The 1,153,433-nt window shown below is 39.6% G+C and overlaps 11 protein-coding genes across 28 annotated transcripts; 7 read left to right on the top strand and 4 right to left on the bottom strand.

Annotated features, from left to right (window-relative positions):
- The first annotated feature begins 9,734 nt into the window (after positions 1-9,734).
- On the top strand, positions 9,735-11,331 carry LOC109427525 (proteasome subunit alpha type-5). The gene is made up of 4 exons (XM_019703080.3): positions 9,735-9,890; positions 10,110-10,242; positions 10,305-10,717; positions 11,030-11,331. The coding sequence occupies exons 2-4, from the start codon at positions 10,110-10,112 to the stop codon at positions 11,210-11,212; spliced, it is 729 nt and encodes a 242-aa protein (XP_019558625.2). The 5' UTR covers positions 9,735-9,890; the 3' UTR covers positions 11,213-11,331.
- A 67,409-nt stretch (positions 11,332-78,740) lies between these two features.
- Positions 78,741-80,765, top strand: LOC109427534 (uncharacterized). The gene is made up of 2 exons (XM_019703092.3): positions 78,741-78,802; positions 79,177-80,765. The coding sequence occupies exons 1-2, from the start codon at positions 78,794-78,796 to the stop codon at positions 80,191-80,193; spliced, it is 1,026 nt and encodes a 341-aa protein (XP_019558637.1). The 5' UTR covers positions 78,741-78,793; the 3' UTR covers positions 80,194-80,765.
- A 46,197-nt stretch (positions 80,766-126,962) lies between these two features.
- On the top strand, positions 126,963-128,142 carry LOC134288966 (uncharacterized). Its single transcript, XM_062854905.1, has one exon. The coding sequence runs from the start codon at positions 127,065-127,067 to the stop codon at positions 128,121-128,123; it is 1,059 nt and encodes a 352-aa protein (XP_062710889.1). The 5' UTR covers positions 126,963-127,064; the 3' UTR covers positions 128,124-128,142.
- Positions 128,143-143,803: 15,661 nt separating this feature from the next.
- Positions 143,804-317,977, top strand: LOC115254947 (paired box pox-neuro protein). The gene is made up of 7 exons (XM_029852606.2): positions 143,804-144,327; positions 215,164-215,244; positions 275,171-275,311; positions 275,400-275,479; positions 307,457-307,649; positions 315,951-316,576; positions 316,639-317,977. Exons 2-7 carry the CDS (start codon positions 215,232-215,234, stop codon positions 316,942-316,944), a joined length of 1,359 nt encoding a protein of 452 aa, XP_029708466.1. The 5' UTR covers positions 143,804-144,327; positions 215,164-215,231; the 3' UTR covers positions 316,945-317,977.
- Positions 317,978-330,991: 13,014 nt separating this feature from the next.
- Positions 330,992-725,896, bottom strand: LOC115266987 (epidermal growth factor receptor). Of its 2 annotated transcripts, none has more exons than XM_062850055.1 (8): positions 723,993-725,896; positions 342,422-342,841; positions 336,252-336,552; positions 335,665-336,172; positions 335,433-335,604; positions 335,229-335,361; positions 334,845-335,152; positions 330,992-334,778 (listed from the first exon to the last, which is right to left on the bottom strand). In XM_062850055.1, exons 1-8 carry the CDS (start codon positions 724,117-724,119, stop codon positions 332,503-332,505), a joined length of 4,245 nt encoding a protein of 1,414 aa, XP_062706039.1. In that variant the 5' UTR covers positions 724,120-725,896; the 3' UTR covers positions 330,992-332,502. The 2 variants fall into 2 exon arrangements, with proteins under 2 accessions (XP_062706039.1, XP_062706038.1); XM_062850054.1 differs by lacking the exon at positions 723,993-725,896 and adding an exon at positions 429,705-430,991.
- LOC134288965 (uncharacterized) lies at positions 468,553-469,690 on the bottom strand. The gene has a single exon (XM_062854904.1). The coding sequence runs from the start codon at positions 469,610-469,612 to the stop codon at positions 468,866-468,868; it is 747 nt and encodes a 248-aa protein (XP_062710888.1). The 5' UTR covers positions 469,613-469,690; the 3' UTR covers positions 468,553-468,865.
- An 8,049-nt stretch (positions 725,897-733,945) lies between the features above and the next one.
- On the bottom strand, positions 733,946-958,227 carry LOC109427547 (protein NDRG3). Of its 13 annotated transcripts, none has more exons than XM_019703119.3 (11): positions 943,552-944,481; positions 869,175-869,371; positions 811,404-811,487; positions 782,572-782,765; positions 773,840-773,960; positions 773,296-773,437; positions 773,057-773,236; positions 772,879-772,999; positions 772,673-772,785; positions 764,532-764,616; positions 733,946-743,111 (listed from the first exon to the last, which is right to left on the bottom strand). In XM_019703119.3, exons 2-11 carry the CDS (start codon positions 869,369-869,371, stop codon positions 742,861-742,863), a joined length of 1,488 nt encoding a protein of 495 aa, XP_019558664.1. In that variant the 5' UTR covers positions 943,552-944,481; the 3' UTR covers positions 733,946-742,860. The 13 variants fall into 13 exon arrangements, with proteins under 13 accessions (XP_019558664.1, XP_062706040.1, XP_062706042.1 ...); XM_062850056.1 differs by having other exon boundaries at positions 733,946-743,015; positions 943,552-944,477; XM_019703171.3 differs by lacking the exon at positions 733,946-743,111 and adding an exon at positions 743,117-743,233 and having other exon boundaries at positions 943,552-944,470.
- LOC134288736 (uncharacterized) lies at positions 878,652-881,631 on the bottom strand. The gene is made up of 3 exons (XM_062854507.1): positions 881,622-881,631; positions 878,957-881,504; positions 878,652-878,896 (listed from the first exon to the last, which is right to left on the bottom strand). The coding sequence occupies exons 1-2, from the start codon at positions 881,629-881,631 to the stop codon at positions 879,136-879,138; spliced, it is 2,379 nt and encodes a 792-aa protein (XP_062710491.1). The 3' UTR covers positions 878,652-878,896; positions 878,957-879,135.
- LOC134287663 (uncharacterized) lies at positions 884,146-887,285 on the top strand. 3 transcript variants are annotated; one of them, XM_062850053.1, is made up of 3 exons: positions 884,146-886,942; positions 887,003-887,088; positions 887,147-887,285. In XM_062850053.1, exon 1 carries the CDS (start codon positions 884,151-884,153, stop codon positions 886,761-886,763), a length of 2,613 nt encoding a protein of 870 aa, XP_062706037.1. In that variant the 5' UTR covers positions 884,146-884,150; the 3' UTR covers positions 886,764-886,942; positions 887,003-887,088; positions 887,147-887,285. The 3 variants fall into 3 exon arrangements, with proteins under 3 accessions (XP_062706037.1, XP_062706035.1, XP_062706036.1); XM_062850051.1 differs by having other exon boundaries at positions 887,003-887,285; XM_062850052.1 differs by having other exon boundaries at positions 884,146-887,088.
- Positions 929,961-937,935, top strand: LOC134287662 (uncharacterized). Of its 2 annotated transcripts, XM_062850050.1 has the most exons (3): positions 929,961-930,542; positions 935,062-935,187; positions 936,147-937,935. In XM_062850050.1, the coding sequence occupies exons 2-3, from the start codon at positions 935,176-935,178 to the stop codon at positions 937,827-937,829; spliced, it is 1,695 nt and encodes a 564-aa protein (XP_062706034.1). In that variant the 5' UTR covers positions 929,961-930,542; positions 935,062-935,175; the 3' UTR covers positions 937,830-937,935. The 2 variants fall into 2 exon arrangements, with proteins under 2 accessions (XP_062706034.1, XP_062706033.1); XM_062850049.1 differs by lacking the exon at positions 929,961-930,542 and having other exon boundaries at positions 932,493-935,187.
- A 33,227-nt stretch (positions 958,228-991,454) lies between the features above and the next one.
- Positions 991,455-1,110,713, top strand: LOC115254943 (FK506-binding protein 2). Of its 2 annotated transcripts, none has more exons than XM_029852601.2 (5): positions 991,455-991,658; positions 1,012,920-1,013,095; positions 1,101,323-1,101,411; positions 1,101,479-1,101,666; positions 1,109,781-1,110,713. In XM_029852601.2, exons 2-5 carry the CDS (start codon positions 1,012,920-1,012,922, stop codon positions 1,109,961-1,109,963), a joined length of 636 nt encoding a protein of 211 aa, XP_029708461.1. In that variant the 5' UTR covers positions 991,455-991,658; the 3' UTR covers positions 1,109,964-1,110,713. The 2 variants fall into 2 exon arrangements, with proteins under 2 accessions (XP_029708461.1, XP_029708462.1); XM_029852602.2 differs by lacking the exon at positions 991,455-991,658 and adding an exon at positions 999,884-1,000,103.
- The last annotated feature ends 42,720 nt before the right edge of the window (positions 1,110,714-1,153,433 follow it).

Here is a 1,153,433-nt window from a genome sequence, read left to right as displayed (position 1 = left end):
TTTATCACCGGATTGGCAGTCCCTTTCTTCCTAATTCCTTGATAGGTATTTTTAGGTATTTGGAATTGGTTCACCACGGCTAATGGGATATTCAGGTAAGTATTTACATTCTATTGCACGTAACTATCTTTTCAATCGCAGATTCTTACCAACGAGATCGTACACAGTACTCTGCAACACAACAGGTTTTTTGGATGGAGTTTTACACCTCAACTAACAATATTATTCTAAATAAATTCACTGCCGTACAATCAGATACTTTTTTGTAATGATTACGATAAAATGTTGATGGCGATAATCTTTATCAATTCACTTTCATCATCTGTTTTCTGTTTACTATCTTCCCTTTCGCTTCATCTGCACACACAAATCATATCGCGCAAACTGTCATGTTGGTCTTATGCTATGACTAGACCTGAGACGAGACTCGCGAAGAGGAAAAAAAGCAACGTCAAGTGCAGCCCAACTGAGCTGTCAGTTGTAGCCCGTTTGATTACGTTACCTAAAACGAGGAAAGTATTGCTATTCGAGATAAATTCTGAAGCCAAAATTCACTCCGAGCAGCATTTTCTTCTCCTGTACTGTCAAAAATAAATTGAAAACAAAATATTCCAATGCTTACTTTGCTTGGCGATTGTTGGCGAGGCAAAATTTCACCTCAACATGATTTTGTGCGTGAATGGGATTCAGTCTCACTGCATGTGAGGTGATGCGGTCACGTACGTGTTTGAACCACCAGCCCAAAACATAATGTCAACACAGATAGGAAGAAGAAGAAAATAACAAAGTGGAGAAAAAGAAGACCGTCTTCGCGAGTCTCGTCTCAGGACTAGACGGGTTCATTCTTTAGACCGGCCCAGAAAATTGTGTTAAGGTGCGGCGTCGCAACACCCCAGCCCGTAACATCAGGCATTTCCGGATTTACCTCACCTCTCTAACGCCGCAAGTTTCACAATGCCTCGCCTGCATCTTACCATCTGCGGTCCACAGGTTTGTCGGGCTCGCCCATCTGAGCCCTTGATCACCGCCTCGATGACGCACCACTTCCGAGATTTCCCGTCGACCACGAATAAGCGCTCCCTTCGATCGGCTGCTGATCGTCCAACTATTGCCAGCCGCTTTCGCTAGTGTTATTGGCAGGATCTCGCCCGACAACTTGCGCCCCTCATCAAGCGCGCGCATCGCCCTACGCTTCTCCTTACGCCGATCGATCTTGATTTTCTCCGGTTTTGCTGCACTTGTGACGAGCCTTCTTGTCGGCCGCTTTTCCTCGTACGGGTGCGGCAAGAATTCGCCGCTGTGCCTCGTCGAGAACGCTGGTCCCCACTTGGATCCCAGATCGCTCCCAGGACCGAGCCCAGGACTCTCTCCTTCGCCATCTGCAAGATGCCACGATTCAAATGCACCGGTGTCACCGATTTCGTCTCTTCTAGGCTCCGTAGAGCGATGAACGAGAACCGCCATGTTCGTGGTGGTTCTTCCGGATCTGTCCGGATGACGAAACGTATCTTCTTGCTCTCGGTCCATCGACAGCAATCCGAGCTCCGAGGTTCGCTCTTTCTTCTCTGCGGTTCCCCGCGGAATAAACACCACCGATTCTTCCAACGCATAGTTCCTCCTGAGTGATTCGGGCGGCAGATCCTCTTTTATCTGCCGGTGGCAGCCGAGATAGTTACAGGCCGTCGCCGAGGTTGTCTGCCGCGGTCCATACACCGTCCATCCAAATTTGGTGCGAACCGCAATCGGTTCCATTGGCGTACCCACCTTTGCCTCCATCGGTGCAAACGCGTGGATATTGTTTACCCCAATCAGCAACTGCGGTTGTCCGTCGTACGATTCGATGGGCAGCCCTCGCATGTGTTCGTATTGCGCTGCAAGCTCCTCCGAATCCAACTTTTGATGTGGCAGCATCAACTTGTCCACCGTGTGCACTGTGTGTAACAGCATCTCGCCGCCGGCTGCAGCGCCTGTTCCCGACGCCCAAAGACTTATTCTTCGGGAGTCTTCCTCTCTCGACGTGTTTCCCGTCCACCAGATGGTCAATCGCTCTTGTATTCCGACTGCGCCCAGACGGTCGGCGAGCTTTTTCTCCACCAGCGTTACAGAAGATCCTTCGTCCAGGAACGCCAACACCGAAACTGTTTTGCCTCCGCAGTGCAGCTGTACCGGAACGATCCGGAACAAGACCGTACAGTTTGTCCTTATGGGTGCACTCATCCTGACCGTGTTTCCGACCGGATGCATGAGCGAGATGTGGAACTCTCTGCAGTCGCCGATGTTGCAGCGGATTTTGAACTTGCACTTACCGCCGTGCTCGTTGAGGCAGACATGGCACAACTTCTCGCGGGTCACCAGCTTCAAGCGCTCAGCGTACCGTAACTCCTTGAAATCTGCGCAGTGCCGCAGACGATGGTCCATGGATTGACACATATTGCACGGTTTCATCATTCTGTCTTCGCTTGCGTTATCGGTCGAACTGCTGGCTCCGTAGTGACAGTATAGTCCAGCCTCATTCGAACTCTCCTCTTCGGATTGGGAATCTGATTCCGACGACGGCGGTGGATTGAACTCCGCATCAACGTTAGCTTCGCAGGCGTCTGCCACGATGTCCATTAGGAAATCCGTCAGCGTCCTCAAGGTTGTTTCCCCTCGACCTCGCCGGTAATGGACCCACTCACGCTTTTCCCGATCCGGCAGTTTGGCGACCAGCGACTTTATCAGCAGCGGGTTGACGAGGTGTGACCGTAGATCCGCTGCCTCCAGATGGCCACAGAGTTGCTCCACCGTGTTTCCGAATGGAACAAAACTCCTCAGATTGTCCGGCCTCGGGGGTTCCAGCTGGTTCACCTTGTCCAGCAGGCATTGAAGCAATTGTTCCGGGCGGCCGAAGTGCCGGCGCAGCTTCTCGATGACCTGTGGAATGGTTTCGGGAAGTAGCAACTGCCCGGACACCAGCTCGAGAGCGTCACCTTCCAGGGCTTCCTGTAGTCGCATCAGGTTCTCGTGGTTCATGTAGCCACAGACATCGTTGGACACTTTGTAGGCCGCGTAGAACAATGGCCATTGCGCTGGTTTGCCGGAGAATTTCGGGAGTTTGTAAGTTAACCCCATCCTCGCGGCCAGCTGGGCCTTCGTCGGTCCGGTCTGCTGCTTCCCCAGCCCGTTTTGGCTGACACTTCCCACTTTCTTGCACGTCTTCCTTGGAACGCTTTTTCTCGCTCTAGCTTCCATGGAAGAATCCGAACTCTGGGTTGACAGATCGGAATCGTCGGAGTTTTCGTCGCCCTCGTCTCCTCCGTCGGTGCTCTCGTAGTCTCGCGTTAGCTTCTTCACGTTCGCCTTTCTCAGCTTCAACACGTTTTTGTTGATTTTTCCGGAAGGTCCCGCTCGCGAAACGTCCTTGACTACTTTCGGCGCCGGCTTCGACTTTTGACCCGAAAGTTCCGCTAACTCCTCATCCATCGCCGCCATTTGCATCTCGAACGACGACTCCCGGTTCGCCTTCAGCCGCTGAATCTGCTCCTTCTTCTTTTGGAGCACCTTCGCTTGCCATTGCCTTTGTTCTTCTTCCTCTTCAGCGCGCATCTGCAGCTCCAACTCCGTCTTTCGCTGCTCGAACGCACGCTGCATCTCCCTTTCCTTTTTCTGCAGCAGCAGCTCCGCTTCCATCTCCTCGTACTGTCGCTTCTGTTTCTCCTCTAGCGCTCGCACCTTCGCTTCCACGCTAGACGAAGCTAGGCGAGAGCTGACGCTGGATTTGTCCGACTCGTTGCCGTTTTTCCGGGTGCGAGCCTGCTTCTTGGCGTCCTTCTGCTTCTGCTGGTACTCCTGACAGGCCTTGTTTTGGCAGTACCACTTCCTCGGCAGTTTGCCCTCCTTGATGCCCACGCAACGGATGTGGAACCATTCCGCACATCCGTCACAGCCGACCATCACTTCGTCGCGCGTAGACGGGCCACAGATGGCGCACGGAGTCGCCGTCAGATCCATGATGGTTTGGTCGTGGGTCGATTCTGCATCGGAAGCCATCTTGCTGCAGGTTTTCACTCCTCACTTGACACTTTTCACTACGCGGGAATCACTTCGCGGGTGTCACTTCTTTTTTAAGAATGTTCCCGAGAGGGAAACCAAAATTCCTATAGCAGCCGACTGGTTTTCAGCAATGCTTAAAACTGCAATATATTTTCCATCAATTACATATTCATAAAACTAAACTAAATTAATACTCACAAGAAGTGGTTTCCTTCTCCGCTACTTCTAATTTCCTCTCGAGTTGACAATGGGTACTCTTACCCTAAACTAGCTGGTTGGATTTCATCACTGAGTACATAAATAGTTTCTATTAACAAGTGAGTGATTTCGTGGTTTCTCTATATGCAACTACTTACGTCGTTTATCATCGGATTGGCAGTCCCTTTCTTCCTAATTCCTTGATAGGTATTTTTAGGTATTTGGAATTGGTTCACCACGGCTAATGGGATATTCAGGTAAGTATTTACATTCTATTGCACGTAACTATCTTTTCAATCGCAGATTCTTACCAACGAGATCGTACACAGTACTCTGCAACACAACAGGTTTTTTGGATGGAGTTTTACACCTCAAATAACAATATTATTCTAAATAAATTCACTGACGTACAATCAGATACTTTTTTGTAATGATTACGATAAAATGTTGATGGCGATAATCTTTATCAATTCACTTTCATCATCTGTTTTCTGTTTACTATCTTCCCTTTCGCTTCATCTGCACACACAAATCATATCGCGCAAACTGTCATGTTGGTCTTATGCTATGACTAGACGGGTTCATTCTTTAGACCGGCCCAGAAAATTGTGTTAAGGTGCGGCGTCGCAACATGGAGTTTAAAAATAGTTCCCGGACTCCAAAAATTATTAAATTTTGGATTTCGACTAATTTTTGGGCGGAGAATCCGATTATGAAATAATCCTGATACCCCTAAAGAACTCAATTTCCTAAATAAAACCATCTTCTGACTTGTCAAATAATTGTTTTGATTATTTTTCACTCTCAATGTTCGATCGTCAGAATAAATAATGCTTGGTTGATTATAATTATCCAGCCATCAATTGGAAAGATGCAGATATGAAATTCAGATTTGTTTTCCTATTTAATACGTGTCAGGAGACATGCCACGGAAAATTTGTGGTGAATGTGACTGTGATAATGACAAAAACTAAGTGCGCCACACAAACTATGCATAATTTGGAAGTTATTGTGTATCCTAGCTTAATCACTCAGATCCTGCTGATCTGAGTCAGCCGCCATAAGATTGCGCCCGTTTGATTTGTACACGGCGGCTGACAGCTCCACTAGGCGGCTGCAAAACAATTTTAGCCAAGGCGCACACCGTGTACAAATCATACGTGCGCGGTCTGGCGCGATCTGAGGCTGCGCGTTTCGAACGCAGCTTGCTGAGAATCTAAGATAAGCGCGACAATAAATGCATTTTATTTACTCGGTGGAATTGGGTGCAAAAAAGGTTTTTCCAACACAGAGGAGTTTAAAAGACATTATGTGATTTTTCTGACAAAATAAAATGACGGAAACGTGTTGTATGGTTTAATTTGATCTTAAGCTGTACGTGAAATCACAAAATTGAGTAATATTTTTCTGTATTTACATAAATTATCCCGGCTAGGCGACATATTTTTCTGATAAAACTCTGTGTTCCTGATGATTCCTCCAATAGGGCTAACCGTCCTGAGGTAGTCATAACTGAGCTCATGATAGAACTAGCGGTTTTATCACAGCATTTTTTTGGTTTGTGTTACGGCCACGAAATCTTTTGTTGGTATTATGCATTGCCTTACAGTTTTGTGTATTTGTTTACAAAAAATCTCTCCGACAACAACCGCAAATGCAAGTTTTATTGAAATGGTATATAATAAGTGATAAAACCAATTCATGTCTACTTGCAAGTCTTTAACTGAAGATGTTTATAGCAGAAGTTATATGATAGTTTTATCGAGAGTTTTATGGAACGCCATAGGTTCAAAGTAAAAAACTACCACATAAAACTAATTTAGAACAACTAGCTTTTTGACATGCTCGTATAAAACCAGGATAAAACATGAATAAATCTTCAAGGCATGCTGATTGTTACTTGGGTGGTTTAAGCGTTTGATGGTTGGTGTTCAATGCTGTTGATTCAAATGCAACGTATGCTTGGTGTAAGCATCAAATCATTGTGAATCAACCATTTGAAGCAATTATGCCAAGAATATAGGCTGACCACATTTGTCCCGTTTAAATACGGGACATATTTTGGAAACACAACAAAAAGGAAATTAATGTCCAAAAACAAAACTAGATGTTGTCAGTAATGGTATTTTAACTGGAAAGAACGAAGTCTATTTTACGAAACGACAACAGTGTTGATATTGATATTAACACTCACGGGCTTGGGCGCAACCTCCTGTCAAATTTTCATTCATGAAATGAGCGATCAGCTGATCCGAAACGTCTCGTAAAATGGCTCATAATTAACTCAAAAACATAAACAATGATCCAGTAGCGAGTATTTGAAAATTGAGTTGTCCCGTTAAATACGGGACGGATGGTCAGCCTACAAGAATATCTTCAAAGCTTAAGCACAGACAAACAGACGTAACACCTTGAACGATTTTCATGGAAATCCATCGCTCAGTTCACACTACCATCACCTGGTGGAAAAGTTGCACGAATCACTGTGTTGTGCAATATCGTCAAAAGAAGGCGCTACCCAACTAACAATCACTCATTTAACAGGCACCATTATGACGAATTAATTCAGCATAATGTTGAATAACATTTGAATTATTTTCACGTACAACCTATGTTCGGGTTTTGTTCACACAAATTTGGAGAAGTTATAAAGCATCATGTTGTGCACCAACTTAATTTTTTGTTGTTCAAAGCGTTTTACAAATGTACAAGAAAGTTGTTATTCAGCTTTGGCAAAAATGACTGAAAATAAATAAAATGCAAAAATGTTGAACTCTCACGAGAGTAATTATTTGCTCTCATGTTGAGAACACCTATTATGAAATAAGAATTATACCCCGGACAGACATGTGATACGAGTGTGATTCCTGTACAACGGTACGCAGTGTCAAGAAAATTCTGACAAGACTGACTTCAACTGAGAGAATTTTCAGTATGGCACTCATTTCAAGCGCAATTGTACAGTGATTCTGGTATCACATGTGTGTCATAAGTATTACATATAAAATTACCTAAATCCGGATTAGAACTCGAGACCTGTCGATTGCCAGCCGCATGCCTTCCTATCTGCGCCATCCTAGAGATGGTGAGATGCAGCACCCAAAGCAAAACATAATCTTCCCATGACTCAATAATGATCACTCCTGAACTTGTATTCAGCAGTGGTGAATTAGCACAGCACGTACTAATCAACTGAACAACGCCTCAACTTCAACAGCTGTTAAGCCCAAAACACGTGTTTTCCATTCTGATTTCGCAGTCAGTATTTTTATCGCACGGTGAGAAAACTTGTATCGAATGCGGCCAAAAAGTGTTGGTCGTTATTGAAGATATTGTTTCCAGATGTACAAATTGCGATATGAATATGTTTTTATTTTTATTTTTAAAAATCGATCTTAAAAAATGTATGACAATATGTGGTGCGGTATGGCCTTGGACGTGGTGCATTCACAGCATCTGTTCAGGTAATCTACTCATGCTCAGTCGAAGATCCGTCAAGCATGTTTTTTTATGCTTTTGTCATGGAATCTTGATATTATGTTCAATAAATAGTGCATAAAGATGTTTATTATTATTATTATTTTTTAATTTTTATTAATGTTAAAAGGATGTTTAGGGATACTTGAAATTTGTCGATTTCTGAATGCTGTTTGATTATCTAGGTGACTGTGGGAACAATATTCAGTAAACACGACAGCACTGAAATGTCAAATGCATCGATCCAAGCGTCTCGTACAATCGAACTGCTGCGGAAGATAAAACAATATAATACCAGGTATAATACCCATTTTACAAGATATCTTGTTACATACTAATAATAATAAATAAATGCCTCATTTTTACGTTGATTACGTCTCTTGGCACTCAATGTTGAACTACATAATTCTATTCCGTTTTATTTTATGTGATTCGCTTAAAATTTTGGTTCTTTAATAACTTGATTGTCTAAACAGTTTTAGCCATGATTTATCCCATAATCCGAACAAAGTGCCGAGTCAAACTATGACGGGATGAAGGCGTTTATTTGACAAGTGAAAAGCACATTGTTCAGGAGCATATGCTTATCGATACATCAGCTTAATAAGATGCAGACAAATGTTTTGTTAAACTCTTTTGTTAAAGAATCAAAGCTTGTCGAATAAATTTCTTGTTAAACTTTTGAAAAGTGTTTTAATTTATCATTGTTGATACCGATGAGGGAAGTCGAACATTGACTATTTTCTCAATTGAAAAATCATTTAAACAGTTACGTGTTGAGCATAATTTTAGTTCAGCTATCATTACCATTATTAAGCCACAATTCAGCAAGCTTGCTTGTTTGTGACTTGCAATTGTTAGTTGGGTAGTGTGAAACGTCAAACGCATAGAGAAACGATGCGCGCGCCTCTGGTTGTGAAGGCCACAACTATGAAAATTTAAAATGATCGTTAAAAGCGTGGTCGATGGAAATTTCGCAAGTGTTACGTCTGTTTGTCTGTGGCTTAAGAGAAACATAGAAAAGGTTATATCAATCAGACAACATTTCTGTCCGTGCTGCTCGAGGGTTAACAGCTTTAGAGTTATTTATTATGCTTTTGGTCGAAATACGAAGTGACCGAACGTGCGAAAATTGATTTTCAACCTACTTAGAAATGTCGCAACTCAATTTGGATTAGTGCATATTTATTGTTGCTATTAATTAGCTTAATGATGCGCAACAGAAAAAATAGATTAAAATTTACTTCGCAGCTGCAACTTCGCATGTGCTTCTAGCGACGACTTCGATTTGGTGGTGCGACGATAATATTACTCTACTCGAGACTCTTCTCAGATCTCTGTGAAGTTTCACAGAGATTTTGCTGTTTTGACTTTCCCCCAAGAAACGTCAAAATCCGAACCGGTTAGATGCCCGCCGCCGCCATTACCGCTCGCGGATAATGTCGTTTTCGTTTTTGCGGTGGAGCTACACCGGTGCAGCACTTTTGCACCGAAAGTGTTCGTTTTTGATTTTCGTGCTGCACCGGTGTAGCACTTTTTCTGCACCGCTCAAGATAGTGCAGCACTCAAAAAATCGAGAGTGTAGCGGGTGTACACCGTGTCCACCAATCAACGTTTCCAAAGTTGTAAATATTTTGGTTTTTATTCACGCACACCAATGCAACTGCACCGAAAATGTTCGGTTTTGCAGTGAAAAGTGTAGCACGAAGCGGTGTAGCACCGTCACAAAAACGAAAACGACACAAGTGAATTGATTTTCACGGGTTAGGACGCGAGTTCCTGTCAAATTTTCATTCATATATTCGGCTCGTAAAATGGACTATAGCAAAAAACAAACTCATAAGGTGTTTTGATGATTTTCAATTGTTTTTTTCGTTGAGTGTATTCAAATCGAATGCCAGAAATATTTCTCATGTCTGATAGGACCTTTAGAAGCCAATATATTTTTTTTTGTAATGTTGCTGACTGGTCATTTTCAAATGGAACGCGAGGTTTCGTTGTTTCGTTGCAGTTTCGTCAAGTGCTTTCATCACTTTTCGGCAGGGCACTTACATCAGAGTTTGACAGTTTGTTGATGTTTCTTGCAAGTTGCGGTTCTTGTTTCTTCAAAAATTGTTTGTCATTTTTGCTGAAGAGATTTTGTTAGTTTACCGACTTTGTTCGTTGAAAAATTGTATTAAAAGGTTAATATAAGCATTTATAATACCATATTCAAATGCTAGAAATAGTGGATTCATTGTAAGATGATATAGTAAAACGATTTGTCGAACAGTTTCCTTTATTTTGATTTGCATTGTCACTCGTAACATAACCTTTTAGCAAGAACCGTCTGAACATTAGCTAGCCAGATTCTAAAAGCAGAATCTGAAGCCTTTTGATAACAATTTTATTTTCCCCTGCAGATGTTCCTCACCAGATCCGAATATGACCGTGGTGTCAATACCTTCTCGCCAGAGGGCCGCCTGTTCCAAGTAGAATACGCCATCGAAGCTATAAAACTCGGCTCGACCGCTATCGGGATTTGTACCCAAGAAGGTAGGCTTCCGCTTTGAGTATTATTAAGATTACGGTTTCATGCATTTGTTGTAATCCTAAAGGTGTCGTAATGGCTGTGGAAAAGCGTATCACGTCACCCCTGATGGAACCGACCAAAGTGGAGAAGATCGTCGAAGTGGATCGTCACATCGGTTGCGCCACGTCCGGACTGATGGCCGATTCACGTACCCTGTTGGACCGAGCAAGGGTGGAGTGTCAAAACCATTGGTTCGTTTACGACGAACGAATGTCGGTGGAATCCTGCGCGCAGGCCGTTTCCAGTTTGGCAATTCAATTTGGGGACAGCGACGATACCGGTTCGGCCATGAGTCGACCTTTCGGTGTCGCGATTCTGTTTGCCGGAATTGATAACGGAGAACCGCAGCTGTGGCACATGGATCCCTCCGGGACGTACATTCGCTATGACGCCAAGGCAATCGGATCTGGTAGCGAAGGAGCACAGCAGAATCTACAGGTAATGTCTAAGATAAGCTTGTTTGAAATGATTGCGTTGTATTTTAATTGCTTCTCTTGTCTAACTCCTTTCAACATTACTTGACCTGATACATGGTTTGTAAAACTAATAGGCTAACGTACCCAATAAACAACAAATTACAAATTAAAAAAATTAAAATTACAAATTAATCTATTAATCTTATTATTTTATTACTAAATTAGTACATTTTTCTTCCATGAGCTATTGTGCATTGTCTATTCTGTTTGTTATTTGATTTCCCTAATTTTTGTTTGTTTTTTTTTATTCTAATTTTTGCAATATTATTTTTAGGAATACTACCTCCAAACGATGACTATCAAGGAAGCGATCAATTTAGCCCTCAGCACCCTGAAACAAGTCATGGAAGAGAAGCTTAATTCCACCAACGTAGAAGTGATGACGATGACCCCCGGGGGCCTTTTCCGGATGTTCACCAAGGAGGAAGTCGAAGAGTACATCAACAACATGAGCTAGATGCATTGGATATGATAAGTTCGTGCCGTTGGATAAACACTTTGGAATACACATATGTTAATTTGCGAAGCGGGAGGATATGAATAATACATCGCTTTCCAAGGGATATCGATTCAGTATGTCGTTGAAGTATTTATTATTGTTTTGTGAAAATACATTGTCGCGCGTTCTGTTTAAGCCTGCTGTGGCATGGCAACCTATATTGCCGCCTCAACAACATATTCTTCTATGCGCCATTTTACGAAGTGACAACATTACTTAACATGTTAGTGCAGCACCTGCTGTCAACATGTCATCATTATGATAAAATCGGCTCGTAATATGCATTATTCACTTGGAATGGAATAGACCAGTGTAAGGTAAAATATACTTACCTTGGACCAGTGCACGTGTTCGCCCGTTTGTCTTTTGGGCGGTGCAGTGTTATCTAAGTAACCATGGAAACAAGTTCGTTTTCTGTAACTTGCCTGTATGTATGGCTGTGTGTGTGCGCTCCAAAAAAAAAAACGCTCGTTTCTCAGCAGCCGTCTGTCAACCGATTTGGGATCTCTTAGCACTAAATGAAAGCTAAAATATTATGTAGAACGTTCTTGAACTTCATTTTGATTGGACATTTGGTGTAGGTAATTTCTAAACTACAAATAACGAACGACCGAGTACGTTCATAGTCAGATAGGGAATCGCGCCCCTTGGGCGGTGGCTTCTATTTTCGTTTGTTTTCCACTATAACTCAGTCAAATTTGAACCAATTGACACAATTTTTGGAATGCAGTGAGATAGGTATAGTATCCACCCGTGTACAACATTTCAAGTCAATTGATTCAAAATTGACTGAGTTATAGTGGAAAACAGACGAATATAGAAGCCACCGCCCAAGTAGCGCGATACCCTACGTCAGATCAGAACTGAAGTTTATTCCCACTTCCCAACTGAGACAAGAGAAACCTTCTCAAAGAGCTCGACGGTTTTACCGTCGGGATTTTTTTATTATTATCGAACAGTTTGGGCCGAAAGGTCTCAGATTTTCATGAAAACTTCACCAGTGCTAGAGGTCGTGGATATATGATCATACAGTCGACTCTCCACATGTCGATGTTCTACATCTCGATATCTCTCCCTATCTCAATGGTTTGGTCGGTCCCTTCAATCCGCATACATTTTTTCTTTCTACATGTCGATATCTCTTTATTGTAGTGGCTAGTAAGCCATTCGGTAAAAGCACCGAACCCCTCGAAGGGTTCTCAAATAAAGTGAGAAGCACAGATGACAGAATGTATGAGGAGCAATAAAGATGAGTTAGTTTTAGTTTGACTATGAACACACTCGGTCGTCATTATTTACTACGAGAAATACTTCGTTTACGGGATGTAACAGTGTCGACGAGGAGAAATGTCGGAATTTGTACGGTGTTTTTCGCGTTCGCCGGCATTTGTTGCCTTTGGCGTGAATGTTTAGTGCAAATTCCGTTGGCGACATGCGTGCTGTGATTTTATTGCCTTAACGACCCCGACAGCTGTGTACTTTTAGTGTGATTTTTGTTAGTACTCTTCACGACCACGGGCGATTAATACCTTTTGGCGTGATTTTTTTTCTAAGTGATTGTGATATGGCGATAAGCGTGCTTGTGATTTTTTTTTGTCGTGTTGTGTATATGAGATGTGCATGTCACTTTTTTTAATGTTCGTACGTTTCACGACCGCTGGTGTTTTTTTTCTGCTTTTGGCGTGATTTTTTGGCAAACCTGGCTTTAACAGGAGGCAATGTTTAGTATTTTTGATAACAGTTTTTGTACGAACTATGCATGAAAATCTACTAATGCAGTAGAGTGCATTTTGTTTTTTCAGCATGGCGTGTGATGTGAAGTGAACGCTTTTTATTGCTGATTTTGGCGCTGACCATTTTGGTTTTTTACAATAGCGTTTTTTTTTTCTAGATGGCTTTTTTCCTTTGGGAAATGATGGTTTTTATTTGTTACATTTTTCGTCATCTTGTTTTTTTCTAATGCCATTCTCATTTATTCCATTGCACGAAGCGCAACGAGCGCAACCAACGATCACAACATATATGACGATCAACTGTGGTCGCCGGGTGGTAAAATCGCCACTACCCGATTTTTGACTGTGTGTGTTTTGTTTTCGCATCTGTTGTTTTGCTCCAGAAGACCAGAAAGAAGAGATAAAAAAAGTGCATTTCACTTGGTGCTGCGCGCTGTTTTATGTTCGGATGTACAACGCAGTACATAATTGCTGTTGTTTGTTTCAATCGTCGTTTAATGCATATAGATGTTTTGCTGCGGATTTTTGTCAGTTGATGACTCATCGCAGAGAAAATTGCATTTTTCTTGGTTGTGATTGGAACATCGGTGGCCATCATACGTGCTTTTGCTTGTGGTTTTTCCACTGCTATGCTATTTTGCATTTTTATTGTGATCAGAGGTGTACGGATCAGATCATCGTCTCAAATGGGGGAAAGGATAATCGGAGAAGCTGAATCATTTTGTGATACCTGCATCCAGTGAGTACGATACAACCGAACCAGAATGAGAAGATGTCCTGCATCGGATTATGTGATTTTGTGTACTATTCCACGCACGGCGCACGGGTATGATATCGAAGACTTGACCGAAGATCCATGTCGTTGTGAAGTGGCTGCCGTAGCGTAGAAGAAGGTCGCCTTTGGATCGAGTTCCGGATATAATAGGAAATAGTTTATTGAGGCGTTTGTAAAAAAACAGCTTGACTGTATTATTGAATAAGCTTTCGAATTTATAGGTAAAGGTTCCGGTAAAGCATGAACATATTTTGCTGTCAGAATATTGCAGTTATAATCGATTTTAACTATCTTCAGCTTAAGGGATGAGGAGTTGTAGTGGCTAGTAAGCCATTCGGTAAAAGCACCGAACCCCTCGAAGGGTTCTCAAATAAAGTGAGAAGCACAGATGACAGAATGTATGAGGAGCAATAAAGATGAGTTAGTTTTAGCTTGACTATGAACACACTCGGTCGTCATTATTTACTACGAGAAATACTTCGTTTACGGGATGTAACATTTATCTCGATATCTCTCTATCTCGATGCGATCACATTCGTTTATGCTCTAGATTTTCTCTCCATATGTCGATATGTCCGTTTTTACAAGTTGCTAGATCTCGTTTCATAGATGCAAAACATTCTGGGAAGGCGAAGTGACATCTGTTTGTTGACGGTTTTTCCTAGTAACGAACGTTTTTTCAATCTAGTGTGCATTATAAATTGGTTATTGAGTTTGATCTCCCCTATCTCGATGGCCTCTTCATTATCGAGATGTAGAGAGTCAACTGTATATGGAACATATGGAATTTAAAAAAAAAAACGTTGTAGACTGTTTTTCCGGAAAACGCAGGATGAAAATTTACGATTTCCCAAATTTTCTAAAACACCCTAAACTTCAAAAAACATACATATCACAAAAACTACAGGGAACAAACTAGTAGAACAAACTTTTTTCAGTGAAATCGACGCCAAATTAACTCAGCTATTCAATAAAAATAAATTGAGAAAAAGATTTTCCAGAAAATTTTTCATCATAGAGAAAAAAATCTAAAAATGCTGAAAAAAATACCGTCTGTATCATAGATTATTTTAAAAAATTTTTTTAGTCTCTTAACCGATCAAAACTTGCTGAAAGCTTTTTGAGAAATTCTAATCCAATTTATTGGATATAACAGTGACAAAATTACATAAATATTGGTGGTACTAGTAGGCCGAAAATGGGTGCCATCAGGAAGAATGACACCTCCTTTGCTAATCAGAGAAATCTGCATTTATCCGTTGCTAGGGGTTCTGTTCATGTTCTGTTCAAAAGCTGTGCTCACGTGAGCCGTGTTCATGTTCAAACATTTCAGGTGCCTGATCACAGTGCTCTTCGTAGCTAGTAGCAACTGATAGCACAACACATTGCTACCGTATGTGTCATACAGCTATTCTTCCTGCAAAGGCTAGACCTAGCGCCAAACTGCAAAATGGAATTTCGAGGTGAACATTAAATGGTCAGTCAACTAAATGGTGGTTAATGTTATTGAATGTGAGCACCTATTAATTTAGTTAACTATTTGTAAGACATCCGAGCAATTGTGGCAAAATGCGTGGGCCCCAGACTGTGGAGACAACCGACGGAGACTTGGCTGCTCCACGAAAAGAAACGAATAAAAGGGATCTTCTCACTACATCCGGTCAAGCCCAGACATCTATTTCTAGGCGTGCTTTTTATTGCGCCATACCGCGTTTCTGATAGTCCCAACCAGGCGCGTGAGAAGCACGCCCATGATCACGGCACCATGATATCGTTGGAGGGGAATTCCTAACGATCACGAGTTCAGAAGCATTGTAATAGATTGTAGTCTTGCTTTCCCTTTGACAGAAAACTCCTACTTCCAATTTCCCAATCCAAGAAAAACGCATCAGACCTGTCAATTTTGAACACCGCTCCGTGTTCAATCTAGTAATCTAGATTGTGTTCAAATTTTTGAACATGCTCTTGAGAGCATCAATGGAACAATTTTGGCACGCTCGCAGATCATGTGCGTTCAAAATGCATCTCTGACACAAATTACGTCACGCTTTTAGGGGGAGGGGGGGTTTTGCAAAACGTGACAACCCATACAAATATTTTTAAGGTCCCATACAAAAAGTGTGACATAGGGGGGAGGGGGGTTGAAAATGGTCGATTTTTGCGTGACATAATTTGTGTATCACCCCTAACCGTCGCTAATCGCGTCTAACTGCTGCACGGCTAGCAGCGCTTAGCGACGGATAAATGCTGATTTTTCAGTTAGAAAAGGATATGTAATTCCCCCTGGGTGCCATTAACCTTCGTGAAGGAGTATTTATGTCATACGACTGATAGCATTAACTTGGTCCTCCGAGCCATTTATCACAAAACGAATTTACAATAGAATAAAGTTCCTCTTGAAGCAGTGAAGATAATGCAATAATAAAATCGAGCAAATTTGGCTGATTATTCCGATTCTAACATGATGTGCATTTTCGTGACGTTACAACGCGAGCAGAACCCTATTTAAAACTGAATGGGCGTTGTATTGCTGGTTGCTTCCAAAGATGGATTTTTGATGCAATCCGCCTATCACACTATTTTTGTACTTGGGCACGGTTGCCGACATTAATTTCATAAACTCCACATTTCACAAACTTTTTCCACTGATATAAGCATAGCATAGCATAGCATGAATACTTGCACAAATCTTGGATGGAGTTGCAAAGTTGAATATTTCCATTGACATTGCTGATGTCGCTACTATCTTCAATGTCATAGATTCACTCAACTCCACACACCTGGCCAAGTCCTTGCAAGCATTTATAAATCCCTTCATCAACTTAGAAAGAGCCCAGAACTGAAGCATCTTCCAATAGATGAAAGGATGTTGAAAATAGCGAATTTTCAACTTATATGCAGTTAAATATACTGAAATAGAATTATTTATAAATAAATAATATTGGAAAGATCTCACCAATTGTTGTGGGGGTTTTGTGGTTCAATACCGATCATCTAATTGTTTTGATTAATGTTCTTCTCTGTAAAGAACAACACAATACTCAGCAAAGAACAACACAATACTGAACACTAAACACCCGCGCATCTATTGTTTTGATTTTCACTCGAGACAATAGCGAACACGATCGATTATGCTGCCATACTCACCCCTAACAGGAGCGATGCATGCACAGCAAAGAACAACACAATACTGAACACTAAACACCCGTGCATCTATTGTTTTGATTTTCACTCGAGACAATAGCGAACACGATCGATTATGCTGCCATACTCACCCCTAACAGGAGCGATGCATGCACAGCAAAGAACAACACAATACTGAACACTAAACACCCGCGCATCTATTGTTTCGATTTTCACTCGAGACAATAGCGAACACGTTCGAATATACTGCCATACTCACCCCCAACAGGAGCGACGCATGCACAGCAAAGAACAACACAATACTGAACACTAAACACCCGCGCATCTATTGTTTTGATTTTCACTCGAGACAATAGCGAACACGATCGATTATGCTGCCATACTCACCCCTAACAGGAGCGATGCATGCACAGCAAAGAACAACACAATACTGAACACTAAACATCCGCGCATCTATTGTTTTGATTTTCACTCGAGACAATAGCGAACACGATCGATTATGCTGCCATACTCACCCCTAACAGGAGCGATGCATGCACAGCAAAGAACAACACAATACTGAACACTAAACACCCGCGCATCTATTGTTTTGATTTTCACTCGAGACAATAGCGAACACGATCGATTATGCTGCCATACTCACCCCTAACAGGAGCGATGCATGCACAGCAAAGAACAACACAATACTGAACACTAAACACCTGCGCATCTATTGTTTTGATTTTCACTCGAGACAATAGCGAACACGATCGATTATGCTGCCATACTCACCCCTAACAGGAGCGATGCATGCACAGCAAAGAACAACACAATACTGAACACTAAACATCCGCGCATCTATTGTTTTGATTTTCACTCGAGACAATAGCGAACACGATCGATTATGCTGCCATACTCACCCCTAACAGGAGCGATGCATGCACAGCAAAGAACAACACAATACTGAACACTAAACACCCGCGCATCTATTGTTTTGATTTTCACTCGAGACAATAGCGAACACGATCGATTATGCTGCCATACTCACCCCTAACAGGAGCGATGCATGCACAGCAAAGAACAACACAATACTGAACACTAAACACCCGCGCATCTATTGTTTTGATTTTCACTCGAGACAATAGCGAACACGATCGATTATGCTGCCATACTCACCCCCAACAGGAGCGATGCATGCACAGCAAAGAACAACACAATACTGAACACTAAACACCTGCGCATCTATTGTTTTGATTTTCACTCGAGACAATAGCGAACACGATCGATTATGCTGCCATACTCACCCCTAACAGGAGCGATGCATGCACAGCAAAGAACAACACAATACTGAACACTAAACATCCGCGCATCTATTGTTTTGATTTTCACTCGAGACAATAGCGAACACGATCGATTATGCTGCCATACTCACCCCTAACAGGAGCGATGCATGCACAGCAAAGAACAACACAATACTGAACACTAAACACCCGCGCATCTATTGTTTTGATTTTCACTCGAGACAATAGCGAACACGATCGATTATGCTGCCATACTCACCCCTAACAGGAGCGATGCATGCACAGCAAAGAACAACACAATACTGAACACTAAACACCCGCGCATCTATTGTTTTGATTTTCACTCGAGACAATAGCGAACACGATCGATTATGCTGCCATACTCACCCCTAACAGGAGCGATGAATGCACAGCAAAGAACAACACAATACTGAACACTAAACACCCGCGCATCTATTGTTTTGATTTTCACTCGAGACAATAGCGAACACGATCGATTATGCTGCCATACTCACCCCTAACAGGAGCGATGCATGCACAGCAAAGAACAACACAATACTGAACACTAAACACCCGCGCATCTATTGTTTTGATTTTCACTCGAGACAATAGCGAACACGATCGATTATCACAAACTTTTTCCACTGATATAAACGCACAAAACGCACGAAACGAATCCGAAATTCATACACTGAGAAAACTGATCTTATGAAGGGCATAATTGTGTCTTATGAAATTTCGACATAAGAAAATGTTTTGATTTCCATAAGAAATTCTTATGATATCGTTTCCATAAGACATCTTATGAAATGTTTTTGCGCAATATAAAACAAAATCGCAACCTGGAATCGAACCAGAGACGTCGAGATCGTAGAACGCGTGCTTTACTCACGCGCCCATCGACGCTTCGAAAGTTGGAACGGTTGGAGTGCAATAAAAAGTTTGGCTTTCGGGATCAACGTTTCATAAGAACATTCTTATGAGATTTTTCATAAGACCGCTGTAATGAATTTCTTAAGAAATTTTTGCCTCAGTGTAGTAGTTAAGGCTATGGGTCGCCAATCCGAAGACGGCGGGTTCGATTCCCGTTCGGGTCGGAAAAATTTTCTCGACTCCCTGGGCATAGTGTATCCACAGACAAACAGACGCAACACTCTTCAAAACGGCTTGGCACATGCATTTTTAACGATCAATTCAAATTTCATTTGATTTGCGCGATCGTTCCACGAGAGGCGCTAGTGTTCGATCGCTTTGACGTTTGCCAGTGTACACGTTGCTGAATGATGCAAACGAAAATTACAGGCAATGTGTAGTAGTGTGCTAAAGTGTCTCGAGTATACCAAAGTGGAGAATCCTTGTCGTTTTGACAGGTCTCCTGCTCGATTGGAACTATGGGGATGACACTAGATCGACTGTTCCAATTTTGACGTTTCTGCTCTTTGTTTTATCCAGGCTCGTGGTAGTGTGCTCATAAAAATGACACTGGGCAAAAGTTTTACATGAATTTCCTTTAAGAGTTACGTCTATTTGTCTGTGGTGTATCATTGTACTTGCCCCACAATATACGAATTCATGTAATGACATGCAAAGAAAGTCAACTAATAACTGTAGAAGTGCTCAAAGGACACTAAGTTGAAGCGAGACAGGCCATGTCCCAGTGAGGACGTAGAGCCATAAAGAAGAAGAAGAAAAACATATCAAAATTAACGAACGTGGGAAAGAAAGCCCAAACAACATTTTGAAGTCAGCTGGCTGTAAAGGATTCCAAAACTTGTCACAAATCCTATAATACTTTTATTAGAATTTGTAACGATCATCAAAACCTTCTCAAATCCAACCAACTTGGAACTATTGTTTGGGAATACACTCTTAAAAAATTAGGAATTTACACGTGACGCAAACCATCAAAGTACGTAAACATTTCATGACTGAATGGCAAATTTGACTTAATTTTACATCCATTATGTAAGTTCGAGTTGGTTGCACAAGATGTCAACAAACCTTTCTGACCAGGTAGGTAGAAACAGTTTTACATTTATCATTTACCTCACAACTCGGTGATATAGCCGAGAGGTATAGTCCGTGCCTCTCAATTAGCGGACCAGTGTTTGAATCCAGTTCATTATTTTACTTTCATATGTTGAAACTGCCACTTCGGTTTTAGCGATTGCTAGCTCGACATTATTTGTGATAGAAGACGTAAATTTGTGTCAAACGGGCCGCTCCTTTTATGTGCATCCAAGAGAACTTAAATTTACATGATTTTTTTCTAAGAGTGTAGACTCTACTGAGCCCCGGCGATTCCTCCGTATTTATCGAGCATGTATTTTTTTCTTTCTAAACCATAAGGGGATAAATCTGCTCAACAGACACCCTAACAGGAAGGTTAGGGTAGTGTGGGGTTAAGGCCGTCTTCTACAACACTAGTAAAAGCCAGGACTACTCTCTCCTCGACCCACTAGAACACATTCCTATGGTCGCCAAACCCTACGTCTCTCCGGAACCACCAAGAAGGTATTGCTTCAGAGAGGGGCTAGTGCACATCGCACCCTCAAGGTTAGCTGCGTAGCCTAGCAGCAACGAACATCGATGACTCGCTCTGGAGAGTCCATCACGGTAACATGCTGGCGCTTAGCCAGTTTCCCGAGTGGTCCTCGCCACTCCCTTTGTCCTCGGAAGGCGGGCAGGGTCAACCCCGCCCGCGCCCTACTGCTGAGCGGACATCAAGAACTGATACCCACATGCAACCCGATCTGACCTGCCCGTAAGCAAGGGTATCACTACCCTTCAGGCCTTATCAGATGCACCCGAAGGTTGCAGACAGCAGGGTCTCACCTACCCAGACCCTTGCCGGGGACCCCTTTCCAACCGCGGGCTCGGATCGAACCCAGTAGACCGACGCCACGACAGCACCGCTACCGGGACTTCCTCTCCGCGGCCACTTAATCGCTGTAAGGGTCGATCTCGACCACAGGGCACCGGTATGACCTGCGAAGCCGACTTCGAACCCCTGGACCACCTCTTGCACTGCAGCTGGACTAGCCATTCTCCGAGTCCACGCGCCACCTCCTCTGTAGCTCCCAGACGATATGGGTGATAGCCGTTGAAACGGCATTCCAGCTAACCTCATCCCTACACATCCTCTGGACCAAGTTGTCCGGAGTTGTGTCCTCCCCGCATGGGGCAAGCATGCGGTCACGCATTGTGCGAAAACGCGGGCACACGAACAAAACGTGTTCCGCCGTTTCCTCTAAACCATTGCACACTGGGCATTCGGGAGAATCCGCATGCCCGAAACGGTGTAGATACTGTCGGAAGCAACCATGACCTGTAAGGACCTGTGTCAGGTGGAATTAACTTCCCCATGGCGCCTATTAATTCAACTATCTACCCTCGGTATTAACCTATGGGTCCACCTTCCTTTGGGGGAACTGGCCCACGCGCTCTGCCATTTGACCATAGAGGCCATCCTGGCAGTCCTGCGTATGCCTCTTGTGCCACGCATTTCGAAGCACTCCATGTCCTCACTGATAAGGATGCCGATAGGCACCATACCAGAAATGACGCAGAGAGCGTCGTGTGACACGGTACGGTACGCGCTCGCAACCCTCAGGCACATAAGCCTGTAAGTACTTTCCAGCTTCCGTCGGTAGCATTCAGTACTTAGCGCGGTGCCCCACGCCGGGCCACCATACCTAAGTATGGACGTAGCACCACTAGCCAGAAGCTTGCGCTTACTGGCAAACACCGCAGAGCTATTGGACATCATCCTGGACAGTGCCGCAGTAGCTGTGGAGGCTCTTTTACAGGCATAATCGACGTGGCTACCGAGGTAAGCTTATCATCGATCATCACGCCCAAGTGTTTGACGAAGCACTTTGACAGGATAGTGCACTCTCCTACACTGATCTCCGTCTGCTGCTCCGACTTCCGGTTGTTAACAACCGTCACCTCTGTCTTGTGGTGAGCCAGCTCCAGTTTCCTGGACCGCATCCAAGCCTCCACAACCTTTATTGAGTGGTCGGTAGTCAACTTCACCTCCTCGATCGTTTCACCGTAGACTTCGAGCGTAATGTCGTCGGCAAATCCGACAATCTCCACTCCCACTGGGTATTATCGAACATGTCTGATGCATATGATCAGCCTCCATACTCCATCTGCAGCAGCCGGTTCGAGATGAACCGTTGGAGGCGCATTTAAGTGTTAAAAAGGTGATATGTTAATGTTTCACTAAAGAACACTACATTACAATAATCAAAATGAAACTCCTTCACTTTAATACCGTCAACCCCTGCGAACTTGGCCAGGGCATATAATAATTAATAACTTATTATTCATTTATTTTATCTTTTGATAATTTACAAACATAATTACAAACAAACTTAACTCATTATCTATATCTTAATTTAATCTATTCTGATCATTCGTTTAAATTCTTGGACGCTTCGTACATTTTTTATTTCATTTGGTAATTCATTGATAATCGCACATGAATGCCTAACAAATGAGGCAATTTATCAATCAAAACGATGAAAGTTTGAAAAAATGCTATCTTACCTCACATTACGCTACCTAGCTCAATTTATATGGCAGTTTTTGTATTTTTCTTAATTACGCAAATGATGTTTTGCAGAAATCAATGGTTTAACTTATTGATTAACATAAAATTAACGATTTTAACAAAATATTGCCCTCATTTGGAATTAGCTTAGGTTAAACTTCACAAAACTAAAAAGCTGAATTGTTTTTGAAAAATATTCATGCTTGTTTCGTTGTGAAATTTTAACCAAAAAAAAACAGCTCACTACACTTGCTTTTAAACGACGAAAATCTCCATTGGTCACTTTGTAGGCAAAAGCTACCTACTGATTGGACAACGTCGTTAGCCAGCCCTTCAAGGCACTAAGTAGCATATGTATGTGTACTACATATACCTAACTATAGCAAAGCCCCTTTTTGAAGAAGCGAAACTAAGGCTTTTAAAATGATCCTTGATTTATTGCCGCGCGCTGACTCTTTTGGTTGAGGGCCTGTCGAAACATCCAACACCTTTCCGATGCAGATACCTATACGGAATGACGAGGTTCGCAAGCATTCGGCGCACGAAGAAGACATGGTGTGACAACGCAATATTTAGGCTCAGTGTACCAGTTATGGCTATAGTACCTCAAATTCGCCATAGTTGATTTTCAACATTTAACGATGCAAATCAACAAGAAAATATATGTGAAGGAAGAATACGTTTATAAAAGATGATAGCATTCATTCAAACTTCCCATTTTGCTCAAATTGTGATAGAAAAAAATAAGTGTACCAGTTATGGCAAATCCCATAAGGAATGCATGTAAATAGTGCGAAGTGGAACCGAAATTAACAAATATGTCCATAACTGGTACAGGGTTCCTATCATTGGCACACGCCGTAATAAATAGTAAAAGTGGGTTTGGCTCAGATTTTATATTTTTCCTGTTAAGTATGAGAACAAATCTATCGTTTGACGCATCGATGACATTCGTCGGTCTTCTTCATATTTTTGTAGAAGTAGTTTTCCTTAGGTAGTGCGATAACTGGTACAGGCACCCTATTTGGAAAATCGTCGAAACAACCATACATTTGAGTTGCTATAATTTTTATCTATGTACATAGGCAGGCTTCAGTTGTATCGCTCATTTTAGTTAACACTGTGGAGGAGCAGTGTTGCTGCCTTAACGCCAACCCAAGTATGGTTTATAAGCCGCAGTTACAATATTTCAACCTAATTAACCGCACGTTCGTTGGCGGTTTGGTGAACCACATGCTAATGATAATCGCAAACCATCTTTCTCGCGCCGGCTGATCACGATCCGTGGTGCATATTTGAAGGCAAAGTGTCGAAGAGCTGATGGACGATTGTACGCCGAGTGCTATAGAAATGGATGTGATGCACATGGCTAATAACAATGATGATTTCTAATTGCTTTGGAAGAGCACTTTGCCGTATGTCATTGATGACTTATGCTGTTGAGATTCTTTTTTGTCTTATAAAAAAGGTTTTGAGGCAAAATATCTCACAATAAATAAAATTTGTGAATCATGCTTAAATGCCTTTGTGCTACATGGCTACAGCGAAGTTTTACTTCAGCACTGAGCGTATAGCGTAAAACGATATTGGTGGCTACCGCTTTTGATTTGTAAGCAGAAGGTCCTGGGTTCAATCTCTGGCCCGTCCCTTTCCTCCTGCATACTTTGTCCTGATACTTTGTATCTTTCTATCCATTTTCTCTCTTTTTTTTCTTTACACCTTCTGTATCACAGACTAACAGATGTGTCACTCTTCTCACTTCTCATCGTTATCCTTTTTAACGGTTAGTTCAAATATTTTGTAGTTCACAAATCTCTCGGTCACGGCGCTTGCATCGTTTTTGCTCTTGTTTGACGTTTGCCCATTACCGCCACTTACTGAGTGGTTTGCGTAACACAGATTGGTTAGCATTGGGCGATACGTTTTCATTACGATGATTTTTATCGCAATTTGTTCCAAGTGATATGTCTGTTTGTCTGTGCATGTATATTCATAAGTTCATAGCCATCGCTAAAATAGAAACGAAGACCACTTTATCAAGAAGACTTGCAGCACTACTAAAAACCAGAAGTCACTGTTAGCAGCGCCACCACGGATGAAGATGGAAATATTTACGATAGTATGTGTAAATCTTCATACTCACACCAACTCACTCTTACACTTTTATACAAAGGTACCACCTTAACTCAACAGGCGGCGGTGCCGTCGGTGACGCTTGCCGTTATTATGCTTTTGGTCGAAATACGAAGTGACCGAACGTGCGAAAATTGATTTTTAACCTACTTAGAAATGTCGCAACTCAATTTGGATTAGTGCATATTGTTGCTCTTAATTAGCTTAATGATGCGCAACAGAAAAAATTGATTCAAATTTACTTCGCAGCTGCAACTTCGCATGTGCTTCTAGCGACGACTTCGATTTGGTGGTGCGACGATAATAGTATGGAAAAACAACAGAGCTCCATGTCTTCTTGATAAAGTAGTCTTCGCATGAGCATGAGCATGAGTATGCATGAGCATGAGCATAGATGACCGCACAATTCGTAGTTGCTACTTCGTGATTGACCAAAGCAATCGAAATTGCACAAGGAACCAATGAATAGGGCTTGAGACTAGCTTACAATTCTCAATGTGACTTCTTGATAAAGTAGTCTTCGACAGAAAAAGTCGTTTCCCATCCATCATTTCACAGCACAGTGCAGTGTCAACACATACAAACAGACATATCACTTGGAACAAATCGCGATAAAAATCATCGTCACGAAAACATATCGCCCAATGCTAAGGGGCTGTTCATAAACCACGTAGACCAAAATTTGGCCATCTCAGACACCAGTCCCCCTCCCATCTCGTAGACATTTGTCCATACATTTTTTTTTAATTTGTATGGAGTGCAGAATTCGGCCCCTAACCAATCTGTGTTACGCAAACCACTCAGTAGGTGCCTCTGGAGCCGACCTACTGATACTGATACTCAGTAGGTGGTGGTAGTGAGCAAACGTCAAATAAGAGCAAAAAACCACAGACAAACAGACGTAACACCTTGAACGATTTTCATGGAAATTCATCGCCCAGTTCACACTACCATCACCTGGTGGAAAAATTGCACGAATCACTGTGTTGTGCAATATTGTCAACAGAAGGCGCTAGTGTGAAACGTCAAACGCATAGAAAAACGATGCGCGCGCCTCTGGTTGTGAAAACCACAACAATGAAAATTTAAAATGATCGTTAAAATAGTGGTCGATGGAAATTTCGCAAGTGTTACGTCTGTTTGTCTGTGAAAAAAAAAACGTCAAATAAGATGCAACGATACAAAATATTTGAACTAATCGTTAAAAAGGGTAACAATGAGAAGTGAGTAGAGTGAGACGTCTGATTGTCTGTGGTGTCAATCTATCATATAACGCGTGCAAGTTCTGCAACCAAGTGCCGTTTCTCCTTCACATCAATCAACACACAATCTATCAGCTAAATGATTGTAGGACTAAAGGTCGAAGGTCATCGATTGATCATCGACCTTTTCAAAAGGTCGAAGGATCAAAAGGTCGAAATATTAAAATAAGTAGGACAAAAGGTGGAATGGAAAACAATATGACTAAAAATAATTATAAATCCTTCTTCTTCTCGTCTTCTTTCTTACTTTACGTTATTATTGCAACTTGACCTTCATCTTTTCAACATTTTACACTTCCACAGTTATTAAATGATGGACTTTCTTTGCCTGTAATTGCGTTACCTTAACCCCCCCCCCCCCCTCCAGGCTTTAAACTATACCCATAAATTCGACCAAATTTTTCGCAAATTGCGGGAAATAGTGCTTTGTTTAATAGTTTGCGTTGTACCGTTAAACTGGGTAACTTTGATAATACGACAAGAGTTGTAAAGTTTATCTCATATTTATGATTCCTTCTATCAGTTAAGAAAAATACAAACGTAGGTCAAAACTGTAGCGCATCTTAAACGTGTTTCCATTAGAACCGAATTTATATGAAACTTTTTGCGTAAAAAAAACAAAAATTGTTGATATTGATGTCATTTGTCAACCCCGTCAAACAATCTGCTGAACGACTTTGTTTCAACTAGTTTTTTCAATAAATGGCCTCTTATTCTCGCAAGATCCATCATAGTAGATTCCAAGTCTGGTTTTGAATCTTTTAACAGAATATGTTATTTACAAAATGGAATCAATTTTGTAAATTGGGACATAAATCTCCATAAACCGATAAACGCCTAAAAGTATGCAATGCCCTTGTAATTAATGTAGGGGGCATCCATAAAGTTCGTCACGCTTGGAGGGGGGAGTGGGGTTGTCAAATGTGTGACAAGCAATGTATTAAGTATAGGAAAAACCCGTACGAAGGTGGAGGAGGGGTTGAAAATTCCCATTTTTCGCGTGACGTACTAAATGGATGCTCCCTAGTTAAATCTGTTGTGTTCAAAATTCGTTTATCAAACATTAAAAAACAACCCAAAAAAAAAAAACTCACCATGAATAGCATGTAATCATATGTTGAAATCATTTTTGCAAAGATAATGGTTTTTGATAACTAAACTCACTGGTTTTTTTACTCAGTACTCCACAAACTCATTAAAAAGACGAACCAGCCAAGGGCTGATATTCCACAAGGCTTCTCTTATCATGTTTATACTCCTTAGATGTCAATCTGTCATTATTTTTTAAGATTTGATGTGTTTTTCAGGACACTATCAAAGTTACCCCAAAATGAATATATTGACTTTATTGCAGAACATAAAGCACTAAAGCTTTATTCCAAATCATATAAACTTGATGCCGACTTATTTAATATAAGCTATTCATTATTTCAATTAAAAATAAGGTTATGTTCATACATTAAACCTACTTTTATACAAAAATAATACAAGTTTTGCAAGTTTCGATCCCAAAAATAGATTCAGCGTACCAAAATTATCTAGACATGTAAATTTCAATGCTTTTGAAATTAGTTTTAGGTTGTGTCCGACATTTGTATGGAGCCCGCCACTGTGCGATAGACCAGTTCTCGTCTTCGCTAGATTCGCTAGCGAATTCCTGTGATCGTTGGTGAAGATTTCAACGCCTGCGCGATTTTGTGAGGATAGCCGCTCGACTAACGCGTGAGGCTTACCTCTACTCGAAGATGGTTATACTAAACATGTCCGGGTCTAAACCCTAGCTCAGACTGGAGGATTGACGATGGATACACGCACGGTGATAATCTGCCAATTTGATATAGGGTGGAACATGGAGGAAGACGGCCACAGTCGAGGCTCATCGACGTCATCGGAGATGGCTGACCTCGTGCTTCGATAGGCCGGCATTTGTGGAGCGATTACTCATGGAGGGTAACACCGACAATCTATCCAACGATGACCTAGTCGGAACCCTAAGCCGTGCAAACGACGCCGCAATGCCAATGCGATCCCTGAAATGGACGCAAGCCGGTATACTAACGGTGTCCAGAAATCGCGTGTATCCTGCCTAAGAGCTAGGAGAGGATGCAAAGAGCTCGCACCATAGGGTAGAATGGAGCGAAGTGAGGCCTACAGGACGGCTAAACTGACACTGAACAATGAGATTAGGGCGCGTAAGCGGGCGAGCTTCGAAAAACTCTGCCAGGCAACCAACACGTCCCCTTGGGGTGATGCCTACAGAGTATTTATGGCCAAAACGAAGGTCGTGTCAGTACCCCCAGTACGCTCCGCTGAGATACTGCAGAAGATCGTGGAAACGCTGTTCCAGTGCCACGATACAAGACCATGGGCCCCCGTCCCCTTTGACCAAACCGCCCCGGTGTCGAACGAAGAGCTCATCGCAATCCGGACGGCATCCCGATAGTAGCCATCAAGACGGCCATCGAGGCTAGCACTGATATGATCGGAATGGTTATGCAGATATGCCTAGTCAGAGGCGAATTTCCGGAGAGATGAAAAGGGAAAGATTGGTTCTGCTGCCCAAACCCGGGAAGCCACCTGGCGACCCGTTGGCATACAGACCTATATGCCTTCTGGACACCGCCGGGAAACTGTTAGAACGGATCATTCTGTCGAGGCTGATGGTCTATATCGAGAAACTAGATAACTCCGGGATAACTAGACAACCAGTTCGGCTTTCGGAGAGTTAGATCCACGGTGGACGCTAGTATTCGCGGATCGCGGAAGTAGTGGTCTCCATACTACGGTATGGTGCCGCTGCAGGGTCGAGTGCACTACTGGTCGGATCGTGAAGCGACCCGAGAGTACCCACAGGCCTTAGAATGGTCAGCGTATACAACACGCTCTAAAAAGGCGCGGTATGTGTGCTAGCCGGCATGATGCCCATAGCACTAGTGGTGGCAGAGCACGAAGAGTGCTTCGAGTGACGCTGCATAAGAAGCGCGAGACGGATTGCCAGAGCATCGTCTATGTTGAAGTGGCAGAGGGAATAGGATTCTTCCAGCAAGGGTAGATGGGCACACAGGCTCATACCGATCAGGCTCCATGGCGAGCTGAACTTTCATTTGATACAATTTCCGTCAGGTAATGGGTAGTATCTGCACTTAAGGTGGTTTATGCACAGATTCGGATATGCAGGCTCCTCCGCATATGTAGAATACACAGACTGCGATGAGACCGTGGAGCATGTGCTATTTGAATGCCCACGCTTTTTGGAGTAAAGGTCTAGAATGCAGGAGATATGCGGTAGAGATATCACTCCAGACAATATTGTTAAAAAGATGTGTACGGAGCCGGACAACTAAGATTCCGTTACTTACACAGTCTCCCGAATCGTACTTGAACTGCAGATGCTTACCAATAGAGAGTACTCATACTCATGTACTCATGTGAAGTCATCCCTAAAAAGCGTTGCGCGAAGCTAAGGAAGAGGGAGAATGAGGTTTTAGTGGGACCCGAGGACCCTCTTAGGTATTTGATCAGCAGATTTCTTCATTCTACACAGATCGAAAAAAGAGTGTAAAATTCTGTGACATATGATGCACATGTTTGGAGCGTGGGATATCACAGAAGTTTACATGACATATCATGTAAAAATCATAAAATATCATGTAAACTTCCATTATATGTCATGTAATTCTACATGGCTCTGAGTGTTTACATGACATATAACATAAATTTACATGATATATCATGTAAACCATCATAACACTAAGTTTACATGACTAAAATGAAGTTTACATGACGTGTAAATCTCATTATTTTTATCTGTGTATAAAAAAAGTGTGGGCTGTGCAGGTTGATTAAGCAGAAGTTGAAGAATCGGCCCCTGTCTGTAAACAACTCCACCCAAAATTGGAGTCTTAGAAAATGAGTGAATTTGTGCATTATACCAAGAATTGACATACATGTTATGTACCTTGTTGAGCATACGAAAGAATATTTCTATCAGCAGATACACCTGCAAACAATACCAAAATCATCACAATTAAGATGTTATTCCGTCATATACGAGATAAATTTGGTCGTAAATCTTCCCGCTAAACACGCTCAACACTATACTAGCGCACAATGGTCAACGCTGGCATCTCGTTTATGAATTGCCACGGCTAAACCCTCCCCGAACAGGCCTACCATAATCGTAAAACAATTTACCGAAAACAAATGTTCACTGACCGTTTGTTATCGTTTAGTATGATCACCACACCAAACCGAACCCCGTGTATATGACATAAATATTGCGTTTATTGATTTTCGACCGAATTTTCAATTGTGCCCATACCACGCAAGCCTCTTCGTCCACTCATCTACCTTTGTCGGCCGGTGCCTTTGTCGATTCTCTTCAATCGTTATCGCAGGCAAAAAATCAATTTTCAACGCCTCCTACTTTTTCCGGAATCATCATCATCAGCTAAGCCGACGCACGCGACGCACGATTGCTATGACCTTACCTTACCATGCCTACTGCGCTCACTTTCACTACCTGTTGTAGGAAAAAAAATGCTGAAATCCACTCTGAACGGTGTGGACCCCGGCTCCGAAAACTTCCGCTGACGCACTTTTAGAATTGTTGTTGTACGCCGGTGGACAGGTGGACAGGTGGATTCGGTCGAGCTCGAAGGACACCCCGACCAAGGATGAACGATCCAAAGACAAAGACCAAAAAAGAGGAAGTCCTTTTCGACACGGCGCGCAAGCAGTTGTGTCTCTTTTACCATTTGTAGGTAGGTATATAGATTGCCGCATGGCCAGACAGATTTATTACGCGGCAATGGTAGACAGAAATCCACGTGCCGAAGAAAACGCGGGCCGAGAAAAATGAAATTCGATGGAAATGGAATAATAGTAGATAATATAGTTTAATTTTTATGCAATCGTTAATGAATCAAAGCCGGGGAGCCGGCTGATGCACAATGCGAAAACTTGCAGCAGCGCAACCGTACACACCTGAAGGTTGGTCGCAATTTGGCGAAATCCTCCACGATTGCTTCTGTGTGCAGCGCTTCTATGTGGGAAAGGAGAGCAAAATGCTCTTCTCTTTTTGCATGTCCAACGCAATTCAAAAATAAGAACAGTTGAACAGAAATGGTAGCATAAGTTCAAAATTGATACGAATTGTCATAACCAAAGCCTTGTATCCATAATAGTTATAATAACTGATATAAAAAGTTTAATATTATGTATGAACAAGCTGATTAGTGGTAAATGCGCTTTAAGGTCCGCCGAAGCAGTAAGGGCCTGTCCATAAACTACGTAGACTCTTAGGGAGGGACAGGGGGGGGGGTCTGGCCAAAGTCTACGCTCCATTCAAATTTCGAAAATTTTGTATGAACACAAGTTATGAGGGGGTATGGGGGGCGGTCTGAGATGGCCGAAAAAAAGTCTACATAGTTTATGGACAGCGCCTAAGTACGGTTAATCCACAATACCATGTTTGGGATGCCTGGATTCAATTCCAACTCAGCCAATAGAAATTTGCTTTCTTTAGTTATCAAGTATCTCTGCGCCATAAAGAAGAAGAAGAAGAGGTAAGATTCAAAACAGATAAAATCTAATATATTTTTAAACGTGTGCCACTGTGGTCCGTTTCAACCCATCTTCCCACACCTTGCTATCTAGCTACTTCGAGCCAAAACCGTGGAGGAAAAAACGTCGATTATAATCGTGATTAATTGCACATTTTTCCTATTAAAATTTGCCGATCCACGCCGCAGCTGGTGGTTGATTATAGAGGTATGTATGTACGTACTTGCTCTGTGGAGAAAATCACATTGATGGATCCTTGGCGAGTAGTTTTTTTGGTAGATTTGGCTACCTTGCGCATTAATTGACTTTACTTACGAAGGATCCGCTAATTGAATAAACCTAATGTAGCATGAAACGAGCTGAAAGCTAAAATTGAAACAATAAATGTTGAAATAAATTCTCTATCGGTGCGCCATTTTTTTGTATTCTTCAACCACTTAACCTAATTTACAGTTTTTTTGTCCACAAGGGCACTGCGTGCGCTATTCCAATTGGCAGCTGCACTTCACTTTGTACAGCGCCTAAATGTATTCTATTATAATTCTACTATATCGAACTGTGGTTGCCTTTGCGCTGCTGTCACTTTTCTACACTGTCCAAAGGACAGTGCAATCTCATAATTTAAGCACCATACATCTATTAAAATACCAATCGAAAAAGTGCTCAATTGCCATTACCGCAACATTAGGTAGCTACTACCACAAATATGGAAACAATCACCCTATGAATATTTGGAAAAGAAATAGTCACAACGAATAGGAACATTACGTATAAAGTATCAAAAAAAAATCCAATGCCTAATAAGTACATTGAACTAGAGGTTAACAAAAAACTAAACCTAACGCTGATATCTACATCTTTTGATATCTTTGAAGGAAATCTCTGTGGGAATATCTAAAGTCAAATTACAATTATTCGCTATGATAGTATAACTCGAAAACCGATCTAGTTTTTAAGAAGGCCAAATATTATAAACAATCATACTATTCGTAACTACGCCAAATAATGTCAAAAATCATTACGAGGAAGAACAGCCTATGTTTAAAAAAAGGCAAAATTATATAGGAAACAATATAATGGTAATCACGCATATAGTTCTATAGCTGTAAATACGTTACTCCAAAGAACTGCCGTTGTTCAAAAGGATGATATGTTACAGGGTAGCTTTGATAGTTTTTCAGCAAATTTTCTTAATATTTTTCCATGTAAAAGTATTTCCCCAAGTTTTATATTTTTCAAACTAGTACTAGGGTATCAGTTATCCATTGCAATTGAAGAATCAGATAATTTTAAATATTTTTCATGATTTTCATTTTTTCATATGAGCGAGAATCATGAGCGAGAATCATGTCAGTCATGTTGATTGACATATTTTTTTTCATACAAAGCTTGTGTACAATTGTAAAAAATGCAAGTTGACTAGGGAACGTCGCCGCACACTTTTTACTAAGTGAAGGCTACATTCTATTCATCATCTATTCTTGTCGCACAGCGGAAATAACATTGACTATACCTCTTGCCACGTCTAAATAGAAAAAAGGCAGTGATACAAGTTCACAACACAGACAAACAGACATCCCACTCTACTCACTTCCCATATCAATCCTCTTATTATCACCTAGTTCCGTTTATTATCACTAGTTCGTAAATCCTATGAGCGTACGATTTGCTCACATATTTTTTGCTCCTGTTTGACGTTTGTCAACTACCGCCACATAGATAGTTTGCGAAACATTATTGGCATTGCTTGGCATTGAGCGATTATGTTCTCGTGACCATTATTTCAACCGCAATTTGTACGAAGTGCACACTAAGATCAGCTCGGTATTTTTCCCATCTTTTAACTGAGTTCTCAACAGCAGATTTAACTCGGTACGCTCGGTTATTTATTTTGCGGATATTCTGTAAATGAGTTACCGAGCTCAGCTCACAAACTGTCAAAAGTTACTGAAGCACGGTAAATATCGTTACTGGTGAACGGTAAATACGATTACCGAGTGTACCGAAATAAATCTGCTGTTGAAAACTCAGTAAAAAGATGGAAAAAATACTGAACTCAGTGAAAAAAATACTGAGCTGGAACATCTGAATCTTAGTGTGTGATACGTTTGTTTGTCTGTGTCTTGGTATGTGCTCACCATTTCAGTGGCTGTTTAAGTAAATCATTGTTGACATAATCATCGCCGAATTGCCGAAAAGCTCTCTTAGCAAATGCATTTGAATGATTAGATATAAAATGATGCAATTCAACAAGAAATCCGTTATTTCATTAACTTATTGCAAAAGATACACTACATATTACATAGCTATTTACTAAAATATAGCCGATAAAAATGCAATCCATCAATTTATTATTTCAATACCTGCTCTGTTGTATTTGCTCAAAAAAGAATTTGTCAAACACAGCACCACCCAAGTAACCACGGTACTGAAGCCGTATTGCATGCAAATATACGGTATATTGAAGGAAATCATTACTATACATGCAAACTTAAGATTGAATTAAAGTGGAAATGGGCAATTATGCGACTGAACTAGGATTATACAAGTATAATCTTAATTTGACTCTATGATTGCCCATCTTAACTTTAAATCAACCTTAAGTTTGCATGTAAAGTAATGATTGATCTAAATATACCGAATATCTGCATGCAATATGGCTTCAGCACCGTGGTTACTTGGGCAACCAAGCCACATATAAACATGCCACAAAAGCATTTACATTCTGGACGTGAATTTCAAAAGATATTTTATACGTTTACGTTCAAAAATAAAATTAATAAATTTTCGACTGTTCCGCAACCATGCGTCTCCATTACAACTTTTTTAAAAAAGAACGTGATTTTTTCGTTCTTAGCGCAGTTTTGCGCAGACAGTGTGTATAACCCCAAATACTAGATAAGATATGGGGTTAGATGCAATACATCTGATCGTTTCAAACTGTTTCATTAAAAAGTACCGTAAACCGGGGTCAAATTGATCTTCGGGTCGAAATTGATCAGACGTTTTTCAGTTAGGTTGAGCATATTTAACATAGTTTCTTTTTATGTATTGTGCTGTTGGAAACAGATACTAAAAGATATTTGCATCAAAACTATTTAAAGTATACTTTAGGGTTCATTCACAAATGTCATAACGCCAAAATTGGCCTTTTTTGATACCCACCCACCCCCTCGTTACACTGTTTGTATGGAGAAAAAATATTTTTGTTCGAGCTGTAACACCATGAAGGACACCCACCCACCCCCTCCAGCGTTATGACATTTGTGAACAAGCCCTTATCCAATGGAGAAACGTCTGATCAATTTCGACCCGGAAATCAATTTGGCCCCGGTTTACGGTACTAGATCAATTTAGCCTGAATTTATTACTAAAAAAATCAGTAAATGCTGCATTTTTGAATGGTCTTACAAAACAACAAATGTGAGCTAAACATTTAATTTAATTTAAAACAGTGTTGTATTACAGTCAGGTCTTCTTTTACGCGGCCACGTAAATGAAAAGTCCATATTAAAAAAATCATCGTCTTATTTTGCATGAGTCGTTGAGAAATGGTGAGACTTTTTTACGCGGTTTTTCGAATTTTGAACTGAGTTTTTTTTACGCGGTACGTTTCCCCCGCGTAAAAAAAACCTGACTGTACTAAGGTTATAAGTATCCTAAAACAACAACAAAATTCATGGATTACAATATCAGCTATTTGTTATACACTACGCCATGATAAAAATAAATTGTTCGGTACATAATTTTCCAACTTTGAAAAATTCCCCTGGACTCAAATTTTATTCAATTGACTTGAAAATTTGGATTTGTGAAATATCAAAGCAATGAAATTTTGAGATCAATTTTTGAGGTTTTGCCCGGCCTCCGGCCACTGTGCATCAGTCACCTGGGTGGGGCACAACAACTGCAGTAGTATACCCGTTGATCTTCGCTATTGCGAAGCTCTCGTCTGAACTGGAAATCAATCGGTTGTACAGATCACCGCTAGCCAGTGTTGAGAATACTCACTAGCAAGAGTGATACTCACTTGCTTCTATCTCAGTTCAGAAGCATGCTATCAAAAAAGAATGTTTGAAGGGCTTGTAGATTGCAGTTTAATCTTAAAGTTTTCCGAATAAAGTAAATATCGCAGACGCATACCAAAGTTGTGAGAGAGCTTTGAGTACAAGGTGAGTAAAATTCGTGTAATTCATACTCACCTTGTGCTCACAGCTCTCTCGCGGTTTTGGTATGCATCTGCGACCTTTACTTTATTCGGCAAACTTTTAGATTAAACTACAATCTAAAAGTCCTTCAAACAGAAGTTTTTGATAGCATGCTTCTGGACTGAGATAGAAGCAAGTGAGTATAACTTTTCGCTTGTGAGTATTCCCAACACTGCCGCTAGCTTGGTCTTTTTTTATTCTTCAATCACTGAACCTAATTTCAGCTCTTTTGTCCACTAAGGCACTGCGTGAGCGTTTCCAATAGGAAGCTGTACTTACACTTTGTACAGCGCCTAAATATAATCTATTCTAATTCGTATATATCGAACTGGTTGCCGTTGCGCTGTATTTACTTTCTACCCTTTCATGGTAGAATGATGAGCACGATGATGTTGTTGATGTGTGGCTGTTGGTTGTTCCTTTTGTCCAGTCCGATTGGGGGGTCCATTATGAGTTGCCGTTCGCCGATGTCCAATGATCCGGGTCCATTTGAGCCATGGGCTCAGAAGAGGGTCAGTGTCAACTGCTCTCAGGGGGAAAAAGAAAATGACGAAAGTGCCGGAGCTGGGATCGAACCCATGATCATCTGCTTATGAAGCAAAAGTGTGACCAATTGCGCCACGGGCCCCGGCTAGCTTGGCCTTATCCGCTACCTAGTTCCCGTTATCGGGAGAGATATGATACGCGTCCGATAGAAGGGTGGTGTCTGTACTTGACTACGAGACTGACTGCTATAGCAACTGTTGTGCGCCTCTTCAGTGGTTCAGGTTTAGCTGTGTAGCCTCTGTAACGCGGTGTGTGACAAGGAGATGTACTCTCATGTCTACTGTTCAACATCGCTCTGGAATGTGTAATGCAACTTCCGATTCTCAACAACCGGAGTACGATTTTCACGATATCGTCAGAATATTTGGATTGGTGACATAACTGTATACCCACCTTTCTAATATTAACAATGGACAAAAATATCTTCCAGGCAGTGAACGAATTCGCCAACCTTGCATATTTACTGACGGCTGACAACAATGTGAGTTGTGAATATGAAGAGGCATCATCAGTGGAAGTCGTGCTTACTACGGGCTGCAGAAAAAATGCGAGCAAAACAGGTTCACCCCCACACCAGATGTGCCATGTACAAAACGCTTAGAAGACCGGTATGCCTCTACGGATACAAGACATGGACCATGCTAGAAGAGGTCCTGCAAGCCCTCGGAGTTTTTGAGCGATACGTGCTAAGGAAGAACTTAGGCGCTGTGCAGGAGAAAAGTTCACTGACGCTTCCGTCTCAGAATAATGTTGTACAACTAATATCATTGGAGTAAAAGCTCCCTTAGAGGAGGTAGTACCAATAGTGGTGGTAGTGGCAATTTAGCACTATTTCGACCAACAAGCTCGCAAATTTCATTTGTTAAACATGCATTATACTTAATTAATAACATCAATTCAGTTTTGTGTTCAGGATTTGTCGAAAACCCTTTTTTTAACCTTCCAGGACGCACGCCATCAAGCAACCGAAACTGCGCCGCACTCGCAATGACTACAACGAGCGAGGTTTTTTGGTAGTGTTGTACTTTTTACAACAGCGCGTGTGCTGAAGAGTTAAACAACTTTTTTGCTCCTTTACACCTATAGTGGTGGGTCCCATAAGAGCTCAATGGGATGCACCACTATAGCCCAGTAAACATTTTGGTATGTATAATTTATGTTTTACAACACTATATAAGAACCTTTTCACTCGTATAAAATGCACAAAACTGCTATATACGTACCAAAGTGGAGGCCATATACATACTTCAGACGACAAATCACGATCTCATCGAAACAGTAATACGATGCCCTAAATTACCAATGAAAATGATTTCATGTGGCTAGAGTTACGATGTCCCAAATTATAAAAAAAAAATTAAAACAGAGCTATTAGCAAGCCTCGAACATAGAACCTTGAGATCCATAGCCTGATACTATACCACTGTACTAATCATAATTACTTGGAAGAAGATTAAAATAATGGATAATATAAACTCAACCTTTATAGAAAACTACTGAATACTTTCAAACAATTCTGTCTAAGTTACTGTGATTCCGTTCGACACATTTCTGACATAGTTTATCATATAATGGTTTGTCAGTTTATACGACGTATAGCGAGTATGATTAACGCTTAATACAATGTGTCTTGTTTACATCCGCAATCGTCGTCGTCGTCGTCGTCGCTACAAACATAAAAACCTCGTAATCGGAATCCAGAATTCAGGATACTCACAACGTTTACTTCAGCACGGGAAAAACCCGGCGGATGTTGTCATCATCATCCTAGCTGCCCCGCAGAAGTTGTACCAGAAAAAAGGTAAGTCACAGGCCGCACAGTTCCGCAAAGTCCAAATCAAGGATTGCGGAAGGCATCTTCCGCAAGGCGCTTACCGTCACATCGGTTTGGATGGTAGAGCAGGAGGTGTTCGAGTGGCGTTCCCGTGGTATTTTCTCCAGTAGAGCCGGCTCTTACCAGCATGGAAGAAACTACCCGTTTGGCGATGATGTGCCAATCTTCAAATTGTGAAATTTCAATCATAGTATGAGGAGTGAAATGAGAATGACCGCGGGATTGGTGTTTTTTATTCGCACCGTGTGGCAAAACATTGATTAACTTCTGATGTGGTTAAAATAGTGTCCAAGAGAAGTGGCTATTCCGTGTTCTACATCTACAAATTAGACTTTGCACCAGAAACCACAGAAACCCACCGAGGTATGAAGTTGTGTGATATTTTTAACAAGTTAGTGTGATTCTGTTCGGCCCTAGTGTATCCGAATATACAGGGTGTTGGGTTCATGAGTGCAAACTTTTTAAAGGGTGATAGAGGACCATAAATGGTGAAAAAATTGTTCTACGCATATGGTCAAATCTCAGCCGTTACGTAGTTATTGAACTCCCCATGTTTTTGACTCTTATTGCCTTAACTGGCTATAACTTCAAAATGGTCAAACTTATTGCAGTTTTTTTACTCTTATTCGAAAGATTATTGAATTTTCTATCAAATGGCATCTTTGAATCGATTGGTTTAGTTAAATAACTAAGTTTTCTAGAGCTAAATAGCTAAAAATAGTGTGTTTTTATTTGTTTATGTCAATTATCTTTGAAACATGCGTAATAAATTAAAATTCTTTCTTTGGCAAAGTTGTGGCCCCTGTTCCACTCTACAATTCGTTCTTTGATGGCAAACTTCTAACTCTTATCGTTTTCTTGCTATTTTGATTTAAATGTGCGGCACAGTGCGCAAAAAAGTGCTCACCATGACGATTGCAAATTTATGATCTGAAATGCGACGTTTAAATCGAAATTGCAAGAAAACGATAAGAGTTAGAAGTTTGATGTCAAAAAACGAATTGTAGAGTAGAATAGGGGCCACAACTTTGCCAAAGAAAGAATTTTAAATTATTATGCATTTTTCAAAGATAATTGGCAAAAACAAATTAAAACACACAACTTTTAGGCTATTTTCTCTAGAAAATTTAGTTATTTAACTAAACCAATCGGTTCAAAGATGCCATTTGATAGAAAACTCAATAATCTTTCGAATAAGGGTAAAAAAAAACTGCGATAAGTTTGACCATTTTAAAGTTATAGCCAGTTATGGCAATAATAGTCAAAAACATTGGGAGTTCAATAACTACGTAACGGTTGAGATTTGACCATATGCGTAGAACAATTTTTTTCACCATTTATGGTCCTCTATCACCCTTTAAAAAGTTTGCACTCAGGAACCTAACACCCTGTATGATCAATCAGTTCTATACCACTTTTGCGATTTTGAATCACGTTATTTACGGTTAGGTTTGTTTTCAAAATAGATCATCGTAAAGTGATCACAGTAATGATTTATATGCAATTTTAATTGTCATATGCACGGCAGAATTTAGCATTGTTTACGAATGTGATTTTTATTGAAAGAAAGTACGATTTCGGATACACATCCTTATGCGACGTGTGGTTTACTGGGAGGATCCAATGTTAAATTTTACGATTATGGAACCGTGTACCTATAGTTGGTGCACGTGATTCATTTGAAAAAAAAAACTGAAAAAACTATGGTTTTCGCATTTTTCCTAGCAAGTTTAAATGAAAAACTACCGATCAACGTTTTCAGGCTTTTTATTTTTTGGTATTATCAATTTTATTCAATTATTTTACTACAAGGAGCTGCTAATAGCACCACTATTGGTATGTTTACCCTACTTAGAAAATTAGACGCCCGATTAGAAGCTAAGAAAAAGTATTGATGTAATCAAATTGATTTTCTTGAACATTGAACACGAAAGAAGGATCACTTGTCTGCCGTCCAGTCCTGCGTAAATTGGAGCAATTTTTCACCGAATAAAAAAAAAATCCTTGACCAACGTTTAGCCTTTCCCCAAAACATTAAATGTCGTTTAATGACCTTCTCATTTGCTCCATCGCCGCAATAAATAACACTTTCCAACCCGGTCTCCACAGAGAGCTGCGCCAAAGCTTTCTACAGTTCGAAAATGAATATGAATCGATACTTGTGATTAACTTTTGTCTTACGCTCCGAAACCCCACAAAGATTCACCTTGAAGCAGTTTAGCAATTTACACAATTTCCGAGCGCGATGCGTTGAAGATTGCATTGAGCAAGAGACCATCAGTTTCGGTCGATCTGCTGCTGCCAGGCTACCTGCTGCTCTCGATCGCAAAACTACGATCGCTTTGAACGCCTTTTCAAGTCATTTGGTATATGTAGGTAGGTACGTGGAACTACTATGTGCTGTTGGTCGTTGGTTATGTTCGGTTGGTTGCCACTCAGATGGATTACCGAGATTAATTCAATGAAAACCAACCCCGTGCACCAAATGATGTTGGTTTCCAGCGGTAGGATCACTTTACTCGTTCAACTATTAGCCACAAGAAGTTCCAAGCCGTTCTCAAGGTTACAGTTGGTTCCGTTGCACAAGCGAAGTCGCTTTCTCGAATTACCATAATTATTAATGGGTTCAATTAGGTTTACTCTGTTCTTAGTGCGCTAATGCTCATATATAACAAAGGATTAGGAGGCCTAAGAGATTGTGAATCATGTTTATTCGGAATGAAAAACAGCAATTCAACACGGAAAGTGTCACATAAAACAAACAACCCTACGCCTTCCCGTACATCTTCTATCACCCCTCCCTGATGGTTACAACAGCAGTACACTCGTAAATAGCGAATCTCAATTAACCTTTAACTAGCACTACAAGGCCATAAGTGTCGCATAAAATTTGGTAAGTGTCAATAAAATCATTACAAGAGCTCCATTAAAAAGACGATACCCCAATTGAGCTTGCTAGCGCTTCAGATTCGGGGTGGTAGTAGGTATTCATTCATTTTTGGGGTTCGGTTTGAAAGCTGAATGAAGGCGAACCGATTATTTTGTCTGTTATGCTATATTCAGCCCACGCATTTTCCTCTATAGCTACCTATATAGTTGTTGCTAATTGACATTTATGGGTGGGTGGGATTTGTAATACATACCTGAAACAACTCGATAATTGCTCTGATACTATTGGAAGCATAACTGCCCCATTTGATATTTTTTGTAGTTTTTATATTTTGCTATTGATTAGTTACATACATTGAAATGTGAAACTCGTCACAGCAGCTTCAATGATATTCTTTTTATGGATTATCAGAATTTTACAAATGATAATGTTCTTTTTTTTTTTATTTGTATTAACGAGATTTTTAGCCCTAGGCTAGTTCATCTCGGGACCCACGCTTTACTTCCCTTCCGAAGGAAGAACTCACATTTTGAGTTTGTCGGGAGTGGGATTCGATCCCAGGTCATCGGCGTGATAGTCAAGTGTTCTAACCATCCCACCAGGTCCGCTCCCATGATAATGTTATCATGTGCACCAAATAATCTTCTTCTTTGTGGCTCTACGTTTCCACTGGAACTTGGCCTGGCTCTCTTCAACTTAGTGCTGTTTGAGAACTTCCATAATTATTAATAGAAGGGCTTCCTGCCATTGCATGAATTTGTATATTGTGATTGTGAGGCAAGAACAATGATACACTATGTCCAAGGAAGTTGTAGAATGTTCCCGACCGCAACGGGGTTCAAACTCGCCGTTTCCGATTAGGGATACAAAGCCTTATCCACAAGGCTTACTGGACTCCGTAAGTTTTATTTTTTTTTCATTTCGCTGTAAATTAAGAAGAGTTGGATGAAGGAAAAAAATATGCATAGTTTTTTCATTAGACTTAAGTGATTGTATGTTCCTTTATTTAGTTTCAATAAATTATATTTTTACATAATGAAATAAATAAATTTATTGATTGATTGATTTGTCTTTATTTAACCTTCCGTAACTCGCGCGGTTGACTACCTGCGTCAGCACCACACTGGTGCTGAGTACAAAAAGCGAGATTTTTTCAACGTGTTGTACAAAATACAACAGCGCGATCGCTCGAGGGTTAAGAGATGAAATAAATAAGTACATAACTATGCGGCTGCTGAATATGTTTTGCATAATAATTTACTCTGAGATGAAGGTTACTTCTGTTTTTTACGACTGTACGGCTAGATGAAATAGATGAACAAAAACAATTGGCTTACCGTTTCCTTTTTGTTATGATTCATCCTAGATTGACATAAAATATATTTCTTTCATCATATATTTTGTCTTTGAATTAAATGTGCGATAATCCTGACAGTTCAAAGAGCATGCCGAAGGTCAATGTCCGTGGTTTTGATTTGTCAATTTCGTTATCAGCGACCAGCTGGTTCCACTGCGGCCCACATTGATCGCAAAGTGTTGATGGATTTTCTCACACTTGATTTGGTTGGACGGCAATGCGTGTGGTGGATTGCCAATGATTACCAATAATTGGCAGCCAGTCGGTCAGTCGGTATGTGTGTACCTACCTACCTACCTTACCTAGCTGCAATGTGCATCACTCACTTCACGTACGCTAATCCATATGTGCGAAGCGTTTACATTCGTATCTGCTTTGAATGCCTCAATTTGCGCACGTATTCTGCATACAAACATGTAAGTCCAACTGATGGATGGGCTTTTAAACTTGCCTTTTAGGTTTGAGTTTGAAGGCGTGTGTGGTTGATTTATGGTGGTCAATGGTCATTCGAATGTAGATCCCTTCGTATCGTAGGTTGTCGAACGCTGTAGTTTTCCAGTCTCTCTTATATTTGTTTGCAATATGGAAACTTACCTATTTTCGGCATTTTTTTTCTCTTCATCATGTGTGATTTTTTGAAACCTATTGATTTCAGAGTGGGCCTCAAATCCTTCCCAACCAATAATATGACCAATTTCCAGGCAATTTGCCTGAAAAAAAAAAACTTTCATGACGAAGAGAACATACCTACCGATAATAGTCACCCTATATACACCCCTTATCAAAAGTATTGAAAAAATATTATTCTGAGTTAATTTTTGAATTTTTTTTTATCAAAAATAGATTCAACCTGCTAAAAAAACTATGTATATTTTTTCCTACATCAAACTTTGCTTAAGTTACAGCGAATCAAAAAAAAAAAATGAGACAAAAATTATGTATAGTTTTTTTTTATTGGAATTTGTACGTAGAATCTATGTTTGAAATCAAAATTGTTAAAAACTGATTGCTTTTGCTTGTTGAAAAATTCGATGAAAAATCGAGAAAAAATAGTTATAACCATGACCATTCTGGGCTACTTGGCAAATTTTGGGGCTGGAAGCCAGCTTTCTACAGAGAATACCCAAAAAATAAATATCGAATGATCTTCTTCTTCTTCTTCTTCTTTTTCTTCTTCTTTATGACTCTGCGTCCCCACTGGGACTGCCTCGCTTCAACTTAGTGTCCTTTGAGCACTTCCACAGTTATTAATTGAAGGGCTTTCTTTGCCTGCCATTGCATGAATATGTATATTGTGAGGCAAGTACAATGATACACTATGCCCAGGGAGTCGAGAAAATTTTCCCGACCGGAAAGGGAATCGAGCCCGCCGTCTCCGGATTGGCGATCCATAGCCTTAACCACTAGGCTGACTGGAGACCATATCGAATGGTAAGGTTCTTGGAAAATAATTATATGACATCTACATTGTGGACTTCGTGGCCGTGCGGCTAGAGGCGTCAGTCATCTAGGTGTTTCGAAAGCCTCGGAGTGTGGGTTCGATTCCCGCTCCAGTCGGGGAAAACTTTTCGTCAAACGGAAAATTCTTCACTGGGCCACTCCGTGTTATGTGGGGTGTTATTACTCTCAGTGTATTTTTTTTTCTTAAAATCCTTCAAATAGGTACCCTAAAACATCTTCATAGAAATCATTTCAATCCAACAAATGTTTTTCGAGTTTTGCAGAAGAAAACTAGTTTTTTTTTAAGTTAGATGAGGAAGAATGGTTGAGTGCTGATGCCGAAGCGAAACTCAGCGCACGAATATTCAAATTGAAAAATATGGAGTCAAAATTTTCATTTTTGTATTTTGGGGTGGAAATGCCCACCCAAGTAAGAATTCCATTGCTGGTTGGTTTTGTTTCACTTTTATTACGGTTTTATTACAGCAATAGTCAAAACTCACAATTTTATGTTTACTTTCACCAAAACCATTGATTAAAGGTTTTGTAGCATTCTTGTAGCTAGGTACCCATAAAACTAGAATTCAAGAGTAAACAAAACTCCTCAATATGGCAAATTTATTACCGTTTTAAACTAGCAATAAAACTGCCAAAACTCTCAACAGATGGCGTTCTATTCGATTAGTATTTGTTGGTAGCTAGGCAGAAGTTATGACAATGCTGGCTTACGCTCGATTTTCTATAGCTATGGGTGTCGCCATATTGAATAATTAGAGAACATGAATGGAAAATAATTATTTCATGATCCCAATCTTCTACAATCCCAATATTCGCGGTAAAATTAGATACGCATAAGCTTCAAAACATGATAACTTCTAAAAAAAAACACTTTGAAATTATCACTTTCTACTTGTGAATGATATTTTCTTCTGAAATTGTCATGTTGTTGAATAAACCTTCCTGCACCTTAGGGTTCGATCCAGTATGAAAATAATAATAATAATGACGAGATGTCAAACGCTTTGGGGTCTCCAGTTATTCTAGTGGTTAAGACTATAAATCGCCAATCCGGAGACGGCGGGTTCGATTCCCGTTCCAGTCGGGAAAATTTTCTCGATTCTCTGGGCATAGTGTATCATTGTACTTGCCTCACAATATACAAGCTCATGCAATGGCAGGCAAAGAAAGCCCTTCAATTAATAACTGTGGAAATGCTCGAAGAACACTAGCGGGGCAAGCCAAGTCCCAGTGAGGACGTAAAGCCATAAAGAAGAATAATGTGAAACACTTTGTTGACAAAAACACATGGTCAACATCATAACCGCTGAGGTTGGAAAATTTTTCAACTATGTTTTAAAATAGTTTTATTGCTACTCTTTAGTACGATTTGCAAAACCTCTCCGAGAGTGGTCCATCTAGCCAGAAGATGCTCTGATTTATGAATTAGTTTGATTAGAAATTGATTTCGAAAATCTTTTAAAAGGCAAAATAAAACCTAAACTGTTACTTGGGTATATCCTTTCGTGTCAAACCAGCCTGACTGTGTTTTTTAGCAAAAACAGTTTCACTTAACCTTCACGTACCCGACCCCCGACAACTCATTTTCAAAATGCAGGCATTTCGTCAATTTTCATCCGATTTTTTTGGAAGTCGCCCTCAATCGATCATAAATTGGTGCTAGTTTATTACGCGCAAGTGGCCATGTAGTATCCGGAACCATCCCGGAGATATTCCGGATTGTACTTGAGGTCAGTAAGGTGCCGTTCATAAACCACGTAGACTTTTTGGGGGGAGGGGAGGGGGGAGATGTCTACGCTCCATACAAATTTTAAAATTTTTGTATGGACAAAAGTCTACGAGGGGGAGGTCTGAGATGGCCAAATTTTGGTCTACGTGGTTTATGAACAGCCCCTAAGTGAGGCAGAGGTCTGTTTTGCCAAATGGCTAAAAGTAATTATTTCGTGTGTTTTTGTGTTTGAGAGGCCCCCGCAGAACTTGTTCCGGGTGTTCCGGAGCGGCCATATCAGTTGATACCTACTTAAGTCGTTTTTTTGGTCCCATTCCTTCGAAATCATGAAGTTCGTGGGGCAATATCAGGCTGCATTTATGGGTGAACGAGCTACAACGGACCAGATGTTCGCCATCCGCCAGATGTTGCAGAAATGCCGCGAATACAACGTTCCCACACATCACTTGTTCATCGATTTCAAATCGGCGTATGATACAATCGATCGAGAACAGCAAAGGCAGATTATGCACGAATACGGATTCCCGAATAAACTGATACGATTGATCAAGGCGACGATGGATCGAGTGATGTGCGTAGTTCGAGTATCAGGGACACTCTCGAGTCCCTTCGAATCTCGTAGAGGGTTACGGCAAGGTGATGGTCTTTCGTGCTTGCTGTTAAGCATTGCGTTATGGGGTGTAATAAGGAGAGCGGGGATTAACACGAGTGGTACGATTTTCACGAAGTCCGTTCAGCTGCTTGGTTTTGCTGATGATATTGATATTATAGCTCGTAAATTTGAGACGATGGCGGAAACGTACATCCGACTAAAGAGTGAAGCTCGGCGAATCGGATTAGTCATTAATGTGTCGAAGACAAAGTACATGATGGCAAAGGGCTCTAGGGAGGAATTACCGTGCCCGTCACCCCGAATTCATATCGACGGTGATGAAATCGAGGCGGTTGGAGAATTCGTGTACTTCGGCTCACTGGTGACCTTCGACAACGACACCAGCAGAGAAATTCAGAGGCGCATTGTGGCAGGAAATCCTGCTTACTTTGGACTCCGCAAAACTCTACGATTGAATAAAGTCCGCCGTAACACTAAGTATCTATTTGCAAAACGCTAATTAGACCGGTCGTCCTCTATGGGCACGAAACACGAAACCAACGCGACCTTGGAGTTTTCGAACGGAAGGTGTTGCGTACCATCTACTGCGGAGTGCAGATGGAAGACGGGACTTGGAGCTGCATCAGCTGCTAAGAGAACCAACCATCGTCCATACCGCGAAAATCGGGAGGCTACGGTGGGCGGGTCACGTCATCAGGATGTCGGATAGCAACCCGACTAAAATGGTTCTCGAGAGTCATCCGACCGGTACAAGAAGACGTGGAGCGCAGCGAGCTAGGTGGGTCAACCAAGTGGAGGACGATCTGCGGACCCTACGCAGAGTGCTGAACTGGAGACAAACAGCCATGGACCGAGTGGAATGGAGACGGCTACTATGTACAGCAGAGGCCACCCCGGCCTTAGCCTGATTGGTAAGGTAAGGTAAGTATGATACGTCACTCGGCATGTTTTGGTTGCAAACCAGACATGTCCCCGATGACACCCCCGTGGAACCTGGGCTATATGTTCCAAGTTGGCCACATACATACACATACTTCAATCTATCGTTTCTGACTTAGTCATTCGAAATCATGAAGATTGATATGTCGCACGGCATGTTTAGATTGAAAACCAGAAGTGCCCCCAACGAGACCCCGCGGAAACTGTCACGGGGATCCGGATGGGCAAACATTTTCAAATCTGGTTATCGCATTTATTTTTCACTGTTCTCAACAAAAATGTCGCTGAAAATCGATGGTTCAAACACAATAATACGCGAAACAATCACTTTCAGCCATTTTGGCAACCTCCTGACTCCATCACAATCTGGAATATCGCCGGAATGGTTCCGGATATTGCATGGCCACTTGAGTATAATAAACTAGCACCAATTTATGATCGATTGAGGGTAACTTCAAAAAAATCGGATGAAAATGGACGAAATGCCAGCATTTTGAAAATGAGTTGTTGGGGGTTGGGTACGTGAAGGTTAATTCTGTCCTCAGTTTAGTCTTTATATTACGTTATGTAAACTATTCTTGTGGTTACTCTAGAAGGAAATTTGACGAAACTCTTTTTTTTTTTGCTGGTAGATAATTCTAGAAGTATTCAGGCATAATATAGGATGACTTTGAGTATTTACGGCAATTTTGTTTTTTTTTTCATTATGATGGGATTTGTGTGTCAAATTGTCTGCGTGAGTATTTGCCAACTTTGAGTTATTCAGGTTTAAAAAAAAAAGATCACTTGCTGAATCAATTAATAACTGAAAAAAAAAATCGTTACCTTATATAGGATATTGTTTTGATTGTATGACGAAAACTTTGCCGATAAATTTATAAATTTTAGAAATTTTCGGATATTTTCATGAGGGCCCACCAAAATCACGATTAAGTTTGGTTTTGTTAAGTATCTTATTTTTTTATTATATCGATCCATCGATGGAGGAGTGTGTAGTGGCAGTGTAGTGGCTCTTGGAAAAATTGCAAGCGAAGAAAATCCTGGAACTATTCCCATCCACATATGTATCACATGGTTTTCCTGAAAGTTTGTGATGGTAAGCTAGACTGATATTCAAAATATTTGTTTTTTAATTGTTAACGTTTGTTTAACGAAATCCATGTGAAAATATCATAGAAGGTAAGACAGTAACGTCCCAAGTACCACACTTATTACAGAAGAGTCACGGCAGCGGAGAAGAGTGTCTCCGAGGATTTATTGTAGGATTCCTTTACGAATTGCTTCAGAAATCCTACAAGAGTGTTTTTTTTTGGAAAATTTAGAGATTCGTGACAAACACTTGATAGCGTGGTTACTAGTTTGCAATATTTGCCGATTTTCCTGTACGAGTGGTGTAGGTTTTACAGATTATTTCAGAAAATCTTCCATGTGTTCCTCCAGAAGTGCCACAAAGAAACAATTTCTGTTAACGATATCTGGTATGAATTTCACCAATTCCTCCATGATTTTTCCTAAATGATTTCAGAAATTGTTTGAGAAATTTGTCCAGTGATTACTTCAGGAATTCCTTTGGAAATTTATTCAGAAATTTCTCTTGGCATTCGTTTGGAGTTACTTTGGTAATTCTTCAAAGGACTTCACCAGAAATTTCCAAAGCAACATCCAATTTCTCTACAAGTTCTACAAGGGATTTCTCCAGAAATTTCACTTTTTTTCAGGAATATCTCAAGATTTCCCTTTAAAGATTTCTTTACAAATTTCTTCAAGAATTACTTTGAAAAAACTTCCACATATTTTTCGATAATTTTTTCGTGAACCATTGCTGAAATCCATTCTAGGATTCATTTAATAAATCTTTCAATAGTTCCTGAAAAAACCTCGCAGGAATTCTGAAACAATTTTTTTCAGGGACTCCTTTGGAAACTCCTCGTAGATTTACTTTAAAAATCATCCAGGAAATCCTTAAGAAATTTAGTCAGAAATTAGTTCATAAAATCTTTAGAATGTCTTCCAGATGTTTTTCTCAAGAACTCCTTAAGAATATCTTGCATGGATAGCTTCCAAAAACGTTGCATGGATTCCTTTGGAAAATACTTCAAGATTACCTTTCAAAAAATCTTGCATAGATTATTCCAGAAATTCATCTACGAATTACTTTAGTTTCTAAGAGATTCCTCCTGAAATTTTTCAAATCATTCGTCTAGAAAACCTTGGATGAACTTTCTCAAAAATACTTACTCCGCGCGGTGTAAGGCTACCCAACCAGTGTCCGATTTTCGCCGATTTTTGCTTTGAATATTCCATGCAGAAATATTCCAGTTAGCTCTGTTCTTTCTCAACAACTGTAAACATTTTTCACCTTGAACTCAATGCTAACATTTAAGATAATTTTGAACTACTGATAATGATTTTTATCATGCAACATATGAAATTGTTTTGAAGGCATTCCAATCTAATAAAAGAAATATTATTGAACACTGCTTTATTATTCAAATCATAAATTCAGTAAAAAAATGATCAAAGTTAAGGATTTTCTCAGCAACGTGTAGTGCCAGATTTTGCCAGATATTTAATTACGGACTTGCCAGATAAGTTCAAAAATGTAGTGGCAACCCTAGGATTGACCATTGAGAGGCGTCTCTTTATCTGTGGTATTATGCCATTTCCTCTATTCACATGGTAACCCGAAGATTCACTTCACTAGGTATCTATTAAATTTGATTAAAAATAAGTAGTTGAACATTGTCGTTGGTTTCAAACGACATCGCTTTCCGCCATCAAACACGTATGAAACCAGTTCCATGTAAAACATAAAATGTTCCAGTTAGGGATGAAGCAATATCCACAAGTGATTCGCATGAATCGTTCAACATTTGCAGCTCTCGTCTACCAGTAAACCACATCACCGTCACCACAGAGCCACCGACCGTTTAAGAACCAGTAACGGAGCTGTACCTTATTCAACAACTAACAACATCAGCAAATACCTCTACACATGGAGGCACAGGACGAAATTTGAACCGGTGGTGATGTAGATCAAACGGCACCCTAGATCTAACCATGCTTCAATCTAGAGAACGATCACGTTACCGTGCCAGACACTTTAGCGGAGAAATATATTTGATTGGTGCAAAACAACCAGTCAGCTGGGTACAATTTCTTCGATCGGAGTATGAATCAGCAGCCACTCAACGAGCACCAGCCAGCTGATGGCAACGAACAAACGGTAGGTCAGTAGGCTCCTCTCCTACTGGGAAAGCAAATTGCAACTGACTGTTTTACAACTGGTAACTGCTTTGCGGTTGCGGTGGTATGTAAGAAATGCAGGGATTGCGCAACACTTTCTCTGTTTATGGTTGTTGCACCGACTGAGATCAGCTGTGTAGACCGCCAACCAACCGACTCGTCTGCTGGGGGTGCCGGCACTAAGTGGAGACACTTTAGCACGACACATATGGGGACGGATCACCTGTTTTTCTCGAGCTGCAAGAAATTGAAAGCCAACAACACTGGCTGAATCTCTGTGTGTTGCCGCTCCTCGTAAGAAATGGGGCCGTTTGAAGTCATGTAATGGGTGACTGCTGGCTACCTCATCACACCTCACGAGCCAGCGACCGTAATGAATTGCAGTTAATTAGATTGTTCGTGTTCACGCTCAGGTTATGAGGGACGATGATTGGCCCTTCTGCCCCTCTGAAGACCTCTTCACGCAGATTGAGGCTCGAGCTGCTGTCGTCGTCATCGCCGTCGTCGTCGAGTAATGTGAACTGTTGTACGTCAAATCGGGTTACGATGATTTTCGCGCGGTGGGCAAACACACAAAACACGTGGATACTTGCGTGACTGGTGCAGACAACTGAGAGAAAACCAGCCGAGCGCATGGCTCAAACTTTTAGAGGCCAACGGACTGGATTGGATGCGCTTGTTTCGTTTGCGTTATATTTTTACGGTTTTTTGCCCACCCATCGGCACCGAATCGCCTCGAAATGGATTTATCAGGTTCGTTTCGTTTCTTTCAATCCGGCGCGGCCGAGCACCACGCGGCGGACAGTCATCAGTATAGTGGTCTTGAAGAAGTGCAGAAGCGTGCAACAGACTTTGTTGGGTGGTAGCTTTATGTATCCCCTCGCAAAAAGTACCTATCGTTCGTCGCAAAAGCGCAACACCCGCCGATCGTTTGGATGTTTGCACATATTGCAGTTGTTGCGTTGATTGAGTGGAGCAGTGAATGGGAAAACGAATCGCGCAAGAGTTTAAATAAAGAAAAACTTGCTGACGGCGGCGGTTATACTTGCACTTTTAATCGAAACGAAAGCAACTCATTGCAATGCAGGTGTGGCTCCTCATGAAGGTTTTAAGTTGAGGATCTTGAAATTAATTGAAGTACAACTAGGTTCGAATGTTCTATGAATTACATTAGCGGCTGTTCTTAAACCACGTAGACCAAATTTTGTTCATCTCTGATCCTCCCTGGACTTTTGTACATACACAAATTTGAAAGTTTGTAAGGAGCGTAGACTTTGAACAGAACCGCCCCCTTCCAAATCTACGAGGTGTATGAATGGTCTCTCAAGGAAGGGATCGTTATATTATATTAGATTGATATGTCTTATAATATACCATGAAATCGATTTTCAATCGCCGTGCACTAATAGTGATAATGATGTCACAATCTGAATTCATTATTGCAATTTTACACTGCAACATAAGTTTATCCCATCTTAAAAACAATATGACATGGAATACGATCTCTCTAAGCGACGTTTTCAGCTGAAATTGAGATAGGAAACCATTCATTTGCCCAATTACCATCGGAATATCAATTGACTATCCTCTAATCATTCAATGGATATCACCTCCAGCATCAGTCAAGGCACATATCATTCAATTGAGCCTCAGGAAGCATATTGTGTAGTGTTGTAGGTTCAAAGCTTTTACCTGATGACGTCAAACCATACATAAACCTATCATTGACCCGTTTTTATTTTGGCCACCAAACCCAACATAGGCCCAACAGTTGTTCGATGTTGGTCCAACAGTGACACAACATACGATAAAAATTGACTAGAATTTGATTCGACAAGGATTCGCTTCTCATTTGATAAGTACTCTGATTGATTGATATCGTTTTAAACATGACTAAAAGAAAAAAAATACTGCAAAGATATGTTAATTACTGTAACACCTTGCGCAAACTCGCTTAAAATCCTCTGAAACTTGGAAAAATCCATCGAAAACCGCCTGAGACCCCCTTGAACCCCATGTTACGCACATGAGACCCTCTAAAGCCCCCTAAAACGCTCCTGTAACACCTTAGGAAACCCTCTGAAAGTCCTTGAAATGCCTCCAAAAAAACCCTAAATTCCCCTCGAACCCCATATAACACACCTTAGATCCCAAGCAACACACATGTTATATAGGAGTTACGACAGCGCAAGTTTTGGTTGTATAGAAGTCAATTTGACGTAATTCTAACATTGTGTTGAAATAACGTCAAATAAACTCATATACAAACAAAACTTGCGCTGTCGTAACTTTTATATAACATGTGTGTTGCTTGGGATCCTTTGGAACCCCGGAAACGGACCTGTAACGCTTCGCGAAAATTCACTGAAAGTCATATGAAACTTCCTTAGATAGCGCTGAAAACCCCCTCGAATCCCATGTAACCGCACATGAGACTCTCAGAAACAACCGAAAACGCCTTTGTAACACCTCCAAAATTGGCTGAAAATTCTCTGAGACTTCCGTCGCCGAAAACACCCTTGGATCCTATGTATTCTCCAAAACCCCCACTAACGCCCCTAATGCCGCTCCTCTCCTGAAACTCCCTTGCAAGCCGTGTGAAACTCAGCAAGACCCCCTTCAAATCTCCTATAGTCACTCTCCCTTTTTGAACTCCTTTGCAACCTTGTACTCCATTTAGGTAATAAACTGAATCCATTTAGGTTATGAATTCATCTAGTAATAATTCTATTTAGGCAGTCCCGACTTATTACCTAAATAGTGGTTTGGGTGTACATATTGGTCTGGCTCAAAGACCATTTTATATGTTTCTAACAGATTTTGGGTTGCTGAATCTTAATTCAGGTCATAAGATATGCAAAGCTTAACTTTCATAGCAAAAATATTTATGCGATTTAGATAATTTTTGATATCCTAGAAAGAAATTCTAAGATTAGATGAGAATTGCTTCCACATTATTTTTGAATATTCTTTTGATGATTCCTTGGAGAATTCTTTTTGTTATTCCTTTGGATATGCAAACGCCGGATTTTTTTTAGAAATTTCCTTAGTGTATTCGCATACTTCTTTTAGTAATCTAATAGAAATCTATTTAATAATCAATTTCAAGTTTATTTGGGAACGACTTTTTGAATCAACCCTCGTCGGATTTTACTTAGACTGGGCGAAGCTGTACCCAACTAACAATCGCAAGCCGTAAACAAGCATGCATGCTGAATTGTTGCTTTATAATAATAATGATAGCTGAACTACAATTATGCTGTACCCTTTACTGTATAAATGGCAGCTAATTAAACGCCGCATAATAATAAATTAAAAAGTTTTCATAAATAATTCGAAAATTGTCAATAAATAAATAGGAGTATTAAAGTTTTAACATGACAACTTTCAGTATGCAATCTACGAATTACTCCGTTACCACGCAACGCAACGCAACGCAATGCAACGCAACGCAATTGTCAATAAATAAATAGGGGTGGAAGCAATAATAAACTATAAAAGTTCCATAAACAAATCAAAAAGCGCATAAATAAATCAACACTTTCCATAAATAATTGATTTTCGAGCAATAAAAAATGCCAGAATTTCCACAAATAAATCAACAATTGCAATAAAAACTATATTTTTTCCTTATTTTTAGGATTTTTTTGGCTTTTCAGTCCAATTGTGAGATCAAAAACAATCTCATGTTCTCTTAATCCGTCGTTTCGATCCGTATCGGATCTTTCTCAAGGATTCTGTAGGTTTATTAAATAAAACTGTTACAAATTACATTCATTTCGACAAGACACTTTACAAACAATTAACACATTACCGAGTTATCGATTGCTTTCTCGTCATTTGGATTTTTCAATCATTTTTCCAACAAAAAATTTCGAACATACTACATCATCGAACTATTATGATAGAAAAACTGAAACTATGTGTGCAATTTAATAGACAATCGCTTGCTGTCCGAACTCGCTAACGCTCGTCGGACTTTGAAAAGAATTAACATTTCTGTTCGCATTATACCGATCAAATTCTTGGATTTGTGGATTGCCTAGAACCGAGTCGACGCAGTTACGGCGCGTCGGATTTCGGAAACTTCGGCGGCCCTTCTGCCGCCTCAGTCCCTTAATCCTCTATGCGGCTTCGCCGCATGGCTCTGTTGATTATTCTAGCTAGAATTGCATTCTAGCTGGTTGCTCGTTGTTTCGTATTTTCGCTAAATTTACAATTGCTTTTTTGATGTTTTTCAGTTGGGAATTTTTAAATTATTTATGGCAAAATCAAATTTATTTATGGAAAATTTGAACTTTTTTGGTGGAAAAAATGTAGTTATTTATTACAATTATTGAATTATTCGTGGAAATTCCGACATTTTTTATTGCTCGAAAATCAATTATTTATGGAAAATATTGATATATTTATGCACTTTTTGATTTGTTTATGGAAATTTCATAGTTTATTATTGCTCCCACCGTTACTTCTTTATTGGCAATTTCTGATTTTTTATGGAAATGATCACTTTTTTATGAGTCGTTTATATTTTAGCCCTGTACAAATGCTTTTTCAATTGAAAAAGTAGCCAATGTTCAACCTTTCGTATTGATATTAACAATGATAATTCGAAACAGTTTTCAAGCGTTTAATAAGTTTTCTATTCGATTTGCAGTAATTCCTTTACAAAGCAGTTTAACAATGCCTTTTTCTGCTTCTTGTTAAGTTCATGTAAAAATTAGCACATGTATCTGTAAAATGTGTTTTTCGACACAGTGTCAGTTATTTACTGACACAAGTGGATAACTGACACTGAGGACGATTACAAGTGGTAGTCGAAACACGCGTATCAAAGGATAAGCAAAAAACGGTGGAATTAAAAGGTTGATTGATTGATTTGTCTTTATTAAAGAGACTTTCAGCCCGGAATTAAAAGGTACAAAACTGATTACACTCACACGAAGAGGATATTCTACTTTGAGGGTTCGAAAAGTCGTTACAAGAACTGCACTACCCAACTAACAATCACTCATTGTGCTCACAGGTGCTTGTAAACCTTTACGACGAATTAGTTTTGCATGGTGCTGAATTACCTTTGGATAATTTTCAGGCACAACCATCGGTCGGGTTTTGTTCACACAAACTTGGAGAAACTATAAAGCAGTGTTGTGTACTAACTGAACTGTTTGTTGTTAAATCGTTTAACAACTAAATATACACTATAAGCAAAAGAGGACGGAATTAAAAGGTACACGCAGTAAAATAAATTGTAAACACAATTAAATTATAGTCCAAATCAACCGATTTTTTAGTTTACTATAGCGACAAGCTGATTTCTAGTTTAAACTGAACTGTTTGTTTGTGAATTGTTTGGTAATACAAATATTTTCATCTGTCGAAATTTTTGACAGTTTGTTAAAACAAACAGAGATATGGTATTTTCAACATGAAATAATGGATTGATTCAAACGACTGCACTTTTGCCACTAACAAACCCGGAATGTGATTGTGTTGGTGACGGCAGCAACTGCGGCAGCTCGGAAATCTATTTTTAGACCGTCGGTAAGCGGAAGGGGAGAACGACTAAAAAAAAGACAAAAAGGCGAAACCGATCAACTTTTTGTGGATACTTTCGTGAGTACCTGCGCGTTATCCATCACGGCCAAAGCTGCACTTGGAAGTTGACGTGATGGATTTGCTGCACCTTCTTCGTTGTGGCGATGTTGGGGTAAGCATTTTATAGATGTGTGAGTGCTTTCGGACCATGTTTATGGTTTTTATTTTGTTGAAACAAATGATATTTTTGACATTAAATGAAATGATGGTAATCGGTTGTTTTTACCGATAAACTCCAAATAAAAACAATTAAATATAACTTTGCCATAAGTAAATTCCCAGTTTGAAAATCAACCATGCGTTTTATTGTTTTAAACAAGCGCCATTTTTCTGCGTGTACAAAACTGATTACACTCACTTGAAAATGTAATGCATTTACCGAGCTATCGAAAGGTAATATAAAAAAAAACTCTTATGTATCGAAATAAAAAATTCAAACAATCAAGAGAAAAACATGGCTTCGGTAATTTGTTTAAAAATTTAGAAAAAAAAAATTCAATATTTAAAAAAATGAACCTGAGATTATGAATTTTGAGTGGCGATGCCCATGGTTTTTTTTTCTAAAGAGAGTTCCAAAGAAATTGCTGAAGAGCATTTCCAGCACAACGCATGAATCGCGTTGTCATGGCCTTTTTTCAATACAATTGAAAGTTAGTTTATGTATGTATGCTTCTATCTAAAAATGTGTCTCATGTCTTTCGTTTTGCAATATTTCTCATTAAAAAACTTTTTTATTCGGAAACGGTTTGTTCGAAGATGTTAGAGGATATTTAAATGTCTTTTGGAGAAAAACATATCCTGATAGTAATACTCATCGTGAGTTTATGTTAAAGGACATATAATTTTAGCTCAGCCTTTGATTTTTTTAAATATATTTTATAGCTTTTGATTTTTTGAAATTATTTTTCTGTAGAAAGCTGACTAGCAGCCTCAAAATTGTGGGTTCCGTCAACAGTTCCTTAGATAATTCTTTTAGCTTTCCCTTGATAATTTCCTTGGAATTTTTGTTGGAATTTTTTACATTAGTGTGGTGCTCCTTTTGAAAATTTTGTGGGCAATTATTTTCTCGTTGTGAAAATCTTCATAAATTCCTTCCAATTTTATTTGGGAAGTGTCTTTTCGCAAACTTTAATAACACAGAGTAACAAAAAATAACTTTTGGTCTGTCTCAAGAGCAAACTTATGTGTCTCTGACAGGTTTTGGACCGCTGAATTCAAATCTGGGCTCAGATTTGCTCCAGCACGTCACAATTTTGAGCTATACCCCAATTTATTGGGCAAAATATGCGATTTTGGGCTTTTTTTACTGCCAGCCTTTGAGAATGGAAATATTTTTTTAAGCAATCAAAAGGTAAATTGGTCAATTAACCTCTAAATTAACAACTCATGCAAAATATTTAGTTTTAGCTGACTAGCAGCCTCAAAATTGTGGGTTCCGTCAACAGTTCCTTAGATAATTCTTTTAGCTTTCCCTTGATAATTTCCTTGGAATTTTTGTTGGAATTTTTTACATTAGTGTGGTGCTCCTTTTGAAAATTTTGTGGGCAATTATTTTCTCGTTGTGAAAATCTTCATAAATTCCTTCCAATTTTATTTGGGAAGTGTCTTTTCGCAAACTTTAATAACACAGCGTAACAAAAAATAACTTTTGGTCTGTCTCAAGAGCAAACTTATGTGTCTCTGACAGGTTTTGGACCGCTGAATTCAAATCTGGGCTCAGATTTGCTCCAGCACGTCACAATTTTGAGCTATACCCCAATTTATTGGGCAAAATATGCGATTTTGGGCTTTTTTTACTGCCAGCCTTTGAGAATGGAAATATTTTTTTAAGCAATCAAAAGGTAAATTGGTCAATTAACCTCTAAATTAACAACTCATGCAAAATATTTAGTTTTACTAAATAAAATTTGATAGATTTAAGCATTTTATGTTAGTAAGTAAACTTGCATGCAACTTTTGGAGGGTGACTTGTATGGGAAATATCGTATCCAACATAAATAGCTTGAAACTATCAAATTTGATTTGGTAAAACTGAATATTTTGCGTGAGTTGTTAATTTAGATGATATTTGACCAATTTACCTTTTGGTTGTTTACAAAAAATATTTCCACACTAAATGGCTGGCAGTTAAAAAAGCCCAAAATCGCATATTTTGCCCTATAAATTGAGGTACAGCTCAAAATTCTGACGTGCTGGAGCAAATCTGAGCCCAGATTCGGATTCAGCGGCCCAAAATCTGTCAGGGACACTTAAGTTTGCTCTTGAGACAAAAAAATGTTGCGCTGTGATGATTTATGAGGCATTTCAAGTCTAACTTTACCAAACACCGTATCTAACAAAATCTAAGAACGGAGAAAATCGAAGGGGAAGTTCGCTGTTCCCATAGCAACTCATACATTTAGCATTTCAGAAATGTGAAAAATACGGGTATTTTTTTTCACAAATCATTTCCTAATGTGAGTGATATAAGTAGTCCTTAACGAAATTCAGCGCCTCATGCGAAAATCTCTTTTTTGTTTACATATGTTACATACAGTGTTTGGTAAAGTTTGGCTTCATTTGTAAATTTCTTCAATATCTTAAAAAAAATCGAAGATGTTAGTGAAGGAGTGTAAAAAGTTGCTGAATTAGCTGAAGAAATTTTCAAAGAAACTAACACAGGAATTAACAATGAAATTTCTAAAGGAATTCTAAAAGAATGTGCCGAAAGCATAATGAACGGAATTCTCAAAATAGTTGTTTAAGACATTTTTAAAGAAATTACTTTAGGAATTGTTCAAGGAAACAAATTCCTGAAAAAAAGATTGATGCAAAGGAAGTCCCAATGGGATTGCCCAAAAAATGCGGAACTAACCAAGAAAGTTTCAAAAAAAATGTCTGAGATTTTCTTAAACGGAATATCCTATCTAAATCCTCATGTTATTATCAAGTCCATTTTCAGAGGAATTACCGGAGAAATTTACATAGAACTTGTTGGCGACTCCTAGAGACATTTTTTAAAAGAGTTTCAAAGAAATTGCTCAAGGAAGTTATGTAACTGAAAAGTTCACGCAGAATTTGTTTTAAGCATTCTAAGAAAAAAATCTTAGAGTGGGTGTTTGGAAAAGCATTTGTAAAGGACTTTGCAAAGGAATTGCCGTAAGATTCTGCAAGGAAATTGCCAAAGAAATTCCCAATGGAATTGATTAAGAAATTCACAAAGGAATGACCGAAGCTATTCCCTAAAAAATATTAAAAGGATAAAAAAAACAAAAAAAAAACAGTAGGAATTCTCAAATTAATTGTTGATTTAAGGCGAAACTGGAAGCATTTCCTCATTTTTTGGTTGTTGATTTTTCATTAAATAATGAAGCAAAATTTCCAAAATCAGTTTTCGTACACGTGTAGAGTATGGATCAAGGTATCTTCTGATTTTTTTTTTAGGCGGAAAATGTTTTCCATTTCTGCAGAAACCATTTTTTTGTAAAATTTTGTTCAAAAATGGTTTCTGCAAAAACGAAAAACATTTTCCACAACAAAATAATTCAGAAGATACCTTGATACATTCTCTACATGTGTACGAAAACCGATTATGGAAATATTGCTCCGTTATTTAATAAAAAATCAAAAACCAAAAAGTGAGGAAATGCTTCCAGTTTCGCCTTAATGTCCAAATGCATTACCGATGGATTTCCCAAAGAAGTCGCCTGGGCGCCTAGGTCAGCTGAGAAATTTCCAAACAAATTGCAAAGGTTTTGTCTATGAATGGTTGAAGAGATCATCTCAGATTATTTCATTTCCAATGTAATTGCTGAGAAAATTCCCAAACCAATTTCCGACCGGTTTATTTTATCCGAAATTGCTGAATTTTATTTAAAATAAATCTGATATTTTTATGTTAAGTGAAATGCGGTATGTTATGAATATTTCTGGATTATTAATTAGAAATCTGGATACCTTCGAGGATAGTTTAGAAAAAAAAAATGCAAACCCATGAATACCAATTATGAATTCCAAATTACTAAACGTACAGTTCAGGTGATATTTGAATTTCAAATGAAGCCATTGAAGTCATGACCCTTACGCTAGACCTAGACAAATTCTGTATCCATGGCAAGTGCCATACACAAGCGACTTCAGGAGGGCCCACATAGTCACAACTGAAGAGGCAGCTGTAACAGGATTCTAATGTGGATGACGTGTTCAATTCCTGGGTGGTCCAGGAACTTTTCGCAATTGATATTTTCTTGACTTTCTTGGAAATAGAGTAGGTATATGCCTTGGAAATAGAGTATATCTTCGTGCCTGCCACACATGCGTGGTCATTGTCAGAGGAAGCTCAACTGTGCAAGTGTCCATAGAAAACTAAGCTGAGAAGCAGGGTTTGTGCCAGTTGGGACGATCCGCTAAGAAAAAGAAGGAGTTGCTGCGGGTGACGAGTACAACTCTCGGTTGGTCCAGGAACTTTTCGTAAAACGGAAACGTTCTTGTTACAAGATATACGAATGGCATTGGCAGATGAAGCTCTTTGTTAATAACTGCTGATGTGCTCATAGAACACTAAGCTGAGAAGCAGGCTTTTTTCTAAGTTGGGAAGTTTCGTCAAGAAGAAGAAAAATAATCCCATTTGTCCCAGTAAGTGAACGTGGCGGCTATTTCGGAAGGAGCAGTAGCCTCGTTCTAACTTTTTGATTATTATATTTTATTAAAGACATTTTACCAAATAAGTTGGCATTCGTGTCCAATATTCCGTTCTAATAAAACAAGATTTCAGGGCGGACGATCCCGTTGCCTACACTAATAGTTATAACTTTTTTTAATTCAATAGTGGAAATAAGCACAGTCACATGTTTTAGCACGCTTTGAAAAGATAACAAAATCTAGTTACTAAATTTTATTAACACATCTAGACTGACACTAATTAGTTTAACGAAAGACTTCAATTCAGAAGCGACGAACTTCTATCTTCAAATAGAAAACAACAAACCCGCACTGGTTCCCAGACCGTCCAGACTTGCTGTGAGCTACTTGGGCCGGCGTTCGATTGAACACTGGAGATCCCATGCAGTCAGTAGCAGCAAACGGCACAATGTTGCGCTTTGGCTTCGCTCATTACTCTAATTGCTAATCGCATTTATATGAAGCGTCGATCTTGTACATGTACATGCCAGCCAACAAACGGCGGCCATAACGAAACCATCGACTATTATTAGTTGCGAAATTGACGATTCTTTTGCCAACTTACGCTGGCGTCGCCGTCGTCGCCGCCGTATGCGCGTAGTAAAACCATCACCGTGCTATGTGCACTCTGGCCGTGTATGTACGGTACGCGCCGCAGTGCAATTTTTTCGTTGTTGTGCAAAATGATTGACTTGGAGATTGGCCACACCGCACCACATGCTGCCGTTCGGTGCGAGCGAAATCCCGGAGGCTGGAGCGGCTCAAAGAAAGTGCTTAAAACTACTGCGTTCATGGTGCACGGTTTGATGATAAAAGTTGGACGTGTGAAATATTAACGAACCAATGATTCCAATTACGTACGAATCATTGTTTGGAGATTTGGAGTGATTAGGAAACGTCCCTGATTGAGTCGTAATGGTAACGGAGATGTTGTTGATTGCGGTTTTGATTTTCAATGCTCCAATTATTTTGAATTTAATATTGTGTGTCTGTATCAATTCAATTTTACTTTATTTAATTTAACTTCTAAAACTATATGAAAATTGATTCTAATAAATAAAGGTAAAAGATAAAATTTTAATAAATTTATTTTGAAACATTTTATGAAATTATGTTGACAGAATTATATTTCTATCGCAACTGGATAAGATCAGTGTTTATGAAGCATTAAGTGTTTATAAGCATTAACTATATCGCTTCTTGAGCGATTGTCCAAGTTTTCCCCAACATGAACTTGCTGTGTTGCTGCGCGGTTAACGAGACTACCACCTGGTACACATGCTATGGAACGTAAGACACTACTAGTTATTCAATGCTCTTACTAGCTGATGGGCACCAAAACGCGTGTAAGGAAAAACCCACAATCCATTGCTATTGCCCAAACAATAAAGTGCACCAAAAGCTTTTGTGTCACCAACACCACTAGTTATAGTGAAAGGGATTTACTCTCAAGCTTGTGGAACTGAATTTCAATAACAACAAATGTTACAACAATAGTCGTTTCGACTGTTTGAGCAACATTTGATCAGCAAAACCAGATTTTTGCGTCAAAGGTAGTTTCTCGCGAAATGCCAACGTAGGAATTTCCATTTCCTCCTCAGCACGCATGTCGGGAAATGTAATCGACGTAGCGTGTTCGATAAGGGCTATCAATAAGGCCTGAAGTACACAGGGTAAAATTTTTGACAAGGAAAGAATTCAAGAAACAAATCAGTTTGACACTAATGAAAATTCGACCGAGTTAAACAATGTGTTTGAGCATTGGTTTCTTTTTGGATATTATTAATATCTATAATAATAATATTTGATCCTGTGTACTAACAGCTTCAGAATAGAAATGAGCTCTTTGCAATAGAAGTGGCTGCACAGCAGCTTGATTCCATAATTGATTTCGTCCTCGATGTCAGTAAGGAACTCAAGCAGATTCTGCCTAAGACTTCGTAAGTCAACAATGGCGGCCAAGCAGGACCATCATGATTGTAGGTCCTCGACATGAGGCTCAACCATCACACCCGATCCGCGACCACGGCCACGCATTGATAAAGTCCGAGGAATGCGACAAAAAAAAAGCAAAAATTTCAAAACCTTCAGCTCGCAAAATCCTTTGCATTAGAAGCGACCGAACAGCCAGAAGGAATTTTTGACTCGAGTTGAGCTACTCAAAATTACATATTTCGGTCGCGATTTTTGATTGCCACAGCAGTTGTAAGCAAAAACTTACGAAACTCAGTGCGCATTCGATCTTACCTCAAGCTAAAAGTAATTGATCACACGTTTCAATCAACTCCATACGACGACGCACGTACACTTTTACGCTGCAGCCTTCTCGTACAGTAATGCGTTGGCAAGGCGTAAGAAACATAGCTTCGTACCTCGGAGCACATCGAGATTCGTTACACATCCATTAAGTTCAAGGTGAAATTTTGGTGAATCAATGAAACAATTTGTACCCCACGGTCACTAGAAAACGGAAAACAATAAGCCACCTGGCGTGCTTCTATGCTTCAGACGCGGAGCTCAAAATTCAAAACAAAAATTCGACGAGACACCAACACCTCCAAATCGAATCACACTCGATTGAATCTCTGTCGTTGATTTGATGGCTGAGTGTTGTTGAATCATGCTGAATGGGCCAACAGCAACAACAATAACAACAACAGATGGCAAAGCCCCACCAACCATACCCCATGGTCACCACGAACGCAGTCGTTGCCAACATAGGGTCCGGCGGATGGAGCTTCTGACTGGGGAAACGGCATGGAAATTTATGCTGCAAACCCAGGCAAGCGTAGCCGTACCGCACAGTGTACCTACCAGAGTCGAGCTGACCGCGCACCACACTACCTACCTACTGAACACCGACCGGTAGAAGGAAACTATTAATATTTATTCTTCGGTTTTTCGCGTGTGGTGTGGTGGTTTTATATTAGAGCGAGCGGTGAATTTTGTGAATGACGTTGGGATGGATGACTGGTTTTATGGAGGATGCATTTGGACGTGGAATTTTATTTTCGCGAACGTGATTTCGATGATGAGTTTTTGAAAAAAAAAAATGGAGAGCTATTAAAGCCTTGGAAAGTATGAATATATTGAAAAGGCTCATGCACTGTTGAAGAAAAAAAAGACGCCCCTTCATACAAGGGATCCGATGAATAAGTTAAGGGCGAGACAACAATTACATGCTCAACCCGTAGGCCATGAAGGTCACGCCAAAGGCCCAATTCCGCGATCCTGACGCAAAACATTGGTTTTAGAACTTATGAGTATTCAAAGAAGATATTTGATGTATTCCAGCCATTTCATTAATTATCCACATAACAATGAGATGAAACAACACTTGTTCCATACCTAAGTGAAGACATCGTTTTAGTGTCTTTAGCAAAGTTGAATAACTTCATGACGATTAGTGATATTTTTTTCATTTGACACTTACATTTCGTAAGCATCAATGAACAATGAGGTCATACCACAGACAAACAGACGTAACACTTCAAACAGTTTTCTATACAAACCACAGTCACGGAAACACTGCCACATAGGTGGCAGTGGTGGGCAAATATCAAACTCGAACAATAATGATGTGAACCCTCTTTTAATTTCAACTTCTATTCAATTTCTCTCGTCTATCCACCGATTCTATCCACCTAACTTGCGATTCTATCCACCGTTTCTTTCATTACTTTCGTTACTGCTTCCTGCTTTGAGTAGTATTAAGTTCAACGAGAAAATTCAATGAAAATATCACAGTAGTAGGGCAAAAGGGTATAATGCGCCCCACCGGGGCAAAACGCCCCGCATTCATTTTCTAGCGATAGGCGAAACTGGAAGCATTTTCTCATTATTTTGGTTTTTGATTTTTTATAAAATAACGAAACAATATTTTCAAAATTGGTTTTCGTGCACATGTAGAGTATGGATCAAGGTTTCTCCTGATTTTTTTTTCAGATGGAATATGTTTTTCGTTTTTGAAGAAACCATTTTTTGTGAAATTTTATTTAAAAATGGTTTCTGCAAAAACTAAAAACATTTTCCATCTGAAAAAAAAAAATCAGGAGATACCTTGATCCATACTCTACATGTGCACGAAAACCGATTTTGGAAATATTGCTTCGTTATTTTATTAAAAATCAAAAACCAAAATGTGAGGAAATGGATCCAGTTTCGCCTTAAGCGCTTTTCGCATGCGTGATAGATTACAAATTTTAAATATTGTAGAATAATTGCCATCAAGCAGGTCCGTTTGTTGACAGGTACAGAAAAGCAATAAATATATCGGAAAAGTCTGAAAACCAGGGTTTTGGCGTAATATTCTGCCACTTGTAAACAGGCTTCATTATAAACGAATCAAGCTCTGTTCCCTTGTGTTATTTTGCAGCTTTTATGCAGTTAAACAGTACAGTAGACGTTCGATAAGTGCAACATGTTTAAGTTTCAGTTACCAAATGAAACGGTTGTCAATTGTTGTTGGACGCAGCCAAAATGCACTCAAAAACATCGAAATGCAGTTGTAGTGCATCCGAAAATCATCGCAACTCTGTTGACGTTTTGATTTTGACAGATAGCGGTGCGACAACTGCAAAATTGTTGCACTTAGCGGACTTGCAGTTAAAAGCATTGCAGTTAAAGCGTTTGCGCCAAGCGAACGTCTACTGTATTAGAAAGATCCTCCTATGATAATCATGTAGTGGAATTAACCCCTTCGGTAGTTTAATCACAGGGCTGGATGTTTTTTCCTTGCCCCGCTTGTTTTGAAACCGCAAAATTTGGAATGTTTTCGAAAAACGTTTTAAAGCATCCATTGCCGCCCCTCCGAAGGCATAGTTCGCATGCAACACTTTACTAACTTTAAGGCACTGGCTTCAAAAATATTGCCGTTTCTGCTTAAGGGGGGCATGTTATACATGTTTACTCTATAGCCTAGGTTAGCCACCTTACACATCTAGGGTCAAGACGGTCGTCAATGCGCCAGAAAAGTAGCCTGGGACGTTTTGTCTAACGATCTCTTTGTTCCAAAGCAGGTCATTACGGTCGGCGGCGATGGAGAGGAAGTGTTGCTTATATACGGAGATGCCAGATATACAGATTTTTCTGTATTATACAGATTTTTGACCTGCTATACAGACAAAATACAGAGTACAGAAAAATACAGATTTTTAAAAAGTGATACAGATTTCTCCAGAAAGCATAAAATTTGAGATTATTTCCAAAAAAAAAAATAATAAAAACTTTATAAATTGCTGCTTATACTTGGGTAATTTTTGCTAAGACCGGCCCACTATTTACACCTTGTCTTCAAAAATGTTTAAGGTGCCGATTTTCTGAAAGCCCTCACCTAAAAAGAAGAAAAACACATCTCTAATTTTTTGATATGTTAGGTATAAATGTCCCAGCTTTCAATTGATGCAAAAAATTTGAAAATCGGTGGTTGCCCTCATTGTGAAAAAAATGCTTTGGAATAATAATCCAAGATGGCGGCCAAAATCAATATGGCCGACCCAACTTTTTATTATTGTAAATAGTAGCTCTAAATTTCCTCTTTTCAACAACAATTCGTTTTGAGGTGGTTGTTGGAGAAACTTTCGAGTTATAACGGTTTAAGTGAGTCACCATTTGACCAAAATCGAGGGGTCTGCAAAAATTGTTGTGGCTCTAACTAACGGGGGGTCCATCAATTTGAGTAACCAAATGCATTTTTCTTACTTTTTAGGCAAGGGCTTTCAGAAAATCGGCACCTTAAACATTTTTGAAGACAAGGTGTAAATAGTGGGCCGGTCTCAGCGAGAACTACCCACTTCTAAGAATTTGTGAAAATTTGTATATTTTCACACATATTTTGGTATTTTAGTATTTTAGTATTTATTTTACCAGTAAAAATTTAAAACCGTCAAAAACATTTTTGTTAGTTTCTATTGAAATCTAGCACTGTTGCTGTCTGCTATACCCTCAAATACGGCGATACAGAAAAATCTGTATTGATACAGATTATTGATAAAAATAATCTGGCATCTCTGCTTATATATCTAATTATGAAACATCCAAGGAGTTGGGATTATGAATGGAATTTAATGCTTATCCGAACGCCAATTGGCCTTGGGAAATTCCTTATAGATTTATTTAACCTTCCGTAACTCGCGCAGTTAACCACCGCCGTCAGCACCACGTTAATGCTGAGAACAAAAAGCGAGATTTTTCAGCGTGTTGTACAAAATACAACAGCGCGATCGCGACTACGCGCGACTACGAAGTTGTCGAATGTGCGTGAAGGTTTACGTGAGAAAAAATGAGAGGGAAATATTTTTTGCTATTTTTCAACCACATTATGACAGTTCCTTACGAGGTTTTTCATTAGAGCGACAAAGAGTTGGATTCTCTTTTAACTTCGTATTCACGAATAAATCTCCCCTTTTCAAAAATGCTTTCAAATATTCTACAATATCTATACGTTTTTTCAATATTTTAAACGTTGCAAAACGCACCTTCAGCATTCAGCTTGAATAAGAGGGGGAACACTTGTTCTTCAATGTAACAGTAAATTATTAAAAATAAAGGACTAACACACGGAGGGCGTGATAAAATCGGAACATTACTGTATAGCTCATTCAGGTTGTACTGACACAATGAGCAGTAGCGTGGGACACCAAAAGATATTTTACTCCTGTACACTTTTTGAGTTCCTATTTGGTCTCATATCAACTGTGCAAAATTTCAGCTCGATCGGAGAAACTATATTTTAGCGCCAGCCATTTTAAATTTCCATACGATTTACTATGGGAAAAATCACTTTTTCAAAGAAAAATCGCCACAGCTTGCCCCTTAACTCCTAAAAATAAATCGATGAATGATTTCTGTTGGAAATTTTACGAGGAACCAACCCTCCGAAGACCGTAAAGCGATCTAAGGCATGTGGAAAAAGTTATTGACTGAAAACCGAATGGCATGCCAATGCTGTTTAACATGTAAGGAATAACAATAAGTAATAAAATCTCGTCATTTTATCGATCGGGAAAGGATAAATAACTTTTTCCTCGAACGTTGCATTGGTTTGCGGTATTCGGAGGACTGATTCCTCGTGAAGTTTTCTACAGAAATCATTCATCGACTTATTTTTTTGGATCTAGGAGTGACTCCTAGCGATTTTTCTTTGCAGATGTAAAATTTCTCCATAGTAAATCGTATGAAAAACTAAGAATGGTGGGCGCCAAAATATAGTTTTTCCGATCGATCTGAAATTTTGCACAGTTGATATGGGACCAACGTGGAACTCAAAAAGTATACAGGAGTTAGAGTTTTTCCATTTTTTGTATTTTCCCATATAAACCGTGTACCAGGCTAATGAGCAGTGGTGTGCTCACTGTAGTTCATCATTTATTTTCCGGCCAAACGGAATTCAACCAAACGGCGTACGACTTAGGGGCAAGACAGATGTAACGAGATCAAATCTGCGTTCAAGGTGTTGTTCAGAATTTTTCACAGTTCCTCAGAATTTTTCTCATTTATGCCAAAGTGTGATCTGGCACCAATGTCAAACAGGGGTCTCCAGTTAGCCTAATGGTTAAGGCTATGGATCGCCAATCCGGAGACGGCGGGTTCGATTCCCGTTCCGGTCGGGAAAATTTTCTCGACTCCCTGGGCATAGTGTATCATTGTACTTTCCTCACAATATACAAATTCATGCAATGGCAGGCATAGGAAGCTCTTCAATTAATAACTGTGGAAATGCTCAAAGAACACTAAGTTGAAGCGGGGCAGGCCAAGTCCCAATGGGGACGTAGAGCCAGAAAGACGAAGAAGAAGTCACGGTGAATATCATTTGGCATTTTTCGAAGGTAGTCCGTGACATTTACCTTAAATATTCGAAAAATAGCGGTTTTTCCGTGACTTTCTTGCAGAACTGGTCTAGCCGCACAAGTTCTTCATATACCATATTCTCAGGTTCAGCTTCTAAAATGAGCTGTAGGTGGTTGAATTTAGATATGACGAAATGAAATTTTCAGCACTGCCCAGCACAATTCGGAATATCCCCGGAATGGTTCCGGATATCGCATGGCCACTTGAGTATAATAAACGAGCACCAATTTATGATCGATAGAGGATGACTTCAAAAAAATCGGATGAGAATTGACTAAATGCCAGCATTTTGAAAATGAGTTGTCGGGGGTCGGGTACGTGAAGGTTAAAAATGGGGTCTAACAGGCAGTTCTTTCAAGTTATACTGACATGAAGAACAGTGGCGTGTTCACTTTAGTTAATCATTTATTTTTCGGTCGAACGGCATTCGACCAAACGACATCCAGTCAAATGACCCGGAATCGAAACACTGGGTTTACGATGTATGGGAAAATTAAGGATCGCATGAACTTGGAAAAATGCTTTTTGGATTCATGATAACGTCGAAAACAATTATGCAAATTATGGGTGCGATAGTTTGCATCCCCGTATTCCCCATCATGATTGGAATTTGTATGGGATTTAGTACGGGAAAACTAAATCTTTTGCGAATTTATCATAAAAGAGCATCCATAAAATGTCATCTGGCCGAGTGGATCATTTTGCTGAACGCTACTAGGTCGATTGCCATCAGGCCGAAAGGGTCGTTTTTTCCGAATGCCGTTTGACCGAATTATTACACTAGTTTACAAAATAAAACGATAGTCGTGAACTTATATCAACGACCAAAATTTTTGAAGCACAAATTAGCGCTGATTTCGAAACCGTGCTTCAAAAAGTTTTAAGGGGAACAGTTTTTGAGTTTTAGCTCAATATTGAGTTTTACAACTTTTTAAAATATGGAATTTACTAACGTTCAAACATCTTGCGTTTTGTTCAACCAATTTCAAATATTTTTCCATAAATTAAAAGCTGAATATAATACCATTCGATCATCTGAATGCAGGTTTTGCATCAGATTGATGAAATTCCGGATGTTGGAGAGTTACTCGTCCCTCAAGATCTCCTTAAACTTTTGCAAAATTTTTAAAAATATATAATTTTGATTCTTTGCTGCCTTGCTAGACGCTAGAGCTATAGGTTCATGAAAAACTGTACATCGCTGCCAAGCCCATGATTTCGCAACACCAGCATGGTTTTGTGAAAACCCGCTCTGCAAGTAGACAGTGTGTATGTGGACTTTTCCAAAGCGTTTGATAAAGTCCCGCATGACCTTACTCTAAGGAAGCTCGATCGATTAGGTTTCCCTGATTAGCTTATAACCTGGTTGAGTTCATGCCTACGTAATAGATTCGCATATGTTAAACTGAAATCCGTAGCGTCATCTAGTTTTCCGACACCTTCAGGCGTCTCCCAAGGAAGCCATCTTGGATGGACCACTGATATTTGTGTTATTCGTTAATGACCTGAGTTACCGAATAAACTCACATCACCTTATGTACGCCGACGATCTTAAGATATACCGGATCATTAGCTCGCTGGTGGATTGTGCAGCCTTGCAACAAGATATCGACGCTGTGGCTGCTTGGTGTGCCTCAAACGGAATGGAGCTGAACGCGATCAAGTGTGAGCTAATATTGGGCTGTTCGGGCTCGTTTGGAAGTTGACCATCAATGTTAACTTCTTTTCCCGATCAGCCTAGATAGCTGTGTAGTGTCGGTAACGGTTGTCTCAATCGGCTAAGAATAACACTACGGATCGCCTGATCCAGTGGTAAGAGTCCACTAAACAGGTGACCCCTAATTCATGGTGTTATGCGGCTTTATGCTTACCATGCCAAAGAATGAATGGTTAAGGGGGTCTAATAAAAACCTAACTACAAACGGAGCCTGTGGAGTACTAGGGCGTCCTCCACTGTATTCTGTCCTTACTGCGCTAACCGGAGCAATGGTGCAGTTGACCTTGTGTTTCTCCGAGATAATCTGCTATCCTTCTTAAGCCTCAACTGCGAGGCTCAATAAGGATGGGATTATTAGTATGTTGTTTATTAGTTTTAAATATAACCTATATGGCTCTTCACATTATGCGTTCTTCACAGTGTCCTCTGGGTATGTTCGTCTCTGGCGCTCTTCAATCGATACCGAATTGATTTTTATCGCTGCTCTTTTTTCTTGTGTTGTGATTGTAAGAGTTTGATCGTGCCTAGTGGCTATGGTTATGACAGCTCAGATCAATCTTCAGCATAAAAGAACAGCTTTGGTCCAAGAACCATACTTTCGTAGGGAGGATTTCTATGTAGATGTAATGTTTTAATTAACACCAATATGGTTTCGCATTTTGCGTTTGACCCGATGTTTGCTACTTTCAGTTAAATTGAAATGACAGTCTTGCGTGTCATGCCTCGAGCCCCAAAATGTTTTGATGAAACTACTTGTTTGCAGTCTTGCCATTCCCAAATCTTGGTGGGATTATACTGTTAAGTTTATTCCGTAAGTGGATAATGTCTTTGTATGAAGATCAAATCTATCAATTTGACCTCTTTCTTTGCACGCTTTGTCGAGCATCACACCCGTGATGTTTTTCTATCAAACATGCCTCTCCATGGGAACCAACATGCTTACCAAAATGGCAAGTCCACTGTGATTTGTTTACACAATGTTGTTTACGATATCGGAAACGCATTCATTCAAAAATAATTTTGTTTGGGTGTTTTCTCGGATTTCCAGGATACTTTTGAACACGAACCTTTCGATTCCATATTGGAAGCCGCATGGATTGTCCTATTTATCTTTCAATGATTTCCAATTGGATTTACCAAATGCTCAAAAACCAACATCTCTTCTCGGCATTACGTCAAGCAGCGATTAGGAAATTGAGTGTTTGTGGATGCCCCCATGCGGGAGTCTTGCCATGACTTTTGAGGAATCTTGTAGCAGAAACGCAATTGAGATAACTCAATGTGGTTTTCTTACTTATGATTTTGTCCATCACAAGCCTCAACAGGCTGCTTCATTTGTATATCTTAGCTGAGAATCCGACTGTGGAACTTTGAATCATTTGATATGTAACTACCCAGTTTTTACGCAACTGCGTTTCCGAGTACTCGGCAAACACTTGATTAAGTGAAACTGACCTAAGAAGCCTGAATCTTCAGGATGTTCTGTTGTTCTGAACCCGTTGTGGCAAGTAGCTATAGGCTTTCTTTACGCGTTATGCGTTTTCTACAGTGCCCTTTTCAGGGCGCTGTTTGAACCCGTTGTGGTACGCTTATGCGAATATATCGACCCTATTCCCTTACCTTCCCTTTCCATATCCCATCCCTTATTCCTCCCTTCGCTCTCCCTCAGGTAAATGATGAATAGGCTCGTATTCATGGCGATGGCACAAATTTCCCAAGTGGAGGAGAACGTGCCTCTTGAGCCGACCTACTGATACCTGATACCTGATACCTCCCAAGGAAGCCATCTTGGACGGACCACTGATATTTGTGCTATTCGTTAATGACCTGAGTTACCGAATGAACTCACATCACCTTATGTACGCCGACGATCTTAAGATATACCGGATCATTAGCTCGCTGGTGGATTGCACAGCCTTGCAACAAGATATCGACGCTGTGGCTGCTTGGTGTGCCTCAAACGGAATGGAGCTGAACGCGATCAAGTGTAAGCTAAAATGTTTCAGCAAGTCGCGAACGCTGTTGAATTTTGGTTACAGAGCAAATGGGATAGTGCTGGAGCGAGTTAACTCCATCAAGGATCTAGGAGTAATTATGGACTGCAAGTTAAGCTTTAACGAGCACGTGACCTCGACAACCGCTAAGGCTTTTGCTGTTCTTGGGTTCGTCCGACGAAATGCCTCTGAGTTCCGTGATGCGTACGCTTTAAAAAGTGATTACATACTGTACGCTTGTCCGAAGTATTCTCGAGTATGCGGTTCAAATCTGGGCTCCGTATAGGGAAACCCAAATCGAACGTATAGAAAGGTTCCAACGGTGCTTCGTTCACTATGCTTTACGGAGACTACCGTGGACTGACCCGCTGCAGCTGCCACCGTACAACGACCGATGTCAACTTATTAGACTGGAGCCATTGCGCAAGCGCCGCTTGTATTTACAAAGAATGTTTGCATACGATGTACTTAGCAACAGGATTGACTGCCCGGAACTTCTTCAGCAAGCGCGGTTCTTTGTACCTGCACGCCGAACACGCCAGCGAACTTCATTCATCACTGCTCGACATCATACAGTTTACGGCCAAAACAATCCGCTAGAGCGATGTTTTAATGCACTTAACGACGTTGAATGTTTTGACTATAATATAAATAGAACTCGTTTTAAGAATATTATTGGAAATAGTATGTAGTTTAGCATTAAATCAGTCAGTGCAGCCCAGCTGAAGACGGTGGAATAAAAAAAAGTATCAACAAACCACGTTCAGAGAAAAACTAATCGCCGGGTATGTGCGGCTGTGATGCGACCGTTAAGGCTTTTTACGGCATCATCAGCATCGGCAGCCATGTTGGACATGTGGCTCGAAATTTCAAAGTAATAATTCTCTGCCACTAAAGCGAATATTCGTATGAAAAAGTATCATCCTGTATGCTCACTCGCAGTGATTGCGATGATACTTTTTCTGCTGCGTTGCAGAAGGGCATAGGGTCTTGTACCATTTGGGCAGGTGTACCTATTTTGGGCACTTGCCTCTATAACTAAGTCAATTTCAAACGGATTGATTTGAATTTTTGTATAGAGTTAGGCACGTACAGTATCTAACTCTATACAATATCTCAAATCAATCGGTTTGAAATTGACTCAGTTATAACGGCAAGTGCCCAAAATAGGTACACCTGCTCAAATGGTACAAGACCCTACCTAACAAATACCATGCGAAGAGCAACATGTGCTCCAATACCTAAAATTGTTATTGCTGCGGTATTCTACGAAATATTATGAGAACATCACAATAACAGTTAGAGGTATTTGAGCAGAGTTTGGTATTGATGTAGTATTTGTTGGTTTAGCAGTGAAAATAACCGAAGACCAAGATTGGCTATTACAACATGAAGTCATCGAACAAATGAAACATTTAGTAACAAGAAATGTTATTAGCTTGTTATCCAATAAGTTTGGGATAACAAATACAGCACTTGAAATTTTAGGTATGCATTCATTATTGAAATAACAGGACTTGTTATTTCCTAGGTGTTATTTATACAAAATTTTGGTATTCGTTTTTGTTATTTTGCCTCTTATTACCACCTAATGAAGGACATATCAAGGTATGGTAGTATTTAAGGTAAATACCTTGATATGTTATTCACTTGTTATTTTCTTCTGCTCGGGGAGAAATGGTAATCTTGAATTGTTCGTACCGTGTACGCACCTAAATTTGCGCAAGTACAAACTTTGCGCATTCTTGTAAAATAACGAAAAAAATAACTAAATGTCAACATATTCACCAGTTTAATCATTGCACTAGCATTGTGTAAACATAAACATTATTTGACAAATATTTAATTGCCATAAAATCTTTGTTTATGTTGAATAATAAACAAAAAAATCACAAAAACGTCAAAATTTGCCTCGCATTAACACGGTTACCAAGAAGTAGCTCTACTAAAAATCAGCATTTTCCTCGATAAAACTGATTAATTTTGCAGTTAATTGACAAAAAAGGTGATATTCTTATAATATCAATCACAGTTCGTAATAAAATTTTCAATTTAATCAGTAAATAGTGGGGCGCAATGTTTGGAACCATTATTTGCCCTGTGTTCCTAATTTTTGCGCACTTTCAGTAAATACATGTTGAGCTTGAATACATGACTTATGAACTATTTAAATATTATGTAACACTAGTACTGACAATTTCAGGCCTGCTTCTCCACCGTGTAGCAGATTTTGTATAGAAATTAGTAGAAATTGTATGAACCGTAGCACTACGACAGGCACTCTACGCCTGTCTACAATATGTGACGTAATTTGTGCACAGTACCGTAAAATGGGGTGTTGAGGGACGGAATTATTTTTCGTCCCCATTAATTCATGGGTTCTACTTCCTAAAACTTGACACAGAGAAGTGACATAGATTAGATAATTAGAATTAAGAACACCGCCATGGAAGACGAACGGGCGGCGGAATTGTAAGTGTTGTGTGTTTTTTGTCAACTGTTTTGTGTTAATTTTTTAAATTTGAATATGTTTGTAATTTGTGATTTTTTTTTCTCATGTGTTTATAATAGTTTCTAATGATGACCGAAAAAATAAAAAAAGTAGGTTGAAACGTTAAATGGTTTTTTAAATGACATTCAACATCACCGAGAAAAATTAATTAAAACCAACAAATAAAGTAAACGGTGATCAAAACCAATGAAAGTTCCTAAAACTTATATAGATATAGATTACAAAATTTGACGGTTTTTATAGAAATTGAAGATATTTAACAAAATGAACGAATTTTTGGAAAACATGAAAATGGGGTGTTAAGGAATTTAAGGGAATGAATGTAAAAGTTCTTATATTTTAAAGAAAGATAAAAAATGATTAGTTATTAACAGTGACTGTAAATTTCTTGAACATCGCCTGAAAAGATTATCATAGTCCTGAAGGTGCAGGGACAGTTTCATTGTCATCTACCTTTGTATATGAGTTTTTTTTGTTTAAAGCCTCGAAATCTGAAAAAAAAACCATCGATTGTATCTGAGTGACTTAAATTTTTAACAATCACATTATTCACAGTTACTATTTAGAGTATCTAAATTGAGTAGTACAGACTGACCAACAGGTTGTGAACTAAGGATGTGTATTTACAGTTTTTTGATCACTTAGAAACTCATTTATATTGAAATGTTTTTCATGCAAGCATCATTAGATGGCCCAGGATGTAAACTGTGTATTCAATGCTGATGTTTATACTCTGGAGCATCGCTGATAGATCGTATTTTAGATTCTGAGATATTTTAGCAGTTATGAGTCTCTCTCTCTCTTCTCTCTTATTGGCGTAACGTCCTCATTGGGACAAAGCCTGCTTCTCAGCTTAGTGTTCTATGAGCACTTCCACAGTTATTAACTGAGAGCTTCCTCTGCCAATGACCATTTTTGCATGTGCATATCGTGTGGCAGGCACGAAGATACTCTATGCCCAAGGAAGTCAAGGAAATTTCCTTTACGAAAAGATCCTGGACCGACCGGGAATCGAACCCGTCACCCTCAGCATGGTCGTGCTGAATACCCGTGCGTTTACCGCCTCGGCTATATGGGCCCTATAGCAGTTATGAGTCATCTTCATGAATACTTTCTTTTGCAAGAGTTAGTGGCAGTCTGGTTTGCATAATATGTGGAACAAGTGAGCATATTTCACATTTTCAAAAAGCTGTCACGTTTTAGCGCCAATCATTAATAACATTTAAATAAGAAAACAGACGGAAAATCTAATTTGAAGAATACGCCTTCGTTCAAACTCCTAAAGAACACAAGCTTCTGTAAAGAGGGGAATACTGCGGCATTGAGTAATAAATATTTGACCAATTTACTAATTATATGAATCAATCTTACACTCGCTTCTAAAGATCTATATTGTATTAGTTGAATTTATCATTCATAGCAACTGTTGGGATGTCTATGAAAATGAAATCCGTAATACGTCATTCAGAATAGTAACTGTTATACAATGAATCAATTGCCTCAAAACTTCATGATACAAATAAAAAAGTTACATGAGAAATTCAATCCCCTAACACCCCACCAGTTTATGAAACTAGACTTTTTTCACAAAAAATGTCGGTGTTCGAAAACCACCTTAGTTACATCAAATATTTTACCCTAGTTTTGTTTGAAATGAGTTGTTGAACACCTTACGATTACTCACATATTTTTCCTAATAATATTTCTGACCTCACAAATGAATGTTTCAATGGTAGCGAAATTGAGAAAAAGCAATGCCGTTCTATTTTTGATGTCTAGTGTCCAGTTAAAAACGTATTTTGATGAGTGATAATCCTTATAGTATGCCTTTATTCCCAACATATATTTTAAGCGAATTTGGAATTAGTAAATCAATTTTTATACGGTTTGGCGATTTTTCACAGTAGTGTGTGAAGATGAATCCCTTAACACCCCATGAGTTCTTAACACCCCATTTTACGGTCCTTTATTTGGCTTTTCCGGTGGTCAATGTTAGCGACGATTCAAATATGACATCCACCATTTTTTAGAACCCCCTGCTTCCCCGGGCCACCCCGTCACGCTTCATAGAATACCTAATACATGACATGTCACACTTTTTCAGACAACCCCAATCCTCTTCCCCCAAAGATAGACGTCATATTTAAATGACCCCTTATTGTTCCTATCCGTAACGGTCACTTCATTTGTCAGGAAGCTTTTACCTTTGATCTTTAGCCACTGGATAACTCCTCATGAAGTTTGGAGTGTTTTCACGATAGGTACCTAGTACGAACAGCATACGAATTCAAGAACTCCGGAGGCCTCCGTTCCCCCTCCCTCGAAGTATTTCAACAAATATCAATTAAGGCACATTACCTGATCTGAACAACTTTAGTTTAATGGGAAAACATTGAATAATAGTAATTTTGACGACTTTTTTTGAGCAATTCATAGCATGCGCAAAGTTTGGCACATCATGCGCAAAATTAGGAACAGGATTTTTCTTAACTGCGCAAAGTTTGGTGCTTACACGGTATCCTGTATCATTTATCGCTAGATATAATTCTCTTCCGTGCTTGCTCCTGAGGCCTCTTTGACCGCCTCTGAAAACTCTCTGAAACCTCCACAGGCCCCCTGAAACGCCCGTAAATGCCATGTTCTTTAATCCTCCTGAGCCGATCCCTGGTACCCCTTGAAAGTCCCTGATACTACATGACCGCCCCCAAATCCCCACTGAATTATTCTGTGACCCCGTAATACGCCCTTGAGATCCGCTTTTCCCCCCATAACTCCCGGGTCCCCTGAAAATCCCCTGAAGTCCCCTCTGAACCGTTTCTAAAACAGCCCTGATACATAGCTTGATTCCACCGAAAACTCCCTGAGACGTCCTGTGAAACTTCTGAAACTCCATGAGACCCCGAAATACGACTGGAACTCCCTGAAATGCTAGGCTTCAACGAGGTATGCTGATATGTACCCTAGTCTGACAACTTTCAATAAAATGTATCTTTTGTTGGGTCATCTTAAATTTGGTTTCAGTCTTCGTCCTTTTGACTTCCAACCGTTTGTGTTTCGGCCTTCTGTTCCTGAACTGAATACATAGTCGATCCAATTTTAAGCATTGACTTGCTTGTGGTTCAAATTGTCCTTCCTATTATGGTATGCAAATATTTGCTAGTAATGATTTCGTCACCAAAACAATTACCGCAATGCTCAACTTATTATAGCGTTTAGGCCAATTGAGCCTACCTCGGGACCCTGTGCATTTTAATGCATCAATTTTCTACTCTTCACGGGTGCCAACCAGCGAACATTGAGCACCCTTCAACTCATGCGCATGCTAAAAGTGGTCTGAAGTAATAACGAAAGAAAAAAAAATTGGTTCTTGGCGAAACCTGCCGGGCCTACTTGCCAACCCACATGGTTGCAGAGCTTTACGGTGTACCCTTTATGCGAGCACATTCGATTCATCAAAGAAGCATTAAAATTAAGCTTCTTGTATTGTCTGACTGCAGCCGGCGTCGTCGTCGCCGTCATCGTCGGTGTGTGCGTGTGTGAGGGTATGTCTCCGGTAATGGCATCGACGAGCTTCGATTTTCGTCCTGGGGTTTGGAGCTGCTGAGCCGAGTTTGGAACTGAGGTGCGCGTGTCTGTGTTGGTGCTTTGGGGGGTTGCTCGATCGTGGCGGCGGCGGTGCGCGAGGCGATTGGCAACCCACCGTGTCGTCTCTTGGTATAGGCGAAAGTTTCTTCATGGTGGTTGAAGCTTTTCTTCGCCAACTCTCAAAGGGGGATCCCTCCTCGTCGCTGGTGCTCGCGCCGCTCTCCGCCGCCCGGTCGGCCCCACCGGGTGGGGATCGGGCCGCTTTTCCGATCAACTATATATACCCGGGGTAGTGGGTTTTTCAAATCAGTGCCTACTTTGGTCTCGCTTATTCTATACACTTGAAGCGCACAATGCGAATGGTACGTTGGTTTGGATTAACTTTTTTTTCGGTGAAAAACTAATCTCTGGAATCAGCTGTTCGATGGCGTGAATTTGATTTGAAGTGAAACAATTAGATGGTGTGCATCGCAGCACAAGTGCTACTGTTGGAAAAAAGATTAGCCACCGCGGCTTTCGAAAGTTGATTGGATGCCTTTTGGATTTAGTGATCGGCAAGCCGAAGAATGATGAAAACAAAAAAAAAAGAGAGCAAATTTAATGGACTGTGATCACGTTGTGCAAGCGAATGAACTCTAAGAGATATTTTGGAATCGAAAATGATGGACTGTGCAAAGTGCTTCGTTTAGTGAAAGAGGTGGATTAATGTTTGGTTTTCTCTGTGTAATATTTTCAGATTATTGTTCCTTGTTGTCTTGCCCTATTTGTGGCACTAGTCACATGCGAGGGTACTGCTGCAGAGGATAAAAAAGTTGAAACAGCTGATGTTGAGGCCAAGGAATCGCAGAATTTGGAGAAACGTGGCTTGTACGGATCCCTTGGCGATTTCGGGCACGACTTCGGACACCATGAACATCATGAACACATCAAGACTGTGACCATTGAAAAGAAGATCCCGGTTCCTTACACCGTAGAGAAGCATGTCCCATACACCGTGGAAAAGAAGGTTCCTTATGAAGTCAAGGTCCCAATCCCACAACCCTACATTGTGGAGAAGAAGGTTCCAGTTACTGTGAAGGAATACGTCAAATACCCAGTGCATGTGCCAGCTCCTTACACCGTAGAGAAGAAGGTCCCATATGAGGTTAAGGTTCCAGTCGACAAGCCATACGAAGTTAAGGTCCATGTTCCTCAACCCTACACCGTCGAAAAGAAGGTGCCGTATGAAGTTAAGGTCCCAGTCCCAGTGCCTTACACCGTTGAAAAGAAGGTCCCATATGAAGTCAAGTATGAAGTCCCAGTACCAAAGCCATACACTGTCATCAAGAAGGTCCCATATGAGGTGAAGGTCCCGGTTGACAAGCCTTACAAGGTCGAAGTTGAGAAGCCATACCCAGTTGAGGTGCCAAAGCCCTACCCAGTTGTGGTTGAAAAGAAGGTCCCATACGAAGTTAAGGTTCCAGTAGACAAACCATACAAGGTTGAAGTGCCCAAGCCATACAAGGTTGAAGTCAAGGTCCCCTACCCAGCTCCTTACACCGTTGAGAAGAAGGTGCCTTACACCGTCGAGAAGCCTGTCCCTTATGAAGTCAAGGTCCCAATTGACAAACCATACCCAGTCTACAAGGAAATCAAGGTCCCAGTCGAGAAGGAAGTTCCATACCCAGTGAAAGTCCCAGTCCACGTACCAGTCCATGTGCACAAAGAAGAGCATCATGAACATTCGTTTGAGCACCACGACTACCATCACTAAGCTATTGTAGGTCACCACCACACACCATCACTCATCCAGTCCTATTAATTACTCCCGTCTGAACTGAACTGATTTTTTAAGAATGTTTAACGTTCCTCCTGTTTTATGTTTCGCAGTCCATACGAACCATTTCATGAATTTGTGATCTTAAATGTAGTTGTTAAAGCGAGCAATATTTGTAGAGAGTGTTGACTTCTTAGAGCATCGTCCGCCTTCGAGATGGATGATTTTCGAGAAGTAAATCCGTTGTTGATTTTTTTGTTTATACTTTACCGAGAGAGTAGGAGAAAAACTGAATCTTTACTTTGTTAAAACACGGTTAATGACCCAGCCACGACATTTGGAACTTTGAAAGCTGTACCAAAAAACCTCTTGTTACCTAGATGGATGAAACTCCCAATACTCCAGTTTATGAGGTAAAATTGATCAAATTTGTTTACATTGATGAGACCCATTGTGATATTAAACTCTTTTATTTCCGAACTGATGTAAAAAAACGAAGTGAATAAAAGAAGCCGTAACTGTGTCTAACTTTTGATCATTTTTACGGCATAAAAATTATAACAATGAAATCGTTTCCCGACTTTTCCCTTTATTTCCAATGAACTAATGAAAGAAACTGTTTCCAAAAGACCAGGAAATCCATTTCCTCCTCAAATCATATTTCCTGACATTGATGCAATCTATAACAGCGAAATCCACCATAACTTTGCGGTTTCGACACCTCATAAAACCCGTCCGATCAATCAAATTCGCCCCGACCAACGTCCTCCATATCGCGATCGAAGGTCCCCCACGTATGAGGTTGCCAAAATCTTTGCACATTACATAAAAAAAACCAGCATAACGGTAGTGACGAGACGACAACCGACTTACGATGACGAGATCGAATTTCGATTAGCCTTAGCTGCCCCCTCGATCCAACAAGGTGCACTGAACCGAGCGCGAGCGAGCCTTCTGGTGACGAAATTGGAGCAAGGTAGCTGGTTATTATAGGTGAACCGGTGACGAAATAATCGAGAGTATTTGTGAGTAAATGCAACAACCTCCAACATACTTCGGTACCACCGAATGGCCAGAATGTGTGGGGTCGTCCATGAGTGAGGAACGCGGCGTGCGCAGAAAACAAGCAACAAACTTAGCGTGCGGTAGGGTAAACGTGCTTGCTTTCGGCTAATCGCCGATTTGGAAAAATCGAGGCTTTTTTGAGCAAAAATCCAATTTTATCTTCTTTTGTTTTCAACGCTGACATCAGAATCAGCTCACTCACCCTAGATCGGTATGAAAGCACTTGAGAAACGACAAGGCTTGTTAGAAAAGCGCGCTCGGATCGAAAGAAAGCATTTAAGGCTGGTAGCGCCATCCAGGTCATATTGTATGGTGGCGTGGAGCTCACGGGCTAATAGATTGTACATGGTAGGTATGCTAGCAGGCAGCTTGTGCGGCCCCCGTGGTATTTGGAGTGTATGATTGCGAATTGCGCGCATAATGTGCCGTAATGTGTGTTCGTCGTCGTCGTCGACATCGTCATTTGCAATAGGAGGGTCGGTCAGTCGGTTAGTCGTTATGCAATGTTGTGCATTTGTCGGTTGGTGGCTGCGCGCTCGACGATGTTATTGAACTGCAACCCGGTGTAGGTTTATGGAGGTGTCTTATGAGAAAATTATGACATGTAATGGCTTTTATTAATGATCAGATTTATTAAGCGTCATTGAAGGTGTTGCAAGCACGTGGGATTGGGATTTGTTTAGATAGGTGGATGGAACATGGTGTACATTTTTATTATTTACAGTAAAGTTTTCATAATTCGAATTTCTGCCGCTATCGGCTATTGATGACATCGACGATGAAGCTCCACGTTGGAGATCCAATTGTCAGGCCACCATATACAAATTATATACCGCACACATCTATTGACGAAGACTAGCAGCCTTTGAGTGTTCTCCACTGATACACACCAAGTTTTGCTGGTTTACAGCAGGAGAGATAGCACGGTCGAGTTGAAAATTCAGATTTTGGTGCGTCGACTGATCTGGTTGTTTTTTCCATACATTTCTTAAACTCGCAAAAGCAGACCTCGCCACCTATGTAAATCTCGGTGCCGCCATCGGCCACCATTTGACTACCAAGATTTTGGAAGCTTTCTACGTTTTCCACTGCTTGCCCAGCTACCGTTGAGATGGAAGGTTTAATGATTTGGTGTTGCTGGTAAGGCCTGCCGCCGAGGAGCGATCAGCAAAGATCATCGAGCTTGCATTACATATCAGAGCGCCGTTGAGCTAAGAGAGCAACGTCATCAGCCAATTTGAAGTCATTTAGGTGCTCCATGGTAATGGGCTGCCACAGCAATCTACGATTTTGTTCACGATCAATCGTACCTATAAGGATCTCGTCGATTACGATGAGGAACAGTAGCGGTGATAGTATACATCCTTGCCTCACTTCAGCAACGACCCGGATGGGATCGGACAAATCTGCACGAAAATGTCCTGTACTGTGCTTCAATGAGGTCGACGATTTTCTCAGGAACACCCTTGCGCCTAAGGCCTTTCCACATGTTTTCGTAATTGAGATGGTCGAAAGTTTTTTCGTAATGAATGAACACCAGGTAGAGAGACTGATGGAATTCATTATTGTGAAGAAGAATCCATAAATAATATGGCATTATTTTTTTGTCGGGGTCGGGGAAATATGTTACAAGATGCAGGAGAATGTTATCCTAATCTCCTGCCCCTTGTAACATATTTCTCTGACACCACACTCCTACCCTTACACCTGAAATCTGTTAATACAGAAAAAAAAATTATCCCGGGATAGATCACAGGAGAAATGTTAAATCTTTCCACACCAATCTCTAAAAGAACTTCGGGAGAAATCTCTGAAGGACTCCTGGAAAACATCTCCGGGAGAATCCCGTGAAAATTATTGGAAGGAATATACCAGGAGAAATTCAGTGAAAAATTCCAGGAGGAGTCCCAGAATAAATAGCAGAAGAAATCGCAGGAGATATCCATGAAAGAATACTGGAGTAATATCTGAAGGAAACTCAAAAGAAGTCCTTGAGAGACTCCTAGAGGATTCCCTGAAGAATCTCAGAAGATGCCTCTTAAATCCAGAAAGGAATCCCTGAAGAAATCCAGAAAGCATTCCGGGAGAAATCATTAAAGGAAACTTGGAAATATTTCCTGAAAAAATCTCGGGAGAAATCCCTAACGGAAATGCAGAAATAACCAATGAAGGAAACGCGAGTGGTAACAATGAAGGAATATTGAACTCAAAAGAAACCCTTAAAGGAATCACGGGAAGAATCAATTAAATAATCCCAGGAGGACTCATCAGAGGAATCTCGGTAGAAATTTCTGAAGAAATCTCTAACGATATCTATTTGAATTTCGATAAAATCCCGGGAGCGAAGGAACTCCAAGAGAAACTTATATAGGAGTCCCGGGAGAAATTTCAAAGGCAATTCTCGGGAAAAATAGACAATATTCAGGAGAAACCCTTAATGCAATCTTGGGAATAATGCGTGAAAGAATCCCTCGAGAATTTAATGGTGGATTTTCAAATTTGTTAGGAATTTGAATTTTCTTGGGATTCCTTCATTGGTTCAAGAAGGAATCCCAAGAGAATTCAAACTCCTAACGAAATTCCGAAGAGAGATCCTTGCCAGAATTCTGTAGGTATCCTTGAAGAAAGTCAAGGAGAAATATCTAAAGAAAACTCGGGAAACGTCAATGAAGGAGAAATGGCGAGGGGAGTCTCAGGGGAAATCGCTGAAGGAATCCCGGGAAGAGTACCGGAAGAAATTCGTAAAAGAACCTCGAGAGAAATAGTTGTATAAATCCCGGGAAAAATCTTTGAAGGAACCCAATGAAGGATGTAATGTATAGAAAACTCCCTGAAAAAGTCCTGGAGGATTTCCCAAAGGTATTCTTCAATGAATTTCGGGTGGAATTCTTGAAAAAATGTTGGAGTCCCGGAAGAAATCTTCAAATGAATCTCCGGAGGAATCTTCAAAGAATCCTTGAAAGATTCCCTGAATGAATTTTAGGAGGAACCCCTAAAGTAAACCTGGGAGAAACCACTGGAGAAATCCCGGGAGGGATCAATGAAGAAACGGGTCTTCAGTTAGCTTAGTGGTTAAGGCTATGGATCGTCAATCCAGAGACGGCAGGTTCGATTCCCGTTCCGGTCGGGAAAATTTTCTCGGCTCCCTGGGCATAGTGTATCATTGTACTTGCCTCACAATATACAAATTCATGCAATGGCAGGCAAAGAAAGCCCTTCAACTGATAACTGTGGAAGTACTCAAAGAACACTAAGTTGAAGCGAGGCAGGCCAAGTCCCAGTGGGAGACGTAGAGCCGTAAAGAAGAAGAAGAAAATAAGAAGAAGAAACAGAAGAACAAAATTGCAATGAGATTTCTTGATGTTTCACTTTAATTTTTAAGCAAAGTTGCTGTTTTCAATCCATATCATTCTCCGTAATAAATGCTCCGATTGAGCTGAAACTGTACTGTAACTCGCTAACATCTAATATTTCAAATGTAAGTAGAAAATGAATTTATAAATTATAAAATAAAGTGGAGCGGACCTGGTGTGATGGTTAGAACACTTGACTATCACGCCGAGGACCTGGGATCGAATCCCACTCCCGACAAACTCGCAAAATGTGAGTTCTTCCTTCGGAAGGGAAGTAAAGCGTGGGTCCCGAGATGAACTAGCCTAGGGCTAAAAATCTCGTTAATACAGATAAAAAAAAATTCTTATCTTATTGAAAAAAAAAAAAAAAAATACAAATCTTTACAAATTTTTTTTTGGAAATTTTGCTTAATTTTAAGGAGATCATCCCATACACACAGAAATAACTTTGTATACAAACTTTAGAGGCACAAATCTGCCGAACGAAGCAACGAAGAAACCAAGCCGCACTTGTTTGAATTTTCAAGATTGGGGTCCAAGTCGGCCATTGTGGCAGCCATATTTGTATTCTCTGATGTTACTTTAACAACTTTACAGCTCTGTATGGAAAGTCGAAAAAAGTTCCGCTCGACCGTATTTTTTTCCTTCGCGTTTTCGAACTCAGGGCATGATTCTATACTTGAAATGATCATCAGCTTACGTGTTCAAAAATGCTGTGAAACTAGTGTTATTGTTTTAGCTACAATGAATTGGAAACATTTCCCCAAATCCCAAAGATTGTCATTGGATTCCTTTAACGCAACTAAAATTCACGCATATGTTCAGGCAATTACCGCATAATATATTGTTTTCGTTATGGCAACGAACCGAAATAGAAATGTTCCGCAGAAAAACTTAGCTCAGCATTGATCTCTCGGTAGGGAGAATTCACTTCATCCCTTTCACAATTGTAGTTCACCTCTCCGATGCCTGTCGGATGGTGTGGCGTAATAAACATGTTGTGAAACCACACCGATGATGTCTGTTTGTTTGTTTATTTGCTTCCAAACCAGCCATAGCGAAATTAATGACACTACGGGTTAATGCTGACCGATTTTTCACTTCTAAATCTCTATTATTGAATCGGTGCTGCTGCTGCTGCTGCGTTACCGGTGACTACTTGTACGAATGTCGTCGCGTAATAGAGTGGTAAATTATGTGTCCCTTTTCATTGCAACCAGCAACCGCTCATAATGGGAATAACATTAATAAAATCATCATCTAAGCCAATCGTTTTGTATCGGTTGGTCCTTTGGCTAGGCTGCGGGCTGCAAGGACCCCACGAGTGAGATCTTCTCTCCTGCATCGAGCACACAAAAACGCCAGTCGGTGATAAATTATCGAAACTTTTGTGGCTGGAGAGTATTAGTCCTTCTGGAGTGAATAATATAAACATTTATATTTTATTTGTATGGTCCTCTTGACTTATTCACAACTCACCCAGATGGTATGTTTCGGAATCGAAGTCAAGAGGGGTCGTGGTCGTCGTTGCTCACTGGTATCGCATTTTGCACGAGAGCAGCGAATAAAAATCCAATTGAATATAAACGGCCACGGCTTCATTCTTCCAGTTCGAGGCCCTTTCCCCTTCTCTGCGTATCTCGTTGGGTTCCCGCTTCCGTTGCTCGCTTTCGGATACATAAAGTGGAAGTTTATTATTTTCAGATTTGACATAGTGTGAACAAGAAGATTTATTGCCATTGCTCACATGCTAGCCCTGGTGAAAGGTGCGCGAGCGGAACTTAGGGTGTTCCAATTTCACTAGTATACGAGATTAATCAGACGAGGTCTGAACATCTCGATAATAAAGATAAATAATATACTATAAATAATAACAATTAGTTATAGCGAAGAGTGCCCAAAATACCGGCCGCTGCCCAAGTGGTTCGCTACCCTATGTAACTACATTTATTTTGCCTCGAAAAGCTAATGATTTTTTTTTATTAGAATCATGTTTTGAGTACGAAGAGAACAAAGCAGAAAAAAAACAGTATAGCAGAAATATTCTCGACTTCCCATACGCTAGCGTTTTGAAAATTGTTCTATTTTGAAGCACAATTGCAGCAAATCTCATTCTCGGTTGTTGAAGTTACAAGAACTTGCAAGCATAATGTATTTATTATTTTTAAATAACGTAATGATACGATAGGAAGTTTTCTTGATTTCTACTGGACTGCAACAGGGGATTAAAACGGATAGTTTTGTTCTAGCCGACGTTTCGGAACGTATTAGGCATTTTTCAAGGGTTTTTTTTTACTGTTTACCATTTTTCGATTTTGTCTCCTGCCATTTTATGGATTTGGAGCTTCTTGTACACAGATTGAAAAAAGAGTGTAAAATTCTGTTACACATGATGCACATGTTTGGAGCGTGGGATATCACAAAAGTTTACATGACATATCATGTAAAAGTCATAACATATCATGTGAATTTCCATTATATATCATGTAATTCAGCATGACTCTGTGTGTTTACATGACATATAACACAAATTTACATGATATATCATGTAAACCATCCTAACATTAAGTTTACATGACTGAACTAAAGTTTACATGACGTGTAAATCTCATTATTTTTATCTGTGTATGCTCTTTTAAACATATATACAATTACACTAGTTTACAAAAGAAAACGAAAGTCGTGAACTTCTGCCAACGACCAAAACTTTCGAAGTACAATTTAGCGCTGATTTCAAAACCGCGCTTCATAAAATTTCAAGTAGAGCAGTTTTTGAGTTTTACAATTTTTTTTAAATATGGAATTTACTAAAATTCAAATATCTTCCGTTTTGTTCAACCAATTTTAAATCTTTTTCCATAAATTAAAAGCTGAATACAATACCATTCGATCGTCTGAACAAAGGTTTTGCGTCAGATTGATGAAATTCAAAATATTGGCGAGTTTAAGGGACGATCTCCTTAAATTTTAGCAAAATTTCCAAAAATATATGAAGAAATGTATTTTTTTTTTTCAATAAGGAAAAAAACTATCTGAAAATTATTTCTTAACGTTTATTTGACATATCATATGTATGCGAGTTACAGTAATAAATTCAGTTCAATCGGTGCATTCATTACGGAGGATGAGATGTGTGAAGTGAACGACTTTGCTTAACAATAGAACAAAAATCGATTTCAAATCATCAACGTTGTATGGAAAGTCGAAAACAAATTTCGCTCTACTGTATTTTTTTTCCTTCGCGTTTTTGAACTTAGGGCATGATTCTACACCAAAAATGATCATCAGCTTAGCGAGTTCAAAAATGCTGTAAACTAGTGTTATTGGTAAAAAGGGAGCACCAATTATTTTTAACGACCTGCACTACACTGATTGTTCACCGAGATGTTGTTGGAATCAAGGTTTTTTTTTCAATTAATCAGTATAGATTAAGCATAGATTCTTCAATTTTTCGTAATATTAAAAAAGTTAAAAAGGCATAATTTCTAGAATCCTATGCAAAACTTGCGTTCAGATGATCGAAAGATATTATACTCGGCTCCACTCCATCAATCGGAATGCCACTAGGAAGCGTCCATAAATTACGTCACGCGAAAATTGCCCATTTTCAACCCCCCCCACCTATGTCACACTTTTTGTATGGGACCTCTGTAATTTTTGTATGGGGTATGGGTATGGGTTCAGCAAAGTGTGACGCCCCTCCCCCCTCAAAGCGTGACATAATTTATGGACGTTCCCCTACCCCGGATACCACACCCCAGAATCATTCAGCAAATCATTTGAATAAAGGATTTAACGCAGACTAAAAAGTTGTGACTTTTATAGGCGGTAATCACACAGAAAAAAATATCCATGTAAAATTCAGCGACAAATCATGCACATAAGGGGAATGCTAGAACTAGTGGACATTTACATGAGACATCGTGTAAAATTACATTATGATCGTGTAAATTTCCGCTAATCATCGCGTAATCCATCATGGACTCAAACCGATTACGCGAGTATTAGCGGAAATTTACACAATCATAATGTATTTTTACACGATATCTCATGTAAATGTCCACTTATTCTAGCATTCCCCTTATATGCATGATTTGTTGCTGAATTTTACATGGTTATTTTATATATAGCTATTTATATAAATATTAATATTATATATTTTATATATAGCTGCAGCTATGATAGGGTAGCTAGTAATTACATTCAACTTTATGGAAAAGGAAGATTGAGCATGAGCATTGGTGACCGTACACTTCGTAGTTGCTACTCCGTGATTGACCTGAGCTAGCGAAATTACACAGAGAACAAATAGGCTTAGGGATTTGCCACCATCCTCAATGTACACGTTTCGAGAACTCAAACTTTACTGGGTTAGTAACGGCGCTGGCCACGCCCTTACGGTCTACCGGGGAATGAAAGGAATGTTAGTTCGACAACCGTTGCTATTAGAGGTTGTGTGTACTACTGGACCCTCCACAGTTGTCACGGGAAGGAGTTTTGTTAGTAGGGAGGGATTGATAGTTGCATAGATCAAGGATACACTTTGGTAAGCGATGTAATTCATGCAACCGTACAGTACACGCAGAACTCGATGTACACAGAGCAACGAGTAACTTTCACGCAGCGACCGAAAACACAAAAGAATTTTGCGTCACCTCGCAGTTGGGAGGACTGGTGAACCAATACAGGAGAATTTAATTAAATTTAAACAAAATTAATGAAAAATTTGGCCGACACTTGAAGTGGTGAACTTTGCAGATCTTGTTGAGTAAATATATGAAGGATGATTTTAAACTCATAGATACATTTACTGCGTTTTTCAAAGGAAAACAAAGAATAAGCTCACCGATCATCAATCATTCACTCGAGCACTTTCGAGCATTTTTCGAAACTCGCATGCACAGCAAGGAACAACACAATACTAAAAATTGAACCTATTGGTTATGTTTTCGTACGGGACAATAGCGCGAACGCGATCGATTACACTAGTTTACAGCATTAATGAACTCGGTAAGCTAATGATCGTTTTTGATGTAGAATCATGCCCTGATTACGAAAACGCGATGGAAAAAAATTACAGTAAAACGGATTTTTTTTTTACTTTCCATACAAGGTTGATAATTTGAAATCAATTTTTGTTCTATTTTTAAGCAAAGTCGCTCCCTTCACACATCTCATTCTCCGTAATCAATGCTCCGATTGAGCTGAATTTTTACTGTATTTCTCCTACATGATATGATAGGTCAAATAAACGTTGAGATAGAAGTTTAAAATAGTTTTTTTTCTTATTAAAAAAAAACATTTCTTCACATATTTTTAGAAATTCTCGTCCCTAAAACTCGCCAATATCTTGAATTTTACAATCTGACGCAAAACCTGCCTGCAGATGATCGAATGGTATTATATTTAGCTTTTAATGTATGGAAAAAGATTAAAAATTGATTGAACAAAACGCAAGATATTTGAATTTTAGTAAATTCCATATTTTAAAAAGTTGTAAAACACGATATTGAGCTCAAACTCAAGAACTGCTCTATTTAAATTTTTTTGAAGCGCGGTTTCGAAATCATCGCTAAATTGTGCTTCAAACATTTTGATCGTTGACAGAAGTTCACGACTTTCGTTTTATTTTGTAAACTAGTGTTATGCGATACTCACCCCTTACAGGAGCGGTGCATTTGCTGTGCATGCATCGCTCCTGTAAGGGGTGAGTATCGCAAAATCGATACTATCGGCCATTTTTCCTCACTTAAACAATAAAAATAAATAATAATAAAATCTTATCGAGCGTCTCTACCACAATATGAAGTAGAAGTCTTCAGTGCAATCCATACAGGAATGAACTGAACACGATGCCTAGTTAAGCTTATGTTTACTGAAGAAAGTATCACTTCACTTTGGTCAACTTTATGATTTTGAATCATGCCATGAAGACTTTTGCGCTTATGCTTCACGCGGAAAGCAAACAATGGATCATCCATGTCAGATGATCGGTCAATTTTCTTCCCAAAACGTAACCTAGATTGCAAAAAAAAAAACAGTTAGCGCCGTTACTTGAAGAGACGGACTATACAAAGTGTGCTTTAGAGAATACAAAAATAAAAGAGTCTACGACTGCCTTAGTCATGTTATTTTACAACGAACATTCAAAATAAAATAATAGCATGAAACAAGCTCACCCATTTATGTGTCTCGATCGCTGGTTGTCTGCGTATCTTGACGTCGAACAAAGCACAAAAACTAGCGTGCACTAATATGGATCATTAGCTGCAAAGCAACCGCACAACTCCGATCTTTGGCTTCCACACGACCGAACCACCACCCCAACGGAACTAATTTCGTCCATAACTAATGTATCCATGATATGAAATGATGGACTTCCCCAGAATGAGCATGTACTCATCATAACCCACATTTCAGCAACCAGGGTATCATTGTGCCGTTAGAAACTCAAAATTAAGCGTGAAAAAGATGCAGCCCAAGTTAAATGAAAATTGGAAGTTTCTCACCGAATCGCCAAACGCTACATTGTATCGTCAGCATGGGAAATATTTCCTGATTTCGGATAACTTCGTTGACTCAGGCCCCAAAATCCAGATCGGTTCTCCAGCCGTCAAGAGTAAGATCATCAATCCAGAAGTTCTCTCGGTTCATTTTAAGGTCAGTTTCACTGCACTGTTCTCACAACCAAAACGCCTTTAACCCTAAAAGGGATACCTGGGGTCCATTGGACCCCAGGCGCCTTTCAGAGCTCGTCTTTGATGGAACACACTCAGCGAGGAGACGAAACTGAGGCCATGAAGGTATCCCTTTAAGGGTTAAAAATAACACAAGTTTTATTTGAGCCAATTCGAGAACATTCGACTGAATTATTAGAACAAGCTAAAACGTTTTAAAATTATTAACGCTGGCATCCGCGTGCCAGGCTTGCTCTTTTACTCTGTAGGGGACGAAAAAAAAATACACACAACTGACTCTCGGAACCAAGGGGTTATGATGTGTTGGGTTTTCACAGGTGAGTTGCGTCATGATGGGAACATTTCCATCACTGGCGGGCATTTTTGGACAATTGCTCCGTCAGAGAGCTGAAATAAATTTGTGGAGGGTTTTCCAGAAGAATTTAGAGGCCATAAACATAGATTCTCGGGAGATTGGTGGTGTCTGGCCAATGTAAGCGCTCCATACAAATTTCAAAAATTATGTATGAACAAAATTCAACGAGGGTCTGAGATGGCCAAAAATGAGTTTAGGTAGTTTATGGACAGCGCCTTGTGGAAAAATCTCGCGAAGGAAATCCTGCAGGCATCCCTGGAGGAATCTTTTAAGATTTTCTTGGAGGATTTCCAGAAACAATTTCTGACAGGAATCATGGATGAATTCTTGGAAAAAATGGATTTATTTTTAAAGGATTAGATGAAGGAATCTTGAATGCGTCTTTAAAAGAGTCTCTAGAGAAATGTGTGGATAAATCTTTTAAGGATTTCGTAAAATAATATCCGAATTCCCGATATATATCACCCTTCTCTCTCCTTCAGCAGCAAAAGATTCACATCAGAAAATACAAATAAGGCTGCCAAAATGGCCGCCTTGGACCCCTACTCACGTTTTCAAAGACAAATGCGTCTAAGATAAAGTACTTTAGCCCAGGTGAACAGAACAGGGTGGAATTGCTTAGGAAAAAGTGTTAAGATATACGGGGATACTTCCAAGGTTATCGAGTATTTCATCCAACTCAAATTGTTGCCAAAAATGAAAACCATCATTTATTGCAGTTTTTAGTAATTTTTCTTCTCCATCTTTGTGGCTCTACGTTCACACTGGAACTTGGCCTGCCTATCTTCAACTTAGTGTTTTTAGGGCACTTCCACAGTTATTAATTGAAGGGCTTTCTTTGCCTGTCATTGCATGAATTTGTACATTGTGAGGCAAGGAAAATGATACACTATGCCCAGGGTGACGAGGAAATTTTCCCGACTGGAACGGGAATCGAACCCGCCGTCTCCGGATTGAGGATCCATAGCCTTAACCACAAGGCTAAATGGAGACCCCCTATATTATCCAAATTCATTCAAAAATGTTGATACCGGCTAACACTTTTTCCTGAGCCACCCTAATAGCCAGCGCATGGAAGAAGTTGCATATTTACCCTAGGCTACAGCTAAAATTCTATGCCTCTCACACGCAATGAATCACTGCTGCTCGCTCATCGGAAACCGAGCGTGATTCGACCCTTACCTACCTTTGACTAGCTGCTGTCGATCGACAAACCTCTTGGGTTGGCACCCTTCGCCGTTCACTGCTTCTAGCTGGCTGTAAGTGGCAATCGAAAAGCAACATCAACCAAAATGTTGATAGATTAGAGCTTTGGCAACCACACCGCCGGACAACCGCTTAACGAGAGTGAGAGCACGTGGTTCGGTTTCGTATTGCAAATGCTAAATGCCGCCAGGTGGTATCATTTGTATTCATATCGGATGTTTGCGTAATCTCCTGACTGGCCAAGTTGTCGTCGTTGAATATTGATCACCACTTCGAGAGTTGGCTGATCTTGTTTGAATGATGAATTATGTAGGGCATCAGGTTTATTGGTTCTCTTGTGGAGCGCGCATTCGGCGGCCAGATTGCCCTGCATAGCAGATTTGCCTACTGTTGACATATTAGCCTAATAGCACAATCTTTCACAACTTTTGACTTAATCTGATCCCTTTGTCTTTTCCGATCTCTCCGGTACAATGACTACCATTGACATTTATGTCGTGTCAAGAGCACTCGTCGGCTCGACAGTTTCTCTCGAGCTTCGTTTGTGTGTACATCGGACACGCGTCAGGGATCAGAGGCTTACACGTCATAGGCACGACAAGGACTGGCGCGACAACATACGTATAAACTTGTCTTCGCATCTTCGGTCGTTCAGCGAAACATGAAAAAGGTCGGCACGTCTATCAGCACAACGGCCGACGCAACGGTAGCAAAACGACAGCGCGTGCCCCTGTCCACGGATGGGTGGCGCTATGTTACCGTAATCTGTAGTGAAGCTGAAGAGTGGAGCGAAGTGGGTACTGAGTTTCGTCACCAAGGTTGCATCGACTTCGGATGGGTTTAGTGATTATAATGTGTAATTTTGATTTTTTTTTTGTTACTGCAGGATTTCGTCTTATGATGAAGATTTATTGCGCTATCGACTATGTTGGATTGATAATTTCCATCGAACTCTTTTAATATAGGAATACGATCACTTTGAAGAAAGCATTCAGAATGGTGATCATCCGACCTTCTGAGCTTAATTCCTCTGCACCATTTATATGTTCGTCGAAGTGCTGCTCTCTTTATTCAATCCCATCACGTCTTATTGCCGAAAATTTCAGGTAAGAGCGTGTAACCTTCGCGGCAGTGCTGAAAATTTCATTTCGTCACATCTAAATTCAACCTCCTACAGCTCATTTTAGAAGCTGAACCTGAGAATATGATATATGGAAAATTTGTGTGACTAGACCAGTTCTGCAAGAAAGTCACGGGAAAACTGCTATTTTTTTAATATTTAAGGTAAATGTCACGGACTACCTTTGAAATATGCCAAATGATATTCACCGTGAATATCATTGGCATTTTTCACAGGTAGTCCGTGACATTTACCTTAAATATTCGAAAAATAGCAGTTTTTCCGTGACTTTCTTGCAGAACTGGTCTAGCCGCACAAGTTTTCCATCAACCATATTCTCAGGTTTTGCTTCTAAAATGAGCTGTAGGTGATTGAATTTAGATATGACGAAATGAATTTTTCAGCACTGCTTCGCGGGATGTGTTTTTTTAGAACGTCACAGATTTTTTTTTTATACTCAGACTTTACTTTTTCAAGGCAGTGATTTTGTCTCGTCTGTTGCTGTTGATATTATTTAATGTTCTGCCCGATGCCATGCTGCAGCGTGATCGCTCGAGCAACGTTCCTCTCATACAGAACCTCACAACAGCAACACAGCATTATATCAATAATTCTGTTGGCCACATTCTACACACCTATTCGTATCTTCCAAATGCGACAAACATTACTTCGGTTTACGGTACCTTCGTTTCCAACCACCCTGACATCAATGATGACGGTTGAGAAAACTTCCTTTGCTTGCCGTGCAAGAGCTGCATTAGAGAATCACCTAAGGATTCACACTCCAGCAGAGACAATTTCTTGATCGACAATCTTGAACTCACCCCTGTTTTGTCTTACCCAATTCCTTTGGAAATTACCTGAAGTAGAACCATTAACTCAATTATCCTTTTTCAGCGTTTGCTGAGAAGGACAATATCAAAACAGAAAAGAGTCGTTCGGAGTGAATGGCCGCACCTCAATCACCTATCGCTTTTCTTGTCGGCAGGTGTTTTATACTGCCATTCTTGAAACGCCAAAAGTACAAAAAAGGTTCCCACAAAATGCCTTCTTACCGTTTACGAAAATTGAAATAATCCGTTTCCTTATCAAGATCACTCCCACCACGCAACCGGCGACCGAAAATGAAAATCTCATTATAACTGGTATATACGCACGGCACACGCTTTCTGGAAACCACCCGCTCCCTAAATCCCATGTCAAAACTCGTTACAATAATTTTTCCGACCAACTTTTCACTTTTCATCGCTTCATTGTGCTCGCGTTTCAATTTGCGCTATCAGTTTCCCATGACAGCATCCTACCCGGGCCGACGACAGCGGCATTGACACCATCAACCGACGAACGGTCGTCATCCCTCATCCCATAGTGAGTCAGTGAAGTCAGTCATTCAGTGTCAGATGGGTCCGTGCACTGATTGAGGAATAGGCGAACCGGAATTGAATGCCTCGCCTCGCCTCGGTGGTTCCGTCGAGGATTAATGCCATCCTCGCCGCAGTCCTTCATCGTACTCCATGCCTGGAGAGCTCCATAAATCGTCTATCTGTGAGTTCTGATTGCTGGTGTGGTAGTGGTTGCGCAATATTTCAATACACCGTACCAGGCCTGGGAGAGGTCTTCGAAAGATTTTCATTTCCAACCATAATAGAATTCAATTATATTTCCACGTTCAATTCATTTCGGTTGCGTGTTATCTCGTGGTGAGCAGGATTTCCAATTAAACCGACTCGGATGGCTTTGGGAGCTGATCGAGGGGTAGTTCGATGTTTGGACTCATTCTATCACTTTGACATTGTATAATTCTATCATTCTATCATTCTATCATTCTATCATTCTATCATTCTATCATTCTATCATTCTATCATTCTATCATTCTATCATTCTATCATTCTATCATTCTCTCATTCTATCATTCTATCATTCTATCATTCTATCATTCTATTATTCTATCATTCTATCATTCTATCATTCTATCATTCTATCATTCTATCATTCTATCATTCTATCATTCTATCATTCTATCATTCTATTATTCTATCATTCTCTCATTCTATCATTCTATCATTCTATCATTCTATCATTCTATCATTCTATCATTCTATCATTCTATCATTCTATCATTCTATCATTCTATCATTCTATCATTCTATCATTCTATCATTCTATCATTCTATCATTCTATCATTCTATCATTCTATCATTCTATCATTCTATCATTCTATCATTCTATCATTCTATCATTCTATCATTCTATCATTCTATCATTCTATCATTCTATCATTCTATCATTCTATCATTCTATCATTCTATCATTCTATCATTCTATCATTCTATCATTCTATCATTCTATCATTCTATCATTCTATCATTCTATCATTCTATCATTCTATCATTCTATCATTCTATCATTCTATCATTCTATCATTCTATCATTCTATCATTCTATCATTCTATCATTCTATCATTCTATCATTCTATCATTCTATCATTCTATCATTCTATCATTCTATCATTCTATCATTCTATCATTCTATCATTCTATCATTCTATCATTCTATCATTCTATCATTCTATCATTCTATCATTCTATCATTCTATCATTCTATCATTCTATCATTCTATCATTCTATCATTCTATCATTCTATCATTCTATCATTCTATCATTCTATCATTCTATCATTCTATCATTCTATCATTCTATCATTCTATCATTCTATCATTCTATCATTCTATCATTCTATCATTCTATCATTCTATCATTCTATCATTCTATCATTCTATCATTCTATCATTCTATCATTCTATCATTCTATCATTCTGTCATTCTGTCATTCTGTCATTCTGTCATTCTATCATTCTATCATTCTATCATTCTATCATTCTATCATTCTATCATTCTATCATTCTATCATTCTATCATTCTATCATTCTATCATTCTATCATTCTATCATTCTATCATTCTATCATTCTATCATTCTATCATTCTATCATTCTATCATTCTATCATTCTATCATTCTATCATTCTATCATTCTATCATTCTATCATTCTATCATTCTATCATTCTATCATTCTATCATTCTATCATTCTATCATTCTATCATTCTATCATTCTATCATTCTATCATTCTATCATTCTATCATTCTATCATTCTATCATTCTATCATTCTATCATTCTATCATTCTATCATTCTATCATTCTATCATTCTATCATTCTATCATTCTATCATTCTATCATTCTATCATTCTATCATTCTATCATTCTATCATTCTATCATTCTATCATTCTATCATTCTATCATTCTATCATTCTATCATTCTATCATTCTATCATTCTATCATTCTATCATTCTATCATTCTATCATTCTATCATTCTATCATTCTATCATTCTATCATTCTATCATTCTATCATTCTATCATTCTATCATTCTATCATTCTATCATTCTATCATTCTATCATTCTATCATTCTATCATTCTGTCATTCTGTCATTCTGTCATTCTGTCATTCAATCATTCTATCATTCTATCATTCTATCATTCTATCATTCTATCATTCTATCATTCTATCATTCTATCATTCTATCATTCTATCATTCTATCATTCTATCATTCTATCATTCTATCATTCTATCATTCTATCATTCTATCATTCTATCATTCTATCATTCTATCATTCTATCATTCTATCATTCTATCATTCTATCATTCTATCATTCTATCATTCTATCATTCTATCATTCTATCATTCTATCATTCTGTCATTCTGTCATTCTGTCATTCTGTCATTCTATCATTCTATCATTCTATCATTCTATCATTCTATCATTCTATCATTCTATCATTCTATCATTCTATCATTCTATCATTCTATCATTCTATCATTCTATCATTCTATCATTCTATCATTCTGTCATTCTGTCATTCTGTCATTCTGTCATTCTGTCATTCTATCATTCTATCATTCTATCATTCTATCATTTTATCATTCTATCATTCTATCATTCTATCATTCTATCATTCTATCATTCTATCATTCTATCATTCTATCATTCTATCATTCTATCATTCTATCATTCTATCATTCTATCATTCTATCATTCTATCATTCTATCATTCTATCATTATATCATTATATCATTCTATCATTCTATCATTCTATCATTCTATCATTCTATCATTCTATCATTCTATCATTCTATCATTCTATCATTCTATCATTCTATCATTCTATCATTCTATCATTCTATCATTCTATCATTCTATCATTCTATCATTCTATCATTCTATCATTCTATCATTCTATCATTCTATCATTCTATCATTCTATCATTCTATCATTCTATCATTCTATCATTCTATCATTCTATCATTCTATCATTCTATCATTCTATCATTCTATCATTCTATCATTCTATCATTCTATCATTCTATCATTCTATCATTCTATCATTCTATCATTCTATCATTCTATCATTCTATCATTCTATCATTCTATCATTCTATCATTCTATCATTCTATCATTCTATCATTCTATCATTCTATCATTCTATCATTCTATCATTCTATCATTCTATCAATCTATCATTCTATCATTCTATCATTCTATCATTCTATCATTCTATCATTCTATCATTCTATCATTCTATCATTCTATCATTCTATCATTCTATCATTCTATCATTCTATCATTCTATCATTCTGTCATTCTGTCATTCTGTCATTCTGTCATTCAATCATTCTATCATTCTATCATTCTATCATTCTATCATTCTATCATTCTATCATTCTATTATTCTATCATTCTATCATTCTATCATTCTATCATTCTATCATTCTATCATTCTATCATTCTATCATTATATCATTCTATCATTCTATCATTCTATCATTCTATCATTCTATCATTCTATCATTCTATCATTCTATCATTCTATCATTCTATCATTCTATCATTCTATCATTCTATCATTCTATCATTCTATCATTCTATCATTCTATCATTCTATCATTCTATCATTCTATCATTCTATCATTCTATCATTCTATCATTCTATCATTCTATCATTCTATCATTCTATCATTCTGACTGACAGTCCACAATTCTGTTTTTCAGAGTGATAGAGTTGCTATGAAAGAACCACATCTGCCAGCCCCTGGTTCTGAAATGTGTGAAAAATATTCTGCGCTCATTTCCAGCTTTACGGGATTCCGCTTCAGTAGAACGGTAGCGTTCCCTACGATGGCGCTTCGCCGTTTTTTTTTTTCGCTCATCCAGCTCAATAAGTGCCACTTGACAGTGCGATGTTGATGACTTCTGCCAACTGGGTCGGTTTTTTTATTGGAAGTCGGTATCTATGGTTATGAGCATTGTGGATGAATTCTGAAGCGGTATATTTTTACTTCAACTTTTTTCATTTGTCCTTTCCAGTCAGGCGAGGACCCATTCCAATCGAAGCGGAAGAACCGGCGATTACACTCTATTATTTCGATGTACGTAACACCACTTTTCCAATATGCTTCCTGATGCAGTTTCGGAAGGGATTTACCGTTCCCCTTGGCAAACGGCTTCTGTTTTGCTCTGATTTAAATGCCGCATTAGACGCAGATCCCAAGGGGACCAAAGTTACACCACAAACTATTAATTTCGGTTTCCCATTTAGGGTGGCGATGACAATTGCTTGTTGATATTGGAACTTTATCTGTCGCACTTCGTAGAGACAGATTCGATGAAAAGACCAGCACAAAAGGGTGGTTTACGTTGTTAGTAGGTGTTGAGCATGTGATAATCACTTGAAACGGAGGGGAACCGAAGTCAAGAGGGTATGTTTGAAGAAGATGTGTTTAGTGTCGACAGCGCCAGGGGATGAAATGGTTAGGCTGTTCGCACAATCCAGGGTACGCTCGGTATAGCACAAATTGATAATTCTATTCTGGCCTATGTTTTCATGGGATGGTGACTTTTGTAGGAGGATTAACCTATCAACTGGAGAGACATGGGAATTTTGATGTAATCCTCGAGTAATGGGACATTGCACATTTTAGTTATTGGGTTGCTTATCTTTTTAAGTTTATCTTAGATTTTCCAAGTCAGCAATTGATAAACAATAGAAACTACATTACTACGGAACTTACTTTAGTATTGATTTTTGTTCAGCGCCTATTTAAGCTCATCTTCCACTAAACTTCTTAGTATCAGAGGCATTCCAGTGTATAGTATGCAATAGCTTGCAAATGATAGAAATCTCTAATAAGGTGTTCAATCAGCTGTAACTTTTTTCAATTTGGACATATTTTAGTTGAGTGAAATGGTAATCAATGATATAATTGTCATGAATGTTCGAAATTTCATTAAATTTGATTCACTCAACTCTAAGATATAGTAGCTTAACAAACTGTAGTGAAGTTATGAGTATATCACTAGAAACACTCCAACTTTGTCTAGAGTTAAACAATCAAACGCAAACTTGTATCACTCATAGTCGAGGATCTACTTAGCAGTAAAAGTTTGAGAATTTTGGGTGCACTCAATAAAAAAATTACAGCTTGTTGATTGTAGAACCCGTGGGCATATAATTCGTAATTGCGTTTACGACTTGACATCGGTTTCGATTTTGAAGTTCGACTTCGGTGTTCGTTTTCAGTATGCCTTCAACGTCTGTTATGACATGGTAAAGCGGTACTTGCTTCAGGTCCGTCGGCGGTAATGCTCAGTAGATGCAGTGGCAAGGCTCAGTAGATGCAGTGTTTTACTCGGGACGCTCACTGTAGTTGCATTGACAATTGCGCTGTCACTATACACGATGCCTTCCCGCTGTTGCGTTTGTTCATTGACGAAAACTACGGAACAGCGGGACGGCATCAAGAGTGGGTCATCGTTTATATGGAAAAATGAAAAATCCAATGGTATCCCATCAGATCAAAGCTTTTTTTATCCCATTTCAGGACCCAAATAAGTGTGCAAAACTTGAGCACGATCGGTTATGTCTACGTTTTGCGCATCGCGTTTAAAGTTTGAATAGGATTTAACATGGGAAAACACACTTTTTTGCATTTCTCTCATGACAAGCTCGAGTTTTTCTAAAACCATGTAACCAATAAAGTGAAAACATAGCCTAGGGTGTCCTGAAAAACTTTGTCGAAGACCGCGAAGTGATCTGATGCTTGTGAAATAAGTTATAGCGTTGGCATTGCGTGCCGAAACAGCATGATTTTTTTGCTGTTGTTATTCCTTTACATGTTAAAACATAATCACATGCAGGCGGCTCGTTGGTTATAACTATTTTCACATGCATCGGATCGCTTTGCGGTCTTCAACAAAGTTTTTCAGAACATCTTAGGCTATCATTTTACAGTATCGGTTTAAAAGTTTCAGACAAACTTTGTCAACTTATACAAAAATGCAAAAAAGTATATTTTCCCATACACAATCCCATACAAATTTCAATTGCAATGCGCAAAGTGTAAACGCAACCGATCGTGCTCAAATTTCGCACTACTCAGGATACTTAGGACCCGAAACAGAACCAAAAAAGCTTTGATCTGACTGATCTGAGAAAACGGTTCCGATGACTCACGCTAGTGGTCATACTTTGTGACGAGATAACAACCTACATGTTATATTCCGAAGTTCTCAAGTGAATTTAGCTTACCCTGCTACAACAAACCATCATAGATCATTATTACTCTGAAGCCATAAAGTTATCAAGCTGGCACACCACGGGCCCGAGAATACTCGCACTTCTTTATTCGTGAGTAAACGAAGCTGGCAAGCACTCGCATGTGATTCGTGAAGCTTCGTGAGCTTTTTGCATTTTGACGAAAAACGCATTTTAACGACTGACAGTGCTGCTTTTCAGTAACAATGAACCATAAAGCATTAGTTTATGTTGGATAATCACTGGATTTGCTATTATAACCACAACAAAATGCACTTCCCGCACCTCCACGAATAAAAGCTCATGAGTGTTTCTGTTTTTGTTTTGCTTCTTACTCACGAAGCAGGCGGATGCGAGTAAACTCACACAGTGTTTACTCTCGGAATCGTGAGTAAGCCTTGCGTTGGCTTTACACTCGCGAATTGCTTCATGAGGAGAGATACTGATTCAGACAGTATCGACCGCACAAAGCTATGGATAATCATGGACGAAAACGGCTTCTCCGGGAAGCTTACTGGACTGATTATACTGCTTAGGACCACTCTACGGCGAACCTAGAATCCGAAAGGTGAAAAAACTTGGAAAGATACGATGGGAAGAGCATCGGGCATGTTGTGAGAATGCCGGCCATCAACCCGGCAAAACTAGTGTTCGAAAGAGATCCGTACAGTACAAGAAGACTTGGAGGGCAGCGAGCAAGGTGGGCGGATCATGTGGAAAGAGATCTGGCGAGCGTTGGTCGTCACCGAGGTTGGAGATTGTCAGCCACGAACCATGTGTATGGAGAAATATGGTTGATTCAGTTTTATCTTGAATTTGATGTTCTTACTAAATACCTAAGTGAAAGAACGAATGGAATGTTCATGACTTTTGCTTTATCTTATGAACTAGTGTTTTCAACTAAACGACCTTCTGCCGAAAGGGTGGATATATTTATTTTCATATAGCGATGAAGTAGTTCTGATATTTTTATTTGTTATCATTCTAATTTTTGAACCTTTCCCAGACACATGCATCATCTATTGAATTGAACACTCCATAGCTGAATGAAATATTATTTACACAGCTCATTATAATCTCATTAGTTTATATTTACATATGCATCCAATTGTTTTTAATCACAAAATACCATCATATAAAACTCCTAATCTTGTAAACCACAAGCTTGATCAAATTATAGTTGAAACCAGCCGCAGCAAGAGAAATAGTCAATTATGCTCGAAGTCATCTCTAACCCTAATGCCAATGCGATGCGCAAATCACTGCGTGCCGGCTCTGAACTACAAAGTGTAGCCTGACAACACGCACATCGCTCGTATGTCTGTCTGGAGTACCGACCCTCCAACGCTAATCTCCACTATAAATGGCATAAACTCGTTCATAATTTGCTTCAACATCGTTTTGCACTCGAAGACGTTCAATTATATGCTAATTATCATCCCACGAAAACAGACGAGTTTTTGCTTCCACTCACCAGAGGAGAAGATTTCGGTGGACATCCACATATGCAGCATGCACAAGACCCCGTCGGTCTCCGCAGAGTAATTGGGATGCCCCGCAGCAATCGTTTGTTTTAACGCTCTTCATATCTGGTCCTTTCCTTAGCCGGGCTTTTTGCGGATGCAATTTCTGTCCGGGCTTAGAAATGCTCTCGCAGGCACAGAGGTTCTTCTCTCGATGCGCTTCCTTTTAGACGCGATTAAGCGTAATCAAAGCCAGCTCTACGCGCGTAAGCTTCGAGCAGAAGCAAGAACCAGACGACGACGACGTCAACGATGATCACCAAGCGATGATGATCGAAGACGACGACGTTGAGGGAGGCGAACGACACACACCACACAGCAATCAAATGCGGCCATCCCCAGCGCAGACGGGTCTCGCTCAGACCCTTCAATTTCCAGCCTGTGTGCGTTTCAAATTATGCCTGAATGTGCGGCTCGGTGGCGGAGCAAATATCATCAAGGTCTTTTGTGGCCCCAGACTCCGGTCAGGCGGGCGGCGGTTGGGCTAGCACGTAGGTTTGCAAAATTCCATTTAATTTTCATGCAGTAAATTGTTGGATTGAAGGATTTGATGGGGATCTGAAATGCGATGCATTAGTTTATGACCGGGGGGTTCGAAAGAATTAGGTTAAGTGCACTGAGATCAGTATTGCGTTTGAAAGGGGCTAAAATGGAGATGGTCTTACGAAATCGGTATGGAAATGTGAGCTACATAGTAGTAAGTTCTTTGATGAAATTTCATTTGGTAGACCTGTTTCAAATGGCACCCTTTTTATTCTTTATTCGCAGTGGAAGCCTCTCAGCAGTGAACGGGTCCAAGGGGTCCGAGGGGGTTCCAGTGGGTCTCAGAGATATTTCAGAGGATTTAAGGAAGTACCAGTACAGGGGCACAAGGAGGACTCAGGGGCGTTTAAGGGCAACTCAGGAGGATTTTCGATGGGTATCAGAGGCATTACACAGGCTTTTTCGGGGATTTAGGAAGGTCTCAGGTGCGTTTCATGTCATCCATGAAGGTTTTAGGGGAATTTCTGAGGTATTGCAGTAAGTTTCAGAGAATTTTCAACGGGTCTCAAAGGCATTACAAAGGCGTTTTTGGAGGTTTCGGAGGCTCTCAGGTGCATTACATGGAGTCCGAGGAAGTTTTAGCCCGAGTAACACTGAAAACATAATCCGAAATAGCAAAATATTTAATTTGTCCTACAGCAATTGTTATGAAGTTTCTCGAAACATATTATGTCATGGATATGTCGTTTTCAAGATACCTAAAACTTATGCACAGTGATCTTCTATTTAGAAGTATTATTAAAGATTATATTTTGTTTTCTCAAACAAACCTTGCATGTTGTTTTCGATTATGTAGGGTATGTTTTATTTAAGTACACTTTGTTTGTTACCATACATGCTCAATATGATCTGACAGTGGTGCAGTACTCTGCACGAAACTGCCATGTACTGTGCTTCAATGAGGCCGATGATTTTCTCAGGGCCACCCTTGCGCCTGAGGGCTTCCCACATGTTTCCGTGATTGAGACGTTCGAAAGCTTTTTCGTAATCGTATTAACACGCTAAGTACCGACAGGCAAAAAAACGTGGAACTGTTTTTTTGCACATCCATATCTCAGCAGTTAGTGAACCGAATTTCAATCTTTTTGCGTTAACGGAATCCTACACTATCCTAGAGAGGTGTAGTGAAAGCCGATTGAAATTTCATGCAGCTTCCGGTGAGAACCAGGCGAAAACATTAGTTCCACATTTTTATCTTCTTCCGGTTCCGTTTTGTTCCCGGATTGGTTGTGAGTACCATGTCTTTGTAGCGAATTCTTTCGGAACCTCGACAAGATAGCAACATTCTGTCTTCGGCAAAGTTGTTCAGAACAACAACCACTTCCTGGTGATGGATTTAATAGTTCCGAATTTCACCACCACGTGGCGCTAGTATACATAGTGACTTCCGGTACGACTTTGGTGGGATATAGCACGAGATTGAAGCCAGATAGAAAGATGCGATCTTCGGCAAAGATGTTCAGTACTACGAGTACTTCCAGGTCATGAAGAGCATAGTATAAAATTTCACCACCACGTGGCGCTAGTGTACATGGTGACTTCCGGTACGACTTTAGAGGGATATAACACGAGATTGATGCCAGATAGGAAGATACGATCTTCGGCAAAGTTGTTCAGGACTACGAGTACTTCCAGGTAATTAAGAACATAGTTCAAAATTTCACCACCACGTGGCGCTAGTGTACATAGTGATTTCCGGTACGACTTTAGTGGGATATAGCACGAGATTGAAGCCAGATAGGGAGGTGCGATCTTCGGCAAAGTTGTTCAGGACTACGAGCACTTCCAGTTCATGAACTGCATAGTTCGGAATGTCACCACCACGTGGCGCTAGTGTACATAGTGACTTCCGGTACGACTTTGGTGGGATATAGCACGAGATTGAAGCCAGATAGGAAGATGCGATCTTCGGCAAAGTTGTTCAGTACTACGAGTACTTCCAGGTCATGAAGAGCATAATTAAAAATTTCTCCACTACGTGGCGCTAGTGTACATTGTGACTTCCGGTACGACTTTGGTGGGATATAGCACGAGATTGAAGCCAGATAGGATGATACGATCTTCGGCAAAGTTGTTCAGGACTACGAGTACTTCCAAGTCATGGAGAACATAGTTCAAAATTTCACCACCACGTGGCGCTAGTGTACATAGTGACTTCCGGTACGACTTTAGAGGGATATAACACGAGATTGAAGCCAGATTGGAAGATGCGATCTTCGGCAAAGTTGTTCAGTACTACGAGTACTTTCAGGTCATGAAGAGCATAGTTTAAAATTTCACCACTACGTGGCGCCAGTGTACATAGTGACTTCCGGTACGACTTTGGTGGGATATAGCACGAGATTGAAGCCAGATAGGAAGATGCGATCTTCGGCAAAGTTGTTCAGGACTACGAGCACTTCCAGTTCATGAACTGCATAGTTCGGAATTTCACCACCACGTGGCGCTAGTGTACATAGTGACTTCCGGTACGACTTTAGAGGGATATAACTCGAGATTGAAGCCAGATAGGAAGATGCGATCTTCGGCAAAGTTGTTCAGAACTGCGAGTACTTCCAGGTAATAAAGAACATAGTTCAAAATTTCACCACCACGTGGCGCTGGTGTACATAATGATTTCCGGTACGACTTTGGTGGGATATAGCACGAGATTGAAGCCAGATAGGAAGATGCGATCTTCGGCAAAGTTGTTCAGAACTACGAGTACTTCTAGGTCATGAAGAGCATAGTTCGGAATGTCACCACCACGTGGCACTAGTATACATAGTGACTTCCTGTACGACTTTGGTGGGATATAGCACGAGATTGAAGCCCAACAGGAAAGTACGATCTTCGGCAAAGATGTTCAGGACTACAAGTACTTCCAGTTTCGAACGTCACCACTACGTGGCGATAGTGTACATTCTAATCTCCGGTACGAATTTGATGAGGTATTGTACGATCTTCAAGTCTGATAGGAAGGCAAAATTTTTCAGGAGTACAAGCACTACCGGGTTTGGAATTTCACCACCACGTTTTGATAGTATACAAAAAAACGATTTTTAAGAGCTACGCAAGAGAAATTTAGGCCAGATTGGGACTTCTCTGACTCACTCGAGAATTGTTCTGACAATTTATCTAGCTATTTGTATGGGAATTTCTCAAGGAAATTCCGACAAGGAATTTCCTCAGGGTTGGTCCTGGGATTTTTTTTTTTCAATGATGTATTCGAGAATTTTATTAGGGATTTTTGTTCCACTGGAATTCCTACTGGAATTTCTTTAGAATTTTATTCAAGCATTTCTCCAGTGATTCTTCTGGAATAAACTCACCTATTCATTATGTCTCCAGGAATTCCTCCGGATATTTTTCAAGGCATTCCTCTAGGAATTCCTCAAAATATTGTACAAGAAATTCCTCCTCCAAGGATTCCTGTGAATATTCATTCGTGGAATTCCCAAAGGAATTTATGCAGTCGTAATTAGTAAAATTCCTCACGGACACCCTTCAGGTATCCCTCCAGAGATTCCTGCTGAATTTCTTCCAGTAAAGGAATTGATTTTGGAATTTTTTGAAATATTCTTCCAGGAATTCTTCAAGAAATAGTTTAATAATTCATACAAAGATTTTTCCAGCTATTCGAAAAATTCTTCGAAATTTCACCAAGAATTCTTTGGGATTTTTTAGAGATTGCTTCGGAAATGCCACCCAAGATTCCTTCGAATATCCATTCTCCTGCGATTTCTTTGCCAAATTCTTCCAGGGATTCTATCGGGATTCCTCTAGTGATTATTTTCTTTCGGGAAATCATCTGGGTGATTCCATTTGGGATCCTTGAGTATTGTTTTGCAAATCTTTCCAGGGATTCAGGAGATTTTCCAGTGATATCTTCAAAAATTCACCCAAGCATACCTTTATATTTTCTACAGGGAATTCTTAACAGGGATTCTGGAGTTCCTCTAGATGCCCGTTTGTATTTTCCTTCATGAACCCATCTTCTAACGCTTTCTTTTCCCAAGGATTTCTTCAGAAATTTCTCCGGAGCTTGAAAACTTCAGCGATTTCATTTCAAATCACTCCGGAGCTTCTTTCTACGATTAATTTACGATAAATTTTAGTGATTCTTACAGAGATTCATTATGATACTCCCGAATTTAGGAAAGTTTTTTAGTGATGCTTTTGGAATATGTTTTGCAGGGAGTACTACGTATTTTTTTCCTAGAGTTCGTTCGCGAAATCCTTGAAAGATTCCTTCAGAAATTTATGCAGTGATTTATTCGGAAATTTCTCTCCAGAGTGCCCAAGTCCGTGGCGCAGTTGATCGCATGTCCCCCTTTATTTGCGGATGGTCATGGGTTTGATATATTATTCTGGATAATAAATATGAAGATGGAGCCAGAAATTTATTTGAATATCTTTGCTATAACTTGTGTGAATCATCATTATGAGAATATCTTTCTGAAGTTTACATTTTTCACGAAAACAAAAATCTGCCATGAGATCAAAGCTTTTGCAATAATTATACTGAAACCTTAAGGACAAGGTATTTGGAGTACATTGCTCAAAATTTCTAGACCACCGTTTTTTAGAACCGTTGAACGAATTTGGATTAAAATGCATCACGCTGTTGACAACCACTGAACAATTAGCGTGATGCATTTTCATCCAAATCCGTTCAACGGTTCTAAAAAACGGTGCTCTAGAAATTTTAAGCTATGTACTCCAAATACCTTGTCCTTAATTCTACTAGAACTGAATCTCTTAGAGAAACGCATTGGGCATTCGCGGAAAGTATTTCTGTAGATATTCTTAGGGAATACTCTCCAAGTGTTCCTGAAATGATCCTTGATCCTTGATACTTGAACGTGGGAGCTAGACTCGTACCTTTCTATCTGGCTTCAATCTTGTGATACATCTCACTAAAGACGTATCGGAAGTCACTATGTACACTAGTATCACGTGGTGGTGTAATTCGGAACTATGTTCTTCATGATCTGGAAGTACTCGTAGTCATGAACAACATTTCCGTAGATCACTGCTTCCTATCTGGCTTCATTCTAACGATATAGCGCCACGTCGTGGTGTAAGTCGGAACTATGCTCTGCATTACCTGGAAGTACTCACAATTCTGAACAATTTTGCCGAACATCGCACCTTTCTGTCTGGCTTTAATCTCGTGCTATATCCCAACAAAATCGTACCGGAAGTAACTATGTACACTAGCGCCACGTTGTGGTGAAATTCTGAACTATGCTCTTCATGACCTGGAAGTACTCGTAGTTCTGAACAACTTTGCCGAAGATCGCATCTTCCTATCTGGCTTCAATCTCGTGCTATATCCCATCAAACATTTTTGTCGAAGATGGTACCTTCCTATCTGGCTTCAATCGCACTGGCACAAGCGCCACGTGGTGGTTAAATTCTGAACTATGCTCTTCATGACCTGGAAGTACTCGTAGTCCTGAACAACTTTATCGAAGATCGTTCCTTCCTATCTGGCTTCAATCTCGTGCTATATCCCTCCAAATTCATACCGGAAGTAGATATGTACACTAACGCCACGTGGTGGTAAAATTCCGAACTATGCTCTTCATGACCTAGAAGTAGTCGTTGTCCTGAACAACTTTGCCGAAGATCGCACCTCCCTATCTGGCTTCAATCTCGTGCTATATCCCACGAAAGTCGTACTGGACGTAACTATGTACACTAGCGCCACGTGGTGGTGAAATTCGGAACTATGCTCTTCATGACCTGGAAGTACTCGTAGTCCTGAACAACTTTGCCGAAGATCGCATTTTTCTATCTGGCTTCAATCTCGTGCTATATCCCACCAAAGTCGTACCGGAAGTCACTATGTACACTAGCGCCACGTAGTGGTGAAATTTTAAACTATGCTCTTCATGATCTGGAAGTACTCGTAGTACTGAACAACTTTGCCTAAGATCGCATCTTCCAATCTGGCTTCAATCTCGTGCTATATCCCTACAAAGTCATACCGGAAGTCACTATGTACACTAGCGCCACGTGGTGGTGAAATTTTGAACTATGTTCTCCATGACCTGGAAGTACTCGTAGTCCTGAACAACTTTGCCGAAGATCGCATCTTCCTATCTGGCTTCAATCTCGTGCTGTATCCCTCCAAAGTCATACCGGAAGTCACTATGTATACTAGCGCCACGTGGTGGTGAAATTCGGAACTATTAAATCCATCACCAGGAAGTGGTTGTTGTTCTGAACAACTTTGCCGAAGACAGAATGTTGCTATCTTGTCGAGGTTCCGAAAGAATTCGCTACAAAGACATGGTACTCACAAGCAATCCGGGAACAAAACGGAACCGGAAGAAGATAAAAATGTGGAACTAATGTTTTCGCCTGGTTCTCACCGGAAGCTGCATGAAATTTCAATCGGCTTTCACTACACCTCTCTAGGATAGTGTAGGATTCCGTTAACGCAAAAAGATTGAAATTTGGTTCACTAACTGCTGAGATATGGATGTGCAAAAAAATTAGTTCCACGTTTTTTTGCCTGTCGGTACTTTACGTTACAAAAACCCTGTTGGTATAAGCAGTGTTAATGAACACCAGGTTGATCTTGGAATTCATTGATTTGCTCCAGAATGATCGTTCAGCAAGAATCCTGTATCAAGTTCATGATCACTTTGTAGAGGACTTTATGATGGATGCACAGTAACACAGACGTAACACTTGCAAAATTCCTATCGACCACGCTTTTAACGATAATTTTGAATCTTCATAGTTGTGGCTTTCACAACCAGAGGCGCGTGCATCGTTTTTCTTCCCGTTTGACGTTTCACACTAACGCCTTCTGTTGACGATATTGCACAACTCAGTGTATCGTGAAACATTTCCACCAGGTGATGGTAGTGTGAGCTAGAGGTGGGCAAAACGGCTCACTTTAGTGATCGGATCTGAACCGGATCCATCACATTACTGAACCGGATCTTTTGAGCGGATCAGCGGCTCATAATTATGGAATGAATAACCACAGACAAACAGACGTAACACTTCGAACATTTTTTAATTCAAATCATAGTCACGGAAACATATTCGCCCAATGCTAAAATGACTAAGTTTGGCCGACCATCAACTAGGTGGCGGTAGTGAGCAAACGTCAAACTGTGGGCTTCGTGGTCGTGCGGTTAGCGGCGTCAGTCGTCTAGCCGTTTCGTAACTCTCGGAGTGTGGGTTCGATTCCCGCTCCAGTCGGTGAAAACTTTTCGTCAAACGAAAAATTCTCCTCTGGACCACTGGGTGTTTCATATTATGTTGTCCGTTGTCTCATGTTAGTGATCGTGTTCAGTCTGTGCAACCAGTGTTGCGAAATGAGCGAGTACTCACACAACTAGTCAAACTCACGAGTGAGTATGAGCAGTACACCTTAAACTCACCGTGAGTATTACTCACATTTGAGTAAGCGCTGTACAGCTCACACTCACTCGTGAGTATTGACGTGCAGATACTCACTCACGAGTATGCTTTACTCATATTCATACGGTAATCTAAAATTTATCTAAAGGCTTGGAATCCTATCAAACATTAAAATGGTATGTTTTATTGGGGCGAATGTATTGAATCAGTAGACAAGGTTGCTTGTCAATAATTCTATTGTTTTTTATTATTCTAGTGAATTGTATCTTACTGGTAGTTCTAAGCGCTCCGTTAAGGACGGTCCTGAAGAGGTCCCCTTTGAGCCCAACAGCTCAACGTGAGGGCTTTTGTTTGAACTCAAACCTCTTGTAGACAGAGATCAATCCCCTGAAATGGCTGTCATCCACATGTAACTGGCGTGAAGCCAAAAATTTGGTGCAGGACGTGGTGCTGATTTGAATGGGCGGTTGCATTAAGCTGAAAACAGTGATTTTTTTCTGCTAGTGCAGGCGTGACATTCACATATAATTGAGTTGTTTTAAATGGACGAAATGTATTTGGATGCTTGTGCGTCTTGTAAATTTAATAAAGAACACTAAACGCATTGAACAAATGTGTAAGCGATCGTTTCTCAAATGCACGATCATTCGTACGACAAAGTTCGCTTCCGCACGTAGCAGATTGAAAGGCAGGCTGAAATTTCGTAAACGAGCCCGTTCGAGCCGGCTTCAAGAACTAACGCTTTCTTCAGGGGGTTGGCAGAGATAGCAATTAAGAAAAAGTAATTTTACGGAATCGTGTGGTGTGCTCGATTGGTAGCCGATTTTACCTTGGATTTGACAGTTCGATAGCAGCAGATCTGCTGCAAAGGTTCATATAGTGCTGAATTAATGCCATTTTAGCTGCTTATTGGTTACCTGGGTGTGATTACTAGCCATGTTACTGGTAGTAATTTGCTCGGCAGTTTTTTTTCTTTTTAGGTCCGAGGCTCATATAATTTGGGTGGTCCAACTTTATATGAAAAAAAAACTAAGACTTGAAAAAGCTCATGGGATTCCTTCAGAATTTGTTCCCTTTTTTTCATTCTTCAATCACTTTACCTAATTTACAGCTCTTTTGTCCACCAGGGCACTGCGTGAGCGATTCCAATTGGAAGCTGTACTTACACTTTGTAGCTCCTAAATGTATTCTATTATAATTCTACTAGATCGAACTGGATTCCGTTGCGCTGCTTTCACTTTCTACACTATCATGGTAGAATGATGAGCACGAGTTTGATGTGTGGCTCTTGTTCATTTTCCAGTCCGATTGGGGGTCCATTATGAGTTGCCGTTACCCGATATCCATGTTTCAGGATCCGTTGGAGCATATGCTCTAAAGAGGGTCAGGTGCCAGCTGCTCTCGGGGGAAAAAGCAACTGACGAAAAATTGCAAGTGCCGGGCTGGGATCGAACCCATGACCATCCACTTATGAAGTGAACGTGTAGCCACTACGCTACGGGCCCTGGCAGTTTGTTCCTATTGTCACCCATAAGTTCCAATAAAGTTTTGTTTCAATTCTATCAAGTCTAAGTACTTTTTTATGAAACATCCAGCAATTTGTGCTGATAGGGCACAAAGTTGTACCGGATTCTAGCAAAAAATTGCTTAAAAATCAACTATTCGTTTTGCTGGTTTTTACTTTGCTGGATGCGTTTAGTGTGTAAGGCCAGTAGTACACAGGGTCAAATATTTGACAAGGAAAGAACTCAAGAAACAACATCAGTTTGACACTAATGAAAATTCGATCGAGTCAAACAAGATGTTTGAGCATTGGTTTCTTTTTGGACAAATATTTGACCCTGTGTACTAGCAGCTTAAGTTTCATGTTCGTAAGTTGAGTACTGTAACGTAATGGAAAAGACGGCGAATAATAAAACACGCGACACGAAATAATGATAATAAACGTGGAAAGATTTCAATTTATTCGAATAAGGAGTGTACAATAAAAAGGCGACCGATCGATGTACGGCTCAAACCAACACTAACTGGTCATCCCAAAATGATCGTACGGAACGCACCAGTGCCTGCTTGCAATGTCCGTTACAGCTCCCCCTCCCTAGGACGATCATTTGTCACCGGAACTGTTGGTCCATTCTCCAGCGATGTTTCGTCTCTTGAAGCTTTACAGTTGTTCGACACATAATCCTCTTCAACTAAGAAATTGTAAACGGCTTCAATTTTGTTGAGATGACAGAGCTTCTCTCTAATAGAAGCAGAGTAATGCTGAGATAGTAGACGAATAATTTCGTCTTCGGTTGGTGGCAGTGACATGTATCGGGCTTTGTTAAGGTGAAACATCAAGAAATCCCATTGCAATTTTGCATACAAACTTTAGAGGCACAAATCTGACGAACGAAGCACCGAACCAAGCCGCACTTGATTTTCCTGGTTTTGCTCACTTGCAAAAAGAGGCAGCTTTTACAAATTGAGCGCATTTGTTTACGATTTGTTAAGATTTGTGCTCTTGAAAACGTGAGTAGGGGTCTAAGTCGGCCATTGTGGCAGCCATATTGGTATTCTTTGAAGTTTCTCCTTAAGCATCCTTGCAAAATAAGCACTCATTTTCGATCCTCTACCTTTTTGGTCATACGTTCCTTCTCGTAGCAGATTCCTAAACTCTCGTTGTTGCCGACAGCCCCAAAACTGTTGAACGAAAAGCATCTTGAAACGGTCCCAGCTGTCGAACTTGTACGAATACATGCGATACCAGAGCTTAGGCGATCCAGACAAACAATCATAAACAGTTGTTATCATCCAACTATCCGCCGCATGTGGGTTTTGGTTTCGACAGTAATTTTCAAATCGCTCCAGAAATTCTCCTGCCGTAAAAAAGTCGCTGTTGGCAGTATACCACGGTTTCCGATTGATAGTATTAATCATGATGCACTGTAGCTGTGTGGATGTTTTTGAAACGTTGTCGCTGTTCCTCTGCATCTCGTCTGAATACGTCATCGTCATCGGCTGCGCTGTGACAATTGATGTCTGAACTGGTGGTTCAGATCGCTGCGGACGAACACAATCGTTGTTTTCGTCACATTCTTTTTCATTTTGCACTTGCGTTGTCTGTTGCAGCACCTCAATATTGAAAACGTTCTTTAGGATGTTTTCCAACTTGATGACTATCCGTTCAAGTCGATCCATTCGTTGTCCAAGCTTACATATCGTTTGGTTCATTTCTGTATTTTGCTGTGGGAAGCGAATCCCGGTTGAGCCCCCAGATGTAACGTAATGGAAAAGACGGCGAATAATAAAACACGCGACACGAAATAATGATAATAAACGTGGAAAGATTTCAATTTATTCGAATAAGGAGTGTACAATAAAAAGGCGACCGATCGATGTACGGCTCAAACCAACACTAACTGGTCATCCCAAAATGATCGTACGGAACGCACCAGTGCCTGCTTGCAATGTCCGTTACAGTACTCAAGTTAATTTACTATTTTTTTGTATATTTTGAATTACAAACTGATCAAGTGTTTAGTATGAGGAAAAACGTTACTTTTCTTTACGGAATAATACAACGAACTATTTTTTCGCGCAGAAAAAAACTACAGCTCTTTTAGATTTACAAGGTAGGCGTTACCAGTGTAAAACTTTTTTTCCTTACTTGCCTACTCAAGTAATTTTGAAGCGAAACCACTATTTGTCCATTATATGCCCTATCTTTTTGCACAGTAATAGAAACTAGCCATATGGGAAAAAACGATCAATGTATGCAGAAAAGAAAAGTTTTAAATGATTAGGATTTAGGAGATGCTGTAATTGATGCTACCATTTTTTATTTGAAGGTAGGTAAATATATGCCAAACATCTTTATTGAATACCGTAAAGTGACCTGACGTATGCGAAAAAAGTTATACCATTGACAAAGTGTGGTGAAATATAGAGATTTCCTAATTGATGATATTACTGCATGCGTAGGTAAACAATAAGAGTTTTTAGCCTATGGTGCCAAAGCTCTCGAGCAGATCAACCTTTCCTCGAAAACTGTGCCTTGTATATAAATAATCACCATTGCAGTACAGAACAAACGAAAACATCATTTCAAACCAACAAAAATAACTTACTCACTAAACTCACCATGAGTAAAATGAGTAATACTCACGCGAGAGTATGACGTCATTACTCACGCGTGAGTATACTCATACGCGAGTAACTCACAGCGTGAGCATTACTCGCAAATGAGTAAGGTGAGTGAGTATTTTTTACACGTGAGCATGAGTTTCGCAACACTGTGTGCAACCTCTGGTTGAAGACGGTGTAGTGTCTTTTTTTTTTTTTTAAAGCGATGTGAGCGCCACAGGTGGGTAGTTGGCCAACTATCAAATTTTGAAAAAGATCGTTAAATCGAAGTACGATGGGAATTATCAGAGTGTTACGTCTGTTTGTCTGTGGAATAACCAAGCCTCCGAACCAAATGGGATTCCTTGATTCCAGTTTATTTTCTCGTAAACAGCATGCGTCACTCATTCTCTTGATCTGTTATAGCATACCCGCATTATCTCTCTCCCAGCGCCATCACAACATCCTACTGCTGAAGAGCCGAACGAAAGAAGTTTTTTTTTATCTTTCTTTTTTATTCTGGGATTTTCTGCCGTAGGCAGGTTCATCCCGGAAATGAACGAAAGAAGTGATTCGTGTTCGAGTTCCGGTCTGTCGCATCAGCTCTGACCGGACTGCCGGTACTGCACTCCCGCTTGAGCTGAGAGCGAGAGATCGTGTGCGTTGTTTGTGGCTGTATGAGCAGGTTTTAGGGAACTGGGCCACCACTGTTGGTTGTGTGTGCTTGGCGCGAGAAAAACAAGTTTCGTAGAGTTGTGTTTTGGAAATGAACCAGAGCAAATCCAAGAGAACATATCGGTTCTTTTAGGCTCTTTCTCACAGAAGCATGTCAACTAGTGACCCGGCTCTCTCTGTAAAAGATCTACGGCTCACTCGCTCACATTACCGATACGGATCTTTTGAACGGTTCCGGATCTGATTGCCCATCTCTAGTGAGATGTGGTAACATGATGCCCCACGATAATTGGCATACAGTCAGGTCACCCTTTTTGGGTACCTTTACTAAGACGCCTTGCATCCAGTCGGCCGGAAATGTCGTTATTTCCCATACGTTGCAAAATAATAGATGCAGCAGTTGTGTGGATACTACGGAGTAAACTTTGAGCATCTCAGCTGATATCTGATCAACCCCTGGGGCCTTATTCGATTTCATGCTACGAATGGCTGTTTCTATCTCCTGCACTGATGAAGCTTTGGTATTGACACGGGTAATGCGTCGAACCTTTGGCGAATCATACTGAGGTATTGATGGCGTGGCCGACACTTGGAAAACTTTTCCAAAGTGCTCGACCCAGCGTTTCAGCTGGACAGCCGGGTCGGTCAGTAACTGCTCAGATGTGTCTTTCACGGGCATCGTAGCATTCATCTTAGTCCCACTAAGACGACGGTTTTAGCGGCTGTCACGCTTTCATCCGCCCATGCTCTTTTGTCCCGTCTACATCAGCGTTTCACTTTCTTCTCGAGAGTCGAATTGCGCTGACGGGCTACGGCTTTGGCTCCTCGTGTTTTCGCATGCTCTATCGCGGCTTTGGAGTTCCTTCGCTCGTCTATCTTCCTCCAGGTATCATCTGTGATCCACTGCTTTCTCTGTGTGCGTAGCTCATCCAAATTATTCTCGCCGGTGGCGATGAACCCGGGTAGAGGTAAAATACTGACGATCAAAACGTGATATTGGTTTGATTGACATAAGAGATAAAAGATCTGAAAATAATATCTGAAAAATGTTCTTGAAACATCTGAACAATATCAAAATTTGATATTTCAAGATCAAACGAATAGCTCGCTGCTATTGGTTAGATCTTACAAAATCTAAATATGATATGATGATGATGTTCCAGGAGTAAATTTTTGATTTTATTTTTAGATCTTTTATCTCTTATGTCAATCAAACCCATATCACTTTTTGATCTCCATATCAAAATATGCTATTATTGAGCTTTTTTCCTCTACTCGGGAAGGCGTTATTGATGGCGCTGCATTGATCTTCTACGCTTCCACCTTTTGGAAGGACTTTTTCACCGCACCCGATTTCCTCCTCCTGTCAATGAATCCTAGCATGTGCAGCCGGATCTCGCTGATTAAGATATGATGGTCAGACGCAATTTCGGCGCTACGTTTGTTACACACATCAAGAAGGCTCCGTCTCCGTTTTTGGCTGATGCAGATGTGGTCGATTTGATTTTCCGTGATGCCATCACGGAAAACCCATGTCACTTTGTGCACTGGTCGATGGGGAAAGAGCGATCCCCCAATCACCATGTCATAGTTGCCACAAAACTCTGCAAACGCTCCGTTTTCGCTCATTTCTCCGAGACCATGGCGTCCCATGACGTGCCGAGTTGTCGGAACCAACCTTCGCGTTGAAGTCGCCCATGAGGATCTTGATACAGGTATTCTTCGATATAACGTACAAAAAACTTTTCTCTTTGTTCGTTATATCGATGTATACGTTATATCGAAGCAGAGGAAAATTTAATATTTTTTATGCTAGTGTTGATGTATTCTACGTGAAATTAACCCCAAACAATAATTTTGGTGAAATTCACAAACCCAATAATGAAAAACATGAGTTTTCACGAAAAACTGATTTCGTTGTTTTTTGTGCTTCGATATAACGTACGTTTTGTTTCGATATAACGTACACTAACTTTTTCCCCAAATTGCGCTTATTCCGGGTAAAAAGGCTAATGCTGCAACAAGACAATAATGATTTCACTAATTTCGTAGTTTATCTGAGAGTTATTCCTGGAAAAAAATAAAAAATTTCTATGTTGTACGTTATATCGAAGCAAAATTGTTGTAAGTAGGCTGGTAACCGCGTCGCTATGCACTTGTTAGTTAGATAAACAGTTGAGAAAATAAATCTGTTCATTCCATTGTGTAACGTTCAATAGAACAGTTCGTTTTTCCTCTGCGTATTACAATTGGTTATGGGCCCAGGACCCAAATCGGAATAAAGTTGAATAGCGGAAGTATCGTTTTTTTGTGAAGAATGGCGAATTCAGGAAGTTCTCGTTCCGGCCAGTTTGGAGATGGATCAGGACACGGAAGTTCGGCTGTCACAGGAAGTGTTCGAGTCAACGGAGGATCCGTGGCGCTGCCTGCCATAGAAAAGCTGCGCGGAAGAGACAACTATTCAACTTGGGCCTTTGCTATGCGGATGATTCTAATCCGGGAAGGAAGCTGGAATGCCGTAAGCAACGACGAAGGATTGAGCGAGGACATCAAGCAACGTGCACTGGCAACAATTTGTTTGAGCCTTGAAAGCTATAACTACAGCTTAGTACAGGACGCAGTCAACGCGAAGGAAGCTTGGAAGAAGCTGGAGGCGGCCTTTCAAGATAGCGGATTAACCAGGAAGATTGGATTACTGCGGAAATTCACGTCGGTGCGTCTGGTAAACTGTGCAAGTGTAGAAGCTTACGTCGACGAACTCATGAGCACGAGCCATAAGCTGGCGTCAATCGGATTTAAGGTGGACGATTCCTGGCTAGCTGCAATCCTCTTGATGGGACTTCCCGATCAATATGAGCCGATGATTATGGGGCTTGAAGCATCAGGAGCGGCATTGACGGCGGACGCTGTAAAAGCTAAAATATTGCAAGATGTGAAGCTGGAACGTGGTCCGGTAAGCAGCAATACCGAAGGAGCTTTGTACAGCAAAGGGAATGTGAAGAAATCCAGCTCATCGAAGTCGAAGGACAGGACGGACTCAAGAATTTGTTTCAATTGTCAGAAGCCAGGTCACTTTGCTGCGAAATGTCCAGAGAAGAAATCTACGATGAAGCCGAGCAAGTCCAAGGGACTTTGCAGTATTTTTGCGATTGGAAACGTGAAGACGAGCGAATGGTACTTTGACTCCGGCGCGACCTGTCACATGGCGAGGGCGGAACAAAGATTTATCGATGAAGAGGCGATGAACCATGATGTCGGAACAGCTAACAACAGCAGTATGAAGGCAATTGCGAAAGGTTCTGTATCCCTGGATGGCAGTGAAGGTTGTGTGAATGTCGGAAGCGTGCTCAAGGTACCGGATTTGGCTACTAATTTACTATCCGTAAGTACGATTTGCAAACGTGGTCACAAGATGATTTTTACGGCGGACAAATGTGAAGTATGGGACGAAGATGGAGAACTGATTATCACTGGTGTTGAAGATGGTGGGCTGTACCGAGTGAACCGTCAAGAGCAAGCTTTCCTCACGAGCGGTATTGAACTGTGGCACAGACGCCTTGGACATCTCAACGAAGCAAGTCTGAAGAAGCTGAAACAAATTGCTTGTGGTATCGATTTCGAGAATGAAGCCTTAGCCAGCTGTGTATCCTGTCTGGAAGGTAAGCAAGTGCGACAACCGTTTCCAAGCAGCGAATCGAGGACCGAGGAGCTACTGCAGTTGGTGCATTCAGACTTATGTGGTCCAATCGAAGTTCCGTCGAAAGGAGGCAGCCGCTATTTTATGACGTTTGTGGACGATGCCAGCCGGAAGGTGAATGTTTCCTTTCTCCAGAATAAAAGTCAGGCGTTTGAAGCATTCAAGATTTTTAAAGCCAAGGCTGAGAAGCAAACCGGTTAGCAGATCAAAATTGTACGATCGGATAATGGCACGGAATATGTGAATGGAGAGTTTCGCCAACTGTTTCAAGCCGAGGGTATTCGTCACCAAACAACATGTCCATACACGCCGCAGCAGAACGGCGTTGCTGAGAGAATGAATCGTACTCTGGTAGAGAAGGCTAGATGTTTGTTGAACGACGCTAAACTAGGCAAGGAGTTTTGGGCAGAAGCAATATCGACTGCAGCGTATTTGGTAAATCGAAGTCCGTCACGAGCGTTGGAAAACAAGACACCTGAAGAAGCCTGGTCTGGTACAAAACCCAACCTGAAGCACCTGAAGATTTTCGGATCAAGTGTAATGGTTCACGTTCCCAAAGTCAAACGGCGGAAATTGGATCCCAAATCCAGGAGAGCCATTTTTGTTGGATATTGTGAAGACACTAAAGGCTACAGAGTGTATGACCCAGCCAGCGACAGCTTCGAAATCAGCCGAGATGTAGCAATGTTGACTGAAGGCGTTCAAGTGTCGGAAGCGAGCCGTACCGAATCCGTCAAGCCCGTAGAATTCATGGAATTGTATTTCGAAGACGTTGTTGTTCCTACGATAGAAACTGTGGAACAAAGCTGCGAACGGGCCGACGATAGCTTGGGAAGCGAAGATTTTGAGGACGCTTGCGATGAAGTTGCGCTCCCACCGCAAACAAGTAGACCAGCTGATGAAATGCAGAAAGGGTTAAGGCGCAGCGGTCGGGAGCGCCGATGTCCAGGCAAGTATAACGATTTTATTTCTTATGGTTCATTTACTGGCGGAACCGTTTCCTCTCAGATGCCAACGAACGATGCGAATCCAACTGATGATCCAACGAGTTACGAGGAAGTCCTGCGTCGGCCGGATCGAAAGCGCTGGATCGAGGCTATGAAGGACGAGATGAAATCCTTGTACGAGAACCAAACGTGGGTCCTGGACAATCTCCCAGAAGGACGGAAGGCGATCAAAAACAAATGGGTGTTTAAGACGAAGCGTGGTCCCGATGGAAGCATTCAACGATATAAAGCGCGACTTGTGGTGAAGGGATGTTCTCAACGCCCAGGGATGGACTACGACGAGGTATACTCTCCAGTAGTAAGGTATGCGACGGTGCGTTTCTTGATGGCAATGGCAGTGAAACATGACCTGGACGTAGATCAAATGGATGCGGTGACAGCATTTCTCCAGGGTGAGCTGAATGACGAGGACATTTTCATGATGCAGCCGGAAGGATTTCCTGAAGTGACCGGCAAAGTCTGCAAACTCAAGAAAGCGCTTTATGGTCTGAAACAATCTAGTCGAGTGTGGAACATGCAGCTTGATGTCGTCCTGAAAGAATTCGGCCTTAACCGTTCAAGCGTTGATCCGTGTTTATACTGGATGATTCGTGGTGACCAGATGATGTTTGTTACCATATACGTGGATGATTTCCTGATATTTACCAATGATCGGAATTTGAAGAAGCAGTTGAAGAGATACCTATGCACAAGATTCAAAATGAAAGACTTAGGAGAAGCAAAGTGTTGTCTAGGAATACGGATTTCGAGGAATCGTGCGGAAGGCAAGCTTTGGCTGGATCAACAGAGATACGTTGAAGAAATAATCGAGAGGTTTGGCATGGCCGATTCTCACCCAGTTACTACACCTACTGAACCAAGCGTTAAATTGGATAAATCGATCGCACCCAAAAACCAGACTGAAAAGGAGGAAATGGATCGTGTACCTTTCAAAGAAGCGGTTGGATGTCTATCATTCGTAGCACAAGTGACTCGTCCGGATATCTCGTATGCTGTTAACGTTGTAAGCCAATATTCTTCGAACCCCGGAAGGCAACACTGGGAAGCCGTGAAAAGAATTATACGATATCTGAAGGGAACAGCGGAGAAGAAACTGGAGTATTCAAAGCAAGGATCCCCTGATATCATTGGATATAGCGATGCAGATTGGGGAGGAGATCCGGACAATCGCAAGTCTACAACCGGATATGTTTTCGCGGTGCAAGGCGGAGCAATCTCTTGGTGCGTCAAGAAGCAACCAACGGTGGCTTTATCCTCTTGTGAAGCGGAATATATGGCACTATCTCGCGCTATCCAGGAAGGCATGTGGTGGAACAAATTGCGTACTCAAATTTTTGAAGAAGGACCTATTACCATTTTCTGCGATAACCAGTCCGCAATCTCCATCGCTGGTAATGAAGCATACAATCCTCGCACAAAGCATATCAGCATTCGTTACCATTTCGTGCATGACAGTTTACGGCAAGGTGAAGTCAAACTTGGCTATATTCCAACCAACGAGCAACCTGCGGATGGCTTTACAAAACCGATTGCAGTATTGAAGCAAAAGAAGTTCTGTAAGCTCATAGGCGTCGCGGATTAGGGAGGAGTGTTGTAAGTAGGCTGGTAACCGCGTCGCTATGCACTTGTTAGTTAGATAAACAGTTGAGAAAATAAATCTGTTCATTCCATTGTGTAACGTTCAATAGAACAGTTCGTTTTTCCTCTGCGTATTACAATTAAAATGTACGTTATATCGAATTCGCTATATCGCGGGTACGCCATATCGAGAGTTCGTTATATCGAAGATTACCTGTATCGCCTTTCGGAATCTTATCCACTGAATCGATGCTGGCTTGAAATGTCTCGAAGCGCCCCTAAAATCTCCGTTATTCCATTGAAATTTTCAATTGGAAATGCTTCTGAAACCCCCTGAAACGCACATTAAAACCTTTGAAACGTCCCTGAAATGCTATCAAACGCCTTCAACTCGTTGCTGGAACCTTCTGAAACTCTCTGAAATGCCTTGAAGTGCCCCTGAAACCCCTTGTAAAGCTTTTCAAAGACCTTATGGGACCTTCTTAAATTGCCCTGAAACACTCTTAATACTATTGAAACTGAGTTCCTCGTTATTGCATTAAAACGCCAGCGAAACCTAATGGTTTAAAAGAGAAAAAGGCAGCAAGGGGGGTTTCAGAAGGGTTTCATGGAAATTCAGGGAGCTTTAAAATGTTTCATGGGTTTTGAAGAAATGTTCCGAGAACTACACAATTCTATAGTTACCAATGAAGCATAAAGTCAATTTATTTATGTAGAAAATGTCGTTGAACAACGATCGACATCAACAAGGTCTGAAAAATTTCATGAACTGTTGTTCCAGGCACCCAACCAACACCCGCTTAGGGAACATTAGCATATAAGCAAACTAAAGTAATCGTCTTGAGGATGCATAAAATTGCCTCCGAAAATGCAACTTAGAAATTCTTATTCCGTTGAACAGTACAGAAGAAAAACCGACCTGCGCTGCATGAAATCCGGCAATCTAATCGTATGTTGGCGTGCCGCTCTAATTTCGTGTATGGATGCTGCTACTTCTGCAGTCGGCTTCAGGTCAGTCGGCGACTGGTGCGTGTCGGGCGATGATGCAAGGGACGTTATTTTGTGGTGGCAGAACTTATAATCATAACTGAACTGCCCGAAGGATTTAGTCAAACAGGTTGTTGGTGCATTTGAAAAGGATTTGCTTAAAGTAATTGTGGTCGAAAAAACAAACCGTTCAGAACGTTTTCCAATTGCACTTGCTGTCGGGTACCTGTGCGATATCGGTGTAACGGGTTCAGGTGAGGTTTAGCTCGCGGAGGCGCTTGAACGAACGGGTTAAACGTTTGCGCGAACGCCTAAAGCTATGCTGGCGCGCGGTCACGCGTCAAGCTTTGAAGCGCATGTGGCTTAACCGGTTTTCTCGTTTGCGACTGAGACGAAATAACTTTGTTGCGTAGGTCTTCAAGTACAAGTACTGGGGAGTCGATTTACGATTTTCTCGCAGGAGGTTCAAGAGAAAGCGAAATCAGGTGACGGTTGAAGTGCCAGGTGGAATTTACTGCTCGTTCCTAATGACAGGACATTAGGAGAATTGTCCGCTGGAGACAAAAGCCGAAACGTGTAGCAAATATACCATGAAGCAAGATTAAGAGTTGACTTTCGATGGGAGAATGGAGGCAAAAGGAAGAAAACGAGCAGATGAAAATATGAAAGCCTATATGCGCAATCGAGCAGCAATAAGTCCAGCATTAGGGTCCCGAAGGCAGAAAAAGTCACTTCTTTTTGGGTTACATTAGGATAATTGCTACGTTGCAACATTATTCCGAGTGTGCTTGCTCGGTCCCAGAGGCTGCTTGATGGGCTCGATCGTGGGTCGAGCCAACACTTGCACTTTTCCTTTTGATGGAAGGCAAAGGCAGCGCAGCAGCAACGGTCGCATCAATCCGTCACTAAAAAATGACGCGTCAGTCTGTTTCTGCTTCCTTTTGATTGAGCGCTCATCATCCGTTCTACTTAGGGGAAATTTGTAAGGAATGAATAATTGAGAGAGTGTGTGTCAATGACTCTAATTTAAATTTGTCTTTGTTGTTTTGCTATTAAAATTCTAATAACAATCATTTGTTCAAGATATCATATATTAACTACTTGAAAATTTTAGATTTGTCCTTAGTGAAACAGTTCATTAACACAAAGCTTTCAAATCCATGGAGACGCATGGTTATTTTGTATCTTTCTGTTATTTTATTTTTTCAATTTGGTTTTTGAACCATTGAGTCGCGTCACTTTTGATGGGCACAATAATAGGAAAATATGCTTAAGATTATTATGATGTGCATTCTATAATGCGTTAACGATGTATTTAACCGTTTTCAATGTATAATAATAGATAAATATACAATTGAGGAGCGGACCTGGTGTGGTGGTTAGAACACTTGACTACCACGCCGAGGACCTGAGATCGAATCCCACTCCCAACAAACTCACACAATGTGAGAAAGTTAAGAGTGGGTCCCAAGATGAACTAGCCTAAGGCTAAAAATCTCGTTAATACAAAAAAAGTACAATTTTTAAACGTTAAGAGGCAGCTACATTAACTGATGCAATCTGTCACTCTCTCCCCTACGTGCTTCGCTTCCTCGCTCCGTGCCCGACATCGGGGTGACTTAGAAGGATGATACTCCCAAAATGACGGCAAAACATGTCAAAACAGTCGAATTATAAATTTATCGCGGCGAATAATCGAGGCTGAAAACTGTATCTAATTGGCATATTTCTGGGCGCGTTTTTCTCTGGTTTTGCGACCTGTACCGCGACGACTTGAGCCGAACTGTTCGTGTATCTAATGGAGAACGGAAGTGGGAAGGACAGGTCTATTACAGCGGCAGGAAGCTGCACCGATACGGGCAGGTGAAAATGAATTGTAGGTTTGGTTGAATTGTCTACGGTGCTGAAGATATGAGGTTCGCTGCGGTATTTAAGGATTTGGGTTGGTTGTGACGGAATTCAAACATTTCGTTGACATGATCTGAAAATGTCCATTGTCTGGTTACGCATGACACTTAGTAAAACCGAAGCCTGAAAAATTAGCTCAATAATTGTCAGTCAGTAAGAAAACGTGCGTAGTCACCCACAAACCAGATTGTGGTGCAATGTTGAACTTGGATTTCAAAACGTCTGTTCCTGATACTTCGGAATCGGTTCCGATAGCGACCCCAGTAGACACTTATAGAATTTCATGCAATATCACCGCTCGACAGCTTTAATTTTATGATTTTCCATGTAGAAGCCAAAAAACATTGTGTCAATTACCTCTTCTTCTTCTTCTTATTCCTGGCTCGACGTTAGAACTGTAACATGGCCTGCCTCTTTTCACCCAGAGACTCAGTGTCGATTACCTACGGGTTTTTGTTTTTCGCATCATTTCATGCTTTATACACGTGCAGGCAAAGATTTCTTAATAGTGATTGCTTGCAACCCAGTGAAATCTGGTGTGCAGATCCTGGAAAGGTTTTGGGGTTTATTAATTCCATTGTACCTGACTGGGGAAAGACGTGTCATGGCAGTAGCTGATCACTTGATAAATGGTGATTAGCTTGCAGGATGCGAATAATAAAAAGCGACTTGCCACAAAAGTTCAGTAATTGGACGCAGTGGCTTAATTGCCCCAACAGCGGGGTAGGGAAAAAAAACGGAACCCGTAACGTGGGTACATCACCTTGGAATGGTGCATTACGGTGTAAGATCTACCATATCAAGTTTTGATATTGCTATTTTCCAGCCTGGTGTTTGCAAGAACATTCCAGGATCAAGAATTGATGTTCTTTTTTACACTATTTATTTATTCATTTTTAAACTCTATTTATCACTGCTAGTATACCGTTTGTTTCAGAGGGATGGAGGTAAATTTAACCTCTAAATAAATAACAATCTACTAAAATATAACAGTGGAGAACGTATCATAATTTAATACTGTTTTCTATTTCAGATTTACAAGCAGACAATCAGCGATAAAAAAGGCGAAGTATCTCTTTCTTTAGAAAGGTCAAGATTACCGTACGGTTCAGTGACAAGTAGAACACGTTTCCCGCGTCGATTTATTCGTGCCGAGTTCCATAATCTCAGTTTTTTCGAACACTTGCGATATTTGTTTTGTTCATCACATCTTCATCTTATATTACGCGTTGCGAACATTTGCGAATAATAAATATGTACAACGGTTTTATTATCCTCAATCTTATTAACACGGGAACGCGAAAAAAAGTAATACAAGAACATAGGTGAAACTCAAAAGCAACGATTTTAGTTGTTTAGTTGTCCAGTTTTCTCGTAAAGCTACGGCACGGGTTTCGGTTTTCAGTATTGGCAGTAACACTAAACGGAATTGCATACAGTTTATTTTCTAACTGAGAAACGATAATCTTAGAACGTGCGTTATTACGAGTTGATCCGACATAAGCGTGATTTAAAAATTATTCATACCCGGTATAAAATTAAATTTAATATACAAACATACAATACAATTATTGTATTCTTCCGACAGCCGGCTGTCTTAATCATATCATAGCTCACATCACTTACCAATGTGAACTTTCTATCCCTTCCCACTAACAAACTTCCTTCCTGTGACAATCGTGGGGATGCGGAGGTACACACGGTCTCTAGTAGCAACGGATGTCACACTAACATTCCTTCCACAGTTGTTGTTTTGCTCTCATCGCAGTCAGACGCAGCAGCAGCTGGTCTGCAATAGGGCACTGCACTGTTTTGATTTTGTATGGGATTTTGACGTTTCTTGGCCTTGTTGTTTACAAAATTTCAGTAAGAGTGAAAGAGAAGGAGAGAATTTCATGCAGTGCCCTATAAACCGATGAATAGCACCCAGTAGCTCTTTGTTGCCTTTTGTAAAGCAGTAGTGTGCTTTGTTTAAATTCGCTTTGTATTGTTCCTGTGCTGAATCTATCAGAGTAATGATCGAGAACACGGTCAAATTTCGTTTTCCTGCGTTGGCACCGCGGCCAACATGGATCGAAATCACCGATTTCTTGAAGCAGCTGAAATCCGATGTCATGGATATGGAAACCGTTTACAAGATGGAGGAGGATAGAAGTCTATCTATCAAGATTAAAACGGCAGCGGCAATGGAGGAGGCGTTGCGAACAAATTCAGGACCTGTCAAATTCAGCTATTCCAGCGGAAAAACGGTTGACGTTATCATGTCACGTGCCGGAAGTAACGTGCGATACGTACGAGTATTTGATATTCCCCCGGAGGTATCTGATGAGGATCTGTCGTTGGTCCTGGGAAAGTATGGCAAAATCGAAAACGTTATCCGTGAAAAGTTGCCGCCGAACCTAAGACTCGATCATATGTTCAACGGAGTGCGAGGTTTGCATATTGACGTGGAAAGCGATATTCCATCAACGGTGCAAATCCTCCAATGGAAAGGGAAGGTATTTTACGAGGATCTGAAGAATAAGTGCTTTTTGTGCCAACAGGAGGGGCACCGTAGAAACAGCTGTCCGCAACGACAAACACGGAACCAAAAGGCAAAAGGAGTGGAAGCTGTTTCCAGTAGCTATGCTAATGCCGTCATTTACGGTGGTGCAGCGCAATGTCAACAGGAAGTCGTAAATGAAGAAAAGGAAGCCATTGAAGAGGAACAAATGGAGAATGGGGAAGCGGAAGCGGAGGAACAAAGCGGATATCAAGGAGCATTGAAAGTGACGGAGTCGGTTGAGCATCGAAGCAAGTATGAAAAGACATTGGCGGAAAATTGGGCGAAACACGAGGCGGAAAAGCGTAAAAGACAAGAAGAATTTCGAAAACAGGAGAAGTCAATGCAGCGGAGATATCAAGAGGATCTACGGGCGAAAGAGAAGGCGCAAAAGGAGCGGTGGGAGAAGTATGAAAAGGAGCGAAGAAGTAGGCAGGAGAAATATCATCAGGAATCATCTCAACAACAGCAAGTACTTCCAGTGGAAAGCAATCTACAGTCTCCACCCAAGAAGAACGCTCGTAAGCAGTGATTAAGTTTTTTTTCTTTTATTTGTATTAAATTATTGATTGTATTTTTATAAATTTACTGATTTCGGCTCCGTAATGCTTCAAAGCGCTTGAGCCTTACAAATAAACGAAATGAAAAAAAAAAACATTCCTTCCCTTCCCCGATGACCGTAAGGACGTGGCCGGCGCCGGTATTGACAATATAAAGTTTTGAACCTTCAAAATTGCACAGGATGAAAAGCTACACCTATCCTCTTGGTTCCTGTGCAATGTTGACTGTTCTGGTCAGTAACGGAGTAGCAACTACGAATTGCACGGTCATCTCATGCTCATGCTCATGCCAACAGCGGGGTAGGAAAAAAAATCCAGAAGTCAGATCAATTTTTGACACAGAGTCTTTTGGCATCTGAACGAAAATTTATGAGTTTTGAGCAGCCGAACGGTGGAGTTGCACGAAATTTTGACAGTTTTCCCTGGAAGTCTGTACCGGAACCGAATCTGAATCATCTTGATATGGAGTCCTTCTCGCTGAGACCGGCCCGCTATTTACATCCTGTGTTCAAAAAAGTTTAAGGTGCCAATTTTCTGAAAGTCCTCCCCAAAAAAGTAAGGAAAATGCATTTGATTACTCAAATTGATGGACCCCCGTTAGTTAGAGCCAACAATTTTTTGCAGACCCCTCGATTTTGGTCAAATAGTGGCTCATTTAAATCGTTATAACTCGAAAGTTTCTCCAGAAACCACCTTAAAACAAAATGTGGTTGAAAAGAGGAAAGATAGAGCTACTTTTTACAATAATAAAAAGTTGGGTCGGCCATATTGATTTTGGCCGCCATCTTGGATTTTTTTTCTAAAACTTGTTTTTCACCATGATGGCAACCACCGATTTTCAAATTTTTTGCATCAATTGAAAGCTGAAACATTCATACATAACATATAAAAAAATAGAGATGTCGTTTTCTTCTTTCAAAAGTTATCTGCCGTTTTGTAGACCATGCCACTTTTGCGCACTGGGCACGGTGCCGGCCGTTTACATATATGCAGCGTTATTTCGCAGTGTTTACGAGCACGAATTTGAAATTTGAACCAACTAATGGAAAGCTGAAGGTTTAAGGTTTTCAAAACACTAAAAAAGTTTCAATAGCAATGCCCGGATCATTGAGAAACAGTCGAAAACGGAAACGAACCTCCGATTTACCCAAATTTTGCGACAGGTGCTTTAGAGTATACATGCAGGCGTAAACTCCGATGCTGTTGCATGTCGTTGCCGGCGCGCATGGAAATACAGGGGGTGGCTAAAATGTTTGGGATAGGCATTTTTTTTTCTCCCACAAAAAAATTCAATATGCTGTAACTTTTCGTAGAGTGCATCCAAAATTCTCAAATTTTGACTGATTATCTATGCTGATTTATAGCCCTGTTATATATGCATTATTGGTACAAATTTGGGCTCGATTGAATAACTTTTCGCGAAGTTAGAACCGTTCGGGTAAAACACTATTTTTTAGACAACTCATTTTTGAGCAGTCATATCTCGGAAACCAGTGAACCGAATTGAATGAATTTTTTAACGTTTATCAACAATATATTGATACTTAATACAACGTTATAAAATATAATATTTTCTTACGGCGAATTAAGTTATACCGGGTTGAAATTTTTACCCATATAGAGGAAAATAAGTCAAATTTACAATACCATACAAGAATTACTAAATGTGTTCTTCCTTTAATCTAAATAGGTTCTGATATATATGATTAGAGATAACTAGAGAACAGAAGCGGAAAATCTTTGGACATCAACACTAAAATTTATTGACATTGAAGTAAAAAAATTACATTTTTTGGAGAAAAATCCAAAAAGTGTCAATCCATGATAACTTTTTTCAACGTGCAAAAAGTGTTTATGTTTTAATGGTTTGTGAAGCATACGCATATTTTTAGTGTACGTTCAAAATTTCATTTAATTCGGTTCACTGGTTTCCGAGATATGACAACTCAAAAATGAGTTGTCTAAAAAATAGTGTTTTACCCGAACGGTTCTAACTTCGCGAAAAATTATTCAGTCGAGCCCAAATTTGTACCAATGATGCACATATAATAGGTTGACAAACAGTCAAAATTTGAGATTTTTTGATGCACTCTATGAAAAGTTATAGCATGTTGAACTTTTTTGTGAGAGAAAAAAAAGTTGCCTATCCCAAACATTTTGGCCATCCCCTGTATATGGAGAAAACGTGGCTTCGTGGGGTCTCCAGTTAGCCTAGTGGTTAACAAGGTTTATATATATTGTAAGGTTGAGAATGACGTTTAGTTTGTGGAGAAAAGCAGAGGAAGCGAAATTTCAAAGGAATTTGAGGAGGCGTGGGATTTGTTTTCAGAATTACTCACGGTGAAAAAATAATGGCCGCTCAGCCAGTTTTGACATCTAAGACAACCTTAGAATATATATAAAAACCTTAGTGGATAAGTTTTTGGATCGCCAATGCGGAGACGGCAGGTTCGATTCCCGTTCCGGTCGGGAAAATTTTCTCGGCTCCCCGGGCATAGTGTATCATTATACTTGCGTCACTATATACAAATTCATCCAATGGCAGGCAAAGAAAACCCTTCAATTAATAACTGTGACAGTGCTCAAAGAACACTAAGTTGATGTGAGGCACGCCAAGTTCCAGTTGGAACGTATAGCCACAAAGAAGAAGAAGAAGAAGTGGCTTAATTTTCAAAACTGCAGATAACTTTTGATAGGAAAAAAACACATGTCTAATTTTTTGATATGTTATGTATAAATGTCTCAGCTTTAAATTTATGCAAAAATTTTGAAAATCGGTGGTTGCCATCATGGTGAAAAAAAATGTTTAGGTTTAAAAATCCAAGATGGCGGCCAAAATCAATATAGCCGACCCAACTTTTTATATTTGTAAATAGTAGCTCTATCTTTCCTCTTTTCAACAACATTTCGTTTTGAGGTGGATTTGGGCGAAAATTTCGTGTTATAACGGTTTAAATGAGCCACTATTTGACCAAAATCGAGGGGTCTGCAAAAAATGTTGTGGATCTAACTAACAGTTTCAGTAACCAAATGCATTTTCCTTACTTTTTTAGCGAGGACTTTCAGAAAATCGCCACCTTAAACATTTTTAAAGACAAGGTGTAAACAGTGGGCCGGTCTCAGCGAGAGTTATCCAATGGCAATAGATATGCTCATCTTTGCAACTTCATCCATGATTTGTGCAAGTATTCATGCTATGCTATGCTAATATGTTCTGATAGTATGAGCAGCCTACGTGCCTTAAACTCAACCAATTTCAATATAAAAGCCCGTCACTTAATTTTGGAACTAAAAAAAGTTTGATATACACCCTCAAGGATTTTTTTTTATAAAAATTGTATGGGTTCCTTCACATTGTAAAATTTGTGGCAAACTTTGAAAAAAATAGGTGTTATTCGTGGAATCATATTTAATCACAATATCATTGCATTGGGGTCTCCAGTTAGCCTAGTGGTTAAGGCTATGGATTGCCAATCCGGAGACGGCGGGTTCGATTCCCGTTCCAGTCGGGAAAATTTTCTCCCCTGGGCATAGTGTATCATTGTACTTGCCACACAATATACAAATTCATGTAATGGCAGGCAAATAAATAAACGGCAACATTTTAGAAATTCTAGTGAAAAGAGACGTTGGTGTTAGTTATTCTATTTGTCACTCTGTTAATCTTTCTCCGTAGTATAAAAATATGTCCACCAGTAGGACATTTGTTGTTTTTCTAAATTGATTTCGCATCTTTACGTTAGCAAAAGTTAATGTGATTGTGGGGGATATTATGGAGATATTGATCACATCGTGCTTTTTTGCTCAAAATTATTCAAGCCAGAAGAAAATTTTTCAGTGCTTTAAAAATTTCGAATCATCATAGGGTCTGGGACCATTTGGGCAGGAGCACCTATTTTGGGCACTTGCTGCTAGAACTCAGTCAATTTCAAATCGATTGACTTGAATTTTTGTTCATGGCTAGATACTGTGCCTAGCTGACCGTGTCTCAAAAATCAAGTCAATCGGTTGAAAATTGACTGAGTTATAGCAGCAAGTGCCCAAAATAGGTGCTCCTGCCCAAATGGTCCCAGACCCTATATTAAATCTGTTTGAGATACTTTTGGTGGCAAATGTACTCTTATGTTAAAACTATTGTACAACTTTTTACGAGATTAAGCTTTTTTTTCTGGCTTCAAAATTTGAATTCAAAATTCGCAGAATTTCCAAACCAGCAACTAAAAACAACATTGTCCGCTTGGTGGTCCTGGAACCGGTTCCCAGGTCCAGTTCCGAGGACCCCGGAAATGTGGTCATTTCTCGATTTTTTTTTTACTATGCCGTGCGACATATCTAAATTTGCAGAATTTTGATGAATTGATTTGTCTTTATTTAAGAGACTTTCAGCCCTTGGCTGGTTAGTCTCCCGGCAGAATTTTGATGCGAATACAATAGTGCTTACATCAGATATCAGAGGCAGGATTAGCCACTTGGTGGTCCCGGAACCGGTTCCCAGGACCCCGGAAATGTGGCCAATTCTCGCAGTTTGTATGACCTTGCCGTATGGCACATCAAAATTCTCAGAATTTCATAGATACTTCATCAGTCTTCAAACCAGCAACCGGAAACAACATTGTCCACTTGGTGGTCCTGGAACCGGTTCTCAAAGTGCGAGAATTGACCTCATTTCCGGGGTCCCGGGTATCGATTCCGGGACCACGAAGTGGCCAATTTTGCTTCTGGCTTCTGACATGGTCACTGATGTATTCTCCAAAAAAATCTGCAACTTTTGATGTGTCGTACGGCATGGATTCATCATATTTGTAAAATGGTCACCTATCGGGGGTTTCTGGGAAGCCGTCCCGAGGCCTCAAGATTTAGTCCCGTGGCCACCTGACAGCCGAAACTCATCTGGTCAGTTGCTTAGTGGTTGGGGCAGTTTGATGCTGCTTTTTCCAGCGCATTTAGCTCTCCAAACATTCAAATCAAATGCATTTTGCATAACACAGATTAAAATTATGAGATTTACAACTTCAGTTTAGTAATGAAAACTTAGTGTTGTGATGGTTTACATGATATATCATGTAAATTTGTGTTATATATCATGTAACTGAGTCATGCTGAATTACATGACATACACTACCCGCCAATAATATGGAATCGTTGCAATACTCAGTATTGCAGCACCCAAAAAGTTTGGCATCACCCAAAATAAGGAGGAAAAATAGAGTAAACCTAGAACCAATTAGGTTGTGGGTACGAGTTGCATTTTGAAAGAGAATTAGGGGGGTCATAAGTGATTTGTGCCTCAAAGACCTGACATAATCACATTTTAGGGTGATGCCAAACTTTTTTGGGTGCTGCAATATTCAGTATGAATGTTGCACTATGCGATTCCATATTTATGGCGGGTAGTGTATAATGGAAGTTTACATGATATTTTATGACTTTTACATGACATGTCATGTAAACTTCTGTGATATCCCACGCCCCAAACATGTGCATCATATATCACAGAATTTTACACTCTTTTTTCGATCTGTGAACTTATTGCAAAAAATACTCTCCTGCGAAAATGGCCAAACCATGGTCCCTCTGGCGTCGGTTCAAAGTGGCCACATCCAACCGAACCTTAGTTTTGATCCGGATCCACAAAATTTAAGCCCTATCGATAATTTTGAGTACAAAAACTTTATTATTTTATTGAGAAATGACTGTAAAATCGTTATACCAAATCCGGGTCAATATGACCCGAACACCTTAAACGTAACTTTTTTTGTCCAGCCCTTAGAAATAGCCAATATTATCGGTCAAAATTAAAAAAAAAAGTTTTTGGTAAAAGATTAAAAGTCACTAAGTTTCAAAGCTATAGCAAATCAGGATCAAAAGATAATGCGCCTGAAAAGTGCGATCCGGGTCATATTGACCCGAACACCGTAGGAAGGTTAAAACGCATTTTTATATATTTAAAATCGTGAAAACTCGCTTACGTAATAAATTAACAGACCCTTATGCAACAAAAAGAAAAAAATAAGTCGGAAAAGTAAAGACAAAATAAATAAAAAGATAAAATGAATCAATAGGATCAATTGGTGTATGAGAAATGCAAAAAGGAATAGATGTAAAGAAAATAAATGCAAAAAAAAAAACAATTATGCATTGTAATAAAAATTATGAAATTGCTTTAATTTAAATTTAACCATTAATACAAATATGGAACTTTTTGAAAGAATCCACTAAACATCACGAACAAATAAGAAGAGGTGTGAAACTCTGACCACCAACAGTTTCACACTTGATCAGTCATTTAGCGGTTTGTTTGCTTTCGATTTAACAGTAGGTAGGTATGTAGCCTGAACGAGTATCACAGCCTCAACCGAATGAGATAGCCTGAACAGCTACCATGCGAGCCAAACAAAGACAGCTATTGGCATGAACGAAAAGCGAAACGGCACCAGTACACACGGCTGCACCGCGTCCTGAGGGCGGAGCAAGCTACTGTGAGTAAAACCTCGCCGGAGTAGAATGAGAAATCCCAACGTATACGTACCTTCAGAGAGCGAGAGGATGTATGAACAGCAAGAATGCATAACCAGCACGCGACACGGCTTAGCTCCCTTCCTTGCTTGCTTGGTGTACTGCCTGCATGCGGCTTGCTCCGAAGCGTTTGAAAGCGTTTCGTTTTCCGGAAGAGGGTCACGAGACACGTCGATAGGCGATTCGCCGTGGAAAATTGTGGAAGGGAGTTGGATGAGTGAAGATGATGATTGTTCCTTTGAGTTTGTCAGGTATGTCAGAATAATGGATCGTTTCGATAAGATAGGGGGAGCCATAACTGTGCTACATTAAAACGATTTGGAAACTGTCTTAATATAAATTGGATTTCAAGATTTCCAAACATTGGTTGAATAATTAAAAACATCTCATTCAATAAGTTTTGGAAATTCATATTTTATTCCACATTAATTGTATTTTGAATCCATCCGCTTATTACATAAACATACGTAAACCTATTATTATGTTCGAATTAAAAAAAAAACCCTCAAAAACAAAATGGTGAACAAATACTAAATTTCTGAAAAAAAAAAATTTAACACAATATTATCCAAAATTCCATCATCATTTTGATAACCCTTCTGCCACCAACGGCAGAAAAGTAAAACCTTGTAAGCTTAAGTGTAGTCACATGGCCTCTTCCGTTGTTACGATGATGGCAATATGATGATAGGACATGTCAAACTGCGAAGAAGACCAAGATGGAGACGCTCGTGCCGTGGCCCAACTTGTCATTGTCCGATGATGGTAGACCCAAGTCGTTAAATTAATTAGGAAAGGGGCCGGATCCGCCGCTCCAGGGGAAAATACGACTATGGCCGGTTCCATTGGCTTGCGTTTCGTTGCCGGTACGAAGAACATAGAAAATTGATTGTTCGGATGCCAGGAAGAGATAAGGGCAATTCCCTCTACCAGTCTACCCCCTAAATAATGGCTAGCACAGGTTTGAGAGGAATTAATCGTGAAAGGCGATGCACATTGCCAGGGTTTAGATAGGCAATAAACGGGGCCAGCCGGAAGACGTACATAATAGCTTCATTTGCGATGGCATGGCATGACACTGTGGAAAAGCGTTCCGATAAGGCCATTTTGTGGCACGTGGTGTAAAAGGCGGGGAATGAGTTTGGTTGGTGGATTACAGTGAATATGATAGTCGTTGGTTTTCGGTTGGAAATCAATTACGAATATTAGGTGGAATAGGTTGTTCAATTGTGCATGAATGTTATTCTTGTTTAAAACGTATGAGTTTTCATAAATAATTTTCAAAGTTAAAGGCTGGCATTGAAAATAAAAGAAATTAAAAACGAAGATGTGAAGCAGAAAATTACTCGATTTAACGAACCAAAAACGGTGAATCAATACATTGAATATGTATATCATATTATATTATTTATTGTAACTTTTCAATAATATGGAACGAGCTCACTAATAAATTGAGATTCTTGTGTCAACCAATCAGCAAAACAAAACTTTTTTCACTCGACACACGCGAAATTACGACGCATACGAACAACTGATAGAAACTACAAATAACTAACTCATTGCGCATGTGAATCTTCGATGATATAAAACAATCGCAAACACCAACATTTATTTGTTGGTGATTCATTCGCCTATGACACATTTTTGGCACTACTATTAGATGAAACTCCAACTCTAAAGGGTCAAGTTTTAGAATGCTAAATTAATGGAAAAGATGGGGCAAAGTCAACCTACAGCATGATAATGAATTTCCAAACATGGCCCATTAACATTTTTCACGCCGATTCTTAAAAAAACTCCAGTCGGCTGTAACCCATTTGGCATAATGCCATTAGGTAAAACGTAAATGGTGTTCCTTACTCACTCTAATTGGTCTAATTCCCAAGATTTTTTTGTTGCCAAGGTTGTTCGAAACCTCTTTATAAAAGAGCCTTTCACTCCAAAATCTACCCAGCAAAAATTTTTGCTGTATAAGAGTGGAACAAATCACTCTTAAGCAAATTTTCAGCTCCTTCCTTGGGTATGGGAATTGATTTAAAAATAAAAAAATGTTAGTTTTAGGCCAAACAATTACAATTTGCGATGGTCGTTTCAATACATCGATCAGAATTAACCCTGTAATACACAATCCCACTTTAAAGTAATACGGGACGCCGTATTATTTTCCCTATCTTCCCTCTTTCTACAGTTTGCTTCACGATTTTGAAATTGGTAATCTCGATTTGTATCGCACAGAAGAGGCTTGCTTAAAACAATCAGCATATGCACTGCAATTGAGCTGAGCATACAAAATGATAAGTTTTTGTTCCACAAAATAGATTCTGAGATAAAGATGGGCGTGGCCGGGAATAATGGCATTTGTGCTTTTGGTATTCTTGCATAAGATTGGAGCAAAGTTAACTCCCCGGCCTTGTTCCGAAAAGCAATCCGAGCAAGATTAGCAAAAGGTACATGAATGTTGTTAGTATCCAATCTACGAAGTATACCGTAACTACGCTAACGCTAAGGCTAACAAAACAGAATCTGAGATTACCATCTTAGTAGCAACAAAGCAATGGCACGAAGTTGCATGAAAAAAAAAACTTACCGTAACAAATCGATAATCATTATATTTCAACAATAAGGCTGATACAAATTTAATTTTGACTTTTTGTCTCACCCTCCTTCAAAATAACACCACGTACTTATCAAATTTTTTTCAAAATGTTCATATTATGTATCTCTAAAAATGGAGAAATGAGTGATATTCTGCAAACAAAGCTAAAATGGCTTGATGTACATAATTTTTTACATAATTTTACAAACTTACATAATTTACAGTCGACACGAATGCCACTCTAGTGGAAAAGTGTCTTTAATAAACTAATAATAATAATTTACATAATTTTAGAAAATTTCAATTATTATCGAACTTTCATGTACCTCGGATTTTTCTTTACAGAGTATCAGTATTTTGGCTATATTGCATAAATGGAGAGTTTGAAAATATTCCATCGGAGAAATTTTGATTTAAATGAGTTTTTGGATATTTTACATACTAAAATCCAATAAATACTGTTTTAGACTTAAATAGGTCCCATACAAAATGTTAAGGGCCCATATAGCCGAGGCGATAAACGCACGGGTATTCAGCATGACCATGCTGAGGGTGACGGGTTCGATTCCCGGTCGGTCCAGGATCTTTTCGTAAAGGAAATTTCCTTGACTTCCTTGGGCATAGAGTATCTTCGTGCCTGTCACACGATATACGCATGCAAAAGGTCATTGGCAGAGAAAGCTCTCAGTTAATAACTGTGGAAGTGCTCATAGAACACTAAGCTGAGAAGCAGGCTTTGTCCCAATGAGGACGTTACGCCAAGAAGAAGAAGAAGAAGAAGAAGAAGAAGACAAAATGTATGGACAAATTTTCGCAGATGAAATATATTCTAGTCTTCCGATTATGAAAATATAGCCCAAATGCTAATCATTTTTGAAGAAAAATCCGAGGTACATGAAAGTTTGATAATAATCGAGATTTTGACACCGTGAGTCATACCTCGATATAACGTAATCCTGATATAACGTAACTCAATATAAAGTAACTTTTACCTCGATATAACGTAACTTTTTTTGGTTCCAACTTTTGAAGGAATTCCTTCAAAGGAATCCTAGTTCAGAGGAATCCTAGTCGGAATTTCAAGAGGGGTTACAGTGAGAATCCATGGAAAAAACTCAAGGAGATTTCCTAAAGTGTTTAATTAAAAATCCTGGGATCAACCCAGGAAGAATTCCTGGAAAAACTCAAGCAGGGTTTCCTGGAAAAATCAAATCAGGAGTATCCGGAGGAATCTTCGAAGAAATTTCTTGTGAAAATTCTATCTGTTATTCTTGAAGAATTCCTTTTAATATTTTTTGAAAGAATTACCTCTGTATCACAGATGGAAATTTCCTAAGAATCTCTGGAGAAATCACAGTAGTTTTTCTAGAGGAATCTGAGAAGGAAATCTTTCGGAACTCCATCAAATTGTGCTGGATGAGTTCCAGCAAGAATACCTGGGTGAATCTTGGTAACAACTTGTAACTTGTGATAGAAGAGACACAGCGACGCTGCTTTTTATGACGTAGAAGTAACCGCGATTTACTTCTAGCAAGTAAGAATTCATTTGTTAGAAATAAGTCACAGTGACTCCTGCGCAATAAAAACCTGGGCCGCCGTGACTCTTCTGTGACAAATATTTTACTTGAGACTCTTTGAGCAGGAATAGTTGAAATGTTGGAGCTTTTGTGGAGGATCCTTGCAGGAGGAATCCTAGTAGATATTTTAAGAGGAACGACAGAATTAAACCTTGGAAAAATCTTGGACGGTATGAATCTTGAAAATCAAATCTCTTTGGCGAATCCTACAGAAATACCTTGAGAAACAGAAGGGGACATTCCTGGAGAAATCATATCAAGAACTTCTGGAGCAATTACGGCAGACGTCCCCAGAGAAATCATAGCAGCTAGGGTATTGGTTCCCTAATTATGCATGTGGCTCCCATTTTCATCCTACGAAAAACAAAGGATTAAAACAAACAATTATTTATTATTTTTGCATTTTTGTTGAAAGTGAGCGCAAATGAAAACAAAAAGAACGGAATCAATCGGTGCCATAATTGCTTATTTTCGAATAGGATGAATATGGGAGCGCACTGTGAATAGAAATACACTAGAACTCTAATGGCGCTGTAGTCACTTTTCCTGTTTAATTAAATTTATAACTTTAATTGTAATAATTGATTGTTTTTAGCTGTCCAGCTGATAGAGGATCGTTTTGGTAAATAAAATTTATTTGACACTTCTAGTACCGCTACTGACGCTGTAAGGGCGTGGCAAACTAGATGTTAGTCACACGAATAGTCGCGACATTGGACTTCTGTGGCTAGTTATTCTACTGCACTGTGGCTGATTTCGTCATTTTAGCGCGCCTAATTAATAACTTTTTAACTACGACGTTTAGCGTCATGGTGTCTTCGAGAAAGTTTTTCACTATCACAAGGAGCTTCTTCTGAACTATTGTGGAAATGGATCAATCCAATCCCCCTAAAAGTGAGATAGAAAATTTATTTTTTGAATGTTTTAAGATACAATGTTGGCGTCTTCACAAAAGTTGTAGAAAATGTTGTTTGGAGCAACTTTGTTGAAGACGCCAAGTTTGTAACTCCGTTACTTTTCAAGATACGTTACGTTTACTATCTTCAGCCCCTTGAAAAGGGTTTTTTTTCGCAATAACTTTTTAATAACTGATTCTAAATTTTTCTCATGTTCTACAAAGTTATAGATAATGGTAGAATACACAATTACGCCGAACATGACATCTCGCTAATTTCAAAAAATAAAATAGTTATAACGGTTTTTATAGTTTTTTGGGCCATATTTCAAGCATATGTAACTTAGCTATAGGCAATTATATGCAAATTTCTTTTTGCGCATGTGAAAGTACAAGTTATTGTCTCACTTAGAAAGCCAAAATCATCGAACTCTTGGAGACTGTAAGATGGTTAATGTATAGAAACTTACAACCATTTGTGTTACTTTTATATGGGATTTATTTATATCTTGAACGTAATTATTTGACAGGTCATGTCAGCTTATATTTTATTGTTATTGTAAGTGTGTGTGAATGTATAGAAAGGTTTGTGGTGTATTCTGGAACATTCATGGAGTACGTTACATGAAAACTTACCATGAGATACGGACTTCAAATTTTGACACGATCATTTCTTAGCTGAAACGATAATTTTCTACTAACGAACTTATAACATTTCTATTTTTTTTTTGCAAAATAAAGGACGGCCTAGTAGGGGTGCGTTACATGGAGTAAGTGGTGTTTTTAGCGGTATTCGAATAGGAGGTATTCAGCAAACACGCCGTCTGTCTCGATTGCAAATATATAGTTTGAATCCAAAGTTGCTCTTCATCGCCTGGAGTCCCCCCTCCAATCCACACAACGTAGAGGTCCACCTCAGACGAAATGCCCCTGAAACCCCGTGGATTCAAAGCAACCCCTTAAACCCCCCTGATACGACCATGACTTGTAACGCCTCCGAACGCCTATAAAAAGCTTCAGAAACCCTCTAAAACGCACCTCAAATCCCCTTGAAACGCCCCTGAAAGGCTTCTGAACGGTCGTAAAACTTCACGGGACACCTTCAAAACATTCCTTAAACCTCCTGAAAATCTAAAGAAGAATTATTAGAGTTTATGGTGGGATTTTTATACGGACTCCGCAGTTAGGGACTTGGATTTGATGGAAGAAGTTCTTGGAGGAATCCCGGACAGATTTCCTGGATGAATCTCGAACGAATTCCCGGAGAAAACCCACAAGGAAAATCCCCCACAAGTGTGATGGAATTTCAGTAGGTATATTGTTGAAATTCCGGAAGGAATCGTAAGGGATATCCGGAAGATTATTTTTAAGGGACCTGAGAAGAAGTTCCTGAAGAAATCTAAAAAAAAAAACGTGAAGAAATCCTAGGTTAAGTTCTTGGGGGATTCCAAAAGGAATTATGGGAAGAACCCTTGAAGAATGTCCGTAAGGAATCCAAGAAAAAAGTCCAGGAGATTGCTCAAAAGTAGTTCCAGAAGGAGTTTCGGAAAAACTCCTGGTGAAATCTTGGAAGAAACTCCAACAGGAATTACAGACGTAATGCCTTGGAGAATCAAAGAAGGAATCCCAAAAGGAACTCCTGGTTAAATTGGAGAAGTATTCTCTCCTAAATAAAAAAAAATCATGAGGAAATCCCGGGAGGAACTGCGGATGTAACTAGTGAAAGATGTTTTGGCTGGTTCCCAGACACAACTCCTGAAGTAATCGTAGAAAAAGAAATTCTCTGAAGAAGAAATTCCAGAAAGAATGATTTTAGGACTTCTAAAAGGAACTCTTAAAGAGACGTTTCTCAAAATGACCGCCCGTGGATGCTACTCCAGTATTGCCAGACCAGCTACACTCACACAGGGAACCAATGAGATATCTGCCGGGAACTAAGCAGGCATCTTCAGTGTGTGAGTGTTGGTGATCTTTTATTTTTAGGCGACAATGGCGCCTGCCACGTCAGGTTGCAGGCTAATGTTGGGAAGGGGCAGGAAGTGATGATTGCAATCATTTGTATCCACATCAGACCGAATATAAGTCTGCGTCTGCATACATTCATGCGGATGTCGGAGTGTTGGTAAGGTATGGTTGGAAATGGGTTCACACATGGGTGCGTGGATGCTAGGCTTAAGGCGAAACTGGAAGCATTTCCACATGTTTTGGTTTTTGATTTTTAATTAAATATCGAAGGAATATTTTCAAAATCGGTTTTCGTGCACATGTAGAGCATGGATCAAGGTATCTTCTGATTTTTTTTGTGGTGGAAAAAGTTTTCCATTTTTGCAGCAATCATTTTTTGTGAAATTATATTCAAAAATGGTTTCTGCAAAAACGAAAAACATTTTCCACCACGAAAAAAAAAAATCAGGAGATACCTTGATTCATACTCTACATGTGCACGAAAACCGATTTTGAAAATATTGCTTCGTTATTTTATGAAAAATCAAAAACCAAAAAGTAACGAAATGGATCAAGAAGCAGGGGCAAAGTCTGCTTCTCAGCTTGGTATTCTATGAGCACTTCCACAGTTATTAACCGAGAAATTCCTCTGCTAATGACCATTTTGCATGTGTATGTCATGTGGCAGGCATGAAGATTCCTATGGCCATGGAAGTCAAGGAAATTTACATTACGAAAAGTTTCTGGATCGACGAGCCGGGAAATGAACCTGTCACCCCCAGCATGGTCATGCTGGAAACCCACGGCTTTCCTGTTCCAATCTATGTTTTGGCTTCCGATGATTTCGAAGTAACATTATTCACCCAAGCATTCAAAGTTTTTTGGCGTTGAAATGCCCGTACAAGTTGATTTCGTGTTCTCTGACTTCAAATTATGTGTTGATGTTTTTTTTGTAGGCTAAAGTAAATTATTTAGAGTTGTAGTATTCGTTTTAGATGTTTTGGTGACTAACTTCAATACTTTATAGCGATTAGAATATGTCAATCTTATACTGCGTTCAAAATACATACAAATATACAAAATATACACTTTTTAAGTTAATTGTTAATTATAATCTGCCATAAAATGCCCAAAACTTGCCAATTTCTTATGGAACAACTACCGCTTTGGGGAAGGATCAGCATAATTGGTCTCAAAAAGTCAATGGGTGGATAGAGTAGCCGAAGTACATAGAGTTTTAACCTAAAAAATCTTTGTTTTATAATAGAAAATAGAGATTATTAGTCTTATATGGTCCGTCCTGAAAAGGAAATGGGCCTCCCCACAATATACTTCCGAAATTGTTCTCGAGTTGTATAATTTTCCTAAATAGTATTAAGAAAACAGTTCTTATCGCCATTATTAAAAAAAAATACAGAACGGGCAAGCCACCTCATCATATATTTTAATAGCTTAGACTTGACACCTCTTTTCCTACGACTTTCATAAAGAACACCAACTCAAGAAAACCTATGCGAAAAACTCCCATGAAGCTTACCGAGAAGCAAGCTGAAAAAGAAGCATAGCATATCTACTGCCACCGGAGTATGTAGCCACGCTATGTACTCAACCGACACCATAGCGCAGCATAAACTTTGTCACACATCTTCCAGCTGCCCTCCAACCCAGCCGATCAACCCACCCAATTCTCCTGCCTATTACAAGCACTACGTCGTCCGTCGTTGTCATCATCCACCCATCACCACATCACCACCTCGCCGCATCATCACCGTGTAGCATGGAAGAACGCGGTGCGTGCGACCGACCGACCGAACGACCAACCAACCACCCGACTGGGGGTGCTACTCTATTTGTCATGCTACACGCCTAGCGTGCTCGCGCGCAAACATGGTCGTCTCGCTTAGGCATCCGGCAGCGGTCATGTTCGTTTCACTCACACCGGCCGCGCGCGTTCACGATCCGAAGCATAGCGTTGCATTGGATGGATGGTTGTTGGCAGGATGGTCGCGCTTTGCCTTCTCTTCGCCGTTTTTTTTTTTTTTGTATTCTTCGTCTCGTCCTACGCTGGCTGTCGCTGTGGATGTGGTTGGTTTGTTGGGCCTGAAAGCGGGGTTTCGCCTAACTGTGACTGTGTCTCTCGCGTGTGTTGTTTTTCCGTCCTTGCCGCGCGCCATGTGCCATGTGCTCGGTTCGCTCTAGGTTCGCTTTCCAGTCGAGATTGTGAAACGGAACGTTTCGTTCGCTTCCCGCCGCTCGTCAGCAGCCGATGCGTAGCGTGTGTTTTTATCGGGTTGATTACGGGCGATCGTAGCCTGTCGCCGTGAGAATTTCTGTAAGGTGCGTGTTGTTCTGGGAAGTGTTACTGTGTTGTGTGCTCCGTGAAGAGATTTAGAAGATTTATTGTCGTTTCATCAAAAATATATTGTGTATTCGAATGAAATAGGAAGTTCAGAAACGAAACTGTGATTGGGTAGTGACGAGCAAAGAATTGTATGAAATGAAGCTGTTACACTTTGGCTGTGATGAGGATTAATGTAAAACTGAAAGTGATTCGAAGGATTTAGTGATAAGCTGGAGATTTAGTGAAAGTTCCAACGATAATCTGCAAATCTAAATTCCTCATAACCTGCAACTCCCACAATAAACAGGTATGTTAGGATAAACTTTACTAGAGTTTTTTTTTTAAAGATAATTATCAAAACGTTATTTTAAAGGCTTTGTGAGTCTAATTGTATGATATGAAATACATAAATGATTTTTTTCACATGCACATCTACAAGTTTCAAAGATTATCATTATCACTCAAATTGTTTAAAATATAAGTCAAGTGAATTTACATAACATGTCATGCACACATCTGTTACAGTACATCAAAAAAAAAAAAACAAACATAGCGTCTTTTAAGCTGTTCAACAACCATAAATTCATCAACTTCAGTATATCATGATTATGATATGATCAGAAGCTAACAAACTATAAATGAAACAAAAATTTTAAGCCCTTTAGTGAAATCATTACATTTCTAGCCAAGGGCTAAACATTACGTAATATGTAATGATAAAAAAATCAAAACTTTTTGACTTTTCACATAATTAACATTCGCATAAACTTTTCAATATATTGAACTCGAATAAGAGTTCAATAGTGGGTATAATTCAATAGTGAGAAACGCTACAGCTGACGAGTAACTTTTTCGCAAATTTAACTTTCCGGCACCAGCACACCACGCAAATGCTGAGTACAAAAAGCGAGACACAATCAGTATGAAACCGTATACAGAATAAACATAAGTTTTGTGTATGATATGAGATCATTTTTGACATTTTGGGCAATATGCTCATAAAACATATAAAATTTAATACATACAAAATAAAACAAATAATAAAATACATATAAAATATGTATCCTCAATCCTGAATTGCTTGTTCAGCACTTTTTTGACGAAAGTAAAACAGCAGAACCACAGACAAACAGGCGTAACACTTGCGAAATTTCCACGCATTTAACGATCATTTTAAATTTTCATAGTTTTGGCTTTCACAACCAGAGGCGCGAGCATAGTTTTTCTATGCATTTGACGTTTCACACTAGCGCCTTCTGTTGACGATATTGCACAACACAGTGATTCGTGCAACTTTTCCACCAGGTGATGGTAGTGTGAACTGGGCGATGGATTTCCATGAAAATCGTTCAAGGTGTTACGTCTGTGGCAGAACTATTTCGGTAGCTTCGGTAATCGATTTTACTGAGGCTTAGTACACCTACTGTCAAAAGCGGGTGCAAAAGGTAAACAATGCATTGTAGCCGTATTCAGCTGTTCTATTTTCGTCGAAATTTACCGAACAAGGTATTCTAAATTAAGTGTGAAAGTACATGATATACAGTCGGGTCTACTATTAGGCACTGCCACCCACTTTACGCCCATCGCGTTTTCCAGACTGTCTTCCAACCAATAAAGTTCATTTTTTGTATGTGATAAGTCTACAATAAGCATTAACTGCTCTAATATATTCAGCTGGATTGGATGCAGGACAGCTGTGAAACTGTGGTAAGCGTAAAGTGAGTGGCAGCGTTTAATAGGAGACTCGACTGAAGCATGTTTTTGATGCTGTACAATGTCACAGTTGTGAATTCAGATGAAAACTAAATTTTCAGAAGTAATGGTAAGGTACCTTAGGTAAATTTATTAAATAACGATAAAGTACCTTATCATTAAATCAAAATACAAGCTTAATTATTTAGCCATTTGTTTGTGAAGCAAAAATCAATTAATTTGTTTGTTTTTTTGTATGACAGATAAACCGAAAACATTAAATGATGCCTGAAAACATCGGGCTTCGTGGCCGAGTGGTTAGAGGCGTCAGTCGTTAAGGTGTCTGTATGCCTCGGAGTGTGTATTTTTATTCCCACTACAGTCGGGGAAAAGTTTTCGTCAAACGGAAAATTGCCGTTGTCGAATGTTAGTAATGTTCGGCCGCAAGGTTGAAGACTGTGTAATTGTCTTTATTCTTTTTAAAAAAAAAAAGTGCAAAAAAAAAAACAAATAAGTATACAAAAATAAAATTAATCGTTTTTTTTACGGACATCATTTTAACTTTGGTTGAATCAATGCTGATAATCGCTACCACCATCTGGGATGTCCGGTTATTTTTGGAAAATGAATCTTTTAATAAATGTGCGCACCATACAAAATCCATCGGATAAATCTAAATTCCAATCAAAATATAAATAACTCCACTAGCCCTTGGATTTGCTTACGGAATTCTTTAGAAAGTCGAGAAACTTGAAGTAAAACACAACCTGCAGTGTGACCCATTAAAATGCAAAAATCCAATTGTTGCGATGATTTTAATTTTAATAAGGAGGTCGTTGAATCGCTCAAATTGATGCCATAATATTCATTGGTTACGTCATTGATCCTCAGCCCTACCGTCTTCGTGGGCCAACATTGAATTTGAGAAAGAGAATGCGGGCCGTTAGCCATTCAAGAAGTTATTATCAGCAATTTACAGGATTCAACACAATATCATTTGAGTCTTTGTTTGCGACTTTTTTGCGATTTGGTGGATTATGAGAAACTTCTGTTTCGTAATTCTGCAAAGTGACGTAAGCGCCATTCAAAATGTCGATATTTTTGGTATATTATATATATTATCTGGTGTAAAAATAACACTGTGGTATGCTTGCTGTATTAGAATGCAAGATCTAGTCGTAACCTATCATCTATGGAAAGAAACTTAGATGATGAGTAAGAGTTGTATGCATAATAACCAAAAAATGGGCCAAAACTATCAATGTCGCTTACGTCACTTTGCAGAATTACGGCAGTGAAAGAATCTGTGCATAATTTAACGGTGAAGTTTTAGGGGTTTTAGGAAGAATTTCCAAAGATTTTTGATTTAACTTTTTGCGGAATTTATCAGAAAGCCTATAAAGACGTGCCCTGAAACCTGAAGACATAATCTTTGAGAAATATATGCAGAAAATTTTGTAAATATTGGTAGAGGAATTTCCAATTGAAGTCCAGAGGAACGTCTGATAAAGTACCAAACAGAATGTTGAGAAATGTTTTTCCCAGTCAGCTCTAGGAAAGAAAGAGAAAAGTCCAAAGTAAATTTAAAACGGATTTTAGAAATTTAGATTTTCTAAAATAAATGTAATTGTAGTTTTATCTAAAAAATTTTACATGTAAAAAAATTTACAACAAAATTCTGAGAATTTAAAAATATTATAATGGATTTCTTAAATATGTTTTTGCATGTTGTAGAAATTTCTGGAAATATTGCTAGAGATGTATCTTGGAGAATACCTGACAGTTTTAGTGGGATTCGGATAACAACTTTAAAAATATCTTTCAAAATTTTCACTTTTCAATAAATGGTCAACTAGCTGTAACTTTTCGAAAAGTGCTTCAAAAATTCTATTTTTTTGCTGTGAGTTGGTCAACTAGTTTATCTATCAATGGTTCAAATTTAGGAAAGATTGGGCTACTCTACATCAAGTTAGAAATATTCTAGTAAAAGTCATAATTATCCAATAGCCAACTTTGACCTGTTATATCTCCGGGTTCCGGGTTGCAATAAAATTTTGAACATTAATGACTTATAAAATGAGCTTTGAAAAACGACCTCACTTAGAATTGTGCACAAGAAAAAAAAAAAAAAAATAGAACGATTTAATTTATCAAATGATTTTTTTAGAAAATTGGTCTACTTTAAAATGCATCCCATAACTTTTTTCAATTTATTGCCGGATATTTTGTTATCTCCTTTCAAAAAATATTTATATTCAAGTCAATAAGAGGGAATTTAAATGAACCATAATGAGCGTTTTGAATTTTGAAGCGATGTTGAAGTTTTGGCTGATTTGGCGGAGAAAATATTCTAATCGCAATTTTTTTCCGTGTTAACAATTTCAAGTCACAAACGCTCAAAATTTCATTGCATTCGGTTCATGAAATCCGGAGGTATACCCGAGCAGAGGAGAATAGCGTATTGATAACAACAGAATCACTTAGCCTGTTTTTATATCATGATTTGTTATTGTTAACTTAACAAAATATATCTTTTAAATAACATGTTTTGTTGGGCAGTCTTATTTTGTTATGTTCAAGTTATTGGGATATATTCACAAGATAACATTTCAATAATATATTTTGTTGTAGAACAAGTTTAGTTATTATTCTACTATAGAGAATGTACAAATATGTGATGAACAATAACACAACAATAACAAGTTCACAAATTTCCTCTTATTAAGTTGTAATTGGTCTAACAAAACATGTTATAAAATTAGTCTTCCAGGATCATTTTTTTGTTATGATATTTGTTATTTTGCCGCTTATGATAGACAAATTTATAACATAATATGTTATGCTAAAAAAATAAAAATTATTGATTTCATCATACAGTTATTAAGCCAAAAAAAACATATTTTATTATGCTGTTGTTATTTTCTTCTGTTCGGGTAACTGTCCAAAGTTGGCCATCGCATAATTATGCCTTTTCCTGAAATATTTCATACTTCATGTTGAATAGCTCGATCTTTCACAAATTTGGACCTTTTATAGACTATTAGTTGACCAACTTACAGTAAAAAAAAATGTTGATTCATTTTTCGAAAAGTTACAGCTAGTTGACCTTATTTTTTTAAATAGAAAATTATGCCTGTCACGATCATTTTGTCTATCCCCTGTATGCTTCCTGGGATGGAACACAGGTATTACACTGTATCCTGGCCCTTGTGCCTAGGCTTAAGCGCCTTTACTTGCTCTCTGGAATGAAACAAAATAAAGATTTCTGGCAGTGGGGGAGTAGGTTCTTTACAAAGAATGATTTTAATGGTTATCGAATGCCTCCGCATAAGTAATAAAAGAGAAAGTAGTCTGAAACGATCTCACCAAATTGTACGGATACAGCAGTCTCTTAATAATCATGGAAAGCCTCTTATATGCTCCAAAATCTTCCGAAGGGTTTCTTACAGCTTGAATCTTCCGCATTAGTTTCCAGAATACCTTCCATACTGTCTAGAACACTTTTGATCCACTGAATTTAATAAGTTTATGCATTTTTACGTTGTTACATTACCGATAATTACCGATGCAACTATTATTGGTCGCATATTTCATGGAATTAAATCACAGCTAGCCCATCAAAATTGAAGCAGGACCATCGTGCGACTCGTAGAACTTCACATTGATAACCATGATCACCAGTTGCCATGGTTCCATTTGGCATGACGTGTATTTTCGCCCTAGTTTCCAAACTTTTTATCAACAATGTGCGGTCTTGTATATAAGGTTTCAACGATTTGAAAATTTCCAGAACACACGCATAACAACCTGAATAATATCTTCCGTTTTTTATATTCTACATTGCACTGTCAAGGTTGTTCGAGTTGCACAACGTCTAGACTTTTTTGGGAAATGCCGAACACTTTATACACGGAATATTAAAACGTCTGCTTTTTTAGTACGTCTCTATATTGATTATTTTTCACTGTTCACAAAAAATGGTCAAAATCCGTTTTAAAAGTATATTGAATACAAAAAAATACAACAGAAACGACATTAATTCTTTGATTTTTTTTTTATTAAACTGATTATTCTTGACGAATGTTTCCATAAATCTTATGTCTAATATGTAGCCCCTGTAAAACTTAGCCTCAATGTTTTGGGAGAAAGTACAATATTCTCAGCAAAACTGAGTTGAAAATGGCAGCCAATTCAAATTTGAGTAATATGCTCAATATTTTAAAATTGTTCTTACTTTTGGGCTAAATACAATTTTGAATATTTTCAGAACAAAATTCAGTATTTTAATACATCAAGATTTCATACAATTTGGATTATTGAAGTCTTCTACGGTTCGGAAAAGTTATAAATATCCTTTCAAAATTGTGAAGATCATATAAAATTGCTTGGTACATAAAATATGCTTAATGCAGTATTTTGAGAAAAGTCAGTGGCAGTCGAATTTTGGAGGCCTTATTTATTTAGAGTTGGCTATTCTGACTTAGAAAAGTTTTGTTGTTTATTCATGCCTCTGTTGAAAAAATCTTCATGAATCAACCAGTAGTTTAGTACACTGAAACCTCCATTTAAGTCGATGCATGGCTGATCGAAAATAATTTTTACCATGCAGGCAATGACAAAACTATAGACTTTTATATTTTTTAACACTTCGCATGACAAAGGAGATTTGTCAAAAAATATAAAACTGTATAGTTTAGTCATTGCCTGCACGGTAAAAATTATTTTCGATCAGCCATGCATCGACTTCTGGAGGACGACTGGAGGTTTCAGTGTATTGATAGTTATTCTCGTACAAATTTTAAGATTATGGCAACATTTCTGGTTATCTTCATAAAACCTGCCAGCGGGCCAAATTCTTATTTATTTCAAACTCAGTTCGCAGACCCTACAAAACCTACTCGAGCACCGCATGCGGCCCGCGGGCCGCAGTTTGGTTATGGTATGGGTTATGTACATGGGATGACTAATACTTACTTATTAATAATTTTTAAAATCAATCAATCAAAAAAAAAAGTTGAAAACCTACGCAGCAAAATAAGTCTTGTGATATCACATAATTTTCGCTGCCCATCAGTAGCGTCGTAAAAGTGATGTTATATTGTATTGTTTCCACGCATTAAATTAGAAGCCACAGCTTAAAAATGGGTCTAGCAATCGGTAGAACCGATCCGAGTTAGGTGGGTGATAAATTGATACTATTTCAATGTATCTGCTGGAACGGATTAGTTAACACTTTTTGGTAACCAGGGGATGTACACTGCGTGGCACACACTCATATGAAAAACAGAAGAAATCTTAAAATGCCTAGTCTTATTTCATTTATACTCCCAGAAGCTACGTTCAAAATTTGAGTAAAATCGATTCAGTCTTGTTGGAAATAGTATTAAAAAAATAAATTATTAAACAGAAATATTAAAATTTTTCGAACGTCTTATTTTCACTAAATAATAATAATAAAGATAATGCATTCAGCTTTTCTACATACTACTTCTTTTTTTGCATCTTCTTTGTAGATCAACGTTCCCACAGGAACTTGGCCATTTTCTCTTCAACTTAGTGTTTTTATCATTTCCATAGTTATTCATGGATGGACATTCTTTGTCTGTCATAACATGAATTTGTGTATTGTGAGGCCAGTACAAAGATATACTATGCCCAGGAAGTCGAGGAAAGTTCCTGACCAGAATGGTAATCAAAACCGCCGACTCCGGATTGGCAATCCAAAGCCTTATCCACAAGACTAACAGAAGACCCATTACTCTCAAATATTGAGGATGCCTTTATCCAAGCTCATATCCGTTGCATCCTTGGAGAACGCAGCACCAAGCAAAGTTTTTTTTTATTTATCTATTTTTAAGCAAAGTTACCTACTTCATACATATCATTCTTCGTAACCAAATGTTCCGATTGTGTTTATTTTTATTGTAACTCACTAGCACCTTATATTTCAAGCTGAGGAAGAGTTTTTTTCAATTAAATTTTTATTGTTGAAAATATGCATCTCAGCAAAGACAAAGTCATGTATGATGTTGTTGTAAAGGATGCTATAGTGGAGGCTATATGCGTATATGCTTCCATTAAACCGCGTGTAATGTGTACGTATATCGCCTCCCTTGTAGCATTCCATGCAACATCATACACGATCGTATGTTTGCTGGGATATCTCGTACATTTATTTTTTTTAATTTTTTAATTAAAGTGGATTGTCCTATACTCTCATTAACAACACTTAAATCTGACGCAAAAACTGCATTTCTCAAATATCTTTTGAAATCAGCGAATCTGCATATTATTTGCATGTACGTACATATATGTCTATTTGAAAAAGTATCATAGATTTAGACGATTGAAAGTTTTCGTATAAAGTTTTTCATTTGTTCTAAAAGATTTGAAATCAGAATTTGAAAAATTTGGAGATCAGCAAGAATGGATTTCAGTACATTCCCTAATTTCACAGTGTAAAAGTCGTTCTTAAGCATTGATTTAAAAACGGTTTTACTTGCATTATTGGGATTTTGAAATCAGCACGTGATTATGCCGGAAAATGTTAGTCGTTGGTAGAAGTTTATGACTTGAGTTTTGTTTTGTAAACTAGTTTGTAAACAGATTCAATTCGAATTGTATTTCTTTCAAACACAGAAAAGATGAGACGAAGTAAACGAATATGGTTCAAGCATTGTTTAATAACATAAACATTGACCAATTATGTATCTGAACATCTCCTCAAGTCAAAAATATGGGAAAAGTAGATTTCTTTTGATCTTTTGAAATTGTTGTAGCAAAACTTTAAGTATCGAATATGACATAATTCACAATGCACATATTTTTTTTCGAGCAGAATTAAAAAAAACGAGCTAAAAATAGTTATGCCAATAATTATGTGTTAGCGCTTGTAAAAATCAATGAACCATGGAGGTTTTTGAAAATGAATGTTTTGCAATTCATTGCATTAAATGGTATTATATTCAACTTCCTTATCTAATATCCTTATACAAACCAAACCCATGATGGTCCAGAGAGCCTTTCTAAAGACATGAGAGAAACTACTGACTGCCCGTCAAAGTAAACGATATACCCAAATCATCAACACCAAAACCGTCCAGTTTCAATCGTTTTTGTGTTTCATGAGCAGAGTTTCTCTTCATTCCGACTTTTTTTTTTGAGCTCACGGTTTAATGGTCCAACATTGAGATTCACTTACTCCGCCGCGGTGAATGCTGCACACTACTCCTGGTCGTCATCGTCATCGTCCAGCATCACCATCAACTCTGCTGTCCTCATCAGCCCCAGTGATCGGTGGGTGCTTCGCTTGCGGTTCAGATGATGACGACGTTGTTTTCTGTGTTTAATTTGATGAAAGAGAGATTTTTGTATCGCGATAAGAACCCCGCAACCAACCAAATGAGGTGGGAAACACGGGGAAGCGATGTCCAGAATGATCGCGCTGTGGAAAGAAAGGAAACGCTTCTGAAGCGCCCCCGGAGATCGAGGCCGTCGTCGTGGAACTGATTTGCTTACCGAGCTGTGGTAAGTGAGCCGCGGTGCGTGGTGGTGGTTGGAGTTGAGGAGGAGTTGCGGGCACCAGCTTCCGTAAGGCGTTCTGGTGTTGGTGGACAGTCGGTTGGGTATAGCCAAATTTATACAGAAAATTTCCTGCTAAGCTATAATCTTTTACGGACTGACATGTAGATTCCCTAAATCAATAAATTTCGGGTAAATTAAATTTTATCTAATCTTTATTGTCCATCCTGTATGCTCATCATTCTGAAAAACACTTGGACACCATCCTCGAACCATGGTTCCCGCTACGCAAGTGAGCGAGAGATACAGTGGATGTTTTGTTTGCCGTAGGAGCAGGAAAGAAGGATCGGATACGTCGAGATTTGACGCAGTTTCTGATCTTGTCTGCTTCTCTTTGTGCTTGATATCCCGCGATGAGCATACAGGCTGAGCTGGTCAGGCGACACACCACCACCGCACCCGACTGGCTTTCTTATCGACTCATTAATAGACAATAATTGTTTGTTTAAATTTCCATAAAGGCATTTATCATTTTGTGCTTTGACTTGCAGGTTGGGGATCGTGCTGAGCTCTAATCAGGTGACTTGTCAACACGAATGAATTAATAGGAAAGCTTATGTTTGGAAGTGGTTGGACACACACGACGTCTGTAGCTTGCCTGCTGGTGCGATGATGGCGCTACCGGTTGAGCTTGAAAGCTTGAGTTATGAGTAATGTGAAATGGAAACAGGAAGCAGTAGTTCTGATGGTGGGAACATAGATGTAATGGGAAATTTGGAACCATGAAATATGAAAAAGCGAGCTTGCTTGATTTTTCTGACATGTATTTGAGGCTATACTGTACGCCCACCGTATCCTTCTGATTTTGGCCACCTTCTGGATGCTGGGTTCGCCGTAATGTGCAGCGAGATCGTGGTTCATCCTTCACCGCCACACACCATTCTCCTGCATACCGCCGAAGATCGTCCTTGGCACACGTCGCTTGAAAACTCCGAGTGCTTGCAGGTCCTCCATGGTGCACTTGGTACGTGGGTGAATCTTTTTAGACCGCAGTGTCATTTGGAGTCCGTAGTAGGCACGACTTCTACTGATGATGCGCCTTCGTATGTACACTAAGGTCTTTTTTTACACGGTTTTTTTTACACGGTTTTTTTTTACACGGCTTTTTTTACACGGATTCGCGAATTAACACGGCTTTTTCAACTTTCTCGCGCTAAGTGTCTAGAAGGGAACTCTTACTAAAAGGAAGAAATGGGATTTATGGGAAAGGGTTGCAAGGGAGTTGAAAAGTGGTATGAGGTGAAGGCGGATGATGATGTAAGAGGTCTGCAGGAAAGGGATGTATGGGGGGTCTGTTTCTTGAAGGGGGGGGGTGTTAAAATATGGGGGGGGGGGCTAGGAGGGGTTAAATGGAGGGGGGGTTTCCTAAAGATGATTTTTGGAGTATGGTTCAGCGTCCTACAGGTCCAAGGAGCATAGTTCTGAAGAGAAGTAATTTTATTCAAGGATATTCTAGGGCATCCAAGAACTTCCGCGAATAAAGGCCTTAAGATCTATAAGCGTAATGGATGGCTAAAGGTCCTAAAGGTCCTTAGAGCATAGTTCTGTAGAGACGTAGTTTTCAAAGATATTCTAGGACCTCCTAGAACTTCCGAGAGTTCAGGCCTGAAAATCTACGAGCGTAATCAATTAATTGTTTCTATTTTATTGATGCGGTGTAACACCCTACAGGTCCATGCAGCATAGTTCTGAAGAGATGTTGTTTTCAAGGATATTCTAGGGCATCCAAGAACTTCCGCGAATAAAGACCTTAAGATCTACAAGTGTAATCGATGGATTGTAGTCACATTACTGATACGGTGCAACATCCTACATGTCCATGGAGCATAGTTCTGAAGAGATGTTGTTTTCAAGGATATTCTAGGGCATCCAAGAACTTCCGCGAATAAAGGCCTTCAAATCTACAAGCGTAATTAGTTACATTACTGATACGATGCAACATCATACAGGTCTTTAGAGTCTAGTTATGTAGAGACGTTGTTTTTAAAGATATTCTAGGACCTCCAAGAACTTCCGAGAGTTCAGGCCTGAAACTCTACGAGCGTTATCAATTAATTTTTGCTATATTATTGATGGGGTGTAACATCGTACAGGTCCATGGAGCATAGTTCTGAAGATAAGTAATTTTCAAGGATATCTTAGGGCATCCAAGAGCTTCCGCGAGTAGTGGCTTTAAGATCTACAAGCGTAATCGATGGATTGTAGTTACATTACTGATACGGTGTAATATCCTACATGTCCATGCAGCATAGTTCTGAAGAGATGTTGTTTTCAAGGATATTCTAGGGCATCCAAGAACTTCCGCGAATAAAGACCTTAAGATCTACAAGCGTAATCGTTGGACTGTAGTCACATTACTAATACGGTGCAACATCGTACAGGTTATAAGAGCATAGTTCTGTAGAGACGGAGTTTTCAAAGATATTCTAGGACCTCCAAGAACTTCCGAATGTTCAGGCCTGAAAATCTACGAGCGTAATCAATTATTTTTTCTATATTATTAATGCGGTGTAATATCCTACAGATCCATGGAGCATAGTTCTGTGAAAAAGAAACTTCCCAAATATGCTCTAGGTCATCCAAGTATTTCCACGAATAAAGAATGCAAGATCTACAACCGTAATAAATGGATTTTTATTAAATTACTGATACGGTGTAACATCCTACAGGTCCATGGAGCATAGTTCTGAACAGAAGTTATTTTCAAGGATATTCTAGGGAAACCAAGAACTTTCGCGAGTTGTGGCCTTAAGATCTACAAGCGTAATCTATGGATTGCAGTTACATTACTGATACGGTGTAACATCCTACATGTCTATGCAGCATAGTTCTGAAGAGATGTCGTTTTCAAGGATATTCTAGGGCATCCAAGAACTTCCGCGAATAAAGACCTTAAGATCTACAAGCGTAATCGATGGATTGTAGTCATATTACTAATACGGTGCAACATTCTACAGGTCCTTAGAGTATAGTTCTGTAGAGACGTAGTTTTCAAAGATATTCTAGGACCTCCAAGAACTTCCGAGAATACAGGCCTGAAAATCTACGAGCGTAATCAATTATTTTTGCTATATTATTGATGCGGTGTTTTATCCTACAGATCCATGGAGCATAGTTCTGTAGAAAAGAAACTCCCCAAATATGCTCTAGGTCATCCAAGAATTTCCGCGAATAAAAAATTCAAGATCTACAACCGTAATAAATGGATTTTTGTTAAATTACTGATACGGTGTAACATCCTACAGGTCCATGGAGCATAGTTCTGAAGAGAAGTTATTTTCAAGGATATTCTAGGTAAACCAAGAACTTTCGCGAGTAGTGGTCTTAAGATCTACAAGCGTAATCGATGAATTGTAGTTTCATTACTGATACGGTGTAACATCCTACAGGTCCATGGAACATAGTTCTGAAGATAAGTAATTTTCAAGGATATCTTAGGGCATCCAAGAACTTCCGCGGGTAGTGGCCTTAAGATCTACAAGCGTAATCGATGAATCGTAGTTACATTACTGATACGGTGCAACATCCTACAGGTCTTTAGAGCATAGTTCTGTAGAGACGTACTTTTCCAAGATATTCGAGGACCTCCAAGAACTTCCGCGAGTATAGGCCTGAAGATCTACTAGCGTATTCAATCAATTGTTGTTACATTTTCTAGCGTATTCAATCAATTGTTGTTACATCGGTAATTTCTTTGGAAATTTCTAGGAACCTTTACTGTTAAAGTTTTTCTTTAGACAGTCTTTTAGGAATCCCTTTAAAAATATGTTCATGAACTCCTCCTGGAATTCTTTCAGAACATCCTCCATGAATTTTGGTAAGACATTTCTCTTGGAATTTTTCTAAATATTTTTTAATAAATCCTTGTAGGAGTTCAATCATGGGTTTCCGAGGGAGAGTTTTCAGCAATTTCTTAAGCAACTCTTTCTAGAACCATTTCAGAAAAATCCCTAAGATAGTTTCACATAATCCTGAAGGGCTTCGTTCAAGAATATTTTCTGGGATTTCTTCAAGAATTAGAAAGACAATTTATTCAGAAATTCCTCCAAGGTTTTTTTTCAGAAATTCTTCCATGAACTCCATTTAAATCTTACTAAGGAATTCCTTTTGGAATATTACTTGAGACTCCTTCAGTAGTTTAAGCGTTTCCCATACTTTTCAGTAAAAGATTACCTTTTCCATGGATTTTTTGTTATTTTCAGAATTTTCGAAGAATTCTCAGCGGTTTGAGATATTCCTCCACAGATTTTTACAGAATTATTTTATGAAATAACGTAAATCACGTTGGAGTTACTCTTCCAGGGTGTAGTAGGCATTGGTGAATGTTTCTATACTAAGTAGGCAACGACTAGGGTACAATGACAGATAATGACCATTCCGAAATAAACTGTTGAAAGAGAACAACGTCTAGTCATTTCGCTACATCTAGTTGTAGTAGGCATTGGTGAATGTTTCTATACTAAGTAGGCAACGACTAGGGTACAATGACAGATAATGACCATTCCGAAATAAACTGTTGAAAGAGAACAACGTCTAGTCATTTCGCTACACAGGGTTACCTGAAGAAAATAATTAAATAAATTTCTGATGAGATTAAATTTTATTGAAATTATTTTAGAAACAATCGTTTATAGCTCCTGGAGAAGTCCTTGGGGAATACCAGGAGGAACTCCTGAGATTCGACACAAAAGTTCAGTTAATTGGACGAAGTAGCTTAATTTCCCCAATAGAGAAGTAGGAAAAAAAGTCCTGAGATGGATTTAGAGGATTTTTAAGTAGAATTTAATGAGACATTTTTGGGAAAAATCAAGGAAAAAATACTGAAGAAGTTTCTGAAAATCCTTGAAGGCATTTCTAAAGGACACCTCTGATAAGTTTCTGAAAGAATCCTTGAAAAAAATCTTCGGAAATCCATAAAGAAATTACAGACAAAAATACTAGAAGAATTCTTAAATAAATTTCCTAATGATTTTTTGAAGGGTGATTCGGAACAAATTCTGAAAGAACTCATGGACATACTTCTAAATAGAGGAGCTTGTGAAGTATTCGTAAGGGAATCACCAAAGAATTTTCTAAAATTATTATTTTTTTTTTTCAAGGAGTCTCTTAAACCTGGAGAATGCTGTGCAATAATTCCAAGAAGAATTTCTGAAGATATTCTTGGAGAAACGTTAAGAAATAAATCCTGAAGTGAATTCTAAAGAATGCCTGAAGAAAGGTTTCTAAAAATCTCTAGAGAAGTTTACGATCCCACTTGTGGAGGAATATCTAAGGATCTTCTAGGAAGCCCCTTAGAGGAACCCTATTAAGATTTTTTTGGAGAAACTCCTGATAGAATCCCTGGAGTAATTCCTGAAAAGCACCCTAACAGAACACCTACAAACATTTCGAATTTTACCATGACTATACTGGTCTAAAATGAGTTTTAGAAAAGAATATCATTAGACGAGACGTGCGACGTTGTGAATTTCTATCTAGAGGAATCCTTTATAAATTTCCTGGTAAACGTCCTCAAGGCTACTCTTTATAGCATAGTTCTTATGAGGATAGTTTTTATTCAAACCTCTGATTGACATACGTTTAAACCGTTTACACAAAATGGATGAAAATTGTAATTTAGATACAAGAAAGAAATTGTTCTGTGTTGACGTTTTTTTAATGACTATAATTTGCTCTTCACTAAAAAAAATAATTGAAAATTTTGGTCACGCCGATTACGCCGCCGCCGCCGCCGCCGTATAGGACGAACGGCGTGACGCCGGCGTCGCCGCCTCCGCTGCCTCGAATTACTATACACGCCGCCGCCGGTGAAAATTGCTTCGGCGCACACGTCTACTACAGGTCTACTTCAGGTCTAAACTCGCGGAAGTTCTTGGGAACTTGTATTGATTGCGCTTATAAATCTTAGGTCTTTACTTATGGAAGTTCTTGGAGGACCTAGAACATCTGTGGAAATTATTTCTATACAGAAAAATGGTTCATGAACCTGTAGCATGTTACAACGTATAAGAAATGTAACAACAATCCATTGATTACGCTTGTAGATCTTAAGGCCTTTACTCGCGGAAGTTCTTGGAGGTCCTAGATCATCTTTGGAATTTTTTTTCTCTGCAGAACTATGCTCCCTGGACCTGTAGGACGCTACATTGTAACAGTAATGCGGCAACACACCATTGATAACGTTTGTAGATCTTAAGGCCTTTACTCGCGGAAGTTCTTGGAGGCTCCCTGGACCTGTAGGACGCTACAATGTATTAGTATTGTGACAACAAACCATTAATAACGCTTGTAGATATTCAGGTCTTTACTCATGGACTTGTAGCATGTTACAACGTATTAGAAATGTAACAACAATCCATTGATTACGCTTGTAGATCTTAAGGCCTTCACTCGCGGAAGTTCTTGGAGGTCCTAGATCATCTGTGGAAATTATTTCTCTGCAGAACTATGCTCCCTGGACCTGTAGGACGCTACACTATATCAGTAATGTGGCAACTAACCATTGATAACGTTTGTAGATCTTAAGGCCTTTACTCGCGGAAGTTCTTGGAGGTCCTAGATTATCATTGGAAATTATTTCTCTACAGAACTAGGCTCCCTGGACCTGTAGGACGCTACAATGTATTAGTATTGTGACAACAAACCATTAATAACGCTTGTAGATATTCAGGTCTTTACTCATGGAAGTTCTTGGAGGACCTAGAACATCTGTGGAAATTATTTCTATACAGAAAAATGGTTCATGGACTTGTAGCATGATACAATGTATTAGAAATGTAACAACAATCCATTGATTACGCTTGTAGATCTTGAGGCTTTCACTCGCGGAAGTTCTTGGAGGTCCTAGATCATCTGTGGAAATTATTTCTCTGCAGAACTATGCTTCGTGGACTTGTAGGACGCTACACTATATCAGTAATGTGGCAACAAACCATTGATAACGTTTGTAGATCTTAAGGCCTTTACTCGCGGAAGTTCTTGGAGGTCCTAGATCATCTGTGGAAATTATTTCTCTACACAACTATGCTCCCTGGACCTGTAGGACGCTACACTGTATCAGTAATGTGGCAACAAACCATTGACAACGCTTGTAGATCTTCAGGTCTTTACTCGTGGAAGTTCTTGGAGGACCTTGAACATCTATGACAATTAGTTCCTTACAGAAAAATTTTTCTTGGACCTGTAGCATGTAACAACGTATTAGAAATGTAACAACAATTCATTGAGTACGCTTGTAGATCTTAAGGCCTTACCTCGCGGAAGTTCATGGAAGACCTAGTATGTCTTTAGAAATGAGTACTCTTCAGTACAATGCTCAATGGACCTCTGGGATGTTACAACGCATGTAGCAAGAAATTATTGGCTATGTTTGTAGATCTTCTGGCCTTTACTCGTGGAAGTTCTTGGAGATCTAAATTGGAGGTCATGTTTGAAAATGATTTATTTACAGAACAATGCTCCGTAGACCTGTAGGATGTAGAACAGTATCAGTGATGTAACAACAATCAATCGATTACGCTCGTAGATATCAAAGCCTTTACTCGCGAATGTTCCTGGGTGTCCTGGAACATCTTTCTCTACACCACCTAGCTCCGTGGACCTGTAGAATGTTGACAGTCTCCTTGATCCTTCGTTTCGTCCGTCTAGACAGTCCTTATCACCCCAAAATATCCTCTACGATCTTTCTTGGAAACAGTATGCACTCTGCTCCCCATAGCCCATCCCTTGTCCCCTTCCCCACTAACCCCTAGATTCAACCCTTACTACTACCCCCCCCCCCCCTTTTCTTATTACTCTCTAAAACAAACCTCGGATATCTGAAGGTGAGGCCATTTCAAATATTTTCAGATTTCCCTCAGTTTTTTTTTACACGGATTCCCGAATTAGCACGGTATTTTTTTACACGGTTTCTCAAATTAATACGTTTTTTTTTACACGGTTTCGCGAATTAACACGGTTTTTTTTTTACACGGATTCGCGAATTAACACGGTTTTTTTTTAAACGGTTTTTTTTTACACGGGACGTATCCCCCGTGTAAAAAAAGACCTTAGTGTATTTCACGGCTAGCATTGTTGTCAGCCGTCAGTAAGAATCTGAGGAATACGAATTCCTCACATTACTACCTAGACGGACCCGGTAGTTTTCGGATCCGCCAGCCAGCATGTACTTTGTTTCAGCCGCATTCAGCAACAGTCCGACTTTTGCTGCTTCGCGTTTCAGGCAGATGCACACATCTGGCACCGTTCCACCACCTTTCGTCCGTCCGTCAAGAGGCCTCCGTCCTTATCCTTAACTACCTACCGTGTTTCTTTAGACTGGCACAGTAGTTCTATTTCTTCGCACTCCGCTTCTCCCATGTGGCGCTTTTTCTCCCGAAAGAGACGGCTATGCTGTTTCCGTTTCTGCTGTTTGGTACCGTTTCACATTCTGTCGGGTTCCTTGCTGCAGAATTACCGTCCGCGCTGCGTTCTTCTTCTCCAAAACCGTTCTACACTCTTCGTCGAACCGTCCGTTCCGTCTATTTCGTTCCACGTATCCGATGGTGCTCTCGGCTGTGTCGTTGATCACTGCTAAGCTAAGAATGGTTTGATAACTTCGAGTGAAGTTTTAAAACCATCATAAAACCATTACTCTTATATACTAGTACACACCTGTTTGATTAATCTTGTTTTGTCTATTTATTTATTAGAACCACTAGTTCCTTTAAACATTTTTTGCGCACTCTAGTAGATCTTCGTGTTTTTCGAAACCTTGTCGTTTTGATTTCTTTGCAAAGTTATGCCTGTTTTCGACGGTAGTTCCAGGCATAGAAAAATTAGACATTGTGTCTCCCTCGTACATACTTAAATTCTTCGCTAGTTTCAATTTAGCCTTGTACGTCAAGTATTGAAATCAACATTATGAATAAAATATGAAATTGACCTAATTAAAATAAATTTTACTATCACGGCACCCTTACTCACTGCGACGTTTTATTTATATTTGAATTTATTTTTCACCAGTTATTTTCGTTTATTCCTGTCCTTCTGACACCCGAAATCACCGTTCTGAAATGCAATCCCCGAGGTGTCGAAAATAAGCAGCGCCCGGACAAATAACAAAGCTATAACACCGAGTAGCGTGCAATACAGCCGTTACACCTAAATGCTCCTGATGACCAAAACATCAAACGTTCTTTCCTCCTTCAGGTGGTGTGAAGTATCCGTATGATTCCACTGAAACCAGTTCGATTACCAACGCCTAAAAGCCTATGATCATCAGTCAAATGCCTGGCTTTATTTTGGTCGCCACTTCGTCATGTCGCAAGCAACCTCCACGCTTATGCTTGCTGCTCCGATCAATCATACACTCAAAATGCACGGCCCCGTGTGCGACGAATTCCTGCATAAACGATTTATCGTTCCCTGTCCCTCCATGAGAAAATTCTACTTCGCATTTTCTTCCGTATTGTATGTAGGACAAGGGTGCTCTATCCGTGAATTCGAGCCTAGCAACCGCGTACAATACGCGTCAAGAAAACCCATAAATATTGAAAGGAAAATTGAATCTATTTAGCGTTGGAATGTTCATTCTTCGCGGAGGACTCACCCCTTTATGTGTGGGTTTTCTTGATGATTTTGCGCTGTTTTTGATTCGGAGAGGTAATTCGGCTTGTTGAATAGATCCACAAACTGGATCCTATAACCGGAACGCGGTTATCACTGAATATGTACTAACACAATACGCAGAAGGAATGCACTGGTTTACTGTAACGTAGCTCAAAATGATCAGACCGTGTCCAGAAAATAAATTCCTTTTTTACAACAATCAACCGTGCTCTGCCTACGACAAATTTTACCCACCGTCGTCAGCAAGCGAAGATAATATGCCATTTAGTTACCAGCTTCATACTTCACAAACAGTCTTTAACTTTCGGCACGAACATGTAGGTATTTTCCAAGGTATTTTCCATTTTTGGTTTGGCCGCCTAAGGATAATCCATGTTGAAACCGAAAGTGAAACCACTTTTTTCATGCTCCATATCCCACTCTCAAAAATGCAACTTTTAACCACATATTCCGCCGACGAAGTCAGCCGTGGCACGAACGATACAAAGCCGCAGGACTGAACTCAGAAAGAACCAATGCAGTGCAGTGGAGTGGCGGCGGTAGAGGGCAAACGCCACCCGAAAAGTATAACGTCTGGATTAGCATAATACAAGGGTAGTTTACACGTACATAATTATGCAAATTGCTTTCCGAGGCCCGCGCGCTGACCAACGACGCTCATTTGGCTGGCTGGCTGACCGGCCGTTGATGGTGTTGCTTTGTAGTAATCTGGTCAAACTTTTAGGTTTTCCTGCGCTTTGGTTTGATGGAAACATTCGCTTGCATATCCCGTCAGCCACGTGGTGACTTGATGGCGAGGAGGTGGCGTTCCCAAAAGGTGTTGCTTGTCGCATTTATCTCTGCACGGTGTAGTATGTAATTTTGCAGTCAAAGTTTATAATCCTGTGTTGAGTTTACAGGATTAACTGTAACGCGGGCACGAAACAGAACTGAAATACTACTGCATGTTAGTTAATTATTTATAGATTGTCTAAAAATACTGGAATTCTTTCGCTGGATTTCCTCCTTTCGGAGATTCCTTCACAAATCTCATGTGGGAATTTCACCGAAAAGTACTTTTAGGGATTCTTCCAGGAATTCCTTATAAGGATTTCTCCAGAAAGGCCTTAGACTCTTAGAGGATTCCTTCAGAAATTCTATCTGTGGATTCTTGTAGAAATTCCTTCTGGAGATACATCTATGTAGTCAATTTGGGAATTCCTTTTGGGTTTTCTTCAGAAACTCCATCAGTGGATCCCCCAGAAATTTCATCTGGTGAATCTTCAAAAGGAAGGATTCTGCTAGAAACTTTTGACGGGGATGGAATGGCATCGGGCACTTCAAGGAATTTTTGGCGGGAATCCTCACAGAAATTCCATCTGAGAATTACTTTAAGAGTTGCTTCTGTAAATTCCTGTAGGTTCCATCTGTGGAATAATCCAATAATGGCATCTGGAATACCTCGCAGAATTTCTACTGGATATCGATCATTACTACCCCTAGTAGAAGTATTCATCTGACTAATATTCCCTAGCCGTTCAAGATCAGGACGGTACGGAAGAAAGTCGACGTTGTGATTGTGTTGTTCAATAATAGCCTTCTGTTAGTTTTAACTTCTATTGATTTTCTCTTATTGCACACTTGCGATTTCATCCACCAAATTTGGATCTTTCATTACTTTCGTTATTCCATTCTTCTTTGAGTAGTATTTAGCTTCACCGGAAAAAGTCAAGAAAAGTTAATTATAATGTGAGGTCAATATTTTGTGCCTTATTTTGAGCATTCTGCTACTTACTTTTTTTTTGGAGCGGACCTGGTGTGATGGTTAAAGCACGTGACTATCTCGACGAGGACCTGGGATCGTATCCCACTCCCGACAAACTCACAAAATGCGCGTTCTTCCTTCGGAAGGGAAGTAAAGCGTGGGTCCCGAGATAAACTAGCCTAGGGCTAAAAATTTCGTTAATACAGATAATAATAAAATAATACTTACTTTTTCAATCACTTAACCTAATTTACAGCCCTTTTGTCCACTAGGGCACTGCGTTAGCGATTCTATTCGTATTCTATTCCAATCCTACTACATCGAACTGGTTGCCGTTGAGCTGCTTTCACTTTCTACCCTATCATGGTAGAATGATGAGCACGAGGATGTTGATGTGTGGCTGTTGGTTGTTCCTTTTTCATGTTCGATTGGGGGTCCATTATGGTTTGTCGTTCGTCGGTTGTCCAAATATCCAGGTCCATTTGAGCCATGGGCTCAGTAGAGGGCCAGTGTCAGCTGCTCTCAGGGGGAAAGAACAACTGACGAAAGTGCCGGGGCTGAGATTGAATCCATGACCATATGCTTATTGAGCAAACGTGTGACCAATTACGCCACGGATCCCGGCTTCTGCTACTTACTTGAAATCTTTCATTTTCGGTTTCTGTAACGTTTTTTGGACCAGCGAAACTAAATCGACCACGTTCCAATCTACGGTAAGTTCTTCTCGGATATACATAGAAGTGGCTCAAGACTACGCATAGCATTTTTTTTCCTTTTTTTTATTCTGGGATTTTCTGCCGTAGGCAGGTTTATCCCGGGAATACGCATAGCAGTTAGCAGTGGCCCTACCAACGGAAGAGAAGCTTGGCGCTGCTACACTTGCAGATGGATGGAGGGAGATCCGCCATAGGCAGTACCTCGGCTGCAGCACTAGGCTTCGCAACTCTGAATCACATAAACAACTGGTACGACAGCGAATGAGGCACGTTATAGACAGGCGTGAAATAGACGAACTCAGTGTTCCGGAGGAAAAAGCGCCATCAGGAAGAACGAAATCGCGAAGCGATGGAGGAGTTGTACCGCGCTAGGGACACACGGAAGCTCTACGAGAAGCTGAACCACTCGCGCAGAGGCTTTGTGCCTCAGGTATCAGAAGGCCGGCTCCAGAGGCACGTTATCCTCCATTTGGGACATTTGTGCCATCGCCAAAATAACAGCCTATTTCATCATCTACCTGAGGGAAAAGGAAGGAAAAAGGATTTGGATGGGGATAGGGACAGGTAGGGAAATAGGAAAAATACCCTGGAAGGGGGTACTAACGCACAAGCGTACCACAATGGGTTCAAACAGCGCCCTGAAAAGGGCACTGTAATAACGCATAAAGCGAAAGAGAGCCTATAACTCTTTACCACAGCGGGTTAAGAACAACAGAATATCCTGAAGATTCAGGTTTCTGAAGTCAGTTTCACTTAATAAGTGTTTACCGAATACTCGGAAACGCAGTTGCGCGAATACTGGACAGTTACATATCAAATGATACGAAGTTCCATAATCGGATTCACAGCTATCACAGGCAAATGAATCAGCTTGCTGAATATTCGCCATGTGATAGCTGAGTCGGCAGTGGCCAGTCAATGCTTTGACCAGAATGCTGCAATTCTGCTTAGACAGATTAGTTAGATACTTCGCCACCCGTAGAGATGGCTCAGCACTATACAATTTGGTTTGACGACATGACTCCAAACTATTCCAATATTGTCTGTGTTGAGTGACAGCCCAGGTGTGAATCTGAAGCTTAATCCAACACTTCGATATCGGAATAGCTGGCTCAGGGCCAATGAAGTCATGTGATGCTCCAGAGCGAGCTAACTCATCAGCCAATTCATTTCCAGCGATGGAAGAATGACCAGGTACCCATAGAAGGTGAACAGCGTTTGCTGAATTCAGCTCCTCGATTTGAGTTCGACAAGCGATAACTATCTTCGACCTGGAGTTGGCCGAAGCAAGTGCTTTAATAGCAGCCTGGCTATCTGAACAGAAGTATATTACTTTGTCCATTACGTGCTGCTGAAGTGCTGATTGCACTCCGCACATAAGAGCAAAGATTTCGGCCTGAAAAACGGTGCAGTGTCTACCAAGTGAGTAAGACTGATACAGCCTTAGCTCACGAGAATAAACACCAGCACCTGCTCGACCTTCGAGAAGGGAGCCATCAGTGTAACATACGATGCCGTCTGAAATACTTCTTTCCAGATAACCAGATGTCCACTCTTCCCGGGAAGGGAATTTCGTGGAAAATGTCCTATATGCAAAATTACCAGCAATTGTAAGATCACTTGGAGCAAGGACAATTTTGTCCCAATTCACTAAAAGTGGAAACAACGAGGTGTGTGTTGATGTGCGGTTCACAGGAGTTTCCTCTAGTAGACCGACTACCCGTAACCGGTAAGTGCAAGAAAGGGCTTCTTGTTTGAGATGAATGTGTAGTGGGACAACGTCAAAGAGAACTTCTAGCGCTGCCGTTGGAGTTGAAGAGAACGCTCCAGACATCGCCATTAAGCACATTCTTTGGAGATGGCCTAATTTTGATTGGACCGTTCTCACTTCACCCTTTTGCCACCACACAAGACATCCATAAGCCAATAAGCCGAACCACAGTTGTGTAAATCCATTTAATATACTTGGGTTTTAGACCCCAAGTTGTACCAAAAGTACGCCGGCATTGCCCGAAGGCCATCCAAGCTTTCTTGATTCTGAACTCAATGTGAGGTGTCCAGGAAAGCTTGGAATCAAGAATGACTCCAACGTACTTTACCTGTTCAGTCACATCGATTTCAGAATCAAAGAGACGCAAAGGTCGAACGCCATTACGGTTTCGCCTTTCCGTGAAAAGAACAATAGATGTTTTACTCGGATTAACCGAAAAGCCATATTGGTGACACCAACCCTCAACTACCTCAGGGCAGCAGGGACGAAAGTCCTGGGGCCTGACGCACCCCCCCGCTTGCGAGCCAGCCGCGTAGTCGCCGGCTAAGAATAGGACTACTAACCCCAATTCAAGGTGTCAAGCGACCCGTGCTGAGGAATGAGTGATCGAGGGGGTGAAAAAGATGCTCGATCTTTAACGGAGCCTGTGGGGTACCTGGGCACCCCCCACAGTAAGCTGTCCCTTACCGCGTTAATGCAGGGCTCTGGCGTGGTGGACATTCTTTCCCGTGCGACTCGTGGGATTAATCATGAAATCAAACAAATCAAGCAATCAAAATTCAGGTGGAAGTAGTGGTGGGATCAACCCCTTCGCAAGAAGCGGGTTGATGAGATCTCCGACAAGGAGAAGTGAGGAGATAGGCGCTGGGAGTTGCGTACGCAGCTCAAGCGTGGGTGCTCCAGTCCACTTCCCGGCAAGCCAGCCGGTGGAGGTTATGGACGGAGCGTGGTTGTTGAGGGCCGTCAACCGAGGATCCAAAGGACGGTCCGCAATAGAGGTGGCTGAGCAGCAGCTTGGCAAAATCATCGACTTTGCGTCCACTAAGTCGAACATAAGCAAGGACCTGAAAACGGCCTTGCTTCGACTTAGGGCGTCGATCGACGATGCCAAGCAGGAGCACGCGGCACTCGCGTTGCTGACTGCTGCAGCAGCGGAGCCTGCAAATGAGAAAGTGCCGAAGTTTACCCAAACGGAGGCCTTCTCCTTCGCAGGAAGTCCAAATAAGGCGGAAGCGACTGCTCGCGACAAACGGGGCAAGCAATCGCAGAAGCGGGCGAGGCAACCGTCAGGCGAGGAGCTGTCTGGCGGTGCCCGCAAGGCCAGGCGAATCATTACCCCGAAAGTCGGTAATAATGCCGGAAGGTCGGACCCCAGCCAGGGTTCCCGGAAAGCTGGGAAGGGTGGGCCTGAAAAGGCTGGCCCGTCCCGGAACGATGGGAACAAGGGGTTGCGACCGCTAGTGGGCCCTCAACAGCCACAGAGTAGGGCGATCCAAGGGGAGGACCCCCCTTGGACGAAGGTAGAGCGGAAGAAGAAGAAGGCGAATCCGCAGGTAGTAGCGCAGGACGCCAAGCCAAGGCGTAGGAGGGCAGGTGCCAAGCGCGAGAAAGGCGACGCTATCGTCATCAAGACGGAACAGTCCAAGTACTCGGACGTCTTGAAGATGATGCGAAGCGACGCCAAGCTTGAGGGTCTTGGAGCCGACGTACGCAGTATTAGACGTACTCGTACGGGCGAGATGATCCTGGAGCTGAAGCGCCAGAAGGAGCACAAGGGCGCCGCCTATAAGAGGCTGGCAGAAGAGGTCCTTGGTGAGGGTGTGCAGGTGAGGGCTTTGACACATGAGGCGACTCTGAAGGTCAAGGACATCGATGAGATCACCGAAGTGGAAGAGCTCGTCACGGCACTGCGGCAACAGTGCGATGTGCAGGTGGCCGCCGCAGCCGTTAAGCTACGGAAAGGGCCAGCAGGGACACAGGTAGCTTTGGTTCAGCTACCTGTGGCGGACGTCAAAAAGTCCGTTAAAGTAGGGAGCATAAAGGTGGGTTGGTGTGTATGTCACCTGACATTCCACGAGCCACCAGAGGTTTGCTTCAGGTGTCTGGAACCAGGACACAAGTCGTGGGACTGCAAAGGCCCCGACAGGCGCAAACTGTGCAGGCGATGCGGCGCTGAAGGTCATAAGGCCCAAAGCTGCACGAGTCCGCCCATCTGCATGATCTGTACCGGGAAATCCTCGAACAACAGACATCCGATGGGTGGTCCAAGGTGCCCGGCCTTCAAGAAAGCCGCAGTGAACAACAAATCACAGTGCAGGTAACGCAGCTGAACCTGAACCACTGTGATGCGGCTCAGCAACTGCTTTGTCAGGCAGTTTCTGAGTGGGAGACGGATATCGCCATCATATCGGACCCATACCGAGTACCCGCCGGCAACGGCAACTGGGTCGCGGATGGGACCAGAAAAATGGCGGCGATATGGACGACGGGTAAATACCCCGTTCAGGAGTTGGTGTCTACTACCTATGAGGGCTTCGTGGTCGCCAAAGTAAACGGGGTCTTCTTCTGTAGCTGTTATGCGCCTCCGCGGTGGCCGATCGAGCAGTTCACGCAAATGCTGGACCGCTTAACGACCGTGCTAACAGGGCGAAGGCCGGTGGTAATAGCGGGCGACTTTAATGCCTGGGCCGTGGAATGGGGAAGCCGTTTCACGAACCAGCGGGGTCAGATCCTGCTAGAAACACTGGCCATCTTAGATGTCGACTTGGCTAATGTCGGTACCAAGAGTACCTTTAGTCGGAATGGAGCGGAGTCAATTATTGACGTGACCTTTTGCAGTCCTGGCCTAACAAGTAGTTCGAACTGGAGAGTAGATGATGGCTACACTCACAGCGACCACCTGGCGGTTCGCTACAGTATCGACTACAATAACAGCAGACAGCGGATAGAAGAAGAGGCGGCTAGGCCAAGGCCAAGCCCTCGCAGGTGGAAGACATCATACTTCGACGAAGGGGTATTTAGGGAGGCGCTCCGCCGTGAGCGAAACTTAATCGGTTTAGACGGCGACGAGCTGGTAGCGGTGCTCTCACGTGCGTGTGATGCGACCATGCCTAGGCGAGTCCACCCTAGAAATGGGAGGCCACCGGCTTACTGGTGGACCGACGCGATTGCGGACCTGCGCCGCGCCTGCCTACGGGCTAGGCGGCGGATGCAGCGAGCACGATCAGAGGAAGAGCGAAACGAACGGCGGGTGGTGTTCGCCGCTGCAAAAGCCGCGCTTAAGACCGAGATAAGAGCAAGCAAAAAGGCCTGCTTTGAGGGTCTCTGTCAGAGTGCCAATACGAACCCGTGGGGTGACGCCTACAGGATCGTTATGGCCAAGACGAGAGGTGTGATGGCTCCTACAGAGCAATCTCCAGAGATGTTGGAGGGGATCATTGGAGGACTTTTTCCGCGTCATGATCCTAGTCCTTGGCCTCCTTTCGTAGGACAGCCGGGGACTGGGGCTGGCGATGAGGAGAGGGTCACCGATGTGGAACTTGCGGGGGTAGCTAAGTCCCTTAGCGTAGGTAAGGCCCCAGGTCCGGACGGAGTTCCGAACCTGGCCTTAAAAGTAGCTATTGCAGAGGCTCCCGAGATGTTCAGGTCTGCTATGCAGAAATGCCTGGACGAGGGAGTTTTCCCAGAAGCTTGGAAGAGGCAGAGCCTGGTACTATTGCCAAAGGCGGGGAAACCACCCGGAGACCCGTCGGCATATAGACCAATATGCTTGATTGACACGGCGGGGAAGGTGCTCGAAAAGATCATCCTCAATAGAATGTTGCGGTTCACCGAGGGCGAAAATGGTCTTTCGAGTAACCAGTACGGCTTCCGGAAGGGGAGGTCCACCGTAGACGCTATCTTGTCGGTTACAAAAACCGCCGAGAAAGCACTCGAGCCTAAGAGGAGGGGAATTCGCTTTTGCGCGGTAGTGACTCTGGATGTAAGGAATGCGTTTAATAGCGCCAGCTGGTCTGCTATTGCCGATGCGCTCTGGCGTCTGGGGATACCGGAGTACCTGTACAAGATTCTCGGAAGTTACTTTCAGAATCGTGTACTAGTCTACGACACGGAGGTGGGTCGGAAGTGCTTTCACATAACCTCAGGAGTCCCGCAAGGTTCCATCCTGGGTCCGGTGTTATGGAATGTCATGTACGACGAGGTGTTGAGGTTAGAGTATCCAGTGGGAGTGGTGATTGTCGGATTTGCCGACGACATTACGCTCGAAGTCTACGGTGAAACGATCGAGGAGGTAAAGTTGACTACCAACCACTCGATCAAGGTTGTGGAGGCGTGGATGCGGTCCAGGAAACTGGAGCTGGCTCACCACAAGACAGAGGTGACGGTTGTTAACAACCTGAAGTCGGAGCAGCAGACGGAGATCAGTGTAGGAGACTGTACTATCCTGTCAAAGCGCTCCGTCAAACACTTGGGCGTGATGATCGACGATAAGCTTACCTTCGGTAGCCACGTCGATTATGCCTGTAAAAGAGCCTCCACAGCTATTGCGGCACTGTCCCGGATGATGTCCAATAGCTCTGCGGTGTACGCCAGTAAGCGCAAGCTTCTGGCTAGTGTTGCTACATCCATACTTAGGTATGGCGGCCCGGCGTGGGGCACCGCGCTAAGTACTAAATGCTACCGACGGAAGCTGGAAAGTACTTACAGGCTTATGTGCCTGAGGGTTGCGAGCGCGTACCGTACCGTGTCACACGACGCTCTCTGCGTCATTACTGGTATGGTGCCTATCAGCATTCTTATCAGTGAGGACATGGAGTGCTTCGAAATGCGCGGCACAAGAGGCATACGCAGGACTGTCAGGATGGCCTCTATGGTCAAATGGCAGCGCGCGTGGGACAGCTCCACCAAAGGAAGGTGGACCTATAGGTTGATACCGAGGGTAGATAGTTGGATAAATAGGCGCCACGGGGAAGTCACATTCCACCTGACACAGGTCCTTACAGGTCATGGTTGCTTCCGACAGTATCTACACCGTTTCGGGCATGCGGATTCTCCCGAATGCCCAGTGTGCAATGGTTTAGAGGAAACGGCGGAACACGTTTTGTTCGTGTGCCCGCGTTTTCGCACAATGCGTGACCGCATGCTTGCCACATGCGGGGAAGACACAACTCCGGACAACTTGGTCCAGAGGATGTGTAGGGATGAGTTTGGCTGGAACGCCGTTTCAACGGCTATTACCCACATCGTCTGGGAGCTACAGAGGAGGTGGCGCGTGGACTCGGAGAATGGCTAGTCCAGATGCAGTACAAGAGGTGGTCCAGGGGTTCGGAGTCGGCTTCGTAGGTCATACCGGTGCCCTGCGGTCGAGATCGACCCTTACAACGATTAAGTGGCCGCGGAGAGGAAGTCCCGGTAGCGGTGCTGTCGTGGCGTCGGTCTACTGGGTTGGATCCGAGCCCGCGGTTGGAAAGGGGTCCCCGGCAAGGGTCGGGGTAGGTGAGATCCTGCTGTCTGCAACCTACGGGTGCATCTGATAGGGCCTGAAGGGTAGTGATACCCTTCCTTGCGGGCAGGTCAGATCGGGTTGCACGTGGGCATCAGTTCTTGATGTCCGCTCAGCAGTAGGGCGCGGGCGGGGTTGACCCTGCCCGCCTTCCGAGGACAAAGGGAGTGGCGAGGACCACTCGGGAAACTGGCTAAGCGCCAGCATGCTACCGTGATGGACTCTCCAAAGCGAGTCATCGATGTTCGTTGCTGCAGGCTACGCAGCTAACCTTGTGGGTGCGATGTGCACTAGCCCCTCTCTGAAGCAATACCTTCTTGGTGGTTCCGGAGAGACGTAGGGTTTGGCGACCATAGGAATGGTTTAGTGGGTACGAGGAGAGAGTAGTCCTGGATTTTACTTTTGTTGTAGAAGACGGCCTGTCAGACCTACACTACCCTAACCTTCTGTTAGGGTGTCTGTTGAGCAGATTATCCCCCTATGGTTTAGAAGGAAAAAAAAAAAAAAAACCCTCAACTACCTGAAGGGCGTTTTGCATTAGGTCGAAAAGGGTGCTGACGCACATACCAACTTACAATGTTAGGTAGTTGTCGGCAAAACCATAGGTAGGAAAACCGCTATTATTGAGTTGCCTCAATAGCGTATCTGCTACGAGATTCCACAGAAGCGGTTATAAGACTCCCCCTTGGGGGCATCCACAAACACTCAATTTCCTAATCCCTGCTAGACGCAATGTCGAGAAGAGATATCGGTTTTTGAGCATTTGGTGAATCCAATTGGAAATCATTGGAGATATGGCATCGAAAGGCACGTTGTCGAAGGCACCCTCGACATCTAAGAAAACACCCAAACAAGGTTGCTTTTGAGCGAATGCTTTCTCGATATCGTAAACAACCTTGTGTAAAAGAGTCACAGTGGACTTACCAGATTGGTAGGCATGTTGGTTCACATGAAGAGGCACGTTGGCCAGATGAACATCACGGATGTGATGATCCACAATGCGTTCTAAGCATTTCAGAAGAAAAGAGGTCAAACTGATAGGTCTGAAACTCTTTGCTTCTTCATACGACGCACGACCAACTTTCGGAATAAACTTTACAGTAATATCCCTCCAGGATTTGGGAATATACCCTGTAGCAAAACTGCAAACAAGTAGTTTTTTCAAAACATGTTTGAAATAATCAAATCCCTTCTGAAGCAAAATAGGATAAATCCCATCTGCCCCAGGAGATTTGAAAGGAGCAAAGCTATTAAGAGCCCACTCAATCGATTCTATAGTTACAATACTCCGAGCCGAAGCTAAAGAATCATAACTACAAGAAAAGACATCAGGATCATCCGAAGATGTAATATCCACACATCCAGGGAAGTGTGTGCTGAATAAGCATTCCAGAACTTCCTCATCAGAGGAAGTCAGATCGCCATTTGGCAAACGAAGTTCGTTCACCCGGAAATCCTTAGATTTCGCAAGGATTTTGTTTAACCGACTGACTTCACTCAAGCTGGAAACATTTGTACAAAGGTTTTTCCAGCCGGATCGTTCAGCAGACCGGAGAGCTTTCCTGTAGGCCTTGCGAGCCGACCTGAAAGCCTCCGAACCAGCCGAACGTCGTCTGTTCCAACTCTTTCTACATTGCTTCCTGAGTTTCGCCAGATCCGAATTCCACCAAGGGGTTCCTCTTGTGATCTTCACAGACCGTAGATGGCATGCTTCTTCAAAAGCTTCCATGATGAAGGTCGTTGTAGTATCAACGGCATCATCTAAATCACTTGGAGTGTCAATGGATGGTGAATATCCATGAAATTTGGCTGCAACCAAATCAGTATAAAGATCCCAGTTTGTTGACCGAGGATTCCTGAAACGCAATGTTTGCGAAGTAACATTTAAATGTTCAAAAAAGATGTAGCGATGGTCAGATAAAGATTCTTCATCTGACACATGCCAATTGGTCAGCTCGTGACTGATTCTGCTAGAGCAAAGCGTTATATCTAACACTTCCTCTCTAACAGATACCATGAAGGTTGGGCGGTTGCCTATGTTAAGTAATGCAAGATCTGTACTACTTAAGTACTCCATCAAACTGAAGCCTCTTAAGTTAATGTCTGAGCTGCCCCAGATGATATGGTGAGCATTAGCATCACTGCCAACAATTAGCGGAAGGCCTTTTGAAGTGCAGTATGCGATGACTTGTTTGAAAGCATCCGTAGAGGATGGTTCATCATGTGGTAAATACACAGAACAATAGACGTATTTCCTGTTGAGGTTTCCAACAGATACATCAATTGTGATAGCACATACATCTCTGGTGGTTAGTTCAGAGATGAGTGTAGCAACTATTGCGTTGTTGACAAGCACACAGGCTCGAGGCATGACACGCGAGTTTGCCATTTCATGTTTACTGAAAGTGGCAAACACCGGGTTCACAAGGTTTCCTAGATAGAAATTTCCCTTACGAAAGTAAGGTTCTTGTACCAAGGCCACTTGGGCTGTACCATTTTGCATAAGTCTGCAAAGATTGGTCATTGCTGTTCTTTTATGCTGAAGATTGATCTGAGCTATCTTAACCGTAGCCACTACCCAAACTAGGTAAGATTAAACTCTTCGCAACAATAGCACAACAAAGAACAGCAACAATAAAACCAAATCGGTATCGATTGGAAAACGCCAAAGGCGAGGATACACAGAATACACTGTGTAAACCGCATAATGCGAAACCATATAGGTGAGAATTTAAACTAATTAACAACATCTTCATAATCCCGCCCTTATTTAGCCTCAAGTGAGACTAAAGAAGGGCAGCTGATTGTCTCGGAGAAACACAAGGTCCACTGCACCATTGCTCCGGTTAGCGCAGTAAGAGCTACATACTGTGGAGGGCGCCCTAGTACTCCACAGGCTCCGTTAGCGGTTAGGTTTTTATTAGACCCCCCTAGCCATTCATTCCTAGGCACGGTAAGCATGAAGCCGCATCACACCATGAATTAGGGGTCACCTGTTGGTGGATTCTTACCACCGGAACAGGCGGTCCGTAGTGTTATTCTTAGCCAATTGAGACAATCGCTACCGACACTACACAGCTATCTAGGCTGATCGAGAAAAGAAGTTAATATTGATGATCAACTTCATATGCCGAGACAATCACGGGAATCTTCTCACGAGCGAGCGTAAGGTGGTCGAGAGGCGGCGGCTGCATTACGATAAGCACCTCAATGGCGACGTTGCAAGCACCGAAGGTGGTGTGGTAACAGATCTAGGAGTACGTGCGCAGGATGAAAGATTTGCAGCCCCTAACCTCCATGAGATTAACGGGGAGATTGGCCAGTTAAAACACACAAAGCCGCTGAAGCTACAATCAAGCGAGCTTCTGAAACAAGCCCTGGTGATAGCACTACACTGGGTCATTAGCTAAATATGGGAGGAGGAAGTATTACCGGAGGAGTGGATGAAAGGCATAGTGTGTCCCATTTACAAAAAAAGGGCAACAAGTTGGATTGCGGGAACTACCGCGCGATCACACTACACTCAAACCTCCATTTAGGTAGGATCCATTTAGGTAAAATCTATTTAGGTCCCTCCATTTAGGTAACGTTACCTAAATGGAATTTGATTGTGTTCAGATCAGTTGGAGTACTTAAGATTAGGTATAAGATTGGTTTATGGGAAAGAAGTAGTGAGTGGTGTTAGGGGGTGGGTATGGGGGGAGGGGGATGCAATGTTGTCCCCTGAACACCCCCCCACCTCCTTCCATGCAGTGTTGAAAAGTGTCAGTATCCAGCGTCATTTCCAGCTGAAATTGAGATAATCAACCATCCTTCCATCATTCAATTGATATCAGCTCCAGCATTGATGACGTCAAACCCGACATCAACCTATCATTCATCTGTTTTTATTTTGGCCACCAAACCCAACATAGACCCAACAGTTGTTCGATGTTGGTCCAACAATGGCCCAACATACGATAAAAATTGACCCGACTTTCAATAATTTTTCAGTCTGGCGGAATTTTGCAGGGTTTTTCGCAAAGTTTGTCGTGTTTCGTGCCCAGCTAGTCATTCGAATGACAATTCTGATCGAAGACCCTCCAAAACCCCCGAAAACGCCCCTGAAGCCCCTCCCCTCCTGAAACCCATCCCCTCCTGAAACTCCTTGAAAGCTATCTGAAACTCCGCATGATCTCCTTTAAATCTCCTAGTAACTCTCCCTTGTTGAACTTCTTTGCAACCTTGTAATCCATTTAGGTAATAAACTGAATCCATTTAGGTAATGAATCCATTTAGGTAAAAATTCTATTTAGGCAGTCCCGACTCATTACCTAAATGGAGGTTTCAGTGTACTGAGCGCTGCCTACAAGATACTCTCTCGAATTTTATGCCGCCGTCTATCACCGATTGCAAGAGAGTTCGTGGGACAATATCAGGTTGGATTCATGGGTGAACGCACTACAACGGACCAGATGCTCGCCATCCGCCAGATGTTGCAGAAATGCCGCGAATATAACGTGCCCAAACATCACTTGCCCATCGATCTTAAATCGACGTATGATACAATCGATCGAGTTCCTTCGATTCTTGCAGAGGGTTACGGCAATGTGTTGGTCTTTTGTGCTTGCTATTTAACCCTCGAGCAGTCGCGTCTTCGAACACCAATAGGAGAGCGGGGATAAACACGAGTGGAACCATTTTCACGAAGTCCGTTCAGCTGCTTGGTGTCGCTGATGATATTGATATTAGCTCGTAAATTTGAGACGATGGCGGAAACGTACATCCGACTAAAGAATGTAGCCAGGCGAATCGGATGAGTCATTAATGTGTCGAAGACATAGTACATGATGGCAAAGGGCTCCATGGAAGAATCACCGTGCCCGCCACCCCGAATTTCTATCGACGGTGATGAAATCGAGACGGTTGAAGAATTCGTGTACTTGGGTTCACTGGTGACCACCGACAACGACACCAGCAGAGATATTCAGACACATTGTGGTAGAAAATCGAGCTTGGTTTGGACACCGCAGAACTCTACGATCGAATAAAGTTCGCCGTAACATGAAGTTAACTATCTACAAAACGCTGATTAGACCGGTAGTCCTCTATGGGCAGGAAGCATGGACCCTACGTGCAGGGGACCGACGTGCCCTTGGAGTTTTCGAACGGAAGGTGTTGCGTACCATCTAAGGCGGAGTGCACATGGAAGACGGGACTTGGAGAAGGCGAATGAACCACGAGCTGCATCAGCTGCTGGGAGAACCAACCATGGTCCACACCGTCAAAATCGGGAGGCTACGATGAGCGGATCATGTCATTAGGATGTCCGATAGTAACCCGATTAACATAGTTATCGTGAGCGACTCGACCGGTACAAGAAGACGTGGTGCGCAGCGAGCTAGGTGGGTCGATCAAGGCGAGGACGATTTGTGGGCCCTTCGCAGAGTGTATAGCTGGAGACGCACAGCCATGAATCGAATCTAGTGGAGACGACTTCTACGTACAGCAGAGGACACTCAGGCTTTAGTGGGTATAGCTTCCGTTGGAGGAGCATTCCATACTCAGCCACTGGATGCCAGAACAGACGCTGTTTAAGCCGCACCTCCTGGTTGAACAGACGCTCGGGACGTACCTCCTCAATGTAGCTGAAGTCAGAAGGACAACAGTGCCCAAGCTGTACTACCAGTTAAGCACACAACTCTTAGCTGGCGGTCTTTGTCATCGATTAATCTGAGGAAGTATGTGGTAGGAACTTGTGAGGAGCAGAGCTAAATATGTTGGACGCTTTCCTTATCGACTCACCGTTTTGCAGCCCAAGCAAGCAAGCGTTAGATTGGAGCCCAACAGGACATCGCAACACAGGAAGGTCCAGAGGCTCATGGCGGCGCAGCCTCAACAAAGAAATAAAGAAAGACGACAGAAATTTGACTTGGACACAGGTCAAGGCGATGGCGGGTAATCGCCCCGGATGAAGTTCTTTCAATTCGTCCCTCTTTACCACCATGAGTACTCAGGACTTAAAGTAAGTAAGTTGGTAGCTACTTACCTACTTGTCAGTGTGCTGAAACTTTTTTATCACAATAAATCAACAATTTTAAAATTGTCCTATAAGCACACACTACCACACAATATTCAATGGGACCCAATGTGAACAAAAGTAATAAATCCAATCTACCGACAACTCATGGTGGACACGGACCAGTTACAAACAGCCATTCTGTTCTGTTTGCCGCACATAAACATGGCAACGATTTTCGCCATGTTTGCCACGTCCACCCCGCTGGAATAACCATAAAACGTTGACGGGGACGCCAAAATTTCTTCTCTGAAACTGGACACTGACGGGTAGGTACCAAGGTAGGGGAACAAAGCCCAAAATGCCAAGATGGGGTAAAATGGCCCAACTCATAAAATCATTCCTGAATGGGACTTGATCATTGCTATAGGTAAATGGTGTCAAGATATGTTTGCATCAAACATTCTTCTAGAAGCTAGGCCACCAAACCCACGAAAAATCCTTTGATTTCCCAATGAAAATTGGCAACTTCCGGTTTTTCGTGCTTGCAATTAAGGTTTTCTGGTGATTTTATTACCAGCCAAGTGTTTCCAACGAGATTGAGGCACACATGGAGACGCATGGTTGTTGATGTCTAAGCTTTTCATGTTAGGGGTCATTCAAACATTACGATCATCGTTTTGCGGGGAGGGGGGGGGGGGGGGTGGGTAACACTTCATTTATTGAGTATACGAATAAAGCGGGTCAGAGGGGGAAAAGGAGTCGGAAATGCTCGAAAAGTGATGGACGTAATTTTTGAATGTTTTCATTAAGTGGTATCTTACCCCATGGCAGATGGTCGTTTTGCACCACTTCCGTTTTACGAATCAGTTTTTAAAATCGCTGAAAATCGATGAAAATGCAATAGTTTTGTGAATATTTTTGCTGAAGTATCGAGCAAATATTGTCTAGTTGCTGTTACCACTTTGGAAGCCTAACAAATGAGGCCAATTATCATTGAAAACGATGAAAGTTTGAAAAATGGCATTTTACCCCACTTGACCCTACCTATCACAGCCACCGGGCCGCCGTCTATATCGCGCCACTTGAAATTAATACAAAACTTCAGCTTTTACGACTTTATTTATATTCCGAGTACACATTTTGGGACAGCCCCCAACCCGGTCCCGACCCAAGCACCCGCCTTGGCTTCCGCGTGGTCTCGCATTTCAGCACCGCGCTAAGTTTTGGTCATCGCCGCCACCGCCGCCGTCGCCGCCGTCGCCGCCGCCACAAGCTCGCGATGTTTTACGACCTCCTCTGTTGTGGTGGAGTGCTCGAAAAAACCAACAATTCAACAGCCGCACAATCGGCGGGCGATTTCAATTAATTAAGTGAAAAATGGCATGTTTTTCCTTTCCGTTCCACAAATGGGTGATCCGGAGTGAGTGATTTGCTTACCTTACCCTATGGTGGTGGACAACTGCCAGAAGCGTTCATCGCCGCTGCCGCCACCGCGCCGGATGAAGTGGAATGGGTTTTTGTGACCCATCGTGATCTTCCAGGGTGGCGATAGTGGAAAATTTAACGACCAATGCTCTGGGATTGTTCTCCACTTCACCACTTGGGTCGCGTTTGGTCGCTGATGACGATGGACGGACAGTTTCCAAGACATGACACTGATTAGCAATCAACAAATTGCGGGTTCGTTGGCCATCGGTCGGTGGTGCATCCGCGAAGCTTAGAATTTAGGTTTCATATGAATGAAGTATTTGCTGTACAAACGGCTGAACGGGTACGCTTTCACACCTCGACAGGCAGTGTTATTTATCCGCGGTGGTGGGGAATCAAACATACATAGCTCCCGAGTTGCCATACAAGCTAGGTTGAACAGATATATCAAAATAACAAACATTGTCTGAGTTTAGCGAGGAGTCGAACAACACTCGCAACACTGTGGCTGGTCAGTTTACCGCCTGCATGTTCAGTAATGGATAGTTGACAAATTCAGTTGGTCAAAAGTCTTGTTTAAAATTATTCCCCTGATGGTGGACTTTTTGGACAGGCTGAAAAAAAGTGGAATAATTTTATATCACCCGACGTTTCGTCCCTTGGTTTAGGCCTTCTTCAGGAAAGTCAAAAATTTTGAAGTATTTTGAATTTTATTGTCTTATATTCATTTACTTGCGTTTACTTCTTGCAAGTTGTTGTTTGTGAAAATCCAAATTTTCAATAAGTTTTGAGAGTATTTCACAGATAACGGACGTTTATGCTAGCATACGAAATGTGTGTAAACCCTTTCAACCATCACTTTATTGAGGAAACTTAACTGGTAACCATTTAGAGATGGCGCAACGTTCGCATTCATATCGCAGTATTGTAAATATCAAACGCAAAAAAAAACCCTCTCAGATAGAAATTACTGCAGCAATTCGTTGTATAGATGGAAGCAGTGAGCAACGTATTTGGTTTTTATAGTTTTTACACAGGTTTATAGTTAAACAAAATAAACATCTGTTATCTGTGGTATTGTGTTATTTCTTGTTGTGAATGCATAAGATTTGGGCTATTGGCTTTGTCCTTTGTCGCGTTCAGTTCATTCCTGCGTGGAATGGGCTAAAAGCTTATGCTCTCTAATGGGGTGGAGATGCGCGACAGGATTTCATTTATTGAACATCTTTTGGTATTGAAATGTAGATGATTGTGCGCAAAAGTTAATGTTTATTGATCCATTGTCGGATCACAAACATCTAGGTAACAATGTACCCTATCTTACTAATAAAAATTCCTTCCCAGGACAATCATGGAGACACTATAGAGACACGGACTCTATAACAACGGTTGTCGTACTATTAACCCCTTCCCTCCTCGATGACTGTAAGGACGTGGCGAGTGCCATTATTGACATTACTAAAATTGGGAGTTCTCGAACTATGTACATTGAAAATGGTAAGCAAGACCCAAGCACTATTCATTGGTTCTCTTTGTGCAATTTCGATTGCTCTGATTAATCACGGAGTAGTAACCATGGATTGCTACGGTCATCTATGCGTGAGATTTTCAATAAGTTTTGAATAAATGTTGATTATAAGCGTTGATTAACTTTCCCAAGTAACAATCTTGATTCTATTTGGTTTTATTTGTTTTTATGATAGTTTTATCGGAACATTGCATATTCTAGTTGATCTTATCGGAGTTTCAGCTGAGCACAACTATTCTTCGTCAAAATGTGGTTTTAAAAACACCTCCAAGAGTACTTGAGGTTCAGTTCATAAAACCATAAACACAACAAGAACTGTTGAATTTATTTTCAGTTTTATAAGGTTCTTGTAGTTATCTTCAATCATCCGTTCTTGATCAAGAGTAACTGTTCTCGCATGAGAACAGATTGGTACATGAAAAATACAAGAAAAAAACTCACGCATCAGATTTGGGTTCTCATCGTTCCATTCTTGCTGTCAATCAAGAACACGTACCCGGTAACCCTACCGCGACGCGGTGCAGTGCCAAGTTCCTCCGGTTCCATCATCCGAAATGAGGTGGGTATGGTCATCCAGGACGTCGATTCCCGTGCAATCGGGGTTCCAATCATCGAACTTCAAAATCAACAACTACTTACCTGTTGGAAGTGCTGACCGGAGGAATGAGGCACTGCACCACATCAATGCCGGTTATCGAAAAAGGTCTGCCTGGTTGGCAACGGCACCGGGTTGGCAATTCATCGGACGAGATTCACAAAATCCACCGCGGTGCGATAATTTATTGTTTGTTTACAATTTGGCGTACATGATTTATGACGTTCTCGGCGGAGTTTGCATAAACCTACATCAAGAATGTTATAAACCTGAGTACTCTTGAATAATACTTCTTACCCTTGCATAAGATGAAATAAATTTAAGACGTTCTTGATGGAGGCCAACCAGGCTGCATTGAGAACGTTATAAATCCTAGTACTCTTGAGAGCTCTGGCATGAGTTGAAAGAAATTTAAGATGATCTTATGGTGATGTTGAATAAAACTATCGATGATGGACCGACCACCGGCCCAGATTTCAATGGAAGCCATGTTGAGAAAACTCATGAACAATGTTCGCATGACCAGGAATAATATTTTTGAATATTTTATTAGTGCGTTATAATGGAAGCGCGTTGCAATTTTTGGAAGTATCTTGCAACATATATACGATGAATTTTGCTTGGCATTTGGCATCCTTGTTGAATCACGGAAATATATCCAATTTGTGTAATAAATTAATCCCGATTACAATAATGTGTTATTTTCATTGTGTTTTTCATTTCAATTTAATTCACCAAACTTTTCTGTTGACATAAAAGCTGCATTAGCAACGATACTGACAAATTTATTATCGTTTTATCGTGCACTTGAAGAATTCTACAAGGAGAGAGTAATAATTCGCCTTGAGGACAACTTGGGAAGAACAACAAGTTTTAAGAGAAATTTAAAAACAACTCTCCAAGAGCATCTCAGGATGGGTCCCTTTGGTCTTATGGCGGGTTTATGGTTGAGTTGATGTCGTTTTGCAGAGCAATTTGGTTTATGGATGGTTTTAAAGAACAGGTGTTGAAGAATAAAATAAAATAAAATTAATTTTGTTACTTGGGTTCTCACGAATTCACGGGATAATTTCATATACCTACTACCGCAAAATGCGTCATGATTTCGCGAAAATTATTGTTTTTTATGTTATGAACCATGAAGGTCACAATATCATGACTTGTTTTGTTCTAACTCAACCAAAACGTTATGTTTTGGACAATTGTTCTAGAAAAATAACAAATTAGGTTAGGATTACGTGATTTCGAGCCGGTCTTCTGATGATTCATGATTTTAGTATTTGTCACTTTCGATTCATATTTTGTTGACCCAAAATGGCAAGCAGAATCCAAAAATTGTATCAAGCAGATTCATAATCACATACACACTGTAACCACATAGTGGTTTAAGATTTGTTTTGTATGATATTCCATTAAAGTAAATTAAAAAAATAAAATATAAACATTATTTTAATCGGGTGTTTCCGTCAACCTTCAGCAGCATCACATTCAATGCAAATTCAAGAGTCTAACGCAATGCTTCCCAAACTGTGCGCCGCGGCGCCCTGGTGCCCCTGGTGAACATCTCTCAGGTGCACCGCAGGCTCTTGGCTCAAAACACAAAAAACAAACTCTTATTATTAAAGGCAGAATATATTTTTAGTTGTTTTTTATTGTTTAGTAAAACTAATGTCACCTCAAACCCTTTTTGTATTCTATACCAATGCCAATTAAAAAGTAAGTATTCCAAATTCTGCGAACGTTTTTCGGAATTTCTAATATCCTCATGAAACATGTAGACTTTTACAACATTTTAAAATTTCCGGAATTTTTCAAATTTTTGTAAAGACCCTCAAATTGTTATTTGGACTTTTTATGATTCTGCTTAGTTTTCGATTTTATCAATAACTTGTAATTCAAAGTCAATATTTCAAGAACATTTTTTGAAGTTCTTTCCATAATCCTGTAATCTATAATTACTGTAAATCTCTAGGTCTTCGTAGTTCATGCTGTCTCAAACGTTTAGGGGCGATATTTTTACTTACTTCACTATTATAACTTGTTTGTTTGTCTCTATAATTAAGAATTCCAGCTCTATGCAGGTTTAGCGCCTTATCGTAAAAAAAACCTGCGACAATTTATGTATCGATTTTATGCATGATTCTTAAAACCGGCTTTTATTGAGTTGTTGAGTTGAATTTTTTGAGTTCCGAATTCAAAAACATGACCCCTCACCATCACTGTCAGCTGTCCTGACAGCTTCTGAACAATCCATTCTTATATCTTTTTTCCCTGAAATTTGGTTAACAAATTTAAAAGTTTTGCAATGCAATCCTCCAGAAATCTAAAATTTGTGTTGAGTTCTGAGAATTTTTAAGCAATTTTTCATTTTTTTTGAATTACATGTAAGAAAGTATGACATTGAAGGCTTATTTTACGATTTGATTTCAATTCATCATTTAAAGGTGTTAAAATTATCCAAATTCTTTGTAGAAAGTTATTGGTGCGCCGCGACAATTTTGAAAATTTAAAAAGGCGCCGCGGTTGCAAAAAGTTTGGGAACCTCTGGTCTAACGGTTTTTAAGTGGGGTCACTGCTCGTCGGAAATCGTTATATCGACGGCAGGTAGGACCAGTAAAGCTAACGTAACGAAAATATGCCAAGAACTTAACCTACAAACCTACAAAATAAGTTACATCCGGTATCGTTTGCGGGAAACTCATCTAAAGTTGTCTACACTATGTAATTTCTACATAAAAAGAATGGTTTTAATGCTGTTGGAAAGTTTTAATTTTACGGCTGTGAAAGTAATAAAATGCTGAGTTAGTTCCTGCAAAAAAATCTCTCCTGTAAAAACACCGTCCGTCGCATGGAACGGGTCGTCTCGACTAAGATGAAAAAAAAAAACACTGACAGGCTTACGTTATGCAACATTTGGTGGCGCCATAACCCGTTGTTTTGTTTCATGATGTTTGACTCGGAGTCATGTTTACAGATATCAGAGTCATGATTTCACATCTACAGTTTTAAGACTTACACACTTACATTAAATTGCCGACCTCAGCAAATGGATTGCCGAGAATCTAACAGCCGAGAATCCGATAATAATTTTCACTCAATCTCGGTAAAAGTTTTACCGAGATGTCGTGAAAACTTTACCGAGATCTCGTAATCCAACTTTTTACCGAGATCTCGGCAAAGTTCACCGAGACTCGGTAATGGTTTACCGAAATCTCGGTAACAATTTTACCGAGAATCAGTAAATATTTTACCGAGATATCAGCTGTTGGATTCTCTGTAAACCGAGCTCAATTTCTGAATTTAAGTGTGTAATGTTATGATACAATGACTTACAGTCAAGATATTTCATTTCTGAAAATAAAAGTTGCTTTCGTAATCATGACTTCTGGTCATGAAAATAGTTAAATTATTCATGATAGTAATCGTTTTGGTCATGGTACCATGGCTTGTAATCATGATATCATAAAGCGGTAAGGTTCATGGTTTCAAGACTTTTCGGCATTACCTGATTCCCCAATCTATTTTACTGAAAATACCAGGCTATATAAATTAAGACTTGATTGAAAGGATGATTTGTTTACTACGTATTGTTTAATCATGTGGAAATGATGTTTAATCATGTGGAAATGATGTTTAACAATTGATATAATTCTTCAGGAGTCTCTGTATAAAATCAGGAAGACACCTAGTAAAATACCCTTCAAAGACTAGGAATCCATCAAGAATCTTATTAGAGTCCACCAGAAAGTTTCCTTGGCCCTCTCCGGAGGCTGCAGGTGCCTAAGGGGGTTTCAGACGATCTCAGGAAAGTGTCAGGGCAGTTTAGTAAATCTGACAGTTTCGCAATGCAGACCAGGAGCTCCAGTGGTTCTGAAAACTGCGAATGAATCATGCGGGTAACTCGAGAACCGAAAGTGCGAGAATGTGGAGAGGGTGATTTTCGGAGCCGGTTTCAAGGGCGGTCTGAGGGAGTTCTTGAATGCTTTGCAGAGTTTCAGAGGCAACAGGTTTTGGAGTTGTTACAGGTGCATTTTCGATGGTTTCGGGTGGCCACTTGCGTGGGTCATAGTGGGTCGTTTTTTATTAGGATCAAGACGACGTTTCGCAGGTTCAGGAGTGTCCCAGGTGCGTTACATTTGATTCTAAGGGTTTTAGGTGGATTTTTAAGGAATTTCAGGAAGTTTTGGAGCATTTTCGGCGAATTCCAGGTGCGTTTTATGAGGTGCGAGGGTCCTAAAATCACCGATTCTAGTAGAATAGTGTAATTTTTTCGTCGAAAAAATTTCATGATTTTTTTGACTCCATACAATTTTTGAGAACTTTAGGCCCCGTGGGGGACCACTTAGCCTTGAGATACGGACTTCAAATTTTGTCATGATGGTTTTTTAGCTAAAACGATCGATTTGCAATATTGAACTTTTAACATTTCCAACTTTTGCAAAAATAGGGACGGCCTATTGCGCAGGCGTTTTCGGGAGTTTCGGAGAGTCTCTGATGCGTTACTTGAACTCCGTGGGGATTAGAGTGTTTCGAAGGCATTTCAGGAGGTTTCTGACCTGAGATGTTTCGAAACGCCCCTGAAACCTTCGTGAACTCATTGAAACGCTCTTGAAATCCTCATAAACAGTTTGAAATGCCCCTGTAACCACTTGAATCGTCTTTACAAGGCTGCAAAAGTCCTCTAGAAATGCGCTTAACAACCTAGGAACGTCCTTGAAAGTCTTTTGAAGGTTCATGAGTCCCCCCCTCTAGAATAATTCCTAAAGCCCATTGGAGCGCCCTCTGAAACCCCCTTAATACTTTTGAAATACCCCTGAAATCCCCGTGATTCCATTAAGAAGCCTAAGAAACCCGACGGAACAGCCTTAAAAGGCTCCTGCAATCCCCTAAACCAACCCTCTAAAAAGCCCATGGAGTCCCATTTAGCCCAATTTTCTTGGGCTCTCTGGGAACTTCATGGAAACCCACTTAGCCCCACCTGGAATGCCCAGGAAGAAGACCTTTCCTCGCGAACTTGATTACTAGATTAAAGCCCTGACTTGATTTCTGAAAAAAATCCCTTATTTCATGTCCTTTTTGATTTATGCTCCTCCATGATATGGGCCTAAAAATGATATGTTTTTGAGGGGGTTACCCCAAACTTTCGATTGGGAGTGAATAAAGTTTTTACAAAATTCATTCCAATTTGCCAATGCATAAGCTCACCGGAATTTTGACCACCTAAACATATTCAGCGCCCTTTAGTGAACCGCATCATGCACCGTGTTCGCGGACCATATCGTGCATGTGCGCTTCTCAGTCGAAATCGCGAACGCCATCACGACATCTCATCAGGCAAAAGTCGTGGTCTTCCCATCAGCCAGCATCGCGCATCAGCGATGATCATGACCACGACGACAACGACTAGGTAGGTACGTCAACGAGGGCCACGAAGCGACGGCAGTCCAACCGTACCTCGCATCGGCAAGCAACTGGTTCACTTCGCGGGCGAAAAGTCGCGCATATCGAAACGCCTAAACAAGTGTTTATTACAAATCACTCTTTGAATACATTAATATTTATAAAACAGCGCACCGTTTGGAGAGGACTAGTTTTTGCCGATCTTTTCGTCGATTGGTGGTTGGCGTTGGGGCTGCTGCTGCTGCTGCTGTGGATGCAAAGAGAACCCTCTCTTGGGAACTTACATCAGGTTCTACTGCAAGCGAATGATGGTGACAGCGCGGCCGGCGGTTCGTGGTTTCGCACAAAACTTTAGGTACACACGCGAGTGAGTCTCACGCGTAGAACCGGTCAACGCCGCATACGTGATTGGTTGTTTGTTTAGAGACTCACGCTATCGCACGGTACACTACTGAAAGGGGAGAGGGGGAAAAATGCATGCCGAGCTGGTTTAGCACCTTATTAATCTAAACGACACTTGGGCGCTTGGTTGAACGTTTTAGCATGATGATGGGGGCATTCGGCGTGGACGTAAACCAACCGAGATCTGGATTGTAATGCCTGAGATTATTGAGTTTTATTGACAGAAAGTGGTTGGCTGTATGAGCACGTCTGTCGTGTGATTTGCCGACTCCCGTCGTGTTACTAAAAGAGCTACGTTGTGCGGTGAAGTCTATGCAGTGAGATCAAGATCGTGACAATTAGATTGAAACGGTTTAATTGATTAAATTAAATGTCACTCGACGGCAGCTCGACGATCAGTGCAGTGCGCAACTGGGTTGGGGTCCAAGCCAGTTCTCAGTAATGTAGTCGGTATACAGAGGTCGAATATAGGGAAACTTTTGCACTTTTTCGACAGCTTTGTGCTCTCGAAGCGTTTTCTTGAACCTGTTGAATTTAAAATGGACCTCAAAATTTCGGGGGTTTGGAGCCTCTCAGGAGCGTTACATGGGGTCCGAGGGGGTTTAAGGGGGCTTTTTAAGGTATTTCAGGACGTTTCAGAGCATTTTCTGCGGGATTAAAAGGCGTTACGAAAACGTTACGGAAGAGTTTTCGGGGGGTTTAGAGCCTCTCAGGTGCGTTACATGGGGTATAAGGGGGATTATGAAAGCATTTTAGGATGTTTCTGAGCCTCTTCAGTGGGATTCAGAGGCGTTACGAAAACGTTACGAAGGAGTTTTCGGGGGGTTCGGAGCTTCTCAAGTGCGTTACATGGGTCCAGAGGGCTTTAAGTCGCATTTTGGAGGCATTTCAAGACGTTTCAGAGCATTTTCGGGGTATTCAGAGGCGTTACGGAAGCGTTACGGAGGAGTTCTCAGGTGTTTCGAAACCCTCAGGTTCATTGCATGGGGTCCCGAGGGGTTTAAGGGGGATTTTTGAGGCATTTCAGAAAGTTACAGAGCAAACTCTGAAGTACCTTAAAACGCCCCTCAAACCTCTTGCAACACCCTTTAAAGGCTCTTTAGATCCCTTGAAATACCCCTTAAGCCCCTGAAACCCACTTAATACTATTGAAATACCCCAGAATTCCCCGTAATTCCACGAAAACACCAAAAAATCATGACAGAACACCCTTACAGGGCTCCTCAAATCCCTCGAAACGAACCTTTAAAACGCCCCTGAAGCCCCTTGCCCAGAAGCAAGACCTGTTCTAGCGAACTAGATTTTCAAATTAAAGCCCAAACTTAATTTATGCATAAATTACCCTCTTTTTAGGCCATTTTTAATTTATGTACATTTTTAGTTTCTTGTTTTTATTTTGGAAACCGAGAGTCATCATGCCTACCACACGTCATGATAGCAAAAATCGTCATTTGACAAAGAAAGCTAACAGTAAATAGTAGGTACACAAATTTGAAAAGCGGTAAATAGTTGAGATAAAGATGCAACAAACAATAAGAAGAAAAAGTAGTACAGTAAAACCTCCATGAGTCGATATTGAAGGGACCATCGACTCATGGAAATATCGAGTAATGGAACAGAAATCCTTTTGGAGGCATTTTGAAGGGACCCTCATAGTATAACCCACACAGATCGAAAAGATAGTGTAAACTTCTGTGACATAGAATGCACATGATTGGAGCGTGGGATTTCACAGAAGTTTACATGAAATATCATGTAAAAGTCATAAAATATCATGTAAACTTTCATTATATGTCATGCAATTCAGCATGACTCTGAGTGTTTACATGACATATAACACAAATTTACGTGATACATTATGTAAACCGTCATAACACTAAATTTACATGACTAAAATGAAGTTTACATGACGTGTAAACCTTATTATTTTTATCTGTACAGAAATTATTTTTTAGTATGGAAAAATTTACCTCCATAAGTCGATATCGAGTCAAGGAACATCGAATCATGAAGGTTCGACTGTAGTAGCAGAAGTCCTAGCAGCAGCAGCATAAGAAGAAGAAGAAGAAGGAGGAGGATAAGAATAAGAAGAATTAGAAAAAGAAGAAGAAAATGAAGAAAAAAGAAGACGAAGAAGAAGAAGAAGCGAATGAGATAAGAATGAGAAAAAAAAAATGAAAATTAGCAGAACCTGGAGTAGGATGCTTATGTTTCGGGCCTCAACATATTTTATACTTTGGAAATTAGATTGACAGTTCTGTGTATAGGGAATCGCGCCACTTAGGCGGTGGCTTCTATTTCCGTCTGTTTTCCTCTATAACTCAGTCACATTTGAACCAATTGACACAATTTTTGGAATGCGGTGAGATAGGTATAGTATCTACCCGTGTACAACATTTCAAGTCAATTGGTTCAAAATTGACTGAGTTATAGTGGAAAACAGACGAATATGGAAGCCACCGTCCAAGTGGTGCGAAACCCTACCATTTGTTCGACTTGGGAGTTGCCTGCAATATTGTAATTTTTTAAAAATTCGCGCTTTATTACTTGCATAGCAATTTATTTTAACATGACCACATTCAATGTAGCAAGTTATTTGCTTGACGTATTTTATCAAATTAATTTCGTATTTAAAGCCTTTCACAGTAAACTACAAATTATCTCAAATAAATAACCCATTCAAAACAACATTAAACTAATAGCGCGCGGCTTCCGAAACTAAATCAAACCAAATTATGCTTTCATCTCAATCAGGCGGATCATATTTCAAGCAACACCTTGGACCCTCGAAAATGCCCCCAAAACGGTAGCCCCGCAGTCAGTAGTCAGTGGTAACATGCACCAACAGACGGCGTCTACCCATCAATAAGTTTAATACGACTGCCGTCATGTTTCGTCGATCCCGAGAACCCGATTATTAAAAATAAATTGAAAAAGCTCTCACCCGACGACGACGCATCCAATTCTCACTATACACTATGGATGGTTCCCTTTGCTCTGGCGCAGGGGTTTTCAGCTATTTTGTGTCACGGAGCATTTTTTGGCATTGCTGACAGCACGTGGTCATAATTTTTCCCTGATGAATATCTGAAGAAATACTAAACTCACGGAAGATTCATTTCATCATCCTGAACAAACTATTTAAGAGATCCTTAACAGATTCGACATGAAGTTGGTTATCCTATATGTGTGCGTGTTGGTGAGATGAAAAGGAGCACACCATGTACTATGTTCTACGCTCACAGGCAAGGGAGACAGTCCACTGGCACCGTAGCATGGAGGAATAAGTAGCGCCCGTGTAGCAAATTGGAAGTCATGGGTTCGATTCCTACTGGAGAAAGTAGTTCTTTTCGCCATTTTATGTTTCAATTTGTCCATCGAACACGTATTTCTGTTGTGTACATGGATGTCACTGCGTGTAAACAGACTCAGCTATTTCGAAAAACATAGCAGTGCTCCCTGGAGTTCGTTCTGAAAACCTCTGGGCTTCAGCGCATCATATCGACTGTGGACCGATCAGAAGCTCGCACGCTAGCTAGCCAACCATCAGAGCCACCACACTCGCTGAGGGAATCAATCGTTATCTGATTTCATCGCATTAATTTCATTATTTATACATCCATCCTTCTTCTTTATTGCGCTTGCCCGGTTTCTGACTGACCACGACCATCATCGGCGCAGAGAGAGTGAGACTGCTCGGTGCTCCCGGGCATGGCTTCTTTTCTCCGGCCAAATGGACTTTCTGAATGAACTTGGAAGTGGGACCTGTGTCGTCGTCGTAACATAAGTTGTCAGCACGACGGGTGAGCTGGCCACTCTGTGGTCTTACTGTCTGCGTGGTGGGATCAATCTAGTGGCAGGAATCAAGCTTTTTCGTTCGGTGAGGGACCCCGCAGTTTGCTTGTTAGTTAGTGATGACGAAAAATTTGTCGTTATATTTTACAATGACCACACACAAACAGCAAGCAGAAGCAGCAACAGCAGGACCGATTTACGATTACGGCGTTTTGGGCTGCGTGTGAGAGGATGTTTGTTTTGCAAATGTGAAATATTAGATTTGATAGCGCATTAAGATTTAACAGTTGTTTCGGTTGAAAACTGTTTAGAAACAAATAAATGCTAAATGAGGGCTGCCGGCAGTGATTTTGAGAAAGTGAATAAATTAATGAATATCTTTATTTATCTGTTTCAATCACAATAAGCTGAGAAAGATGCGAAACCCAGGAAATTTTTCTGTTTGAATTCAGAAAATTCAAGAGGGTGAAAAACACCTGGTAGTTAAGAAAATAGAAAACGTAGAAGGATAAGACTAGAGGACTTATGGGCTGATACTGCGACAAGATACTTTCAAGATTTTTACTTCTACGATTCTTTCAAGATTCAACAAAAAAAGTAAATGGATTTTTTGCAGAAACAAAATTCTTGCTGAAATTGAATGGTTTCAGCAATAACTTCTTCAAAAGATTCCTTCAGTTTCCTTTGAAAAAGTATTTTTTCCTATGGAATTCTATCAGTATTTTTTCCGAAATTCCTTCACGAATTTTCCTTGGGATTTCTTTAGGAGTTTTTCGAGAAATAAAAAAAATCTCTCCGGTAAATTTCTAAAGATTCAAGCAAGAATTCATCCACAGATTTCTGCAGATCTACGATATTCGGAGATACCATCAATGATTCGTGCAGAACTTCCTTCATAAATTAAGATTTTTTTCCAGGATTTTTTCAGTAGTTCATATTGGAATTCTTCTTGAAGTTATTTTATGTGTTGCTCCATATATTCGTGCTGATATGCCTTGGCATTTCCCCAGAAATTCCTCTACAAAATTGACATGAGGTTCTTTTGGACACTCTTTTAGGGTTCATTTTTCTAAAAATTTCGCCAGACATTCATAAATTATTTTTAGATTTAGTTTAGATCAGTCTCCAGGGATTTTCCATTTTTTTCCCGATGATTTTTCACGAATTTCTCTGGAGCTTATCTCAGGACTTCCTCAGAAACTGCTCCGGGGTTTCCATCGGAGTTTCCTACAGGAATTTCTTCCTAAATTTCCCGAATATTTCCTTCAGAAATCCTCCTACAGATTTTCTCGGAAACGCTCCCAGAAATGCATTGGAAAATTCCTCCAGAGATTCTGGAGGAATTCCTCAAGAATTTTTTTTCACTAATACCTCAAAGAGTTCCTTCAGGTGCTCCTCCAGTGATTTCTCCAGAATTTTGTTATATTACTTCTTGAAATCTCAAACGATACCTGGAAGAGTTTATCCAGGGATTCCATCAGATTTTTTTCAGTAATTGTTTGTGAAATTCTTGGAAGAACTTTTGAAAAAAAATCCTGGCGGAAATGCTGAGTGAAGTCCTGGAGAAGTAAGGAGAAATAAAATTATCCGAAGAAATTTATGGAGATCCCGAAAGAATTTGCCGAAGAATTCCTGGATAAATCTTTCGAAGAATTTCCGGAAAAATCCCTGAATGCTTTTTCAAGGGATTTCTGAGAAAACATGAAAGTTTTTTTTTAACAAAATCGCTTGCTGAAACTTTTGAAGAAATTCTTAAAATACTGAAGGATGTCGTTAAAATATTTCTCAAGAATTCACTGAAGAATTCTCAGAAAATAAAACTGTAGGGAAATATGTGAAAAACTCCATGAAGGAACTTATGAAGAAATCTCCATTCAAATTCCTATAAAAATCCCTGCAAGTATACTTGAACGAATTCCTAGAGGAATACCTGAAGGAATCCCGTGAAAATTTCTGTGAGAATCTCAGGAAGAATTTCTGTAACATTCCTGAAAAAATACCTGGAGAAACTCTTCGGTGGATTTCCTAGATAAATTAATTGGAAAACTTTACGAAGGATTGTTCAATAAATCCTTCAGCAAATCTTATGGTGAATTTTCATGAATAAAATTCTTCATAAATCCCTGTAAAAATATTTGAAAAATAAAAAAACGCGTAGATCAATTTATCTAAGGATTCCTATAAAAATCTGGTGGAAAAATTCCAAAGCAATCTCGGTAGAAATTCCTAGGAAATATTTATCGAAAAAATTCTGAATGAATTCGGCAATCCATTAAGAAACTTTTTGAACTTTCTTCACAAAAGGATATCCGGGGAATCTTTGGAAGAATTCCTGCTGAAATCGCTGAATGCAATAATGCAAGAATTCTTGGAAAAATTCTGGCATTATTTTCTGGATAGAATCCTGATGAAATCTAGGTGAAAATTTCAAATGGAACTCATGAAGATATTCCTGGAGAATCTCTAGAGGAGTTTCTGATAGAACTTTTGAAAGATTTTTTATGAAGCAATCCCTGGAGATTTTTTAAGAAATCCTTGTAAGCTTTTCTAAAGGAATCCATACCAGAATCTCTGAAGTAGTCACAGTCGGAGTCTAAGAAAAAAAAAAACTTGCAAATATTCCTAGACGAATTCTTGGCGAAATTTCAATCGAGATTCGACAGTATCTAAAGAGGGAATTGGAGTTTTTTTTAGGCAACGCTCGAAGAATTTCTGTAGAAACCGTTGGAGGAATTTCTGAGTAATTCTGAAATAATTTCAGGAGGGATCTATGGAGCAAGTTTTGAAGAAATGGAGATGTTTGTGTAGCATTCTCTACAGGTATTTTTAAAAGATTTTCTGGAGGTTTTTTTGCAGATTTTCTAAAAAAATCTAACGAACTTCTGAACTTTTGATGCACTGAAGGAATTACTGGAAGGTTTTTTGAGAAAATCTGTGGATGATTTTCTTAAAGATTCTCTTGAGGAATTTTTGAAAGAAACCATGAAAGAATTTCTGAGGTTATCAAAGGGAGCTTCTTGGAGAAGCTTCTGGATTATCCTCTAGGGGAATTTCTAAATGAAGCTCTGGAAGAATTTTTGAAGAAATTCATGGTGGAATTTTTGAAACTGAAATCCTGAACATCGGTAAAGTTTTTTAATGTGGGTTTTTGAAGAAATCTCTGGAAAAGTGAAGAAATTTCCAGCAGAATCTCTGGAGGGATCCATCGTAGAATTTCTTATTGATTGAAGACTTTCTGAAGGAATTTATGAAGAAATCTATGGATGGTTTCCTAAATGTATTCTGCGATAAATTTCGGGAGACAACACTCGAAGAATCTCTGAAGGATTGCTTCATGGAAAAATAAATACATTTCTTGGGAGTTTTGGGGGAGATCTTTGAAGAAATTTTTGAAGGAATTTGTGGAGGATTTTCTTAAAAAAAAATACCCTGTAGCATTTAATTGGGAAGATTTTTTGAGAAATCCATGGAATATCGTAGAGATTCTCTTAGAGCTGAGCTCGATAAATGGGAAAACTCACAAAGGAAACTTTTATTTATAAATGTGAGGGCGTCAAAAATTAAAAAAAGTCGTGATTTTTTTTCAATTTATTTTTTGTCTGTATTAACGAGATTCAACGAGATTAACGAGAACCCTAGGCTGGTTCATCTCGGGACTCTCGTTTTACTTCCCTTCCGAAAGAAGAACCCACATTTTTTTTGTGAGTATGTCTAGAGTGGGATTCGATCCCAAGTCCTCGGCGTGATAGTCAAGTGTTCTAATCACCAGCCTGAGCCTTTCCATTATGCCAAAGGAGATGTTTTTCTTACAGGAATGGGAGCACACAAATAAAAAGAAAATAAGTAAAAAAAAAAACAATTCAATAAAGGAGCACGCAAAAATTTGGCAAGTGTGTGTTTCTTAAATTCGCCTACTCAAACGTGATTTTTGACGGCTTTGTGCGTGGTTCACTTGCAGGAGACACAGCGTTCATCAGTGTGCGGTAGTTTGGTAAAGGTTACAGGTAACACCAATTGCATCACGTACCAAGTAGACTTTCTTACTACCATCCACATTTGTTTTCTGATCTCCTCAGTTTTGTTACGCTTTTTTGTCTGATTTGTCTTCTGAATCTATACGACTTCTAAGCGTTCCTGTCTTCAGTTTTTGTTTTTTTTTTCTTCTGCTTTTGTGATCTTTTGCATTTTCACTTTTTAGGGTTTTGTCATCCTTCTGACCTTTTCAGCAATTTTGAATTGATTATTATTGGTATTCTTCCACTTTTTTATTTTTTACCTTGATGTAATTGTGCCTCCCAAGCTATTTCACCTGTAGATCTCTTTCGATCCTTCAAATAGTGAATGAAGTTCAAAAATTAAACGCAACTGACTTACCCGTAGACGAATCAACGCCAATCGTTCCGACGATCCAAATGCGAAGCCCTGTTTGGCCCAACTACGGCTCGGCGGCGTGGTATGCTAATTTAATTCGCAACTTTATTGGCCTAAGACCCGCACTATTTTATTGCCCCTAAACGATCTTGAAAATTGTGAGAAATTGCAGATCCGTTCGGAATTAAGCTCAACACCCCGCGATGATGAGAGATTCGTTCGTTCGTTCATACGTAGAGGTTCGTTAATTAGTGAACTTTGCCGGTGTAACCAGGTTTTCGTACTCTTGTTTGTACTTGGACTATTGGACTGAGTTGGTTGGCACGGAAAAACCGGTTAAATCTGATGAGCTACCGTCGGTTATCTAAGTACACTTGCATATATGGTGATTAAACTGTGTGGATGCTAGGATCCATGCCTTAGTTTTACGATTCTCTACAGCACTTATAATTTGTAACACTTTTTGGAGTAATTAAAATAAATTAGACCCGACCCTCAAAGCAGTGCTGTTCCATCATAGCTCATGCATGCATGAATGAACAACTTCTTCGGTGTAAATAAGGGGCGTCAGTTGCTATCAGGCGAATCAATCTTTTCGTGTTTCTCGTGACTTTAGAGACAGCCATTTCTTGGAACTAGCGGAAATATGAACTTTCATTCAACACTCCTCGCACTGTTCGGTCAATCCGGTGGTGCTTCAAATCCTCAGATCGTAAACCGGGTGGGATCGTTTAATTCGTTACCCTTGTTTGGTCTTCAGCAGGCCCCCGCTCATCGATGCGTACCGTACCACGGGGTATCTGTTATTAAGCATGGGCTAATATTTATCGATGGTAGTAAGAAATACTTGGGGTTTTTTTTTAATATCCTACAAATTGATACGAAGGTTTTCAGAAATTGATGACATTTTTTTCATAGGCCAAATACACTCCCGATCAAAAGTTTGGGGTCACCCCCTCAAAACATATAATTTTTTAGGCCCATATCTACGCCAATTTGTGTCAAATTTCAAACCCCCAGGTCTCATTCAAAAGATAATAAGCCAAAGTATCTTCAAACATGATTTTAATGGTTTTTTTAATGTTTGTATGTAAACTTAAGCTAAAGTTGCCAAATTTTCTAAAAAATGAATATCAATATCTGATTTGTTTATATATTACGCCAAATTTCCTGAATTTTCTGATAAAAATATAAAGGACACCTCTTTGATCCCAAGACCATGAAAACGTGAAAAAAAAAACTAATATATTTACATATTTTTTGCACAAAAACACAATTTGGCATTTTTCTTGTAAACTAGAATTCAATAGCTTTTAAACAAACAGAAAAAAAGTTTGAAATCGGTTAACTGGATCAAAAGTTATGATTTTTTGAAAAGTTTTACTTTTTAAAAATCTTGATTTTTAGGGACCATTCTATCTGAAAATTCGTCATCCTTATGACGAAAAAAATACGGGTCAAATTATTTCCGATAAACTACAAACCCACCAAGTTTTACGATAATTGGAGTTGCACTATATCGTTTTTCTATATGAAATGACTGTATATATGAACCCTACCTGTGAAAAAAATTTCATTAAATTCTGAGATCCTTCGTACCAATTTGTACGATAATAAAAAAAAAAATCCCCACTTGTCATCAAAAATCTGAAAATAGCGAATCGAAACTATGGATGGAATGAAACAAATTTCCCGATCTTTTCATTATTTTTTTCATACAAAATGCACATGTCTGGAGGGTTGAATCTCAGCTTCTAGTGCACTGATAGAGCACAAATTTTGTTGGTGCATTAGTAATAACTTGAAATTGGATCTGTGAAAAATACTCACATTTCAAGAAAAGTCGAGAAATCTTGATTTTGGAATAATTCCGAAATTTCCATTTTTAGGTAAATATATTATTCTGTAAATTTGATTAGGATAACGTAACACACAGCTTTCCTGAACAAACGGTTTATATCAAACAATTTGTTTACAAAATAATAATAAAAAAAATCGCAATTGCGCTATTTTTCTTGAAAGAGAATTTTTATTTTTTTTACTGATCAAATTTGAAGTTATTTCGAATATCTAGACAAAATTTGAGATCAATACACTATAAGTTTAAGTTCGACCCCCCAAACATGAGTATTTTATATGAAAAACAGCCAATGTGCACTTTTTTCCCTCAAGTACTGTGTATTTGTAGCCATTTATCCAGGTTGTAACCATTTTCTCAAGGTACAGTTTATTCACAATTTTTACTTTTAAGCAACAAAAACATAAACAAAAGCACGCCAAAGACTTGCCAAAGTTGAAAAGGTATCGAGTTCTAAAGCAAAAAAAAAGAAAAAAATGTTAATAAAAATAAAAACATTCATGCAAAAATATTCATATAGTTTCGTTTGACAATTGAGAAAGTTATGACACTTAGCATTATATTCGTTTTTATTGAAGCATATTTTCATTTATCTGTAATTTAATTTTGAGGCATCTACGTCATCTCTGAATCTCTATATTTCTGGCTCAATTTCGGAGGTCTCTCTTTTTATGTGATTTAAATCCAAAAGTGCAAACGAATTCCAGGATTCAACAACAATCACCAGGGTGCGATGACGTCACGTTTTCGATTACCGCATCTTGTACCAATGTTTAGAGAACCCAAATGCATTGTCAACGGGGGAACCCAATTGATGTTGGCTGCAAAGAATCCTATTGGTTGGGAATAGGGATGTCATATACGTGACAACAACAAAATAAGCCACACCCTAATACAGGCTGTTGCTATCTGGATTCAAATAATTTTGGATTTTTTTTAATTAGCAGATGTTTTTATTATAATATAATTACAGCTGTGAAAATTTTTCACTTTGATGCTAAAATGGTAAAAAAATCCTTAAAAAATCGGCTCACATATGTCTATTTTTAAAGAAAACATTCAATTCTAGAAATGTACAAACGGTTTCGGCTCTTTTATGCCGATTACACGCCCAAGCCTCTCAAATAAAAGAAAAAGTTAAACAGAGAAAAATATGCCAATGCTGCCAATGGCAAAATTTTGAGAAATAACTGGCCAAACACGTGGCAATATTTTTGAGAAATTCTGGAGAAATCTTCGATTTTTTCTGGTAAATCGGACAGAATATTTTCAAGAATATAGTAGGTGTTTAAAGTTGTGTGTCGTAAAAAAATCAGTTAGATCCCAGACAACCAGTAATCGTATAAGGTGTTGCATAAGATGATAAGGTGAGGCCATATGCGTGCATGCCTCCATTTAGGCGCATGTAAAATGTACGTATATCGCCTCCATTTTAACATCTTATGTAACATCTTATACGATCACTGGTTGACTGGGATTGATGCTCTGACACATTACACAATGAATTCCACGATTTTTGTAAAAAAGGAAACAACGTTTTGGACATGTTAATGATGGCATTCCCGAGAATTTGTTGGATGAAACTTTGCAAAATTATTTAGATAGATTATTATTCTTCGAGCACTCCTAGCGAAATAAAAAAAAAGCTTGTAGGATTTTCATTATTCATTGTGGAAGAATTTTAGAATTAATCAATCAAGGAGCTGCTGAATCTGTTTTTAATGGAAGTCCTTTTGAATCTGATTGTTTATGCTTAAAACTCTAAGCTGACTTAAAAAAGTTAACTTATGTATTCTTTTTCTCCGGTTTCGTGGAAAAGTACCAATAGTTGGACCATTTTCGGGTACAGTTTTCAACGATTTCTTGTTTGAATTCGTGAAGATTTTTTTTGGCAGACTTTTTTTAAGAATTCTTCGAAATTCTCATATTACCGAAATCTTTACAGAATTAACATGAGTGTGACCATAAGATTTTGTTTTAATTTTTTTAATACTTTTTTATTTTCAATCATATTTTTTTGATATTCAAAATTTTGTTTCCAGGAATTGCATAGAAATTCGGTTTTTAAGAAATATATCACAGTATTCTTTTGGGATAAGGTACCCCGGGGCAAGTGGGACCTCAAAAAGTGCTAATTAGGCTGATATAAATTTAATTTTGACTTCTTGTCTCCTTCAAAAATTGTTGGCTGGATTTTGCATTTTGAGGGGGCAGACAAAAATATTTATCAAAATATCGGGATTTTCTCAAAATTCTTTAACAAATCCGATGAGTTTTAAATATTTATTAGATTAAATGCTTTAGTATTATTATCCCCTCCCCCCTCGACCAGCCAAAGAGTGGTGGGACAAAAAGTGAAATAAATATTTGTAACGACCTTATTCATGCCAAATATTTCAGAACACACTTTTTTAAATTCCAATGGACCTAAAAGACGTTGTTGGTATATTTGTACTTATTAACGTGCATGAAAACTGTTTCAAAATGTTTACATTCCATATATTATGCATTTAATTAAAAGTGTAGCAGATCTTCATTTACTGCATTTCACGGGGCAAGTGGGACCTATTCAGAGCTTTTGTTTAAAGGGCTTAATTTAAGTTGCAGCAAATAAGGTAACATAAATTATAAGTCTCCTATTATGTATGACTATGCTTAGAGATTAAAATAAGAAAAGGTTTATGGTATCGTGCATAAATTACGTAACACATAACAAATCGCTGGAGAAAAAACTTGAATCAACTCTAGCGCTCATGCAAAATAAATTGATTATTTTAAACACAAATAGCGCCATAAAGTGAAGAGAAAAATGATTTCGAAACTTGGTCTCTATATTTTACAGTTCAAGTCTCTATATTTTAGAGTTGAATCTCGCCAAATGTAGTTCTGGGGTAATATCTTCACCCATACATAATCTTACGATCATTAAATAATGTTTTTTTTAATCATGAATTTTGAAAAAGCCATTTCACTATTTCATTTTTTTTATGGACGGTTCCTGTATGCTCAGAAGAATTCATTATGCAGCGTTAAGTGAAAAAAAAAAATGGAAGATATTTAGGAAAAAAACATAAAAACTACATGCTTTTGATTTTTGTTTGTTTTACCCAAGGTTTTACCATTTTTAACAAGAATTTCATCATCTAAATAGAGGTAATAAAGTTTAATTCAACAGTATATTACTTAACGCGTCAATTTTTATTGACTTTCGTGCTAATTTTATCTTAGGATGGACAAGGTGAGATGAACCCAGAAAATTGTGTTTGTTTATTCTCATAGGTCACACTTACCCCAGATAGCGAAATGCAATGGAGCAAGTGAGAGCAGTAAACTAAAAGTAATAAATAAAAATAAAATATAGATTTTTTGCTTGAAATCATTTGCAAGAACTCCAAATACAATCCTGAAAGCGAAAAAGTATTTGTAGAATGATAAATCTATTTTTGAACGACGAATGTAGTAGCCCGACTAGATGAGAATAACAAAATTATTACAGGTTGTGTTATTTTGTTACAATGATTTTTGTAACAACGGTTGTTATAAACCATGCACCGTTAGTAGCTAAAATAACAAAAAATCTAACAAAACTCGTTCCAATTTGAACAAATATATAACAAGTTGAGATATAATCATAACAAGATTTTATCAAATTTAGTTAGATTTAACATGCGTAATCATATTAAAGTTATAACAAGCCCTGTTATAAATTTCAGAACAAATTTGTTACAATTTTTGTTATAAATCTCTTGGTTCGGGTGAACAAAATAACAAAAATTATCAACATTTTTCGGAACAACTTAAAAAATCTTACAATTTGTTACAAAACATATAACAAATATTGTGATAAACGTGTTGCGAAATTATGTTAGAGGCAATAATATTATACTGCATAATATAACAAATATTTTTATACATCTGTTTGAATAAATGAAACAAGTTTTGTTATAATTTTGTTTCTAAAATAATAACAAATTTTGATAGATTTTGTTATGATTATTCACCTTAGAACAAAATTATATAAACTTCTCTTATTTCTAACAAAGGTTGTTATAATTTTGTTATTATCTTGTTAGGTGCTTCTGGTCGGGAGAGCACGTCAATCTCACCTAGTGATTTGAAAATTACATATGAACAACAATAACGTATATGGTCTCTTTATGGTTGAAACAATAACATTTTTAGAATTCAAAGTATCTGTAGGTGTGATACCTATGTTTTCCATGAATAATGTCAGTCTTAAAAATAAAGAATAAAAAATACTAGCTATAGGTCTCACTTGCCCCCGATTCTCACTTGCCCCGAGGTACCTTACTTAACAAATTCAAATATTAGGGAATTCGTGGGGGATTTTTCTTAGAATTAGAGTTAGTTATTCCATCTTAATCTTAAAGTAAATAGAATAATCGTAGGCTTCTCAGAAATTGTTTCACGATTTTCGGAAAAAGTTTCTGAAAATTAAAAAAAAAAATCAAGCGAAAGATTTTTTTTCTTCCTTCGTTCCTGTTAAATCAATGTCGCATCATTTTACGGTACCTGAATCCCTCCGTCTTTTTGACCATTGGATCATGAAACGAGTGACAGCGAATGCGAAGAAGCGATGCTGACGACGATGACGATCCGGTGATGAACGACAGCATCGAACATTAATTTTATGAATGAAAATAAACCCGCAAAGAACTCCGCGCGTAGGACACCGACGACAGGCAACCACAAAACCAGGAGACGAAAAAACAATTAAAAGTGAACTGAACTGAACGCGGGGAGTTGTCTCCGCCAAGAGCTGTTGTTATAGACCTGCCTGCGGGAGCTGGGTCTCGCTCGCGGACAGGAGCCAATCCGGTGGATGATCATCGCCGCCGTCGCCGTCTGTCATCGAGTAAGAACACACCAGGTTTCAGTGTACCAAATGATATAAATGCGTAAGAAATCGTAAATGTTTATCGTTTTTCCGATTCGGGAAGCTGCTGTGCTGACCCATGCTCTGAGGTCCCTGATCCACTCGGGGTCTTTGTTTCCTTGTTTCATTAAGCACTGTTGTCACGTTTTATATCATTTTCTGCTGGACATCAGTAGCAGCTCTGTGGTAAACCCATTAGGAGGATCATCATTGTCCAGACGGTTGTTGGGAATAACTAGCTATCGGACATTTAGGGAAGCTGAATGATTCTCCGGTGTGCATAGAAATAAAAAAAGTGACTGGAAAATATTTTGAATGAGGTTGATTCGGTTATAGCCGCGCTTGTTTTAATTAATTTTAAATGGTAACAACTTCAAACATGAAATAGTAAACACGCGTTAATGAGATGTTTAAGTACCAGAAGAGTATTGGTATGTATATTGTTTGTGCCTTAAAATAAACAAATATTTGCATCGGCCTGAATAAACCGTGAAAAATTCTACGCTTAAGGACAAACGTCTTGAAATCCTGGTTCGACTGTGCATCAAAACTTCAGACGCACAAATCTCAAGAAGCAAGCTTCAAGCAACAGTGCATTTTATTATTCTGTTCTTGCTCACTTGTAATAAGCTTAAAATAAGAGGCTCAGGTGCGCTGGTTTTGTTTACAAAAAGATTTGTGCCCTCAAAATCGTGAGTAGGTGCATAAGTCGGCCATTGTGGCGGCCATATTAGGATTCTAACAAGTCTGTCCTTAAATGAAATCCTATGTTTTTCTTGATTCGAAGAACCTTTATAATATGTATTCGTCAACCTTACTGATACATATTTATGAAATCTAGCGTCATGGCTCAACAGTCGGGTGCCATAGAAATTCGTAGGTCGTTGCTACCTGCAAACACATTTTGCACCTAAAGCGTCACTATCGTCCTCGCATTCACGCCGGCGAATCCTTGCACGAAGCATTCGTTCCGTGAAAGGGTACACCGATTTGCATAACCATGTTCCAATCTGCATACGCAGTACCCCGTTCAGCCAAAAAACCAACGCGACTTCACCATTTTGCGCTGTGCGTACCTACCGGTTTGCCAGGACAAACCAACTCCAAGTCTATGATTAATTAAACTTAATCAATCATAAAAAAAGATCTTGAAACTTTTATGCGCTGGATTTACTCTGTTTGCATAGGCTTTGGTTTTACTGCTTTTCTGTATATTAATGTAATTTAGTTTAATTTCATTCGGCGTAACAAAGGCAGAAACCTCCTCCGAACACGGTGGATTTGGAGGGCGAACTTCGGGCACCTTAATCCGTCCGTACCTTACACGAATAGTTAAATTTTAATGTCACGAAGCCTAATGAGATGTGTACGCATTTTATTCGGAAGTACCCCCCGCTCGTAGAATGGCATTGACGGCGGTGTTCTTCACTGGCCCATAGAGCCATTATTCATGCTCGGACCGAAATGGGGACCAGTTCAAACGAGCGTGCGATTCGTGCTAAATTGCGAATTTGTAAACCAAATCTGCGTACAAGTCACACTCACAGAAAGAGAGGCCATTGCGGAAAATCAGCAATCGTATTAACGAGCCTACTAAAGACCTTCCCTCGATCGTTCGTGTCGGGGAATTCGTACGCGGTTACGCGTGGGCGTCGCAGCGGAACCGCTAATATGACTCCGCAGGACGGTGCTAATAAAACAATTTCCTCGCCAAGGGGGTGTAACTTCCCCTAGCGGGACATGAACCGAAAAAAAAGAGAAATCTAACAAGCACGGCAATTACTAGCGCCGGTCAGGGCGGGAAGTTCTTGTGTTTGCTTCACGGTCAGTGTTTTTTTTTTGCGACCAAGATACAAAGGGCAAACTTTTGAATGCTCATATAAAATACACGTCACGATGAAATGAACCTAATGAGGCTCACGAGGATCTATTTTAGGGCTCCCAGAAAAAAGCCTAGTTATCCCTTGAAACGCATTAAACAGCTCTAAAACTTCCAAAAACACTCGTAAAGTTCACTTGAAAGTCAGAGAAGTCACTTGAACCCCCTGAAAATCCTTTAGCACCATGAAAGTTTATGAAACGTTTAGAGGCTTTCTAAACTCTCCATGAAACTTATCTGAGAGCCTGTGAAGCTCCCTAAAACTCCTATAAATAGCCCTGAAACTCTTAGAATGGAAGGTCGAAGGACAAAAGGTTGAATGGACAAAAGGTCGAAGGGACGAAGGGTCGAATGGACAAAAGGTCGAATGGGACAAAAGGTCGAATGGGACAAAAGGTCGAATGGGACAAAAGGTCGAATGGGACAAAAAGTCGAATGAAACAAAATGTCGAATGGGACCAAAGGTCGAATGGACAACAGGTCGAATTGGGCAAAAGGTCGAATGAACAAAAATATTAGTAGACCAAGCTACCAGCTGGTGTGCCTCACTTATAAGAAAAACCCAGATTGATCCACCTAGTGGTGATAGTGCCTTTCTCGTCGAATATGTACTTATGATCTTTACGTCGACATTAACTGATCCTGAGAACACTTATCCGCTTAATACGATTCATGTAAAATATGACCTTCTTATAGACCCAAATTGTGCACAGTAATTTTAGCCGCAAAAGCAGATTGGATCAACTTTATTTAGTGCTGATGCGATCAAATTATAATTTTCCCAGAACACGTTGATCCATCCTACTTTATATTAAAACCGCAGGAATTTGAAATGGTGTGATTTGATTAGATTGCTTTCATGATTTTGTTCTCTTGCATGTATGAAGATTTTGACCAGTTGCAAATTCATGATCTGAAATACGATGTTGAATTCGGAATTACAAGAACACGAGAGGAGCTAGACCTTTGTCAAAGAACGAATTGTAGAACGGAATAGGGGCCACAAATTTGCCTAGGAGAAAATTCAAATTTATTACGCATTTTTCAAAGATAATTTACAAAAACAAATCAAAAACAATACTTTCGAGCTTATTTGCTTTAGAAAACTAAGTTTTTTAACTAAACCAATAGATTCAAAGATTTTTTTTTTTGGGTAGAAAATTTAAGAATCTTTCGAATGAGGGTTGAAAAGCTGTGATAAGATTGACCATTTTCAAGCTGTAGCCAGTTTAAGCATGAGCATAGATGACCGCACAATTGCACAAGGAACCAATAGGTTTTCAAGTTATAGCTAGTTTGAGGCATGCAAGTCAAAAACATGTAAAGTTGAATTACTACGTAACGGTTGAGCTTTGACACAAACGCGTAGAAATTGTTTTTCACCATTTATGATCCTCTATCCCTCCTTAAAAAGATTGCATTCACGAGCCTAACACCATGTATAGTCTGAACCTATTTGCTTGCTAACGTTCATAAGGTTATCAAAAAAGCCGCGCTTTGCTGTGTCGCATACATAGGTTTGGTTCAGTTTTATATTTAGCCGCTTTCGGAGGGACACCCAGAACTACCTCCGGCATTAGCGGCAGTCCCTAATGTAGTCTTAGCCTACTTCCTTGATAACCAGTCATCAGGATATCGGAAAAGCATATTTGTTGTATCGCATGCATGGGATTCGTACTTTTTATATGAGGCTATTTCCGGTGGGACACCCGGTAACGGTTTCGGAAAAAGACCGGATCAGGTATGGTCTGAGACTATTTTCTTGCTAACCATTCATCAGGTTATCGGAAAAGCCGCTGAAAAGTCCTGAAAACCGCTGACCGGTTTGAAAAGTCCCAAAAAAATGACCACGTGGTTTATGGACAGCCCCTCATATGCATTTCAGCCACTAACTATTTCCATTGGAAATTTTCCTTCTTTTATAGGCTGTTCTTTAAAGTTGTGTTAATGTAGTATTTAAGGCAATTTAGTTTGATTTTTTTATTTAGGATTTTTTCCTTCTTTAATTTATAGGCTGTTCTTTAACCTTTTGGAGCCGATTTTTTTCGCCGCTGTCGACGCAACCTCGCTGGTGTCGAACACGTTTGTTATGCTTGGTTTCATCGCCGGGGTCATATATGACCCCTTTGGCTCCAAAGGGTTAAAGTTTTGTTACTGAAATAATTATTGACTCTTTAGGTACTTATACTGCCCTTCTAAGCATATCTGTCCCATGTTGTTTTGCATTCTTACCGTGTTTTTCTCAGTTTTTCTCAGTAACATAGCCATTTGAAGTTTAATTAATATTTTTTTCATTTTGCATCACAAATAAACATTCCACGATAACGTCAAGCATCTTTCTGACATTGATTTTCAGTTGTCACTTAAGTTAGAGCGGTGGGACAGTATGCGTAGAAAAACAACATGGTACAGATATACTTAGAACGGCAGTATATTCCAATCAGAAGTTTTGCCTTCTTTTATTTAATAGCTGTTCTTCCTAGCTTTACTGCAGAAATATTCATTGACTACTTGTGCTTAGTGATCGTCCCCTCTTGGAATGATAGGTACCTACGGATTGCACTGTATAAGTAGTAATTTCGTTTTGTTTGCTCATATAATACCCAGAGATTTGTCCTTCCCTAATTCATAGACTGCTTGACTTTATTAACCCTAGTAGACAATCACGCTGAACGTGCACAACGTCATCATGGCGCGAGAAACCTAGCACCTTAGGAGGGTTAAATCGCTGTAATGATTGGAATTCCAAATGACAATATTTGAATCAATGATTCATCCTTCTTCTACCCATGGGCTGCTCTTTCAAGATATATTGGTGTCCGCATTTAACTTCAATAAATACCATTACTTTCTATCTTTTATGTTTAATACTTATCTTTCAAAAATGTTTTTTTTATTCTATTATTTTCATCGGAATTTTAGTTGTCGATCACTTTTTCATGTCTCAAATTTGTCTTGTCTATTTAACCTTTTGTCCTGTTCGACCTATTGTCCATTTGACCTTTAGTTCATTCGACTTTTTGTCCCATTCGACCTTTTGGCCATTCGATCTTTTGTTCCTTCGACATTTTGTGCCTTCGACATTTTGTCCTTCGACCTTATGTCTTTCGAACTTTTGTCATAGATTCTTAGAGGCATCCAACTGAAACCCATGATTATACTTTTAAACGCATGGAAACTGCAGTGAATCCTTTCTAAAACTCGTCCGAAACTCTTCTGAATACCCCTAATACCAAAAACGCTTTGAAACTCTGAAACCCAGAAACTCCGCAAGACTTCACCTTCCAATATTTAAGCCATTCATCGTGCTCAAAATCCTTAGCAATCTTGAATTCCGTTTAGGTACTAAATTTATCTCATTAAGGTCTGTCCTAGGGTCTGTCTGTTTATCACGACGAGGCTGTTTCGTGTCAGCCATAACTAACCCAACAAACATTATTGATGAACAATGGATGAATAAACCGCTTTTACGCATAATTAAAAATTTATCCAAATAAGCTGTTATTCAGCTTCTTCTTCTTCTTCTTCTTCTTCTTTATGGCTCGACGTCCCCACTGGGACTTGGCCTGCCTCGCTCCAACTTAGTGTTCTTTGAGCACTCCACAGTTATTAATTGATGGGCTTTCTTTGCCTGCAATTACATGAATTTGTGTATTGTGAGGCAACTACAATGATACACTATGCCCTGGGAGTCGAGAAAATTTTCCCGACCGGAACGGGAATCGAACCCGCCGTCTCCGGATTGGCGATCCATAGCCTTAGCCACTAGGCTAACTGGAGACCCCCTGTTATTCAGCTATCATTGTTATTTGTGAAGGAGCTGTCACTGTTACTTAGGAAGCACGTCATGTTTGTTAAACGTCAAAAGAGAAAAACATCGAAAAGCGAAAAAATGGATTTCCTTCAACCCTACTCAACATGATGACCTAGACAGGGTGACTGAACGTGCACTACGTCTTCGTTGTGCACCTAGCTTAACATCTTAGGAGGGTTCAAAGAATAAAGAACTCACTCTAGGTTAGATTACTAGTTTTAAACGTTTTGTTCCTTTCGACGTTTTGTCATTAAACCTCGGAGTTCATATCGTTGTTGAAATCTATACACCACTTATATTAAGCCATCTTTTGTATAAAACCTATTTGGTTGAAATTACTGCTAATATGACGTTTTCTCACTACCGCCATCTGCTCAGTGGGTTTGCGAAACACACCGTAATTAGCATTGCGCGATTATGCTTTTGTGGCGATGATTTTAATCGCACATTGTTCCAAATGATACGTCTGTTTGTCTGTGCCTGTACTTATGTTCAAAGTACGTTTTAAACACAAGTACGAACATATGTATAGTATACATGTACCGCTCGAGACGAAGCGGGAATCGACCGTACATAAAAGAAGATTCTCGAACGACGACTGACAGTTCGGCACCACCCGTTTACCAATTCGAAGGCCACTTCGGGTTTCATTTTCGGTTCAGTTTTCGTTTTGTACTGCGGTACCACAGAGAACAGACATCGGGCTAGAACAAATTTCATTCAGAAAGTTGTGTAAGGACTTGAATTCTTACTTGAATATGGATGCCAACCAATACACGATGAAACACTAGCGCCGCCAAACACCAAATTGCCAGTCAGTCAGTGGTGAATTGAAATATTTCAAGTAGTGAATTACATTTGTATGGGAAACGCTGTTGCCACACTTGAGTGTAGAATTAGCATAAGTTAAAATACACAAAAAAAACAAAAAAAAAGCTGTTGCCACTTGTGTTGGCGATGAAATATTCCTTAAACAAAATTCAGATCGGATTTGAACGTCTGTTCTCTGTGACGGTACGAACACAAGTTTTGTACTTCTGTATATTCTTATAGGAAGGCACCTTGATTTAACACAATCTTTGCCAAGAAATATACGTCTTAAATATACAATTCTGAAAAAGTTTCGTTAATATATGATTTTTCCCACACAACGGTTTACGATATGTGGTTGGCTGGGGATAGAAGAGATATTGTATCTGATGATGCAAACAATTCATGGAGGTTTAGCCATGATATAGTGACTACAACAACGCAACGAAGTTAAAGTGATTCGTATGAATTTCTGCACGAATTTATGCTGGCCTGATTCCTCTCACAAAATTTTACGTTTGAGCGGAGCGGCACCGTCCAAACTTCAAAATTTTCTGTAAGAGGAAGCAGGCCAGCATAAATTTGTACAGAAGTCCATTACTCAGTGCTCTGACGTAACGAGGAGTGGTGTCGAATCTGACTAATGATTAGTGATTGCTGAAGCGCAAGAAACCATGGATAGGAACGACATGTTGAAGTTTCAAGCATCTGTCAATGGTAGAATGGGGTTTGATTTGATGTTTCTTCTCAGCTCAATACTGGCAAATTCAAACGCTTGCTCATTTCTTGAGCAATTTCTTGCCTGAATTTGCCACGCATCGAAATAGGCCAAGAAATTTCTCGACCTGACCTGCGTACTATCCATAAAAGATCATTCAGAATTGGTTTTAGGATTTATCAAAATTTTCCTTTCAAAATTCAGGTTTCTCCATTTCTTTAGATTTTCCTATGATAATTCTAACAAAACTATTTTCTGAAATCCCTTCAATTTTTTTTTCTAATATTCCCCCAGAAATTCCTTCTGGGATCCTTTAGAATTGTTTTCTTAACATTTTTTTCCAGGATTTTATCAGAAGTTCTTTCTGGTAATTTTTAAAGAATTGCATCTGGTATTTTTTCAAGAAATCCTTCTACAACTCTACAAATCTTTTCCATTAGTTCTTTGTAAAATTCCTGCAGGAGTCCTTGTTTATTTGGGCACAGTACAAGTTTCTTCTGGAACTTTGATAAATACCTCCAAGAGATTTGCTGAATTCTTGGATTTTATTCAGGATTTATTACTGCATATCCCCCAAGAGTTTCTTATGGGAATCCTAAAGGAGTTTATTCTTCGAAATTCCAGGAGTTAATGCTAATCTGAGAGCCCTTTCTGCAAACTGTTCAGAAGTTCCTTCTCGAGTCCTCCTGATGCTCCTTATAGAAATCTTCAGGGAAATACTTCTGGAAAACCTCTAGAAGTTATTCCTTAAGATCATCAAGAAGTTCTCTGTGGAGATCCTAAAGTATTTCCATGAGAGATTTTTTTCTTAGAAGTTCCTTCTAGAAATCCTGCAATAGTTCTTACACGTAATCCTGCAGGATTTCCTTGTTGGAAACCTTCAGATTGGATTAGATTCATTTTGCAATTACTTCTGGGTACCTTTAAGAAGTTCCTAGAAAGCCCCCTAATTGAATTCCTAGATTCTAGACTAAACTCCTGTTCCCTGGAGAAACTAGTTGCTCACAGACCAAACTCCTAAATTCTCAAAAGAAATTTATTAAGAAAGCTGAAGAAATCACAGAAGGCATACATGGTGGAATCCCTAGCAGCAATTACTGAAGAAATCCTAGATTGATTTTTTGAGTAACGAAAGATGAAATCACTGATAAAAAATCTCTATGTATTTTCAGTTAGTCAAGTGTATAAGGCATCCGCTAATCGGGAGACGGAGGGTTAGATTCCTGTTATGGTTGGGAAAAGTCCCGAATACACTGAAACTTCTGTTTATGCGATTGGCCGGGGGTGCATAAATTAAAAATGAGCATAAATTAAGTCAGGGCTTCAATAAGGGAATCGTGTTTGCGAGAATAGGTATTTCTCCTGGGTATTTAAGATGGACCAAGGTGATTTCCAGGACATTCCTAGAGAGCCAAAGGGGGTTCTGAGGGGGTTGTTTCAGGGGATTTCAGGAGCCTTTTAAGAGTATTCCGTCAGGTTTCGTAGGCGTTTTAATGCGATTGTGTGGATTTCAGGGGCGTTTCAATAGTATTAAGGAAATTTCAGGGACGTTTCAAGTGACTTTGATGGAAATTAAGTGGAGATGGACCTCAGGAGCCTTTTGAGGATGTTACAAGGCATTTCAGAGAATTTCCGGGGGTTTCAGGAACGTTTTACGGTGGTTCCAAGAGGTTTTAAGGACGTTTGAGGTGTATTTCAGGGTTTTATTTCGTAGCTTTTTAAAGGCATTCTAGGGGGATTTCAGGGGCATTTCGAATTGATTATGATGGATTCAAGGGCGTTTCAGTGGAATTGGATTACGGTGCTTTTATGGGGCGTTTTGAGACAATTAAAGTCAGGGTCGTATCAGTGGGGTTTCAGGAACACCCTTAAATCCGGATTTCCAGGACATTGCAATGGGTTTATGAAGTTTTCAAGGGCGATTCAAGGCATTCCGGGAGCGTTTCAAGAAGCTCTAAGGGTTTCTGGAAGTGGCTTTAAAAATCCTCCGAAACTTCCTGAAATGCCACCGAATCCCCCTAAACCCTCCCACGGACTTATGTAACGCACCTAAAACCATGCTTGCCTCCTAAGTTGGCGCCTATGTATGGGACTCACGATCTAGGCGATTTGGTCCGCCAAAGCTCCACTCGTCAATGACTCATTGACAATGAGGCAGCATTAAATACTCTAATAACCTCGGCATGATGCTTGCTTTTACCGATGCTTGCTAGGGGAAGGGCAAGTAAGGGGAATGGCTTTATTGTTGTTCACACCCCACAGTCATCATGGGAGTTTATTAAAAATTCTTTCATGGATGCATTGTCTCAAGATTAATTTCAAACTATAGGGGAACTTAGGTATTTTCGGTAGTTTTGTTCTCTTCGTCATGGTGTTTTTTAAACCTGTTGAATCCAGAGTTGGCCCCAAATCCTTCCCAACCAAGCTGAATTATATGGCCAAGTTTCAGGCAACTCGGCCGACAAAAACCCTCCTTAACGAAGAGAATAAACCTGCCGATAATACCCTTTGTCCCTAAATAACAAGTTCGAGAGAAAAAAAAAGAATTGTTGACGAATCAGATAGTAACAAAGATGGAACATATGTACTTGAATCCGAGAGGTTTCCGAGGCTTTAACGGGTTTAACGGGTTTTCGTGAATCTCAGGGGACTTAATAAAAATGAAATACTGTGGTTTGGTCAAGAAATAGAATAGTTCGCCGTCATATATTCCCTCTTGTGAACGACTATGGTCGCACAGATCTAGTTCGCAGGCGTTCTCATCTGTATGTTGGTGAGTACAGAAATTTCCATCGTTGGTCTTATTTCTGTTAAGGTGCATATACAGTTTTCAACTGTCGCTAGAACTTTTTTCCAGTACTAAATCCAACCAGCCATAGTGAACATATTCGTTTGCCGAAAAGAATCCGTTCAGTGAGTGCTCATTGCTCACCTTTCGCCCGGCCTGATCAAAAATTCAAATGATACGCGCCCGTTGGAAAAGCAAACACGCACCCCCAATCAGCCCCTGTGCTCACGATAAACCCGAAAGGTGTTGGATCTGTGTGTGACGCGCGTGAAAGCGTACCAAATCGTGAAAGGAACATTATACCCAGCTCCTACCGCACGCACCCAGCCAAACGATCGAAATGACGAAATTCACTCACCTTTTATGTGCGGTACGCATATTTTCTAGAACATTAAACGAAGCACCTTAGACGGGCGTGGGTGGTGCGGCGGCGTTTTACCGTGGCACAAACGACTTGGACGCGGCCCTTGGAAAAAACGCGTAATCCGTCCTGGGCCGTGCGGTGTTTTGACGGTTCGCCAGTTCGTTATGCTAATTTATTCGTCTTAAAAGGCGTTAATTAATGGAATTATAATATGTTCACAGTGTGGGCCCACCCCGAGAGACTGGACTCCGAAAGTGTGCCCCGAGCTGCATAATCAGGTGCCTAAATACGACGACCTCAACGATGACGGTGCGCTTTAGCTGGGGATTAGGTTCGACTGAACCGCGAAGGGACGGTTCATTTAGGGAAACCACTTCTAGCAGGAATATGAATAATTTTCAGCAGGTTTGAAATAGTGGGACAAGGAGTTGACGTTCTGTTGTGGAAAAGTTTGTGTTTTGACACTCTGTTGACAGAATGAGTGACATACAGCTGAGTTTAGTTGCGAATACGAACACTGTTCAAAGGATTGTATATCCCGAAAAAAACTGATTTTTCCGTAGTGTGAAAATAAATTAAAGGGTAGAGGAAGAGTGGAAGCGTGTTTAACTTTAAGGGACTCAGAGTGACTTTATTGCTTGTCGAGAAACCCAAGAACTCCCTTGAATACATGATATTCGATCAAAATGTGACTTCAATGACTATTACGAGTTTCCAACATTTCCCTTTAGTATGGGTCATCGAATTTCCAAACGTAACAAGTAATTTGAAATTTCTATGGAACACCCTGAAGGCCCCTGTAAAGCATTTGAAACTCCCTTCAATTTCTTTTAAAATCCCCTGAGGTGCCCTAAAACCTTCTGAAACCCTTTAAAACCCCTTAAAACGTATTGAAACTGCTCTAAACCCTCTGAGGTCACCATTAACTCTCTTGAAGCCCGCTGAAATCCCATGAAGCACCTTCTTATCGTTCTATACGCTCCCTGAGACAACCGAGAATTTCTTTTCAAACTTCCCTTGCAATGCACTGAAATTCCCTGTAGTCCCATGATACGTCTTGAAATGCTGTAAAACCTTTCTACAGCCTTTTCAAAGATCCTGGAACCCACACTGGCTCTCCTGATGCCCACTGAAAGACCTAAAACTGACACTGACTGACATCTCCTGGAACTCCTTGAAACCCTTCTTAAATGCTTAGGAATATCTTTTGAATATCCGGGTGCTGCTCACCATGAAACCTATATAAAATTTCAAAGAAAATTGTCGTACACCTATCTGATACCATTCGAAACTCTCTTGAAAGTCCCCCGAAACTCCTTAAAATCCAATGAAACTCTCTGATACATCTGAAACTCTCATAACCTCTCACAAAGCACCCTGAAAATATCTTGGAATCTCTCTGAAGCCCTTTTGGAACTCCCCTGAAAACCCTTGAAACCTCCATTACATCTCCTGAATTCCGGGGAACCTGCTGAATGTCCTCTGAATCCGACTGAATCTCCTTCAAATTTACTTTTCTTTTCTACACCAACATCATATTTCAAAGAAATCTCATTTAAGTAAACAATTAATTTCTGCACCCCAACCTCCACTTAAACGTAGGGTTGTATGTCAATAAAAAAAAAAACAAAATTTTAGATTCCGCATCTAATTTTAAAGTTGTTCCATCACATATTTTAAGAACCTTTGATGTCTTGTTATCGTTACACCAATGCCACCCACCTTGCAACCCCCCTGAGAGTAAGCGTTCAAAACCTAATGCTACACCATCAAATATCCATTCTAATAAATTCAAACAATTTACCATGCGTTTCCCTCACCGAAGCCTCGTGGTGCATCAACTAATAATAACACTTTCCCCCTCGCGTTTCTTTCGCAGATATCGCCGACCTAACGACGGCTATCGTTTACCATCGGCACTCATTGAACTCCCGCAGAGTGGAAGAAATGCCCCATACCGGTAAGTGGAAACGGCTATTAGATTATCACCGTAATCACTGTGCCGGCAGTAGGTAGTAGGTTGAAACGCCACGGTGCGGTGGCTGCCGTTTAGCTACTTCGTGACATCGATATCAGCAAGTCCTTACGGTGGATGGCCATCGTTCTGGGTTCGATTGCTAGGGGGTTATCCCCCGATCAGAAGTGGAGAGAGGCTCTCTCGGGTTGTCTAATCTGTTTAGCGCGATCAACTCATCGCCGCTTGGCAACTGCGATTACACAAACCGACCAGGGCTATAAATAATGCTTCTCTATGCCTTTTTAATATGATTTTAATATTGGTTTAGTGCGGGAGGGAGATCTTGCGCAGTTGTGCCGACAGGCTGCATCGTCGCGTCATCTTCGCTGAGGAAGCTTATGATTAGCGAGGAATATAACAAGAGGCTGGAGTTGACGGCGGGTGACGCCAGGAACAACTTGATCTCCCGGGTGCTCGCCATCCGGAGAGTTGATAACACTTATTGGATGATGGTGATCATAATCGAGAAGTGATTTCCCGCGGCGCGTTCCGTGAAGAAATGGGTTGATGGAGTTTGCTGCACACTGACTGAAATGGATTGTGTATTGTGGTTCTAGTGGAAAAAATGATGAATAATCAACTAATTCATCAAGTGTACTGTAGAGTATCGTTTAATCAAAGATGTTGTTATGACCAAGAAATCATTCTACCGATCCCACTGTCCCTGTCCCACGATGCCACCAACGAATGTTCCGATCCCGGGCGGCACATTTGCGCTCATGTAGTTAGCAAGTGATTGCCAAAGCACGATACCCATCGATACATTGATGGCTGATCATCATAATCGGGCACGATCATTGCACGGTACGCGCTGTGAACTGGCCCCCGTTCGGATGCCGGCCGCGGGAGTTCGACAGCAGCAGGTCTACCGCAGTACGATGGAAGCACAGCGCAGTGTTTCCATGTTGTTTCACAGCGGCAGCAGCGGTGGCGGATCGGGTTGGAACGTATTAAAATGCAATTTCAATCGAACTACTCCCCCCGAGATATTAACGCAGCAGCAACAGCAGCAGCAGACTTTGAAGTGCGCAGTGCGATGAAGTGCGCTCTTCATTGGACGATAAATTGTGATTAAATTGAAAAATAATACGCTTAACGCGGTCAAAGCGGTGGTACTACTGTAATAAAATAATCACCGTACAGGGGTTCGTTGAGGTCGGTCAAGTGCTTGGCACAGATTTTTATCCAAGCTGAGATACCGCGCTGACTGGGTTACAGGATCAGTTGGGCTATCGGTATCCGGATCTTAAAGATCACGATGGCATGGGATATTAGTTTAGTGAATTTTTTTTTATCAGAAAAAAAACGGATCACTTAACTTGGAGATTGACTTTCTAAAAATACGATGGAAATGCACAACTAGGCACACGTTTCTTGATTGACGAAGTTTTTTTTTCTTCTCTAAGCAATGTGGAAAATGCTGAAACGGCAGAAGAGACTACTTTCCCAACCTAACCCTAAACCGTACCCATTGCCGTCAGGAACGTATTGCTACGAAAAGAGGCTAGTTTTATGGTACAAATTTCCCAGATGGAGGAGAACGTATCTCTGGCTGGAGCCTTCTATTTTGGGCACTTTTCTGCTGTAACTCAATCAATTTTGCACCAATTGACACGCGCTGAGATAATCGTGTAATGTGTACACAATGTCAAGTCAATTGGTTGGGAATGTGACGCGATGCGAAGCTAATGCTGTTCACATCCTTTAGTTTAGTTACCTGATCTAGCAGCTATGGACTTCAAGACTAGCTCTTTTAGGAGATCACCAAGGTATGACACAGGCGTATTGGCAACTTCCAAAGTGACCTTACCACTTCCTATGTCCTCGGAGGGTAAGGCAGGGTTGAAATCACACCTGTATTTGCGCTGCACTAACAATACCATAAACAGATATTGCGTACACCGCGGTTAGACCTCCCGGCAAGTAAAGCTTTATGCGCTTACATCGCAGAAGGACATGCAAACATGGGTTTCCACATCTACCCCAAATCTGTGCAATGGGCTGCCAACTGTCCGATAAAATGGTCAAGTTCGATTGGCACCGGCATAGCCAACTTCCCTTTGATTTCAACTGACCAACCGCTCCTCAAGTCTATGGGCAATATGCGATGATTCGAAGATTAATCCTAAAACATCTTTATACACATTATACACATGTATACACATTCTCTGGACAAGGTTGTCCAGAGTCGTGTCCCCATCACATGAGGCAAGCATGTGGTTACGTACCATCTTAAGCTAAGTTTCGTGTTGCCAAGTAGAGCGCTCAAGTAAAATTCCTCTTTTTCCGCAAGTAATTTTGACAACTGATCCAGTATGGGGAGAAACGTTACTTTTCCTTACAGAATAATAGCACGGACAATTTTTCCGCGCGGAAAAGTGACAGCTCCATTTGATTCGCACGGGAGGCGTTACAAGTGTTACACTTTTTTCCCTGCTTGCCATCTGCGAACCGCATAAGTAATTTTGAAGCGGAATCATTACTTGAGCATTACTTGTCCTATCTTTTTACACAGTACGTACGAAGTTGAAACTAGCCATTAGTATGGAACACGCGAAATGATCTGAAACCTGCGCTTTTCGGCATACTCCCAAGCACTTCCCGATGATAATGAAATTGCATGCACTAATCATCGCCTTCAGCACCGATTTCCGCTTGTTCACAACAACCACCTCAGTTTTGTGGTGAGTCAATTCCAGTTTCCTGGAGCTCCAGCACTCCGACATAACCGCGAACAAATGGTCTGCTTTTTACTTTGCCTTTTCGATCGATTCACCGCAGACTTCCAGCATAATTTCGTCAGCGAAGCAGACGATTGCCACACCCACTGGGAACTACAACCTCCACCTTGTCGTTCCATAAAACCGGACCCTGGATGGAATCTTGCCGAACTCCTGAAGTTAAGTGCAAATATTTTCGACTCACCTCAGTATATCTTGTATACCAGTACTCGATTCAGGAAGTGGCTTCCGGAACCATTACAGGTACTCGGGTATACCTAGATTTTGGAGCGCACTAGCGGGAGGTGTCCATCATATCTATCTATCTATCTATCTATCTATCTATCTATCTATCTATCTATCTATCTATCTATCTATCTATCTATCTATCTATCTATCTATATATATAAAAATGAGTTTGAAGTCCCTTTGAGGCAACAAAACTCATGAACGGGTGAACCGATCAGGATGACTTATGCAGGGTTTGATTCGTATTCATGGTGGTTGTGTTTATCTATCTATATATATAAAAATGAGTTTGACTTCCCTTTGAGGCAACAAAAGTCACGAACGGCTGAACCGATCAAAATTAATCTCGCATGGTTAGATTCGTATTCATGGTGGCTGTGTTTATACGTAAAAAAAGTTAGGAAAATGAACAAGAAATGTAAGAAAATAGTCAAAATGCTGATTTTTTATGACCTGGGAAGGAAATCAGCACGATTGAATTGAAACCAATCTAGAGTGCGGTGCTATTTTGAGCTCAACAGTTGTCAAACCACCACAAGACGGCAAGACAAAGTTTGCCGGGACAGCTAGTATGTAAAAAAAGTTAAGTAAATGAACAAAAAATGTAAGAAAATAGACAAAATGCTGATTTTTTTATGACCTGGGAAGGAAATCAGCACGATCGAATTGAAACCAATCTAGAGTGCCATGCTACAATGACTTTAACAATTGTCAAACCACCACAAGATTGGCAAGACGAAGTTTGCCGGGTCAGCTAGTGCTAAATAATTAACGTATTTCTTACATCGAGGGTTACTACCTACTGCACAGTAGTGATTCGCTTCCTCTTACGCTGTAGGGCTATCTTCGCAGTTAGCTTAGATAATTGAAACATAGATATGCAACTTCGGGAAGAAGCTGGCAACAAAACAGCAGCGCCTAACTAGGAGCAACGGCAAATGGGTGAACTAGAGTTCATCTAGTGTCCCTGCGCATTTCCCACAGAAAAAAAAAACACTCAAACAGAACATAGCATGCCAACAACTATCAACCGCAAATGCATTTTTTGTTTCATGAGGTTGCAACCAGGCTTTCCAAATGTACATCCTTCTCGCAACAGCCCGCGCAAGGCTGAGTCGACACTCTCTTATGTGTGCAGACCATCTCTCTTTACCGTGTGCAACACCATCAGTGAGAAATGTATCGCCAACAGCACGCACACGCATGAGCGAAAGATGTATTGAAACAGCCGCTGCTTCGGCTGCTTGCCTGACGGTTGCATACTCGAGTCGTATCGAGCCGAGTGGGAAACGTCGTCAGTATTGTTGGCCGCATGGCGATGACAATCTTCGGCTAACCAAGCCAGCTGTCGCGTAAAGGGTGTCATAGGCTGTCACGGGAGCACATGGCTTAACGCTAAAAGTTATTCACAAAATATGTGCTCAATAAATATTTTTTTACAAACATGATATGCCTTTCACAAGATGCCCCAGGGGCGAAAAAAAGTTTGTGCCAGCGTTTGTCAAAATTGTAATCTGGCTAAAATATACTACTGATGTGAGATTCAACTCTCTTTTATATTGAAAACATGGCAGTGCAATTCACATGCCAATAAAAATAATGCTATACAAAATACTCTACTAGAATAAGACTTACAGGTACATATTCTCTATTTGAAAAAATACATAATATATGAAACGCGTCGATAATTTTGAGCGTGCGATATACCACGATACTCGACACGTTCAACAGAAGTAAAATGCTCGGGCCGAGCGCAGCGATTTTCGTCACTTCGTGTCCAGCCAACGAGAGACGGTTTGGGCTAGAGCCGAGGTTGTCATCGGCGAACGAACGCACAGCGAAAGCAGACGGTGTGAGCAGTGCCCGACAGTGATGTTGTAGGTCGCATGAGTTTTATTCTGTGGGCTGTCATGAACCATGCATTCACAAGGCTGTCATGGGAATAAGAGTGTGACAGCCATCAAAATGCTATCATGATGCGGTACTTTTGGGAAGCCTGGTTGCAACAGAATCACACCGTTCAATTGAGGAAATGGTGAGATTACTATTACTTTTTGAAGAAATGCCCGGGGGATCAAAAATGGAAAACAGACGTGGGGATCGTGCGCATAGGAAGTGTTTTTCGGGCTGCTGATAAATCGCAACTTTTTCGATTGATTTCGGTTGAATCCGATCGCGAAAAGTGAGTAAATCGCGGAAGTACGTACGCAATCGTCGTAATTGGGTGGCGGTTAGTGATGGGATGTGAATTTGAGCCGGAAAAGTGAATCTACAATGTCCATTTGCAGTTGTCCCCGCAGTGAGAAAATGGAGGAAGAAAAAATGCGGACACGGTTGTGTTTGTATGCGTGAGCGCAATTTGCCACAGCTGAAAGTGTAGTGGTGCGAATGGTGCTGGTCGGTCGGTCGTCATCGAAAAACACGGGAGTAGCGAGATTAACCCTTGCATGGCATAGTGGTTGTGGTGGGTGGGGGTGTTGTGCAGCAGTAAATAAACCATCCACACATATGCTAGTGTGAACTGGTGCTGAGCCGACTGTTGTTTTGCTAAAGTGAATGAAAAATGAGTGTTCGTGGAGAGAGTCAAGAGATCGTATGGTATTATTGAGAAGAATGTGCTCTGTATGTGGTGGTAATGATCATCATGATGACTGCTGACGAAGATCTGTTGCGGGTGCGGTGGAGATTGATGGTGTGTATATGTGTATGATACTGCTACATGTATATGGCTGAACCAACCGACGTCTGCCACAGCGGGGGAAATGGTACCTGTGTGGTATCAGGCTGCATCAAGACGGAGCGCGGAAGGTTGGGAATCTGAGAATCATAACTCTCAGACACGTGAGTACAAGTATGTGTGCTTGGTATGAATGAATGCGTATTTACAAGCGTGCAAACTATGTTGGTAGGAAGTGTCGGTCACATAATGCTAGGTATGTACAGGTATGTAGGGATACACTTAGTGATTTTTAAATTTTCAATGAGTTATAAGCGGTAAAATGAAGCGAGACATTTTTGGAAGTATAGGTCAATTAATTACGATGATCCTATATCATATTTCGTTGTACCAGGTTGCGTTAGGGAAGACACCAACTCGTACACCATGGAGAGGACGGTCAATAACAAATACAAAATCAAAATTGACTTGATGCCCGGCGACGGGAATTTCTCGTTTTCTGCAATCGTGCATCACTTGACGGAGTTGCATACTCATACTCCATACTCATGCAGTATTTCACGAGGCCGTTTCGGTTATGCGCAGGGAATGTGTGAGGCACCTCTACCAAGGTACTTACAGAAACCTTATCATAACAGAGGCAATAGAGAGAGGAGATTCGTGGCCGGAAGAGGATAGGCATGACTCGATCGTGTCAAGTTATTTGCATAGCATTAGACAGAACGGCGTATGGGCAGGGTCAGAGTCGATAGCTGCAGTCCGAGATATCCTTGGAGTAACAATAAGAGTCTTTTCGGTCGAATCTAGTCCACTAGTGTTCGAGGGTAGAGCTGGAAATGAGACGATCAATATTTTCTATAATGGGGTAAACCATTACGACAGTGTTCGAGAGGTTAAAGAACTAATTGGTCAGGGCACAGTTAATCGAATAGATCAGGATTCCTCCATGGGGCATACAGAACTAAGTGGAAATGATGGTCTTGCTAACAACGATATGGTAGATTGGGAAGATGACTGTAGAGTTCAATTCAGATACTTTTTTGATGTATCAGGCTCAAGTACGCCCGCCTTGAAGTATTTAATATCACCAGCATCATCAGAATCTCTATACTATGCGATTACTCACCAACTTCTGAATACCCTGGTAAATAGGGTAGAATTTAAAAAGAAAATGGAGAGCATCGTTAACGTTTCTTCCAACTATCTACATCGAAATCAGGAATTTGTGAAAATGAGGGCAATATCAGCATATGAGAGCATGAACCAAATTAATCTTAGTTTGTCAGATTATAGTACAATATTAGTTATTGTGAACACATGCTCGGTAGCAGTGAAATTGTACGATCAGGGCGGCTCAATCATCATTTACTTAAATTAGCTGCTAAGTACAAGAAAGGTTATAAAAAGCAAGGAAGACCATCATTCACTTGGCTCGACGTCATTCGACAAAATGTTGACAGGTTTGGAGATCTAAGTTTAGAAGAATGGGAAGAGTTAGCAGAAGACAGAGAAAAGGTTAAAAACAAAATCAATGAAATTTACGAATTAGCGGGATCCTCGGATTCAGATGAATAAACCATAGGAAGGTTGAGAATAAATGTGCGTGTGAATGAGTTGTGTTCTACTTTATTTAGTAAAATATTGAAAACCTTAAATAGTAGAGTTTTATGTATTTCCTTGCTGTGCATGCATCACTCCTGTATGCTATTTATATTTTTATTTTGTGCAATAACATACTCTCTTTCAGGAATATCAAGGTAAGCTCATTTAACAGATTTGCAAACTGCCTACGAAATACCAACTGCGCTCTAAACTGTCGTGTAGAGCTCCTCGTAACAATCCCACCCTACTAACACAAATTCCCTTTCCTTAGCGTTTACGGAGATAGTTTGGGTGCCCTGTATCGTCCGAAGTAAACGTTAAACTAACATTCCTACCCTTTCCTAGCGATTGTAAGGACGTGGCCAGGTATACAATGTGATGCTTGTTTTGACCAACTATAACACGTAGAAAAATGCGTTAATCCCAAACGTTATTTTAGCGACAATACGTGTTACTTTTCAAAACCTATAGAGCTGAGCATTGTATAGCCACCCACGATGTGTACAATCGCCTATGCTATGCTATGCTATGCTATGCTATGCTATGCTATGCTATGCTATGCTAAATGCCCGGGGGATCAAAAATGTAAGATATCTAACTGTTCTACGTTGTTATGAGTGGTCGCGGTCAGTATACCAAACGCTGAGCCAAACTATACCTGCCGTGGTAGCTGAAAGAGGGACCAAAAATAGGGAGAGCGTGTGGATTGCTGGCTCGAGGAGAGAATGGTCATCCTCGTGGTTATCTATACCGAAAGTTATAGATTTGATTGCAATACCTGTGAGCCAACTAGCCATGCTCAAAGAAATAAAGCTCACCTCAAGCTCCCCGGAAATTCCAGCAGTGTGAGTTTAATTAGAAAAGACCTCTGGTAAAACCGAACGTTGTTGCGGGTCCTATCCCGGAAGTGCCAATAGCAGTTCTCACGAGGTTCAAGGGCATCTACAGTTTGCCAGCGTGATTCTATCTCTGCCATACGGGGGGAGCCTCACTTTAACGTCGAAACGCCTATTATTTGCCGGCCCTGCGTGGGTCGGCGGCACACCAAACGGTATCACTACTGTAGTTTCTGTTGCCGCACTTGTCCAACAATCGAGCACCTATCTTGCGGCCGTGACTCCTCGTACCATCTAGTCTTGTTACAGATGGCAGGTGGCAGAATCAGAAGCAAGCACCTCAGCACTTCGGTCGGTTTGCTCTATCTGCGGCTGTACGTCATCGCCATACTATCCGAACCACCAACACCAATCCCATTGATCGGATATTGTAAGTCGTCAGATATTATTATCCTTCAATCAATTTGATAGGTTTTCACGATCCTTAAATGTCTCCGCGTCGAACGCCCTGAAACCGGAAGCCAAAATTTCCAGACCATGTCATCCAATAGGATGTCAACAATAAATGAAAAAACAATCGTTGTGCGCTGGTTACCCAAGGTTACCCGTAACAATCATAAATGCGCGCGCCACAAATTCTCAGCGCAGGCTAGTGCGCAGGGTGACTAAGATGAAAAATGCGCACTCCATTTCAACTGTATGACATTCAGTTGACCCGTCGACTAATAGATGGCACAATCATCGTTGTTGCCGCCTGAATACAAGCACTGATGGGCAAGTGGGAAATCTATGTATTAATTATCTATGCAGTTAGTGACCGACAAGACAGTGTCCACGATTGGCGCCTACTAGTCTGATTAGATCTTCTTGTGTATATTCACCGCTGTGTCTAGCAAACATATTGGTCGTTAGAAAACCGGAAGGTTTTCCCGTCTAATAGGACCAGGTTGTGCCAAATTTTCGGGACGACTCCCTCGTCAAAACACTTCTACAGAAGATCTGAAAGTCTTGGAAACCTTTGCAATAGTTACTTCAAGGCCAGGTTTGTAATTCTATCCGGACCTGAAACCTCACCTAAGCTAAGGGGCTGTCCATTAATTACGTAAGGGGATTTTTGCCATTTTTCGACACCCCCTCCCCTTCTTGTAAGATTTTTTGTATGACAACCCAAATTTTTTTGTATGGCGCGTAAGATTTCTCAAAACCCCCCTCCCTCCATAAACCCTTACGTAATTAATGGACAGCCCCTAACTGCCATCCTTGCATGTTTCTTACCGGGTGACCTTCTCCTCATTACCACCCCAATTTTCGACGGTCCCATGATAGGAGGCCAATGACATGGGAAAAGGTCCTCGATGATCCTCTCCAGCATTTCTGGAGACTGTAGGGTGAGAATCATTGTACCTCGTGTCTAAGGTATCACAACCTTATGGGCGTCAGCCCAGGGGTTCACATTTGCACTCTGACAGAGGCCCTCATAGTAGGTTTTCTTGCTTACCCTTATCTCGTTCTTGAGCGCAACTTCGGCAGCTCACTCGTCACTATCAGTACGCAATCGCTGTATCCGTCGGCATGGACATAAGTTCATTGATTCATTTATTAAGCTTACATTGCAATCATAATAAAACTGAATCAAAAATTCTTTGCCACAACACTCGGTAATGGAACTCAAAAAATATACAGGAGTTAGAGTTTTCCCATTTTTTTACATTTTCCTATATAAACCGTGTCCCAGGCTAAGATGCAGTCCTCCATCCTCGGCCGCGTCCCACACTTGTCAGATCGTTCTGCAGCTATGGTCCGCCCACCTTGCATGCTGCACTCTAGGTCTTCTTGTACTATCAGAATCCCTTGCGAACACCAGTTTTGCAGGGTTGTTTTCCGGTATTCTCACTACACGCCCCACCCATCGTATACTTCCAGCTTTTGCTACCTTCCGGATGCTAGGTTCGCCGTAGAATGCAGCAGGGTCGTGGTTCATTTTTCGCCGCCACACACCGCGTTTTCCTGTACACCGCCGAAGATCGTCCTTAGCACGCGTCGTTCGAAAACTCCGTGTGTTTGCAAGTACTCCTCGAGCATAGTGTACACTCCTAAATAATAAGGAATTTACACGTGACGTAAACCATCAACGTGCGTAAACATTTCATGACTGAATGGCAAATTTAACTCAATTTTACATCCATCATGTAAGTTCGAGTTGGTTGCACAAGATGTCAACAAACCTATCTGACCAAAAAGGTAGAAACAGTTTTACATTTATCGTTTGTCTCACAACTCGGTGATACAGCCGAAAGGTATAGTATGTGCCTCTCAATCAGCGGACCAGAGTTCGAATCCAGTTCATTATTTTACTTACATATGTTTTATCTCTCGCTTCGGCTTTAGCGATTGCTAGCTCGACTTTATTTGTTATAGAAGACGTCAATTTGTGTCAAACGTGCCGCTCCTTTTATGTGCATCCAAGTGAACTTCAATTTACATTATTTTTTCTAAGAGTGTAGGTCTCGTTTCCTTATAATTCCTATATATTCCTATAGAGAACTACCGGTCTTAACAGCGTTTTGTACATGGTACATTTGGCTCGAGGGTAAAATTTTGAGAGCAGATTCTTGTGGGCCCGATTTCCACTGATGATGCGCGTTCGTATTTCGCGACCAAGTAACGTTGTCGGCCGTTAATAAGACCTCGAGGTAGACGAAGTCCTGCACCACCTCGAAAGTGTCCCCGTCTATCGTAACAGTGTTGCCTAGGCTTGCATGTCGTTCGTGGTTGCGCCTGCGAGAATGTACTACGATTTCTACGCACTCACCGTGAGTTCGACCTTTGCTGATTCTCGTTTAAGGCGAGCGTACAGCTCTGCTACCGTTCCAAATGTTCCAGCAATAATATCCATGACATCCGCAGAACAGACAAATTGGTCGGATTTAGTAAAAATCGTGCCTCGGCTGTTACGTCCGGCACGTAGCATAACACCTTCCAGGGCGATGTTGAACAGCAGACATGAGAGGCCGTCGCCTTGTCACTGTCCCGGCGAGATTCAAACAAGCTAGACATATCGCCCGAAACCCTTACACTGCTTCTTACACCGTCCATCGTCGCTTTGATCAATCTAGTGAGCTTCACGGAGAAGCCGTTCTCGTCCATGATTTGGTGACATAAGTAAAGCCTGCGCACTTTAGAATCGGTACACTTTCCACCGGCTGCCGCTCAAAAACGGTGTCACTTGGATAAAAGTGTTATTATAAGCAATTGAAGCTTATCTATTGTAATTTGTAGGGAAAATATAAAATTTGCTGTTTTTATATTTTAGATGAACTATTGATCTGAATTCGTAAATAGTGCCAGTTTTTTCTGCACACATTGAGCAAAAACCAATCATTGTCAGATTCAAGATTTGTGTAGGAATATATAATTATCAAACCCACCAATTACGCAGGATAGAATAGTTCTTGTTATTATGATTGTTGATTAAGGGAGGTAAATATTCCATGTGTGTTTTAAAATTTCCAATATAGCTATGGTTAGCCTTCGAAGGGTTTTATGGAAAATCAAAGACTTGCATAGATATTTAAGGTCAAAAAAGTTGTTTTCGTATAAGCTTTAGTTCGCAAATACGCATACGGAAAGGATACTATACGAATAGTATTGGTATACAAGAAACCAATGATTTGATGCAGAACAATTTAAATAATCGTGGCTCGAAAGTGACGGCGAGCAGAGTCCGGAGGCCAACGCGGTGGAATACAACGCACTCGGAAATTCGGAAACGACAGTATACGGGGAAAACAACGGAACTCGTGAAATCACGATATAAAACACGGACACTTTATTGAAAAGTTAAAAGAAAAAACGCATTACATACAGGGGATGGCCAAAATGTTTGGGATAGGCAACTTTTTTTTCTCTCACAAAAAAGTTCAGCATGCTATAACTTTTCATAGAGCGCATCAAAAAATCTCAAATTTTGACTGTTTGTCAACCTATTATATGTGCATCATTGGTACAAATTTGGGCTTGATTGATTAATATTTCGCAAAGTTAGAACCGTTCGGGTAAAACACCTTTTTTAGACAACGCATTTTTGAGCTGTCATATCTCGGAAACCAGTAAACCGAATTGAATGAAATTTTGAACGTATACTAACAATATGTAAATGCTTCACAAACTATTAAAACATAGATACTTTTCAAACGTTGAAAAAAGTTATCATGGATTGGCACTTTTTGGACTTTTCTCGAAAAAATGTAATTTTTTTACATTAATGTGAATAAATTTTAGTGTTGATATCCAAAGATTTTCCACTTCTGTTCTCAAATTATCTCTAATCAGATATATTAGAGCCTATTTAGATTGAAGGAAAAACACATTTAATAATTTTTGTGTGGTATTGTAGATTTGACTTATTTTCCTCTATATGGGTAAAAATCTCAACCCGATATAACTTAATTCGCCGTGAGAAAATATTACATTTTATAACGTCGTATTGAGTATCAATAAGGGGATTCACTAAACAGTTAAAATTGCTGCGTATGCCATGATTTTCTGTTATTTGAAATGTTTCATGGAATTGCGAATGAAATAATCAAAGATTGCCTTGGTGATCGCGACGTTTAATCAGAATAAACTTCAATAAGCAGTTTACGCTGTTAAGTGAATCCCCCTAATATATTGTTGATAAACGTTAAAAAATTCATTCAATTTGGTTCACTGGTTTCCGAGTTATGACAACTCAAACATGAGTTGTCTAAAAAATAGTGTTTTACGCGAACGGTTCTAAGTTCGCGAAAAATTAATCAATCGAGCCCAAATTTGTACCAATGATGCACACATAATAGATTGACAAACAGTCAAAATTTGAGATTTTTTGATGCACTCTATGAAAAGTTACAGCATGTTGAATTTTTTTTGTGGGAGAAAAAAAGTTGCCTATCCCAAACATTTTGGCCATCCCCTGTAACAAGCCCGTTCGATAGTCTAGATAGAACTGAAGTATGTCGAGAACTGTCAATCAGCAGTATACGCAAAGAAGATGATGCGTACGGCATATACGCATACACGGGGTAGGACTGCAGAACAGCGCAAAGTACAGTGAAGAGGTACACAATGCACCATTCCACAGAAAGCTGTATGGACTATTGCTGACGAAATTCATTGGATGTGTTTTGATGCATCAAAATGATGGCGTGAAATATCTAACGATTTTTTTTTAATGAAACTGAATCTACACAGAAGTTTTTTATTTGGGATCATAGCATCACATCTACAGTTCCACAATCTATATGGTTTTCAGTGTTTTATCCATGAAAACTGTCTTATTTTAGGCTTGTTATGAGGAGTTAGCCCAATGACTGTTAATTTCCGACTACTGTGAGGGAAAACTGCTAATAATTCCAAAAATAATCCAGGTTTCGATATGAATTAAGTTGGGCCACTTGAATTGGGGAATTGTAGATCCAAAAGGGCCCATATAGCCGAGGCGGTAAACGCACGGGTATTCAGCATGACCATGCTGAGGGTGACGGGTTCGATTCCCGGTCGGTCCAGGATCTTTTCGTAAAGGAAATTTCCTTGACTTCCTTGGGCATAGAGTATCTTCGTGCCTGCCACACGATATACGCATGCAAAATGGTCATTGGCAGAGGAAGCTCTCAGTTAATAACTGTGGAAGTGCTCATAGAACACTAAGCTGAGAAGCAGGCTTTGTCCCAGTGAGGACGTTACGCCAAGAAGAGAGAGAGAGAGATCCAAAAAACGATCTCAGGAAATATTTTTTCATAAAAAATAGTTTGAGTAAAATTATGTTTTGAATATAGCGCGAATGGACAATAAGGGTATAAGTTTATTATGGTCTTGTGTACCATATTTGTCAAGAGTTTAATGTCGTAACTTGTTTTGAGCATACGTTTGATGAGTATAGTTTTGTTTCTTGTGGAAATATCAGCCCGTAAGCTGTGAAATTTGAAAATATTGGCGATCATTGGTTTGTGCAGAATAAAATGGCATAAATTTCACAATCAGGTCAAAATTTTATCTTGAAAAAATAAAAACTGATTTTTTTATATTTTTCCTACAAAAAACAATAAAAAAGCTTCATTTGCTTCTTACAACATTTTTTTCTAGGTTAAACCGTTTTTGGTCTGCAGCCGGTAGAAAGCGTACCGATTCTAAAGTGCGCAGGCTTTAAATTATGTCAAACACACAAGGATACGCTATATGTTAATTTCATATAAGCGCTCGTTGGTGCATTCTTCCATTGAGTTCTTTAGATAATTGTTTGTTTCCTTTGAACATTTTTTTAGGGATTCGATTTTTTTTTAGATTTTCTCCAAGAATTCTTTGAGAAGTTATTTCAGTGATTCCTGCAAAAAATCCTACAAGTTATATTGTTTAATTGCTGCTGCGTTTCTATTAGAAATATCTCCTGGGATGCCTTTAGAGATCTTGCAGAATTTTTGGAAAACTCCTATTTTTGATTTTTTTTGAAGAATTTCCAGATAAAAATTCTTGAAATTTCTGAAATTATCTCTGGAGTAATTCCTGTAGAACAGCTGAAGAAACACCTTAAAATACCTGTTCCCGAACGTCGGAACAAAACACCGTCTTAAAGTAGCCAACTTAGCAACTTCAAGTTGCAATTTATTAAATTTCATGTTAGAATATAAATATCAGGTAAGTATACATTTTCCTTACATTTTCAGTGTTTTTCTGTTCCCTATCTAGGTATTACAGCAACCGGTGAAAACGTGGAATGGTCTACAGGTAAGTAATTCGAATTTCAGGTTATACACAAACTATTCGATGCGCAGTGATTCAACAGAAAGGTACACACTAAGATGAGCTCGGCAAACGCCGGCACCGCCGTGGCTCAGCAAATATTTATACTGAGTCTCAGTTAAAAACTACGTTTGTTAGCTGAATTTCGGCAAAACATTTCCTGAATCTCAGCAAACAAACCACACGATTGCTGAGATCCCGTTGAAAAACAAGTTTGTTGAGTGCTCGGCGGTGCCAATCTCGGTAAAAAGCAAGAAAAACTGCCGAGATTCAGCGAAATAAATTAAGTGTGTAAGAACAGAATTTCAGTTTACAGATTGAACGTACCTCGACTGACTAAACGTTTCTCTGACAGCACCGCTGGATATAACCAATAACAGAATTCAATATAGCACTAAATAAAACGGAATAAATTCAGTAAACTGTCTAAACTGGTTAATAATCCTTACTATATACAAACGAAATCTTCCACTATTATTTCTGCTGCTGCGGATCAAAACTGCTGACTAACTATAGTGCACATTTGTATGCTATGAACGAATCTGTCTTCCCCGTTCTGTCTGTGTTATTCCGATCGGCCTGTCGTCGGCGCCCATCTGTCATCCCACTCGGCGGATCCGCTAAATCGCGAGGGAAATGACAGTGGTTTCACCTCCGTTTCGCGGTCAACAGTGTTGCCGGTTACAATACCTGTAATTACAACTAAAAAAATCCTAAGAAATTTTTGGATGGATTGCTGGAAAAATCCGTAGAGGAATTTATGAGATCTCTTGAAAAATGTCTGCAGAAATTGCAAACAAAGGTACTGGTGGGATTTTTGGAGAAATCTCTCAAAATGTTTTTGAGGGATCCCTGGAGGATTTTCTGAAGGAATCTTTGGCAGAACTCCACCTCTGAAAGAATTCTTAGAAAAAAATATTTTGTTATTTCTGAAAGGATTTGTACACTGAAATCCCTTAACTACTACCTGTAGAAAATACTTGAGAAAATCGTGTAGAAACAATAACCAAGAATTTCTGAAAAGATTCATTTAAGATCTACTGTACAAATATAAAATAGTAGTTTTTTAAGGAATCTTCGAAATAATACTTGGAAGAACTGGAGGAAATCTCCGTGCAGGTATTCATTGACGCATTTCTTGAAAAAATCCTTTTAAAAAGCTAAGGAATAGATTCCGGATTACTTTCTGAAGGAATTGGTGAGAGAATCGTTTGAAGTTCTGAATAAATCCAAAGCAATGCCTGGAGGAATACCCGAAGGAACTATTGGAAAAACCTCTGGAGAAACTTTCAGAAGAATTCCTTGAAAATTTTCTGGAGCAATTTCCAAAAAATAATACCCGAGAAAATGCCAGAATATATGGAGCAATACCTGGACGAACTCTCTAAAAAAAATTCAATCAGAAACTTTTGGAGAAATTTCTATAAGAATATTGGGAAAAACTCCTTGAAAAGGAATGTTTTTATCAGCAAAATACATGCATAAAGCAACTCCTGAAAGAATGCCCTGTGAAATTAAGGAATTCCATGAGGAATTTCGAAAGAAGTTTCTAAGGAAACACGTGGACAAGTTTCAAGTTGAATCTTTTATGAAATTTTTAAAGAAACTGAAATTTTCAAGAGTTTTCTTTGAAACTTTCATTTTCTGCAAAAAAATCTTGAAAGATTGAACTTGAAGAAGTGCTCAAATAATCTCCGGAGAAATTTTCAAACAATTCACGGAAAGGGATGCATTACTAAGAGGAATATTTTGCTAAAATTATTCCAAAAAATTCTGCAATGATCTATTTTTGTAAACATTTCAGAAATTTTACAATAAATCCTGAATAAATCCCCGAAGAATTTTCTGGCGGTCTTTCTGGTGGTAATCGTGGAGAATTTTCTAGAAATTTTAGGGATAATTTAGGCTAAACTCATAGAAAAAAAATCGTGATACAATAATGCATGGGTGCGGTGAAATTTGAAAATCTTGAGCTCTGCTGGGGACTTACTGGCTTTGTTGCCCTTTTCTTTCGGGGTTAACACTCTGCTGATCTCAATGCTTCTGCGACTGCTTCGCGTTTGCTGCTGCCTCAGTTTCTCAGTAAGACTCATGGTCTTTGCCACGCCGCTAGCATCGATATCCTGAACCACAACAAGCCCTGCTTGAGATTGTTGCAAAAGAAGCATTTAGAGGATGAAGAGTCGATGATTACGTCAAGCTTTTGTGCAGCTACTTCCTTAGCGGGCTGGATAACCCTTACGAACCACGCTCCCGCTCCAACCATTACTTCACCCAGCGTGCCAGCCGAGACGCAATAGGGTTTCGTACACTTGCGCTATGCACGAATCCAGACTTTCAGGGGGCGGTAGGGAAGTTGGTGGGTGGTGCCTACGCTTCATAAACAATTTCACATTATTTGGACAACAGTCTATGTGGGAAAGGGGGGAAGGGTCTGAAATGACCAAAGTTTGGTATACGTGGCTCATGAACATACCTTTAGTGAAGACCCCCACTGCTTGCGAAGAAGTTTACCACATAACTTTCTATACTAGTGGTTTTATTTATTTTGATTCTAACGAGTAGCTTAGGGTAAACGCTCCCTTAGTGGAGGTAGTACCAATAGTGGTGGTAGTGGAAACTAAGCACTATTTCGACCAAAAAGCTCGCAAGTGGCATTTTTAATAGATGCATTATACTTAATTAATAATATTAATTTGGGTTTTTGTTCAGGATTTGTCGAAAAACCTATTTTAAACAATTATTTTCCTTAATTTTTTCGCTCCTTTGCACCTATAGTGGTGGTAGTGTTCCTATAGTGGTGGGTCCCATAAGATTTCAATGGGATGCGCCACTATAGGAACCAATGTTAAATTTTACCACCACTATAGGAACCGTGTATCAATAGTTGGCGCAAGGGGTTCATTACAAAAAACTGAAACAAACGATGGTTTTCACATTTTTCCTAGCTAATTTAAATGAAAAACTACCGATTAACGTTTTCAAACTTTTTATTTTGTGGTATTACCATTTTTATTCAATTATTTTCCTACAAGGAGCTACTAATAGCACCACTATTGGTACGTTTACCCTATTGATTCCGACTGTTCTTGGTATATTTTTAGGATTTTTTTTGGCTTTTCAGTCCGATTGTGAGATCAAAAACAACCTTATGTTCTCTTACTCCGACGTTCCGATCCGTATTGGATCTTTCTCAAGGATGCTGTTGATTTATTATAGAAAATTTTATAAATAATATTTATTTTCACAAGACACTTTACAAACATTTAACACATTACCGAGTTATCGATTGCTTTCTTGTCATTTGTAAATCAACAGAACCCTTGAGGAAGATCCAATACGGATCGAAACGTTGGAGTAAGAGAACATAAGGTCGTTTTTGATCTCAAAATCGGACTGAAAAGCCAAAAAAAATCCTAAAGCCCTGAATCAACACGGTAAGATACAAATTACTGTTAGATTTTCAGGACGCGCGCCACCAAGCTGCTGAAACTGCACCTCGCTCGCGCTGAATACGACGAGCGAGGTTTTTAGGTAGTGTTGTACTTTTTACAACGGCGTGCGTCCTGAAGGGTTGAAGGTGTCCGTCGAGGTACCTCACAGGCTCCGTAAGGGTCTGTCTATAAACTAAATCTTTTTTTTTTTTATTCTTAATAACTTAACCTAATTTACAGCTCTTTTGTCCACTAGGGTACTACGTGAGCGATTCCAATTGGACGCTGCACTTCCACGTTGTACAGCGCCTAAATGTATTCTATTCTATTCTACTGTATTGAACTGGTTGCCTTTGTGCTTCTTTCATTCTTCTACCCTGTCCATGGTAGAATGATGAGCACGATAATGCTGATGTGTGGCTGCTGTTCCTTCTCCAGTTCAATTGGGGGTCCATTATGAGTTGCGGTTCGCCGATATCCAAATTCCGGGTCCGTTAGAGCTATATGCTCCGAAGAGGGTCAAGTGCCAGCTACTCTCGGGGGGAAGAGCAGCTGACGAAAAATTGCAAGTGCCGGGGCTGGGTTCGAACCCATGACCATCCGCTTATGAAGCGAACGTGTGAACCACTGCGCCACGTTAAACTAAATCTTGTTGGTACAGATTTCTAGAAAATAATTTGCTTTCCACGCTGTTAGAACTTTTTTTTTATCTGTATTAACGAGAGGCTAGTTCATCTTGGGACCCACGCTTTACTTCACTTCCGAAGGAAGAACTCACATTTTGCGAATTTGTCGGGAGTGGGATTCGATCCCAGGTCCTCGGAGTGACAGTCAAGTGGTCAAACCATCACACCAGGTCCGCTCCTCGCTGTTAGAACTTATTTGAAGCAAAATTTTGAAAAATTGGAAAAGAACTATGATAAGCATTCTTCAGATTTATTTAAACGTTCACAACTATTGCGCCACTTGGTTCAATGATTCCGGTAAAGGAAACATGAGATGCTTCTAGTAGCTCTATTGCTAAAACAGTGAAATAATCGTTCACCTCAAGCAACCGTAGAGCATAATTTCATGTCGCAACATTCAACATTCCTGAGCATTGTGCCCGAGCGAGACGTCCATTTGGCGGAGCCATAGCAGAACAACGATCACCACATTCCTGGCGAAAAGCATCTGCGTGACACATTTATACCATGAAAACCATGACCGTTGTTGATTGCTGACGACGAGGACGACGAAGTCGACGACGATGATTTCTTGCGTGTCCATATTAAAAGCATAAACATATTTCAGAGCTTGGGCAGCACCATTTACAACAGCTCCAGCAGTTTTGGCGTGGAACATACGCGCGGGAGCCACTGCGGAACGCCATCAGGAACTTGTCTCCGTTCCACAGCGCACACAGAAGCGTTAAGCAAGACATCATAATTATACGTTCCATCAATCAATCCTCGCACGGCAAATATTTTTATGACGAACGGAATCGGGTTTCTGGCTCCCCCCCCTCTCGGGGCCTCTCAACCTGGGGTCCGATACTGAGGTCTGCTGATCGTTGTCCAGCATCTTCGATTATGACAAACATTCTGCAGCATACCTACAGGCCGGGTCTTATCGGGCACGAAATCGAAAATGTGTCGTTAAATTGATTTAAAAACCAGATCTGGGTCTTTGTTTGCTAATTTTTTGACAGTTTTTTGCGCCACTACAGCATCGCCGCCGCCGCCGCTGGTCGCGGGAAGTATCGGAAGATGGGTCAACCAATCTCCTCTGGTTGGCTGACTCGGTTGGTTTCCCGGTTGAAACTGGGTGATTTATAGTGGCAGCCCCGGAACGAAAGACGCGTCAGCAGCATCACTTTCTTGATTGCCCGAGCGAAACGAATTAATGAGGTGCAGAAACTCTGATGATGTGTCTTATACTTTTTATTGTCGACAGCAGGGACCTCAATGGCCTTTGGCAGTTCTCCGATGGACTCAATCATGGTCGTCGGGGAAAGGATCTGGCACGGCTGATTGGCCGTTATCAGTTGAGGGCGATCTTGCTTTGGTACATTTTACGTGATTTCAGATCTTGTTTTTTCGGTGCTTACCACAAAATAAGTGTAAGATTTTATGCGTACGGTATTGAGTTTTATGAGAAAAAGTTGAATACATATATTTAAATTTTAAATATTTATTTATTTTCAATATAACAGTGGCTGAAAAGTCGAATTACTAATAGTCAGCCAGAACATTCAACAGCTTAAATATCTTAACATTACCGCCTGCTTGCGTTCACAACAGTAGTAACTAATCCAACTTCTTCAAGGCTATATTTCAATTTCAATTTTCGTCTCATATCCCAGATAAAACCTATAATGTCAGTAGTATAGAGAAACAGATGTAACTCTTAGAACAAATTTCATTGAAAAACATCGTCACCAAAATATAACCCCAATGCTAAACGAACTGTGGTTGGCCTAGGTGGCGGTAGTGAGCAAACGTTAAACAGGAGCAAAAACGACGCCAGCACAGCGATTGGTCAATCGAACTTCTACCTAAAATTTGAATCAACCGTTAAAAAGGTGATCGATGGGAAGCGAGCAGAGTGTGACGTCTGTTTTTCTGTGTCAGTAGGGTTACTATTCCTCTCCTTTTGTCGATCAGTGAAATGGGAAGAATATAGGATCAATGTTTAAGATTTTTATAAAAATAAAAATAAAGCATACTTTACAGTCATATTTGAAATTACTGTCTATAATTATTGATATTTTCAAAGCAATCTGAGCAAGTTTAAAAATTACCCTTACTTCAGGGACTAGGCCAAAAGGTTCAAACAAGGCTACACTTCAAAAAATCATTTATCATTAAATCCAAAGTCTGTGTGCACATTAAGCCACGCCGCTTCATGCCCGGGAGGCAATACATAATTCATGTGATTTTTACGGAATGGTAGCAGCTTCTGAAATCACTCACCTCTACCTAGCAGAAGCATTGACTGTCCTTCAAATACCAGCTGACTGTGTGACGAAGGTCGTAAAAAACATTCTTGCAGAATGTTGGATCACGTCAATTTGAAATTCAAATTTCGTTTAAAACTGCAGTTTACAACTCAATAGTTTTTAGTTGACGCAATAAATTCGGCCAATAATCGTCTTTTGAAGTTGTCGACATTAGCATATTTGCATCTTTGACAGGGAACAAAGTACACCGAGGGTGTGAGCTCTGCGCCACGGAATGCCACCAAGAAGGCTCTAATTTACTCTGTACCGCGTTCTCGTCAAAGATTCTAATGTGAACCAAATTATTTGATGTCCTAACCATAGCCCTGATTAGACCTGGCCAAATTATTCGGTTCTCTTTTCTCGGAAAATGTCCAATCAATGCGCATATTTTATGTTCTACCGACTGGTCGCAACGTGCTCATCACTGTATCTCATCAGATTGGAACTGAAATTTGGCTTGTAAAAGTAAACAGCGTTTTATAAATTCGATCAATGATGAACGCTCATTATTGCTGACAACTTTTAATGGGGCCCTCGATGTACCCGGAGGCCCGAAGAGCACTGGCAAGTACCATTATCTACACCATATAATTTGTCGCGTCAATATTTGAATTTACGCCTCGCACGCGCCACTTCTGCTGGCCACGGCTGACGGGCCTGGACTGAGGGTCCTGTGTGCGCCAATGATGACAGTAAGTAGCCTCGGAGAATTTAATCATGTCCGTCCAGCTTCGGTGCACATGGTTGATCGATTCTGTTTGCTCTGCTGCATTCGGGATGGTAACAATTATCTTCCGTCCGGCAGACAGACGCGGCTTTCCGAGCAGCGGAGATTCGCGTGGCTTAGAACAGCGAGTTTTGTCGCCAAGGGCTGCCATACGTCAAAATTTGCTGAAAGCTGACGAGGTTTGAAATATTGCATTATACAGCTGTTTTGTAATAACTTACCTATTATTTTCATATTTTGCCATTGGGGGACAGGCTGTTGGAGTTATTTTGATTTATTTATTGAAGAAGTTTCATTATTTCCTTGATAAAGGGATGTTTGAAGGAATGTTCAGGCAGTTCAGAAGGAATTTCTCAGCCTATTTTCATGCATAGGAAATTCTTTGCATGCTCAAGAAACCGTTTTTTCTTCGATCGCAGTACGCAGGAATGAAGTTCAAATGGCATTCACCATAGATAGTTTCTGCCAGGAATTTCTCAAGAAGTTTCTTGAGCGTTCGTTTCGAATGGGAAGCTGGGCTTGCACTCTGATACACCCTATTTGGTGGTGGCGTAATCAGCGTGAGTTTTTTTTTTAATTTTATTTTTGTGAATTGTTACCGCTAGTCTTTTAATAGCGTCATCACAGAATAATTTGTTTCTTTTTCTTTCTTAATTTCTAAACTCAGGAAAAATACTTCAAAATTAACCCTCTAATACCCAAATTTTTGATCTAATTATCATTTTTCGTCATCTAAAATCGATTTAAACATGTTTTGGAAGATGATTCTTTTCAATTCTCAATTTTGTGAATTTCAGTTTTTGATTTTTCTAATTTTTATCTTTGAATATCCCCACATTTTTATATTTTTCCTGAAAGCCTATTCGGGATACAGATTTCTTGAGATGAAAACATTTTGAGATTTTAAATTTTTTTCATGGAAAATTTTATTTTCCGTGTAATTTTAACGAAAAAATTTTTATAGTGTATTCGACTCTCTTAAACTATTTTACTATGATAAAATGATTTGGGAAAAATTTAAAATGTGTTAATTGTGGCGATCCAATACAAAATATTCAATGGTTTCTGAAAGGTGACTCAAACATCAATATTTAAATGATTTTTAAAAAATGTAAAAACGCTTTGAAAGACACCAAAAATCATCTTGAAATATATAGAACAGTCCTAAATATCAGCTAAAAATATAAAAATTTTGATTGTCCACGAAATAAAAATTACAAAAATGCTCAAACTATACCCCGTCTAAAGGCGGAGTTGGGTATTAGAGGGTTAAACCTTCTGCACAATTCTTTTTCCTAATCGCGACGATATTCTTTGGTTATTAAGTAAAGCATAAATCCAAGAACCAGCAAGTGTATGGACCAATAATCCGATTTTACTGATATGTATTGGAATATTTCTACAACATCATATAATGCCATCGTCCAGCAGCCCAAAATGCATGATTGTTAAAAAAAATAGAATCTACCTCCAGCAGTTGCTTAGAGATTCCTTCTGATATTTCTCCAATAATTTCTCTAAAAATTCTGAAATTATTCCAAGAACCTTTTTCATGATTTCAGTCAGAATTCCTCAAAAAATACCTCCTGGGATTCCTTTAGAATTTCCTTCAAGATTTTTTTAATTATTTTCCATGAATTCCCCCACAAATTTCTCCTTAAATTCTTTAAGATATTCCTCCAGTTTTCACCCAAACATTCCTAAAAATCAATTTCTGCAGAAATTAATCAGCAGATTGTAGAGAAGTTTTTCTAGCGAATGCTTCAGAAGTTCCATCAAAGATTTCTCCATTGTCTTTTTTAAGAATTTCCTCAAGAGATTCTTGCAAGAAATTCTTCACATGTTCCTCTGAGCATTCATCCCGAAATTTCTCCAGTCATTCCTTCAGAATTTCAGATTTTTTTTGCAGGAATTCATTCTGAAATTTTTGTAGGAGCTCCTCAAAAGGTTGCTTTCTGAAATCCCTCCGGAGAATCTGTCAGAAATTGCTACAGAAATTTCTCTAGAAAGTTCTCAACAGATTCTTCTAGGAGTCAGAAGATGCCTATTGGGATTCATTGAGACCTTTCTTCAGGGATTCTTTCAGATTTTTTTTCCGGGGATCCTTCAGGAATCCTTTTAGAGATTATTTCCTGGATTTTTTTTAAATAACTTCCGGATTAATTTCTTGGTATTTCTGCTGAGTTTAATACAAAAACTCCACTACACTAGCGGTTATTTAAGATAATATTTTAGCGAAATTTATCCACTTTGGAAATTTTGCGAGAAATTATTTTAAGAACTCCTCCATAATTATCTTCACAAGTTCTTCCGGGGTTTGCTTCAAACATGCTCTAAGGATCCCTTCAGAAATTTATTCAAGAGTTCCTCCAATATTTTCGTCTGCAGTTTCTGCAAGGATTTCTGTAGAAATTATCTCAAAGATTTCTCCAGATTTTTTTCCTGAGGTTTACTTAAGAAAATTCTCAAGAATGTCCCGATGAAAACTTTTCAGAGATTTTTATCAAAAACTTCTTATGGATTTTTTATTTGAATTCCTTCAAAAGTTTCTCATATAAACCTTCTAGGAATTTCTCCAGACATATCTTAAAGAATCCTCCAGAAACTCCTAGAAAGATTACTTCAGATTTTTGCTCAATAAATTATTCTTGGAATTCCTCAAGAGTCATCTTATGTAGTTCCTCCAGGTTTCCCCAGATAGTCCTGCAAAAACTCCTATAAAGTTTTCTTCAGAGATTTTTTCAGAAACCTCTTCACAAATTTTCAAAAATTTCAAATTTTCATAAAAATTTTCTTGGAATCTCCAAAAAATCTCCAAATTTTCAGAAATTCCTTGATCTTCAGTATTTCTGTGCATTTTTAAATATACTTATGTAAAATCCATAAACAAATATCTAACATAATCACTAGAGGAATCTTCGAAGGAATCTCAGGAGATATTTCTGAAGGAGTTACAGTATCAAAAAAAAAATTTCTAAAAATTTCTTCAGTAATCCTTGACAAAGAATCACTGAAGATTTTGTTTTAAGATGCAAAATGTATTTTCGATGAAATCCTTTGCTGAGCTCATGGAAACATTCCTAAATTATTGTTGAAGTCTCTGGAAATTGTTTAGGGCAGTTTGGTTTTGTGCGGCCCGCGAACTGATGTTGAAATGTATTAGAAAGTGGCCCACTCATAGATTCCATAATGAAAATAAAAAATTTCACTGTATTTCAAAACTTTCATAAGAATGAATATCATGGACAGTTTTTTTCTAAAAAAGTAAGAATTTTCAAAAGTTTCACAAGCTGTAAAGGACTACTTTTCAAATTTTGTTCCGAAAATATTCAAAACCATATTCGAAACTGATGTTAGGAACGGTGTATTTCTCTCAAATAATGATTTTAGGCTAAATTCCATAGGTTCTCTGCCATAGATTTTGGGTGGCAGAACTCGGCATTGATAATTTGATTGATTTAACAAAAATGAAATTAAAATAATTTTGTTTTTATCGGCGATAAAATCCTTATATTCGATATACTTTACATTCAGCACTTGTACCAAGAAACTATTGAAAAAAAAGAATATTTGCTCTATAATTCATTTTAAAAGGAAATGGGCCCAAACTTTCGGAATTTCGCTAAAAACTTCAGGGATTGGGCAAGATACTCTTCATTCCCCTAGCAATACTTTTGGGAATTCCTCTTAAATATTTATTCAAATCGGCTACAAAAACTTGTACACTTGCAGAAAACCGTGTCTGTTAGTTTTTCTTCATTAACATCCTATAAAGAAAAACTTTTGAAAAATCATCACGGATTTCCAAAAAGTATCTCCAGGCAGTATTTCCGAAAACCCTGAAATCCCTACAAATCATCCTGAAATTTCTCAATATCCACGAAAAGTCCCAAAAAATCTCATAGTGCTAAGGTTTTTTTTCAAATAAAGGGTTGGAAATACTTTTCAGTAAATCCCTAAGCTACAGTAAGAAACTCCATTTGCTCAATATTATTAATACCAAGAAATAGAAAACTTAAATATTGCGGTGCTGATAACCCTGTTTTCAATTTCCTATGATTTTAAGGATTTTTTTAATAGTGAAATAAAATCTCCTGATTACGTTTTTGCTCTTGTTCAATATTTTCAAAAAATCAAACAAAATAATTTTGTGTAGAATCTTGAAAATTGTTGAAAATAAACTCTTGAATGACTTGCGGCCCGCCGTCTCTTTTCAAAATTCAATTTTGGCCCGCAAAGACAGTTATGCTGAGGATCACTGGTTTAGGGGGAATTACTGAAGAAGTTTCAGAGGAACTTCTGAAAAAAATCCTTGAAACGATTTTTAAATAAATTTTCTCTCATTTCTGTTAAAATCTCTGTAGATATTTTTAAAAAAATTGCTTGGGAAACTCTTGGTGGTGATTTTTTTTTGAAATTTATTATAAAATATCTAGAGGAATTCCCAAAGGAATCCTTCATCCAAAATTTATGAATTTTCTGAAATATTACCGGAGGAACTCGTGTAAGTATTTTTTAAGAAAAATCGTGGAAGAATGTCTAGAGAAACACTTGAACTTCTGTAGAATATATAAAAAAAAAATCATGCTAAATTTCCAAAGGAATTCCCATAGTTTCTAGGACATTTTTGGAAGAAATCCTTGGAGAATTTACGAGAAAATACATGAAGTAACTCCTGAAGAGATATCGGTATGAATTTCTGCAGGACTCTCTGTCCCTGGAATACCTGGAATACCCTGGAATCCTGTGGAGAAATTTACTGTAGAATTTCTGAATAAGTTGGATTACTTCAAGGAAGAATTCGTGAAATATTTTTGTAGAGGATACGTCTATAAATTACGTCACGTCTCAAGGGATGGAAGATCAGCAAAGTGTGACAACCCATACAGAAATGACAGAGGCTCCATCCAAAAAGTTTGCCAAAGGCGGGTCGAAAATGGGCAATGTCGCATTCATGGAAGTTCTTAACGAGGGAGCAATTTTGAAGGGAATCCATAGATCGTTCTCTCTAGTAATTCTTTGGAAATTTTATGGAAAAAGTTTCTGTAAGAATGTATTAAGGACATTGGGAAGATATGTCTTGATCAATCGCTGGTGAGGTATCTTAAGGCATCCCTGATAAATATTTCTGTCAAGAGATTAATGTTTCAATAACTTAGTTTAAATGTGGAAACATAATTATGCTTTATTTGCTTCATGCACCTTCAACTCCCAATCATAATAATGTTAACTTTACAAGCTAAACATAAAATTTGAACGCGTACAAATGGGTATTTGTTGCAAAGTAATGTATTGCAGTAACATTTCATAATAACAGCTTTGAAAAGTTGACGTTGTAACCTTTCTCTGTATACAATGATGAAGCGAGCCCAATGCGTTTGTATGATATTGTTGCTCGGAACCGCACATCAAACGACGATCTTCCAATTTAGCAACAAAGTGTCTTGTTACAGCATCCATCTATTCGAACTGACCCGCGTCGATTTATGCCTTTATAACCGTGCAAAATCCTAAAGCTCGCGCGCGCTCTGCGCCCGCGGCTGCCATCGATTCGCATTGAAAGCCATCGTCAATTTACCATCCTCCTAATTGACGGGTCATATCAATAAACACCGATATCATTAGAGAACACAATGCTGTCTTCCCGTCGCGTCGATCGCCATCCTGAAAAGGCAGAAAAGCTTAATTTTCCGTCATTTTTTGCGTCGTTCATCTATACACTAATTTATAGTCCCATTTTATGGCACTGACTGGCCAGGATAACGACGACGGCAACCCACACGGTGCAATCCTGGCTGGTCCGATGCACTGCTGCATTGCTGCCATCCTTCCACCGTCCGATATCATTATCTAGAGACGTGGAGGCCTACGGCCTCGAATGACCACCGATTGGGCACGGTGATGTCCTTCTTCGAGCCAGAACGAACTCCGGGCAGGCAGATGCAACCCGCGGATGAGGTCCTAGAATGCCACACGTCTAATCACATTCGATTCAGGGAGATATCATCCGACCTCTGCGCTGAGATGAAGCCGACGGTAATATGCGCGCTTGGAAGCATAATCAACAAATAATTGATTGCTCTCGGTTTTCAGCTTTCCTTTGACGGTGGCGACGTCGACGACGATGACGATGATGATGAACGGTTGACGGTCGTTGAATTGGCAGACAGATCGATGCCATCGGCGAGAGTGACGCGCTCTGTGTGGACGATTGACGAAACATTCTCTACGCCTTTGGTCCTGAAGCAGCAGCGTTTATCCCCAGCAGCGCTCATGGGATATGCACGCTTAGAATTTAGAACCGCAAAATTAGCCTGGGAACAGGTTGAAATTATAGAGGTTCCTGGCATCGGCCTGGTCAAAAAGAGAATAGAAGATAATCATAGGTTGGGCTTTGTTAGTTAGTCAAGAATGTAGTGGATTCTACGGACAGAGACTGTTTAATGGTGCTTATTGGATAGGGAGCCGGTAGACTGGAAACAAACTATTAGAGCAGTAGCAATGTATTATTTATCACGATGAATGGTTATGAATACGAGTGACATCGATGTCTTTGGAATAAGTATTAAGCAAGGAATCAGGAATATCTTTCCTTCAGACTAACCGAGATTTTCAAGGTTCAAACTTTTTTCTCATACACCAAAGGCTATATGATCACTAAAAAAACAGATTTCTGATAGAAGGTTCGGAGGGTCAATTCACATATACTAATCAATTCAGTACGACTAATTGAGATGATGTTTATATGTGTGTATATCTATCTGTATGTAGCTATATAACCATAATACTTGCCGCAGTAGTACACTTTATTTCCGAGAAACGCCATCGAAAGTAGTCGCCGAATTTTATGGGCTCTTGCGATTTTCAGCTTCTGAATTTCAACGTCTACTTCCATTGACCTTTTATTGCCGGGTTATGTCTCATTGCGCGCCAAAAACCGAAAAAGGTTGTTTGATGTAAACTTTAGGACCTCTCGTTAATGATGGCGGTGGCAGAGGCTCGTCTGCCAGCATAATTACCCACTTTCGTGGCACTAATTAAACCGCTAAATTCGAGACTGTCTCTTCTCTCAAACCATTGAAAAAGCCGCGTGAATTCGCACACTGATTCGCATAGCATATCTCAAGTGTCTGCAGCAGTAGTGGCAACCAATCAGGAGGCTTTTCAAGTTTCTATGAGATCGTAAAGGTCCAACAGTCGTCCACGGCTTCCAACGAAACTGACATAAATTTATAATGGCAAGCGTAAAACTTGCTTTTGCACAGAATCCAATGACTGAGAAAATCAAGTGCGAAGAAGGCTACTACCTATCTCGCGGAATGACAAACGGCACCCCATACTTAAATGTCGACCGTATAAGCACACTGACTGCAGAGGTACTTGGTCTCGCGAGTTTCACGACTCACCGGCCCAGGATCTATGGCCCAGACCGCACCTCTTTTTTCTCTCTCGTGTCTGATGTTTTCTGTCTTTCCTACCACCAACCGGCGAGTCCGTCTATAGCGAAGTCCTCTTAGTGGTCGTAAACTTGTAAACGGAGAGTTTATATAAATGAATTTTAATTTCTTGCCATTTTGAAAAAAATACGTGCGCAAACGGTTTTAATTCTCTCCCTCGGCACGCAATGAAAAGCACCCGAACCGAATGGCAGTAATATTAATTAATCGTACAATGTTTCGTTGTTCTACTTCACCAACTCGCTACAGGACCGAAATGCGAAACTGGCGCGCATTCAAGGATTAATGGGAACTCAGCTTTCATCGCAAGCATACCTACAGATGTTGAATGCCTGACCTGACGAGAAACCTCACAGAAGTTTCACCAGAAATAATTGGCTCAAATTGTGCGTGCAGAGTCGGTTAAATGCTACACGCTTTAATCTCGCAGAAAAAAAAAAATGAACTGTTTCGAGCTAATTTTATGCAAACTGACGCTAAATGGGTTTGGGAACTTTTTGCTCCGGATTTAATAGCATGATCTCGTTTACTCCCGACTAGAAATACAATGTTGGTGTGAAAAGTTGTTGAGAATTTTGGATAATTGGCCGCAATCTACAATGCTGAATTTAGGTGTTTTGCGGTGAGCGTTAAAGTGGTCTCACGCATTCGAAAATATTGGTACGTGTTTTTACGATAGGACCTGATGAATATTTTCTGAAAATTTATCGAAAGTGAAGAAAAAATACCATTGTTGTAATTTGAAGAGTTAAAATAAAGGAAAGCAATATGTTTTACTTACGGTATTGATTCCCTTGTTAAGCATGTGGCTCCCATTTTCATCCTACGAAAAACAAAGGATTGAAGCACTGTTTGTTTTGTTTCTTATTTTTGTATTTTTTGTTAGAAGTGAGCAATCATGAAATCAAACAGAACGGAATCAATCGGTGCCATAATCGCTTGTTTTCGAATGGGATGAAAATGGGAGCGTGAGATTATTGATGGAACACATACCCTATTCAATGACCAGGTCAACATTTTAAAATAATAGAATATTATAGATATATTCTAGTATTTGCCTGATAAGGGCTGCAGAGAGTGCCCAAAATAATATGTCAAAATAGTCATCATAGCTCTAGAGGCGCGAATATTGACTTTGAACGTTCAATAACCAACGCTTGTCAGCTGAAGAAAAAGCACAGTACCATCAGATAGCGATAGGCACCACTCAGCGTTGCCAACGTAATATTTAGCACCCGTTGGATGAACGAAAAGAATGCGGCCAGAAGAAAAACGCAAGATTTGGGGGGATGAAGAATTGCATAACAGTTGATTGGATGGCCTCATATGCCCAATCTTCGAGAAAGGGTACAGACTAGATTGTGCCAATTACTGAGTGATTATCCTTTTGCAGACTGAAACCTGTTGAGGTGTTAACACGACGGCGAATACCAGTGACCAGGATTTCATAAGGGCCGATCAACGATGAATAAGATGTTTAATCTGTGGATGATTCTAGATAAATTTCGGGAGTAAAACTTGCAGCCTCACCATCTGTTCATAGTCTTTAAAGCAGCGCACGATTCAGTGAAAAGTGTTTTCCGGTGAAAAAAAGTTAGGCTGTCAGGCGCATCGCTGGATGGGTCGAAAGCAAGCATTCGGATCACAGATAAATTGTCTACCTCGTATGTGGCCTTAGATGGAGCAGGGTGATACTCTTTCAAATTTATTGTGCAACACTGCTCTCGAACTGCGATTAGGAGGTCTGGCGTGCAACGGAATGCCACTATCGTCAAACAGTCTCACATGCTCCTCTTCTTCTAAACCATAGAGAGAAAAATCTGCTCAACAGACACCCTAACAGGAAAGTTAGGGTAGTGTGGGGTTAAGGTCGTTTTCTACAACAATAGTAAAAGCCAGGACTACTCTCTCCTCGACCCACTAAAACACATTTCTATGGTCGCCAAACCCTTCATCTCTCCGGAACCACGAAGAAGGCATTGCTTCAGAGAGGGGCTAGTGCGCATCGCACTCTCAAGGTTAGCTGCGTAGCCTGCAGCAACGAGAAAGCTTTGGAGAGTCCATCACGGTAGCATGCTGGCGCTAAGCCAGTTTCCCGAGTGGTCCTCACCACTCGGAAGGCAGACAGGATCAACCCCGCCTGCGCCCAACTGCTTAGCAGACATCAAGAACTGATGCCCACGTGCAATTCGATCTGACCTGCCCGCAAAGGAAGGGTATCACTACCCTTCAGGGCCTATCAGATGCAACCGAAGGTTGCAGACAGCAGGGTCTCACCTGGCCCGACCCTTGCCGGGACCTCTTTCCAACCGCTTGCTCGGATCCAACCCAGTAGACCGACGCCACGACAGTAACGCTACCGGGACTTTCTCTCGGCGGCCACTTAATCGCTGTAAGGGTCGATCTCGACGCAGGGCACCAGTATGACCTACGAAGCCAAATCCGAACCCCTGGACCACCTCTTGTACCACATCTGAACTAGCCATTCTCCGAATCCACGCGCCACCTCCTCTGTAGCTCTCCCAGACGATATAAGTGACAGCCGTGGAAACGGCGTTCCAGCCAACCTCATCTCTACACATCCTCCGGACCAAACTGTCCGGAGTTGTGTCCTCCCCGCATGTGGCAAGCATGCGGTCACGCATTGTGCGAAAACGCGGGCACACGAACAAAACGTGTTCCGCCGTTTCCTTTAAACCATTGCACACTGGGCATTCGGGAGAATCCGCATGTCCGAAACGGTGTAGATACTGTCGGAAGCAACCATGACCTGAGAGGACCTGTGTCAGGTGGAATGTAACTTCCCCATGGCGCCTACTAATCCAACTATCTACCCTCGGTATCAACCTATGGGTCCACCTTCCTTTGGTGAAACTGTCCCACGCACGCTGCCATTTGACCACAGAGGCCATCCTGGCAGTCCTGCGTATGCCTCTTGTGCCACGCATTTCGAAGCACTCCATGTCCTCACTGATAAGGATACTGATATGCACCATACCAGTAATGACGCAGAGAGCGTCGTGTGACACGATACGGTACGCGCTTTGCAACCCTCTGGCACATAAGCCTGTAAATATTTTCCAGCTACCGTCGGTATCATTCAGTACTTAGCGCAGTGCTCCACGCCGGGCCGCCACATCTAAGTATGGATGTAGCAACACTAGCCAGAAGCTTGCGCTTACTGGCGTACACAGCAGAGTTATTGGACAGCGCTTTGACAGGATAGTGCACTCTCCTACACTAATCTCCGCCTGCTGCTCCGACTTCCGGTTGTTAACAACCGTCACCTCAGTCTTGTAGTTAGGCAGCTCCAGTTTCCTGGACCACATCCATGCCTTCACAACCTTGATCGAGTGGTCTGTTTTCAACTTCACCTCTTCGATCGTTTCACCGTAGACTTCGAGCGAAATGTCGTCCGTAAATCCGACAATCTCCACACCCACTGGGTCTAGCACTGGGTACTCTAACCTCAACACCTCGTCGTACATGACATTCCATAACACCGGACCCAGGATGGAACCTTGCGGGACTCCTGAGGTTATGTGAAAGCACTTCCGACCCACCTCCGTGCCGTAAACTAGTACTCGATTCTGAAAGTAACTTTCGAGAATCTTGTACAGGTACCCCGGTATCCCCAGACGCAAGAGCGCATCGACAATAGCAGACCAGCTGGCGTTATTAAACGCATTACATCCAGAATCGCTACTGCACAGAAACGAATTCCCTTAGGCTCGAGTGCTTCTTCGGCGGTTTTTGTAACCGACAAGATAGCGTCTATGGTGGACCTTCCCTTCCACAAGCCGTACTGGTTACTCGAAAGACCATTTTCGTTCTCGATGAACCTCAACATTCTATTGAGTGTCTATTAAGCATATTGGTCTATATGCCGACGGATCTCCGGGTGGTTTCCCCACCGTTGGCAATAGAATCAGGCTCTGCCTCTTCCAAGCTTCTGGGAAAACTCCATCGTCCAGGCATTTTTGGATAGCAGACCTGAACATTTCGGGAGCCTCTGCAATAGCTACCCGACTAGAAGATTCTAACAAAAATATAACATTATTATAACAAACCCTGATATTAATAACTCATTGTGATATAATCAAGTTTTAATATCTTTGGGGTTTAAAAATATTATATCTCAATTATATTATATTATGTTATAAATGCTGTTTAATAACTCATTGTGAAATAATTTAGTTTAAATTACTTGACATTCAGAAAATCATTTTGTACAATTGTATCAAAATATGATAGGAACTAATTTTCTTGAAGCTAAAACTTACAACATATTTTGTTATAATATTGATCAGATCATAACAAAATAGGTTATTATTTTGATTATACCGGTGTACTTGTTACAATTCTTTTTATTTTAACATCATCCTGCATCTAGTTTATAACATAATGAGTTATAGAAAATTTTTATAACATTATAACACAATGTGTTATAAACTTGATAGATTTTTCTAGTCGGGTACTTTTAAGGCCAGGTTCGGATCTCCGTCCGGATCTGGGGCCTTACCTATGCTAAGGGACTTTGTTATCCTCGCAAGTTCTACATCGGTGACCCTCTCCTCATCGCCCCAGTCCCCGACTGTCCTACGAAAAGAGGGCAAAGAATTAGGATCATGACGCGGAAGAAGCCCTTCGATGATCCCCTCCAACATCTCTGGAGATTGCTCTGTAGGAGCCATTATACCTCTCGTCTTCGCCATAACGATCCTGTAGGCGTTACCCCACGGGTTCGCATTGGCACTCTGACAGAGCCCCTCAAAGCAGGCCTTTTTGCTTGCTCTTATCTCGGTCTTCAGTGCGGCTTTTACAGCGGCGAACACCACCCGCCGTTCGTTTCGCTCTACCTCTGATCGTGCCCGTAGGCAGGCGCGGCGCAGGTCCGCAATCGCGTCGGTCCACCAGTAAGCCGGTGGCCTCCCATTTCTGGGGTGGACTCGCCTTGGCATGGTCGCATCACACGCACGTGGATGATATTGATCTCATCGGCATCGATTGTACAACAGTGATGGAAGCTTAAATGTGCTTCTTGGAAAAGGGATACGGCGAAGATAGTTTTGATGAACGACATGATTGCGGTTAGAGACAGAGGTAAGTCAAGTAGTGTTATTGAAGAGGTGAGGTAGTGAATGATGAGGCTGTATATTAAGTTGTTGAAGAATTTGGATTGGACACGTACTGCGAATGTTGGAAGGAAGAATAGTGAAAACAATATTCAGCAGTCAGAGTGCCTCTGACCAGAATAGAGCTGACCTCTCAAGAGAAATTATTTTATTCTACAATTTTTCGGTAAATTACATGGTTTTACCAGCTGCCAAGGAAAAAAAAACATTAGACCAGGTTAGGTATCATACCAATACAAGGTATTGCAGTATTGATCGGTTAGTCTGGTATTAGCAATAGCTTGTTTTGGCATTTTTAGGTATTGAGCCACCTTAAAAATTACATTATCCAGTTCTTGGTTTGATACTGAGGACTGATTGAGGTATTATTTAATTATGGAAATCCTTTTATTTGCTCGATATTGGGTTTCACATACTACTTTCTCCTTCTCGGGATTCGCGGTGGTGATGTCAGGCAACGACAAAAGGTCACTTCAGTCTAGTTCGATAAAGAACACGAACACATGATCACTCTATATTAGCGTGGTTCAAAAAGTACCGTAGCTTTTCGCTAAGTGCCCTAGAGTGTAAGTTGATCCTTGGTACTCCTAGGCTACTCTATCAGCTACAACTTTTCCGAAGACTTCAATCAAAATAAGCTGGAGAATCACTGTTAAAGTTTCTTAAGTTGAATAAAAACTAACTAACTAATTAATGAGGCGTCCGAATTGAATGCGTTCTTTGGTGCAGCTGATAGAGTAACCTTGCAATGTCAAGGTTCAACTTAACCTGTAGGGCATGCGGGAAAATACTACGCTCAGTTGAATGAAAAACATCGTTCTCCCATTGTAATTCCCATACAAACATTGAAGGGCTTATGCACTCTCAATTTTCATCCAAATGAGCTCAAATTTTGGGAGAAGGCATTGAATCTGGATACGAATTGGATAAGCGGTTTGGAGCAAAAACAATTTTTTGAACCACCTTTGTGTACATAGGGATGGATATTTATCGGTGAGTTCGTTCCATGTTAAAATAAACAATGCAAACATTTTCTTAAACAAATTTTTGCTTGGTTCAACACATACACTCCCGATCAAAAGTTTGGGGTCACCCTCTTAAAAACATGTAATTTTTTTGGCCCATATCTCCACCAATTTGCGTTCGATTTCAAAACCCTAGGGTTCGTTCAAAAGATAATAAGTCAAAGAAACTTTGAACATGATTTAAAAGAAACTTTTTCAAAAAAAATAATGTATGTAAACTTAACCCAAAGTTGCCAAATTTAAAAAAAAAATAATATAAACTTACGGCAGTGTCGCTGGAAATTGGGTCGACCAAATTTTATGATGAGAGCGGTAATATGACCCATTTTCTATTAGCTTTCAACTGCTTTTTACAGAAATTAACTAAAAAATCTAGAAAAAAAGTTATTAAGTAAATTAACTCTTCATGTCATCGACCAAAAGTTTGGGGTCACCCCTCAATATAATGTATCAGCCAAAAGCTTGGGGTCACTTTCGTAAAACATGGAGAAGTGATTTGGTGATATCTTCGTCATCTATAGTTCAATTTTAATTATTTTCGGCTCATTTCAAAGATAATTAACTAAATTTACGTTTGATGTCTTTAACTTAACGTATTTAACGATTTTCGTATACAAAAATGTTATGTAAAGTTAACACATTTCACCACACTTCAAAAAATGAGGCAACTTTACGTTAAGTTTTAGTATGTAAATTTCAACAAATATGTGTGGTTCAATGTCTTCAGGGGATGGCCAAAATGTTTGGGATAGGCAACTTTTTTTCTCACACAAAAAAATTCAACATGCTGTAACTTTTCATAGAGTGCATCAAAAAATCTCAAATTTTGACTGTTTGTCAACCTATTATATGTGCATCATTGGTACAAATTTGGGCTCGATTGATTAATATTTGGCGAAGTTAGAACCGTTCGGGTAAAACACTATTTTTTAGACAACTAATTTTTGAACTGTCATATCTCGGAAACCAGTGAACCGAATTGAATGAATTTTTGAACGTTTATCAACAATATATTGATACTTAATACGACGTTATAAAATGTAATATTTTCTAACGGCGAATTAAGTTTTACCGGGTTGAAATTTTTACCCATATAGAGGAAAATTAGTCAAATTTACAATACCACACAAACATTTTTAAACTGTGTTCTTCCTTCAATCTAAATAGACTCTAATATATCTGATTAGAGATAGTTTGAGAACAGAAGCGGAAAATCTTTGGATATCAACACTACAATTTATTGACATTGATGTGAAAAAATTACAGTTTTTCGAGAAAAATTCAAAAAGTGTCAATCCATGATAACTTTTTTCAACGTTTAAAAAGTAACTATGTTTTAGTAGTTTGTGAAGCATTTACATATTGTTAGTGTACGTTCAAAATTTCATTCAATTTGGTCCACTGGTTTCCGAGATATGACAGCTCAAAAATGAGTTGTCTGAAAAATAGTGTTTTACCCGAACCGTTCTAACTTTGCGAAAGATTAATCAATTGAGCCCAAATATGTACCAATGATGCACATAAAATAGGTTGACAAACAGTCAAAATTTGAGATTTTTTGATGCGCTCTATGAAAAGTTATAGCATGTTGAACTTTTTTGTGAGAGAAAAAAAAGTTGCCTATCCCAAACATTTTGGCCATCCCCTGTATGCAGTAAGTATCATCCATTTTATTTCAAATAAGCCAAGAAGAATTAAAATTTAATGAAAGATGACAAAGATATCAACAAATCACTTTTCCATGTTTTACGATAGTGACCCCAAACTTTTGGCCGAAACATCATTTTGAGGGGTGACCCCAAACTTTTGGTCGATGACATCAAGGATTGATTTACTTAATAACTTTTTTTTCTAGATTTTTTAGCTAAGTTCTGTAAAAAGCGTTTGAAAGCTAATTGAAAATTAGTTATATTACCGCTCTCATCTTAAAATTTGGTCGACCCAATTTCCAGCGACACTGCCGTAAGTTTATATTCATTTTTTAGAAAATTTGACAATTTTGGGTTAAGTTTACATACAAATTTTTTTGAAAAAGTTTCTTTTTAATCATGTTCAAAGTTTCTTTGACGTATTATCTTTTGAACGAGACCTAGGATTTTGAAATCGTACACAAATTGTCAAAGATATGGGCCTAAAAAATGACATGTTTTTGAGGGGGTGACCCCAAACTTTTGATCGGGAGTGTACCAAGAGGATTATTATAATATAAAATACAACTTGAAGCTTTTGTTCGTTTAAACGAACCGCCAAGATAACAAAAGTTGAATAATACCGCATGATATTCGGTATGTAACGTTCTTTAAAACACAAAATTCATTATGATTGAGACTAGTAAATTCTCAAGAAAGCTACGAGTTTGAACTTGATAGTAAAAATATGTTCCATATTCGATGACCACCCTATCCATTTCTTTGCTTCGTGTTATCGTACCACAACATAACAGCAAAAACTTAATTTATGCTTGCAAGTAACCAGAAGCCAACAGTAACATTTGGCACCGCACCGAAAATCGCGAAACTCCTTAAAGTGTTTCGCTGATCGGTTTTGTTTAACATTTAACGCTGAAAACGAGTAGAGGATCATCCTCGTCGCTGGTCAGAGAAAAGGGTCCGAAAAAGGCATCACAAGTGCTACGCAGTGTTGGTAAGTCTTCCTAATTGAATAATAATTCCGAAACCGGTATTTGTTTGCTTCTGAAGCACCAACAACTGTTTCACACTGTCCACCATCGAGTGTCAAGAAAAACAGAAATCAATATGCCAGAAAGAAGTTTGATACGCAGTGAGAGTTATGGACACCGAGCTGTACTCCGGTTGAGCAAGATGATTTTTTGGGACGCAAACGATGGATGCATGAAATCGTTTCCCAAAACGTTGAGGTAAGTAATGTTTGCATACGGCGTGCTTAAGTCACTCCGTCTTTGGAAAACTGACTTGAAATTGATTTTGATTGCTCCATTAAACGATTTCGGCATATGCCTCCGGAGCTCATGAACGTGAATTGGTAAAATGCAGGGCATTCTAATTGAAAGCGCAAATGTTCACAGCTGTCCCCGAAAGGATGCAACGTTGCAACCTCTTGTAAGTACATGATTAATTTGGAGTCATTCGACAACTAGTGATTATCTTATCAGTGACAACATTGAATTTGAAACCGAATGTGTACCCACAAGATGTGAGCATTAAGATAACTCTTTAATAAGCACCGATAGTCTGTAAAGACGATAATTATCTTCCGCCCAGCCCACAATTATCTCTCATTACGTAGTCACGTGCCAGCAAATTGCTTTCCTTAGTCTTCTTCGAAAAAGAATGTTCTCTTCAATATGTGCACTTTGAAAAGTCTTTCATTCATTTCGCTCGCCATCTCTCACCGGCTTCCGAAGGGTTTTCTCGTCTTTTTGGACGTTTTTCTTAGCGGTGGCATGTAAGAATCTCATTGAACGGCACCATCACCGCCGGGACTTGATCCGGAGTGTGTCCTGCATTTGCGCAATGAGAGGAGAGTATGTGCAGTGCATACCCCAGCGACTGGGCGTGTGATAATTTGAAAAACCATTATGCCATCTTTACTTCCACCAGCCACTGGGCAGCATGCATCTCGTCGTATCTTCTACAGTCTGGAAGGGCTGCTGAATTGCATTGTCTGCAAACCGAGGGGAGTGGTAAACCAGACAGAGAGCAAACATACACGATTGTGCCTTTGGCGACGTGGGTACGACATACAACCGCCAGTGTAGTGAGTGGCAACGTGATTCGTTTTCTTCTAATTACGTCGACATGCGCGCTCTGATGCTTGGAATGTACCAGCAGGAACAAGTGATGAAGACCGAATGACAGGAGGTGGCTCTAAGGAACATTGGTTTTGTGATTGGAGAGCACTTTAGGTTAATTTTTTTGACAGGTGGAACGATATTATTTGGGTTCAAAATTACATCACGTGACCTGCAATCTCATATGTAACTTGTAAGTTTTCCAGCCAACAGTAAATAAAAACTTCCGAAGAAGGACCAGGACCAGACTTTTAAGACTTTGAAGAAGATTTTATCATTTCTATAGTTCTATTACAGAAGTTTTAAGTTTCACTTCAAGTATTTTTACTTCTTTAACACTTTAAAGAAAAAATAAAGCTTCACTTTTCCACCAACCAGAAAAGAACCTAACAAAAAGAGAAGAACAAACACACAACAAATGTCCTCAGGGCAACACGCAACTCAGCTCAAATTGAGCGTCTGGGCGGCGCAAAATTACTGTCAAAGCAATTGAGGCCACCGAAACACTTGCACTTTCGTTTGCGTAAAGCAGCATCGTTCCTGTCTGCGTGTCGGGTGCAAGCAGAAACTACTGCCTGGACTGTCAAATCAATTATCTCGAACGGTATCATGATTTTTCCTTCCTCTCTGATCGAAATGAACTGCCGCCACGCCCTTCAAAAGGATACCCGAGGAATCAGCTGGAGAAACTTTTGTGCCATGTAATGGTGCGGTACGGCGACGAGGTAAACTCGTCGCGATGATCGAGATTAATGCGCACCGATACCGGAGTGGGTAATTTTGTCATTATTTCGACAGGTGCTGTCACCTGTGGTGGAGGGAAAATGTTTGATTCGAGTTGGATGCCGTACTGTGGAAGGCGACATGACTTGGGTGGGTCCTTAGGTGGAATCTTCTTCTTGGCTGATACGGCGTTAGATTTGGAAAGAAGTCTGCCTTTACTACAGTATTTGCACTCTTCTTTAAATCATTTGGGTCTTGAATTTTCCCAAATGTGATTTGCACGTATACCAAAAGCATTGGCGTTCAAAACTAGAACTAGGTATAGATGGTTAAAAAGCCATTTTTCTACTTTTATTTGCGGCTATCTCAGTCATATAATTCATAAGACGTAACTATTTCATTTTACTCGACGTTTCGGCCTCTTGATGTAGCCTTTTTCAAGCGAAAACGGTGTAAATATGTACATAAAAATCATCTAATAGTAAATATTTTGGCACTACTAATGAATGTACTCTCGGTAGAGGAAAAAAGCTCTATAATGGCATATTTTGATGTTGAGATCAAAACGTGATATTGGTTTGACTGAGATAAACAATCTAAAAATAATATCTTAAATTTACTCCTGCAACATCGTGATCAGATCATATTTAGATCTTGTAAGATCTAACTAATAGCAGGGAGCTATTTGAATTATCAAATTTTGATATTGTGCAGATGTTCCAGGAACATTTTTCAGATTTTTTATCTTTTATATAAATCAAACCAATATTACGTTTTGATCGTCAGTATTGCACTCCCTCCCGGGCAATGTTGAAATCTCACTCGCAACCCGTACACTTGATTTCGATCCATCAAGCGTTGCCAGGCCCGGATTGAGGATTGTGGGGGCCCGGGGCCCGAGGGGATGTGGAGGCGCCTCGGAGAGATGACCAAAAATGTTTTTCCTTATTTTCAGTACAGTACTTGAGTAATATGAAAAATAAAGCTAGTGTTAGCAACCAGAAAAGGTTTTTGTGGGGGCCCCTAAAATGTGGGGGCCCGGGGCCCGGGCCCCCCGGCCCCCCCTTAGATCCGGCCCTGAGCGTTGCACGAATCAGCCTAATCATTTTTGTTGGAAAACCGTGTTCTAGTTACCATTACCTTTTTTACACTGAACCGTTCGCCGCTTTGAAATCAATAACCTGCAAGTTGTAAGGTACCCCGGGGCAAGTGAGGATCCGGGGCAAGTGAGACCTACAGCTATAATTTTTTTTATTTTTTATTTTTAAGGCAAACATTCTTCATAGAAAACATAGGTATCACACCAACGGATACTTTGAATTCAAAAAATGTTATTGTTCTCACCATAAAGAGATTATATATGTTATTGTTGTTCATATGTAATTTTCAATTCACTAAGTGAGATTAACGTGCTCTACTACATACGTCGTTTAAAAATAGAATAACAAATAAAGTAAAACTTTTTCAGTTTCAGGATAATATTTGGGGTGCTTGCAAATTATTTTAGCGAAAAAGCTGCAAATTATTTTCATTTATTACCTTTTGTTAACTGCTCTCACTTACCCCAGTGCATTTCAGCATCTGGGGCAAGTGAGACCTATGAGAGTAAACAAACACAATTGCATAGTATGATCTCGCTTTCTTCAGCCAAAGTCGAAATTTACACAAAAGTGAAGTAAAAATCGGCGCCTTAAGTAATCAATCGTTGAATTATACTTAATTACTTCTATTCTGATGATGAAGCTATTGTTTAAAATGGTGAAGTCTTTGATAGAACATATTTTTTTTCGAAATTATCTATTTTTTCATATTTTAGTTGAAGTAAATTCTATTATATTTCCGTTTTTCGCTGCATAATGAATTTTTCTGAATGTTAAGGAACTGGCTGTAAAGTATCAACAAATTGGAAAACGACTTATTTGAAGTTTACGATTTAAAAATCTTTATTTAATGATCGTAATATTATGTAAGGGAAAACATAACATCTGTAAATGTCGAAAAACCTTTTGGCGAGACTCATCAACTATGTAATATGAAAAGTAAGTTTGGAAATCTTTCGGCATTTAACCTTAGGGCGCTTTTTGTATAAATAAAATCAATTTGTTAAGATGCTAGAGTTAAATCATTTTTTTTTCTCAGTGATTCGTTATTAAATGTGTTACGTAATTTATGCACGATACCACAAAACTTTTCCAACATAAATCGCTTAACATAGTTATTCGCATAACATATTTATAATTTATGCTACCTTACATATATGCAGCAACTATATTAAGCCATTGTTACAAAAAATCCGAATAGGCCCCACTTGCCCCGTGATACGGTGTAAATGAAGATCTGCTCCACTTTTCATAATATGCTTAATATACAGAATTTAAAATTTTTGAAACAGTTTTAATGCCCGTTACCAAGAAGAAATATACCAACAATGTCTTTTAGAACCATTGGAATTATAAAATTATTTATGTTTAGAATTTTTTGGCTTGACAAAACCAAATTAGCATTTTTTTAGGTCCCACTTGCCCCGGGGTACCTTATTCTCGGAATTTATGTAGAATTTGTCCCAGAGCAAACATTTGATTAATCGTTGATTGATCGACACTGACGAAAAATGTCACGGAAGTTTCATGGAAAAAATGTTATGACCTTTTCCAGTTCCTTCATTTTCTATGCCATCTATCTTGTTTGGATTGCTTCAGAAATTCTCACATCAATTTGCAGAGAAATGCTTAAGGAATTCTTCGAGAGATTCATCCGGAAATTTCTCAAGGGAATTATTTAAAAAAGCATCCTTGGGTTTCTTCACAAATTTCTCCTGCAATACCTTGAGAAAAACTTTCAAGGAATCTTTAAAAAAATCTTCCAGGAATTCCTCTGATCAATTCTTTAAAAACTTTCCCAGGGATTTCTCTGCAGTTCTCAAAATTCTACAAGAAATATATCAAAGAACTCCATTTTATAAACCCTTCCATGTATACCTTTCAAAATCGTTCCACGAAATTTAAAATGAATTCCTTTCAGAGCATTTTTCTTGAATTCTTTCAAAAAGTTTCCAGGTTTGTTTTTTCCAAAAAATCTTCTATTGGATCCTACAGTAATGAATCCAAGAGTTTTTCCTAGAAACCTTTTATAGGTTTCTTCACAAATTTCAAAATTGACTCTTTCAGAAGTTTTTCCAACATTTTCTACAAAAAAAAGAAAAAAAAATTAGAATATTTTCATAACCGTTTCCAAAGTTTTGTGTTCTTCAGATTTTTTTGAGGGATTCCTTATTCTAAGGGATTGTATTCATCTGCGGATTTATAAGATTTTTCCCCTATTTGTTTCCAAAAAGTTCTTCCTGGAACTCTTTTGAAATTTTTACAGCGATTCTTTTAGAAATTCATTGAGAGGATCCTACAGACATTTCTCAAAGATTTCTTGATCAAATCATCTATGGATTCTTTTCAAAATCCTTCCTCGATTTTATTTAGAAATAACTCTAGAAATTTTCCACCGGTCTTTAGAAATTTGTCCTGAGATTTAAAAAAAATACAGTGTTTTCTTTAGATATTCTCCTCAATATTCAGAAATTTCTTCCTCAATAAAGTATTGTACAAAAACTCATCCAGGGATTACTTCATGAATTCATTAAAGAAAATCTTCTAGCGATTCCTTGAAACTCGCTCCTGCAATCTTCCTGAGTTTTCTTCAGGAATTCCCCTAAGAATCTTAATAAAAGTTCTCGCAGGAATGTATCCAGAAACTTCTCCTTTTTCTTCAGGTATAGTTGCAGAAATTGATGCAGATACTCCTTCCCGGAGTTCCGCCTTGTATTCTTCCAAGTATTTACCCAGAAGTTTCATCGAGATTTCCTTTGTGAGATTTCATTTTATGGAATTCATTCAAAAATTTATCCGGAAACAGTCCTAGGTATTCCTACAGGAATTCCTTTGAACATTTTTACATATACATGTCCAGGAATCTTTTCAAATTTCTTTCTAGGTGTTTCTTTAAATATTCAAAAGAGATTCATTCGAAAATACGTTCATTCCATCATCTATCAGAGAACTTCTCGTTTGTTTCTCATTTTTTTTTAATATCTCAGTGAATTCCACCAAAAATTTCTCTAGGAGTTTCTACGGGTGTTTCTCCAGTAACTTTTTCATTCATTCCTCCAGAAATTCTTACAATGAAGCCTCCATGGATTTTAAATGGAATTCATTTCTTTAGAAATTGCTTCAAAGATTATTTCAAATATTTCTACACGGATTGCTTCTCAAATTTTGCAAGAATTCTCGTAAAAATATCTTCAGAGACTTCTTTTGTTTCTAAGGATTCGAGAATTTCAGCAAGAGATACCTTCAATAATTCTTGCATGGATATCCATCAGGGATTTGTTGCAGAAATTCCAAAGGTTAATTTTTCAAATTCCTCCTGTGATTCAGTCACAAAAATCTCCTCGGATTCGTTTGAAGATTACTCTAGAGAGTTTTAGTAGATATATTACTGTAATTACTGAAAGAAATCTTGAAATACAGTATGTCACATAAAAAATGCGAAAGTTTTAGAAGACATTGTTCACCTGCTTCCAATCGATAAACCATGCACTTATCTATTGGATTATATAGTCGAGACATTGATTTTACAATGACATAGAAACATTTAGTAATTTTATTCATAAATCTTTGAAAAAATAATGTTGAACATATGGATCTCAAAAACGTCCACGCCTCAGAGGCCGTTTTTTTAATTTCTTTGTATTTGTGAATTTTAATTTAATGCTAATTCAAGTGTCAGAGGCCGTTTTTGAAGGCTGTTAATTTCTTAAAATTGCTCTCAATTGAATTTTATTTCAAGAACAGCACTTTCATAGCTTGACAAGGTATTTAGGCACCCGTTAGTGGTTTGAAAAGATAAGAAAATTTTCTGTCTTTTAAATTATGGGACATTTACTGAAAATTGTAGTGTACGACAAATCAAAATTTTCAGAAAATAATATGTATGATGCATCAAACTGTTTTCAAGTACTACGTATTTGTGTCTATCATGAATGTAGGTTTATGAAACTTCATTAGCAAGAAATTATCTTCGTTTATTTTCAAACAGTCTGAAGTTATTAGCTGATCAATCTAATACACGACTTTTGAAATATGCCCATTTTTTAGTATTTGGTTCCTAAGCATCTGATATTGTTTTCAAACAGTTTTCTAAACATGGCCATTTTCAAGAGTACCTATTTCTGCGTGATTCCTATGCATTGAAAAGCTTCCATCCAAATTCGTTAAGCTCAAATAATTTGAGGAAAAATTGATTTATTTTAGAAATTGTGGGCAATTATGAGGCATCGCATGTACGTAACTAATCAGAAAACGAAAAAAAAATAAATTTTCGCATTTTTTTACGGGACATACTGTAGTCCCTAAACATTTTCTTCAAAGGAATGCAAGCACAGATTACTGAAGGAATCCTTAAAAAAAGAAACTCCCAAATTTACCTTATCGAAAATTTCCTGGAGGATTCTCTGAAACAATATTTGGAGAAATACTGCAAGAAATCCTTAAGCCGCGTTGGCAAAAGAATACCATGGGAAACTGGCGGAGGAAGTTTGGAAGTAAATTCAAGGAAAAAATCCTGAACGAATTTTGCTAGGAATTTTGGAGAAGTTTTTGGGAAAAAAATTCTTACGCGATTTCTAAGAGACGCTTAATTACAGTACGGATGCTAAGGACACTTAAGGTAAACCCGAAGAAATCCAAAAAAGGTCTGAGATTTCTTGAAAAGCATTCAGCAGGAATTCCTATAGAAATAAAAGACAAAGGCAATGAAAAAAATCTGGGAAGAAACGCTAAATAAATTTCTGAATGGATCTTTGGATAATTTCCTGATGGAATGTTTCCTGCGGATACCTCTGGAGAAATTCTTGGAGGAAATGACTTTTGCAATTACTGAACGGATTTGCAGACAGAAATCCCAGCATATTTTTTTCTGAAATGATGCCTTAAAGATTTTCTAAAGGAAATCTAAAGAAATCACTGACCACTTATGAATAGGAATCGCTAAATAAATACCGGAAAGAAGTCGAAGCCTTTAGCAGATATTGCTGAATTTCTTGAAAAAAAAAAATCTGAAGAGATGCCAACAATAAATCCCTTAATAATTTCTGATGGAGTTCCTTAGAGAATCTCGGAAGATATTCTTGAAGAATCAGTAGAAAGGTCTGAATAAATTGATGAAGAATAAATTTTTAAAGGTATTTCTGGGAGGAATTCTTGAAACTAAAATTATAATAAGGAATATCTATGAATCTCAAAAGGAATTCCAACAAGAGTTTCTGGGAAAAATGAAAAAAATCTGGTTTTTATGAAGAAACATCTAAGGGAATTCTTGCAAGACTGTCTGAAGAAATTTTGGAAGGAATTTCTGTTTAACCCTCTAATACCCAAATTTTTGATTTTGATTTAAATATCATTTTTCGTCATCTAAAATCGATTTAAACATGTTTTGGAAGATCATTCTTTTTAATACTCGATTTCGTGAATTTCAGTTTTTGATTTTTCTAATTTTTATTTTTGAACATCCCCATCCTGGAAGCCAATTTGGGGTACGGGGTTTTTGAGTTGAAAACATTTTGAGATTTTACGATTATTGTTGAAATATTTTTATTTTAAATTTTTTTCATAGAAAATTTTAAATTCCATGTAATTTTAAGGAAAATAATTTTAGAGTGTATTCGATTCTCTTAAACTATTAAACTAGGATAGAATGATTTGGGAAAAGTTTAAAATATGTTAATTGTAGCGATTCAATGCAAAATAAACAATGACTTCTAAAAGGTAACTAAAACATCAATTTTTCTTTGATTTTAAAAAAATGTAAATACGGTTTAAAATACACCAAAACCATTTTGAGATATACAAAATTATCCTAAATATCGGCCAAAAATATAAAAAAAAAGATTTTCCACGAAACAAAAATAACAAAAATGCTCAAACTATACCCCGTCTAAAGGCGGGATTGGGTATTAGAGGGTTAAATCTCTGGATGAATTCCTGCATTAAACTAAGAAGAAACTTCCACTGGAAAGGCATTTTCAAGAAATCTCTGGAGGAATACCTGGAGATATCCAGAAAACTATTTCCAAGAAGAATCTTTTGAGTAATTTCTTGTAAAACTCATAAACCAATCATAAGGAAAATTATTAGTAGAGTTCCTGAAGGAAACACTGGAGTAAAGGATACCTTGGAGGATTTTTTTTGCTGAAATTTTAAAAAGAATTCCCTGCAAGATGTTTCTTTCAATTCAGCATTGCAATCGTCTAGATTAGAAATAGTCATCCAAATAGTATGGATATAGGAGGCGCTATAACTCTATAGAGTTCAAAAATCTTCAGTTACCAGCTATGATTTCACCATTTCACTGCCTGAACAGATCTTTTAAGGTTCTTTTTACCAAGTCTACAGAACAATGGGGGGAGGAGAATATCCTGATTGATGTGCAATTTGTATTATTCACATCACCAATTAGGACGAACATGTAATTGATTGCCACAAGAATAATACACTACTAGACTGTTCGTATCCATATAAAGTAGCTACCAAGTAAGCAATAAAACCACTGCACCTTCCCGAGAAGTAATTATCGAATAAATAAGTTTTATCGATTGCTGGACAAACAGGCCATAGCTGAGAGGTCAGCGTGTAAACGATACTACCAGTACCAATTGAATCGCAGCCAGCCCCTGCCTGGTTGATGATCCCTGGACGCCCGGCACTTTTACGGCCACCGTACCAGTTTGTTTTAAACGCTCGTCGTCGGGTCTGTTTTCCGTGAATCGGTCTGTTTCCATCTTAATTAGGAGAATTAAATGCGGTTGAACACCTTGCAGCGCAGATGAGGCTTTGTTGTGCCGGATTTGATGATTCAAGATCAAGTGCTGCTGTGTTTCTGACGTGTTGGTTTAGGTTGGACTGGGCCAGAAAAAAAAATCAGATTTACCTTATTTGGGGTTATGGTTTCTCTGGTTTAAATTTAATGAATAATTTAATTTAACTACCGAAGGGTTCTGAGCTAGATAGCGATTTAAAGCCAATTACGCTACGCTTACGTTTTGGGTTTCAAATTTCGTGAGTCGAGTGGAATGATTGAATCTTTACACCTTTTTCTTCCAGCAACATCGTGCTTGATTAGGATGCTGCGAGAAAAATAAAGTTTTCCGTTGTAACTGCGTGATGAATTATCTATGGACCCAGGTCGTGCCACGTAAGAGCCCTATGGAATTCAGCTAGAGTCCACAAAAGGCATGACGGCAGCAAATATGTGTAGCCACCAGGCTCCGACCGGGCAAAAAATTCACGATGAATTAATTCCAAGCTTCAATCATGCTGCTGGACATAAACTGACAAAACCACACCAGCACCATATCATTTGATTGGCATTTTTTACCTCTAATTGTGCCAGTTTGCCACAAACCAACCAACACAGGCCAGGGAGAAAAATCCGTGAAGACGAATTCCTTCGAGTTGTTGAAACATACCACACCATTCCACGCAACTCTCCTTGACGACCGATTCGGATTGCTCGCCTTCGCCCGCTCACGGGGCACCTATGACGACGCGACGGGGCGGAGGTATGCCCAACACACATTCGTCATTTTCTCACCCAACCCTACCGATGAATGTGAGCAGCTCCACTCGGGACACCATTCGGTAGCAGCAACCAGACGGAGGTGCTGTTGCATAAATCTATTTCTCAGTCAATTAATTATCCAAGGTGGAAAAACGAACCACTTCGAGTCGAACGGGAGGCGACGACGCCGAAGATGATGATGATCACTATGACGACAATGCTGCTGTTTAAGGGTATGCGATACCTTAATAGTACATCGATAATGATAGTTTGTTAGAAAATACTACTCATTATGTATCATTTGGAAATCTTCCAGTGTTTAGTTTTTTCCTCTAAGTGTCTGGAGATAGCTAGGGTTATCTTCTATTATCTTTCATTTACTTTTTACTATCTCATCTTTTCCACCTTCTTTATTCTATTTACAGTCTTCATCTTTTATCTTGCAGCTTCCATCATCTATTATCAATCTTTGATCATTCACTTTCTACTTTACTAACAAATCTATAATTATTTTGCATAGTTCTGATACTGCTCCACATTGTCACCCAAACATACCCTTACGCGGCAAAAGCTCCCCGACCGGGTCCAGCAAAGACAAAAACTAACACGCCTCGGTTCGAGATTTATATCGGGTGCAGGAATGAATAATGTTCCGTTTATAGTTTTTCGCTTCCACGCATTTTATCACTGCGCTGCGCGCGGTGGTAATGTGCTGTGTGGCGCAGCTGCAACCGATGATGCTGTCCACCACATCCATGGATCGCGTCACGTCACCAGGCCAGCGGTAGCTGCTTTTCCGTGACAGAAGTAGCAGCATGGTACCAGAGACCAGTAAGAAAAAGCATCCAATTTAAAGTGATTTCTCATCACCTTCAAGGCAGAGTTACGGCGGCGGTCAGGCGATCGGCGTGGCGGCCAGTATCGGCCACGCATCGGTGAAGAGCTCGGAGAATTTTTTCGAACATTTCGATTTCTTTTTGTTCGCGCGCATAAAATTCTTCAAATTATTACAACGTGTATTATGAGACAGATAAAAACATTAGCTAATCTGTAAATATAATTCTCGATATTTTCGTCCCGATCGAAGCAGGAAGCGATTGCAGTAGCAGCAGCAGCCGAACGAAGCGGTGTCTGTCCGGAATTAACGGAGCAGTCAGCAGCAGTATAGTGGTCAGTGCCGGTGGCTGCAATAAGTCCGTTGGAAGACGTCGTCGTTGTTCGGCGTGCCTAGCAAAAAAGGTGACGAACTCGGAGAGCATATAGAAGATGGACCTGAAGTGAGATTATTCAGTTGAGATGGATTTCTGATAGGGTGGTGCTTGCAATTGAAACCAGTTGAGAAGTTAAAGAGCTTCAATTTCGTTAAATTTAATAAGAATTTTAGGACAACTATTTTAGCTTTCGGCAAGGCTACTGGAAAAACTTGTAATAGAATGCACGAAATGTTGTTAATTGACAAATTGAGAGATGAAGTTTGTGAAAAAAATCGCGTTCTTGTGGGATTTGAACCTACGACTCCGTATTCGCTAGACCGGCGCGTAAACCAACAAAGCCACAGAACAAGTAATGATTCTGTGGAATAGAAAGCCAAAACAAATCCCACTAGAACGCGATTTTTTTACAAATTTCTTCTCTCAATTTATCAATTATGAAAAATTCATTATATAATAACCCGCATTGAACGCCATTCATTTGATTTTCGCAAAAAATATGAATTTTCAGACAAATGTGATTTGCTAACCTTAATTTTCACTCAAGTCTTAGTTCAATAGTATGCCTTGATTGGATAAAAGTGTTTTTCAAACCATCTATTGTACAAGATGCTGATGGGAGACAATATTTTCTTTTTTTTGCAATTATTCTCAGACGTTCACAGATATACCAAATTTTTTGAGAGTTCCTCGTAAATCTTCATAGACCTGAATTGATCTCGCATACATTTGCACTTGGAGATGAACCAGCCTCGGGCTGAAAATCTCCCTAATAAAGCTAGTAATAGTAACATTTGCGCATACATAGGCCTTGAATAATCATAAATGACTGTTGTACATTCCTTCGCGTACCCATAAAGGCTTTCACAGAATACTGCATAAATACTGGTTATGCTTGTAGATATAAAGGCTTATATTCCATAGAGTTCTTGGCAGATGTGTACCATACGTACAGCTCAATACAATACTTCATTTATTTTTTAGAAGGGTTTGTGGCGTAAAGAACAATCATTTGCAGCGAGCTCATGGTTCATCCTTCTCCGCCACACACCGTTCTCCTGCACACCCCCGAAGATCGTCCTTAGCACGCGTCGCTGGAAAACTTCGAGTGCTTGTAGATCCTCCTCGAGCATCGTCCATGTCTCGTGTCCGTAGAGAACCACCGGTCTTATTAGCGTTTTGTACATGTTACATTTTCTTCTGGGGCCCTTAGAGGCCCGACTTCCGCTGATGATGCGCCTTCGAATTTCACGGCTCACGTTGTTGTCAGCCATCAGTAAGGATTCGAGGTAGACGAATTCCTCTACCACCTCGAAAGTATACCCGTCTATCGTAACATTACTACCCAGACGGATCCGGTCGTGTTCGGTTCTGCCTACCAGCATGTACTTCGTTTTTGAGGTATTCACCACCAGTCCGACCTTTGCTGCTTCGCGTTCCAGGTGGGGGTGTACAGCTCTGCCACCGATCCAAATGTTCTGGCAATAATGTCCATGTCGTCCGCAAAGCACACAAATTGACCGGATTTTGTGAAAATCGTGCCCCGGCTGTTGAGCCTGGCCTCCGTCTTTATCCCTGCATATTTCGGCTCGCGGCACGAAGCCGTTGTGGGATGCGTTGCGCTTCTGATAGAATTTCCGTGTTTCTTGGGAACGGCACAGCAGTTTCATTTCTTTACACTCCGCTTCTTCCACGCGGCGCTTTTTCTCCCGAAAGAGGCGGGTCTGCTGTTTCCGCTTCTGTTTGTAACGTTCTACGTTCTGTCGGGTCCCTTGCTGCAGCATTTTCCTCCAAAACCGTTCTGCACTCTTCTTCGAACCATTCGTTCCGTCGATTCCGTTCCACGTACCCGATGGTGCTCTCTGCTGCGTCGTTGATGGCTGCTTTCACTGTTTAACCAGCAGTCCTCCAGAGGGGCCTTATCGAGCTCGCCCTCGTCTGGCAACGCGGCCTCGAGATTTTTCGCGTATGCTGAGACGACATCCGGTTGTTTCAGTCGCTCTAGGTTGAACCATGGCGGTCGCCGGTACCGTACGTTGTTGATGACGGAGAGTTTTGGACGCAGTTTGACCATCACCAGATAGTGGTCGGGGTCGATGTTGGCACCACGTTAGGTCCTGACGTCGATAATGTCGGAGAAGTCCCACTCATTTTCTTTATTGTTGAATTAAAAGTGCTGCACAGTAGGCCTGGCCGCTTTAATGTTTTTAATGCATCTCTGATGTACTGCAATTATTGATAATGACATGAAAAATGATGCAAGTAGTCTATTATGTTGTGTGAATCTTTTAAACACTGGCCTTAACAAAAATAATATCATCAGATCACAATCACTGAACTTGTATACCGAAACTTAGAGATACATATACCAGACAACATTGAAGCGGATCAACTGTACTCCTCGGACAACACTGAAGGGTTCGCTGTTTGACAAGAACTAGCCGACCTACGCGATGCCTAGGTCGACGTCGTTTGGCTCGAACACGAACGACTCCCTAAGACTGGTTGTTACTAAGTCCTCTTTCGATCGCAGACAGTCATCAATGTAAGACGTGCTCCCTTTTGGCTGGTGCCCTGGGCAATTGTCCGACCGCCATGATCGGCGGAATCCCACAAAACCACATTTATCGATTCGGTAGGACTGACTTCCGAAGAGTTTGGAGACCCTAGAATAGGAAGCAATCAGTGAAGTACTAGATTGAAAGTAGTGAGCTGTACAGTTAAAATAAAAATGTAATTTTAAGTTTATTTTCATGCACATATTTGGAGCATGAAAATAAACGTAAAATTCAATTGCGCTTTATATTTACATGGCTTGAAAATGAAAACGAGACGTGTAAATTTAAACGCCGTTGATTTTTACACGCACCGCAGCACGCGGCTCGGCAACGTATTGTTTTGTTTCCTTTCTCGTTTGTTCCCACATTGAGGATGTTTCACCTCCCCCGCTCGGTGCCACAGAGATTAGCAAAGTGATGCACAACACCGTAAAGGATTGGAACAATTTATTCATTCATTTTATTTCAAAATATCATCACATCTCGGGATACTACGCACGAAATACCTTGTTTTCTCCGCCGAATCCCATCCAGGGCTATCGAACAATTAATATGAATGCGGTGGGCATTTTTTTTTGTCTCGAAGTGTGTTTGCGCTGCTGCTGTTTGATGTGTGGGAATAAGGAGATCGACTTCATTTCCTGGGAATCCTTTTGCAATCGATCTGCGGGAGGAATGAAATGAAATAAATGATAGAAATTTGCATTTGTGTTGTATTTTCTTCCTCCCCGTAGTTGAAGAAATTAAGTCTGCGTCCAATAAGCTGAACTTTTGCGGCATGATTTTTTTTCTTACCTGCATTGATAAGTGTAATCGATGATCTTGTTCCTTCCTTTTTTCTCGTCACTCTTACATTCTACATGCTTAAAAACCTCTAATTTTGAGCTCACAAATGAACACAGGAAGAAAGTGGCAGTCTAAATAAAAATAGCTCCGCCATGACTGCTTGACCAATGTTAGCTTGACTGATGTTTATATTCAATGATGTAAAATTCAATCGATTTACGCTTAAATATAAACGTTTATAAATTTATTTCAACATAAATGGTTTAATAATACATTGCAATTAACACTAAATCAATAAACATGCCATTTTAGATTGAAATACATGTTCCAGTTATGTGCATGTATTTTAATGTAAAATTAAACCAAACGATAGATTCAACTAGTGTATTTTTCCATTTACATCACTTTACAGCTCGTTTAAATTTCAATAATTTTTGCTGTGTGGAGTTATGTATGGTGAGATGATCAGTTCTCCATTTCTGCAATGAAATGGTCCAAACAGCGTGGGTTATATGATTTCTGGCCTAATTTGATGCTGTTTGAGCAAAAGTTTGGGTATCTGTGGGGTTGAAGTTGCAAGAAATAAATAATACAACAACACGGTTACCCAAACTTTTGCTCAATCAGCATCAAATTAGGTAAGAAACCATATAACCCACGCTGTTTGCACCGTTTCATTGCAGAAATGGAGAACTGATCATCTCACCATGCAAAAATCCAGCTCACTACTTTCTATCTAGTACTTCACTGATTGTGTCCTATTGTTCATGACATGTCAAACATGTTTTTCATATATTTAAGACATAAACCCTACGAATAGGTGCAAGACATTACAATATTGACGCAAACATATGTTTGACCACCTGCTTGTATGGAGCCGTCCCATAGCGCATAAGGGTGTCATTTAGGGACGGTCCTTGGGGTGTTCTACATGGTGCACTTAAGTGGTCATACTGTCTTCACAAATAACGACGTGATACGGAAGAGACGATGGTGGTGTTTCGTGGTCGTGTACTAGCTCCATGCGTCCCAACTTTTAATGGTCGACTTACTTGGAGGTTGCGTGACAGCCGATTTATGCAAGTCGGATTCCGCCCGGAATTTCTCAAGACTCGATAAGGAGAGCGTTCAACATAGCTCTGGTCCTCTTAAGTTCCTACCTCATGCTGCCACGGGTCAAGCGATGACAACGACCGCCAGCTAAGAGTTGGTAGTGCAGCCTGGGTATTGTTGTCCTTCTGACATCAGCTAGATTGAGGAGGTACTAACCGAGCGTCTGTTCACCAAGGAGGTGCGGCTCAAACAGCGGCTGTTCTGGCATCCAGCGGCTCAATATGAAATACTCATCCACCGGAAGCTATACTTAAGGTAGCAGCGGTGGATAGGGAACCTTAGGCCACTAACCTACTCTTCTCGAAACTCAAAAACCGTTACAGAAAGATTACGAACTGATTCAACGGTTACGGCTTTTAGCACGAAACAACGGACAAGAATTGGAACATGGAATGTATTAATCCTAGCCCACCAGGGTAAACAGGCACAACTAATCAATGAGGCTTATGAAGCTTGAGATCCTAGGATTGAGCAATGTCCGTTGGCCGAGCTTTGGAGAACTCAGTGTGGGGTCCAGCTATTTGCTACAGTCTGGCCTACGAGGTGAACACGCTCCTTCCCACCGTGGAGTTGGTTTCCTGCTCAGCGCTCACGCAGCGCTCTTGCAGTAAGACCCTATTAATGAGAGGGTAATGGTAGCCAGATTCAGAACACGGGCTCGAAACCTTACCATGATCCAATGATACGCGCCAACCGATACTGCTGAATTGCAAGACAAAGAGAACTTTTACAGTCAACTGAATACTGTCGAGGACAAGTTTCCGAAAGGTGATATCAAGATCCTCATGGGCAACTTCTAGCGGAGTCTACGGATAGGAACGGTAGATTAACGGTGACCTTCGGAAACCCAAAAATTCTACCGTGGAAGAGTTTTCATTAACAACAGAGCGAATGGACGATTGTATCGTGTGCTTGGCGTGCGTCGAGGACTGTCCGATTCGAGTTACCGGAACGTTGATATTGGTGCGTTCGACCTCGATTTGTTAAGCGAGTGATGCGGTCATAAGGCAATACTCTCTGCCGGAATCCAGCAGTGCTCTAGCGGCATGCTCGGTTCCACTGCACTGTCATCAATGAGAATGACCACGGCGGTGGCCAGAAGCACTCTTTTTAGGATTGGGAAAGGCCCAGCTGACCGGCTGCGATACTGCAGAGGCGGAGTTTTTGAGTTGTTCTTGTACGACGAGACCTGTGGTGGTCGGTCGAGTTTCCGAGGGTCTGGAGTTCGCAGGCATCGGAGGAGCTTTACCGGAACAGAGTTGAGTGTGATGGTGGATTCTACGCTTACGACAGGTGCTGAAAGATGGGCATTCACGAAATTAGTGGAGACAATTGCGGCAAAGCTGGTGGCGTCGGACAGCCTTCTCCTTGTCTTCGTTGGTCTTCTTCGAGAACTTGGCGCATAGGTACAAGGGATGGACAAGACACTGGCGGAACAGACAAGACACTTGCGATAATTAAGCTGACTGGCAACGGAACGAGAAACAGACTTCTTCGGGGCACTTCGAGGTAAAACTTCATTTGGGTTGCTGATTGTCTGCAGGATGGTGACTCTACGCTGCAGGAAGTTTGTCAGATCGTTGAACGCTACGTTGGCCTTTGTTGACGAGTACTCCTCCCAGTCACGTCTGGTGGTCAAATCCAGTCTGCTACACAGCTTTTGGATCAAGAGTAAAAAAAGACACTACACCGTCTTCAACCAGAGGTTACACAGACTGAACAATCACATACATGAGACAACGGACAACACACGAAACACCCAGTGGTCCAGTGGAGAATTTTTCGTTTGACGAAAAGTTTTCACCGACTGGAGTGGGAATCGAACCCACACTCCGAGGCTTACGTAACGGCCAGACGACTGACGCCTCTAACCGCACGGCCACGAAGCCCACAAGAGTATGTCCCAGAAGTATGCCCTCTCCCCCAGCTGTTTAAGTACTCGGACATTTGTCTCAACAAGCGAGTGAAGCTCCGAGGTAAATTCTTAGTTTACTAGTACATTTTTGAAGATGGAGATTTAGGAAAAGAGAGTCCGCGAACGACTCTTTCAACAAACCGGGGTTCTGGTAGTGGATTAAAAGACAATTACACCTTCTTCGACCTTGCGGCCTCTACAGACTGAACATTACTAACATTAGACAACGGACAACACATATGTATTACGGAAATGGTTGCTTTCGACTGTGGGAACTTTAGCTGGGAAACGTGATATTCTCGGCCTTTGCAGTCTTAAAGAGCAGCGAAACCGTCGGATGTAGAGAGAATATCGTTTCTCGCTGCTCTTTAAGACTGCAAAGGCCGAGAATATCACGTTTCCCAGCATATGTATTACAACCAATGGCCCATTAGAGAATTTTCCGTTCGACGAAAAGTTTTCCCCGACTGGAGCGGGAATCGAACCCACACTCCGAGGCTTACGAGACATCTAAACGACTGACGCCGCTAACCGCTCGGCCACGAAGCCCACAGTGAATTCCATGCCACCAGGTAGTTGTCAGCGCTGATGGTGATATGATGGTTTGAATTAATTTGAGGGCATCTTCAGAAAGGGATGACCGGAGGTAGTAGAACTTCCGGATATTGGGGAGCTCATGCAACAAGTCGACGAGAGATACAAACAAACCATCGAAGTTAAGCCAATTGTCGAGTTCGTCAGAGAATACGGGCAGCTTCACAACGGGAAGTCGTACCGAGGGTGAAGTTGGCGGAGCTTATACAGGTGAGCGGGAGGCAAGCGGTGATGCAGTCCATAGGTTTAGTAAAGGAAAGTAGGAAACCCTTCACGTGGAAGAAACTAGACTCGAACCCCGTGCGGACCTTTAGATATTGATACTTGCGTTTCGTTGACGTGCTTCCAGAAATCAACAGGCTCTTCAGGCGTGTCTTAAGGCCTTTGATGCGTCGTTCCGTTGACAACGTGGCAGCGTAAAGAAGACGAATAGTAAGCAAAGGGTTCTTCAAGGCGGAAGATTACGCAGCGTTGGAATGATAATTACTTTTGAAAAGCAAGTTTTATGCCTTGTACAAGAGAATGTTCAAGACGACTTGGCACGTGGCAGGCGTGGAACGCATCGTGATGGCCAGAAAACGAAGGAATATGGAAGGCGGCAGACCGCGCAGCTCAAGCGGGAAGGGATAGATGCGTTGGTATGCGTTACCTTTCCAGGGCAATTAGAATGCCTTGTATTAATAAATCTTCCAGACGGCTAACCTCCTTGGCACATGGTGCGCGTAGATCTGGCGCGTTCAACGAAGTTTCCTAGCGTAGTTCACGGGTATCCGGCTCGAAGGACCAGTGTCGTAGCTTAACGAATATAACACAATTTTATTTCATAAATCTTCCTTTTCCCACATAGACGTTACAAGTTCAGATAGATATAGCACACTGTCTACAGAGGTTATGCTAATTTGGGGTAGCACGGTAACTCTCAATTCTATTTTTAAATCTTTTAAACTTGATGGGCTACAACTCGAATCTACGCCGAATGAAGCATTCATTCCCACTGGTATCGTTTCTGAGCCAAACGTGCTGAACGTTTATAGGATTACAAGTTTCGACTGGATGATGGTTGACTTTGGAATTTTCGGCCCTCAGTCTAATAAATTGCGTTAATTAATCTTCTATCATCGCCGACGTTTCGGTCCGGCTATTGGACCATCTTCAGGGCTCGATACACAAATCAACAGGTCACACAAATTTTGCAAACATTTAAACAGTCGGGTTGTAAAGGGTCACGTCGTCTGGTACACTTTTGGGCCATTCGTTCTGGTTTGGTTTGAAGGATTCCCTAGCTGGTGTACGGATACACCTTTATAGTTCGTAGGTCCACCTCAACTGTAAAAAGCCAACGTGTGCACGGCCTTCCATGAAGCCGATGGCTCCTTCCTGGTTCCCTGCTGAATATGTTTTTACCTTGTCGTTCTCCAGAATACGAGATACATGCCCAGCCCACCGTAGCCTGCCGTGTTTTATTCGCTTAATTGTAGTCGTCTTTTCACATACTTGGTACAATTCGTAGTTCATACGACGCCGCGAGAAGCCGTCTTCCAATTTACCACCGCCGAGTATTGTTCACAGCTCTTTGCGTTCGATGTCCGATGTCCACTGGATTCGCAAGATTAACAAATTCGTTCACAACATTGAACTTTTCTAGACCTGGTATCACTTCATCATCACCATCACGGCCATACCAACGGTGATCAATGACTATCAGCAATCATGTACTTGGTCTTCGTGGTGTTAATCGCAAGTTCAATCTTCGCAGTTTACCTCTGGAAAATTTTGAACGCCTCTTCCACGACCCAACGGCCATTCCCGATATTTCTTAAGAATTTACTAAAATTTTTGGTCAGAAGATTTTTTCAACATATGTTGCAATTCTCAACAGCTGTTAGTGTAGAGCAGCCAAAAAATAGTAAAAGAGCGCTTGCTTAAGTTGCTGAAAAGCTATGTTGCATATTTTTTTCTTATGAATTTTCATACACAAAAATATAAACAAGTTTTTAAGTGTTCCTTCAACTATCAGACAGTGGAGCGGACCTGGTGTGATGGTTAGAACACTTGACTATCACGCCGAGGACCTGGGATCGAATCCCACTCCCGACAAACTCACAAAAATGTGAGTTCTTCCTTCATAACGGAAGTAAAACGTTGGTCCCTAGATGAACTAGCCTAGGGCTAAAAATCTCGTTAATACAGATAAAAAAAAAACTATCAGACATGGTATAATGGAAATTTTGGGGTCTCCAGTTAGCCTAGTGGTTAAGGCTATGGATCGCCAATCCGGAGACGGTCGAACCCGTTCCCGTTCCGATCGGGAAAATTTTCTCGACTCCCTGGGCATAGTGTATCATTGTGCTTGCTTCACAATATACAAATCCATGCAGTGGCAGGCAAAGGAAGCCCTTCAATTAATAACTGTGGAAATGCTCAAAGAACACAAAGTTGAAGCAAGGCAGGCCAAGTCCCAGTGGGGACGTCGAGCCAGAAAGAAGAAGAAGACGATAATGAAAATTTTAATTTATCATACAAGAGTTCTACCGAAGCCAAGTACTCACATCATCAGCAGAAGAGTTGGAGCTGTGTCAGTCTTCATTGAATAAGCCATTAACCACCATTCGTCACCTCCAAGTGTATGAATTCCTCACTCTCTGCGGCACCTAATTATTGTCCAAACAGTTTAAAATTTCTCGCCTGTCGCGCATATCTGCGACCAATAAATGCCGTCTTAATTGAAGCGCAGCCAACCTGAGCCAGCGCCGCCAATTGATGAGCGTTGAAATTCCATATCTATAATAAACATGTTTCTCGGCGCAGCAATTCTGAACCTTGGCCAATTCAATCGAACGGTTTCCTCTGCTCCGGCGGGAGCAGAATCCAATCAAGCGCAATTAGTGTTCTGCTGCGGCGGCTTCAAGCGGAACCAGCATCAAACTCACCCGTGCCTCTTTTTCTCCCCGTCGGGGTACCGTTTCAGGTCAAGCAGGTGTCAACCAGCTCGGCGGTGTTTTCGTCAACGGTAGACCCCTGCCGGACATCGTCCGCCGGCGGATAGTGGAACTGGCTCTGATGGGCGTGCGACCTTGTGACATTTCCCGCCAGCTACTGGTGTCCCATGGTAAGTTCATACGGTCAGTGGTAGATCGTAAAATATGGTTGCATATTTCTAATTGTAATTTATTTCGATTGCCTCTCTTCCCATCCAGGCTGTGTATCGAAAATTCTCACCCGATTCTACGAAACCGGTTCGATAAGGCCCGGATCGATCGGTGGCAGCAAGACCAAGGTAAGTGCACTACACGGGAAGCTCTCACTCTCACTGCTGATGAACTGGGTAATACCAGTCAGTGGGAGCGATGTCGACACAGATAAAAATAATGAAATTTACACGTCATGTAAACTTCATTTTAGTCATGTAAACTTAGTGTTATGATGGTTTACATGATATATCATGTAAATTTGTGTTATATGTCATGTAAACTCTCAGAGTCATGCTGAATTACATGACATATAATGGAAGTTTACATGATATTTCATGAACTTTACATGATATGTCATGTAAACTTCTATGATATCCCACGCTCCAATCATGTGCATCATATGTCACAGAATTTTACACTCTTTTTTCGATCTGTGGAAATAGAACCGTTTTGTTAGCTTATCGAACCGAATGAATCTTAATTACCTCCCCGGGAGCCGAAAGCAGCAACAACCAGCAAGGAAAAAATCGTTTAATAAAAGTATGAGTTTCCACTACGCACCGCATTAATGAACTGTGAACAAAGCGCAAATGGAACGATGAGACGCGTCATGCAAATGGGTCCCTTATCGTACCCGTACCTGAGCTGGGAAACCACACTGGGCTACTGGAAAAATGCTTTGACCCGCGTGGGTGGTCAAGTGGGTGGGAATCGAGTCCCGCCGATAGCCGTTCGTTTTGAGGCAGGAAGACTGGGAAGATTGTTGTTGCGTGCAGCAAATAATTTGTGTCGAAGGTATACGGTGACAGAGTGAAAGACAATCGAGGGTAAACCATTTGATCGAACGTGACAATCCTATTCTAGAACGTGGTGGGTTATGTTCGATCCAGCGCAGGGGTATGACAAACTGTGGAAAGTGTGAACGGGAGATGTATCCAGGATGATAAGAAATATTGTCTGCAATTAGTTTTTACGCGATGCAATACATCACTGTCATGTTGTAATTATTATTCTGGAGATACATTGTATGCGTTATTTTTTTTTTTAAATAGACATTGTATAAAAACCTACATTTCTACTTTGTAGTGGATTTATTGAAGAAATTCAGAAAGATTTTAAGTACACACTAAATTCTTTTTCTTTATACGATCTTTTTTTACGCGGTTTTATTTTACACGATTTTCTCGAAATTACGCGATATGGTTTTGGGGAGGATTATCAAGCCTGCTCATTAGCCTTTAAAAAGTGTTGCAAGGGGTTTGAAAGGCGTTTCAAGATATTTAGAGTCATTTCAGAGAATTTCAGGGTGTTTCAGGAACATTTTATGGGTAATCCTAGAGGTTTCAGGAGCGTTTTATAGCATTTCAGGTGCATTTCAGGACACTTATTGACCCTATTAAATGCGTGCAAAGGGGTTTCAGCGCCATATTAAATTGAATATGATGATTTCTAGGGCGTTTCAATGGGGTAACGGAGGCATTTCATTTCAGGGTCGTATAAGGGGGTTTTAAGATCACCTTTTAACCCTCTTAAGATGTTAGGGTTTTTGCACCACAATGGCGTAGTGCTCGTTCAACATGCTTCTGGGTCATATTGACCCCAATATCCTAATTAATCAATCAAGGGGTATTCCAATGACGTTTCAAAAGAAATTGTGATGGGGTCTCTGAAAATCCTCTGGAACTTCCTGAAGTGCCTCCAAGATCCCCCTAAAACCCCCTCGGACGCATGTAACGCCTTCAAAATTGGTCGAAAATTCTCTGAAACTCTCTGCAATGTAAATAAAAAGAAAATCGCGTTAAGTACTGTTCCTTTGAATTCCACTAAGAATTTGCATTCTTTGACAGATACGTATTTCGACCTCAACTGTAAGTCAAGTACAAGACACTAAAGACGACCTTACAGTTCAGGTCGAAATACGTATCTGTCAAAGGATGCAAATTCTTAGTGGAATTCAAAGGAACAGTACTTAACGCGATTTTCTTTTTATTTACAGATATTCCCAAGGATATTCCCCTAACAAGCCCAGGTTAATCATCATCTCTGCAATGCTTTTGAAAACCCCCTCAGACCCCTTGATTGCTTATCTGGAACTTCTCTATGTATTCTCTGGTCAGTGCCCGACACACGCTATGTCTGAACTGGCAGATTATAAAAAATGAATGTACATCGGGTTTCTTTCCACAGAATAACAGATTATTATATTATCATATGCAGAAACTTATAAAATATTTCATCGGGGAAATTTTGATTTTTGTTCGTCTTTTTGGCTATTTTTCATACAAATTTGCTTGTAATTCTCATTTTCGGCCAATTTAACTCTCATACAAAATGTATGGAAAAATTTTCACCGATAGAATATTTTTAAACCTTCTGCGAATGAAAATATAGCTTGAGTATTGATGTTTGGCGAAAAAAAACCCGATGTACATTCAATTTTTATAATCTGGTAGTTCAGACATAGCGTGCGACAGTTTTTCTGAATCAATCTGGTCCGTTCCACCAAAAAGAATTGTTGGCAATTTGTACGGGCGTCGCTTCTCTCAAGATAATATCAGCAGGTTTCTCAATACCTGATACGTGATTCCATACACCACCCTTTGTATTATGCTGTATCTCAGGTACACAATTTCCAACGAAAGCTTGGCACCTTCCGTTCAAAATTGACTGAGTTATAGTGGAAAACAGATGAATATAGAAGCCACCGCCCAAGTAGCGCGATACCCTAGGCACAGAGATTGCATCAAGTTTGCTGAGGTTGATTCTGATTTCTAACCATCTTGATGGAGATCGCCACTTAAGAGCTTTATCTATGAGTACATTGTTTGCCAAAGTACTCATGTGATGTACACTCCCGTGCAAAAGTTTGGGGTCACCCCCTCAAAAACATGGAAATGTTTTTCGGTCATATCTCAGTCATCTTTCATTTAATCCACTCGTTCTTAGACTCTATCGAAAGATAAAGAGTTAGATTTGATTCGTAAGTACTTTTCACAAATTTTATATGAAATTTTTAGTATAAAAAGTCTACCTAAACTTACATGTTTTTCCTAAATCTGTACGAATAATTGTTTTGCGTGTAATTCGAAATTGGGTCGTCCAAATTTTGAAATTGAAGTTGCATTAGAACCCTATGTCTAGAGGGTCTTGCCCGGGATTTCCCGGGACGAAAATCCCGGGATATCCCGGGATCTGAAAAATCCCGAATCCCGGGATATTTTTCCAAAAATCCCGGGATTTCCCGAAAACTGAAAAAAATACATAATGGTATTTCACTAAATCGTAACATTGCACTTCAAATCTTCTTTATCAATGTTGCCATTTTTCATCCAATTCTACACTATCTGGCAGATCTAGTGTATTTTAGTTCTATGGAAATCCAGCTTTTCATGAAAATCCTTAAAATCACACAACTTATTTTTTGGCAAAATAATCATACATTCATTTTTATTTATTTGGCGTTGCATTACAATTATATGAAAACTAAATCAACAGGCAGAATATTAGAATATGGAATCTTAGGATTTATTTTAAGGACAAACGTCTTGAGATCTCGCTTCTACAGTACATCAGAACTTCAAACGCATAAATTTCAAGAAGCAAACTTCAAACAACAGTGCATTCTATTATTCTGTTCTTGCTCACTTGAAATAAGCTTAAAAAAAGAAGATCAGGTGCGCTGGTTTTATTCACGAAGAGATTTGTGCGCTCGAAATCGTCAGTGGGTGCCAAAGTCGGCCATTGGGGCGGCCATTCTGGGATCCTTACAAGTCTGTCCTTAAGCTATTACTAGATTATTCTATATTAGTATTCCTGGGATTGATAGCCATGTTCAACGTTTATAGTAGTAGATTTTCTATAGATTTTTTCTACAAAAAATGCGAAATATGTAATGGAAGAACGGTAGAACTTCTGCAAAGTTTTCTTTGAAAAAGTATATAGTTTGCATCTTTTTAGATGTCTCTGAAGTAACCCCTTAAGAATACTGTATTGATATATAATATTCAACTCTCCTGAGCAAATACTTGACGCATTTCCGAATAAATTATGGGGAAAATTCAAAGAATTTTCAGAGGAACATAATTCAGGAAAATGGGCGAACAATTCATAACTTCTGCAGGGCTCTCTCTGGGATATTTTTTGACGATGCTGAAAAATATTTCTGATGAAATTTATTGAGACATTTTCTTCTAAAGTCCAGGCAAAATTTCCTGCGAAACTCGTTTGAATACTTTAGAGATAATTCAAGCGAAACAGCATGCCGAAAAATATTTTTGGAAGTATCAGTGAAAAAGCTGAAAGGCACAGTTTCACCTGCCCTAATGGTACTGTAATACCAAAGAATATTATTATTAATATTCTCTCTCTTCTTGGCGTAACGTCCTCATTGGGACAAAGCCTGCTTCTCAGCTTAGTGTTCTATGAGCACTTCCACAGTTATTAACTGAGCGCTTCCTCTGCCAATGACCATTTTGCATGCGTACATCGTGTGGCAGGCACGAAGATACTCTATGCCCAAGGAAGTCAAGGAAATTTCCTTTACGAAAAGATCCTGGACCAACCGGGAATCGAACCCGTCACCCTCAGCATGGTCATGCTGAATACCCGTGCGTTTACCGCCTCGGCTATATGGGCCCTTTCTCACGTCCACTCACAGTCAAAAAGCACTCGCGAGTCCCACTCCCATACAAAGAAAGACTCTCGAGGCAAAAAACGCACTTATCTACTCGAAATCATCATCGATATTTTATTTTCGGTTCCCCTCTTCCTCGCTCAATTTTTATTTCCTCTCTGTTTGGAGATTGTTCGCTCCCTTGCGACGAGGCAGAAGTAGAACACCGCTCTGGAGCATATTGCAAAAGTCTTTTGAGTTTGAGGAGGATTATTAAGCCTACTCAGGAGGCTTTAAAAAGTGGTGCAAGGGGTTTGATGGGGGTTTTAAGATTTTTCAGAGTCATTTTAAAAAGTTAAAGGATGTTTTAGGAACATATAAAGGGGCGTTTTATAGCATTTCAGGAGTGTTTCAAGAAAGCTGCAGGCTGCAGGTGCATTTTAGAGGGTTTATGAAGCCTACTAAAGGCGCCCAAAGGGGTTTCAGAGGCATTTAAAATTGATTACGATAATTTCAAGGGCGTTACAATGGGACTACGGAGGTTTCTGAGGTATTTCGACGTATTTCAGGCAGGATCGTATCTGGGGGTTTCAAGAAAACTTTTTAACCCTTTTGAGATGTTGGGATTTTCACACCACGATGGCGTAGTAGACGTGTGCGCCGAAGCAGTTTTCACCGGCGGCGGCGTTTATAGTAATTTGAGGCAGCGGCGGCGGCGACGCCGGCGTCACGCCGTTCACCCAATTCGGCGGCGGCGGCGGCGGCGTAATCGGCGTGACCATATTTTTTAGTGAAATGCTAAAAACGTTAATACAGAATCATTTGTTTCCTGTACTTAAGTATAATTTTCTTATTTTGTGTGAAAGGTGTATGTGAATCGGAGATTTTAATTAAAACTATCCTTGCACGAATTATGCAATACATTTTTGAGAGAATCCTTGAGGACGGTTAGAGGGTTGTGGGGCAAGATGGCCACCCTTAGCTTAGGCGCCTTGGGGCATATACTTTCATTAATATGGCTATATAACACTCATCCCCTTTGTTTCATGTTTTTTCTATCTTCTTAACACAAAAAAGCATATTATTTTGCACTACGAATGAAAAATAAATTCATTTGAAAAATGCTACTTTCGACATAGAATTTTTGCCATATGGGGCAAAATGGCCACCCCATTGGGACAAGACGGCCACAGAACTAAATTTTTACAATTAGTGTGCTTCAATCCCTAAGAAACGTTCAATAAACCAAGGTCGAATCACCCGCAATGCTTTGCCTACAGAGGGTGTGGTATTTGCCAACATTTTCTTAATGATAATGTTTGAAAAAAAAATTAATAGAAATTCCTTGAAAATGCTCTATGATTTGGTCTATTTTTTCAGCAAACTTGTTCCTCTCGAAACGATTTATTTGCAAATACATTACTACTCTTTTCTTGCATTATACTGTAATTAACCTCTTGTATCGAACCCTCTTATGGCGGTTTTAACTATGATCTTCCAGTCCTGCGCCAAAATATTCAATGAAACCAGTCACAGTTCAACACCAAATAACTTCAAAATTGTTCTGAGGTAGGTATCATCTCCATCGTTAATTTTAACTGCTCCAACTAATATGAAAAAGTAATTTTCTGTGGTTTTGCAGTATCTCTAAATATCAATAACAATTTTGATGCTGCTTCAAATTGTTTTTCGGATGGCGACATGGACTTTACCACAGGGTGCCATCTTGCCCCGAATGATTACGATACGTTTATCATTTTTTATATGATGTAATTAATTTAAAACATTGAAATTTTATTGTCGACGTTTAACAACAGTCACACAAAGACACCATTAAAAATTGAAAATATTTTTTTTTTCAAACGATGTTATTTCATTACTAATCCTTAAAATCAGATGATTTAATACAATAAGAAAACACTGTTTTTGAACACTTAAACTTCAAACACTATTTTATCGCAGATTTTTCAAACTAATAGTAACTTTTTCGCACACTATAAACATGAAGCATAGTTTAAAATAAAAAAAAACGAAACTACACCGTCTTCAACCAGAGGTTGTACAGACTGAATGAACAAGCACTAACATATGACAACGGACAACACACATAACGCCCAGTGGAGAATTTTCCGTTTGACGAAAAGTTTCCACCGACTGGAGCGGGAATCGAACCCACACTACGAGGCTTACGAAACGCCTAAATGACTGACGCCTCTAGCCGCACGGCCACGAAGCTCACTTTATAATCAAAACCCATGTAGAAAATATTTTTGTGTTGCGAATTAATGCTTAAAACACAGGGTGGCCATCTTGCCCCACAAACCCCTACCAGGAAATTTATATTGGATTTATCTCGATAGAAATTCACAACATCGCACGTCTCTTCTCAGGATGTTCTTTTCTAAACCTAATTTTAGTCAAGTGCTGTCCTGGTAAAATCTATTTTTTTTGGAGTTCTGTTAGGGTTCTTTTCAGGAATTCCTCGAAGGCTACTTTCATGCGTTTTTTCAGGAATTCCTCCAGAAAATTCTTAATAGATTCTTTTGGAAGTTCCTCCAGGGGGATCCCTAGAAGATCCTCAGATACTCCTCCACGGGTGGAATCGCAAACTTCTCTAGAGATTTATAGAAACCTTCCTTCATGGATTTTTTCAGATTTTTTTTCCGGCGAAGATTTTTTATAAGAGTTCCTTTAAAAATCTTGGATTTAAATCTTGAGGTTTCTCCTGGAATATCTCATGAATATCTCTTCTTGAAATGACTGCACAGCATTCTCCAGTTTTCCATGATATTTCTTTTCGCAATTCCCTTATGAATACTTCACAAGATCTTCTAAGAAAATTGTATCAGGGAGTATTATACACTAGTACAGACTAGTGCAGACATTGTGCAAGAAATTTTTTCAAGAATCCACAAGTATGCCCAGGAGTTCTTCCAGGGTTTGTTCCAAATCATCCTTCAATAATTCATTAGGGGATTTTTTCAAGAATTCTTTTAGTACCTTTGTCGCAATTTTTGCATGAATTCTCAATTAATTGTTTTCAAGGACTCCTTCAGAAACTTCTTCATGTTTTAAATAAAAAATTCCTCGATGATGTTCTTTAAAAGTGCCTTCAGCGATTTTATCAAAAACTAATCCAGGATTTTTTTGCTTAATTTTTTCAAATATTTCTCATAAAGTTCTTCTAGAAATTTCTCCAAAGCCATCTCAGGAGTTTTTTTTTTCTTACCCTGTTGGGGAAATTAAGCCAATGAGTCCAATTAACTGAACTTTTGTAGTGAATCTCAGGAGCTCCCCCAAGGACTTTTCCAGGAGCTCCTCTAACGATTGTTTCTGATATTGTTTCAATGAAATTTAATCTCATCAGAATTTTTTTAACATTTACATAGGAATTCTTTTAGATAACCCTCCAAGAATAACTCCTGCAAGTTTTATGTATCATCATAAAATACTTCTGTAAACATCTGTGGAATAATACCTCAAAGAATTCCCGGAGGAATCTTCATAGGTATCCCAGGAAATATTTCTGGAAGAACCGCAGGAGCCATTCCAAAGAGAAATCTTCTAGACATTTCTTCGGTAACCTCAGACAATATTTTCCAAGGAATTCGTTGGAAGAAAATCATGGAAAAATGTTTGAGGTAATCTCTTACTGACATTCATGAAAAATCCTTAAACTACTGAAGGAGTCTTACGTGATCTTTCAGTTGGAACTCTTTAGTAGGCTTTATATGGAATCCTTGGAGGAATTTCTGAAAGAATCCTTGGAGGATTTTTTGAATTAATTGTTTATCTAGTTCCTGAATATTATGTGAAAGAATCCCAAGGAATTTTCTGACATAATTCTAGAGAGTTTCTAAAGAAATTTCTGGAATCTTTCCCCCAGAAACCCTTAGTGGAATTCCTACAAAGATTTAATATTTAGAAAAAATTCAAAGACAAATCTTTTAACAAAATTTATGGAGGATGTTCGGAAAGAATTCCCGAATAAATTTATGGACATAGTTTTCAAAGAATTCCTGAAAGAATGGGTCTGAAATTTCTGAAGATTGAATGCCTTCAAGAATATCATTCGTAAATTGCCATGAAAATCTTCCAAGAGATAAACAAAGAATATATAGGAGGATGTGTTTGTGAACCTAATTAGATCACCGCCAAAAAATTTGTGGATAATTCGTTATGGTGCGCTTAGTATTGATTATTGAGGAGCTTCACAGTATTGCAGTAAGAAATCACTCAAGTAAATCACATAAAAATGTTACAAAATATATACAAGAAGAATTTCAGAAAAATACACCTAATATGCTGCCGTTCTACGCCCGATTGTCCCATGTTATATGGGAATCTCATATAACATGAGACATGTATGCATAGAACGGCATACAGAAGAAAAAACAATAGAAACTGTTTAAAAATTGCTATAAGGTTTGAATAGGTGGTTCGTAAAGTGTTGGCGAGAAAAAAATCTTTGTCGTTTTCTCATCGGCGTGGGAAATTTTGTCCGGCGGCGTGAAAAAATATGAACAGCGGCGCGCCGAGTCAATTTAACTGGCGGCGGCAGCGTGGAAAAATCGTCGGCGACGGCGGCGCGGCGCGGCGGCGCACACGTCTATGGCGTAGTGCTCGTTCAGCGTGCCAATTTTTTTTAACCAATCAACAGAGCTTGCTTCTCTTCCATCTTTCTTAAGATGCCGCTTAGTAATTGTCCCGTATCTTTTCACAGGACGCTGTTCAGAGAAGTTTTGTGGATTTTGCCATTTTTCGACAAAATCGACTTTTTCCGTATTGAGCATCTCTAGTTTAGAAGAAGCGTAATAAGCGGATGCCAGATCCACCTAAAACAAAAGAGAATCCGTATGTTTTCGGTAGATAAGTAGAAGTCGTTTTTTGATGCATTCCTTTCTGTTATTTTCACCGTTGATTGTTCCCGTTGTGAAATACGAAGAACTCTTTAAGCCACATGAACAATTGGCTTGCCACACTAAAAACTTTTTCCCAAGTTTTTCAGTTCTGATGTACCCTACATCATCCGGCACAACTGTCCCCTGCTTAGCGTTAAAAAAAAGCGGTCCCGGAAGTGTATTAGTAAGCCAATTCTCGAAACGACAACTTTTTGGAACACCATTTGTGCAGAATTAATCTGCTAGTCGCAAAGCTAATACGAACTATCGCCCGAAATTTCTTACTTTTTCCGTTTTCTTTGAGTGTGTTGCCGAATGAACAATGTTTTTACACACTGAGCAAAAATTCACAATTTTTTGTTTAGTTTTAACTCTAAACTATTGGTAAACAGATGTCCACTTTCTTTAATGAACAGTCCTTACTTCTTTTCAGAAACCACTTGCTTCAGTCAACTCTTGGTCGAAGTTAGTTATTGCTTGCTGAACTCAAATCGAGAAGCTGAATTCAGCAAACGCTGTTCACCTTGTGTGGGAATCTGGCCAATCTTCCATCGCTGGAAACGAATTGGATGATGAGTTAGTTCGCACTGGAGCATCACATGACTAAATTGGCCCTGAGACAGTTATTCTGGTATCGAAGTGTTGGATAAAGCTTTAGTACTTAAGGTTAATACCCAGACTATCGCCCTTGTATTGACTGAGCCATGTTCAAGGGTGGCGAAGTTTCTTACACATCTGTCAAAGCAGAATTGTGGCATGCTGGCCAAAGCGTTGGCTGGTCACTGCCGATTTAGCTATCACATGGCAAACAATCAGCAGACTGATTCATAGACTGTTTATAGTAACGGAGAATCCGATTACGGAACTTCGTGTCATTTAACTCGGTAAGCACTTATTGAGTGAAACTGACATCAGAAACCTGAATCTTCAGGATGTTCTGTTGTTCTTAATCCGCTATGGTGAAGAGCTATAGGCTGTCTTTACGTTTGATACGTTATTACAGTGCCCTTTTGAGGATGCTGTTTGAACCTATTGTGGGCTTGCGTTAGTGCCCTCTTTCATGGTATTTTTTCCTATTTCCATACCTGTCCATCCTGTCTAATCCTATTTCCTTTTATTTCTCTTGGCGGTTGATGACATAGGCTTTACTTATGTCGAAGGCACAGATATCCCAAATGGAAGATGACGTACCTCTAGAGCCGGTCTGTTGATACGTAATAACCAGAGAGGCCGCTTTCTTATTGCTTGGGATCAAGTAATGTGAAGGGAGCCAAGTTATGGTGCTGGTATATGAGCGTTTTATACGCAGAGCATTCAGTTTTCCGTTCAGCCTGCTTAGCCTGTTAGTAACAATTAAGTAGTATTCTGGCGGAAGACTGCAAATGTAAATGTTAAGTTTCTAATTTTCCATATTTCCGGCTCTCCCATATGCCAACAATCAATATTTCCATGCGCCAAATATTTGCTTTCCATGCTACTGGTAATCAGAATCGAACCCATCTACCAGCTGTAAATCACTTCCACAACAAGGGTTAATAATTATCACCTATCACCTGTGCATGCATGCAAAGCATCAGCCACAAAAAAGGTCAACCACGGAAACGGAGGAGGCTCGTTTGCACGACACGATACGGTCCGTAGCCGGTATGTGATGCGAGCATTGTTCGCTGTTGTTCGCGGTAACGTACACTACACACACATGGGAATATTATCACCAGCATGCTATTCCACAGCCAACCAAGCTGAATCCTGCTACAGTGTGCCAACGAGTAGCCCAAATGATTGATGATCAGCGTAATATAGTGTCGACATTAAACTAAATACGAAAATTATTCATTACATTACACCCACGCTCACGCAGACTAGCCGGCAGCACGTTGATCGAAACCGATAAAGTCGGACCGCGCGAATGACGTGATTTGTTTGCATTGAAGGGATAGCATGGCAGAAGGCACGGGGCTCTATCGCACAGCTTATAACCTTTCATGCACCTCAGCTAGTAGCATGGAGTTTATTTTATCGGTTCAGATTTGGCTTTTAGGGGGTGTGGGAATTTCCACATGGTACTCATTGAGAAGGTATAACGACGAGCTGGCTGAAATGCGCTGATCTTGAAAAAAAAAAGTTGATTTAAAACTCAAAGAGGTTCGTCAGACAACTTACGATGGGTCTACTGCCACTTCGTAAGAAATACCTCAGAATAATTTCTCCAGATATCTAGCGACGAAGCTGCCCAATTATCGAAAAGGTTTCACACTGCAGTTCATTTACTTTGCTGCGAGAAACTTGTCAACATTAACAATTATTATTTGATCAGGATTTCGCAAGGTTTCTGTAATAGTTTGTGGAAGTCATGTTAAGCAAATAAATAATAATCTTAAGGGGCGTGGGGTGGTGTTTGTACCTCAGTTTTCTCATGGCCAAAATTATTATGTACAGATGCCTTAAATTCCGCCTGAAATACACCAATGTCTAACTGTTCAAATGTTTACAACGCTGGCTGTTAATTAGCTGCTATATTCCAATACCGGCGCATTTTATACCAGATCCCCAATCAACGGAAAAAGTACGTGCATAGCTAGACAGCTTGGCACGTCATTCATCGAAATTACCGACAGTGACTGAACTGTGACAATATTCGTGACTGAGTGTGGGAACATTAGCACCTTTACGAGCCGTATCGAAGAGCTGTGCTATGTGTGAAGCAATATTACTGTATGGTGCTACTGATAAGAGAAGCCGATTAGGAGATGCGATAATTATGACGGTACTGATGGATTTCGTATCAGACGATTCCTTAAAATATTCAGTATCGCTTGAAAACTAGCATGGCGCCCTTTATATGCAGTGTTAACATGCTTAATTTTAACATGCATACAAATGAATCCCGCAAGCAAGACAGGTGAATTAACCTCGAAGAGTGCACTACTGTTGCTGGCACGAGTCCCAGCTTTTGGCCAAGACCCACAGCCTGGGACAACGCTAATTTATGCAAATGTTTCCACGGAGCTTATCTGACTCAGCAGATCGCTTCGTTTGCATTTACCACCCTGGTCGTTGCCGATGTTCACACTACATTTCCCCCAGCGGGTGTGCGCGCAACAAACATAAAACTGCGGTGCTTAGTTGTACCCGCAAAAGATTTGGGCATGTAGCACAAACCACACAAATCTGTTCCTTCCGAACCGGCGATCAGATAGCGATCGTAAAATTTAATTTAAAATTTTAGCCATCATTCGGGCAACGAGCTTCATCCTTGTTTGCTCTCTCTTGTCCATGGTGAATCATGGAAAACAGAGACAAACAGAGATTATCAACTTCCTCCCGCTGACCCAGTTGTCGTCGGCTAGAAAGCATCCATCGCGAGTATCGCTACTACTATGATTTATGGTACTGCACGACATCTTCTGGTGCTACATTCAGCATCCAAACAAATTCGAAACTAGTTTTCTCTCACTTGCTCTTCGTCGCGCATCTGAATGCGGTTTGGTATCCACGGAGACAGGCATGTAGCGCAGTACAGCTCAACAACAGCCATACTCATCGGTTCGTGGAATAGGTGGTACCAACGCGTGAATAAATCATACATAACTCCTCCCAACTGAAGCAAGCCGGTTTTGCGGCGATTCTATGAATACACCAGAAAAGTTCTAGTGTTCCGCTTTGCAATTTACATTTCTAGCAGTTTTCACTGGAATTTCAATAGGAAAAAGAGGAAACTAAAACATTCATCTAACGATTGATGATTGAAAAATTATAATTCTCTTCAAGACGTCTAGTCCGAAAACCTGAATTGAACAAAATTACTGAGTTAAGGTTAAGTTAAGGTTTTAATTGGATCCACATTTTCATGAATCATTTCCCTAATTTTATGAATCAATAAAAAATCAAGGATCGTTTTCAAAATTGTATGGATAATTTCCTTTATTTGATGGATCGTTCGCCAATTTCCTTTAAATTATTTTTTATATTTTATGGATAACTTGACCATTTTATATCTCGGGCTGAAAGTCTCCATAATAAAGCTATAATAATAATAATATTTTCTATGGGTCGTTTAACTAATTTCTGTGAGTCATTCTCTATTTTAGAGATCATTCTAAGGATTGTTTTATCCACTCCATGGCGCGGTTTTTGAAATTTTGAAATATGTTATTGCTAAATTTACGAAAGAAGGTTTTACATGGACTATTCGTGGCTTTTTATATGCAAAAATTTATTTATGCAATTCAGTATCATAATTTACATTTTATATCATTTTGATCATTTTGATATCATAATGATCAATTTTTTCGAACTGACTCATTATGCAACTGAAATGAGTTGCATAATGAAAAATAGTTGTATAATGATCATAATGCAACTCATTTGAGTTGCATTATGAACATTATGCAACTCAAATGGGTTGCATTATGAAAACAATCGGCAAGCCTCGTTGGATAAATGTACGACTCGTGCTGAAAAAAAAAATAAACTCTTTGCAACTCGTTACATTACATACATACATACATTTATTTGTTCCACATCATTAAGACAAGACATAATCAACAATAGTACGCCACAATACTCGGTTTGTGGCTGCCGCTCTCCATCCTCGGTCACGCCCAATGCTCGCCAAGTCACGCTCCACCTGGTCCGCCCATCGTGCTCTCTGCGCTCCACGCCTTCTTGTGCCAACCGGATCCGTTGCAAACACCAGCTTTGCAGGGTTGTTGTCCGGCATTCTTGTAACATGCCCTGCCCACCGTATCCTTCCGGCTTTGGCCACCTTCTGGATGCTGGGTTCGCCGTAAAGTGCAGCGAGCTCGTGGTTCATCCTTCTCCGCCACACACCGTTCTCCTGCACACCGCCGAAGATCGTTCTTAGCACGCGTCGCTCGAAAACTCCGAGTGCTTGTAGGTCCTCCTCGAGCATGGTCCATGTCTCGTGCCCGTAGAGGATTACCGGTCTTATTAACGTTTTGTACATGGTGCATTTGGTGCGTGGGTGAATCTTTTTCGACCGCAGTTTCTTCTGGAGCCCGTAGTAGGCCCGACTTCCGCTGATGATGCGCCTCCGAATTTCACGGCTCACGTTGTTGTCAGCCGTCAGTAAGGATCCGAGGTAGACGAATTCCTCCACCACCTTGAAAGTATCCCCGTCTATCGTAACATTACTACCCAGACGGATCCGGTCGTGTTCGGTTCCGCCTACCAGCATGTACTTTGTTTTTGAGGCATTCACCACCAGTCCGACCTTTGCTGCTTCGCGTTTCAGGCGGGTGTACAGTTCTGCCACCGTTCCAAATGTTCTAGCGATAATGTCCATGTCGTCCGCAAAGCACACAAATTGACCGGATTTTGTGAAAATCGTTCCCCGGCTGTTGAGCCCGGCTCGTCGCATCACACCTTCCAGAGCGATGTTGAAGAGCAGACATGAGAGTCCGTCACCTTGTCGCAGTCCCCGGCGAGATACGAATGAACTGGATAGTTCACCCGAAACCCTTACGCAGTTTTGCACACCGTCCATCGTTGCTTTAATCAGTCTAGTCAGCTTCCCAGGAAAGCCGTTTTCGTCCATGATTCTCCATAGCTGCAACTCGTTACATAAATGTCTATTTCCCATAAGGTACGTTATATCGAGAGTAGGCTATATTGAAAATTACCTCTATTTATTATGATATTTCCTATACAGAATGCTCTGTTTTTTTTTATTGCAAGGCAAATACATTACAAATAAAAGTAAAGGTGATAAATTTTTTGCTGATTCCACACATGACAATTCTGATGTAAAGTGTTATACCTGGCCAAGCTTAATTAATCCCAGACTTTCCGGAGGAGTTCCTGATGAGGCCCTGTGATAAAATCTTAAAATAGTATCTGAATCTGGACCATTCCCTGGTGGAACTTTTAATAATGCTTTGAGAAAATCTTTGATATTTCTCACGTTGTTGTTTTCAAAGTATTACCAGTGGAAGCTCCTGGGAAAAAAAAATCCTGCCGGGTTATTTCCAAATAATACATTAGTGAAATTTTAAATCACACAAATAAAAAAATCCCCGAGTTTAAGCCAACAATATTGAGATTTAGAGGTGGCGTAAACAACCTTAAAGTTGATCTTTCGAGAAATATGAAGGTCAGTGGCGTCACCATGGTTACTCCAAGTTATTCACAAGGAAACAAAATGGTTGACAACCCTCAAAGGGTTTTCCCGGGAAGTTTCTCCAGAAAGTACTTAACAAATATCTCCTAAGATTTATTCAAAAATTTCCTCAGGATTTCTACAAAAAGTTCTCCAAAAATTCTTTTAAAAGTACTTATTTTTATCACCAGAAACTTTCAGGATTTCCTCAGGTAGGGATTTCTTCAGAAGTTCTTCCAATGAATTAAAAAAAAATCTATAACATCCTTTACAAATTCTACAATGATTTCTTCGAAATTTTTTAACAGGGTTTCTCCAAGAATTCAAGTTGATAAGTTGAGTAGAGGGTGAGTGAGAGGGTTTGTGAATGAAAATTTCGAGATAAAAAAGCAAAGGAAACAGCTACTCTAAGTAACATTTTTTTTTGTCAAATTGACTAGAAGAAGTTCAAAGAGCCACCATGAAACCAAAATAAAAGGTATTAGGTATTATGATGGTTCTAAAAATCTCTACACGACTAACTGGCACGGTTGACAAAGGGGGAAGGACGATATAGTCGAGAGCTATAGTCGATCGCTAGGCTGATCTATACCTTTTTTTATATTTGAGTAATTCTCGCTGAAACCAGGCCGCCATTTACATTAAGTCTGGGATTTCAATTTCTTCTTGCTAATTCCCTAGAATATGATAAAAAAGGATGAAAACCACTTCGGTTGGGTTAAATTGATGGACTCCTCGCTTAGCAAGGGGCTGACAAGGTGACAAAAATGACGATTTTTTCATCTAATTGCACCTGATTTATCGCATAATATCTCAAAATTTAATGTTGTAGCATATACAAAACTTCACTTTTCTATGAAGGGAAAGTATAGACCTTTCATTTGAAGTTGAAAAATTGTTGACAGCCATCTTGGATTTGGTCGCCATTTTGAATTTTATCATTAAATTGCGATTTTCGCTGTGTTCGCAACCACCGATTTCAAATCCGAACTCATCATTAGAAACCTGAGAGCTAAGCTTTCCAAAACATTCAAAAATTTAGGTGTGCATTGACCGCAACAATGAAATATCGATTAAAACGTTGGGCAACCTCCCATTTTCCCATACATTTTCACGCACGCATCTGATCGTACGATAACGGGATTGGTGGAATCGCAAGAATGCGCGTGGATTCTGCAGCAAAATGTATTCACGATCCAATATTAAAAAATCTATAACATCCTTTACAAATTCTACAATGATTTCTTCGAAATTTTTTAACAAGGTTTCTCTAAGAATTCTTTGAGAATTTCCTTCAGTGACCCCTGAAGAAACTTCTTCAAATATTTTTTTAGATGTTGCTATTGCAGTTTCATCAGAAATATCTCTAGGGATGTCTCAGAGATCCGAAATGCAGAGATCAGAGATGCGAAATTTGTTCAGATATTCTTCTAGGGATTTTTCAGTAGTTTTTTTTTTCAGATATTGCCTAAAAAATACTACATTATTTTTGAAGAAATCCCTAAGGGAATTTCTAAGACATCCCTGTTGTTACAAGGAATCCCTGAAAAGCACCTGGAAATACTTTTGGAATGTACTAGAAGAAATTCTTTAAAAAATCCTGAATCAATTTCTGAAGTTATTTCTGAAGCAGTTGTTCAATAATTGCTTAGGACAAAACTGAGGAAACACATTAGGTTGTCCCCTTCATTCTCAGAAAATGTTTATGAGAGGCTTCTGGATGGACTCTGCATGTAATTCCAAGGAAAGAAATGCATAAGAAATTTTAGGAGGAATTTCTAAAAATAAACAATAGAGGAATTTCTGAAAGAATCTCTAAATGAATGTCTACACAAGACAAAGGTACTGGAAGAATTCTCGAAGAAATCCTTCATTAAACTTCTATGGGGTCCTTGGAGATTTGTCTGAAGAAATGCTTGGAAAAATTACTTGAGATAATTCTGAAAGAAAAATTCCCTATACAGTTTTGAAAGTGTTTGAATACAAAAATCCCCAAGCTACTATTTGGAGAAATTTCTTCAGAAACAAAAAAAAAACCTGGGTGAATTCTGTTTATACCCGCGAGCACCCTAGAACCACTGAAGAGATTAAATAAAAAATGAAATTTAGAAGGATTGTTTGAAACAATACCTGGATGGGCTGAAGAACTCCTCGCAACCCTTCGCACCCTATTCACAGGATTTGTTTAATACCTTGAAAAGTGCTACTGTAGTAATTTCTGCTAAAACCGATGAAAAACTCTTTACAAAAAAAACTGGAAGAATCCCTGAAGATTTTTTTTAGTGAAAACCCTAGAGCAATCTCTTAAATTCTAAACGAACTTTCTGTCCCTAGAGGTAATCATGTAACATTTTCTAGGAATATGAAGAAAAATTCTTGCTAAACTTGTAAACAGAACTCCAGCAAGAATGTCCCTTCCACGATAATTACAGAAAAAAAATCGTGAAATAATAGTGCATGGAGGGGCTTTTCGCAATTATTCAACAGTGAAATCAGAAAAATAGTGAAATAGTGGGAGTTGAAGTTTAGAAACCTTGAGTAGGGTAGCGAACCACTTGGGCAGCGGCCGGTATTTTGAGCACTCTTCGCTATAACTCAGTCAATTCCAAACCAATTGACTTGACATTTTGTACACGGCTAGATACTATACATATCTTTTCTTCAGACATTTTTCTAGGGATCCCTTCCAGAATTCCTCCGTGTGCCCGTAACGTAGATAGATCACCTTAGAATGGTGCGTTGCGGTGTAAGATCTACCAAATCAAATTTTGATCTTGATATTTACCGTATTTTTAAATATTCCAAGATCAAAGTTTGATGCTCTTTTCCTTGTGTTTTGTAGTATTTGTGTTTCAATGTACTGCTAATTAACATTTTATTTCAGCAGGATTCAGGTAAATGTATCGTACGATATAAATAATATTTTAAAAATATGTAACTGTGGCGTACGTATCACTAATATGTAGCTTATTTCACGTACGATATTAATATTATTATATATTCCAGATTATCAACCGAAGAATCTAGTAATTCAACCAAATGCCAACAAGGTTACGAGGAATCCAGGATGAATTGGGCAGACAATGATGAAGCAGTCTAACAATGGTGTGCCTGAACGTTAACCAAGCGTATCCTTTGGAGTTTACCCTTCCACTAACAACACCCAAATTCCCGTGACACCTAGGCCTGAGAGATCGTAGAGTTGTCTACATTTTTCATAGGTGTCCAAAACTAACCATCCTTTCCCATTCCTCAGCAGTCGCAAGGACGTGGCCAGGACAGTGCTCGACCATTGGAGGATTGCGTCAGTCTTGTCTAAGAGTCAGAGATTAGTTCCAAATATTTGTGCTTTGGTTCGGACAGGAAGGAGGCAACCCTCATAACAGCGGTCTAGGACTGTACCACCTACGAATTTGTGCGACTCGCTTAATGCTAATGCTAATGCTAATGCTAGATACTATACATATCTCATCGCGTTCCAAAAATTGTGTCAATTGGTTCAGAACTGGCTGAGTTATAGCAGACAGGTGCCCAAAATAGGACCCCTGCCGATATGGTTCCACTTCCCTCACCAGATCTGATTTCAGCATGACAGCACTGATGAAGATACTTATGATAAATTTCTCAAATTTCAAACAACTTTACGAATTATAAGTTTCTAAAGGTATTTGTTTTTAAAATACTCGGGATATCTTTAGCAAAATGTGGTAGATTTCTCGATACTTTGTGGTGAATTTTTGTTTGCTTGAAAAGTATGTGGGTCTCCAAATAGCCTAGTTGTTAAGGCTATGGATCGCCAATCCGAAGACGGCGGGTTCAATTCCCGTTCCGGTCCGGAAACTTTTCCAGAATCCCTGTGCATAGAGTATCATTGTACTTGCCACACAATGCACACATTCATTCAAGAAATCGCTTCAATTAATAAGTGTGGAAGTGCTCAATGAACACTAAGTTGAAGAGATACAGGCCAAGTTCCAATGCAAACGTCGAGCCATGTAGAAGAGGAAGAAAAAGAATAAATCAACAATACATTTCCAGTAGCAAAAGAAAAAACGAAAAAAATGCTGTTTTATATTGATTTTTCTGCATCTCTCTGAGTTGTTTATTTTGGTTTGGCTGAAATTGTGGTGATTTTCACTGAAAAAGTCTACAGTTTGTGAACAAATTAAAATTGTATGTATTTTAAAGCTTCTATTTGTTATCTGTAACAAAAAAGAAAAAAAATAAAGGGAATTTCTTGAACTGAGTTAGGAGTTACCTATCGTAAATATTACAAAAACCATGGAGATGAACCAATCACGGTCTGAAAATATCAATGATCGCGCACGGGTGGACCCATTAATTACGTTGTGTGATTTTATAATACGAAATGAAACAAGAACGATCTTTAGGTGACCATGGCCATGGCGGAGGTATTGAGAATACTGACTTTATTTACTATTTCTCGTGTGACAGTGTGCGTATAGTTAAGGGTAGTAGAACGTAATGGAGTGTTTGTACGAACAATCAATGATAGAGCTAATAATAACAAGGTGAACATAAATATAAAAATAATTAAGAATAAGTAAAAGTACACCATTAATTAAATGAGAAATTTCAGTATTCCCTGTGCCGCTCGGTTTGAAATATGCATATCGGTATTACATCTGTTTATGTTCTGTTGCTGAAAGTTGCTTGACATGTTTAACAGCTGCAATAACTTAAAATTAAACATAAGACCAAAAACGACGAAATTAGTTTCCCCCTGAAGAAGACACCAACCCCGTGTCGAAACGTTGGGCAAGTAAAAAACATCGTTTGTTAGTTCAAGACTGAGTAGCCGGTTTTAATTGATTGTTGGAACCATACAGTCGAACCTCCAGCAGATTAAAATTAACCTTGCGTTAAAAAAAAAAAATACAGGTATTAATCACTCCCAGTGACATTTTACTGTTATAACCACTGCTATATTATTCGAATAATCCTATCACTCATCAGAACTCAAATCGATTTTTGTTTCGCTTGCAGTCGGTTCCATGCCCTATGATTACCCCCATCCAGCACTAGAGTGGTGGCAACAATGAATGACCATAATAGCATAAAATCAAATCACATCACCAACCGCGCCATCATCGCGTCCATCTACGCCAGGCTACGAAAGGTGTTAATCTCACCATAAATAATAGAATTACACGAAACGAAGGAGAACGCGCAGCACCAATTTCGATCCCAGTCTAGCGAACGAACAACCAACGGGGTGCGGTAAATGCAGCATTGCTCCTTTTCCCAGTTCCCAGTCTGATTACTATCAAATCGCCAAGCGCAGCCGTCATCGTTGTCGTCATGATCATCGGGTGCTTGCTAGAATCTTCGCTTGAACCGTTGATTATGATAATAAAATAATTTCTAGCGTTTCCCGACAAGGAATCACAAACTTGCTGTTGGCGTTAGACTGGTTCGTCTAATAATTTCAGTTCTGGAATTTTCCAGGTGATTCTGTCGTTTTAAGTGAAAAAATAAGCATTTGAACTTGGACCAAATTTTTGAAACCTCTGGTGGATTTTAACCTTGTAAAAATCAAAATGTACCGTACAGCCGGATAATCATGCAAAATATGAAAGCTTTAGTATTTATGTACATAATATTTATTTTTACTAATCATTTCAGTTGTATTCACACTCAATCCTGAATTGCCTGTTCAGCACTTTTTTGACGAAAATAGAACAGCAGAATTATTTCGGTAGCTTCGGTAATCTATTTCACTGAGGCTCAGTACACCAACTGTCAAAACCAAGTGCAAAAGGTAAGCAATGCAGTATAGCTGTATTCAACTGTCCTATTTTCGTCAAAAATATACCGAATACGGTATTCCAAATTAAGTGTGTTGACTTGGGCAGTTCAGTGTACAAATCCTAGTTTGATGTTACTTATGTTTCTTCTCTTCTCTTTCTTATCTCCAATCTCTTTTACTTCATATTTTTAGTCCTTGTTTTTTTCCTACCCATCTCTTTTTTCTGACAATCATGAAAATGCAGATTGTTCTTTCCCAATTTTTCAATTGAGTTACCTATAATTTTAATTTTCTTACAAATTATTTAAAGGAAATGCTTCGTTTATAACTCCATTGTGAATTCTTTGTGAACACTCATGCCAATAAAAAATGCAATTTGATCTGATAATGACTGTTTATTAAATTGCACCTGAAGTGCTGCACACCGAACCGTGCCGAGATGGTCTATGATTGTTGTCCCCAATGATGCGCTTTTCCCATACCACATTTTGTGACTTATTGCTCTACCATCAGAAAGGGTAGACCGTTGATGGTATGACCGGAGCGCATAGCTGCGGTACCCAAATGATCGATTGTCGATCGTAAAGTTTTATGGTCAAAGCGGGGACAATCGCGGTGGCACGAGAGGGAGCGCTATAAAAAAACAAAAAGGTTACAATTAAAATAATTTGTACTTTCAATTTGCATACATAGCTCTGTTGTTGTTCCCGAGCGGTACACAATAATGGGAAACATTAAGCTGTGATGCAGGTGTCAGGAATATAGCTTGTAATCATGTTGATGTAAACGATTTCGGTAAAATACAACTGAATGCTAGCTTTGCGACAGCAATAAATATGGTCAAAACAACAAAAGGTGATTGAACAATTAATTTTAATAACAGAGCGAATTCTGAAAGGTAGAACCGCTCAAAATTATTATTTTCGATTTAATTATTCACGTCGCCTTCGGTTGGTCACTTTTATTGGGTGACTTTGAATGGTCATTGACAGGTTTCACGTCCGTCCGTAATCGTCGCTCTTCAAACTGAAACGTTCACCATTTGGGGCGTGATATCAGTTCGGAAACGCGATAAGGCCATTTTATTGCTCCCTTCGGGCCCAGATTTGCTCGCTTGGCTTGCACGGCACATTCCAGCCCATTTCGCTTCGGAACTTCCATTTCATCGTGTGATAACATTAAAAGCTTTCCACAATTAAATGTATCCGTGAAAATTTTGTTACCCTTTTAGAAAACTTCCGAGAGGGAGCAAACCGGCAATTATACGCAATAGCCCAGTGTGGGGTTAATCGCCTACCAGAGAAAAAGGAAACGGTTCCCCGTTGTGACCGAGCACTAATTTTCAACGACGAAATTGCCTCATTTTCCAGTCTTTGATATGCCTAAGCTAGTTTGGATTTCCTGGAACCTGTCGAGTTGTCGATAGCATGGCAAAGTATCAAAGTTTTTTTTTGTGAAATCGCAGAATTGTTCGTGATAGTTATTCACGTTTCTCAGACAAGTTGAGTAGAGGGTGAGTAAGAGGGTTTGTGAATGGAAATTTCGAGATAAAAAAGCAAAGGAAACAACTATCCCAAGTAATATTTTTTTGTCAAATTGACTAAAAGAAGTTCTAACAGCCACCATGAAACCAAAATTTTAAGGTATTAGGTTTTATGATGGTTCTAAAAATCTCTTCACGACTAACTGGCCATCAAAATGTTACTTGGGGTAAGATACGTCGACTATTCGGTTGACAAAGGGGGGAGGATGATTAGCTTTAGGTGATCTATAGCTTTTTTATATTTATAAGAACAAAGATCTGCGTCCTGCTCATTGCCAAAGATTTGCTTGTTTTTTTAAGAAGCTAGTATCAGGCATCAGGTATCAGTAGGTCGGCTCTAGAGGCACATTCTCCTCCATTCGGGAAATTTGAGCCATCGCCATGAACACGAGCCTATTCATCATTTACCTGACGGAGAAGGGAAGGAAAAAGGATAGGACATGTGAAAGGACAGGTAAGGGAATAGGATCGTCATTCAAACAAACTAATTTATGGCATCATCCTACGAACTGGACGTCGGTTGAAGGTTTCCGCCTCGGACCTATACGTAAATTGAACATCGTCAACCATAAATCTTTTTGTTAATGCTTCAATACGGCACATGACGAGCAATTTGAGAATGAGAAGTAGAAACGTAGAACCGTGGATCTCACAGGCTGATGGGCGAGAAAGTGTAGATTTTCACTAAAAAGCTCATCCGTGGTTGCTTTGAAATTGTTCGGTGATCTTTGGCGGTGATCACTACTCTTTTCGTCGTAGATATGGCTGGGAAACTTTTAGTGAAGTTAATTTGGATGATTGGATCAAGCTCGTACCATTTTAACCCATTAATGCTAGAACTAGGCAACTTGTTTTGACGAATGCGGGTAAAAATGACTGGTAAAACTTATCCGGCTAAAAAACAAACTCTTTGTTGATCTTAAAAGATGAATTAATACATGTTTTCGTAGTTTTAATTGAGAAACTTTTGTTTATTGTCATGTACGTTCAGACATAGACAAATTTCTTGCGATTTCGCAAAACCAGTTATCTAGTTCTTCCCAATGACGATAACAATAAATATTTTCCGTGCATCTTGAAGAAAACTTGGTGAGATTCTGTTGGAACCTAGATCAAGGTTCTGGTGGAGGATTTAATTATGAAAGAAATTTTTGAGGATTTCTGGAAAAACTCTGGTGAACTCTGATGGGCTACTGGGCTTCTTTAATAAGTAAAAAACCCCTAATTAATCCATCTGGCGGTGATATGTAGTGTCTTTCCCGTGTCTCAAAATATCCTTTCAACAAAATTCAAGTAACATGAAAACTGTTTGCTAAATCCACTCAATATGGGTAAATTTTATACTAGCATAATGTCCGGAATATAGAGAACCTAAGATACCGATCCAAAATTTAATGGTAAATCTCCATGTTTCACTTTTAGGGCAAATTTTTCAATATTCCTTACTGAATTTATCTATATTGAATAGTCCCAGACCCTAAAACGTCACAAAGCTGCATTTTCGATTTTCAGGTCATCATTTTTGGACTTCGGATATCTTCCCTTACTACTAAAGAGATTATGACGTTCGGCCAAACGGCATTCAGCCAAATGGCCGGACACCGTAGGATGTTGGGGTCAATATAACCCAGACAGGTTTGCTGAACATGCACTAGGGCAATGTCTCAGGACATTTTTCTCGTGCTAAATAGGGTGACTTTTGGTATTCTTCTTCTTCTTCTTCTTTATGGCCCTACGTCCCCACTGGAACTTGGCCTGCCTCGCTTCAACTTAGTGTTCCTTGAGTACTTCCACAGTTATTAATTGAAGGGCTGTCTTCCCGAGCAGAGTCTAACAACAAAATGATAGCAGATCGAAAACTCGATTTGAATTCAGCAGCAAATGGATATCACATTTTGATATCAGTTTGTCTTGACTAAATTTGATTTCAAAAATAGATTTCGTTTGGCTGTCACTGCAAACTATTAAAATATAAGTTTTTAAGTTATTTTAAAACTTCTAGGTAACCTTGTATAACCCCGGTCAGTAACCTTGTATAATAACTCTAAGAGTATATCATTAGTGTAATTATTTTATGGCATTCAGGATTTCATATCAATCGAAAATCCCCTATATTTAACGATTTTCCCAGTTTTTCAAACTGATAGCAAAAGCGGTTATCAATTTGCTATCACTGATAGCAAGAATTGTTTTCAACTTGCTGTTACGGCAACATTTTTTCTGTTCTCAGTTTTGATGTTTAACCGTTAAAACGACCAAAACGATAACAACCTGAGTAATCATAATTTTCAATATCACAACATCAACATTTGTTTTTAACTTGCTGTCAAACTTTGCTCGGGTTTGCCTGCCATTGCATGAATTTGTACATCGTGTGGCAAGTACAATGATACACTATGCCCAGGAAGTCAAGAAAATTTTCCCGTTCCGGTCATCCCGCCGTCTCCGGATTGGCGATCCATAGTAAGTGCTCAACTTCCGTGCCGAGCAGACGCGTTCGTGTATCGCGATCGTCTACGGAAGCCAAACACCGGCTAGTTTTGTTCAAGTATCACCGAAGTACCGTTGAATCCGATAGGGAGATTTTGCCGTGAATAGTCGTGCCGCGTTTCGCGCGAAGTTTCGTGCAAATGTCCGCGATTAAACGCCGCGAAAACACATTTCGCATCGATTATGTGAATGTGCCGAAAAATCCAGCGTCAGAAGATGTTCACTAATTCGTTGGTGTGACCCTAGGGCTGAAACGCGACGAAGTGCTGCGAATACAGTATAGTCGCAACCTCGGCATCGCCTTCGTAAAAACGACATCCCTCGAAGTAGCGCAAAAAACTGTCGAGGAGAACGACAACAAGCACGAGCTGACCATCGACAGGAAACCGTACAAACTGCGTCTAATGATGGAAGACGGGGCGGTTGAGGTGAGGTTGTTCAATCTCTCCGAGGACGTCACGAATGACAAGATCGTTAAATTTCTGAACGCATTCGGGGAGCTACACTCGATTCGGGAAGATCTGTGAGACGACGGCCATCTCTTCTCTGGTCTACCCACCGGTGTTCGAGTCGTGCGCATGACGGTTAAAAAGAATATTCCCTCCTACGTCACGATAGACGGTGAAAGAACAAATCTGTCCTATTTCGGGCAGCAACAGACCTGCAAATACTGCAGCGAGTTTGTGCACAATGGGGTCTCCTGCGTGCAAAACATAAAGCTGTTAGTCCAAAAGCTAGCAGTGAACAACGCTTCGTACGCGGACGTAATGAAAAACCCGAATGTTTCTCGTGCGAAACCATCGTCGGCGAAACCCCTTACACCAACCCCACTAGCCCCGAGTCTAGATCAAAAGCAACAAACAACGACAACAACTACTCGCAACAATCCTCCCGAGCTGTCGGGCCCGTCAGCAAGTGACGCAATGCCACCAGACATGTCCAAACACTGCACTGCACGAGGAGTCGATGCTCAAACACACCACCGTGGGTGCCAAGCAACCACCTAGCTCTTCGTGTTTCAGAACGAACACGCACCGTGTCTGGCTCAACACCGGTGTCGGTGGCGGTGCTCAGGCACTGGGCACGGTGTTTGATGCTTCGGGTAACACGGAGCCCGAGTGTTTCCGATTATGCAAAACACTCGTGCGAGTTCAAGCGCTCGGTGCCGTTCATTCTCCAGCACCAGTTGCAAACGTTGTTGGTTGACGACGAGAGTGAAGTACTTGACGGCTCCTTTTGTGTCTTTCTCGTCCCTTCTGACTCAGTGGCTCTTATGCAGCCAAGCTACCACGCACTGTGGACGAGCTCACTGTTATGGTGTTTCATACAATCGGAAACACTCGGCCTCCGTGCCCAACCAAAACTGAAACACGGAGCCGAAACTGAGGCTTGAGTTATAACACCGACACGAGTGTTTCGCCAGTCGCACTGCGTGTTCATCAGTAGAAGCTGAACGAAGGTGGTGATATGAACACACACGGTGGTGTGTTTACGGGCAAACACGCCACCGGTGCGGCACGGTTTGGTGTTTTGCCCATGTCTGAATGCCACCTCCAGCGTGCGCAACGGATGCCGAACCCTGCAATATTCCGACGAAGCCGATCGCGCCAGAAGGAGACAGCGATCACTGGGTTAGAGTGACACGAAGATCAGCGAAGAAAACCGACGGCAACGAAACGGATTCGTCAACCTCCAGCAAAAACTCGATCAAACGTCCAGCGGGGAAAAAGATGCGCTGCGGAGGTAGCGATGACACGAATAACACAGACACCCACCTCTAAAACATCCTCTTCACTAGTTACAACGTAGCGACAATCAACGTGAACACCATCACGAGCCCAACAAAACTAAATGCGCTTCAAACATTCATTCGTTTACTAGACATAGATATCCTGTTTCTTCAGGAAATAGAAAACGAGCGTCTAGTTCTTCCCGGCTTCAACGTAATCGCTAATGTAGATCAGTCGAGACGGGGCACTGCCATCGCTTTGAAAGACCACATTCAGTTCTCCAATGTGGAAAAAAGTTTGGATGGTCGCTTGGTTGCACTGCGTGTTCTTGACACTACACTCTGCTGTGTCTATGCACCATCCGGTACCGCTCTACGTGCACATAGGAAACGATTCTACAACAACACGTTGGCCTACTATCTCCGTCATCACACCGAGCATATCATTCTCGCCGGTGACTTTAACTGCGTGCTATACGTCAGTGCGATGCAACCGGAATCAACACGAGCCCATCCCTTCAAACAGCCGTTCAGCAGCTCCGACTACACGATGTGTGGATTAAACTGCGCTCAAGGGATCTTGGGCACACATACGTAACAGCGATCTCATCGTCCCGTCTGGATCGCATATACGTTAGCGGTGGGCTGTGCGAGCAGCTGCGAAACATTCATACTCACGCAGTTTCGTTCTCCGATCATATGGCAGTGACATCCCGAATATGCCTACCACACCTCGGCAACCCACAAGGTCGCGGTTTCTGGTCCCTCCGCCCTAATCTCCTTTCCAACGAAAACATTGCGGATTTTCAGCTACGGTGGCAGTACTGGACCCGCCAGAAACGCAACTACCGTACTTGGATGGACTGGTGGCTAGAGCTTGCCAAGCCAAAAAACGCTAGCTTTTTTCGATGGAAATCGAAAGAAGCCTATGACGAATTCAATCATGCGCAGCCACGTATGTGGCAACCCCAATCCCACCTAATGCATCTGACAGGAGCCAACATCTATCGTGTATCCACAATGGAATCCTTTGTGGATACACAAATGTTTACATACAAGATGTTGGATTCTTAAAAATGGCGGCCTCGCACCCTGGTGTGCGCAGCAATCCCTTCACGAGCAGCTACAACGTGCTTATGACGGGTACTACCAGAATCCCGCAATGCTAGCCACGATAAACCGTCTAAAGGGGAAAATACTGAGTCTTCAACGTCAGTTCACTCAAGCCTTCGTGAAGATAAACGAGCGCATCGTAGCAGGAGAGCCTCTCTCAATGTTTCAGCTCGGGGATGCAAGAAGGAAACGTACAACGATATCCCGGCTTCACACTGACGAAGGAGAGGCCATAAATGGATCGCAAGCCATTCATGATCACGCTCTCCACTACTTTTCTGATCTGTACTCTGAGCCAGTAACACAGACCCAGCAACTAGGAGAGTTCCAGTGCAACCAGATCATCCCCGACGACGACGTGACGAACGAGGCATGTATGGACCCCATCACCACGGCGGATATTTGGTCCGTAATAAAATCCAGCGCATCCAAAAAGTCACCTGGCCCAGACGGAATTCCAGAGGAATTTTATCTCCGCACCTTTGACGTTGTCCACCGTGAGCTCAATTTGCTGCTAAATGAAGCTTTGGCGGCAAATTTCCCTTCGAAATTCGTTGAAGGAATCGTTGTTCTTGTGAAGAAAAAGGGATCTGGCGATACTGTTGAGTCGTACAGACCAATCTCGCTTCTCAATTTTGATTATAAGCTCTTTTCTCGTATCCTCAAATCTCGCCTCGACAACGTAATGAGCACCCTAAAACGAAAGTACACAGCGAATGAGTAACTTGCGAAAAGACAAAGGATTTTTCACTCATATTTGCGTACGACTGGATCAGCACAAAAAATGTGCTGATCCGGTGTTACACAAATTTGCGTAAATTTTCACACAAGTTTGCATGAAATCTTTTGTCTTTTCGATCGCTGCGTGAAAGTTACTTCTTGCTCTGTGTACATCGATCTTTCCGTGAGAGCCCATAATATTCTCAGTCCTTCTCAAAAATGCTCGAACGGAGACAAAAAAATATTCCAGGCTACGCTGGCGATAAAAGATCGCATTGCTCAACTCACGTCTCGAAAGCAGGTAGCAAAGCTCATCGGTTTCGATTTTGACCACGCGTTCGATAGAGTCAGACACTCTTTTCTCTTCTCGAATATGCGTGCTCTCGGCGTAAACGGTCGGCTGGTGGATCTGCTCGTGCGGATCTCAAATATCTCCTCATCACGATTGCTGATAAATGGTCGCTTAACATCCCCGTTTCCCATCCAACGATCGGTTCGCCAAGGAGACCCACTATCAATGCATTTATTTGTATTGTACCTGCACCCGTTGATAGTCTCTCTCTCGATGGTCTATGTGGACCCGACGACTTGGTTGTAGCTTACGCCGACGACATTAGCGTGATCACGACGTCGGCGAGCCGAGCTCAAGCAATGCGTGACTTGTTTCTACGTTTTGGACCAGTATCAGGCGCTGTGCTCAATTTGCACAAAACAATGTCCGTTGATGTGGGCTTTATTAACGGACACCCTATCCAAATAGACTGGTTGCGAACCGAAACCCAAATGAAGATACTTGGCGTGTTCTTTACCAATTCGATTAGACGAATGGTGACAATCAACTGGGATGCTCTGGTAGGCAAAATTGGTCAGCAAATTTGGTTGCATTCACTTCGCACGCTCACATTGCACCAGAAGACAATCCTTCTCAACACCTTCATCACGGCGAAGGTATGGTATTTGTCATCGATTTTGCCACTGTATAACATTCATGCAGCTAAACTCACAAGCAGTATGGGAACTTTTCTGTGGAGAAGGCAACCAGCACGAGTACCGATTCAGCAAATGACGAGAGCGTGGGATCAAGGAGGAGTCAAGTTGCAGCTACCTGCTATTAAGGCGAAAGCTATGCTACTCAATCGTCATCTCAAAGAGATCGGCTCCATGCCCTACTGCAATTCCTTTCTGTTCCAAGCTATTCATCCTCCCCCTCCTGCTGATCTCCCCTGCCTTAAGTTTGTCCTGCAAACATATCCACGTTTGCCTCCTCTACTCCAGCAAAACCCCTCCTCCGATCAAATCCATCAATTCTACATTGACCAAACGGAAAAACCAAGAGTGGAGCTGCGCTACCCAACGGTAAATTGGAAAAAAGTGTGGCGCAACATTGGAAGCAGATTACTGTCATCCGAGCAACGCAGCAGTTGGTATCTACTCGTCAATGAGAAAACGGAACATAGAAGCTTGTGGTTCACCATTCGCCGAGCGGACAGCGATCAATGCGTGCATTGCAATACGGCTCCCGAAACGTTGAAGCATAAATTCACCGAATGTCAGCGAGTTTCGGCGGCCTGGAGACATCTTCGAGGATTATTAGCGACAATTGTGAACAGACCAAGAGAACTTTCTTTTGAAGATCTAGTACGTCCAGTTTTGAATAACTTAAGTAGAAGAAAACAAGTGTCAGTTCTTAAACTCTTTATTAACTATGTCACCTTCGTCATGAGCTGTGACAATGTAGTGGACGTGGCAGAGTTAATTTTTTTTTTTCAAGTTGAAATATAGTTAGTTTATCTGTAATTAGTTTTATACATGATCAACCAAATAAACAAGATTTTATAAGTAAAAAAAAAAAATCCATAGCCTTAACCACTAGGCTAACTGGAGACCCGACTTTTGGTATTATCGGCAGGTTTTTTCTCTTCGTCGTGGGGGTTTTTTATCAGCCAAATTGCATGTAACTTGGTCATATAATTCAGCTTGGCTGGGAACCCAGTCAACACACAATCGCATATGATGTTGAATAGGATGCAAAAGTGGAGGCGATATACACTTTACACGCGGTTAAATGGGAGCATGTACGCATATGGCCTCCACTTTAGTATCCTATTCAACATCATATAAGACTTTGTGTTGGCTGGGTTGGATTTGAGGCTAACTTTGAGGAAAGTTCCCCCATATCTATATTGCTTGGTTTCAGCACCTAAAATAACATAAAATACATAAAATCGCCATATTGAATTTTGACACGTCGTCTAGCATTTTCTGGTTACCAGTTTTGAACAGAATCCGGCACAACTTATAAATCTGTTGTCAGTAATGTATGCTTTGTACAGCCCTAATAAATCTGTTTATAGATCCGATTGATTTTACTTAATAGGTCGAGAAAGGTGGAGCCTCCGCCGTGGAGGTACTGATAAAATGATCCAGCCCAAATTAGTCAAATAGACTAGCATTAGAACTAGGTTTTTTAGGTTTCATGACGATTTTTAAGACCTCTACAAGACCAATTGATTAAAATGTTACTTGAGTAAAGAGCGATGTGTAGCTCCGCCAAAAAAGCGTACATGCTACGTGTTTCGTTCTGGGCACAACGCGTTACGGAAGTAAACCTCCTTGCGGTCGTGTGATGCCCACCCATTTGCAGCAATAATTTCCTCCAGATTTATTACTGCAATTTCCCGATTAGCGTGGTGGTTCTGATTTGCATAACAGAGTGTAAATTTGTTCAAAATTTGGTACCAGAATTGCCACGAACAATATAGTGCCCGATAAGGTTTATATTTATGATCTACCCTTTGTGGATCTGGAAAACCTTCTACCGACAACAACGGGTTGATTGTGATGAATGGCTACTTGCACGCTTTAACCTCTGGATGGGGGATGGGGGTTACCCTGCGGTGGATTATAATTGAAAAGTGTTGAAATTATGATTAGCGTCTTTTGTACGGGCAAAACGGTCATGAAACGGCTCCGGGGCTCTTGTTACGGGCATCGCATGCATGTCGTAAAAATAAAACCATTAATAACTCAAGCTTGTGTTTTTTCGGTTTTACTGTCGTTACAGCAAGTGGCAACGCCAACCGTGGTGAAGAAAATCCTACGCTTCAAGCAGGAAAATCCCGGCATGTTTGCCTGGGAAATTCGCGACCAGCTGCTAGCCCAAAGGATTTGCGACCCGAACACGATACCCTCGGTGAGCTCGGTCAACCGGATACTGCGGAACGGGGGACTCTGGACGGACGACATGACGTCGAATGGTAAGTGTCCTCAGGATGATGGGACAGATGTGTGTGGTTCTGCCCTGTGTTTAACGCAGTGACTCTAATTATATTTGCATAATTTATCATTTTTTACGAAGCCCTGGGCTCGTGCCCCAACGCTTCAGTTTTATTTCTTGTCGAAAGAGCAGTAAAGTAATTTTCCCCAGAATTATCATTAACATTATCGGAGCTGTCGTGTTTATATCTTCACCTTCGGTCAGCTGGGGTCTTCCAAAAAAAAGGTGTCTCCGGTTAGGGCTGAGGCCTTACCACCGCGGCGGCGAGCTTTGGACCCCAAGCAACAAACCTTAAGTAATGAGTAATTGCACTCATATTTCTTGCTCGCACGTGCTCATCGTTGATGGTTCACTTTGCTTCCACCTTCGTGTTCATGTAATGTGAGGGAAGACAAGGAAAGATAATGATCATGTTTGTAAAAGCGTAATCGCTCATTGAGCTTGCGCACTCGCAGCTTGGCGATCGCCAATCGAGTCTACCGAGCTCCTTAGGAACTTATCATTAGTGCGGCGGACCCTTTCCACAGAGCCGACCTTCCGACCCGACTCCGAAAGCGATCCAGTACAATTCGATAATAATTGTCCTACTTGTGATCGGTTTGTACGTAATCAAGGGGTGTTAGCAAGAATATGAAGGCTTTCGGGGAACCCAACCGCCACCGAGCAGGTTCATGTTGCTTCCTTAACAGGTTGTTTCCGTTGTGAAGCTGAATTGCGTGATTGCTGTCTGTTGTTGGTTGATTTTTTCTCTTCGGTTGACTCCGGCGTGTGTTGAAAAAACCGACGCTGGTGTGAAAAGAAGGCGCGAAAACGGCCGTCCGAAGTCTTTCATCAACGCGCGGTATGATATGCAAATTTCGACGTTTATTGCTCCAGACGGTGTGCTTTGGTTTTGGGGCGGCTCGCAGATTTATCAGGGGAACAGGTGATGATGAGCTGACGGCTGCGTTTTGTTGTTAGGTTTCGATGATCAATCTAATTGACTGTGCTGCAATAATTTTCGGTTTGTTTCGGAATTTTGGGTAATATTAGTAACCTTGATGACAACAGTATATCTGAACAATATAGTTACACTCCGGCGCCGTGTTCCTTTAGTTTCTTCAAATGTTTCGGGTTCCCTGGTTTTCTTTCACATGATTTCCTGCTAAATATTGTTTTTGCAATTCATTTCTCGTACTTGGCCAATCCACTGAAGTCACGCATGACCTTCGCCTGCAGACGAAAATCCAAACCAGTTAGGCTTTTTATTGATGATTTAGACGCCACACCGTCGAGCTGTTGAATCGGCTCTATAGATACGCCTGCCATGCCGCTATCGATCCGTTGGTTTTTGGTTCGATTCCGGATGCATACAAGGTTTGTTTCCTTATTTACTATTCTCGTCTATTCCTTGCAACTTGCAAACTAACTGACGGCATTCGAACCAAACTACCCTAGCACTTCTTGTTCAAGGTCGCAAACTTGTTTTATTCAGAATAAGGCCTGAGTGGCCTCTGCTGTACATAGGAGTCGTCTCCATTCTACTCGATCCATGGCTGTGTGTCTCCAGTTCCGCACTCTCCAAAGGGTCAGCAAGTCGTCCTCCACTTGATCGACCCACCTAGCTCGCTGCGCACCACGTTTTCTTGTACTGGTCAGATGACACTCGAGAACCATTTTAATCAAGTTGCTATCTGACATCCTGATGACGTGCCCTGCCCACCGTAGCCTCCCGGTTTTCGTGGTGTGGAGGAGGGTTGGTTTTCTCAGCAGCTGGTGCAGCTCGTGGTTCATTCGCCTTCTCCAGCTCCCATTTTCTATCTGCAATCCGACGTAGACGGTACGCAAAAGCACGCAACACCTTCCGTTCGAAAACTCCAAGAGTTCGTTGGTTCTCTGCACGTAGAGTCCATGTTTCGTGCACATAGAAGACCACTAGTCCAATCAACGTTTTGTAGATACTTAACTTCGTAAGACGGCGATCTTTGTTTGATCGTAGAGTTCCGCGGAGTCCAAAATAAGCTCGATCACCTGCCAGCGCGTCTCTGAATTTCTTTACTGGAGTCGTTGTCGGCGGTCACCAGTCACCTGTGAGCCCAAGTACACGAATTCTTCAACCGCCTCCATTTCATCACCGTCAACAGAAATTCGGGGTGGCGAGCGCGGTGATTCCTCCTTGGAGACCTTTGCCATAATACCTTACCTTACCGATCAGGCTAAGGCCGGGGTGGCCTCTGCTGTACATAGTAGCCGCATCCATTCCACTCGGTCCATGGCTGTTTGTCTCCAGTTCCGCACTCTGCGTAGGGTCCGCAGATCGCCCTCCACTTGGTCGACCCACCTGGCTCGCTGCGCACCACGTCTTCTTGCACCGGTCGGATGACTCTCGAGAACCGTTTTAGTCGGATTGCTGTCCGATATCTTGATGACGTGACCCACCCACCGTAACCTCCCGATTTTCGCGGTATGGACGATGGTTGGTTCTCTCAGCAGCTGATGCAGCTCGTGGTTCATTCGCCTTCTCCAAGTCCCGTCTTTCATCTGCACTCTGCCGTACGCAACACCTTCCGTTCGAAAACTCCAAGGGCGCGTTGGTCCTCTGCACGTAGGGTTCATGTTTCGTGCCCATAGAGGACGACCGGTCTAATCAGCGTTTTGTAGATGGTTGACTTCGTGTTACGGCTAACTTTATTCGATCGTAGAGTTCTGCGGAGTTCAAAGTAAGCACGATTTCCTGCCACAATGCGCCTCTGAATTTCTCTGCTGGTGTCGTTGTCGGCGGTCACCAGTGAGCCCAAGTACACGAACTCAACCGCCTTAATATAAATTCGGCGTGGCGGGCGCGGTGATTCCTCCCTGGGGTCCTTTGCCATAATGTACTTTGTCTTCGACACATTGATGACTAATCCGATACGCCTGGCTTCACTCTTTAGTTGGATGTACGTTTCCGCCATCGTATCAAATTTACGAGCATAATATCAATATCATCAGCGAAACCAAGCAGCTGAACGGACTTCGTGAATATCGTTCAACTCGTGTTTATCCCCGCTCTCCTAATTACACCCTCTAAAGCAATGTTGAACAGCAAGCACGAAAGACCATCACCTAGCTGTAACCCTCTGCGAGATTCGAAGGGACTCGAGGGTGTCCCTGATACTCGAACTACGCACATCACTCGATCCATTGTCGCTTTGATCAATCGTATCAGTTTATCCGGGAATCCGTATTCGTGCATAATCTGCCATAGCTGTTCTCGACCGATTGTATCATACGCCGATTTGAAACCGATGAACAAGTGATGTGTGGGCACGTTGTATTCGCGGCATTTCTGCAACACCTGGCGGATGGCGAACATCTGGTCCGTTGTAGCGCGTTCATCCATAAATCCAGCCTGATATTACCCCAGGGACTCTGGATGCAATCGGCGATAGAAGGCGGCAAAAAATTGAGAGAGTATCTTGAAGGCAGCGCTTAGCAGTGCGATCGCGCAATAGTTCCCGCAATCCAACTTGTCGCTCTTTTTGTAGATGGGACACACGATACCTTCCATCCATTCCTCCGGTAGTATTTCCTCCCAAATCTTGGTAATGGCCCAGTGTAGTGCACTCACCAGTGCTTCTCCACCATATTTTTGAAGCTCGCTTGGTTGTTAATCTTCTCCAGCGGCTTTGTTGTTTTTCAACCGGCTAACCTCCTTTTCAATCTCTTGGAGGTTGAGGGCTGGAAATCTTTCATCCTGCGCACTTACTCCTAGATCTGTCACCGCACCACCTTCGGTGCTTGCATCGTCGCCATTGAGGTGGTCATCGTAATGCTGCCGCCCACCTCTCGACCACCTCACGCTCGCTCGTGAGAGTATTTCCGTGATTATCTCAGCACATGTGGTCTTGTGGCACAAAACTTCTGCGCGAGCGGTTCAGCTTCTCGTAGAACTTCCGTGTATCCTTAGCGCGGTACAACTCTTCCTTCGCTTCGCGATCTCGTTCTTCCTGCTGGTGCTTCTCCCTCCAGAAGAATGAGTCCTGCCTGTTCCGCTCCTCGCACTTAAATTAAATCGCCGACCTCAGCAAACGGATTGCCGAGAATCCAACAGCTGAGAATCCGGTAATAATTTTCACTGAATCTCGGTAAAACTTTTACCGAGATGTCGTTAAAACTTTGCCGAGATCTCGGTAATCCAACTTTTTACCGAGATCTCGGAAAAGTTCACCGAGACTCGGTAATAGTTTACCGAAATCTCGGTAATTTTTTTACCGAGAATCAGTAAATATTTCACCGAGATATCAGCTGTTGGATTCTCGGTAAACCGTTTACCGAGATCAATTTCTGAATTTAAGTATCTATAACGTGCCTCATTCGCCCTCGTACAACATTCTCGCCCATGCTGCATTATTCTCGTTTTGCAACTGTTCACATTCGCCGTCGTATAAGTCGTTTCTGTAATTCGGAGTCACGAAGCCTAGTGCTGCAGCCGAGTTACTACCTATGGCGGATCAGATGTCCATCCAGCCATCTTCAAGTGTAGCTGCGCCAAGCTGCTCTTCCGTTGGTAGGACCACTGCTAACTGCTGCGCGTAGTCTTAAGCCACTTCTACGTAACGCAGCCGCTCGATGTTGAGCCGCGGCGTTCGACTTCGACCGTCGAAAGTTGAGCGCATGCGTACAGCAACTAGGTAGTGATCCGAATCATTATTTGCACTGCGGTGAACTGATGATCATTTCCACTGTTTCCTATAGCAGTACAACTTGAAAGAACAGCCTCTGACATTGATATTTTCAGTTTCAATGCCAACTGATACCTTGATGTTAAGGACAAACGTCTTGAAATCCCGCTTCAACAGTGCATCAGAACTTCAAACGCACAAATCTCAAGAAGCAAGCTTCACACAACAGTGCATTTCATTATTCTGTTCTTGCTCACTCGTAACAAGCTTAAAATAAGAAGATCAGGTACGCTGGTTTTGTTTACGAAGAGATTTGTGCCCTCAAAATCGTGAGTAGGTGCCAAAGTCGGCCATGTTGGGATTCAAACAAGTCTGTCCTTAAAACTAGAAAGAATAGTCCATGATAAAAAGAAGGAAATAATTCTCATGACCATTTTGACAGCTAAAAAGTTATCCAGAGATTGTCCAGGCCCCTAAATTCTCTTGATATTTATTCCGTCAAACGGCATTCGGCCAAACGACCCTTTCGGTCAGATGGCATTCGGCCAAATTTTGTTCGACCAAATAGCTGGGCACCTGCGGCGAGCAACCACTATATGTTTGCTCTAGCTGCGCGTAGAACGCTTCTTTCTCGTCATAAGATCTCCCTTCGTGTGGGAACTTCCCACACTGGGAAGTGTGCGTTGATGATGCTGTAGTTGAAGAAACTCTCGGCATGCACATCCTTGCGTTGATCAGTTGCAATCCGATCACACGTCGTCGTATCTTGCCCAACACTATAAACCCTGTTTCCAGTTCATTGGTGGTGATACAACTTTGGTAGAAGGTAGCCGCTCGATGCCCGTTTTTCCACATTTTCAGTCCGGTCCAACAAAGTTCCTGCAACGCCACGATGTCGAAGTTGCGACAATTCCATGTTCCAAGTTTCCAATAGTAGTCCTCCATCGTTCCAGTTCTGTTTAGCGTCCTAACCAACACTGGGACGACCACGCTGATGGGGCTACCACCTTGGATCTAACAGGGCGTAATGCAGCATTTCTTACTGAGCCGATGGATGCCAGAACAGGCGCCGTTTGAGCCGCACCTCCTTGGTAAACAGACGCTCGGATCATACCTCCTCAATCTAGTTGAAGTCAGAAGGACAACAGTGCCCAGGCTGCAGTACCAGCTAAGCGCACAACTCTTAGCTGGCGGTCTTTATCATCTCTTGACCCGTGGAAGCATGAGGTAGGAACTAGTGAGGACCAGAGCTATGTTGGACGCTCTCTTTATTGACTCACCGTTTAGCAGCCCAAATGGTCATAGTCATCACTTTAACCAGAAACGTATTGAAAGGCCGCCTCTGCTAGAAATAACCATTTTCCGACATCACTCCGACATCCGCATGAATTTGTGGAGTCGCAGAGGACTCAACGGGCTGAAATGGGAAAGCGATGGCAATCATCACTCCCTCCCCTTTCCCACACTGACCTCCCAGCAAAACAGAAGTCATATAAAGATGTTAGTCTAAATTATATAAATGGACAAATGTTGTTAAAATTGTATAAAGTGCACTAGCAGATTAGATGAAATCGTTAAGAATCCCAAAATTTTATCCGATTTCATTTGGCAGCATTAGTAACTTCAACTTTGCGTTAACAATTACACAACTTCAAGTTGACATTCTTCAACAACTTCAAATGCACTTGTTGCGACTCCATTATAATCTCAAATGCGAGATTATACATGGAGTTATATTTGTAAAAATGAAATTATATTGTGATGAGATCTGGTTGGAGAGCCACTAAATGATGAAATCTAAGTGTGGAAATATTTTTCTAGGCGCATCGTTGATCTCAAATAAGTACAGATGCATGCGAGTTTTATTACATTCACCTACCTGAATGTCCTTCTGATAGCTCTGTGCAAGTACCAGCGCAGCGGTATCACGGATCCGCAGCTGCGCTATTCTAGGAGATGTTTCTCTCGTTCCCCGTAAGATTTTTACAATCAAATGCTGCTACACAGCTTGATATCATCATAATTGAATTAATGCACGAAAACACTTACATAAATTTAATACTTTGCTTGCAATTTCTTCACCATTATTGCTAAAACTCACACTTCTAGCCAAGAGTCGGATACGACTTGTTGTTATTTTATTGTTTGTGAAAACGAAATCGTATGCAGGCTCAAACCAAGTTATATTTGAAATTATATAATACACCCAATTAATTCACTTAGGTATATCGCGTTTTTCTTTTTCTACTTAGACTTCAGTGCAATAAATTTCGTCGTTCTCCGATTTCGCTTTCGGTTTCGCTGTCGCTCTCTGTTGCTGCTCTTTAGCAATTCGCCCGATCTAATGACAGATTTCGCCGGCCGCCTCAATGTTTACCATTTTCTCCCATTGTTCTCGGTCTACCAGCAGCTGATCATGTTTACACAACAAAATCAGCTGGGCATCCGATGTTTACGTCATCCTTATTGTTCGGCAACCACCAGAGCGGCGTCGGTGGTGTAGTGGTAAGCGTGGTTGCCTCTCACCCCAGTCGGTCTAGGTTCAATCCTAGTCGACGCCGTCGGTATTTCTGAGACAAAAATATCTGATCACGCCTTCCCTCGGATAGGAAGTAAAGCCGTAGGTCCCGGCCCATGTGTTGATGGGTTCGATATGTAGGGTGTCAGGTGTGTGTGGATGTCTCCCTGACCGTCCGTGTTTAGGCTTAGTACCAGAAATAGGCGGACGTTAAACTAGAGCTGATGCCGAACGGTGTCGGCTCGCCAGAAATAAGAAGAAGAAGAAGAAGGCAACCACCAGCTGATCTTGTTTTTACAACAAACCACGCTGATTTCGCCTGAATCTTGGGTAGGAAGCGAAAAGCTGTCGGAGATGACAGATAAGTACGATTTTTGGGCGATTTCAATTTCGTCGCGAAAGTCTGATTATTCGTAAAAATACAATATTGTGATATACCTAAATGATATAAATGATATTGAGCCTTTTAAAAAATCCTTTTCCAACGAATACATATCCATATAACTGAGTTGCTACAGAGTAACGTCAACCAATTTGTTGACTGGGTTTGCGTGCACAATTTTGTCACCCAATACTGGTACGTTTAGTCATTCTAATTATTTATAATTGCTTTTATTTCTCGTCCTACAACAGTCAGTGGTTGTCACAGTGGTAGGGTATCTGATTAATAAGCTTGATGTAGGAGTATCGAGGCTTGATTTTTTGTTTAATCATTTGAACATGTGAATATGAAATCGTATATATTGTCAAGCAAAGTTATAAAAGGAAGTTATGTTACATGTCAAATGAATTCGTCTGGAATTGTATAACTCAAAGTGGTCTTCTCAAAAAGTACGTATATGGCCTCCAAATTTGTGGGAATAGAGCATATTTGGTGCATCTTATACAATGTGTTTTGGACGGATAAGAGTTCACTTAGCACAGTTGTGGTAGCGTTATGTGATACAATTTGTTGGCTGGGCTGTAACCTGACGTAGCAGGTGCTATTTTCGCCTAAAAATAGAAGATTACCAACACTAACACACTAAAGTTGCCTGTTAGTCCCAAGCTTAGTTTTCGAATCAAGCCTATTGTTATCTGTCAATGGTAATCAATACAATATTTTCTTCTCTTATTCCAGAGCAAATGATGCGCGACCAGTCACATTCTTCATCTTACATGCCCTCGAAACCTTCAATGACACATCCATTATACAGCCAAACTCTAGAGCAGCACCATGCACTCCTCAATCAATACCGGTACAGTATGGCCGCAGCCGTGTCGCCAGATGGAAAACCTGTGCATCAACACCCGTACAGCTCCGTTCCGGGAGCCGTTCCTCCGATGCAGAAAACCGCCGCCGTAAACATCATCCAACACGAAGGCCACACACCAACCAAAGCCGATCCCACCAAGCAGCTGCCTTCACCGGGATCACCCAAGGCGGAGTCGAAAAGTGAACCCACCTCTTCAAGTTCTACACCGGCCGCCCTCTCGCCCCAGATGGCGTACCTGCCGAAACACTGGATCTGGAACACCAGCTTGTTCTACGCAGCCAATCGCAGCATTGCGGCTGGAGCCGATCCTACGGTGGCTTTCCCACATGGCTACCTGGCGTACGGTAATCCGTTTGCAACTTCCGGTGGATTCGCTGTGCAACGGGACAGCTACAGAAATGATGGAACTAGTTCTAATACCAGTTCTTCACCGGTTCAGATCACCGATGTCAATTCGGATGACTCCTCGGATAATCATGATGATCTGAGGGTGAGTTCCAGTTGTTGTTCTGTTATTCAAGTAATACTAACATTTCATTTTTCCAATCACAGACGAGCATCTGCAAGAAACGCAACCCGTACTCGATCGAGGAGCTGCTCAAGAAGCCCGAAAAGCGCCAAAAACTGGACTCGGTAACCATTACCTGCGTGCCGCGGAACTCCCGTGACGGTTACCAATCGTCACCGTCGGCATCGCCATCGAAGTCGACCAGCCCTCCCCTTCATCAGGCAGCCCACTACTCGGCAGTTCCCGGTTCAACGGGATCACTCAACGATCACCACGAGGGCATAAGCCTGATTAAATCCAAACCGGAAACTCTCAACGAGAACAGTGTGAATATTGAAATTTGTGATTGAACTGCACCGTTAGAGTATTTTCCCATTGCCATATAGGAAAACGCATTTGTTGAACTAGTTTTGTACGTACTGTTATCGCTAGCTGTGGAGAATCCATAATTTTGTATATAGTCACACTTTGAACTGTGAAAAACTAACTTCCCCAATCAAGAATCTGTGGATCTGTCAATATAAATAAAATAAGTTTAATTTATTAACACGCTAAGACCCGTACTGTTGAACTTAGATTCGTTCTCAAAGAAGACTCATTGTAAAAATAACAACAAAAAACATTCAGACTAGTGTGAATCAAAGAAAATCACAGAAATCCACTGCTCAAAACCCCCACTGACTGTAAGATAATGTAGACTAATTGTTTTAATTAACAGCCGAAGCGAATTACTGTAATAAATTAAAAGAAAAATAATTTGTTCTCTTCTCCATCCATCCGATACGACCTACCACCGTCCACTCCACCGAGGCCATCAAAACGATACGGCGCTGAAGAAGATGATGATCATGATGATGACGATCGACGACAACCGGAGAGAGTCGCGAACGACACGGTCATATTGTATCAATATTGTTGCTTTGGTCACCACAAAACGGCAGCAGCAGCAGCAGCAAACAGCGTGTAATAATTGCGACCGGTTTTTGATCCGCTTGATGAGTCCTTGCGCGATCCGCCACGCGGTTATCTCGGTGGCGAGATCTTCGGTTCGTTTCCCCCCGCTGGCTGCTGGCTGCTGTTGGCTGTGAGATTGATCAGATTGGAGCAAATCACATTCCTACGATACGATACGCCACGGTCGACGACGATGACGACGTATGGGAATTGATGGTCGTTGCAGTTTAATTAACTGGTTGAGCTTTACGATTGCGAAAATTGGATGATATAGGGTGAGGTTTGGGCTGATAATTGATTGCCAATCTCACGGATGTGACTCTTCGGAAATGCATGCTGTGAGTAGGGTAAGGTGGGGTAAGATGACATTTTTCAAACTTTCATCGTTTTCAATGAAAAATAGCTTCATTTGTTCGGCATTTGAAGTGGTTCAAAAATGACGTCCATATTTTTTCGGGTATTTCAGATCCCGTTTTCCTCTCTGTTTCACTTTTTTGTGTGCTCAATATATAAAGTATTACACTTTTACAGACCCCCTCCCCCCTAAACGATGATCGTCAAATTTGAATGACTCTTAACATGGATAGCGTAGGCATCAACAACCATGCGCCTCCATGTGCTTCAGAATCTGCTTGGAAACACATGTCTGGTAATAAAATCACCAGAAAACCTTCATTCCAAGCAAAAAAAAAAAAAAAACTGGAAGTTGCCAATTCTCATAAGGGGGCCTACACACCAGTCAAACGGTTGGTCAAACATCGTGTGGCCAAAAAACAGTTCGCTCCGATTGACGCAATGTTTGCCACAAACAGTCAAACATAGCTCAAGTCTGAGCAAGTTGTTCGACCGTGCGGCCAGGTTTGACCAACCGTTTGACTGGTGTGTAGGCCCCCTAAAGGGAATCAGAAGATTTTCCTTGGGTTTGCCTGCCTGGCTTCTGAGAATTACATTCAGGAATGATTTTATGATTTAGGCCGTTTTACCCTACCAGTGCATTTTGGGTGTTTTGACTGATCGGACGCCAGGCTGAATATTTCAACTCGCATCGCAAAAAACATTTTTAGACAACAAATCCCTTATAGGTGAAACTCCGAAGCATGGCCTATGATAAAAAGAAGGAAACATTTCCAATGATCGTATAAGGAGACAGAATACCATTTTTGTTAACCCTTCAGGACGCGCGCTGTTGTAAAAAGTACAACACTACCAAAAAACCTCGCTCGTCGTATACAGCGCGAGGGCGGTGCAGTTTCGGCAACTTGATGGCGCGCGTCCTGGAAGGTTAATAATCAATTCATGGGTAAAGAAGAGTATACTAAATATTTTCTAAAAAAAATTGAGCAATAACTTTGAGCGCATCTTTGGTAACCCACAGTTTGCCGGCAATACTAAATCCTTTCGATCATAATTTGATCAAAAGCATTTGGTCAAGTGACCCATTCAGGTCAATGATATTAGGCTAAATGGCGTTCGGCCAAACGGCCGTGCCGTACAATGTTGAATGTGTTTGCCTAATTGCAAACCTGAATACTTCTTTCTTGGCCTTTTATATAAAGGTTACAATAATAAATTCATTGTTAACAAAGTAGGCATTCCTAAGAGGATACAATCGGTGAAGTACTAGAATTGAAGTAATGATCTGAATTTTTGTATCGTGAGAAGGTCAACTCTCCGTTTCTGCAATGAAATGGTTAAAAAAGCGTGGGATTTTTGATTCCTTGCACAGAACAAAATATTCATGTAAAATTCAGCGAAAAAATCATGCACATAAAGGGAATGCTACAGTTAGTGGACATTTACATGAGATATCATGTAAAATTACGTTACGTTCGTGTAAATTTCCACTAATAGTCACGTAACCGGTTGGTGTCTATGATGGTTTACGCGATAGTTGGCGGAAATTTACAAAATGGTAATGTAAATTTACAATATATCATGTAAAAGTGCACTAACTCTAGCATTCCCTTTATGCGCATTAAATTAGACAAGGAATCATAATATCCACGCTTTTTGAACCATTTCATTGCAGAAACGGAGAATTGACCTTCTCACCATACAAAAAATTCAGCTCATTACTTCAATCCTAGTACTTCACCGATTGTGTCCTATTGAAGTACCTACAACATGCCTCATGGGAAAGTTTAACGATTACAATACAACCAACGACAGCATGGTAGCATTTTTTTTTCTCAGCATCAAGTTCACAGATTGTGAACGAGCCTTGGTACTCAATTTGGGCTCAGTTTATAATTTTTGAATGGTCCAGTGTCACTGTCAGATCGGTATAACACGCTAAAATATTTAAACAGAAATGTCAAATTATACGAAAAAAATGCACGGTAATAAATATTCTTGGTCACCCGATTGGACACACGAAATTTTATGTATTGCTTTGGTACTTTCAGGTCTTAAAGAGATTAGTCAATGGTAAAACTCTCCAACCATCCCTGGTTGTCATACACGTTTCTGCCTTATTTTCAAATTTTAACTATTATAATCTTGCGTGAAAGTTTCGATGCAACTTAGTCCGATCAGGGAAACAGTTGAACATAACACAAGACTGTACGAACAAAATGTTGCATGCAAGGCGATCTTTGTTGTGCTCAAGGCATAAAAGTGTATTCTGTTCGAATGCTTTTGCCGAAAATTTAAAAAAGGAACGTTGTACTAAACTGCCGTGAATCGCAAGTCAGTCCCATATGTAAAAAGTAGGCATTGAGAAAATGGCCTCTGAAGTTTTCAAATTCGATTTATATGCGAAACTCTAAAAAATCGCCATAAATTGAAAACTTTTGCGATCACCATGAAATGTTCACATATTGTTTCAAACGTGGAAACGTAACAGTAAAAAATATAAAACTGGCTAAAATAGTGTTAGGTTTTGTACTGTAGGGTGCACAAGTTCGTAATGGGACTGACTTGCGATTACATTTCATTATGGGACAATCCGTGGGACAATCTGACTTGGTGTTGTTTTTCAATTTTACTGAACAAACTATATATTTTTTTGCACGCAGCTGAAAGATCATCCGATGAAAGTTCGAAAACGGCCATTAACTCATTTTTGCCCAAAATGCAGATGGGACTGACTTAAGATTCATGGCAGTAAACTAACGAACAGCAATGTTGCATGTACACATGCAAAATTAGAATTAAATAAACTCGTTGCGGAACACTATGGAATTGACTTGAACATATTTTAGCCACCTGCCTGTATGGAGCCGCCCCATAATGCAATAGGGCGATATGAGTATTCGTTAAAAATAATCGAAAATATAGTAACTTCAACAAATTTACTTGTAACGGCAGCCGTACGCATAGCTTGCTAAAGTGTCACCATTCATGAACTTACATATTTGTATGTGTATTTATTTGTTTATTTCATCTGACCATTGGCCCTAATGATTGTAACAGGATGGGGAACAGCTTCCTTGAGCCAGCCACAATGAGCGCTTGCACGCTGACGTCATCACTGTCTCCTTCTCTTTCTTTCCTTCGGCGTCGGTCCATAAAGCCGTCCTTGCCCTCAAAAAAAATTTGAGGGCAATGTTTACAAATCGTATGAGAATTCGATGAGGTTATGTTTTTGATGCAAACCTCTATATGCCGAGGACAACAAAGCGCAAAAACCACATATCTTTTCCAATATAACAATAAATAAGGCTTACAAACTAGGCAAACATTAAGATAACAAATATATTGAAACTTAATCATGGCACACATTAAAAATTAAACAGAAATATTTTTAAACTTAACATCTGGCAGTATAACACTCAGCAAGTCCTTTGATACGAAGACCGCTCGAAGGACGTAATGGTGACGAGGGACAACCGAGAAAAAAACAGTAGGTAAAGTTATTGGACAGAGACTCACCTGACCAATAGTGAATAATCGGTTCTACTGACGCTGCTGTTCAAGCATTTCCCGACGAATCCGGTTGCGAAACTGGGTGGTTGTACCGTCTACCCCCGATGGTTTGACCGCATCTAATCTGAACACTATTTAGGGAATCGCGCCACTTGGGCGGTGGCTTCTATATTCGTCTGTTTTCCACTATAACTCAGTCAAATTTGAACCAATTGACACAATTTTTGGAATGTGATGAGATAGGTATACTATCTAACCGTGTACAACATTTCAAGTCGTTTGGTTCAAAATTGACTGAGTTATAGTGGAAAACAGACGAATATAGAAGCCACCGCCCAAGTGGCGCGATACCCTAATTTGACTCCCTCTAATCTGCACATCGTTCAAACTAAAAATGGTTCAAACGTCATTCTGCTCATGGAATAAGGTGGAATGGAACGAAGAATCAAAACAAAACAGCAAAAAGAGTTACCGTCAGTGTGTTTTTCGATGCCCACAGGGTTACTAGAAGTTCAAATTAAAAAATGAACCCCGTTGGTTCGCATGATGTGTCGTTCAAACCAACGGGGGTAGACGGTAGTTTAGTGGAAATCAAATAAGTGATAGAATTCGTTGAACCGCACCGACATGAAGCGGATCGGGTTGTATACCAGTAGTCTACTGACCGGTTCTCGAGATGTGAAAAACTTCTGGTACGTACGCTCAAATTAATCGACTGATAGATTCTATGTGCGCCAACCGCATAGACTGCGGGCGAGAGAGAGAATCACTAGTTTAAGGGCAAGTAATAAAACTATAAATAAGACATTTGAACAATATTATTACCTAAATAGATTTCAAGTGTTGTAAGCATAACACTTAAACTTGCGCTCATTAAATTTAAAAGTAAGCATAAACGGAAGAAAACATAATGGAGCGCAAGGAGACGGATATTTTGCACTAAAATGTCCTGTTGAAAATTGAATTTATAGGTCGATATATTGGAAGGTTGCAAAGGTAAATAAATACATACATACATCGTTCTTTTTAGTGTTAAATATTAACACACAGAGAATCATATTGTAGGTGATCGATTCCAAATCACTTCAGCATCGTCGCAGAACTGAACCGAGAAGTATCGAGCATCCGGATGAAAATACGAACGGGACGGATTGTGTGACCGAATTCGTGCCTATCAGCTATTTCCAGATGGGCATCAATACAAGTTAGCGGTGGAGATGGACGAGCTTTTGGCAGCGCAGCGGACACATGCCAGCTCAAATGTACGGCCAATGAGACGTCCCCCCAAGTGCTGAAAGAACTCGCAAAGACGGCAACGGGATCACTCCATCCTCTTCCTTTACAATAATTTAAGTACCTAATCTTGTACCTAGTGCTGTATTCAACAAATAAAAGCAGCTTGGACGTAGATTTTTTCATTTTTTTTTTTTCAATTTCGCTCTTATTTATATTTGGAAACCAATCCCGTGGCCAATTCCCCGTGAAAATGGTTGTATTATTCGGTCAAATATAAACTATGCGCTGTACGATTGAAATCATGATTGAATGGACAAAGATTTGATAGCGCTGCACATACATTTCAAGTGTAAAAGCAGCTGGTCACAATCTAAGTGCGGAACTTTTAAATTGAATATGTTATTTATTCTGAGTGTTGGATCTTTTCGGGTGGGTAGATAATGAGTTGTGGCTTAACCTAATATTTCTGGGCAGTCAATACCGTCAGTTAATGTTTTTCTTCGATATCGCTCGCCGCTGCTCGAGTGTTACAAGTCCCAGCTGATGGCAACCGTTGACATAGTGGGCAATCGTCCCTGCCCGAGGGGTTAGTCCAACCATAGTATTTTTTTTCTTGATGAGACTCCGACTAATGTGGTCGTAAATAAAGTTGCTCCCAAAAACTTCTGTGTCCGTTTCAATCCGAAGCACACATTATTACGAAAAATAAATGAATCACTATTTACAAATGCATATTTAAGTATCACATATGGTCGGCGTTCGGTCAGAGCGGACTACGCGATTTTGTTGATAGACAAATATAAGCGTAAAAATTCGAAAACTCTGAACTTGTCGTCATTATTTTGATGTACGTAGATGTTCCATTACATAAAAGAAATATAGAATTTCAAACAAAAACGTGCTACATTTGACATTCTAAGTTCTTGCAGGACAATTTTCCAAAATCATTGAAAAACAGATGGTCCGGTCTGACTTAATACGTACCGTATTACAGTAGAGCATTACAAATGCGTAATAAAGGACATTACATACCGACATATACAGCACATAACATAAATTTTACCTTGTTAGCGTATTGGATAACAATTTCCAATGACAGTATAACAAGGTTTCATTAATGTTGTTGGTTCATCAGTCAATCCGTTATCGTGTTTTGTCTGGCAGGTTGCCTTTTGTTCGCAGCAAGGATCGGTATATTTGCCTCACTCCATTCATATTCACTCTTCTAAGAAGTGAATCGAGAAAGATGCAGCAAACGGATAGTCGTGATCAAACACGCAACCCCATCACCAGTGGGAAGCGATGCATTAGCTGCTTGACATGGATATTCGTTGCCGATCGTCGAAGTTTGGATCGCAAGCGATTGAATGAATGGCGAGAATGGTTAAGAATGCTGGTGAGCGATCGAAGTGGCTATTTTCATAACCAGAAGAGAATTTCTGCATGCAATGCATACATTTTTAGTATAGGGGAGACTGGGTAGACTTGATCCCTTTGGGAACGTCCATAAATTACGTCACGCTTTGAGGGGGGAGGGGGGGTTCAGAAAAGTGTGACAACCCATACAAAAATTTTAGAGGTCCCAAAAAAAAAATTGGGACATAGGGGGGAGGGGGGGTTGAAAATGGTCGATTTTTGCGTGACGTAATTTATGGACGTTCCCTTTTTCTTAATTTGCCTGTAACTTTAAGAAAAACACAAAACTTGATCCATTTTTCGTACAGAATGGCAGGTAAACATCTATTTCAAGTTTATATACAACAGAAGGACTTTAAATTATTGGTAAAGTGTTCAAAACTGTGTTTTTATGGAGGCAGGTCTTATGATGTATTTTTCAAAAATGGGTCAAAATTGATCCCCTTTTGAGCACATGGTTAATTTAAAGGGAAAATAACTCCAGAAGCTTCCTATTCATTTTCTTTTCAAGTTTTCTTGCATTTTTGATGCATACGGTGTATTTGAAATTATAAGATTTCCCTCAATTGTTAAGGATATGCCGTATCTTTAAAATGGGGAGACTTGATCCCCCTTTTCATGGTTTGTACTAAAATAATATTTATCTGACACGTTTTATAATTGAATATACTAGAATTCCGAGTAAATAGAGGCTTCCAAATAGAATTTTATTTTTCACATGCATAATGTGTGTGTAATCCTCGAGGGATCAAGTCTCCCCATGTCACTGTTGTATACACTAAGCTACATTAATTAAAATATTAATATAACAGCATTATTTGGATAAATACGTTTGATAGTACTTTATTTATACTATGTGCTGTAAAATTTTGACACGATTTGGTTCAATTTTCACAAAGTTATTGAGATTTTTCGGAATCGCCTAAAAGATTTCTGAAAGACTGAAAACAAACCATCAGCCATTAAAAAATAATGCAATACACAATTAAAATCAATTGTAGCCAAAACATTTTTTTATTTTTTTTTAATTTCTTTGTATTTGTGAAAGTAGCCAAAACATTGTCGTCTGTCCAGATGTCGTTTTGGAAAAAATATGCTAGAAGAAAACTGTTTTTGATTCCGAGAAAATATGGGGGGGAACAAGTCTCCCCAGGGATCAAGTCTCCTCAGTCTCCCCTATTGTTGTCCAAATGCTAGATTAGAAAAGAAAATAAAACATCAAAAAATCACATCCACGATATCGCTCGGATCATTCACGAATCGCATCACCGCTCGATCGCTTGCGATGCGAATGTGGACGAATGAGTAATTTCCAAGTATGGCTTCACACCGTTCGCCAGAGTGTGCTGTCGACGCTGACAAGCAAACACACAAACTAAAGCGACATCCGTTCGCTGCTGACTGTCTTCGAATGTGGAAAAAGATGAAAAGTGGAAATCAGGAAATCTGGAAGGTTCGCAGCATTAGTTGCTTTCATTCACACATGTTTTCCAGTTATTAATTGCCCGAAATTACCAAAATGTAGGCCATCAAAATGATATCACTTATTACTCATAGTGCCCTATTACTTCAGAACACTATAAATGTGCATTAAACTTGGGTAAAAGTTTACAAGTTAAAAACGTACGTATAACAGAATAAATAAAACTTGTAATACCACCTCAACAACAACGTTCTTCATAAGAGGGAAGGTTCGCTGTATCGTTCCAAGGAAGATGTCGCAAGGCATAAAGTATGGTTTCCATTCTCTCAATCCAGTTTGTATGATACAGGCACTAAATCACTGATCCAAATTCAAGGATTGAGCGTACTGGTGCACAGTACAGGACTTTGAGATACAGAGGGTCATGGAATTCATTGACAATCTTGAACATAAACCCTAGTTGCCTGTTATCCGCGTAGTGTTGCTTAAACGTCAGACTGGCATCAAGTGAAATTCCGAGATCCCAAACATTGTAGACATGTTGGAGATTTTCGTTGTTCATCTGATAATCGTACATTATTGGATCCTTCCCGAATGGAAATTGTAATGTATAAAACATCAGCATGCATCTATAAAACCTTAACATTTAACATGAAGATATGACGAAGCCACACCTCGAATTTCCAAAACCACAAATCTGAAGATCTAAATGACGGATTGCACTAAAAAGATGATCGATTGGTCACCACCAGCGGCTTATCGATCAACTTTTCAGCGCTTTGCGTAATTTGGTTCTTCAGATTTGTGGCTTTGAAAATTCAAGGTATGGCTTCGTTCTATATTCACCTTAACGTATATCATTGTTCTCCTTATGTACTCAGACTTCAATGTAACATCTAAGTACACAGTAATACATCAGAATTACATGTAACATTGAAGTCAACCTTCAATGTGATGTTAAATTTAACATCCTGTTACATCTAAAGACAAAATCTTCAAATGTTACATCAAAATCAAACGTCATATCAAATTCTACTGTTGCTCGATTGAAACATCAGACTACATCTAACAACAGATAAATGTAATGTAACATTAGAATCAAACAACATATTGATTATGAAATTCAAATAACTCAACGTACATATGTACAGATGGGTAAATTATTGGTTAAATTGGGAAAAAATCCACAGCTCAGGTGAGATTTGAACTCACGACCCTTATTCAGTTCAAATCTCACCTGAGCTGTGGATTTTTTTCCAATTTAACCAATAATTTACCCATCTGTACATATGTACGTTGAGTTATTTGAATTTCATAATTTGACCACTCGGATTGGTATTACCGAAAATTTGCACTTCAAGTGAGAACATATTGATGTCAAGTATTGCTCAATTGGAACATCAGATTGCATTTCATGGCACCAGAATAAAACCTTACATTAAATGTCATATAGGGGGATTAGGGGCATAATGGACACCCGGGGCGAAATGGACACCCCTGTTTCTGTCGAAACCGTTGACTTTTATGTAAAACTTTCAATGCATAAGTGTAAAGAAACGAGTCATTGTTCTATTCATCAAAAGTACCATTTATATTCCTTCAAAATAACCAAAATATCATTTAAATTGAAATATGTTTTTCATATGGTGGATTTCTTATAATTTCTAAGCAACAACAAATAAGGTATTACGAGTGATTGAGTGTGTCCACCATACAAACAAGTGAATTGTTAGCTTATCTACATGTATACGTTGATTTATCAATGGATGAAGTTTTATATTTTTGATCAGAACACACTGAAAATAGCAATTTCAATGTCGTAGTCTATTCGGGGCGAAATGAACACTGGCAATTATGAATGTACGCGCGTTGCATACTGTTAGGCGTTTTATAGAGTTTGAAAATATTCAATCCAATTATTTTAGCCTAAAATTTATTTAATCAACTTCGAAGTTATGTAAACTCGTCTAAGATGGAGTATTATATCTGTGGTATTGATCTCCATTGACAAATTACTTAACTGGTCGGTATTCTCAAAGATACAGCATAAAATATGCAGGGGTGTCCATTATGCCCCGATGGGTGTCCATTTCGCCCCGTACCTTTCCTGCCAGCCCCAAAAAGCACACGGTTTTCAATTCATTAGTTCTTCACAATAAAGACATTCTAGCAGCTGTAAATGATTGAAATATGTAGGAAACAAGTTAAAGTTGTAGGCCAACTGATAATATGTTAAGTTTTTGTCTGTTATACAAGCCTAACATACTCATTTCCTTAGGGTGTCCATTATGCCCCTAATCCCCCAAATAAAACGTTGCATTGAATGTCACATTGTTCTCAAGTGTTGCTTGCTTGAAACATCAGGATACATCTAACGACAGATTGATGTTATGTTACATTAGAATCAAACATCACGTTGATGTCTAATGTCTTAATTTACACTAAAAAACATCAGAAAACGTCTAAATCTAATGCTTTAGAATAAAAAAAAATCTAATGCTATTTAACATCAATATACATAAAAAGACGTTTGAATTTTATGTTTTTGCACATCAAAAAACAATTGAAAACATCAGGTTTTGATGTTTTGAATTATATTCTTGACATAAATGAAAACGTTTGACTTCCTGATGTATACATTATTTTACCTTGAATAGACACATCTGAATCGTACTGTTTTCTAATGTTCAAGTTCAACACCAGAAGTACATCAAACCTTGATGTTGATGTATTCATCGAAATTTAATGTCAGGCTGATGTAAATTTGTATTCGGGTTCTTATGATGAAATGTTATAACACTGCATTTAGAAAGTTGTCGGAACACCACATTTCAAATTTGTTGATAAGATTCTGCAGCTGAACGTAATCCTCAATGCAACAGAGGGTTACACGTCATCAGCGTAAAACGAGCGGTACCCAGTTGGGAGAAACATTTATGAACAAGGAGAAGAGTAAGGGTCCTAAATGGCTGCCTTGTGGGACGCCCGAAAAGTTTATGAAGCTGTATGATTTATCGGTCCCGATCTTCACGCTGAGAAGACGGTTTGTAAGGTAAGATAAGATTTGAACCATTTGATCATGCCTTCGGAGGTGCCGAGCTTATCCAGCTTTGCAAGCTGAATGACATGGTCAACTCGATCGAATGCTGCTTTCAGATCAGCGGACACGGCGTCTACTTGTTTTCCGATTCCCGCAGGCACATCGACGTAAAAGGAATGAAGTTGGTGTAAATTAACCTTTTCGGGTGGAAGCCATGTTGGTCCATAAAAACGTAGTTCCAGCGTGCATCAAGTAGTGCGTCATTCACAATGGGATGCAGCTCTTTAGAACAGGCACAAAGTGATGTAATTCCACGATAGTTTCCTCCTTTTACTATGAACCTGGAACATATAAGATGACTTCCATATCTTGGAAAACACGTCTTGTTCGAAAAAGAGATTTAATACCTTGCTAATGGACCTATCGAACAAATAGCAGAAAGCCATATCGCCTTGATCTGTGGCCTGGTCAAATTTCTATTGACTATTGATTTCCTTTTTTCTTTGTTGAGGCTGCGTCTAAGCCGCGCCACCATGAGCCTCAGGGCCTGCATCTGCTGCGATGCCCTGCTGGGTTCCAATCTAAAGCTTGCTTGCAGATTTCACTCCCGCCCCTGCGTAAAATGTGGTCGACCCACCTCCACATTTGTTCCCAAATTTCTGTCACTATCGGATTTTGATGACATCGACGATGGAGCTCCAATTGTAGGACCATTGAGAACAAATTTTATACACCGCAGGCATCTATTGATGAATACCTGCAGCCGTTGAGTGGACTCCACTGATACTGGCGTACAGCAGCACTGTTTTCACGTTTGAGTTGAACATTCAGATTTCGGTGCGTCAACCAATCTGGTTGTTTTTTTTTACACATTTCTCAAACTCGCAAAAGCAGCCCTCACCTTCTTGATCCGTGCACCTATGTCGATCACTGTGCCATTTGCTTATCAATATATTGGAAGTTTCAACATATGTATGTACTCCAGCGCTTGCCCAGCTACCATAAAACTGGAAGGGTTGACCGTATTTTTATTCAAATATTTGCTCTTGTTGAAGTTAATGATGTGACCTGCCACCGAGGAGCGTTCGACCAGATCCTCAAGCTTACTCTGAATATCAGAGCGCCATTGAGCTAAGAGAGCAACGAACGTCATCCTCATTTAGGTGTTCCATGGTAATGGGCTGCTACAGCAACGCACGATTTGGTTCACGATCAATCGCATCTACTAGGATCTCGTCCATTACAATGAGGCTTAGTAGCAGTGATAAAGTCTACATCATTGCCTCACTTCAGCGGTGATTCGCATATGATAGGACAAGACACTGTGTGCAGTACTCTGCCCGAAAATGCCCCGTACTGTGCTTCAATGAGGCCGATAATTTTCTCAGGAACAATCTTGCGCTTGCGCTTGAGAGCTCCCCACACATTTTTGTGATTGAGACGGTAAAAATGTTTTTCGTAATCCATGAATACCAGGTAGAGAGATTTTTGGTGTTCATTGAGTTGCTCCAGGATGATACGGAGCGTGACAATATGGTCCACACAGGATCGTCCGGCACGGAATCCTGCTTGCTGCCATCGGAGAGTTGCGTCAATCTCCTTCTGTATCCAGTTAAGGATTGCTTTGCGGAAAACTTTGAAAACAAGGCACAGTAACAAATGCCACGCCAATTATCTTCACTAAAACGCCTTGCATCCAGTTAGCCGGAATTGTCGCGGTTTTCCATATGTTGCAGAATGATTCAGGCAGAAGTTGTGCAGGTATCACGGGGTCAGCTACAAATGCGATCGCCTCCGGGGCTCGGTTCAATTTAATGCTACGGATGGTTATTTCTCTCTCCTGCAATGACGGTGTTGGCATGAGTAATGCTTTGAACTCTTGGTGGTTCATGCTGAGATGTTAGTGGCGTGATCGACACTTGAAAAAGGTTTCCAAAGTGCTCGAACCAGCATTTCAACTGATCAGCCAAGTCAGTCAATAGCTGTCCAGATGTGTATCGTGGCATTCATCTTAGTCCCACTGAGGCGCCGTGAGCTATCGAAGAGTAAAAGAAGTTCACGCTCATTCGTCCCGTCTACAGGAGCGTTTCACTTTCCTCTCGATGTGATGTGATCGATTTGACATTCCATGACCGTGACGGTGTCACGGTCACTTGGAAAACCATGTCACTTGGTACACTGGTCGATGGGGAAAGAGAGATCCCCCAATCACCATGATATTGTTGCAACAAAACTCTGAAAACAGGTCTCCGTTTCCGCTCATTTCTCCGGGACCACGACGTGTTCATAGTCCAAGTTGTCGGAACCAATCTTCGCATTTTTAATCGCCCATGAAGCTTGTCCACGACAGAGATCCGATTTCATAAAACATACAATAACCATTGAGTGAGGATCAAGGTGGAGGGTGGACAAACTTTTGGTTGAAATGGTCATCATTTGTGTCATATATCAAAACACTTCCTTTTGAATAATTTTCCCATTTTATTTGAAATGTTCAAAATACATATATAACTTAGAAACATTAACAATTTATCCTCCAATACAGTCGTACCCTAGCTTTTGTTGTGCCTTCTTCGCTTATCTAACAGTCGAATAGCCTTTTTATTTTTCTCTTGTTTAAGATTACAGTGAGTTTTTTTGTTTTTGTTTTATGTTATTTTACGCTTGGATTCCAATGGAGGACCACTGAAAACCCCAACATTACGATTTTTAAATTTATTTTCATGTACGAAACATGGCACATTTTCCTAATTTCCCAGTGAATTCACACATCCCTCGTCGATTTTGCTATAACTTACACTCCAAATCACCGTTCCGGTGTTGGGTACATCTAGCCTACGGCCCTGATTTCCGGGATTTTGTCGTACAATCCTCTCAAAACCGCAGCATAATTAAGTAGGGCATTACAGAGACTTCGACCGAAATATTTACAATTCGACACGGTGCACCGCGTCTGGCTGACGGTGCCTTAAAGTATAGGAGATATGTACAAATAAGGGTTTTGAAGGGCATAGTACGCGGCCAAAAAATTACGCTTCGAGGAGAGATTTCAAAATGGTTGCTTTTTTAAGATTGCGTTAAGTAGTATGCGATACTAGTTGATATGTGTGAGTGCGTTGAGAAGTACCAGTTGCGTTATCATGAAAATATTCGTTGTTTGATGGGTTGTATATGTGGAACGAATGTTAATCGTATGTAGATCGTTAAATGGATTTATGCAGACATTTACGCTTGAAATCAATTTTTTATTTTCTATCGACTACCACATATACTTGCTATTGCTTGATGCCTAATATATATATGTACTCTTAAACCGTTGTCTTTGTAGTAAAACCTAGATTGTATAAAATTTGACATTCGATTATAAATAGTATCACAGATTAAAACAAATGAAATACATAAAATTTTAGATTTTAGCCAATTTTGTCTGCCACCGATCGACTTTGCTGACTCAAACCACTGGACAGGGTATCGGTTTTATGACCATTACACACTGTCAGAATCTTTTCCAAAAAGGGCAGCTTCCGCCGTATTGTACTTGGCTCAAACTCTTCGCTTTGTTAAAATTGTTCAACATCTTCCGACGATGATTTTAAGTACACTATTGTATAAGCTATCCATCGCTAGCTATGTTCAGTTTAAATATCCGTTATAAACACGACTATATGTACAATTGTGTGTTCGGAAGTGGTATCCCGGAGGACCACTTCGCTGATAAAGGCACGATCGATTTTATCTCCAACTAGTTCCACTATTCCCTAGTTCCCTTAAACGTTACATGTATTGAAGGCACTTACGATACAAACTTTGAACTTTTTTGTATGCTAATTCGATTGCTATATAAAGTTGCTTCATTCGATGTTTCTTTCATTAAAAATCTCCTAATATTTCGCCTATGATGATTAATCAGAATGGAAGTTCAGTTCTGTACAATTGGGGTTTGGTGTGCGCCGCCGCGGTTCAGTGGTCAGATCACACCGTAGTTTCGTTCCGATGTAGCGGAATCAGTTCCCGTTGCAGATCGTTGTAGTACTCATGCTCGGAAGTGGTTTCTATCGTTTCTGTTGGCGATAGTGGGATACCCAAGGTCTGCGTTGGCGGGGCTGCCTGGGGTTCGTTGAGCGTCGTGTGCGGCAATGGTATGGCTTCTTCCTTTTCGATGGCATGGTTGGCAACAACGGTGTTGTTGTTATTGATGATGCTAGCGGTAATGTTGGCATTGCTGTTGCTAGGATTGGTGCTAATGATGCTAATGTTAGGAGGTATGCTAGTTACGGGACTATTGGGAGTAGTAGTGCTAATACCGCTGCTGCACGGCGTCACCGGCGGTGGAGTTGGAAGGCCTGTGCTGATATTGCTACCGGCGGATCCCATCAGGTACTCTGGATTATCAACACTAGCGGGAACACCGATCAAATCCATGTAACCGGGAACCGACGGTGCTTGGCTTTGGCAAGTTGGCATCAGATAGTCGTCCTCGTCCAGTGGTAGATTCAGTCGCATTCCACTGACGCCGACTTCACGCGCATTTCGGTCCGATTCTTCGTCCGTCTTTAGCTGATCTTTGCTGTAGCGCATAGACTTGGACATATCGTCTGACTTCTCCATTGATGACGGAGGAAGCATTAAGGCCGGCCGTGTCTTCGGTTGTAAGTATTCTTCGGCCTCGACAATAGTTCCAGGAATTCCAGCTTCAGCCACCGGTGCAAGAGTACGGATCAAGTCTTTCTCATCCTGATTGGTATACGAGGGCAGTCTCATGAACTTATCGCCTGGGATACTCAGATATCGACCAGGATCTCTAGCCATTTCGGCAAAGGTCTTTTCCAAAGTTGTGAATGTTGGACGAGCATCGGCATTTAAGTGCCAGCAAGAAATCAAGATCATGTACACATCCAGCGAAATATGATCCGGCTGTGGAAGTTTTCCACCCATTTCAATCAGTTCTGGAACGTCCTTTGCCGGAACGTCCTCATAAGGTCGGGCACCGTAAGTCATCAACTCCCATATCGTAACGCCGAACGCCCACACATCACTCTTACTCGTGAACACTCGGTGGCGAATACATTCCAAGGCCAACCACTTGATCGGCATCTTTCCACCAGCCGCACGATACTCATCTGAATCGTAGTCCAAAAGCTTTGCCAATCCGAAGTCAGTAATCTTCACGCTGGAAGGTGTCTGAACCAACACGTTTCGAGCGGCCAAATCACGATGCACAAGTCTTCGCTCTTCCAGATAAGCCATACCACGGGCAATTTGAGTAGACCAGTTCAACAGAGCTTTCGATCCGATCTTGTCTTTGTTGTTGCGCACGTAGTCCAACAAACATCCCAAAGGCATCAACTGCGTGATCAACATCATTTGGGAAGTCATACAAACTGCCAGCAGTTTCAGCAAATTCGGATGCTCAACCGACGCCATGATGTATGCCTCTTCCAAAAACTCCTTACTCGACTCGGACCCGGACATCTCGATCAACACCTTGATCGCCACAGGAATCTTGATACTCTCGCCCTCCGGCATCAAGACACCCTTGAACACCCGACCAAACGCACCCATGCCCATGACACCACCCCGACGCAGTTCCGCTTCCTTGACGATTCGCAACTTGGTCAGATTAGGTCCAACGTTAGTCGGTCTCAGCGGTTCGGAATCCTCGCATCCAGCCAACGCCATCGTCATTTTGACGGCATCTTTCTTGTTCTTCTGCGTGCAATACAGATAGGCCATACCCATTACAAAGATGATTAGCGCCAGCGGAACCAGTATCGCAAGCAGCAGGAGCGGAGTCGTCGATGTCTCCAGTCGGAATCCACTTTGAACCTGGTCGGCAGAGCAGTACGGTCCAATCTTGCTGGTTTCCACCGGGAAATGCTTGAACGGATGTGTCGGCGGACAGGTTGAGGTACAGTTGAACGCCGTGGAGTTATCATAGGGATCTCCCTCGTACAGTTTCAGGTTGCGGCACTCCAGGCATTGATCCTCGCCGAATCCTCGACATCCGCGACATTCCGCGTGACACGGTAGACACTCACGAGTTTCTTCGTTGACGAAGTGATCGATCGGACATTCATCCTCGCACTGTTCACCACGCTTGTAGCTAGCACATTCCTGGCAGACTTGCTCGTGGAATCCGTACTGGGTGCACTTCTTACAGCGTGGATGACACTTGCGGCATACCGACTTTCCAGACAGATGTTTCAGGGGACCTTCGTCCTGTTCGACGCGTTCACTGTAGTAACCATCTGTTGGAAAAAAATAAATAAATTTAGTACTCTGAAACAGTCAATCTCTGGGAATTTTCATCTTACCTGGACAGGGTTCATCCTTCATCAGACACCGTTCGACCGTGCCATCGCTTCGCATGATGGCTCGATCACACGAAATACATCCATTGGGGGCGATCGTACCCTCCGGTCCGTTGCATCCGATGCAAGTTTTGTGACACTCGACGCAGGTTCCGTTCTGGTTGAACTTGGTGATCGGGCACTCCGACACGCAGAACTTGTCGTCCTTAACGTTGACGCACGATCCACAGTTGTCGGCATTGGGTCCGTAGCATGAATCCAAACACTCTGGGTGACAATCTCCACACGTTTTCGAGTTGACTTGGTAGATTCTGTTTCATAAGAAGGGAAAAAAGGAAATTGTTAGTGTCACCTGATTTAGAATTCGTTCAAAAGCGGTAAACTTACTTTGGAAGACTCTTGCAGCTGTCCAAACATTTGCCCTGGTAAACAAAGTTCTTGCACTCGAGACACTGTTCCGGTCCCTTACCCCAGCAGCCCGCCTTGGTGCACTGTTCGTCGCAGAACATTCCTGCCTCGTCTGAAATAGAACAACAAGCCGGTGAGTATACCCATTCAATAGGCCTCCAATGGTATCAAACAACTACTTACGGCAAGTCTTGGGATTCCGGTTGGACTGTATCACACTCTCGTGATCGGCCGACTTCTTGATTTTGGACCAGTCGATCTCCTGCGCGTAGCACAGGTGATCGTTCTCCAGGATGACGATGGCGCCCGAGTTGACCCGTTTCAGGGATTTTAGCTCCAGAGATTGAAGGGATGTCTGGGGAATACAAATCGGTTAGAATGAGTGGTTGTTGGCAAGGTTTCTTGTTCAACATACCTTTACAATATACACAGAAGCGAACAGATTCTCCTTGAGCTGACGTCCGCCAACCACCTCCAGGTTCCGGAAGTACGACAGATTCTTGAAGTCCGCGTGGAAACCCTGAATGTTGATGAACCCGCTGATTTCTTTCAGTGTCGAAAACACCTCTAACCGATCCGGGTGAATTTTGATGTAGCGTGGCCCAAACGAGAAGTTGCTGAACACCTGCTGGTACCCGTCGAATGTCTGATCGAGAATTTCCAACGATCCTTCGATGATGGTACAGTCCTTGTACTTGTCGATGTTACCGGAATTGACGATTCCCTCGCCTTGGCAGGTTTTCGGGCAAGCTCCATTACACGGGACGCACTCTCCGTTCTGGGCCATCTTGTTCGATGGGCACGTTCGCACGCAAGCTCCGTTGTCTTTGAGCAGATGTTCCGGACAGTTCCGCACGCAGGTGGCTCCGTAGGCGTACTTGCCCTCTGGATTCGGCTCCCAGAGGTAGTTAGTTGGGTTGTAACTGTTCGGGTGGGATGGGGAAGGATCGAGTTAGATACATATGTGATTGTGATTGATTGTTGGGTGCACAGGGATCTTACCGTTGCATGGGCGGGCACTCCTGCTTGCACACGCCATCGTCGTAGAAGTTCTTACAGGCTAGGCAGTCTTTCTGGGTAGGACCCGTGCAGCCACCGGCACAGAACAGATGGCAGCATTCGCGGGGCTTCGATCCGAAGCAGCGCCCCTGCGAGCACTGAGGAGAGCAGTTCAGTTTGCTGAACTTTTGACAGTTGTGGGTTCCCTCGCCCCAGCAGCCGACCTCGCAGCTCGGGTGACACGGCGGACAGTCCCGTTCGGGCGAGGTGAAGTTATACGTGTACCGGTAGTGGGCTTTGGAATCTGGAAATCAGAATAGTAACCGATTAGTGATGTAAAATAATTTTAAATATTTGAATATGGTTATAGGGAAATGTTGCACTCCAAGACATGGCAGTATTTTCGCCTGGAGTACATTTCCAGAACTCTTTTTAGTGCTGTAAGCACCAAGGGTGGGGTCAGTCTACATAGGTTGTGGTGTGCTTCTCATGCGAAGGAAGATCGTTCGATGACGATGGCACACATCATAGAATTTAATTGTTCGAATTGCATTGCAACGATAAGTCAATTTTTTACGATTGCCCTATCCGTTAAAAGCTGTCGAATCATGAATTTATTCTTCAATCGAAACCATAACTCAACATGTCCCATTTGTAGAAGTAGGTAGCGAGACAAGAGATCCTACACCATCCTCATATCAACTGCCATTACCTCCAGCAGTTCAACTTTCCTTTAAAGCCAAACGTCTTGAAATCCCGTTTCAACAGTGCATCGGCACTTCAGACGCACCAATCTCAAGAAGCAAGCTTCAAACAACAGTGCATTTTATTATTTTGTTCCTGCTCACTTGTAATGAGCTTAATATGAGAACATCAGGTGCGCTGGTGTTGTTTACGAAGAGATTTGTGCTCTCAAAATCGTGAACAGGTGCCAAAGTCTGCCATTGTGGCGGCCATATTGGGATTCTAACAAGTCTGTCCTTAAACGAACCGTAGTACCTGTACCAAAAAATCGCGGAAAAATGGTCTGTGACTTAGTTGATTAAAGCGCTGGTCTAGCGAATACGGAGCCATGGGTTCGATTTCCACCAGAACACGTTTTTTTTATCGCAATTTCATGTCTCAATTTGACAAATAATCAACATTCTGTGTCTTCAAATTTTCAAGTTTTTCCTAGTACCAGCAAATTGGTACATGCCTGTGAAGGGCAACATAAACATGTGTATGATTACAATATCAAGTCGTCAGTAATACAATAAATATCGGTTATTGATACAGAGATTTTGACGATGACCGTGATATGAGTCAACTGCTCTGCTCAGGTCAGCACGGGTGGCCAATTAATAACCCAAGCTGATGTTGATTCCTATTACCCCATCCCATATGGAATTTCAAAGTTAGAATAAAGTGATTCTTAGTCCCATCAGAGTTTCGGAAAAGTTTCTAGTCGTTTCCGAGGGGTCCCGATCGGTTCTCGGATGACCCAGGGGCTTCAGAGGTTTCCAAAAGGTTTCTAAGAGGTTTCAAAGAGATCCCAAGTGACATTTTTTAGTCAAATTGACAAGATGGGGTGCTTGAAACTAAACTAAACTAAACAAAACCTCTACAATACTAATTGGTTGTAGAATTGTTACTTGGGATTTCAAAGCGTTTCAGGAGGTTTCAGCAGGCTTCAAGATAGTTTCAGGGGTGTCACAAAAGGATTTCCAGATGATTCAAGGGGGTTTAGGAGGACTTCGGGGGTCTTCAGGAGGACTTCAGGGGTCTTTAGGAGCATCCATAAGAGTTCCTGAGAGGTGTTTGGAGACGTTTCAGTGGATTTCATGGGGTCCCAGAAGATTCAGGAGGAATTAAGGTAAGACAATATGGGTCTCAGGAGCGTTTTTGAGGGGTTTAAGGCGTTTCAAGATGTTTTGAAAGATTTCTTAAGGATTGGAAAGATTCAAGGCATTTTAATGAATTTCGCTAAGCGGGGCTTTTGGTTACGTTAATTGACAGGTTCAAATTCACAGTTTTAAGAATAGACAAGATATTACAGATCAAAGACAGTTTCAGTACAGGGTGATCCTTAAGGAATTCAGTGGTGTTCCAGGGGTTCCAGAGGGCTTCCAGGGGGCATTGAGAATGTGGGCACCTTAGTAGGTTTCAAAAGGCTTTTAGGGGAGCTTTAGAGGATTTTGCGCATGTTTCAAGGTGTCTCAAGGGAGTTAAGAAGCATTTCAGGTAGTTTCGAGTGGTTTTTGGGAACATTTAAGGGTAAGTTATGGACATGTATAGGGGTCAAGGGACGGCTTCAGTGAATTTCCAAGGGAGATTCAGGAATTGCAGTGAGTCCAAACGGGCTCCAGGGCTAGGGAGTACTCCAACTGCCTTGAAATTCTCATGAAATTCTTGCTTTGAATCCAATTTGAACATCGAATTAATGAAACAACTGCCCGGTAAGCACTTGAAATGCCTTGAATCCTCCTGAATTCCCTTAAAATGCTTTTATCTTCTGGGTTTTATCTGAGGCATCCTTGAAACCCTCTTCAACGCTCTGAAAACCCTGAAACGCTGCTAGAACCCCTTGAACCCTCAGAAATCCCCTAAAATACGTCTAAAAAAATACACATGAAACCCCCTAAAACACTCCCTTGAAGCTACCAAAAACTCTTAAGGCTTTTTAAACCTAAACCTAAATCTAAATGTTATTTGAAAAACATTGAAAACGTTTCAGGGCTCCGGTAACCCTTTAAATCCTTGTAAACACAATGAAACCCCTGTGAAGATCCCTGAAACCACCTAATATTCCTGATAACTCTCAAAATGCTTCCTAAATACCCTAGAAGCCCCCAAAATGTTTCTGCAGTCCCCTGAAACCCTTCCAAACCCGCTGAACTAAACCCCTTTGCAACGCCGTGAAACCTAAGAAAGGTTCTTTGGGTGAGTTAAAACGCTTCTGAAACCCTTTTCGGAAATCCACTTGATAACCCCTGAGACGCACCTGAAAACATCCTGAAACTTTCCTGAAAACCCCTGGCAACCCCTAAAATGCTCACGGAATCCCTAAAGACCCCCTGAAATGACACTAAAACTCCTTTAAAAGTTCCGAAACTCCCCAAAATTCCTCTGATACCTTTCAAAATGCTTTTGACACCAACTGAGGCTTCCCTGAAATCCTCAAAACGTTTCTGAAAACTCCTACATGCTTCCGAAACCCCTTAGAACCCGCAAAGATCCTAATATCCCTTAAAACGCACCTGAAATGCCCTATACGCTGAATCCCACTGGAACCTCACTGGGGCTTCTTGAAATGTCCTGGAACCGCACCGAACGCCCCTCAAACTCCCGCGACGTTCATGAAACACCTCTCGAACCAATTCAAACGTCCTGAAATTCACTGAGATATTCCTGAAACGGTCCCGAAGCCGCTTGGATGGTCTGAAAGAGGCCTTTAAACGCCCCATGAAGCACTTCGGAGGGCCCATATAGCCGAGGCGGTAAACGCACGGGTATTCAGCATGACCATGCTGAGGGTGACGGGTTCGATTCCCGGTCGGTCCAGGATCTTTTCGTAAAGGAAATTTCCTTGACTTCCTTGGGCATAGAGTATCTTCGTGCCTGCCACACGATATACACATGCAAAATGGTCATTGGCAGAGGAAGCTCTCAGTTAATAACTGTGGAAGTGCTCATAGAACACTAAGCTGAGAAGCAGGCTTTGTCCCAGTGAGGACGTTACGCCAAGAAGAAGAAGAAGAAGAAGAAGAAGAAGAAGAAGAAGAAGAAGAAGAAGAAGAAGAAGAAGAAGAAGAAGAAGAAGAAGAAGAAGAAGAAGAAGAAGAAGAAGAAGAAGAAGAAGAAGAAGAAGAAGCGCTTCGGAATCTCCCCGGAGACACACACTGAAACTCATCGGAAATCCCTCTTGTATCTCCCAGGATATTCTCAGATACGCTGCTGAAACAATCTTACGTATCAAGCACAGAGAGAGTCAGAGTTCGGAAGAGAAGAGAGCTCCAGCGCACGGCAAATTGAGTGAACACTACACATTCGATTGCACAAATTTGCCACGTTTGAGTTGGTTCGGCTGTCTCGTAGCAGAAAGTACGGCGGGCAAAGAGTTTCAAGCCGCATTCTACCCTTGGTTTCAGGTGAATTTAAGGGGGTGAGTACAAACTTCACTAGTTCGTAATAGAATGAGAGATCATAAGTAACGCTTGTAGTTTCGATTACCCACAAGGTAGCTCTTGAAGACCCCAAGTACTTGATGCTGACATGATTTTTTTAGGGGTTTAGGGTGCTCCATAGGTTTCCAGCTTAGCTTCAACGGAGTTTTAGGTTGATTTCAGACGTTTCAGGGCGTTTCAGTGCATTGCATGAGGTTTCAGAAGGGTTTCAGTGAGCTTCAGAGGGAGTTTCAGGGGCGTATCGGGGGGTTTCAGAGGGATTTTAGGGTGCTTCACAGGCTCTTAGTTGAGCTTCACGGGGTGTTTCAAGGCGTTTAAATATATTTCAGGGCATTAAAACGAGGTTCCAGAAAGGTTTTAAGGATGAAGTCCCGAAGGATGAAGGCGTTGTGTTAAGCTTCACGATGATTTATGTGGGGTTTCAGAAGCATTTAAAAGCGTTCAATGCGTTTTAGGGTGTTTCAGGATGTGTCATGAGGTTTCAGAGTAGTTTAAAAGGCTTAATAGATTATCAGGATATGGGGATTTTCTCGGCTTTTGCAGTCGGTGACAGCAGTAGGTGTCGATAAAAGTGTAGGCGATCAAAACCTAAAAAGCTCTGCTAAAAGCGAAGCAAAAATAAGCTTAAAAGCTAAGGGAACAATTTATACCACTACAGCGTCTACCAAACGTATCGATACAGCAAATCGAAGGTGGCGTCATCCAAATTCCGTTGGACAATGTTTAATGGGCTTCCATGGATTCTAACAAGAAAGCAAGCCTTTAATCCCTTGAAGAAGGTTTAAAATAAACCGAAACCGTCGGAAGTTGAGGCAAACTTGTTTTCGCTGCTGTCACCGACCGCAAAAGCCGAGAGAATCCCCATATCCATTCAAGTCGATAAGCAATCAGATTAGATTGTCAGGTGAATGATACGGGGGTTTCATGGGGTTTTCAGAGGCGTTTCTAGGCGTTTCAATGCGTTTCAGGGCTTTACGCGAGGTTCCAGGAGGGCCTTAGGGGGTTTCCCAGACGCTCAAATAAGCCTCGCGGACGTTCAAGGGAATTTTAGAGGTGTTTCAAAGCGTTTCAGAAAGTTTCAGAGGGGGCTTAGGGTGCTTTATAGGCTCTTAGCTAAGCTTCACGGAGGTTTCAGGTATTTCAAGAGCATTTCAGGGCAATTTAAGACGTTACATTGCATTGTAGGACGTATCAGGATGTTTCGGGAGGATTCAGAGGAGTTTTAAGTGACTTTATAGACAGTCAGGTGAATGTTACGGAGGATTCAGAGGGTTTTCATAGACATTAAAGGGTATGAGGTTCTGGAATGGTTCTGGAATGGTTTTAGAAAGCTTCCCATGCGCTCAGATAAGCTACACGATAATTTAAAGAGGGTTTCAGAGGCTTTTCAGTGCGTTTCAGGGCGTTTCATAAGGTTTCAGAGGGGTTTTAGAGTGCTTCATAGGCTGTCAGCTGCGCTTCACGGGTGTTTCAGGAGGATTTCAGGACGTTTTTAGACGTTATATTGCATAGTAGAGTGTGTCAGGAAGTTCCAAGAGGAATCAGATGAATTTAAAGGGACTTCATAGACAGTCAGGTGAATATGAGAGGGTTTTCATAGGCATTTCAGGGCATTACATGAGGTTCTAGAAGGGTTTTAGAGGGCTCTTCAGGCACTCCAGATAAGTTGCACATTGATTTAACCCATCAGCACGCCGTTGTAAAAAGTACAACACTACCAAAAAACCTCACTAGTCGTATACAGCGTGAACGCGGTGCAGTTTAAGTTTCTAACAGGCGCGCGTTCTGAATGGTTAAGGGGGTATCAGAGGCATTTCAAAGAATTCAAAGCGTTTCAGGAGGTTTCAGAGGCGTTTAAGGGTGCTTCAAAGGATTTCCACTGAGTTTTAGGGGAGTTTTAGGGGAGTTCCAGGGGCATTTCTGACGGTTTCAAGAGGGCTTCAAGACGTTCCATACTGATAACGTTTGTAAAGGTGATCAAGTAGTTAATCATGGTCAGATACTTACCGGACAGCACTTCGTCCCAGTTGATGGTCTTCACGTGGCACAGATTGTAGTTGTTGAATATTCCGGCTGACCCGCTCAATATATCCCGTAGCGCTGGCATCTCCAGGGTGTTCATCTGCGAGAACGACACAAACAGCCCGAATTCGTCCTCCCATTTGTTCAGCTTGAACGTCGTGCGACCTCGGATGATCTGCAGTCGTGGCAAAATAACCTGCGGAATGTCCACGTGGCTGATCAGCACGTAGCCGGTCACCTCCCGGATGTGCTGTAGGAAGCTCAGATCGTACGAGGTGTTCTGGATCCAGGTGATCTCCAGGTTGCCATCCACGTAGGTACAGTTGGTGTATCGATCCCGGAGGTTTTTGTAGTGGTACTCGCGGTTCGAAGGCACCGACATGCGTCCGTTGGTTCCGATGCAAACTGCAATAAAAAGAAGAAATGCTGTCATTAGAAAAATGCTTTTTATGGGCTGTTAATCCGCTGTCCATTGGCTTCGTAGAAGCGAATAGGTCAGCCATTCTGCCAGCAGTAATAATTATCGTCAAGCAGGCAAGATATTAGCATACACAATTAAGATCACGATGATTTCTGCGGAACGTAGCCGGTTCGGTGGAGTCATGACAGATTACATCGGCGTTCGAGGAATTCCAACCGATCCATCGATCGATTGGTTCGGTTTAATGTACGACGACGGCATTTAATGGACCTAAGCGGTGTGTGGCAATTAGAGCCACGCACACACTGGAAGTGCGCCCCAAAGCGATCTGCGCCACCGTTGGACGTTAAGATGGAGTTTAAATGCTTGAAGATCGCGCGGGTGTTCCAACGCAAAACGATGATGGCAATTGAACGATTTTGGCTAATCATTTGTACGGATCTGGTGACCATCATTAGGCATTTCCGGCCCGAAGGAAGTTGTTCAAGGTCTTTCAAGGGGATGCTGTAGCTGTCCGTCAAAGGGAAAGCAACAACGTAGTTTAGTACTTGTTACACAAGAGTGCGGTGTTGTTGTTGTCAGCTCTGCTGCCGTCACCACTCGGCGGCGCTACCGCCATCAGATGCTAATGAGATGCGATGGCGATGGTTGTTCAATAAAATCAGAGTGATTGGCCCGGAGGCTGCATTGGGATTTCGAAACCCAGCGCTGGGGTGGGATGAATCGGATCTTTTCAGTGACCAGATGGTCATCGTCGAACCATTGTAGTGGGCAGTGTCTCCATAAATCGTCGCAGTCGCACATTTTTCGGGCTCGTCGCTTGATGAATCGTTGAAGTCTTTTCGGAGAAATTTCCTTTGAATGCCGCTGCTAGGTCAGATGGCAAAGGCTACAGCTGAAGGCGCGCTTTCGCGTTTGGCGCGACTTCACGACAGGCAAATTTCGTCAAACTCGCCTTATGGAATGAACTCGGTTGCTGGAAGAATCCCTCAACCGAAAAGGCATCCAAGTAGAAAACACTTAAATATCGAGAAATCAATCATGGAGCAAATCTAAAGAAGGTCAAATTATATGGCTCTGAACGGAGCGACCGCATGTCCCTCGCTCTCCCCGCAGCATCCCAGTAGTGCGGAGATCGAAGGCAACAACACCACCACCAACCCAAACCACATCAAGATCAAGTGGAAGAAAAATAATAAAATAACCATTTTGCCTAATTCGTCCGTTGATGCTGCTGCTGCTGCTGCTGCTGCTGCCGCTCCGGAGGATTAGGTGTGCCTGTTTTTGGACTACCGAACAACTTCGGTCGGTGGTGGAGCAAGGCGAGAGATTTCGGCTTTCGGGAGTTGATTCGAGCCAACCGACGACCTGACGAGTCGACCCTATCATTATTACTTATCGAAGTGGTAAGCCTCGGCCATTCCAACTGACTGACTGACTGACTAAACTGAAAACGTGTAATTAAATTAAAATATTTTTAAGCGATAGAACTCGATTGTGGTGTGGTGCTGCTGCAAACACATACACACACGCGGCTCAAGATCGGGACAAGGACCAACCGGTGCGGTGGTGGCAGCGATGATAAGGCGGATTTTGGAGTTTGCTGGTGCTGGTTGTTGTAATTGATACCTCGGGAGAACTTAAATCCAGGCTGGCACCCCTGAGCCAGCCGAGTTTTGTGCAACGAACGGGTAAAGTGCTTCTGCTGGGGACACGCACGGGCGGGAAAAAAAGCGAGATGTGTGCGTCATTTGCGCTGTCGGGAGCGGGAGTTTGCGCGGAAATTGATTGGTGCTTGGTCAGTGGCAGCAGCAGTAGCTCAGAGTGCAACTGCCACCATCGCCGCTGCGCTGACTGGATCAATCGTGTGGTGGATGGATGTCTGTATTGAACAAAGCGGTTTTAGGGTGGGCGACTAATTGAGCGGAAGCGTAATGATGGGGTCGAGTTTGAACGGGTGGCTGCTCGAGGCGATTGATCTCAATCTCTGTGCGGAATTTGGGGGTGTGTTTGAATCGCTGCTGCTGATTGAAAACGTTGCAAGGTTACAGCGAGGGTGTGGGACGCTGGAACGAAACTCCAAACTAACAGATGCTTGACATTCTGCGCACTGTTGAATGACGAGAGTTTCGCCAGATAACATCGATCTTAAAGCAATAACGATAGTGAAATATCTTGCAGATTGGGTCTCTAGTTAGCCTAGTGGTTAGGGTTATAGATCGCCAATTCCGAGACGGCGGGTTCGATTTCCATTCCGGTCGGGAAAATTCTCTCGTCTTCCTGGGCATAGTTATCATTGCACAGTGGTCCACAAATCAAATTTACTAGGAAAGATGCATTCAGCGCCTTTAAATGATTTTTTAGATAAATATGGTCTTCTACAAAGTTGTCCCTAATAATAAGTTCCTCTTTCCAATGTGCATGAAAATTAGTGTGGTCCATATTTTCAAAGAAATTGAAAACCAAACTTTTTTGTTTGCATGAATAACTATATACATTCTTCGGAAAATTGTAGATTTACCAATTTTGAGCAAGTTTGCTGAAGACAGTTTTATGTAGCTTTAAAATTGACCGATCTAGACATATTCTTCTGAATTAGCTTAGGGTGGTTGAAGAAAAACCGGTTTTCTGGCATTAACATTTTCAGTTTCCATTTTTCATCAAAGTCGCCCAACAAACATTTCTAGAGCATTTGAAGACGCGGCGTGCGCTGACACGGTCGTTATCTCTTTTGGTTCAATAGTCACAGGTGTTTTTTTTAAATCATAGTTTTTTGAGAAGGTGATATGACGGGTTGGCGCAAACATAAAAAATATTTTTTGCCCGCATTCAAAAGAGAAATGTGGTTATAAAACATATCCAAAAATTAGAGGGGTGTTATTTTTGTAACTTAAAACTCAAAAATACTTAAAAAATGCCTGTTTTTTTCTAGAAAATCTTTGACAATGATCTTTGAACGAAATGACGTAGCAAGATTCTCCGCGCATGAAAATGTGCGTTTTTGGAAGCTCTGAAAGTGGTTCTTAGGCTACTTTGACGAGAAATTTGAAACAAAAAAGCTAAAGCAAAAAAAAAAAGATTTGTTCTAGCGTCACCCTATGAAAACTATGGAAAAATGCTCCAAATTTGGTCAAAACAGTCAAAACTCCAAGGCAGGGGTTTCAAGTAAGTTACAGGGCAGTTTCAAAGAGGTTTCAGGTGTTTTTGATAAATTTCAGGATAATTTAAAATTTAAAACCACTTATGTTTTGCAACAGAAATTCTAAAAAAAATAAACTTTTAAAGAAAAACTAGAAAGGACGGGCATTTTTTTTCGCTACATTGTCCGAAGATAAGGATAGATAGTAAAAGTTAAGTGTTTTAAATTTTAACTGGTGTTTTAAGTGAAAAACTTCTACCAAAAGTTCAAAAAGTTATAGCGAAGTGAAATTTTAGAAGATTTAAGAGAGTTTTGTAGGCCTTTGAGGGAATTTTAGAGGGGGCTAAGAGGGTTTCACAAGGTTACAGAGATATTTCAGAGATGTTTTAGAGGGTTTCTGGGGGTTTTCAGAAAAAAAATCCAATAGGTTTTCATGTGCATTTCGAGGAGTTTCAGTGTGGTTCATAGGGTTTACGAAAGCTCAGTTGCAGCTGTTTAAAGGTTTTTCAGAGCATTTCAGGATGATTCCAGGTTGTTTGAAGGGGTTCGAGGGGGTCTCAAACAGATTTTTATGCATTCTAGAAGCTTTTAGGAGCATACTGGATGTTTCAGGGGGTTCCAGAGGCATTTCAGGGGATCTTGGACTGATTCAAGGAGGTATCAGGGTCGTTTCAGTTAACATCATGGAGATTTAGGGCGATTTAATGGATGTTTTAGGAGGTCTCATGACGATTCAGGAGGTTTCTGGAGATTGAGGGAGGTTTCAGGGGTTTCAGGTGTTTTTCAGGAGGTCTCAGGTGTGCTTCAAGGGGTCCTAGAAGGTCTGAGGTAGTCTCAGCAGGATACAGAAGGTCTCAGAAGATTCCACTGGAGTTTTGGAAGTTCTCAAAGGATTTAAGGATTCCAGAGAGACTCAGGAACCTTTCAAAGGGCCTCATGAAGATTTAAGGGGGTTTCAGAAAATCTCAGGAGAATTTAGGGGCCTTCAGGTTTTTCAGGTTCAAGGTCTCAAAAGTATTGCGAGTGGTCCCACCAAGTTTCGTAGGGATCTTAAGACGAATCAGGGGGTTTCCGAACCATTTTAAAGAGTGTCATGATCGTTTACTTTGGTAAACGAGGCGCTTCAGTAATTTACATGGGTGTTTCAGGAAATTTCAGAGGATTTCTGGGGGTTTCTTGTACTCGTTAAAAGCATTGTCTGCGTTTATGTAAAATACTACTTTTTATGACTTTTTAAGTTTATTTTGAAATTATGATTACCACTGAATAAAAAGAGGTTCCAGTTTATACGGAGCATTAATGAGTGCTCTTCGGTAAGTGTGTTATTTCATTTGGAAACCGCGAAATCAAGTGTGTATGATTTTAATTGAACAGTGTTGCCAGTTACTGAGAGATTTCTATAGAATGTAATCATAACAAATACTAGATGTTCTCTAGCAAATTACTAAATGGAGCGACATTATCTTAATCCAGAACAAATGTCCAAACTATCTCATTTGTGGCGAATATTGATATTGAAGATATGATAGATTACTTTGTTATTGCAAGAGAGTTGCCATCTTGCGAAATAATTTAGAATAACTTTATGATACATTGAATACCATTTGAAGCACATTGCCATTTTGGTCTTGATAAAATTTTGTCATATTCTGATAATTCAAGATATTGAAGAATTTCCTTAACTTTTCTTGAGCAGTGTTGCAATCTAGTGAATAAAATTATTGATTAAGGGGGTCTTTATCACCCAGTCTAGCTTCACTGATAATTCTACGTGATTATTATACTTCGTCAGTCACATGAAATGCGTAAATTTTCTGTATAACTACATTATAATACATAAAATCCCACAATCGCTTGCTGAACATACACAAAGTCAGCGCAGTACCTAAAATAGGCCATCGAAATTGAAAGTGATCCATGCCTGTGTTTGCTCAAGCCCCCTGCTGTTGGCTTCAGTGGTTTCAATGGCGACAAACAATCGAGCTCCTACGTACCTATTACCGCGTGCTGTGCGATGTGTTCCAATATGACCAAATTTACCCAGGGCCACTTGGGTCGGGTATCCCACGTACGTACCTAACGAATTCCACCGTTCATCGTCTACGGACAGGACAGTGCGGTCGGTGTCTCAAATAGTCTAGCCGCGCATTACATTTGAAAAGCGTGGCGTCTGACAAAAATCAGTGTCCCCCGACGAACAACTAGCATCCAGCAGAGGTAGTGGAGTGCCCCTACCGCAATTCCAAGCTTCCTCTCGGACCACTCGTTCGGGCTTGATGTAACCTGCACGCGCTCCCGCGCGTAGGAGTCCGAAAGTGGTGGGTAGCCAAAATCTAACCAGCTGAAACAAAGAGTGCGTAGGTCTTCCCGCGCCACCGCGTGACCTCCTGGTCACCCCCACTGTGCTGTCGTCGTCATCTCGCATCCATCGAAAAAAGCATCGAAAGGCTTTTAAAGAGCACGCGAAGTGGCGCGCGCGCGCTCGATCAAGCGTGAGGCGCCTCTGCTGGACTGTTCACGGGTTCCGCATGCGCGGAATGTCACATGATTGATGAGCGGCGGCGATTAGGACCGTGCGGCGGCGCACGGTGATAACGATCGCCGATAAGTGGGATGGAGTGAAAATTTAGTCCGCTTCTCTCCCGGTTGGTCGGTCCGAGTCTGGGGTCGGTCCATCGGCGGTGATTAATGTTAATTTATGTAATCATCCATAGTCGCTCTGTGAGTGCGTGTACCTGTTGGTTGGTACAGGAACTTGTGTGAGATGCTGGTGCATTATCATAACGCGAGAAGCCGGTTTGGTCCTCAGTGTCTCTAATGTGGTGCGTCAAAGTTGCACAAGAAGGGAGCCCATTGGGGACGCTTTTGCGACAGAGAAGTAAGACACTGGCGCAGTGCGGCGGTAAGTGCAATTTATCAGAAATTAATGAAAATTGAATCACGTTCAGTGCCGGGTAGAAAGTGATTACTGGGCATGGGTTAAGTGGAAAGATGACAGATGAAATGTTGATTTTTTGCGGCTTGGCATTTTACTAGAATGTCATCGATCGAACATGCATAGAGAAACTTTCTGCAGATAATTGAACCAGGCACGTGCTACGAGATCGGCAATCAACGATCATGATGAAATTGAAGAAGTGGCACTGATTTGCAATACAGAGGAAAATATTATGTGCATAATTTGTGCAACATGTCTACAACAAGAATAAAGAAAAGCTTCAATAGTAATAGTGATGTTGATGATTATTAGAAATGTATCAAATGATAGAAACTAATATTTTCTACTTTCATTTGGGTTGAACTTTGCTTTTTCGAGGAATAAGTCAAAGTGACAGTTTTGTGATTCTCTTTCAAAACTGGTCCTTGTTTTTTTTTTGCTATTTGAGTCAATTTTGAAGCAATTGGTTTCTTATCTTATATTTTTTTCACGCGAGAGAAAACAGATAGAAGCATTTGACGATCCTCGTCTACTTGGCAAATTTTGAGGCTAGAATTCAGCTTTCTACAATAATAATAATAATAATAATCGAAGGGTAAGGCTTTAGCTAAATTGATATAACACGACATCTAGCATAGATTTGCGATAAGTATTATTTTCAGTGTATTTTTTGTTTCAATTCTTTCAAATAACCTCAAACATCTTCGAAGACATTTCGATCCAACAAATAGTTTTAGAGTTGCAATTTTTTAACGAAAAAAAATTAGTTTTGTTCCAAACACCGTTTTCAAAAGTTAGGTGAATCACTTTGCACAAAAATAATACGAAGAACTTTTTTAAATTGCAGCTCATGCATTACCAAATTTTAATTGAATTGCAAATATGTTGCGTGTACTCGATTCGTGCGTAGAGTTGGAAACGCAGCTGTCCAAGCTGGTCCAAGATAAATCTGTATCTGTTTTGATATACTTGCTCATTTTATAAATAAAAAACTTCAACAATTAGATTTACATTCGATTTGCTAGAGGCAGAGCTTCACAGTACAAACATTCAATTACGGGTACCCATCCTGACGGCTGCTGTCGACAATTTCCCTCACTGGGCAATTACTGGCACTCTTTACCATATCTCTACAGACAACCACAAACAGTTACTCCTAAACACCATCATCTGCCTCCCAACCAGCAGCCGTCAAATTTTTGGGGCCACCGTTTAAATCCGGCTACCGCGACCGGTTGAGCTGCTGCTATTGCTGCCGAACCGATTGATGGACATGATTTGAATAAACGGCTCTGCGTGTACATTTTCATAAAAACCTGCTGACCTGATGGCCGCGGCTTGGGCTAGGGGCAGTTGCTGACGGTCGTACAGCCTGGAGGAGCAGAAGCAATCGCACCATCCATCTCTATCGATTTAATTTAAACAAATTACTAAGCAAATAAAATTTATTGACTTTCGTACGTCGTGAGAGAGGGGTGTCGTCGTCTCCTTTGGCTGATCGGTGTGAGAAGGAATAACGGGTGAAAATAGGTAAATGATTGGACCTCTCTGGTGGGGCCAAACAATGCAGAATTACTAAGTGTGAAAATAAACGATACTGAAGTTTTTAAAATGACTCAAGTAGCAACGAATGTTTTTAAAGATGAATCAGTCACTGGCTGAAAATCTTAAAATTAAAGCTAATAGTCATAATAATAACGAGAGTATACGATAGTCACTGAATATAAGAAAAATATAGACGTATTAAATCGATCAGGTCATTTAGGTCCATTTGATATATCCTACTAGAAATGGATCAAGCGACACTAGTCAAGTGGACGCTGAAATGGCATCAATTTGTCCATCTTGACGTGTGACAATGAAGTTGCAATCCACTCAGACGTGTTTTATATGTACTGTGCGATTGTTGTACATACTTTTTCGTCTGAATATCTTTCTTGGATCGATTCACAACACGATTTCAACATATTAGATAGAGGCAGGGCCCATATAGCCGAGGCGGTAAACGCACGAGTATTCAGCATGATCATGCTGAGGGTGACGGGTTCGATTCCCGGTCGGTCCAGGATCTTTTCGTAAAGGAAATTTCCTTGACTTCCTTGGGCATAGAGTATCTTCGTGCCTGCCACACGATATACACATGCAAAATGGTCATTGGCAGAGGAAGCTCTCAGTTAATAACTGTGGAAGTGCTCATAGAACACTAAGCTGAGAAGCAGGCTTTGTCCCAGTGAGGACGTTACGCCAAGAAGAGAGAGAGATAGAGGCAGAAAGAGATCTGGAATTTCATAGCTGGTAGCAGCAAATCATTTAGTGCGTCCTACTGCTATATCCTACCTTAAAATTAACCCAAGAATTTTTCTTAATTCGACACATATTTTGACTGTCATGAATAAAGAATTTTGTTACCCCGAACACCAAAAGTTATGCCAAAATGCTCATATTTCTTAGATGTTCAAAGACGCTCGATCATTTTTCACAGCTAGACCAGCAACAAACAAGAACAGAAAGAAATTAAAATGTCAATAAACCGAAATTAGCCTCACAAAGCAGGTAGCACAGACAACAACAACAACAACAACCACTGCCGCGGAACAACCGAAAGACAAAACGTTTCTCGGAATATTTTAATCTCCGCGGCCGTGCGGCCATCTGTTATCAGTCCGAGTTGAGTTTTTAATCGTTCGGTTGGTCGCTCGGTTGGATTTCTCGGAGCATCAGCAGGGCCAATCGAGCAAACCGGTTCCCCGCTCTTCGCGGAGGCCATCGTGGCAGGTACAGCCAGCGATGGTGCCGTGTGCCAACAAACGGAGAAAAATATAAAGAATTAATTATAGCTAATGCCACTTTAGCCTAATAGCCCATGGCGCATGAGGCGATTTTTTTTGGCGGCGTTGGTGGAAGGATGGCAGAGAGTTCTTCTTCGCGAGAAATGCGATGTTGATCACGCGCACTGGTGTGATACGGGGTACTGAGGGTCAAGTCACTGCCTTTTCCACTTTTAATTGCACTTCCAATTCCAGTTCCAATTCCACTTTTAATTGCACTTCTAATTCCAATCCAATTCCACTTCCAATTCCACTTCCAATTCCACTTCCAATTCCACTTCCAATTCCACTTCCAATTCCACTTCCAATTCCACTTCCAATTCCACTTCCAATTCCACTTCCAATTCCACTTCCAATTCCACTTCCATTTCCACTTCCAATTCCACTTCCAATTCCACTTCCAATTTGCTTTCTATTCGCTTTCAATTCGCTTCCAATTTGCTTCCAATTCGCTTCCATTTCGCTCCCATTTTGCTTCCAATTCGCTTCCAATTCGCTTTCAATTGGCTTCCAATTCGCTTTCGATTTGCTTCCAATTGGCTTCCAATTTTCTTTCAATTCGCTTCCAATTCGCTTCAAATTCGCTTCCTATACGCGTTTCCAATTCGCTTCCAATTTGCTTTCATTCCACTTTTAATTCGCTTCGAATTCGCTTCAAATTTGCTTCCAATTCGCTTCCAATTCGCTTCCAATTCGCTTCCAATTTGCTTTCATTCCACTTTTAATTCGCTTCCGATTCGCTTCCAATTCGCTTCCAATTCGCTTCGAATTCGCTTCAAATTTGCTTCCAATTCGCTTCCAATTCGATCTTAATTTGCTTCCAATTCGGTACCATTCGCTTCCAATTTGCTACCAATTCACTTCCATTTCGGTCCCTTTTGCTTCAAATTCGCTTTCAATTGGCTTCCAATTCGCTTCCTATACGCTTCCAATTCGCTTCCAATTTGCTTTCATTCCATTTTTAATTCGCTTCAGATTCGCTTCCAATTCGCTTCATATTTGCTTCCAACTCGCTTCCAATTCGCTCCTAATTTGCTTCCAATTCGGTACCAATTCGCTTCCAATTAGCTACCAATTTTCCGTACAATTCGCTTCTATTTCGCTCCCATTTTGCTTTCAATTCGCTTCCAATTCGCTTTCAATTGGCTTCCAATTCGCTTTCGATTTGCTTCCAATTGGCTTCCAATTGGCTTCCAATTCGCTTTTAATTCGCTTCCAATTCGCTTCCAATTCGCTTCCAATTTGCTTCCAATTCGCTTCCAATTCGCTTCCAATTGGCTTCCAATTCGCTTTTAATTCGCTTTTAATTCGCTTCCAATTCGCTTCCCATCCGTTTCCAATTTGCTTCCAATTCGCTTCCAATTGGCTTCCAATTCGCTTTTAATTCGCTTCCAATTCGCTTCCAATTTGCTTCCAATTCACTTCCAATTCGCTTTTAATTCGCTTCCAATTCGCTTCCCATTCGTTTCCAATTTGCTTCCAATTCGCTTCCAATTCGCTTTTAATTCGCTTCCAATTCGCTTCCCATCCGTTTCCAATTTGCTTCCAATTCGCTTCCAATTGGCTTCCAATTCGCTTTTAATTCGCTTCCAATTCGCTTCCAATTTGCTTCCAATTCACTTCCAATTCGCTTTTAATTCGCTTCCAATTTGCTTTCATTCCATTTTTAATTCGCTTCCGATTCGCTTCCAATTCGCTTCATATTTGCTTCCAACTCGCTTCCAATTCGCTCCTAATTTGCTTCCAATTCGGTACCAATTCGCTTCCAATTAGCTACCAATTTTCCGTACAATTCGCTTCTATTTCGCTCCCATTTTGCTTTCAATTCGCTTCCAATTCGCTTTCAATTGGCTTCCAATTCGCTTTCGATTTGCTTCCAATTGGCTTCCAATTGGCTTCCAATTCGCTTTTAATTCGCTTCCAATTCGCTTCCAATTCGCTTCCAATTTGCTTCCAATTCGCTTCCAATTCGCTTCCAATTGGCTTCCAATTCGCTTTTAATTCGCTTTTAATTCGCTTCCAATTCGCTTCCAATTCGCTTCCAATTTGCTTCCAATTCGCTTCCAATTCGCTTTTAATTCGCTTCCAATTCGCTTCCCATCCGTTTCCAATTTGCTTCCAATTCGCTTCCAATTGGCTTCCAATTCGCTTTTAATTCGCTTCCAATTCGCTTCCAATTTGCTTCCAATTCACTTCCAATTCGCTTTTAATTCGCTTCCAATTCGCTTCCCATTCGTTTCCAATTTTCTTCCAATTCGCTTCCAATTCGTTTACAATTCGCCTACAATTCGTTTTTAATTCGTTTCCAATTCGATTCCAATTCGCTTCCAATTGGCTTCTAATTCGCTTCAAATTTGCTTCCAATTCGCTTTCGATTCGCTTCCAATTTGCTTCCAATTCGCTTCCACTTCGCTGCCTATTCGCTGCCAATACGCTTCCAATTCCATTCTAATTACATTCCAACCCCATTTAAAAAATAATTGATTCTTACTACGCCCGCCTTACCCTCAATCCCCCCCTATCGAGGTACAACCGTGGTTCAAAACAGTAAGATGTTGCGCAAAAGATGTCCAGAGAAAAAAAAAAATCAAGAAGTCGTCATCGTTTTTGGGACGCTTCATAAAAATAAACGTTTTTAATTAGTAGAAAAACTTCTTTTCTTCCACGTCGTAAAACCCCACTTCTACTGAGAAAAAGCGGGAAACAGGGAGACTGAAATCGGGAAGCCAAGAGAAATTCCTGGAAATGGTACAATAAAAACAACACGCTGCTGGCTGGTTACCTTCTAGGATGGACGGCAGTAGGACCCGCAGAGCCCGTGTGAGGCAGAAAAGTGGAAAGTGACAAATGTGAGTGGTCTGTGTCTGTCGTGTTGATGTTGTCGGTGGAGCGTGGTGCATCGCTACAGCTAGCTGGACGATGACGATGGACTTGCTTGGCGGGATACGATCGGATCGGTAAAACGATCTCTTTCGAATATCTCTGCATGGCTGCATGACTGTGTGGAGAAGTGCGATGCCGAGATTTGAGCAAGCCAACAGGACTAAGAAGCCGCATTGAGCGATGCAGCGGTGGAGATATTAATCTGGTGCTTGCCTGAAATGGATATCCATGACATTTTGAACGAAATTTTTGAGAATTTACGAAATGTGAGGTTTACGATTATTCATATTTATTCATTATGATTTTCTATATTATGGTATTCCGGTTTTACGGTTGTTCATGAATATAATAATGAATTAAATATACAAAATGGAATGGTCTCATTAAAGAAAATCAAGGTAACTCAAATAGTTCTTTTATTTTAATCAAATCCAAGTGGTCCTTAGAACCACCATAGAATTAAAATAAAATCGTTCTAACTTTGTAAATTTTCTTCTTTTCTTCCTTTTGGTGTAACGTTCCAACTGGGACAAAGCTTGCTCCACAGCTATGGGTACTTCCAAATACACAAAACCTTCATAATCTCAAGATATCACTATACCTCCACCATAATTCATTACTCGGATCGGATGACTGGCGAAAGCGATGCAAAAAGTTGTCCCACTCACGAAACTCGTTAGTGTCGTCATGATTTATTGGACCTCCATTCCTCTTGAGCCACAATCTTCCTTCCTGGTCCATCCATGTACCATACCTCGGCATGGTAATTATTCAAAACAAGCAGAACTTTTTCCCTTTCCTTTCGGACCTTTCGTGTTAAATCTCCAAAACCCTATTCTCACGTTTCACCCGTGCGCGCCGCAACGGTGGTGGTGCCGCTGTGAAGTTTTTCGTTGGTCATCAATCATCATCATGATGGCTGACCATTTGCACCGCGTCGCGCTGCGACTTCACACCCGCGCACATCTGTCACCTTCACGGCTTGGTTTTGGCAGAGCCATGTGTCAACTTGATTTACGCGAGTTACCTACATCAAGCCGGTGGGTATGTACTGCAAGGCAAGGATGACCTCTGTCCACGATGTTGATGTGGTCCTCGTTGGTGTTGGAACTTTCTGCAGGGGATATTTTGCTCCAAGAGACTCAATACGGAAGACAAGCTGACTCACTACTCATATTTCTTGCTGCGTGTGTTCGAATCACTCCCTCTGATGATGATGATCAGATGATTTTTTTTTGACAAAAAAAATTGGAACAACTGTAGGAATCAAACGGCTACGCAGTCTTCAATACAGAAAAAGAAATTTATTGTTTGCCCGAAATTTCGACACGGGGTTTTGTGTCATCTTCAGGGGTAAGTAGATTTGCGCCAACAGCGTACAGTCCGTTGAAAAATAAGACAAACGAAAATTGTCATGTACCAACAACAAAACAACCAGACAGATACAGATAGACGAAGCATAAGACCAAAAACGAACAACTTGTTACCCCTGAAGATGACACAAAACCCCAGTGTCGAAACGTCGGGCAAATATGTAATAAAGTTCGTTTTCCGTGTTAAAGACTGCGTAGCTGTTCAATTCCTGCAGTAAACTTCTCAGTCGATCCACTATGAGAAATTGAAACAACTTCGGCAAGAAGACGAACTTTTGATGGCTAGGTCCATTTAATATCCTCAGCTTTCTGACACCCTATTTTGTCACCCTTACTTAAGTAGACGTCAAACGCCATATCATGTTGCATAGTATAAAAGTATTTTTTAAGCTGGCAACACTGCCGAACTGTAATTAAAAATCTGAAGATGTAATCCACTTGAATTGGGATGGTGTTCATGTTCATCTAGTTGTAGATTGAAGTAACGTAACACATTATGAGCAAGCCATCTATATTAACCCGGAGTACTTGTCTTAGTAAAGTTTGGTTTTTCAAAATTATCTCTACAACTGACAACAATGCATAATGTTTAACATCGATCAACACGGTTTTGCGATAATATATCGAATATGAATGATCAGTTCGGTTTTCGTGCACATGTAGAGTATGGATCAAGGTATCTTCTGTATTTTTTTGAGTTGGAAAATGTTTTCCATTTTTGCAGAAACCATTTTTTTGTGCAATTTTGTTCAAAAATGGTTTCTGCGAAAACGAAAAACATTTTCCACTACATAAAAAAATCAGAAGATACCTTGATCTATACTCTACATGTGCACGAAAACCGTTTTTGAAAATATTGATTCGTTATTCAATAAAAAATCAAAAACCAAAAAGTGAGGAAATGCTTCCAGTTTCGCCTTAACTGACTACCGTACCATTTCCCAGCCAAGAGCGGACACTTTACCGACTCCACACCGATGGAGACCATTCAAAATCAATCTTTGGATCACTGTGAAGGTCGTCACCACTACGGTACAACTATGTATATGCCTAGCTGCCGCACTTCAACCACAAAGCTATTGTTTCGAATCCTCGTCCCTCATTCAAGTGTAACCGATACTGTGGCGGACAGCTCTTCACAAGTAGGTTATGAACAATTTCAAGCGCCATATATCATCGAACTCCAAATAGCGCGAGAGACTATCGACGACAATCGACCGCGGCGTGCGACGAGCGAGACTTCACGCCTGGAAACGAATGTTGCGTTGCTGCGGCCCAATCCGATTAGTACACTCTTATTTATGGTCATTGAATATGAGTCGATTTTACTGTTCCAATGGGGACGATGACAAACGCGAGAAGCCCGTCGCTATCTGCCACACGGTAACGTGTGGCTTATTGGTGGCGTTCGCGGTGTCCACTTTCAGCTATGTCCACAACCGTAAGTCAATTGAATTCTTCGGGGTTGAAGGGCGTGGTGGAGGAAATTTGATAAAGCATAAATCTCTGTAGACCGGAGCGGTGCGCATCATGGTGGGACGTTCTCGTGTGCGCAAACGCGCGCGCGGGTGGTGAAAACAAAACTTATGTAAATTGAATTACCGAAAATGGCTTTTTGAGGGACTGCGATAAGCAGGGGTTCAAGCAAAGATACATACTAAGATCTAACAGTAGGAAAAAAAAATGATTTAATTTCGGGGTCTTTTCGTTTTAATCGAAATGGGGTCTTTTCATCCACGAGCCCCTTGTTTTGACATCAACTTCGATTCACTTGGGCGAGCCCCTCGGTTTTATTTGGTTTTTTTTGTTCATATTTATGTTTTTGTTTCGATTGGAGGCAGCTTGCAGGACGCACGAGAACCACGAAAACGCAGCTAGAGCTGTCCCGGATCCACATTACGGCAAACGATTCTGGTGCACCGTTGACTTCGAGAAGCCACTCGTCAAGGTAAGCACAGTGGACGAAATTATCAAACCAGTAGCAATAATTAGTCAGGAATAATCATCCGGCAGGCAGCTGATTTCCAGTCACAAGGAAATGATCGTTCACAGCGATGAAGCTGCGTTACCGGTGGGATCAAACGCTTCTCTGGAACCGGTGCCGGAATGCTAAAATCCTACGATATCATCAAATCGACGCAGTGTCCGACACAATCGCCAGATTACGGACACAATCTGGGTAAAATATTGACGCTCAGTTATCCGGAACATCATCACTTACAACACTGTCATCGTCATCACCAGCATCTGCGAGTTACGAAAAAAATACTCCGGACTCCGCTTGGTGCGATCTCAACAGCGCCATCAGTGATCACTAAGAAGACAGTGTCCTCTACCTGCATCTGATGTACTCGCCGATGGACCAGCTCTTCTCGCGGGGACCATTCTTGTGGTCACCGATCTGCGCCGATTAAAGCGATTCACACTCCATCCACGGTCACCTTTGGTGCCATGATGCGCGGTGCGTCCATTGAAATTTTGACTTTCGGCGGCGGAAATGTGGACACATGGTGACATTTTGCTGTATTCGCGACTGTGGCAACCATTTCGACGTTCGACGAATGGAAGAATTCTACAGCGGACCATTTCCACCCCCACGGACCTAGGGAGGGTTTCAGTTGCATGGCAGGAAATTTTCACTGGAGGAGATATTATGATTTTCAGCGCTTCGGACCTGCGTAATTAAGTAGATTCTTATTATGTTACGGTTATAAGTTTTGTCTTTTGATCAACTAATAGTAAATCAATAGGGGACAATGGGTGGGGTGGTTGTGGACATCACAATGTGACAGGTTGGGTGGGAGGGGGTTTGGGTGGTGTGTTGGGGGATTGACACTAGTAATGTGGAACTACATATCTTCAAACGCTAACATTTTAGTTGATAGCACATCAAGTGAAATTTTTTGGTGATATTTTCTTAGTCAAAATGTACAGACGTTTTGTAGGTTCACCATGTCCTCTTACTGCAAGGTGAAGCGAATAAAGTTAAAGTGTACTTCAGCTTTTTGGGTTCACCATGTCCTCCCACTGCAAGGTGAAGCAAATTAAGTTGAGACGTTCATAAGCTTTTTGGGTTCACCATGTCCTCCCACTGCAAGGTGAAGCAAATTAAGTTAAAGCGTATTTAAGCTTTTTAGGTTCACCATGTCCTCCCACTGCAAGGTGAAGCAAATTAAGTTGAGACGTTCTTAAGCTTTTTGGGTTCACCATGTCCTCCCACTGCAAGGTGAAGCAAATTAAGTTAAAGCGTACTTAAGCTTTTTGGGTTCACCATATCCTCCCACTGCAAGGTGAAGCGAATTAAGTTAAAGCGTACTTAAGCTTTTTGGGTTCACCATGTCCTCCCACTGCAAGGTGAAGCGAATTAAGTTAAAGCGTACTTCAGCTTTTTGGGTTCACCATGTCCTCCCACTGCAAGGTGAAGCAAATTAAGTTAAAGCGTATTTAAGCTGTTTAGGTTCACCATGTCCTCCCACTGCAAGGTGAAGCGAATTAAGTTAAAGCGTACTTAAGCTGTTTAGGTTCACCATGTCCTCCCACTGCAAGGTGAAGCGAATAAAGTTAAAGTATACTTCAGCTTTTTGGGTTCACCATGTCCTCCCACTGCAAGGTGAAGCAAATTAAGTTGAGACCTTCATAAGCTTTTTGGGTTCACCATGTCCTCCCACTGCAAGGTAAAGCAAATTAAGTTGAAACGTTTCCAAGCTTTTCGAGGTTCACTATTTTATTCCACTGCAAGGTAATGCAAATATAGTTCGGACGTACTCAAGCTTTTTAGGTTTACCCTGAGACGGTTTACCATGTCCCCTCAATAGAAGATGAAGCAAAATAGTTTGATTTACACGGCGAGTCACTTTATTCAAATAGAAATTTCTCACCCAATATGAGAGTCGAGCTGGGTAGTGATGTAACTCGTAGAATGAGCCTCAAAATTAGCAAAAGTGAAAAAAAAATCATTTTTCTTTATTATGCATGCATCAAATTTACAAATATATGTTTTTGTTTCCGAACCAACTCGTGATGAACAACACCAAGCCAATTTGTAATTGTATATATTTAAAAATGTATAGTGGAAGTGCATTGTTACCGTAAACCGGGGTCAAATTGATCTCCGGGTCGAAATTGATCAGACGTTTTTCAGTTAGATGAACCATACTTAGAAAAGTTTCTTTTCAAGTATCGTGTTGTTGGAATCTGATTACTAAACGATATTCGTAAGAAAATTATTTGAAGTGTGCTTTTTCTAACAGAAAACCGTCTGATCAATTTCGACCCGGAGATCAATTTGACCCCGGTTTACGGTACTCATTTTGCTTCCGCCGACGCGTTATATTTTACTTTTTGGCTACATCTGAGCCATTTTGATTGGCCATATTTTGACTCCCAAAGGCCTGGCGACGTTCTGGATGCGCTATGGGTGTCGTCAACATAGAGATAGCCGCATCGTTTCGGATGAAACCCATTTTTTCTGCATGACGGAGTTCTCCTATCCCAGAAGTGTTCCAACATGCGTTGACTCGTGAAATGGCAATGGCATCATGCGATTCAGGGTATCAAATGGTCACCTCATACTCACGCTTGGTTCGTCATCTACCCTTGCCCGGGGAGTTTTGGAAACAAGTATTTATCTTTGGTTCTGATACCAGCACCAGCACGATATTTACTCATTCCTGTTTCTTCTGGCCGATTTCCGATGGCACCCGTTTCACTACATCATCTCGGGTATTTTTGCATTTGTATTTTCAAGTATGCAGTTCCGTTTCAATGATTCCTCTGGAGCCGGACATTAGCCTAATGTTCAGAATTGATTGAGTATATCAAACTAAAGATTAACATATTTTAAAGTAGGTACTTACGCTGGCGTAGAGCTAGTCCTAACTTTTCATTTCGCCAAACTCCTTCTGCCCGTATATTTATCCACATTGCCTTTAAAAACTTTGAAAACGTTCGGTTGGGTGTGCTGAGAGATGTAATCATCATCAAGATGCCCTTTGCGTTCCGGGTGGAGTCAAAATTCCTTGCCGAATAAAGAATCTAGGAATCTCGATAGGTACTGACTGGCCCGTTTTATAAAAAAAATCAATCGAGCTGAGCTAAAACAAAACAAGAATTGGATTGTCACTTTGACATTAACTTCTGTCAAAATAAGGGGTCGGACATAAATGAGGCTAACAAATGAAAAGCCCCATATGCCGATCACAGATGATGCCGTGGTCACCGAAAAAAATGCTAGTTGTATATCGTTATCGTTGGTTCAAGCGCCGAGTCGAAGATTAACTTTGGGCCACCCAGCCAGCAGGAGGGGTGAAGCCCACTCAGTGAAACGCGATGCTTTATGCTGCTGCTGTGAATAGATTTCGCGAGGCGAATCAATCTTCTTCGCTGGGTGACGGCGACGCGAAGGTGATGACGACGGCAATGATGGTCATGGGTGCTGCTGGGGACCGCTTTATGTATTTCGCGGTCATTGTTTTGGGGCCCAAGTGTGGAGCGGGGGGTGCTGGAATGCTCTCAACTTATGGAAGCCGAGCATGGGGAACTTTCACTTGTTGTTGACGCAGCTATTGCCGACATGAGAAGTTATGGAAAGAAAGATATGTTGTCGTTTTTTTGCATAACCTGGATTATTGAGTTGAGTACAATGGCTTCTATGTTTGACGCGTGAGAGAGTAGTAATGAGAAACAAGCGGAGTTTTTTCTCGCGGTATGGCTTACATCTTAAATGATCTGAGGTTAGATTATGTCATCATATTTCAGTTTATTTAGCAAGTTCTTTAGAAAATCGATGATTAAAGGTAGTATGACACAGGCAGTTTCAGGTCAAGACGGCAGGTCTCCTGTTGTAGTTTTTGCTACTATAAAATTTGATGTATTTATAGGATCTTCCCAAGTAACACACTTGTCACCGAAGAGTCACGGTGGCGCAGGTTTATGTTGCGCAGAAGTTACTGTGACTTACTTCTAACAAATAAACACTTACTTGCTAGAAGTAAGTCACAGTAACTTTTGCGCAACATAAACCTGCGCCGCCGTGACTCTTCGGTGACAAATGTGTTGCTTGGGTTGTTTACTAAGAAGATTACCTGAGCATCATCCAAGAGCTAATTTTTTAACCCTTCTAGGATGTTAAGCTAGGTGTACCAAGATGGCGTAGTGCACGTTCAGCGATCCTGTCTGGGTCATTTTGACCCCAACATCCTACTAGGGTTAATATAAAATATCTTCATTCACTTTGGCGGATGGTAATTTGCTATCAACAGCTGTTTCAAACCTGATTTGGTGTGAACTTCAGATCCGTATGATTGTGAATAAGTCAGTTATAAGAAAAGCACAAAACCATTTGGGCTAATCCTCAATATACAGCACTATGTTTCAACATTGCCTAATCAAATTGTTCCAGATCGTCTTATCAGCGTACATTCGCATTACCCAGTTTCCTGTGCAAACGACGATAAATCTCCCTAAACAAAAAAGGCCCAAAACCACATCCACCATATGCCATCGATCATTTCAGTCCACGGTGGCCGCAACATCGGACTTCGCAGTGCAACGCTTTCCAGATTCTTCTCCCTCTTTATCTCTTCTACGTGCTTTTAACCCTAGGTGCCCGTCTTCTCCCAAAACTCCCAAACATCCATCACGGGTTCGCTGTCCAAGTGGCCAAACGAAAGCTCCAAACCAGCAGCAGCGGAGCGCTGGCTGCCTGGCTGACTGCTGCTGATCACTTTTAATCCAAACGATTAATAAAGCTGGACGTTTGGCCGTTTCGCTGTGAATTCCCTTCTTCTTCATCAAACTGATTGATCCCAGCCAGCAGCCAGCTAGCAGAGCTCGAGCAATCCACAAAAAAAAATCATAACCGTGTCCATCTCGCGCATCGACTCGAGCATCCCGATTCCCGTCCGAAGGGAGAAGGCAAAATAACTTCTTTAGTTTGGGCCGGGCGATTTGGTGGAAAAGATGTTTTATCATTAGGCTTTGTTTGTGCACTTGAATTGGGGGGAATTTCGTTTCGCCCGCTGGCTGCTTCCTCCACAGACCCATCCCGCGAGAGCAGAACCACCAAAAAGCGTGCAGTTGGAGAGGCCTTAATATCTTCACTCGCTACCCGTCATGCGCCTCATTCGGAACGGACCCCGCGCGCGCACCAATGCGATGGATGGATGGATGGTCGGACGAACGGCCTTCGTCGATGATAAATGAATACGATTATTGGAACCGAATTTTGAACGGTGAAAAATCTCTCTGCGTTCCGCTCCGCCCGGCGTAACCGCGAGTTCCCGTTCCTGTGCGTGAGGAGTTCGAGTTCGAGGTGGTGGGAACTCCATTTTCGGTGGAGCGCGAAATAATGTTTCTTTATGAGGCTTGCTGCCACATTTGCGCGTTTATGAATGTTATTGTTTGGCCGTTCGTTGGGGTAGGGAGATGTGTTTTTCTCCTCTTTGCCACGTTTGATTTCGCGGTCAGTGCGGCGTGGGGAAATCGAACTGCCTGCCTGAGCGGGTTCGGTTTGATTGTGCATTCACACCTTTCCTACCGCGCCCCGCACGCGTCGGTACTCGCGCCGCGCCGGGTGCTGTTTTAATTGGTTTTTGATTAACCGGACCATTTTGCTATGGCGTCATTCCCGGGGTTGGATTTAGATTGCATTGCTTTGTTTGTAGCATGGAAATATGGAAGCCTGGAAAGGCGTCGTCGGGAAGACGTCACATGCGGCGAAAGACTTGAGCGCATCTAGGCGACGAACCCGTTTTTCGCGCAGCTTTCTCTTCCGCAGACGCGCGCGATGTAGAACGCGGTTTAACGCGATGACAACGGCGGTGCTGCACTGCAACTCACATGTCGCAGTAAGGTATTGCAAATTCTTTCCGTGTCAACAGAGCTACTGCAATCTGAGATGAGGCCGTCGTCGTCGTTGTTAATTACCAGCATGCGCCACCATGCGACTTATGAACAGCGCACGCGCCAATCAATGCCACTAAGTAGATTCCTGGCTGCTTGTCGTACATGGTTCATGTCACTCTATAGGTACAACAGTGGTTTTCAACTGCAGAACAGTCTTGATTCCATAGGAAGTAACAGAAGTTGACCAAAGAAAAAAAAATGATCGAAGTTGATCTTTGGCCAAGCAAATTGCAGATAATCTCTTTAATAGTCGACGAAATGACTGAAGGTGTAATAGAATCGGTCATGGAGTAACTTTACCGACAAACTGTGCTCATCACGTGTTCCAGGAATAGTACATCATTAGCAACAAAGGATCTCTTATAGGAAGCAATTATGTTTTCTCTTTAGAATTTCTTCACGTGAATTCTAGGTTCGGTCTTTTTACCTTTCTCGTGCTATTACAGAACTCCTCTATCCAAATTTGATATATATAACCATATTATAGTTCTTCAGTAACTTTATACCGATTGTTTCAGATTTGGTAAAACATACAGACATGGTGAAAAAAAAAACATTGTCAATTATCCAATTCTTCAATAATTCCCAAAAGTATTGCGAGGGCATTAAATAACTTATGCTTTTTTCAGATTTAGGTTATTAGGGAAAAACTCTGAAACATTACTTCTATGTATTCAATTAAACTTTTTGGCAAATTTATAAATGAAATCACTTGAAGAGACTTCCTGAAGTTTTTAAAAACCACTCAAATAATTTATGTAGTTATTTTCTTAGAAGTTTCCTTAAAGAGTTGCTAGTTTAATATCGGTCAAACCTTTACCAAAAGATACAACAGGGTTTCCAGCCTCATTTCTAAATAAATTTCCAAAGTTTTTTTCGAGGAAACATCTGGAAATTCTCGAAAATATCAAAAATTCTAGAAAACCTGAACGGTCGTATATAGCAATTAGTATATAATCAATGGAGAACAACTGGTGAAGCTATAGACAAATATTAATCCATTTGAAGTCTTAGAAAAGATCTTTCTTAAATTATGTTCGATTTTTTTAACAATATTTGTTGGGTGAATATCAAAAAGAAAATACAAACGGGAGTAATTGGATGCAAGAACAAAAAGAAATTTTTATCTAATTTTCCAAGAAAAAAAGTTTGACGTAAAATGTTATTAGGTGATCCCAACCAAATCCTTCAACAACTCATTGAAGGCGTTTAAGAAGGGAATCCCGGGTAGACGAGAATATCTAAATCATATCTCAAATCGAACACTTTTTGCTGTCATAGCTCGATGTGATTTTGATGAGTTATTCAAAAATCTAGTGAATATCTCACGAATAGCTCAAAGTGATATGGTATCAGTTGTTGTTCTTGTCGAAATAGCTGAAAATTTCTACATAAGAACAAGTTTAGCTCTTCTGCACGAAATAAAACACATACACCCATAGAGATGGCTCAATGTTAGTGAAATGCCATGTGCCCCTTTCTGAGCTGTGGATACGAAGAACCGCATGCTCTTATTCCCATGTCATTTACAACAGCGAGTCACAGTTGAGTGGTAATCATCGCCGCCTGTGAATCCTAAGGTCGTAGGTTCGATGCTGGATGCTGCCATTTTTTCATTTTTTTTTTCTAGAAAAAAGTGACAAATCTTGTCTGCTATTATTTTGATCTTGTAATATCTTAACGAGCTATTATTGAGTAGTTCACCATATTAGATTTTGCTATTATTTCTGTTCTTTTACCTCTTATATCAATCAAACTAATATCAGTTTTTGCTCTTCAGTAATTCAATCAATCATAACTGAATATGCTATTCATCAGATTTTTCCACCTACTCGGGATTACTTGAGGCAACTATTGATGAGTTCCTGAAGTTATTCTGAATTCTGAACTAGTTAATAAAGTTAATTGGAAGAATACTGGAAAAGGTTTTTGTAAGAAAATTTGGGAATATTTTTTGGTAATCTCTGGGGACTTTTAATTAAATTATCCAGAAAAATAATTAAAAAAGTTTGGAGTTTGTTTATGCAATTTATGAAAAATTGTAAACAAAATCCTTTTCATATACCTAAAGCTCATCCTTGCAAAAAAATCAAAGAAACCCTACATAATTGAAAAAAGATTCCTATCAAATTGATTGAAGAAATATCTCGTGGAACTTCTCGTTAATATTAAGTTGAAAGATTTGTAGTTAATCTAAAAATAACTCCTGAAGATAAAAAGGGATTTCAATAGGAAAAAAAAAAACTCAAGGAAAATGCATTTCAAGGACGGAATTTATATTTGAAGAAGATGCTGAAAAGCATCAGAAAAAAAAAAAGAAATAACAAATATTGTTCTATTCCATTGAGTTTGTAGAAAATTACGTGGGGAGAAGCTTGGCGTACAGTCTAATAGGAAAAGTTTTAAAGATTTTTCAGTGCTTTTCTTTCCTGAATCATTTTTTAGTTTTCCAGGAGCAATTGGTTGGAAGATTTTCCAGAAAAAAATATTTGCTTAACGAATTTCTGGAAGAATAAACCAAGAGGCCTCAACAAAATCCTAACCTTTGGATTGAAACGTTGGTGATGAAGTAAGAAAATCAACGCTTTTTTTTGGATGAATGTTGAATTTTCTAGGGAATAAAGTCTAAATCCCATTCGAATCTCTAAAAAAATTTAGAGAAAATTCCTAGCGAATCTCCGGAAAAAATCGAATTACAGTACAGCAACGGAAATTCGTCTAAATTCTTAAAAAAAAACTCCAGGACGAAAAATGAAGAAAATCTAAATCCAGAAGTAAATAAAAGCTGATCATTTTAGGTAATTTCTGGAGAAGCTTTTGTAAAAAAATCTTGAAAATAGTTCTCTAATAGGAAATCACTTGTTTTTTTAATTTTTTTTTAAATTAGGGTGTAAAAGAACAACATGGCGAAATTTCGAGAATAACTCTTGGCGAAAATAATTGTCTAAAGCAGAGATTTTCAAATATATTTTTTAAGAAAAAAAAAAATTTTTTCTAGGAAATTTTACCTCAATTCACGGAAAAATTCAACCAATCTATTGCAAGCCTTCCCAGAAGTATAATTTTGGCAAATCTTTCCTGGCCAAATTGTACAGATTTTCCTGAAAAAACACCGGAAAAAATGTAATGGCAATTTAGGAGCAAATGTTGACGTAATTCTGACAAAAGTACTTGCGATAATTGAGGATTGGAATTTTTAGAGATCATTGCTATTTTATGAGTTTATTAAGAACTCTTTGATAAAATATTTGGCATAACGCCTAAAGGAAGACATCTCCAGAGATTATTTTAGAAAAAATAATCAAGTTTTATTTAGGAAACCGTACCATAATTCATAAAGAATTTCATGACGATTTTTTTTTAAAGCCTTTGCAGAAGTATTACTTAAGGCAAATCTTAAAGATTGCCTGGTAAAAATGTAATGAATTTCACGGAAAAACTCCGGAAAACATTGTAAAGGCAATTCAGGAGTAACCTTTTGTAGAAATTTTGAAAATAATACTTTCGATTATTTTTTCAAATTTCTGGAAATAATATGGGAGAAGTTGACTTACATTTCCTCAGAAATGATTGCTGTTCATAAAGATTTATTAGAGAATATCTCAAAAATATTTTAAATATTTTAAAATTTTGTTTTTATGAAAAAAATCCAGAAATTTTGTTGGGAATTTTGGAAATAACTCTGAGTGGAGCCTTTGGAAGAATTTACGAGCTTGACGGATTGTGATTTTTTGAGATTCTTATTTATTCGTGAATTTATCAGGAATTTCTTGGTAAAATGTTTAGCATATCGTCTTATGGAAAACCCTCAAGAGAATTTTGAATATGTTTTTAAGAAAATATATAAAGTTTCATCTAGGAAATTGTATCATAACTCACGAAAAAATCATTGACCAATTCTTTGAAAGCCTTTCCAGAAAAATTACATATGGCAAATCTTGAAGATTTTCGGGCAAAATTGTAAAAATATTCCTCGAAACACTCCGGAAAAAATGGTAATGGTAATTAAGGAGCAAAATGTTGTCGAAATTCTGGAGAAAGTACTTTGCGATACTTTTTCAAATATCTGGGAAAAACCTGGGAGAAGTATGTTTACCAAAATTTCGTGGGGAATGATTGCACTAGTTTACAGCATTTTTGAACTCGGTAAGCTGATGATCATTTTTGGTGTAGAATCATGCCCTGAGTTCGAAAACGCGAAGGAAAAAAATTACAGTAGAGCGGAAATTTTTTCGACTTTCCATACAAGGTTGATGATTTGAAATCGATTTTTGTTCTATTTTTAAGCAACGTCGCTCACTTCACACATCTCATTCTCCGTAATCAATGCTACGATTGAGCTGATTTTTTTACTGTAACTCGCCTACATATGATATGTCAAATAAACGTTCAGAAAGAATTTTTAGATTGTTTTTTTTCTTATTGAAAAAAATACATTTCTTCATATATTTTTGGAAATTTGGCTAAAATTTAAGGAGATCGTCCCTTAAACTCGTCAATATCTTGAATTTCATCAATCTGACGCAAAACCTGCATTCAGATGATCTAATGGTGTTGTATTCAGCTTTTAATTTATGGAAAAAGATTTGAAATTGGTTGAACAAAACGCAAGATATTTGAATTTTAGTAAATTCCATATTTTTAAAAGTTGTAAAACTCGATATTGAGCTAAAACTCAAAAAGTGCTCTACTTAAAAATTTTTGAAGCACGGTTTCGAAATCAGTACTAAATTGTGCTTCAAAAATTCTGGTCGTTGACAGAAGTTCACGACTTTCGTTTTATTTTGTAAACTAGTGTTGCTGTTCATAGATAATTGGTAGAGAATCTCTGGAGGAATTTCTGGGTGAATGTTCTATTGAAATGTTTCTTATAAATATCTCCACAACTTGTTTTGCAACAAAAAAAGACAGAAGTATTGGTGAACATTTCGAAAAAAACACCAATTAAAACTAGATGGATAGGATTCTAAAAGGCTATTATTTTTTTCACGGAGTTATTTAATCAATTAGTTAAAGTACCTTCTATAATTGATTGCATTTTTTTTTTCAAAGTTCCACAAAGTTGCAATTCCTTCATTTGTTTATCATTTCTCAAACGCATTTTCAGATAAATTTTTGCATAACATCTCATATTCAATGGTAGAACTCATTTATTGAATGCTTCCCTCTGGAGAAGTGCGGTCTCATCACAGACGAAATTCTGAAAATGAAAAAAACTTTTTTTTTAATGCGAGTGTCTAGAATGTTTTGCAAGTTTCGGCGATTTTTTTAAAATTTATTCACGACATTTCACACTAAAGCCCATTTCTTGTTTAATTCCAGTAAATTCTCGTCAAAAGTTTTGCATAGTTTTGTTTTGGAAATTATTTGAGGACGTGAAATAGTTATCTTAGAGATTCAAATTTAGTTACAAATTTTAAAAAGTGTTAGCAAGCAAATGATTAAAAAAATGAAATATTTAAGAATTTGGAAAATTAAAAAAAATAAAAACCATGAAGGTTTAAGAAATTGATGCCAACTCTGAGATCAACAGTTTAAAAAAAAACTCATAACGAAGAGAGCAAAACTGACGAAAATACGTCAGTTCCCCTTTTTAAAAACAATAAATACATATTTACACTTTAACGTAAAAAAATATTCAAAATGTCAAAATATTAAAAAAAAAAACAACTTTTTTCAACATTTGAAAAGTTTAAAATTTTAAAATGATAAAAAATTTAAATTTCTAACGATTTTTTTTAGAGAATATTAAAAAATAACATAAGCACAAATGTCTCGTTTTTCGGCCACGCCCATCCGTAATTTCTTCCACACAATTCAAACATTCTTCTGGAAACTCCACAAGAATTTTTTTAAAGAATTTCTTCTGCAAATTGAATTCAACTGAGTTCCTTTCTTTTCTTGGCATTACCATCCAACTGGAACACAACCTGCTGCTCAGATTAAGTGTTTTATGAGCACTTCCACAGTTATTTATTAACTGAAAACTACCTCTCTGTGAAAGACCATTTTGCGACTGGGAATTAAATCCGTCGCCCTCAGCATGGTTTTACTGAATACCCGTGCACTTATCGCATCGGTCCTTCAACATTTCTATCGTCATTTTCAGGCTATCCAAGAATTTATTTTGCAATTCTTGAACCAGATCCAGAACTAAAAAAAAAACTCTTTTTTAAAAAATGCGAGTGTCTAGACTGTTTTGCAAGTTTCGGCGATTTTTTTTTTCAATTTATTCACAACAATTCACACTAAAGCCCATTTTTTGTTTAATTTCAGTAAATTTTCCGTAAATTCCGAAAATTCTCGTCAAAAGTTCTGCAAAGTTATGTTTTGGAAATTATTTGAGGACATCAAATAGTTATCTTAGAGATTCAAAATTAGGTACACATTTCAAAAAGTGTGAGCAAGCAAATGATAAAAAAATTAAAAATTTAAGAATTTAAAAGATTAAAAAAAAATAAAAACGATGAAGTTATAAATTTGATGCCAACTTTGAGATCAACAGGTTTCAAAAAAAGAACTCATAACGGAGTGAGCAAAACTGCCGAAAATACATTAGTTCCCCTATTTATTTTTTTTATGTTCAAAATGTCAAAATATTAAAAAAAAAACTTTTTAATTTAAACATTTGAAAAGTTTAAAACTTTTATTTTTTTTTAGTTCTAACGTTTTTTTTAGAAAGTAGGGTATTGGTTCCCTTATTAAGCATGTGGCTCCCATTTTCATCATACGAAAAACAATGGATTGAAGCGCTGTTTGTTTTGTTTCTTATTTTTGTATTTTTTGTTAGAAGTGAACACCCATGAAAACAAAAAGAACGGAATCAATCGGTGCCGTAATCGCTTGTTTTTGAATAGGATGAATATGGGAGCGTAAGATTACTGATGGGACACATACCCTTTAAAAAAATACCAAAAGCACGAATGTCTCGTTTTTCGGCCACGCCCATCCGAAATTGCTCACACATTTCAAGCATTCTTCCGGAAACTCCACAAGAATTTTTTAAAGTATTTCTTCTGCAAATTGAGTTGAATTGAGTTCCTTTCTCTTCTTGGCATAACCATCCAGCTGGAACACAACCTGTTTCTCAGACTAAGTGTCCTATGAGCACTTCCACAGTTGTTAACTGAGAGCTACCTCTCTGAAAAGGACCATTCTGCGACTGGGAATCAAATCCGTCACCCTCAGCATAATGACTGCTGAATACCCGTGTACTTATCACATCGGCTTTATGGGCTAAAGGTCCATTAATATTTCTATCGACATTTTTTAGGCTATTGAAGAATACATTTTGCACTTTTAAGACATCCTCTTCATGAAAGATATTGAGAACCACTATTAGAGCAATCATTACCCCTGTCGTTGCCCATTTGTGGTCAACCGTCTTCGTCGTCGTCGTCGTCGTCGTCGCCATTATCTTCGAATGCAGCTTTCATGACACGTGCTCAATCGTCACAGAGTTGCTCCCGCGGGAGTCCACAAGAGGGCCCGGCTGCGCTGGCAGGCTGATGCTGCGGATTACATCACTAATGAGTTGGTTATTAGAAGTCATTATTGCCTAGGAATTGGCAATTGAGTCAGCCACTTTTCGCAGAATCCAATCGGCGCGAAGCCATGAACGAACGGTAGCTTGTTGGTTGGGTTTCAAAGTGTGCTTGTTAACTTGAAATGGTTTATTTATATGTAAGGGATAGGCGACGGCTGGAAAGCATGTCGCGTAGAAATTGTTCGGCTAACGTTTTTATCCAGTCTGTCCACACTAGCCACCAAGCAAGAAGTGTCGCTTCGAATCGGTCTTTGTCACTTTCATATGCCGCACACGTTCGTTATATGAATTTATAATGAGACCAGCCGCGCCGATGGGAGCAGAATTTCAATTCCTGAAGCCGCGTACGACGGTCGGTGACCATCGTCGCGGTGTTCCATGGTGTTTGATTTCGGAGCCAACAACAGCGGCAACAACAACAACGTAACAACGGTTAACGGAATGGTTTGAACGCATTTTTCGGTTGGATGCCCGAGCGATAACTGGTTACCACCCGAGTGACAACTTATTACACGGGGGACGTGATCTGGGTTTGTTTGGTACGTGGCTGATTAGTTTTTGGCACCTGTTTCGAGCGATGGTGGTTTGAACGAATCAATTTGAGCGGAGCTGCTGCCATTATTGGACGCTGTTGGGGAGAAGTGTGAATGGATTCGGAATTGACAAATTGACCGAAATGGGGTGGAATTCAGATGGAATTTCAGGCAACGGGATCTGATTGGAATGAATTTGATTGAGATTTGGTTATACAAAATAACATGCAAATGTGTACATGTTCTGTGTCACTAACTAAAAGCATTTTTGAACAATCTGTGAAATTTATTTCGCTGTTGGTAAATTTGTCTCGTGTATACTTGTTTTTTTTGCTGACAGAAGGTTGGTTCAAACCTTTTTGGACGTTTTTGACTTTATCCAAGAACATACCTGTAAAGAAACAGAGAAAAGTGAACACGTTAGACATCATATCTTGTAATGTTGGTGAACTTCACGAAGGAGTTCAGCAGAATATTTAGGATCCCACTTTAGTTGTTACGTTCGTGAGTTTGTAGATCATGTAGTGGCAAAAATATTGAATTAAAAGTTGTAGTAGGATTGTTGTAATATCAGTAGCCAACTGAGTTGTAATAATTTGCCCTTTTCCAAAGAAACCTCCATCGAATTCATTCCAATTGTCCTTCCTCGAACTGCTACTTAAACCAAACCAAATTACCATCACAATGTCGTCTAGTTCTAATTCCGCTGACAACGACGAACAGCAAGGGCTTCGTGGCCGTGCGGCTAGAGGCGTCAGTCATCTAGACGTTTCGTAAGCCTCGGAGTGTGGGTTCGATTCCCGCTCCAGTCGGGGAAAACTTTTCGTCAAACGGAAAATTCTCCACTGGGCCACTGGGTGTTATGTGTGTTGTCCGTTGTCATGTTAATTCTTGTTCAGTCTGTACAACCTCTGGTTGAAGACGGTGTTAGTGTCTTTTTTTTTTAAAAAAACCACCCGGCAGTCATACTTGTATCTCATGTCATCACACCTAGCATTTCAGCAAATATGCTAACTTTGTCATACCTGTGCGCTTATGGCATGTGTGTAAAAATGCAAATTAGATTGACACGAGCAGCAGCAGCAGCACAGCAAAGTGAGCAACACGAATAGTCGCATGTTTGCAAACTCACCTTGGGTCTTGGCCGGTCGGTCCGATGCGATGATCGTCATATTCATCATTCGGAATTCCTGGAATAGCTCTCCTTAGCCAACACTGACCAAGGTACCGGCCGGACGAGGACGGTGGAGTGGTGCGAAAATAAAAAAAAATGGCAAGAAAAAAAAAACAACCTGATAATGACGACACTTGTCCGTATTGTTGGTGTGGTGCGGAGAGGCACACAATATGGGTTCCAGTCGGTAGTGCTGCAACACCGGTAGCCAGTCAGTCACTACTTCAGTTGAACACGACAACGACCCAGAAATGGAGAAAAGTGCTGGATAATCACTTTGCAGTCAGTACAATCCCCTGAAAATTCGATCCGCATGGTTATAACGATATAGGTTTGGTGGGATGCAAACCAAGCCGGGGAACACTGTGCGAAATAAAAATGGCACCTACACTAGAACTTTTTAAACTTCTTCTTTTGTACTTTTTTCTGTTTTTTTAGGAGAATACGATATATTCGTTAACGAAACAAATCATCTGCTTCTTTCTAAAAAACTGAGCCAAACAGTTGCAATACTTTGAGAATTTAGGTTGGAATGAAATGGCTTTACATAACTTGACAAAAGTTTTGGAATAAACTTTAATATAAAATTTAAAATATTTCAAAGTGAATACAAAATTGCAAATCGAAAGACACATAGCAAAGAAAAATAAAAAAAAATAAAAAAACAGAATCATAAGAAAAAAATCTCAGAGCAAAAGAAATTTAAATAAATGATATGCATCGGTATGCTTGAAGAGACAACCATAAATTCAAATGAATTTTCCAAAGACTTGAAGAAAGATTTTGTAAGAAATTCGTGAAGAGACACTCGTATTGCTGAATAAATGGGGAATAGGAGAATAGCTGAGAGTTACAGTTCCTATTTTTTTTTGGGATTTTCATACAAAAAAAAAAACACTTAAGAAAACTTCACGGTGCGCCAAGCAGACAACATCGTGGCTTAATATAATCATTTTTAAATTTACTCGGCAAAACATTTGGAAACTATCTGAATTTCAAATTGACCAGTATTGTGTACCAAAAAGAATTCTGAGGTTTCGAAATGGAACGTTGATATTAACAGTGTTATAGTCAGAATTTTATTGGAGTTCTGAGTGAATTTCTCAAAATTTTATAATAATTTTGATTTTTTTTTTGAAGTTTTAAAATATCGGTAAGAATTTTGAAGTCTTTTCAAGTTTTATAACTTTATTTAAAAATTTAGTGTGGTAATTTCCTCTATTATAAGAGATGAACCAGCCTAGGGCTGAAAATCTCTATAATAAAGTTATAATAATAATAATTCCTCTAACATATTCGATATTTTACTGGACATAGAAATCTAAATGTATGTACTATGTACTTTTGAAATATTGCTTTCCCAAATCATCTTTCACATTTGTTTTAAAAATGAAGAAAAAAAAATGTATGCATGTGGCCAAAAATACAAATTTTAAAATACTGTCCATGCGGTATAGGACGGTATAGGCACTTGACTCATTTTGTAATAATTTTTCAAAAAATAAAATAAAATAAACACTGTTTTTTACTATGATTTGCTATGGATACATCAGGGGGTTTTCAGGAGTGTTTCAGGGGTATCTTAGTGGGGTTCCTTAGTTTTTAAGGGTGTATGAAGAGGTTTTTAGAGAGCCGTAGAGAAGTTCAGGAGAATTTCAGGTTGATTCAGAAGGATTTTCAAAGGCATTTCAGAGAATTTCAGTGGTGCTCAGGGGATCTAGGAGAAGGGGAGTTTAATGGGATTGCAGGGGTTTTAGGAAGGTTTGCGGAGCGTTCTGGAACGTTTCAGGAGAAGTTTCAGGTACGGCTCTGGAGTTCCCAAAGTCCATCTGAAGTACCATTTGAACGTCATCAAATCTTAAGCAGGGTCTCATAACTGACCTTTAATCACCCTTAATCTTCAGTTCTGACCTCCCTCCCTCCTTGATACCTTTAAATCTTCCTAAAGATTTCTAAAATCTCCAGTCATTCAGAAAGGCAAAAATGGTGAAGGGTGTGAGTGGGTCTTGAACAGGGGGTTTCTGGAAGGTTTAAGAAGAGGGGGGCAAAGGTCATTCTATCGGATTCAAGAAGGCACTAAGAAGAGTCAAGGGGGTCCAAGGGAAACTTCAGAAGAGCCAAAAAGGGAAGGAAGTTAAGGAGGAATATGGTAACGGTAGATTTTGGAGTTGCCTTGAGGACTTATGGGAAGTTTCCAGGGGAGAAACGTTTCAGAAGATTTGGGAGGTTGAGGGTTACTTGATTGGAATTAGAGGAAGTTCTAAAGGGTTTTAGCTGGATTTTTGAAGCCGAGTTGAAAGATAGAGGGTAGATGATCCCATTATTAATCCTCGGATTCAATTTACCTCTTTCTATGGGGTCCATTGCCCTTTTCTCCCCAAAAGCACCCTGAGATCCTTGAACTTTTTGTTTTCTTATTGCACGAATTGATTCAATTTATGTACCTTTAGGCTGATACCAATTTTATTTTGGGTTTTTGTCTCCTCCCTACAAAATTTGTTGGCTAGATTTTGTATTTTGAGAGGACAGATAAAAAAAATATCCAAATATCGGGAGTTGCTAAAAATTCTTAAACAAATCCGATGAATTTTTAATATTTTTCAAATAAAAAACTTTATTTTTTTATCCCCTACTCGATCGGTTAAAGAGTGGTGGGACAAAAAGTGAAATAAATATTTGCAACAAACTGAATTTAATTTGTAAAAAAGAGTTCCCTATACTACGGCACTCAAAGCATCTCGTCCTCGTGATCACTGTACATAGAGGCTGTCCGAGACACTCTCAGCGGGGTACTTACATAAGGCTGAATACTCACAGGGCTGAAAGCTAAAATTATGGAATTATTGCTTAAGGTTGAAACTAAAAAAGGCTGGAAAGGCTGAAAAGTCATAAATACAAGAATTCATACAATCAGATTTGTTCTGACCAAAAATACACACAAAAAGTGACTTGTAATATTTGAATCGATCCCTTCCTTTAACATGACCAGTTCTTTTGAGTAATGCTGAGGTGTTTCTTGATCTTTTTTGCTTCTAAAAATGCTAGTACACAGGGTCAAATGAAGACAAAGCTCGAAAAAAGCGAGACACACATAAAAATGTATAAATTTGACTGCGTGTACAAAAATAGCTGTTTTTTAAACCAGTAATACCATATTATGTGTAGTTTATACCACAAAAAATTTAATCAAAATCGGTTTAACTAGTATTGGCGCATATATTGTCGATCGATACAATAATATTAGATTTTTGAAACTTTGGGCATCTATTTTAAATTTTTTTTAGGCTGTAACTTTGTTGTTAGCTTATCTAAACGTCAGCAAATTTGACTGTGATGGAGAACTGAATGGAATAAGGCATGATAAGTGGTGAAAATTTCATCATAATCGGTTCGGTACTTTTTTTATACAATTCAAGCAAAAAAACGTGTTTTTTTCTTAATTTTGGGCACTTTAAACATTTTTAAATCAGTGTGCACTATTTTGACTGTAGAAATTTTAACACTGTCCTGATTTTTATAAAACTTTGACAGTGTAAGGTTCTTGTACCGACTAATCGAACCCTCTAAGCAGAATACTCTCTTCGAATGAGTGTAATAAGTTTCGTACCTTTTAATTCCGCCCTATGTTGCTTATTTTTTGACAGATACGCGTATTTCGACTAACACTTGTAATCTTCCTCAGTGTCAGTTATCCACTGTAAGGTTGTTATGTTAAACTGTTTCCAGTGAAAATTTCAGCCATTTTGGTTGAAAACTTCCACAGTTCGAGCAATTTGAATTTCACTATTCTAAAAACCACACCTGCTTATTGTGACATAGTTTTGCATATACAGTGACCCCACAATTTATGAATCGGCAAAAATGACCACAGTTTATGGATCACTCCATTTGATCAACATGGTGATTCATAAATAGTGTACAAAATTTAAGGTGATTGATCGGTGTGGGGTCACTGTATGCACGAAGAGAAATAAATTGTAGAGACAATCAAATTTAAATTCAAATCAACCGATTTTTCAGTTTACTATAGCGACAAGCTGATTTCTAGTTTAAACTGAACTGTTCCATTGTTTGATAATACAAATATTTTCATTTGTCGAAATTTTTGACAGTTTGTTAAAACAAGCATATATTTGGTAGTTTCAACATAAAATAATAGATTGTTTTGAACGATTGCACTTTTGCCACTAACAAAGCCAGAATATGATTGTGTTGGTGATGACAGCAGCTGCGGCTGCTCGGAAATCTATTTTTAGACCGTCGGCAAGCGGATGAAAAGGAGAACGACTAAAAAAAAGACAAAAAGGCGAAACCTATCAACTTTTTGTGGATGCTTTTGTGTGTACCTGCGAGTTATCCATCGCAGCTAAAACTGCACTTGGAAGTTGGCGTAATGGATTTGTTACATCTTTGTTGTGGCGATGTTGGAATAAGAATTTCGAAGATGTGTGAGTGCTTCCGGGCCATGTTTCTGGTCCCCATTTTGTAAAAACAAATGAAGTTTTTATCGTGATATGAAATGATGGTAATTGGTTGTTTCTATCGATAAACTCTAAATAAAAACAATGAAATATAACTTTGGAATAAGTAAATTTGCAGTTTGAAAATCAACCATGCGTTTTATTGTTTTAAACAAGATTCATTTTTCTGCGTGTGGCTATAACTTTTTAATGGTTGGATCAAATTTATAAAAATTTAGACACAATACTTCTACATACATACTTAACGTTCTGGAAAAAAAAACATCATTGAAATCGGTTCAGTGTTTTTGGCTCTACAGTTTTAGGTTCAAAAAGTGATATTTTATGAAGCGTTCGTTTGCTAAGGTTCTCAAATAGTAAGTCTCTTGTTTCGACGATATCTCAGCCAAAACGATTTTGTTGAAATTTTCATGATATAAGCTGCACATAATGTACTTTTCCTGGTAAAAAAATCAGTCATTTTTGGACACGCAATCAAAAGGTATACAATACATTATTTTGTGTTTCTCACTTTTTTCAAGTCCGGTCTTCATTTGACCAAATTCAAATCAATGCTGAAAAATCTGGTTTGACTCGGTCAAATTTTCATCAGTATTATACAGATGTTTAATCTTGAGTTAATTCCTTTGTCAAGGTTTAGAACTTGTGTATTTGAAATCTGACAATATGCCAAATACAATTCATTTGAGAAATTCTATCATAATAAACTGAGCGTGTGTGTGGTTAGATTTGGGAAATTGTCGAGAATTTATTGTTCAGCTCAAAAAGTGAATAAAGAGTATGTGCACGACTAGATTCAGGAAATGGCCATGAGTTGGTTTTTTGGTGCAAAAGTAAACAGTGATCGTTTGCGTGGCTAGATTCGAAACACCCCATGCTGGAAGTTTGTTGTTGTTGTTGTTGTTATTGTGGGTTAGATTTAGAAGATTTCTGGTCAGGAGTCTGTTGTTTGGCGCATAAAGTAATCAGTGAATATATGAGTTACTAGATTCAAAAGATTTTCAGCGCAAAAAAGTAAACAGTGATTATGTGTGCGACTGCATTATAAGATTCATTTCCAAGAAATTGTTGCTTGGTGCAAAAAAAAAAGAAAAAAAAGGAGCGTGCGCGCGGCAAGATTCAGAAAATTGCTTGGCAGCAGTACGTTGCTCGACGTGAAAACTTAACAGTGAATGAGTGCACGACTAGATTCGGAAGATTTTTATGTCGGGAGTTTGTTCAGGGCGAAAAGTAAACGGATAAAAAATATGTCGCGAAGTGATCTTTTCACATGAGAGCCCTGTATGTCAAAGAAATCGTGGCGTGAGTGCAATCGTTCAACGAAATGGAACTTGATGAGATCTTTCCTATTAATCGTCCAGGACGCGCGCCATTAAGCAGCTGAAACCCGCGCTTGCGCAGTATACGACGAGCGAGGTTTTTTTTGGTAGTGTTGTACTTTTTATAACGGCGCGCATCCTGAAGGATTAGTTACCCAAGTAAGATTTAGCAGACCTATTAATCTTGTAGAAGTTTTGAGAATCGTAATAAAACTTTATACCTTTTATATTGCTATTATGATGGTTCTCAGAACCTCTTCTAAAATGTGACTTAAGTTATTGTTGTATGACCCTAATACACAAGGAGGGTTAAACAACCATATATTGTTTTGATATTTATAAAAAACATTAAAATTAGGATAATAGTTTCAGATCTGGTGACTCTCTAAGATGATAGCTTTCTCATAAGTTGTATATAATAAGAATGCTTTCGAGGACATGGCCAGGTGTGTAGAGATGCTTACTTTGCTTTGCTATGATATCAATACTGCCAACACTAAAAGCTGTTTTCCCAAACAGCACTTAAGGCTCCATTGAGAAAGGCAAATATCCCAGAACTAAAAAAGCACTTTTTTCCAAAATGATCAACAAATCAAAGAAAATAAGAATGTCCGATTGTTTATTTAGTCAATTATGAGAATCGGACACACTGGTTTTGTTCGCTTTTTTGTCATTCTGGAAAAAAGTGCTTTTTCAGTTTCGGATAATATGCGATTCTCATTTGAGCCTTAAACACAGTGGCGCCATTATCACTGCACTCAGTGTACTGTACTTTGCTCGGTGGCGAAATAAACCACTTCAAAATAAGCACATTCCACCGGCCACCCGAGATAGCGCAAAAAAAAGCGGGTGCCGCTACCGTACCGGGCTTGCCAGGTTTCAAGTGATTAGAGAGCAAAAATGATTTTGCATTTCTCGAGCAGCCTTAGAAACGGACGAATGGACGGACGGACGACGAGGACGGCACCAGCTGCAGCGCGCGGCCGCCAGCAGAATGGGTAATAGCTGTACTTACACAAATCGCTGCTGCTGCTGGCCCAATCTCGAGCCTCTCCGGGCTGACTGGCTGGTGCGGTGTGTGAAGCTATCGATCGATTGCCATTTGTTGGTGAAATTAATTTAAGCGAAAAACAGACAACAGCAAATAAAGGCAAAAACTGATTATCGTGGATCTGTGTGAGGGGACCACATGTGGTAGGCCCCATTTGAAATCCGTTTGTCGATTTGCCTACCACCACACTACGGATGGCTGGCTGGCTGACTGGCTGGTGGCAATTTACATTCCACCGGAGAGGGCTTGAAGCTTTTCCACTTCGAGTGATATTTCAAATTGATGTAATTACCCACTGACATACGGACACCACCACGGTGCGGTGCGGCTCAATCTGGCGCACAGCATACGGCCATCGCCGCCACTGTATCGGCTGGGAGGGGTGCCCAGACCTCCGCGTCGTCCCTCAATCGAAAGATTTAATTATTTTCTTTCGTCGCGGAGATTTGCTCGCCGGACGCAACATGCTCTTCCGAGTAAAAATCTGTACCATATCCATCCGGATATCGATAATGACATACCGGTGCGGTGGTACTGGGTGGCAGTAGCAGCACCCAGGGAGCTGCTACCATAATCAACGTGAACGTCTGTGTAGGGTACTGTTTTTCACATTCCTACTCATACTCGGAAACACGTCGTCATGGTGCAATTGTATCGAATCTTTATCACCCATATCCCGTGTGGTGATTGCCTTCCCAGTAAGCATTGAAGTCACCCATCCACCACCAACTCGTGTGGACAGGAAATCGATCCTCCCAAACGAATCAACACAACAACCAGAGTAGGGTTTTTTGCCTTTCAATTTCAAACCCAAAACCGTTAATTCCCGTTTTTGTTTTTCCTCTGCGCAGCGTGCACTTTACTCTTGTTGTATTATCAGTAATAATCACCACTGACTGGTCAGCCGTCGTCGTCGAGTCGCGCCGTCTCTTGCTTTATTGTACCTGTAGTAAGCGACGAACCCCTCCCAACCAGTCAGTGCAGTAGTGGCGCAAAGGATGTCTCTCATTTCCTTTCCGCTTTGTTTTTTCCATGTCTCTCTCTGCACGTACTACATTTAATCTGGTTCTGTTTGGTTCAATTGAGGCTACCGATGTTGTCGAAGTGAATGGCGACTAGTTTCTTTTCGGATGTTATCGGAAGTATGTAAGCACTCACGTCGATGTTTTTCAGGAATTTATGACGCTTTTAGTTTCCCCGAAAACAACGAACTCATAGGCACAGCCTTATCAGCTCAATGAACTTTCTGGACTAGACGTTAGGCACGGCGGCGTCGTCTCGAGTGTCGGTCATTGAGATTTCCGGTGCCGCGCGACAAAGGAAACGATCAAACAAAGGACGAACCAAGTTGAAGAGCGAGGACCTTGAAATATTAGAATAAGGGGGTTCAACAGCATGGGGTACAACTTCCGGAAGGTTTTACACCTGACTGTGTACCTTTGCATTCCTTTTTTTGAATCATTGGTCATATTTTATTGGCTTGTTCCGGAATCAATCTATCAATCTATCAATATCAAAGCATTGTTATAATTGTTGTAAATATGAATCAAGGGATTTCTTAGACTCAACGGTTCTTCTCAACCGTTATGTATCCGACAAACTTTTTGATTTTGTCTCAACTCAAGATTTTATAGTTTCTAAGATTCATACTTCTTACAACTGCTATGAAAAAGTATTCTTATGTATACATGATTGATTTCAAAAAAATAAAATAAACACATAGAGTTTCAAGATAATTGTTGAGTTCGAAATGAAAACACAAATTTCCTGTATAGTCCTGAACAGTGGTGTAATCGAGGTTACTCTAAGTTACTCACTCCGAGTTATCAGCTCTTGAGGGCAAATAATAGCTCCTAGTATGAGCGCCCACACGAATTCCTCATTATTTTTTTTATTTTTCAAAAATTTCTCCAAGGTTCTCCAGGAAAGTTCTTAAAAAAAATCTTATTAATATTTATTTCGAGAATTTTCTTGTGATTTGCTCAGCTATTGCTCCAAAGATTCATTCAAGAGAACTTCCTAAGATTTCTACAGGGATTTTGCAAAAGACTTTTCAGTAATTTTTTCTGAGGCTTCTGTTTGCTGGGACCCTTTCTGACATTTCTATGAGGATATATTGTTATCACCAGAGACATCTTCAGATTTGTCGGGATTTCCTCAGGATATTCAGTAAAGGATTCCTTCAAAAGTTCGTCCAAAGAGTTTTAAAAAGTTCTTATACAACTTTCTTTTCACATTCTACATTCGAAAACTCTCATCAGGGTTTCTTCAGGAAATTCTTTGAGAAATTCCTTCAGTGATTTCTGCAGAAACTTCATTGAAAACTGCACAAAACATATTAAACAATTCTTGAGGGAGTCCTTGACGGAAATTTACTAGAGAAATTCTCGAAAATTTTCGGGGGGAAGCTCCTGTACAAACATTCTTGAACAAATTCCTGAAGTTATCTCTGGAGTGATTTCTCAATAATTGCCCAGTATAAAATGCAAAGGAATACCTGAAGAATCATTTCAAGATGTCCCCTTGATTCTCAAAAAAAAAAAGTTTATGACTTTTGTAGAAACTCCACAGGTAACTCCAAGGAAAAAACAGCTTTAGAAATTTCAGGAGGAATTCCTGGAAATAGTCGATAGAGAAATTTCTGAAGGAATATTTTAACAAATTTTGCCCAAATGGCAGACAAAGGTACTGGTGGATTTCTTGAAAAACTTTTTCGTTAAATTTCTGCAAAATCCCTGGAGCATTTTGAGATCCCTGGAATTCCTTGAAGTACGCCTTGAGATAACTCTGAATGAAAACTTCTTTATACAGTTTCTGAAGCGATTTGAACAAACAAAAACTCTAGCCTACCATCTGGAGAAATTTAACCAGAAACGAAAAAAACAATCCTGAAGGAATTCTGATTGCAACCGCGAGCACCCTAGAACCACTGAAGCAAAAAAAAAACGATAATATTAGAAGGAATATTTATAATAATACCTGGAAGAACTGAAGAACCTTCGGCAGAAGTTCATAGATTGTTCTTAATACCTTGGAAAGTGTCAAAGAATAGAAGCTGGAGTAATTTCTGCTGGAATTGTTGAGAGAATCTTTGTAAGTGTCCCTGAACGAATTATTGGAGAAAACCCTGGAGGAACTTCCAGAAGAATCTCTTGGGAAAGTTCAGAGGAATTCTTGAAAGAATATTTAAATCTTTGTAAGAAAATTTCTAAGAATTATTGGATTTCTTGAAAAAGTTCTAGAAGAATTCATGAAAAAAAAAAATCAGGCCATATTTCAGGAGAAATTTCTTCAGAAATGTTTGAAGATATGTATCAAGCAATATGAGCACAAACTCATGTAGCAACCCTTGAAGGAGTTTCCTTTAGAATCATCCTTTAAGGAATCCCAGGAGAAATTTTGGAAGAAACTTCTGGGAAAATCCATTACCAGTTTCAAGATGAATGTTTTGAGAAATTTCTAGAGAAACTCCTGAAGGAGCTCCAAGGAAAGTTCCCGGCGAAATTCTCAAACCAATCTTTGGAGAAATTTTCGAAGAAATGCATTGACAGGCAAGCATGGGAAAACTCATTCGCTCACCCGAATGCCGGCGATGCAAAATAGCCAAAAGAACGCCAACAACGCTACACAGATTGAGAGCACGGCGCACCATGAACGAACGCAACACGAACGGCTCGCCACCGACGCCACCGATGCGAATCAGGAGAGAAACAAATAGAGTGTGAAATGAATCAGCTAGAATCGGTGTATACGAAGAGAACGTTCGCTCTCTCAACTACCGAGTGGCATTCAGCTGATTGAATCAAAACGCGCTCACTGAGTCAATTCCCAGTACTGAATGCTTCCACCGAACGCTAAATGAACGTTCCAAAACGAATGTTCTCGCACCCGACTCAGAATGCAAACATTCGTTCAATATTGGTTCGTTCGTCTTCGGCACACAGACTCAGTAACGATTCATTCGGCCGTCGTTGCTTGCGTCGCTCGGTGCTCGGCGATTCAAAAGAATGGGCAATGAATGTGAAAGGATTTTGCTTGGCTTGGGGAGAAGCACACTCGCATCAGATTGTGCGTGGTTGTGAGTGAGGGATACACAATAAATGAATGATTTTTTCCCATCCTTGTTGACAGGGAGGCATACTGCGGTTTTAAGACAAATATGGCAATCTTGCTAAAACCATTCTGAGAAATCTTGCAAGATTTTTTCTGTAAACTTTCCGAAATTTTTGGATAGATCCCGAAAGACATGTCTGGTGCCTGGAGGTAATTATGGGGAATTTTCAAGAATTATTAAGAAGCGATCTATACTTAAGAAAGGAATTCCAGCAAGAATGTCCCTTCCGCGATAATTATAGAAAAATCGTGACCTAATAGCCCAAGTAACACTAAATGCTGAACAGTGAGAGTATTAGCTGAAAAATGGCTGGTTAATGGTGACAATGACAGCTGAATATTGTTCTGAAGAAGCAATACTTCAACCTTTAAACAGCAATACATAGATGGCTCAATATCAAGTTGAATGGAATATTATTCATCTCTGTAATTAGGTTTGAAACGTACACCAACATGCATAACTAAATCAAGTATTGTTCAACCTCTAATCAAATAATTTATGACAGCTGACGCAAACAATTTTTTTCGTAGAGTCCACATAGCTTCTTCAGCCTCAATACAGGTTCAGTTCAACTTTTGTTCTTGATTATTCAGATACAACAAGCATTACTCTCGTTTTCGAGGATATGTATACAATTGTGTGTGGTGTAGGTGATAAGGTGAGTGCCTTTAAATCAGGAGCTCCGAGTTCAATCCCCAGTTTCCCATAGATTGATTTATACATTTTTAAATATTTATCTCTACTGGAAATGGAAAGCTGCAAATGGTGAAAATAAGCTTAACATTTTTTTTTAATTTTTAACAATAATCAAAAAAATATTGATTGCTGACTAAGCGCATATTGGGACCTAAATCAGCCTTTTAATGAACCTCAAATCAGTTTAGGGTTGAATAAAATCATCAAAATTAGATGTTTAAGAGCTGAATAAATAATCATGTGCTCCGCTTTTTTTCAAAGGAACGCTACTTTAAAATAGCTAGAAAAAAGTTTGTTCAGCATCCAATTGTTACCTGGGAGTGTATGGAGGGGCTTTCCCGCAATAATTCTCAATTAGGTGCAATAGTGAAATCATTTTCTTGGGAGTGATTTTAGCATGACAGCACTGACTGATACTGAAGTGGAAAGATTTGTACAGATGCGAGTGGAGCTCAGTTGTTGTTCAATAACTTCAAGAACTACCTGCGATCCAACCATTCGATTCCCATGAAACATCCCCCCCATCAAAAGACTGCCCCCACCACCAGCTGGTAGAAATGGTGCTCCCCAGTCCCTAATCACCGCCAATAAAATTGCCACAACAGTATAATGGCAATAATTTGCGATAAAACATGTTCGGTCTTTTGCCGCTGATGCCGCCACAACAGCCGCAGTCTGGAGTTCTGGTGGCGGGATTCCTTTTCGAAGTGACCGGCAGCGCGACGCGACGCGGTCCACTACCTAATGGTCGGGGTCTGCTGAGAAACCGTGGCATTCGATTGCTCGCGGAAGGGTCCGTCCGACGAACGCGAATCAATGCAATTGCGCGCCAATAGCTCGGGTTAAATGATGCGTGGAAAAGCCGATAAATTCCATTCCGCGGGTGGAGTGAATGTTCGGAGCTTTTCGTTTCCGTTTTGTGCGTTGGTTTCTGGTTTCTGGAGAACAAGGATACAGCGAAAAAGTTGTTCCAAGAAGGAAGGTCCAAATGCAGGAATCAAACTCAGCAAAACGAACACGAATTGTTTTTGTTGGCCTTGGTCTCTGCAATCATAAGAATTAGAAGTTTTGCTAATGAACAACTTTTTCCCGCTAAATCGGTATGATTTGAAAATTTGGTTCATCCTTACATGTTGGGGATCCCAAGCTGCCATCACAGGCCAATAAAACGGAACCTGGACCCGGAAAAAAACTTCATCGAAATTAAATCTTGAATTTATTTTATGGTCAGTCCATCCAGCGAACAACCGAAGAAATATTTTTAGGTTTCTCTCTCCTGCTACTCTTGTGCCTCGTTTCGTTTCCAATAATTTTTTATTTCACTTCTTCCATCTTTCACAATTCTGTTATTGGTTCACGTTCCTGCGAACCATCCAACCGACCAAATGGTTCGATCGGTATCTTTTTCCAATTAATATCCCGCGCGTCTCTCCCGACCGAAGGGCCATCGTTCATCGACATCGTCGTGAAGCAGACCCACAAAAGCGCATTATTGTCCACTTGTCAATTTGGATGGGCTTCGCAACGGACGGGGCTTCGGGTACCTACCTTTGGGATTGTAATCGGCTTGGAAAGTTATTTGGTTACAACAACAGCCATGAAGAGGATGAGAGGCAGGGAGGAGGACTACCCTTAGGAATTGGGTGATTGGAACTGTGGACGGCGACCGATCAACACGACTTTAAGTGGAATTACTGGAATACTACCGATTTCGTCCGACAGAATCGGCAGCAGAAGACAGAAAGGATTTTGCATTTTTTGTCTTTCATCGGATTTCTGAACGATCCTCTTTGTTGTTTTTGCCGATGTCCAGTTCGTGCGTTAATGAGGGTGCATTATTTCGAAAGGAATTTGAATGTGCTTTTGGGATTTATTTTTCTTTGAAAATTGTGTCGGGTTGCACGCTACGAGCGATTCAACATTTGTGTGACGACAGTCACTCCTTCTCGATCAGTCGGGGGCAAATCTGTGGAGGCGCCATCCAAAGTCCATGGTGCGTAATAAACCACGCACCTCTCACTTAAATCACTCTTGAATACGCAAATTTATTGCCACCTCCTGTTGTTTCTAGAGCTTTGGATGGTCATCCAACCACCTCCGCCGCCGAGCTGGACCGCAGCTACGGACAAAGACCATCATCGTCCGTCCACCACTGAGGCACTCATTAATACATCACATTAACTTAAATTGTCAGCTTGGCGATATGTGTGTGTGAGTGTTTCCAATTTAATCACCATCTTTCGTTCGAAGTGTTTCAGGCCAGGGTTGAATCCTCCCAGAGGGGTACAAACCACAACACTTGGACAAGCGTGCGTTTTCACTTCCCCTTTTCCGTAAATGGTTATCTGATTTCCATAATATATAAGCCATAGTCACCGCATGTGGCACAGTGGCACAGTTTCATCCAAAAGTTGGTCAAATTATTAGAAGTTACGCTAAAAGATTGATCGAATTTACGTATTCACAGGTGCAAATGCGCCCAAATCTTTCAGTTACACATAATGTATGATACTGATGCTTGAAATTCATTGACATTTGAAATAATGGAAATTGAAAGGTGAATGAGGTACTTTAGCGGACTCTTGCATTATGTGCAGAACGAAAGCGTCGACTTTGAAGGATTTTAATGACTAGATAAGGTTATTGCTGTTAAAAATCACCGTGGATGGTGGCATGTAACATGTAACGAGATGAGTACCTCTAGGGTTATGATGAGGGAAAAAACATGCTTCTAAAAGAATCTCATCCTCTTAACATATATAATTCCACTGTGCACTATCAACCAACCTCAACCCAGTCTCTATGAATGGGGATCTCCACACCTCGCAACCCAAAGCGGGTGGCGCGATCGACTTTGCGAGTGAGTGAAGAGCATCAGCACGTCGCAGCAGCAACAACGGTGGAAAACTCCCACGCTTTCGCTGTTGTTGGTTTCAAAAAGCGCATCATGTGCTACCGACGACTCTGCGATGCTGACGACGTTGGTGACGAATGCTACAACCGATGCAGTAACTATCGCCGCAAGCCAATGATGCAGCCAGGTTGAATCATCCGAGCCAGATATAAAAACAATAAAATTTTACGTATTCTACTCGCGATCCGGTCCCTCACCAGAACCGGTACCCTGCATTTACTACTCTGAATCCAGGTGGGGCACGCCGACTCCGGTGATATTTGATTGAAGATGATGCCCACCAACAGCAGCAGCAGGCAACAAGTGCGACGACGACGACGACCACCACCACCATATAAGGAGTCACGCCCCTTCACTCCAACGCTGCTGATTCAATCCACCTCATCTTATTTGCATTATTGGCGGGACACATTGATAAGCATATATGCTGAAGCCCCGAAATTTCGCTTGAATCCACATGCATGACGTCTCTCCGGCGCGCGGTGGCGGTGGGTCGGTTGTTTACGCGCGTGCGGCTCGACTGGCTGGTGGGTCTTCTTGTGGGAATGCGTGGGCGATTGTTTGGAGTTTCGCTTTCCGCAACCATCCAGTAACGGCGAACTTGTTTTGCTCGCGTGCCACCCAATATACGGCTACGGTAGGTTGGTACTACACACCCACATGGCAGGCTGGGTGCTCCCACGACTGAATGCAAGCTGGTGTGGGGGGAAGGTGGTAAGAAGACAATAGAGTCGCAGTGTACACCAGGGAAATGTGATGTGCGATGTTGTGGTACAAGACGCTCACATCTGGTAGGTAGGGTGTCGACACCTCTGCAGATAGCTGTTATGTTATTCACTATACAAAGATTTAAATAGGCGATTCTGTAACGATGGACGTCATAATCAATCGTTTTGGCAAACTACCTCATTATCTCGACAACCAAAACAAGAGTGTAAGTTCAAATCATTTTTCACGAATGAAAATATTATTAGTTCTAGATTAAAAAAAAATATAGGGTAAATCAGTAAACTTAAGAATGCAAAAATGGTCAAATGGTATGATTTTCACACTGTTGGAACACAACTTGGAATATACTTTTTATATTTTTTACCCATTTTGACAAAACCTATCAAAAATTAGAAATATTCTTCAAGTTGTTTTAAAGCTGCATTTTTTGAAGAAAAAAAGTTTCTTCTTAGATTTTTTACAGGGTTCAATTCTGGAAATCCACAAAAAGTTTCTTCTTGTAGTTGTCTAGCAGTTCCTTGGGGTTTACTTTTTTGAGAACTCCTCCAGCAGTCCCTTCTGGTAATTCTTCTAAAGTTTCTTCTGTGATTTTTCAAGCAGTTATTTCAGAGATTTCTCAAGAAGTTTCATGGAGTCTTTCTTGGTTTCCTCCAGAAGCTCCTTTGAGGATTTCCTCAGGAGTTTCTTAACGAATACTTCCTGGAATTCCTTCTGGGATTCCTGCAAGATTGGTCAGAAGTTGCTTCTGGATTTTATCCAAGAGTTCCTTCAAAGATTCCTCTTTCTGGGAATTTCAACCATTATTTCTCCAGCAGTTCCTTCCGGAATTCACTCCTTATGATTTCTTCAAGTACCTTCTGAAATTTTTCAAGAAATTCCCTGAATATTCCGGAATGGCTATGGAATAAGCTAGAACATAATCTTCCAAAGTCACGAAAAATATAAGGTTTTGAATATATCATTCTTTTTCTTTTTCTTTGTCTTCTTTTTACAAAAAAAAAATACTTGAAAGCCCCATAACTTTTTAATCGATTGATCAATTTAAAATCTGTTTGTTTTTGAAGATATTTTTTGTTTTTTTTTTTTGTTTGTTTCAACATGGATAAATATCAAAAACCGTTCATGAACACTACTAGAAAATCACATTTTTTGCAAAATTTTAATTTTTTTCATGCTTAGTTTGGGACTTTAGGTGAAAAATTTATTCTAAAAAATAATATGGAGCCTGAAACTTTGAAGTCTCTGAATTGAAACATATTTTCATGTTCTAAATGCGGAGAAAAGTATTTGAAAAAAAAACTGAAATACTTCATGCTCTACAAGTTTATTCCAGAGCCATTCAAAAATATCCCTGGAATCTCAAGAAAATCCATGAAAAATCCCAGAAAGCTCTAGAAGAAATCATAACGAGTGAATTCTCGAAGGAACTTGTCGAGAAATGCCGGGAGAAATCACGGTTAAAATTCCCAGAAAGAGGAATCTTTGAAGGAACTCTTGGATAAAAACCCAGAAGCAACTTCTGATCAATCTTGAAAAATCTTGGAGGAATCTTCAATGTTTTTACAAGTTCATTTAATAATCAGTTTGTGGGATATTCATAAAAAATATTGAAAATCGGTTGAATTTTGAAAAAGTTTTAGCACACATTTTTCTTACTCGAAAATTCAACTTTAAGGCGTTCGAGCCATTTCTAAATCTCAATATTTTTGGCTCAAACTCAGAGGATTCTCTTTCTATGTCATTTGAATCTGAAAGTGCTTACTAATACAAAGTTTTTTTTTATCAAATTAAAAAAAAAGTCGCAGCCTAATGTGCATAAACTGAAACGTATCAATCATTACTTTTTTAAACAAAAATTCCAACTGTCATTTCATTGCAGTTTTGTCAAACTTTTCTACTTTTATATGATTTGGAAATGTACCAAATGGGTGGCGAGGGGTCTGATGTTTTCGCAAAATTTTTGAAAATCCTAAATTTATAAAAAAAAACGGCGAATTTCTAGAAAAAGTGATGAACTCTTTGGTTTTCAAGGTAATCTTACCGAGTAGATATTACTGCAAAAATTAACCACAAATCAGTTGTTTAATTTGCTGAAACATGCGTTCTGAAATTTATGTGTTATTTCTATCGATATTTCGGATCAATAATTTACTGAATATTATTTAAAACAGATTCATCCTTAATTTTCTTATTCCCAAATTTTTAATGTTTATCTAAATATAATTTTTCGTCATCTAAAATCGATTTAAACATGTTTTGGAAGGTAATTCTTCATAACTAACTTTATTTTTTAAAAATTTTGGTTTTTGATTTTTCTAATTTTTATTTTTGAACATTTTAAACTTTTATATTTTTCATGGAAGCCTATTAGGGATACGGATTTTTTGAAATAAAAAAATGAGATTTTCTGATTTTTGTTGAAATATTTTTATCTCAATGCTCTTATACCCAATCCCGTCTTTAGATGGGGAATAGTTTGAGATTTTTGCCTTTCTCGTACACCAAGACGTACCGAAGGGCTATATGTTCACTCCAAAAATGAAATCTTGATAGAATCCCCGGAGGGCCAAGTCTTATATACCAATCGACTCAGCTCGACAAGTTGAGATGATGTCTGTGTGTGTGTATGTGTGTGTGTATGTATGTATGTGCGTGTGTATGTGTGTATGTGTACAAAAATATCACCTCACTTTTGGATAGTAAATATCATCCGATTTCAACGCTTTTGGTTTCAATCGACGCGGAATATTGTCCCATATTCGACGAGAAAGACACTTTCACCACTCGGTGGATAAATCTGTTTTTTTTTGTAATTTTTATTTCCTGAACAATCAACACTATTTTTGGCTGATATTTAGAACTGTAATGTATATCTCAAACTGGTTTTTAAAGTCTTCTAAAGTAAATTTACATTTTATTTGAATCATTGAAAAATTGATGTTTCAGCCACCTTTCAATAGTCATTGTTTATTTTGTATTAAATTGCTACAATTAACATATTTTAAAATTTTCTCATATCATTCTTTTATAAAACATAAAATAGTTCAAGGGAGCCAAACACACTCTCAAATTATTATCCTCAAAATAACACGGAAAATAATGCTTATATTGAAAAAAAAAAATAAATATTCCAACAATAACCATAGAATCTCAAAATGTTTTCATCTCCAAAAATCCGTATCCCAAATATAAAAGTGTGGGGATGTTCAAAAATAAAATTAAAAAATTAAAATGAATTATCTTCCAAAACATGTAGACGAAAATGATTATGATCAATATAAAAAAATGAGAATTAGAGAGATAAGTCTCTCAGGATACAAATCCGAATTTTTTTAGGGGAATTTATCCGAGTTTTTTTTAAATTTCACCTAAGTGTAATAATTTATTATGTACCACAATTGTCTAAGAGATTGTTTCAGATTTCTGTCAAAGAGATCAAGCTTCTGAGGATACGAAAACAAATAAATACTAAGAATAATGTCAAAATTATTTCAGGAACTGTTATTTTTTGTATTTTTTTTAACTCAGAACCAAATTGTCACAGACATTTCTTCTGAAATGAAGTCTGCAGTACAGGTATTCCACTAGAAATTTGCTGGTAGAATTTTCACAAAGTGAACTTCAAAAATACTTTGGAAAATCATTCGGAAATAAGCTTTTTTAGCGGTGTTGAATCACCACTCATCGCATATTGTACTGTGTGGAGCTGTCAAGCAGTCGCTCAGCTGCAAATCAAAAGGTGATTTCAAAAAATATCTTTAATTGATTTTAGGTACCAAAGTAAAGTTCTAAAAATCTAAACAAAAAAATTGGCTCAGAAAAAGGAGCTCTTCCATATTAAATCGAAAAATCAATACATTCTTCGAAATAAAAAAAAAACAATTTTGGGAAAAAATTCAAAAAAATTTGTCAAAGAAATTCCCGCAAGAACTCCCAAAACCAATTCTGAAAAACCTTACAAAGAATTTCGGAAACGATTCCCAAAACAATTTGTCAAAAAACGAAAGTTATTTGAACGTTTTTTTTAAGACAAAGCCAAAAAGTTTCCAAAGCAATTGCTGAAGAATCCTTGAAGGAATTAATAAATTTTGGAAGGAATTTTTAAAATAAATGACGAAGGATTTCCCAAAGCCATTTTGAAAGAATTTCAAAAGAATTGCTGAAGAATTTTTGAAAGAAATTCTATAAAAAAACCCTAAAAATATTACCCGGGAATGATTCCCGAAAGAATTTCTCGAGAAATTTTAATAATTTTCGGACGGCTTCTCTAAGACAATGTCAGAGAAATTTTCAAAGGAATTGCTGAAGGTTTCCTCAAAGGAGTTACTGAATTTCCAAAGGAATATTAAAAAAAACTGACAAAGAAATACCCAAAGTCATTTTCGAAAGGATTGCCGAACAATTTTTAAAATATATTTCTGAAATAAACCTGCCTTTTCAGGATTTACAAATAATCCAGTGTAACATGCAGATGATACTTATTATTCTCAGTCTCTTTTGCATAACTCTGTTCCCACGTTAATTCCAAAAGTCTTCGAACGGAATGTCGTTAGAATAACATGAGTAAAGTTTAGCTAAGTTATGGAAACGATGTGATCTCCCATATCCACTTCCATCTATTGAATTAACCTGGTGTCATCTTCATCTCCCTCATCTCAGGAGACAAACTGAACTTGCCCATTGATTAGACTCCATCGCACACAAAGCACACTTGCTGGGACAAACAATTTAAATGATTCCAGCACAGCTAGCATAGCAGCTGCATTCATCGCCTAGAAGAAAAAACTCAAATCAACAGAACACAACATAATTTAATTTAAATACATAATTGTGGTCTCGCTCGAGTCTAACCACCATCCACCCCGTTCGGTCACCACATGCCAGCCACGCGGTACAACAGCGTGGCAGCGAAGGTGAAATATTCAAATGACTTTTTCCCTCTCTCAAGTTACATTCCCTTAAGGGGACCACAATGAATGAAGGCTTATGTTCTCAACCTAGACCAGAGAGGTCGTTTGACTGGGAACACTTTTTTTTTGGGACCATTTGGGCTGCTAGAATGATCAAATTATTATAACGATGAACCTCGCGAGTCCATCGAATCATGACTGACGGAGACGACGACGACGACGACGACGATCGGGAAGAGGCAAGCGAAGCGAAAATTAAAATCTCATGGCTGCCACCGCCCGAACCAGACCAGATTCGTTGGTCTAATTTACGAAAGTGTTTTACGTAGATGAAAACAAATCAATTCCCCAGTGTTAATTATCTGTGCGGTGTGGATGGAAGATGGTGCCTAGTCCCCTAAGAAAAAACAACGAACGTTCGATTCGTGATTAAACGATCGAGTAATTTCGTAATTTTTTTTGGACCTCTTCCTTGGGCTGAGCTAGAGCAGCATCTGTGCTGTTCGCAATTGCGACTAACTGGAGCGATTTTTTTCGTTAGACGCGTGGTTCGCCTAGCACCGGGGAGCTAGCTGATGGCGCGCCGATTGGGTTGTTTGCTCTAACCTGACCACGCGCCGCCGCGTCGCAGATGTTTCCGCGCTGATTAAATCGTGGTTTGGTTTTTTTTTTTCTCTGTAGTTCAATCAAAATCGGTGGGACCCCTTTGCTAGGCAGGGAGCACAATCGCGCATGCTGCCATGTCGCGAGTGTTGATTTTTTTTCCTTTTAGAGAAGGGCTGAACGAGGTCGGATGAAACGGGCGGGGGTTCCCTCCGAGTGGGATTGGGCTGGGAATGGTGGGCGAAGGTTCCACAACCTTTTGTACGCTTGCTGCTGCTGCGGCTGATGTAGTCGTTCAGTCTGGATACAATTATTAATAGTGTTTCGTTTCATTTCTTTACGTTTTCGAAAGCCAAAAGGTGAAAATGAGAAACATGGAGCTGGTGACAAACAGGCGAGGCATTGTCTGAACTTGTTTCTGAGCAGACAAATTGACTGGTAGGACTTTTTGTGGGTTGTGTTGTTGCATAAGGAAGCATGATTGAGAGCGTGAGCAAATGTAAATGGGTCTGAAATTATTTATTGGTGGATTTATTGGCAATTAAATTGAACTGAATTCATTTATAATGAGTTCAGTATACACAGAAAAAGACTGATATACAAGTTCATGTAACAACTGATATAGGAAGCCGTAGTATGGAATTCTTCAATGAACACTAAGTTGATGTGAGATAGGTAAAGGTCCAGTGGAAACGCAGAAGAAGAAGAAATAGATTGAACTTTAAGAGGGTTCCCTATCAAAATATAGATAAACCCTATCTAAACAATCCAGTAATCCAGTTGAGAAAACCAATTTTAAAAACCGTTCCTAAAGTTGCCCAATTCCGATAAAAAGATTTAGATATCTCCTTTTGACTGGAAAAATCTCGCAAAAAGTCGTGATCGTAAAGTTTACACATTCCTCCATCGTCGATCGCAAACTTTCCTTTCAACCAAGGAACACGATTCCACCTTTATTTGAACATCTTTCAAAAATCGTGAGCCCATCTCCTCGCGTCATTCCAAATTCGTGCTCTAGAAACCATCCCCAAACTATCTCGGGGGTATTATCCTAGCACAAACGATACGACCCAAAACCATTCACCTATAGAGCCAGAGCTCTAGCGGGGGCTCCAAACAGCCGAACATTCGTGTGAAATTTGCCCTTCGGTACTTGACCGGCCGGCACGATGCGGCGTGGCGCCCGAATCGCCGCCCGTCTCTAGGAGGGAGAAAGATGAGCGAGCTTGCGCAGCACCCGACCGACGCGACCGACACTGGGGGCAGAAAGACTTGATTGCATGTTCAAGCGACGAACCTCTTTCCGCGCGCTCGCGCGCTGATCACGAAATCACGACTTTCCCCCAACAATCCGCGGAGGCTGACCGCCGCCGCCATCACCATTCCCAGAATTCAACTTGCTCACCTTGCGTTTTCGAACAAGCCTTAGAGCTAGCGAACGGGAGGGTTAGGGCTAGGTCATCCACCAAGCTTTGATTGAGGGCTGTCAAATTTCACCTCGAATAACGTGCTATACCGTGTGCGCTAGCGCCTCGCATGGATGATGGACACTCTCGACTTTGGGTCCACTTCGGTTGAAAGTCAAATCGATCGTTACCGGGTTTGACTAGCGCGTCTCGCCCGGGTCGATAAAATTCCCCAACGAGAAAAAAAAACATAATAATCGTCCGCAATCAACCAACCGACCGACCAACACCAGATGGAACGGGGCGCGATTGGATGACGATTGGAAAAATGGCGTTCTTTTCAGGGAAGGTAATTGCTTTTCAAACGAGCAAGTAAATAACAATTACATATTTTACCTTGCCGCCGCGCCGTCCCCGCTCGTTTCTCACCTAGTCCCGCATCTGTCCCGTCGTTTTTTTTTTGCTTTTTCTGGTCATCTGGCCGTCAGTCCATCCGTCATCGTTCGCGCGCATTCGATACCTGCGCCTAGTAACATCATCGATTGCTTGGTAGATGATGCTAGACGGAGATGCGTAGTCCGACACGGCACAACAGTCAAGTTCGCTGCAGCAATCACCACCACTAACTAACTGGGATGGGTTTGGCCATAGCGCAGCAGCGCAATTCAAGGAAGTTGGGTTCTTCTAGGGCAGGGGTGTTCAAACTTGGGGTGGATTTCTCTGGAAATCGCTAGAAGGATTTTGGTTGAATTCAGACTGGTTTGTGGGCCTTGTATTACCCCAGATAGAATGTCTAATAATATTGAAGTTCTTTTCTTCAAAAAGAAAACAATTTTAGAAAATCCGTTTTATTTTGTAAATTTTGAACATGTTTCCCAAAAAATTATTTATCTTTGTATCGTTATAGGTATCTCTCAAAACTCCTTGCTAGAATTCCTGGAGATGATTTTGAGGTTCCAAATATTTTGATCGCTGTTTCGTAGATCCTCAACTCTTGGATACTCTCCTGAAACGTTTCGAAAAGCTTTGAAAACCCTCTATAACCCCCTTGAAATCCCCGGGAACTTCTTTTGAACCCCCAGGACCACCAGGAATCATCCGAAACCCACTAAAACTCCTGAAATCTCTCTGAAACTCAATCCACTGTAAGCGATTTGGAACACCTTGAAATTTCATAGATATCCAGAAACTTTTTTTTTTTTTCAATAAACGGGTAACATCCTTTGAAAACCTTAGGAACCCCTCCCCCTGAAACTCACTTAAGCTCCTTGAAACGCTTTGAAATCCCTCTGAAACCTCGATGAAACCCATAAACTTCCCAGAAGCCTCGAGGAGCTCTCAGAAACACCTTGAAATCGCACTTGACCCCTCTGAAACCCCCTGAATGCTCTTGGAGACCCTGAAACCTCTTTGAAACCCACAAAAGCCCTCTAAAAAGTCTCGGAAATTTCCTGAAATCACTCAGAAACTTCTCTGGAAGCTCCATTAAGTACTCTTAGTGAATTCTGAATTTGTGAATTCACTTTCCTAAGGCTCCCCTGCAGGCTTAAAACCCGTTTAGGTAATGAGACCGTTTAGGTCTAAATCTCTTTGCACAACCTCATTGTAAACGCTGTACTCTCCCCCTCTCTTTGAAACTTACGCAAACTCCTTAGAATGCTATGAAATCCCTTAAAAACCTCCTTAAATCTTCATCTGAATCTTTCCTTAAAACCCCGTTAATTTTTTGAAAATCTACGGCAAATATCGTTATTATCAGAAATTATCAGAAAATCTACGCAAATAGAAAATTTATCAGAATTTGTTATTTCAGGATACATACAGAATTTAGGATCTTATTTTTTGCATACCTCATAAAGTGTTTTTGAGCTCCGTTATCTTCAAAATACTGCACTCAAATCTAAGGGAAATGCCTGATTCTAGGCTGCAGAAAAAAAATATCTTGAAAATATTTCAAAGGGTATTCGAACAAAACCAATATTGCTGTAAGATATTGCAAGCAGTAACCATGGTTAACCATTAAAGCTATCGATTATTGGGTATTGTGATTCTTAGTATTGGCTATTGAAGTCACTGTATGGTAAAATTTAAAATTTTCATCATATGCTCTAAAATCGATCAGTCAAGATGTTGTTTTCAGTCTTTATTTTATGCAAGATTTACACGTTAAGAATATAGTGATAAGTTTAGCAGTAAGAATTTTAGACTAATATTAGAAGAATTTCAGAAAAACTTCTAAAGAATTTCAGAAGAATTTCAGAAAAATTTCAGAAAAATTTCAGAAGAATTTCAAAAGAATTTCAAAAGAATTTCAGAAGAATTTCAGGAGAATTTTAGAAAAATTTCAGAAGAATATCGGAAGAATTTGAGAAAAGTTTAGGAAGAACTTCAGAAGAATTTCAGAAAAAAAATCAAGAGAACATTTCAGAAGAATTTCAGAAGAATTTTCGAAGAACTTTAGAAGAATTTCAGAAGAATTTCAGCGAAATCTCAGCGGAATTTCAGTAGAATTTCAGAAGAATTTCAGAAGAATTTGAAATGAATTTCAAAAGAATTTCAGAAGAGTTTCAGAAGAATTTCAAAAGAATTTCAAAAGAATTTCAGAAGAATTTCAGAAGAATTTTCGAAGAACTTTAGAAGAATTTCAGAAGAATTTCAGCGAAATTTCAGCGGAATTTCAGTAGAATTTCAGAAGAATTTCAGAAGAATTTGAAATGAATTTCAAAAGAATTTCAGAAGAGTTTCAGAAGAATTTCAGAAAAATTTCAGAAGAATTTCAGAAAAAAATTCAGGAGAATATTTCAGAGAATTTCAGAAGAATTTGCGAAAAACTTAAGAAGAATTTCAGAAGAATTTCAGAAGAATTTCAGAAGAATTTCAGAAGAATTTCAGAAGAATTTCAGAAGAATTTCAGAAGAATTTCAGAACAATTTCAGAACAATTTCAGAAGAATTTCAGAAGAATTTCAGAAGAATTTCAGAAGAATTTCAGAAAAAAATCAGAAGAATTTCAGAAGAATTTCAAAAGAGTTTCAGAAGAATTTCAGAAGAATTTCAGAAAAAAATCAAAAGAATTTCAGAAGAATTTTAAAAGTAATTCAGAAGTGTATAAGAAAAAATTCAGAATAATATTAGAAAAATTTCAGAAGAATATTTCAGAAGGATTTCAGAAGAATTTGCGAAGAATTTCAGAATCATTTCTGAAATTTCCGAAATTTCAGAAATTTCAGAATAATGAAAAAAATAGGCAAACAATTTCCGAAATTTCGACAAGGAACCAACGAAATATTTGTATATTTTTACCACTTAACTTAGCTTTACTTCAAAATAAAAGTTTGATGAATTTTAGAAATCTGAACTCTAACCAACAAAGTCTGAACAGATGAATAAGTGACTCCAATAAAATACAGGTAGCCCAAGGATTAAATTTAAATTTTCAAGAGGAATTATATAAGCCATGCAACAGTTCTGTATTTCTAAATAGTATACTTATTGTTTATCCTCTCGCAAAAAATACAGAGGAGCATTTTCTCCAGATCTGTACGATGGGCCTTAAAAATTATGCAAGCAACGCAAGAACTTTAACTTTAAACAAAATTTTGAATTTCTGCAGAAGTACTTGTTTGGGATTCGACTGGGATAATTTTGCTCCGCAATATTGGCTTTTCAGTGTTTTGGAATCGATAATATTAGTTTATGATTTTTTTTTCCAATGCTTTGTTACGTATGGAACCTTTCTCAAGGGTTCAAGGTTTTCTAGTCAAGATGGCTTTGCTAAACTCAAAAATGTTATACGGAGATTTTGGTAAAGATTGAGTCCAACTGGTTTCAAAACCGTCATAATGTGAAGTTGTAGATGGAGCCGAGATGGTTGAATTTGTATATGAAACTTGTCAACTTTCCATCAAATTCTAAAGACAGATAGTTAACCTAGTAGTTTGGAAAAGTGCTAGGGGACTTTTTAATTATTTTTTTTTTAAAGAAAAAGCAAATAAAACAAATGTGCGAATTTCTATGAAAAAGTATTGCGTAAGGCAAACTTTTACTACCCTTTTGACACAAATGAACTTATCTCACACTGGAAGCAATAAAATATCTTTAAAACTCAGTTCAGATTTTCTCCAATTGGTAATAATTTTGAAAACTTGAGTATGATGAAAACTTTGAGAACACCTGACTTAGATGTTGATTAAGTAGGTGGGGCTGGTAAAGGTGAATTCGATGGATAAGGAATGTAGTCAATTTTGGTTCAAGATCCAAGTTTTTGTAATAACCCGAAATGTTCACCGAGATTCCATTATTATTATGTATTTATTACTGGGATTTTCAGCCTGGTGCTTGTTCTATTTTTCCCATGCAAAAATTTTGAAATATTTAGAATAAAAGATAAATTTAAAAACGTTTATGCTTCCTACGTTGTAACTTTATCAAAAAAAAAAAATAGTGAAATTGAATGCAATGCGACCCTGAAACTACGATGGGTGAGAGACTTAACTATAATACCTTAAATTGGAAAATCATCGATAAGCAAGCAGGTTTAGCTCATTTTGATGCTTTTTGACGGTAAAGCAATATGTTTGCTGAGTGAGTTTCGTTCATCATATATACAAATTTATTAAAAAAAAACTGTCTCGATTTTCAAAGTATCGATATATCCAATCCAATGAAAGGATATATTAAATTTCTGAAAAATATGAGTCCTTCTGATAGAGAAGCGAACTTAATTCCCATAAATGATTTCATGCCTTTTGTTTAGTGTATCTGCCATGGATTCTGGAGAACTTGATGGGGCAATTTATCTAGCAAGAATGGGAACATTCTTCAAGAAATTAATGAAATAATTTTGCATTAGTTTTTTTATTAGCCTTACCAGAGCTACGTTGATAATAAAGGATTTCTGTAGGGATCATAAACGACACATTCCACGCGTTACGCTTTGCGCAAGAGTCAAACTTTTGCTTCCAAAAAATGCCAACAAGTATATCAAACGATCAGATTTGATAGGAAGATTAAATTCATGCTTTGTAAATGAAAATTGGAAAGTTTTACTCAAGGATATATCACGCAAAAAATGAGAAAATGCAAGAATAACAGTAAAATCACATAAAAATGATTAAAAAAATTAAGAAAAAAAAATTCTGCAGCAATACAATCAGAATTCTCTTCAAGAGTGGATTTCTCTGAAAAGTTATGGAACGCTTTTTAAAAAAAAAAGTTCCAGCAAATTAGCAACTAAGTTGAAATTTGCGAAGAAAAAAAAAGAATCTATTTGATTATTGTATAGTTTCTTTATTATTTTTTACGAGAAATTTCAGAATACTCTAGTTTGAAAAAGCCACTAGAAACATCTGCAGAATTCTTTGAATATACGACATTTTTGCATAGCCTTCCTGTTTATTTTTTTGCATGAACCCCTAACATAAGTTCTGATTTTTCTTTATTATCTTGTAACACTTCTTCAAGCTTATAAAAGACTTACTGAAAATGATTTTAAGCAGTTTATAGTGATTTCTAGGCGATTTTTCTTGGTAACTTTTGGGTCATCAACATTGGTAAAAAGTTCAAAAATATTGGTAAAAAGTTGTTTGCTCTATTTGAAACTTCAATCCCAAAAAAGGCAACTAAGTGAAAAATGCCTTCATGAAGTAATATCTTTTCGCCATTACGCACCGTCTTAGCAAACGCGGCGGGACAAAACATCCGATAACATTTTTTTTTAAATTGGACTTTTTTTCAAAAGTGGAAAATTGTGTTCTGGAGTCATTATTGAATTTTATTTTTGGAATAAAACTTGGTGGAGTCTTTGCAAGACTACATAGAGAAATCTTTGAAGAATTCTTGTAGGAAAGAATGGTTAAAGTCAATCCTAAGGAAATTAGTAAGTTTTTTTTTGAGAAATCATCCAAGAAATTCCTGCAGGAGCTGTTCAAGGCATTTCTAGAATAAATGCTAGAAGAGACAAAAAAATCCTGTAACAGTCGTTGATGATTTTTTCAAATAAATGCTTTGAATATTTATGGAAGAATCCTTGGAATTCCAAAGAGCATCCGAAGAAGAACTCTCTTAAAGATTCCCTTGCAAGATTTCTTGGAGAATTACTGGTACAAATCTTTGCATGAATTTATTGGGGAATCCAAAAAAGATCTTCTGCAGCAATCTTTGGAAAAATCTTTGTAGGAAAATGTCGAGGAATTACCGAGGAATTGTTTTGTAGAATCTATAGAAAAATCTCTACAGGATACTCGGATAGTTTCCTCGAAAATTTCACGAAGAATCCATTGTCAGAATACCCTGGAGGACCCTTGAAAGAATTACTGAAAATATTCTTAAAAAAGAAGAAAAAACATCTAGAAAAAAATTCGGAGATATCATTAAAAATTTGAAAAAAATAGTGGAAATTAGAAGAATCTTTGAAAATCCCATTTGTGTGCAGGAGTTATCAGAGTAATCCTTGAAATAAATTCAGAAACAATCCTTGAAGAAATATCTAATTGATTCTTCGGAAAAATGACTGATAAAATTTCTTAAGAAAATCATGAAAGAAATCTCTGAAATATTTGCCAGCAGCACGCTGCAAAAAAAGTTTTGGTTAGTTCCCTGTAGAAACTTATTTAGGAATTTCTGGAGGAATCTTAAGAAAAAATGTTTTAGTTATCCTTGAATGAATTATTGAGAGAAATCATGAGACATTTAAAAACAATCGTTCAGGAGAAATTTATGGAGGGATCGATAGATAAATTCCTCGAAAAGCCCAAGGAAAACCTTTGGAAAAATACACTGTAGAAATCTTGAAAGAACTGTTGAAAATATTCTTAAATATAATTTAGTAGGAACATCTAGGAAATTCTTGAAAAAATCACTGAAAATTACTTGGAGGAATTTTCAAGCCCAAATTTGTACAAATAATGCACATATAACAGGTTGATAAACAGTCAAAATTTGAGAATTTTTGATGCACTCCATGAAAAGTTATAGCATGTTGAATTTTTTTGAGCGAGAAAAAAAGTTGCCTATCCCAAACATTTTGGCCACCCCCTGTACATGGTTGAATTTGTGAGGTTAATTTTGGAGAAATTCTTGGAGAAATTTCTGCAAGACTCTTTCAGAAGAATATCGAAAAGAATTCTTGAAATAAATCCAAAATCAGCCCTTGGAGAAATGTCCGGATGACTCTTGGGAAAAAATCCGTTTGGAGAGTCTTTATTAAAATTTCAGGAGAAATTCTCGGAGGAATTTTTGCCAAAAAAAAAAACATTACTATTGGGAGAACTATTGAAAGAGTCTGTGGAAGAACTCTTTTTTATTACTTTATTATAGAGATTTTCAATAATTTTGGAAGAACTCGTTCAAAGGTGTCTGAAAGATATTTTTGTCAAATAAAAGTAATCTCTGTGGCTTCGTGAGATAATCGTGGAGCATTTTCCAAGATTTTGTAGTGGAATCTTTGGAGGCATTCTTGAAAGATTCCTGGAAGGAATGTCGGAAAAATTTGCTGTGGAAAACAAAAACTTGGAATAAATTGTAGTTAATGGATGGTTCTTTGTAGCTTCCATCAGGAGCCAATGGTATGTATCTGTCAAAATCGCTGTGACCCTGCGAGATCTAGATGAGAGCACATCGAAAGTATTTGAAAAGTGGAGGCAGTACTTTAACAAACACCTTATTGGCATGAAGATTGTTGGCACAAAAAATACAAAAAAAGCGAGAGTATAAGTACAAGGATGGTATTTGAGCTGAACTTGTTGAAATACTTCTGGCCACAGACAAGCAGCCATAACTTCAAACCTATTTACGGGGAATTAGTGCGGAGAAAGATGGTGCAATCGGCTAAGGTTGTAATGATCAATATAGTCAGGAATATGAAACATGATCGACGTTGTTTTTTTTTCTTGTTTTATGCCGAGTGGAGAAATTGTGTCATTCAAAAAATACATAATAATTAAACTTCGCTGTGGTTAGATACCGCGAATTAGAATATCCACACATGTAAAAAGCAGCATCTTTAAGGAAGGACGAGAAGCTGAAAGGTGAAAGTAGCACTTCAACGAACAATTGAATGAAATCATGGGGGCAGTTATGATGTTTTAAGGCAGTAGATGGGTGACGTCCTAAGTGCTACAGAAGTTTACAAGTAGCTCAAGCACATCAAGAATGTTGAGAAACTAGCTCTTAATAAGATTTTTGACAACAGTTACCAGAAAAATGAGCGATAAGCTGCCATATTCTCGGTTCTCGGTTCTCAACAAATAGAAGTATGAAATGGCGAAATGGAATTCTTGTGATCCTGGTAGATGACGAACCGTTGAAAATGTCTACTATTCAGCCCCCACCATCTCCATGTGAATGGCAAATTGGAAGCCACTGCACCGCACTGGCACTGACTGCAATCACCGGCAGCCAGCGGCGGCACCGATTGCGGCAGCAAAAACAAAACCCGTTCCTGGCGCCTGACTGCTGATGCGGCGGCGATGACAATTATCAACCAGCGCAGCAGCAATCGAGCGAGCTCTGGATGAGATGAGGGCATACAGCCATATGACAGGATCTGAATTGTTGATTAAAACGGGCACGAGTTCCAGTTCTGCAGAACTTGGAACCCCATAAGACGATGAATCACGACGGTTCAGTCCGATTTATTCACTTTTTTCGGGATCGTGTAATTTGTGAAACACGCGCGTTGATTCTGTCGAAAAGGTGCAGCAAGCGAGGCGGTAGGTCACACCCGTGAAGCGGTAATTAGCGAACGAAACTCGTGGAAAGGAGTTTTCTCGTTAATTTTCTCGAGTGAATAGCGGAGAGCTGCCGGCAGCGACACGATGTCGCACTGTGCGCTCATTATGCAGCGTTGCGAAGGGTGCTTTGCTTATTTATCCGAAGGAAAGCATAAGACACCTCAGCCAGCATCCGTGACTGCGCCTGGAGAACGAAGACGGTTCATCGATGCGCTTGGGAAAGAACTGGCAACCACGATGGACATGGGGAGCAGGGATAAGCTCCGGGCATGAGAGATGGAATTTGCGAGATTGTTCAGTAAATCTTCGTTGCTAATGGTCGCTTGGGATTTCTTTGTACTGCGGTATGTGGTCAAGAAGTTTATTGAAGGTGAAGGGGTTGCATGTTCCAGAGAAAATGCTTGGCAGTAGAAACGAGGAACGAAGTGGTTACAACTCTAGAACATGTTTAAATAACAATCGTTAAAGAATAGGAAATTTTAGATAGTTTGGTTCGGAGTTCCGGTCACGAATGTTATTCTTACTAGGTACTACCTTCAAACGCAACTTACACCTTCCAACATATCAGTTTTGAAACATACCTGAAAAGAGAAGAAAAGAGTTCATTAATCATTGTGCGGATAAAAGATTTAATCAGGCATGAAATGTTTATAACGATAAAATCTTACGTGTATTTTGAGTATGACTATAAGCAAGTGGTTGTGAGTGATTTTCATCAAACGATACTGAAAAAATGTGACGTTTAGTTTAGTCACTAAACTTCACGGATACTAGAAAACATCACACCGTCTACGTCAGTTCAGCGCAGCGACCTCTTCCTGCTGAATCCGTCCATCGCAGAAAAATGCAAGCATCATCATCAGCTAGAAAATATAAAAAAAAACGTGGGGTCCATCCCCGTTTCCAGCCACCACGCTCAAGTGAACTGAGCTATTTAGAAACCTGGCAAGCGTTCTATCTTTATCGAATAGTTCAACTTCAACCACTACTGATCACCCCTTCCATTTCCCACCCAATCCACGAGCGTAAATGCTTTTAAAACATAAATATAATGTTCGGAATATTAAAATCATTTCTGGTGGTGATCTGCACCTCCTCTATCCTCAGTCCCCTTCATCCCAGAACCTGGCATTGGAACTTTCTGCAGCATCATCAAGTCCCGTGTGTGTGGTTGGTTACTTGTTATTGCCGTTCCGTGCTTTTCAAGATCTTCGTCTCTCGACGATCGCACTCAACATATTTCTCGGTTCGAGAGCGAGAGATGAAACCCATATTAATGCGGACTCGATCGACAAAGATCACACAAACACCTCGAAAAGGGGGTTTTGTTTTGGATTTGGACTCAACACCAATACCGAACAACGGGGATGAAGCATGCTTGAGCAAGACACATTCAACGTTCAAGAGATCAAGGCGCTTGTAAGGTAAATCCGCGTTTGCAGTAGTTGTATCGATCGTGCAGTTACCGTATTCTGGCATCCAGGTATGTCCGTTCGAGAAAACAAGTTGCTCTCCCCGACTGTTCGCAGGTATTGGTGCCAAGTGGACGACGACGACGTTGTCATAGTCCTTTTCGCCCGCGAGCTTCAGGCGATAAGTCCAAGTCTTGAGTCTGAGGAGCCTTTCGCTGGATTGCGGTACAACGATCCTCTTGAACCCTACCAGCAACGAGAGAGAAGCACACACGAAAAAAAAAAAAGAGCAAGCAGCCACACAATTGTTGGAAGGTAAATGTTACCTTTTTGTGCCTTGTCTGGTTTCGGCGGGGCTTCCACGAAACGAAGACTCTTGACTTTTGCGTTCTTCTTGTTTTGTTTTCCTCTTCGTAAAACAGCATCATCAGACTCCGGAGTCCGGACGGACCCAAATACTGACGACGACGAGGAGGAGGAGGATGACAACGAAGACTGTGTGTTTTGAAAATTATACACTTCTTCGGTACGGTGTTGAACCACTTTTAGGAAAATTACGCAGCGGCGACCGTGGCTGGAGACGACGACGCGCGCGCCCGCGCGATCGTTGCTGGGAACACCAAAACGTGCGTTTAGTAAGAAAATGTGTGAATATGAGGTACGGACGCGAGTTGCTCTAATTGCTAGCACTTGGTTGTTAATTCTGATGGAGACCGGGACGTCAACGGGATGAACCATCCACACTACTGTCATGTCGGAGAGCTCAATGCTGGTCGATGTAGAAACCGCCATAGCTCAGATAAGCGCCACCGTGAAATACCGATGTTCAGCTAGATAGCCCGTGTGCCATGTACGCGTAATTAGGCCCATTTGGTTAGCGGATTGATCCTCCGCAGTAGATGATTAACGCCACCGACCGCCTAGCTCAGGGCGTTCAATACACAAGTCGGTGGCGTAGAGAAAAAAAAGCTATTATTGTAATTTTCGCTGCCACAGCTGAAGTCGTCGTCATCGCCTAAACCACCGCAGTGGATAATCTAGATCAGACGTCGTTGGGCAGTTTGCCTACAGGGCGAAGATAGAGCTATTTCCACGTCATCTCAGATCAACGGACCAAACTGGTGCGTCGGTGGCGGGCGGCCTGATGCACGCGGTGCCGCTGATGGAGGAATTCCATAAGTGCCGTCAATTAAACTCCTACTGATGGGATCCGATGCAGCGCAGCAGCGGACAGCTTGGTGAGCGAACGAGATCGAGATCGGTTAGATCAATTCCGTAAGCGTGTAATTCGATGCAGGTTGCATTATTGGAGCGGCCAGCAGCAGCAGCGACAGCTAGTGGTGAGTTATCTGAATCAGAACTGGTTGATTTCGGTCTGATGGAAAGTCACTTTCAATTAATAGTGATCGGTTTGCATCTAAGGTAGAAGTTCTTCGGATGTGGGTAAGATACGAGTGAACGATTTATCAGATAGTTTTGCGTTCTGCAGCAACAATTTGAAGTCTAATTGGTCTTCGAGAGGTTCTGATAACCGCCACAAAATCAAAATACGTTCATTTTGTTTCAAGGTAGTCCTGCAATACACTTTTCGAGTCCTGCAATACACTTTTCGAGTCAAGTACAAGACAGTTGAGGTCGAAATACGTATCTGCCAAAGGATGCAAATTCTTAGTGGAATTCAAAGGAACCATACTTAACCCGATTTTCTTTTTATTTACACTTTTCTAGTTATGACAAGTAGACCTAGAAGTGGCAGAATTATCAAAATTGGTTTTAAATGGGACCAACTGGTTCCTTTGGAAGCCGAAATGTGGTCAAGAGTATGTTCACGTTTCTCAAGTAACATTTATAAGTCATGAAATTGATTTGGGATTTTTCGACTGGAACTGGATGTTATTGCGTAGAAACGGCTAGGGAATCGCACCACTTGGGCGGTGGCTTCTATATTCGTCTGTTTTCCACTAAAACTCAGTCAAATTTGAACCAATTGACACAACTTTTGGAATGTGGTGAGATAGGTATAGTATCTACCCGTGTACAACATTTCAAGTCAATTGGTTCAAAATTGACTGAGTTATAGTGGAAAACAGACGAATATAGAAGCCACCGCCCAAGTGCCGCGATACCCTATCTCAGTCTTAATTTATGACGATTTATTTTATTCTACCCGACGTTTCGGCCATGAGTTTTGGCCTTAACCCATAGCCGAAACGTCGGGTAGAATTAAATAAATCGTCATAAATTAAAGCTGAGATAGCCGTTTCTACGCAATAAGTCATGAAAGTTTGAGGAATTTCCCAGAACCACCATAAAACCAAAACTTTAAAAAAATGGTTTTGAGACGGTTGTTAGAACATTTCTGAAACTATTTAAACTTCAAATTATTATATGAGAGAGTTTCAAAATGATCTATTGACAATTTTAAAGTTTCGGTCATGTTCTGATAAGCAACTTGAACAACTTTCAGAGAACTAGAGAGGCTATCAGAAAACCTGTTTGAAAAAGTAAACAATTCTGTATATTTCACAAGCATCTTAAAAATAATTGAGAAGTTCCGAATCCAATGCCATATAAAATACTAGTTTCTACCTCGAAAGTACTGGATCAACGCTCAACGTTTTGTGGTTCTCTGAACCACGATGTCAATGGCTAGCTAAGTAGTTGAAAGAATTTTTGGAAATCGTTAGAGCATCTGATTCAGTAAATTCTGAAGTAATAATTAAAAAGAAATGTCAGCAAGCTCACTGATAGTTCTTTTTTTGTTTGAATTCGATTGAAATAATCTGTGGTAGTCCTTCAGGAGTTACTCATTGACGAATTAATAAAAAAAAGAATTCAAGGATTTTCTTTTGTTTTTGTTCATGTGTATTTTAACATAAATGCTAATTTTACACTTCAAATTTTCAGATCACAAAGCTAAATTTGATTTTTATAAGCCCAAAGATACAGTTTCTGGAAACAAAAATTATATGAACTGTAGGAACATCATCTGAATATCTACAATGAAGAATACTTGTAGTAAACACTGCCGAGTATCTCAATGAATTTAAAGCAAATTTCTAAAAAGAATGTTGAGGAATTTTCAGAAATTTTCGGCAAACCCAAAAAGTTTCTTGAACTCGTTGCTCTTTCGAAAAAAGAAGCAATACATTTCTTGAGAAAATCAAAAGACAAACTCCAATACACAAAAGTGGAAAATATGCAAAAGAAACTGTAGAATATGTAGAAATTTTAAGAGTAATGAACTATATATAGAATTAAATTTGGTCTAGGCTAACCTGTCTCAAAACATGCTACGGCCCAAACAACGCGTTGTTGAAACTGAAATGCTCAGATGGCTATTTGTAAAAAAAAACATGGTTTGGCGGTTTTTTTTTATATATCAAGTGGAAACTCTTTGTTTTATTTGAAGAATTTGCAATTATCCTGCACATTTGCAGAAAAATATGAGAAAGAAGTTATAGCACTATAATTGCAGGATTTGTTCTAAAAAAAAATCTGAATGATGATCAATATCTGCATTATTTACTTGTTGAACCCTGTAGATTTGAAGTCGTTTATTTAGCAATCTTTTACAGATTTCAACAGCAATGTTTTGTTTTTTATTATAGAATTTGTTAAAAGTGTTTTTGTAAAAACAGCTCAATAAATCTGTTAGGCATAACCGGAAACATAAAAATTCTAAAATCCATCCAATAATAAAACTTGAAGTTGTGCTAGACAGAAATCAGCATATTCTTCAACAATTTTGAAACAGACTGGTCCACGAGTTAAATTAAAAAAAAATCTCCAGAATTTGCAGATAAAATTATCCACGAATGCCCTCACCACTTTTTCAGATCAAACTTTACAAAAATAGCATAAAAACTACGCCTAAAACTCATGTTTTTTTTTGCCAGAAGCCCATACAGATAGATAACCCACCAAAGACTCATTCATTATATTTCTTTAAATAGTCTTATCTGAGTTACTTTGTTGAAATTTTTAGATTTTTTGATCATTTCGCCTCAATAGCTTCCGAAACCTAATTTTACCGAAGATTTCTTCTTAAACATCATCTGATTTTTTTTCCTGTGGCAAAAACTCCGCGAAAAAATATTTTTTCAGAAAGTTTAAATTCATTTTATAGTGCTTCAAGAGGATCTCTCGTCATCGGGTTGAAAATTAAAAAAAAAAAACAAAAAGAAAACAACAGAAACATTACTCGCTAAAGAGCTCATAATCCTGATTGGACTTGACCGGGAATCAAGAAATTCTGCTAGACAAAACATCGTAGATTGTTGTATGAAATAAATTCAAAAACATCACAATTGAAACATCATTTACTAAAAATCTGAACATTTGATTTTTTTTTGTTTTTTTTTTGTATGTGGTATTAGGTTTGACAACCCAGCTATGATTAAATCATGAATCAGACAGTCATGCTCGATAAAACGTGATCTAGTGTAACATATGTAAAAAAATAAAACAACAAATTCATCATTTGCTGGAGATCTACCTGATTTTTTTTGTTTTTTTCCCTTACTTTTTTCATAGTTCAGTCAAAACTTGATGACGATCAGGAATCAGGAAATCCTGTTAGATCAAAAGTCAGCCAGTCGAAAATATGTAAAAAAAACAACAACAGTTACTTTGTTTGCAAAAGAGCGATCTGATTTTAATTTTTTCTTTCGTTTTTCAATATTTTCCATAGGGTTTCGCCATAACCCAACCAAAACGTGATCAACAATCAGACAATCATAGTGAATAAAGCGTCATCGGGATGAAAACATTTCGTGTTATTTTAGGGTTTGCCATAACTATCTAGCTTGGCCTTGATCGCCATCCGGTTGAAGATATGATAAGTCATTCTATTTTTTTCATTCTTGTGTTATGTTTGTCATAAAGTTTAGTGTTATACAGTTGAAACTTGATCGGAAATCAGGAACACCAGCTAAAAATATGAAAATAAAAAAAAATCATCATACATGTCATTTTCTATAAAATGACTTTTTTCCATTTGTCATATTCCAGCTAGCACTTGATCAAGAGCCAGGAAATCCTGCTAGACAAAACATCATCTGGTTGAAAATGTAAAAAAAAAAATAAAAAAATTAATGCAAAAACATCATTTGTTCAAGATTTTTTTATTTTTTGTTCCATTTTTTTAAAGTTTGCCATAAGGTTTTGCTATAGTCAAACTAGAACTTGACCAGGAATCAGGAAATTCTGCTGGACTGAATATCACGCGGATAAAAAATAAATAAGAAAATGAAAAAAAGAAACAAAAACATCATTTCATAAAGGTCTCGCACAACTATTCCTAGGAAAACGTGATGACCTAAGCGAAGTCATGCCTTGACTTCAGAGAACCATAGATGGACAACAATGAGAGTTATTTGCACGCGGAAAACAATGGTTAGCTAAAGAAACCAATACTACATCGAACAGGATGACACATGATGGAATATGGGTTAATGTAGTCAATAGAGATTCTACTCAGGCAAAACATATGATTACAGTTTATCAACAGCTCACAGAACTCAAGGCCTGACTTCAATCAAGGTATCCCATGTATTCAGGAATCTAGTCGAGGAATTTACTTACTCCTGTTCGATGTACTATTGGTTTCTGGAGCTAACCATTGTTTTCCGCGTGCAAAACTCTTATTATTGTCCGTCTATGGTTTTCAGAAGTCAAGGCATGACTTCGCATAGGTCATCAAATTTTCCTAGGAATAGTTGTGCGAGACCTTTTTAATGACACATGGTGGAATATGAGTTTATGAAGTCCACAGAGATTCCACACAGGTAAAACATGTGATTACAGTTCATCTACAGCTCAATGAACTCAAAGCCTGACTTTTTCCAGGCCATCCTGGGTACTCAGGAATCTAGTTGAGGAATTTACTAACTCCTGTTAGATGTAGTATTGAATTCTGGAGCTAACTATTGTTTTCCGCGTGCAAATAACCCTCATCGTTGTCAATCTATGGTTGAAGTCAAGGCATGACTTCGCTTAGGTCATCAAATTTTCCTAGGAATAATTGTGCGAGATCTTTTTATTGACACGTGATAGAGTATGAGTTTATGTAGTGCACAGAGGTTCCACGTAGGTAAAACGTGTGATTACAGCTTATCTACAGCTTAATGAACTCAAGGCCTGACTTCAGGCCATCCCTGGTACTCAATAATCTAGTCAAGGCTTTTATTTATTCCTGTTCGTTTTAGTATTGGTTTCTGGAGCTAATCGTTGTTTTCCGCATGCAAATAGTTCTAATTGTAGTCCATCTACGGTTATTTGTAGTCAAGGCATGACTTCAATCAGTTCGTCCAAAATTTCTAAATTTCGTTGATATGTCAACTATTATATAGATGTTCAAGAATTGGTGCAAATAAGAGCGATAAAAATAAAGGAAAATAATCCTTGGTGATTATTTCGAGTGTTCATATTTTGTAAGGACGGATACAGACAATCCATCGAGATATTCAGGAAATATTACAAGTACTACAAGTACATGTTCTACAGATGTCTCCGATTACCTATGGGGTCAATAAGGGAATACTATCTCGTGTTCAACATTGTTTGAAAACAACAAACGCAAATGTAGACATGGATGGTTCAGAAATGTTGAATTTCTCAAGAACACAAAAGAGATCTATCGGAAAATCTCAAATTCGAACATGTAGCAACATCTCAAATTTGACCCTGTTGCAACGGCAACGGAATGTGCAAACTTCCATTGAAATACTTCGCTAAGAAGAAAGTTATGGGGGTGCAAATCGTACTTGGCCTTTTTTTTGCCCGACTTGACCCAGTGAACCACCGGCTTTAATCCGTCCAGAAGTCCAAGAAAATGTTGATCTCGTATATTTTCAAAACTTTAATATTGTGCTAGTTTATGTTCAAAATATGGTTAAATTCTGTTAAGAGATGGGCCTTTGGCAAATTTTCGAACTTTTACTTTTCACCTGAGGTCGTACGGGTTAAAAAAAATCTAAAACAAATAATAATAAAAAACAGAAACCTCATTTGTTGAAGATTTTTCTATTTTTATTCTATTTTCAATATTTTGTTTCATTTTTATAAAGAATGCCATAAGATTTTTCCACAGTCCAACTAAAACTTGACCAGGAATCAGGAAATTTTGCTGGACAGAACATAATCCAATTTAAATATATATAAAAAATATTAAAAAAGGAAAAAAAAAAGAAAAATCATTGGCTGACAATTTACTTGTTTTGTTTTTTGCCTTTCTCGTACACCAAGGTGTACCGAAAGGCTATATGTTCACTCCAAAAATGAAATTTTGATAGAACCCCCGGAGTGCCAAGTCTTATATACCAATCGACTCAGCTCGACGAGTTGAGATGATGTCTGTGTGTATGTATGTGTGTGTGTGTATGTATGTGTGTGCGTGTGTATGTGTGTATGTGTACAAAAATGTCACCTCACTTTTTGATAGTAAATATCATCCGATTTCAACACTTTTGTTTTCAATCGACGCGGAATATTGTCCCATTGATTCCTATTGAAAATGGTTTGAATTGGTCCAGCCGTTCCGGAGTTATGGCCATTTAGGTGTTCCGGACCGGTACCCCAGGAAGGGGCCAGATATGAAATTGCAACAAACCCATGCATGCGACCCATCTAACCATGGCATTTTCGATTATTTGACGAACGGTAAGCAGGAAAATAGTCGCAGATTATATCTGAACCGGTAGTGTTCCGGAACCGGTTCTGGGTGTCCCGCCGGAAGTGGCCAAATATAAAAGTGAACCAAACCCATACATGCGACACATCAAATTGCAGCTTTTTGTATAACATGATGAACGGTAGACAGGATAATTGTCTCGGACCATATCTTAACCGGTAGCATACCGGAACCGGTTCCGGGTGTCCCACTGTAAGTGGCCAAATGTAAAAGTGAAACAAACCCATGCATACGACACATCAAACCACCGCTTTTTATGTAACCTGATGAATGGTTAACAGGAAAATAGTCTCAGACCATATCTGATCCGGCAGTGTTCCGGAACCGGTTCCGGGTATCCCGTCGGAAGTGACCAAATATAAAAGTGAACCAAACCCATGCATGCGACACATCAAATCGCCGCTTTTTTCTATAACCTGAGGAACGGTAAGCAGGAAAATAGTCTCAGATCATATCTGAACTGGTAACATCCCGGAACCGGTTCCTGGTGTCCCGCCGGAAGTGGCCTAATTCATACATGCGACACATCAAATCAAATCAAATCAAGTGTTCCGGAATCGATTTGAGGTATCTCGCTGAAAGTTGCCGAATGTAAAAGAGAACCAAAAAAATATTCGCGACACATTAAATGGCTTTTAAGGTATCCTGATGAACGATTACCAAGAAAAAATATCTCAGATCATGCTTGGGAAAACTAGTAGTGTCCCGGAATCGGTTCCCGGTGTCCCTCTGGATGTGGTCAAATGTAGAAGGGAACCCAACTCCATGCATGCGCTTCATCAAACCGCGGTTTTTTCGATAAGCTGATGAAAGGTTTTCAAGAAAACCAGCTCAGATTACGTTAGAGACCACCGATAGTATTCCACAACCGGTTTCAGGTGTTCTGCCGGAATTGGTCAAATGTAAAAATGAACCATGTAAATTTTCCGGAACCGGTTAAGGGTGTCCCACTGGAAGTGGACATACATAAAAGTGAATCAAACCCATGCTTGCGGTACATCAAATCGCTTTTTTGTTAGTAACCTGATGCATGGATGATAAGAAAATAGGCATAGTCCACAGAAGTTACTACCGGTAGTGTTTTTAGTTCCGGGTAACCTGACTAACAGTTTTCATAAACTCAGATCACATTTGAATATACCGGTAGTCTTACGGAATCATTTCCGGGGGTCTCGTAAGCAATACAAAATATACTCAGATTACATAAGAGGCTACCGGTGGTGTTGCAAAAGCAGCGTTGGGTGCTTTAGCGAAATTACGAAAGTGAACTAAATGAATGCAAGCGATAGATATGTGTAAGAGAACCAAAACCCTAAAAAACTAAAGCGATCTCATCAAATCACACTATTTTAGATTGCTGAGACGTAAATTTACAGTAGGATGGATCAACGCTGTATGGAAAAATTAAAATTTAAGCGCATCAGCCCGGAACATTCTTTTAAATCTTTATTTGCGTCTAAAATTACTACGCAAAATTTTGATGCGGCTGGAGGGCGAGCTCTGTAATGTGGTTGATATTTGAATGTGATATAGCATTGGCAATTCAAATTACTACATTACAAATTCTACATGAATTTTGCAACCAATGATAATAAAATATAGCATAAAATGTGCAGATAAAACTTTGTCAAAGTTTTCTGTGGAAAAAGTTTAATCCTGGCTAGTAATTGTCATCTTGGTATGAATCAGCCTCCAGTGAAGGTGGTCAAGCAGTCAACTGAAAGGACTGATACTTTCAGCTCTGCCCATACGTTGAATATAACGTCGGAATAAGTGCCCCAATTCGATGATGACCTTGATAAAATTCTTGATTTTCTAAATAAAGTATTCTCATGATTCAGAAATTCGTAGGTGGTACAGTCCCAGATCGCTGTTATGAGCATTTCCCCCTTCTCGTCCACAACCAAAGCACAGAGATTTGGGGCTGATCACTGACTCTAAAGCAAGATTGATTGCGTCGACGGAAAGATCATGAGTACATATTTGACGAGAAAGGCACTATCACCACTAGGTGGATAAATCTGGTTTTTTTTTTCATAATATTTTTCCATCATTCAGTTAATATTTACATGACCTGAGTTCAGACAATCCTGCCAGAAAGAATGTCCAGTTGAATAGAAAAAAAAAAATAAAAAATAAACTTCATAAACGTCATGTCATTTGCTAAAAATTCAAAAATCCAAATTTCTGGATTTTCAGGATCCTTTTCTCATAACTTGTTAGGTAGATTTTGAGAAAGATTTTTGTATGCGATTGTATCGAAGTTGAGCAATGTGCATTAGGAATTTCATTCTCTGCTTGTAGTTAATTCTTTCCATCAGGGCTCCCCTGTTAACCACAGATCTCTCTTGCTATCATTGACGCCCTGATTATATTTGAATCTTTTCCGATGGGTTCAACGCGTACCAACCTATCGCACTATAGCAGAATACAGTGTGATGAACAAACAAAAATAGAAGTACGATATCAATCCAAGCTTCACAGCAATATTGGTTTTCCCTTCTTCATCTAACAAAATTTCAGCAAAAGGTTAAATTATACCCGTAGACTAAAACTAGCAAAAGTGATAAAAATGGCAGAACTCGACTCTTTTCTATTGATTTTTCCACAAATGTCAGAAATATATTACGTATTTACTTCACAAATAGAACAAACATGTACCTAAACCATTTGATAAGATAAGAAATATCTTCACTCCGGTGCATTGTTTACTCACTCACGCATGGAAATGCAGCTTTCGACTGTTTCCCAATCCCGTGTTGTAGCCATTTGCCAGAAATGCGTGACAACCAACATCACCTTCGAAGTGCGACACGCTTCCCATTAGATCTGTCCGATTAGAGAATGATTTATTACCGGGGGTGATTTATGGCCTCATCAAGCGAACATCAGCATACCAACAACGCCCGGCATGACCGAGTGTCTTCGACTGCTCCAAAGTCTGAAGTTCTGATCTGCTCCGAAGAGCAGCTTAATTCAGTGCTAAAATTTCCACGACATCTCGTAAGCTTATCTCTCGTCAATAACCTCACCACCGACGACCGTCGCAGCACACAGCAAGCACCTCTTGAAAGGTTAATTCACTTGGTATTAATCATCAACTACCCCGAGTCCCCCCGCGCGTCCCGTCAGAGGTCCAAGTCCCCAAGTCGTCGAAAAAATTCCTCGCACATTTTTCACCCTCTTCAGAGGCAAATCTCCGACAGCCATATAATCTTAAGTACCTCCTCGGATCGTCGCAGTGCGCGCCCGCACAGTTGGACACCATCACCAGGCTGAAAATCCGAGTCTCGGTCGGCCAGGACGCGTGCGTGTGGGGCTTCTATGCAAAAACAAGCTCTCGTCCGTCCTCCGATCGAAGCCCCAACAACAGTCAGTCAGGGTAGTCTCAGTCTCTTCCTCTAGAGCTGTCTGTCTGTACCATGTGCCGTCGTAAAACCAAAGAAACCGCACATTGAAGACGGCGGCGATGGTGGTGACGACCACGACGACGACGACGAACACACAAGAAACAAGATTTGAAGAAACGGCATTCCGAGGTCAACCGGCCAACACGGAGCGGCGGCGATCGGTTACTTTGCCGATCGCTGTGTTCCGTTCTGTCGTCCGTCGTCGTCGCGGGCATTTGGCGACTACCTACACCAATGTTGTGTGCGTTATTTGTTTGTTTGTTTCGCGAGAAGCGCGTAAAGCACGTCGCAAGGGGAACGCACTATATGCCTGATTTGGGGTTCGTGAACTAAACAAAAAAAAAAGTATGGCAATTGAGGTCGTCGTTTTGCAACTAGTTCTCTCGCTAATGCAGTGATCCATCCTTGTTGTTGAAGGTGGTTGTAGTGTCGATTTAGGGTAGGTGTATTGATTTGGGGAATGTATCAGTATTGATCTCGCAATAAAGAAAACCTCTGAATATCCAACACTTCGTCGCTGATTTTCGCACTGCAATGATAATGCAGTGCAATGATGATTTCCAGTTTGTCTAGTATATGAGGCTTTGTCAATTTGTTTAACTTATATCTTGGATTTTATCGTGATTTAAGATCAGCTTCGAATAAAGTATTAGTCATGTAATCATCCAATGGAAATTCTTCACAGCTGTCTGTCCAGCAGTGTGCAACCAATATCATTCAAAACTCAAAACTAAGGATTGAAGCAGTGTCTGTTTTGTTTCTCATTTTTATATAATTTGTTCATTCGCTTTTATGTGTTAAACCGACAACTAAATTTTTTGGCTATATCAATTGGCCAGTATTTCTGAAATAAACGTAACAAGCATTCATTCGCAAAGTGCGTTAAATTGACAAATTGAGAGAATTGTGATAAAAAAAATTGTACCACTTGTTTTGGTGGGATTTGAACCCACGACTTCGTATCGCTAATCCAGCGCTTCACCCAACTGAGCCATAGAACAAGTTACGATTCTTCATAATAGAAAGTCAAAGTGGATACGAAGCGTCACCCTAACCGAGTCCATCTTTCACAACTTTATCTTTTCTCCTGGTGTTGCTTATTGGCATTTCTTCTGCAATTATATCTGGGATTCCAATTCCTTCCGAGGATTTCGATAAAAGATTGATTTTGGGGTTCAATCCAGCTGATTGGGATTCCACTAGTAATTCATGAGGAGATTTCTCTGTGAATAAGAGTTGTTCTATGGAATTCACCCTGGATTCCTTCTGGAATCCTGATTTCTACATGATGTTTTTGTGTGGGTTTGTCCAGGAAAGCCTTCGCTAGCTCTCTTGAGGATTCCTACAGGAATATTGTCTGAGATCCAGGAACTCAGGATGAGTTTCGTCAAGAATTCATGAAAAAACCTCTAGAAGATTCCCAAATACCAGCCCACGGGTTCCTTTAAAAAATCCTTCAGGAATTCCCTCTAGGGATGCCTTTAGTTAATCTTAAAAATTTCCTTTAAGGATTGCTGCAGAGACTCGTGCATGTATTTCTTAAAACATTTATTAAAGCATTCCTTTTAAAATACTATCGGATTTCCTCCTGTAATATTCCTTGGAAAATTCTCCAGAAATTCTTCTAGAAGTATGTCACCTATTACTGCAGGGGTTTCTTCAGAAACTTTCACCAAAGATTTCTTTAAAAGCTTCAATTCTAGGAGATTTTATTATTGTAGAGATTCTTCCAGATACTCCTCTAGGATTTTCCTTTTAAAATTCAGAAATTTGTTCATTAACTTTTTCAGAAACAATTGGTTGGAATTTCTCCCGAAGTTCTCCTCCATGGAGCTCAGGGATTCTCTCAGGCATTTATTTAAAAATCCTCAAAAAACCGAGGAGGTTCTTCTTCAAGTTCTCCTTGAATACTGTAACTTTGTCTGTAATTTCTGCAGACATTTTAAAAGATTTGATCAGAACTTCCACTACGAATTCCAGGAATCTCTCCAAAACACATCTGAAACAATTTTCCTTAACGTAACTTCTAGAATTTCTCCAAAAGATTCTCATGATTTTTTTCGAGGAATTGAGGAGGTTTCTTAAGGAATTTCATCAGGTATTCTCCTAGATATTCATCTAGGATTTTCATCTTCAAAATGTTCAGGATTTTTTTCTTGGAAATCTTCAAAAGCAAATGCAGGAGTTTTTTTTAAGAAAATCATTTAGACAGGGATTTTCTTAAAAGTTACTCAAGGAATTCTTTTAAGATTTCTTCCAGTATGATTTGTGCAATTTATGGGAAAACTTCTGAAAAAATATTTGATGAAGTATCTCAAAAGATGTCCAGTAAAATTCTTGTAATAATCTCATTTTTTATTGAATGAATTTCCAGAGGAAGGAAATTCTTGAAAGAATTTCTAAAAATCTACCTGAACAAAAAAAAAATGGAAATCCGTCGACAAACCCCTTGATGGAATTTCTGTAAAAAGTTTTTTGACGATTTTTTGTGAAATTTCTGGAGGAATCCTTTGGCAAAATTCCTGGAGGATTTTCTGAAAGTATTACTGGAGCATTCTGTGCCCATATTTCAGAAGAAATTCCTAGAGACACTTCTAGATAAGCTTCTGTAAACATCTCCGAAAAAAAACTCTTGACATATTTCACTAGTAATACTAGGGTAGAAATGGCTACGAAATATTTCAAGAATCCGTAGAGAAATTCTTATTTTCATCAAAATATAATGCCAGAGAAAACGAGAAGGGAGATCTGGAAGTAACCATTAAGGTATGTATGAATTTCTGTAGGAATCTCTAGACTAGATCCCTGCCTGAATCATTGAGAGCGGAAATTTAAGAATCTCTGAATAAAACTGATTTGGGAGTTTTTTTTTTCGGGAATCGCTACAGAAAATAGCCTTTTAAATGCGTTTCAAACGGTATCAGGGGAATTTTGTATGAATTACGGGGATTTCAAGTGCGTTTCTTTGGGATTTTGGAGGAAGTATTTAAGAGTTTTTTTTTTCTTTCTGAAGGGATCTCAGAAGTTTAAGAGTGTTCAGGGTGATTTCAAAGGGACTACGTGAACTTCAGAAGCGTTTTATAAATATGAATTGTCTTAAAGACTTCCTGGAATCCCCAGAAGCCCCTTAAGATCCCCTGAAATCTCCTGGGACCTTTTGAAGAGCCTCTGACACCTCCTGAAGAGCCCTTACGACCTATGAAACCCCCTGAAACGTCTTTGAGACCTCATGGAACAACCCTGAGACTTTCTGAATCTCTAAACACCCCTGAGTATCCCTGAAACCTCCTGGCACCCCTTTGAATTGCCTCTGAGATCTCCTGGTACTCCCTCTCAAAGTTGTATGTATTATCAAAAAGAAATGCTTGCTGAGTACAGTTCAATTACGTTGGATTCAAAATGTAAATTGAAACTTTCCAGAACGGAAAGATCTTCTGCAAGTCGCTGAAGGGCTTTTTCACAGCAATGTTAGTTAAAAATAGTATAGTTCTATATTTAGTTACACTTGTAAAAATTGTAATCATTTCGTGAGTACTTCGAGTAATTTCGCCAGCTTCTTCGCGGCTAGCCTCGAGCTGTTCAACCACGATGTTGCACTGTATGAGCCTTCTCAGACCTGCTCTGTACAGTGCCTCAAGATTCTTCCCCCGTTGCCTTTTGAGAATTACCATTGTCCGCACATTGTAGAAGAACGACCCTGCGGTCACGAACGAGGCTCACCACGGCAGCCAACAACACGAAGATACTCCCAAACGGCATCTAGATAAAACCTAATAATAATGAGCCTTGCTCTGGTTCTGCACTCTCATTCGATCGTTGTTGGTTGGGTCGGTCGGGATCCTCGCTCTTGTGCTCCGCGCACCACGATCCGATCGTCCATACATAGCTGCAGGGATCCCGCTACAAATGAGGCAACAACCAAGCTCAAGCACTGGCACAAAGAAAGCCAAACAAAAGCTTCCTTGTTGGTTGATACGAGCGGCGGCGCGGCGGTACCGAGTCGATCCGACCCAAGTCGCCATCGTTGTTTTCGGCAGCCTCCGGGAACCATTCCGACGAGTTTGGGTGTCTTGCACATCGAAGATCACGTCTACCCGATAGCTATTTTCGACTGGTTCCCCCTCCCTACCCTTCATCAATTCATTTCATCGCGTTACCCGTTGATCCCGGAATCTCGCGGTCTTTGTTTTGCATCTTCATGACCAACCACACGGGATCGGATCCCGACCGGGATCCACCACCCCTTCGCCTTCCTAAGTGCGCGAATCGTGCTTAATCATAAAGATTATGTTTCGTGTTGTTTCCCCACGGACCATCGGTGCGCACACACACACACGCGCGCCCAGTTGATGATCAACCGACTCTCGAAGGGTAACAAAAGTTTCGCGCTGGGTTGAGCCGGGTCGAGCGAGGCTTACGGGATTCGCAACAATCCACGACGCGAAGGTCCCAAGCAAAGCAGAGAGATGCCAGATAAATTATAGGGACCGTGGCACGGCACGGCGATCGGCGACGACGGTGACGGTGACCGTGAAGCCCAGCATTGGCGCTTTGGCACTGGCTTTGCGTGCCACAGCTCGGTCCGAATCGCTCCGAGGAACTTTCGGCCACCACCGCCGCAACTTAGATTAATGATACAAATTGGATCAAACGAGGGGGTACGGACGGTTCCCAGAAAGCGACGAACCCGATCTTGGATGGGTCCATTGTGTTCTGAGCATAGCAATGGGGGCCAAGGGCTTCGAATCGGACTCCCAAACAATATGGGAGATGACTTCGAGGGTGATTCTCAAACGGCGCGATGATGATATCAAACGGCCGATGCGTCACGACTCACGACGACACCAACCGCTGTGAATTATTTGGATCGGAGATAGTTCGGCAGGTTTTTTTTTTCTTGACAGAACAACGATGGCCGCGGAGGTTTATGAGTGCGCCCGCTGCCACCGCCTTTGCGTTGCGTTGTAAAGAATCTTAAACCCGAATTATGCAAACGATCGGAGCAATTTTGAATACTAATGGAGAACCGAGACCGAGACTCGGTCGATTTGCTCTGCGGCAGGTTGGAGATCATAAACATAAATGGGCATCGTTCTACCGGGGCATTAGGCAGGTGAGCTATGATTAAAAGGTGATTTTTGAAAACGGTTCCGTTATAAAAGACAGCAGGGTTGCTTAAAAGTGTTTGGAAAAATTTCCAGGAAGCCAACAGAGATCACACTGAAGTAGATAATACCTATGAACCAATTTTCTTCAAAAGTTAAGCTTAGATCATGTAGAAGATCATTCAAATTTTAAGTTTTAAGTAGTTCGACGAATCTTTCACAGGGATTCAGAGAGTTACAGGGTCGCTCCCGCAAACCGCCAGAATCTCCCTGACTTCCCCTGGAACGCCGGTGAAACTATATGAAATCTTTGGAAAGGTCCTTTAAACCCCTAGACATGTTCTTGAAGAGTCTTCGGAAGCTGCCTAAAATACCACAGAAAACCCATCAAACTCCTTTAAAACTCTCCTGAAGTCCTTTGAGACACCCTAAATCCTCGAAACGACATACGCATTCGTGAATTCTCCTGAAATGCACTGAAACATCCCTGAAAACCTTCATGAAACCATGTGTAGTTCCTTGAAGCGCCCCAAACTCTCCCAGATATTCTCTGAAATTATTCGAATATTGCCCTCAAACACTCAAAACCCAAACCCTAAAGTCTCTTGAAACAACCTTGGAATCCTTTAAAAAAAACTGAAATACACTGAAATCTACTTAAACTATGTCAAAGTCCCAGAAATTACTATTTTCTTGTAACCTCACACGTGCAATTCCTGAAAAAATCAGAAATTTATCCAAATTTTCCTTTAGAAAATCTTCCAGGTAATTAAAAAAAATGCCGAAATTCCTACGGAGAGATTTCACAGATAGTTCTTCCAGTGATTCCTCCGAAATGAGAAGTTAATTCAGGAGCCGCTGGATTCTTTCTAAAATTGCTCCATGGATTGCTTTATATTTTTGAAAAATCTTTCAGGAATTCTTTTCAGAAAGCGTTCCACAGGTTTTTTTTGTTAAAGTTCGATTAGAACATCTTCCATGGATTGCTGTCAAAATTCATCTATAGAAATCAGTCCATAGTTCCTTTAGAATTTGCTCCAGAAATTCTGTCTTAAAATCTATTTAGATTTTTTTCAGAACCTTAGCAATCGTTACAGGGCTTCCTTTAGATATTCCCTCAAAAATGTCTCCCAAAAATGTTTCCAAGATTTCTTATGGGTCAATTTCCGTGGGCTTTTTTTTAAACTTCACGAGGGATTACTTTAGAAATTTGTTTAGAAAATACTTCGGGTATTTCTCTAGGGATTCTTTCTATGTTTTCTACGCGGATTGTGTTCGAAGGTCTTTCAAATATTATTTCATGAATTTCATAAAATCTTCCATGGATTTCTTCAGGTATTTCCTCTACAGATTCCATAAAAAAAAACCCACAGGATTATGTCCAGCAACTCCTTCAAGGATTTATCATTATAATCCTTCAGTGATTTTCACATTATTACTTTCAAGGATCCAGGCAGGAATTCCTCTAGTCTGGAGATGCCAGCAGAAATTCATACCTTTAGGATTTCCTCCCGATCTCCCTCCATGTTTTCCCGGAAAAATCTCCGGCATTTCCTTTCAAGGTAACTTTAAGAATTTCTTTAGGCATTTCTACTGGAATACTTTTGAAATATTCCGAATTTCTTCTAGAGATGTTTACAGAAGCTTGTCGGGGCGTGTATCCAGGAAATATGTGTACAGAACCCAGGTATGCCATATATACCGATTTATCTGTATTCTACAGATTTTTGAGCACCCATACAGATATTGTTTTATATGAAATACAGATTTCTGAGCTAGAGAGCCATTTTATTTTTGGAAGGGATACAGATTTTTCTCGCAAAATTTATATGGGATACAGATTTTCGAAAAGAGTGATACAGATTTTTCAAAAAAACCATCTGGTATCCCTGACAGAACCCTCCAGGAGTACTTTCAGAAAATCCTCCAGAAGTTTTGTAAATATGTTTCTCAAGAAATTTTCATAAAAATACATCAATAAACTGATCTAGGAACTCCACCAAGGAATCTCAAGATTGTTTTTTCAGAAATTAATTCTGGTATACCACCAAGAGTTTACCTAGCACTTATCCAGGTCCATTGTATCTAGAGATTCATTCAAGATAAATTTTGAAATTTTCACATGGACTTCATGGGACTTTTCTTCAAAAATTTTGTAAGGAATTCTTCCAGAAATTTTTACTAAAAAATATCATCAGAAACTTTTCTGAATTGTAAAGATTTCTTCAGGAATTTCGGCAAGGGATTCCTTCAAAAAAATTCTTCAAAAATCTTAGAGAGAATCTTTCGGAAAATCTTCCAAAGGTGCGTCCAATAATTCTGGACGCTCTAGAATTTCTTTCAGAAATAAATTTTCGTCAATAAACTTTTCCAGGAATTTCAACAAGGGATTTCTCGATGAATTCCCAAATTTTCTTCAGGTACGATTTCAAAAAAAAAACATCTTCTGGTTTTCATCAAGAATACCACTTGGACTCAATGTATTCCTCTAGGAATTCATTCAAGAATAATTTTTAGATTTTACTGGACCATTCTTCGAAAAATCTTTCAGGAATTCCTTAAGAAACCTGTGCTCAAATTCCTTCAGAAATATCTCCAGAGACTTTTTTCAGAATTGCGGCTATTTTCATTAAGGGATTCCTCTAAAAGTTTTCCAATCGAATTTTTCAGAAATTTATTTAACAAATTCTTTAGAAATTTCAGCAAGGGATTTCTTCAATTTTTTTTTTTTCAAAAATCCCACATAGATTCTTGCGGAAATTCTTTCAAGGGTGCGATCAATAAGTCTGAACACTGCAGGAATACCTTTAGAAAATCCTCCAGGGATTTTGTCAAATAATTTCTCCTGGAATTTTCTTGTAGTTTTGTCGACAAACTTTTCCAAGAATTTCACCAAGGGATTTTTCGACAAATTCCCAATTGTGCTTCAGGTACTTTTTCAGAAATTCCTTATGGTTTCCATCAAGAAGTTCCTTGGGACAAGCATTCCTCCAGAGATTCATTCAAGTTGGATTTTTTTTTGCACATTTCTTCGAAAATTCTTTCAGGGATTTTCTCAGAGATATCCACTCAGATTCCTTCAAAAATATCTTCGGAGGCTTTTTCAAAATTATGGGGATATCTTCTGAAATTACTGCAACAGATTTCTTCCGAAGTTTTCGAAAATTTTTCTATTTTTTTTCAAAGATCCTACAGGGATTCTTACGGAAATTCTTCCAAGGGTGCGTCTAATAATTCCATGAGAAACACAAGAGACGAACCGGCCAAAGGCTGAAAGTCTCTTTAATAAAGACAAATCAAACAATCAACTTGAGAAACACCTTCAAGAATTCATGCAGAAATTTCAACAAGAATTCTTTTTAGAAATTGCTCCTGCTGTATGGAAAGAAAAATCTCCTAGGATTTGTGAAGCGGATCTGGTGTGATAATTAAAGTACGTGGCTATCATACCGGAGACCTGGGATCGAATCACACTCTCGACAAATTCGTAAAAGGTGAGTTCTTCCTTCGAAAGGGAAGTAAAGCGTGAGTCCCTCGTTAATACAGGAAAAAAAGAAGAAAAAAACTTAAAATATATTGAAATAAATGAAATTTTCGAAAGAGTTTCTGAAGAACTTTTCAAGAAAATCAAAGGAGGATTGTCTAAATGATTCTCTTTTAAACTCCTGCGATTATTTTTTGAGATTGCTTAGAAAAAATGTTGAAAATTTTCTGTAGGAATTCTCAGACAACAATTTTCAAATAAATTTCCTTCAGAGATTCTAACATTATTTCTTGCAATGATTCTGGCACAGATCTTTGCAAAAAGGCATACCATCAAGATTTCTTCCAGATTTCCTTTCATATTTTCCTGAAAAAATCTCCGGTATTTCATTAAAAGATAATCTTAAGAATTTCTTCACAAATTAAGAAATTAATTTAGAAATATTTCACAAGCATTTCTACTTAAATTCCTTTTAAAAATTTTCAAGAGTATTTTTTAAGAGATGTTTATATAAGTTTATCTAGACGTATCTCCAGAAACTTCCTCTGAAGTATGCACACAGAACGCTCCAGGAATACTTTATAAAAATCTTCCAGAAATTTTGTCTGGGGATTTTCTTAAAAATTGGTCAGTAATCTTTTCCAGGAAATACACCTAGGGGTTTCTTGACGATTTTCCAAATTTTTCTTCAGGTAGTTCTTGAGAAATTCATTCTGGTATTCCATAAAGAATTTCCCTGGGACTTCCCCATGTATTCCTCTAATTCATAAAAAAAAATTACAAACACTTTACTGGACATTTCTTCAAAAATTCTCTCAGAGATTCTTCTAAACATTTCTGCTCAGATTCCTTCAAAAATATCACAAGAGACTTTCCCAGAATTGTGGTGATTTCTTCAGGAATTTCAGCAAGGGATTTCTTCAAGAGTTTTCCAGAGACTCTTCCAAAAATTTCTTCAAAAATCATACAGAAATTCTTTCGGGAGTTCTTTCATGGGTGCGCCCGTCAATTCCTTCAAAAAATCCTACAGAAATTCCTCCAGAATTGCCTATAAGATTTCTTTTAAGAAATTGCTCCAGCGGTATCGACACAAACATCTCCTGGGATCCTATCTCAAGGTATTTCCTCAAAAGTTGTTCAGAAGTTTCCCCAGAAATTGCACAAAAATACTGGAAGCATTATTGAAAGAATTTCTTAAGTAATTTTTAAGAAAATCTCAGAAGCATTGTCAAAATGATTCTCTTAAAAAACTCCTGCGATTATTTTTGAATATTGCTTAGAAAAAATCTTGAAAATTTTCTGTAGGGATTCTCAGACTAAAACTCCCGAAGCCCTTTCTTACGTTATCTCTAGAGGCGTTCCTGGATGAATATGATGAATTTACTTAAGAATATTCCTCATTCCATAAATCCTTACTAGAAAAAAAAAAATCTTGAGAAACTTTTTGATCTACCCTGGGTGTACCACCAAGAAAAAACAGTTTCTGTAGAGATTCCTGGAGCAATCTGAAGAGGAAATTCTGATGGAATCTCTTAAAATATCTGCAGGAATCCCTGCATAAACTACAGAAGAAGGTACAGTTGATATTCAAGAAGAACTTGATGAAAAATCTGTTGTTTTTTTGTGGAGAAATGTCTAAATAAATGCCTGTGAGAATCCCTGAATTTATTGACAAGAAAATCTACAAATAATTTCTGATAGAATTCATAGAAAATTTTCAAAAATTCCTAAGGGAAAACTCTAGAGAAACATCTGAAAGAATGGTTCTGGGTCATTTGGCCGAACGTCATTTGGCCGAACGTCATTTGACCGAATGCCGTTTGGCCGAAAATAAATGATGAACTTAAATGACCATGTCACAATTTCTCGCATCACTCTCTCTCTCTCTCTCTTCTTGGCGTAACGTCCTCGCTGGGACAAAGCCTGCTTCTCAGCTTAGTGTTCTATGAGCACTTCCACAGTTATTAACTGAGAGCTTCCTCTGCCAATGACCATTTTGCATGTGTATATCGTGTGGCAGGCACGAAGATACTCTATGCCCAAGGAAGTCAAGGAAATTTCCTTTACGAAAAGATCCTGGACCGACCGGGAATCGAACCCGTCACCCTCAGCATGGTCATGCTGAATACCCGTGCGTTTACCGCCTCGGCTATATGGGCCCATAAATGGGCAATTTCTCGCATCAGTATAACTCGAAAGCACAGCCTATGATTCAAAGAAGGAAAAATCTTTGATAAAATATTGACAGATTCAACGCCAACTCATCCCTGAATGTCAAAACTAGAAAGAATAGCCAATGATTTAAAGAAGGAAATATTTCTGATGATCATATTGGTAGTTGGAATGTCAAAAACTTCCTCTGAATTCTTTTGAATATAATTCGGCCAAACGGCTTTCGACCAAACGATCATTCGGCCAGATGGCATTCGGCCAAATGGCCGGACACCGAAAGAATTTTTCCTGGAATTGCATCTTTTGAAGAAATCCCTGGTTGAATTTCTTGAAAAATCCCCTGAAGTAATGAAATGGAAGAATATCATGGAATATTTCTAGAAGAAATTCTGAAGAATTTTCAAAGGAGGAAATCTGATAGTATTCTTGGAGGAATTCTTTCAAAAATGTTTGGAGAAAAACATGAAGCATTACAATCACGTACATTCTGTAGCAATTCTTGCAGGACATCCTTTGGGATCCTTGAAGGATTCCCAGGGGAAATTTCTGAAGGAACCCGTGTACTAATATTTATTAAGGAATTCAAAGAGGAATTAAAAAAAAACAATCTGAAATCTTTTATGAGTAACTAGGGTGCCTGTACCATTTATGGCACTACCTAAGGAAAACTATTTGTACAAAAATAACAAGAAGACCAACGTATGTCATCAATATGTTAAAAGATAGCTTAGTTTCTATACTTTACAGGAAAAATATAGAAACGGAGCCAAAACTACTTTTAGTATTTATTACAGCGTGTGCCAATGATAGGAACCCTGTACCAGTTATGGCTACATTTTTTAACTTTGGTTCCTTTTCGCACTATTTGCATGCATTTCTTATGGGATTAGCCATAATTGGTACACTATGGCGAAAAAGGGTGCAAGGAAGCCGAAATTTTAAGAGAAATGATTTATTTCTACCATTTTTTGAGCAAAATGTGTAGTTTAAATAAGTGCAACCATCTTTTGTGAACGTGATCTGTTGTTCACATTTTTTTATTGTTGATTTACATCGTTAAAGGGTGAAAATCAACTATGGCGAATAATTGGTACTATAGCCATAATTGGAACACTTACCCTAGATAATGGTAAAAATTCACAAAAAAAGATTTAAAAAAAAATATGCACAGGAATGCATTTCAATAGACATTGTTGCATAATTTTGGACTTCGATGGAACATCCAAACTGCCCTGGAATTCAGTCCTTCATGTCTACAGCCATAACTGTAGTTATTCTCGTTTTATTCTGCAAACTTAAGTAACAGACTGTAATCTTTCACCGCAACACACTTTCAGTTCCACAAAGTACATATAAAGTTCTGGCTGTTTAAGAGACAAGTTCCGAGCGGCATCTAAACCAGCTCTTAAGTTGCTCAAGCTCAAGTAACATTTTGATGACAAGTTAGTCGTCTAGAGGTTTTTAGAGCCGTCAATAAACCTTATAGCTTTTAGTTTGGTTTTATGATGGTTTTAAGAACCTCTTCTAACCAATTTGACTAAATAATGTTTCTGGGGAGAGGCTCATACTTATTTTATTTGGAACTTCGCAACAGACAGTTCGTTGCTGGTCCGACATTGACTGGACTCGCCATCATAACCCTCATAAAAATTTCCATTCGTCTTCGATTGGAGAATCAATTGCCCCATTGTCAACAAATCTTACTCCGTCGTTGTCGTCGTTATTTTTGTCGAGCCCTTCCAAGACACCCGATTGTCCCAATTTCCAATAACTACGTGTGCTGTTGTGATCGATAACACACTTCGGCGGACTGGTTATGCTTGCCCGAACACCGGCATCCCAAGATCCCGTGTGCCTGCTATCAACGCCATCGATTGTGTCTGCTGGGCTCGAGCCCTTTCGATATGTGTCGTCCACGACGATGTTGTATCTGTAGGTATGTTTGCACTCAAGCGGGCTGCTGTTTATCTTTCGTCGTGGTCTAGCTTCGACCGAGGAAAATGACTTTGTTTGCTGATAAAAAATATACGACTGCGGGTATGTTCTATTGTTGACATTTTGATACGAGAGATATGCTCTGGCTCGGAGGTTTAGCTGTGGGCAGCCAAAACGGAATCCACGATAAGTGTATAAGAAACGCTTCTTCTGGATTGAGAACGTGCGACTGTGGCGAAGAGAAACGTATTCTGTTTGCACGAGTTTATCGTGCCGAGGTTCGATTAACCAAATAAAAGTGTTTGTTTCGATAAAATCGGATCGATCGGGCGCGTTGGCGCGATGGGAAAAGGTGAGACTTACTTTTGCCTTTGACGAACTCGGAGTTCTTCTCCTCCAGTCGCTTTTGTTGCGCTTCGCGTTCCATCTGCAGCCGCTGTTGGCGATTCCGGTAGACTTCATAGCCGACTGGTCGTTCCCGGGCGTGGGACGAACTCGCCAGTATACTCAATGTTAGAACCGTGGACAGCAGCCAGACGGCTGCCGCTATACTTGTGTTGTATCCCTTCATACTGTCCGCATTACTAACTTCGGTCCCAGTCTGCAGACAAGTTCTAGCTGCTTCGGGAACTCATGATTAACTTAGATTCTAGATTTATTTACGAAAAGACTAGCTTTCTGCCACGCTAAAGCAACGTGAACGATCACTTCTTGGAAAAAGGAGCTCACGCAATACAGCGTGACGCAATGCAGCCTTCTTCTGCTGGGTAACTTTTTCGCACTTCGACTTTCCGACGAAATATCACGAACTATTTACATATTCCTGTGTTTTGACCGATACTTGTTGAATTCCACACTTTTTGCCCGCGTGCACACAGCAAATCGAACGCGCTGGGCCACTACGAATGCTAATATAAACAACCGATTGGTCACACCACGCGACTACAGCAATCGTAATCGATCGACGGCTTCGGCGACTTGTTGTTGTTCCCGTTGACCCCCGGGTTCATAACCCACCCGCCCAGTTACGGCGTAGCGCCGCCACTTTCGAAACGTGTCACACGAGCGGTTTTGATTTTTACGACCTTATTTTACAGCCACACAAGCACGATCGGGCCAAACACTGTAAACACTGATTTCGTATTTAGCATTTGTGTCGCACTTCGCTACGGCTGCGGAGAGATCCGATAATCCACGTTCCAAACTCCGTTCAACCGTTCACTCCCACCACAGCTCAACAAACAGCTTCACCTATTTCTACGCCACACAATCTGCGCAGAATTCTTCTTCGTTGGCAAGCGTTGAGATCACTCTCAATCGATCTGGCACCCCCTCGAAAATTCCTTCATCCGACGGATCTAACGGATCCAAGAACCCCAAAACAAACGATCCGGCTCCGCGTGTCTATACGATCGCGCGCTCACGTTGGAATTCCTCCTGCAAACCAAATTCCGGAAAACAATGGCCTACCGTAAGCTCGGAAAAAACGGGAAAGATCAACACAATCGGAAGCTGCGCTGCGACCGCCAAGATCTTCACTGTACTATGTATGCGGGGTAGGGGAAACTCGAAAAACGCGGACGCGCCTGCGCACCGTCTTGCATGGAAATTCGTACTAACGACTAACGAGCACTAAATGCTTGCGCGAACCCCCGGCCAAACCGGGTTCTTCGATCGCGCTCTCGCCGCTCTCCGGTTGATCGTACATGTAGTAAGCACAGGGAAAAGACTGTAGTTTAAGCTTAAGGCATATCGTATCGTATCGTATCGCATCGTAAGAAGTATAACACCAATACACAGCACCGGGCGAGCGTTGATGGTTTCAAAGAATCTCGGGAGCAGCGCCGCACACCTTTACAGGTACGCGTTCCAAGACAGAAGACGACGACGATGACGACGACAACGGCGATAGCAACCATGGCGATCCAGTTACGCAGGTGAGATGGAAACAGCAGAGAAGTTTGGTACGGTATTTGGGAAATAGTGCGTTCACTAGGGATCAAACTACTACCTAGTGACTTTCCAGGTTTTATCAAGACTTTAAGATAGCAATTACCTCATTTATCAATATTACCATTATTAAACACTGCTGGCTTACGAGAATTCGTTCAGTAATATCCCTGCATTTATTGTACGAAGCCAACTACCTCCAGAGATAATTACCAAATAATACCGGATATTCATCAAAATTCTAAAAAAAAATAAAGCCTTATTAAATCTAGATTACAGCTCAAATCTCTCAGATTTGCGTTCATGTGGAGCATAAGGTACACCGGGCAAGTTGAAATGGGTGGGGCAAGATGAAACAGCGGGTTAACATGATGTTTTCTAATGATGATAAGCAGTTCGATCGCTATAACACATAGTTTTTGTTTCAAACAATCTTTTAGCGAAGGATAAATTTCCAAATTGTATTGTAATCTATTTCAAAACTTCGTGTTTTGTCTTGCCCTGGTGTACCTTAATCTACAGAACAGCTTTTTAGTTTTGCAGTGGATATGGATTCCCTTGACTTTGACGTTTCGGTCACTTAGTTCTCTCTTCTTCAGGACATACAAACTTCTAATGATCCTCATATGTTACTAGGAACTATGGCCCTTTCGAAAACTAACTTACTTTCAGGGTGCCCAACCCACGGTGGTACAGAGGGCCGAATTGAAAGATTTCCATCCTGGGAGATAGCCAGTCATCGCCTTGACCTGTGGCCAGGTCAAATTTCTGTCGACATGCTTGATTTCGTTGTTGAGGCTGCGCCGCCATGAGCTTCTGGATCTGCCTCTGCTGCGACGTCTTGCTGGGTTCCAATGTAACGCTTGTTTGCAGATTTCGTTTCCACCCCTGCGAAGAGTGTGGCCGATCCACCTCCTCTTTCGCCCCCGAATTTCTGTCACTATCGGCATTTGATGACATCGACGATGGAGATTCACTGTGGAGATCTAATTGTGAGGTAACCATGCACGAATTATGTACCGCAGCCATCTATTGATGAAGACCTGCAGCCGTTGAGTGTTCTCCACTGATACACACCAGGTTTCACTGGCGTATAGCAGCACAGATTTCACGTTGAAGTTAAAAAATCGGATTTTGGTGCGTCGACTGATCTGGTTGTTTTTCCATACTGTTCTTTCCATACTCAATCTTGGTGCCGCCATCGGCCGCCATTTGCCTACCAAGATATTGGAAGCTTTCAACATTCTCCACTGATTGCCCAGCTACCGTAAAGCTGGAAGGATTGACCGTGTTTACATTCAACGATTTGGTCTTGTTGACGTTGATGGTAAGACCTGCGCTGAGGAGTGATTGGCAAGATCATCCAACTTGCTCTGCATATCAGAGCGCCGTTGAGCTAGGAGAGCAACGTCATCAGCCAGTTCGAAGTCATTTAAGTGCTCCATGGTAATGGGCTGCCACAGCAGTCCACGATTTGACTTTCATGCCGAGAATCTGGGATCGATACTTACTCTCTTTAAACTCGCAAAACTTAACTTTTTTCTTTGGGAGACAAGTAAACAAGAAATAAACCAAACAGTATAACCATAACAAGCTAAAACATAAAATAGAATCGAAAACAGTATATCACGTATTTACGAACCCATTCAATTCGAGAATCTACTGTACCCAATCCACCAGCAAACCCATGAAGCATTCTGCTGGCTGGACGGACGCAAACCCCAGCAGGATACTGGACGACGACGACGGAGGTGGTGGCGGTAGCAGCGGACAGGTGTGGTAAAATGGTAAGGAGACAGAAAGCAAAAGCATTTTATCCAACAACGCAACGTCGATGTCGGTGTCGGTCGGTCGGTTGGTCGGTGGAGTGCTGGTGCTGCGGTCATAGTGTTGGTATACCTGGCGTGTGTAACCAGATACGAACTGGAAATGGAAAGCACACACGTTGTAAAAATACCTTTCGGGATTCGGTAGAGCTCTGACTGGAGTCTTTTAGGATGAGGAGCAGGAAAAAATAGGCATAAACGGCACGGCACACACTGGCACTGTAGTCTGAATGGCGAGAAAGCTTTACACAGGAGAAGAAGTTGTCGCCGGAGAGTTAATGGATTTAAGCTGGGTTGTTGAGATTTCTTGATGTTTGAAGCAGGATGATCGCAGGGCTGAGATTTTATTGGAAAATCTCAGTTAATATTCTTCACGACTTGGTGCAAATTTAAATGCTTTGTATATTAGAACGCAGTTAACAGGAAAGGAATACAGGGAAGAATCTGGGTAGGAATCCCTGATGAAATCCTAAGAGATATTCAAGGTGGAATACTTGAATTTCTGAAAGCCCAGATGAAATGCTGCAGAAAAATTCTGAAATGAATCACAGCAGGGATCTCTAAAAGAACTCTGGGAGGAATTCCAGGAGAAATCTATGATTTCTGGAAGAGAAATCCTAGAAGGAATGCTTAGGAGAATAAAACGAAATCTGCTGAGAATTTCGATAGAAATCTTTGGAGCTATCTCCGAAGGAAGCTCTGGCGGCATACCTAGAAGAATTCCAAGATAACAGGGCAAAATCCTGGAAATAACATCCGAGAGTAATTCCTGGAGAAGCCTTGCGAAAGCCTTGAATTCCCGATGTCCCTGAAGAAATCCTGGAAATAATTCTGACCCAAATCATATCCGCAATCTTTGGCAGAAACTCTTGAAAAATCTCACACATCCTTGATCCCTGAATCCTAGGAGGAAGCCTTAATAAAATCCTGAGAAGAATCCTTAGAAAAATCCTAAAAAACCTAGAGGAAACTCCTGGCAGGAACATCTGAAGTCTGGTGGCATCCATGGAGGAACTGCGCCAAAACAATCCACAATGGTCCACAGATTTACGAGGAAAGATGCATTCAGCGCCTTCAAATGATTTTCTAGTTTAATATGATCTTCTACAAAGTTGTTCCTAATAATAAGGCCCTCTTTTCAATATACATGAAAATTAGGGTGGACCATATTTTCAAAGAAATTGGGAACCAAACTTTTTTATTTGCAAGAATAACTATATACATTCTTTGGGATAGTTGTAGATCTATCAATTTTGAGCAAGTTTGCTGAAGACATTTTTTACGTAGCTTTAAAATTGACCGATCTAGAGGTATTTTTCTGAATAAGCTTAGGGTGGTTCAAGAAAAACCGGTTTTCTGGCGTTAACTTTTTCAGTTTCGATTTTTCATCAAAGTCGCCCAAGAAACACTTGTAGAGCATTCAAAGACGCGCCGTTTCGTGCGCTGAGATGGTCGTTATATCTTTTGGTTCAAAAGTTACAGGCATTTTTCTTAAAAAAAATCATAGTTTTTTAAAAAGGGGTTAATGATGGGTTGGGGCAAACATAAAAAAATATCTTTTGCCCGCATTCAAACGAAGAAATGTTGTTATAAAACATATCAAAAAATTAGAGGGGTGTTATTTAATTGTAACTCAAGTGAAAAATACTTGAAAAGTGCCTATTTTTTCTAGAAAATCATCAATATCTTTTGAACGGAATGACGTAGCATCATTCTCAACGCACGAAAATGTGCGTTTTTTGAAGCTTCAAAAATGTTTCTTAGACAACTTTGATGAGAAATTTGAAACAAAAAAGATCTCAGCGCACGAAACGATGCGTCTTAAAATGCTCTACAAGTGTTTCTTGGGCGACTTTGATGAAAAATCGAAACTGAAAAAGTTAACGCCAGAAAACCGGTTTTTCTTGAACCACTCTAAGCTTATTCAGAAAAATACCTCTAGATCGGTCAATTTTAAAGCTACATAAAAAAAAGTCTTCAGCAAGCTTGCTCAAAATTGATAGATCTACAACTATCCCGAAGAATGTATATTATTATTCTGTTATACTATCCCGAAGAATATATATTATTCTTGCAAATAAAAAAGTTTGGTTCCCAATTTTTTTGAAGATATGGGCCACCCTAAATTTCATGCACATTTTAAAGAGGGCCTTATTATTAGGGACAACTTTGTAGAATACCATATTTGCCTAAAAACTCATTTGAAGGCGTTGAATGCATCTTTCCTCGTAAATCTGGTTCGTGGACCACTGTGCAATCACTGGAGGAGTTTTCGAATGAACTCATGGAGTCGTTTTTGGAGGCAGTTCTAGACGAATTACTCGAAGAATCACGAGAGAAATCTTGGTGAGAATTCCTATAAGATTCCTAAGAGAAACTTCTGGTGAAGCCAGGAAGCATGGAATTTTGGGACGAATTCTAAAAAGAATCTCAGAAGGAATGCTCAGAGGAATTCTGAATAAAAAAAAACTGGAGGGAATTCCGGCAGGAATCTCTGGAAGAATTTCTGGTTTCATCCTAGAGGAAGTTTGGCAGGAGTTTCATAAAATTTGCTAGGTATCTCTATAGATTTTGGGTTGAAGTAATGTCATCTATGGAGGAACTTCGGCAAAACAAGCCCTGGATAAATTTTCAGATGTGATCATGAAGTATGTTCCGGAGGCATTACTCGAAGAATCTCCAGAGAAACCCAGGGAAAAATTTTGGTAGGAACTCCTGGGAGAAACATCAGGTCTTGAACCCCTGCAGTCCCTGAAGAAATTCTGGAAGAAAATTCAAACAAGAATTCCAATCGAGATTCCTGGAGTCCTCGAAATCCCGGAAGGAAATCCTAATGCAATTCTGGGTATGAATTCATGGAGTAATTCCTAAAGAAATTCCAAGATGCATTCTAGAAAGCTTGCTAGGTAGGTTCTTTGTTTGGTGGCTAAGTATTGAATATCTGAGGGAAAATTAGAATTCAGACAACTTTTGGATTAAATTATTTAAAAATTCCGGGAGGGTTCCAGGGGTAAGTTAAAAAACTGTGAGTTTTTGAGTTGTACCCTAGGAATCTAACAAAAGCTACTACTTAAAGTTGCTAGATGTTTCTCTTGGAAGTTTGTTGAAATATTATTCATATATTCTGGTAGATAATTTTCAATTAATACTGTTAGGAATTCCTTCGGACATTTTTCCGAGAGTTCTGAATCTACATCAATCATTTAAAAATTTTGGAGTATCTATTTGTTTCAATTCGTTAATTGCTTGTTTCTGAATTCAAATAGTAGGTATTCCGAGAATTTATGGCTTACTTCAGAGAACGTCGGCATGTACTTACTTATTCACGATTTTCGTCTGAAATGAAACAGATACCTGAAAGGTTTCTTAAACAAATGTCTAAGAACATACAACATTATTTTTAAAATCTGCAAATTTCATCACGAAATCACTTAGATCCACAATTAACCCAAAAAATTCACAAGCGTTTAGTCATATTTTTTTTTTTATCTGTATTAACGAGATTTTTAGCCCTAGACTAGTTCATCTCGGGACCCACGCTTTACTTCCCTTCCGAAGGAAGAACTCATATTTTGCGAGTTTGTCGGGAGTGCGATTCGATCCCAGGTCCTCAGCGTGATAGTCAAGTGTTCTAACCATCACACCAGGTCCGCTCCACTGTCATAATTTTAAAATGAACGCATTAAGGTTCACTGTTTCGGTCGCCAACTTCCCCTCGAAGACCTGTCATAATCGAAAACCATGAAGGTTGTTCACGAAACGCAAGCAATGCCCATTTAGTTCATCAGAGATTTATGAATATTGGTCTTATTCAAACTTATTTTTCTTGGTGACATTATATGCTTATCAAAACTACCCTGATTGACTACAGAATTCCTTGACAATTCCTGGGGTCTTCAGGGTAAATGACTAAATACCTGATAATTCCAAATTTTCCAGACACCCTGTACACGTTATCAACGACGCAGTCGAGAGCATCATCGGGTACGTGGATCGGAATCGACGGAACGAATGATTCAACGAAGAGTGCAGAACGGTTTTGAAGGAGAAGAACGCAGCGAGGGCGGTAATGCTGCAGCAAGGGACCCGACAGAACGTGGAACGTTACAAACAGAAGTGGACAAGAAAAACGGAAGTTCTATCAGAAGCTCAACGCATCCCGCGACGGCTTCGTGCCGCGAGCCGAAATATGCAGGGATAAAGACGAAGGCCTCTTGACGGACAGACATGAGGTGATCGAAAGGTGGAAGCAGCACTTCGATCAGCACCTGAACGGCGTTGAGAACGTAGGCACGGGAGCCCACGGCAACGGAGGAAACGACGACGCCAGTGCCGCGGAGGACGGAAATGAACCAACTCCCACACTGAGGGAAGTTAAGGATGCCATTCACCAGCTCAAAACCAACAAAGCAGCTTGTAAGGATGGTATCGCAGCTGAACTCATCAAGATAGGCCCAGAAAAGTTGGCCACCTGTCCGCATCGGTTGATAGTCAGGATCTGGGAAACCAAACAGTGGAAGGAAGGGGTAATCTGTCCCAATCACAAGAAAGACGACATTTGGAATGTGAGAACTTCAGGGCGATCACTATTTTGAATGCTGCCTACAAAGTGCTATCCCAGATCATCTTCCGTCGCCAGTCACCGAAAACGAATGAGTTCGTGAAAAGTTATCAAGCCGGCTTCATCGACGGCCGGTCGACAACGGACCAGATCTTCACCTTACGGCAAATTCTCCAGAAACGCCGTGAATACCAGGTCCCAACGCATCACCTGTTCATCGACTTCAAAGCGGCATACGACAGTATCGACCGCACAGAGCTACGGAGAATCATGAACGAAAACGGCTTTCCTGGGAAGCTGACTAGACTGATCAAGGGTTTCGGGTGAACTATCCAGTTCATTCGGATCTCGCCGGTGACTGCGACAAGGTGATGAACTCTCATGCCTACTTTTCAGATGTGATGCGACGAACCGGGCTCAACAGCCGGGGGCATGGACATATTACCAGACCCTGGAGGGATCCCTTGAACCAATCCTTGGAGAAATCTCTGGAGGAATCCTTGGAGGAATACCTGGAGGTGAAATTTCTGGAAAAATTCCTCAAGGAAACCCTGGAAGAATTCCCGGAGGAATCCCTGGAAAAACTAATGGAGGAATCACTGAAGAAATTCTTGAAAGAATTTTGAAAAGGAATCCCTGGAGGATTTTTGGATCAATTCCTGGGGTAATTCCTGAAGGTATTCTTGGTGGCAATTCTTGAGAAAATGCCTGGATGAAATCCAGAATTCCTGAGGTAAGTGCTGCAGGAATTCCTGGGGTAATTACTGGTGGAATTCTTAAACGTATTCCTGGAGGAGTTCCAGAATTAAATCCTGAAGGATTGCCTGGATGAAGCCATGGAGGAATCCCTATACAAATCCCTGGAGGAATGCCTGAAGGTATTTCTAAAATAATTCCTGGAGGAGTTCCTAAAAAAATTCGTGGAGGAATTCCAAGAGAAATTCCTAGAGGAACTCCTGAAGGAATTCCAGTAGACATACCTGAGAGAATTTCTAAAGAAATCTCTAGGGAAATTCCTTGAGCTATCTTCTAAGCAACTCCTGGAGGAATCTCTAGAGAAATCCCCAGAGGAATTTCTTGAGGATTTTCTTGAAGAATCACTGGAGAACTTTCAGGAAGAATCCCTGGAGGAATTCTTGGGCAAATTCGTGAAAGAATTCCTGGAGGAGTTCCTGGATGAACCCCTGTAGGAATCTCTAGAGCAGGGGTTCTCAAACTTTTCTACCCTGCGACCCACTTTGGATTGTAATAGAATTTGGCGACCCACCAGTAAGTTTTTCCACAAAAAATGTCATTTTAGAACATTGGGACAGTTTTTTTAAATACATTTTAACGCTTTCGTTGTGAGATAAACGTAACATTTACATTCCAAGCATTTTTAATTTTCTATGTTTACTCCACAGATTTTCAGGAATTCTGTCACACATTTTAGGACAAAAACATAAAATTTCCACAAAGTCTTTGAAGATAGGATGGCAACTTTTGCAGAATTTGAAGGTGCAATGCGTTGTCATTTATATCACGTGTTTTATCGTGTTTTCTTGTGTACATCTTTTGAATACATTGAACAGATTGCTACAGGAGACGCTACATTTACGCTACGAATTTTCAGAATTATAGTACTGCTAGATTATCAGCTTAGTCCTTCTGGAAATTTTAATCTACAATTTTAATTCTTCGCAAACACTTATTATACTTATTTTCTTGGGGTTACATAGGTTGTGATTTTCAAAAACGTTTATATTACCGAATTTCACAATTTTGTTCAAAGTTAAGCTTCACGGAAGTTCTCAAAAATATACATATATTTCGGTAGACATAACCAAAAGTTTGATGGTTTGTTTTCGAAATTAAGTAATTTTCTGTCTGATTTCAATATCTTGATTGTTTAAATTCGAACTATTGAACTTTGGATTGTAAAACTACCTTTTAATGAAAATTGTAAGCACCAATCCAAATTGAACTCATCCTTCAAGAACAGACAATTTGATAAATTCTTAAACTTTACTAGAATCCCTTGCTAGAATCCTAAATATTCTAATAATAAATTTCATCGATCCAGAATCGATTTTAGAATGCAGAATAGCTTTATTGTTTGTTATGCTTCGGACTATGACTAATAATATAGAAGTTTGGGAATAAAAGTAGGAGGAAAACTCAATTTCTTGAGTTTTTTTTTTCGAATCTTAAACAGAGTTTTTCATAAGTTCTCTGACATAAGTTAAAAAAGTTAAGGTAGATATTTATTACAATAACGCCTAAACCTTCGCGACCCACAAAAAATCAGCCCGCGACCCACCAGTGGGTCGCGACCCATAGTTTGAGAAACGCTGCTCTAGAGGAATTGTGTGAGGTATATTTGGGCGTAGACTCTCCGCAACGAGTTGTAGCCCATCAGGTATCAAGTAATAGGGGAAGTTGGTCAATAATCCAATAACTGGATTTCGTTAGCGCATTAGCTAAGAGGAGGCTTACACATGATACGCATACAAAGTAATCGTTCGATTCTCGGAAATCACTAGACTACGTCAAGAGATTAAGGGTTATCAGAGGAGTTTTAAGCGGGTTTCAAGAAGCTTGTACAATAGGACATTTGAGAAGAGTATCAGGATACTTTAAGGGGGTTAAAGTTATGGCTGCCTGATAGTGAAGAGGCGGCTGGAAGATTAGTCCGCAGAAGATGGTCGAAGGCCAGTAAAATCGACCGAAACGTCCGGACAGTCTGGCAAATAAGTTTTTAATTATTTCTCGCCGAAAACCAATCGATGAACTACCAGCACTTTAAGGGGGTTTAAGAGAACACGTTTTCTGGGAAACAACAATGCTGAATAATTGGTCGATTATGCACAATAGGTGAGCAAACATATAATCAAGCGTTCAGCAAATAATACGTAGTAGAAGCTGAGGTTTATGTCTAGGTAGCAGTACAGCAATGGTGGATGATTTCGATGCCACAGAATTTTCGAGGGCTTTCTGGACATTACATGTGGTATAAGTTGTTTTCAAGCGAGTTTCATAAGGGGTCAAAAGGTTTTATGAGAATTTAGAAAGGTTTCTGAAGGCAACATTCCCTCCGCCAATGCTACCTTTGTAATGATACTGTGACTCTAGGTTATATTTTATATAAGATGCAAAGCATATGTCACTTTCATTGTTAGAACATCTGCGGTGCAAATTATAAATATCAACTTGATAAAACTCCGAAAAAAAAACAACTTGATGACCAATTGAGCGATTCCAAGCAACAGCATCAAAATTAAGGAAATTTTTTAATTCATAATTTTCTATTGAACTGAAACTTTGCACAGTTTTTCAGTTCCATCTAAATCGCCATTTTTCGATATCAAATTTTTATTTTGAATCACGACTAACTTTTCAAAAGGGTGTATGTGAAAATGGTTCAACAATATTCAAAAATCTGCACAGCCAAAATGGTTCGTTCGATTGCTATGAATTTTTCAGCAAAGTTAGATAACTAAATGGTGATTCGTAAGAAAATATACACTGTGAAAAAAAAATCTTTTTTAACAAGAAAAAATATAATTTTTGCCACAAAAACTCAAATATCTGAAAACCCTATCTTTTTACCAACGTAATTTTTTTAGGGAAGACATTCCATTGTATTAGCAATCTACCATAAAAATTTGGTGATGGTAAACTAATAAACAAAAAAGTTATAACATATCAAACATTTCACAATTTTCACATCTGGTAATTTTTTTTTTCTGTGTAAATTATTTTGGCCAGAAATCGCAGTTTGATGCTAATTTTATTATTCAGCAAAGTTAGATAACTAAATGGTGATTCCTAAGAAAATATACACTGTAAAAAAATCTTTTTTAACATTAAAAAATATAATTTTTGTCACAAAAACTCAAATATCTCAAAACCCTTTCCTTTTACCAACGTAATTTTTTAGGGAAAACGGTCCATTGTATTAGCAATCTACCATAAAAATTTGGTGATGATAAACTAATAAATAAAAAAGTTATGACAATTCAAACAATTCACAATTTTCACATTTAGTAATATTTTTTTTCAGTGTAAATTATTTCGGCCGGAAATCGCAGTTTGATGTTGATTTTATTGTTAATGGCCTTGCGTGAGTAATACAAGCTGTTTTTATTATGTATTATGTATATTGTATGTACAGTAATGTTCCGATTTTATCACGCCCTCCGCGCATTAGTCGTTTATTCATTAATTTGCTGTTACATTTGAGGACAAGTGTTTTCCCTCTTCTTCAAGATGAATGTTGAAAGCGTGTTTTGCAACGTCAAAAAAATTGAAATGGGTATAGATGTTGAAGAATATTTCAAAGCATTTTTGAAAAGGGGCGTGATTAAATTGTTTAAACAGATGTCGCTGATGGTACGGTGGCTTGACTCTCTGCACTTAGCCCTTCTGGCAATTTCTCAGTTGTTGTCGTTTTCGAACTTCCTGCGCCCTGCTTTACCGATGATATACAGATGGCTCGTTTGACAAAATCTAGACGGCAGGACGTGCAAATGCGTAAATTTGTATTCAATGTGGACATTTGGGCATAACCAGTCTCTTCCAGTTTATCTATGGTGCTTTCGGTGAGATTTCGTAATTCTTTTGAACATTTTTTTTCGTCAAACGGTCTACAAGAGAGCGTTGAGTTGAAGACCTTTGAGAAAGCGACTGTTCATGTTGTTCGTTAGATTATAATAAACAAAATCACTTATTTGTTTTAACAGACTATTTCGGTGTTGTTTGCTTGGCTGAAAAAAGAATTTACTGTACAATTTTTAATATTCTACCTCTCATGCATTTGTTGTTGTTGAAGTTACTCGCATTCTTTCGATCATAAAGTCTGTTCTCTAGGAGGTAAATTTTTTTTTGCTGATAAACTAGACGTATACGCGTATATAAAATTTTTATTATACAGCTTTTGCCTTAAAAATAAGTTTAATTCAATTTTTCTTATAACAGCTTTTCTTACAACAGCTTTTCAACACTATCAAGGGATTTTTTCACCAGTCACGTACAATAAAAAGTATGACACTCTCAATATTTTTGATCACAACACTGGACCGCGTCTAAGTTTCAAATAGATACTATAGTAATTATGAATAATCAAACAAAAATATCATGAAAACAACTTGTTCAATTCAGGCGGTAGCTTTTACAATAAAATCAGCATCAAAATATAATTCTCGAAATAATTTACACAGGAAAAAAAATTTTTTGTTACTAAATGTAAAAATTGTGAAATGTTTGAAATGTCATAACTTTTTTGTTTATCAGTTTACCATCACCAAAATTTTATGGTAGATAGCTGATATAATGGGCCATTTCCCCTAAAAAATTGACGTTGGTAAAAAGATAGGGTTTTGAGATATTTGAGTTTTTGTGACAAAGATCATATTTTTTTAAAGTAAAAAAATAAATTTTTTACAGTGTATATTTTCTAAGGAATCATCATTTAGTTATCTAACTTTGCTGAAAAATTCATAACAATCGAACAATCCGTTTTTGCTGTACAGCTTTTAGAATATTTTTGAACTATTTTCGCATACACCCTTTTGAAAAGTTAGTCGTGAATGAATATGAAGTTTTAATATCGAAAAATGGCGATTTAGATGAAATTGAAAAACTGTGCAAAGTTTCATATATTTTTGAAATGGTCGCTCAGGATCGACTGACATGACTCCGTGGAATTCCTCAATTTGCTTTCAAGAGGTTTTGGGAACCGTGAAAAAAAAACCTAGAGGATTTTATTTTGGCTTTATAAACCCGAACCTGGTTGATTTAAAATTTTCATTTGAGCTGTAATACCATCGACAAAACATTTCTAAGTTGCTAAATACAACAACATTGTCAGTAGAGCCCTGTGCTAACCAAACAGATTGCATATGCAATAACGGCTGTGCAAAGAAATCCGACAGAAAAACCACCGCTCTTCAGTTCAGCCTGTCACCATTCCACCGTAATTTCGATTAAACATAATACATATAGATTATGGGTTGTTCATAAACTACGTCTATTTGTTGGAAGAGAAATTTTGTTCAAATTCAGAGCTTTATACATATTATCCACTATAGGATTGGCAAAAATTTGTATATGGTTGAAGACATAGCGTTCAGTAAATCGGTTTGCTAGATGTGTGAACAACACGGTTGTGTAGTCGCACCTTCAAAACAAGCCCGTAAAGGCACGCTTAAACTAATGCGTTCAAAACGCTGTAACGAATCCGTTTCATTGCCATCCATATGTTGAATTGCAACGCATTCCTGAAAAAAGTTGCAGTGGAATTGGGTTTGAAACGGTTTCGAAACGAACATCTTTGGTTGTTCGAAAGAATTTCTATATTCTTTGCAATCGTCTTTAGATGTTACTTGATTTTTTCTGATAATCGCGCCCAAAAGTCGTCGCTTCGATACAGTTGCCTCAATGCGCGAAAGCCTTAACTCAAAGTAAACTCACTTACGCGTCAGACAACCGCGCTCGGTTGTTCCTCGAAAAGAGTGGCTCACCGAGACACAGAGCAACCACAGGTAAATCTGGTCTGGCATTGTGGTACGACGGTACGAGACGGGAACCACTATGCCTCGTGTCTTGTGTACGGCACGGTACGAACGGTGGTGCGGTTTACCTTTACCACCACGTCCGTTCGCTTTTTGCCTTTCTTGCGCTTGATACCGACCGGCTGGACTGGGTTAGACATTAAAACTCGACGAGATCCGCAAGAGCAAGAGCTGAGCATAAGGCGATGCGATGGGATTTAAGCTGAACGAGGAAAAAACAACAACATTGCGACTCAGACTCATGATGGCCGGTCAATAACAACTCCACAATACACGGGAGTCGGTTCATGGCACTAATACCAATGGATGGGGTTTGCACTTATGGGTCTCAAGCTGTTTGTGGTGTGTTGAATAGGAGTTTGAGTGCGTTGGTTGGGTTTGATCCACTGGGCTTTGCAGAGAGATAACAAACATCACTCTCAGTTGTTTATTCTCTTCGTCAGGTCATCAGGTCTAATGTAGTTCACGATCTATCTCCTGGTAAGATTTAAAGCAAAAACACCAAACTAGTAATAAGCTATGATGTAGTGAACAGTATGTTTGCTGGCTGAAGTTGTATTAAGTGGCCAATATAAATTGGTAAAATATTATAAGAGCATAAGCTTAGCCAGTAAATGCACTGTTGTACAACAGTACGATACTGAGAGGGATGGATTTTTCTGACATCTTTGGCCATAGATTACCTGTCACATGATACATAAATGCACAACTGTTAATTGTTTAAAAAAAAACGCTCCTCAATTAAGAACTGTGGAAGTGTTCATAGAACATCAAGCTGAAAGGAAGCTCAGTTCCGCTGAAGAAGAAACACCAGAAAGAAGTAATTGATAGATAAAGCAATCCACAATCAACAGTATTCTACGTCACACAGTCTTCGAAGCAAATAGCAATCTCGCAAGCGAAACCCCCCAATCCAATATTTATCTAGTCCCCATAGCAATTGCGCACGAAACTACAAAGTGGCTTAAGCCGATCAAACCCCCGCTCTGTGAGCGCGGGTACTTTTCCGAACAAACCGGTACGCGGCGTGGTGGCCTGAAATGCAAAACTCCTATTCCAGCCAGCAGATAATAAATCCAAACAAACAAATATTTTTATCGTTTGGAAGCAAAACTTTCTTGGAAATATGGTACAACTGCAAACGCAAAAACGTGGGAATACCAACTAGCCCTTGGTCGGAGACGAGCCTCGGTAAAGTTGGAAACGTAAATAATCGGAAGCCGCGTACAATGGTAGGGTTTATAAAAGTGCTGTGTGAAATTCGACTGAAAATTGGCTGTTTGACGTGTTTGGTTTGATTGATAACGAATTACTTTGAGGCGATCTGCGTTATCATTTGAGAATAGGGGATTTCTTATTCTTGAACACATTGGTACGAAGGTTCCAAGAATTTATTAAATTCTTTGCATACACTCCCGTTCAAAAGTTTGGGGTCACCCCCTCTAAAACATGTCATTTTTTAGGCCCATATCTCCGCCAATTTGCGTCCGATTTCAAAACCCTAGATTTCATTCAAAAGATAATAAGTCAAAGAAACTTTGAACATGATTTAAAAGAAACTTTTTCAAAAAAATTTGTATGTAAACTTAACCCAAAGTTGCCAAATTTTCTAAAAAATGAATATAAACTTACGGCAGTGTCGCTGGAAGTTGGGTCGACCAAATTTTAAGATGAGAGCGGTAATATGACCCATTTTCTATTAGCTTTCAACTGCTTTTTACAGAACTTAGCTAAAAAATCTAGAAAAAAAGTTATAAAGTAAATTAATCCTTGATGTCATCGACCAAAAGTTTGGGGTTACCCCTCAATATGATGTATCGGCCAAAAGTTTGGGGTCACTTTCGTAAAACATGGAAAAGTGATTTGGTGATATCTTCGTCATCTATAGTTCAATTTTAATTATTTTTGGCTCATTTCAAAGATAATTAACTAAATTTACGTTTGATGTCTTCAACTTAACGTATTTGACGATTTTTGTATATAAAAATGTTATGTAAAGCTAGCACATTTTACCACGCTTCAAAAAATGAGGCAACTTTAGTATGTAAATTTCAACAAATATGTGTGGTTCAATGTCTATGCAGTAAGTATCATTCATTTTGTTTCAAATAAGCCAAGAAGAATTAAAATTGAATGAAAGATGACAAATATATCAACAAATCACTTTTCCATGTTTTACGATAGTGACCCCAAACTTTTGGCCGATACAGCATTTTGAGGGGTGACCCCAAACTTTTGGTCGATGACATCAAGGATTAATTTACTTTATAACTTTTTTTCTAGATTTTTTAGCTAAGTTCTGTACAAAGCAGTTGAAAGCCAATAGAAAATGGGTCATATTACCGCTCTCATCTTAAAATTTGGTCGACCCAACTTCCAGCGACACTGCCGTAAGTTTATATTCATTTTTTTAGAAAATTTGGCAACTTTGGGTTAAGTTTAACATACAAAATTTTTTGAAAAAGTTTCTTTTAAATCATGTTCAAAGTTTCTTTGACTTATTATCTTTTGAATGAAACCTAGGGTTTTGAAATCGGACGCAAACTGGCGGAGATATGGGCCTAAAAAAATGACATGTTTTTGAGGGGGTGACCCCAAACTTTTGAACGGGAGTGTAAGTAGGGCTCATGAACAAAAACTGAACTGAAGAACATCAGAGTTGCCCAATTTTTCAGAACTCAAGCAGAAAATTATAATTTTCCACAAATACCACCTACTTTGAAAATCATAACTCAAGAACCTCTGACACGAATATACTTCATAGTGTAAAGTGTCATTAATAGATAAAAAAAATCAAGAAAATATCGAATAATGTTTTACACAAAATTTTCCACTGTTGAGCAAAGTCGGAGAAGCTGCTTGCGATTTCTGCACACATTTATTCAAGGAGTACCCTACAAATTCCGCCACGGACTATTTGAAAAATCATGCAACATTTTTTTCAGAAATTTTCTCCAGGAATTAGGAATTTAGCTTCATATAGGGATTAATTCAGATATTTTACTAGCTATTTTTCAAACATTTATCAAAAGGTTTAGATAATCTTTCTTGAATTGTTTTAGAAAGTCCACCACAAATATCTTAAAGAGGTGGAGCGGACCTGGTGTGATGGTTAAAGCACGTGACTATCACGCTCCCGACAAACTCGCAAAATGTGAGTTCTTCCTTCGGAAAGGAAGTAAAGCGTGGGTCCCGAAATGGACTAGCCCAGGGCTAAAAATCTTGTTAATACAGATAAAAAAATATCTTAAGAAATCCTTGAGAAATTTATCGAAAGATTAATTTTGAAAATTCATTAATTTCATTCATTTATTTAGTTAACATCAAATTCATGATAATACTTAATCAACAATTTGCCGCCATAATACTTGATTTGCAGCTGCAGCTCTCCAACCTCGGTCACGCCCAACACTCGCCAGATCACGCTCCACCTGGTCCGCCCATCGTGCTCCACGCCTTCTTGTACCAACCGGATGGTTAGCAAACACCTAATTTGCAGGGTTGTTGTCCAGCATTCTTGCAACATGTCCTGTCACCGTATCCTTCCGGGTTTGGCCACTTTCTGGATGCTGGGTTCGCCGTAAAGTGCAGCGAGCTCGTGGTTCATCCTTCTCCGCCACACACCGCTCTCCTACGCCGCCGAAGATCGTCCTTAGCACCCGTCGCTCGAAAACTCCGAGTGCTTGCAGGTCCTCCTCGAGCATCGTCCATGTCTCGTGTCCGTAGAGAACCACCGGTCTTATTAACGTCTTGTACATGGTACATTTGGTGCGGGAGTGAATCTTTTTTGACCGCAGTTTCTTCTGGAGCCCATAGTAGGCACGACTTCCACTGATGATGCGCCTTCGTATTTCACGTTATTGTTAGCCGTTAGCAAGGAACTGAGGTAGACGAATTCTTCTACCACCTCGAAAGTGGCCCCGTCTATCGTAACATTGCTGCCAAGGCTTGTCCTGTCTCGCTCAGTCCCACCTACCAGCATGTACTTTATCTTAGCCGCATTCACCACCAGTCCAACCTTTGCTGCTTCGCGTTTCAGGCGGGTGTACAGTTCTGCCACCGTTCCAAATGTTCTAGCAATAATATCCATGTCATCCGCAAAACAGACAAATTGGGTGGATTTCGTGGAGATCGTACCCCGGCTGTTGAGCCCAGCTCGTCGCATAACACCTTCCTGGGCGAAAGTCCATCACCTTGTCGTAGTCCCCGTCGAGATTCGAATGAACTGGATAGTTCACCCGAAACCCTTACGCTGTTCTGCAAACCGTCCATCGTTGCTCTTATCAGTCTTGAAAATTATCTTAGGATAATCTGGCAATTTCATCCATGATTTCTTGAAAAAAAAAAAGCCTTCCTGGCATATCCTGGCATATTATTCCAAAGTTCCTCTTCTATGGGTTTAAAAAATCTGCTGAGAATGAGTACGACAATTTCTACGAAAATTTCTTCAAGAATTCTTCAGCGAATACTACTAAAAAATCATGGTTTCCTTTCGATTTTGTTGATTTTAAAAGAGATTATCCCAGGAATTAATCAAAGAACTCCTTTATAAATTCTTATGCGGATGCCTTCTGAAATTGCGCCATATATTCCTTCAGAGAATCCACATTTCCTTTCAGAAAGTCTACCACGGATTCTTTTTGAAGGTTCGTTTAGAAACCTTGATTGGATCAGAGTTTTGGTCTGAAAATCTACGAAGGTTTCTTTCAGATACACATGCAGTGATTTCTTCAGAAAATTTTCCAGGGAGCATTAAAAAAATCTCCAGCTTTTCCACCAGATATTTCCTCAAAAATTTCCACACAAATTTCTCCAAGAATCTTTTTAAGTAGATTGCCATGGTTTATTATTACTGAAACTTCGACACGGACTACTTCAGAAGTTCTTCTAGGGATTCGTTTAGAAATTTTATCGTAAGTTTCTATAGGGATTCCAACAGAAATTCTTTCAAAGATTCTTACATAAATTGTTGCATTGGTTTTTTTTTTCAGAAAATCTAAGAGAGCTTTCTGCGGAAATTCGTACACGTATTTATTCAAGAAGTTTATCAGGAATTGCTCAAGGGATTCCATTGAAAATTCCCACAGGTATGTGTACAGGAATCCGAAGGGATTCATCCGGAAAATCAGTCCACAGATTTTTGCATAATTGCTATCAACGATTCGCACAAGAATTCCTCTAGAAATATCTACAGGAGCTCATATAGCGTATCCTTCAGGATTTCCTACAGATATTGCTTTATGGATTTCGCTGGAAATCTATTCGGCATTCCTCTATGAATAACTTAGGAGATTTATTCATAAAAAAATTCTAGGTAATTCGTCAGGATAAAAGAATTCCTAACTAACTCAAGATATACAGAAGTTTATTTATTATGTCTTCGGATATACGTCCGCAGATTGCACCAGAAATACTTCAATAAAGTCCTCTGGAGATTTTTCTTTAAAATTTCTAAATGATGTTTTCTTCGAATTCCACAAAGGGTTTTCAGGAGATTTTTTGCAGCTATTTATCCAAAAATTTCTCAAAAAATCCCTTCTGAGATTCAATTATTTTAATTTTTTTTCCGAGATTTTTTCAGATCATTCTCAAGAGATTCAAACGATAGTTCTTCCTGATATTCGACTGCCCAAGTAACATTATGATGACCAATTAGTCTTGTAAAGGTTTTGAGAACCGTCATTAAACCTTAAACCTTTATATTGCTTTTATTGCGATTCTAAGAACCATTTCTAGTCTATTTAACTAAATAATGTTACTTGGGTGGGACGCTGCATAAGGATTCTACAGAAATATCTTCAGGAGTTCATTTAAAAATTTCTGCTTTCCACAAGGAATTCCCTCAGAGATTGCACAAGGAATTCGTTCAGGGATTCCACAAGGAAGTCCCTCAGGGATTTTACTCTCAGAGTTTCGCAAAAAAATACCTTGGGGATTTCACAAAGAATTCCCTCAGGGATCTCACAAGGAATTTTTTGAGGGATTCCACAAGGAAATCCGTTTGGAAATTCTTCAAGGGGTTACCTCAGGGATTCCACAAGGAAATCCCACAGAGATTCCACAAAGAATTCTCTCAGGGCTTCCATAAGGAATTCCGACAAAGAATTCCCCCAAGGATTCCTTGAGTAATTCTCGCTGGGATTTCATATGGCATTTCCTCAGGGATACCACATGCAATTCCCTCAGGGATTGCACAACGAACTCCTTCTGGGATTCCACAAGGAAGTCTGATAGGATTTCCACAAGGAATTCCCTCAGGGATTCCACAAGGAATTACAGCAGCGATTCCACAAGGAATTTCCCAGGGATTCTTGTAGGGATTCTCTTAGGGATTCTTGATGGAATTCTCTCAGGGGTTCCCCAAGGAATTCTCTCAGGGATTCCCAAATAATTTCCTCAGGGATTTCCCAAGGATTTCCCTCAGAGATTTCTCAAGGAATTCCTTCGGGGATTCCTCAAGTAATTGCTACAGGGATTCTTCAAGGAATTCCCTCAAAGATTCTTCAAGTAATTCCCTTAGGGACTCCTCAAATAATTTCCTTAAAGATTTTTCAAAGAATTCCTCAGGGTTTCCACAAGGAATTCTTCAGGGGATTTCACAAGAAATTCTTCAGGGTATTCCGTACAGAATTCCCTCAAGGATTCCACAAGGAGTGCCCTCAGGCATTCTTGCGCAAATTCTTCCAATGGTACCTCTAGGAATTCCTTGAGGAATTCCTTCCTGGAAATGTTTTCAGATATTTCTCCTGGATTTTTTCGGAAGGTCCTCCAGAAATTGCGTTAAAACAATTGGAGAAATCCTTGACAGTATCTCTGTAGGAACTCTAAAAGAAATCTCTGGAGAATCCTATGGAAGAATATCCTCAAAAAAGCTTCTGATGATGCCTTTGTAGATTTCCAGAAGAAATTCTTCAGCATTTTTTGAGGGACTCATGGGAAAATGGAGAATCCCTGAATAAATGCCTGAGAGAACACAAAAATGTCTGCAGAAACCTCTACAGAAATTGCAGATAAAGATTCTGAAGGAGTTCTGAGGGATCCCTAGAGTAATTTCTGAAGGAATCATAGAAGGAACAACTGGAGATATCTCTGGATGAATTCTTAGAAGAATTTCTCATACCATTTCTAAAAGGATTAGTACACAAAATTGCTCAAGGAAATCCTCTAGAAACAAAAACAAATCCTCGAGGAATGTTTTGAAGAACCACTACAAAAAAAATAAAGAAAGCTTTGAATGAATTCATGCCAGAACTGGAGAAACCTTTGCAGAAACTTTGCAGGAATAACTAAGAGAATTTTAGGAGAAGTACCTGAAGCATTACCAGAAAGAAACCTGAAAACAACCGTGAAGAGAGGTCTTCATAATTCTTAAGCCATCCGTGGAGGAATAACTGGAGGAGCTTTTAGATAAACTCCTGGAGAAGGATAAAGAAGAACTCTCTAAGAACTTTCTAGAGGCGTTCGTAAATATATCCCTGAAAGAATCCCTTATCATATGAAGCAATATCTGTAGGAACCTCTGGAGAAATTGCATCAATAATTTTTAAAAGAGCTGCTGAGAAAATGTTTGAAATTTTAAAGTAAAGCTATAGATGATTTTTTTTTGAAATAATACGCTTAAAAATTTCTTAAGAATTTTCCAGAAATAAACCTCGATAATTACAAAAAAAATCCGTGAGAAAATTTATGGACGGGGTTTTCTGGCATTATTCTGTGTTATACAGTAACCAGAATGACCACCACTCATGTAGTGCACTAGTGGACAAAAGAGCTGTAGTAGCTATAGAGAGAATTAGTAAATACAAAAAGCACTAACGACGACCTTCAACTGAACCTAGCAACAAAACAATCGGTTTTCCCGCCGCGTCAATTTATTAATTTGCCAATCGCCATAAAGTATCGAAATTAATATTAGCATCCAGCCAGCAGCCTTGTCATCGTCGTCGGCCAACCAAAACCGGCTACCCACCAAAAGGTAAACTCTTCTTACCTACCCGATCTTACTAAGTCGTTTGAGATCGACTGGTGACCATCAGCATAATCTGTGGCCGCGCGGCCTGTGAAACGAAACGTGAAACCTAGTTGTCAGTTTATGCAAAAGATGATATTCTCAAATGAACGGAAAGTGTTGCTGGTGCAGTTTGCGGATCTGTTTGGGAATTGGGAAAGGGAAGGGATGTACGCACAGTGGGTAAAAAGGTGGACAAAAGACTATTGCCGAAACATAAACTTACACCAGATTATTTTTTCTCTTGCCTAAATTACTCATTCCCACGTGATAAATTGAGGTGATTTAGATATTTTCGGTGACGTTATCTTATACAATATAGAGAACATGGAGGCATTTATAAAATTTTCAAAAACATGAAAAAAATATATTCTTGATATGTTTGAATATACTGAATGTATTAGACAAAATCTGAAATCTAAACCTAAAAATTTAATTTTGATAACAGAAACAATGCAGACATGTTAAAAATTATAGCATTGCTTGAAGTAAAAATTTTTTTTCTTTTTTTCCTCCTCGCTGCAATGGCTTATATTTCGCAACAGTGGAAGGAAAATAAAATACGAGCAATGTCATATTTCATTCCGTTTCATCATGTCTGTATTGTTCCTGTTTACAAAATTGATTTTCTAGTGTTTTTAGGGTTCAATATTTTGGCTTATTTAATTTAACCCTCTAATACCCGAATTTTTGATTTTGATCTGAATATCATTTTTCGTCATCTAAAATCGATTTAAACATGTTTTGGAAGATGATTCTTTTTAATTCTCGATTTCGTGAATTTCAGTTATTGATTTTTCTAATTATTATTTTTGAACATCCCACACTTTTATATTTTTCCTGGAAGCCTATTTGGGATACGGATTTTTTGAGACGAAAACATTTTGAGATTTTATGATTATTGTTGAAATATATTTATTTTAATTTTTTTTTCATGCAAAATTTTATTTTCTGTGAAATTTTAAAGAAAACCATTTTAGAGTGTATTCGATTTCTTTAAACTATTCTGCTATGATAGAATTATTTGGGAAAAATTTAAAATATGTTATTTGTAGCGATTCAATACAAAATAATCAAAGACTTCTGAAAGGTGACTAAAACAACAATTTTTCAATGATTTATAAAAAATGTAAATACGCTTTGAAAGACAACAAAATTTATTTTGAGATATACAGAACAGTCCTGAGTATCAGCCAAAAATATAAAAAATTTGATTATCCACGAAACAAAAATTACAAAAATGCTCAAACTATACCCCGTCTAAAGGCGGGGTTGGGTATTAAAGGGTTAAATATTTAAACGTAACAACGTGGAGTGGATCTGGTGTGATGGTTAGAACACTTGACTATCACGCCGAAGACCTGGGATCGAATCCCACTCCCGACAAACTCACAAAATGTGAGTTCTTCCTTCGGAAGGGAAGTAAAGCGTGTAGGTCCCGAGATGAACTAGCCTAGGGCTAAAAATCTTGTTAATACAGATAAAAAAAGAAGAAAAAAAAACGTAACAAAAATGTGTTTTTAATTTTAAATGTTTTATGTTTTTGAAAGTTTTCCAAATCTTCTACGTTACTCAAGATTTACTGATAATACAGATAATACAGATAAAAAAAGAAGAAAAAAAAAACGTAACAAAAATGTGTTTTTAATTTTAAATGTTTTATGTTTTTAAAAGTTTTCCAAATCTTCTACATTACTCAAGATTTACTGCAAATTCGTAGTTTTATTCGCAACTTTTGGGATCCACCCACCGTGCAACATTAAGAAACTCATGTATGCAAACTAGTCAAGTAGATCGCAGCTCCAGGCCACCACTCCATTGGGACAAAGTCACTGCTAAGCCAACAAGCACATTCCGACCAAAGCTCTCCCCCCAAAACAAAGTTACGATTATGTGCGATTCATTTGATTCGATCGCGCCTGATTGCAGCGCGACGACGGTATCGGGTTTCAACAGGTTCCGCCGTTTGGCGGGTTTGGTTGCTCGGCACATTTTTTTTTTCGTTATTTCTCCAGTGAATTTTGTTTGTTCAGTTAATTGCAACCATGTTCACCAAAGCTCAAGTTTCACGCTTTTCAGAATATTAGCCGTCAAATGTGTTTTTAACGGCTTTGAAGGAATGCCCGTTGCAAGCGGTTGTGCCACGACGGCGACGATGACGACGCCACAAAAAGGACCCTGTTGGCAGATAATTTCCATCCGGAGGTTTTTGCAATGCAAATTTCAGAATTAGCTGTCCGACCGATTTCTGACGATCGGTCTAACAAAATGCCGGCTTAGTTTTTGTGTGATTTTCTAAATGGCGTTTAAATTTTCATAATCGGCAGGTGAATATTCTTTCTTCCAAAAATGTATGATTAATAAAGCAATGAATATATTACCAATCGGCCGTTTTGGTTTTATTCTGTCACCTTCCAGGTCAAACACATCATAATCTTTGCAATTTAGATATATCGGGCTAGATCCCCTGGCGAGTGGCAAGCTTAACAAACATCTGCCATTTGACCAGCTTGGTACTACACTCAAGTTTGTAGTGCGCGGGGGCCTAAAGCTAGCCATTTAAATATATAGCGAATTGCTGTCATGGTACAATCAAAACTGGTTACACAAGATTTCCAATTTTTGTCACATTATTTGGGGTAAGTGTCAGTTATGGCTATAGTGGTTACCAATTACCATAGTGAATATTTGAAAAGTTTTCAAATTTTAAACTTCTATGAATATTTTCTCAGCAAGATTTAAACTGTATCTTCAGCAGTCTCTCATTAATGAATTGCACTGGAAGAACTTCTTAAAAATCCCTGGATGTATGTATCATTAGAGAAAGCCCTGGAGACATTTTTGAAAGAATCACTGGAAAAGCTCCAAAAGAATTCTTGTAGAAATGTCATGCGAACGGAATGCTGTACGTAGTTGAAATTTTGACGATTACTATTAAAAGTTGGTCTGACAAAATGTCAAAATATCTGTTTTGTACAGCATTCGTTCGTTAGATGAATGTTTGGGATGCTTCAGAACCCGACTCCGGATAATCGAGCCCGACTTGTGTTATATACCAATAAGATTACTTCTTGGTAGTGGGGCTGGATTGCCGTTATAATCCAGTAGGTACGTTCCTGAACTGATACCGGGCTTTACCAGGTGTAACTCATGCGATTTGTGGCAAAAAGAAACATTATGTTACAGCGTCATCGTTTATTCAACTCAAATAGTTTGTGGTTTCAAAAGTAATTTATAGAGATTTAGACAGTTTGAGAAATATTCAAGTATTGTGAATCTAAAATGTACCCATGCCCATTGAACTGAAAACTGTGCACGACATTCATTTTTAGAGACGCATGCCTCAGAGCGTTCTGATCCTTGTTCTGGTCTGCGAGTTCGGATGCATCGCTCAAACGTCAATAATACTTGGCACCGTTGCGTTCAAATGATTTGAATCAATGATGCAGTATTTCAAATCAAATGAGCAGAGAAGCAATAAATTGCGAATGATCAAATTTGTAGCGATGCATTGAGTTTTTCAACGCATGCTTTTTTAAAACTCAGCATAGCAATGATGATCTTGGAAGACTGCTCTGAAGCAATTTCTGAATAAAATATTGGAGTTTTTTTTTAACAATCCTCTTGGATTTTTTGAAAAAAAAAATATAAATAGATCAAAAATTGCAGGGATAAATCAGTGAACACGCCGGGGCCCGTGGCGTAGTGGCTACACGTTTGCTTCATAAGCAGATGGTCATGGGTTCGATCCCAGCCCCGGCACTTTCGTCAGTTGCTCTTTCCCCCTGAGAGCAGCTGACACTGACCCTCTTCTGAGCTCATGGCTCAAATGAACCCAGAATTTGGACATCGGCGAACGGCAACCCATAATGGACCCCCAATCGGACTGGAAACAGGAACAACCAACAGCCACACATCAACATCCCCGAGCTCATCATTCTACCATGATAGAGTAGAAAGTGAAAGCAGCGCAACGGCCATCAGTTCGATGTAGTACAATTAGAAATAGAATACATTTAGGCGCTGTACAAAGTGTATGCACAGCTTCCAATTGGAATCGCTCACGCAGTGCCCAAGTGGACAATAGAGCTGTAAATTAGGTTAAGTGATTGAAGAATAAAAAAAATCAGTGAACAATATCAGAATAAAAATTCCTGCCGGAATAATTTATGAAAGCTTTGTAATACTGAAAAAGTCTAGAGACTTTACAAAAAAAAAAGCTGGAAAATTTTAGAAAGAATCTCCGGAAGAATTTCTACACGCATTTCTGAAAGAAATTTCCGAATAAATTCCTAAAGGAATTTCTTTAGCAATATATAGACGATTTTATGGTGATTCCTCCGGAAAATTCTTGAACTAATCCCAGCAGGAATAACTGAAGGAATTGAGAAACTTCTTGTGGACTTACTCATAGAACCACTTGAGGTATTTTAAAAGAATTTATAGAGAAAACGATTTTCTAAATGGACTCTTTTAAGGATTCCGTAGACATATATATGAAGACATTTCTGGTAGTATACTGGGGAAAACATAGATAAATTTCTGTTAATATTCATGAAGTTATTACTTGAAAAAAATCATAAGGAATTCCTGTAAAAACTACTAGGAAATATTTCTGAGTTAGTTCCTGAGGGAATCCATGGTTAAATTCCTTAAAGTATTCTTTAAGGAATTTCTAAGAAAAATAAACAGAGGAATGCCCGGAAAAATACTGGACTTTTTCTATATGAATTCGAACAGGATTCCCTGTAAGGAACTATGAAAATCAAGCAAGCATATCTGGAGAAATTTAGAAATTTCTTAAGGAATCTCAGGATGATTTTGTAGAAGAACATCAGTATGAATTCCTGAAGACATATGAATTCCGAAAAAAAACCCTGGTGGATTGTCTAAATACTCTCTTGAAGATTTTTTGAAAGAATTTCGGAAAGAATTGATGGAATACATTAGGAAGAATTTCTGAAGAAATGCCTGTAAGTTCTTTAAAAAAACATGCTTGAGACAAACTAAAAAAAAATCCCTGAAAAAATGTCGGAAGAATGTCCAGAAGAAGGCTTCATATGTTTAGATTTTCTAAAGCAGGACCGATTTTGAAAGATTCTGGAGAAACCCGTGGAACGTTTCCAGAGCGAATCCCTGGAGGAATTAAGTTTTAATCTGAAAAAGAAAAACGAAACGAATTCATGGAAAGTTTCTAAGGCAAACTTTACACGCTTGCAGTACGACTATTTTGTGACGAAAATAGAACAGCTGAAAACAGCAAAAATTTATTTGCTTACCTTTTACTCATGTTTTTGACTGTTGGTGTTCTGAGCTTCAGTAAAACTGATTATCGAAACTACCATAAAAGTTCTTCTTTTCTATTTTTGTCGTAAAAGAACCGAACTGGCAGATTAGAATTGATTCATAAGCAATCCTTAAAGGTATTTCTAGTGGAATTCCTAAAAGAAGTTATGAAGGAATCAATATAAAGAAAGTTCTAAAGGAACTCAAAGAAACTTATGGAAGAATTCTGAATTTCTGATTTTCTCAGGGAATCAGTGGAGAATTCTTTGAATATTTTCAAAACTTTCTCCAGCGAGAATTTCGACATAATCCATGTAAGAATTTTTGAGAAGCTCTTGGAAATTATTCCAGGGGAATCACTGAAGAAATTCCTAGAGGAAACATTACAGAAATGTATGAGAAAAAAGCCTCGCAGAATTTTTTTCAAAAAATCATTGGAGAAATTTCTCAAGGAATCCCTAGAAAATGGAGGGGTTAAAATATATAGACATATTTTTTTTAAAATCACTTTTTGCGTCATGCATAGTTCAATTTTTAATGTGTAAAATCAGCTTGAAAACATGCAAAAATAGTGCTTATTATCAAAATTACAACACTTTCTGTTAAACGTGTTTTTTAAAGAGGGTTACCGAGACTATGATTACTAGAGATGCCAGATTATTTTATCAAAAATCTGTATCAGTGCAGATTTTTTTTTTGTATTATTGTATTTTAAGGTATAGCAGACAACCAGAGCTCAATATTTCAATTGAAAATTTAAAAAAATGTACTACTTTTAGATGGTTTTTATTTTTTACTGGTATTTATTTTTCTGAAACATGAGTAAAAATGTACTAATTTTCATAAATTCTTGAAAGTTCAAGCAGCAATTTATAAAGTTTTTATTAAATTTATTAAAAATACTTCTGGACTTTCTGGAGATATCTGTATCACAATTGAAAAAATCGTATTTTTCTGTACGCTTTATCTTGTCTGTATAGAAGGTCAACGTCAGTCCAACGGTTCAACTGAAACAAATATATTACTAGGGTACCTTGTGGTATCCTTGAACGATCGGAATAACAAAGAGTGATTTTATTTTGCAAACGGGAACGATTTTTCACTTTTTTTGACCAAAAAAAAAAAAAAGAGAAACAAAATAATAAAAGCGAACACACAAAAAATATGTGGTTCACATTGATTGATAACACCGTTCAACACTAAATTTAGTTATGCGATGAGAAAAAAAAGAACAGGAGTTTGGGACTCTAGAAGTGTCACAGTGAAAGAATTTTTGAAAAATATTGAACCAGGCCTTCACAGTTCAAAACCGAAGCTTGTATGGAGAACTTGGGGTGTTCAATTGATATGTGCATTAGAACGCGCTGTGCATATATTTAGGCGTTAGACAAAAACGAAACTAACTCAAATACCGAAAACGCCTAAAAATATGCACGGTACGTTCTAATATACATATCAATTGAACACCTCAAGTTCTCCATACAAGCTTCGGTTTTAAACTGTGAAGGCCCGATCCAATATTTTTCAAAAACTTGTTCACTGTGGCACTTCTAGGGTTCCAAACCCCTGTTATTTTTTTTTCTCGTTCCATAACACCAACTTTTGTAAAATTTTGTCAAGCAGTGTAACTGATTCCGCAATCGTAGTCACCGCATCGACTTTATTTTTAGGAAAACACGATTCCGAAATAATCGCGTTTATAGTTTCAAATATACACTACGAGCTCATAAAGGAGCGAGGCGCAAAACGTCTTTGCTTATACTGCTTGGATCTTTATGAAAACTTGACAGAGCATTCTTGAGAACCCTTACTATAAGATAAAGCAATAAAAAAATCCATTTTTTTTTTCTCCATCTCACTATATATAACCCCTAAGGTAAAAGAATCCATGGAGGATTTTTTTTGGTCATCCCAGGAAACATTCTAAAGGAAACTGTAGAAGAATTTCAAAAGAAATGTATGAAATATGTAATAAAGGACTCTTTGAAAGATTTTTTGAAGGATTTTTAAAAAGATTTTCTGAATAAGTCTCTTGAAAATTATTTTTTAAATAAGATAAGTGGATTCTTTGGAGGATTTCGTAGAAAATGATTTAAAAAAGTCCTATGAGATTTTTTTTTCGAACGAATCCCTGAAGTATTTTCTAACAAAATCCAGGGATGAATGGAATACTGGAGAAATCCATGCGAAGATTTTCAAAGAGTCATTACAAGAAACATCCAATTACGTCATTGGAGAATTCTTGGAAAGAATCTGTGAAAGATATCCTGAGGAATAGACTGTCCAAAACAATATAGATGTTCGAAAAGTCAAGGTGCTCAATTCTGAAATGAAAGATATAGGTCAATATTTACAGCATTTTTGTAGAACATTTCGTTTAAAAAAAATAAAAACATTTAGCTTATCCGCCAAGTAGGTTTTTGAAAAAACACAATTTTTCATAAAAACCTAATTTCTAGTAATATTTTTCAATGTGAATCATTTTACTTTTCATAGATTACATGATAGTGATAGAAGCAATAAAAACTTAAGAAAGTAAAGACTGATTCCAATTGAGCTCAATTATCCATGTAATAGACAAAATTTAATAACCGTGGTTAACTTTAATGTTTAGTGGTTTATAGAATAATAAAAAAATGGAAAAAATCCAAATTCGAAAAGTTGAGTTTGTTTCAGAGCTTTTATTGTAACATGTCTGTTTTTTAATCGCCCTGGTGAAACCTATGAAATAATTCTGAAGAAAATCACAATATTCTGCAAATATGTGTATCTTCAATTAGAGGATGATTCTTTGGGAAAATTTCTTGAATAATTCATAAATGAATACCTGAAGAGATTTCTAAACGAACTTTTTAAATATTTCTTCGGTAATCCCCTGTATTCAGGAATTTCGGAATATAACCTTGGACAAATTTTTAAAAGAACCCCTCGAAATATTTCTGAAGCTCTTCATCAAGGAGTTTCCGAAGCAATCCATACAAAACTTTCTGAAAGATTCCTTTCTTTTCTGAATTTCCTAAGCAATCCCAATCCTTGGAGAAAATTTTCCGAATGTATCCTTGGAAGATCATTTCACAGAATCCAAAAAAAACTCCTGGAAAAACTTTTGGGGAAATCCGTGAAGAAATTTCCGAAGGAATTTTTGGATGGAATTTCCTGAGGATTTTGTGACAACCCCCAGAAGAATTTCTGAATGAATCTCTGAGCTTTATTCTAAAGAAATCTCTGGAGAAATTTCCAAAGGATGAATTTATGATAGAATCCCTGGAGTCAGAATTTAATGAAGGACTTTCTTAAGCAATCTATGCAATATAATCTATAATAATTCGTTGTGAAATTTCTCAAAAACACCTAGTGAAATTTCTGAAAAAAAATCACTAGAGGAACCTTTAAAGCATACCATGGAGAAAACTGGGACATTTTTTTAAGAACCATTAAAGCAATGTCTTTTTTGGGAAATTTTTTGGATGATTTTTAGAAAATCATTGGCTTCTGAAGAAATATCTAGAGGAATTTCTGAAAAAAAAAAACCCTGGCAAAGCCTTTGGAGTAGTTTCCTGATAAATTAAACACAGGCTTTTTTCTTATGGCTAGAAGGTCCCCACACGAAGGAATTTGTATGGAAGCGCTGAAAAAATACATATTTCTATTAATTGAGGCGCACACTAAATTTTCAATATCTAGGTAGAAAATAAAAACTTCATCTAAAGTGGAAAAATAAATCGTGTAGTCGTTTTTCTTATGATTTTTTTTCGAATTATTTATTGCTAATATTGAAATGGATTGAGTAGCTGCGTTCTTCAATGACCATGCTGCAACTACAACTTGCAGGCTTTCTCAGTTTCAGTACCTTCTTTAGGGTATTCGCTTAGAATCCTCCAAAAGTCGGTACTAAATCAAAATGGGGATTATTTTTAGAAATATGGGGCGCAAAAAACAAACTTGTGATTAACCTTCACGTACCCGACCCCCAACATCTCATTTTCAAAATGCTGGAATTTTGTCAATTTTCATCCAATTTTTTTTAAGTCGCCCTCAATTGATCATAAACTGGTGCAAGTTTATAACACCCAAGTGGCCATGCAATATCCGGAACCATCCCGGAGATATTCCGGATTATACTGTGGTCAGAGAGGGTGCCGAAATGGCTAAAATGATTATTTCGTGTGTTTTAAAACTTAAAATAAATCGGATGAAAATTGACGAAAGGTCAGCATTTTGAAAATGAGTTGTCGGGGGTCGGGTATGTGAAGGTTAATCTTCAAGTTAATTAGAGAAATGGCACCCAATTCGAACGAGTTTGAGTAAAATTATAGAAATAAAGTGCCGAACCATTTGAGCAGTGGTTGGTATTTTGGGCACATTTCGCTATAACTGAGTCAATTTAAAATCAATTGATTTGAATTTTTGTGCACTGATAAATGCGGTACGCATCTCAACAAGTACAACAAATATGTCAATTGGTTCAAAATTCACTGAATTATAACGGAATAGTGCCCAAAATAGAAGCCAAAATTGTAACAACAAGGAGGTCGTGTCTCTTATTGTCTAGGTAGATTAGTTGGTAGTTGGTGAAGAATGAATTAAATCTGACTTGCAAGTATTTCCATATGATTAAGTGTAGATCCACCAGCTAGTTCAAATGTATCAACTTAACTTGAACTGACCAACGAGCATGGACATCAAGTTCCGCAGCAATAAGATACACTCATGCGTCAGCGTAAAGTAAAAAGTAAACAAAATTTGCTGCATTAACAGATGGTTGTTAACACCGCCGCGGTAAAACCAACTAGGTTTCTTAAACTGAAATCCATTTCCCAGAAAGCAAAGACGACATAAGGTTCATTTAAGTGGCAAAAAGCGGAAAAAGTGGCCTATTCAATTGCGTTTGCTTTACCTCCCTAACGATGATGCTGTTGCAGTTTTTGCTCATTAAAATCTGGTAATGTTATTTGCACAAAATTTACGTCGCTCAGCTGGGCTGAGCCTGAGCAGTAGAAAAGCACTCCACGCAAAGCGAAACTTAATTTCGCGCGAGTGTGCAAATGGTAAAAAGTATCAACAATATGACCTAATCACTGCGGTAAGCGTCCCTACCCTCCGCCACAGCATCCATCGCCTTTCATCCAGAGCTCGAACCTTTCTTTATCTTCGACATACCGCACTCTCTTCGATCCGTGTCGATCCCGGGGTCCGAACTTTGCCCCGTGCGCCGCAAAGAGGCATTCCAATCTCAACGAAAAATGCTATACCTGATGGTGTCTGTCTGCTGAAGGTAGGTACCCCAGGCCCAGGTTAATCCACAACATCAACATCAACATCAGAAGGTATGTATAAAACCACAACAAGCCAAGTTGAGGTGAGTGGCTGCTCTGCTGGCTGATGTTGAATCGTACACCTTCACTTCTCTTCCGAGCCAGCATAGGAGGAGAGCCAGAGAGTAAGTGATGTTGGTTTGGTGCAGCATTGTACAACCACAACGAGAACATGCTGCAGGGACCGCTCTCTTTTGTTTCGATATGCTTGCTTACGGTACTTGCGATATGGAACCATAGCGATCTTGTAGGTGAGCGTACAGGTATAGATGCATGCAACATGGTGCAAAATAAAAGTTTAATGAGTATAAGAAGCATTCTCTAAGACTTTTTTAAAAATTGTAGATAAAAACAAAGTTCAATGACATTTTGAAAATTTTTAAAATAAAAGTTAGCGTGTAGGTCCTCCCACTTGTTGGATTGGTTTTCATTGGTTAAACTCCTCGGATTCACATTTTTTTATTTTACTTTTAAAGCAAATTGTTAATTGTTATTGGCGATAGTGATAGCTAGACTTTTTCAATTGACTAAAATTATATAAATCTTCCAACATATGATATTTAGCAGATCAATACACAAACAAAAAGTATGAACTCTTATGGCAGGACATTTGTTACCATTGACGCATATTCTATCCATGATTTATGAACACTTCTTTTGAGAAAGATTAGCTTTTTTATATATTATAAAGATATGATGTTGTTTTTCCATCGAAGCATCCAATCACGCTTCGTCTCAGTATCCAACACCCGTGCCACAAAATAATCATCGCAGCACAATTATCAATTTAGTTTCAATTGTTTTACTTAACATCCGGTAAACTTCATACTCCCCATTCTACGGATATATACCTGCCGCCTCATGTTTCTTGAAATCAATATCAATTACCCGGGCAACCATTTGTAATCGATTACTTACGCAACCTTTCCAGCATCGCAACGGATCGCGCAGAATAGTAATCTCGGTCTAATTGCGCGCGCGGTCCAATCAAGAGTATCGGTTGATCATCTTTGGACGCCGCCCCACTTGCCATCAAACAGCAGTTGTGCTTACCTGTAAATAGATCGGAAGAAAAACGAGAGTTTAACATTTTTTTCTCTGACTGGTAATTGAAGCGGTATTATCATCTGAAGCTGCTGAGGCTGGGATAATATCGATCAGTAGATGAGGTATTTGATTTGGGTGCGGTGACTTTACAACGTCCAAGAGAAGGCGATTAAATCACATGAAGGTGACCAATCAAAGTGAAAGTCATATCTTGAATGATTGCGCAGGAGATTCCTAAAGAAATTCTTCAATGAAACCTAAAGGAAATTCCATGAACAATCCATAGGGTCTTCCTAGAAAAATTCGCGAAAAGAATAACTTGAAAAATTCCCATGTGAATCACTTGAGGAATTCCCAATCAACCATCTAGAGGAATCCTTGTAAGGGAATTCCTTGAGGAATTCCGAAGGGAATTCCTTGTGGAATCCCGAAAGGAATTCCTTGTGGAATCCCGAAGGAAATTCCTTGTGAAATCATCTGAAGGGAATTCCTTGTGGAATCCCGAAGGGAATTCCTTGTGGAATCCCGAAGGGAATTCTTTGTGGAATCCCGAAGGGAATTCCTTGTGGAATCCCGAAGGGAATTCCTTGTGGAATCCCGAAGGGAATTCCTTGTGGAATCCCGAAGGGAATTCCCTGTGGAATCTCGAAGGGAATTCCTTGTGGAATCCCGAAGGGAATTCCTTGTGGAATCCCGAAGGGAATTCCTTGTGGAATCCCGAAGGGAATTCCTTGTGGAATCCCGAAGGGAATTCCTTGTGGAATCCCGAAGGGAATTCCTTGTGGAATCCCGAAGGGAATTCCTTGTGGAATCCCGAAGGGAATTCCTTGTGGAATCCCGAAGGGAATTCCTTGTGGAATCCCGAAGGGAATTCCTTGTGGAATCCCGAAGGGAATTCCTTGTGGAATCCCGAAGGGAATTCCCTGTGGAATCCCGAAGGGAATTCCCTGTGGAATCCCGAAGGGAATTCCTTGTGGAATCCCGAAGGGAATTCCTTGTGGAATCCCGAAGGGAATTCCTTGTGGAATCCCGAAGGGAATTCCTTGTGGAATCCCGAAGGGAATTCCTTGTGGAATCCCGAAGGGAATTCCTTGTGGAATCCCGAAGGGAATTCCCTGTGGAATCCCGAAGGGAATTCCTTGTGGAATCCCGAAGGGAATTCCTTGTGGAATCCCGAAGGGAATTCCTTGTGGAATCCCGAAGGGAATTCCTTGTGGAATCCCGAAGGGAATTCCTTGTGGAATCCCGAAGGGAATTCCTTGTGGAATCCCGAAGGGAATTCCTTGTGGAATCCCGAAGGGAATTCCTTGTGGAATCCCGAAGGGAATTCCTTGTGGAATCCCGAAGGGAATTCCTTGTGGAATCCCGAAGGGAATTCCTTGTGGAATCCCGAAGGGAATTCCTTGTGGAATCCCGAAGGGAATTCCTTGTGGAATCCCGAAGGGAATTCCCTGTGGAATCCCGAAGGGAATTCCTTGTGGAATCCCGAAGGGAATTCCTTGTGGAATCCCGAAGGGAATTCCTTGTGGAATCCCGAAGGGAATTCCTTGTGGAATCCCGAAGGGAATTCCTTGTGGAATCCCGAAGGGAATTCCTTGTGGAATCCCGAAGGGAAATCCTTGTGGAATCCCGAAGGGAATTCCTTGTGGAATCCCGAAGGGAATTCCTTGTGGAATCCCAAAGGGAATTCCTTGTGGAATCCCGAAGGGAATTCCTTGTGGAATCCCGAAGGGAATTCCTTGTGGAATCCCGAAGGGAATTCCTTGTGGAATCCCGAAGGGAATTCCTTGTGGAATCCCGAAGGGAATTCCTTGTGGAATCCCGAAGGGAATTCCTTGTGGAATCCCGAAGGGAATTCCTTGTGGAATCCCGAAGGGAATTCCTTGTGGAATCCCGAAGGGTATTCCTTGTGGAATCCCGAAGGGAATTCCTTGTGGAATCCCGAAGGGAATTCCTTGTGGAATCCCGAAGGGAATTCCTTGTGGAATCCCGAAGGGAATTCCTTGTGGAATCCCGAAGGGAATTCCTTGTGGAATCCCGAAGGGAATTCCTTGTGGAATCCCGAAGGGAATTCCTTGTGGAATCCCGAAGGGAATTCCTTGTGGAATCCCGAAGGGAATTCCTTGTGGAATCCCGAAGGGAATTCCTTGTAGAATCCCGAAGGGAATTCCTTGTGGAATCCCGAAGGGAATTCCTTGTGGAATCCCGAAGGGAATTCCTTGTGGAATCCCGAAGGGAATTCCTTGTGGAATCCCGAAGGGAATTCCATGTGGAATCCCGAAGGGAATTCCTTGTGGAATCCCGAAGGGAATTCCTTGTGGAATCCCGAAGGGAATTCCTTGTGGAATCCCGAAGGGAATTCCTTGTGGAATCCCGAAGGGAATTCCTTGTGGAATCCCGAAGGGAATTCCTTGTGGAATCCCGAAGGGAATTCCTTGTGGAATCCCGAAGGGAATTCCTTGTGGAATCCCGAAGGGAATTCCTTGTGGAATCCCGAAGGGAATTCCTTGTGGAATCCCGAAGGGAATTCCTTGTGGAATCCCGAAGGGAATTCCTTGTGGAATCCCGAAGGGAATTCCTTGTGGAATCCCGAAGGGAATTCCTTGTGGAATCCCGAAGGGAATTCCTTGTGGAATCCCGAAGGGAATTCCTTGTGGAATCCCGAAGGGAATTCCTTGTGGAATCCCGAAGGGAATTCCTTGTGGAATCCCGAAGGGAATTCCTTGTGGAATCCCGGAGGGAATTCCTTGTGGAATCCCGGAGGGAATTCCTTGTGGAATCCCGGAGGGAATTCCTTGTGGAATCCCGGAGGGAATTCCTTGTGGAATCCCGGAGGGAATTCCTTGTGGAACCCCTGCGGGAATTCCTGGTGGAATCCCGAAGGGAATTCCTTGTGGAATCCCGAAGGACACTGGAGTGTTTCAAATGTTTCGAGAATGAACACTCATTCTCGGACAAAGACATTTTTTCCCTTAGAGTCATGTGTTTCCTTATTGTATCTCCATCTGGAAATGTTCAGAATGGCAATTAAAACACAATGATACTGAAACGTAAACTTAACAAAACCTAATATTATCAATAGCCTAGAAAACAGGTGGTTCAATTGTTTTGCTTCGGTAAGAACGATAAAAGATGCAAATTTCGATTGTCATTCGTGATCCTTTTCCGAAAAGAATTTCTGCAAATGACATTCCTTCCGAGATGAGGGCAATAAAATTATATTGCCCTGTCATAATTATGCAGAGAAAGGAGAGAGAGATCAAGGATATTTCCCGCTTGTTTTGTGCAGAAACCGGCAGGCCAACAAGTGGAACGAAAGGCGATATCAGACCCCAGCACTTGCGGGGGTAAGGAAAAGACACAAGGTCCGACGATTGCTGGAACAGAAGTGCGCGATTGGAGGACACAACAGAGAACGCGCGGCAATCGAGATCGAGAGCATAAGAAAAAAGCAGAATGTGTCAAGCAAGGCGTGTATTATAATAGGGTGAGGAGCGTGCTTTAAAATAAACACTAATGCTGCTGCTGCTGAAGACTAATTAGCAGTAAACGAAGCGAGGAGAATTATCTGTGAAAAAGTATTTTTATTCTCATAATTGATGGAGAACGAAATCGAGGTGGGGCGATATAAGGGTTACTATTAAGAACACATTCCTTTTGATACCATTTGATTGCCGCTTGGATGGTTTGAATCGGAATTGATCCATATTTTGAATACGTAAAGAGCTAGTGATTGCTTGAAAACAAAACATAGCTATATATGAAACGAAGCGACTTTTCTACTCGAAATATCCAGTAAAAACTTGTGATTCTCGGTTATATCGTGACTTTAAATCAGTTTTAAAATCTAATTTGTCTAAATTTATTGCCAATTCTCAATTTTAACTTTTGCGATAAAAAAGCAGCCTCGCTTTAAATAATGCATCGATCATTGAAGTTTTTATCAATACCTTTAACCTAACGTTGCTTGAAAAGAAAACGATTATCCGTTGCACTTCGCAGTTTGCACACGTGGTGGCAGTCTGGCATTTGAACATTTGCTATATAATAAAAATTAACAGCAAACAACGCTCGCGCCGGATGTTATGAAACCCCAACGACAACGTCTACCAAGCCCGGTACTGCTCACCTGGCAATTTATCGGTAGTATGTGTACCTACTTGTACCTTTTTTGCGCGTTGAGTCGCAGCGTCGCGCGGCGGTGTGACACCATTAATTGAATTTGCTTTGCCAAGTTGCTTGTTTGTTGGCGCAACAGATTTCGTGGAATCGGGCTCACCGTTTTTTTTTTCTCTCTCTTCACGATCAGACCAGATATTTAAAAAATCACCATCAACACGTGCTAATTCAGCGGAATCCACTGTGTATCGTGGTCGAATATCGGGCGGTTCGATTGGTTTTCACCCCACAGAGAGCGGGGCACACTGGCACCGCTCATTTGGCTGACCGACCAAACGATCGACCGGTGTTCGATCATTTGTCAGTGAAGGCATTATACATCACCCAGCAGGGATGGAGCCACATTATGCGCCATCGTAAAAAGAATACCGGGATTCTGTCGAGTCTGATGAGTCTATGATGTCAAGTGAGGGGGTTTGTGCTTAAACTGTAGAATGAAAGTGGCATTCAGAGATATGTACCATTAAGCTGACCATGATCAATATTTATTTATTTATTTATTTATTTACCATTTACACCAACAGGCTTGTGTATGCCCCAATGATGTGTACTTAAAACTAAGGTACAAAAGTATTGAACAACCTCGACAACTTTCCGTAACGAAACACTAAAATACAATGCAACTATAAACTCCACTGACTACAAGTTTATCGTTCAAATACAGACAACATGTATTACTTCTTATTTGTAACTAAACAGTGTAACAAATAACATAACAAAGCACATTGGAAAAACATTATAACAAAATAAAAAACATTTTAATCCCTCATGAAGTGACATATTTTACAATATAGAAACAAATTACAAAATGTCGGGTTTCCATGGGCATCTAACTTTTTTAAACTCTCGAAATCTAATGTTTTTAGGCCAAGTAGATGACATCATTGCGGCAGACTTCCATTTACGATATAATACTACTTTGAAAGAGACATAGTCAAGTGCACCGCAATCAACCCATCGTGGAACTAGTTTTCTAACGTAGATGCGCTCATTATCAAAGGTGCCCAAGCAGCGAGAAACCATAAGGTGCACTTCTTCCTCCGAAATGCTTCCATCGATGTTAGTCAGCAACAAGTCGAAGTTCTCGTCCACGCAAATCGAATCGGGTAACCGACTCGCAGTATCGGATGCGTTTGCTATTTCACTTGTTCCTCCTTCTTTCTGTCGCGATGAATTCGGTGTTGAGTGTCGTATCCAGGATGTCGTATCTGAGTGATTGTTCTCATGCGACGTGATCACCGACAAAATAGACGCAACTTTAGCTTTCAGTTCATCTACGTCACGTTGTAGTACGCACGTTGGCTCCGGAACGGTAGCGGCGATCGGTTCTTTTATTTCCTCACTATGTTCTTTCCTCCACTGTACGAATTCAACCAAACACTCGTCGCACATCCAACAGCTATTCTTGTTCGGTGGCGATACGGCAGCGAGCTCGGCAGTATTCAGTTTAACACAAGCAGCATGGTAAACTGCGGCACACAATGCATTGCAGTATATGTGCGGTTGGTCTTTTGTTACCACTGGAAGAAGGCACTTTTTACATTCCATAGCGAGATTCGTTGAACTAATTAATTGCACTTTTTTCGTCACAACGGTAGCCGATATGAACAACTAATATCACAGAAGAGTGCAGGCTATTGACGATCGTATTTTGAAAGATTCCTTCGGGATTTACGAGGCCGATTTCCACCAAAAATTAGCGTAAACGATAAGCGATACAGAATTACGCCCGACTGAACCAATAACAACCTTTGCAATGCCTTTGCAATGAAATAACCAAGTCTTAGCTATCGAAGGTGAGAAGATGGCAACGTGATGGTAAGAAAATCTCTCAGAATTCATGCTGGAAATCTTCACGAAAAAAAAAATGATGAAAAAAAAAAACTCGAGAAAAATAGAAGACACATTCTACCGTGACGTTACAACGTTTCCACGCAATCGTTGCCAGAGTTTCCACTATAACTCATGAATTCGATTGTAAACCTTAAAATATTTTTTCATATTCGGATTCCTTGTAAAATTTCTGATATATTTGACCTATTGAACAATTTGTTATCATCAGAAAAACGTGTTTGAAATGCGTATTTGTAGCGTGACGTTACAACGCGCTAGAATCCGACCCTCTCTACCGCGCAACCAACATCTTAAAACATCTGCTCGGATTTTTATGTTATTCTGATTTTTTTTCCACCATTGAAATTTATTGGTTTGTTCTTCAATTCAATGAAGTAAAACATATAAATTTCGGATTTGTTTTTGGATAATCGACTTTTACATTTCGTGACGTTACAACGCACGTTCAGTTTCAAACAGGGTTCTGCTCGCGTTGTAACGTCACGAAAATGCACATCATGTTAGAATAAGAATAATCAGCCAAATCTGCTCGAATTTTTGAATATATTACTGCATTATCTTTATTGCTTCAAGGGGAACCTTATGCTATTGAAAATCCGTTTTGTGATAAATGGCTCGGAGAGCCAAGTTATTGCTATCAGCAGTATGAATACTCCTTTATGAAGGTTAATGACACCGGCACTCATCTTCGGCTTAGTACCACCCATATTCTTCTAATTTTATCCCAAAGACTAGACCCCTGAGATCCATTAATTCGCACCGCCAGATATTTAGATTTTTCAGCATAGAGCTCATCACGCCGTCGAGATAAACACTTCTTCAATAATCTATACTATGTCATCAATTCAAGTAAAAACTCTTTAAGATGTGTGCGAGAATTTATTGAACCAAAGTCATACCAGAGGATTTGCATACCACTTACGATCCTAAGATTAACTTCTGTGATCTCAGAGACAAATAGACCTAACAAGGATAAAAAATCTTAATTACTTAGAGAGTTGGTGTCTTTCGCAGAGTTGTTTGATAAGTCAAAGACTTACAGCTGATTTACCATTGGACGTGAGATTTCGCTACTGGGCGACAGGGCGACGCTAATTAAAAGTTTATAATGGTTTGCAAAAAAAATTTCCTACAAGTTTTGACTAGTTGAGAAACTAACAGTCAAAATTCTTAAAGGTTTTGGTCACCGTTGAGTTGTAAATTTAGGGATTGTTGATTTTGTTCGGTGAACACCGAACAAAATCAACAATCCCTAAAACAGTCAAAATGTTAACATTTTTAAGCACTTTTCAAAAAGTAACAACTTTTCTTTTTTGAATAAATAAAATGTACCTGATTTTTCAAAATTTCAACTACCACTAGGCAAGTAGAACCTTAAACCAAACGACTTTGAAACGGAAGATCCTTAAAAAGTTAAACAACTCTCCAAGTAATCAGGGTCCTGCGATATATGAGTCGGTGATTCTTGTGATATCAAAGACAGACGCAACACTAACATAATTACCATCCTATATATTTTAAGATTCTTATTATTTAGACAGTTGGTGTCCTCGACAAAGTTGTTTGGCTGGTCAAGAACTTTCAATTAATTTCAATATGATTTCAAATCCTTCCACTAGGAGGCGCTAGAGGGCATACACATTTTTAGTTTCTTTTATATCAGGATACTGAATAATAAGAAATATTGTTGCTTTGGTAAAGTTATTTGGTAGATCAAGAACTTTCAGTTAAATAGCCGTTTGGATTTTATTTCTGCCGCACCGTGGCGCTAGTTGCAAATTTTCAAGAGCATACAAATTTTGTTTTATTTATCATGAAAACATTCTACAAGCCGCAACTCTAAAAAAATATCGAAAAATCTCAAATTTTGACTGATAGTTCCTCATCTTGTTATCTGTAATTGCTACAAATTTTGATTTGATTGGTTAGCTCTCCACAAAGATGGAGCGCTTCAAGCAGAATGCAGTAACAAATTTTGAAAACGACGTATAATCAATGCTACATCATTGATTATTCGTCGTTTTCAAAATTTGTTACTGAATACAGCTTTTTTTGACTTTTATATCTTGGGATCAAGTGAATCAAATCAAATCAATTTTTGAACATTTATGACTAATATATTGGTCTTTGATTACCATTTAATTCGAATACAATATGTCAAAAGTGAACAAAGTTCCAGCTTGTAGAACACTTTTTGAGAAATTCTAATCATTTGCCAGCTTTTACAAAATGGAAACTAGCGGTTTCTAGTGGCGAAATCTCGCATCTAATGACTTACCAAACAATTTTGCCGAAGAAACCGTCTTTCTAAGTAATCGGCGTCCTGAGATATATGAAATTTAAAATTTGTAAGTTCTCTAGAGCCGATTTTTGGTGGAACTTTAAACGAAACTGTCCATCAACTTTAAGTCTTTGATCAATCAAACAACTTTGCTGAAAACACTAACTCTCGAAGTTGTCAATACCCTGAGATATATGAGATGGTAATTTTGTCAGTGTTTTGTCTGTTTGACTCTGATATCATAGAAATTATCAGTTTTTCTTTTTTTCCTTAGTTTATGAACGGGCCCTAATGGTACGCAATTTATGAATGATATCTTGAAAAAGGGCTCATACACAACGAGACAGAAATAGCTTTGAATATAGAACTACCTTTGTCCACTGCAGAAGCCGTCCAAGCCAGAGAAATTTGGTTTTTTCCACAGAACTTTTTTTCGTGACGTTACAACGCAAACTTCAACCAGGTGAAACTCAGGCGTCAGTGAACCGATTTACTTTCTTTTAGCCTCATTTGAAAGATATTCTGGAGTACAAAGACCATACAAAATTTCAAATTCGAAACTTGTTCCGAATTTGAATAAATTCCATAAAGGTTGGTTTTCCGTGACGTTACAACGCCTTAAAAACCTACACTTTGACCAGTCTTACCTCAGAGTTGTAAAGTATTACATTTAAAATTCTTTGTGTGCTATGAAATCTACATTCATTTATCTGTTAATCATGGAAGACTTTTAAAAAATCAGTGCGTTGGTGTTTGAAGTACGGCAGCTTTAATGAATAGTGTGTTTAAATGCCTTAAAATCACGATTTTAATTGTTAATATTAACCGTCATTCAATAAATATTTATTGTAACATTTATATCATGTTGAATACATTTTTGGACGACAAGAGTAATGTAGAATGTTATAAAAATGTGAAATATGCCAAATTTAAATTTTGAAAAATGAGTATTGATGATACGGGGCCCGTAGAATGTGTCAGAAGTATTTAACCATTCTGGGCTACTTGAGGCTAGAAGTTAGCTTTCTAGGGATGATTTTTTAATAATTCAAACTATATGACATTTAACGTAGATCCGCGATGAATATTACTCTAAGTGTATTTTTTCTAAAAGTCTTTAAAATATCCTGAAACATCTTCGAAGATATCATTCGAATCCAAAAGACCATATCTGAGTTATTATTTTTGAAGAAGAAAATTTGTTAGTTGAATAAAAAAAACAATATTCAAGATGAAGTTTATAGTATAGTATAGTATGCATGCTGTCTGATGAAATTCCCACAATTTTCTCAAAGTTATTATCTGGGAATGTCCTAAATAAAGCAGAATCAAAAATTGAAAACTTTTCGTGATTTTTTTTAATAATTTCATAACAAGGAATAATATTTTTGAAACATAGGAGAATAGTCAAGTAGAACTGAAATTGTGTAAAATTGCATGTATATGATCAACGATCAACGATCAAATCTGACTATACATGTCAATGGTTGCTACTCCGTGATTGATCTGAGCTGGTACCAATTGCACTGAGATCCAAATGAATAAGGGCTGGGATACTCCACTTATTCTCAAAGTGCAATTTAAGCGGCTCATACATTTTGGATCAATAACGGCGCCGGCCACGTCCTTATAGTCAGTTGGGAAGAGAAAGGAATGTTAGAGTGTGCTGGTTGTTGCTACTAAAGACCGAGATCACCTCTGCATCCCCACAATCAGCACGGACTGGGGTATTTGTTAGATGGAAAGGATGGGAGATCTGGGAGTCACCGTTGGGTCGGTGATGCGATCCATGGATTGAGGGTTATTTATACTGTTCGTAAGGTGATACATCGTGTGGTGAATAAGGTGAATAAGGTCAAGCGGCACAGCATGCTTTGGTTGCATAACTTGTAGGCGTTATATACACTGTGCTGTGAGTGGAAGTTGGAAAATTATTAAAAATTACTGTAGGTTTGTCTCTTGGAACTTATGGGTATACATAGATAAATAAAACAAATGGAAACGATTCCTTGAGATGTTCTGTAGAAAAAAAAAACTCCTGCAGGTAACACCGGAAGGATACTGGGTAGCATTCCCACTCGCGATATCAGATTATTTGAAACTAGTAAAATTGTGCTACTTCTCGATGGTTCCAAATATCGTCTTTCGTTGTCTTCAAGGCATTCCCAAGTTTTCTGTAAAATGACTATGAAAAACACTTATTTGTAGAATTTGTACGAGAATGCTTTAAAAATTGAGCACCAGCCTATAAAACTTTCAATTAAATATATTGAACCTAGGTATTATCATTTTCTTGACATTTTCAGCTCTCTAAAAATATCTGCATTATTAATTTTTAGAACTTTTTTTTGATGCCTTTAATTGATTTCAAAGATATTTAATGATTTCACTTTTTTTGACAGTTGTGAAACTGTTTGACAGCTCCGTTCAGTGCAAAAGCCGCCGAGGAGTGATTCACTTAATCGTTCCTATACAAACCTATAGATGGGTTATAACTCTTTTTTAGGAATCAAATATTATACAAAATCGGATTGAGATCCAGTTTTGCACGCCCATTTATAATATACATTTGTCTTAATACCGCTGGAATCCCATTTGCATGGAAACGTAAAAAAAAACAAAAATGGTAACCTTAGTGCTCAAGTAGTCCCACACATTAGCTATATGTCTCGCTATCTGTATAGAAAAGTGCATAAAAAAAAAATACGGGTGGATTTTTTTAAAGATGTTATAGAGAAACATTGAATATTTCCTTGAAAGCTTGAAAGAACGAAAATGTTACATAATGGTATTTAGTTTTAAGTTATCGTTTTCCAAACAGGTGGGAAAATAAATGTTGCATATGAGTAGTAAGTTCCTAACAAAAACAAAGTCCAAGAGCAGGTGAGTTTTTTGTTTGATAACACTAGTTCACAGAATTTTTGAATGCAGTAAGCTGATGATCTTCTTTTGTGTAGAATCATGCTCAAAAACGTGAAGGAAAACAATTACATTCTCAGTAATCAATACTCCGATTGAGCTAAAATTTTAACTGTAACACACTTAGATGTTTTAAATATAACTTGAGAAATTATTTCTAATATTCATTAATTTTTGCAAACTTTGCTAAAATTCAAGAAGTATGTCCCATATACTCACCAAAACCTTGACGTCTATCAGTCTGATGCAAAAGTTGTGTTCAGATGAACAAAAAATATTGTATTTAGCTTTCTAGACATGCGAGAATGTTGAAAATTGGTTGACTGCACGATTTATTAAAAAAAAACTGTATAGCTCGATATACAGTACGGACCCGATTTTGTCAGCCCCATTTTGCGACGAACTTTTTGTTCTCACTATCTAACGGTCACCAATTCAATGAAGATTATCTTGAAACTTCTGCTGAAAGGCAGATCATAGAGGGATAAAAAAATGTGAATATCTGTTTAGATTTTTTAGGGTAGCAAAAAATGTGTTCCGGAAAGGGGCCGACAAAATCGGGTCCCTTATGTATAGGTAATAGGTATAGCACTTAATTATGCATCAATAATTTTGATCGTTGATAGTTCACGACTTTCGGTAAATATTGTAAATAAATGCAATCCAGACTTCATTTTGTACATTTTTTTCGGATTTCTCTTAACATTTTCTTTTAGCAGTTTTTAAATTTCCTAGTTTTCTTTTGATTTGAGTGTAATTTTATTAAGCTGAGATCAATCATGGAGGATTGTTTGAAGACATTTTTGATAAAATCGAAGTTAAATAGCATTTTTGATTTTTTTTTGAAAAAAAAAATAAAAAGATCATGAAATAAAAAACAGAACATCCATTGTCTTTTACAGAAGATCGCACCTATTTTTGTAAATATTGGAAATGTTGAAATTCCGTTTCACATCTCAAACCCAGGAGCTCTACAAAGGAGCCTTAAATTCTCATAAATTGTATGACATCGGTTTGAGTTTTCCTATTTTTCTTTTCTTTTTAGTTGGTGAGTTTTCACACTTTCAGAATTTTCAATTTTTTTACATCTCACACCTCCCTCTCCCTCGTAGATATTGATACATTGAAGTTCAGTTCGAATATTTGTTAGAGCTCACTTGGATCCTTGAACTATGATGAGATGATTTCATATTCTGAATTTGCACGTGATTTATGGTGCACAGGAATTAATTTGAAGTTTGTAGGGTAGTAACCTTGTCATTGTAGTTGCCAGCTTAGAATAGCACTACGAACCACTTGTTCCGGGGGTAAAAGTCCACCAAACAGTAACCCCAATCCAAGGTGTCAGGCGACCCGTGCTGATGGATGAATGGTTGAGTTTCTTAGTACAACAGATACTGTTACGAGTGTAGACCTGAAGTCCTGAACTCCAAGGTAGTTTGACTGACCTGGAATATCCCTATAGCGTCTATAAATGGCCTTGTAAATGTCAAGAGCTTCATGGATCCCAGTAGCTTATGCAATGCTATAATTGTGGTGGAAATACAAAAAAAATATGCTTGTAGATTTGAAGGACTTCACTACAGGACAGTTTGGAACACCTAGAACATCCCAGAATATAAAACACCTTTTGATATTCTTGACAAAGGCTAAATGGATACATATAAACGAAACCCACATCCAAGTTCTGCTTTTAGAACAACTGGTATGTCAATGTTTTCGTTTTTCCAAATTTCATGGTGTTCAGGATGTTCTAGGTTATCAATGAAGTCCCAAATACAAATATTCCAATTTTTCCCTAATAGAGGACTCAATTTGCAACAACTTTGCCGAAGACAGTATTCTGTTTTATCGAATGGGTGAATTGAAACAGCCGTTTCTATGTTGGGGTCATATATGACCCCTCCGGCTCCAAAAAGTTAAAAAATGCTCGATCTTTAACGGAGCCCGTATCGTGGGTAGATCACCTTTTTGGGTTGCGTTGCGGCGAAAGATTTACCAAACCGAACCCCAATCCTAACTGCTTCCAACGGCTTTAGGACAGAAGGTCAAAGGACAAATCGTCGAAAGACAAAAGGTCGAATTGGACAAAAGGTCGAATGGGACAAAAGGTTCGAAAGTACAAACATTTTAGTAGACCAAGTTACCAGCTGATGTGTCTCAATGATAAGACAAACATATTTGATGAACCTCTGTTATCGCTGTATATCATATGTATTTCAGCCACTAACATTTCTATAGGAAGTTTGTCCTTGTTTTGTTTATATACTGTTCTTTCAAGTTGTGTTAATGAAGTGGTTATTGGCAATTTTATTTGATTATTTGTTCAGAAATTATTCCTTCTTAAAATTGTAGGCTGTTCTTTTGACTTTTGCTACTAAAATAATTATTGACTCTTAGGTACTTATTTTCCAATTAGAAATTTTGCCTTTTTATTTTCAATAGCTGTTCTTTCTAACTATACTGCTGAAATATTCATTGACGGAATATGCTTAGTGATCATCCTCTCTTGGATTGATAGGTAGTTCCTATTAATTATACTGTATAAGTGAATAATTTCGTTTTATTTGCTCATATAATACCCCGAGATTTGTCCTTCTCTAATTCAAAGACTGTTTGGCTTTACAAAATCGCTGTTATGATTGGAGTTGCAAATGACAATTTCAATCTATGATGGATCCTTCTTCTACCCATTGACTGTTCTTTCAAGAAATATTGTGTTCTACATCTAACTTCAATGAATAACATTACGGTAATAAATTACTGCATAGGTATAGGTAATGCAATTTCTACTTTCCTAGCTGAAATTGATGAATAAATTTGATATCACTGGTTCTATTATTTACCGGAATTTCAATCGTCGTTTTACTGTCGAACTCTGATCACTTTTACATGCCTTCCAATTGCACTTTAGTCTATTTATGTTTTTGCCCCATTCGACCTTTTGTCCATTCGTCCTTTTGTCCCATTCGATCTTTTGTCCATTCGACCTTTTGTCATTCGACCTTTTGTCATAGATTCGTTATAAAACATGTACCGTTGGTAGTTACCCGACTAGTAAATTATATCAAGTATATATCATATTGTGTTATGATGTTATAATATTTTTCTATAACTAATTATGTTATAAACTAGATGCAGGATGATGTTAAAATAACTAAAATTGTAACAAAAAGTACTGTAGTCTAATCAAGTTTATATCCTATTTTGTTATGATCATATCAAAATTATAACAAAATGTGATATGAATTTTAGCCTCAGGGTTACTAGTTTCTATCAAAATTTGATACAATTTTGTAACATAACATTTCAAATGTCGAAGACTTAAAACTAAATTATAATACAATGAGTTATAAAACAACATGTGTAACATAATGTGATATAATTGAGTTATGGTATTTTGAAAACACCAAGGATGTTGAACATGATTATATCACAATTAGTTATGAATATCATATTTTGTTAGGATTATGTTTTATTTTTGTTACAATTTCCTATTCGGGTAGAGTAACAAAAATTCTAACAAAATTAGTTCCAGTTAAAACAATAATATAACAAGTTGAGATATAATCATAACAAGATTATATCAAATTTTGTTAGACTAAACTTGTGAAATCATATCAAAATTATAACAAGTTCTGTTATATATTTCAGAACAAATTTCTGACAAGTTTTCTATAAATCTCTTGACTAGAGTGCATAATATAACAAACGCTGTAATATATATGTTTAAATAAATCAAGCAAGTTTTGTTATTATTTTGTTACTTTAATTATAACAAAAGTTTATAGAAGATAGTTATGAATATTCACATGTAAAAATCCTTACAACAGATTTATATTATCTGTTATTTCATGTAACTTCTAACAACAGTTGTAATAATTCTGTTATGATCTTGTTATGTGCTTCTGGTCGCGCCCTCTTGGGATTTTGAAATGAGTGGAGCTGTCAAGCAGTTCCCCAGCAGTCAAAAGGTGATTTAAAAATAAAAAAAATCTTGGAAATTGATTTTAGCTAAATTAAAATTAAAACTTCTAAAAATCGCAGAAAAATATGCTCTCTCTTTTAAAATAAAAACAAACATTGATTTTGTTATTTTAAGAATCCAAAGCTGAGGTCGTTCCTTATTTTTCAAAAAATCGAAATGTTAAAAGTTCTGTATTGGAAAATGGTCGTTTTAACTAAAACAAATCGAAGTACCTGAAGGCAAAGTGGACCCTCAAGGGCCCAAAATTATACAAAAATGTATGTGTCTTAAAAAACATGAACTTTTTTTGACGAAAACATTTCCAAATTTTATGAAACTGATGATTTTACCTCTTTTTTTTAATTATTGGCAAACAAGTACTTAAAATTCAGCATATTTACCCTTTGTTTTTTTATTCCGAAGAAAACCTACCACATTTTGCTCAATAATTTGAAAACAAGTGGAGATATCGCAGTATTTTTTGGAAAAAAAATCATATTTTTTAGCTCCCTACATTTTTTGAGAACGGGGAAGGGCTTTCTCAGTCTTCGAATCAAGGACGATTTTTATCTTCAATTTCGACGTTTCGGCCCAGGGATTTGACCTTTTCCAATGGTCGTAGTGGCCAAATTCCTAGGCCTAAACGTCAGGAATATAGATAAAAATCATTCTTGATTCGAAGACTGAGAAAGTCATCCCCCTTTCCATCAAGTATCCAGTCGTTAAATCCTATATTTTTGGGAACTTTATGTCTATTGCAGGTCTACTAAGTCATGAAATACGAACTTCAAATATTTACACGATATCGTTTTTAGTTCAAACGATCATTTTCTAATATAAAACTTTTAACATTTCGAATTTTTGCCAAATAAGCAACGACCTAGTGGACAAGGGGGCACACTACCCCTTTCCACGTTGGCCACGCCTATGAACCATTCCAGAACCAGGTGAGTCAAACAGTATGATGACTCATAGAGGTTGATAAAATAATGACCCAGTATTTGTACATCCTTCTAGTCGGGAACTCTGCCGTTAACTGCGTACCTTTCGAACGGTTTCGTTCAAGGCGCTAATGCTGCGCCCCAATTCGACTGACAGAATGAATCGCAGATCGTGTAGTGCTGATGATAAATTTACTGCGTTCGCAGCCCCGGCAAATCGAAATTCAAAACTCACGCGGGTCATTTTCTCTGCATGCAAAAATTCGCTCGCTAACCTTAATTAAAACTCGAGGAGCTCCTTATCTCGCGCAATCTACTCACGGTTGGTTGGTCGGCGTTGAGCCACAACACAACACGGTCTGGTGTCTCTGGTGTGGAGTGGAGAGTATGAGTCCGCCGGGGTGCGTATTTTTGCCGCAGTTGTCGGCAAATTCTTTTTGGAGTTCGATTTGTTGTTCCAACGCCCCAAGAGTGGAACCCCCAACTGCTTGTTTGGGTAATGAGCAACGCGGATTGGTGAGTTGAAGCGGTGGCAGAGGGAGGAAACGCGGGCTGTTTTCACGCTTCAGATTAATGAAGCTTCGGCGTGGTGGACCAGCAGCACGAAATATGCGTGGTGTGAATTGGGTACCGTACGATGGGGTAACGTTTATCGGGAACTCGCAAATACATACTCAAGATGAAACATAAGCTAAGCATCAAAATACTCATGAATCTTAACCTCATTCTACGGTACACTTTGTGCACTCGCTAAATAAGGTCCCGGATAAAAGGTGAACCAAAGAAGCACTCGGGAGGGTGCGCGATAGAGCGCGAAAACCGTTCGGGCTCCGGGGGAGCAACCTCGCATGGGGATTGGGAAGGTGGACGGTCAGCCATCATCACGGAGTTGTTTCGACCATTGACAGCTCCATGAAATATGATATTTCAAATGACCTCACCGAAAATCGTTGTTTAATCATTTTTTTTTCTTGCCTGTACCGGCGCGGCGATGATGGCCGCGTAGCTTTTCTTTACAAGAGGTTTACCCGGGATGAAAGAGGCGCGGGGCGGTGGTGGTAGTATGCGGTGAGAAAGAGACAGTGATTGGGTTTAAGATGAAAGTATTGTTGAAGCGTTTGAAGGATGTTTATAGTGGAGTGGATCGAAACAAGATACAGATTATTGAATTTTATCGACCAGCGGAGAAAGATGATCAGAGTGTTTATCTGAAAGTTTTTTATTTTATTTTTGTAATAAGTACAGCTAATTCTTCATGGTTTATCTGAAAGAGAATTTATCTAAACAGATGATCCAATAAAACAATTTTGGTTTTATAATGGTGTAGAATTAAAAAAGAAGTTCATACATGTGATACATGAAATAAAAAATAAAAAATAAAAGGCAAACTCGCGTGTTATGCCTCGAGTATGTGTGTATGTCAACAACGTGATGGTTACTCATGTTTCTCAACAAAGTACCAGAGATGTAAGTTCTTTCACGGCTGATGTATTTCTTAAAAACGTCAACAGAAAATACATACATCGTTTGGTTAATGTATCGCATGACGAACCATATTCTTCGGAGAGGAGCGGACCTGGTGTGATAGTTAGAACACTTGACTATCACGCCGAGGACCTGGGATCGAATCCCACTCCCAACAAACTCACAAAATGTGGATTCTTCCTTCAGAAGGGAAGTAAAGCGTGGGTCCCGAGATGAACTAGCATAAGGCTAAAACTCTCGTTGATACAGATAAAAAAATCCTTCGGATACTTTTGAACAAGTCGTCGTATACAATATTAAAGAGATTGAAACTAACGTCCGGTTGGCTCACAAAGCCTATAAAAAGCAATCTGAAGATCAAAGCATTCCAGTTTGAATAAATTCAGTTGGGTAAACAAAATCCTTACAAAATCTAAGGATTTCCGAGTGAACGAACTTCGTTTGCCAAATGACGATTTTATTTCCTACGACGAGAAAGTTCTAGAGCTCCTATAGTCACAGCAATAAAGGTGTGAATATTCAGCATTTTACAACAAACCATCAGGTATATCTTTATGCTCCGGTATTATTCTGCACAGGTAAGAAATCTTTGCGCTGATTATGGGTGAACAATCATCATCATCATCATCATCATCATAAGATGACCCATGTTCGATTTCTCAGAATATGCTGTCCCATGTTATTTTTTTACAACAATTACTGTTTCTTGGTCAAATTGTTTTGTCAACAGTTATCCTATGTTCAGTTTATATGCATAAAAAGCTGTACCACGAATGATGAAGAGTGATAAGTTGGCAATGTGGAATGATCAATGAGAAGGTAAAATAGTTATAAGCATTTCACCATCCTAGGCTGCTTGACAAATTTTGAGGTAGGAAGTCAGCCTTCTACAGGAAAATATTTAAACAACTCGAAGAGTAGAGTTTAGGAAAAAATTGAAATTATATGGCATCTAACATAGATTCATGATGAATTTTACTCTCAGTGATTTTTTATTCTTAGTGCATGTACAAACATTTTCGAAGACATCATTTCAACTCAACAAGCAGTTTTCGAGTTTTAAATTTTATCAAGAAGAAAAAATATTTTCTTTCATATGCCCTTTTCAATAGTTGGGTGAGGAAAAATGTTTATGTGTTGATGCAAAAGTAAAAAATGCAACGTAATCCAGTGCATGAACATTCAAAATAAAATATCGTGTCAAAAATTTCATGTTTTTTCGTGTTTTGGGCGGGAAATGCTCCTCAGGAAAACTATCAGTTTTGATAGTCTCTAATAATCTCCAAGGAATATATCCAAAGATTTCGTCATGGTTTACTTACAAAAATCATATTTCTAATTCTGGGAAAAAATCCATTTGACGGCAGATTGAAAAGCTTTTCTAACTGCCAGTTTACTGGTTTTTACCGAGATAGCATCAATCGACCCGAGCATGCCTTGGATACGACGCCGATGACCACTGATGTTATTGCTTTCCATAGCAATGAAAAGTGACAAGAATACTTTGATTTTGATATCTCATTCTTGGGGGCTACCGAAGGTGAACATTTTTTTTTCTAAAAATACGCAATAAGTTCGTTCTTCAGTCCACCGGGATTATTGTAAATTTTTCTTTTTCGATTTTCACCATTACTTGCTCAAAGCATGGAAAATAATAAAATGGTTCAATGTATACTATGTGTATGTGTATGTATAATAGCCTGGTACACGGTTTATATGGGAAAATATAAAAAATGGAAAAACTCCAACTCCTGTATACTTTTTGAGTTCCATATTGGTCCCATATGAACTGTGCAAAATTTCAGTTCGATCGAAGAAACTATATTTTAGTGCCAGCCATTCTTAGTTTTTCATACGATTTACTATGGGGAAAATTTACTTCTCCAAAGAAAAATCACTTGAGGTCACCCATTGATCCCTAAAAATAAGTCGTTGAATGATTTCTGTAGATAACTTCACGATGAATCAGACCTCCGAAGATCGCAAAGTGATGCGACATTCGTGGAAAAAGTTATTAAGCCTTTCCCGATCGATAAAATGACGAGATTTTATTATTTATTGTTATTCCATACATGTTAAACAGCATTGGCATGCCATTCGGTTTTCAGTCAGTAAGTTTTTCCACATGCCTTAGATCGCTTTGCGGTCTTCAGAGGGTTTGTTCCTCGTAAAATTTCCAACAGAAATCATTCATCGATATATTTTTAGGGGTTAAGGGGCAATCTGTGGCGATTTTTCTTTGAAAAAGAGATTTTCCCCATAGTAAATCGTATGAAAACTTAAAACGGCTGGCGCTAAAATATAGTTTCTCCGATCGAGCTGAAATTTTGCACAGTTGATATGGGACCAAAATGGAACTCAAAAAGTGTACAGAAGTAAAATGTCTTTTTGTGTCCCACGCTAATGTATAATCGTTTAACTCTTTGCGATTTCACTGATGCGTACAAAAAAACGGACCTTTAAGTTATATTTGTTGTAAGTAGGATACAAAGCCTACCTGAATATACAGGGGATACTCTCAATAAATGGGACAGGTAAAATTTTCACTTTTCAAAAAATGTTCAACTCGCTGTTACTTTTCGAAAAGGGCATCAAATATTCTCAAATTTTAACTGTAAGTTCATCAACTAGTTGTGTATCAGCGGTTCAAATTTGGAAAAGATCGGTCCATTCTACACGAAGTTATAAAGACTCTAGAAAAAGGTATAATTATTCGATAGCCAACTTTAAGGTGTTATATCTCCGGAATCAATGAACCAAATGCAATGTAATTTTGATCATTTAAGACTTATATAATGAACTTTAAAAAATACTTGACTTAATTTGAAATTATTAAAAAGATAAAAAGTTATAGCAATTTAATTTATATAGCTATTCGGGTGGAACAATACAATAAAAACAAACACATCGTTATATTTTCCGGTTGATATTTTGAAACTGTTTACAGAAATTATTTGACTGCTATCTGTAGCATTGAATCTTGATGTAAAGAAACCATTAGCATGAAATTTGAAATTTATGCATTTCATACTTCTTCAATCAAAGCTCGGGGCTCGTCTCTCGGAAAGGTCGAAATTTCCATCATCCTCCCGAGGTCACGAAATTCTTCACTCTGATCGATGATGATGATGATGTTCCTAGCGATAAAGTCTCACTGGAGGCAATGGGAGTTTACCCGTCCTCCAGTACCTATTTCCATGTCCCGACCCCAGGTCGTCCTACCACCGCGGTTCGATCATCCCGCTTTCCTAAAGCAGCGAAGAATATTCATCCCATCGCTTCATTATTGATCCTTTTGTTATAGCTTTTATTGCTCTATTGCCACAGCACGATTCACGCGATGACTTTCCAAATCTTTTCCTCCATGGCCCACGGTTCCAGAGCAGGCCATCCAGCTCGCGGTGAAATTGAACGGCCAAGCAGCCATCACTGATCGCGCTGTTGGGCCCTCGACACATTCCTTCATTTCTTGTTTCTCGCGGCTCTCCCCATCGCATCATCATCATCGGTTCGCTGGACGCTCGAGTGGAATTCTTTCCCGCTTTTCACTCGCGCAACTTGATTAAGATAAGCGCGCACCAACCAAACCAAACGAAACCAAACCAAGCACTCATATTCCTATTATACGCTTTTAATTTCCCACTTAATAATAAATGGTCTTCAAAACAGAGCGCGCGGCTTCGACCTCTCGGCGAAAGAGAGAGAGATGCCACCCCGATCGGGTCCGATGCATGCAGGTCCCGGATCTTTTCACGGCTTTTTTGAAAACTCATGACCTCGCTCCCCCCTTTCGCGTCTCTCGTGCCTTGTTGGATTCGCCGGGTTCGATTTCGACATCAATTTGTACCGTTTATGGCGTTGGGTGATGGCACAAAGAAAAGGATTCAAACCCCGACGTGGTGCACAGTGGTTGTATTGTGGGTCGTACATTTCTAAAGTTTTTGTATAGTGCTGGGCTAAACGTTCAAGGTGTGAATAAACCAGTAATTAATTACAGACACTCTCTGTTGTATCCTGCTGAAGAAATGAAAATGCTCAAAACAAGATAAACTTTTTAAACTTCTGTACTTATGCACTCGCCCACTGTGCGACATGGAGAGACCTTCAATCACCCCTAAAGCGAAAGTCTCAGGAGAAAGAAATTCATCGCTGATTTTAGATAAGACCTTCGCTCGAAAACCAATCGCCGAGAACCTTTCCAATCGAGCCAAAGTCCCCGATCACCTTCACCGTATCCTCTTGGAGAGACCCCCGGAAGAGACGACGAACCCGTTTAGCCCGAGTAAATGGAATGGAAACGCCTACCCACTTGAGAACTGAGAAGCCTAAAGTGGCGGTCGGCCGGTGCTGCTGCTGCTGCTGTTGCTGACCGTAAAAGTGACGACTACTCACAAATTGCATTAGTGCCCTGACTACGACCGTTGGTCTTTGATGATCGCAGAGTATGTGCCCTTTTACAGCTTTGTTGCTCCCTTTTCGAGAAAGCGCCTCTCTCCTACCCGATGTCGAACACTGGGAGTTGCTGGTGCCTTTGCTGGATGGTAATAAATTTTTAAACGTGTTAAAAAAAGCAACTTGCACGCTCTTGAGAGGAATGTGTAGGCATGTACCTGGAGGTCAGGTCGTTAGAGCCTCCGGCGGCTGAAGTCGCCACCATTTAGGTGCTGTGCGCAACGCGCCGGGTCGAAGCAGAGAAGGGGGCGGAAAAATATTGACCTTTTTCACCACTTGAACCTGGCAAGGTCCATCATAGGCGAGGCTTGGCGAGTCTATTGGAAAACAAAAGAGCAAATTTCTCATCCTTCTTGGGATGGACGCGCCAGGTTGGGTTTTGAGCTCTGAAGCAGGAGACAGCGGCACAATATGCCATATAAAACGTACCCACAACACTCATGTGCGCATTCCGAACCACATTCCCCTATCTAGTTTCGGACTTCATGGAAGGCCAAAGAAGTAAAAAAAAGTGCATTACCACACCGACAGCAGTGGCTGACTGCGCAGGCTGCCTGGATGGCGCATCGCGGTGCTTGATGGGAGGGTAATCCTTCACGGCAGACAGCAAACGATCCCTCCTGCCGGCCGGCCTCGCACGGTGATGGAGGCAGAAAGCAAATCGAACATGTTTTACACGCTCTCCCAGGGGTGATAAATCGATTGTTAGGTACCTGGCTGGACTGCGCAGGAGAATTCTTGGAACCGTCGATGCTAGGACGCCGCCGTTTAAGAGACGTCAGATCGTCATACTTTATGATTATGGATCCCTTCGTCCAGAAGAAAGTTTCTCGTCATATCATCAGTTGGAACTAGAGACATCACACTTGAGCGGCGGGATCCAGATCCACAATGAATGGCATTGGCGTAGTGATGAAACATTTCAAGAAGGGACCTTGGAGGGCCCAAAGCGTGAGAGCTTAAAAACATTCTCCAAGGGCCGATTTCTTCACCCTGGCTTAAGCGTTAAACCAGGCTTAGCTATATGGGTAAGCCTGGCTTACCGGTTAAGCCGAGGTGAAGAAATCGGCCCTAAGATATTAAAACACGACTCTGTTATGACGATAGTTGATACGTTGTGAAAAAAAAATAAAAATAAAACATAAGGGAAATTTTCTCCAATTTTTATTTTGGAGTAATTTTGGTATTTACCTACAGAAAAAAACTGACGGACTCTAGTATCCGTCTAAAAAATATTTTTTTTTAATGAATATCAGGTTATTGACATAATCCAAATTCTTCGTCCCAGCCCCTTACAGATAAAGGAATGAAATAAATTAGGAAAAAAATTGCAGCATTGCCGATCAAGGGGCAATTTCCTCACCCTCGCTTAAGCGTTAAACCATGGGTAAGCCTTGTAAGGTTGGAAATATTCCTGAACAAAAACACTTAATAATCCACCTAGCGGTGATGGTGCCTTTCTCGTACCTTCGAGAAACCATCTCAACCAAACTCAAGTGGCATGTCAATGAATATCTTACTTTCATCCATTTGACAAAAATCCTGTTCATGGCACAAGCAATCTGTCCATATTAAACGACGCGAGGAATAGTAAAATCTAGAATAGTATGGTGGCAATTTTTGAACTCCACATGTTTTCCCTATTCCAAATTATCTCTATACTGCATGATTTTAGAGCCTTAAACTCCTTAAAACAGTCGGAACACTAAAATGGTCATAATTCCGGAACGCCTTGACCGATCCGCACCATTTTCAATTGCAAACGATGCGGTAAAATTCCGATTCGATTCGAGCTATAACCCGTAGAATCGGCCAATGGGAAGTGTCTTAAAAGTGAGAAAGCTTCTTTTGTGCACAGACATACATACATACACACATACAGGGGATAGACAAAATGATCGGTGTTGCCGCTGGCTGCACTGCCTGAACTCCATATTTGAACCATATTTGTCATGCAAATGCTGTCAATTGACAGTAGGTTGACAGCAGGACAGTAAATTGGAAGAATAGCATCGTTAATGGAATTGAAGAAGAAAAGATAATGTCAGAAGTATAGTGTGGAGTGAGTTTGCTGAAATGTTGATTGAAGCTATTTCATTTTCTATCCTACTTAAACTAATTGATAAACTATAGTGAGTTAAAAACTAAAATGCTAGTAAGCTTCATGAAAATAAATAAAATTTGTATATTTACAGTCTCTATCACTGGTTATAAATACGTGAAATTTAACAACATTCATCCTTGAATTACAAGCTTAAAGTAAATATAATTTGTACACCATCGAATAGATTATTACCTCAATATTATAATTGCAGAATCCGTAGATCATTTGTTGCGTAAATACAGAATGTATTTTGATAGTGTGGAAACACTACAAACTACTAACTTACAGTAAAAAGTTACAGCTAGTTGAACATTTTTTGAAAAGTGAAAATTTTACCTGTCCCGATTATTTTGTCTGTCCCCTGTACATACAAACACACATAAGGACATCATCTCTATTCGTTGAACTGAGTTGATTGGTATATGTGACTTGACTCTCCGAGCTTTCTATCGAAAATTCGTTTTTTGAGTGAACATAAAGTTTTTCAGTATACTTTGGTGTACGAAAAAGGTAAAAACGTAAACAATTTCTTAAATTCAGTAGAAAATAATTGTGCGACACGTATTCACCTTTGTCAGGTGTAAATATGTCGATAAAAAAATAAAATAAATTTATAAGTATAAAATAAAGAAATTTCTAAGTGGAGCGGACCTGGTGTGATGGTAAAAGCACGTGACTATCACGCCGAGGACCTGGGATCGAATCCCACTCCCGACAAACTCACACAAATGTGAGTTCTTCCTTCGGAAGGGAAGTAAAGCGTGGGTCCCGAGATGAACTAGCCTAGGGCTGAAAATCTCGTTAATACAGATAAAAAAAGGAATTTTAAAAAGAATTCAAAGGTGTCTCTAAAAGAATTAATCACTGGCAAGAATCCAATATTTTAAGAACGGATTCTGCACAATTACTAGAACAAGATCTAACAGTACATATTCCAATTTTTAAGGTAATTTTTGGAGAACTTCATTGTAAAACAAAGAGCAAAAATTAAGAAAAAAATAAAAGGCCTTATTGGAAAATTTCCTGATCATTGAAAATTTCCTAAACAGTGGACTTTCTGAAATAATCTGTTAAATAATCCGTAGCATTAAAAGGTCCTTAATTTTCGTGAAATGTTTTGTCAAATAAAAAAAATCTGCCGATGAAACTCGCAGAAGAAATTGTAGAGATTTTTTTAGAACTTTAAAACATAATTTCTGAGTTTTTTTAAAATCATTTCCGGAAAATTTCAAAAATAGACTTCTAATTAATCTCAAATCACCAAAACTCCTGAAAAACTCTCAGGTTAAAAAATGATATCATGCTTGTTTGAGGAAGTCTTGTTATTTTTGTTTTAATTCTTTGCGAAATCTCTTGATCATTCGAGAAGGTTATTTAAAAGTTTCATTAATACATAAACTTTTTTTTCAACAAAGAAGAATTTCTTTTTTTTCAATTTTGTCAACCGTGTTCTTCTAGACTTTTTTATCGATGGTCGAAAAATATTAGTTTTTTTTCTGTATCTCGATTTATTTTTTTTTTTTTGGGGGTCGTTTTCATGTTATGTACGTCGCGTCCGTAGTGAAAAATACTGAAAAGCGCGCCAAGCCAGTTCGCTTTGGTGGCTCGAAACAGATCGGGTCGTTTTCATGTTATGTACGTCGCGTCCGCAGTGAGAAATGTTTAAAAGAGCAGCCCAGCTAGTTCGATTTGGTGGCTGGAAGCAGATCGGGTCGGTTTCAGTCGCGTTCTGTTCATTCCTGTGTGGATTGAACTAAAGACTTCTACTTCATATTGGGGTGGAGACGCGCGATAAGTTTTTTTTTTAATTTTCTTTTTGGATTGTTTAAGTGAGGAAAAATGATCAAGAGGGGTTCTGATGGCGCGCTTCGCTCGTTGGGCAGATGACAGGCTGCTGCTGCTGTTTAATCGGATCGTGTTCTTTTCAGTTAAGTGTGCGTTCATTTATCGTGATAGAAGAAGGAAGAAATCAGTTCCGATGGCGCGCTTCGCTCGTAGGTGCAGATGTCAGGCTGCTGCTGCTCAGTCAGTTGATTTAGTCAGTTGATTTGAGTTTTGCTTACGGAGTTGTGCTTCGTCCGACGGCAAGAAATCCAGACAACTAACGATGGAGAGATGAATGAAGACAAATAAATGGGTGAGCTCGTTTCATACTACTTTTTACTGTGGATATGTATTTCAAAAGTTCACTGTCGGTTGTGGTAAATATTTAGCGATCACTTGCCGCGAGTGTTCGATTGTCTGCTTCCCGCGTGAAGTGAACAATGGCGAGATTGTGTGCTTGTTCGGACACGTCGCTTGTGGTAAATATTGAGCGATCACTTGACGTAAGTGATCTATTGTTTGCTTCCCGCGTGAAGCGAACAATGGCGACATCGAGAGATTGTTCGGACACGTCGGTTGTGGTAAATATTGAGCGATCACTTGATGTTAGTGATCTTTTGTTTGCCTCCCGCGTGAAACGAACATTGGCGAGATTGTGTGCTTGTTCGGACACGTCGGTTGTGGTAAACACTGAGCGATCACTCCCCGCGAGTGTTCGATTGTCTGCTTCCCGCGTGAAGCGAACAATGGCAAGACTGTGTGCTTGTTCGGACACGTCGGTTGTGGTAAATATTGAGCGATCACTTGACGCGAGTGATCTATTGTTTACTTCCCGCGTAAAGCGAACAATGGCGAGATCGGGTGCTTGTTCGGACACGTCGGTTGTGGTAAATATTGAGCGATCACATGACGTGAGTGATCTATTGTTTGCTTCCCGCGTGAAGCGAACAATGGCGAGACTGTGTGCTTGTTCGAAAACTTCGGTTGTGGTAAATATTGAGCGATCACTTGACGTTAGTGATCTTTTGTTTGCCTCCCGCGTGAAGCGAACAATGGCGAGATTGTGTGCTTGTTCGGACACGTCGGTTGTGGTAAACACTGAGCGATCACTCCCCGCGAGTGTTCGATTGTCTGCTTCCCGCGCGAAGCGAACAATGACGAGATTGTGTGTTTGTTCGGACATGTCGGTTGTGGTAAATATTGAGCGATAACTTGACGTGAGTGATCTATTGTTTGCTTCCCGCGTGAAGCGAACACTGTGGCGAGACTGTGTGTTTGTTCGGACACGTCGGTTGTGGTAAATATTGAGCGATCACTTGACGCGAGTGATCTTTTGTTTGCTTCCCGCGTGAAGCGAACAATGGCGAGATCGGGTGCATATTCGGACACGTCGGTTGTGGTAAATATTGAACGATCACTTGACGTGAGTGATCTATTGTTTGCTTCCCGCGTGAAGCGAACAATGGCGACATCGTGAGTTTGTTCGGACACGTCGGTTGTGGTAAATATTGAGCGATCACTTGACGTGAATGATCTTCTGTTTGCTTCCCGCGTGAAGCGAACAATGGCGAGATCGGGTGCTTATTCGGACACGTCGGTTGTGGTAAATATTGAGCGATCACTCAACGCGAGTGTTCGATTGTCTGCTTTCCGCGTAAAGCGAACAATGTCACGGCGGCCAGCATGGCGAACAAACATCAAAAGGTCATATTACTTATCAAAGTGAATCCTGACCCAACGATACCTTCCCTAATAACAAACACTCCTTCCTGCAGCCTTTGGTGGAGTCGCAGCGGTAAACGCGGTCCTTCACTTAACAAAGGTTGGTACTAATATTCCTTTCCTCTCCCAACCTGACTGCAAGGACGTGGCCGGCGCCGTTATTGTACTGTAAAAGAGAATTTCTGAAGCGTGCACAGTGAGAATGTTGACCACTCCCAGTCAATTATTCAGTTGATTCATTGCGCAACTGTCATTGGTTCGGGTCAATCACGGAGTAGCAACCATAGATATGTGCAGTCAGTCTAAGCTAAGCTAAGCTAAGCTGTATCTCGATTTATTTTTGGAATGGGATTTAAATTGATTGATTTATTGATTTGTCTTTATTTAAGAGACTTTCAGTCCTTGGCTGGTTCGTCTCTATGGGATTTATAAACAAACTCACAACTATTTTTTTTTTTTAACAAAACTAGCTGAAAGATTTATCAGCATTCTTGGCGAAATTCTGGTAAGTTTGTTTTTTTAATTTTGGACAAATTCTAATTCATAGGAAAAATTCTTGAAGGAATTCATAGGGAAAATCCCGGAGCAATTCATTTCCCGGAGGAACTCATGGTTACATGGAACTCATTGATGGGAAAATTCTCTAAGGAAATCCGGAGGAATACCTGGAAAACTCCTAGAGAAATTTCCAGAAGAATTCCTGGGGAAATTACCGAAGGAATTCCAGATGGACTCTCCGCAGGCGTTCCTGATGTGGGTCCTAGAGGAAATCCTGGAAATTTTTCGGAAGAATTCCCGGAGACATTTCCAGAGGAATTCCTAGAGAAATTGCCGGAGAAATTCCTGGAAAAATTCCCGGAGACATTCCCGGAAGAAAAAACGGAGCAATATTGTGGGGTGACAAAATTTGTCTGCAGGGGGTCAAAGACGGTGTAGCGAATAACCTAGCGAATAAATCACGAATCAAAGACTCAACTATCAGACAGTTTTAAGCTTACTGAAGAACTTTGTTGAAGACACTCTATCTTATCAGGATTATGAGGTATAGATGTTTGAAGATTTTTGACACTGGCACCACCTAGCAGACGATTCTCGAACTAAAGACGCCATTGTCAGATAGTTCTTAGCATGTTGAACAACATTGCTGAAAACAGCATGCGTGTACCTCATTAGAGTACCCAGATATATGTGTTTGATTTTTTCAGACACATCGCGCCACCTAGCGGATAAATCCCAAACCAAACACTTTACTATCAGATAGTTCTGAGCTTGCTGAAGAATTTTGCCGAAGACAGCATCATTCTATCTTATCAGATTTCTGAGATATAAGGGTTTGAACATTTTTGACACTAGTGCCGCCTAGCGGCCGAATCGCCAACCACAGTCGCCGTTGCTACTTAGTTCTTAACCTGCCGAAAAAATTCGCCGAAGACACTATACTTCTACCTTATCGGGATCTTGAGATATACGTTGCGCAAAGTATGGCGCTGTCCATAAACTACGTAGACTCATTTTCGGCCATCTCAGACCCCCCCCCCCCTCCCCCTCCGTAGACTTTCGTTCATACAAAATTTTTGAAATTTGTAAGGAGCGTAGACTTTCGCCAGACCCCCCCGTCCCCCCTAAGAGTCTACGTAGTTTATGGACAGACCCTATGTGACCAATTTTGATACCCCAAGACAATCCGGAATAACTTCGGATCCATGTGGACCAGGCACCCACGTCCTCGGCATCATAAACTAGAAGCGTTTTTCGGGAAGTTGTGCAAATTTCATCAAAATCCATCGAAAAGCAAAAATGTTATGACCATTTTTGTGCTTTTTCGAAGGTGGAAAATGTACGTTGGCTGGATGAAGGTTAAACGCAATAGCAAAGTGATTTATTATTTTGTTCAAATAAATGACAAATTTCACGAAAGCATGTACCCTTCTTAGAGGCGTGTCAGGTTGGTTTTAGTTTTATTTTTGTCAGTTATTTTTGCAGGCATTTTGTTCAAAAAAAAAGATCAACATTTAAGCCACAATTTGTTCAATAATCTGTATCACCAATCTTGAAAATAGTCTCTGAAAATTTTAAATAATATTTTGGGAAAATTTTCAGTTGGAGCTTTAGGCGAAATGATGAAAAATTTTGATAGAAATACTGGCATCATCCATGTTTTCATCCAGTTTTTCTAGGAGAGTGGATAACAAAACTTTAAAGAATGATGACTGATAAATTCCTGGAATCAATGTTGGATAAATGTTTATGGAACTTTATGCGTTTATGCGTTCTACAGAAGATTTTTTTTTCAAATCTTTGTAGAAATTTCGGTTACATTTTAAAATAGTATTTTGTACCCTTCTAATGAGTAAATGTTTTTGAATTCGTTAAAAGCAAAGAATTCAAAAACTTGTTCTCATTAGAAACAAAATAATCGCTGAATTTTTTATCGATTGATTTTGGATTTAAATTTAGCATTTTTGCCCTACACTAAAAAGATGATGTTTTGCCACTATGGAGAAAAAGTTTTTAGCGGAAATTTTTGGCCAACAGAGAAACTGTCCCGAATTTATTTTATGAATTCTAATGAGCACTGTTTCACATTAATTCAGTTTTTGATTTATTTACATAATATTTCGAAAGATTTTTAAACCAAAATTGAAGAAGCAAATTTTCCATTTTATTTCTTGAAAAAATATGACATGATTTTTAATAAGTTATGTAGGGTGGTGTCCGGCCATTTGATGGAATGTCATCTGGCCGAATGGGTCGTTTGACCGAATTATGATCAAAAGAATTTAGAAGACATTTTTGACATTCTAACTATCAATAGGATCATCAGAAATATTTCCTTCTTTTAATCCTATTTCTTTCTAGTTTGGATATTCAGGAATTGGTTTACTTTGAACGTGCCAATAGTTTATTCAAGATTTCTCCTTCTTAAAATCATAGGCTGTTATTTCGAGTTATAGTGATGCGTGGAACATTAAGTTCATTATCCATTTTTCGGCCAAACGGCATTCGGCAAAATAGTATATGGGCAAATGACACTTTCGGCCAAATGGCGGTCAACCAAACGGCATTCGGTCAAATGGCGTTTGGCCAAATGACCCGGAACCATGTAGGGTAAATCGCCAATTGTTGCACAGCTTAAAAACTCGTCAATTGTTGCACATTTCATAAGAAAGTATGGAGTGTGCAACAGTTTGCGAGTTGGTGTGCAAAAATGGGCGATTTACCATACCCTTAAAAATATATATATGCTGAACTAACTAAAAAAAATGTAATTTTTATCGACGAGAAAATACGCTATGCTACTAAAACCGATGCTTTTAGGACCTTAAAATGTGCTCAGAAATGCGATATCGCCACTCGTTTTTGAGTTATTGAGCAAAATAGAGTAGGATCCTTCAAGATCTGAAAAAAATGTCAAAAATGCTGATTTTCGGTGTTGATCAATATTTCAAAAACGAGTGGAGATATCGCAATTTTAAGTACATTTTTGGTCCCTTACGATCCTAAAATAATCGGTTTTAGTAGAATAGCATATGCTTTCGTTCGAAAAAAATCAATGTTTTTTGTCCCATACAATTTTTGACGATTTTAGGGCCCTTGAGGGACCATTTAGCCTTGAGATACGGACTTCTAATTTTGACACGACCATTTCTTAGCTAAAACAATCATATTCTAACAATGAACTTAAAACATTTCCCATTTTTGTATAATTATGGACGGCCTACTCGTGCTTTTGCAACTCGTTGCATAAATAACATAAATGATTCATTTTACTTTTTTGAGATTTTGTGTGTTTTTGTGTGAAATGTATTCACCAACAATTATTCCTAAGAATTTCTCCGAACAATCTCTTAAGTGGTGCCAAAACTTGCCTTTGTGTTCATCAGAATTGATTCAAAAATAACTAACCAGACTATAGCTTATATGCAACACACACTTTCCTTTCCTACGCCAATGTCCATCAGAAAAATTTTCGTGCAGTCCAGAAGTGCCACACGCTCGAGATCAGATAACCCCAAATGAATTTGTTCGCTCCAATACGGACATCCCAACAAAACCAGCCGTCCTATCTTGCTGCGTAGATCTCCTCAAACCCTCGGAGATGCTCGAGTCAAAAAACTCTTTCCCCCGAAGAACATTCTTTCCTGCCAACCAACCGAGATCTGTGTCTATCTATCCGGGTCGGATCAGGTCGGTCGGGTGCCCTGTCTAAATATCCATCAAATAGACGAACGGCAGGAGGGCAAATCTCCCTTCGTTCAGCGTCAGTCGTCCGCGTCTGCGTCCGTCCGGCCTGGCCGGAGTCCAATCAGATGAAACAATCTACGGAAAATAAATTAAAAGCTTTTAATTATGAAAGAAAACAAAACGCGAGCGCGGTGTCCGAGTTTTGCCCGTTTCCCCGGCGATCAGTTCACCTATAAACACATATGAATAATGTACTGGACGATCTGAGGCAAACAAACTCCAGAACTCCGCAGTCGGGAGATATAGAAGTCACGCTCCGGTTTGGAAGAGAACAAGAAGCTCTGCAGCTCGCCCAATCGAACCAGTTAATTTATAGTTCATGATGATTTTCGAGCCTGGTTTCTTTTTCCCTTTCGGTGTTGTTGTTGTTGTTGGCACTCCACTCCAATAGTTGGACTGGATCCAGTGCGATTGGATCTAGGAATGCTGATCTCAAATCACTGCGGTCCGAGTCCGACCGGAATGGACGGAGCGAGAAAGGAACAAAACAAAAGAAGCTTCATCAGAAAGTCGCTTCAAGGGTGATGCTGGTGAAGGTTGGTTTGGGTGGAGATGGATCCCGAAAGGGGAATGGAGGAGGGGAATATTTAACGTTCAAATTTAAATTAATGAGGAATGGTTATGAAATTGAAGGTAGGATAAAAAGGAAAAAAGAGGCAATTCAAGTTCAAGTGTTTGGAATGAATGGGTGTTGATAAACGTGGAAAATGATTCTAATTGTGTGGAAAGAAACAGAAATGAGAAAATTGCTATTTGATGTCTTCGAGTTGGCACAATTAACGGAAGAAACGACACTGCAGAAGAGTGTAAAAACGACTGAAAACATGAAAAAATAATGCTTAACAGGAAATGTACTTCATTTTTCTTAGGAAGCATCCTGAATGTTCCACATGAGTGTTTCTAAGGAAACATACTGAATGATTCACAGGAAACACGCACAATGCTATTAGTAGGCATTCTGAGCTTTTCAGATGAAGCCTCCTGAATGCTTCTCAGGTGCTACCTCTCGAATATTTTACAGGAAGCATTTTGAATGTTTCACATGAAGCATCTTGAATGCTTCACAGGAAGCATCCTGAATGCTTCATAGGGAGCATCCTCAACGCTTCAAAGGAAGCCTCAAGAATGCTTCATAGATAGCATTTCTTCACATGAAGCTTACTAAATACTTCATATGAAGCATTCTAAATGCTTCACATGAAGCATTCTTAGTGCTTTACAGAGGGCATCCTGAATTTTTCATATGAAGTATTTTAAATGCTTCACGTGGAGCAGCTTAAATGCTTCACTTGAAGCATCCTGAATGCTTCATACGAAGCAACCTGCTGGGTGCATCATAGGAAGCATCCTGAATGCTTCATGTGAAGCATTCTAAATGCTTCCCAGGAAGCATCCTGAGCGCTTCACATAGAATATTCTTAATTCTTTACAGGAAACATCCTGAATGCTTTACCAGAAGCATCCTGCATGTTTCATAGGAAGCATCTTGAGGGTTTCACAAGAAGCATCCTGAAAATTCCGATTGCGTGATAGGAGCATCCTGAATGCTTCATAGAAAACATTTCGATTGCTTTATAGAAAGCATCCTGAATGCATCACAGGAATCATCTTGAATTCATCATAGGAAGCATCATGAATGCTTCATATAAAGCATTTAGAATGCTTCATAAATTAGAAATGTTTATTGCTTCACAGGATACATGCTGAATGTTTCACATGAAGTTTCTTAAATTCATCACGTCGCATATCTCAACTGCTTCAAAGGAAGCAACTTGCTGAATGCATCATATGAAGCATCCTGAATGCTTCATATGAAGCATCCATAACGCTTCACATGAAGCTTACCAAATACTTCATATGAATCATTCTAAATGCTTCACATGAAGCATTCTTAGTGCTTTACAGAGGGCATCCTGAATGTTTCATATGAAGTATTTTAAATGCTTCACGTGGAGCAGCTTAAATGCTTCACGTGAAACATCCTGAATGCTTCATGTGAAGCATTCTAAATACTTCCCAGGGAGCATCCTGAGTGCTTCACATGGAATATTCTTAATTCTTTACAGGAAACATCCTGAATGCTTTACCAAAAGCATCCTGCATGTTTCATAGGAAGCATCTTGAGTGTTTCACAGGAAGCATCCTGAAAATTCCGATTGCGTGATAGGAGCATCCTGAATGCTTCATAGAAAGCATCATGAATGTTCCAGATGAAGCATCCTGAATACTTCACATGGAGCATCTTGAGTGTTCTATGAATGCTTTATGAATGAATTTCCTGAATGCTTCACATGAAGTTCAAGATGCTTCATAGGAAGCATCCTGAATGCTTCATAGAAAACATTTCGATTGCTTTATAGGAAGCATCCTGAATGCATCACAGGAATCATCTTGAATTCATCATAGGAAGCATCATGAATGCTTCATATATAGCATTCAGAATGCTTCATAAATTATAAATGTTTATTGCTTCACAGGATACATGCTGAATGTTTCACATGAAGTTTCTTAAATTCTTCACGTCGAATATCTCAACTGCTTCAAAGGAAGCAACTTGCTGGATGCATCATATGAAGCTTTCTGAATGTTTCATATGAAGTATTCTTAGTTCTTCACAGGAAGCACCCTGAGTGCTTTACCATAAGCATCCTCAACGTTTCAACGTTTCGTAAAGCATCCTGCATATGTCACAGGAAGCATCTTGAGTGTTTCACAAGCAGCATTCTGAATGTTTCACATGAAGAATCCTGACTGCTTCATAAGAAACATTTCGAATGTTTGATAGGATGCATCCTGAATGTGAATGCTTCATAGGAATAATTCATAGGAAACAATTTGATTGCTCCATATAGGAGGCATTTCGAATGCATCATAGTGCTTCACAGGAAGCATCCTGAATGCTTCACAGGAAGTATCCTCAATGTTTTACAGGAAGCATCATGAATGTTTCAGATGCATCATCTTGATTGCTTTACAGGCAGCTTCCTGAATGCTCTTCACAAAGCATCTTGATGGATTTAAAGAAATTGGAATCCTAAAAGAACAGCTTTGTAAAAGTTTTACCAAAAAAATAACACAAATTCCAAAAAAATTAAAAAAAAAAAGATTTTTTCTGACAAACATATTTTGCCAATTGATCACCTACCAACATATTTAGTGGTGCTCCTACACATTGAAATCCAAATTCCATCAATCTCAGCTCCTTATTAAACTGACCCCGATCAAACCCGAACAAAAGGTCTCATTTCCAGCGAACAAAGGATCACAACAGAGTGTCGATGGGGATTATTCGAAAACAATTCTCCCGAAAAAAAGAGAAGAAAAAAAACTACTCGATGCAGCTTCGTGCACCCCGAACCCGATAATAATAGGCTATCAGAAATGGAATCTTTTCCCAACTTTTTAATCTCCCTTCTTGAAGTTCCTTCTCCCACGAGTTGTCCAGATTAACACCTGAATCGTCGTCACCGTCGTCGTCCTACATACTGTGCCAGCAACTGCAACTGTGCTGACGATCCTTGACTCGAGCTTAATTTGAAAAACAGCTTGACTCCGTTGGTTCTGTCTAAAGGAGCGAAAAAGGACATACCAAAAAGGACTTGAGAGGACGCCATTTTCTTTGTTGCAAAGGTGCTTAACGACAATCGAATAGCAAAAGGAAAGGAAGTATCATCGTTTTTGGAGGAGATCGCAAGCTAGGATTCTGACATGATACCACTTAATTGTGCAAAATCACGCCGTTTAAAATCTCACGCCTAGCCGGAACAAGTTATTTGTTTCGAGGGTTTTCCGTTCCATAGACGATGAGAAATGATATCGAGAGACCGTTCCAAAAATTGATTGATACCGTATCACAGCTAGGACAGGGATAAGGACAGAGGTGGCTCTTATTTCCAGGGTCCATTGTTTACTTAGTTGGCCTTCTCTGAAGCAAAGACTTAGCTATGTAGGGGAAAGTGGGGCAATATGCCATTTTTAAAACTTTCATCGTTTTCAATGATAAATAGCTTCATTTGCTAGGCCTCCAAAGTGTTAACTGCAACTAGACAACATTTGCTCGATACTTCAGCAAAAATATTCACTAAACTAATGCATTTTCATCGATTTATAGCGATTTCAAAAACTGGTTCATAAAACGGAAGTGGTGCAAAAAGGCCATCTGCCATGGGGTAAGATGCCACTTCATGAAAACGTTCAAAAATTACGTCCATAATTTTTTTGGCATTTCTGACTCCCTTTTCTCCTCTGGTCCGCTTTTTTCGTATGTTCAATACATGGAGTGTCACTACTCTCCCCGCTAAACGATGGTCGTCATATTTGAATGACCCCTAACATGAAAAGCGTAGACATCAACAACCATGCGCCTCCATGTGTGCCTCAATCTGCTTGGAAAATCACCAGAAAACCTTAATTGCAAGCACGAAAAACCGGAAGTTGCCAGTTTTCATTAGGAAATCGAAAAATTTTCCATGGATATGGCGGCCTTGCTTCTAGAAGAATGTTTTATGTAAACATATCTTGACACCAATCACCTATAGTAATAGTCAAATCACATCGGCGAATGATTTTATGAGTTGGGCCATTTTACCCCATCTTGGCATTTTGGGCTTTGTTCCCCTACGTCATTCCGAGTGGAAATAGATGGGGATGACGACGTCGACCCTCCAGGTTTGAAGCAAGTGGAGCGGGATAATAATTAATCGATCCATTGCTCGCGAGATTTTGCCCTCACCACCACCGCAAAGGAAGATATGAAAATGATGGGCGTCCCAATCGTCTCAAAGTGGATAGGAGAAGGAAGAATGGCTGTTGTTGGTTTTACCCAGTGTTACCCCAAGGTTGCCTTTCTTTTGGTTACTGGCTGTGGGGGCCTCTAGCTAGGCGGATTTAGTTTACGCCGGGTATCGGCGAGAGATCGTGCAAAAGCTATTAACAGATAATTATAGAAAACCATTTGCAGTGGAGCCATGTCACGATGCAAAGATATTGATTAGAAATTGTTAGACTCTGCTTGTTTAATTGAAACATTATGAACCGAATTTGGCCTCCTTCGAAATGTCTTTTTTTGCCGAACCCAGCAAGTACTGAGGAGACTTCCAGAGGTAAGATACTTCTTCAGAATTTCCAAAATAATCAAATGTGCAATTCCAAGAACTCCTAGAGAAATTCAAAGATCAATTTACAGAAATTTGTGAGAGAATTTCGGGAGCGATTATTTTTTAAAAGTTCCTAGAAGAAATACTTAACTGAGGATGCTTCCAGCGAATCATTAACCCTAAAAGGGATACCTGGGGTCCATTGGACCCCAGGCGCCTTTCAGAGCTCGTCTTTGATGGAACACACTCAGCGAGGTGACTAAACTGAGGCTATGAGGGTATCCCTTTTAGGGTTAAGAATGCTTCTACGAAGAAATCAGGATGCTTAACTATTTCAGCACTCAGAGTGCTTCCAATGAAGCATTTGAAATGGCTCTTCGATATTAGCCATAACGCAATTTGGCAAAACAGCCTTCTTGATATGAATGTGCATAATCCTTGTTACACCAAGTGGCCGCTATATAATGACGACCGATAAACCGATAAACTTCTTGAAAATAAGGACTTTATATTGACTAATCCGAAAATAGTGACCAAGTTCTAAATAGTTACTCGCTACAAGGTCTGGAATGCTTCCAGTGAAGCATTCAGGATACTCAAAAGTTAACAACTCACAAAAATGTTTCACTGCATGTTGTGAGATTGTATTTCTTTGTAGAAATTCACATGTAATTTCAATTCTCTAAATGCTTCAGAAGTGTCTCCTAAAATTACCTATTAGACATCCCTGGCAAACTGACCAATCCAGCAAAATGCTTTTCACAAATTTTTACAACAATTTCATTACATATTTAGCTGGGCAATATTTCCTTAGGCATAGGTCAAAAATAATTACGGTGGGTGTAAGGGACGTTTCAAATTATTACAGGGGCGTTTGCAAGGGTTTCTGATGGTCCCAAAGAGGTATTCAGGAAAGTTTTAAGGACGATTCGAGAGGTTTCAGGGGCGTTCGATAGCATTTCAGGGGATTTTTCTGTACCTCAGAGGGTGATTTCAGGAATGCTTCAAGGTTGTTCCATCGAGATTATGTTTGTTTCAAAGGCGATACATGGCACCTCAGGGGCGTTTAAAGGAGTTTCAAGGATATTCCTGTGGGTATCGGGAGCCTTATCAGGCAATTTTCAGGAGTTTCAGGGGCATTTGAACCTCATGGAATCTCCATGAAACCCATAAAATCCCTTTAGGCCCCTTTAAGAGCCCGTGAGGTCCCCTGGTTGCCCTTGGAAATCCCGGAAACGCCCATAAGATCTGCAAGTATCCGCTGGAATATGCTCGGACTCCCTCTAAACGCCCTTGAGTACCTTTAAAATTCCCTTGAGACTCTAGGAACGCCTTTGAAATCCCCTGTGCACCCCCGAGACCCGCTAGGCACCACAGAGATCCGTTGAAGCACTCCAGAGACCCATTAAAACCCCATTAAACCGACATTCTAACACCCTCTGACACCTCCTTAAAACGCCACTGAGCCCTCCCTGCAACGCTCCTTAGACCTGCAGATACCCCCCCTGAAACACTCCTGGAAGCTTCATGAGACCCCTGGAACCCCTTAAAAAGTATCTGAGATCCCCTGTCTTGCGACACCCTGGTACCACCTGAAACCTCAAGAACCGACCAGACCCGACCGACAGGTATCCTCCTGAAACCCTCTTGGATCCTCTGAATCGCCCTTAAGACTCCCTTGAACGATCTTGAAACCCCTTGGAACGCCCCAGAGATCCACTCAAACGCCCCAGAGACTACCTGAAACTCCCTGATACTCCCTGAGCACGCCTAAAACCCCTTGAGACTTTCTAAAATGCCTCTGAGACCCCTTGAAGCGCCCTTCAGATTCTCCGAGACCACCCGAGGACTCTAGAGCACCCCTAAGACCCCCTGAAACATCCCAGAGATCCCTTTAAGCACTCTTGAAACCCAGGAACGTCCCAGAGACAACCTGTAATTCACCTGAGAGCCCCTGGGATCCACTGAAACTCTCTGGGGCCCCCTGAAACGCCCCTGAGACCCCCTGTAACACTTGTGAAAGCCCGTGATGCCCCTAAAATGTTACTAACACCCCCTGGAAGCATCCTGAGACCCCCAGAAACGGCCCTGACCCCTTTGGAACCCCTTCAAACATCTCTAGTCGACCCTGAGACCTTTCTTAAATGCTCCTTAGACCTGCTGGTACCCCATGAAACCCTCTGGAACCCCAATTGAAACGCCTCGGAGATCTCCTGGTACCTCCTTGTACTGGGCATAACTGTCAACTAAATTGAACAAACCGATTCATATTATGACCATTTTTACAAAATCTTCAGAGGACATTACAAGTTTTATGGTGTGTCATGTGTCCCATTTTAACTTGTAAATATTGTCCCAAGTTATATTCACATGTGTAGTGCTCTGGAGTAACAGAACATCATGAGATCTCACCAGTCTCATTTTAATGGCCTACATTAAGGTCATTTCAGGAAATTATTAACTATAAGACATGTGTAGACCCTTCCCTAACTGGGGGACAAGATTTCCAGCGTTTCTCAAAGATGTGATAAGAGTTTCAGGAGCGTTGCAGGGAGTTCGAGGGGAGTTCCATGATATTTCAGGATGTTTCCGAGGATTTTCAGCGGCTTACAGAGGCGTAACAGATGCGTTTTTGGAGTCAGGTCCGACGGAGAAGTTTGACGGGATTTCGGGAGGTTTTCTGACGCTTTTTAGGCAGTTCAGGAGGAATTTCAGTGAGTTTCGGAGGACTCTAGCATCTAGAGTATGCCAGGTACGTTACATGATGCCCAATTGGTCGGCGTTAAGTCAGACCGCACCATCTGTTTTTCAATGATTTCGGGAAAATGTCCTGCAAGCACTTGAAATTTCAAATCTCTGGCATTAGTTTCAGAAATACTATTGTACTTGTATATAATGATACATCTGCATCAAAATAACGTCGAAAAGTTCAGGTTTAACGAATTCCTCAGCTTATATTTAACTGCCAGAAAAACCGCGTAGTCTACTCTGACTGAACGCCGACCAATTGGATTTCGAGGGTTTAAGGGGCTTTCATGGACGTTAAGAGCTGTAATGCATCTTTCTGGAAAGACCCACAATACAAAAGTTATCAATTATCTTCACAAACCTCCAAAGTAACAATTAATGCTGAACAGTAAGAGTATAAGTAGAACATTGGCTGGTTAATAGTGGATGTGGCTGAATACAATGACAGCTGAATATTGGTCTGAAGTATCACTTGTTCAACCTCTTTAATCAGCAATACAAAGATGGCTGAATATAAAGATGAATAGAATATAATTCATCTATGTAGCCAGCTTTGAAACGTACACCAATTTGCAGAATTAATCATCTGGTGTTCAACCTTTAATCAAATATTTTTTGACACAAGCAGTGTTTTCACAGAGTCCACATAGCTTCTTCAGCCTCAATACAGCTTTTGTTCTTGATATTTCAGATACAACAACCATTACTCTCGTTTTCGAAGATATGTATACATTTCTGTGCGGTGTAGGTGATAACCCAAGCAGCACACAAGTCACAAAAGAGTGTCGACAGCGCAGGTTTTTGGTTGGACAAGAGTAATTTTCAAGTTATTCTGCCTTTGAGTTACATTTACATGAATATTGCTCCTGTACAACCAAAAACCTGCGCTGTCGACACTCCTTTGTGACTTGTGTGCTGCTTGGGAAGGTGAGTGACTATAAATAAGGTGTTCCGAGTTCAATTCCCAGTTTTCCCATAGAATAATTTATACATTCCTAAGCATCTCTTCCGGAAATGGAAAGCCACAAATGGTGAAAATAAGTTCAAAAAAACGTTTTTTTTTTTTTATTTTTAACCAAACTCAATAACTTTAATTTTTTTTTTTACTTAATCATTTATTTAAGGCTCATGCGCCAACAGGCATAACGGAGCCGAATTTAGTTAAAACTATTTACAATTTCATGTTTTTGTCTTATAAACTATGTTAGATTTGGGGAACCGAAAAACTCGCGGTTTGGTCGAGGTTAGGGGGAACAAAAATATTTGAGGAAAGGATAGGGTGATGGGGCTTTTCGTTGACACGTGACAGCTTGGTGTGGCGTATTGCTGCTGGTCAAACGTAGAGTGGACATACAACCTGTAACAATAACTTTAATTGATTGCTGACTAACCTTCAAATCAGCCTTTCAATGAACCTCAAACCAGCTTAAGGTTGGATAAAATCACCAAAATTAAATGCTTAAGGGCTGAATAAAATATCGTACATCTTGTGCTCAGCTTTTGTTCAAATTAAGGCTGCTTTAAAATGGTTGGAAAAACAATTATTCAGCATCAAATTGTTACCTGGGCTTGAGGATGCCGTCTTGAATTCCAAAATTACCTTATCGGGTTCCGATGCACCTTTGGAAGCAAAATGAGTAGGAAAAAAATCGAGTCGAATTTTCGTGTGGTCGGTTTATTCTGAGATGACCTCCTCTTCTCTGTCCTAAGACTTTTTGAAACGCCTCTGAAACCTTCCTCCGCTCTCCCCTATAAATGCCCCCAGGTGACGTTTGCCATAGTTACCGTCATTTTTTTTTTTTATTTTCCTATGCACAATATAGGATCTGAATAGCTGTGTCTATTTTTGAGCAGAGCATTAAAAAGGCGCACAAAATGAAAATGTATAAAAATTACCTGTGTGAAAAGAGGTTTTATGTAAACTGTACTTACACAAATAGATGTACTGTACATACATTTTATTTTCCTTTTGTTTATCTGCACCATGAAACGAAATATTTACCTGAAAAGAAAAAAAAAAAAGAATATAATTATTGTTGATGATGAGTTTCTCTGTAAAAGAATTTGGATTGTTTGAGCTTGGATTCAAGACCAAAACTTTTCCAAACATAACCACATGTTGAAGGCAAAAAAAACGGGTCACAAACATCGATTTTATAGCTTTGACCCTGACTGAATCCAAATGCAATTTATTGAATTTAATTAAGGAACACTATTTACAGCATTTTGGAAAAATACTTTGGGAAAACCCTCGGAGACTCGGGTTAGTTCAGCTATGTAACATAAAATGAAGAAACAGAGCTATCCAGCTTTCTCTTCTGGCTTAGTTGGTTGAAGCACCGATCCGTTGTTACGCAAATTCGGGTTCGAATCCCGCCGAAACCTATTGGTACACCCGATCACTTTTTTTATACAGGTTTTGTTTATGCTATAAATCAGTCAATTTTTTAATCAATTTACATAAAAGTTTGCACATACTTATGCATACAAATTGTAACATATAAAGATTGTATATCTTACAATACATGAATCAATACAGAGATATAAAATTCACGCAAATTCATCTTTCGATCTTTTTTCACTGTCAATATTGTTCAAGAGTTTTAAAACAAGATGGTGTTAAAACTGAGCATACGGGAGCATGAGTAGCCTCAAGCGTCACTATTCAACTATTAATTTCAAAATCATTATCGCAACTCCACATGACCAAAACACTGGTTTTTCCCAATAATGCCCCCCGATCTTACAGACTACCCGAGGCCATTTGAGCTTTCATTCTCTGCCCTTCAAAACAACAACAGTTCAGCTCAGCTCAGGACAGGTGATTAATTATGCTTCCGCGTCATCGGCCCAGCAGCACCGGCGTGGCGTGATTGTATTCATCGGGAGAAGAAAAGAATTCCAACCTTAATTTGCTTGCCAACCGTGCATGATGAAGGCCTCTTCCCTTCGCGCGCTGACTGACGGACTGACTGACTCACTCTGGCTCTATCTCTGCTGCGCTAGCTGACATAATCAACCGCGGCGCGGTACGGTGATTATGATGCTTTCGATGACGTGTGTCCAACAATTCAACAGTGTGCCCGAATAAAAATAGTCATAAAAATACATACGTTATTGGAATTTATTCGTATGAACAAGGTTTTGAGTTTCAAGCTAGTTTCGAAAGGCCGTACTTCTCTCCAAAAACAAATCATTCGTTTGTGCTAAACAAGGAAAATTTTACTTCTATCATTGAATTACCCAAGGAATTACCTAATTAACTTTATCAAGAAATTATGTTTTTATTTCATTACTACACTAAGGTGTATTGTTCTTCCATTGTGCTTTCCTACAAGGGCAGTCAAGGTATTTTACAACCTGCAACATTGTAGACGTACTGAGCATCAAGTACCTTCAACTCAAGACGCAAAGGTATCACACCAACCCACAGCAATCACCACCTCTTTCGGTGAAGTAACCTCAACGACCGATCAAACAACGAACCTCATTTTCCCTTTGCCATCCGTCGCAGTCAGTGCTGTGCTACTCAGCTGCTATCTATCGCTCACCAACAAGTGCCAAAGCATCATCTCGCTCGCTGAGTTCCATCATTTTTGTTCGATTTATGCGCGCGGGAACGCGAGATTCGAACACATTCGTCGTCGTCGTCGTTGCTGTCGTCATCGTCATCATCGATGGATGGACGAATGGTGGACAGCCGTGCAGCCACTTCACCTGTCAAGGAGTGAACCGCGAGCAGCGGCCAGCATAATTATTGATGAATCACGCTTTTTAAAATCCTTTCCATTCGTGGCTGACAGGAACGATGCGGTGCGGTTCTCACACCAGCGCAGCGGAGCAACGGCGAGGACCCACGACCGACCGGTCTTAAAACCAAACCGAGCTGAGGACCTTTTGTTCTCTGATAAATCAGATTTCAACATCCCATCAATTTGATTACGCTCGAATGGGTGTGATGGGTGCTTGCGGGTCTTGGAAAAAATATTAAAAGCCGTACCTGTCGAAAGCAATATCTCATTTCGGCGATTTCGTGGCGGCGACGATGCTTGGTGGCTTTTCGGCGAAAAGCCGGCACGCTTAAGTTGGTGCACATAAAAATGGGAGGGAGATGTTCGAAGCAGAGTCCAATGGTTGAACTGTATAGATTATTGCTGTGGGGATTCCTCTGGAAATCCCACTGAGAAGTCCTTTGCAAATTTCTGTGAGAATTTCTTTGGGAATTCATTTGGGCATTCTTTTGGAAATTCCTCTTGAAATTCCTTTGGGGATTAATCTTGAAATTCCTAAGGGAATTCTTTCGGGAATTCCTTTGGCAATTCCTCTGGGATTTCCTTTGGAAATTATTCCTTAGAAATCCCTTTGGAAATGCTTTCGAGAATACCTCTGTGAATTCCACTGACTATTCCTTAGGGTATTTTTTTTAAATATTTAAATATTTTAAATATTTTAAATATTTTAAGTATTCCACTGAAAATTCATTTGGGTTCTTTGGGAATTTCCCTGGGAATTCCTTGGGAAATCCTCTAGGAATTACTTTATGAAATCCTCTCGAATTTCTTTTGAAAATTCCTCTGGGAATTCATTCGGGAGTTTCTTTCAAAACTCCTCTGGGAATTCTTTTGAAAATCCTTCCAGTATTTCCTATGGGAATTGCTATGTAATAGCTATTGAAAGTTATTTTGGGAATTCATCTGGAAATAATTTTGGAAATTCATTTGGAAATTGCACCGTGAATTCCTTAGGGAATTAGTCTGGGATTTCCTTTGAGAATTCCTCTGGAATTTTCTTTGGGGAAATTTTCGGTGTATTCCTTTGGGAATTCTTTTGTGAATTCCTTTGGGAATTCCTCTGGGAATTCCTCTGGAAATTCCTTTGGAAAATCCTTTCTGATTTCCTCTGGAATTTCCTCTCGGTATTCCTCTGAAAATTCCTCTAGGAATTCTTCTGGAAATTCCTCTCGGAATTCCTCTGGAAATTCCTCTTGGCATTCCTCTGAAAATTCCTCTGGAAATTCCTCTGGGAACTCCGCTGGAAATTTCTCTGGGAATTCCGCTGGAAATTCCTCTGGGAATTCTTTTGGGAATTCCTCTGGGAATTCTTTTGGGAATTTCTTTGGAAATTCCTTAGAGAATTCATCTGGAAATTTCTCTGGGAATTTCTCTGAATTCCTCTGGAAATTTCTCTGAGTATTCCTTTAGGAATTTCTCTGGAAATTCCTGTGAGAATCCCTCTGGGAATTTCTGGAAATTCCTCTGGGAACTCCGCTGGAAATTCCCCTGAGAATTTTTTGCGAATTCCTCAATGAATTCATATGGGATTTTTAGTTATTCCTTTGGGAATTAGTGTGGGAATTCCCTTGGCAATCCGTTCAGGAATTCCCTTGGAAATTCACGTGGGAATTTCTTTTGAGAATTTCTCTGGGAGTTTGTTCGGAAATTCCTTTTGGGAATTTCTCTGGGAATTTCTTTGAGAATTCCTTTGGGAATTTCTTAAGAAATTCCTTAGAGAATTCCTCTGGAAATTCCTTAGAGAATTCCTCTGGAAATTCCCCTTTGAATTTCTCCGGAAATTCCTCTGGAAACTTCTCTGAGTATTCCTGTAGGAATTTCTCTGGGAATTTCTCTGAAAATTCCTCTGGGAATGCCTCTGGTAATTCCTTTGGGAATTCTTACGGACATTCCTCTCGGAATTCCTCTAGAAATTTCTGTAGGAATTCTGCTGGAAATTCCTCTGGGAATTCTTTTGGGAATTTCTCTGGGGATTGCTCTGGGAATTCCTTTTGGAATTTCTGTGAGGATTTCTTTGGATATTTCTCTGGGAAATCCTGTGTGAATTTCTTTGGGAATCCCTTTAGGAATTTTCTTGGGAATTCCTTTTGGGAATTCCTTTTGGGAATTTCTCTGGGAATTTCTCTGGAAATTTCTCTGAGTATTCCATTGGAAATTTCTCTGGGTATTTCTCTGGAAATTCCTCTGGGAAATCTTTTGGTAATTTCTCTGGGAATTCTTATGGGAATTCCTCTGGAAATTCTTTTGGATATTCCTTTCGGAATTCTTCTAGAAATTTCTCTTGGAATTCCTCTGGGAATTCCTCTGGAAATTTCTCTAGGAATTCTGCTGGAAATTCTTTTGGGAATTCCTCTGGGGATTCCTTTGGGAATTCCTTTGGGAACTTCTCTAGGAATTCATCTGGTTATTCCTCTGGGAATTTCTCTGGGAATTCCCTTGGGAATTCCTCTAGTAATTCCTCTGGGAATTCCTATGGGAATTCTTCTGGGAATTTCTATGGGAATTTCTCTGGGAATTTCTTTGGGAATTCCTATGGAAATGCTTCTGGAAATTCCTCTCGGAATTCCTCTGAAAATTCCTCTTGGAATTCCTCAGGAAATTTCTTTACGAATTCTGCTGGGAATTCCTCTGGGAATTCTTTTGGGAATCCCTCTGGTTATTTCTCTGGGAATACCTGTGGAAATTCCCTTGGAAATCCCTCTAGGAATTGCCTTGGGAATTCTTGTGGGAATACCATTTCGGAATTTCTCTGGGAATGTCTTTGGGAACTCCTTTCGGGAATTTCTCTGCAAAATCTTTTGGGAATTCCCTTGGGAATTACTTTGGGAATTCCTCTGGGGATTTCTCTGGGAATTCCTTTGGGAATTTCTGTGAGAATTCCTTTGGTTATTCCTCTGAGAATTCCTGTGGGAATTCCCTTGGGAATTCCTGTGGGAAATTCCTGGGAGAATTCCTCTGGGAATATCTCTCGGAATTTCTCTGGGAATTCCTCTGGAAATTTCTAGGAATATATTATTGGGAATTTCTCTGGGCATTTCTCTAGAAATTCCTCTGGGAAATCCTCTGGTTATTCTCTGGGAATTCCTATGCGAATTCCTCTGGAAATTTCTCTTGGAATTCTTCTGGAAATTCCTCTGGAAATTTCTCTAGGATTTCTGCTGGAAATTGCTCTGGGAATTCTTTTGGGAATTCCTCTGGGGATTCCTTTGAGAATTCCTTTGGGAACTTCTCTGTGAATTCCTTTGGCTATTCCTCTGGGAATTTCTCTGGGAATTCCCTTGGGAATCCCTCAGTGTGGGAATTGCTTTTGGGAATTTCTCTGAGAATTTCTTTGAAAATTTCTTTGGGAATTCTGCTGGGAATTCCTTTGAGAATTTCTTTGAAAATTTCTTAAAAATTTCTCTGGCAATTTCTCTGGGAATTCCTCTGGAAATCTCTCTGAGTATTTCTTTGGGAATTTCTCTGGAAATTCCTCTGAGAATTCCTCTGGGAATTCCTATGGGAATTCCTCTGGGAATTCCTCTGGGAATGCCTCTGGGAATTTCTCTGAGAATTTCTGTTGGAATTCCTCCGGGAATTTCTATGGGAATTTCTCTGGAAATTCTTCTGGGAATTCCTCTCGGAACTCCTCTGAAAATTCCTCTTGGAATTCCTCTGAGAATTCCTCTGAGAATTCTTTTGGGAATTCCTCTGGGAATTCCTCTGGGAATTCCTCTGATTATTCCTCTGGGAATTCCTATTGGAATTCCTTTTGGGAATTTCTCTGGGAATTTCTTTAAGAATTCCTTTTGGGAATTTCTCTGCAAATTCCTTTGGGAATTCCCTTGGGAATTCCTTTGGGAATTTCTTTGGCAATTCCTTAGAGAACTCCTCTGGATATTCCTCTGGGATTTTCTTTGGGAATTCCTCTGGAAACTTCTCTGAGTATTCCTTTGGGAATATCTCTGGGAATGTCTCTGGAAATTTCTCTAGGAATTCATCTGGTAATTCCTCTGAGAATTCCTATTGGAATTCCTCTGGGAATTCTTCTGGATATTCCTCTCGGAATTGTTCTGGAAAATTCTCTAGGAAATCTGCTGGAAATTCCTCTGGGAATACTTTTGGGAATTCCTTTGGAAATTCCTTTGGGAATCCCTCTGGAAATTTCTCTGAGTATTCCTTTGGGAATTTCTTTGGGAATTCCTCTGGGAATTCCTCTGTGAGTTGTTCTTTAAATTTCTCTTGAAATTTCGCTGGGAATCCCGTTGAGTATTTCTCTGGGATTTTTTTTGGGAATTTCTCTGGGAATTCTTATGGAAATTCCTCTGGGAATTCCTCTAGAATTTCTCTGGGATTTTTTTTTATTTTACTGGAAATTGTTTTGGAATATCTTCTGGGAGTTTCTGTGGAATTTCCTCAGGGACGTCCTATGGCAATTACTCTGGGAGTTCCAATGGAAATTACTCTTGAAATTCCATTCCAGTTGTTTCTGGGAAATTATTTGGGAATTCTTCGAAAATTTTTCTGAAAATTCTTTTGGGAATTCCTCTGAGAATTCCTTTATAAAATCGATAATAGAAGAAACCACTTACATAATATGCGTTTTAACAGTCTTCAATATTTCCTGAGTGAATCAGCTTTGACGTGTGATTTTTTATGTTTAAGAAGCAGAGAAAATAACGAAAAAAAGCCATAAGAAGGGAGAAGCCAAGAAATGTCAAAAGGATCAACGTCAGTACAAATTTATTGCAAAATATTTATGCGAACTGCGCGCTCTTTTACGCCTTCTTCGTCGACGTCGGCGGCGGCGCGCCAGTTTACGCTCGAACCTGTCCGGTTCGGACCCGACTAAGGTGCCAACGAAAACGGTGAAGGGTCGAACGAGAGATCACCACCGCAATCGGTCCCATACCTGATGCGATTCCCGAATTGGTGCGGTGGGTGCTTATTGGCACAAGCTGGAACGACAATCGATTCGGTTGTCCAGGCCAATGTTCAACATGCAGCCGAACATGGCCCCTGGGTGCATTTTCGTGGGTATCGCGCGATTGGGACCGAACGAGCATGACGGAGAAACAGATTTTGAGATGTTGTTGCAAGAGGGAATCGCCGAGTGGCGCTATTGATTTGAAAACAATGAATTGACGCATCGTAATGGATGGACTCGGTGGTCTGTGTGGCAGGAGTCAGCGACCTGTCACATAATCACTGTTGGCGTTCAGCTCTATCTCAATCTTGTTTTGCAAACTGTTGTTCGATTACAAAACTTGAATTGGTTTAGTGAAAGGCTAAAAAACTTCGTCAAAAGATTAGCGCACAGCTCCAAATCATACGCAATGGATGAATAACCTAGTGTTGAAAGTCATTCGCCAGCATTAGCGTCCGTGTCCAAGCACACAAACGGGGGACCTTCAGATCGTGACCAAGTAAATGCCACCCAAACCTGGTTCTCCGTCACGTCGTTTGGATATTTCGCCTCACAAAACCCCCAACCACCACACCTCGAATTAACGAGCGCAGCGAAAAAGCTGCCGTTGCTTGTGTGTAACCAAAACCAAAGACTAAGTAACAAAAACATGGGCCTTTGGGCCTGCCCGTACCAATCCACCTTCACTAATAACGGCGACAAATATTGGTCGTCTCTCAATATTTGCTTTGAAATTACGGCGCAAAACAAAAGAGCAGCGCAATGGCTCCGCCACGATTGTGGATTGGGGCTGTCCATAAACCACGTGGACATGGGGGGTGGTTTTGCCAATGACCATTTTGTATGGACAAATAAAAAAATTTGTATGGACTAATGACCACGCGGGGGGGGGGGGGGGGGGGGGTTTAAAAGTCCCAAAAAAATGACCACGTAGTTTATGGACAGCCCCATTGCTGCATTGCATTGTGGTGAACAGGGCGAGGACCGCGGTCGGTCGGTGGTAGATTAATGCTCTTTTGGTCTGAGGTTGCGCTCTCGCACCGCCGCCTGCCCGCCACGCTCCATGGACTACGGGAGGCTGTGGGGGAACGAACCTCATCGCAATAAGATCTTTCCAATTGTATAGAACTAAGACGATAACCGAGATGCAGTGGGCCGTCGTCGCTTCGCGGTCTTTGGTCGCCTATATTAAACCACTGCCATGCCGTCGTCGTGCCATTATCTCTGTCGAAGGGAAGCGGGACTTTGATCACAAACGGGCGATGGTGGTGGCGGCGCGAGGCAATATTTTAATAATGTAAACAAATGAGCGCGGTTTAGTGCTTTGCTTTGAATCTTTGATGCTTCAAAACAGCATCTGAATGTGGAATGGGGATAGGTACATATCGAGTTAAGCGCGGAAAGTTTGCGGTGGTTGTGGGTCACTACGCAATCAAAGAAATTAATTTGACGGAAAGCCTTTTCATTGTGATGCTGGTGAGAGATTTACCCATTTACTGCTCTTGTACCGACTTTTCGAACCCTCTAAGCAGAATACCCTCTTCGAATGAGTGTAATCAGTTAGTGTACCTTTTAATTCCGCCCTATGTTGCTTATCCTTTCACAGATACGTGTATTTTGACTACCACTTGCAATCTTCCTCAGTGTCAGTTTTCCCTGGTGGATAACTGACACTGAGGAAGATTACAAGTGATAGTCGAAAAACGCGTATCTGTCAAAGGATAAGCAACATAGGGCGAATCAAATCAAATTTGCGCCATCCCTAAATATCAACCGAAATCGTTCATTTTTGTGCAGCTCACTTATTTAGACCAGTATATCACTTGCCACTTGGGAAATCATATCCCGGAGAGATTTTTCAAAACTAACCCCACCCTACTGTCCCACGAATGGTAAGGAGTTCGGTGTGAGTTGTAAATAGTGAGTGATGAGCAGTAAATAATGAAGAGTGAGAAGGGAGAAGTGTGAAGCAGTGGGGCGTGAAGAGTGAGCAGTGATAAGTTCAAAATAATTAATAGGAGTGAGCATCGATTACTTAGCATTGAACAATGGAGTGAGAAGTGATTGATTTGTAGTGAATAATGAGAGCTGAGTAGTGAGGGTTGAGTTGTAAAAATTAAGGAGTGGAAAGCAAGCAGCATAGAGTAAGGTGCGAGGAGGGAGTAGTTAGGAATAAGCAGTGAAAAATGAGGAGTGAAAACGGAGAAGTATAATATAAGTGAAGAGCTAGAAGTGAGCAGTGAGTAATCAACAGTATGGTGAATGAGACATGAGTAGTATTGAGTATGCAGCGAAAAGTAAGAAGTGAGGAGTGATGAGTATACCGTAAGTAAGGAATGTCCCAGAAAGTATGGACAGAGAGAGAAAATACTCGCTTTTGAATATTATTGATGACTAGTTCTTTTTGAAGGCTGTATCCTGTTGGTCAATCTGTTCTCTCAGCATTAGTGCAGCGGTTTGTACGATTCCAACAGTTTGTTTCACATTACATAAACTTTCAGCGAAACACCGTCAAAAATTGTTCACAAATGATGTACACAACTTAAAATGCCACTTAGGAATTGAACAAAATATGGAGAGAGAGTAAGTGAGAAAACCTTGAAAGGAAGCACGGTTGGAAGAACACGTTTGAGCATAAGAAAATAATTGGATCAAAAATAAAGGTTCTGCTAACTCTCGTTTGGATAGACATATAAGGAAGGGATTTGAACGCAAGGAAAAATCGTCTAACTTACACAGAGCGGGTCATAAAAATAGAAAGTTACCATTCGAATTCCAATGTTCATCCTGAATTTTCGATCCTGGTTTGGCTAAAACAGCCAAACCATAGCCCGACACAAAAACCATCGATCTTGCCCAGTCATCTGAAGACTAGGTGCGTCCCTACTTTCTAAAGCAGTCTTTAATATACGGGAAAATAGTGAGTAGTTAGTAGTGAGGAATGAAGAGTTAGTAATTGAGAGCGCGCAATGAATAGTGAGGATTGAGGAGTGAGTAAAAAGTAACCATTGTAAAGTAAAGAGTGAGAAAAGAAGAGACGAATTTCGCGCCAACTCGACCAGTGGTTGGCAACACCCTCTCAGAATCGAATGAAACTTGGTGGGCATAAAGACTAGGTTTTTATAAGCAACTTTGCATACTTAAATTTTCGAAAATTTTCAAGAGTAACATTTGAAGAGGGCCTAATTTTTTTTCGAAGATTTTTTTAAAATCGATGTAACTCAAAAATGACAAGACCTATAGAAAAGTGTTGTATGGGGGACTTTTAGAGAATTGTCCAAGCTTTCATGAAAAAATATTTTAAAAATTTTAAATACATTTTTACACGCTAAAAAATATATTTTTAAAATTAAAAGTCAATTTACAGAAAATGCCCACTTTTTTATGTTTTGAAATTTTTTTCCAAGAAAGTCAATATTGTTGCCTAACTTTCCTCCATACATCACAAGATGGGCACTTTTAAGGAAAAAAAGTTTTTCTAACAAAAACTTTTTCATGTTATTTTTTTAGCGTGTTGCGCATTAACTCGTAGAGGATGTATCAAGAATCCTTATACCCATTTAATAACACTCAATGGGCATTACAACTTTGTTTAATTGGGTGCCTTCTTTTTCTTGGCGTTACATCCCAACTGGAATAGAACCTGTTTCTCAGCTTGTTTTGATATCTGAATGCTTAAAACAGCATTCTGTTTGCTGAAATTGTATTATTGTGTGCCTAGAACCAGTGAACTAACATCATTATTAGAAGCGAATGATAAAGAATCGGTTTTATTTCAACAATGGCTAACCACTGATCGATGCAATTTAGAAACTATTACTAAGACTATAGACGAGTTTGTTCCGTATTTTGTAGAAAAAGTTGATAAGCTTATAACTCATGATTTCAATTATAAAGAACAATCCTCATTTTTGCGGGATAAAAAAGAATCTCTTAAACAGGGTGAAGTATTAACAATTTGTGACTTTTCAGAAAATTATTCATTTATCATTCAAAATTCAGCTCAAGGTTACCATTGGAATAATTCTCAAGCTACCATTCACCCCTTTGAAGTGTACTACAGAAAATAAAATAAGTTGGAAAACTTGAGCTTTATAATAATATCTGAAGTACTTACACACGATACAACAGCAGTTCAGTTATTTATATCAAAACTGCTGGATTTCATTAAACAATCGATTGATTTCTCAAAAATTACTTTCATGTCAGATGGAGCAGCAGCTCATTATAAGAACAAAAAAAAATTTGCCAGTTTGTGCAGTTTTCGGTCCAAGTATGGATTGGAAGCAGAATGGCACTTCTTCACAACTTCACATGGCAAAGGTCCATGTGACGCTGTTGGAGGTACTCTCAAGCGAATGGCAAAACGAGCAAGTCTTGCTCGAGATTATGGAAACACAATCACAACTCCTCGAGAACTGTATGACTGGGCAGTTGAACAGCCAGATACACATATAACAAAATTGAATTTTAGCTTTATTTTAAATGAACAATATGCAAAAATGACGGATGAACTTGAAGAACTATACACATACAGTCACGTAAAAACAATACCTGGTACACAAAAATTTCATTCATTTGTACCAATTTCTGAAAATCAAATTGAAGCGAAGAAGTTTTCGAATTCAAAAGATAATCCAAAAAAGTTTAATTTGTTTCAGATAGACTAAAGATCTAATGTTCAAAAAACGTTACAATAGAATGTATAAAAGAAGGATGTATATATTGTAGAAAAGAAAATAATTGAATACACATATACATATGTACATATTTCATCAATACACAAGCGTTTTCATTGATATAAAACCCTAAAAGCAAATTTGTCTTGAGCCCTTTCCAATATCAAGCACGTTTTCAATGTCAAGCACGTTAAGATATTAAAAAAGTAGTTGAGCCCATTAAGTTTTAATGGATTGTCATTAGGATTCTGGATACATTACTGTACGAGTTAATGCACAACACGCAAAAAAAAAAAATAAAATGAAAAAGTTTTTTTTAGAAAATTTTTTTTTCCTTAAAAGTGCCCATCTTGTGATGTATGGAGGAAAGTTAGGCAACTATATTGTCTTTCTTGGGAAAAAAAATTCAAAACATAAAAAAGTGGACATTTTCTGTAAATTGACTTTTAATTTTGAAAAGATATTTTTTAGCGTGTAAAACATTTTTTTATATTTTTTAAATATGTTTTCTTGAAAGCTTGGACAAGTCCCTAAAAGTCCCCCATACATCACTTTTTTGTACAACTTATCATATTCGAGTTATTTTTTTTGTGAAAAAAACGGCTAATGCGCAACACGCTAAAAAAACTAACATGAAAAAGTTTTTGTTAGAAAAACTTTTTTTCCTTAAAAGTGCCCATCTTGTGATGTATGGAGGAAAGTTAGGCAACAATATTGACTTTCTTGGAAAAAAATTTCAAAACATCAAAAAGTGGGCATTTTCTGTAAATTGACTTTTAATTTTAAAAATATATTTTTTAGCGTGCAAAAATGTATTTAGAATTTTTAAAATATTTTTTCATGAAAGCTTGGACAATTCTCTAAATGTCACCCATACATCACTTTTTTGTACATCTTATCATATTCGAGTTATTTTTTGTGAAAAAAAAACGGTTAAAAAACTTTGACTCTTTTTAAATGTTAGTCTAGGTTAATTTTGAAAAAAACAAAATACGCAAAGTTGCTTGAAAAGGTAAAGTCTTGAAACCTACAAAATTTCATAACATTCTGAGGGGGTGCTGCCAACCCCGAAGACGAGTTGGTGCGAAATTCGTCAAGAGTAAAGAAATGAGTAGTTGTATGTGACCAGTGAGGAAATATACTTTGGAAAGATCAGTGAAAAGAGGTTGAAGTGGGAGTGAGGAAAGATGAGTGAAAACTGAATAGTGTGATTGAGTTTGAAGCGAAGAATGAGGAATGCGAAACGAAGAGTGAGGAGTAAGCAGTGAGAAATAAGATGTACAGGGATGGGAACACTTACTTGCAAGGAGTTACACTCACTTGTAGTTAACTTAGCTCAGAAGCGTTATATTCAGAAATGGTGAATGGACGACTTTTGCCTTGTGGGTTTTTCTAAAAGTTTGCCGAATCGAGTAGGAGTCACACATGTATACCATAATCGTATAGAGCTATAGAAGCGATTCTCCACGATGTAAGTCGCCTTCACAGCTCCCTCACTACTTTGGTATGCGTATGTGACGCCTACTCTATTCGGAAAACTTTTAGAGAAAATCACAAGGTAAAAGTGGTCTGTACACCATGTCTTGATAGCACGCTTTTTAGCTAAGAAAACAGTGAGTGAGTGTAACTCTTTGAAAGTGAGTGTTCCAATACATGGAGAAGTGTAAAGGAAGAAGTGTGCAGTGAGAAGCGGGGAATGAGCAATGGCGAATGTGGAGTAGTGAGAAGTGAGAAGTAATCATTGAAAAGTGAGAAGTGAACCATGAATAATTATCAGTGAGGGGTGAAAAGAAATCCATGATGTGGGTTCAATAAAAAGCTAAAAGTTAGGAGTGAGGGATGAGCAATGAAAAGAAAGGAGTGAAAGCGAGGAGTGAAGGGTCAAGAGTGAGAAGTGAGTATTGTGGGGAAGTAGTAAAAAGCAGTTTGTCAATCTCAAGCAGCACGTTTTGTTGCTTTCGCTCTTTGTTACCATCGAACGCCTCACCTAACAAACGATGATTATACAATGAGCGCAACGTTTCGGTATCCTTGCTCTTGACTTTTTGACTGCTGTCAATGGATTCGATAGTTTTCCGGTCAAATAATAAATCGCACAATTTTATTTGAAAACAACTGAACAATCATGAAGTAAAAAAAGTGTTACAAATATTGCTATGAATTTTCTTACTAATGAAACGAACGTGATCTTTGTTATGCCTCGACACCGTTGCGTTGTAACGAAGCTTTGCAAAGGAATAAGTAGTGAAGAATAAAAATAAGAAGTGTCAAGCTATGAGAACTGAGTGATGGTAAGTGAACAGCGAAGAGTGAGCAGAAGGAGAGAGCAATGAGGAGTGAGAAGTTAACATTGAAGAAAGCAAAGTGAGTAGTTAGGAGGGTGAGGAAGAAAGAGTGAGGGGAAGTGAATGAGTGAATGAGTAATCAGTGAGTAGTGAGCATTGAAAAGTAATGTGCGAGAAATAATGAGTAAGAAGTGAGAAAGTTGAAGGGTGTAGCAACCAATGAGAAAAAGCCTATTCCAAAAATACCACATTATATGGGTAGCTTTAGATTTTCTTAAACAGTAAGCCATCATCTTTTATTTCAAAATAGCGTCACCCATTGATTACCGACATCTGTTCAGCGAGCCGATTCTAGAAATACTCTTATTGCGTTGATTACTAAGGATTTTTCTAAACCAGAAGCCGCCATCTTGAAATTTAAAGTAACACCGGATTTCGATTTTCTACATCTACTTGCCAAGTATCTCATGTCATTTGAACCGCTTTTTTGAATGTCCAACCTGTTTTTTATCTTGTTGAATGTTATAACACACCAGGATACCAGCTATTTCTGGTTGTCACAAACTAGAGGTTCCAGAAAGCAGACTTCGTGAACGGGTTAAGTCCAAGTTCAATCCATAGGTGTCCAAACCAAGGTTTAAACTTGTACCATGTAATAAGACCATCAGATCGGTCGGTGCTTAGTTAGATGGGATTTAGATAAAAGCCCTATATAGGGTGAAATTTCCACTGTTATTAGAACCTCTCCACGAATATCTTGTAAAAAATTCAGAGTTTTGCGAACAATTCTTCAAGAAACTGTGCATTTGTTTGAAGGTTTATTTAGCATGGTTTTAGATAAGAGACGAATAAGACTGAAAGTCTCAAAAATAAAGAAAATAACTTTTAGGTTCTGTTCAGGTAGACCATACCCTAGTTTTCGGAATCGTTTCCCGGAACGGTTCAGGATGTTTTCGCTATGTATATTTCTTTTTGTTTTCGAAATAATTATCAACTTTGGCAGTGCTCATTGAACACATGGATAAGAAGCAGGCTTTACTTCAGTTTAGATAATATTAAAGCCTGTATCCGCAATAATCGGGACACAGAAATACAGCTATAAATCTGTAATAGATATTTAAAAAAATGCTCAAATTTGACCTAATAAAATCTTAAGCAGTGTTCATTTTACCTACATAATTTCATGTGAATCGGTGATGTACTTTTTGTTGTAGCAACGAAAGAGTAAAATGTGCGCCATTGAATTTTGTACAGCCCCTAGTTTTGCTTGTCAGCGCTGAAACTTTTGAATTTTGCAAAGAAAATGGTTGAAATTTGAAACACAATCCTCTCAATCTACATTCATTGCATACGCAAAATTTCAAAAGAATCGATGCACTATCACCAATTTTATAGTCGAAATATTTATTGGGACTGAACGCGATTTTAGCCCCTCAGACAGCAATTAGTCAGCACCCCTTATTGTTTCGATTGTACTGTTGAAAGTACTATACCAATTATCATCAAATTTTGCAGATATACTATACACATAATCAACTACCTTCTGTGAAAATTTCATGAAAATTGGCAGAGAAATTCGAAAGTTATGAATAGGCAAACATCGCGCATGAAAAACACGAAAAATGTTCACTAACACTCACCCTTATCGACACAAGTAGCTTTCAAACCAATCGATAAAAGTTGATGAAATTTTGCAAGAAAGTGTCTCTATGAGTATCATAACTGCTAACGAAATTTCATAATTATCATCACAGAACTTTGAACTGTAGCGTAAAAGAACCATCTACTATGCGAATGAAAATTGGTCATGATTGTACAAAATGCTTAAAACCACGTCTGTTTGTTTTTCATCCACAGTTAAAAGTAATGCATCGATTTTTATGAAATTTAGCACAAATAATAAACATACACCAAAGAGATCTCAGTCAATTATTTGGCCAATTTTACCGATTCATTACAGAGCTACTGTCGTACTTCTGTGTCCCGATTATTGCGGATACAGGCTTTAATCATGCCAGAATGAGAAATAAAAATTAAAAACATAGAAATCTTGTCTTAAAACCCGCTCCTCACCCCAAGCTTACGGTGCCCTTTGCGCCTATAGAATCTTTGTCACCTCTTGAACATCTTCGCATTGCAGTTCCTGCACTCAAATCCAACTGCAGCAGCTCTCCAAGCCCCTGAAAACTGGTAAGCCACAAACAAAAACCGGTTCCAATGCTTTCAACATCCCAGTCAGTGTTCCTAGTAACTCCAGCCTGCGCACCGTGTGCAAATCAGCTGACCTTGTTCTTGTCTTGTGCCCTGTAGGTACCAAAGACGAAGAAAGCTGGTATAAGTGTACGCCAATGCAATGAGAAAAGCTGGAGCATATAATTTTCCTCAGGATTACTGTGTATTGTACAGACCTGCTTCGGTGCTGGTTTGTATGTTGTCTGATTGCGCTTTTTCCTGGTGTAACAACTGCCAAATCCACGCTCGTGGCGAGTATCCCTTTTCTCTCACAGCAAGACAGAAAATAAAAGAATTACTCGTTAAACTATTTCAACAATTCTTCCTAATTAGAAGTTTTCATTCCACCGCTTATTGAGAAAAAAAAAAGATAATTAACCCCTCTCTATAGTTATACCTAAACAAGGCACGAAGTTCAAGTTAATTGTGGATTCTATCAGGAAAAGTATTGTATATTTGGTATTTTTTGAAATTTTGAATGACATAATGTTTCTTAAGAATATAAGAAAGGAATGCTCAATTATTGAACTACTCTATGCACTAGAATATTCAATAAAAGGTATAAATAAATATAAGAAGTTCAAAAAAGAAACAGTCCTTTAATTGCTAACAAAGCATATCTTTACAATAGAAATATTGCAAAGAAAATAAAAGTTTTCAATAAGGTATTTAAAGTTTTCTACAAGGATTTTTGTGGGTTAATTTCAAACATGTCGTCCTTTGTGTTTTGCTTGCTTTTGCGAATTTACGCTTACCATCACGAATAGCTTTTTGTTTACCTCGCGGACCTCCATGGAGCATGCTGAAAGGACGAGCATGGAGGATAACGACGGACACGGCAAGGAATGAGCTTTTAAGCGAAAAAATGCATTATTCTTGCACTCGGCGCGCTGTTATAATAAACATTTATAATCTTGTATCGTGATTTTTTGCCCGCTCTTCTTCCACTCGGGGCGCAGCGCAACGGACTCACGAAGTGCGCTCTTTACTGTATAATGGTGGCCGGCTCTTTTTACTGCTTGGCAGCTAAGGTTGCGCCTCGACGCGAATTGGTGGTGATCATAAAAGCTCGCGCCGGCTTGTTTTGCTGGCTAAACGAACACTACTGATGGTGGTGCGGGGGCGAGTGCGAGGGGTTTTCAGGCGAGATTAATGGAAAAGGATTATGTCCACCACTGGCAGTGGCGGCCTTTCACGGACTCGTGAGAGCAGAGCCAGGTAACAAAAAAATGGGATGGAATGGTTTATCTGATAAAGACTGGCTGGTTTAAGTGGGAAAAGGATGGCGATTGGTGGCCGAATAGCGGTTTCGGTGTTGGACCAGTATTTTTTATGCCAAAAACTTGAAAAAAAAGAACTTGAAAATAAGTTTAGTCGAGTTGAATACTTTTCTTGCAGAAGCTTCGATAAGCCTTTCTTCCAGAAGCTTGGAAGCTGCTCTCCTAATTATCATAGAAGCATACCACCCACAATCTAGGTAGCTTTTCTCACAAAATCAAGTTCTGTTCCAGAAACTTGGAAAGTTTTATTTCATAAGCTTTGAAGCTTTTTTTCAGGAACTTGGAAGCTTTTCTCCCAGAAGCTTGAAAAATTCTCTCCAAGAAGCTTGGAAGCTTCTCTTCCAGAATCTTGGAAACTTTTCTTCCAAAAGCTTACAAGCTTTTTTCCCAAAAACCTGAAAGCTTCTCTCAAAAGCTTGGAAGCATCTCTTCTAGATGCTTGGAAGCGTCTCTTCCAGATGCTTGGAAGCTCATCTTCAGGAAGTTAGAAGGTTTCTCGTTCAGAAGCTTGGAAGCTTCTTTTCCAAAGCTTGGAAGTTTCTCTCGCAAATGCATGGAGCATCTCACCCAGAAGCATATCAAGCTTCTCTTCCAGAACCTTCTCAATCAGAAGCTTGGAAGCTTCTCTTCCAGGAGTTTCGAAGCTTCTCTTTCAGCAGCTTGGAAGCTTCTCTTCCAGCAGCTTGGAAACATCTCTCCAAAAGCTTACAAGATTTTCTCCCAGAAGCATGGGAGTTTCTCTCTCACAAGCTTGACAGCTTCTCTTCTAGAAGCTTGGATGCTTCCCTTTCAGAAGCTTGGAAGCTTCTCTTCTAGAATCTTGGAAGCATATCTTCCAGGAGCTTGGAAGCATCTTTTCCAGAAGCTTAGAGCTTGTCTCACAGATGCTTGGAAGATCCTCTCCAAAAGAATTGGAAACTTTTCTTCTAGAAGCTTGGAAACTTCTGTCTTGCAAAAGCTTGGAAACTTCTTTCTCAGAAGCTTGGAAACTTCTCACTCAGAAGCTGGGAAGCTTCTCTCCCAGAGGCTTGGAAGCTTCTCTCTTAGAGGCTTGGAAGCTTCTCTCCTAGAAGCTTGAAAGCTTCTCTCCCAAAAGCTTAGAAGCTTCTCTCCAAAAGCTTGGAAGTAGAGGTGTGCGCCGCCGCGCCGCGCCGCGCCGATGAGAAATCGGCGTGAATCGGCGTGCGGCTCCCCAAGCCAACAAGAATCAAAAATACTATATTTTTTAAACGGGGATAGGTAAAGGGGGGTTATACCCATGCACTGGTGGAAAAAGTTTATGGTTATGCTGTTTGTAGCCTATACAGGAAGCATCGGCGTGTCGGCGTGGCAAACGGCGGCGGTGGCGGCGTGAAAACCGCACGCCGATCGGCGTATCCCTTCTCATAAAGGCTACCATCATCAAAACCAGAAAATTTCTACAGCAGCACATAGCTAGATGTCCATTTGTTGCAATCCAATAATTAGAAAGTAGTTCACTTTGTTCATAATTGTTTGAGAAGCCCCACGCCGATTTTACGCCGAATATTCGGCGCACACGTCTACTTGGAAGTATCCTTCCGAAACACTTAGAAGCTTCTCTTGCAGAAGCTTGGGAGTTTCTCTCCCAAAGACTTAGAAGATACACCCTAAAACGAAACAACACAGGCTTGTGTACAATGTACACAGGCTTGTGTACAATGTACACAGATTTGTGTACTACTAGATCAGCCTCCACCCCTGTGTCAAATGTACACAGTCACTTTTCTGGCTCTAGCGCTGGTATGGGAGCAAAGTTCGTAACTAATTTTCTCTGAACGATGACATGCATAATCAGGAATCGATCAATGCAAAAATAATTGTTAATTTTGTTTTCATGCCAGCGCTGGAGCCGGAAAAGTATCTGTGTACATTTGACACAGCGGTGAGGCTGATCTAGTAGTACACAAATCTGTGTAACTTCTGTAACCGTGTACTCTTTCAGAAGCTTGTAAGCTTCTCTCTCAGAAGACTGGAAGCTTCTCTCCAAGCAACTTGAAAATTTATGTTCCACAAGCTTGGAAGTTTTTCTTCTATTTAGAAGCATGGAAGGTTCTCTTACAGAAGTTTGTGAGGTTCTCTCCTAGAAGCATGAAAACTTCCTTTTAGCAGCTTAGAAGTACTCAAAAATCCAAAAAAGAAAATTTCCAAAATAGTCACATGAGCTTGAAGTTTCTTCATTGTTCCAAGATGACATCGTTTGAAAAAATTGTAGGTTATGAAACGACAATTGTGTGACATTGGTATAAATTGTTTCTGGGAAATCATGAGCGTACAAATTGTGTACAACAAAATTAAATCTCTGGAAGCAACTTCCATAGAAAATGATCCCCAGGTCATAAACATTCAATTGCTCACGACAAAGTAGGTACATAACCAGAAACCAGAGCACAACATTCGAGGGCAACATTCGCTGGGCACACACTTGACAGCGTACTGTTGAATTTATTGCCCCGCTCGAGAACCCGCTCGCCAAGATTTCGTCCCGCAACCTGGCGTGATTTATATTTTGTTTCTTCTTCATGCACTCATGAACCTCTCTCCTCTTCCACAGTGCCTTCTTGTGCATCGTCGTTGTCTTTTACGATGGACGACGGACGACCCATTCTTCTAGGAATCTTGCGCTTCGAGTGTATCGTTTTACGACGAAGCGAACCCCGCGCGCAGTCGAAGAGCCAGTTCCTAGAGATATTTGTAAACAGTGCACAGACAAGACAAGCTCGGAGCAGCAACTTCGACCGAGTACGAGATCCCCCGAGAGCAGGAATACCAACTTCCAGTTCAGTTTAGTACCACTTCTTCTTCCTAGGAACTCGGACTCGACCTTTCGGACGCTTATGCTACTTTTACCTGAGGAGGTTGCCTTGACTCGACTCTCTCTCGCTGAACGGGTCGTCGGCTGTTCCCGATCCTGGTGCAGACCACAGCAGCAGCAGCAGCAAGCAGCGATCAAACGCGCGGACACGAGAAACATGGGGCAAATATTTCTTAAACTTTTATCTCTTCCCATTAATCTCTTATCCGTGCATGCACGAGGGGCCGTTTTCGTTGCTCGCTAGTGGTTATAGCCTTGCGCGATGCTCTCCGGTTACCTGACACGAATTTTTAGCTGTGCAAGACGACGATGGAGAGAAAGAGGCTGGACGAACTGGATGGACCGAGATGAAGTGACCGGCTTATCACGATTTGCCTAAACCCTTTCGTCTTCTTCTGCATTGCTCTTGTGCGACTGGTTCACTCCATGGGATGCAGCGTCGGTCGTTGCGATCGGACGACCTATTAGACCGGTTCGTGAGGTTGACGGTTCGGTGCAAATATTTATGTTTGTCGTCAGAAGCGTAGACAGGTTTGACAAAAATCTGCTATTCTAGACGCAGATTCTGATGCTATTCTAGAAGTTTCTTTTCCATAAGCTCGAACGCTTCTCATCCACAAGCTCCAAAGCTTCTCTTCCAGAAGCTTGGTAGCTTCTCTTCCAGAAGCTTGGTAGCTTCTCTTCCAGAAGCTTGGAAGCTTCTCTTCCAGAAGCTTGGTAGCTTCTCTTCCAGAAGCTTGGTAACTTCTCTTCCAGAAGCTTGGTAGCTTCTCTTCCAGAAGCTTGGTAGCTTCTCTTCCAGAAGCTTGGTAGCTTCTCTTCCAGAAGCTTGGTAGCTTCTCTTCCAGAAGCTTGGTAGCTTCTCTTCCAGAAGCTTGGTAGCTTCTCTTCCAGAAGCTTGGTAGTTTCTCTTCCAGAAGCTTGGTAGCTTCTCTTCCAGAAGCTTGGTAGCTGCTTTTCCAGAAGCTTGGAAGCTTCTCCTTCAGAAGCTTGGAAGCTTCTTTTCCAGAAGCTTGGAAGCTTCTCTTCCAGAAGCTTAGAAATTTCTCTTCCAGAAGCTTGGAATCATGCTTCTTTTCCAGAAACTTGGAAGCTTCTCTTCCAGAACCTTAGAAGTTTTTCTTCCAGAAGCCTGGAAGCTTCCATTCCAGTAACTTGGAAGCTTCTTTTCCAGAGTCTTAGAAGTTTTTCCTCCAGAAGCTTCTTTTCCAGAAGCTTAAAAATTTCTCTTCCAGAAACTTGGAAGTCTCTTTTCCAGAATCTTGGAAGTATTTCTTCCAGAAGCTTCTCTTGCAGAAGCTTGGAAATTTCTCTTCCAGAAGCTTGGCAGCTTCTCTTCCAGAAACTTGGGAGCTTCGCTTTAAGAAGATCGGAAGCTTATTTTCTAGAAGCATGGAAGCTTTGCTTCCAGAAGCTTGACAGCTTTTCTCCTAGAAGCTTAGAAATTTCCGTTCCATAAGCTTGGAAGATTCTCGTCCATGAACTTGGGAGTAAAAAATGTCTCTTCCACGAGCTTGAAAACTTTTGTTCCAGAAGCTTGGGAGCTTCTCTTTCAGAAGCTTGGTGGCTTCTCCTCCAGAAGTTTGGAAGCTTCTCTTCCAGAAGCTTAGAACTTCTCTCCCAGAAACTTGGAAGCTTCTATTCCCTAAGCTTGGAAGCTTCTCTTCTAGAAGCTTGAAAGCTTTTCTTCCAGAAGCTTGGAAGCTTCTCTTCCAGAAGCTTGGAAGCTTCTCTTCCAGAAGTTTGGAAGCTTCTCTTCCAGAAGTTTGGAAGCTCCTCTTCCAGAAGCTTGGAAGCTCCTCTTCCAGAAGCTTGGAAGCTCCTCTTCCAGAAGCTTGGAAGCTCCTCTTCCAGAAGCTTGGAAGTTTCGCTTCCAGAAGCTTGGAAGTTTCGCTTCCAGAAGCTTGGAAGCTTCTCTTCCAGAAGCTTTCAAGATTTTCTTCCAGAAGCTTGGATGCTTCTCTTCCAGAAGCTTGAAAACTTCTCTTCCTGAAGCTTGGAAGCTTCTCTTATAGAAGCTTGGAAGCTTCTGTTCCAAAGGCTTGGAAGCTTCTCTTCCAAAGGCTTGGATGTTTTTTTTTTCCAAAGGCTTGAAAGTTTCTCTTTCAGAAGCTTGAAAGTTTCTCTTCTATAAGCTTGAAAGTTTCAAAAAGCTTGAAAGCTTCTCTTCCAGAAGCTTGAAAGATTCTCTTTCATTAGCTTGTAAGCTTCTCTTCCATGAGCTTGGAAGTTTCTCTTCAATGAGCTTGAAAGTTTCTCTTCCAGAATCTTGGTAGCTTCTCTTCCAGGAGCTTGGAAGCTTCTCTTCCAGGAGCTTGGAAGCTTCTCTTCCAGGAGCTTGGAAGCTTCTCTTCCAGAAGCTTGCAAGTTTCTCTTCCAAAATCATGAAAGGTTCTATTCCAAAGGCTTGCAAGTTTCTCTTCCATAAGCTCGAACCCTTCTCGTCCAAAGCTCAAAAGCTTCTCTTCCAGAAGCTTAGTAGCTTCTCTTCCAGAAGCTTAGTAGCTTCTCTTCCAGAAGCTTGGAAGCTTCTCTTCCAGAAGCTTGGAAGCTTCTCTTACAGAATCTTGGAAGCTTTTCTTCCAGAATCTTGGAAGCTCCTTTTACAGAAGCTTAGTAGCTTCTTTTACTGAAGCTTGGAAGCTTCTCTTACAGAAGCTTGGTAGCTTCTCTTCCAGAAGCTTGGGAGCTTCTCTTCCAGAAGCTTAGAAGTTTCTCTTCCAGAAGCTTGGGAGCTTCTCTTCCAGAAGCTTGGAAGCTTCTTTTCCAGAAGCTTGGAAGCTTCTCTTCCAGAAGCTGAGAAGCTTCTCTTCCAGAAGCTTGGAAGCTTCCATTCCAGAAACTTGGAAGCTTCTTTTCCAGAATCTTGGAAGTTTTTCCTCCAGAAACTTCTTTTCCAGAAGCTTTTAAACTTCTCTTCCAGAAGCATAGAAGCTTCTCTTCCAGAAGCATGGAAGCTTCTCTTCCAGAAGCATGGAAGCTTCGCTTCCAGAAACTTGACACCTTTTCTTAGAAGTTTCCTTTCCATGAACTTCGAAGTTAAAAACTTTTCTTCCAGATGCTTGAAAAATTTTGTTTTAGAAGCTTGGAAGCTTCTCTTCCAGAAGCTTGGAGGCTTCTCTTACAGAAGCTTGGAAGCTTCTCTTCCAGAAGTTTGGAAGCTTCTCTTCCAGAAGTTTGGAAGCTTCTCTTCCAGAAGCTTGGAAGCTTCTCTTCCAGAAGCTTGGAAGCTTCTCTTCCAGAAGCTTGGAAGCTTCTCTTACAGAAGCTTGGAAGCTTCTCTTACAGAAGCTTGGAAGCTTCTCTTACAGAAGCTTGGAAGCTTCTCTTACAGAAGCTTGGAAGTCCTTCCTACAGAAGCGTGGAAGCTTCTCTTCCAGAAGCGTGGAAGCTTCTCTTCCAGAAGCTTGGAAGCTTCTCTAGCAGAAGCTTGGAAGCTTCTCTTCCATAAGCTTGGAAGTTTCTGTTCCATGAGCTAGGAAGTATCTCTTCCAGAAGCTTTGAAGCTTCTCTTCTAGAATTTCGGAAATTTCTCTTCCAGAAGTTCGGAAACTCCTCTTCCGGAAGTTTGAAAGTTTCTCTTCCAGGAGTTCGGAAGCATCCAAGATTTAAATGACATTATGTTTTCGTCAATAAAATTGTAATAAATAAAAATAGAGAAAGAAAAAAAAGTCTCATTTGGTCGTTCTGACAAATTATATGAAACTAGTAAACCATGTAAATACCCGAGGTTGGTATACCCCATCGCGAAGCATGTCCCGCTCACCTTTTCAACGCCAGTCTATTCCGCCGTAGCAGAGTGCTGCGGAAACCGGTTCCAGACCACTATGCCGCAGTCACTGGTTGTGTGAGAGAACTCGATCGGTTGATCACACGCAAATCCACCGCAAACGGGGCTGTCCATAAACCACGTGGTCATGAGGGGGGTTCGGCCAATGACCATTTTGTATGGACAAATAAAAAAAATTGTATGGACCAATGACCACGCGGGGGGGGGGGGGGGGGGGGTTAAAAAGTCCCAAAAAAATGACCACGTGGTTTATGGACAGCCCCAACCGTTCGCTCGCCATTATCGACATCACATAGAGGTGTCCAGTCCACTCCGGCCTTGCTGGTGTGCGTGATCACTGGGATGCTGCGCGAGGAGGTTCTCTCTCTGTGGCAATTATTAAAAAATGGTTAATCGTTTTCTCTTTAATTTCGCGACTGAATAGTCGTGAATCGTCGACCGATTGAATAGTTGTCGTCGATTGACAATGGCATTGGCACTGACTGGACTGGTTCGGATTGGACCATCGGACGGGGTGCTGCTGTAAAGCCTTTTCCGTTTATTGGGCTCAGCGCGGTCCCCATGTTCCTCCAGTTGCTTCAACCGGAGAGGCCGGGGGAGTAATTATCGCCGCTTACGCCATATTTAGCGGCTGTTCGCGGTTCGCGGTTCGCTGTCGACGACAGATCTCCGGGGACTTGTTTTAGGAAGGATTATAAAAGATTTCCAGCGGGGATTTGCATATCAAATGTAATGATGGCGGTGCGGCAGCTGCCGCTGCTGTTGTTCGTGACTTTGGCATTGTGGGGTGGTTAATGTTTTGTTGATTTACGAGCTTTTGGGGAATCTGCCGAACTCTCATAGGTTTGATTTTGCTGCATGTTTTTGTCTTTTCTGTTCTACTTTCTAAAGCTTGATTTATTTGATGAAATCCCAACCAAGAATCCTGGATTTCTTAATTAGAAGAACTATAGACTTGTTATTTGAATAATCTTCGAAAGATTTATTTGATATTTCTATATTGATACTTTGAGAGATTCCTCGGGAAATTGATCGATGGATTCATTTTAAAACCATGCAACTTCAAAATTCATCCAAAAATCCTCTAGTTATTTCTTCCAAAATTCTTCCAGCTTTTCCTTCAGAGATTCTTCCAGGTAGTTTTCGAGTAACTTCTGTCAGGAATGCCTTCGAAGATTTCTCTGAGATATTCTTCGGGAATTCTTCAATTAATTCTTTACGAAAATTCTTAGATTCATTTGGATTTTATTCTTAAGTTTTTAAGAAATTACCACAGAAATTGAATTAGGAACTTTCCCAAGATTCCTTCCGACATTGCCCCATAGATTGATTTAGAAATTCCAGTCAGAAAATCTTCCAAGGGTGTCTTTTGAAAGTTCTTTACAACTTTTCCCGTGGATTGTTTCAGAATTTCCTCTAGAATTACCTTCGGAATTTTCGTAAAAGGATCCACCCAAAAATTTCTCCAAAAAATCATCTGAAAAAACTTTCATGAGTTTCCTTAAAAACTCCTCCGTAGATTTTTTCAGGAATCAGTACAATAATTCTTTCTGGAAATCATCCACGGATTCCTTTAGAAATTCCTTTAGTTCTTCTATAAAATCAAAGGTTCCTCCAGAAATTTGTTCAAGAATTTCTTGAAAAGCTCTCCACAGAATCCTTCAAAAATTCTTACAGAGATTTCTTCAAAATTCTTCCAGGAATTCTTTTAGGAACTTCCCTGGATATTTCTTCAAAAATTCCTAATGAGATTCGTCCATAAATTTATACAAGTAATTTAAATGCCATGAAAATTTGCTGCGGAATTAATTATTGCAAAATTATTACATATTCTATTCTTAAGATATTACTCCAGGAAAGTGGTCTTAAAACCACCATGCTTCCTTTTGGAAATTTCTCTGGCGGTTTCTTTTTTCAGAAATTCTTCCAGTGATTCTTTGAAAAAAAAACTCCCCCATGCTTCCTGCAGATATTCTCTCATAGATTGGGTCCAAAAATTGCTCCAAGAATTCTTTTAGGATGAGTCCTATAAGTTCCTTCTCAAACTCCTCCAGGAATAACTTACAAAATTCTTCTAGTAATTTGTTTTAATAATTCATCAGAAATTTCTCTGGTGGTAAATTCCTGGATTTTTTTACAGGGATTGCTTTAGAAATTCTACCAAAGGTTCTTACGTTAGTGGTTTCTTCAGAAAATTTACCAGAGATTGCTTAAGTAATTCGTTCTGGTATTTCCCGATTGCCCGAAAATCCTGCAGAAATCCTTCCGAAGCTTTCTGCAGGAGTTTATGTATATTGACATTGCTTAATAATTTTCTCCAGATCCCACGTATATTTGATTTTTTTTTTCAGAAAATTCACGAGAAATTCCTCAGGTGATTCCTTCCAGGATTTCTGCAAATATTTCTCCAGATATTCATCCGAAAGTACTGCTTAAGACTTCTACAGGGAGAAATTCCTCCAGTTTTTTTTTTTTGAGAAATTCCTTCAGTAATTCCTGCAGAAATTCTTACATTTTTTTAATGTGATTTTTACTGATTGAGTCACCGCATTTGGATTGATTGTCACAATTAATCCCTTAAAAATCCTGGAGATACTTTTGGAAACTCCTACAATTTTTGAAGTTATTTCTTGGAGAAATTCCTAAATAAATGCCTAGGATAATACCTAGGATTATACCTGAAGAAACACCTCAAGATACCCTCTTAATTATCAAAACAAAAAAAAACATCGTAAAAGACTACTGGCACAACTCTGCAAGTAATTTCGAAGAAATACGCAAGAAAAGATACTGAGGTGAGGTGTGCGCTGATTGAAACCTTGAGTTGCCAGATCTAATTTTACCATGACAGCACTACTGATTTTCTGTTAATTTTTTTTTGAAACTGTGTAAGGACCCAAGTAATTAAAATTAAAATTCCCATGATGGGATACTACGACATACAACACTACGAACAGTACAACAGAACAGGATAATTAATCCCTTGTCTTTTTAAAAGATTTTTACTCATTCAGCCATTCCATAGAAAAACGGTATAGTGCAACGATTATCGTTAAACTTTGTGGGTTTGTAGTTCATCTAAAATAATTAGACCCGTATTTTTCTATTACGTCATTAGGGTAGCAATTTTCAGATAGGGTGGTCCTAAAAATCAAGGTTTTAAAAAACTAAAAATTTTCAAAAAATCATGAGTTTCGAACTCGTTAATCGATTTTAAACTTCTTTATTTTGTTTGAAAGCAATTGAATTTTAGTTTTCAAGAAAAATACGTTGAATAAGCCAAATTACGTTTTGTGCAAAAAATATGCAATTTTATTTTTTTTTTCACGTTTTTATGGTCTTGGGACCAAAGAGGTACCCTAAATTATATAAATTTTTTTCAGAAAATTTCTCAAAAACTGAAAAACATACATCTCTAGTTTGTTGATATGTTACGCTAAATTTCCTGAATTTTCTGATAAAAATATAAAACCATGGTCCCAAGACCATGAAAACGTGAAAAACCTAATACTTTTGCTTATTTTTTGCATAAAAACACAATCTGACCCATTCAACGTATTTTTTCAAAAAATTAGAATCAATAGCTTTCAAAAAAAAATAATTTTAAAATCAGTTAACTGATCCAAAAGTTATGATTTTTATTGTTTTTCAAGTTATAAAAAAACCTTGATTTTTAGGACCATTCTATCCGAAAATTGATCACCCTAATGACGAAATAAAAAAATACGGGTCTAATTATTTTCGATGAACTACAAACCCATCAAGTCTCACGATAATCGGAGTTGCCCTATATCGTTTGGCTGCATTATTATATTTATTTTTTGGTTATTGAGTATCTAATTGTATGAGATTTTACATTAGATTCATGAGGTTTTCTAAAAAAAATCATTTTTTAAATTTTTGAGTAGTACTGTAATCAAACGGTTTACTTTAGATGATTACAAACTTTTCCTGTTTGCGACTCATTTCATCAAGCTATGGAATTTGGTAACCTATTATCATGCATTTTTTTTGTAAAAACAAAACACAGATTTTAAAGTGTATAAACTATGGTGTGACTTGTTATAATGTAATATTTTCAAATGATGTTTGCTTACAAAATTGCGATTCAATTGAATAATCCAAAATGTCAAAAGGGTCAAAACGTTGAAAAGACAAACCGTCGAAAAATGCACAAAAATAAAAATTAAAAAAAAAAAAAACAAGACATCGAAATCTTTAACCCTTTGAAGCCGGAGGGGTCATATATGACCCCGGCGATGAAACCGAGTATAACAACCATGTTCGAGACCAGCGAGGTTGCGACAGCAGCGGCGAAACAATTCGGCTTCAAAGGGATAAATTTGTTTGGCAACTAACTAACAACTTACTAACTATGCACAGAACACCAAGTTTAAGTGTCGATGAAAGTAATAATTGATTGGAATGCCAATTAAGATAACATTCAAAAAAAAAAATGAAAATAAACAAAACGTCGAATTGATTGATCTTAACAAATACACTGAAGTTTTTTTTTACGCGGTTTTTTTTTACGCGGTTTTTTTTTACGCGGTTTTTTTTACGCGGTCCGTCCTAAAAAAAAACCGCGTTATTTCAAGACCCGTCGTAAAAAAAAACCGCGTTATTTCAAAAACCGTCGTAAAAAAAATCCGCGTTTTTTCAAAAACACGCGTAAAATAGTCAGCACCACATCTAACGTGACTTGACTTTTTTTACGACGTTTTTTGAAATAACGCGGTTTTTTTTTACGACGGGTCTTGAAATAACGCGGTTTTTTTTTACGACGGGTCTTGAAATAACGCGGTTTTTTTTTACGCGGTTTTTTTTTACGCGGGACCATTACCGTCGTAAAAAAAAACTTCAGTGTAGTGCGCTCTTTATTCTTTCACTTTTCGACGTTTTTTTTCTTCTTTTTTTGTCATCTGTATTAACGAGATTTTTAGCCATAGGCTAGTTCATCTCGGGATCCACGCTTTACTTCCCTTCCGAAGGAAGAACCCACATTTTGTGGGTTTGTCGGGAGTGGGATTCGATCCCTGGTCCTCAGCGTGATTGTCAAGTGTTCTGACCATCACACCAGGTCCGCTCCACTTTTTTCTTTTTGATGTTTAGTCACCCATCCGATAAACAAATCTTATTTAAGGTGGTCGACTTTGACGTGATGGAATTCAATATTTTTCATACTGAGGTTTCAAAAATGTTCCTACCAGACGTACACGGTAACAAAACTTCACTTAAATCAAGAGTTTAGAGCACGAGGCGAAACACAAGATCTCAAAAATAAGAAATATACATTTTAAATCACAATGAATAACTAAAAATAAGTAAATATGTTTTTTTTTCTTAGATAGCTTTTTAGTCTAATGAAATCTCTTATATGTATAAAAACGAGTATTCAATTTGATAAATACATGAAAAACAACGAATTTGTTGAAAATCTTTTTTTGGGAGACTCAAAATTTAACAGTTTATTATTTCTTAAAATCGCCCTCAGAATAGCAATGAAAATCTCACTCAAAATGAAATGTATATCAACCGTCAATTTTCATGGTTCCTCTTTTCAACGGTTACTTCAAACATTATGTATGCAAATTGTACGCTCATGGCACACGCATCGATCTTGCTCCTGTTTGACGTTTGCCCACTACTGCCGTGGTAAGCATTATTGAGCAATTATGTTTTCGTTACGATGATTTGGATGGCAATTTGTTCCAAGTGATATGTCCATTTGTCTGTGGCAAAACTGTTCTTGATGCTCTTAAAAAGTACAAATTAATTCTCGTTAATTCTCGTTGAACGTCTTGTGATTAGAATTAAGAACATGAGACAAAAGTACTAAATATCAAATTTATAGCAATTTCTGAAGAACTTCTTCTCTGTAAAGAGGCTTGCCGTGACTATGGTTACAGTCCAACGGTTTAACTGAAAGCGCAAAACCGTTACTAGAGGACCTTGGCAGGGTGTCCTGGAAAAAAGTCACAACACTGACATGAATTTTTTTTTTTCGAAAACTATTGAACGTTCAAAGACACGTCACATGAATAGCAACACTCAAAAAAACAACAAGATTAATCCACCTAGTGGTGAGAGTGCCTTTCTCGTCAAATATGTACTCATGATCTTTCCGTCGACGCTATCAATCTTGCTTTAGAGTCAGTGGTCAGTCAAAATTTCTGTGCTTTGGTCACGGACGAGAAGAAGGAAATTCTCATAACAGCTATCTGGAAGTGTACCACCAACCAATTTCTGAATCCTGAGAATACTTTATAAAGAAAAGCAAGAACTTTATCAAAGTCATCATCGAATTGAAGTACTTACTCCGACGTTATGTTCAAAGTATAGGCAGAGCTGAAAATACTAGTCCTCTCAGTTGACTGCTTGACCACCTTCACTGGAGGCCGATCCATAGCAAGATGACATTTACAAGCTAGGATTTACCTTTTTTCACAGATCACTAGAGGTTACCCGGAACTAGTAATACTACCGGTCGTAACTTATATGGACTGCCCCTATTTTTTTGTTATCCATGCATCAGGTTACTGACAAAAAAAAAAGCGATTTGATGTACCGCAAGTATGAGTTTGGTTCACTTTTATATTTGTTCACTTCCGGTGGGACATCCTGAATCGGTTCCGGAACATTTACTTGGCTCATTATTACATTTGAACAATTCCGGCGAGACATCCGGAACCGGTTGTGGAACAATACCAGTGGTCTCTGACATAATCTGATGAGAATGAGCATGAGCATAGATGACCGCACAATTCGTAGTTGCTACTCCGTGATTGACCAGAGCAATCGAAATTGCACAAGGAACCAATGAATAGGGCTTGGGACTAGCTTACTATTCTCAATGCACACAGGTCGAGAGCTCTCAACTTTAATAAGGCCAATAACGGCGCCGGCCACGTCCTTACGGTCATCGAGGATGGAAGGGAATGTTAGTAAGACAAACGTTGTTATAAAGACCGCGACTGGCTGCATCTCCACGTTTGTCCCAGTGGTCTCTGACATAATCTGAGGCGATTTTCTTGAAAACCGTTCATCAGGTTTTTGAAAAAGCCGCGTTTTTATGTGTCGCATGTATGGGGTTCGGTTCCCTTCTACATTTAACCACATCCGGAGGGATACCCGGAACCGATTCTGGGACACTATTAGTTCCGGCGTTCGATTTGAATAGGTCGAAACTGCATAGGAATCACAGCAAATAAATAACCTATTCAAATCGAACGCCAGAGTTTTCCCATCTGAGATATTTTTTTCTTGTTAACCGTTCATCAGGATACCCAAAAAGCCATTTGATGTGTCGCGAATATTGGATTGGTTCTCTTTAACATTTGGCCACCTTCGTTGAGACATCTGGAACCGATTTCGGAACACTATCAGTAGCTTCTAATTTGGGCTTAGCCTATTTTCCTGCTAACCGTACAATTAGGTTATCGAAAAGGCCACGATTTGATGTGTCGCATGTATGAGTTTGGTTCACTTTTATATTTGGCCACTTCCGGTGGGACACCCGGAACCGGTTCCAGGAAACAGGAAAATACTCTCATGCCATATCTGAACCGGTAGTTCAGATATAGCATGAGAGTATTTTCCTGTTTACCGTTCATCAGCTTATAGAGAAAGTTGCGATTTGATGTGCCGTATTAATGGGTTTGGTTCACTTTTATATTTAGTCACATGCGGCGGGACACTCGGAACCGGTCCCGGAATGCTACCGGTTCAGATATGGTCTGAGACTATTTTCTTGCTTACCGATCATCACGTTATAGATAAAGTGGCGATCTGATGTGTCGCATGTATGGGTTTGGTTCACTTTTATATTTGGCCACTTCCGGTGGGACACCCGGAACCGGACACCAGGATGCTACCGGTTCAGATATAGTCTGCGACTATTTTCCTGCATCAAATAATCGATAATACCGTGGTTTGATGGGTCCCATGCATCGGTTTGTTGCATTTTCATATCTGACCGCTTCCTGGGATACCGATCCGGAACACCTAAACGGCCATAACTCCAGAACGGCTGGACCGACCTGAACCATTTTGTATAGGAAACAATGGGACAATATACCCCGTCGAATGACCAACAGTCGTTGAAATCGGTTCATATTTACTATCTAAAAATGTGGTGACCTTTTTTTGTACACATACACACTCACACACATACATACACACAGACATCATCTCAACTCGCCGAGCTGAGTCGATTGGTATATAAGACTTGACCCCTCCGTGGGCTCTATCCAATTTTTGTTTTTGTAGTGAACATATAACCTTTCGGTCCACCTTGGTGTACGAGAAAGGCAAAAATGGTTTAAATCGGTTGAGAACTACTTCCACAACGTTCTTGGAAAACGTGATTCCAAGATAATCGCGTTTAAATTTTGATGTACAGGGTGCGGCAGGAAAAAATGCGAAAAGTTCAAGGCACTATTACACGCTAAATGTGGGATATGTATGACTATTTTTTCATGACAGTGTATCAGTCAATGTCTATATTCTAGCACTGAAAAATAAAAATGAATATATTTGATGTTTAACATGTGATAATGTAGGCCTAATAAGCGGATATCAATAAACTGCGCGCCCAATGGTCATTAAACAAAATGACTATAACAGTAACAAAATTAGCTCAAATTCGATGAACAACCAGACCATACTGATCCAGAGCCATGTAGTCTCACATACCAGATGAAATAAGTACATATATTTGATGATATTGTAGAGAAAATCAAAAATTTTATTAAAACAAAAAAATCTGATAAATCAGATGCGAAATTTAGCGACCTGTGCGATTTTCTGTGGTTTGAAAATTCTGGTTGTCTTCATCTTCAGGCGCCGCCCTGTAAAGGTTAGTGACCAAAATGGAAAATTTTTTAATTAACTTTTCAGAAAACTAGCCTATTATAGATCATGGAACGTTGAAACATAGATTGGTTAATGTCAAATGGACGAAAATGAGGTTTGAAGTTGAAAAACACTTTCGCATTTTTTCCTGCCGCATACTGTACATATACACTACGCGACAGTGAAGGGAGCCTGGCAGCAAAACGCTATATCTTTGCTTCTACAAATCTAGAGCATGTGTCAAATTTTCATAGAGAATATATATAGAGAACCCACATACTTTAAGATAAAAAGAAATAATAAAATCGACTTTTTTGCCCCACCTCAACATATCCACTTAAGGGCAAATGAATCGCAAGGCCTCATAAAACATTAAAAAAAAATATTCTAGTCGTTAAGCAACTATTTCCCTATTACTCAAGGGGAATTTGTGATGTTTATTTATTATGACTTCACAAACCAAGAATATTTTTGGCAAATCAAATCAACCACAGATACATAATCTGCAATAACATTATTAAATTTAACTAAAAGCATTATCAGCTCTAGTTTCTCAAATTCGCCATAGACGGCGTATGCATGTTATACTCCAGTATAACAATGAGCGTCATAAAATAAAAGCTCCCCAGATGTAACCTCCTTAGTAACTATTATAACGCACCGAATATTCGAGCAATCGTATTTTAATTAAGCTTAAGCCAATCTCAATATTCGAGCAGCTTAAGTCATGGGTAACGCCAGGCAAAATTTGCTTTCCATTTTTTCCTTGTAGTGAATGCACAAACCATCTGAAGCTCACCCCACCCCGTTAGTAACGCATCGTAACTCACTTCGTAAAGATGGCTTCCATTTATTGGTCATTCGAGCACATAAGCTTTGGAAGCTTCGGTTCTTTCTTCATTCCACGTTGTTCGTAGCTCTCCAGCCATTCAGGCAGACGCCTACCACCGCCGCATACGACTTAAACTCAGCTTGCTAGCTAGCTAGCTAGCTCAGCATAAAAATCATATTTCAAGCTAACCGAACAAACCATTCTCTCAGCTCACGTTTCGGCGATTCGCGCGCTTTTTCTGTCCTATGTGTGTCTCTCTCTCTGAGTGTTTATGAATGTCTTTTCGTTCATATCAGCACTCGATGGAATCGCTTGTCACGCTTCTATCGATTAGATTAGATGGCTTCGAGTTTGCTTGATTGAGCAACTGCCGTCGCGTCGTGCCGCTACGACTCCGATATCGGAGAACCTTCCCTAGCATAGCACTAGCAGTGACAAGACTTCTTATCTGATTAATCAGCAGAATATCGCCGACAACGATGACGGCGGCGGTTGGTCCCAATCCCCTCGATCGAGTCAAGCTTGCTCAGCGGGACGGAGGCCGATGGAAATGATGTTGTTTTTTACCGATAGCAAAGTGCAAATGATTTTGCAACCAGCCTCGGTCAACATCATCGATGCCATGTCGTCGATTTATTGCGGACTAATTGAATATTCCCATTTTGTGCAATAATGCGATTTACATAGGAATGTGGCTGATCGAGACCTAGAATGACAGGTACCTTGGTTGGAGTTGTCGTTGGATCGAACGGCCGATCGATCGCAAAAGCGAAGGGAAGAAAGCAATTATCCCCTTGTCTGCTTTGTGTAATGCTGGCTGAGAGATCAATCCCAGCCAGAGCAGCGCGACGTTCTTGGGGTGTAACTGTCATGATATCGTTCGATCGGATCGATTAGGTAACAACGACGACGAGTGACAAATCACCAAGACGCATACTAGGTACGGCTGGTTGATTGCGCAAACAAAGCACTAAGGAAGGAATCGTTGAAGCCTTTCTCGGTGTAAGCAGATTTATTGGAAGAGTATAATCAGTTAATAACAAAAGAGAGTTGAAGCAGTTTGACGGAGTTATAAGAAACTTATTGTAGATTTCTTGATTTTAGAAGAATTAAAAAAAACTGCAATTTAATATAAAATTCGTCCGAGAATGCCATTTGAAGCCCCCCAGAGAAGCTTTGTCAGAAATTTATCCGCATGTTCTAGGGTTCGGCATCGTAGCACTGCAGTCGACGGAACGAATGCTTCAACGAGAAGGAGAAGGGCACAGCGCGGCCGTTAATGCTGCAGCATGAAACCCGACAGAATGCTGCATGAAGAAGCGCAATGTGAGTAAATGGGTCTGCTGTGCCGTTCTCAAGAAACATGGTAGTTGTACTACACGGTCAACGCATCCCACAACGGTTTCGTTTCGCGAGCCAAAATGTCCAAGAACAAGGACGTGAGCCTCTTTGCGGACGAACGTGAGGCGATTGAAAGGTGGTAGGAATACCACGATGAACTTCTGAGCGGTGCGGAAAACGTAGGTACGGATGACGACGGAAACAAAGTAAACGACAACGTCGGTGCAATAGAAGACAACAATTATTCAACTCCCAAGTTCAGGAATGTTATGGATGCCATTAACCACCCAAGTAATAATTACCATGCCTTCTACTCTTAGATGTTATTTGTTTAAGTTTGCCAGGGATTTGGTAAATCCTTTTAGCTTTACTAAAGCATTTTATACGACAATGCAGATTTAGCAACAAATGCAACTTTAAAGCAGTTTGTAGATACCTAGAAGTTCATCGTATGAAACTTATCTAGGGGAAATTGCCTATTCTCGGTCGTTTTGTTCTCTTCGACTTTGGGGGTTTTTTGAAACCTATTGAACTCAGAGTTGGTCTCAAATCCTTCCCAACTAAGCTGAATTATATGGCCAAGTTTCAGGAAATTTGGCTGACGAAAACCCCCCATGACGAAGAGAACAAACCTGCCGATAATACCCATTGTCACCCTATTTGCCTTTGTTCCAAGCAAAAAAAAAATATTGTTAGTGAATTGTTAAATACGTAGCAAAACTTTTTGCTAAAACTTTTCTTAACCCTTTGAAGCCGGAATTTTTGCATGCGTTGTTATGAAGTTTTTTCCACATTTTTCTGTAGTTTTGGTGGTCAATAGCATAAAAATGGTGAAATACTATGCAGAATATTATTTTCTGGATATCTTAGGTCATCCAAACTGTTTTTGAGATTAGATCCTAAAGTCAACGGGTGTAACGGTAACGACTTTCATTATACAAAGCTACGCTTTGTATTTTATTATGTCCAGTAAATCTTCCGGAAGTTCAATAGACAGCATCAGATCAGTCGAGATATCCTAGGTTATCCAAGCTGTTCTTGAGTTTCGATTCTAAAGTCTACGGGTGTAACGGTTACTGCTTTCATTATACAAAGCTACGATTTGTATTTTATCATGTCCAGTAAGTTTTCCGAAAGTTCAATAGACAGCATCAGATCAGTCGGGGTATCCTAGGTTATCCAAACTGTTCTTTAATTTAGATCCTAAAGTCTGCGGGTGTAACGGTAGCTACGTTCATTATACATAGCTACGATGTGTAATCTATCATGTCCAGTAAGTCTTCTGAATGGTTATTAGGCAATATCAGATCAGTCGGGATATCCTAGATCATCCAAACTGTTCTTGAGTTTAGATCCTAAAGTCTGCGGGTGCAACGGTAACTTCGCTCATTATACAAAGCTACGATTTGTAATCTATTATGTCCAGTATGTCTATGCCACAAAAGTTCAACTTATTGGACGCAGTGGCTTAATTTCCCCAACAGGGGAGAAAAAAAAAAGTCTTCTAAAAGGTTAATAGACAATATCAGATCAGTCTAGATATCCTAGGTCATCCAAACTGTTCTTGAGTTTAGATCCTAAATGGGTGTAACGGTTACTTATTTTATTGTACAAAGCTACGATATGTATTTTATCATGTCCAGTCAGTCTTCTGAAAGTTATAATGGTTGCTTCTAGCAATTAAGCTTCATAACAGTAAGGAAGGCCACAATATCACACAAATATTTAACAATGCCTATTGTTCTTCTAACTTTTTTGGTATGTACAGTGTATTATTTTATACTACTTAACGCAGTGGCAAATGCTATTAGTACAAATGTAGTCCTGAAGCTATGGTCTCCAGAGTAATTTTGTTGATCAGGAATATTTCGTATGCAGAAGGTCATGGGTTCAATCCCTGGCCCCCTTTCATCCTACTTTATATCTTTCTATCCACATTCTCTCGCTCTCTCTCTTCTCTACATATACAACTCATATATATTCATATGTTCATAGCCATCGCTAGAACCAGAAACGAATTGGAAAAAAAAAGTCGTTTTCCGCCCTTCCTACTTCCACTCACAGCACATTGTATATATGACGCCTACAAGTTATGCAACCAAAGCGTGCTGCGCCGCTTGACCTTATTCACCTTATTCACCACACAATCTATCACGGACACTGTAAAAATAACCCCTATCCATGGATCGCATCTCCGACCCAACGGTGACTCCCAGATCTTCCATCCTTTCCGTTTAACAAATCCCCAGTCCATGCTGGTTGTGGGGATGCAGAGGTGATCTCAGTCTTTATTAGTAACAACTAGCACACTCTAACATTCCTTTCCCTTCCCAACTGATTACAAGGACGTGGCCGGCGCCGTTATTGATCAAGAATGTATGAGCTGCTTAAATTTCACTTTGAAAATAAGTTAAGTGTCCCAGCCCTTATTCATTTGGATTCCAGTGCAATTGGTACCAGCTCAGATCAATCACGGAGGAGCAACCATTGATATGTATAGTCAGATTTGATCGTTTTGATCGTTTCACAAATGTAGACCTGAAGCTATGGTCTCTGCAGTAGTGTTGTTGATCTGGAATATCTCAAAACTATCTTGAAATGACCAATGATATGCCAGGTTATAATTTAAAGTTTATTGTATGAACACAATTACTGTTACTATCAAGAGCAAAACTTCAGGATAGTTTGGACGACCCTCAATGTCCCAGTCACCGCTATTGATTTTGAAACGTACTCAGTATGTCAGATAAAGCTGATGTTACGAGTGTAGACCTGAAGTTTTGATCTCAAAGATAGTTTGGCTGACCTGAAATATCCCTGTAGTGCTTCTAAATGACATTTGAGATTTCAAAAGCTTCGCGGATCCCAGCAGATTATGCAATACTATTATTTATGGTGAAAACACAAAGTATTTCTTGTAGATTTGAAGGACTCCATTATAGAACAGTATGGACGACCCTGAATGTCCCAAAGGTATATAATAAGCTAGTAGACTTCAGATTTCTCCAGTAACTGCGGTTGATTATGCAGCGTTACTCAGTATAACAGATATGGATACTGTTACGAGTGTAGACCTGAAGTCCTGAACTCCAAGGTAGTTTGGCTGACCTGGAATATCCCTATAGTGTCTATAAATGACATTGTAGATGTCAAGAGCTTCACGGATGTAAAAGATATTATTTGTGGCGAAAATACATACAATTATTCTTGTACATTTGAAGGACCTCACTACAGGACAGTATGGAGACCAAACATCTACCGAAATGGAAAAAGCACAGACAAACAGACGTAACACTTCGAATATTTTTCGATTCAAATCATAGTCACGGAAACATATTCGCCCAATGCTAAAAGGACTAAGTTTGGTCGACCATCAACTAGGTGGCGGTAGTGAGCAAACGTGAAACTCGAACAAAAACGATGCGAGCGCCACGGGTGGGCAGATGGCCAACTATCATATTTTGAAAAAGACCGATAAATCGGTGTACGATGGGAATTATCAGAGTGTTACGTCTGTTTGTCTGTGGAAAAAGTAATTTACTCCGTTCACAAGAAAGGCGATCATTTGGAATGTGAATACATCCGAGAGATCACAATTTTGTATGCTGTCTACAAATTCTATCCCAAATCTTCTTCCGTCGTTTGTCACCTAAAACGAATGAATTCTTAGGCAGATATAAAGCTGGCATTATCGACGGCCGGTCGACAACGGACCAGATCTTCACCATACGGCCAATCCACCAGAAATGCCGTGAATACAAGGTCCCAACGCATCTCCTGTTCATCGACTTCAAGCGACATATCCACACCAAGGCCTGAAGTACACAGGGTAAAATATTTGGCACGGAAAGAGCTCAAGAAACAACAATCAGTTTGACACTAATGAAAGTTCGATCAATTCAAACAATATGTTGACCCACATAAAAAAAACACTGTTCTAGTGTATTGACGTAACTGTACCGCAAAAAAAGGCAGGCTCCTCAAGTAAAAACTGCTCATCATGGCTAATTGAAGAGTATCGTGCTCACTTCTTGAGGAGTTCATCGTCGTCATGTCTCGCTACCGTATGCTTGTTGCGATCGTCTCTAAATAACAGGGTTGATTGAGACATTAAAACCGTTTTTGTTCGATGTCCATCACTATCCTATCTCTACCAGCAGTGAACCGCTTGGATTCGTCCAGTCCAGTCCGCAGTCCCAGTGGTGGAGTGCCCTTCTCAAGTCAGGGCAGTGAGTTGACGACTTTTGGCTGTGAGATTGTGAGTGTGTATTACATTCGAGTGCGAGTCAATGGTTTTAATTACTTGGCGGTCATAAGGTTAAGTGATGTTCGTCTCGATGGAGACACATGCTGAGAGTGGGACTGGAGTGGAAGTTTTGGGAGTGTGTCTAATCAGCTTGCATTTTGATGCTTGAGCCAATGGGTGCTAGACGGATGTTTTTCGTTGTGTGTAAAGAATACCTACTTGTGAACGTCATGTTCCAGTTGCTTTCAATTGATGAGATAGGGTCATCTTAAATGAAGAGTTTTAGTTAGACCAGAAGTCAATTTGTGGTACAACCAATGATAATTAAAACTGTCAACCATCTTCACTGCGGTCAACATTGCTTCACATAGACAGTTAACTGAAGAAAAAGCTAACTTGTGTCGCAGTCAACTGTTCTAGCAGTACGTTCAGTAAATAAAAGCCATGGTTTGCAGTGGACGAGAGAATGCATCATCAACTCCAGCAGGCAACTTTCGCATCTAAACCTAGTTGATATCAAGTAGGTAGCACGTGGTGATACCTTGATTAAGTACAGCCTGATCAATCGAGTAGTTGCTCAAGCTCATAAAAAAATGTATGTCACCACAGCCAAACCTTCTCGATCAGCAATGTAAATTAAACTTTACGATCGATTGTACTTCCCGTCCGTCACTGTCATGTTTGCCCAGCAATAAAAAATGCTGTTTTGAGCAATTGTTTACAACTGCAATAAACGCACATTCAGACGAAGCCCAAAAAAATGCACACGCGCACCTCCAAGGCATTCTCGGACCCCACTTGCAAAATGTAATAAAATTATTATGAACTGTCGCACGATTCAGTGCCAGTGCCAGTGTAGACTAGTGCCAACCTTTCCGAAGGTGGTCATAAATGACCCAACCCTCGTACGAGCGCATATAAGAACTTCTGCCGTCGTAGCTGCGGAACGTGACCAAAATGCGTTATCGAAACTTTATAAGATGCAGAACAAAAAACGACCCGATTAATAAATAGTCGTTTGATACTGCGCAGAGTCAGCACAATATGAAAGGCAAAAGGTTTTTACGATAATTGTGGGACGAATGAACATGAATACGAATAACGCTACTAATGAATTAAGAACGACTACTGTATCTTTCAATATTCTTTCTCTCTTTCCGTTCAAACTAATGTAAATTTGTTGAAAAAATTGAAGCAATAAGTATGACATTTTGTACCAAAGCAAATCTGTGGCACTGTTACCATCCTTCTTAGAACCAACGTCGGCATAAACTCGCGCAGGTGCATTGATCATTTTGACTAGCGCCCTTAACAGACCTTAAAACTAGAAGATCTACAACACTTATACAGAACGTATGCCTCTTTAAACATCAAGCAGATAACCGTTGGTTGTTTGTATATAAGCGCACATGAACTGGCTGAACTGACGGTACTTCAGTAGCAAATACAGCCAGTCAAACAAGCACAAGATAATTTATAGTTTTATTGGCGTCTTTAACGGTGTTGAGATAATTTCATATTCTGAACTGCACGCAAAACTAGGCCGAAATCCAAAGTTTCATGTATTTCGGCGACCGGGAACTTATTTAAAACCCAATTTGAAGTTTGTACGAGAGCGATTTGATGAATCGTCCCTCAAAGGTTTCATACTGGGCGGAGCTGTCAAGCAGTATCCCAGCTGTCAAAAGGTGGTTTTAAAAAATCTCTTTGAAACTGATTTTAGGTATCAAAATGAAGTTCTAAAAATCTGAAAAAATCAGAGTGGCTTAGAAAAAGAGCTTTCTTGTATAAATAAAAAATCAACAAATTTTTCAAAATTTAAAAACCCAATTGCAAAGGGATTGTACTGCATGCTATGGGCGCATCAAACAACCTACCTATTAGGAATGCGTTTTATGGCACCGCGATAGCCACCGCACCCGACGACGACGACAACGATAACGTCGGACAGTGGTCCAGATTTGAAAATACGTGGCAAAAATTTCCAAATCATAAAAGTCTGCTAGTTTTGGTCTAAATGAATAAACTGAAATATTATTGAGCTCTCAATTTCGTATTGAAGGCATTTTCATTATTTGTCGATTTCTTCGAACGTATCCCGAACAAATTGCTGTTTTTCATACAATTTGGCTATACACATGTCATTATGGCGCTAATGTTTTATGAGATCTTGGCAGCTGCAAGTTTCCTTTATCAATTTTGCATACTTTGACGAGCGTTTGAACCGAATATCTGCGCGGGGAGTAGCTGGGAGCGATTTGTAAGACACTTTGAAGTTGAACTATAATAATTTCTCGTACTAATAATATGTGATGTTAATTTTGAAGCCAAAAGTGTTATTTTGATCTCTTTTTCCATTGCAGGTGTCTAACACACAAGAACTTACGAATAACTTTTGGATGCCATTGAATTACTTATATTATTATACATTTGTAGTGGTTGAACATGCTTGTGTTCTTTAACAAAAAATCAGCAATTTTTCCAGCAGCAGCTTTTTAGTGCTGTAAAAAGATAAAAAATAATGATTTCCAATTTATTTAAAAGACTGCCAACGCTTCTGATATTGTGGATGAATGATCGATACACTGAAACCCGTTTAAGAGATGTTAAAAATTGAGTTTTTCTAAAAATTGGACCATTGTGCGACGCAAGCACTGGCTGCTTCTACTAGTAGTGCAGTGCAGCAGTGGTAGAGGTTGAGGTGATCTGTTTTCTCGCTGTTCCTCATCCTCAGGACTCAGAAGACTTGTCGGGAATTGGAATTCATAACACCGCGGTAGAGTGACAAAGACATGGACATGAATTTGAGAGTCTTGTTTTCGAATGTGACTCGAAACGATTAGAATAAATAATTCCCGGGTCGTGATTGGGTTTGCACGGACGGAGAGACCACAAACAAACCCGACCGTGGCGGGACTAGTCTGTCAGCTCTGGGGATCTATATCTAGTTGGATAACTATTTGTGCGTGGGAGTAACGATCTAAAGGAGCACACCGTTGAGGGTTCAGGGTGATATGTGGTCGGTTAGACATGAAGGAGGAGACTTTTGCTGATGATTTGTGATGCAACTGTCAACTGGTTTGTTACTGAGCTTCGTGTAGGACATCGCAGGGTCGTTGTTAATATGTAACTTACACAATTTTATGAAAATTTGAGAAATTATTTTTATTGAAGGACGAACGCATTTCAAAATCCACTCATTAGTTCTCCGTACAATTTTGATTGGTCTGGTGAATCCCAGAAAAGCGCCTAGATGCTTACAAACAATGAGAGTATTCCAGTAATGCTGTAACAAATTTCTATAGCAATGCTACTGATGCTGTGATTCACGACTGCAGTTCAAGGCATATAGTATCGTGATTAAATGTCACACTGTACAACACAGGAGGCATTACGTCATGTTAGGCGATAATACCGTTACTTTTAATCATGCTATTTTTTATAAAATAAAACCTTACGTTTATCGTGACGTTATGACTCATTCCCATTAATAACTATTGCAAGTAAATGAGAGCACATTTAAAATTTATCATGAGGCAATCCTCAATCCCACCAGCTATAGAATATTCTAGTTCAATAAGCACTAGCCTGCATTTGTATGGCAAAGAAAAAAAAGCAGTCAAAATCCACGGGCACCTCCTACAATTGTGCCTTCGGCTATTCAGAACGTGATCAGCATGAAACATTGATTTTACAAAGATAGTGTCTTCGAGGAAGTTGTTTGGTAGCGCCTACTGTACGGCTGTAAAAGAGTACTGTACAGCGCACTGTCTAAAACCCTGCATCTCTTGCAACCTCCTAAAATACCATTAATATCTCTTGAACGCCCCTGAGACCTCCAGGTATCTCCTGAAAAGCCTCTGATACCCCCTAAAACACCCCTGAAAACCGCTGGAACTTCTATGATACTGAATCCCGCTGAGATCCTTTAAAACTCCCATGATACCTGTTGCTACCCACTGAACCCCCTTTAAACGCCCCTGAGATCTCTTGGTACCCCGTTGAAACTTCCTGGGACCCCTTGAAAGCTTCATATAAATGCCCCCTGGACGCTATTGACATAGTTATGTCATTAATACATATTCTTATGCACAAAAGGTCCATACCAACATTGTATGAAATGAACTGCTTCAAAAGAGGTTTTTGTGAACTTACTTGTCCCAGGCCCAAATTAATTGTGAAGCGTATTTTTACATGTTTGCAAAAGTTCGTGATAAAATCGGCAGATTTTTCACGTGCGGCTAGTTCACATTACGACCCACGACTTTACTTCGCTTTCGAAAGAAGGACACACAATGGAATTCGATCTCAGGTCCTCGGCGTGATAATCTTGCGTTCCAACTTTTTATTCATTTAGGGCTACTTGTGCTACTTTTACAATGTTTTGACCTTTTTAAGCTACTAATCATCTGAATGGAGGTTTCTAAATCTGTAACAATTTAATCAATTTATTATTGTCGTAAATTTTCGCAATTGAGCTTATTTATGGTAAACATGGCTCTAATACACATATTTTTAATGACGAGGATCACAAAAAGCTCTTTTAAAAAAATACCATGCGCATAAATAATATAAATTAATCAAACTATTTTTTTTGTGTGAAAAATTAGCTAACTTAGCTGAATTCACGAGTAAAAAGAAAAAAAATTTCTACCACCGGATTGTATTGTATTGTATCTACCATTCGCCTGTATTGTATTGTATACACCTTTGTTCTGGCATATAAGTGAAATATACATTGAAACTTGGAATGGAAAGAAATTCCTGCGGATGTTCTCCTGCAGCTCCTCCCGAGTTTTCTCTCAGAAGTTTCATCACGATTTCTGTCAAACTTCCTCTCGGATTTTGAGCAAAAATTACACCGGGGATTTCTCCTGCATTTTTGAAGTGGGTTTCTCGACAGGTTTTTCTAACTGTTCCCCTTGGGGTTTCTCGAGAAGTTCCTCGCGCAAATTTCTATTGACCACGGTGAGGGGGCGTTGAGATCTCCTAAAAAAGACCACGTGGCTTCTGGCCAACATCCAGGACCCTTCAAGAGGTCTCAGGGGGTTCCAGAGGAGTTAAGGAGGGTCTCTGGGACGTTTCAGGGAGCCTCAGAGGCGTTCTAAGAGAGTTCCGGAGGGCTCCAGTTGGTCTCAGGAGCGCTTCAGGGGGCCTCAGGGCCGTGGAGTCTTAGGGGATTTCAGGTGGTTTCGCACTACCCTCGGCTGCAGGAGGTCCCAGGAGCGTTTTAGTAGTTCCAAGGAGTTTTCATGGGGTACAAGCAGGTCTAAGATCCATTTCAGGGGGTACCTAGAGGTCTAAACACTCTTAACCCTTTATAAGGCAGTGGCAACTATATTGCCACCTCATAACAATATTTTTTACTGCTCACTTAGAAAATGTTCCCATGTTCCCATGTCATCACAAACATGCACACTTATTTTAGAGTCACTTGTTCAGCTGTTCTATTTTCGGTGAAAGTTCGGATTACCGAAGTTCAGCACAGTTTTACCGAAGTTTGGCCATTTTTTACCGAACGTTCGGTAAACATTACCGATGATTCAGTAGAGTTTACCGAACGTTCGGTAATTTTTTGACGAACTTCGGTAATATATTGCTGAACATTCGGTAATCTGAACTTTTACCGAAAATAGAACAGCTGAATACGGTACTTTATTTTAAGTGTGTGTATTGGTGATTTTATAACAAAAAGTCTTTGACAAAACTACCATTTTTGAACCAGTGAAGGTATATTTTTTTTTATTCCTGTTCGGGTTTGTCACTGCGACCAGTTTTTAGATCTATTGTGACATTACCCGTATCCTTAGTGTAGTGCATGTCGCATTACTCAATTGCCATTGAGGGGCAATAAAGTATCGATTTTGATACAGTTTTTGTTTTGTTTTCTTAGAAAACAAAACAAGAGAACTGATATTGGCCATGCATCGGAAACCTAGCATCACCCTTGTTTTACTGCTAAATTCTCCCCAGTAGGACCCGGGTTTTAACATTAGCAGCAATATCATTCCAATAATGGAACAAGTGTTCAGCAATAAGGATTCTAGTATGTTCCTTGCGTACTAGCACTTTCCAGTCTTCGAAGAGTTAGTACATACATGGATCCCTAACCCAATTTGATTTCCTTTGCATTGAGTTTAGCCTCAGATGGTGAGGTTTTTAACTATATGCAAAGTAAAGTTGGTAAACTCAGTTTTATTCAAAAACTGGAAGTCTCCAAAACACCAGTAGTAAAGACTAAATACTATAATTCCTTGAATTACCAGAACACATATTCCAAAATTGAAAAATAGGACGACACTAGATTTCGGTTTGGTAGATCCAACACCGCAACGCAACCCAAAAAGGCGATCTACCCACGCTACGGGCTCCGTTAAAGATCGAGCATCTTTTAAACCCCCTCAACCATTCATCCCTCAGCACGGGTCGCCTGACACCTTGGATTGGGGTTACCTGTTTGGTGGACTTTTACCCCCGGAACAGGTGGTCCGTAGTGCTATTCTAAGCCGGCAGCTACACGGGCGGTGAAGGTATATAAGCTCGAACTTTGGTTGTGGCAAACAAACCACAAATCTATTGATGGCGAATGGAAAGCCTATGTTCCTTCTTTTCGTGGACATAATTTCAGCTGGTTTACTTTACTACTTTAAAAAACTCAGCTTTTTGAAAAAAATGAAGTAAAATAAATGGTCATGTACTAAAACGACAACATCTTTCAAAATAATCATCCAATCGTATCTTAATCCAAATATGTAACTCATGAATATTAGAGCAATTACCTGTCAAAAAACTAGCATGATTGGTTAACGCTTTCCAAGGTTACAGAATTTTAAACTATCTTGCCGAAAAACTGAAATTTAGACCAATTTTTTTCATGCAAAATCGATTGGTGATTTTTTTGAAAACAAAATCGTTTTAGTTCATTACACCACATATGCTTTGTATTCCAATGTAGTTCAAGTTTATTCCGTGCCTGGTTTTCTCGGCCTTATAAAGGGTTAAACGGCTCCTGAAATACTCTAAAATGTCTAAAAATGACCTCAAAAGGCTCATGAGACCCTCCAATAAAACCTTTGAAATGCCCTTGAAAGGCTATGAAACGCCCCTGAAACCTTCATTATCGTAATGGCACGCCCTTAAAATCCCCGTAATCAATTTGAAATGCCCCTGAAACCCCTTCGAATGCTCTTAAAAAGCTCCCTGAAATGTCCCTGAAAACCCTTGAAGCGCCCCTGAAATGCTCTTAAACTGAAGTGCGTCTGAAATGCCACTGAATTGCCTTTGATATGCCTTGAAACGGCTCTGAAACCCCTGCAGTAATGACCAGCATAGAAATGTTTTCAAATTTAGCATGGCAAAACGTGAATGATCGACCAACAAACGTTTCTTGTGTGCGTTTTGTTTCCTCTCATATCAACCTGTTCGATAGCCGAGTGGTAGTGTGCGATCTTCTTGGTTTGAATCCGGTTGCTAACAGAAACTTTTTTTAACCCTTATGTGGCCGGCAGGGTACCCGGGTACCCAGCACCCATTTAAAATACACGGTGTAGAAAAAAGCAAAAAGTTTGCCGGCCACATAACGGTTAATTGTAAATCTGTTGAATTGAAACGAAACTCAGTCTGCACATATTTAGTGGCGTTGTGTATTTAAATTGGCCCTCAGAATAGTAATTTCAACCGCAAGCCGTATTTCAGTGTAGTATTCCTCATTAAGGACGCGACCGTTAGAAACCAAAGATGGTCGCCACATTGACCGTCTTTTAATTCATTTAAATTTTCAAGAATACAAATCTAAATTTCTAGCAAGTCAGAAAGACTAAACAGCTACCTGTAGCTTGCCCACTCGCAAAGAACATGGTGTAATATTTTCATCTCGCTTCGTATGACTGATCTTCAGATTTGTGATCACAAAAACGTGAGGTAAAATGTATAATTTAAATAGTGGACGCAGGAGACCATCACCTTAAAGCAGGGGTTCCCAACCTTTTTGACGTGGTGACCACCTTTAAGAATTGTGAAAACATCTAGGGCCCAATGAAAATTTTTAGAAAAAAAAATATATGAATTATATGAACGAAAGCGAGTTTTTGGGTAAAGTGACGTAGCCAGAAATTTACTGCGGGAGTGATTTTTGACGTTTCTTTTTATTCGACACTCACATTTCCTAAACAATGAAGTCATGAACATTCAATTTGAATCGTAGCTGAAAAATTGCGACGCAGCCGAATTTTTTTTTTTCTGAAGACGTTTTATACTGAAAATTTGTTCCTTAAATTGTGGCTTTTGGGGGTGGCGGTATACAAAATTTAGAATTGGTATAATTTACACAAAATAGTCTTGTACCGACTTTTCGAACCCTTTGAGCAGAATACCCTCTTCGAATGAGTGGATAACTGACACTGAGGAAGATTACAAGTGGTAGTCGAAATACGCGTATCTGTCAAAGGATAAGCAACATAGGGCGGAATTAAAAGGTACGAAAACTGATTACACTCATTCGAAGTACACAAAATAGAATAAAAATTAAAAACAACATCGCAGACCCCCCTGAATTGGCTTCACGGCCCCCCATGGGGCCGCGGACCACCGGTTGGGAACCCGTGCCTTAAGGGTTTTGAGACCGTTATAAATTGCCCTTTACACTACTTGCAACGTCCCTGAAACGTCCGTAATACTATTGAAACGCCAACGAAATCTGTCGCAACGCACTTAAAAGGTTCCTGAAATCCCCTGAAACTACCCCCCGATACACCACGGAAGCTCATTAGAACCTCCTATGCACCTCCAGCCCATGGAATAAAAAGATTTTCCAGTGTATATAACATTCCAGTGAGAAGACAACAGCCTCATGCAGCTAATGCCAAGTGTGGAGACATGGATCCAAATTTGCCAAATGCATGATTTAAGATAGTAAATGTTACACAGGTAAAAAATATAAACCCCGAATCGTGTAGACTCACATTATGTATTATACATTACATTATGGGGGCATCCAATTAGTACGTCACGCTCAAAATGGGCATTTTCAACCCCCCCCCCCCTCCCCCCACTATACTTTATACATTGCTTGTCACAATTTTCAGAACCCCCCTCCTCCCTCTAAGCGTGACGTACTTTATGGATGCCCCCTATTATACCAAGAAAAATAAAAGTCGCATCATGGAACCTGAAAACTTTGAATTCACTTGCACCAGTTGTTACCAGTTAGGTAAAATGCGTCATGATTTTGCAGTAAAAGTATTATGAAAATACTTAAAAAAGTCGTCATGATATTATGACATGTTTTGCTAAAACATAGCCTCGACGTAACGTTTTTCATTTTTAGTGCTGAAAAGGATGAATTTAGTCTTAATATCATGACGTATGTAGTCGAGAACCATACATTGTCTCATGTCCATCAGCGGGATAAGAACAATCACACGTTCCGACAATGATTCAACTCAATGGACAGGATTCACGGTACTCCAATTTTCAATCAGACTAAGAAATTGGAACTTGCAGCCAGTGCAATAGCCTCTGTAGATTCTCAGCTCATTGTTTTATACTTACTGTAAAATTCATTAGCAAACAGTCCCAGTCCAAAAGCCCACGTGCACATACCTGAAACGAAACGAAACAAAATAGAATTTTAATTTAATTGAATCATAAAATTGGTTTCCATTAAGACCGATTCAACCACCACAACAACCAGAGTCCAGTTCCGTTCGCTCTTCGCACCCTACTAGCACCCAAACCATGCATAGGAAGAACGCATCAATCGCGGACGGAATTCGGAAAATAGCCACCGACGACCGACCCGCAGAAAATTGGCAAATTGTGCAATCAACTGCTCAATTTGTAGGTTCTCTACGGGGTGCGTGTGCTCTTTGCGCGTCTTCTATTTCCCAACCGATTCTTCCGAATTTGGTCCGGGGAATTCGGCGTTGTTCAATTAAAGCAGCTAACGAGGTTTTAATACGATTCGAGACTGCGTCCGAGTTTTGCTCTTAGCGCCTCGGAGAGGTTCCTAGCTCTCTAAAACTAGGATTCCTCTAATACATGTTAATGGGATTATCCACGCGCTGCCGTCGTTCAAAGTGTAAAATAGCATCTCTTCACACTTCGATGCACTGCCCATACGCCCGCATAGAAAAGATCTTCGACCTTTTAACGGCGGCGGTTCATCAAGTGACGCTGCTATCGGTTAACTACGTGGAGCAGCTCACACTTGTGTGCATGCAGCAAACGCGAAAGGAGTAGCACACTTCACTTAACACCCTGGGTGTCCGTCCACTCCAAGTAGCGACACCGAAAAAGTGTCTACTTTTTCATTCTGGCACTTTTTAACTATGATGCATGGCGTGGTCGGGGACAACCCCCTAGACAGGCACAAATTGGCCGAAATTGATATTGATAAGTGTGGTTTGACCGTTGTTGGTTGTTGCGGGCAAACATTGCGTGATCGCGCGCATACATAAATTTCCATCTAAGAAGGGTGGCGTACAATTGATCGACAACCGATCGAACCGGTACGCGCTGACTCAGATCAAACAAACACACCGTTTTTATTGTTTTCTTTGGAGAAGACGAAGAACACCCGGCGGTTGGGTGCTCTGCTCAGTCAGGCGATCGAGCGTGTTTTGATTACTTTTAATTGAAATCAATTTGAAGTTTGCGCTTTTTCGCTGAACGCTGCGCTGCGCTGACTGGCTGATTGACTTGAGAATTTGTCCGCCGGAGTTTGCCGTTTGTTCTCGTTCTCGCGAAGCTTTGTTTTGGCTTGGAAATGGCATTTTTCGCACAGTCAAGTCAGTCGGCTGATGTCCATTACGACGGACGATGACGATGACTTCCAAGGGGTCACTGGCAATGAGAGTCTAATGAAGGTGTGGAAGAGACACTTCGTGTGCGTGAGATCCGTGTTTGGTGCAAAACATATCACTACTACAAGTAAAGCGAGCTCCCATAAGCACGCGTGTCAAATAGTGACGTCACTATTTGTGTTTACATTTTTCTTTGCTTACTAATACATAGCCATCTCATCTTCTTCCTCACCTGTAATATACTCTCATTGGGTCACTGGAGAAAATGTCCGGGGTGAGCACGAGATGTTCTGATCGAGTGCACGCCTCTATAGAGTATATAGTTGATTGGTTGGAATGCACGCAATGTGTCATCGATTGACGACGGGGGTGACGGTTCCTGGTAAATAGAATAATGGCTTCTCTAGGCAGAGAGCAAGTGTCAGACGGGAGTTTTCTAAGAAATGTCTTAGATATGTTTGTTTTCATCTGTATATTCAAATAAAAAATAAACTGTACTACCAGGATTGCGACAAAACGCTTCATTCGTAACTTTACTATTTTATCGTCACCGATAGACTTACACTTTCGATCAAAAGTTTGGGGTCACACCCTCAAAAACATGTTATTTTTTAGGCCCATATCTCCACCAATTCGCGTTCATAACCCTAGGTCTCATTCAATTTCATTTCTTTTGGATTTATTCATAAACTTCACAAGAAATTACTCAAAAGATGCTTCTTGTGAATAGTAAACGGATTTCTCCGGAGATTCCTTAAAAATGCTATTCCAGTGGAAGATTCTTCAAAGTTTCAAGAAGGAATTCATCCAAAGATTTCCTCAAGAGTTCCATCGGCGATTTCTTCAAAAGTTCTTGCAGGAATTCCTCTTGAGATTTCTTCAGAAATTTTTTTTGTTATGTTTAGTTGGCGATTCAGTAATCAAATTGATTGAACACGATGATTAAATTTTCATCCAACGTTTCGCTTCGTATGGAAGCTTCTTCAGGGACTCTAAAAGTGTAGTTGATTTACTGTTTGTTTGTCATTAAAGACTGCCCCAGAAAGTATGGACGCACCTAGTATTCAGTTGACTGGGCCTGATCGATGGTTTTTGTTTCGGGCTTCGTTTTGGCTGTTTCTGTCTACTATAGGATCTAAAATTCAATTATTCTTTGCCACGATGAACATTGGAATTCGAAATGGTAATTGTTTTGGTTATACCCCGCTCTGTGTTAGTTAGAAGGTTTTTTCTTGTGCTCAAATCCCTTTATTATTTGTTTTCTCAAACGAGGGTTAGCAGGATCTCTATTTTTTACATAATTTTTGCCTATGCTTAAACATGTTATCCCCACCGTGTTTGCTGATTGATGCTTGCACGGTTTTCTCTCTTACTCCCACTATATTTTGCTCATTTGCTTAGTGATCTTTCAAGCTCTGTTAATCGTTTGTGCACATTTTTTCGATGATGTTCCGCTGAAAGTTCATGTATTTTGAAACAAACTGTTGGAATCGTAAAAACCACTGTCAAATGCTGAGAAAATAGGTTGACCAACAGGATGTATCTTTCAAAAAGAACTATTCATCAATAGTTTTGAAAAGCCAGTATTTTCTTTATGCGACCATACTTTCTGGACCGGTCTTTAGTGCCTAATTTCTTACCAATTTGTATCGTTTTTTGTCTAGTCGGATTTGTTAAACGTTGAAATGTCAATATTGGTAGAGTCTGTTGTGAATATTTTACAAAGATTATGGTGTGATTTGCGAGAAATATTTTTAAAGTGTACTCACAATTTGTTTTGGGGGTGGTAGCATCACGGAAATCACTAATTTAACAGGGTCTACTTTGGATGGATTATCTAGTTTGGAAGTGTGTCAATAATATTATGGTCTATGGTCTGTTTGTGTTAGGTCTATAGGTGTGATTTGTTTTAATTCTATTTTAGAGTCCCTGAAGAAGCTTCCATACGAAGCGAAACGTTGGATGAAAATTTAATCATCGTTTTCAATCAATTTAATGACTGACTCACCAACTAAACATAACCTGAAAGTACGCCTACAGTATTTTCTTTTTTCAAAAGTTCTTCCAAAAACTCTTGTAGGAATACATTCAGAAATTCCTATATGTATTCCTTGTCATAATTATATATATTTCCCTTCACTGGCGTTCACCAAATTTGCTGCCCAAGTAGCACCTGCAACTAAAATGGAAATGATCATCGTTGCAAACATGTTGTAATGTGTTTTCATGAAACAAACAAAATTAAAACCTATTAAAATCTTTTTGGTAATGCCAAACTGAGGTGTAACAGTTTTATAACAACTAGCAAAATGACGACAAACGTCATCATTAGTCGAAACTTGCGAAACCAATTTGTGACTGAAGTATAATCTGATTGTTTCAACGAATCTTAGTTACAACCGTTTACAAATCAAAACATTGATTCTGATTGTCATAAACATGTTCCATCTGGAACTTGTTTAGAACACAACGAACAATTTTGACAGGAGAGATAGAAGTTCCAAAATGTGCGGCAAAATGTTTTTGTGATAACGAAAAATATAAAATTCACTATTAAAACCAAAATGTTTCAAAAATAACGAAATCATGTACAAATAAAATTTAACCCTTTCTTCAAAAATTTATCAACATATTCCAAATTTTATTCCAAATTAAAGTGGATAATATAAAAAAAAATCTGAGTGGAAGTATAATCACCGACGAACCGACGTGACAGTGGTGTTTCAATACTGTCCCCCTCAAATTTAACGGACTACCAGCGAAGCGAGCGAACGCTTCTGTCAAATCATCGCAGACGCAAACCTCTTCCTATATAAATACACGGGGGTTTGGAGTCAAGCTATCAAAACAACGCGAACCGTTATAGAGGAGGCAGTAGTGTTCGGCTATTTTTCATCATGGCGTCGGGGACAACACATTTGAATTTATTTGTTCTAGCTGTCACGTCGGTTCGTCGGTGGTATAATATTGACCCAATAAAAAATATCTGCCATATTTTCGCAGTATTGAACGACTGGTACCTACCATTGGGAAGATTTGAATATATGGGGTTTTGAGAAATCTTACGTAACGTACAAATATTAGGAGTTTCCCACGAAAAATTTTACAATGGGTTAGCTTATTTTTACAAAAAACGTGATATTTTCGTTACGTAATAAATGGACAGCCTCTTGTCGACGACACGTCCAAGTGTCTGCTTTTCTGGTTATTTATGTCCTACACGGAAAATTCAAACTACCTTATTTTGGGACGGTTTTACCCTAAAATGAGTATATTAAATTGATTAGTTACCCAAAATTAGGTTGTTTTTCCTCTCTCCCCCACAGGTGTTGTCGTAAATGAACACACGGTGCCCCCACAGACCGTTATTATAAAATAAAAATGTCCATCAAAACTAAGTTCAGGGGTCGAATCCTGGTGTCATTCTGCACCTCTGGGCAAATTTTTAAAATAATCCCTAGGAGGAATCTCGAGAAATCTCGATTTGATGTTTTATACTAAGAAATTTCAAAGAAATCCATGTTCAGATTCAACAATATCGTTTAAATACCTACAAGCAAAGTCCCCAATATATTCAAAGTTGTTTCAAAGCAGTATATATTTACCAACGCATATAATTATACATATTTACTACTCACCCAACATGGAAACGCTGTTTAACATGTAAGGAATAACAATAAATAACCAAATCTCGTCATTTTATCGATCGGGTAAGGCTTCATATCTCTTTTTTTTTATGAACTTCGCATCGCTTTGCGGTCTTCTGAGGTCTAATTCATCGTGAAGTTTGCTACAGAAATCATTCATCGAATTATTTTAAGGGACCAAGAGGTGACCCCAAGCGGTTTTTCATTGAGGAAGTAAATTTCCTCATAAAATCGTCTGAAAAACTAAGAATAACGGACGCAAAAAAGTAGTTTTCCCGATCGACCTGATATTTTGCACAGTTGATATGGGACCAAAATGGAACTCAAAAAGCATACAAGAACTAGAGTTTTTGCATTTTTTTATATTTTCCCATTTAAACCGTGTCCCATGTTATTTTTTTAATCTGTATTAACGAGATTTTTAGCCCTAGGCTAGTTCATCTCGGGACCCACGCTTTACTTCCCTTGCGAAGGAAGAACTCACATTTTGCGAGTTTGTCGGGAGTGGGATTTGATCCCAGATCCTCAGCGTGATAGTCAAGTGTTCTAACCATCACACCAGGTCCGCTCCACTCCCATGTTATTACATATACGTCGTAGTTTCCAAAATTGGTGTACTATTAGATCTTTATTTAACACATATTTTCCAGTAATTTTCTAGTGTTCATGTGCAAGAATCCCGGGCAAACTCTGACAGCAAATCGAAAACTAATTTTGATGTTGTGATATTGCAAATTATGATTACTCAGGTTGATGTCGTTTTGGTCGTTTTAACGGTTAAAACATCAAAAATGAGAGCAGAAAAATGTTCCTGTGAGAGCAAGTTGAAAACCATTCCTGCTATCAGTGATGGCAAATTGATTACTGTTTTTGCTATCAGTGCGAAAAAATGGAAAAATCGTTAAATTTAGAGTTTTTTCGAATAATATGGAAACCTAAATGCAATACGTTAATTGCAATGATGGTATATCATTAGATGCTTCATGAAAGGTCGCCTAGAAGTTTTGAAATGACTTGAAAACTTAAACATTTGTAATAATTTTAAATGATAGCAAAACGATATCAAAATTTGAAATCGAAATTATTCAAGACAATCTGATATCAAAATATGATATCAATTTGCTGCTGATTACAAATCGTGTTTTCGATTTGCTATCATTTTGTTGTTAGACTTTGCTCGGGATATGTAGCACTTTTCATTCAAAAAAAAAAAAAAATGTTCAAAATTCTAGGCAAAGCAAATCAAAGATAATCGTACACACCGTAGTTGCTACTCCGTGATTGACCAGAGTTGCACAGAGAACCAATGAAAGCAAGGTTTGGGACTAGCTAACCAGTCTCAATGTGCACAATTCGAGAGTTCAACATTTGAAAGTCAATAACGGCGCTGGTCACGTCCTTACGGTCATCGGATCGATTATGTGTCATTTTCGCCCCATATAGGAGCGATACATTTACAGCAAGGAACAATACAATTACTAAACACTGAACGCCCCTGTTCAAAATGCTAAGCAATATCGAAAAAAGTATAAATTTGTTTTCGACTATTGTGACTGAAAACGTTATTCATTTAAGGAAAACTGCCTTCAAAGACCTACTCCACTTTTTCTAACCCTAACGTTGGTAATCAAAAGTACACCTGACAAGCAACGTTTTTTGCATCTTTTTTCTGATCTTTGTACACTGCGAAATGTTTGGTAAGTCAGTTTAATCAGTTAACTGATTTAGATGAGCAGTAAATATGTATAATTGAAGTAACGTTATTAAATAAATACGGGTTTGAAACAACTTTGAACTAAAGTGTTCAAAGAGAGTTTGTGTAGGTATTTAAGCGATATTGTCCAATCTGAACATGGATTTCTTTGAAATTTCTTAGTATAAAACATCAAATCGAGATTTCTCGAGATTCCTCCTAGGGATTATTTTAAAAATTTGCCCAGAGGTGCAGAATGGCACCAGGATTCGATCCCTGAACTTAGTTTTGATGGACATTTTTATTTTATAATAACGGTCTGTGGGGGCACCGTGGAACAGAGATGCGTCTATTCAACGGGGGTCCTTGAGGCCAATAAGCCAATTTTGGGTAAATGTAGATTTACCCAAATTTGGGTTGAATGAAGGGGGTCTTGGGTTGAATTTACCTACTCTTGAGTATATTTTAGTTGGAGGTAAAGGCAATTTACCATGTGTGAGTTTAATCGATTCACCCAAATGTTTACTTATTGGGCCGAACTATAGGATTGCGTTAAAAGAATCCAATTTTTGGTAGTTTGGCAGTTCCGTGTACCACGTGCAGCATTGTTGTACTTTGTCAATACGGATTCCCATAGGCATGATTCAGCAAATGGTATCTTTCTAAATTCTAAAATTAATTTTTAGCATTTTATGGGTGCATTAAATAAGCTGCTGAAATGCACTCCGCCAAAGCAATATGGCGAGTTAATTTTTACCACAAATGCCAAAATTTTTACTCGCAAAATGATAGGTAGACTGAGGCGCGTTGAGAATACGGAGCTAAAATGCGTAACTTACCGATAAATCTGGAACGGCACACAAATTGACGTTCTCGGTCAGCCTTATTTGGGGTATATTTATGCACACATTAATCACATGAACGAAACTGTTGATGCATTAAATAACTGGCAGTGACGCATGTGGTGACTAGCTGACTAGTTGTCGAATCGGTCACCATTTTTTAAGTCCACTATAGAGGCTTGCAGCAAAACCTAACCTCATCGAATCCTCATACGATTTGTAAATAATTTTTTTTGAGGGCAAGGACGGCTGTATAGACCGACGCCGAAGGAAGGAAAGAGAAGGAGACAATGCTGACGTCACTGTGCAAGCGCTCATAAGTTGTATCTTTGTTATAATTCGATTGCGTATTAAAACCGTTTATATCACGAATGGATGTTTTATATTGGCTCCACCTCTTGCGCTTTTTTGGTTGCAATTTAGTCGTTAATAAGACGATTTGTTCAAATGGCATAACTTTCAATATAGTTTCAAACAAATTACAGGAACTTATTAATGTCCAAGTGTGTTGCTTGGGTGGTACAGTAGACGTTCGCTCGGTGCAAACGTTTTAACTGCAATGCTTTTTAACTGCAAGTCCGCTCAGTGCAACAATTTTGCAGTTATCGCACCGCTATCCGTCAAAATGAAATGTCAACAACGGTGCGATGTTTTTTGCATGCACTTTTATTCCAATGCGATGTTTTTGAATGTGCATTGGTTGCATTCTGCAGCAACTGACAGTTATGTGCCGTCTGTCAGTTGTTGCAGTTATCGAATTTCATTCGGTAAGTGAAACGTAAACATGTTGCACTTATCGAACGTCTACTGTATATCCCTATCGGGACGGAAAAAAACTTAAATCTCCTTACAAATGGATCAATTTTGGCTCTTCAGAACTCTTACATTTTTAAACAAAACAGCAATTGTTCTTCCTCACTTGGAAGAACTACTCTTTATCTTTAGATTTTTAGCTCTGACTTCCTAGATAAATAAGAAATAAAAAAAAAATTGCGACAGATAAAACTTTTTCATGTTTTACGATTTTTGTCCACTTTTTGTTTAACTTGTTGTGATAAATATTAAACAAAAGTTTGTATACACACATACACGTATAAGTAATGGCTCAATTAACCTTTCAGGACGCGCGTCGTTGTAAAAAGTACAACACTACCCAAAAACCTCGCTCTTCGAATGCAGCGCGAGTGCGGTGCAGTTTCAGAATCAAATAGACGCGCGTCCTGAAAGGGTAAAACAGTTTACATCACATAAAACAAAGACTAAACAGATGAAAAAAACATGTAAACCTGTCATTACTCAACAGCACAATTGTGCTGGTTCGTCACGAAAGGGCACAGAAAGTTGTTTATGGCTAATGAATAGATGAAATAAAAAAAACCCTTTTTGCTGGGATTCGAACCCATGACTCCGTATTCGCTAGACCAGCGTTTTAACCAACTAGGCCAGAGAGACGATTCTACATGGATTAGAAATCCAAACCGACTTCAAAGCCATGAGCATTCCTTTTCTCTTTCTTTCGGCTTAGATGCCAATCCACAACACAGCTCTCGATCTATACTAAATTAGACACCAGCAAACAGACTGCTTGGTGGCTAGGTATGCGCAGTGGAATTCACCCTCTCTTGTAGTTAGTAGACACAAACGCGAGTGTGTTGTGGATTGGCATCTAAGCCGAAAGAGAGATGGATTTGAGAAAAATCTGTGTTTTAGTAGGTTAAAGCGCCGGTCTAGCGAATACGGAATCGTGGGTTCGAATCCCACCAGAACGCTTTTTTTTTTACAAATTTTTTATCTCTCTCTCAATTTGCCATTAGCAACATTCTGTGCCTTTTTATTACAAGTTTTTCCAGCACACGCAGACAAAGAGTGTGTGGTGGGATTTCGTCCGAGTGCCGGTGTCGCGCGCGTTTGTTTCGGTGGTTCGGTTTTTTTCTCTTTCTTTTTTCTATTCGGAAGAGTGAAAAGTGTTAGTTCGGGCTCGCCGGTCGAGGAAAAAAAAAGCCGACAAGTGAGTCGCGTTCAGTGTATTTCTGTGTGGAATAGACTAAAGGTTGCTGCTCCCTGGTGGAGTGGAGACGCGCGATAGAATTTTCTTGGATGCTTTCGACTGCTGGGAGTTCGTACCGGGAGACTTTTTCGGCTTTCAGTCTTTAGAGCGGTCAGAACTAAAGCATGTTTTCTACGCCCGACGTACAATACAATCGAAACGTCGAGGCGTAGAAAACATGCTTTAGTTCTGACCGCTCTAAAGACTGAAAGCCGAAAAAGTCTCCCGATAGAATTTTCTTTTTGGCTTGTTTTTGCGTCGAAAAGTGTTCGGTTGTTAACGACGGTTTGTGTAAGTTAATCCATTGTCAATCATATCATCAACCATAAGTGACTCCCAGACTGACAATGTACCCTACCCTACTAACAAAAATTCCTTCCTGAGACAAACGTGGAGATGCAGCGATTCGCGGTCTTTATAACAACGTTTGTCTTACTAACATTCCCTCCCACCCTCGATGACCGTAAGGACGTGGCCGGCGCTGTTATTGACCTTACTAAAGTTGAGAGCTCTCGAACTGTGTACATTGAGAATACTAAGCTAGTCTCAAGCCCTATTCATTGGTTCTTTGTGCAATTTCGATTGCTCTGGTCAATCACGGAGTAGCAACTACGAATTGTGCGGTCATCTATGCTCATGCTCATGCTCACACGCAGACAATATTTCTAGAAGTTACTCCAGAAGTTCTCCAGGGATTGCTTCATGGATTCCTTATGGGATCTATTCAGAACTTTCTTATGATTTTTCGAAAATATCTTCCGAGATTCTCTCGGGCACTGCTTTTGAAATTACTCCACGATTTATTGTCTGGCATCTCTTTAGGTTTTTTACAAGAAATACCTACTGGAGATTCTCCACTTCTTTTAGGTTTTTATTCAGAGAATCGTTCATATAACTCTATTCCTTCATAAATTTCTGCAGTGTTTCCTCCAGATTTTTTTCTTAAATTTCTGCAGGATTTCCTTCAAACAATTTTCCAGGTTTTACTCCAGAAATTGCTTCCGGTACTGGTTTTTGTCTACTATTCCGTTTAGGAATTGTATAAGAAATTCTTCTAAGTATTCTCCAGAGGTATCCCCAGAAGTTATTATAGAGATTCTATTATGAAATCCTCCAGAAATTTATTCTGGGGCTTTTCAAGAATTCTTTCATTGTTTGTTGCATTCCTTTGTTTATTATTCCTACAGAAATTCCTGCTCAAAGATTTGAAACTCCTTAAGACATTCCTATTGGGTTTCCTTCGGAATTTTCGCAGGGGCGTCTTTTAGAAACCTCTTCAGGATTTTTGATTTCCAAACACATCTGCATTAATTCTTTTGGGATATTTCCTCGGAATAACTTCCAAAGCCCCTCCGGAAGTTTTTCATGACAGGAATTTCATGCATTTTTGATCAATTACGGCGCCGGCCATGTCCTTATAGTCAGTTGGGAAAGGGATAGGAATGTTGGAGTGAGCTGGTTGTTGCTACTAAAGACCGAGATCACCTCTGCATCCCCACATCCAGCACGGACTGGGGTATTTGTTAGACGGAAAGGATCGGAGATCTGGGAGTCACCGTTGGGTCGGTGATGCGATCCATGGATAGGGGATATTTATGGTGCTCTTAAGATGATAGATTGTGTGGTGATTACTATGAAGGACAAGCGGCACAGTTCGCTTTGGTTGCATAACTTGCAGGCGTTATATACACTGTGCTGTGGAAGTTGGAAGGAAGGGAAACGAATTACAAAAACATATGAATATAAAAGAGTTGTATATGTAGAGAAGAGAAAGAGAGAGTGGGCAGATAGAAAGATACAAAGTAGGATGAAAGGGACGAGCTAGGGATTGAACCCAAGACCTTCTACATACGAATCAGAAGCGGTAGCCACTAGACCACCAAGCCCGTCTGAAAAAAATAAGATTGTTAAATCAACCAAAGCTCCGCCATTTACTCAGAAGAGAGGAGGATTACCAGTTCACCCTGTTCTATGTCCATATTCTACTATATAGAGCTGGAAATAAATGAATTGAAGAAGGATTAAATGTTCAAAAATCCATATTGTTTATGCGAGAAAGAGATATATCAGGAGCCCCTAGTATGAACGGCACACATAAATTTCTTAATTGTCTTTTTAAATTTGCTTCAAAAAATATTTCATGCATTTCTTTGGAAAACCAGAAATCGAGAATTATTCCAGAGTATATATTTTTCTTAAATTCTTCCACGGATTCTTGAAGAAAACCCTCCAGAGATTCATCTGTCTGGAGCAAAGGAAGCACTACGATTACTGTGTAACTGCAGATATTTCTCAAGCACAATCATTTGTTAAGCAATAATAAAGCGTATTGTGAAACCGATACTGTCCGTTTCCCAGCTTTAGTATTGACGGTGAGAAAGAAAAAAAAACTAAAGATAAACATTAACACAATTTCGGTTTGATTACCTGCTTGGAACAAACATTCAAAGTCAACAATGTCCAGAGGCTTGGTTATGCGCTGATAAATAACGCTATTGACATGTTGGTATACCTCCTGCGACACAACCTTATCTTTTCGCGATGATTGATTGATAACCCTATGTATTGTGAAACGAGTTTTTGCGACGACAGTCGCTAACTTTCAAGACGAAGCCGGAAGCCAATGCAAAGAAATCACTACTTTTCATATTTCACCACGCATGGTTAGGTTCTCGAACGACGACGACGACCAGCACCAGCAACGTCTACTGCAACGCATCGCCATCGTACACGCATGAATGCTTTAGTGTCGGGAAAAAGTGTCACTTATGGATCGTTATGAATCAACAGAGCAGTTCAACGGTTCGTGAAATTGTCCCAAGTTGCGTTCATGTGTGTACAGTTCATTGATATTGCGTTTCTTTTATATGTACAGCTTCTTGTTATTTTTGGTATACTATCCCAACTGAGGCAAAGTTTGCTTTTCTGCGAAGTGTTTTACGCGCAATCGGTAAATAACAAAGGGTTTCAACTCCAGTAGACTATTTGTGGCATGCTCTAAGGTATTCTACGCCGGCACAAGTAATATTTTAAGTAAAATGGGCTCGAAACAGTCATTAGAACCATCATAATACTAAATAGTATTATTTTGGTTTTATGCAGGTTCTCAGAACCTCCTTAAAATTAATAGGATTCCAAATTTGTTTTTTTGGGCAGGCAATTCCAAACAACTTCAATCACGAAAAAATCTTGGGCCGTCTCGGAAATCAAACAGGGTATCTTAAAGCAGACCGTTCTTTATCTTTGCAGGCGGAGTCACATTCTCATTTGGAATTTTTATGGTCGAAATTTATGAGAATCATTCTCAGTTCTCACCGGACATTTCAAATCAAAATAATAGGAATCAGTCATCAAATGACTCTTTTAGCATATGTCCACGAAAGTATACTGTAATTTTCCTTTTTCCACGCTAAGCTAGATCCATACATGGAAATAACTTTGAATATTCTTCGCAACAGAAACACTTCACGCTCGATTACCATACGTAATACGGCAGCAGCAAACTTCTGTCAAACGAAAGGATCGATTGCGATTGACAGGAAAGCCTGAGGCAAACTTCTGCGGCGAGACGAACTTTCAGACACGCTGCTGCTGTGCGATTTGCGGGCAATTTCGGGAAGAAACGAATTAGGAATCATTTACAGACTGACTGCGATTGCCTTGGGTTACGTTTCAGTACATAATTACTTTTCCAGCCAGCAACGCGAATGCGTTGTGACCAAGGTTGTGACACATTTAGAGGGTAATTGGACCAGATTTCGATGCGGTGGAATAAGTGGTGTCTCGACAATATTTTAAGAAAATATCATGTCGAGCAGCATCAGCAGTCTAATTGATACGCACCTTCGTCGGCATATCATCTACACAAAGAGGTGAAACAAGTTAATATTTTTATTTTCATAATAACTTTGGACCCCTTGATTGACCCCTTCACTATGCACGGTAAAACAACTGCAGCAGTGCACGCATATGTGGGACGGATGTACTCGTGACCACAAGTCGAACTCTTGGACTGCGGCAGCAACCGCAGCCACAACATGACTCCATCGATTTCGAAAGAGATGACTGTCATCGTTGCATGTGCGCCCTGCTACCGATCGTACACTGTAAGAAATAAGAAAGCATCCACCAGAACGATAAGTTCTGAGAAAACAAATCATTGGATCATAGGTTCTAGCTTTATTAATCAGGAAGTCCTCCAGGCATTTCTTCAGGAATTCCTCCAGAGATTCCTTCAGGAATTCCTCCAGGGATTCCTTCAGGAATTCCTCCAGGGATTAATTCAAGAATTCCTCCAGGGATTCCTTCAAAAATTCCTCCTGGAATTCCTTCAGGGATTCCTTCAGGAATTCCTCCAGGAATTCCTACAGGGATTCCTTCAAGAATTCCTCCAGGGATTCCCTCAGGAATTCCTCCAGGGATTCCATCAGGAATTCCTCCTGGTATTCCTTCAGGGATTCCTTCAGGAATTTCTCCATGTTCATCTTCAGGAATTCCGCCAGGGATTCCTCCAGGAATTCCTCCATGGATTCCTTCAGGGATTCCTCCAGGAATTTCTTCAGGAATTCCTCCAGGAAATCTATCAGGGTTTCCTCTAGGAATTTCTCCAGGAATTCCTCCGGGAATTCGCCAGGGGTTCGTTCAGAAATTCGTCTAGAGATTCCTTCAGGAATTCCTCCAGGGATTTCTTCAAGAATTCCTTCAAGGATTCCTTCAAAAAATCCTCCAGGGATTTCTTCAGGAATTACTCCAGGGATTTCTTCTGGAATTCCTTCAAGGATTCCTTCAGGAATTCCTCCAGGAAATCTATCAGGGTTTCCTCTAGGAATTTCTCCAGGGATTCCTCCGGCTATTCGCCAGGGATTCGTTCAGGAATTCGTCTAGAGATTCCTTCAGGAATTCCTCCAGGGATTTCTTCAAGAATTCCTTCAAGGATTTCTTCAAAAATTCCTCCAAGGATTTCTACAGGAATTCCTCCTGGGATTCCTTCAAGAATTCCTCCTAGGATTCCTTCAGGAATTCCTCCAGGAAATCTATTAGGGTTTCCTCCTGGAATTTCTCCAGGGATTCTTCCGGGAATTCGCCAGGGATTCGTTCAGGAATTCGTCTAGAGATTCCTTCAGGAATTCCTCCGGGGATTTCTTCAAGAATTCCTTCAGGGATTCCTTCAAAAATTCCTCCAGGGATTTCTTCAGGAATTCCTCCTGGGATTCCTTCAAAAATTCGTCCAGGAATTCCTTCAGGAATTCCTCCTGGGATTCCTTCAGGAATTCCTCCAGGGATTCCTTCAGGAATTCCTCCAGGGATTCCTTTAGGAATTCGTCTAGAGATTCCTTCAGGAATTCCTCCAGGGATTCCTTCAGGAATTCCTCCTGGTATTCCTTCAGGGATTCCTTCAGAAATTCATCCAGGTTCTTCTTCAAGAATTCCGCCAGGGATTCCTCCAGGAATTCCTCCATGGATTCCTTCAGGGATTCCTCCAGGGATTTCTTCAGGAATTCCTCCAGGAAATCTATCAGGGTTTCCTCTAGGAATTTCTCCAGTGAATCCTCCGGGAATTCGCCAGGGATTCTTTCAGGAATTCGTCTAGAGATTCCTTCAGGAATTCCTCCAGGGATTTCTTCAAGAATTCCTTCAGGGATTCCTTCAAAAATTCCTCCAGGGATTTCTACAGGAATTCCTCCTGGGGTTCCTTCAAGAATTCCTCCAGGGATTCCTTCAGGAATTCCTCCTGGGATTCCTTCAGGAATTCCTCCAGGGATTCCTTCAGGAATTTCTCCAGGGACCCCTTCAGGAATTCCTCCAGGGATTCCTTCAGGAATTCCTACAGGGATTCCTTCAGGAATTCCTCCGAGTATTCCTTCAGGAATTCCTTCAGGAATTCCTCCAGGTTCTTCTTCAGGAATTCCGCCAGGGATTCCTCCAGAAATTCCTCCTGGGATTCCTTCAGGGATTCCTCCAGAGATTTCTTCATGGATTCCACCAAGGATTCCTTCAGGAATTCTTCCAGGAAATCTACCAGGGATTCCTCCAGGGATTCCTCCGGGAATTCACCCAGGAATTCGTATAGAGATTTCTACAAGAATTTCTCCAGGAACTCCTCCAGGGATTCCCCCAGAGATTCTTTCAGCGATTCCTCCAAGAATTCCTTCAGGAATTTCTCCAGGGATTCCTCCAGCAATCCATCAGGAAATTCCTCTAGCAATTCCTCCGGGAATTTCTCCAGCTATTTGTTCAGGAATTCTTCCAGGAGTTCCTCAAGGAATTCCTCAAAAAAAAAAAAATCCTCCGGGAATTCCTCCAGGAACTCCTGCAGGGATTCCCCCAGAGATCCTTTCAGCGATTCCTTCAAGCATTTCTTCAGGGATTTCTCCAAGGATTCCTCCAGAAATTTCTCCAGGAATTCGTTCAGGGATTCCTCAAGAGATTCCTCTAGGGATTGTTGCAAGAATTCCTCTAGGGATTCCTCCAGGGATTCCTCCAGGAAATCCTTCAGGGATTCCTCCAGGAATTCCCCTAGGAGTTTCTCCAGGAGTTCCTCAAGGAATTCCTCCAAAAAATTCTCCAGGAGTTCCTCTAGGAATTCCTCCAGGGATTTGTCAAGGGATTCCTTCAGAAATTCCTCCAGGAGTTCCTCAAAGAATTCCACAAGAAAATGCTTCAGGAATTCCTCCAAGAACTCCTCCAGGGATTCCCCCAGGGATTCTTCCAGCGATTCCTCCAAGAATTCCTCCAGGGATTTCTCTAGGGATTTCCCCAGGAATTTCTCCTGGAGTTCCTCAAGGAATTCCTCAAAGAATTTATCCATGAATTCCTCCAGGAACTCCTTCAGGGAATCCTCCGAGGATTTCCTAGAGATTCCTCCAGCGATTTGCTACTGAAACAGCGAGTTCCATTATATATTTACTCGTGGATTTAAATACCGTATTTTTTCATTTTGTTTTGCAAAGTTCTGTGAATCGTCATTGATATTTCCCTTAGTGTACGACTCGCCAAATCCTCGATCCTGCTCACCTCGGGGTCTGTCCCGTGAAATCAAGACAAGCAGCTTCCACTGCACTGCTGCTTCGCTGGGTTCTACTGCTGGCTGGCTGCGTCCCTTTCAAACCAATCATCCAAAGGTAGACAGCCAGCAATCGACGGAATTCGTGGAGCACGCATGGGGAGCCCGAGCAACGTGTTTTTCGAAGCAAAAAACCGGTTCCATTGACCACAGCAGTTTCATTCATAAAAATTAGTTGTAATACTCGCCCCAAAGCTGCTGGTACGGCGGGCATGAAAGAGCATCCGACGACGACGACGACGCTCGGCACTAAGGTTTGCGCATCGGATCATCAGGTGTAAAGTGGGTAACCCAAACCAGACCGTTGAAAATTGATTCAATTATGTGCTGTTTTTCGGAATTACGATTGCGGTTTTGACAGTTGATTATCCGCAGACCAAGCCCAGACGTACACGAGATTTGACCAGCTAGTTCGAGACCTATTGACATGACGGCAGGAAATTTGGTTTCGGCTGAAGCTCAGTCCGAGATGTGGTTTCCATTTCGTTCGTGCGGTTCATGGAGTTACCTTTCCAATTCGGCGGAATCAAACCAGTCGAGTCGAAATACATCCCAGCAACAAGAAACCAGTCACCAAGCCTTCAGCCCGCAGCTCGGCTCGGATTATTGGCCATATTTATGGCACCGTTGACATTTCGCTAAACGTAGCCATCACATTTAAATAATATTTCTACCATTTAAACCGTGATCGGGCTGTACAAGGGAACGTATAAAAGTGAAACTTCTGAATAATGGCACGCTGAATAAGGAAACTGTACGGACGGCTGCGCGAGTGCACGATTGCAAAACGATCGTATGTGGAAAGACAGTAATGCTGGGGCTATAACTTTACTTTGTAATTGCGTACGGCAGCTGTTTGCAAATAAGTCTCTCGATGAGATTCCAACAATCAACTCCCACAAATCCGATTGAAGAACTGAATTCCTCGGTGGTGCACAACTTCCCCCAAAAATCCTATTAAATGCATAATTTATTGATTTAAATATTCCGACGATTCTCAAACAAACAACCAGAAAAGCGACACAACCCACCCGGGTATGGAACTTGTTTCCCAGGATGCCCCAAAACGTTACTAATTGCACCGTCATTATTCCAGTCCGTCCGTTCATCCGTGTATGTTTCCTTTCCCGAACAAACAAATACTAAGCGTACCGCGCCGCGCCGCACCGGGATTGCATGGTTAAGTTAAATAATGCTGCAGTTTTACAAACAAACATGCTTGCTGGCTGGCTGGTGTTTTCCAACCGCAAGCTGGAGCTTATCCACCATGCTTGCACAGCGCAGCCAGCGCATAGAAACAAGCCCCAATGATGTTGTACCTATCTTCTCCTCCTGCTACAACGAACAGAGTGCGGTGGATAATGGGTACAAACAAACCCGTTGAACATGTTAGGACAAATTTGCTTGATACTGTTGATGGAGTCGAGCATTTTGTTCGACAACGGCATTGTGCATGGTGTGATAGAGGGTTGGAATCGATGTGCAAGTTGTTGGTTCTTGTGAGTTTGTCTTGGTTCGTGACGGGTCATAAAGGTATGATGGGTCAAAACTGTTATGGTTTAATTGAATATGAATAATCAAGATTGCTGGTAATCTCGCAAGATACCCATACTTCGGACGAAAAGCCGTTTCACAAGCATCTAAGCATCTTGAAAAGTTGCACTGTTTCTTTCTAAGCAGCTTTATTTTAAAGTAATTTCTTAATTTGATGGTTTACTTAAGGTAGTTGGATACAAATTCAACTGAATTCGGCTCCGTTATGCTTGTTGGCGCATGAGCCTAAAATAAATGTTTAAGTATAAAAAAATACATAGCTAGATAGCCTTCTAACTTTCTCAAAATGAACGAAGAAACAAAAAGGGCGCTGTCCATAAACTACGTAGACTCATTTTTGCTCATCTCAGACCCCCCTCCCCCCTCTGTAGACTTTTGTTCATACAAAATTTTCGAAATTTTTGTGGAGACCGTAGACTTTTATGATGACTTTGTGAATCATGTTTGAAATTGTTTCACATGAATTCTATAACATGCATCATGACGCTCTGTAGGTTTGTATCTAGTCCTCTTGTTATAGCCTTCTGACGTAATGCTGCACTATTGTAGTGAGCCACTGACCTTGCTAAGTATCATGAGCTGCGGTTGAAGCTGTCCAAAAGCTATTTGAATAGCATTTGTGAAATAAATGGTGAACTTGTGTCCAGTACTATGCATTCTACAAAATACTTCGTTATTTGGAGTATTCATTTAGTACGTCACGTAAAAATAAGGAATTGTTATTCTACTTGCTCCCTGATCACATTGCACAAGGCAACGTTACGTAAAAGTATTGTTCAAAATCGGACCACCCTAATCAAACCTGATTTCCACAGTGGCATATACTAAATATTGATTTCTTTTTAAACTTATCTCTAATCTCTTACATTCAATGGTTTTATCGAACTATTTCAAATAAAGACAACGAACGAATTTGCTTAATTTTGCTCATCTCCAAACCATTTTGTTGCTTTTCCGGGTTATCTTGTTTGTTTTTATTTGTACCCCAGTCGCCTTCACGTTCTATTTCTCTTTCAACACCTGCTGACAGCTCAACGTATCTAAATATTTGGTATTTAGTAGAAATCCTCTACATAGAGATGAGCGGAAGTTACATACACTGAAGTTTTTTTACGCGGTACCGCGTAAAAAAAACCGCGTCATTTCAAAAAACGTCGTAAAAAAACCGAGTTTTTTCAACAACACGCACAAAATAGTCAGGGTTACATCCAACGTAACTTGATTTTTTGACTTTTTTTACGACGTTTTTTTTAAATAACGTGGTTTTTTATACGACGGTTTTTGAAATAACGCGGTTTTTTACGCGGTTTTTTTACGCGGTATCATTACCGTCGTAAAAAAAACTTCAATGTATGTCGATTCGGCAATGCTGTTTGTTTTGTTTACAACAGCTTCCAACACTTGCCACAAACTTTTTGCGTGACTTTGTTGTGGTGCAAGTTGTTTTGTTTACGTTTTCTAATTATATTCGAACTTTTTTTCCCAAATTTTGAAAAAGATAACATTTCAATCGAAGAAATCTGAAATGCATTGCAAAGAATAGCGCGAATCTCATTGGCAGAAGTGAATCAAGCAGCAGCATTAAAAGTGTTTTTGAGAAGTCCAGCGACAAAAGTTTCTTCATGAGCATAAGCTCTTGAAAGCCGAATTAATTTAATATTATCTTCTTACAAAATTTACATATGCCATCAAATTCTCGATAATAGAAATAAATATTTGTAATATGTTTATTGTCGATTGCAATACCGTTCAAACAAATCAGCAAATCCTGATCCTCCTGCGATTTCTCTTAGATAATTTCCCGAAATTATTCCCAGGATTCTGGAAATTGTACCGGTATTTCTCTGGCAGAAATATCTTCTTTTTTTCATTTCCTAATATTTATTGCTGGAATTCTTCAGTAGTTTTTTTTTCGGAATACCTCTGATTAGTAACAGAGTTTATTGCAAGAAATTTCCAGAGAAATTTCGAAAGGAATCCTGGAGAAATCTTACAAGGGGAGAGCTATTGTAGAAATTCCGAAAGGAGCTTCGGAAAAAAACGAGAAGAACTGGAACATCTCGAAAAGACTTCTGGAAGATATCCCGATAGGAAATATTTGGAATTTCCGGAACGAACACCGGGAAAAATTCCACGAAGAACATCCACAGGAATACTGAAAAATTGTCAGAAAAAATCAATAGAAGAACTTTGGCAGAAGTCTCGCAAACACTTTTTTTAAAAACTTCGGGAAAATTTTTGTCTCTGGAAGAATTTCCGCTAGAAACTCTGGGAGCCATACATGGTAAGAATCAGCCAAACCCTTGCAGAAATCCTGGGAGGCACTCTGGTGGAAATCCTAGGAACGGCTCTCAGTAATCCCAAAAGGAACACTGGGAGCAAACCATATTTCAGAAGAAAATACTACTTGTGGAACATGTTGGCTAGATAAAAACAGGTATACTAAACTGCAACTTTTGAACAAAGCTTTTGGTATGCATAAAAGTAGTACTTACTACAAGCTCTGAGTTGTAACCCCCAGATGTTGCTATTGGTGGTATAATAACATTGGGATTCTGATGAAAATCCCAAGAAAACTTTGTAATTAAGAAGAATATAAGAACATTGGGAACCTGTAAACTCTTAAGGATTTTTGAAATTCATCTCAGGAACTCTTTCACTGAATGGGATTTGATTCAGAGATTTGTATAAGGATTTGTACGAAAATCTAGCCAGAATTCGATCCGAAATTCTTCTAAGGATTAATCCCGAAGTTCTTCCCTGAATCCCTTACGGGATGTCTCCTTGGAACTCCACCATAATTCTTTCTTCAAATTCTTACACAGATGCTGACTAAATTCTTCCTGCGATTTTTTTTTCGGAGTTTTTCCTTAAACTCCTGGAAGTTTGTCAGAGTTTCTTTAACATTCCATTCAATGATTTAACGGATTTCCTTCCAGAGTTCCTTTCAGGATTTTCCAGTGTCCCTTCCGGAGTTATTCTTGGGATTTCTACAAGGGTTTGTGCAGGAATTTTTCTCGGGGTTTCTGCAGCAGTAGCAGGATCCAGGAATTTTCGTGGGATTATTTTTGGAGGCCATTACAAAACTCTCCCAAACTTCCTTCGGGGATTTCTTTCAGTGATTTTCCGGGAAAGCTTTTCAACAGTTTCCCCTGGGATTTTTGTGAGACTTCTGCAAAAGTTCCATCAAAGATTTTTCCCATTTTTATATTTTTCCCAAAGAATTTTCAGGTTTTCTCTTGGAGTTCCTTGCCATATTTGCATCGTAGTTCCTATGAAAATTTCTCCTACTGTTTTCTTTGGTTTTGGTACTGGGATCCAGCAATTTTTCATATATTTCCACGCATGATTACATCCTGAAGGGATTCTGAAAAGAGCCATCTTTTTCAGAGTTGCTGCCGAAGTTTCTCTTGATATTACTTCTATCCCTAAAGGAACACCTAAAGGAATCCCGGTGCAATTTTCGGTCGGGATTCTGGGAAGAAAACTGGGTGTAATCATAAAAAGTTTTCCAGAGAAATCGCAGAATGATCACAGCAAGAAATTTTGGAAACAAATCCTGGATAAATTCTGGAAAAATACAAAAAAATCTGGATAAATTCTGAAAAATTCTAAAGGCATCAGAATGAATCTCCAAAGAAAAGTTTTGGGAGAAACTCTGATAACAATGTCAATTGGATCTTTAAGAGAAATTTCGCAGAATCGTCAAAAAGTATCCCGAGAAAAAAATTAGACGGAAGCTAACAACATATCTTGTTTTATCCGAAACTTATTTTCCGCACGTGAAAAACACGAGATAGATAAAAAAAATCACACACAGCTCAGCAGGGATCGAGTTCCTGAACAAATCGTCAGCTGCACTGGAACAAACACCAAAATGCTCTTCATGGACTGATCAGAGCAAGGAACTGACCACGGAGTACAAATTCGGCCACTTCTTCCGTAAACGACAATCAGGAAACGGTCGACTCACAGGTAATTGCTATTTATTCATAAGAAATAACGACTTTCTATATTAATTTTCTATTTACTTTTCTCTTCCTCAGGTACAAACGAAACGAGTACGACGACGTAACACGGCCGGCGGATGGATATAGACTAAACTAAAATAACAACACGACCTAGAACACGACCTCGGTTATCACATCCTACGTTTGTGTTGGTGTTGATGTGGCAACGAAGGGGTTTGGTCGCGTTGGCCGACATACCTTTACGCCTTGCATGAATATATAACATGATTGAGTAACAACATATCTGTATATATAATAAGGAGTTCTCTTGAAAGTCCTACAAAGATTCAACTGAAAAGATATTTGTGGTCCATCAAGATTTTTGATGCAAGAATTCTTCAATGCTTATAGAACTCTAAGCTGAGAAGCAGGTTTTGTCCAGTGGAAGAAGAAGAACCATCTGTCCTGCACGAATATACCATATATCGTAGAAGCCAGAAAGTTTAGCAAAGATCCTGGTACAAGCCAAGACATCTTCTGGAGTCCTACTAAATACCTGCTCAATGTTCATTTATCGCTCCAACTATAAAGAACCATGCCAGTTATGCAAGCTCAGAAGAATAATGGAGTAATGTTTTAAGGCCAAGGATGACTCTGTTATACATTACACCTATTCAATTATCATTCATTAGGCTGACTATTTATCCAACTAAGTCCCTCAACAAACTGCACTGCTCAAATCTGGACCTGCATGTAATTACCAAGCAATCACGGAGCGTGTCTGATGCAACTTGTTGTCGACCTTTTCTAAACCTCTCACTTACAGACAGTACACGATTCCACTCATACAGCCTCACCTGAACAAGCGAGCCACGCTTGCTCGACAGGTGAGTCAATTAGTTAAACACTGATGAAATAATCATGAGAGATCCATTGGAAATATCTTCCACACTGCTACAGCACATCACACAACATGCCTGGGATTCATGGAACACCAGCCAGCAGCATCCGATGATGGTCGTGCACAACCTCGAGATGAGTCGTTCCTCCGGATCTCTCAACCGATACCTTCAAATCGAACGTTTAGAACACGCTAATTGCCCTCGTCCGGAATATGATTCATGTGTACGGCGGCGTTGGTTGCTTGCTGGCACTGATGCTGCTGGAAGCAACAACTCATCATCCCTCTCGAAAGACCGGAATCTCGAATGTGGGGGCGTTGATGGATTTCTCAAGTGCCTTCCCTGTGTAATTTAACGGCGCGTCGTAACTATTTTATCACACTAGGTATAAAACTGTTCTCACCCTTGCCTCAACAAGAATCTTTTCTACACCTTGCCCACAGAAAAACGCACCGAAATTGTATTTATGTTTATTTGTAAATAATCCATTCAGAGCTGGTGCACCGCACTTACCTCCCTTGCTGCACATCTCGCACATCTTTAATTGAAGTGATGCATTTCGTTGAAAGACGTCCCAGCCCCAAACAATGCGGAAGAAAATGAAAAATCGATTTCTTCTTTGGAGAGTGCGTCGGCCGGCCGGACGCCACCCACATGGATTTTCCACTCAAGAAGAGACGTCGAAGTCGTCGGCTAGAATGAATTTCGGTAGATTTCCATGCATTTCCGTGGAGCCGGATTGTTTACAACAAGCCGGGCCCCGGCCCAAACGAGAGTAGGTAGTGGTGGCGCGACCATAAGGATCGTCTCATCAAATTGAAATAAATCAAAAACTTGGCTGCTCATAGCAGCAGCATAAGCAGCAATACGGGAGGGTAACGAACTAACGAACGAGCCGGTTGGAAGACGACGATCGAACGGAACGAATCCGTAAATTATTTCCAAACGGTCGGTCGATGGCAGTCAGTGCCAGTGGAAGCTGGTTGCTAGACACCAAGTGATGCGAGGATGAAATGTTTTTCAAACTGCGGTTGCTACTGCTGGCTGCTGGAGTAGGTATAAAGACGTGCTTTGATCAGTTGGCAAGTTCCAGACAGACAAGTGGAACACACATGAAAGCTGTCAGGCACATGGCGATTATGGGGATCATCTCCGGAGCAAAACAATGTTTAACAGAGGAATGCTTTGATATACGTACGTTCAAAGGGTGGATCAACAACAAACCTTCACTTGTGGGCATCACAGTGATACGTTTGAAATGATGATACTACCCTCATCGATGCGCTCCTGGATGATGCGCATGGGTTTAAATTACCGAAAAAAAAACAAACGCTTTGTTGGCTGCTGCTGTGTTTTTCTTGTTTGCGTAATAATTTCAGCATACCCTCCCGATCAAAAGTTTTGGTCACCCCCTCAAAAACATGTCATTTTTTTAGGCCCATATCTTCGCCAATTTGCGTCCGATTTCAAAACCCTAGGTCTCATTCAAAAGAAAATAAGTCAAAGAAACTTTGAACATGATTTAAAAGAAACTTTTTCACAAAATTTTATATGTAAACTTAATCCAAAGTTGCCAAATTTTCTAAAAAATGAATATAAACTTACGGCAGTGTCGTTGGAAATTGGGTCGACAAAATTTTAAAATAAGACCCATTTTCTATTAGCTTTCAACTGCTTTTTACAGAACTTAGCTAAATTAATCCTTGATGTCATCGACCAAAAGTTTGGAGTCACCCCTCAAAATGAAGAATCGGCCAAAAGTTTGGGGTCACTATCGTAAAACATAAAAAAGTGATTTGTTGATATCTTTCATTCAATTTTAATTCTTCTTGGCTTATTTGAAACATAATGGATGATACTTACTGCAAAGACATTGAACCACACGTATTTGTTGAAATTTACATGCTAAAACTTAACGTAAAGTTGCCTCATTTTTTGAAATGTGGTGAAATGTGTTAACTTTACATAACATTTTCATATACAAAAATCGTTAAATACGTTAAGTTAAAGACATCAAACGTAAATTTAGTTAATTATCTTTGATATGAGCCAAAAATAATTAAAATTGAACTATAGATGACGAAGATATCACCAAATCACTTTTCCACGATTTACGAAAGTGACCCCCAACTTTTGGTCGATGACATGAAGAGTTAATTTACTTAATATTTTTTTTCTAGATTTTTTAGCTAAATTCTGTAAAAGCAGTTTGAAGCTAATAGAAAATGGGTTATATTACCACTCTCATCTTAAAATTTGGTCGACCCAATTTCCAGCGACACTGCCGTAAGTTAATATTATTTTTTTAGAAAATTTGGCAACTTTGGGTTAAATTTACATACAAATGTTTTTGAAAAAGTTTCTTTTAAATCATGTTCAAAACTTCTTTGACTTATTATCTTTTGAATGAAACCTAGGGTTTTGAAATCGGACGCAAATTGGAGGAGATATAAGGAGTGCATCGTAAAGTAGTTGAAAATGTTTACAATAGCCTCAAAAATAGTTTAATACAACTTTTAAGTAATTTTATTTTTGGAGATACTGTATTAATCCTTGAAAAAAGAAATGACTTTAATGATTTTCTAAAAATGTTCTTTTAACTGGGGTTTTAACCTAGATTACTGAACACATGTTTTTAAATTTTTGGACACCTTCTTAAAAATTGAAATTGCGAAATAAGTTCGATAATGTTCGAAAATTGTCAACTTTTTTGTGCAAATATAATAAGCTCCAGAATCCTCATGATATAGGCAAATTATTTTTTTCAAGAAAAATCTCCACTGCATTTAAGCACAATTCTTAAAAATGAAAAAAGGCCATTTTTGAGGAACCCCTTTTTTATATGCTCCTCCAAATCATGTTTACGCAAATAAAAATTACATAAAATGAAAAATTCGCATTTTTTCAAATAGGGTATGTTTTTTTTATTTTATGGACGAGTAAGTTAGAGCAAAAAAATGGAAATATAACCTTTTAAGATATTAAAAGCAGAGCTTCAAAGTTTGACCAAAAAATATACGTTTTTTGGAATGGACCATTTTGTAGATATAGGAGATTTTTCTTTCAAAAATATGAATTTTGAAAGTCGTTGTTGAATGATATGTTATGTGTACATAACTGTTAACAAGCATCAATATTTTTCAGATTTTTTATCGTACAAATTTTATTCACTACACATTTTTGAAATGTTGAAAAATCTTAACAAAATTGCATTTTGTGCAGATTTTAATTTTGTGTGATGTATTCATTTAACCATATTTTCAATAATACTAAACATTTTCCAAATTTTTCCAAGCTGTTCTAAACTTAACTACCGTAAAATGGGGTGTTAAGAACTCATGGGGTGTTAAGGGATTCATCTTCACGTACTACTTTGAAAAATCGTCAAACCGTATAAAAATTGATTTACTAATTCCAAATTAGCTTCAAATGTGTGTTAGAAATAAAGGCATACTAAAAGGATTACCACTCATGAAAATACGTTTTTAACTGGACTCTAGACATGAAAAATAGAACGGCATTGATTTTTCTCAATTTCACTACCATTGAAACATTCATTTGTAAGGTCAGAAATATTATTAGGGAAAATATGTGAGTAATCGTAAGGTGTTCTAGAACTCATTTCAAATGAAACTAGGGTAAAATATTTGAGGTTACTAAGGTGGTTTTCGAAAACCGACAATTTTTGTGAAAAAAAGTCTACTTTCATAAACTGGTGGGGTGTTAGGGGATGAAATTTGTCATATAACTTTTTTCTTTGTATCATGAAGTTTTGAGACGATTGATTAATTTTATAACAGTCACAATTCTGAATGCTGTATTACGGATTTCATTTTGGGTCATAAGCATCCCAACATTTGCTATTGATGATAAATTCAACCAATACAATACAGTTCTTTAGAAACAAGTGTTAGATTGATACATATAATTAGAAAACTGGTCAAATGTTTAAACTCAATGCTACAGTAGTCCCCTCTTTACAGAAGTTTGTGTTCTTTAGGTGTTTTGTTATGTTTTAGCGAAAGAGTATTCTTCATAATAGATATCCAATCTGTTTTCTCATTTTAATATTATCAATGATTAGCGCTAGAACGTAACAGTTTTTGGAAAATGTGGAATATGCTCACTTGTTCCATATATTATGTAAACAAGACTGTCACTAACTCTTACAAAACCAAGAAGACTCATAGCTACTAAAATATCCCAGAATCTTAAATACGACCTATCAGCGATGCTTCAGAGTAGAGATATCAGCATTGAATACATAGTTTACACCATGGGCCATCTAATGATGCTTGCATAAACATTTCAACATAAATGAGTTTTAAGTGAACGCAAAACTGTAAATACACATCCTTAGTTTACAACCTGTTGGTCGGTCTGAACTGTTCAATTTGGTTACCCTAAATAGTAACTGTGAATAATGTGTTTGTTGTTTTGTCACTCAGGTACAATTGACGGTATTTTTTTCAGATTTCGAGGCTTTAACAATAAAAACTCATATATACAAAGGTAGATGACAGTAAAAATGTCCCTGCACCTTTAGGACTATGATAATCTTTTTCGGCGATGTTCAAGAAATACCACAGTCACTGTTTACAATCAATCAGTTTTTATCTTTCTTTGAAATACAAGAACTTTTACATTCATCCCCTTAAGTTCCTTAACACCCCATTTTCATATTTTTCTAAAAATTCGCACATTTTGTTAAATATCTTAAATGTCTCCAAAAAATCGTCAATTTTTGTAATCTATATGCGTAGCAGGCAGCAAGACAATGATCGGACTGCTTTACCTGAAAGTTTCAAGAAGTATAACCCATGAATTAATGGAGACGAAAAATTTATCGGTCCCTTAACACCCCATTTTACGGTATATTGTGAAGATTTCATAGAAGAACTGAAATGAAAAGACCATCCCAGCTTCGAGATAGAGCATCCTGAACATTTTCAACTACTTTCCGATACACTCCTTAGGCCTAAGAAAATGACATGTTTTTGAGGGGGTGACTCCAAACTTATGATCGGGAGTGTATATTCTTTTCAAGCAATGATTAGCATGCAATAAAAAATCTGTGATACTTGGATTTCTTCCGCGGATTCCCTTAGAAATCCCTACAAAGAAATATTTTGGGAGATTTTTTCAGAAATTCGGCCTGAGAATTCTCCAGAAGTTTATTCAAAAATTACCCAATAAATTAATCCTGAAATTTCTCTACGGGCTTTTAAAAATCTATCGGACTTTTTTCCACAAATTTCTTTGGTTTTTAATGGATATCTTCAGAAATTCCTAAAACAATTTTCCAGGTGTTCTTCAAAAATTCATCCAGAGAATTCATCAGCAAATCTCACAGGATTTTTTTAAGGAATTCTGCCATGAATGCTTTCGGAGGTTACTCTGGGTAATTCTAAGCTTCCTTCAAAATTTTCTCAAAAATTTTCTACAGATGTTTAGATTTTAGAAATATTATATTGGATTAGATAAGATATTAGAAAATCCTCCAGAAATTTATTTTGGAAATCTTTTAAGGATTTCTTTTGAAAGTTTTGCAGAAAATGTTGCATGGATCGCTTATGAATTTTTGTTAGAGAACCATTCAGAAATTCCTCTAAAAACTTCCATTAGCATCCTTAAAAAATTCTAAATAGATTTTATTCAGAAATCCGTGCGAGAATTCTTTCCTAAAGAAATTCACGAATTTCTTCAGAAATGCTTTCGGCGATTCTTCATGAAAATCAAAGAATCTTACAGAATTTCTACAAGCTATTCTTTAGAAAATCTTTCACAGAGTCCTTCAGAAAGTCTAACAAAGATTACTTTGGAAATTCTTCCAGGGATTCTTTTAAACATTTCGTAGGAGATTACTTCGAAACTTTCTAATGAGCTTCCCCCATATTTTTTTCCAAGAATTCCAAGTCCAAGGAAATCTTCTTTGGATTTTTTCCGAAATTATTCCATGGATTCCTTCAGGAAATGCTCCAAGAGCTCTGTCTTGAAATTGTTTTTTTTTTTCGGAAATTCTTTCAGGGAATATTTAAGAGACTTCCCCAGGGCTTCCTCCAGGAAATCTTGGAGGTGGATTTCTACGGGTCCCATCTGTAAGTCTGATAGGAAATACTTTGAAATTTATTCCAAAGATTTGTTTAAAAAAATCATAGGAAATTTCTCCAGAGATTTCATCCAAATTTCCTTCAAATATTTTTTAATAAATTAGCCCAGTGGTTTCTTCAGAACATTTTCTATATATTCCATCTGAAATCCGTTCAAGAATTATTTTTCAGGGATTCATCAAGATAATCCTGCAGGAATTCCAAAGATTGTTACATTACTTCTTTTAGTAATTGAAGCAGGCTTCCTCCAGAGATACCTGCAGCAGTTCATACAGGAATTCCTCCAGGATTTTCTCCAAATATTTATCTACGTATTACCTTGGAAATTTATCTGGAATTTGCTTTAAGGTTAATTCCAGTAACTTCACGGTTTTTTAATAAAAACTATCAAATCATACTTCCAAGAAATTTCTGCAGACATTCCTTTAGAAAAATCTCAAGATATTTTAGGGGCTTTGCAGATATTTATCTATTTATCTATTTTTTTCAGAAATGTGTCCAAGAGTTCTCCAGAAATACTTTTAGAAAATCCTTGAAAAGTATTAAGGATGGATTTCTACAGGAATTTTCTTATAAATCACTCCATAATTTATCTCAAGGAATTCCATCAAGTTTCCCGAGAGCTAGGTATTTCTCCAGGAATTTCCTAAGACATTGTTTCTGGAATTCCTTCAACTTCCCTGGAATCCTTCCCGGATATCCTCCAAGAGATTCATTCAAAAGTGCTTCGTAAGATTCCTACAGAGATTCTACTGAAGATTCCTTCAGACATTCCTTCAGGGATTCTTTTCGAAACTTCTGCTGGGATGTCTTCTTATATTCCATGGAGATTTCTTCAATATTTAAAACAAAATCTTCAGGATTTTCAGCTAGGAGATTTCTTCAAAGTTCTTCCACTGAGTTTATCACAAATTCTTTACAAATCCTACAGGGATCCCGACCAGAGTTGTTAGAAATAACAAATGTTGATATAATTTTGTTATAAGATGTTTTTCATGTGAATATCCATAGCAAATTTATATAAACATTTGTTATAATTGTAGTAGCTTAATTATAACAAAACTCAATTCATTTATTCAAACAGACAACATTTTTTTTACTTAATCATTTATTTTGAGGCTCAAGCGCCAACAGGCATAACGGAGCTGAATTCAGTTATTTTTTTATTTCTTACAATGTTGTGTGTTTGACTAAAACTGTGTTAGTTTTGGGAAACCGTAAAACTCGCGGTTTAGTCGAGGTTAGGGGTAACAATAATATTTGAGGAAATTATAGGGTGATGAGGGCTTTTCGTTGACACTTAACAGTATGATGTATAACAACATTTGTTATGTTATGCATTACAATACAATTGCCTCTAACATAATTTCATAATACGTTTATTGCCATCTTTCTTATGTATTTTGTAACAAAATTATTTCAAAATTTATAAGATTTTTTGTGTTGTCACAAAAAAGATTGGTAATTTTTGTTATTTTGGTCACTCGAGCCAAAAGATTTATAACAAAACTTGTAACAAATTTGTTCTGAAATATATATAAGAACTTGTTATAATTTTGTTTTGATTTCGCAAGTTAAGTCTAACAGAATTTGATATATTATTGTTATGATTATATCTCAACTTGTTATAGTATTGTTTGAATTGGAAATAGTTTTGTTAGAATACATGTTATTTTAACTACTAACGGTACGTGTTCAATAACAGCCGTTGTTATAAAAACCATTGTAACAAAATAACACAACCTGTAATAACTTTGCTTTTCCCACCTAGTCGAGATTGCTACAGAGATTCTTCCCAGGGTTTGTCGAAGAATTCTTTGAGAAATTCCTTCAGGGATTCTTGCTGGAATTCCTACAAAGACATTTATTTAGAAATTACTCTTGGAGTTCCATCAGAAATATCTTCCGGAATGTCTTTAGAAATACCCGTAGAATTTGTTCCGATATATCCTGGGATGTTTTTTTTCGAAATTCTTCCAGAAATTTCGCTAAAAATAATGAAAAAATCTTTAAAGAAGAAATTCCTGGTAGATTGTTTCAGGAAATCTCCTTTGGAAACTCCGAGAGCAAATTTTTTGAATTTTTTGGAAAAAATCCTGGACAGAGATTATCTCTCTGCTGAAATCTCAACAAAGGTACTGGTGGAATTTTTTAAGAAACTCCTTAAAAAATTTTTGAGGAATTCCTGGACGATTTTCTGATCAAATCCTTGGAAGAACTACTGGAGATACCTAAAATCTTGTATACTTTCTGAAGAGATATTCTAAATGGACTCTATAGAAAGCCACTGAAAACCTGGAAGAACCCTCTGCAGGTATTCATATGAAAATTTCCTGAAAAAGATCATAGTAAAATGCTAATGAATAGATTCTGCAGCAGTTGTTGGTAAAAACTTTGGCAAAAAATCTGAATAAATCCAAAGCAATTCCTGGAGGAATACCTGAAGGAAGTATTGGAGAAATTTATGGAGGAAATTCCAGAAGAATCACTTGGAAATTTCTAGAAGAATTTCCAAATAAATGCTATAATTTCTGAAAGGTTTTTCGAAAAATATGAATTTCTAAAGAAAACCCTTAGATGGTCTTCTGAAAGAATCTTCGAATCCTTGTGGAAAAAAATCTACTGGAATTGCTTCTTTTGAAGAAACAAAAGAGAAAGTCATAGAAGCCGTTTCAAAGAAGTCCCATAGAAAAACTAATGAAAATTTTTAGACAATATTTGTAGAGGAATTCCTTCAGATATTATTTATTGATACATGAAGGAATTCAAGCATGCAGTTATGTAGCAATCCTTGAAAGAATTGTCTACAAAATCCCTTAAGGATTCCCAGGAGGAATTTCTGAGGAAACACCGAATATTAAAAAAAATCATAATGAATTACTGAAGTAGTCCTAAACAAAATTCCAGAGGAAATTCCTAAAAAAAGCTCTGGGAGAATCCCTGGACAAAACATCTAAGAAATGCATGGACATGAATGCCTTTGAAAGGGTATGCTAATACGAATTTTAATATGAAATTTTGCTGAATTCATTCTAAGAAATCCTGCAAGAATCTTCTTTTTGAAAACATTGCCCTTTATTTGCATGGATGGAACGCATATTTCCTGACAGTTTACAGTTTTTAAAAACCCCTGTGTCTAGTGAGCTAGCAACGGAGGAAGTAGGGAAGCGGTCAGCGCGGAGGTGGTCCCAGAAAGCAATATGCGTAAAATTATGTAGATTGATATCGCCAAGACCTCAAACGGTTTTGGTGGATCGAAAGGCTTCAGTTGGAGAAATTTGCAAATTGGCAGTGCTGGTAATATTATTTTTCCCACGACCAGCGACCACTGCCGTTCATTTCATTGTGTTAAGATGATCTACATAGCTCCCGGGGAATGCCGGAGATAACCATCATTCGCCTTTGTCTGATTTGGTGACTGCTTCCAATTAAAATATTCTATTCTTTGCTCTTATGTGCTTGAACAATGTGAAGCCCCGTGAGGAAGGGGATCAAAAAGTGGGCACCGTTGCTGTCGCTTTAAATTAAAATATTCAAAAAGGAAGACTGAGGAAATGGTTCAGGGGTCCGAAAGTGGAGCATTTTTTTTCAATAGAATTAACATAATAGCCACTTCCGGAAATTAAGGGACCAGTGAAAGCGTCTGTAGAGTGTAGGTAGAAGGACGGTCATACATTAATTGGTGTGTATTGAAAAGGTGAAAGTCCATTTTGCAAGGCCACTAAGACTGTGTAGTTTGATTTATCATAATAATGAACCTCATAAGACTGATAAAATCACAATACTTAGGGCTTCGTATTTTTTAGGTTTCGACTTTATTATCTTAGTGACAATGTCCATTTTATGCGTCCATCCTAGTGAGTCCAACTGCAAGCTATATTGGTTCATCGCACCAACTTTCTTGGTGTTTAAGCTGTTCGTTGGAGTGCGGCTTTCACCTTTCAGTAACTTGACTGTCGTTTTGTATTATGATTTCATTATTCTTGCACATTTCGACATTTTTGTTCCTGCATATTAGCGACCCGCAGTTTGGGAAGCCACGCGCCTAAGTTCATGGGTTTACTAACAACCCTACCGAGCTGGCTAATTATCATCTCACCACTCAATCGATCCGCACACACTTCCCCCAAAATAAAAAGAAGTGTCATCAGAAGCGGAAGCTACCGAAACGCAATCCCCTGGATAGCGACACGAGTGAAACACAAACCCGAAAACCCATTCAACCCAAAACCCAAACGACTGAACTAAACGGCGCGGCGGGCGTAAGAGCGGAAGCAACTTAATCCGCTTGTTGGAGTTTGCGCGCAGTAACCAGCATCAGAACGAAGAACCTCCGCTGAGCCCTCTTCGTTGCGTCGCCGTCGTTGATGGTCGTCCGTCTTCATGAGCGTAAGTGGAAAGCGGTATTGTTACTTCCTCAAACAATTCAATTGGTACCGAGTGTCCGACCAAACAACTCTGACTGACTGACGGTGTGATGTTGTGATTTGAGCTGTTTGGCTGCTGCTACCGCGCGCAGCTCGATGCGGGATGAAAGCCGAAAATGCCGAAAAACGGATGCCCTTTCTGTTGGAAGCGTGAGTAAATCACCGTGCTCTTCCACGAAAGAAATCTAACCATTATTCTTGGGCACGATCCACGCACGAAAAGTGATACATTAGCGGGGCCTTTTCAGCAGCAGCGCGCTACAAAGGAAGGATTAAAACTAGCATAAATGTATCACTTTGTGTGCGCGCGCGAGTGTGTGTGTTCCTGAGTTCTGGAAAGGTAACGCGACGACATCGACGACTGACGGTGAGTTCAATGATCCCCTCCGACAGACAGCCCCATAAAACGCAGAGGTTGTTCAAGAACAACAAGTCGCCGTCGTCTCCGTAGATCATGGGGACCAGGTTGAAGCCCTTACTGGTCCATCTTCACCACCAGCAGCCAGCACCATCGCCGCCATCACCACCGTCATCATCACGGACAGGAATGTAATAATTGAATTAATGTCTTCGGAGATGGCCGCTTTTTAGGGCACGCAACAGTGTGTTCCGTCTTGACCGAGGAGAACCGGTAGCGATTGCTTGAGACGGTGACGACGACGACGACGACGACGACGACGACGAAACGACCGGGACGGCGCGACGGGAAGACAGAGCGAATGGAGGAATTAATTACCTGGGCAGTACCAAGAAAGGCGTGATGGGATGATGTTGAAGATGCTGGACCCAGCCAGCCAGCGGGATGGTTGGAAGTTGCTTTATCGGGAGATGTGTCGTTGGAATATGTAATTTTTGCCCATGGGCAAAAATCCGTTAGTTTCGAAGTCTCGGTGGGAGCTGTAATGGCAGATGTTGATTTGCGAATTGGTATCGTATATGGGGCGAGCTGTTGATCACTGTGTTATTATCAGTAAACAGTCAACAAGTGCTTTAAGAGGAGAGTGTATACAACGCAGCTGTAGTACTCAATCCCATCAAGATTTTATTATTACAACACTATCAATACATGGTGGTTGTACTCCCTGATTTGGTAGTAAATATATAGCACAAGTAACATCAGTAACATCGGCACATCAGGTTGTGGCTATTCGTTGATGCTACAACAGGGCTACTATCTAGCTTCAACTTGTAAAATCCGTTCCTGAGCATAGCTCCGATATTTTATAGCTTAAGATTGGTGATTTGATGTTGCATGAAGAAGAAGAAGAAGAACGATGGTGTTTTGAAAAAAATCCTATCCGTACAACACAGGGATAGATTTTAAAATGCCTCTATTAAATCTAAAACATAATCTAATTAAAAACGGTTTGATGTACGGTGTTAGACTTTGGACGGACTACATATTGAACGTATAAATTTAAATTTAACATTTTTTTCTTGATAAGGTTCTTAATTTGTAGTCCGTTCAAAGTCTAACACCGTACATCAAACCGTTTTTAATTAGATTTTGTTTTAGATTTTATAGAGGCATTTTAAAAACTTCCCCTGTGACGGAAGCCGGAAGGGGACCGGCATGGACGGGCCGACCTCGGCGTTGTAGGGAGCATACCCTCCGGCGATACGGAGCATACCCTCCGGCAGTCGGGGGCGCCGTCCAACCTCGGCGCCGGCAGGACAATGGAAGCAGCAGAAACTAAAACCCGAAAACTACCGGAGGGCACCTCGGACCCCTCGGGCCGCCGAGTTCCGAGCGGAAAGCCCTCCCCCCCCCCACCAAGCAACCATCAAAAACCACGACCAAGCCCGGTCGAACCCCCAAAGAAACCAGCTCCAGACTTTGGATCCCCACGTTCAACCCGGTCGTGGGCACCTCGGCCCTCTCGGATTCCCTGGGACCCGAGTGGTAAGCTCCACCCCAAGCGACCCCCACCAACACGCCCACAACCACGACCAGCCTTCTGGCTCACCTCTTGTTTAGGATAGAGACGAACCAGCCAAGGGCTGAAAATCTCTTTAATAAAGACAAATCAATCAATCCCCTGTGTTATAGGAATAGGAATTTTTCAAAACACCATCGTTCTTCTTCATGCAACAACAAATCACCAATAGTACAGCTGGGCTTATTGGAACCCTCTGCACCTTTCGTTGTTAACCATCTGAGGGATAATGGATAAGCTTCTAACTCTAGGATCTACAACACCTATGTAACAAGAATCTCCTTCACGATGTCATTCGTTATGAAACAAATCAACTTGCATGTACCTTCTACTTCAATCGGGCATGTTAAGCCATCAGCAACCACCACTTCACTTAGTGTTCCTGCCTTCCGCTCTCTTAGCTTCACGAATAAATTTCGATTTGCGCAATATGATACACCGAAGTACACGATTCATTTTTCGAACCGTATTCATAATGATGAACGCTAATCGTCCTGTTTCTGGAGTTGTCACCTCTGGAGCAACATTTGAAAAGGGCCCAAGAAGCCTTGTGTCCTTTTCCGAAAACTCTCCGTAGGGCCCAACAGCAGCCCGCCCACGCAAATGAACACCGTTATCCGAAAGATCGATGTTCGCTTTATCTGATAACGGTCTTATTTAGTTTGTGTGAATAAGCTGATGGGGGTTCAGGAGCGTCGTATGAAGTCATTGTTTACCAATGCTTGTATGCCCTTTCCAAATGTTGCTCCAGACCTTGGTTTGTGCTGATCAGTATTACCTTGCTGTTTTCCCTGTTGGCCTTCACGTTGTTATCCTTCATCATATGTCCAGATCTTTTGTAGTTGTGGCACACAATAGAACTGATCTTCTCCTGTACCGGCCCTACACTTGCATAGCTTGAACGAAGCAGACTTCGCGTTTGCGCTTCAGTACTTCATTGATTACCTTTTACCTTATAAGCTCCCGGGTAACTTCGTATTCTCTGCGACAGTCGGGTGCGGTAGCTAGCCAGCGTGCCGATCGACTTCAATAAACTCCGTAGAACAATCACTACCTCCAACTCACAGCTAAGAGTCGTGCCAGCTCTGGAAGATGTCTAGAATAAGCACCCCGTTTCATAAAAATTAGGCTCGATATCTTCGACCTGCGTCAGTCGAAAATGGAGACAGAACCTTCTTGATGTACGGAACAGTCGTAGCGTCGACACTGCGTCCGACTGCCATCTCCTTATAAGCGAGATCTGGTGGCGTAGTGCTAAAAACCATCGAGAGAAAGAAAATATCGGATGCCGGTTCAACACATGTTGGCTGGAAGACGTTTGCTGGTTGTAGTGAAAAGGTACTTCGTCGAGGAGCTGGAGAACTGTGCTGCGAATACTCAGGAAGGAAGCAACGTAGAAGATCCAAAGAGTGACATTAAGAAACCTTTCATCGTTACATATTATTCTCTATAGCTCTACGTTCCCACTGGAGCTTGGCCTGTTTGTTTCTCTTCAACTTTGTGGTCTTTGAGGGCTTCCAGAGTTATAAATTGAAAGGTTTTTTTTGCTTGCCATTGCACAATGATACACTATGCCCAGGGAGTCGGAAAATTTTCCCCGACCGGAACGGGAAATTGAACCTGCCGTCTCCGGATTGACGATCCATGCCCTTAACCACTCAACCAGAAAATGCAGTGAATCACAGATGAGGGGAGCGAATGCCGAAGTCCATCAGTGCTATTGAGTTTTGGCGAATGAATTGAAACGCTCATGTACATGGGGCAAAAGAGCATGGACTGACTCCCTAGCTGATGAAGATGAGAAAACTTCAAATACCGGCGACATTCGACTCCACTATGATGTCCTGTGGAAAACACGTTTGGTTGTTTGAACAGTTATTGGTAAGGTAGCCTGCTGAAGACTTTCAAACACCAATAAAAGCAATGGTAGAGTTGGGGTCTCCAGTTTAGCCTACTGGTTAAGGCTATGGTTCGCCAATCAGGAGACGACGTGTTCGATTCCCGTTCCGGTCGGGAAAATTTTCTCGACTCCTTGGGCATAGTGTATTATTGTACTTGCCAGACAATGTACAAATTCATGCAATGGCAGGTAAAGAAAAGCCCATCAATTAATAACTGTGGAAGTGCTCAAAGAACACTAAGTTGAAGAGAGGCAGGCCTAGTTCCAATGCGAATGTCGAGCCATGAAGAAGAGAAGAAGAGTAGACGGATTGATTCAACGGCAACAGACCCGGCAACAAAAGAGTGACAAGAGCAGCAGAGAAACGAATCCACGCAGTAAAAAACGGCGGCACGAAGAGAGTGTGATTGCTGAAGCGCAGGAAACTATGGACAGGAACGATATGCGGAGGTTTTATGTAACTTTCAATAGTGCGCGGCACAAGACTGCGCCAGTACTCGCCATGTGCAATGACCGGAAGGAAATTTGCTGACAGACAAAACAATGGTGGCAGCCAGGTGGAAGGAGCACTTCGAAGATTTGTTGAATGGTAGCAGTGAAGCAACACCCAGGAACAGGATAACCGTAATGGATGACGGTCAAGCAGTGTAACCACCCACACTGGTTGAGACTACATCAATCAATCCAACCGATTCTTGTAACGATATGGGAGGATAAAGAGTTGACCTTAACCTGGTTGGATGGTCTCATATGGGCACAGATTAGAGCGTACCAATTACTGAGGGATTATCCATTTACAAACGGCGAATACCAGATTCGTTTTCGTGAGGGCCGATCAATGACTTGTGAATATCGGGTAACTCACCGGAACAATCCGTTCCCAGCCATCTTAGCAAACTACAGTAGAATCACTTGGCATTGAACGGGACTCACGATCAAGGAGACTAACTCCGCCAAAGCTCCACTCCTCAATGAATCATCATCACACTGACAACATCGGCATGATTCTTGCTGTCTCTGATCCTTTCTAGGGGAAAGGCAAGCAAAGGGAATGACACTATCGTTATTCACACCCCACACGCCTGATCAAATGTTTAATCTGTGGATGATCCTAGATAAATTTCAAGAATATAACTCGCATACGCACCATTTGTTCATTGATTTTCATGCAGCGTACGAATCAGTGAAAGGTAAGCTTTGGCAGATAATGTCAGAACAGATTAACCATGACGAAACTAAGTAATTAGGCTGATACGTTCAACACTGGGATCAAAATCATGTATTCGAATCGCAGATGAATTGTCTACCTCGATTGCGACCTTGGATGTCATGAACTTTTTTTTTATCTGTATTAACGAGATTTTTAGCCCTAGGCTGGTTCATCTCGGGACCCACGCTTAACTTCCCTTCCGAAGGAAGAACTTACATTTTGTGAGTTTGTCGGGAGTGGGATTCGAGCCCAGGCCCGCGGCGTGATAGTCAAGTGTTCTAACCATCACACCAGGTCCGCTCCACTGGATGTAATGAAGCATGTTGGATGCTCTTTCAAATTTACTGATCAACATTGCCCTTGAAGAAGTGATTAAGAGGTCTAGCGTGCAGAGGAAACACACTATCATCACACGATCGCACATGCTCCTCGGTTTTGCGGACGGCATTGATCTCATCGGCATCGATCGTAGGTAGTGGAGGAAGCTTATGCTCCTCTGAAAAGAGAGACAGCGAGGATAGGTTTGACGATCAAGTCTACCAAGACGAAGTACATGATAGCGGGTAGAGACAGAGGCAGGCCTAGTGGTGTTGTTGAAGAATTTGTTTATCTGTTGTTACAATGACGTTTCCCATGAAATGGAAAGGCGTATCGCTGCTCCAAATAGGGCCTTTTATGGGTTGCGTAAACAGCATAAGGAGTGTATCGTAAAGTAGTTGAAAATGTTTAAAATAGCCTAAAAAATAGTTTAATACAACTTTTAAGTAATTTTATTTTTGGAGATACTGTATAAATCCTTGAAAAAAGAAATGGCTTTTATGTTTTTCTAAAAATGTTCTTTTAACTGGGTTTTTAACCTAGATTACTGAACGCATGTTTTTAAATTTTTGCACACCTTCTAAAAAAATTAAATTGCGAAAAAAGTTCGATAATGTTCGAAAATTGTTAACTTTTTTGTGCAAATATAATAAGCTCCAGAATCCTCATGATATAGGCAAATTATTTTTTTTCAAGAAAAATCTCCACTGCATTTAAGCGCAATCTTAAAAATGAAAAAAGGCCATTTTTGAGGAACCCCTTTTTTCTATGCTCCTCCAAATCATGTTAACGCAAATATAAAATACATAAAATGAAAAATTCGCATTTTTTAAATAAGATATGTTTTTTAATTTATAGACGAGTAAGTTAGAGCAAAAAATAGAATTTTATAAACTTTTAAGATATTGAAAGCAGAACTTCAAAGTTTGACCAAAAAATATACGTTTTTTGGAGTGGACCATTTTGTAGATATAGGAGATTTTTTTTGTCGAAAATATGAATTTTGAAAGTCGGTGTTGAATGATATGTTATGTGTACATAACTGTTAACAAGCATCAATGTTTTCCAGATTTTTTATCGTACAAATTTTACTCGCTACAGATTTTTCAAATGTTGAAAAATCTTAACAAAATTGCATTTTGTGCAAATTTTTATTTCGTGAGGTGTATTCATTCAATCATATTTTCAATAATACTAAACATTTTCCAAATTTTTCCAAGGTATTCTAAACTTAACTATATTGTGAAGATTTCATAGAAGAACCGAAATGAAAAGACCAACCCAGATTCGAGATAGAGCATTCTGAACTACTTTCCGATACCCTCCTTAGGTCCCGTAACATAAAAACGCATACGAAATTCGCTTCATATAAGACCCTGATTCTTCCGATTGCCATCTACGGTCACGAGGCGAAAACGTTACAGGAGGTAGTCCGATAAGCTTTCAGGATTTTTGAGCGCAAAGTGCTACTGACAATTCTTGGTAGTAAACTAGAAAATGGAGTGTGACGCAAACACATAAATCACTAGTTGTACCAAGTGCACAAAGATGCGAATGTGAAATGTATAAAATACGGCAATCTTCCTACACGTTCGGCGATCCCTACACGTTCGGGGAAACTGGAGTAACAGCGCCGAACAGACCGACGAAGATGGTGTTCTACTGTACACTCGGCGTTGGAATAAAGTTACTGTGTATAAAATATAATTTATAATATAATATATAATATATGTGTATAATATAATAAAATACACGGTGTTACGGTGTATATGTATCAAGATAAATATGAACCCAGAAAAAGCAGTGGATTACATAGAGGAACATAAACGAAAGGAACACGAGCGAAAACACGAAGAGCTATATCTGTAGCCTGTCAGCGCTATTCGGCTCTCGAAAAAGAAGTGAAGCGCTCATGTAAGAGGGACAAAAGAGCATGGGCGGACTTTATAGCCGACGAAGCCGAGCAAACCGCAAATAATGACGACATTCATTTCCTTAGAGCAAATCATGGCGACCTTAATAATACTAAGATGGATGTTACAATGCCCGTGAAAGACCTGTCTGGACAGTTATTAACCGACCCGGCTGACCAGTTAAGTGTCAGCCTCGCCACCAACATATCCGTCCAGGGTTCAATGCTTTATACTGTTTAACACTAAAGGTCCATCATTACAGGAGATAGAAATAGCCATCAGTAGCTTAAATTCGAATAGAGACCCCGGTGTCGATCGAAAAGCTGACCTCGAAGTATTTGCAAAACTGCTGGATAAATGCTGCAGAATGCAAGGTGTCTTAGTAAAGGTACCCAGAAAGGGTGACCTGACTGCATGCGATAATTGGCAAGTACATAATCCTTAACCAAATACTGAAGAAGATTGACGCAACTCTCCGACGACGCATTCTGTTTCGAAATATCCTGTGCACCATATCATCTTGAAGCAAATCAATGAACTCCAAAAGTCTCTCTACCTGGTGTGCATTGATTACGAAAAAACTTTCGAACGTGTCAGTCATGAAAATGATCAAGGATGTCCTTGAAAATCATCGGCTTCATTGAAGCACAGTACGTGGCATTTCGAGTACTGCACAATAGTGTTGTTTCCGAACTCAACCGGGTCATCACCGGAATGAGGCAAAGTTGCTACTGTTTCTCATCGTTATCAATTAGATCTCGATAGGTGCGATTCATCATGCACGAACACTTCAATATTTAGAATGGCACTGGTCGCACTAGTGCAGTAGATACAGAGCAGAAACTATTCTCACGAAAAGTTTCATCACCCGGAACGGGAATCGAATCCTCACCCTACAACATGGTGCGTTTAGAAGCTTGGTGACTCTAACAGTACGGCTACGAGGCCCCATGGCTCCATGACTCTGCGCTCAAAGGCGCTCTGATATGCAGAGTAAGCTCGATGATCTTGCCGATCGCTCCTCGGGAGCAAGTCTTACCATCCACGTTAAAATGACCAAATCGCTGGATGTAAACACAGTCAACCCTTCTAGCTTTCCGATAGCTGGGCAATTAGTGGAGAATGTTGAAAGTTTACAATATTTTGGCAGCCAAATGGCGGCGGATGGCGACACCAAGACCCAAGTAACACAACATGTTCTATAGGAATTATTTCGACTCCAATATGACCAGTTACTGTGTTTTGGTTCATAACAATAAAACCGTTTTTCAGACAGTTATATGACCAAAAAAGCGCAGAAGGTGGAGCTTCGGCAACATATTTGAGATGTTATAATCATGTTCTATATGCATCAAAGCATACTTAATAATGTTTCTTAGTATGTTTTACAGTACATAATTCTGACAACTTTCAATAAACAAACTACACGTCTACTTTTTCTAATTGAGGATGAAAATTCAGTTTCTTTTCTAAAGCGTAATCAATGTTTGTTACATAACCGTATTCCGCTAAGTTTTAAAATGTAAAAAAAAAACTATTCAAGTGCAAAATATGGCTTGCGGTATTATTTCAGCTAAACTATTTCAACTTAAAATTGGCTTTCTATGACCAGAAATTGTGGTGCGAGTCATTTTTTCTGGTGAAATAGGCATTTGTACTTCGATAAATTTAATGCGCCTTATAAACACGTATCTTTAAAGGATAATAAAATAAAACAAATTAAAACCATCGTTTTACTTGAGCATGTGTAGCCTTAAGTGCTTTGTTTTCCTAAATAATATGTCTAATTCCTGCATAAAAATCATAAATCATGGATAAAAATGGGATATTTGACTGGATATTTTATAAATATTGAAAGTATTAATGAAAAAATAAATGGCATACTTGGACACGGCATGCTAAATGATTCGAGATATGATTAGAAATTAGCTTAATGCTTACCAATCTGGAAAATTTGTAAATGTAAATTGAGAATATTCTTTTTACAATGTCATACATATAGCCATCACAATTTATATGGATACGAATGAAGAAATTTTATAGTGACATACACATGCAAAATTGACATTGGCAAAGAGGAAGCTCTAAATAAATAACTGTGGAAGTGCTCGTAGACTAACACTTAACTGAAAAGCAGGCTTTGGTCCAGTGTTGGCAACGTCAGAAGAAGAAGAATATGTATTTCACATTTTTGGACTGATTTTATAAACGAAAATTTGACAGGAGGTAGTGTCACTACCTCGTGAAAATCAATATCATTATCAACATTGTTGTCGGTTCGTAAAATGTGTAATTTTTCATTAAAAAAATGCGGTGAAAGTCGATATGAATTTCCATCTAGAAAAATGGTACACTACTAGTTTTTCCAGGATGATAAAATTGATGTACAGTGACCCCAAACCGATGAATCACCCTTATTTTGTACACTATTTATGAATTACCATGTTGATCAAATGAGTGATCCATAAACTGTGGTCATTTTTGCCGATTCATAAATTGTGGGGTTACTGTATGCCGTCGAGCCAATTGAAATTTTATTAATTAATACAATCAAAATTGTAGAGCATTGGCACGGTAAAAGTATAGTTTTTATTCTTAATTTATTACATATTGAACATCATATCGACATTTTTATGATCGGTAGTGTAACATAGCCTAATTAAAAATAATGACTTTAGTTTATGTTACATATGTTTGTTTACTTATTGAAAAAACAACTATATGATGAAGTTTTTGTTAAACATAATATGTTTTGTTTGTTTACATTAAAACAAACAAAACATATTATGTTTAACAAAAACTTCATCGAAGTATTGAAAGACAGACTGAAAATGTTACCCATATATGACTTATGAAACATACTGAACATGTCATCATGTTACACATGTTTGCATACATACTGCAGAAACCCTCAATATGACTTCATAAGAACAAATGAAACATATTATGTTTCGACAGAACTTCACCAAAACAAGTATTGGAAGTAAGACTGAAAATATTACTCTAATACGACTTATCAAACATATTGAGTCTGCTGAGCTGTAGAGGGGTTTATCGTGTGGTTGGCATGAAGAAATTCAAGGAAGTTTCCTTTGCGATCTACGTAAATCCTCCTGATAGTGCTACGGGTTGACGTACGTGGTCTGAAGTGGTCTTTATATATTTATTACAATAATCGGGTAAGTTGGACGGCAGTAGTATAGAGAAGAATCTATTGAAAGTTCGCTATTGAAAGTTCGCGTGTAATTCAGGAAATGTGTTGTAATGTGAAACCCAATAAATTGGAGTGTAGTAATGTTTTTGCATTTATTAGCGAAACGTTAAGGTGAAGATATAACACACAGCTCAAATTTTCATGAGCACAAATCTGAAGAACCGAAAATCCCTACCGAGAATATGTTTGATGAACATATTAAGACAAATATAAAACTTAATCAGACTTGTCATATTGCGGCAAAATAAACGTTATTAGAATATATCCAACAATATTGATAACAACATGTCAGATTTGTTTGAAAAGACAAAATATTTACTCAAATACGACTTTTTAATAAGAGATCATTAAAGACTAGTTTTTGGAAGCATGAATATGACTTATACAAGACAACATTTGTTTTGAAAAACTTTGAAACAACTGTTATAGGACAAAATGATTAGTTTAAGACTTCTGATTCTGTTTTCGGTGTTACTTGGGGATCGACATAGGTGCACGGATCAAGAAGGCGAGGGCTGTTTTTGCGAGTTTAAGAAATGTATGGAAAAACAACTAGATCAGTCGACGCACCAAAATCCGAAATTTATACTTAAACGTGAAATCTGTGCTAATGCACCAGCCAATGAAACTTGGTGTGGATCAGCGGAGAACACTCAACGGCTGCCGGTCTTTATCAATAGATGCCTGGTGGTGTATAATACGTGTATGACCTCACAATTGGATCTTCAGTGTGGAGGTCCATCGACGATGTCATTAAAAGCCGTGGCGCAGCCACAACAAGGAAATAAACGGAACCGACAGAAATGTGGCCTGGTAACAGGACTAAGTTATAACGAACATTCGCCTAGGATGGAAATCCCTCTGCACCACCATAAGTGTTCAGGACTAAAAATCAAAGTCTCACTGTATAATGGAAGTCCGGCCTTCTTAGCATCCTACATTTAGTATCATACAACTGCAAACTGCTCTTGCCATGTTCGTTATCAAACAGCAGTGGAAAGGCGCTCGTAGAGTGATGCATTCGCGTGGAGGTGTTGATTACCGAGTGTGTACAAACAATGAGTGACCGCGACGCGACTGACAAGTGTTGGGACACCTGTGCCAGCAGCGCAACGCCGGCCGTCGCCCGCCGCCAAACAATCAGTGTGCGCACATTGATACCAAACCAAGCCGAGAACGTCTGACTCATTGAGCTGGGCTGGACAAAGCGTTTCGGTGGATGTACGGCGTTTAGTTAGCAGCCGTGCATCCTAATATGCACGCGGGGGTACAAAAGTCACACAGCTAAACGTTTGCACGTCGACTCGTGCAACTGCATTGTGTACAGAGAGTTCGATCCAACAACGTTAGTTGAGTCGAAGAGATGAATTGATGTTTGCTTAGTGGCGGGAAGAGGTGCTGCTGCTGCAACAAATTACGAATGCGAGGAATGCCGCGGATTTGAATTATGTAAAACACGTGTATTTGTGGCGCGCGGTTAAGGCCTGGGACCCTGGGGATCGGTTTGAGGTGGCTGGTAGAGTTCAGAGGAGAGGATTTAAATTGAGCGTCGTCTTAATTGGGGTTGATTGCTCAATCGACGAGGATTGCGGTTAATTGTTCTTCCATCAGTCGGTGGCCAATAATGTGCCCACATAGGGGAGCTTATTGTTTGTTGATGAGAAATTTTAGTCCCTGTTTGGCGACGGCGCTTTAGCGCCAATGATAATCAATCAAAGGTTGTCGTTCAATGGTAAATTAGCTTGCTAATTGCTTTATTGCTAGGTGAGTTGTTAACTGGGGATTAGAGTTGGATGTAGGTTACGTACTCTAGTTGTGCTAGAGTAGAACTAACAGTATTGTGACCCTCTTCTTCTTCTTGGTGGCGTTATGTCAAGAATATTTCTGTTACGAAGATGATTCTGTTATGAAAAGTGTTTGGGCACTGTCCGCTCTAAATTCCCTCCAGTTTGGACGCTCAATAATTGAATTTAAACTGCATAATTGTTTCACTCCAAATCCCATTGTTTCCTAATTAGATTTTTTATGACTTAATCTCACAAATTTTATTGCAGCTCGGCTCATCCATTTGGTCAGCTCATTTGCATCTGACTCACCTCGGTCACTGTCCTGCCCTCCAGCATTATAGCGTATCGCCGAAAACAAACCACCTTCCTTCACGGTTCGTACCTTCAGACTTCTTCCCCGGAGCCATTTGGACCACAACCTTTAGGATTCCCTGGCTAGCTGACAATGAAACCAACACCCGGCACTCACCTGTGAAAGAGAAAAGAAGCAATAAAATTAAATGTAGAAACGCGCAATCATTATTACCCGCAGTCAGTCGTGCGGGTTTTCGAAAAATATGAATTAAATTTGGCGCCCTATCTAAATAGCCATTAGAGGTAGCGCAGAGTATTCATTTTCCCCACTTTGACCAGAAACCGAAACGAAGAACGCAAATAAGGTGTTAGTTTCATGGCTTTTCCAAACCAACGCAACGCAACGCTTCAAACGTCGAGAAACGGTGCAAAGACATTAAAACCCTCCTCGGAGTTACAACCTAACGGGCCTCGTCGCGGCTTTGGGTCTCATTTGCGTCCGGCTTTCAGATGGAATTCGAAAACAAGCAAATCATTAAAATTAGTGTTCGTTTAAATAATCATTCATCATTTATTTCCGAGGGTGTCCACCACTCTCCAGACTTTGAGAAATTCAGCATCTTCACGTTTTCCGACAATTCTGGTAAAAGCTCGAGCTCATCGAGCTCAAACACCAGCAGAAACAGCAGGATGTCGTTTTGGATTGCGCCAGGTTCCCAATATGGCAGGTTGAAGAGAGGACTCAGGTTCATCGGTAACGAGCCAGTTTTGCGCGGATGGTGGATTCGACCGATATGGGCAAAATGAAAAGAACTGCGGTGCGGTGCGGTGGTTTGATGACGATCAAGCGATCGATTGAAGAAACTGTGATGATCGCGAGATGAGGTTGACGATCTGGTCGATGCGATGAAGGGGACATAATTTATTTATGTGGAATGAGTCGGGGGGAACCAAAAATGGAAACAGATTGGGAAATTAATGTTCAGCTGGATTTTGGCGGAGAGCGGTCTCAATTTGGGAATCGAAATTGGTTGTGGAATTGAATATGAATTGTTCATTGTGGGAATGGGTTGGTCGTTGATAGTTTTTTCATCTGGGCCGCCAATCAAAATTAATATCGAAGACATGGGCAGAGGAAATGGAGAGCCGCGCCTCTAGAGTCCCCTGAAACTCTCTTGAGCTCCATGCTACGCACCTGAAACCCTCATAAACTCCCATTAGCGCTCCTGGTAACGTAACTCGCTTGAAATTATCTGCAACTTGATGAAATGTCACCGAATACCCATGGCAACTCCCTCGGACCCCCTGTAAAGCACCTGAGACCCTCCGAAACTCTCGAAAATGGCCCTGAAGCCCCCTGTAACGCCTCTGCTCACCCTCTCCTAAAACTTTGTTGAAAGCCCTTTGAAATCTCCTAGCTCTCCTAGTAGCTATTCAGAAAATATTGTGCGTATGAAAATGTTGGTACCTTTGAAAAGTGAGTACAAGGGGCGTTTATAGGGAAGAGCAATGGGAGGTTACAGGGAATTCCATAGGACTCTAGGGAATCTCAAGGCGTTTCAGGGAGATTCCAAGGGGTTCCTGGGAATTTCAGAGACTTTTCAAGGTGTCTCCGGGAGGTTCCCGAGGGAACCAGTAGCGTTTCAAGGGGTCAAGGCATTTCAAAGGGTTCCAGGAGTTCCCTGGGGCGATTAAGAGGCTGTCAAAGTGTTTCGGAGGGTTACAAGGGAATTCCAGGGAGCCTCAGGAGTGTTTAAGGGAGTGTCGGATAAATCAAGAAATCTCAGGGGTCGTTTCAAGAATAGTCTATTTTCCAGCCTATGAAACTTGTCACTTGGTCACTTATAGCTTTCAGATAAGACCGCATTTAAAATAAATTCCTGATGGGTCCATAATTTGAAAAAATAACTTTTCTCGCATACAAAAAGCGAATTACAAAATTTTATGGAAACGTGCCCTTGACTGTTCATCACGATTTTAAGCTTTATCGAAAGGTGTTTTTATTGTTATGCAATTTTTAAAAATGCCGATGTTTTGGTTTATTAATACGTGAGAAAGAAGCCGTGAGTTGGCCAGTGAACTTATCCATTCACTAACCTGTCTCACGAAATTGTCCTGTCTCACAAACGAAAACACACACACGAAAAAAAATCTGTCTCACTTATTCATTCGGTCACCTGTATCACGACAGATAGTAACAAAAAATACAATTCTTAAATTGAACAATGAAACACTGAGTACTTTTTTAATTGCAAAGTACCACACTCATTAGTTATTATTCACGCACTCATACGCTTATCTTAGTTACTAACTATCTCAATTGCTTACAAACTAACTCACTCATTGAATTATTAACTTACTGCATCATTGCTAAACTCACTCACTCACTCATTTACTCACACATTCATTCACTAACAGGCTCACTCAATTATTAATTCACTAACTCACTAGCTCACTTACTTATCAACTCACTTCAACACTCACTAACTCATTACATTACTCATTAATTTACTCAATACATCACTCACTCCCTTTCCCACAACATCACCCAGTAACAGGCTCACTCACTCACTCACTAACTCATGCACTTATCAACTAATTCACTCATAAAATTATGAATACACTACATCACTCACTTACTCACCCTTTAATGTGTGGGAACATTCACCCACTAATTTACGTACTTTCTCATCAATTCACTAACTCACTGGCTAACTAACTTACTTACTCATTCATTTACTTGTCTACTCACTTACTCACCATATCCCTCACTTGATGATGATGATGATGATAAAAGTGTACCCACCATCAGTGCAAGGATTACACAGCGCAACATTTTTTTGTCTCAAGAGCAAACTTATGTGTCTCTGACAGATTTTGGGCCGCTGAATCCGAATCCGGGCTCAGATTTGCTCCAACACGTCACAATTTTAAGCTATACCTCAATTTATAGGGCAAAATATGCGATTTTGGGCTTTTTTGACTGCAAGCTATTAAGCATGGAAATATTTTTTTTAAGCAATCAAAAGGTTAATTTGTCAATTAACATCTAAATTAACGTCTCATGCAAAATATTCCGTTTTACCTCACTCACTCGTTAACTCTTTCACTTTTGAACTCACTCACTTACTCATTAACTCCCTCATTTAGAAACTCGCTTATTAACCTTCACGTACCCGACCCTCGACAACTCATTTTAAAAATACTAGCATTGCGTCAATATTTCATCCAATTTTTTTGAAGCTGCCCTCAATCGATCATAAATTTGGTGCAAGTTTATTATACTCAAGTGGCCATGTAATATCCGGAACCATTCCGGAGATATTCCGGATTGTACTGGGGTCAGGAGATGTGGGAGTGGCATGTTTAGGTTGAAAAACAGAAGTGTCCCCAATGAGGTCCCGCGGAACCTGTCACGGGGATCCGGATGGGTCAACTTATCCAAATCTGGTTATCGCAGTTGTGATCCACTGTTTGCAATAAAAAATTGCTGAAAATCGATGGTTCAAACACAAAAACACATGAAATAATCACTTTTAGCTATTTTGGCAACCCCCCTGACCCCAGCACCCTCCGGAATATTTCCGGAATGGTTCCGGATATTGCTTGTCCACTTGTGTATAACAAACTAGCACCGATTTATGATCAGTTGAGGGCGACTTCAAAAAAAAAAATCGGATGAGAATTGACGCAATGCCAGTATTTTGAAAATGAGTTGTCGGGGGTCGGGTATGTGAAGGTTAACGTACCCAATAACTCATTATTGTACTGACTAACTCACTAATACACTCACTCCCACGAAACAGATCTCACATACTCATTAGCCTACCAATTCACATACTCACTGCCCCACTCACTGACTCATTAACTCATTAACTCATACACAGCAGTCTTGTGCATTATCACCATCATAACACAAAAAAGCCGCAACATCAACACTGCCCTTCTTCCTCCATCAACGCTACAGCCGACCGTCTCTATGTTGCTAACGAACACATTCGAGACGAACGCATTGATACGGTGTCTGCCGCCGCCACGCTCTTTCTCTGCAAATCTCTTGAGTAGCCGAACGCTTCTTAAGAGTCGTTCCGACGCAGAGCTATGTCACTCACTGCTGGGTGACTCTCGTCTGAAAATGCCAGGATGAAGGTCGATTTGTTAAGTAGTATTGCCTGGCGCAGCAAACACAAACATAGCACGCCCTATGAATAGAATGCAAAGCGTAGAACAAAAACTCGCTTCGGTGTTTCATCGTGTGGTTCGAAAACAAGAGACGATCGCTGCTGTTGGATGTGGTTGACTCTGCATTGAACGAGGGTTGGCTTGAGTGGCTTTTGTGTGAATCGATTATGTTTTGATGGACTGCGTTTGTCGTATGAAGTGATGGTTAGAGCGAGTGTCATTCGACATTGACCATCCTGAAACTGCACAACCCTGATACACAGTACTAGTACAATACTATTAACTCTGAATCCAGAAAACTTAAATCCATTTTGTAGCACCACTTTTCCGAAAGAAGGCCATAATGTTTTGAAGGCCCATGCGTTTCTCTCAGTTTCAAGCTTATCAACATGGGACCACTATGCGTAGAACGGCAGTGTATCATTCGTCACGACCAAGGGAATATCAGAGGAGGTTTCAGAGGTGCTGTAGGGGATCTCAAGAACGTTTTAGGGCATCCAAGAGGCAGATTCCAGGGGATATCAGAGGCAACCTACTGAAAGCTTCTAGGACTCCCTGAAATGCCCCTGAGACGCCCTGTGATGTCTATGAGACCCCTGAAACGCCCCCTAAAATACCCCTGAGACCCCATCCAAGCAGGTTTTTGGTTGGACACGAGTCATTTTCAACTTATTCTGCCTTTGAGTTACAATTACATGAATGTAGCTCCTGTACAACCAAAAACCTGTGCTGTCGAGACTCCTTTGTGACTTGTGTGCTGCTTGGACAGTAACCCCTCTGAAGTACCCTGGGTTCCACCGAAACCCCTTACTCAGTAACGTTTCAGAGGGACCCAGGGTTCTTCAGGGAGTTGCTAGGGTCTCAGGGGTATTTTGGGGGGCGTTTCAGGGGTCTCATAGGCATCACAGGGCGTTTCAGGGGCATTTCAGGGAGTTTTGGAGGCTTTCAGTAGGTTCCAGGAGGTCTCAGGGGTACTTCAGGGGGTCTCAGAGACGTTTCAAGGGATTTCAAGGGCGTTTCAGGGGGTCCCAGGGGCTTTCAGGGTAGTTCCGAGAGGTATCAGGTATCAGAAGGCTGGCTCTAGAGGCACTATGACACATTCTACCGTGACGTTACAACTTTTTGACGCCTTTTTGGTCAGATTTTTCTGTATAACTCGTAAATTCGACCATAAATCCTCAAATATTTTTGCATATATGGATTCCTTGTAAAATTTCCAATAAGTATGATCTGTTGAACAGTTAGTTTTCATCGGAAAAGTATGTTAAAATTTGGAATGAGTAGCGTGACGTTACAACGTTGTAACGTCACGCTACAAATTCCCATTTTTAACATACTTTGCCAATGGAAACTAACTGTTCAGCAGATCATACTTATTGGAAATTTTACAAGGATTCCGAATATGCAAAAATATTTGAGGGTTTATAATCGCATTTATGAGTTATAGTGGAAAATCTTACCAAAAAGGCGTCAAAACGTTGTAACGTCACGGTAGAATGTGTCCATTATTCTCAATTTAGGACATTTGTGCTATCAGGTATCAGGGGTGTTTCTCTCCGAAGCAATGCCTTCTTGGTGGTTCCGGGGTTTGGCGACCAAATGAATGGTGTTGGATCAAGGAAAGAGTAGTCCTGGCTTTGACTTTTGTTGTAGAAGACGGACCGTCTTGTTCGGGTGTCTGTTGAGCAGATTTTCCCTTTATGGTTTAGAAGAAAAATTAACGCTTTAGGGGGTCCCAGAGGGTTTCAGGAAATACCATGTGTTCTTATAGGAATTCCAGAGGGTTTCAACGGGGTTAGGGGGTCAGAGAGTCAGGGGATATTGGAAGGTCTCAGAGGCGTTCAAGGGAGTTTTCTCAGGTGAGATTTAGGAGTTTCCAGGAGGCTCCAGGCTATCTCAGAGGTGCATCAGGTGCATTTCTAGGGGCCTCAGAGAGATTTCTGAGGGTCTCATGGAGATTCCATGAGGGCTCTGGGCCGCTTCATGGGTTTCAGTGGAGTTCCAGAGGGTCTCAGGGGGTTTTGGTGTCTTAGGAACATTTAAGGGAGTCCTAGAAGATTTCAGGCATGGTTTCAGGGGAATCCCCCTGAAGATCTATGGGGCACTTTATACTAATGAAACGCTCCTGAAATCTCAATAATCCTTTCGAAGGCTCCTGAGACCCCTGAAACACTCTGAAACGCCTTGAAACTCTTTGAAACGACCTCAAAAGGCTGTTGAGACCCCTCTAGAATACCCCTGAAACCTCTCTTTATTGAAACGTCCGTAATACATAAATATGAAATGCCCCTGAAAACCCCGTGAAACGTCCTTAAAACCATCCCAAAACTCCCTGAAACTCTCTGAAATGCCTTCAGGAGCATTTCAAATGTCCTTCAAAAGCTTCTTAGGCTATGGCCACTTGAAACACTCCTGAAATCTCCGTATTACTATTGAAAAAGCTCCTGAAATCCCCTGAAACAACCCCTTCAAACGTTCCTCAAACCCCTTGGAAACCCCATTTTTGGTCTCTCGGGGAACACCCTGAAACCCGCATAGAACAAATGTACAGAAGCAAGACCTGCTCTCGCGAACTTCCTCCTTTAAACCCTTACTTAATTTATGCATACAATGAAGAGGGATTTAATACCTTTTTGCCTTTCTCGTACACCAAAGTGTACTGAAAGGCTATATGTTCACTAAAAAAATGAATTTTCGATAGAAGGCTTGAATGGTTAAGTGACATATACCAATCAACTCAATTTCGTTTCAATGTGTGTACAATATACATATTTAATGTATACATCCCCAAATAACGGCATAAAAAAGTTCTAGTGCATTCAATTTTATTGTATTTTTAATGGCTTTATTATCAATTACATGAATATCTTATGATAGGCAGTTTCAACAGTGCTTTTAATGTTGCCACAATTGTTACATTTCAGTATCTTTCCATAAAACATAATCTACAGTAAGTTCTCTTCATGACCTAATACTAAGTAATTATTTAAGTAACCGTCGAACAGGTACTCCACAAAAGGTGCACTAACCCCATCATCGAACCGTATTTCACAGGAAACCATTACCTTCACTCCAAAACTGGTTCCACGACGGCCATCCACTTGCCAATTTGCGCCCTCCTCGTATCGTCACACAAATTATCGAAAAAAAATCCGCTTTCTCGCCAAAACCGTGGTCCAAAGGGAAGTCAGCACTTTACCAAAACAAAACTTGTCACCGACCGACAACCAATGAACGATGGCTAAAAAAAAATCGTCACTCTACTTTCGATCAAAATATGCCAACATGCCAGCATCAGAGTGCCAGCTGTGGTGCAGTAATTTTCGACCAGGCGAATGGCTCCAGCATCCTCCGATCCGAGGTATTGATGCTGTTCCTTCTGCGCGCAGCGTCAGCGGGTGCGGTGGGTGAAAGAAATGCTTGCGGGCATGCCACGGGTAATTACCGCCCAAACGCGCGCGCTCTCGGTGATGTTTCTCAAGTGTACAAACCGAACCAATTTTGCCCGGGCCGTTTTTCATAGTTTTAATTCTCCGTTTAATGCCACTTATCTAGGTATGACCGCGGCCACCAGCGCAGCGGCGGCTTCAGTTGCAGTAGCAATGCGCGAAAGTTCGACAAGTGGATAAATACCTGGCAAATCGGCAATTCCAGTAATGCGTTTAGCTGGATCTTTTCTAATTTTGCGGATCCAATGCTTCGTCTTAATTGCCATTTCGTCCGTGGTTGGAGCTCTGGGGTACAAATGGCGTTATGAGAGGCAGAGATGATTGCGCCGTTTCGTGTGGCTAAAGGTGGCTATCATCGACAACTGGTGCAGAAAAGTGATCCTAAATACAATTATGGCGGGGTGTGAATTGATGACCATAAATCCGTCGGGAGAAATAAATTCAAAAGAGTGAAAATTGTGTTCGATGAAATTGAGGAAACGCAACAAATGCTGGAAAAAGTCTACGTAATACCTAGGAGGTATTTAACGCAACAGTTTAAAATGAGTAGGAATTCAGTAAAAAAATATTTTCAAGACTTAATACATATGTCAAGACATATAAATGAAGTCCTCTCCTTTTTTCCCGAAATTCTCGGCTGTTCGGGCCCGTATGTAGTTGATCATAAATATTGACTTCTTTTCTCGATCAGCCTAGATAGCTGTGTAGTGTCGGTAGCGATTGTCTCAATTGACTAAGAATAACACTACGGACCGCCTGTTCCGGTGGTAAGAATCCACCAAGAGGTGACCCCTAATTCATGGTGTGATGCGCCTTCATTTTACCGTGCCTAGGAATGAATGGCTAGGCGGGTCTAATAAAAACCTAACCGCAAACGGAGCCTGTGGAGTACCAGGGCGCCCTCTACAGTATGTTGCCCTTACTGCGCTAACCGGAGCAATGGTGCAGTGGACCTTGTGTTTCTCCGAGACGATCAGCTGCCCTTCTTTAGTCTCACTAGAGGCTAAATAAGGGCGGGATTATGAAGATGTTGTTAATTTTAAATTTTCACCTATATGGTTTCGCATTATGCGATTTACACATTGTATTCTGAGTATCCTCGCCTTTGGCGTTTTCCAATCGATACCGATTTGGTTTTGTTGCTGCTGTTCTTTGTTGTGCTGTTGTTTCGAAGTGTTTAATCTTGCCTAGTTTGGGTAGTGGCTGCGGTTAGGATAGCTCAGATCAATCTGCAGCATAAAAGAACAGAAACAATCAATCTTTGCAGACTTACGCAAAATGGTTTAGCCCAAGTGGCCTTGGTCCAAGAACTTTACTTCCGTAAGGGGAATTTCTATCTAGGAAACCTTGTGAACCCGGTGTTTGCTACTTTCAGTAAACATGAAATGGCAAACTCGCGTGTCATGCCTCGAGCCTGTGTGCTTGTCAACAACGCAATAGTTGCTACACTCATCTCTGAACTAACCACCAGAGATGTATGTGCTATCACAATTGTTGTATCTGTTGGAAACCTCAACAGGAAATACGTCTATTGTTCTGTGTATTTACCGCATGATGAACCATCCCCTACGGATGCTTTCAAACAAGTCATCGCATACTGCACTTCAAAAGGCCTTCTGCTAATTGTTGGTAGTGATGCTAATGCTCACCATATCATCTGGGGCAGCTCAGACATTAACTTGAGAAGCTCCAGTTTGATGGAATGCTTAAGTAGTACAGATCTTGCATTACTTAACATAGGCAACCGCCCAACCTTCATGGTATCTGCTAGAGAGGAAGTGTGAGACATAACGCTTTGCTCTAGTAGAATCATTCACGAGCTGACCAATTGGCATGTGTCAGATGAAGAATCTTTATCTGACCATCGCTACATCTTTTTTGAACATTTAAATGTTACTTCGCAAACATTGCGTTTCAGGAATCCCCGGTCAACAAACTGGGATCTTTTTACTGATTTGGTTGCGACCAAATTTCATGGATACTCACCATCTATTGACACTCCAAATGATTTAGATGATGCCGTTGATACTACAACGATCTTCATCATGGAAGCTTTTGGAGAAGCATGTCCTCTACGGTCTGTGAAGATCACAAGAGGAACCCCTTGGCGGAACTCTGATCCGGCGAAACTCAGGAAACAATGTAGAAATAGTTGGAACAGACGACATTCGGATGGTTCGGAGGCTTTCAGGTCGGCTCGCAAGGCCTACAGGAAAGCTCTCCGGTCTGCTGATCGATCCGGCTGGAAAAACCTTTGTACAAATGTTTCCAATTTGAGTGAAGTCAGTCGGTTAAACAAAATCCTTGCGAAATCTAAGGATTTCCGAGTGAACGAACTTCGTTTGCCAAATGGCGATCTGACTTCCTCTGATAAGGAAGTTCTGGAAAGGTTATTCAGCACACACTTCCCTGGATGTGTGGATATTACATCTTCGGATGAACCTGATGGCTTTTCTTGTAGTTACGATTCCCTGGCTTCGGCTCGGAGTATTGTAACTTCTTCTTCTTCCTTATGGCTCTACGTCCCCACTGGGACTTGGCCTGTCTCGCTTCTACTACGTATTCTTTGAGCATTTCCACAGTTATTAATTGAAGGGCTTTCTTTGCCTGCCATTGCATGAATTTGTATATTGTGAGGCAAGTACAATGATACATTATGTCCAATAAGTCGAGAAAATTTTCCCGACTGGAACGGGAATCGAACCCGCCGTCTCCGGATTGGCGATCCATAGCCTTAACCACTAGGCTAACTGGAGACCCCTGTAACTATAGAATTGATTGAGTGGGCACTTAATAGCTTTGCTCTTTTCAAATCTCCTGGGTCAGATGGGATTTATCCTATTTTGCTTCAGAAGGGATTTGATCATTTCAAACATGTTTTGAAAAAAAAAAAAAATACTTGTTTGCAGTTTTGCTACAGGGTATATTCCCAAATCCTGGCGGGATATTACTGAGAAGTTTATTCCGAAAGTGGGTCGTGCGTCGTATGAAGAAGCAAAGAGTTTCAGACTTATCAGTTTGACCTCTTTTCTTCTGAAATGCTTAGAACGCATTGTGGATCATCACATCCGTAATGTTCATCTGGCCAACGTGCCTCTTCATGTGAACTAACATGCCTACCAATCTGGTAAGTCCACTGTGACTCTTTTACACAAGGTTGTTTACGATATCGAGAAAGCATTCGCTCCAAAGCAATCTTGTTTGGGTGTTTTCTTAGATATCGAGGGTGCCTTTGACAATGTGCCTTTCGATGCCATATTGGAAGCCGCACGGAGTCATGGCATATCTCCAATGATTTCCAATTGGATTCATCGATTGTTCAAAACCCGATACCTCTTCTCGACATTGCGTCTAACAGGGATTAGGAAATTGAGTGTTTTTGTCACCGCTTCTTCCTTTTCCCTCAGGTAGATGATGAACTAGGCTATTATTTTGGCGATGGCATAAATGTCCCAAATTGAGGATAACGTGCCTCTGGAGCCGGCCTTCTGATACCTGATACGTAATACCTAGGAGGTATTTGACGCAACAGTCAAAAATGAGTAAGAATTCAGTAAAAACATATTTTCAAGACTTAATACATATTTCAAGACATTCAAATGAAGTCCTCTCCCTTTTTCCCGAAATTCAACTAAACATTAGCATGAAACGAGCTCATCAACTTATGAGGTCACCAGCACTTGCACACATCAGGAAGCCTATTAGTTATACACAAACATATGTTCGTTTCTTGTGTAAATGCAGCAAATTTATTGAGGTGAAAATAATAGCTACGGACATTGAACGATGCCGTGGCGAAAGATAAACTGTTACAAACAATGTTAAAATATGGCCTTCCAACAAAACAGATTTGGTTGATCCACACAAACGCTTATCTTCCTACACTCAACAGTACACGTACGCTTCCACAAACCATACAATTCCTGGACTATAATTAGAACAATTAAAATTACTCCCGCGCCACATCGGACGACACAGCATCTCGTGAGAAAATCGTGGGAACATTCTTCGGAGCATCCATCCCGGACAAACGGAGCAAATTTTTAATGACAATCACATGACGTACTGTAAACTCTCTGCGCTCCGTATCGCCAGGATCCCCTGAAAGCCGGTTTTCCCATTCCTCCGCTCAAGTAGCTCCTCCTTTTTTCAGTCGATCTCTTGATGCGCACGACACAACACGGCGACAACGCACAAACGGGATTGTGATTTATTCGATTCCCATCAAAAGAAGCGTGAAGCCGGAGAACCCTTTCCTTGCAGAAGCGTCTCTCCGCTTGGGAAGCATTCTCGGAAAGAGGGATGGTCTGATCGATGTTCTTTTCATTCCCCTGAAACATCATTGTAGTCAAAAGAATAGAAATTAAAATAACAAACAAGTCCATGGTGCACTGGTCTCGATCATTTGTCATTTTTTTGCTCTTCTTGGTTGTGCTTGTCTCTCAGTTGCTTCTTCTGGGTAATTTTGATGGATTGATTGGGAACTGCGTGAGTGAGTTGTTCCGGTTGTGTAGAAACCCAGATGGGGTTGAATCGGATCCAGTTGCTCAATTAGTTTCCGATTCATCTTCATCAAAAAGCGGAGGGGGTTGTGCTCATTTGAATACGGTTCTAAGTAGTACTCACTCCGGAAGGGGTGCGCGTTCGAAAGATCCTCTTCAACAAGGACCGGAAGGATGTTGGATAAAAAAAGGTCGTCGTCATCACTTGCAGCGATTGCAGTGTGGGTAAGGGCGACGCAAAAAAGCAGGGGTTTAACTGGAGGCACGAGTTTTTTCTTCCCTCCATCTGGTGGTGGAAGCAAGAATAGGATGGACTAGTTGCTGGAAGCTGCTTGTTCTTCTGCCTAAGTGTCGAGACCCGGGATATGGTTGTCATAATTTTCTTTACTTTGTTTTTTTTTCTCTTTCTCTTGTGGCGAAAGTTGGTACTGACACTGATAGGTAATAGTGGAAAAACGGAAGTCTGCTGTAATTATCACTTATAGTCAGAGAAACTGACGTTGATGATGGCTGGTGACAGAGTGTCCGGACTTGTGGCGGGGTAACCTTGGAATGCAGTGGGAATTATAGTACGTACATGTCGATATGTCCGGTTTAGACCTCACATTGATCAGAGAAAAATAACATGGACTACTGTGGGAATTGCGAGCGTTTAACGGTATACGATTCGTATTGGCTGCATTCGAAATAAGTTCAAATTATATATATTTTACTTATTTATTCATTTATACTAACCAGATACAGTGAGGTCCCGATTTCATCAGGTCTCGGTAGCAATTTGGAATGATAAAATCGGGAGTTCTGAATCTCCATGAAATTCCAGAGAGAATCTCCACGAGAATCCAGAGAGAATCTCTACAAGAATCGTGGGAGAATCTTCAAGAGATTCCAGGATTAATCTTTACAAGATTCTGGGAGAATCTCCACGAGATTCCGGGGAGAATCTCCACAAGGTTCCAGGAAGCATCAGCACAATTTTCCACGGAAATCTCCACGAGACTCCAGGGAGAATCTCCACAAGATTCCAGGGAAAAATATCTACGAGATTCCAGGAAGAATCTGTACAATATTTTAGATAAAATCTTCGCTAGATTACAGGGAGAATCTCCACGATATTCCATGGGAAATCTCCATAAGATTCAAGAGCGATTGTCTACTAGATTACAGGGAGAATCTAAACGAGCCTTCAGTCAGAATCTCCATTCGATTCTAGGGGAAATCTGCACGAGATTCCAGGGAGAGTTTTCACCAGATTCCAGGAGGAAGCTCCACAAGATTCCAGGAGATATCTCCGCGAGATTCAATGGAGAATCTCCTCGATATTCCAGAGGAAATCTTCCAGCGAGAACCTCCTCAAGATTCTATGGGAATCTCCATAAGATTCCAGGAGGAATTTCCACGAGATTCCAGTGGTAATTTCCACGAGATTCTAGGGGAAATCTCCGTGAGATAGTCAGGTCTCGGTAGCAATTTGGAATGATAAAATCGGGAGTTCTGAGCACGTTAAACATAATAGCAGCGAATGAGGGGTTCCATGCATCCTTAATTCTGTGAGCGGCTATGCTAGTAAAGGAAAAGCACGCTTATCACAACAGTAAGCACAGTTCTTAAAGGAATCCCTTGAGAAATTTGTAGAGTAATTCCTGGAAAAATCTTTGGGGAAACTTTTGGTAAAGAGTTCCTAAAGAGATGAACCAATTTTTAATCCCAAATACACTGGGGAAATCCTTGGTGAATTTCTTGAGAAATCCTTGGAAGAGCTCCTTGAGGAATAAACCGAGGAATTACAGGACAAAAAACTACTGGAATTTCTAAAGGAATCCCGTAAATTATATTTGTAAAAAAATCTAGAGAAATTCCCGAATAAATATCTCTCGTAACGGGTGTTAGAGAACACGACTGTTTTGGAAATAAAGATTGGTGAGAGTTGGGTTTTGCAGTCTCACATCTCTATAATGACCGTTCAGGATTCATCCCTACAGTTGCCGAAGCGGTTGTTCTAGAGATCTGAGACTGCAAAGCCGAACTCCCACCATCAATTGTGACATTGAGTCACTCTTGATGAAATCACAATTTCTTCCTGTGAAGAAATCTCCTAAAAAAAATCATTGGTAAATTCCTGAAGAAATTCCTAGAGTAATCCTTATTGAATTCTCTCAAGAAACCTTTGTAAGGATTGCTTCTAAAAAGGATGAAATTTTTAAAGAAATCGACGTAAGAATTCTTGAAAAAAGTTCTCTAGAGGAGTCCCTTCAGAAATGGTTTGAGACATTCTAGGATGGAGGATTTTCAGGAGAACTTTCAGCCAAAATTTCTAGAAGAATCTTGAGATGCATTCCAAAATAAATGCCAGAACAAATTCCTGAAGCAATACCAGGTTACGAAAAAAGAATCCTGGAGGACTCTCAAGAGGAACCCCGGGACATCCTTAGACATAGATGGAAATATATACAGAAGGCCTGGATAAATGTGGGCTTCGTGGCCGTGCAGTTAGCGGCTTCAGTCGTTAAGGCGTATTGTGTTCGATTCCCGCTCCAGCCGGAGAAAACTTTTTATCAAACGAAAAATCCTCCACTGGTCCACTGGGTATTCCGTGTTGTCCGTTGCCTAATGTTAGTGATTGTTCAGTCTGTGCAACCTCTGGTTGAAGACGGTGTAGAGTCTTTTTTTTTAATCCCCTGTGGGATTCATGTATATTTTTTTTTAATTATTCCTGGAAAAACAACTGAAGAAATACATAGAAGGATCGTCGGAGAAATCTCTGGATGATTACTCGGTACAAGCCCTGGAGGAATCCCAGCAGGCATTCCTGAAGAAATCTTGGGGGAATTAAGGAATCATCCTTTAGAAAAACTTCAGATAAATTCCGGAATAACTCCACATGGTATCTCCAGAGCCGTAGCGTGGTCCCATGGCGCCCTTGGCAAGCATGCAGACTGGCGCCCCACGTTAATTGGCCTTGTTTGTTAAAAAAATGTAGTTATTCATTTTGTTTTCAAAGTTTCTTTAGAAGAAGATGGATTTTGGGAGTCGATCAAAAATTTTGCACAATGTTTTTCTCCTAAACGAGCATAAGTACGAACACATTTTGCATTTCAACAATCTCCCTAAGACCAGCACAATAATTAGAAATGACATTTCAGATTTCCAACATAAATGATGCAATAACTTGAAATCGTACAATATTTTTTTCTTTTCTGGATTTTTTGTTCAACCGCATTTTATTTTTCACTATTTAAATAAGTTTTGGAGGTAGGAATCCACAAACGATCCATGTTACCATTTTTCAGCGATTAGTTCAAGTGGTTTTAACAAAATTTTACAAAAACTTTACCAAAGGTTTCTTTGGAAGTTAAATCAAAATATTTACAAGAAGGTCAGTAAGAAAATATTCTGTAATCATTATATGAACCATGGAAATGGAGGAATATTTTGAGAAATTTCTGCAAAAAATCTCTGTGAGTTTTTGTTGGAGTCTCTGGAAGAGTACATGCTGGAATCAATGAATGAAATTATTTAAGAATTTCTGTAGGAATTCTTGCAGATATATCCGGAGAAAAATCCAGGAGACATTTTAACTAGTTTCCAATGGATTTCATGAAGAGAATTACAGGAATTCCTAGAGCAGTTTGTGAAGAAACACATAAAGGAAGAATTTGAAGAATTTGTGAAGGAATTCCTGAAAAAAGTTAAGAAACATTACTTCTCTGGAGAAATTTTCTCACAAAATCCTTGGAGAAATCTCTGAAGGAATTTCGCATTTCAAGCCTTACTTTACCAAACGTGAAAAATCCTGGTATTTTTTTCACAAATCATCTTCAAAGGTGAGTGATACAAGTATTCTTTAACGACATTTAGCGCCTCATATGATAATCTCTTTTTTGTGTACATATGTTACATACGGTGTTTGGTACAGTTAGGCTTGATTTATGATTTTCTGGAGGAATTTATGAGGAAATTCATGAAGGGTTTTCAAGAATCTAGCAGTGAGAGCAGAGAATCTAGCAATGCAAGATGCAAGATTTTCCAAGCGGTGTAAGAGATTTCTTCTTTGTACAGGAAATTATAGAAGACTTTTGGAAGTAAACTTTGGTCGAATTTCTGAAGAAATCTTTAGAAGATTTCCTAAAAGAGACAAATCCATGAAAGATTTTTTGTAGGAATTCTCAGAAGGCATTTCTTAACAAATTCTTGGAGGTGCTTCTAAAGGAATCTCAGCAGAGTTTCTGTAGGAATCCATGGAAGAATTATTGAGAAAATTTAACCAAGGGTTAGAAGTAATCCTTAAAGATATTTTTGCAAGAATCTCTTTAAAAATGTCGGAACTCCTCCTGGAGGAATTTCAGAAGGAATGTTCGAGAAATTTCGAGAGAAATCTCCAGCAGAATTTTTGATTTGATATTTTTAGATATTTTTAGGAATGAGTTTCTATGAAAGTTTCTCAAGGAGTTTTTCAAAGAAATCCTGAAAGAATTTTTGGAAAGTTCTGAAAGACTTCAGAAAAAAGCAGCAAAAAATTTAAAATAATTACCTGATAAATAAAAATAGAAATGCCTGGATTTGTTTCGAAGAAATAAAAAAACTCACTGATGGTTTTTAAGTGAAAAAGACTTGGATAATTTCTCCTACATCTACGAGAAATTAATTCCAAATAAACATTTACTGGACATAACAATAAGATCATCTGAATATTATCTATTCAAAATACTTTTAGTGGACATTGTAACATATATCAATGAATTCGAATAAAACTCTCAGAAGTAATTTCTAGACATTACCCAGTAAGAATATTTTGAAAGTTTCCAAAAGAAGCTTCCACTAGAATTTCGAAAGCATATTGATATTGCTGCCTTCTGGGTAAAATCTCTCTAAACAAAAAAAAAATGATGTTGCTTTGCACATAAAAAACTCAAATAGTTTTTGCCTTAGGCCTTTTCGGCGCCCCTCTGAAGCTGGCGCCCTTGGCGGGGGCCAACCAGGCCAACCGCACGCTACGGCTCTGGGTATCTCTATGTAGTAAGTAAGTAGTTCTAGAAGGAATTACTTGAGGTATCGCTGCATAAATTTATGGGTGCATCTCCAGAGCAGAAGTTTTAACGGGTTATGCCATCTTTTTAAGAGTTCTGCAAAGGTTAATTGGCTTAGTTACAAGCGTTTTCCAGAGGAAAACGAGATTTCGTAAAGGATCTCCGCGAGATTCCAGGGAGAATCGCCATAATAATCCAGGGGAAATCTCCACGAGATTCAAGAGCGAATCTCTACCAAATTCCAGGGAGAATCTTCACGAGAATCTAGAGAGAGTCTCCACGTGATTCCAGAGAAAATCTTCACGAGAGGCCAGGGAGAATCTCCATGATCTTCCAGAGGAAAACAAGATTCCAGGTAGAATCTTCATAAGATTCCAGGGGAAATCTCCACGAGATTCATGAGCAAATCACTATAAAATTCCAGGAAGAATCTCCACGAGATTCTAGGAAGAATCTGCACGAGATTCTAGGAAGAATCTCCTCGAGATTCCAGGAAGAATCTCCATGAGATTTTATGGGAAATCTCCATAAAATTCCAGAGAAAATTTCTACAAGTTTCCTGGGAGAATGTTCACGAGATTGCAGGGAGAATCTCAACGAGATTCCAGGAGGAATCTCCCCGATATTCCAGGGGGAATCTTCACGAAATTCCGGGGGAAATCTCCACGACATTCCAGAGAGAATTTGCACAAGATTTCAGGGATAATCTACACGAGATTCCAGGGAGAATCTTCACGAGATACCAGGGGGAATCTTCACAAGATTCCAGGAAGCATCTCCATGAGATTCCAGAGATAATCTTCACAAGATTTCACGGAGAATCTCATTAATCTTCCAGTGGAAAACGAGATTCCAGGAAGAATCTTCGCGAGATTCCAGGTAGAATCTCCATAAGATTCCAGGGGAAATCTCCACAAGATTAATGAGCGAATCACTATAAAATTCCAGGAAAAATCTCCACGAGATTCTAGGAAGAATCTCCACGAGATTCTAGGAAGAAATTCCACGAGATTCTAGGAAGAATCTCCAAGAGACTCCAGGGAGAATCTCTACGACGGTGATTCCCAAAGTGGGCGAAATCGCCCCCCTGGGGGCGAAAATCAGGCCGAAGGGGGCGAAAATTTGAAATACCAAATTTGGGGGGCGAAAAAACTAAATAAGGGGGCGATTTTTTAAATAATTGAGATATATCAAAAATATTGAAATACTAGTTCAGAATGTCAACTGAATCATTAAAACTCTCTGACATTTCAAGATTTTTGTTTATAGGATTTGAAAATGTTTCGAGACCAACTAAATTTTACAGTATTTTTGATGTTTATGCAAACTTTTTGGCAAAATTCCAAGAAAAAAAAGGCTGCTACACGAATTTTTGAAAGAATTCCCAATGATTCAAGAGATCCAATAAATGAGAAATTCCTAGGCAAAAATTCATGATTGATTTTTGTCCAAGTTATTAAAGGAAGAACAAAACTTTCTTATTAAGTAAAAAATAAGAAAGTTTTGTTCTTATTTTATATGAGGTTTTTTTTCATTGAAACTTCAATCAAAAACATGACGTTTAAGATGCATCTAGAACACTTTTCGGATGAAGGTCGTCACATATTGTTTGAAAATATATTAAAAAAGCTTCCAGGAGAAATTTCAAACATTGCTAGTGAAAGGAGCTTTTTGAAAATTTTCCACAAATACAGCGTTGAATTCTCTCAAAAGCGAGTAATAGCTGCATTTCTGCATATCTACTTATTTGACAACACAAATTTCTACAATTCATGGGAAGCTGAACTGACACACATCTCAGGCTTTTCATAATTTTCAATTACTGAGCAAAGCTGACTACATTTGAAAATATACAAATAAGGGGCCCAGATGCAAAGGGGTATAAGTGGCCATTTTGTCGATTTTGAACTAAGCTTATTAGAAAATTCTTCAAATTTCAAGCTTTCAGGATTTTTTTAAGATTATTTTTACGTTGATTAGAAAAATTACAATAAATCGAGAAAAAATGGGTCGATTTTGAAATTCCATACATTTATTCGAGTTGTAATTTTTGCATCAACGATATTTTTGTAATTGTTTTTCAATAGGCTCCTAAAGTCCTATCGGGATTCTTGTTTTAAACCACAATATATGGTTCAAGAGTACATATTTACTCATTTTTTGACGTTTTTATTAACCGTAGTTGAAAACATATAATTTTTATTTTTTTAGTCTTTTGTCTCGTCACTAGCTTATAACACATACTTTGAGTGATTTTTTTTCACCGTGTGTGTCAGATAGGAACATTTTTTAAATCCCAGTGTGAAAAATGTCGAGCTCAGTCACACAAGGTTGACCTCAAATGTCAAAGTAGGACTATTTACCATTTTACTTATTTCGAATTTTCTCATTATTCCTTTGTTTTTCAAGTTCGAGTAAAGTAAAATTCCGATTAGAATACCATGCTTGATGGTATTATTCAATATAAGCGAGATTTCGTCTTTAATTTTAGGACCCTATTTCCCACCAGTCCTATTTGAGTACTTATGACTAAACATTTCGGGTGTTGAATAAACCCCTTTTAGAATATTGGTGAAACATCTGGTTGAGTTTAACGAGTGTTCGTAAATGTTCACAGTCCGTTCTATTGTGCTCGATTTTGTTCAAAACTATGTATAGCACAAACATGATTTCAAGATGCACTGTTTTTACATGCAATAATGCAGTTTTTTTTTTTTCAAATGCAGACAATCAACGCATTTGCATTAAAACTCAATGAAAATGAGAGCAATACTAATTTCGGTACATTAAATATCAGTGTTACCATAATAGTGTCAAATAGTGGGCTATTAACGGCTCCCGGTTAGCAAATTTTTAGCCTTTTATCATGGAAAAACTCAATCTCACTGAGGGGGGCGAAAATATTTTTCTCAAGCTCCAAGGGGGCGATACCTCCTAAAAGTTTGGGAAACACTGCTCTACGAGATTTCATGGGAAATCTCCATGAAATTCCAGAGAGAATCTCTACAAGATTCCTGGGAGAATCTTCACGAGTTTGCAGGCAGAATCTCCAGGAGGAATTTTCCCGATATTCCAGGGGGAATCTTCACATGATTTCTGTGGAAATCTTCAAAAAGTTCCAGAGAGAACCTGCACAAGATTTAAGGGATAATCTACACGAGATTCCAGGGAGAATCTCCACGAGATACCAGGGAGAATCTCCACAAGATTCCAGGGAGAATCTCCATGAGATTCCAGGGATAATCTTCACAAGATTCTAGGGAGAATCTTCATGATGTTCCAGTCTAAAACGAGATTCCAGGAAGAGTCTCCGCAAGATTCTAGGTAGAATCTCCATAAGATTCCAGGGGAAACTTCCTCGAGATTCATGAGCGAATCACCATAAAATAAGAGGAAGAATCTCCACGAGATACTAGGAAGAATCTTAACGAGATTCTAGGAAGAATCTCCACGAGATTCCAGGGAGAGTCTCTACGAGATTTCATGGGAAATATCCATGGAATTACAGATAGAATCTCTACAAGATTCCAGGGATAAACTTCACAAGATTCCAGGGAGAATCTTCACAAGATTCCAGGGAGAAACTCAACGAGAAAAAACTAGATTCCAGGAAGAATCTCCGCGAGAATGTCCATAAGACTCCAGAAGAAATCTCCACGAGATTCATGAGCGAATCACCATAAAATTCCAGGAAGAATCTCCTCGAGATTCTAGGGAGAATCTCCACGAGATTCCAGGGAGAATCTCCACGAGATTTCATGGGAAATGTCCAGAAGATTCCAGAGAGAATCTCTACAAGATTCCTGGGAGAATCTTCACGAGATTGCAGGTAGCATCTCAACGAGATTCCAGGAGGAATCTTCCCGATGTTCCAGGGTGAATCTCCACAAGATTTCGATGAAAATCTCCACGAGATTCCAGAGAGAACTTGCATTTCAGGGATAATCTACACGAGATTCCAGGGAGAATCTCCGCGAGATACCAGGGAGAATCTCCGCGAGATACCAGGGAGAATCTCCATGAGATTCCAGGGATAATCTTCACAAGATTCCAGGGCGAATCTCCAAGATCTTCCAGTGAAAAACAAGATTCCAGGGAGAACCTGCACAAGATTCCAGAGCAAATATACACGACATTCCATTGAGAATCTCCACATGATTCTAGGGAGAATCTCCATGAGATTCCAGGGAAAATCTCCACGAGATTCTAGAGAGAATCTTTCATGATTCCAGGAAGAATCTCCATGGAATTCCAAAGAGAATTTCCACGAGCATCCAGAGAGAATCTCTACAAGAATCCTGGGAGAATCTTCACGAGATTACAGGCCGAATCTCCCCGATATTCCAAAGGGAATCTTCACAAGATTCCAGGAGGAAAATATCCGCAAGATTCCAGGAAGAATCTCCACGAGATTCCGGGAAGAATCTACACAAGGTTCCAGGAAGCATCAGCACAATTTTCCTGGGAAATCTTCGCGAGATTATAGAGAGAATCCCCACGATATTCCATGGGAAATCTCCACGAAATTCCAGAAAAAATCTTAACAAGATTCCGGGAAGGACCTCCGTGTGATTCCAGGGGGAATCGTTACAAGATTCCAGGGAGAATCTCCACGAGACTTCAGGGAGAATCTCCACAAGATTCCAGGGAGAATATCTACGAGATTCCTGGAAGAATCTGCATAATATTTGAGGGAAAATCTTCGCGAGATTTCAGGGAGAATCTCCACGATATTCCATGGGCAATCTCCACGAGATTCAAGAGCGATTCTCTACAAGATTCCTGGGAGAATCTCCATGGGATTTCAGGCAGAATCTCCTTAAGATTCTAGGGGAAATCTCCACGAGATTCCAGGGAGAATCTTCACCAGATTCCAGGAGAAATCTCCACAAGATTCCAGGGCATATCTCCGCGAGATTCAAGAGAGAATCTCACCGATATCCCAGAGGAATTTTTTACGAGATTCCATGGAAAGTCTCTACAAGGCCATAAGATTCCAGGAAAAATCTTCACGAGGTTCAAGTTCGAATCTCTACAAGATCCCAGGGAGAATCTTCGCGAGATGCCAGGGAGAATCTCCACAAGTTTCAGAGAAAATCTCCACAAGACTCCAGGGAGAATCTCCACAAGATTCTGAGGAGAATCTCTATAAGATTCCAGGGAGAATATCTACGATATTCCAGAAAGAGTCTGCACAATATTCCAGAGAAAATCTTCGCGAGATTCCATGGAGAATCTCCACGATATTCCATGGGAAATCTTCACGAGATTCAAGAGTGATTCTCTACAAGATTTCAGGAAGAATCTCCTCAAGATTTCAGGGAGAATCTCCACAATATTCCAGGGAAAATCTCCACGAGATTCCAGGGAGAATCTTCACTAGATTCCAGGAGGAATCTCCACAAGATTCCAGGAGATATTTCTACGAGATTCAAGGGAGAATCTCCACGATATTCCAGAGGAAATCTCCACGAACTTTCAAGGGCAATCTCCACAAGACTCCAGCGAGAATCTCCACATTCTAGGGAAATCTCCACAAGATTCCAGGAGGAATTTCCACGAGATTCCAGTGATAATTTTCACGAGATTCTAGGGGAAATCTCCGTGAGATAACAAAATAAATCTTCACGAGATTTCAGGGGGAATTCCACGAAATTCCTGGTAGGATCTCCACGAGATTCCAGAGGAAGTCTCCACCTGACTCCAGAAGGAACCTCCACGAGATTCCAGGGGGAATCTCCACGAGGTTACAAAACGGCAAAAGGTTATTGCAACCATAACAAATTGCAAATGCTCCATAGAAAATCAAAAAGCGCTCCATAAAGAATGAACATATGTTCCATGAAAATGTGCAATATTACCCATAAATAATTGAAAACGTTCCGTACTTTATAAAAAATGTACTGGTAAAACATAAAATTTTCTCATTAAAAGTGGAATTTTGCACCAATAAATAATACTGAAATGCTCCATAATAAAATACAAATGCTCCATAGAAAAATGCAAACGCTCCATAAAAAATTAAAATTGTACCCATAGAAAATTGAATATTGCTCCATAGAAACATGAAATTGTAAAATAAAAAAAAGAAATTGCACCGTAGAAAATAGACAAATGCTCCATAAGTATTATTAAATTGCACCACATAAAATATAATTTGCTCCATAAAAATATTAAAATTCTCCATAACTTTCAACATTTGCACCACTAAAGCAGTGCAATGTAAAGAAATTCAACCCTGTCGAATTAAATTATGGGAATATGCTATCTATGGAGGATTTTCAATTTTTCATGGAGCAATTCATATTTTCTATGGTGCAGTTTGATAATACTTATGGAGAATTCATCTATTTACTATGGTGCAATTTCAATTTTTTATGGTGCAATTCAATTTTTCTATGGAGCAATATTCAATTTTCTATGGGTACAATTTTCATTTTTTATGGAGCATTTGCATTTTTCTATGGAGCATTTGTATTTCATTATGGAGCATTTCATTATTATTTATTGGTGCAAAATTTCACTTTTAATAAGAAAATTTTATGTTTTACCGGTACATTTTTTATAAAGTATGGAACGTTTTCAATTATTTATGGGTAACATTGCAAATTTTCATGGAACACATGTTCATTCTTTATGGAGCGCTTTTTGATTTTCTATGGAGCGTTTCTATTTGTTCATGGGTGCAATAAATAGGCTGCCGTTACAAAACAGAATCTAAATAAAACACCGGCGGGAATCTCCACGATTTTTCAGGAGAAATCTTCCCCAAGCAGCACACATGTCACAAAGGAGTGTCGACAGCGCAAGTTTTTGGTTGTACGGGAGTATTTTTCAAGTAATTTTGCTTTTTGGTTAGAATTACATGAATGTAGCCTTAATCTCTTAAAAAAAGAATCTTGAATTTTGAGCTGCCATTTTGGATCTAAGTCTGCCATCTTGGATATTCCGGTCGCCATTTTTGGACTCCGAGCATCTTCCTCATACCAAATATACCCATATTACACGGTTTAGAGCCTAAAACTCTTGAAACCATCTTGAATTTGGAGCCGCCATCTAAAATCCAAGATGCCAAGACAGCCATTTTGGAAATTCAGGTCGCCATTTTTGGACTCCAGATATCTTCTCCATTCCAAATATAACCATGCATTTAGACCCTAAAAGTCTATTACAGATCCGCTATCTTGAATTTGGAACCGCCACCTTGAATTTAGAGCCGCCATCTTGAATAAATGGTAGCCATATTGAATTTGCTGCTGTTATCGAGGAATTTCTGATCTTCCAGTGTTGTTTCCCACACAAAATTCGTCAAGCATGCTATAGGTTACACAAATCGCCGCATGATGGGGCTTGGTTCAGTTTTATAAACGGCCAGTGCTGGTGGTGATTACTGAAATGGTCATAACTCCGGATTGCCTTGACCGGTCGGGATCATTTTTAATAGCAAACAATGCGGTAGAATTCTGGTTCGATTCGTGCTAAAATCTGGAAAATCGGCCAATGGAAAGTGCATTAAAAGTGAGTAAAATTTTTTTGCGCACAGACATACATACATACACACATACAGACATTATCTCAATTTGTCGAACTGAGTTGATTGATATATTTGACTTGACCCTCCGAGCCTTTTAGCGATAATTCGTTTTTTGAGTGAACATATAGCCTTTCAGCACACTTAGGTGTACGAGAGAGAGAAAACATCTGGCATCCTTGCTCAAACCGTGACTTCCAAATGATGGCTAAGGATATTAGGGTAAGTATGCTCAACAACGGACCTGATTGATCAAACTATACAATGCTTAAATCCTCAAGAAAGCAACGTAGACCTTGTTCGTCGATTCCAAGACATGCTTCTTGTAATGCTATGACGATAAAACATATTTTATAAGCGGTTTATGATATCATAAACATGCTTATCTAGAATAAGATTATTACAAGATCCGTCCAATGTGGTTGCTTCGTGTATGGCGTTAGAACATTTGCAACTTCGAACTGTAGAGACGCCTTGCGCAAGTACAGTGGTCCACTGTGAGTGGGTGAAGAATTGATAGAGAAATGATGACATCGGCCGTGCTTTGTCTGATATATTTTTGAGAAGTTGTACGGACTCGTTTACTCTGAACCCTTTCTAACCACTGCCAAAAGCGTTTGTCGTGAAATAAGGAAGCGTATTCTTAGAAGAAGACGTGATCAATGGGTTTCAGAAGAAACAGTGGCCGAAAATATATGAATTTTTAAGAACACATGAATCACAATAATGCTCAATTCTTCACCATATGTTTGAACCAGTGGTAATTTCCAATACGAATCACGCACTACCCTCGGGCAATAACAAATGTCCAAGATTTGTTATACTGCTTAGAAAGCAAACTAATCCGAACTAATTCAAAGAACAAATGGCGCAGCCAAGCGTCACACACCATTCCTTCGACAGAGAGACAGACAGACAAAAAACGACTTAGTCGAACGACTGATTGTTCCGATTCTTGGCTTGTTGCTTCCCCCAGGGTCCCCAGTTGTGGCGGTGGTTGCCAACGCCCAACTACGACGACTTTGTGGTATGGTACCTAGGAACGAGCAAAAACGCTGATCTCGTCCATATGGATCCATCTGTGTTTGTTTGATTTCTCGTCGACTACCAACCCGGCTCTTTCGCCTCTTACCTCTTCACTTTCTCACTCATCCTCGCTAGTGATCAGGCCGGCCCGGCCAGCTATTCAGCTGACGATGGCAATTGTTGTGCCGGGTTGTAAATAAACAAACAAGTGTGAATATTATTCGATAACTGCGTGCCGCTGCCGCCACCACCATCGTCGTCGGCTCGCGGCGAAATGGGGTTTTGTTTTATGGGAGACGTATTATTCCGGCTTTAAATGAATATGCGATGATATAATTCATATAAAATTTACAGTCACTTACATTTACAATTACAATCACCAGACAGCAAAATAAGGAGAATTGAAAAAAGAACTTAACATTACATCACCAAACATAATTTGTGGAGATTTTTGCAGGTTTGAATGAAATCCTGGAAGTCGTCAATTGTATCACTTGCAACATGATGTCTACTCCAAAAAATATAAATGCATTTTATTAACAAATCCAGCGTGAGAATTTTTTCTCCTACAAAGTAGAATTTGATCTCACTCGATCGTTAAAAGCTGTTCCAGAACAGCCTTGGTTTGATGTGCTTGCATGTTGTTGGGATGCGTTCCAGGAGTAACATATGGCGCACGAAGGTCTTCGTCTCGGTTCCGAGATGGGAAAAAACGAAAAAAAAAAATCTACAACAACAAACCACCGCTACAGAACCACTGTAAGGGATCAAGACAACGAGTGCGGGTGAGATGCATCGAAAATCAGGAGGATGCGGAGGAGGAGACACACAAAAAACGATCTGTATACACATCTTTTAAGCATCTCCTCTGTTCTTTAGGAGATTCGAGAGATGCTTCCTCGAACAAATAAGTAAGGTCTTGAGAGGTTTATGGTGAAAAAACTAAGAGCCGATCCGAAAAGGCGCGGTCGATTGCCGGGAAGAGAATATCCTGGAAGAAGCGAAGTGCACAATAAGCATGATATGCAGTTGACGTTCAAAATAACAGCATATCAAATCTGTTAACATTAGTATAAATCAATATTCTAACAATAGATATTTTGTATTTTTAAACATGTTTGACTCCAAAATTTTTATTTAGTTCTGGATGAAACATCTGATGGAAGAAGAATTTCTACTCATCACTCGAACCTCGCATTCGGTACATACCATCCTGAAAGCCTACACCCAATCTGCCATCATGAACGCGCTCTTGAGATGCCCTGCACCTAAAACAAAGATAAATGGACTTATTCCAGCAGCCATCTTCGTCACAACCATATCCCAAGAGAAAAAAAAACGTTTAGAAAAGATCCCGAGCAATCTACGACGAAGACGACGACCGACCGACGATCTCTTGTAGGCTTGGTATGTTACTTGTGGAAGCATCACGCTCGGAGCAGAGGATGTAAAGACGAACCCAAAGAGGCATCGAAAGAATTAATTATACAGCTCAAGGTGAACGAAGCAAAACCTTTCGGATGCTGTTGCCCTTTTTGCCTCGGTGGTACGGTGATTCTACTCTGCATTCGCGGGCACACGGCTACCGGCTACTCTGTAATATCTGGCAGTTCCGATCTCCAACGATTTTTTGTTGTTGTTGTGCTTATTCGGGCTTTTCTATTTCTTCATCCATCCTCCCGGAGTCCAGCAGCACAAGATGCTTAGATGGCTCGCGCGCTTTTAAGGCAGTTTATGAATGAATCTCCGGAGGCGCGCGCGCGCTCTCTTTCTCGATCCGCGGGTCCATTCAACGTACCCCGCTGCCGTGACTTGCCTCTTGATTTATTCGTGATGAATATTAATCATGGAACGTTTTTCTTCCGCTCTTTCTCCACACACGTATCGGGGAGCCCAACTGCTGTGGAAGGCTTCTTTTGGACCACCAAGCCAACCACGCATCTTTGAGGGACCACAACTGTGATGATGAGGAGAGAGTGGGGTTAAGTGCGACTTTCCCAATTAAACTGAAGAAGAGCGAAATGAAGGACGGGCGGTGTTCATCGCTGCTAAAGTTGCGCTGAAGACCGAGATAAGGGCAAGCAAAAAGGCTTGATTTGAAGGTCTCTGTCAGAAAGCCAATGCGAATCTGTGGGGTGATGCCTACAAGATCGTTAGGTTTTAATGACTCATACAAAAAAGTGTCCAGAAATGTTGGAAGGGATCATCGAGGGGCTCTTTCCGCGTGATGATCCTAGTTGATAGCCTCCTTTCGTAGGATTACTGGGGACTGAGGCTGGTGATGAGGAGATGGTCGCCGATGAAGAACCTGCGGGGATTGCTAAATCCCTTAGCGTTTGTAAGGCCCCAGGTCCGGATGGAGTTCCGAATCGGAAAGTAGCTATTGCAGAGGCTCCCGAGATGTTCAGGCTTGCCATGAAGATATGTCTGAAGTTTTCCGAGAGGTTTGAAAGCGGCATATACTGGTACTATTGCTAGAGACGGGAGACCCTAATGTAGACGCAATCTTGTCGGCTACAAAGACCGCCGAGATAGCGCTACAGCGTAAGAGGAGAGGAATTCTCCGCTGTGCAGTAGTGACTCTGGATGTAAATGCGTTCAATAGCACCAGTCTAAGTGTATGCTAGTAAGCGCAATCTTCTGGCTAGTATCGCTTCGGCCATCATACTAAGTTATGGCGATCCGGCTTGGGACACGGCGACAGCTACCGTAGTAAGACATATAGGTTAATGTGCCTGAGACAGCCGGGGCCCGTGGCGTACTTGGTCACACGTCCGCTTCATATGCGGATGGTCATGGGCTTGATTTCCAATCCCGGCACTTGCAATTTTTCGTCAGTTGCTCTTCCCCCGAGAGCGGCTGACACTGACCCTCTTCTGAGCCCCATGGCTCAAACGGACCCGGATACCTGGACATTGGCAAACTGCTACTCATAATGGACCCACAATCGGACTGGAAAGGAACTACGGCCATCCATCATCCTTGTGCTCATCATTCTAGTATGTATAGAGTAGAAAAGTGAAAGCACTAGAAAAGCAACCAGTTCGATAAAGTAGAATACATTTAGGCGCTGTACAAAACGTGAGTGCAGCTTTCAATTGAAAATCGCTCAGGAAGTGCCCTAGTGGACAATAGAGCTGTAAATAAGGTTAAGTGATTAAGAATAAAAAAAGTGCCTGAGAGTTGCAAGCGCATACCCTGTTACACGATGCTCTCAGCGTCGGTATCCTTAGGAGGACATAGAGTGCTTCGAAATGCGCAGCACAACAGGCATATGTAGGACTGTCAGGTTGGTCTCCATGGTACCAAAGGAAGGTGGGCCAACATGTTGATTCCGAGATTACATAGTTGGGTTAACAGGCGCCATAGGGAAGTAACATTCCACCTGACACAGGTCCTTTCAGGCCATGGTTGCTTCCTACAGTATCTACGCCGTTTCGGACATGTGGATTCTCCCGAATGCCCGGTTTCTGCTGGTTTAGAGAAAACGGCGGAACACGTTTTGTTCGTGTGCCCACGTTTTCGCACAATACGTGACCGCAAGCATGCCACATGCGGGAGGACACAACTCTGGACAAATTTTCCTGGAATGCCGTTTCATCGACTATCACCTACATCGTCTCGGAGCTACAGACTCGGAGAATGGCTAGTTCAGACGCTATAGAAAAGGGTAAGAGTCGGCAACGTAGGTCATAGCGGAGCCATGCGGTCGAAATCAACTCTTACAGCGATTATGTGGCCGTGGGGAAATCATCCCGAGAAAACTCTGTTAAGATTTCGATCTACTATGTAAGGCCAAAAAACAGATTATTCCACCTAGTAGTGATAGTGCCTTTCTCATCGAATACAGGGGAAAGACAAAATGTTCTACAAAGGCAAAATTTTCACTTTTCGGAAAATGGTGAGGTGGTTGTATCTTTTCGTTAAGCGCAAACCGCAAACAAATAGTTTAACCGACGAACATTTGCACGATGGTCTAAAAAGCAAAGCAAAATACAATAAAAATGCAGAATTTCATAAACTGCTCCGTGAAATGGGTGAAATGATTCCTAGAATGTTCCATAAAAATAGGAAGCCATCCCTAAAAAAGAAACTGATCCATAGAAAATAGGAAAACGATCCATAAAACATAAAAAATGATCCATAAAACTTTGGAAACGATCCATAAAATTATGGAAATGATCCATAAAATATAGTAAATGGTCCATACAATTTAGAAAATGAGCCATAACCCGGGCAGTATGGAATACCTTACAAATACCATGCGAAGAACAACCTATAGTATGAGGCCTAAAATAGTTTATTGCTTTGTTGTTCTACGAAATGTTAGAAGAATATCACCATAACAATTGGAATTATTTGTGTTTGGTATTGATGTGAGTATTTATTTGAATTGCAGTGAAAATATCTGACTAACATGTTTTGCTATTACACCACAGAGCTATCGATCAAAGGTACAATTGAATAACAAGAAATATACTTACTTTGTTATTCAATACCTACTGAGTCGAGGTGTTATTTACACAAATTATTATGAATCATTTGGAAAAATATTGATCGTTCCCAAAATGTTATAGATCAGTTCTTATATTTCATGGATCGTTTTCCAATTGTTTCTGGATCATTTTCTCTATTTTATGGATCGTTTTCCTATTTTCTATGTATCATTTTTCTTTTTTATGTGGATCATTTTCGATTTTTTATGGATCATTCAACCGATCGTTTTAAGCATTTCATGGCACGGTTAATAAAATTCTGCAATTTTTAATTGCTAAATTTTTACGAAAAGAAGGAAGCATTCGACAAAGTTTTATGGATCCAAATGACTTCTTTATGGATGTCTTATATGCTTCTTTGGAGTATTGAAAAGTTATCCATGGATCATTTGGAAATTTTTCATGGATCATTCGTGGCTCTATATGTGCAAATGAATATTTTCTCATGATCCAAACTTGGGAGAATTCTTCAAGAATACGTTATTATTATAACCCTGGATTCAATGAACGTAATAAAATGAAAATTCGATCATTCATGACTAAAAAAAAAGCTTTGATAAACTTTGGACATTACCTTAAATTGCTGACATTGAAATAAAATAGAGCGAATAGAGTTATTTTCCATGTGCATGCAAAAATAGGCCAAAACTTCAAAATCACGTTATAATTCAATACAATAATTATATTTCATTTAATAGATTTTTGAATATAAATATGTTCTGAACAGAACCGGTTCCGGGGCACGGTTGTCCCAAATATGGTATGTGGTTATTTTATTACAAACCATTCATTAGGTTATCAAAACAGCTGCTATTTGATGGGACACCCGGAACCTATAACCCTACCGGTAATAACTAATATGGTCTGTGCCTATTTTCCTAATAACATTTCATCAAATTACCGAAAAAGCCACGATTCGATGTACATACGGCATGCATGAGATTGGTTAAATTTTACATTTTACCACTTCCGGCGGGACACTCAGAACCGGTTCCGGGACAGAACCTATTGTCCCAAATCTGAAGATTAGTTTCTTACTAACTGTTCATCAACTTTCCTAGAAAGCCGTGAATTGGTGTGTCGCATGCATGGGTTTTGTTCACTTTTACGTTGGGCTAGTTCTGGCGGGACACTCAAAACCCGTTCAGAAACGCTAATGGTATTCTCTAGTGTTATCTGAAGCTATTTTCTTGCATACCGTTCATCAAGTTATCGAAAAAGCCGCGATTTGATGTGCCGTATGCATGGGTTTGGTTCACTTTTATATTTGGCCACTTCCGGCGTGACTGCCGGAACCGGTTCCGGAACACTACTGGTTCAGAAATAATCTGGGTCTATTTCCATCTGGTTATCGTTCATCAGGGTTATGACACGGGTTAATGTGTCGCATACTTGGGTTTGAAGCATTTTCATACCTGGCCCTTGCTTGAGGTACCGGTCCGGATCACTTAAATGGCCATAAATCGGGAACGGCTGAACCGATCCAAACCATTTTCAATAGGAAACAATAGGACCAGATTCCCCTTCGAGTGAACCGTCGATCATTAAAATCGGTTTTGGTGCTGCCAAAAAGTGATGGGACAACACCTCAATTCATCCACCTGAGTTGATTGGTATACATATGTTAATTGAACCTCCAAGCCTTTTATCGAAAATTCGTATTTTAAGTGATTAGCCTTTTAGTTTACTTCAGTATACGAGAATGGCCAAAAACACAGCAGTTTCAAGGAATTCCGGTTGGTTTTAGAGGGGTATCCGGTAGTATCAGGGGACTTTCAAGGATTTAAGGTTTCAAGCAGATATTAGAGGGATTTCGAATCGTCTTGGGAGATTTCAGATGCATTCGAGGCATTGTATCAGGTTTCAGGGAGCTTCATGGCCTTTAAAGAGAGCTTCAGAACGGTTTCAGACGTGTTTCAAGAGATTTCATTATGTATCAGTGGATTTCAGGAAGCTTCAGGGCACTGATAATCATGAAAGATTTAGGTGAATTCCGGTTCGGTAGAGTTTAAGGAATGACTTTTGGCAAGCTCGTGCACAAGGGAGGGGTTTTGGGGGTTAAACCCCTCCCATTGCCGATGTTCTATACACTAGGTGCCCCTCTACCCTCTGCCATATGTAGGGAAAACCCCTCCCTTGCCGCTTTTTCTGTGCACGGGCCTCTTGTAGTTAACTTCAATCATCCGTTCTTGATCAAGAGCAACTGTTTTCGCATAAGGCAGCATCCATTTATTACGTAACGCTAAAATTTATATTTTTGCGACCCCCCCTCCCCCACCGTAACGCTTTTTTGTATGGAAATCCAAAAATTTTTGTATGGGCCGTAACGCTTGGCCATACTGCCCCCCTCCCCCAAGAGCGTTACGTAGTTTGTGGACTGCGCCTTAGAACAGTTTGGTACATGAAAAATACAATAAAAAACTCAAGCATCAGATTTTGATTCTTATCGTTCCATTATTGCTACCAATCAAGGAACACCTACCCGGAAACCCAACCGCGACGCGGATCGGTGCAGTGCAAAGTTCCTCCGGGTGTAGCATCCGAAATTAGGTGGGTTTGGTCATCCAGGACGTCGATTCCCGTGCAATTTGTGTTCCAATCATCGATCTTTAAACTCAACTACTACTTACCTGTTGGAAATGCTGACCGGAGGAATGAGGCACTGTACCGCATCAAGGCTGGTTATCGAAAAAAGTCTGCCTGGTTGGCAACGGTACCGGGCTGATGATAAAATTAATCGGACGAGATTTATAAAATCAACCGCGGTGCGATAATTTATTGTTTGTTTACAATTTGGCGTTCATGATTTATTACGTTCTCGGCGGAATTTGCATAAACCTACATCAAGAACGTTATAAACCTGAGTACTCTTGAGAAATACTTCTCACTCTTGCTTAAGATGAAATAAATTAAAGACGTTCTTGATGGAGGCCAACCAGGCTGCATTGAGAACGTTATAAATCCTAGTATTCTTGAGTTATGCTTTTAGCTCTGGCATGAGTTGAAAGAAGTTGAAGACGATCTTATGATGATATTGATTAAAACCATCGATAATGGACCGACCACCGGCCTAGATTTCAATGGAAGCCATGTTGAGAAATTTCATGAACAATGTTCTCATGACCAGGAATAATATGTTTACATATTTTATTAGTTCATTATAATGGAAGCGCGCTGCAATTTTTGGAGGTATCTTGCAACATATATACGATGAATTTTGCTTGGCATTTGGCATCCTTGTTACACCACGGAAATATTTCCAATTTGTGTAATAAATTAACCCCAATTACAATAATGTGTCATTTTCATTGTGTTTTTTTTTAAATTTATTTCATCAAACTTTTCTGTCGACATTAAGGCTGCATCAGCAACAACACTGACAAATTTATTATCGTTTTATCGTACACTTAAAGAATTCTACAAGGAGAGAGCAATTCGCCTTGAGGACAACTTGGGAAGTACAACAAGTTTTAAGAGAAATTTAAAAACAACTCTCCAAGAGCATCTTAGCATGGGCCTCTTTGATCTTATGGCGGGTTTATGGTTAAGTTGATGTTGTTTTGCAGAGCAATTTGGTTTATGCATGGTTTTAAAGCACAGGTGTTGAAAAATACTTCAAAAGCATTTTAAATTTATTTTGTTACTTGGGAGTGTTTTTATCTAATTCCCATATTGAGCACACCAACCAATCATTCTCGAGTTTATTCTTGCTCCTCGCCCAATCCCACTAGATCAATTTGATATCAAATTCCTAATTCATAAATAAGCTCATATATGTTAATCGAACTTCCGAGCCTTTTATCGAAAACTAGCTGTACCCGGCAAACTTTGTCTTGCCTGCTGTGTTTTTTGACGTTTCAAGTTTCTAGCCAAGACAAAGTCCTCGGTTAAGATGTATAGAAGATCGATTTTCAAAAACTTTAAAATTTTCCTTGTTTCTTGCCTCATAAACCTTCCTTGGGTGAAAACTAACAGAACAAAACTAAGACGATCAAAATCGAACCTCCGTTCGCAAGTTATGCGTGGTCCCACGTATGCCAGTGCATTTTTATATATAAAGATAAAACATGTTGCAAATGAACTAGCATTTCCTAAACTTAATGAGATTAAATAAATGTCCCTCGAATTCTATTTTCGTCTACTCCAAGTCTATTCCGGTCTCAATATGAATTCAATTTCCGTCATATTTTCTACATGACATTATGGTACGTAGAAAGGCAAAAAACATGAGTCCACCGTAGTTGTATATGTATTCTAAAAGTCGATCAAATTCTTTGCAATACAAATTAAATCATGTTAGAATAGTACTATAGAGCGTAAGCTTTTAAAATTAGATAGAGATAGCTGTACAAAAAAGACCAACATATTTTAGTTATTATTTTTGCCCATTAGATCATAATATATCATCACGGTGCTACGAAGAATTCTTTCTCAGTAGTTTGAGAATACGATGTTTCATATGAATAAAATTCACGCACACATTTGCTTGCATCTTTCCTTGGACGAAGAAAACTAGTTTGTTTACATGGCGAATAGTAATTTATTTGAATAATCGAGCAGCTTTTGCTGCATTCTGCAGCAGTGAAATCCAATTTTGGAGTGCCACAGAGCTTTTGAGGGGTGTGACTTGAGTGTCAGTTCGATAAAGTGAATTTGGCGAAGTGCAACTTGAACGGTGATGAAGAACATTTCGGCTAGTGATAAAATTGTCAACGGAGTAGGTGGAGTAAAACTGAACCGTGAAATTAGGTATAATTATTCGATTTCCAGTGCTATAGAGGTTGATTCTCGATAGTCTACATCTTTTTGCTTTCATCTAATGAGGCATTGCCAAAGGTCAGATGCGACGGGTACTAGCGCATACGACAAAGTAATTCTTTACCTTAATATTATAGATGAACTATACTTTGCTGTGAAATTGTAGGGAAAGGGAAACGAATTCTCGGAAATCGTTTGAAACGATCGTTACCAGTGCTCTAAGTCCAATCAAAACTAAATATATTAAAAAAAACCTTTTAAAAAACAACAGATAATGAAAAGGCAGGCCAAACATAAATGGTTAGGCAACTATCTACACGGGAGACGATAGACACTACGACCCTTGAGAAAGGCCAAATCCTTCGGCCGAAACGTCGGGAGAGTAGAAAACGATTCGTTCTCGACTTAAAGACTGAGAAAGCCACCCAAAACATCGTTCAAACATCCAGTCGAAACCCTCATGAAAGATAATGTTACAGAAATTTGTAATTTTCTCTTCAAAACATTTAGTACATAAATCCCCAGTAAAGTTTTTTTTTCTCATTCCGTACAAATACCCCACTTCGACCAAAGTTTTGCCGAGCGGAAATTGGCTACTAATACAAACGCGCGAACGCGTGCGTTCAGCCAACTGAGGCACGGCTTCTTCTTGAACCACGAAGATGATGGTCCCAGAAGAGCTCCCGTACCAGTGGCTGATTGGTGCGTATCCAGAGTTTTGGAAGGGTTTGCCAAAGAAGCAGAAAAATGGAATGAAGAAACCCAAACCGGAAGATCGGAAGTAATCCATTTGTGAGTGGGGGATAAAATGATAATGGTTTATGCTTTCCATTTGGACCGGGAGCGGAACAAAACATAAACGAAAGATGCACCCGGATAGGAAGCACCCGAGCATGTTTAGAAAAAGAGGAAATGCATTTTTTGGTGAGAGATTTACGACCGCCTAGAGGAGGGCTGGATGCCGAAAGCGGGATGGGATTGTTTTGTTTTGGAGATTTTATCAATTATGCAGCTGGCCAATAAATCAGAAGATGGTTGTGTAAATCTTATGGGGTTTTGTTAGGCCGTTACAAATATTTATTTCCCTTTTTGTCCCACCACTCTTTGGCTGGTCGAGGGGGGGATAAAAATAATAAAGCATTTATTCTGAAAAATATTAAAAACTCATCGGATTTGTTAAAGATATTTTGGCAAGACCCGATATTTTGATAAATATTTTTTTATCTGCCCCCTCAAAATGCAAAATCCAGCCAAAAATTTTTGAAGGGGGGGGAGACAAAAAGTCAAAAATAAATTTGTATCAGCCTTATTTAGATGATCGAAGATTTTTTATTTCGATAGTTGCATTCCCATTCAAAGTACATACCTATTTTCAACAGAATGGAAGTATGCATAGTTACTTATAACGTTAAATGAGACATGTGCTCGGTTTGATGTTGTAATTATGCTCACCTGAAAATAAAGGAAAAGTTTATCAGCATTTTTAAATGAAAACGAAAACTGAGATATTTAAAAATAAATAAAAAATAAAAAAAGGAAAATACATAAATTATAAAAAAAAAAACAAACAAAACGGATAAGATATAAAAAAGCATTTCCAGTCCAAAACACGAGTGGTGTCTTCGAAGATGTTTGAGGATATTTGAATATCTTTTGAAAAAGTGCACTGAGAGTAATGCTTATCTAGGATATATGTTATATGTCATATATTTTAAGTTTTCCCAAAATTGTTTTTTTATTATTTTTTGTGAAAAACAGACTTTTAAACACAAATTTTTCCGAGTAGCCTAGGATGGTCAAATGCTTCCAACTATTTTTTTTTCTCAAATTTGTAGTTATCTCAGACTTTAACTATACCCTCCCTCAAAACATGAGAATAAGTTCTTTTTTTTTGTTTCAACAACCTTTTTCATCATATTTTCTGTTAACTATTTTCATGCCATTTTCTGTCAGTAGCTTGGACTGAAAATGGACTTCTGCTGTTCTGTCTAATAGCCACCTAGACGAGTACCAGCTTAAAGCTAGCTGAGCCGCAGAGCCGGTCCGGTTTCCTGTTATTCGCCTATATCTACTAGTTTGGCTGTCGTGAATGTGGCTAGCGCAGCTACTGGAAGTTGAATCGATGCTGTAAGGGGCTGTCCATAAACCACGTGGTCATGAGGGGGGGGGGGGTTCGGTCAATGACCATTTTGTATGGATGAATAAAAAATTTTGTATGGACAAATGACCACGCGGGGGGGGGGGGGGGGGGTTGAAAAGTCCCAAAAAGATGACCACGTGGTTTATGGACAGCCCCTAAGCGAAAAAACGGCTCTCTAGACCTTCCCTGCAACAACAACAAAAACGGCAACAGCATTAAAGCGAAGAGGATGCTCGGAAGAATGGAAGATCTCGAGATGTGAAGGTTCATCCCTCACCACCGCCATGCATAGTGTGATCGTTGTCGTCTTCATCATCAGCAGCGCGGTGCCCTTATTGGTGATACTGCTACCGTATGTGACCTATCCACGCGGCACGTTTTTTTGCTACGCTGTGCGGAGCAGAAAATCTAGTTTCCTTGTAGGATCCGTGCAAGCCGTTGAGGTGAGCTGCGGAGAATTGGCGAATGTATACCTCAGAGCTGTAATTATGTCCCGCTTGATTGAGCGATGGTTCGAAGGGGTTGATGAAGTTATGGTTAAGATATAATATTCAAACAGGAGTTGAGTTATTACAGTTGCTGCGGCATGGAGAGTTTTCATAAGAAATCTATGTCATGAACAAACGAGCGATGCTGTAATATACAATCTAACGCTCGTCTTCAAAGCTCCAACGCCAAAGGGCGTAACGGATCAAAATAAAGGAGGAAATAAACTGCACAGTTTTCTTAGGTATATTTATCATAATCAAGCGATTCAATTCTGCACACTGCAGCCCACTCTTCCCAACCAAGAAAACATGCAAATCAAATCATCAAATCGATTTGTTTTCATTTAAGACCCATCCTTCTTCCAATCATCGCTTCGATTAGGCAAATTGGATTCTCTTGGAAAGCCTCCATTTTCGGAAGTCCAATGAACCCCCTTCCGAACAAAACCGCTACTGGGAACTGGAACCGGACCGATCGGTCCAAAACAGACGCCTCTTCGCGCAGCCGGACATCACCTTCGTTCCATCGCATCGTACAAGAACGACGAGATTCCGAAACATAAACAACCGCGTACCACATCAGCTCGGCGTTGCAGCAGCAAAGACAAAACGTAAAGACGAACTCGGCTGGTTGTCAACACCGTCGCCGTCGTCTTCGGTCAGTAGGTACCTGTTCAGTGAACCATATCTTTCTCCAGGGGCTCCGCTAATAGGGGCACCTACGTACGAACAACGTACGACATGTGCTGCGTTGCGTATGTCCGACCTGCTCGCAGCAGCAACAGCAGCAGCAGCAGTGTCACTCTGGACCGGGAGAGGAACCGGGTCGCTCCTTATGGTAAAACTAAAAAGAAATCATAAATTATATCCAAGTTTGCAAGAACTGGAACCATTTTACGTTCCCATTTATGTCATCTCCTTTTGGGTTTGCGTCGAGCAACTGCAACGGCAGCAACCAGCTACTTACTTGTTGTACATATATGTATGTTCAACAGGGTTGGTTAGCTCTGTTTAAGTTTGAGATTTAAAAAAAAAATCTAGAATAAGTCACCGGGATCAAGTATTGAAGTTTAGAACGTGATGGTGGTTTGACTAGTATAGGAGGTCAAAGTAATTGAAATAACCTTAAACTGTTGCTAGAACACCTGACCGACAGAACGTTCAATTTTCAAAATTTTAGTACTAATCCATTCTTACAGCCTTCTACAGGAATGTGAAATATTTACAATTTCGAGTGGATCAATTTTATATTTTAGAGCGCCGGTATGGGATCATTGCTCTTAATTATAGAGTAAAATGTAGTAATGAAATATTTGGAGATGCTGAATCTGAAGACTATAACAGATTTATAAAGTTACGTGGAGTACAGAACATTTGTATTTTCGGTTTGTACTCAACATGCATTTCGACAATCTTCTTATTTTACTTGAGAACAATTATGAAAATTCATAAAATCTACAAAGTCTACACAAACTTACATAAAACAGAGAAAACTTGTTAATTTGTTTAATTTATTTTATTAAAACTGAACATCCCAAAACGCGCCTGAGACCTTCTGGAGCCCTAATGAGACCCCCTGAAACGACCTTGACACCACCTAAAGCACCCTACAGACCCCCTGGAATCCCCCCAGAGAACACCTTTTTTTTGTTTTTTTTTTCCTTCTCAAACCATAGGGGGATAATCTGCCCAACAGACACCCTAACAGAAGGTTAGGGTAGTGTAGGTCTGAGGCCGTCTTCTACAACAAAAGTAAAAGCCGGGACTACTCTCTCCTCGTACCCACTAAACCATTCCTATGGTCGCCAAACCCTACGTCTCTCCGGAACCACCAAGAAGGTATTGCTTCAGAGAGGGGCTAGTGCACATCGCACCCTCAAGGTTAGCTGCGTAGCCTAGCAGCAACGAACATCGATGACTCGCTCTGGAGAGTCCATCACGGTAGCATGCTGGCGCTTAGCCAGTTTCCCGAGTGGTCCTCGCCACTCCCTTTGTCCTCGGAAGGCGGGCAGGATCAACCCCGCCCGCGCTCTACTGCTGAGCGGACATCAAGAACTGATGCCCACGTGCAACCCGATCTGACCTGCCCGTAAGGAAGGGTATCACTACCCTTCAGGCCCTATCAGATGTACCCGTAGGTTGCAGACAGCAGGATCTCACCTACCCCGACCCTTGCCGGGGACCCCTTTCCAACCGCGGATCCAACCCAGTAGACCGACGCCACGACAGCACCGCTACCGGGACTTCCTCTCCGCGGCCACTTAATCGCTGTAAGGGTCGATCTCGACCGCAGGGCACCGGTATGACCTACGAAGCCGACTCCGAACCCCTGGACCACCTCTTGTACTGCATCTGGACTAGCCACTTTCCGAGTCCACGCGCCACCTCCTCTGTAGCTCCCAGACGATATGGGTGATAGCCGTTGAAACTCATCCCTACACATCCTCTGGACCAAGTTGTCCGGGTTTGTGTCCTCCCCGCATGTGGCAAGCATGCGGTCACGCATTGTGCGAAAACGCGGGCACACGAACAAAACGTGTTCCGCCGTTTCCTCTAAACCATTGCACGCTGGGCATTCGGGAGAATCCGCATGCCCGAAACGGTGTAGATACTGTCGGAAGCAACCATGACCTGTAAGGACCTGTGTCAGGTGGAATGTAACTTCCCCATGGCGCCTATTAATCCAACTATCTACCCTCGGTATCAACCTATGGGTCCACCTTCCTTTGGTGGAACTGCCCCACGCGCGCTGCCATTTGACCATAGAGGCCATCCTGGCAGTCCTGCGTATGCCTCTTGTGCCGCGCATTTCGAAGCACTCCATGTCCTCACTGATAAAAATGCTGATAGGCACCATACCAGTAATGACGCAGAGAGCGTATGCGCTCGCAACCCTCAGGCACATAAGCCTGTAAGTACTTTCCAGCTTCCGTCGGTAGCATTTAGTACTTAGCGCGGTGCCCCACGCCGGGCCGCCATACCGAAGTATGGACGTAGCAACACTAGCCAGAAGCTTGCGCTTACCCAGAGAACCCCTGAGACCTCGTGAAAGTCCTCGAGACCTCCTGCATCGCCCCTAAGACCTGGTACCCAATGAGTTCTCTTGAAACGCCCCTGAAAAGTCTCTGCGACCCTCTAGAACTCCCCTGGAATCCTCTAAGACCCCTCGAAGCGCCCCTGGGGCCCCTTGGAGCCCTCTGAAACCTCCACGCGTCTGACGCAATACCTCAATAGACAAGTTATTCTTGGTAAAATTCCAAAAGAAAATCGTAGGATAACCACATTAGGCATTTCTGTAGAAATCCCAAGTACAATCCAAGCAGAAATCCCTGAAGAAATTCTGGAAAGAGGGTTACAGAGAGATGGAATGGAGAAATACTTTCAGAAATTTTCGGAAGAATAACCGGTGAATCTCAGAAGGAAACTTTTTCTAGCGGGATCAAACGTCTTTGGTAGTATGTGATATCAGGATCCTTGAGAAAATCCCTGGAGGAGCCCGAGCAGAAGGAAATAACAACAGCATAAGGAGCTGTGTTATTTTGGTAAAATAACTGAATAATAGAATCGATTACTTTTAAGTTATTAACGTAACATATTATGTTATAAACTTGTCTGTCATAAGCGGCAAAATAACAAATATCATAACAAAAAAATGTTCCTGGAAAACAATTTTAATAACTTGTTTTGTTAGTTTCAATAACAACTTTATAACAGTGAATTTGGAAAATATTCCAATAACAAATTTTGATGTTAATATGTTATTGATAATAATTGGAAAGCAAAATTTGTTATAATATCAAAATCGTAACTTAGTAAATTATGCTACTTATTATATAAAATAATTCACTTTGTCTCAAAAACCCACCAATAACACGAGTAACAATACTTTAAATGTTCGGAAATATTATATTTAGTTTTTAATTCATTCTAGGAGAATGTAAAAGAAAAAAGATTCCAGAAATTTCCCCGAGAGTTCTTCTATAAAATCATTCACAGATTTTCATAGACTCCTCTAGAAATTCTTCCATAATTATGAACAGAATCCCTTAAAGGATTTCTTCAAAATTTCCCGTGATTATGTGCCCCGAATTTCATCTTAAGATTTATCAGAAAACCCCTTTGAGAATTTCCCCAGGAGTTTTTTTTCCGAAGAATTCTTCAGGAGTTTTTCAAAAGTTTTAACCAAGAATTCGAATCCCAAGAGGAATTCCTGAAGGCATCATCGGATGTAAAATTTTGGCTGGGTGCATTCCTAAGTCTGTCTAGACAAATGGAAATGGCAATTATTACTGCCTATGAAGAAAAATGAAAATTCCCTTTCATTTATGAAACTTTCATAAATGGGAATCTCCAAGGGAGCTGTAGTCTCGCATTCTCCCTCGACTGATCCGTCAGCATTCATTGTTTCATGTTCTAGCTTATCCTTATTATTGTGAGAATGTGACAAAAATCGCCACAATGATAAGGAAAATAGAGTTAGTAGCTTAAAACACAAAAGAAGATTACCTTTGATAGGAAAAAAAGACATGTCTATTTTTTTTTAACCCTAAAAGGGATACCTGGGGTCCATTTGGACCCCAGCCGCCTTTCAGAGCTCGTCTTTAATGGAACACACTCAGCGAGGTGACGAAACTGAGGCCATGAAGGTTTCCCTTTTAGGGTTAATTTTGTGCATAAATGTCGCAGCTATCGCAGGTATAACTGTATTGATTCTGAATAGCTCTCTTACGCTCGTTTTGCAGGATGTTTTTACTTAGAAATAGCCCGTGTAAAGAAAGTTTAATTGTACAAGAAATATTGCTGTTCATGTACTCTTATCCTGTATTCATGTATCTTATCCTTATTATGAGAATGTGGCGGAAATTGCCACAATGATAAGGAAAATAGAGTTAGTAGCTTAAAACACAAAAGAAGATAACTTCTGATAGGAAAAAGGACAGGTCTAATTTTTAGACATTTTTTTTTTGGATTTCTATCAGTAATGTTTCATAGTTTTTCAGACATACCTTCGAAAATTTCTCGAATAAGCGATACGGAAATTTTTAAGAAAATTCTTTTTGTATATACTAAAAGAGTATCTTCAAATCCTTCATTTCATTAGGAAGTCCGTAAAAAAGTCTGGACTTTTTTTTACATTTTTTATAATTTCTTAAATTTTTCTCTCGTCCATTCCTTTGGATGCTTCCAAGATGATTCTATTGGATTTTTTTTTTTGATAATAGCTTCGGAAACTTATGAATACTGCAATACTAGTTTTGCCTTTCTCGTACACCAGTGTACTGGAAAGGCTATATGTTCACTCCAAAAATGACTTTTTGATAGAAGGCCCGGAGGGTCAAGTCACATATACCAATCAACTCAGCTCGACGAATTGAGGTGATGTCTGTGTGTGTGTATGTGTGTGTGTATGTGTGTGTACAAAAATGAACTCACGTCACTTTTTGGCAGTAAACCTCAACCGATTTTAATGACCGACGATTCATTCGACGCGGAATCTGGTCCCATTGTTTCCTATTGAAAATGGTTCGGATCGGTCCAGCCATTCCGGAGTTATGGCCATTTAGGTGTCCCGGGCCGGTACCCCAGGAAGGGGCCAGATATGAAAATGTTACAAACACATGCATGCGACCCATCAAACCGCGGCATTTTTGATAACCATATGAACGATAAGCAGCAAAATAGTTTCAGACCATATCTGAACCGGTAATGTTCCGGAACCGGTTCCTAGTGTCCCGCCGGAAGTGGCCAAATATTAAAGTGAACTAAACTCATACGTGCGACACATCTAATAGCGGCTTTTTCGATAACCAGTTGAATGGTAAGCAGGAAAATAGTTTCAGACCATATTTGAACCGGTAGTGTTCCGGAACCGGTTCCGCATGTCCCGCTGGATGTGACCAATTTTAAAAGTGAACCAAACCCAGACATGCGACACATCAAACAGCGACTGTTTTGATAACCAGATGAACGGTAAGCAGGAAAACAGTTTAAGACCAAATCAGACTGAACCGGTTTTGTTCCAGAACCGGTTCCTGGTGTCCTGCCGGAAGTGTCCAATCAAAAAAGTGAACCAAACCCATGCATATAGCACATCAAATAGCTTTTTCGATAACCAGATGAACGGTAAGCAGGAAAATAGTTTCAGACCATATCTGAACCGCTTGTATATAAAACTGACGAAGTTGAAGAGTTGAATCTAGCTGAAAGCGTTTGATGTTGACCGAAGAATAGTAGATCGAAACGCGTCAAACCAAACAAGCTGTTTCAGTTATTTGTTACCGGTAATTGTCAATAAATTCACATGATAACATATGTGAACCGGTTGTGTTCCGAAACCGGTTCTAGGTGTCCCGCCGGAAATGACCAATTAAAAAAGTGAACCAAACCCATGCATGCGAAACATCAAATCGTCAAAATATTTCGATAACCAGATAAACGGTCAGCAAGAAAATAGTCTCCAACCAGTTGCCGACAGCGTTACAGAATCAGGATTGGATGCTTCGCTGAAATAACGAAGGTGAACAAAATCGATGCAAGCCATTTATATGCGTAGAAGAACAAAATCTTGACAAAACTCTAGGGATCTCGTCGAATCACACTATTTTAGATTCCTGAGCCGTAGCCGTACAGTAGGATGGATCAACGTTGTATAAGAAAATTTATATTTGATCGCATCAATCCTCCTTTGCGTCTATAATACGCACAATTTTGATGCAACTGGTTGAGCTATCGCGCCCTGTAACATGGTTGAAATTTGAATCGGATTTATTATGATAAATTTCACGTGCTTGCATTTTTTTTTTTAATTTTCCTCTCCTCTTCTTGCGTAACGTCCTCACTGGGACAAAGCCTGCTTCTCAGCTTAGTGTTCTATGAGCACTTCCACAGTTATTAATTGAGAGCTTCCTCTGCCAATGACCATTTTGCATGCGTATATCGTGTGGCAGGCACGAAGATACTCTATGCCCAAGGAAGTCAAGGAAATTTCCTTTACGAAAAGATCCTGGACCGACCGGGAATCGAACCCGTCACCCTCAGCATGGTCATGCTGAATACCCGTGCGTTTACCGTCTCGGCTATATGGGCCCTTTTTTAAATTTTACATGAATTTATACCCAATGTTAATAAAATATAGGCTGAAGTGTTCAGAAAAAATGTGTTTCATTGTCTTGATAATAATTGGCATCCAGTGCTAGTGGTCAAGCAGTCAACTGAGAGTTAAGATATTTTTCAGCTCTGCCTATATGTACGTTTACCATAACGTCGGTATATAAGCCAAAGTTTCCAAATTCGATTATGGCTTTGAAAAATTTTTTGCTCTTCTGAATAAGGCTAACACAAATTTCGAATTTCTCCTATGTCAAACCCCCTCTTCCCCGAGGAAAATTTTGGTCGGAATTCAGTATTTTGAGGAAGAATACAAATAAATAAATCAAGATATTTTAAAATTTTAAGGTGAAATAAGAGTCCCACAGAAAATTCCTTAAAAATCCCATGATTTATACGATTAATGATTTTTTTTATTTTTTCATCAAACACATTTATTATTAAATTTGGAAATCACTCAAAGGGGTTCTCCCTCTTACAAAATTTAAAGTTAAAAATAAATAAATGAATAACATTTATTATTTATCACCTCCCAATTGACGAGTCAACGAGCACTGTGACAAAAGAAGAAAATGAAATTCGTTCGTTCTAGAGTATTTTCAAGATTCAGGAACACTTCGGCTTACTTCAACGGAAAAATTTTTAGTAAATATTCGACGAGAAAGGCACTATCACCACTAGGTGGATTAATATGAGTTTTTTAGAATACGTTCAGCAATGTTTGGAAATTTCATTGGCATATTCTTCGGATTTTTTTGTAGGAAGTATCTTCGCCAATTATTTTAGAAGTATGCTTGAAAATTCCTTAAGCAATCCGTCCAACCATTTTTCGGGTATGCCTTTGGAAACTTTGGAAGAAATTACTAGTAATTTCTTCGGAAAGTTCTTTCCAGTTACTCCAAGGACTTTTGTGAGAAATGTATTTGGGAATTTATTCAAAAATTGAATGGAAGAAGAATGGAATGCTCGAACCGAGTTTTTAGATATTTCATCGAAGCAATTCCTGAAAAAAAATTCGTCCACATATTGTTTTGAATCATTTGATAACTGTTTCGATCGCTTTAGTATTGAATTTGATAATTCCTTCCAGTAGGAAAAAAACGATTTGGTAATTCCTTTGAGAATTTTATCTCTATAGTAATTGGAGACTGCTTCTGCGTGGAAATTGTACCTTTTTTGTGGCTTAGTTTCCTCCTCATCGGTTGAATGTAAAATTTCTGATTCGACTTATCGTAAATACTTTTGTCAATTCCTGTACAGTTTTATGCGCAATTTCTTTGGGATTTCCTTCGGCAAATCTTTTGGGATGTCCTCTAGTAATGCTTTTGGATTTTATTCAGAAATTTCTTCGGTAATATCGGCGAAAACTTCATGCTGAAAATTATTTATTTATTTTTAACTAAAAATTCGGAAGAGGGAAAAACCCCTTTTAGTGATTTTCATTTTAGAAATCTTCATTTAAGAGGTACAGAAGTTCTTAATCTTTTCCAAAATGCAACTATAAATAACTTAAAACTAAAGGCTCTTGCGGAAATTATAGAATTTCTTGGGTAATGTTATTTTATTTTTTTTCGGTAATTTATTTAAATCCTTGTGAATTATTTCAGACACATTCTACCGTAACGTTACAACGTTTCGACGACTTTTCGTTGTAACGCCACGCTACTCATCCCCATTTTTAACATACTTCCTCAATGAAAACTTACTGTTCAACAGATCATACTTATTGGAAATTTTATGTGGAATCCGAATATGTAAAAACATTTGAGCGTTTACGGTCGAGTTTACGAGTTAAAGTGGAAAATCTGACAGAAAAGGCGTCAAAACGTTATAACGTCACGGTAGAAGGTGTCTTCAGTATATTTTTATTTGCGCATTCGTTCGATAATTCCCTTGAACGTTTTTTTTTTTAGGATTCCTTGTATATTTTTTTGTGATTTAAATCGGTAAAGGTGACATTAGACTATTTGCTATGATGATGGCAAATATTTGGCCAAACAAGCCCAACAAATGACCAACACAACGTGTATTATGGCAACCTTGGATAAATGTCGGGCTGCAATGACAAATATATTTTTCCGTCTAATGGACTCTTAACTTCTTTGTAAACTCCACTGATAATTTATTTGGATTGCTGTTCTGCTGCTCAATTCCTTTGGAAGCTTCTTCAGCAGAACAGAATTTCTCTGACAAAGTCCCTGATAATTCAGTTGGTAATTCCTTCGGAACTCTGGTACTTCGTTTGAGATTTCTTCCGGAATTTATTTTTGTGAATTCATTTAGTAATTTTGTTGGAAATTCGTTCGGAAACTCCATTGAAGGCTTGGTTTTGTAGTCTCGAGAATCGCATATTCGTTATTCATACTGATATTGATGGGTTCATTTCCCGGACGCGCCACCAAAAACCGTCGATTGACACTGACCCACATGCTCAAAATAACGTGATAATCTTTCTGCCATGAAAAAAAAAAAAGAAGAGGAGCAACATCGTAGCAGCAATAAAACCAACAGTGTTAGTACATATATATGAGCAGAGATCCACAAACTCTGTATCTATGCTTTAACTAAAAGAGATGAAAAATTGGAGTGAAAAAGAAAATAAAAAAAACATGTAATAATCTCTAGATAAGTTCTTTCTTTAGTCTCTGTAAACTTTCCAGAAACCTCCAAAGAACACATTGGAGATTTTTTTACAATGAATTCCACAATTCTTAAGACAGGATCTAATTAAACCTAAAAAAAATCCTAGCTAAATAACAAAAAAAAGTCTTGGAAAATATATTTTTTTGTGAAATTTGTGCAAAAAAGTTAGGTGAATCTCCTACATACTTCTAAATAAATTAGAATCTCAAGATTCTCTGAAATGTGCTCATGACAAGAGCTGGTTGTAAAATCTCTTGCCATCTGTTCAGAAGTTCCTCAATGGAAACTATTGAGAAATGTTTGCTGAAACTTATGAGAAAATTCTTCAAAATCCTTGAATAAATGCTACAATGCTGAAACAAAATTTTATAGAATTCTCTAAATCACTTCTAAACATTCTTGGAGGCAAAAGAAAGAAGAAAGAAAGGAAGCTCTCGGGAAAGTATGCTAGAATCGTTTAATAGTTTTTAATTGAAATCCTTGTGCAATCCCAAGGGAAACTATTTGTGCAATATCCAGAACATCGTGGAAAGTTTCAGTGTAAACACAATGTGTAACAATTTTAACATTACAAAAAAAACCTCACTTTTCGAAAATGACACTAGCCTTGAGTATGTATAGCTTTGTCTATGCGTTGAAATAAATGATACTGTTATCTAGCGATAATTGATGGAATTGATGGCGCAACTTAAATGATGAACAAATGTTGAAATACCAGTACCATGGCCGTAAGAGATGGACCAACTTAGGCCTGTAAATCTTTATAATAAAGAAATGATAATAATAATAATAATGATTGTTTCAGATTGTAACATAACGTAACCGTTAATCCTTCAAGAGAAGCTTCTTACTTAAAATATTTTATTGGGAAAATAGATAATATTTTGAAGATAGTTATAACGACATTTTTTTTTGGTAAACCATGGGTAGGCGGTTGTCTGAGTCAGAGCGTTCATGATTAACAAAAATTTTAATCATGATTAATCATTGATGATTAAAATTCCAATTTTGGTGATTATCGATTATGATTAATGATTAATTTGAATTTTAAGATGATTAAAGATTACGATTAATGATTAAAATTGGATTTATCTGTGATTATTGATTATGATTAACGATTAAAAATAGGTCATTGATTAAAAATCATGATTAATCAATCACAAAAAAACTGGAAATGATTAAAGTATATTTATTGTTTAACATGTTTTTGAAGTTTCAAAAGTGAAAGGTAACTCTGTCCAGGAGATTTTTGAAAAAAGAATCAAAAATTATATTACTTAGAACAGCATTTGAACCAATTTAAATTGAATCATATATGATAAATCATTTTTGGAGATGATTGATTAATGATTGATTAATATATTTTCTTATGATTATGATTACTGATTAATGATTAGATTGCAAAAACAGTGTGATTAAGATTAATGATTAATAATTAAATGAGATTTTTTTGTGATTATGATTAATGATTTTGATTAATCTTAATCATTAATCATTAATCATGATTAAATTTATGATTAATCATTAACGCTCTGGTCTGAGTACAGAAAAACAGACGGAACACTTTGAATAAATCACACTATAAAACATCACCACTAAAACCTAACCGCGTAATGCTTATCATGATGTATTTGATCGAGCAATCAGTGGCCAACTAACCACCTAATGAAACCATTAATCAACTGTTAAAAAGGTAACCGATGGAAAGCGAGTAGAATGTGACGTATGTTTCTCTGGGAACTGACTATCCCTAAGACTGCCATACGCAGGGCATATCACATTTACCCCACCCATACTTAGCACTTTTCCTGCTTTAATCTAGAAATTACATATATGTTTTAAGCTGAAAGTTTCAACAAAAGGACTAACCATCCCTGACCTCGCGATGATGTGAAATCTCCGGTTCCCGATCGGGACTGCTCCCGCTCGGAACAGAATTCATCGGAAAAATCAAGATGCAACATTTGTCGTCAACGTCGCCGTCTTTGGTAGGCAGAGGAGAACGCACTTGCTGGATGCACCGAGCAGCACACTGCAACTGCAAGCGTATGCTTCTTTTTTTTCCGAAAAAAAAACGACGGATGGGAGCCATGGAGGAAGAAACGGGCGACCCGCTCGCCTATTAGTAGGGCCCTGTGCCGAAGGCAGTTGGTCGTGGGAAATGCATCTTGTGCGTACAAGTAGATACCCGGCTGCGAACGAAGGCGCTCGATGCTTGATGCTCTCTTCCTTTGGTTGGTTTGCTTTTCGGAATACTCCGGGAACTGAGAATGTGAAAGTGGATTGGCATTGTGGAAATTTGCCATATGTAGCAGATCGACATATTTATAAGCACCAGCGATGACGACGTGCTACTGAACATAATGAGATTCGGTTTTGCTTGAGATTCACATTTACGTTCAGAATGTACAAATTCAGCTACCGTTTACCTCTCACCACCTTGATCATCATCAACCGCTACAAAAATACAACCTTTCAAACGAGTAAAAGTTCAACGATCTTCCCTTTCAAAGTTCGACGGGAGAAGGGCAGTTAGTTGATTGCGTTAGTTTGAAAGACTGCCCTCCACTCTGGAACGATCCCCAAGATGTGCCCTATCTTCTCAATAAACGCAGCATCCCCCATTGAAGCTGGATTCAAAACAAAACCCAACCAAATGGTTAACCACTCGCCAATGCCGGTCCAGCAGAGTAGCCCAGCAGCGTATAATTCTCCCAAATTCATTTTTAAGCTCTTCCTCAACGAAGTCTTTCATTCAACAGGAAAAAACACACGCCGCATCTTATCCCGAATCCGTTGTGCGCTGTTGTTCTTATTCGCGGAGGCACCACACCAATGATGATGATCCAACTCTTTTCCTCCCGTCCGTCGATTTAGTTAATTCCTACGTTTATCCCATTCCACTCTCGTTCGTGGCTGAATTCTCTATTTAGCTAGGGATTCACCCGACAAAAAAAGAAACAACCACGAAACGAGAAAAACTCTATTTCCAATCTTTTAAAACCACTAAAACTAATGAAACACGAAATCAACTTGATGAAGCGATTCGAATAAAGTACCTTTGGAGGGAAGTCTCAGATCACTAGCAACAATGTATCATACGGATATCTTTCCTTTGGAATCTCAACTAAGATTTCCCTGGAATCTCGACTGAGATTCCCCTGAAATCTCGACTGAGATTCTCTTGCAATCTCGACTGAGATTCCCCTGGAATCTCGACTGAGATTGCTCTGGAATCTCGACTGAGATTTCCCTGGAATCTCGACTGAGATTCCCCTGGAATCTCGACTGAGATTCCCCTGGAATCTCGACTGAGATTCCCCTGGAATCTCGACTGAGATTCCCCTGGAATCTCGACTGAGATTCCCCTGGAATCTCGACTGAGATTCCCCGGGAATCTCGACTGAGATTCCCCTGGAATCTCGACTGAGATTCTCCTGGAATCTCGACTGAGATTCCCCTGGAATCTCGACTCAGATTCCCCTGGAATCTCGACTGAGATTCCCCTGGAATCTCGACTGAGATTCCCCTGGAATCTCGACTGAGATTCCCCTGGAATCTCGACTGAGATTCCCCTGGAATCTCGACTGAGATTCCCCTGGAATCTCGACTGAGATTCCCCTGGAATCTCGACTGAGATTCCCCTGGAATCTCGACTGAGATTCCCCTGGAATCTCGACTGAGATTCCCCTGGAATCTCGACTGAGATTCTCTTGCAATCTCGACTGAGATTCCCCTGGAATCTCGACTGAGATTGCTCTGGAATCTCGACTGAGATTTCCCTGGAATCTCGACTGAGATTCCCCTGGAATCTCGACTGAGATTCCCCTGGAATCTCGACTGAGATTCCCCTGGAATCTCGACTGAGATTCCCCTGGAATCTCGACTGAGATTCCCCTGGAATCTCGACTGAGATTCCCCGGGAATCTCGACTGAGATTCCCCTGGAATCTCGACTGAGATTCTCCTGGAATCTCGACTGAGATTCCCCTGGAATCTCGACTCAGATTCCCCTGGAATCTCGACTGAGATTCCCCTGGAATCTCGACTGAGATTCCCCTGGAATCTCGACTGAGATTCCCCTGGAATCTCGACTGAGATTCCCCTGGAATCTCGACTGAGATTCCCCTGGAATCTCGACTGAGATTCCCCTGGAATCTCGACTGAGATTCCCCTGGAATCTCGACTGAGATTCCCCTGGAATCTCGACTGAGATTCCCCTGGAATCTCGACTGAGATTCCCCTGGAATCTCGACTGAGATTCCCCTGGAATCTCGACTGAGATTCCCCTGGAATCTCGACTGAGATTCCCCTGGAATCTCGACTGAGATTCCCCTGGAATCTCGACTGAGATTTCCCTGGAATTTCGACTGAGATTTCCCTGGAATCTCGACTGAGATTCCCCTGGAATCTCGACTGAGATTCCCCTGGAATCTCGACTGAGATTCCCCTGGAATCTCGACTGAGATTCCCCTGGAATCTCGACTGAGATTCCCCTGGAATCTCGACTGAGATTCCCCTGGAATCTCGACTGAGATTCCCCTGGAACCTCGACTGAGATTCCCCTGGAATCTCGACTGAGATTCCCCTGGAATCCCGACTGAGATTCCCCTGGAATTTCGACTGAGATTTCCCTGGAATCTCGACTGAGATTCCCCTGGAATCTCGACTGAGATTCCCCTGGAATCTCGACTGAGATTCCCCTGGAATCTCGACTGAGATTCCCCTGGAATCTCGACTGAGATTCCCCTGGAATCTCGACTGAGATTCCCCTGGAACCTCGACTGAGATTCCCCTGGAATCTCGACTGAGATTCCCCTGGAATCTCGACTGAGATTACCCGGGAATCTCGACTGAGATTCCCCGGGAATCTCGACTGAGATTACCCGGGAATCTCGACTGAGATTCCCCGGGAATCTCGACTGAGATTCCCCGGGAATCTCGACTGAGATTCCCCTGGAATCTTGTTTGTGCGTGCCTCTGGAATCTCGGCTGAAATTCTACTGGAATCTCGGCTGAAATTCTACTGGAATCTCGACTGAGATTTTCCTGGAATCCTAAGTTTCGACTTAGGTTCCTTTGGAATTTCGACAAAGATTCTAGAATCTCGCCGAAGTTCTCCTGGAATGTCAACTTAAATTCCTCTGGAACTCTTATTGATGTTTTTCAAGAATCTGGTAAGACATTCTCCTGGAATTTTGACAAGAAAAATCGACATATGTACCCTTGTTATAATCTTAACAGTCATCAAAACGGCATTTTCTTCCATTACATCGAAATTTCTTGGCCACATATGTGCACTGTACGCATCTTAACTTAATTGCTTTACTTTTAATTTCTTTCTTTGCACGCTGGCCGACAGCGTTGTTGGTGCCGATGATGATGATGATGAGATGGTGCCGTAAGAAATTGGCTATTCTCCTCCTAGTTATTTGAACTCTGACACCCTTCGCTGTGGCACCGCAGCGCATTGGAAATGAAACCTTGATTAGTGTTCTCACTAGCGCAGCGCTACAGCCGCACATTCCCATGAATTGAATGGTTTCTATTTATCTCCGTAGCGTGATCGTCGTCGCCATTTGATGGAATGCCATCAACAGCGTTGATGCTGCTCTGCTATCGAGCAGTCAAGTGTCTTTACATAGCGGGTGCATCATAGGCTGGCAGAACGAGACTTTGCCTCTGTATTGATCCCGAACGAAGGGATCTTGTCAATGCAATGGGTGCAGCATCTTACGAAGACGCTCCCCAGCTGCACGATGAGCGCAGCAAAGTCGACCAGACGCGATCAATTAAAGCCAATTAAAGCTGAATTGTTTGATTGAACCAAAAGCGTACATATAAGAAGACAAGAGGCAAGTGTGGCGCCCTCCCGGCTCTTATGCTTATTAAGGTCTGAGTTGGATTTGGCAGCTTGAGGCGATTTTAAGATGTGACCATAAGTTATCAGCTGGATCTTAACTGGTCGAGCGTCGTTGACGAAAATTAACTGCTAACTTGAGCTAAAATTTTGTTTCGTTGTTTCGAATGTCGATACATTTATTTGCTCAACATCACATTTATGATACACTCTTAGAAAAAATCATGTAAATTTAAGTTCACTTGGATGCACATAAAAGGAGCGGCCCGTTTGACACAAATTTACATCTTCTATCACAAATAAAGTCGAGCTAGCAATCGCTAGAGCCGAAGCGAGAGATAAAACATATGTAAGTAAAATAATGAACGGGATTCGAACTCTGGTCCGCTGATTGAGAGGCACGCACTTTACCTCTCGGCTGTATCACCGAGTTGTGAGACAAATGATAAATGTAAAACTGTTTCTACCTATCTGGTCAGAGAGGTTTGTTGACATCTTGTGCAACCAACTCGAACTTACATGACGGATGTAAAATTAAATCAAATTTGCCATTCAGTCATGAAATCTTTACGTACGTTGAAGGTTTACGTCACGTGTAAATTCCTAATTTTTTAAGAGTGTAAGATATAATCAACAACAGTACGCCACAAAACTTGGTTTGTGGCTGCCGCTCTCCATCCTCGGTCGAGCCCAACGCCGGAGCCCAAGTCACGCTCCACCTGGTCAACCCACCGTGCTCTCTGCGCTCCACGCCTTTTTGTGCCAACCGGGTCCGCTGCGAACAAAAATTTTGCAAGGTTGTTGTCTGGCATTTTTGCAACATGCCTTGCTCATCGTATCCTTTCGGCTTTGGACACCTTCTGGATGCTGGGTTCAGCGAGCTCTTGATTTATCCTACTCCGCCACATACCGTTCTGCTGCACACCGCCGAAGATCGTCCTTAGCACGCGTCGCTCGAATACTCCGAGTACTTGAAGGTCTTCCTCGAGCATCCTCCATGTCTCGTGTCCGTAGAAGACCACCGGTCTTAGGGGCTGTCCATAAACCACGTGGTCATGAGGGGGGGGGGGGGGTTCGGCCTATGAGCATTTTGTATGGACGAATAAAAAATTTTGTATGGACAAATGACCACGCGGGGGGGTTGAGAAGTCCCAATAAAATGACCACGTGGTTTATGGACAGCCCCTTATTAGCGTCTTGTACATGGTAAATTTGGTGCGGGAGTCAATCTTTTTTGACCGCAGTTTCTTCTGGATCCCATAGTAGGCACGACTTCCACTGATGATGCGCCTTCGTATTTCACGGCTGGCATTAGGATGCAGTAAGAATCCGAGGTAGATGAATTTCTCCACCTCCTCGAAAGTATTCCCGTCTATCTGACATTACCTACTACCTAGACTGATAATGACCATGTCGTCCGCAAAGCACACAAATTGTCCGGATTTTGTGAAAATCGTTCCCCGGCTGTTGAGCCCGGCTCGTCGCATCACACCTTCCAGAGTAGGCATGAGAGTCCATCACCTTGTCGCAGTCCCCGGCGTGATTCGAATGAACCGGATAGTTCACCCGAAATCCTTGCGCAGTTTTGCACACCGTCCATCGTTGCTTCAATTAGTCTAGTTAGCTTCTCAGGAAAGCCGTTTTCGTCCATGATTCTCCATAGCTCTGCGCGGTCGATACTGTCGTATGCCGCTTTGAAGTCGATGAACAGTTGATGCGTTGGGACCTGGTTTTCACGGCATTTCTGGAGGATTTGCCGTACGGTAAAGATCTGGTCCGTTGTCGACCGGCCGTCGATGAAGCCGGCTTGATAACTTCCCATGAACTCATTTGTTTTAGGTGACAGCAACGGAAGAAGATCTAGGATAGCATTTTGTAGGCAGCATTCAAAATAGTGATCGCCCTGAAGTTCTCACATTCCAAATAGTCGCCTTTCTTGTGAATGGGGCAGATTACCCCTTCCTTCCACTCCTCCGGTAGCTGTTCGGTTTCCCAGATCCTGACTATCAGCCGATGCAGACAGGTGGCCAACTTTTCTGGGCCCATCTTGATGAGTTCAGCTGCGATACCATCCTTATCAGCTGTTTTGTTGGTTTTGAGCTGATGAATGGCATCCTTAACTTCCCTCAGCGTGGGAGTTGGTTCATTTCCGTCCTCCGCTGCACTGGCGTCGTCGTTTCCTCCGTTGCCGTGGGCTCCCGTGCCTACGTTCTCCACGCCGTTCAGGTGCTGGTCGAAGTGCTGCTTCCACCTTTCGATCACCTCACGTCCGTCCGTCAAAAGGCCTCCGTCCCTATCCCTGCATATTTCGGCTCGCGGCACGAAGCCGTTGCGGGATGCGTTGAGCTTCTGATAGAACTTCCGTGTTTCTTGGGGACGGCACAGCAGTTCCATTTCTTCACACTCCGCTTCTTCCAGGCGGCGCTTTTTCTCCCGAAAGAGGCGGGTCTGCTGTTTCCGCTTCTGTTTATAACGTTCCACGTTCTGTCGAGTCCCTTGCTGCAGCATTACCGCCCTCGCTGCATTCTTCTCCTCCAGAACCGTTCTGTACTCTTCGTCGAACCATTCGTTCCGTCGATTCCGTTCCACGTACCCGATGGTGCTCTCGGCTGCGTCGTTGACGGCTGCTTTCACTGTACACCAGCAGTCCTCTAGAGGGGCCTCATCCAGCTCGCCCTCGTCTGGCAGCGCGGCCTCGAGATTCTGCGCGTATGCTGAGGCGACATCCGGTTGTTTCAGTCGCTCTAGGTTGTACCGTGGCGGTCGCCGGTACCGTACATTGTTGATGACGGAGAGTTTTGGGCGCAGTTTGACCATCACCAGATAGTGGTCGGAGTCGATGTTGGCGCCACGATAGGTCCTGACGTCGATAATGTCGGAGAAGTGCCATCCGTCAATCAGAACGTGGTCGATTTGCGATTCAATTTGCTGTGATGATCTCCAGGTGTAACGATAAGGGAGGCTGTGTGTGAAAAAGGTGCTACGTATGGCCATGATTTTGGAGGCGGCGAAATCAATGAGTCGTAGGCCGTTTTCATCCGTCAATTGGCGGGCGCTGAACTTTCCAATCATCGGTGAATTTCTCCTCCTGGCCTAACTGAGCGTTAAGGTCACCTATGATGATCTTGACGTCGTGGCTTGGGCAGCGGTAGTACCTACTCGCGTTCGAGCTTTCTCATCTTTGTCATCATCAGTGCTTCCGGAGTGAGGGAACACGCACATGTTGATTATGCTCAAGTTGAAGAATCGGCCCTTGATCCTCAACTTGCACATTCTTTCGTCTATCTCGCGCCTTTGCATGTCGCCCACCACGATAAAAGCTGTTCCCAGCTCACATGTGGTGCCACAAGTCTGGTAGATGGATTCAACATTTTAACTGAATTAGAATTCCGGCGCTAAATTCGTGTGTATGAAAATGACCTCTTTTCTCAGATTTATATATGATCTATGCAATCAAAACATCAATCATCCAATAATACACACTTAATTTTTAACTTTTGATGACTCTCTATTCTTACGAATCTCCTGAGAAGTCATTCCGACGTAATGTTACTCACTGCTAAACGATTGTCATTCAGTAGGGCCGGGATGAAAGCCAATTTTTTTTACTAGTACATATTGCAAGGCGCAACAAACACGAACCTAACATAGCATGAATCCAAGACATAGAACAAAAAAATCATGCAGTCAAAGCTTCGTGTTTTATCGTGTGGTTGAAGAAGAAGAGACGATCGCTGCTGTTGGATGTGGTTCGTTCTGCCTTGAATGATGGTTAGCGGAAATTGCATAGCTCTGGTCACAAGCATATCGATAGATTCTTGTGCGGCTTCAATTGATCGGACGATACCGGAGTAGGAACTACGGGCGGTCAAATTCATGGTGTTTACATGGCTGTGGAAGCGCTACGTTAGGATACAGGTGAGCACGTATGATAAGAACAATAATGTATAATCAGTACTGTAATTGCTTGTTTTCGTATAGGATAAGTTTGGGAATCTACGAGAGCTCTGTGTAGATTTAGTGTGAATACTCACTCGTTCATTTCAAACGATATTGTTGTTGAATAGGAGATTGATAATTCGTTGAAAATTTACCTAAAAAAAAGAAAAAAAGCACGATGTTAATTTATTATAAATAATTTAAAATCCGCAGAATTAACATTGTAGAACAATAACTGAAACTCATTTGGGATAGGGACAGTCAGATGAGCATGAGCATGAGCATGAGCATAGATGACCGCACAATTCGTAGTTGCTACTCCGTGATTGACCAGGGCAATCGAAATTGCACAAGGAACCAATGAATAGGACTAGGGACTAGCTTACTATTCTCAATGTACACAATTCGAGAGCTCTCAATTTTAATAAGGTCAATAACGGCGCCGGCCACGTCCTTACGGTCATCGAGGAAGGGAGGGAATGTTAGTAAGACTAACGTTGTTAAAAAGACCGCGAATCGCTGCATCTCCACGTTTGTCTCAGGAAGGAATTTTTTGTTAGTAGGGTAGGGTACATTGTCAGTCTGGGAGTCACCTATGGTTGGTGATATGATTTGACAATGGATCAATAAACACTAACTATCGCGCACAATCGACCACTTTTCTATAAGAAACATATCGAATAAAAGAAATCCTGTCACGCGTCTCCACCCCATCATGGAGCAGAAACTTTTAGCCCATTACACGCAGGAATGAACTGAACGCAACAAAGGATACATTAATAAACCCAAAGAACATCACAATACTGAACACTAAACACCCGCGCATCTATTGTTTTGATTTTCACGTGAGACAATAGCGAACGCGATCGATTATGCTGCCATACTCTACCCTTACAAGAGCGATGCATGCACAGCAAAGAACAACACGATACTCATTTGGGATAGGGACAGTCAGATGATACACAAACAATCAAAAGACTCAAAGTTCATTTCACTATTTCAGATTCGATTGCTAGTTTACTGCGGATTATATTCTGTGCTGAACCAGAAGTATAGTGGTACAAATTTCATGTTGTCCTTTTGCCAATCCCATACTACCCCCTTTGTTTTAACTTTAAAATGTGTTGACGAGTTTCGCATAATGAGCAATAATTCTTTAAATATTTATTGCTCGAGTTCTAAAATAGTTTCAAATTAACTGTTGTTATTTTATTATCTCACCCCTAACAATCACCACATCAACATCAATTTCAGAACATGCACACCTCTGCCTGGTTTTATTATATTTCATCAAACTTACATTTTTTAACAAATTTCAAAAGTTTAGATTCATTTTCCTTGTTGTTGTTCAGCAAGATCTGGATATTACTACAAAGTCTTATTTCTTCTCTCACGATGTGGTATTTCAAGCATTTTAAGAGAATGTGTTCTACTGTTAGTTCTACATTACATGTTTCGCAGTTTGTTGAGTGAGTTTTTTTTCAAACAAGTATTTCTTCAAATGTCAATATTACGATTTTTGCTTAGGCTAACAAAGCCAAGTAAAAATTACAACGTTTAATTGGTTTGACATTCCCAGTCATTGCCCTGTGCTGGACGATCCTGTGTGGACCATATTGTCACACTCTGTGTCATCTTGGAGCAAATCAATCAATTACAAGAGTCCATCTACCTGGTGTTTATTCATTACGAAAAATCTTTTGACCGTCGCAACAATGGAAACTATTTGGGAGCCCTGAGGCGTAAGGTTATCCCAAAGGAAATCATCGGCCTCATTGGAACACAGTACGAGACATTTTCGGGCCCATATAGCCGAGGCGGTAAACGCACGGGTATTCAGCATGACCATGCTGAGGGTGACGGGTTCGATTCCCGGTCGGTCCAGGATCTTTTCGTAAAGGAAATTTCCTTGACTTCCTTGGGCATAGAGTATCTTCGTGCCTGCCACACGATATACACATGCAAAAATGGTCATTGGCAGAGGAAGCTCTTAGTTAATAACTGTGGAAGTGCTCATAGAACACTAAGCTGAGAAGCAGGCTTTGTCCCAGTGAGGACGTTACGCCAAGAAGAGAGGAGGAGGCTTTCTTTGCCTACCATCAACAAATGAATTTGTATATTGTGAGGCAAGTTCAATGATACACTATGCCCAGGGAGTCGAGAAAATTTTTCCGACCGGAACGGGGATCGAACCCGCCGTCTCCGGATTGGCGATCCATAGCTTGAACCACTAGGCTAACTGGAGACCCCTAATGCCAAGGTGATGCATTTGGAAGATTAATAGCAATCTCGGTCAGGATTTCTGTTAGCGTGTGTTAGAAAATTATAGTGGTATTATAGTGATGCAACCCGGATCAACGTTTGTCGCGATGGTTGTAGTAACGGCATGTTTATGACAAGGATAAGGCTTTGTGGTTTTTGTGAAGCATTTGCGTAGGTGGTAGGGTCGTTGTCTGACTCTAAAAGGGTTTCTGGTGGACGAATTCTTATGCGGATTCCGCAATCGGGAGTTATGATCTGATGGAATTGGGGTTTATTTGAGAAAACTTCGTTGATTATTTGGTTGGAATTATCGTATTCTTGAATACATTCCGGCGGAGATTATCAGGAAATACTGGAGGGATTTAACAAAATTTTGCTGAAATATTTTGGAGAAATTCTCGTAATAATCTTGGAAGGTTTTTCCTTGCACACCAAAGTGCACTGAAAGGCTATATGTTCACCCAAAAAACGAATTTTCGATAGAAGGCTCGGAGGGTCAAGTCACATATACCAATCTACTCCTCCCCTGTGCACGGGCTTGATGTATATGTGTATGTATGTATGTCTGTGCGCAAAAAGAGTTCACTCACTTGTAAGGCACTTCCCATTGGTCGATTTTTCAGATCAAACCGGAATTTTACCTCACTGTTTGCTATTAAAATTTGTCCGGATCGGTCCAGCCGTTCCGGAGTTATGGCCATCTCAGTGATCCGGACCAGCACCGGTAGAACTGGTCGTATATGCAACTAAAGCCCCATCACGCGACAAATCATACTGCGGCGATTTTTGTAACCTTTAGCATAGTTGACGAATTTTGTAAGGAAAACAACATTGAAGTCCACAAATTTCATAATGTCGGTCTAAAATTGAAGATGGCGGCTGAAAATTAAAGATGGAGCCTGTTTAATAGAGTTTAGGCTCTAAAATCATGCAGTATGGCTATATTTGGTATGGGGAAGATGTCTGGAGTCCAAAAATGGTGACCAGAATATCCAAAATGGCGGTCTAAAATGCAAGTTGGCTACTCCAAATTTAAGATGGCGGCTACCTATGGAGTTTTAGGTCCTCAAACCATGCAATGTGAGTATATTTGGCATAGGAAAGATGTCTGCAGTCAAAAATGGCGACTATAATATCCAATATGGCGGTCTATAATCCAAGATTGTGGCTCGAAATTCAAGATGGCGTCTGTTCAATGGAGTTTTAGGCTCTAAAACCATGCAATATGGGTATATTTTGAATGGGGAAGATGCCTGGAGATCAATAAGGGCGACCAAAATATCTCAGATGGTGGTCTAAAATTCAAGATGGCGGCCGTTTAATGGTGTTATAGACTCTAAAACCATGCAATACGGGTATATTTGGTATGGAGAAGATGTCTGGAGTCCAAAAATGATGAACAAAATATCTGAGATAGCGATCTTAAACGCAAGATGGCTGTCAAAAATCCAAGATGGCTACTCCAAATTCAATATGACGGCTGCTAATGGAGTTTTGGGTTCTGAAACCATGCAATATTTTATGAAGAAGATGTCTGGAGTAAAAAATGGCGACCAAAATATTCAAGATGACGGTCTAAAATCCAAGATAGTGGCCCAAAATTCAAAATGGCGGCTGTTTAAAATGTTTATGTTTTGGACCATAGAACCATGCAATATGGGTATATTTGGTATGGGGAAGATGTCCGGAGTCCAAAAATGGCGACTAGAATATCCAAGATGGCTGCTCAAAATTCGGGATGGCAGCCGCTAATGGAGTTTAAGGTTCTAAAATCTTTAAATATGGATATATTCGGTATGGAAAAGATGACCGGAGTTCAAAAATGACGACCGCAATTTCCAAGATGGCGGACCTAAATCCAAAATGGCGGCTCAGAATTCAAGATTGTAGTTTTTTTTAAGAGTTTCAGGCCCAAACACTATAACCCAGATAAACGATAAGAATTTTGGTCCCATGAAATGTTTTTTGTTAAACATATGAAAGTGTGATATTCATCAACATGTCACTTGAGTTGAAATGGGTTATTGTAGGCACGAAAAAGGCGCCATCAATGCTAGGTGGATAGATTAGAGTTTTTTCTTCCTAATACCTCCGGAAACCCCATCAAAATTGTTTCAGGAAATCTCCCAGTAATTTTTATTGTGATTTCGGAAATACTTAAGATTATTCTTGGATCCCATCAGAACTTACTTTTGATATTGCTTCAGGAGTTTTTTTCCAAGATTCTTAAGGACAAGGTATTTGTCATAGCTCCAATTTTCTCGAGCACAAATTTAGAGAACCGTCATACGAATCTGGCTGAACATGTTGCTTAATGCTTGCTTCCGCACAGTAAACATTAAGTTACATTTTCAGCCAGATCAGTTTGACGGTTCTCCAGATTTGTGCTCGAGAAAATTTGAGCTGTGTACTCCAAATACCTTGTCCTTAAAGAGAATGCATCTGTGATTTCTCTTGGACTTCTATCTGGGATTCCTGTATTCGTCCTTACAGCTTTATTTCAGAGATTCCTTTAGAAATTTCTCCAGAAGTTTCAGGAATCATTCTTGATATTTTTCAACATGGAAGCCTTCCGAGAATCCTCCAAGTTTTTGTTCCGAAATTTCTCCAGAAGTTTACTCTGTAAGTTCCCATTCTATCCTTCTCTAAGACTCCTTCTTTTGGAACGTTCTCAGAAGTTTTTTTTTTCTATGATTCCGAAATTGATTCTGAGAAGGAGTGGAAACACAAAGGGATCTCAAAACTCATAGTTAAAGTATGGGTATGTTATGAAAATCTCGTTTCAACAAACTATGATCCCGAAAACAAACATTTCTCAATTCTAGCTGTTTGCCTCATACACCAATTGCAAAAGTTCGAAGGCAAACGACAACAACTTGTTGGTTTCTCCACACATAACCTCACACACATTGCAAACCAAAACTCAGCCAAGAGTAGTATATTTATCCCAGTCAACCGTCATTCCAATCCGTTCCGCATACAAATATATTCACAAATCAACCAACCGAAGTCTCGACCTCAAACACCAAGAAATAGACAAAAGCCGTCTGAAACTTAGAAAAAAAAAACATTATTAATCACATTAATCAAATCACTCCCCGCTCAGTTCCATCTCCCTCAGTCACCCCAAATCCCCATCACCCAAACCACAACGAGCTGCCGCCGTCGCCGCAACTCGTTCCTCGTTTGAGAGTGGAAAAAATGTTACTGCGTGGGAGTCACGAGCGCGATTACAAAATTTAATATTCACGCATATACCCGCGGTGCGGCGCGGCTCAGCGCTCCAAGCTACAAGCACAGGCAACTTCGTCGTCGTCATCGTCTTAATGTTGTTGCTGGAAAAGCAGGTTTGTTTTCTCTGTACCAACGACGACGACGACGACGACCGGGGGGCTACCCGATTGACATTGAGGGCCCACTTCCCAGCAGCTGAAATCCCAGTCGACTACTGGGTCACCCTCCCCCCATTGCATCGCTTGAAATCAACTGACTGTGGGAGCATGGAAAAATTAATTCACACCATCAAATGTAAAACGAGCGCTCATTTCTAATGGAATAATCGTGTGCTGCTGTTGTTGTGCTGGTGTTGGTTGAGGCTGAGGGCTAGTTGTTACTCGGAATGAATTTGCTTTCAATTTTATCTGCCTGAACGTGGAAAATAAAGACTTCAAGTGTTGGGTCGATGCTAGTAGGAAGTGCAACTCTGGAAATTCGATATTCGTCGCACGAGAGGGACGACACAAATTTCGGACGGCTGCTCGAGGATTGATGGTATGAATTCTGAGAGGGACCCGAGATTGGGAGGTTCTCGAAAAAAAAACGAGAAGATAAATTTTCAACGCTCTTCGCGCATCACCAACGAACTGGAAAAATGGACAAAACGTGTGCAAACTGCGCCAGCATGACGAGAAGATACGTAGAGAGAAGTGATTGAAGATCGGATTACTGGAGCGTTTTTTTTTTCTTTCGTTACAAACTTAGTGCCGATGATGTTCGCTTGCCTTGCCACTGGTGGTCTAGTGGAATCTACAGAATGAAGAATTTGATCGAAGCACTTGAAACAAGCTCGGCAGCTCTTGGATGTCTCCGATTACGAGTATAATAACTTATTGGTTAGCGCGTACTAGTTCAGTGTAGATTTTAAGGTCTTTTTAGTGTCGAAATTATGGGAATTTACTGTGGTATGTTTATAAAAGACGATAAAAGATCTGTGTTTATGCAAATCAAAACAGCTGATAAAATATAAAAAATAAATTCGGATAAGAGAGCATTATCAGATCATTGTAAATATGTGTGAAGTTTAATTTTTGTTTCTAGTTACTGGATTGAAACTTTAAATCTCTCAAAGGCTTTTCTAATAAGGAGGTGATTACGTCCAAAACCATGTACATGCTGGCAGGTAGAACACAACCGGATTCGTCTAGGTAGTACTGTCACGACAGATGGGGATACCTTCGAGATAGTACAGAAATTCGTCTACCTCGGATCCTGACTGACAGCTGACAACAATGTCAGTTGTGAAATTCAAAGACGCATCATCTGTGAAAGTCAGTAGACACGACGGGCTCCACAAGAAGCTGAGGTCTAAAAAGATTCACCAAGATTCATGTACAAAACGCTCCTAAGATCTACGGACACGAGACCTGCACCATGCTCGAGGAGGACCTGCAAGCACTCGGAGTTTTCGAACGACGCATGTGAAGGCTGTTCGAGTCCGTAAGAAGTTGATCATCAATATTAACTTCTTTTCTCGATCAGCCTAGATAGCTGTGTGGTGTCGGTAGCGATTGTCTCAATTGGCTAAGAATAACACTACGGACCGCCTGTTCCGGTGGTAAGAATCCACCAACAGGTGACCCCTAATTCATGGTGTGATGCGGCTTTATGCTTACCGTGCCTAGGAATGAATGGCTAGGGGGGTCTAATAAAAACCTAACAGCTAACGGAGCCTGTGGAGTACCAGGGCGCCCTCCACAGTATGTAGCCCTTACTGCGCTAACCGGAGCAATGGTGCAGTGGACCTTGTGTTTCTCCGAGACAATCAGCTGCCCTTCTTTAGTCTCACTTGAGGCTAAATAAGGGCGGGATTATGAAGATGTTGTTAATTAGTTCAAATTTTCACCTATATGGTTCGCATTATGCGATTTACACAGTGTATTCTGTGTATCCTCGCCTTTAGCGTTTTCCAATCGATACCGATTTGGTTTTATTGTTGCTGTTCTTTGTTGTGCTGTTGTTGCGAAGAGTTTAATCTTACCTAGTTTGGGTAAAGGCTACGGTTAAGATAGCTCAGATCAATCTTCAGCATAAAAGAACAGCAACGATCAATCTTTGCAGACTTATGCAAAATGGAACAGCCCAAGTGGCCTTGGTACAAGAACCTTACTTTCGTAAGGGAAATTTCTATCTAGGAAACCTTGTGAACCCGGTGTTTGCCACTTTCAGTAAACATGAAATGGCAAACTCGCGTGTCATGCCTCGAGCCTGTGTGCTTGTCAACAACGCAATAGTTGCTAAACTCATCTCTGAACTAACCACCAGAGATGTATGTGCTATCACAATTGATGTATCTGTTGGAAACCTCAATAGGAAATACGTCTATTGTTCTGTGTATTTACCGCATGATGAACCATCCCCTACGGATGCTTTCAAACAAGTCATCGCATACTGCACTTCAAAAGGCCTTCCGCTAATTGTTGGCAGTGATGCTAATGCTCACCATATCATCTGGGGCAGCTCAGACATTAACTTGAGAGGCTCCAGTTTGATGGAGTACTTAAGTAGTACAGATCTTGCATTACTTAACATAGGCAACCGCCCAACCTTCATGGTATCTGCTAGAGAGGAAGTGTTAGATATAACGCTTTGCTCTAGCAGAATTAGTCACGAGCTGACCAATTGGCATGTGTCAGATGAAGAATCTTTATCTGACCATCGCTACATCTTTTTTGAACATATAAATGTTACTTCGCAAACATTGCGTTTCAGGAATCCTCGGTCAACAAACTGGGATCTTTATACTGATTTGGTTGCAGCCAAATTTCATGGATATTCACCATCCATTGACACTCCAAGTGATTTAGATGATGCCGTTGATACTACAACGACCTTCATCATGGAAGCTTTTGAAGAAGCATGCCCTCTACGGTCTGTGAAGATCACAAGAGGAACCCCTTGGTGGAACTCTGATCTGGCGAAACTCAGGAAACAATGTAGAAAGAGTTGGAACAGACGACGTTCGGCTGGTTCGGAGGCTTTCAGGTCGGCTCGCAAGGCCTACAGGAAAGCTCTCCGGTCTGCTGAACGATCCGGCTGGAAAAACCTTTGTACAAATGTTTCCAGCTTGAGTGAAGTCAGTCGGTTAAACAAAATCCTTGCGAAATCTAAGGATTTCCGGGTGAACGAACTTCGTTTGCCAAATGGCGATCTGACTTCTTCTGATGAGGAAGTTCTGGAATGCTTATTCAGCACACACTTCCCTGGATGTGTGGATATTACATCTTCGGATGATCCTGATGTCTTTCTTGTAGTTATGATTCTTTAGGTTCGGCTCGGAGTATTGTAACTATAGAATCGATTGAGTGGGCTCTTAATAGCTTTGCTCCTTTCAAATCTCCTGGGGCAGATGGGATTTATCCTATTTTGCTTCAGAAGGGATTTGATTATTTCAAACATGTTTTCAAAAAACTACTTGTTTGCAGTTTTGCTACAGGGTATATTCCCAAATCCTGGCGGGATATTACTGTGAAGTTTATCCCAAAAGTGGGTCGTGCGTCGTATGAAGAAGCAAAGAGTTTCAGACCTATCAGTTTGACCTCTTTTCTTCTGAAATGCTTAGAACGCATTGTGGTTCATCACATCCGTGATGTTCATCTGGCCAACGTGCCTCTTCATGTGAACCAACATGCCTACCAATCTGGTAAGTCCTCAGTGACTCTTTTACACAAGGTTGTTTACGATATCGAGAAAGCATTCGCTCAAAAGCAATCTTGTTTGGGTGTTTTCTTAGATATCGAGGGTGCCTTTGACAACGTGTCTTTCGATGCCATATTGGAAGCCGTACGGAGTCATGGTATATCTCCAATGATTTCCAATTGGATTCACCAAATGCTCAAAAACCGATATCTCTTCTCGACATTGCGTCTAGCAGGGATTAGGAAGTTGAGCGTTTGTGGATGCCCCCAAGGGGGAGTCTTATCACCGCTTTTGTGGAATCTCGTAGCAGATACGCTATTGAGGTAACTCAATAATAGCGGTTTTCCTACTTATGGTTTTGCCGACGACTACCTAACACTGTTAGTTGGTATGTGCATCAGCACCCTTTTCGACCTGATGCGAAACGCCCTTCAGGTAGTTGACCCGGGTAGAGGAAAAGAGCTCAGTAACAGCATATTTTGATATTGAGATCAAAAAGTGATGTTGGTTTGATTGATATAAGAGATAAAAGATCTAAAAATAATATCACAAATTTACTCCTGGAACATCATGATCATATCATATTTAGATCTTGTAAGATCTAACCAATAACAGTGAGATATTCGTTTGATCTTGAAATATCAAAATTTGATATTGTCCAGATATTCCAGGAACAAATTTTAGATATTATTTTCAGATCTTTTATCTCTTATATCAATCAAACCAATATCTTGTTTTGATCGTCAGTATTTCACCTCTGCCCGGGGAGGGTTGGTGTCGCCAATATGGTCTTTCGGTCAATTTCTCAATTTTGAACCAATTGACTTGAAATGTTGTACACGGGTAGATACTGTACCTATCTCACCACATTCCAAAAGTTGTGTCAATTGGTTCAAATTTGACTGAGTTATAATAGAAAACAGACGAATATAGAAGCCACCGCCCAAGTGGCGCGATTCCCTACTAAATAAATAAGAAATGAAGATAGGGGGCTGTCCATAAACCACGTGGTCATGAGGGGGGGGTTCGGCCAAAGACCATTTTGTATGGACAAATAAAAAAATTTGTATGGACTAATGACTACGCGGGGGGGGGGGGGGGGTTGAGAAGTCCCAAAAAAATGACCACGTGGTTTATAGACAGCCCCTAGGAATAGGATAGGAATAGGATAGGAATAGGATAGGAATAGGATAGGAATATGATAGGAATAGGATAGGAATAGGATAGGAATAGGATAGGAATAGGATAGGAATAGGATAGGAATAGGATAGGAATAGGATAGGAATAGGATAGGAATAGGATAGGAATAGGATAGGAATAGGATAGGAATAGGATAGGAATAGGATAGGAATAGGATAGGAATAGGATAGGAATAGGATAGGAATAGGATAGGAATAGGATAGGAATAGGATAGGAATAGGATAGGAATAGGATAGGAATAGGATAGGAATAGGATAGGAATAGGATAGGAATAGGATAGGAATAGGATAGGAATAGGATAGGAATAGGATAGGAATAGGATAGGAATAGGATAGGAATAGGATAGGAATAGGATAGGAATAGGATAGGAATAGGATAGGAATAGGATAGGAATAGGATAGGAATAGGATAGGAATAGGATAGGAATAGGATAGGAATAGGATAGGAATAGGATAGGAATAGGATAGGAATAGGATAGGAATAGGATAGGAATAGGATAGGAATAGGATAGGAATAGGATAGGAATAGGATAGGAATAGGATAGGAATAGGATAGGAATAGGATAGGAATAGGATAGGAATAGGATAGGAATAGGATAGGAATAGGATAGGAATAGGATAGGAATAGGATAGGAATAGGATAGGAATAGGATAGGAATAGGATAGGAATAGGATAGGAATAGGATAGGAATAGGATAGGAATAGGATAGGAATAGGATAGGAATAGGATAGGAATAGGATAGGAATAGGATAGGAATAGGATAGGAATAGGATAGGAATAGGATAGGAATAGGATAGGAATAGGATAGGAATAGGATAGGAATAGGATAGGAATAGGATAGGAATAGGATAGGAATAGGATAGGAATAGGATAGGAATAGGATAGGAATAGGATAGGAATAGGATAGGAATAGGATAGGAATAGGATAGGAATAGGATAGGAATAGGATAGGAATAGGATAGGAATAGGATAGGAATAGGATAGGAATAGGATAGGAATAGGATAGGAATAGGATAGGAATAGGATAGGAATAGGATAGGAATAGGATAGGAATAGGATAGGAATAGGATAGGAATAGGATAGGAATAGGATAGGAATAGGATAGGAATAGGATAGGAATAGGATAGGAATAGGATAGGAATAGGATAGGAATAGGATAGGAATAGGATAGGAATAGGATAGGAATAGGATAGGAATAGGATAGGAATAGGATAGGAATAGGATAGGAATAGGATAGGAATAGGATAGGAATAGGATAGGAATAGGATAGGAATAGGATAGGAATAGGATAGGAATAGGATAGGAATAGGATAGGAATAGGATAGGAATAGGATAGGAATAGGATAGGATAGGATTTTCAATAAATTTTGAAATTCGGATAGTACTTTACATCTGTATCAGCTGAATCATGATTATTTGAGGTTTAAAAAGTGTTTCTACTTTGTTCAAAACGTTTTTAGTTGGCTCGTGTAGTTTCTGATCCAAATTATTCAAATATCATGGATAACAATGGTGATGGATCCACAATTGCCTGATCAACAGTGACATACATCACAGTAAGCCCCATTTCAATAGCGCATTTTCAAAACAAATCCATTAATGAGTTCACTGTTCCCAAAGTCCCACTTTCCACCCGGAGCTGACCATGCCACCATCGACGTGAATTGAATTCCACACGACACACCGGAAGACCCAAATGTTTTTTAACGGTTCATATCTGCAAGAGTCACATACCTCAGCCGACTCTTTCATGGCTCTTGTTAGCATGCCCAAATCCGCTCGAAATTTCTCACCGACCGACGACTTCGGTCCATTCTTTCCAAACGTCGTTCGACGGACGCAAATGAGCGAAAGGAGAAGCAGCCGAATCGCGAAAAAAGACAACCTCCACGAAATGAAACAAAGATATGAGAAGAAAACCCAAATCAAAACAACGGTCCAGCCATCGTCTATAAGGTGGGTGCGACCATCTTCCACGCGGGTTGTTCAACGACCGACGACGGCGATGGCACCAAAGGTGCTGACTTGAAAATGGCCATATTTTAATTTCATTAAATTTTGTGATTTTTCCCGAACCTGGGTGATGGGGAGTGAAAGGAAGTTGGTACAATTAGCGAAATTGCAGTGTGTGGATTTTTATCGCGAACCACTGAATGGTCCATGCTCAGCAAGTGATACATTCGCGATTGTAACATTTCATGAACCAACATGCTCGGGAACGCTCCCCGAAATGCTGTTCATTCTCGTGCCCGGTTCGATACGAGAGCGTAATCAAGAGAGAAGATGCTCGATGACGCTAATGAAAGCGATGCATTCGGTAAGAATATTTTATTGCCATAATTATTTTTTTATTGTGACTACACAACCTGCAACGTCATGAATACAGTTAAATTAAATAGTATTTCACGTTTTTAAAGCGAAAACGCATTAAATACTGATGAAAATAACGATTATTCACAGTTGCCCCAAGCCAACGATGAGCGATCATCGGTAAGTGTTACACTTAGCGATGCCCGCTCATCGCCGCAGCTTGTTTATATCGGAGTATCCTCTTTGTGTTCCTTCGTGAACCATGCGACTCGACGAGAGAACATACACCGCTTGGTAATTGAAACAGAACCAACAGAAGGGAAGAAAAACTGCCGATCGGTTCACTGATCACTTTTTCGTCCAAACACTGCGAAATTGGTTTGGACTAAACTGAGAGGTGGGTTTGAAAGAGCAAGAGCAAGCAGTTCGCTTCTCTGGCAGTTGTTGTAGAAATGTTTTCGAGACAAAAAACCGTATGCTGGAGAAGATGCGGTATTGTTGTTTGTGATGCTCGACGACACCAGGTGGCTTGAGATTTAATGTGTTTGTTCGGACGACGACGGGTTTGTAAATTTGTATCCTTCTTGGTTCGTTCGTTGATTGAACTCTTCTCGGTACCGTGAAGCGGAGTAAACCTTATTGGTGAAGAGAGCTTGGGACATCTGAAAGAGTATATCGCAAAAGTCCTTAAATCAGGACTGAAAATGTTTACCCGACAAACAAGAGCTCCCAACTTCTAAGGGTCAATATATCTTGGCTAGTGACTTCTATATGGACTTCGACGGGAAGGGAAGGAATGTTAGTTATTGTATGATTCGGATGCTGTTTTGTGTTGCATATCTGAAACATGCTATTTATCGCGATTGTTTAACTCCTGCATTGTGTAATTGTGTCACGAAAAATTCCTCAAAAACGATCAAGTCCCCTCCATCTTACAGTCTACACAAGTGCTATATGCACAGGAAGATTTATGACTCGTTGCAGCAGCAGCAGCCGTTCACCAGAAGACATAAGCATCTTCGCATCCCGCGCGCGAAAAACCTGTTGCTTGCGATGCATATACGTGTGCCCTCTGTCTGTAGTAAAATGAGTGTTTTTCGTGTTCGAGGCAAACACGACGACGAAAACCTGCTTCTGGGTGCTGATCTCAGCGCATTGCGAAAACATGAATGAGTCGATATGACCCGAATGCATGCTGCGAAAATATCAGGGTGTATGTTAGGTATGCTCCTTATGGGCAGGTGCTGGTTGTATGCGAGAAGCGCGGTTCATTCATAAGGAGTTGGTGATTATGAAACGCGATTTCGTAAAATAAAACTTAATTGCGCTAAAATTGCCCACTTCCGATGCGTGAGCGTCAACTTCCTTTGCTAAAATTTTCACGGCAGATTCCTGAACTGCAGATGGTTTCCATTGGACCGGTTGACCTACCACCATAATTTATTGTTTTACAACACGGTGTGGAATGCTCAGTCAAGTGTTTGTGCCTGGTGTCTCCACCAAGCATTTATGACCATCCTATTTTTTACCCAATTCCATTTCGGAGTATCCTTCGTTTAACAGCAATCATCTCAAGGATTTTAGAAACGAACGCAAATACAGACCCAAAAAAGCACTTGAGAGCTCAGAAAAACACAGAAAGGTTTCATCTTACAGTCGGTGTGGCGTCGTCATCGTCTTCGACGTTGTCTGCGCCTTCGGAACCGTTAGGCTGTATTTATTGTTCGAGTTCTTTTCGGCTAGCAGATCCTCATCGCGTGAGTCTGCTCTAAGCAAATCTTGTAGACAACAGCAGCACAAAAAAAAAAACGAGCAGCTCTAATAAGTTTTCTCCTTTTTTGTGTGCTGGCAGCCAAAGCAGCAGCCCCGCAGAAGCGTGATGCTTATTCGATGCAAGCTTCAAAATTAATTTGAACTCCTTTTGGGCTGGCTCGCCCGAGGAGAAGATGATCTTTTCACGCGATCTTCGTTTCTTTGGCTTTGGCGGCGATCATGTGCGACGATGATGACTGCATTGTTGGGTCACTGAATACATTGGTTGGGGAGTTTTTGCTCGGGATAAGTCATGCTCCGTGAGCTTGCTTGATTGTTTCTACAAGCAATGGAAAATTGGATCTAGAAGATAATGCTATCGTAAGATTGGAAGACCAGAAGATAACGAAACCAGATGGTTAGAAGGCCAATAGTTAAATAGGCCGAACGGTTTCGAGCAGAACCGACAAGAAGTTCAAAGAGTTAGAGCAATTAAAGAACTTTTCTTAAACCATTAGAAATAAGTCATTCAAGATAGTCAAATTCCAGACAATCAGAGGACCAGCAGACTTAAACATCTTAATACTAGCAAATCAAAAAACACACAAAATCAGAAAAGTATAACATCAAACACCTACTTAATGATCTAAAAGACTTATACTACTAAGAGATCAAACATACAGAAAATCTAGGGTCTTGTCGTTTAACGACAAGAAGACATCTAAATAAGCAGACCTCAAAAACACGGAAGACTAAAGATCAGGAGATTCGAAGAAAGAAGAACCAAAGGATGAGATAAACAGATGACCTGAACTACTGAAGTATATACATTAAAAAAGTCAGAAGACCACAATATCGAAGTTCAGATGTTTGTAAGGCTATAAAAAGTGAAAAAATAAAATAAATAAAAATATAGAAAAACAGAGTCCGTGAACCATTGCGCAATTAATCGGAAAATAAGAAAAAACAGAACACTAGCAATCTAGAGCAGTGGTTTTCAACCGGGGGGGAATTCTCCCCTAGGGGGGAATTGCGTCCTCCTAGGGGGGGAATTGCCCACTAAAGAATATTATTCAACATTGAAATTTTTCAATTTACCTATCTCTTGCTTCCAAGACGCTACCTACATACAGTTGTAAATTTTGTTAAATCCAGCATTTTGAATCAAGACTTTGTACCAACAGGGATTTCAATCAATGCTGTTGTATCACACCAAGGTACGTTCGTTGTCAAGGGGAAATGTGGCGGATCTTTTTTTGATCGCAAATTTGAAGTGCAGATTTTTCTTGAACTCCAAGCCAAATGTGAACATTTGGACATGATGCATTTTCAAGAAAAGTGCAACATTGAGATTCAACCATCTCGAGAACCATAAGAAATGAAACACTTCAACTCTTGATGTCCAGGAAAGAGATCTTGATTGATGCGTAACTCTTACAACACAGCTGAAAATTCCAGATCAATTCCAGGATGAGCACATCGAACTACAGAACTGTTCAAAGAAGAACTTGTTCGAAGAAAAGTTTCAATATGAGTTTTGGGTTTTCATAAGCGGCCCCCAAGATTTGGTAAATGGCCTTGCGTGTGTCATTGTCATTCGTGACCGTGTACCTGTGCGAATCGATATTTTCAACGATGCTGCGGATAAAGATGAAGTATCGGAATAGACCGGACATCGAAGATAACCTGAATTGTGATTTGACAACGATAACTTCAAGGATGAAATTCCTAGCTGAAAATGTACAGGTGCAAGTTTCGCATTGAATTTAACATCAGAAATCTGTTGTTTGCTTGTCAGTGACTAAAAATGAAATCATTTTTGAATAAAGCTTTATTATCAACTGTAGTATATTTTTTTGTTTTTAAACTGTTCGAAGGGGGGGGGGGGGAATGAGGTTTTGGAAAAATCCATAAGGGGTGCACGGACTGAAAAAGGTTGAAAACCACTGATCTAGAGGAACAGTACAGCAGATGATAAAAAGCCTGAAAAACAGGTACGAGCTGACCAAAAAAATACAGGCAAAAGACAAGAAAGGCAGAAATCTAGAAGACCAGAAGTTGAGAAGATTTTTGAAGTAGACTAGTATACTATAATATTGATAGAAGAGCAGATTTTAAGACGACCGGTAGCCGAATTCCGACAAACTGTTTTTTTTTCGAAGAGCTAAACAATGAGTTTTCTTCGAAGAAATAGATAATTAAACGACAAGGAAACAAAAAAAAACAGGGAACTGAGAAGCAGAATACCAAAATATCTGATGCAGGAAAGTAAACAACCGAATGACCTGAAAATCACAAAACCTGTAGGCCAACAGAAGACCTAAGGATAAGGTGATTGGAAAAACGGAACTCAAAGATCATAGAAGATCCGATAAGTAAAAAAAATGAAAACCAGAAATAAAAATACTGCTTTACCATTAGTCTTTAAAGCAGAAAGATGAGAAGAAATCCGGAGTTCATAAAATAGAGAATTTTAAAATGAGAACGCTAAAAAACTAGAAAATCAGAAAGAACAGGAGATCAGAGTGTCACGAAAAAGAGAAAAGTTTACGGGGGCACAGAGGAAGTATGAAATGGCCGATTTTTTGACGTTACGTAGTTTGTGTAACATGTCTTATAAATACGGCTAAGTCAAACGTTTTTCAAAGTTCTTTATATCAAGTGTAGAATTAGTATTAGTTAAAATACACAGAAATAAAAACAAAAAAAGTTCTTTATATAAGTCATGGATGCTCAAAATTTCATTGCATTCGGTTTATTGAATCTTCTTATTTCATATACTATTTAATAGCCCAATTTTTCCAAATTTGGACCATCGAAAGACAACTAGTTGACCAACATACAGAAAAAATTGAGATTTTTTGGTGCACTTTTCAAAAAGTTACAGCTAGTTGACAATTTTTTGAAAAGTGAAAATTTTGCCTGTCCCGAACATTTTGTCTATCCCCTGTATGTGTTGTCAAGTGTTGAGTTCAATGTCTATTTTAGGATTTCCATAACGCCTTTGAGTATAGGCCACAATATCTACAATCGCAACTAGTTGCCTGTAGCTGCTTAATACTTAAATGCCCTTGAAGTTCTCTAGAAAGGCTGTAAAGACCCTTTAAACTTCAGGATACCAGTTTGAAGCCCCTTGAAACGCCCTGAATTACCTTGAAAAGTCTCTATAACCCTCCTGGAACCTTCCTAAAGCTCGCCTCCAGAAGCTCACGCGAAAGTCTGAAAGTCTCTGAAGCCCAATGAAGATTCTTTGAAGAAACGCATTGAAACGCTTCTGAAACTGACTGCGAGTCCCTATAACCTCTCTAAATCTCACCAGAAAGCTTGTGATGCTTCCAAATATTCTTATGAAACCCCCATGACACGCTTTGAAACGCCTCTGCAATTCCTTGAAGCCCTCCAGAATCTCACGCGAACATCTGCAAATCTCCCCTAAAACCCCCGGGATACCCTCTTAAATTCGCACAAACTCCCTGAAATGCCTTGAAGCTCATTTTGAACCCTCTGAGTCTCCCTGGAACGCTCTGAAGCACCTTGAAACGATTTGAAACACCTCTGCAACTCTCTGCAATAGCCTTAAACATTCTAAAACCCCGGGAATCCACCGAAATACTCAGACACGCCTTAAAAAGACACGGACACCGTCTTCAGCCAGAAGATGTACAGACTGAACGAAACTTAACACTAGACACCGACACGACATACATTACGAGCACCAGTGGATACGAGGAAGAACCATTTTTTGCGAAAAGCATCATCACTCGGAGTGGGAATTGTAGCTGTTGTAGCTCACCCAAAATCCAGTAAAGACCTCTGAAACGTATCGAAATATTTTGAAAAGTTTCTAAAACCTCCGAGAACCTCTTTGAAACCTCTATAAACCCCTCTGAAACGCTTTGAAATGCCTCTAAAATCCCTCTTAAGCTTATTTGAAAGTCTCTTGAATCCTCCTTAAGCTTCTCAGGAACAATGTTGATAACACCCTAGCCACTGACCCTTCTTAAACTGCATTTTAAACTTATTACATAAATTTGAGTAAAACAAATTTCAGGAGGGCGAGTGGCTAGGGTATTATAAGCATTGTTCCTGAGAAGCTTTAGGATGATTCAAGAAACTTGCAAAGAAGCTTAAAGAGGATTTTGGAGACACCAGATTGCCAGAAGACCAGTGAAACATGGGACATAAAACTCACGAGACAAGAATACTAAAATAAGATAACAAAAAGGTTCTTCTTTTTCTTTCTTATTTATATTTGTTATATTTTCAGCTTAAGTTAAATTCAAATTAGCTTTCTTAAAAAACTTTTTTTTGTTTAGTTTTTTTTTACTAATATGACAAATTCTCGGAACAATAATCTAACGAATCAAACCTCTGGAATCTCGAAAATATCGGTCATGTTCTGATGAGCATGTTAAGCTTGAAGGCTGCTGAAGCTGCCTACAATAAATATTTTGAGCGAGCTCTGTGACCTCCGCAAAGTCAAGTTCAGTATCAAGTTCAGCGTGAGTCTACTGGGAACTTTATGAAGCCTATGTACTCATGGCCACCATTTAGTCTGGAGCTTTTCCAGCTGTAGTTTTCAGGTGTGCTGCAGACTTCTGAGTCAAAAAAAAATAAATCGATTCTAAAAATTTTGCGCTCCGACATTTTTGCCAACTCCATAACTGTTGAACACTGCAGCGATATGCGAGTGGCTCATCCGTCTTGAGAAGTTTAAAACAATTGCATTAGGCCTCGCAAATTTGTCTCACATCTTGAAATATTTCAAGATAGAATCCTAAACAACACTGGAATATATAAATCATAAAGGGTTCAAAACAGATAATGTTGTGCCTAAATTAAGTCAGGCTTTTAGTGGGGGAATCTAGCTCCCGAGAAAAGGTCTTGCTCCTGGGCATTTGAGATGGAACCAAGGAAGTTCCCAGAGAGCACAAAACAAGGGGATTTCAAGGGGCTTCAGAGGTGTTTCAGGGGGTTGATTCAGACGATTTCAGGAGCGTCTGGAGGGCATTCCGTCAGGTTTAGTGGCTTCATTGGAACTACGAGCATTTTAATAGTATCAAGGAGGCTCCATTGACGTTTAAGACGGTTTTAAGAGCGGGTTTCAGGTAAAGACTCCAGTAAGGGCGTTACAATGGATTTCAGGGGCATTTCAAGGTATTCCAGAGTGTTTTCAGGTAGCTTTTCAGTCTGGCAATTAATCAAGACAAGTACTACTTGTTTGTTTACGACGTTTCGGCCATTGGAGTCGGCCTTCTTCAGGGGATATAAACTTGCACTGTGCCTCGCATGTTGCAAGAAGCTTTGCGCTGAATTGTCCTATGCTTTTTGAGGTTCTTTTTCTGGACACCGTATTCGGTTTCACGGTTGCCGTTGGTGGATAGGCGTTCGAAACATATGAAAACTAAAACCTGACCAGTTATTTTGACACAAAAATGGACATTTTTCCCTCTGGGACTCTTGCAGAGATTTCTTCCGAGACTTCTAAACATGTTCCATCTGGTATTCTTTCAGGAAATCATCCCAGGATTCCTCCAGAGATTCCTTCCAGGATTTTTTCTGGAGAACCTTCTGGGATTCATCTGGAATCTCCTTCCAGGATTCCTGAGGAGATTTCCTCCAGGATTCTTTCAGAAACTGCTTCAGAACCTTATTGAGGAACTTCTTCCAGGATTCCTCTAGGAACTCTTTTTTGGATTCCTCTCTGGAATTCCTGCAATCCTGGATTTTTTCCGGAAGTCCATTCTGGAATTTTCCCAGATGTTCCTAGAATGGGAATCCTCCTGAGTCATCTAGTTCCTCTAGACGTTTTTGTGGCATTCTTCATGGAATTACTCAAGGCGTTGCTAACGAAGTTCATAGAGGAGTTCCTTGAGGGATTCCTCCAACAATTTCTTAACGAATTCCTCTATCGGCTTTGTGAGGACTTCCTCCTGGATTTTCTCCTGGGAATTTCTTTTAAAAATTCCAGAAAAAAAAAACTTCTGATGATATTCCAAAAAAACTAGGGGAACTTACGTATTTTCGGCAAGTTTGGTTCTCTTCGTCAGTCATGGGGGGTTTTTTGAACCCTGTTGATCTGGGAGTTGGCATTAAATCCTTTCCAACCAAGCTAAGCTATATGCCCAAATTTCAGGCAATTTGACGAAGAGAACAAACCTGTCGACAATACCATTTGTCACCATATGAGGAGAATCTTGGAAACATTTCCTGGAGGAGTTTCCCGAAACTCTTGGAGAAGTCCCGGAGAAAATCCTGGAAGAATTGCATGGAACTTCTAATCGAACTCCAGGAAGAATTTCAGACGAAACTCCCAGAGGAATCACAGAAAGAACTCCTGAAGGAATACTAGGAAAAATTGCTGGGGAATTTCTGGAGGAATCCTAGAAACAACATTTGAAACAACATAACTTGAACAATTCGGAAGGAATTTTGAAAGAATCCAGGAACTCTTTGAAGAACTTCACAACCATGGGCGGAGTTCCTGAGGAAATCTCACAAGGAGCTCCTGGAGAGATGCCTTCATCAAATCATAAATCAGCTTGTATATCAGCACAATTTTCCATTCACGCGAACCGCAAATTTTGAACTTAGTGTTAGTCAAACCACTCATGGGAAGCTGATGAAACTCTATATGGTCAGAATCGTAAACAACAAGGCCACGAAACGTCAAAGACTTAGACGTTGACGACAGTATACAAGGGGAAGAAGGGTTCTGAGATTGTCAAAATTGAGTCTACGTAGTTCACGGACAACGCCTATTGCAAAAACGGGGCATGCCACAAAAGTTCAGCTATAGAACACTCCTTGGATTTCATTCTGTTATTTCGTAGTATACTAAAATGAAAGGAATAAAAATACTTCTGAAATAATAAATAAAGTTATTCCTCATCGTAAATCCAATGTTACAGGAATAGTGTGAAGTCCTCGAAATGTTCCATCGCAAAAAATTGTCTCGTCATCATTGATACATTGATAAAATTGTATAAATATTATCTACTAAAAATATAGAATTGTCATATTGGTCAAATCACTAAACAAGTCAAGTTACTAGTGTTATAATTCCGATAACTCCTGCAAGCTCCTGTTGATAGTGAGGGCCTATAATCCATTACAAGACATTTGTTGCCGTATATTTTTTTACTTGAATAAAGAGTTTTCAAAACAGCAAATTCATAAGATTTAATAATAACTACAGATGATTTAAGTATTAAAAACCCAGACAACCAGTAATCGGATAAGATGTTGCATAAGATGATAATGTGGAGGCCATATGTGTGCATGCCTCCATTTAGGCGCATGTAAAATGTACGCATATCGCCTCCACTTTAACATCCTATTCAACATCTTATACGATCACTGGTTAACTGGGAAGACAATTTGAGTAAATAAAATTGCAGATTGGGTAATGTATGATGTTGTTGTAGGCTCAGTATTCCAAAAAGAATCATTAAAATATATCCTGCAATTATATTAGCTGTAAGTCGAACATCCAAAGCTTCAGGTCGAATAAGGGGTACTTATACAGGAGGGGTTCCTAAAGGAACTAAATAGGCAAATATCGGGTGACAAAGGGTATTATCGGCAGGTTTCTTCGTCATGGGGGGTTTTGTTGACCAAATTGCCTGAAATTTGGGAAGGGTTTGAGGCTAATTCTGAGTTCAATTGGCTTCAAAAAACCTTCCATGAGGAAGAGAACAAAACTGCGAAAATACGTAAGTTCTCCTATGTTGAGTACGACAGATTCAACCTTAGAGTATAAAACTGAATCATTAAGTACTTCTTAGTAATTCAAAGACATCCCATAGGAATTTCGTTAAATTTATAAGCTATCCGTACAAACTGCATTCAAAAACAGAAAAAAAAATCACTTGAGATTCCTTTTTTTCACTAATTTATACATGATTTAATCATACATTTTCAGATGCTATTCATTTCATACTTCCGGTGGATACACGCTACTAATTCGATCAAATAACATACTATCAACTGACCCATTTGAATAGATTGCATTCTATCAAGCTTGAATAACTATAACTAGTAGTCAGTCAAATGCCCAAACACCAGCAGCAAATCTCTTAGGATGGAACTAGGGTTTTGTTTCTAAGGTCACTCAGCCAGCTGGTTTGTAACCGCAAAAATAAACCTGATCCCAATGCATCAGCCTTCACCCAATGTAAGTGCATCGGACATAAGAGAAGCATCGTTGCACTTCCCGCCGGATGCGCCAGCTAGCCATGTCTCCGCTTTTCGAACTTTTGTTGGTGCTTATACAGTCCAACACTGTTGCTCCTCTGATCTGTTGCTGTTGTACCTACATCACATTGTTGCCGTTTGAGTGCTACCTAGACAAAACGCAGCGAGCATTGCAAGGTCTCCGAAACAAAGTCCCAGACAGATGTGTATAGTGGGTCAGCAGTTCTTTTCCGAATTCCGACGGGGTTGGGGAGATCAACCCACACTATCGAGTTGATGTCATGATCCGCACGGCTTTTAGTACAGCGGTTTCGGGTTACCAACCCTGCTTTCCAACCCGTACAAAGGAAACGAAAATGCGACGGCATCGCACTATGGGCCAGAAATGAAAATTTCGCGAAAAAATTCAAAAAAGTTGTTTTTTTTTAGATCAATCAATTTTTATGCATGTATGATTGTTTGGGCTATGTTTGCTTTTATACCGACTGATTTTGTCGTTTTGTAACAAAATTGTATCGTTTTTTGTATGGAGAAACTTCTTATAAGCGGAAATTTTCGATTTTAACCAATATTCAGAAAAAATGTGATTTTTGTTGAAAAATGTGCCCAACAAATATAACGCCTACATTTCCTAACAGTAAATTCAGTATTTAATATGCATGTTTGATGCTCAAATTGCGGTGTCTTTAAGTTTAAATTAAAAGTTTTAAATATTTACTCAAATTTTACGGTTTATTTGTCAGTTTGTTCAAAAAGTAGTAGTATTCGACCGTATTCTACATGTAACTGGTCTAGGAAGCTAGTTGAGACTCTTCTTTTTCGGATGCTACCGGACTTTTTTGCGGGAATTTGCAGGAAACCAAGATTGAGTGATTTTGGTGCATACGTTAATTTTACAAAACTATGTTTTACGCTGTGCCTCAATAACCATCCACTCTAAGATCTTCTTTTACCATTACGACGCAATCTCTTTATGGCTTGCGAAACAATACACATAGCAACTACTATTATTCTGGAAGGTTTCGTTTCAGATATGACTGTGATTGTAGGCGTTAAAATCAATACCATACACTTACTCAAAGTGCAAAGTTTCGGTATATCAATTCCTGTGGTCAATTTTGATTTTCATTAAGCTCAATTTATGTATTTTTTTATATTTCTTTTTGTTCGTGAATTTTAACTTAGGCTAATTCTTCACACAATTTATGTATGTATGGATAAGTTTTTGGTGAAAAAATCCGCTGCTCAGATGTTTCAGATGTCCGGCATTTGGCCGAATTATGTTCAAAATAATTCAGAGAACCTTTTCAACATTATAGCTGCCAATTTGATCATCATTAATTTTTCCTTCTTCTTTCCTCCAAACATTGACAATTCAAGGATTAGTTAGCGTTGAAACTGTCAATATTTTATCAGAGATTTTTCCTCCTTTTAATCATAGGCGATTATTCTGAGTTATACTGACGTGGAGAACAGTGGCACGATCGTTTCTTCTTCAGCCAAACGGCATTTAGTCAAATGGCGTTCGGCCAAATGACCCCTTCGGGAAAATGGCGTTCGGCCAAGCGGCAATCACCCAAATGACAGTCGGCCAAATGACTCGGAGCCGGTATTTGAACAATAAATAAATTACGCTCGCTCTTCGTACATATATACAAGTGGGATGGATATATTTGCGATTAATAGACATTGATTTTCCTTGTAATATTTAAAAATCGGTGCCATCGATTGGCTCGGTAGCTAAGTCGTAAAGCACTTGTGTAGCATATAAGGGTCGTAAGTTAAAATCTTACTTGAGCTGTGGATTTGTTCCTTATTTCATTAATAATATATCCATCTGACAATATGTATGTACGTTGAGTTAATTTAATTGATCACACGGATCAATATACCGAAACTTTGCACATTGAGTAAGTGTGTGATCTTGATTTAAAAGCTTATAATCACATTTATATCTGAAACAAAATCTTCCAGAGTGGTAGTTGTTTGTTGCTATGTATATTGTTTCGCAAGCCATACAATCATTGCGTCATAATGGCAAGAGTAGATGATCATTGAAGCATAGCGTAAAATATTGTAAAATTAAAGCAAGCACTAAAATCACTGTAACTTCGTTTCCCGCAAATTCCCGCAAAAAAGTCCGAAAGCATTCGAAAAAGGAGAGTTTAAACTAGCATCCTAGACCGGTTGCATGTCGAATACGGTCGAATACTCCTACTTTTTGAACACATTGGCAAATAAACCGTAAATTTTGAATAAATATTGTAAAATTTATTTTTAGACTTAAAAGTATCGCAATTTGTGCACCAAAATTGCTAAATATACTTAATTTACTTTTAGGAAATGTATGCGTTATACTTGTTGGGTACATTTTTCACCACAAATCACATTTTTCTAAATATTGGTCAAAATCGAGAATTTTCGCTTATAAGAAGTTTCTCCATACAAAAAACGATACAATTTTGTTACAAATCGAAAAAATCAGTCGGTATATAATCAAACATAGCCCAAACAATCATACAAATACGAAAATTGATTGATCTTCGAAAAACAACTTTTTTGAATTTTGTCGCGAAATTTTGATTTCTGGCCCATAGTGCATCGGTGTTGGAACGATGCAACTTGAATGCAGCAGCAGCATTCACTTAACAGTTTTGAGTGTTTGATTTATGAGCTGCAATCTGGATGAGTAATGGCAGTCGTAATCGTTAGCCCGAAGGTTTGCTGTAGTGGCTTGATTAAATCCAGACGTGTGCTTCAAGAGGATCTCAACCGGGTCGGCAGCCTTGTAAACCTAATTGCATTTGCTAGTTTGATTATTCCATAATAAATTGGGCTTTTGCTGTTTGATTGAATGTAAGTGTATATGTCTCTCACAATAATCGTTGCCTTATCGCTTTCCAAGTAACAAAAGCAATGAACATTGATTCGAATTCGTAGTCCTTAGAACTGTTACAAAACCATTCTAAAATATGTATATGTTGAAGTTTTATGACGGCTCGTAAAACCTCCCCTAAACTAATTTGACATGGAATTTTATTCGAAATGTCTTCTTTTTTCAGACTTTATACTCCCATTGAAACATGGTCTATCTCTTTAAATTTGTAATGTTGTAAGAATTCTGACCCTTGTGAATTAAAAGTCGATTCTCGAAAAAGCTCGCTGGTAACATAGCGTTGATTATTACATCTTTGTACTAGCTGTAGTTTGAGAACAACCTTTATCGGCTCAATACATGTCATGGCACCTTCCCTGACATTTTCACATCCTCTCTATCACCGCCCATCCATCGTCTTCGGTGTCGCTTATTGCATTTGGATCAGGTCAAGTTGCCAGACAGCCAGCTGTGAGCCACTACGGCACACATCGAAAAGGAAAAAAGGTGTGTTCCAGCTATCACTTTCTTCGACTACCGGTGAGGACCGCTCAATACTCCCACGCATTTCTCCGCGCTTTGTCTTAATGGCTGCGCAGCTATTGTAGCTCCAAGAGATCCTATCTCACATCGCTCATTTAAATGCAACACATAATTTCCGAAATGAAAAGAAGAGCGTCTTCCCCCTATAATCTGTGCGTTTTGTGCATACCAGTTTGGCCCGGAAAGTGTTCAATCATCACCCCACGACGACCCGCGCAACTCTAATGGTGGTGGATTGCAGCCAGTCAGCCAGATGATAGCGTTCATCCCCGAGTTGATTCGCCGTTTTGTTACATCGTTCGAATGAATTGAAACTGAAATTTAATTAAAGACCGCAAATCGACCGAGCGCGTGAAGTTGTGAAACCCGTGAATTTTGGGATGCTTTGCATTGGAAGATCGTGGCGTGGGTTCACGCCCCTAGGCAATAGCAGGTGATTAGTACCAATCACGACACCCAAAACGCAGTCTTTCGCAATAGCGCAGCCAGCGGTGCGCGGAGGAGATCGATGAACTTGAACTCCCCCAATATTGATCCCCTCCAGTTACGGCTATTAATCGTCGTCGTCGTTGTCGTCGCCGTAGGACACGCGAACAAATGGACCCCCATAGGCCGATGGGAGTGGAATTAATGGTCTTCTCTGTCTGACCATGGCTGCGAGCGATAATGAGAAATGCGTGGTCGTCCGCCGGGACCGAGGGTAATGTCTCGAGTCGGGGAGATTCGCTTCATTGTCTTTAAGTAGGGTCCTGTTACTAAGCTGATTCATCGAATAAGCTCGGATCGTTTCTCCAAAAATGTGAATGTTTGTCAACGAAACAGTCCTCCACCAACGCAACGAACGAAACCATTTCTTCCCCCAAGTGCAGCAACACCATAAGGCACAAATTAAAATCCAATTCAAGTGCGATTTTATGGATCGTTTATGATCGTGCCCGCTGGAAACGTTCGAGCCACGGTGCGGTGGATGCTGTGTGGCCATAAATGTAAAGTGCCATCCGCGTTCGGTTGGAATGGCTTTCGTTTGTTTGGATTTCTCTGCGTGACGATTGAGCTGGTGTTGAATTTCAGTTGCGTTTCATCTGGATAGAAATTATTACAAGAAGATGCGGTTTTGGGGCGCATTAAGTATAAGTATTGATCTGTGAACAATGTATGCATGCCTTTGGAATGTTAAATTGAAACTGGATGCTATAAAACACATTGAATAAGAGGGGAATCGTTGAGCAAGCGAACGAATTTGATTAATGCGTTTTAAAAATGTATTTCAGTTTTTGGGAAAGGAGAATAGGGTTGCATTGTTCAACTAAGGCGTCAAGCATGTAAGGATCATAAAATCTCCTAAAGCTTAGTGGACACTAATCGTTTTAAGGTCTTACATACAGGGTTCTGCATTTTAAATTCGAATGGGAATTTCTACAGTTAAATGAAAGTGATTGTATGGTGAACAATTACGGTTTTTATCTAATTCCCGTCTAACAGAATCGCCGACCAATAATGATCGTGTTCGTGCCACATGGCATGACCAATTTGGTAAAAATTTCTAATTTATGAATTAGCTTCCATGTCATGAAAAAAAATATTGTGAAAGAACTACAATTTCCTTAAAACATTTACATTGAATAATTGTTTCTCGAATTCTATTTCCGTCTAGTCCACGTCTATTTCAGGTACAACCTGAATTCAATTCCCGGCACACGTTCTACGTGACAACATGGTACATAGGATGGTGAAAAAATATGATTTCACTGTAGGTGTGGATCAAATTCTACGCAATCCAAATTAAATCGTATGTTCCAAGTGCTATTGAGCAAAAAGCTTTTAAACTGAAATGGATGTAGCTTCTCAATAAGGACCATAATATTAAAATTGACATTTTTGTCCACCAGATCATAATACACCATTACAGTGCAACGAACAATTTTTTTCTTTGTGATTGTCAAATGGGATGTTTCGTAAACAGAAAATTCACGCACACATTTGCTCGCATTATCTCTAGCCGAAGACAACTTGTTGTATGCATTTTACAGACGAAAAAAGGTGATTTATTTGATGAATTGCTTCTGCAGCAGTGAAATCCCACTTTGAAGTGCCACAGTGCTTTTGTGGGTTATGAATTGAAGGCCAGTTCAATAAGTGAATCTGATGAAGTGAAAATTAAACAGTGATGAAGACCAATTCGGCTAGCTGCTGCTTTGGTGCAGTTGCCTTCGTCGTACGCAAAACGATACGAGTTGGAAATCGTAATTGGAGGGAAATTTCGTCGATTTACTGTGCTATAGAGGCTGGTTATAGATGCATCCTTTTTGCTTCCATCTCATCAGCGATTGGCAAAGGTAAGTTGGAGTATTTGTAATTATTGGATAGTTTCCGTCTGATATGACGGGAACTGGCGCATATGACGAGTAGAGTTCTAGCCTACCTTCAGAATTGACTTATTAAATGGTTTGCGCGTTGCAGGAAAAATTGCATATGTCCACGGTTAGTCCAAATTTAAATGAGAAATGAATTTGTGTTCTTGACATCTGAACAATAGTTTTAAATTTGGAACTGGTGTCTCAGGTGGAGATGTTTATACGGATGTAAATCTTTTATTTTATTGATCTTGAGTCAGAAATTTTCTCACCAATTAGTGCTGCAGTATGATTGATTTGATTTGATGATATCTCAGTCCAATAAAAGGATGCCGTTTGGATGTTTTATGCAAATATGTTTATTTGGCTAAAATTAGTCTAGTAATGGACACGGACCTGGACAAATTACTGTTGCTCTGCGAAAAGATGTAAGGATGGCGCGTTCAATAAATCAGTTCAACCATGCATTCAAAAGCCATGAGTCGAAAAGATGTCTGGTAAAAAATATTCTCACAAGATTTTTTTCTGGGCATTTATTCATGGAGCTTGTCCTGCATAGATACAGGTATTCATTCAGAGATTCATTGAATGATTATTTTGGCGATTTGAACTGGATATGTTTCTCAGGAATTCCTTGATTAATTTCTCACTGGATTTCTTTATAAACCTTTACTGGGTTTTTCTTCAGGATTCCTTGAGAAAATTTTGATACTCCCCCGGGATTTTTGCTTAGGTTCCTTCTGAAATTCTTCAATGGACATTATTAAACATTTTTCTCCGGCATTCTTTCAGTGAATTCCTCTGGGAGTCATTTCAGGATTCTATGTGGGATTCCTTCATGTATCCTTCCCTGGTTTTCTTCCTGTTGGCATTCCTTCCGGGATTCCCTTAGGGATTCTTAAGAGAAATCTACCGGGGTTCCTTCACGAATATTTTCTAAATTCCTTCAATGTGTCCTCCGGGGTTCACTTCCGGGATTCTCTTACGCATTATTCCCAAGATTGCATCAGCGATTCGTCAAGGTTTCTTTCTGGGTTTCCGAGATTTCTTTTTAGATTCCATCATTTATTTTTCTCAAGATTTCTTTAGGGTTTCTGTTGGGGATTCCTCATTGATCCTTTCAGGTATTTCTTAAGAAACTTCTCCCGTGATTGCTTCACCATATCCCGGTTTTTTTTTTTAGGAAATAAAAGCGATATTTTTTCCGTTAATCTTACTAGGATTACTCCTGAGATTTCTTTCAATGATTCCTTAAGGGATTTCTTCTGGGATTTCCTCAGAGATTACTCTAGGATTGTTCCAAAAATCTCTCCCTGGATTCTTGCAAGGAATACTCCAGGAAATTCAAAGGGACTCCAATATCATCATTTTTTTCTGGAAATTCCAGTAAGCTCTTGATGAGATTCTTCCGTTGTTTTAGATTCTTTTCTTTGGGTTTCCAGGAGTTTTTCTGAGATTCCTTAAGAGGTTCCGTCTGCCATTCATTCAAAAACTCTTTCCAGGATTCCTCAAGGAAGTACTTCTTTTTGCCTTTCTCGTACACCAAGGTGCACCGATAGGCTATATGTTCACTCCAAAAACGAAAAGTTGATAGAGCCCCCGGAGGGACCAAGTGTTGTATACCAATCGACTCAGCTCGACGAGTTGAGATGATGTCTATGTGTATGTATGTGTGTGTGTTTGTGTGTGTGTGTGTGTGTGTGTGTGTGTGTGTGTGTGTGTGTGTGTGTGTGTGTGTGTGTGTGTGTGTGTGTGTGTGTGTGTGTGTGTGTGTGTGTGTGTGTATGTATGTGTGTGTGTATGTGTACAAAAAGGTCACCTCATTTTTAGATAGTAAATATGAACCGATTTCAACGACCGATGGTTCATTTGACGGGGTACATTGTCCCATTGTTTCCTATTGAAAATGGTTCAGATCGGTCCAGCCGTTCCGGAGTTATGGCCATTTAGGTGTTCCGGACCGGTACCCCCGGAAGGGGCCAGATATGAAAATGCAACAAACCCATGCATGCGACCCATCAAACCACGGCATTTTCGATTATCTGATGAACGGGAAGTAGGAAAATAGTCTCAGACTATGTCTGAACCGGTAGTGTTCCGGAACCGGTTCCAGGTGTCCCGCCGGAAGTGGCCAAATAAGAAAGTGAACATAACCCATGCATGCGACACGTCAAATAGCGGCTTTTTCGATAACTAGTTGATTGGTAAGCAGGAATTTAGTTTCAGACCATGTTTGAACCGGTACTGTTCCGGAACCGGTTCCGGATGTCCTGCCAGAAGTGGCCAATTAAAAAAGTGAACCAAACCCAGGCATGTGACACATCGAAGAGCGATAACCAGATGAACGGTAAGCAGGAAAATAGTATCAGACCGTATCTGAACCGGTTGTGTTCCGGAACCGGTTCTAGGTGTTCCGCGAGAAGTGGCCAATTGAAAAAGTGAACCAAACCCATGCATGCGACACATCAAAAAGCGGCTTTTCCGATAACCAGATGAACGGTAAGCAGAAAAATAGTTTCAGACCATATCTGAATTGATTGTATTCCGGAACCGGTTCCGGGTGTCCTGCCGGAAGTGACAAATTGATCAGATGAACCAAACCCTGGCATGCGATACATTAAAGAGCGGCTTTTTCGATAACCAGATGGACAGTAAGCAGGAAAATAGTTACATACTGTATTTGAACCGGTTGTGTTCCGGAACCGGTTCCAGGTGTCCCGTCGGAAGTGACCAATTAAAAAACTGAACCAAACCCATGCATGCGGAACATCAAATCATCAAAAATGTTCGATAACCAGCTAAACGGACAGCAAGAAAATAGTCTCTGACCACATCTAAGATAACCGGCAGTGTTGCAGAATCAGGATTGAATTCATCGTTGAAATTACGAAGGTGAACAAAATCGATGCAAGCGAATAATATGCGTAAAAGAACAAAATCTTGGTTAAAATTTAAGCGATCTTGTCAAATTACACCATTTTAGATTCCTGAGGCATCATCAGTAAGATGAATCAACGTTGTATGGAAAACTTTAAATTTTATAGCAACCATCCCCTTTTGCGTCTAAAATTTACTGCGAACAATTTTGATGCGACTGGTTAAACCCTCGCGCTCTGTAATACGGTTGAAATTTGAATGGGTATGGGAAATTTTGCTTGCTTGCACTTTTTTTTGTCAAATTTTACATGATTGATAATAAAATATAGGCTAAAGTGTGCAGAAAAAAATTCGCCGAAATATCGCAGTCAACTGAGAGGTTTGATATTTTTCAGCTCTGCTTATAGCGTCGGAATATGAGCCATCAATAAGTTTCCAAACTCGATTATGGATTTGATTAAATTCTTGCTTTTCTGAATAAGGCTGACACAAATTTCGATTTTCTCTTAAGGCGAAACTGGATCCATTTCCTCATTTTTTGGTTTTTGATTTTTTTTATTAAATAACGAAGCAATATTTTCAAAATCGGTTTTCGTGCACGTGTAGAGTATGGATCAAGGTATTTCCTGATTTTTTTTTTCGTGGTGAAAATGTGTTTTGTTTTTGCAGAAACCATTTTTAAACAAAATTTCACAAAAAAATGGTTTCTGCAAAAACGGAAAACATTTTCACCACCATAAAAATTCAGGAGATACCTTGGTCCATACTCTACATGTGCACGAAAACCGATTTTGAAAAGATTGCTTCGTTATTTATTGAAAAATCAAAAACCAAAAAAATGAGGAAATGCTTCAAGTTTCGCCTTAAGTCAAAAGGGGTCCCCCCTTGGAAATTTTGGTCGGAATTTAACATTTGGAGGAAGGGCACAATTAAATGCACCATTTTTTTCAATTTTAACCCTTTGGAGCCGGAGGGGTCATATATGACCCCAACATAGAAACGCTTGTATAAATTCACCCATTCAGCAAAACAGAATACTGTCTTCGGCAAAGTTGTAGCAAATTGAGTCCTCTATTAAGGAAAAATGGGAATATTTGTATTTGAGACTTCATTGACAACCTAGAACATCCTGAACACCATGAAATTTGGAAAAACGAAATAATTGACATACCAGTTGTTCTAAAAGCTGAACTTGGATATGGGTTACGTTTAAATGTATTCATTAACCCTTGGTCAAGAATATCGAGAGATGTTTTATATTCTGGGATGTTCTAGGTGTTCCAAATTGTCCTAGAGTGAAGTCCTTCAAATCTACAAGAATAATTTTATGTATTTTCGCCACAAATAATTGCATTGCATAACCTACTGTGATCCGTGAAGCTCTTGACATCTGCAATGTCATTAAGAGACACTATAGAGATATTCCAGGTCAGCCAAACTACCTTGGAGTTCAGAACTTCAGGTCTACACTCGTAACAATAACCATACCTGTTATACTGAGTAACGCTGCATGATCAATCGCGGTTACTGGAGCAGTCTGAAGTCTACTAGCTTATTATAACCCTTTGGGACATTCAGGGTCGTCCAAACTGTTCGATAATGAAGTCCTTCAAACCTACAAGTATAACTCTATGTGTTTTTGCCATAAATAATAGTATTGTATTATCTGGTGGGATCCGTGAAGCTCTTGAAATCTCATTCATGTTCATTTAGAGGCACTAAAGGGATATTCCAGGTCAGCCAAACTACCTTGGAGTTCAGAACTTCATGTCTACACTTGTAACAGTAGCCATATTTGTTATACTGAGTAACGCTGCATAATTAACCGCGGTTACTGGAGCAATCTGAAGTCTACTAGCTAATTTTAACTCTTTGGAATATACACGGTCGTCCAAAATGTTCTATAATGAAGTCCTTAAAATCTACAAGAATAACTCTATGTGTTTTCGTCATAAATAATAGTATTGCATAATCTGCTGGGATCCGTGAAGCTCTTGAAATCTCAAATGTCATTTAAAGACACTATAGGGATGTTCCAGGTCAGCCAAACTACCTTGGAGTTCAGAACTTCAGGTCTACATTTGTAACAACAGTCATATCTGCAATACTAAGTAACGTTGCATATTTATCTGTGGTTACTGGACCAATCTGAAGGCTACTTTTTATTATTAACCTTTAGGACATTCAGGTTCGGGCAAACTGTTCTAAAATGGAGTCCTTCAAATCTACAAGAAAATCTACAAGAAAATCTACAAGAAAAACCAAATAGGATCTATGAACCTCTGAACTCTCAAGGTTACTTCATGATAATTCTTGTGATAATTCCACATTCCACATCAGACAATTTGGACAAGTTCATGGTTTGGTGCTCGGTCAATAAATTGGAGTTCAGAGCTTCAAGTCTACAATTATGGTAAATGAATTTTACAATGGGTTGGAAAACGTTCAATAATCAACAATGTACACTGAACCATTTTGTCAGGTAAAATCGAAAATCCTTTTGTTACAGTATATGCAGTATATGCAGTAACATTATTTAACTGTGTACGCTATCCAGCCATGGATAAAAAAATCAAGTCAATAGGTAATATGCCATGAGAATGACCAAATTTTAGCAGAAAGTTCCCATAGTACGACTTCGTGCCCAAATGGTTCCATGCTCTATCTTTATTGCATATATTCTCTGTTGGTCAACAAACATGATTCTCCGCTCATGATTCTATCGAGCTTCTAAGAGCTATAATCACAGTAAAGGCTGCCAATACGACTTTGACGTCTTGTAAAGCCCTTCAGCCTTCTCCCATGCAACTCTGATTCCTATCTCCGCGTGGCACCGGCCGGGTTACGAGCAACTTTAGAACATGGTCTGGCCACACGTAGCACCTACATTTGGCACAATCTCCCTTATCGTTAAAATTGGTGATCAGTACAGCATACGGACTTCTGCGATATTATCGACATCAGGACCTATCGTGGCGCTTACATCATCGACTCTGACCACTGATGATAAAAAATGCGTCAAAAACTCTCTGTGATTAACGACGTACGGTACCAACAGCCGCCTCAGTATAATCTGGAGCAACTGAAGCAACCGGATTATAATTTTTAAATTAATTCTTGTTAGCGCTTAATAAATAAATTAAACACAATCATAATGGTTACTAATGTTGTGTAACATGAAAAAGTAAAAATAAGGTTTTATTACGTGGACTTCATGTAATATATTGCAGGACAGTGTATACGACTCTGATTATCCCGGAGTACTACTATGTCATAGTCTCTGGTTGTATTCTGTGAGCTCCAGTAAGTATAATAGGTTATACAACATAACTCTTTATAGCCAAAACAGAAGCTTCAATTTCTGTAGATGCTAGATAATAAACACCAGAATAGTTTGGATGGCCCCAGCCGATCTTATGATTTCTGATGAGCTTTCAGAAGACTTTGTGGAAATGATAGATTACAAATCGGAGCTTTGTATAATGAAAGAAGTTACCGTTACATCCGTAGACTTTAGGATCTAAACTCAAGAACAGTTTGGGTGACCTAGGATATCCCGACTGATCTGATACTCTCTATTGAACTTTCAGAAGACTGACTGGACATGCTAGATAATAAATCGTAGCTTTGTATAATGAAAGAAGCTACCGTTACACCCGTAGACTTTAGGATCTAAACTCAGCAACAGTTTGGATGACCTAGGATGTCCGGAAAAAAATTCTGCATAATATTCTACCTTTTATACTATTGAGCACCGAAACTACAGAAATACGTAGAAAAAACTCCATAATAACGCTTGGAAAAATTCCGGCTTCAAAGGGTTAAGGCGAAATTATTGTCTTCTGGAAGATTTCTAATCCAATGCGATGAATTAAGCGGTTTTGCTTAATTGTTTGAGTATTTTTTCATGAAATACATTTATTATTTATCAACTCCACCACACCCCCTCCCCCAATTGTCGAGTCAACGAACACTGTGACAAAAGAAGAAAATGAGATTTATGCCGTTCTACAGAATTCTCAGGTTCAGGAACACTTCGGGTTATGGCGACGGAAAAATCTTGAGCACATATTCGACGAGAAAGGCACTATCACCACTAGGTGGATTAATCTGGGTTTTTATCTGTATTAACGAGATCTTCAGCCCTAGGCTAGTTCATCTCGGGACTCACGCTTTACTTCCCTTCCGAAGGAAGAACTCACATTTTGCGAGTTTGTCGGGAGTGGGATTCGATCCCAGGTCCTCGGCGTTATAGTCAAATGTTCTAACCATCACACGAGGTCCGCTCCTCGAGGAAGTACTCCTGGGATTCTTCCAGCGAATTTTTTACCAGATTTCTGTAGAAATTAAATTCAAGATTCCTTCAGGAATTATTTTTATGATTCATTGTTCTACCAGAATTCCTGAGGGAGTTCCGGAAATCCTTCAGGAACTCCTTTCGGCATTCTCCTAATAGCCTTTGAAATGTCTTCAAATATTGATCTCTACTTCCAGAAGGTATTCTCGAAAAAAAAAAAAGAATTTCGGAAGGAACTTTTGGAGGAAAACCAGAAGGAATTTGTTAGAGTTTCCTCAAGGAAATCCTATAGGAACTTTATGAGGAATTCCTTAAACAAAAACTGTTGGTAGAATTACTCGAAATGCTCCGAAAATTCTTTGATAAGCATCTGAAGAAATAATTCCAAAATAAACTTCCGGAGGAATCCCAGAAGGGTCTGCTGGATTTTCAGATGAAACTCTTGGTGAAAACCAGAAAAGAGTCCCCAGATGAATCCTGGAAAGAGTACTTGAAGAAAGCCCGGAAGCAGTTTTTGAAAGAATCGTAGGAAAAATTCTCAAATAAACCCGGAAGAAGTTCCTGAAAAAAAGTCCAGAAGCAATTCCAGACCCTCACAGAAGCCTTAAAGAAGTTCCCGGGGAAATCCCGGAAGAAGTTCCTGGAGGGATTCCAGAGGAACTTTTAGAATAATACTGAAAGAAGTTCATGTCGGGGATCTTGTGGGACTACTGAAAGAATCTCAGAAATAATTCCTAAAAAACTCCAGAAAGAAATCCCTGACGGAATATTGGAACGAGTTTTAGAAGGAATTTAGGAAGCAATCCCTGAAAGAACTCATAGAGGAAAAATGGGTGAAATTGCTCGAATTTCCGTGGAATGGCTGTAAGATTCCGGTAGGTAAGTATTCCGGTAGAAATCTTTTGAAGTTCTAGAAAGAATCTCTAAAGAAATCATGGAAGGAGGCGTGAGCAATCGCAGAAGGAAATTCTTGAAGGATTCCGGAAGAAATTTATGGAGAAACCACGGAAAAAAAATCCTGAAAGAATTTCAGGGAAAATTGCTGGGGTAATCCTGGGGAATCAATTTCTAGAAAAATTTCAGAAGGTATTTTGAAGGAATCCTGGAACCCCCGGAATAATCTCGGAAGGTATTCCTCAAGAAATCCAAAAAAAGTCCAGTAGAATCCGGGTAGTATTCTTATCCTGTCGAAATCTCATAAGTAACTCTTGAACCCCCGGAAGAATCTCATCAAGAATTCTTTGGGAATCGCAGAAGAAACCCAAATCGCAGTACAAACCACGAAGGATTTCTTGGAGGCATCCCCAATGGAATTCCTGTGGATCTCAGAAGGACCTTCTGTAGCAGTGCCACCAAGTCACCATCAAGTCATAAATTAGCACACTTTCCTTCGCACGCGTACCCCACATTTTGAATTGAATCAAACCACCCATCAATAGTTGTTTAAGGCGAAACTAGAAGCATTTTCCCATTTTTTGGGTTTTTGATTTCTTATTAAATAACGAAGAAATATTTTCAAATCGGTTTTCGTACACATCTAGAGTATGGATCAAGGTATCTTCTGATTTTTTTTTGAGGTAGAAAATGTTTTCCATTTTTGCATAAACCATTTTTTGTGAAATTTTGTTCAGTTTCGCCTTAAGTCCGAGAGTTGATGAGATTTCTCTAAGTCCAAGCCGTAAACAACAAGGCCACGAAACTTCAAAGACTTAGAAAATTTATTATAGCAACCGCTGTATGTTGTGCCGTGTTGTTTTAGAATAGTTAACATCTCTTGAGCTTGCCAAGAGTTCTTTTGTGTCCTCACATACCAGAATGTAACGACAGTAAAAAAGTTGAGCTGAAATGGAACTTGTAAAAAATGTTGAGGACCTTCATTGAAGTATGACACCACAGACTTCCAATTTGTTTGTGAAATTATGTTTGATTTCAATACTTTACTACTGATAACATTTTTTTAATGAAGATTTGAATTGCGAGACATATTAGACATGAACGGGTAAATTGATAAATTTAGGTGCATTTAAGTGTTTTCATGTTCCTTAATATATGTAATTGAACAGTTTCATAGTTTGAAAGTTTTTAGATGAAAACGTGCCACATACTACAGAATCATAGCTGCCCCAAAGCAAACAATGATCAAACAAACCACCGACCTGAATAGATATAAATTGTTTCACTAGATTTACTTTCTATCATGAGCATCTGAATCATAAATTAATGATCTCAATTATCGTAACGCGAGCACCACTGACCTTTATCAAGATGTTCAAATCTCCGAAACGGACCCCTCCTCGGTAGAGACCCCATGAATCATCCACTTTTAATTGGTCAGTTTATCTTCAACAAAAAACGATGACCATCAACCGAATTAAAATACTGTCCCACCAACTAAAAACTGACAAGCTTGAGCCCGAAAGCCAACAACCGCCACGGTTCTTTGTTCTAAGTTCAAACTCTGACGGAAAAAAGACAAAAACATAAATCCTACAAAATACAGCACAAGTCACCGTCAACAGCCAGCCAGCCATCCAGTTCAGCTCGGCGGAACCCAGATCACTTTATACATTATTTATAAAGCCTTTTATTTTATTGCCCTAGCCAGGCCGAGCAGTAGCTGTAGCAGCAGCACACCTTTAACCAACTCAACTCTCTCGGCTGCGTTGACGTTGATGGTGGCTACGCGCGCGCGGGTCTCTACGGTTGTTGTGGACATCCGTGGGTTTTCTTCTCCCGGGCTGCGGGCTCCACCATGCGCTGCGCGACGGAGGAGAACCCAACCACACCAACTGTGTGTGTGTGAGTGTGAGCGTTGTTGTTGGCGTCCTCTCCTGCGCCTGCTGCCAATGACACCCACAGACCCGCTGAACTGATGTTGGGACCAGCTCGTAGAGTGTATCACTTTTTGAGTAGGTGGCAGCAACCTTGGCCAAATAAAAACCCCAACCACTTCACTTCACCTTAAACAAGCTTGATCGTTGTTATTGTTGCTTGAGCGGTGCTGTAGATAGGTCGGTCGGGCGGTCGGTAGACCCAATCTACTATGTGGAGAGGTGACGATTTTTGTTGGATATTTTGATGGCGCGGGGTCAAAAGACAGCATCTACCTCTACAACGGAAGGCGGGCCATCCACAAACTACAGGGAAATATGCAATGGTGATGATGATGATGTGTTGAAGATTTCATTACTGATGAAGTTGGTGCCAAGTACACATTATAATCAGCACCACGAGGCTGAGTTATGGTGAAAGGGGCAAACTTTGTTTTGGCAGTGTCAAATTTAAAAGATTCAAAGTACAGTTTCAGTTTTGAAGGAATAAAGTAACAAAAATGTACAACGACTAAAAAAACTCGGAAAATCCGTTCTTATCTATATGTCGTGCTCTTTGTTTGCACCAGTTTTTATCAGAACTGCAACGCGGCTGTGATAGCACAGGCTGGCTTAGCTAGGTATTCCACGAAGCCATGTATGCAGTAACTTAGTCACCTTTGCGCAGTCTCACAGTTATCTGATTTGATTGGTATGGTTAGGTAATCTTATATTTCCATTTCTAAAGACAAAGAAAAAGGTGTTGATTGACTTCTGGAAAGCTTTTAAAAACTCAGTCTTTGTTATTGGAGAATCGAGTAAGTAGAACTAAGTCACTGGTAATGAAAGCGCCAAGTATATACGGAAATATCACAAAGATAACAAAATGCTATGACTTAGACAAATAAAATTCTAAACAACCTACCTGGAACCCTTCTAGAAAATCCTCCGGTGATTCTTCAAGGTTTTCTTTCAGAGATTTTTTCCATGGATTCTTCCAGTAATTCCTCATGTGGTTCCTTCACGAGCTCCTATTGGCCTTCTTCAAGGAATTCTATTTAGCTAAGATTACTCAAACAACTCCTGCTGCGGTTCTTCCAATAATATCTTCTAGAACTCCTCCTTCGGGAATTCTACCAGGGATTCGACTAGAGATTTCTTCTAGCATTCTTGCTGAGATCCTTCCGAACAATCCTCCTGGGATTTTCCAGAAATCCCTTCGGCTATTCTAACCTAAGATTTCTTCAAGGATTTATTTATCGACCAGCTGAGATTTCTCAAGCAATTTCTATTGGGACTCCTTCAGAAATTCTAACGGTGGTACTTCCAGGAACACTTCTACAGATTTCTCCTGACATACTTAATTGATGCCTTTCGGAAATTCTTCTTGAGATTCTTTCAGAAATGCCTCCTGCGATTCCATCAGAGACTCCTCCATGGATTCCTCCAGAATACATCTGCCGATTCTTCCAAGGGTAACTGTATAGGAATTTCTCCATGTATTTATTCAAAGAACTTCTCTTAGGATTCCCCCGATTTTTCTCATGGGTTTTCTCAAATAATTCCTTAGAGATTCCTACTACTACAAATACTACTAAGATTTCTCCAGAAATTCTTTCTATGTTACCACTCAGATTTCTAGAAATAACTCCAGAAATTTCTTAAAAAATTCTTGGCTGGATCATTTAAGACAATTCCCTGGTGATTCCTCCTGACCAGGCTTGTACACACAAACCCTAATTAATCCACCTAGCGGTGATTGTGCCTTTCTCGTGCCTTCGTGCCCACATCAACAAAACTCAAAGGATATGTAGATGAATATAGCACTCTCATACGTTTAACAAAACATAATTTCATAGCCCGAGAAATCATATCGTTTATCTGGCTTTTGATGTTCGAGCCTTAAACTCTTAAGAAAGCCGCAATTATGAATTTTGAGCCGCCGTTTTGGATTTTAATCCGCTATCTTGGATATTCCGGTATCAATTTTCGGACTCTGGACATCTTCTACATATCAAATATACCCATATTGAATGATTTTAGAGTCTCCATCGAACTGTCGCCGTCTTGAATTTTGATACGTCATCTTTGACATTCTGGTCGCCATTTTTGAACTCCGGCTATCTTCCACATACCAAATATACCCATATTGCGTGGTTTTAGGGCCTAAAACTTAATTAAACAGCTGCTATCTTGAATTTGAGTCGTCATCATGGATTTCAGACTGCCATCTTGGTTATTCTGATTGCTACTTTTGGAATCCGGAAATCTTTCCTCTACCAAATATACCCATATTGAATCATTTATTAGTTCAAAACATCATTGAACAGCCGCCATCATGAATTTTGAGGCGCCATATTGTGTATTCTGGTCGTCATTTTTGAATGGCTTATCGCCAATCTTGAATTTGGAGTCTCCACCTTGGATTATAGACCGCCACCTTTGGTATTATGATCGCCATTTTTAGAGTCCAAACTTCTTCCTCATACCAAATATACCCATATTGCATGGCTTTAGAGCCTTTAGGCTTTAGAGACTAAAAGACCATTAAACAGCCACCATCTTGAATTTGGAGCTGCCATCTTGGATTTTGGGCTGACATCGTGGAATGTCTGGTCTACAGTATTGATGTTCGCACCAAATTCGTCAACCATCCTAAAGGTTACAAAAATCGCCGCAGTTTGATGTGTCGCATGATGGGGCCAGATTCAGTTTTATATACGGCTAGTTCTACCTGCGCTGTTTCGGATCACTGAAATGACCATAACTCCAGAACGCCGTGACCGATCCAGACCATTTTTAATAGCGAATAATGCGATTAAATTCCAGTTCGATTCGAGCTATAATCTGAAAAATCGGCCAATGGGAAGTGCCTTAAAAGTGAGCGAACTTATTTTGCGCACAGACAAACATACATACACACATACATACGCATATACAGAGACGTTAATAAGACCGGTGGTTCTCTACGGACACGAGACATGGACGATGCTCGAGGAGGACCTGCAAGCACTCGGAGTTTTCGAGCGACGGGTGCTAAGGACGATCTTCGGCGGTGTGCAGGAGAACGGTGTGTGGCGGAGAAGGATGAACCACGAGCTCGCTGCACTTTACGGCGAACACAGTATCCCGAAAGTGGCCAAAGCTGGAAGGATACGCTGGGCAGGGCATGTTGCAAGAATGCCGGACAACAACCCTGCAAAGTTGGTTTTTGCTAACCATCCGGTTGGTACAAGAAGGCGTGGAGCGCAGAGAGCACGATGGGCAGACCAGGTGGAGCGTGATCTGGCGAGTGTTGGAGTGACCGAGGATGGAGAGCTGCAGCTGCAAATCGAGTATTATGGCAGCAAATTGTTGATTCAGTATTATCATGAATTTGATGTGAACTAAATAAATGAATGAAATACGCACATACAGACATCATCTCAATTCATCGAACTGAGTTGATTGGTATATGCGACTTGGTCCTCCGAGCCTGTTTTCGAAAAATCTTCTTTTGAGTGATTAGCGTGGCTCAAAATACCACATGTCAAAAAGTTCGATGGGCCCCTTCTCATTTCGTTCTATATGACGCCACGATGCTCTGGTCAAATTTTCAGCTAAACCCTAACCATTAGGGCGGTGCTAAACTCGTTTGAAGTTTGTATGGGAGTTTATATGGAAAAACATCGTTTTTACAATATTTCTCATAAGGGGTATTATTTTTACATAAAACATATAGCCGATTATATAGAACTATAGTCTCACATGTGCTGAAAAACTTTGTCGAAGACCGCAAAGTCATCCGAAGCTTGTAAGAAAAGATATTACATGCAGACCATCTGGTGGTGCTTAACATTTAACATGTAAAGGAATAACAATAGCAATAAAATCTCATTGAATGAGCCCGTACTGTCTAGGCTATAGCTTTTTTCGCAAGTGTCTGATCACGTTGCGGTCTTCGACAAAGTTTTTTGGCATATCCCAGGCTATATTTCTATGGGATCGATTACGTGTTTTAAGGAAAATTTGAACCCCTCCGAAGAAAACTGCAAAAAACGATGTTTTCCCATATAAACTCCCATACAAACTTCAAACGAGTTTAGCATCGCCCTAATGTTAACGGATTTAGCGGATTTATTTGACCAGAGCATCGTGGCGTCATATAGAACGAAATGAGAAGGGGGCCCATCGAACTTTCTGACATGTGGTTTTGCCATACAAGCTTGAGCCACCCTAGGAACATATAGCCTTTCCAGTACACTTAGTGTACGAGAAAGGCAAAAAGGCGGCAAGGCAGGGATTTTTCCCAATTTCGTCAAGAAACGAAGGGGCACCGAGGAAATCGAACATCGGAAATGGGAGGAGTTCAACCCCCAGAAATTCTGGAATCCTGGGATCTCTCAAGCAATTGTAACTGTGGTTCTACCAGCAATTTCTCGTAGGATTCCTCCAGAAATACTTACTGTAATACCTTCAGGAGTTCTTCTAGGGAATTCGCCAGGATTTTTTGCAGAGAGTTTTCATGGCAATATTTCGGAAATTTTTCCAGAAGCTCCTCCAGCGATTCCTCCAGGAAATCCTTCAGAGATGTTTCTAGGGTTTCCTCAAGTAATTTATCATGGGATATCTTCAGGAGGATTCCTCAAGCAATACTTCCTGCAGTTCTTCCAGCATTTTTTTCTAGGACTCTTTCAGAACTTTTAACTATGGTACTTTAGAAATTATGCACGGATTCTACTAGAGCTTTCATCTGGCTTTTTTGCTAAGATCATTCCAGCCAACCTTCTTGGAATTCTTGCAAAAAAATCCTTCGGTTGTTCTTCCAAGGTGAAGCGCTCCGGTGATTCGTCCAGGATTTTTTTTCCAATAGATTTTATCCAAGGATTACTCCGTAAATTTCTCATGGACTCATGGGATTCCTCCATGAACTACCTTTGACCTTCCTCAAAGAACTCTAGCTGGATATCTCAAGAAATTCCTGCTTGTTGGTATTATTCAAGACAATCTTCCTAGGATCCTTGCAGAAGTTCCTTCGGTGTTTCCTCCAAGAATTCCTCCAGAAATGTGGAACTCCTCTTGACTTTCATCCAGGAACTCCACCTGGGATTCCACAAACGATTCCTGCAGTGATTCTTCCAGGCAGTCTTCGTAGGATACTTCCAGAAATGTCTTTGGTGATCCTTCCAGGGATTTTCAAAATAATCATCCAGCAAATCCTCCAAAGATTTTATGCTTGGATTACTCTGCAAAATTAATCATGGATCTCCTCCTGGAACTTCTCTCTATCCTCTAGAAATTCCAGCTGAAGGTATCCCAAAAGAAACTTCTAGAGGAATCCCTAAAAAAATCAAGAGAAAGTCTAGGAGGAATTACTGGAAAAATCTCTAGTGAAATCCCATCAGGAATGCCAGGAGGAATCCTAAAAGAAGTTCTTTGAATATGTACCAGAAGGAATGCCTAGTGAAATCCCTGGAAGGATCAATGTAGGGTTTCTGGAGGAATCGCAGGAGGAATTACTGGAGGAATCCAGGAAGATTGCCCAAAAGAATTCAAGCAAGAATGCCAGGAGAAATCCCAAAAGGGATCCACAGAAGATTTCTTGGAGGTACACAAGTTAGTATTGCTGGAGAATCTCCTGCAGGAATCTCCGAAGAAACTTCTGGAAGGATCCTGGGAAAATTGTCTTGAATACTCTTGTCTGAATATTGAATATTCGGGATGGTAACATAAGACTGAATTTCAAAATACTGAATGCACAAAAGGCTGAATACGAAAGGCTGAAATCAAGAAAGTGTAACATAAAGCTGAAATTACAAAAGGCTGAAAATTGAAAAGGCTAAAAATACGAAAATGCATATATAAGTTATAGCACTTCCTCCTTTTCTTGGAGTAACGCCCGAACTGATATCAAGCCTGCTTCTCAGCTTTGGCATATCGTGTAACTGGTACAAAGATACCCAATATAAAAGGGCGTCACGATAATTTTCATAAAGTTCTTGGTCCTAACGCGAATCGAACGCGTAACCCTCAGCATGGGCATTAGTGTCGAAACTGAGCTTAGTGAAGAGGCTCTAGTGGTGCATACCATCGAGCACAAAAAGGAACTGATAATATTCATATCGTTATTCTTTCCTTCTTTAGACATGAGCTATTCTTTCGAGTCATGTTGTTTTGAAGATTGTTGTTATTACGACTACTAACAATATCATCAGAGGTTTTCCCTTCTTTGAAATACATATATGCTATTCTTTTGAAAAATACTGTCTTAGTAACATTGCGTGTGCCACGGTTGGGTAATTTACAAACAAGCAAATGTGTTTGAAAACTAGTCAAACCACTATTTCAGCCTTATGTTATTTCAGCGTTTTGATGCTTTCAGCCTTTTGTAATTTCAACCCCTCGTGTTTCAGCTTTTTGTTATTTCAGCCTTTCGTAATTCATCCTTTTGTACGTAATCCGAATATTCTTATTTTCATTGATTTAATAAATTCATATTTGTCTTTTATTTGAGTATGCTTAAACAGTTGCCAAAACATGACAATTAATTCTCCCTTAGACACAATTCTACTGAACTGAACTTCTATGCAATTGAAAGTTCTAAAAAAATTCCGAATAGCATCTTAAGCAGCTTTCAAGCTGCTTAAGAGGCTATCAATGAGCCTTACCGGAATTTGTGTGCGAAGTTTCAGCAAGGCTCGTCGTCAGCCTCGGGTTACGTACAAAAGTATGAATTGCGAAAGGCTGAAATAACAAAAGTCTGAAACAAAAAAGGCTGAAATTACATAAGGCTGAATACATCAAAAGGCTGAAATAACATAAGGCTTAACCAGGGAAGTTTTTCGGCTTCGCAGTCATCAAACGCAATCAAACGACTAAATATCGTTCTTCATCCGACGTTTCGGTGTTTATTACACCTTCTTCAGGGAATTAGAACTTGCAATTCCCTGAAGAAGGTGTAATAAACACCGAAACGTCGGATGAAGAACGATATTTAGTCGTTTGATTGCGTTTGATGACTACGAAGCCGAAAAACTTCCCTGGTTATACAGAGTTTTCAGTCGATAGCGCTCTACTATAAGGCTTAATATAAGCATTGATTCGACTAGTTTTCAAACGCACCAGCCTGAAGGCTAATATCAACACTAACAACTCAGACGAACAGATCACGCCAATTGGGAATTATCACACACATTCATTGATTTTACGATCTATTTGAAAATTTGATTGTTGGTCGATTACCCAGCCGTGGTACTCGTATTGGTTTTGCTTGAGCTTGACGATTGACCGTCCTACCGTCCCTTGTTCATTGTTGGCTAAACTAAGCTATTTTGTGAGAAAATGCTCCGGTTACTATCTGAAGAATTGCACATGTTTCAAAGAGGGAAAATCTCTGATGATATTGTTTTAGTCGCCGTAATGACAACCATCTCCAAAACAACATGACTCAAAAGAATAGCTTATGTTTAAATAAGGATTAATTAACTATATGAATATTATCAGTTCCTTTATGTGTTCGTTGGTATGCACCACTAGCCTTTTCACTATAAGCTCAGTTTTGAACCTGGGGCCCATGATGAAAGCTAAGCGTACAATTCGCGTTCGGACCAAGAACTTTTCATTATGAAATTGTTTGCATTGAGTATCTTCGTGCCTGTTACTCGATATATCAAAGCTGAGAAGCAGGCTCAATCTCAGTTCAGGCGTTACTCCAAGAAAAGGAAGACGTGCTATAACTTATTTATGCATTTTCGAATTTGCACCCTTTTTAATTTTCAGCCTTTTGTAATTTCAGCCTTATGTTACACTTTCTTGGTTTGAGCCTTTCGTATTCAGCCTCTTTGTGCATTCAGCCTTTTGAAATTCAGCCTTATGTTACTATCCCTCAGCCTCTTAAGCAGCCACAAAGTTCGATTCGGAACTTTATTTGAACATCGTAGAACTTGAAAGTGCAATTTGCCATGGGAAGAGGAACTTTGATTCACGCATCTTTAGCCTCACCGCAGCAAGTCAGTATGCTTCACCAGCCAACCGACCGATGAGGAATAGTGGTCGCGGTTGGTTCGGCTTCTCTTTGCTCCCAGTGCATGCTCGTTCGTAGTGATGGTTGGCACTGATAACTGATCGTATTTTTCATATTCACTCGAATTCAAGCACTGGTTACCTGTGTTGTCTAGCTGTGTAGTGTACTTTTAGATAATGTATGCAAAAAAAGTTCATTTTTTATGCCCAATCAAGCTTTTTAAGGCATTTCACGACGTTTCATTAGGTTTCAGAGGTATTTAGGGGGCTACATAGGCTCTCAGATGAGGTTCAGCTGAGTTTCGGATGAGGTTCAGCTGAGTTTCAGCTGAGTTTCAGGGGAGCTTCAAGGCATTCCAGGGGGATTCAGATGAATTTATGGGGTTTTAGGAAGCTTCACTGGTTTCCAACTGAACTTCAGGAGCGTTTCAGTGCGTTTCATAAGGGCTTCAATACGTTTCAGATGATTACGCTGAAGATCCAATGACTAGTGCTCAAGGGAGCTCTCAACCTAAAATCAAATTCCATCTGCTACTTCTATGTAACATCACTAACACCAGCAAAAATACCACGTGAGAAAGCCAAAAAATGCGAATCTCAAATCAAATCTTCTCCCATATATAAAATAAAGAGCCAAAAGGTTGCGAACTTTACCTGTTCAAATTTCACCTTGCCTTCAGAATGTTGTGTATGGAAAAAAGGGACACCATGTGCGCCAGGCAGGACTTGTTTTGCTGTTCGTTGCACATGTTCCTTCCATACCTTGCAGAGTCGACCAACAACTACAACAACCATTGCATCGTCTGATGATTCTCTTCCATGAAGCTTGATGCTCGTTGCGCAAATGCACGAGAAAGGCAAATCTCGATCGAGAACAGAGACACGTTGAAACATACGTAATTTGCAAACCATTCTCACTGTCTTCTGTTTGTCGTTGTTGTTGTTGCATCGTGGGCTGTCAATCTGGATTTTGTTCTCCTGCCAGTCAGATGAAATTCACAGGAGATGGCATAATTGATACCCTTCCAGATCGGTCGGATCCGGAATCGGACTGTTGTTGTTCCGCATTCACGCCAACCGCACCGAAGCGTTGCATTTTTCCAACCCGGCCCATCCAAAGGTCTTGACCCCAGCTCGCAAGATCCCAAGTAATCCGAACGGATTTGTTATACAATGAAATGGATTTTAAGACCTGGTGGGTACTTATTTTTCCCGCATTCATTCGTATCCATCTTGGTTGCAAATGGGAAAATGATTACAGGGCGATCCGATGCCCTTGCTTTAGAGCAGCGTTTACGTCAGCGCATGTGAGTTCTCGCTCGCTGCTAAGGGTGTCCGGCTGCGCTGCGTGTGGGAATCTGAGTCTCTGAGCTAGAAGTTCTGGTTTTCCAATCATTGGCTCACTCTCGTTCGGCGAAAGCCTAGACATCACGCCGTTTTGGGAACGCGAGACCAAATGGACGACTTCAGTGCGACGACGCAACGTGGCGAGGCTTATTTCACGCACATTTCCCCCGCACTTGCCTTCTGCTTCTCGACTAGTGATGAAGCTTTTCTGAGCGGTTTTTGTCCGTCTGGGGTTTCTGGCCAGAACCCTTCCGGGCCCCTTGATTGGACGCTGGCTGGACGTTGACCAAAAGATCACCTCACTGATCGCTCGCTGCTGGAGTCCGAGATGGGCCGGCCGAGCGAGATGCTCTCTAATGGCGTGTGCTATTTACCTCGTTCGTCCGTTCACGTTTGGTCCAAATTATCTTCGGGTCTCGCTTTGCATCCGTTCTCCCTAGGAGGTGCTGGCTGCGATGGAATGCGTTGTGGGTTGTGGAATGGTTCAACTTAAGACTTTTTGGGTGTCGAATCGTAGAGAATATTCTAGTATTTGATGAAACTAAAATCTGGTATAAATTGACTACATTGCTATTTTACCAATAGTTTTCCATGTAGAAAGGAAATTCCATAGAATAAAGGACAGTTATACTTAGAACAGTAGTTCAGTAAGTATATGGAATGTTCGTGATTTAGAAAGGATGAAAAGATTTTTTTTTAACTCAAACGAGAAAAAAGCGAGTTTGTCTACGGTCTAACCCAAGAAGATCGAATAGACTAAGTCATGTTGCTTAATAGAAGTCCAGTACCAATGCCAAAATTCAGCAATTACCTTGTTTTGGATAACATGAGCATTCCAAAACCCAAACAAAAAACCACACAAGCTTACCATCTTATCAAAAACGTGACATAGAAAGACAGTACTTTTGATACGAGGCCATACCACAATACTTGTACTATTGCGAAGAGTATCTAATCTATACTTGTGGCAGATTGTGAACTGCGGTAAAGATAACACCAGCTCGGTGGAAAATAACCAAAGTCAATGCGCTTGAGGCAAGGTTTATTATAATTGCTAAACAAATAGCAGTTGTCTCATCACAAGCATGTAAGTGTTTTGTTTACTTGGTTTCTTTATACACTAAAACCTCTTTTTATGCATGTTTTTTTTATGCACTTTTAATTTATGCACCTTTTTTTATGCCCTGCATAAAAAGAGGGAGAGCTACTCAGAACCAATATAGTGCATAGAATATTTAATAATGACAGGAACTATTGCAACGGCGACCGGGGGGTGTTTACAGATGAGAGCAAAGGAAGGTTACAGGTTCGTTTTTGGGTGTTTCCGAAGGTCTCATGTGCGTTACATGGTCTCCGAGTGGGTCTTAAGGGGATTTCGGAGTCATTTCAGGAGTCTCAGAGCATTTTAGGCTGGTTTCAAAGCCGTTATGGAGGCGTTTTTAGGGGTTTTGGTTTAGGAGGACATTTCAAGATGTTCCAGATCATTTTCGGCGTGATTCAGAGGCGTTACGGAAGCGTTACGGAGGAGTTTTCGGGGTGTTCGGAGCCTCTGAGGTGCGTTACATGGGGTCCGAGGGGGCTTAAGGGGGATTTCGGAGGCATTTCAAAATGTTTAAGAGCATTTTCGGCGTGATTCAGAAGCGTTACGGAGGAGTTTTCGGGGTGTTCGGAGCCTCTCAGGTGCGTTACATGGGGTCCGAGAGGGTTTAAGGGGGATTTTGGAGGCATTTCAAGACGTTTCAGAGCATTTTCGGCGGGATGCAGAGGCGTTACTTAGGCGTTACGGAAGAGTTTTCGGGGTGTTCGGAGCCTCTCAGGTGCGTTACATGGGGTCCGAGGGGGTTTAAGGGGGATTTTGGAGGCATTTCAAAATGTTTCAGAGCATTTTCGGCGTGATTCAGAGGCGTTACGGAAGCGTTACGGAGGAGTTTTCGGGGTGTTCGGAGCCTCTGAGGTGCGTTACATGGGGTCCGAGGGGGCTTAAGGGGGATTTCGGAGGCATTTCAAAATGTTTAAGAGCATTTTCGGCGTGATTCAGAAGCGTTACGGAGGAGTTTTCGGGGTGTTCGGAGCTTCTCAGGTGCGTTACATGGGGTCCGAGAGGGTTTAAGGGGGATTTTGGAGGCATTTCAAGACGCTTCAGAGCATTTTCGGCGGGATGCAGAGGCGTTACTTAGGCGTTACGGAAGAGTTTTCGGGGTGTTCGGAGCCTCTCAGGTGCGTTACATGGGGTCCGAGGGGGTTTAAGGGGGATTTTGGAGGCATTTCAAAATGTTTCAGAGCATTTTCGGCGTGATTCAGAGGCGTTACGGAAGCGTTACGGAGGAGTTTTCAGGGTGTTCGGAGCTTCTCAGGTGCGTTACATGGGGTCCGAGGGGGTTTAAGGGGGATTTCGGAGGCATTTCATAATGTTTCAGATCATTTTCGGCGTGATTCAGAGGCGTTACTTAAGCGTTACGGAGGAGTTTTCGGGGTGTTTGGAGCCTCTAAGGTGCGTTACATGGGGTCCGAGGGGGTTTGAGGGGGATTTCGGAGGCATTTCAAAATGTTTAAGAGCATTTTCGGCGTGATTCAGAAGCGTTACGGAAGCGTTACGGAGGAGTTTTCAGGGTGTTCGGAACCTCTCAGGTGCGTTACATGGGGTCCGAGGGAGTTTAAGGGGGATTTCGGAGGCATTTCAAAATGTTTCAGAGCATTTTCGGCGTGATTCAGAGGCGTTACGGAAGCGTTACGGAGGAGTTTTCGGGGTGTTCGGAGCCTCTCAGGTGCGTTACATGGGGTCCGAAGGGGTTTAAGGGGGATTTTGTAGGCATTTCAAGACGTTTCAGAGCATTTTCGGCGGGATGCAGAGGCGTTACTTAGGCGTTACGGAAGAGTTTTCGGGGTGTTCGGAGCCTCTCAGGTGCGTTACATGGGGTCCGAGGAGGTTTAAGGGGGATTTTGGAGGCATTTCAAAATGTTTCAGAGCATTTTCGGCGTGATTCAGAGGCGTTACGGAAGCGTTACGGAGGAGTTTTCAGGGTGTTCGGAGCCTCTCAGGTGCGTTACATGGGGTCGCCGGGGGGTTTAAGGGGGATTTTGGTGGCATTTCAAGACGTTTCAGAGCATTTTCGGCGGGATGCAGAGGCGTTACTTAAGCGTTACGAGGAGTTTTCGTGGGGTTCGGAGCCTCTCAGGTGCGTTACATGGGGTCCGAGGGGGCTTAAGGGGGATTTCGGAGGCATTTCAAAATGTTTAAGAGCATTTTCGGCGTGATTCAGAAGCGTTACGGAGGAGTTTTCGGGGTGTTCGGAGCCTCTCAGGTGCGTTACATGGGGTCCGAGAGGGTTTAAGGGGGATTTTGGAGGCATTTCAAGACGTTTCAGAGCATTTTCGGCGGGATGCAGAGGCGTTACTTAGGCGTTACGGAAGAGTTTTCGGGGTGTTCGGAGCCTCTCAGGTGCGTTACATGGGGTCCGAGGGGGTTTAAGGGGGATTTTGGAGGCATTTCAAAATGTTTCAGAGCATTTTCGGCGTGATTCAGAGGCGTTACGGAAGCGTTACGGAGGAGTTTTCAGGGTGTTCGGAGCTTCTCAGGTGCGTTACATGGGGTCCGAGGGGGTTTAAGGGGGATTTCGGAGGCATTTCATAATGTTTCAGATCATTTTCGGCGTGATTCAGAGGCGTTACTTAAGCGTTACGGAGGAGTTTTCGGGGTGTTTGGAGCCTCTAAGGTGCGTTACATGGGGTCCGAGGGGGTTTGAGGGGGATTTCGGAGGCATTTCAAAATGTTTAAGAGCATTTTCGGCGTGATTCAGAAGCGTTACGGAAGCGTTACGGAGGAGTTTTCAGGGTGTTCGGAGCCTCTCAGGTGCGTTACATGGGGTCCGAGGGAGTTTAAGGGGGATTTCGGAGGCATTTCAAAATGTTTCAGAGCATTTTCGGCGTGATTCAGAGGCGTTACGGAAGCGTTACGGAGGAGTTTTCGGGGTGTTCGGAGCCTCTCAGGTGCGTTACATGGGGTCCGAAGTGAGTTGTCCAAAAATTGTCTCACGAAACCTAATGCAAGCCTATCCATATACGTGAGAACAAAAGATGTTTACAAAGTTCTTACAGATAGATTAACACGGGAAATCTGAACACAAACCACTACCACATAGGAATTTGGATTGGTCAAGGGGTTTAAGGGGGATTTTGTAGGCATTTCAAGACGTTTCAGAGCATTTTCGGCGGGATGCAGAGGCGTTACTTAGGCGTTACGGAAGAGTTTTCGGGGTGTTCGGAGCCTCTCAGGTGCGTTACATGGGGTCCGAGGAGGTTTAAGGGGGATTTTGGAGGCATTTCAAAATGTTTCAGAGCATTTTCGGCGTGATTCAGAGGCGTTACGGAAGCGTTACGGAGGAGTTTTCAGGGTGTTCGGAGCCTCTCAGGTGCGTTACATGGGGTCGCCGGGGGGTTTAAGGGGGATTTTGGTGGCATTTCAAGACGTTTCAGAGCATTTTCGGCGGGATGCAGAGGCGTTACTTAAGCGTTACGAGGAGTTTTCGTGGGGTTCGGAGCCTCTCAGGTGCGTTACATGGGGTCCGAGGGGGCTTAAGGGGGATTTCGGAGGCATTTCAAAATGTTTAAGAGCATTTTCGGCGTGATTCAGAAGCGTTACGGAGGAGTTTTCGGGGTGTTCGGAGCCTCTCAGGTGCGTTACATGGGGTCCGAGGGGGTTTAAGGGGGATTTTGGAGGCATTTCAAGACGTTTCAGAGCATTTTCGGCGGGATGCAGAGGCGTTACTTAGGCGTTACGGAAGAGTTTTCGGGGTGTTCGGAGCCTCTCAGGTGCGTTACATGGGGTCCGAGAGGGTTTAAGGGGGATTTTGGAGGCATTTCAAAATGTTTCAGAGCATTTTCGGCGTGATTCAGAGGCGTTACGGAAGCGTTACGGAGGAGTTTTCAGGGTGTTTGGAGCCTCTAAGGTGCGTTACATGGGGTCCGAGGGGGTTTGAGGGGGATTTCGGAGGCATTTCAAAATGTTTAAGAGCATTTTCGGCGTGATTCAGAAGCGTTACGGAAGCGTTACGGAGGAGTTTTCAGGGTGTTCGGAGCCTCTCAGGTGCGTTACATGGGGTCCGAGGGAGTTTAAGGGGGATTTCGGAGGCATTTCAAAATGTTTCAGAGCATTTTCGGCGTGATTCAGAGGCGTTACGGAAGCGTTACGGAGGAGTTTTCGGGGTGTTCGGAGCCTCTCAGGTGCGTTACATGGGGTCCGAAGGGGTTTAAGGGGGATTTTGTAGGCATTTCAAGACGTTTCAGAGCATTTTCGGCGGGATGCAGAGGCGTTACTTAGGCGTTACGGAAGAGTTTTCGGGGTGTTCGGAGCCTCTCAGGTGCGTTACATGGGGTCCGAGGAGGTTTAAGGGGGATTTTGGAGGCATTTCAAAATGTTTCAGAGCATTTTCGGCGTGATTCAGAGGCGTTACGGAAGCGTTACAGAGGAGTTTTCAGGGTGTTCGGAGCCTCTCAGGTGCGTTACATGGGGTCGCCGGGGGGTTTAAGGGGGATTTTGGTGGCATTTCAAGACGTTTCAGAGCATTTTCGGCGGGATGCAGAGGCGTTACTTAAGCGTTACGAGGAGTTTTCGTGGGGTTCGGAGCCTCTCAGGTGCGTTACATGGGGTCCGAGGGGGTTTAAGGGGGATTTCGGAGGCATTTCAAGACGTTTCAGAGCATTTTCGGCGGGATGCAGAGGCGTTACTTAAGCGTTACGAGGAATTTTCGTGGGGCTCGGAGCCTCTCAGGTGCGTTACATGGGGTCCGAGGGGGTTTTAGGGGGATTTCGGAGGTATTTCAAGACGTTTCAGAGCATTTTCGGTGGGATGCAGAGGCGTTACTTAAGCGTTACGAGGAGTTTTCGTAGGGTTCAGAGCCTCTAAGGTGCGTTACATGGGGTCTGAGGGGGTTTAAGGGGGGTTTTGGAGGCATTTCAAGACGTTTCAGAGCATTTTCGGCGGGATGCAGAGGCGTTACTTAAGCGTTACGAAGAGTTTTCGTGGGGTTCGGAGCCTCTCAGGTGCGTTACATGGGGTCCGAGGGGGTTTAAGGGGGATTTCGGAGGCATTTCAAGACGTTTCAGAGCATTTTCGGCGGGATGCAGAGGCGTTACTTAAGCGTTACGAGGAATTTTCGTGGGGCTCGGAGCCTCTCAGGTGCGTTACATGGGGTCCGAGGGGGTTTTAGGGGGATTTCGGAGGTATTTCAAGACGTTTCAGAGCATTTTCGGTGGGATGCAGAGGCGTTACTTAAGCGTTACGAGGAGTTTTCGTAGGGTTCAGAGCCTCTAAGGTGCGTTACATGGGGTCTGAGGGGGTTTAAGGGGGGTTTTGGAGGCATTTCAAGACGTTTCAGAGCATTTTCGGCGGGATGCAGAGGCGTTACTTAAGCGTTACGAAGAGTTTTCGTGGGGTTCGGAGCCTCTCAGGTGCGTTACATGGGGTCCGAGGGGGTTTAAGGGGGATTTTGGAGGCATTTCAAGACGTTTCAGAGCATTTTCGGGGGATTCAGAGGCGTTACGGTAGCGTTACGGAGAAGTTCTATGGGGTTTCGAAGCCTCTCAGGTGCGTTACATGGGGTCGCCGGGGGATTCAAGGGGGATTTTTGAGGCATTTCAGGAAATTTTAGAACAGACTCCGAAATACCTTAAATCGCCCCTCAAACCCCATGTAACGCCCTTTAAAGTCTCCTGAGATCCCTTGAATTGTCCCTAAAGCCCCTTGGAACGCCCCTGAAACCCACTTAATACTATTGAAATACCCCAGAATTCTCCGTAATCCCATGAAAACACCAAAAAATCTTGACAGAACACCCTTGTAAGGCTCCTCAAACCCCCCGAAACAACCCCTTAAAACGCCCCTGAAGCCCCATGGAACCCCCTTTTAGGGCTCTCTGGGAACATTCTGAAAACCCCCTTAGCCGCACCTCATCTGCCCAGGAGCAAGATCTGTTCTCGCAAACTAGATTTTTTAATTGAAGCCCAAACTTAATTTATGCATAAATTTCCCTCTTTTTATGCACATTTTTAATTTATGCACATTTTTAATTTATGCAGTCCCAGCCATGTGCATAAAAAGAGGTTCCAGTGTAATTACATCACTGATATATGACGCTGGAAACCTTTGAAAAACTGTCAAAGGTAGTTCAAAATGTACAATAATATTAAAAACAATTTCAGGATGGCATCTAAAACAAGTTCTCCGTCAGTGACTTTCATGCACTGATTTGTCGAAAAAACTTTATTCTGCACGTTTTAGGAGAATTTCGTTTTTCCTAAGACAGCAAAGTCAGGGTGGTTACTCAGAACAGCAAATAAAATTCTCCCGTTTTCCCCCGTTGCTTTTTGAACATTTTCCCAATTTTTAAGTGTGGTGAAATAATGACGAAAACTGACGAATTGCATCATCAAAGATCGTAAGAAAAGGTTCGTGACACCAACAAATAGCCAAAACAAATGACAAAATGGCCGGAAGAAGTCTCTATAGAGGAATCTGGTGAAGTGCCCAGCAAGATTACATGTGAATATTTTTAGAAATGATTCTCAACGAAATTTCTGGATATGTGTAGTAAAATCCGAGTTGAAGTTGTGATGAAGTTTTGAAAGGAATTTATGGAGAAATCTCATAGAAAATTAATTGAAGGAATTTTCGAGAAATTCTGAGAGGCATTCTAGGTAGAAATCCTTAAGAAATCGAAGTAGGAAATACTGCACAAATCTTTGAGAAAACCGTTGCTGCAATCACTGGAAGATTCTGTGCAGTTGTTTCTGTAGAAATTTCTGGAAAAAAACACAAGATTCAAGACGTTCGCTCGAAGATTTTTTTTGTAAGAATTCCTGAAGGAATCTGTGGAGGAATTTCTGAAATAATAATTTTGAGAATCTCTGAAGGCATCTTCGGAATTCTGGAATTCATAATCTTGGAAGATTTTCTAAAATAATCCCTAGAGGGAATTCTAAAGAAATCAAGGACAGTTTGGAAGGAATCCAAGAATCTTCCAGGAGTTCAGGAATCTTCAGAAATTCTTCATGAAATTTCTAAAGGAATCTCTAGAGTACCTTCTCAGTGAATCCCGTTATTGATGGCATCTTTTAGCAAATTTCTAAAGAAATCATTTAAAGATTTTGAAAAGATATATTTGGACAACTTTCTGAATGAATTTTGAATTTCTAGTTTTCTGATAAAGTCATTGGACGAATCTCCGTAAGAATCCCTGGAGGAACTTTTACAAGAATCTTTGGAAAAATTTCTGGAAAAATCTCAACACGAAATTGTAAAGATAGCTCTAGACTATTTTTTAAAGGAAACTCTGGATAAATTTTTCAAGTCATCCAATGAAGATAGTTCTACAGAGTACTTGGATGAATTTCTGGGTGAATCTCTAGAAAAATGCATGGAATCTCTGTAATCTTGAATCTATCAGGTATCAGTAGGTCGGCTCTAGAGGCACGTTCTCCTCCATTCGAATCTTGAATCTATGTCTAATGGAATCTATGTCTAATGGAATCTATGAAAGATTATATAAAGGAATCCCTGGAACAGCTTCTGAAGGAACTTGTGAATGAGTCTCAGGAAGAATGTCGTAATGAATCTCTGAAAAAAAAATCGGAATTCGGAAATTTGATTTGGTAAAACGAAATATTTGACATGGATCATTAGATCCGGTGTTAATCGACAATTTACACTTTAATGGCTTTAAAATAATCTTCTTCTTACTAATGCATCGACGTTCCCACTGGGACTTTGCTTGCCTCGCTTCAACTAAGTGCACTTTGAGCACTTCCAGTTATCAATTGAAGGGCTTTCTTTGCCTGCCATGAATTTCTGTATTGTGAGGCAAGCACAATTATACACTATTCCCCAGGGATTAAATTTTCCTGACTGGAACAATGTCTTTGCTTAATGGCTTGCAACCAAAAAAAGACCAAAATCATATGGTGTGCCCTATAAATTGAGGTATGGCTCAAACGTGCCAGAGCAAATCTGAGCCTGGATTCAGATTTAGCGACCAACAATTTGTCAGATACACATTAAATTGAGACCAAGAGTTAATTTTTGTTTCGCTGTATCTCTAAACGAATATCTTAATAAAACATTCATGCAATTTTTTAAAGAATTGTGGCATATTATGTAAAAAAATATCTGGAAGAATTTCTAAGGGAATTGCCAAACCCTGAAGAAGGTCTGAGGACCGATAAAAACAAACTATCATCGCTCAAACCAAAGACTGTGGAAGCCAAAGTCCGAAGATGCAAAAAAAGCACCAAAGGAGTTGCTTAAGGAATCCGTGGTAGAATTTCTGAAAAAATAGAAGGTTTGGAGAAATTCTTGAAGAAATCCCTGGAGTATTGTAAAATAAAACCCTAGGAAGAACAACTGAAAGTACTGGAAAGTTTTCTAGAGGAGTCCATGGATAAATTTTCGGGGAAATCTCTAGAAGAATTTTTGAAGAAATCTCCGAAGGATCTCATGGAGAAGTTCATGTAGGAATTTCTGAAGCAATCTACGAAAGATTTCCCAAAATAAACCCTCGAGAAGTTTTGTAGGAATCACCAGTTGAAATTCTGAATGTATCCTGGAGAAAATTTCCGAATGAAATTTTGTAAGATTTTTCTGATTAGGTTTTTGAATTGCTGAAGGATTTTTTGCAAAAGTTTTTGATACTGTGGAGGTAAATCTGAAGGAATTTCTAGAATTTTTGAATACATTTTTCAACACTTTTTTGAAAAAATCTCTGACGGTTTATCTCAAGGAACCCCTTGATACATTTCTAAAGAAACGTCACAAAAAAAATCTGAGTCGCTGCTTTTGAAGAACTTTTGGAAAATAAAACCGTGGAATGTTTGCATTTTATTGGAAATTGTTTTATATCCAGGCGAATGGAATGAAGTTTTTTCTTCCATGTTTTTAATAAGGATCAAAACCGTGAGATGTCACTATCTACAGTGAACACTATCTACAAAAGAGAGTGAATTGTTTATATGAAGCCGAGTTTGCTGATGTCTAATTTAGTATGCATCACGAGTTCGGCACAATTACTAGTGGGCACAAACGTGAGCATCTAATCCGAAAAAGAGCTAGATTTGTGAAATAGAAGCATTAATGGTGTGAAATCGGAGTCAGTGTGGCTCCGCAGAATTTTTACATGTTCTATGGTTTAGTTGGTTAAAGCGCAGATCTAGCGAATACGAAGTCGTGGGTTCATTTACCACCAGAACGCGATCTTTTTTCACAAATGGGGATTTTGTTTATTACCGTACGGGTTTGGGCCGAAGGGTCTCAGATTTTCATGAAACGTTTTCCCCAGGCAGGGCTCATAGATATATGAACAAAAAAAATTGAAGAAAATTCAGGGTCGCCTATTTTCCCGGAAAACTCAGGTGGAATTTTTTTGTTTTCCCCTGACACCACTTACTTTGAAAAATCATAACTCAAGAACGAAGCATCGTAGAAACAAAGTTTTTTTTAGAAAATAAAAGAAAATTTTCTCAAAAATCCAAAAATAATATGAACTGGAAAAAGTTTCCCACTAAATTTTCCACAGTTGAGAAAATTCGTAAAAAAAAGCCGGAAAAACTATGCCCGAACTCGTGGAAAATTTACGAAAAAAAATAGAAGGTTATTTCATAAGTATTAATCGCTGAAATTTTTGTAATGCACTTTTCTTTCGTTTTTGAGTTATGGCCGATTTTGTTGAAAAATGCCCAAATGTGCCATAAATCCTTTTCTTTGAAAAATCATAACTCAAGAACGAAGCATCGTAGAAACAAAGTTTTTTAATGAAAATGAAAGCAAATTTTCTCTGGAATCCAAAAAAATATGAAATGGAAAAAGTTTTTCACAACATTTTTCACCGTTGAGAAAGAAAAGCCGAAAAAACTTTGTCCGAACTCGTGGAAAATAAAAAAAAAATTGAAAAGGTAATTTCATAAGCTTTGATCGCTGAAATTTTTGGAATTTTGTGGAAAACTTTTTCCATCTCATATTTTTTTTTTGGATTCCTGAGAAAATTTGCTTTCATTTTCATTAAAAAACTGTGTTTCTACGATGCTTCGTTCTTGAGTTATGATTTTTCAAAGAAAAGGCTTTTATGGCACATTTAGACATTTTTCAACAAAATTGGCCATAACTCAAAAACGAAAAAAAGTGCATTCTAAAAATTTCAGCGATTAAAGCTTATGGAATAACCTTCTCAAAAATATTCTCTCGAAAATTTTCCATGAGTCGGGCATAATTTTTCCGGCTTTTCTTTACGAATTTTCTCAACTATGGAAAATTTTGTGGGAAACTTTTCCAGTTCATATTTTTTTGAATGTCTGAGAATTTTTTTTTTCTAAAAAAAACTTTGTTTATACGATGCTTCGTTCTTGAGTTATGATTTTTCAAAATAAGTAATATCAGGGGAAACCAAAAAAATCCACCTGAGTTTTCCAGGAAAATAGGCGACCCTGAATTTTCCTCAATTTTTTTGTTCATTTATCCATGAGCCCTGCCTGTGGAAAAAGTTTCATGAAAATCTGAGGATCTTTGGCCCGATTTGTACGATAAAAAAATGCCCAAATTCTTCTCTCAATTTGTCAACTAGCAATACTGTGTACCTTTTAATCAACCACAAGCGTTTCAAGTATGGAAAGGGGGATGGCCTTCTCAGTTTCGAATCAAGAACGATTTCTATCTACATTTCCACCGTTTTGGCCTGGGGATTTGGCCTTTTTCATGGGTCGTAGTATCTATCGGCTATCGTTTTTGGGGTATTTGCATACAGAATGCTCTTTTGAGTTGTTTTTCATGTATTCGTGTTGTTATTTTAGATTTTTAATTTCATATAATTCACTGTGCACTGGTAACGACTGTTTTCAAATATGTTTTTAGACATACCAGCAAATCTGGTAATTGCCAGTAAAGGGCAATAAATATCATTTAGGAGATTCACTAACTGCGTTAGCCATGATTATCTCATTATTATTGAAATACTTCATGAAATTGTGCATGAAGTAATCCAAGGTTGCCTTAGCGAACACGACGTAAAATCAGGATAATGATATATTAGTGGTTTACGCTGTTTACTAAATCCCCAATTGTATTTTTTTTTCTGATAACAAAATCGAACCAAAAAGTTCTTCCTTCGGAAGGGAAGTAAAGCGTGAGTCCCGAGATGAACTAGCCTAGGGCCAAAAATCTCGTTGATACGAAAAAAAGCCTATTCTTTTACTATGGGTTGAAAATGTATAATTTCCGCTTTGAAGAGCTGGTTACTCAATGAGTAACTTGAAGTCACCTCGACGCTACAAGATAGACAAAAGTAGAATAATGGTTTAGTCATTTAATCATACTTTTTCAGAGTACTACTTCTCCAGTTTTCTTGGAATGTTCTGGTGTTATTTTCTGTAGGCCTAAAAAAACAAACTTGTATTCCATATTTCTGTTTTTATTACCTTTTTGAAGTAGATCCTAAAATGCAGCAAAGTGTTATATTACATCATATCACACCATGTATCACACAATATATACTAAATCTGAAGAAAACTTCTCTATGAGTTCAATATTTTTTCTATGAAAAATAAGAAATTAGTTCAAATATTACTAAAACTTTCTAGAAGATTCTTAAAAGCTCCTTCAAAATATAAATGTACTATTAGCAATTAGTAGTTAAAATATACGTTGAAAAATCTTTAAAATTATCAGATACATAGCTAATATTGTCTTGAATTGTCGTCATTTGACGAAAATATTTCGATTTCCCGCACTAGTTTGTTTTCGTAACATTAATTTCTAACAATTGAACATGTTGCCCTTAAAAACAATATGTAATTGCATAACCTAAAGCAGTCGTCAGAAGGTTATCCGTTCAAAATTCCCTGTAAAGTGTGTTATAATGCGGCATATTCAGTGTTTCCAGGTGCGTTCCTGGAGATCTCAGAGTTTTTCAAAACATCTTCAGAGATATTGTAGTTCTTAGACGATTAAAGGGGAATTAAGTGGCTCTCAGAAGTGTTTCAGGAATACCAGTGGCGTCTCTGCAGGGGTTTCAGGAGATTTCTTAGGAACATTCCAGTGGGTTTTAGGAGCGTCATAGAAGGTCTCAGGGGGTTCAGGGGGTTTAGGGGCTTTTAAGGGCGTTTTAGGGGGCCTAAGGGGTTTTCAGGAGCGTTGTAGGTGCATTTCAGAGGATATCAGGGTGACGCTGGGAATTTTTAGAGGGTTTCAGAAGGTTTTTCATTCTAGGAGCTGGTCATAAACCAGGTAGACCAAATTTTGGCCATCTCAGACCCCCCTACCCCTCGTAGACTTTTGTCCATACCACGTATTCCAAGAAGTTTCCCGAAGTATGCAGCAAACTCTGGCAGAAATTCCCTTGGATTGATTCTACAGAATTCACCTTCACGTACCCAACCCCCGCCAACTAATTTTCAAAATGAATTTTTTTACCCTTCTTACACCCATATGAAGGGGATAAATACCGCTTGGAAAACCGACTTTCGGTCCGAGGCCCGCAGGGCCGAGTCACATATACCAATCAACTCAGCTCGACGAATTGAGCAAATGTCTGTATGTGCGTGTGTGTGTGTATGTGTGTGTGTGTGTGTGTGTGTGTGTGTGTGTGTGTGTGTATGGATGTTACAAAAAAATGTCACTCACGGTTCTCAGCCGTCTGTTGACCGATTTGAGTTCTCTTGGAAGCAAATGAAAGCTACTACATCCTAGTAGAACGCTATTGAATTTTATTTTGATTGGACGTTCGGTTACCGAGATATCTTTCAAAGAGTGCTACGAGTAGTACAACTTAATTATTTTAGATATTTTTGACAAAGTGTATCACCATAAATTTCTCAGCCGTCTATCAACCGATTCGGGTTCTTAAGGCCCGAAACGAAAGCTATTGCATCCTAGAAGAACGCTTTTGAATTTCATTCCGATTGGACATTTTGTAACCGTGATATCTTTCGAGGAGTACTTTGGAGTAATACAACTTAACTTTTTAAGAGGTCTTTGACAAAATGCTTCATAATAAATGAATCAGCCGTGTGTCAATCGATTTGTTCTCTCAGCATCAAATGAAAGCTACAGCATCCTAGTAGTATGCTATTAAATTTCATGCCGATTGGATATTTTGTTTCCGAGAGATCTTTCCACGAGTACTAAGGAGTAATGAAATTTACGCTTTTGAGAGATTTTTGACAAAATGTATCATAATAAATTTCTCAGCCGTCTGTCAACAGATTTTTTATGATCATATTTGGTTTCACAAGTTAGTTATACATGAAAATGCAATTGCTACAAATACATAAAAACTACTATCTCTTTATAATATTTGAGCTTAATAAACAGTAGCAAAAATATCATGGAATGTATGTAAGAAAAGCCTTCTTTATGATCAAATTTGGTTTCTCAAGTTAGCTCTACATGAAAATGCAATTGCTACAAATACATAAAAGCTAATATCTCTTTGTAATATTTGAGCTTAATAAACAGTAGCAAAAATATCATGGAATGTATGTAGGAAAAGCCTTTTTACCCTTCTTACACCCATAAGACGCTTGGAAAACCGACTTTCGATCCGAGGCCCGCAGGGCCGAGTCACATATACCAATCAACTCAGCTCGACGAATTGAGCAAATGTCTGTATGTGCGTGTGTGTGTATGTGTGTGTGTATGTATGTTACAAAAAAATGTCACTCACGGTTCCCAGCCGTCTGTTGACCGATTTGAGTTCTCTTGGAAGCAAATGAAAGCTACTGCATCCTAGTAGAACGCTATTGAATTTTATTTTGATTGGACGTTCGGTTACCGAGATATCTTTCAAAGAGTGCTAGGGAGTAGTACCAGCGGCGTCATAGTCGCGATTTTTTCCGCAGTCAAGTTCGCAGATTGTGAACAATCCTCGGTACTCACTTTACGTAATTTATGTTTAGTCCCTTGCTGTCAGAGCTGTCAGATCGGTGTAACACGCTGAATATAATTTACACAAAAGGCAATTTACACGGAAAAAATACACGGTAATGAATATTTGTTGGGTACCGGGCTGGACACCGAAAATTTAATGGTTTTCTTTGCAACATCGAGGTCTTGAAATTAGTCTATGGCAGGGAATGAAATTATCGATCACGATCGCGATCATAGAAAACTCGTTCACACGCATTATCGGCGAAAAAAGACGTGCGATAAATTCAGGCCCGGATTTCTCACGAGAACGTGTTCTCGCTCGTCCCGCAGCGCCGAAAATGGATTATCGTCAGCAATGAAAAGCCGACTTGTTTACTCTCTGCTCTTTGTTCGCCTTTCCGTTTCGCCGTCGCAACCAAAGGTAGCTTTTATGCATCAAATTTCTTCCACCTCTCGAGCAGCTTGTGTGGCCGCGTGGTTATGGTGCGCGCTAAGAAACATTTTTGTGGAGGGTCTTGGTTCGAATCCCGTTGGCGGCACAATTTTTGTTATTTGCCTCCTGATAATTATCGCGATAACCGGCAAGGCGATAAAGTTGGATAGCGAAAATGACAAGAGCGATTTTCAGTTTTCGGCTATCTTCGGTCGTGGACAATGGCAGCGACCGATAAACATTTCTCGCTAGAAAAAGAATCGTTGAACTGTTTGGTTGTTCGGAAAAGGCCCATTTTCGTCTCAATTTGCTGATAATTTCATTCCCTGGTCTATGGTAGTACTACTTAATTATTTTAGATATTTTTAACAAAGTGTATCACCATAAATTTCTCAGCCGTCTATCAACCGATTTGGGTTTTTAAGGCCCCAAACGAAAACTACTACATCCTAGTAGAACGCTTTAGAATTTTATTTTGATTGGACGTTAGGTTACCGAGATATCTTTCGAAGAGTGGTAGGGAGTAGTACAACTTAACTTTTTAAGAGGTCTTTGAAAAATGCTTCATAATAAATTGACCAGCCGTGTGTCAATCGATTTGAGTTCTCTCATCAGCAAATGAAAGGTGCAGCATCCTTGTAGTATGCTATTGAATTTCATTTCGTTTGAACATTTTGTTTCCGAGATATTTTTCGAGGAGTACTTAGGTTTAATAAAATTTACGCTTTTTAGAGTTTTTTGATAAAATGCATCATCATAAATTTCTCGGCCGTCTATCAACCAATTTGGGTTTATAAGGCCCCAAACGAAAGCTACTGCATCCCAGAAGAACGATTTTGAATTTCATTCCGATTGGACATTTTGTAAACGAGATATCTTTCGAGGAGTAATAAAATTTACGCTTTTGAGAGATTTTTGATAAAATGCTTCATAATAAATTTCTCAGCCGTCTGTCAAACGATTTGGTTTCTCTTAGCATCAAATGAAAGCTACAACATCCTCGTCCAATTGCATTGAATTTTATTTTGATTAGAAATGTAGTTACCGAGATTTCTTTTGAAGAGTATTTGGGAGTAATCTCAATAAATTCCTTTTATTATTATTATACTAGCTGTCCCGGCAAACGCCGTACTGCCTGCCTACGGTGTTTTTTGACATACAGCGCCCTAAAAAAGTCCCCAGCAACTTCATCTATGTGGGAACCTCCCTTTCCAGAGATCGGAGGAGTCTCACACTATGCTAAGAACCTTCCCCGGTCCCAAGAATACCTACAAACAAAGTTTCACGCTGATCGGTTCAGTAGTTTTCTAATTCATAAGGGTCAGACAGACAGACAGACTAACAGAAATTCATTTTTATATATATCTTACATGAGCTACAAACGATGATGCAAATGGCTCCAGGTCCAATTGAACAATATATAAATACCACAGTCTTTGCTTGACATGATCATCCACTTATGAAGTGAACGTGTGACCACTACGCCACGGGCCCCGGCTATTTTTATCCTTTTTATACCATAAGAATTGTATAAATGACGCTTGGTTTCGATCCATAACCACCCATAACCATGGGTCCCAAGTACTTTGGATCTAATTTATTCAACTGATAAAGAATATTAGACAAAGTGTATCTCAATGATTTTCTTATCCATGTATTAATCGATTGGCAGTTAACAAGAGATACAATATTCCAGAATATGTAAGCTATTGTTTAAACATTCCGTACAGGATTCTAGGAAATTCTGTTTGGCATTTCTGGTAGTTAAGCCCATGGTCGATGATTCTATTATGGAAAGCAATCAACTTGATGCCAAATCTACAATATTTTATTGAATGACCAAAAATCACAATCATACATACGAATAATACAATAAGAATTTTGATAAGTGTAAGAAGGGTTCTTCACCATAGGTGGATTAATTCTGGTTTTTTTTATTCTTAATCAGTTAACCTAATTTACAGCTCTTATGTCCACTAGGGTACTACGTGAGCGATTCCAATTGGACGCTGCACTTTGTGCAGCGCCTAAATGTATTCTATTCTATTCTACTTTATTGAACTGGTGTGCCTTTGTGCTTCTTTCACTCTTCTACCCTGTCCATGGTAGAATGATGAGCACGATGATGCTGATGTGTGGCTGCTGATCCTTTTCCAATCCGATTGGGGGTCCACCATTATGAGTTGTGGTTCGCCGATATCCAAATTCCGGGTCCGTTAGAGCTATATGCTCCGAAGAGGGTCAGGTGCCAGCTGCTCTCGGGGGGAAGAGCAACTGACGAAAAATTGCAAGTGCCGGGGCTGGGTTCGAACCCATGACCATCCGCTTATGAAGCGAACGTGTGGACCACTGCGCCACGGGCCCCGACAATTCGTGGAATCTCAATGCAAATGCTGCCAGTAGTCTCCCTTGAATTTCCTCAAAATTGCTTCGAGAAGTTTCCAAATAGATACTTCTCTTCGTTCTTGAGAGATTCTTCATTTAAAGGCCACTGGGTGCATCTACTCAACACAATCGCGAGTGATAAAAGAGAGGATTGTCATTAACCACCAAGAGATCACTGGAAAAAATCGGCAATGCCGCAATAATAAAAGCAACAAACGTGGCGTTACATCGCCAATATTAACATGGCTCAATGCCAGTTTCTGAACGAAAAAGTTGAATTTTCATCTGTCGAGAAGCATTTACTTCGTAGACAATGTTCAACTGTTCTTTTCCTTGGGTTCTCTGCTCATGTCTATAATTTCTAATATTTTTTTATCCGTATTAACAAGATGTTTAGCCCTAGGCTAGTTCATCTCGGGACCCACGCTTTACTTCCCTTCCGAAGGAAGAACTCACATTTTGTGAGTTTGTCGAGAGTGGGATTCGATCCCAGGTCCTCGGCGTGATAGTCACGTGTTTTAACCATCACACCAGATCCGCTCCGCTATTTTCTTTTAATTCAAGCGCTTTGTCAATTGGCAAACTTCCCATGTTTATATTCATGGAAATAAGGGTGTATTCAAAACACTAGTTAAAATTTAAAAAAAAATGACTGTTACTTATCTTTTGGAAAATTAAAATTTAAAATGAAAAAAAATTTGAAGAAAAACTAGAAAGGACGAGCAGTTTTCTTTCAATCCGACTACTGCGCTAATCTTTAGTCAGATAGGCCTATTTAGTCTGCGACTTACAGACTTCTTCACAGTCGAGTGCTCAAATATTGTTGATGTTTAATTTTGGTGTTGGTCAGCTGCTTCAATCGAAACTTCTCTTATCCGTTAGAACTTAGTGCCGGGATGGATCTTTTCTACATTATGTTAAAGGAACAATAGTAAATTGTTCTATTCAAACTAGTTTTGTTTACCAAATTTATTATCACGCCTTAAATTCAAGCTTATCAACCTACCTCTCATTTCGTTATCCTCCTGTTTGTGGATGTAATCCTTCAGATAGCAGCTCCCGAATCCAATCTGCTGCACCAGCAGTAGCAGAAACAGTTTCCACTTCCACTGTTCCATCATCGTGTCTCCCATGTTGTCTCAACCCTTGCGGCACACACAAATCAAACAACCCAGATTATTCACCAACACTGAACTCTACCGCACCGAACAAAAAAAAAACTCTCGCCTCTTTTTTTGGGTCGCCTCTTGGGTCACTGTAGTGTGTAATAAAATCGCTTTTTCTTCGCCCGAGAAAATCGTCGCCACCCTGAACTGTCGGATGTAACCAGTTGTTGAAGCGCCTTTGCGCAATTCTCTCGATTAAATTATTATTCTCGACTTCCGTCGCGTCTCCACCACGTCTTCTTCGTCACACTACACTACCTTTTTTTTTTCCACGGCACCTTCGGTTGTCGCTTATTCTTCGCTTTTTGGGCTGGCTCTTTCGGGTTTTCTTCCCGCCTCTAATGGGATACAATTAAAAACAATCAAAAAATTTCAAGAACACGAACACACCGTTGCTATCGTATCGTTTTCCATTTTACGGTTCCACGCACCGGGGATCCGGTCCTTTCGGTTTGGGGTTCTTCTAAAAAATTTCCTGAAGGGTGTTAGTCTTCGAATTAATTAATCCGATGTTTGATGCGACAAGACATTACGTTTTTTCATGCGAATCTTCACATTTTTGTTTCGTTTGTACAAACGGGGTTCAACACCGGTTTTAGGTTGAATTATTCGTAGTCGTAGCGAAAAAAAAACAACAATTCCACAATTGAATTACTAATTAGTCGTCAGCTCTAAATACATTGTATAATAGAAATGTGCTCGACCGTTGCCACAGGTCTTCAATGGATTGGGCGGTTTGTTTGGTTTGCCGTCCACTAGAGAGGTCCCACAGTTGTTGGTTGTATCGAGTGGATGTTGCAGGGGCTATCTCGCAATTCTTCTCGGTTTATGAATGAAAATCAGGTTTTCGCTTCACACTCCATTCAAATCAGTGCTGCTTTGGGTCTGCAGAGCGCTCGAGATCTCTGTTTTCACGTTTAATGTGTTTAACCACTCTTCGCCGGACTCTTCGTTGCGCACGGGGCATTTGTATCTCCACAGGGGGGTCACTTGTTGATTCTCTGCGTTTTGATACACAATCTTCTCGCACTTGTTCTCGTTCAGAGTTTGATTAATCGATCGCACTTTAATCTCGCCGATCCTTCGCGGCCTCCACAGGCCATCCCGTTGGACATGATGTCATTCGATGACCCTCTTGGCCCCCGCGAATAACAAATCCAAATAGCGTACTCAATCAATAAAAGCTCTTCTCTAAAACACTTCGTTTTCCATTCACTTAGAGAATCTACCATATAAGCGATCCACCATTCGGGAAGATAAATAATTACATGTGTACTGTCGACGGAAATCGAACAATCCGAACAATAAAAAGCAGAAGCAGCAGAAAATGCCTTAGCATACGGCAAGCCACCCCTCACACACACCTTGGAAAGGTTGAAACCCGCAGGCCGCTGCGGCAGGTCTTGACAGTGCACACGGTCAATGGGAAAGAACAGGTAGGTACGATCTTTCTATTTCTTCTTTGCACTCACTTCTCCACAGTGCGCAACACACTGCTGCTCCTCCACGCTGCACACCCCCTAAAGTCGTACACATACATCAATCTCCTCCGGTTTCCTCCAAGAAACGAAACGAAAAACTTCAATGCGCGAACTACGAAACCCTCCGTGGGATTTAGCGGGCTTCAGAACTTCACCAGAACCTCACAAAAAAACGTACCGCAAACCAGCGCGCGAGAATTCCTCCTCTTCAACGAAACACTTCAGCACTGGAAGCCGTCTGATTCTGAACTGACGAGAGTGCTCGATCGAACGCTCCACGATTCAAGCCGTTTGCTCTCTCCCGCATCTAGTGCTAGTCCCATGCAATTCCATCGGACCCAAACAACCCACACCGCACAAGTAGGTACCTATGAATGGAGCGAGGTTTCTCTCGCTCTCTTTCCTCGACGCAGAGACCACCAGAGACCCTACTTAGCTGATCATAAGCAACGTTCTACACTCCAATGCAATGCCGTGGAGACGGACTCTGGATTTCCACGCTTGGGCTGTGAATGGAGAAGCGTCGTACGAGGAAAACTGTGTCAAAACAAAACTGCTGCTAAGTGAGCGAGGGAAATTGTTCCGCAGTTGAGAGCGGGAGAGTTTAGACGAGCAATGATGATTCAGAGAAAAACACTGAATGAGGTTCGAGCTTGGGCCTATTCATTGAATTGAACGAGAGTGAGAGAAAGAGTCGTCGGGGGAGTGTTTTAGCAAAAATAAAGATTAGTCATCAGATTGACTGTGTGGTTATTATGTTTTGTTCTTGGTGGCAGAATAACAATGAATCATGCAACAATAGAGTATTGAGATAATGTTGCAAGTCACTTATTGGTGCAAGGAAACCCTGAGCATGTGAGATGCGTTTAGTTCTCGGATCTCAGCATCCCTGGAGAGACTCCTGGATGAATCCCTGAAGAGATTCCTGGAGGAATGCCTGAAGAGATTCCTGGAGGAATGCCTGAAGAGATTCCTGGAGGAATCCCTGAAGAGATTCCTGGAGGAATCCCTGAAGAGATTCCTGGAGGAATCCCTGAAGAGATTCCTGGAGGAATCCCTGAAGAGATTCCTGGAGGAATCCCTGAAGAGATTCCTGGAGGAATCCCTGAAGAGATTCCTGGAGGAATCCCTGAAGAGATTCCTGGAGGAATCCCTGAAGAGATTCCTGGAGGAATCCCTGAAGAGATTCCTGGAGCAATCCCTGAAGAGATTCCTGGAGGAATCCCTGAAGAGATTCCTGGAGGAATCCCTGAAGAGATTCCTGGAGGAATCCCTGAAGAGATTCCTGGAGGAATCCCTGAAGAGATTCCTGGAGGAATCCCTGAAGAGATTCCTGGAGGAAAGATTCCTGGAGGAAAGATTCGTGGAGGAATCTCTGAAGAGATTCCTGGAGGAATCCCTGAAGAGATTCCTGGAGGAATCCCTGAAGAGATTCCTGGAGGAATCCCTGAAGAGATTCCTGGAGGAATCCCTGAAGAGATTCCTGGAGGAATCCCTGAAGAGATTCCTGGAGGAATCCCTGAAGAGATTCCTGGAGGAATCCCTGAAGAGATTCCTGGAGGAATCCCTGAAGTGATTCCTGGAGGATTCCCTGAAGAGATTCCTGGAGGAATCCCTGAAGAGATTCCTGGAGGAATCCCTGAAGAGATTCCTGGAGGAATCCCTGAAGAGATTCCTGGAGGAATCCCTGAAGAGATTCCTGGAGGAATCCCTGAAGAGATTCCTGGAGGAATCCCTGAAGAGATTCCTGGAGGAATCCCTGAAGAGATTCCTTTAGGAATCCCTGAAGAGATTCCTGGAGGAATCCCTGAAGAGATTCCTGGAGGAATCCCTGAAGAGATTCCTGGAGGAATCCCTGAAGAGATTTCTGGAGGAATCCCTGCCCAAGTAACCAAAAGTTCAGATAAAAGGGTACTTTATAAGCTAAGCAGCTTGTTCGAGGTTGCTCATTAGCCTTCTAAGCAGCTTCATTTTTAAGCAATTTTGGAACTTGAAAGTTCACATAAGCACGCTGGATAGTCTTCTAAGCAGCTTCTGACAGAACTTTGACAAAATTCATGAAGAAAAAAATGTGTTTTCCAGAATCACAACTGTGTTGGTGGGTTTGTGATTCATGTCTGGAAATTGCTTTTGATAATTATATTTTCACTCATGTCACTGCTATGTAGATTTGAACTGGATCCTCCTGCGTAATAGCCTGCCGACTTACCGCTGCGCTGCTGAAGACACTTGACAAAAGCAAGCTAACTTCACTACTGTACAAATGTGCAAAACTAGCTGCCGACAGAAAATCGATTCAAGTCAGACTTTACCTGCTGCTCACTCAATCGCAACTGTAGTACTGTGGTAGAGCGCAGGGTTCTCACGCAGCGACTATCGGTTCGAATTCGATGGGCGGCAATTTTTTTTGCTCAAGCCTAATATTCATTAATTTGATAAACTCATATTTGTCTTTTATTCATATATGCTTTAACAGTTGTTTTCTGTAAAAGAAATAAATTTAATCTTCATTGAAACACAATGCTACTGAACTGAACTTCTATGAACTTGAAAGTTCCGACAAAGTTCCGAGTAGCATCTTAAGCAGCTTTAAAGTTCCGCGAAGTTCAGATAAAGTTCCGAATCGAACTTTCTGGCTGCTTAAGAGGCTAACGATGAGCCTTGCCGGAACTTGTGACCGAAGTTCCAGCAAGGCTGATCGTTAGCCTCTTAAGCAGCCAGAAAGTTCCATTTGGAACTTTATCTGAACTTCGCGGAACTTGAAAGTGCATTTTGTTATGGGAAGCGGAACTTTTGGTTACTTGGGTGAAGAGATTCCTGGAGGAATCCCTGAAGAGATTCCTGGAGGAATCCCTGAAGAGATTCCTGGAGGAATCCCTGAAGAGATTCCTGGAGGAATCCCTGAAGAGATTCCTGGAGGATTCACTGGAGAGATTCCAGGAGGAATCGCTGGAGAGATTCCTGGAGGAATCGCTGGAGAGATTCCTGGAGGATTCACTGGAGAGATTCCTGGAGGAATCGTTGGAGAGATTCCTGGAGGAATCACTGGAGAGATCCCCGGAGGAATCGCTGGAGAGATTCCTGGAGGAATTTCCGGAGAGATCCCTAGAGGAATTCCTGGAAGAATCCAGAGTAGAATTCCAAGAGAAACCGTTGGAAAAAATTCTGAAGAAATTCCTAGAAAAAAACTCTTGAATGCACCTCTTAGTGAATCCGTGAAGGAATCCAAGAGCTTCGTGAGCAGTTAGCGGCGTCAGTCGTTTAGGTGTCTCGTAAGCCTCGGCGTGTGGGTTCGATTCCCGCTCCAGTCGGGGAAAACTCTTCGTCAAACGGAAAATTCTTCACCGGGCCACTGGGTGTTATAAGTGTTGTCCGTTGTCTATAGAGGCCGCAAGGTCGAAGACGGTGTTACTGACTTTTTCTTTTTCAAAAGTTCGTGAATGAATCCTTTTAGATGAATTTCATAAATGAGGGGCCCAGAATCAAAGGAGTGTAAGTGACCATTTTGTCGATTTTGAGTTGAGCATATCATAAAATTCTACAGATTTCAAGCTTTCAGGAACTTTTTTAAGATTTTTTCTACGATGATTGGAAAAATTACAATAAATCAGAGAAAATTGAGTTCATTTTGAAGTTCCATACATTTTGTATGGAATGAAAAATTGGTCAAAAACTTTAAACCTCATTTACTCGAAAGTGGGTTTTTGTCACTTACACCCCTTTGCTTCTAACCCCCTCAAATAATGTCAGGTGGAGTTCAAGGAGAAATTCTGAGGAAATCCCTGTAGGAAATTGTGATGATGATTCTCTGGAGGAACCCCTGAAAGAATTGCGATGGCATCCCAGAAGAAATCCCTGAAAGTTTGGCAGAAGAAATCCCTGGAGGAACCCTGAGAGAAATCCTTGGAGGAATTCCTGCTGGAATCCTTGGACGAATCACTGGAAGAATTCCTGAAGAAATCTCCGGAAGGCTTTCTGAAGGAGTCTTAGGAATGAAGTCTGAGGGAATCCCAAAAATAACTTCTGAAAGAGTCTGAAGACGACTTCGTGAATTATTTCATAGAAGAATATGTAAAGAGTTAGCAAAATAAAAATATACAAAAAAAAAAACTCCTGAAATAGTCATCAGAATACCTGGATAAATTTCTGCGGGAATTCCTGGGAAAATCTTTAGAGATACCCTTGGAGAAAGCCCTGAAGAAATACCTCAAGGAAATTCTCTCAGAAGCAATTCCAGGAAAACCCCCTGGAGAAAGTCTTGGTAGAATACCTGGAGGAATTCCTGGTGGAACCTCTGGAGAATGTCAAGAAGAATCCCTGTATTTTTTTTAGAAATCCTTGCAGGAATTCCTGGTGGAATCCCCGTAGGAATTAATGAAGGAATTCCTTAATGAATCTCTGGAGAAATTTCTGGAAAAACCTCGAAGATCTGATGAGGAATTCATGAACGAATCCCAAAAAGACTTTGTAAAGCATTCCTTGGAGAAATTATTGAATTCCGTCAGGAGTTGCGTGAAAAAAATCTGTTTGCAATATTTTCTGGACGAATTATTGAAATTTTTATATCTATTTTTCATATCTCTGATAGAATTTCTAAATGACTTCCCAAAGAAATTACTACAGCAATATTTCAAATTACTCCAGATGGAATTATTAGAAGCTACTCTATCGGAATTTTTGAAGAAAAACATGAATATATACCTGAAGAAGACTTATTGATTAGCGTATCGGACCCTGAAGATGGTCCAATAGTCGGACCGAAACGTCGGCGATGATAAATAATTAATCAACGCAATTTGTCAGACTACAAGCCGAAAGTCTCTAGGAACATTCATCCAGTCGAATCCTATATCAAAACTACTCGAATATCGAATATCTGGAGAAATTGCTGAGGGAATCCTCGAAAAAACAAACACCGAAACAATCACTGTGATAGCCTCTAAAGACACCACAGCAGAAATAGGATTTTGGAACGATTCTGTGAGTTTTTGGAGAGTGTGAGATAAGTATTTAAAGTGGTTTCAAGAGTTTTCATGGGGGTTTCAGAGGAATCCATAACAATTTCGGAACGTTTCTGGAGGTTTCGAAAAGATATCTGGGGATCAAGTGGGATTTCAGGGAAGCTTTCAGGAGAGTTTTGGGAAGATTTCATAGGGGTTTGAAAGAGTTCCAGAGGGCTCTAGTGGGTTTCATGATGGATTTCATCGGGCTTTAAAAGACACGGACACCGTCCACAGCCAGCGGCTGTTCAGACTGAACGAAACTTATCACTTTAGGGAGGCTTCAAAAAGTTAGTGATGTTGCAGACGAGTTGAAGAGAGACTTCAAGGGGTTTCAGGTGGTTTTACGGAGCTTTAGTAGAATTCAGAGACTTTAAGAGGCACAGGATAACTTGCCGGTGGCTTATGTGATTTAAAAGGATTTCCAAGGTGATTTTGGAGGTTTCAGATAATTAAAAAGGGATTCGCATGGGCGTACTGGTATTTACAAGCGATTCAGAGAGCTTTCAGAGGAATTTCAGTGAGATTATACAGTTGGTTTCAGGAGTTATCAGAGAAGTTTCCAGAGGGGTTTCAGAGAGTTATAAGGCTTTTCAGAATGTTTAAAAACGGATTTCAGAAGGTGTTACGGAGGCTTCGGATTTTATCAAGAAGAATTAGGTGCTGTTTTAAGGCTATTAGTAGATTTTAAGAAATACGTGGAAATAAGACTTATAATTTAGGCAACAGTCTGAACAACCTAGCGTTGAAGATGATGGTCAATAAATAAATTAAATAAATTTTCGGAGGGTTTCATGGTGAAAAATCGATGGAACATGCATATTGGTGCGGACAACGCTTATATAAAAACATAATATTCGAAAAAATCGCATTTTTTTTGACGAAATACGAACACATGATTCTAAGAAATACTATGTCATCAGAATTGCAACATCTTCATACGTCTTAAGTTGTTGAGCAAAATACGGTAGGTTTTCTTTTAAGACATCAACCAATTATCTAAATGTTCACTTTTCGGGATTTTTTTTTGTCAATAATGATTAGAGGCTCGCCACTGCTACGATTGAGATTGAGCGCCTGCTACGTCAGGATGCAGGTCAATGTGGGTAAGGGGAAGGAAGTGATGATTGCAATCGTTTGTATCCACATCTGACATCTGCGTCAACACAAATTCATGCGGATGTCGGAGTGTTGGTGGGACTTAGTTGACAGAAGGTTCAGACATTGGTTCGTGGATACCAGGGTAAGGTGGTAGAATTGTAGGTGTGGAATTATTATTATAAAGATGTTCGGCACAGTTCGCTTGATTGCATAACTTGTAGGCGTTATATCTAATAGGATTGAGACACTGTGCTGTGAAAGTTTGGAAGGAAGGGAAACGTCTTTTTCAACACGATTCTGTTCTAGCGATGGCTATGAACATGAGTTGTATATGTAGAGAGGAAGGAAAAAGTATATATAGAAAGATACAAATTAGGAGGAAAGGGACGGACCAGGGATTTAGCCCAGGACCATCTGCATATGAATCAGAAGCGGTAGCCACTAGACCACCAAGCCCGTCTTAGAGGCTCGCCTCTGCTCCGATTGGTACAAAAAGCCAATCCCACTGTAACGGTGGCAAGAAATTGTGGATCAAGTTTTGTCATTAGGTAATATATACCGATATACAAATTAATAGATAATTGAATCCAGATACACCCTTAGCAAGCTGTTGCAGCACGCTTTACGCCAAAGCTACGTAAGCTTGTTAATGTGTAAACAAATTTTTGTTTACGTTGCCTGTGGGGATTTTTTTTTATTACCGTACGGGTTTGGGCCAAAGGGTCTCAGATTTTCAAGAAACTTTTTCCACAGGCAGGGCTCATGGATATATGAACAAAAAAATTGAAGAAAATTCAGGGTCGCCTATTTTCTCGGAAAACACAGGTAGATTTTTTTTTGTTTTCCCCTGACACTACTTACTCTGAAAAATCATAACTCAAGAACGAAGCATCGTAGAAACAAAGTTTTTTTTTAGAAAATGAAAGCAAATTTTCTCAGAAATCCAAAAAAAATATGAACTGGTAAAAGTTTCCCACAAAGTTTTCCACCGTTGAGAGAATTCATAAAGAAAAGCCGGAAAAACTATGCCCGAACTCGTGGAAAATTTTCGAAAAAATATTTTTGAGAAAGTTATTTTATAAGCTTCAATCGCCGAAATTTTTGTAATGCATTTTTTTTTCGTTTTTGAGTTATGGCCAATTTTGTTGAAAAATGTCCAAATGTGCCATAAAAGCCTTTTCTTTGAAGAATCATAACTCAAGAACAAAGCACCGTAGAAACAAAGTTTTTGAATAAAAATGAAAGCATATTTTCTCAGGAATCCAAAAAATATGAAATGGAAAAAGTTTCCCACAAAATTTTTCACTGTTGAGAAAATTTATAAAGAAAAGCCGGAAAAACTATGTCTAAACTAGTGGAAAATTAAAAAAAAAATATTTTTGAGGAGGTAATCTTCATAAGCTTTGATCGCTGAAATTTTTGGAATGCACTTGATTTTCGTTGCTGAGTTATGGCAAATTTTGTGAAAAAATGACCATATAATACAGGCTTACATGGTCATTTTCACATAATTGACCATACCTCAGTAACGAGAAAAAAGTACATTCCAAAAATTTCGGCGATCAAAGCTTATAAAATTACATTCCCAAAAAATGGCTTTTGAAAATTTTCCACGAGTTCGGACATAGTTTTTCCAGCTTTTCTTTATGAATTCTCTCAACGGTGGAAAATTTTATGGAAAACTTTTTCCGCTTCATATTTTTTTTTTGAATTCTGAGAAAATTTGCTTTCATTTTCATTAAAAAACTTTGTTTCTACGATGCTTCGTTCTTGAGTTGTGATTCTTCAAAGTAAGTAGTGTCAGGGGAAAACAAAAAAAAATCCACCTGAGTTTTCGGGGAAAATAGGCGACCCTGAATTTTCCTCAATTTTTTTTTTGTACATATATCCATAAGCCCTGCCTGTGGAAAAAGTTTCATGAAAATCTGAGACCCTTCGGCCCAATTTGTACGATAATAAAAAAATGCCCCTGTGAGATTTACCACAACAAGGTAAAGAAAAAGTGGACAAAACCCGTAAATCGTGAAAAAGTTTTGTCGGTCGCATAATTTTAATTTTCGATTGATCTAGGTAGTCAAAGCTAGAAATCGAAAGATAAAGAGTAGTTCTTTCGAATGAGGAAAAATAATGATTGTTTTGTTGGGAAATCTAAAAGTCCCGAAAGGGATATAGTCGTTCGGATTGTTCAGAACATTCAAACCACAACCCGGATTGATTCAATATGTACCTTTTATTGTTTATCGTTATTGTTTGTTGGATGTCGTTACCGGAATGCAATGCTCGAAAGTAAAAATGTTAAACAAAAATTTCGTCCATTTTCTGTTGATCTATTGTTTTTTTTTATTTCGCTTTTTGCATAGCATATGTGTTTTGTATGATTTTCTTGTTTGTTTTCTTGAATGTTAGGTTTCATTGGTTTTCCTGTTTTCACTTTTACTGTAATTATAGGTTTTTTTTTACTTATTGTGACAGAGCTCGAGCGTGTTTGCTTTGCATTTTGTTTATTTTCTATCTCAGTTGCGCTTCGGAAAGAGTTCTGTGTTTTATCATGCGATGTTTTTTTTTCTGTTTGTAGTAATTTCTATTTGCTTTATTATTTCCCCATTTTCAACCGTTTTAAGTCGTTTTTTCGGTCTTTATCTTCTCGTCTTTTATGTCTTCAACTGCTTGTGAACTTGTGCAGCAACCTATGGTTACAATCATAAAATTATTTCAGCTTTTTCTTAGCAGCGTTCATTTCTTGGCATTGATAGAAAATGGTTCATAAAATATAACTAGCCTTAAATATTAACTCTGAATTTAGGTAAGAATCGTCGCATCTGCAAAAACAATATTCGAAAATAGTGGGCTTGAAAACATCTACTTTCTTCGACTGTTGCTGTTCATAATCTTTAGTGTCAGATTTCCTCTTTGAAATTTATCGTTAACGATCAGGCACTCAAGTGAAAAATTAAATGTATGCATCTTGTTACTTACTTTTGCGTCCATTGTTACTGTCAAGTCCATATCAAATCAAAGGATCTATCTGAACCGCAGTTGTATTTATCACATTTACGGGAAAATCCCAACTATGGAAACTTCTTCTTTCAATTACGGAGCATTTCACACCTCTGAAATACATCCTTCTCATCTAGACTTCATAGACTGCGGTACTCTCAACTGATTCTAATGCACATTAAACCGTCTGAACGAACTAGTACATTTTCTGTAAAAGAGGAGCAAAACTGTCACTGACTGTGTTTAGTCAACTGCTAAGTAGCAACGCTAAGCGCTCTCGCGCGGAAATAAAATATAGAGGGGGTGAATCCATTCTAGTAACTTTAGTTGTAGGCTTTTTGTAAATCCTCATTTGGTTGAAACTCGTCTAGCAGTTCAAAGAGTCTGACAAATAATCCTCTCTATAGCATAGTTTACGGGCGAAAAAAGAAGCTACCGGAAGCGCCTAAGCTAAGTTAGTGATTGGATTGTATCTACAGGGCTGGCTTAGCGTCGCGTCGTACGCACCACTACGGCAAAAGGTTTACATTCATCGAAGAGAATGAAAGAACATCTTTCCGTTTTAGCTAGAAGTGCCATCTTGTTGCTTCGAGATGACGTTTCCAGCCAAAAAACGGAAAGCTTCTAACGGGTAGAACAATATCGGTTTCACTACTTTTTGGGTAACGGGGGCGTTTACGCTATTCAAATACTGGTAGTCTCTCTATAGTTAGTATGTTTCTGTAATGCCGTTATAAACATGCTAAGTCTACGGAGGTTTTATCATTTTATTGAGTGGATACTCTGCCTATTTAGTATTTTTTTTCTCGAGTCTGTTCTGATCCATTTCATTTGTCCTCTAGAGTCAGTTTTGTTTTTTCGTCGCAAGGTTTGTCACAAAGCCTTCTTAACACACTGATATTAAACACTTCCCTTTGTTCACATCTTTTGAGTTGCGCTTCGGTATAGGATGGTACGAATTGAAGTGAAATGGCGTTGAAGTTAATTTGCCGTCAAATATTCAAATTTAATTAATTTTCTTCAGATTTTCGTTCCACATAGGATTTGTTTTGAATCTTTTGATAACGCCCTTGGCTTCAAATCAGATGCAGCTTCTTTGACCCTGTTTGAAAATCTTTCTCTCAGCTACTTATTAACTGTCGTCCCCATATCTAGTGTATGCAAAACATCAACTTTTCGTACTCCACCTATGGTATTTCATATCACTGCTTTACTACGGATAAAACAAGTTTAGTCCGTTCTAGAGAATTTGACCCCGAACCAGTAACAGTTTATCTGTTTCAGACCTGGTTCAGGATTTCTACCAAAGCTCCTCCTAGGATTTACCGGAGATTTATGTGGATTTTCACAGGAATTTCCCAGGGAATTTACGTCGTGTTATTGTCATAACTTTTTCCATTCCTTCGCGATTTACTCCACAGTTCTTTCAAGGATTTCTGGAGCTCCTTCAGAGATTTATCCAGTTGTTTGTTCTGGTATTCTTTACAAAAATTTGCTTCACATGATTTACAGGTTTCTCCCATTTATAGGTTTTCGTGAAACGTTTGCACTCTGGAGATTACTTCAGAATTGTCTTCCGGGATTTCTCCAGTTTCTCAAGGGACTTTTTTCGAAATTCCCGGAAGCATTTTGCCCATAGCTCCGAATGCTCTCAGAATTCCGCTCGCGATTTATTTTGAGTTTCTTTTAAGATTATACCTATGAAATTCTTTGCAACAGAGTAGGTCTGGAGATTTTCAATGGAATTTACTTAGGATTTGCCTTAATACTAAAAAAGCAATGACGTTTTTATAAATGTTTACAAAAAAAACAAAAACAAAAAAAATGAGAAAATCCCTAGAGAGACTTTAGGGAAAAAATCCAGAATCTTCCGGGAAAAAATTCAATGTTGATTTCAGTAAAAATCTGGGAAGTTCCCAAGAGTTAGTTGTTAGGATCTCAGATATCCTCCATGCTTCACAAGTATCAACAGAAATACCGAAGTTTATATCCGTACCGCTGGAATCTTTTGAAAAGTGTAGGAATTTCATACTAATTTCCTGAGTTTGCCTGGATTTTTTATAGAAATCTCAGCATTACAGCTACAATTAAAATTAATGCTTAACCCGGACCAGACTTACTTTTAAACAAACAAACCTGTTTTAATTTATGCTCAATGCTCAGAAATTTGTGGAGCAAATCACTATTCAACAATTACAAATCGCTTAAGTTTCTCTAACTTTTACATGCCTAAGTTTTCCCGGGTTTCTACTGGAGATCTACTGGAGTTATCCATAAAATTTCTTTCGTTTTCTCTTGCATCACTTTTCGAGGTTTCCCTAGATTTTTAGAAACGTCCCTTACAAGATTTTTACTAGAGCTCATTCCATCAGGATTTTGACTTCAGATATCTCGAATAATTTATCACACAATTTTTCGAAGAGTTTTCGGACTTCTACCTGAGTCTCCCACAGGAAATTGAACGTAGTTTCTTCCGGGATTTCTCACAGGGATTTTTTCTTAGGATTTGAAATATTTTTATCAAGATTCACCTCCGGAATTTCTTCAAAAATAAATAGGGACAACTTATCGGGATTTCAAATGGAACATCTTCGCATGTTTGCCCTACAGAATGCTGACAAAATTATGTTAGGAAACAATGTAGAAATTCCAGGCTGGATTGGAAAGGAGTTCCAAGCTAGAAAGGCATCAGAGTGAAATTGTGCCGGTATTCCAGAAGGACCCACAGAACCCAGCAGATCTGGAGTTTCAGTATTGATCAGCACCTACGATTGGTCAACCAAGCTTAAGCTCAAGTTCGGTGATATTCAAGAAAAATCTTGCAGGGAGATTTTTTTTTTGAAGAATACTGTTATGGATTTCGCAACAATGTGTTTTGCAAGTGTTTGCACAGTTATTGGAGAAATTCTTAAAATAAATAAAAAACGAATTTCGGAAAAGTTCTGGGAAGAAATCTACCTAGAGAAATCCCTAGTGGATTACTAGAAGGATTGCCGTACAGAATTTTGAACTGAATCCCAAAAAGAATCCCAAAAATGCCTGGGAGGAGTCCTCTGAGAAATGTCAGGAAGAGTTTTGTGAAGAGTATCACAGATAAACTCCTTAAAGTAGTCTACCACGAGGTCTAGTGAAATTCCAAGAGAGATTTCGGTAGGAAATTTATCAAAATATCCAAGCCAGCCCACTAATTCTCGAAAAAAAAAAATCCGAATCCTTGAAAGAGTTCTTCGAACCACAAGACTTCCTTAAGAATTCACAAACACCCATCGGAATACCTAAATTTCTTTTGGAGTAGACACTTTTTTAAAACTGTCATCGTCTTTTCCGAATTTCTGCTAGGTATCCGGACTTTCATGAGGGCCCCAAACGTTGCAATTTCTTAAAAATATTATGAGCCCAGCCCAAGTTTGCTACTTTTGATATGCACTATCTTTCATGTTTGAATTGCAGACAAAATGGAAGATGTAAAATGTGTCTCTTCTTTTCAGAGTTGTCCTTTGTGATTCTTCTATAAATATCTTTTGAAATTTCTCAAGAAATGCCTCAAGAAATTGCTGGAATTCCTCTTGGATATTCCCCAAGAAATGTTTAGATAAATCCTCTAAGGATTATTACAGAATTTGTCGCTGGAATTCTTCCGAGAATTTCTCCAGGAGCTCTAGTGGGGATTGTTTATCCGGGGATTCTTCTGAAGAGTTCTCGAGGAACTTTACCTGGAATTCCACCAGACTTCTCCAGAAATCCTTGGAAATTCTCTAGACACCCCTCCGAACATTGCTGCTTAGATGTTCCAGGAATTCTTCTGTAAATTTCTACAAATGTTCCAGCGGAGATTTCTCCTGGGATTACTCTATGGGTTTTTTTTCCAGGGATTTCTCCAGTAGTCCTCCAGTGATATCTTCCGGAATTAAAAAAAGACACGGACACCGTCTTCAGCCTCAGGCTGTACAGACTGAACAGACAACGGACACACGGAGCATGCACCAGTGGATACGGAGAAGAAACTATTCTTACGAAAATTTTCATCACCCAGAGCCGGAATCGAACCCTCACCCCACAGTATGGTGTGATTAGCAGGCTTGATGACCCTAACCGCACGGCTGCGAGGCTCCAGGATTCCGGAGGCTTCCGAGGCTTCCAGAGGCTTCCGAGGCTTCCGGAATTACTCCTGGTATTTCATCAAGAACTGTTCTGGGGAATTGCCAAAGACCTTTTCAAGGATTTCTGGTTTGGTATTTTTCCATTACAAAGAATCGTCCATCATTCCTGACCATCAACCCTAGGAATCAATAAGGAAAGACGTAATCTGCTGAAGTTATCCTAGCAATCCTTCAGCAGTTCCACACGAAAGTCGATATCTACCGCCTATTTGCTTTCGCGAAATCCTGTTGCAATATGTTGAATAATCTTTAAGCAATTCCTTCTGAAGAATATTCAGCAATCCCTAGGTACTACGAAATTCTGCGACAATTCCTTCCGAAAAATTCTGCAGCAATTTCTTTCCGGAATTCCTTTGCAGTTTCATTCGGGCATCCGCTAGATTTTTCTCGCTATGGATCCTCCTGCAGAATTATGCCGGCTGCATCCCGATGTCGATGGCAATCCTGTAATCGATCTTCGATCAATTTTCACTCTTAAAAATCACCAGCAGGACAAGAGCCCTGGCACCCAGCATTGCAAACCTTCCGGATTTACAAAAATTTTGATGATTCACACAATTTTTTTCTGAAATTTGTTGGGTTTTGCCTGATTTAGGTTTAGCACGGAATTTGTTTTTCACATTGTTCATACTTCTCCACCAGGGATGGGAACACTCACTTGCGAAGAGTTACACTCACTTGCTGTTTTCTCAGCTCAGAAGCGTGCAATCAAGAAACGATGTATCGACGACTTTTGGCTTGTGGTTTTGTCTAAAAGTTGGTCGAATAGAGTAGCAAACCCATAGCCAAATCGTGACAGAGCTGTGGAAGCGACTCTACACGAGGTGAGTGTAATTTACACTCGCCTCGTGGAGAGTTGCCTTCGCAGCTCTCTCACGCCTTCGATATGCGTGTGCGACCCATACTTTGTTCGGCATATTTTTAGACAAAACCAAAAGACAAAGGTCGTCCATACATCATTTCTTGATTGCACGTTTCTGAGCTGAGAAAACAGCAAGTGAGTGTAACTCTTCGCAAGTGAGTGTTCCCATCCCTGTTCTCCACATAGCTTCCCAAATTATTCAGATATTTCGAAAATTGATCTGGCATCCATGCTGACGCCTGTCAGCTCCAGCTGTCAAATTTGTGCTTCCTACCTTTGGATCGCCTTCGCAGCTCAACAGCTCACCATGATCCACATACACTGAAAAATATTTAAACCCAACGATTGAGTTTTAAAAACTCCAGTTTGGTTGAACAGCTTTTAGTTTTTACTCAGCACTGGGTTGTTTTCTCCTTCTCTCCATACGAATGTTGTCAAAAACGAAGAGAGATGCACCGACACATTTGTGCCATCGTTGTGACATCACCGGTCCAACTCATCAAACAAACAATATGTTTGAATAACGATGTATGGGGATCGACTGTGATTATGGTTATGTTACGGAGTTTTTTCAGCTTCCAGTCTTCGCGTAATTATAAACGGATTCATGTTCTACACCTGACGCTTCGGCTACATGTGTTGAGCCTTTTTCGAAGGATAGATAATCACTCCGTTCAATCGTGAGTTAATATGTGTTGGACATAGTCGCAAGTCATCCATTCAGTGATTGAGTTCGATCGTTGGCGCACTATTCAAATCTATCGGTTCACTTATATTGGGTTTTGTTTTACCTCCTACACACTTGCTCTTGCCGGTCACTTTCGCGCCAAATTCGGATTCTGTCGGAGACATACTCAAACATTGTGTCGGAGCAAAAACGACGGGTTTACCGTGAGTGGCAAATCGACAAACCACCAAATATTTAAATCAATCGTAAAAAAGGCAATCGATAGAGGGCAAGTAGTGTGTGTCGTCTGTTTCTCTGTGGTTTATCGTTGAAAATTGAGAAAATTTGAACAAAACGGCATCCTGCCCAACCTCACCCTATATCTTACCTCGATTCTTATCTTCCTGACCACAGCGCGATTATTCCCTTCACAGTTCACATTTTCCGTGTTGTTTCCGTTTTTTTTTTGTTTTGATTTGAAATTCTTAAATTCTAACCCTATTCAAAAGCAGTACAAGCATTGCATAGCTTTTTTTTCCTCGTCAACATCATCATCATCACCGTCGATGCTTTCCACTCTACTTGTTCTGCACAATTACTAGTCAAATTTGTTACTTATACTCAACGCACTAACTATAGTCAACAACATTGTTTTTTTTCTCTCTTGGTTCAGCTCTTTTCGTGGTTCCCATGTTACTTTTTCGCTTTCTGTTGTCTGTGGTCTTCTTTGTCGCTCCTTTTTGTTTACTGTGTGTATAAGTGTATGTTTGTTAGTATTTGTGTTGTGTTTTATAATTTTCTCAATGCAAATCACTTTTCGCTCGTGCAGAAACCTTATTAGGCGATTTTTTTTCTGTTCACGGATTTATTTCATAACGGGGGACTATAATAATAGAAATATTCTTAACTAAATCCAAGCGGGAGCTTTCACAAAGGGTTTTGTTTTTCGATAGTTTCATACATATTTTTACTTTTATTTATTTTTTCGATAAACAGTGTATGGCAGTTTGATCAGTGGACACAAAAAACGAATGCTTAAACGGTTATCGTAAATCACTGTGTGGACACTTATTGGTTGTTGTTGTTGTAATTGAACAATTTTCGATTTCTGGTCACTAACTTTGGGGGTTTAATCAATTTATTTTTTCGTCTCAGCTAAGGGCCTTCTGGTGTTCGTTTTCATGTGTGTAAGTGTTTGTGTGATTCAAAAACAACAGGTGCTTAATCGTTAGTTTAATGGCTTGTGTTTTTGTGTAGTGATTATTTGGTTTTTAGAGCTTTTCATAGGGTGACTTAAGTACTTATTCTCAACTCATAGTTGTTTCCAAAGTGTGGGAGGAAGGGTGTTTGTTTGATTCAAGCAATTTGCATTGTGATGGGCAACCTTTATTCCGTCATCGACGACGCTTACTTTCTCGCGTAAAGTGTTGTTGAATGTAATGATTTCCATTGTGTTTATCATTTAGGATTAAGATATGCATCTTGCTTCACAGAAACATTAGTTTATAACCACTTTCTTTCGTAGAATTTCTTTTCAGCGTGATCGCCAATTTTTAAATAATGATATTTTAAACAATCAGTCAAAGCCAACAATCTTTTCGTTACCATCTGTTTACATTCCATGTTTTGTTCGTTTTTGATTCCCTTGTCTTCTTTGGTACCATCCATTTCGGCGATTAGCTTGTTTGATTTGAATTTATTTCTACAATATATTACATTTGGTTTTCAATTATTGCTGCTTGAAATTCATTTTGAATGAACAAAATTCCCCTTATGGTTTATGTATAAGATTAACAAATGCAATTATTATAATCTTGATATTGATCAGAAAAATTTAAGCAACTCTAATAATGACGAAATGGATTTGAATAGGAAGAAAGAGTATCGATTCGATGCCATTGCTGTGATTCGAGCAGTGCCACGTGTGCACCCTTCTGGAGAGTAGTGGAAACTATCACATCATACTACTGTTCGTCATGAATTCAATTAGGCTAGTAGAACAGAACTTAGTAGTGTCAGAATCCGTTTGTTGTAATATGAACAGTTTTAGGCAAGTTTTCGATTTTAAGACTTCTTCTTTCTCCCGTAAGAACAAATACTCTTCTTCCTATTCAGCACCACCTGAATGTCATACGGGTTAGTGTCTTCAGCAGCAATATGTGTGAATTTGATAAGCTTCTAACCGGCAGGCTTGCTCCGCCCCTCGGCCCTAAATCTGTATAGAAAATATAGCATTCAACAGTACTTTTTCTACCCTATAGCGACGGTTCGTCCACACTTCTTCGAATACGTCCCCCCCGTCGCCACTACCTTCCCCGTGGTCACATTTGCTGCCCGCCAGGAGCAACGACGACCGGCCCGTCCCGTAACCGGATACCCTACTCGGTCTGGTTGGACCGTGGCCGCCACCGCCCCCCGCCAGGCCCGATATGTATCGTTTCTAGCATGCCACATTCTCCGGCAGTGGGTTCTCGGTTATCCGGATCGCGGCACCGGTCGTCGCACTTACGGGCAGATTGTTGTTCTCGCCGGCCGCCGATGACGCACCACCGCCACCTCCTCCACCATTGTTGTTTCCATTCAGCTTGTCGAACTCTTCATTGTTGTTGTCGTTGTTGACGTTGTTGTTGTTGTTGATGTTGTAGTTAGTTGTTGTAGTATGGTTTATTGCATGCGGTGAAAATGTTGGTGCTGCCTCAACACCATTAGTACGATTAATAGCTGTAGCTGAATAAAGCGAGGTGCGTGTCTTTGATGGGATGATGGTTCGCAAATGAGCTAGTCGTTATAATTTGTCGGTTTTTATATTTTTTCTGGATTTGGTAGAAAATATACACTGATTACATTTAATTAATATGATTCCGCACAAAATTTCATTGTTTGTTAAACTTTCGTGTTTAGACAGTTTTAATTCCCCTAGAGTTCTGAATTTCTCACAGCCAATTTGAACAATCGAGGTCGTATTTCTTATCGGGTTATGTTCGGAAAGGCACACGAAACTAATTTGCTGAGAGCGGCGAGAGAACTAAATGAGCGAGCGCACGTTTATAGAAAGAAACAATAACCAAAAGTCAAAACTGACAACTGACAACAACGAGATGAAAAGGAAGAAACAGTTGGCGCTAAAACACAACCAAATGCGACAAAAACAAATCGAAATCGGTTCATCTATTCCCGAAATGCATTTTTCTTTTCCTTCATCAAGCTATCGCTCCTAACATCCGGTTGACACGAAAGCCACTAAATCAATGGATATTTTCATCGCGATTCATCAATCGATCACGGCACGGTCAATGATTTACTGTTGTTCAATTGTTAGCAATTCGATCGATCATCCCGGAGAAGGTGAGTATAAAGCATTTGGGACGCATACACACACAAAACTTGAAACTGAAAACACAAGCCAAACTGTTTGTTGAACTAAAATGTTAATTGAATTGAACTGAGAGTGGAAATATTAAGCGTATCTGAACTTATTGTGACGATGAGATCGATGAGCTACTGATTTTTCATTAAGCAATATGACAATGTAGAGGATGATGGTAAGGAGGACAAACGAATGGCTATGTGGATGTTAGATGATTTCAAGATATTCAATGATAGTGGGCCAATGATGTACTCAGAATTGTGATATCTCTTTTCGTTTCTGAGTTATTGACATAAAACTACCGGCAAATGAAAATTTTGATCATTTTTTGAGATCTGAAAGGAAACCTATCACATTTTTCCCGATATCTCAAAAACGAAAACAGATATTGCCATTCCATGCACATTTTTGGGTTTTCAAGTTTAATAGAATAAAGTATTTTTTTCGTTGACAAGATTTCATGTTTTTTTGTAATCCCATACAATTTTTGAGATCCTTAGGCCTCGTGCAGACCACTTAGCCTTGAGATACGGTGTTCAAATTTTGGCATGATAGTTTTTAGCTTAAATGATCATTTTGATTCAGAAATTTTCAAAAATTTCTCAATATTTGGGTAGTGTTCAACAATTGGCGAATGACCCTACATTGTTGTAATATTTCTGGCGTTCGATTTGAATAGGTCGTATGTTTGCCATAATTCCTATGTTGATAGGATCATTTCAAATCGCCAGATTTATTCCCGTTTCCCCAGAAGCAATATCCAAGAAAAATTGGAAGCCCTAGTTCCAAAGAACTTTCAAACAGATTTAGGGGGCGTTCCAGAGGGTGCCAGGGATTTTAAAGGGTATCAAGCAGTTTCAAGGGCTCGAGGGATTCGAGGAGGTTTACGATAGTTTTGCAGGACTTTTCAGAAGTAATTCGAGAGATTTCAGGGCAAATTGCGAGTAATTCAATAGGGTTTCATAAAATTTCAAGGAGTTTTTACCCTTTTGGAGCCGAATCGCTTTGTCGCAAAGCATTTTTGTTATGATCCGTTTTAGCATCGTGGTTATATGACCCATCAGGCCCTAAACGGTTTAGAGCTTTCAGGAAAGTTCATGAATGATGTGAACTTCCGGGGCGGAGTTCTCAGATTGGTTCCAGTAGGTTTCATAGGTGTAAGGTTCTATGAGGTTTTAGGAGGATTAAGGTGTGTTTCAAGAGCGTTCCGGAAGATGAAAAGCCTCTGACATACACTTGAAACTATCTGGAATTCACTGGAACGTCTCATCAACTCCCTGAAGCTGCCTGTAAATTTTTGAAACACCGCTGAAACTGCTCTTTGAAACTCTAGAACTCTTCTGAAGCTCATTGAATCATGAAACTCTCTTAAACCTACCTGGAAGCGCATCTAAAATCCCCTTGAAACTTACTGCAATCACCTGAAAGGCTGCTGAAACCCCTGAAACTTCCTTGGGAATCCTTGAAACTCTTATTCTTTTGAGCAACTTTGCGGAAGACAGTATCCTTGTAAGTGGCCCAGAACACGAGATACACGACGTTCAGACTGAACTGGAAGTTTATAAGAACAGTAGCGCCACGCAGTGAGTGATTCTCAAACTTAATGGTTTCCTATGTAAAAGCTCTTAGTCTTCCGAGCAACTTTGCCGAAGACAGTATCCTTCTAAGTGGTCCAGAACACGAGATATACGACGTTCAGACTGAACTGGAAGCTCCTAAGATCACCAGCACCACGCAGTGAATGATTCTCAAACTAAATTGTTTTCCATGCGAAAGCTCTTAGTCTTCTAAGTAACTTTGCCGAAGACAGTATCTTTCTAAGTGATCCAGAACGCGAGATATACGACGTTCAGACTGAACTGGAGGCTCAGAATAGGACTACCGCCACGCAGTGAGTGATTCTCAAACTTAATGGTTTCCTATGTAAAAGCTCTTAGTCTTCCGAGCAACTTTGCCGAAGACAGTATTCTTCTAAATGGTCCAGAACACGAGATATACGACGTTCAGACTGAACAGGAAGCTCTAAAGAACACTAGCGCCACGCAGTGAGTGATTCTCAAACTAAATTGTATTCTACGTGAAAGCTCTTAGTCTTCTGAGCAACTTTGCGGGAGACAGTATCCTTCTAAGTGGCCGACAACACGAGATATTCCACAACTACTGGCAAAATGTAGTGCTATCCTACATGTCCGACATGGTGCCCTGTATAGCAGATACCCGGTCGCCAATGTTCTCGGAACCACTGTTTCAACATATCAACACATTCTTGACGAAATTATCTATCAAATAAGATGTTGGCCATTTGAATTGGTGAAAAAAACCATCATTCCATAAGAGTTTGTATTTCTGGGTCATAATGCGTAACTTTTTTTGTGGTGCCATTTTGGTTTCACCTTAAGATTTTTTTTAAATGACTCGTTTCTGTAAATTATTAAAAGTCAAGAATTTTCATTACGATAAGTTAATTAACGAAAGAGATATTAATGCTTGAAATCGCGTTTTGGGTCATAATGACCCTAATGCACGACGAAGGTTAAAACCCACTTTTACGCTGTGTTTTTTCTCCCCTCAGATCTTTCTTATATCTTGATGTTCACTTCCCATTAAGGGGCAACACAAATGGCTAAATATTCAACGTGTTTTCTCGGTCATCGTAAGCTCATCTGACGCTGATCTTTTTTCGAAGCCGAATAAACTGCTTTATTGATATTGCAGGGCCCATATAGCCGAGGCGGTAAACGCACGGGTATTCAGCATGACCATGCTGAGGGTGACGGGTTCGATTCCCGGTCGGTCCAGGATCTTTTCGTAAAGGAAATTTCCTTGACATCCTTGGGCATAGAGTATCTTCGTGCCTGCCACACGATATACGCATGCAAAATGGTCATTGGCAGAGGAAGCTCTCAGTTAATAACTGTGGAAGTGCTCATAGAACACTAAGCTGAGAAGCAGGCTTTGTCCCAGGAGGACGTTACGCCAAGAAGAGGAGAGGAGTGATATTGAAGCATTGAGTGTAAACTGAGTTGCAAGATAAATGCGTTATTTCCGTTGAGAAATACTGGTATGTACTGGATAGCCCCCTCTTCTTTTGCAGACCGTACAAAAATATTTCGGTTTTCATATAAAACAATCTTACTTTGAGGCAGCGGATGTCGAAAATCGTAATAAATAAACACCTCACTGGCGTTGCGTAAAAGCGAAGACTACTTTATCAAGAAGACATAGAACTCTATCATAGTCCTATACTAACGGCAAGTGTCACCGACGGCATCACCGCCTGTTGAACTAAGATAGTAGGGTAAAAGGGTATAATGCGCACCACCGGGGCAAAACGCCCCTCTTCATTTTCTAGCGATTCAAGCGCTTTTTGCATGCGTGATCGATTAGTAAGGGGCTGTCCATAAACCACGTCGTCATGAGGGGGGGTTCGGCCAATGACCATTTTGTAAGGACGAAAAATTTTTTTTGTATGGACTAATGACCACGCGGGGGGGGGGGGGGGGGGGGTGTTGAGAAGTCCCAAAAAAATGACCACGTGGTTTATGGACAGCCCCTAATCTCAAATATTGAAGAATTATTGTCATCAAGCTGGTCCGTTAGTGGATTGGTACAGAAAAGCAGTAAAAACAAAACAAAAAGTCTGAAATCGATGCTTTTGGCGTAATATTTTACCTCTGGTGAGCTGACTTCATTGTAAACGAAGCTAGTTCTGTTCGCTTGTGTTACATTGCAACTTTTATGCAGTTAGACACTTGTTGAAAGAACCTCCTAGGATAAGCATGTGGTGGAATCATCCCCTGGGACAGTTTTATCACGGGGTGGACGTTTTTCTTTAGATGGGGCGTATTGCCCCGTTTGTTTTGAAAAGGCAAATTTTGAAACGTTTTCGAAAAACGTTTCAAAGCTTCCATAGCCACCTCTCCAAAGGCAAAGTTCGCATGCAACACTTCACTAACTTTAGTAACAACGATTTGCAGTGAACAATAGATGGAATAAGGCGCCAGTTTCAGAGATATTGCCATTTCTGCTTAGGGGAGGCATATTATACCTGTTTACCCTACCTTTGTATAAAAGTGTAAGAGTGTATAAGTGCGAGTAAGTGGATTTACTCACACTACAATAAATAATTCCACGTTCGTTCGTGGTTGCGCTCCATATAGTGAATCTCGATATTCAGCAGTTCTTCTTAACCGTTATGTGTCCATCAAACTTTTTGCTTTTTTCTACACCGTGGGCGCTGGGTACCCGGGTACCCTGTCGGCCACATAAAGGTTAATAAAGTGGTTTTCGATGAAAGATTTCATTAAAGATGAAAATTTCCATTAACAGAGAATGAACCGTCAAAACAGTAGCGAGAATATGTCAACTTTGGCTGAGCTAGCTCAGGAACGTGATTAACATTTGGGTTGTGACGTTCATAATTTACGTCACGCTTTTAGGGGGGAGGAGGAGTTCAGCAAAGTGATTTTCTTGCAGCGGGTGAAAAGTTATTTCAGATTGAAGACAAGAGAAGGAAAAAATCTTGCACAAACACGTTGAAAATTTAGCGTGGTTGACAGACAGAAAATTTCAATGTCTCCAACACCATTATGTGGTTTAAGCTGGAATTAATTGATTAATCTGCTTGAAATTCGAAAATTTGGCAAGAAGTTCGAACTGTGGTCATTGTTTTTTGACAACAAGATTATGAGAACAAATTTATACAAGGATGACAGCCTCAAGAATCTCGTGCTGCTTTTCAAAATCGCACACAAGGGATCTGTAGAGGTTTTAACCTCAGACAAACAGACGTAACACTTGCGAAATTTCCATCGACCACGCTTTTAACGATCATTTTGAATTCTCATAGTTGTGGCTTTCACAACCAGAGGCGCGTGCATCGTTTTTCTATGTGTTTGACGTTTCACACTAACGCCTTCTGTTGACGATATTGCACAACACAGTGATTCGTGCCACTTTTCCACCAGGTGATGGTAGTGTGAACTGGGCGATGGATTTCCATGAAAATCGTTCAAGGTTTACGTCTGTGTTTTAACTATTTTGATGAGCTGTCACAAAAGCCGAAGGCGTTCAGTGGTGTCGTCACAGATGCGTAGTGTTTATTAACGCGAACTCAAATTTCGCGTCTTCTCAATTCTCTGAATTGCTTCTAATTTCGCAATAAAAAAATGTTTGTCATTTTTCCATTGAAATCCTAATCAGACTAGTCATTTTTTTTTTCCTTTTTTTTATTAACGCATATATAAACATTATGCTAATTCTACACTAAGACTGGTCAATACAATATGGGTACTGCATAGATGACCTGATTGTTGGACTATCATGCCGAAGGGGTTGATGCTAAATTTGACCACTGTTGTGCAGATTTTTAAGAAGGTTTACACGAGAAAAGTGGGAAAATGAATGTAAAATAAAATAAATTCATTGATATTTCCCATGAAAGTACAAAAAACAATGTATGTTTTGAGCGCTTTACCTTTTGTGTTTGTTATTCCAACCTTGATATACATATACGTTATTTTGACCCCACGGATTCTAAATGGAAAATGCCTTATAGATGACAAATGTCGCTGCTGTTCCCTTTGTTTTTGTTCGCAAACATGCCTGGTATCTATCTGTCAAACAGTACCATTTGAAGCTGGACAAGTGAATAGTGCAGCGAAATCTCAAAAATCACGCTCCGTCTGTTTTTAGCTCCCGATAGTCTGCCAAACTTGATGCATGTAAATGGATCAGCCTTTTTCATAAGTGCTTGGTGTTAAGTGTAAATTGCGGCTTGCCAATCTAAAGGCCATCAGTCCAACACGTCCAACTACACTGAGGTAATAAGAGTAGTTTTTTTTTTAATATTAATAGTGGGGATTCTAACAAGTCTGTCCTTAATAGTGGGATTCTAACAAGTCTGTCCTTAAACGAACAGGATTCCGCATGCTCGTGGCTGGTACTCGAGGTAACAGACAGCGGTACAGGGTGGTATATAAGAGCAGAAGAGAAACGGATAAACCGCAACAGAATACGACAGCACAAAAATTGTGAGATTGCTGAAATGTAGAAAAGCACAGATCGGAATAATATGCGGAGGTTTTACGCAACTGTGGATGGTGTGCAGCACAAGATTGTAGCCTTGTGCAACCGGGAAGAACATTTTCCGACCAAGTTAACAACAGTGACATCCAGGAGGAACTTATTGTTAACCATTGGCGAAACTACGATTTTTGCCAAGGGGGTGCACTACAAACAAAATATTCATTAGTTCATCCATTCATCATTTATCGCCCCATATCTCAGAGCAACGCTTTCAAATTCTAGGGGGTGCCTGGCACCCCTGAAATCCATGCATGAATCTGATTTTTCACCGGAAATACATAAGTGTTCCCTGGTGCACTGTTTTTGTGATATGTTCTACAGCTGCCTTTTGACTATTTTTTCAATTAATACATGCTGTTTATTCTCGGTAGGTGAATTAAAGTTGAAACTAAATTTGGTCTCTAATATCTCAGTGTATCGTTTTTTTAAAGCGGAATCAATTTTGTAAATTGAGACAGAAACCTCCATACACCAATGAGCGCCCAAACGCATGCAATGATCTTGTAATAATTCCTTGGCTAATAATTCGACCCATGTTTGAAATCTAAGTGAATTAATCACATGGGTGATACTTTTAAAAGAAGGGCTTTGTTATATCTAACAAATTCTTTCTTAGAAATCCATCAAAATCTATCTTTTTAGGTCCAAAATTATCATGGCCTTAGGGAACAGTGTGCCCCAAGTCCTACCGGAAATACCCATCTGTGACCAAGTTTCAGATGCAACTCAGGCCAGAAACACTTGTTTCCGGTGCAAAACCCGGTTCAAACATGAACTCGCGGCAAGACATCTATCCTTACATGATCACATGAGCTCTCCCCATCGATCATAGTGAAAACCGCTTATTTTTATGTATTAATGGTCCTGAGTATGAGCCGATTGATAATAAATAGTTTATCCTGGGGATTTAAGGGTTGAATTTGATGATCGGTCACAACGAAGGATCATTGGCAGAGCCAGCCATTTCTTTTTTCATACTCACTCTCCTAAAAAAACACGAGAATGATAAAGATAGGCAGTTTCTCTCCTCTCTCATCCCGCTCTTTCTTGTGTATGTTTAGGAGAGTTTGTAAGAAAAAAGAAAATGCTGGCTCCGCCTATGCGAAGGATTAACAGAGTTGATAACTATCAATCAATGGAACCACTAATATTGGATCACCCCAATCTGGGTGAGGCTTTAAAGGCCTTATTCGTGTTATAAAACAGCGTGGCTGCTGGAAAGAAAAGATCGGTAATCTCAAGCGTGAAAGCGAGATTCTATGGAAGGGCCACGAAATAACTTTTATCTGTCAACCTAAAAAGACACAAACGGATAGCTTAGTACCTCTTTAATCCGATGGAAATTTGACACCAATGAACTTCATGACCATTGTGCACGACAATTTACCCCACAGTGAGTGTCATCAATCTTGCAGAAAAGCGAAAACAAATAATGTTAAGCATATTTTGGATATACTCGTATGTTTATTTTATTTTCGATATTTTTAGAGAATCACAAACATAATACCTAAACTAAAAAGCTGACAATGCTACATGAAAACTTGTAATTAAATTAAACTATAAATAAAACTGAACTGTGAACTGACAAAAAAGTGAGTCAAATAGTAAACGAATCAAAAATAATAATTGCTAAATGGTAATAACTTGGTTCACCTGACACGATGAGACTGAACAGAAGAGTTAAAATACGAACCTAAAACATTCATGTGGATTTTCTGGTTTTCTTTCTGAGGCAATGAGCTCTTCGGCTATTTCTTAAAGCAACTTCTCGAACCACGTTCACATTCATACAAGTGTATATAGTTTAAATAAAACGAAACATGTTGCAACAGAGGGCGATCATATGCGGTGACTGTTTTGCTGTCTGCCAAAATTAGTTTACTTGATCTTCTCGGCCGTGGGCAGCTTCTTGGAAACTGTTATTTTTTGATTTTTCGTGAGCGTGATTCGGCATGCAATATATAAACGAAAGTTTTAGTTTGGATGATTGCACTAGATGTGATTATAATGATAGAGATTTAAACTAAAGGTACTTAATCAATCACACGTTATTTTTCCTCATACAAGCTGAAACAATTTTTATACTGTAAACTACAAAACAAGAAAAAAAGTTATGATTTTTTCTGATCTAATGAGTGTGAAGTAGTAAAAGACAAACAAGCAAAATGCCTGTAATGCATAAGATGAATGTTTCGTTTGTTTTGATTGATTGATACATTTTAGTTATCTGAGTAAATATAATCATCTACTTCTACACGTGTTCTCTATTCCCAATTGTTTTACAATGGAGTAATGGATGAGGTGGAATAGTAATCACATTGGGAATACTTAATAAAGTATAGCAAGCATGGAGCACATTCTACGTTCTATCATAGGAAGAATTTTACACGCGCAGCACACAGCCATACATTGTTTTGACACTGAAGCATTTCTTTTGGATCAGGATAGCCCCATTATTATTTTATCTTGCACCATTGAGTAAAATTTAGGGATTTTTCCAAATAATACACCACTCACTCTGCCCATATCTGATACACTTTCCCCACTTATCAAGCATTCTTCTCTTCGCACAATTTTAGAACAACTTAGGAAGTGTGACAAGCGTCTGATTTTTCTGATCGTTAGAAGGAAGACTATCACGAAGTTTGCGAAAAATTTTGCCTCTGTGGAAGTCCAATTTTCTTGGTGATGATTTTTCAGCGTAAGCGACTGCGACAACAGCTCCAGGTCGTTCCGATTCACTGAGGTGCAGCAGACGACGAAGTCCTTGAAGGTGCGATAGTGTATTGCTGTGGGGGCTGTGGGGTGGGTGCTAGCAAGTGTACTTGTGCGTGGGTGTGGTGGATGCGAACGTGTCTGGATGGTAGTGTCTCGGATTATTGCCAATGACTAATTTAAAACTGATGAGCGGTGTTGGTTGGTTGGTTCGGTTAGTTTGTGGCTTGATGGTGCATTTAATTTTGTTTGTTTTCAGCAAGCAGCAGCATCAGGGTTCCAATTTACTCGTGCACACTCACACACACATAAAGCTCATCACGTTCTTTCCCTCCGTTTGGGCTGGGATCTGCAACTATTGGGGTCTAAAAATGTACACTCTCTAGTGTGCTAGCACGGGACAGTTTGCCTATTTTCGCCAAAGCGCCAACAGCTAAATAAAACAAAAAATGCAAAAAAAGGAAAGGGAAATTAAATAAGTGTGATTTAAAGCTAAAATAGTAAGTGGTGCATGATGTGAAACTTAAGACTGAATAAAGTTCTGTTAGAACATCAAATAATAATAAACAATTATCGTAGAATATCTATAATAGACTTGTGTTGCAGACCTGGTGGGATAGTTAGATCAGGTGCCTATCATGTCGAGGGCCTGAAATCGAATCCCACTCTGGACAAACTCACAAGTGAGTTCTTTCTTGGGAAGGGAAGTAATGCCGTGGGTCCCTAGATGGTAAATACTACCCTCGCGTTAATAATCTCGTTAAAAAATGAATAGATGTTATAGACTTTATGAGAAGTCCATACGTAAAAATGTGTGATCATTTCCGAACCGAAATTTTATCCAGACACCCTTTGAAACGAAATTCTTGCTCTGGCACAGTTAATAGTTGAGCTTTATTCCTTGTGTCTCCAGTTAGCCTTGTGGATAAGGTTTCGGATCGCCAATTCGGAGACGACGGGTTCGATTCCCATTCTGGTCGGGATTTTTTCTCGATTTCCTGGCCTTGCCTCACAATATACAAATTCATGCAATGCAATGGCAGGCAAAGAAAGTCCTTCAATTACCGTAAAACGGGGTATCATTGATCAGCGGGGTAACATTGATCGGTTTGACCGACCTCATGAAATGTTCAAACAAGCATTTTACATTGAATCAGTTTCTGCTATCGAATCGTATATCGTTATATGCTATTATTTAGCTATTTAATGACATGGAATTCATGAAAATTGAATTTCATAAACATTGAAATAAATCGATTTTTCCATAACTGTGTTTCGTAACGCAATGAGATTCATTGTAAAATATTCATGCATGGCACGAATACTAGATACAGTATAAGATTCGAAATGACTGTATTACTTCAATATAACATCCTAGAGTTGGATTTAATAACCGAAACTTTTATGAAAATGCTACTTTTCAACAAAATATACGATTTATTAAAAGTAGACTATGAATTCCTTAAGCCATTGCCTACCTTTAGGCGTTATACGTGGTTTGGAGGATTTTAATCCTAAAATAACTCAGAAAGTACATAGCTTGTAAGAATTTGGACAACATATTCGAAATTAGCGACCTCAAATTTAGTAAGTAAGGGTATTTTCGACACAAACAGACATTGATCACTGATATGATCAATGTTACCCCAAATCAACAAAATCAAAAATTAGATTTAAAAGTCTATTTAAACATATTTTTAAGTTTCACAATACTTTTTTGAGTTGCTTAACACATACTCAGAGGGTCAGTACTTGTTTTAAAAATATTAAACATGTAACGTTTGCTTAAACAAGAGAATTATTCGAGAAAGATAGAAAATTCTGATCAATGTTACCCCGGATTACGGTATTTATGGAAGTGCTCAAAGAACACTAAGTTAAAGATAAGGCAGGCCAAGTTACAGTGGGAGCATAGAGCCACAAATTAGAATAAGAAAAAGATGGAAAAGAAGAATAAGAAAAAAGGCGAACTACGGATTAATCCAGGAATTCCTTTACATATACTTTTTCAAAATATGTACCATGGAACTATTTAGAAGATTTCTTCTGAAATTCTATTAGATATTAAGAAAATTCTCCAGTGAATCCTTTAGAAAGCCTTCAATCAAATCTTTAGAAATTCTGCCAGGAATTACTTCTGAAATACCTCAAGAAATAACCTAAGAATTCTTCCAGGGATTTCCTTAGCAAATTTATAGATTCATTCATAAATTTCTCTGAAGGTCAATAAATGTTTATCCAGAAAATACACAATCTCTTTGATAAATCCTTACAATCCGTGCAAAACTTTTTGAAGGAAAGCCCTAGAGGATTTTGTACAGCAATCCATGGAACAGTTTTGGGAGGAATCCCGAAACTGTTCCATGGATTGCTGTACAAAATCCTCCAGGGATTTCCTTCAAAAAGTTTGGCATGGATTTCTTCAGCTTATCCATGGATTGATACAGAAATTCCTTCAGCGTTCCATAAGTTTCCTTAGAAAATGCTCCAAAGATTTTATTCTGAAAACTAGTCTGAGATTTCTTCAAACATTCTTCCATGGATTTCTTAAAAAAAAAATTTTTTTATTTCCAAAAATCAAAAGATCAAAATTCCGAATAGGATTTCCTAAGCACATCTTGAAATTAATTTTCATGAATTTTTCAAAAAATTTTTTAAGGGTTGATATCTTAAACATTATCTCAAACATTATTCTAAACCGATAAGCCAGGCTTACCCATGTTATTAACGCATTAACGCATTAACCCAAATCAGGGTGAAGAAATCGCTCTTAAGATAATCCTTCCAGAGACTCGTGAAAAAAAAAATTCTTTCTTTTAGAAATTCTTCCAGAGATTTCTTTAGAAATTTCTCCATTGGAAAATTTTCTATGGTTTCCTTCCGAAATTACACTATGGATATCTTCAGAAACTCTTGCAAGAATTAGTATGGTGTTTCACGACTGGAAACTTGATGGAAAGGGGGATGGTCTTCTCAGTCTTCGTTTGAAGAATGATTTTATCTACATTCCCGACGTTTCGGCCTGGGGATTTGGTCTTTTTCAAGGGTCGTAGTGTCTACCGTCTATCGTTTTTAGGGTATTTGTATAAGGAATGGACAGCTTTTCATGTATACGTGTGGTTATTTCAGCTGTTTAATTCTGTATATGTCACTGTGCACTGGTAACCACTGTTTTGAAAGAATGAAAAAGGCCAAATCCCCAGGCCGAGAATGTAGATAAAAATCGTTCTTGATTCGAAGATTGAGGAAGCCATCTCCTTTGCTTACTCCAGGAATTAATTCATCAAATCTTCTAAGGATTAAAAAAACTCTTCGAGGTGATTTTTAACACATTTCTTTAATGTTTCTTCAGAAATTTCTCTATAACTTCGCCAGGAATTCCCAAGCAACACCTGTAACATCATCTAGAATGTAGCTTTCTATGCTTTGGTCTAAACGAGTTGCACTAGAAGCATATAAAACTTCCATCTTGTCAATTGAGTTGCATTTAAACTTCGAAATTCGTAAAGTTGCGGCTTTGTTTCCTAGAAATCACAATAACCACGTGTTTGACATCGATTCGGGGAGGCGGAGCTTACATATTCCTCGCAAGTGATAATACAGTTAGCTCACATTAATAGTGCAATGTAACATGCATGAAACATCTAACTCTGGTTTGTTTGTTCAGATTAGGTTCCAAGAGCGTTACAGAAAACTTGAACGTCTTTTCATTTTGACAGTTCTCTAACTTGTGACAATGAAGGTGCAATAAAGTCACAAGCAACTTCAGTAGCTTTTATGATGCGTTGAGCAGCGATTCTCTCACAGAGCTCTTGGTGTAGTATGCAAGGTGTGTAGATAATACTCCTGGTGTCCATGGTTCGAGTCTGGACGTTTTTTTTTTCATTTTTTTTTATCATTCCCCCTCGTTTATGTTGCATAAGAATTCAGAATCTGCGCTTTTTGGGTACCAGATAAGAAGCAATTGTGTTCTGTTGTCCGTGATACGGACAGTGAATAAATTGCACTAAGGTTGCTGTTACTGGCTTAGAAACAAGTCGTGTTGCTTGGGTTACTTCGGAAATTCTTCTAGGGTTTCTTTAGAAAACTCTTCTGAAGGAAACAGAATTTTCTCCAAAAATTTCTGAGATTTTCAACTCAAAGCTGGTTAATCTCTGCATTCAGAAATTCTTCCAAAGATTGTTTCAGATTTTGCAGCGTTTTTTTTAGAAAATATTTCTTTGGGAAGTCGTTCTCCTTTTTTTCAACGAGATCTGCAGAGATTTCGTCGGGAATTTCTTCCAGGATTTCATTGAAAACATGTGCAGGAAACCTAGCAGGAAGTCCTCCAAAGATCCTTGAATGATTACTTTCAGTCATTCTAGCAGCAGTTGCTCCACAGATTTAAGAATTTCAGAAGCATTTCTGCTTATATTTGCCCAGATATTCCTCCAAAATTTTCTGCAATGATGCACGGATACAAGGATAGGAATTTTTCTACGGATTCAAATATTTCGCCAGAAATATTTCCTAGGAATTTTTATAGCAGTTTCATTGAAAATTTCTCAGGAGATTATCCAAATTACCCCAGGATTATTTAAGAAAAAGAGTGCTTTTCTTCCCAAGACATTTCCCCCCGAGATTCCTTCAGATTTTTTTCTGGGAATTGTTCAAGAATACCAACAGAGATTTTTACAGGACTATACATTTGTATAAAAAATCTTTTATACATTTTTATAGTAATTCCTACAAGGATTACTTCGGAAACTCCACCAAGATTTCTTCAAAAATATTTCCAGGGACTCTTTCAATATTTTTAGGTTTTTTTTTATCAAGGAATTTCAGCAAGCTATTCAAAAGTTGTTCCATGGATTTTTTTTTTCATAATATTCCGCAGGATTTTTTTACCTGATAAAATTACTCCAAAAGTTCCTTCAAAAATTCCTTGAGAAATTCCTTCAAAGATTGCAGAAGAAATTCCTACAAAGGTTCTTCTTGAAGAAGCTTCTGCGATCCGTCAGGAATATTGCCTAGAATCCGTTCTCCAGAGATTTTCAGAACATCTTCCTGAAATTGTACAAAATATTACTGGAAGAGTTCTTAATTTTTTTCTGAATTCCTGAGCAGTAGAAAAAAGAACCTGAAAATATCTGAAGCAGTGCTGCATTTTTTCGACAGGCCTTTATGATAGCGATAGTTTGCTTTTTTTCATTTTTTCCGTTTTGGGTTTCCTGTCATTGTTGTTTTCCGATCAGCAACACGGGAGCGAAATGAAATAGGTACTCACACTCGCACGCATCGTGCTGAAAGCGAGAGCTGACAGGGCTAAATTTCCATTCAATTTTCTGTAGTTGAGTGTTTTCACCCGCGGTAGCGTATAGGGCACTCACTCTCACAAGCCACCGCTTGAGACGAATGGCCTTTCAGCATGAGTAGTGTGTGGATGATTGGGAATTGATCTTGTTCGGTCGCTCACGAATAGAGCTCTCGGACTCTGTCAGTTCTCACATCGAGGAACTGAAAACGACCGCCGCAGTCATTCATTTTCGGCTGAAAAACAGGCACTGAGACTGATATTTTGCAGGACTGATCTGAAGCAATTCAGAACTCCTCACACCTATACACCTCAGAAGAAATACTTCGAAGAATTTCTTGTACAATTTCTCAAGTTATGAGTGAAAAACTTGCCGATTTTTTTTTTGAAAACCATAGTCATGAAGAAGATCTCCCAGAAATCACTGATTAAATTTATTAGGAGATTTTTTTTCACGAAATCTGTAAAAGTATACTAGGAAGAACTCAAGAACCTTCTGCGGGCACTTCTTGTATTATTTCTTGAAAAATTCCCGCAGAAGTTAAGAAGAAGCCATAAAAAAAAAACTGAAGGCATTCATAGAGGGATTCCTGCAAGAATCTCTGAAAGAATCTGCGAAGAAGTCTCTTGAAGAATTTCTGCAAGAATTTTTAGATGTAATCCTGCAAGAAACTGTAAAGGATGTTTGCCGGAACAACATTTTTAAGGTATATTTGAAGGAACATCTGGAACAATTCTATGGGAAGCCCGATGAGAAATTTCAAAAAGAATTTCCTCTGAAATTTCAATAATTCCTGGAGAAATCCCCAAGAAAAAAATATGGAGGAAATATGTACTGGGCGCAGTCCATAAACTATGTAGACTCATTTTTTGCCATCTCAGACACTTTCTCCCTCGTAGACCTTTGTCCATACAAAATTTTAGAAATTTGTATAGAGCATTGACTTTGGCCATAAACCAACCCCCCACCCTGAGTCTATGTAGTTTATGGACAGACCCTAATTTCTGAAGCAATATTTGAAGAAGTTGTAAAACAATCCTTGCAAGAATACTTGTAAGTATTCCTCATAGAATATTTACTGCAGAAACCTGAACATTAGTTTCAAAATAGAGTCGTTCGGTATATTTGTTCAGAAACTGCTGAGAAAATAACAAAAAAATCCTGGAGGGATTCCCGAGAGAAACCCTGGAGGAATTCTTCGAAAAATGGACAACCCACAAGGGCAAAAGACCTGTCCATATTTTCAAGGATATTCTTACTCAAGTCCACCCAAAATTTGGATCGGCATCCAGAAAGAAATCAATAGCCAAATTGTCAGCAAAATGAAACATAAGAGGTACTTTAAATCAATTTTGTGTTCGAGTACTATTTAGAACCTGTATAAAGTTTTCGATTTTAGAGCGGAAATTCTGTTAAATTTAATGGGAATAATTGTCGAAGAATCTTTTGATGAAACCAAAGGGGAACTTTTTTTGCAAAGCCCATGAAGAATGAAATGCAAGATTTCCTTGATATATTTTTAAAAATATCTTACTTTGAAGCTTTTAATAGAAAAATAGTTCTTAAATGAACAATTTCTCCAGAGTTTTTGCCATAAAATTGAAAAAAACATTTCCATTGTAGCTTCCACAAGTTCCACTCGATTCCAAGTGTAAGTCCTTTACAATTTTATCATGATTTTGTTGTACATTCGGTTTTCACATTTTATCATAACTTGTTTCTGGAGCTACTTTATTTCTACCCAAAGATCAGCGGAAAATTTCATAGGCAATATCGCTAGAAATTTTCCAGGAGTTTCAACATACAAAGTTCCACAATGTATACATATCAAATTCGTTATTATGTTAAATAATCTGGAGAAATCATACAAAACATTTATGATCGTATAGTGCTACACAAAGAAAAAAGAACAGAGAAAAAAGAAAAAAAGAACAGAAAGAATGATATATCAGATATTTTGAAATATTTGATTTCGAACACATTTTGCATTTCAATGGCCAGTAACACGATAACTTAAGGGTAAAAGAATTCCGTGTGGTCAATTAATGATATTTTTATGAACTCAACTAGCGTTGGGCAGAAAAAAATGTTCATTTTTTTTTTCAGAATACACTGCAGAACTTTACCATTAAAAATGTATGTACATAAAATTGAGGGTCTATATAATCTATGGTCCACCAAAACGAGGTATACCTGTAAATCTCAGGTGTCTTGGGCAATCCCTCCCAGGAGTCTAAGTGATCTTAGGATTCTAAGTCAGTTCATTTTTGGATTCCGAACATTTTGTTTTTCGGGAAACCCTTCAATAATATGGAAGATCCTCTCTTAGGATTCCTCTCAGGGTTCTTAGGCAATCTCTTTCAGGATTCTAATGGAATGTTTTTCAATACTACAGGAAATTTTTTCTCAGTATTCTAGGGGAATCCGTTTCAGGATTGTGGAAGAATCCGCCAGAGAGTTCTGGGAGTTCTGGCCGTCTATGCATTCTGGTAGAATCCCGAGGAAAAGCTTCTCTCATGATTCTGAGGCAACCCATCACAGGATTCAGGGAGAATCTATCTCGGTAATCTGAGGAAATCCTTCAGATTTCTGGAAGAATTCCTCTAAAGAGTCTGAGAAAATCCATCTCAGAAAACTGGAGTTAAGGTACATCGGGGCAAGTTGAAACGGGTGGGGCAAGATGAAACGCGAAGTTTTAAAATAGATGTCTATTCAATATGCAATTTTTTTTGTTCGTCAAAAGATTGTTTGAATCATAAACTATGTGTTTAGGCATTCAAGCTGTTCACCATCATTGGATAACATCATGTTAACACGCTATTTCATCTTGCCACGGTGGACCTTATCTTCTCCAGGTTTCTAGGGAAATCCCTAATATAATTCAGGGAGAATTTCTATTGGTAGAGTCTTTCTCTATTTTCTCGGATAAGATCTCTCAGGATGCTGGTGTTATAATTTTCAGTATTTTGAAGGAATCTCTCACAGAATTTCAGAGGAAATATGGAAAAGCCCCTTCAAAAATTCTGGAAGAATTTTTCTCTGCAGCATTATATGGGGAATATCTATTAAAATTCTAGAGAATCTCTGGATTCTAAGGGAATTCATTTCAGGATTTTGGGGTATTGCCTACCAATGATGAAGTCCTTTTCAAGATTCTAAGAAATTTCTGGATTATCTGGGTTGATTCCTCTAAAGATTCTAGAAGACCCTAAGTGATCCCACTCAGAATTCTAAGGAAATCTTTCTCAGCATTCTCAGAAACTCCTCTCACACTTCTTGGAGAATCATTCTCAGCAATCTCAGAATTATGGCGAAATTCTTTCCAGAATTCTGGAGGAATATTTCTCAGGATCCTGGGGGAGTCCTACACAGGATTCTGTTGGTACCTTTCTCAGGATTCTGCGTAAGATCCTTTCAAGATTTTGGGGGAATATCACCGTCAGGATTCTGGGACAGTTTCTCTCAAGATTCTGAGAATTTGTCGATTCTGGAGAAATCCTTGGGATTCTGGGGCTATATTTTTCAAGATTTTAGGGCACTTTTTTCAGATTTATTATTTCTTGAAAAATCTCTCACGAGATTCTGGGCAAAATTTGGAATTTGGAGCATCCCTCGCATAGATTTTGTGATTCCTCTAAGGGTTCGGAAGAAATCCTTCAAGTCATTCTACAAGAATCCCAGTAAAATTCCGCTGCCTGCATTCTGGAGCAGTTTCTTCCAGAAATCCCTTTCCGGATTCGGGGAGAATCCCTCTTAGCAATCAGGGAAAATCCCTGACAAGATTATGGGAAGATTTTCTTGGGATTTTCTATAGAAATCACTCTCAGAGTTCTGGGACAATCCCTTTCAGGAGTTAAGGGGAGTCCTTTCAAAGATTCTGGGGGAACGTCTTTCAGGAATCTTGGGTATTTTGTTTGTTTTATGTGGGAATACTCAGAATTCCAGAGAATCCTTCTCAGAATGCTGGGTAAGTCCATTCTAGAAGTTTTCGTAATTCCTTTCAGGGAGAATCCTTCAGATTTTGAGAAAAATCCCTCTTAGGTTTTTAGATATATTTTTCTCAAGAATCTGGAAGACCCCTCTAATGGTCCCTATTAGGAATTCTGGGGAATACCTTACGGGATTCTGGCAGAATAATATTCAGCATTCAAAAGGACCCATGATTTTAGGGGAATTCTGGGACAATACTTAAAATAATTCTGAAGGAATGTGAGTGTAGAATTAGCAACTAGTTAAAATACACAAAAATAAAAACAAAAAAAAATCTGAAGGAATTCTCCTCAGGATTCTGGGGAATTCCTATCACCCAGAATTCTATGAGAGTATATCTCAGGTTTCTTTGGCGGCATTTTTTTTCAAGAAATGATGCATATAAATTATGTTACAATTATTGTTAGATAAAACTGTCATGATTGGAAGAAAAAAAGGCAGTACATTTATTTTTCTTTGACAAATTTATGTTTAGAAATTTTGTAAACGATGAATTATTCCTTTGATTGATGATATTTTTCAAATGATTTCTTCAAGAATTACCCCAGAATTTCATAACAATTTTTTCCTGGCAATTTTCTTAGGGAAATCGAAATCAAAGTTTCCTTCTATCAATTGCAATGGTTTTGTTAAGAGATGTCCCAGAAATTTGAATACTTGTTTTCAAAGAGATTTCAATATTACTAGCTCCATAAATTTTAATCGAAGATCAATAGAATTTTAAGAAAAAAAATCTTTTTGAGATTTTTTCTGGAATTTCTAAAACAAGGAATCTGAATGAACTTCATCCTAGTTTTTTAGATATAGTATGTTTTGGAATATTTTCAAATTTTTTTTTTTAAATCCGTAACATCTTTTTAAAAAGTTACTTTTTTAAATTATGATCTAAAATTATCGGTTCTTGGCATATTTTTTAAAAAATGATGTATCTACAAGTTTTGAATGATGAATTTGTGTGATTTGTAGGTAGCTCAAGTTTCCTACCCACTTAATTGCACGTGATTGCGCCTCAAGTTTGAATATTGAACAGACAACGATATTTGTTGTACAGATTTTTTAAATTATATTTCTTAAAATAAAATTGCAACCCCTGGCTAGCTTAACCCTGAATTGTTATACAAAAATGTTATTCAAGAAATTGGAATACCGTTATCAAAAATGAAACTTAAATAGGAGTATAAACTTATTATCTCTTTGCATGGACATGGACACTAGGAAATAAAAAACAACAGTGAAAGGTGACTCCGATGAAATTTCTAAAATAATTGAAAAAAATGTACGTTTAACTGAATCTCGTTTCGATGCATTCCTTTTAAAAGTAAGAAGAAACGAAACAAACGAAAAACTGAGTAATACTTCACCATCAAAATAGGAACCACCTTGGTCCTCAACAACGGATTTATCAGACACACCACTCGACGACGACGACGACGACGACGGAAAGCTCACAAACAACGAAAGTTTGTCAAAAAATCATATTAGTTCGAAACTTCGTAAAGAGAAATACGCACACAGAAAGGACTGTGGAGACCGGGCGACAAACACCACAACAGTTCCACTCTATTCGTTCGCCAAGGGACTTTGTTGGAATACAGTAATTAAATTCTTCGATTTTTTTAAGGTTTCGTTTAAGCGGATAGCTGTTCGCAATCACGTTTTGGATTTATTCGGGGTATATTGATGAACAATGTTTGATTCGTTTGTTTCTGCTTTTTTTGACGAATTAGGAATCTACGGTAGCTGAAGCATTGCGCCTTCGTTTAAGGTGAAGATATGACGAAGCCACAGCTCAAATTTTCAAAAGCACAACTCTGAAGAACCGAACGTCGGATTGTGCTGAAAAGTTGATCGATTGGTTACCCGTTGGTGGTGACCAATCGATCAACTTTTCAGCGCAATACGACATTTGGTTCTTCAGATTTGTGCTCTTGAAAATTTGAGCTGTGGCTTCGTCATATATTCACCTTAAGATGCGTACTGATTTCTGTGGTTAGTAAAGTTGGTAAGTGACTTTTTCATCACTGTGTTTATAAACTTGATGACTAGTATGAGAGTATCTGATGAAAATTCACCTTTTGTTTATTAGACAGTGAAAGCGATCATATTAATTTATAATGAAACCAATGCTATCATTTATTTTCAGCGAACTAATCAATACGAGGTTATTTTATTTTCAAAATGGTGGGTTTGAGATTGGTTTCACTTAATCCTGTTTGTTTCAGAAAACTGGCTCACGTATATTACCTCTAGAGAATGATCATTGATGAAATTGATGATTTTGATGAGCTGTGTTTGAAAGGTGTACATTAGCCTAATTCTTGCCTAAGTCTGTGAGTGATCAATGAGCAAGCTTGATATTTGATTCCTATTTTTTTATTCACAAATTTTCTAGCATGATTTTGCTCTTCCGTCGGATGAGACTTGCTGATGCGTGTATGAAATTGTGTACAATAAAAACTGCGCAAAATTATCACTCGCTACCGTTTCAAATTTCGCTTTCTGTTTTTTTTTGTGTGATTTATCAAGCCTATTTTAGGGTTTTAAGCATTTTAGTTTAATCTTATACTGTTTGTTTTCAATTTGCAATCGTTTGCTGTGGGTATTTTTCGTTTTACGATTTTCTAGAACTGGAAAGTAGGAGGAAATTTTAGCACTTACCGTAGCCTTCACCCTGCAGGAACAATCGGAACGCCTCGGCCAGCTTGCCGGGTTGCTCCTCCAACACCAGACCGCAGTCGGATATCTGTGGGGAAGAAGAGTAGAAACTTATTTAAAAATCCATTGAATTTGTTTTTTTTTTTATTTTAATTTTTTAATGAATTCTACGATTCTGCGACTTCACAATTCATAACAAGCGCCGCACACAACAAGAAAATCCATTTCCCCCGTTGTCACCGTGACATCGTCACGTTGTCGAAGTCATATCAAATCATGTTTCCGCCGGTGGCAATCGGAAACTTTTTACGAACGCGATGAAATGTGATAGCTTGTCGCAACTGCAAACAGCATGCCGGTGGAAAGTAATGATTCATATAAAGAAAAATCGAAACTTTCCCGTAGTCGCACACCAGCACCCTTACTCTCTATACCATGCACTACACTCTCTGTACCACGAACGTTGCACTCAATTACATCAAATGTAAGGGATGTGACTTTTCTTCTTGGGAACGGGGTAAAGAATTGAATCGGAGTTGAGAAATCAGTAGCGTTTTGCGACCTTTGTGCAATTCTCAGCAAAGTGGAAAGTTTTCTGGCGCGGAATCTTGATAGTGTCACCAAGTAGTACCAGTGTATGAGGAGAGGATTTGTGCGGGAGTAAGAAGGGAAAACTTTACACTCCACAATCTATGGAACCAACGAAGGTAATTAGTAAATAAATCTGCTTTTTACGAGAAAGTTTGAATCGACAATGGAAAGCGTAACAGCTTAACATTAGACGCTTTTCGAAGAAAGGGTTGGGGAGCACTATTCAAATGATTTATAAAAAGTTTAAAAGCATACATTTCAGGATTGCTTCATGATGATACTTTTCAAGTATCTTATACTGTGAGTCAAACGCGCTATCCATGTTATCTGAGACAATGCCACAAAGAAGACTCACTGTCAGAATGAAGCATGTAGCAGAGTTATTATATTCACTGGCATTATTTATGAATAATAAAAAAAAAAATAAAACAAAAAGTATTTGTGTTTATTTAAGATACGCCGTTATTAGTCCATCAGTCAATCCTGTAATCGTATTTTCTCTGGCGGTTGCCTTTCGTTCGCAGCATTAGTTTCTTCCATAGCTTGAGTTTTGTCTAGGAATTTCTAATCCTAAGGGGGCATCCCAATTCGGGTTTTATCACTAGAGTTCTATAACTTGAAGTCTGCCAGGGCCCGTGGCGTAGTTGGTTACATGGTCGCTTCATATGCGGACGGTCATGGGTTTGATTCTCAGCCCCGGCACTTGCAATTTTTCGTCAGTTACTTTTCCCCCGAGAGCAACTGACACTGACCCTCTTCTGAGCCCCATGGCTCAAACGGACCAGGATACCTGGACATCAGCGAACTGCCACTCATAATGGACCCCCATTCGGACTGGAAAGGAACAACGGCCATCCATCATCATCCTTGTGCTCATCATTCTACTAGGTAAAAAGTAGAAAAAGTGAAAGCAGCAGAAAGGCAACCAGTTTGATAAAGTAGAATAAAATCTAGGCGCTGTACAAAATGTAAGTGCAGCTGTCAATTGAAATTGCTCACGTAGTGCCCCAGTGAACAATAGAGCTGTGAATTAGGTTAAGTGATTAAGAATAAAAAAATACCATGAAGCCATATATAGAGCATTGATAAAAAAAAACTTGAAGTCTGTGCCAGGGAAAAGTTTACATCTCTAGTACTTTATCACGGCCCGAAATGGCCTGAATGTTGGCAATCGAAATAGGATTGCTAGTCTCAATTCTGCCAGAGCTCTATAAATGTGCATTAATTCTAGGGGAATATTTACAAGTTAAAATAGCACATTTAACACAAAAAATAAAACTTGTATTATGTTCTGCTATCGGCTCCTATCTTACAATAAAATTTTTCTGGAACTGCAGTAAAAAAAAAACACATAGTTTGAGTAACTCGGTTCTGATGCTGCAAGACTTTAAGTCTGGAACTGATAGTTTCCTCTACTTCATACGCGAAAAGACAACAAAGTAAAAAAGGTTTTCAGATTTACCTCCGGAAATTATTCATAAATTTATTTTTTTTATCTGTGATGTACATCCGGAAATTCTTCCAAAAATTTATTGAGCCTAGAAACTTCACAGATTTTTTTAGAAATTTGGCGCGAAATTCTTCAACAATTTCTGGACAATCTTTCAAAAGTTCCTTCGGAAATGTTCGCATAAACTTCTTAAACAGCACCATCAACAATTGCCGATGGAGTTCCTCCAGGTATTTTTTTCTGGGGTTCTCGGGACGTTACCCTAAGACATTTCCAGGAAATCTTAGAGAATTCTTAGAGAATTCTTTAACCAAGGACTTCTATAGGAACTCCTCACAAAAATTCAGCCCTCAGAAATATTCTTCACGGTTCTGATCCGGCTTTTTTTTTAACTTTTGGTCAAAGAACTCCTTTGTGGATTTATTAATGGAATTCTAGAAGGGTGCCTTAAAAATCAGGGGCGTACAATTTCGTTTCAATGATACACTTTCATGCAACATTTGAATGAGTCACTTCAAGTGTTTCATACATTTTTCTAATGACTCGGTCGTTAAAAAAAAACTTTTCCATTCATCGTAGCACTCGGTAGTCTCCCACCCGGTCGCATTGCTTGTGCTTCACCCGTCAGAGCATTAGTGTCTCACTGGTGCGCGCTAGTCTCTCAATGGTAACGGGCGCCGGTTAATTGGATTTAAGTGGTCGAATTTGTTATCCTCTTTCATAAAACATAATTATCATTCTATTGGCGTGCACCACTATTTAAAAATGTGGTTTAAATAGTGTTTTTAGCATGTTGAAGTATTTCAATGACTCACAAATGAAACGAAAATCCAAGTGTATCATCCCATGTTTCATACACACTTGTTTCTGTAGCAGCAACGAACGAGTGTGTTGCTGGGTGAGAGATGAAGCATCACAGCAGTCCGTTCGCATGGGAAACGATTTGCTACAGTCGTCGTACGTCATGTTTTCCTTTCGAAATTGCACGACCCTGTTAAAAATGCATCTTATTCAGGATATTAATTAGGGGTTCCATCAGGAACACCTTCAAAGGTACCTCCAGATATTCCTCGAATGATTTTCTCAGGAATTTCCTACAGATTTATATAAAAAATACCTCAAGCAGTATTTTTTTGAGGACTATCACCGAGAATCGCTTTCCAGATATTCTCCCAAGCAGTGCTCCACGAATTGCTATTAGTTTATTTTCTCTGACGGTTTCCTCTGGATATTTATTTAAACAATTCTTCAAAACCCCGAGATGAACTAGCCTAGGGCTTATAATCTCAGTAAAACAGATAAAAAAAATCTTAAAAAATTCGTTCCGATATTTTCCGAAGAATTCTGTGAAAAAAAAAAATTTTTCAAAAATTTTCTCCTGGATTTCATCGGGAATTTTTCTTACAATTCATCTGCGGATTCCCAAACTTCTTTTTCTTTCATAAATTCTCCAATGATTGCTTCAGAACTTTCTCCTAGGATTATTACAGGCATTCGATCAAGAATCCTTCCAGATATTTCTTCGTTAACTCGACAATGACTTGTCTTAAAATATTTTTTCGAGAATTCCTCCAACGATTTTACTTTGATTTTTTTTCTATGCTAGGACTCCTTTCAATGCCTTTAACAATTATTTTTCAAAGATTCTTTTAAAAGTTTCTACAGAACTAGGCTACTACTCCTAGACTGTTCTCCGGAAAGGCAACCAACAATTCCTGTAGAGAAATTTCGCAAAAAGGCCTACACAAATTCCTCAAGGATTTATTTAAGAATTCTCCTAGAACTTTTCCAAAAATGCTTTAAAAATTACTTCGTAGATTTCCATACAACTACTTCTAGGATTCTCGTCATACATTTTTCAACAGATTCCTTCAGACAATTCCTTTTATATTTCTGTATGAATACTTCAAGAACAACCAACACGACTTCCACCAAAAATTCTTCAAGAAAATTTCCAAAGATTCCTCCAAGCTTTTTTTTTCAAAAATATTTTCTAGAGACCTCTAAGAAGTGGTCCTCGGAATTCAACCAACTCAAGAAATTTTTCCTCCTTCCCTTCATGGCGCAACATCTTTTACTGGAATAAAACCTACGTCTTAACCAGGGCTGCAATTTTTCGACAGGCCTTTATGATAGCGATATATTGATTTTTTCATTAAATTGGTATGTACAAGTTCATTATGCTCAAAAGGGCCATGAAATATCTGGAACCATTCCGGAGATATTCTGGACTGTGCTGGGGTCAGGGGGTTGCCAAAATGGCTAAAAGTGATTATTTCGTGTGTTATTGTGTTTGAAACATCGAACTCCAGCGAAATTTTTGTTGCGAACAATGAAACACAACTACGATAACCAGATTTGAATATGTTGGCCCATCCGGATCCCCGTGACAGGTTCCACGGGGTTTCATAGTGGACACTTCTGGTTTTCAACCTAAACATGTCGTGCGACAAATCAATCTTCATGATTTCAAAAGACTGAGTCAGAAACGATAGGCTGAAGTCCGTATCAACTAATATGGCCACCTCGGACCGTCTAACATAGGTTCCACGTGGGTGTCATCGGGGACATTTCTGATTTGCAAGCAAAACATGCCGTGCGACGTATCTATCTTCATGATTTCGAGAGAGTGAGGCAGAAAAAAATGGCTTAAGTATGTATCAACTAATGCGGCCGCTCCAGAACACCTGGAACAGGTTTCGCGGGGGCCTCTCAAACACAGTAACACAAGAAATAATCACTTTTAGCCATTTGGCAAAACAGACTCCCCCCTCACCCCCTGACCCCAGTACAGTCCGGAATATATCCGGAATGGTTCCGAATATGATATGGCCACTTCAGTTTAATAAACTTGCACCAAGTTATGATCGATTGAGGGCGACTTCAAAAAAATTGGATGAAAATTGACGAAATGCCAATATTTTGAAAATGAGTTGTCGGGGGTCGGGAACGTGAAGGCTTTTTTTGTATTTTCATTTTGTGTATTTTATTTGATTGTTAATTCTACACGTACGTGAAGGTTAAAATTCCAGAGAAATCTATAAAAAGATTCCTGGAAGAGTTTGTGGAATGATCCCCTAAAAGAATACTTTTGAAATTCTCTAGTGAAGTCATTGGAATGATGCCTGGGGGACTTTCAAGAAATATACCGAGAACAGTTCATTGAAGAGTTTCTCGGGGAGTCCTAGAAAAAAAAAATCCCGGAGAAAGTCGCCTCTGAAGAAGAATTTCGGTAAGAGGATCTGAGAAAAATCTCGAAGAAATCTTTGGTGAAAATCATAGAAAAATATTGAAAAAATCTAGGAATGTTTACAAATCCACTTGATATATCCTTGAAGGATTTCTTGGAAAGATCATGAAAGATTTTTTGAAGTATACATTGGAAGAATATGTGGATAACTTTGAAGTAATCCTAGCAGACTTTTTTGATAAATATGTTGAGAATTTTTTGATTAGTTTAAGAGCTGCCAGGCGAGTCCTTGAAAGATTCCCTGGAAAAGTTCATGGAAAAACTATTTAAGAAATCCTGGGGAATATTTTTAGTTAGACTATCAGAAGCATCCTTAGATCTACTATTTTAAAAGTTTCCGAATGACGTCTTTCTTGAATTTCCAGAATAACTCTTGGAAAAACTTCTGGACAATTTGCTGAACACATAATCGAAACAAACTTGGAAAACCATAAAAAATCCTTAAAAATTCTCGAAAAAGTGCCTGTGGGAATCTTTGGAAAAAAATCCTAAAAATCATGAAAGAATTCCTGGCATGTTCTAAGAAGTTATTGAAAGAATTTATGGACAGAACTTTAAATTAATTTTCGGACAGGGACACTAATTAAAACAAAAAAACAGCTGAGTAAACCACCAGAACAGTTTTATAATGAGTCCATAGAAAGATTTCTAAAGAAATCATTGTGAGAATTCCTAAAGGAACCCTTGGAAAAATCGTTGGAAGAAATCTTAGTGGATTTTTTTTTTAAATTCCCAAAGAGAAATCCTTAAAAGAAAACCTGAAAATCTCTTCCGAAGTCCTTGAAAGAAGTTCTGAAGAAAATCTTATCTACTTAACTGAAAGAATATTTCGAGAGATCCTTGGGTAGATAATATGGAAGAAAGCTTGGATCAATTTCTGAAGAGATGTTCAAAAAAATTTTCTGGTGGTATTTTACGGAAAAATCCTGGATTAGTGATAGGAAAAATTTTAGGAGGAGTCCTAAAAAATTCTGGAAAATTTTGAGCTATACCTCAATTTATAGGGCAAAATATGCGATTTTGGGCTTTTTTGACTGCAAGCCATTAAGCATGGAAATATTTTTTTAAGTAATCAAAAGGTTAATTGGTCAATTAACATCTAAATTAACGACTCATTCAAAATATTTTGTTTTACCTAATCAAATTTGATAGATTTAAGCATTTTATGTTAGTATGAAAACTTGCATGCAACTTTGGGAGGGTGACTTGTATGGGAAATATCGTACCTAACATAAATCGCTTAAAACTATCAAATTCGATTTGGTAAAACGAAATTTTATAAATGAGTCGTTAATTTAGATGTTAATTGACCAATTAACCTTTTGATTGCTTAAAAAAAATATTTCCATGCTTAATGGCTTGCAGTCAAAAAAGCCCAAAATCGCATATTTTGCCCTATAAATTGAGGTATAGCTCAAAATTGTGACGTGTTAGAGCAAATCTGAGCCCGGATTCGGATTCAGCGGCCCAAAATCCTTCGGAGACACATAAGTTTGCTCTTGAGACAGACAAAAAGTTAATTTTTGTTACGCTGTGTAATTCTAGGGTGAATCTTTTTAAAAATTAGTAAATAGCTAGCTTTTAGTTAAAACTCAGAATATTAAAAAGATAAAAAAAACTTCTAAATAATTCCAAAAGAAATCCACTTGAAAAATTACAGATGAATTCTTGAAATTCTGAAGAAAGCCACGAAAAAAATCTTGCAGAAGCCTTTTAAAGAATTGTTGGATAAATGCTTTCAAGATTCCCTGGAAAATATTCCTCTGTAATTAATTCCAGGATTTATCTTCAAAAACACATAGGGTTTGTATCTTATTTCCATCTATCTAAACACCGATCAATATTGCTCGAATTAATTTTTGCACCTTGCCTAAATATTGTTAAAGAACTGTAATTTCCTTAAAACAATAAGACGTCTGTTTCGGGCACAACATTAATTCAAATCCCGGCACACCTGCTACGTGGTCAAATGCTTTATAATATAAATCAAATCATGTGTTCAAATTACGACTGATTGAGCAGAGAGTTTGAAAATTGAAATGGGAGTAGCTTTAGAATAACGACCAAAATATTTCGGTTCATATTTTTGCCTACCAGATCATAATACGCCATCACATTGCAACGAGGAAATCATTCTCTGTGGTTGTAAAATAGTATGCATGGTATGCATAAAACCCACTCACACATTTGATTGCATGCTCCCTAAACGAGGACAATTTGTTGTTTACATTTTACCGACGGGAAAAAAGGGATTGATTTGATGAATTGAACAGCTCTTGCCGCATTCAACAGCAGTGAAACCCAACTTTGAAGTGTCACAGAGCTTTTTAGGGGCGAAGCAAAATTTGAACAGTGAAAATAATTCGGCTAGGTGCTGCTTTGGTGCGATTACCTTCGTCGTACGCAAAACAAATGAAAATGGTCAACTCTTAAGTGGAGTGAAGTTGAAACGTGGAATTCAGCGTAGTTATTCGATTTACAGTGCTAATAGGGGCTGGTTATTGATAGTTTATAGCTTTTTGCTTCCATCTGATAAGCCATTGGCAAAGGTTAGTTGGAATATCTGTAACTAGTGGCTATATTCCGTATAATATGACGGAAATTAGCGCATAGAATGCAGTAGATTTCTTCCCTAGTGTAATTTATGGAAGAGTTTTCGAAATATTTCTTGAAAGAAGCTTTCAAATACCTCAATTTGAAATGATGTTATTACTAAAAAAATCTTCAAAAAAATATGGAAGACATTTTCAGTGATACTTCTTTACAAATTTCTGAAGAAATCATCAAATTATTCTCATAAGGCGGCAATTGCACATCAATACTAGAAACCAAAGTTTTGGGGGATAAACCTACCTTCATCCAGTTGGTCTTTTCGGGCGCTAGCCTTCCGTTGAAAGTGACGGTATCGTCGATGTGTGGCGAAAGTGCTCCGGTAATGTTCAGTACTGGCATTTTCAATGATGCAGCTACACAGGACCGAAAACAAATAAAATTAGATGTAAATGAAAATCATCTGCTCCCATAGCACGCGAGGAAAATCAAGAACAATCTCACAGTACCTGTCTGTGGCGTACCCGACGGTGTTCGGGCAATGTTGAGATCGGTACGCTTGATGTACGAATCGATGAACATGGCCAGGTTGACGGGATTTATCGAGCGCTCAAAGTTGGATTTGTACAGCTGGAATACGAAGTGAAGTTACTTCAAAGAGAACCTTTGTATCACAGGTTCACTCACCTGCACCAGATCCAGATTTCGCTCCTCCGGATTCCGTCCAAAGTGGTGCCACATCAGGTAGTCCATCACGCTTTGCGTCATACCCTTGGTGCGGAGATTGCGGGAGTTGAGCAGCTGGTAGCCCCACTCGATCCAGCCGGCAGCCGTGGAACTGCAGTTGATTAGGCATAGAGCTCCGACCTGGAATAACCGTGGAACATTGATGGATGAAATTTGACAACGAATTAGACAATACTTACCTTATCCGGGTGCGCCAGGGCAAACCGTGCCAAAATGTTGGCTCCAGCTCCAACGCCCAATCCGATCATCGTCTTCAGGTTGAAGTGTGACAACACGAACAGCAGCTGAGAGGCGAGCTCATCGAACGTCGGGTACACGTAACTAAGTGTTCAAGAAGAGCGTTAGAAATAAATATGTTTAATTTTAAAATGTAACCACACTGGTACGCAGAAGGTGAATTGAATGAATAACTGTGTGGCTTAGATGATTAATGCGCCATTCCATCATAAATCGAGTCGTAGGTTCAAATCCCATGCAAACACAACGGTGCAAACAATATTCATTTGTAAATTACTACCGATTAACAGTCAGTCTTTTTACATGAAAGGTGTATGGTGTGCACAAAAACCCTTCCAAAGTGATAAGTAGTGGTTAACTTAAAACCACATCAATTGCAGCATTTCAACTCTAAAGGGAGACGGAGAGCGAGGGTTGGAAAACTGCAAACCGCGTAACATAATTTGTGGCTTTGTTGCTCGCTCGGAGTGTGCAGCAGATACTTACTCTTCCGGGAAGGTGGGTGCTCCCTCTTCCTGTCCGGGGGCGTTCACGTGGTAGACACAGAAGTTATCCAGCAGGGCACGCATTGATGGGAAGTTGAAAAATCCAGCAAAACTCGATGCATCTGGGGAAGAAAGACCGAATGGCAGATGAGTATGGGGACACAGGGAGTGGTTTAAAGTGAAAATCATTTGTAAGTAAATTGAAAATGTTTCCTCTGCTTGGCTGCCGATAGAGATGATTTGACGAGCTTCGAGAGAGAAACGCGCGGAAATTAAATTACACTTGAATGTGTACTTGACAACGTCTCGTACGAGATGCTGGTAAGGACCGGCTGCTCCTGTTAGGGAGTGAAAAAAGGTCCAAGCTTTCTTGTGTTCTTGTTATCATCACATGGGTCTGCTCGAGATGGGAAAAGTTTCCTTTTCGGGCGGATTATTTTCTACGCTTGGGAAGGATCTGCGATGCAATGCGCTGACGATCTCAATTAAAATTTTGTTGTACTGAGGGTGTGAAGACTATATTTGATAAATCCTAAAATAACTTTACACCGTCATTAGGGTGCCAAGGTGAGACTTTTCTTTATTTTTAGAACTGAGCTACGGTTTCATCATGGAGCTTGACACACGTCAAGGACAATAAACTGGTTCATTGAAAAAAAAATAATCATCAGCACTACATTTCACCTTTACGGGCTTGTAAAGCTATAATACGGCCAATATAAAGCATTTAAGTTCTACAGCACTGCCATATGGTTAGTTGAGTAGGTCGAATTCATTGAAACAACACCAATAATTTCTATCAAGTTTGTGAATATTTCCAGCACACTATTATTTATCCACGAATATTACAAGTTACGGAAATGATGGTGTCCAATGTTTGTCATTGCCACCCCCCACACAATATACAAAGTAGTAAAATAATTTAAAAGATTTGAAATATTCTAAGAAACACAGTTATCCAATATATCTGCTTATCTTATTGGAGAATGTTTGTGCATACACTGAAACCTCCATTTAAGTAATAAGTCAGGGATACTTAAATGGATTCAGTTTTTTTACTGAAATAGAGCCTGCGGTTAACTTCGAAATATAGACAATATTATGATAATAAGCCTTTCTAAGGTCGTATAAGGCTGAATAGGTCATACGGCGAAATAGGTCTTTAGATCGTATAGGTCGCTCACCGGTTCGGTCTAATGGCCTTTGCGGCCAAATGACCTTTGCGGCCTTATGACCTTTGCGGCCAAATGACGTTTGCGGCCTAATGACCTTTACGGCCTAATGACCTTTGCGGCCTAATGACCTTTGCGGCCTAATGACCTTTGCGGCCTAATGACATTTGCGGCCTAATGACCTTTGCGGCCTAATGACCTTTGCGGCCTAATGACCTTTGCGGCCTAATGACCTTTGCGGCCTAATGACCTTTGCGGCCTAATGACCTTTGCGGCCTAATGACCTTTGCGGCCTAATGACCTTTGCGGCCTAATGACCTTTGCGGCCTAATGACCTTTGCGGCCTAATGACCTTTGCGGCCTAATGACCTTTGCGGCCTAATGACCTTTGCGGCCTAATGACCTTTGCGGCCTAATGACCTTTGCGGCCTAATGACCTTTGCGGCCTAATGACCTTTGCGGCCTAATGACCTTTGCGGCCTAATGACCTTTGCGGCCTAATGACCTTTGCGGCCTAATGACCTTTGCGGCCTAATGACCTTTGCGGCCTAATGACCTTTGCGGCCTAATGACCTTTGCGGCCTAATGACCTTTGCGGCCTAATGACCTTTGCGGCCTAATGACCTTTGCGGTCTAATGACCTTTGCGGCCTAATGACCTTTGCGGCCTAATGACCTTTGCGGCCTAATGACCTTTGCGGCCTAATGACCTCTGCGGCCTAATGACCTTTGCGGCCTAATGACCTTTGCGGCCTAATGACCTTTGCGGCCTAATGACCTTTGCGGCCTAATGACCTTTGCGGCCTAATGACCTTTGCGGCCTAATGACCTTTGCGGCCTAATGACCTTTGCGGCCTAATGACCTTTGCGGCCTAATAATCTTTGCGGCCTAATGACCTTTGCGGTCTAATTACCCTTGCGGCCTAATGACTTTTGCGGCCTAATGACCTTTGCGGCCTAATGACCTTTGCGGCTAAATGACCTTTGCTGCCAAATGACCTTTGCGGCCTAATGACCTTTGCGGACTAATGACCTTCCTAATGGCCTTTGCGGCCTAATGGCCTTTGTAGCCAATGACCTTTGTGGCCTTATGACCTTTGCGGCCTAATAACCTTCGCAACCTAATGACTTTCGGGTTTTTATGACCTTTACGGCCTGATGATCGTCGCGGCCTTATGACCTTATGACTTTAAGTGTAATTGGTGATTAGATCGTATAGGTCGCTAATGACCTTTGCGGCCCAATGCGCTTTTCGACCAAATGATCTTTGCGGCCTAAAGACATATTGGGTCAAATGACCTTTTCCTATTACGACCTTTATTTGCGACCTGATGACTTTTCAATCTAATGCTCTTTTCTGCCCTATGATCTTTTCAGTCTAATTGCAGTCTAATGACAAATTCGGCCTTATAACACTTTCGGCTCAATGGCACATTAAGCCTAAAAACCTATTCGGCCTAAATAATAACCTATTTGGCCTAATGACCTAGCCGGTTTCGGCTTATCTATTCGATCTGTTTGAGCAGACCAATTCCCTCGCAACCTTCTAAAGAACAGATGTTTTCCAAAACTTAGTCTATATTTTTCTCTAAATGGAGGTATTTCAATGAAATTTACCTAAATGAATATTACCAGTGTACCAGGTACAAGAGATTATTCTGAGGATGGCGAGCGTGATCCCTGGTTTGTCCAGGAACTTTTCGTTATTGTTGGATAAGAAAAACCCAGAATATTCAAGCGAATTCCTTAATGCTGAACATGTTTTTGTAACATAAATTTCTATCTAGTTAATCCAGTTGCTAACTTTTAGTAAAAAAAATGAAATAAAGTGTCATGCCTCGAGCAGGTGTGCTTGTCAACAATGCAAACAAGGCAGAACTACTTGCAAGCTTAAGCGCCCCCGTAGATGTAAAAAAACTCTTTCACGAAATTTTGGAGTTTTTCCAATTTTGTAAGTACATATAAGAATATCACCTCTTTAATTTTTTCACTCGTTGTTCCCACGAAATGTCTAAAAAAAAATTCAGAAAATCCTGCTTGGACTGCTTCAGATATTATTCCATACATTCCTACTGAGAGCCTTTGGTGATTCCTCCAAAACAATATTTGAGAGTTTTCTCCAGAAAATTATCGAAGGATTAATTTAAAAACCATGCATGGGTTTTTTTCAGAAATTCTTCCCGAAATCCTACGAGTATTTCTCGCATCAAGTCCTTCAGAAATCATTCGGGGATTTTTAAAAAAAATCTATTAGGAGTGCATCCGGAGAATTCTTTGAGATATCTTTTAGTAATCCTTCCATTGTTTCCTGTAAAAGAATCCAAGTTTCCTTTAGAATTTCCTCCAACGTTTTCTAGTTTTAGGAGCTTTTTTAAGGAACTTTCCCTGAATTCCAGGAATTCCTTGCGGAAATGCTCCAGAAATTTCTTCAAAAAATCTCTAAAAAAAGTTTCCCTAAAAAATCCTCTACGATAATTCTTTCAGGAAATCATGCACGGGTTTCTTCAGCAAAGCTTTAAATGGTTCTTTAGGAAAATCAGAAGTTCCTCCGGGAATTTCTCCGAGGATTTCGTTATAAAATCTTCCACATGCTCCTTTATAAATTCTTCCATGGATTTTTCAGAAACATCCCTGGAGATTTTTTTCAAAAAATCATTGCCTCATGATTTTGTCCAAGGGTTCCAAGTCCAACGGATTGCTTCCAACATTAATCCATGAATTCCTTCGGAAATTATTTCTTACAGAAACTCCCCGGTTTTTTTTTTCTGTATTTTCTTTCTAAAATTTCTTCAAGGCTTCCTTCAGATATTCCCTCAATTATATCTCAAAAAAAAAATCTCCAATAATTATGTTCGGTAGATTTCTATGGGTTCCTTCTGAAACTCCATCATTAATTACTTTAGAAATTCTTCTAGAGAAAACTTTGAAAAAAAAAAATCATCCGAATTTTCCCCAGGGGTTCCTTCAAAATTTTCTATAAAATACGAAGATTATTCCATGCTTCATTTTCCATTGGTTTCTCAGAAATTTGTTCGGTTTTTTTTTCAGTAAGTCCCGCACAGATTTGTTCAGGAATTGCTCAAGATATTTCATGGCAAATTTCCACCTGACTCATCCAGAAAATCCTACAGGAATTCTTCCAGAGATTCTTGTATTGCTTTTTTCAGTTACTCCAAAGATTTTTTGAGAATTTCCTTCAGACATTCCTCCATGTATTTCCTCAGAAATTTGTCCGGAAATTTCTCTAAGACAACTCCAATAATTTTAGGAAATTTATTCAAAAATAATTTCAAGGAATTTTTACGAAAATTCCTTTAGAAATATATTGAATGTTTTTTCCAGAGATCTTTGCAGACACTATGTGTTACTCCGGGTATTTCTTTAGGATTTTTTCAGAAATATAACCACAGATTTCTCCAGAAATACTTTCGGAAAATCTTCCAGGAATTTTATTCAAGGATTTCTCATGGAATTGTCCAATGACTTCAATATTTTTTTTCTAGGAAGTTCGCCAAATGTTTCCCGGAAAGTTTCTCAAAGTATTTCTACAGGAAGATCTTCAGAAATTCCACCTGAGTTTCATTTAGGAATTCACCTGGGATTGCATCGGATATGCCTCCAGAGATTCTTTCAATTATACATCCTAAGATTATCACAGGGATTCTACTGAAGATTTCTTTGGAAATTCGTTCAGGAGTCCTGCTGGGACTGCTTCCGAAATTTTATTTATTTTATTTGATATTATACCTGTATTTCCACATGAATATTTTAAGAAATTCTTCCGGTTTCCTTCAAAAATAACCCTGGGATTTCATCCGATACTTCTCCAGAGATTCATTCAAAAATATTTCCTAAGATTTCCACAGCGATTCTACTGAAGATTTCTTCAGAAATTTCATCAGTGATTTATTTCAGTGGTATCTTCTTTGACTCCTTCTGAATTTTTTTTGACACTTTTATATCCAGAATTTCGAGGATTTCTTAAAAAAAATCGGCATGGCTTTTTTCTTGGAAAACTTTTCCTTGGAATTTTTCAGAAATACTTATACAAATTTCCTTATCTATTCTACAGGGATTTCTTCAGAAATTCTTCCAAGGGTATCTCCTAGAAGAGAGAAATTCCTTCAGTGATTTGTGTAGAAATTCCTACAAGGATTTTTCTTAAGAAATTACTCCTGTAGTTCCATCCTGGAATGTCTTTGGAGATCCTTGCAGAATATATCCCAATATTTCCCAAGGGATTTTTTTTGAAGTTCTTCCAGAAATTTCACATACATTACTGAAGCGTTTTCTAAGGAATCTCCGACGGAATTTCTAGAAAATCCCTGGAAGATTGTCTCAAGAAATCCCTTAAAACTCCTGAAGATACCTATGGAAATTCCAAGAAGAAATCATTGAAAAAAAATTGAAACTGAGTTGCTGGATAAAAATTTCGGAAACTATATTTGAAGTTGTTTTTTTGGGCAAATCCTGGATGAATACCAAGAACAACACCGAGGACAATACCTTACGAAACAACCTAAGATACCTTGATTCACAAAAATAAATCATGGGAGACTTCTGAAGGAACTCGGCAAGTAATTCCAAGGAAAAATCAGGCCAAACATTTAAATAGGTCCTATCTGCATTCGAGAGGCTCTCTTCGTTCACTTGCTCTTTCAATTATTGCAATGTAATGGTACACTTTTCAACTACTTTTGCAGTACAAATCAAAAGACGATTGTTTTGACCATCGTTCTATGCAAGGAGACAATCGTAATTCCAATAAACAACTGAGATATTAACGAAAGAGAGGGAAATCAAAGAGAGCTTTCTGGAAAAATCCAAAAAGGAAGTTCTCAGAACTCCAAAACCGAACTCATAATCCATAGAGGAAGGAAGAACCCTCAGAGGGCTTCCTGAAAATGTTTCAGAAATTACCATGATGGTTATGAAATTGTATTAAAAAAATCCAATCATAAATTTCTAAGGGATTCCTGGAGGGTCTTTTGCAGGCATCCTACCAAAAATTTATGGAGATATCTTTGAAGGAATTCCCAGAAAAAAAGTTATACCATTTTTGAACCGACGTAAAAAAATATCTATGAACTTCTACTTGAAGAAATTTTAGAAGGAAATCCTGCAGAAACAAAACAAAAACTCCGAAGAATTCTCAGGAGAATCCATGAAGAAATTAAAAAAAAAAACAAACAATTTTTTGACGGAATCATTGGAATGATGTCTGGAAAACTCTCTGTCGGTATTTCTAGGAAAATTGTTTGAAAAATTTCTAAAAAAATGCTCAGGAATATTCTGGAGTAGTTTCGGCGGAAATTGTTTAGATAATCTTTGGACAAAAATCTGTGAGATTCCCTGAAGGAAGGTCTGAATAAATCCAAATACAAGAAAGAATTATTGGAGAAACCCCTGGAGGAATTTCCAAAACAAGCCCTTGAGAATTTTCTGGGGAAATTTCCAAAAAATATGCCCTGAAATTTAAAAAAAATCCCTGAAATACCTGAAGGAATTTGTGGAGAAATGCAAACAATAGTTACTTAAAAAAAGTTGCTGGGAAAAAAACTAGAACTACTAAAGAAAACCGAATTCGAATCATTGTGAAAAGGTATCTGCTAGAATAACATTCTTAAAAAAAAACTTATAGATAAATTCCTGGAGAAACCCCTAAGAAAATCATAAAAAAAATTTTTATGAAATATTTCGAGATAAAATTTTAAAGGCATCTCAAAGAAAAATTTCTGAAAAAATCTGACGATGTGACTGGAAGAATTCATAAAGAAGTGATTGAAAAAATGCACGAAAGAACGCAAACGTAAGCTTATGTCGCAATCCCTGAAAAGGATTTCCAAAAGAAACGCTTGAGGAATCCCACAGAGAAATTTTGGAAGGATTCTGAGAAAACCCGTGAACTAGTTTCAAGATAAATTATATCAGTTTACAAGATATGTAGAACGAAAGTCGTAAACATCTACCAATGACCAAAATTTTTGATGTTTAATTATGTTCTCATTTCAAGACCATGCATCAGAAACTTTTTAGTAGAGAAGTTTTAATTTTTCTCTTGAAAATTGAATTCTACTATTTTTAAAAAGATCGAAATTAATAAATTCTCGGATACTTTTTCAAAACGACGTATAATACACGTAAATCCTATGTTGATACGTCGTTTTGAAAAAGTATCCGAGAAGTTAAGTTATTTTGCGTTACAGTCCCCATTTTTTTACTCTATTTGCATGAATATTAAGCTGAATACAATGTGTTACGATCATCTGAACACAATTCATTCGTCAGATTGCTGTAAGTCGGGTTATCGATGTGTATATGAGTTATTCTCTTTAAATTTGAGCAAAATATAACAAAGAGTGTGAAGATTTGTATTTATTTTTTTCAATGAGAAAATTATTTCTCAAAGTACATTGGAAATATTTTATGTTAGCGAATTACATCGAAATTTTCAGCGCAAATGGGGCATTGGTCATCAGGAATGAGATGTACGAAGGGAGCAACTCTGTTTAAGACATAGAACAAACATCGATTTCAAATCTTCAGAAAAGTCGAAACAAATTCCGCTCTACTATATTTTTTCCCAACACGTTTTGGAACTTAGGGCACGATTCTAAAATGATCAACAGCTTGGAGCGGACCTGGTGTGGTGGTTAGAACACAAGACTATCACGCCGAGGACCTGGGATCGAATCCCACTCCCGACATACTCACAAAATGTGGGTTCTTTCTTCGAAAGGGAAGTAAAGCGTGGGTCCCGAGATGAACTAGCCTAGGGTTAAAAATCTCGTTAATACAGACAAAAAAAAAAAAATCAACAGCTTACCGAGTTAAAGAATGCTGTAAACTAGTGTTATTTGGATAATTTCTCGAAATTTGCTGGGGGAATTCCTGAAAGAATCTTTGGAGAAATCCCCAGAGAAATTTTCAAAGAAATGCATGGGCAGGAATGTATTCTTATCCTTTCAGAATCCTGACGAAAATCTTTAGAAGAAATCTTGATGAAATATTTTAAGAATTTTTGGCGATAATCTATATTATGTAAACATTCCCGAAGATTTTTGATAAATCCTGAAATAACCCACGAAGGACTTTCTTGCGATGTCCTTGGAGGTAATCCGGGAGAATTTTCTAGAAATTTTTGAGAAGAATTCTCGTTAAAGTCGTTAAAGGAATTCCACCAACATTGTCCCTTCCGCGATAATTACAGAAAGAAACGTGAAATAACAATGCATGGAGGAGTTTCCCGGAATAATTTTCAATTAGTTGCAATTGTGAAGTCATTTCTACGAGTATGGATGGTGCAGAAATTTGGAAACCTTGAGTAACCAGCTCTGATTGTACCATGACAGCACTGAATGAACTTCTAATCGTGTCGATCATACATCCTTCTCAAACCGCAAATATATCCATCTCTTTATGTTACGCACATAAGAAGAGCGAGCGTAATTTATTCATTGTTGAAGTTGTTTGCTCACCTTCCTTAGTCCACAAAAATAAACCAAATTAACAATCGACAAGTTTAAAAATTGCCAGGCTCTACATTTCAGAGCAATACTCACAGTTCAGTCCCAGATCGTGGTAGGTAACGATGCCTGGTTTCGTTGTATCGCCCTGAACGGCGACCAGAATGTCGCCTTTGTCCGTGGGTACTCGTCGCAGGTCGCACTGGCCCACGATCGAGCCCCGCTGGTTCGGGTACTGCAGCTGAACGGAGCGAAGCTCGATGTCGTCCATTGGGTCCACGGGCATGGTTCTACGAATGGGGGGAGAAAAGAAGGGGAAACATTCTTATTAGTGGGTTATTTTGGTGAAAGTAGGAATATAAATTCTTGAGTTTTTGGCCATTTTTACTTCTGAAGGACGATTCATATTTCACTGTAAACTTTTTAATGTATAACAAGTTTAAAAATGTTTACACACAATATCTTACAATGCTATTATATCGTTCTCATCGTCATTCCAACAATGCTAATTGACTTTCAATTACAGTGCCACTCACTGCCATGATAAAAATAAAATATCAACCTAATGATGATTTAATTGGTTTCCCTCCAAACAGTGATACTTTACCCTAGTCTCTTGCCTCCGCTATCGCTGAAGAAAAAAAGTCTGAATGTCTGTTCCTTTTTAAACTGAAATTAATCGTTCAAGCTTCGGATCGGAACGGATTGGCGTCCCAAGCTCTTCAATCAATACTAATTTTCCCCAGTTCGTGGAGCACCCGCAGCTACAGAAGGGCATGTAATTTGGATCAACAACAAACACCACCAAAGGGCGAAGTTGATTGGAAAATGTTGGAAATTCATCAATTCCTACGAACGTTCACACAATGATTGTGCTTCGAAGAAAAATAGTTGAGCATGAGCATGTTTTTTTCCTCGTAGCTTCTGAGAAAATCCTCTTGGACGTGATGTATCAATTCGTCAACATCATATGATGCAGTCAGTGTGGAAGCTGGAAGCTGGCACCACCGACATGCAACGTGCATGGTACCTCAGAGGTATGTTCCTACATGAAGAAAAATACTTTACAACCAAGATTCATGTGAATCGATCAATTTTCAGAGCTCTTTGGTGCTGTTGATGCAAGAATTTTCCAACTAATCCTTTGGAAACGTCCTCTGTGCTCTGTGTAACCTGAATCACAGATTGTTTCCATTCGTCTATTGGTAAAGGGCTGTTTGCAGATTAGAAGGAACTTCTCAGTCCATTTGGTGCATGGGGACAGTTTAAATGGCAGTCACCGTAGAAAATTTCGGAATTTCGGAGTTTCTTGAGCGATTGCTTTCAAACAGATACAGTGCTTAATCTGGGTATCCAGTTACTCCAGGGGAAAATACACTACAAGATGCACCTCAAAGAATCAATAAACCTTCAAAAGGCGCAGAAACACTAAGTTGAATAAACAGGCTGAGTTTCAGTGGGATGTGCAAGCATGAAGAATTATTTTTACTCTCTTTCACTTATTGGAGAGCATCGAACAGAAATGACATCAAAGCAGGAAGTAATTTAAAAACTTTGATGAGCTTCCCGAGCAAAGTTTGAGAGTAATGTTGTAATATTGCAAATTATGCTTACCATTATTTAAAAAAAAATATTAATACAAAACATAAATACAGTAAGATATATTCGATGTTTGCACTAATGCTGTATCCCAAGTGTGCCAAAAGTTTTAAAATTGCTTATGTCTAAAGGTGTAGAATAATTAAAAATTACATCAAAACGAAATCAAAATTTGAATTCAGTATTCATTTTGTTGTTTGCCTTTGCTCGGATTTACAAGGTTTACCTGTTTGATTAAAATAAATTATCAAAACCAAACACGCCTCAAGAAACGGGTGCCATTCCCTTCCCGTACTCAGCCATTGCAACAAAGGATGATGGGAAAAAATGGCTCGAAACCATGCTGAACCTACCTACAGAATGAACAGAAAAATTGCACACCAAATGTCGCCACTCTGGCTCGTTTCCATAGTGATTCATGTTCGAAAACAAAGTTCTGGCTCCGTGCTGTTCGGCACGGCACGGTGGCGGTTAGTGGCAGCAGCAGCATGATTGGTGTAGGAAAAGGAAAATCCGGAAAAAAGGAGTGGTGAAATCTATACCCAAAGACAATGGTTGCATAATCAACAGCATGCGATATGTGGTTGATTTGCAGTTTTCGAACTGTTTTTTCTGGGAATTCTCCCTGCAATTCTATGAGGAAATTGTTCTATAGGAATAACATCTGCGGATTAATTCAATAATGCTGGCAATTGCTCTAAGAGTACATGCTTGGGAATCTTCCAGTAACTCTTTCTGTGGATTCTTCCAGAAATTTCTATATGGATTCATATGACCCTTATCTGGCCAACAGGATACCCGGGTACCTAGCACCCATTTAGTAAGCATAGTAAAAACAAAATATCGAACACATACGGGTAAGAGGTCTTCTGGGGACTCATTCAGAAATTCCTTTTCGGGATTTCATGGTGGATTCCTCCAAATTCCTCTACTGATTCGATCTGGGGATTTTTTTTTTCAGAGACACTCTTCAGAAGCTGCTTCAGGGACACCTAGAGCAGTTTAGTCTAGGATTACTCCCCGGAGGGATCTCAGAAAGAACTCCTGGTGTATTTCCAGATTAAATTTCTGGATAAATTTAAACTCAGACAGTAAGAAACTTCTCATCAAATTGCGAAAAAAATAACCAAGTGGGATCGCGGAAGATTACCTAGGTTAACCCCAGAAACATTCTTGAGGGTATTCTAGAAGGAACTCCTTGGGGAAACCTCTACAAGTACTTCCTGGGGCATTCTAAGATACACTCCCGATCAAAAGTTTGGAATCAGCCCCTGAAAAACATGTCAATTTTTAGGCCCATATCTCCGCCAATTTGCATCCGATTTCAAAACCCTAGATCTCATTCAAAAGATAATAAGTGAAAAAAAACTTTGAACATGATTTCAAGGTAAATTTTTCAAAAATGTTTGTATGTAAACTTAACCAAAGTTGCCATTTTTTTCTAAAAAATGAATAAAAACTTACAGCACTGTCGCTGTAAATCGGATCGACCAAATTTTAACCCTCTAATACCCAAATTTTTGATTTTGATCTAAATATCATTTTTCGTCATCTAAAATCGATTTAAACATGTTTTGGAAGATGATTCTTTTCAATTCTCGATTTCGCGAATTTCAGTTTTTGATTTTTCTAATGTTTATTTTTGAACATCCCCACACTTTTATATTTTTCCTGAAAGCCAATTTGGGGATCGGATTTTTTGAGATGAACACATTTTGAGATTTTATGGTTATTGTTGAAATATTATTATTTTAATTTTTTTTCACAGAAAGTTTTATTTCCGTGTAATTTGAGGGAAAATAATTTTAGACTGTATTCGATTCCCTTATACTATTAAACAAGGATAGAATGATTTGGGAAAAATTTAAAATATGTTAGTTGTAGCGATGCAATAAAAAATAAACAATGGCTTCTAAAAGGTGACTAAAACATCAATTTTTCAATGATTTTTAAAAAATGTAAATACGCTTTAACATACACCAAAAACCATTTTGAGATATACAAAACAGTCCTAAATATCAGCCAAAAATATAAAAAAATTGATTTTCCACAAAACAAAAATTACAAAAATGCTCAAACTATACCCCGTGTTAAGGCGGGATTGGGTATTAGAGGGTTAAGACTAGATTGGTAATATAACCAATTTTCTATTAGCTTTCAATTGCTTTTTTTACCGAACTTAGCTAAAAAATCTAGAAAAAAAGTTATTAAGTAGATTGTTGATTGTTGATTGCATCGGCCAAAAGTTAGGGGTCACTTTCGTAAAACATGGAAAAACGATTTGTTGATATCTTTGCCATCTTTCATTCAATTTTAATTCTTCTTGGCTTATTTGAAACACAATGAATAGTTCTTAGTACACAGACATTGAACCACACATATTTGTGAAAATTTACATATAAAACATAACGAAAAATTGCCTCATTTTTTGAAATGTGGAGGAATGTGTTAACTTTACATAACATTTTTATGTATAAAAATGCATTAGGGTCATTATGACCCAGCAATTCAAACTCTTATAGAATGATGATTTTTTCATTAATTCAAATGACCAATGCTTTGTTTGATAGATAATTTCGTCAAGAATGTGTAAATGTGTTGAAATAGTGGATCCGATAACATTGGCCACTGGGAATCTGCTACACAGGGCACCATGTCGGACATGTGGAATGTACATTTTGCCAGTAGTTGTGGAATATCTCGTGTTCTGTACCACTTAGAAGGATTTCGTCTTCGGCAAAGTTGCTCAAAAGACTACGAGCTTTCGCATAGGAAACAATTTGGTTCAAAAATCACTCACTCAATGGCGCTAGTGTTCTTAGGAGCTTCCAGTTCAGTCTAAACGTCGAATATCTCGCGTTCTATACCAATTAGAAAGATACTGTCGTAGTCAAATTCGATCATAGGGACTGAAAACTTTCGCATAAAAACAATCTAGTTTGAGAATCATTCACTATCAGGCGCTTGTATAGCTAGCTTCCAGTTTAGCCTTAACTTCGTATATCTCGACAACTGTTGTTGCAAAGAAGGGTGTCCAGTTTGATCAATGGTGGGTAATATATCCTGCGTTCTGAACCACTTCGAAGGACACTCTCTTTGAAAAAATTGCTCTTAAGACTAAGAAACTGAAAAACAATTCAGTGTGAAATTTGCTCACTATGTGGCACGGTAAAGGCTGGGTATGCTGCGCAATTCAGATCCCATTGTGATCCACTAGCCTCTGCCCAGCCACTCCTATCCCTACCTCCACGCGGTACCGGCCGGTAACTATGAGCAACCTTAGGGAAGATCGGGTAACCAACCCCGGTGGGAACTTTGGTCGTAGGCTGACAGGGAAGGGGGGGTTTGCTTCGGCAAACCTGAGCGTCTGTTCTCCAGGAGGAGCGGCTCACAACAGCGTCTGATCCCCATGTTAGGGGCGGCTGATCTACGTCCGAGTACCAGGGAAGGACTCTAAGCTCAACTGTGCACTATGGTCCTCCGGAAAGTAGGGGGTTGGTGTCAGGCCCTACGAGCCAGCCGTAAAAAACCATTGTAACGGAAAATCAGCAACAGAATAATACGAACCGAGACCAACGGCAACGACCCCAGCGAACAAAAAGGACTTGCGATTGGAAACTCGGTACGTGGAACTGCCGATCTCTCAACTTCATTGGGAGCACCCGCATACTCGACGATCTACTGAAGGACCGCGGGTTCGGCATCGTAGCGCTGCAGGAGGTGTGTTGGACAGGATCCATGGTGCGAACGTTTAGAGGTAATCATACCATCTACCAGAGCTGCGGCAACACACGCGAGCTGGGAACAGCTTTCATCGTGATGGGTGATATGCAGAGGCGCGTGATCGGTTGGTGGCCGATCGACGAAAGAATGTGCAGGTTGAGGATCAAGGGCCGATTCTTCAACTTCAGCATAATAAACGTGCACAGCCCACACACCGGAAGTACTGATGATGACAAGGACGCATTTTAAGCGCAGCTCGAACGCGAGTACGACCGCTGCCCAAGCCACGACGTCAAGATCATCATAGGAGATTTGAACGCTCAGGTAGGCCAAGAGGAGGAATTCAGACCGACGATTGGTAAGTTCAGCGCCCACCAGCAGACGAACGAAAACGGCCTACGACTCATTGATTTCGCCGCCTCCAAAAATATGGCCATACGTAGCACCTTTTTCCAACACAGCCTCCCTTATCGTTACACCTGGAGATCACCACAGCAGACGGAATCTCAAATCGACCACGTTCTGATTGACGGACGGCACTTCTCCGACATTATCGACGTCAGGACCTATCGTGGCACCAACATCGACTCCGACCACTATCTGGTGATGGTCAAACTGCGCCCAAAACTCTCCGTCATCAACAATGTACGGTACCGGCGACCGCCACGGTACAACCTAGAGCGACTGAAGCAACCGGATGTCGCCTCAGCATACGCGCAGAACCTCGAAGCCGCGTTGCCAGACGAGGGCGAGCTCGATGAGGCCCCTCTAGAGGACTGCTGGAGTACAGTGAAAGCAGCCATCAACGACGCAGCCGAGAGCACCATCGGGTACGTGGAACGGAATCGACGGAACGAATGGTTCGACGAAGAGTGCAGAACGGTTTTGGAGGAGAAGAATGCGGCCAGGGTGGTAATGCTGCAGCAAGGGACTCGACAGAACGTGGAACGTTACAAACAGAAGCGGAAACAGCAGACCCGCCTCTTTCGGGAGAAAAAGCGCCACCTGGAAGAAGCGGAGTGTGAAGAAATGGATCTGCTGTGCCGTTCCCAAGAAACACGGAAGTTCTATCAGAAGCTCAACGCATCCCGCAACGGCTTCGTGCCGCGAACCGAAATATGCAGGGATAAAGAAGGAGGCCTCTTGACGGACGGACGTGAGGTGATCGAAAGGTGGAAGCAGCACTTCGATCAGCACCTGAACGGCGTGGAGAACCTAGGCACGGGAGCCCACGGCAACGGATGGAACGACGACGCCAGTGCAGCGGAGGACGGAAATGAACCAACTCCCACGCTGAGGGAAGTTAAGGATGCCATTCACCAGCTCAAAACCAACAAAGCAGCTGGTAAGGATGGTATCGCAGCTGAACTCATCAAGATGGGCCCAGAAAAGTTGGCCACCTGTCTGCATCGGCTAATAGTCAGGATCTGGGAAACCGAACAGCTACCGGAGGAGTGGAAGGAAGGGGTAATCTGCCCCATTCACAAGAAAGGCGACCATTTGGAATGTGAGAACTTCAGGGCGATCACTATTTTGAATGCTGCCTACAAAGTGCTATCCCAGATCATCTTCCGTCGTCTGTCACCAAAAACAAATGAGTTCGTGGGAAGTTATCAAGCCGGCTTCATCGACGGCCGGTCGACAACGGACCAGATCTTTACCGTACGGCAAATCCTCCAGAAATGCCGTGAATACCAGGTCCCAACGCACCACCTGTTCATCGACTTCAAAGCGGCATACGATAGTATCGACCGCGCAGAGCTATGGAGAATCATGGACGAAAACGGCTTTCCTGGGAAGCTGGCTAGACTGATTAAAGCAACGATGGACGGTGTGCAAAACTGCGTAAGAGTTTCGGGTGAACTATCCAGTTCATTCGTATCTCGCCGGGGACTGCGACAAGGTGACGGACTCTCATGTCTACTCTTCAACATCGCGCTAGAAGGTGTGATGCGACGAGCCGGGCTCAACAGCCGGGGAACGATTTTCACAAAATCCGGTCAATTTGTGTGCTTTGCGGACGACATGGACATTATCGCTAGAACATTTGGAACGGTGGCAGAACTGTACACCCGCCTGAAACGCGAAGCAGCAAAGGTCGGACTGATGGTGAATGCCTCAAAAACAAAGTACATGCTGATAGGCGGAACCGAACACGACCGGATCCGTCTGGGTAGTAATGTTACGATAGACGGGGATACTTTCGAGGTGGTGGAGGAATTCGTCTACCTCGGATCCTTACTGACGGCTGACAACAACGTGAGCCGAAAAATTCAGAGGCGCATCATCAGCGGAAGTCGGGCCTACTACGGGCTCCAGAAGAAACTGCGGTCGAAAAAGATTCACCCACGCACCAAGTGCACCATGTACAAAACGCTAATAAGACCGGTGATCCTCTACGGGCACGAGACATGGACAGGATCTACAAGCACTCGGAGTTTTCGAGCGACGCGTGCTAAGAACGATCTTCGGCGGTGTGCAGGAGAACGGTGTGTGGCGGAGAAGGATGAACCACGAGCTCGCTGCACTTTACAGCGAACCCAGCATCCAGAAGGTGGCCAAAGCCGGAAGGATACGGTGGGCAGGGCATGTTGCAAGAATGCCGGACAACAACCCTGCAAAGCTGGTGTTTGCAACGGATCCGGTTGGCACAAGAAGGCGTGGAGCGCAGAGAGCACGATGGGCGGACCAGGTGGAGCGTGACTTGGCGAGCATTGGGCGCGACCGAGGATGGAGAGCGGCAGCCACAAACCGAGTATTGTGGCGTACTATTGTTGATTATGTCTTGTCTTAATGATGTTGAACAAATAAATGTATGTATGTATGTGGCGCTAGTAGTTTTAGTAGTTTCCAGTTTAGTCTAAGCGTCATTTATCCCGTATTTTGGACTACTTGGAAGAATACCGCTTCAGCAAAGTTGCTGAGACGACTTTCAAGAAAACAAATAAGTTCGAGATTCACTTACTATATTGGTTGAGTTCTGTTATGAGCTAAACGTTTGGTCTAAACGTTCTACATCTCACCTCCTGGACCATTCCAAGGAATACAGGTTTCAGACGATTTGCTCAAAATAATACAAGATTTTGAATTTTTATGGGAGGTTTTCAAGATATTATAGGAGGTTTTCAGGAAACTCTTACTGAAATTTCCCAGACAACTGGTAGGAAGTTTTCCAGCAGTTCTTTTCGAATTTTTCAACAATTCCTTCGAAAAAAGTTTTGGCATTTCTATTGGCAATTGCTTTGGAAAACAATTCTGCATTTCACTTGAAAACTTATTTATGTTTTTATTTTATTGTTTTAATTTTTTTATATCTTCGGAAAGTATTTTGAGAAATCAGTCAATCAATTTTTTAAACTTTGTTGGCAATCTTTCAGAAAACTCTTTGAGAATTTTATTTTGATTTATTTGATTGTTTCGATAATTCCTTCAATAGCTCTCTCCGCAAATTCTTTGTTATTATTATTACATTTATTTTTCAATACATACATATTTCTTTTGAGTATTTGTTCTGCAATTTTAATGGAAATTCATCACAAAGTTCCTTTGAGAGTTTTTTGATAAATACTTGTAGGGGGAATTTTCGGGGTCTTCTGAGCATCACACAACGGGTCCTTGGTGGAGATATGCTAAAAGCTAAGTTTATTGAATTAGTACTGTTTGAAATTATTAATCTCTCTTCAAACTCATACTGGTCACCCTATTATCCAACAATAATTCGACCTACACCAAATGAGCTATCCATTGTAGAACTTCAGCCAGCGATTTGTATGTGTTTCTGGCTCTATGCGGAGCGTGAATCCTGGTTAGCTCGCGAACATAAATCTGATGCCCGTATATCGTCTAATAACATGGGGGAAATTGCCACACAATTTCAGATTTGTTTCATGGCAACTGCATATTAAACTAATTATATTTTTTTCTTCCATCTTCTTCTAAATTTCAACAATTTCCATTGCTATCGCAGATGCTATTCAAAACAATTCAAAACAATCCTCTTTACATTCCTACTCATCATTGTGACTGCCCTATCAGCAGTACACTCATCTCAGTGTTGCCATCTATAACATCTTACCGCACGAGTAGATTATATAGTTCACCGCAACAATACTTTTATGATATCTTCCGGCAATTTCTCATTGATTTCTTTCTGCAGTTCCGTCGGCAAATCAATTTTGGTATTACCTAGCAACTCCTTTGAAAATTTCTTTTTCAATTTCTTTAGAACCCAAACAGTAAACTTCTTTGTAAATGATCGGGCAATTCCTTCAATGTTTTTTAGGAAACTTCTTTTGGAATGCTTTCGTAAGTGTCTTCAGCAATTTATTTGGTATTCTTTTCGGAAACTTCTTCTGCAACGGAATTTACTTCAGGATTTCATTGTAAAATTTCAGTAGCAATTCATTTGGAAAGACTTTCGGTTATTCTTTTAGGGTGCCTTTAGCTTTTTCAACATTCAAACGTATTTGGAAATTGTTTTCTGAAATATTCCGGCAATTTTTTCGAGAATGTTTTGAATTTGGATGAACTTTTTTAAAAACACCTTTACTTTTGGTATTTCTCTAGGTAATTCATTTGAGATTTTCTCCGGCCATACTATTGTATTTTTTTTTTATCAATTGGGAACCCAACAATTATTTTTGCTGTACATGAGTGCAATAAAGAGTGGTTTATTGCACTCATGTACAGCAAAAATAATTGTTGGGTTCCCAATTGATAAAAAAAATACAATAGTATGGCCGGAGAAAATCTCAAATGAATTACCTAGAGAAATACCAAAAGTAAAGGTGTTTTTAAAAAAGTTCATCCAAATTCAAAACATTCTCGAAAAAATTGCCGGAATATTTCAGAAAACAATTTCCAAATACGTTTGAATGTTGAAAAAGCTAAAGGCACCCTAAAAGAATAACCGAAAGTTTAGCATAGGAAACTTATATTCAGCTGTTCTGTTCGTTGTGAAGGAATATCCAATTGAATTTCAACAAACGGAATTCTGTAAGGATTTTCTATAGATGTTTCCAATACAGAAAGAATACTGAAGTTATTTTTAAGAATTACAAAAGTAATTGTCAGCTAAATTCCCAAAGGATCTGCAGATGAAACTTCCGAAGAAATTCATAAAGGAAATCCCGTAAGAGTTGCCTGATAAATTTGCGCACCGTTTTTAACCAGTTCACGCTTATGCGAACAACTTATGTTCATCGCAATAAAACAACAGATTATCATACAATGCAATATATGCACCTGCTGGGTTATTTTCAGGAATACCTCTTTTTCGTGAATATCTACAGGGATTTCATCAAGTATAAAACATCAAGGAATATCTCCTGCCATGTTTGCATTGCTTCAGGATTACCTGTAGGATCTGTAGAATATATAATCTTCAGGGAAGTCCACAATAAATCCTTGTCATGTACAATAATACTTTCAATGATTATTTCAGGAACACTTTTGAATTGTTCCTCAAGAATATTTTTAGAATTTCCTTCAGAAGTCTAAGAGATTTCTCCAGGAATACTCCCAGAAATTAAATTATTGTGGAAAGAAAATTACAGCGTAATTTTTTCACGAAAAATATCGGTCACTTGCCACAGCGGTCTGAAGAATTGCACGTAGTAAAAAAAATTCCTAAATGATTCACTGCAGAAATTCTTGAAAGAAACTTTGGAGGACTTCGCGAATGGATTCCAGGAAGAATTCCCGTAACAACCGCTGCAAAAGCATCCGAATGCATTTCTCAAAGCATCCATGAAGTAATCCCGAAAGCATCCCTGAGAAACTTTCTGAAATAAGCATCTGATTAATTTCTCAAAAAAAAAAAAATCTCGAAAAAAACTCAAGGAGGAACCGCAGAAGAAATCTATAGAGCTCTAAAGAAATTAAAGCTCCAAAAGAAATTCCTGAAAGAATCATTGGAGTAAATCACAAAGAAAGCGCTGGAATATAGATGCACGAGACTTTTGGGAAATTCCAGAATCCCTGTTAACTAATTCCAGAAATTCCAGAATCCCTGTAAACTAATCTTAACGGAATCTCTGGAGGAACTCCTATCCAAACCACTGAGACTGAAGGACTTCCCGAAGGAAGAATCTCTGCAGGAATTCTCAAAGGAAACTCTGGAGGAATTCCTGAGGGAATTGCTGGAGCATGAATCCCCACAAGGATTTCTGCAAAAAGTCTTTAATCCCTGGTAGATTTTGTGAAAAAAAATCTACAAGGAATTTCAAACGAAATCATTAGAAGAATTCCCAAATGAAAACCTAAAAGAATCTTGAAACAATTCCTGAAGAAATTCTCAAGATACCTCAGGAGGGTTTCCGGAAGAGATCACTGGAGGGAATCCTTAGAAGAGTAAGCGAACAAATTCCCTTCGATTTGTTGTTAATTTTGGAGAAAAGTGCTTTTCCAGTTTTGGAAAACACACGATTCTCAATTAAGCCTTAAACTAGATGGGTGGCTGGCTTCAAGTGGTAAAACAACCTATTTTTTAACAGACCGCGTGGAAACCACCCTATCCTATCGAGTAGAAAATTGTGAAGGAAATTTTCAATTCCACGCGCTGGTAAAATGTACGTTTTTTTTAAATGACATGCCTTGTTAGATGAGCGTAAAAACCAAGGGAAGACAGATGAGGGAGGACCTTTGAAAAATGGTAGATTTGTGGAAATCCCGCCTTTGCAACATGGACGACTGGCTAGAATAGAAGAGTAGACAAAAGCTTTCAGTTTTATTAAATTATGTCAAGCTGAGAGGCTCGTTTTATCCATCTGCCAGAACATCTCTCAGAGGCGGAAATTGAATTATGAAAATAGAAGAATTGTTTACGATTGGGAATGGATTAATCTTGTTTAATTTTTTTGAAATTCTTTTTTGATTTCCATGCTAACAGAAAGGCGAACAAGATTGCATTATATTAATGGAACTTACGTCATGGGCCTACTCAAACGAAATTAAAAGCAGGAAACAAATGCTGCATCACGTCTTTTCGAAGTAGATGAGCATTTACAATGCCACCGTACTCATTTCTGCACTAATGTTTCCTGTATGACAAATTGTTATCCTTCGTTCCCGTTTCGCATAAATCGTGCCTGTTGCAGCCGAGCCTGCAGGATGCGCTTCTCTTCGCTCGGTGACCTGAATTCCACACTCCCGACGAACAAAACCCCAGAAAAATAAGTCGCTTTTTGCACGGCTGACTGCTCCCACGAAGCCGCTCCAGTAAGGCGCACATGTAAAACAATAGCGGGCTTGGAAAAGGCTCAACATTTCACGCTCCAAAAGGCACCCATAGATAATCCACCAGCAGCAGCGCCAAGGTCTCCTGAAGCTACTGGCTGCTGGCTGACTGGCTGAGGGCGGTGTCGTCCTTATCGTCCTGTGGTGGCACTGTACAACCAACCCCCGATCCGGATCCCTTTTGTGGGTCACCGCGCGCACCGCAAAGCCTTTGTATCACTAGGAAGTCGGAAAGTCAGGCTTGGTTTGGTGGTGGGAGCGAATGCATATTTCATAAGTCAGCCACTGTGCCACGGATGGTCGGACTCATCATCTGTCATCACGATAACAATAACGGTAATGACGAGCACATCATCATCGACGTTATTCTCGTCCTGCTGCTGGTAAGGAACTTCAACGGTTCTACTCGCCCCCCTTTACAAAGGCTGGGCGGCAATTATAATTTCATCAAGTTTCAAAAAGCACTAGCGAGTCCTGGTGCCACCGTGCTACGGAGGTGGTGTGGTGGGATGGCTGATTCCCTCATAAATAGGCAACCATTTCCGAGGAGAAGCCCTCTGGTGGACTGGCAATAATGCCGCTTCATTATACGCGGAGATGGGTGCTCTTAGTGAAATCGAAGAAAAGAAGCACTTTCCCACCGGCTCAGTTGGAATATACCTATGTAGTTAGGTTGAGTAGTGTAAATTTATGGACTTCATTGCTTTCTTCGTCCTGAAAATTTTTCACAGTGAATAGAAAGGAAAATTGATTTTAATCTTTTACAGCGGGCTCAGGCGCGACCCAATCGAATTATATTCCAACCAAGACCAACTGGTACGTACAACATGGGAACGAGGATTGGGGAATCAAGCTTTTAGATGATTGTTTCAACTCTTCGGAGAAAAAACTTAAGCTCCTTGGGGGTTTTAAGTTGGAGAAAAGGGTTTTCCAAATGGTATTACTCGTTTAGGGGTTACAACATATATTTTTACCGAGTTGGATAAATACGACGAGTGCTGAAAAAAATAAGTTTTGCAATGAGTTGCATACACAATTTTATGCAATGATTTTTTTATCATCATGCAACATCATACAACTATTATTTATTATGCAACTTATTTGAGTTGAATAATGACCCAGTGCGGAAAAGTAGTCCATTATAATACTGAAATGGGTGTAATAATTAGAAATTATGATACTGAAATGCATAACATGTGTTCATGTCTAAACAACGTTGCGTACTGGTCGTCAGAATAAATTTCTAAATATTATCCTGATTACCCGAGCAGAAAAGAATAGCAACAAAATAACATATCGAGGTATTTATTTTAAACAACATTATACCTCGATATGCCCTTCATTAGGTGGACATAAGAGGCAAAATAACAAAATGAATACCATCACTTTGTATAAATAACACCTGACAAATAACAAGTCTTTTCATTTCAATAATGATTGCAAACCATAAATTTCAAGTGTTCTATTTGTTTTCCGGATGGTATGAACTAACAAAGTAATAACATGTCTTGCTATTAAATTGATCATTTTTCGATAGCTCCATGATGTAGTAACAAATCTTGTTATTCAGTTATTTCCCCAACTAAATCAACAATACCACATCAATACCTTACTTTGCTCAAATACCTCCATTTGTTATTGTGGTGTTCTCATAACATTGCGTAGAATAATATAGCAATACCAACTTAAGGTATTAGAGCACAGGTTGCTTTTTGCACGGTATGTGTAAGGTATGCCCTTCTGCTCGGGTTGAATTACTCCGGAAACCTGTCAAGAGATTACTCCGGAAACCTGTCAAGAGATTACTCCGGAAACCTGTCAAGAGATTACTTCGAAATCCTGTCAAGAGATTCCTCCGGAATCCTGTCAAGGGATTCCACCGGAATCCTGTCAAGGGATTCCACCGGAATCCTGTCAAGGGATTCCACCGGAATCCTGTCAAGGGATTCCACCGGAATCCTGTCAAGGGATTCCACCGGAATCCTGTCAAGGGATTCCACCGGAATCCTGTCAAGGGATTCCACCGGAATCCTGTCAAGGGATTCCACCGGAATCCTGTCAAGGGATTCCACCGGAATCCTGTCAAGGGATTCCACCGGAATCCTGACAAGGGATTCCACCGGAATCCTGACAAGGGATTCCACCGGAATCCTGTCAAGGGATTCCACCGGAATCCTGTCAAGGGATTCCACCGGAATCCTGTCAAGGGATTCCACTGGAATCCTGTCAAGGGATTCCACCGGAATCCTGTCAAGAGATTCCACCGGAATCCTGTCAAGGGATTCCACCGGAATCCTGTCAAGGGATTCCACCGGAATCCTGTCAAGGGATTCCACCGGAATCCTGTCAAGGAATTCCACCGGAATCCTGTCAAGGGATTCCACCGGAATCCTGTCAAGGGATTCCACCGGAATCCTGTCAAGGGATTCCACCGGAATCCTGTCAAGGGATTCCACCGGAATCCTGTCAAGGGATTTCGACGGAATCCTGTCAAGGGATTTCGACGGAATCCTGTCAAGGGATTCCACCGGAATCCTGTCAAGGGATTCCACCGGAATCCTGTCAAGGGATTCCACCGGAATCCTGTCAAGGGATTTCACCGGAAACCTGTTAAAGCATTCCACCGGAATCCTGTCAAAGGATTCCACCGGAATCCTGTCAAAGGATTCCACCGGAATCCTGTCAAAGGATTCCACCGGAATCCTGTCAAGGGTTTCCCCCGGAATCCTGTCAATTGATTGCACCGGAATCCTGTCAAGGGATTCCACCGGAATCCTGTCAACGGATTCCACCGGAATCCTGTCAAGGGATTCCACCGGAATCCTGTCAAGTGATTCCACCGGAATCCTGTCAAGGGATTCCACCGGAATCCTGTCAAGGGATTCCACCGGAATCCTGTCAAGGGATTCCACCGGAATCCTGTCAAGGGATTTCACCGGAATCCTGTCAAGGGATTCCACCGGAATCCTGTCAAGGGATTCCACCGGAATCCTGTCAAGGGATTCCACCGGAATCCTGTCAAGGGATTCCACCGGAATCCTGTCAAGGGATTCCACCGGAATACTGTCAAGGGATTCCACCGGAATCCTGTCAAGGGATTCCACCGGAATCCTGTCAAGGGATTCCACCGGAATCCTGTCAAGGGATTCCACCGGAATCCTGTCAAGGGATTCCACCGGAATCCTGTCAAGGGATTCCACCGGAATCCTGTCAAGGGATTCCACCGGAATCCTGTCAAGGGATTCCACCGGAATCCTGTCAAGGGATTCCACCGGAATCCTGTCAAGGGATTCCACCGGAATCCTGTCAAGGGATTTCGACGGAATCCTGTCAAGGGATTTCAACGGAATCCTGTCAAGGGATTCCACCGGAATCCTGTCAAAGGATTCCACCGGAATCCTGTCAAGGGATTCCACCGGAATCCTGTCAAGGGATTCCACCGGAATCCTGTCAAGGGATTCCACCGGAATCCTGTCAAGGGATTCCACCGGAATCCTGTCAAGGGATTCCACCGGAATCCTGTCAAGGGATTCCACCGGAATCCTGTCAAGGGATTTCAACGGAATCCTGTCAAGGGATTTCACCGGAAACCTGTTAAAGGATTCCACCGGAATCCTGTCAAAGGATTCCACCGGATTCCTGTCAAAGGATTCCACCGGAATCCTGTCAAAGGATTCCACCGGAATCCTGTCAAAGGATTCCACCGGAATCCTGTCAAAGGATTCCACCGGAATCCTGTCAAAGGATTCCACCGGAATCCTGTCAAAGGATTCCACCGGAATCCTGTCAAAGGATTCCACCGGAATCCTGTCAAGAGTTTCCACCGGAATCCTGTCAATTGATTGCACCGGAATCCTGTCAAGGGATTCCACCGGAATCCTGTCAAGGGATTCCACCAAAATCCTGTCAAGGGATTCCACCGGAATCCTGACAAGGGATTCCACCGGAATCCTGACAAGGGATTCCACCGGAATCCTGACAAGGGATTCCACCGGAATCCTGACAAGGGATTCCACCGGAATCCTGACAAGGGATTCCACCGGAATCCTGACAAGGGATTCCACCGGAATCCTGACAAGGGATTCCACCGGAATCCTGACAAGGGATTCCACCGGAATCCTGACAAGGGATTCCACCGGAATCCTGACAAGGGATTCCACCGGAATCCTGACAAGGGATTCCACCGGAATCCTGACAAGGGATTCCACCGGAATCCTGACAAGGGATTCCACCGGAATCCTGTCAAGGGATTCCACCGGAATCCTGTCAAGGGATTCCACCGGAATCCTGTCAAGGGATTCCACCGGAATCCTGTCAAGGGATTCCACCGGAATCCTGTCAAGGGATTCCACCGGAATCCTGTCAAGGGATTCCACCGGAATCCTGTCAAGGGATTCCACCGGAATCCTGTCAAGGGATTCCACCGGAATCCTGTCAAGGGATTCCACCGGAATCCTGTCAAGGGATTCCACCGGAATCCTGTCAAGGGATTCCACCGGAATCCTGTCAAGGGATTCCACCGGAATCCTGTCAAGGGATTCCACCGGAATCCTGTCAAGGGATTCCACCAATATCAAGAGATTTGACTGGAATGCTGTCAATGGAATTCTCCGGAATATTGTCAAGATATTCACCGAAATCCTGTCTAGGGGTAATCCTGATAATTTACTGAAGGGTTAAATCCTACCAACGTAACTGTTCAAATAAGAACTGTTATAGTAGACGACTACGGTCGCTCATTCTTCCGTGCTGTAGCACACCAGATTGCGTCTTCAAGCCACTTTCCCTGACACAACAATCCCCCAAAAGGCGGCCATTCCATACCAGCCAGCCAGCAAAGCGCTTGGTTCATTCCATTCAAATCCCATTTCTCGGAAAACGCTAATCTGCCCGGACTGGGAAAGCCACTCTGCGTCGAACAAATGAGTCCTTCCCCCGGGGAGGCTTTGGCTTTGGCCTAATCCATGCCAGAATGTACATGTAATCAGCAACCTTGCTGTTACCATAGCCCGAAGAAGGCTTGGCGACGACACCATCGCCACTCGCTCGGACAACGACGACGTTGGTTGAATGAAGGACGTGGACGAAGCGAACAACAACGCAACGGTGGAACGATTGTTATCTATTGCGTGTGCCGGTTTTTCCGTGTCACGTTGGGCACTTTTCCGCTATCATCTGTCGTCGTCAGTGGGGGTGGCATCGCCTACCACTACTGACCAGTGACGGTGGTGACTGGCGTCTTGGACAGGAAGGGTACTCAAGTAGGAAGCTAACAGATTAGCAACCGTGTGAACTGTAGAAGGTTGGTGTATTAGACTGCATTAGGAAAGGAAGTGAAGGAACAAACAATTTTCTCCGATGATGGTGCTGGAAAAGTGATTGTGACTCTGGGCTTGTTGTGCTTCTGAGATGTAGTATATTGATTAGCAGTTTCGGTGGATTCATCCATTTCTTGAATTCTACGAACAATGAAACGTTTCCTCAGAAGCAATTAAATAATTGAGTAATGGAATCTCTAGGAAGCACCATTATTGTTTGGTGATAATTCGAGAAAGAAACCTCTCTTGTTTTCTTAGTATTTCATTATAAAAAAAAGGCGTTGACTTCAAAGGTTTAGATGTGACTTAGTTTTATCCTTTTGTTTTTTTTTTTGTTTACCTAACGTGTACATTGTATCAAAACATGCTGCTCAGCGTTTTTGTGTTGTTTTAATGGCGTGTTTGAGTTTTTAGAAACCTAAAAATTTTCTGTCAAAAGACCTTTTTGCATTGGTATAACCAAAAAGCTCTATACTGCATATTTATTTTGCGATGAAAACCTGTACTACACTTATGAGAGTTGCAACTTATAGAGCTTGCAGCAGCTTTTGGCAATCAAGTGTCATAAACAAGTCTCTGAGAGAGTAATTTCCGTCCACCGTTTCGGTGTCTCCCACCAACAGATACCTGAAAAACTCCTATCACTCGTTGAAATCTTATTAAAAGTCGTAAATTTTCACGATGCGACTTTTTCCTGCATTCGTGGAAATTTAAACCTGACAACATACACATACACCACCAGCAGCTTTGAGCGGTATCAAAGCCATGATGGCATATGATGTGACTCGGTAAATATCTTTTGGGATGGTGCACCACAGCTACCATGTAAAACTGTGACCATTAGAGAAAACTGCGTCGCGGGAATAATGTTCAGCGACTTTTGCGTGGCGCTGGCTAGTAAGGAAGCACTACCTACTGGTGAACATTTAGCAGCGCGACAGTTTTACGTCATAAAACTCTATCGCCGCGCCCAGTTTGTGCGCTGATAGTAGGGGTAACATGCTCCCAGCGCGGCAGTACGATGGTGGTAATGTTGTTTCTCTTGACGTGGTGATAATATGCAATTGCCCTACATTACATGGGGGGACTGAGTATGAGGTGCCCTTGGCAGCATAATTACGAAAGTTCCATCGGATGGAGACAAGATTGGACAACTAATTGCGAAAATTTCTCTTGTGATGTGCTAAATGAGTCCATTTTTTTTTTTTTGATAATTATCGTTCACTTTTGGGACGATCCACAATTTTACAAAGTTGATGAAAAGTGGCATATTTTAAGCATTTTGCTGCAGGAATTAAACGGCTACGCAGTCTTCAATACGGAAAACGAAGTTTATTGTTTGCCCGACGTTTCGACACTGGGGTTTTGTGTCATCTTCAGGGGTAACTAATTGTTCGCTTTTGGTCTTATGTTTCGACTAACTGTAACTGTCTGGTTGTTTTGATGTTGGTACATGACAATTTTCGTTTGCCTAGTTTTGCAACGGATTGTACGCTGTTGGCGCAAATCTACAGTCCGTTGCAAAACTAGACAAACGAAAGTTGTCATGTACCAACAACGAAACAACCAGACAGGTACAGTTAGACGAAACATAAGACAAAAGCGAACAATTAGTTACCCCTGAAGGTGACACAAAACCCCAGTGTCGAAACGTCGAGCAAACAATAAACTTCGTTTTCCGTATTGAAGACTGCGTAGCCGTTTAATTCCTGCAGTAAACTTCTCAGTGGATCCGCCAAGAGATTTGTTCTATATCATATAGCGTTACAGCCATATTTTACTCTATATCATCTGATGCTTTAGATTTTCTATGTTATGTTATATCTCCTAATATGGTTGGTTCTGTTTGGCACGATGTAGTAACTAAGAACGACTATTCGATGAATCGTTCTTCATTCCATGTAGACATCACATCATCTGCGAACTAAACCCAAACGCTACAAATTCCCAAGTATGTTAATCACCTTGTTTACACATCTCGTGGCCCCGGTATTGATTAAGTTATTATCGATCGTCGCCTGTCTCTTCCTATCGCCATATATGCCAATCATTCGAATGTTGTGCTCCACTGTTCAGTGCACGTTGCACACCATCCATCATATTTTATCATATTGGGAAACCTTCAGTTCTACAACACATTAGTCTGTCGCAGTAATTTTTCACAATGTCACCCAGTGACTTCTCTTCGAATCATCGTTGCATGTGTTCATTAGGTTTTGAAGTGCTGTGCACATGTTTTGTGCTGAATATTTAAAAGCCAATACAATCACAGAAAAGCTCCGCCATATACTGACTATTTGACTAGTGCAGGCAATAATGTCACCTGTTGATGCAATCCAACAGCTGCTGCTGCTGCTGCTCAGTGCGCTTGCATCGGTGCTGCATCAGATCTGGTTTGGAAGGTCAGCCGCTTTGAGTGGTCATGAGGGAGGTCCCTTCCTTTGGAGGGGAGGACGGAGTAGGATGCGGCTCCCACATTAATATTTTAAACTGAAGTAAATATTTATCAACTGCCAAAACCTCAGGATAGCTCTTACAAACCACGTGAAATATTCCGAAGACTTATTTTCTTACAGAAATCAACTCCAGAAATTAGGAATTACAGATTCAAATGGTTCTTCCAGAACTACTTTAAGGACAAACGTCTTGAAATCCCGCTTCAACAGTGCATCAGAACTTCAGACGCACAAATCTCAAGAAGCAAGCTTCAAACAACAGAGCATTTTATTATTCTGTTCTTGCTCACTTGTAATAAGCTTAAAATGAGAAGTTCAGGTGTGCTGGTTTTGTTTACGAAGAGATTTGTGCCCTCAAAATCGTGAGTAGGTGCCAAAGTCGACCATTGTGGCGACCATTTTGGGATTCTAACAAGTCTGTCCTTAAGATTTCCCCAATAAATTCCATCTGATATTCCTCCGGGAATGTTCCTGAGATTCCTCTAGGTTGACTCGTATCAGTCCGCTAGCTTATATCTTGGAATTCGATGAGGAATTTTCTAAGAAAGTATTCCAGACCCCTGGAATTTTTCCAGGAGTTTTATATTTCTTTATGGTTCCTGTTGGGATTTACTCGAATACTCCTCTTAAAATTGCCTTTGAAGTTTCTTTACAGGGGTTCCTTCTGGAGTTCTACCAGGAATCAAAATTCATTTAAGAACATATTCTGTTGTTTACCCTTCACATTCCTAGAAGAATTGCATTTGACTTGTACCCAGAAGTTCTTTGTGAAATTCCTTCGGTGATGCCTTTGGATATTCCTTCTGGAAGTCTTCCATTATTATTTACTGAAATCCCCTCAGGATTACTTCCGATACTCCTCCAGGAGTTCCTTTTGAGGTTGATCTTTGGATTTCTTCAGAAGTTTTTCCGGGATTTCATCAGGAGTTCCTTCTGGCATTCTTCCACGTAATCATTCAGGGAATCATCCAAATATTTCTTCACGAGCCCTTCTGGGATTTCTGCAGGATTTTTTCATGTTATATTTAAACAGTTTTTTTTTATATTTCTGCAGGAGTTCCTTCTGGAACTCTGATATTGGAATCTTCTAGAGCTTTTACAGGATTCCTTTTGAAACGCTTTTAAAAAATTCCAGGATACTTTACTGTATTTTTTCCTGGAATTCCTCCTGGGAATTCACTAGAAGTTTATTTAGGAATCCTTCTGGAATTCATCCAGACATTTTATTCTGAAAATCCTCCAGGAATTCCTAATGAAAATCCCTTAGAACTTTTTTCTGGGAATTTTGCTGGGGTACTTTCTATAATTTTTTAAAGACTTTTCATGAAAATCTTCCAGGACTTTTCGTGGCATGCTCGTGAAGTTCTTGTTAGGTGTCATCGAATTAACTCGAGTTTACTCGAGAAATTTCTTGCTGGAATTCCTGGATTCAAACTTTTTGTAGAAATCCCTATAAGAGCTTCTAAAGAACTTTTTGTAGAAATCTAAAAAAAAAAATCTACTCGATAATCTGAAGGAATTCACAGAACACATTCGTGGTGGAATCTCCAGAAGGATCTTTAAAGAGGAATCCCAGAAGGAATTTATGGAAGATTTCCCTGTTTAAGTTTCTGGAGGAAATCCCAGCAGAAATTCCTAAAGGAATCGAAGGCCACATTTCTAGAGTAATAGATGAAGGACTCCAATGTAACATTTATAAAGCAATCACCAGAATGAACTCCTAAAGAAATGCCCGGACGGCATTTGTGGTGTATGCAGATGAATCCATGTATAAAGTTTCTGGAGGAATTCCTAGAAGGAATTCTTGGAGGAATCTCCAAAAAGGAATTCCTGAAAGAATTTCTCATTTCTGAAGGAATATCTGCTATAAATTCCTGGGGAATTCAAGATGGCAATGGCTGGTTACAATACCTGAACGAATCTCGAGATAAAATTTCTGTAAGGATTTCCAGAAGGAAATTTCTGAACGAATGTACAGATTGAGCTCCTGGAAGCCCGAAAAGACACCCTGATGGAATTTCCAGGTTGAAACCCAATCCCTGGGTCGTTCATTTCCTTATACTTTGTATCTTTCTATCTACTTGCTTTCATTTCTCCACATATACATCGCATGTATTCTCGTTCGTAGTCATCACTAGAGCCAGAAAAGGATTGAAAAGAAAAGTTTTCCTACCTTACAACTTTCAATTCATTTACGCATGGCATCCATGCATCTATACGTAGACCCTGTACCAAAAATAACAATTTCCCAACAACACTTCGACGTCCAGATGACCTTGCGCAGGGTGCAAAGGACTCAACGTCCTGAAGTGGGCAAGCGATTGTATCACTTCCCTCCCCTTTCCCTCATTGACCTGCAATCTGACGTTGCAGACGCCATTCTTGCCAAAAATAGAAGATCATCTACGCTCACACATTGAAGATTAATATTCGTCCCAAACAGCTGTCTCATTGTTTCCTTGTGCGAGTGAAGCTGATCTGCCTGCCGATACTAGAGTAGCAACCATGGATGATCAGTCAAGCACAAGCTCAAGTTGGCTTGAATCCCATAAAGGGGCCCAACGACGAAACAATTTTATCAAAATTAACCCTCCGTTACCACCCTTGACGAAAATGAAAAAAAAAACAATAGCCTTGGCACAAAAATCACCTAAATTTTTAATTTAGTGGATTGTCCGAATTGCCACCTGGTTCCGGATTCAAAATTGAGTAATTGAAATTGCTATTTTTTGAAAAAAAATTGAATTTTCGATATGAGAACAGTTAAATTTTCAGACCCAAGTGGACTAGACTAATTGAAATATTTGTCTGAAGATCCATAATCCAAACTGGTTACTTTAGTTCCTTAGAAGCCGTTTTACGGATATTCCAGGGAATTGGCTCCGGGGACAATTTTTGAATATGATTCAATACCATCATGCGACATCTCAAACTGCGTGGTTTTTTGAAGATACTTTATTCTGAGCTATTTTTCTGTTATCCGAAATACAATTGATCATTTTGGAGCCGATGTGCAGATTTCACAGGAATCAGTTCCTGTGAATCCGTGGTGTATTTTTCGAAAATGAACAAACGTTTACATGCGGTATATTATTTCTGTAGAAATTGCTGGAAGAAGGCCGAGAGGATTTGCTGGAGGAATGTCTGAATAAAATAAGGAAATAAGAAAATAAGGAATAAAGAATAAAGAAAATAAGGAATTCTTGGATAAGCTCTTGGAGAAATCTCAGGAAGAATCAACGATGAAATTTCTAGAAGAGTCCCAGCAAGAATAGCAGGAGAAATCTTTAGAGGAATCCCTAAAAGAATTCCTGGAGGTACCACAGTTGAGCATTCTGGGGGAGTCCTGTCAAGAAATGCTGAAAGAGCCGCAGGAGGAATTGCTTGTGGAATCCCATCTAGAGAATTCTTCATGAAAGGCCAATATAAGCTCCGGGATGAATTCCATGACAAATTTCTGGAGGAATCCCATGATGAAATCTCTGAAGGATCGATTTCTGGGGTACAATTGTCTTTTTAAGAATCCCAGAAAGATTTCCTTGAATAACCCTAGCAATAATTCCTGAAGAATACCCATGAAAAATTACTAGAGGAATCCCCGGAAGAATTTCTGGAGGTGTTACGGTAAGAAGTCCTAGGAGAAATTGCTGAAAGAACCACAGCAGGGATTGTTTGAGTTATCGCAGCTGGAATTCCTCGAGGAAGGCCAAGAGGAATTACTGAAATCTCTGGGGAAAATCTCTAAAGCAAATCCCAGAAAAATCAGCAGAAGAACTTTTGGAAGAATCCCTGAAAGATTTCCTTGACTAATCGTGCAAGAATTCCTGCAGGAATCCCAATAAAAATCCCTGGAGGAATATCTAAAAACCGGGGACAAATTGATCTTCGGGTCGAAATTGATCAGATGATTTTCCGTTGTGGACAACGTAAGGCGATTTTCACGATTTTTCGACACTGCCCACCTCTCCCCACCCTCTGTGAGATTTTTTTTGTATGAGATCCAAAATATTTTTGAATGACGCGTAAGATTTCTCAAACACAAACCTTCAACCCCCTCCCCCCATCATAGACCCTTACATAATTAATAGACAGCCCCTAAGATAAACCATGTTTTGATTGTTTCCTTTCAAGTATCATGCTGTTGGAATCAGATACTAAACGAAAATTGTATGGAAACTGTTTAAAAATGCTTTATCTAACTGAAAAACGACTGATCAATTTCGAACCGAAGATCAATTTGACCCCGGATAGCTGGAATTTATAGTAAATGTTGCTAGAGGAACCCTTTCAGGAATTTCAAGAGAAACCCGAATGCACGAAGGAAATTTCAACGAAGCACGTTTAAGAGATAACTGGAGGAAAATCTCTGGAAGAGTTGACAGATGTATTCTGAAGGAATCCATGGAGGAAGCACTGAACCATAAACTGGGATACTAGTAGGAATTTCTGGAGAAATCTTGGGAAGATTTCCCAGAAGAATTCAAGCTAGAAGGCCAGGAGAAAGCCCTATTTGAATCTCTAGAAGAATTCCCGGAGGTACAACCTTTAATTTTTTTAGAAAAGAATCCTAAGAGAAATTGCTGAAAGAATCACAGGAGTAATGAGGACTGGAGATTGGGCTACTGGAGGAATGCCTATAGGAATCCCTGAAAACAAAAAACCCTGAAGGAATTCCTCAAAGAACTGGAGAACCTTCTCGAAAAATTCCGAGATAATTTCCAAATCCCTGGAGAAATGTCTGGAAAAAATCTATGAATAAAATCTCTATTTGAATTCCTGGAGTAATCACCTTTCTTCTGGGAAAATCCCTGGAAAATTGCTATTATACAGCAGAAATTCCTGAAGAAGTCTATGGAAAAATACTAGAGACCTAGTGAAAATCCTGGAGGTATGACAGTAAGATTTTGTAGAAGAGTCCGAATCACTGGAGAACCTTCTAGAGCAGTGGTGCTCAGCACTTTTCGCATTTTATCTACAAAATTGTTTTAAACTTATCTAAAACCACTTAAATGACAAGCGAATTTGTATTAAAACTTAAGATTAGTATCGAGGCTACCAGTACAAAGTAACCAAACTGAAGGTAGTTTCGTGTGATTTTTTGTTCAATCGGGCAAATTTCGAAAGATTGTCAATATGACAAAAGTTTTTGTTTTTTTTTCATAAATAGTCAGCTTTGAATTAGGCATTAATTTGTAAAACATCTTTTCAGTTTTTACTGATTTCTTATCAAAATTTTGCAGAAATGCGGAAAGTGCTGAGAACCACTGTTCTAGAAGAACCCCATGAAGATTGATTTGCAGCCATTCCATAGAACAACGATGCAGTGCAACTCCGATTATCGTGAAATTTGGTGGGTAATGTAGTTCACCGTGAAAAATTTAACCCGAATTTTTTTTAATTTCGTGGTTAGGGTGACCAATTTTCAGATAGGGTAGTCCTTAAAATCAAGGTTTAAAAAAAGAAACAAAAATTTTCAATATATCATAACTTTTGGACCAGTCAACCGATTTTAAACTTCTTTTTTTTTTGTTTGAAAACTATTGAATTTTAGTTTTTAGGAAAAAATACGTGAATGAGCCAAATTGTGTTTTTTTTGCAAAAAATATGCATATATATTAGTTTTTTCACGTTTTCATGGTCTCGGGACCAAAAAGGGACCCTGGTTTTATATTTTTATCAAAAAAATCATGTTAAAAAATCAGAGATGTATATTTTTTAATAATAACTCATTTTTTGAAAATCGAGTGTCATATTTTTTAATACTTGCTGCTTAAATTGTCTGATATTGTAAATCTTCATAAAACTATGCCTTGTATTCCTTTTTTGAGTGATTCCTGGTCTTTTTGGTATCCATAAGGATTCAAAATATAATCAAATTTATACAAATGTTTTGTATGGGAAAATTTGGCCTTTTATTTTCAAAAAATTATATCTCAAAAACTAAAAAATATACATCTTTAATTTTTTGATATGTTAATATGTAAATATAAAACCAGGGTACCTCTTTGATCCCAAGACCATGAAAACGTGAAAAAACTAATATTTTTGCATATTGATTGCACAAAAACACAATTTGGCCCATTCAACGTATTTTTTCCTAAAAACTAGAAATCAATAACTTTCAAACAAAAAAAAGTTTGAAATTGGTCGACTGGTTCAAAAGTTATGATTTTCTGAAAATATTTATTTTTTTAAAACCTTGACTTTTAGAACCACCGTATCTGAAAATTGGTCACCCTAATGACGAAATAAAAATACGGGTCTAATTATTTTCGAAGAACTACAAACCTACCGAGTTACACGACAATCGGAGTTGCAATATATCGTTTTTCTATGGAATGGCTTTTTGAATTAACTCAGTAAGAATTCGTGAAGGAAATCCAGAAGAATTCCTGAAGGTTTACAGTAAGCATTTCTGGAAAAGTTTGAATCAGTTCTGGAGAAGGAATTGTTTGAAGAAATTTAGCTATAATTCTTGAAGGAAAATCAAAAGCATCCCCTGGAGGAATATGATGAGAATTTTTGGATGAAACCCCGGATAAAATCACTGAACGAATTCCATGACAAGTCACCGAAGAAACTTTCAAAAGAATCTCAAAAAGATTGCCTCAAATATTCGCATCAAGAAATCTTGAAGAATTCTCAATAGAAATATCTAGAGGAATCCCTAGAAAAATTCCGAGAGTAGTAATTTTTAGAAAAATTCTGTGAGGAATTTTTGAATGAATTTATATTGAAATCCCATCAGCAATGCCTGGAGTTCCTAAAAAGAAGTTCAAGATCTACATATTGTAAATTAAAGGTCAAACTTTACACCTTGTCCTAAGAAATCAAACTTCGAAAAGCCAAAGTGCTCTATCCCAGAGTGAAAAACAAATACTTTTTGAGAACATTTCAAATTTTTAAAAAGCTATTTAAGAATTATCTTCAATAATAAAAACTCAAAAAATGCGATTTTTGTATTTTTTTTTTTTAATTTCTGAATTGGCATAACACTCATAGCAGTTTTATTTGGCTTTTTGGCGAATAAACCTGAATTATATGAAATTTTGAATAATTGCGATTATATTGGCTGCAGAACCTTTGAATCAATAAAATGACATTTTTTGAATTATTTATCAAAAAGCGAAAAAAAAGCACTTGTTCAAATATTTGTTTTTTTTTTTTATATTTTTATTGCTGTGTATTTTAACTTATGCTAATTCTACACTAAAAGTGGGATAGTCCTATTCATTAGTAAAATTTCGGTTACAATATATGTGAAATATCTTGTCAGGGAAGTGGCAATACACGTTTAATTAATTGACATGACCAGCGCTAGGACGTCCATGTTAAAGAATAGTCCTATTTCAGCTACGATGCACACGATGAGTCACTTCTTGTGCATCGCAGCTGTTTGCTTTCAAAAGGAAGATATCACCAATCAGATTTAAATTTTACTATTCAAATCACAGATTATGAAAAAAAATTTGCTCATCAGCATTTAAGTTTTAATGTGGAATAGATCGTTATGGTATGTAGTGCACTGAAAACGTCAGCTTATCAACATTTAGATATTGAAAAAAATAAAAAAAAACTATTTTTTTTTCTTTGAGCCTCATATAAAATGATTATTTTTCAATAATAGACTTGGAGATTTTTTGGAAATCCTAAATGTTCTTCAAAAATGCTTCATTTATGCAAATCTTGATTTTAAGGGTTGAGCACCTAGAATTTTCGAACATTCATTTTTTTTATTAACAGTCTGATAAGCATTCTTAAGGAATAAAAGTATTTCTGTCAACCAAAGGAGATAATTATTTTATTGTTCCAAGAAAACTTCCTTTCTAAAATGCTTGCAGTTGATGTTGGAGTTATGTCATAATCACTTTTATCTAATATTTATTTTTGAGTTTATTCAAAAAAAAAAGCATTTTAAAAATTTCATACTTTTTTTCTAGGTAAATTAAAAAAAAATCACAGTGTGTAAGTGGGTTGCGTAATTTATCATTTTTGGTTTTCAAAATCATAAAGTTTCACTGAATTTCAAAAGTTTTCTTCCGACATGGCTTCTTGACGAACAAAGCTCCAACTTTGTCTTCGAGAGAATGTCATTTGCATTGTCAATAAAATGTAAATCCCAATCACGCTTTTTGTACCGATTTCCCCATACTTGACTACGCAAAGCAATTGTGATATGTGGTCCATTAGGCTGCGATTTACATGTAGAATGTTGTGCACAGTAATTACGCTTGTGTTTGAAATTGTCATCGAATCGGCAACGGCTACACTAGGTTGCCGAGAGCTACCTACTCACTATATCGTCATTAGATTTCTATTTAGGTCTAGAATTAAGGAGGCAAATATTGAAAGCACATTCGATGAAGGAAAATGAGAGCTGTTTTCAAACTGTACACGTTTTGAGTTGAAATGTGTGAAACTATTCTGTTTGTTCGGATTAGAAGCAAGTGTGATTCAGTCACGCATGTGTCATGGGTTCATTCCATGCCGGGTTACGCGGGGCGGTGGGCTCAAACTCAAAAACCAAACAATATCAAAAGAATCGTCATACAAATTTGTAAAAGAAATCAAAATCATCGTTATCAAGCATGCTTACCCCAACAGGCGGGCTTCCTCGGCAGTGTGGGCTGGAGCGGATGGCATTCTGGTGTTGGCCGCTTTGCCGGTCTTGTCGCGGTCCCTGAAACGGAAGACTTTCACATGCAGAAAAGGCCAGACCAAACGAAATTTCAACGGAAAAATATAAAAATGAAACTAAAATCAAATAAATGAAAGGAGGATGTGGTTATAGAACAGGAAAGCGCAGTGGATATGAAGAGGGTTGAAGGGGGATTTGTTGTGAGCTGAAAAAGCTTAAAAGATCATTATGGAATGTGGCGGGAAATTTTCGGAAAATCAGCGTTTAGTAGCCGGAACAGGGGCAGGAAGTGGCAAAGAACGGAAACGGAAACCGAAGCAGAAAATGTTGTTAAAAATAGAGCATCGAAGAGAGAAAGAGAAACAGATAGCGTGGAGATTAGTGTGTATGTTTTGTTAAACCTCATCCGGATGGTGGGTGGTTTTGACTTTTGACTATGGTACGGATGTTTCCAGTTTCGGCCGGATTCGAAATTCTGATAAGCTTTGAACGAGCACGAATGAGATTACCGGCGTGGGGCCGGTTTTACGATCCGATTATGCGCGTGTGTTTGTAGGGCGAGTGATAGAATCTGGTAAATATCCGATTGGGCTTTTCGTTTTGGGGTTTATAGATCAATTTGTTATGCTAAGAGATGCTGCGATGGGTGATGATCTCTTCCGTTGAACAGATTTAACAGATGATAGCAGTTGAAATAGAACGAGATAATCATGCAGTGAAATAATTTTCATTCGCTATTGAAAAATATTGCAGCTATTGTCTAGCATAGCAGAAAAAGTACATAATCTGATTTTGTTTTGAAAAAAAAGCGCATTCTGTTCAGTACCATTTGCATTCAAAGCACACCTACAGCCGAAAGAAGCCTTCAGCTTTGAAGACCTAGTTTTTTACCAAAGGTATCCGTAAACAAAATTTTCTGAAATTGGGTAAGATATCTTGTTCTTGTAGTACCATTATATTCGGAACAAAACCTACTTCTCAGGGCTCTATGAGCAAGCATTTGCACGGTTATTTACTGAGCGCTTCCCAAGAAACAGAACTATCTGAATAACAGTTTCTTAAGCTAAAATTTGTTTAAGAGTGGTTTGTTCCGCTCTTGTACAACAAAAACGTTTGTTGAGTTATTTTGCTAATGACTATTTTACATGTGTATATCGTGTTCATGCTAATCAATGGCCAAGAAAGTCAAGGAAATGTCCATTACGAAAGTTCTAGAAACGACCAGGAATTGAACCCGTTACCCTCAGCATAGTTCAAATATTATGACTGTCGATTAGGGACCGCCCATTGTCCATTAATGACGTTGGATTATAAGGGGAGGGGGCTCTCTGATTATGCTACGTGCCATGTATTAGCTATGTGAAAATAGGCTACGAGGGGGGAGCGGATGACAAAATTCGGCTAAAATGCTACGTCATTTATGGATGCTCCCTTATACGAGTTTACTTGCATGACTGAATTGGGACAGAAAAAAACACAATGTACAAATATGTGAACAGCTGGTCACAATCTTATGAGCTTCATGACCACTTCTGTGCACGGGCCTGGCTTTAAACTAAGCCGAGCGATATATAAAGATTTTGCGAATTTGAAACTCATTTGAATTAAATAAAAATTTATAATATTATCAAAAATGCAAGGTTATATTATGGTATAATTGGCAGATTCAGAAAGCCATAACCTGAAAACTAAATTTCAATACTTTCGTTCAGGCCATAAACTCTTACACCCAGAATTTGTTGTGTATTTTTAAATTTTATTTTAAAAGTTTTAAAGATTTTTTCGAAATCCAGTTATATCTTCGAAATCGATGTTGTTCAAGTTATCCTTCATAATTTGGCTGAATATTATGGATCCCATCCTCTTTTGCTGCGATGGTGCCCAAATTCATCTCCATATAAGTGGTACTGCATTTTTTTCTCTTTACTAATTTTGAAGTCTAGAGAATTCAATGCCACAGTCTTTAATAATGCAGGATCCACACATTTTGTCCTTGATAATAAGGAAAATTAGTTCATGATAAATTGGATAAGTAAATTAAATACAGAAATATTTCTAGCTATAGTAAGGTAAAGGCTGAATGATTTTTTTTTTCGATAGTAAAAAACGATCTCTTATTGTCTAGAAAAAAAAAACGGTTTCCATGTTTTATTTTGTTTTTGCCTTTCTCGTACACCAAGGTGTACCGAAAGGCTATATGTTCACTCCAAAAACGAAAATTTGATAGAGACTCCGGAGGGGTCAAGTCTTATATACCAATCGACTCAGCTCGACGAATTGAGGTGATGTCTGTGTGTGTATGTGTGTGTGTGTGTATGTGTGTGTGTGTGTATGTGTGTGTACAAAAAAACTCACATCACTTTTTGGCAGTAAACCTCATCCGATTTCAATGACCGACGGTTCATTCGACGCGGAATCTGGTCCCATTGTTTCCTATTGAAAATGGTTCGGATCGGTTCAGCCGTTCCGGAGATATGGCCATTTAGGTGTTCCGGAACTGTACCCCAGGAAGGGGCCAGATATGAAAATGCATCAAACCTATGCATGCGACACATCAAACCACGGCATTTTCGATAACCTGATGAGCGATAAGCATAAAAATAGTCTAAGACCATATCTGAACCGGTAGTGTTCCGGAACCGGTTCCGGGTGTCCCGCCGGAAGTGGCAAATATCAAAGTGAACCAAACCCATGCATGAGACACATCAAACCACGGCATTTTCGGTAACCTGATGAGCGGTAAGCAGGAAAATAGTCTCAGACCATATCTGAACCGGTAGTGTTCCCGAACCGGTTCTGGGCGTCCCGCTGTAAATGGCCAAATATACAATTGTACCAAACCCATGCAAGCGACACATCAAACCACGGTATTTTAGATGACCTGATGGACAATGAGCAGGAAAATCATCTCAGACCATATCTGAACCGGTAGTGTTCCGGAACCGGTTCTAGTCGTCCCGCTGGAAGTTGCCAAATATACAAGTGAACCAAACCCATGCATGTGACACATCAAACTACGGCATTTTCGATAACCTGATGAGCGGTAAGCAGAAAAATAGTCTCAGATCATATCTGAACCGGTAGTGTTCCGAAACCGGTTCTAGGCGTCCCACTGGAAGTGGCCAAATATACAATTGAACCAAACCCATGCATGCGGCACATCAAACCACGGCATTTTCGATGACCTGATGGATAATGAGCAGGAAAATCATCTCAGATCATATCTGAACCAGTAGTGTTCCGGAACCCGTTCCGGGGTTCCCGCCGAAGTGGTTGAATCTGAAAGAGAATCAAACCCGTACATGCGTCACATCAAATAGCAGCTTTTTAGATTACTTACAGGGTGCGGCAGGAAAAAATGCGAAAAGTTCAAGGCACTATTACACGCTAAATATGGGATATGTATGACTATTTTTTCATGACAGTGTATCAGTCAATGTCTATATTCTAGCACTGAAAAATAAAAATGAACATATTTGATGTTTAACGTGTGATAATGTAGGCCTAATAAGCGGGTATCAATAAACTGCGCGCCCAATGGTCATTAAACAAAATGACTATAATAGTAACAAAATTAGCTTAAATTCGATGAACAACCAGACCACACTGATCCAGAGCCATGTAGTTTCACATACTAGATGAAATAAGTACATATATTTGATGATTTTGTAGAGAAAATCAAAAATTTTGTATTATCAGATACGAAATTTAGCGACCTGTGTGATTTTCTGCGGTTTGAAAATTCTGGTTGTGTTCATCTTCAGGCGCCGCCCTGTAAAGGTTAGTTACCAAAATGGGAAAATGTTTAATTAACTTTTCAGAAAACTAGCCTATTATAGATCATGGAACGTTGAAACACAAATTGGTTAATGTCAAATGGACGAAAATGAGGTTTGAAGTTGAAAAACACTTTCGCATTTTTTCCTGCCGCATACTGTAATGAACGGTCAGCAAGTGTTTCGAAATCGGTTTTGAGTGGCCGGAAGAGGCCAAATGTAAAAGTGAACCAAATCCAGGCATGTGAATCAAATCGTGGCTTTTGCGATAACCTGATGAACAGTTAGCTAGAAAATAGCCTTACGTCACGGGTAGTGGTCCGGAATTGGTTCAGAGAGTCCCGTCGAGATTGTCAAACCCTGCATGTGACACCTTCAATTTGCAGCGTTTTTTGGTTAACCGATGAGCAGTTAACAGGACAATAATGTTAGACCATATTTGGTTCAGCCGGTAGTTACCAGGAATCAGATCCGGGTAGTAAAATGTAAAATTTAACCAAACCCATGAATGCAGTACATCAAATCACGACCAGTCTTGTAAACATTCGACACTTTTTACTACCTTCATTTCGTTGCCGCAGTCGGGTGTCAGTCGGCTTTGTTACATTCGTGCGCTACCGTTACCTCTTACTTACACACAACACGAGCAGTAGAACGTAGACTGATCACGACTTATCGACAACCTGATGGAAAAATAGGGTCAGACCACATTAGATTCCCGGTAATGTTGCGGGTTCAGCTGTGGCTTCGAAAATGGTTGGAAGTAAAAGTGAAGCAAACCCATTCATGCGACACATCAAATCACGGTGATTAGGTAGAGGTGAATAAATAGCAATAAAATATTCTCAGACTATAATTGGGACAACCGGTAGTGTCATGGTCCATGACTCATGGAATCAGATCCGGCTATCCCACCGGAAATTACCAAGTATAAAAATGAACCAAACCCATATATTCGACCTATCAGATCGCAGATTTTTTGATAATCTAATGAACGGTTAGCAAGAAAATAGCCTTAGATCACATTAGAGACTAGCTTTTGTGAAGCAGAACCAACGTTCATGTGAAAAATTAAATCGTGGCTTTGTTTAATGGCCTGATAAACATTAGGCATGAACAACAGTGACGAATAGGTCTAAGTTCTCATATATGAGAACAAAATATAGACAAAACTAAAGCGATCTCATCAAATCGTACCATTTCAGATTCCTAAGGTGTAAATTTATAGAAGGATTGGTCAACGTTGAATGGAAAAATAAGAATTTGATCGCGTAAATAGAAGAAGGTGGCTGTTTTAAGGAATTTTGAGCTCTAAAACTATGTAAAATAAGTGTATTTGGTATGGGAAATTTGTTTGAAGTCCACCAGAGTATCCAAAATAGCGGTCCAAAGTCCAAGATAATGGCCCAGTATTCAAGTTAGTGCCTATTTTATAGGATTTTTAATTCTTGCATTATGGGCATATTTTGTATGAAAATATGTCCAGAATTCAAAATTTGTAATCAGAAAACCCAAGCTGTGCGCTGTTTCACAAGGTCTGCAATATGACTATAGTTTGAATGGGGAAGAATGCCGGTCTTCGTCCAAAACTGGTAATAAGAAAATCATAAACGACATGCCAAAATTCAATACGGCGACTATTTTATGTAATTTTAGGTGCAGAGTCCAAAAATGAATACCAGAACATCCAAGATGGTGTCTCAATGTTCAAGATGGCGATTAGTTTAGTTGAGGTAGATATCCGGAGTCATAAAATGATGACCGGAAAATCTAAAATGACGTTTCAAAATTTTGCGGCTTCATGACACTTGTTTGGTTTGAGTTTTGGATCGTTGTCTCATATTTTCTGAATATTGGATGTAATGCTAATATAAAATGTATCCATATTGAGTAGATTTAGCAAGCAGTTTTCATTTTGTATTTATGTCAATGTCATCAACATGTCGCTCGAGTTTTGTTGAAAGGATATTTTAAAGCACGAGAAAGGCACCATCACCGCTATGTGGATTAATTAGGGTTTTTTTTCTATCATTTTAGTGCATGGAGTTTGTCGATATACATAAAAATTAATCTCTAAGCAGCATGCAAAAGTAGAGAGATTATTTTTAAATATGTAATTTTTGTAGCTGACCATGTATTTATTTGAAAAAAAAAAATTAAAAAAAAAGCAAAACATAAAAAATGATAACTAAATTGTGAACTAAAAACCTGCGTTCTCGATAGCTCTTAAGAGTTCATCGATGTACCGTGTCCATGGGGAGGAGGGTAGCGGAGTTCAAATGTCCTTTGAACAAATTTGAGTATAAGTAAAAAGAAAATTGTGTTAAGTACTGTTACTTTGAATTCCACGAAGTATTTGCATCCTTTGACAAATACGTATTTTTAACTCAACTGTAAGGTCGTCTTCAGTGTCTTGTACTTGACTCGATTTGAGCACGTATTTTAAACCACTTTTAATCAAGGCTAATTCAGGAGTTACAGCTCAAGTCTTGAGTTTTTTTTTCTTTTTTTTGTCTAGTTTTCATTGATCAAAATATGTTGTATTTGTAAGATTCTGTTGAAACTTTAAATGATTCTCTTCCTATATTAAATATTTAAAATATTTTGCGAAATTTCTAGGAGATCGATCCTTACAACCAGCAATCAGAAAATAGCTATTTAGCTTAAATCTAAACAACTACGATTATTGCTAAAACTCTGGAAATATTTTTCAGAAAGTCAGCTGTGCTTTGGATATTAGAAACTTTTGCAGTTCTGTCATGACAAAAAAACTAGAAAGTTCCAGTGTAATATCAGATTTTGATACAACCTTCTGGCCCAAGTAACACACTTGTCATCGAAGAGTCACGGTGGCGCAGGTTTATGTTGCGCAGAAGTCACAGTGACTTACTTCTAACAAATAAATACTTACTTGCTAGAAATAAGTCGCAGTGACTTCTGCGCAACATAAACCTGCGCCGCCGTGACTCTTCGGTGACAAGTGTGTTACTTGGGGGCTGTTGATTGCATTCATTAATGTCCACCATTTTTCACGGAATCCTAATGGATTTTATCAATTACGGAGCATCCATAAATGACGTAGTTTTGTTTGGCGGATTTTGGACACCCAATCCCCCTTTGTAGCATATTTTTCCAAATGGTTTGTTTCAAAATCAGTGATCTCCCTCCTCTAAAACGAAACGTCATTTATGGACGTTCCCTTAACAAAATATTGAATATTTCTATTATTGTTTTTGTAAGTTTTAAAAGTTATCAACATATTTAATATTTTTCAAGATTTGTCAAACAAAATCTGCCTACAGTGCAGTAATAGTATTTTTAAGAATAATCTTTGAAAACAGAAAAAAATATACAAGACATAGTTAACTATAAGAAAACTATTAACTTTTGAAAAATACCTTTATTATCTCATAAATGCAAAAAAAAAAACAAAATTTTGTTTTTTCGAAATGTTTTTTTTTTCAGATCTCGTGGACATAAGGAGAGAAGGTGGAGGTTAACAAAAAGTTCACGATTGCCCACGTGTCAGAAAGGGAGGATAAAAAATCAGGACTTTTTGGATGATTTTGATTTGAAAAAATTGAAAACAATAAACATACAAAAATATGGTCTCCTCAATATTGTTCTACCGCTTAACTTTTATTTGTTGCTTTTTTTTAAATCTCAAATCAAATGAGAGAAAATTAGGGAGCAGGTGAAACGCATGTTTTATGCAAAAATACTGTCGAAATTTACTACCCGGCTGGATGTTAAGTACTGATTACCAAGAAGTGGTATTGGTTTTATTGATATTAGCGGTGAAAGATCGGAAAATATTATTTAAAAAAAAAAGTTCCTGGACCATCTGACGAATATCAAATTTTTAATATTTTGAGATCAAACGAATGGTTTGCTGCTATTGGTACGATCTTACAGTAGCTAAATATGATGTGATGATGATGATGTTCCAGGAGTAAATTTGAGATATTATTTTCAGTACTTTTATCTCTTATATCGATCAAACCAATAACACTTTTCGATCTCCATATCAAAATATGCTATTGCTATTATTGAAATTTTTCGGCAAAGACATTCAAAATTTATTAATAGGGAAACATGAAACATGTTCAGTAAAACTCGCCCCCATTCGAACCAGTTGATCAAAACAAATGAAACTTTGCAAGAAAGTTACTTTATGAGTATCTCAAATGTTCACGAAATTGCATAATTATCCCTAAAAACTTTAAACTATATCGCAAAATAACCATTTATTATGAGAATGGAATTGGTTACGATACTACAAAATACTAATAAGCTCATTTTTTGTTTATTTTTTTAGCCACAATTAAAAGTGAGTTGGGTCTTCAGTTAGCCTAATGGTTAATGCAGGGGATCACCAATCCGGAGACGACGGATTCGATTCCCGTTCCTGTCAAGAAAATTTTCTCGACTCCCTAGGCATAGTGTATCAATGTGCTTGTCACACAATATACAAATTCATGCAATAGGGCATTTTTTTATTATCGTACAAATTGGGCCGAAGGATCTCCGATTTTCATGAAACTTTTTCCACAGGCAGGGCTCATGGATAAATGAATAAAAAAAAACTGAGAAAAAATCAGGGTCGCCTATTTTTCCGGAAAACTCAGGTAGAAATTTCTTGTTTTCCCCTGACATTACTTACTTTGAAAAATCATATCTCAAGAACAAAGCATCGTAGAAAGAAGGTAGAAATGGAAAGCAAATTTTCTTTGGTAGAAATCAAAAAAAAATATGAACTGGACAAAGTTTTCCACAAAATTTTTCACAGTTGAGAAAATTTGTAAAGAAAAGCCGGAAAAACTATGCCTGAACTCGTGGAAAATTTCCAAAAAAAAATTTTTGAGAAGGATGTTTTATAAGTTTTAATTGCTGAAAATTTTAGAATGCATTTTTTTTCGTTTTTGAGTTATGGTCAATTTTGTTTAAAACTGTCTAAATGTGCCATATAAACCGTTTTTTGAAAAAATCATAACTCAAGAACGAAGCATCGGAGAAACAAAGTTTTTTAATGAAAATGAAAGAAAATTTTCTCAGAAATCAAAAAAAATGAAGTGTAAAAAGTTTCCACAAAATTTTCCACCGTTGAGAAAATTTATAAAGAAAAGCCGGAAAAACTATACCAGAATTCGTGGAAAATTTTCAAAAAAAATATTTTTGGGAAGGTGATTTCATAAGCTTTGATCGCTGAAATTTTTGGAATGCACTTTTTTTTCTTTCCTGAGTTATGACCAATTTGGTGAAAAATTACCATGTGGGCCTATTTATATATTATATGGCCATTTTCAGAAAATTGACCATAACTCAGGAACGAAAGAAAAGTGCATTCCAAAAATTTCAGCGATCAAAGTTTCTGAAATTACCTTCTCGAAAAATTTTTGTTGAAAACTTTCCGCGAGTTCGGACATAGTTTTTCCGGCATTTCTTTAAGCATTTTTTCAACGGTGGAAAATGATGTGGAAAACTTTCTCCACTTCATATTTCAAACTTCAAACTTTGTTTCGACGATGCTTCGTTCTGGAGTTATGATTTTTCAAAAAAAAGGCTTATATAGAACATTTGGACATTTTTAAACATAATTGGCCATAACTCAAAAACGAATGAAAAGTTCATTCCAAAAATTTCAGCAAATAATAAAGCTTATGAAATAACCTTATCAATTTTTTTTCCACGTGTTCGGGGTTAGTTTTTTCCGGCTTTTCTTTACAAATTTCCTCAACTATGGAAAATTTTGTGAAAAACTTTGTTCATATTTTTTTGATTTTTTTTATTTTGTTTCTACGATACTTCGTTCTTGAGTTATGATTTTTCAAAATAAGTAATGTGAGGGGAAAAAAGAAATTTCCACCTGAGTTTTACGGGAAAATAAGCTACCCTGAATTTTTCTCAATTTTTTTTGTTCATATATCCATGAGCCCTGCCTGTGTAAAAAGTTTCATGAAAATCTGAGACCCTTCGGCCCAAACCCGTACGGTAATAAAAAAAAATCCCCAGTAGCAGGCAAAGGAAGCTTTTCAATTATTAACTGTGAGGCAGGCCAAGCCCCAGTAGGGACGTAGAACCATAAAGAAGAAGAAGTAATACATAATAAACATAATCAACATACAGGGGATAGACAAAATGATCGGGACAGGCAAAATTTTCACTTTTCAAAAAATGTCGACCTAGCTGTAACTTTTCTAAAAGTGCATCAAATATTCTCAAATTTTCACTGTTAGTTGATGAACTAGTTGTGTATCAGTGGGCAAAATTTGGAAAAGATCATGCTATTTTGCACGAAATTATAAACATATTAGAAAAAGGTAGAATTATCCGATAGCCAACTTTGAGCTGTTATATCTCCGGATTCAATGAACCGAATGAAATGACATTTTGTCCATTTATGACTTATAAAATAAGCTCTGAAAAATGTTTGACTCAACTTGAAATTATTAACAAGAGAAAAGTTATAGCAGTTTCATTAATTTTATGATTTTTCACTAAATCGGCCTATTTTTAATATGCATCCCATTACTTTTTCAATGAATTGCCGCCTATGTTGTTACTTTCTTTTAAAACATATATGTATTCAAGACAATCAGAGGGAATTTAAATGAACTATAATTAGCATCTTGAATTTTGAAACGATGTTGAAATTTAATAGAATTTGGTGTTTTATTAGAAAAATAATCTAACCGTTATAATTTTCTTCCGTGATAAGAATTTTAAGTTTAATCAAAAGTTTTTCAAAGCTCATTATATAAGTCATAAATGGTCAAAATTTCATTGAATTCGATTAATTGAATCCGGAGATATAACAGCTCAATGTTATCTATCGGATAATTCGGCACCAACATTTCAAAAGGGCGTAACTGCATTTTGAAACAAATCACTCTTTCACATCTGTGGGTCATATTTCAAGTTTCCCAAATTTTGTCCACTGATACACAAATAGTTGATCAACTTACAGTGAAAATTTGTGAATATTTGATGCACTTTTCGAAAAGTTACAGCTATTTGAAATTTTTTTGAGAAGGGAAAATTTTGCCTGTCCCGATCATTTTGTCTATCCCCTGTACATTAAAGAGTTCTCAGTCAAACTTTCAACCTGTTGTACCAATTCATTGCAGAGTAACATCCGTACTTTTGTGTCCCGATTATTGCGGATACAGGTTTTGATATTAATCATGTGCCTTTTGAACCATCTAAAAGAAAAAAAAACCAGATTAATCCACCTAGTGGTGATAGTGCCTTTCTCGTCGAATATGTACCCATACTCATGATCTTTCCGTCGACGTAATCAATCTTGCCTTAGAGTCAGCGGTCAGCCTCAAATCTCTCTGTATTGGTAACGGACGAGCAGGAGGAAATGCTCAAATCAAGAATTTTATCAAGGTCATAATCGAATTGGGGCACTTTTCCGACGTTATGTTCAACGTATGGGCAGAGCTGAAAGTTTTAGTCCTTTCAGTTGACTGCTTGACCACCTTCACTGGAGGCTGATTCATACCAAGATGTCAATTACTACCCAGGATTAATTTTTTTTCACAGATCACTTTGACAAAGTTTTATCTGCAGACTTTAGGGGCCGTTCATAAACCACGTAGACTTTTTGGGGGGAGGGGGGGGGGGGGTGGTCTAGTCAAAGTCTACGCTCCATACAAATTTCAAACTTTATGTATGAACAAAAGTCTACGAGGGGGAGAGTGGGGGGTTCTGAGATGGCCAAATTATGGTCTACGTGGTTTATGAACAGCCTCTTATGCTATATTTTATTATCATTGGTTACAAGATTCATGTAAAATTTGTAATGTAGTAATTTGAAATGCCAATTCTATATCACATTCCAATATATCAACCACATTACGTAGCTCGCCCTCCAGTCGCATAAAAATTTTGCGCAGTAATTTTAGACGCAAATAAAGAAATAAAAGAATGTTCGGGGCTGATGCGCTTGAATTTTAATTTTTTTTTCATACAACGTTGACGCATCCTACTGTAAATTTACGTCTCAGGAATCTAAAATGGTGTGATTTGATGAGATCGCTTTAGTTTTTTTTTTTAGGTTTTTGGTTCTCTTACACATGTCTATCGCTTGCATTGATTTAGTTCACTTTCGTAATTCCACTGAAGCACCCAACGCTGCTTCTGCAACACCACCGGTAGCCTCTTATGTAGTCTGAGTCTATTTTGTATTGCTTACGAGACCCCCGGAAATGATTCCGAAACACTACCGGTATATTTAAATGTGGTCTGAGTTTATGAAAACTGTTAATCAGGTTATCCGGAACTAAAACACTACCGGTAGTAACTTCTGTGGACTGTGCCTATTTTCTTATTATCCATGCATCACGTTACTGACAAAAAAGCGATTTGATGTACCGCAAGCATGGGTTTGATTCACTTTTATATATGTTCACTTCCAGTGGGACACCCTGAACCGGTTCCGGAAAATTTACATGGTTTATTTTTACATTTAACCAATTCCGGCGGGACACCTAAAACCGGTTGTGGAACACTACCGGTGCGTGGTCTCTAAGGTAATCTGAGCTGATTTTCTTGAAAACCGTTCATCAGCTTATCGAAAAAACCGCGATTTGATGAAGCGCATGCATCGAGTTTGGTTCTCTTCTACATTTGACCACATCCGGAGGGACACCGGGAACCGATTCCTGGACAGTACCAGTTTTCCCAAGCATGATCTGAGATATTTTTTCTTGGTAACCTTTCATCAGGATACCTTGAAAGCCATTTGCTGTGTCGAAAATATTTTTTTAGTTCTCTTTTACATTCGGCCACTTTCAGCGAGGCACCTCGAACCGATTCCGGAACACTATCAGTAGTTTATAATGTGGGCTTAGCTTATTTTATTGCCGATCGTAAAAATTATCGAAAAGGCCACGATTTGATGTGTCGCATGTATAAATTAGGCTCTTCCGGCGGGACACCAGGAACCGGTTCCGGGATGCTACCGGTTCAGATATAGTCTGCGATTATTTTTCTGTCTACTATTTATCAGATAATCGAAAATGCCGTGGTTTGATGGGTCGCATGCATGGGTATGTTGCAATTTCATATCTGGCCCCTTCCTGGGGTACCGGTCCGGAACACCTAAATGGCCATATCTCCGGAACGGCTGGACCGATTCAAACCATTTTCAATAGGAAACAATCAGACAATATTCCGCGTCGATTGAAACCTAAAGCATTGAAATCGGATGATATTTACTATCTAAAAGTGAGGTGACATTTTTGTACACATACACACATACACACGCACACACACACACATACATACATACACACACACATACACACACAGACATCATCTCAACTCGTCGAGCTGAGTCGATTGGTATATAAGATTTGGCCCTCCGGGGGTTCTATCAAGATTTCATTTTTGGAGTGAACATATAGCCTTTCGGTACACTTTGGTGTACGAGAAAGGCAAAAAGAAAAAAAATGCTCAAACTATACCCCGTCTAAAGGCGGGGTTGGCGTTTTTTTTTCTTTCCTGCGTAATCAAAACTTTTATATTTTTGACTCTTGTTCAGGACTGTTCTGTATATCGCAGAATGATTTTTGGTGTCTTTTGAAGCATATTTACACAATTTCCTGAAATCATTTTACTTTTCAGGTCATCTTTCAGATGTCACCGTTTCTTTTGTATTGAATTGCAACAATTAACACATTTCAATTTGTTCTCAAGTATTCTATGATAGTAAAATAGTTAAGGGGAGTTGAAAACATTCTCATTGTTTTCCTTAAATTTACACAGAAAATAAAATTAATAAATATGCTTGAAGAAAAATATAAAAATGTAGGAATGCTCAAAAAAAAAAACCAAATTTACAAAATTGCAAAAAAAAGAATTACCTTCCTTATCATACTTGAATCGATTTTAGCTCACGATAGATGATATTTCGATAAAAAATGGGTATTAGAGGGTTAAAATCAAAATCATGCGAAAGTTCATTATGCCAAAAGCTCTTAAGCAAAACATCATTTATTGCAAAATGTACTGCCAAACTCGAAATTTGTAAGGAGCAAAGTTAGTGAGAAAGAGAAATCGCCATAATTCGGTCCACGTGCTTCATTAACAACCTCATTAAGAAAGAATGATAACGACACTGTGATAAAATCAAATCACACGACGCTTATTTGCAAATTGATAACAACCTCCTCGAAACAAAAAGGTCAACACCAAATTGGAAACAAATCGATCCCATTTCTAACGAAGCTTGCCCCTTTTCCAAAAGACGGTGGCGACCTTATTTTTTATGGCAATACTGCGGCCTTTCTTCGTTTTCGACGCTTCTACCACGCTTCGGACTGCCCCGGGTTGAATGGACCATGTTTTTCCGGAAAATTGCACAAGCCTTTGTGCCCGCCAAACATTTGCGTTCTGATTGGAAAATTTAGCCCCAAAAAAAAAGTTTACACGTTTCGTTTCCGTCCTTAACAAGAAGAAAAAAAGGACACTAATGGAACAAGAAACATGGAAAACTTTTTCCTCGTTTCCTTCTGTGCTTGTGCATGTCTACCACAAGCAGAAACTTGCACTATTTGTTATGTCCAACCTATTCCAAGCGTGAATTCCAGCAACGATTGTGTAGGAGGATATTTGCAAACAGGAAGTAATTTTCCACTCGTTAGGAAGCTCCTAGCAAACCATCAATAACCGGTATCGTGTTGTTTGGTGTGATTGTTATTTTTAATACAGGATGTTAGGTTCATGAGTGCAAACTTTTTAAAGGATGATAGAGGACCATAAATGGTGAAAAAAATTGTTCTACGCATATGGTCAAATCTCAACCATTACGCAGTTATTGAACTCCCTATGTTTTTGACGCTTATTGCCTTAACTGGCTATAGCTTGAAAATAGTCAAACTTATCTCAGTTTTCTTACCCTTATTCGAAAGATTATTGAATTTTCTATCAAATGGCATCTTTGAATCGATTGGTTTAGTTAAATAACTAAGTTTTCTAGAGCAAAACAGCTAAAAATAGTGTGTTTCAATTTGTTTATGTCAATTATCTTTGAAACATGCGTAATAAATTAAAATTCTTTCTTTGGCAAAGTTGTGGCCCCTGTTCCACTCTACACATCGTTTTTTTGACATCAAACTTCTATCTCTTATCGTTTTCTTGCAATTTTGATTTAAATGTGCAGCACAGTGCGCAAAAAAAGTGCTTACCATGACTGTTGCAAATTTATGATCTGAAATGCGACGTTTTAATCGAAATTGCAAGAAAACTATAAGAGATAGAAGTTTGATGTCGAAGAACGAATTGTAGAGTGGAACAGGGGCCAACTTTGTTCAAGAAAGAATTTTAATTTATTACGCATGTTTCAAAGATAATTGACAAAAACAAATTGAAACACACTACTTTTAGCTGTTTTGCTCTAGAAAACTTAGTTATTTTACTAAACCAAACGATTCAACGATGCCATTTGATAGAAAATTCAATAATCTTTCGAATAAGGGTAAAACAACTGCGATAAGTTTGACTATTTTCAAGTTATAGCCAGTTAAGACAATAAGAGTCAAAAACATGGGGCGTCCAATAACTACGTTACGGTTGAGATTTGACCATAAGCGTAGAACAATTTTTTTCACCATTTATGGTCCTCTATCACCCTTTAAAAAGTTTGCACTCAGGAACCTAACACCCTGTATTCATGAACGGAATAGTTGTTCAAGCATTTGAATTTTTAGTTATTAGCTAAGGCGGTTTCTGAATTTTATATAGCTGCTCGGTATATTGAAAGTGATCAGAAACTTATCCAAAAAGTGCCTTGGCTGGAAATCTTCATAATAAGTTAATAATAATAAAAACTCATATTATTAAGCTGATAGAGCTCAGTTAAATATACGTTCATTGACCGCCTCTAAAGACCGGACCCATTATCGAAACTTGTTTACAAACTTATCATCCAACTTTGGAGGCTCGGTCTCCTACTTTTTGCTTGTCAAGCCAACACAAATTTACATAAATCTAAACATGCTGCACGAAAGATAAAGCCACTCGACGCAAAACAACTTTTCTTCGGTCCGGCTACCCACTTTGTATATAATCCAACAAGCTGGCAATCACAGCAATGCCTCATCGTACAAAAAATATATATATATATATATATTGAGCCTCCACGAGACTTGCTTATCTTATGATTTCATTCGAGTTTTCATTGCTTTGTACGTAATAGGGTAATACATGTTTTCGATCTCATATATTTTTTGGTAAACATTGACAAATTACCAAACGTCTCCACATTTGGATGTTCCAATATATGTATCAAACTAAACCCTAGCGTCAGAAATAAATTTGTTACCCCATTTGCCAGAGGCAATTTCTCGTTTTGAAAGAGGAAATGGAGACCGTGACCGAAATTGATGTCACTGTGCCGGCCATCGTCGTCTCCGCACTGCATCAAACTGGTAAAGAGTTAAACTTTTTATGAGTTCATTCCACTAACGACCCCCTTTTTCGTTAAGCTCCACAGGCACCGACCGAAACAAGATGCATGTTTAAAAAAAATGTATATGGTCGAACATTTTCTGAAATAAGGCCACCCGTCACGTACTTCAACTTTTCCAGTGCGTGATCCATTAGGTCCAACCACTCCCGGTGGATTTGGGCCTGAATCACCATGGCATCAACCAGGATGAAAGAGTGGCGTGTTTCTAAACAATCTTGTTCCGAAAACTTGTTTCTCAAATCAAAAGCCACACAAATTACACAAACGAAAGAAATAGTTTCGGAAATTCACACTTTTTCACTCCGTTTGATCAGCTGAACCGTACTACACTGAACCAATCTAGCCCGGACTGGATTTAATGGAACAGAGAACTTTCTTTCGCGTTTGTCTTGTCTTACTTGTTACTGCGTTGCGTTGTTGTTGTCTCCATTACAATATGTACACGAACTTGAAAAAGAGTTCTATATGGAAATACAAGCGCGCAAATATCAGATTACCGCGCGTCACAGTTGGATTCTGCCGGGGCCGGTGGTGGAAGATAACAACACCGAGAGCTTGACGAAGAGACAGAAATCTCGGATGATTTATGAGAAGGGCGATAATGCCATCGGTGTCTGCTTCTGATTGTTGTTTTTGAGTGTTCAGTTGGGTGTGTTGTTTGACGCCGCTATGAGTAATCTACCTGCCTCTTAAATATTAACAAATATGGCAGGTACCTTTCCATACTCTCATCAACAACGCTCAACATCCTAAGTTACCGGTGATTCTTAAGCTCTTATCTTAATTTCACTTGGTTAGCTTGCACTGATAGCAAACATTTACAGTAAGGCACCGTCCACAAATTACGTAACTCTGTATGGGGAGGGGTCGATTTCAGCGTTACGTAATAAGTGGATGCTCCCTAAACAGTACAGTCCTGTATGGTTTTTTTTATCTGATTCCCGTCTAGCTAAACACCTACCAATAAATCTGACACAAATTTCGATTTTCTCTTATGTCACGCAACCCACCCCCCCCCCCCCCCCTCGACAAAAATTTTTGGTCGGAATTCGACATTTTGAGGGGGACACAAATAAATTATTGAGGATATTTAAAAATTCTAAAGTGAAATAAGAGCCGCTGTTTATGTTTGCACTTCGTCGAATTCCTTATGATCAGTTTGGAATCAATTAATAATTTGAAAATTAGCTTCCATATCATAAAAAACTATACTGTGAAAGAACTAGAATTTCCTTAAAGTAATGAGATTAAATAATTTTCCTTGGAATTCTGTTTCCGTCTATTTCACGTCTATTTCAGGCACACACCTGACACACCTTCTACGTGATTCTATGCTACATAGGATGGTCAAAAAATATGATTTGACCGTAAGTGTTTATTCGAAAAGTCGGTCGAATTTTTCGCAATCTAAATCAAATCATGCTGTTAAAATTAGATGAATGATATATTTAAATTACAGTCACTCTACACTGATGAATAAGTGTGTTCATGAAGGAAAAGTGCTATAAAACAGTGATTTCACCTAAATCGTTGAGCGAAACACCTGATTCATAAAATGTGGGAAAACACGGGCATGGCACAATTTATGAATCAGGCGAAAACCCAGCTGAAATTTAGCTATTTTTTTAAATTTTTCTCTAGTTTTTCAAATTTTGTAAGAAATGCTCAGCATTTGAAACCTGAATGATCTTCGACCGATTCATTGTTATTGCAGCCGGACACTTGGTAGAGGGCGTATTAGGAGCAATCATTGACCAAAGCACAGGATTTTTGACATTTTGAGGTTACGTTGATTAAAATATATGTGATGAGATTTATGAGAATAAAACAGCTTTTGAAAGAATGTTGGTGGCCACATCTAAAAACTATCAAAAAGGGTTTTGATGAAGTCACTGTCTTATTCATTCGGACTTTATGTTATGCTACAAAGAGGTGGTGATTGATACTACCATAGGATAATAGCAAGCAACGATTAAAAGACGTTGTTAGGCCCAAGTAATTAATAATTGACTATAAATTACCTTAAAAACTCTTCGATGGCAGTTTTACGATACGCATACCTTTCAGCGCAAACGAAGTATTCAGGCGCATGTCTATAGAATATATACAGTAAATACCATGTTGGAGAACTTTTCGTCTTTAAAGTTAACCACATCCTCTAATGTGCTGGAATAGATTCAGATTTTTGAATTTCTTTTTTCGCTCAAGTGTTCTAAGATTGTGGTTCTACAGCCATAGAGACGTATGGTGTTATAAGCTATACGAAATTTGCGAAAAAAACTCGATGATTCATAGATAGTGTCTCAACTGAATCATATTTGTAGACAAGTATCCTGCTAGCCGGGATCCGTGGAGTAGTGGTTCACTCGTTTGTTTCATAAGCGGATGGTCATGGGTTCGATCCCAGCCCCGGTACTTTGTTAGTTGCTCTTCCCCCCGAGAGCGGCTGGCCCTCTTCTGAGCTCTCATAGCTCTAATGGACCCGGATAATTGGATATCGGCGAAATGGCAACTCGTAATGGACCCTCAATCGGACTGGTAAAAGGAACAGCAGCCACACATCAAAATTCTACCATGAACAGTGTAGGAAAGTGACAGCAGCACATAGGCTGCCAGTAAGATATAGTTGATTTAGAATAGAATACATTTAGGCGCTGCACATAAGTGTAAATGCAGCTGCCAATTGGAATCGCTTACGTAGTACCCTAGTGGACAAAAAGAGCTGTAAATTAGGTTAAGTGGTTAAGAATAAAAAAAAGTATCCTGCTGATTCATAAATAGTGCTTTCCGGCATTCTTCTAAAAAGTCAAAATTTTATCATTTTTCATTATATTCAACGAGCAAAGTGCTCGGGAATTAGAAGTATAGACACAACCCTACTATTTGGTTTTGACTACATCGAAATGTATGAATTATTTTCTTCTGTATTGATTTTTTATGTTGCTAAAACCCTTAAATGATTCATACGTGTGGGATCAGTGTAATATGTTCGCCCACCAGATCATAATACGCCATCACAGTGCAACGAAGTCATCTTTCTCTGTGGTTGTGAAACACAATGTTTCGTTTGCATAACATCAACGCACACATTTGCTTGCATCCACGCTAGACAAAGACAGCTTGTTGTTTATATTTTACTGTCGTGAAAAACATTATTTAGTTGATTAATTGGATAACTTTTGCTGCATTCTGCATAAGTGAAATCCAACTTTGAAGTGCCACAGTGTTTTGAATCTGATAAATTGATCGGTAATGAAGAACAATTCGGCTATTCGCTGCTTTGGTGCGGTTGCCTTCTTCGGCGAGAACGAGAACGTAAGTTGAGTAATATTGAAACGTGGCATTTTACGTTATTACTCATTTACAGTGCTATAGGGGCTGGTTTTTGATAGTCTACATCTTTTTGCTTACATCTGATGAGCCATTGGCAAAGATTAATTGGCTATTTTCGGTCTGATATGAAGGGAATTAGTACATATGACGAAGTAGATCTCTACCTTTTTTGACGTTTTTCTTATGGAAGACTCAGACGACTTTGATGACAAATTTGAAATAAAAAAGATTTGTCAAAAAAAAAACGCTCTAGTATTTACTGCAGACTAAAAAGGCAAGCTTTTAATTTCTTCGATAATATGGACAACCCTAATTTTTCTGTGAATATTTAAAAGGGAGCGTCTATAAGTGACGTAGCGTTTGAGGGGAGATGGAGGAGTTCCTGATTTTGCTACGAGCCGGGTATTAGGTATGGAAAAATGCTACGAGGCAGGAGGGGATGCTTGCTGAAGATCTGGAGATTGTCAAAGAAATGATTGAATGATTTATCAAATGAGGGACCCAGACGCAAAGGGGTGTAAGTGACCTTTGTTTAGGAACTCTGCACAATTACCTACACATGATTTCCATAGGAATTTCTGAACTAAATAATGTTGGAGTTATTTCGATTTCTCAAAATTTTTAAAACAAATAATAGCTTATGGAAAAGTTCAAGCAAATATTTACCGAAATAGTTTTTTTTGTGAGTTTTTCGAACATCAGTGAAAAACCGTGGAAAAATAATCTTATTTCTGATATTCCAGAGTTGGAGCAGGAAGCCCACGAAGTTTTAGAAAATTAGTTGTGAAAATATGTACAGAAGACTGAGCTAAACATTCTTCTAATGGAGATGAACCAGCCTTGGGCTGAAAATCTCCCTGGTAAAACTAATAATAATAAAAAATCTTCTAAGAAATTCATTAAAAATTATAAGAGCATACTATAGGGTTATGGATGAAAAAAAAAACAAATAGAAATTATTGTTAAGAGCTGTGAAAAAAAAAGCTGAAATTTCGCATGATTACTGATGAAATTTCATGGTGGTAGGATTGACAAAATTGTATCTAGTAATGAAAAATCTCTTCTCGGGACACCTTCTGATGAAAACTTTGAATAGAAGAGCAGGCCGGCAAAATTTTTCGAAAACTTCGAGCTCACTTTTAATTTCTGATGACGTTCTCGGGTAAACGTCCTGGAATCAACAATTTTTTCCAGAATTAGCCGCTTCCCATAAACATATTGCTACGTCTACTGTACCTAGAAATGAAAAATGTAAAAGAAAAATCCTTCTAAGGGACAGCAAATTTTTTTCTAGATTTTCTAAGGAACTCCAGAAAAAGATTTTTTTAATATTTTTTAGCAAGCCTCAACGAAAGTTGAAGGGACATCTCAGGAAATGTAGAGGCAAATGGTTTAACTTTTTTTTAATTGGCGTGCGAACAGGTCATCGGATTTACAACATTCTTCCATTATTGCATTTGACCAGGGATCCGACGTGTTCGTACGAAAAAACAATTTGTGAAAGTGGCCGGGAAGGCAAGAAAAACGGGAAAATCTGAAAATCCATTTTGAGGGGAATTTCTTTAAGGACGTTGATGTCAAAAAACTCAGTAGACAAGCAGTACGAAGTTTGCCGGGACAGCTGGTTTCATGTAAAATGCAATTTGTACAGATGCTCGAAAACCTGTATATAATGCATCCCTGCTGACAGATGTCAAATATGTATGGATAATCAAATTTGAGATCAATCGGTGAATTATAAGCTGAGATTAAACCCCCCAAAACATTAGCATTTGCATTAAAAACAGTTTAATCTGATCAGTAATGTATTTCGAAAATAATTTACGAATTTGTCGGAGGAGTCGATGAGTCGCATCGAAATACTCGAGCAATTCCTGGTACCTGAACATGATATCTCTCAAAATATTTGATAGAACCTAAAGAACCATTCGGTAATATACCCTAACTATTTTTTTGAAAATAAAAAAAAAACACACATCTTTAATACTCTTCTAGAGTCCTTCAAGCATTTACAGGGAATGACTTAATACTTGCAGGATTTTTAGACGAAATGTTAAGAAAATCGATCAATACTTCTGATCGATTTTTTTAACATTTCGTCCAAAAATCCCAAGAGAACTTTTGCTGAAAAATAGTTTAATGAATATCCAGACATGTTCCTGGCAGTCGTTATGGAATTCTTGAAATGAAGCTGGACATGGACACATTGAATGAAGACTTTCTGGATCCTAAAAATATATCATGGACAAAGCCGGGAATAAATTCTTGACCTAATTTTGCACACATTACCCTGTGCAATTCCGAACAATTCTTTCAAAAATTACACTGTGGAATAATCCAACTAAAAATTCATGGAAAACATATCTTGAACAATTTCTGATATAAAAAACTAAGGAATATTTTTGGATTAATTTCAACATGCAAAATCTAGCTTTATCCAGTGTTGCCCAAGAATAATTATGCTTGCGACTCATTTTTAATTGTAAATCAACTTGAAGAGCTGCAATCAAGACATATCTTTTTGATAGTAGTTTTTTTTTATCTTTAGACAAGGCAAATTTCTTATACCGATTCAATCAATGCGGATTTGAGGCTCCAAATTTTCAGAAGATTTTTACTTATATTTTGAATCTTATTTTTTCATTTCAACTCTTCTTTCTTTACTGTGACACAAATTCAATATAAAAAAAACACATGGACCTCCTTGTGGACACCTCTCATTTTGAGACTAGCAACTAACTTTTAATTTACCCTTCGACCAGCCGAAAATTCAAATGACTGAACAAAATAAGTACACCTGCTCAAGTGGTACAAGACCCATAACAATATTTGAAATTTCTGCAAAATCAGGAAATGAAAGGTACACGGTAATTTTGTAACGAAATTGAATCGATAAAGAAATATGGAGAAATAGAATAAAGTGAGGTAAGATGCCATTTTCCAAATTCTATTGTTCAATGGTAAATAGCCTCATTTGTTACCCATAGGAAATGATTCATTTTACTAACGTCACGACGACAATTTTATTCGATATTATATTGAACAACAATTTAACAATATCCAATCACAGCTTGTAATCAGGCGTTATTAAAGCAAAACTGGAGAATTTATTAAGCAATATTCTCGGCTAGCGCGACACTAGCTTTACTATCTGTAGAAACCAGTGTTATATCAGCACTACTTAAACTTGTATTTAGCTATGATGATCTGTTGAAAACAAAAAAAAATAACTGCAGATACAATTTTGCTGATCATGTTTCATTTTTTCTCATCCAAACATATTTATAACGCAGCAACTTTTCTAAAAGTTTCCTCAATTTGGGATTTGAACTCGTGATCTTCCAATCGTCCGTCGAATGCCATCCTGTAATTGGGAATAGGATCGCTCAGAGCGAAACATCTTCTCATAGCAGTGAAAGATTATTACACATTAGGATTCATGGAAGCTTGGAAAAGTTTTTAATAAAAAAAAGATTAACAAATACTTGTTTTTTGTATCACTGTGCCACAAATGTCAACTTAAATTTAATACTGAAAAACTGCTTTATTACCAGCACTTGAGCTTTTTGCTCAATTGAAAGGTGATAATCGAACAAATAAATCAGAAATTCGTTCAGCTTCCTATTCAACCATTATTGAACTTACCAGCCAAGGGCTGAAAGTCTCTTTAACCCTCTAATACCCAACCCCGCCTTTAGACGGGGTTTAGTTTGAGCATTTTTGTAATTTTTGTTTCGTGGAAAATCAATTTTTTTATATTTTTGGCTGATATTTATGACTATTCTGTATATTTAAAAATGGTTTCAGGTGTATTTTAAAGCGTATTTACATTGTTTTAAAATCATTGAAAAATTGATGTTTTAGTCACTTTTTAGAAATCATTGTTTATTTTGTATTGAATCGCGACAATTAACATATTTTAAATTTTTCCCAAATCATTCTATCCTTGTTGAATAGTTTAAGAGAATCGAATACACTCTAAAATTATTTCCCCTAAAATTACACGGAAAATAAAATTTTCATAAAATCTCAAAATGTTTTCATCTCAAAAAATGCGTTCCCCAAATAGGCTTCCAGAAAAAATATAAAAGTGTGGGATGTTCAAAAATAAAAATTAGAAGAATCAAAAACTGAAATTCATGAAATCGAGAATCGAAATGAATCATCTTCCAAAACATGTTTAAATCGATTTTAGATGACGAAAAATGATATTGAGATCAAAATAAAAAATGTGGGTATTAGAGGGTTAATAAAGACAAATCTATCAATCAATTATTGAACTTAGCCATAATAGCTGAAAAAATTATAAATCAAAAGCATTTGTTCGACTTATATAAACAACAATAATCAGCTATTGGAAACTGTGGAACATAAATTGTTGCTGACGTTTGTTAAGCTAATACTTAAATCGCTATTCGCGTAATAGCTGAATATCCTATTATGGTTTATTAGCAATGTAAATAACATAATTTCGGCATATTATTCCACATACATTTTTATTCGACTAAGATTGTTATCAACAAGCAATAATACAGCATGCATGCTTATTTATGACTTCGAATTGTTACTTGGGTAGGCATTCAAGGTGGTAACAGCAAGTGAACAATATTTGCTTAATACTTCAGCAGCAATATTCACGAAACTGATGCATTTCATTCGATTTTTAGCCATTTTGAAAACTGGGTCGGTCGTAAAATTGAAATGGTGCAAAATAGCAGATGGCCTTGCTATGGGATAAAATTCCACTTTATGAAAACATTCAAAAGTTACGTCCACCTCGATAAATGAATTTCAGATCCCCTTTGGCCCCTCAGTTATGCTTTTTCGTATATTCAATAAATGGCGTATCACACTTTCACAGACCCCTTCCCCTAAACGATGGTCGTCATATTTGAATGACCCTTAAAATGTATAGCGTAGGCATCAACAACCATGCGCCTCGATATGTTTCTTAATCTCTTTGAAAACACTTGGCTGGTTATAAAACACCAGAAAACCTTAATTGCACGCAAGAAAAATCGGAAGTTGCCCATTTTCACTGGGAAATCAAAAGGTTTTCCGAGGTTTGCCTGCTTCTAGAGGGATGTTTTATGCAAACATCACTTGACACCATTAACTTATAGTGATGGTCATATCACATTCAGGAATGATTGTATGAATTGGGCTTTTTAACCCCATCTTGGCATTTTGGACTTTGTTTCTCCATCTAACTGAAGTTGATAAAAATTTCTTGAAAACTCTTGAACCTTGCATTTTTGACACAGGTTAAAGATGATTCCGGAACAAAAAGGACGGTTTATGCTCAAAAACCCAATTGAGAATGAAGCATATTATTAATATAGCTTGTTATATGAGTGTCGTCAAAATCCACATTTTTTTTAATTTGTAAAATGTTTGTTATTCTTTGATATGCATTAGTTTTTAACACTGGAATAGCTAGCTCATCTCGGGTCGCTGGATGTGTTACTAAGCATATTTTCAAATTCTTGGGGTACCAAATGCCATGCGGTCGTTGAATTCCGAATTCAATTCCGCAATGTTATCTCTTATAAAAATCAAGGTGATGGGAGCAAAAACCGCAGCGCGGCGTTCCCACAAACAATATACTGCATATTGGATTAATATCAATAAAGCTCTTAATTCAATGATATTTTTTTCTTGCCTCTTAACTTCATTATACAGTATTATTTTTTTTTTATTTTTTTTTTTAATTTTTGGCCTAGGCTTACCAATTTATCTTGCGATTGCTTTCCTTAAAAGAACTCACACATTGCAATTTTGTTCGAATAAGGATTCTATCCCAATTTCCCGGTGTGTAAGTCACGTGACTTGACTGGGGAAGTGGAACCATCTCGGCAGGGCTCCTATTTTGGGCACTTTTCTGCTATTACTCAATCAATTTTGAACCAATTGACACAATTTTTGAAATGCGGTTGGATATCTGCCGTGTACAAAATTTCAAGTCAATTGGTTTGAAATTGACTGAGTTATGAGTTATGAGTTAAGAGTGGCCAAAATGCCGGCCACTGCCCAAGTGGTTAGCTACCCTATCACGCCAGGTATTGTCCACTTCGATGCATGTTTATCAACAATCGTTTATCAAACACAGGTTTAATAATACATAAAGTGAGTCTAACCCCGAGCAGAGGAGAATAGCAAATTAATAACTACGAAATCACATAACCTGTTTTATATCTTGTTTTGTTATTATTAAATTATCAAGGCATAGCTTTTCCATAACACATTTTGTTGGGCATTCTCATTTTGTTATAATCAAGCTATTGATATACATTCATTAAATTACATTTAAATATGTTTTGTTGAAGTACAAGTATTGTTACGTTTGTACTATTGATCAACTTATCAGCAATAGCACAACAGTAACAAGTTTTGAAATCATAGCAACAATTCGACAATTATAACCTGTTCCTTTGTTTTGTTCCATTTTTGTATTCAGTTACGAAGAGAATTTCTGAACGCATCCTCTGAAGAATTCCTTAAATAGTATTCGGGAAAACTCTTGAAAATTCTGGAGGAACCCTTCGATAAATCCCTATCCTAAAGGAACTCCTGGCGCAATTTTCTTAGAGATCCCAAAAGTAATTCTTCTAAGAAATTATTGGAGTTCTTAGAAGAATCTTTAGAAAAATTCTTGGTGATATTTTTTGAAAAAGCTCCTGGTGAAATCCTCATAGAAATTTTCAGAGAAATCTTAAGATGGACTTCGGGACAAATTATCACAGGAAAATCTGAAGAAATCCTTGAAAGGATTCTATGCAGAATTCTGGAGGAATTTCTAGAGGAGTCTTTGAAAATCTCTGAAAGATTCCGTAGAAGAACTCTCGAAGAAATCTCTGAAAGATATTTCGGATCCATTCATGGAGATGTTTATGACGAAATCTGTCGAGGAATTTCTGGTAAAATTAAAGGACAAATTCCTGAAAAAAAACCTCAGAGAAGTCCCTTGAAAAACACAGAAAGAGTCAGAAATTCTTAGATAAATCTATGGAGGAGTTTCAGAAAAATTTTCAGAAATTGATAGTGAAAGTCCTGAAGGAATCATCAGAGGAAGTTCAGGAGCAATTCTTGCATATTTTTTGGAGGAATCTTTGTAGAATGGAAGTCGTATTGTTTGAAAATATAAATATTACTAGAGTGCAATTATCTTGCGTTGTAGTGAACCAATTTCAAATCTCTGAGAATGATTTTAAAACTGAATTTGATATCAAATTTTCATTCGATTTTTAGCCATTTTGAAAACTGGGTCGGTCGTAAAATTGAAATGGTGCAAAATAGCAGATGGCCTTGCTATGGGATAAAATTCCACTTTATGAAAACATTCAAAAGTTACGTCCACCTCGATAAATGAATTTCAGATCCCCTTTGGCCCCTCAGTTATGCTTTTTCGTATATTCAATAACTGGCGTATCACACTTTCACAGACCCCTTCCCCTAAACGATGGTCGTCATATTTGAATGACCCTTAAAATGTATAGCGTAGGCATCAACAACCATGCGCCTCGATATGTTTCTTAATCTCTTTGAAAACACTTGGCTGGTTATAAAACACCAGAAAACCTTAATTGCACGCAAGAAAAATCGGAAGTTGCCCATTTTCACTGGGAAATCAAAAGGTTTTCCGAGGTTTGCCTGCTTCTAGAGGGATGTTTTATGCAAACATCACTTGACACCATTAACTTATAGTGATGGTCATATCACATTCAGGAATGATTGTATGAATTGGGCTTTTTAACCCCATCTTGGCATTTTGGACTTTGTTTCTCCATCTAACTGAAGTTGATAAAAATTTCTTGAAAACTCTTGAACCGTGCATTTTTGACACAGGTTAAAGATGATTCCGGAACAAAAAGGACGGTTTATGCTCAAAAACCCAATTGAGAATGAAGCATATTATTAATATAGCTTGTTATATGAGTGTCGTCAAAATCCACATTTTTTTTAATTTGTAAAATGTTTGTTATTCTTTGATATGCATTAGTTTTTAACACTGGAATAGCTAGCTCATCTCGGGTCGCTGGATGTGTTACTAAGCATATTTTCAAATTCTTGGGGTACCAAATGCCATGCGGTCGTTGAATTCCGAATTCAATTCCGCAATGTTATCTCTTATAAAAATCAAGGTGATGGGAGCAAAAACCGCAGCGCGGCGTTCCCACAAACAATATACTGCATATTGGATTAATATCAATAAAGCTCTTAATTCAATGATATTTTTTTCTTGCCTCTTAACTTCATTATACAGTATTATTTTTTTTTTATTTTTTTTTTTAATTTTTGGCCTAGGCTTACCAATTTATCTTGCGATTGCTTTCCTTAAAAGAACTCACACATTGCAATTTTGTTCGAATAAGGATTCTATCCCAATTTCCCGGTGTGTAAGTCACGTGACTTGACTGGGGAAGTGGAACCATCTCGGCAGGGCTCCTATTTTGGGCACTTTTCTGCTATTACTCAATCAATTTTGAACCAATTGACACAATTTTTGAAATGCGGTTGGATATCTGCCGTGTACAAAATTTCAAGTCAATTGGTTTGAAATTGACTGAGTTATGAGTTATGAGTTAAGAGTGGCCAAAATGCCGGCCACTGCCCAAGTGGTTAGCTACCCTATCACGCCAGGTATTGTCCACTTCGATGCATGTTTATCAACAATCGTTTATCAAACACAGGTTTAATAATACATAAAGTGAGTCTAACCCCGAGCAGAGGAGAATAGCAAATTAATAACTACGAAATCACATAACCTGTTTTATATCTTGTTTTGTTATTATTAAATTATCAAGGCATAGCTTTTCCATAACACATTTTGTTGGGCATTCTCATTTTGTTATAATCAAGCTATTGATATACATTCATTAAATTACATTTAAATATGTTTTGTTGAAGTACAAGTATTGTTACGTTTGTACTATTGATCAACTTATCAGCAATAGCACAACAGTAACAAGTTTTGAAATCATAGCAACAATTCGACAATTATAACCTGTTCCTTTGTTTTGTTCCATTTTTGTATTCAGTTACGAAGAGAATTTCTGAACGCATCCTCTGAAGAATTCCTTAAATAGTATTCGGGAAAACTCTTGAAAATTCTGGAGGAACCCTTCGATAAATCCCTATCCTAAAGGAACTCCTGGCGCAATTTTCTTAGAGATCCCAAAAGTAATTCTTCTAAGAAATTATTGGAGTTCTTAGAAGAATCTTTAGAAAAATTCTTGGTGATATTTTTTGAAAAAGCTCCTGGTGAAATCCTCATAGAAATTTTCAGAGAAATCTTAAGATGGACTTCGGGACAAATTATCACAGGAAAATCTGAAGAAATCCTTGAAAGGATTCTATGCAGAATTCTGGAGGAATTTCTAGAGGAGTCTTTGAAAATCTCTGAAAGATTCCGTAGAAGAACTCTCGAAGAAATCTCTGAAAGATATTTCGGATCCATTCATGGAGATGTTTATGACGAAATCTGTCGAGGAATTTCTGGTAAAATTAAAGGACAAATTCCTGAAAAAAAACCTCAGAGAAGTCCCTTGAAAAACACAGAAAGAGTCAGAAATTCTTAGATAAATCTATGGAGGAGTTTCAGAAAAATTTTCAGAAATTGATAGTGAAAGTCCTGAAGGAATCATCAGAGGAAGTTCAGGAGCAATTCTTGCATATTTTTTGGAGGAATCTTTGTAGAATGGAAGTCGTATTGTTTGAAAATATAAATATTACTAGAGTGCAATTATCTTGCGTTGTAGTGAACCAATTTCAAATCTCTGAGAATGATTTTAAAACTGAATTTGATATCAAATAACAAAATTTTGCTCTCTGATTATTATCAATAACATAGCAATATCAAAATTTGTTGTTGAAATATTTTCCAAATTCACTGTTATTAAGTTGTTATTGAAACTAACAAAAAAAGTTATTAAAATGGGTTTACAAGATCATTTTTTTGTTATGATATTTGTTATTTTTCCGCTTATGGCAGACAAGTTTATAACATTATATATAATGTTAATAAATCAAAAATAATCGGTTTTAGAATTCAGTCAAGTCCCCTTCTGCTCGGGACTTGTTGACGCTTTTTCAAAGCAGGTTATCAGGTAAATAAGCAAAAGTTGCGGACTGGCGAAATTCTTTCTACGCATGGAAATCCTTCAGAGCAACCAATCAATTCCACTTACGAAAGGAAAATACGCTGTAGATGTTCTCACCTCGGGCACGTAAATCCCATTAAAACGTTCCTATGGAACTCCGCTCTGTCTCAAGAGCAGGAGCAGATTGTGTAATTGTTACGTGGGAAATCATTTTCCAGCGACACGCAAGCAACGCGCAGCCAGTCGAAACGAAAAACCGTCTGCCTGCCGGCGGCGGTGGCCATCTGCGTTTCTCGAGAAAGCTCTGCAAAAATTCTCAAATTTAACCGGCACTGCGAAAATCACTGGAAGGCATTCCGGGGGCCCGGGCGGTCTTCTAACTCCGAGGGAGTTAAAAGCCCAAAAGTCCAAAAGATATGCTCGCCCCCAGAGAGTCAGTGGCATCAGTGGAAATACCATTTTGTCACGCCACGGGCGCCGCCGCTGGGCTTTGATTCGCCAAATCTGAGTCGGGAAAATTGAGACGACGACAGTTCGGCGAAGCAGAGGAAAATCGATTCGTTTTCCCTTGGAGGCATCTCGGATCGGATGGCAATCACACACAGACTGGTCGGACCGGACCGCATCGCGGACCGGATCTGGACCAAATCAGACCAAACGGGGTACATGGATGTTTTATGAGCTTTCTCTAGGTGGGTACTAGAGACCATGTTTTGCGGGGATTGCTAATTAATTTGGCTTCTGCACGCTCCTTCTTGGAAAGATTTCCGAGCTTAGATCCGAGGTGGATGGAAAGAGGTATGTATGACTTGGGCATGGATGGTCGTTTGATGACGTGATGAAGTGGCATGTCTGGTGAAATCTTTTCTTGGAAATTCTAAGAAAGCTGATGGCGGGTGATTTCCTTCGAGATGGTTTTGGCGATCGGAAAACTGACCGAACTGACATTTTGACTTTGAGAGGCATAATGGTCGGTCACATTTTATTCGATTACAAATTACAGATGAAATTGGATTAGAGACTGATTTTAGTCTATCGAGATTACGAGTTTTTTCAAAAGTGCTGGTACCATATTTTCCTTCGAGTACAAAACATGGAACGGAAATGTCATTTATCATTTCAAGGCATGGCAGCTGAAAGTGATTTATGATTCCGACCATGCCGTTTGCTGTCGTTCATCTTTCGTTTTTCTGAGTGATAAACAACTGCGGGTGGTTTTTTCTTTGTTTAAAATATACATGAGAATTATGTTTGATATAAGTGTTTCGCCCATATAGCCGAGGCGGTAAACGCACGGGTATTCAGCATGACCATGCTGAGGGTGACGGGTTCGATTCCCGGTCGGTCCAGGATCTTTTCGTAAAGGAAATTTCCTTGACTTCCTTGGGCATAGAGTATCTTCGTGCCTGCCACACGATATACGCATGCAAAATGGTCATTGGCAGAGGAAGCTCTCAGTTAATAACTGTGGAAGTGCTCATAGAACACTAAGCTGAGAAGCAGGCTTTGTCCCAGTGAGGACGTTACGCCAAGAAGAGGAGAGGATAAGTGTTTCGCTTTCGGAAAGCACACATTGAAGCAGACTCAATTTTATGGAAAATATGTATTTCAAACCAACAAAAAAATAAAAAAAAATCATATTCCTGCTCAAGAAAATTCAGAAAATGTTTCGACCCTTGTACAGGTACTCTTCAATATAACGTACCCTCGATATAGCGTACCCTCGATATAGCGAATTCGATATAACGTACATTTTGCTTCGATATAACGTACAACATTGAAATTTTTTATTTTTCCCAGGAATAACCCTTAGATAAACTGCGAAATCACTCAAATCAATGTTTTGTTGCAGCATTAGCCTTGTTGCCCAGAATTAGCGCAAATTGGGGAAAAAAATAGTGTACGTTATATCGAAGCAAAATGTACGTTATATCGAAGCACAAAAAACGAAATGACTTAATCGTGAAAACTCAAGTTATTCATTATTGGTTTTGTGAATTCCATCGAAATCCTTATTTGGGATTAATTTCACGTCGAATACATCAATACTAGCATAAAAAATATTAAATTTTTCTCTGCTTCGATATAACGTACACTTCGATATAACGTACAAAGAGAAAACTTTTTTGTACGTTATATCGAAGAGTACCTGTATTACCAAGCGTGGACTAGTGTATGGAAGAAACTTTCCCTAGATAAAAGGTCTCCGCGCAGTGAAAATCCCTAAACGTCGCCGCCACAAAGAGGACAAATCGATAATCTATCTTTGATGAAAGCACAATGTCTTCTCCATTTGGGCAACCAACAAACAACAGAAAAGCAACGGCACCGGATTACATGGTAGATTACGCGCCCGGCAATAAATATAAAATCTGCACTGCAATGGCCAAGTTTTGTTGGCCGTTCACGCTATCTACCAGCCAGGAGACAACAAATCCAACTGGTCTTCTCTTGGTGGTCAACGATGCTGCTGCTGATGACGATACTATACGATATGAAATGGTCGGAGAAGTTGAAGTTGATTTAGCGCAAGTGGTTGACCCAAAATTTTGTTTCGTCGTCGCTGTGGCTACCATGCCACAGCATAGCACAGCGAAGGCAGCGAGAAGAACGTAATACATACAGTCACCCTCCAAGTTGAGACACCATTTATCTACAAATCGCATGGACTGACCGGGAAGACATTTGGAATCAACTGGGCTTTTGCGGTGTATCATGTTTGTCGTAACGTCTCAACTGGAACAGAGGAAATCATAATAAGAATCCCTTAGAGAATTTCAAGAAAAAAAAAGCAAAAGCAAAATTTCTGAAGTACTAAAGGAATCTCTGAAGAAATTTAAGACGAAATCACAGGACGAATCTCTAAAATAATTCCTGTGGAGCGGACCTGGTGTGATGGTTAGAACACTTGACTATCACGCCGAGGACCTGGGATCGAATTCCACTCCCGACAAACTCACAAAATGTGAGTTCTTCCTTCGGAAGGGAAGTAAAGCGTAGGTCCCGAGATGAACTAGCCTAGGGCTTAAAATCTCGTTAATACAGATAAAAAAAAAATAATAATTCCTGAAGGAATTAACAACAACATTTGTAGTCAAATTCCTGAGAGAATCCCTAGAGGAATATCTAAAGGAATCCAAGTAGAATCCATGAAAAAATCACAAAAAGGATTTTCGGAAGAAATTTATGGAGGAACACTTGCAGAAACTCATTGAGAAACCCCTGACGCAATTCCTAACAGCCAAAGCTTATTGCGACCATAGCAAAATGAAACTGGATCGGATTTTGAAATGAAACTCCAAAGTGTGAAGAAGGAAAAAAGGAATTTCTGAAAAATTACCGATTTAAATTCCTGTAAGAATCCTTGGAATACTGAAGGATTCTCTGGAGAAATTTCAGAAAGAATCACTCTAAATAAATTCCCGAAGAAATTTACGATGATCTCTTAAGTCAGATTCCTGAAGATATATCAACAATAAATCCTGGAAAAAAAACCCTGGAAGAACATCTCAAGGATCCCAAGGGAAAAACAAGGAAAAAAAAATCCAAGAAGGATTTTCTGAAAAAAAAAAACACATGGTTGAATAAACCCATTGGGACGGCCTTACGCAATTCCTAACGGAAAAAAGTTATTGTGAAGTTTAGAATTAATTCCTTGAAGAAACTGAGAGAAACTCCCTAAAGATCTAGAGGCCATTACTTAGGGAATCTGCGAATAAATTTCTGGAAGAACTCCAGGCAAGAATTCCCCTGATGATAATGAGAAACCCCTCGGGAAATTCCTGACGATATTCCTTCAGGAATTTCTGATGGATGCTCAGACAGAATCCCCGAAGCAATCCCTAATGGAATTTCTAGAGAAATTTCTGATGAAACCACCATAGTTAACTTCAAAAGAATGCTTGGAATGAAAAAATATAGAAGAATTTCTGGAGAACAAAAAAAAAACGCCGTGGAAGATTTCATGAAAGACTATCTAGAGAAATTCCTAATGGAACCAGTTTTGGTGCGAATTCGTGGTAATAACAAGATTAACGAAAGGAATCCCAGCAGAAATTTCTGGAAAGATCTCAGGAAATTTCTTGTGGAATTTAATCCCGTGTGTAAGTAAAAACCAATGACGATTTTTTTATATTTTTTTAATTTTTTTAAGTTGTTTTTATTTTTTTATATTTTTTTATTTTATTTTTTTGGTTTTATTTTTTTTAGTTTTTTTTTATTTGTTTTTTATTCTGTTTTTTTTTCTAAAAAAAATCTATATCACACTATGGAAGTCAAAAATGAGTCCTTTAACGAACATTTAAGAAAACCCGTGGACAGAACCCAAAGCAATCTAAATAAGATTTTTTTTAAATGAATTGTTCTGTGAAATTTCTGAAGATATCTTAGGAGCAGTGCTTTTATGGTAAAATTAGAGCTGGTTTCTCACAAGTTCCAAATTTGAGCAACTGAATTCAAACGATGGTTTTTAAGTGAACATCAATCGAACTGATTTTTTCCACAATTACCTTCGGCAGTTTTACCAGAAATTCCTTAAGGGGTTCTTAAAGGATTTATAGATTTTTTTTTTGCAAAAGTGTTGCATAAACAAGATTCTTTCAACAACTGCCCGAATGATTTCAGCAAGTGTTTTTCCAACCATTTTTCTTGGTACCCGTTTAGAATGTAGTCCTGCCCTTGCATTTCTTTTAACATTTCTTCAGGAATTCAGGGTTTCTTTTTAAAATTAAATTAGAAATTTTCTTGATTTTTAGGGGGTTTGTCAAGGATTTACTTAAGATTTTTGTGAGAAATAGTCCACGATTTCTTTTCAAGAATTCTTCCAGGTGTTTTTCGAGGAATAACTTTAGAATTACCTTCTTGAATTCCTTCAGAAATTTGCTCAAGGATTGCTTTTGAAATTCGTTGGTAATTTCTTCAGGAGTTTCGAAGATTCCTTCAGCTAAACTCATAGGAATTCTCCTTGAAATTCTTTCAGAAAATCAGATGTTTTCAGGAAATTCAGAAATTCTTTTTGGAAATCTTCCAGAGGTTTTTTCAGGTATCCCTATTCCCTATTATATCTCTCCAAAGATTCCTTCAGGGATTTCTCCAGGAAATAATCTTTAATTCTCAAGAGATTCTTTTAGAAGTTCCTTCACAAGTTTTCAAAAGTTTACTGTATAAACTTCTTTTAGGATATATTTCGACTTTTTTTTTTAAACCCTTACAGAATTTGTTCCGGTGATCCTACAGAATAAATCCTGAGATTCTCTCAGGAATTTCTTCAGAAATTATTCTAAGGTTTATCCTTAAGCAATTCTCCAGAAATTGCCAAGATTTTCTTATAGAAGACCTGCTGAGGGCTCCCTAGTTCTCCAGGAAATTTCTCCAGTGATTACATCACTTGAATTTCTCTGGTATTTTTTTCTAAAACTTCAACAAGGTTCTCTTCAGAAATTATTTCAGGCATTACTTCTTGGAAGTTGTCTGTAGATCCGTTCTGGAATTAAACAAGAACTTCTACTAAGAGTTTCTCCGGAAGCAGGAGATTTTCTTATAGAATACCTGCTGAGGGCTCCCTAGTTCTCCAGGAAATTTCTTCAGTGATTACATCACTTGAATTTCTCTGGTATTTTTTTCTAAAACTTCAACAAGGTTCTCTTCAGAAATTATTTCAGGCATTACTTCTTGGAAGTTGTCTGTAGATCGGTTCTGGAGTTAAACAAGAACTTCTACCAAGAGTTTCCCCGGAAGCAGGAGTTCTTTTTAAGGAAACCCCTGGAAAATTCTTCAGAGATCCCTTTATAATTTTTTTCAAAAACTTATTCAGGAATTTCTCCACTACTTTTGTTTGCAATTTCTGCTGGAACTCCTGCTAAATGTTTGGGAATCCTTTAGAAATTCCTTTTGGGTTACCTGTGGAATGTCCTCTAGTCTTGAGTTTTCTTTAGAAATTTATTTATTTTTTTCAAAAACTTTTGGGGGCGTCCATAAATGACGTAGCTTTTTTTAAGCAATTTTTAATACCCCCCTCCCCCCTCGTAGCATTTCGTCACAAATTTGGATACCCCCCCTATAAATGACGTAGCTTGTTAAACAACCCCCCCCCCTCAAAAAAAAAAAAAATGTTCATGTCAAAAAGCAAGTAACAAAAAAACTCGAAACATAGTTTTGTTTCAATTTTGCCGGATTATGTTTAACGAATATTATGAAAAAAAAACAACAATAACAAGAAAACAATGTCGACTGTGGAGCGAGCGGATCTGGTGTGATGGTCAATGCACGTGACTATCACGTCGAGGACCTGCGATCGAATCTCACTCCCGACATACTCGCAAAATGTGAAATATCACCAAAACTAATGACTCAATAAACCACCCATCGTTCTGCTTAATGCCGAAGAACAGGAAGTTGATACTCCCAATACAGTTCAATACCATACATATTAGCCTGCAGCACTTCCTTCTGGGATTTCTCCAAGAATTTCCTTTGGGATTCCATTTGAGATTTCCTCTTTTTTGTATTCCTTCAGGGGTTCCTTCAGAGTTTCCTCCAAGAACTTCTTCCGAAGTTTTTTCTTAGATTCCACCAAACATTATTTCAAAGATTTCTCCGCGAGTTTTTTTTTTCTAAGGTTTTTCTAAAAGTTTATCAATGGTTTCCTTCGGGAGTTCTTTCAAGGTTTTCTTCTCTGTTCCTCCAGCAGTTTCTTCGGACATCTCTTCAGGGATTTTAACCGGAATTTATTTTGAGATTCCATCCTTTCTGGGTTTCCTAAAGAAGTCCCTTTCGGGATTCCTGCAGGAGTTTCTTCTTGGAATTATCCAGGATTTACCCAGGGCTCTCCAGGAACTTTTCCTGCATCCCTCCATTCACTCCTTCAGGAATTCCTCCAGGATTTTCATTCTTAGATTTCACCAGAAGTTCTATCAGGATATATTCCGGGATTCCCCAAAAGTTATTTTCGAAATTTCTTCAGAAATTCCTGCAGGGATTCCTTCAATAATTTCCTCCGTGTTTTCTTCAGAAATTGAACCAGAAGTTTCTTCTGAGACTCTACAAATAGCTCCTTCTGATATTCTTCCAGGAGTTTATTCAAGATATATCCAAAAGTTCCATCTAGAATTGCTCCAGGAACTCCTCACAGGATTTCTTTTGGAATTTCTCTATGATTTCCTTTCAAGATTCCTCCAGGAGTTTCTTCTGAAGTTCTTCTGGAAGTTCTTTGTGGGATTCCTTTTGAGATTCCTCCAAATACTTTTGGGATACTTTCAGAAGCTTTTTCTGGGATTCCCAGAAGGAATTCCTGTGAAAATGTTATCCTTCTCCTGTTGGGAAACCTATAAAGAACACCATGAGAAATTCCTCACAAAGCTGCTGGAGGAGCTTTTAAGCAATTGTTGGAGGAATTCCTCTAGGAAGTCCTGTAGAAACTATATAGAGAACTCCTAGAATAATGCCATATTGCCTAAAACTTAGAAAATTTTTCCTTTGCAACCTCAGCGGCGTGCAGTGCCCTATAGCAAGCAGCAAACTATTGGTCGTGAGAAGCATGAGCCATTTTACGAGACGTTTCGGATCAGCTGATCGCTAATTTCATGAATGAAAATTTGACAGGAGGTCGCGCCCAAGCCCGTGAGTGTTAATATCAATATCAACACTGTTGTCGTTTCGTAAAATAGACTATTTGAGCGAAATTTGAATGAAAATTTGATTTTCATACACATTATTCTTAACACAGGATTTCAAACCCATTTTCTCAGATACAGTTGTTGCCTCCGATAGCTGCATGTCTTATGGAAGGAAGCATCACATATTTACATTAATGTGATGGAAAAAAAAGTAAAAATTTTAAAATAACGAAATATTTTTTTCAATGAGCTTAGTAGAAAGCTACGTAGCATAACATAAACCCCTACCCCCCTATCGTCACACTTCGTCACTAAATCACAAACACCCCCCTCCCCCCCAAAAAGCTACGTCATTTATGGACGACCCCTTTCCAGAGGGATCTTTTTTTGAAATCACTTCCAGAGCTCATTCATATATAACTTATAAGTTTCTCATACATCTCTTCTAGGTATTCCTACAAAGGTGTCTAACGGGTCTCTTTAAAAATTCACCCGTTCATTACTTCAGGGAATTTCGTTCAGGAATCCCTCCAGAAAACTTCTAGAATTTGTTTTAGGAATCTCCTGAGAGGAATCTCCAGAGATTTCTTCACGATTTCTTCCAGATTTTTTTTTAAGTCTGCGGGTATTCGTTTAGGATTCCTTCAAGAATTCATGCAGTTAATTTCTGACGGATTCGTTCAGAAAAATGGTTTCTTGTAGGAGTTTCTGCATACATTCCTGAAGAATTAAAATAAAATGTTGAGGAATTTCTGAAAGAAAAAAAAAAAACAATAAGAATCTCTGGTGATATTTTTGGACGTGTTCCTCAAGAAATTTAAGAAGTAATCCGTGGATAAATTTCTGAAAGTATCCCGAATGGAATTTATGAACAAATCTCCAGTTGAATTCTTTTACAAATCACTGAAGGTATTCTTGCAATAATACCTAGAGGAGTATGTGGAGGTATGACTTCAAAATTCCTGAAAACGTCCTAAAAGGAATTTCTGAAAGGTAAACCTAAAGAAAGGCTTTGGAAAGTGGCAGTGTAGGGATTGTCTTCTAAAAAAATCTGAAGCATTTTCTGAAAGTGTTCATGCAGTATACGTATTAATAAAGGACTCCCTGTTGAAATATTTGGAGAAACACCAAGAAAAGTTTCTGTGAAATTCTTGGACAAATAGGTTTAGAAATTTCCAAAATAAATAACTGTAGAGATTGCTTGAAAGAATTTTTGGAAACATTTCTGAATAAATTCCTTGAACACTCCATGAAGCAAGTCTTGAAGAAATTTCTGTGAAAATACAGGCGAATAAACTCCTGCAGAAATCTCTACGAATGACTGCAATTATCTCTGGAGAAATTCCTTCTGGAAAACAATGTAAAAATCGCTGCAGAAATTCTTGCAGATCGTTTTGACAATTTCTCGATTTTTGCTTATACTTTTTTTAAGAATCCATGATAAAGTTCCTGGAGACAGTCTTGCGTGCAGTTAAGGTGTTGTGATTGAAAGGGTTAAGTCCAGAGGATACGTTTGGTTAACGTTTTGGCACCAGTTTCAAAGCGATATGCTGGAACACACTCACCAAATTCATCTCTCGAACATCCAACAGCGATATCGTTCATCGAATTCTTCAAAAAACTGCAATCGAAATCTTCTTCAAAGTAAGTAACTTTTCCTGCAACTTCACATTCTCGCTTAGAAACGAAGCCTAGCACACGTTAGACAGGGTGGCGTAGAAACACAAGCCATTTACTTCGCAACCGTCCGAATTTGGATATTCGAATCAACAAAAAACGCGAGAAACACGCAGCGCAAAATTACTTGGGTGGATTTGTTCAAAAAGATGAAAGCATTACGATCTAAACACAGCTCGTATGTTTTTTGCGCCCATATTCGCGCGCGGCACAGTTCGATCTCCCTTTTTTAAAGAAATCGATCTCCAATTTTTAAAGAAATCCATGAAGTGATTTTGAATGGAACCTACTGATGATTTTCTAAAGAAATCCTTTTATTTTTAAAAGTCTTTATTATATATTTGATGCTGGGTCATTAGGCCGAAGGTCATTAGGCCGAATGGTCATTAGGCCGAATGGTCATTAGGCCGAATGGTCATTAGGCCGAATGGTCATTAGGCCGAATGGTCATTAGGCCGAATGGTCATTAGGCCGAATGGTCATTAGGCCGAATGGTCATTAGGCCGAATGGTCATTAGGCCGAATGGTCATTAGGCCGAATGGTCATTAGGCCGAATGGTCATTAGGCCGAATGGTCATTAGGCCGAATGGTCATTAGGCCGAATGGTCATCAGGACGAATTGAAAGTTAGCCGTTGTTTTTACCTTTTCCAACAATTTTTGACAAAAACTAGTTTAACAATGGAACTAGAAAGAATAGCCTATGTTTTAAAGAACGAAAAATTTATGAATTGAATATCAGCAGTTTCAGTGCCAAAAACTATTTCAGCAATGATACTAGAAAGAGCAGCCTATATTTAAAAGAAGGAAAAATTCATGGGTAAAATATCAGTAGATTCAGCATCAATAAAGTATCTTCGTGCCTGTCACACGATACACACATGCAAAATGGTCATTTGCAGAGGAAGCTCTCAGTTAATAAGCTGAGAAGCAGGCTTTGTCTCAGTGGGGACGTAACGGCAAGAAGAAGACCCAATGACCATTCGGCCTGATGACCATTCGGCCTAATGACCATTCGGCCTAATGACCATTCGGCCTAATGACCATTCGGCCTAATGACCTTCGGCCGAATGGCCTTCGGCCTAATGACCTTCGGCCGAATGGCTTGACACCATTCCTCCACAATTTCTTTAGAACTTCTTCTTCTTCGAGATTCTTCGAGGAATTTCATTGCGATACCTCCAGATCGGGAAATTTTCTAAAATTCCTAGACTTCTTCCTAGATTTCTGCAAAAACTCCTTCAGGGATTCTTTCAGAAATTTATCCACGAATCCCTTCTAGGATTTCTTCAGGAATTTCTTCAGAGATTCATTCTGTATTTTGAAGAAATCCCAGAACAATATTCTGAATGAATCCGTGGAATATGAAGGGGTTTCTGAAGGAATCCTTAGAATACGTCAATTACAGAGATTTTTACCACATAAGAGAAACTCCGAAAAGTAACTTTTTATATTATTTTTATATTAAAAAAATGTGAAGCTATTAACATACACGAACGACTACAAAATTTGACAACTTTTCAAAGAAATGTAGTATCATACAAGGACCTTTACTTTCATCCGAGGAACTTGTTGCTCAATGGGTAACTCGGAGGAACCTCGATGACACCACTACTGTTAATAAGCGCTCCCCACCGAGGAATGACTGTACTCGACAATTTATCGATGCCAAAACAAAGTGGTGCTGCGACTAAATGGAGTAATTTCGCGTTATAATGCTATAAATTTCTTGGCGAACGGTGCAGCTGATGCCGGATGAGATTTTGCAGATATCTAGATACGGCACAAAGAAGATTAGAAAGGAGACGATATAATGATGCCATCAGGAACTGTATCAGTGATGAAATAGTAGTGGTTTGATAAAAATATTCTCTTTTCTAGGTTTAATCAACAACTGGCATTTTTGGAGATTCAAAGTAATTTGGCCTTTAACTGCTATGGCTTCCGTATCCCGATGTGGGACACTGAAAACAATGCCTTCTTTCGTTTATATTCTGCAAACATCCTGCGTCACAAAGAGTGAAGCCAATCTCATCAAAAAGTGCTTTGCACTGCTTTCTTGCAAACTAATTGACTGATGTAGTTAGATCCTAATTCAAATCGCGCAGTTGAAATGCTTAATGTGTAATGTATATACCAAAACTAGTTTACCTTTAAATGGATCAATATAGTGTAACATTAACGGATTAACATGATTCATAGTATATGTTTATATCGTTATTTGAGTTCTTGGAAATTTTTAGAAACAAAGCATTTGAATTTTGATAACTAGGTTCCGATAATGTGCGCATCTTCGAGAGTGACCCGTTTTTATTTATTGTATTTGATGGCCAGAGCAGAGACAGAGCAGAGCCAGAGCAGAGCCAGAGCAGAGCCAGAGCAGAGCCAGAGCAGAGCCAGAGCAGAGCCAGAGCAGAGCCAGAGCAGAGCCAGAGCAGAGCCAGAGCAGAGCCAGAGCAGAGCCAGAGCAGAGCCAGAGCAGAGCCAGAGCAGAGCCAGAGCAGAGCCAGAGCAGAGCCAGAGCAGAGCCAGAGCAGAGCCAGAGCAGAGCCAGAGCAGAGCCAGAGCAGAGCCAGAGCAGAGCCAGAGCAGAGCCAGAGCAGAGCCAGAGCAGAGCCAGAGCAGAGCCAGAGCAGAGCCAGAGCAGAGCCAGAGCAGAGCCAGAGCAGAGCCAGAGCAGAGCCAGAGCAGAGCCAGAGCAGAACCAGAGCAGAGCCAGAGCAGAGCCAGAGCAGAGCCAGAGCAGAGCCAGAGCAGAGCCAGAGCAGAGCCAGAGCAGAGCCAGAGCAGAGCCAGAGCAGAGCCAGAGCAGAGCCAGAGCAGAGCCAGAGCAGAGCCAAAGCAGAGCCAGAGCAGAGCCAGAGCAGAGCCAGAGCAGAGCCAGAGCAGAGCCAGAGCAGAGCCAGAGCAGAGCCAGAGCAGAGCCAGAGCAGAGCCAGAGCAGAGCCAGAGCAGAGCCAGAGCAGAGCCAGAGCAGAGCCAGAGCAGAGCCAGAGCAGAGCCAGAGCAGAGCCAGAGCAGAGCCAGAGCAGAGCCAGAGCAGAGCCAGAGCAGAGCCAGAGCAGAGCCAGAGCAGAGCCAGAGCAGAGCCAGAGCAGAGCCAGAGCAGAGCCAGAGCAGAGCCAGAGCAGAGCCAGAGCAGAGCCAGAGCAGAGCCAGAGCAGAGCCAGAGCAGAGCCAGAGCAGAGCCAGAGCAGAGCCAGAGCAGAGCCAGAGCAGAGCCAGAGCAGAGCCAGAGCAGAGCCAGAGCAGAGCCAGAGCAGAGCCAGAGCAGAGCCAGAGCAGAGCCAGAGCAGAGCCAGAGCAGAGCCAGAGCAGAGCCAGAGCAGAGCCAGAGCAGAGCCAGAGCAGAGCCAGAGCAGAGCCAGAGCAGAGCCAGAGCAGAGCCAGAGCAGAGCCAGAGCAGAGCCAGAGCAGAGCCAGAGCAGAGCCAGAGCAGAGCCAGAGCAGAGCCAGAGCAGAGCCAGAGCAGAGCCAGAGCAGAGCCAGAGCAGAGCCAGAGCAGAGCCAGAGCAGAGCCAGAGCAGAGCCAGAGCAGAGCCAGAGCAGAGCCAGAGCAGAGCCAGAGCAGAGCCAGAGCAGAGCCAGAGCAGAGCCAGAGCAGAGCCAGAGAGCCAAAGCAGAGCCAGATCAGAGCCAAAGCAGAACTCTGATTCTGTGTCATTTCTCTGGGTTTGCAAATTATGAGCTGGAAAAATGTACAAAAACATTTGAATATTGTTACTTCTTTCCGAGTTTAATTCGGCAAACCTAAATTGCTTTCGATTCTCAAATCCAATCCCAAACTTGTTGCACATCCTCTTTCCAATTTCAGTGAACCAATAATCAATGAAACCATTTTCTCAAACCTCCCCCATTCCCCGGCGGCTTAAAATCCCAAATCCCTGATGCAATTTTCGAACCCAACCACAACATTCCTGAATTGTGATTTCCCGAACATGATGTATGTCGGTACGTTGTGCCGGTGTTTTGCTATCATATCCCGTGGATAGATAGGGGTAGTCTTCCCTAGCTCAGTTGGATGACTGAGCTGGATCTCTTGTCAATGTCTCATCGGAAACGGAAATTTAACTGATAAGACTTACTACCACTGACGTGGTTCTAAAAACCATCAGAGAACTGATTTTATTCTCTGTTATGATGTTTCGAAGAATCACGCATTTTTTAGACAAGAAAATCTTTCTTTTAAGTGAAAGTTATCACAGAACATTTAACTGAAGAGCAAGCCAAGTTCTAGTTGGAACACAATATCGGAGATAGATAGGGACTCCTGTTTGTAGGAAGTTGAAGGTAGCAAACAGAAGCGACGACAAACTTCAATTTTGCATGCAACCGAATCGAAGTAAATTGAAACCCGAAGCTATGGTGGTGTTTTCTACCCTTTCTGCTCCATCAATTCCATCCAGGTTGGTATGTACTGTGGTGGTACACTTTCCAGGATAAGTTTGACTACCGAAAAGCTCGCAAACATACAAATATTGGCCAATTCCGTTTGTTTACCTCGGCGAAGGGTCATCATATTGAAGAACGAAAAATAGCTATGACTGATGAACGCTGACGACGTGATTTTCTTCATCATTTTCTTGGCGTAACGTCCCAACTGGAACCTGCGTCTCATCAGTTGTTTGAGAGCATCCACTGTTATTGACTGACCATTACATTGGCCAATTGACCATTTTTTTTTTTCAACCGAATAGCGTAAGGCAGAAGCGTAGACACCCTATGCCCACGAAAACCAAGAAAGGTCCATTACGAAAAATACTTCAATCGTCCGGGAATCGAACCCTCATCACGTTAATGCTGAATTCTCGCGCATTTACCACCTCGGCTACATGTGAACCCCACATTCCCATCAATGCCAGCAACCGCTACTAGTTTACATCCTAAACACCCGAGAAGAACCATCTGTCGAACATCGGCATCACCAATCTCCGAGACACGGTTACGGTTCAAAAGGTTTGATTGCGCAGAGCAAGACCCCCGTAGCATTTTGAAAGGACCAAGGTCAACAGAGTGTGATGTTTGACAGACTTTTTCAACGACACCCACCCACACACTAGGTACCTATGTACCTAGATAGGTTGCTTGGTTGGATGGTTTGGTACTCGATGTGTCCTAAAATGCCCCGGGCGCCCCCGTTTGTTCTGCTTGTGTGACGCGCGGCGAGTTTACAAAGGAATTTGTTTGCTTGGGCTCCGACCCGATCCGACCCAACCCAACCCGATTCTACGGCCGGCGATGGCGATGATTAAAGTAAACTTCTCGTCTACAAGGTACAAGGCGTGGTCGTGAAATGGGGGACTCTGAATGACACCATGAATGATTTGGAGCGGGGTGTTCTATCGAGATGTACAAGGCAGTTTGGGGAGGGTGAAGTGGGGGATGCCTCCACAGCGCCGCGGGCAGAATGCTTCAGTATGTCTAGAATGAAGTGCTTATTGTTTGACGGCATTTAGTTGGGTTTTTGGAAAAGAATCTTGTAAACAAAGGCATGGACGGTGAGAAGCGATGAATAAGGTTTTATCTGCACTTATGGTTGAAGCTGTTCACATTGAAGATGTGGGTCCATGGAGGTTTTCGAGATAATTTTCGAAGAGATTTAAGAGTGGATGCAATAGGGATGGCGGATTCGATTCCCTTTCCGGTCGGGAAATTTTTTCGACTCCCTGCGCATAGTGTATCATTGTGCTTGCCTCACAATATACAAATTCATGCAATGGCTGGCAACCCGAGCAGGAGAAAATAGCTGAAGAATACCAAACTCAGGTATGGAAAACTGAATACCTACAACCTGAATGAGGTATTAAGTAGCCCTGCATAAGAGGTAAAATACCTAAAATAATAACTGGTGTGTATTCTGTTCATAACACGTGAATAATGACATCAGGTATGGCAATACCTTAATAATAATCGGCCATTTTTCCATACAAATAGTGAATTTTCTATAACTGAATAATACCTCAAGCAGTCCTCAACACCAAACCAATAACTCGTCGAGGTATTTTATAAATACCTACACAATACCAAAATTAGTTATTTTCAATGCCAGGCTAACCGACCAATACCTCATCTTGGTATGATACCTGATTTTGGTATGCTGCAGTTATGAATCAGTTATTTGTTCCTGCTCGGGAAAGAAAGCCCTTAAATTAATAACTGTGGATGTGCTCTAAGAACAACAACAAAATAAAAAAAAATGGTATCTGCAAAAATAGAAAACATTTTACACCATGAAAAAAATCAGAAGATACCTTGATCTATTCTATGGGTAACTCTCGCTGAGACCGTCCCACTATTTACACCATGTCTTCAAAAATGTTTAAGGTGGCGATTTTCTGAAAGTCCTCCCCAAAAAAGTAAGGAAAACACATTTGGTTAATCAAATTGGTGGACCCCCTGTTAGTTAGAGCCACAAGCATTTTGGCGGACCCCTCGATTTTTGTCAATTGTTGGTTCATTTAAACCGTTATAACTCGAAAGTTTCGCCAGAAACCACCTAAAAACTATAGGTTGTTGAAAAGAGAGAAGATAGGGCTACTATTTACAGTTATAAAAAGTTGGGTCGGCCATATTGATTTTGGCCGCCATCTTGGATTTTTATACCAAAACTGTTTTTTCACCATGTTGGCAACCATCGATTTTCAAAATTTTTGCGTCAATCGAAAGCGGGGACAGTTTTACACAACATATCAAAAATTTAGAGATGTATCTTTTCTCTATCAAAAGTTATCTGCACTTTTGTGAATCATGCCACTTTTGCGCACTGGGCCAGGTGCCGATTGTTTACATAAATGCAGCGTTATTTCACAGTGTTTACGAACATTTATTCTTAGTCTGAATCCTCTAATGAAAAGTTGAAAGTTTCAGCTTTTCAAAACACCAAAAAAGTTTAAAAACCATTGCCCGCATCGTTGAGAAACAGTTAAAAATGAGAACGATCCTCCGATTTGCCCTACTTGCTGCAGGTACGTTTGTGTATACATGCAGGCGCCAACTTTGATGCTGTTGCGTGTCATTGCCGGTGCGCATGGAAATGTATGGAGAAAACGTGTCATGATTTACAAAAGTGCAGATAACTTTTGATAGGAAAAAGATACATCTCTAAATTTTTGATATGTTGTGTAAAAATGTCCCAGCTTTCGATTGACGCAAGAACTTTGAAAATCGGTGGTTGCCAACATGGTGAAAAAAATGTTTTGGTACATAAATTCAAGATGGCGGCCGAAATCAATATGGCCGACCAAACTTTTTATAACAGCAAAGAGTACCTCTATCTTTTCTCTTTCCAACAACCTATAGTTTTAAAGTGGTTTCTGGCGAAACTTTCGAGTTATAACGGTTTGAATGAGCCAACAATTGACCAAAATCGAGGGGTTCGCCAAAATGCTTGGGGCTCTAACTAACGGGGGGTCCACCAATTTGATTAACCAAATGCATTTTCCTTACTTTTTTGGGGATGGCTTTTAGAAAATCGCCACCTTAAACATTTTTGAAGACATGGTGTAAATAGTGGGACGGTCTCAGCGAGATTTACCCACTCTAAATGTGTACGAAAACCAACTTTCAACATATTGCTTCGTTATATAATGAAAAATCAAAAAATTAAAAAATGAGGAAATGCTTCCAGTTTTGCCTTAATTGATGTTCTAAGTTCTCTTTGGGATTCCTTGCTGAGCGCTTGCATGAGTCGGTCGACAGGCTCCCGGTCTCGTTACGCGGCACTTGTGCAGTACGTTTAAATAGTTTGACTTTTTCCCCACCGCCCGTGTGGGTTTTCGTCGGTCGGTTAATTGATAATTATATCATAAAGTTAATCTGTGCATAGTGCTATAGGTAACCGCGCTCGTCGAAGGAAGTGAGCTAGATTATCTAGCATCATTCCACCATCGAAAGAATCGTCACACTAGCATCACGTGATCGATTCCACATCGCCACGATAAACAACAAGCTGTTGTGTGGCAGTTTTGCCTGCTTTCCGTCTACGGCTGCTGCGGGGCGGCCGATCAAACCAACGTTAACGGCTAAGTAGCAAACGTTTTTATTTTATATCCCATTCCCGTTCGAATTGTTTTCGCATCTCCGAACAAACCGTTCGATTTTCAAGGTCGTTTTTTTCCGTCTCTCTCGCAGTGCTATAGGGTGCATTTGAAAAGTACTTTTTCTTCTCAATATTTCATTTAAGTACCGTACTGGTGCACTTGAATTACCACTGTTTTTTTTTTTACTGTTATTTTTTTTTCTCTGGTACTGATCTGTCTGCGATAGAGATTACTCCCGCATGGACATTTCAAATGGAGGCGGTACGCCTCCAAAAGATCTCATTGCTCGAACGCGATTTTACCAACCATCTTCGCCTGGGCCTTGGGTTGTCTATTTCCGGCGCAAATGCAAACCTTTGAATGTGCTCTCAATCTCTCGAGAGCTGACGCGTAAGTATCCCGGGACTGTTATTCACCAAGTGAAACAGTCCAAGCTGCGTGTAACCGCACCTAGTTACAAAGCAGCTAATGAAATTGTCCAGCACAAGTTGTTCTCATGTGAATACGCTCTATACATAAATGCACGAGAAGTGGAGGTGGAGGGGAAGATCCTCGACGAAACGCTGACCTGCGATGACATCAAGACCGGTGTAGGCCGGTTCGAGAATAGGTCAATCGCTGATGTGAGTATTCTTGATTGCAAACCTCTTCAAAAGGCATCCATGGAAGGTGACAAGAAAGTTTACTCACCGTCAGGGTCTTTTCGAGTGACATTCCCAGGCTCCGTCCTCCCAGATTTTGTGGTAATTGATAATGCTTTTTACACAGTACGTCTTTTTAGGCCGAAGGTTTTTAATTGTACCAAATGCAAGCAGTTTGGTCACAGTGCTAGCTTTTGCGACAACAAGCCCCGTTGTGGCAAATGCAACCAAGCTCATCTCGACGAGTCTTGCACACAGGAAGCTGAAAAATGTAGCTACTGTGGTAAAGAACTACACGAGTTGCAAAAATGCCCGGCCTATAAAAAGCGTATTCAAAATGAGAGTCGCTCCATAATTAAGCGCTCCAACAAGACATACGCGGAAATGGTGAAATCATCGAATCCGCCCGCTATAATGTCTGAGTCAGCTGTCCCAGTTGAAAATCCCTATCAGGAGTTGTCTTCCGATGATCAGGACGATGGCGAAACTGATGAGGGTGGATCCTTTTCGGAGGTACACGCATCCGGAAAAAGGAAGTCACCATCTTCCCCGGGCTTGCGCCGAAAGGTTTTCTTAAAGTCTTCCCTCAAAAGTTTGACAACTACCAAAGGAGGCGGAGGGAATTTAAAAACTCCGAAGAAGCAGGTCTCTGATGGTGCAGTTCCTTGCTGTAGCAAGGACCTAGAACCCCCGCCTCCAACTGTTAAGTATACTTCAAAAAGAAATTCTCGACAAGGTGGCAAGAAAAAAGCCACAAAAGCTCCTCGAATTTCAGCAAAACCTATCAAGCCCAAACGAGGACTGTTCACTTTTAGGGCCCTTGTGGATCGCTTATACGATGCCCTCGGACTTTCCGACTCCTTCAGAGGCATACTAGACATTTTTCTCCAAGCAGTAGAAGAGTATCTTCGGAATTTGACACAATCATGGCCCCTCCTTGCTTCGATCATATCTTTTGATGGATAATTCATCAACCGAGGTTCAAGATATGATCACTGTACTACAGTGGAACTGTCATAGTTTAAAACCTAAATTAGACCTGTTTAAATTTTTGGTTCACAACTCTGATTGTGATATATTTGCACTTTGTGAAACATGGCTTTCTTCTGAAGACGAACTCAACTTCCACGAATTCAACATTATTCGCCAGGACCGAGATGACCATTACGGAGGAGTACTTTTGGGGATCAAAAAAAGTTACTCATTTTATAAAATTCCAATCCCAACTCATCCTGGCGTAGAAATCGTCGCTTGCCAAATAAACGTAAAGGGTAAAGATCTTTGCGTAGCTTCCGTTTATATTCCTCCAAGAATTTCTATTAACCGCCGTCATCTTTGGAATGCGGTTTCTGCACTATCACATCCAGTTTTAATTCTGGGTGATATGAACGCACATGGTACAGGGTGGGGCGAACCATATGACGATAATAGAGCGGCCATTTTCTATGATTTGTGCGACGATTTCAATTTGAACATTTTAAATACAGGTGAAGTGACACGTATTGCATCTGACGGCAAAGAAAGTCGTCTCGACCTATCACTGGGGTCAAGTTCACTATCATTCGATTGCTTGTGGAAGGTAATCGAGGATCCTCATGGTAGTGATCACTTGCCCATTATAACCACCATAAAGCATAATAGTGAAAGGTCAGACCAACCAATTCAGGTTCCTTTTGACCTCACAAGGAATATCGATTGGCAAAAATATGCAGAAGCGGTATCTTTTGGCATCGAATCATTCAACCCCCTCCCACCTTTGGATGAGTATCGATTCCTGTCTGAACTGATATACAAGAGTGCATTAGAATCACAAAAACGACGTGTTCCAAGTGCAACCTTCAAAAGAAGACCAGCCACACTAGGCTGGGATGATGATTGCACCCAGTTGTATCTTAAAAAATCTGATGCTTTCAAAGCTTTTCGTAGGCATGGTACTTCAGATCTTTTTCAAGAGTATACTAAGCTCGAAAGACAGCTGAAGAACCTGCTAAAAGCGAAAAAGCGTAGTTATTGGCGACATTTCATTGAGGGCCTCTCTAGAGAAACTTCAATGACAACGCTTTGGAGAGTGGCTCGCAACATGCGAAACCACTGTTCTTCTAATGAGAGTGACGAATACTCCAACCGTTGGATATTCAGCTTCGCGAAAAAGGTCTGCCCAGACTCAGTCCCAGCACAACCGATTTCTTGGGAAACATCCCCAAGAGACGGTTCTCTGGACAGACCATTCTCAATGCTGGAATTTTCTATAGCTCTTCTTTCATCAAACAATTCTTCTCCGGGACGCGTTATGATAAAGTTCAATCTTCTTAAGAATCTCCCAGATATCGCGAAAAGACGATTACTAGACCTGTTCAACTCATTCATGGAGAACAACATTGTTCCGCTAGAATGGAGACAGGTCAAAGTAATAGCTATTCAAAAGCCTGGTAAACCAGCGTCTGATCATAATTCATACCGCCCAATTGCTATGTTATCATGTTTAAGGAAATTGTTGGAAAAAATGATCCTATCGCGACTCGACCATTGGGTTGAATCGAATAACTTGCTTTCAAATACACAATTCGGGTTCCGCAAGGGCAAAGGAACAAACGATTGTCTAGCGTTGCTTTCAACAGATATTCAACTGGCCTTTGCGGAAAAGGAGCAATTGGCTTCAGTTTTCTTGGATATTAAGGGCGCTTTTGATTCAGTTTCCATAGGCATATTGTCAGAAAAACTGCACAATAGTGGACTTCCAGGAATTTTAAATAATTTCTTGTATAATTTGTTGTCAGAAAAACATATGAGCTTCAATCTCGGACAACTGACAACTTCCAGAATTAGCTACATGGGCCTACCCCAAGGCTCATGTTTAAGTCCCTTGCTTTATAATTTTTACGTGAAAGACATTGATAGTTGCTTGGAAGGACAATGCACGCTACGACAACTTGCAGATGATGCTGTGGTTTCTCTAAAAGGCCCACATGCAGAAATGTTGCAAAGACCATTGCAAAATTCTCTAAATAATCTGTTAATCTGGGCAAGACATTTAGGGATCGAGTTTGCTCCGCAAAAAACTCAATTGGTTGTGTTTTCTAGAAAGCGGAACCCAGCCCAACTGAAACTCAATCTTTTGGAAATAGAAATCGACCAATCTTTAACTTCGAAATACCTTGGGGTCTGGTTTGATTCAAAAGGCACTTGGGGTACCCAAATAAAGTATTTGGTGCAAAAATGTCAACAAAGGATCAATTTTCTACGCACAATTACCGGAACATGGTGGGGTGCTCACCCGGAAGACCTCATTAAACTTTACAAAACGACTATTCTCTCTGTTATTGAGTATGGCTCTTTCTGCTTCCACTCAGCAGCAAACTGCCACCTAATAAAGCTGGAACGGATTCAATATCGTTGTTTGCGTATTGCCCTCGGCTGCATGCACTCAACGCATAATGCGAGCCTGGAGGTCCTGGCAGGGGTGAAACCTCTCCAGAACCGCTTCTGGGAACTCTCGCTAAGGTTACTTATCAAGTGTGGAGTGAGCAACACACGCGTTATAGAAAACTTCGAAGAAATGCTCAGTTTGAACACTCAGTCAAAATTCATGAGAATCTATCTGTTCTACATGTCATCTGACATAAGCCTACCAAGTTATAATCCTCCTCGTGTAAACTTCACTATTGACAGTTCCTCTGTTAAATACGATCTGTCCATGAAACAAGCTATTCAGGGAATACCAGATCAACTTCGATGTATATCTATTCCTCGCATTTTTAATGAAAAGTACCAAAATGTCAATTCCTGTAAGAGATTCTTCACTGATGGGTCTCGAATAAATGGATCCACTGGCTTCGGTGTCTTCAATGAAAACTCCACCGCCTTCCGGAAACTTCAAGAACCTTGTTCTGTTTATGTTGCTGAGCTGGCAGCAATTGACTTCGCTTTGGGGATGATTTCCAACATGCCCGCAGACCATTTCTTCATCTTCTCGGATAGCCTTAGTTCGATTGACGCACTCCGGTCGATGAAACCTGTAAAGCATGCATCTTACTTTCTTACAAAAATAAGAGAGCAGATGTATGCACTGGTCGAAAGATCATACAAGATTACCTTTGTATGGGTCCCCTCACATTGCTCAATTTATGGCAATGAGAAGGCGGACTCTCTCGCAAAGGTGGGCGCACAGGAAGGTGAGATCTATGATAGAAGAATTTCACACGATGAATTTTTCCATTTAGTTCGTCAGAGTTCTCTTCAAAGTTGGCAAAATGATTGGCGAGATGGCCAACTGGGACGGTGGTTACATTCTATTATTCCTAATGTTTCTTTGCGAGCGTGGCATTACGGTTTGGATGTAGGTCGAGACTTCATACGTGTGATGTCAAGACTTATGTCCAACCATTACTCGCTAGGCGCGCATTTGCATAGAATAAATCTTGCGCTCGACAATCTTTGCACTAAGTGCGGTTCCGGTTATGATGACATCGACCACGTAGTTTGGCAATGCCCGGATAATGACGCCTCCAGAGCGCTACTATTGGATACCCTTGAGGCCCGAGGTAGACAACCCTTTGTTCCAGTTAGAGATGTTTTGGGAACCCGCGATCTCCCCTATATGCAATCCATTTATGAATTTCTCCGCTCATCTGGTATAAAAGTTTAATTCGCTTGTGTTCTCTTCTCTAGTTTTTTTCTCTGTTTTGTCCTCCTCGTGTTGTTCTTCGCTCTGCTGGTATAAAAGTTTAATTCGCTTGTGTTTTCTTCTCCAGTTTTTTTTTCTCTGTTTTGTCCTCCTCGTGTTACCGAGCTGCTCCTGGCCATCCGGAAGACCAAGCCCTTCAACAAGCTGGTACCAATACCACAAGGCACCGAACACGCTAGAAAAATGCGATTAGCCCCCGGATGAGCTGCAGTGAAACCTTTGGTCCAGTCCTCACCCTGTCCATCCTTCAAAATGTGACCTTCTAACCTCGAGCTGCCACGAGTACCCTGGCCTCCACCCATCACTAACAAACATGATTGAAAAGTTATTATCTTGTACATAGTATATTATTAAGTGCAAAAAGAGATCCTCGGCTCCGTAAAGCGTTATACGCGATTGAGCCTCAAATAAATGAACTAGATAAAAAAAAATAAGTTCTCTTTGCGTTATTCTATTTCTTTAGCGAGAATTGAGACTTTAGTTTGCAGAAAGTATTGTATTAGCTGAAGCAAAATTTTCTAGATTTGCTAAAAATTGGAATTTGTATCCTTTTCTACCTATGTAGATTATGGAGTTACCGTAATCCGGGGTAACATTGATCAGAATTTTCGCTCTTTCTTGAATAATTCTCTTGTTAAAGCAAACGTTACATGTTTTATATTTTCAAAACAAGTACTGGCCCTCTGAGTATGTGTTAAGCTACTCGAAAAAGTATTGTAAAACTTTTAAACATGTTTAAATAGACTTTTTAATCTAATTTTTGATTTTGTTGATTTGGGGTAACATTGATCATGTCAGTGATCAATGCTCGTTTGGGTTGAAAATACTCTTACTTACTTAATTCGGGGTTGCTGATTTCGAATATGTTGTTCAAATTCTTACAAATTATGTACTTTTTGAGTTATTTTAAGATTTAAATCCTCCAAACCGGGAATAACGCCTAAAGGTAGGCAATGGCTTAAGGATTTGATGGCCTACTTTTAATAAATCGTATATTTTACTGAAAAAGAGCATTTTTATAAAAGTTTCGTTTATTAAATCCAACTCTAGGATATCATGTTGAAGTAATACAGTGATTTCGAACCTCATATTGTATCTAGTATTCATGCTATGCATGAATGTTTGACCACGTATCTCACTGCGTTACGAAACACAATTATGGAAAAACCGATTTATTTCAATGTTTATGAAATTAAATTTTCAAGAATTACATGTCATTTAATAGCTAAATAATAGCAGATTACAATATACCATTTGATAGCAGAAACAGATTCAATCTAACATGCTTGTTTGAACATTTCATGAGGTCCGTCAAGCCGATCAATGTTACCCCGCTGATCAATGATACCCCGTTTTACGGTAGCGCCTTCTAGATGAATTTTCCTTTTTTTTTCCTTTATGAACGATGCACGTATTACATCATCGTATTGGTTTACAAATAAAGTCGCATGAATGTACAGGATACCTCATAAAAGTTTCCATACAAAATCGCATAAGTAAGAAATATTAATGTTGAAATAATGCGATTTAAAACGTTATTAAATTATAGTGTTGCTGCTTGATCATGGGTGCAGTGTCAAAAAGCCACAAGAAAATGACCAGCCATTAGTTACCAAGGCATATTTTTTTTTCGCGGCCCTTATAATCAAAAACAGGTTGTGGCACTAGCTAAGAGGTGTTAGTGAAAGCTGTACGAAAAATCACCCTGGGTAAGGTCCAGCCCGATAATCTGCAGGCCATTATTGGCGCGATACTGAGGTGACAGGAATTGTCTGTTTTTTTTATTATTCAGTCGTATAAGATGCCGAAGCACGTATATCGTCTCCACTTTTGTACTAGCTATGAGGTGTTAGTGAAAGTGGTGCGGGAAATCACCCTGGGTGAAGTCCAGCCCGATAATCTGCAGGTCATTGGCGCGGTACTGAGGTGACAGGAATTGTCTGTTTTTTTTTTTATTATTCAGTCGTATAAGATGCCGAAGCACGTATATCGTCTCCACTTTTGTACACATAAGGTACTTCTGCTGCATAACTGCGATGTAACATTTCAGTATCAGAGTAAGTATAATACCCCAGTCAACACACGATCGCATATGATATTGAAAAGGATGCAAAAGTGGAGGCGATATTCGCACACTTTACACGCGGTTAAATGGAAGCATGTACGCATATGGCCTCCAGTTGAGCATCCTATTCAACATCATATAAGACTTTGTGTTAGCTGGGACGGTAAAACATTTCATAATACGTGTCAATTGGTTGCCTGGGTATATTTTTCAAAGCTTTGTCCAAGGATGGGATCAATCATTTGCAAAGAGTTACACACACTTGATAATATCTTACCGCAGAAGCGAGATATAAAAAACAGGGTATTAGAAACTTATATCTTGCAGTTTTATCAAAAAGTTTGTCGAATAGTATGAGGGTCACAGACGCACATTCAAACCATGAGAGAGCTATGAAGGCCACTCTCCGGTAAGGGTCAATTACGCTCATTTTGGGAAGAGTTGCCTTCACAGCTCTGTTCCGAATTTGGTACGCGTGTGCAACCCTTACTTTCTTTGGCATTTTTCAGATAAAACTTCAAGATAAAAGTCCTCCAAGTACTGGTTCTTTTTACAGCATTCCTCTTAGGGGCTGTTCATAAACCACGTAGACCAAATTTTGGCCATCTCAGACTCCCCCTCCCCCCTCGTAGACTTTCGTCCGTACAAAAATTTTAAAATTTGTAAGGAGCGTAGACTTCGGCCAGACACACCCCCCCCCCTCCCCCAAAAACTCTGGTTTATGAACGGCCCCTTAGCTGATATAATATCGCAATTCAGTGTAACCCATTCTGAGTTTTGTCAATTTCAAGCCGATTATCAATCTTTTAGCACATGGATTTTCAGATTGTGAACATCGGTGCACTTGAACAAGAAAGCGACAAGAAATGGACAAAAAGGAAAAATTGGACAAGAAATGGGCAATAAAGAATCAAGAATTAAATAGGGAAAAAAGGGAAAAAGTGGAACAAGAAATGAACCATAAAGGGGCAAAATATGATAAAAGAGTGTAACTGAAAAGTGTAGTGAAACTCACAACAAAGGGATAAGAAAAGGTCAAAAAAGGATAAGAAAGAGACAAGGAAAGGAAAAGAAAGAAGAAAAAAAGGAAAAAAATGGACATGGATAGAACACGAAAGGGACAAAATGAAAAAGGCAAATGAAAAGGCACAAATGAGACAGTAAAGTGACAAAAACAAGACGAGAAAGAGACGATAACGGAACGAACAAAAAAAGTTACAAGAAAGGAAAACGAATGTGAAAAGAAAGGAACGAGAATGGAACATGAAAAATACAAGAAAGAGACAAAAAAAGAGCAAGGAATGAGCAAGTAAGTGACAAGAAACGGGCAAAATGGAAAACAAGAAAAAAGACTAGAAGGATATAAGAAAATACAAGAAGCAGACACAAACTAAACACGAAAATGATCAAAAAGGGACAACAAGGAAGAAAAGAACCAAGGGTCAAAGAAAGGGCAGGAAAGGGATTACTAAGGGACAAGAAAGAGACAAGAAAACTAAGGGAACGTGAGTTAAACAAATCGAGGATCTCTCCAAGACTTAAAATAAATTCAGCTAAGATTCATCCTTATGTCCAAAAGGATGTAGAATGGAATCTTTGAAAGTGTTCCTCGGAAATGTGAAATCATATCTCAAAAACTAAAAAAAAACATACATCTCTGATTTTTTTATATGTTTCTGATAAAAATATAAAACCAGGGTACCTCTTTGGTCCGGTAACCATGAAAACGTGAAAAAACTAACATATTTTCATATTTTTTGCACAAATTGGCCCATTCAAAGTAATTTTTCTGAAAAAAGGCTTTCAAGCAGAAAAAGGAGTTTAAAATCGACTAACTAGTTTAAAAAGTAATTTATTGAAAAATTTTAGTTTTTAAAAACCTTGATTTTTAGGACCATCCAATCTGAAAATTGGTCACCCTAATGACGTAATAAAAAATACGGGTCTAATTATTTTCGATGAACTACGGACCCACCAAGTTTCACGAAAATCGGAGCACTATATTGTTTTTCTATGGCATGGCTGTATATATAAAAGTTCTTCTTCTTCTTCTTGGCGTAACGTCCTCATTGGGACAAAGCCTGCTTCTCAGCTTAGTGTTCTATGAGCACTTCCACAGTTATTAACTGAGAGCTTCCGCTGCCAATGACCATTTTGCATGTGTATATCGTGTGGCAGGCACGAAGATACTCTATGCCCAAGGAAGTCAAGGAAATTTCCTTTACGAAAAGATCCTGGACCGACCGGGAATCGAACCCGTCACCCTCAGCATGGTCATGCTGAATACCCGTGCGTTTACCGCCTCGGCTATATGGGCCCAATTAACCTTTTGATTGCTTAAAAAAATATTGCCAAGCTCAATGGCTTGCAGTCAAAAAAAAAGCCCAAAATCGCATATTTTGCCCTATAAATTGAGGTATAGCTCAAAATTGTGACGTGTAAGAGCAAATCTGAGACCGGATTCGGGTTCAGCAGCCCAAAATCCTTCGGAGACACATAGGTTTACTCTTGAGACAAAAAAATGTTGCGCTGTGTTTTTTTTCTTTTTGTGTTATTTGATTCTAAGAAGATGACCGCAAGCCCAAATGGAATCTTTAGCAGTAATTATTCCATTATCTGAATCTGCGCACAAAATAGAGCCGAATTCCAAATTTAATGAATTGTCCGGGAAACTTTCAGAACATCAATATACTGTTAGTATGGAACTGACTTGTTGAATAACCCCTCGTTGGAATTTATTTATACTGATGAAGCTGTCAAGTAGTTTCCCAGCTGTTCAAAATGTATTAAAAATCTCTTTGAAATTGATTTTAGGTATAAAAGTTCTAATAATCTGAAAACAAAACCATGGTGGCTCTGAAGAGGAGGCTCTTGCGTATAAAATATAAAAATAAACTTTTCAGAATATAACAAACAAACTTTTTCAAACGGTTATTAACTGGAAGCTACCTCTTCTTTTTAGACTTCATGGACTTCATGGAACTCGCACATGGTTGTGCTAAATATAGGTCCTTTTTTATGAATGATGTGATGTGTCGAAACATTTTTTGAAGTGCAATTTGTGATTAACTCGGTACAAACACACGGCATTACATGGAAAACAAACAAAAAAAAAACAAATTCATTGCACAAAAATTGACATCAAAACAAGTCAGAACACTTCATGCAAGGGAACAGATCGTCGCAAGGAATGATTAGAGATGGAAATTAAGCATGGAACGCAATATGAGGAAAATATGAGAAAAAAACCTTACAATGCAAATCATCGGCACAAACAAAATGAAAATTACCCCCCGAATAACCTAGGGACTGTCGTCGCCTTACCTGCTGCTGATGATGTACGGCTGGGCCCCGTCCCGTTCGATCAGGGCGTGCTTATCCTGGGCCCCGATGGCCGATCCGATGACCCGCTTGACCGTTTCCATGACCGACTTGGACGCCGACTGGGGCTCGGTCGTTGAGTTGTACACCGACTGGGGACCGCCCGTAAGCGACACGTAACCCCCGTCCGATTGGGGCATCTTTTGGTCGGTTTATAATTTTATTGATTTGTTTTTGATTTTTTTTTAAAGCATGAAAGCCATTGCAGGCCCGTGATGGGGGAGTTTCGGTCGGTGTATGGAGTTTTTGCGTGTTTCAATTTATAAATGTTTTTTTTTTTGGGGTATTGTGTTGGTCGATTAGTGGTGTGGTTGCACAAACCAATTCAAAATCAAGGCATACGAAAAGAAAAGAGAGAAAATATAAAAAAAATGAATAATATTTTTTTTAATTTCAGAGTTCGGATTAGGGATTAAAAATGTTAAATTAAAGAAGATAGCATAAGAAGAATAGAAACCATAACCACAACCAATCAAGAGGAAAAGCAATTAAAATTGGGATCCATTACCGAGTGGGGAACAAAAAGGAAACATCAAAGCCATGGACTAAAGCACACAAAGAACTACATAGAAGCATACAGTGGGTGTGTTAAAATGTGTGTTATGGTCAAATCGTGTTCGAAACGTGAATCGAGTGAAAGTGTATGAGTGTAGCAATTTCTCCTACGCTAGTAGCAGAATGCAATTTGCAATTCAATAAGGTGGGGCATTATAATTATAATTACAAGCTACTTTCATCGGAGAACCGGTTGGGTTTACCAACAATGGAACGGTCGGTGTGTGCAGTGCATGTGTCTACTACATATGCATGTGAATTGAAGCTTTTGCACTGAGGTCTACGTAGAACGACAATCGCGGCTAGGTTCCATTCAGCTAGGACAACCACTAGTAGTCACGGATAAAGTCACGGTTACATATGAACATTACTAGACGATGCGCAGTCGGTAGAGGACAAGAATCCGAATGAACAAAGCGCACTGCTTGAGGTGCATGCTCGACCAGTGCGCTTATGCAAATTATTGAGTCAACAGCATTGCTGAGACGGCGATAAATTTCAATCAAGGATATTGTCCGCTCGTTAAATTAGCCACAAGTCGGAGTTTATACTTCTGAAGACACGCACGGTGTCTTAGTATAAACGGCCTAACTACTTGACTCTTTCAACGCTCTTCCCGTCGTATGATGATCTGAAAATTCACACATCTGAGAAATTATTGATCCTTTTTTGATAAAAACAAAAACTGTTGAACAGTAAAAGCAAAATCTCGTATGACATTTCACAAGGTTCCATACATTTTTATTTTGTTTTTTCAATTCGCTGTACTTAAGTATGATTAGAAACAGCAAAAAAAGTATAATCTGTTTTTGATATAAAAAATCTGAAAAACTGTTTCTTTTCGCTTATTAACCCGTTAACGCCCAAGGTGTCTCACAATTTAAATATTCAAATAAATTTGTTATCAAAGGTCAAGTTCCAATAAAATAAGTATGATTTGATGAAAAAAATGGAAGTCTATGGTGTAGTTCCAAAAAAAATCTTCATTGTACGTCCTCAATATCTGATAATTTTCTCGAGTTCTACTTCAGCACAACTTCTACGCTATCGTTATATTCTGATCCGTATAGATAAAATGCAGCTCTAAACAAGTGAGAGAGATGATAACCACTCAAAAAGAATAGAAAAAGAACTTATAAATTGGGACAGAAATATAACCCGTTAAACGCCTAAAAGTATGCAATGCATGGTTCTTGTAATTCCATGTAATTTCCACTGCAGTGTTCAACATTTCTCATTTTTTCACAAATCAAATAAAGAGAGCTCACTATGTGTGACATAAGCAAACGTTAAAATACTTTAGAAGTTAGATTTTACACAGATGAGTATTTCCAATAAAATAATTGAGTTTTTCCTTCAGTACCCCAGAAACTCTCTTTACGTACTCACCGCTTTGATAGATACGTATTTCGACCTCAACTATATGGTCGTCTTCGGTGTCTCGTATTTTCAGGTATTCTACTAACACGCCCAGGTTCATCATCATTCCATGTTTTGATATGAAATTTCAACCAGATATACTCTACACGGCTTCTCCACTTATGTTTGTACTACCCCATGATTGTTTATTCGTGAGCAATATGTGAATTTTATGGTGTTATTCTGGGCACTATCAAAGTTACATCGAAAAGATAATGTGAAATCCCTTCATGAATCCCGGAAGGATATACAGAAGGACTTCTGAGAGTCATATCTAATAGTTCTGAGGAAGTCTCAACTGAAAGCTTGGTAGGAATCCCTGAAATAATCACACAAGAAATCCCGGAAGGAATTGCTGTATAAATCCCGAGCGAGGATCCCGGCTCATAGAAAGAATTCCATTAGGATTCTCTGAATATATTTCGACAGAACACTTTGAAAGTATACTAAAATGAATCTGTGAAGTAATTCCAGAAGAAATCCATGAAAAAATGCTGGGTAAAATTACTGAAAGAATCCTTTCAGGATTTTCTAAAGCAATTCTGTCAGAAATCCCTGAAGTTATTTCTGAAGGAATCCCGTAAAGAATACCTGATGTATTCCTTAGAGAGATCATGACAGGAATGCCGGGCAGAAGCTGAGCAGGCATTCCTGCAAGAACCATCGAAGATGTCTCTATGATCTAGGGTTGCCTGAAAACAATCTCGGAAGAAACATATATTTTTTCTTTTTTTTTTCGGGAGGGATCCCTTAAGGAATAACAGCAGGAATCATGGAAGAAATCTTTGAAGGAATTCCAGCACAAATCCCTGAAAGAATGCAGAAAAGAATAACTAACAGAATCCTTTCAGGATTTTCCAAAACAACGCCTGCGAAAATCCCTGAAGAGAACTCCGGAGCAATCTATACAGCAATCTCGGAGGCAATCTCGGGAATAAACCTGACAAGGAATGCCTGAAGAAATCCTGGAAAGAATTCCTGAAGGTATCTCAAAAAAGAACCTCAGCTCATCTAATCTCATCTCAATTCTTCACCCTATTCTCTAGCCTCTACCTTACTGTCTTCTTTGCCCTCTATTCCAACCCTCTATCCTACGCTCTATCATAACGTTAAACCCTACCATCTGTCCTACCCTCTAAACTATCCTCTACTATAACCATTGCCCTATCCTTTGCCGTACCCTCTAGTCTATATTGTGCTTAATCGTACCATCTACCCAAACTTTTTTCCTACCCTCAAACCTACTCTCTATTCTACCCTTCTCCCTACCGTCTACCCTATCCTCTACCCTAACCTTCCACTCCACTCCCTCTACTCTATCATTCACTCAAACCTTCTACTCAACCGTCTGCTCCACTCTTTATCCTACCCGCTACCCTACCATCTACCCTTTAGATACGCATATTGCATGATATTATAGCTCAAACTACCATTCCGTGACCACTAACTTGGGTATGGTCCGCCATCTTGGGTTTCAAAATGGCGTCGGATATTCATTTTTGAGTTCTACTCATGAAGCCCGATCGATAGATACCCATATTGCATGGTATCATAGCTCAAACTACCATTCCATGGGTGCCATCTTGGATATGATCCACCATCTTTGATTTCAAAATAGGGTCAAATATCGATTTTGACTTCTACTCATGAAGCCCGATCGATAGATACCGATCTTGGTTTTCGAAATAGGATCAAATGTCGATTTTTGACTTCTACTCATGAAGCTCGATCGATCGATACCCGTATTGCATGGTATTATAGATCAAACTATCATTCCGTGGCCGCCATATTGGATATGATCCGCCATCTTGGATTTCAAAATGGCGTAAAATATCGATTTTTGACTTCTACTCATCAAGCCCGATCGATAGATACCCATATTGCATGGTATTATAGATCAAACTGCCATTTCATGGCCGCCATATTGGATATGATCCGCCATCTTTGATTTCAAAATGGCGTCGGATGTTCATCTTTGAGTTCTACTTGTGAAGCCCGATCGATAGATACCCATATTGCATAGTATCCGAAGCAGCATTGTCGTAAAAAAGCATATATTCTGGAGTTTTGACCGCCATCTTGAAACCTAAGCCGCCATCTTGAATTTAAATATCCTTGCTACCACCTACATTTTAAGGAATGTGTATACCAAATTTGATTGAAATTTCTTGACGCATTTCAGAGTAATGCCTATGTTCCGGCATACATATATATATATATATATATATATATATATATATATATATATATATATATATATATATATATATATATATATATATATATATATATATATATATATATATATATATATATATATATATATATATATATATATATATATATATATATATATATATATATATATATATATATGTGTATATATATATATATATATATACATACATACATATAAACATACATACATATAAACATACAAATAGACAAACATACAAACATACAAGCATATAAACATACAATCATACATACATCTTCTTTTGTATGTATTGATTAACAACTCTGCCGTAGAAATGAACTGTAAATTATTTACCATTGTCAAGATTCCAGGGAAATAACTTTTTTTTTCGCATTGGAAATGATGCTCACAGATCGTGACAATATGCATTCTTTGCAGCATCGTTTACGCCACCTAGTGAACCAGTCACATATACTATATTGTGCACTATGAGCAAGGTATGGGTGTGGAGAACATCTTCTCTGAAGAAAGTATTCTAAAATTTTTCATAATTCTGGAGATATTCACATCCAAAGGACTGTCCTATTTATAGGACGCTGGGCGTTCGGGGCATCTGTCCTATAAATAGGACGCTGGGCTGATATGGGTTAAAAAAACTCCCGAGGATGGGTAACATCGCACCCGAAACCGGTCGACAACAAAGGTAATTCTAACCCTTTGACGATTGTAAGAACGATAAGTGTTATGTCTTGTCTCGCGTGTCGCGTCTTGTGAATGTCGCAAATAAGCTTTCTAGCGAAAAATACTAAAGAATAAGGGTAATGTTTTTGAAGATCCTCATGAACGTTGATTACGAGTAAAAGAATCTACAAACGTAACTTATGCTCTTGTTATGTTACGAATGAGGTGTTGTAATGATGTAGGCTCATACAGATAAGTATTATCAATTTTTCTCTGAAAATCATAATCCAAGTAGCAGTTTGATGAACAAAGAGTCTTAGAGAACCTCTTTGACAACCGTCATAAAACCGAATGATGTTGGTTTAATGGTGGCTCTAAGATCATGTTATAGTTATAATACAATGTTTCCTTTTAAGAAACCTCCTGAAATTCCTTAAAATGCCTTGCACACATCTGATATCCCTTTTCAGGACCTGATATTTCTACTGTAGGACCTTGAAACAATTCCGTTGAACTTATCAAAATAATCAGGAATGTCCGGGAACATCTTGAAATATCTATGCACCCCATCTAAAATTTCTTTGAATGCCTCTAAAATCACCGATAAACCCCTTAAACGTATGGATTGGCTTTCGGTCCACAGATACGCAGAAACTATGTGAGAAGGGAAAGGGTAAAAATTAAGATAAATGGCTAAGTGGGCTATGAACATTTTCGTACAATTTTCTGGAAGTCAAGGCCTGATTTCATTTAGGTCGTTCAAAAATTCAGATAAATTAACATCACTCCGAAACAGAGTGATGAAACAGAGATAACAATTAATACGATTAATCGTGGACGGATTTAGACGACCTATCGCAGAATAATAAGACTAAATTTAGCAAGAATTCTTGTAAATATTCCTCTAAGCATATCGCTGTCCATGGGTTTCTTTGATTTTTCAGAGATTCCTCCAGATTCTTACAGCAATTCAACAAGGAATTTCCACTGGAGCCTCTCCAGAAGTTTCTCAAGGAATCTCTCAAATGATTTAATTTAGTCCACAGATTACCTCAGAAATTCTTCCTCCGATTTCAAGATTATATAGCGAATCTTGAATGAATCTCTTCAGACTTATTGTCTGCAGTTTTTCAATGAGATTTCTCAGAAAATTCTTATAGGATTTTTTCCAGGAATTCCTTCAAACGTTTCTTCAAAAACTGCAATTCCAGGATTATTTTTCCACAAATATTCGAAGATTATCTCAATTTAAGAGATTCAGATTTTTTCCAGAAACTTTTCAGAAGTTAAAGTTTTAATTTCTCCAGATCTTCCTTTAGGTATTACCTCATTTATTCAGGGATTTTCTCGGGCAATTATTTGGAAATTCCATCTAGGAAATCTTAAGAGATTCTTCTTGAAGTTCCACCAAGGGTCCTCCAGATGTTTTTGTCCAGGAATACCCACCATCCAATCCAAGAATTTCTCAGAGTTTCCAAAGGCATCTCCAGAAGTTTTAAAGAGATTTCTTGAGACAATCCTAATTTCAGTAACTTTTGTGCAATTTCTGGAAAAACTTCAGAAAAAGCTGAACAGAAATATATGAACAAATTATGCAAGTATCTCTGAACATCCCAGGAGATATTTCTGCTTAAGAGCACTTTAAGAAACACTAAAAAGAATTTTTGATGCAACTCCTAGAGGATTCACAAAAAAAAAATAATTTTAAGAAATTCTGAAGAACTAAATGAAAAAGTTTTAGAAAAAATCCGATGTAAATCTCCAAAAGATATCCCTGACATGTCAATGAAATCCCTTGTGATTTTTCTGGAATTTCTAAAAGAAACCCTGAAGAATTTCCGAAGAAACCCTGTTGAAATCTTGGGAAGCACTTTTGACTGAATCTCTGGAAGGATATCCGAAAAAAAAGTCCCTGGGAAATTGGGATCTTAGGAGGAAATTCTTAAGAATTTCCTGGAGAAATACCTAAAGAAACTTCTCGGAAACCCTTGGTGGATTTCCTGGAAAAAAATTTGTAGGTTTCACAGCAAAATTCCCGGATAAATCATTTAATGAAATTCTTGGAGGATTTTCTAAAAGTATTCCTGGAATCATCTAAGCACGAAATTTTCAAAAAATAATACTTGGGAAACGCATAGATAAGTGTCTGCAAATATCCAATGAAAATTCTTAGGATATTTCTAAAGAAATTTCAGTAGAAATTCAAACGAAATATTTTTGAATAATCCTAGGAGGAATTATTGAAGCTGTCATTTAAAGAAATGGTGAATACATTTTTGGAGTGATGCATGGAGAAACATCTGGAGGAAATACTGAAGTAACCCCTGGAGAAATTTCTGCCAGAATCACTGAAAGTAATAATGAGAGAAACTCATGCAAGATTTTCGTGATCAATTCCTGCAGAAAGTTCAATTTTTAATGAATCCTCTAGAACAATTTCCAAAACCTTTGGTGGGCTGAACAAATCCTTAACGAATTTCTGAATCGGGAAAGTATACTGAAGGAACTGCTGTAAGAATTTATTAACCCTTATGTGACCGACAGGGTACCCGGGTACCCAGCACCCATTTAAAATACACGGTGTAGAAAAAAGCAAAAAGTTTGTCGGAGACATAACGGTTAAACAAACTTTAAAAGACTTTTTGAAGAAATTCCTGCATATAATTTAAAAAGAATTCCTGGAGATTTTTTTCTATGTATTTTGCGAACGAAACCTTAGAAGATTTTGAAAAGCAATTCCTAGTGGATTTGCAGGAAGAACCCATTAACATCGACCAAAAAATATTTTGGGAGAAGTTTCTGGAGAAATTCATCAAGGAATATCCGTAGGAAGCCCTGAAAAAATTCTCAAAAAAACCATGAGAGATTTTTTGGTAAAAAAGTAGATTTTAATATCCAATACGTGAAGTAATTTCTGATGGATACATTTTAGAATAAATTCATAGAAGATTTCCTTGGACTTGAAATCCTTGGACAAACTTATGAAGGAATCACATGAAGAGTTTTTGAAGGAATCGTCTGAGAAATTTATGGAGGAATCTCTGCAAGAATATTTGAAGGAATCTTTGTATGAATTACTAATGAAATTTATGCAAGATTTTCCACAGAATTTTCTGGAATAACGTTTGATTTTCTTTAATAATCATTGAACGTGTTTCTGAAGTTATCCGTGGCCATATTCTCAACTTTGGTTTATATTTTGGCCAATCACCTGTATTTCTTATGGGTGGCCATAATAACCAAATTAGAAGCACCCTGGCCAAAATAGACATATGGGCTGATTTTATAAGGAAAAATTTAGATCCTGATTACATTATATTATTATATTATGATCGACAAAAAATTATGCCGGTTTAGAGCGCAACAGGCTGAATATCGCACTATGCCCAAAACTTAAGCTGCTACCCTATCGAAAGAAATCCATGTAAGGTTTTCAGAAAAAAAGGTTCCTAGATCAATTTCTAGGGTTATCTCTAGAAAACTTCGGAGAAAACTCTTAATAAATCAAGGAAAGTATTATTTCGAAGTATTTCAGAATTTCTTTAAAATTCCCTAGACGATATTCTCAAAGAACCACTGGAGAAATTTTTAACGAAATACTTGCAGGATTTTTGAATGAATTTATGAAAATAACCACGAGAGTTCAAAGAAATAACTGGAGAAAAATTTTGTGCCACAGACCGATATGTGCCAAGATAATCACGGGAATCTTCTCACGAGCGAGCATGAGGTGGTCGAGTGGTGGCGGCAAGGTGGCGTGGTAACAGATCTAAGAGTACGTAAGCACGATTGCAGGAGCTATCGCGCGATCACATTACTGAACACTGCCTACAAGATACTCTCTCAAATTTTATGCCGCCGTCTATCACCGATTGCAAGAGAGTTTGTGGGGCAATATCAGGCTGGATTCATGGATGAAGTCGCTACAACGGACCAGATGCTCGCCATCCGCCATGTGTTACAGAAATGCCGCGAATACAACGTGCCCACACATCACTTGTTCATCGATTTCGGTACGGAGTACGAGTACGGATTCCCGGATAAACTGATACGATTGATCAAGGCGACGGACGATGGATCGAGTAATGTGCGTAGGACTCTTTCGAGTTGTTTCAAATCTCGTAAAGTGTTACGGTAAGGTAATGGTCTTTCGTGCTTGCTGTTCAACACTGCTTTCAAGGGTGTAATTAGGAGAGCGGAGATAAATACGAGTGGAACGATACGTTCTGCCAGGGATGTAAAATGTCGCGGAATTTCGTGTAAAAATCTCATGACATTTTTCTATTTACACCACTTCCGGTGCATGTTTCTCTTGAACATCACCAACCCATAATACTGATTAGTTATACACAATCATTTATGTTGTCGATTAACGTTTCCTACTAGGTGGAGTGAAATAAGCAAATAACGAAATGACATTTTTATGACATTTTCCATCCCTGCGTGCAGCTGCTTGGTTGCGCAGATGATATTGATATTATAGCACGCGAATTTGAAACGATGGCGGAAACGTACATCCGACTGAAGAATAAAGCAAGGCGAATCGGATTAGCCATTTATGTTGGGAAACGTGATATTCTCGGCCTTTGCAGTCTTAAAGAGCAGCGAGAAACGATATTCTCTCTACATCCGACGGTTTCGGTAATATATTTTACCTTTTTCAAGGATTCTAAAATTTTGAAAAATTAATTTGCAGTTCATGATTTCTGACTCACCCTATTGCTTACAGAGGTTACGTTCTCTTGTACATGTATAGTAATGCTCTACATCGGATAGTCTAGGTACATGGTTTTCGAGATGGCGCCCGTTGCGGCTGTGGACATTATAACATCTTAAATATTGTTTTGTCTGGTTTTAGTTATTTCCTACTTACTGCATGTGTCGCGAAATTTTTGCGAGCTACTGTATCGTGGGAGGCTTTTTGCTATAAAAATCTAGCTTTTTGGCTCGCGTTCTATGCTATAATCGCACTGTTTTATCGCCTACGCTTTTGACCTAAACAGTTTGTGGCTGTTTTCGCTAACTTTTGCTTGAGTATGTGTTAGTGTTGGATCATCTGGAATTTTGTGTTGTGGTGTGGGTGTGTTCTTGTGTATCATGCCTATTTCGTATTTTGTTTATATTTCCTATTTCGTAAATTATTCCAGCGTAAATCGCATGTAGGCCTTCAGTGTCTGTTCTTTTGTTTACACAATTTTTGTTACTTGCTATGTGGCCCATCTCGAGAAACTGTAGTGTGTGTGCGTTTACATTTTTGTCTAATATCTTCACTTTTTTCAGATCAAATCGATGTTGTTTGTTGATGCTGTGGTTCATCAGTGCAGTTTTCTCCCCTAGAGCAACAATTTGTGGGTCGTTTGCATCGCTTCCTTGTTCCAGCAGTTTTTCCAGAGTGTTGTAATGTGTTTGGTGTCCGTATATTCTAGTTTTTAGGCGGTTGGTTGTCATTCCAACGTACGTAGCTTCACAGTTGCTGCATGGAATGATGTAGACGACATTACTCTGTTGCTCTGGTGGGACTGGATCTTTCACCATGGTGAAGAGCTCTCTGGTTGACCGGACGTTGTATTTTGCGAGTCGTATGCTGCCGTAATCTCGCTGTAGAACCCTGTCGATTCTGTTCGACAGGTGTGTTATGTATGGAATGCGACGGTAGGTATATTCCAGGTTTTGTGGCTGCTGTTGGTGATCATCGACGTGCTCATTCATCCTGTTTGCGATCCTATGTCGTAGCGGTTTTGGATAATCGTTTAGTTGCAGCTGTGCATCGATTATTTTTGCTTTTTCACGGTCGTCTAAATCCGTGGATAGCTGATAGACACGTCTAGCGAAATTCTTTGCCATGTTCAGCTTTTGGCTGAGGGGATGGTATGACCTGAAGTTCAGAAATCTTCCACTTGCAATGGGTTTCTGGTACCATTGTGTGGTTACCTTCTGGTTGCTGTGTCTGGTTAGAAGCATGTCCAGGAAGGGTAGTTTGTTATCCACTTCCAGTTCGTAAGTGAACTGGATGTGGACGTCATAGCTATTAAAAGTGTCTAGAACATGTTGCAATTCGCTGATAGGGATTGCTGTTATCAGGTCATCGACAAATTTTCGCAGGAAGGGCAATGGGATATTGAGCATTCGGACGACAGTATCCAGCAAGGTTTCCATCACCCAATCTGCTATCGCTGGCGACAGCGGATTTCCCATCGCGGTGCCGAAGATCTGTTGGTAGTGCTGCCCGTCGAATTTGAAATAGCTAGCATCTATGCAAAATTCAACTATTTCAAGGAATAGATCCAAACAAATGCCAGTATTTGGTCTAATTTCGTCCCACCTCGAGATGATGCTACTTATTGCCAGCGATTTTGGAATGGATGTGAATAGCGATTTCACATCAAGCGAGATTAGCACATAGTTTTCGGGTAGGGTAACGTTGTTGATAAACTGGCAGAACGAGAACGAGTCCTTGATATTGTATGTGCTTACCAGTGATTGCTGGAAAATTTTGCCGATGAATTTCGACAGGTTGTACGACGGAGCAGTGATGTTCGGTACGACGGGTCTCAGCGGCAGGCCCGGTTTATGTGCTTTGGGCTGCCCGTAGATCCTTGGGCACACCGCATTGTACCTGGTTAGCTGCTTGGCCGTCCTATCGTCGATGATGTCCAGGTTTCTGATCCTTCGAACTATGTTGTTGTTCAGTCTTTCATACCTGGAAGTTGGATCGCGTGGGATTGGGGCGTAGGTTGTTCGATCCTGTAGTAGTTCAAGCATCTTCTTCTTGTAGTCCTCGGATTCCATCAGGACCGTCTTGTTGCCCTTGTCCGATCTGACAACGTAGACGTTCGGATTGTCCTTCAGAAAGCTACGTGTGACTGCTTGGGCATTTTCGCAGAATTTTGCTACTGGATCTACCGGAGCTGACCTGTTTCTGCTGCCATGGATGTAGTTCGTGATGATGTTCGCTACAGCGCATCGGTTACGATCCTGCACTTCAGGAATGGGATTTGTCTTGATAATCTGCTCCACATCAGCCATTAGATGTAGGAATGGGACACGGTCCGCTGCTGTGACCGGTAGAGCGAACTTCGGACCAAGGCTCAGTAGAACTTCCGCCTCCGGTGGTACCACTACCTGTGTACCGTTGTGAATGGCCTTCGAGTTGTGTGTTGGTAGCTCGGTGCACGAAATCTGATGAGGGTTACGGACTATGATGTTTTGGAATTTTCGCTTTGTCCTATTGCTCCTTTCTTGGATGTTCTTTTCATTGAACCGCTTTTGACTCTCGAAGAAATTCGTGTAGACCGAGTCCGGGATATTCGATGTTCGGATGCCTTCTGCTACAGACGTTAGTCTCGATTGAAACGTTTTGATCTTGTGGAACGTGTGTTTGACCTCGAGTCCGTAACCCTCATCAGATTTCGTGCACCGAGCTACCAACACACAACTCGAAGGCCATTCACAACGGTACACAGGTAGTGGTACCACCGGAGGCGGAAGTTCTACTGAGCCTTGGTCCGAAGTTCGCTCTACCGGTCACAGCAGCGGACCGTGTCCCATTCCTACATCTAATGGCTGATGTGGAGCAGATTATCAAGACAAATCCCATTCCTGAAGTGCAGGATCGTAACCGATGCGCTGTAGCGAACATCATCACGAACTACATCCATGGCAGCAGAAACAGGTCAGCTCCGGTAGATCCAGTAGCAAAATTCTGCGAAAATGCCCAAGCAGTCACACGTAGCTTTCTGAAGGACAATCCGAACGTCTACGTTGTCAGATCGGACAAGGGCAACAAGACGGTCCTGATGGAATCCGAGGACTACAAGAAGAAGATGCTTGAACTACTACAGGATCGAACAACCTACGCCCCAATCCCACGCGATCCAACTTCCAGGTATGAAAGACTGAACAACAACATAGTTCGAAGGATCAGAAACCTGGACATCATCGACGATAGGACGGCCAAGCAGCTAACCAGGTACAATGCGGTGTGCCCAAGGATCTACGGGCAGCCCAAAGCACATAAACCGGGCCTGCCGCTGAGACCCGTCGTACCGAACATCACTGCTCCGTCGTACAACCTGTCGAAATTCATCGGCAAAATTTTCCAGCAATCACTGGTAAGCACATACAATATCAAGGACTCGTTCTCGTTCTGCCAGTTTATCAACAACGTTACCCTACCCGAAAACTATGTGCTAATCTCGCTTGATGTGAAATCGCTATTCACATCCATTCCAAAATCGCTGGCAATAAGTAGCATCATCTCGAGGTGGGACGAAATTAGACCAAATACTGGCATTTGTTTGGATCTATTCCTTGAAATAGTTGAATTTTGCATAGATGCTAGCTATTTCAAATTCGACGGGCAGCACTACCAACAGATCTTCGGCACCGCGATGGGAAATCCGCTGTCGCCAGCGATAGCAGATTGGGTGATGGAAACCTTGCTGGATACTGTCGTCCGAATGCTCAATATCCCATTGCCCTTCCTGCGAAAATTTGTCGATGACCTGATAACAGCAATCCCTATCAGCGAATTGCAACATGTTCTAGACACTTTTAATAGCTATGACGTCCACATCCAGTTCACTTACGAACTGGAAGTGGATAACAAACTACCCTTCCTGGACATGCTTCTAACCAGACACAGCAACCAGAAGGTAACCACACAATGGTACCAGAAACCCATTGCAAGTGGAAGATTTCTGAACTTCAGGTCATACCATCCCCTCAGCCAAAAGCTGAACATGGCAAAGAATTTCGCTAGACGTGTCTATCAGCTATCCACGGATTTAGACGACCGTGAAAAAGCAAAAATAATCGATGCACAGCTGCAACTAAACGATTATCCAAAACCGCTACGACATAGGATCGCAAACAGGATGAATGAGCACGTCGATGATCACCAACAGCAGCCACAAAACCTGGAATATACCTACCGTCGCATTCCATACATAACACACCTGTCGAACAGAATCGACAGGGTTCTACAGCGAGATTACGGCAGCATACGACTCGCAAAATACAACGTCCGGTCAACCAGAGAGCTCTTCACCATGGTGAAAGATCCAGTCCCACCAGAGCAACAGAGTAATGTCGTCTACATCATTCCATGCAGCAACTGTGAAGCTACGTACGTTGGAATGACAACCAACCGCCTAAAAACTAGAATATACGGACACCAAACACATTACAACACTCTGGAAAAACTGCTGGAACAAGGAAGCGATGCAAACGACCCACAAATTGTTGCTCTAGGGGAGAAAACTGCACTGATGAACCACAGCATCAACAAACAACATCGATTTGATCTGAAAGAAGTGAAGATATTAGACAAAAATGTAAACGCACACACACTACAGTTTCTCGAGATGGGCCACATAGCAAGTAACAAAAATTGTGTAAACAAAAGAACAGACACTGAAGGCCTACATGCGATTTACGCTGGAATAATTTACGAAATAGGAAATATAAACAAAATACGAAATAGGCATGATACACAAGAACACACCCACACCACAACACAAAATTCCAGATGATCCAACACTAACACATACTCAAGCAAAAGTTAGCGAAAACAGCCACAAACTGTTTAGGTCAAAAGCGTAGGCGATAAAACAGTGCGATTATAGCATAGAACGCGAGCCAAAAAGCTAGATTTTTATAGCAAAAAGCCTCCCACGATACAGTAGCTCGCAAAAATTTCGCGACACATGCAGTAAGTAGGAAATAACTAAAACCAGACAAAACAATATTTAAGATGTTATAATGTCCACAGCCGCAACGGGCGCCATCTCGAAAACCATGTACCTAGACTATCCGATGTAGAGCATTACTATACATGTACAAGAGAACGTAACCTCTGTAAGCAATAGGGTGAGTCAGAAATCATGAACTGCAAATTAATTTTTCAAAATTTTAGAATCCTTGAAAAAGGTAAAATATATTACCGAAACCGTCGGATGTAGAGAGAATATCGTTTCTCGCTGCTCTTTAAGACTGCAAAGGCCGAGAATATCACGTTTCCCAGCTAAAGTTCCCACAGTCGAAAGCAACCATTTCCGTTAAATAAAATGGCCACCATTTCCGGCGCCCACTTCTTTGACGAAATAGCCAACAATTACGGTGCAAGTGCTAAGAACATGCTTAAAGACTACGCTAACAACACCAGAAAACTCGGAAACATGATCAGCAGAAAAGCTTTCCTGATCAGATGCCGAAGAAGAGGAGTATTTCCGGCGCATTTCGCAAACAGTTTTCGATTCACGTACCCATTATTGGAGGAGAATGGACCATTCTCGAATAAGGTTCAGAGGTCTATCAGCAGATTCATGAAATCTATTCTCAACATCGAGGTCAAACACACGTTCCACAAGATCAAAACGTTTCAATCGAGACTAACGTCTGTAGCAGAAGGCATCCGAACATCGAATATCCCGGACTCGGTCTACACGAATTTCTTCGAGAGTCAAAAGCGGTTCAATGAAAAGAACATCCAAGAAAGGAGCAATAGGACAAAGCGAAAATTCCAAAACATCATAGTCCGTAACCCTCATCAGATTTCGTGCACCGAGCTACCAACACACAACTCGAAGGCCATTCACAACGGTACACAGGTAGTGGTACCACCGGAGGCGGAAGTTCTACTGAGCCTTGGTCCGAAGTTCGCTCTACCGGTCACAGCAGCGGACCGTGTCCCATTCCTACATCTAATGGCTGATGTGGAGCAGATTATCAAGACAAATCCCATTCCTGAAGTGCAGGATCGTAACCGATGCGCTGTAGCGAACATCATCACGAACTACATCCATGGCAGCAGAAACAGGTCAGCTCCGGTAGATCCAGTAGCAAAATTCTGCGAAAATGCCCAAGCAGTCACACGTAGCTTTCTGAAGGACAATCCGAACGTCTACGTTGTCAGATCGGACAAGGGCAACAAGACGGTCCTGATGGAATCCGAGGACTACAAGAAGAAGATGCTTGAACTACTACAGGATCGAACAACCTACGCCCCAATCCCACGCGATCCAACTTCCAGGTATGAAAGACTGAACAACAACATAGTTCGAAGGATCAGAAACCTGGACATCATCGACGATAGGACGGCCAAGCAGCTAACCAGGTACAATGCGGTGTGCCCAAGGATCTACGGGCAGCCCAAAGCACATAAACCGGGCCTGCCGCTGAGACCCGTCGTACCGAACATCACTGCTCCGTCGTACAACCTGTCGAAATTCATCGGCAAAATTTTCCAGCAATCACTGGTAAGCACATACAATATCAAGGACTCGTTCTCGTTCTGCCAGTTTATCAACAACGTTACCCTACCCGAAAACTATGTGCTAATCTCGCTTGATGTGAAATCGCTATTCACATCCATTCCAAAATCGCTGGCAATAAGTAGCATCATCTCGAGGTGGGACGAAATTAGACCAAATACTGGCATTTGTTTGGATCTATTCCTTGAAATAGTTGAATTTTGCATAGATGCTAGCTATTTCAAATTCGACGGGCAGCACTACCAACAGATCTTCGGCACCGCGATGGGAAATCCGCTGTCGCCAGCGATAGCAGATTGGGTGATGGAAACCTTGCTGGATACTGTCGTCCGAATGCTCAATATCCCATTGCCCTTCCTGCGAAAATTTGTCGATGACCTGATAACAGCAATCCCTATCAGCGAATTGCAACATGTTCTAGACACTTTTAATAGCTATGACGTCCACATCCAGTTCACTTACGAACTGGAAGTGGATAACAAACTACCCTTCCTGGACATGCTTCTAACCAGACACAGCAACCAGAAGGTAACCACACAATGGTACCAGAAACCCATTGCAAGTGGAAGATTTCTGAACTTCAGGTCATACCATCCCCTCAGCCAAAAGCTGAACATGGCAAAGAATTTCGCTAGACGTGTCTATCAGCTATCCACGGATTTAGACGACCGTGAAAAAGCAAAAATAATCGATGCACAGCTGCAACTAAACGATTATCCAAAACCGCTACGACATAGGATCGCAAACAGGATGAATGAGCACGTCGATGATCACCAACAGCAGCCACAAAACCTGGAATATACCTACCGTCGCATTCCATACATAACACACCTGTCGAACAGAATCGACAGGGTTCTACAGCGAGATTACGGCAGCATACGACTCGCAAAATACAACGTCCGGTCAACCAGAGAGCTCTTCACCATGGTGAAAGATCCAGTCCCACCAGAGCAACAGAGTAATGTCGTCTACATCATTCCATGCAGCAACTGTGAAGCTACGTACGTTGGAATGACAACCAACCGCCTAAAAACTAGAATATACGGACACCAAACACATTACAACACTCTGGAAAAACTGCTGGAACAAGGAAGCGATGCAAACGACCCACAAATTGTTGCTCTAGGGGAGAAAACTGCACTGATGAACCACAGCATCAACAAACAACATCGATTTGATCTGAAAAAAGTGAAGATATTAGACAAAAATGTAAACGCACACACACTACAGTTTCTCGAGATGGGCCACATAGCAAGTAACAAAAATTGTGTAAACAAAAGAACAGACACTGAAGGCCTACATGCGATTTACGCTGGAATAATTTACGAAATAGGAAATATAAACAAAATACGAAATAGGCATGATACACAAGAACACACCCACACCACAACACAAAATTCCAGATGATCCAACACTAACACATACTCAAGCAAAAGTTAGCGAAAACAGCCACAAACTGTTTAGGTCAAAAGCGTAGGCGATAAAACAGTGCGATTATAGCATAGAACGCGAGCCAAAAAGCTAGATTTTTATAGCAAAAAGCCTCCCACGATACAGTAGCTCGCAAAAATTTCGCGACACATGCAGTAAGTAGGAAATAACTAAAACCAGACAAAACAATATTTAAGATGTTATAATGTCCACAGCCGCAACGGGCGCCATCTCGAAAACCATGTACCTAGACTATCCGATGTAGAGCATTACTATACATGTACAAGAGAACGTAACCTCTGTAAGCAATAGGGTGAGTCAGAAATCATGAACTGCAAATTAATTTTTCAAAATTTTAGAATCCTTGAAAAAGGTAAAATATATTACCGAAACCGTCGGATGTAGAGAGAATATCGTTTCTCGCTGCTCTTTAAGACTGCAAAGGCCGAGAATATCACGTTTCCCAGCTAAAGTTCCCACAGTCGAAAGCAACCATTTCCGTAGCCATTTATGTAACGATGACAAAGTACATTATGGCAAAGGGCTCAAGAACGTAGGATGATATGTGATGAGAAATTATTGCACAAACTGTTTTCCATAAAACTTGTTTCATCGTAAGCCTGGTTTGGTCATGGACTTACACAGATTGTTCACATAAAATCAGAAGTGTGTAGTGTTTTTGTGCCAGCAATTCAACGGGGCCTCTTAACTTAAATCACTCGGCAGTCGACATAATCGTTAGTCAACAACAATTAATGCCATGTAAAATCCCATCTCAAAGTTGAAAAACAGTTATTAACTATTTCACACTTGACACCATTCAACGTCTGGTTCCATTCGCTATGATTCGCAGTTTTATAGAATTGCTATTGCTACTCCGTAACGACAATAACGCGACGCTCGACAACAGGAAACTTGAGCCGTTTACCTAAATTGGATCTAATTAGAGTTGATATTCCGGTTCTATGTGTAAGTATACCGTGCTACAAACTACGATCAGAAGCAACCTAACTATTCTAAACCTTTGCCCCAAAGCACGACGAGATTTGATGTATATCTGGGGAAGGAATTCCAGTTCCGTAAGTTTTCTCGGCGTCCGGCGCCTTGCGTGATAGAGCATTACTATTCGCACAGTGGTTATCGATGAGTCACCTTCAGGACCAAATATTGCTCGCAGAGGTTACGAACATCTCTGTAAATCTTCTCCCAGTGTTACTGGAACAAAGATGATAAACGTGGAACAAAGCAGATTCAACCAGTTCAATCTAATACTATTGGCTTTGTTTACAGGTCAACCTCCAAGCAAGGAAACTCGTCTGGAGACTCTTGGTCGCTTGTTATAAAAAATGCTGATTACCCTCTTCTGTTGCATTCGACGAGATGCCGAAGCAACCAACACCCAGTTCGGTCGCCGGTTGTTGGAGAGAAGCTCCATTCGAAACCACGAAATCACGCATATCTCCAACCCCCCCCCATTCGATCTCATCCTTCTTTGTTCGTTTCGTTATCATCGCGTAGACAAGTCAATATCCACTTGCGTATCATTGCTGGCAGTAGCGCAGCGCGGGATGATGGAATCGACGACGGAAACAAGCGCCGCCAACCAGTATGGAGTGGTATAATCTCGCACCATCCTGTTCTGTTCGATATGCTGCTTTTTTGCTCCATTCGGAAAAATATGAATAAACGATCAGAATTCAGATATTTTATCCGCACGGTGGTGGTGTCGGGCGTTGCCTTTCGCACAAAGGACGAGCGGGCAGTCAAAATATATATATTCATTTCGCAATGTTGCACTGATGCTGGTAAAAGGCAAATGTGGCGACCCTGTGTCTACACCGTGGGGATGAGGACCTCCGGTATTGGATATGCATCATCAACAACCGATTTTCATATAAGTAGGTACGTTTCTGTACGAAAGGGAACGTATGGTTGTTTTCGGCAACTTTGCCCCAATGCCAAAACCTGCAGAACGAAAAATGTATTGAAAAACCTCCCTATGACGAAAAGAACAATACTGCCGAAAACACCAATGTTACCCTATATCCACCATGTGACTGCATTGGATGGAAATTGTATTTTTCCATTATGATCTGGGTAACAACCACCCCACATCAGTTCGGATCAACAGACAATTATCGGTCGAAGGTTAAATCATGCAAAAATGGGTTATTGGACGAGCCCTTGTTGATAATAAAGGATACAAGTGACATAAACACGTTGATTATCGCTTAATTGGGTTCTGCAACAATGTTTCACAGTTTGTTGATGGTTTTACATGACCCAAGGATAAATTCCAGTTTGTGTTACTGAAATTCTATTTGTGAAGTCTCAAAAGTAGGAATATTTTGGGTGAACGAGAATGACATTTTTATTTTCAAGCCTTTTCAACTTTGACATTCAATTGGATTTCTATTGACTACCAAATAGCTTTCCACAAACAGTTTACATATGGGTTGTGGAATAATTCTGAAACATTGTCTCCAAAAAGCAAAGTTACCACTAAACGAGACTTTATGAATTCATTGAATATTTTTAATGGTAAAATCATCAGCCTCAATTACAAAATTAAATTTTAATCTGGCTGTCACCACAAGCTCAATTATTCAAGCTAAAAACAGCTCTTTTCACCAGACATCAAGCTCAACGGCCAGCTCTCTGAGGATTTAGCACAAACCGCAAATTCCATCGTCCTCTTTTCTACATATTCTGCCCGATAGGGTTCGACCATACTTGTTTGTACTGTGACTCCATGCACTAACTTCATCCCATGGACTGAAATGTTCACCCATCAGAATGCGGGTAGTACCGCAAAGCTGCGTACAAGAGAAGGTTGCTTTTATCGAAATTAATCCCAACACCAGCAATGATGGACAACTGAAATGTCTGTATCGTCAAATTAGAAAGTAACGTATGAGCTCTTACTACTCATACGGTCGGGCTGGTTAGGACCACTTATTTCAAAAACGTGTGATAAAGTGTCAGGATCAAACTTAAGGGTTGACATGTGAAACCGTCAGGAAACAAGAATGAACGGTGACATTGGTCCAGTCTAGTCTAGTCTAGTCTAGTCTAGTCTAGTCTAGTCTAGTCTAGTCTAGTCTAGTCTAGTCTAGTCTAGTCTAGTCTAGTCTAGTCTAGTCTAGTCTAGTCTAGTCTAGTCTAGTCTAGTCTAGTCTAGTCTAGTCTAGTCTAGTCTAGTCTAGTCTAGTCTAGTCTAGTCTAGTCTAGTCTAGTCTAGTCTAGTCTAGTCTAGTCTAGTCTAGTCTAGTCTAGTCTAGTCTAGTCTAGTCTAGTCTCCAGGAACTCTCGGATTTCTACAGACATTTTATCTTGGTATTTTTCTAGAAATTGGTACAGGAATTCCGGCAGGAATATCTTCAGAAATTTCTCCAGGGATACCTTCAGGAGTTCCTTCAAAAATTCCTTCAGGAATTCCTTTTTCCTCCAGGGATTCCTTCATAAATTAATCAAGGGGTGACTCCAGGAATTCTTTCAGACATTTCCTGTAAAATTACTTCAGGAATTCCTCTAGGGAATCCTTCAAAAGTTTCTCCCGGGATTCTTTCAGGAATTCCTCCAGGGATTTCTTCAGGAATTTCTCCAAGGATTCTAACAGGAATTCCTCCAGAAATTCCTTCAGGATTCTCTCTAGGAATTCATCCAGGAATTCCCTCTAGGAATTCAAAGTTCCACTAGGAATTCCTTCAGTGATTCCTTGAGGAATTCCTCCAGAGAATACTTCAGAAATTCCTTCAGGAATTCATTCAAGAATTCCTTAAGGAATTCCTTCAAGAATTCCTTCAGGAATTCTTTCTGGAATTCCTTAAGTAATTCTTTCAAAGAATCCTCCAGCAATTCCTCCAGGGATTCCATAAAAAATTCCTCCAGGAATTCTTTCCAGAACTCCTTCAGGGATTCTTTCCGGGATTTCTACAGGAATTCCTTCAGGAGCTCCTCCTGGGATTTAATCAGAAATTCCTCCAGGGATTCTTTCAGGATTCTTTCAGAGATTTCATCAGGAGTTATTCCATGGATTATTTCAAGAATTCCTCCAGGGATAATTTCAGGCATTCCTCCAGCGATTCCGTCAGAAATCCCTCCAGGGATTCTTTCAGGCATTCCTCCAGGAATTCCTCCGGGGACTCCTCCAGGAATTTCTCCGGGGATTCCTTTAGGAAATTCCTCCGGGGATTCCTCCGGGGATTCCTTCGGGGATTCCTTCGGGGATTCCTTCAGGAATTCCTTCGAGGATTCCTTCAGGAATTCCTTCGGGGATTCCTTCAGGAATTCCTTCGGGGATTCCTTCGGGAATTCCTTCGGGGTTTCCTTCAGGAATTCCTTCGGGGATTTCTTCAGGAATTCCTTCGGGGATTCTTCCAGGAATTCCTCCGAGGATTCCTCCAGGAATTCCTCCGGGGATTCCTCCAGGAATTCCCCCGGGGATTCCTCCAGGAATTCCTCCGGGGATTCCTCCAGGAATTCCTCCGGGGATTCCTCCAGGAATTCCTCCGGGGATTCCTCCAGGAATTCCTCCGGGGATTCCTCCAGGAATTCCTCCGGGGATTCCTCCAGGAATTCCTCCGGGGATTCCTCCAGGAATTCCTCCGGGGATTCCTCCAGGAATTCCTCCGGGGATTCCTCCAGGAATTCCTCCGGGGATTCCTCCAGGAATTCCTCCGGGGATTCCTCCAGGAATTCCTCCGGGGATTCCTCCAGGAATTCCTCCGGGGATTCCTCCAGGAATTCCTCCGGGGATTCCTCCAGGAATTCCTCCGGGGATTCCTCCAGGAATTCCTCCGGGGATTCCTCCAGGAATTCCTCCGGGGATTCCTCCAGGAATTCCTCCGGGGATTCCTCCAGGAATTCCTCCGGGGATTCCTCCAGGAATTCCTCCGGGGATTCCTCCAGGAATTCCTCCGGGGATTCCTCCAGGAATTCCTCCGGGGATTCCTCCAGGAATTCCTCCGGGGATTCCTCCAGGAATTCCTCCGGGGATTCCTCCAGGAATTCCTCCGGGGATTCCTCCAGGAATTCCTCCGGGGATTCCTCCAGGAATTCCTCCGGGGATTCCTCCAGGAATTCCTCCGGGGATTCCTCCAGGAATTCCTCCGGGGATTCCTCCAGGAATTCCTCCGGGGATTCCTCCAGGAATTCCTCCGGGGATTCCTCCAGGAATTCCTCCGGGGATTCCTCCAGGAATTCCTCCGGGGATTCCTCCAGGAATTCCTCCGGGGATTCCTCCTCCAGGAATTCCTCCGGGGATTCCTCCTCCAGGAATTCCTCCGGGGATTTCTCCAGGAATTCCTCCGGGGATTTCTCCAGGAATTCCTCCGGGGATTTCTCCAGGAATTCCTCCGGGGATTCCTCCAGGAATTCCTCCGGGGATTCCTCCAGGAATTCCTGCGGGGATTCCTCCAGGAATTCCTCCGGGGATTCCTCCAGGAATTCCTCCGGGGATTCCTTCAGGAATTCCTCCGGGGATTCCTTCAGGAATTCCTCCGGGGATTCCTTCAGGAATTCCTCCGGGGATTCCTTCAGGAATTCCTCCGGGGATTCCTTCAGGAATTCCACCGGGGATTCCTTCAGGAATTCCTCCGGGGATTCCTTCAGGAATTCCTCCGGGGATTCCTTCAGGAATTCCTCCGGGGATTCCTTCAGGAATTCCTCCGGGGATTCCTTCAGGAATTCCTCCGGGGATTCCTTTAGGAATTCCTCCGGGGATTCCTTCAGGAATTCCTCCGGGGATTCCTTCAGGAATTCCTCCGGGAATTCCATCAGGAATTCTTCCGGGAATTCCATCAGGAATTCCTCCGGGGATTCCTTCAGGAATTCCTCCGGGGATTCCTTCAGGAATTCCTCCGGGGATTCCTTCAGGAATTCCTCCGGGGATTCCTTCAGGAATTCCTCCGGGGATTCCTTCAGGAATTCCTCCGGGGATTCCTTCAGGAATTCCTCCGGGGATTCCTTCAGGAATTCCTCCGGGGATTCCTTCAGGAATTCCTCCGGGGATTCCTTCAGGAATTCCTCCGGGGATTCCTTCAGGAATTCCTCCGGGGATTCCTTCAGGAATTCCTCCGGGGATTCCTTCATGAGTTGATCCAGGGATTGCTTCAGGAATTGATCCGAAGATATCTTCAGGAATTGTTCCAGGGATTTCTTCAAGAATTCCTCCACGAATTTCTTCAGGAATTTCTCCAGGAATTTCTTCAGGAATTCCTCCGGGGATTCCTTCAGGAATTCCTCCGGGGATTCCTTCAGGAATTCCTCCGGGGATTCCTTCAGGAATTCCTCCGGGGATTCCTTCAGGAATTCCTCCGGGGATTCCTTCAGGAATTCCTCCGGGGATTCCTTCAGGAATTCCTCCGGGGATTCCTTCAGGAATTCCTCCGGGGATTCCTTCAGGAATTCCTCCGGGGATTCCTTCAGGAATTCCTCCGGGGATTCCTTCAGCAATTCCTCCGGGGATTCCTTCAGGAATTCCTCCGGGGATTCCTTCAGGAATTCCTCCGGGGATTCCTTCAGGAATTCCTCCGGGGATTCCTTCAGGAATTCCTCCGGGGATTCCTTCAGGAATTCCTCCGGGGATTCCTTCAGGAATTCCTCCGGGGATTCCTTCAGGAATTCCTCCGGGGATTCCTTCAGGAATTCCTCCGGGGATTCTTTCAGGAATTCCTCCGGGGATTCTTTCAGGAATTCCTCCTGGGATTCCTTCAGGAATTCCTCCTGGGATTCCTTCAGGAATTCCTCCGGGGATTCCTTCAGGAATTCCTCCGGGGATTCCTTCAGGAATTCCTCCGGGGATTCCTTCAGGAATTCCTCCGGGGATTCCTTCAGGAATTCCTCCGGGGATTCCTTCAGGAATTCCTCCGGGGATTCCTTCAGGAATTCCTCCGGGGATTCCTTCAGGAATTCCTCCGGGGATTCCTTCAGGAATTCCTCCGGCGATTCCTTCAGGAATTCCTCCAGAGAGTCATTCAGGAATTACTCCAGGGATTTCTTTAGGAATCCTTTCAGGGGCTCCTCCGAAGATTCTTTCATGGATTCCTCCAGGGATTCCTTAAGATATTTCTCCAAGAATTACTGCAGAAATTCCTCCGGGGATTCTTTCAGGAACTCTGCCGAGGTTTATTTCAGGAATTTCTCCGTGGATTCCTTCAGGAAATTCCTCGGTGATTTCTTTAGGTATTTCTTCGGGGTATTTTTCAGGATTTCTACAGAAATTCCTCCAACGATTCTTTCTAGATTTCCTCCAGCGATTCCTTCAAGAATACCTATAGCGATTCCTACAGAAAATCCTCCAGTGATTCCTTTAGAAATTCCTCCAGCGATTTCTTCAGAAGTTCCTCTTGAGATTCCCTTAGGTAATCCTACAGAAATTCCTCCAAAGATTTCCTCAAAGATTTCTTTGGAAGTTCCTCCGGCGATTCCTACAGGAATTTTTCTGGAGATTCCTTCAAAAATTCCATTTAAGATTCCTTCGAGAATTCTTCCGGAGATTTCTTTAAAAACTCCTCCAGGGATTCCTTAAGAAATTCCTCCGGGGATTTCTTCTGGAAATCCTCCGGGGAATCCTTCAGGAATTTCTTCACAGATTCCTTGAGGAATTCCTTCAGGAATTCGTTTAAAAATTTTATGACAAATATCGCTAAAAATCTCCGAGGATCTCTCAAATATTACCACGAAAACCATCATATTCGGATTGTTAAAACTCCCCCGAAAGTTTGTTTCTGACACGAACTGAGCTTACGGAAAATCGCGTGTCCTTGTGTATACAGCACATATCATAATTGTAATCACGAAAATCCCTTTTCATTGGATTGATTCCTGTTGGGCCACATCATGGCCTAATCTTAATCACCCATTACCCGGAATTTGTGACATCGTGTTGAAATCAACATCTAATGCCACCGAAATCAATGACGACGATTACCACAATGCATGATACATATTGTTGTATTCAAATTACAAAAACAAACTGCCGTAATCATAAAATATTCCATGCCCGTCTTTAATGAGACGATGACTGCATCACCACCGCACGCAGTTGATTGCCCGATGGACCCTGAATTTTGGAATAAAGCGACCAACGCACTTTTTGGATCGGGTGGACGTCCTGCCAAATATGTTAAATAAATCAAGTAGGAATGTATACCAAGACTTTCGGTTTCCTCGACTACCCCGTCTTCCTTCAATGTCTTCTTCATCGGTCAGTTCGTTGGCTTGCGTACGGTCACGGACGCCATCAAATTCGAATTGTTTAGCAGGCAGGTGCTTTTACCACCTACGATAATTCGTCACTTTTCGTTTGTGCTTTTGGCAAGGTGAAGGTCGTTTCTGTTGTGATTGCCGACTTGTCGTTACGTAAGACCAAAGTAACGAATGAGTTTCGTGCGGGGAGATTAATTGCCCAAAAGAAAGTTGTAGGCAACGAAAAAGTTCACTCTATTGAGAACTCGTGGAATTTGTTGTTGCTGCTGTACATCGTTCCTTAGTTAATTGGGTTCACGTGCCTTCGAGTGTCGCTTCTTGTTCGAGGTTGGCGGAAAAACTCATGCCGATGCCACTTTTTCAGATGGTCCCGATGAAATGAATATAAACTACCTTCATTACAATGTCGCTCGCTACGGCAGAATTATTCCACTCGAATGGCTGCTCATCGATAATGTATGAACAAACGAGGATTCTGAGGCAATTTACACGAAAGCAAACTACAATCATTGTTAATTAAAACTTTGGCCGATACTTTCTTCGGTGGAACCGATCCCCTGACGGCAGTGTTGTTTCTACCGATTGCGTTGACAGTCCCGAGTTGAAGTATTCCATCAGCCAGCCAGCGACGACATGGCTGTCGCCGTGCTTCTGTCGCTGACTGTATGTAGGTATTCCCTTCGGCGACCATCTGGCGACAGTCGTCGTCTAGCTCAAAAGTTTCAACTTTTGCGTCGCACGCTTTTGCGAGAACCTGTCACCATAGCACACCCGGGCCCGCCAGCCAGCCCAGCCCGGGGGAACAAAAGTTCTTTCAGTTTCCCCACAGGTCTCTCACCGGTCGAACGTTGAACGAGTCGCAGGTGGGTGGTAATCGATTTTTCACCCAAAATATTTGGAGCTCGACGCCCAGGAGATTATCTGACTACCCACCCAGGTCTAATCTGTCAGGTGTTTCTCACCCCACCTACCTGGGAGCTGCTAGAAATATCGGTTACGCCTCACTCAATGGCTGCCCTGCCGGCGTAAGAGCTTTTTGAACACTTACGACAGAGGTCGGGTCAATTCCATTCATCGGAAGCCGCGTGACAATTTATCTAGCCGGGCAAACGTGCACCCAGGAGCACACGTGTGTCGCTGCCGTTTGCTAATGGGTGACCAGAACCACACCCACCACCGACCGGAATAATGGGTCCTTTCAAAGCGGAATCGGACTTAATTAAATTCGTTCAAATAGAATCGCGCTTCGTCCGAAGATTGGCCGGTTTGGACAGCTTGTCAGTTGCAGAAGCTGCCCGCCCAAAGCTCCCACATGGAATTAGATTTCGCCCGTCATCCCCGAACATTCACGCAACAGTTCACCACTTCTGGGCTGCTGCTATGCTGGAAACGTGTGTTCAGCGATAACGACCGTGCAGGACGTTCGTTCTTTGCGCCACACTTATGGTCAGAGACCCCTTTTCGGGGTGGAAGTGATGTTACCCATTCGTAAAGGAGAGTCTGCTCCTCCTGATACAGGGGCAAAAGGTCATCCTTCATCACATTTTTGGCGTAAGTGGTCCTAACGGACTGGTCCTGACCATATATTTGGTAGAAACCCGTACGGTGCTTTCCAGTTTGACAAAGAAGCGTACAGCTGTCTATCCGTCCATCATTGCTGGGTTTCATTTCGATAATAGGAACCTTCTGTTCTGCATAGGTTTCGTAATACCCTTACACATGGGTGATAATGTTTGCCTTATCATTAAATTACCGCTTCCCATTCGGTGTTGGCAAGAGGAATGACGTTTGGAATTAGGGGAATGTGCTTCAAAATGATATATTTCAAACCTCCGAAGCATCAATTCTTAGTTTTTGGTAGGTTCTGAGAATTTCCATAGAAAACAATTCTTTAATTTTGGTTTTAAGATGGCTCTAGAAGCTGCCAACCATTTTGAAATAAAAGTAATACTTTGGTTTCCCCTAGAAGCTAGAAATGGGGAAAATTTCAAATTTCACAGGAACTCTAACTATCTACCATAAAAAAAATTTCTTACGTGAACATATTTTGAAAGTGTTTGCCAGCGATCATTCACTAAGATTTTTCTGCGTTGAGCTTCTTCATCCCAAGGATTCATTTTAAACCATATTCCCAAATGAATGCTGACGTTGGGAGTAGTGTCGCAGTAAAAGTGCGGCCAACCTTACCGGGTGTCATTCAGTAGACAGCGCAATGTTGGAATTTGCGGTTTGTGGGGAATTTGTTGAGCGAGCGGTGAAGTCTGGTTAGTAGAGGGCACATTTTCAGACCTGCTAGCGGTGTTGTCATATGATGTGAATAATTGTGTCTGCGGTGACAGTTAGATTATAATTTTAATGTCTATGTGAGGACGAGCGTATTGCCATTTAGTGATAATGGAATCAGTTGCAAATGCATTCAGCTCATACTAAAAGTGTCATGTAAGATTCTGCTAATTTTGTCAATTCAATACAAAGAATTCGAAACCTTCCTAGTGCATTGAGGTCATTTTTGGCCAATCGTCACACAATTTCAATGATATTCCTTTATGAAGTACGATGCAATTCTAAAATTACCTGGCTTTTCCCAACTTCTCATAAGAAAAACATTCTTACTGAAATCGACTTCCAGCAGCCGCGACTTATATAAGCGGCGTTAAGATAAAAGTAACACATTGTGCACGACTTTCTGCAGGAATTCCAAGAGGATTTCCTAGAGAAATCCCTGAAGTAATTCCTGGGGAAATTCCTGAAAGAATTCCTGAAGGATTCCCTAGAGGAACTCCCGAATACCTGAAAAACCTATGGAACATTTCTTGAATAAATCCTCGGACTAACTTTTGTAGGAATCCCTGTAGGAATTCCCGAAGAAATTCCTTCTTTTAGATTCCTCATCACATGCTTTTTGTGGATTCCTCCAGATTCCTTTATAGATGTCTTCTGGAGACTTCAAAAAACTTTTCAGAAGCTTCTTTAGGAATGCCCACGGGAGTTAAGTATGAGATCCAGGAATCGGATCTCGGCCTAGATCTAGGTATTTCTCTTAGAATTCTTGCAACTCCGAAAAGATTCGGAGAAGAAATTACTGAAGAAATCCCAACAAGAAATCCTGGAGGATTTGCACTATTAACTTCTGGAGGTTTCCCAAGAGTAAGTTCTGGAAAAACTGCATTAGGGACGCCAGAAGGGCTTCTTGAATGAACTTCCAGAGGATTTCACGAAGAAACTGTTGAATGATTTGAAGAAGGCATTCATGAAGGATTCCAAACCCTTAAAATTCCTGGGGAAAACCCTGAAAGAATTCTTAGAGAATTCCTGAGCAAACTCCTGTAAGTAATGCTGAGGAACTACTGGAGAAGTGCCTTTAAAAATCCTTGAGGGATTTCTGGAGAAATTCTTTGAAGAATCCCTGCGCAAAAACCCAAAAAAAAAAATTTGGAAAAACTGTCAAAGAAATAACCCCGAAAATTCCTGAAAGAAACTTTGGAAGATTTCTAGAAAGAATCCCTGAAGGAATCTTTGGAGAAATTCCTGCTAACGCCCCTGACGGAGTTCTTGAAAGATGCTCTGGAAGAATCCCTCAAGAGAACTCAGGAAAAATTTCTAAAGGAATCTCTAATAGAATTCCTGAAAGAATCCCTGGTGGAATTCCTGAACGAATCCCTGATGGAATTCCTGAAGCAATATCTGGAGGAATTCGAGAAAAAATTCCTGCAAGAATTCCTGAAGATATCCTTGAAGATATTTCTGAAGTAATCCCTAGAAAATTCCCGAAGGAATCCGTAGAGAAATTCCTGAAGAAATTCCTGGAGCGATTCCTGAAGGAATTCTCGGAGGATTTTCTTAACCCTTATGTGGCCGACAGGGTACCCGGGTACCCAGCGCCCATTTATAAAGCACGGTGTAGAAAAAAGTAAAAAGTTTGTCGGGCACATAACGGTTAAGGAATCTTTAGAGGAATTCCAGAAAAAAACCATGGTGGAATCCTTGGAGGAATTTCTGAAGGAATCCCTGGAGAAATTCTTAGCGAAATCCCTGGAAGAATTCCTGCAGAGATCCCTGAAGGAATTTCTGAAGAAATCCCTGCTGGAATTGAAAAAAAAAACCCTAGAGGAATTTTTGAAGAAATCCCTAAAGCGATTCCTGAAAGAATCCCTGCCAGAATTTCTGGATAAATCCCTGGAGGAATTCCTGAAAAAAAAATCTTGGAGGTATATCTGCCGAAATCCTTAAATAAAATCCTGAAGAAGTATTTCTGAAGATTTTTTTTGTAGAAGTTCATGAAAAAATCCCTGCAGGTATTCCTGAAGAAATCCCTGGATGAATTCCTGAAGAAATCCCTGGAAGTTTTCTTGAAGACATTTTTGGAGGAATTCCTGAAGAAATCTCTGAAAGAATTCCATAAGAAAACCCGTGCAGGAATACCTGAAGGAATCCTTGGAGGAATTCCTAAAGGAATCCTTGGAAGAATTCCTGAAGAAATCCCTGGAGGAATTCCTGAAGGAATCCTGCAGAAATTCCTGAAGGAATCTCTAGAGGAATACCTGAAGGAACCCCTGGAGGAATTCCTGAAGAAATCCCTGGAGGAATTCCTGAAGAAATCCCTGGAGGAATTCCTGAAGAAATCTCTGTAAGAATTCCTGAAGAAATCCCTGGAGGAATTCCTGAAGAAACCTCTGGAGACATTCCTGAAGAAATCCCTGGAGGAATTCCCGAAGAAATCCCTGGAGGAATTCCTGAAGAAATCCCTGGAGGAATTCCTGAAGGAATCCCTGGAGGAATTCCTGAAGAAATCCCTGGAGGAATTCCTGAAGAAATCCCTGGAGGAATTCCTGAAGAAATCCCTGGAGGAATTCCTGAAGGAATCCTTGGAGGAATTCCTGAAGGAATCCCTGGAGGAATTCCTGAAGGAATCCCTGGAGGAATTTAGGAGAAATTCCTGGAGGAATTCCTGAAGGAATCCCTGGAGGAATTCCTGAAGGAATCCCTGGAGGAATTCCTGAAGGAATCCCTGGAGGAATTCCTGAAGGAATCCCTGGAGGAATTCCTGAAGGAATCCCTGGAGGAATTCTTGAAGAAATCCCTGGAGGAATTCCTGAAGAAATCCCTGGAGGAATTCCTGAAGAAATCCCTGGAGGAATTCCTGAACGAATCCCCGGAGGAATTCCTGAAGGAATCCCCGGAGGAATTCCTGAAGGAATCCCCGGAGGAATTCCTGAAGGAATCCCCGGAGGAATTCCTGAAGGAATCCCCGGAGGAATTCCAGGAGGAATCACCGGAGGAATTCCTGGAGGAATCACCGGAGGAATTCCTGAAGGAATCACCGGAGGAATTCCTGAAGGAATCCCCGGAGGAATTCCTGAAAGAATCCCTGGAGGAATTCCTGAAAGAATCCCCGGAGGAATTCCTGAAAGAATCCCCGGAGGAATTCCTGAAAGAATCCCCGGAGGAATTCCTGAAGGAATCCCCGGAAGAATTCCTGAAGGAATCCCCGGAGGAATTCCTGAAGGAATCCCCGGAGGAATTCCTGAAGGAATCCCCGGAGGAATTCCTAAAGGAATCCCCGGAGGAATTCCTGAAGGAATTCCCGGAGGAATTCCTGAAAGAATCCCCGGAGGAATTCCTGAAGGAATCCCCGGAAGAATTCCTGAAGGAATCCCTGGAGGAATTCCTGATGGAATCCCTGGAGGAATTCCTGATGGAATCCCTGGAGGAATTCCTGAAGGAATCCTTGGAGGAATTCCTGATGGAAGCCTTGGAGGAATTCCTGATGGAATCCTTGGAGGAATTCCTGAAGGAATCCCTGGAGGAATTCCTGAAGAAATCCCTGGAGGAATTCCTGAAGAAATCCCTGGAGGAATTCCTGAAGGAATCCCTGGAGGAATTCCTAAAGGAATCCCTGGAGGAATTCCTGAAGGAATCTTTGGAGGAATTCCTGAAGGAATCCCTGGAGGAATTCCTGAAGGAATCCCTGAAGGAATTCCTGAAGGAATCCCTGGAGGAATTCCTGAAGGAATCCCTGGAGGAATTCCTGAAGGAATCCCTGGAGGAATTCCTGAAGGAATCCCTGGAGGAATTCCTGAAGGAATCCCTGGAGGAATTCCTGAAGGAATCCCTGGAGGAATTCCTGAAGGAATCCCTGGAGGAATTCCTGAAGGAATCCCTGGAGGAATTCCTGAAGGAAGCCCTGGAGGAATTCCTGAAGGAATCCCTGGAGGAATTCCTGAAGGAATCCCTGGAGGAATTCCTGAAGGAATCCCTGGAGGAATTCCTGAAGGAATCCCTGGAGGAATTCCTGATGGAATCCCTGGAGGAATTCCTGATGGAATCCCTGGAGGAATTCCTGAAGGAATCCCTGGAGGAATTCCTGAAGGAATCCCTGGAGGAATTCCTGAAGGAATCCCTGGAGGAATTCCTGAAGGAATCCCTGGAGGAATTCCTGAAGGAATCCCTGGAGGAATTCCTGAAGGAATCCCTGGAGGAATTCCTGAAGGAATCCCTGGAGGAATTCCTGAAGGAATCCCTGGAGGAATTCCTGAAGGAATCCCTGGAGGAATTCCTGAAGGAATCCCTGGAGGAATTCCTGAAGGAATCCCTGGAGGAATTCCTGAAGGAATCCCTGGAGGAATTCCTGAAGGAATCCCTGGAGGAATTCCTGAAGGAATCCCTGGATAAACTGTTTGGAAAATCCCTGAAGGAATTCCAGAAGGAATTGCTCGAGAAATTCTGGAGAAATCCCTGGAGGAATTCCTGGAGGAATTACTGAAGGAATTCCTGGAGGAATTCTTAAAGAAATCTCTGGAGGAATTCCTGAAAGAATCAATAGAAGAATTCCTGAAAGAATTACTGAAGGAATTCCTGAAGGAATTACTGAAGGAATTCCTGAACGAATTATAGAAGGAATTCCTGAACGAAATACTGAAGGAAATCCTGAAGAAATCCTTGGAGAAATTCCTGGAGCAATCCTTGGTGGAATTCCTGAACAAATCGATGAAAGAGTTTCTGAAGAAATCCCTTAAAGAATTCTTGAAGGAATTTCTGGAGAAATTTCTGAAGGAATTTCCGGACGAACATCTGAAGGATTCCTTGGAGGAATTCCTGCAGCAATTGCTGGAGGAATATCTGAAGCAATTCCTTCAGAATCTCTGAAGGAATCCCTGAAGGAGTCTTCGGAGGAATTCCTGGAGAAATCCATGGTGGAATTCCTGTATAAACTCTTGAAATTTCTGATCAAATATTTAAAGGAATTCCTGAGCAATCCTGAATGAATCCCTGGAGAAATTCCTGGAGGAATTCCTAATCAAATCCATGAAGGAAATCCTGAAGAAATCCTTGAAAGAGTTTCTGAAGGAATCCCTGCAGCAATTACGAAAGGAATCCCTGAAGGAATTTCTGAAAGAAACCCAGGAGCAATTCCTGAAAAAATGCGTGTTGGGATTCTGGAGGAATTTCTGAAGAAAACCGAGGATAAATCCCTGAATCCCAGGAAGAATTTTGAAATTTCTGGAAGAATTCCTTGAATGTTTAAACGAATTCCGGAAGTAATCCCTGAAGAAATTCTTGCAGAAAACCCAGGAGGAAGGCATCCCCTGAGGAATTCCGGAAGGAATCCCTGAAGGAATTCCGGAAGGAATCCCTGAAAGAATTCCAGAAGGAGTCCCTGGAGGAATTCTGAAAGGAATCTCTGTAGGAATTCCAGAAGGAACTTCTGGAGAGATTTCTGAAAGAAATCCTGGAGGTATTCCTGGAGGAATCTTTGGAGCAATTCCTGAAAAAATCTCTGGAGGGATTCCTGAAGAATATTCCTCGAGGAATTTGTGAAGAAATCCTTGGAGGAATTTCTGAAGAAATCGCTGGAGGAATTTTTCAATAAAACCCTGAAGGAATTTCTGAGAAATTCCTGGAAGAATTTCTGAAATAATTTATTGAATCCTTGAATGAATTCCTGAAGTTATCCGTAGAGAAATTATTGTAGAAAACTCTGTAGGAATTCCTGAAGAAATCTCTAGAGCAATTCCTGAAGGACTCCTTGAAGGAACTCTTGAAGAAAGCCCTGAAAGAATTCCTCAAGAAATTTCTGAAGGAATTATTAAAGGAATTTCTGAAGGAATTGCTGAAGGAAGCCTTAGAGGGACTCCTGGAGAAATAGCTGGTGGATTTTCCGAAGAATGGTTTTTACTAGAGTTTTGTAGCTCCAGTATGCGCCTGGGAATTTGCAGAAACTTAAAATTGACGACGCATTTGACAACTTCATTACCGGAATGATCCATCTTCCGGATCGCGATTGCGATATCTCAACAAAGAAGGAGGTATTCTTTCTTTCCGAAAGGAATTCATCCATGAGTGTTTTCTGAGAGTTCTCCTGGTATTTGCGGATTGATTTAGATCCTTTAGGAGAATTTTTAGGAAATCTCAAGGAACGTAATCGCTTAGAATACCTCAAGAGGTTTCCTCTGCGTTATCTCGTACCATTTGACTTGGTTATCTCTTGGAATTCGATGGAAAGTTTTCGAAGGAAGATTTTCTATTATCTGAGATTTCTCTAAGAGTTCCTTCAGAAACTTCTTCATGAGTACTTTTTGGGATTAACCCAAATGTCTCATTATCAATTCATTGTAGAGTTCTACCAGGAATCGAAATTCATTTAAAAAAACTCATTCTTTGCTTTAACCAAGAGCTCTTTTTGATTTTTTTTCTTCAAAGATTTGATATTGAAAATCATCATTATGTTCTTTCAGAAATTTCTCAAACCTATTCGAGGTTTTTTTTCAGAATTTCCAAGTTTTACTGTTTTTTTTGGGGTTTTCCCAGAAATTCTGCCTAAGATTCCTAAAAAAATATAAGATTCCATCAAAAATTCTTTCTGGCATTATTCGGGAAAAACTTTTTGGAACCAATTCAAGAAGTTATCCAGAAATTCCTTCTGAGATTTTTGTAGGAGTTCTTTTATGTATACGTGCAGGGGTTCTGGAATTTCGATGTTGAAAGTATCAGAGATCTTTTGCTGGATTCTCTCATTTGTCTTTGGAATTTCTAAAAGATTTCCTAAGGGTTTTACTTTTCCTATAGGTTTGTTTTCTGGCGATCCTTCAGGAGCTCTTTCTTAGAATTCTGTAGAAGTTTCTTATGGAATTCTCCATGAGTTCCTTCTATGAATTATATGTGTCTGGAAATGCTTCAGGAATCCCATCTCCAAATCTTTCACCAGTTTCACCTTAAAATTTTCCTGAATTTCCTCCTGGAAGCTCTCCTGATGTTCCTTTTAGAATTCTTCCAGAAGTTGTTTTTGAGAATCATCTAGAAATTCCTTCTGAAAATCCTCCCTTTAGAATTCTTCCAGGAGTTTCTCATGGAAATCTCCAGGAGTTCCTTCTCTGAGTTATATGTGACTGGGAAAGCTCCAGGAGTTCCTTCTCCAAATATTTCACCAGTTTCACCTTAAAATTGAACCTGATGTTTCTTTTAGAACTCTTCCAGAAGTTATTTTTGAGAATCATCTAGAAATTTCTTCTGAAAACCATCCAGGAGTTCCTTGTGTAAATGCTTCAGGTTTTCATGTTCATGATTCTTTCAGAAGTTTCTTCTAGGAATCCTTCAGTAGTTCCTGGAGTTCTTAGAGAAATGCCTGGATCGAATCCCTGTATTTCATATCAAACTCCTGTAGGAGTTTCTGAAGGACTTTTTGAACTCCTCAGAAGAAATCCATAAAATAATCTAGAGGAATCCATAGAAGGCCATTTCTTGAAAGAAAATCCCGTTTATTCTTGAAGTAATGCACAGATAGAGCTCCAGAATTATTACTAGAAGGTATCCTCAGAGAAACTTCTTGAAGCAACCGTTTGTTAGACCTTTTGTAGAAAACATTGGCTGTTTGAGAATTGATTATTGGCTGCTTACTGAGTTGTAATTCAGAGTTGCTCGATGCAAATTATCTAAAAAAAATATGCTATAGATTTAAACGAATTCATACCAATAAAAATTCCTGCCATTTTGCCCAAAACTGACATTAACAGTAGTCAATGCTATGTTTATACCGAGAGGAACAGAAAAGCCTCCGACATATTGATTACCTTAAACTGTAAGTTCAAAATTTTGTTGACAAAGCATGTAGGTTATCACCTCATGATGCACAAAAGACGAGTGCATTAAGTGATAACGCAACCGATGCAGCTCAATAGATTTTTTCCACACATTTGAGCAGGTACTTTATATTTGAGTGTCATAATTGCATCACAAGTGAGGCTCATACCCTACATCATTAAACTGAAAATCAAATTATTTGAATAAATATGTGGTTGGTTATCATTCCACTCATTAAACTCAACACGTTTCCCAACCAGTCAAGTATCAGCCAATTATCGTGTCCTGAGGGAATTGATTCCACCAGCAGGCGTCAGAAAAACAACATCTCTCGTCAAGTGGTTATTAAACCGTTTCCACATACAAATCGATCCCGGTACATATTGGCTTTTGTTTATGAAACTACTCGTAACACCATCCTACTGGATGGTGGTTTATTCCACCGTCGAATACCGAGCCCGCTTCCCCCCGGTTGGATTTGCTGGAGGCCAGTTGGAACCAGTTCCCGTCGTATCAGACCCACTTCGCATGGCAGCTGCGGTTGATACCTATGTGTGCGCAGAGCGTGGGCCGTCAATACTACAACAGTAGTCATCGTCGCCAGTCAGTGGCAATATTCTTCACGACTCAATTATCTGTCTCGAACGAAGCGGCCACTCGGCGGTTTAGTAGTTCTAATATACAAAACTGTAATCAACACATGAAACAAACAGCTCGCATCCGAGTGTCAACTGCGAACAGTATGAAACGGTCCATAACTTCATGAGGACGGAAAGCGATTCAGGCCAAATAGGCGATAAACAAAGTGCTCAACTCGTGGCGCTGGGGAAACCATGATAAACATTTGCATATGGAGCGGACGGCATCATCATGGAGGGTCTCAATAGGAAATGCTTTCCTTCTAGTCGCTCCTAGCCCGACGACCACAACGACGAAGATATTAAATTACCATTCGCAGTTGAACTCCACACCGGACGCTTCTGCTGCGTATTACCCCGTGGTCAATATTTGCCTGTCAGTGTCGTTGATGGCGTGACGGCTGTGCAAGGATTTCCGTATCCGGCCAGGAGGTTCAATAGTGGTCACATTTCGAGATATACACAAGGCCGGTACAACCCTTTCCACTAGTTGCTTTGCGAAATTATCATAGTTTCGACTAATCATAAACGGGGGTGCTAAAATAGACATCCTCCCACCGATCAGTACATGATGATGATTCCGAAGGCAATCATGATTATTAGATTGTTATCCACTGAAAGCACAATCTACTTCTCTAGATAGCTACATCTAGGGCTCTCATGATAATTAAAATTATGCTTTGATTGCTATTCAGTCTCAGCCAGTGTGCCCTAGCTGCGTCAATTAATAATGCGTAATTTCTCGTTGGAAACACCCCTTTAGATATAATCGAGAACGACTCCACTGCACTGGGTACTGCTGACTGCTGACTGCTCACTCAGCCAGTCGGTGAAGGCTGCGAAACGGTAGCTGCTCTTCAGCCTTGAATCAGTGTTAAACGTCGTCGCTCGTTTGCCGCTCGATGCTTGGAAGCATTATGTAGACTCATTCCTTTGAACGTTATTGAGGCAAGCTATAAGGCATTCTGTAGTATCAGTGGCCAGCCAGTCAGTGGCTGAACGTGATTGATGGGCTCTTTAACAAACACGTTGACGCGGTTGCCGTTAATTATGAACTTGATGTGATATCAATTTTCACTTCTGTTATATAAGGCGCATACCGGTAGACTAAAGAAGCTCAATACGTGCATTTTCTGCGGCTACCATTATTAAAATCATAGAGTTTATATTGAACAGTAGTTTTATTGCAAAACTAAGCCAATAATCAAACACTACTTTTGTATCTACTTCTATTTTACTAGTGGTTAGAGGTAGAAATCACTTGAATTGTCACAGTAAAGCTCTTTCTGCGTTATCAGCTGAGGCTTTCCACGGACCAGCACGAATCCATTTTAATCGATGTTTTTTAATCTACTTGATATTTTTGTATACTATTCCTTTTTATGTGAGAACCCATTTTTTCGTATCAAAAGTTCTTATTTTGTCTCGACTAACTTTCAAATAGGGCCTATGAAAAAATGGAACACAAGCAAATAAAAAAATATAACACGGAAACGGCTTGTGCTATGTCTTCAGCAAAGTTGTAGAATAATATATGGCGGCTCTCAGAAAAATACACATTAAAAATTTTATTTAGTTTTTCTTCTGAAAAAACTGAGATTTGTTACTAAAAATAAAATATCTCAAAAAGCTATTTTTTTTACCTCCGTGTTTTTCTGTGAGAATAAAGTTCATTCTGTTAGCTATCATCTGTAAAATTTTTATAGTGGTAAAAAATGTACAAAAAAGTTATGGCACTTTGAACATTTTTGGTTGCGTTTTTTAGAGTTTTTTTAGAGTGCTTGACGAATTACCCGCAAACTAGATTTTGGGGTTGGCAGCACCCTCTCAGATTTCAATGGAATTGTGTAGGTATGAAGACTTTGTACTTTAAAGCAACGTTGCATACTTTGTTGTTTTTTTTTTAATTTATCTTCACTAATATTTGAAAAGGGCTTAAGTTTTTGACCATTTTTTATTACCAATGTAACTTAAAAATAACATGACCTACAAAAATGTGTGGTATGTGTGACTTTAAGGAATTTGTGTGAACTTTCAAGTAAAAAATTGAAATATTGAAAAAATGATCACGCTAAAAAAAGTTAAAAAATAAATTGAAGTCAATTTGGAATACATGCCCATTTGCGAAATTAAATTAATCCTATTACGGAGAACCAAACCCCACACACTAAGAATAAATCGCAGAATTCGGTGAAAAATTTCACCGAATTAAAACTGTGAAATATGTTTTTACAGATCATTCTGTGAAATCCAATGTTTTCCAATCCAGCTGTCACAATTTCACAGTAAATTCGGTGAACGCAAACAAATCAACAATTTCTGTGAAACTTTTACATTACAGTTCGGTGAGCCTCAACATTTTCGCCGTGCGCTGTGATTTTTACCGAATTTCTGTAAAATCAGTTGTCGGCCATATTGCCAAGCGAAAGTTGCCAAAAATTGATAGGTGCTTATTGTTTGCGTGAGAGTATGTCAGTCATTGCTATAGTAAAGTGAAAATTGGAAGATTGGACGATTTTCAACAGCTTCACAGAGACTGGTTGGCATTTTCCGTAATGCAGGCCTATAAACTGCTGATTCTGCTGGGTTGAAGTGTTCGGTCGAATGCGGTAGCGCGGTGCATTGGAACATCCCGAACAGCCACTTTCGTGCTGTTAATTTGTGTGCCCTCGCAGTGTTTAGCATTTGAGCATGAAAATAAATAAAACAATTCCAAGTAAATGAAAACACCTATTCTGATTTTGACTTTGATTTGAGAATAGTTCGATTAATCGCAAATGAATTATAATTCATTTGCGAAATCACCGTAAATTTGTAGAAAATTCGCATAAAGTTCTGTGGAATCTACAAAAACAAACAACGAATGCACAGAAAATCTGTAAAACAATTCACCGAAATGTTCGGTGAATTTGACAGATGAACATTTTCAATCTTTACAGTTTGTTCGGTGAATCAAAAAATCACCGAACAGTTTACCGAAAATTCTGCTGTTGAGATTTCGGTGAAATTTCACAGAATTCTGTGATTTATTCTTAGTGTGCACACCAACCATTAAGAATAGAATTCAAAATGAATCAAAGTAATTAAATTGCTATTATCTGAATCTAACCCAACACAAAATGTTTTTTTTTTTAGTCAAACCAATTTTTGGGTATTTTTATACGTGGATTTTTACATATCAATATTGAACATAGCTTTATATGTTTCAATTATAAATCTATCCAATACAAAGAATATAATTTAGGATTATCTTTTGAACCAGAACACCAGATTAGTTACACAGAAATTCAGAATATCAACCAGAAGTCGAATTTATACTTAAAAGTTTCCTTATTCATAGGAGAATAAAATCAATACTTTGCATTAGATAGACTTGTGAATCAAACATATGGAGCTATGTTTATGAAATATATGAAAATATCTGTAAATAACGCCCTGGATAATTTTTTTTTCTACCGAAGAGAAACACGCAAAATGATGACATTAAGTATTTGTTGTTAGGAACCGTCCATTAAAGACGTAGCATTTTAGGGGAAGTTTATGATATTGCTAGGAGCTTTCTATTAGGTATGGGAGAATATACTTTAAGAGGGGAGGAGCTGTCAAAATTTTTCCACTAATGCTACCGTGATTTCGAATGCAGCGATATGGTCAAACTCAAACATTACAGAATCCTTGAAAAAGGTTCAATAACGACCAAAACGTCGGGTTAAGAAAACATATAGTTGTTTTTGATTGACCAAATTAGACTGAAATGTCAATTAAAGATATCATCCAACGTACAGTCGATCACCCAAAGAAAGTCAAACTCAAAGCAATAAAACAAGTACGACAACGATTCTCATCAGTCAACGAGTTTGAAACTTTTACTACAAATCATTTTATTGCAATAGATAAATATCACTTAAAATAAAAAATCAATAATTTTGCTTTCGGGACGTAATTGATCAGTAAATGAAATACCTTTGCATGTGCCAAAAATATGTTTTCCACCTGAATTAACCACCCCAGAATGAGAAATGCTACGCAAAACTTTTACGAGTTTTCTCAATTCTTAATTATTCAAGTTTTAAATTTAATAAATTTCATGAAAACGCCTTAAAGTATGCACTTTTCATACTGAAAAAAAGATTACTTCCGGAAAAGTGCAATTTTATGTATAAATTTGAATACATAAATTTTTTGATGATGAAATCGTGTTTAGCAAATACTTGGCAGCTAAAAGCATCCATTCGAATACTCATTACATGTGCGATACAGCCACGGTAACAAAAGTTTGAAAGGGTATTTGAGATTCGCCAAACACGCAATTACGGAAAATATTGAATTTAATACAGAAATATGTGACTAATTGACTGTAAAACACGTAACTCATCATTCAATAATCCTTTAGCCGGATGATGGTCATTTTCTACAAATTGTTTTAAGTTTAAAGCAATATTTTTAACAAATGAAAATGACCCTCACGTCGATCAATTTCACCCGAAATCACGGTACCTCAGAAATTCTTTTCTTCAAAAGTGCCCATCTTGCGATATATGGCAAAATTTTCAATAATTTCAAAAATGTCATGTTTTGCAAATTGAAATATTTTTTCTTATTTGCATTTTTTTGACTTTTAAAGCGTATTGACATTTTCCAATGTTATGAAAGTTCACATGATTATCTAAAAGTCACCCATAAAAAATCTCTAAGTAAATCGCACGTAGATTACTCCAGGCATTCGTCCATGATATATTTTCCGAGGATTCCTGCGTACATTTTACATGCGCCTAAATGGAGGCATACACGCATATGGCCTCCACTTTAACATCTTATGCAACATCTTACACGACCACTGGTTGACTGGGGAGGCAGAACATCTTGACATAGTTATAGAAACATTCCTGAAGAACTCCATACAGGACAAGCTCATTAAAATCTTAAGATGGCTGCCACAGTGCGTGGCCGGCACTTTTCAATTTTTTTAGGAATCTTACTTCTTGAAATTTGTGGGTTTCCCAAGGAGTTTCTTCGGGTTTTCCCGAATCATCGTTTAAGTTCATCAAAAGTTTTCTATAGATTCTTCATATATTTTTCCGAGAGTTCTTACAAGATTTTTTTTTTCAGAGATTTCGATGATAATTGACTAAATCACAGAACAGATGTGTATCTTCGAACAAATTTGAAGTTTCGAGGTGGAAGTCGTGAAATTTTCACTTGAAGAACTAGATTGGAATGAATTTCCTTGGAGAAATAAAAAATCATCAAAGCGTGCCTCGCTCCCGCCCTATGCTCGCTGAACAAAAAAGCTTGCTTTCCACCACCAGGTTCGCTAGTGTCCAGCAATCAAACAAGCGGCTCTTCTCGCGATGAAGATTCACCCAGAAGATACTCAATTGTACAATACCCAAAAGAATCATGAAATTTTCTGAAAAGATTTGGAAGGCATCCATGGATAAGCTGCTGAAGAAACAAATACATAAACCTTTTATAATATTACCCAAACTATCTTTTGAAAAATTCTGGAAGAATTCCTGGAGAAATTGCTAGGCAATATTTTGGAAAAAAAACCTAGGAAAGTTAACCACAGGAAATACTTGAAGAATTTTTGTGAAAATTCCTGCAGAAATGCCTGTACAAATTTTTGAAGACACTCTTTTGGATTCCTAAGAAATTTCGTAAGAAATTCCTAGAGGAATTTCTTGAAGAATCTTTGAAATACCAATGAATATCTGAAAAAAATTCTAAAGGAATTTGTATAGAAAATTTTAGTTTATTTCTTCAGCAAATTTCTGGAAGAATATATGAAGAAATCCGAGAAAATCATTTGAAGCAATTGAAGAAGGTTTAACAGCCGAATTAACTGAAGAATCTCAATGAATAACATCTGGTTGAATTTCTTAAAAAACTCTTGAGATTGGAGAAATACCCAGAGGAATCTTTGTATAAACTTCCAGAGGCATTCCTTTGAATGAATTTGAACGACTAGGAAATATTTAAAATAATCTTTGGAAGAACTGTTCAAGGAACCACTCGGGGATGCCTCGAGAATGTCTGTGGAATTTGAAAAAGAATTCATGTAGCAACTTTAGAAGTCATTCCTAGAAGGCTTTAAAAAGGAGACATTGGAGAAATTTCTGAAAACTTCTTCTGAGGAATTTTTGAAGGAATTCATGAGGAATTTCTTTTAAATCTATGGAACAATTTTTAAAGAAAACGTGATAGGAGTTTCTCGCCTCTGGCAGTCTGAGTTGCTAGCAAAAGATTGTTTTGCTCGTACATCCGACGTTTCGTTTATCTTTGTTTAACCTTCTTCAGGAAATCTAAAATATTTTTTTCAAAACAAGCTGTGCAAAACTCTTATTGCAAAACAGCCTTTTGCTACCAACTCAGACTGCCAGAGCCGAGAAATTTTTATCACGTGTAGAAACCACAGTCGTCAAACCGAATATAAAGGAAATTTTTAATAAATTTCTGAAAGAATTCTTAACTTATTTCTGAAAGAATTCCTAACTTATTTCTGAAGATATTCATAGGTAGAAGTTTGTCCAGTAGAATCTCCAGAAAGATTTCTGAAAGAATCCATTCTCAGAAAGTCCATGTTTAAGTTTCCAGAGGAATTTCATGGAGAAATTTCTGGAGCAACCCGTTCAAATTTTTCTCAAAAATTAAGTGACAGGATAAATTTTAGAAAGAATCTTAGATAGATTTTCTAAAGGAGATTTTTTTTGTTAATTTCTGGGAGAATCATTTCTAAAGATATTGTTGAAGGAATCCTTGGTGTGTGCTATGTACTCAAGGGATTACATACCTAGAGGTTGGTCAACGAATTGATTTTTGAATATTTTGAAAGTAGATCTGTTAGACCATACATATACATCCAAATTTCATAAATTTTGGATCACTAGAATAAAAGTTGAAGCGCATTGCACTATATTCATCTGCCAGGTTGCTTTAAAGAAACGATCAACTGAATCGGTTAGCAAATCTTTGCCAAAAGACGCAAAAGCTTTGAAATTATTAACTCCTTATTCTAGCACAAACTTAAAGTGCTAGGTTGCACCACCTCTTCTGGTACATTATCGTGAGACAAGTGACACGTCTTACAACCCCGGAAGATTGACAGCGACGCAGTCAAGAAATGAGCTTTTCCCAACAACTATGACAACAGATTGTGGTCGGCTGACATCACGTGGAACCACCCCAACGGCATAACACAACAACCGCATAACCTATGCATGCATAGGTAGGTATGTGTTGTATATTAGCACTTCGGTTCCACCAGGTCGTCAGGCTTAACGCTCGCGTATGACAAGTGCCACCAAGCCACCAAGGGTAAACAACGGTGGAGTGGCGGTTCACCGAGCTCCACTAGGGAAACATTTACTTTGTATTTGTTGGACGGAAATATAGACATTAAAAGACACACGATGGTAATAATATGGGGCACATCGCCCCATGGCTGAATCAAGTTGAGTAACCGTGGTGACTCAAAGAACTACTACTGGGAGTCCATTCACCGAGTCGCGCGACTTGCTGCGACGACCGACCCCAAACACAAAGCGTGGCGACGTGACAAAGATCTCAACTTCCACTTCCGTTCGTGTTCAGAATATATTTTACATTAAATTACCATTACGTCATTGGTGGTGGTTGCTGCAGATTATTTTCCGTGGTGCCTGCCCTTTTCTTTTAAGCTGCATCAATAATAATGTGTTTGCATGGTGCGGTACTGCAGAGTAAGCAACCCAACAACTATATAGGTACCATATAGCAGCCACAGAATGGCTTGATCCATAATTTTATGACGCTCATATACCACTGACTGACTGACAACTCTGCCATGGTGGCTGCCCGGGCGGGTTAACAGCAAAGTCACACACAGTTGAACTTCGAGTAAAAATAAAGCTCATCATTTGACAAAGTGACTGCACAGCGCCGCCATACGGTATCATGCTAGAGACCAGTTCCTTCGCCTTTCGGTGGGTAACCGTATGGATTACTGTGCACAATCGCAATGGTTGTTGTTGAAAACATGCTGCGAAGTAGTGTAATCATGTACACAATATGGCTTATGGAAATCTGGCTTTCTCGCTAGCACTGAGTAAAATAAATAAATATTTCAGCAATAAATTCATTATTATCATAACATGGTTATCCGCCACACAACAATGAAACAGATGGGTTGATTAGTTTGAATACTTGACAATATTCAATATATTTTCTAGTTATCAATCAATATCAATTTTAGTGGCTGTTCGAACCCGTATGAAGTTGGTCATCAATATTAACTTCTTTTCTCGATCAGCCTAAATAGCTGTGTAGTGTCGGTAGCGGTTGTCTCAATTGGCTAAGAATAACACTACGCACCGCCTGATCCAGTGGTAATAGTCTACTAAACAGGTGACCCCTAATTCATGGTGTGATGCGGCTTTATGCATACCGTGCCTAGGAAAGAATGGCTAGGGGGGTCTAATAAAAACCCAACCGCAAACGGAGCCTGTGGAGTACCAGGACGCCCTCCACAGTATGTTGCCCTTACTGTGCAAACCGGATCAATGGTGCAGTGGACTTTGTGTTTCTCCGAGACGATCAGCTGCCCTTCTTTAGTCTCACTTGAGGCTAAATAAGGACGGGATTATAAAGATGTTGTTAATTAGTTTAAATTTTCACCTATATGGTTTCGCATTATGCGATTTACACAGTGTATTCTGTGTGTCCTCGCCTTTGGCGTTTTCCAATCGATACCGATCTGGTTTTGTTGCTGCTGTTCTTTGTTGTGCTGTTGTTGCGAAGAGATTAATCTTGCCTAGTTTGGGTAGTGGCTACGGTTAGGATTCCTCAGATCAATCTTCAGCATAAAAGAACAACAATAATCAATCTTTGCAGACTTATGCAAAATGGTACAGCCCAAGTGGCCTTGGTCTAAGAACCTTACTTCCGTAAGGGGAATTTCTATTTAGCAACCTTGTGAACCCGTTGTTTGCTATTTTCAGTAAACATGAAATGGCAAACTCGCATGTCATGCCTCGAGCCTGTGTACTTGTCAACAATGCAATAGTTGCTACACTCATCTTTGAACTAACCACCAGAGATGTATCCTATGTGCTATCACAATTGATGTAGGTATCTGTTGAAAATCTCAACAGGAAATACGTCTGTTCGGTTTATTTACATAACGAACCATCCCTTAAGGATGCTTTCGAACACGTCATCGCATACTGTACTTCAAAAGGCCTTCCGCTAATTGTAGGCAGTGATGCTAATGCCCACCATATCATCTGGGGCAGGTCAGACATTAACTTGAGAGGCTCTAGTTTGATGAAGTACTTAAGTAGTACAGATCTTGCATTACTTAACATAATCAACCGCCCAAACTTCATGGTATCTGCTAGAGAGGATGTGTTAGACATAACGCTTAGCTCTAGTAGAATTAGTCACGAGCTGACCAATTGGCATGTGTCAGATGAAGAATCTTTATCTGACCATCGCTACATCTTTTTTGAACATTTAAATTTTACTTCGCAAACATTGCGTTTCAGGAATCCCTGGTCAACTAACTGGGATCTTCTTACTGATTTGGTTGCGGTTAAATTTCATTGATACTCACCATCCATTTAAACTCCAAGTGATTTAGATGATGCCGTTAATACTACAACGACCTTCATCATGGAAGCTTTTGAAGAAGCATGCCCTCTATGGTCTGTGAAGATCACAAAAGGAACCCCTTGGAGGAACTCTGATCTAGCGAATCTCAGGAAATAATGTAGTAAGAGTTGGAACAGACGACGTTCGGCTGGTTCGGAGGCTTTCAGGTCGGCTCGCAAGACCTACAGGAAAGCTCTCCGGTCTGCTGAACGATCCGGCTGGAGAAACCTTTGTACAAATGTTTCCAGTTTGAGTGAAGTCAGTCGATTAAACAAAAAGAGGCGAATGACCGTTTCTAACGGTTAAAGCCTCTCAAATCAAAGAAAGGAAGGAAAGGTTAAACAAAACCCTTGCGAAATCTAAGGATTTCCGAGTGAACAAACTTCGTTTGCCACTGGATGTGTGAATATAATATCTTCGGATGAACCTGATGTCTTTTCTTGTAGTTGTGATTCCCAGGCCTCGGCTCGGAGTATTGTAACTATAGCATCGATTGAGTGGGCACTTAATAGCTTTGCGTCTTTCAAATCTTCTGGGGCAGATGGGATTTATCCTATTTTGCTTCAGAAGGGATTTGATTATTTCAAACATGTTTTGAAAAAAATACTTGTTTGCAGTTTTGCTACAGGGTATATGCCCAAATCTTGGCGAGATATTACTGTGAAGTTCATTCCGAAACTGGGTCGTGCGTCGTATGAAGAAGCAAAGAGTTTCAGACCTATCAGTTTGACCTCTTTTCTTCTGAAATGCTTAGAACGCATTGTGGATCATCACATCCGTAATGTTCATCTGGCCAACGTGCCTCTTCATGTGAACCAACATGCCTACCAATCTGGTAAGTCCACTGTGACTCTTTTACACAAGGTTGTTTACGATATCGAGAAAGCATTCGATCAAAAGCAATCATGTTTGGGTGTTTTCTTAGATATCGAGGGTGCCTTTGACAATGTGCCTTTCGATGCCATATTGGAAGCCGCACGGAGTCATGGTATATCTCCAATGATTTCCAATTGGATTCATCAAATGCTCAAAAACCGATATCTCTTCTCGACATTGCGTCTAGCAGGGATTGGGAAATTGAGTGTTTGTGGATGCCCCCAAGGGGGAGTCTTGTCACCGCTTCTGTGGAATCTCGTAGCAGATACGCTATTGAGGCAACTCAATAATAGCGGTTTTCCTACTTATGGTTTTGCCGACGACTACCTAGCATTGTGAGTTGGTATGTGTATCACCACCCTTTTCGACCTGATGCAAAGCGCCCTTCAGGTAGTTGAGGGTTGGTTTCACCAATATGGTTTTTTGGTTAATCCGAGTAAAACATCTATTTTTTTTCCGGAAAGGTGAAACCGTAATGGCGTTCGACCTTTGCGTCTCTTTGATTCTGAAATCTATGTGACTGAACAGGTAAAGTACGTTGGAGTCATTCTTGATTCCAAGCTTTTCTGGACACCTCACATTGAGTTCAGAATCAAGAAAGCTTGTATGGCCTTCGGGCGATGCCGGCGAACCTTTGGTACAACTTGGGGTCTAAAACCCAAGTATATCAAATGGATCAACACAACTGTTGTTCGGCCAATATTGGCTTATGGATGTCTTGTGTGATGGCAAAAGGGCGAAATGAGAACGATCCAATCAAAATTAGGCCATATCCAAAGGATGTGCTTAATGGCGATGTCTGGAGCGTTCTCTTCAACTCCCACGGCAGCGCTCGAAGTTCTCTCTGATGTTGCTCCACTACACATTCATCTCAAACAAGAAGCACTTTCTTGTACTTACCGTCTACGGGTACTCGGTCTACTAGAGGAAACTCCTGTGAACCGCACATCAACACACACCTCGCTGTTTCCACTTTTGGTGAATTGGGACAAAATTGTCCTTGCTCCAAGTGATCTTACAATTGCTTGTAATTTTCCATATAGGATATTTTCCACGAAATTCCCTTCCCGGGAAGAGTGGACATCTGGATATCTGAAAAAAGTATTTCAGATGGCATCTTATGTTACACTGATGGCTCCCTTCTCGAAGGTCGAGCAGGTGCTGGTGTTTATTCTCGTGAGCTAAGGCTGTATCAGTCTTATTCACTTGGTAGACACTGCACCGTTTTTCAGGCCGAAATCTTTGCTCTTATGTGCGGATTGCACCACTTCAGCAGCACGTAATGGGCAAAGTAATATACTTCTGTTCAGATAGCCAGGCTGCTATTAAAGCACTTGCTTCGGCCAACTCCAGGTCGAAGATAGTTATCGCTTGTCGAACTCAAATCGAGGAGCTGAATTCAGCAAACGCTGTTCACCTTCTATGGGTACCTGGCCATTATTCCGTCGCTGGAAATGAATTGGCTGATGAGTTAGCTCGCACAGGAGCATCACATGACTTCATTGGCCCTGAGCCAGCTATTCCGATATCGAAGTGTTGGGTAAAGCATCAGATTCACACCTGGGCTGCTACTCAACACAGACAATACTGGAATAGTTTGGAGTCATGTCGTCAAACCAAATTGTATTGTACTGAGCCATCTCCAAAGGTGGCGAAGTAGCTTACAAATCTGTCAAAGCAGAATTGCAGCATTCTGGTCAAAGCATTGATTGGCCACTGCCGACCAGGGATGCCATATATACAGATTTTTCTGTATTATACAGATTTTAGCGCATCGGTACAGATAGCGTTTATATGAAATACAGATTTTCATTTGTATGGGATACAGATTTCTCACCCAAATTTTGTATGGGATACAGATTTTTGAACGAGTGATACAGAAAATCATCTGGCATCTCTGCTGCCGACTCAGCTATCACATGGCGAATATTCAGCAAGCTGATTCATTTGCATGTGATAGCTGTGAATCCGATTATGGAACTTCGTATCATTTGATATGTAACTGTCCAGTTGTGCAACTGCGTTTCCGAGTATTCGGTAAACACTTATTAAGTGAAACTGACTTCAGAAGCCTGAATATTCAGGATATTCTGTTGTTCTTAACCCGCTGTGGTAAAGAGCTATAGGCTCTCTTTCGCTTTATGCGTTATTACAGTGCCCTTTTCAGGGCGCTGTTAGAACCCATTGTGGTACGCTTATGCGTTAGTATCCTCTTCCAGGGTACTTTTCCTATTTCCCTACCTGTCCTTATCTCCATCCTGATAAAATCATTTTTGAAGGAATCCTTGCAGAAGCCCGAAAGAATGTTAAATGTAATTCTTGAATCCAGGGCAAAATCCTCAGAGGAGTCAACAAATAGTTTTCAGAAAAATTGCACCTTCTGAGCAATTGTTGAAGTTTTTGAAAGAGTTACAAAAAAGAAAGAAAAACCTGGAGAATTCTTCAAAAGAACTTCTGGTGAAATACCCAAAGAAACATTCAATAACATCTTAGAAGGAATTTGTGGACAAATGATCACAGGAATTTCTGAGGAAATCTTTGTAAGAATGTTAATCAGAACTCTGGAGGAATTTGTAGAGGAGTCTTCGGAAAAAAATCTATGAAAGGTTCTATAAAAGATACTACCGGAGAAATTTCTGGAAGATTTTCAGGATAATTTATGAAGCCATTTATAATTAATTCATTATTTATTATTTAAGCTTCAAAGAAATTTGCCGACGCTCAGTGATTCCATTTGTTCAGAGATGTGGTCATAAATGATTTTCTTCGTTTTTGATGGGAAAAATAATTAAAAGTGACCAGAAGTGTGACGATTTTGGGAAGAATTATTACAGAAATATCTGATAAATACTCGGAGAAATCGTTGGATGAAACATAAAAATAATTCCAGACGAAATTGTTGAAAAAATGTTGGACCATTTCTAGAGAAATAACTGAAAGAATTATTCGAGTCATTATTTAGAAAAAATATGGAGGAAAAAGTATGAACATTGTTTTGTTAAAACTGCACAGAAAGTATAATATTTTGTTATTTTTTATTGTACAAGCGTTGAGTGAATGCTATCTAAAATGCCATAAGAAACTTGATAGAATGTGTAGGCGGCATATATAACTGGTATTCAATTAAGTTTTTGCCTATGAATATATTTAGTAGTATTTTTGGAGAAACTGTTCTGAGAAAGTTCCTTGGATGTGTTTCAACTCACAAAAAACATAAAAATATGGTTTCTTGCAAATAACAAAAATAAAACTGAAGAAATCACGATAATATTGTTGTATAATTTTAGTTTGTAAAAACATAGCTTTAGAAAGCTCATTCTCAAATGCCATTTAAACCTATAGAAGCGCTTCGTATACTTTAAATGATAGGGTATTGGTTCCCTTATTAAGCGTGTCGGAGGCGAATGACTTTTTGTTAAAACCTCTTTAATAAATAAATAATAATAATTGGGCATGTGGCTCTTATTTTCATCCTACGAAAAACAAAGGATTGAAGCGCTGTTTGTTTGGTTTTTTATTTTTGTATTTTTTGTTAGAAGTGAGCACTCATGAAAATAAAAAGAACGGAATCAATCGGTGCCGTTATCTTATCGCTTGTTTTCGAATAGGATGAATATGGGAGCATGAGATTACTGATAGCACACATACCCTATATGATGTTCAATAATTGGGCACTAGGGCAGTTCAGACTTTATACATGTCAAAAATTCAAAGCTCCCATATGTTCATTGCAATCCTTGGTGCAAAACTAGAGTCCTGTCAAATTTTCAGCCATTTCGGTGGTGATTTAATGGTGGCCCAAAAGCAAAATAGGTTTATATGGGATTTACTATGGAGAATTTTGAAAAAAGCTTCTCAGCACTGTAGAGCATAAACACATGGATGAACTCATAGGGTCAAAGTCAAATTGACTTCTTTAGACCTCAATGATGAATGTTGCCGAAGACCGCAACTAGTTTCGACTCACGAGACAGAAGTTATCAATCAATAATCATCCATGCATGCTTGAACAGAAGAACACAGCTCGATCGACACGCTTGACACGCTATCATAGTATGCGTGTTACCTTCTTGCACATCTTGTAGGACATCGTGTATAAAGATGCGCATGTGAGTGAGAATTTGTTTAATAGCTTTTTATCCGAATGCCGAAATAAGTTCCGGTCTTCGGCAACATTCATCATTGAGATCTAAAGAATTAAATTCGGCTTTGACCCTATGACTTCATCCATGTGGTAATGTTCTACAGCGCGGAGAACCATTTTCTAACATTCTCCATAGTAATTCCCATATAAACCTATTTTGCTTTTGGGCCACCATTAAATCACCACTGAAATGGCTGAAAATTTGACAGGACTCTAGTTTTGCACCAAGGATTGCAATGAACATATGGGAGCTTTGAACTTTTGACATGTTCAAAGTCTGAACTGCCCTATTGGGCACATTCTACGAGGAGAAAGATGGAGCGAAGATCGACTCCTGACTTGAATAAATCGACTCTCTATTTATATTACTCACGAGATACTTCATAAAATTGTAGATGTAGCCCAAATTAAACTCCTTGTATCGATTTTTTTTGAACACTTGCGAAAGTTGAAATAAAATAATAAAATCCCCAGTCATGATCTACTTCAAAAGGCCAAAACATTGTAAAGGTTATGTAACTATAGAATACTACTGCTTACATTCGTCATAGCCCTCAATAATGAAAGCAAACACACTCCGTCGGTAAATCACACAGCTCCCTTAAATCCCCCAAAGCGTAGCTTACAATCTTGCACGTACACCGGAAACGGCTCCGTCAATCACTCAATTATCATCTCCCACCAATTTTTTAGTTCAACAAATTAAATCAACTAGTTTTTGTTCTCCTAGTTTTTAGCTCACTCGTGCGTTCGAAGAACTACCACTCCACGACCACCACCCCCTTCAGCTCATATCAGCGAAAGAATTCACACGAACGGGACATCAAAACACATCGAACGTTCAAGTCACGTTTCATTCCGAAATGTCATACCCAGTCGAAGCGAGAAAAACAGGACAAAAAAGGACGACGAGGAGAACGACGACATGCGCCTGTGTGGTGGTTCTCGTGGTACTGCTTTCTGCTGCATGGGCAAACTGTCAAACTCTGAGAATATCCTTTCGTCCTTAGAAGGGGGATGTCATGGTATTGGTGTGTGACAGTCGTTGCCTCAAACAAATTTGTACACTCGAAAGTGGCATGTTTGACTCCCGAATTGTGGAGGCCACCCCGACTGAATGCAAAGCAGGGGATGTGGGGAAGGAGAAAACTAAAGTTCTAGCCCTTATGGGGGTGGACGGCTGACGGAATGTGTGTGAGTGTGCGAGTTCGCCACCGACTGCGACTGTTCTTATGTAACGCCTGCCTGCCTGCCGTCGTGACTGGAGTTTTTCCGGTGAGGGGGCCCGAAAATCGAATTCTGAATAAAGGGTTGCGATTGCGGATCGAATGTCGTTCTACTTTTGAACTGGGGCACACTCACTGGTGGGGCGACCCGTGTTTTCCAGTGGGGTGTGGGCCTCAAATTTCCTTGCTGGGGTGCGAGAACTGTACAGCGAGGAAGTACAAAAACTCTGCTCAAAACCTAATAGCGAAAGTTACACAATACTGCACCAATTCCAACCCAGGAAGCTAATCCTCCCGCACGGGCCGGGATGGTTCGTTGTTTTCCTATTCTAGCACATGGTCCACACGGGGCTTGAGACACGGCAGAAGTAAAAATGGCACACCAGCTCGAAAACTTTGCAAAACTACTGATACGGATATTTACCTTGGGTTCTGAAATCTGTTCTTATCGGACTCGTGCAACTCCTGGTTTGCGCTATGAATTGCAAGCGATAGCACCCGTATTTCACACTTTAATCACAGGAAACACTTAGCACCGTTCCTTAGAGCACTGGAATACGGAATTTCCGACTTTCTTCAAATTTCACACCGTCGAGACCGAAGAAAAGTAGTCGAACCTGCGAGGTTGTGTAACGATTACACAAGGTTTTCCAAAGCCTTCTTGTGGCCTGTGTGTCTGGTGATGAAAGGATATACCCAGTCTACGTACTGCCCACGAGTGGTGAGGGAAAAACTATCTGTGCTATGGAATGACAGCTCCAGAGTGGGTTCGCGATGAAAATTGCAGAGGAATTCTCACTCGCTCACTCACACCACACCATGTACATCGTACAGTCAGTCGGGCCGGGCAGGCGGTCTGGCAGTGCGGTCGTCGAAAGCATGGAAAACGCATTCGAGGGTAATTCGTTTGGTGAGAGTGAGAAAATCGGTGCTCACTGGCGAGCACAACAAGGAGCAAGGATATGGGTTTTGGATTACGTGAAAGCTAGTGACGTTTTGTCGTTGTTTGAGATAGGGTGACTAGAATCATTTATGACGCAGGAACGAATACGAAGAGGCATTTCGAATCACAGAGAGAAATTCTGTCGAATCCCCAAAGAGGGATTCTGTCGAATCCCCAAAGAGGGATTCTGTCGAATCTCCAAAGAGGGATTCTGTCGAATCTCCAAAGAGGGATTCTGTCGAATCCCCAAAGAGGGATTCTTTTGAATCCCAGAGAGGGATTCTTTCGAATCCCAGAGAGGAATTCTTTCAAATCCCAGAGAGAGATTCTGTCGAATCCAAGAGAGGGATTCTGTCGAATCCCAGAGAGGGATTATGTCGAATCCAAGAGAGGAGTTCTGTCGAATCCCAGAGAGGAATTCTTTTGAATCCCAGAGAGGGATTCTTTTGAATCCCAGAGAGGGATTCTTTCGAATCCCAGAGAGGGATTCTTTTGAATCCCAGAGAGGGATTCTTTCGAATCCCAGAGATGGATTCTGTCGAATCCCAGTGAGGGATTCTGTCGAATCCCAGAGAGGGATTCTGTCGAATCCCAGAGAGGGATTCTGTCGAATCCCAGAGAGGGATTCTGTCGAATCCCAGAGAGGGATTCTGTCGAATCCCAGAGAGGGATTCTGTCGAATCCCAGAGAGGGATTCTGTAGAATCCCAGAGAGGGATTCTGTAGAATCCCAGAGAGGGATTCTGTCGAATCCCAGAGAGGGATTCTGTCGAATCCCAGAGAGGGATTCTGTCGAATCCCAGAGAGGGATTCTGTCGAATCCCAGAGAGGGATTCTGTCGAATCCCAGAGAGGGATTCTGTCGAATCCCAGAGAGGGATTCTGTCGAATCCCAGAGAGGGATTCTGTCGAATCCCAGAGAGGGATTCTGTCGAATCCCAGAGAGGGATTCTGTCGAATCCCAGAGAGGGATTCTGTCGAATCCCAGAGAGGGATTCTGTCGAATCCCAGAGAGGGATTCTGTCGAATCCCAGAGAGGGATTCTGTCGAATCCCAGAGAGGGATTCTGTCGAATCCCAGAGAGGGATTCTGTCGAATCCCAGAGAGGGATTCTGTCGAATCCCAGAGAGGGATTCTGTCGAATCCCAGAGAGGGATTCTGTCGAATCCCAGAGAGGGATTCTGTCGAATCCCAGAGAGGGATTCTGTCGAATCCCAGAGAGGGATTCTGTCGAATCCCAGAGAGGGATTCTGTCGAATCCCAGAGAGGGATTCTGTCGAATCCCAGAGAGGGATTCTGTCGAATCCCAGAGAGGGATTCTGTCGAATCCCAGAGAGGGATTCTGTCGAATCCCAGAGAGGGATTCTGTCGAATCCCAGAGAGGGATTCTGTCGAATCCCAGAGAGGGATTCTGTCGAATCCCAGAGAGGGATTCTGTCGAATCCCAGAGAGGGATTCTGTCGAATCCCAGAGAGGGATTCTGTCGCATCCCAGAGAGGGATTCTGTCGAATCCCAGAGAGGGATTCTGTCGAATCCCAGAGAGGGATTCTGTCGAATCCCAGAGAGGGATTCTGTCGAATCCCAGAGAGGGATTCTGTCGAATCCCAGAGAGGGATTCTGTCGAATCCCAGAGAGGGATTCTGTCGAATCCCAGAGAGGGATTCTGTCGAATCCCAGAGAGGGATTCTGTCGAATCCCAGAGAGGGATTCTGTCGAATCCCAGAGAGGAATTCTGTCGAATCCCAGAGAGGAATTCTGTCGAATCCCAGAGAGGGATTCTGTCGAATCCCAGAGAGGGATTCTGTCGAATCCCAGAGAGGGATTCTGTCGAATCCCAGAGAGGGATTCTGTCGAATCCCAGAGAGGGATTCTGTCGAATCCCAGAGAGGGATTCTGTCGAATCCCAGAGAGGGATTCTGTCGAATCCCAGAGAGGGATTCTGTCGAATCCCAGAGAGGGATTCTGTCGAATCCCAGAGAGGGATTCTGTCGAATCCCAGAGAGGGATTCTGTCGAATCCCAGAGAGGGATTCTGTCGAATCCCAGAGAGGGATTCTGTCGAATCCCAGAGAGGGATTCTGTCGAATCCCAGAGAGGGATTCTGTCGAATCCCAGAGAGGGATTCTGTCGAATCCCAGAGAGGGATTCTGTCGAATCCCAGAGAGGGATTCTGTCGAATCCCAGAGAGGGATTCTGTCGAATCCCAGAGAGGGATTCTGTCGAATCCCAGAGAGGGATTCTGTCGAATCCCAGAGAGGGATTCTGTCGAATCCCAGAGAGGGATTCTGTCGAATCCCAGAGAGGGATTCTGTCGAATCCCAGAGAGGGATTCTGTCGAATCCCAGAGAGGGATTCTGTCGAATCCCAGAGAGGGATTCTGTCGAATCCCAGAGAGGGATTCTGTCGAATCCCAGAGAGGGATTCTGTCGAATCCCAGAGAGTGATTCTGTCGAATCCCAGAGAGGTATTCTGTCGAATCCCAGATAGGGATTCTGTCGAATCTCAGATAGGGATTCTGTCGAATCCCAGAGAGGGATTCTGTCGAATCCCAGAGAGGGATTCTGTCGAATCCCAGAGAGGGATTCTGTCGAATCCCACAGAGGGATTCTGTCGAACCCAGAGAGGGATTCTGTCGAATCTCAGAAAGGGATTCTGTCGAATCCCAGAGAGGGATTCTGTCGAATCCCAGAGAGGGATTCTGTCGAATCCTAGAGAGGGATTCATTCGAAATGAATGTCGTCACGAAGGGTAGTTGAACAATGTTTTTTTTTTATTAATTCGACCTGCTTATATATTATTACCCGTAATGGATCCTCTCAGCTAAATGAGTTTCATAATTTTTCAAACTGACAATTCCTTAGCAATTCAATCAGAGCTAAAAACAAACACTATTAAAGGCTTTACCCATCGGTCTGTGCCATCGGTCTAGCCCAGTTCTACCACCACATCAGAATTCATGATTCAACAATCACGTGAAGTGAATGAAAAAAAAAGCACGAGAAAAAAAAACGAAACATGATAATACTCCCATCAATAACGCTACTGCTGCTGGTGGGAAAAATTGTCCCCATTAAGTATTCACCAGGTCACCCCTGACCTGTCGTCATCGAATGTGGCGGATGGTCTATCCGGGGAGTATTCCACACTGCCAGTAGTGGAGAGTTGATTACTAGCGGAACTTTTCAAAAAGGTCTGTTCGACATTCGAATATTTTCCAGAGTAATAACTTAGCTCCTCTCCAGTAAGTATTGATCAATGTTAAGTGCTCGGAGTTATTGCAATTAACAATCAGAATGGTAGCTGAAGTATAGCTGTATTTAGTGTAATTGTATTTCAACCTTGGTTCTCAAACCTTAAATTGCAATGAATAGGAAGACATAGTATGGAAACCAGTGGTATTGAAAATATTATAAAAAATGCGTCACTTTTTTTCATTCTTCTCAATTTTTGGAATATTCGACCCAAAACTTTTTCCATCGAAATATATTTGTAGTTGACTTCTTGTTCAATTTCTCATTGTTACTTGAGACTTTTTTGAAAATGTATGCTAGACTTCCTGTTCCATGGCAGGCGTTGAAGTGTCCTACTTATGGTTTCTCTTTCATCATTATACCTACCACCCACTGCAATGTCACTGTCGGAATAATGCATAACGTGATAGATACTTAAAAAAACCATGCTGATCGTAGAGAGACAGTACTTCAATGAAATACGGCACACACAAATATAAACTGGACCAGAAACAAGGTACATCTAATAAAAACAAACACCAACCACCAGATTGTGGCAGCTAAGTAGCTTGTTTACCAGCACGAGTACAGAATGTGCGGGTGGTGCAACGAATCGAATGCACAAATGAACGTATTGATGATGATGACGGTGGCGATGATGATTATGATGATGATTAGCCAACGAATGATGATGGTTTCGTTAGTTGAAAATCAATAATCGATTGCCGCCAGGAGCAGCAGATAAACGGTAGGAGGCCAGGTAAGCCTAGGTAGGCAGTTGCAACATAACCGAAGCGGCACGGTCCTACTTATTATTGTTATAGCGCTTAGCAATGGCTTATTATAGTAGTGTGATGGATGTTGTAGTTGCATTCTACTACATGGTGGTCGTATAGTCGTTAGTGGTGGTTAGGGGGTGGAGGGACAATTGCTATGTGGTACGCTCGAACTAGGAATTATGGCGCCATGGAGCGCGGTTCATGCCTGGATCTAGGATTGCAAGGATTGGAACTACGTGGAATGATGCAGATTTTGGGGTTTACTATTTAGTTAGGGGAATGTTGATTCATATATGTTTGTAGTTGGTTGCCCCTTTTGAGTGTTGTTGAGAACATTTATTCAATAAAATTTATCATAGTTAAGTTGCTCACTTATTGCATCTCATGCTTCGTAACCAATGCTCCGGTTCAGCCGCAGTCGCTATTATCCTATATTCTTAATGTACAGTACACTGTAAAAGATTTATTAAATAATGTTTTTCTGAAAATTTGTTTTTTTTATTTTTAATAACTTGAAGATAACAAAAATGACAAAAATAACAATGATCTTTCAAAGCCATCGCCAGAACCAGAAACGGATAAAAAAGCTGTTTCCCTCCCCTTCTAGTTACTGTCGAACAAATGCAGCTCAACGTTTTTCGCCGATTTATTGTAATTTCTCAAAAAAGTTTGCTAAATATTGATGTACCCATACAAATCAGCGCAAACTTCATAAATATCTTTGTTTTTTTTTCTTTTTTTTTCATTACTGCATGAATATAAGCAGGAGTATCTTACCTTAGTATTATTAAGATACATTGACATCCACGCAGCAATGCGTGAACTCTCTGCCAACCATATCCCGCCAACACTCAGATATCCACATGAATTAGTGTAGACGCAAAGGTATATTCGGTCTGCCGTTGGTACTAATGTGGCCTGCGCCAACACTCACACTCTGAAGATGCCGGCTAGTCCGTAGTTCGTTATGTGAGTATATCTAATCTTTCGTCCAGAAATTTCTCCGTGAAAACTTTTCCAGAAACTTTCTCAGGATTTTCTGAAGACATTCATCTTAGAATCCCTTTCAGGATTCGTCGTGAAATTTATTTCTTATTTCTTTACGGACCTTTTCTTGAAATTCTTGAATTCTCTGAATTCTACCGTTAGTTTCTTCTGGATTCCTGTCATGATTTTCATTCCTAAACTACTTCCCGTGGTTCCTTGCGAAAAGTTGTGCAAAAAAAGCAACCTTTTCGGTGTAATTCACTATTTTATTAATTGTATTACGGAAGAATATCGAAAATTTATTCGGGCGAGAAAGTCTGGGTGAGCCTACGCAAATGCAAGAGAAATTCCCGGTGAATTTTTATTTGCTGAAAATCCGAGAGGTAGTTTGGAAGAAAACGCGATAGAACTTCTGAAGGAAAGCCCGCAGGAAGCTCTAGGACCGGTGGTGCTGTAATGGTAAAATCAGAGCTGGTTACTTAACGTTTCCAAATTCTATATTGGTACGCCCCTATTTACTTTGTTGTAAAGTACACCGGAGCTAGTTGAAACGGATGGGGTAAGAAGAAATAGAGGATTAATATAATGTTATCTAATCATGATAAACAATTTCAATGCCGTATCACATGGTTTTTTGGATCAAACGATCTGTTGATACAAGATTTTTTTTTCCAAATTGTACATATTGAAATCCTTTTCAAAACATCTCGTTTCGGCGTTCCTTAATCATCGCAGAAGTTCAGCTAGAATTCTTTCACCGATTTCTCCAAAAAATCTTCTAGAATTTATTTCTTCCCATGTTCTTCTTAAGAATTTTCTCCGCGCAGAATTTATCACAGCTTCTACGGATTTTTTGTCGGAAGAAGGTTCTTGCAGATTTTTCTAAAATAATTTCTGCGAGAATTTCCTTCAGGAATATTATCAAAATTTCCTTTAGGAGTGTCTCTTTGGAATTTCTTAGGGAACTCTTTTAGAAAGTTCTTAAAAAAAATCTTCTATGCATTTCCCCATAAGTTACTCCAAGATTTATTCAAAGGTTCATTCAAAAGATGCAATTGCGGAACAAAAAAAAAATCACAGAGATTCGGGGTTTCTTTCTGAAATTCCTTCAGGGGTTTCCTTAAATATTTTTCCCAGAAGCTCTTTCAGAAGCTCTTGCTGGAATTTTTCCAGAAGATCCTTCAGGAATTACTCTGTATATTCACCAGCTGATGAGCAGCAGCCACGAACCGAATATTGTGGCGTACTATTGTTGATTTCTTATCCTTATTGTGGCGTTTTACGAATACATCTATCCAGAGATTCTCTCAGGCATTTGTTTCGGATATTCCTCCAGAAGAATTCCTACAGAGATTCGTCTGGAAGTTTTACCAGAGGCTTCTCCAGAAATTCTTCCACAGTTTGCTTAGGATTTATTCATACTTTTCTTTAGGCATTCTTTCAGACATTTTTCTGGTGATGTATCAGAAATTTATACAAAGAATTTTTCAGCAATTCCTGCTGCTTACATCAGAATCTATCCCTTAATGTTTTCCAAGAAAATTGTCAAGAAAGTCTTCTGCAAATACCTGTTTTTTTATGATTCCTTCAAAAATTTTATTTACTTTTCAGATTTTTCTTCTGTAGTTCTCCAAATGGTTTTTCTAGTATGTTTTATATTGGGATTTTTGCATATCTACCCTGTCAGAAATTATACATACACTCCCGTTCAAAAGTTTGGGGTCACCCCCTCAAAAACATGTCATTTTTTTAGTCCCATATCTCCGCCAATTTGCGTCCGATTTCAAAACCCTAGGTTTCATACAAAAGATAATAAGTCAAAGAAACTTTGAACATGATTTAAAAGAAACTTTTTCAAAAAAATTTATATGTAAACTTAACCCAAAGTTGCCAAATTTTCTAAAAAATGAATATAAACTTACGGCAGTGTCGCTGGAAGTTGGGTCGACCAAATTTTAAGATGAGAGCGGTAATATGACCCATTTTCTATTAGCTTTCAACTGCTTTTTACAGAACTTAGCTAAAAAATCTAGAAAAAAAGTTATTAAGTAAATTATTCCTTGATGTCATCGACCAAAAGTTTGGGGTCACCCCTCAAAATGCTGTATCGGCCAAAAGTTTGGGGTCACTATCGTAAAACATGGAAAAGTGATTTGTTCATATCTTTGTCATCTTTCATTCAATTTTAATTCTTCTTACATACAACATTTTTGAAAAAGTTTCTTTTAAATCATGTTCAAAGTTTCTTTGACTTATTATCTTTTGAATGAAACCTAGGGTTTTGAAATCGGATGCAAATTGGCGGAGATATGGGACTAAAAAAATGACATGTTTTTGAGGGGGTGACCCCAAACTTTTGAACGGGAGTGTATGTATATATATATATTAATAAATTATACATATGTATATATATATATATATATATATATATATATATATATATATATATATATATAAGTTATGGTTGCTTCCCACCAACCAAACAAACCGAACATCGTAAACGACCAGAATAGTCAACACCATCAAGTAAGGAATCTGCAACGTCAGCAGGTGGAGCTAGAGAAGGAGCTGCAACGACTCCGCGCGCATTTCTACGAAGAACAGTCTACAGCACCGCAACCGGACACCACCACGAGGCACCACAACGCGATCCAATAGAGTGTGCATACTCAGCAAGTAGCTGGACAGGGCTCATAGGTAGTCAGGGACTCAGGATAGGTATAATAAATCAGTCTAGAGTCAGAGCTCTAAGTGTGAAGTTCAATTTTGTGTTTTTTTAAAAACCTCTATCCGCAGCCCCGTTTTATAACTGGCTTAGTGCGGTAGGATACAGTGGTGCAGTGATAATTAAGTGAGTGCGTTCGTGGAATCGTCGACGAGGGAATATCGACCGACGAGGAAACATCCCCAAAGGAATATTGGAGATTTGCAGCGAACTCCGGAATTGTCACCACCCACGGACCTGATTGCTGACTCCCATCATCACCCGCGCGACGGCTTATCGCGCAAAAATAAGGTTAGTAACTTAGTTAAGAAACAGTGAAAAGTGATCCCCACCAAACATAAATGAAACGATAAAGAATTTTGAAATAAGGCGCAGTCGAGATAAAAAAAGATTATTTTAACCAAATATAAGTGAAACGATAAGGAATTTTGAAAAAGGCGCAGTCGAGATTATAAGGTTATAATCGATAAAAATATCAAAAAGTGATTTGAAAACGGACAAGCTATTGGAAAGTGCGTGAAAATTACGGTGAATGCAGAATTTTAGTAGTTAGTGAATACACATTTTCCCAGTAATCCTAAAATTTTAGTGAACCAAAATCTCAATTATTCCATTTTATTTTTCTGAAAAGCGTGCGAATTTTAGTAATCAGTGAATACACATTTTCCCAGTAATCCCAAAATTTTAGTGAACCAAAATCTCAATTATTCCATTTTATTTTTCTGAAAAGCGTGCGAATTTTAGTAATCAGTGAATACACATTTTCCCAGTAATCCCAAAATTTTAGTGAACCAAAATCTCATTTATTCCATTTTATTTTTCTGAAAAACGTGCGAAAATTACAGTGAATGCAGAATTTTAGTAATCAGTGAATACGCATTTTTCCCAGTAATCCCAAAATATTAGTGAACCAAAATTTCAGTTAATCAAAAATTGAGATTTTGAAGAAAATTTAAGCGAACCAGGATCTCAGTTGATCTAAATTGAGATTTTGACGTAAATTTTTTGAAAGCCGACTTTTTAAGTAAAATCTAGTATACTGCATGTTCACCCGAACAATGTCGATGGAACTACAGCAATTGGTGGATGAGCTGATGGCAAAAATGGAGCAACAACGGCTCCAGATTTCTGCCCTTGAGGCCTCCCGAAACCAATTAAGTAGTCCGTCACAACAAGCTACTGTGGCAGTTGAGAAAAGGTTCGATGGTTTCAGTGTACCTGATCCCATCAAACTTATTCCGACTTTCTCGGGAGAACCGGCAATGTTATCCTCCTGGATCGACTCCGTCGACCAGAAAATAGCGTATTGCCAGGACACTATAAACGACCAAACCACTGTGGACAGAGTAATGCCACTCTGGACTGGTCTCATCCGAGACAAAATTGTCAAAGATGCAAATGATGTATTAGTCAGAAACCAAGTAAAAAACGATTGGAATGAAATAAAGCAGGCCTTAAAGGATGAGCTCGGAGATAAACGTGACTTAGCTACGCTAAGTACAAAAATAGCTCAGCTGAAACAAGGCAACCAAGATCTGACTTCATATTATCAGTCATGCAAGAAGTTAAAAGCAGACATAAATGCTAACCTTCTTGCAAACGACGATACCAGACCGTGTGTCAAGATCTTAATGGTTAACTACGAGGCAATGATAACTAACGCATTCATTGACGGCCTTCCCGACCATCTCTCGTCTTTAACACGAATTTATAGGCCCAAAAACCTGCAAGAGGCTTATGAAGGAGCCTTAGAACAGCATTTGGCCAATCAGCGGAGACGCGAAAAATTGTCAAAATTTCATGACTCAAACACTTCAAGAAATCTTAACAGTAATTCGAAAGGTTATCCCTTTGGACAAACCGGGCGTGGGTATAATGCTCCACAACCCCAAAACAGACCCCAAAATTCAAACCCCCATAATTCGAATTCATCCCAAAATAATCGCTTCATTCCCCAACAAAAGCATGCCAGTAACTTTATCCCACAACACAACAATCGCTTCAGTCCACAACCTGGCCGACTCCAAATTAAACCAGAGATAATGTCGCAACAAACTAGACAATATCACTCTAATTTAAATCACCATGAATCCGTTCAACCCCAGTGCGAACAACCAGATGTTACTGGTTACGACACCCAATGTTGTAACTGCGAACCAAGTTACGGTCAGATGACAAACGATGAACACCAAGCTAACATTCCGGTTGAAGAGAATTCGAATTCCGATTCACCTGTCAATGCTGAAAACCTAAATTTTCATCTGGGACTGGACATTCCCCAAGAGGAATGACCAACAACTTCCTTCCCTATATCGTGATACAATCACCCAAATTTGGAGAGATTAAATTGCTTATTGACACTGGTGCCAATAAAAACTACATCTCACCGAAATTGGTCCCATATAATTCCATTAGATTAGGTGCTCAACATAAAATTACTAACATAAGTGGAACCTTCTCTGTGGATAAATTCACATATTTTAATCCGTTCGTAAATTTCAATAAAAACCTCCCATCTCAAAAATTCTTCTTATTCGACTTCCACAATTTCTTTCAAGGAGTGATAGGATACGAATCTTTAAAGTCATTGAGAGCTGTTATCGATACGGCTAAGGATACCTTGAGAATTGGATCGATAGAAGTCCCACTCCACAAAAAATTCCCTGAAACGATAAATATAAATGCAAACGAGACCAAGGCTATCTTCATGCCAACGTCCGTTTCGGACGGAGATTTCCTTTTCGGAAATGAGGTCAAACTGCTGAAAAACGTCCACATTTTGGCTGGACTCTACACCAGCAAGAATCATCGCGCTGAAATCCTCATTCACAACTTCAGTAATGAATCCCAAGAAGTCAGCCTTGGTGATGTTCTTAACGTGGAGCTTAATAATTTCGAAGTCACTTCCCCACAAAAGTCGGATTCTAACAAAACGGAGTCTTTAAACCAACATATTCGTATGGATCACTTAAATTCAGAGGAAAGGACAGAACTAACAAAGGTGCTTGGTAAATTTCAAGACGTGTTTCACCACGGAAATGAACCTTTAACCTTTACAAGTGCAATTCAACATGAGATCAATACAAGGGATGAACTTCCCGTATACACAAAGTCGTATAGATACCCCTTCTGTCACAAAGAAGAGGTACAACGACAAATTATGAAAATGCTCGAACAAGGAATCGTTCGACATTCAAGCAGTCCATGGTCTTCCCCAGTATGGGTAGTGCCAAAGAAACTAGATGCTTCTGGACAAAGGAAATGGAGATTGGTTATAGATTATCGAAAGTTGAACGAAAAAACTTTAGATGATCGTTACCCGATCCCCAACATAACGGACATTCTAGATAAACTAGGAAAATGTCAGTATTTTTCAACATTGGATCTAGCTTCTGGCTTCCACCAGATAGAGCTAGCAAAAAAGGATATTCATAAGACAGCTTTTAGTGTCGAAGGAGGACACTACGAGTTTCTCAGAATGCCCTTTGGATTAAAGAACGCTCCCGCCACATTTCAAAGAGTGATGGATAACATCCTCCGAGAACATGTCGGTGTGATTTGCCTGGTGTACATGGATGATATCATCATCTATTCAACCAGCCTGCAGGAGCATTTGATAAATATATCCAAAGTAATGGAGACTCTTCGCAAACACAATCTGAAAATTCAGATTGATAAAAGCGAATTTCTCCAGAAGGAGGTAGCCTTCTTAGGACACATAGTTACTCCTGAAGGAGTAAAACCCAATCCGGATAAAATCAAAGTTATCCAAAATTGGCCTTTGCCAAAAAATGAAACCGAACTCAAAGGGTTCTTAGGAACCATGGGTTACTACCGAAAATTCATAAAGGATTTTGCTAAAATTGCAAAACCTTTAACCCAGCAACTACGTAAAGGCGAAAAGATCACTCATTCACCCGAGTTTGTATCAGCCTTCAATCGTTGCAAAAATATCCTGACCAGTAGCCATGTGCTTCAACGTCCGGATCTTTCGAAGCCATTTGTGCTCACCACAGATGCTTCTAACTACGCTATAGGCGCGGTTTTGTCACAAGGGCCCATTGGGAAAGACAAACCTATAGCCTTCGCGTCACGTACGCTGACGAAAAGCGAAGAAAAGTACTCTACAATTGAGAAGGAACTTCTCGCTATCGATTGGGCGTGCAGATATTTCAGACCATATCTGTTTGGTCGGAAATTTACTTTATACACGGATCACAAGCCGCTGACTTACGCCTTGAATATGAAAACATCAAATGATAGGCTTATTCGGATGAAACTGCGACTTGAACAATTCGACTACGAAATTCAATATCGCCCCGGAAAACAAAACGTCGTCGCAGACGGTTTGTCTCGTCTTCACCATGAAATAAATATTAACCCGGCAATAAATGCTAACGAACAAGAATCATTATCATCATCCAGCGACGAAGATAAATCTGATGACAATAACGATAATGATGACAGTGATAGTGGGACCGTCCACTCCAGCTCATCTGATGCAAGTGACTTGATCAAAATGACCTTACGACCAATTAATGTCTTCAAAAATCAAGTTTTAATTACAGAAGGGCCAAGGAACGATGAATCGTACGAGGAAATTTTCCCCTCTGTATTCAGACGAACCATCACCAGAGCAACATTTGGATTGGTGAACGCCATAAGTATCTTCCGAGACTACATGCATCCGACCCGAACGAGTTGTATCCTATGCCCAGAAAAATGGTTAAAATGGATACAATTAGCTTATAAAAACTATTTTTCCCGTAATAAATCCTTCAAAGTTGTACTCACCCAGTCTATTTTGCAGGATATTCTTACCGAAGAGGGACAAGACCAGATCATCGAGGAAACGCACGACCGCGCCCACCGCGGAATCGAAGATAATTACAAGGTGATCTCTGGAAAATACTTCTTCCCAAGGATGCGGAACAAGGTAACAAGTTTCGTTAACCTTTGTAATACTTGCCTTCAAAACAAATACGAGAGGAACCCATATAAAATTAAATTCGCATACACCCCAACCCCTGCTAAACCTCTCGATATCGTTCATATGGACATCTTCATATCCAGTCCAAATATCTTTCTATCCGCAGTGGATAAGCTATCTCGATTCGCGATGCTTATCCCTGTCAAGTCAAGGTCTATTCCGGACATTAAAAGGGGTCTCGTTAAATTACTCACGACATTTAGAACCCCAAAGATGATTGTGTGTGACAACGAAGTCGCTTTTAAGGCAATAGAAATACGAGGTCTCCTTCAGAGGCTTAATATAGAAATTTATCACACACCGTCAGATCACAGCGAAGTGAATGGTATCGTGGAACGATTCCATTCAACTTTAAGCGAGATCTTTAGGTGTATTAAACATAAGTTTCCCGATCTTTTGAACAAAGAAATATACAAAATAGCGACGGAACTGTACAACACAACCATACATTCGGCAACTCAACTAACGCCCTTTGAAGTATTTTTCGGATGCAAAGATGGCGACGAAAGACCACTTGATCTCCCAAAGATACTTGAAAATAGGGACGAACTCTTTGATGAAATTATTCAAGAATTAGAAGCGCGTCAGAAAAAACAAATTGATTCTCGTAATAAAACTAGGGAGGACGACCCAATTTTTGAACCAAATCAAGACATTTTTGTAAAAACTTCCGGCATTCCTAATAAAAGAAAAGCTAAATTCAGAAAACAGAAAGTTAGGGTCAACAGGAGGAAAACACTGATAGATTTCAGAGATATTAAACTACACAAAGGAAATTTAAAAAGGAAAAGGAAAGCTTGAAAGATAAAAGAATCTGTCCCCTCCAATCTTGAATTGCCTAATCGAAAAAAAAAAACCCATAATCGTACTAAATCCATACTAACACACTAACTTTAACTTTACAGCTAATATGTGCTTCGATCATTATATACAGTATAATTCCATACACATTGGCAGACTCATTTTTGAATGTTATAAACATAGGAAATAACCCAATTGTCGAAATCAAAATAACCAATTGTAAGATACAAACCGGAAACATAAAAATCATACACCCAGTGAAGCTAGATAGAATTGAGGAGAGCATGGAAATTATAACGAATTCATTCTATAACAAACTAACAAATACTAACAACCCCTTACACGAAGTGATCAAGTTCAGGATTAAGAAGCTATATGCAACTCTCTATGGATTGAAGCCACAGCAGGCACGTCGCCACCGACGATGGGATTCACTAGGCACCGCGTGGAAATGGATAGCTGGATCACCGGATGCGCAGGACTTACACATCATCAACTCTACCATGAACGAGCTTATTAACCAAAACAACCACCAATACAAGATAAACGACAACATCAACAACAGGATTACGCAGCTCACGATAACCGTTAACCAAATAGCTAACTCCCTCAACAGTAAAAACAAGGCAAACCTGGATGCCTTAGATGCAGTCACAACAATGTTAAACGTCGACGTCATCAACGAGCTATTGGACAACATTCAAGAAGCCATCACCCTCTCAAAGATCTCCATCAGTAACAACAAAATTCTATCTACGCGGGAAATTAACATCATCAAATCAACCCTTCAAGACCAAGGAGTACTCATCCACTTCCCAGACGAAGCACTTCAATTCGTTACCCCGAAGGTTGCTGTTAGAAACGGTGATTTACTGTACATCCTTAACGTTCCACAGCTGGAATCTACAACATCGACAATCACAAGGATCTACCCACTCATCGTGGATAATCAAATAATCAGATCATACCCAAGCCACATCATACGGCATGGTAACAAATTATTCACGACCAGAAACCCAGAAGATTTCGTCCAAAAATCAACATTCATCACAGAGTTTGAGGACGACTGTATCCGAGCCATCATATTTGGAAAACAGTCACGATGCAGTTCTATTTTCCAAAACGAAACCACCCAACAACTGGTAAACGAGAACACCCTATTAATCTCGAATGCCGTCAACCACACCTTGGAAACAAATTGCGGACCAGATACCAGAAGAATCACCGGAAATTTCATCATCAAATTCAACAACTGCACCGTCAACTTCAACGGCCAATCATTCCGAAGTTCGGAAACGTTCATCGACACCGAAGTAATCAACAATGCATTTCACAACAGTTTAATGGAATGGAGTCTTCATAAACCACACGACATAGCAGAGATCAGCAATACTGCAGTTAGTAACCGGCAAAAATTGGACCACGTATATCTGCAACAAGACAGTCTACATTTCAAACTTTGGACAACGTTCGGAGGAATTTCGATATCAACCATACTTGGATTTTGCGGTATTTGCATCATCATCAAAGTCATCGTGAAAAACATAACCAACGGACCGGGACGTTCCGTACTTGAGGAGGGTTCAGTTATGGTTGCTTCCCACCAACCAAACAAACCGAACATCGTAAACGACCAGAATAGTCAACACCATCAAGTAAGGAATCTGCAACGTCAGCAGGTGGAGCTAGAGAAGGAGCTGCAACGACTCCGCGCGCATTTCTACGAAGAACAGTCTACAGCACCGCAACCGGACACCACCACGAGGCACCACAACGCGATCCAATAGAGTGTGCATACTCAGCAAGTAGCTGGACAGGGCTCATAGGTAGTCAGGGACTCAGGATAGGTATAATAAATCAGTCTAGAGTCAGAGCTCTAAGTGTGAAGTTCAATTTTGTGTTTTTTTAAAAACCTCTATCCGCAGCCCCGTTTTATAACTTATATATATATATATATATACATATATATATATATATATATATATATATATATATATATATACATATATATATATATATATATATATATTTCAGAACTATACTAGAACTTCTCCAGATGTATCTCCAGATGTTTTTCCAAGGATAACTTCAGATTTTTATGAGAGATTTCTTCAGGGATTCCACCAGCTCCACCAGTTGCTTTATCTGCAATTCTTGCAGAAATTTTTAAGCGAAGCCTTTAGAAATTCCAACAAGATTTTTCCTCCAGTGCCAAGCAATTATCCCTAGGAATAACTTCCAGAGCTTCTCCACTGGTTTCTCATGATTTTTTTTCTAGGAACTAAGGAAATAGTGAAAAAAGTTTTCTCAACTATTCTTCCAGGCATTCATCCATAAATTTCTACAGAGATAGCTTCAAAAATTGCTTCAGAAACCGTTCTGGAATCCCACAATTTCCAAGAATCACCAGGAGTTTTTTAAAAAGATTCTTCTGGACTTTAAAAATTAATCTTGAGGTTTTCTTCCGAGAATCCGTCCAGTAATATTTTGTTAAATTTCTTGAAGAACTTCTGATAAAAAAAAATCCCAGAGGGATATCTGAAACATTTCCTGTGAAAATCTCAAAAGGGAACGTCCATAAATTAAATTACGTTACGCACAAGTTGTCCATTTTCAACTCCCCCATATGTCACACTTTTTGTATGAGACCACTGAAATTTTTGTATGTATCGTCACACTTTACTGAACCTCCCTCCCCCTAAAAGCGTGACGTAATTTATGGACGTTCCCAAAGGAATCCTAGGACATGTTTGTGGCGGAACATCAGAAGAAATTTCTAAGAAAAAATCTTTGTAGGAATTTCTGCAGGAATCCCTGATGCAATTTTCTGACTAATTTTTGGAGCAACCCTTGGAATTCCCAGAAGAATCTCTGTAGGATTTGTGCAATTTTTTTTAAGAAGAATTACAAAAGAATTTTGAAGAAATTCCAGTAGGAATCCATATAAATTTATAGATAAAAATGTCGAAAAAGGAATTTCCGATGGAATCTTAGCAGGATTTTCTGAAAGAATTCCAGAAGAAACTTTTGAACGAATCTCCAGTAGAATCCCAGTGGAAATTTCAGGAAGCACTCTTTAATGGATTTCCTGAGTATTAGCTGAAGACATTCCATGGAACTTTAAATGAATTTGCTTGAGAAATACCGGGAGATACTTCTCAGAAAATTCGAATTCCTGAAAATTTCTGGAGATTGTTCTGAAGAAATATTGTTGAAGGATTTTCTGAAAGTATTTCTGGAGCAATTTGTGGACGTATGTCTGAAGGAATTCCTGGGAAACACCTAGATAAGCATTTGTCAATATCCTTAGAGATAATTTAAGCGCTGTCCATAAACTACGTAGACTAATTTATGACCATCTCAGACCCCCTCCGTCCATTGACGGCTGTGCGAACATTTTTTTTCTTACGCCAAGACAATGATGGACAAGGTTGAGGAATGGAGAGGAGATCATTAGTATTTTGTTTTCAAGAAATCTTTTGATAATATATGCAGGAAATCATTTGGACAACTCTACGGAAGGTTTGTGGAATTCTTGCAGGAGTTCCTTCGGAAATTCTTCCAGAGTTTCGAAAATTCATTCGACTTTGCTACGGATATTCCTTGATGTGTTCGAATACCTCTCCCGGAGTTCCTTCAGGAGAATACTTTTTGGAGTTCCTCCGAAAAAATCTCTAAGGGCTCTTTTGGTAGTTCCTGCAAAACCTCCTTCGGGAAATTCTTCAACAGATCCGTCGGATGTTTCTCCAAGATTTTCATCTAAAAATCCTTCAGGAGGAATTCTTTAAAACTACGTTCGAGGATATAGATTGTGTCAAGGAGTTTCTTCAGAAATTTCTTTAAAAATTTTAAAGTTTCTCCTCTGCAAGAGCTCCTTCGGGAATTTGTTCATGAGCTCATTAGCGAATTTTAACAGTTCTTCCTGGAATCGCCTCTACAGTTTATTCAGGAAATTCTTTAGAACTTCCTTCAACATTTCCTTACTTCGAAAACTGTTCCATAATAATCCTATACCAACTATTTATCCATGAGTTAATTCGGAAAAAAATTGAAATTTCGTTCAGAAGTACCTTCTAAAGTTTCTCCGAGAATCCCTTCAAGATTTAGGAAATTCTTCTGGGAGTTCCTCCAGGAGTTCCTGTAAGCATTCCTTGAAGTTGGATAGGACATGTTTCCACTAATTTGTACGGATAACGTTCTTGCAGTTTTTTGTCGTGTTTCTTTGGAAATTCCTTTGAAAATTCCTTCGGAGTAACCATAAGGATTTAAATTCTTCAGAAGTTATTGCAAAAACTTTTTCCAGAAGTAATTTTGAAAATTTCTCTGGGATTTTTAGGCAGTTTCTTTGTATAAAACTCACCTAGAAACTTATTCGGGGATTCTAGAAATTCTTTCATAAGTGACCACATAAATTGCTCTGAGTTACATGCTAGTAATTCTGCATGTCAGAACTCCACTACACAAATACCAGGAGTTACTCGAGAATTCTAGGAGTACATTTTCTTCACAAAGTTTCTCCAACACTCGGAAACTTCTCCAGGAGTTTAATGGGAAACTCTCCCAGTCATTATTTTTGAAATTTCATGGAAACCCTTCAGAAAACTTTCATGCAATTTACCTAAAAGTTTCTACAAGATATCCTATTGAAGTTTATTGAGGGATTTTCCAGCAGCTCTTTCGTGGGTTCTTCTAAAGTTCTCAAAGGACTTTCTTCAAACATAGCTCCAGCAATTGTGTCGAAAACTCTTCCGAAAAAATATTTAAGAAATCTTTCAGATTCTTGGTGGGTCGAGGGATGAGTTTAATAAAAGATTGAAAGATAGCGTAGCTGTTGAAATCTAAGATCTTTTAGAACGATTTTCAGTAATTCCTGCTGAAGTTCTTCGGGATTTACTTCAGCAGTTCATTGGGATAGAGTTCCTTCAGAAAATCCTTTAGGAGTACCTTCAAAAATTTCTAAAGAAGCTATTTCGGAAAATACTTCAGGTACTGCTTGGCTACTTCTAAAAAAAGTTCCAATGAGAGTTGTTCTAGGAGTTCTACCAGGGATTTCTGGATAACTCCAGAATTATTTTCTGAATTCTCAACGCATTGTTTCTAGGGTTTCCAGGAATTTCAAAAAAAGTTACAACGGAAATTTTCTGAAGAGTTCCTTCATAAATTACTGCAGCAGTTCCTTTGAGAAATTCTTTCAGAGTTCATTATTGGAAGGAACTGCGGACGAATTCCTTGAGGAATGTTTGGATGAACTGCGAAAGAACTCCTTGAGTAATTTCCGTAGAATCTCCTGAAGAAATTTAAATAAATATAGGAACTTGGAGGAACTTCGAAAAAAAAAATGCTAGAGCTTTTCTCGAATCTACTCTTGGAAGAGTTTCCTGGAGAAGCATACAGATTACATTTATTTGTTCAACATCCCAATAAAAAAAGACCACCTAGTGGTGGAAGTGTGAATCAAACTGCCTGGCCAAAACCTTGGCTGGCCTAACAACTTTACCAAATACACCAAATATATAAGTAATCATGGTGCTAAGACATACACACATTTATTAGTTAAACATCACATTAAAAACAAGACATAATCAACAATAGTACGCCATACAATACCAGGTTCGTGGCTACCGCTCTCCATCCTCAACCTTACCCAATGCTCGCCATATTACTCCTCACCTGTTCCGTTCAGTAAACTCCGAGTGCTGGCGGGTCCTCTTTGAGCATGGTCCATGTTTCATGTCCGTAGAGGATCACCGGTTACACTAGTTTACAAAATAAAACGAAAGTCGTGAACTTCTGCAAACGACCAAAATTTTTGAAGTACAATTTAGTTCTGATTTCCAAACCGCGGTTCAAAAAATTTTAAGTAGAGCAGATTTTGAGTTTTAGCTCAATATCGAGTTTTACATTTTTTTTTAATATTAAATTTATTAAAATTCAAATATCTTGCTTTTTGTTCAACCAATTTCAAATCTTTTTTCATAAATGAAAAGCTGAATACAATACCATTCGATCATCTGAATGCAGGCTTTGCATTAGAGATTGATAAAATTCAAGATATTGGAGAGTTTTTGGGACGATCTCCTTAAATTTTAGCAAAATTTCCAAAAATATTTGAAGAAATGTATTTTTTTTTTCAATAAGAAAAAAACAATCTAAAAATTCTTTCTCAACGTTTATTTGACATATCATATGTTGGCGAGTTACAGTAAAAAACAGCTCAATCGGAGCATTGAATACGGAGAATGAGATGTGTGAAGTGAGCGACTTTGCTTAAAAATAGAACAAAAATCGATTTCAAATCATCAACCTTGTATGGAAAGTCGAAAAAAATTTCGCACTACTGTAATTTTTTTCCTTCGCGTTTTCGAACTCAGGGCATGATTCTACACCAACAATGATCATCAGCTTACCGAGTTCAAAAATGCTGTAAACTAGTATTATCAACATTTTGGGCATGGTGCATATAGAGCGGGGTAAATTTTTTTAGACCGCAACTTGAATCATAATATATCTATTAATAATGTATTTCGCTAATATTTTAGTCGAAAAATGCTCAATTGCCATTATCGCAACTATACGCAACTATACGTACTAACGCAACGAAGGGATCGTAAATTCAGCTAGGTTTTACTTTCGTTATCAACAAGCATCGACAATACCACACCGCTATTGCGACTCAGCGAATATCCCCATTACATGACACACATTTTGCGACAAAAAGCGGAGCTCATTATCTATTATCATCAGAGCCGCTTTTATGCAGACAAACGCGTCGTGATAAGGTTTTTATCGTCAAACCACTACTGCTGCATTGGAGCATGAAAGCATTACTTTTGCGCCAAACCTGTGTGCCATCAACGGAAAAGGTCTGGAAAAAATGTTGCGCAAAAGTCTGTGCGAATGACAGTTTGTTATTAGCAAATCGAGTGATGTGCTGATTAGCATCTCAGTGTCAAATGTGGAATTCAAATGAAACCAAATGTTTCATCTTATCGTGTAAATTTCTTATTCAAACGGACCAACAACACTCCAAAGTGACGCACAACCAGTTGGAAACGACCTTTTGTCCAAAGTCAGAACATGATGAAATAGTTGTCCAGTCCACCTCTAACTAAACCTAGATCCAAGTCTACGACGAATGATCACTACGGATGGATTAGCGTACTGAGTGACTGACTATCCAGCACTATGTTGAGAGTTAGCAGCAGGTTCTAATTAGTAGGTACGTGTCGCTGGATAAGGGGTAGGCGGGTTTGCAGTCGGTTATTTATTACGCAGAATTTCTATCACTCGCTAGACAAACGCTCACGCTAAGGCACTGTTATTTGGGTTATCAATCAAATCACAATCACAAGTATTAGGATTAATCACACTTGGCCTATTTACTAATCGTTGGTTTAATTGTGGGACGCACTAATCACCATTCAAAGGGGGATAGTAGAAGTTGGGAGGAGATTTGTATACTAAAAATACGTAGATAAGAAATTTTACGACTATCTCAAAGAAACATACCTTCGATTTGTTTACTGTTGTTCGTTGAGAAGAATTAACTATTGGTACACAACCCAGTTGGGGTGTAAACTGTCACTGCACTTTTCGGTCGGTGTCTGGTATCGAAAAAATTACACAACCTTTGCTCTTCGATTTGGCCCAAACAGCAACTCGGCAAAACACTCTTCAGCACACAAATAACTATAGCGTATCCACACGTTGACTGCTACACAGCGGATCTGGCAAACACACAAGCTCACACTCACCGCGTTCTTCAATTTCTGAGAGAATTAAAGAAATCACCCCACTTTTCGGGTTAAATGCTTTATTTCTCGTAGCAACTTCGCCTCCACACTGGGCTGATTCGCCTTGGATACACTCGTTTCCTCCACTAAGCCTTTTCCTCGATCAATAATTTCCCAGAAATTCTAGTCACACTTTTCACGTTTTACAAAACGGGGCCTTTATTTTCCTCGCCAGCAACAAACTTTCCAACCCACTTGGGGGAAATAAAAAACCACGAGACTTGAAAGCGAAACTCCCAAACTACACAACTGGGGCCACCTCCGTACACAAGTAGGTATCAGAGAGAACAACTGCTCACACACATGCACTGGATAATTCTGCCAATATCGCGCTGCCTAGACCTAATGCTTGGCGATCGCTCACGCTGCTGCCAATTCCTTGACTTTTCCCTCTATGCTGTGACCGTCAATCGTAAAAACGTGACTGCCGTCTCATCAACTGATGCAACTCCAGACTGGATCCACTGAAGAATACACACGCCAATCGGGACACAGTGACAGTAGTAGAACTTTCTTCAAACAACCAGAAACAACACGGACAAAACGCAGAATACGACTATTCCTGAACTCGGTTCCTAGCACTCTGACTGAGGTGCGACTTCGAACAGGCGACAGAAGTCCTCTTCCTGAGGTAATACAGCGTAGTAGTGCGCTGGCGACCACACTGGGCTAGTGTGAGTAGAGCAGCGACCATCGCATCGATATCGCGAAGAAAGAAAAATATGGAACGAGACAAAAACGTCGTCAGCTGGGGAGAAGAGAGCCCTGGCTAAATAATGCACACGCGGGAGTCAAGCCAAACCGCTGTTCAGAATCGAACCGAGAGCACGGCGAAAACATGCAGCGGAAAACCATGGGGTCACCCCCCTTGGTCGTGTGGGTGTGTTGGTGAGACGAGCGCCCCATCAGTTGCGTGACAGAACTGTCAGCTGTCAGCGGTGACAGCTTTCAAACTGTGGTGGGTGGTATTGAACGTCGTGGTGAATAACAGTTCACCACGGTGACCGAGAGATGGCGTGTGGTGTAGTGTATGGTGATTATGATTGCGTGAAGTCTCGTATGGAATGAAGGCAACAAACTTACATACGCTTTCAAATGAGTCGGTTAAGAAGTGTGTGCTTTTCTTGTTGTGGTGAATAAAACAAGTAAAAATTGTTAGCTTAAAATGATTCTCAACCGTATTTTCTTTATTACAGGCTTCATACGTTTACGTTACCACATTCAGCAAAAATATTGTATATTTAAGTGCATATTCTGACTGATTAGTATTTTTTTTCATTTTACAGCATAGCTATTAAGTCAAATTTTCAGATCTCCCAGCTACGACACCCCTGGAACACAACCTTTTCGCAGCTAATAATAATATCAGTCTACACACAATTGTAGACAGCAGCGGAATCGGTTAGCACAGTTTAAATTATAATATAAATTTAGCTGTCAAAGAATAAATATAAATCAACTGGCTTCTTTTCCACTGCGTTTTCGCTGTTAATTTATTATGTTATGTTATTTTATTTATAAGCCAAAAATATCCTATGCCGCATGTGCATGACACTAATTCAAGCAGGCTCTGAGAACAAGAGATTAGTCAAAATTCAGTTTACAAACAAATGATATTTGATTAACTTTTCCATTGTTTCCTTATTTTTTTTGTATCTTTTCCTTGACCTAACTAAAAGTGTAACTAACTGGCTCAAGTATAATTAATAGGGGTATTCACTAAACAGATTAAATTGCTGCGTAAGCCATGATTTTCTGCTTATTTGAAATGTTTCATGATTTTGCGAATGAAATAATAGAAAATTGCCTTGGTGATCGCGATGTTTAATCAGTTTAATCAGTTTACGCTGTTAAGAGAATCCCCCTAATAAATTACATTTACTAAGGCTCCAATCTACACAGCCTAAAAAAACAAAATGTTTCATGTATTTTTTTTTTTTGAAAATGAGTCAAACTTATCAGATTTATTAAAAAAATTGGCCAAAATTTGTCCAAAATCAGGGCATGTTCTGCATAATAAAGTCGGATGGTAACCCTACATGACACGCATGTTCATGAAAGCACCTGTTCGAAAGAATCCCTAAAAAATCTCTTGAAAGCAATAGAAAACATCGGAGAAATTCTTGGCAAAATTTCTGGAGAAATCACTGGACGGAACTGTAAAGGAATTGTGCAGGTAATTTTGTAACAAGTTCTCGGATAAATCTATAGGAAGCAATCAGTGAAGTACTAGATTGAAAGTAGTGAGCTGGATTTTTGTATGGTGAGATGATCAGTTCTCCGTTTCTGCAATGAAATGGTGCAAACAGCGTGGGTTATATGATTTCTTGCCTAATTTGATGCTGTTTGAGCAAAAGTTTGGGTAACTGAGTTGTTGTATTATTTATTTCTTGCAACTTCAACAACACAGTTACCCAAACTTTTGCTCAAACAGCATCAAATTAGGCAAGAAATCATATAACCCACGCTGTTTGCACCATTTCATTGCAGAAACGGAGAACTGATCATCTCACCATACAAAAATCCAGCTCACTACTTTCAATCTAGTACTTCACTGATTGCGTCCTATTGATTGATTTCTGAATGAATCCTTCATGCAATCTTCAAAGAAATCCCTAGAGAAATTTCTGCAATGAACCCCAGCCCCAGGACTAGTACCTAGAAGAATCATTAGATGAACTTATAATAAAATCTAAGCAGAATTCCCTGTTAGGATCTCAGATAAAATTCCTGCAGAAATCTACGAGGAATAGGGCAGATCGGTAAAGTACTAGATTTGTAGTAATGAGCTAAATTTTAGTATGATGAGAAGGTCAATTCTCTGTTTCTGCAATGAAATGGTGCAAAAAGCGTGGGTATTATGATTCCTTGGCTAATTTGATGCTGTTTGAGCAAAACTTTGGGCAACAGTGTTGTTGTTTTCTCCATTTCTTGCAACCAGTGCTGAAAGTTTCATTTCGTCATATCTAAATTCAATCACCTACAGCTCATTTTAGACGCTGAACCTGAGAATATGGTATATGAAAGACTTGTGCGGCTAGACTAGTTCTGCAAGAAAGTCACGGAAAAAACGCTAATTTTTGAATGATTAAGGTAAATGTCACGGATTACCTTCGAAAAATACCAATGATATTCACGGTGAATATCATTTGGCATTTTTCAAAGGTAGTCCGTGACATTCACCTTAAATATTCGAAAAATGGAGTTTTTTCCGTGACTTTCTTGCAGAACTGATCTAGCCGCGCAGGTTTTTCATATACCATATTCTCAGGTTCAGCTTCTAAAATGAGCTGTGGGTGGTTGAATTTAGATATGACGAAATGAAATTTTCAGCACTGCTTGCAACATAAACAAAACAGTTATCCAAAGCTTGCTCAAACAACATCAAATCAGGCAACGAATCATAATACCCACGCTTTTTGCACCATTTTATTGCAAAAACGGAGAATTGACTTTCTCACCATACAAAAATTCAGCTCATTACTACAAATGTAGTACTACACCGAACGTGCCCCATTACTGAAAAAAAAAGTTTTGGGGATAGACATGTGCACCGCCACATCACCGTTGCCAGTTAAGTTGACCCGGTGCGCCGCTGTTGGTACTTTTCCACGCCACCAAACAAAGTTTCCACGTCGATGAGAAAACGATAGAAACCTACAGCACTTTAAAAATCACCTTTTAAAACAATTATGAACGCTCCCTAGCGGGTTATCAACAAAAAACTTGGTGATATTCTCATTAGGTCCACAAACACATTCTCCTACATATTCTTGGCATATTTCTTGGAAAATTTTTAAGGTAAATTCGGTGTGACATTCTGAGACGAATATATTCCATGAATTTTCTTCCGGATTTCTCCCAGAAATTCCTCTGCAGGAACCTCCAAAATTTTTGTTCAGAATTGCTCTAGAATACTTCCATACAGTGTTTCAGAAATTTCTCTCGGGATTCTTTCAGAAAACCATCCACAGATTCCAGACATTCTCACAGCTTTTTATTAAAAAAAATTATGAGTTCAGATTTTCTTCAAAGATTTCTCCAGGGAATTAAAAAAACTTTCAGAATATTACTTCAAAAATACTTTTTAAGGATGCCTTGAGTTCCTCCATAATTTTCACAAATAATTCTATACAGAACCCCATAAAATGTCTTCATTCCTAGATATTTCATAAATTATGTCACACAAAAACTATCGATTTTCAATCCCCTGCACCTATAGCTCGCATTTGGCATGGAACCTCTGAAACTTTCTCCCTCCTCAAAGTGTAACGTAATTAATGGACGTTCCTTCTTCAGAAAGAAACTTGAGGAATTCCATTTATTAAGAAATCTTAGATTCTTTCAGGAATCCCTCCATCGATTCCTTCGCAATTTCTTTCGGGACTTCAAAAAAATCTTAATGCAATATCTCCAAGAGTTTCTCCCAAAGTTCTTTCACGATTTTGTTCAGTGATTCCAGCAGATATTCTTCCAGAGATTTCTACACGAAGAGATTCCTTCATGAGTTCTTCCAGGTATTCCTCCATGTATTTCCACAGAAATACCGTCGTGCGGGGTGTCATTGGGCCACTATTCCGCATGTTTAGAATACGACGGGAATGCATATTGTGTGCTAGACTACTAGAATACATAATTCTAAGACACTTTGTATCCACCGTCGGATTATGTGACTTATAGTGAATCCGTGGGATCGATGGACCAATGTTACTCTCGAGGCTAAATATCACCCCGAACGACGGTACCTTCAGAGTTTCTTCCAAGGATACCCTTAGGATTTTTCACTCGGGACCTTTACGACATTCGAAATTATTTTGAGAAAAAAAAAATCATAGAAATTTTTACAGGAATTCGTTTGGAAATTTCTCATGAGCTTTTTCTAGGAATCTTTACACTAGTTTAAGTATTTCTCCACACATTATTTCAGGAGTTTCTTAAAAAAATGCGTTCACAAGTTCCTCCCGGAATTCGTTTGGAAAATATTCCAAGAGTTTTTGTAAGCAATTTCTCTAGGAATTTTTCAAAATATTTATTGTTTCCCTATAAGAATTCCACATACGTTTTCCGAGGAATTGTTCCTGGATTTTTTCCTTTTGCAAATTCCTCCACGGATGCCGTCTAAAGCTTCCTCAAGACTTCGTTCAGATATGTTACCAAAGCCACCGTCAGAAGACGGCCACGCAGTCTTTAGGAATAAACACGAGATGTTATTCAATCAAACGTTCCGACACTTTGGCTGGTGTCTTCTTCAAAATTTTATGAATTTCGACGGTTACTTCAGGAATCCTATGGAAAATTTCGTCTAGTTTTACCGAATAAATTTCTAGAAGGTTGCTTTTGGAATTCATTTTGCGGTTGTTTCAGAAATATCTCCTGGAAACCCTTCAGATAATCCTCCACAGATTGTTACAGGAGTATTTCCTGTGGAGCTGACCTAGTACTAAGCTTAAAGCATGTGACTGTCATGCCGAGGACCTGGGATTGAATCCCACTCCCGACAAACTCACGAAATGTGAGTTCTTCCTTTGGAAAAGAGGTGAAGCGTGGGTTCCGAGAAGAATAAGCCTAAAGGCTAAAAATCTCGTTGATACAAATAAAAAAACAGAAGTACTTTATAAAGTTTCATAAAATAATTTTGAGTAATTCTTCAAGGACTACATGATTATCGAGACTTTCCTAAACAAAATTCTTTGAAACAATTTCTGAAGTAATCGATGAAGGAGTTTAGGAGAAGTCTATGGGGAATACCTGGAGAAACTCCTATGGCTGTGGCAGTCACTCTTGGAAAAATTTAAGGAAAACTTCATGGAGAAGTTTCTCCATTCTTGAGATATTTCTGAATTCCTGAAGAAATTAATTTATAAAAAGTATGCGAGAATCCGTGCAGAATTTTCAGACAAAGGTACTGGAGGAATTATTGGATAAATCTTTTAATATATTTCTGAAGGGATTTCTGGAAAATAATCTGAAACAAATCCTGGGATAACTCCTGGAGATACTTCTGGAGGAATTCTTCAAAGAATTTCTTGCAAAATGTCTGAATGTTTACAGTAGAAAAGTTCTGAAAATTTAGCACCAGAAATTAATATCAAATCTGGGAGAATTCTTGAAGCGATCATGACAAAAAAATTCTAAAAATGATTTTTTGAAGGAATCTTTTAACTGGAGAAAGCTATTCCAAAAAAAATTTCTTGAAATATTTCTGGGGAGAAGTCTAGAAAAAATCCCAAAGTGATTTCTGAAGAAGATCCTGAAAGAATTTCTGAGGGTCCCCGGAAAAATTTCTTTAAAAATCCCCGAAGAAAAGTTCAAATAAGTAAATTAATTTATGATGCAACCCCTGCAGAAATATCTAAGGACCTTCTGGGAAACCCTCTGGAGCAACTTCTCGAAGAGACTCTTGAGGATTTTCTGGAGAAATTTCTGAATGTTTGAAGAAGCACGTGAGAGAATCTCTAGAGGAATTCCTGAAAAAAATCCTAAGAGAGTTTTATGGAAGATCCTCTCTCTAGTAACTCCAACAGAAATTTCAGAAAACATCACTGCAAAAAAAATGGAATTTCGGAAGGAATCGGTAGAGGAATTCCGGGATGAATACTCGCAAGAACCTCTGAAAAATTTGCTACAAGTACCTTTTGAAGAATTACTGAAAAAAAATTGGAGAAAACTTTGATGAAACTTCTGAAGGATTCGCTAGAGCAACTCCTCTCCAATCTGTTAATGCATTTCAACAGAGATTAATTGTTTTAAGCGATAGCTGAAAAAATATATTAAAAAAATGTTGGAAGAATTTCTTTAAAAAATAACAGATTATTCTGATGTTTATATCTTGATTATGCTTTGGCTGACCAAGCCATGTGGAAATTACTCTGTTGTACGTGGATGTTAAATTAATCTATATTCACGAAAAAAAAAACCAGATTAATCCACCTACTGGTGATAGAGCCTTTCTCGTTAAATATGTACTCATGATCTTTCCGTTGACGCAATCAATCTTGCCTTAGAGTCAGTGATCAGCCCCAAATCTCTGTGCTTTGGTAAGGGACGAGAAGGAGGAAATGCTCATAACAGCGATCTGGGACTGTATCGCCTATGAATTTCTGAATCATGAGAATACTTTATTTCGAAAATCAAGAATTTTATCAAGGTCATCATCGAATTGGGGCACTTATTCCGACGTTATGTTCAACGTATGGGCAGAGTTGAAAGTATCAGTCCTTTCAGTTGACTACTTGTCTGCTTTCACTGGAAGCTAATTCATACTAAGATGACAATTACTAGTCAGGATTAAATTTTTTTCACAGATCTCTTTGACAAAGTTTTATCTGCATACTTTATGCTATATTTTATTATCATTGGTTATAAGATTCATGTAAAATTTTTAATGCAGTAGTTTGAATTGCCAATGCTATATCACATTCAAATATCAACCACATTACAGAGCTCGCTCTCCAGTCGCATCAAAATTTTGCGCAGTAATTTTAGACGCATATAAAGATTTATAAGAATGTTCGGGGCTGATGCGCTTAAATTTTTAATTTTCCATACAACGTTGACCCATCCTACTGTAAATTTACGTCTCAGGAATCTAAGATGGTGCGATTTGATGGGATCGCTTTATTTTTTTTTACGTTTGTGGTTCTCTTACACACATCCATCGCTTGAATTGATTTAGTTCACTTTCGTTATTCCGCTGAAGCAACACCACAACACCACCGGAAGTCTGTTATGTAGTCTGAGTCTATTTTTTATTGCTTACGAGACCCCGGAATTGATTCCGGAACATTATTCCGAACACTGCCAGAATATTCAAATGTGGTCTGAGTTTATTAAAACTGTTAATCAGGTTACCCGGAACTAAAAACACTACCGGTACCAACTTCTGTGGACTGCGCCTATTTTCTTATTATCCATGCATCAGGTTACTGACAAAAAAGTGATTTGATGTACCGCAACATGGGTTTGATTCACTTTTATATATGTCCACTTCCAGTGGGACACCCTTAACCGGTTCCGGAAAATTAACATGGTTCATTTTTACATTTGACCAATTCCGGCGGGACACCTGAAACCGGTTGTGGAACACAACCGATGGTCTCCAACGTAATCTGAGCTGATTTTCTTGAAATGAGGATTTTCTTGAAAACCGTTCATCGACTTGATGAAGCGCATGCATGGAGTTCGGTTCCCTTCTACATTTGACCACATTTGGGACACCCGGAACCGATTCCGGCACACTACTAGTTTTCCCAAGCATGATCTGAGATATTTTCTCTTGGTAACCGTTCATCAGGATACCTTAAAAGCCATTTGATGAGTCGCGAATATTATTTTGGTTCTTTTTTACATTCGGCCACTTTCAGCGAGACACCTCGAACCGATTTCGGAACACTATCAGTAGTTTCTAATGTGGGCTTAGCTTATTTTCTTGCTGATCGTCCAAGTTATCGAAAAGGCCACGATTTGATGTGTCGCATGTATGAATTAGGCCACTTCCGGCGGGACATCAGGAACCGGCTCTGGGATGCTACCGGTTCAGATATGATCTGAGATTATTTTTCTACTATCGGTTCAGATATAGTCGGCGACTATTTTCCTGCTTACTGTTCATCAGATAATCGCAAATTCCATGGTTTGATGGGTCGCATACATGGGTTTGTTGCAATTTCATATTTGACCTGTTCCTGGGGTACCGATCCGGAACACCTAAATGGTCATAACTCCAGAACGACTGGACCGATTCAAACCATTTTCAACAGGAAACAATGGGACAATATTCAGCGTCGATTGAAACAAAAAGCGTTGAAATCGGATGACATTTACTATCCAAAAGGTGACATTTTTGTAAACATACACACATACACATGCACACACATACATACATACACACACACAGACATCATCTCAACTCGTCGAGCTGAGTCGATTGGTATATACGACTTGGCCCTCCAAGGATTCTATACAGATTTCATTTTTTAGTGAACATATAGCCTTTCAGTACATCTTGGTGTACGAGAAAGGCAAAAAGAAAAAAGTTCACGCCAATTTCGCCGCCGCTGCCTTAAATTACCATTTACGCCATCGCCGGTAAAATCTGCATCGGCGCACACGTCTACTGGTGGAGTATCAGGAGTAATTTCTGGAAGAATCCCAGCAGAAATAGATTGAGAAATTTGAGCATGAAATACTGGAGAATTCCTGCAAGTATTTCTAGAAGAAATTGTTGAAGAGGAATTTCTGAAACAATACCAAGAGATACACTGGGAAAAAAATCTTCATTCCTTCCTTCTATGTGTCCGGGACATGGATTTTTGCCATGGGGGTAAACAAATGTTTTCCATTAGTGCGACTCTTACTTTTGATGAGGCACCATACAGCAGCGACTCATACAATTTAGAGCACATACAGGGGATACTCAAAATAACTGGGACAGGTAAAATTTTCACTTTTCTAAAAATATTCAACTCGCTGTAACTTTTCGAAAAGGGTATCAAATATTCTCAAATTTTTACTGTAAGTTCATCAACTAGTTGTGTATCAGTGGTCAAAGATCGGGCCATTCTACACAAAGTTATAAAGGTTTTAGAAAAAGGTATAATTATTCGATAGCCAACTTTGAGCTGTTATATCTCCAGATTCAATGAACCGAATGCAATGAAATTTTGATCATTTATGACTTATAAAATGAGCTATTGAAAACATTTGACTTAACTTAAAACTCTTCACACGAAAGAAAATTATTTCGATTAGTTTTTTTTTCTAATACATCAACAATTTATCCAAAACTTCATCATCATTTCAAAATTCTAGATAGTAATTATAGTTCATTTAAATTCCCTCTAATTGAATTGAATATATTTATGTTTCAAAGGAAAGCAATCAAATAGCCGGCATTAAATTGAAAAAGTAATGGGATGCATATGAAAAATACAGTGACCCCACAATTTATGAATCGGCAAAAATGACCACAGTTTATGGATCACTCCATTTGATCAACATGGTGATTCATAAATAGTGTACAAAAATTAAGGTGATTCATCGGTGTGGGGTCACTGTAGTTAAATTTACTGATAAAACATGGAATAAATGAAATCATCATAACTTTTTTTCTTATTAATAATTTCAAATTAAGTCAACTGTTTTTCAAAGTTTATTATATAAGCCCTAAATGATCAAAATTTCATTGCATTCGGTTCATTGAATCCGGAGATATAACAGCTCAAAGTTGGCTATCGAATAATTATACCTTTTTCTAGAATCTTTACAACTTCGTGTAGAATGGGCCGATCTTTTCAAAATTTGAACCACTGATACACAACTAGTTGATGAACTTACAGTAAAAATTTGAGAATATTTGATGCCCTTTTCGAAAAGTTACAGCGAGTTGAACATTTTTTGAAAAGTGAAAATTTTATCTGTCCCAGTTTTGAGTATCCCCTGTACTATTCATGTGCTATTTTGCCTGCGTTATCGGGTATTGGTTGCATATACTTTGGATGTGGTTTGGCACATGGATATTTGCCATTAAGTCTGAGGCAATTTTCCTGAGTGTAGGATATCAAGGAATGCCAACAGGAAATCTTTTTAGGGTCCCCATAGGAATCCAGATTACAATGTTCGAGTAGTTCCCCGGTTAAAAAAAAAACACTACACCGTCTTCAACCAGAGGTTGCACAGACTGAACGATCACAAAAATGAGACACGAACAAAACACGAAACACCCATGGAGAATTTTCCGTTTGACGAAAAGTTTTCACCGACTAAAGCGGGAGTCGAATCTGCACTCCAAGGCTTACGAAACGCCTAGACGGCTGACGCCTCTTACCGCACGGTTACGAAACCCACAAGGTAGAGGTGAAGTACTCACGATTAAAACGTGATGTTGGTTTCATTGATTTAAAAGATAAACATACTGAAAAAATATCTAAAAAAATATTCTGGAGCATCTGAACAATATCAAAATTTAATATTTCAAGATCAAACGAATAACTCGCTGCTACTGGTCAGATTTTACAAGAGCTAAGCAAGATATGATGGTGATGTTCCAAGAGTAAATTTTAGATAATAATAAGATAGTTATTTTTTTTTTAGGTTTTTGAGGTCAATCAAAATTATTTCTTACGGTTGTCAAGGTTGTTTGAAACCCTTTTAAAAAAATTGTAATTTACGATGGTTATTTCAACGCATGGATTGTAATTGTAATGAATTCGAATTTGATCTTTTATTTTGGGGCGTAACTATAGGTATATTTCAGAGATTCTTTGCAATACATAATACTTTTTGCAAAAAAAAGTTTTGGAAATCACATTTTACACATAGTGGGCCAAAAGTTCGAGCACAGATAACACATGTTTATGATGTTTATTATAACAAAATTAACTTAAAACGTTTGTAAAAACTTTAAAAAACATGTATCGTGTACGATGGGAATTTTCGGAGTGCTACGTCTGTTTGTCTGTGCATAGCCCTTTCGTGACGAACCAGCACAATTGTGTTGTTGAGCGATAACCGCTTTGCATTTTTTTATCTGTTTAGTCTTTGTTTTATGCGATGTAAACTGTTTCAATAATTCAGCTATTGCTAATACTCGTATGTGTGCAAACAAACTTTTGTTTATATTGTCTGAGTCGAGTTAAACAAAAAGTGAACAAAAAACGTAAAATATGAAAAAGTTTTTTCTGTCGCATATTTTTTATTTCTGATTTATCTAGGTAGTCAAACATTAAAATTGAAAGATAAAGATTAGTTCTTTCAAATCAGGAAACATAATTGTTATGTTAGGATATCTAAGAGTTCTGGAGATCCAAAGTTTAGCCATTTGTATGAAGATTTTAGTTTCTTGCGCTCCGTCCCGAAAGGTGTATAGTGTGCCCAGGAGCAACCTATTATAGTATTTTATTGATCATAGCGAAACATTTAGCCAAATATTTAACAACAAAGCTCAATAATCTATGGCTCATAAACCATTGTCTTCACAAAAGCTTGACAGTTTTTTTTAGCTCGGTTCAAAAAATATATAGAAAATATATTAGATTCCTGAATACAATACTTCCACTAAATCCACTACCGATGAGTGCATCCACATGAACTATAACTGGAATATTTGTGTATCTCGTAAAACCATGTAAGCTCATGAATCATTCATCACCAAATTACCATCGAACCTGAAAATGCACACACATACATACATTTAACAAGCATCTACCTACCTCATTAGTAGCACCTCGAACATTTCACTTATCAACGGCGGCCGCGTTTGGCTACGGTGGCACTCAGCCACCTTGTCGTATCGGCACGATCGTTACAGCGCACTCCACACCCAGTGTCGACCGTCGTAGACTGTCGAAAACAGAGTAATTTTAAAAACCAATAATTACACCGCAACCATCCAGCTGACCGGGTTTCTCCGTACCTAAGTAATAGATGTAACATGTACGTGAGTTTGGCCCCACCCGCGCAACCCGCGTGTCATCATTAGTCGCATTTGTAGTTTCTAATAAAGCGTGTACTTGTACACAGCTCTCATTTTCCTATGCAGTTGCAGAACTTTGTTTTTCTTTCGGAAGGTTTTCTACTTCTATACAGTGACGGACACATTTTTGGACTATTTATTGTGGTCATACCCAGACATGTCAATGAATAACACCATCACTGTTTGAAATTTTATTCTAGTATTAGTTTTGAATCGTGTAAAAAGGGTTGAGCAGCAGTTAGTTAAAACTTAAACTGCGAAATTAAATGTACATACTTCAGCGGGAATCAAACCCACAACATTCAATGCGCTGGACGTACTTTTATATCTTCCAAGCTACGGAGCCTCTTGAGAGTCTGTAGGAGAAATCAATCTCGTCAAGCCTTCAAGAATTCAATAAACCTTAGCCTTAAACATATGTCCGTCACTGTACCATCGTTCTTTCGATATTGTCAAACAGAATCTTTTCGAATGATTAGATAAAAAGGTACTTACGGTGCCATTTGAACGTGCGGAATGCATTCCGTATCCGAGGTCATGATGGTATTTCTGTTGTTGCTGCTGCTGATGAATCCTGTTGTTGGCGCACCGGAGCACAGCTCTCACGTTCGAATTAATTGACGTGATGATGCACGGCTTCAGCAATTCCAACGACGATGACGGACGGTAGATCACCTCAAAGACGAAGCCTTCTTCTCTTCTTCCAAGGTTTGCTTTGAATTCTTCCACTCACTCACTCTTCACGTGGTTGGAATTTGCGCTGTATTTTGGTGGATTCGTGGAACCGGTATAACAAGCGCCAAATTTAAATCAATTTAATTTTTATGCAAATTCACTTTCTTCACGTTTTTTTGTCCACGGATTTGGGCTTTTTCGATCACATGTGGCACACTGCTTTTGTTATTCTTATCACATATTCTTAGGAGCAAATGACGCAAATTTTTTTTCTTTGATTTTAAGATGTGGCTCCTAGATACAAGTGGGATACACTTTTCACTTTTGAAGATAACATTTCAAATGAAGATAAACCGAGTCGAAAATAACCGAAATAAGATAATCGGAGGACAATTATCTCGAATTGCGTTACTGCAAATACATTCTTCTTAACAAATGGAATTTCGACGTCTAGTCCTTATAATTTTCCTTTTTCGACCACTTATCATTCGAATAAGTCATCTTCAATATTTTTAACGAACATTTCTCACGATAAGTACGTAACTGCAAATACTAATTGAATTTCCCGTAATAATTCAAAAAGTATGTATGTAAAGAAAATTTGTTCCAATATGTACTGTAATACGCCTATATGAGACTTTTCGCGAAATGTTTCATTCACTATTCAAAAATCACTTAGATCACTTTATCGCAACTCCATACAATCAGAAGTACTGCAACAACTAGCCACCAATCCACAACCTGTTACCAACTCGTTCCCTTAATGAACCTTCGCGTGCAATTGCAGAACCCGAACAAAAAAAACGCACTTCACATGGTCAACGACTTCTTGGCTGCACTATTTTGCCATTGACCACTAGGAAACCACTGCAATTTTCTTGTAGTTCTTCTTGTATTATTGCTGTATACCTCAGAGCTGCAACCAATGACTTCGCCAACACCGACCACAAATTCAATTGTAGCAAAAACCTTAATTTTCTTCGAACCGGATTGGACCGCATAAACGACCAACCGTAGAAATGCACTTAACAACCAATCACACGAAACCCGGCGCGTCGCAAAATTCGAACCCGTCAGTGCCGCCGAAAAACTCGCGCCAGATGCACGCACGTGCTCGCAAACAATGCACCAAGTCGGCCGTCCGATACCGAACTGAATCGATCAGCCACCACACTAGCCTATCCTAACTCTGTCGCAGCGAGGTCCCAAGCGATTAGCAACCAACCAACCAACAACAACGACCCCTAGAGAAGAGACCGCGCGCAGTAAAAGTGCGAGAGGGAGAGAGGACAAAGAGAGACTCAAGTCGCTAGGAGTCTAGCTAGGAACTACACTAGACGATTATTCAAGAAAGGCCTACTGGTACCCAGTCGGTGCTGACTGGATGACCGATGGACGCCCTGTTTGGCGTCATCACAGGTGATTGGCATCGGGACATCCGCGAGCAGCAGATCAGCGGCGGCAGTCATGTGAGAAAACGTGTGCTGCACTTAAGTGCTTGGTGGGATTTTTCAGTAGAATTGCAAGTGCAGGGTTGTAGTTACTTACTATATGAATGAAATGAAATTTGATGATTCTATTTCTCTTCCTACAGAAGTGCACTCATTTCGATACCAGTATGCAATTTTACGGATTTTAAGATCATAATTTCGAAACTTAAAATCAATGTTCAAACGATTTTTTCTTTGACAGCTGCCCAAATGCCTGACAGCCTCACAGTGGCGGGCCTCCATACAAAGGTCGGACAAAACCTCAAATGTTAACCGAAATGGCTAAAATTCATAGGTTATGATTATTTAAGTGCCCTAAACCTATTTCTTATATGGAACTTTTCATATATTTTGATTTTACTATCAGGTATCAGGTATCAGTAGGTCGGCTCTAGAGGCACGTTCTCCTCCATTCGGGAAATTTGTGCCATCGCCATGAACACGAGCCTATTCATCATTTACCTGACGGAGAAGGGAAGGAAAAAGGATAGGACATGGGAAAGGACAGGTAAGGGAATAGGGTCGTCATACTCGCAAAAGCGTACCACAATGGGTTCACATAGCGTCCTGAAAAGGACACTGTAATAACGCATAAGCGTGCCACAATGGGTTCAAACAGCGCCCTGAGAAGGGCACTGTGATAATGCATAAAGCGTAAAGAGAGCCTATAGCTCTTTACCACAGCGGGTCAAGAACAACAGAACATCCTGAAGATTCAGGTTTCTGAAGTCAGTTTCACTTAATAAGTGTTTCCCGAGTACTCGGAAACGCAATTGCGCAAAAGCTGGACAGTTACATATTAAATGATACGAAGTTCCATAATCGGATTCACAGCTATCACATGCAAATGAATCAGCTTGCTGAATATTCGCCATGTGATAACTGAGTCGGCAGTGGCCAGTCAATGCTTTGACCAGCATGCTGCAATTCTGCTTTGACAGATTTGTTAGATACTTTGCCACCCCTAGAGATGGCTCAGTACAATACAATTTTGTTTGACGACATGACTCCAAACTATTCCAGTATTGTTTGTGCTGAGTGGCAGCCCAGGTGTCAATCTGAAGCTTCACCCAACACTTGGATACCGGAATAGCTGGCTCAGGGCCGATGAAGTCATGTGATGCTCCAGTGCGAGCTAACTCATCAGCCAATTCATTTCCAGCGATGGAAGAATGGCCAGGTACCCATACAAGGTGAACAGCGTTTGCTGAATTCAGCTCCTCAATTTGAGTTCGACAAGCGATAACTATCTTCGACCTGGAGTTGGCCGAAGCAAGTGCTTTAATAGCAGCCTGGCTATCTGAACAGAAGTATATTACTTTGCCCATTACGTGCTGCTGAAGTGCTGATTGCACTCCGCACATAAGAGCAAAGATTTCGGCCTGAAAAACGGTGCAGTGTCTGCCAAGTGAATAAGACTGATACAGCCTTAGCTCACGAGAATAAACACCAGCACCTGCTCGACCTTCGAGAAGGGAGCCATCAGTATAACATACGATGCCGTCTGAAATACTTCTCTCCAGATAACCAGATGTCCACTCTTCCCGGAAAGGGAATTTCGTGGAAAATGTCCTATATGGAAAATTACAAGCAATTGTAAGATCACTTGGAGCAAGGACAACTTTGTCCCAATTCACCAAAAGTGGAAACAACGAGGTGTGTGTTGAACTGCGGTTCACAGGAGTTTCCTCTAGTAAACCGAGTACCCATAGGCGGTAAGTGCAAGAAAGTGCTTCTTGTTTGAGATGAATGTGTAGTGGGGCAACGTCAAAGAGAACTTCGAGCGCTGCCGTGGGAGTTGAAGAGAACGCTCCAGACATCGCCATTAAGCACATCCTTTGGAGATGGCCTAACTTTGATTGGACCGTTCTCACTTCGCCCTTTTGCCACCACACAAGACATCCATAGGCCAATATTGGCCGAACAACAGTTGTGTAGATCCATTTGATATACTTGGGTTTTAGACCCCAAGTTGTACCAAAGGTTCGCCGGCATTGCCCGAAGGCCATACAAGCTTTCTTGATTCTGAACTCAACATGAGGTGTCCAGGAAAGCTTGGAATCAAGAATGACTCCAACGTACTTTACCTGTTCAGTCACATTGATTTCAGAATCAAAGAGACGTAAAGTTCGAACACCATTACGGTTTCGCTTTTCTGTGAAAAGAACAATAGATGTTTTACTCGGATTTACCGAAAGGCCATATTGGCGACACCAACCCTCAACTACCTGAAGAGCGTTTTGCATCAGGTCGAAAAGGGTGCTGATGCACATACCGACTAACAATGTTAGGTAGTCGTCGGCAAAACCATAAGTAGGAAAACCGCTATTATTGAGTTGCCTCAATAGCGTATCTGCTACGAGATTCCATAAAAGTGGTGATAAGACTCCCCCTTGGGGGCATCCACAAACACTCAATTTCCTAATCGCCGCTTGACGCAATGTCGAGAAGAGATGTCGGTTTTTGAGCATTTGGTGAATCCAATTGGAAATCATTGGAGATATACCATGACCCCGTGCGGCTTCCAATATGGCATCGAAAGGCACGTTGTCAAAGGCACCCTCGATATCTAAGAAAACACCCAAACAAGATTGCTTTTGAGCGAATGCCTTCTCGATATCGTAAACAACTTTGTGTAAAAGAGTCACAGTGGACTTTCCAGATTGGTAAGCATGTTGGTTCACATGAAGAGGCACATTGGCCAGATGAACATCACGGATGTGATGATCGACTATGCGTTCTAAGCATTTCAGAAGAAAAGAGGTCAAACTGATAGGTCTGAAACTCTTTGCTTCTTCATACGACGCGCGACCCACTTTCGGAATAAACTTCACAGTAATATCCCGCCAGGATTTGGGAATATACCCTGTAGCAAAACTGCAAACAAGTAGTTGTTTCAAAACATGTTTGAAATGATCAAATCCCTTCTGAAGCAAAATAGGATAAATCCCATCTGCCCCAGGAGATTTGAAAGGAGCAAAGCTATTAAGTGCCCATTCAATCGATTCTAAAGTTATGATACTCCGAGCCGAAGCTAAAGAATCATAACTACAAGAAAAGACATCAGGTTCATCCGAAGATGTAATATCCACACATCCGGGGAAGTGTGTACTGAATAAACATTCTAAAACTTCCTCATCAGAGGAAGTGAAATCACCATTTGGCAAACGAAGTTCGTTCACTTGAAAATCCTTAGATTTTGCAAGGATTTTGTTCAATCGACTGGCTTCACTCAGACTGGAAACATTTGTACAAAGGTTTTTCCAGCCGGATCGTTCAGCAGACCGAAGAGCTTTCTGGTAGGCCTTGCGAGCCGACTTGAAAGCCTCCGATCCAGCCGAACGTCGTCTGTTCCAACTCTTTCTACATTGTTTCCTGAGCTTCGCCAGATCGGAGTTCCACCAAGGGGTTCCTCTTGTGGTCTTCACAGACCGCAAAGGGCAGGCTTCTTCAAAAGCTTCCATGATGAAGGCCGTTGTAGTATCAACGGCATCATCTAAATCACTTGGAGTGTCAATTGATGGTGAGTATCCATGAAATTTGGCTGCAACCAAATCGGTAAAGAGATCCCAGTTGGTTGACCGGGGATTCCTGAAACGCAAAGTTTGCGAAGTAACATTCACATGTTCAAACAAGATGTAACGATGGTCAGATAAAGATACTTCATCTGACACATGCCAATTGGTCAGCTCATGACTAATTCTGCTAGAGCAAAGCGTTATGTCTAACACTTCCTCTCTACCAGATACCATAAAGGTTGGGCGGTTGCCTATGTTAAGTAATCCAAGATCTGTACTACTCAAGTATTCCATCAAACTGGAGCCTCTCAAATTGATGTCTGAGCTGCCCCAGATTATATGGTGAGCATTAGCATCACTACCAACAATTAGCGGAAGGCCTTTTGAAGTGCAGTATGCAATGACTTGCTTGAAAGCATCCGTAGGGGATGGTTCATCATGCGGTAAATAAACCGAACAATAAACGTATTTCCTGTTGAGGTTTCCAACAGATACATCTATTGTGATAGCACATACATCTCTGGTAGTTAGTTCAGAGATGAGTGTAGCAACGATTGCGTTGTTGACAAGCACACATGCTCGAGGCATGACACGTGAGTTTGCCATTTCATTTTTACTGAAAGTAGCAAACACCGGATTCACAAGGTTTCCTAAATAGAAATTCCCCTTACGAAAGTAAGGTTCTTGGACTAACGCCACTTGGGCTGTACCATTTTGCATAAGTCTACAAAGATTGATCGTTGCTGTTCTTTTGTGCTGAAGATTGATCTGAGCTATCCTAACCGTAGCCACTACCCAAACTAGGCAAGAATAAACTCTTAACAATCACAGCACAAAAAAGAACAGCAACAATAAAGCCAGATCGGTATCGATTTGAGTGCGCCAAAGGCGAGGATGCACAGAATACACTGTGTAAAACGCATAATGCGAAACCATATAGGTGAAAATTTAAACTAATTAATAACATCTTCATAATCCCGCCCTTATTCAGCCTCAAGTATGAGATTGAAGAAGGGCAGCTGATTGTCTCGGAGAAACACAAGGTCCACCGCGCTATTGCTCCGGTTAGCACAGTAAGGGCAAATACTGTGGAGGGTGCCCTGGTACTCCACAGGCTCCGTTTGCGGTTAGGTTTTTATTAGACCCCCCTAGCCATTCATTCCTAGGCACGGTAAGCGTAAAGCCGCATAACACCATGAATTAGGGGTCACCTGATTAGTGGATTTCTACCACTGGAACAGGCGGTCCGTAGTGCTATTCTTAGCCAGTTGAACTAACCGCTACCGACACTACACAGCTATCTAGGCTGATCGGGAAAAGAAGTTAATATTGGTGATCAACTTCATACGGGCCCGAAAAGCCGCCCTGTTTGGCGTCATCACAGGTGATTGGCATCGGGACATCCGCGAGCAGCAGATCAGCGGCGGCAGTCATGTGAGAAAACGTGTGCTGCACTTAAGTGCTTGGTGGGATTTTTCAGTAGAATTGCAAGTGCAGGGTTGTAGTTACTTACTATATGAATGAAATGAAATTTGATGATTCTATTTCTCTTCCTACAGAAGTGCACTCATTTCGATACCAGTATGCAATTTTACGGATTTTAAGATCATAATTTCGAAACTTAAAATCAATGTTCAAACGATTTTTTCTTTGACAGCTGCCCAAATGCCTGACAGCCTCACAGTGGCGGGCCTCCATACAAAGGTCGGACAAAACCTCAAATGTTAACCGAAATGGCTAAAATTCATAGGTTATGATTATTTAAGTGCCCTAAACCTATTTCTTATATGGAACTTTTCATATATTTTGATTTTACTATATTAGGGTGGTTCAAAATTTTGAAATCTGCTGATTATGGGAGGCATGTAAAAAGTTATCGCTAATAATCTAACACGATGCCTTTTTTGAATGTAGATTTTGATCAATTCTTCTATTTGAAGGTTCCTATATCATGTATTGGCATTGAAATTACCTATAATTGTGTATTTTTGCTGTTAGGGTGGTCCAAAATCTTAAAAACTACATAAATAATTAGAAATAATCGATTACCTATGTTTTCTGTCAATGGATCAATTCAGGTACATACAATGTTGGCTGAAAAGACGTGGTCTATTCTCAGGGACCCTCTATAGACCACGTGAAGTTTTACGGTGGGTACACGGAGGTAAATTAACGATTTAAAATGGGTTCAGAAAGTCTCATATAGTGAACTGCATAAAATTTGAACTGCTTTTTATAAATCTCGTTTCAACGACTTCATATATGCTCGTCCGAGTTTATGTTTTACATGTTGTAATGTACATTGATCTCTGTTATCACTTGACAAAGCAACCAAAATAACCTTATACCTATATAAAGAATTGGAAATACGTATTCGCAATATTGAAGGGAGTTGTTGATAAACGATCATAAGAGATCGGTAATATTATTAATAAACAGTAGAGCTCCAGCAAATATTTTCAAAATCTATAGCACTCTGTGTTGTTTTCTAAGATAATGTATAAAAAACATACAATAAAACTGCAAGTTTTTGAAAAAAAAAAAAAACGAGAAAAAAATTAAATATTGCCTTGGTGATCGCGACGTTTACGTAGAAAAATATTTAACGTAGTGTTTTATGCCGTTTAGTGTATTCCTTTCATATTTTATAGATGACTACTGCTATAAACTGTAACGATGTGCGTGTAGAAAAGAAGCGCGCAGGTGTCAACGAATTTGTGTCACTATATATTGAAACTACATACGATAGAAGTTCTTGAAGAGATTGCTTCTAAGTTTTTTGAGCAATACTAACTATTAAGAGGAATAAAAAAAAACGATCAGTTTAAGAAAACCAATGAGCAATGGTTTGTAGTTATTGTTACATTTTTTCCACGATTGTTTTTCGTCTTTATTTTTAAAGATCAAAGAGTTATATTTGGTGGTCTTTAATAATGCGGGATGTAAGTAGCGTCTAAGTAAATGAAGGCTTAATCATTCTTAGTCATCACTCCCCTTCTCTCCAGCTCACTCTTTTTAACTGGAGCACGCACCTTCTTGTGTTTTTCTGTCAAAAAATTAAATTAAAAAAAAATAAAATAAAATAGAATAAATTAAAACAAAATGTTAGAGCTGTGGCCATCCAGTTTTCAAACACCCCCTCCTTCTCCCCTTATGACCACTTGACTTAGTGAAGGTCTCTTACTAGAGTGAGGTTTACATTAAATTGTAAGTATTCTGAGGTCAATTTGGATTATGTTAAGATTGAATATAAACTTCAAACAATATCACTTCCTCCACAACCATGCGGCTCCATTGTAACATAATAGAAAAAAAAAAATTTCACGCTTAGTGCAAAAATGCGCAAACAGTGACCTATATAGCCAAAAACTAGACAAAATTGTACGTCAGATCCGGGATACGGTGTTGTTTTCTGATGTTTCCTAAACAAGTACTGGATCTCTTTAATACGAAGTTTTTCTCCAAAATTTCATAAAAGACAATATTTTTGCATGTTGTAAAACATAATAATTTTGTGATTAGATTCGAAACAAACCCTGAAAAGGCATGGTCATTCATACCCAAAAACACTAATAATATTGTCACATTATCCAAATCTTCCTAAGTTTTGCAACGAGGTCATGAAGAAAGCTCATAAAATAAAGACAATAATCCTTGGTAAAGTACCACACAAAACCTCAGCTTTGAAAAAATCTACAAGAATCATTTTATGACCAAATGACTTGAACATTTGGGGTTTTCTTAGTTGAAGTATCTATATTGGAAGAAAAATATTAGATAAATAAAATATTGAAGTCGATTTTTGAGGTTTTGTCCGGCTTCCGGCCACTGTGAGCCTGTTCAGGACAAAATCCACCGGGAGGTTATGCAACAAATCGCTCACATACAATTTTGTTTTTTTAATAGTCTATGGATGAGTGTAATCAGTATTGTACCTTTTAAATTGTACGTGTTTTTCGACTACAACTTGTAGACATCCTCAGTGTCACTTATCATCTAACTGACACTGATAAATACTATAAATAAGGGGTTCCCAACCTTTTTGAGGTGGCGCCCCTTTTAAGCAGTGTCAAAACAACTGGGGCCCAATGATTTTTTTTGTTGAGTACAGTGACCTACCCAGATGTTTATGAGCGGGATTTTCGACGATCAATCATACGTTTTTTTATTCGATACTCACATTTCGTAAACAATAATGTCATGTATTCAATTTCGTAGCTGAAAAATAGCGGCGCAGTCGAAAATTTTTTCTTCTAAAGACGTTTTATACTGAAAATTTGTTTCTCAAGTTGTGGCTTTTAGGGGTGGCAGTATACAAAATTAAAAATTGGTACAATTTTCACAAAATGGAATAAAAATGTAACAATTGTTTTGATAACATCGCAGCCCCTCTGGACTGGCTTCACGGCCCCACAAGGGGCCGCGGACCACCGGTTGGGAACCCATGCTATAAATGATAGAACTAGCTTGCAAAATAAAACGAAACTTGTAAACTTTTATCAGCAATCAACCTATTTTTATGCGGAATTACGTACTGATTGCAAGGCCACGCTTCATACAATTTTAGGTCGAGCAGTTTTGGAGTTTTTCCTGAAAGTCAAATTCTACAGTCTTAAAAATATGAAATTTTCCAAAATTCGAATACCTTACGTTGCAGTCAATAGCTGTTTATAATCCCAGCAAACCAAAGATCGAACAATTTGGTTTTGCATCTTATCCAACTCCAACTTTACCTGTATATTTATATAACTTCAAATTAACATCATTCTACAACTTCTGTTGCACTTGTTGCGACTGTAATGTAATCTACAATTCGAGATTACATATGAGTTCATATTTGTAAATATGAAGTCATACGAGGAAGATCTGTTTACGGAGAGTGTTTACACAGTTGGAAGTGAAAATTTAGCCTTTTCAGGAGACATACTTTACTAGATTCGTGTACACCAGTGGTCTCCAAATTGCGGCCCGCGGGCCGCATGCGGCCCTCGAGAAGGTTTTCTGCGGCTCGCGATCTGGTTTTGAAATATATTAGAAAGATTGCAAAAACTAAAAGTAAATATTTTTATCAATACCTTTTTAAAAGTTACGAATAAATTCCCAAGCAAAAGATACAAATAAACAAAAGACCTCGCAAAAAGTTATTTTGAATCAGTACAGTTAACATTAAATATCATTTTCATCTGAAAAATAATTATGCCCAAAAAATGTGACTTTTTCATTTTGACTCTGAATTATTATAATGTAGATTATAAAGGATGACTTGTGTGTCGAACTTAAATCCTGAAACTCTATCAAAATTTGATCAAAATAAATGTTTATTTGCCTTGCGGCCCGCAGCCTTCTTGTAAAATTCAATTGTGGCCCGCGTAGACAGTAAGCCTGAGGACCACTGGTGTACACCAATAATATTGACTCTTCAGAGAAGTTTCAGGTGAGTCCGAATATTTAAACTTCCTATCATGTTCCTTATTTGACTGTAGCGTTGCAAAATAACCGTGCCAAAAACATCATGGATCAGCAAAATGAAGTTCCATTTGGAAAAAGTTTCTATGTACAGTGCTTTAGTTCTTCCGGATTTTCAAGGATTCTGGCTCTATTTGCCAGCGCACCTGCAATATTTATTGTTCTATGTCACGAAGCTGCAGATTGTTTTTCTATACCGTGTAAGTTTTGAGTGTACAATTTTTCATCAACACTGGTGCTTGTGGCAGTTCGGAGCCTTCTGATTATTTATATTTGCCTAAATTTTACGTCCTACAACAGTCGGCGAATTGAAACAGTTTTAAGATATCTGAATAATACGCTGCACGTCGGAAAATCTAGGCTTGTTAAATTTCTTTTTCACATTTGAACTTGTAAAATGAAATCGTATATAATGCCATGCAGAATTATGAAAAGAAGTTATATTTAATACAAAATGAATTCACATGAAGTTATATATCTCAAAGTGGTTTTCTCAAAATGTACGTATATGGCCTCCAAATTTGTGCGAATAGAGCATTTTTGGTGCGTCTTATACAATCTGTTTTTGACGGATAAGGCTTCACTTAACACAGTTACAGCGAAGTTATGTGAATCAATTTGTTGGCTGGGATATGTTTCGATAATCTGAACACATTTTTTTTATACAGATTGATGGAAGTCGAGATATTGGTGAGTAAATGGGACGAGCTTCTAAATCATCAGCCTAATTAAAAAAACAAATGTAGATTTGTTCAACAAGAGAAATCCAATTAAAAAAATCCAGCACGCACATTTGAAATATTAAATGTACACTAAAGATGATCGCATGTCTGTCAAACATAAAACATTGCTTATTACACAATAGAGAGTGAAATAAAACCCTAATTAATCCACCTAGCGGTGATGGCGCCTTTCTCGTGCCTTTGAAAACACATTACCACAAAACTCAAGTGACATGTTGATAAATATTGTTAAACAAAAATCGATTACAAAAAATACGTTAAACAAAAATCCATTACATGGCACCAGAAATCATATCGTTTATGTGGCTTTGATGTTTGAGCCTAAAACTCTTAAGGACATATATGAGCGAATCCAATGATGGCTGTCACAATGGCTGCCTTGCAAATACCGAAAACACGGATCCCGTCATCTAAACAACAAACAGAGCTGAAGAAACAATTATTATTATTATTATTCATTTACGACATTTTATCCAAAAGTGAGCATTCGTGTCGGGCGAAAAAGCAATGAGCAGCCTTGCTCAGTCTAGAATTCGTCCCTATATCAAATAAACCCATATGACATGGATTTAGAGCCTAAAACGCCATTAAACAGCCATTTGGAGCAGCCACCTTGGTGTTTGGGCCACCATTTTGCATTTTTGGACTCCAGACATCCTTATACCAAATATACCCGTATTACATGCATTTAGGGTTTAAAACTGCTTTAAACAGCCGCCGTCTTGAATTTGGAGCCGCCATTTTGGATTTTAGATCACCCTCTCGGAAATTGTGGTCGCCATTTTTGGACTCCGGATATCTTACTTATACCAAATGCACCCATATTGCATGGTTTTATGGTCTAAAACTCCATTAAACAGCCTCCATCTTCAATTTGAAGCCGCCATCTTGAATTTTAGACCGCTATATTGGATATTCAGGTCGCCATTTTCGGACTCCAAACATTTTTCCTATACAAAATACCCATATTGCATGAAATTAGGGCCTAAAACTCCGTTATACAGCTGCCATCTTGAATTTGGAGCCGCTATTTTGGATTTTAGACCGCCATCTTGGATATTGAGGACACTATTTTTAGACACCGGATATCTACCCCTTACAAAATATACCCTTATTGCATGGTTTAGGGCCTAAAACTCCGTCTACAGCCGCCATATTGAATTTGGAGCTGCCATTTTGAATTTTAGACCACCATCTTGGATACTCAGATCGCCATTTATGGACTCCAGACATCTTCCCCATACAAAATATACCCATATTGCATGGTTTAGGGCTTAAAACTCCATTATACAGCCGCCATCTAGGCCGCCATCTTGAATTTAGAGCCGCCATTTTGGATTTTAGACCGCCATCTTGAATTTTGGACCGACATCGTAGAATTTTCGATCTCCTGTGTTGATATCCGCGCAAAATTTGTCAACCATGCTGAAGGTTGCGAAAATCGCCGCAGTTTGATGTGTCGCATGATGGAACTTGGTTCAGTTTTATATGTGGCCAGTTCTACCAGTGCTGGTCCGGACACTCAAATGGCCATAACTCCCGAACGCCTTGACCGATTCGGACCATTTAGTAGCAAACATAGCGGTTTGTGGGCTTCGTGGCCGTGCGGTTAGCGGCATCAGTCGTTTAGGCGTATTGTGAGTGCCACGGAGTGAGGGTTCGATTCCCGCTCCAGTCGGAGGAAACTTTTCGTCAAACGAAAAATTCTTCACTGGTCCACTGGCTGTTCCGTGTTGTCCGTTCCCTAATGTTAGTAATTGTTCAGTCTGTGCAACCTCTGGTTGAAGACGGTGTAGTGTCTTTAAAAAAAAAAATCGATTCGAGCTATAATCCGAAAAATCGGCCAATGGGAAGTGTCTTAACAGTGAGTGAATTTTTGTGCACAGACATACATACACACATACACACATACAGACATCATATCCAGTGCTTGAAATTGAGTGAATATGAATGGTACGATCAGTCATCAGCGCCAACCATCCCTACGAACGAACACGCACATGGAGCAAAGAGAAACCGAACCAACCGCGACCACTATTCCTCATCGGTCGGTTGGCTGGTGAAGCATATTGACTGGTAACGATTATTTCTCACTTGCTGCGGTGAGGCTGAAGATGCGTAAATAATTCAGTGGATTTATGTTTTGCTCAAAACTTGTAAAAACAATCAATTTGTCCATAAGAGAATGATGGACGTGACTATTATAATCGATTTAATTCGAGTTTATGTCATTTGCACTGTAATAACGAGATAAAAATCATGTATATTCATTGCCGTATACACCGGCGAAAAGAGAGATTCAGAAAGCCGCACGGCGCTGAATCGTCGTTCCTTACTCTCACTCATATTTTTTATTGCTCCCGCTCCCACTTGCTTCAGAAGCATGTTAGCCCATGAAGGCATATTGCTACCGCTTTGGGTTGAAAAGCGCCGGTCAAAGAAGAGCAAATTTTGATTCGTCTGAGGTAAAACGCTTCAATTTTCAAGCGCTGATCATCTCAATTCGTCGAACTGAGTTGATTGGTATATGTATGTGACTTGACCCTCCGAGCCTTCTATCGAAAATTCATTTTTGAGTGATCATATAGCCTTTCAGTACACTTTGGTGTACGAGAAAGGCAAAAACGTACAAAACTGGGAACACTCAATCATAGGCACTGTCCATAAACTTCAAAAACTCATTTTGAATCTCTGACCCGCCACCCTTTCCCTCGTAGACTTTTCCCATACACAATTTTCGAAATTTGCATGGAGCGCACATTCTGGGTAGAACCTCCCTCCCCCTACGAGTTTACGTAGTTTATGGACATAAGGGGTATTCTACTTAGAGAGCTTGAAAAGTCGACAAAAGAGTTGTCGGCTGTTTGAGCCCGTATGAAGTTGATCATCAATATTAACTTCTTTTCTCGATCAGCCTAGATAGCTGTGTAGTATCGGTAGCGATTTGCTGAGAATACTTCGTCGGTGACAACACTACGGACTGTCTGTTCCGGTGGTAAGAGTCCACCATCAGGTGACCCCTAATTCATGAAGTGAAGGGGGGGTCTAATAAAAACCTAACCGCTAACGGATCCTGTGGAGTATCAGGGCGCCCTCCACATTACTTTGCCCTTACTGCGCTAACCGGAGTAATGGTGCAGTGGACCTGGTGTTTTCTCCTGGACAATCAGCTGCCCTTCTTCAGTCTCATAGTTGAGGCCAAATCAGGGCGGGATTATGAAGATGTTGTTAACCTTCACATACCCGCCCCCCGACAACTCATTTTGAAAATGCTGGCATTTCCTCAATTATCATCCGATTTTTTTTAAGTCGCCCTCAATCGATCATAAATTGGTGCAAGTTTATTACACTCAAGTGGCCATGTAGTATCCGGAACCATTCCGGAGATATTCCGGATTGTACTGGGGTCAGGGGGTGGGGGAGGGCTTTTGTTTTGCCATATGGCTAAAAGTGCTTATTTCATGTGTTATTGTGTTTGAGAGGCCCCTGCGGAACTTGTTTCAGGTGTTCCGGAGCGGCCATATCAGTTGCTACATACTTCAGTCAATTGTTTCTGCCCCATTCTCTTGAAATCATGAAGTTTGTTACGTCGCACGGCATGTTTTGGTTGCAAACCAGAATTGTCCCCGATGTCACCCCCGTGGAACCTATGCTAACTGTTCCGGGGTGGCCATATTAGTTGATACAGACTTCAGGCTATTGTTTCTGACTCAGTCATTCGAAATCATGAAGATTGATATGTCGCACGACATGTTTTGGATGAAAACCAGAAGTGTCCCTAATGAGGCCCCCGCGGAACCTGTCACGGTGATCCAGATGGGTCAACTTATTCAAATCTGATTATCGCAGTTGTGATTTGTTGTTCACAATGAAAATTCAGCTGAAAATTAATGGTTCAAACACAATAACACACGAAATAATAATTTTTAGCCTTTTCGGCACCCTCCCTGACCCCAGTACAATCCGGAATATCTCTGAAATGGTTCCAGATATTGTATGGCCACTTGGGTGTAATAAACTTGCACCAATTTATGATCGATTGAGGACGACTTCAAAAAAATTGGATGAAAATTGACGAAATTCCAGCGTTTTGAAAATGAGATGTTGGGGGTCGGGTATGTGAAGGTTAATAAGTTTAAATTTTCACCTACACGGAGAGACGAAACTACCCAAAAGTGAGTTCTTTCCACCCAACTTCGGTGTTGCGTGCATCAAGCCAATTTTGAGTTGATGGAATCGATGTTTTTGTTGGGTTGTTCCCGCTTGCTTCCATGTGAAAAAAAATACCTAATTTTAAGTTTTTTCCATCCAACCGAAATTTGGACTAGGTTGTATTCACTCAAATTTGAGTACTGTGCTAGAAACTTAGTGTTGGCTTGACGTACGAAACTGCAAAAGTTGGAGTGTTTCTCTCTTCACTCTCTGACAACAATAGAAAGAGCGCATGAAAAGGGAGATGAAAAAGAACTCAAAATTGAGTTTAAAAGTACCTAATTTTGAGTTTTTCAGTTTCTCCGTGTATGTGGTTTCGTATTATGCGATTTACACAATGTATTCTATGTATCCTCGCCTTTGGCGATTTCTAAACAATACCGTTCCGGTTTTATTGTTGCTGTTCTTTGTTGTGCTGTGTTTGTGAAGAGTTTAATCTTGCTTAGTTTGTATAGTGGCAACGGTTAGAATAGCTCAGATCAATCTTCAGCAAAAAAGAACAGCCCAAGATGCCTTGGTCCAAGAACCTTACTTTCGTAAGGCGAATTTCTATCTAGGAAATCTTGTGAACCCGGTGTTTGCTACTTTCTGTAAACATGAAATGACAAACTCGCGTGTCATGCCTCGAGCCTGTGTACTTGTCAACAACCCAATAGTTGCTACACTCATCTCTGAACTAACCACCAGAGATGTATGTGCTATCACAATTGATGTATCTGTCGTCTATTGTTCGGTTTATTTACCGCATGATGAACCATCCCCTATGGATGCTTTCAAACAATTCATCGCATACTGTACTTCAAAAGGCCTTCCGCTAATTGTTGGCAGTGATGCTAATGCTCGCCATATCATCTGGGGTAGCTCAGACATTAACTTGAGAGGCTCCAGTTTGATGGAGTACTTAAGTAGTACAGATATTGCATTACTTAACATAGGCAACCGCCCAACCTTCATGATATCTGCTACACAGCAAAAAGATTCTTGTGATATCACATCATTTTCACTGCACATCACTCGCGTCGTAAATTTGATGTAGGAATTACATCCTTTCCACGCAGCTTATTAGCCGCCGCAGCTTAAAAGTTTGTCTAGCAATCGCTAGAACCGGAACGATAGAAGATTCATATATAAGCAAAATATTGGCATGGATTCGAACACAGATCCGTTGATTGTGAGGCATATCTCTTACCTCTCGACTATTTCACCGAGTTAGAAGGTGGACGATAAATATAATACTGCTTCTAGGTTTCTGCTGGAACGAGTTTGTTGACACTTTCCGGTGCCATCAAGGGTGTACATGTTTAGTGTGATAATGGCTGGAAAATGATGTGACCGAGTGGAATTACGTTCAAAAATGGATACATCACCATAAATTACGCGCCTGGATATTACAAAATTATTTGCTGTGTAGAGATGAAGTGTTAGACATAACGCTTTGCTCTAGTAGAATTAGTCACGAGCTGACCAATTGGGATGTGTCAGATGAAGAATCTTTATCTGACCATCGCTACATCTTTTTTGAACATTTAAATGTTACTTCGCAAACTTTGCGTTTCAGGAATCCACGGTCAACAAACTGGGATGTCTTCACTAATATGGTTGCGGCCAAATTTCATGGATACTCACCATCCATTGATGCCGTTGATACAACAACGACCTTCATCATGGAAACTTTTGAAGAAGCATGCCCTCTACGGTCTGTGAAGATCACAAGAGGAACCCCTTGGTGGAACTATGATTTGGTAAAACTCAGGAAACAATGTAGAAAGAGTTGGAACAGACGATGTTCGGCTGGTTCGGAGGCTTTCAGGTCGGCTCGCAAGGCCTACAGGAAAGCTCTCCGGTCTGCTGAACGATCCGGCTGAAAAAATCTTTGTACAAATGTTTCCAGTTTGAGTGAAGTCAGTCGGTTGAACAAAATCCTTGTGAAATCTAAGGATGTCCGAGTGAACGAACTTCGTTTGCCAAATGGCGATCTGACTTCCTCTGATGAGGATGTTCTGGAAAGCTTACACACACTCTTTCCTGGATGTGTGGATATTACATCTTCGGGCGAACCTGATGTCTTTTCTTGTAGTTATGATTCCCTAGCTTCGGCTTGGAGTATTGTAACTAAAGAATCGATTGAGTGGGCACTCAATACCTTTGCTCCTTTCAAATCTCCTGGGGCAGATAGGATTTATCCTATTTTGCTTCAGAAGGGATTTGATTATTTCAAACATGTTTCGAAAAAAATATTTGTTTGCAGTTTTGCTACAGGGTATATTCCCAAATCTTGGCGGGATATACACTCCCGTTCAAAAGTTTGAGGTCACCCCCTCAAAAACATGTCATTTTTTTAAGCCCATATCTCCGCCAATTTGCATCCGATTTCAAAACCCTAGGTTTCATTCAAAAGATAATAAGTCAAAGAAACTTTGAACATGATTTAAAAGAAACTTTTTCAAAAAAATTTGTATGTAAACTTAACCCAAAGTTGCCAAATTTCCTAAAAAATGAATATAAACTTACGGCAGTGTCGCTGGAAGTTGGGTCGACCAAATTTTAAGATGAGAGCGGTAATATGACCCATTTTCTATAAGCTTTCAACTGCTTTTAACAGAACTTAGCTAAAAAATCTAGAAAAAAAGTTATTAAGTAAATTAATCCTTGATGTCATCGACCAAAAGTTTGGGGTCACCCCTCAAAATGCTGTATCGGCCAAAAGTTTGGGTCACTTTCGTAAAACATGGAATAGTGATTTGGTGATATCTTCGTCATCTATAGTTCAATTTTAATTATTTTTGGCTCATTTCAAAGATAATTAACTGAATTTACGTTTGATGTCTTCAACTTAACGTATTTAACGATTTTTGTATATAAAAATATTATGTAAAGTTAGCATATTTTACCACGCTTCAAACAATGAGGCAACTTTACGTTAAGTTTTAGTATGTAAATTTCAACAAATATGTGTGGTTCAATGTCTATGCAGTAAGTATCATTCATTTTGTTTCAAATAAGCCAAGAAGAATTAAAATTGAATGAAAGATGACAAAGATATCACCAAATCACTTTTCCATGTTTTACGATAGTGACCCCAAACTTTTGGCCGATACAGCATTTTGAGGGGTGACCCCAAACTTTTGGTCGATGACATCAAGAAATAATTTACTTAATAACTTTTTTTTTCTAGATTTTTTAGCTAAGTTCTGTAAAAAGCAGTTGAAAGCTAATAGAAAATGGATCATATTACCGCTCTCATCTTAAAATTTGGTCGACCCAACTTCCAGCGACACTGCCGTAAGTTTATATTCATTTTTTAGAAAATTTGGCAACTTTGGGTTAAGTCTACATACAATTTTTTTTGAAAAAGTTTCTTTTAAATCATGTTCAAAGTTTCTTTGACTTATTATCTTTTGAATGAAACCTAGGGTTTTGAAATCGGATGCAAATTGGCGGAGATATGGGCCTAAAAAAATGACATGTTTTTGAGGGGGTGACCCCAAACTTTTGAACGGGAGTGTAACTGTGAAGTTTATTCCGAAAGTGAGTCGTGCATCGTATGAAGAAGCAAAGAGTTTCAGACCTATCAGTTTAACCTCTTTTCTTCTGAAATGCTTAGAACGCATTGTGGATCATCACATCCGTGATGTTCATCTGTCCAACGTGCCTCTTCATGTGAACCAACATGCCTACAAATCTGGTAAGTCCACTGTGATTCTTTTGCACAAGGTTGTTTACGATACCGAGAAAGAATTCGCTCAAAAGCAATCTTGTTTGGGTGTTTTCTTAGATATCGAGGGTGCCTTTGACAATGTGCCTTTCGATGCCATATTGGAAGCCGCACGGAGTCATGGAATATCTCCAATGATTTCCAATTGGATTCATCAAATGCTCAAAAAGCGATATCTCTTCTCGACATTGCGTCTAGCAGGGATTAGGAAATTGAGTGTTTGTGGATGCCCCCAAGGGGGAGTCCTGCCATCACTTTTGTGGAATCTCGTAGCAGATACGCTTTTGAGGCAACTCAAAAATAGCGGTTTTCCTACTTATGGTTTTGTCGACGACTATCTTACATTGTTAGTTTGCATGTGTATAATCACCCTTTTCGACCTGATGCTCTGAAAGCTCCCTTCAGGTAGTTGAGAGTTGGTGTCGCCAATATGGCATTTCGGTTAATCCGAGAAAAACATCCATTGTTCTTTTTGCGGAAAAACGAAATCACAATGGCGTTCGACCTTTGCGTCTCTTTGATTCTGAAAACGATGTGACTGAACAGGTAAAGTACGTTGGAGTCATTATTGATTCCAAGCTTTCCTGGACACCTCACATTGAGTTCAGAATCTCGAAAGCTTATTTAGGCCTGTCCAGCTTTTCAAAAATGTTCTCTGATTCTCAAGTCCACCCCCATATTTTGATTGGCATCCTAACAGAAGCAACTGGTCAAAATTTCAGCCAAATCCATTAAAATTAAGAGGTGCATCAAATCAATTTTGTGTTTTTCGACTATTTTTGAACTTCAAAAAATCATAACTACACTAAAACATGTCAAAACTTAATTCTTTCGGCAGAAATTGAAAGCTATACTTGTTTGCTACAACTTCTCCGAACAACGTGTGCCAATAAAATTGAAGAAAACATGTGTAATTATCACATTTGTAATCAGAAAAACCTTAAATAGTTGATTTTTTGATAGATTTTGTTCTGGAATACCCTAATATACTTAATAAGTAGGATTTTTCAAAACGGCATCATATTCTCCAATGTTTTTTGGTTATTTGCTTCTTTGGCACCAATGCTGTAGGAGTTGAGCAAAAATTACTAAAATTCGTGAAAGCCAAATGTGGCCTAAAAACTAGCTTTTCGGGTGCAATCACGCGTTGGCGCGCAAAAAGTGGCATCGCGTCAGCACTGGTATGATAGCCAACACCTGTCATCGCGCTTGTTTGTTATCACCCGTGGTAGGGGGTAGCCAAGGCAAACTACTAGGAAGCAAAGCTACTACGTTCAGTACAATTTCGCGCCACAACGTGATTGCCTCCAAAAAGCTAGTTTTTAGGCCACATTTGACTTTCACGAATTTTAGTAATTTTTGCTCAACTCCTACAGCATTGGTGTCAAAGAAGCAAATAACCAAAAAACATTGGAGAATATGATGCCGTTTTGAAAAATCCAACTTATTATGTATATTAGGGTGTTCCAGAACGAAATCTATCAAAAAATCAACTTTTTAAGGTTTTTCTGATTACAAATGTGATAATTACACATGTTTCCTTCAATTTTATTGGCACACGTTGTTCGGAGAAGTTGTAGCAGACAAGTATAGCTTTCAATTTCTGCCAAAAGAATTAAGTTTTGACATGCTTTAGAGTAGTTATGATTTTTTGAAGTTCAAAAATAGTCGAAAAACACAAAATTGATTTGATGCACCTCTTAATTTCAACGGATTTGGCTGAAATTTTGACCAGTTACTTCTTTTAGGATGCCAATCAAAATATGGGGGTGGACTTGAGAATCAGAGAACATTTTTGAAAAGCTGGACAGGCCTTATATGGCCTTCGGGCAATGCCGGCGAACCTTTGGTACAACTTGGGGTCTTAAACCCAAGTATATCAAATGGATCTACACAACTGTTGTTCGTCCAATATTGGCGTATGGATGTCTTGTGTGGTGGCAAAAGGGCGAAATGAGAACGATCCAATCAAAGTTAGGCCATCTCCAAAGGATGTGCTTAATGGGGATGTCTGGAGCGTTCTCTTCAACTCCCATTGCAGCGCCCGAAGTTCTCTTTAACCTTGCCCCACTACACATTCATCTCATACAAGAAGCACTTTCTTGCACTTACCAGCTACGGGTACTCGGTCTACTAGAGGAAACTCCTGTGAACCGCACATCAACACACACCGCGTTGTTTCAACTTTTGGTGAATTGAGACAAAATTGTCCTTGCTCCAAGTGATCTTACAATTGCTTGTCAATTTGCATATAGGACAATTTCCACGAAATTCCCTTCTCGGGAAGAGTGGACATCTGGCTACCTGGGGAGACGGCATCGTATAATACACTGATGGCTCTCTTCTCGAAGGTCGAGCAGGTGCTGGTGTTTATTCTCGTGAGCTAAGGCTGTATCAGTCTTACTCACTTAGTAGAAACTGAACCGTTATTCAGGCCGAAATCCTTGCTCTTATGAGCGGAGTGCAATCAGAACTTCAGCAGCGCGTAATGGACAAAGTCATCTACTTCTGTTCAGATAACCAGGCCGCTATTGAAGCACTTGCTTCGGCAAATTTTAGGACAAAGTTAGTTATCGCTTGTCGAACTAAAATCGAGAAGCTCAATTTAGAAAATGCTGTTCATCTTGTATGGATAACTGGCAATTCTTCCATCGCTGGAAATGAATTGGCTGATGTTAGCCCGCCCTGATGCATCACATGACTTCATTGGCCCTGAGCCAGCCATTCCGATATCGGAGTGTTAGGTTAATCTTCAGATTGACACCTGGTCTGCCACTCAGCACAAACAATATTGGAATAGTTTGGAGTCATGTCGTCAAACAAAATTGTATTCTACTGAGCCATCTCCAGGGGTGGCGAAGTACATCTAACAAATTTGTCCGAGCAGAATTGCAGCATGCTGGTCAAAGCATTGGCTGGCCACTGCCGACTCAGCAACCACATGACGAATATTCAGCAACTGATTCATTTGTATGTGATATCTGTGAAGCCGATTATGGAACTTCGTATCATTTGATATGTAACTGTCCAGTTTTTGCGCAACTGCGTTTCCGAGTACATACTTGGTAAACACTTGTTGAGTGAAACTGACTTCAGAAACCTGTATCTTCAGGATATTCTGTAGTTCTGAACCCGCTGTGGTAAAGAGCTATAGGATCTCTTTAAGCTTTATGCGTTTATTACAGTGTCCTTTTCAGGGCGCTGTTTGAACCGACTGTGGTACGCTTATGCGTTATTACAGTTTTCTTTTCAGGACACACTGTGTGAACCCGTTGTGACACACTTATGCGTGTATAACGATCCTATTCCTTTACCTGTCCTTTACCCTGTCCCATCCTTTTTCCTTCCTTTCTCCCTCAGGTAAATGATGAATAGGCTCGTGTTCAAGGCGATGGCACAAATTTACCAAATGGAGGAGAACGTGTCTCTGGAACCGACCTGATGGTCAATTTGAAGTCATAAGTCAATAGCCATAACTGGTACAGTTTGCTTAATTTACTCGGTTTTATCAAGCAGTACATCCAACAGACTACACCCCTGATCCAGAGTGCTTAATTTACCCACTTCAGAGGTGTAAGCACGTACGAGTTGTGGCAGCAGTAGCGACGATACATAGCATATTCATCGTTTTTTAAAGTTTGCATCCCGTGTGTCTCTCGAGAGAGCAGGTATTATAGTATCAATAAAACAAATGCATCGCCCAACCGGTGCCCGGCTATAGCCTACCTGTTCTGACTTGACTTTGTAGATCCCCTCAACTGACAAGGGTATCTCTTTTGTAAACCAAATCAAATGAATGAATAGTGTTTGAAGTGGTCACGTTACTATTGGCAAATCAATAGTAAACTACTTCATACCTCTAGTTTGTCACACATTGTCCCATCTTTTGTATCAGTTATACAATCATACATGCGTATCTAATCGTATTTTTTTTCCGTACCGGTTATGGCTGCAGCATTGAAACAGTGCAGAAAGGAGTGCAAAACCTGTTTCTCGGTCAAAAGTCAGTTTCTTGATCCTCATCTTCAGCTTTGCGGTGAACCTTCGGTCAGAGGTAGCGTAGCCGTATCCTCTATGCTATGATTTACTTTGGCTCGTGGTGTTTGCTTCAAAAGGTGGACAACTAGAAGAAGTCTGGGATTAACGTGGCGATCAAATATGTTATTATTTTCCTGCTTGGGGTAAGGTCCCAACTGGGACAAAGCCTGCTTTTCAGCTTGGTGTTCTATGAGCATTCCACTTTTTTTTAGGTAAGAGCTTCCTCTGTCGATGTGTATATCGTGTGGCAGGCACGAAAATACTCTATGCCCAAGGGAGTGAAGGAAATTTCCATTACGAAAAGTTCCTGGATCGACCGGGAGTCGTACCCGTCACCCTAAGGATGGTCTTGCTGAAAACTTGTGCGCTTACCCACTTGAGTAGGGTATGGGCTTTATTGATAATGTTATTACTATTAGAATGTACTAATATTTTGAACTTGCCAATCTTTTGAACAAGTAATATTTAATTTGACTAAAAGGTCTAATTTTTGTGTGTTTCTTAGGTTTTATATTCCCCAATTCATTCGCGTATTGATGTAGTAAGAAAGGCTACATAAACTTAAATGGATTCACTCTTCTTAAAAAACAAAAATTTTCTAACGGATTTTCACATTTTTTTATCCAGCTAAATTTTTCTGATTGCAGATGATATCAATATATGGTTGCAAATGAAATTAAATTATTTATCAGATGTTATAATGCAGTAAAACCATGTAACTAAATGGGGTCAATTCAACAACGATCATCGCGATCGTCTGATCAACAAAAGCTTACCAGCATTGAGATCGAATTGCACTCCACCCAGCCCAGACAAACTTCTAATTGTTAACCGTACTTGAGCGCGCTTAATCGATCCAACCAATGCTACCCGTCTGTTGCAGGCTATACCGGAGACCCGCCTCTGAAAATCCCCGATTGTCCACCATGATATCGTCGTGACTGGAACCGATGATATTTTATAGTAAAAAAAAAACCAAATGCGCCACACCGACCGGCATTCATCTCGTCGTGGGTCATCCATCCTGACGCGTACTAATAGCTACGATTCAATACTGATCTGGCTGACACAATGCTTAGTTAAGCAGGGGAGCGAGGGAGGTCTCGGATGATGAGCACTGTAGTCGATTTGGCATCATTGGTATGCCCAATAAGTCGTGAACGGGAGAAAAACTGTGACAGCAACACAAGAAATGTATAAAATTAGATATGTATACTTATGCAACGAATCACAAAAAGGGGTGTTTTCAGCATGATTTAATACAGCGGATGGTCGAGTCGAAAAAGTTGTACTAGAAAATTCATATTTTGCAATAAGTTGCAAATTATGTATGACCCAATTTTTTTTTAGCTAGTCAACTCATTTTATTTGCATAATGATTTTGTTTTAATCAAAACAAAATGCAGTTGGTTTCAGGTCATTTGGTCGAGCGTCATTTGGTCGAGCGTCATTTGGCCGAATGCCGTTTGGCTAAAAGTCATTTGACCGAAAGGGTCATTTGGCCGAATGCCTTTTGACGAACTAAGTAAGTATAGCTCGAAAGAACAGCTCCTGATTCAGAGAAGAAACAATTTCTGACGAACATATGTATTTCAGCGCCTACTAATCCCTCTATGATAAAACTAGAAAGAAACCCTATGATAAAAAAAAATTCTCATGATCTTATTGGCAGCTAGTATGTTACCCGAATTTTGTCTGCGCCTTAACATTCTTTTTATCATAATTCGGCCACATGGTATTTTGCCAAACAGAATTCAACCAAATGACCGGACACCATTGCAGCTATAAAAAAAAATCACGTTTTTGCCACATTACATGTACAGTCGACTCTCCACATGTCGATGTTCTACATCTCGATATCTCTCCCTATCTCGATGGATTGGTCAGTCCCTTCAATCTGCATACATTTTACCTTTCTACATGTCGATATCTCCTTATCTCGATATCTCTCTATCTCGATGCGATCTCGTTCGTTTTTGTTCTAGTTTTTTTCTCCATATGTCGATATGCCCGTTTTTACGGGTTGCTAGATCTCGTTTCTTAGGTGCAAAACATTCCTGGAAGGCGAAGTGACATCTGTTTGTTGACGGTTTTTCATAGTTACGGAGGATTTTTTAATCTAGTGTGCATTACAAATTGGTTCTTGAATTCGATCTCTCCCTATCTCGATGGTCCCTTCAATATCGAGATGTAGAGAGTCAACTGTAAATGCAAAAATGGTAAATTATCAAAGAAAACTTTCTGCTAACAACTGTCATGGTCACTAGGTTATGTATCACGTCAGGAAAAAGGTTTTTCTCCCATGACATCCACGAAATGCTGGCTGTGCGATTCGTTTGTAATACTTTTGACGAACTCAGTCCTTGAAATGTAACAACGCTGTCAGCTGAATTTTTCGGTGTATGCAGCTACAGCTGCAACGTTTGACTGGTGGTGATTGGTTTGTTGAATGCGTGCTAGTCGGATCACGAACGCATGGGCAAAATAGTGAGAACTCAGAAACTACATAGGGCACTAAGAGCAAATAATTTACAGCTCAATTTACATATGCATCATGAGCGATGAATCTCTTCAAAATGATGAGATACGACTATGCTATGCACGCACGCATTTCCGGTGTAGAGAAATCGGTCTCTCGTTCCGTTGCAAATACTAGTCTTTGGAAGCATGATGCCAACTCAAACATAATAACGCCCCAGCTGCAACAGTGTCTGCTTCTCATCTTAGTGTTCTAAGAGTTGTTATTCTGTTATTAACTGGAAGTATTGCCATAGACCGGCCAAGCATCGAATGGCAGTCACAAATATGCTCTAAGACTAGAGATAATCAGTTTACCTCTCATTGGTTACATTGCTGTATTCAACAAGACGCCGTCCACAAATTACGTAACGCTCTAGGGGGAGGGGGGGAGTGCAGCCAAGCGTTACGGCCCATACAAACATTTTAAAATTTTCATACAAAAAGCTTTACGGAGGGGGGAGGGGGGGTGGTTTGAAAAATGCCGATTTTAGCGTTACGTATTAAATGGACGCTGCCCAATATGGTTTTCAATTGTATTCTCTTTGTCCTCTTTGAAACGCCTTAGACAATCTGATCCTTATCTTCTATTGTTGTCACAATTTTATTTGGTACATCTTGTTTTATTTTTGTTCCACTTTTTGATCATCACACTTTATATTGAACACGGTTCGTGATTATCTAGCTTGTTTATTCTTTTGCAACATATTTTCAATCTTCATCCCCTCATTGCCTCATTACACAATCTTATACTGAAAAAAACTAGCCAAATTTTTTTTTCGATTTTTCAAATTTCTATTCAGATATTACTGAACTACGTTCAGGCTACGTTCAAGCCAAAACACACCAGAATAGCCAAACCACAGCTTTCTGCACATTCACTCAATCGCATAGCACCATCACAGAAATGCGTGAATCATAAGCATAAAATAAGCAACATAAAACGATTTGTTCTAGCGTCACCCTATGAAAACTATGGGAAAATGCTCCAAATTTGGTCAAACCGTTTGAACGCTTTATCTTTTTTATTTCAAATTTCTCATCAAAATTGTCTAAGAACCATTTTTAGAGCTTAAAAAAACGCACATTTTCGCTGGGAATGTAGCTACGTCATTCCGTTCAAAAGATATTGATGATTTTCTAGAAAAAAATAGGCACTTTTCAAGTATTTTTCACTTGAGTTACAAAAATAAAACCCCTCTAATTTTTTTTATATGTTTTATAACAACATTTCTTCTTTTGAATGCGGGCAAAAGATATTTTTCATGTTTGCCCCAACCCATCATAAACCCTTTTTAAAAAACTATGATTTTTTAAGAAAAACGCCTGTAACTTACGAACCAAAAGAGATAACGACCATCTCAGCGCACGAAACGACGCATTCTCAAATGCTCTACAAGTGTTTCATGGGCGACTTTGACGAAAAATGGAAACTGAAAAAGTTAACGCCAGAAAACTGTTTTTTCTTGAACCACCCTAAGCTTATTCAGAAGAATACCTCTAGATCGGTCAATTTTAAAGCTACATATAAACTGTCTTCAGCAAACTTGTTCAAAATTGATAGATCTACAACTATCCCCAAGAATGTATACAGTTATTCTTGCAAATAAAAAAAAGTTTGGGTTCCCAATTTCTTTGAAAATATGGACCACCCTAATTTTCAGGAACAACTTTGTAGAAGACCATATTAATCTAGAAAATCATTTGAAGGCGCTGAATGCATCTGTCCTCGTAAATCTGTTTCGTGGACCATTGTGCACTGGGTTCTGCATAACGTCAGGAAAAATATGATTCTCCCATGAAATCCACGAAACGCTGGTTGTGCAGGCTCGTTTATAATACTTTTGACGAATTAAGTCCTTGAAAATCAACAAAAGCGCTGTTAGCTGAATTTTTCGGCGTATGCAGCCACAGCTGCAACGTTTGACTGATGGTGATTGATCTGATGAATGCGTGCTAGGCAGATCACGAACGGATGGGCAAAATAGTGTGAACTCAGAAACTACATAGGGCTATAAGAGCAACTAATTTACAGCTCGATTTACATATGCATCATGAGCGATGAATCTCTTCAAAATAATGAGATACGACTTTGCTATGCACGCACGCACTTCCGGTGTAGAGAAATCTATCTCTCGTTCCGGTGCAAATACTAGTCTTTCGAAGAATGATGCCAATGCAAATGTAATGACGTCACAGCTGCAACAGTTCTTCTGTTATTAACTGTGAGCATTTTTTGCCCATTGATCGGTCAAACATCAATCAATGAAAGGAAAATTGTAACGGCTACATTGGTATATACAATATAGGGGAGCAGAACCTACCTTCAGCATAGTGCTTCCATTTTCATTCTATCGAAAACAAAGCTAAGAAGCGCTATCTGTTTTTATTTTATTTTTGTTTTTTTTTTAAGATGATTTCAAAAACAACAAAACAATCGCCTGTTTTTAGAATAGGATGAACTTGGGGACATTGGCTGAAGAAGGGTGCACGCATATAGCCCAGTTTTCAATCTTTTGTACTCTCTTTGTCCCCTTAGAAACGGCTTGGAAACATTTATATGATCCTTATCTTCTGCTGTTGACTCATTTTTATTTTCTAAACCTTGCATTGTTTTACAATTTGTTCTACTCTCATATTGATCGCGATCTATGATTATTCACCTTTTTTTTTTATTTTATGACGTATTTGTCAATCTTCATCCCCTCGTTGCTTCTTTACACAATCTTTCACCCAAAAAAAAACAAACTATTCACATTTTCGCAATTCCAAACCACACTAGCATAACCAAACTACAGATTTCTGTGGATTTACCCAATCTTTTGACATCATCTAAATAAATCGTGAATCATAAGCATAGAATTAGCTCATAATTCCCTCGAGGGAATATCCCCTAATCAATGCCCACGGTGGCACACCCGAATTTACGCACATCAATGATCTTACAACACTCAATCAACCGTCTACCGTACGCGGTTAAGCTCCGACGAGTACTGGTTGGACATACCTACTCCGCGCGACACGATCGCGATCTTCTCTGGCTGAATAAGCAGCACAGCTCATTCGTCTCGTTAGGGGATCCGCATATCACTTGAGCTGCGAGAGGTGTATGGAGCGCAGCAGAACGTTGCATCGTTTTGTTTTCTCGCTGTTTGTTGATACATATAGATTCTAGTAGGGTATGAGTGCCATAAGTAATCTCACGCCCCCAAATTCATCATATTCGAAAACAAGCGATTACGGCATCGATTGATTCTGATCTTTTTAAAAACTAACAAAACTAAGAAGCAAAAGAAACAGCGCTTCAATCCTTTGTTTTTCGAAGAATGGAAATGGGAGCCACAGGCTCAATAAGAGAACCAATACCCTATGGCGGTACAATTACACTCCATTCACGGCTCATTAGTTGTAGCCGGTGTGGACGGTGTTTAGACGGAACGAGATTGGACACGACTGGGATGGTTGTCGGAGAAACAGTACTAGAAGTTTTGATTATTAAAAACAAATGGAAATGTCCCAGAGTGAAAAGTAATAGTTTGGGCTCGCAGTTCGTAATAATTCGTAATAACAATTTGGATTGGACTCATATTTTTGAGATTAGTGCAACGTAAGAACTATATCACAATCACACGACACGACGCGGAACAGGACATTACACTTTTTGTTCTTACAAATAATATTACTATTTGTAAGAACAAAAAGTGTTATGTCCTGTTCCGCGTCGTGTCGTGTGATTGTGAATTTGGATTGGCTTTTCGATTGCCGCATTTATCGCCGGTAAATTGGTGAGCTCGTTGCATGCTATTATTTCATTGTAAAAGTTTCAAAGACAGTTATTCTCTTATGTCTCAAAAAGTAGGAAAAGTATGTCTTACTAAGGCACGCTTTGACAGCCATCTCTGTAAATTTAACAAATAAGCATTGTACAGTTTGTCACCACAAGTTTCAACAAAATATCCATATCCTCATCCTCATGATAAGAGTGATAAGAGAAAGAGACATATTTTACCAACTCGTTGAGCTGCATAAAACCAAACCATACCCGAGCAGAAGAAAATAGCTGAAGAATAACTAACTCAGGTATGGAAAACCGAATACCTGCAACCTGAATAAGGTATTAAGTAGCCCTGCATAAGAGGTAAAATACCTAAAATAATAACTGGTGTGTATTCTGTGCATAACGCGTGAATAATGACATCAGGTATGGCAATACCTAAATAATAATCGGAGATTTTTCCATACAAATAGCGATTTTTCCATAATTGGCTTCTTTAGCGGTGTTGAGATAATTCCATATTCGGAATCTGCATGTCAAACTGAGCCGAAATCCAAATTTTCATGAATTTTGGTGCCCGGGAACCTATTTAAATATCAATTTGAAGTTTGTATGGGAGCGATTTGTCGAATCACCCCTCGTCGCATTTTGTACTGGACGAAGCTGTCAAACAGTTGCCCAGCTGTCAAAAGGTGATTTCAATAAAATCTCTTTGAAATTGATTTTAGGTATCAGAATAAAGTTATAAAAATCTGAAAAAAATCATAGTGGCTCAGGAAAAGATGCTCTTTCGTATGAAATTGAAAAAACAAGACATTTTTCAAAATTTAAAAACCCAATTGAACAAAACCTCAAGCAGTCCTCAACACCAACCAATAACTCGTTGAGGTATTTCATCAATACCTACAAAATACCAAAATAAGTTATTTTCAATACCTGGATAACCGACCAATACCTTGTCTTGGTATGATACCTGACTTTGGTATGCTCCAGTTGTGTGGCAGTTATTCACTCCTGCTCGGGTATTTACCCAACAATTATTGAAAGGTTCGTTACGTCAAGTGGCACATGTTTCTAAATTACTTTCTGTTATTAAATATTTTCTATCATTAATGCATTGGGACGTTAAACAGAACTAGCACGATGGCCCTCCGGCGAGACAGTAGTGTTGGCGTAGGCCCCATAAGCCATCCGTAAAAATCCCCATTGCGACTAACATAGCAGAAATTACGACTCGACACAATGGGCAAAGACCCACGCAACGAAATAGGGACTACGATTGGAAACTTGGAACATGTGCAAGTCACTTGGTTTCGCAGGATGTGACAGAATAATTTACGATGAACTACATCCCCGCAACTTCGACATCGTGGCGTTGCAGGAACTTTGTTGGACTGGACAGAAAGTGTGGAAAAACGGGCATCGAGCGACTACCTTCTACCAAAGCTGTGGCACCACCAATGAACTGGGAACAGGATTTATAGTGTTGGGCAAGATGCGACAACGTGTGATCGGATGGCAGCCGATCAACGCAAGGATGTGCATGTTGAGAGTTAAGGGCCGTTTCTTCAATTACAACATCATCAACGTTCACTGCCCACACGAAGGGAGACCTGATGACGAGATATAAGCGTTCTACGCACAGTTAGAGCAAACATACGATGCTTGCTCGCCGAGTGACGTGAAAATCGTTGTCGGCGACATGAACGCGCAGGTAGGAAGGGAGGAAATGTACAGCCGGTAATCGGGCGAAACAGCCTGCACGCCGTTACGAATGATAACGGCCAGCGATGCGTAAACTTTGCAGCCTCCCGTGGTATGGTAGTCTGAAGCACATTCTTCCCCCGCAAAGATATCCACAAATCCACCTGGATATCATCCGACCATCAAACAGAGAACCAAATCCACCACGTTCTAATCGACGGTAATTTCTTCTCAGATAATCAATGTCCGCACAACAGTGCGAATATAGATTCGGATTACTACTTAGTCGCTGTATGCATGCGCTCAAAACTTTCGACAGTTATCACCACGCGTCGAAGTCGAACGCCGCGGCTCAACATCGAGCAGCCACGTAACGTGGAAGTGGCTCAAGACTACGCGCAACAGTTGACAGTGGCACTACCAACGGAAGAGCAGCTTGGCGCAGCTACACTTGAAAATGGCTGGAGGGACATCCGATTCGCCATAGGTAGTACCTCGGCTACAGCACTAGCTTCGCGACTCCGAATTACAGAAACGACTGGTACGACGGCGAATGCGAACAGTTGAAAAACGAGAAGAATGCAGCATGGGCGAGAATGGTGCAGCACCGTACGAGAGCGAATGTGGCATGTTACAAACAGGCGCGGAACAGGCAGAACTCAGTCTTGCGGATGAAGAAGCGCTAGCAGGAAGAACGAGATCGCGAAGCGATGGAAGAGCTGCACCGCGCTAAGGACACACGAAAGTTCTACGAGAAGCTGAACCGCTCGCGCAGAGGCTTTGTGCCACAAGCCGACATGTGCCGAGACATCCACGGGAATATTCTCACGAGCGAGCGTGAGGTGGTTGAGAGATGGCGGCAGCATTACGATGAGCACCTTAATGGTGACGTTGCAAGCACCGAAGGTGGCGTGGTAACAGATCTAGGAGTATGTGCACAGGACGAAAGACTTCCGGCCCCTGACCTTCAAGAGATTGAGGAGGAGGTTGGCCGGTTGAAAAACAACAAAGCCGCTGGAGCAGATCAACTACCAAGCGAGCTTCTAAAATACGGTGGAGAAGCACTGGTGAGAGCACTACACTGGGTCATTACCAAGATTTGGAAGGAGGAAGTATTACCGGAGGAATGGATGGAAGGTATCGTGTGTCCCATCTACAAAAAGGGCGACAAGTTGGATTGCGGGAACTACCGCGCGATCACACTACTGAGCGCTGCCTACAAGATACTCTCTCAAATTTTATGCCGCCGTCTATCACCGATTGCAAGAGAGTTCGTGGGACAATATCAGGCTGGATTTATGGGTGAACGCGCTACAACGGACCAGATGTTCGCCATCCGCCAGGTGTTGCAGAAATGCCGCGAATACAACGTGCCCACACATCACTTGTTCAACGATTTCAAAGCGGCGTATGATACAATCGATAGAGAACAGCTATGGCAGATTATGCACGAATACGGAATCCCGGATAAACTGATACGATTGATCAAGGCGACGATGGATCGAGTGATGTGCGTAGTTCGAGTATCAGGGACACTCTCGAGTCCCTTCGAATCTCGCAGAGGGTTACGGCAAGGTGATGGTCTTTCGTGCTTGCTGTTCAACATTGCTTTGGAGGGTGTAATAAGAAGAGCGGGGATAAACACGAGTGGGACGATTTTCACGAAGTCCGTTCAGCTGCTTGGTTTCGCCGATGATATTGATATTATTGCTCGTAAATTTGAGACTATGGCGGAAACGTACATCCGACTAAAGAGTGAAGCCAGGCGAATCGGATTAGTCATCAATGTGTCGAAGACAAAGTACATGATGGCAACGGGCTCCAGGGAGGAATCACCGCGCCCGCCACCCCGAATTCATATCGACGGTGATGAAATCGAGGCGGTTGAAGAATTCGTGTACTTGGGCTCACTGGTGACCGACGACAACGACACCAGCAGAGAAATTCAGAGGCTCATTGTGGCAGGAAACCGTGCCTACTTTGGACTTCGCAGAACTCTACGATCGAATAAAGTTCGCCGTAACACGAAGTTAACCATCTACAAAACGTTGATTAGACCGGTCGTCCTCTATGGGCACGAAACATGGACCCTACGTGCAGAGGACCAACGCGCCCTTGGAGTTTTCGAACGGAAGGTGTTGCGTACCATCTACGGCGGAGTGCAGATGGAAGACGGGACTTGGAGAAGGCGAATGAACCACGAGCTGCATCAGCTGCTGGGAGAACCAACCGCGAAAATCGGGAGGCTACGGTGGGCGGGTCACGTCATCAGGATGTCGGATAGCAACCCGACTAAAATGGTTCTCGAGAGTCATCCAACCGGTACAAGAAGACGTGGAGCGCAGCGAGCTTGGTGTGATCAAGTGGAGGACGATTTGTGGACACTTCGCAGAGTGTGGAACTGGAGACAAACAGCCATGGACCGAGTTGAATGTAGACGACTACTATGTACAGCAGAGGCCACCCCGGCCTTAGCCTGATCGGTAAGTAAGTAACCTCCAAACCCCTCCTTTTTTAACGAGTTTGATTGTACCTAAACCCTACTTTTCTGAAAACTCGTAACTATTTATTTTTTCTTACTGAATCTATTGATGTTACGGTTCTTTTTGCGATGTATCCCGTTCAGGAATGACAAGTTAAATGTATGAAGATTTTTTGAGAAGCTTTCATAAATGGGTTGTGTTACTGCGAGAATGAACTAGACTTGTTTTTATTTCGAGAATATATTTACTGTTCTAAAGTAATGTATGAATTAACCATAATACTTACAATTTCAACTGTTTCATGTTCCGTTCCCACGACGCATCGAAATCACCGAATTTGGTACCACCTGTTGCATGTTTTTAGGCGTTGCTATATTTCATACGAACAGCATTACGTCCTGCAGTCATCTCTTTTCTTCTCCACATGGTTGAACTGATACTTCTAGTAACTCACTTCGAGTATTGAAGTACGCAGCCGAATAATCGTGAACGTACTGAGAATTCACCACTGATTTCAAAGGGCTCCCCAATGCTCTTTCGAGCTGAATATTTTCATTAATTTCCCTCGCCAACAAACATCCAACAACCCCGTGTTCTTCATGAACCAACGGTACAACTGGTTCATCTCCAGCCAGTCATCCACTACACCCACAGAGTGTTACCTGTTGAATATCAATGAAACTGCCCCGGTCGGTCGGTCGGTCGGTGCCTCTGCGCGCCACCATCATAGACATACCCAGGTCCCCACCACCCTCGCTCGAGCACCGTCGTCGGCGGAAATATATTTCGTCTGGCTGGAATTCACTCGCCACCGCCGTTCAGTTTCTCACACGGTTTCGTCGGACTTGGACGTGTGCTGCGTCGTGGTTGTTTGTGTTCAAGTGCTTTCGCGCGACCGATCTACTTACTTAGAGGGCCTATAGCCTTACTTTTAGCTTATAGTGTGTTTTCAACGGAGTGTGCTGCCCCCCGTGTTCCTTAGGTCATCGTCATCTACTGCCCCAATCGACGCAAGGTAAATTGTCTCTGCCACGGGTTTTAAGCTGGAACTTCGCTGTAGTTAGCAATCTTCGCTAGCACGCTACTGCTGGCTGGTAGAAGCTGGTACCATGTGAATCGATCGAACGTTGTTATGCAAAAAAGTAAAACGTCTACTAAATGCTATCAGGCCGGCCCGCCGCCCGCCCGTGGGGTTCGTTGTGGAGAGCAAACGTAGTCGATTGTGATTGGTTTTTGGGCTGTGAATTCGATGTCCAAGTCCAAATCGTTGCTCGCTTATCTTTGATTGAGCTGCTGCTGTTGGTGTGTTTCCCGGTCTGTGGGGCTCTGAGTGTGAGTGCTAGTTGGGCCAGTCAGTCGGCATAATGAGTGTGTTGTTTTTACGCGTTGTATTTTTGCCAGAACGTCTTGTTTCGGATGTCGTGCTGTTGCTGGTATCGGTCTTCCCGAGATGGAACAACGTGGCACATGGATCGTGAACCGGCCAGCTTTGCAAGGGGTTCAGAGATTCTCAAGCGTTTTTAGTAAGCATGGAATTAGTGAATTCAGTTCAATCACTATGTCTTCTTCATTTCAAATAGCTATCGCATCAAAGTCGTTGAAGAACCAGTTTTAGAGCTTCCAAAAATGTTTTTTTTTTCGTGCACAGAGAGGTTGGTAATCATTCCGTTCAAAGGGTATTGATGAGCTTAGATGGCTGTACAATTCGTAGTTTCTAGTCCTAAATTAATCGCAACAATCGAAATAGGATACGATTGGTGAAGTACTAGATTTGAAGTAATGAGTTAAAATTTTGTATGATGAGAAGGTAAATTCTCCGTTTCTCTAAAATTGAGCAAAAAGTATGGGTAATATGATTCCTTGTCTATGTTTAAGCAAACCTTTGGGTAACAGTGTTGTTGGTTTCTCAATTTCGTGCAACTTAAACTACACGGTTACCCCAAGTTTTGTTCAAAACGCATCAAATTAGGTAATGGCCCACGCTTTTTGTACCATTTAATTGCGGAAACTGATAATTCACATTCTCACCATACAAAAATTTAGCTCATTACTACAAATCTAGCACTCCACGGAACATGCCCGATTGCACATGGAATCAATAAACGGAGCTTGGGAGTAGCTTACCGTTCTCAATGTACACTTTCGAGAACTTTAAACTTAATTAACCCTTTGGAGCCGGAGGGGTCATATATGACCCCGGTGATGAAACCGACCCTAACAAACGTGTTAGAGGCTAGCGAGGTTGCGGCAGCAGTGGCGAAACAGTCCGGCTCCAAAGGGTTAAGCCAATAACAGCGCCGGCCACGTTCTTACGACCATCGATGAAGGGAAGACATGTTAGTATGACGTGCGTTACTACTAGTGACCGAGAACACCTCTACTTCTCCACGACTGCCACGGGCAAAGCCGTAACTTGTCCCATGGTGCCCTTGGCAAGCATCCAGATTGGCGCCCCACGACAATTGGACATTGTTAATTTGGAGAAGTAATATAATAACAACAATTCTTTTTTTTTATTTTTTTTTTAAAGTTGAAGTTTTTGTTGCGAGGATACAAATTTTCCCCGATTTTATATATTTTCTTCGCATATTTTAACTTGTGTCATGAATTTCAATTGGAGTTGTCCAAAAATGTTCCCAAACATGTTTTGCATTTCAAAAATCTCACTAAGACAAGCACAATAATTAGAAATTACTTCACTTTCCTCAAAGCTCACGGTGTTGCAGCTAACTGCCACTAGGAGGATTTCGGATAGAAATATATGGCACTTTGATGAACACTTTTTTAACTCGCAAACTTGGGTTAGTAACAATTTAGGAGCACTTTATTTCTTGGGAGTTAAATTTAGACTAATTTTATTTTATAATTTATAGTACATATCTTCCTACTACTACTTACAAGTTAGTAAATACTGCTAGTGGTGGGTTCGGCGCGAAACTATAACAAACATTTGGGAACTCGTTAAGAACTAACATCTGTATATGAGTTGTAGTTGAAATTTTCGGCAGAACTCCTGCTGGAATCACTGAATGAAATTAAAGAATAATCTCAGCAAAATTCATGCAAAAATTTTTGGTGATTCTTGCAAGAATTCTTACATCACGAAAAGCCTGTACGAATTTGTGGAGAACCACTGGAAGATTTTTTGAAGGAATTCCTGTAAAAAGTTTCTTAAGGAATCTCTGGAGGATTTTCTTGAATAATCCGTAGGTTTTCATAAGAAATCCCTAGAGGAATCCATGAAAGCCTTTCATTGTAAACCTTTAGAGAAATGTTGAATGAAACTTTTATTTTCCAATGGAAGGCCTGGAGAAATTTCTAATGGAATTTTAAATTTATAATCTTCTGGAAAAATTTATAAAGAAATTCATGAAAGGTTAATGATTAAAGTTATAGCAGAACTATAGGAAGCAATATCTAGTAAACATGGAATATTTTCGGAAGAAATCAATGGAAGATTTTCTAAGTGATGTGAGAGATTTTTTCCTTCTAAAGAAATCTACATAATGCTTTACATAGGAAACTTTGATTGAATTAAATCTATAGAAGCTTTTCTAAGGAAAATCCTCGAAGAATTTCTGAAGGAATTTTCAGAGGGATTTCTGGAGTAATCTTTGCAGGGGTTTCTATAGGAATCTATGGAGAAATTCCTGAGGAATTCTATTGAAGAGTTTCTAAGCAATCATTGAAGATTTTTTTAGCAATCTTTTTAAAAATTTCTGAAAGAAACTCTGGGAAATTCTTTTGTGGCTTTCTTGGAGAAATGCAGTATCAAACCCTAGTAGACTTTTTGAAGGAATATGTGGAGAAACTTCCTTGAAAAAAACTATCTTAATTTAACCCTGAAATATTTTCGAAAGAATATCTGCTGAAATTTCTTAATGAAATTATGGAAAGTTTTTAAATAGAATTCTTGGATAAATGTCTGGAGGAATCCTTCTACTAATTTCTGGAGAATCTCCTAGATATTTTCCGGAAATCCTTCAGAAAACTTTGAGAGCAATCTCTGGAAGAGTTTTTGATTTGTTTTTTTTTTTTTAAGAATCCCTAAAGTAGTTTCCATGAGAACTTCTGAAGGAATTCTGGAAGAAATTTTCTAAGAAATTCCTAGAATAATTTCTGCAAGAATTATTCAAAGATCTTCTAAAAGAAACCCAGAAAGAAATTTGAAAGAAAGATATTTATGAAAGAATTCATGGAATATTTAATCTGTTTTGAGAGAACAAAAATAAAAAAAACTCACTGGTAGTTTTTTGGTGCTTCCCAAGCAACACACATGGTTACAAAACAGTGACGGCAGCTTATATAAGGGTTGCGCAGAAGTCACTGTGACTTACTGCACAACCCTTACATACGCTGCCATCAATGTTTTGTAACCATGTGTGTTGCTTGGGTTATAACTGGAATGTTTTCTGCCAGATAAGGAAGTAACCTCAAATCATCCCCCAATGAGAATGTTTACGAATTTTTATCGAAGGAAGTTGGCTCTCTCAGTCTTTAAAAATTAAACGATTTTATTCTATTCTGCTCGATGATTCGGTCATGGGCGGTCGGGCAGAATAGAATAAAATCGTTTAATTTTCAACATTAAACATTAGGACATTTCAGATTACAAACATGAAGTAATTTATAGAGAATTGCGATGGAAGAACTTCTAAAAACCGTGACGGTTTGCCCCGAGTTCGTCAAAAATCGGTGGCACTCTATAGCAACCATGAGAAGTAGAGGCTTATGGAATTTCTACAGAAATCTTTGTAGGAATCCTATAGTAGAATTCCTTAAAGATTTCTTAAGATATTTTGAGACGGAAAGTAAAAAGAAAAGTAAAAATAAAAGAAAATCGGGTTAAGTACTGTTCCTTTTAATTCCACCTTTAACAGATAGGTATTTTGATCTTCGCTATAAGGTCGTTTTCAGTGTCTTATACTTGACTCTAATTGGTAAATTTGAACATTATCAAAACTTGATATTTCAAGATCAAACGAATAGCTTACTGCTATTGGTTAAATCTTATAAGGGCCGATTTCTTCACCCTGGCTTAAGCGTTAAACCAGGTTTAACTGTATGGGTAAGCCTGGCTTACCAGATAAGCCGAGGTGAAGAAATCGGCCCTAAGAGCTTAACATGATATGATGGTGATGTTTCAGGAGTTAATTTTAGATATTATTCTTAGATCTTTTATCGGACGCATTTTACGCGTAGCTTGAACGCGATTACGATCGCTGCCCAAGCCACGATGTCAAGACCATCATAGGAGATTTGAACGCTCTGGTAGGCCAGGAGGAGGAATTCAGACCGACGATTGGTAAGTTTAGCGTCCACCAGCAGACGAACGAAAACGGCCCATGACTCATAGATTTCGCCGCCTCCAAAAATATGGCCTCGTAGCCGTGCGGTTAGGGTCACCAAGCTTATAATCGCACCATGCTATGGGGTGAGGGTTCGATTCCCGCTTCGGGCGTTGAAACTTTTCGTGAGAATAGTTTCTTCCCCGTTTCCACTGGTGCATGCTCCGTTGTCCGTTGTCTAATGTTAAGTTTAAAACAGTCTGTACAGCCGAAAGCTGAAGACGTTGTCCGTGTCTTTTTCCAACACAACCTCCCTTATCGTTATACCTGGAGATCACCACAGCAAACGGAATCTCAAATCGACTACGTTCTGATTGACGGACGGCACTTCTCCGACATTATCGACGTCAGGACCTATCGTGGCGCCAAAATCGACTCCGACCCTATCTGGTGATGGTCAAACTGCGTCCAAAACTCTCCGTCATCAACAATGTACGGTACCGGCGACCGCCACGGTACAACCTAGAGCGACTGAAGCAATCGGATGTCGCCTCAGCATACGCGCAGAATCTCAAAGACGCGTTGCCAGACGAGGGCGAGCTCGATGAGGCCCCTCTAGATGACTGCTGGAGTACAATGAAAGCAGCCATCAACGACGCAGCCGAGAGCACCATCGGGTACGTGGAACGGAATCGACGGAACGAATGGTTCGACGAAGAGTGCAGAACGGTTTTGGAGGAAAAGAATGCAGCGAGGGCGGTAATGCTGCAACAAGGGGCTCGACAGAACGTGGAACGTTATAAACAGAAGCGGAAACAGCAGACCCGCCTCTTTCGGGAGAAAAAGTGCCACCTGGAAGAAGCGGAGTGTGAAGAAATGGAATTGCAGTGTCGTTCCCAAGAAACACGGAAGTTCGGAGGCCTCTTGACGGACGGACGTGAGGTGATCGAAAGGTGGAAGTAGCACTTCGATCAGCACCTGAACGGCGTGCAGAACGTAGGCACGGGAGCCCACGGCAACGGAGGAAACGACGACGCCAGTGCAGCGGAGGACGTAAATGAACCAATTCCCACGCTGAGAGAAGTTAAGGATGCCATTCATCAGCTCAAAACCAACAAAGCAGCTGGTAAGGATGGTATCGCAGCTGAACTCATCAAGATAGACCCAGAAAAGATGGCCACCGGTCTGCATCGGCTGATAGTCAGGATCTGAGAAAACGAACAGCTACCGGAGGAGTGGAAGAAAGGGGTAATCTGACCCATTCACAAGAAAGGCGACCATTTGGAATGTGAGAAATTCAGAGCGATCACTATTTTGAATGCTGCCTACAAAGTGCTATCCCAGATCATCTTCCGTCGTCTGTCACCTAAAACAAACGCGTTCGTGGGAACTTCTCAAGCCGGCTTCATCAACTGCCGGTCGACAACGGACCAGATCTTTACCGTACGGCAAATCCTCCAGAAATGCCGTGAATACCAGGTCCCAACGCATCACCTGTTCATCGACTTCAAATCAGCATACGACAGTATCGACCGCGCAGAGCTATGGAGAATCATGGACGAAAACGGATTTTCTGGGAAGCTGACTAGACTGATTTAAGCAACGATGGACGGTGTGCAAAACTGCGTAAGGGTTTCAGATGAACTATCCAGTTTATTCGCATCTCGCCGAGGACTACGACAAGGTGATGGACTCTCATGCCTACTCTTCAACATCGCTCTGAAGGTGTGATGCGACGAGCCGGGCTCAACAGCCGGGGAACGATTTTCACAAAATCCGGTCAATTTGTGTGCTTTGCGGACGACATGGACATTATCGCTAGAACATTTGGAACGGTGGTAGAGCTGTACACCCGCCTGAAACGCGAAGCAGCAAAGGTCGGACTGGTGGTGAATGCCTCAAAAACAAAGTACATGCTGGTAGGCGGAATCGAACACGACCGGATCCGTCTGGGTAGTAACGTTGCGATAGACGGGGATACTTTCGAGGTGGTGGAGGAATTCGTCTACCTCGGATCCTTACTGATGGCTAACAACAACGTGAGCTGTGAAATACGAAGGCGCATCATCAGCGGAAGTCGGGCCTACTACGGGCTCCAGAAGAAAATGCGGTCGAAAAAGATTCACCCACGCACCAAATGCACCATGTATAAAACGCTAATAAGACCGGTGATCCTCTACGGGCACGAGACATGAACCACCCAAGTAACACACATGTTATATAAATGTTACGACAGCGCAAGTTTTGGTTGTATAGAAGTTTATTTTACGTTATTTCAACACAATGTTAGAATTACGTAAAATAAACTTCTATACAACCAAAACTTGCGCTGTCATAACTCTATTATAACATGTGTGTTGCTTGGGCATGCTCGAGGAGGACCTGCAAGCACTCGGAGTTTTCGAGCGACGCGTGCTAAGGACGATCTTCGGCGGTGTGCAGGAGAACGGTGTGTAGTGGAGAAGGACGAGAACCACGAGCTCGTTGCACTTTACAGCGATCCCAGCATCCAGAAGGTGGCCAAAGCCGGAAGGATACGGTGGCAGGGCATATTGCAAGAATGCCGGACAACAACCCTGTTTGCAATTGATCCGGTTGGCACTAGAAAGCGTGGAGCGCAGAGATCACGATGGGCGGGCCACGTGGACCTGGCGAGCATTGGGCGCGACCGAGGATGGAGAGCGGCAGCCACAAACCGAGTATTGTGGCGTACTATTGTTGATTATGTCTTGTCTTAATGATGTTGAACAAATAAATGTATGTTTGTATGTCCCAGGAAATTTATCTAGAGGAAACCATAGAAGCCTAATGGAGTACTGAGGAATTCAACGGAAAATAATCCTTGGAGAAAATTCAAAGGACTATGTAGATAAATGTTTGAAAAAATTTTAGAAGGTTTTCTGAAAACGCCCCGTAAGAGATTCTGAAAGAATCTCTGTAGGATGTTCTAAAGGTGTCCCTGCAAAAATTAAATAACATTTCAAAATATTTCTTTTTTTTTTTTAGGTTTTTTCAACTTCGCTGTAACTTTTATATGGTTAGATGAACGAAAAAAGTTATGCATAGTTTTCATTGGAACCTGTACGTACAATCTATTTTTGAAGGAAATTTTTCAAAAATAGTTTGCTTCTTCTTCTTCTGCTTGTTATTCTTTGGGGCTCTAGGTTCCCACTGGAACTTGGCCTGCACATAATGTTTTTGAGCACTTCCACAGTTATTATCTGGCTTCTCTTGCCTGCCACTGCATGAATTTGTATATTTTGGGGGTAAGTACAATGATACACTATGCCCAGGAAAGCCAAGAAATCAATATGAGTAATTTTTGTCGAAATTTTTTTAAAATTTCAGCTTCCATGAAAGATTTTTTAATTTTAAATTGGAAAAATCATAAGTTTGTCGAAAATTTCGGCAGAAAAAAAAAGTGGCATTTAAGAAGCATTGATGCTTGTGTGAGGTCAGCTTACGACGAAGGTAAAATTTGAGAACGTCTGGTTCGACATAAAAACGCATAGCAATGCTACTGCCGGTAGTTAGTAGCTGGCACCACAAAACTGGTTGCGTCCCTTCCAAATGACTCCACCAAACATCACGATCAGTGTGGCAATCGTCATCGGCATCTCCCCGGCATACACACGCCAATGGATGTTGCCAGAAAGAAACGCACGACGACGACGGGAGAAATGGCACTCCCTATATGCTGTGCGCGGGTATGGTACTCACACTCGGGTGAATGGGGGACAACCTAGTCAAACCTACCAGCTCCTCCACTCTTGCTTGCTTGCTTTCTGAGTACAACGAGTGGTGGATGAAGAAAGTTTTGAAGTTGGCTCCCCTAACGTGTGTATGCTGTGCGCACAAGTCTTGGAACGGGGAGAAAAAGAGAGGCACCCGGATGGACGACGGACTACCTACTTTCAGTCTGCATGCAGTCTGTAGGTATAGCCGAGGTTAGTCTTTCACGTTGTCTCGTCGCGTACGGTTTTGGTTGGTCTAGGTTCCGCGGAGTGTGACTAGTTAGGGGATTTCACTTTTTTTCGGTTGCTAAATTTTCTGGACAACAATTGTTTCAACAAGTTCAAGCTCCTCAGGACTTGAAGTGGGTGTGCTTGGGAGTGAATCGATACAGTGAACTGTTGTGGGAATAGTGCTTTGCTTAGGAATTGGGGTGAAAGGTCAGTATTGCGAGCAGTTGTCGTCGTCGTTGTCATCTGGATGCGGTGCAACTTTCATTCAAGGTTCCAGTTATCAATTTTGGATTAGTGGATACCCGGTTTTAACGAAAAAGGGAAAGGAACGCGATACTAGTGTTGATAATTCAGTGGCTTTCAGTGCATGTTCGGTAGTGATCGGTTTTCAAATACTGGAATACTAGTTTAGTGATGAGTTATTTCATTGAGAAATTCAGTTGAATTGGAAGGCGTTACTTATTCTTCATCAAAAATTTAAGAAAATATCCTTTTTCACTTTGTTTCGTTGCCTTTGACTCGATATCATTTTTCCGTTATGCTCAATTGAAAAATTGGGTACTCAACACAGATATAGTGTAGCAATTCATATATTCAGAATATAAAAATTAAAAATAAGGATTTTTTTATAAACTATGCAAGGGTGGTTTCCAACTTAAGGCGAATCTGGAAGCATTTCCTCATTTGTTTTGGTTTTTCATTTTTTATTAAATAACGAAGCAATATTTTCAAAATCGGTTTTCGTGCACAAGTAGAGTATTGATCAAGGTATCTTCTGTTTTTTTTGAGGTGGAAAATGTTTTCCTTTTTTGCAGAAACCATTATTTTGTGAAATTTTATTCAAAAATGGTTTCTGCAAACACGAAAAACATTTTCCACTAAACAAAAAATCAGATGATACCTTGATCCATACTCTACATGTGCACGAAAACCGATTTTGAAAATATTGCTTCGTTATTTAATAAAAAATCAAAAACCAAAAAATGAGGAAATGCTTCCAGTTTCGCCTTAATACAGGATTCCTTGATAAACGTACAAATAAGTATTCCCTCTGTTCGTTATATCGAAGCAGACTAAAATTTATTATTTTTTCTGCTAGTGTTGATGGATTTGACGTGAAATTAATTCCAGATAATGATTTCGGTGAAATTCATAAAACCAATAATGAAAAACATGAGTTTTCACAAAAAAAGTCATTTTATATTTTCGCCATTTTGCGCTAATTCTGGGTAACAAAGCTAATGCTGCACTAACATTTGAGGAATTCCACGGGGTCATGTCAGTCGATCCTGAGCGACCATTTCAAAAATATCTGAAACTTTGCACAGTTGTTCAATTTCATTTAAATCGCCATTTTTCGATATTAAACCTTCATATTCTCTCACGACTAACTTTTCAAAAGGGTGTATGCGAAAATAGTTCAAAAATATTCTAAAAGCTGTACAGCAAAAACGGATTGTTCGATTGTTATGAATTTTTCAGCAAAGTTAGATAACTAAATTATGGTTCCTTAGAAAATATACACTGTAAAAAATCTCTTGTTTTACTTTAAAAAAAATATGATCTTTGTCACAAAAACTCAAATATCTCAAAACCCTATCGTTTTACCAACGTCAATTTTATAGGGGAAATGGCCCATTATATCAGCTATCTACCATAAAATTTTGGCGATGGTAAACTGATAAACAAAAAAGTTATGACATTTCAAATATTTCACATTTTTTACATTTTGTAACAAAAAATTTTTTTTTTTCTGTGTTAATTATTTCGAGAATTATATTTTGATGCTGATTTTATTGTAAAAGCTACCGCCTGAATTAAACAAGTTGTTTTCATGATATTTTTGTTTGAGACAAACCAGCCAAGGGCTGAAAGTCTCTTTAATAAAGACAAATCAATATTTTTGTTTGATTATTCATAATTACTATAGTACCTATTTGAAACTTAGACGCGATCCAGTGTTGTGATCAAAAATATTGAGTGTCATATTTTTTATTGTACGTGACTGGTGAAAAAATCCCTTGATAGTGTTGAAAAGCTGTTGATTATAAGAAAAATGGAATTAAACTTATTTTTAAGACAAAAGCTGTATAATAAAAGTTTTATATTCGCGTATACGTCTAGTTTATCTGCAAAAAAAAAAATACCTCTTAGAGAACAGACTTTATGATCGGAAGAATGCGAGTAACTTCAACAACAACAAATGCATGAGAGGTACATACCACAGACAAACAGATGAAACGCCTAGAACAATTTTCGTGAAAATCCATCGCCCAGTTCACACTACCACCACCTGGTGGAAATGTTTCACGATACACTGCGTTGTGCAATATCGTCATCAGAAGGCGCTAGTTTGAAACGTCAAACGCAAAGAAAAACGATGGGCGCTCTTCTGGTTATGAAAGCCCCAACCAAGATCCAAAATGATCGTTAAAGGCGTGGTCAATGAAAATTTCGTCAGTGTTACGTTTGTTTGTCTATATACATACCATGACAATGCTCACGAAAAAGCAAAAAAAATACTACCGCTATGGATATTGAAGATTTTATAGTAAATTTTTTCTTCAGCCAAGCAAACAACACCAAACTAGTCAGTTAAAACTAATAAGTGATTTTGTTTATTATAATCTAACGAACAACATGAACAGTCGCTTTCTCAACTCAACGCTCTCTTGTAGACCGTTTGATGAAAAAAAAAATGTTCAAAAGAGTTACGAAAGCTCACCGAAAGCACCATAGATAAACTGAAAGAAACTGGTTATGCCCAAATGTCCACATTGAATACAAATTTACGCATTTGCACGTCCTTTGACAAACGAGCCATCTGTATATCATCGGTAAAGCAGAGCGCAGGAAGTTCGAAAACAACAACAACTGAGAAATTGCCAGAAGTGCTAAGTGCAGAGAGTCATGGTACCATCAGCGACATCTGTTTAAACAATTTAATCACGCCCCTTTTCGAAAATGCTTTGAAATATTCTTCAACATCTATACCTATTTCAATATTTTTAACGTTGCAAAACACGCTTTCAACATTCATCTTGAAGAAGAGGGAAAACACTTGTGCTCAAATGTTGGGAGGGGTGGGGGTAAGACGGACCACTGACTAGTTCTGTCACTTAAGAGCTGAAATTTGACTTTCTTTTACTATTAACTATATCTTCTTATCAGTTGATGATTATTGAACCACTCCATGAGAGAATACATATGTCAAAAGAGCGAAAAATAATCAATCATTTACCAGGCTACACGCTTTTGTGCTGGGATCTAATTTTGAGGCGGCAATAAATAAGCTTTTTAACATTAAATTGCTAAGTTTTTGCATTTTATTTTGAGTTTCCCAGTAGTTTTAAACTGTTCTGTCCTATACACAACGAAATACAGGTAAATTTCATGGATTATGAATAACGGTGGTGGAATGAATATTGTGCACACTAAGAGGGGGTAAGACGGTCCGCCTTGAGGGTGGGTAAGACGAACAGTATTGGGGTTACTTTGATATTGCCGTAAGAAATACATTAAGACCCACACATTGTTCACAGATTGAAATCTATGGAGTACAACAATGATTGTGGAAGCCGTAAAAAGCATTTCATATTGATTTTTTGTTCAAAAATTAATTATATTAGAATTTTTGTTGTTGGAACAGTTTGAACTTTGTAAAATTACCAGAGCATTGCATACTGTTAGGCGTTTATCAGTCTATGGAGGTTTCCAATTTACAAAATAGATTTTAATTTGCATAAACACGTTTCGCTAAGAGATTTAAGGCCAAATTTAGATTCTACTACAGTATGCGGCAGGAAAAAATGCGAAAGTGTTTTTCAACTTCAAACCTCGTTTTCGTCCATTTGACGTTAACCAATCTATGATTCAACGTTCCATGATCTCTAATAGGCTAGTTTTCTGAAAAGTTAATTAAAAATTTTCCCATTTTAGTCACTAACCTTGACAGGGCGGCGCCTGAAGCTGAAGACTATCTGAGTTTTCAAACCGCAGAAAAGTACACAGGTCGCTAAATTTCGTATCTGATAAAACAAAATGTTTAATTTTCTCTACAGTATCATCAAATATATGTACTTATTTCATCTAGTAGGTGAAACTACATGGCTCTGGATCAGTGTGGTCTGGTTGTTCATCGAATTTAAGCTAATTTTGTTACTGTTATAGTCATTTTGTTTAATGACCATTGGGCGCGCAGTTTGTTGATACCCGCTTATTAGGCTAACATTATCACATGTTAAACATCAAATATGTTCATTTTTATTTTTCAGTGCTAGAATATAGAAATTGACTGATACACTGTTATGAAAAAATATTCATATATATCCCATATTTAGCGTGTAATAGTGCCTTGAACTTTTCGCATTTTTTCCTGCCGCACCCTGTATGTTTGATCTACCGAATACAAAAGAAAACAAACATTATTTAACACAATTAGAGGCGTATTAGCTAAATTTCCAAACGTGTCCATCTTACCCACCCTACCGGTCCGTCTTACCCACACTGTTCAAAAACATACATTTGGAGATCACTTTTTGATTATCTCAAAAGTCATGGAAAATCAAAGTTTATTGCAAAATCGGCTTGCAGACTGTAAAGTACCTTTTGAAGTATATAGTATGGAGATAAAATTTTAATTTTCGCATTGTTTACACTGTCAAAAAAGAGTGTTTCCTACACATGTCCGTCTTACCCCCACCCCCCTAACAGCAAATTAATGAATAAACGACTAATGCGCGGAGGGCGTGATAAAATCGGAACATTACTGTACATATAATATGTATTATAATAAAAACAGCTTGTTTTTCTCACGCAGTGCCATTAGCAATAAAATCAGCATCAAACTGCGATTTCCGGCCGAAATAATTTACACTAAAAAAAAATTATTACTGAATGTGAAAATTGTGAAATGTTTGAATTGTCATAACTTTTTTGTTTATTAGTTTATCATCACCAAATTTTTATGGTAGATTGCTAATACAATGGACCGTTTTCCCTAAAAAATTACGTTGGTAAAAAGATAGGGTTTTGAGATATTTGAGTTTTTGTGACAAAAATGATTTTTTTAATGTTAAAAAAGGTTTTTTTTTCACAGTGTATATTTTCTTAGGAATCACCATTTAGTTATCTAACTTTGCTGAACAATAAAATTAGCATCAAACTGCGATTTCTGACCGAAACAATTTACACAGAAAAAAATATTTACCAATTGTGAAAATTGTGACATTTTTGAAATGTTATAACTTTTTTGTTTATTAGTTTACCATCACCAAATTTTTATGGTAGATTGCTAATACAATGGACCGTCTTCCCTAAAAAAAAACGTTGGTAAAAAGATAGGGTTTTGAGATATTTGAGCTTTTGTGCCAAAAATTATATTTTTTCATGTTAAAAAAGATTTTTTTTCACAGTGTATATTTTCTTAGGAATCACCAATTAGTTATCTAACTTTGCTGAAAAATTCATAGCAATCGAACGAACCATTTTGGCTGTGCAGATTTTTGAATATTTTTGTACCATTTTCACATACAACCTTTTGAAAAGTTAGTCGTGATTCAAAATAAAAAATTGATATCGAAAAATGGCGATTTAGATGGAACTGAAAAACTGTGCAAAGTTTCAGTTCAATAGAAAATCATGAATTAAAAAATTTCCTTAATTTTGATGCTGTTGCTTGGAATCGCTCATTTACGTTTAAGTGATTTTGTAGTTTAAATGGGAGATATTACTGTAAAAAATAAAATTTTACAATGTTGTTTACTGCCCCCACTCGCATAGCAGTCCCATTTGACTTTTCATCACTTTTGAGTTAACGTTATGAATAGTAATCATTTCTCATGTACTTCCAAAAACATCAATAAAAATTACGAATTTTTATGTCAATTTGTGAAAAAAATACCAAGTTATGAGCGTCTTATATCAAAAGCACCCGCATAACAGTCCCATCCAGGCTTCCCAAAAGTACCGCATCATGATAGCATTTTGATGGCTGTCGCACTCTTATTCCCATGACAGCCTTGTGAATGCATGGTTCATGACAGCCCACAGAATAAAACTCATGCGACCTACAACATCACTGTCGGGAACTGCTCACATTGTCTGCTTTCGCTGTGCGTTCGTTCGCCGATGACAACCTCGGCTCTCAACCAAACCGTCTCTCGTTGGCTGGACACGAAGTGACGAAAATCGCTGCGCTCGGCCCGAGCATTTTACTTCTGTTGGACGTGTCGAGTATCGTGGTATACCCCACGCTCAAAATTATCGACGCGTTTCATTTATTATGTATTTTGTCAAATAGAGAATATGTACTTGTAAGTCTTGTTCTAGTAGAGTATTTTGCATAGCATTATTTTTTATTGGCATGTGAAATGCACTGCTATGTTTTCAATATAAAAGAGAGTTAAATCTCACATCAGTGGTATATTTTAGCCAGATTACAATTTTGACAAACGCTGGCACAAACTTCTTTTCACCCCTGGGGCATCTTGTAAAAGGCATATCATGTTTGAAAAAAAATGTTTATTGAGCACATATTTTGTGAATAACTTTTAGCGTTACGCCATGTGCAACCGTGACAGCCTATGACACCCTTTACGCGACAGCCGGCTTGGTTACCCCACGTCTCCACTAGTCTGAAATGTCTTGCCATTTTGCTGCCAGAAAGAGAAAACGTAACAGAAATGATCAACACGGCTGCTTTCCATGCAAACAGCGAGATAACATTTCTGTCATGACACATCTGTCCAGCAAAATGGCAAGACATTTCTGTCTAGTGGAGACGTCGGGTTAGCCGAAGATTGTCATCGCCATGCGGCCAACAATACTCAGGATGTTTCCCACTCGGCTCGATACGACTCGGGTATGCGACTGTAAGGCAAGCAGCCGAAGCAGCGGCTGTTTCAATACATCTTTCGCTCATGCGTGTGCGTGCTGTTGGCGATACATTTCTCACTGATGGTGTTGCACACGGTAACGAGCGGTGGTCTGCACACATAAGAGAGTGTCGATTCAGCCTTGCGCGGGCTGTTGCGAGAAGGATGTACATTTGGAAAGCCTGGTCCCATCATGGATTTTTGTGTTACGAACACCTTTGTAGTGATTGTAATATTTTTTACAGTTATATATTCAAAGCAGTCTGTGAAAGTTTCGAGATGGTCGAAATATTTTTCAAATTTTGGCGATTTTTCAAAGTTTTATATGGAAACAAGTTTTCAAACATCAAATGCCGTTTTCTCAATTCCTACTATTTACAAATGGGACTGTTATGCGAGTGGGGGCAGTATATTCAATCGAAGAATACCTGTACTATGCAAGGTAAAACTGATGTAGTGAGAGTTATTCAGTCTTGGTTATCAAAATCCTGTTGTCGAGTAATGACAATTGAAGTGAATTGTAGTGATGAAACATTTAAACGATCTTCTAGAAAATAAGTTTTGACGTAATAAACGGAGATTCGATATACATTTCCGAAAGTTATTTTAGAAATTAAATAGTATAAAAAACAATCTCTTCGTTGAAAATTTAACACAAGTTACTCATTCTTCAAAGACAATTTATTTGAATTCATAGAGATATTTTCCGCATTTCGTATTCAGAAAGTAATAAAAACACTAATGTGGAATAATAGTTATTTTTGATACGAGACGCAAAATAAATATGAAGAGTTTTGCAACGAGTTTCATACAAAATTTTATGCAATGATTTTTTTTTTTCAATATATAACTCATTTGAGTTGCATGTTGTTCATAATGCAACTCAAATGAGAACTCATTTCAGTTGCATAATGAATCAGTACAAAAAAGTTGGCCATTATGATACCGAAATGAGTTATATTAAACAGAAATTATGATGCTGAATTGCATAAAAGTTATTATTCTCGACCATTCCATGAAAAAAAAATAGACTCGAAAATAAAAACGTTCCGATATTGCTAAAATTTGGTAGGAATCCTCGCTACCAAAAATAATTAGACCCTTAATTTTTTTTCGCCATTAGGGTGGCCATTTTGAAAATAGGATAGTCCAAAAAACGACATTTCTCTTTTTTTTAATTTTCGAACCGTCATAACTTTTGAACCAATTGATCGACTTTCAATCTCTTTTCACGAATGAAAAGACTATTAGTTCGAGATTAAAAAAAAAATACAAAAAAAGGAAACTTTAATATGTAAAAATGGTCGACTTAGGCACCGTCCACAAATTATGTAACGCTTTAGGGGGAGGGGGTAGTACGGTCGAGCGTTACGGCCAATACAAAAAAAACAGATTTTCATACAAAAAAACGTAATGGAGGGGAAAGGAGGGGGTCGAAAAATGCTTACGTTACGTAATGAATTGATGCTGCCTTATCAGTTTTTTTCCTGATTTTCACAATGCTGGACCACAACGACTTTACTTTTTTATATATCTGAAGAAAGTTCAACTATTTTTACATAACGTTTCAAAAAATTTAAAATGTTCTTCATGTCGTTAATGTTTTGAAAATTTCCAAGTTTTGTGCTCATATATACGTATGGAATGACCATGCGTCTCCATCACTACCAATAAATTCGTCTGTTGCAGAGTGATAATCCTACGAGAATTGCTTCAGGCATTTCTCCATAAATTCCTTCTGATTTTCCTATGAAAGTTTCTTCTCAGATTCCTCCCAGAGTTCTTTCTAAGAGCCTTATACGGATTTCTTTCAAAGTTCTTAAAAACGTCTCACTGGATTATGTTCAAAACCAATTCCAGAGAAAATTTGGAATTTCTTTGATTTCATTCGTGCTATTCAAAAATACTTGGGTATTTAAACAAAAAATCTTACAAGGGGGGGGGGGGGCGAATAATCGTGAAATTTACCTTACGTAATAAATGGACAGCCACTTGGGTATTCTTCGGGAGTATTTCAAGAAGGTTCTCAAAAGATACATCTCGAAACTAGTCCACGGGCTTCTTCAAATAATCTTCCTAATGTTTCTTCAGGGATTCTTATAAAAAATATTTCAAGGATTGCTACACAAGTTCACGCTTGTATTCATTCATGTACGACTTCATTTTTTTTTTTTTGAAACAATTCTTCCACGAATGTTATCAGAATTTTCTCCAGATGTTTTTCTTCGGAAATTATTTGAAAAATTTCTTCATAATATGTAATTCCTGGAGATTTTTTTTTCACAGAGATTTGGAAATTCTTTTAGGAAGTCCTCCAGAATTTGTCTTTAAAAGTTCGGAAATTTATCCTAGAACTCTTTTTATAAATAAATGTTATAGTTTCTCCATAAGTTTCTTCAGGTATTGCTCCAAATGTTCTGAAATTCTTTTAGGCATTTATTTCGAAATTCCTCTAGAAAATTCCCCAGTGATTCTTTTTTTTATTATCTGTATTAACGAGATTTTAAGCCCTAGGCTAGTTCTTCTAGGGACCCACGCTTTACTTCCCTTCCGAAGGAAGAACTCACATTTTTGTGAGTTTATCGGGAGTGAGATTCGATCCCAGGTCCTCGGCGTGATAGTCACGTGTTTTAACCATCACACCAGGTCCGCTCCACCTCCAGTGATTCTTCTGGAAATTCCCCTGAGGACTTCTCCTGGTATTGCTTAAGATTGAATCACGCTTAGGGATCACAAATGATTTAGAATTTCTGAAGAACTCCATGGAAGCACTTTTGAAGTAATCCCTTGCCAAATACCGTCAAGGCGCCATGCTCCATTCACCGTGTGCCTTCGAATATTTTTTCATTATTTCCATATTATGATTGAATAATATGACAATTTCCCTTCAATTTCACCAATACAACACTAATGTATTGTTACCATGTCAAAACGCTCATTAGAAACATTCAAAAGTATCATTTTGACACTAAAGTGTGTTTACATGAAGCGGATTTCTGCTCGTTCACTGCATTCATAGTGAAAACACGAAAACTGCGCTAAGGTGATTGATGCGATAAACAAAATGTAGTAACGTTTTTATTCCACCAAGAAGAAATAAAATTCACATATCAGGTATGTATTTTGCTTTACCGAAGCGATTACTCGTACTTTTTAATTGAAACAAAAAGGCACGGTAAATGGGTACCCTAAAAACCAATGGTCTCCATTCACTGTGTACCATATTGTCCCATATATCCAGAAAAATTCAAAAATTTGAACATTCGTTTTTCTAATTAAATCTTGCAAGTTATTACTTGAAATGAATTTAAACGAAGAAAATTCCCTTGGCTGGGTTGTTTTGATCATTTTTAAACAAAGTACCACGGTGAATGGTGACCTACCACGGAATTAGGCGACCCTACTACCCTTTACTAATTGTAGTATATCACCAAATTTTGTGAAAAATTTTCTACTTCTGTGGATATTGCTTTAATTTCAACCTATAATGAAGGCAATTAAAAGCGGCACCAACAATGTTTATAAGACTGGTGTCAAATGACAGCCCTTATTTGCCCCGAATCCTCTTAGATCCACGAAGAATGGTGCCTTGACGGTACCTGAAAAAAAAAATCCTTAGTTTTTTTTTTCTCTTGAGGTATATTTGCAGGTATCCCTAAAATAGTTCCAGAAGGTATACGAGAAGGAATTTCTGACAGAATCCTTGAATATTTTTCAGAAATTTCAGAAGTTTTCAGAAGAAAGTAACCCACCAGAAATACTAGGAAGTACTCTTCAATGAATCTCTAGATGAATATTTGAAGAAACCTCAACGAAATTCGTGAAGGAATCGAAGGATGAATTGTCAAAGAAATTTTTGGAGAAATCCTCAGGGAAGCATAAGATGAAATTCCTGCAACAGAGTATTGCGGAAGTTTTAGAAAATAAAATCTTGAAGAAATTTTTTCAAAAATTATTGAAAGATTTTCTGGATGTAATTCTGGAGCAATCTGTGCATGTTTTTTTTAAGGGATTCCTGTAGAAATACTTGGTGAAATGCTTGGATTAGCTTTTGTAGAGATCAATAAAAAATCACTCAAGATATTTCTAAAAGAACTTCCGTGGAAATTATTTCTGAATAAGTTCCTTGAAGAATCCCAAAAGAAATTCTAAGAGTTATCTTTGGAGTCAATGCTATACAAATTTCTGGAGAAATGCATTGAGGAATATCTGGAGAAAACTCCGAAGAAGTCTCTGCTTGCATTCTTGAAGGAATCTCTGAAGGAATTCCCGCCTGAAGCACAGTCATGTGCAGCATAGTTGTCCCATGTTAAAAGGAAATCCCATTGAACATGGGACAACTATACTGCACACGTTCCAGTGCTCTGCCGGAATAATGCAAGATATTCTGGATGAGATCCTAAAGAAATTCATAGCCGTATTCGTGCTGGAAATTTCAATGGAAAATTTAGCGAACATATCCCTAGTAGACTTCCTGAAGAAATACAAATTACTTCAGAAATCCAGGAAAAACCTGCTGAAAAAAAGCAATGAAAGAATTACTGAAGGTATAACTGTAGAAAGTTCTGAAAGCATTAGAGATATCTAAGAAAATTTTCTAAACGCATCCCATGAATAATTTCTTAAAAGGGATTATTTCCAGAAACAAGCCAAAGAAATCTACCACAAATAATTTTTGGAGAAATTTCTGGGGAAATTATTCAGGTAATATCTTAAGGAAGCCCAGGAGAAATTTCTTCAGGAAACCCTGGAAGAATTTCTGAAGAAAACTTTGTAAGAACTTTTAAAGGCGACTGTGGAAGATTTTCTGAAGAAATCCTTGGAGACATTTCTGGCAGAATCCTGAACTTTTAATTTTCTTAAAAAGTCGCTGAAAGCAACTCTGAAGAAGTCTATAGAGTAAATGCTAAGAAAACCAAGCAAGTTTTTCTAGAGGAATTCTTAAAAGCATTTCTTGAAGATTTTTTTGGTGAATCCGTGAAAGATGTTCTGGAAGAACTTTCAAAGGCAATCACTGGTAGAATTCCTGAACGAGAAACATCTGAAAGCATTCCTGGCAAGATGTTTTAGAGGAATCGCTAGAGGAATTTCTGAAGAAATACTTGGAGGATTTTATACTTTTTTAGATTCATTGAGAAAAATGAATCTTTCGATTTCTGATGTATCTTTATTTCAATGAATTTCTGAAGGAATTACTGATGGCTTCTAAAGAAATTCAAGGAGTAATTTTTAAAGCAATTTATGCTAGGTTTACTAAAATAAAGTTTTGAATTAAATTAAATTGAAGAAAGCTCTTGAGAAAATATTCGATAGATTTCTATGAAAAGACCCATACAGGTTTTTCAAGGAAAATTTAGGGGGTGATTTTCAAATAAAATCTCAGAAAATTTTTATTCGGAGTGATCGAAGGGAGAAGTATTTTTTTTAAATAATGTTTTCCCAGTAAGTAAAAGGTTGACTTTCTACATTTATATTTGCATGGGTGCTCGCCGCTCATACTGGAAGTTAAACATTGTTATTTTGATAATCAAGAACACTGCCGTATGAAGCATAGTTGTCCCATGTAAACTTCCCGTAACTCGCGCGGTTGACAATCATGGCCAGCACCATGCTGATGCTGAGTACAGAAAGCAAGATTTTTTCAACGTGTTGTATAACCCTCAACCCCCTCAAATGCATATGCCAACCGTCTCTAGGCGCTGAAAAATTGGAATGATAAATTACTTAACATTAGAAAGTGTCCATGACTATTGAATCATCCAGCTTGAATATAAATTTAAATCCAATCGGTGACTGTAGATACTTTCTATGTAAATATCTATAAAAAAAATCCTTGTCTGATTCAAACGTGATCCATTTCGTCAAAAATGCAATAGCAAAATTAAATATTCCGGTCAGAAAAAAACGCAAACTCTACAAGTGCAAATTACATCACACTGACTTTGTTGCACCAGCCACGCGATTGTGCAATCAAAACAGCATGCAATTTTTGATAACAGCCTCCAGATCGGATTCACAACAGCGCCAAGTTCATCGTTCAACCTTGAACGCCCGTGTTGCACGCATTCATCGCCATCGCTTCCTACCTAACTGCAATCGCATTAATCCACTTATCTGAATGTCCCTTTTCCCCTCCTCCCCGAAACAGATGATTTCCAAACTGCTAGTCCTGACCTGCCTGGTGGCGGCCGCTCTCTGCGAAGCCAAACTGAAGGTCGACGTGGTCAACGTGCCGGAGGGATGCACCACCAAGAGCAAAAACGGCGACATGCTGACGATGCACTACACCGGCAAGCTCACCGATGGAACCAAATTCGACTCCAGGTAAGTGCGTGCGCGTGCGATTGAAATACCTAGATATCTATGGACATTGGACAGGCAACAACGTCACATTTGTTGCGGCCGCCCGAAATGGGTCACAGCAGAACGGGTAGTCGGCGATTTAGTGTTGGGGGAAGTGGTGTAGATCAACACTTCACAACTCGATATTCGAGGGATCATGATTTTTTGAGAATATGTGAGCTGCAGAGCATATGAGAACAAAAAATCTAAAATAATCAAAAAATCCTTTTTTCATCATTGCTTTGAATTCAAAAAAATAATTAAAAATTTAAATAACCTAAGGTTATAATTTTTGGAAATTAGTTGAAAAGTACTTCATTTCGATTGTAGATTGTTTTTATATCGATATCGAGTTATATGGGTAAAATTACAATGGGTGTAAAATTGACAAGCGCATCCATCGAGTTCTTGAACAAATAAAGAAAACCTTTAAGCAATTTCAAATGCAGTATCTCAACATATCATTAAGTGTGTTTCTAAGGAAATGTTATTGAACTTGAACGTTAGGGTGCATTTTACCACTCTAGCTAGGTCCGCGAAATTTGGTTCGCCGCACTCTTTCGGGTTGGTCTCTTATCAGTTTTCCAATATCTTTGACGCGTGTATTGTGTATTAAGTATCTATGCTGGGGCCCAGTTGGTGTCACTGTGGCAGCAAGCTCAGTGTGTAGCTAAATTGGGGTATCAGCCGTCGGCTGCGTGCTAATTATTCATGCAAACATATGATCTATGTATTGTAATTTGGCGGTGATAGAGAAATGAACCGGGAAATAACGGTGTGCCACGTTTGAAGCAGAAAATGCATCGTACGAGGTGATTCTGAATTCAATGGATGTACCTAAGTTAATGAATATTTCCCCACATAGCGCTGAATTGTCTGAGATATTGGGAGCAAGAAGAGCACACTGTACATGTTTGAATACTATTTACGTTTTTGTTTGAATAACTATTTACGTTTTTGGAGATGGACCAAATCTCCCTAATAAAGCTAATAATAATAATATTTACGTTTTGAGCCCGTAATATTGAAATCCTAATAGTGTTGTGTGGATCCCAACCTGTTTGTAAAACTATCGGCATCAATCAACCATTGTTTTTTTCTACTGCTTTTGTTATCCGACTGGCAATATTTGAAATTATTTTAAAAAAAATTAAATTTCTTAAAAATCTTGAATTTCACATATTATAAAGGATTATTGAAAATACTGAACTATTGTGTTTTACCGTGAAAATTTATTTTGGAGTTCATGTAAAAATTTTGGAACAAAGATTTTTATTATGCTTTTCAAGAATACATCATAATATGTAAACATATTTTCATATGCTTTAAAAATTTCATGTGAAAATCTATGAATGTTGAACAGTTGTTTCTCTGATTCCTCTAACTTTCCAGGGTGTGTGCTCCGAATTCACGATTTTGTAGGGTGGTTCTAGTCTTAACTCAAATCTGAAAGCTCAAGAGAGCTTTTCTCAATGTATTGTACAAAATACAATTGCACGACTACTGAAGGGTTAAAAATATGAAGATGCATTTGATGTTTTTTCAAGTTTTACATTATTATTATTTTTTTAACAAATCGCTTTTAATTTTTTTCCAGATCAATTTTTCTGAAGTTGTCAAATAATATGAAGAATGTTAATTAAGATGTTCTTACTTGAGTTCGTTTTTTGAATGCTTTTCGATGATTTTCGTAATTTGCATTTCCCTCCTAACCCTCTAATACCCAAATTTTTGATTTTGACCAAAATATCATTTTTCGTCGTCTAAAATCGATTTACACATGTTTTGAAAGATGATTCTTTTTTATTCTCAATTTTGTAAATTTTGTTTTTTTTTTTAATTTTTCTTATTTTTATTTTTGATCATCCCTACACTTTTAAATTTTTCCTGAAAGCCTATTTTGTATACCAAATTTCTAAGAAGAAAACATTTTGATATTTCATGATTCTTGTTAAAATATTTTTATTTATATTTTTTTTCATGGAAAATTTTATTTTACTCATTTACGTGTAAAAAAATCTATAAAAGAATTTGTTGCGATTCAATACAAAAGAAACAATGGCATCTGTAAGGTAACCCAAACATCAATTTTTCAATGATTTAAAAAAAGTGTAGAATTAGCTGTTAGTTAAAATACACATTAATAAAAACAAAAAAAAAATGATTAAAAAAACGGTAATATGTTTTAAAAGACACCAAAAAATATTTTGAAATATACAACTAAAAATCAACTAAAAATATTAAAGTTTCGAATGCCCAGGCAAGAAAACATACAAAAATGGTCAAACTATACCCCGTCTAAAGGCGTATTAGAGGGGTTATTATGGGTATTAGAGGGTTAACTTTTTCCAGAAATGTTGCAACACACTTCCAAAAGTATCTTTAAAAAATTTTTAGAAATATCGCTCCCATAGATGTAAGAAAAAAGCGCCCTTGTGAAAGCACAATTCAAAATCACTTTTTATTTGAAGAAAAGCTAAAGATCTCCCAAATACAATAAATACAAGGGATTCCTTCAAACATTTCTTTAAGGACTCCTCTCAGAAATTCTTTAACGCATTCCTATAAAATATAGGAATTATTCGGAAAATTTTCGTTGGAAATTTCATGCGCAATTTTTCTTAAAATTTCTCAAAGTTTCATTTTAGAAAATTATGCAGGATTGCTTGCGAAACTCTTTCCTGAAATCCTCAAGTCCTTGCAGAATTCCTTCAGAAATTTCACGAAGGATTCATTAAGAAACCCATTCATGGATTTTTCCTTTGAGCTCTTGAGAAAATTCTTCTGAGATTTCATCAGAAATTCCTCCAGTGATTACCTAAAGAAAGTTTTCCACGAAGTCCTAATACTTTTTTTTTTCGAGAAGTCCTTCCGAGATTTCTCTGAGAATTCCCTTGAGTTATTCAAAAAAAAAAAAGTTTTATAAATCCATTGATTCTTCATGAATTCCTCTAAAGCTTCCCAAAGATATGTCCAGATACTTGGTACTCTATTATAAATGCTCCCATGGATTCCTTTAGAAAACTCTCCAGGAGTTTCTTCCAGAAAATATTCCACTGATTGCTACAGAAACTTATCTAGTGATTGTATAAAATATATTTTTATAAAATCACTCATACATTGCCACAGTTGTTCTTTCAGAGTTCCATAAGAAATCGCTCCACGGATTTATTTTCTAGAAATATCACCTTGGATTCATTTTTTTTCAGTAATTTCTTTTATAAATATATGCTTAGTTAGATTGGCTATTTTCGGTGAAATCATCAACAAACAGCATTATTTGCGTAACGCGTTTCGGTCTACTACTACGATTAATAATCGTCTGACGTAATTGTGAAGTAAATCAGCTGAATGCGTCTGATGATGGTCGAAGAGTAGTAGACCGAAACGCGTTACGCAAATAATGCTGTTTGTTGATGATTTCACCGAAAATAGCCAATCTAACTAAGCATATAAAGTATCGCGGTGATCAAACCAAGTCAGATTCTTTTATAAATCTCTGAATTCCTTCAAAATTTTCGCAAAGGATTTCAATGGAACACCTCTAAGAGTTTCTTTCAAAAAAAGTTTTCCAGAGATCACTAAAGATAATCTTCCAGGGATTCATACAAATATTTCGCCAAAGCTTTCTTTATAATTTTTTTTTCGGGGAAACGTTTAGAAATTTCTCCAGGCATTTCTTCAAAAAATCTTCCAAAATTGCACTGTGAAAATCTTTGGAAATTACTCCACGTAATCGTTCATAACATCATTCAAATAAATTTTCAGATTTTTTAAAGAAAATTCGTCTAGGCTTTTTTAAAAGGTGCCCTTAAGAATTTCTTCAGAAACTTCACCAAGAATACGTTTAAGAAATTTTTCTTGGATTTGTTTCGAAACTTGTGCTATTTATTATCAAAATTTTCAGCCTCGCATTCAGAACTTCCTTCAAAGATTTACTCAGAAATGTTTACAGCCAATTCAGGAATTTCCCCCAGAGATTTTTGCATTAATTCTTTGGATTTTTTGAGAAATGTTTTGTTAAATTTTTTTAGAAATATCTACAGGAACTCTTTCAGTATTTTTAGTTTTTTTAGGGATTTCAGCAAGGGGTTTCCTCCTCCTCCTTCTTTCTGTTTTTTATATAAAATTTCCATTTGAAAAATCTTGTGGAAATTTCTCCAAGATTTTTGAGAAATTCCTTCCGAGATTCTTGCAGAAATTCTCATAAAAATTCTTTTTGAAATTGCTTCTGTGATTTCATCAGAAATATGTCATTCAATTCCGTCAGAGATTTTTAGCTGCACATCCAGAAATTGAAAAAAAAAATACATTAGAAGTTTTTGAAATACTAAAGGAATATGTAGGAATCCTGAAGTGATTTTCGAACATGACTGTAGATATTCCTAGAAGAAACTCTTTTTAAAAAATCAAGAAGGAATCCTGGTATAAAATTCCTGAAGCAATTTCTGAAGTGATCCGTGGAAGAATTCCAGGAACAATCATTGGACATTCCTAAAAAAATATGTGAAACGTCTGGTGGATTGTTGGAAATAATTTCAAGGGAATTCTCCTGCAGGTATTTCTGAATTTATTTCAGGAGATTTCTAAAGGATTTTTTTTTATAAAAGCTTGAAAGGAATTCCCAGAAGAGATTGCAAACGGACACATTTGAGAAGCGAGGATGCACCATTATGAGGCGCTGAAATTTCGAAACCACAAATAACCAGCTGAGATTTAACTATGACAGCACTGCTGAAACTTTTTTCTTCTCTTCATTTTTTTTTTAATTTTCAGCTGAATATATAGAAGGCTATTCCTGATGAAAATCCACTTCAGACTCTTTCAGGACTTCTTGTTGGGATTACTTCAGGGATTTTAATTGTATGGGTATCCTTGGAAACCCCTTGGATTTCTTCAAGACTTGAGCTTGGCATGTTTTCGTGGATTTCTTCAAGTGTTTCTTCAAGAATTCCTCTAGAAAATCCCCTAGCAATGCCCACTGGGATTCCTACAGAAGTTCCTGTTGTGATTTCTACAGGGATTTTTCAAAATATTCTTCAACAAATTTCTCTTGGAATTTCTCCAAGAATACAAGCTGGGTTTCCTACAGGGAGAAATTCCTGTGCATTCTCCACAGATTTTCCCAAGGATTCCTCCAGGGATTCTTCTTGACATTTAACTAAGAACTGCTCTGGGATTTCCTTTAGGCATTCTTGCTGGTTTTCCTCTAATTATTTTTGATGGGATTCATTCATTAACCGCTGCTGTAACTTCTTTATGGATTGAAAATATTGAAGAATTTTACCAAGATTTGTTTTATTTTTCAAATTTTGTCAAAATTGGATAATTCTTGGAATCTCTTTGAGAATTCTTATTGAAAATCCTCTTCAGATTGGTCTGAGAATTTCTGTTGAAATTGCTCCTGGAATGCTGCTAAGATTTCTCCAGAAATACGAAGTATTGCCGGCATTCCTCAAGCAATTCCTGCTGGAAATACCCGACGAATTCCTTGAGGACTCCTAGGATTAATAACAGCAGAAAACAATCTGGAAATGTTTGAGGCATCGCAGCAAGAATGTTTGTAGTAATCCATGAAGGAGTTTCTGAAGGAATCCCAGCAAAAATGTCTAGAGATATTCTGAGACAATTTCCTAGAGGATTTTTTGCAGAAACTCCCAAATGAATCATCGGAGCAATTTCTGGAGGAATCCCATAGAGGAATCCCCGCAGAAATTTCTTAAAGAAGTCCATCAGGCATTCCTGGGGGAATTCCTAGTGGAATTCTGAAAAGATCCAAGCAGCACTTTCACTTGGAATTTCTCTTGAGATGCCTGATTGGTTTTCTTCAAGAAATTCCCCTTTGGGATTCCTTCAGAAATTGCTCCGATGATTCCTTTCCATGATGAGTCGGTGATTCCGAGAATTTCTCTAGGAATTTCTCGTGAATACCTCCAGACATTTTTTTCTGGGATTCCTTTAGAAACTCTAAACAGGATTTCGCCAAGAATTCCAGCAAGACTTCTTGGAGGTTTCTTACGAAAATGTCGTCTAGAATTCCTCCAGCATTTTCTACTGGGAACTCTTCAAGGATTTCCCTGAAAACTCCTCTTAGAATACACCCAGAATTGAATGCTAGAATTGATTCAGGAATTGTTTCTAGAATTTCTTCGGGAGTTCTTGCTTGGAGCATTTTCAGCGGGAATGTCTCCAATTATTGCTCTTGCGAATCCTCCTGCAACCCCAGGAGAATTCCCTGGAGAATCTACCTGGAAATCCTGGAGGATTACTTTCATAAATGTCTAGAAAAATCCCAGAAGTAGCAGTAGCTTTTGAAATGATCTCAAGAGGATTCTCAGGAGGAGAATATCAAATAGAAATTCATGAATAAATCACAGCAGAAATTGCTGGAGAAATTCCTGCGAGAATTTCTAGTGATGATGCCAGAAGTATTCCTGAAATATCTATGAAGGAACCGCCGGGGAGGAATTTCTGGAAGAATCCCTTAATGTGTCTAAAAAAAATTCTGGAGGAAGCCCAGCAAGCATTCCTGGAGGATTTCTGAAAGTATCTCTGGTATTCTGGAAGAATTACTGTGAGAATTTTCGGAATAATACCTGGAGAAATTCTCTCTCTCACTCTCTCTTCTTGGCGTAACGTCCTCATTGGGACAAAGCCTGCTTCTCAGCTGTGTTCTATGAGCACTTCCACAGTTATTAACTGAGAGCTTCCTCTGCCAATGACCATTTTGCATGCATATATCGTGTGGCAGGCACGAAGATACTCTATGCCCAAGGAAGTCAAGGAAATTTCCTTTACGGAAAGATCCTGGACCGACCGGGAATCGAACCCGTCACCCTCAGCATGGTCATGCTGAATACCCGTGCGTTTACCGCCTCGGCTATATGGGCCCTACCTGGAGAAATTCATGAGGTTTTTTTTTTTTTTTTGAGAAATCCCTAGAGAAATTCTTAGAAGGAGCTTCTAGAGAATCTCATTAGGAATTTCTAGTGAAATCTTTGAAGATATTTCTGAATTTTTGTACAAATGCTGATGGGATTATTCTAAAAAAATCTTGTTGAGTTTGTTGTTGAGGTTTCTCCCAGGACTCCTATAGGGTAAACGCTCCCTTAGTGAGAAAGTACCAGAATTTAATCAATGCCATTAATTTAGTTATGTGTTAATGATTTGTCAAAAAACCTATTTTAAGCAATAGTTTTCCTTTTTGTTTACTCCTTTGCACCTATTGTGGTGGTAGTATTTCTATAGTGGTGGGTCCCATGAGAATTCAAAGGGATGCGCCACTATAGGAACCAATGTTAAATTTTACCACCATAATAGGAACCGTGTACCAAGAGTTTTTGCAAATGATTTTGGCAGAAATTCAGCTATACATCTGCTTAGGGTCTCATTATCTGTATTATATAGATTTTTGAGCATCCGTACAGATTTCATTTTATCCCTGCTCAACGTTTAAAAGGATCTAGCACGAAAATTTCCAAAAATATTCTCGGAAAATATTCCGGATTGAACACTCATACTAAGCTTCGGCAAATGATGAGAAAAATCCTAGTGGGTGGAATAAACCTATCACCGTGCGAAAAAAACATCTTTAATGACGAAAATATGTACCTAGGAATCTGCTTTTTTGATGAATTTGAAAAGGCAATCTTTAAAAATCATGAATAGGTTCATCGCGAAAAAAAAATTCTCAACAAGTGCACCGCAACTCTGAAGCCCTGAAAACCCCTGGGCTATGCATATGATCAATTATGTCCTCAAGTTATAATAATTATTCATTATGTAATGTACCTAATACTTGAGTTTGCTTAAAAAAATAAATTGGATGAAAGCAATTTTAAAATGTTCCAATGGGAATACCGACGTGATTCCCCGCAGATTCAAGCTTTCTCACCAAATGCACCGAAACTGTCTTCATCGACTTCCGAACATTTTATTAACCCAATCCATCAAGTTCAGCTTCAGCGTTTTATCGTTCCATCCTGGCTGAAGTCTCCCGGTACACTTTTCCGCAATTTTCCGGCATACCGAGCACGCATTTCGCTCAAGAACCCTCCGGGGAAAGATTGCTCCGTTGGTTAGCTTTCGCTTCTCTAGTCTTTCTATATGAAGGCACAGGCATAAAATCCCCGAGATGAACTCTTTTGGTACCGAAAAGGAGAATATGTCCGTCCAAGACTGCCGTAGTAAAAGAACAGCAATGCGAACCTTTGATGACACGTCTTCCGTCGTCGTCGTCGGAAAATCGCGACAGCATACGGCAAAGAATAAAAACGAGCGAGATACGGAATGTGAACATAGGCGTTAATAATTAATCAGATTGAAGTTTGAGTCTTCCCAACAGTCAGTGTCGAAACCGGAAGAACGAGAGTACCACTTTGTGACGAATCTCGATGGGTCCCGCAAGACTGTGGGGACGCATTGTCTACGATGGCGGCGGGATATGCTTCTGCTGGCATGGTGGATCTAGCATAAGTAGTGGTCGGAACTAGAGTGACCTTCACTCAGAAGCTTTTTTCCTTCGAAAGACTGCAGCCCAGCCGTTCACAGTCATTGTTGAAAATAAGATACTTTTTTCTTGCACCAAGCACGTGACAATGTAGGGATCCCCAGTGAGAGATGCTCTTGAATAATTAACGTGGAGAAATGCGCGACCACCACCATGGCCATACAACATTCAAATACTTTAAATTTTATTTGCGAATGTGCTGGACAAGAGAGATCGCTTCGAGTGCAGGATGGCGTGTTGCACAGTAATGTTGGTCCACACGGTACGATAGTGTATCGCTAAAAGTCGCGATGATGGCTGGTATGGCTGGACGACGTGGATTTTCTTGTCGGGAGAACGATGGTTATTGCCAGGAAGATTAACGCTGATTGTACTGCTCTTAGTGGACACTTGTTGGTCACACTCGTTTTTTTTTATGTTTCTCTTTGGAAAACAGGTTCTTTTAATTGAGCCAGAGCAGGTGTTCGCATTAACCTTCCGTAACTTGCGCGGTTTGCCACCACCGCCGCCAGCACCACGCTAATGCTCAGTACAAAAAGCGAGATTTTTTGACCGTGTTGTACGAAATACAACATCGCGATCACTCGAGGGTTAAAACATGTTTACATTTGAGATCACATTTGCTCATATACGATAGTGAAAATATGTGAATTGAAATAAAATCTATACCGTGAAATCTGAGTAAACCATACAGTAGCTTAATTAAAAATGTGTTTTCAACATTCAGAAACAAAACTTTGATAGTAATGCGCATTCTACTAGGAATAATTTTGAAGATTTTGGAGACTTTATGCTTTTAAATCAAAACAATATTTTATTAATATTGTATCTGTTTTAGTTTCAAAGTTTATCACCATAAATCATGGATTCACATTATAAAGGGCGGTAATTCTTAGCCTCTTCATTGTACCGTTACAACCAGATGTCAACACTGTAGCACTCTTCCCAAACCATCTCTCCATATAATGTAAAACCAAAACAAACCACACTTGCAACAATGCCCTGCCACCATGTTCCGGCAATACATTATCACCAGTATAATAAATTACCGAATCGCTCAATAAACCCTTTCAAAAAGCTGGTCCATGCACGCATGCATAGATACAGGCAGGCATGCACGAGTTGTGCTGCTGGTGTGAAACCGCAATGCGTACACACATCAATGGGTTTAGCTGGATTCGGTGGGAACCCGAACAGAAGGAAATGAGACAAGATTTATATAGTCAGGGTTTACACACTTATAAAGTTATATTCTTAAAAAAACGATTAGGGACGCAATTTGTCTACTAGCATTCATCGTTGCATTTGGACCTATTTCTAAAGTTTTTAAATCAAAATGAACAGTAATGATTCTAGTTTTTATATCTGGAGCAGAAAATGTAATTGGTCTCATGATTCCGGAATACTTCGTGCCATGCTAAATGTCTTTCGACATACCAAACTTCATGAATTTGCGGTACAAGCTAATTCTTGGCTATTTCGAGCATTTTGGTGAGACTGGCTGCACTCCAGGACAGGGATGGGAACACTCACTTGCGAAGAGTTACACTTACTTGCTGTTTTCTCAGCTCAGAAGTGTGCTATCAAGAAACGATGTATGGACGACTTGTAGCTTGTGGGTTTGTCTAAAAGTTTGTCGAAAAGAGTACGGGTCGCAAACCCATACCTAAGTCGTGACAGAGCAGCGAAAGCGACTCTCCACGAGGTGAGGGTAATTTACATTCACCTCGTGGAGAGTTGCCTTCGCAGCTCGTTCATGCCTTCGATATGCGTGTGCGACCCATACTTTGTTCGGCAAACTTTTAGACAAAACCAAAAGGCAAAAGTCGCCCATACATCGTTTCTTGATAGCACGCTTCTGAGCTGAGAAAACAGCAAGTGAGTGTAACTTTTCGCAAGTGAGTGTTCCCATCCCTGCTCCAGGATCCTTCGGCCACCTGGTTAACCCGAGGAAATAACCAGTTTTTTATCAGTTTTGAAACTGGCCTTGCGACACGACCTCGTGAATTTTTCGAAACAAATTCATTGAAGGCTATTTTGAGCATTTCTGGTTACATTGGTCACATTCCAGGAATTTTCGGTCACCTGATTCCTCCGGGGAAGTGGCCAATTTAACAATTTACAAATCCAAGTCATTGCAGGCTGTTTCGAACATTAGGGGCTGTCCATAAACTACGTAGACTCTAAGGGAGGGGAACGGGGGTCTGGTCAAAGTCTACGGTCCTTACAATTTTTGAAAATTTTGTATGGACGAAAGTCTACGAGGGGGGGGGGGGGGTCTGAAATTGCCAAAATTGAGTCTACGTAGTTTATGGACAGCGCCTTATTGCTCTTATGAGCCACACTTCCACAGAGATCCTCCAGCCACCTGGTTCCCCGGTAACAAGCCTTGCAGCATGTCAAACTTGTTGAAATTGTGAGACTAATTCACTGGGGCTGTTCATAAACCACGTAGACCAAAATTTGGCCAGAATTCCTGAAGATATCCCATAGGTAGGTATAGCACGGGAACAAAACATCCACAATGAATTAAAGGGGATAGATAAAATGATCGGGACAGGCAAAATTTTTACTTCTTAGGAAATGTTTAGCTAGGTATACTTTTCAAAAAGTGCATCAAAAGTTCTTAAATGTTTAATGTTAGTTGTCCAGCTAGTTGTCTATTGATCCATAATTGGGTAATCCTAAATAAAATTAGAGCAATGATTTGTAAATACAAAATTATCAGATAGCCGTCCTTTAACTGCTATATCTCCGGATTCAAATAATCGAATGTAATACAATTTTGAACATTTATGAAATATATAATGAAATTTGAAAAACTTTCCTCACAATTCGAAAATATTTATAAAACAAAGTTAGAGCAATGTAATTTATTTCATGTGAAATTAGAAAGTTTCCATGTTGTTTACATGAACCTCTTTGGAGCGGACCTGGTGTGGTGGTTAGAACACAAGACTATCACGCTGAGGACCTGGGATCGAATCCCACTCCCGACATTCTCACAAAATGTGGGTTCTTCCTTCGGAAGGGAAGTAAAGCGTGGGTCCCGAGATGAACTAGCCTAGGGTTAAAAATCTCGTTAACCCGTAAACACCCGGGACGATCTACTTTTGGTAGAAATGCAATAGCTTCTTTGTTTTAAAACATTTTACCCCGGATTTTTTTTATAGTCAAGGGGAATAGTTGTGCTAAGAAATGCATGGTACCTCCCCCCTTTGCACCCTCCCCCCTTTTGCGGGGAGCTGAAAATACGTGGCTTTTTTTGTATTTTTTTATAAATTCTGCATGTTTTTGCTCAAATTTCATCGTTTTGCTAATCATCAATAGTTTTCACTAATCCTAGACATGCAATGTATTACTACCCATCATAGTCTGTTGAAGTTTTGATCCCAGAGCTATTCTAAGGCCTCCAAAATACTCCGAAGTTTGTGACACAAATGTAACATTCTCAACCAAATTTTATGCACGATGAATGATCACAGAACATAGTCTACGGTACTCAAAAAGCCTCAAAGCACCCCTAGAAAATTCACGGTACATGACTTGGGTGATCTAGGTCATCCAAACTACTCTGGAATTCATTTTCTTAAGATCTGAAACATCTACCATCGTTTGTGTTCACTCTGTTCAAGAAATTTAGTCACGTTGATGTCCATTAGACCTCACTATGCTATGAGGAACTTGATATTGTGGTAGTTGGACATTCCGTGAAATATAAATGGCCTCCAATACACTTTGAAGTTTGGGTTACGATATCTACATGCTGTATCATGCTTTAGTTGTGAAAAATATTCGTGGAATGTAGTCTATACTGATGATGGAACCTCAGTGCACATCTATAATGCTTTTGGTACACTCATGGGATATTCCAGGCTTTCCAAACTATTCTGGAGTTAGGAACTTCAAGGCCTACAGGCTCTACTCTTGTTTTTCTTCACTATAACGGCACTTCTTTCACGATTGTGTCTGTTGCACCTTATTATATCACGAGTATCTCTATTTGTTGTTATTTGGGTGTCTGCTGGCATACAAATGGACCCAATGTATTTTGATGTATGGGTCGCATACTTAGAATATTTTTATTGTAGCGAATGCTCGCGGAATATAATCTACGCTACTCTTAGAACCACAGAGTACAATTCTGATAACTTAGCAACAGTCACTTGGTGATCTAAGTCATCCAAACTGTTCTGGAGTTAAGACCTTCAAGCTCTATAAGCTCTACTCTTGCATCTCTTTACTTTATTGATGTAATTCTTCCATGATTACCTTTGTTGTATCTCATAATATGTTGAGTATTTCTTTGTGTTCCTTGTGCATCCACTGACATACACAAATGATCTTTATGGTATTTGGAAGTGTCGGAAATTACCCAAGAACTCCTCTAGGCGTTCCTCGGAAATTCCTCAAAAGTTCATCGTGATGTTCTTCAAGAATACTTCTACGAGTTTTTAGGGAATGTCTCAGGACTTCCCGTGAAATTCTTCAGGAGATTCCCAGCAGTTTCTCGAAAATTTCATCAGTAGGTATTCTGGAATTCCTCCAAAAGTTCCTCAGGAATTCCTCCGAAAATTTCCCGAGGATTCCACGGAAGTCCCCTAGAATTCTTCCAAGAATCCCTCCAAGAATTTCAAAAACTCCTACTGGACCTTCACTAAGAATTTCACCAGAACCCTCTAAGATTTCTGCCAATAATCCCTTCAGGAATATCGCCAGAAATTCCTCTAGGGAGTTTTCAAGAAATTTCTTCAAAAATTCATTTAAAAAATCTTCCAGAAATTGCTTTATAAATACCTCCTAGATTCCTCAGGAAACCTCCAGAAATTCCTCAAGAAAATTCTCCCGGGTCAACTCCAGGGATTCCACCGAGAATAACTACAAGAATTTCTCCAAGAAGTCTCGGCTTCCAAGAATTCCTTCAATATTTCTCAAGGAAATACTTCAAGAATTCCTCCAAAACATTCTCCAAAAATTCCTCCAGGAATTTCTCCAGATATTCCTTCAGGAATCCGTCCAGGAATTTTTCCAGGAATTCTTTTAAGAAATTCAACAGGAACTCTAATAAAAATTTCTCCAAGACCTTTCTCCAACATTTATGTCAGAATCTGTCCCAAAATTTTGCCAGGGATTCCTTTACAAATATCTCTGGAAATTCCTCCAGGGATTTTCAATAAATACCTTCAGAAATTCCTCCTGAAATGCCTACTGGAATACCTCCAGGAATTCCTCCAAGAATTCCTTCGGGAAATCCTCCAAAAATTCGTCCAGGAATTTCTCCAAGACATTCACCAAGAATTCCTCCAACAATCCCTTCTAGAATTCCTTTCCATGAAATCCTTCAGCAATACCTCTAAGAAATCTTTCAAGAATTTCTCCAAGAATCTCTCTGGGAATTTCTCCAGGAATTCCTTGAAGATTTTTTTCAGGAATTCCTACAAGAATTCCTACAAGAATACTTCCAGGAATTTCTTCAAGAATTTCTTGAAGAAATGTCTGGAGAATACCCTGAAGGAATTCCTGGAGTACTTTCAGCAAGTATTCATGCAGTAATTTGTGAGGGATTCTTTAAAAAATTTCCCATGGAAATTCTTAGAAGAATTCCTAACAATTTCCTTGAACTGCGAGAAAATTTTGAAGTTATGTTTTTCAATTTTTATTTTCTGGAGGAATTCCTAAAGTATTTCATGAAGTATTTCCTGTAAGAATTCATGGAGTAATTCCGAATTCACGTTAGGTTTTTCCCGCAAGAACTGGAATTGAAGGAATCACTGGAGAAATTCCTGTAGTAGTTCCTACAGCAATTCCTGTAGGAATTCCTGCAGCTATTCCTGGAGGAATTCGTAGAATATTTTTTGAACCAATTCCTGAAGTGTTTCCCTGAACAATTCCTAGATGATTACCAGTAGTAATCATCGAAGGAACTCCTGGAGTATTTGCTGGAGGAATTTCGGAAATACAGTGTATCAAACAATTGTCCGTACAGCAACTTTTTGGTCAAATTAAAATTTAATTCAATTGATCATAACTTTTTTATACATCAATCAAATATGCTGAAATTTTGACCAATCATGCACCATATATCAATGCTCCATTGGTAAAATTTTGAGCGAGATCGAATAAGTTTTCTGAAAGTTATAGAACTTTTAGTAAAACTTATAAAATTTTTGAACACATTTTTAAAACATTATATCTCAATATGTACTCGATTAAACCTTTTTTAATTTTTGCTGTGATATAGCTTATATCTAAGGCTTTCATATGCAGCTTCGTTTGAGGTTTTATATTCACTACAAAAAATATGAAAAATCTGCATATGTTCAGAGTGTCATTAGGAAATTTATCATATTTTGGTCACTAAAAGTGCCAAGTGTTTTCAACGTTTTTAAATTCTCTTAATGTAATATTTTTATACAGGACCTACTAAACTGCATATGAGAAGTAGGTCCTATGTATTTTTCGTTCAGTTAATGCACTTTTATTGGTGGAAAACGTTTGGCAGATTATATGTGCAAAATATGGTTAATTTTTAAACATCGTCAACTACATAAGCACATTTTTCATATTTTTTGTAGTGAATATAAAACATCAAAAGTAGCTGCATATGAAAGCCTTAGTTATCAGCTGTAACACAAAAAAAAAATGAAAAAGTTTCATCAAGTACATACTGAGATATAATGTTTTAAAAATGTGTTAAAAAAATTCATAAGTTTTACTAAAAGTTCTATAACTTTCAGAAAACTTATTCGATCTCGCTAAAAATTTTACCAATGGAGCTTCAATATATGGTGCATGATTGATCAGAATTTCAGCGTATTTGATTGATGTATAAAAAAGATATGATCAATTGAATGACAATTTATTTTGGCCATAAAATGCTGTACGGACAATTGTTTGATACACTGTATAACCTGGAGTATATCCAGGAAGAATTCCTGGAGGAATCCCTGGAAAGACTTTGAGGAGGAATCCATGTGAGGAATTCCGGGAAGAACCCCTGTTGGAATTGCTGGAGGTATACTGGGATAATTTTGTGGAGGAATTCCTGGAGGTATTCCTGAAGAAACTCCTAAAAATATTTCTGGAGGACACCGTGGAGGAATTTCTAAAGGAATCCCTTGATGAATTCATAGATAAATCAGCAGTTATTCCAAAAGAAATTCCTGGAAGTATTCCTGGAGGACTCCAGAAATTAGTCGGGAAACCCGGAAAAATTCCCTGGAGAAATTCCTGAAGTATTCCCTGGAAAAGTTTCTGGAGGAAACTCTGGAGGAATCCCTGGAAGAATTTCTGGAAGAATCCCTTGAATACTGAAGAAATCCCTGGATTAGTTGTTGGTGGAAAACTTGGATGAATAACTGAAGGAGCGGATAGTAATTCCTGGAGGAATACCTGAATAAATTCCTTGATGAGTCCATGGAGGGATTCACGAATGAATCTCTGGAGGTATTCCTGATGGAATCCTTTAAGGAATCCCTAGAAGAATTTCTAGAGAAATCGCTGGAGCAATCCCTGGAGAAATTCCTAGGGAAATTCCTGGAGGAATCCCTGGAAAACTTCCTGAAGAAATCCCAAGAGAAATTTCTAGAGGAACTCTTGAGAAAATTTCCTTGAGAAGTTTTAATGGAATGCCTGGCGACATCTTTGGGAGACTCCCGTGGATTCCTCGGGGAATTTCTGGAGGAATCCCCGAGGAACTCCTGCAGGATTTTCCGAAAAGTTTTTGAAGTAATTCCTGAGGAACTCCTGAAGGAATTCCAGCATAGCTCCTGATGAAATTTTCGAGAAACTGCTGGGAAACTCCTGAATAATTTCACGGGAAGGCATTCCCTAGGAACTCGTAGATGTTCTCGGAGAACATCACGATGAACTTCTGGAGGAATTTCAGAGGAACGCCTAGAGTGGGCTTCGTGGCCGTGCGGTTAGCGGCGTCAGTCGTCTAGGCGTTTCGTAAGCCTTGGAGTGCGGGTTCGATTCCCGCTCCAGTCGGGGAAAACTTTTCGTCAAACGGAAAATTCTCCATTGGGCCACTGGGTGTTATGTGTGTTGTTCGTTGTCACGTGTTATTGTAATGTTCAGTCTGTGCAGCCTCTGGCTGAAGACGGTGTAGTGTCTTTTTAGAGGAATTCTTGGGTAATTTCCGACATTTCCAAATACCATAAAGATCATTTGTGTATGTCAGTGGATGCACAAGGAACACAAAGAAATACTCAACATATTATGAAATACAACAGAGGTAATCGTGGAAGAATTACATCGATAAAGTAAAGAGATACTAGAGTAGAGTTTGTGGAGCTTGAAAGTCTCAACTCAGGAACAGTTTGGATGATCTAGATCACCAAGTGACTGTTGCTAAGTTATCAGAATTGTACTCTGTGGTTCTAAGAGTAGCGTAGATTATATTCCGCGAGCATTCGCTACAATAAAAATATCCTAACTTTTGCAGATATTGCGACCCATACTTCAAAATACATTGGGTCCATTTGTATGCCAGCAGATACCCAAATAACAACAAATAGAGATACTCGTAATATAATAAGGTGCAACAGACACAATCGTGAAATAATTATGCCGTTAGAGTGAAGAAAAACAAGAGTAGAGCCTGTAGGCCTTGAAGTTCCTAACTCCAGAATAGTTTGGAAAGCCTGGAATATCCCATGAGTGTACCAAAAGCATTATAGATGTGCACTGAGGTTCCATCATCAGTATAGACTACATTCCACGAATATTTTTCACAGCTAAAGCATGATACAGCATGTAGATATCGTAACCCAAACTTCAAAGTGCATTGGAGGCCATTTATATTTCACGGAATGTCCAACTACCACAATATCAAGTTGCTCATAGCATAGTGAGGTCTAATGGACATCAACGTGACTAAATTTCTTGAACAGAGTGAACACAAACGATGGTAGATGTTTCAGATCTTAAGAAAATGAATTCCAGAGTAGTTTGGATGACCTAGATCACCCAAGTCATGTACCGTGAATTTTCTAGGGGTGCTTTGAGGCTTTTTGAGTACCGTAGACTATGTTCTGTGATCATTCATCGTGCATAAAATTTGGTTGAGAATGTTACATTTGTGTCACAAACTTCGGAGTATTTTGGAGGCCTTAGAATAGCTCTGGGATCAAAACTTCAACAGACTATGATGGGTAGTAATACATTGCATGTTTAGGATCAGTGAAAACTATTGATGATTAGCAAAACGATGAAATTTGAGCAAAAACATGCAGAATTTATAAAAAATACAAAAAAAAGCCACGTATTTTCGGCTCCCCGCAAAAGGGGGGAGGGTGCAAAGGGGGGAGGCACCATGCATTTCTTAGCACAACTATTCCCCTTGACTATAAAAAAAAATCCGGGGTAAAATGTTTTAAAACAAAGAAGATATTGCATTTCTACCAAAAGTAGATCGTCCCGGGTGTTTACGGGTTAATACAGACAAAAAAAATGAACCTCTTTTTTATATATCGACACTTATTCTTCATTAGGGCCTAACTGACATTTTCGATTTCTCTTCAACGATCCTCTATTTGTGCTATTACGGAAAGTGTATTAAGTTTTCCAAAGATTTTTTGGTTGAAATGCGGAGACGACGACTACATCTTGCTCTAGAAACAAAAAGATAAAGATTTTGTTTGTTTTGATCAAGTTATTAGCGAAAGAACGAGCCGACGAAGAGAAATCGATCAAGTCACTTAGGCCCTTAAGAAAAATCATTGTCGATATATTTGTTTGCCCTTCTCGTACACTAAGTGTACTGGAAAAGCTATTTGACTTTTTGATAGAAGGCCCGGAGAGTCGAGTCACATATACCAATCGTCTCAGCTCGACGAATTGAGGTGATGTCAGTGTGCGTGTGCATGTGTGTATGTGTGTGTACAAAATAACTCACATCACTTTTTGGCAGTAAACCTCAACCGATTTTAAAAACCGACGGTTCATTCGACGCGGCATTTTCCTAATGAAAATGGTTCGGATCCGTTTAGCCGTTCCAGAGTTATGCTCATTAGGTGTTCCAGACCGGTACCCCTGGAAGGGGCCAGACATGAAAATGCACAAACCCATCCATGCAACTCATCAAACTACGACATTTTCGATAACTTGATGAACGGTAAGCAGAAAAATGGTCTCAGACCATATCTGAACCGGTAGTGTCCCGGAACCGGTTCAGGGTGTCCTGCCAAATATAAAAGTGAACTAAACCCATGCATGCGACATATTAAACAGCGGCTTTTTCGATAAACTGATGAACAGTAAGCAGGAAAGCATTCTCAGACCATTTCTGAAACAGTAGTCCCAGATCTCCCGCCGGAGGTGGCCAAGTATAAAAGTTAACCAAACCCATGCAAGTGACGTATCAAATAGTGACTTTTTTGATATCCTGATGAACAGTACGCAAGAAAATATTCTCAGACCATATCTCAACCGAAAGTGACCCGGAACCGGTTCCTGGTGTCCCGCCGGAAATGGCCAAATAAAAAAAATGAACCAAACCCATGCATGCGACACATCAAATCGCGGATTTTTAGGTATCTTGATTTGGCAAAAAAAGGTTTCCGGCCATATTTGGGACAACCGGTAATGTTCCACAACTAATTATGGGTGTCCCATCGGAAGTGGTCAACTGTAAAGGAGAGCCAAACCCATAAATGCGACACATTAAATGACTTTTTAGGTAACCTGATGAACTTTTGAATAATTTGTTCTGGCTTGCAGTCTTAATAATTGGCCTACGAGTTTATTTTCTTGGCTGCAACGTTTAGATCCCAACGTTGGAGCCAAGAAAATAAACTCGTAGGCCAATTATTAACACTGCAAGCCAGAACAAATTATTCGAAATAATCTTCACAGTCGAAAATCGCAAGATAACCTGATGAACGGTTAACAAGAGAAACAATCATAGACCACACTTTGGAAAACCAAGGTATTCGGCAATACCATGCTGAGGGTGTCTAGTTCGATTCCCGCTCGGTCCAGGAACTTTTATGGGATTTTTTTTTCTTGCGCATAGAGAAGTTGCAACATGCAATATGCTCATTGGCAAAGAAAGCTCTCAGTCAATAAACATGGTAGTGCTTAAATAACCATGGTAGTGTTTAAAGTGGACTTAAATCCCCGTAAAAAAAATATTTATTTGCTTCAGTATTGTTTGGTATTCACATAACAACATCGCAGGCAACATTTTTTTATCTGTGTAAAACGACGTGCAGAGCCCTTATAGCCACCGTTGTAAAGGCGGGGACATTTAACATGACCATTTTGAAGCTGATGGGTTCGATTTCCGGTCGATCCAGTTTACGGTTTTTCGAGCCCGTATGCAGTTGATTATCAATATTAACTTCTTTCTCGATCAGCCTAAATAGCTGTGTAGTTCTGTGCCGGTGGTAAGAGGCCACTAACAAGTGACCCCTAATTCATGGTGTGATGCGGCTTTTAGTATGCTTACCCTGCCTAGGATTGAAAGGCTAAGGAAGTCTTATAAAAACCTTATCACTAACGATGCCTTTGGTGTACCAGGGAGCCCTGCTCAGTATTTTGCCCTTACTGCGCAAACAGGAGCAATGGTGCAGTAGACCTTGTGTTTGTTCGAGCTGCCTTTCTTTAATCTCCAGTGAGGTATTATGGAGATGTTGTAATTAGTTTAAATTTTCACCTATATGGTTTTGGATTATGCGATTTACGCAGTGTTTTATATACACTCCCGATCAAAAGTTTGGGGTCACCCCCTAAAAACATGTCATTTTTTTAGGCCCATATCTTCGCCAATTTGCGTCCGATTTCAAAACACTAGGTCCCATTCAAAAGATAATAAGTCAAAGAAACTTTGAATATGATTTAAACGAAACTTTTTAAAAATTTTGTATGTAAACTTAAACCAAAGTTGGCAAATTTAAAAAGAAATGAATTTAAACTTACGGCAGTGTCGCTGGAAATTTCGTCGACCAAAGTTTAAGATGAAAGCGGTAATATAACCCATTTTCTATTAGCCTTCAACTGCTTTTTTCAGAACTTAGCTAAAAAATCTAGAAAAAAAAGTTATTAAGTAAATTAATCCTTGATGTCATCGGCCAAAAGTTTGGGGTCACTATCGTAAAACATGGAAAAGTGATTTGTTGATATCTTTGTCATCTTTCATTCAATTTTAATTCTTCTTGGCTTATTTGAAACAAAATGAAAGATACTTTCTGCATAGACATTGAACCACAAATATTTGTTGAAATTTACATACTAAAACTTAACGTAAAGTTGCCTCATTTTTTGAAGTGTGATGAAATGTGTTAACTTTACATAACATTTTTATATACAAAAATCGTTAAATACGTTAACTTAAAGTCATCAAACGTAAATTTAGTTAATTATCTTTGAAATGAGCCGAAAAGAATTTAAATTGAACTATAGATGACGAAGATATCACCAAATCACTTTTCCATGTTTTACGAGAGACCCCAAACTTTTGGTCGATGACATGAAGAGTCAATTTACTTTATAACTTTTTTTCTAGATTTTTTAGCTAAGTTCTGTAAAAAGCAGTTGAAAGCTAATAGAAAATGGGTCATATTACCGCTCTCATCTTAAAATTTGGTCGACCCAATTTCCAGCAACACTGCCGTAACTTTAAATTTATTTTTTGGAAAATTTGGCAACTTTGGGTTAAGTTTACATAAAAAAAATTTTTGAAAAAGTTTCTTTTAAATCATGTTCAAAGTTTCTTAGACTTATTATCTTTTGAATGAAACCTAGGGTTTTGAAATCGGATGCAAATTGGCGAAGATATGGGCCTAAAAAAATGACATGTTTTCGAGGGGGTGACCCCAAACTTTTGATCGGGAGTGTATATACTCGGCATTGGCGTTAGGTACCGATATGGTTTTATTGCTGCTGGTCCAATTGGGTTCTTGAATCACCGATTTAGTCTAGAAAAGTTATGTTAGACATTTTTTTTTCGAACTGTTTTTTTAATGTTTGCTGTGTGTAATAAGAGTTCACAATTTGCAACCGTCTTCCACTCGGGAAAATCGTCTGGCTGATGACGCGACGCATCATCGGCCCTGGTAAAAGTCGGGGCTTTGGTGGGCTGGGCTGGAAGCCGCTGCGCTGGTTCACGTCAGTCAGGGGTGTACTGTTCCGTTTAGCGATCGCACACGTAGTGTTAACTAACATAATTTAGTTCCTTAGTGTACATCCGAACATTGTGATGTACTAAAAGCTGGTTATAACGATAATGGGAAAATAATCAGTTGGCTATGTTTGGCTTTACCTACTGAGGAACGTGGATCCATACCGTTTGGGGGTGTGAACTCGGGTTCCGAGCTTCGGCACCAATGGAGAGAATAATGTGGGGAAAACTATGCTGTTCGGAAACATCATCATTACCATTCATGGGGTGTCGGCTCCTGAATAGTTTCGGTAGTGGTTATGCTCAACAACAGCACTCAACAGTGTAGTGACTTTCATTGTTTATGTTTGGCACCTCTCTGATTGAGCTGGAAGATAGTGACGACGGAGGCTTTGTATTGTGGCGTTTCTGGTCACATGTGTGCGTAACAGGACAATGGGCTTAAAAACCAGCTCTGATGATTTATTGTTGCTGGTGCAATGATGAAATTAAAAAGGCTGGATCTATTTATGCTCAGATCTGTGGCAATGTGGGTTTTAATTTTCCGGTATGACAAAGTTGATGAGCGTTCAGTTTGGTGTGAATTTGGTTTTTCGGTTTTGATTGTTGGTGAATGTTGCAGCATTAGTGCTAATTGGTTAAACAGATGTTACATCCATGTTAACTTTCGAATGTTTACATCATAATTATCGTGAAATGTTATACGGTGTCAATGGACGTGAAATAGTAATCAACATATTCACCACACTCTGTAAATTTCAAATAAATTTTCACACTTTCTGCACAATTTCATGCATTTAATGAAATTGAAACTTATCCTATGCATCTAGGATCCCCAAGAAGCCATTTTCCCAGAAAAAAAAAGAAGATGTAAGCCTATACTGCATAAAAGACAATTACAAATTTTCCCTTTCGATGGTGGAAGATACGATAACCCTGTCTACATCGATAGCTGCTTGCTCATCCAAGTTCCAATTCTCTCACAATTATCATTCTTACATAAGAAATTTGCATCACCAGACGGCGCTACCTTACTGCCACAACCACCCACATTGAGCATCACATACCTTCGTTCGTAACTTCATTCATAGCTACCGCCCGTATCTGTTTCTGAGATATTATTTGTCTTACAATCGCCGGAAAACGAGACGGGAAAACAAACACATGATTGTACGACGCAGGTACCCTCCCTCCGCCTATCGCAAGGTGCCAGCATAGCAGCCGCGCTCGTAGCAGGCAGCCTTCGGAAAACCCCCTTGCTCTGAAGAGGCGGGCGGGCGCCTTTGTGTTTGTGCGCAATCCGACCATGATCGACATAAATTTCAGGTGTGCATCAATCATCCACTGCTCGAGCGGGCGGAGATTTGTCACTCACTCATTTTAGGTATGCAAGGCGACGGCGATGGCGACGAATTTGCCCGCTCTCATTGAAAAGAGAAATTTCAATTAAAACCGGTATTCAGATCGTTAAATTGAGCGTTTCATTTGGATACCGACTCTGAGATTCTGTCAAATGCAGAGCTGTCAATGCTCTGTCCGTAGGTTATGCTGGGTTGCTTGGTACCGGTAGATTAAGTGGTGCAGCGCATGCCAGTCGAGGTGGCGTCAATGGACTAGTAGTGGAATCAAGGTTGATTACCATTTGGTGGGGTCAAATTTCTCCCGGCTAAACGGTTTCCTTTTTTTCTCTGTATTTGATTCGCCAATGGTTAATGTTGAGATAATAATGTTTAGTTGCCGAGCACGTAAGGTGTGGTGCACCTAATCCGGATTCCGGAGGCTACGAAATTAAGATGCAAAGTAGATCAAAACTGAAGAAAAGCGGAAACGGAATGTAAGACCTGCTCAGACATTTCTATGTTAGGTCGAAATTACAAGTCTGTCTCATGTGTTAATTGCAAATAAGGTGATTTTAGATTCAACGTGTGCTTTCTTTCGATGATTTTAAAGAGACTAGTTGCAATACCTATCATGCATTTTTATTTAGTACACATAACAATTGTAGAGATGGGTATTTCTGAAAGATTTAGTGTTGATGAAGATATCCCAGACAACCAATTTGCACGTATAATGAAGTTTATGTTCATGTTATAAGTACTTTTATCCGGTAAAGTTACATCGCATAAGATGCAGTAAAAGTGCCTTATGCGTACAAAAGAAGAGGCGCTATACGTGCTTTGACGGGAAAATAATGACGCTATATGACTTCGAGCGATATCTTATGTGATGTACGGTATGCACTATTGCGACGTAATATAGCACCTTATGCGACTTAAAAATATTCGAAATAAAAAAATCTTGTCACCTAAGTATCGAACTAATAACCTTTGGATTATCGAGCTGTACTTCACACTTAGCACCAAACACTACTTATGAAACACACTGATTAAATGTCATGACATTCTAACTCACCTCAGTGCTTGTTGGAATGCACTTGGTATCCGTGCGCTGTACGTGTTTGGTAGGCTCTTTGTAAATCAAAATGACGTAGCATGATTTCCCGCACAGTTACCATTACTCCTCCCTTGCTAGAACCACCCATTGTTAATTATAAGGTCAACAAACCAAACAGGATGACTTTGTAACTTGTTTTGTAACCATAATGATGACTTTTCACATTCTTTTAGCTTTTTGGCACACCAACAGCACCTCTTTCATTGTTATCACATATCACATCGCAATATGCAAACATTAACGATTCTAGCTTATGCGAGTTTGTATGTAAATTTGAACGAGTTTATTTTCACTTTTATGCGATTTAGTTTGTACACCAATGCAAGTTGAACTGACATAATTAGAAAAGCACCAAGCGAAGTCGTATAATCATCGCAGTACGCAATTATGCGAATTCAATTGACACTTTGCGAGTTCACTCGAACGCTTTTGCGAATAAGCAAAGCTCGTCGCAACAAAACATCGGAATATCGTCTACTACGATGTAGTCATGCATTATGAAAGTTAATTTACACTCTTATATGATTTTACCAGATACATCGCAGTAAGTTCAAGAAATAACATCATATGCGATGAAAATTGTCCCCCAGACGTACATATATGCGATAGTGACTTAAAACAGTACTTTATACGATGTACAGCGTACATCCTTATGCGATTCCTGATTGTCTGGGATGGTTCGTTGTCAACTGGTCGTGGATGAAACCACCTTCTAACAAAATGATTTGGTTGAATAATAGAAAACGCAAGAATCGCCTAGGGTAGAAGGCTCTTTCCTTCCACTCCTCTGGTAGCTGTTGTTAACCTTCACGTATCTGACCCCCGACCACTCCTTTTCAAAATGCTGGCATTTCGTCAATTTCCATCCGATTTTTTTAAGTCGTCCTCAATCGGTCATAAATTGGTGATAGTTTATTGCACTCAAGTGACCATATAATAACCGGAACCATTCCGGAGAAATTCCGGATTGTACTGGGGTCACGGGATGGGGGAGTTGTCTGTTTTGCATTTTTTGCATTTTTCTCCTAAATTGTTTTTTTTTTGTCTAAAACGGTCTAGCTGTTAACGTTAAAGTATAGCCTAGGATATGCCGAGAAACTTTGCCGAAGAACTTGTGACAAAAGTTATAACGTAGAGATTGCCCGGTGGTGCTTAACATTTAACGTGTAAAGGAATAACATCAATAATAAAATATTATTTTGTGGCCTAAGTTACCAAGCGAATAACTTTTTTTAACAAGCATCCGATCACTTTGCGGTTTTCGGCAAAGTTTTTCGGCATATCCAAGGCTATACTTTGACGTAATTAGTTACATGGTAGTAGACAAAAAATTCAACCTAAAAATAAAATGCAAAAAAGTACGTTTTCCCATACTAACTTCCATACAAGTTTCAATCGCAATTCGGAATACGAGGACGCAACCAATCGCTTCCAAATTTTGCACAGTTGTTTTGGCCGCTAATACAGATTGAAAAAGCTTTGTTCCGGGTTGATGCGATCAAATTTAAAGTTTCTCCATACAACGTTGACCCACTCTAGTGGATACACACTTCAATCATTTTCTTCTGCCCCATTCTCTTGAAATCATGAAGATCGATAATTCGCACGGCATGTTTTGGTTGCAAACCTGAAATGTCCTCGATGACACCCACGTGGAACCTATGCTAGATGTTCCGGGGTGGCCATATTAGTTAATACAGACTTCAGGGTATCGTTTCTGACTCAGTCATTCGAAATCATGAAGTTTGATATGTCGCACAACATGTTTTGGATGAAAATTCGAAATGTCCCCAATGAGGCCCTCGTGGAACCTGTCATGGTGATCTGGATGGGTCAACTTATTCAAATCTGGTTATCGAAGTTGTGTTTTACTGTTTGCAATGAAAATTCCGCTGAAAATCGATGATTCGAACACAATAACACACGAAATAATCACTTTTAGCCATCTCGACACCCCCCGTGACCCCATTACATTCCGGAATATCTCCGGAATGATTCCGGATATTGCATGGCCACTTGGGTGTAATAAACTTGCACCAATTTATGATCGATTGAAAGCGACTTCAAAAAAAATGGATAAGCATTTTGAAAATGAGATGTTGAGGGTCGGGACGTCAAGAATAACATGTGCCAACGGGTGATCAGTCATATGCTGTACCATTCTTACCAACTGTTGTTTTTGAGCTGCTTAACTACCCTCAGTTGTGGGAGTTTAGTTGCTTCAATGCCGTTCTCTGTTGCACTTGACGTGGTCATTTATTCTACTGCCTTGATTCCTCACGTTCTTCGTGTCGTTTATGTGCTCATCGAAATGCTGCTTCCACCTTTCAATCATCGCACTTTCGTTCGTTCAGAAGCACTACACCATGTCGGTGCTCTCGGTAACAGTGGCCATCGGTACTATAGCAATTTTTTCGATGACGGGCAACCAATGACGACCAGTAGTGCCCCTCATCAAGTTAGGAGATCTGTGAATAAGACTCCCAATCGTTAGATTCTGTTCGCCGCTGGGATATTTGCCATCGATATCGGTTTATAATCTTCTCTAACTGCCTTTAAGCATGCTTGTGGTTTTACGGCTGGCTCACAGGAACTGACACTAACCTACTTATCTAAGGAGTTGGTTTCAGAGACCATTCATTAGCATAATGCAAGCATACATTTCAAAAGTTGTTTGGAGCGAAATATTTCAAAATTATAAAAATCTGGTGATGTTTATACAGCTAATGTAATACTCAACTAATTTCTTATCAATTTTAACGATAGCGTATTGAAAAGCTACTCCAAAGTTTGCTCAATGTATTGCCCAGAAGACAGCCGCATGACATTTTTTCGAAAGATTTACTTTGATGTTTCTTTATGGGTTACTGTGAAAATTCCTCGACAGCTAAATGAATTGTTTCGAACCTTTTTACAGAATTTCCTTCAGCCATTTCCCCATAGAATGTTTCAAGGATTCTCATAATAATATCTCCAGAAAATTCTCCAAAAGTTCTTCCACAGAATCCTCAATACAAAGTTTATCAAATATATATCCAAGCATTCCTCTGAAATGTCCAAGACAATTTAAGGATTCCTCTCCGAGTATTTCACCAGAAGTTCTTTCAGAATTTCAAAAACAAAAAAAAAATCCTTCCAAGAATTTCTTTTAGAAAAGTTCCTCCGCTAATAATTCTTCTGAAATCTAAGGAATCCTCCAAACAAATTCCACCGTGGAACCTATTAGGATATCTGCAGAACCAATTCCGAGATGTCCTCCTATAATTCTACCAAGAACTCCATTCAAATTTTCATAGACTCCACTAGATTTTTTCAAGGTCTCCTTCAAAAATTCCTTCAATTATTCCACTAGAAATAAATCTAAGGAATCTTCCGAAAGCTTTTTTAAAAATTCCTCCAGGATTTTTCCAAAGACTTTATTTATGGATTTCAAAAAAAATTGGAGGACTTACTAGCTAGTATTCTTACAGAATATTCTTGAAGAAACTTTTGGAGCAATAGTTAAAAAAAAGTCTGCGTAGTTTGTGAACCTCGCCTGAATTATGCTCACTAATTGCCTTTAGAGGGCTAAATCCAAATACACGATTTGATTATGAAATTCTTAACAGTGCAGATTTTGGGAATTAAAAAAAAAGGTCGATCCGAACAATATATTTTGAGAGGTTTGTGTTCAAAATTCCAACCATTTAGCTTCCCAACTTGCCGTTGACATGTCATACAGGTGTAGTGAAAAATTCATTTACACACGTTCTACTGATTCTCCAATCCCCATAAAATTTTGCAAAAGAAATGGCAAGGGCGAAGACAGGATTTTGCCTATAGATTGTTTAATACACTAAAACCTCTATTCATACATGTTGTTTATGCACTTTTAATTTATGCACCTTTTTATTCTCTGCAGAAAAGGGGGAAAGCTACTAAGAACCAATAATATACATAAGACAATTCAATAAGGCGCTGCCCATAAACTTCTTCTTCTTCTTCTTCTTTATGGCTCTATGTCCCCACTGGGACTTGGCCTGCCTCGTTTCAACTCAGTGTTCTTCGAGCATTTCCACAGCTAGTAATCGAAGCGCTTTCTTTGCCTGCCATTGCATGAATTCGTATATTGTGAGGCAAGGACAATGATACACTATTCCCAGGGAGTCGAAAAAATTTTCCCGACCGGAACGGGAATCGAAGCCGCCATCTCCGGATTGGCGATTCAAAGCCTTAACCACTAGGCTAACTGGAGACGCTATAAACTACGTAGACTCATTGTTGGTCATCTCAGATCCCCCGTAGTCTTTTGTTCATAAAAAATATTCGAAATTTATATGGAGTGTAGACTTTGAGAAGACCCCCCCTCCCGTCCCTCCTAAAAGTCTACGTAGTTTATGGACAGGCCCTTTTGACTATTGCAACGGAGACCAAAGGGAGAATGCAGGTCCGCTTCAGGGGTTCCAAGGGGTTTCAGCAAGGTACCAGGAGATCTTATGGGAGTTTTCGAAAGCAATGCAGAGAATTTCAGAGGATTTTCGATGGGTTTTGGAAATGTTAATGAAACGTTTTCGGAGGTTCCTGATGCTCCCACGTGCGTTACATGAGGTCCGAAGAGGTTTAAGGAGGATTTTGGAGGCATTTCAGAAAGTTTTAGAGCGTTTTCGGCAGGATTCAGAGGCGTTACGGAAGCGTTACGGAAGAGTTTTCGGGGGTTTTGGAGAGTATCAGGTGCGTTACATGGAGTCCGAGGGGGTTTAAGGGGATCTTTGAGGCATTGCAGCAAGCTTCAATATCTTTAGACACGGCTCTGAAATGCACAATAATTTAAAGATATTCTTGAAATCCCCTGATACGAATCCGATCTGAAATGCCTAGAATCACCTCTGAAAACTCCGTAATCCCATGAAATCATCACAATCAATTTGAAATGCCACTGAACTCTTTTTGAATGGTTTCAATAGGCCCAGGAATCCTCTGAAATAAAGAGAAGGATACGGACACCGTCTTCAGCCACTGAACGAAACTTAACACTAGACAACGGACACGACACACATTACGAACACCAGTGAATACGAGGAAGAAATGTTTCTAACAAAAAGTTTTATCACTCGGAGCGGGAATCGAACCCTCACCCCATGGCATGCTACGGTTATACGCTTGGTGCCGCTAATCGCACGGCCACGTGGTTACACCTGAAACCCTCTGGAAACGCTTCTGAAATGCTATAAAACGCCCCTGAAACCTCTAAAATGTTTGTGAAACCCTGAAATTCTCTAAAATGACTCTAAAATGCCTTGAAACGCCCCTCAAACCCCATGTAACGCCCTTTAAAGGCTTTTGAGATCCCCTGAATTGCCCTCAAAGTCCCTCAAAACCTGACAGAATCCCCTGAAACGCCCCTGAAGTCGCTTGGAATCCTCTTTTCTGGGCTCTCTGAGAACTTTTTGGCGATCCTCTTAGCCTCCCTTTAAATGCCCAGGAGCAAGACCTGTTCTCGCGAACAAGATTTCCTCAATAAGGCCCAAACTTAATGTATGCACAAATTTCCCTTTTTTATGCCTTTTTTAATTTTTGCTCATCATAATTTATGCACCCCCAGTCAAGTGCATAAAAAGAGCTTCCAGTGTATACTCATAAACTGCATATATTTAAATTAGAGCAGAATCCTATAGGAATGTCAATTGACGTATTCCCGGAAGGATCCTTGGATGAATTTCTTGAAGGTATTCTCGTTAGAGCCTTTTAGTATCACTGGAGGAAACCCTCGTGATAACCCTGTAAGAAATCCTGAAGGGGATCTCTTAAGTTTATTGAAGAATTTCCTGGAGGTATTTCCGGAGAACTTTCAAATAATGGAATCCTTAGGACGAATTTCTGAAGGAATTCCTTTGCAGGAGCTGCAGGGTGTATTCTTAAAGGAATTCATGGATGGATTCTTGAACAAATCTATGGATGAATTTCTAAAGGACTTTTTGGAGAAAATTGTGAAAGAGTTTGTTTAAAATCCTTTAGATGACTTCTTGAAAAATGTCCTAGCTTCTATATGCATCCCTCTAAAATTACCTTCAAAAATTACAATACAAATCCCTGGAGGAGTTTATCTAGAAACCCTTTAAGTATTTCAAAACTTTATTCATGTTTTCCAGGAGGCATCCCTGAGGAAATTCTTGGGTGCATCCGTTGAAAAGATTATGGAAGGGTTTCTGAAATGTATGAAGGAATGAATACAGGATAGGAATTCCTGGAGAAATTCCTGAAGTAGTTTTGGAGGAATTTTTAGAGGAGTTTGCGAATGGAATACCTAGATGAATTCAAAGAGGAATGCATTTTGTATTTCCTGGAATGCCTGGAGGGATTCCTAGAGGAATCCATAGAGGAACACAGAAGAAATCACTAAGGGAATTCCTACAGGAATCTTTAGGGGAATTCCTGCATCACACCACTGCACAGTGGTTCACGAACCAGATCTACGAGGAAAGATGCATTCAACGCCTTCAAATGAGTTTTTAGGCAAATATGGTCTACAAAGTTGTCCAAAATAATAAGGCCCTCTTTAAGATGTGTATAAAAATAAGGATGGTCCATATTTTCGAAGAAATTGGTAACCAAACTTTTTTATTTGCAAGAATAACTGTATACGTTCTTCGGGAAAGTTGTAGATCTATCAAATTTGAGCAAGTTTGCTGAAGACACTTTTTATGTAGCTTTAAAATTGACCAATCTAGAGGTATTTTTCTAAATAAGCTTAGGGTGGTTCAAGAAAAACCGGTTTTATGGCGTTAACTTTTTCAGTTTCGATTTTTCATCAAGGTCACCCAAGAAACACTTGTAGAGCATTTGAAGACGCGTCGTTTCGTGCGCTGAGATGGTCGTTGTCTCTTTTGGTTCAAAAGTTACAGGCATTTTTCTTAAAAAATCATAGTTTTTTTTTAAAAGGGTTTATGATGGGTGGGGGCAAACATAAAAAATATCTTTTGCCCGCATTCAAAAGAAGAAATGTTGTCATAAAACATATCAAAAAATTAGAGGGGTGTTACTTTTGTAACTCAAGTGAAAAATACTTAGAAAGTGCCTATTTTTTCTGGAAAATCATCAATATCTTTTGAACGGAATGACGTAGCAACATTCTCAGCGCACGAGAATGGGTGACAAAACGTCGAAAGACAAAACGTCGAATGCCAAAACGTCGAATGCCAAAACGTCGAAAGGACAAAACGTCGAAGGGACAAAACGTCGAAAGGACAAAACGTCGAAAAGTGTGTAACTGTTCTCAGTTCAGTGTAGATTTTTTTTGAGATTTGTGTGGATCGATTTAATCCTGCTGATAGCCTGAGAGGGGTGGCAATACGGTAGATCCATCAAGATGGCAGGATGACGAACTAATTAACGGGGACACACTCATTATGTCTCATTATATCGGGTTACTGCCCAAGCGCTGAAGGTCAATGATTCATTTTGCACTCTATGATGCTTCAGACCCGAGTTGAAACCACCAGCTGTGTAAAGATTATTGTGTGAATACTTGGCATTGTTGTGCTAGTATCATATTCTGGAATACCGGATGAATTGCGGAGAAGGACAGCCGTAACCAAACCAGACGCCCTTGAAGGAGTAATGCGCCCGATGATCCCCATCGCCACCCTAAAGGTGCCAAAGATCCGGTCGACGATAGCTAGAGGCCGCCATCGTAGCCACCCTGAAGGAAGTTATGACGTAATGCTGAAAATTTGTGGAAGGTGCCACTAGCATTGTGCCACTCGCAGTGTTGCATTTGAACGCGATCAATTTGCGTTGAAGTTCAAAAAACGGCACGCTACGATCAAACATATTTGAACATTGTTCAGTTCAAAATTTGGAACGCACGTGAGCTCGAAAGTAAACGCAACTTGAGCAAGAACTGCACCCGCAGAATGCCAACATGCCAACATGGTACCCTGGTACCTGGTAAACTGAAATGGTCATGTTTCTACCATTTTTTCACCGATTCTAGCAATCTTGGGTCGATTCGATTCAGAAACTCACCCTCAATTGAGAGGGGGAACCGGTTCGGTCACAGTGGATTACCGGAAAATCCGGATTTCACTGTATGCCCGATGCCAAAATATCCCACTTCATTGTGGCGCATAGTTTTGCGCAACAACGCATGTATGCAGATGCGTCAAAAAGTCCTAGGGCAGCACCTTGGTCAGAACGCACATAAGATTTGATGACACATCCAAGCTCAGTTCATTTTTGGCTCGGGTTTAGTTCAATTGCAACACTGGGTGCCAGTAGAAGGGGCTCCAAATAAGTAAGAGAAGAAAAGGCCGGGAAATTCCGGGAATAAATAATGTTACATACGTACACTTAACGTGACGTGATGTGAGTTTTTATATACGACAGTGCGAATATTCCCTACCCGCGAAGAACTGGTCAAGAAACATGCCCACCCTGAGCTGTTGTTTCAGGAGCCTCAGGAAGGCTCCCCTCTGAATTAGTTGGCAGATACAAGTGAAAGAATGAGTATCCTCTAAAAGAATAAAGAACTCACTATTTGCTTAGATTACTCGTTTTCGACGTTTTGTCCTTTCGACGTTTTGTCCCTTTCGACGTTTTGGCATTCGACCTTTTGGCATTCGACGTTTTGGCATTCGACGTTTTGTCTTTCGACGTTTTGTCCCTAAGCCGCGCACGAAAATGCGCGTTTTTGGAAGCTCTATAAGTGGTTCTTAGGCGACTTTGACGAGAAATCTGTAGAAATCAATAATGGAATTCCTGCGTGTATATTTTATTTAATGGATGTACTTGGACATGGAAGGCTAATAACGTTTCTTTATTTGATCATTTACATTGACGTCTGCTGTCGAGTTATTCTAACAACATTTAAAGCCACATCTCCCCTCTTCGTAATATTCATGTCATCTACTAGTCTGCATCACCACACAGCAAAACGGTCGAACCTCCTGTTCCATTTTCGAAACTTCATCATCCGACCAGCACAACATAGAGGGGATAAATCTGCCATCAGAGGCTAATTTCCGGAAACTATGATGTCCTGAGGGCCACATCCTGTCGCCACTTGCCGTCGCGTCATCGTCGTCGCAAGATAAAAAGGATGAAAACTTTCAATTTCAAAAGTCTCATCTCGCTTGTCGTCGGTCGGTGCTAGAGACACACTATTACACCGCTTTTGAAAGATAAGACAAAGTCACCGCTCCGTGACCGCCATCCACCGTAAATCCCAACCACAATGTGTGTCACATCGGGAGCAGTCAGGATTAAGCTCACGAATGGTTTATGAGTTAAGGATATTTTTTCCCTGGCTGACGATGGTTTCTGACATATTCAACCGAACCAAACCAAACCGCGCCACACCGGTAACAAGTGATAAATTAAACGTTCTTGTGTTTCCTTCCGGTGAGCATCATTATGAAATTTTCCCTTGAAAAATGATGAGTGGCTGCTGCTTATCCAGTATCCACCCCGCTCGACGGATGCAAAGGTGGGTGCTCTCAAGTGCGTTTCACGCTCGGTTTGTACCAGGATTGCATGCAAAAGCAGGGATCGTTTAAAATTTGGGTATATGTAATTAGGTAATTTAAATTTAAGCATCTACTAAACTGTTACCGTTATCGAAATGATTATCAATAGCATTATCATTACCATCACCAGTATCAGTATTGTCATCATTTTCATTACCTTATTATAATCAAAAATTTAGCTGCCATAATTATAATGAGGGGTTAGTTTCATCATCTTAAAACTTTTTCTAAAAAAAAGCAGATTTATTCAAAATGTGTTCTTCTTCTTTTTTATGGCTCGACGTTCTCACTGGAACTTGGCCTGCCTCTCAACATCTTAGTGTTCTTTGAGCACTTCCACAGTTATTAATTGAAGGGCTTTCTTTGCCTGCCATTGCATGAATTCGTATATTGTGAGGCAAGGACAATGATACACTATGCCCATGGAGTCGAGAAAATTTCCCCGACCGGAACGGGAATCGAACCCGCCGTCCCTGGATTGGCAATCCACAGCCTTAACCACTAGGCTAACTGGAGACCCCAAAATGTGTGTCCAATTTAAAAATGGAAAAGTATGGTGCCTTCCAGTACCATCCAACGATTCATGTAGGTGGTGAAATCCTTCTGTATTATAGAACAGTGGAATATGATGATATGAACATATTTTTAAATTTATTACTTGTGCTCTGTAAGAAGCAGAACTTTGGTCAGCCGTAGTTCTACTCAAAAAACCCACAGTGCAAAGCAAGAGCAACCCGACCGCCAGAACGAGCAGATAAAAGTGTTGCAAATTTGCTGGGGGAACTCGGGCAATGGGGTTAGGGCTACGAGCAAGTTTTGTTTTGCAATTTTATAAACTTCCTTCCTTTCGGCACCTTCTGTCTGTACCGTACGACCTACACACGGTTGCATCTTGTGAGGGTGGAGAATCTGCTCGCTGTCGTAGTCTTCGTCGTCGTCGGGAAGATGCTGTGAAAGGGGTTGGCTTGGCGTGTTGCAATGCGCCTTGTACCCGGCAGTTCAGTTATACACTACTAACCGACTGGTACCAACCAACCGAGCAGCACCAAACTCAAATAACAATAACAATACAATTGGATAAATCAGATATTCATGTGAAAAATCTAATATGTATGATACGCTTGTCTCATTTTCATAAAAATACAAGTATGTATAGAAGACATAACCCTCTGCAGCATGGAATGCTACCACGGTGTCGAGACGCCGCCACCGCCAACCGCGTGCTCGGAGAACATGTGTTTTGCAGGAAATTGGTGTAAATTGCTCTATAAACGCAATATTGCAGCACGTTGTCTTCGGAGAAGTTGTTCGAAGCATCCATCTTCGTACATGGTAAACAATTAGTTGCAGAATTGACTCACTAGGTGGCGCATCTATAGATGTTTACAGCAAATCCTCCCAATAATTCTCCATGGATTTCTCTTAGGCTTCCTACTAGGTTTCATTTTGTAATTCCTCCAGACAATCCTGTAGGGTTTCGTCCCATAGTTTTTCCTGGAATTCCTCCGGGTATTTTCTAAGGATTGCTTCAGATAATTCTATCGGGAATCTTTCCGGGATCCTGTCAGGAATTCTTTCCGAAATTCCTTCAAGAATTTCTCCCAGACTTTCTTCTCGGATCCTGTCAGGAATTCCACCTGGGGTGTTTTAGTTGATTTTAGGACTCCCTCAGGCATTTCTATAAAAATGTCTTCTGGGTTTCCATAAAAGGATTCCTTGTTGAATCTCTTCAGCGAATTATCTTCAATGATTTCTTCCGGGATTATTCAGGAATTTCTTTCGACGTTTTCACGGGATTCCTTCAATGAGATCTTTAGGTTTCCTGTCAGGATTTTTTGACAATTCGTCAGAGATTCCTTGCTAGGATTTTTCATTGATTTCTCCCGGGTTTCCATTAGAGATATTTCCCGAGATTCCATCCGAGAAACTTTCACAGATTATTCCCGAAACTGCAACTTGAATTCTTCTTGGGATTTCTCCCGGGATTTATTTATTGATTGTATTTAATTCTTTAGGTATTTCTCCTGGGACTTCTTCATTGATTTCTCTCCGGTTTGCCTTCGATATTCCTCTCGAAATTCATTCAGTGTTTTGCCCAAGAATTCATTCCTGGATTTATTTAGGAATTTCTTCCTGAATTTGTTCCTGAATTTCCTTCGGATTTTCTTCATTGATTTTACCAGTAATTACCCCCATAATTCCTTAAGGACTTTCTCCTGAAATTCCATCCGAATAAATTTACGGATTATTTCCGGGATCCCATCAGGAATTACCCTAGGATTTTTCCTGGTTTTTTACGGCCTTTTTTGAGCAACTCCTCTCATGAATTGCCTTAATTGATAAATCCCAGTAATTCGTCATTTATTTTTATCGGGTATCTTTTGGGGATTTCTCCCAAGATTCATTTAGGGATTCTCTCAAGGATTCATTCGGTGCTTTCTTTAACGATTTCTGCCGAGATATGATTCCTTTACGGATTTTTCCCAGAGTTTCTAAGAAAATTTCTCCTGTGTTTCCATCAAGGATTCATCTAGGGAATCCAGCAGGGATTCCTTGATTGCAGCCACTCCATGAAAAAACAATAGACTCGAAAATAAAAGTGCTCCGATATTTCTCAAATTCGGTAGGAATAATCTGTACCAAAACAAATAGACCTGGATTTGTCTTGTTTCGCCATTAGGGTGGCCGTTTTGAAAATAGGTTGATCCGAAACAGAAATATTTCATTATTTTTTTTTCAAACAGTCATTACTTTTGCACCATTAGATTGTACAGTATAACCCATAAAAAATGCGAAAGTTTTCAAAGTCATCGTTCCCCTACTTCGAACTGATTAACCTTGCATGTATCTATTGAATAGTATAGTAGAGCCACTTATCTGATAATGGCAAAGGAACATAGACTGATTTCATGCACATACCTTTGGAAATATAACGTTGAACATATGGATGTCGAAATCGTCCACGCGCCAGAGGCCATTTTTTAAGGATATATTTCTTTTTTCAATTGCTTCCAATCACATTCAATCAAATTTTATTTTCAAAATAGTACTTTTATGGCTGGATACGGTGTTCAGGAGTTCGATGGTTCATCGGAAAAGAACGAAAAAAAAATTAACTTATAAATTAAGAGACATTTTCTGAAAATTGATTTTTTTTTTTGAATTTCTTTATATTTGTGAATTTTAACTTAATGCTAATTCTTCACACAAAATTGAATTATTTGACAAATGATAATTTTTAGAAAATATTTCGTTTTAGGCATGAAATTGTTTTAAAGTACTTAGTATTTGTAACTATCATAAAGGTAGGTTTATATGCCTTCATCGACAAAAAAATATTTTGAAAAACGTTCAAACAGTGTTAAGTTTTTTATTAATTTATCTTAAATACGGGTTTTATTATGAAGCACCTTTTTTAGTTTTTGTTTCCTGAACGTTTGAAATTATTTTTAAAATATTTTTCAAACATGGGTGTATCAAAGAGTACATATTTCTTCGTGATTTCCATTCGTTTCAAAGTTTTAATCTTAGTTCATTTTGCTCTGAAAATTAGAGGAAAACTTGATTTTGTTTAGAAATGGTTAACAATTATAAGGTATCCCATATACGTAACCGATGAATATTTTGACAAAAATTTTAGAGATCCTGTATGACAATGACCTCCTTATTGTATCCTAATCCAAAAAAGTTTGATTCATTGGGATTATTTCATTAAAAATCATCAAATACCGCAAAAATGGAATTTCGCATTTTTTTTATGGGTCATACTGTACTGCAGTCTTTTTACACGAATGGAAAGATTCTTAGTTCTTGATTTTAGAAAAAAATATCGCGAAAAGAAAATTAAACTTTAGTGTAAATATGGTCAAAATGTCAGTTTTTATGATTTTCACAATATGTATTAGACCATACTTTTTACAAAAAGTTTAACTTTTTTTACATAACAAATCAAAAACTTAGGAACGTTCTTCAAGCCATTTTTGAGCTGCACTTTTTTTTTTAATTTCAGGTTCTATGCTCATATACATATGTAATGATTGTTGGGTTGGGGCAGCTTCGAGGTGATTGAAATAGTTATTGAAAGCATGAATTGTTGTTTCAATGCTGGAAATTTATGTGCTGTTTATTGAATCCAGGTTATTTTAGTCTTAAATTAACTTACATTATAGTATTAATTCACCATTCCGAAGAACCAGCATCTCAATACATTCATCTATACTGATTGCTTTTGATCAGTCGACGCTACTGCCAATGTGTACAGCGCATATCAGTGTTGCCAGTTTCATCAGAAGACAAAACCACCACAACAATGACCATGCGTCTCCATCAATTCAAAATGGTCGTGAAATTTATTTATTTATTGGGGTAACGATGGGTATTATCCGCAGGTTTGTTCTCTTCGTCATGAGGGGGTTTTGTAGGCCAAATTTCCTAAAAGTTGGTCATATAGTTCAGCCGGGTTGGCAAAGATTTGAGGCCAATTCTGAGTTCAACAGCTTTAAAAAAAAAATCATGACGAAGAGAACAAAACTGCCGAAAACACACAATTTCCCCTAATACAGTTATGAGCTACTGGGTGCACTTCAGTTAGCAAACAATAAAATATATCAGCGAATTTTCCTGCTGCAGAGTGATAACAACTCATAAATTCCTTTAGAGGTTAACTGAATTCCTCTATATTTTTTGTGGTGTTCCAGGAGTGGCTTCAGAGATTGATCAAAGAGTTCTTTCTAAGATTTCTCCAGAGATCCCTTCAAGGGACCTCCTTCCGGAACTCACTGCTTCCTTTTAGGGTTTATTCAAGAGCCTTCTGGAATTTTTAAAAGAGTTTTTTCTGAGATTCTTCCTTTTGAAAATTCTGAGATTACTCCTTTGATTCTTTCAGGAATTCCTTCCTGGATTCCTCTAGAAGTTCCTTCTGAAATGTTTCCAAGAGTTGTTTCTGGGATCGAGTAAGGAAATCTGTGCTGGATTGCGCAAAAACTTTCTTGCGGGATTTTTTCATTTACTTATTTCGGTATTCCTCCAGGAACTCTTTTCGAAATTCCTTCATGAATTCCTCCCAGACTTTCTTCTCGGATTCCTTCATGTTTTATCCAGATATAACACCTAAAGTTTCTTGTGGGATCCCTTCATCCAGGAAAAAAAATCCTAGGGGCTTCCTCTAACTTTTGGCTGGAATAATTTTGGGCACTCCTTCCGGTATTATTTGGGGATCGCCTTCCATCATTCCTTCTCCATTCCCCAAATTTTTTTTATGGAATTCCTCCATCAGTTTGGTTCAAATTCTCTCCGGATGTTCGTTCTGGGTTTTCTACAATAGCTCGCTCTGGGATAACATTTTTTCAGCAATTCCTTCTGAGAATCCCTGAAAAACTACTTTTGAAAACGTTTTTCAAATGAACCCTATTCCTTTGACTAACCTTTATAGAAGTCTCAGAATCACAAAAAGAATACTTGTAGGATTCCTGGTACTCCTGAATGCATGCCAGATGGAACCTTTTTGAGAATCTCAGAAACAAGAACTCCTGGAAGAAACACAGAGGAAACTTCTGAAGGAATCCTTTATAGATCCCTTGAAAAATATCTATTGAATCGCCCATATAGAGTTGCGATGGAGTTTTCCAGAGTCACTCCGGAATTTCTCCGGAATCTCAGAGGAACTCCTTGAAACATTTCAGAAGGCTCTTTGAAAAAATCCTAAAAGAAAGAAGTGAACATCGGAAGGAACATTTGGAGGAATAACGGAAGATATCACGGTTCGAATTACCAGAAGGAGGAATCATTGAAGGAACTCTTGGATAAATCTTAGAAGTAACTCCTGGTCAATATTGGGAAATCTTGAAGGAATCACAGAATGAATTACAAGATTTTCCGTGTTACCTTGAACAATTTACCCCGGGATGCATTCATTGATCAGATCATTGATTCCTCACAGGATTCTTTCAAAGAACACTTCAGATATTCCTTCAGGAAAACTTACCGACATTCCATCAGAGATTTCTCCCAAGATCTCATCCTTTGTTCCTCGTGGCTTTCCTTCCGGGATAGTTTCACGGATTATTCTCGAGACTGTATCAAGGATTCTAACTGGGATTTCTACAAGTACTCCTTGAGGTGTTTTTGTCGGGATTTCTTCATTTATTTCTCCCTGGTCTCCTATAGAAATTAATCGCGGTGATTCAGGAATTTTGTCAAGGATTGTTCCCAAGATTGTTATAGAGATTTCGTCTGGAATTCCTGCCAAGATTGTTTCATTCATTTCTCCTATAAGTTTGTTAAATAGGAGTGTTCACGGTGCGGCTTCGGAGTCAGTTTGGCTTTCTATTTCGCAGAACCATTACTTGTTCCGCGGCTTAGTTGGTTAAAGCGCCAGTCTAGCAAATACGAGGTCGTGGGTTTGAATCCCACCAGAACGCGTTTTTTCACATTTTTTTTTATTTTTGTATTTTTTGTTAGAAGTGCGGAAGAAACATAACGTCACTTCCTAGTTTTATTGTTCATTTCAGTCGAGCATGATCACCATTTCAAGCAGAAATTCAAAATGCGTTATCTTTATTCATGACTTGAAATCCATCCATAAGAATATGTAAAAACCTTATCCAAGTGAAAAGTTAACAGTGAGTGTGGGCACTTCTAATTAAAAAGGCGAAAAACGAACATACTTAGCTAGCATTGAGTTACATTTTATCCCGTTCTCCCCCACAACCTCAACAAAGACCCTGAGCAACGCGCGCGATTGTTTCTAGCTTGTCCGACTGAACCGGAGGGAAAGGAAATGCCCTTTTGGCATTACCTACATCCGTTCGGTTCGTGATTCCACACCAGCTAGCGGTAAAGTGGTACCAGTTGATCGCGCAATTTGGATGCACATGTAAGCCATGCTTAAAAACTGCTGCCAAGGGTAAGCAGTAGGTACTACAAACCGTAAAACTTAAATGGACTCCGGAGGGAGTCAATATTTTCGATTTCGCATAAAAAGAAAATTCTCTATTCCAAACACGGAAATCAAACCCGATCGGGTGGTTAAGTGTACCCTGTCCGATCCCAGTTTGGCGGCCCTCTGACTGGCTGACTGTGTGGTGGAAATGAAGAGATGAACCCATCTGGTGGAAACTGCCTGCCCGGGTGCATAATTTATGACATTACTCTGACACAGTCTGACTTTTGGGGATGTGTGGACGTGTGCGCTGCTAAAAGTTTGCCCCGCCGCACCGATATGTTATATCGACCGACCGAGATATGTAGAACGAAGGAATCCTCTCCTCCGGAGGTTCAATCAATGTGAAAGGGTTCCGTCCGGTACTAGGATGGGAGTGTTTTTTTATGAAAGTTGCATCGGTGATTTGTCTTATTGATGGATAGGATGTATCGCTAAGGATCAAAGAAGCAGCAAGCTCTCCTCCGTGTGGTTTTTATTGGAACTTGGTCAAAGTTAACCACATATTGAACATTTCTCGCTTTCCTTCTTGGCGGGACAAAGCCTGCTCTCAGCTTTGTGTTCTATGAGCACAGCACTCCTCAGTAACGCTTTGCTCCAGCAGAACTAGTCACGAGCTGATCAATTGGCATGTGTCAGATGAAGAATCTTTATCTGACCATCGCTATATCTTTTTTGAACATTTAAATGTTACTTCGCAAACATTGCGTTTCAGGAATCCTCGGTCAACAAACTGGGATCATTTAACTGATTTGGTTGCGGCCAAATTTCATGGATACTCACCATCCATTGACACTCCAAGTGATTTAGATGATGCCGTTGATACTACAACGACCTCCATCATGGAAGCTTTTGAAGAAGCATGCCCTCTACGGTCTGTGAAGATCACAAAAGGAACCCCTTGGTGGAACTCTGATCTGGCGGAACTCAGGAAACAATGTAGAAAGAGTTGGAACAGACGACGTTCGGCTGGTTCGGAGGCTTTCAGGTCGGCTCGCAAGGCCTATAGGAAAGCTCTTCGGTCTGCTGAACGATCCGGCTGGAAAAACCTTTGTACAAATGTTTCCAGCTTGAGTGACGTCAGTCGGTTAAACAAAATCCTTGCGGAATCTAAGGATTTCCGGGTGAACGAACTTGGTTTGCCAAATGGCGATCTGACTTCCTCTGATGAGGAAGTTCTAGAATGCTTATTCAGCACACACTTCCCTGGATGTGTGGATATTACATCTTCGGATGAACCTGATGTCTTTTCTTGTACTTATGATTCTTTAGCTTTGGCTCGGAGTATTGTAACTATAGAATCGATTGAGTGGGCTCTTAATAGCTTTGCTCCTTTTCAAATCTCCTTGCTTCAGAAGGGATTTGATTATTTTGTGGGGTTTTTCGTCACCGTTGAATTCTATGTTTCGAGATTTGTTGATTTTTTTCGGTGAAAAAAGACTTTCCAAATCGTTTTGGCATAACGTTTCGGCCTACTTCATTCAGCCATCATCAGATCTGTGAACATTTATTGAGTCAAGTTAATACAATTTTCCTTCTTGGTTTACAATTTGAAATTACCACCCACTTACACAAAACGTTTGTTCTCCACCACTGTGGTCTAACAACTAACCCTAAGTCCTATTTCTATGTATATTATTTCGTCAGATTGCGTCATTCACCACAACACCACATTGAAGAAGGACACGATTTCGACTTCCAAAAAACCGAGATCCTGGAAAGAATTGACAACCAGGAGAGCAGAACTATCGCAGAGGCCTTCCATATAAAGCTGCTAGGGAATAACACCACTGTAAACCTACAACGCGAATGTGGTGGTATAGACGCAGCGTACAACGGACTAGTGTGCAAAATACGAACGTTGTCGAAGCGCGCACAACCGAGACGAGCCGAATGACGCAATCTGACGAAATAATATACATAGAAATAGGACTTAGGGTTAGTTGTTAGACCACAGTGGTGGAGAACAAACGTTTTGTGTAAGTGGGTGGTAATTTCAAATTGTAAACCAAGAAGGAAAATTGTATTAACTTGACTCAATAAATGTTCACAGATCTGATGATGGCTGAATGAAGTAGGCCGAAACGTTATGCCAAAACGATTTGGAAAGTCTTTTTTCACCGAAAAAAATCAACAAATCTCGAAACGGGATTTGATTATGTTTTGAAAAAACTACTTGTTTGCAGTTTTGCTACAGGGTATATTCCCAAATCCTGGCGGAAAATTACTGTAAAGTTTATTCCTAAAGTGGGTCGTGCGTCGTATGAAGAAGCAAAGAGCTTCAACCCATCAGGTTGACCTCTTATCTTCTGAAATGCTTAGAACGCATTGTCGATCATCACATCCGTGATGTTATCTGGCCAACGTGCCTCTTCATGTAAACCAACATGCCTACCAATCTGGTAAGTCCACTGTGACTCTTTTACACAAGCTGCCGTGAATCGCATATCAGTCCCATCTTTGCTGGATTTCCTATGCAAATGGGACAGATATGAGATTCACGGCAGCAAGGTTGTTTACGATATCGAGAAAGCATTCGCTCAAGAGCAGTCTTGTCTGGGTGTTTCTTAGATATCGAGGGTGCCTTTGACAACGTGCCTTTCGATGCCATATTGGAAGCCGCACGGAGTCATGGTATATCTCCAATGATTTCCAATTGGATTCACCAAATGCTCAAAAACCGATATCTCTTCTCGACATTGCGTCTAGCAGGGATTAGGAAATTGAATGTTTGTGGATGCTCCCAAGGGGGAGTCTTATCACCGCTTTTGTGGAATCTCGCAGCAGATACGCTATTGAGGCAACTCAATAACAGCGGTTTTTCTGCTTATGGTTTTGCCGACGACTACCTAACATTGTTAGTTGGTATGTGCATCAGCACCCTTTTCGACCTGATGCAAAACGCCCTTCAGGTAGTTGAGGGTTGATGTCGCCAATATGGCCTTTCGGTTAATGCGAGTAAAACATCTATTGCTCTTTTCACGGAAAGGCGAAACCGTAATGGCGTTCGACCTTTGCGTCTCTTTGATTCTGAAATCGATGTGACTGATCAGGTAAAGTACGTTGGAGTCATTCTTGATTCCAAGCTTTCCTGGACACCTCATGTTGAGTTCAGAATCAAGAAAGCTTGTATGGCCTTCGGGCAATGCCGGCGTACTTTTGGTACAACTTGGGGTCTAAAACTTAAGTATATCAAATGGATTTACACAACTGTGGTTCGGCCAATTGGCTTATGGATGTCTTGTGTGGTGGCAAAAGGGCGAAGTGAGAACGGTCCAATCAAAATTAGGCCATCTCCAAAGGATGTGCTTAATGGCGATGTCTGGAGCGTTCTCTTCAACTCCTACGGCAGCGCTAGAAGTTCTCTTTGACGTTGCCCCACTACACATTCATCTCAAACAAGAAGCACTTTCTTGCACTTACCGGTTACGGGTACTCGGTCTACTAGAGGAAACTCCTGTGAACCGCACATCAACACACACCTCGTTGTTTTCACTTTTTGTGAATTGGGACAAAATTGTTCTTGCTCCAAGTGATCTTACAATTGCTTGTAATGTTCCATATAGGACATTTTCCACGAAATTCTCTTCGCGGGAAGAGTGGACATCTGGATATCTGGAAAGAAGTATTTCAGACGGCATCGTATGTTACACTGATGGCTCCCTTCTCGAAGGTCGAGTAGGTGTTTATTTTCGTGAGCTTCAGTCCTATTCACTTGGTAGACACTGCACCGTTTTTCACGCCGAAATCTTTGCTCTTATGTGCGGAGTGCAATCAGCACTTCAGCAGTACGTAATGGGCAAAGTAATATACTTCTGTTCAGATAGCCAGGCCGCTATTAAAGCTCCTGCTTCGGCCAACTTTAGGACGAAGGTAGTTATCGCTTGTCGAACTCAAATCGAGGAGCTGAATTCCTCAAACGCTGTTCACCTTGTATGGGTGTCTGGCCATTCTTCCATCCATGGAAATGAATTGGCTGATGAGTTAGCTCGCACTGGAGCATCACATGACCCCATTGGCCCTGAGCCAGCTATTCCGATATCGAAGTATTGGGTAAAGCTTCAGATTCACACCTGGGCTGCCACTCAAGACAGATAATACTGGAATAGTTTGGAGTCATGTCGTCAAACCAAATTGTATTGTACTGAGCCATGTCCAACGGTAGCGAAGTATCTTACAAATCTGTCAAAGCAGAATTGCAGCATTCTGGTCAAAGCATTGACTGGCCACTGCCGACTCAGTTATCACATGGCGAATATTCAGCAAGCTGATTCATTTGCATGTGATAGCTGTGAATCCGATTATGGAACTTGGTATCATTTGATATGTAACTGTCCAGTTTTTGCGCAACTGCGTTCCCGAATATTCGGTAAACACTTATTAAGTGAAACTGACTTCAGAAACCTGAATCTTCAGGATATTTTGTTGTTCTTAACCCGCTGTGGTAAAGAGCTATAGGCTCTCTTTCGCTTTATGCGTTATTACAGTGCCCTTTTCAGGGCGCTGTTTTAACCCATTGTGGTACGCTTGTGCGTTAGTACCCTCTTCCAGGGTATTCTTCCTATTTCCCTACCTGTCCCTATCCCCATCCAAATCCTTTTTTCTTCCTTTACCCTCAGGTAGATGATGGAATAGGCACAAATGTCCCAAATGGAGGATAACGTGCCTCTGGAGCCGGCCTTCTGATAAGCTTCAGAGAAGTTTCTAAGGGATTTTATAAGGGTTTTGAGCGGTTTCAAGGCTACAGGAGGTTTCTGTAAGTTGACGGTTAACGCATTTTCAGGAGGGTTTAGAAATGTTTTTGTGGTTCGGTTTAATGAGGGTCTAACAGAATTTAAGAGAGCTACATGGAGGCCTTCGGGGATCTCAGAAAGGTCTCAAGGGTTACCGGGGAGTTGTGGGGTATTTAGGAGCAGGTTTAAAAATTTACAGGAGATTTTCAGGGCAATTTGAAACATTGTAAGGAGATTTTAGAGGATTCAGAAGCATTAAAGATGTTCCACTGTAGTTTCAAATGCTTCCAGACGATTTCCGGGGACTGACTTCAAGAGGATTCATGGAATATTCAGGGAATTTCAGAATTCATAGAAGTTCAAGCGGTGTACGTAGGTTTCAATAGTACTTCCAGGGAGGCTTGTTGATGCGTTTCAAGGAGTTTTAGGGGTTTAAAGGGAGTTTTCAAGGGATTTTGAAGGATTACAAGGACATTTTATGTTGGTTAAGGGAGTTTCAGGAGCTGAGAAGCCGTTTTTGTTAGGCTAGGTAGACTGATATATCGAAAATTTATTTTCTTTATTTACTTAATCTCTTTACCGTTCTGTTATCTACTAGGTCACTACGTGAGCGGGAGTCATGTTGACTGCATTGTAATGTTCAGAGTTTGAGAATCACTTTTTTGAAGGTCCAATCTCGTTTAAAGATATTCTAAACCGTTCATGAATCCCCGAAAATGTATCACCCGTATTTCTTCTGAAACTTTCTTATGAAACACCGGTAAACGTCGTGAATAGGTCATGTTTTTTTTAATCCACGAGGGTGAAGACAAATCTGCACTGCCACAACTCATCGCCGACTCCCGCGGGTAAAATAATCATCGCTATCCCAGTATGTAGGTTGAATGTGAAGTTGCCAAAGTAGAGGCGCCGTGTAAATTTTTAATCAGACCATGTACACGTCAAGGCAGTTCTGTGGATGTTTTCGTTTCTTCCTCGTGTAGAACTTTTCGAGCGTATGTGAAAATGTATCTGCTCACTTGATAAAGATTTGAACTAATGATATTTTATTTCTCTGTTTTTTTCAGGTATGCAAATCAATCTATCAGGCAAACTGTAAGTTAAATTTGTATCCATTTTTGTATGTTTGCTCGTGTTCATGGAAATAGAAGATCAGCTATACATTTCAATTTGGCAACCTTCTTTCCATCATGAATCTCACACTGTAGAGAGCTCAACCCAAAAATCTTCCACCAAATCCTAGAACTTAATCTTTCCAACCCGGCAATAACATGTATCCTTCACGTACGGTGGTGGTAGCCTTGGCCCCACGTCGTCGGGTCAGGCCCAAACAAATAAAGAATCCCCTGAAATAAACATCCAAATCATAAACGTAAATAATGTAAAAGAGCCGCAACATGCATCCCTCTCAGTCTCAGGCGAACTCGGCCCGAGCGAGTCGGACCAAGCAAGAAAACCCAGCAGCCATTTTTGCGCCACTTGACTCTCCAGCGTTTATGGGCCCATGTGCTTCCGCCACCGTGCTCAATTTTTCCGGAGCAATTCAGGAAGCAACAAGGAAGATGCACCATAAAAGCTGCACTTTTCCGGCTGTGTAGGTTTTATCGCACGTTGCTCGGAGCAATTCAAACGTAGGAAAACAAGCAGATAAACAAGGACCCGGGACCCGGACGCGTTTGATCTGCCAGAATTTGGGGAACCTCTTGACAGAATCTTTCGGGGCCCACCATCGGGAAAAGCGACTCACAATCGGTGATAAATTTTGCGGGGCGGCAACCACACCATCACAGAGCAATTTGCGCTGTTTATTGTTACGGTTATTGATAAATTTATGTGTCAGTTGGGTTCGGTGCTCCTGAACGAGGGCAATAGGGACAAGTTGCAAATTTTTGCGTTATCAGGCCCACATATGTACTTGTTGGTGATGTCATCGATTATGATATGGGGAAGAAGGTAGCAGATTTGATGCCAAATTTTGGAACGTTCTGGGTTTCTCTCATGGGAGTTACTTCTAACGATGTTTTGCTTGTTTGTGGAAAGTTATTCCAAGCCAGCTATATGTAGGTATGTTGCGATGTCGTCGATTCAGTGGTAGCACTGATGTTCTATTCATTCGCAAATTGTGTCACGTCAATGGACGGTAGAAACAGCTATTGAACGCGTGTTTTCAGCAAGACTATGCTGAGGGTGTCCCGATTCGATACCCGGTTAATCCAGGAACTTTTCGTAATGGACATTTCCTTGACTTGAACATCATTAAATATCATTCATTCCATTTATTTAGTATGTATGACATCATTGTTACAATAAAACTGAATCAACAATTCCTCGTCACAACACTCAGTTCGTGGCTGCAGTCCTCCATCGTCGGCAGCGTCCCACATTTTTCAGATCGTTCTGAACCTGCTCCGCCCATCTTGTACGCTGAATTCCAGGTCTTTTTATACCATGCGGATTCCTTGCAAACACCAGCTTTGTACGGCTGTTATCCGGCATTCACACAATATGCCCTGTCCATCGTGTCCTTCCAGCTATTGCGACCTTCCGGATGCCAGGTTCGTCGTAGAGTGCAGAAAGCTCATGATTCATTATTCGCCGCCATACAGCTTCTCCCGCACACTGCCAAAGATGGTCCCAAGCACCCGACTCCTGGTGCCCGCAAAGAACTACCCACCAGTCTAATCAGCGTATCTTACGTGGTACATTTGGTGAGAGGGTGAATCTTTTTCGACCGCAGGTTCTTATGGAGCCCATAGTAGGCCTGACGCTGAGTGGAACTGATGATGCGCCTTAAGGCGAATATTCGTATTTCACGGCTACCCGAGCAGAGAAAAAAAGCTCAATAATAGCATATTTTGATACGGAGATCAAAAAGTGATATTTGTTTGTTTAAGATACGAGGTAAAAGTACTGAAAATAATATCTCAATTTAATTCCTGGAACATCATCATCCTAGCACATTTAGCTCTTGGTCAGATCTAACCAATAGCAGTGAGCTATTTGATTGATATTAAAATATCAAATTTTACTATTGGTTAGATGGTTCTATAACATTTTTTTTGCTATTATTTTCAGTACTTTTACCTCTCATCTCAAAAAAACCAATATCACATTTTGATCGTCAGTACTTGAACTCTGCCCGGGCAAGGTTGTTGCTGCTCCACGTTTCAAGCGGGCTTGAAGTTCTACCTGCGTTCCAAATTTGCTAGCGATAATATCCATAATTCCACAAAACAATATTGAACAACAGGCAAAAGAGCCCATCACCTTTTTGCAGTCCCCGGTGAAATAATAACGAACTAGACAGATCGCTCTAGTGGTCATCGAAGAAGCTGGCTTCATAACTTCCCACAAACTCATTTAGTTTACCTGAGCAGAAGGGAATAACAACAGCATAAGGAGCTGTGTTATTTGGGGTAAAATAACTGAATCATAGAATCGGTTATTGTTAAGTTATTAACATAACATATTATGTTACAAACTTGCCTGTCATAAGTGACAAAATAACAAATAACATAACAAAAAAATCTTCTTGGAAAACCATTTTAATAACTTGTTTTGTGAGTTTCAATAACAACTTAATAACAGTGAACTTTTAAAATATTTCAATAACAAATTTTGATATTAATATGTTATTGATAATTATGGGAAAGCAAAATTTGTTATAATATCAAAGTCGTAACTAAATAAATTATAATACTTATTATATCCCTTTGGGGACGGAGCTCAAAAAAATTAAATCTTCATACAAATGGCTCAATTTTGGCTTTCCAGAACTCTTGAGTTTCCCAATAAAACAGTTATTATTTTTCCTCATTTAAAAGAACTACTCTTTATCTTTCGATTTTTAGCTAAGACTACCTAGATAAATCGAAAATTAAACTTTTTCATGTTTTACTTTTTTTTAATTTCATTGTATTTGTGAATTTTAACTTTATGCTAATTCTTCACACATTCATGTTTTACGATTTTTGTCCAATTTTTGTTTACCTTGTTGTGGTAAATCTCACAGGCAACGTAAACAAAAGTTTGTTTGCACACATACAAGTATAAGTAATGACTGATTTATTGAAACAGTTTACGACACATAAAACGAAGTCTAAACAGATGGAAAAATATGCAAAACTGTTACCACTCACCAGCATAAATGTGCTGGTTCATCACGAAAGGGATATTACGTTATTTACTTTGTCTCAAAACCCCACCTATAACATGAATAACAATACTTTAAATGATCGATTCAATATTTAATTCATTCCAAGAGAATCTAAAAGAAAAACTTTTCAGAAATTTATCAGAGAGTTCTTCTACAGAATCATTCACAGATTTTCAAAGGCCCCGAGCAGAGGAGAATACCAAGTTAATAACTACGAAATCACATAACCTGTTTTTATATTTTGTTTTGTTATTATTAAATTATCAAGGCATAGCTTTTCCATAACAAATTTTGTTGGACAATCTTACACTGTTCGACAAAAAAAAACTTTTGCCGTGATCAGAGACCCCATTAGTAGGGCATAAAAGCGCATGGAAAATGTAGAAAAATGCCATTTTCAAATCTGTTGGAGCACCCCTAGAAACTTTTTGAGATGAGCTTGAATTTTATTCATTTTTGAAGTTTCGACAAGAGCTTTGGAAATCATCATAAACACATTTAAAATACAATATCTTTGGAATGCAGTTTTGTGCACTGCTGAAATTTTCACAGATCTGAGAAGCAACTTCGATAAATAACTATTCAAAATTTCTACCTATTACGACATTCCGTTTCATTGATACATATCGGCGAAGGCTTTACTCGGACTTATATAGTGAAAATCTTTTAGGTTTTTTTTAATCTAATCCCATAAAGCACGCCCATATTCATATCCATACTTCGAACGCCTCGGAATATTGGATGGATTTCCGCTCCAGTAGGAGAAAACGTTTCTTTACAAGTTTTCCACTAGGTCACTAGATGTGACGTCCGTTTTCTAGCGTTAGTTAATGTATTTTTTGCAATTTCTCATCGTAATAGGCTGTCTTACCCCACGCAAATCTGACAGGAAAAGGCCTACTTTCCCACACCAAACTAACAGTGCTGTAATGGTTCATTACAGCACTGATTTGCGTTGCGTAATGAACCATTACAGCACTGTTTTTAGTTTTGGTCAACTTCTTGATGCTTTCTGGACGCAGTTCTGAAAAATTGTGACAACTGCACAGTATAACCTGTTATGATCAGATTTTCTTTAGCGTTGGCTATGAACATCAGTGTGCAGTTTGATGGAAAAGTTTTGTTAAAAACTGTCCTCAAGGGTAATTTATGAAATTGCAAAAAACGTTGTACGCAACTCGGTGCAGAACTCGATTTTTCCAGCACTCGTCGTAATTATCCAACTCGGCAAGCCTCGTTGGATAAATGTACGACTCGTGCTGTAAAAATCGTCATTCTGCACCTTGTTGTGTAAACTACTATTTCAGTCTCTGACTGAAGAAGATAAACATTGTCTTTTAAACATCTGGTTTAACTAAGTACGATTCTGGAAAGCTATGCGAGAAATTTTAGGATATGTTTACAAAGGATCCACAGAAAGAAAGTTAGATCAATTCATTGAGGTCAGCATGAGTGTTTAAAGGAAAAACTTTTCAAAATAAATTTAATGTTCAAATTTCAGTTTTCAAAAACTTTTTTGTCGCTTATGAAAATGAACAAAGTTTATTGTAACATTTGACATCAAATGTTACTTTCATAATCATGTTTAAATACCAATAAACTGCGATTTTGAATGCGATGGATTAGGATCACAATTCAGGCAAAATACACTACGTCCACTTAATTCAAGGAAGTAGGGTATCGGGATGCTTCGTTGGCATAGCCCCCTCGTTCGGCCTACCTCAATGTAAACCAAAAACTCAAACAAACACGCATAACTGGATATCGGAAAAGCTATGCGGCAAACAACTGTAACATTTCGTTTCAATTTTAGCACTTTGGAGCATTAAAATTGAATGAAAATATCACTTTGTTTAATTTTTGTAGACGCCATGATTCTTCGGCTTAGTGGGTAGTCTACACACATGATCATAAATGGAATGATTCTGGAACATTTTGAATTGACTTTTCAATAACTGAACATTTGATGCGACGGTTAAAGACGCTATTTTGAACTTGTGTATTTGTTTTCAACGAATAATAACTATTTTACAAATTGAATGTGGGCCGAATATTGAGGACATTTTTTTCACTATGTACCCAAATCTTGGCCCATCAGTAAAATGACGTCAAAAACAACGATAAAAAGGCGTCAACAACATTTCTTGCGTAAGAACCAGAAAGAACGAACAGGAAGAAAGATTTTGTGTACGGTGACTGTAAAAATATAACACAATAATAGGGTTGCATTGTTTTCGTTACGAGATTAAGAAAGAACTTTAGTTAAAGTGATTTATTTATAGTTTTTGGAAAATTTGGCTCCGAAAATGTAATTTAAAAGTAAGATTGGTGAACAAACAGAGATAATACTTCAGCAGAAATATTGAAACAATAAGATAATAAGTGGTTTTAGTGCATGGAAAGCAATAGGCCAACGTTGTATCCACTAATAGGCCAATTTTTGTACCATAGACCAACGTTGCATACCATAGCATCGAATCTTTTCAGCTTAATTAAGTAAATTCTTGAATATTTACGTAAGTTTACTTCCAATTGGAGAAACATGCATTGCCTAGAGTGTGTAATAGGGTCAACACATTATTTCTAATGCTGTTAATTCATGAGTTATGGTCAAAATTGTCAAGGCGGCTTGCAAATTAGGCCAAGGAATGGTACACATACCCTATTTTGTTTTGATCGAATTTCGAGTCGTGTCCAAAATTAAATATCCATATATCGCATATGGATGAGAATGCTTCTCAATGATTTGGTGTGTACCTAAGTAACCGTTCCAGATTGCTTGACCTGGTGGATATCAAGCAGTTCTTAAAAATTTAAATACGATGCGGAAAATATATTCAAATTCCAACGACCTCTGCATTGAAACAAATTTGGACTTAAGGCGAAACTGGAAGCATTTTTTTGGTTTTTGATTTTTTATTAAATAATGCAGCAATATTTTCAAAATCGGGTTTCGTCCACATGTAGAGTATGGATCAAGGTATGTTCTGAATTTTTTTGAGGTGGAGAATGTTTTCCATTTTTGCAGAAACCATTTTTTTTGTGAAATTTTGTTCAAAAATGGTTTCTGCAAAAACGAAAAACATTTTCCACCACAAAAAAATTTAGAAGATACCTTGATCCATAATCTACAATGTATGCATGTATGTATGTATGTATGTATGTATGTAGAGTCTACATGTGTACGAAAACCGATTTTGAAAATATTGCTTCGTTATTTAATAAAAAATCAAAAACCAAAAAGTGAGGAAATGCTTCCAGTTTCGCCTTATGTAAATAAATTATATTAATTCGCCTTAGTGCTTCTGGATAGATAGTATTTAAAACTTTATTAACAAATTGGGTCAATGACCATTTAGGCAGGAGCACCTATTTTGGGCACTTGCTGCTATTACTTAGTCAATTCCAAACCGATTGACTTGAATTGTAGCACATAGCTAGATACTGTGCGTATCTGATCGTGTCTCAAAAATCAAGTCAATCGGTTCTAAATTGACTGAGTGATAGACACAAGTACCCAAAAAAGGTGATGCTGCCCAAATGGTTCCAGACCCTATGCCGCTGGAAGTTATAAAGCAATGCTACAGTCGTGAAGGACATTATTGAGCTTGAAATTAAGATTGGAGATATTTACTACAAGACAAATTCAATTAATTTTATAAAAGTGTCTTCAATGGTAATGCCCCAATATACACATTCTTTATTGTGAAACTAACAAAAATGTGATGAAAACAACAGTGCTTGTACGATTACTAATAGTAAATGGAGAATGTTCTCATTTTTGGCTTGCATTTTTTTAACACTTATGTGGCCGGCAGGGTACCCGGGTACCTTTTTCAATTTCAAATCTCGATATTTTAATGGTTATTGAGACTAGGATGTTGGAACTCTGTTAGATCTTAGAACTCGTGAATATACATCTATTCCTGGGGTTGACCAAATTTTAAAGTGTGGAGGGGCAGGGGGAGGGGCTCCTGCATTTTTTTATTACGTGGAAGGCCGGCAGGGTACCCGGGTACCCACGAAATTAAAATGATCATATCTCCGTCAATTTTTCATCGATTTTGGAAATTTTTAGCTCATTCAATTCAGAAACTCATCATCTATCGGGAAAATGTTTGGTTAGACCGATCTAATCACCGTGGTTTTCGGAAAATCCATATTTTTGGGAGCATGTCCTTATACCATATTGAAACCCACATTGTTAAGGCTAGGATACCTTAAAGTGTTTATGGTCAACGATGGCCTCACGGGAAGTGTGTTCCGAAATCACAGTTTCAAAGTCAACACGTTTTATGATTCCAGGCCGGTCAGATACAATATACCAAAGCAATTTTACGATGCTTGGTACTGAAATTGCTACTATTCTACCGAAAATCCCGTATACATATTGTATTGTATAAAAACACGGATCCGGAAATCCGGATTTTCCGGTACCTATGGTGATCGGACCGGTCCAACCAAATACGATCTTGATAGATAATGAGTTTCTGAGTTGAATGAGGCAAAAACTTTTAAAATCGGTGGAAAATTGCTGAGATATGATCATTTCCATTTCGTGGATACCCGGGTACCCTGCCGGCCTTCTATGGGTGTTTTTTTTTTGCTGGCCACACTACGGTTAAGGTTGCATTGTTTTGAACAGTCCTGAACTTAATTGAAATAGGTTTGTTTTATTCAATAAAGTTATCAATTTTACCACCTTGGAATGGCTAGGAGGTTTTTCGAAACATTAAGTGAATATAGACAAACCACGAAAACACTGGACACGTTTTTTTGTACTGATTTTTCATTTTTATTTTTACACAGGCTTACCACGTTAGTGATTTGAAAAATCAACCGGATTTTCTTCTCGAAAATTTGAATTCAATTATTTAGATCATAAGTGTAGCATTTTGAAGCCAAATCAAAGTAAAATAGTTATTTTGTTATGATTAGATAAGGATAGGGGCTTGCTTTTTGTGATTGAATTAAGAGAATACTTCAAGGATTTGTATTATATAAGTCATATTTGATTCTTCCCGGATATGTATCAATAAAATGAAATGTCGTAATAGGCTGAAATTTTGACTAGTTATTTATCTAAGTTGCTTCTCAGATCTGTGAAAATTTCAGTGGTGCACAAAATTGTATTTCAAAGATATTGTATTTCAAAAGTGTTTATGATGATTTCTAAAGCTCTTGTCAAACCTTCAAAAATGAATAAAATTCAAACTCATCTCAAAAAGTTTCTAGGGGTGCTCCAACAGATTTGAAAATGGCATTTTTCTACATTTTCCATGCGCTTTTATGCCCTACTAATGGGGTCTCTGATCACGGCAAAAGTTTTTTTTGTCGTACAGTGTTATTAAGTTATAATCAAACTATTGATATACATTAACTAAATTACATTTAAATAACATGTTTTGTTGTATTTTTGATCAACTTATTAGCAATAATACAACAGTAACAAATTTTGAAATCACAGCAACAATTCGACGATTATGACCTGTCCCTTTGTGTTGATCCATTTTTGTATTCAGGTTAGAAGGAAATTTTTGAACGACTCCTTTTAAGAATTTCATAAATAATTTTCGAATAAGCACTTGGAAGTTCTAGAGGAACCTTTCGATAAATCCCTGGAGAAGTCTTCAAGAGAACTCCTGGCGCAATTTTCTTAGAAATTCCGAAGGTAATTCTTCTGAGCAATGTTTAGAGTTCTTGGCAAAATCTTTTGAAAAACACCTGGAAAAAAAAATTGGAAAAACTCCTGATGAAATCCTCAAAGAAATTTTCAAAGAAATTTTAAGATGAACTTCAGGACTAATGATCACAGGAAATTCTGAAGAAATCCTTGAAGGTATTCTATGCAGGATTCTGGAGGAATTTCTAGAGGAGTCTTTGAAAATCCATGAAAGATTCCGTCGAAGAACTCTCGGAGAAATTTCTGGAATATTTTTGAAGTAATTTATGGAAAAGTTTATGATCAAATCTGTCGACAAATTTCTGGAGGAATTTTATGACAAAGTCACTTGACAAACACAAAAGGAGTTTTTGACGGAATCCTTAGAGAAATAAATAGAGGAATTTTAGAAAAAAATATTGCAAACATTTCTAGTGAAAGTCCTGTAGGAATCATCAGAGGAAGTTCAGGAGAAATAATAGCAAAACTTTTGGCGGAATCATTGTAGAATCCAGGAGGAATATTTGACATAATTCTCTAGAATCCAGGGAAAATCGGTAGAATTAAAACAAAATTTCCAGAAAAGTTGTAATAATCTGAACAATATTTCCAATATCCCAAAAATTTTCTGCAAAACTGTTGAGCATTCTAAAAACTCTTCAGTTTCTACGCTAAAAAAAACAAAACAAAAGTCACAAATTGCTATTGACGATCAAACTTTTTCAATTACACGTGTTGATTTCAAAATTGTGCTCCGAAAACAATTAAAGTAGAACAGTTTATAGACTGTTTCAGAAATTATAAATACACTAACGATTAACTGCCATTTCAATTTGAGCACAATATCCAAAAAAGTTTCTTCTAGCTCTTATAGTAAACATGCTAACGAAGCAAATAATACCAATTTTGTTGATGTTTCTGGTAAAAGTTAAAAACTAGGGCTCTCTAAATTAGATGATTAAAATTTGGAGTTGCACAAAGTGGTCAAAAAATGTAGCATAGTAGAAAAGAAAAATATCTCACAGATAAAATATTTTATTTCCAAACACAATAAAAATTGCTGTATCGATAATAAAAGATATTTCTCGATTGGTAAGAGTAATTTTTACTGGAATATTTCATCAAGAATCACCATTACGGGCCTTCTCAATACATTTTTTTTTCGTTTTGAATTTCTCAACAACACCAGTAACAACAAACGTTAAGCGAACGAATGTCTTGATTACTGCTTACTGCATTTGTTTTTATGGTATGACAAGCTTTGCCATGTGAAGGATCGAATGAGCTGAAAAAATAAGTTTGTTTAAATTAAATGTGTTCAGGAAAGTAAAGAAACTATGTGGTAGTTCTTATGTTCCGTAGAAAACCTTGAAAAATAAGAAACTTGATCTCCGAAAAAATGTTTTGGAAATGCCTTTATCGATTTTGCCCAAATTTTGACCAAGGCATTCCTTAGACAACTTGTTGAGAAAGCGAATGTGATAAACATTTAGATAATTTTTGGTATTTAGTGATAAATAATGTTGAAATCATTAGAAACCACCTTTGTGCATATGCAAATTTGAAAAATGTATTTATTTGTTGGAGAACTCGAGTGTTCTTTAAAATATCAAGACAATTGAAAGGAAATATAAAAATATGGAGTACAATATGCTGTACTCTGAAAGAAGTTGGTAAAAATCATTAGAAGAGTTCATTTAATTTAATAAACAAAGTGTATTTATAATTTCTATGAATTAATTACAGATGGAAATCGAACCTCGTCGTATTTGATAATATAGACATTACTAAAGTTCGATTATCTTGCGACTTCAAATCTCTTAGAATGAATTAAAAGCTGAATATAGTATTCTTCGACCATTTGAAAATATTTCTTACGTCAGAGTCAGCAAGCCTCGTTGGATAAATGTACGACTTGTGCTGAAAAAATCAACTTTTCGCAACTCGTTACATAAATATTTCGATAATGTTTATAATTTTTAAATTTTTAATAGTTTTTTCTTGTTTGTTCCTTATTTATTTTTGCCCCCCCCCCCTCGTACCTGATGAGAGGTCTCGGACATAAAAGAATAATATTTGCATCGGCCTAAGTATTATAACTTATTTAGTAACGAGTTTGATATCATAGCAAATTCTGCTCTCCGATTACTATCAATAACATATCAATATCAAAATTTGTTATGGAAATATTTTCCGAATTCACTGTTATTAAGTTGTTATTGAAACTAACAAAACAAGTTATTGAAATTGTTTTCCAGGAACATTTTTTTGTTTTGGAATTTGTTATTTTGCCGCTTATGACAGACAAATTTATAACACAATATGTTATGGTAATAACTTGAAAATAATCGATTTTATTATTCAGTTATTTTGCCCAAATAACACAGCTCCTTATGCTGTTGTTATTCCCTTCTGCTCGGGGCTGATCTAGAAATACCTCCAGAACTATGAACAGAATCCATTCAAATATTTCTTCAGAATTTCCCGTGATTATTTGCCCCGGATTTCATCTTAAGATTTCTCTGATTTTTTTTTTTGAGAATTTCACCAGGAGTTTTTTTCCGAAAGATTTTTTTAAGAGATTTTGAAAAGAATTCTAAGAATTGCTCAGAAGAATTACTTTTGGAATCTCTTAGAAGATTGCGCCAGGAGTTCTTTTGAATACTTCTCCAGGGTATCAAAGGGCTCCTCCAGAACATCCAACTGTTTTTCCGAATATTTTTCAAGGAAAAGGAATTTTCAAAGGATTCGATCAGAAATTTCCGTCCTAACTGAATATAAAAATGGAACAAAACAAAAGGACAGGTCATTATTATCGAATTGTTGTTTTATTTCAAAACTTGTTACTGTTGTGCTATTTTTGATAAGTTGATCAGTAGTATAACAATAACAAAACTTGTACTTCAACAAAACATGTTATGTTAACGTAATTGAGTGAATGTATATCAATCAATAGCTTGATTATGACAAAATGAGATTGTCCAACAAAATTTGTTATGGAAAAGCTATGCCTTGATAAATAAATAATAACAAATCATGATATAAGAACAGGTTATGTGATTTCGTAGTTATTAATTTGATATTCTCCTCTGCTTGGAGACACCTTCCTTTCAATCCTCCGGTAGCTGTTTGGTCTCCCATATCCGGACTACTAGCCGGTGCAGGCTGGTGGCTAGCTTTTCCGGGGCCATCTTGATAAGTCCTCTCCGATACCATCCTTACCAGCTGGCTTATTGTTTTTGAGCTGCTGGAAAGCATCCTAAACTTCCCTCAACATGTGAGTTGGCAGCGTGCCAACTCACATGTTGAGGGAAGTTTAGCAAAAAAGTCACTACAGCAAGGAGCATCAGCGTGATGCTCCTTGCTGTAGTGACGTGAACATTTCTATCGCTGCCTTGGTCCTCCATATCTGCGCTCCCCACAAAGGTTTCAGGTGTTCGTCGTAGTGCTGCTTCCATCTTTCGATCATTTCAAGTCCGCCTGTCATGATGCTCCTGTCTTTATCTCTGCATATTTCGGCTTTCAGTACGAAGAAGCCTTTGCGGGACGTGTTAGGCTTATGGTAGAACTTCCGTAATTCTTGTGAACGGCACAGCAGTTGCACTTGTTCGCGCTCCGCTTCTTACAAGCGGCGCTTTTTCTCCCGAAAGAGGCGGATCTGCTGTTTCCGCGTTATTCTATATCGTTCCACTTTCTGCAGAGCTCCGTGCTGCAGCATGACTGCCCTCGCTGCGTTCTTCTTTCTGCACTCATCGTCGAACCAATTGTTCCTCTGGGTCTGTTCCACATACAAAACGCTGCCTTGAGATTGAATTGAATAGCATCTTGCCTAACATATGATGTTCGGATGCAATACATGTTAATGAATTGGCTCAGGTTGGGCTCAGGGTTCGAACACATAGAATAGAACACTAATATGACGAATTTCGCGCCAACCCTTCTATGGGGCTGGCCCCTCTACGAAAGGTAAATTTTAATATATTGACGATAGTAAGAACTATGAGTGTTATGTCTCGTCTCACGTCGCGCGTATTGTGAACAGGCAAAGTTTTCACTTCTCAAAAAATGTACAACTAATAGTGAATTTTTGTGAGGTAGGGTATCGCGCCACTTGGGCGGTGGCTTCTATATTCGTCTGTTTTCCACTATAACTCAGTCAATTTTGAACCAATTGGCTTGAAATGTTGTACACGGGTAGATACTATACCTATCTCATACATTCCAAAAGTTGTGTCAATTGGTTCAAATTTGACTGAGTTATAGTGGAAAACAGACGAATATAGAAGCCACCGCTCAAGTGGCGCGATTCCCTACATAAAAATATTCTCAAATTTTCACTGTAAGTAGTTCAAGTAGATCAAGTAGATGTGTATCAGTGGTCCAAATTTGCAAAAGGTTGGGCTATTTTACACGAAGTTATAAAGATTCTAGAAAAAAAGGTGTTATCATCCGATAGCCAACTTTGAGCTGTTATATCCGGATTCAAAGATCCAAATGCAATGAAATTTTGACCATTAATGACTTATATAATGAGCTCTGAAAAAAGTTTGTCTAAAATTGTAATATTTCACAAGTAAAAAAGTGAAAGCTATTTAATTTATTTTATGATTTTTTAGCAAATTGGTCTATTTTCAATACGCATCCCTCACTTTTTCAATTTATTGCCGATTATGTTGTAACTTTCCTTCAAAACATATTTATATTAAATTCAATAACATAGAAAGAATTTTAATGAACTATAATCAACATCTTGTATTTTGAAACGATGTTGAAGTTTTGGATAATTTGGTGTTTTGGTGTTAAAAGTCTAATCGTGATCTTCCGCATTCAAAATTTTAAGTTAAGTCAAAGGTTTTTCACAGCTTATTGTAGAAGTCATAAAAGGTCATGTAGAAGTCATTTCATTTGGTTCATTGAATCCGGAGATATAACAGCTCAAAGTTGGCAATCGAATAATTATACCTTTTGTCTAAAATCTTTATAACTTCGTGCAGAATATCCCAAATTTAGACCACTGATACACAACTGATTGACCTACTTACAGTGACAATTTGGGAATGCTTGGTTCACTTTTTAAAAAGTTACAGCTACGAACATTTTTTGAGAAGGGAAAATTTTTGCCTGTCCTGATCATTTTGTCTATATCTATAAGCTTAGAAGAGCGTCAAGTACCAGCCACATTCGTGGGGAAGAAAAACTGATAAAGCGTCGACGCTGGTATCGATACAATACATTTCGGTTATCTGAACACAGTTTTTTTTTATTCATTTAAATGTCGTGTTATCGAGGTTTTTTTTTTTTTTTTTTTTTTTGGGAAAACCTCTTGAAATTTTCGCATTATTTTCGAAAACTTACCTATGTTTTTTTCCAAAAAATCAACTCTCTTTGAGCATTGGTTACGGAGAAACAATGTATTGTATATAGTGAGCAAATTTGATTCAAAATTGAACAAAAATAGATTGAAAATCTTCAACGTAAAATTTCGCTCTACTGTAACTGTATTCGCGTTTTCAAACTCAGCGTATGGTTCTTCACTAAAAATGATCATCAGCTTATTGAAAACAAATTCAAAAATGCTTAGTGTTATTAGAGAAAAAGCAAGAAAAAATTAATAAAAAATGGTCTGTGAAGTAGTGCACAGGCAATTTATGGGAGGCTATTCTCTAAGAATTCCTCTATTAAAATTTTAAAATAATCCTTGGTAAACCTGCGTATAATGTTTTGTAAGAATTTATGGAGAAAGTCCCGAAAAATTACTTTCACAAAAAGATCTGTGGTAAGACATCGAGAAATATTTCAAAAAAAAAATGTAGGAATTTCTGTTTGAACTCCTGCAGGAATCTGTACCTGAATCACTGAAAGTAATAATGCAAAAATCTTTGGATGAAATTCTGCAGGATTTTCTGGGAACAATAATGTGAGGATTTTAACAGGAATCCTAAGAATAGTTTATGGACAAATCTCTGTCGGAATTCCTGACGCAATCCCTGAAAGAGTTTTCGAAGGAATATCTGGAAACATTTTTGACGAAATCAATGTAAATATTCGTGTAGAAAACTCTGAATTTCCGATGATTTTTTAAAGTGAATCACCAGAAGAATTGCTTAAGTAACTTCTTATAGAATTTGAGAAACCATAGAAGTACACCTAAAAAAATTCTTGAAAAAGGAATATCTAAAGGAAACCCAACAGATATTTCTTCAACAATTCCTGGAAGAATTTCTAAAAGAAAAAAGAAAATACTGGAGGATTATCAGTGAGAAACCATGGTAGATTTTACCGAATTTTGAAGACCGCATTCATGGAGCAGTCTTACAAGGAATCCAGGAAAGGTTTTATAAAACAATCCAAATTTATTTCTGAACCACAAAATACGTAAAAATTGTCAACCAAAATTGTTTTGAGAAGCCAAGTCTGCATTCAACCATAACAAATAATGCTCAAAATTTAATTAGCTAAAATAATATTTGCTAACCACATCAGAAATTATAATTTTAATACAAAATCTATACCTCCATCTTCTCATTATGTTTCGTTATCTTCTCCTTCTTATTTAATTATTTTACTTTTACATGATCCCCCATTCCCTCACTTTTGATCGAGCAGTCTTTGAATACCTAAGATCTTATGATCTGTATACTCGTCGAGCGATTGTTTTCTAGCATTCCTCCAGGGACTGATCTGTAAAGGCCCATACAGCCGATGCGGTCAGCGCACGGGTATTCAGCAGGAACATGCTGAAAGTGACAAGTTCGATTCCCGATTGGTCCAGATACTTTTCATAAATGAAATTATCTTAACTTTTTTGGGCATAGAGTATATTCGTGCCTGCCACACGACATACACATGCAAAATTGTCATTGGCAGAGAAAGTACTCAGCTTAATATCTGTGAGTAAGTGTCCATGAAGCACTATGCTGAGAAGCTAGCTTTGTCCTAATGGGGACGTTACGCCAAAAAAAAAAACACGAAAATGAAACCAAAATAAAAGTTTACAGCTTTCCGCATTCACTAAATGAACAGTGGCTGGGAGAAAATTAATCTCAACACTTTATACCCCTGCAATTCCCGCTCTAGCCTCCAAGGCAGGCTGGGGCACGTGTGAATATGCTTATTTTGCATCAATAAATGATAGGTGTTCGATCGGTTCCACGGGGTACCTTTCCGGATAAGTGTGGTAGCTTCGTTCTTTTTCTGCTGCTGTTGATCAATCCTTTAGCACTTGTTCCAGTGAAAAAACATCTCTCGAAGCGCTCGAAAAAGGCATTTCACTCACCAAGCGGTAAGATGTTTAGAAGAACCGGGCGTATAGTGGAACCCAAATAACTTTCGATTTATTTTATATCGCTTGATGCAAGTTGATGGTGTGGTTCCCTGGAGGAGCGGATTGAATCCGTTTCCACTACTGGCCACACGGAAGGGGACATAAAAAGGAGCATTTTGTATGCACGTAGTAAGTATAAATTACACCACCGAGAGACTATACTCTGGTCAAGGAGCAGACGTGCGGTGGAATCTGCGCCGGGAACTGGCAGGTTGTAAAATAAAAACCGAGCGCCAAGTGTCGAACAAGTTGTTACAGTCGGAACCGAAGGCACATTACGGATAAGTTGCTTGGTCCTAGAATAAAAAACTGTATAAGCTCCATGCTGCAGTCGGTTGTTTGCAATATTGATGATTTGTTTTGGGTGCATTGCCATTTTTAAGTCTCGCTTGGTGAAAGATGCACATGTCTGTGTGTCTGGCCTTAGATTTAATAATTAACCCAGAAAAACAAGAATAGCTCTGCAAATGGAACATCATGTCAGGAGACGTACAAAACAATTATGATTTACATGCAAATGGCATGTTCAACTGCATTTAGCGACAACTTTCTTCGAGTAATTCATCATCATCATCATTATTGTCTGGCACTCGACAAAGCCAACACACCTATCTAGCGTCCAATGACACCGGTTCTAAACCATTGAACACGTCGTCCGACAAGACATTCATCTTTGCTGCTGTTTGGCACTAACTCTACAATTAGCGACTCACGGTTTTGATCTAAATTAGTGCATTTTTCCGCTCGGTACTTCTTCCCATGTCATCAACCCACTAGCAGAGAAAACAACGTTCAGCAACCTCATCTCATCCATCATACGCTGATCTAATGTCCCACCATACTTAGCGTCCTCCAAGGGCGTAGCCAGCTTTTCGGTCAGGGGGGGGGGGGGTGGGGCAAGCACCCTTAGCAATTTTTTACCTACTAGCTTTTATAACTAAACACAACACGATGAAATTGAATATGATAACATTATTCTAAAAGCATTATTTAATCCTTCAGCTGTCACGCTGTTGTATTTTGTTCAATACGAAAAAAAGCTCACCTGATCTACACAAATCAACGTGATGCTGATAGTGGTGACCAATTTCTGAAACATTAAGGATTTTTATTTACTCGTACATTATTTTGTTCCGTTTTTTTTTATTTTGTAAATGTCCACAAAACAATTATAAGAAATTATAGCTGAAATCTTTTGGAAATTACGAACTTTGAGGACTAACCTAGAATTTCCCGGTTCCTTAATGCATTCCTATTAAATTATCTTCCAATACTTTTCGCTAGTGGAATTTCTCCTGGATGAATTCTTGGTGCAATTCCTACAGGAATGCCTGGAAGAAGCCCTGTAGAGTGCCTAGAGGAATTTCTAGAGGTATTTCCGGAAGAATCCCTGGAAGATTTTTTGAAAGTCTCCTGCATGAATTAAGGGAGGAATACCTAGATAAATTTCTGAAGAGATCTCATGAGGAAATCCTAGAAGATATCCAATATGATTTTTTGGGAGATTCCTTGGAATAATTCTTGGAGAAATCCCTGAAGGAATTCCTGGGAAAATCTCTAGCGAGAATCCTGGAGATACTTTTTAACAAATTCCGGGCGTAATTCCTGGAGGAATTCTTGGATAAGACCCAGCCGGAATTCCTGGAGAAATTTCTTGGGTGAATTCTTGGAGCAACCTCTGGAAGAATTCCTTAAGAAATCTCCAGAGGAATTGTGGGAGAAATTGCTGTAGAAATTTAAAAAAAAATCCGTTGAGGATTTCCTGGAAGAACCCGTGGAGGAATTTACTGGAGGATTCCCTTAAGGCATCTCTGGGAATATCCCTGGAGATATTCGTGGAAGAATCCCTGGAGGAATGTCTGGAGCAATCCCTGAAAAATTCCTAAAAGTATTCCTGGAGAATTTCGTGGAAGAATCTCTGCAGAAACACGTAGAGGATTTCCTGGAGAAATTCCTGCAGGAATTGCTGACACAATTTCCGAAGCATGTCCAGGAGCAGTTCCTGGAGAAATTCCCGATGAAATTTCTGGGATATTTTCTGGAAGAACTCCTGGAGATGTTTCTGAAGAAGTTCCTGGATAAAATCCTTGAGGAATGTCTGGAGGAATTTCTTGAAGTATTCCTGTGGGAATTGCATGAGAAATCTCTAGAGGAATTCATGAAAGAATTACTGGGTGGATTTCTAGAGGAATCTCCAGAGTGATGCTATGAAATTTCTATTTCTATTATTTTTCTATATCTGAAAAAATCCCTTGATAAATTCTCGAATCAATTCCTGAAAGAATCCCTTGGGGAATCCTTGAAGAAATTTGTGGAGAAATCCCTGCAGGAATTTCAGGAGGAATTCCTTGAGAAATCCCTGAAAATTTCTGAAGGTATTCCAGGAGAATTTCCTGAAATAATTTCTAAAGGTATTCCTAAAGGATTTCCTGGAAGAATCCTGGATGGAATTTCTGCAGAGTTTCCTGGAGGAATCTTCGAAGAATTTTCCGGAGGAATCCCTGAGCAAATCCCTGGAGAAATTCGTGGAGAAATTTCTAGAGAAATCCCTGAAGCTATTCCGGATGGAACCTCAGGAGAAATTCCTGGAGGAATCCTTTGAGGAATAACTAACATAATTTCTGAATGATGTCCAGGAACAATTCCTGGAGGAATTCTTAAAAAAAATCCTGGAAAAATTCCTTGATAAAATCCCGGAGGAATGCCTGGAGGAATTCCTGAAGGTTTTTCTTAAGGAATTGCTGGAAGAATCATTGAAGAGATTTCTTCAGGAATCTCTGGAGGAATTGAATTATTACAATAATTACTGGATAAATTTCTGGGGGAATCTGTAGAGGAATCTTGGGAGAAATATCTGAAAAAAAATATCCGCTGGAAAATTCCTGGAAGAATTTCTAGAGAAATTTCAGGAGAATTCGTTGAGAAATCCCTGGAAGATTTCCTGAAACAGTAACTGCAAGAATTTTTAGCGGAATTCCTGGAAGAACCCTTGCAGCAATTCCTGGAGAAATCTCTAGAGGAACTCTTGAAAGAATAACTAGATAAATTTCTAGAGAAATCTCCAGAAGAATTTCCTGAAAAATTCCTGCAGGTATTCCTGAAGAATTTCTAGGAAGAATTTCTAAAGAAATCCCCGGAGGATTTCCTGGAGAAATCCTTACGGGAACTTCTGGAGGATTTCCTGAAGGAATCTTCGAAGGATTTCCTGGAAGAATCCCTGGGATAATTCCTGTAAAAAATCGTGAAGAAATCCCTGGAGGAATCCCTGAAGCAATTCATGAAGAAAACTCAGGAGAAATTCCAGGGAAAATGTCTGGACCTGGAGGTATCCCTGAAAAATTCCTGAGGATATTCCTGGAAAATTTCCTGAAAGAATTTCTGAAAAAATCCCCAAAAAGTTTTCTGAAAAAAAATCCTGGAGAAAATGCTGACATAATTTCCGAAGGATGTACATTAGCAACTCCTAGATCAATTCCTAGAAAAATTCCTGAAGAAATTCTTGGGGTTATTCCTGGAGAATTTCCTGGAGGAGTTCCAGAAGAAATTCGTGGATGAAATCTTGGAGAAATGTCTGGAGAAAATCCAGACGGTTTTCCTTTGGCAATTGCTGGAGGAATCCTTGAAGGAATTCCTGGAGGAATCTCTGGAGGAATTCTTACAACAATTACTGGATAAATTTCTGGGGAAATCTTAGATCTAAGGGTTAGAGAAATCCTAAGAGAAATATCTGAAAAAACCCTGAGAAATTCCTGGAAGAATTGCTAGAGAAATTTCTGGAGAAATTCCTGGAGAAATTCTTGAAGGAATTTATGAAGGAAACCTTGGGAAATCATTGGAGAAATTCGGGGAGAAATCCATGGAAAAATCCCTGAAGAAGTTCTTGGAGGAATTTTTAGCGGAATTCCTGGTAAAATCCTTGCAGCGATTCCTGGAGGAAGATCTGAAAAAATTCTTGGAGGAATTTCGGGAAAAGTTTCAGAAAGTATTCCAAGAAAAAATCCTGGAAATAATTTCTGAAGGAATTCCTGACGGCTTTCCCGGAGAAATTCCTGGACGAATTGCTGACATAATTTATAATGGAATTCCTCGATCAATTCCTGGAAGAATCCCTGAAGGAATTCCTGTAGCATTTTCTGGAGGAATTCCTCGCGGAGATCTTGGAGAAATTTCTGGATGAAATTCTCGAGAAATGCCTGCATGAATTTCGGGAGGAATCCCAGGAAGAATTCCTGCAGCAATTCCAGAAGTCCCTGAAGCCATTCCTAGTGGAATATCTGGTGGAATTCCTGGAGGAATCACTGAAAAAAACCTAGACAAATATCTGCAGGAATCCAAGGAGGAATCCCTGGAAAATTTATTGGAAAAATGCCTTAGAGAATTCATGATGGAATTATTGGAGGATTCCCTGAAGAAAAGCCTGGAGAAATCTTGAGATGAATTCCTGTAGGAGTCCCTAAAAAATATCTATGGAAGAATCCCTTGAAAAATTCCTGAATCAATTTCTGTAGGAATTCCTGGTGAAATTCTTGGAAAAAATCCTGGAAGCAATTACTGAAGGAATCTTTGGGGGAATGTCTGGAGGAATTCATGAAGGAATACATGGAGGAAATCCTGGAGGATTTCTTGGAAGAGTCTCTGAAAAAAAATGTAGGAATTCTTGGAGGGATCCATGGAGGATATCCTAGAGGAACGCCTGTATGAATTTCTGAAGGAATCTCCAGAGGAACTCCTGGAGAAATCTCTAGTGGAATTTCTGGCGAAAATTCTGGTGGAATCTCTAAATGAATTCCTGGAGGAATTTTTATAGAAATCCCCGCTGGAATTCCCAGAATTCCCTGGAAAAAATCCTGGAGGGATTCCAGAAAAAAAAATCGTGGATAAATCTTTTAAGGAATTTGTAGAGGAATACCAGGAATAATTCCTGAAGAAATCGCAGATGAGATTTTATGGAGAAATTCTGAAGAAATCCTAAAAAGAGTTCCTGGGAGAATCTTTGGATGAATTTTTAAAATAAGTTGTTCCAGAAAGAATCACAGAAGCAATTCCCGAGTTAAACCCTGTAATTCTTGGAGGAACCCCCAAAGGATATCCTAGAGGAATGCCTGTAGGGATTAACGGAGGACTCTATAGAAACACTCCTGGAGGAATCTCTAGAGGCATTTCTGAAGGAATCCCTAGATTAATTTTAAGGGGGAATCCCTGTAGTCATTCCCAGAGGAATCCCTGGAATAATTCCTGGAGAAATCTCTGAAGAAATTCGTGGAAGAATCCCTTGAGAAATTCCTGGAAGAATTCCAGTAAGAGTTCATGAAGAAGTTGCAGATGGAATCCTTAGAGAAATCCTGAAGGAATTCTACGAAGACTTCGTGGAGGAACTCCTTGAGGAATCTCTGCAGGAGTTCCTAAATCACGGAAGCAATCCAATGAGGAATTCCTTAGGAAATCCCAGGAAAGCTTTCTCAACAAATTCCTGGAAAAATTTCTGTAGGAAAAAAATATGAAGGAATCCATGTCTACAATATTTTTTTGGAGGAACTCCTGGATTTTTCTGTAAGGGTTTCTGGGAGATATTGCTGCTGAAATACCTCGAATTATTCCAGATTGAATTATTTTAGCAATCTCTAGTGGAATTCATAAAGGAATATATGGAGAAGAAACCGCAGAAATCTCTGAAAGAACACTTGCAGAAATACCCCAAAGAATTTCTGTTGACATTCCTTTGGGAATCCCTAAAGAAATTCTTGGAGGAATCCTTGAAAAAAGCCCTGGAACAATCACTGGAAGAACCTCTAATAATATACCATGAGAAATTCCCGGAGGAATGACTGGTGAAACTCATAGAAGAATTCTTGAAACAATCTCTGATGCAATCTATGAAGGAAAAAAATCTGGAAAAAAAATCCTGGAGAAGTCCCTTGAGGAATTTTTGAAACAATCCCTGGAGAAGTTCTTGAATAAATGCCTCAAGGAGTTTCTGAAGGTGTCCTCGAAAAAATTCGTAAGGAAATCCCAGGTATTTAGCTCTTAGCATGACGTTTGTTTGAATTGAATACAAGTGAAAATTCGTGTATCAGTAGCACATAACTGCACTCTATAGGAGCAAAGTCCTTCTTTTCTCTACCAGAACCAGTTCCGGCATATCTGGAAAATTTGGCATGCTGTTTTTGTATTCCATGAATAAGCATCACAAAATTTAGCCATTCAACCAAGCTAATTATTTGGTAAAATTCAATCATAAGATTGAAGTGGTTCTCTTGGAGAAATACTTGGTGAAATTTCCTGAGGTTCTCGTGTAAAAAAGGTTTGATAATTATGGATAAAAACTTTAATCATTAAAATTTTTTTTTAAGTTTTTTTTTCTGGAATTCTGAATTATCGATAATCTTTGAGTTGGCTCAAATTAAAAAAAAAATCTGGCGCCCAGGGGGGGGGGGGCACGGCCCCCCTGCCCCCCTCTGGCTACGCCCATGGCGTCCTCAACTGGCACTCTGTTCAGCCACAGTCATCCAAATAGAAAAGAATCGTCAGTTTTATTTGAGAATTATTTATGAGCCACTGGCTAACGGTACACTCGATGAAAATGTACGAACGAGCATATCCCCAAGCAGAAGACAACATGCAAATTTGCTATCAATGACCACACGACTATGTCTGCCTGTACGGTACGAGGAGTGAGGCTAACGAGCTGTGCAATACTTGAGCTGCGTTTATTGGAAGATACCCGGGCACCTCAAACGGTATTCAAACTTTCCTAACAAGGTTCAACTCTTAGTGCTCAGTTGGTGGTTTGGTTACGCATGTGTTGTGCTAAGCTATCAACTTTCAAAAAAGGTGCCGCAATCGTCGTGACTAGAATGAGCAATTGGTTTGTAGAGCCACGGTTATGTAAGCGGTTCAGCTGGTGTCATGAGCTGAGCTTGATTTGACTATTTTTTTGCAAATACTATTGAACATAAGATAGGTGTGACCTTGTTTTGGCTGTGCCCACAAAGCTTATGCACTAAACGCGTGGGCCCAGGATTTTTTTTTAAATCTCGGGTTCCACGCTTTACTTCTCTTCCGAAGAAAGAACTCAAAATTGTGTGAGTTTTTTGGGAGTGGGATTCGATTCCAGATCCTCGGCGTGATAGTCACGTGTTTTTACCGTCACAGCAGGTCCAATAATTTCTCCAAGGATGCTCTTAGAAATTTGTCCAAAAACATGTCCTAGAAATTTATGTGGAAATTCCTTTAGAAATGTTTCAAAGTTTGCTTCCAGGGCTTTTGAATTTGTTAATCTATGCGTTTCCCCACATATTCAATTTTTTCAGAAATTCAATCACAGATTCCTCCAAAAATACTTCCACAAAACCCTCTAAAAATTTTATTATTTTTTTCCAGGATTTTTTATATAATTTCCTCTTGTTTTTTCAAGAAATTTCAACATTAATCTACCGAGAAGTTTCTCCAGGAAGTTCTTTGGAAGATCTTCCTTGGATTTCTCCAAGAGCTTCGCGCAGATTTCTACGGATATTACTCCAGAAATTCATTCAAAAGTACTTACAAAGATTTCTACAGGGATTTTACTGAAGATTTCTTCACTACCAAAAATCCTTGGAGTGATTCAAGGGAGAGTCCACCTTACAGCTGACGGAACTTCTCAGTTTTTTTTTTGAAATTTATGCTGGAAATTCTTTTCGAATTTCTTTGAGTAGATATTTTTATCCCCAGACACTTCTTCAGCATTTTAGGGACTTCATCAGAAATTTCAGCAAGGTATTTCTTCAAAACTTCTTCCGAGGTTTTTTTTTTAGAAATTCTTCAACAATTTTCTTCGGAAACTTTCCCCGAAGTTTCTTCAAGAACTTTTTGGGAAATTTCTTCAGTGATTTGTGTAGAAATTCCTACAATGGTTTTTGATTATCGGTTCCATCAGAAATATCTCCTGAAATGTCTCTAGAGATCCCTACATAAATTGTTTGGATGTTTCTCAAGGGATTACAATTGAATATTGGCTTTTCTCGGTGAACTTAATACTACTCAAAGAAGGAAGGAGTAACGAAGTTAATGAGCATCAACATCATCGAACTACTAGTACCTAGCCGTTCAAAGCCAGGACATTAGGCAAAGAGTTCGTTGATGTGATTGTGTTGTTCAATTTTCAACTTCTATTCAATTTATCTCGTCGCACACTTGCGATTCTATCCATCATTTCTTTCATTACTTTTGTTACTCCCTCCTTCTTTGAGAAGTTTTAAGTTTTAAGTTTTAAGAAAAGCCAACAAAATTCAATTATCATAAAGTCATGCGGTGATTGAACCTAGAATGTAAAAGTTTCTCCAGAGATTTTCAGAAGTTCTTCCAGCAATCCCACAATTTTTTTTTTTTTTTGAGGAATCTATAAAGGAGTTTTTAAGAAATCCCTGGAAGATTGTTGAAAAAATCTCTTGAAAATATTTTTTTTCTTTTTAAGGAATTCGTGGAAAAAATCCTGAAGCAGTTTCTTGAGCAATTATCTTGATAGCAATTGCTGGATGAATGTCGAGGAAAATACCTAAGAAAATATTTGAATAAACACCTTAAAAATAAATAATTGGCTACTTTTGCAGTGTTTCGAAAATTCCAAGAAAAACGTGCTTGAAAACTCTCTGCAGCGTGTGAAGAATCTATATATATAAAAATGCAGTGGCATACGTGGGACCGCGCATAACTTGCGAACGGAAGGTCCGATTTTGATCGTCTTAGTTTTGTTCTGTTAGTTTTCACCCAAGGAAGGTTTATGAGGCAAAAAACATGGAAAAATTGAGAGTTTTTGAAAATCGATCTTCCATGCGATTTGTGACCGGGGACTTGGTCTTGGATAGAAACTTGAAACGTCAAAAACGCAGTAGGCAAGACAAAGTTTGCCGGGTACAGCTAGTTATATTTAAAGTGAAAACTCAAGATTACATATAAAGAAATTATAAAAGACTTGTAGAAGCATTCTTGGAAAAATCCGCAGAAAAAAAGTCAAAAGAGATCTTAAAAAATGTCTGCAGAAATCGCAGGCAAAGGTACTGATGAAATCTTTGAAACAATACCTGGAATAACTAAAAAACTTGAAAATTTTAATGGAAAACGCTAACGATTAGATTTTTGAGGTTCCAAAGCAATACCTGGAGGAATACCCGAAGAAACAAATGGAGAAACCTTTAGAGGAACTTCTAAAGAATCTTTTGAGAATTTGCTACAGGAATTTCAAAAAAAATAACAGAGAAAATCTCTGAAAAAATGGAATCCACAGAAATCCCAGGAGTAATTTTTGAAAAAGTTTCTGGAATAAAAATATTAATTTCTTGAGTAAATCTTTTGAATCTTTTGAAGAAACGTTTGTAGGCTTTCCTACAGGAGTCCCTGGAGTAATTCCTACAAGAATTTTTTGGCAATTTTAAAAGAAAACCCAAATGAATACTCGTGGAAAAGATTTGGATAATATTTCTGGGGTAATTCCTTCAGAAATATTTGAAGAAATTCATACTTTCGTAGTAATTCTTGAAATTCATATAGAATCCTTCAAAGAATTTTGGAAGACATTTTTGAGAAAACCCGTGGACGAGCAGTGCCGGATTTAGGCCTCGGGGGGCCCGAGGCAAACCCTATAAAGTGGGCCCCCAGAATCAAAATTTCGAAAAAATGAACCATATAATTACGTTTTTTTTTCTTAATCTTATGTAATGTTTTAGGCCTAATATTGAAAGCTTCTGATTTCTGAACTTCTCCAAAATTCCGATAAATTGAAAATTATTCGAACATTTAATTTGATATTTGACTCAAATGTCAAAATGCTAGCTTAAATGACATCTTGTTCAGATAGTACATATATTTTAAACTTTCATCCGAATTGAAAACTTTTATACAAGTTTAAGAACTTCACGTTCAGTTAAAAATCTACATGCATTTACATCAACATGCAGCAACTTTATTTGAGATTGCACGAGACCGACGAGTATTTCAAGATTCAGATTATACAAAGATTAGTCTCTTGGGAGCAACTGTAGCAATAAATCTTAATACCTTCAGTAAAACCAAACATAAAGATATGGAAAGTTACAGTTTCCAGGACACTCGGTTTTCAAAACTAGCCTTAACTCCCAAACATCTCCAGAATTCATCATCTTCTCTTTTTCATGATAGCAGCGAACTGATGCAAAGAAGTTGTTTTCAAAATATAATCATAATGAACAGACGTATGTATAATTGTATAATCATTGTGAAATCATAGATAAATTTGTGAAACTATTGAAATATATACTGATGTACAATTACTCAGAAGCTTAATATTTCTCGCACTCTGCTTAGAGACACTTTTTGTAGCAACTTGAAGTCACGGAAAATTGTTTCCACTCGATAAGAACTTTCAGGGGTTTTTAGAGAAAATTGCATATTTTTAAATACTGCACCAAAAATTATGAAACTTTTGATTTCGAATTATTCTTAAGAGAAAATCCAGATAAATGGCCAAACATAGTTTAGATACCTTTAGGAACCCAATGGATCACTAAAATAACTAAAACGGCCGCTATGAAATGAGCAGATAGCGCCACCGTAGCCTCAACTGACGTAACTCAACTGCTGTCACTGTGTTATCGTCCATATACGGTGGCGCTTTTGTTTTGATGCGGTGAGTAGCGGAAAAGTCGGCTTCAATGATCCATTATAAGTTCTTTTTTTAGTGTGACGTCCTCACTGGGACACTGCTTCTTACCTTAGTGTTTCATGAGCACTTCCACAGTAACTATGGAACTGTTATTAACAAAGAGTTTCCTTTGTCAATGACCATTTCGTATCTGTATACGGTGTGGCAGACACGAAGACACTCTTTTCCTAAGGAAGTCAAGGATTTTCCTTTACGAAAAGTTCTTGGAACGACCGGGAATTGAACGCGTCACCCTTAGTATGGTCATGCTGAATATCCACACCTTAACAGCTGTGGCTAGGGGAACTGCGGCCATAACGCCCATAGGGGGCAAGTTGCGCCACCCTTGTTTTAGGCAAACCACGTTATTTTCAGTACTTTTTTCAATTGCAATCGCTAAAATAAGAATAAAAATGCTTCTTTACATTTGAGTTTACATATTTTTACTAAAAAAATTGTACAAAAACATCGAAAAATGATTTTGGTTACTTTTGATGTAATTTTAGCCTGTCAAATGTATGCACTTTTTTACATCATTTAAAAGGTTTTTTTTCTCGCTATCCCCACAAACTGTTTTGCACACTCCCATTATTTGTGTACCAAGCGGAAAAAGTATCTAATTTGACCCTTGCAACTTTTTTACAAGGATCCAAACTTCTGAGTCATGTGTGGGGTAAAATGCCCACCCTTAGTTATTTACATTAAAATAGCCATTTGGATCCAAATTCTGGCACAAATTATGTAGAACACAAGTTGGAACCAAGCAACAGCACATTTTTACTATAAATAAGTTCACTAATCACACAGCCATGCGTCATTTTGTAGTAATTATTGATAAAACAGCTCACTATGACGTTTACATGGAATTGACCTATAATTACAGGTGATCCAAAATTATGTAATGACTGTATACCATTCACGAACAATAACAGTTGACAATAAACCAGGCGCGCAAGTATACGTACACAATTTGGCATCCTGGCATTAGCTGTGGCTAGTGGCGCGTTTTACCCCGCATTAAAACTAAAATTCTGAAAATCAAACTTTTTTTCAAATTTGAATTTTTCAGTAATAAAACATAAAACTGGTTTATGGTTGCTTCCATTTGGAAGGAAACATGTTGGTGCTTCATGTTAGTGACAAAAAAATGTGTATTATAAAGTGTTTCGTGGTTAAAACCGGACTCTTCCTTAACGTGGGCGTCTTACCCCCAGTTCCCCTATAGGGGCTTTGTTTAAAATATGAACGCCCATTCACGTGAATTTTTAATGGTTTCGTTGAAAAAATAGAAATTGTATTTCGGATTCTTGGGGGGGCCCTTCATCGGGGGGCCCGGGGCACTTGCCATCTTTGCCCCCCCCCCCCTTATATCCGAGCCTGTGGACGAGGTTTCAAGATTAATCATTTGAGAAGTTTATTAACCCTCTAATACCCAAATTTTTTATTTTGATCTAAATATCATTTTTCGTCATCTAAAATCAATTTAAATATGTTTTGGAAGATGATTCTTTTTAATTCTAGATTTCGTGAATTTCAGTTTTTGATTTTTCTAATTTTTATTATTGAACATCCCCACATTTTTATATTTTTCCTGGAAGCCAATTTGGGGAACGGATTTGTTTAGATGAAAACATTTTGAGATTTTGTGATTATTGTTGTAATATTATTATTTTGAATTTTATTTTTTCACAGAAAATTTTATTTTCCGTGTAATTTTAAGGAAAATAATTTTAAAGTGTATTCGATTCCCTTAAACTATTGAACAAGGATAGAATGATTTGGGAAAATTTTAAAATATGTTAATTGTAGCGATTCAACACAAAATAAACAATGACTTCTAAGAAGTGACTAAACATCAATTTTTCAATGATTTAAAAAAAAAATGTAAATACGCTTTAAAATACACCAAAAACCATTTTGAGATATACAGAACAGTCCCAAATATCAGCCAAAAATATAAAAAAAATGATTTCCCACGAAACAAAAATTACAAAAATGCTCAAACAATACTCCGTTTAACCCTAAAAGGGATACCTTCATGGCCTCAGTTTCGTCACCTCGCTGAGTGTGTTCCATCAAAGACGAGCTCTGAAAGGCGCCTGGGGTCCAATGGACCCCAGGTATCCCTTTTAGGGTTAAAGGTGGGATTGGGTATTAGAGGGTTAATATACTCATGAGGAAGTGCCAAGGAAAATGTACAAAACCCTAAAAAAATATCTGGAGGAATTCCTGAATAAATTTTCGAAGAAATCCAAGCACAGGGATGCAGTTCGAAAGGATACTAAGAGGAATTATAATAAATCCTGCGAAAATCTTCTTTATGTACACATAGTCTGGGACACAGCTTATGGAAAAAAATTGAAAATATTTGAAAAACCCTCTATAAAAAGTTTCTAGAATAAAAATTTTAATTTCTTAAGATTGGGTAACTTCTGAAAGAATCTTCAAATCCTTATGAAAAAAAGAAATCTGCTAGGATTTGCATCTTTTTGAAGAAATGTTTGCTGGAATTCCTACAGTAACTCCTGGAGAAATTTTCGGAAGAGTTTCTTGAGAGTTTACGGTGAAATCACAAAGAAAAACTCCTGGAAAACATCGGAGAATATTTCTGGTGGGATTCCTTAAGAAAAATACAAGCATGTACTTTTGCAGTAATCCTTGATTTAATTTCCTATGGAATTTCTCAACGAATTTCAGGAGAAACTTTTGGAAGAAATTTCTGAGGAAACCCGTGGACCATTTTCAAGATTAATCTTTTGAAATTTTCCAATAAACTCATGCAAAAGTGTCAAAGTAAATTATTGTAGAATTTTCAAAAAAAAATACATCTGGAGGAATTCCTGACGTTATTTTCATAGAAACCCATTGATAAGATTGCAGTTTGAAGAGATACTAAGAAGAATTTTGAGAAATACTGCGAGTATCTGCTTTCTGTGAACTGAACATACCAGATTATTTTTATAAACACTCAACGACTCCCCAAAGGTATTTTTGGCGATGTCTCTGGAAGTAATCCTTGAGCATTTCCTTGAAATTTCAAGAAGAATTCGACGACTTGCAACACTCTTATAAAACGCTCCAGCAAGGATGTGATTATTACGTATTAAAAGACAATTCACACCGTCTTCAGCCAGAGGCTGCACAGACTGAACACATTACTTACACTAGACAACGGACAATACACAGAACACCCAGTGGCCCAGTGATGAATTTTTCGTTTGACGAAAAGTTTCCACTGACTGGAGCGGGAATCGAACCCACACTCCGAGGCATACGATACGCTTAGACGACTGCCGCCGCTAACCGCACGGCTGCGAAGCCCACTATTAAAGGGTTTTCCCGGAATAATGCATAATTAGGCACAATTTTTAAGCTATTCCCATGGATCGTATCAGTATAGGGGGCGCTGAAATTTTGGAAACCCTTAGTAACCAGCTCTGATTTTACATTGAAAGCACTGCTACATATGCACAAGTTCATGCGAATGTCGGAGTGTTGTTAGGATACAGTTTTTAGCAGAGGGCTCACACATCGGTGCGTGGATGCTTCGCGTAAGGTGATAGATTGTGTGTTGGTAACGGCACAGTTCCCTTGATTGCATAACTGCAAAGGGACGAGCCAGGTATTGAACCCAGGACCTTCTGAGTATGAATCAGAAGCAGTAGCCACTAGAGCATGAAGACCGGTGAGGAGAAAAGTAAACTTTATTTCAGCAAAAATGCAAAATAACATAAAGTTTATGATAAAACATTAGATTCCATATAGAGCGGTTCCTCAAGGACTTTCTTCTAGAACTCCTCCATTTTGAGGAATACACATGAGCTCGAGCTTTTTTTTGTAGGAATCCTCCAGGAGTTCTGGGATTCATCCAGCATTTTTTTGAGATTGACCTGGAGTTCCATCTGGAACTCCTCAATGAGTTTGTTCTGTCATTCGTCTCTCTAGAAGTTCCTTCTGGGAGTTCTGCTTTTGAAAATTCCTTATTCTGTGATTCCTTAAGGAGCTACATCTGGTACTCCTACAGATTTTCTTAATGACTGCTCCAGGATTCATGAAAAGGCTTTCCTGGATGAATAATGGAACTCATGGAGGAATCCTGGAGCTCCTGGAGGAATTCCAGGAAGAATTCCTTCAGGAATCTCAAAAGTAATTCCTGAAGGATCATCGGCTCGAATTCTTGGAGGAATGTATGAAGTAAATTCTGAAGTTCAGGATGTGCTAGAAGATAATCTTGATAAAGCAAAAAAAAGTCATTGAATATCTTAAGAAAATCGATATGTATGATAAAATTTGAGTTAAATGTGTAATAGTTAAATACGCTTAAGGACAGACTTGTTAGAATCCCAAAATGGCCGCCACAATGGCCGACTTTGGTATCTACTCACGATTTCGGGAGCACAAATCTCTTCGTAAACAAAACCAGCGTACCTGTTATTTTTATTTGAAGCTTATTACAAGTGAGCAAGAGCAGAATAATGAAATGCCCTGTTGTTTGAAGCTTGTTTCTTGACATTTGTGCGTCTGACGATCTGATGCACTGTTGAAGCGGGATTTCAAGACGATTGTCCTTAATATCGCACTTTAGTGGATCCGAATGACAATGGTTAAAAGATCCACTTTAATAAATAAAAAAAATCTGAAGGAGCCTTGGCAGGAATTCCTCAAGGAATCTCGGATTTATTTTAAAATCTCAGAAAACACTCTTTTAGGAATCTCGGAATAAACTCTTAGAGGAAAACTGGAGCGATTTTTTTGGAGGAATCCGCGAATAAATTCTTGAAAGAATATCGTGACTATTTCTTAAATTAGTCTTCGAAGGTTTTTTTTTTTTGGGAAATCCTGGAATTCCCGAAAAGTTTTCAGAAGGAGTTCTTTGAGAGATCTGTGAAGAAATCCCAGATGGAACCTCAGTACAAATCTCATAAGACATTCCTGGACGAATCCCGAAAATTGCTCTCCGACGAATCCCAGGAAGAATTCTCGCAGGAATCTCGAAACAAAACTTGTAGAAATCCCGATAGGAATATCAAGACCAATCTCTGAAAGAGTATTAAGAGGAATCCCAGATATAATTTCTGGAAAATTCCCAGGTGTAACCTCTTTGGGAATCGCAGCAGCAAATTCTGGAAGAATCCCAGATCGAATTTCTAAAAGATTCCTAAAAATTCGAAGTATCTCCGTCTATTGTGACATTACTACCAAGATGGATCCGATCATGCTCGGTATGATCCACCATGTACTTTGTTTTTGATGCTTCGCGTTTCAGGCGGGTGTACAGTTCGGCCACCGTTCCAAATTTTCTGACGATAATGTTCATTTCATCCGTAAGGCACACATATTGACCGGATATCGTGAAAACGTACCCCAGCTGTTGAACTAAACTCATCGCATCGCACCTTCTAGAACAATGTTGCAGTGTAGGCATGAGAGTCCGTCACCTTGTCGCAGTCCCCGGCGAGATTCGAATGAACTGGATAGTACACCCGAATCCCTTACGCCGTTCTGCACACCGCCGTATTCGATCATGACTTTCCACATCTCTGTGCGGCCGATACTGTCGTAGGCCGCTTTGAAGTCAATGAACAGGTGATGCGTTGAGACCTGGTATTCACGGTATTTTTGGAGGATTTACCGTACGGTGAAGATCTGGTCCATTGACGACCGGCTGTCGATGAAGCCGGCTTGGTAACTTCCCACGAACTCATTCGTTTTAGGTGACAGGCGACGGAAGATGATCTGGAATAGCACTTTATCGGAAGAATTCGAAATGGTGATCGCTGCCATATGGCCACTTTCTTGTAAATGGGCAGAGTACCCCGTCCTTCCACTCCTCTGGTAGATGTTTGGTTTCCCAGATCCAGACTAACAACCAATACAGACAGGTGGCTAACTTTTCTAGGCCCATCTTTGTATTTGTATATTGACTCAAACACCCTTAGAAAAAAATAGGTGGTGGCCGTTTCTGCATCATCTTTATGGACCATAGCATCCCGTATCAGTTAATCTTTTCCTGCTTCAAATGTCAAAGTGACTTCGTCAAGGACAGTTGACAGTGCTTATCTTCTTACCTCAGTTGGAATTTTTCGCATTTTGAAACCAGTTCCGAACTGTGCCAATATAAATTCAAACCGTCTCCTTCGGTCCAGACGCATTCCAATTCGATCACCATGGCTAATCGAAAACTCACTTGCAAGACTTGCAGTTTTGCTGGGATGCTGTTGCAGCAGCAGCAGCGATCTCTCAAGACTCTACTTTAGTGCCCAATTCAACCAAACAGTTAGGGGGATGTGAGTCAGACCGCCCGAAGAGGTTTTACTTTCACTTTTGCGTACGATGCCTAAAGTGGTGATTTGCTGCCGTTGCTGCAGTCAGAAACAGTTTCGCGCGACTCGCAAAAACCGGTAATGGGCACACGATTGCATTGCATCATCGCACAATATTATGATGCAGCCTCGGCTTGGCATCTTAGCGCGGATGGTTCTCATCGTCGTCAAACCCCCGCCGCCGCCTCGCAAGTGAAGTCCGGTTTGGATTTTACTATTGGAAAAGAAAAAGATGTTTCCAGGCGAGAAGCAAAAATTGTGACATTTTTACGGATTGCAGACCACGAGGTGGAGGACCATTAATACTTAATGCCTCTCAATTACCCTGCGTAATGCGAGCACCGCACCAAGAGGAAGGAAGTACCAACCATCACAGAAAAATGAGTCTCCTCTGCTTGGTGGGACCATCATTCCGGCGTGGCTTGAGCGATGGGTTGTGTCGTACGTCTACGCCTCTTCTGGGATTTCAACCAGCCTCGGTTCAGAAGCGAAGATGTTCAGCTGTCATACGACCGACACCGGAGTTTATTCCAAACCGACATGGTAGCCGTCGTCAGTGCATATTGCGCGATAAATTTGTCTCCTGTTCTATTGCCGGGTTCTCTCGTGTCGAGCTACTTGAACTCCTATGCCAAGCAGTGAGCGTCCCCAATCCGCCAGTCGGGGAGTCTTGGTCCACGTCCTTGGGGTAAGGAATGATGCTCGGTACAAAATAAACAAATTATTGTGTAAGACAGGATAATACCGTGCGGTGCGGCGTGGGATCAAGTGTGAGAAAAGAGCAAACGAATGATGCTACTTTTGCGCCTCCCGGTAGCAGAAGAATATGTTTGCAGTTGAGTAAGGGTATGCGATAAGTGTCCTGCTCGTTCTTCTGTACACTGACAAGTACATTCCATAGAACGCGTCGCTCAAATACTACAGCATGACTACCACTGACAATGCCCTAATTTTTCACGATTTTGATTCACCTCCATAGAGCATTACCTGCTTAACGAACGAATCGCGAAGACTCTACCTTTTCCAATTCAAATTAATATTTGCTCATGCATAGAAGCTCAAGCTTTTCATGTTAGGGAAGCGAACCACTTGGGCAGCGGCCGATATTTTGGGCACTCTTCGATATAACTCAGCCAAATCCAAACCAATTGACTTGAAATTTTGTACACGGCTAGATACTATACGTATCTCATCACGTTCCAAAAATTGTGTCAATGGGGAACGTTCGGTGTAGTACTAGATTTGTAGTAATGAGCTGAATTTTAGTATGGTGAGAAGGTCCATTTTCCGTTTTTGCAATGAAATGGTGCAAAAAGCGTGGGTATTATGATTCCTTGCCTAATTTGATGCTGTTTGAGCAAAACTTTGGATAACTATGTTGTTTATGTTGCAAGAAATGGAGAAAACAACAACACTGTTGCCCAAAGTTTTGCTCAAACAGCATTAAATTAGGCAAGGAATCATAATTCCCACGCTTTTTTCACCATTTCATTGCAGAAACGGAGAATTGAACTTCTCACCATACTAAAATTCAGCTCATTACTACAAATCTAGTACTTCACCGATCTGTCCTATTGGTTCAGAATTGGCTGAGTTATAGCAGAAAAGTGCCCAAAATTGGACCGCTGCCGAGATGGTTCCACTTCCGAATCTGTTTTGCAATATTTTTCATTTAACTTTTAGAAAGGACGCTGTTCTTAACAAATGTATATAGGGTCTGGGACCATTTGGGCAGGAGCACCTATTTTGGGCACTTGTTTCTATAACTCAGTCAATTTTGAACCGATTGATTTGAGTTTTGAGACACGATCAGATACGCACAGTATCTAGCCATGTGCAACAATTCAAGTCAATCGGTTAAGAATTTACTGAGTTATAGCAGCAATCATGACACAGTACAACATATAAAATGTAAACAAAATGTTTACTTCAGTTTCTGAAAGTACCCATATTGTATTGCAAAACACATTGCGTACACATTCAAGTTGAGGTCTTATGATTATACTTTCTATCCATGCGCTCTTCAGACGAAATCTTCATAATTTTATCATTTGGGTGATTTTTAAAATGTTGCAAAAAATGGCAATACGTGTTCCCTCCTTCATTCAAATTACATAAAAGAGAAACCTTCAAGTTTGAGCCAGCAAATAATATATTTCTAAAAGAACGTAATAAGGGAACTTACGTATTTTCGGCAGTTTTGTTCTCTGCCTCATGGGGGTTTTTTGAAACCTGTAGGTCTCAGAAGTGGCCTCAAATGCTTCCCAACAAAGCTGAGTTGTATGCCCAAATTTCAGGCAATTCGGCCCACAAAAACCCCCCATGACGAAGAGAACAAGCCTGCCGATAATACCCTTCGTCACCCTAAATGAGTTTTTTCCAATTTTTTTTCTTTGTTGTACACAACATTTTAACATCAAGGCACTAAAACCGTTCACTAGCTTGAACAATATAAAATAGTTAAACACGACTCGAAGATATTTTGCTGCCTAAAAATGTTGTGCAAAAACTGTACCTTTGAAAAATTGTTTAAACATTAATATGTCTCTAAAAAAATCTTGTACCTCGCAATAAAAAAAGAAGTTCCAGAAGACTCATGAATACATCTCAAGGTAAATCCTAAAAGGAAGGAGTAAATTCTAAAAAGGACTTCTGGGCAAATACTGGAAGAGATCACGATTGAAATTCCCAGAAAGAGGCAGTTTCAAAGGAACTCTTTACCCAATTTCTTATCAATCTTGGGAACTATTGAAGGAATCACAGAAGAAACTCCAGCAGGTATCCGTAAAGGAACTGCTAAGTTAATCCTCGAAGGACCTTCTGGAGGGATCCAAGAAAGACACCAAGAAACTCCTTGAGGAATCGCAAAAAGAACTCCTTGAAAAAATACTGAAGAAACTTTTGAGAATTCCTGGCATTTTGAAGAACTTTTGCCGGAAAAATTCCTAAAAAGTCTTCTGGAGAATCGACTGAGGATTTTAATCTACGATTTAAACGGCTACGCAGTCTGTATCCGTAAATTGTATCAAATTAGTACATGTATTGAATTTTAGTACCCCAGTGACACAAAACCCCAGTGTCGAAACGTCGGGCAAATAATAAACCTCGTTTTTCCAAATTAAAAGACTGCGTAGCCGTTTAAATCGTAGATTCTTAAAAAGGGAAATCCCAGGAGGAATTTCTTGACGAATCCATGAATAAACTTCTTGAGGTCTCCCAGAACACCAGAAGTATCTGTTGGAGAAATTTCAGTAGGAGCTCCTGGGGGTCCCTCGAAGGAACCTCTGGAAAAATCTTAGAAAGAACTTTAAAATCATTCTCTGAAGGCACTTCTAGAGGAATTCCAATAAGAGCTACGAAATTAATCACAGAAAGAACTCTAGTAGGAATCTGAGAAGAAATTTTCTTAACCCGGGTACCCACCGCCCATTGAAAAAGCACGGTCTAGAAAAAAAAACAAAAAGTTTGTCGGACACATAACGGTTAATTAAATCAGAAGGAATTCACGGAGGAGCTCAGAAGGGACTTGCAGGAATCCATGAAGAATTATAAGTTTGCAAGAAGTGAATTCGATGGTATGTTATCACTAACTGGAGTATTATTGTTTTTTATACTTATACGTTTATTTGGAAGGCTCGGTCTAACTGAAGTTAAATAAATCAATAATAAATAAAATAAACAACTATTTCAAAGTGATTGAGTCGCATGGTCATTCCATACGTATATGAACAAAAAACTTTCAAAAATCAAATACCGCAAAACTGGATGTATAACAATATGAAAGCTTAAATCGTTCATTTATGGAGTTTTGTAATTTAAAAAATCAAGTTATAAACAAGGCATTTTTTTTGTTCACTGTGTACCATAACACTAAATATGATATTGATGCTGATCTGATTTTGCGTGCAAACTGCCAAACAATCCTCAACTCTAATTGTATTTGCTAAAACATGGTTTATAGGCATGTTTCGATAGTTTTTTTTGTTGAACAATTCATAGAAAGGATACGTTAATAAAAACTTGCTTTGGACATATTAGAATACAAAAATATCTGCAAAAGCGTGCTGTTAAATTTGAAATTAGTCAAGATACAAAAAACAGTGAAAAAAAAAAGAAATCAAAATCATACTTTTCGCAGTTTTTGGAACTGTAGCGTGGACCTGAAGAAAACGGGAAAATCACTCCGAGGACCTGGAATCAAACCGCACTCAATTAAAGTGACCATTTTTTATTACTCGAAAAAATTTAACTTCGACGCGTTTCTAGGTCTAAATGTTTTTTCATTCAAGTTAAGGGGTTTTACTGTCCATGAACGCTTTAATAAAGACAAATCAATCAATCAATCAATGTCCATGAACTTTTGAAAAACAAGGCACTAAAATTAGCAACTTACTTAAACATGTTGAGATCAAGTCTTTTTGCTTTGCATGATGTTTGTACTGTGGAATATTTTTTTTTTTTCAATTTTTGGTTTTACATTTTAGCATGGCAATTTTCTAGGCAAATCTTCTTTGCATCAACACGAACATCTTTTTCGAATACTGTAATAACCCACAACTAATGTGTATTGTGTACGAGTTTATTTTTTCAGAAATAGTCTATTACTATTTTTGATAAGTAGGTACTCCGATAAAAGTAGTTGAAAAAACTTTCGAGTAGTAATTTTAGGAGCTTAACGAATCTTATACAATATCAATTGAACTCCCTAAGCTCTCCATACAAACTTTGGTCATAAACTGTGAAGTTCAGTTCCAATTGTTTTCAAAAATTCTTTCGCTTTTCGTTTTTTTTTTTCATCCAGCAGCACGATTTTTTTTAATACTGTCGAGCAGTGTTATTTCCGAATCTTCTCCAATTCCTTCAGCAATTCATCCAGGAAATTCTTTTTAGGAACTTTAGGAACAGGATTTTTTTCTGCGATTCCTTCGGGAGTTCCTCCTGGATTTTAGCCAGAAATTTCCCTTGGTATTCTTTGAAGAATTGTTAGTGGGATTCCTTCGGAAGTTCCTCCTTGGGTTTTTTTCAAGAATTCTTGCGGGGACCTTTTAATAAAAGTTTAACAGTGACAAATTTTAATAGGAATTGGGACAAACATTATTCCAAGAATTGCTCCAAGCATTTGCCCGAAGAAACAATCTACAAAGATTACTCCTGGAATTAATGTAGGGCTTTATAAATCAATTCCTCCGGATTTTTTTTATAGATTTCTTCAGGGATTTCGCCTTTTCCAGAGATTCTTTATTGAATTTCCACAGGAGATGCTCTACGGATTTCTTCGGAGGTTATTCTGGTGATAGCTCCTGGAATTTCTTCGGGTAATACTCTAGGTATTCCTTCAGGGATTCCTCTAGAAATTCCTCCAGTAATTATTGCAATGTGAATCATCCAAGCTTACGATTGCTCTCTAGATATTTCTTTAGAGTTTTCTATTGTTCCCTTTATGAATGTTTCCATGGATTCTTCAGGAGCTACTCCAAGGATATATCCAAACATTTCTCTATGGGTTTTTCCAGGGATTCATCTTAAGATTCCTACTATAAATGATCAAAACATTACTCAATGAATTTATCCATTAATTTCCTAAAGAATCAATTAGCTTTTTGTGAATTTGGTAATTATGTATTTACTTTTTAAACGGGCTTTGATAAATTTGTTTGCTTTAAGTTTTTGCAATCTTTCTAATATATTTCAAAATCAGATCGCAGGCCGCACTTAACCTTCGTAAGGGCCGCATGCGGCCCGCGGACCGCAGTTTGGCGACCACTGGTATAAGGCCTAACATTGCTATTGCATTGTTTTTCTACGAAATGATAGAAGAACATCACAATAACTGAAGAACAAGTTTTGGGATTACATCATAGAGTTATCGATTGAAGATGTAATTGAATTATAAGAAATGTTATTATTTTGTTATTCAATACCTACTGGATAACAAATACAGCATTTCAAATTTTCAGGTATGTTATCATCACTGAAATAACAAGACTTGATATTTTCGAGGTGTTATTTACACGAAATTATGTTATTTGTTTTTGTTATTTTGCCTCTTATTACCACCTAACGAAGTGGATATCGAGGTATAGTGGTATTCAGGATTAATACCTTGATGTGTTATTCAGTAGTTAAACTTTTCTGCTCGAGAATCGGCATTCATTTGCGAAAATCGGCATTTTTTTTTAACGCCCTTCCTTCCTTCGCAACACTTTTTGCAAAGCAAAGCAAAGCCAGCATAGCAAAGCAAAAATAACCGTACATATCGTACTTGCTACCCCGTGATTGACCAGAACAATCGAAGTTGTGCAGAGATCGAATGAATGGTGCTTGGGACTAGCTACACACTCTCAATGTGCACAATTCTGAACTCTCGAATTTTTTAAAGTCAATAACGGTCACGTCCTTACGGTCATCGGCAAAGGGGAAGGAATGTTAGTTCGACAACCGTTATTACTAGAAACCGTGGAATCCACAGCATCCCCACAGTTGTCTCGGGAAGGAGTATTTGTTAGTAGGGTAGGGTAAGGTGTGGATCTTGGAGCCACCTTTGGTAAGTGATATAATCCACTAGTTATATGACAATACACGACACGGTCTTCATCCCGATTATGATTTATTTGGTCGCAATAGTAAGGGCAATGCACATACGTCAACGATCGTATCATATTGAACGCGTCACCGCATTGGTTCGTTTACACTACCGTGAAAACCGATTTTCCCACGAAAGTAATCGCGCGCTTCCGATTTGGCATTCAATATTGGCGTCCCCATCTCCCTACAGATAAAACCGACCGACTAACGGAAATAGTCGCGCGTTTCCCACAGTATTGAACTTAGAGTATACGGAAATGGCACAAATTTCCCAAATGGAGGAGAACGTGCCTCTGGAGCCGATCTACTGATAGAGAATACGGAGAAAAAACAGCTAAGCTAAGATAGCTATTTTAGAATTATGTATTTTACTAAGAGTAGTCTCATGTGTTACCTGTGATCGACAGTCGTTAAGGTAATTAAGCCAATCATTTTAAATTTGCTCAATGATTGTTGTGAACTGCAATCACTTTCTTCTAACATTATTATTACTTCAATATTACGCCAGCACCAGAGCAACAATATTAATTACAGACTCCAGGAGTCGCATGACGCATTGGCGAAATTACCCGTACTTCTTCTAGTATGTAAAAAAAAAAAACAAAAAACTCGGAATGATCTCACCCAGTTCCATGTCATCGGATGACCGCAACCACTCCTTAACTCCTTCAATTTTCTGCAATACTGTTTGCTACCAAGTGTGCATCCATTTTTATCATTTCACGGGGAAGGACAATGTGCAACTGCCCCAAACACGCGCCATTTAATACTTTTTCCTTCGAAAAATCTCCTTCCTTCGCAACACTTTTTGTATGGAAAAGTTTATATTGATTTATGGCCCGTAACACTAGATCAAACTCCGAATCGCTCTACAACATTTCATAATTTGTGTATATCACATATTTGAAAATATCTATGAAATAATTGAAAAGCGCATATTAGACGCTGGGAATTTATAGTGAAGCTCCTGATTGAAAAAAAAAAAACTGTGGCAATATTAATCTGCTTAGAATGTCAAATAAAATATTTATATCTGACATTGCATTATATCGAAATTTAGGAAAAAATTCTTGAATGAATTGCTAGAAAACTATGGATAATAACTGAAACAGTTTAAAAACAGGAATTTTCTAGATCACGGTGTAAATGATCATTGGTACGAATATGATTTGAAGCGAATCGACGATATCGCATGATATATCACATACCTTTACGTTTTAGTGCTCGGCAGGAATCGAGGTGGAAGACAATTGCTGAAATCTTGAGCCTCGCATCCGTGGTCTTTGAGTATGGTAGAGAATATGATATGCCTGGACTAGCAGAGCACTAGAGTGTACCTGATTGATGGCGAGACATATTTCAGGACTTAGATAGAAAATTCCATACTTTCTTTTTGATCCCAAGAGAGTGCGAACAAATGCCATGTTCATTTATGAAATTTAACAAAATCAAACAACACCCTAATGAACCCACGACAGGATGCCCTAAGTATATGTTGATGGTTTCCCACTTGAGGGAATACGAGACAAGTGCAACAATTTTTCATGTTCAACCGAGCGCGCGATTGTTAACTCTGACTGATGAGAATTTCCTACATCTTCGGTCGACATCCTTCGCTTCTCCACCTCCACTTCCGCCCCCATTTCCGGAAATGACGTATGGAAAATTTTTCAAATTTTCCAACGCTTCAAATCACCACACTTTAAGGCGCATCCCATGTGTTAATATTTGTCTTTAATTAAAAAATAATAACTCAAGGATTTTCACACCCCAAACCATTCCTCCCGGTTTCCTTCCCCCAGCAATATGTCTACTGAGGCAAAATTGAATTCCGGAAACAAACACGAATCTCTCAGTTTGCCAGTCAGCCTGGCTGGCTGGACTGGCTGGTTGCTGCACCTCTCAGGCAAACTTTCTCCTTCACGGCGGTGATGCCCCTTTTTCTCGCATGTGAATCACCGGAGCACATTTCAAGCACGACTAACAACAACGTCGTCGGTGACGACGACGATTTGGGGAAAGGCAGGAACGATGCTCTCATTTCTATTAGTTTTACATTTATAGAATATTTGCAAGCGAATTAGAGAGGGAGGATGGTCATGGTCCACATTTCGTTCGGCTGTGCGGACCATTTTAATTTGAGACTCTCGTTTGTTGAAGGCAAGCACCCGGACCGAATTCAATTTTTCACACACAATGAAATTACGGCAATCTAATGTATAATTTCCTCATTTTCGTTTCAGCTTTGATCGCGATCAGCCATTCACCTTCCAGCTGGGAGCCGGACAGGTCATCAAGGGATGGGACCAGGGATTGACCGATATGTGCGTCGGTGAGTAATCAAGCGTACATTATACACACTTGAATTGTTGTTTTGAAATTGTTCCTTCATGTTAAAGGTGAAAAGCGTAAGCTGACCATCCCACCAGAGTTGGGCTACGGAGACCGTGGAGCTGGAAACGTGATCCCCGGCGGAGCCACCCTGGTGTTCGATGTGGAGCTGATCAACATCGGTGACACCGCGCCGACCACCAATGTGTTCAAGGAGATCGACGAGAACAAGGACATGCAGCTGAGCCGGGAGGAGGTGAGAAAATTGATTGTACGATATACAAAAGGGTATAATATCTGTCGTTAAACTAAACTTTTGCTTCCGTTTTTAATTTATTACATCGTCAACTGGTTTCCTGTGGCATTGTACAGGTCAACCTCGATTTAGTGGACCCTCGACTAAATGTACTTCGACTTTATGTACATTTCATCTCGATACTATCAATAAGTTGTTTCGTGGAACACCCATAATAACGCCAAAGTATACCTCATGAGTCATGATATATCGTCGTTGGGGGTGAGAATGGGTCAAAAATGCATACTTCCACATTCATTGCTCAATAACTTATGCTTCTTTGCATGAAAAAATCCTTTGATCACTGAAATGTGATCTTTAGTAATGCATGAACAAATAATGAAAAAACATTTGGAATTCGACAATTTTCCTTAAAACTACTAGTGTATGAAAATTGACCCATTCTCATCCCTTCGAAGGGGTGAGAATTGGTCAAGGAACCGAATTTGTTCAGCATTTGAAATAAAGCAAGCCAATAAAGTTCTGTTCAAGGTTAATACTTCTTACCAATAATGTATTATATGATGGATACGAGTTTGAGATTCTAAAAAGTATCTGTCCACCTAAAAGTGTGATGTTTCATCGAGCCTTAAAAGTGGCATTTGAAAAAGGTCTTATTTTCAATCTTTCTCGATGATTCATCATAAAATAACTAATTGCTCAAGAAGCCTTATTTTTCGACAGAAACTGCTGGCAACTACGAGGATGACACCATGAAATGTTTGATTCAATATTCACAATATTTGATGAAATATTTCAGATAATGTTTGACCCAATCTCATCCTTCTGACCCATTGTCACCCCCAACGACGGTACTTAGTTTTATATATTTACCTTAATCTCTACTTCCGTTTCTGACTTCATTTTCATAAATATCTTACGCTTTGTCGATGATCACGATGAGTGCAGTATATGGGGTGATTCTATGGCGATATTTTTACAGATCCCTTAGCAATGACAATATTTTTGGCGGATACAGAAAAACTGCCCATTCACCAGCTCAAAGCTTTCTAACAAACTTCTTCCAAGATTTCTTATGACTTCCTCACCAATATTTGTAATATATTCCCGATATTTTTGGTAGATGCCTTATACTATCTTGGCGCGTATTCGGTTGATTGAATTCCAAGTTGTGTGGCAAGTTCCATAAAAAGGTCTTTGTAATGCTTCGGCAGATTACTGAAAAGATGTGTGATAAATAATTTCCAGTACTGTCATGGTAAAATCAGAGCTAGTTATTCAAGGTTCCCCGATTTCAGCGTCCTTTCTTCTTCACTGGTACATTCTCATGATGAATTCTTCGAGGAATCTCTGAAGGAACCGTTTGAGCAATTCCGGAAGGAACTGCTGGATCAACTTCTGAAAGAACCAATAGGACAATTTTTAAAGAAATCCCTGCTAAAATTTCTGAAATAATTCTAGGAATATTGAAGAAGTCTTCAGAAGGAGTTAAAAAACTGAAGAAGATTCCAAATGAACTCCAGAAAGAATTTCTGAAAAAAAACAGGAATGTTTTAAGAATCCATACATGGATTTTCTTAAGAAATTCCTAGAGGAATAACTGAAGAAACACCTTGAAAGCCCTGACAAAACATCTTGAGATATTTTTGAAAAAAAAAAAAATCCTGGAGAAATCCCCTAATAAAAATCCTAAACAATTTTATAATGAAATCTTGGAGGAATACATAGAAAAATCCAGAGAGTAATTTCTGAGAAAATACGTATAGGAATACCCGGCGGAATGTCTGATGAAATCGCTGTGTAAATTTCTGCAGGAATCTCTACAAGAATGTCTTCCAGCCTCTCCGTAAGAATCCTTTTAAGAAGCTCTGAAAGAATCTGTAGAAAGTAATGAAGGAATCCTTGAAGGATTTTCTAAGACTTTCTTAAGAAAAATTCTTGGAGCAATTCTGGAAGAGAATTGTCTTTGGGGAATATCTAAAGCAATGTGAAGTTATCTTGGGAATTCCCCTAAGATATTCTAGTAGAATTTCTAAAGCAATCCTTGGAGAAAATTCTTTAGAATGCTTTTGAGAAAATTTTGAACGTTTTTTTGAATTTCTGATTCTTAATGTATCCGTGAATCCTTTCCTAACAAACAATTTCATGGAGTTTTTTTTTTTGAAAAAGTTCATGGAAGGTTTTCTAGATGAAGGCTTTGCAACTTTTTGGGGGAATCTCTATGGATTTTTTGTTTGGGAAAGTCGTAGATGAATTACTGGTAGATTGCAGGGTATACAAACTTTTTAGAAGTATTTTGTGAAGGAATCCATGCATCAGTTTTGGACGCTATCCTTGCAAGACTTTCTTAAGGAGTTCTTCGTAAAATTTCTGGATGACATTCAAAAAAAAAAATCTTGAAAATTTCTGACTGAATTTCTTAAGGATTCTCTGAATTTTTAAAAGTAAATCTACGAGGAGTTTCCAAATGAATCCCTGAAAGAGTTTCTTTAAGAATCCCTGGGAGGTTTTTTTTCCAGGAACTCGTAAAAGATTTTTTAAATGAATACTAGGATGAATTTCAGCAAGAGTCCATGAAAGAATTATTGAATCTGGGGGAATTTTTCAAAGTTTTCCATGGAGAAATTTGTAGAAAAATCTCTGGAGGAAAGTTTGGAGATATTTCCAAAGAAATTATTAGTTGAATTTATAATAAAAGTCATGGATAATTTATAATAAAGTCGAAAATTTTTGGAAGGAATCCCTAGGGAAGTTTCTATGCCAATCTCTGGAGAAAATTCCCGAATGAATCTTTAATTTTTTTTTAACAGTCCCTGCAGCAATTTTAAAAAAATCTCAGGAAGATTTTCTGACAGAAATTCAGATTTTCAAAGAAAAAAATCACTAGAGCAGTTTCCCAAGCACACCCCCGAGAAAGTTTTTGAATAAATCCTTGGAAGATGATTTGAGGGAATGCTTAAAGAAATTCCCGAAGGATTTTTCGAAAAAAAAAAAATTCTAGAAATGTCCCGAAAAATAGGGTAATCCTCTGAAACATTTTCTTAAGAAATCTCTGCAGGAATAATCATGCTCGGATTGCTTTTCGGAAGAAGGCCGGGGAGTTAACTTTGCTCCAATCTTAAGCAAGAATACCAAAAGCACAAATGTCATTATTACCGGCCACGCCCATCTTTACCGTAACTTGGGATAGGGGAAGAAAATGTTGATGTAGCACTTACTTAAGAGGCCTCCGATTCAGTGACACTCTAATAAGTACTACGGAGTGGATGGTTGGGAGTTGTATTAGGTCAAGGATTCGCCTGAAAAGCTGGTGATGGACCCAGGGCAGTTGTTATTTACTTCCCTAATGTTTAATCTTTTGAAAGCCAGCGGCAATCAAAAAAGTTTTTTTTCTGTTTATTTGATAAATAATTATGGTTCTGCTCAGTGAGAGGCACAAGCAAAACCGATCTCTCCAGGGTCATCGGAAATTTGCAACAAATGTTTAAAACGAGCAAAAAAAATCGGCGATCCGAGAAAAAAATAAAATAAAATAAAATAAAAAGGAAGCCGCGTAGAACAACAAAAAAAAAACAACTTATCTAAAAAAACAAAATAAAAAAAATCGCGTAAAACAAGTTACACAATAATAAGATCAAACGAGTTTTTTTTTTATTTATTGTATAAATTATGTTTCTGCTCAGTGAGAGGCACAAGCAAATATAGCGCAACTAAAAGGACATGGTAACCTTACCTCTTCAAAATAAAAAGGATGTTTCGTTATCTTTCTTGCAGGATTTCTTGCTTGTACATCTGGAATAGAAAACTGTATTAAATGGTGATACGCTCTTGAAAATAATTACCTGAATCCTCCTGAAACAAACGGTATATTAGCTGTTAAAAACCAAATACGAAAAAAAAAACATTCTGATCTTGGAATTTTTCTGCATTTAAATTAACCCAGCTGAAAAATTACCAGATCAAGTTGTGGTAGATCTTACACCGTAACACACCATTATAAGGTGACCCACCCACGTTACGGGGTTCTTAAAAAATCTCTGGAGGAATTTCTGCAGAAACTAATACCCAACTTTCTTACACATCCCTAGTGGAATTTCTGGAGAAATTGGATGTTTTTGTTGGAATTTCTGGTGAAATTCCTGGAAGAAGTCACGCCGGTACAAATTGTTCAAGGAACTTCTAAAACATTTTCCAAAAATAACTCTGGAATAGTTCCTGAAGGCATCGCTGTAGGAATCTCTGGGAAAATTTCTGAATTAATGTCTAAAAAAGTTTCTGAAGGAGTCTTTGAAAGAAAGCTGTGCTGTGCATACTGTGTAACTGTGTCGTACAGAAAGATCGTTCGGCAAGTACAGCACAATCAGTAGTAACCACGCTCTATCTTGTTACGAATCTCTAAATTTTCGCCAGAACTCCTGAAGGAATTTCAGAAGGGATCCATGGAGGAATTTCTGAAGCAATTCGTGATGGATTTTTTTTAGCGATTCGTAAAGGAATTCCAGCGTAAATCCTCGGAGACATTTTCAAAGGAATTCCTGAATAAATTTCTGATCTTTTTGAATTGTTTTGGACATTTATGCAACGTTATTGTGTATGTTCATTGCACAAAATATTAGCTTTCGAATTAACCATACATATTTTTTGAGACAAAAGTTTTGTTCGAACCAAGCTAAAGGGATAGTGGTTTATTCATTATTTAACGAGAATTACTAATATATACCAAAAACTCCTTGCCATTTATCGAAAACTCAGTTTTCATGCTGTATTTATCTGTTTTGGTACATTTTGGTATACTTTTTTTTTTTTTTTTTTTTTTTTTTTTTTTTTTTTTTTTTTTTTTTTTTTTTTCTAGCATATACACCGTGTCATTTGACTATCGTGGAAAATTCAGAAAATATATTGTTGACGGATTCCTGGAAAATTCTGACCAGGGATGGGAAATGTCATTAAAATGTCATTTTTTATTCACCAATTTCTCTGTCCTTAGCATGAAATGTTTATCGACGAAATAATAAATTTCCCATAACCAATCGCCATTATGGATTCGTGATGCATACGAATAGGAATTTACACCGGAAGTGGTGTAAATTGAAAAAATATCGTGACATTTTTTTTCATGAAATTTAGTAACATTTTCCATCTGTGATCCTGACACTCCAGGGAGTATTTTTATTAAAAAAAAAATCAAAAAAATAAAAATAAAAAAAATGATGATAGAAAGGTATTTGAGTGGATTTTTATTTGATTATTTGATCAGTTTTGTTTAGAATTGTGAATGCAGAATTCCGTGCCGTGTCCCCCTCTGGCCACCTTCATTTTTTTTATTTTTAACCAACACAAGGTTATCAATAATTCAGAATTTCGGATAAATTCTCCCAAGAAATGAACAATTTCTACAATTTAGGATTTTATCCATAATTATCATTTTTTTCCCCAAAACTTACGAGAAATTTCGTCAAGTATTTCATCAAGAGCACCCCTTCAATCATATCATAGATTTTTACCAAATAACAATCTTGGTTGAACGGCTAAATTTTGTAGTTTAAATTCGTCGAACACAAAAACAACATGGCAATTTTTTCGGATATGCCGAAACCGCTTCCGCTAGGGAAAGAGAAGGACTTTCTAGCACCATATGCTGATATAAAGTGTAGTTACTCAAAATTCATGACTCCTGAATGTTCCCTAGAACTCAATTCAGACAAACGTCGTGCAAAGAGTAAAAATCCGGAATTTCTTTATAAAAATCTTCTGAAACGTATTTTTTCAAGAACTTCTTCACAAATTACTCAAGTGACGTCTCCAGAAATTTCTCCCTCCTGAATTCCGCCATGGACGTCTTACGGGGTTCCGATAGGGATTGTTCCAGGACTTGTTTCAAGGAATGTTTCGGAAACTCCCCCCAGGTTTTGTTTTCACATTTTTTTTACAAATAGGGTCTGGGACCATTTGGGCAGGGGGACCTATTTCGGGCACTTGCTGCTATAACTCAGTAGCAGCAAGTGCCCAAAATAGGTACCCCTGCCCAAATAGTCACAGACCCTATTTCTGCAAGGGTGTATTAAATAATTCCTCCAGTAATTTTCCCATAGTTTCTTGCAGTGGCTTCATCATGGATTTATCCAGAGATACCTTCAAGAATTCCTCTAAGGATTTCACCACACATTCCTCATGGAATTTCTTCTGAAACATCTTTAGAGGTTCTTCCAGTGGTTGTTTCAATTTTTTAATATACTTTCAGGATTTTCTCAAGAGATTCCCAAAGAAATTGCACCATAGATACTTTTGGGTATTTCTGCAGGTATTGCTTCAGAGATTTTTTTCAGGGATTTATCCATATTTTTCTTTAAGTATTTCGCTAGATATTGTTCCCAATAACTTAATCTGGAATTATTCAAAGTATATATGGAGCAATTTCTTCCAGGAATTCTTTCAGAAAATTTTACCAGGGATTGTTAAAAATAATCCAGAAATTCTTTCTAAGTTTCCTTTAGGAGTCTCTTTAAAGATTTTTTCAATAATTCATCCAGACTGCAGACATAGATTCGTTCAGATTTTTTCCAGGACTTCTTAAGGAACTTCTTCCAGGAATTTGTTTAGAAAAGCGTCCAAGGATTTCCTTAAAAAAATCTATGGGATTGCTTCCGGGACTATTCTAAGGATTTCTTCAGGAAGTCCTCCAGGTATTCCTCCAAGACATGTTTTTGGGATTCCGTCAAGAAATCCTCCAGGAACTGCCTCACGTTTTGTTTCAGAGATTTAATCGGAACATTTTTCTGTTATTCTTTCAGGAACAATACCAGGAATTATTTTAAAAATTTTTCCAAGGATTCTTCCTGGAACTCTTCTTGAAATTACTACAGGAATTCCTCCTGTAACTCTTTCAGAATTCCTCCATCAATTCTTCCAGGAATTTCTACAGGAAATATAAAGGGATTTCTTTAGGAATTCCTCTTGAGATTGCTTTCAAGATGCATCATGGGGTTTCTTCAGCAATTCCTTCAGGGATTCCTTCAAGAACTGCGACAGGGTAACCTCCAGAAGTTCCCCCATGAACTCTTCTTTGGATACCTTCAGGATTTTTCCAAGAAATCCTTCTGCGATTTCTTCACTACTTCCTCCTGGGAATTCTTCAGACAATCCTAATGAGAATTCCTTCAGGAACTCCTCCTGGGATTCTTCCAAGGACTTCTCCAGGAATTCCTCCAGGAATTTCTCAAGGGGTTCTTCCAGGAATTCCTTCAGAGATTCCTCCAGACATTCGTCAACGAATTCCTCTAGAAATTCTATTCTATTATTGTCCTGCAATTCCTCTAGAGATTCCTTCGGAAGATCCTCTTGTTATTCCTCCAGAGATTCCTCCAGCATTGCGCCAAGGATTTCTTCTGGAAATGTTCCAGGTATTCCTCCTTGGATTCCCCGAGGAATTCTTCCAGGAATTCCTCTAGAGATTTCTTCAGGAATTCCTCTATAGATTCCTCCAGGAATTCCTCTAGAGATTCCTCCAGGAATTGCAACTGGCATGTCTTCAGGTATTCCTCCAGGTATTCCTCCAGAAATTGCTCCAAATGTTCGTGCAGGGATTCCTACTGGTATTCCAACACGAAGTTCTCTATGAATTCCTCCAAGTATTACTCTATACAATCCTCCAGGCATTCGTACAGCCATTCCTCCAGGATTTCATCCAAGAATGCCTCCAGGAATTCCTCTAAGGATTCCTCCAAGCATTCCTCTAAGAATTCCTTCATGCATTCCTCCAGAAATCTCTTCAAGATTTTTCCATAAATTCCTTTTGCGATTTCTTCAGTATTTCCTTAGATGATTTATTCTGAAAATCATCTTTGTATCTCAGGTCCTCGACGTGATAGTTACGAGCTTTAGCCATCACTCCGGGTTCGCTCCACGGTTATGAATTTTCCTAAAATATCAAAAATTCTTGCAAAAAAAATGTTGCTAAACACAATGAATTTACTGGAAACAATATTTTTTATTTTCTGCGATAATTCTTTGGAAATTTAACACCGCAAAAAATCAACGTGAAACAAAATCATGATCAAATCTCTTTTTATTCATTGAAAAAAAAATATAACAAATTTTTCCTTAACTTTTCGCAGGTCAGCGAATACCTGAAGAAGCAGATGGTCGCCGCCGACGGTGGTCAGGAATCCGAGGACATCAAGAACATGATCGCCGAGCACGACAAACTGGTGGAGGAAATCTTCCAGCACGAGGACAAGGACAAGAACGGATATATCTCACACGACGAGTTCTCCGGACCGAAGCACGACGAGCTGTAAAATTCGCCCTGCCTTGGTGGCGTTCACTCCAGTTTTAGTTCATAGTTCGTAGTCTCACCCAACCAACAAAGCGGCGAAAACAACAACCACAATGTTCTTCCTTTTGAGATTGATCGAAGGGAAACGGCGAAGCGTCGTTTTCCCCGGAATTAGTTTTCTTTTATCGTTTTGAACAACTTTTTAGGTACTCGTTAATCGTTTCGGCAGCCGTCACAGCCTTTTTTATGGCGCGAATAGGTGCTGTTGTAAAGTTTTATTTTCCTAAACCTGTTAACTATCGTTGGAATTTTTTAATGACATGAAAGTACACACTATTTATTTTAAAGGTAGTTTAATTTTTGTCCGGATATGTACTTGATTGCGTTCAAGTAGGGAAAGAAATGTTGTCTATAGATTTGTAATTTTACACATAGTAGAAAAAAGGAATGTTTTTGGGAGCGTATAGTCAAATCGTGGTTTCTGTTTATGTACATACGTTGAATTTACGGAATAAGGCAGAAAATTTATTGTCTATTGAGTTTTTACATTCCATTGGAGATAGGGTAACCAAAATTTAAAATGAAATTAGTCAAACAAATAAAAACCCATGTATGGTAAGCCAGTTCGACCATGATTGAATTTCAGACAAAACGCGTAAATAATGAAACCCATTCCAGTTTTGAGCGCAGCACAAGCATACACATGAAATACACACAAGAAAAAGACATATCACTTAAAAAAAATGGAAAATAAAGACTTTTTTGTACAGAATGCGTCTATGAGTTTTGAAGTCTATAGAACTATCCGAATGCTAGATTTGTCATGGTAAACGTGACTCCGATTCTTAAGAAAAACAACTGCAATGAGACAAAGCTGCTTTTCAGAGTTCTGAAATTACTAATTGAGACCTTTCTTTGCCAATTGGCTATTTTGAACTTGCAAGTCATTTTGTGTCATTATTATCCAAGCCAATAGTGCTTCATGACGCTGGAATTGATATTTGGATAATTTTGCTAATCATGTGGTCTCGCACCGACGACAGATCTTCCTCGAATACCTTTGTCGTGCTCGTTTTCATCGTCAGTTTTTCAAATCAGGCGCACGAGTATTCAACAAGACCATGCTGTGAGTGGCGGGTTCGATTCCCGGTCGGTTCAAGACCTTTTCGTAGCGAAATTTTCCTTGATTTCCTTGCGTAAATTTCATACCTGCCACAATCAGAATATTCATTGGCCAAAGAAGTTCTCAGTTCAGGTGTATATTTTTGTTTGGAAGGGTGAAAATTTACTTCGTTACATGCACTCATTTTCGTAACTCCAGACGAAAAATAGCCAATCATTACATATATTCCAACTTACTTTTGCCAATGCTCCGTAGAGGAAAACAACAATGTGTAGGCTATCGATAACCAGTCTCTATATCACTGGAAATCGAACAACTACACTTTATTCCATGCTTCAACATCACTGCACTTACGAGATGCCATTTTACTTCATTTTGCGTATGACGAAGGAAACCGCACCAAAGCAGCAGCTAGCCGAAATTTTCTTCATCACCGGTCAATTTTTATTTCGAAAAGACAATCAAGCTGCATCCCGCAAAACTTCTGCGGCACTTCAAAGTTGGATTTCACTGCTGCAGAATGCAGCAAAAGCAGCTCAATCAATCCCAATAGTAAATATATCCCGTCGATAAAATGTAAACACATTATTTTTCTTCGTCTATGGGAGGATGCAAGCAAATGTGTGCGTGCATTTTATGCATACGAAACATCGTATTTAACAACTACTGAGAACGATTTCTTTATTGTACTGCAATGGTGTATTACGATCTGGTGGGGAAAACAATAACTAAAATATTTTATTTTTTTATATCGCTATCTCTATTTCAATCTACGAGCTTATGCTAAATAGTACTGTGAATTCATAATTTGATTTGGATTCAGATTTGACCGACTTTTCGAATATATATACAACTACGGTCGAGTTATCATTTTTGATCATCCTACGTACCATAGTGTCACGTAGAAGGCGTGACAGAAATTGAATTGTTATCGCGACTGAAATAGATATACAGAAGACGAAAATAGAATTCGAGTTCCAATCCTGATAATATTCTATGTTGTGTTACAACATTCTTTTACTCGATATGAATGCAACCCAGCCAAAAACATATCGTAAATCATTGCGTGGAAAAAATCGTATATTTTCATATACTGAATCAGAACTGTATAATAATATGTATATTTGTTGACAATGATTGCGTAAAATCGCATTTTCATGCCATATTAAATTTCAATTGCGATTTTATATCATATAGTCGTCTCCGATCATGTAAGATGCGAGATACTATCGGTAGGATCGCACAGAATCAGGTAGAATCGTGAAAAAACATTCTTAGTTCTCAGTTCAAGCTGCAAGTTTGCTAGCATCGTATATATGATTTCTTTGAATCGTGGAAATCAACGCTTCACATCATATAACAAATCTGCTAAATCGAGCTTGCTACCGAAAGGTATGATGAAAATTGGTGAAATCGTATACAACTATAACAATGTTGTATATTGATCGTTTGCGTCACACTTGCGTCGTATACGAAGTGAATGAAATCGTAGAAATCGTATTTTTACAGTCGCATATGATTTTTACTGCACTTTTAATAGTCGAATCTTAATCTCGGATATCGTAAATGGTTTTGTTTACATATTTGTATGATGGAGAAAAAAAATGGTATTCATCACAAATTTATACTTTTGTTGTTGTTGACACATACCAACCGTGGTAGCAATAATCTCAACCAAATATGTAGATTTTCATACTATTTATATACAGCAGATGACTTACAATAAGTGATGTATAGATTCCAACAACGATGTCAATTCGGGGTCTCTTGTACTGCACTACTTTTGGTGCCACTCAATACACAACAACAACGCTCCCACCACAAGTCTCGCAGAGTATCACGCTAATTTTTATTCGTTTCTGCCATTCACTTTGAACTCTCTATTTCCAAATTGGCAATATAGCCAATAGAGATAACGTGCAGTTCTCAATCAAAGGATTCGATTTCCACTGCACACCAATTGTTGTTTTTTTTAATTTGAAAATCTTGAGTTGTATATCGATGCACTCAATCGTAATAAGATCATGCATAATCGTATATTTAGACGGAGAAAATTAACGAAATCGTAGATTTTTTTTCGAGAAATCGTAAATTATGTTGGATGGAATCGCAGTCATCGGATATATGTTTAGATATGGCCTCCACTTTAGTGTGTATATGTCTTTTTCGTGCATTGAATACTAATTCTTTGGTGCTATATATGTGTAACTATATTAGTTGCAATTTCGATATAGCAACCGAATTGCTGGCTGGGTTATCCTGTCACATCCTGCGAAATCAAGTGACTTGCAATTCCATGTTCCAAGTTTCCAGTCGTAGTCCTTATCTCGTCGCGTGGGTCTTTGCCGATTGTATCGAGTCGTATTTTCTCCTATGTTATTCACAATGGGGATTTTTACGGGTGGCTTATTGGGCCTACGCCAACATTCCTGTCTCGCCGGAGGGCCATCGGAACGATGTTAAGTTCTGTTTAACGTCCCAACCAACACTAGGACGACCACGCTGATGGGGCTACCACCTTGGATCTAGCTGGGCGTGGTGCAGCATTTCTTACTCAGCCGCTGGATGCCAGAACAGACGCTGTTTGAGCCGCACCTCCTTGGTGATCAGACGCTTTGGTCGTACCTCCTCAATCTAGCTGAAGTCAGAAGGACAACAGTGCCCAGGATGCACTACCAGCTTTGCACACAACTATTAGCTGGCAGTCATTGTCATCGCTTGACCCGTGGAAGCATAAGGTAGGAACTTTAGAGGACCAGTGCTAAGTTGGACGCTCTCCTTATCGACTCACCGTTTTGCAGCCCCCATTTATGTATCATTCACCTTCTATTAAATGGCCGAGAGGTTAGGCATAGGCATATGCTTCGCAATCAACGGATCTGTGTACGAATCCATGCATTTTTTTAAATTATATATGATTCATCTATCAATCCGGTTCTATCAATTGTTAAATCCACTTTCAAGCTGCAGCGGCTTATTTGCTGCGTGAAAAGGATGTAATTTGTACATCACTTTTACGACGCGACTTTTGTGCAGCGAAAAGTATGTGATATCACAAGATTTTTTTTGCTGTGTTCTTAATATATGGCTATAACTTTTTAACAATTAAATCAAATGTAATGATTTGGCAATTTTTTTTACATACATACTTGAAGTACAGAAAAAAAATCATTGCAATCCGTTTTGTATTTTTGGCACTACCGTTTTAGGTGAAAAAAGTGATATTTATCAAAGTGTTTGTTTGCCCAAGGTTCTCAAATCGTTAGTCTCTAGTTTCGTTGATATCTCCACCAGAGATGCCAGATATACAGATTATTCTGTATTATACAGATTTTTGACCTCCTATACAGACAAGATAAAGAGTACAGAAAATACAGATTTTTAACATGTGATACAGATTTCTCTAGAAAACATAAAATTGGAAGTAATTTTCAATAAATTCAATGAAAACTTTATAAATTGTTGCTTAAGCTTGAAAGAATTTATGAAAATTAATGCATTTTCACACACGTTTAAAAAAAATAAATAAAAATAAAAATTAAACACCGTCAAAAAGTTAAACATTTTCATTATTTTCTATTGAAGTCTAGGACTCTCGGTGTCTGCTATACCCTCAAATACGGCGATACAGAAAAATCTGTATTGATACAGATTTTTGATAAAAATAATCTGGCATCTTTGTCCACCAACACTTAACCGATATTGATTAAATTTTTATGATGTAAGCTACACATAATGTACTACGATCAAATAATCAGATTTTTTTGTACACACAGTCAAAAGTTAAACATTGTTTTGTGTCTATTTTTTTTTTCGAATCCAGTCCTTATAGCACCCGACGTAATATTTGGCGCATAGAAAAAGCAATGGAAGTCTATCTTTTTTTCTGTTCCTGTGAGCAACTGCGACCAGTATTTAGATCTTTTGTGGTATTACCAGTATCCTTAGTATTTAGTGCATGTCGTACTACTCCATTGTCATTGAGAGGCAATGGAGCATCGATTTCTGTACAGTTCCTATTTTGTTATCTCAGAGGAGCAAGAAATCGATTGCGATGAAAAGGTCCCGTTATCATAGAGATTTAAATCCCAGTGAAAGAGCGCCTCCCATTCAAACACAATCTATTTGAATTCTGAGAAAAACAAAACGGTGGTACTGATATTTTTTGATCTTGCTTCTAGTTTAGTTCCAGGACAACAAAGAAAAACCCGGGACTTTAGGCTAGTTGCAAAACTCTGTCAAATTAGAGAATGTGTTCTACAATAAGAATGCATGTAAGTCCATGAATTACTAGAACTTAACAGTCCTTGATAGGTTAGTACGCAGTTGATACGTAAAGCATGTTTATTTTCCTAACTTCAAGTGTAGTCTCGGGTGGGCAAAGTCCGATTCTTTAACTATCAGCAAGGCAGAATAAATGCAATTTTAGGAACTGTCACCAGTAACAAGGACTTTGTACCATGAATCCTTATTACACATTACCCCAACTTGACGAACCCTATGTCACTAGGGTTTGGTTTGGTAGATCTTGAACCGTAACGCAACACAGGCGATCTACCTACGTTACGGGCTCCGTTAAAGATCGAGCATATTTTAAACCCCCTCAACCATTCATCCATCAGCACGGGTCGCCTGACACCTTGGATTGGGGTTCCCTGTTTGGTGGACTTTTACCCCCGGAACAGGTGGTCCGTAGTGTTATTCTTAGCCAATTGAGACAACCGCTACCGACACTACACAGCTATCTAGGCTGATCGGGAAAAGAAGTTAACATTGACGGTTAACTTCATATGGACCCGAACAGCCGGCAAGTCTATCTAGTTATTTCTTTTTTAAAAGACAACTACACCGTCTTCGGTGTATTTCGGAAACCAATTTAGTGAAAATCCACAATATATACAACAATCGAATTTTCAGGAGTAAAAAAATCTAATTTTTCTTTCACAATGCAACGGGAAAGGTAGGGTCTGGGACCATTTGGGCAGGAGCACCTATTTTGGGCACTTGCTGCTTTAACTCAGTCGATTTCATACCAATTGATATGAAATTTTGTGCATGGTTAGATACTATGCGTATCTTATCGTATTCCAAAAATTAAATCAATCGGCTGAAAATTGACTGAGCTACAGCAGCAAGTGCCCAAAATAGGTGCTCCTGCCCAAATGGTCCCAGACCCTATGCCTTTCAATTGCCCACCGGTATAAAATTTATCAGTTATTCTGTATGCATGCACCGGAGTGGTGAAATTGAGAAGAGGGCGAAATCAATTGTTGTTTCCATTTTCGCTCACCCATGGCACAAACCACTCGGCTTTCGCCTCCAAACAATTTATAGCAGTGGGAGATGGCGAAAAATGGAATCACACCACCATATGCAACGTAGAACAAGCTGAACACGTTTGATTTTATACCACGAGAAGAATAAATTGACTGGTGTGTAGAATGAGTGGTGGAAAATTGGTTTCCTGTGCAATTCAAACTTTTATATCTTGGCTGATGGTTAAGACTGTTCGGTACCTATTTCCTTAAATGGTTTTTGGTGTCTTTCGAAGCTATTTTTTTTTTAATCATTGAAAATAAATGATGAATTAGTCACCTGAGAGGTGTCATTGCTTCTTATGTATTGAAGCGCATCAATTAACATATTCTAAATTGTTCTTCAATCATCCTATTATAGAAAAAGAGTTCAAGAGTGCTAAATACACTTAAAATAAAAATTTTCATGAAAAAAATAATAATAAAAATATTTTTACAATATAGCATAGCATAGCATGAATACTTGCACAAATCTTGGATGGAGTTGCATTGCTAATGTCGCTACTATCTACAATGTCATAAACCCACTCAGCTCAACACACCTGGCCAAGTCTTTGCAAGCATTTATAAATCTTTTCATCAACTTAGAAAGAGCCCAGAACTGAAGCAGCTTCCAATAGATGAAAGTATGTTGAAAATAGCGAATTTTCAATTTATATGTGGTTATATAACAAAAAGTGTAATTAGAAAGATCTCACCTAGTTCCAGCGTAGCGTAGTCCGCTTATTCTGTTGTGCGCTGCACTTGTATTGATCTGCTTGTGATAACCCATTTACTACGGATCACTGTTCACTTTTTCAAAGTTCTGCCGAGATGATGGACTTGTATTTCACTCTTTTTTGCCACAAATGGTTACTTTCCAGCCGGATAACCCTCATACTTCTTCTAAGGTACATATCTAAATCTAATCAATATTCATCTTTGTGCCCACCCGGACAAAATATTCGAGAAGAACCGGCATCTCCCACTTTGTCTCCAACTGCCTGGCATAATACAACAGAATCTCACTAAGCATGTTTTTCTCTACATACACGCACGAAACGACGTAACACGACAAAACCAAGACGCGAACTCAAAGTTGTGGAAAAAATATGCAGCGAGGAATTACTTCTTGCAACTGTTTCCGGATCCCGCACACGCGCCCCCATTATGATCCGATAAATGCAAATGCAAACGCAAAGAATCACTTTCCAATACTCGATCAACAATAATCTCTGGATTTCTCAAACACAATATAAAAATATCAGCTATCAAGCGAAATTTTAGTTGGATTCTACGCACATTAAAAAACTTCTCCAAACTATATATGTAAACACGTTAGACAATTTGTTTTTTCCAATTGTAAAAATCACTATTTACTGAATCTTAACTGCCGGATGGCATAGCACTACTGCCGTGACTACCAGCCGTTTCACATTTTCACCGGCCGAATTGCAATCAACGCAGAACGAGAAAAAAACGTGACAGATACTCCTTGATCCTTCATAATATTAACCCTAAAATGGTTACCTTCATGGCCTCAGTTTCGTCACCTCGCTGAGTATGTTCCATCGAAGACGAGCTCTGAAAGGCGCCTGGGGTCCAATGGACCCCAGGTAACCCTTTTAGGGTTAAACACGCACAAATGTTTGTTTACATTCGCCCGTGAACCCGTCAGATCAAAATAATTCCACTGTTTGGTTCAGCGAGAGAAGATTTCGCTTGGAGCAGACGGATTTGTGGATTTTCTCCTCCAGCTTTGGGCCGCTATTGATCCCGCACATTCCCCGAACCGTCGTCAATCACCAGAAACATCTCAACGAATCTCGTCAGTTATCCTAAGTATCCCGCACTCGCTGGAAGGCATCATACTGCCGCAACGCTTCACTTCCTTCTTCTTCTCAATAATTTTTTTTTACAATATAATCATAAAATCTCAAAATGCTTTTGTCTTAAAAAAAACTTCTAGACAAAATATAAAAATGCAGGGAAAAAATAAAAAAAAATCAGAAACTAAAACTCTCAAAATCGCGAAATAGAAAGAATAACCTTCTAAAACTTGTTTAAAGCGATTTTAAGGAACAAAAGTTGCAATAAGATAAAAAAAGAAATGTACTATCTTTAAAAAAAGCACCTATTTTGAAATATTACAATTATCTGGGCGATGCAGATTTATATTCTGCCATGAATAAGCTATCAAGAACCAACGGCGAAACGAAAAAAGCTCTAAAGGTCTGTATCCCACTACGGTCATGAGCTCTATAATATGTGAAACTGTTATAAGTCTAACAATATAACAAAAACATATGTTATATAAAAGGCCATCCACAAAAAAGAAACTCCAATAAGGTGATAGTTTGTTTGTCAAACATTCCAACAATATATATTGCAACTTTGCTTTTGACATCAATACTCTATCTTCACAGAAATGAAACAATTGTCAAACCACCATAACTTGGCAAGACAAACTTTTCCGGGACAGCTAGTTGAAAATATTGTTTCACGTTTCCATAGTTTGAAATAGATATGTTTTTTTTTTGGAAATTTTCCACCGAGTACCTGGGATTGAACCCCACTTCCGACAAACTCGCAAAAAAAAAATTTGTTTTTTTTTTATGTGAGTTTTTCCTTCGATAGGGAAGTAAGGCGTGGGTCCCAAGATGAACTAGCCTAGGGCTAAAAATCTCGTTTATACAGATAAAAAAATGAAATTTTCAGCTAAAAAAAATAATTATTGGGCAACCTTATCTTCAAACTGATCGAAATAAAATAAAAAAATATGGTTCTAATAATGTTCGATTAACCTTAAACTCACGAAATACCGCGACATTTGGAGATCTGCTCTATCGATTTTTTATGACTGTACCAAACATTCTTTCGAAAATTTGTGTAGAAATGTAAAATGCTTATTTTGCAAACGTGATAATTAATTTATTTAAAATAAATGCTGAAGTGATATTGTTAATGAGATAAAGATTCTAGTGGATTTATAGAGACCTTCGATGCAAAATTGCATCAATTTTGTTAACTCCTTGGAACCCCCTGAAACTCTCTATTCTACTCTGGGTTAAAAAGCTTGATAGAATCCATGGGTGCGCTTAGTCTAACGTGGAAATTCAGCAATGATCAGCAGCATCACTGGTTTGCTGATATTGGTAGTAAATAACTTCCACCAGAAGTTTGTATTCCGCACAGCTACAGAGTATAAAGAAAATTATTTGAGTTGGTCAGTAATATCCAATTTTCATATCTTGTTCTACACAACCGCGTCCCAAAGTCATCAATATCATTTCAAGTGAGCTCTTCTTCAAAGATAACAAAGAACACTGAAGCATGTTCGAAATTCCATTTCCCCTCGGCACGACGATAAGTGTGTTGATTGATGCGCCAACGTGCAGTACACTTCAGTGATAACAGTAGACCAATTTACGCCGCTGCACCTTCGCGAATCAAAACAATTCGAACAGCTTTCCGCAATCACTCAATTTCATTCCATGATTAGAGGGGTGGCAACGCTTTACTGCCACTGAGATTTCCGAAGATTGAGCAAATTGATTCGCTCATTTGAAGCCAGTAGTTTTAAATTGAGCTTGATTGAGCTGCTCCAATCGCAACACCACCACGCCAACGATATATTGTTCACGAAGGTCCAAAACATGGGAGCAATTTCTTTCGGTTGTTGCAGATTTACCGATCGGTAATGATTGATAATTTGCAGTATGTTTCGAGCGATTCGAATTTGGGCCAAAAAGTGTGGCAAAATCCAATCCTCACCGATGCAATTGCGCAATTACCTATCAGTTTTGCTTCATTTCTCTTGGCACAATCGTATCAAAACATTCCGTAGACCAAGACCACACACAGCCACACGTACGTTTCGGATGCCCAGTTACCTCATCGTCGACGTACCTACCCAGGTTGCGGCGGAGGAATATCCCCTCGCCGGTTCGCGTGTGTGGTCCATTGTAGTGTGAAATGAAAAGTGCCGGACCGGCCACTGGCTGCCTTATTGCCGAAGTCTTTGCAGGTCTGATGCATTCGAAACCGTTTGAGATTAATTAGTTTGGTTTTACTTGTTTTCAGTGGACTATTTAATTTGCTTCAGTCCACAGTAAACTTTATAAACCATATTTTATAGTGATTCCTGTGCTTCCAGTAGGGTACAGGAGGGTAATTTGCCAATTGTTGCACGGCTAAAAATTCGCCAATTATTGCACACCCCATAAGAAAAGCATGGAGTGTGCAACAATTGGCAAATTACCCTACTTATATCTGGTGATGTTGCTTAACTCAAACTACCAAACAATTTGTTATTGTAAATGAAGATCTCAAGTTCTGAATTGCAGAACAGTTTGGGTATTCCTGAATCACACAAAAATATTTAATAGCCTCTCTTAAAATTCTATGAGTTCCAAAAAGTCTATTGGTCGATGTATTACACGACCAAACCAATGTAAACAAGAATAAACTCTTGCCGCTGCAGGCCCTATATATAAACTCAATAGTAGTTTGGATGCTGTCGCCGAAGCCCCTCGGCATCGATACCACCTTAACAATACCGACCTTGCCAGTCGACAACTGTTTGTATGACAGCGCGTCACGGATCGGCTGCCAGGGCAGATGAGATGGCAAAACAAGTTGAGGATAAAAGTGAATTGAAAAAGTGATATGCAATCCATGAAAATCACATTAATCGCTACTTAAAAGCTAATGTTCTACTCTATTATTATTACTATTTATCTTTATTATCGAGACTTTCAGCCCGAGGCTGGTTCGTCTCCGCTTCTACTCTAATGTTATAAACCTAATTACTATTTTTCATTTAAAAGTGAATTCCAAGGTAGTACCTACCTTACCTTGATACCTAGGTGGCTACAACGTAACTTTATTCCATCGCCGAGCGTATCTTCGTCGGTCTTGGGCGATGCTCCTCCAGTTTCCCCGAACGTGTAAGGATCGTAGATCTTCTTCAACCGCGTGCTGCCAGCGAGTTCGCGGCCGCCCACGAAGTCGCCTACCTCTACCGGGTTCTCTGCTGAATATTGTTTTTGCTATTATTTCTTCCGACATTAGCACTACGTGTCCAGCCCACTAGAGTCTGCAGTATTTTTTACGTTTCAAAATATTCGCATCTTCGTGCCCTTGGTACAACTCGTGATTCATGCGTCTGCGCCACACTCCATTTTCTTGTTTCCCACCGAGAATTGTCCGCAGAACTTTGCGCTCAAAAACTCCAAAAGCTTTTCGGTCTACCTCCTTTAACGTCCACGCTTCGTGACCTTAGAGGGCAACCGGAAGAATCAGCGTCTTATACAGAGCGAATTTTGTTTGCGTTTGCAAGTTACGGGACCTAAGCTGGCTACGCAATCCGTAAAAGGCCCTATTCGCAGCTGCAATACGCCTTTTCACTTCACGGGAAACCTTATTGTCACATGTCACAAGTGCTCCAAGATAAACAAATTCTTCAACAACTTCAAACACTTCCCCATCAATCACTACCTCAGCACTAACACCACTAGACCTGCTTCTGTCTCTACCCGCTATCATGTACTTCGTCTTCGTAGAGTTAATCGTCAAGCCTAATCTCGCTGTCTCTCTCTTCAGAGGAGCATAAGCTTCCTCCACTGCCCTACGATCGATGCCGATGAGATCAATATCATCCGCAAAACCGAGGAGCATGTGCGACCGTGTGATGATAGAGCCATTCCTCTGCACGCCTGACCTCCTAATCGTTCCTTCGAGTGCAATGTTGAACAATAAATTTGAAAGAGCATCCCCCTACTTCAATCCATCCAAGGTCACAAACGACGTAAACACTTCGTCCGCGATCCGATTACTTGATTTTGATCCATCCAGCGTTGCGCGTATCAGTCTAATTAGTTTCGCCGGAAAACCATGTTCTGGCATTATCTGCCAAAGCTCATTTCTTTTCACTGAATCGTACGCTGCTTTAAAATCAATGAACAGATGGTGAGTCTGCAAGTTATATTCCCGAAATTTATCTAGGATCATCCTCAGGACAAACATTTGATCCGTCGTTGATCGGCCCTCACGAAAACCAGCCTGGTATTCGCCGACGAAGGACTCCTCAAGAGGTCGCAGTCTGTTGAACAGGACACGCGACAGTATCTTATACGCCGAATTTAAAAGGGTAAACACTCTGTAGTTGGCACACTCCAGTCTATGCCCTTTCTTGTAGATTGGGCATATGAGGCCATCCAACCAACTGGTGGGCAATTCTTTATCCACCCAAATCTTTACAATAATCTGGTGGATTGATTGATGTAGCTGCTCGCTTCCGTGCTTAAGAAGTTCGACCGGGATCTCGTCCTTCTCAGCAGCCTTGCTGTTTTTCAGCTCTTTAAGGGCCTTTTTGACCTCTTCCAGTGTTGGTGGTTCCACTGCTTGACTGTCATCCATTATGTTAATCCTGTTCCTGAGTGCTCCTTCGCTGCTACTATTCGACAAATCTTCGAAGTGCTCCTTCCACCTGGCTGCCACCATTGTTTTGTCTGTCAGCAAATTTCCTTCCCGGTCATTGCACATGGCGGGCACTGGCGCAGTCTTGTGCCGCGCGCAATTGACAGTTGCATAAAACCTCTGCATATCGTTCCTGTCCATACTTTCCTGCGCTTCAGCAATAACACTCTCTTCATGTTACCGTTTGTTTTCTGCGGTGGATTCGTTTCTCTTCTGCTCTTGCAACCCTGTACCGCTCTCTGTTCTGCCGGGTACCGGCCACTTGCATTCGACTTCTGGCGGCATTATTTTCGTTCGTCACTCGTTGGCAGTCCTCGTCAAACCAACCATTACGTTGGTAGTATATAATGTAATTTGCAAAATTTCACTAATACTAAACATATATCTCTACTCCCTTATACTTATGAGTAGAAAGAGACCGATATAGCCACAAAATCATCAAGTTATATGTACAAACTTAACCTACAGTACGGAGGAGTCGAGCAATCTCTAGGCTTGATTGGTTCATCCTACGAGGTAAGAACTTGAACTACTTTAACAAGAAATCCATTATACATGCAACAAAACTTGACAGGACAGAACAGTACGACATTGCGCAGGAAGTTAGTGCCGGAACGAAGACTAAAAGACACATATAGAGTAATGCGGGGCAAAAGTTCGCACCTTGTACAGGGTAGTTTGTTGGTGTGATGTTCATTTATTTCATGTTAATTCATGTTCGTCTTTTCCCTCTAGCCATGAAATCTGTTTCTATCTGTTCTTAGCATTGCGGCCCAACTGGAATACGACCTGGAGTTCAGCTTTATTTTAGAATGTGTTTTATGAAGACTTCCACAACTTTTAACTAAGAGCTGTTCTTTCCAGCGTTACTGAAGATGTCAAAATACATTGTGGGGTAATCATAGAGACACGTGTTGCACGAAATACACGAAAAAAAAAAATAAAAAACAAATATGAAGCAGAACTGTTGAACGGGACCGTAATCGAATCTTATCCCCGTCGGTATGGTGATGAATTATAGCTGTTGATTTACAAACTAAGCTATGAAAGTAGATGAACATAAGAACTTCAGAAACATTTAAAAAGACACGACGAGGATGACGAAGAAAATGTTTTAAAATGCTTATAGCAATTTTTCCTTCCATGATTTCAACGGGTAAACATAATGATTGCCTTACAATCAATCTTCTTACAAAACTATAAGTTTGAACCCTCTGGAGCAACGATTTCAGGGTGCATACTACACATATTATACATATATAGTAGTTTCTATACGAAATCATCATTGCTTCCTTGATTCTGTAATTATATGGATGTACTACATTCAGAAATCTAGTGCGAACTTTTGCCCCACAGCTACTGCGAACTTTTGCCCCACTGTCGAGGTTTCAGCAATGTCCCTTTCTGCAAGAAGCACTAGTAGTTTATTGTTTGTTCGAGTGCACCTCGCGAACTACTAAGGAATAACGAATCTCCGACATCAAGAGGTTATGAGATTCTTCTTCTTCATGTTACTACAAATTCTTATTCCAAAAAGTTCAAAAATTCTATCAAAACACCTAGAAACACATTTTTTTTGCATAACTCTGCTAAACCATAACGAAATCGTTCCAATTTTTATTGACGAGTAACTGACCTGATTATGTGTCGAATCCATACAGATTTGTTTGGGTTCTTAACGCGTGCTCAGGAAAATACCCACTGCGAACTTTTGCCCCGTGCGAACTTTTGCCCCGTGCGAACTTTTGCCCCGCATTACTCTATGCACTAAACGTAAGGAACTATAAATTAAAACTTCAACCTCAAACATGCCCTAAAATGTTATTTACATGCACAGGAATTAAAAATGGTCCTAAATTTTGGACGAATAAAGGCCGCTACGAATTCGGAAACCATACATGGTCTTTTATTGTTACCGCGATACGCTAGTAACAGATGCCCTAGAACATCGCACAGAATATTCAATTGTTTGGAAAACTTTCAGAACACTAACTGTAGATTACATATCGCAGCTTTATTTGATGTGAAATGTTACTCTCACTCCCGTAGATATTATGACAGTTTGGATGACCTAGCACATCTGAATAAATATCTTTCACCTTTTTTGTCAGTACATATGAGGGGCCCAGAATCAAAGGGGTGTAAGTGACCATTTGTCGATTTTGAGCTGAGCATATTATAAAATTCTTCAGATTTCAAGCTTTCAGGAACTTTTTTAACCCTAAAAGGGATACCTGGGGTCCATTGGACCCCAGGCGCCTTTCAGAGCTCGTCTTTGATGGAACACACTCAGCGAGGTGACGAAATTGATGCCATGAAGGTATTCCTTTTAGGGTTAAGATTGCTTCTACGATGGTTGCAAAAATTACAATAAATCAGAGAAAATTGGGCTGATTTTGAAACTCCATACATTTTGTATGGGATGAATAATTGGTCAAAAACTTTAAACCTCATTTACGCGAAAGTGGGTTTTTGTCACTTACACCCCTTTGCTTCTAACCCCCCATATAAAGTTTTCGGGCACCAAAACTATAGAGCATTTCCAGCTCAAAACACGAAAAAAAATAAGATTTTTGACTCGATTTTTTTTTAATATTAATAAGATTTAGTTCATGTGATGGATTTCATGAATCATTTACTTTTGCATCACTAACTTTTGAAAAGAGGTATGGAGAAAACCTAATGTTCAACTCGAAAACGGTTTGTTGGATTAAAATGGTGTCTTCGGAGATGTTTGAGAATATTTGAAGGACTTTTACAAAAACAAATACACCGAGAGTAATATTCATCGCCGATCTATGTAAGATGCCATATAACTTAAATTTATCAAAAAAACACCCTTCGTTTTTCCCCCTGTAATTGAATCTAGCCTTAAATTTTTTTAAATAGCCCAGGATGGTCAAATGCTTCTTACTATTTTTTCTCGTAATTTATATTTTTCATCCGTTTTTAAAACAAGCAAAAGTAAGTTGTTTTCAGATAATTTATATCAAAACAGATTTTACGTACAGGTTACAATGCATTGTTTAATTATCTTCAACCATACTTTGTAACGAATTTTAAAACTAAAAAAAAAGATGAAAATGTGAAACCTTGTGAAATGTTATTCGTGATTTGTTTTATTAAAAAAGGATTATTTTTTTCCAGCTACATTTCGATAATATTAATTTTTTTTTATTTATTTTTTTTTTTAATTTGCTGTAGCCTAAACATGGTTGAATAAACGAACAAACTATGCATAGTTTCTTGGAACTCGTACGTAGAATCTATTTTTGTTGTATAAAAAATCCGGTTTTAAAAATCGATGAGCATAAAAATTTGAGAAAAAATAGTTGGAAGCATTTCTATAGAGAAAAAAGAGTTTTGAAAAATTGAAGTTATATAATATCCAACATAGATCCGTGATTAATATTACTCTTTGCGTTTTTGTTTTTTTTTTCTCAAAGTACTTCATATATAGTCAAAACATAAGACTGAACGCCAAGAAACATTCCCCAAATTAACATCACAGTCGGTCCTAGCCCATTAGTACTTCATATATCTCTAACCTCTAAATTATTTTTTTAGGTATTTTTATACGCCTTTTTCAAAATTTAGGTGATGAAGTTTTGCAAAACAATTACCAAGAAAAACATTTTCAGATAAAAGCTTATTCATGAGCAAAATTTGCAATTGAATTTGAATTGAAAAAGGCCGCGTCCACGCTATTCGTGCGTTGAGCTGAAAATGTATTATAGAAATAAATGAACAAAGCTCCATAACAATGCGTAGAAAATGTCAGGTTCAGAGGTTTGAAAAATTCTGACATAAAATTCTCATACCTTTGTTCAGATACTTTCCCTGAAAAACGGCTCCAGATATTTCACGAGAGGTTTAGGAAAAGTAAGATTTCCAAGTAAAAGGTGTGTAACGTCTGTTAGGTCTAAAACCTGCCTGAAAACCTTTGAAGCTTCTTGAAATGCCTCCGAATATCCGCTTTAATCTCCTCGGACCCCATGTTTCCTAAGACCATTAGAGACCACCAAAAACAAACCAGTAACGTTTCCAAAACCCATTGAAAATCGTCTGAAACTCTATGAAATTAATCTTGAGAGCATGTCTTAAAACATTTTGTTTTTTCTTTGACAATTTATGCCGATGCAAACATTTGATTTGTTTTATGTCAACCCCCGAGGGGGGAGGGGGGGATGTGTCTTTAGGAATCACAAAATATTAAAAATGAGAAAAAAACTGGCGATATAAATAAATAACATTCGGAATTCCGTCAGCAGTTTCTTTGAGGATTTTTTCGGCAATCCCTGTAAAAATTCCTTGGATAAAGAATGTATAAAAAATATTTTGGGAACTTCTTCCGCAATACCTATTTATTCGTAAATCCTTCAGTAACGCTTTGGATCAGCGTCAGTTACTTTGAAAATATTCTTTCGAACTTGCTTAGAAACTTTTGTTAGGAATTTCGTCGTCAGTTACTTTCAAAATTTCCCTGCCAAATATTTTTGATGCTCTCAGGCATTTTTTTCTTATATTTTGGTAGTTCTTTCGGAGTTTCTTTGGCAGTTTATTCGGAAATAAATACAAATATTGCTTCGTCAGATCTTTTGAAAATTATTTCGGAAATACCTTTAGTTTTTCTTTAGTAGAATCCTTCATTAATTTCTTCAGGAATTTCTCTGGTAATGTCTTCGAAAAACTGTTTGGAAATATCTTCTTAATTCCACGAGCTGCTTCTACAGCATATTCTACAAGTGATTCGTCATGATTTTCTTTGTGAATTCTCTTGGAAAATATATTTGATCATGTTTCGACAACTGAATTGAAATCTGTTTTGGAAATTTCTTTCAGAATTCATTTCTCAGATCTCATATGAACGTTTCTTCGGCAGCTTCTATGCAAATTTTCTTGCCAATTCCATCGGGAATTCCTCAAAAAGTTTTTCGAAATTTTCTTCATTTTTTTCTGAAGCTAACTGTAAGAATTCGATTGGTAATTCATTCGGCCATATCAGATTACTTCGATCATTCTTCTAAAAATCGCAATTCGTTTGTGAGCTACTTTTGAAATTTCTGAAAAGGGCCGTAGAAATTCCCAAAGAATATGTCAAAAGAAATATGGATGGAATTCCTTACATAATTGCCTGTGAAATTTCCAAATAGATTGCTGATACAATTTCTAGTTAAATTTCCAAAAAAGCTGCCTAAGTAATTTACGAAAAAAAACCACAGGAAATTTTAAAAAGTTTGCCGTTTAAATTCATAAAGAAATTTCCGAAGACACTTTCGAAGCACCTGCTATTTGAACTTTAAAGCAATTCACAAACAAATTTCGAAAGAATTCATTCCGAAGAATCTAACATTCCAGAGAAATTGCCGAATGATTCTCTGAAGTAAGTCCCGAAGCAATTTTCGGAGGAATTATCATAAACAAAATAAAATATAAAGGAATTACAGTTTTTTTTATTTCTCGTTATTCGTGAATTTGAACTAACTATGCCAATTCATCACTGGAATTACAGAAATTTAAAAAAAAATCCGAATATATCCTCAAAGGTATAGCAAAAAGGATTCCCAAAGGAATTTACGCACGAATTTTCAATGGAATTTTAGAAAAAAAATGTCAAAAATTGCCCTTGAAATTTTCAAACGAATTTCCAGTGAAATGACAGAACAAATTGCAATAAATATATTCTCATTTCTTTTCCAAAATTGCATCGGCAATTCCATTGGCAATATCTCAGGTAGTATTTCAGACATTTCTTGAAATTTTTCGGCAATTCTATTTTTAGATTCTTTTGGCTATTCTTTGGAAAATGACATATCCTTTGTGAATTTCTTCTGAAATAAATTATATGAAAAACTCAGAAACATAAATTGGGAATGTCTGAATTTACGAAAGAATTTTATGAAAAATTGCCAAATACAATTAAAAAAAAAAACCAGCCGATGGAGTTCTCAGAGAATATAGGAAAAGAAAAAGGGTTGTGGATGGAGTTCCTAACATAATTTCCTATGAAATTTTCGAATAGATGGTGGTTACAATTTTGAGTTAAATTACCGTGGATGCTTCCTTTGAAACTTTCGAAAACAAAGAATGGAAATGCCGAGGGATATTACAAAAAACTTGATAAAGGAACTTGAAAAGTAACTAACGAAGGAATTCTCGAAGGACTAGCTTTAAAAATATTAACATTCAAATACTCTAATATTCACGATAGTTCAGGAATAAAATAATGAGATTTCTAAAGAAAGTGCCCAAGTAATCTCTAACGAAATTACTGAAAATATATACAAAACAGGAGGAATATAAATTAAAATAACTAAAGGAATTGTAAAAAGAATTCTAAGGAGAATTTCAGCACGGATTAACAACGAAATAACAAATAAAAACAACAAAAAATGCCCTTGGAACTTCCAAAGAAATTGCTGAACAAACTCCAATTAAAAAATCCTGTTTCTTCTCCAAAGGTATTTTCAAAGAGAAAATGCCAATGAAACCCTTAAATAATTTGACAAAGGAGTTCCAATGGAATTTCCGACAAAATTTTTAAATATCTTAAAAAAAATACAAAGAAATTGAGGAACAAATTTTAAATACATGACTGGAGTAATTCACAAAGCGATCGCTAAAAACGTTCATAAAAATGCTGAGGAATATCCATTGATAATAACCGAAATTTTCAAATCAGATAAATTTGTAGGAAATTGCCTACATTTAAACGTTTGATCCGGATGATCCTGCAAAAAACTAAAACTTGCTTTCGAAATATTCCAGTTATAAGAACTTCAAAATTTAGTTCAGAATCACCAACATAAGTCATGAATATATTCAGGAAAAAATTTGACAAATATTTACACGACATTCAAAATCGTTGTTGACTTTGACTTCGGGATGTTGTGAGGATCTGACAAACCGCAGAATACGTCGTAGATTACTTCCCGTTGCGTTGCAAAAGTCAAAGTAATCTACGAGAACCAAGGGAGGGCGTCACTCAAGTTAGATGAATACCGACCACTGTAGAATATAAAGATTATGAAGATCTTAATTTCAGGGTTTTTTTTGGAGGACCTTGAATATCTGCAAATTTCCTAAAAGCCACTCAATTGCTTTGTACAGCTCGTGTGGGTGCCATGGACCAAAAAATGTACGCCTAGCGTTACTTTGTTCATCATTTGGATTGTATTATTTCTGTTGATGAGTAAAGATGAGGAGGTTTTGCGCCCATTTGAGAAAGAGCTTACATGATTGCTCTACTCAAACGGGCTTTTCCCTGCTCCTAAATAAACAAAATAAATAAATAAATAAATAGACTTAAAACCTTTTACAAGCGCGCAGAGAATATGACTCAAACATGACAATGCACAGTGGTCCACGAACCAGATTTACGAGGAAAGATGCATTCAACGCCTTCAAATGAGTTTTTACGCAAATATGGTCTTCTACAAAGTTGTTCCTAATAATAAGGCCCTCTTTAAAATGTGCATGAAAATTAGGGAGGTCCATATTTTCAAAGAAATTGGTAACCAAAATTTTTTATTTGCAAGAATAACTGTATACATTCTTTGGGAAAGTTGTAGATCTATCAATTTTGAGCAACTTTGCTGAAGACACTATTTATGTAGCTTTAAAATTGACCGATCTAGAGGTATTTTCTGAATAAGCTTAGGGTGGTTCAAGAAAAACCGGTTTTCTGGCGTTAACTTTTTTAGTTTCGATTTTTCATCAAAGTCGCCCAAGAGCATTTGAAGACGCATCGTTTCGTGCGCTGAGATGGTCGTTATATCTTTTGGTTCAAAAGTTACAAGCGTTTTTCTTTAAAAATCATAGTTTTTCAAAATGGGTCTATAATGGATTTTGGCAAACATTAAAAATATTTTTTGGCCGTATTCAAAAGAAGAAATGCTGTTATAAAACATATCAAAAAAATAGAGGGGTGTTATTTTTGTAGCTCCAGTGAAAAATACTTGAAAAGTGCCTATTTTTTTCTAGAAAATCATCAATATCTTTTGAATGGAATGACGTAGCAACATTCTCAGCGCACGAAAATGCGCGTTTTTGGAAGCTCTAAAAGAGGTGCTTAGGCGACTTTGACGAGAAATTTGAAACAAAAAAGATAAAGCAATAAAATGATTTGTTCTAGCGTCACCCTATGAAAACTTTTCAAGTATTTTTCACTTGAGTTACAAAAATAACACCCCTCCAATTTTTTGATATGTTTTATAACAACATTTCTTCTTTTGAATGCGGGCAAAAGATTTTTTTTTTGTCTGTATTAACGAGATTTTTAACCCTAGGCTAGTTCATCTCGGGACCCACGCTTTACTTCCCTTCCGAAGGAAGAACTCACATTATGTGAGTATGTCGGGAGTGGGATTCGATCCCAGGTCCTCGGCGTGATAGTCTTGTGTTCTAACCATCACACCAGGTCTGTTCCACACGGGCAAAAGATATTTTTATGTTTGCCCCAACTCTTCAGAGCACCTTTTAAAAAAATATGATTTTTTTAAGAAAAATGCCTGTAACTTTTGAACCAAAAAAGATAACGACCATCTCAGCGCGCGAAACGACGCGTCTTCAAATGCTCTACAAGTTTTTCTTGAGCGACTTTGATGAAAAATCGAATATAAAAAAATAACGCCAGAAAACTAGTTTTTCTTGAACCACCCTAAGCTTATTCGGAAACTAGATTGGTCAATTTTGAAGCTGCATAAAAAATGGCTTCAGCAAACTTGCTCAAAACTGATGGATCTACAACTATCCCGAAGAATGTATTTAGTTATTCTTGCAAATAAAAAAGTTTGGTTCTCAATTTCTTTGAAAATATGGACCACCCTAATTTTCACGTATTTTGAAAAGAGGGCCTTATTTTTAGGAACAACTTTGTAGAAGACCATATTAATCTAGAAAATCATTTGAAGGCGCTGAATGCATCTTTCCTCGTAAATCTGGTTCGTGGACCATTGTGCAATGTATTGGAGGTCTTCAAAAAGTTCTACACTGGTTATATACTTGTAGGTTCTCTGGCCTGACGTTATATACAATAATACATGGAAATACCCACTTTTCAGAAGAATTCATTTCAGTTCCAACTAATGGGGCCTTGCTAAAAGGAAGGTTAAACATTGTGTAAGCAATCCTGACCCAGACGTTCACCGGAAGAAAACTGTCCCCGTGTCTCCCATTTTTGATGTTCCAACCATAATTGAATATTAATCATAATCTTTCGAACTCACCTAGTTCAACGGCGCTCTGATATGCAGAGCAAGCTCGATGATCTTGCCGATCGCTTCTCAGCGGCAGGTCCTACCATCAACGTCAACAAGACCAAATTGTTGGATGTAAACACTGTCAACCCTTCCAGCTTTACGGTAGCTGGGCAATCAGTGGAGAATGTTGAAAGCTTCCAATATCTTGATAGCCAAATGGCGGCTAATGGCAGCACCAAGATCGACATAGGTGCACGGATCAAGAAGGCGATTTCTGCTTTTGCGAATTTAAGAAATGTATGGAAAAACAACCAGATCAGTCGACGCACCAAAATCCGAATTTTTGACTCGAACGTGAAATCTGTGCTGCTATACGCCAGTGAAACCTGGTGTGTATCAGTGGAGAACACTCAACGACTGCAGGTCTTCATCAATAGATGCTTGCGGTATAAAATTCGTGCATGGTGGCCTCACAACTGGATCTCCAACGTGGAGCTAAATCGTCGATGTCATCAAAAGTCGATAGCGATAGAAATTCGGGAGCGAAAGTGGAGGTGGGTCGGCCACACTCTACGCAGGGGCGGAAACTAAATCTGCAAACAAGCGTTAGATTGGAACCCAGCAGGACATCGCAGCAGAGGCAGACCCAGAGGCTCATGGCGGCGCAGCCTTAACAACGAAATCAAACAAGTCAACAGAAATTTGACCTGGCCACAGGTTAAGGCTGGTAATCGCCCAGGATGGAAATCTTTCAATTCGGCCCTCTGCCGAATGGCCCGTGGGTGCCCATGACTGAAAGTAAGTAATCATAATTGAAACTACAACTAAATATAAAGTGTACCTCGAAATTTCAATGAAAAACATTTATTTTTACGCCTTTATTTCCTTTTATTCGTAAACCTCTTAGCCTACGGGTTAATAACGACGTTCAAAAATTACGTCCATCATTTATCGGACATTTCAGACCCCCTTTCTTCCTTCTGTTACGCTTTTTCGTGTACTCAAAACATGCACTATGGAGTGTCATACTTTAAAAACCCCCTCTTCTTATACGGTGGTCGTCATATTTGAATGACCTCCAACAAGGATACCGTAGGCATCAACAACCATGTGCTTCCATGTTTTATTAATCTCCTTGGAAACACATGGCTGATAAAAAATTCGCCAAAAAGAAACATAATTGAAATCAAAAAATCCGAAAGTTGCCTATTTTCATTGGGAAACCAAAAGATTTCCCGTAAGTTTGCCTGCCTGGCTTCTGATAGGATGTATTATACAAACATATCTTGAGACAATTCACCTATAGTAATGATTAAATCACATTCAGGAATGATTTTATGAGTTGTGCCACAACGGTGCATTTTGGACCATGTTTCCTCATATGAGAAAATTGTGTAGTTTTCAAATAGAGAATCTCCCGATATGTTTGTGCAATAATAATGCTCCATAAATACGACATCAACATTTGGATGAGGGGCAGTGTTAATGAATGAGTTGAGTAGCTAATTTTTAAAACATTGAAGATAAGTCAGCTTCATGATGGATTTATCGATAAATACATAACCACGCTGGAAAGTTGAATCATCATAGCCTACAAAAAACGCTGATAACGCTCATCTAATGAACTATGTTTAACAACACGGCAAGCCTAAACATAATTCAATAAATGTTTATTTTAAACCACCCCCGTGTTCTTCGGCCCAACCCATAATATCATGAGCAGTCGTACAAGGAAATTTCCGATAAAGCGTATTGTACCGGTTTCTCCGTATTTGCACACGCGTTTGTAAAAACATAAACAAATTGTCCGATTCCGATAGACAACGGCTTTGATGGGGATGGAAAAAATAAATTCCAACAAAAATGCAAATCAAACATAAACATCATAGCACCATCCGCGATTGGAAGAAAAAATATATCGCGATAAAAATGAACCATGTTTACAGTTCATTCCACTCTTCCGCGACTCGGCTAGAGTAGATTCGCGTTCAAGCCGTAAAAGCGCATACGTGTGAGGATCAATGAAGCGTATTGGTGGTGGGTCGCGCAACCAAATCATGATCTCTTCAGCATCGCATACTCGATCTGAAATGTTTTGGTTCTCTCGCTATCTCTTTGCGAGGTAGGTAAGTGCATGCAATGAATTTCGTGTGTGGCTGTTGGCGGTGAGTCGCGCTAGCGGTAGTTTTGTTGTTCGCTCAAAGTAATTCCCCGTCATTGCATTGTTGTCGTCGTCGTCGTCAGTTGGCTGCACCGTGGATATGGTTTTCGCTCTACACTCATACGTGCGTCACAAAAGGTGGTATGAGTGATATGATGAACTGAAATCTAAAGATTAATGTAGACATATCTTCAGGTATTTAGATGAATAGATAACATCTTCGATATGGAATGGGGATGTTCAATCCAGTCGTAGGATAAAATTCTATATATTTTTCAGCAGTAGCAATATCTATACTTAGGGGACTCGATCGTATACTATACATAATATCTGTGAAAACAGTGTCTCCATTAACATATGTTAATTTTAATTACTATGGAGACGCGTGGTCACTAGTGTTCTAGAATAAGAACGATTGGTAACCAATGCAATGTAATGTTTCAATTCATGAAGGCCGAGAAAGGGACGGCCCAGCTCATAGAATCATTCCTAAATGTGATTTGATCATTTCTATAGGTGAATGGCGTCAAGATATGTTTGCATAAAACATTCTTCTAGAAGCCAGGCAGGCAAACTCACGGAAAATCTTTTGATTTCCCAATGAAAATTGCCAACTTTCGGTTTGTCTTCCTTGCAATTAATTGATTTATTGATTTGTCTTCATTTAAGGGAGTTTCAGCCCTTGGCTGATTCGTCTCTCCTTGCATTTTCTGGTGATTGAGAAACACATGGAGGCGCATGGTTTGTGATACCTACGCTATCCATGTTAGGGGTCATTGAGTATATTAAGAAGCGTGACAGAGGGGAGAAAGTGGGTCTAAACGTGGTGGACGTCATATTTGAATGTCGTCAATTGCTTCCGTTTTACGAACCAACTTTTAAAATCGCTAAAAATCGATGAAAATATATTTGTTTTGTGAATATTTTCGCTGAAGTATCAAGAAAATATTGTTTACCCAACTAGCATTTTTTCTGTATAAGAGCTTAAACGAGCTTTCTTCCAGAAGCATTTGCTCCATAAGCTTTTAGGCAGCTACTTTTGTTGTTAGCACTTTGAATGCCTAACAGCAAAAGGATGAACGTTTGAAAAATGGCATCTTACCCCACCTTACCTTAGCCCCAAGCCGACGGCAGCTTCTGGAGTGGGCTCACAAGGCGTCTTTTGACTCTAGGGTCCCAGGGCGTTTTCCGGAAGGACAAGTTTTCGCGGTTGATCGACCGAAGTTTCCATATCAGGCCAAACATTTCAATAGGTCCTATCTGCATTTGAAGGCTCTCTTTGTTCACTTTCTCTTTCAATTATTGCAATGTAATGGTACACTTTTCAACTATTTTTGCAGTACAAATCAAAAGACGATTGTTTTGGCCATCATTCAATGCAAGGAGACAATCATAATACAAATAAACAGCTGAGATATTAACGAAAGAGAGGGAAACCAAAGAGAGCCTCTCTTCTGCAGATAGGACCTTTAGACATGTTTGGCCTGATATAACGGTTTGACTGGATTTTGACACAGTCACGGATTCGGCACGCATCCCAGTCACTTGCACCCATACGATCAAAACTTTTCGCAGTCTCCAAACTGGTCTTCGTTTTTTGGTAATGCACATCTATCTTCCCGGGTAGACGGGCTTGGTGGTCTAGTGGCTACCGCTTCTGATTCATATGCAAGAGGTGCTGGGATCAATCCCTGGCCCGTCCCTCTCCGTGTACTTTCTGTGTGCTCTCCTTTCTACTCATACTCCTCATGTATATTCACATGTTCATAGCCATGGCTAGAACCAAAAACGGTTGAAAAGCCGTTTCCCTTCCTTCCATCTTTAACAGCACAGTGTCAGTCTATCAGATAACGCCTACCAGTTAAGGTCCCATAAGACGTGAGAAATATTTGGCCAAACAAGCCCAACAAATGACCAACACAGCCTGAATCAAAGCAACCTTGGATAAATGTCGGACTTCAATGGCAAATATTTGTCATAATGACAAACAGTCTAATGGCTCCTTTATGCTATCAAGCGAACTGTGCCGCCTTAGCTTCATTGTAATAATCGCACCTTACGCCTGGCCTCCACGCACCAATGTGTGAACCAATGTGAAAACCATATCCCACCAACACTCCTACATCCGCATGAGTTTGTGCAGATGCAGAGGTATATTCGGTCTGATGTGAATACAAACGATTGCAATCATCACTTCCTGCCCTTTCTCTACATTGACCTGCAATCTGACGTGGCAGACGCCATTATCGCTAGATAGAAGATCACCAACGCTCACAAACTGAAGATGCCTGCTAGTCCCCGGCAGATAATGAGTGTAGCTGGTCTGGCGATACTGGAGTAGCATCTACGGGCGGTCGATCAAGCTCAAGCTGAAGCTCTAGCTCATGCACATCTATCTTTCCGGGTAGATCGAAATGGCAAATGAAGAGCAAATTTTGCAATTAAAATAGAATGTTTGAATGTCAAAATTTGTCATTAGTTTGTTTGAAATAAGGCACGGTAAAGGCTGGGTATGCTGCGCAATTCAGATACCATTGTGATCCACTAAGCTCTGCCCAGCAACTTCTATCCCTACCTCCTCGTGGTACCGGCCGGAAACTATGAGCAGCCTTCGGGAAGATCGGGTAACCAACCCCGGTGGGAACTTTGGTTGTTGGCTGACAGAGAAGGGGGGGGGGTTTGCTCACAAGGAGGAGTGGCTCACAACAGCGTCTGATCCCCATGTTAGGGGCGGCTGATCAACGTCCGACTGCCAGGGAAGGACTCTAAGCTCAACTGTTCACTATGGTCCTCCGGAAAGTAGAAGGTTGGTGTCAGACTCTACGAGCCAGCCGTAAAAAAAACCATTGTAACGGAAAATCAAAAACAGAATAATACGAACCAAGACCAACGGCAACGACCCCAGCGAACAAAAAGGACTTGCGATTGGAAACTTGGTACGTGGAACTGCCGATCTCTCAACTTCATTGGGAGCACCCACATACTCACCGATCTACTGAAGGACCGCGGGTTCGGCATCGTAGCGCTGCAGGAGGTGTGTTGGTCAGGATCCATGGTGCGAACGTTTAGAGGTGATCTGCGGTTTAGAGGGAGCTGCGGCAACACACGCGAGCTGGGAACAGCTTTCATCGTGATGGGTGATATGCAGAGGCGCGTGATCAGTTGGTGGCCAATCGACGAAAGAATGTGCAGGTTGAGGATCAAGGGCCGATTCTTCAACTTCAGCATAATGAACGTGCACAGCCCACCTTTCGGAAGCACTGATGATGACAAGGACGCATTTTACGCGCAGCTTGAACGCGAGTACGACCGTTGCCCAAGCCGAGACGATCATCATAGGAGATCTAAACGCTCAGGTAGGTCAGGAGGAGGAATTCAGACCGACGATTGGAAAGTTCAGCGCCCACCAGCAGACGAACGAAAACGGTCTACGACTCATTGATTACGCTGCCTCCAAAAGTATGGCCATACGTAGCACTTTTTTCCAACACAGCCTCCCTTATCGTTGCACCTGGAGATCACTACAGAAGACGTAATCTCAAATCGACCACGTTCTGACGTCAGGACCTATCGTGGCGCCAACATCGACTCCGACCACTATCTGGTGATGGTCAAACTGCGCCCAAAACTCTCTGTCAGCAACAATGTACGGTACCGGTGACCGCCACGGTACAACCTAGAGCTACTGAAACAACCGGATGTCGCCTCAGCATACGCGCAGAATCTCTAGGCCGCGTTGCCAGACGAGGGCGAGCTCTATGAGGCCCCTCTAGAGGACTGCTGGAATACAGTGAAAGCAGCCATGAACCACGCAGCGGAGAGCACAATCGGGTACGTGGAACGGAATCGACGGAACGAATAGTTCGACGAAGAGTACAGAACGGTTTTGGAGGAGAAGAACGCAGCGAGGGCGGTAATGCTGCAGCAAGGGACTCTACAGAAGATGGATCGTTACAAACAGAAGCGGAAACATCAGACCCGCTTCTTTCGGGAGAAAAAGCGCCGCCTGGAAGAAGCGGAGTGCGAAGAAATGGAACTGTTGTGCCGTTCCCAAGAATCACGGAAGTTCTACCAGAAGCTCAACATATCCCGCTACGGCTACGTACCGCGAGCCGAAATATGCAGGGATAAAGATGTGGGCCTCTTGACGGACGGACGTGAGGCGATCGTAAGGTGGAAGCAGCACTTCGATCAGCACCTGAACGGCGTGGAGAACGTAGGCACGGGAGCCCACGGCGACGGGGGAAACGACGCCGCCAGTGCAGCGAAGGACGGAAATGAACCAACTCCCACGCTGAGGGAAGTTAAGGATGTCATTCACCAGCTCAAAACCAACAAAGCAGCTGGTAAGGATGGTATCGCAGCTGAACTTCCATCTTGATGGGCCCAGAAAAGTTGGCCACCTGTCTGCATTGCACATTGGTCGGGCTCCATACAAAGGGGCGGCCAAAACTCTTAAAAAACGAAATTGATATTTTTAAACTTTATTTCACCCTATAACAAAGTTAATGTATTGTAGTTTTATGATTCTTGATTAAAAGCATACCAGCTTTTGTATTTCAATGACATTTTCACCGCCAAAGTGACCTAAGTCATGAAATTGAAAAATGAACCATTCGAAAAAAGTAAAATAATAATATTTTGAGAATGGAATATATGTTTTATTTTATCCAGCATATGAAAGCTTGTTGTTGGACTGTTCAAATGCACGTATGGTGCAAAATTAATGTCACAAAACTTTTCAAATTTTCATATATTGTACCTTACAATTTTTGGTAATTTTTAAGTTAGAAAACGGTTCGTGTCGTCACGTGTCGCCGCAATTTCGAATAGTACATCTTAAGCATCATGCTTAGGGCTGCATAAAAACGTTTAAATATTTTGCAGAAATTTGCAGTTTTTCAAATTAGAGCTATTTAAAAAAGTCATGTTTTTTTCATATATTTTATGTTATTTTTCCATTTGTGACTGAAATAAAATTTATCTTCCCACATTTTTCACACGTTTTGAACAAACTTGATTGGATTTGATCGAAAAAAAATGTGGGGTTTACTGATTGTTACCATTTTTGAAATTATTGAGATTACGTAATTTTTGAATACCCCTTTTTAAACACTAAAAATACGATATAACATATCTAGACAACTTATAACTTCGATTAAACACATAAAAAGAGTTTTGACCGAACTTTATCTTTTTCCGACCATTGTGCATTGGCTGATAGTCAGGATCTAGGAAACCGAACAGCTACCGGAGGAGTGGAAGGAAGGGGTAATTTGCTCCATTCACAAAAAAGGCGACCATTTGGAATGTGAGAACTTCAGGGCGATCACTATTTTGAATGCTGCCTACAAAGTGCTACCCCAGATCATTTTCTTTCATTCGTCAATCACCTAAAACGAATGAGTTCGTGGGAAGTTATCAAGCCAGCTTCATCGACGGCTGGTCGACAATGGACCAGATCTTCATCATACGGCAAATGCCGTGAATACCAGGTCCCAACGCATCACCTGTATATCGACTTCAAAGCGGCATACGCCAGTATCGACCGTGCAGAGCTATGGAGAATCATGGACGAAAACAGCTTTCCTGGGAAGCTAACTAGACTGATTAAAGCAACGATGGACGCTGTGCAAAACTGCGTAAGGATTTCGGGTGAACTATCCAGTTCATTCGAATCTCACAGGGGACAGCGACAAGGTGAAGGACTCTCATGCCTACTCTTCAACATCGCTCTGGAAGGTGTGATGCGACGAGCCGGGCTCAACAGCCGGGGAACGATTTTCACAAAATCCGGTCAATTTGCGTGCTTTGCGGACGACATGGACATTATTGCCAGAATATTTGGAACGGTGGCAGAGCTGTACACCCACCTGCAACGCGAAACAGCAAAGGTCGGGCTAATGGTGAATTCCTCAAAAACAATGCTGGTAGGCGGAACCGAACACGACCGGATCTGTCTGGGTAGTAATGTTACGATAGATGGGGATACTTTCGAGGTGGTGGAGGAATTCGTTTACCTCGGATCCTTACTGACGGCTGACAACAATGTGAGCCGTGAAATTCGGAGGCGCATCATCAGCGGAAGTCGGGCCTACTACGGGCCCCAGAAAAAAACTGCGGTCGAAAAAGATTCACCCACGCACCAAATGCTAATAAGACCGGTGGTCCTCTACGGGCACGAGACATGAACCATGGTCGAGGAGGACCTGCAAGCACTCGGAGTTTTCGAGCGACGCGTGCTAAGGACGATCTTCGGCGGCGTGCAGGAGAACGGTGTGTGGCGGAGAAGGATGAACCACGAGCTCGCTGCACTTTACGGCGAACCCAGCATCCAGAAGGTGGCCAAAGCCGGAGGGATAAGGTGGGCAGGGCACGTTGCAAGAATGCCGGACAACAATCCTGCAAGGCTAGTGTTTGCTACTGATCCAAATAAAGAATAACTGGTTTTGCCTTTGTAATAACAAAATAATAGTTAAAAGAATGCCAAAATAATAACATATATTAATACAATGGTAAATTATGTTATTGTTTTGTTGTTTTGGATAATAGCATGATAGTATTATTTGTGATTTTTATATTATTATACTATTCAATAATAACTCGTCAATTACAAGTTTTACAATGATAGCATGTTTTGTTATTTTTGTGTCATCCTGAGCTATTCATAATCAGTTAAAGAATTGCAAACTCAGATATGATGACAAAACATGTTATACTTTAGTTACTGGTTTGTTTTTCACCTTTACCCGGGTTCTCGCGCATTTTTTTCTGACTCCTCGCTTTCTCAGCCAGACCAGTAACGTCAAACGATTTTTTCTTCCAATTTTGATCTTTCTCAGCATTTCCACCCTAGTCGCCAACCCCTCCCATAATGGACAAAATCTCAAAAAATGAATTCATTATTTCATTTTTCATTCTTCACTCATTATAGATACTTCAACTCCCACATTTCCACACTTATTATAGATACTTCAACTTCCACAAGTCATTCGGTGCAACATTGAGTCTTTAGGAGTTTTTTCAAAGTTGAGGTTTTGTGTGGCAGTATATAAATTATAAAAGAAAACGTAAACTATCACATTTCCGGGTTTGTTTGGGATCTAATTACAAAATTGTAATGTATTTACAGCATGCAAACATATTTACTTTTAGGATATTTCGGATACCAGAAAACGCCACCGTATCTCGCATCTGACGCGAAGTTGTGTTTAGTTTTATTTATATTCGAAACTCTTCGCGCATTTTTGCGATAGGCGTGAATATTTTTTTTATTCATAAATCCACCGTGGAGCCGCATTGTTGTAGAAGAAACGAAATTGTTCAAAGTCCATACTTTGTCTTTATATGAATGAAGTGGTCATCCGAAAACTTTTTAAACCTTATTCTGATTGGTAAGATGCCATCAATAAATAACGGGCTTACAGGGGAGCCGTCTTGACTCAAGGTCCCAAAATGTTTTTTTTTTCCTTTTCTCGTACACTAAGTGTACTGGACAGGCTATATGTTCACTCCATAAATGACTTTTTGATAGAAGGCCCGGACAGCCGAGTCACATATACCAATCAACTCAGCTCGTCGAATTGAGGTGATGTCTGTGTTTGTGTATGTGTGTGTATGTATGTATGTGTGTATGTGTACAAACAAACTCACGTCACTTTTTGGCAGTAAATTTCAACCGATTTTAATGACCGTTGATTCATTCGACGGGGAATCTGGTCCCATTGTTTCCTATTGAAAATGGTTCGAATTGGTCTAGCCATTCCGGAGTTATGGCCATTTAGGTGTTCCGGACCGGTACCCCAGGAAGGGATCAGATGCATGCGACACACCACCCATGCATGCGACACACCAAACCACGGCATTTTCGATAACCTGATGAACAGTAAGCAGGAAAATATTCGCAGACCATATTATCTGAACCAGTAGTGTTCCAGAACCGGTTTCGGGTGTCCCACCGGAATTGGTCAATTATAAAAGTGAACCAAATTCATGTATGCGACCCATCAAACTGGGGATTTTTCAATATCCTGATGGAAGAAAAGCCCGAAAATAGTTCCAGACCATACCTGAACCACTTGTGTTCTGGACTCGATTCCGAGTGTCCCGAAGAAAGTGGCTAAATATAAAAGTGAACCAAACCTATGTATGCGACATATCAAATCGCGGCTTTTCCGATAACCTGATGAACGGTAAGAAGGAAAATAGTCTCAGACCATATCTGAACCGGCAGTGTTCCGGAACTGGTTCCGGGTGTTTCGCCGAAAGTGGTCAAATGTAAAAATGAACCAAACCCATGCATGAGACATATCAAATAGCAGTTTTTTTTTTGGAAAGCTAATGAACGGTTAGTATGAAAATAGTCTCAGACCATATTTTCAACAACCAGCGTGTCCCACCGGAATGGTAAAAAATCGCTGCTGTTACTTTCCTCAGGGATTTGCAACGTGTACTTTTGAGCAAATGCGCTAATGACTGTTCCTCATCGTAACCGACGAGATCCTGGTAGGTGCGATTGATCGTGAACTAAATCGTGGGTTGCTGTGGCAGCCCATTACCATAGAGCACCTAAGTGATTTTAACGGTGCTCTGATATGCAGGGCAAGCTCGATGATCTTGCCAATCGCTTCTCAGCGGCAGGTCTTACCATCAACGTCAACAAGACCAAATCGTTGGATGTAAACACGGTCAACCCTTCTAGCTTGTGCAATTTTTAATTTTATTTTACCTATAAGTTACTGGTTGTTCTTTGTCTTAGGGAATGGTTATTCTGTTAGAGTCAGTATAAGGTATGGGTCGGTACATATCCTACACACTAAAAAAATCTCAATTTTAATAGTGACACAATTGATCGAACTGCCTGAAAAAGCTTTGACATAAACATAAATGTGCCACATTTTTACACTTTTTGTGACGTACGTACTAAGTTTATATTGTTTGAGTTCTTTCAGCCATAATTTTAAATCACAGAACTGATAATTTAGTTCTCTATGCTGTAAATTTACGCGATATGTTACAGAAACATAATGATTACTGATGTTGAACTGTCAAACCGCACCTTGCAAAATCAGATGAAGACTGCAGTCGATTGGAAATTTGTTTATTACGAAGGTGAAACAGCATGAAAACCGCTCATAAATTTAACCCCGGAATGAGCCAGAAACTTGGAAATGACAATTCGTTGCCATCAACCGATGCAGTAGTAAACGAAAACAGCCACGCTCAGTCAATCAGAAGGCGGCTTTGTCTGTTTGGCTGCGATGACGGCTGTCGCAGTACATACATACACGCCAGCAGTGACGACGCGACAGCCGAACTGGCAAGTTTGTTTATGGTAGAAGATGTTCCTCTTCGACTGCCATCTCTTCAACGTGGTGAGTCAGTCGAGAGAGTAAGATCGAAAACTGACACTCTGAGGATCGAAGTTCGATTCCCGAATGGAACTTTTTGCATTTTTTTGTTTCAATATTCGGTGCTATAAATAGCACAGTTCTCAATCATGTGTACAAGCAGCCGACGCGCTGAGCTGTTGCGGTAAAATTACATGAGTCAAACGTTTTCCGTTTCCTGTAAAAATAAGATCGCACACAATTTTGCGTCATATGTGTTGCTTTTATATGTCGGACTTATATGACACAAAATTACAAGATTTTTCCGAAGTGTGTAAATATGGCATATCATGTTTGAATTACAGTTAAGTTATTAAGTTAAGCTTCTTGGATATGATTGGTCAAAATTAAAAAAATCCAATTTTAGTCACTCATGGTTTCACTCACTATGAAATGTTAAGCTTTTATCATGGACAATGGTGTTAATCTGGCAATGTTTACCACCCACCACAGTACAACGACGACGGCAGCAGCGCGTCGCGACGGTGCCTTCTGGCGCACAATCATCGATCATTGAACGCAGTGATGTCGATCTTGCGGGCCAATTCATCAATAAAATCAATCAAAATCATTGAAATGGTCAACTCAAATTTATCGATTATACGTCGTAAAATCGAAAACTATTCTTCGAATGATTATTGTTGTACTTTTAATCACACATGATAGTAATAAAAGCACATAATTTTTATTTGTGAAATCTCCTCCGCACTGTCCGCCAACACTGCTGCTGCTTGCAAACATCAACAGCGGAAGAGCATGCTAAGAGTATTTGATCATTTTTAGCTTATTACACATAAAATCCAATGTTTTTCGTAACATTGAGACGTATTTGATTGTGATTTAGCAAAACTGAGTAGTCTACTGCTTAAATTGCTTTTAAAGGATTCAAAATCTTGTAATGTTTACATTGGCGGAAGCGAGACAAAGCGGTGCTATTTTTGTTTGTTTGTTTATGGAGCAAATGTAAAAAGGCAACACCACTACTGTTGCGCTCGATGATTGTTAGAAATAAGAATCGAAAAAGAAGTGCTAAAATAGGAGTGATACGGGGAGTCACCTGAATATAAGGATATATACATTATTTGCAACTTGGCATAATTAATTATGGAGACGCATGGTTATTATTATGCATTGTACTTCTCAGAACCAAACTTGTTTATACTAAAACATTTTTATGGTAATTGATTACATTTCCTTAATATTTTCGCATACAAATTTAGTCTTGATAAGTAAATTACAATCAATACGTTTGAGAATTTATGATTATTCGAAAAGAGAGTAGATATCTAGGAAATTTGATAAAAATATCTTGATCGCCCCTCAGACTCCTTACCGAATGAACTTTTATCGAGGTACCTCAACACTACCACATCCACAACCCCTCGGAATCATTCCGTGAAATCCAAAAAATCCGAGAGAACCGGCGCAGCTGCAGGCAGTCAGCAGCGCGCACCACACCGGAGAACCAAAGAGAGCGAAAGAGGCCTATACTGACTGAACGCGAAATGCTTTGCTTCAGCTTCTACCTTCCACCGGGGCCAGACTGAACTGCACCGAACGACTCACCCATCAGTTGCGAGTTTAAGCTGGAAGCGTTGTGACGCCGACGAGGTGGGTGCGATCGCGATACGTCGAACCGAAAGGTGCTACTCAGGAGTGGATATTTACTGGATATTTTTTTTTTCTTCTCGAGCGAGAGTGTGCTGTGTTTGTGTTCCAGGGAGCCTCCATACCTACCCAAAGTGGTTAGGTCAGTTGTGTTGATCTGAAGAACAGATAAAAGTGGGGTGCATTCCAAAGGTGCGACGACGACGCCGCCACGACGGTAAACGGCAAGAAGTGTTCTGCAATGGTGGATTCGAGAGGATGCTACTAAAGTGGATGTTACGGTACTTTGATTGAGAAGATTTTGGTTTAGAAGTGACAAAAAGAAGTGAATTCAGAAGAATAATAGCCATAAGTTTATTACCCTCATACGGCTAACCGTAGAAAAAAAAATAGTTCCAACCAACAAACGGGAAATTAAAAGGTGCATATTCATGGGAGAATAATTGTGTGTGGTACGTTTGCTTTAGTGCGATGTGTGAAGCGAAGTGTAACAACCGCCGGAGAACCCTCCACCGCTACTCGTGATATTACAATTAGAAAAGCAAGCGGAAAGGAGTGAAACAAAAAAAATATAACGTTTAAGTGTTGCCCAACATCAACAGCAGCCCCAAAATAAAGGCGAAGAAGCTGTTCCAGCCTGTGGATTCATATACCTTCATATAAGTGCAAGGGGAAGGAAAGAAAAAAGATTCCCCTCAACTCAAGTCAGTGTGTGATAAAGCATCACAGGAAAGAAGAATAAAACGAAAAGTGTAAACGCTCTCCTCAGTGTGCCCATCCAGCGTTCAGTGCAACAAGGTGTGCGGCGAAGGTACCGACCGATTGTTTTTTCACGAGGGTGGTGATGTACTTTTGTGTAGATCAGTTTTGGTGACTTTTAGATTTTTAAGTTATAATGTTAGTGAACAATTTCAGCGAAGATACCTAATAGTTATTTGTGTAACAAGTTACAAAAGTTGATATTTTCAGCACAAGTCGCTGGATAAATACGAAGAGTGCTGAAAAATCGAGTTTTGCAACGAGTTCCATACATTTTTTTTTTTCATTATGCAACTAATTTGAGTTGCATAGTATTTATGCATAATATATGATCATTATGCAACTATTTCTTTGATTACCCAAAAATAAACCCGTACGAAAAAGTAGGTCATAATTATACTGAAATGAGTAGCATAAAATAGTAATTATGATACTGAATTGCATAATAGAAGTCTACGCAACAAGGTGCAGAATAAAGATTTTTACAATACGAGTCGTACATTCATCCAACGAGGCTGGCCGAGTTGGATAATTACGATGAGTGCTGTAAAAATCGAAGTCTGCACCGAGCTGCTTACAACGTTTTTCGCAATATCATGAATTACCACTTGAGGATAGTTTTTAACATAACCTTTTCATCTAACTGTACACTGATGTTCAAAACCATGTTTAAGAAAGTCTGATTATATCAGGTTATGCTATTTAGTTGTCTCAAACTATCAAACCTGCGTCCAGAAAGCATCAAGAAGTTGATCAAAACTGAGAACAGTGCTGTAATGATTCATTACGCAACGCAAATCAGTGCTGCAATGAACCATTACAGCACTGCTAATTAAATGTGGGGAAGTAGGCCTTTTCCTGGCTGATTTGCGTGAGGTAAACCAGCCTATAACAATGATAAATTGCAAAATAAAGTTTTATGCAATTATCAATCATAATTTCTATATGACATAACTCATTTTGGTATCATAATGGCCAGTTGCTGCGAACTAGTTTATTTTGCAACTGAAATGAGTTACATAATGAAAAACAGTTGCATAATGTACATAATTGGATAAATGTGAGTAATTCTCGCCGTAAACAGTTATACTTTGCCATTAAAAATGCTTAGGGTAGTGATTTTCTGAAAGTCGTTGCCAATAAAGAAAGGAAAATTGCATTTGGTTACTAAAATAGATGAACCCCTCGTTAGTTAGAACCACAACCATTTTTTCAGACAACTCGATAACCAAATTGAGGCAAATTTAAGGACAAACGTCTTGATGTCTAAAGTGACATGATTTACAAATTTGCAGATAACTTAAATTTGAAAACTGGTGGTTGCTAACATGGTGAAAAAAAGTTATAGTATAAAAATTCAAGATGGCGGCAAGAATAACTGTAAATAGTTGCTCTATCTTCACCCTTTTAAAAACGTTTCATTTTGAGCACGGGTTCCCAATCGGTAGAGGCCGTGAAATCAGTCGGAAAATGCTTCAAAAGGGGCGAAAATACTGCAAAAGTGGCGATTTTTTCAGTAGTTTTAAAAAACATTTCACGATGTTTATTCGTTCATAAAGATTCCTAATATTTCTAGGATTTTTTGCTCGTTCAAAACATCTCACAAATCTATATAATTATACAGAATTTCAAAGTCAGTACATGTATGGAAACAATTTTGTAAGTGTTTCTGGAAACTAAACACATTTTCGAACTCGGAAATCTAAAAATCTTTTGAGAAGGTTAGAGCCGTAGCGTGGTCCCATGGCGCGCTTGGTAAGCATCCAGGTTGGCGCCCCGCGACATTGTTAATTTGCTAAGTTTGTAGTTATTCATTTTTTTCAAAGTTTCTTCAAAAGTTGCACTTTTCTTAGAAACAAGAAACAAATTCCACTAGATTTTTTTGTTTTCTCATAACGTTTTTCATTCGTGTATTTTTTTAGGAATTTCAATGGGAATCACCTAACAATTTTCCGAAGTTGATTTCTTTTTTACGAGTATAAGTACGAACATTACGGATTTATAACATAAATGATGCATAATTTTCTTCAACAAATCTTGCAGATTTTTTTAATTATTGTTTCTGGATTTTTCAACTTAATTTTGTTCTAAAAAATATTTAATTGTGTTTTAGGGGTTTTCACTTTTCAGGGATCCTCATACGATGTATTTTATAAATTTTCGGCGATTATTTTAATAGGCTTCACCAAAATTCTCCAAAAGCTTCACCAAAGAAGTGTTCTGAAGTTTTTTCGAAACATTTCTCAAAAGATCTGTACGAAAATGTTCAGTAATCATTAGACAAACCATGGACATGGTTGAATACCAGGAGGAATTTCTAAAAGAACCTCCACATCAGTTTTTGTTGAAATGTCTGCAAGAATTTCCGCTGGAATCACGAGAATAAATTATGCAAGAATCTCTGGAGGAATTCCTGCAGAAATTTCTGGAGGAATACTTGATGAAAATCCGGGAGAAATTTTCAGCAAGAATTTCAAATAGAATTCATGGACTAACTCTTGAAGGTATTGCAGCAGCTGTTCGTGAAGAAATACTTGATGGAATGTTAGAATTTGTAGAGAATCACTTTTGGAAGAATTTCTGAAAGAAAACTAAGAAGAATCCCTGAAAAGGTTTCTTGAGAAATCTCTGGGGAATTTAAAAAAAAAATCCCTAGCAGAACTTCTGAATCCCAGGAAGAACTTCTGAAAGAATCCACGGAAGGCTTCCAAAATAAACCTTAAGAAGATTTTTGGATGGAATCAATGGCAGATTTTCCAACGAAATACCTAGAGGAATTCCTGAATGAATTCCAAATTTATGATTTTTTGGAGTAGTTAATAAGGAAATTCATGGGAGGTTTTCTACCGGAATTCTACCAGAAATATATGGAGCAATCCCTAGTGAGCATGGAATAATTTCTGAAGGTATCAATGGAGGTTTTTCTGATCGATGTGATAGATTTTGTACAAAGGAATCTATAAATGATTTTCTGAAGAAAAACAGTCAAATTTCTCAAAAATTTCATAAAAGACTGGAAGAATTTTTATAAAGAATTCTTGGGAATTCTAACGGAACCTATGCAGTATTTTCAGAAGGAATTTTGGGAAAATATTCAATTTCATCCTTTGAAAAATATCGGGAAGAATCCTTTCTGAATAAATTTCTAGATAACTTCCTGAAAGCCTCTCTGGAGGAATTTCCAAAGGAATTTAGAAACTTCTTCGAGATATTTCAAGAAAAATCTGCAGAAGAATTTATGATTTGAAATTTGTTTTAAAGAACCCCTGAAGGAGTATCTTAAAGAATTTCTAGATAAATTTCAGATAATTATTTTGAAAGATCTTCTAAAGAAAAAAAATCCAAGCAAATACCTGGTGAAATTTATGAAAGAATTCCTAGAATATTAAATTTGTTTTGGTAGTTATTTTGGGTAAAAACAGCTTGAAAGGTTTCTGCTAGATTTGCTAGTTCAAGCCCAAAGAAACATTTACAAGAAATAAAAATTTGATGATCTTAAAAAGCATTAGGAATTTTCAGAAAGAAACATTCACTAGACTTTCGGAAGCTTATTGATTATGTTTTGCTCATTAAAAACTAAAATAGCTTCTCAAAACAAAGAGCAAATTCTTAAAATCATCTAAAAAATCTATTTTTTTTAAATACGGAAGGACGTAAAACACATGAACAATCTTAGATACTTTAAGTAATTAAATCTAGTTGATAACATTCAAGTAAACAACAGCATCATCCTGTTTCCTTCTAGCCTTAGGCCTTTTCAACGCCCCTCTGAAGCTGGCGCCCTTGGCGGGGGCCAACATGGCCAACCGCACGCTACGGCTCTGGAGAAGGTGTTAATCGATTTGATTTTATAGTATTACTAGTGAATATTTAAGATTTATTTTAACTTGTTTTAGGCCGTTCGCAATGCTGTTTTATTTTGTATGGCGAGTTTTAAAAACTTTAAAACTCGCCATACAAAATAAAACAGCATTGCGAACGGTCTTATATTTAAAGGCGGATTCTTTCTGGACAAATTTATAGTAGTATTGGTAAGAATACTAAATTTTTGGTCAAATTAACCATACTAAAATAGAAAAAAAATTGTGTTGTAGTTCATCCAACTGTCTTAGTGGATATTTCAGAATAAATTTCTAGGAGAATTACGTATTTTGCTTATCCCTAGGAGTGATTTGGAAAACACAAGAATTTAGCGCGATATTCGTTAAATCCCCTGTCCCCTTTTTTTTTTTGATTAACTTCTACCAAGCTCCCAACCGTCAACCCCAAGAGCCACGGTTTGTAGATACAGATTTTCTGAATAAAATGCTTTAAAAAAAAAAATCGGCTGCTTCGCTATTTTTAAGCTTTGACTCAAATTGAATGTTACTGTGACACATGTTACTGTGACAATAAAATAAAATACTATTGTACAGTACTCAAATAACTCGATTACGTCTATTTTATTTATATTTTTTCCTAAAAATTCACATTGGGTCCCAGATGTTTTGCTAATGCTCAAAGGGGGTCGCCACCTCAAAAAGGTTGGGCACCCCTGCAGTAGTTGAATGATTTCTCTATGCATGTCGGCAAGGAATTTCTTCGGAAATTCTTTCATGGTTATTTTTATTTTCATAATTCCATCAAGAGATTTTTTTATAAATTTTTTAACGATTTTTTCAGAAATTGTTCCAAGGGTTCTTCCAGGAATCCTTCAGAAAATTTTGTCATGGGTTACTGAAGAAATTTTTTTTGTAACAGCTTTTGGAATAGCTTCAGCGGTTCTTTCTAAAGGAATCTCTGCAGATACCTTTGTGGATTCCAAGAAAAAAAAAATAAAAAAAATCTGGGGAGATTCGTGAACAAAATACTCTGAAGCAATTTTCTGAGACAATTTTTGGAGGAATTCCTGGATGAATCACAGGGGAACACCTGCAGGAGCTCCATGAGATAACCTTGGAGGAGCTCCTAGAAGAGGGGTTTCCAACCTTTTTGAGGTGGCTTGAAAAATGCTTCAAAAATTGTCAAAGCATCTGGGGCCCATTAAATAATTTTAGAAAATAAAAACAAGCTACTTCGGTACGGTGGCGTAGCCAGCAATTTACTCTGGGAGGGATTTTCAACGATAATAGATAGGTTTTTTTTTATTTAACACTCACATTTCATAAACAATTTGAGTCGTAGCTTTGAAATAGCGGCGTAGTCGAAATTGTTTTTCTTCAGAAAACGTTTTATACTGAAAATTTGTTCCTCAAATTTTGGCTCTTGGGTGGGGAAGGAGGCTTATGGTGTTGGTTAACCTGAAAAAAATAAAGGATGGAAAAGGGGATTGACGTCTGACTAAATTTCTGAAAAGTTTTGTAAACAACTTTTAGAGATAAGCAAAGTTTGTAATTCTCCTGGAAATTTCTTCTGAAATATCCACATAAACAGTTTGACAAACTACAAGTGTTGAACACCTTGAAGCTGAAAAATTTCACCAAAAATGAAGCATTATCATAAATGTGCCCTAAAAATTCGGTTGAAACATTCCATGTCTTCGGCTAAAATCCCAAGAAAAATCCGCCTGTAGATTTTGAACAGCATTTTCTTATCAAGTCGAGAAAAAAACAAATACTCACAGCAAATATACGAAATATTGTCAGAAATTCTCTCATAGATTAAGAATATCTCAATAGACTTATTTTTTTTTAATTTCGGAATTCCAATTTGTGTTTAGTCTTTAGAAACACCAACAAAAATATCTTTCATGCATATACCAACTTAGAAAATCTGTATTATTATGTTTTGAGCAAGAAATTACTGCTTTTTACCAATATTCGATAGAAACATCGCTTCTTGTGCAGTATTTTCGCCTCCCAATTGCAATTTTACTATTTTCGGCCCCTGTGATACGATTTTTGTCCCCAGGGGGCTATTTTGTCCACTTAGAGAATCTCTGGGTTACACCCACCGCTCATTTTCACGTGTGACTTGTTCCCGATAGAACAAAAACGCAAAAAAAGCATCCATTATAATTATAATTTGCCCCCATTATCCATTATAATGTGGTTTGCTCCCCAGGAGGCCACAGATCACTGATTGGAAACCCGTGTCCTAGAAGAATTGAATGATAAACTTTATGGGGAATTTAAGGAAAAATCCTTGAAGAGGCCAAAGGGGCATCATTATCGTGGAGTTTTTGAAGTTAACTTTCGATAAGTTTCGAAATGAAGGCTGAAACATTTTTTTTTCAGAAAACCATGCAGAAACTGCAGATAAAAATTATGAAAAAATTCTGGGATAAATCTCTAAATACAATTCTTAAGGGATTTCTGCAAAATGTTCTTAAGCAAGCCCTGAACAAACTCCTGGAGATACTTCTGGTGGAATTGCATTAATAATTTCCAGAAAAATGTCTGAAGGTATCAGGGAACAAAAATTTCTTAAAACAATTCCTGCAAATTTTTTTGAACCAATCAGAAATTCAAAACAAAGGAAGAATTCTTGAACTACTCGCTAAAACAAATAAAAAAAATCGTCTTTGGTGCCTGATAAACTGGAGGATGCTCTGCAGGCCGACGCAAATTCTATTTTTCTTTCATGTCCGAAACCTCTTTTCGGGCACGAGGGGGAGGAGATAATAAATAAAAAAGAAAAAAAAATTAAAAAAAAAATATCGGGAAACTTACGTATTTTCGGCCGTTTTGTTCTCTTCGTCATGGGGGGTTTTTGGAACCTATTGATTTCAAAATTGGCCTCAAATCTTTCCTAACCAAGCTGAGTTATACTACCAAGTTTCAGGTAATTTGGTGGACAAAAACCTCCAATGACGAAGAGAACAAACCTGCCAATAATACCCTTTGTCATCCTATATTCACCTTTGAAAAAAAAAATGTTTCAATTATCGATAAAAAATATGCTATTTTCAATCAATGTTTCTAATAATATTGCGGTCATGGGTTGTCAAGATTTTTTATCGCTCGTTCAGCGTGGGAGGGGCTGACATAAAGCAAATTTCATATTTGCGTCGGCTTTATTACAAAAAGTTTGTTTAAATGTTCTTGGAGAACACCTCATAAATCCCGAAGTAATTCCTGAACAAGTTCCAGAAAAAATCTGGGACGGAGGAAAATTTTCTGGTCTCAATAAATCGCAAGAGAAGTTAATGATGCAATAAGTAATATCTGAGGCAGCACTGAAGAATTTTCTAAAATAATTTTTGAAGAAATCCATAAAACAGTCTTGGAGAGCAGAGATTCAGAGAAATTCCCGAAGGATCCTCTCAAAGAATTCCAACACAAATTTCAAAAGGAATTCCTGCAAAATAAAAACTGTATTTCTGGAGGAATCGCTAAGGGAGTTTAGGGTTGAATACCTGGAGAAACCCTACAACAATGTTACTGAAATACTGACAAAAAAAGGGAAATTTCATAAGTAGTCTCCAAGCAACTCCTGAAAGTAGATACTATTTTTATTGAATAATTAATAATGTTGAGCTACTAGACGATAGTAGCATT

Source organism: Aedes albopictus, chromosome 2 (genome assembly GCF_035046485.1).
Source record: "Aedes albopictus strain Foshan chromosome 2, AalbF5, whole genome shotgun sequence".
In the NCBI taxonomy this organism is placed as follows: Eukaryota; Metazoa; Arthropoda; class Insecta; order Diptera; family Culicidae; genus Aedes; species Aedes albopictus.
Note: the sequence above shows the minus strand (reverse complement) of the source record. Positions and strands in the feature narration are given on the sequence as shown.

Coding starts and splice junctions, on each gene's coding strand:
- LOC109427525 (XM_019703080.3), top strand. CDS start 10,110: ATGTTCCTCACCAGATCCGAATATGACCGTGGTGTCAATACCTTCTCG. Junction 10,243..10,304: donor CGGGATTTGTACCCAAGAAG/GTAGGCTTCCGC, acceptor GTAATCCTAAAG/GTGTCGTAATGGCTGTGGAA. Junction 10,718..11,029: donor GAGCACAGCAGAATCTACAG/GTAATGTCTAAG, acceptor TATTATTTTTAG/GAATACTACCTCCAAACGAT.
- LOC134288966 (XM_062854905.1), top strand. CDS start 127,065: ATGATCGAGAACACGGTCAAATTTCGTTTTCCTGCGTTGGCACCGCGG.
- LOC115254947 (XM_029852606.2), top strand. Junction 307,650..315,950: donor GGACGACATGACGTCGAATG/GTAAGTGTCCTC, acceptor CTCTTATTCCAG/AGCAAATGATGCGCGACCAG. Junction 316,577..316,638: donor ATAATCATGATGATCTGAGG/GTGAGTTCCAGT, acceptor TTCCAATCACAG/ACGAGCATCTGCAAGAAACG.
- LOC115266987 (XM_062850054.1), bottom strand. CDS start 429,912: ATGAAGGGATACAACACAAGTATAGCGGCAGCCGTCTGGCTGCTGTCC. Junction 336,553..342,421: donor CTGGGACGAAGTGCTGTCCG/GTAAGTATCTGA, acceptor TCTGATTTCCAG/ATTCCAAAGCCCACTACCGG. Junction 334,779..334,844: donor GAAGGATGAACCCTGTCCAG/GTAAGATGAAAA, acceptor TTTTTCCAACAG/ATGGTTACTACAGTGAACGC.
- LOC134288965 (XM_062854904.1), bottom strand. CDS start 469,612: ATGGAATGTAAAAAGTGCCTTCTTCCAGTGGTAACAAAAGACCAACCG.
- LOC109427547 (XM_019703119.3), bottom strand. CDS start 869,371: ATGCCCCAATCGGACGGGGGTTACGTGTCGCTTACGGGCGGTCCCCAG. Junction 773,438..773,839: donor GCACCCACCTTCCCGGAAGA/GTAAGTATCTGC, acceptor TTGAACACTTAG/TTACGTGTACCCGACGTTCG. Junction 772,786..772,878: donor GTCGGGTACGCCACAGACAG/GTACTGTGAGAT, acceptor GGTCCTGTGTAG/CTGCATCATTGAAAATGCCA.
- LOC134287663 (XM_062850053.1), top strand. CDS start 884,151: ATGGCCACCATTTCCGGCGCCCACTTCTTTGACGAAATAGCCAACAAT.
- LOC134287662 (XM_062850049.1), top strand. CDS start 932,539: ATGACCAACAACTTCCTTCCCTATATCGTGATACAATCACCCAAATTT. Junction 935,188..936,146: donor TCCCAAGGATGCGGAACAAG/GTAACAAGTTTC, acceptor TTAACTTTACAG/CTAATATGTGCTTCGATCAT.
- LOC115254943 (XM_029852601.2), top strand. CDS start 1,012,920: ATGATTTCCAAACTGCTAGTCCTGACCTGCCTGGTGGCGGCCGCTCTC. Junction 1,101,412..1,101,478: donor ATTGACCGATATGTGCGTCG/GTGAGTAATCAA, acceptor TTCATGTTAAAG/GTGAAAAGCGTAAGCTGACC. Junction 1,101,667..1,109,780: donor TGCAGCTGAGCCGGGAGGAG/GTGAGAAAATTG, acceptor AACTTTTCGCAG/GTCAGCGAATACCTGAAGAA.